General features: G+C 35.9%; 1 protein-coding gene and 1 pseudogene across 4 annotated transcripts; both read right to left on the minus strand.

Moving 5' to 3' along the window:
- Positions 1 to 73,058: 73,058 nt before the first annotated feature.
- CACNA2D1 (calcium voltage-gated channel auxiliary subunit alpha2delta 1) lies at positions 73,059 to 570,156 on the minus strand. 4 transcript variants are annotated; one of them, XM_008976323.4, is made up of 39 exons: positions 566,826 to 570,156; positions 475,342 to 475,423; positions 460,989 to 461,105; positions 296,301 to 296,360; positions 262,466 to 262,507; positions 242,820 to 242,949; positions 210,919 to 211,050; positions 192,600 to 192,669; positions 190,449 to 190,499; positions 186,273 to 186,372; positions 164,005 to 164,163; positions 158,714 to 158,818; positions 140,015 to 140,093; positions 139,079 to 139,128; positions 137,778 to 137,867; positions 133,286 to 133,363; positions 131,371 to 131,445; positions 131,030 to 131,104; positions 122,843 to 122,899; positions 120,523 to 120,594; positions 116,824 to 116,885; positions 110,269 to 110,345; positions 108,949 to 108,969; positions 108,199 to 108,259; positions 101,126 to 101,223; positions 98,447 to 98,534; positions 97,348 to 97,410; positions 96,554 to 96,657; positions 95,558 to 95,644; positions 94,266 to 94,333; positions 93,852 to 93,890; positions 92,273 to 92,344; positions 90,886 to 91,038; positions 90,735 to 90,787; positions 89,111 to 89,166; positions 88,561 to 88,690; positions 86,398 to 86,507; positions 85,953 to 86,035; positions 73,059 to 77,129 (listed from the first exon to the last, which is right to left on the minus strand). In XM_008976323.4, the coding sequence occupies exons 1-39, from the start codon at positions 566,918 to 566,920 to the stop codon at positions 77,013 to 77,015; spliced, it is 3,261 nt and encodes a 1,086-aa protein (XP_008974571.1). In that variant the 5' UTR covers positions 566,921 to 570,156; the 3' UTR covers positions 73,059 to 77,012. The 4 variants fall into 4 exon arrangements, with proteins under 4 accessions (XP_008974571.1, XP_003822789.1, XP_008974573.1 ...); XM_003822741.5 differs by having other exon boundaries at positions 122,843 to 122,914; XM_008976325.4 differs by lacking the exon at positions 108,949 to 108,969.
- Positions 570,157 to 718,774: 148,618 nt separating this feature from the next.
- Positions 718,775 to 719,790, minus strand: LOC100987944 (bifunctional methylenetetrahydrofolate dehydrogenase/cyclohydrolase, mitochondrial-like; annotated as a pseudogene).
- Between the last annotated feature and the right edge of the window lie 148,348 nt (positions 719,791 to 868,138).

Below are 868,138 nucleotides of genomic sequence, written 5' to 3' on the forward strand. Positions count from 1 at the left end.
ATAAAATATCAATGAATTGATGAGTTTAAGGTTCTCTATTTTCTTTTTAAAAAGTTAATTGAACTTAAAAACAACTTTATTAAATATTTATGTAGAGGTAATTAAGTTAAACATGATAAACAAACACTCTCATTCTCCACACATGGATTCATCAAAGTAAAACATGAATGTTGCCTTTAATGCCTCTTAATGCATGCTTTGTTTTGGCTATTTCCATCTGTATAGTTTGTTTTAGAGAAATACTTAATGACAGGCAACTGAAAGACTAACTTTTTCATATGTCTTTAAAATTTCAAATGTAAAAGTGACACAGGAAGAGGACATCTAAGTGCCAGAAATAAGTGCCAGAGTAAATCTGAGTGCCAGAGAAAAAATCACCATTCCAACCATCACAAAAACATAATGTTTTATTAGGGCTTTAGAATGTAATGCATTTTTGTTGGAAATGTATTAATTTATGTAATTCTTACAATGATCCTATATGGGCCTATCTAATTAATATGTGTGTATGGAACATCATGACTCAGATTATTATCTATTACATATAATCTATTAAAACAAATCTTCATTTTTACTACATATTCATATCTCTCTAGATATAAAGCTGATAGACCAGCTTTGGATAGATCCTCTGAACTATGCTATCTCACCTAAGAACTGAGTATAAAATGGTAATTTCTTGTTGCTTATTAACCAATACTTATTTAAAAATACAGTCATCAGTACTTCTTATAATGGTATCTGCACATACACTTTATGAATAATAATAGAATTTAACATACAATGAAATCTTGCTAACCTAGGAAGATATAGAAAGCAGATGTAAATGAATAAATGATTTAAATTGCCATTTTAATACAGTTGGTCTCAATAAGCAGCATTTTTAAAACCACATTCATGGGTTCTATAATCAGGTATATTATTAAAATATATATTTATAATTATTACTTACATATAGGTAGAAATCTGTTTTTCAAACTTTTCTGCCCCATTTTGTTGGCACTATTAATTTGCATTGAGTTGTTTTTTTAAGTTTATCAGAAGTAAATTTAAATCTGGTTATCAAATTTTCAGTCTAAATTGATGGAATCTAAATTAATACCAGAAACTTGTTCTCAAGTGTCCTAATTCCACTCCTAACCATCCAGTCTTATTCATAATAACTTTATATCTCTCTTCAATCTGTAGATTTATTTTCATATTTATCATATATATTACCACACACATTAGTCTTTTTACATCTAGTCTTGAATTGCTCTAAGTGCTTCTCCATACTGCAAAGATGTCTCTGAAATCCAAATCTGATGCATTAATTTATTTTAACCCCTCGGGGATTCCTATTATTCCAAAGATAATATCCAATATCCTTAGTAGAGCTTTAAGGCCCTTTATCTTCTGGCCTCTGTTTATCTTTGCTCCTCATCTGCCCCAAGCTTTCTAACTCCTAGACTCTAAACCCCAATCAAAATCAAAACAAACCCCTCTATTTTTTGCCTCAGTCATACTGACTTCCTTGAACATCTTGCACTTAACTCACACTCCCTTGCTTCCAGTCTTTGCACATTTTTCACCATCCTCCTATCTTTTTAAAAACCAGTTTAGGTGTTCCTTCTGTCAGACGATGTCCTTCCAATGGATTAATCACTTTTTTTTATTTGTTGATTTCCCCTGACTAACTTTAAGTTTCTTAATTGTCATCCTCATAATTTTATTCTCAATTCTTAGTGTTTTTTCCATGAAAAAATAAAATTGATTCAATGCAACGAAATTAAGTTTCTTATAAAGTGTTTATTTGTAGTTACCAAAAAAAGTTGCTAGCACAATAGAGGATGGACAAAACTTATTATTAAAATTACAATGGTAGAAGTTCTTCTGCTTCACTCTGCAGACCTGCTCTTGCAGCACAATAGTCCCATAACAGAAGCCATGGAAATGATTTAAAACAAAATCAGATTCTTCTTGCATAATCTAACCCCCATAACCTTCTCCCATCCCATCTCCTACCTCTCTCATCCCTGCTCAAACCTCCCTAGATATTTTGCAGTTTTATGATTGTTGGATCCTACCTTAGGAACCTTGTAGATGTAATTTTCTTGGACCTCAATAATTTCCATAATTCTTTCTCAAATAACACTCAAAGACAGCCAGCTACCCTAGACACCTCATCTAAAATATCAAGTCTTTATACATACCATCACTCTCTTACCTCTGATGTCTGTGTTTTCCTAATAGTACTTTTCAATACCTGATATTACTTTACATATTTATGTATTTATTGACTTCCCTAATTAGCTTATTGGTGGCATGATTTGAACTTGTCATATAAACAGCTGTATTTCTAGCACCTAGACCAGGGCTTCACACTTAATAGATGTTCAATAAATATTTCTGGAAGGAAGGAAAAAATAAACAATGAAAGATTTTAAACTGTTAATACTTTTTAAAAGTTTATTTGATGCTTTAAACCAATTGAATAACTGACTTAATCATAAAATCGGGCATGCAGTCATCAGTCCTTTAATTAGTCTCAAATAACAGGTTAAATAGTGGATTTGGTGATTACAAATAATCTTGTTAGTATTGCAATATATTGTGAATACAGTTATTTATATTATGTTTTAAAATTATAATTATAATACTTGTGTATTATAGACAAAGGATGTTTATTAAGTCCTTGGACATTTTTTTCCCAATGTTTATATTTTAACAAAGTTGTCTCTGGGGTATTTACTTCATAAATATTTGAGAGTTGACCATTGCAGACACTGGTGACAGAGTAAGGACTCCAGCTGGGTCAATAATGATACTTCATTCCCCCAACCTTGGTGGTTCAAGTGTTGGCAAGTATCCCAATCTGGCCCAGGCAGAATATTTTGGAAGAATTTTTAAACCGGAGAGGTGGTCTCCGTACTCTGTAGCTTCGGAGGTAGGAGGTTTTGAGTACAGAGCTGCAGATGGCTATTTTGCTCATTATGCAGAGAAGCCCATCTGTAGTCAAAGATAATAAATATGACTCATGGAGAAAAATAGAAATTTGTGATAGACCAAATCCTACAGGCATTTGTTGTGTGGTTTGAACTGCTCTGACTTAGGAGTTACCCTTGCTGCAGCTTCGATGTTTAGCCCTTCCTTCAGTTTTCTACACTACCACAATGTATATCTAATATATAGCTTGTTGTTGATTAAGATATTACAAATTGAATTTCTATCTTTACAACTAAGAGTTCTGACTAAGAGTATTTATGGCAAAATGTCTTTTGAAAATATTAGTGTACTTGAACCCTATGAAATTTTATGATGCTGTTAAAGGAAATAGTACATAACATTTACCTTGCTACATTAAGTGAACAAATTAAAAAGTGGTGTAGATCATGAGATACCATTAGGGTTGGGAGAATTGGGGGAAGAGGGAAAGTTTATATATTGTATTTTTTGTTTACAATAAGCTTTTATTATCCATTTTTAATTAAAGAAAAATACAGCTATTTAAAAGTAACAAAATAAAGTAGACAATAAAGAATCTGTTTACTAATTTAAAGCAATTTAGCTTAGAGAATAATAAGGCTGTATCTAGATAGGCAAACCATGTATGCATATCTATTAGGTAAAATATTGTCTTTAAACTCTTACTATAATGGCAATCTCACTTTGACCCTTTTTAGAATGCTACAAGCCTCCACTCATAATAAGGCAATCTCAGAGGGGTAAGATACGCTTCTAAGAGCAAATCACAATCTTTAGTCAAGTTGTTTTACACATTACTTGACTGTTGGAATTCAACAATGTAAAATAGGATATATGTTGTCAAAGGAAAGGAAATAAAAGTCTTCCAATAAACAGTTGAAAGAAACACAGAGCTAGGGTTACACATGGCTTATTTTGTATAGAGACAAATTTCGGTCCAATATCCTTTAAACTATATTTTGATATGCAGAGAGTGAGGCTGCTAGCTTTGTGGTTCAACTGCTCTGTGGATTCATAACAACTGATACATATGCAAGGATTGGTCAGTACTTCGGGTTTAGAGACTCATAGAACTAGGATGTGACTTTCTGGCTGTTGGCAATGAATTAACTTCACATAGAAAATATGTGCTACTCCTCATATCAAGCACTGATGGCATGTAGGTATTACTTGAACCAGTTTCTGATTCCACATTGCCTGGATCCTTTTTTGCCAAGTAAACATGATATGTCAGTGGAAAATGGCAGGACTTTTGAGTCATTCAAATCCGGGTTTTAAATGCTGATTCTGCTAAATATAAGCTGTGGGATTTAGGGGTAACTATTTGTCTTATACTTGTTTTCCTAATATGAGAAATGGGTTACTAACATGGAACATTCAGAGCTTTTGTTAAATTTAGTATTTTTCTATAAGTAATTAATTTAGCTTTCACCAAGTAGAGAAAAGTATCATCGTTATTACTTGTTTTAAGAATATTGTTTACTCAGACTATTAAAGTGCCCTGGAGCAATATGATTAATTCATTTTGAGTACAGTAAAAATTAACATAAATTATAAATTTTCAGAGATGATTTCTATAGGGAAATTACCTGGAACTTCAAAGCTAACAATATTCATGCTTTTGGAATAAATGTAAAATGAACTGTTTATGTTGCGTATAAGAATTTTTATTTAAAGTTTTCTTCCAGTGCATAATTTTCCCTACAGCTGTAATTAACCTTCAAGATTTTATAGGACTTAAGTATTGTTTTGATAATATAGTTTTAAAAATAAGTTTAATTGGACGAATAGTAAGACAACAAACAAAGGTTTCTTGGAGACATGGGAAATTATACCAAGAACTCCTCATGTATTTGCCATAATGTAATCCTAATTACATGGAGTATGTGATTTTTCAACAGCTTCTGCATTTATATAAACAGCAATACCTCAAGTATGATTTTTCTTGAAGGTCCAGGTGAAGGTGTACTATCAGCTCTGTGACAGTTGCCACTAGAAGATGGGAAAACAGGTGACAGGCCAACAATGGGCAAATAAAAGGGGCAAGAAGAGGTTCTATCCTCCATTGGATCAAGATCACACTCAATATTTGATCCTTTAAATTCAAATATTTTAGTATATGTTGTCTTCTAGTTTTTGAAACAAGCTTTAGTGAGAAAGTTGTGATCTGTAATACATCCTAGGAGACCTTTAGATCCAGAAATTTTACATAGCATTCAATATTTCTATTAATTAAACTTCAAATATTTATTCCATTGTGCTCTGTGTCTTGACATTGCAGGACAGATTTCTCAAAATAAATTTGCCCCTTTTATTTAAATAAAGAAAAATTTGTACAAGAGTTTTTTTGAGTACTACATCAGGAAAAATAGACACAGAACAGAATGATTATTAAAAATTCCAAATTTTAATGTTAAAAGGTATTAATATCTTAAAATGTATTTTTAAATGAATCATACTATGTAATATAGAAAAATATAAGGTCTCATATCTTACAAAATCTCATACAAAAATAGCAATAATAAAACAATAACAATAAAATCCAGATTTGTTTAGAATTTAAGTATAAAAATTATTTTAAAAATTATGAAAAACTGGAAAGAAGTACAGTTAAAGCAAATTCAGATGACAGCAGTTGACCACACAAAAACCATATGTTTCAAGAGGCTTAGGAATGATCTTGAAATTTTACTTCTAGGATTTTATTCTAAATGAGTTATTAGCTATATATATATATATATAATTTTATGTACAAAGATGTTTATAAATGAATTAATATTAGCAAAAATTGAAAACAAAACCTAGAACTTAATTCCAAGAATAGAGAAACATCTAAATTTCATTTGTTACAGACATAAAATGAATAACATGTTTTTAAAGATCTTTTGGGAGATGAAAATGCTAATGATACAATATAAAAATATGATACCCAGTGCATTTGTGTTATTAAAAAATAATAAAAGAAAAATAGAATGTTAATGAATATTTTGGGATGGTGAAATTATGATTATTTTTCTCTTCTATATATTTTCTATATTTTCAATTTTTAAAAGGTCACATGTTTATAATTTAAATCAAAATAAACATTGAACTAAATAATAAATACATGGCATACATAGTGGAAGAATATGACTGTTTAACTTCCTATATGTGAGGAAGACTATATTTTATGTCTTTTTCTTTTAGTTTATATTATCTTTTACCTATAAAAAATCCAAACAACTACCAAACAGAAAGCAACAACATCATCAACAAAAAAGACCCTCCACAAAAACCCATCCAAAGGTAATCAGCCTCAAAGATCAAAGGTAGATAAACCCACAAAGATGAGGAAAAACCAGGGCAAAAATGCTGAAAATTTCAACAGCCAGAATGCCTTTTGGAATCTTAATTTGGTGCTAAATGCCCCAATTAAAAGACACAGCCTGGCAAATTGGATAGTCAAGACCCACCAGTATGCTGTATTTGGGAGACCCATGTCATGTGCAAAGACACACATAGGCTTAAAATAAAGAGATAGAGGAAAACTTACCAAGCAAATGGAAAGCATAAAAAAAAGGGGGGGTTGCAATCCTAGCCTCTGATAAAACAGACTTTAAACCAACAAAGATCAAAAAAGACAAAGAAGGATATAATGACATAATGGTAAAGGGATCAATTCAACAAGAAGAGCTAACTAGCCTAAATATATATGCACCCAATACAGGAGCACCCAGATTCACAAAACAAGCTCTTAGAGACCTACAAAGAGACTTATACTCCACACAATAATAGTGGGAGACTTTAACACCCCACTGTCAATATTAGATCAATGAGACAGAAAATTAACAAGGCTGTTCAGGACTTGAACTCAGCTCTGGATCAAACAGACCTAATAGACATCTACAGAACTCTCCACCACAAATCAACAGAATATACATTCTTCTCAGTGCCACATGGCACTTATTCTAAAATCAACCACATAATTGGAAGTAAAGCACTCCTCAGCAAATGCAAAAGAACAGAAATCATAACAGTCTCTCAGACAATAGTGCAATCAAATTAGAACTCAGAATTAAGAAACTCACTCAAAACCACACAACTACATGGAAATGGAATAACCTGTTCCTGAGTGACTCCGGGGTAAATAACAAAATTAAGGCAGAAATCAAGAAGTTCTTTGAAACCAATGAAAACAAAGAGACAACATACCAGAATCTCTGGGACACAGTTAAAGCAGTGTTAGGAGGGAAATTTATAGCACTAGATACCCACATTGGAAAGCTGGAAAGATCTAAAATCAACACCCTAACATCACAATTAAAAGAAATAGAGAAGCAAGAGCAAACAAATCCAAAAGTGACAATAGACAAGAAATAACTAAGATCAGAGCAAAACTAAAGGAGATACAGAGATGAAAAACCCTTCAAAAAAACCAATGAATGCAGGAGCTGGTTTTTTGAAAAGATTAACAAAATAGACCACTAGCTAGACTAATAGAAAAGAGAGAAAAATCAAATAGACACAATAAAAAATGATAAAGGGGATATAACCACTGATCCCACAGAAATATAACTACCATCAGAGAATACTATAAACACCTCTATGCAAATAAACTAGAAAATCTAAAAGAAATGGATAAATTTCTGGGCACATGTACCCTCCCAAGACTAAACCAGGAAGAAGTTGAATCCCTGAATTGACCAACAACAAGCTCTGAAATTGAGGCAGTAATTAATAGCCTACCAACCAAAAAAAGCTCAGGACCAAATATATTCTCAACCGAATTCTACCAGAGGTACAAAGCGGAGCTGGTACCATTCACTCTGAAACTATTCCAAACAATTGAAAAGGAGGGACTCCTCCCTAACTCATTTTATGAGGCCAGCATCATTCTGATACTAAAACCTGGCAGGGACACAACAAAAAAATAAAACTTAAGGCCAATATCACTGATGAATATCGATGTGAAAATCCTCAATAAAATACTGGGGAAACAAATCCAGCAGCATATCAAAAACCTTACCCACCACGATCAAGTTGGCTTCATCCCTGGGATGCAAGGCTGGTTCAACATACACAGATCAATAAACATAATCCATCACATAAACAGAACCAATGACAAAAACCACATGATTATCTCAATAGATGCAGAAAAGGCCCTTGATAAAATTCAACAGGGCTTCATGTTAAAAACTTAATAAACTAGGTATTCATGGAGCATATCTCCAAATAATAACTATGACAAACCCATAGCCAATATCATACTGAATGGGCAAGAGCTGACAGCATTCCCTTTGGAAACTGGCACAAAACAAGGATGCCTTCTCTCACCACTCCTATTAAACATAGTATTGGAAGTTCAGGCCAGGGCAATCAGGCAAGAGAAAGAAATAGAGGGTATTCAAATAGGAAGAGAGGAAGTCAAGTTGTCTCTGTTTGCAGATGACATGATTTTCTATTTAGAAAACCCTATCATCTCAGCCTAAAAACTTCTTGAACTGATAAGAAACTTCAGCAAAGTCTCAAGATACAGTTGAATTATCAGTGCCTGGTATATAGTACACACAATAAGTATTATTCTTATTCTAAGTTATATAAGTTAGAAAGTCTCACTTTACACATGATGATATCAATTTCACCGGCCAAGTCAAAGATGAACAAATGTGTTTTCAAGTGTGTATAAAATATGCGGTTATGTTTTAAATGTTCTCTTCAGCTCTAAAAAATTCTTTCTTGTGGAATTTTTAGGCCTTGAACAGTTCTAGAATATTACGATGTGCTGTCCTCATTTTACTTTCACCCCGGGTTGAGAGGAAATTATTACTCCTTTATCTTAGCCACAGATATTTCCTGGCCTTTGGTCATTTTAGGAATTCTCTATTTTCACAACTCTCACAACAGCTGTTTTTAACAATCTAAGTCTCACACCACAGCCTAAAAACAAACAAAAAAAATCAAGTACAAATTTATCACTAAAACAATTTACATTATTGACAACCCTAAATTTATTAAAATGAAAGAAAGACATCAATGTTACTGAAGACAGCCACAAAGATGGTACTAATTTTAGTCTAAGCATTTGGAAAGATTTTTTTTCTTTAGTTCTGCAGATTTTCTCATATGCATGGTCAACAGAAGCAGAAAACTCGTTTGTATTTTCCTATTTTATCTATAGCTTTATAAAGAGAGGAATTCCCATTTTGTTGCCACCATTCAATTTCATGTGGTCAGAGTTGTCAACACGAAAGTTCCCATTGTAATGTTCGTTGTCCTGGTACTAGTTTACCTACAGTTTTGTTCACTCAGAACACCAACTTGCTAGTCTTGCAGAAATAGTTTTTCCAGCACAAAATATAGTCACCTCTGTCTCTGAGAAGTTTGACTTGACCATGCTTTCTTTATCTGCTCTTAGGAAAATCTCTAGAGAGTTGGCTTATTATGATATGGCCCTTTAGATTTCTTGTGTAATTTTTGATTTTTTAAATAAACTTTTTCTTTTCTTTTCTTTCTTTTTTTTTTTTTTTTTGAGATGGAGTTTCGCTCTTGTTGCCCAGGCTGGAGTGCAACGGCATGATCTCAGCTCACTGCAACCTCTGCCTCACAGGTCCAAGCAATTCTCCTGCCTCAGACTCCCAAGTAGCTGAGATTACAGGTGCCCACCACCACACCCAACTAATTTTTTTGTATGTTTTTTTCAGTAGAGATGGGGTTTCACCATGTCAGCCAGGCTAGTCTCGAACTCCTGAGCTCAGGTGATCCACCCTCATCGGCCTCCCAAAGTGCTGGGATTACAGGCGTGAGCCACCACACCTGGTTATGAACTTTTTCTTCCTCATGAGTAGTTCATAGCAGAGTTTAAATATGCTTGCCCATGTAGTATTTAACATCCTATATTGTGATATTTCTCAGGTTTTCCTTTCGTGTGACTTTTTTCAAAAAAATTTTTTTTTCTTTATGTGGTAGTTTATACTAAATTTTCCACAGATTCTTTTGAGTGTCTTTTCACTGTCATAACATGGGCTACTAAATCCAGTCTGGAGAGTAGGTGAGCCGATACGAAACATAGCATCATTGCTTCTGAAAAGTAAATATAGTGCTGTAAAGAAAGCTCTAGTCAAATTAGCAAATATTTTCCCAATAATTAATTTATTCCTGCATCACCAATGAGAAAATTTAGGTATAGAAATGCTTTTTATGGTGTTTTTTGTTTGTTTGTTTTTGAGACAGGCTGGAGTGCAGTGGCACAATCTCAGCTCACTGCAACCTCTGCCTCCCAGGTTCAAGCGATTCTCCTGCCTCAGCCTCTCAAGTAGCTGGGACCACAGGCGCCCACCACCATGCCTGGCTAATTCCTGTATTTTTATCAGAGACAGGGTTTCACCATATTGGCCAGGCTGGTCTCAAACTCCTGACCCTTGTGATCCTCCAGCCCCGGCCTCCCAAAGTGATGTGATTACAGGCGTGAGCCACTGCGCCTAGCCAAGGTATAGAAATGTTAAGAAATGAGTCTAAACTTATTCAAAAAGAAAGTGTAGCACCATGACCTACTGCCAGGTCTTACCGACTTTGTAAGCTTTTTCTAGTTAACAACTCCCATCAACTATTTCAAGACTATTTTGCTTTCTCATATCTGATCCTATGTCTCTGGTAGATGTTAATTGATCGTAGCACCCTTTCCAGCTGAATCTGAACTTAACCTCTCAATCTTTCTCAGAAGAAATGAGTACAGAGACACTAGCAATTGGCTAGAGTTAGCACCGAAACAGAAAGCTAGTTTTTAATCACAACATTAGAATGCATTCCCTTGCTGAAATGATTTATGTCTTTATTTACCTGTTTGCAAAATGGGAGTACTGGACTAGAAAATCTCTAACATTTTTGCCACACTACAATTTTTTGAAGATCCCAAATCTGTATATTACCAGAAAGTATATAATTTAGAAATTCCTAAGTATTTTCCATAGAAAATATATTTGAATTACAGTATGTTTACGATATGAAAGTAGAATTACCCATGAACTTGCATTCATTTTATAACCTTCAAATATTATTCCACAGGATAGAAATTTCTCATGCTTGATCACAGCCCAAAGATAATTATGTCCTGGAAAACACACCATATCTTTATTCATCTAGAAGTCCTGTCCCGCATGTGAAGAAATAGGGGAAAAAATGAAGAGCCACACACAGTTGAAATAGACCATGCGTCTGGTCTTTACTGAGGCATATTCTCCTGAGACTAACCATTTGATATATGTTTTACAAATTGCATTTTTAATGGAGTATATGAAGTATGAGGTCACATGAAATTCTTAGGTTATTTCTTTGAAGTCTGATGTTTTACAAATAATGCCAATACTGATTTAGGAATCTTTCAAAATTACATAACTGTGGTTTAGTTTTGCTTTTTAACCTAGAGGTATAATCTTTTTTCCCTTTCAAAAGACAATAGCAAAGCTCTGCTCTGAGAAATCTCTCCCTCTCCCACTCCCTTGTTTTTTGGCCAAAATGTGCTCACATCTATCCAGAGCTGAGGAAGTCCCAGCCACCATGTGCAGTCTTTTGCTTTCAGCCCGCGGCCCAGGAAATTACTACCTGTGTGGGCAGAACCTCAGTGCATAACTGCTAAGTTCCACAAAACTGAGGATTCAGCCAGATAAAAAAGAAAAGAAAAAAAACTAAAAACATTGTTTCTTCTACCAAGAAACCCTCTTTCTTTGAGATTTCATAGCCCAGGTTACAAACAAAAAAGTGTAGAGTTTGCAAGGTATGTTCCCTTACAAATGAGAAAAACAAAACACCATGGAATATCCTTAATGACACTTAAGACATTTTTTATTATACTTTAAGTTCTGAGATACATGTGCAGAGCATGCAGGTTTGTTACATAGGTATAAATGTGCCATGGTGGTTTGCTGCACCAAACAACCCATCATCTATGTTAGGTATTTCTCCTAATGCTATCCCTCTCCTTGTTCCCCACTCCCTGACAGGTCCTGGTGTGTGATGTTCCCTTCCCTATGTCCGTGTGATCTCATTGTTCAACTTCCACTTATGAGTGAGAACATATGGTTTTTGGTTTTCTGTTCCTGTGTTACTTTGCTGAGAATGATGATTTGCAGCTTTATCTATGTCCTGCAAAGGACATGAACTCATCCTTTTATATGAATGCATAGTACTCCATGGTGTATATGTGCCACATTTTCTTTATCCAGTCTATCATTGATGGGCATTTGGGTTGGTTCCAAGGCTTTGGTATTATGAACAGTGCTGCAATAAACATAGGTGTGCATGTGTCTTTATAGTAGAATGATTTATAATCCTTTGGATATATAACCAGTAATGGGATTGCTGGGTCAAATGGCATTTCTAGTTCTAGTACCTTGAAGAATCACCACCCTGTCTTCCACAATGGTTGAACTAATTTACGCTCCCACCAACAGTGTAAAAGCATTCCTATTTCTCCACAATAATAAAAATAAAATGCTAAGTGAAAGCTCTGTGCCACTTACTCATTTAATCATTACCTCAACCCTATTTGGTACAGATTTTTATCTCCACTTCTTAGATTAAGAAATTTAGGCAGAAAAAAGTTAAATACATTGTCCAGGGTTACAGGGATGAAGTAGAGGTGCTGGGATCTGGCTCACGGGTCTCTCCCTCTGGCTCACAAACTCAGCCCCTGGCGTGTGCTGTCCTAATTGCAAATATAGACTTATGCATACATTCAAAATCCTCACAGCCCAACAGAGATTAAGGTGCTATAATTATTTTTCAGTTCTTTATAGGTAGAAAGTATGGAGGAAAAGCCTACTCTTCTGATTGTACGTCATTTCCATACAGTCTTTAGCCCTAAGCAAATGATACTTTAGTAATCTCCTATATCATTCTCTGCTCTGTGATAACTCAAGACTCTCCCCTTTATAATCAAGTTGGGTGACACGTGACTGAGTTTGCCTCTTGCATTCTGTTACTCTCTTGCACATAATCAGATGATTATGTGCCACAGCAGGGACAAAGAATCTGGACCTTCTCTTTCTTATGTGCCCTGTAGTGCCTGACTTTCCAGAGTGTGTTGGATGACTGTGTTCCAGGGGGCTGAGAACCACAGACATACAGATGCCACTTGATAACCACATGTCTTTATTAGCGTTATTATTCCCAGAAAACATTCCCTCCTAGTCAGGATTCTGTTAGACATAACAAAAATATGCTGAGGAATAAAAAGGCAACATTGTTTGGTGATCCAAACTAGCATTCATACATGACCAACTAAAGAGGCAGGATGTACAAATATGATGTTTTCCTATTTTTCAAATGTGGCACTTAACATTTTAATTCCATTTAAGATATCTGAATAATCATCAGGAAACAGTAGCCTCAAAGGATCTAAAAATGGATTTGTCTCAGTAATCTTTGAGTTCTACCCCCTCCCTATCCAATATGGAGGTGTTCTGGCAGAGGATAGTGGCCCATCTTCCAGGGCAGTAGTAGAGAGAATACCTATATTACCATAGAATTTGAATGAGACATCTTGAGAGTCTATCTCATTATAAGCTTTTATATTTCTGAGATATTGGATAGTATTGGTATATTAAAAATGAAAAAGAAGAATATAAATCTTAATTATGGGTTTTACATTATTTAGAATATAATTTAAACCTAAAGCAATTTCCATATGAGCAGTGGTAAATTGAATTAGGTTTTTAAAAAAAAGGTCTTCTGGCTAGATTCCCTGCAGCTAATCTATATGGTTATGCCATGTGGTTAGAAACAGGAAACACCTGTCTCCCTGCTTGCTAGCACTCACTTAACATGATCCCTGGCAAAGCAGTTTTTTCAGCCCCACTCCAATTCACCAGAGGTCATTTCAATATGGACTATTTCAACTTGTATTACAAACCATCAGTGCTTAACAATTTTCAAGCACTTTCTGGATATGAATCATTTATATAGTCACAAGAGGTTTTAAAATTATTGTCCTGAGGTCCTCTGAAAGAGATCATTTGCAAATTTCAAATTCATTGGGATTTCAATACATAAAATACCTTATTTTTACATTTTTATTGTCATAGAGAGAATATATCTCACCTTGCAAAATGGAATGTGTATTTCAAGTTCTTTGTTTTTAAAAAGCATAAAACGTAAAATCTATTGTAAGAGTTTCAAATGTCAGCACAGTAGATTTGCCTTAGGGCTTTCAGTTTTTTGCTCTTTACAGTGCTTCAAAATAGAAACCTCATATTTAATACCCCATTCAAATTCTGGCTTTGAATTTTGTACTACAAAGTTTGACAGCTATCACCAATACAGATGCTTCAGATATGCTAACAATTTATGCTTTGGGAGTGACTTTTTTTTTTAACAGTACCGTAGTTTCATAATTGACAATATGCCTAGGTTAACCATGGTAAAAATGAGGTTGGGAAATTCCTTTACCTCCCTCTGCTTGTGATTGTACTCATTTCTAAAATAAGGGGATGAATAAATAGACTCCTCCCCACCCCCAACTTGAAGGAGTTAAGAAGCAACTATTGACTTAAAAATAGCAAATTGCAGAATGCCTATTATAAGAAATATTCCACAATTATTATACCATTTAGTCACTCTGTAGAACTACATGGCTGTTTGAGAGAGCTCTTTTCACCCCACCCCTGAAAATTTTCTACCTGTGCGCCAGACAAAATTATTTTATATCCGCAGTAAATACAATGTAGCACTGGCTTTAAATTACTATACTATAACTTGCCTCTGAAATTATAATGTGCTACATGTCATGTTTTACATCCTCCTCAGTTAAAAAGTCAATTTGACAGAGAGACAACATAACAGCATGTTATGAAAGTGAAAATTTTTAACATAGATGAAAATTTGGCAGTTTACCTATAAATGTGTTTTGGTCTATCAACTTGCCTTTGCTTTTTTATACAGGGATAGAACTGACTGATTAAATATAGGTTGACCAAGCAGACAATAAGGCAAAAGACAAGACTAACATATGATTATGTAGGTAAAATTAGAAATGCTGGCAGATATGCCCCCACCTCCATCTTTCAGACCTACAGAAGTTTTTGGACAATTAATGCTCTAATAATGAGGTTGGTGCACAGTGAAAAGAGATTTGGAGGGTAGCAGTTGCATTGTGTCAATAACAACTGCCAGACATGAGTTCTCTGGGCATAAGTTGTACTTATAGAAATAGGCAGCCATATGTCAAATTTTCTAGAAATCTCAGTCTCTCTCAATGGAGATGCCTCTTGAGATACAGGGAATTCTTCCAGCTCTAAATGTATGCTATGGTTTTAAGAAATACATTACACTTTGAGGGTCATGTCACTACCAAGAGAACTATAATTTAGACCACAGAAAGCTTAGGAGAACAAGAGCAAGGCTTTTTCCTTATATCAAAAACTAATCAATTCCTACATAGAAATTTCTCATAATTGAAATGAATTCTTGATCTATCCCATACCTCATTACTCCAATGTGGAGATACAAAAGGAAGCTGGAGGAAAATAACCCCCTTACACATACAATTTTAATTTTAGAAAAGGAAGGAAAGAAAAAAGAAAGGGAAACAATACAATTCACAAGGCAATTGAGATGAGATAGAACTTCTTAGATTATTGAACACATTTTGATGCATTTTTCTCAAGCCATTGACTTTTGAAAAACTTGGACCATCTTCCCTGGCTAGAGATTTAGTAACAATCTTCTGCTATAAGCATTCACCAATCACTGGATAAACAAAGACACAGACATAGCTAACTTATAATATCTAGTCCAAGAGGTTTTAGAAAGATGTTTTTAGGAATATATTGGTATGAGTTAATTCACTTTCTAGGTAAGGAAGTCAAAAATTGGATAACAAAGATTTGATTAGAAATTTGCCCCGTAGCCACACCTCTAATCTTTTCTGTTTTTCTCTACCATTTCTCAAGCTGAGTTCACAGGAGGTAGAAACTCTTTTCAACTCCTTTGAGTATGGGAATCTCCATATTGATTTTTACTTTACTAAGTAGATGGTTCTTAAGTTTTAAGAATCTGCTTACTTTTTAAAATAATCTGATCACTTTTGAGATTAAAAAAGGCAAAACATTTTCTCAGTAATTTAAGCAAAGCTGGCAAGTTAAAATCCTAGTTATATATTACTGAAGAAATTGGCTAAAATACTTCATGTTGTGATTTCAAATCCAGAATGAAATCTACCATGGCAGGAAACTGGGGTGGGGGCTATGTAAAATATAGTGGAATATTTTAGTAAGACCTTAAGTGAGGTAAGAAAGGAATGGGCATCAGTCATATGGAAGGAGAGAGAGAACATCATTAAAAAAAAAAAAAAAAGGAAAATAAATGTCCTCTCATAGGCAAGGTTCTAAAATTACTGAATCCAAAAATACCATGTCCTGTGAAACTCTAATAGGTGAATTATCTGCCCTATGCTGAATAAAGGTCGTGTGTGACAAACCAACGGCTAAAATCATTCTCAATGAGAAAGAGTTGAAAGCTTTTCCTTTAAGATCAGGAATAGTACAAGGATGCTCACCCTTACCACTTCTATTCAACATAGTACTGGGTGTTCTAGCCAGAGCAATTAGGCAAGAGAAAAAAAATACAAAGTATCCAATTTGGAAAGAATGAAGTTAAATTTTTTGTTTACAGATGACATAGTCTTATACATAGAAAGCCCTAAAGATTCTGTCAAAAACCTCTTAGAACCAATAAATGAATTCAGTAAAATTGCAGGATACAAAATCAACATACCCAGTAGCATTTTTATTCAATAAAAAACTGTCTGAAAAAGAAATTAAGAAAACAGTCCCATTTACAATAGCTACAAAAAATAAAGTAGAAGTTTAAGAAGGTAAAAGATCTGTAAGCATTGATGAAGGAAATCAGGGAAGACACAAATAAATGTAGAGAAATCTTATGTTCATGGATTGGAAGACTTAATATAAAAATGTTCCTACTACCCAAAGTGATCTCTACATATTCAATGTAGTCATTATAAAAATTCAAATGACATTTTCACAGAATTAGAAAAAACAGTCCTAAAATTCCTATGGAACCCCAAAGACACTGAATAGCCAAAGCAAGAACAAAGCTGGAGGCATCACACTACCTGACTTAAAAGTATACTACTAAGCTCTAGTAGCCAAAACAACATGATCTGGCATAAAAACAGACCAAAGAACCAGAAAGAAGAGCCCAGAAATAAATCTACACATTTATAGTCAATTGATTTTCAACACAAATGCCAAGAATACACAGCAAGGAAATGACAGTCTCTTCAATAAATGGTGTTGGGACAACAGAATATCCACATGCAGAAGAATGAAATTGGCGCCTCCTCTCACTTCTTATACAAACATCAACCCCAAATGGATGAAAGATGTAAAGACCTGTAACTGTAAAATTTCTCGAGACAAAATATCCATTGCATTGGTCTGGGAGATGATTTTTTTTTTCTTTTTTAGATATAACACCAAAAGCAAAAAACAAAAGCAAAACCAGATAAATGGTATTACATTACACTAAGTAGCTCTGTACAGCCAAGGAAACAATCAACACAGTGAAGAGACACCTTATAGATTGGGAAATTATATTTCCAATCTGTTATGTCTCATAAGGGGTTAATATTTAAAATATATGAGAAAATCAAATAATAGTAAGAAAACAACTGAATTAAAAAATGGGCAAAGATCTAAACAGACATTTCTCAAAAGAAGGCATACAAATGGCCAATGGGTATATGAAAAACTGTTCAATATCACTAATCATTAGAGAAATGCAAATTAAATCCACAATGAGATATCACCCAACACATGTTAGGCTATTAGAAAGAAGATGAAAGATAACAAGTGTTGGCAAGAGAGTGGAATAAAAGGAACTCATACACTGTTGATGGGACTGTAAATTAGTAGAGCCATATGTTAAACAGTATGGAGCTTCCTCAAAAAAGTAAAAACAGAACTACTATATCTTTCAGTAATCCCAATACTGGGTATATATCCAAAGGAAATGAAATCAGTATGTGAAAGATTTCTGCACTACGATATTCATTGTAGGATTATTCCCAACAGACAAGCTATCAAATCCACATAAGTGTCCATGAATGGATTAATGGATAAAGAAAATGTGATGTATGTCCACAGTGGAATACTGTGAGTTGTTAAAAAAAAAAAAAAAGATATCCTGTCATCGTTGATAACATGAAGGAAACTGCAGGATGTTATGTTAAGTGAAAAGTCAGGTACAGAAAGATAAATATGGCATGATTTCACTTACATGTGAAATCTACAAAATTTAAGTTCATAGAAGTAGAGAGTAGAACGGTGGTTACCAGGGGCTGGTGGGGGAGAGATGGAGAGATGTTGGTCAAAAGATACAAAATTTCAGTTAGGAAGAGTAAATCCATGAGATATATTGTGTGACAGGATGGCTATAGTTAGTGTAATGTACTGTATTCTTAAAAATTGCTAAGAAACTACATTTTAAGAATTTTTACCACAAAATAATAAGTATGTGAGGTAATGTGTATATTAATAAGCTCAATTTTGCTAGTGCACAATGTGTGCATATTTTAAAACATGTTGCACACAATATATACAATTTTTGTCAAATAAATAATGTTTGCATGGGCAGAGGCCCAAGACTTGAGGTAAAATTGGTTCGTACTTTAAAGAAAAGAGAAATGAGGAAAGCCTGAACCTTTAAGCACATCCAAAATAACTCAGGCCGTAGCCCATTTACCCCAGATCAGTAAGATTCTCTCCCAAGTGCCAACATAAAATGAAATTTCCTAAATGCAACCTGGGGGTAGTGGGCATATTAGATCTGCCTTATATTTGAGTAGGTGAAGTAAAAGTTGAGACTATAACATTAATCTAGGAGTAAGGTTTTTATCACAGGAGTTACCATCAATGCCTGATAAATTATTGAATTAACATTGGCGGAATACACTAGGATTGGTAAACATAGGCACATTGTTTCTTATAGAGTCTCCCAGTATAATGAGGTTCTGAATCACTGGTTTTCTTAATTCTCCATCCATTCAGTCAGCTGTCTCAGTATACTTCCCAGAAAAATGAGGCAGAGCTTTTATCCCCAGTTAAATTATTTGAAGTCAGTTTCTTTTTCTATTAAGGAATTACGTGTCATGCAATTATAAAGAAAGTCCATTTGTTGAAAAGATAAACTTTAGAGTTCACTTGACATAGCTTTTTGGAGAATATTTTGCTTTTTCCATTGGCTGTAAGGCCAATAGTACAGAGTCTCCTGAAACATTTAGAAGTTTGTTTATGTAAACTGACACTCTAGAAGGGGAGATGGGAAATAGATAACATGTGAACTTCCCAAAGCTGGAAATAGTCTGCAGAGTGTATCAGGAGTTTATACATCAGATTCACTACAGGCAGGAATCAGAGGACCTCTGGGAACTCTGAAGCCCTCTTGAGAAGATTACTTTAGCTCAGATAACCTCAAAACTGAAATGTGGATTTTATATTCATTTCTTGTCTAACACAGACAACATCAATAAAGATATACCTTGCCAAAGATGATGTCAGCCTTGAAGACAAAGATTTGACATGATTTCAAAGAAATGTCTTAGAGAATTCTGGGTTTCCTCGGCACAAGCCATGCTTATCTTGAGAAGTGGCCATGAAAATTCACTGTTTGTGTTTGTTAATGCATGCTTTTGTGAGTCTGGATTTTCTGCAGCCTGCTGTCAAAGAGAAAAATGGTCAAAATTAATTGTCAATAATTTCAAGTGTATTGCCATGTGAAAGACCACTCACCAATTCAAAACACTATTTATATTCACTACAGTAGTCTTCATAATAAAAGATACTAGGAACAAAATTAAATTTTAATTTATATAAGTTAATTATATAAAAGTTAAATATAGCTCTGTTTTAAAATGAAATAGATATGTTTGCAGTAAACTAATTAAAGACAATTTTTGAAGTATAATTTTAGGGTTTTCATTTTGTGAAAGAAATTTCTAATGCAATAAGATGATTTCAGGTAAACTTAAATGAAAGTGTTGATATGTATTGAATGAAGCAGCGATAGAAGAGGATGATAGATTTCTTTAGTCTTAAGTCTATGGATCTAAAAGTTTGAGTCACTTTTATATGGTTCACATTTGTTTATATTTTTCAATAACTAGCAATATATACATGCTACATGCAGGTATTATAAGTTATTTAATTTTTTTGATGATCAAGTCTTCTGAATTAAATCATTTAAAAAGAAGACTGACATTTTTATGTCCCTTTAAGATTGGAGTCTGACCTATTTCCTCTTAATTGAATATATTCTCTGCTTTTCATTTATGGATAAGTACATTTTAAAAATCTATATTGTCTTTGAAGAATTATTTTTGTATTTAGCTCCCACTTATTCACCATGTTTATTAAAATTGTTAAAATGTCTCAAGTTTCATCTGCTATTTCTTTTAATTATCCTGTTCTTAAATATTTTATTTTTATATACTGAGAATATGTCAAGTATTTTAGTCATTTTTGTATCTGAGAAGACCTTACAGTAGTTCTTAAACATAAATGACATTCTGGCTGCAAATTAAATTCTTATTTTATAGCATTTTACTCTTAACATGCAGTGAATTCTATGATTTCATGTTCTATCACTGTCTTCAGTTTCAGTCTGTTTTGTGTTTAATTTCAAATAATTTTTGCCCTTTAAAAAACTTATATTGTAGAATAATATAAATAAGATTTATATTATAGAATAATATAAATAAGATTTATATTATAGAATAATATAAATAAGATTTATATTGTAGAATAATATAAATAAGATTTATATTGTTTTATTTAATGCAGAAATATATGCCAAGTTTTACTAATATTTCATAGCCAAAATTCATTTTTTTTGCATAGTTGGGTATGTTTTGCTAATAGCCTGAAGGTTTTTGTGTTTGGTCTTGTTAGAGCATTCTTTATGACTTTTGTGTAATTTTAATACTTTATCAATAACTACTACTTACAAACACTTTTTATAGCTTTATGGGGTAAAAATGCCACTTTGTTACATGGATATATCGTGTAGTGGTGAATTCTGTGCTTTTTTGCATAACCATCAAAATTACTTAGTGTACATTGTACTACTTAAGTAATTTCTCATTCCTCACCCCCTCCCACCCTCCAATCCTTCCAAGTCTCCAATGTCTATTATTCCATTTTCTATGTCTATAGGTACACATTATATAGTTCCCACTTACAAGTGAGAACATATGGTATTTGACTTTCTGAGTTATTTCAGTTAAGATAATGGCCTCCAGTTCTATCCATGTTGCTGTAAAAGACATGATTTCATTCTTCTTTTATTATTTTATTGTTTTTTTATGGCTGAGTAGTATTCCATGGTGTGTGTGTGAGTGTGTGTGTGTGTGTGTGTGTGTATATATATATCTCCTCATTTTCATTATTCAGTAATCTGTTGATGGACACTTAAGTTGATTCCATATCTTTGCTATTGTGAATAGTGCTGCTATAAACATACAGGTGCAGGTATCTTTTTGATATAATGACTTATTTTCCTTTGGGTATATACCTAATGGTGGGATCGCTGGATCAAATGCTAGATCTACTTTTAGTTTTTTGATAAATTTTCATGCAGCTTTCCTTAGAGGTTATACTAATTTACATTCCCACTAACCGTGTGTAAGCATTCCCTTTTCTCCACGTACTCACCAACATGTTATTTTTTGATGTTTTAATAACAGCTATTCTGACTGATGGCATCTTGACGTGGCTTTAATTTGCATTTCTCTGATAAGTGATGTTGAGCATTTTTTCATACCCTTGTTGGACATTTGTATGTTTTCTCTTGAAAAATTTATGTTCATGTCATTTGTCAATTTTTAAATGGGGTATGTTGTTCTTGTTAAATTCCTTGTAGACTCCTTTGTTGTATACATAGCTTGCAAATATTTTCTCCCATTCTGAAGGTTTTCTGTTCACTCTGTCAATCATCTTATTTCCTGTGTAGAAGCCTTTTAGTTTAATTAACTTCTGCTTGTCTATATTTGTTGTTGTTGTCTTCTGAGATTTTCGTCATAAATTATTTGCCTAGGCCAATATCCAAAGGGTTTTTCCTCGCTTTACTTATAGAAATTTTATAATTTTAGGTCTTACATTTAAACCTTTAATTCATTTTGAGTTAATATTTGTATATGGTGAGAAACAGGAATCCACTTTCATTCTTTTGCATATAGCAATCCAAATTTCCCAGCATCATTTATTGAATTCGGGTATCATTTACCTAGTGCATGTTTTTGTTGACTTTGTCAAACATAAGTTGAGTGTAGGTGTGTGGCTTTATTTCTGGGTTCTCCAATCCATTCCCTTCATCTATATGTCTATTTTTATACCAGTACTATGCTATTTTAGTTATCATAGCCTTATACTGTAATTCGAAGTTAATGTAGGGATACTTCTGGCTTTGTTCTTTTTGCTTAGGATTGTTATGGCTATTGGGGTTTCTTTTAGGTTCCATATGTATACTTAGAGTGTTTTACTAATTTTGTGAAAAATGATGTTGGTATATTTATAGGAATTGTATTAAATATGTAGATTGCCTTGGGAATTGTAATCATTTTAACAAAATTGATTCTTCAGATCCAGGAACATGGGATGTTTTTTCATTTGTGTCATCTATTAATATAATTTATTTTATCAGTGTTTTGTAGTTTCCTTCTAGAGATCTTATTTTTTACCTCCTTGGTTAAATATATTCATATGTATTTTATTTTCTCTTTTGTAGCTATTAAAAAGAAGATTGACTTCTTGATTTGGTTCTTAGCTTGATTGTTATTGGGATATAGAAATGCTACTGATTTTTGAATGTTGATTTTGTATCCTGAGACTTTAGTGAAATCATTTATCAAATCTAAGAGTCTTTTTGAGAAGTCGTTAGGGTGTCCTAGGTATAAGATCATATCATCACTACACAGATAATTTGAAGTCCTCCTTTCCAATTTGGATGCCTTATTTTTTCTTTCCCTTGTCTGATTCCTCTCGATAGGCTAGTACTATGTTGAATACGAGTGGTGAAAGAGGGTATCCTTGTCTTATTACAGGTATTAGGGGGAATGCTTTCAGCTTTTCCACAATCAGTATAAAGTTGGATGTGGGCTTGTTGTATATAACTTTTATTATTTCAGGAATGTTTCTTATATACCTAGTTTGTTGAGGGCTTTCTAAAAAATTTCAACGGTTTTGGGGGTAGTTTTTAAGTTCTTTAGTGGTGATTTCTGAGGTCTTGGTGTGCCCATCACCTGAGCAGTATACACTGTATCTGATTTGTAGTCTTTTATTTCTCACCCCTCCCACCCTTCCCCCAAGTCCGCAAAGTCCATTACATTATTCTTACGCCTTTGCATCTCATAGTTTAGCTCCCACATAAAAGTGAAAACATACAGTATTTGGGTTTCCATTCCTGAGTTACTTCACTTAGAATGATGGCCTGCAGCTCCATTCAAGTTGCTGCAAAGGCCACTACTTTGCTGGCCTTTGTATTTTTTTTTTTTAACTGAGTAGTATTCCATGATGTATATATACCACAGTTTCCTTATCCACTTGTTGGTTGATGGGCCTTTAGGTTGGTTCCATATTTTTGCAAACTGCAAATTGTGCTGCTATAAATATGCAAGTGCATGTGTCTTTTTCATATAATGATTTCTTTTCCTTTGGGTAGAAACTCAGTAGTGGGATTGCTGGATTGAATGGTAGTTCTACTTTTAATTCTTTAAGGAATCTCAATACTGTTTTCCATACAGATTTTAGTAGTTTACATTCTGACCAGCAGTGTAAAGGGGTTCCTTTTACACCACATCCACACCAGCAACTATTATTATTTTATTTTTTAATTATGGCCATTCTTGCAGGAGGAAGGAGGTATGTCACTGTGGTTTTAATTTGCATTTCCCTGATAATTAGTGATGTTGAGAATTTTTTTCATCTATGTTAGCTGTTTGTATATCTTTTTTTTTTTGAGAGTTGTCTATTCATGTCTTTTGCCCACTTTTTAATGGGTTATTTTTTTCTTGCTGATTTGTTTGAGGGCCTTGTAGATTCTGGATGTTAGTCCTTTGTCAGATGCATAGTTTATAAATCTTTTCTCCCACTCTGTGGGCTGTTTACTCTGCTGATTATTTCTTTTGCTGTGCAGAAGCTTTTTAGTTTTAATTAGGTTCCATCTATTGCTTTTGGGTTTATTTATTTATTTATTTATTTATATTTTTATTTTTTTTGAGACGGAGTCTTGCTCTGTCACCCAGGCTGGAGTGCGGTGGTGCAATCTCTGCTCACTGCAAGCTCCACCTCCCGGGTTCATGCCATTCTCCTGCCTCAGCCTCCTGAGTAGCTGGGACTACAGGCACCCGCCACCACACCTGGCTAATTTTTTGTATTTTTAGTAGAAATGGGGTTTCACTGTGTTAGCCAGGATGGTCTCCATCTCCTGACCTTGTGATCCGCCCACCTCAGACTCCCAAAGTGCTGGATTACAGGCTTGAGCCACCGTGCCCAGCCGCTTTTGGGTTCTTAATCATGAATTTTTTGACTAAACCAATGTGTAGAAGAGTTTTTCCAATGTCATCTTCTAGAATTTTTATGATTTCATAACTTAGATTTAAGTTGTTGATCCATCTTGAGTTGGTTTTTGTATAAGGTGAGACATGAAGATCCAGTTTCATTCTTCTACATGTGGCTTGCCAGTTTTCCCAGCACCATTTTCCCTGCTTTGTTTTTGTATGCTTTGTCAAAGATCCATTGGCTGTAAGTATTTGGCTTTATTTCTGGGTTCTCTATTCTATTCCATTGGTCTATGTGCCTATTTTTATTCCACTACCATGCTGTTTTGTTAACTGTACTCTTGTAGTATAATTTGAAGTCAAGTCATGTGATGCCTCCAAATTTGTTCTTTTTGCTTAGTATTGCTTTGGCTATGTGGGCTCTTTTTTAGTTTCATACGACTTTTAGGGTTGTTTTTCTAGTTCTGTGAAGAATGATGATGGTATTTTAATGAGAAATGCATTGAATCTGTATACTGCTTTGGGCAGTATGGTCATTTTCACAATATTGATTCTACCCACCATGAACATGGGATGTGTTTCCATTTGTTTGTGTTGTCTATTATTTCTTTCAGCAGGGTTTTGTAGTTTTCCCTGTAGAGGTTTTTCACCTCCTTAGTTAAGTATATTTCTCTAAGTTTTTTTTTCTTTCAGGTGTTGTGAAAGGGGTTGAGTTCTTGATTTGATTCTCAGCTTGGTTGCTGTTGGTGTATAGCAGAGCCACTGATTTGTGTACATTAATTTCGTATCCTGAAATATTGCTGTATTCATTTACCAGTTCTAGGAGCCTTTTGGATGAGTCTTTAGGGTTTTCTAAGTATACACATATTATCAGCAAACAGCAACACTTTGACTACCTCTTTACCAATTTATTTCTTTAGTCTAATTGCTCTGGCTGGGATTTCCAGCACTATGTTGAATAGAAGTGGTAAAAGTCGGCATCCTTGTCTTGTTCCAGTTCTCAGGGAGAATGCTTTCAACATTTCCCCATTCAGTATAATGTTGGCTGTGGGTTTCATGTAGATGGCTTTTATTACCTTAAGGTATATCCTTTCTATGCTGATTTTGTTGAGGGTTTTCATCATAAAGGGATGATGGATTTTGTCATATGCTTTTTCCGTGTCTATTGAGATGATCATGTGATTTTTGTTTTAAACTCTGTTTTTGTGGTGTATTACACACATGATGTTAAACCATCCCTGCATCCCTGGTATAAGACCCACTGATCATGGTGAATTATCTTTTTAATATGCTGTTGGATTCAGTTTGCTAGTATCTTGTTGAGGATTTTTGCATCTATGTTCATCAGGGATATTGGTCTGTAGTTTTCTTTTTTGTTATGTCCTTCCCTGGTTTTGGTATTAGGGGATACTGGCTTCATAGAATTATTTAGGGAGGATTTCCTATTTCTCTATCATTTGGAATAGTGTCAATAGGATTGGTACCAATTCTTCTTTGAATGTCTGATAGAATTCAGCTGTGAGTCCATCTGGTCCTGGACTTTTTGGTGGCAGTTTTTTTTATTACCATTTCAATCTCACTGTTATTGGTTTGTTCAGAGATTCTGTATCTTCCTGCTTTCAGCTAGAAGGGTGGTATATTTCCAGGAATTCATCCATCTCTAGGTTTTATAGTTTATGCTCCCTTGCAAAAGTGTTCACAGTAGCCTTGAATAATCCTCTGTATTCTGTGGTAACAGTTGTAATACCTCCTGTTTCATTTCTAATTGAATCTTATTTGGATCTTCTCTCTTCTTTTCTTGGTTAATCTCACTAACGGTCTATCATTTTTTCTTCCCAAAACAACAGATTTTTGTTCATCTTTTGTATCTTTTTGTTTCAATTTCATTTAGTTCTGCTCTGATTTTTGTAATTTCTTTTCTTCTGCTGGGTTGGGGTTTGGTTTGTTCTTGTTTCTCTAGTTCCTTGAGGTGTGAGCTTTGATTGTCTACTTGTGCTTTTTCACTTTTCGATGTAGGCATTTAATGCTATGAACTTTCCTCTTAGCACTGCTTTTACTGTATCCCAGAGATTTTGATAGGTTGTGTCACTATTATTGTTCAGTACAAATAATTTTTTAATTTCCATCTTGATTTCATTATTGATTGAAAGATTATGTAGGAGCAGCTTATTTAATTTCCATGTATTTGTATAGTTTAGTAGGTTCCTTTTGGAGTTAATTTCCAATTTGATTCCATTGTGGTCTATGAGAGTACTTGATAAAATTTTGATTTTCTTAAATTTATTGAGAGTTGTTTTGTGGCCTATCATGCAGTCTATCTCTGAGACTGTTCTTTGTGCTGATGAAAAGAATGTATTTTCTGCAGTCGGTTAGGTAGAATGTTCTGTATCTGTTAAGTCCATTTGTTCCAGGGTATAGTTTAAGTCAATTGTTTCTTTATTGACTTTCTGTCTTGATGACCTGTCTAGTGCTCTCAGTGGAGTATTGAATACTTCCACTATTATTGTGTTGCCATAGCTCATTTTTAGGTCTAGTAGTAATTGTTTTATAAATTTGGGAGCTCCAGTGTTAAATGCATATATATTTAAGATAGTGATATTTTCCTGTTGGACTAATCCTTTCATCATTATATAATGTCCCTATTTGCCCTTTTTAATTGTTGTTGCTTTAAAGTCTGTTGTATCTGATAAAAGTATAGATACTCTTGCTCACTTTTGTTTGCCATTGGCATGGAGTATCTTTTTCCACCCCTTCACCTTATGTGAGTCCTTATATATTATGTGAATCTCTTAAAGACAGCAAATACTTGTTGATGAATTTTTCTTCATTCTGCCATTCTTTTAAGTGGAGAATTTAGGCCATTTACACTCAGCATTAGTATTGAGATATGAGGTAGTATTCTATTCTTCATGCTAGTTGTTGCATGAATAACTTTTTTTTTCATTGTTTTATTGTTTTACAGGCCCTGTAGAACATGCTTTAGGGAGGTTCTATTTTGGTGTATTTTAAGGTTTTGTTTCAAGATTTAGAACTCCTTTTAACATTTCCTGCAGTACTAGCTTGGTAGTGGTGAATTCTCTCAGCAATTGTTTGTCTAAAAGAGACTTTACCCCTCCTTCATTTATGAATCTCAGTTTGGCTGGACACAAAATTCTTGGCTGATAATTTTGTTTCAGGAGTTTAAAGATAAGACCCCAATTCCTGCTGGATTGTAGGGTTTCTGCTGAGAAATCTGCCATTAATCTGATAGGTTGTCCTTTAAGGTTAAGGGAGGAGACCACCCCTCATATTGTCTTATGCCCAATTTCTGCCTCCAAAGAAAGAAGAAGTAAAAACTAAAATGCAGAAATGAAATCCACAGGCAGACAGCCTAGTGCCACGCCCTAAGCCTGGTTAAAGATCGACCCCTAACCTAACCGGTTATGTTACCTATAGATTCCAGACGTTGTATGGAAAAGCGTTGTGAAAATCCCTGTCCTGTTCTGTTCCATTCTGATTACTGGTGCATGCAGCCCCCAGTCATGTACCCCCTGCTTGCTCAATTGATCATGACCCTCTCACGCAGACCCCCTTAGAGTTGTAAGCCCTTAAAAGGGACAGGAATTGCTCACTTGGGGAGCTCGGTTTTTGGAGACGTGAGTCTTGCTGAAGCTCCTGGCTGAATAAAGCCCTTCCTTCTTTAACTCAGTGTCTGATTAGTTTTGTCAGTGGCTTGTCCTGCTACAAGGTTGCCTGATGCTTTTGCCTCACAGTTCTTAAGATTCTTTCCTTTGTCTTGAATTTAGATAACCCGATGACTATGTGCCTAGGTGATGATCTTTTTGTGATAAATTTCCCAGGTGTTCTTTGAGCTTCTTATGTTTGGATGTCTAGATCTCTAGCAAGGCCAGGGAAATTTTCAATTATTCCCTCAAGATATTTTTCCAAATTTTTAGATACTCTTCTTCCTCAGCAACAACAATTATTCTTTGGTTTGGCAGTTTAACATAATCCCAGACTTCTTGGAGGCTTTGTTCATTTCTTCAAATTCTTTTCTCTTTGTGTTTGTCAGATTGTGTTAATTGGAAAGCCTTGTCTTCGAGCTCTCAAGTCCTTTCTTCTACTTTAATTCTATTGTTGAAACTTTACAGCATAATTTGCATTTTTCTAGGTGTGTCTTTTCTTTCCAGAAGTTGTGATTGTCTTTTCTCTGTGATATCTATTTCTCTGGACACTTTTTCAACAATATTCTGTATTTTTTTAAATTTCTCTAAGTTAGTTTTCACCTTTCTCGGGTGTTTCTTTGAGTAGCTTACTAATCAACCTTCTGGATTATTTATCTGGCAATTCAGAGAGTTCTTCTTGTTTTAGATCCATTGGTGGAGAGCTACTGTGATCTTTTGGGGTGTTGTAGAACCTTGTTTTATCGTATTACCAGAATTACTTTTCTGGTTCCTTCTCATTTGGGTAGACTGTTTCAGTGGAAAGATCTGGAATTCAAGGGCTGCTGTTCATATTATGTTGTCCCACAAGGTGATCCCTTGATGTGGTGCTCTCCTTCTTCCCCTAGGAATGGAGCTTCCTGAGGGCCAGACTGCAGTGATTGTTATTGCCCTTTTGGGTCTAGCCATCCAGTGAGCTACTGTGCTCCAGACTAGTGCTGGGGAATGTCTGCAAAGAGTCCTGTGATGTGATCCATCTTCAGGTCTCCCAGTCGTGGATATCAGCACCTGCTCTGGTGGAAGTGGGAGGGGAGTGGAGTGGCCTCTGTGGGAGTTCTTGGTTATAGTTTCGTTTAGTGTGCTGGTTTTCTTGAATGCTAATTATGGTAGCAGTGAAGTTGTCACACAGACAGACTCAGGACCTTTGGTTATTCAGGGTGCTGCAGGCTGTGGAATTAGCGATTGTTTTCTCCTTCTTTGGAGCAAGGTTGTTCTGAGTTGCTGTAATGGCTTGGGTTGGTTGGCCTCCAGCCAGGAGGTGGTAATTTCAAGACAGCACCAGCTGTGTTAGTAGAATGGGGATATAATCTTGCCCTACTTTGGCCAGGATGAGTACTTGGGTTCCTCACGTGATGGGCAATACCATAGAGCTCCCAAGAGTTTCTCTTTTGTCTTCAGCTACCAGGGTAGGTAGAGAAAAACCATGAAGTGGAAACAGGGTTAGATGAGTCTAAGCTCAGATTGTCCTTGAGCGGGGCTTGCTGCAGCCACTGAGGGAATAGGAGGGTGGTTCTTAGGCCAGTGGAGTTACGTTCCCTTTGGGGATTATGGCTGCATTTGCTGCATCATACAGGTCACCTGGGAAGTTGGGGAAAGCCAGTTATGACAGGCCTCACCCAGCTCCCATGCAGCCAGCAAGGCAAGTCTCCCTCCCACCATGCCCCGCTAACCACACTGACTGTATACCCAGGCAGCTGGCCAGCAATGTTGAGATCTTGCCATAGTCTACAAGCCTCCCCAGTGAGAAAGCAAAAAGGGCTCTCAGATCTCACCCCTTCCTGCCTGCCTTCACTGTTGGCTGTGGCTTCTGTGATTATATCTGCACTTCCCATTCATCCTCACAGGATTCTGTTCAGGAAAATTTGTGCTTAATTGAAATAATTATAAAGTTCAGCAATGAGATTCCTTCACCCTCCAGGTCCTCCCAAGTTCCACAGTCTGCCTTCCTTTCCACAAGGACCTCTGTGAGAAAAGGCCAGGAATGACTTCCCTGAGTTTGAGCTGGGGACCAGGAGTTCCTATAGGGCTTTTCCTGCTGTGGCTTCTACTTTTATGTTTTTCTTGACTCCCTAAATCTGTTTCAACTCTAGGTAAGCTTAAATCTGTGAACCACAAATATCTGAGACAGGTCCCAGTCAATTTTGAAAGTTTATTTTGCCAAGGTTAAAGGTATGTGTCTATGGCACAGACTCAGGGGGTCCTGATGAAATGTGTCCTGTGTGGTAGGGGCACAGCTTAGCTTTATACATTTTAAAGAGACATGAGATATCAATCAAGATATATAAGATGAACATTGGTTCAGTCTGGAAAGGCAGGGCAGCTCAAAGCAAAGGCGGGACAACTTCAAGAAAGGAGGGGGCTTCCAGGTCATAGGTAGATAAGACAAATGATTGCATTCTTTTGAGTTCTGTTTAGTCTTTCCAAGGAGGCAATCAGATATGCATTTATCTCAGTGAGCAGAGGGATGACTTTGAATAGAATTGGAGGCACGTTTGCCCTAAGCAGTTCCCAGCTTGACTTTTCCCTTTAGCTTAGTGATTTTGGGGTCCCAAGATTTTTTTTTTCACAAGTCCTTCTCCTATGATCTATATTTTCAGTTTCTCCAGTTGGGATGTGTGTTTGGAGGCCAACTTTTCTCCCTATCACACTTTGGAAACTCAGTTTTTCAGCTGTCTCAGAGTTTGCAGCAGCAAGCTGCTTCTTTCAGAGAGTCTGTGAATTTGTTCTGTTTTCCTGGTATGTTCCCATGATGGTTCTTGGAGCAAAACTTTGGTGCACATATGTATTAGTCCATTTTCATGTTGCTGATAAAGACATACCCAAGACTGGGTAATTTATAAACAGAAAGAGGTTAAATGGACTCAGTTCCATGTGGCTGGGGAGGCCTCACAATCTTGGCAGAAAAAGAAAGGCACATGCTACATGGCATCAGACAAGAGATAAAAGACAGCCAAATGAAAGGAGTTTCCCCTTATGAAACCATCATATCTCATGAAACTTACTACCATGAGAACAGTATGGGGGAAATCGCCCTCATGATTCAATTATCTCCCACCAGGTCCCTCCCATAACACATGGGTGGAGGCACAGTCAAACCACATCAACATATATTTAAAATCATTATATCTTCTTGCTGAATTGAACCCTTTATCATTATATAGTGATGTTCTTGGTTGCTAATTATAATCTTGACTTCTATTTTGTCTGATATCAGTATAGCTGCTTCTGCTCTTTTTTGGTTTCCATTTCCATGGAATGTTGGTTTTCATCTCTTTATTTGTAGTCTTTGTGCTTCGAAAGGTGAAATGTGTTTCTTGTAGACAACAGATTGGCCATTTTGTTTATTTGTTTTGTTTTGTTTTGGTTCATTCAGCCACACTATGTCTTTAGATTAAAGAGGTTAGTCCATTTACATTCAATGCTATTGTTGATAAGTAAGGACTTGCTCCTGCCTTTTTTTATTTGTTTTCTGATTGTTTTGTATTCTTCCCTTCCTGTCTGCCCAACCCCTCCCTCCCTCCCCTCTTTCTTTCCTTCCTTCCTTCTTTCCTTCTTTCCTTCCTTCTTTCCTTTCCTCCTTCCCCCCTTCCCTCCTTCCCTTCCTCCCTCCTGCCTTCCTTCCCTCCCTCCCTCCCTCCTTCCTTCCTTTTTTGCTACCTACCTTCCTTTCTTCCTACCTTTCTCCATTTATGTGAAGGTGGTTTTCTCTGGTGGTATGTTTTAATTTCTTGCTTTACGTTTTTTTCCTATCTGTTGTAGAATTTTTGATTTGATGATACCATGAGGTTTACAAATAACATCCTATAACCCATTATTTAAAACTGATTATGATATAACACCAATTGTAAAGAGAAAGTAAATAACATAAAAGTAAAAGAAAACTAATGAAAACTCTACGCTCTAACTTCAACTCTTCCTCCACCTTTTAACTTCTGTTGTTTCTATTTGTATCTCATTATACTGTCTATGTCTTGAAAAGTTGTAGTTATTTTTGATAGGTTCATCTTTTAGTATTTCTACTCAAGATATAAGTAGCTTACACACCACAATTCAGCGTTATAATATTATTTGTTTGTGTACTTATTATTACCAGTGAGTTTTGTACCTTTGGATGATTTCTTATTGCTTGTGAATATCCACATCTTTAACATTGAAGAGCTCCCTTTAGCATTTCTTATAGGACAGTCTGGTATTGATGAAATCCCTTAGCTTTTGTTTGTATGTGAAAATTTTTATTTCTCCTTCATGTTTGAAGGATATTTTTACGATACACACACACACACACACACACACACACACACACAGAGTTTATTTTCCTATCACTACTATTTCTTACTCATTATCACAGATTCTCACCTATATATTCCAGTCACTCAAAACCACAACTTACCTGGCATGTAAGTTGTAACTCAGATGATCATGTCTGCCCTATGTTTCAGTTTCCTTGGCACTGATTTGTTTATACCAGGGATCTCAGAAAAATAATTATGTTGACCCTTTCCTTTGATGATCATTAGTTATAGATGATAAATTTTGATATCTAATTTTTATCTCACCAGCAGATTGCACTACTAAGCAGCACAGTTAAATGGCCCTGTGATCCATTACACCATCACAGATTTAAATGGTATTATGTACATACTGTAGTATAGTTCTAACCTAATATCTTATTTCTTTACATTTTTACATAAAACCAAAATAAAACAATTGGGAATCATAAGATTTTAAGTTTATCTTTTTATGTTTTTCTCTTCTTTTAAATCTCTGGAGTTTGCAGAAAGATGGCCTTCTAGATGCAGCCAGGAGGAATATGTACCACATAGGGACCAGGACACTGGAAAGACTGGCACACTCTGAGGAGATCTTTGGAGGGAAGACATTGAGAGTAAATGGAGAGAGGACACAGGTGCTGAGCTGAAAGGGAAGGAAGCTGGGGACACTGCACGGGGCTACCATGCACTGGGATTTGTTCCTGGCCCCTAATGATTGCTGAAGAGGGGTGAGTTGAGCACATGAGGTGCAACTCACTCTATCTCTGTGATATGGTTTGACTGTGTCCCCACCCAAATCTCATCTTAAATTGTAGCTACCATAATTCCCATGTGTTGTGGGAGGGACCCCATGGGAGATAATTTAATTGTGGGGTCAGTTTCCCCCATATTGTTCTCATGGTAGTGAATAAGTCTCATGAGAAATGATGGTTTTATAAGGGGAAACCCCTTTCATTTGGCTATCTTTTCTCTCTTGTCTGCCACCATGTAAGATGTACCTTTCTTTTTCCACCATGATTGTAAGGCCTCCCCAACTGCTTGGAACTGTGAGTCCACTTAACCTCTTTCTGCTTATAAATTACCTAGTCTCAGGTATGTCTTTATCAGCAGTGTGAAAACGGACTAATACACAATGGATCTCTGGAATCCTAGCAGTAGGACATCTCACAACCACCATGGACACTTGAGTTGACAGGGACAGCTGCTTAGAGAGGTGTTAGGGATGCATTAGTCCATTTCATAATACTAAAAATAATTGCCTGAAAGTGGATAATTTCTAAAGATAAAAGGTTTAATGGACTCACAGTTCAGGGATGGGGAGGCCTCAGGAAACTTATAATCATGGCAGAAGGAGAAGGGGAAGCAAGGTACTCTCTTCTCAAGGCAGCAAGAAAGAGAAGTGCCAAGTGAAGGGGGAAGAGCCCCTTAGAAAACCATCAAATTTTGTGAGAACTCACTATCATAAGAACAGCATGGGAGAAACTGCCTCCATGATTCAGTGACCTCCACCTGGTCTCTCCCTTGACATGTGGGAATTATGAGAATTACAATTCAAGATGAGATTTGCGTGGGGACACAAAGCCTAACCATATCATTCTGCCCCTGACCCCTCCAAATCTCATGTCTTTTTCACATTTAAAAAGCAGTCATGCCTTCCCAACAGTCCCCCAAAGTCTTAATTCATTTCAGCGTCCAAGTCCAAAGTGTCATCTGAGAGAAGCCAACTCCCTTCTGCATATGAGCCTGTAAAATCAAAAGCAAGTTAGTTACTTCCTGGATACAATGGGGGTACAGGCATTGGGTAAATACAGTCATTCCAAATAGGAGTTATTGGCCAAAATGAAAGGGCTACAGGTCCCATGCAACTCCTAAATCCAGTGCAGCAATCAAATGTTAAAGCTCCAAAATAATCTGCTTTGATTCTATGTCTCACATCCTGGTCACACTGATGCAAGAGGTGGGCTCCCACAGCCTTGGGCAGCTCCACCCCCATGGCTCTACAGGGTATAGCCCCCTCTCCCAGCTGCTTTCATGGGCTGGCATTGAGTCTGCAGCTTTTCTAGGTGTACAGTGCAAATGGGTACAAGCTGTTAGTGGATCCACCATTCTGGGGTTTCACAGCTCCACTAGGCGGTACCCCCACAGGGACTCTGTTTGAGGCTCTGACCCCACATTTCCCTTCTGCACTGCCCTAGCAGAGGTTCTCCATGAGGGCTCCACTCTTGAATCAAACTTCTTCCTGGCCATCTAGGCATTTCCATACATCGTCTAAAATTTACGTGGAGGTTCCCAAACCTCAATTCTTGACTTCTGTGCACCAATAGGCCCAATATCATTTTAATAAAGAACCAAGCTGATCTGAAAGAGGTGAAAAACTGAAAAAGTCACTTTAAGAATGCATTCTCAAGTATTAACAGCAAAATCGAGCAAGCTGAGGAAAGACTCTCCAAGTTCAAAGATCAGTTCTCTGAAATAGTCAGACAAAAGCAAAGAACAAATATTAAAGAAGAATAAACAACACCTGAGAAATACGAGATTATGTAAAGAGATCAAATCTATGACTCACTGGCATCCCTGAAAGAGAAAGTAAGCAATTTGTAAAACATATCTTAGGATATTGTAGATGAAAATTTTTCCAATCTTGCTAGAAAGGCAAACATTCAAATTTAGGAAATGCAGAGAAACCTTGTGAGATATCACACACACACACACACACACACACACATACACACAAAATCCCAAGACACATAGTCATCAGATTCTCCATGGTCTCAATAAAAGAAAAAATGTTAAAGACAGCTAGAGAGAATGACAAGTCCTCTACAAAAGGAAACCCTTCATGCTAACAGCAGACTTTTTTTTAGCAGAAACCCTGCAAGCCAGAAGAGATTGGGGGCCTATGTTCAGCATGCTTAAAGAAAAGAAATTCCAACCAAGAATTTCATATCCGGCCAAACTAAGCTTCTATAAGCAAAGGAGAAATAATAATCTTTTCAGATAAGCAAATGCTGAGGGAATTTGCTGCCTACCAGACATGCCTTACAAGAGGTCCTGAAGGGAGTGCTAAATATGGAAAAGAAAGATCATTACTGACCACTACAAAACACACATAAGTACATAGACCATTGACATTATAAAGCAACCATGCAAACAAGTCTGCATAATAACCAGCTAACAATATAATGACAGGATCAAATTTGCACATATCAATATTAACCATGAATATAAACAAACTAAATGTCCCCATCAAAAGGCACAGAGTGGCAAGTTGGATAAAGAAGCAAGACTCAACAGGATGCTGTCTTCAAGAGACCCATGTCATGAGCAATGACACTAATAGAAAAGCATAAATCTTTTTTTTTTTTTTTTTTTTTTAGACGGAGTCTTGCTTTGTTGCCCAGGCTGGAGTGCAGTGGCATGATCTTGGCTCACTGCAACCTCTGCCTCCCAGGTTCAAGTAATTCTCCTGCCTCAGCCTCCCAAGTAGCTGGGACTACGGATGCATTCCACCACATCCGGCTAATTTTTTATATTTTAGTAGAGACAGGGTTTCACCGTGTTACCCAGGCTGGTCTCGAACTCCTGAACCCAGGCAATCTGCTCAGCTAGGCCTCCCAAAGTTCTAGGATTACAGGTGTGAGCCACTGCACCTGGCCAACAAGCATAATTCTTTCTCTGGTATATTAAATATTTCACTGTGGTAGGATCTATTGCTGGGGAGTTAATATAATCCTTTAGTAATGTCATAACCCCCTGCTTTTTTATACTTCCAGAATTATTATGTTTGTTCCTTCACACCTGGAGAAACTGTCACTTCTTTTTACTTTGAATTTATTTTTGTTTGAAAGGACATTTTTCTCTTGTTGATATGACTGTAATGTATATTTAGTAGGGCCATTTGGCTTTGCTTCTGGGTGTTTTCAGTGGCAAAGTCTATGTATGAATTCCTTGGTTATAGATAGTGTTAGTGTGCTGGCTTTTTCAATTGCCAGTAGTGGTAGCAGTATACTGGGAGTTTGAGCAGGCCCATGGCCTCCCACAAAGCCAGGGTGGCACAGGTCTTGAGAAGCTGAGACCGTCCTCCACATGTTATCTTCTTTGTTTTCTTAATTATGATCTACTCATCCATTTACATGTCATTACACCACTACACTAAAATAATTTCTTAGATTTGTTTTCTACTTGATTGATTTGATTTCTAAAGTGTCTATTCTGCTAATTACAGTATAGAATATATATTTTTATCCTGCTACTAAAATTTTAATTTTGTTAAAATTATTTTAAAATGTCATCAGTGAATAATGATTGCTTTATAGCTACTTTTTCAATATAAATACTTTTCCTTCTCTTAATTCCCATATTGCACTAAGTATAACCTGCAACATAATATTGAATAAAAGTCATAAGAGAAGATATTTTTGTCTTGTTTCTAAACTTGGAAAGAATTTAGACTTTCACCATTAAGTATGATAGCTGTAGGTTTTTCAAAGTTACCTTTTATCATATTGAGGAAGTTTCTTTGTGTTTCTAGTTTTCTGAGAGTTGCTATTATGAATAGTCTTTGTATATTATCAAATATTTTGTCGACATATACTGTATTAAGATAATAATTTGAGGTTTTTCATTTATTACTTTAATTTGTTTTTAACATTTTAAATTTTAAAAATATAAAACTTTAAAAGATAAAATTTTAAAACTGTATAAGATTCTATATGAGTACAATATGATTTGATATATGTATACATTGTGAAATAATTACTATATCATGTTAACACATCCATCATATCAAATAGTTACATGCCTGTGTATGTGTGTGTGTGTTAAGAACACTTAAGATCTACTCTCTTAGAAATACAGTATTATTAACGATAGTCACCAGAATGTATACTAGATTTCTAGAACTTCATCATCTTATAACTGACAGTTTGTACCATTTGAGAAATATACTTCCTTCCCCCAAACCCCAATTCATGGCAAGCAGTGTTCTGCCCTCTGCTTCTAAGACTCCTACTTTTTAAAATTCCACATATAAGTGAGATCATACAGTATTTGTTATTCTGTGTCTGGCTTATTTCACCTAGAATAATATTCCCAAGGTTTATCCATGTTGTCACAAAGGACAGGAGTTTCTTTATTTTATGGCTTAACAACATTCCATTGTATTTCTATGCCATATTTTCTTTATTGATCTGTTGAAGGGCACTTAAGTTAGTACCATACCTTTTTTCATTTTTTCTTTTTTTTTATTATACTTTAAGTTCTAGGGTACATGTGCACAATGTGCAGGTTTGTTACATATGCATACATGTGCCATGTTGGTGTGCTGCACCCATTAACTCTACATTTACATTAGGTATATCTCCTAATGCTATCCCTTCCCCCTCTCCCCACCCTACAAAAGGCCATAGGAGACTTTAACACCCCACTGTCAACATTAGACAGATCAATGAGACAGAAAGTTAACAAAGATATCCAGGAATTGAATTCAGCTCTGCACCAAGTGGACCTAATAGACAACTACAGAACTCTCCACCCCAAATCAACAGAATATACATTCTTTTCAGCACCACATCGCACTTATTCCAAAATTAACCACATAGTTGGAAGTAAAGCACTTCTCAGCAAATGTAAAAGAACAGAAATTATAACAAACTGTCTCTCAGACCACAGTGCAATCAACCTAGAACTCAGGATTAAGAAACTCACTCAAAACCACTCAACTACATGGAAACTGAACAACCTGCTCCTGAATGACTACTGGGTACATAACAAAATGAAGGCAGAAATAAAGATGTTCTTTGAAACCAATGAGAACAAAGACAAAAACATACCAGAATCTCTGGGACACATTGAAAGCAGTGTGTAGAGGGAAATTTATAGCACTAAATGCCCACAAGAGAAAGCAGGAAAGATCTAAAATTGACACCCTAACATCACAAGTAAAAGAACTAGAGAAGCAAGAGCAAACACATTCAAAAGCTAGCAGAAGGCAAGAAATAGCTAAGATCAGAGCAGAACTGAAGGAGATAGAGACACAAAAAAACCTTCAAAAAATCAATGAATCCAGGAGCTGGTTTTTTGAAATTATCAACAAAATTGACAGACCGCTAGCAAGACTAATAAAGAAGAAAAGAGAGAAGAATCAAATAGACGCAATAAAAATGATAAAGGGGATATCACCACCGATCCCACAGAAATACAAACTACCATGAGAGAATACTATAAACATCTCTACGCTAATAAACTAGAAAATCTAGAAGAAATGGATAAATTCCTGGACACATACACCCTCTCAAGACTAAACCAGGAAGAAGTTGAATCTCTGAATAGACCAATAACAGGCTCTGAAATTGAGGAAATAATTAATAGCTTACCAACCAAAAGAAGTCCAGGACCAGATGGATTCACAGCCGAATTCTACCAGAGGTACAAGGAGGAGCTGGTACTATTCCTTCTGAAACTATTCCAATCAACAGAAAAAGAGGGAATCCTCACTAACTCATTTTATGAGGCCAACATCATCCTGATACCAAAGCCTGGCAGAGACACAACAACAAAAAAGAGAATTTTAGACCATTTTTTCTTAATATAGGTCTTATCACTATAAACTTCCTTCTTAGAACTGCTTTGCAACATATCTTAAATTTTGGTATGTTGTCTTTCCAATTTTGTCTAAAGATACTTTTTGATTTGCCTTTTGATTTCTTTGACCTATTGATTATTCAGAAGTGTTATTTAATTTCTACATATTTGTGAATTTTTCAAGATTCCTTGTATTATTATTTCTAATTTTATGCCATTGTGTTCAGAAAAGTCACTTGGTATGATTTGAATCTTTTAAAATTTGTTAAGACTTGTTTTATGGCCCAATATATAATCTATCCTGGATAATGTTCCATATGTGCTTGAGAAGAATGTGTATTCTGCTGATGTTGAGTGAAGCATTTTACATATGTCAGTTAGATCTGTTTGGTCTACAGTGTTATTCAAGTTGCTGTCTTCTAATTGATTTTCAGTTTAGGCAAACTACCCACTGTTGAAAGGGGGATATTGAAGTTTCCTGCTATTATTACATTGCTGCCTATTTGTCCCTCCATTTCTGTTAACATTTGCCTTAAAACATTAAGTATTTCACTGTTGGATGAAATACATATTTAAAGTATTTAGGCCCTGAGTTACAGGGACTTTAGGTGGGAATCACAGTAGGTGTGACTCCTGGGTCCCTTGGTGGATGGTCCCTGCTACCAAGCAGGACCAAGGCCAAATGGAGATATATATATATACACTTAAACTTTTATGTTATCTTGATGAATTGATCCTTTATTATATAGTGACCTGATTTGTCTCTTATGACAGACTTTGTCTGAAAGTCTATTTTTTCTAATAAAAGTATAGCCAACCCTTGTTTTGTTTACTGTTTTTATGGAATATATTTTTCATCCCTTCCCTTTCAGCCTACATGACCCTAGGGCTAAAGTGAGTCTCCTGTAGGCAACATATTTTTGGACTTCTTTTTCAATTTATTCATCTACTCTCTCTTTTGATTGGAGAATTTAATCCATTTACATGTGAAGTAATTATTAATAGTTAAGGACTTAACTATTGCAATTTTTTCATTCTTTTTGATTGTTTTGTAATATCTTTGGTCCTTCCTCTCATCTTCCTTTGTGATTTGTTGATTTTTATAGTGGTATGCTTTAATTTCTTTTTCTTTATTTTTGTAGATCTGCCAGAGGTTTTTTTCTTTGCGTTACCATAGGGCTTATACAACACATCTTACAGTTATTACGTTTTATTCATGAATCTGCATGTTTATTCCTTCTCAAGACTTGAGAACTTTTCAGTCAGTATTTCTTTAAACTTTCTGCTATTTCCTTTTCTTTTCCTCTTCTGGTGCTTTCGTAATTCATATATATGAAGTCTTGATGGTATTCCATAGGTTTCTTATGCTTTCTTCTCTCTTTTTAATTTCTTTTTCTTTCTCTAACTGGCTAATTTCAAATGGTGGCCTGTCTTTAAGTTTGCTATTTTTTTCTTCTTCATGATCAAATTTTCTATTAAAGCTCTCTATTGAATATTTAGATTTGTCCTTGTATTCTTTAGCTCTAGAATTTCTATTTGTTCTTTTTTATGGTTTAAGCAGTTTATATTTCTTAAGCTTCTCATTTTGTTTATACATTCCTTTACTAATGTAATTTAGTTGTCTGTGTATTCTTAAATCTCACTGAGCTTCCTTAAGGATGATCATTTTTAATTCTTTTTCAAGCAATTTATGAGTCTCCCTTTATTTGGAGTTCTGATGCTAGAATTTTATTAATTCCTTTGGCTTGTTTGCCTGATTCTTTGCTACTTATGCAGTCTTGCATTTGTGTATGTTTACATGGAGTAAAACATTTCTTTGTAGTATTTATGACTGATTTTGGCAGGTCAAAGCCTTCTCCTGGTGGGTCCCCAGGCTGATAGGATTGCCTCTGGGATCACAGTTGAGTGGGGGTGGGATCCAGGCCAAGTGTCTGCTGCTGAGTCTGCAGCAGGGTCTGTGGTTGGTGCTTGTCACCAGGGGTTGAAGTAGATATGGGTCCTATGTGGTTCCTTGGTGGACTAGACTGTCACCCAGGTCTGCAGGCCTGTCTCTTGGGGCACAGATGGGCATGTCTCCTTCTGGGCCTTTAAGTGGGCAGGACTGCTCTCAGACCACAGCTAAGAGGGGATATAGCTGAGTTTTAGGGCCATTTCAGTTGGGCCTGAGTTACAGGGCCTTTAGGTGGGAATCACAGTAGGCGCTACTGGGTCTCTGAAACTACGGTTGGTGAGCCTGCCACTTGGGAGGGAGTGGGTATCCCTTCTCATGGCTGTGGATTATTGGTGCTGTGGAGATATATAAACAGGGGACCTCTTATTCTGTCATCTGGTTGATATCACCCTTTTCTAATTTGTTAATATAGTTGTTTACATTTGTTGATTCCTGAATATAAAACTACCCTTGAATTCCTGTAATAAACTCTACTTAATCATGAGATAGTATCCCTTTTTTGTAATGCAAGGTTTGTTGTGCCAGATTTTTGTTAAGGAATTCGTGTCTGTGTTCATAAACGTATTGGTCTATAGTATTCTCTATAGTTTTTACATGTATGTGTGTGTTATAATACTGGTAAACATGAATTTGTATTAATATCTCTGACTTCAATCAAGTGCCAAAAGATTTATTATAGCTTTTTGTTCTTGATTATCTGTAACTTCCCTCTTCATCAGTAAGAAACCACCCACCACTTTTCATATGTATTTCTTTAAAAGTTCATTTTTGTCTTTAATGTTATAGTTTAGAGTCAAACATAATTTTCCAAGGGTAATTAAGTCAGTTTCTCCCCACCTCCCGTTTAGGGTGACTAAGTATTTTTAAATACTTGTGATAGAATTATCTTCATTCAGTTCTGGAGTATCTCAATATTTTGGTTAATTGTTTTAAAATTTATGTTTCTACGTTTACATATGTTAAATTTAACCATTTGAGGGGTATAATTCTATGGCATTTAAATTTTTTAAATTTTTATTTATATTAACTTTTCAGAGAGAGGGTCTTTCTTGCTATGTTGCCCAAGCTGGACTTGAATTCCTGGGTTCAAGCAATAACACCTGCCTCAGCCTCCTGAGTAACTTGGAGTACAGGCATACACCATTATGCCTGGCAAGTTCTATGGGTTTTGACAAATCTGCAGAGCCTTGAATCCACAACTCAGTGCTATATAGAACTGTTCCCCTGTGTGTCTTTTTCATGTTCAATCCCCCCACCCCATTCAATCAACCACTAGCAACTACTGATTTGTTTTCTATCTTGATTGCATTGCCTTTTTCAGAAGATCATATTAATGTAATCATATAGTAGGTAGCTTTTTTCTGTCTGGCTTCTTTTACTTAGCAAAATGCATTTAACATTTATCCATGTTGTATGAAACAATAGCTCATTCCTTCTTATTGTTGAGTATTATTGCATTATTTGTTTTTCCATTCTTTTGTCAGAGGACATCTTGATCACTTCTAGTTTTAGTGATTATGAATAAAACTGCTATAAAAGTTTTTATATGTGAACATAAGTTTTCAAGTTACCTGGAGGAATACTTACAAGTATAATTGCTGGGCCATATGGCAAGTCCATATTTAACAACAACAAAATCAAAAAAACACAAAAATGGCCAAACTGCCACCCAAAGTGCATGAATCACTTTGAATTCCTATAAGCGATAAATGTTCTATATCCTTGCCTGCATTTGGTATTGTCTGTTATTTAGATTTTAGTTATTTTAATGGATGTTTAGTGGCATCTCATTATTGTGTTTGTGTTTCTGTTTTTGAGACAGAGTCTCCCTCTGTTGCCCAGGCTGGAGGGCAGTGGCGCAATCTCTGCTTACTGCAACCTCTATCTCCCGGCTTCAAGCAACTGCCCTGTCTCAGCCTCCCAAGTAGCTGGGATTACAGGCATGCACCACCACGCCATGCTAATTTTTGTATTTTTAGCAGAGACAGGGTTTCATCATGTTGGCTAGGCTGGTCTCAAAGTCCTGACCTCAGGTGATCCACTTGCCTCGGCCTCCTGAAGAGCTAGGATTACAGGCGTGAGCCACTGCGCCTGGCCTCCAATTATTATTTTAATTTGCATTTCCCCAATTACAAATGGCATTGAATATCACTCCATGTATTTTCCATCTATGTTTTTGAAGTTCTGTTTAGATATTTTGTCAATGTTTTATTGGGTTGTTTTCTTCTGATTGAATTTTAAGAATTTTTACATATTCTAGATCAAGTTCTTTATCAGATACATGATTTGAAAATATTTTCTCCCAGTCTGTGGTTTGTCTTTTTTTTATTTTTTTATTTTTATTTAAGTTCTGGGATACATGTGCAGAACATGCACGTTTGTTACATAAGTATACGTGTGCCGTGGTGGTTTGCTGCACCTATCAACCCATCACCCAGGTTTTAAGCCCCGCATGCATAAGCTATTTGTCCTGATGCTCTCCCTCCCCTCGCCCCCACACCAACAGGCCCCAGTGTGTGTTGTTCCCCTCTCTGTGTCCATGTGTTCTCATTGTTCAACTCCCACTTATGAGTGAGAACATGCAGTATTTGGTTTTCTGTTCCTCTGTTAGTTTGTTGAAGATGATGGCTTCCAGCTTCATCCATGTCTCTGCAATGGACATGATCTCATTTATTTTTGTGGCTGCATAGTATTCAATGGTGTATATGTATGTGGTTTGTTTTTTAATTCTCTTAGCAATATCTTTCATAGATTGATTTTTAAATTTCTATTGATATCTACTTTATTTTCTTTCATGGATGTTGCTGTTGGTGCTGTCTCTAAAAACTGATTGCAAAAGTCATGAAGATTTTCTCCTATTAATTCTTACGTATTTTATAGTTTTATGTTTTACATTTTGGTCTATGATTCAAGTTTTGTATGATGTGTGAGTTATGTGCTGGGGCTTATTTCTATTTTTGTCTTTTTCACATGATTATTCACTTTTTTCCAACACAATTTGTTGAGAAGACTACCCTTTCTTCATGGAATTACCTTTGAAACTTTGTAAAAACGAGTATAGTTGTGTAGGTCAATTTCTGGGCTTTCTATTGATTTTTATGCATGTGTCTATCCTTTCTCTAGTCCCACATTGTGTTGATTGCTGAAGATTAGAGTGAGTTCTCCAATTTCCTTCTTTTTACAGAAATGTTTAGCTAATAATCTAGTTAGTATCTACTAAAAACATACTGGTTTTTTAATTGGGATTGTGTTGATTATATACACCATATTAGAAAGACTTAAGATCTTAACAGTATTGTGGTTTCTAATCCATAACCTTGACATCTCTGTCAATATATATAATTTCTTTAATTATTCTCATCCATGTTTCATAGATTTTCATATAAAAACATAATTTATTAGATTCATATAAAAGTGGTTCACTTGGGGATGGTTATTGTGGATTTAAACATTTTATATTCCAAATGTGAATTTCTGGTATGTCAGAATACAGTTGACTTTTGTAAATTGAACTTGTACCTGGCAACTTTAATTAGGCTCATGGACTACTCCCAGAAAAAAGAAAAAAGTAGATTCATTGGGAATTTCTACACAGAAAATCATGGTATCAGATAAAAAAAAAAAAGAATACTTTTATTTATTTCCTTCTAACCTGTATGCCTTTTATTTATTTTTCTTGCTTTATTGTACTAGCTAGGACTTTCAATATGCTATTGAGTAGGAGTGGTGAGAGAGCACATCCTCTTCTTGTTCCAGATCTTAAGGAGGAAGCAATCAATCTCTCATTATTAAGTATAAAGTTTGCTGTACACTTTTCACAGATACTCTCTACCAGGTTAAAGAGTTTACTTTCTACCACAGTTTGCTGAGAGTTTCCATCATAAATGGATATTGCTTTTATCAAATTACTTTTTTGCATCTGTTTAGATGATAATATAGCTTCTCTTATTTAGCCTATTACTATGATCAAATTCACTTATTGACTTTCAATATTGAACCAGTCTTGCATTCTGTAGATAAAGTACTAGGTCATGATGTGTTATCCTATTTATATATTATTAGACTAAATTTGCTAATAATTTGTTAGAAATTTTTGTGTCGATTTTCATGAAAGATATTAGCCTGATTTTGGTAATATGTTGGACTCATAAAAGGCTGCAAAGTGTTCCCTCTGATTCTGTTTCCTGGGAGTATTTGTATAGTACTGGTGGTATTTATTTTTTAGTGTCTGATAGAACTTATTGAAATCATTTGGTCCTAGAGCTTGATTTATAAAGTTTTTACTGCAATTCAAAAGACATACAACTATTTAGTTTACTACTTTTTTGATAAGCTTGAGAGTTTGTATTTTGTGGAATCAGGCCATTTCATCTAAGTTATGGAATTTATAAGCATAGATTTTTAGTAGTGTTTTCTTACTATCTATTTAAAATATCAGTACTGATACCTCCACTTGATACTGGTAAATTATGTCTCCTCTCTTTTGTCTTAGTTTGCTTAGCTAGAGTGTAAACTTCAGCTAATAAAGCAATGCAATTTATGAGAGGTACAATGAGAAATAGAAAGTGCATGTTAAGAATAGGAAATTTTGATTTATGTTTTTTTCCTTTGCACATTAAGCAAGAGGACAACTAAAGACAAACATGGAAGACCAACATAATATCTTTAAGAAGGTAGACAAAACTGATATACATAAAATTCTGCACTCTAAATAAATAAATAAATTATCTCCTTTTTGGGGGTTCCTGAAATAGACACAAAAATTTACCCTATATCGCTTCATTGAGATAACTTCCTAAAAATCCAAGCTAGTAATACTACTACATATAATATTCTCTTACTACCTTGCATAAAAACTAAACATTAATTAATGACAAATATCATAACAGTGGTAAATCCTAGTAATTGTGATCTTATTAGATATTAAGCAATTTGCAAAAGAAACTGGAACCTTCTGCTATGTAAAACAAGGCAAAATCAGATATAATCAATCCTTCTAAGATATATTAATTTCTCTTTGAAACATCATCAATTTTAAAAGATGACTCCACTGCATGGAACCATGTAAAAATTGCTATGTGTTAATAATGTCATGAGATCCTTGGGGTGTTGCTTGACAAACCAGAAACCTCTGTGGCTGGCAGTGCCTCTGCTTGAGTTTTGTTTGTGCCTCCTGGTCTCGTTCTGCCCACTTGGCCCAGCAGGCTGTGCTTGGCTTGTGCTACTGGCCCAGGTCCCACACCTGCCAAGGACAAGCCAGGTGTGGAGCAGTAGGGGAAGTGTGGGTGAGCAAGTGTGGGGTCTGGCCACTGTGCATAGCCAAACACAGCTGTGGTGGGGCAGGCAGCTCCAGGCGCTAGCACAGGTGCCAGCTCCTGCAAGGCTGCAGCTGGACCAGAGGTACCACAAGTGGCTTCTGCTGTGGGCACCAGTGTCTGGACAAGGGGAAAGTAACGGCACCCAAAAGCTTAGAGATGCCAGGAACTGCAAAGCCCCAAAAATGATATTACAGCTGTCGCAACCCTGGCTTGGGGAGCCCTGATGTCTGGGCTCCCAAAAGGGCTGAAGCTCTTCTCTCCTTCTCATCACCCGCAACGTGGGGAGTGGAGGATGTGTTTCAGCCGTGTTTGTGTTACAGCTCTTTCTGTCCTACCATTCAGCATGTCCTGAGTTCTTGTCCTGTGTCCATGGAGAATGAGGTATGTGGACAACTGGAGGGTGAGCAAGGTGGAGAGGAGCTTCACTGAGCTACAGAATAGCTCTCAGGGGGCCCAAAGTGGGTAGCTCCTTTCCATAGGCAGGTTGCCCTGATAAGTGTCCAACTCTCAGCAGGGAGGAGACCCATAGTAGGTAGCTCATTTCCACAGGCAGGTCAGCTCAACAAGTTGAGGAGACCCATAGTGGATAGATCCTTCCTGCAGCTGGTAGTCCTGATGTCTGTGTTAGTCTGGCTGGGTCCAGGGTTTTTATGGGCTCAGAAGGGAGGTGGTGTGTGCTGACTGGTCCGTGGGCAGCCATGGGCGGCCATGGGCAGGCCTGGAAAAAGCACCGTAAGTTTTCTCTCTGGGCCGTGGATTCCACCCAGAACTAGCAGCCCTGACCGCAGGCTTTAGGCCATCTCTGGCTTGAAGGTGGTGCTCACCAGGTACCCACCCCTTTCTACCCAGGAACCTGTCTGCCTCCTGCTGCCATCAACATTTTGTCCATGGTGCCTGGCTGCTCATGCTGAGGGGTGCCTGCAGGCCCACACTAAGCTGTCCTCAGCATCCTTCATGTTCTTGTTGGTGCCCAAAGTCTGGAGGGGGCCAAGGCAGCAGAAGGCTGGTGTTTCAGCACTGCCCTGAGTGTGCAAACTCCTAGCTGAGTCATGACAGTGCCCAGGTTTGACCACAACTTTGCTCCAAAATCAGAGGGGTTACTGGGAGCTGGGGAGCAGTGGGAGCAGGCATTTCCAAGCCTGTGGGGACAGGGGGGTCTTCCTGGGCCCCTGAGAGCACAGGGATACCTGGGTCTGGAGCTGAGGCTGGGCAGCTGCAGCTGCACCCAGGAGTGCAGGGCTTCTGCCACACCAACTCAATAGGGGGTAGGGGTCCCACCTGTTCCTAGCTCCTGCCGGCCTGTGGAGCGTGGAACCTAGGCCATGCCTCCTGTGCTGCAGTGGGCATCTTCACAATGGCTGCTCCATACAGGCCGCTGCTGCCATCAATAATGAATAGCATAAATCAACATTTTTGTTTCTACTTATAGTTTTTTTAAGTAGAAAATTAGTGCAGTTCCTTTGGTTTGTAACACAAATATATGTCTTCTGTATACTTTTTATAGAAATTTCTATCAATATGCACATATATCAGAGAATGCTTCTGGTTTGTTATCTAATTGTTATGATGCTCTGAGATTATTATGGAAATATTGGGGAGAAGTAACTAAACATTCTATATTCCACAGCTTATCTAATGTTTTTATATTCTTACTAATATTGGACTGGGAGAATTGGCAATTTACAATTTTTTTCCTTTTTAATAAAATTAATAATTAATGAAGAACCATTACTAACTTGAGGTCAAACTATTTCTCCAAGTACATTTAATTCCACACACTGGCGAATGAAAAATTTTAATGCTATCAAACTCTTCTATAACACCTGTAATCAGATAAGCCATTTCCCATATGTTAAGACTTTTTATTGCATGGAAGATGCTACTGAAGAAAATATCTCTCTCAAGCTTGCCAGACCTTTGTATGCCTGAACACAGTTGATAATAATAAATTAATTTCATGTTTCATACACTTCAGAATGAATTTTCATTCTAATTAACTGCAGTGTTTTCCAGTGAGTTACCGGCTTATTTTGAAAGGTTACAAAAAGTGCCTATGATAGTCTATATCTCTACAAAAAAAATCTGTTTGAAGCAGAGTTAATTGAATAAGGTGTGGTTATAACAAATAATTCAGATATTTGCTATTATCACTATAAGTGTTAAAATTGAGTAAAAAGGTAACACTCCACAAAATAGAATATTAAGGGATTCATGTCCATTTAATATATAAATTACAATGATTGCCTCATTAAATTTTCCTTATACTTCTTTGCAGCCATTTTCATCCTGCAAATTTGTCAGTTCCATTTCTTATGCAAATTTGCTGAGAGTATAAAAACACATATTTGCTTCATAAAAAAAATTGAACTTATTTTTCTCTATAACTTTATCTTTCTACTATTCATCGCAAAACACATTGGCTTAACTAGCAACATAACTTGTTTTTAATGTCTCGTCTCAATTCCTGGTTAATTCATCAAGGTGGCTTCTGTCTCTAACACTTAATTGTAATCGTCATTAATTAAGGTCAGTTGTTTGCTGTTTTGTATCTACTTTGCTTAATCTCATCAACACCATTCAGCTAATATGTCATTGTTTGATTTTTCTTCTTTTTCTCCCACTCCTCCTTTCTCCTCTCCCTCTTTCTTATGATTCCTCTTCCTTCTCTTCTCCTCCTCCTCTTTCCCCCACCCCACCACCTTTGAGTGAGATATCCTTCTTTTCTTGTACATTGCTGCTGCTGGGCATGAAATGAATTTGCAATGAAAAGTTACAATAATAATTATCCAGTCTTTAAGCAATTTATACACTATGGCAAAAAAAAAAATCCCAAAGTGTATAAAAAACAAAACAAACTTTTCATATGGCTCAAATGCCATTTCTGTATTTTAGTTGAAACAATATGTCTCTCCTAAAATATATTATAAAATGAACTTTAGTGATAAATTATGTTGCTTAAAGTATATAAAATGAATGGCTTCTTCTAAAATGAAAATGAATACATACAATAGAGTTGCTTTGTTAATTTAAACATTTTAAAGGTAATTTTTCAAACTGTTTCAGTGGCCTGGAGCCAAATTTTATGCTTCAGGTGAACAAAAATCTATCCTTTCCAAATGAACACTATGGACTGGCAGTTCACTTAGAGGAAAGAAATGTTTAATGTATTTTCTTTGCTATAACTATCAATAATGATATAGATAAACTATAAAATATAAAAAGAACCCTTTGTTGAGAATAAGCTTTGCTTTACCCCCCTGTTAAGATAAATGCAATTTGTACTTACAGAAAAACAAAAATTTAAACTAAAACGTAATACCATGTCACATCGGTTTTAAAAGTCTTACTTATGTCTCAGCCATATGGTTGAACATCAGAAAAATAATGTCAACTAGATATATTATTTCAGCAAAAGACAAAAGTGTGTTTTTGTTTTCTGGCTTAAAATATTGCTGTTCTAAATATTTTTCCCTCAAGACTCATGAATATACCATATATCTAAAATAATACCAGTGAATTATGAAACTGTAAACTATTCAGTGTTTGAATAAATTAATAATGAATCTCAAAGTATGGAATAGATCCATATACTATATAGCACACAATTAACTCTTCATAGGCTAATAGTTTTTGAAACTATGAAACTGGATTGTTTTCCTATAAAACTTGATTATTTATTTTATAATTGGATAGAGAAATTAAGATCTAGTAAAAAATAGTCATCAAGATTTGTTGGGAATTAGTATGTAAGACCAGGAGACAGTGATTATATCTTTATAGCAGCAAATACAAAAATGCTTGGCAGTTTCAGTTGCAGTTGAGTGGAATGGATTCTAATGGCATTATTTGCCTTGGAATCTACAGAAAGGAAATTCATTATTTGAAAAACTGATGAATAGAAGAAATGAGGTCAAGGCTTTGGGCAGTGAAAGGGAGGCCTCTGAAAAGAGTTGAAAAAGGAAAGTGTGGGCCAGATCAGAAGAACAATGCAAGTGTTATGTTGTATTCTAAGAAAGTGTAATGCTATATCAGGGTGACTAGGGGGAACAAAGTTGGTGAACAACACGAGTACTCCCAATTCAAATTAAATTTACAAGCCTAGTTTTTGATATGTGGATTCTTAAAAACGGAGGTAAAGAAGCCAAGAACCAAACAACATAGCCCAGACTTCTGTTTGTGATTGATCTATGACTGGATCGTTACGAGTCAATAACATCAACCAAAAAATAGTTCCTTCCTGGGTAAAAATCCCATATTATTTAATAGTCTCTTCTTTTTCTTTAGTGTTCTATACAGCCAAAATACTATTGTTGAAGTTATTTTCATTTCTTGCCCTGTGGAAAAAGCAATATTGTTACATGGGTAATTATCATGTTTAGTTTCAAAAATAAGTTTCTATTGTATTTCTTTTGTGTTAACTTTTAAAATTAGTAATAACTGACATCTTTATCATAGATTTTCTTACCAACCCAAACACACACTTTTTTTATGCATTCGTTTACTTTGTTTTTTTAGTAGCATTTTTAGAATTATTTTTTTCACATTTTCTTTAGCTGTTTGTTAGCTGTTTAATCTTTTTATTCTTTGTGACTTTTTGTTGGATATTAAAAGACTCCTAATATTGCATATTAATTTTCTACCCACGACTTTACTGTATAACTTAGTGTTTATAATATTCTCTTCATTTACCTGATATAGTATCAAAAACAAGTAATAAACTTACCTTCTTTCCAATTTCTGTAATTCCTTCTTTCTTTTCTCATTGAAGTTGCTATTTAAATAGCAACACTCAAAGTCACTCTTGAGCTAAGGTGTCTTGATAAATTCATTAGGTCATTTTGGAATTTTTTTTTTTTTTTTTTTTTGTGAAAGCAGTATACTTTAGAACGCTTTGAAGTACTAATGAACAGAATGAATGAAAGCATGCCTAGGAGGGGAATGCCTGTGAGAGAGTTCTGAAACAGAGCAATTGACTTATGTGGCCCTGAGTGTTCCAAGAAATGATGTGTTAACCTCATTTTACCGATGAAGTAATCAAGGCAGAAGCAGCATCAGCCTTTTGTTCTTTCCTTTGTTTTATCTAACATTGTTTGGTTTGCTGTCTTTCTCTTAACCGGTTTCTGATGCTGCTTGAGGTATTTAAGCTGCTCTGGCATCAAGTTTCCCTTTTCGATGGTCTTCCTTTAGTACTAAGGGCTAAGTGTGCTCATCTTCTCAAATATATTATCAGTTAGACTTGGGGGTCCACTGTCCACTTGGTTCTAGTGATCACTCATGTTAATCCTGAAGTGATACTAACCTCTAAATCTAGTTAGTCTCTTGGCACAGCAGGTACACTATTGACCTCCCCTTTGATATGTGTCACATATGGGACAGCATAGTTACAACTTGGTGCAAACTGAGAGCCTTGGCTGTTGCCAACACGGAGATCAGAAAATTTCTGAATGGGATGCAAAATGTGGTTGAGATTACAGCACCAGCATGCCTCCTGAGGGTTCACAGTGGAATGAAGCAAAGAGATCCTGTAGCTGAGGCTGTAGAAAGACATGCTGTATTAGAAAACAGCTATGTGCCTCCGTCCCCGTGCTAGAGTTCAGCTTTTCTGGTGGGACTGAATCCCAGTCCAATATCTTATAAGCAGCCACCTCAAAGGCAAAACTTTCTAATGTCCACATAACCTACTAGTTCCAAAACTTCGCTACATATTAAAATTCTCTGGGAAGATATTAAAAAAATTACACATGGCCAGGCATAGAGGCTCACACCTATAATTTCAGCATTTTGGGAGGTCAAGCAGGGAGGATCACTTGAGTTTAGGAGTTAGAGACCAGCCTGAGCAACATAGTGAGACCCTGTCTCTACTTAAAAAGAAAAAAAAAAAAGAAAAAATGATGAGTGTGGTGAGGCTTGCCTATAGTCCCAGCTACTTGGAAGGCTGAGATGGGAAAATCGCTTGAGCCCAGCAGGTCAAGGCTGTGTGGTTGTGTCACTGCACTCCAGCCTGGGTGACAGAGCGGGACTCTGACTCAAAAGAAAACAAACAAACGCATGTCTAGGTTTTAGGTTTCAACTATAAATTAGCAGTTCCTGATTTCATTAGCAGGTTCCACAACTGTGTAGTCAGTCTGAAAATCACTGATATTACTTGGCTGTAAAATATCATCTTTCTTCTTTACTTTTCTGGCTGGCATTCTACCACTCCATAGACACTCCTAGGTACCTATGGTCCAGAATAGCCTGGGTCTATCAATTCCCTTTGGCCATTGTTCTTTGTATTACCTACTTGGTAGATGCTCCACTGTTACCCTGGCCCACCTAATAGTCTATCCAAGTCTGGTAAATTGTTTACTGAGCTATAAGGAGTAAGCGTAATTCACACTTAAGTCACTTACATAGGTAGGTAGTAACAAAGCCATCCCAGAAACCAGGTGCACTAACTTCTAGACATCTGTTCTTTGCATTTTGTCTGAATGCTTTTCACTTATTTCATTATTTACTTTACTGTGTTCTGGAGTCTTCCTCTTTCCCGACATTTGGGCCTAGTATACTAACTAAATATAGATTACTGACTTTTTTAAAGTAGTTTTTCCTTTGTACTCATATCTCATTTTAGACAATGCTAAAAAGATCATGATTCATTATTTTACATAGTAACTAACATCTGGAGTCAATTAAAATGAGTCTAACTCGTATGCCACATGGTACAGAAGCTGGATGAAGTTTTTTATTGAAGCTAGACATTGATAATGTAATATGTAATGTATATAGACTCTATCACATTTCATTCCTCATGTCTTTGGACTTAGGTGCTATAAGAAGGCATGACCAGATGATGAAAAATTATGATGTCTTTAATTTTTTCAAAGAAATAACTGTTTTGCTTTCATCTAGGTCCCCAAAATTGTGCTTTAAAATGAATTACGATATGCAAATTATTTTTCATACTCCAAGACTGAAAGGATACTGAAATAAAAGCAAAAGTGTGACAGTGTTGCATACTGATGTTTCTCATAAGAATCATAGTTCTTTTATTTTTTTTCTTTCTCTTTAAACCATCAAGGAACAAGCAAGAGGCCATTTATTGCATATATATTGTGGCTGATAATCAGTATTTCTATTTTAGGAATAATCTATTATACTTAGCTGGGAAGGAAAATGAATCAATTTAATTACATGGGCAAAAAAATCATTCCTAAAAATCATGTTACTCTAAATTAAGCATCATACCAAATATGCACATGAAATTTTACAGTTTGACACTTTGCTCACTAAAAAACTTAAAGTGGTGTCATATATTTGGCCTATAACAAATAATAGCAAATATGCTATCATTCAATATTGTATTATCAAATACAGTTGGACTAAAATGAAAGAAATCATAACATATTAACCTATGTTTTAATCTTACAAAATCACATTCTAATTGCATTATATATGAATTTCAGAGACATTCTTAGACTTTTATTTTATTTTATTTTTTGAGTCTTGCTTTGTCATCCAGGATGGAGTGCAGTGATGCTATCTCAGCTCACTGGAGCCTCTGCCTCCCGGGTTCAAGCGATTCTCAGGCCCCTGTCTCCCGAATAGCTGGGATTACAGTCTCACACCACCATCCCTGGTTAAGACATTCTTAGACATTAAAGCTGCAAATAGAGCCTCAGATCACAGTTTCCATGCATAATATTACATTAAACTATTTAGTAAGGACTCCACTCTTATTCATATATGGCAGTTTAAATAGTGGAGAGTAAAATTTTACCTACCACATACAATTGAGAAATGGGATAGAGATCATTAGGAAAGAGTGAGCCTAAAATAGAAGTTTCTTCTCAAGAGAATATTTTAAGTATAGGTTACTCTAATTTTAATTTAGTATTCTTTTCTTTTATAAATAAAATTTACTCTTTTTCTCCCATTTACTCCAGTCAGTGTGTGACAGCATACTCAAATTTCTTTTACCTATAAATTTATTTAGTATCTTCACACTACGGTTATACCATTTATTTATACACCCTTAATATGTGTCATATAGGTGACAGCATAGTTGCAACTTAGTCCAAACAGAGAATATTGGCTATTACCAACATGGAGAGGATCAGAAAATTTCTGAATGGAATGCAAAATGTGGTTGAGATTACGGCACCAGCATGCCTGCTGAGAGTTCCTGGAGGAATGGGGCAAAGGGACCCTGAGGCTGAGACTACAGATAGACAGGCTGTACTGGGAGAAAGCTAAGTTTCGTGGTATCAGATTCCTTCAACAAGTACAAAAGTGTTAAAGTGGGACCCAAATTGACAGAGGGAGAATCACCAAACTCCACTTGAGAAAAAACACTGTACATTTCCTATAGTTAAAGTAGATAGCATAAATTATTCCATCAGAGAGCATACTTACTGCAATGGAGGCAATGGCCCAGTGTCTTGGGCCAGACATGGGAAACTATGAAAGCAGATGTCAGTGCTTGGAGCAGGCATTACACTGCTAGATACCTCCCGTTACCACCCATTTTTTTTAATCAATAAGAGAAGCAAGAGAAGAGTCCTAAGAGCTCAAGCTTTAAGCCCTTAAGAACCTGAGTTACCTTGTATTAGCCAGATACTCATTTGTACTACAAGACACAAATTGGGATTTGTGAGTTAAATTTCAATTAGGTAGAAATATAATTGCAAAGGAGCACACTGAAATTGGGTCCATTTTGTAACCACAACTATTTAAAGCATATTATAAATTCTGAGTGCATTGCCCTACTGCCTTCTCACATTCAAGGTCACCCTTGATAAGTCTGAAAATTATTATAGTCAACATGTATTAACAGCTTATTAGGGCTAAGGTATAGTCAGCACTTCAAGGTCTGAACCATAAAAGATAGAAAATATTATTATCCTTATTTTGTGGTAGAAGTCATTGAAGTATAAGTTAAATAAATTTCCTGAATCACATGTTTAGTAAATTGCAGCATCTGAGTCTAGAGTTCTTTAATACTACATTTCACAGCTTCCCAGGGCAGTCATTTTCTTGTTGCTTTTTGTATAACTTAAAAAATGTCTTTAGAAACTTTGAATATCTTCTTATCTCCACTGTTCTGAAGTTAAATGCATATATGTCTAATTATGACTCTTTTTAAATTCAAAGTGACAGGACTGTTGTGGGCTCTTTTATTCTGAAATTTGTTTCTCATATCAATCTGTTTTCTCACATTAATTTGTCTTTTTTCTTTCTTTTGTGGAAACCCTCAAGTAGCAAAATAATGGGAGCTTAATTCTGGGGTGCAAATGTCTACACTAGAAGGTTTCGTTATCCCATTTTTTCCCCTAATTTTTTTGAGCAAGAGAATAGTCGAAGTGAGAATTGACTAGATGAAGCCTTGAACAAATTACAAAACTTAGTGACTTTCAAAACTGTAGAAACTTCTTTTTTCCATGTCTCTTCACTCTGGAATGCAGGCTGATAAAGCAGCCATTATCTCAATGTTGCTGTCTGTGGCTGATGGAAGGAAGGTTCTTGAAGGGCATCAATTACATGATCTTGCCTGAAAAGGACTTCGCATCACTTTCTCTAGCAATTTGTTGGCCATAACTAGTCACATGGTCCTACACAATTATATCAATGAATTAGTTTGGGAATAAATATGGATTGCTTATGATTTGCACATCCAGTACCAGTGTTAGCAAGTTGTTATTGTTATCTAACAACAGTTACTCAATACATACACAGTCACTGAATTTCAGCCCTATTTTCCATTTCTATGTTTTATCATACTGACTGATTCTGAGATTAGAGCTTCTCTGAGGTCTTCTTTTGTGCATTAGTTCCTACTTTCTTCCTTATAGCATATATCTTCTAGCATATGCTAGCTTGTAGCTTTTCTGCTGATTTCATCCAATGATTCATTCTCAATTACCTTCTGTGTTCAACCAGTGTTGATCTTTCTCCCTGGTCATAACAGTCACTTTTTACTTTCTGTTCTCCTTATCTTACATCTTTCATTCTTAATTGTAATTCTAGTGGGATCTTACAAATAATGGGGCAAACTATATGTATTATCTGCCATCATTAATATGAAGCCAGGTGAGAAAACTGGTTTTTCAGTCTTATAGTTTATTCATATATTGAGACACATCTAAATATATGAGGAAAAATACTTTAGATGTTTGAGATAATCTTTCCTCCTGAATCAAAAGTATAAATCTGTTCTTATTAGATTTAAGGAACAAGTATAATATCAAAATTTTAAGCTTTGATATTACAGTGGGATTTAAAAAATAGCTAGTTCTTGTCTTGAGGAAGTTCAGGATTTATCAGAGGTAAGATACACAAATATAAATATATAGTACTAATTTAAAAACAGTATATAAGTAGTACAGTATTACAAAAAATGAAGAAATTCTTTTCACCTCATAAATGCAAATAGTTCATATAGGAGAATATTTAAAATGAATATTCCCTCTGTTCCTTACCCACCTTACTACCCGTTCCATATTCTACTTTTCTTGTTTTGCCAATTCATCCATCTAAACTAAATATATGATACATTTAATTCTTTCATAAGAAATTTGAGAAAATTCCTACTTAGTGCTTAGGATTCATTTTAAGCATGGCTATTATAGGCTGAATGTTTGTGTCCCCCCAAAATTCATATGTTAAAACCCCAGCCTCCACCAACCCCCTACGGTGTGATGGTATTAGGAGGTAGGGCCTTTGGGAAGTAATTAGGCTTAGATGAGCTTATAATAGTGGAGCCCTCATGAATGAGATTAGTGCCCATATCAGTGACTAGAGAGAACCTACTTCCTCCTCCTGCCCTCCACCATGTGGAGATACAAGTCGGTAGTAGTCTCCATCCCAGAAGAGGCTCCTCACCAGAAGCCAACTGTGTTGGTAACTTCATCTCAGTTTTCCAACTTTCAGAACGACAACAAATATATTTCTGCTGTTTATAAGCCACCCAGTCTGATAATTTATTATTGCAGCCTGAACTAAGTCAGTGATCTAAGACCTTAGACACAGTTTAGTTATAGAACTTACCTAAGAAGCAAGCAATTATTTATGCATACACATGCAAATTAATACCTTTTTAAAAGACATCTGTTATGTCCTTTAAGAAGCTGTATTCATATGAAATTTGAATAAATAAGATTGGCATAAAAGAAGGTTGAAGGGTCCAAAGATTCATTAGACTAAAGATAAATTTGTTGCCTACTTTTCACTTTCCTGACCTACTACATCTAAGGGTATGACTTCAAGTGGTGTTTATATATTGATGCCAAAATCTATATTGTTTCCTCTGAATTTTCTTGCTGAGATATAGACTTTTATATCCCACAGCTGCTCTATACCTTTTTATCCTTATAGACTTCTAAAACCCAATCTTGCCAAATAAACTCATTATTTCTCCTCCTGAATGTAGTCCCTCTCTTAACTTCCCTTACTCAGCAATGGCTCCATCACGTATCTGGAATCATGGTTAATTTCTAGATCAAGTTTCAGTTAGGATTCTTTGGCTTCAAGGAATGGCAAGTCTGACTAAAATCTGAATAATTCATTATGCTATCTAATAGGTTATACTTTCAATTGTCTCTACTCACCCCATTGGTGAGGGATGACTCCTATTCATTCCTAGGATTTCTGCCCTAGGAATATGGAAATTGCTGAACATACAATACCTAACAGTGGAGAGATGAGATTGACAGCAAATTATACTCACAGCTTGGGGAAGAAGGACTCTGGACATCATTCAGGTCCACATGGGATTGCATTCAATGACAAAGTGAACAAATAGGGTTTGTGGGAAGCTTTGTAGTACAGTGTCAAGAGCGTGCAGTTCCTTCTAGTTTTGGAGGGAGGATGTATTTGGCTTTTTTGAACAATTCTACTGGGCTGGCAAGGAACTGAAACCCATTACTCTGAGATAAGCAAGAATGGTGCCTGGTTCATTGGATATGGAGGTGACCAGATTCCAAGAGCAGAATAGAAAAAAGAACCTGTGTTCAGGCCATGCATGGCTGTCCCAGTTTCAGATGTCAAAGTGGCATATAATATTTGGAATTAATTTTAAGCCTTACACTACAGTTCTTAAGAATTGTTTTCTGGCGGGGATTTCTGGTGGTCTCTCCTAAGCAACAAATGTTAGAGACTTTAACCACATTCTGAGAGCTCCAACCACATGAGTGTTTCCAAATTCTTCATGTTATCAGTCTTTCAGTATTAGCCTTAGGCCCTGATCACCTGGCCAAAGAAACCAGTAACTACTAGCCAATGTACAACCTGATCTCAGGCCATGACTTCCAGGTAACAAGGAAGATAAAGCATAGTGCTAATTGTCCCACTTACAAAGGGTATTTATTTTATTCATTTTATTTCACAGCCAATCTTCAGTGGGACTTAATACTGTAGAAATCTTCTGTAAGTAATGCTAATGAATTACACAGAGCTATCTATAGTGGTTGTTGTTATTTGTCCTCTTTGAACTGGTCATAAAAGCAATCCATGAAGCCCTAATTAGGATAACTAGAGAGGGCCATGAGTAGGAACGCTAAAGTCGGAGCACCCAGCTCATGCAACTGATTTGTGCCTTCAGGGTGTTCTCAGGTCTAGTCCACATACCACAATTCCACCTTAACTGTGGAATGCTATCAGGCACAGTTGACCCCTTAGTAAGCTATGACAGATGGATAATTTTGGACACATAATCAATTCGTGTCCCAGACACACATTTGACTTGCAAGATTATACATTTCATTTCCTCCATAGGCTTTGTTTTGAAATCTATGTTGTCTGTTTCTTTCTTAGTTGTCTCCCAATCCCCTTCAATAAGAAATAATTTTTTAGCTGAAGGTTAAGTGCCTCACTTAAATACCCTATTGTTCTCCTACTTGGGAAAATAATCTCTACAAAGAGTCTATATTAGATGCAAACATTTTGAGCTCCAATGAATACATAGGTTTGTGAGGTTGAGTAGCGGAGGTACTTGCACTTATTGTGTAATTGCCCAATAGGCTCTTTCTGCCCACTGCACAGACAAAATTAGCTCACTGAGACAATGGTATTTCAGTAAAGAAAGGCTTTAATTGATGCAAGGCTGACCATACAAGATACGAAGTTATTACCCAAATCAGTCTCTCTGAAAGATCAGAGGTTAGGGTTTTTCAAGGGTAGTTTGATGGGCAGGGGGCTAGGGAATGGAGAATGTTGATTGGTTGGAAATGAAATCATAGGGTATAGAAAATGGTCCTCGTGCACTGAGTCAGCCACTCGGCAGGGGCCACAGGACTGGTTGGGTCATAGGTCTGAGTGAAGTCAGCTGGTTGTCAGAAATGCAAAAATCTGAAAAAAAAAAAAAAACTCAAAAGACCAATCTTAGGTTCTACGATAGTGATGTGATGTATAGGAGCAATTAGGGAAGTCACAAATCCTGTGATCTCTGGCCATTTGACTCCTGAGCAGTAAGGGATTACAGAAACTATGCCTACATCTTAGCAGACTTCAGGTTCCTCGTAACCCTAACCTTGTAGCTTTCACCAGTTTTATAAAGGCAGTTTAGTTTAGGGAAGGGCTATTACCATCTTGCTTTAAGGTTAAACTATAAACTAAATTTCTCCCAAAGTTAGCTTGGCCTATGCCCAGGAATGACCAAAGACAGCTTGGTGGTTAGAGGCAAGATGGAGTCAAATTTCTCTTAACTGTCATAATTTTGCAAACACAGTTTCAATTGTATCCTGGACTACATGGAACTTTGTCATGTTGAGGGTACCATTCAAATCTGACAGTTATTAATATAAATATTTTGGAACAGCGTGTCTAAAACTTTAGTCTCCAGTATCAAAAGAGGCTATTCAAGCATTTTGTGTTTTTAATTTCAGAGGGTACTTTTTTTTTTAAACGTTAGAGGTTCTAATATAGCTTATACGAGAGCTAAATACTAATAGAAAGTTCCTGAAGTGGAAGTTCTGTGCATTTTTGTGAAATATTTTGTGAACATTGTCATTTCCATGGTGTTTATACTTTTTTGCAACCCAATGGCAAAAAGGGGCATGAGGGGAATTGGGAGCCGCCTTCTTGCTCAGACAAATAAATGTTCCAACATTAATCTAGTTCTTTCAACTAGATTTAGAGAAGGGACCAAATTTTATTAATTTTTTTAGCACTCAACAATTTCTATTTGTGTGTGTGTGTGTGTGTGTGTGTATAATGTAAATATTAAAAGCTTGCTGAATGGATATATAAATAATAATAAACAATAAGAATAAAATATAGGAAGAATTTCAGCCAGGAGTGGTGTCTCATGCCTGGAGTCCCAGGATTCTGGGAGGCCGAGGAAGAGGACAGCTTGAGCCCAGGAGTTTGAGACTAGTCTGGGCAACATAGTGAGACACTGTCTTTATAAGAAAAAAAAATTAACTGAGTGTAGTGGTGAATGTCTGTGGTCCCAGCTAATCGGGAGGCTGGGGCAGGGGGATCACTTGAGCCCCAGGAAGTCAAGGCTGTGATTACATCACTGCATTCCAGCCTGGGCAACAGAACAAGACACCCATCTCAATAAATAAATAAATAAATAAATAAATATATAAATAAAGTAAAACATTAAAATAAACAAATAGGAACAATTTAAGTATAAGTTTTTAATAAATCAGCCATGGCTCAGTTTTATTAAACTTCAACATGTGCTTTCCAATGGCTATATTTAAAAAAAAAAACTATAATCTTAAATTCTCATATCTCATTATACTATTGTTGTTACAAGTAATAGACTGACTTAATAAAATGATCTCCTTATCCATGATAATGGATTTAAAATTTATGTATTCATATCTTATGATCCTTGTTAAACTTCACTGTCAAGTAAAATACTATACAGTAACCTAATTCATGCTTTGAATACCTATTTTATCTAGGGACATGTTTGGCACTGGATCACATATATAAGCTTTTATCTTTGGATCACTACATTTTAACCATAGTACAGAGATATTCAAGAAATGATTTTCCTATTTAGTTACCACAAAGTGTGGGAAGGGATGGATAAGAAGAAACAGAGTCAAATACATATTTTTACACATCTGTGGGAATTTTTATAGACATTAACCAGCAAGCAAATTCATGGCAGTAGGATGATGTTGTACTGGAAACAATCAACCCACAACGTGCTCCTGGAATGCACTGATAGCCTGTACTTCTGGGAGCATCTGAACTGCTTGTTCTTGAATTAGAGCCACTTAGATAAAATTTAAATACTGTAGTATTTAGAAAATATTTTGTATAACATTTACTTCATTATTATATGTGCACATTGAATATTTACTTTAAACTAACTTGGGTTCTGGGATTCCACCATATGGAATAATAGGGTGCAATTACATGCCATGAGATGTACATGATTTAACACTAGGTACAAAGCCAGCCTCTGGAGAGGTCCACAGATAATTCTCCTCACTCAGTTGTATTCCTTTCCCTTTCCCACTACAAGAGGCGACCTAATTAAATTTTGGAATATTTATAATAACTGACACGATAGCACTTACTATATGCCAAGTATTATTTTAGCCCTTCTACGTTTATTAACCACTTAATCAAAGCAACTCTGTAATGTTGAGTACTGTTATTATATTAGTACTATTATTCTTTCGACTTCATGGAGGCTTGGAAAGAGTAAGTAAATTGCCCAGGCTCACAGTTCTAATAACTGAGAGTAGTATGGGAGGAGATGATGATCACACTAGGGGAGTGTTAATGGAAATGTAGAAAACTAGACAGATATCCAATATAATTTAGAAGTAAAATTATTTGGCTCTAAATAGGATCTTGGTAAAAGAAAAGGGTACGAAGTACAATAATTCCTATGCTTTTGGCTTGAAAATTCTGTGGATGTTGATGTCATTTACAAAGTTGGGGAATGGGGAAGGAACTCTTTTAATGGAAGGGACAGAATGTGAAGTGGTGGAAGATACATTGCAATAAGAGTTATGTAGGGACATGTTAGATTAGGGATGCCTTTTTTTTCTAGGCTGCATTCTAGCAGGAACAAACTGAAATGGACACTTGCATATAGGTGTTTTTTTGCAAAGAACTCTCAGGAACAATACCTGTGAAGGAAGAAAGCAGGATTGACAAAGAAATTGGTGATGTACAGTTGAAACAGAGGCGTCAGTCAATCTCATGGGAAACTGGAGCTGGGATGGCCCTCCAGAGATGGGCTGAATTGAGACATGTTACCAAACCTGTCCTTCTGTCCCTTTGAAGTGGGTATTACTTGGAGAAAAGCAGCTTCCTCCACCCCAAAGTAATTTCTGGGGAGAATCTTAGCTATGAGCCACAACTAGTCAACTCCCCTGGAAGATGGGAGAATGAGTACCTCAGTTTTGAGGTACACTCAGGTGGAGAAAACAAATTGGCCATCTACTATATCAACTTGGATGTAAGAATCTGGACATAAGGGAAAAACCAAGGTTGGAGATATAAATTAGGGAACTCATAATAAGCATTTCCCACTCAAATACCATAATGCCAAGGGAATATGTATGGTGGGTTGAATTGTGTCCCCAAAAAAGAAATGTCCAAGTCCTAATCCTTGAAACTTGTGAATGTGACCTTATTTGGATAAAGGGACTTTACAAATGTAATTAAGTTAAGGATCTAGAGATGAGATTAGCTTAGATTTAGGTTAGAACCTAAAACTAATGATACATGCCCTTATAAAAGACACAGGAGGAAAAAACACAGACAAACGGAAAAGGCCATGTGAAGGCAGAGGCCAAAATTAGAATTAACTGCTACAAACTGAGGAATGCCTGGAGTAACAGACACTGGAATAGACAAGAAAAAAATAAATTCTCTCTTAGAGGCTCAGAGGGAGTATGATCCTGCTAACACCTTGATTTTGAATTTCTGACCTCCAAAATTGTGAGATAATATACTTCTGTTGTTTGTAAACTACCACTTGGTGGTGATTTATGGCAACCCTAGGCAACCATGATCATATGTAACAAACTCCCTATGCCTAAGGGATAAAATGATATTGAGAAGCTAATTCCCTATAAGGATAATAACAAAGATTTATATACTACCAGTAATATTTTGTATTTCTCTTTAGGAAAATAGGAAGTTCAAAGCATTAGTGAAGATTACTTAATATTTTATTTTTATATACATATCAATCCTACTACATGAAGGGCACACTACTAAACTTTCATAATGCATATTTAGGAATAGCCTGAAAGAGAAATACCAAAATAAATGACAACTTGAGTCACTGAGAACTTTGAAACCCTAGGAATAACCCTTGGTAGGTGAGAATAGAATAGGGTTCAGAGGGTTGATGGAATTTTCTCCAGGCACACCCTACTCCTCCTTTGCAATCAATAACAATACAAGGAGAGATTAAGGAGGAGGTTGCCCCTGAGTATTCACTTGTGTAAGCACAGGGGTATAAATACTTCGGTGTTACAAAACTCAGGCATCTACTATCTTATTATCAGCAAGACAATAGCATTGATCAAAATGCTCCTGATTCATAATGAGTGGTTCAGTAAGACTTCAAGCTCTCACTATCCCAAGAGACAAATACAGAAGGGTTTGAGACATGTTAGGATTATAGTCTTTCCTTTGGATTAGAGGGAGTGACTCAGACTGGCTCAAATCAGCAGCAATCTAGCTTATGAGGCCACATCACACCCTAAATGGTATCCCTTGGGATGGAGTGGCCCTGCGACATCACTATTATATAGGGATTAATAATACATGTACTTGGGTGTTCAGGAACACACACTATGGTTTGAAAGCACAATTTTAGGTTTTTTGGGATCAGCTTGAAGCTATGTTTTCAGATTTAGCTTAACCATTCTCTCAGGCTTTTTTATTCATGAATTTCTTGATTCTCCATTCTTGTTTCACAGCATTTCTTACTTCTATTTATGAAACAGAATAATAGTGTATGCAGAAATCTTTTACTGAATTATATAGTTAATAATAATTTAGGGCTATAGTTTAGGTCTTTTGGTATTATACTTCCTTACATATGGTATCTAATATGTAATTTATAATATAAATTGGCTGAGATTGCTTTACAATTTTGCTCTTTTCTTCAATTTAATGCCATTTGAGTGCAATGATTTTTCACCACAGAAAAAAAGGTTGAGGTATCAAGGCAGTAAAGGATTCAAGCTTTAAAGAAACATTTTCCACCATAATTTTGCCTAGTTACAGTCCATGTTGTATTAGTCACAGTTGAAATAGAAACAACTGGGCCAGGAGCGGTGGCTCAGGCCTGTAATCCCAGCACTTTGGGAGGGCGAGGCTGGCGAATCAAGAGGTCAGGAGATCGAGACCATCCTGGCTAACACAGTGAAACCCCGTCTCTACTAAAAATACAAAAATAATTAGCCGGGCGTGGTGGCGGGCACCTGTAGTCCCAGCTACTCAGGGGGCTGAGGCAGGAGAATGGCGTGAACCTGGGAGGCGGAGCTTGCAGTGAGCCGAGATGGCGCCACTGCACTCCGGCCCAGGCGACGGAGCGAGACTCCGTTTCCAAAAAAAAAAAAGAAATAGAAACAACTGGACTTGAGACTTTCTTGCCCTGTCTGTATTGCTCATCCTAATTTTTTTTAAAAATCGAAATGTGTTGATCCTTTCCACTTACTTTCCTCTCTTTATCTAGTGACTACTTTTACTTGCTTACCATCAGTTGTGAGACACTTAATGTCTTTCTTGAGGCTCTGCTGACTCTAGAATTTAGGAGAATATAGGAAGTCCATCAGTAAACTTAACGGCTCAGTTTTAATTAAAACTTTCTCTTGAATTCTGATTTTGCATCCCAGGTTTATTTTTTAAATCATTATACCTTTCTTATTTAAAAATGATCTACCTGATCTGCCATTTTCTCTTTGTCCTGTCCCACTTTTACTAATCCCAGAATTCTGATTCAAAAAAACAATTTAGGGATAGATTCTTGAGTTACACAGATGAGACAGTCTGAGATGCAGGTTGACATGTCTTATTAGGTTTTCCTAACCTGACATGGGGTTGTACTAAGTGGAATGATGTTCTATTAGAAGGAAAAGTAGAAGAAGCCCTCCGGAAGGTGTCACAGCTTAACCATTATTTAAATTGAGATGGAAATTTAATTGAAAAATTAACCAAATGTTTGACTACTTGAAGCATTCTTGTTATTCTGGCAATTCCAGAGACAGTATGGTTATTAGGAGATTAGGTTCTTATTTTACTACAAGTTGGTATTATTTATTAAGCTCCTATTTTATGCCTGTCCTATGTCATTAGTAATTGTTCCCACCATATTGCAAAGAAAATGCTGTGACAATTTACAATTGCAGATTCTGATCCCCTAAACTCACACTAGTAAAAATTAAAGCTACAATTGACACTAGGTTTTTTAACATTCTAAAGTTCACACCTTTTTTTTAAGTATGCCACATTTTCATAGATCGTAACAGAGATATGTTCCAAGTATCTCACTTGGCCCAGAGCGGAGTGTCTAGTAAATACTTGGGTTTTCTTGATTTCCAAGCTCTCCCTGTTTGTTTCCTAAAAGGAAGTAATTTAATATAAATGATATTTAAGATGATTCTGGCAAACATTCAAACTCAAATCTATGTTGAAAAAACAGAGGAGAAAATGGCCCAAGCACTCAGAACACCAGAGAATGCTCTAGAGGAGTGGTAGCATTTACAGTGGGTATTAAAATATTGGTAACAGTAGAAGGGAGCTTAGGAGAAGGCATTGTGGGCGTTGTGTTCAGCCACAAAAAAATGAATTAGTGTGTTATATTTGAAAAACTTTAGGTAATTTGGTAAGGTTTAAGTTAAAATGGCATATTTTTTTTTTTTTGGTGTTGGGATAGGAATGAGGGGAATATGAAGTCATAAGTAGCGAGAGGCCTGCTTCTAATTGGTGTCATATGTCCTACTAAGGCACTTATATTTTATTTTATAGGCAATGGGGAGTCACTGAATATTTTTTAAAGGGGGAAGATGTGATCAGAGGTAAATTTTAGAAAATAAGTACCATGGGGGTGGGTTGAAGTGGAAAGAAACCCGAAGTGGGGAAACCAGTTGGGAATCATTTAAATGGTTGGGCAGGAGTTGACAAAAGTCTGAAGAAAGAAAGTAGTGGTGGGTGTAGAAAGTAGTGGGAAATCAAAAGGTATTTAAGGTGTAGGCTTGTCAGAATTTGGTCATTTAATGACACTAAAGTTTCTAGCTTAGCTGACTTTGCCTCTTTGACTATGTCCTGAGATACAGAGGGCAAAAGGAGGAAGAGATATTGAGAAAGATGTTAGTTATTTTCTAGGTATGTTAGATTAGTCATATATTTAAGACTCCTAGGTATGAGTATCCAATGACGATTGGGAATTTGGACCAGAATGAAGATAGGAAACCATAACATTTAATAAAATCATATAGGTAAAGAATTTATAAACACCAATATTTAAGGGGCAGATGAGTCGGACTATCTTGAGAAGAGAGTGAGTGAGAAGGCAGTGAAGCCCTGTGACTTAGAGAAGTCTGAGTTTTCAGAGGGAAACTGACAGAATATATTGAGATTGGAATGAGCAATTAAGAAATCATCCAAAGCAGTTTTGGAGGAGAGGTTGAGATGAAATTTCATGAGACTGAGGACTGATGAAAAGGAGGACAAGTAGAAATTTAGCAGAGAAAATTAAAGGTTTTTGATGAAAGGAAATAAGAAAATGGTTGAGGTAATGCATTTTTGTTGAGGGAAACTTAAGTATTGGCCCATAAGTGAGAAGAAATTTCTTCATTTATACCCTAAGCTGTTAGCTGAAGTCAAACATTCTCCCAGAGCTAACATTGCCATCTGCTTCTCCACTACTTAGTCTGTATATACTGTGCTCCAGATGTCTAATTGTTGCTGAGATTTGGATGAAGACACCCAGGGCAGTGTGAATCGTCCATCCACCTTCTTCCCAGCTCAGTTGCTAAACCCAGGTCACTTCCCGTCAGGTTCTTTCCTTCCATCTGCCATCAACTCCTTGTTACCAAGATCTTTTTATTGCATAGTGCTTTTTTAGAGTTAGTAATATATGCCTCTTCGTGCAATTTTTGGATGAATACTCTCCCAATGGTCTCCTGCAACTTGCACTGTGTTTGTGTTTCTCATCATTATATTTCCAGTGCCCAGAAGAGAGAAAATTTTGAGATCTTGGTAATGTTTGTTATACCTTAGAAATCTTCTTCAGATCGTGTTTCTCTAGGCATTCCTAAAATCATCAGCATCAGAATGTTTAAGTTTCTCAGGTAAGAAAGAGGCCTGAGTGACTATTAGGTAGTGACTATAATCATTGTTATTATACATATATATTTATTGAGTGAATAAAATAAATCAGGCAAGAACAGAAACTTTGAGGTGTCATACAACATGCCCAAGTTTGGGAGCTGGGATATGTCCCCAGGCAATCTGTAGAGACAGGAACTTCTCTCATGTACCACAGTCTCTTTTGCCTCAGTCAGATTTTTTTGAGGGCCTGTAAATTAAGATGAGCAGGCAGCCTGCAATCAATCTGAAATAGTCATCTTTTAAGTGGGATTTTAAGTTTTGATTAGCTTTTTATTGTGTCAAGAAATAGCCATTATTTAATTAAAAGTGATATGTAAAAAAACATATTGTCAAGTCATGTAATTTTCTAATTTTATTCTGTTGTTTGGATACATAAATGTCTGTATTTCATTTACCATAAGAAAGAATCTGATTGACAAATTTCTTTTTGTTTGATAATATTTATAGAAATCTGTGGTGCAACTATATAAGACATTTGATGTTATTAATGTGACTTAAATAGGAATAGAATGTCTAGTAAAAAGAATTATCCTAATATTGGTCCTAAATATCAACCACAATCAATGAGAACTTTACTGATTATCAGGTATGTCCAACTATAGAATCCAGATCCAAAGAGAAAAATGAATAGAAAAGCCTTCAAAAATAATGCAATCAAAATGGGATTATAGAATGTGTTTTAAAATATACTCAATGTGTTCATTTAAAATTGAAACAAAAAATTTTATGTAGATACTTATAAAGTATAATTCAGAACCATCCTGCCTCTGAATCGTCACTCCTGTCACTTAACAGCCTCCTGGCTAGTGTAACCCTGGCTGCAGGAAACACTCGAGATTCTGAATTAGAGTGGGACCTAAGTATCAATATATAAAACAAAACAAACCAACAAAACTTCCAATAAGCATTTCTAACATGCTGTCAGTGTTAAGAATCACACTGAGTGTATATATTCTTGGGCAGCAGCGACCCACCCATCTTTGCATCTTCTTGTCTTCATATCCTGAACACTGTACAAAGGCTCATTCACAATATTTCTGAAGTGCAATTTTTAATTTTCTCCTCTGGATTTGCCCCGTCTACCTCACCAATGCCTTGGGCATCCTCCTTTCTCCCCCGAACTTGGGGGACTGCACTGCTAGCCAGGATGCTAAACTTCAGAATCCAGAGAGTAATTCTGTTTCCTCCCTTTTTTTTTCAATATAACCAGTGAATCATAAAGTCTTCTCCTTTTTTTCTTCTAAATATTTCAAAGATCAGTCCACTTTTCTCTATCTACCTTCCTACCAGTTAACAAAAGTTTCACACCTTGATGGTAGGCTCCTAAGTGGTCTCCTTATCTGTGGTGTTCTTCTATCAATAACACGTATTTCACCCAGAGTGGTTGTCCTAAAATGCAAATATGATCATACTGTTCTCTGCCTAAAACTCTTCAGTGGCTTTCAGTTACCTAAATACCCAAATGTGATTCAGAAAGAGTTTCAGGCCCTGGTTCTTTATCTCTCCAGCGGCATCTTCCACTTCATCTTCAGTCGCCCATCCCTTCAGCCAGACTGAACTGTCACATTCAGCTACTTCTAGTTCCCTGGGTGCATCTCTTTTCACACAACTCTTCTCCATTTCTTACAGTATTGCCCCCTCTTTCCTTCAGCTTAAGACCATGACAGCCTTCTCTGGCCAGCCTAGTCTTGCTAGGTTACTTTTCTGTAAGCTCCTATAATAACATTTATTTCCTACACAATAGCACTCATCTCACTATTGTAAATATTTATTATATTTTCAATATTCTCAGCCAGTAGTCCCTCAAGGAAAGGAACTATTTTTATCTTGCATAAAGGGTCCACGTCTAACACTTCAGTTGAATAAAGAATAAATGCATGTTTCATGGAGTACACATAGACACAAAGGAGAGAACAACAGACAGTGGGCTCTACTTGATGCTAGAGGGTAAGAGGAGGAAAAGGATTGAAAAACTACTCATCGGGTACTATGCTTATTACCTGGGTAATGAAATAATCTGTAAAACAAACCCTGGGACATGCAACTTACCTATATAACAAACCTGCGCATATACCCCTGAACCTAAAAGTTTAAAACTAAAAAAAATATTTAAATTACACACTAATGGTATAGTGATATAGTTTGGAGATTTGTCCTCTCCAAATGTCATGTTGATTTGTAGTCCCCGGTGTTGGAGGTCAGGCCTGCTGGGAGTTGAGTCATGGGAGCTGATCCTTCATGAATGGTTTGGTACCCTCCTCACGGTAATAAGTGAATTTTTGCTCTGTTAGTTCATGCGAGAGCTGGTTGTTTAAAAGAGCCTAGCCTCTCTCTTTCTCTTGCCATGTGACATGCCTGCTCCCCCTTTGCCTTCTGCCATGATTGAGCAGATGCAGATGCTGGTGCTATGCTTGTTGTACAGTATGCAGAACCATGAGCCAAAATAAACATCTTTTCTTTGTAAATGACCCAGACTCAGGTATTCCCTTATACAACACAAAACAGATGGATGCATGTAGATAATTAGGATCTTTAGCGCTTCAGCCCAAAATGAAGACTGTATTAGGAAGATGATTGTCATGATAACAATTCATAATAATGTATGGCATTGATGAGGGTTAACACAATGCTGGCCTCTATGCTAGATTATTTACATTAATTTCATCACTTAATCATCATGGTAATCCTTCAATGTAGTTACTGTTATTTTTATTTTAGAAATGAGGAAACTGAGGCTTTCAGATATTATGTAACTTGTCCGTGATTCCATAGCTAGTAAGTGGTGAAGTCAGGTTTTAAATTGAAGTAAGGAATTCCAGTGACCACGTGGCTACACTGCATTCACAATGTGGACCAGGGTAGTACTATAGTTCCTGGATTGAGAAATTTTACAGGTCACTATAATTATAAAATAAAAAAGAAGTGAGGGTAACAGAAGTAATGACAACTAACATAAGTTTGCTAACTGAAGTAATGACAAGTAACATAAGTTTGCTAACTCTTTAATTTGCTGTTTACAATAATCAGTGATGCCATACTTTCACAAAACGTCATTTTTCCTCAAACAGGGGAAATAAGAATATCTGGAAAAGGGAATTCCTCCTAATACAGAAAATTGGCAACCTTGCCTGCATCTTACTCCGACCTATACATACATTGTCCTTATATCAATATGTTGGAGAGCTGGAATCACTGTCTCTAGGGAAGTTACTAACAGTCAGCCAACTTGAGTTCCTAGTCCAGTTTTGGCAAAAGGAGCTGGTGGCCTTGGACAGGACTTAACTCCTCTGGGCTGCTTCATGTGAAAAGAAAGCACTTAGAATTGCATAAGCTCTCTGTCTTATAATGCATTAGCTATTTTTTTTAAATCTTGAGCATTTTTTTTTTCATGGAAACTTCATACTACAGTATAAGAAATGTTTTAAATCATTCACCCTTCCCACATAAAGTTCATAATAAACTTATTTTTTAGATTAAAAAAAAGAAAATGTTTCAAATGACCCAAAACTATTACATAATAAATCATTTGGGGGAAAATTCTACACATCTAAGAAAAGCCAAACTTTGACAAAATTTCATGAGTATACATTTTTAACATATTAATAACTAAAGTATACAGTCTGATATTTGGGTCCAGGTTTACATTTTATGCAAAAACTTCCTAAACTTTCATAATAAATGCATTGATGAAGCATTTTATTAAATGTGGCACATTTGACAACTGGCATATGCTGAGTGAGTTTGTTCATTTCTTCTTATCGCAGTAGCTATGAACCTACTTTAATGTGACATACTTACTAAATTGGGCAAGTTATATTCATTTTCAAATTATGGTAGTGATATTAAATTTTCTTCTCAAATACATTTTTAAACAGTCCACTTATTAAATATAAAACAGCATTTTTGAGTTGTATAGCAATTTATAGGAAAGTATATAGGTGCTCTGGTGGAGAACTCCACTTTGAGATACAAAAACATTTAGGAATTGAGAAATAGCCAAGAACTTGAATTTATTAGGACCTCATACCAATAATTAAAAATTTTCAGCAGTAGTGAAATCTGGTGGTCAGAGGTAATGTGTCTTAAAGATCTAAAATTCTAAGACCTACTTGAATATAACACCAAGGAGAAAAGACTACCAATATATGTCTGTGGATGTACAAATAAATAATTCTAGGTTTATAAATCTAGGAAGTAATAGGGTTAATAGGCAGGGGTGGATGTTTGATTGTTCAGTTTGTTTTAGATAGAGGTGTTCCAAATGACTTTAGACCAGAGGGAAAGAAGCCTGCTGAGAAGGGGGACGGAATATGCTTGAGAAAGGAGAACTGATGAAGCAAGGTCCCAAGAGAAGAGGCAGGAGTGGGATCAAAATGATTGATAGAGGAAATGAAGGTCTCTGGGGAAAGAAAATTGAAGAGATAAATTGGTATAGAATGAATCCAGATGTTCAAAAAACAAATGTAATCTACGTTACACTTTCGTGTAGTTTTTTTTTTCTTTCCTGTTAAAATGTCTTTATCAGACATACATAGGGGTCAGATTTTCCAGTAATCACCATCACGGGTACCCACATACTACATTCCACCCATACGTAGGTATTTTTCAAATTCTCCAGAGGAAAAAAAGATGAGTAGGCCTACGTTATACTAGATTCCATATAACATCAGGCTCATCAGTTTATCACGTGAGCATAGGAAGTCAGGTTGTAAGCTGGTATAAGTGTAAAAGGAATCTAATAGGGCTTTTAGGGAAAATTCTTTATACTTCATTGTCTCAGCTGCTGTTCAAATGTTAGATGCATAGAAGATAAGCACATTTCAGATACTCTAACTTGTTTCTTTTAACCTACTTTTCTGAGGTCTTTAAAGAAACACGGAAACATTACTTTTGCCTAGGGAACTTTTTTTATAAAAGAAGTCCAAAGTCTGATGAAGTACATTCCTAAATGCCTTGATTGATGGAGAAGGCATGTTAGAAGGCTAGACTTACTTAAGTAAAGGCATTGCGAGTGAATTGACAGTCGTCCCTCTGTGCGTGGGGGGGATTAGTTTCAGGATGCCCACGTGTATCAAAATATCAATGCATACTCAAGTCAAGTCTGGAAACTGGCCCCGCAGAATCTGAGTATAGAGAAAGTAGGCACCTGGTATATGTGGGTTTTCCATCTTGCAAATACTGTATTTTCAATCTGCATTTGGTTGAAAAAAATCCACATATAAGTATATCCATGCGGTTCAAACATATGTTGTTCAAGGATTGACTGTATTTGTGTGAGTTGAGGTTTTTAATTGTAAAAGCACTATTTAATCCCAACTTTTATTTCCACAATCCAGAATTCTCTCTTAAAATTACTTATGACAGAGCCATCTGTCTCTTCCAACTGCATCTTTTAAAAAGCAGAAAACCCAAACCGCGTGGTGACTTTAAATGATAAACTTTTATTCTGAATATACTGTTTTTGCACAAGATTTAACACAACATTTTCTGGGATTATAAATATTTTATAACAGTATTATACAAATTTTTACAAAATGTTTTTATCAGGCTAGGTAATTTTCACAAAAGTGTCAAGAGAACAAAATAAAGGGGAGAAAAGATCTATTGTTCACAAAAGCCAGTTGGCCTTTTGCATGGATGCACACCATTTTAATAAAAGTATTCCTAAAAGCATGATCCGACACTCATACAACACAACAAAAAAGACAGACAGCTTTACTAGGTCACATTATAAACTCAACTGGCATCTACACAAGACAGTATCCCATTAGTTTCAGTGGAATTTGAGATAACGGTGTGAACTAGAAATAAGGTAGATGAAGAGTTGTCTAATTCTTCAAAAATCTGGAATTTTTTTCAACACTCAAAACATTATATTGGTTTGCTCTTTACAGAAATGTACTGTGAATATTGACATTCTGCTATGGGAAACAATACAAGTTTAGATGAAAAAATATTTAAAATTTTGGGCAAGTGAAATAGTCATTTCATTCTATTCTTTAAAAAAAGTAACAACATCCATTTTGTTTCACTAGGTCAGACTATACCATTAAACATTTGAACGTCTAACATGATCAATGGAATAGATTCAGAGTTTTAAATGAAGACAAAATCTTAAGCTTTGTTGGTCACAGACAAAGATTTAAATGAGATTTAAAATACAAGACAGCATCAAATAAGCAAGTAACACTTGGGTTGCAAAGGTCACTTAAAAGGGATACTGCCTATTTGAACCCGATAAGGCCAGTTTTAAAGTTAATAAAAGGAATATTATAGGAAAACTTACAAATGGCAGGAACACTGTTTTTTTTTTTTTCCAAGTTAAGCAGTAACACCTCAAGCATTAGAAACATGAAAAAAGATCATACTAAAATCTTATAGGCCCAGGACCTAAAAATCTCTTCAATCTAACTTGCTAACTATGTCATGTTAAAAACCTGTTACAAATATGGACCACGGTTGGTGTTTGGCAGTAATGCTGGTTGTTTAAATGAGGAAAATAAAAAGAAATCATTAATGCAAAATTCTTTCCTGTTACTCAACACCATTGCCAAGCTCACTTGAACTCTGTTTTAGTGACTAACTACACTAAGCCACATGAGTATAACAAAAATTAGTTAAAGCAGTGTATAAACTTTTTTATTGATCTGTTGTACTGTTCAGTTGTTGGAAATCAATATTAATAACAGGCTATAATTTAAGTTCTTGTCAACATAACTCAGAAAAATACTAAATGTAATATAATAATTTGATGGGATGAGTGTTACTGTCTTAAAAAATATGCTAAAAGCATGAAGACTAGTATTAGTCATGGGAACAACTTTTATTCAGCTTGTTCTTACCCAATTTGTAATTGCATTTGTGGTTGTCATAATATATAACTTTATAGCAGAAAATAAAGGTTTATAGCAAAACTCATGCATATAAATATATTTTGATGGCAACAGAAATTAAATAGGATCCTGCCAAGAGATGCCAAGTTTAACCGCGATTAATACAATAACAATGTAATTGATGAAAACATATACTCGACATTAGCCATGAAAATATATTTAATAGATTTTGAACATAATTTTAAGGTAGTTTGTTGTATGCTGGAAGCAATTCAATTGTTTTAATGTGCATTGTTTATATACACAAACTAACAATTTTATATTTTGATACCCCCTTCCCAACACTATCATGATTTAAGATAGTCTAGCAAAAATTGAACAATAACTTTTAAATATTTAACAAACAACATGATTTAAACATTGTTACTAGAGTGAGAAGTTTTTTTCCCCACATATATTTTAAATCACTTTGGTGTTTTCTAAAATGTCAATACCAGTTATGAATGACACTACAAAATCACAACAATGCATTAGAAATGGTAACTGATGTCAACTCTTAGAACAATAGTTGGCAAAGTGATTCCATTTCCCCCCCCCCTTTTTATTGAAAAAAAAAATCTTAAATAAAGAAATGTACACAAATGGTACCTAAGGTATATTGGTGGTGGGAGGGAATTACAAATGTATGCAAAGCTAAAAACAAAACAAATATTATCTTTTAAGCTACGTTAAATTATTGGTTATATCTTTGATATGTGGAGCATATGAAAGCATGCTGGATAATGTTAATAACTTTGACTTAAAAAGGATATGTAACAAAATTTCCAGCATATACACATGCCAGTAATTGGCATGTTCCAAAAAAAGAAAAACTGCATTTTATCATAAAAAATATCTGCATACGTTCAGCCTTCAGTAAAATTATTAACTATTCTTAGAATTACACATTCATAGTTTTTACCTTTTCTTCAAATACTGTTTGCTCCAGAAAATAATTTTTAAAAGCATAAATAATCTGCTACCATATTAGTCTATAATGAAATATCTGATTTACTACACTAACCATTTTCACCAATGAGGCTGTATAAAAAACAACTTTTATTATTCACAATCAAGTATTCATGTGCATACATAGAGATTCAAGGTTTCCTATTTGTTCAGATTATTGTAAAACCCTTATCAACTTGCATGGAAATTTTGGCCAAACGATCATACCATTTAAAATGGAAGGGCAAAAGCAGCAGTAGCAGGAACTTTTGGATTGTATGTGCTACTATTGAAACGAACAAAGAGGAAACCTAGGATGAATCTTCATTGAGAACATATATGTACTTTTCAAAAAATAAATGTGTCAAATCTGATTTATGTACTTAAAATATCTGTACATAGGTTATCAGGCGAAAGCACGAATCTGTATAAAATTCATTAATTCTCATTTCACCATTTATCTAACCCCAATCATTCAGCATTTACATTGCACAGTATATTCAGAGTAGTTTAACAACATTTTAAAGATGACTTAAGTGCATTTACACTGCAAGGTTCAGATTCTTACATAACAATATCACTCAGTTAACTTTTCAATGACTACACTCTACAGTAAGAGAAAAAACAACTGAAAAGTTAAAATAGCAGCAGCATCATGCAAAATACCCTTGGTAAACCAAAGTTCATTTATCACAAGAAAAACATTTCCCCCTCCCCCCTGACAAGCTTTTCTTAGAGCATTTTTAAATATCTGGCTAGCACTACATAACTGTACTGTGAACAAAAGGAACATTACATCAAAGCATTTATTAAGGGCTTGCTTACATTTATGAGGAAATATGTCACATATTCTAATTTCTCCCTCAAGCACCTTTAGTTTAATGATTTCTTAGTTACTATTTTCAAACCATCAATTCATTACCCCATCAAAATTGAATTGGTCATCAATTGTGTTTTATTTTTGGCAAAGAAGCCGTTCTTCATAAGGCATTTTATTCATGGCAAATTTTTCATAGAAAATTAGCCATTATTTATATTTCAACAATTTAGACCAATGTTAATTCTCTCTTTCTCTATATATTTCAATAATTGCTACTTAAAGCAGGAATTAACTTTTAACAGAAGAATAAGTGAAGGCAAAAATAATTTCTTTCCCCTTAGAGATTTTCTTAGTAAAATTGCAGCAAGTCAAAATTCCAGGTCAATATCAAGACATTTCTTATGGTTCATAAACAATTGTATGGGGAACCCTTTCACATGTAATCACCAACAATGCAACAACAAACTCCCAAATTTTCCAATAGAGGACACGTATAGGATTTTGCTTTGATGTTACACATAGATGATGCAGCATTCACACACGTTTAAGGATCTGACACCCTGACATGCAGCCAGTGGGTGCCTTAGGAGTCTGCGCCTTAGTGTTATGCCATGGTACAGGCCCAGCTAATGTTTGCCTGATTTTATAGCTGACCCTACGTTACTGTAATTGAGGGCAGGGCTCATGTTTTGGCAGGGTCTGGAGTTTAACTATGCAGATTTGGTTTTTAGAAGGTCATAACAGGCGGTGTGTGCTGCCAGATACCAGCCAAAGTAGTAGAAACTGGATTCCAATGATATACCACAGGGAGGGATTTAATCCAGAAACACCACCACAGTCAGTATAATCCTCCTGTTGTTAAAAAAAAAAAGAACAGAAAAAGAAAAATCTAAAAATCTTGAAAAATATTTAGTAACACATCTTTCAGAGTAATCCATATTTAGTTCACTTTCTGAACTTACCTTATAAAACTGCTTTAATTGAAATCCAAATAAATTACTTTCTCCTAGATTTTATCATTGAGGAATTTCCCTAGCATCATTTGACAAATGCTTTAAATTTTTAGTTGTAGCTTTTGATGATTATGAAAGAAAATAATAAATGCTGTTTGAATAATATACTAATTTTAAAGAAAAAACTTTCACAGTATCAAAAATCCTATATATTTATAAATGCAAGAAATAAATGTAAAATTTAATAGTAGGTTTTATAATTCCCAAGAATTATGATTTTAGCAACTATGCTCCATATGGTAAAGTTGGGGACTGGTAAAATAAATACATTTCCATTTCCCATACTTCTTATACAATTTATAAGGCTCAACATAGAGTGCAATCATAGCATCTGGACCTTCATCAAGAATTAAAGTAAAATGGGAATAATGTATTTGAACCATTGTTTATGTTGGTTCAAATACATTATTTGGACACATATAGGATTTTGCTTTGCAAATATATATCCAAAATAAAGAGCTAAGCTAGGAAGAGATTTGTCTTGAGACAACCAAGAAATATTAGAATGAATATACTCACATTAACTCCCCAGTCTAGTGGTAGCTCATTTAGTTCCCTCTTAATGCAAAAGTAAAGTATTATTCATCTTTTATTCCTAGGTTCTATATTTGATAACATTTTCCACATCCTTTAATTCCTTTTAACATAGTGAATTTCATTTTTAAAAACCTCCTTATTTTTAAATTTTATTCCAATAGATTTTGGGGAACAGGTGGTTTTGGTTACATGGATAATTCTTTAGTGGTGATTTCTGAGATTTTGGTGCACCTGTCACCCAAACAGTGTACAATGCACCGAATGTATGTAGTATTTTATCCCTTACCCCCATTCCTCCCAAGTCCCCAAAGCCCATTATATCATTCTTATGCCTCTGCATCCTTATAGCTTAGCTCCCACTTAGAAGTTAGAACATACAATATTTGGTTTTCCATTCATGAGTTACTTCCCTTAGAAAAATGGTCTCCAACTCCATCTAGGTTGCTGCAAATGCCATTATTTCATTCCTTTTTATGGGTGAGTTGTATTCCATGCTGTATATATACCACATTTTCTTTAATCATTGGTTGATGGACATTTAGGTTGGTTCCACATTTTTGCACTTTTGAATTGTGCTGCTATAAACATGCATGTGCAAGTGTCTTTTTCATAAAATGACTTCTTTTCCTCAGGGTAGACACACAGCAGTGGGACTACTGGATCAAATGGTAGTTCTACTTTTCATTCTTTAAGGAATCACCATACTGTTTTCCATAGTGGTTGTATTAGTTTACATTCCCACCAGCAGTGTACAAAGTGGTTTTTTTTTTTTTTTTTTTACATCCATTATTTTTTTTATTATGGCCATTAGTGCAGGAGTAAGGTGGTATCACATTGTGGTTTTAACATGCATTTCCCTGATAATTAGTGATGTTGAGCAATTTTTCATATGTTTTGGCCATTTGTATATCATTTTTTGAGAACTGTCTATTCATGTTTTTTGCCCACTTTCTGATGGGATTATTTGAAAGACCATATATTTCAACATCTTTAAAGAATCTGCTAATCCAAGGTAGATGTTCTAAGAATCAAAATAATAGGTCAAACAATTTTTTTTCAGGATAATTTTACAAAGATTCTAAGCTCCCAAAGAATAAGAACTTTGGCTCTTTTTGTTCACCAGGATTTAATACAGTGCTGCCACATAGTAAATAAAATTATTTCTTTAATTGTATTTTAAGGCAGCAGAACTATTTTGTTAAGAAGAAAGAAAGCTGGGAGAAAAGAATCTATGAAAAAATTTTGGTTTCAATCAATTTACATCCCAAATCTAAATAGAATCATAAAATAATCAATTCTTAGTCTTCATCCTATTTGACCTTTCAGAAGCATTTGACAAATATATGACATTGTCTCCTTGAAATACGTTCTCATGTACCTTTGGCTAATGTACTCTTCTGGTTTTTCTTGAAACTTCTGTCTCTCTCCTTGGCTTGACCTCCTTTCTTTCATGCTCTCTAAAATGTTAGACTTTTCCAGGTGTTACTTCTCTCTCCTTTCTTCTTCTTCCTTTACACTTTGTTCCTAGATGATCTAATCCCCAGTCCTATGGCTTTAATTTTATCTGTTTCCTAATAACTCACTCTTTTGTATGTTCAATCCTGTATTCTCCTCTGGTCTGTGTATTCATTGATCTCTACCTTTCTCCTCTTGTATGTCTCATAGGGATTTCAAACTTGACTTGCCCCTAATATAATTCTTCTGGTATCAGTAAATAGCATGGCATGATCTTGACCTCCCTGGGCTCAGGTGATCCTCCCACCTCAGCCTCCCAAGTAGCTGGGACTATAGGTGTGCACCACCACACCTGTCTAATTTTTTATATTTTTTGCAGAGTGGGGGTTTCAGCTGGGAATCCATCCTCTAACTCTAGCTTCAAAATACATCCCCAAACTTACTGCTTGTCACTACTGCAGGTCCAAGTCACCATTACTTCTTGCTTCCACTTTTGCAAAAGCTGTCTCACTTGTCCCATGGCTTCTACTCTGCCCTTTTATAAACGCTTCTCCAAAAAGCAGTCTTCTTAACACCATACATTCTTTCACTCCCTGCTTGACATTTCTCATCATTCTCAGAGCAAAATCTACATTCTTTATTGAGGTCTACAAAGCCTTATGAGGTCTGGAGCCTGGCTGTCTCATCTTCCCACCTTCTCCTCTCCCGCCTACTCACTCTGCTTCAATAACACTGGCTTTCTCTGCAACAGGCCAAGCTGTTTACTGCCTTTGCGTTTGTTCTTTTTGTTCAGATGCTTTTCTCTCCAGGTAGGGTAAACAGATAAAAAACAGGGTACCAGTAACAACTGAATATCAGATTAAAAAAAAACAAATACTTTATATAAATGTATTTCATACACAGAAGAGTGGCTAGATACATAGCAACGATTTGATAAATGAAGAGTAGGTACTCAATAAAGCAGCACACATGGACTGGTTAGAAACACTATGAGGTATTAACTTAAAGAAATTATTGTCACTTAACCAGGAGTACTCCCCAGTTATGATTAAGTGTTAATTTGAATAAAAATTACCACACAAGACCCGTTTGTGTATTAATAACATATTTTGTCATCTTTATACTCTACAAATGTGTTATGGAAAGAAAAATATTCTCTTTGGCCCTTATTTCACTGTTTTTATTTTTATATATAATTTTTGTTTAATTTCCTCTGTGTGATGATGAGATATGTCTGTTTCTATTTGGGAGGTGGTAGTTTAGATAAGTTATTTGGGCTCCCTGTGGTGTGCATGTCAATTCACACTGAAAAATGTGCCTTTTAAGTTTCCTGATCATGTCTTCCCAAGCATTTTGCATGGTGCAAGTCCATGTAATGTATTTCATAGAATCATTTCAAGTCTTATTATGGCATACATTCTACACAAATGCACTGATGTGGGAGGAACTCAGCATTATTTCTGTCCTATAGAGACTGAAATCCCACTGACACCATGACCAGATATAATAAATCGGTCTGATTTTTAAATGATTATTTAAGTAGAAAATAAGAGATTGGTACTTTCAGTTTAGAACATTAAAATGGAAAAAGAATGCAGTGCCAATATTATATATATATTTATTTTAAAATATGATAAAACTAATTTTATTAGACTTCCTTATAGGGGAACCTCTCTTAAAAGACTGTGTTATTAAAGATATCAACTAAGAATTCTTTATTCCTTTCTCATTACTCTTTAAAAAATCTAAACCATAGTAAAATTCATATGGTTTTTGCCCCAAAGTTTTCTTTATACAGCATGCGTTACCAGTGGCTAAAATCTTTTGAAGTTACTGTTGCTAAACTCTTACTCTGCCTTTCTTTCCCCATTCAGAACCTGGGACAACTAATTGCATACAGTACAAGCTTAATAATTTTTAATTTATTAAATTTAGAAGTACATGTTTCAAAAGAAAATGTTCTGGTCATTTGGCTAAAAGGTTTTTGATCTTTTTTTCTGAATTATAGCCATCATTTAATTTCCTTCAAAATGCAAATCACTGGTGAAGACAGCCATCAAATCATGGACTAACTTTTGAATTCAGGTAAGTCTGTACTAAAGTTACCACCAGCAACTTTGAAGAAAATCTGTATTTAAAATTTTTTAGGCATGTAGATACTGCATAATAATAGGAATAATGCCCCTAGCAAATAATTTGTTCTCCTACATGTCACCTTAACACTCTTACACATTAACTCGTGAGATAGGTAGGTAGTATATTTATTCAACTCTTTAAATGTAGACAGATTATGTACCCAATAATATGCTTTATAAATTGGGTTTGCATAAAATAATAAATTTCTCAATGGACAGAATTGGCTTGCTTTACTTCTTTGATTAATAAATGTTAGCTTTTTGAGTCTTCATAAACTTGTTATCAAAAAGACTTGTTTAAACACTTGAGTTCTGATGAAGTCCTCATGGTATGGAGCTTCATAACTGTTTTTGTATAATCTATATCCTTCTGGACTCTACAGGGTATAAGGGCCCCTTGGTAGGCTTTGGAGATTACACTACCATTCTACCTTGCTTGTGAGCAGAACCTAATCCAACAGAAATTGCTAGTTTTAGCCAGACTACATTGGAGCATAGACCATAACCTTTATGGTCCTTAATGTGGGAAGCAACTGCCAACTAACATTTCAGTATTTTTTGTAATGATTTTTTTCAACTTAATTGTTTCAGAGAAAATAATACTTCCTTTGATATCATTATATCAACATTCAAATAGCACTAGGTGGATTCACTGTTCTATACTGATAACTGTGTTTTTAAATACTGAAAGCATATCTTGTTAATGTAAAATATACATCATTGATATTATATATTCCTTTGATACAATAATATAAAGGAATCTCAAGTGTTTTCTTTTTGGAGATCAGAAGGATATAGATTATACTTCTACAATTTAGATTATACTTCTACAATTATGAAGCTCCATACCATGAGGACTTCATCAAAACTCAAGCAAATGAAAAAGCTAACATTTATTAATCAAAGAAGTAAAGCAAGTCAATAATTGTCCATTGAGAAATTTATTATTTTATGCAAACACAATTTATAAAGCATATTATCTGGTACATAAACATCCTAGTTGAGTCCATGGTGATATATAATTATTGCCATGATAGATTTATAATTATGGTTCAAGGAAAGTACCATAATAGGAAAATGTTATTTTGGTGGTGGTGGGGGGGGGGGTGGTCTTAGGTTAAAAAGATTTTAAAGTCACTAAAAGACTTTAAAGTCACTGTTGCTATATATATATATATATATAGAGAGAGAGAGAGAGAGAGCTCTATATAGAGCTCTATATAGAGCTCTATATAGAGCTCTCTCTATATATATATAGAGAGAGAGCTCTATATAGAGCTCTCTCTCTCTCTCTCTCTATATATATATATATATATATATTGGAAATGGAGTCTAGCTCTGTGGTCTAGGCTGGAGTGCAGTGGCACGATTTCAGCTTACTGCAACTTCCACCTCCTAGGCTCAAGCAATTCTCCTGCCTCAGCCTCTGGCGTAGCTGGGACCACCATGCCCAGCTAATTTTTGTATTTTAGTAGAGATGGGGTTTCACCAGGTTGCCCAGGCTGGTCTCGAACTCCTGACCTCAGGTGATGCACCCACCTCAGCCTCCCAAAGTGCTGGGATTATAGGCTTGAACCACTGCACCCAGCCGTTGCTATAAGTTTTTAACAGAAAGGTAAAAAGAGAGCTGGCCTACTCAAGAGCAATACTTATATATTTTTTAGTGTAACTGATAACCTATAAATCTTATCTAAAAATTCTATGATTGACAGAAGTAAGCTTTTGAATCAAAAGGGAAAATAAGGACAATTATAGAAATATAATTTTATTACACTTTTCTTGTGTAATGGTTGACTACCTATGAACTTCTTTAAGGAATCAATAATAATTCAAATAATTGCCTATATATCAATTTTTAAAATGTGTATATGAAGATATTAAGGCAACGTTTCCTTACTTTGGAGTCCTTTGCCATGAAAACCATTCTTTTATTATGCCAGAAGACTTGTGGTTATTTTCTGAGACTCCCTCTGCTATTCTACTCCCCACCCTCTATCACCCCTGCCTGTGAATTCACTCCATTCATAGTAATGGCCACATCTCCATCTAGTGGCTTCCTAATCAATGACTACCTGGAAACCAATGACACAAAAGTGTGTGCTCTAGTAACACAATCATGATGATTCCAGAGCATTAGAAAAGAAATTGCAAAACAGTAAATGAAGAACTAAATGCAAATCCAAGACCCAAAACATCTCTTTAGTAGTATTGAATAGAGAACTCAGAAATTTCTTAAAAGATTAATTAATAATTTTGGGCTAGATAATGTATATTAAATAAAATGAACTTAGAAACTAGAAGCACTTATTCTAAAATATTTCAATAAGAATATTTTGGGAGTAAAAATCTAAAAAGTTATTTAAGTCAGATTTATTTTAAAAAGTAGAAAAATCTGAAAGGAATTGAAAGAGTGCATTAAATTTGTGTTAGCATCTTTTGTAAATAAATTGAGATAACCACCTCTAAAAATTGTCATTAGGTAGTTCTCATAAAATACCATGAAGCCTGTATATCTGTCTCTGCAATGACAATTTTTACACAAAAACTTTATGAAAAATGATTTTTACATAAATATTGAATATGTTTCATTTAGGATTAGAAATGTACATGCCATTTGAAATCAGCTATTTACAAAACAACAACATTGGTCCTGAGATTTTAATAACCTGGTTTCAGGAACATTAATATCGCAGATTTAGGAATATGGGTGATTTTCTAAAATTTCAAGCCAAAAACAAAAACTAAGAAAAATTAGAGAAAGTGACTGACCATCCACACCACATGAAAACTTGCAGTAAAATGAAGATAGGAGCTGACATCATGGTACAGGCATGACTCGTTGTGCACTTAAGTTGATCCTATTAATAACGGGCAAAGTAGCAAGTATAGGAAAAGGAAAGAAAACACAGAAAAGAAGACATACAAGATGAGATTTCATGCAATTTGCTGGCAGTTAACGTGAGTCTCCATCCAGAGCAGATTCACAGTGACCATTGCAAATAAGCATTACCAAAATAACTCCACTGCTAAAGAAACACAAGATATTATTAGCACACCAAGCTACTGAGCAACAGTTGTACTTTCACACACAACCCATTTATAGGAGCTTCAATTGCTGAACATTTTTGTCTTGGTCAAATCTTTTTAATGGCTTGATCATAAGATATAGCCTCCTAGAATAATATTTTGGGCAATAGGGTTTTAAGTCATTTTTCAAATTCATCTGAATTTAATATTCCTAGTGTCAAAAAACTGGTGACAAATAGTTGATGAGCGAAGTTTCTCTAATGAGTGACATGACCCTTGGCCCTTCATAAAACATTCTTTGGGAAATAATTTTACATGGGCAACCTGCTGAAGTTGCAGTAGACAGAATAACAGGAGTCCGCCTATCTGGACTTAATATATCTTAAAAAAAAAACACAAAACCCTTAGTTGCAATGTTGAATTACTCTCCCTAGCAAGGATCAATAATCCCTCACAGAGATAACTGGGATTGACTGGCTAATACATCTTTCATTTTTAGTCCCCATTACTGATTTTATTACTTCTTTGCGCTATTTTTAATTTATATTATCTAATTGCATAATATTATCTGTGAAAATGTTTTGTCCTTTCTGGGACAAATGCAGCTATGTATTTGAGTAGGTAAACTAAATAACTCAAATAATTTATGAGATAATGCTTTACAAGTTTGGATATTCATTGGTGTGTGCACACACTGAAGAATCAGAATTGGGAAGTATTGTATTTAAAATTAGTTAAAAAGAGGTAGACAGAGATTTTTATGTAGACTTCATCTTTGAGAATAGATTAATATTTCTTAAGAATTTTAAAAGCATAAAGCTAATGTAGTACATACTGATGACGTATTACCTACCTTGTATATAATCAATACACAGTAAATCAGAATAGTATTTATTAGAGAAAGATAGCTGAACTATAGGAAAAGTAGTAAGCCATCTTTAAGTGACATATATTAAATATGATTTGTAATATTTTATCAAACCCTATGTAATTGACCTGGTCTAATTTCAAACACTAGAAAAAGAAATTAGTACAATTAAAGGAAATAATAGAAGTCTAATATGTGATAGCATCAGAAACCATCCAAAAGAAACTAGAACTCTATAATAATAAGACAATGGCTGTATAACAGGTTTTTCAATTCACTGAAGACAAATATAACTAACAAAAATATAATAAAATTAACTTTTATATCTTCAGGATTGGAATATAAATGGAGGCAACAAATATACCATAATTAACATTTACTATGAGTTAAATTGACTGGAATTGTGTTTGAAAGCACAATTTCTGTGGGAAGGACATATAAAAGAAGCAACTGTCAAGTTTATGCTAACCATGAAAACTACTGAAATGAAAAAAATCTACCAGCAAGTATGTCATGTTAATGAGAAAAACTATGGTTAAGACATTATGTTTGAGTTAAAATTGCAATTTGTATCCTTGAATTCTTGCGGACAGTGACCATTAATTTATAGTATTTTAATCCAGTAGAAGTGTGATCTTACCAAGACATTGTTATCAAAGCAGACATCAGGCCCTTTTCGGTATCTGGGTTGCTTAACCATGTCACAAGGATTTGGACCGTCAGCTAAAAGAGACTTGTTAAGGAATCTCATGTTAGTTTTTTTCACATGATTAAAAATAAATACAATGCAATGTATTTCCCAAAACATGTAAGAGAGATAACTTATACATCATTACTCTCATCCAACACAATTCAAGTACATAGGGATTTAAAGAACTAAATTGTGAATTATCCTTTTCTGGGGCATGTGTAGCATAATTATTCTTGACATTCCAACCAAATTTTGAGTGAGGAATCGATTCTGCCTTTGCGAGGTGATCAGAGCAGTCTAATAGTTTTCTCTTTATGAATATAAACAATGTGACAAGATTCAAAATGCATTAAGATGGTTTTCCTTTCCAGATAGCTCTGATGTCAAAGGATACAAGTCTGCTCCGCTTGTATGAGCAGTCGTGTGTCACATGGACATGTCCCTTTGCTCTCAACCATTATGAATATTAAGTTGGTGTTCATAAGCTTTTCTCCATGAAAGATTCTGCAAAATAAATATGGTATCATAGAAAATAAGTATCTTTTCCAAAATAAATGGAAATCTTTCAAAGATTCTTACATATTAAAATGAAAGACAAAATATGACATCTGAAACATAAACCATTCCCAGCACAATGGGAGTATGATTTTAGAAGAAAAAAATGCTTCATTTATTAGCATGAACGTATTACCTATGTCAAATAAATAAAAAAATTGCAATATATGTTTTATGTGTGACCATTTTAAAGTATTAATCCTCACTGCAAAATAAGCACAATTTAGTTGTTGATGTACATAGAAAAAAGTTTTTCTTTACACATACAAAGAATTGTGATGCTTATGCCAAAGTTGCCTTATTTTACAGATAACACAACAGGGAATACAAAAATGTCTAGGCATCTTGCCCAACCTAAGGGCAGAGAAAAGTCCGGAACAGTGCTATTAAGCAAACTTTCTGTGAAGATGGAAAAGTTGTTCGCACTGTCCAATATGGTAAATACTAGCCACTCGAGGGTATTGGGCACTTAAAATGTGACAAGTGTGACTGAGGCACAAAATTTTAATTCTAATTAATTTAACTGTAATTGAAATTTCAATAGCCACCTATAGGTGGTAACTACTGCACTGGGCAACACAGACATGGACAGAATCAAGGGTTTTGAATTCCATCCCCTGTTTTGTCCACACCTTAAGCTGCTCTTACTTTAGTAACCAACATAAAAAATGTAAATATATCACTAAAAAAGTAATTTCTTTATCATTATACATTTTGCAGAAAAGTGGGATTTTCTTTTTGCCCTGTTAAGCTTTGATTTCCACAAAGCAAATCAAAAGGAAAGTATGATTCAATTTAACATCTTGGTTATACTGACCTTCTTCACTTTACAATTTAACTTACTTCTTTAAGCACACCAATTGCTCTTGCTGGATGTCAATTAATAAAAGGCCAATGACTGTGAAACTCTGATGTATCCAATAAACATGCCACAATCCCATTTCCTGAAGTCCATAGCCTGATATGCTAATCTCCTCTAAACAAGACAGTCTGCTTTTTTTCTGAGTTCATGCTTGACTCTTCCTTCCCTTTCCTCTCCTCTTTATATACTCTACCTCCTCCTTGGAGATAGAGGTCTGCTAAAGAAAGTCATAAAACATACTGACCACGTCTCCTAAAAATTCATGATAGGTTGCTTAGCCACTCTTGCAAAAATTTTTTTTTTTAACTATTCTGGCACTTTCATAATCTCAGATTACCTCACCTCCTCCTATTTCTTCTTCCGCTATGGTAACATTTCTTCTAGAAGTAACATTTCTTCTAGAATAATCTTCCCTCCACCTCTAAAAACAAAGTGTCTCTACTCTGTGCTTTGTAAGCTGTGACTTGCTGCTCTCCTCCTCTCAGGAATCCTGTGGCATTAATTATTACTTTCCCCTCAAAATCCCCATCTTTCCTTTCTCCTCTACCCTCATTACAACAAAATTAAATTCTCTATCTCTTTTTAAAAGATATTTTATGGATACTGACTAACATTAACCATGACCTAAAAAAACTGTATTTTTCCCAGTTCCTTCAAATTCAAATAAAGATAACATTCAGTTCTTCAAGTCAGAGAAGACTAGAAGTAAAAACAAAACAAGACTTTTTGTTTTTGTAAATCTGTTTAGTTACTATATAGAAAAATAAATAATATGTGGCTTAGAATTATTTAAATTACTAATATATTTAATAACTTTATATTAGAAATTTTTAATATGGGTTATTTTAGGAAAAAAAGTTAAAATATAATCAAATTTCTCTATGTTCTGCCTAAAGAGAAAGGAATTATCTTGATCATGTAATTATTATAGTTGAAGAAATAACAGCTTATCAAAGTTAGAATTTTAAAAATTACAAATTTTAAAAGCCTATAGAGAAACTAAAGATTGCTGACATTTTCAGCTTAAAACAATTACTCACATCTCTGACTCCAACACAATTTTCAGTTTTTTCTGTAATGATTATAACAGTATATACAATTTCTTAATGAAATAGGACTACTCCTGAAATAATAAATTACCTGGAACAGTTTCCACAGTCTAATACACCACTGAATGATTTACTGTCGTTATCGAAGAAATACTGGGTTTGTTCAGTAATGCAGCTCTGCTTGGACAGGGAGGCCGTGAAGTCATCATCCTCCATCTCAACTTGGGTAGGGGGGGGGACGGTGTAAAAACAAAGAACACCATTAGGAAGGGCCTCTGTAGTCACTCCCCTCGAGTCTTCACTTCTCACAGAGCAAAATAAACGTATAAGACCAGGACCCCTCGACTGGCTTGTTTACTGCTGTGTAATATCGTGGCAGCCCGTAATAGATGCCTGATAAATATCAATAGAATAAATGAATTCAAATACAAGATGGTTATGAGATCAGGCCAGTGTGACCTAGGTAATTTCTAAAACATTAGGAAAGGTTGGACAAAAAGTTTCTAGCTCTAAAATTATGAGATGGGTGACCTGTTTTCTCTTTCTCACACAAATATTCTCTGAATTTGTTGAACTTCAAGCACATCCCAAAAGAAAATTTTTATTGTTATGGCAATGACAAGGTCTGAGCATTTACATACCTGCCTCAAGGAGTCGTGGAAAGGTCAAACTCAAGAGAAACTGCTGTAGAATAGACCTGAATTTTTCAAATAAAAAAAAAAATAAACATCTAGGGAAAAAATGTGTTTTTACATGTACCCATACACATAAATACTGTTTCCCTTTATCTTTTTGGGAAAGAAAGTCTTGGAGTGTTTTTATTTAAGTATTTTTAAAATTATATAACACATTGTAACCTTTTTGTAATGTGTAAAAGAAGTCATGAAATCAGAAGTGTTCAGATCTTGTTCAGGATCAAGTGGGACACGATGTGTGAAGAAACCTAACAGGCAATGTTATCAAGCAGAAGAGTTCACTCTAAGAGGGAGAATGTCTGTTTCAGCGCGTAGGTTTTCACATTCATTACGTCTCCTTATTTTAGTTTTTAAAACCATTTGTTTTTTGGGTTCCCCCCGCCCCCAACAAAGAAACAATGCTGTTTATACCATGGGTTTGAATTTGTTAACTATTTACTTTGTAATATAGAATATATTTGTAAATATGTAATGTAACTTTCATGAAACAAAATATACATATTATATAGAGAGATACAGCACATTTCAGTTTTACAGTAACTGACAACTGAGCCAAATTTCTAGAACTGAATTTAGTTTAAAAAAAAGTGGGGGTGGGAGGGGATATAGGATAAAGACAAGTATTTCAGGGTCATGATGAAATTTTAAAAGCCTACTGAAATTAATATATAAAATCACATCAGAAAATACCATTTTTCAGAATAAAACAGAATTTTCTAAATCTTTTAAAAACTCTCAAAATTTTAAAATCTTTTTTGCTGCTTTAATGATATAGTCACTTAATTTTAGCTGGGCAAACCTCAACATCAAATGAATATTGTACATTAATCTACATGGAATAGGGCTAACAATACAGTGTGATGATACAAAAAAAAAAAAGATTAGAAGGGAGAGAGGGAGGAGGGAGATCATGGATTCCAGACGTAACAGGAGGTTTAGTTACAACTAAACAATGAGAAATGTGATCTTCCAGACCTTCCACAGTGCCACAATTGACCATTTAAATGTCTTATTTTCATAGGTTGTAGGGTCTACAGGTGAGGGTTGGGGGAGGTTTAGAAGGTAGCATCAGTGAAAAGAAATAATTAGATCCATTTCAGCAACCTGATGCCCCTAAAACGGTACTAGTCCTTGTATCAATAGTAAAGAGGTAGAAGGTTGCCATCATGCCATGAATTTGATACATGTAGACATCCAACTGGGATATTAAAGACAAATTGTAACTTCTTACAGATCAATACACCTAAAAGAAATTAGTGTAATGTTTTTATAAATATTTAATACAAATGAAAAGAGTTTCAATAGATATGTAGAGGAAAGAAGACTCTAAAGAGGCTGAAGTTTACATCCGCATAACATTGTTTTCATATGAGAAACTGAATAATGGTAACTTTATAGTGTTCACTTAGGAGAAACTATAAATATTACCAATAGGTGATGTAAAGAATGAAAAAAACTTAACTCCCTTAATAAAAATTTGAATATCCCCTAAATCCATATTTTCATCACATGCTTTTTTATTTTACAACTTCTTTCTTTCATTACCAATAAAACTAAAATTTTGACTTACCAGGCAGCAGCAGTGGCCCACCAGCCAATTTGTAATATGTCTGCTATTGATGGCTATAAAATAAAATAATAAGGTCATTTCAGTAGTGTACTTGATACTGAGGACACTTGAGTACCCCCTGAGAATTGATTAGACCGTGGATATTACTGACCACATATGCTGAGCGATGTCCTGCTCCTTGTTTTGGTGCAGCACCGGGCTCACATACTGACTGATAATCATAAGATTTGTTAAAAGCATAAACTGATATATTAACCAGGTGTCTCATCAAGCTGGGATCAATCTCTCCAAAAAATCTTCCAATCTGGTGAAGAAAAAAATCATAAAGCAACGTGCACTTAAAATGTAAGCCAAAAATGAACACGGGAATCACCACTACAGTGAAAAGAAATAATACAAAGAAACTGAACTACAACTGAGGAGCTTAAAAACAAAAGCAAATGAGAAACGTGTATATGACACTGTGAACAAACTAAAATGAGAGTAAGTGTTCTCATTACTCAGTGGGGCTGTGTGATATTTTATTTGTGGAAAGAATGGACACACATTACTAAGCATTAAATCACAATCAAATGCTTCCCAGATGAATAAAACAGGGGTGGGGAATGGAGAGGTGTAAGTCGAAGGGTACAAAGAAGCAGCTATGTAGAATGCATAAGCCTAGAGATTCAACATACAACAGAGGACTGTAGTTAATAATACTGTGTTGTCTACCAGAAATTTGATGAGAGTAGATTTTAAGTCTTCTTACCATACCGCAAAAAAGGTTAACAACCTGAGATGATGGATATGTTAATTGGCTTGACGTAGTAATCACTTAACTATGCAAATCAAAACATTTTTTTGTACACCTTAAACATATACAGTAAAAAAAAGATCAAATGCCCCCCTGGGGAATGGAAAAGTGGCATGTATGAGAGAGCAGGCTGGCCTAGAAAAATAACTTGTAGGGACTGTGATGAACTGGAACAAGTCCCATCTAAAGGGGCAATCATGTGTTAATCAGCTCCACCCCATAAATACTGTCATCCAGAAAAAAAACAAAAAGAGCCCAGGGTTGAGATATTTTGCTTTGTTTTTTCAAAAAAAAAGAAGCCAGGAATGCAGATTCAGAAGTGAAATTAGTTGGCATCTAATTCAAATTTGTTAAAAATAGCCTATGTGCTGCTCATTTGCAGGTTTGAGACTAGAAATCACATCAGTTTTAACAAGCTATACATTAAATTAGATATCATCAACTGACAAATTTTGAAGTGAAAATTTTCTAAATATCTGAAAGGTTAAAAGTTCATGTCATACTAAAATGCTTAACTGTATGTTTTAATGATACCAGTACTAGAATGTAAAATCAAATAACATAAAAAGTAGACTTAGCATGCATTTCTTAATGGTTTACATAACATTAAGCATTTTACAAATTATTTTATGACAGAAATAAAACAACTCATCGATTTCTAAAACACTGAAAGAGGTTTTGTAATGTTGATCCGGGAAACACACTTTGGAAAGCCTAATTCCCTCTTATTTGAGGTACATACCTGATTAGTATAATCATCATGATTTGCCATCAGAAGAAACCCACCATCATCCAGAATCACACAATCCATTACCTATCAAAATAAAGTGAACAGTTAACACATTTTTAGAAAGGTTAGGAGGCTGCATTGTCTTTACCCCATTATATACATGATTAGAGCAATAAAAATAGAAATTTTTAAATGCCTATCTTCTCTTGAACATATATGTTCATTAAATTCTGGTGAAATAAAGGCATGCATAGATTTATATCAAACCATCAGGCTTGATAATCTAACACCAACCATCCACTTGAGACTGTCAATTCAGTCTGAACAAATCAGAAGAGCAAATTAGAAATAATCTTTTTACCATTTCCGGGTCATCTAAATGATCCAGAAAACTGGATAGAGAAAATTATTTAATAATGAGTAACTGATTTAAACACATACTTAGGATTTTGACAAAAAGATATTTAAAAAAAATATCATTTTAGTTATCCTGTTTCACAGACTTAAAACACATCAGTACTATAAGACTATTTATAATTATTTCATATTTTAGATTAAAAATATGTAGTTGGATAATTGGAGATTTAAAAGCAAAATGCAAAACAAAAAATGTCCATGGTTAAGAAAATACTTACTTCACCCTGAAACACAGGATAAATTCCCACCTAGTTTAAATCATGTTTTAATGTATGAAAATCAATATAATAATTTGTATTGAATAAAAATCACAAATAAAAACATTGTTTTCAAAGTTGAGGATGTAATGCATTGCATTTTCCTAATGTGGAAGCAGTTTATTACTAAAATATTTGCTCTTAAAACAGCTACTGCATAGTCTATGTGAAATAGATAAGTTACAAAAATCATTAAAATTATTGGCTCATAATTTCACAGGAGTAGGAGTGATAAAGACGATATGAACCCCCTGCTTCCCTTGGAGATATACAGACACACAAAAGAGGACTGGAAGAAAATATTGTTTCATCATTGTTATTCAATTTTTAGAATTATTTATCTAGTATCATTCTTAGAGCATCTTCAACTTTTGAACAAAGTTCACATTTCCTTTTTCAATTTCTCAAACAGAAGTGAAAGTAATACAAGACACCTTAAAACTCAATCCATGTAACTATAACTTTATAATAAACTGTAATACTTCCAGGTTTAGTTAAAACATTTTTCCTATAACTATATAATACAGTGTGAACAAATTTAGAGAAAGTGTGATAGGTGAGAGAAAACTGCATTGATAACCAATAGGGTTGCTTTGGTTAGAAACTTCCTATCCAGAAATAGAGCTAAAGATAAATATGTACAAAAGAATGTAACACAGTTGAGACCAAAGAGAACCATCATATTGACATGAATATTTTTTTACCTTCCAAGGATATATACATATTTTTAAAAATTCAAGCATTTCACACTCAAAATCAAAAGCATATAAATTCAAATGAATATATTATTTCACATTTCCATAGAATTTTTTAGCCTTTGATTAAAAATTCCTGCATATTTTTTCATCACTATAGTCTTAGCAAGAGTAACACAAGGAAATATTGTACTCAAAAGTGATTTTAAATAGTTTTCTTACGTCACTGTTTCTTTTGCAGTCACAAACTGGACCAGCACACTGAAAGACAAAAATGCGATTATCACCTCACTTTTAAAAGTTGGATTTTAATTATATTATTACCATGTTATAATTAGAAATTCTGGAATAATTTATCCAGTAGAAAAATAAGATTAAACAGTCTAGTGTATAAGAAACAAGTTTTATCTTATTAGAAAACTTGCATTGCATGTTATAACCTTGAAATACTTCTATTACATATTACATATTGACTAATTTAAACAAAAAAAGCTTTGAAAAAATAGGAATTCAGAATTCTACTTCAGTGTAGTGGTACTGAGAATGTATTTGCCACTGTATAAGGACCTTATATTTTTTTCTATTGAATTATGAAAACATTAAACATAGCATAAGAATTTTTTTAAAATATCTTACCGGATCTCTGATTGAGGTTTTGGTGAAATTCTCTATCCAGGAATTTACATCAATTTTAATTCCAACAACTGAAAAATTAATTTGAATTAATTCAAAGGTATAATTAGATATAATACAACCTTTGCAATATGACAGTTATTTTGATAGCAAGTATCAGACTATAGTTTATTACAGAAGTTTTAGTTTTGTGTTCTTCATTAAGAAATAATGCTAATAGCTCTTAAACTATTACATAAATTGTAACATATTCACAAGAGTGTATTCATTAGCCACAACCTGACCAATTAACTAATACAATAAGCTAAATAAAAAACAGTAGTGTCAGGAGAGCCTCATAAACTTGAGGTCATTCAAACGGTACATTTTAAGAGGTTTCCCTAACCCCACCAGTGCTTGCAGTAGGTGCTTAATAAATCTTTGCTGAAAGAGTGAACAGATGAATGGATGAGTAGGTGGGTTAGTAGGAGAGTGGGTGAATAAATGAATGGCTGAGAGAATAACTGATTTAGTAAGTAATTGAGCAATTGAGTGAATGAAGGAATAGGTAAGTGAGTTAGTGAGTAAGTGATGGAGTGAATTCATGTAATAGATCCGCTGATGGGGTAAAGCTGTCCTCAGGAGCAGGAAGGCTCAAAATACTCTCCTTTAAAACTTCAAACACTGAATCATACAATCAAAAAAACTAATAGCTTTTACTTTATTGTATTCACTCACTCTAGCCCACTTCCGATCCTCATTAATGCTCACTTTTACTATGTTTGTTTACTTGCCTATTTTTCCAAAAAGTCATTTTTCTATATATTTTATAGCAAGTTTTTAACTGAGCCCTACCTAATTCACTTTAACAGACGCCTATTAGAATATAGTATAAATATGCCATATTTATCTTTTCCCTCAGGGCTGGAAACTTAACTTTTTTGTACAAATATGTAACTCCTTGGCCATATAACTTTGTACGTATTTTAAAGTATTAAGAGAGACTTCTGGAGTGGGGTTGCTAATCCAACATTAAAAATTTTGATTATTATACTAAATTGATTCCATAAATTTGTGTCAGAGTATAAACATACACACTGTTTTGAAAATTCCTCAAATCTATGTAGTATCAATTTGATTTTATCCCAACTTCAGAGGTAACTAGTCATATTTTATTTAATTTTTTTAAGTGTGCATGCCTTTATTTTGTTTGAGACCTTTGGATGACCTTCTTGATAAACATTGCCAGTTTATAATATAAATGCCAAGTAACATTTAATTGTGATTGTGTTTTTGTATTTAATATTTATCCTTACCTGCAGGTTTAAGAAGTTTCCCTTGAATATATATTTCTACAGCTTTGCTTACCATAATGCCCGATTCATAGGCACCAGGTCCACTTTCTAAAAAAAAAAATAAATCAATAAAACACCTATCAAGATATATTGAATAATAATATTGATTTTCCGTCATTAGATACAGATGGATAGTATTTTGCTTAAAAATTCTAGCATCTACAAACTATAAAAATGTTTATGCTCTCCTTCCTCTCTTCTTCCGTTGTATACACTAGGCTAACTGGTATATCCATGAATTGGTTTGTATTAATTGATTCGGGGACATTAATTAGCTTGGTTGCATCTGCTTTCACAACATAATGAATACATGCCAAATCTCTACTTCACAACATTTGTTAAAATATTAAGGAGTTCTGCTGAAGTGAAGTGGAAAGATTGATCCTGGATGCATAAAACTGACTTTGTCTTTTATAAGACATATGTCACTGGGCAAAACTTTGAAATTCTCTGAACTTGTTTCCCCATTTATGAAAATGAAGGTAAATACTACCTATGTGCAAAGATGTTCAGGGATTAAATTACAAGGTTTTTGGGAAATAAGTCAATAAAATATCTTAAAAGATAAGCTATTATTAATTGTATAATTATATTTTATAATACTGGTAAAATGTAATTAGTCAATGGAATTACTCTATTTAATTCCTTAAATGTTTTTCAATACATTTTCAGTTGTAATATGAGGGATTATCTACATGTGTTTCTATTTCTTATGCATGCCTAACAGATATGCTATCTCTAAATTACTGGAAGACTGTTTGCTGTGTATGCATTTTGCCTCTTCAACTAAATGATGTTTCTTTTCTATTTTCCTAATGCCTTGCAAATACTCTATTTTTAATGATGACTATTCTGAGTAGTTAACATAAAATGTAGTGATTTGGGGGGAGAGCAGATAGTAGCAGTAATTTATTATTTAAAAAATTGAGAAAAGCTGAATTCCAAAGCAATACTTACTGTTAAAGTAGGGAGCAGTGAAAACATAGTTATCATTATCTAGGCTCCTTTTATAGAAGCTGTCCTCATATGTCTCTGGGTTTTCTTGCCAATTTTCTCCAGCCCTAAGGAGGAAATGGCTCATCATTTGTATTCTTTAATCTACCTGATAACCTACTTTATCCTATGTGGACTTGCTGAGCTTTACAGATACGCCTACATCTCAGGTATGTCTAAAGAAGTTAGTGGTAATTGATAGCATAACTGATACTCATTACTGAGCAATGCATCAGCATAGCACTAAATTAAGAATCAGAAAAAGCTAACTCCTAGTTTTACTCCGTTGTTTACTAGTCAGGTAACAGGACAAGTAAGTTAATAGGTCAATTAATGTTAGTAAGCATTGGTGCCTACTCAGCCTACTTCATGGACTGTTACGAAGATAATAGAGATAAGATGCATCAAAGAAGAGTGAAAGATAATAAAGTGCTACATAAATATTGCTGATTGGTTATAATCATTGTGTTCATTTCACTGGTTTAGCTTGTATCTACAAAGAGAAAAATCTCTTTAAACGTCTCTTAAATGTTGTAATAAACATATTTGGCAAGCAAAAACATCATTGAAGAATTTTATAATGTCATTTTTCAGAGAAATAAAATCTTTTAATAATGTAAATACTGTAAACAATGGCTCCAATGTAATCTAATGGCAATCAGTTTATTTGAAGAATGGCTTCCTTAAGCAGAAATGTACAAATCCTTGGCACAGTCTTTTGTAATGTACTTGTTTTTACAGATGTTATTTGAACTTACTCTTTGGGATAAACTCTGGTAATCCCACCATCAGTCACAACAAATCGTGCTTTCACTCCCTTGCTGAAACAGAAGACAAAAGAAGGAAACGTTCTATTGAACATATTCTAAAATACAAAGTTAGGTGTTGGTGATACAAAGAGAAGTAAGTTTAGGAAGTAAAGGAAATATATCAATAGATACACAACTATTTTAATAATTTAAATATCTATTAAATTTGTACTTGAAGGATGTTTAAGGAAGACATCTCATAGGAAATAATGACTGAGGTGCATTTTGAACATGGAGTATGAATTGACAGCAATGACACAGAAAGCAGGAAGGTATCACTTGTAGAGAGGAATGTATACATAAGGGAGAGCTACCAGAGATGGCTGGTGTTTGGTATAGAAAAAAAAGTAAGACAAAAGGAGAGAAACAGTAAGAAGTAAAGTTTCAAGTGCAAGTTCCTCAATGGTCAGCTAATGAATGATTTTGAATTCCATCTTAGAGAGCTTCACCTGTATCTTGAACTTAGAACTGCATTTTAGGAGTTAGATTCTGGCCACTATGTATTGTATGGAGAATTGACTAGAAGCTGCATGTGGAGGAATGGAGAACACTAAAGGCAGAAAAATCAGTTGCTGTGATTTCTTAGAAATGGGATCTTAGGGCCTTCATTATGAGGTAGAGAAGAAAACATTGCTAGGAGAAATATTTAGCATTTAGTGACTGAAAATGGGGTGGAGAAGAGATTTTAAATAAGAATCATACTCAGATTTTCTCAACTGGATGTATGGTAGTGCTATTAGAAATCCAAATAAACACTGACTAGAAATCCTACTTTAGCACAAACAGAAACACACAATCATGCCCATTTAATTTGGTTTATTCACCCTGAAGTGTATGTGCATGAAAAGTTGAGTAATAGCAGACATTAGTACTGAAAAACACCCACAACTGAAAATGCAAGTTGTCAACAACTGTATAGTGATTTTCTTGAGGAATATTAAACATTATTAATGAACTGTAAATTTATGAGATTCATACCCAATTTCCACAGGAGAAACTAAATTGAAATGCAGAATACATATTTTTATTAATAAGAACAAATACTTACATATTTTTCTGCTTACTCCAGTAATTTTGGACAAGTTCATTTGTAAAGCCTGCATCAAGCAAGACTCTATTAATCAAATCCGCGTTACCTAACACAGAAAAAGAAGATCATCAGTTACACTCACATTTCTAAAATTATGATCATAATGAAAAATATATTTTCTATTTCCAAAAGCAATTTAGAGTAGATATTTCTATGAATTTTAAAATATATTCCACATTCATTTTCTTTGTAATTTTAATATTGTTCATCTTGCCTCACAGTTTTTCAGGAAATGAATGGATTTAGTAGTAGAAAAATCAATTCTAAATGAGCCAAATTATTTTGTAAATTTTATCAAAATAAGAAATAAGCTATGTTAAGAAACAGGAAATAGTCCTTCTTTTGTGTTTTTGTTTATTTCTGTATGGTAGCATGGCGAGTCCCAACCATCATAATTTTATGACAATTTAATGTATACACACATAAAATTTTATATATGTATATACAATTTATATATATAGAAACAGAACTACCACTGAAATTATCAAGTAAAAACATTCAACAAAAAGTTACTGTCTACTTTCACTTTCATTTGTTATAAGAAAAGCTATTTTCATTCTTTTCTATCACAAATATCAAAACATAGGATAATCTTGGAGTAAATAAGACTATGAAAAATTCAGTGCCGCATATCGAGGAGCAAGGAATGGAATGAGCATCACAGAGCAGTACAATCCCAAGAATGTTTTTGAAATCTACTGGTATTGGTCAAAGAACCAATACCTAAGTAGATAATAGGTTGTCATTTCTAGAATAACTGAAGCGCATATTAGCCCAAGTTTAAAGATAATTGAGGAAGCAGGTGATGAGGATCAAAGGCCAATTATTACATATTCTTAAACAAAAACCTCTGCCTTCTTCCCATTCTCCTTGTTCCTCTAAACCCATTAAGCTCTGAAATACCCTAACAGGTACCCTCTGAAATTGCACATTTACGATAAAATTTGACTTTTTCAGATAAAGAATATATGTTCTTAACATCCTATTACTATACAACATGGTGGTGAGATAGGCTGGAAACATTTTTGTTGCTTTTAATTATTTTAAGTTAATATATCTTACACCTGGGATTAAAGGATCAATTTAATCCCTATTTTGGAGTACATTTTAAGTCATTCTAGACACTCTTTTTTACTATATTATTTTAGAAACTGAATCATTTAAAAAACAGTTCATTTGGAAAGTAAATGTTCTAATTGCCTCCAATCCCTTTAGGTAAAACAAAATAAATAGATACAGATATAAAAAAGAATGATTCCAATTTTCATGGTGTTCTGAAAAGTTATATGTTAGGAAAAACATTTCTGATAAACTCATTTTTGCAAGGAATATGAGAGTGTTTCATAATTTTGGTATCCAATTAAAGGAACATTCAACAATCTTATTACAGTTCTCTCTTAGAAATGCCTAGTACTCATTAATAGGAAATAAACAATGACATAAAATAACATTTCAAAGGCACTGGCTCAGTCTCAGTGAGCTCGCACTGAGTAGAAAGGTTTGGCATCATCATGTTAAGACAATGATCAATGTAAACTCTGGCTCCCATGACAGGTTTTCAGAGTGGCTCACTGAAGCCGCTAACTAATTTGTGCTAAAGTGAAGGAGCTAGGAAGTTATTTCTTGTCATATGCAATAAATCGAAGTTAAGAGGCAGCTTTAAGAAAGGCTTTGCCTTTTTGATAACTGATAAAGTGCTTTGACCCTTCCTGATAGAAAGATAAATAATTGAAAAACAAAAAGAAGGGAGGAGGAGAAGGAAAAGGAGAGAGGGAGGGAGAGAGAACAAAGAGACTCCTCTTTGAGAGAGAACCAAAAAAGTCAATTATGTGTACTTATTCTTTTTTCAATTTTATTTATGAAGATAAATTTTGCCATGAATTTGGTTTTCCTCTTATTTCCCATTTGTACGGTATTTGTTTTGGTAGTGCTTTTATAATAAATATTTTTAGAAGAAAAAATGATTTAGATTTTTTAATGATTTAAAAGCCAAGAATCCATAATTTTCTATTAAGCTTAGAGTATGAATGATGCAAATTTACCTGAAAGACAAATATAATGGTTAAAAACTAATTACTAATTTTCTGTTGTCTATTTTAATTTGATTTACCTCATAAATGAAAAATTACAGAAGCATGATTTTTTAAGACATAAAGTTAATTTGTGATCAAAATAGAATGTCAGGAAGGAAGAAAATCATTAAGTGATATTTCTTTATACTTCAGTTTTTATTCTACCCATATTAAAACTCATTATATTATTTGAAGCATATAAATAAATTTATAAAAATGTACGTTTTCCTCTACCAGGCAAAATGCTATAAAAAACCTTCAAAAGATCATTCAAAATTAAATTTCCTAAATTTGAGAGGAGCTAACATGAGTGTGCCATATTTACGTTTAACCATTTGAAAGAATATATTACCTTGTTTTGAAAATTTGATTTAACTAAATAATGAAATAACATTTCTTTAGTTTGCAAAATTAAGGATCAAATTGTTACATTTTACTATTAAAAAGTTGTAAAGTAAATAAACAACCAGCACAATATAAAGTAATATGATTATCGTATCCTATGATATACTATAAACCAATAGAACCACACTCAAGCAATCATTTTGAATTAATGCATACTTACATGATGGGTTGTTTGGAGTTTTTCTATCAATAAACTCGTTGAAATTTAAAAGAAATTCAGTGTTATTATCCGATATTTTCAGGTCATTGCAGTAATCTCTGCAAAAAAAAAAAACATTTTGAGATATTAGGTATTAAAATCAAAACTGTACAGGGTAATTAAAGGTAGTGAAAACACTATCTTTTTTTTTTATTAGCCACAAGACTTTGCAAACTGTTGAGCTTCTTGTTACTTCCATTTCCTCACTTCTATAATTGACCAATACTTTACCAGTAAGTGGTGATTATAGGCAATATGAATTAAACATTTGGCCTTTGGACAGTAGGTGCTCAATAAATATTAGGTTTTGGTGTAGTTATACTATTATCATTGTATATCCTAGATTTAGGAGTCTCATATAGCAATTAAAACAGAAATCTGGGGCATCGGGGGCAAGGGGAGGGAGAGCATTAGGACAAAAACCTAATGCATGCGGGGCTTAAAACCTAGATGACAAGTTGATAGGTGCAGCAAACCAACATGGCACGTGTATACCAATGCAACAAACCTGCACGTTCTGCACATGTATCCCTGAACTTAAAAAAAAAAATTGCCTGGAGTTACACACATACACAAACACAACTGAGTGGACATAAAGCTAGTGAAATCTGAATAATATCAGTGGATTGTGTTTATGTCAGTTTCCTGGTTGTGATACTGTGTTAAACTTATACAAGAGGTTGCCATTGAAGGAAACTGAGTAAAAGGTATATAGGTTCTCTCTGTATTATTTCTTGCAACTGCATGTGAATCTATGACTGTCTGAAAATAAAAATTTAGACAATAAAAAAGCCCAGAAATCTTAAAGTTCATTACATGTTAATATATTTTAATAAAATATTACCATTATTTTAAAAAAGATTTTAAAAAGTGGCAATGTTTTACATATTTGCAAATTATCTTTAATTCCTGACAAGAGAAGACAAGTATGTCTCTGCAATCAATTGCAAGAGTTTGTTTTGGTCTATAGAGAAAATTTGTCCTCACAGAGACGAGAGGCTTGTTTTTCTTCAGATATTGCGGCTGTTCTGTTTTTGATAACATACTGAAACTTGTTTATTTGTAATTCATTGATGGGTAGTTGTAACATGGAATCTGAAACAATATTAATAGTTTTTTTGCCTTCTGTTACATTAAAATTCCATATTCTTTCTTATACTTTAAATGAATCTTTTAAGCATCCGTGATTTTGTAAAATCATAAACTGGTTATTTAGAAAATGAGTTGTGTACAACTTCCAAATAATGACACATTATACAATATTGAAAATTTACACTCATTATTATCTTCAACTAAGTAAGTATTGGGAAGGAATCATGTACATAGTAGCGTATACAACTTTCCCAAAATTCTAATTTTCATTGGAAAGCTCAGTTTCTGTCATTGGCAGCAAATACTCTTAGTTGTTTTCTTCGAAGTCAAAAGCTCATCTGATTTATTTTTGAGAAACTATCTGCTGGCTATCCAAATCTGAATAACCATAGTTCTGTAATTTGTTCTTTCAAGTAATGTTACATTTAAAAAAAAGCAGAAAACACCTTGTTCACTTCCTAACACAATCATACAAGTCCTTTATTTTTTTGAGACATCCAAGTTACTCTGGGATGCAGTAGCACTTCTAGTTTTATGACATATAATATTAAAAGACATGCACTCAAGGGGAAAACTTCAATAAAATTTATAATTCTGAAATCAGGTAGCGTGATGTCTCTAGCTTTGTTCTTTTTGCTTAGGATTGTCTTGGCTATATGGGCTCTTTTTTGGTTCCATATGAAATTTGTTTTTTTTCTAATTCTGTGAAGAAAGTCAATGGTAGCTTGATGGGTATAGCATTGAATCTATAAATTACTTTGGGCAGTATGGCCATTTTCATGATATTGATCTTCCTATCCATGAGCATGGAATGTTTTTCCATTTGTTTTTGTCTTCTCTTACTTCTTTGAGCAGTGGTTTGTAGTTCTCCCTGAAGAGGTCCTTCACACACATCCCTTTTAAGTTGTATTCCTAGGTATTTTATTCTGTTTGTAGCAGTTGTGAATGGGTGTTCACTCATGATTTGGCTGTTTGTCTATTATTGGTGTATAGGATTGCTTGTGGCTGGGCACAGTGGCTCGCGCCCATAATCCCAGCACTTTGGGAGGCTGAGGCAGGCAGATCACGAGGTCAAGAGTTTCAGGCCAGCCTGGCCAAGATAGTGAAACCTCGTCTCTACTAAAAATACAAAAAATTAGCCAGGCATGGTGGTGGGCACCTGTAATCCCAGCTACTTGGGAGGCTGAGGCAGGTGAATCGCTTGAACCCAGAAGGTGGAGGTTGCAGCGAGCAGAGATCATGCCATTACACTCCAGCCTCAGAAACAAAAGCGAGACTCTATCTCAAAAAAAAAAAAAAAAAAAAAGGAATGCTTGTGATTTTTGCACATTGATTTTTTATCCTGAGACTTTGCTGAAGTTGCTTATCAGCTTAAGGAGATTTGGGGAAGAGACAATGGGGTTTTCTAAATATACAATCATGTCATCTGCAAACAGAGACAATTTGACTTCCTCTCTTCCTATTTGAATACCCTTTATTTCTTTCTCTTGCCTGATTGCCCTGGCCAGAACTTCCAATACTATGCTGAATAGGAGTGGTGAGAGAGTGCATCCTTGTCTTGTGCCTTTTTCAAAGGGAATGCTTCCAGCTTTTGCCCATTCAGTATGATATTGGCTGTGGGTTTGTCACAAATATCTCTTATTATTTTGAGATATGTTCCATCAATACCTAGTTTATTATGAGTTTTTAGCATGAAGGGGTGCTGAATTTCGTCGAAGGCCTTTTCTGCATCAATTGAGGTAATCGTGGTTTTTGTCATTGGTTCTATTTATCTGATGGATTACAAGGCTACAGTAACCAAAACAGCATGGTACTGGTACAAAAACTTAAACCACTGGAACAGAACAGAGGTCTCAGAAATAACGCCACACATCTACAACCATCTGATCTTTGACAAACCTGACAAAAACAAGCAATAGGGAAAAGATTCCCTATTTAATAAATGGTGTTGGGAAAACTGGCTAGCCACATGCAGAAAACAGAAGCTGGACCCCTTGCCTACACCTTATACAAAAATTAACTCAAGTGGATTAAAGACTGAAATGTAATACCTAAAACCATAAAAACCCTAGAAGAAAACCCAGGCAGTACCATTCAGGGCATAGGCATGGGCAAAGCCTTCATAACTACAACACCAAAAGCAATGGCAACAAAAGCCAAAATTGACAAATGGTATCTAATTAAACTAAAGAGTTTCTGCACAGCAAAAGAAACTATCATCAGAGTGAACAGGCAACCTACAGAATGGGAGAAAATTTTTGCAATCTATCCATCTGACAAAAGGCTAATATCCAGAATCTACAAAGAACTTAAATTTCCAAGAAAAAAACAAACAACTCCATCAAAAAGTGGGCAAAGGATATGAACAGACAGTTCTCAAAATAAGACATCTATGCGGCCAACAAATGTATGAAAAAAAGCTCATCACCACTGGTCATTACAGAAATGCAAATCAAAACCACAATGAGATACCATCTCATGGCAGTTAGAATGGCGATCATTGGAAAGTCAGGAAACAATAGATGCTGGAGAGGATGTGGTGGAATAGGAATGCTTTTACACTGTTGGTGGGAGTGTAAATTGGTTCAACCATTGTGGAAGACAGTGTGGCGATTCCTCAAGGATCTAGAACCAGAAATGCCATTTGACCCAGCAATCCCATTACTGGGTATATACCCAAAGGATTATAAATCATTCTATAAAGACACATGCACATGTATGTTTATTGCAGCATGGTTCAGAACAGCAAAGACTTGGAACCAACCCAAATGCTGATCAATGATATAGACTGGATAAAGAAAATATAACACAAATGCCCCATGGAATACTATGCAGCCATAATAAGTTCATGTCCTTTGCAGGGACATGGATGAAGCTGGAAGCCATCATTCTCAGCAAACTAACACAGGAACAGAAAAACAAACACCGCATGTTCTCACTCATAAGTGGGAGTCGAACAATAAGAACACATGGACACCAGGGAGGGGAACATCACACACTGGGGCCTGTTGGGGGGCAAGGGGAGGGAGAGCATCAGGACAAATTACTAATGCATGTGGGGCTTAAAACCTAGATGATGTGTTGATAGGTGCAGAAACCACTACAGTACATGTATACCTATGTAACAAACCTGTACGTCGTGCACATGTATCCCAGAAGTTAAAGTAAATTTTTTTTTAAAAAGTGTGTGTATATATATATATATATATATACACACACACACACTGTTCAAAACAGCACATATATATATATATATTTATTTATTTATTTATAATCAAGCCCATAAAGGGCTTAACATACATTAATTGAAGTGGACATTCATTGGCCTGTCCCACAAGCCAAATACTCTCCCTTCTCAAGTACTTTCTCCTTCTCTAAACACGTAAGTAAATTTCAGTCTTCTAGTCAGCTGTATTGATATCATTCAGCTATAAAAAAGTACTGATACGTGCAACAACATGGATGAACCTTGAAAACATCATGCTACGTGACAAGGCAGATACAAATGGTCACATATTGTATTGTTCCATTTATACGACGTGTCTAGAACAAGCACATAGCCATAAGAGACAGAAAATAGATTAGTGGTTGTTTGGGTCTGGGGAGGGTTGGGGAAGGATGGGTAGGTAACATTTAAGGTTACAGAGTTTCTCTTTATGATGATGAAAATGTTCTAAAATTAATTCTAGTGATAGTTGTACATGACACGACTACTCAACCCTGTCTTTGTAGAGAAAGCAGCCAAAGACATTCCAGAAACAAATAAGCATCACTGTGCTCCAACAAAAATTTATGTTTAAAATTGATAGCTGATCTACAGGATGTAGTTTGATGGTCCGTAGTTTAGAGTGTGGGGGACCATACTGGTACAGCAGGACTTGGTGGAAGAGCATTTGAAAGCTATAATATAAAGCACAGATAATCATAAAGACAATATACAAGCACTGGCTCGTATTTAGCAGATGAGAAATACGATTTTTTTCACATTTTAGAAACTCTCTCTGGTTACAGAACAGAGACAGCATTAAGAAATACGGGGTAAATATGAAAGTAGGGAGATCAAGTAAGAGGCAAATGTAGTAGTTTAGGTGAGAGAAGGCAGTGGCCTGGATTAGGGCAGAGGCAGCTAAGATTGACAGATACACTTGATACTCATACGACAGAACTGGCAAGACTGGTGATTGATTAGAAGTCGATACAAGAGAAAGGAAGCAGAGAAGGACAACTAACAGGTTTCAAGATTGCTCGTTTGGGAGGATGGCATTTTCTCCTCTGAGGCAACATAGGTAGAACTTTCCAAAGGAAACAATTATTTATAAGATGCTAAATCTGAAGCACATTGAAGAGATACTCTTGTCTGGTTTCCATGCGACGTGTCTCATACTGAAATATGTAAAGTCTGGAAATAGATATAATATAGGATTAAATAATATAATGTAATATCAATGAAACACATTTGTCTTTGTCTCTAGATATTTATGGCCATCATACAGATTTGGGAATTATGAACCTAACCTGTAGGCAGAGAACACATGGGTGGCTTGTGGTCTGAATGCAGTCTCAGATAAAAAGACAGCCTAGGCTAGCATCCTTTGCAGCCTTCTTATATGAGTGATCAGCAGAAGAAATGAAACTCATGAAAGAGACAGTGAATATGCAGCCAGAGAGGGAGTAAGAAAAACAGAATAGTGTGTCATCAAGCAAGAGAAAGCACACTGTCAAAGGACAGCATGATCAACAGTGTCACACACTAAAGGAAATTCAAGCAAGAGAAGCTTCTCAAGGATACGGGCATTCAAAAAGCCAAGAATATGCTTTGTTAACAGAGATTTTTCAAAAAACCCATATTCCTTACGTTAAAGTAGAAACAATTCAGAAATATCCTTTTGCAAGAATTAAAGGGTAACTCAGAACAATTTATATGCATCTTTGGGTTTTTGGAATAATTTAAGAAAAGTGAAAGATTAACAATCCAAGCTTCTATGTAAATTGTTCCCAATAATTTGGCCTAGATTAATAGGAATTATATTTGAATATTATATGTGTCTGTCATGGAATAGGAGTCAAAAACTGAGGAAAGGAAGAATAAAGAACACCCTGGGGTTACTGAATAGTTTCAAATAATTACAAGAAAACTGAGATGGAGAAAAAGATGTACATGTGTGATGAAGGGAGATTATAAGAGAGATAAATAAAATTGGGTAGAAAGAAATGAGGTGCAACTAAAAAACTATGTAAAGCAATGCCACTGTAAACATGTTCTCCCAGAAAGTTGAATTAGACCATTAAAAAAATCCATTATTATGTTCATTCTACCCCTACGTGTATAGATACACATAAATATTGGTACATATATGTGTATATATGTGTACATATGTGTATATACATATTCACAGGTAAAAATACACAATTTTCTATTACTGTTGGAAGCACTGTTTGTTCTACAAGAGCAAAGCCTATGTCCATCTTATTCCCATTGTTCCCAGAGTCTACATTGCTTAGCACATAGTAATTGCTTTTTTTTTGAGATGGAGTCTGACTCTGTCATGAGGCAAGAGTGCAGTGGCATGATCTCAGCTCCCTGCAACCTCCGCCTCCTGGGTTCAAGTGATTCTCCTGCCTCAGCCTCCCAAGTAGCTGGGACTACAGGTGTGTGCCACCATGCCCAGCTAATTTTTGTATTTTCAATGGAGACGGGGTTTCACCATGTTGGCCAGATAGTCTTGATCTTTTGACCTTGTGATCCACCAGCTTCGGCCTCTCGTATTTGAATGAGTAAAGAAATGAATAAATAAGATTTTGTTTCAGTTTTAAAGTAATTATTTCCTTTGATTCCATAATGTGATATGGAACTAACCCAGAGCAGTCTTGACTCAATTCTGAACTACTGTTGAAGGCCTAGCTACTGATAGAAGATGTATCAAAAATACAACAAAACCAACCTTGGTGCTATGAATGTATAGCCAGATTCTTCAAAATTATCTGGCTTCAGGGTTTCCGAATCTGCAAAGATAATGTTACAGGATTAGATAGGTAATTCCGAGTATATATCCAGAGATTCTATAACAATAAGAAGGCATGAGAAAGATTACCTAATAAGAAAAATTGAAAATAGAGTACTTACATCCTAAAATTGAAACATATCAATGAATATAAATGTCCTCAATGCTTCCCAAAATAATAAAATTATAACATGGATTAACTTCATAACATGGATCCCCACAGTTATTTCAAAGAAAATGCTATGTCTATAATTTTCTGATCTAACCCTACTATAACCAAATATCTTTTAAAAAGTGATTGATATGAATGTTATACCAGAGGTATTTTAAAGACCAATTATTTATATAAACAGTTTACCAATATTATGATACAGAAAACGATGTTAAAAAAACTCATTAATGCCTTTAGTGAGTTAATAACATTCCTCATATTAGGTATGAATTAGTAAGTGGAAGGATACAAAACAAAACTTCTTAAGTCCAAGAAAAAAACGTGAATGTGAACCAGCTTGCATATGAAAACACAACATATTCTTTCTACCATTCTTTTGCTGCTAAGTTTTGAGTGATCATGAAGGAAAATTTAGCAAATGAGAAGCACAGAGGATAATATCCAATAGGAAGGAAAATATCAGTGGAAATGTCAAGTGTACTAAACAGAAAGAAATTGAGCAACAAGAAAATACTTGCCCTTCATTTTGCCCTTTTTGGCTGTGAAAATCCATCAGAAAGAGAAAGCAGGGAAACAAAAAAAAAAAGAGGGTAAAGCAAAGGGGGTCACAAACAATATTTTATTCAATGACTTTCTTGAATAAAAATATTGTGCATAGATCAAAGGTTCATTTATGTACAGCTGTAGTCTGAGGAAAAAAAAGACATATTTTGAAGACTGGATAGTATGTCCTATCAATTATAACTAGATTACCCTCTCTGTACTGTGGTTATTTCAAGGGTCTGTTTTGCAAAGTGATTAATGCAGGTGTAATACCAATGACGTCAGGCTATAAACATAAGCATTTACTAATCAAAGACTCACGAGTTATCCCCTCATTTATCAATTGAAGAACTAGCTCATGCAGAATTGCTGGTTGTGAAAAGACCATCATATCTATCTATCAAGTGAAAGTGGAAATATAAATGTACTATGTATAATGCACTATGAACACCAGGCCTGCTGCGGGCAAGAAAGAACTGACAGAGAAATGAAAGAAACTGTAGCTTACTTTAAGATCAGATGTAAAATATATATGTATATATTTGGTATTGTTTTGTATTTTACTTCATCCTCACAGAAAAATTTAAGGTTGTTAGCAATAATCGGCAGTGTGCAAAGGATATGATGGTCATTTTACTTTACAAAATCTAGTCACCCAAAACAAAATAAACAATAACTTGAAGTATGCACTAGTATTAATTACTCTACATTCCAAATGAGGCTTAAAAAAATCCATTTGCATTACTGAGACATTAATTTGGATTACAAAAAGAAAGTTAATTGCCAAACCAAAGCCAAAGACCAGTGCAATTTAATTTATTCAAAGTAGAAGAGTAGATGTGAAGCACAATATTATTCTGGCCAAATGCAAAATAAATAAATAAATAACCAGAAACAAATAAAAGGAAAGAAAAGGAAAAGCTTTACTAGCACAGTGCCATGAGAGTAGAGACTATGTTGATAAGTAGCATGTGAAACATTTTGCTCCAGCTAGCAGACCCTTAAAACGACAGCAACAGGACACAGCACTGCAATGATTCTATGAGCACATAGCAAGGCAGGGAAGGGTGGTGGGGACTGCCAGTGAGACTGGAGTACCTGCTCATATTCTATCCATGTAGAATATTTCTTGTTCCTTGCATGTTTGGAATGGGTTAGAATCATTGCTGTAGATTTGGTAATAACACCTACTAAAATATTTCATAAGCCTTGGGTATTCCAAAATCTAGACGTATTTAAACATCTGATACTAGGAGATAACAAATGGACCCTGAAGTCACTTTCACAGTACTTACATCTGGCCTGAGTTATTGTCTCTTCTAGTTTGGCTTTTATATAGTAAAAACTGTAGGTTGGTAATACCAAGGCCAAACTGCAATAGAAACAAGAGAAGCATAAACACAAACAAACAAAAATGAAACATAACTTAAAAAAAAGACACATCAAGTTCATGGGAAAATCGAAAGATCTTCCTCATGGGAAGGAAAAGACATATTACTTTGACAAGAAAATGCATTCAGCAAATACAGTACTTAATTTCAGTCTTGCCATCCAGAGTCATCTAGCTCTCTACATTGTAGGGAATCAGAAGAGACAAGTGGAAAATAAGTTCCTGAATGAACCCATAAATTAGCCAAGGAAGGAGTGTCATGGCTCCCTACTATGTTTCCAGAAAATTATATTAAATTACTTTGAATTTTAACAAAAAATTGAAGAACATTAGGGGTATGTTTAAACAAGGTAAATACATAATACCATTTGGACACACTTCCTTAACATATTATATATAATGTTAAAGTGCTTTGTATAAAATGGACACTATTAAAATACAAATGGAAGAGTTACTATTATCATTACTTTTTTTTTTTTTTTTTTTTTTGGAGACAAGGTCTCACTCTATCCCCCAGGCTGGAGTGCAGTGGTTTCGATCATGACTCATCACAGCCTAAATCCCCTGGGCTCAATCGATCCTCCCACTTCAGCCCCCGAAGTAGCTGGGACCATAGGCACATGCCACCATGCCCAGCTAATGTTTGTATTTTAGTAGTGACGGGGTTTACACTATGTTGCCCAGGCAATCTGCCTGCCTCAGATTCCCAAAGTGCTGGTGTTACAGGCATGAGCCTCCACACCTGGCCATTATCATTACTATTGAACAATGCATAAAGTCATCTAAAATATATTCTTTTGAGGGATTAAATACCTACTATTTTAAAACTCTAATCCTTGGGCAAGTTCTCTAGTACTAGTCTACTCATAGGCAAATTCAGATTCCTTTACTGCACTAACAGAAATTGTTTGCTAAGCTCATTAGTTTATACCCAATAGTAAAACTAAGTCATAGTATTTATTTCAAGTTTATTTACTGTGACTATTCCACATTATTTGGAAGATTGTTATTAGATGTAATAGGAAATGTATCTTGAGTTTTGTAGTTAACAAGAGCCATGGTGCTACTCTAGTCTTATGGTAGATGTCCAAAGCAGAGGAGAGTTCCAGTGAAAATCTTAGGCCAAATTCAGAATGTTTTAGACACAAAAAATGTCAGACAAGCTGGCCATCAAAACTTGCCTTAATGACTGCCCAAAATAAAAAGCTGTTAGGCAGGTAATCTTACTTATTTTGAAATTGCCAATTAATAAAATAAAATAATAAAACACATCAGAATTGTTAAAGGATTTCAGAATTTTATGCACTTTCTAATAACACAACTGCATATGTGTAATTCTCCTATTCTCAGGCTAATACTGAAATGTAGGACACAGCTTTTCCATATCCACATGTGCTATGGAGCCACATGATCTTTGCTATGCTTTGAATATAGAAGAAAACTTGTGAACAGTGGGTTTACCTCTAAAATGCCCAATCTAACTACTTTCCAAAAGTAATACTTGTTTAATGTAACCCACTTGGTCACCTTCAGCATCCACTTTTAATAGCTAGCTCAAATTTTAGTAATGTGCAGGAAAAGGTGTGTATATCTACGCTTTTGAGTATTTCCAGGCATGTGTAGATCCTTTAATTAATTAATTAATTTTTAATAATTTCAACTTTTAGATTTAGGGATTTGTAGATGTTCTGAATCACTTAAGCCTCACGTAGCCCCAGTTTTGGGAATGGATATCCTAACATCATTATATATTTTTATGGACAATATAGAATAGGGAAAAACATAAAATTTCAAAATTTCATTCTTATGACTATAAATATTAAAATTTCACTCTATGAAAAGGAAAAAAAGCAAGGGTTTATTTGCTAAAATTTAATTATACAATAAAGATAGCAAAATGAATGGATGCTTGTTACCTCCAATTCCCAAATCTTTCTCTATTATTAAGTAATTCATAGACTTTCCTTATGGGAAAAGGTCAGGGAAATAAAATGTTATGTAGATTTAATGAAAATTTCTATATTCATTTTATAGGTAACTTCCTTTAAGTGGAGGCAGAGATTAAAATTAAAATAAGCAGTGCAATCACTCTGACAGCAAGATGACCTTTCATGATTCACTTGCCATTTACAAAATGTACAGCAGAATTACTGAGCACTGAAGATTGTCTCCCACAAATTCTTCTCAAGGGAAATTAGGACATTTTTATTGCCCCATCAGCATTTATTGCTAAGAGAAACTTCTAATTAAAACCGATAACATTATATCATACAACTGCTAAAGTGTCACTGTATAAGCTTGGGTTACATCTAATATACCATAAATATAGTGTGGAAACCCATGAGGAAGAAAACAGAAGTTTTAAAACTGGCACATCTACTATGCGTTTTGCTGGCCTGTAAGTCTTTGGTTGTTATTAATAGCTATAGTCCGTTCTATAGAAAAACATAGCTATACTAAATTTAATTATGTCCATCTCAAGCCAAGTTAATTTTTCAACATATAGTCAGATAAGATCTTTATCAACATTCCTAGTCAATGGTGCTGTCATATACAATGTTTGCTGTCTCTGTCCATATAAAACTGATAGACCAAGACTGCTTTATTTCCTTCCAGAGATTAAAGTTTAATAAAGCAAGTGGCCACCAGATGAATAGTATAGCCCAGGCAGTGTTTTGTGACTGACAGAAACATGGTTAACTGAGTTAAGTGGACTATAACACACTTTTCAACTCATTTATCTCCATAAAAGTAAATTATTCTCTAAAAAAAGAGAAAGCATCCTATTAAAATAATTTATTACATTTCAAAATATGGTACTTGGATCAAGACTTAAGAAGAGAGAAATCACCAGATGAAAATTTTGTATCTCATTCATGAAATCAAAACATATCATGTTTTTTTCCTTCAACTTAGATGTAACATTTTGTTCTAAATTGCTCTTTGTGAATTTGTACAGTGATTCAGAAAAGTATTTCCAATGGAAATAGATTTAATCTGGCCCAAAGTTGGAGACTTGGAAAGCGAATGTGTGAGGAAATGCAAAGGTGGGAAAGTTGGGGCCTTGTCAGAGAACAGTGATATGTATGGTGATGGAAGTGGCAGAAATGACAGGACAGATAAATTGGGTTAGAAATGTGTGAAGGGACTATCAGACTTGGAAGTTCAAATTAAACTTGATGATGAAAATGGAAGGAGACAAAAGTTTTGTCAACAAAGAGTGACATGAACTCGAGAAAAGAACATTCACCGGCCCACACTGTGTATTATCACTGGGTGCATGCGGAAAAGAGGTTGAGCATAGAGGCCATTCGTGAGACACATAAAACACCCCAAAAGTGTCCTTATAACTGTAGGAGAGCCAACTATCACATTGTAAGGGTCAAAAGAACCCAGTTTTTCTCAGAATTTGTTCATCTAAGCAACAAAGACACAGAATGCATTCTCATACGATGCCCTGATACTTTGTTTTATCATAAAATCATCTCTCAAGAGACAGACCTTCAAGATTTCCTCTCTTTTTGCACCTTTTGACAAGTTAATCCAAAAATTGAAAGGTGGCAATAAGGAAGAGGGAGGAAAAAGAGTAACTTGTGTATACACATAAAGATTGTGCATGTATAAAGAAATGCCTAGAAATTAGAGATAGGAATCAGCTGATAGAAAAAAGTAAAATAATTAAAACGGCCATTCTGGTGTTTTGCAATATGCTCTCCTCTTCTGTCTATTCTACATGCAATCCTAGGAATACTAAAGGAGATAAGTTCCTATGATAATAACATAGGCTCCCATAAAAGCTTATGTGTATGTTCTGGGGAGTTGGTTTGATTTTTATTAGGAGAGAAATAGTTGAGTTCACCACAGCCTACATATTAACTGTATATTAATATGTAGTTAAAGAGACTTCCGTACTTAAATATTGCAATGGAAGTTCTGTACACCACTATATGAATTTGAAAGGATGAGACAGATTGAAAATTTCTTCAGTTGGAAAATTCTTCCATTTCTCCAAATTGAAATTCTTCAATTCTGTGAATATTTGTAGAGTGCCAACTATGTGCCACTGTCATACAAGCTGATGATTCAGAAGTAAATAAAGCAGGGAACAATCCCTGCCCTCTTGGAACTTACTAGTGAGAGAACAGATGATAATCAGTAGAAATAAGTTTCTCTATATATGTTTCGTGTGTGTGCATGATGTTAAATGTCAATAAGGGTTATGGAGAATATGAAGTGGAAGAGGGAGATAGAGTGTGGTGAAACATTATACATTTTAAATAGGATCGTTGGAGAAGGCCTTTCTGAAGAGATGAAAAGTAAGTAAAGATGGGAAGATGAGGGAATGAGCATGTGACTGTTTGGGAAAAGTAATTCCAGGCAGAAGTAATTTCATATACAAAAGTTCTGAGGCAGATGAGTGCCAGTGTTTATGTTGTGTGGCAAAAAGGACAGCGTGGCTTAACCAGGGACTTTTCAGTGGAGAATCTGGAAGATAAATTCACAGAGCTGACGGTGAGTAAGGTCAAATGATTTACGCCACTGATGGCCATGCCAGACTTCGGGTGTCAGACTGAATGAGGTAGCAAATTTACTGGTGGGCATTGAGTAGAGAAATGAAACAGTCTACTCAAGGGTTAAGATCCTTCTTGTGATTGTGTTGAGAACAGAAATAGTGATAGAAGATGGAGATACAGATGCAAGTAGTTATGTACTCTAATAGTGGGAGTTCTTTCTGACCACTTCTATTTTTCTCTGTGAAATGGAGAGCAAATTCATCACCTGAGCGAAAATGATGAGACAGTATTACAGGTTTGGAGAGTGAAGTGATCAAGAGTCATCTACGAGAGTCCTAAAATTACAGGATTATGGATACTGCCAGCTACCACTAAGGCCCACTTGAGGTTAGAGGTCATGAATTTTAGGTGATATGTCAGCTAGTGAGCATTTTACTTCAGTCACTTTTAGCTGTATGGGTGCAGTGTGGTATGGCTAATAATTTGAATTTAACCAGGACTGGTATTTTGCCAAATTGCTGTATGCCAAATTCAACTATGATGAAAGGAGTTGGTGGTGTGCACAAGACAGTGAAAGACCCAAGGAATTTCTGCTAAATAAAGAAGGGCACAAGGACACAAAGAGGGCAAGACAGCAAAAAGGGAGAAGGGATTGATGGATTTCATGTCTTGAGTCAAGCATTACTGCAGTTGGGCTACTAGCAGGAGAGGATGGAAAGCTAAAATGTGGTAACCTGAGAGGTGGATGAAAAATTCTCATGTAAAGACTATGAAGGCATTGCAGACTTGACACTGTAAGAGCTGCAGAATATGATTTTGGAGTCAGTGACTAAGGTAGGGGAGTGACAAGATCATTAGAGGAGAGAAGGCCAAAAGTAAGAGAGCCCAGGTATTAGAAACATCATCTTTGTCAATGCTACTTAAAGTGTTTTCCATGGACCTAGCCAATTTGCAAACTGTCTATTACAAGCTCATGATAGCAAAATACAGAAATTGGGAGAAGTATTTAGAAAATTTTATAGCAATGTAACAGACTAATTTTGTCTGTGAAATATAATAGTAAAAATTTTGAGCTTATGTTTTTTCTTTTAAAGTGTATTTTATTAAATATTTTTTATTTTTCTTCACACCAGTGTGGGTATGGAATCATTTGAAAAACAGTGAACTATGTGAATGTAGGAGAGAGTGACAATGAGCCAGGAGTTGAAATCTTTATAGGAATGAGAGGGACGTGACTGTTAAGAAGGAGGAATAGCAGGTGGTGTGGTTTGGTGTCATGAGATCAAAAGATGGGAATTTTAGAAAGAAAAAAAAACAAAACAGAATGAGTAATGCCGACACACTCATATCACCCTCAGTATTCTAAAGACCTCAGAGGAAGCAGTGAGCTCAGAGGAGAGTTAGAGCAAGAAAGTGAAGGAAGTGTTGAGCAAGTGTTGAAGAATGGAGAATTACCAAGAGATTACTAGGTTTTAGGCTGTCCAGCTTTCTGAAGCCCAGCCAATGGGAGGAATCAGAATATTACAGAACTGATACTCATGGAGGTAAATTATATCAACTAAACATGTTATATCAGATACCACAATGATGAGATAAGCTTTATATTTTAGTTAGTTTTCAGCTCAAATGTACATAATGTAAACTAAACAACAACTAGAAGAGGAAGTCAGTGAAAGTGAACCCTACATATTATTATGGGTATTTGTCAACATTTCTCATGTAAAAATACAAAATATATATATTTATATCACATACGTTTTCATTTCTAAATTTTATATTACTAGAGTTTTTCCATCTTTTCCATTTTAAAAATTAGTCTATAAGTTTAGTATGTTTTCATGTTGGGAACTTTTCTAGTGAAAATCACATGAAAATTCACTTGTGAAAATGCAGACTTAATATTAATCCATTGGAATACACAATACACATAAAATATAGTTAATTACCTGTAATCTGTGCCATTAACAGGTGTCCATGTGTATGTCCTGTTTCCTTTGTCAATATATCTCTAGAAAGAAGTTTAACGTGGTTATTATCACTTTACATTTTGTATGAATATATACGAAAAGTAAAGCCGTAGAATTTACTTATAAATTTTGTAGTCATTTAATACTCATCTTTACAAAGGTATGATCTATTTTATTCTATATTTATTTATTTTCTGTGTGTGTCTAGCAAAATTTTTCACAGAAACAAATGTAAGTGCAAAATCTTTATAGTTTATGCCAAATTATTATCTTCAAAACATTGAAAACAGTATTTCCTGAAAAACAAATTTTAATAATGAAACAGGACTATGAAGTATTTAGACAAGGCTCAGATATGTCCATACTAAAGTATGTTAAGAGTAATAGGCAACATCAGGACATTAATGCAGTGTGTCTAGATCCAAATGTATGATTAGCATATGACTGTTTTTATGAAGCCACTATTATAGCATTATTATGGTATCATAAGAGGCTACTCAGTATCACTGAAGGTTAGGACAACACCTAAACCCACCAGGGAAAGAAAATACAGAGCTAAGGAAGTTCATGCATGGCTCTATCTTTTATACATTCTGTCTTCCATTAGGTATTGCGATGGCACATGTATAATTTTTTTTTTTTTTTTTTTTTTTTTTTAGACGGAGTCTCGCTCTGTCACCCAGGCTGGAGTGCAGCGGTGTGATCTCGGCTCACTGCAAGCTCCGCCTCCCGGGTTCATGCTATTCTCCTGCTTCAGCCTCCCCAGTAGCTGGGACTACAGGGGCCTGCCACCACGCCTGGCTCATTTTTTTTTTTTTTTTTTTTTTTGTATTTTTAGTAGAGACGGGGTTTCACTGTGTTAGCCAGGACCGTCTCGATCTCCTGACCTCGTGATCCACCCGCCTCGGCCTCCCAAAGTGCTAGGATTACAGGAGTGAGCCACCGCTCTCAGCCGCTGGCACATGTATAATTTTTAATTTGCTTAGTTATTTTTGAGTTTCATCATTCTCACCAAAACAGTAACATGTATTGAAGTATTTCTTGGTATCAGGCACTATGCTAAGCACCTGTCATTCTGTCACTTAGTCCAACCACTGGAGTATATACTTTTATATCCTGCAATTTATTGATGAAGAAATAAGTGTTAAAGAGGAGGTAAGGTGCTTAAGTTGGCAAAATATATAATGCCAAATTCATGTTTGTGACAACTACACAATGAATGTGTGCGTGTTTGTGTGTGAGCATGTGTGGGGTGTATGTGTGGCAGATGGAGGGGGGAACAGGGTTGTGAAGAGGGCTTTGGACTAGCAATATTCTTAAAAGAATTAGAAGAAACAATGCTTATATATTTGTTACTACTCATATAAAAAAACAGGGCAAGCAAGTGTTGGTCTGCAAGTTATAAATAAAATACAGTATCAGAAAACAGTATCAGAACAGAGAAATAAAAATGTAAGTTTTTTCAATATCAGTAGCAGAAATTATAATCTTGTTCAGTCTTCAATTTGTAATAAAATAGTCAAATGGACAATTTTAAGCATTATTACTAATTTTTTAGTCAAGAAATCTATTTTTCAACTGCTTTTGAAGTTTGAAAGTATTCTCAGATTAGCTTCTTAAAAAAGTCATTATTCAGTAAGTTTATCCTTACTAAATTCTACCATCTTTCAGTAAATTTTCTGCATGAAATAGTACAAATGAATTCTAGTTTTAGCCCAAGCATATAGTTATAAACAAAGGACTGTTGATGGAGTATGCATAATAAATACAAACTATTTTCAGATTCCAACAAACCAGATTCACTTGGGCATAAATTAAGTTGAAAAGTTCTAATTCTATTTTAAACTTATTTCAGTAGTAATACTAAAATCCATAAAAATACAGTGTCATAAGGGTTAGCATATGTGCATTAAAAATTTGATTCATATAATTTCTCATTTATTCTATACACTTATAATTTTTATAGAATAGTAAGACTCATGAAAGACATGACCATGAAAAAAAGTTTACAAATTAATTTCAGACAGATTGTAGTGAAAAATATTCAATAAATCAGGTGTAAATAGAGGTTCTGTGGGAAACATTTCCTAGGTGAGGAATTTCAAATTATTTGCAACTCATTATGCCAAACATTGTGAAATGTGCCAAACTGGAGATTCCTAGCTCATCAATATGGAAAATGGTACAAGAAAGGTTCTATAATTCCTACAACCACCACAAAAATGAACTTCAAAGTTAATAGCTAACCTACGCCTGTGGAATTCAGCTACTTTGGCTAAACCGAATAACACTATAATGTGAAGGTTACTATCACATCCTAAATATCTCTGCCAAACCCCTTACATAGACCATATAGATAGAGCTTTTGAAAGATATCACCTTAAAATTAGAATAATATGTATGCACAGTGTTGTAATTGTCTATAAAATAGTGAATAGTGATAAAAATTATAGTCATTCATAGAATAAATAATAACTTTTCTTGAAATACCAATATACATAGAAATCTGGAGTACAAGGCAATGTAGTAATTGAAAATTAGCAGTTATATCTATTTACAATAGTGTGTTCATCAGAGACATTTTAAAATTCTAAGACAGGAAAATATAGTCTTTAGGTGAATATTTGTCAAAAAAAGTAATTTGCAATAAATTGAAGGAAGAAAAATATCAGTGGGAGTTAATAGAATATTACTTTGTAATCTGAGAAAAGAATGTGCAAAAGTCTAAGCAAATAGAGTTGAAGTTTCAACAAAGACTGAAAGGTAAATATACCTCCCTTTGCGTTCTGTAATAGGGACTCATAATGATATTAAAATGAGAAAGGCCATGTGCTAATGAAGGATCATAGTCAGATCCTAGCTCACCTTCCACCTAGGGAAGGATCTGATGAGGAATTTCGGAGAAATGTAATTCATCTAAAAATGATGAGATTGTGAGGAAAAGGATATAGGTTATACATAAAAGCTTAAGTTAAATTTCCAGGTTCAAAAGCTTCTGAGACTTACATTTTTCAAATACTCAAATGTATAAATGTCTGTATGTACTCCACATCTGACTAATAGACATAATCCTCTGACTGATAATAGATATACTCCAATATGATAATAGACATAAACCAATTATTTGTGGGGGGAGTTGTGTTGTCACAGGATTTAATTTCAGATGTAAGTGCTGGGAAATTTTAAAGTGTGTAACTAGTAAAAGAAGATAAATCAAGCCAGAAACAAGTAAACAAAAAGCTAAAAATAAAAATAATATGTGGAACTCAATAATTAGAATAAAAAGACAAATCATATAAAACATATAGCTATTAAATATTAACTTCAATTTTGTAACATTGGCATAGTGTAAAACAACATGGTAAAATTATATTGTGTATTCTATTTCTCATAAAATATGTATGTAAAATATAATTTCAAGAATATACTGTTAATGTATAAAAAAACATCAAGAAACCTAAAGCAATAGTATTTTATAAAAAGAAAAAGAGAGTTAAAAATATATCTTAGTGAAAATATCCCTCCAGCTAAGAAGTGCTTTAAAAAGAAAAATTGTTTCCTAGAGATATCCCTGTTTTATAAGTAAATAGTGGATTAATAGAAAAAAAGGACAAATCACCAGTATCAATTATTCTTGATATAATTTTTATTTAAGAATAAGCTAGAATCAATTCTTACCTCATCTTGAGATTTAACCAGAGTTCTGAATGTTTTTTCTCCACTTTCCCCATCAATCATCTTATTTCGAATCTAAGAGTAAATGAAACAACTACTTTATTCCAGAAACAAAGCTGACCTGCCAAAATATGACTATTAACATGGTAGTTTTTCAAGTTTTTTACCTTATTTAGAACAAATAAAATAAAAATAGGGAGTTAGTTTTACCAGTATCTGCAGTTGTTCTCAGGGAATTTTTTTAAGTTACCATATTATAGTCATTTTACATTATTTTAAAATAATAAAACACCCTTAATGAAATATTTTCAACCTGTTGGTAGTTTTTGAAACGTAATTAATAAAATGTTCAATTATGTTATGGCTAGCCACATTGGAGTGGAAAGTAGTCATTGAGACATAGAAATGTATATGTACAGAATTACATATAACACGGAATGCTTCAAATTTCTGCCTTACACAATGAGTTTCATGTGAGAAAAAAATTTTTAAGAGGACTCTTTACACTTTTTAGTTTGTAATTCTTATATCTGGGTACCAAAAAAATCTAAATAAAGGACAGAGAAAACTATAAACACCTGTTTGGATTTAGAATAATAGAGTTGAGTCTCCTTCAGTAGAATACTCCAAATCCTTAAAAATGTGCAAGGTCGGCCAGGTGCAGTGGCTCATGCCTGTAATTCCAGCACTTTGGGAGGCCGAGGCGGGCAAATTGCCTGAGGTTGAGAGTTCGAGATCAGCCCAGCCAGAATGATGAAACCCCATTTCTACTAAAAATGCCAAAATTAGCCAGGCATGGTGGCAGGCGCCTGTATTCCCAGCTACTTGGGAAGCTGAGGCAGGAGAATGGCATGAACCCAGGAGGTGGAGGTTGCAGTGAGCTGAGATTGCGCCACTGCACTCCAGCCTGGGCGACAGAGCGAGACTCCACCTCAAAAAAAAAAAAAAAAAAAAAAAGTGCAAGATTACATTATCCACTAAATATTCCAGTCGACTGGCAATTCTCAGAAGTTTCCTCAACTTATTTTTTATAACTCAACCAGTGATTTACATGTGGCTTCGGGAAGCTGCAAATGATAAGTAAACAAACTTGGTGTGATTAAAGGAATAACTTGAATTTGAAGAACACGAATGTTTGATGTATCTAATTTAGTTCAAATATTTGGGTCTTAAAGGAAGGAGTAGATAACAGCTTCTAATGTAAGTTGAGTGTGCACTTATGAGGAGCTCAAAAATAATAAAGACTTTACCATGAACCAGGCCTTTTGCTAAGTCCTTCCTATATATTATTTCATTCAATCACTATTACTGATTGATTTAGAAGAAACTGAGGCTTGCAGAATCTAAGATCATTTTGGTCACTCACTGGAGTAAGAGTCCAGACACCAAGCTTGTCCCCATTACTTTATCCTACTTTATTATGTCAATTACTTTACAACAAACATTATTAATCACCTAAACACCCTAACACAAGGCCACTGTCTAGGGTAATTATAATAAATCATTAAATTCTATTGTTCTACAATTGAAATGCACTGTGACAAGTTATAAAAGAAACATGACGGCATTTGCAAGGAAGTTAATCCATCTGGAAAAATCCTAAAAATCTGTAATCTAGAATGCAAGAGCCAAGTTCTGCTACTTATTAGCTGAAGAACTGTAGAGAAACTATTTGACCTCTCTGTACCTCAAATGTATCATCAGTACAACAGATATTATAATTTGAAATAAAAATACCTATTTCCAAGCCTTTTGAGAATCCATGACTAACATATATCATATACTTAATGTTATTTATTATATATTTCTAATATTTTTATTATTAATATAATACTCTCATTATTATGGAAGACTCTCTCAGAGGAGGAAATATGCAATTTTGCTTTTGAAATAAAATAGATTGCCAAGTAAAATGTATTAAGGCAAACATGGCAGCTTCTACTCATGCTATTCCTTATGTGTTTGGGTGGTTGGATTCCTTCCAACTTTTTTTTCAACACTATAACAACATCCTCCATCTCTATGATTTTTACTGAAGTTTACAAGATACATTTGTATTAGAATAGTGAAAATATGTCTACCTTTAGGAAGAGAAAGAAGACTAAGGTCAAACCCAACTTAAACATTTATTCCTTTTCATATGATCTTTTGGATAGGAAAACTTAGGATCTAGAAAATTTTAATAACAAAGAACATTCATCTTTGTGTATACAGTATCAAACAGACAAGCTAACACATTGTAGCCGTTCAACAGATACTTGTAGAATGAGTGCATACCAGCATCTGACCTGAGGAATTGTTTAGTCTTACTGATTCCACTCACCTCCACTTTAATATCATTCTCTAACTCTGCATCAAGGAAATCCAATGTTACTGGCTCCTGAGATTTGGGGTTCTATACAGAAAACAATAATAATTAGGTACATGTAACATTATACAATGATGCTGTGTATAAAACAATTTAATGGGTATTTACGAAATTGTGCAAAAATTACTTACCTAGGATACAATAATTGTATAAAGGTATCTTCTTTCATATATATTTTATATATATATAGCTTATATATAAAAGCTAGAGATTGAGCTTTAAGTGCAGGAAATCTTAATTAATAACCAAGTGAAGACAGTGTCATTTTGAGTGCTGTATTTGATACTGCATTTATATTCACAAGCTCTTTGGGCACATTACTTTTGAAGAACCATTCACAACTTTCTTTTCATTAATTAGCATGGGAAAGGGGCAAAATATAGCCATTTGGATAACTTATTTGGTAATAAAACAATGGCAACATGTAAGCATACTTTTAAAATTTGTAAAAAAATAAGTGTATGAGAAAATGTTTTAAAATTATGTCTACACTTGCCAAGTAAAACATTCTATTGGACCTGTTCTTCCTTCTGAAAGTAAATAAAGAAAAGGTGCAAGTTTGCTTCATATATTTCAATCTAAGAAATTTTATATTTTAATAATTCAAATGACATCAGAATGTATAAGTTAAAATTTGTGGTTGTCATAAAGATTTTAAGATTAGCTATTATAATTAAAGTCTTACTAGGATAATAACCCCTGGGTTCTATGAATACTATTTCCTATTGCTTCTTCTTGCTGGTGTATAATAATAAAGAAAGAACACTGGGGAATAAGATAGATTCTTATTTATTCATATCATTATATAAAATGATACTGTTATTCTGGCAAATTTACCTCATATGATATTATTTTAATGTCTCAATTGCAAAATGAAGATTCATTGAACTATTTGATAAACTAAATACAGTCAATTCCTCTATAACTTCCTACGTAATGTAACATGTCATACTAAAATTTCAAAGCTTACTAGACCAATAAAATCATAATAGGTATATGTAATTTCATAATTGCAAAATTTTAGAAATTGAATTTTTAATTTTTATTAAAATATTACCTAAATCTGATAACTAGATACTGGTAACAAATGCAAACTATGCTGGATTAGTGCAAAGGTCACTCAAACTTTAATAATATAAGCCTCACAGGCTCTTTCAAAAGATGTTCAAATTATCACCATTTTAAGCACTGTTTTAGGAAGAAACTTCCCAAGGCAGTTGCAGTAAGTAAAAATGTACTAAAATTAAGCATATCTTATCAAGATGTTGAATGACATAGTATACATGGCATGTATTTACTGACAAAAATGCCTTCCTTCAAAGAGTAATTCCACCTAAAGATGAAAATTTTTGATTCCTATGGTTTTTGATAAATGAACATTCTTAAAGGCAAATTTTAAAAAATAGCCATGTCTGGCACTTCAATTGAAAAAAAAATTCACTGCTTAAGTACTCTATCACTACAATCAGAAGATTCTAGAATACTGAAAATAAGTATTAAATTTTTCAAAGGTGAAAATGCTGACCAGTATTGGTAAGATACTGATGACATCTTACTGCCTGAAAAGGAAATACTCATTTGAAATGTAGCATATTTTAAAAGAATAAAATAAAAGCCAATGTTGAAAATTCTTCTAATTTCTTTGTTTAAAAAATGAAACCTAGAAAACCCCTAACAAAAGGATGCTCTAAAGTTTACAACATTATTCAGAATTGCTCCATTTAATGTCCCATGAAATAAATTGTCTTCACACAAACACCATCATATCAGCATTAAAATTTTAACAAACTCACTGCAAAACAAAGTCAAAATAATGAAAATAATAAAAAGTAAACAGAAATAAGAGTATTTATCTTACATGCAATGGATAATGCATAGCATGACCAGACCCAAACAGCATGCATGGAGGAGGCATTATCAGGAAGAATTGGCAATATGAAGATCATGTCCCAATCCAGCATACAAAGACACAGAGAAGAAAATGAAATCATAAAAGAAAAATCTCAATGCATAAGTTGTACTTTTAATATAGCAATCTAGCTGACCATTTTTTAAAAGATTCACCACGGGCATGGTGACTACAAAATTCAAAAGCATAATCTTTCAATAAGAAAGCACCAAGAGAGGCTGAAGTACTGGAATATAGTCTCTGCACACCCATTGTTTTTGTCTGATATTAAAATACCTAGTATTTCTCATTTGCAAAATTTGGTTATCAATGGAAATAAATACCACACCATTTGTGGAAACGAAAGAATGAAATGTTAACAAATTTTAAATTGAAATAATTACTAGATAGTATTACAAATGCTACTTAGTTCAAAAATAGCCTTCAAATTGAGGAGTCTTGTGTGGTTGCTAGTTTGCCATTTAGAGTTTTCTTAGAATGAAAACAAAAATAAAACAGACCATTTTCAGGTTGTTTATTTTTTAATTATATTGTTAAGAGTTACATGCAATATTTGAGGCTGCTGCAAAAACAAAAATTCACTAAAATGCACATGACTGCAAAAGTATAAGATAATACATAAAAAGAAACATGCAAGGACAGTAACAAAACAATTTACTATATCAAGAAAGGCATAAACATAATTTTAAACTTTATAGGAATTATAAAATATATGAAGACTTTCATATGCAACAATAGGAAATTCAGTTTGTTCTAAAATTCTAGCACTGGAAGGGAGCTAAAGTTTCTCAACTAGGGCAGTGGCTCTGCACTTTAGACCTCCATGGGGAGCTTTAAAAACTATTTAGAGGCTGGACACAGTGGCTCACACCTGTAATCCCAGCACTTTGGGAGGCCAAGGCAGGTGGATCACGAGGTCAGGAGATCAAGACCATCCTGGCCAACATAATGAAACCCCGTCTCTACTAAAAATACAAAAATTAGATGGGCATGGTGGCCAGCACCTGTAATCCCAGCTACTCGGGAGGCTGAGGCAGGAGCATCATATGAACCCAGGAGGGAGAGGTTGCAGTAAGCCAAGATTGCGCCACTGCACTCCAGCCTAGTGACAGAGTGAGATCCATCTCAGAAAATAAATAAATAAATAAACAAAACAAAACAAAAACTATGTAGAGGCCTGGTCCCATCACTGCCAAATTAAATCAGAATTTTCAGAGGATGAGGCAGGGGACTGACATATATATATTTAATTTCCTAGGTGAATATACTGTGTAGGATGGAAACTAGTGACTAGTTCAATTCTCCTGCTTTTCAGATGAAGAAAATTAAACACTACAGGATTTAGTGGAGTGCTCAAGAACACAGTGTTGGCTTTCAGAACCAAACGAGCACTCAATTCTACTAACTCACAGCTTATCCATCTCTTAATAACACATTACCTCTTCATTTTAATGTCACCAACTTATTTATTTACTCATTTTTTTTTTGAGACGGGGTCTCGCTCTGTCACCCAGCCTGGAGGCAGTGGCACAATCTTGGCTCACTGCAACCTCTGCCTACTGGGTCCAAGCGATTCTCCTGCCTCAGCTTCTTGAGTGGCTGGGACTACAGGCATGTACTACCATGCCTAACTAATTTTTCTTTCTTTTTTTTTTTTTAGTAGAGGCAGGGTTTCACTATGTTGGCCTGGCTGGTCTCAAACTCCTGACCTTGTGATCGGCCCTCCTCAGCCTCCCAAAGTGTTGGGATTATAGGCATGAGCCACCGTGGCCGGCCTTAATGTCACAAACTTTTTCAAAGAAATGGTAGGCTTACCTACACAATCTTAAATAATGTTGAACATGCTTTGAAATTCTGAAATTCTCTTGCTAAGCTATAGGAAGTATCCTTTTATGTTGATTATTAATAGTTTTACTGTGCATTTAGAAATATTGCATACATATGATAACTGAAGTTTTGTTGCCAAAAGGAAAAGCTTTCGCAATGAGTTTACCAGGTAATAAAAATTCACTGCTTATTTGCACTTTGGTACATTTTTAATTAGCTAAGGGAAATTTCTTTAACTTCTAACCCAAAATTACACTTTTTAGAAATTTTGGCTTAAAATCTGTGGCTTATGGAAACTGTCACATAGGAATTGTATTTTATTTCCACGTAGAAGTCAATTTACAAGCAAATTGTTAGGATCACATGAATTTGACATTAATTTTACAATTTTAATAACAAATTTATTTTTAGAAGCCATCTCGTTATGATTTCTCTGATTATTAACCTGATTCCATAATTGACTTTGCAATCTTTGGTTAGCCAATACACACCCTCTACCATCATTAATAACATTTTTGCTCCAGCTTATTAAGAAATGATGCTCATCTCATTTCATGCTCTGGAAGCTTAATGTCAGGAAAGGCAGCTTTAATTATAAGCTTTAAGAACAGAAGCTTAATCTCAACTTGGATTTAGCAAATTTGAAAGCACTGTTAAGGCTACCTTCATTCACAGTTACCTGGATATTGGGTCTCCTTTTTCTTAAATTAATTGTTGGTATACCTACACCAATAGGCTGAAGCAACAGAAAAATGGTAATTCATCATACTACATGTCAACATAGGTACGGGTTCTATCCTATAATCAATTTTCGTCAGATATTTCCTTGATTGCAAAAAGGTCTAAATGATAGAATTCAAAATATTTGGTAGGTATGGAGTTCACGAGTCAATAAAATAAGAATGTAAAAATATCTTCAATGAATAAAAACTGTTACATTTTAAAGAAAAATGACTATTATTTTTCTTTTTCTAGAAAAGTACATATTTGGGAAGTGGGAAAAATGGTTGTTTGTCCCAGATTACTTTTCCATTGATTTGACAAAAAAAAAAAAAAAAAAAAGAGAGAGAGAGAGAGAAATAACAATTTTCTCAAAAAATTGACCCAAATATAAACATTTTTAATGTCCATCCCTCAATTCATATGTTGAAATCCTCATCTCCAGAGATGATGGTATCCAAAGGCTTTTGGGAGGTGATTAGGTCTTGGTTGGTGGGTCCCTCATGAATGGGACTGGTGCCCTTGTAAAAGAGGCCCTAGAGAGAGACACGTCTCACCCCTTCTCCTCCATGTGAGGTTAGAGTGAGAAGATGGCTGTCTAGGGGGAGGCAAGCCCTTACAGAACACCAATCTGTCCAAGCCTTCATCTTGAACTTCCCAGTCTTCAGAACTGTGAGTTACTAAATTCTGTTTATAAGCCACCCAGTCTATAGTATTTTGTTATAGCAGCCTGAATGAACTAAGAAAATTATACGATATTAAAAAGTTTTAACGTTTCATATTTGTGCCTTTGTTTTCTGAAGTGATACCAAATGTTATATCTATGAAACTAATAGAGAATGTAACCATAACAGTGTAGATTTATTTTAAATATTAACTTCTCAAACACAGATTATGCACAATTTCCTACACAATACATATTTCTTAGAATTGAACAAAATGAGATATCTAATTAAGTAGACCTAACCTGGCTACTTCAATGACACAAAACGGAAGAAAGTTAAAATCCATTTTGGAATAAAGCAGAATACATAATTCAACATACGTCAAAATGTGGTCATGCTGGTAAAAGTACACATTGAGAAAATATGTTATAAATCCTTAAAAAATTAAATATGTGAAAAGTCCATAGCTATTTAATGATATTCTGGGGGCTTTTAAAGAACACTCATCTACAAAAAAAAAAAAAGGAATACTTGCATAACATTAGACTTTCACCTTGTTAAATAATAATGGCTGCTATAGATATAGCATTATTTTTCTTCACTTGTATTAATGAATTTCTGATAAAATAATTAAGATTTTGTTAGTATACTGTTACCATATGTTCCTTTGTATTTGTTGATTTCTAAAGCAATTATCTTATACTATATCATCCTTTTATGAGGTCTTGTATCAACCTGTATAGCGTGCTCCTTTAGCCACAAAATGGAAATCATAATATTTACTGAATTAATGATGAGAATTCATAAGCATGAATTTCAGAAATAAAGAATAAATTGATGTTCAGAATAATTTCTTTTTCATGGTGTTCTGAAATAGTATTTTTGGAAATGTCTTTCTGTTACATATTAATATTTGCTTTAATAAAATCCAAATATAAAGATATGCAAAGCTAATTTATAATATGGAAGAAAAATATCAATTGGGCTTTAATGAAGTTGCTAAAGAATTTGTTTTCTCTGTAATATTATAAATTTTAGTGAATTATTTCAAATACGAGCCAAATATAGGTTAATGTCATTCAAATAGTAGTATTTTCTACATAAATACTGGTTATTAGTAGAAGAATGTAGAAAAGGAAAAAAACTTCAAATTATTACTTCTCTTTCACTATGAAAACCGCCTAAATTGTTACAGCCCTTAGATGGTAGATTTATATATATATCATATATGCATTATCGTACTTATTCTTCTGTCTATGATATATGTTAGTTCCTTTGGGTAAGGGTTAAGGTTTATAATCATAAAAGTAGAGATCCTTCACACCCTTCATCACATTACATTTTTTTTTTTTTTTTTGAGATGCAGTTTCGCTCTTGTTGCCCAGGCTGGAGTGCAATGGCGTGGTCTCGGCTCACTGCAACCTCCGCCTCCCGGGTTCAAGAGATTCTCCCTGACTCAGCCTCCCAAATAACTGGGATTATAGGCATGTGCCACCACACCCAGCTAATTTTGTATTTTTAGTAGAGACAGGGTTTCACCATGTTGGCCAGGCTGGTCTCCAACTCCTGCCCTCAGGTGATCTGCCCGCCTGGGCCTCCCAAAGTGCTGGGATTACAGGCATGAGCCGCCACGCCCAGCCCACATTACACTTTTATTCCTTTTGAATTACTTTAGTTAGGGGAATTTAATTGAAAATACACTGGATATACAAAGCCCAAACAATAATACTTCAAAATTATAAAAAAATTTAAGATATAAAAAGTTTTCAAGCTATAGCAAAATCATAGGATGATTAGCCAAACATAAATTACTCTTTTAAGAGGAATTTAACAGGATATGCTTTTAAAGAGCTGTGGTAGTTTAATAATAATATGAAAAAGTACTTATGCAACATTTATATTAAAACAACACATTTAAGCATAACTAGGGTGATCAACAGCTACACGTGCTACAAGTAATTATGTGATGAATTTGATATGGAAATACGTTCCAAAGTCAGATAAACTAAAATAGACATTAGTTATAAAATGTAATATTATTTAATGTATTAAAATATACAATTAATATATTACATTTAATGTATTTTTGCATTCAATATCAATAGTTCTCTTATGGATTTGAACCATATTTAAATAACACAAGTTTTTGTGTGTGTATGTTCACACACTTGTGGTATATTCTAATATATGACTAACATTAACTATCCATGACTCGGGAGAAAGAAGTAGTATGCATAAGTCTGCATGGTTTAAAGGATCTTCGACATTATCTTCAAAGTGTAACAATAACTAAAAGGATGCTTCTAAAGTTACAATTATAAGACGTCTAAATAAATTTTGCTATTAATGCCCTGTGAAGCAGTTCATGAAGAGCGAAATGAGTTGTACAAGGTAATTTATGAAAATATCTTGTACCTTGAGAAAATAGGCATAAAAATTAGGATAATATGGTTCATCGATGGCATTTTATCTCTTTCAGGTTAACTTGCTGATTAATAAATACTTCCCATTTCTGAAGCCCATCACATGAATTTTACTTATACAATCTCTTACATCTGTTTACAGGCCTGTCCTAAAGTAAAAGGAAAACCATTCTGGGAGATGGAAAGCAGAGTTAATTACTAGAAGAGAAGGGCAATAGAAAATGTGGCCTGGACATAGATAAACATTACTAATATTTATCAGGTTCACACTCCTGTCTGGAGCAATATCCTTTTTATCTTACAGCCTTAAAATCAAAGTCAGAAGTGGGATGCATGAAATTGAGGCTCAGTGGGTGATAATGGCTGTCTTTGAGATAAAAATATTACTGCAGCTAAATTGGTAACAGAAAATGAAAACTGCTTTCACAGTTTCATATAGTATAATGTGTGGTCCTTGTCATCTAAGAAGAGAGACGCATTAGAGACTGTACTTTGATATTTAGTGTTATACGGTAAATTTTAAAACAACAATCCTATTAAGAACATTAATCATTAATTCTACAAAACACTAATCACTGTAAACAAATTATATACTGACCTTTGGCTGAAGATTTGGATGTAATAAAACATAACCATTAGGATCGATTGCAAAGTAATACCCATTGGGGCACAGCTGGAAAAGAAAAAAAAAATAAGCTTGGATATGCCTGAGTCACAATTAGAAATCTATATTCTTTTAAATACATAATGTATTAAATACACATTGTATAGCATGTTGAAAGATAACATGGAATCATTTTATTTTAGAGATGCTTTTAACCATTTAGTTCCTTTGCTAAGATAACTGCCCATAATTTTTGAGAATTACCTAAGTGCCAAGCTAAGTTAGTACAGAGTTCTAAACTAGAAAGGGTATCAAAAGAGCAAATTTCATCTTACTGTAAAACGTGGTGTCAATCTTTTAATATCTTCCAAAGACACATCTACTCCCATCACACCAAGAATCAGCTGGTTCTATAATAAGAGAGCAAAAATGGCATTTTATGTCAAAAATTTACGTATTTTTACACAATTATCATATGATTATCTTTTGCTTGCATTATGGTTATATTCCACATTAGTTTAAATGTATATATAGGGTGAAGCACTCTTAGTGTCAATTTACAAGGATTCTCAGCTTTGTTTCCCACAACTTTATCATCATTATCATTTAACTTAGCAAAGAAAATCTAGATAATTGAGGCTAAAATATATAAAGGATAAATAAAAGTGTTTGACACTTCTTGTACCCTTTTGTTCTAATATTTATGTTCACTGCTATTGTACGGTCAGCCCTTATAGCTGTGTGTCTATATATGTGAGTTTAGATTGACTTTATGGTTTACTATAATTAAGAAACCACAAGAATGTCCAGCTTAAGGATTATACAATATAGAATAAGAACACATTGGATTTTTGCTGCAGATAGTTCCTGTGTATGTAACTATCCTAAAAGTATGTGACCATATTGGTGATAAAATCCTCAAAACACTATTTCTAGTCACTGCTAATAACTTCTATATACCAAGCAACAGGCATCATAGTTTTAGGTACAAGTAGAGGAGGCTTGTGGCAAACTGCTATCATAATCTTCTATGGGACATAAAGATGGAAATTATTTTAAAATTTTGAGTCCAAAATTGTTGTTTCAAATGGAATTATATAAATTATAAAATAATAAGCAAAAAATTATAAAATCTAGTAATTACAAAAACATTTAAACCTTGTGTAGGTACAGATAGAGTAAGAAAGTTGTATCAACAACTATGCTCTTTTCCATGAACCAATCCTAGTCTGAGCAAAAACTTCCCAACTGAAGCAATCTCTGAGTTCACAGTGAGATCTGTGAACACGTATGAGAAAGTGAGAGTTACTCTTTTATGAGTTACAATATTTAGAACCTGCAGATAGTTAAAAATGGTAATGGGCCCCCAAAGAGAAATAACTGTTTTCTATGGCCACCTTATTAAAATAAGGAGTTCAACTGAGATATATAATAACTGATCAAACAATGCTTAAGTGCAACAGACTTCATGAAACCATAAACTGGAAATAAACATCCACTCAAATCAAGTATATCACCTACATTATAAAATCAGTTTCTAGTATTAAAAAAGTCTTAACTTCAAAATCTCCAATTCCTTCTGAATCAAGCTAAAAAATTGGAATGCAATCCTATTTAAAATCAAAAGCATTTAACAAATAATAAGTACAAGATAAATAATTTTTAGAACTTTTAAATAGGCGTTTTACTGCATTGACAAAAAACCAGTGCTATAAAAATTAAGCATTCTATGAAATTATTCTTCCTGTATCCTAAAAATAGAAAAAAAAGAGAAATATTAATTTAAATCAGATCCTTAAGTTACAAGATAATTTTTAAAAAGCTATTGTTTGAGAGTTGGGGAGGAATGATTTAATATACCAATGTACACCTGATACAAACATCGCCATGCTTTTGGTCTTTGGATTTTTCTTTCTAAACTCCATTAATATCTCAGATGGATTCTTAAAATGTGCACACAATATTACTGTCCATTTATCATATAATTACTCCCAGAGTCTGACTCTGTGTTCTCATCAGGTCATAGTTAAGTGGAGTTAAGTTGAATCTTGGCTCTAGGGCAACAGAGAGTTTGACCTGCATTTCCTTTTTCCCAGGTGGTTATCGCATAGGCAGCTGTTGCCTTTGACCTCTGGCCTCACAAGACAATTACACTGCATGTATTTTCTTATGGAAATATCTTATCCATGTTGAGCTTCAACGTCACAGTTTGTCATTTATTATTATTAATTTTATCAATTAACTTTTAACCTTTAAGTTTGTCTTATTTTCAAATTGGCCGGTTATGTTGAAGACCGGAAGAGTTCCAGTAATGACAAGTCCCAGTTCCTAAAAATAGATTCAGAGAGAAAGAGCAAATTAAAATTACAATTTAAGCTTTGTCAGAGTGCATGAACCTTTGATATCTGAGATTGCATTTTATAGTTACTTTATAAAGAGCCACAAAAACTAGTAACTCATTTTGCATATCTATTAAAATTTATTTTTGAAATATCAATGAAAATATCTTGGAAATAATTAGGACCTACGAGGCAGCTACTGAAGCATGCAACATTTAAAATAATCCTCTAAGATAACTTTAAAAATAATCAGCTTACACAAATAGTCAACAGCCTGTATGCATTTCAGTAACCCTGTGTCCTCCCCCTTTTTCATAGTAATAGTTCACCTAATATCAGGGCCTCCATAAGCAGAGTGATAATAAAATATTATTTTAAGTGATTATTTAGCTTCCCTTTTTGTAGCCTTATTCTTAATTTTTTATGCCCTAAGCCAAAGACTTCATGCTAAATGACAAATGTGCAGTTGAATAACGTAATAAATAAAAGAAACATTCTATTGATACTGCATATCTGGGATATTCTAAGTAAATATTATGCTCTTCAGAAGCAATACTACTTTTCTAAGTAGACCCCAAAATAAGTAGTACTTTTTGACAAGTAAAATTATGAAGAAAAGACAACTGCAAGCATGAAATATAAAAGTCTAGTCTGAAGAGTTTAACATAGTAGAACTAATGCCATCCTATTAATCAGCACGTAATTTAATATATTAAATGAATCCATACAGATTAGTCAAAATAAACTGATTTTCAAGTCAGAGTTTGCTTTTGTTACTGACATCTATATCCATTATAATTTTTAACCACTATTTCATGTCAAAACTACGTTTAACAAAATCACTCTTTAAAATAATTTTTATTGTTTGAAATTTTGAATTTGCTAAAATGAGAAATTATTATTAATCTTCTCACGAATAGTGATTCCAAATCCAAATCTCAAGAACTCGGAACAGAGTTCTGGAATCAGAACCGAGTTCATAAAGTTGGATTTGGAATAATTATTCACTAGAATATTAAAAATATTTATTAATATCAGGGAGCAAATGTTGTGGTATCAGGTTGTGGTTCATAATTGTGCATATAGGAGGCCCAAATTCAATGGGAATATGAATGAATTAGGGAGGAGAGACAATAATAGAGAAGCTTCCAGCAGACCAAAATACCAAATTATTTGCAGCAAATAAAACTAAGGAAACAACCATACATATTTGGGTGCATGATGATTGATATGGTTTGGCTGTGTTCCCACACAAATCTCATCTTCAGTTGTAGTTCCCATAATCCCCACGTGTTGTGGGAGAGATCCAGAGGTAATTGAACCACGGTACGGTTTCCCCCATGTTATTCTCGTGATAGTGAGTAATTTCTCACGAGATCTGATGGTTTTATAAGTGGCTTTCCCCTTCGCTCAGCACTTATTCTCTCTCCTGCTGCCCGGTGAAGAGATGCTTTCAACCATGATTTTAAGTTTCCTGAGGCCTCCCCAGCCACATGGAACTGTGAGTCAATTAAACCTTTTTTCTTTATAAAGTACTCAGTCTTGGGGATTTCTTCACAGCAGTGTGAGAACAGACTCATACAGTGATAGACACATGTTGGTGCTTATAAAGTCCTAACCAAGAACATTAGACAATGAAACATCCTTAATTATATAAATTAATGCTTCCAATGAAAACCTCCCACCTCAATAAAGTCAGGCTATAGATTAATTCGTAAAACCGGTATCTAAAAGATAATTTAGTAAGGATTTGGTGAAGTGTCTGTTAGAGCTATAATCTATATGCATGGTTTTAAAAATGCTACCATGGTTTAAGACAAGGTAGATATGGATGTAATCATTTCCTTTGCATTACTTTTGCATTTATACTGCATACCATAATTTGCTTCTAAAAATGGTAAAATGTAGCCTAAAGTGAGTTACTAGATTACTAACATATTAGATTTAAGATAATTATGAATGAACTCATTTGGGCCCAACTTGAATTTTTTTCTCATTTATTAAGCAGACCAAAAACTTGTACTCTACTCCTGAGTACTGCACATGTCTCTAGAAAATAAGAGAGAAATAAAACAAGATTTCTCTACCCTGGAATTTTAAAAATATTTTCTAGAGCCCAACTCTTGTCATATCTCTTTTTATAAAGAGCTTCACTTTGTCTCCTAATTAAAATGAACTCTCCACAATATTGTCCTAATCTCCCCTTATTACCAAAAATGACCAAGGTATCATTTTTTTGATATACTCAGTGCTTCCCCAACTTTTATGCTATACCCCATTTTTATGGTTTCACTTTTCACCACCAATTGCAAAAATCTTACACTAATATCAGCTAAAAGGTCTCCATTTTCTTAACCACAACCCACTTTGCCCCCAATATTGGCTTCATTTTGAAGTCAGAATTCTTTTTCTCATTATATCCATTATATTTGGTTTTGAAATATATTTACCTTTTCCTTTTTAATACAACTGTTTATTTTTGACCAACATATATTTTTAATCTGCTGGGTGGAGAGATTATAAACAAATAACTAGGAATATAAGAGGATCACTTTATCATCTTCATACCAGTAAAAATAATGCTATATGTGTCCAATGAATAGCAAATTCACGTGTTCCTTTTTTTTTTTTTTTTTTTACATTCAGTTTCAGCTTATAGCACAGCACATTTAGAACCAACATTTCCTCCTAATGTCATTTGTGCTATCAGTAAGAACCTTACCAGCAATGCAGACATGCTGGCTAATGAACTTCCAGTCAAAGGAAACACACCAGGGCATAATTATTGACTCCTCCTATCATACACTGTCCTGTGATGGATTTGAAAAGTGCAACATTTTGACCACAGCTTTGGATCACTATGTGACCTTAAGTAAATATGTGATGTCTAAAAGGAACACTGGACAGTAATTTTAAGCTAGGGCTTGAGGTAAGCAAGCTTCATTTTATCTTCCTTAGCATGCAAGGCTGCTGTTAATAGTGCCTATTTTTCTTCTAACTTCCTGTATATGTTTATTTTCTAAAAACCAAATGATAAGTAATTCTAAATGGACTGCATTTTGCCCTATGGGTTCATCATTACATTTGGAAAAGTATTAAGAACATATCACTGAACTCCAAGTAGGGAAAAGGGTTACTGAATCAGCATTTATTTTCAGGTCTTATTATTTTGATTCTCTCCAAATATATTATTTTAGTAAATTATTCATAAATTCTTCTCATTAAGACTAAACATAAGAATAAAGCTTAAGTGCAATGATTATTATTTATAACTTTCATGTCAGGAAAGTAAAAATTACATTTAAAAGATTTTCAACTTTGGCCCTATTGACATTTTTGGAGGTAAAATACTTTGTTGTGTGTGGTAGGCGTTTTCCTCTGCATTACAGTATTGTTTAACAGCGTGCCTGGCCTCTGTCCACTCAGGGGTGTCCAATCTTTTGGCTTCCCTGGGCCACACTGAGAGAAGATGAATTGTCTTGGGCCACACCTAAAATACACTAATACTAACAATAGTTGAGATTTTTAAAAAAGCAAAAAATAACATAATGTTTTAAGAAAGTGTACAAGTTTATGTTGGGCTGCATTCAAAGCCATCCTGGACCACAGGTTGGACAAGCTTGCTCTAGATGCCAGTAGCAACCCCTCCCCTCAAGCCATGACAATCAAAAATGTCTGCAGATTTTTTCCAAGTGAACTGTGAGGGGCAAAAAGACCCCCTTGTTGAGAACCACTGCTTTTAAATATAATGACATATCTTTACTAAAATGTCAATTGTGCAATGGACAGTTTAACATGTGTTTGTTATTTCACACCAGATTTGATCACCTCAATGACGTATTTCCATAAAAAGTATGAGGTTGAATCTAGCACAAAAGATTATATTAATACATGAAGAAGTTTGTGATGATTTCAGTATAAGGTAAAATTTTTGCCTATCTAATCGCATGTACTCCTGAGTTTTAGCAGATCCAGCTATAGCTGTGGAGGCTAGACATGCTTCTACTAGCTCCTCTACTTTAAAAATACTTTCTTCAAAATTATTGTTCTAACTCTGCAAAAATAGATTCTAATTCACAAAGACTTTCATCTTTTTTTTTACATTAACAATTAAAGAACTTATTGAAATGCCCATGTATTCAACATTCCAGGTTGGAAATTCTACATTCCCAATGAAGGGATCAAGTAGACAATAAGCTAACACTTTGCATTTGTAGTTTTCTACTACATACAAGTCTATGTTTTTATGTAAATTATATAAATTCTAGGAAAGAAGTCTGTGATAGAAGAAATTTTGGGGAGGGTTTAATGAAAAGGAAAACAGAGACATCATCAGAAAGAAGTAGAAATCATCTGTGTGCTTTTGTTATGACAGTCTTTGACTGAATAGCTCAACCTCTTACCAATGCATCCAGGTACACATTTGTCCATTGGACTTGCTTAGCTTTGTCTCCTGCTAAAACCATTGGTCTTCCCAAAACATCCAAATATTCCTGTTTATGGGGGAAAAAAAAGTTGTGGTTAAAGCTAGGAATGCTGTGTTGAAATAAAAATTACAGAGAAAAAATATTCTAGAGTTAAAAATGAATATAGAATCAAAATTATTGAGACTGAATATATATATCAGTTAATTTCTATTTTGGGTACTCCATAAGTGGTATGGCTATGTTATTTTGAATGAACAATATTTGACTTACATTATTTATACAATATATCTACCCCAGTTTTTTTCTAGTAACAATCAGAGCATTGTTTTTCTGTGTTACAGCCAGTAAGTGAAATACGTTCCCTGTGAATTGTTTCATGTTAATCTAAACTATTTAAGGCTCTGTGATTTACTGCGTGGAATTGCACAAATTTAAAATCATACAGCAGCCACATACTTTCTTTCATATCACAGATTGTTTGGCTGAAATTCAAAACTACATTTAAACACATCAAAAAATAAAGGAAATACTGTGCCAAATCTAGACATCAGACTCAAATGCAGCTGCTGTTTCATTTCAACATTCAATGTATTCAGTATTCACGTCCACAAATGCCATGTTATTTATGCTAAATTTTGACTTTATTTTGTAGATCTTCAGCTATGTTTAAAAAGGAGTAGCAATTTTCATAGTAATTTATGATTATTTAAAAAGAATAAATATTTAAATTAACTTAATTACTACATTCTACAAAAAGTTATTTAACAGGCATGTTTTCAACTGAATGATGTTAGAAAAATCATCTCCTTGTTGTAACTTTATTTTAGATCGATAAATAGATCCACAGGGGTTTTTTGGGAGGTATTTAAGTTCCAACTAGGTCCCTGTACAATTTGTCCAGCATAATTAGTGTTTAATTTTATACACAGTACCTACAATTTGAAGAAACTTTTAAAAATTATTTGCAGTAGACTCAAGTTCAAATTACATGAAATGTATTTTTAGAAAATTTGATTTTATTTATTTTCTATGATGTTTGTAACATCTGAAAATAACAATATACTCATTTTATTAACCTGAGTTTTGGGTATTTGAAAACACTTGCAATGTTAATGAAATAAAACCAATGTATCACCAAGATACTCAGTATTTTAATATAGGTGTAATATTATAGATCTTTTCATGCTTGCTAATTTTCTCCATATTGAGCATATTTAAACCAGAAAAATATCTTTTACTTGAAAAAAATAATTTAAACAAGTTTTAAATAATCATACCTGAGTATTGATTCTTATTGCACCAATGGAAGGAATTTCATAATAATAACCTGAAATATACATATATGTTTTTATGCATAAATGTTACTTTATAATAAAGGGCCACAAAATTATTTTATTTTATAAATATTTTATAAAGAGTATTTTGAAAACAATATATTTCACTTCAAAATTGAGCTAATACTGAAATATCAAAATTAAGAATGGTTAATGAATCTTCACAACAAACACACAGGCTTTGTGAAAAATTTCATTACATTTCTTAGTTACTATAAAATAGGTATTCTTCTATGAAGGAATAGGAAACATGGTATCATTAAAAATATTTTTTCATTGGATAAATTATTAAAGATGCATGACAGATAATTATTATATTTATATAAAATCTTTGCCTAAATATAACTTTCAGAAAAAATTTAGGTTCTTTTTGTTGCCATGGTATCACAGTTCATTTTTCAAATTAACATATGTTTTTCTCAGTAACATCATTCTTTCTGAGTGAAAATATGAGCTCACTGCACAATATTTGAATTATCCTGGAATGTATAAGATTTTTCAAAAACAGTAATTAAACCACTCAGAGAAAAAAATATGTATGTCATACTCTCATATTTAAGCTTTATGAAATTCAGATATTATTTCATTCCTAATTTTTCACGTAAGATTATATCTGATATATATCATTCAGTATAATTCAGTGTAATACATTATTTTATGAATGTGGAAATATAATCAGATATCAGAATTTTCATATAATGTAATGCCAATGTCAAAATTTGTATGTGTTTTCTCTATAAAAACATGTTCAGAATCTTACTCTTGTCTGATTCCTATAAAAGTTAGCTACAATTTTAGCTTATTTTAAATAAGTACACCTAATAACAACTACCAAAATAGTTTTTCTTCTAATTTATTAGAAGAAAACAGATTTGTTACCTTTGTTTTCACAGGCCATCCACTGAATAGGTCCTCTGTCATAATTGTGTTGACCAACTGAAAACGTGAATACACGTACCTGGATGAATTGAAAAATAGGTATTCATTAGGCTGAATAAAATTTAATTCAATGGCAAAATGAAACAGCTAAAATTTCTATTGAAAAGAGTGCTTTCCAGTTGAATGATATGACAAGAAAAACTGAGGCCAGTAAAGCCTTCAGAAAGAGACCAGAGGAAAATCACAAAACCTACTGTAAACACAGACTCCAGTTGCTACATTTAAATTTGTACCTGAGTGTCATGTTGCATATTCCAATCCTCAGGCAGGAGCATGACTAATGTTTCATTCACAGAAAGTACATCTTTCATGGCCAGGCACAGTGGCTCACGCTCGTAATCCCAGCACTTCGGGAGGCCGAGGCGGGCAGATCACCTGAGGTCAGGAGTTCGAGACCATCCTGGCTAACATGGTGAAACCCCGTTTGTACTAAAAATACAAAAAATTAGCCGGGCCTTATGGTGTGCACCTGTAATCCCAGCTACGCGGGAGGCTGAGGCAGAATTGCTTGAACCAGGGAGGCGGAGGTTACAGTGAGCTGAAATTGTGCCATTGCACTCCAGCTTGGGCAACAAGAGCGAAACTCCATTTCAAAAAAAGAAAAAAGAAAGAAAGAAAGAAAAAAGAAAATACATCTTTGAGGTCCAACCTCACTTCACCTGTCTCACCTGGTTATATATGTTATCTACATAGCTAGTCACTGCAAAAAAAGCTTATTTCCCTATTCCATAGGTATGTAGTAATGAAAAAGTATTCAGAAAGGTCATTGTACTTCAAAGTTGCTTAACACAATTAAACTTTGTGGTGGTTTTCACCATGGAAATATTTAGGATGCACACATATGATTATGTTGTTAGTATATTACTTATTGTCTATAAAAGTTGGCTGACACATATAAATAGATATGCTAAGCTCCTATGATTTTTAAATATAATCAAAATATTGACTGTTCCTAACATGCTATAAAGTATGCAAATATTTTAAAATCAATTGAGAGTTTTTATAATTTAAGTATTTATTGAAAGACATTGAATTTAAATAATAGTGTGAAAGTATAAAAGGTAAATTCCATGAGGTCAACCTATACTTAATAAAATTATTTTTACATATATATTGATTTTTACTAATTTAGTAATCTAAGTAAACCAATACTCTCAGCTCAACATTTTAGCTATTTCTAAAAATAGACATGCAGAAAATCACTTTTCCATGAGTTCAAATTCCAGTTTGAACTATGTTAAGAGCTTTTCCCTAATTCATGTTGACTGACTATGTGAATGGACATTTTCTAATTGTTTTGTATCTTTTAACTGTTGCACATGATTTCAGAGTACAAATCTCAAAAGAGATTTCACATCTGTTCTCTGTTCTTTCACTGGTCTTGGCCACACAGATCACATTATAACAATCCCTGCCCCCAAAACGTACATCAGGGATGTTGCTATTTCATTTGTAAGGTTTTAGGTGAGCCACTCTTACATCATCCAGGTTTGCCTTAGCTGGTTATGTAAGAGGCCACATGGTGAACACAATCCGAGCTTTAAATACTTCAAACTGTAAGAATAAATAATTGTTTCTAAGTGAATGACAGAAGTTGGTTTTTTTCTCTCTCTCAATCTTTCTCTCCAGGAATTCCCAATCAAAATGCAATGGTTTCATTTTCTTTAATTCATCAGTTAGGTCATTTTTGGGTCTGTCTATACATTTCAATGTAGGGTTACTGCTTACAGAGTTGAGCTTCTAAATGGAAATATTTTTATAAGCAGGTTGACCACCCTAACTGATAATTCAATTTAAATGCCATACCCTAAACAATCATCAAATGAATTCAAGTCAGGGAAAAAGTCCAGATGCTCCAGAAAGCACTGGGGGATCTCCCTCATAACTAACATTTGAACCCATACCTCAAATTTTCAACGGAAGCATGGCTTTGCCTAGAAGTTCCTGTTACCACAACAATCATCTAGTAAAACATTTTTCATAAAATACTTTTCAGTAAAAAAATAAACAAGTAAGACTATATGAATCTTATATCTATGTCTCAGAAAGGCAAGCACTTCTAATAACATTGAGGCTACACTCAGATCCACACATATGATTATTTGACTGATGTTATCATTCAAATAGTCCAAATAAACACTAGGCCCCCCCCCCAAAAAAAAAGCTTGTTGCTTTATTTATTTTGCTATAAAAGTTTCACTTAACTTCTATGTGTTTGCTTACATGGACCCCTCAGAGGTTGTCAAAATTAAGGTATTTGGGATCAGGGCTGGGGTAGTGCACATTCTGTCAGCTTTAATTATAATTTTTGAAACACGCCAAACTCTTTTTTAAACCTCTTTGTTCTTTTTCTTGCATAGGTTCTTGGCTACTTAAATGTAAGCTGCATTAACTAACTGAATCATTCCCATGTCATCAATGTATAATTTGTACCCCTTTTCTCAATTTTCATTTGCCTTGTCGTAGAGATTTTTAAAGACATTATTTTCCTGAAATTTTATTCCAAGTGTTTACTAAAATCCTAATTGCAAATGCAACCTTCTTTATGATTTATACAACTGCTTTACCATTACAATATTTACGCAATCTAATATACCCAAGATTATTTTATCTTGGGTTTACGTATATGTATGTATATATACACACACGCAAACACATATGCACATAGGTATTTAATGATTTTATGGATTATATAGATCTTAGAGCTTTCTATAATGATCTTATAAATATATATTCAGTTGAGAAAAAGTTTAATATAAGTCATTCAAAACTTAGGATCTATTGTAGTGCCTTACACACATTCTTTGTTTGACAGTAAAAAATCAATATAAAAAAATTTCATTCCCTAGCGCCACACCATTGTTGAACTTGTTTTTTCTTTGTACATTTTAGCTAATTACATAAGAATTTTAACTTCACTGATTTCATAAACTTTCACATTACATATTGTATAGTGCATATACATAATGTATTGGTTAAATTTAAAAGAACTTTTGTGTACACAACTTTCCACTTGGAATTGTAAATGGTTTCATTCCTCCTATTCCATACTATACTACTGCCACCATGTGGAATAGTCAATGAACTAAATTCCAGATGCTAAAGTCCACAGAGATGATTGATAACCTGCTTCTTCAGATGTTTTTTGTTTTTACTTCTTTAAACTTATGGTTCTTGTTTAACCTTAATTTTGGAGTTATAGAAAAATAAAGTGATTCCTTGAAATATGTACAATTTAAAACTTAAGGTAAATTACCTTCTCAAAGATGTGTATTTGTACAGTTCCTTTAAGCACATTTGCATGATCTTACATAAAAACAAAATGACATACAAAAATAACTCAAAATGCTTAACTAGTAGTCACACAAGCTAAATATTTCATCTTAACTCTCACTCAAGCAAATCACTTACATTAGAGCAGGTCTACATCCAGGCTAAGGCGACTTTTGTGGAGGAAAAATTCCTTTACTCATGCCTAGTAGTATATTTATAATCACAACACTAGGTTCATATAACAAATGCACATGAAAATTTTTCTGTTGTGAGTAAAATGTTCCTAGAAAAGTAGCTAATTGTTTCTCAACATGTATGATTTTATGTAGGCTCATCTTTCAAAATGTTTGCTTCTATGAAATTTTCATCATAGAGTCACACAAGACATATACAGTAACAGATGGCTTTGACAAATATTTTTCATAATGCTGGAGTACAGGTCTTCAACAGAAATACTGTGGGAAGCTAGTATTGAATAAACGTTGGATTGGGCTTTAAAAGTTCCAAGATTATACAATTTAGCTTCTATTGTAGTGCCTTACTCATAAATGAAAACAAACGTTTGTTAAAAACAAGTGAATAGATGCTTGAGTGGTTTCTACTTCTTACCAGAGGGATCTAAGACAGACTTTGGTGTTATCTAACATATCAATAAGTTCATTACAGTATGTGGTAAGAGCAGGACCAAAACTGGGCTATTAGTGTCTTGCATTTTGCAATTTGGGCTGTTTCACTATACTTACATCATCATACATTCTTAATCTTTTTATTTAATATTAAATAAGCAGACATCCTTACTGGAGGTAAACAACTTTTTAGGCAAAATATACTTAGTACACTTATTTATGTACTATATTATTCCTTGAAAATAAAAAAATTTCTTATAATTCTGCATTCACACATAGTTATATAATTGTAAAAGCAACAGTAATTTGGGGAGCAGACTTAATAAAATTGAACCTAAGTCCAGGTGTGGTGGCTCATGCTTGTAATCCCAGCACTTTGAGAGGCTGAGGTGGGTGGATCACTTGAGCTCAGGAGTTCAAGACCAGCCTGGGCAACATAGTGAGACCCCCATCTCTACTAAAAATACAAAAATTAGCTGAGCATGGTGGCTCACGCCTGTAATCCCAGCTACCCTAGGGTGCTGAGGCAGGAGAATCGCTTGAACCCAGGAGGTGGAGGTTGCAGTGAGCCTAGATCACACCACTGCACTCTGTCTGGGCAACAGAGTGAGTGAGATTCTGTCTTGGTGGGGTGGGGGTAGGGTGGATGGGGTAATTAACTTAAAAATTAAATTCGTGGACAGGTGCAGTGGCTCATGTCTGTAATTCCAGCACTTTGGGAGGCTGAGGCAGGTGGATCATGAGGTCAGGAGATCAAGACCATCCTGGCCAACATGGTGAAACCCCGTCTGTACTAAAAATACAAAAATTAGCTGGGCATGGTGGCACACACCTGTAATCCCAGCTACTTGGGAAGCTGAGGCAGGAGAATTACTTGAACCCGGGAGGTGGAGATTGCAGTGAACTGAGATCACACCACTGCACTTCAGCCTGGTGATGGAGTGAGACTCCGTCTCAAAACAAAAAACAAAAAACAAAAAAAAATTAAATTCCTATGGCTTTTTCATAGTTATAAACTTACATAATTTTACTTTTAGTTGTTTCAAAACTATTTTTCTTCTGAAAGGAACATTATAATTCCAATAATTAAATTTGGTATTACAGCTCTGGCCTACTTGATTTGAGAAGACTTTTAAGTAAGAGCAGTTTTGGCTATTTACAATGTATTACTGATTTGCTCCTTATATCCCACTGATTTGTAACTTTATCCTACAGTTCTGACTTCTGCTAATCTGTTTTTGTTTTGTTTGAAAACTAAAATACTTGTCTTCAATCAAGAGTTTTCCAAAGCCACAAGGTCAACCTATTTTAAAAAGCCATAGGAATTTGTTTCCCAGCAGAACCCAGTTACTGGAAACTGTCACTTCAACAATTATCAGTTACCCAGAGTTCAACTTTAATTTACAATAGGCAAATCTCCAAAGAATAATGGAAATTAGTCTACGAAGAAAGCCAATAAAAGTAAAATAAAAACTTCAGCCTTCGAATCATGTTAGAAAAATGAAGTCAGAAATAGGTTTTATTAATCTACTCTGTGTACTAAAATTTTTGGCATTAAGCCTATGAAAATACTAGATTGGATGGAATATTTTAGGGTAAAATTCTAATGTGGTTTCCATAATTCACAAACACATCAGAATCCAGAGCATTTGACTAGCCTATATCTCCAGTTTTATAGCATTATGTAATAAATAAAAGTGTCCAAATTCACCTTTCACACTTTATTTTATAAAGCCCAAGGATCTGAAAGTTACTTGCAGCCTGCAAAGTTTTGGCGATCCACCTTAGCCTGTGAAAGCTGTAAGGAGCAGATCCCTGTGGGGAAGTCTTGCTGTCTGACTTGAAGGCAGGCTCCTGGGTGGGCAAATTATGATTAGCATAGCCACAGAGCTGCTCAGAGAAAGACACAGACAAATGGCCAGTCAGGCGCATTCTGCATGAGGTTACGGAATTCAGACTGTAGATTACCATCTTGACTCTGCCACTTAGTAGCCATATGACTTTCAGCAAGTTACTTTACTTTTCTGATTTTGCTTTTCTTATTTCCAAAATGGGGGTGATGGTGATGATGATATTATTATTATATCATATGATTATTCCAGTTGTAAATGAAAAGTAAATATAAGGCAGTAATATATGGAAATTATAAGTTCTGTAAGTATTAGCTATGGTAATGAAGATGATGATGAAGACAACAATGTCTTTTATAGTCAAACTATTAGTATTAAATGATGTAATATGTTCCATTAGTGGGTCTTTAGCCTTTTATGCCTCAAGAGGAACCTAAAATAACTCAAATAACACCTTCCTAGATGAGCAAATTTGGTGAGCTTTATCATACTTAGCAACAAACTCTAATGAAAAAGAGTATTTTCTAAATGCCATTATGTCCACATAAGATATATCTATACAAAATTTCCCGTATTTATTGCAAATTTACAAATATGACCAACATATGTGCTAGAGGGTCTGACGGAGAGAAGAATTTAATAGATGTCTGTTGAATTCGCGCAAGTAAATAAAACAGAAAAACTGTTTTATAAACGGCAATGAAGTGCAGTAGTCATGTAAGTTTTGCACACACATTCACAAAGAACCAAGCTGGTGTTTCTCTTATGTGTCTTACCTGTGGGTGTATGACATATTTTCATACTATGATATTTTTAATTCACTAGCAACTATAATGAATCAACCTCATAACATCAGATTATAAGGAAGTAATCTGAAGTTTCCTTTTTCTCTATATGCATTTAGTACTAGATAAAGGAAGAATAAGCTATGGGCCCACTGAATTTCCAAGCAACTTGCAGTTCTGCAAAGAGTATTATCAGCTGAGAGGTCAGAATATAAGCTGTATGGTGATTTATTTCAGATGTTTCTCTTGGGAAATGTCAAATACTTCACTGACACTGATAATGAGAATGCTCATGAAAAACTATGTGTTAGACTGATTAGAGTGAAGGGAAAGGTGCCATCACTACAATCATTTTTTATATAAGCGGAAGTGTTCCCTACTTATAAGATGACATATATAAGAACATCTATAACCGTTTTATTCCACATTCCAAATTTAGGAAAATAATGTTGTTTTTAACGATTTCCTTCTAAAAGAACAAAGCTATTTAATTTTTCTAACATTTATGAATTTTGTATAGATTAGGAGCATATTTATTGCCTATGTACTGATATGACCAACATATCTGCTAGTAATGAGCACCTACCATGCATCAAGTACTGTGCCATCCTTTAAGAATTAATTCATTGGTATGTTTACAAATGTATACAGCTACTTCGTGGAGTTTATATTAGAGAGGAAGGCTCCAGATAAAAAGCAAAGAAAGCATTAAAATAATTAAAAAATGGTAATCTGAGGGAAAGAAGACCAGGAAGAAAGAAGGTGCTGAAATAGAGAATGATAAAGGGGATGTCTGGGGAAAGAGACAACTGTAGAAAGGCTGACTGGGGGAAAATCCCTCTGAGAAGATATACTGTGAGCAGAGTTCTTAATCAGAGAAGAGAGCAGCAGAAAAACCAGCAAAAAGTGCCTTTCTGGCATAACATTTTTTTTTTTTTTTTTTTTTGAGACGGAGTCTCGCTCTGTCGCCCAGGCTGGAGTGCAGTGGCGCGATCTCGGCTCACTGCAAGCTCCGCCTCCCGGGTTCACGCCATTCTCCTGCCTCAGCCTCCCGAGTAGCTGGGACTACAGGCGCCCGCTACCACGCCCGGCTAATTTTTTGTATTTTTAGTAGAGACGGGGTTTCACCGTGTTAGCCAGGATGGTCTCGATCTCCTGACCTCGTGATCCGCCCGCCTCGGCCTCCCAAAGTGCTGTCTGGCATAACATTTTAACACAAACAATGGGCAATCTCAATTCTAGGTAGTAAATTTTACTTGGAATTTCAAGTGCCATTTCTGTGCTATAAAGTTTACATCATATCATATACTCTGTGCATAAAGTAATACTTAACCTCATTTTTCATTGTTTGTTTTAGATATTAAAAGGACTTTGTAAAATGCATTAAAGTCATATTATTCAAAACTGAAGATGTGCCTGGTAAAATATTCCTTAGTTTGAGGGACTGACAACATTAATTTTACTCTAAGAGAAACAAGTGTAAATAAATGTTATCAGAGACAAGAACACACACACACACACACACACACACACACACACACGTGCATAAAACTTATCTTTTAAATTGATGATCGCTCTACTGGCTGGGCATATTACATTGTAGTTATTGTTTTCAGCTTCACAGTAACTCCAGAATAAATACTTGGTTTTTATGAACAAAGGTAGAGCCCTATTCTAAAGCTAAAAATTTAAGAAGCTGTTGAAAGCATCGAAATATCTGAAATAAAAGTTTTTAGAAGCAATCCATGTGTTAAATAGAATTAAATGCTTGCTACAAGTTAAATGTCTTTCATTATCATATATTTGAACATTTCCTCCAAAGGCTTTATTTTTGCGTGAAGAAGCCAAGCAGAGACATTAGATATGCAATAAATTATTTCCCATGGATTATTTTCCTTACTATCTGCTGAAAAACTGACAATGTTCACTCTAACTACATAAAACACATCTGCATATTCAGATATTTGTAACTTGGTTTAGATTTTATAAACTATTGACCATTTCTAGTTTGGATCTGAGAGCAAAATAGAAAAGACTTTCTCAATCATTTTTTAAAGTAAATTATTTAAAATAAGTACGTTAAGAATAATGCATTGTCAAAAATGGATTTATTGTCAAGTGATTATAACTTCAGATGTGCATTCTTTATTTTGAAAGTTATTTCATATCATATGCTTTTTTCTCATTTGTTCTCATTCAATTTACTAGTTATTTTGAAATTTTTATTAATTTGAATGTTTTTTCATTTTTTAAATTAATTCTGAGAATTAAAGAATCAGATAACTATTTCCTAACTGGCTAGGCAAGTATGTATTGCTAAGCAGTCCCTTGGCTATTCTATGGAAAATAAAATAATTTTGCTAGCCCTGGAAATTATCTTTCAACTCTGTGTCTGGTTTTACTTTCCTTTATTCATTTGTTTGGACTACGTGATAGAGTTCATTTTAGTTTTGGCACTATTTTAAGGAGGTCTCATGTACATGGGTGAGCCCTAAGGAATGGCAATGCTGCAGGTAAAGATTATAACGCAAATGTATTTTAATTTGGAACAGCTGTGTGAGGAGATTAACATGGATCCTGTTTTAAAGCTATACCTATCTATAATCAGGTAGATTAATTCCCAAGAGTAGCACATTTCACAAAAGAACTCAAACATTTTGTTCTAATTCTCAAACATTTTGGCCTCATTAAATTGTGCTGTGTATCTCCTGCAGCCTCATTCATCAGCTCTCCAATTGTACCTCATCAGGCCTACCTGGATTGCTCTGAAAGATTTCTGGTTCATCTAGATGAAATATGAATGTAAATGAAGCATTCTGCAGCCACATTAGTATTAAACAAGAGGCTTGGGGGAAAACAAAGAGTTAGGTTTTTTTTTTAAGCTCACCAAACTTTCTTTCAAGATGTTGTAATTTTTCTGTATTTCTAAATTGTATTACATTATGGTAAGAACACAACGTGAGATCTACCATCCTAACACACATTTAAATGTACAATGTATTACGGCTGACTCTAAGTACAATGTTTACAGCAGATCTCTGGAGCTTATTCATCTTGCTTAACTGAAACTTTATGTCCACTGATTAGTAACTCCCCATTTCTCCCTTCTCCCCACTTCAGGCAACCACTATTTCACTCTTCAAATCTATGAAATTGACCATTTTTGATATCTCATGTAAGTGGAATCATGCAATATTTTTTGATTGGTTTATTTCACTTGGTACAATGTCTTCAAGGTTCATCCAGGTTTGCACATATTGAGAATTTCCTTTTATTTATGCTGAGTAGCATTGCATTGTATGTATATACCACATTTTCTTTATCTATTCATCTGTCAAGGAACATTAAGGTTGTTTCCACATCTAGGCTATTTTGAATAGTGCTGTAATGAATATAGAAGTGCTCTTCAAGATCCTAACTTCAGTTTTTTTTTTTGGATAAATATCCAGAAGTAGGCTTTCTGGATGCTATAGTAGTTATATTTTTAATTCTTTGAGGGACCTCCATATTATTTTCCATGGGTGCTGCACAATTTTGCCTTCTCATCAACATTGTGCAAGGATTCCACCTTCTCCACATCCTCTCCAACACTTGTCTTTTGTTTCTTTGATAACAGCAATCCTGACAGGTAAGAGATGATATCTCATTTTGGTTTTGATTTATATTTCCCTGATGACCAGTAATGTACATTTTTTCATGTAGCTATTGGCTACCTCTATGTCTTTTCTCCAAAAACATCAAGTACTTAGCTCATTTTTCAATTGGGTTATTAGAGATGTTTTGCTCTTGAGTTGTAGGAGTTGTTTTCATATTTTGTATACTAACCCCTTATCAAATATATGGCTTGTAAATATTTTCCCAATTCCAAAAGTTGTCTTTATAACTCTGTTGATTGTTTCCTTTTCTGTGGACAAGAGTTTTAGCTTGATGTAGTCTCACTTATTTTTGGATTTATTACCTATGTTTTTAGTGTTGTATCCATGAAATCATTAACAAAATAAATGAATGCCATGAAGCTTTCTCCCTGTTCTCTTTCAGGAGTTTTAACATTTTAGGTCTTAAATTTTAGATTTTAATCCATTTTGAGTTGTTCTTTGTGTATGGTGTCAGATAAGGATCCAATTTCATCTTTATTTGCATGTCAATATTCAGTTTTCCAACACCATTTGTTGCACAATGGGGAAACCATTGTGTATTGTTTGCACCCTTATAGAGGATCAGTTGGCCATATATCCATGGAGTTATTTCTGGGATCTCTATTCTGTTCCAAAGGTCTAAATGTCTGTCTTTATGCTAGTGCCCTACTGTTTTGATTACCAGAAGCTTTGTAATACATTTTGGTATTAGGAGGTGTGATGCCTCCAGCTTTAGTCTTGTTTTGTTCAAGATTTCTTTGGCTATTTTGTGGTCTTTTGTAGTTTTATATGTATTTTAGAATTTTTTTCTATTTTTATTAAAAATGCCACTGGGATTTTGATGTAGGTTGCAGTGAAACTGTAGATCACTTTGGGTACTATGGAAATTTTAACAATATTAAGTCTTCCAATCCATTAACATGAGATGTCTTTCCATTGGTGTCTTCTTTAATTTCTTTCATCACAGTGTTACAGTTTTCAGTATATAAAACTCCTTTGTTAAGTTCGCCTCCTTTGTTAAGTTTATTCCTAACTATAGTATTCTTTTTGGGTCTATTGTAAATGAGATTGTTTTCCTCATTTTCCTTTCAGGTAGTTAGTTGTTAGTGTATAGAAACACAACTGATTTTTCAAATGTTGATGTTGTATCCTGCAATGTTACTGAATTTTGTTTATTTGTTCTAATGAGCTTTTTGAAGTCCTTTAGTGTCTTCTATATTTAGATCATGTCATCTGCAAAAGGAGACTATTTATTTCTGCTACTAATTTCTAGTTTCACTCCACTGTGGTCAGTAAGGAGACTGGGTATGATTTCAATCTGAATTTGTTAAGAATTTGTTGTGACCTAACGTATGATCTATCCTGAAGAATGTTCGATATGCACTTGAGAAAAATTTGTATTATTTCTATTGGGTCAAATGTTCTCTATCTGTTTAAGTCTATTTGGTTATAGTGTTGTTCAAGTCCTCTGTTTCCAGATTGATCATCTGTCTGGCTGTTCTATCCATCGCTGAAAGTGAGGTATTCAAGCTTTCTAGTATTATTGTATTGCTGCCTATTTGCCCCTTCAGTGCTGTCCATGTTTGCTTTATATATTTAGATGCTCTGATGTTGGGTGCATACATCTTTGTTATATATTCTTGCTGGATTGATGCTTTTATTATATAACATCCTTCTTTGTCTCGTGTCAGTTTTTTTTTTTTTTTTTTTTTTTTTACTTAAAGCCTGTTTTGTCTGATAAGTGTAGCTATCCATACTTTCTTTTGGTTATCATTTGCATGGAATAACTTTTTTCATCCCTTCACTTTTAGCCTGTGTGTGTCCTTAAATCTAAAGTGAACTTCTGATAGGCAGCATATAGTGTGGTTTTGTTTTTTATCCATTCAGCCACTCTGTGTCTTTTGATTGGGGAGTTTAATTCATTTACATTTAAAATTATTATTGATAAGACAAAACTTATTGTCATTTTGTTATTTTCTGTCTTATTTTTCTTTTGTATTTTCTTTCTTCCTTTATGTTTGTCATTTTGATATTTTAAAGTTACACATGAACTTATTTAAAAAAATTTTTTTTAAAAAGTTGCATTCAAACATAGAATTTTTAAGAGTACTAAGCATTTATATTTTACTAAATCTATCAAATTTCATTTTTACACATTGGCCATTTGAAAGATAATATGTTTGTGGAAAGTGAAATGCTGAGTTGATAAACTTATAATGTAACATTAATTTTGTGGCTCTGGAATTAGTACTGCATGCACAACTTTAGATAACAATAAACAATTACCTTTGTTATTAATGTCTGTGGGCTGCAGATCGCTCACACAGGGTGGGTGTGTGTACAGCAGGCAATAAAGTTAGAACATGTTCCTCAATTCATCCACACACATTTGAAGCCATATTTGAAGATGGTGAAAAATATATAATGTACATATGTACACTATTTTATGTATATAAGCACTCTACACATACACATATGTCCTGGGCATAAAGAATTACTACACAAATGCTGTTGTTTTAATAAAATACAGACATACTCAAAAGTATAACTGAATTAAAGGTGGTTGTCTGCTATCATTTATACTCATTATTAGTGGACACAGAACATGCAAATACTTGTTTTCATTTATTTGTGGGATCTAAAGATCAAAGTAATTGAACTTCAGGAGATAGAGAAGAGAATAGTGGTTATCAGAGGCTGGGAAGGGTATGCTGGGGGTTTGTAGGGAGGTGGAGATGATTAATGGGTACAAAAAAATAGAATGAAAAAGACCTAGTTCTTGATAGCACAAGAGGGATATAGTAAATAATAATGGTACATTTTAAAATAATGAAAATGTATAATTGGGTTCTTTGTAATGCAAAGGATAAATGCTTAAGGGGATGGATACTCAATTTTCCATGATGTAATGTGATTGCATGCCTGTACCCAAATATCTCAAATTCCAAGATGAACGTTTTATTCATTTAACATGGCCTTCTCACATTAGAAAATGTGGGATGTCATTTAACTTCACAGTGCGTATGAAATGTGGGACAGCAATGTTTCCAGAAATTAATACCTACTTGTCAAATTCAGAAATGTGTTCCATCTCTCTCTCAATCCCTCCTCTTTTCAAGATCTCTATCAATTAGCCTTTCTCAGTTTTGTATCTATAAGCTTTCCTTGTCTGAGTATCCTTTCATTCATCTTTAGCCTATAATAATGTATAAGGTCTTCTATTGTAAAATAACATGCATATAATCATATGTGTGTACAGGTATATCTCATTTTATCATGGTTCTTTGTTGCATTTTTTACAGAGTGGAGGTTTGTGGCAACCCTGTATCAAGTAAGTCCACTGGTGCCATTTTTCCAACAGCACACGCTAACTTCATGTCTCTGTCACAGTTTAGTAATTCTTAGAATAGTTTAATCTTTTTCATTATTATTACATCTGTTATAGTGATCATTATATCTGATACAGTGAATATAGTGATATTATACTGTTATATTCAGCAGTCCCTGAAGCTGGCAGAGGTTGGCTCATGAGGTGTAAGGAAAAAAGGCATCTCTATAACATAAAAGTGCAAAGTGAAGCAGCAAGTGCTGATGAAGAAGCTGCAGCGAGTTATCCAGAAGATGTAGCCAAGATCACTGGTGAAGGCAACTATAATAAACAACAGATTTTCAATGTAAAGAAAACAGCCTTGTATTTGAAGACAATTTTATCTAGGACTTTCATAGCTAAAAAGGAGAAGTTATTGCCTGCTTCAAAGCTTCAAAGGACAGGCTGACTTTCTTCTTAGTAGCTAATGCACTTGGTGACTTTAAGTGGAAGCCAGTGCTCTTTTACCATTCCAAAAATCTCAGGGTCCTTAAGAATTATGCTAAATCTACTCTGCTTATGCTCTGTAAATGAACCAACAAAGCCTGGATGAGAGCACATCTGTTTACAGCATGGTTTACTGAATATTTTGAGCCCACTATTGAAACATATGTTAAAAAAAAAATTATTGCTCACTGACAATGTATGTCGTCGCCGAAGAGCTCTGATGGAGATTTACAAGGATATTAATGTGTTTTCATGCCTGCTAACACAACTTGCATTTTGTAGCACATGGATCAAGAACTAATTGTGACTTTCAAGTCTTATTAATTATTTAAGAAACACATTTGGTAAGACTATAGCTGCTATAAATTGTGATTCCTCTTACTGATCTGGGAAAACCGAACTGAAAACCTTCTAGAAAGATCCACAATTCTATATACCATTACAAACATTCGTGATTTATGGGAAAAGACAAAAATATCGACGTTATCGGGAATTCGGAAGAAGTTGATTTCAACCCTTGTGATGGCTTTGAGGGGTTCTAGCATTCAGTGGAGGATGTAACAGCAGATGTGGATGTGGTGGAAACAGCAAGAGAACTAGAAGTGGACACTGAAGATGGGCTGAATTGCTACAATCTCATGATAAAACTTGAACAAATGAGGAGTTGCTTCTTACGGATGAGCAAAGAAAGTGGCTTCTTGAGATGGAATCTACTCCTGGTAAAGATGTTGTGAACATTCTTCAAGTGACCCAAAGGATATAGAATATTAGATGAACTTATTTGATAAAGCAGTGCCAGGGTTTGAGAGAAATGACTCCAAGTTTTAAAAGTTCTGTGTGGGTAAAATGCTATCAAATAGCACTGCATACTATAGAGAAATCTTTTGTGAAAGGAAGAGTCAGTCAATGCAGCCAGCTTCATTGTTGTCCTATTTTAAGAAATTGCCATAGCCATCCAACCCTCAGCAACCACCACTTTGATCAGTCAGCAGCCATCAACATTAAGGCAAGACCCTCCACCAGCAAAAATACAAAGACTTGCTGAAGTCTTAGATGATCGTTAGTGTTTGTTATACATTTTGTGAATTAAAGAATAGAGTATTCTTTAACTAAGGTATGTACTTTTTTTTAGACGAAGTGCTATCACACAATTAAGAGACTACAGTATATAGTAAACATAACTTTTATACACAATGGGAAAACAAAAAACTTGTGTGACTCACTTAATTGCAATTTTCACTCTATTGTGGTTGTGGTGATCTGGAACCAAACCCTCAGCATCTTTGAGGTATGCCTGTGTGTGTGTCTGTGTGTGTGTGCACAACTTGACCCTGAGTTAACTGTCTTATTCTTCTCTTTTATTTCTTAGCAAATTTGCCATGATTTAAAAAAGAAAAACAGCTTATATTTATATTCCTACTTCCTCATTCCTCATTTACTTCTCAACCATCTGTTGGCTTTTGCTCATATCACTTTATGTAAGAGAGGTCATGCCAAAGTTATATACATGGTTCCTTGTTCCTGGAGGGGATATCCATTTGAAACAGATATAAATATGTGTGGATATATATATATGTATGTATGTATGTATGTATGTATGCAGGCTTTTATATATGTATTACTGTGTATCACAGAACTTTGTTATAGCCTCTGAAGTTAGAAAAACAAACAATATAATATGCAGTTCCAAGAATATTTTAATTTTTATGTTAGATAGAGACAAAATTAAATGAAATATCACCACAACTGAATGTTAACTACTTAATTTTCACAATTGCCTTGGCATTAATAAAGGTTATATGTTTTCAGGAAAAATGTGTGTGTCCTTAAAACACAGCATCAATATGTTAGCAGACAAAGAGCAGGACTGTTGAAGTTGAATATAACTTGATTTATTAGTTTTATAAAAGTACATGTGATATGAATCTTCTTATCATGTGGTTTATCTTGTCATGAAATGCAACCTTTGTTTAAAAAGTTGAGCTCCTGTAAAAGGTGACTGGAATGAGAAGCTGTATTTCAAGATAATGATATTGAGATTGGACATTTTTAGGATCCCTACATAGAAAAGAAGCTTTAAACCAGTAAATTCTTCACTAATTCAACCAACTGAACAATTTGTGAAAATAGTGGATGGAATACATTTGCTTTCCTTATAACATAAAACTTTGTGTGTTTAAAAAAAAGAAAAAGATCAAATTAATGATATGCCTCCAAGACATTATGTGTTAATCCTGGATGTATAGAGAATTCTGAAACAGGAAAAAAAAAAACCACATTTCTGAATTTACATGAAAGCAACTTGTTCTTATTTATATTCTTTTAGTTAAATCCACCTGAAAAAACCTTTATACTCTTTTAAAATCAGATATATCTCATGCACAAATTTGAACACAGAATGTAAAATTCATTGCCATCTTTGAGTCAAAAACTTTTCCTTTTTGAAATAAAGTATGTAGAGGTGAACAAGATTCCTAGTGGTTGCTTTGGATGATTACATAATGAAAGGAAAAAATGATTTATTTACACTCAATAACTATTAAAAGGATATAAGTAGTGGCTTGCACTTATATACTTCTATCACAAAATAATATACTTAAAATTATGACAAATTATAAGATGCTAAAAAGTCTCTTCCAATTATCAGAGTAAGATTAATTTGTAAATTTTTGAGATAGTACATTTTATATTAATAGAGTTGAATTTTGTGTTAAACTTTTGTTATATTTGAGTTCTTCAAAATAAGGAAATGCTAGATTATTTAAAATATGTGAAAGCAGCATATTCCTTGCCCCCAGTTATATTTTATAATTATAAATCTGTCCTGTAACAGCACTCATGCTTCCAACCTCTGTTACGTATTCTCAATTTATTTGTTGTGATGTATTAGGAACTATCACTGGATCTGTGCTCTGGGCTGCATGCCTAAAGTTCACAGTTAAACAGGACACTGTCCCAGTATTGTAGATTTTTTTTTTTTTTTTTTTTTTAATCCAGAGAGGAACAGAGGAGAGATGCCATGGGTAGAGTATAGAGTGAGGGATATGTATATGGCTTTGCAGTGTGCTATGGGATCAGAGGCCAAGCATCCAAAGGAGCCTACAGTGGCAAGGAGGTTCAGGGACATCTTCCAGGTGGTGAGGATTACCCTGAATTTTGATTAAGGAGTAAGAGTTATTAAATAAAGATATGCATATAATATATTAGTTAATGCATCTGCATATTCCCATTCATTTCTGATTATTTCTTTGAAAGAAATATTCATAGAATCTAGTTATCACTTGAAAATATTCACAATCTATTAACAGCTCAGTTCATTTATCAACTTTTCAAAAGTGGTTCCTCTATACTATTAAAATCACCAGATGCTAAACAAAAACCAAAAGATGTACCCTTAAACCTTACATTAAACTGTGTGACACTGTAGTACATGCCGTAAGCAAAGAGTTTAATTAATTTGAAATTATATGTGTATTACTTCAGTCTTTTGATCATTTTCAAATACTCATAGGCTGAAAATTTTAGCACCTAGAGTATCTTAAAGGGTTCCAAAAATTTTCATCAGACTGTTCGCCATTATTCACAATATTTTGTCACCAAACCATCTGAACATATTCATTTTTGTCTCGCTTTTCAACACCCAATCCATGTGTGTTCCTCAAGCACATATAAAACAATCCATTAGAGCTAGTAATAACCACACCTTTCAAATGGTGAAAATTCCAATCAGAAGCAAAGTGAATGGGCATTTTACCCTCCAGAGTCTTCTTATATATAAATGTATGATTTTTGTAGAAATTTTTGAAACACCAGAAAGAGTTTATAATTTCTCATTACTTGTTAAATGAATCATTAGCATTTTAGGAAACCAGGTTGAGAGTCACAGTATTCTTACAAAATGTGGAGTGTTGGTCAGAAAATTGAAATAAGCTGATAATAGGACTGCTAGAAAAAGTAGTTAGAGTTTTGATTGAAGCTGATATTCCTCCACAGTATCAGGTTCAATGAGGTCCCTCTCTGTAATACTGTTCCCTTATAGTAAAACATACATTCAAATATATTCCAACTACAAACACTAATCTTCACAGTCTTCATTTGCTTATGAAATGCTTTCTTTTAATACATTATACCTATAAAAGGATTTGTCTTCATCTTTTCTTGAAAGGAATCAGTTTTCAAATGAGGATGTAGTTTTTGCTGTTGTAAACTGCCTTTTTGTAAATTTACAAAACAAGACTTAGACATTTTTTGAGTATTTAGGAAATTTGAGTATTACTGCAATCTTTAATAATTAAATAATATAATAAATTTTATCCAATAAACCTTAAAGTTTAAAATTTTTCCTATTTTACCATTCCTTTGATTTCTCTATTTTAATAACATTTTATTTACAATCTATGCATAAGAATAAAATAGGACCCATACATATACTTTATTAACATATTAGGCATGAGTTGCTTGTGAATATGATATAAATATTATATTTAACAGCTCTCTAATACACCTATTAGTTTATAATCTATGATTCATATGGCTTTATAATTGGCACAATCAGGTTTTAAATAAAAAATTCTCCCCTCACTACCACTACCCACTATCTCTTTAAAAACCACTTAGATCATTATTAAAATTTAAATATTATAAAATTACACTCACTTTTTTATCTTTATTGTATTTGGTAAATATCTCCTGGGCTCTCTCTTCTCCTCCATCCGTGAATAGCATAATAATTTTATTGCAGTTTGCTCTGGAAACATTATACTGTTAAAAACAAAACCAAACAAAACAATATGCGTATCATTCACAATAAAAGAGAAAATAAAGCTATATGGAACGAGCATGAGCAGGTTGCAAGTAATTAATGAAATATCTGCTCACAAAATATATTCTAAGAACTGGTTCCTGGATCAGTTCAGGCCCACCCCCTTCACCAGGCCTTCCCCTCACCACCCAGATAACCATAAGTCTATCTCACTTCCTTCAGTCTTTGATCATACGCCACTTTATCATGAGGTGATTACTCACAGCTATGTTTTAAATTGCAGTCTCCCTCCAAGATAGTATGTTTCTTCATAGCATTTTACTTTCTTTTATATACATATTTTATTTTCTTGTTTGTTTACTGTTGGTATCCCCCAACAGAATGTAAGCTACATAAGGGAAGGAAGTTTTGTCTTTTTCGCTCAAAGACTTCTTTGTCCCTCCATAGAAGACTGCCTAGCACATAATAAAATCTCAGTAGTTTATTAAAAAAATGAGCTTTTAATAAATGTTTATGTCAATTTTATGCACATGATTTTATAGTATAAACAAAAAATTACATTAATTTAAAATGTGTATCTTCAATCCACTTTCAAATAAGTGTTTTCTTCCCTCTTTATTCATTCTACTTTATTCACTTCACATGTTTGAAATCACAAATCCTAACACTGATCACCTAAAATGCAATGCTCTTTCGTTCCTTTGTAAATGCTGATACCTATTCCCAGGATGTCCTCTTATCCTCTCTCAACCAACCACACATATTCTAATCCTGAAAGAGTCAAGACCATGGTAAATCTTCTTACACTTTAAGGTCTCCAAAAGAGTTAGATATGGGAGAATGATGGATTAGCACCAAAGGGCCATTAAAATGAACAATTAATTTAGAAAGCTGGACTTCTCCGAGGTCCGAAATTATTATCTTAACTTTTCTACTGTTGTGAAATGTGTTTGCTTTAAATGCTGAGAATAAAAGATCACACTAATTTATGAATGCTCAGCTTCTTTGAAAATGTCAACCCTAGGTTCAGTGCTGTCCAAAAGAAATATAACATGAGCCTAATATGGAACTTTAAATTTTCTAATAACTACTTTAAGGGGAGTAATAAGAAATATCTGACATTAATCCTAATAATATATTTTCTTTAACCTAGTCATCCAAAATATTAATCAATATTGGATATCCATCAATATTGAGATGTTATACAGCTTTTTCTTCCATAAGTCTTCAAACTTCAGTATGCATTTTATACTTATACAACATATCATTTCAGATCAGCCACCTTTCAAGTGCTCACTAGCCACCTGTGATTGTTGTTACCACATTGTACAGCATGGCACAGCCCTGGCTTTTAAATGACTAATATTTTTTAAAAATTATTTTTTCTTTAGTGTTCTAAGTCATTGAAGGTCCATGCTCTACCTTATTTTTTCAAAGAAGATAGATAAAACCCATTTTCTGTTGTGAAAATTAATAAATACAACGTTTTTCTTTATTAATGAAAAGATCCTGTTTCAGGTCATCTCATTCCATGGACTCAGCCATTAGAACATTGGCAGTAAAAGCTTTTAATCAAACATTGTGAAAGCACAAGTATTAACTAATATAATTTGTCACTTTCAAGCATGGCTCTTATCTTTGAAGGTAACCTATCTGAAAATCTGACTACACAAAAAGTTGCCTATTTTATCATCAAAATAGTTTTGTGAAACGTGCCTCAAATCCCTTAACTAAAATGAGTTTCTCTAGTGATTTGTCTTTTTTATCTGCATGTGTAAAATAGTCAAAATAATATGTACCTAAAGAACTATCCTGTAAAAATGTTAAACAAAACCATAGGACATGGTTTTGTTTTTGAAGTACTGAAAGTACTATTATTGGATGCAAATATCAATGTAAATCAACACATTAGGTCTTGCTGATCATTTGTATATTTATGTAAATAAAATTATAACAACATTTCCCAAGAGAGACAGATGTTAGGACATACACAAAAGAAGGAATATGGGGAAAATAAAGAAATTGTTTTGCCTTCAACATGATTTTTCCTAGGAGTAGCCTCTCAGGACTTGTGGTGGAGCCAAGTACATAATAGCAAATTTTCCACGCATTTGCAATTATCTAAAGAATCACACAGCGACAACAATTAACTGGCTTTGAACAAATTAAGCCAAAAAAACAAGATTATTTCAATAAAATTACAATTAGTAGAGTTGGTAACTTACTTTAATATGGTAGTTTGCTGTATTTCTGTGTGCCAGTATATAGCACAGCATCTATCATATATACACTCTATATAAAGTTTTTTTGAAAAATGCATATATGGGGTAATATTTTATGAAATGCTACCTGAAGATTAATTCAAATCTAAATGTAAGTTTTACTTTGGGACTGATATGTCTAATGCTATTTAATACTTGCTTCAGTGATCTTAAAGGTAAATGCTGCGAGGACAAAAAAAAACCAGAATGGCATTTGAGCAATAAGATGACTGGAAGTGTTTGAAAGAAAACACAATATGCTTCAAATTATTTTAACATAAAGAATTTCAATATATATGTGGGATGTATGGAAAGTAAAACATATTAGACGTACTTAGGGAACAACTGGGACCATATTTTAAAAATCACTACAATTGTAGCAGTTATAAAGGCAGCAGGAGAGGCCAATAGGAGTTAAATCATATTTTATCAGCAACTAGTAATAAATCTGGACGTTAATGTGGCCTCTCTAGTGAGGCTACCTCTGAAATTGTACTTTACACTTGAAACTCCTGATCATTTCACAACTGAAACCTAAACAGGAGGCAATGAAGTGAGGGGAAAAAAAATACTAAGAAGAATAATTAAAATGCCAAGATCAAGGAAACTCAATTATTGACTTAAGCAAAAAATAATTTTTATCAAAAACAACCATATTCCTTTACTAGAGGAAGAATACATCTTAATCTAATGGTTAATTACAGTACAATTTTGTAGTTTTGAGCTTTTAATTTTTATTAATGAACATACAACATTTAACAAACATATGCATCTCACCGCACATTATTTCCCTTGAAAATAGCAGGGCTGCACATCTCTGATTTTCTGTCTTCTTAATCTAACAGTGTCTATTAAATAACATGACTTCAAATTCAACATATCTGAAACTGAGCTATTTCTACCCCCACATTTCCTCTATGTGTGTTCCTGTGCAATCATCTACTTACTAGTTCAGTTCAGAGAATGTAGAGTCACCTAAGCCCCTCTCACTCTGCAACCCAGCCCACACCACTTAATCAGTTCCCATGCCATGCTCCTTAATAGCTCCTCACTTCTATTCCCACACCAGCATCTCTACGAATACCTTCCTTAACTTAGAACACTCCAAGGCCATACTATAAAGTTTTCCTTTGCCCCTAAAAACTTCCTTAACTGATACCTCATGGCCTTTCCATTTCCATCAAGTTCCTATATTGCTCATGTCCCAACTATGCCAGCCATCTGCAATTTTTTCCTGTGCTATGTTGTGTCACACTTCTGTGATTTGTCTACAATATGCTCCTTTTTCTGAAATAATTTTCCCTTCCTCCACCTACCTAAGTTCTAATCATTCTTCAAAACCTCATTTTCATGGAAATGCCACACTTTTCCTGACCTCCTTTGAGGAGCTGGGCCCATCCTCTGTGCTGTCCCAGGGAACACGCTAAATATCCTGTAATGGCACTTGCACACTGTTCTGTGGATGATGATTTAGCACTCAGAGCAGCTGGTCCTGTTTACTTCTATAATTCCAGCACCAGCACTATGACAGGAAATGGTGATGCATTCAATAAATATTGGCTGAATGAATAAATGAATCACCCAATTGGATATCTCAAAAACTATTTAGAATATTCACTCAGGAACAACAAACTCATATTTGCATAAAGACCAAATATAAGAGTTCATTCAGTGATTCAGCAAATATTAACAGACATTATGATCTGACTTTTTACCAGATGTGGGCTAGTAATTACAACAATAATGACCATGACTCTAATACCACCCAGCAACCTACACCTGCGTGTGGTTTGCTACATGCCAGGTTCCGTGGACAATCTTATGCACAGTTCTCTGAGATACATGTCATAGTGACCTCTAATGCATACAAGTGGAAACCAAGGTGCAGAGAAGTAAGGTTCCTACTCTCAAACATGATGATAATATTGCCTAGTAAGAAATAAAATAATTGAACAATGGTCCCTGCTTTTAAGTAACTCAAAGTGAAATAGAGGGCAAGGCAATTTAAAAACACTAGTCCACAGTATAAGACACACACTATAAGGCCAGAAGCGGTAGCTCATGCCTGTAATCCCAGCACTTTGGGAGGCCAAGGCGGGTGGATCACCTGGGGTCAGAAGTTCAACACCAGCTTGGCCAACATGGTGAAACCCCGTCTCTACTAAAAATACAAAAATTAGCTGGGCCTGGTGGCGGGTGCCTGTAATCCCAGCTACTTGGGAGGCTGAGGCAGGAAAATCGCTTGCACCCAGGAAGCGGAGGTTGCAGCGAGCCAAGATCGTGCCACTGCACTCCAGCCTAGGTGACAAGAGTGAAATTCCATTTCAAAAAAAAAAGACACATGCTATAACATGGGGCAATAAGCATGCCAGTATCTGACAGTCTAGACACTGATGAGTGATTGTGGGGAATCCTCACTCAGAAAGAATTCCTGCTCCAGGAGTTGCGTTTCTGTTCATCTTAATGTCTACCATTTGGAACTTTCTGTACATTTTAGGAACAACTTAAAGACCCAAACTAGATGTTTAAAACTAAAATGTTATCAGTAACCATTTGATGATTGAAAGCGCAAGGTTACAGATAAATACTGTAGTGATTGAGATAAGAAAAAGTAATGATATTCTATATAGGCCAATTAAGTTTCAAGTGCTTATTCAAAATTAAATTATTTCCTTATAAATTTTTTTAAAATATAGATTGAAAAAAATATCAAAAACTTAAAAATCTACATTTTAGATCCCTTTTGAATTTTAAATTCAAAGATAAAAATAGTTCAAAGGTTTCTTCTGCCTGCACACATCTGTATTTTAAATAAATGAAAAACAGCACTATCTAACCCCAGAGAGTAGTAACTATCAGAATATTGAAATTCAGGTACTACAATTGAACAACAACAACAACAAAAGACATAGCATGATACTTACATTAAGCAGCTGTTCAAAAGCAAAACTAAAGCCCTTCTTATAATCTGTAATTCCTTTGGCTGTGATGTTATTCACCGCGTCTTTCAACACTTTCTTATTTCTTACATTTGCTTGGACAAGGTGCTGAAAACAGCTTACATCCTGAGCATTGCTGTTAAACTGCAAAAGATTAAAAAGTAAATATATAAATGAACATTAAAATCAACCATATAGTTTTCATAGAATTTGTGTTTGATACTCCTAAACAGTATTGCATTGCTTACTCTTTCAAATGGAAAAGTGAGTAGGCTGGTGACAAAGGTGCATTAAGAAACCAATGGCTATTTTCATCTGAGCTACCAACCCATACTGGAACACTGAGTCTGCTGCTTATATTCCCGAAGCCTGGTTTCCCTGCTTATAAATTTGAGAATTAAATTATATGACATCCCTTCTAGTTCTCAAATTTAATGAGCATGTAGAAAAAATAATCCAAAGCAATGAAATAGATGCAGGATCCAGAAATGATATGGGATGCTTGCCCTGGTTGTGGGGACATGTTAAATATTTTCATTGCCTCTTATTAGGAAAGACTGGTTGGAAAAGTAATACACTGAATAACATGAATCAATGTTTAGTCATTTTGAAATCTGATGGTACTGTCTTTCTACAGAGGCTAACAGAGGAAAGCAATCTGAATCAAGAACAACTGGTAGCCTTTTAGAAATATCACTTTAGAGGTTACTAAAGAGTGCCAGGGGAACCTTGGAGGCAAGGTGATGGAGCCCTGAACAGCAGAGAGGCTGTGGGAGAGAAAACATCAACTCCAACGATAACTGCCCAAAATGGAAAATTTAAGAACGATCATCAAAGTAACTTCGTCAACCCCATAAAAAATATTCACATCGTTCCCTGGATATTTCCAAAAAGAAAGAACAATAGGAATGCTGCAACAAAATCCAGGATAATAGGATGAGTGGAGTCATCCAATCATTTATTAACTCTGTAATTTGTGAAAGTTATTCAGGCTCTTGGCACCTAAACTGTCACATCTGCAAAATGGGAATAATAAAAAAAAGCATATTTGCCAGAAAAAAGGGACTGGCCAGATAAAATGTTAAAGATATTTTCACATCAAAAACATATACTTATTTTAATGAGTGGGTCATAAGTTATTACATATTCTTGCAAATATAATTCATCATTTTTTTCTCTGAAGATCACTGAACATAATTATAAGGTACATTGCACAATTCATCAGTTTATTAAGCAAATATTTACTAGCAGCCTATTATATGCCAAGAATCATGGCACGTAGTAGTTTTATGCTTTCAGACATAATTATTTGCACACACAAAAATACCATAAATATATAAACAGTTATATAGTGTCTACTATGTGCTGCATTTACTACATATTCTACAAATGTAAATCATTTCGTCTTTGCAAATGCTCTGCAAGATAAACATTATCATTATCCCCATTTTATCTATGAAAAAAACTCATCCTGCATTGCCTCTCAATATAGTATAATAAATTATGATTCATTCTATAAAGCAATATAATATTATGCTCTAGAAGACAATATCAGGAGAGGCATTTCTAATTTGGACTGCAAACATTTGAAAGAAAATTCTCCTAAGAAAAGGCATTTCCAGTGATTCCAGAGAAATGTTCCAGTGAAGAGCACAAAGGAAGAACATTCTAAGCAAACAGAACAACATGTGCAAAGGCCCTCACATGGAGACAAAAGAAGCCTTTTCAAGAAAACATAAAGAGAGTGAGTTTAGCTCGGTCTCATAGGAGGACAAAAGACATAAAATGAGTTCAGAGAGGGAGGCAAGGGCTAGATCATGTGGAGTCTAATGGAAATGCTGAAGATGATTTTATTTTCTGTGAAATGGAAAGTCACTGGAAGATCTTAAGCCAAATGTAAAATAATTGAATCTGGAATTTTAAGAGTGCATCCTAGCTGCTGTGTGGAAAATGGACTTGAGATGAGCACAATATAAAGGAGGGAGAGTAATCAGAAGGCTTTGCAGTAACCTAGCTGAAAATACATAGTGGTTTTGTTATTTGTGGAGATGGTTACAAAGGGAAGAATTCAGGAGGTATTTCTGAGAAAGAATCAAATAGGACTTGGTGGTGGATTTAGCAGGAGGATGCATAACAGAGCGGTATCTTCAATAACTGCCAGGTTTCTGACATGGGCATCTGGAAGGATAGAGGACTGGAGGGATGACTGGTTCAGGGATAAATGAGGAATAGAGAAGAGAAGCACAGAGTTCAATTTAGGGTGAGGTTTCAATACATGTGAGATATGCAAGTGTACATGTCAAGAAATGATAACATTTAAAGCATAAGGCTCAAAAGAAGTCTTGGCTAAATAATTTATTCAAAAAAAAAAAAAAAAAAAACAGAAGGCTTCAGGAAAAAAAAATGGTTTAAAGCCATAGGAAAACAAAACAAAAAAAAGTAGAGTAGAATAGGAGTCCCTGAGAAAACTAAGTAAGAGCAAGTTTCCATGGAAACAGGAGAGAAATCAGGAGATTGGACTGTTTTGGATGAGAGAAAAATGTGTCAAAAGGAAGACACTGTGTGGAGACAGGGAAGATGGGGACTTAAAACTGCCCAGTAGGGCCGGGCACAGTGGTTCAGACCAGTAATCCCAGCATTTTGGGAGGCCAAGACGGGTGGATCACCTGAGGTCGGGAGTTTGAGACCAGCCTGACCAACATGGAGAAACCCCGTCTCTACTAAAAAATACAAAATTAGCCAGGTGTGGTGGTGCATGCTCGTAATGCCAGCTACTCATGAGGCTGAGGCAGGAGAATCACTTGAACCAGGGAGGCGGAGGTTGCAGTGAGCCAAGATCACGCCATTGCACTCCAGCCTGGGCAACAAGAGCGAAACTCCATCTCAGAAAAACACAACAAAACAAAACAAACAAAAAATGCCCGGTGAACTCATCCACATTATGTAGGCAGCCTTGGGTTGGGGGGTGGGGAGGGCAGAACGAATGGACAGCAGGAGCATCTGAATGCAGGCAAATCTGCAAAGTGCCTTGGCTGGATGCAGAGCTGGAAAACAGGGTGGCATCTGTAGGGTAGACTGGGGGTCAAGAAAAGTCTATTTTAAAGCTAGGGGTCACTCGAGCATAAGAAGACTGGTGTTAAAGAGAGAAGGAAGAAAAAGATGCAGGAAGTAGAAGAGAGGTAAAAAATAAAGTTCGTCGAAAGGTAGGGACAGATGGATCCAGGTGACACACAGAGGAATGGCCCTTTAGGAAAATGCACATCAACTTCATTATTCTAGGAAAGAAGAGTGGAAGCTGACCGAGCCAGGTGGTATGTGGATTTGGATGATGATAGTTACTGTCTGTGGCGTTTGTCTCCTTTAACAATAAGGCAAGATGATCAGGATAATGAGAGGAGAAGGAAGGCTTAGAGAAAAGAAAAAACAAGAGGTAAAATGTCCTGCACAGATAGTAAGTCCTTTTTCATGTTTATTTTGAACAAGACTTTCATGAATATCACCAGTGTGAGAATAAAGTTCCAGTATATTTATTTACTGTTTTCTATAAATTCAAATATTGAAAACTGAGTATCTTCAGGTCCAAATGACCAGTCCCACTGCCTCTTTTATCACTCTTCTATTCTTTGGTTATTGGATGCAAGCTTATTCTACATGTTCCATTTTCAAAAGAAATAAATGTTAGAATTCTCCTGTATTGGTAAGTAAAAATACAGTTTGCCAATACATTAATAGTAAAGTGACCTTAGAGAATTATTGGAAATGGTTACAGGAAATATTATTAACTGACTTATTTAAACCATGAATCACCATAAAGGTACAAGTTATGCAGAAATTGAGCACTGAATAATGTATTGCTCAGAGTCTCAGTTGGCCTTGACCTGCTTTTAACACAGAAAAGTGAAGCATCTCATTAAGTCACTTTAACACAAACTGATTAAATGTAAATTCATTCATTAAATACATATTCAGTAGTGTATAACAGAATTACTATAATTGCACTCATAGTAAAACTCACAAATAATGTACAGAAATGAATAACTTACAAAGTATAACTCCCTATAGCAAATCTTACTCTCCTAGGAAAGTGATGAGAAATTTGAAAGTTTACAATCAGATAAGACTATATTTCACAGATATCTTAGACTCATCAGCTTATATCGTATTATGTATGTTTTAAAAATAGGTTAATTTTCATGGGCTGAAGTGGCAGTCTTTGATAACACGTGCCTACATACTAATTTAAAACCACATATTAAAAACTTTAGAGCAAAAGTGTAATAGCAAATATATTACAGAACTTTGAAATGGTATATGGCGAGTGAAGAGAGATTGAAGGAGCTCTGATTTTTTCATCAATTAAGAAAATACTTCTTGTAAAAGTGTGTATTTAACATGACAGAGTCAGAAATCCAAACTAACATCACATTGATTCCTTTTCCAATCCCAGAAAATTCAACTAAGTAGGTCACTCATTAGAACTGCTGAGGACAATTTCTGTTAGCCTGTTTAGATAGGAAGGCACGTGTGTTAACATGGGCATCTGGGGTAAAAATCCTGGAGGGTTTGTATTTCTACTCCAGCATTGGGGCATTCTTTCCTTTGCCCTTCCACATCTCTTGTTCCTTCTGCCAAAAACACTTTTTCCCACTATATGTACTGTTCCTCTGCCTACAATACTTTTTCTCCCTTCTTCACTCAGTCCTCATGAAAGTTTTCATGACCTTCCCTGACTAGATTAAATCACCCAATACTAAGCTCTCTTAAATCTATCTCTTTTTTACAGAGCACCAGTTATAATCTCATATTTCTCTGTATCCTAGCTTAATAGACCCCTCTATTGGATTATTAGCCCACATGGCCAGAGAATATGTCCACACCACCACTGCATTTTCTGTACTTGGCATGTAATAAACATGCTATAAATATTTACTGAATAAATGAATAATGGATAAATGTTTAAACTCTTTGGATGTGAACTTTAAGAAAATTAGAAGCCAGTATAAAATGTTGATCAATAATCAAACTATGGAAATTAGAAGTCAGTGTAAAATGTTAATCAATAATCAAGCTATAGATTTATAAGTAGATGAATTGCATCTTAGCTCTGCAATATGTTGTTAAACTTGTACATTCAAAAGTACAAATACTCTGTCCAAATAGACATTAAAATACTCAAATAAAGATATACAGAACATCCAACATAGAGTCTGACATACAGTAGATGTTAAATGGCAACTCTATTGTTTTAAAAATTATTTTAGTAAAAAGGATTAGGATACTCAGTACTAAAATTAGAACAGATTCCTAATTCATAAGATTCAGATAAACTGCCTCAGCTGTATTGAGCTTGAAATAAAGTTCACTAACAGGATGATACAAGTGTCCCTCAAACATTAGTTTAGTGTTTGAAACAGTTTCTGATAAAACTATGATCAATGCATTTCAATACTTCCAAAGAAACTTCTTATTAAGTATCCCAGTCAAGTATACAAATTGAAAGATGCTTTCCAGTCAAAACAAAGTATCAGTATCTCGAATGAAATAACCCAAGCTTTTGGTTTTGTAAAGGCAGTCTCTATTTTTGCTCTAATTTCCTCTGCTGAATATGAAATCATTCCATAAAATATTTCTGAGAAGAGGGACTCTGCTTGTCATCACATTATGTCAGGATACAAACAATGAAATATTCCTGTTGCCTTAATACACGCTACAAGTCAAAGAAGCAGAAAGTTATGGGAAGTGCCCTTTGTCTGGAAATGGCAACTAGAACACATCTTCTTGGAGTACCAAGTCTTCCTTTGAATGGTTTAGTGCAGTCAAGTAGTTCTGCACTGGAAACATTAAGAATTAATGACAAAAGACATTCTTAAGGTCACATATTCTACTTGAAACTTCAGTGAAAGAGAAGTAGCTCATTTATTATTTGCCCACTCAACCTGTCTTTTAAAAATTATTTTTAGTTTTAAAAATGAGACAGAGTCTTACTATTTTGCCCAGACTGGTTTCGAATTCCTGGCCTCAAGTGATCCTCCCACCTTGGCCTCCCAAGCAGCTGGAATTACAGGCATGAGCCACTGTACCCAGCTCTCAACATGTCTATTAATTCGCATCCCTGCCCCTCAGAAAGACCGTTCTCCTATGTATGGATTCTAAATGTTTAAAGGCAGTCTTTCTTTAGGGTACTTTGTACATTGTTTAGTCCTAAAGCATTTTTAAGAAGCAAAAATAGGACACAACTATAGTTTTTGAAAAAATTGTTCAATATTTATTACTTAACATGTCTTAATGTTTTATTTTCTCTATTTCTGGCATGTAAAATAAATAATGGTGCAAAATTGTTGGCTCAAGCCATGTAATGATCAGCAAAAATAATCATTCAAATCCAGACCTGACTGCTTTGGAAAAGGATTTTTTAAATTAAAATAATATTAGTACACTTATTTACACAAGTTGACTATGATGGATAACATATACAACAAATTTATATTTTATAAGATTAAATAATTTAAATAAAAAACTTAATAGAATTTTGCATATTAGTAAGTACAAACACAAATTATGTTATCAGACACTATCCACATTTTGGCCACCAGATGGCGATGCAGGAAAATAAAAGGAAAATGACCAGAGGCTGTGCGCTCCAAAATTTTGGCTGTGCTTGTTTTATGTACTTATTCCTATTTTTAAAAAACTTTCAAAATTTATTTTGATTTTCATATTTTTCATAGTAGATTTGGACTATAAGAGATTATATGAAAATGATTATTCTAAAATCCGGATAAAATAGCTGATAACATTTATTCTTACAGATGTGGATAAATTCCCAGTTAAGAGTTATTTCTGGAAAACTGATGAGAAATAAGATTTATAAAGTGGCTGTTTAGAATTCAATGTCTGGGTGAAATGTTATAACTGCAGTCAGGACTTTGGTTCATTTGCTACTGTGACTTAGCTGCATTTTTGTATGTTTAGTATGTCTTTGAATTTCAGAAGTCAATAAATGAATAGAAAAGCCCAGATTAATAGAAAAAAAATGCTTTCTAGGTTATCTGTTACCAAATTACTTTCCAAAAATTTTGTGCCAATTTAAAGTATATGTGTGCTAGTTTCACTGCAGCCTCATAAACACTTCCCATTTTTTATTTGCTAAATTGTAAATAAAAATATTTCAATATTTTAACTATTTGAATTTGATTGCTAGCAAAATGACCCTTCTCATATATTAATTTTTGTGTAGTTCTGTTTTTCCAGATTGTTGCTTACTATTTAATCTAAACCTATGAGCCTATTCCTTTACTATTTCTTAAAAGAGGTTTGTACTTAGAAAATCAACCGTCTATCAGTCAGGAAATTATTCATCTGTAACCTTACTGATGTTTCATGGGTTTTGGTATATAGTCATGGTGGAATTTAGTTTCCCCAACACTATGAGGTGATAACAAAATTAGGCAATTTGTTTTTACAAATAGCGAAATTTCCCATTTATGATACATTCATTCATGATACATTCCTTATAACAAATTAAGATTTTGAATACATTTCTGTAATTTTTTAGTCCCTTGTCCCTCCGTTATTTCATGAGCTTGCTTTTTAATATGAATAATTTTAAAAAGTATTAGCTAACATGTATTGAGAATCACCTGCGTGCCAGGCTAAACACTTGATATCCATTAAGTTCTTTAACTTTCAACAAGCTACAGTTTTAGTTTTAATAGGCTTCCCATTATATAGTTGAGGAAATGAGATGTATAATGTTAAACAAAGTGTTCAGAGTCAAACAGCAACCAAGATTCAGAGCTCAACCCCAAGCGCAAATTCCCTGACGCACTTTTCTCTAAGGTCTTTAATCATTTTCAATTACAGTTTAATAACAGAGGAGAAAGCTACTACATCCCGTCATGTGATATTCTTCACAACTGTCTTCCTACTGCAGTAACTTTAGAAATTTTTGTCAAATTAAAATTGCTTTCATGAGTAAATTAGAAAAACTGCCATCTTCACATGGGTATCCTTTTCATTCCAGGAAAAATTATTCATTAATTCCAAATATCAAATCTTTTAAATATATCTCTCACACTCTTTTCTCTATCTTTAATATAGGTCCTAAATATATTACTAAAAGTACTGCTAGTTAATTCATGACTTTTGCTAATGTTGTGAATGTGATTTTAATTTCTGTTGTTAATCCCTGTCCAGGGAAAACTAGAAGGTATGGTCACCCTCTCACAGTCAGAGACATAAATATCTTCACTAATGACACTCATAGAGTTGGCCACTCCACTCTTCAAGTTGACGGTGCTGCTCCCAACAGTGGCTGCTGGTTTGCGGTTTCCTTGGTCCATTGTATAAAAAAAGAAACATACGGAGAATGAATTATCTCTTCTTTAATCAATTTAGGAAAACCAAGTCTAGTCCAGGCTTTGCCTCTAATAAGCATTACAGCCAAAACTGATTCAATTATCTCCCCTAAGCTGCAGATTGCTCCTTTCTGAAATAAAGGGTTTTTCTAGATTAGGTGGAAAGCCCTTCAAATTCTAAAATTATATAATTTACATCAGCTAGTTTAACAATCAGGACAAAAATATAAATATGGAATAAATTCTGTATATGTCTAAAAAATGGCACCAGTAGATAAAATGGAATACAATTCCCTATTATAATTATAAAGACATGAATTGTGTTTGCCTATAAATGTAAATCATCATTCATCAAACATTTCAATAAATATTTTCATTTTTAAACAAATATGCCAAACAACTCAAATCATGATGTAACCTATATTTAGTCTGTTTACCTTGTTGAAATCTTGGATGGATTTCTGAATAAGTCCCAATTACCATTTTTAATATATTCTTTTTATATTTTGATAGAGAAAATTTTATAATTCTCTAATCATATTCATTTAAAAACATTTGAAGCCATTGAAAGTATGCTGTTCCTTTACTTGAAATGTAAACTGAATTTAGGATCCCCCTGCATCTCCACCTGACATTTCTGTCTTCTCAACCATCTTTTAACCAACCACTGTGCACTCCTGAGTCCACAGCACTTTTCCAACTGGAAAAACGGGCAGCTTTCTTCCCCACTCCATCATTCTCCAGGTACAATAATCTTATCAGTATTATTTCCATTACAAATGTTTTTTGCATAGCCCTCTAGAAATTTGAATGCCAGCTCCTGAAGACAAAACCTTAATGAAATGATGAAACAATCACATACTCTCTGATCTGGTCCCCTTTACCAACACTGTGAAGCAGACATGACCAATATGTACAATATTTTCATGATACCTGAAGCTGAGTACTTGGAAAATTCCCTAGTTGAAAAATAAAATAAAATAAAACAGATGGCTCAGTTTGCTTGAAGAACACAATAAGAATGGCATACGTAACTAATGTGTTTGTAGAGCAGAGATACCACAATACTGATCATATGAGTGAGGATGACTGGCCACATAAGAACACAAAGTTAACTTATCACTGATTGAAACTGTTTATAAAATTCTGACATCCATCTAGTACATTTTTGGTTCAGCACTGTTCTGATTGACAAAAGGTAGAGTCAATTCAAGAACCACCACTACGTGCCTTGAACTATTCTATGTACAGTAACATTAGTACAAAAAAGACTCTCTCTATACTCAAAGAAGCGTACATTCTTGGAGAGGAGGGAATACAGAGATATAGAAAATAACAAACATATGTAAAATATCAGGTGAAGAGAAATGATAGAAAAAATGAAGTGACGTGAAATATTAAATAAACGAAGTGGTTGAATAACTAAAATTGGAATGCTGTCTGAGAGACAGTAGTCAGGGAAGGCCTCTCTATCAGGCAGTATTTGAGCAAAGACCTGAGCTGGGGGAAGATCTGGGGGATGATCAGGCAGCTATCTAGGCCTGGAAGCATCCAGATTCATGTAATGGTAAGCAGAAGTAATTTCTCATCTGTATACATCTATAAGACATTCACTAGACAGAAAGGATACATCTGCCTTTTAAGAAAGTTTATTCACATCACCAATGAATTCTTTTAAACATTAAATTGTATCTGGGATGCAGAAACAGCTGATGACAGTTATCAACTAGGGTTGAAGGAATTATATTCAATTTAACTCAGTTCCACTGAGACAAATTATATACATCTGGAAAACTTAGAGCATGATTATGATATAAATCAATGACAAAAAGATAGGTAAAGAAGATACCTATCAAACTACATAGCAGGAGAGATTTCATAACATTTTAAAATATATTTTAAAGTGTGCAATAAACATGGATTACTGAACAAAACATTACAAAGGTGAATTAGTTGTAGAAAAAAGTAATTGCCAATATTTTTATTTGAAGTTTATAAGATAACTTATACAAATTGTCACTTTATGAAAAATCTCTTATACATTAACATAAGGTAAAAATATTTTCATGTCTTAGCATATTAGTTTTCAAGCTATAATATATACATCAAAATTCTCAAAATGCTTTTTTTATTCCTCTAGGAATTTGATGAAATAGATTTTTATTCAACAAGATTGCAGTGTATGCATTTTACTAAAAAGTTCTCATAGTGTCAATTTACATTTGAATTTCTTTTGAATTTTAAGCCTACTAAATAATTAAGAACAAATATGATAGTTTAATTTAATTTAAAGAACTCTGCACAATTCTCCTACATCTATTGCTCAGGCCAGCCCAAGTCACTCTCTTTACCTACACTCAAAATTAAATGAAACTATAATTTAAAAAATTTCATCTAATAAGTACTGACATACATGACATCTTTTCCTAGTCCTTCAAGCCCCATCAAATAGGTCAATAACTTTTATAATTTTAAAACCAATAGTTCAGTTTAGAATAAAAGTATTCCCTTTGCCTCACCCTGAATATTACTTTGCTATTTCCTTTTTACATATATGACGAATTTCTAAGTGCCAAAAACTTAGTGTGCCACGTAATGAATGGGAAAAAAAATACTTATCATACTTGTCAACACCTTCTTATAAACTCTCTTTATATTTCCAAAGCAATTAAGTTATCTTCTGGCAACTCATAAAAAAGAAAAGAAAAGAAAAGAAAAATCCTAAATAACCTTGGCAGCTTTGCCCTGCTATTACAACAACTAAATTTGTCTTTTCCTTTGATCTTTTCTTACTGTCCATAATTTCTTTATGTCTTTTAAATGAAAATACTTTTATAAAGGTCCCATCTTTACCTAAAAAAAAGTGCATAAGAAGATAGAATTCTTCTTCTTTTAACAAATTCTCTTAATTCCATTTCTTCCTGTTTTAAGATCTCCCCCCATCCCCAAAGAAACAAATGTCTACAAAATAAAAATATTCAAACATCCATAGTATTAAGAATTCTATAAATTACCAAGCTCTTAAAATCTGAGTCAGTGAAAAACATGATTATTTACAACAAGCCCCAGTTAATCATCTGCTGAACTTGCTAAAGGTACCTCTTTAGTATACTGATTTCCTCTTCTATAATGACGCGAAGCCCGCCAGTTGTACACACAGTTAACAGTAATGCGATAAAAACCCCTGCACAGGAATCACCCGGGGGACTTTCCAAATGCAGATGTTCTCCTTAGCTCTGGAGTACAGCTTGAGATGCTGCATTTGTACCAATTGCTTAACAGAGCTCCCAGGCAAGGCTCAGACTGCTTGGCTACAGGCCCCACTTCGATGGCAAGAGAATAAACTGCAGTCTTCTTGTTGACATAAATGAGCAATAGATCAACATAAAGTTTTCCTGAACTCTAGATGGATGGCTTTTGATAAGACAAGAAATTACTCTCTTAGATTTGTCACAAAACTATATTGGCATGGCAAATATCTTTTATTTTATTTGAGCTCTGGCAAAAAGAGGGTCTGTTTTCTAAGAAACTTTTAGCACTGGGGGATAGAAATTGCTTTTAAGTTCAAATTGTGCAGCAATTTACAATTGTACTCATTTTCATAGGCTGAGTAGCGAAGTTCCTTATCTAAAAAAGCCAACAAAACATGTCCTTGTCTAGGAATACATTAGGCATATTTTAGAAGGAAATCTGAAATTTAAAGCACATAGGAAATGGAACAATTGAAATCATCTCTTACTTGCCTACACAGTGCAACTCCATATTTAAACAACCCCCTGCTCTGATATTAGTTGGTGCTAAACAATCAAGTCAGGAACTGAAATGTCTGAGATTTTATAGCAGTTGTAAGCTAACAAGTAAGCCTCCTACGGTGTCATAGATAAAAGGCAGAAAAAATACAAGCCCTCTGAGTCAGAGACAAAGAGTTTATTACTCACAGCAACAGAGGAGCAGAGTAACATCTTTGTTTGCATAAGCTGCCCAAACATCAATTACCACAGGATGACAGGAGGACAGCCAGGGGTCACCTGCATAGGTAGTGAGATGGGTTTCCAGCCAGGAGTCCCAAGATGAGGAAGTCCCTGATCTTACACAGGGGCTTCTGATGGCCCACACTCATCCTCCCCTCCAGAGAGACACAATAGTTTAATTACTCTGCAATGAAAATCTCTTCGGGAGAAGGAGAAATCTCTTTACTATCCTGGAATGCAAATAAATCTGAATAAATTGGCTGTTAATGCTTAGACTTAAATGTGAAAGATTCATAAAGAAATGTCTCCCAACAGTTGGTGGAAAAATGTTGGAAGATGACACTAAATAACAATAATCATCATCATAATACATGATTACAATATATAAGCACTTTACATGTGACATTTCACTTGGTACTCAACATTTCAGCAAGTTAAATTATCCTGTCCATTTTTAAGATAAGGAAACTGACAGAAGCCCTAGGTTACTTGTGTAAGGTCATAAAACTAGTAGTTTCCAAAGCTGCACATTATTCCTATGCAATTCTACCAGTCCATCTAAGAGACAGGGTTGCCTGTGAAGAATGAGTCAAACCAGATGTGAGCTTACTAACACTGTCCATGCAGGGATAACGTGTTGGCAGGATCATTCCATCGTGTTGCTCTTTACTTGATATAAACCAACATATATTGGCTCCTTGAACTGCATACTGTGGAAAGCAAAGACTTTTACAATCTTTAGAATACCATATTCAGAATTATTGTTTGTTTATATAGACAAATAATAAGCACAGACCTGTCTCACACAGAGGTCTGGACCCAGGAAATCTGCAGGCTTTTATAGCAGTTGCATTTAGGGAAAAGCTTCCAGCTGGGAAAGGGCTCACCTTCCTTTCCAGCCTCCTGTTTAGCTATGGTTCTTCACTTTTGACTTTGTACTTACATTTATAAACTGTCACTTCTAGGACTGCTGCTTAGCGACTACAATCTGGACAAAAGGTACAACTAACTTTTTAAAAAGTTATCTCCTACAAGCAAGAGCAAAGATATAAGGAATTATATTTTGATTATTTTTTTTCTGGTAAAAAATCAAAGACAGTATTTTATAATGACTGAATTGGAAAAGCTTCCACGAGGAAAACTGACTCAAAGATCCTTAACATAATCATAACATGTGCATCTAATTCTTTAGTAAGAAATGTGTGGTTTTATTAAAAGACATGAAGATCTTCTTTGGTTGTTAACTTTTAGCATATTGTCTGCAATCCATATACATTTTCCCATCATCCTCCACTGGCTTGCAGTATTTTACTCCTAAAATGTCAAACTCCCTCACATTCATAAACAAATTCAAATCCCTGTGTCAACACTTGAAATTCTGCCTGCAAATCAGAACACGCTGTGATTGAATTGCTGCTCCTATCATCTACCACTGACTCCTATCAAAGCATATAACTGGATTAGTGGGAAAACAGCTACATTATGCTTGCATTTCAGCTTTGCTAACAGCAGGCTTCCTTTCTGCAACAAAGAACAACCCTGGAGATAGTAGAAACACTCACAAATGATGCAGCATTAGTTCTGACATCTTATACATGATTTAAGCATGAAAAATTACTGTTATTTTTAAAAAGAATGAAAGGAACTTAGACAAATAACCCTAAAAATGAGAGGCTACTTGATTTTTCTGTTTGGTGGCTTCTGGGCAACTTTGGGAAAGTGTTAATATAGATTGCATCCTGAGTCTTTGGATGACCCACATTCTTTTGGGTATGAAGATAAAGAGAAATGCATGAGGTCTCTAAGGAAAAATTACCGTCAAAGTTAACTACAGAACCACTCCCTCCTTCCTCAGTGACTTATTACTATGGATTCCTGAAGTTACAAAAGCTAAAGGTATATCGTTGCTTTCCTGGACTTTCAAACAGCTTTAGAGAGAAAATAAAATACACATGCACACATGCACGCACACATACAATTTGACATTATAAATATATTTTGAAGGTTTTTTCCTGAGAATTTCCATATCAGTAAATTGTTAAATCTGTATTTAATGAGAAGGGCCTATATGTTAAAGACAAAAATGTAATTTTACTTTTTTCTTACCAGAATGTTGCATAAGAATCAATTCTTTACATGTATCAATTTCAGACAGTATATATATTCAAAATAAAGCAGAGTAACTCATAAGACTGAAAAATTTCTTTAAAATTATGAATTTAACGTGGTTGACACTAAAGATTATATATAATGTGGTTGACACTAAAGATTATAAATGCAAATAAGAATATATGAAGTTTGATAAGAGCAAAAGATACACGGTAAAGAAAGTAAATAAATATTCCTGAAGATGTAGCCTCATAACTTTTTGGTTAAATCTAGAATCATGAATGAAGATGGCTACGCTCCAGTTCTTTCTCTTTTCTTGGAAAAATTGCTAAGACTTTTTCTACTGTTTTCTTATCCGCAATATTAAGAATGGTAGTATTATCAACCTCACAGGGTTGCTGTAAAGACTAAACAAATTACTATGAAAAACACTTAGAACGGTTTCTGCCACATGAACATTGCTTTAAAAAAATTAAATGGCCTGTAATCCCAGCACTTTCGGAGGCAGAGGCGGGCGGATCACAAGGCCAGGAGATTGAGACCATCCTGGCTAACAGGGTGAAACCCCGTCTCTACTAAAAATACAAAAAAGTAGCCAGGCGTGGTGGCGGGCGCCTGTATTCCCAGCTACTCAGGAGGCTGAGGCAGGAGAATGGCGTGAACCTGGGAGGCGGAGCTTGCAGTGAGCCGAGATGGCGCCACTGCACTCCAGCCTGGGTGACAGAGCGAGACTCCGTCTCAAAAAAAAAAAAAAAAAAAAAAAAAAAAAAAAAAAAAATTAAATAATTACCTATCAATTATGATTAAATAGAAGGTTAATGCACAAATAAGAAAAATAATGAACACGTGTTTACTTTGGATTTTATTTGTACTGATTTTCTGAGGAGCAAATCTATGTCTCAATATAATCACTTAAAATTAGTGAGTTTTCAATCATAAAAATGTATTAATGATTATTTTGAAATAATAAAATTAAACAAGTGTACAGTTAACAAAACTTCAGAGTGTAGTTGGCAAAAAAATATTTTATAGTAAATAAGAGCCATAAACAAGTAAATAAGTAACCAAAACTAATTAAGCCTAAGGAGGAACTAGGAGCTGGGACCAGTAATACCAGGAGCCGAAACCAGTAATACGTATCTCCAGAAGCAGAGTGGAAAGTCACTATGACCTCATCTTTCAAATGTCTTCCTGATTATTTATCTTTTAAGTTCCATGAATTGTGCGTGTTTCAATATTACTTTTCTGCCCTATTTATGACATATTAATGGAGGTATTTTAATAACTTTTAACTTGAGGTACTGAGGTGCATACTTCCAGGTGAAATGTATTCCCAGTTTTTCCTACGAGTAATATATTCTGTTTTCCCATATGCTTTTAGCTCACACATTCAAACCACACCAAATGAGTACACCCAGCTTAGGATTTACAAAGAGCTGTCAGTGCATCAGTAAAGTCTGTATTAACCTGGTTCACAGAAACCACAAGAAGATATCCTGCAATTGTGTTTCTTAAGAAATTAGTTAACAATTTTCTTCAAATAAATACGCGTTTAACAACATATTTTTTTTAGGAAAATCAATGCCCTTTAAAACTGGCAGGCTTTAAGAATCCCAATGCCCATTCTAAGTTCTTTAGGAAATAAATGTTAGTTGCTGACTAAATGTTGACAGTATAAAATTCATTCAAAGCTTGCTTAATCAGAAAACATTTTAAAGCATTTTATTGATAGCATTATTCAGTTTCTAATCAAGCTAGATGATATTGATGCCCTATCCATTTTTCCATTCATGTCAACCCAACTTTTAACTGCCTGAGATTGCAGGGAACCCTCTGCTGTTGCACATGGTGGTCTGGGAATGCCAGAGAATTAACATTACTTGGGAATAGTCATCAACTTTATATACTCCAGCACATTTTTCCCCTTGGAAGGGATAACTCTAATTCATGAAATCTATACTTATTCCCAGAGAAATAAGCTGCACTCACTCACAGTGGAAACTTGTTTGAAGATGAATCATTTATTAATTCTCTGCCTTGTTTTAATTCCCACATTTCTCTAAGTCTTTTCTAGAGTTACTTTCCAAATAAACCATTTAAGCTTGAATCCTTGTCTCAGTGACTATTCTGGGGAAAATCAATCTAAGCAGATACCACCAGTGTTCTTAGTAAGCAGACCTTCAGAATGGGATTCCAGAACTGAATCATTTCCTAAATTACATATGGCAACAAAGACCCTATTGGTACCTGGGGGCATAGTCATCACTGGAGTCAAAAAACTCCTCAGATGCTATGGCAACGCAATTGCTAAGATTTTCATCTGCAGTGATCAGAATAAAATACTGATTAATGGGGATGCACCTAGCGTTTGAGAGACATGGGGACAACAGTAATCATAAAACTATGAGTTGGCTGGTTGTTGAATTTCACTGAAGAAAACGATAGCCTTATGTCAGCCAACTATCAACTAAGGCCAAAGTAAGAAAGCCAGAAAACCTGTGTGGCAACTAATTAAAAGATTCTCATTTCCCATTTTGGGAAGGTCAGCATGTGCTAGAAATTTGGCTCAGAATTTTCTTTTGAGAATCTCAGAATTATAAAGTACGCTGCATTCACAAACTTGGCAGCTTTCTATGCAAAAGTCAGAACATCAACAGGCAAGGAGAAGCACCCTTTGTACTAGGATGAGGACATCTAAGTGGACTTCAGAATATAAAATTCTGGATTCCCCTATACCCTCTGGACAGGCAAAAGTAACCTGCGACCCTTAGTTAGAGGGCAGTAGCTTCTGCGTTCCTAGAGACCATAAAAGATGATGCATACTTTCCTCATGATCTGATCCTATCTCATCTAATGGCTTTAGACAACAAAAAGGCCAAGTACCATTTGACCCAGCCATCCCATTACTGGGTATATACCCAAAGGAATATAAATCATGCTGCTATAAAGACACATGCACATGTATGTTTACTACGGCACTACTCACAATAGCAAAGACTTGGAACCAACCCAAATGTCCAACAATGATAGACTGGATTAAGAAAATGTGGCACATATACACCATGGAATACTATGCAGCCATAAAAAATGATGAGTTCATGTCCTTTGTAGGGACATGGATGAAGATGGAAACCATCATTCTCAACAAACTATCGCAAGGACAAAAAACCAAACACCACATGTTCTCACTCATAGGTGGGAATTGAACAATGAGAACATTTGGACACAGGAAGAGGAACATCACACACCAGGTCCTGTTGTAGGGTGGGGGGAGGGGGGAGGGATAGCTTTAGGAGATACATCTAATGCTAAATGACGAGTTAATGGGTGCAGCACACCAACATGGCACATGTATACATATGTAACAAACCTGCACATTGTGCCCATGTACCCTAGAAGTATAATATATATATATATATATATATATATAATTTAAAAAAAGGAAAGAATCCCAAAAGGTTACATGACAATAAACCTACTCAAAAGTTAAAAAAAAAAAAAAAAAAAAAAGGCCAAGTATCAACACGGCCCACCTTGAAAAGTACAGTCTCTACTCCAAGAAAACAAAAAAAAGAGGATATTTAACAAAAGAGTTGCAGGATCTGCCTAATATGAACCAGAAGATACTGAGATAATATGCCAGGGAATGGATGTTTAGGGATATTGAGGCAAAATATAACTACGTTATATGTTGTGGAAAATAAGTAACCTACAATTAGAAAACTCATGGACTCCTATACAGTTATAAATGGCATGGCTGGTTGTCCAAAGTCCTAAAAGGATCAAGATTAGAAGATGTTCCTCATACATAGTTTTGGAGAAGCAACATGAGGATGGACCTATGGAAGTAGGCATGAAGCATAAAGATGTCTTTGTTTTGCATCAATGTTTGCTAGAGAACATTCGTCACAGAAAAGGCACTAAACAATTGGGTAGATAAGATGATCTGTCCACTGGAGATCATCCAGCTCTGTATGTGTCAACTGTACTGCTTGCAAAATAGGCCCATGAATGGAGGAGCTTGATAGTAGAGAGAGAGGATACACATGGGCCTAAAAGCTCCTCCCATTTGATGCAACTACTGCCACTGGTAAATAACCAACCCACGGGAATAGTGTGATGCTGAGTCCTCATTATAGTACCATTTCTCAAAGAAAGCAACCAGCAACTCGATGTAAAAAATTATTATATTGCATTTTACCCCCTTGGAGAAGGGGTCAAATTTGTTTTTCCTATTATGGATACAAATTCCAGTTATGGGTTCCCCTTTCTTGTTCACAGATGAGCTGTCATCAAGTATCACTAATCCTCAGGTTCACAAATACTGACTGATTTATCGTGGGATACTGAATAACATCTCAAACTAAGCAACACATGTTATAGTAAAGGGAGTCCAATAATAAGCACATGACCACAGGACTCACAGGGTCTACCATATGTTGCATCACTAGAGGCTGCCAGCCTGATAACATTGGGACAGTCTCCTCTAAAGTTACAACTAAGGCTCCAGCTTACAGATGAAAATCTGATTTGGGGATGTTGTCTTCAAGATGCGATATGTATTTTGAACCATGGTGCTATGTGCTGAAGCCAGCTTGTAACTGCTAATAATAATTTTTTTAAAATGGTTGAAATTTTCACGAAACTTAAAAGTCAGTTAACCTCACATTGGTAGCTTAAAATTGGTCATAGTGGGAATATTTGCATCATGAAAATTGGCAAATGCTACATATCAATTTTCTCCTCCACCCCTGGCTTTGCCCCTAAAAGGTAGAATGTATGAATATGAAAACCAAGGGGGTAAAGTAGGAAAGTCCCCTCTTACTATAATTAAAAGTGATCCACTTGGGAAAGGTGTACTTCTTGTCATTGAGACTTCAGGCTCCACTGAAATAAATGTTCTGCTTTCCAAGTGTGTATGTGTTGGGGGAAAGGGGCAGGTAATGCAGTGCTCCTATCGGGGTCACAGAAAGAATTTAACTAAACCTAAATCTATAGCTACTATCTGAATATGCTTCAATTCTCATGCCAGTAGACCTACAAGAAAAAAAAAAAATAAGTGATGCTACTGGCAGGGTTCCAGTTGACAACAGGAGTATCATGGGTATTGCTGCTACATAATAGTAAGAGGGAACTTGGGATTCGTTCAAGTATGTCTGTGGTTGGAGATAACTGTGAATGGACAACTGCAGAAACCACTGTTTGAATGGGCACAGAAACCATGGATTCATAGGCCCCAGGAGTAAGAGTCTGGTTCCTCCTATCAGGCAAGCCACCAGCACAGGAGTTGGCCAAGGCTGCAGGGAAATTAGGAAAGGTATTAGAGGAAAGAAAAGATGAGTATGAATTATGTCCTTGGTTCTAAATCTAGAAGCCCACCATCCTGATGTTCCATGTTTCTTTGTTTAAAGATTGTGACCAGTCTCCATCTTTAAGAATCATTGACTGGATAGACTGGATCCTGGGCCAGGCTTCTAACTACCAGCACCTACAACTTTTTGTTTCAGTACTCCCTCTTGTGGCCAGTCTGTTTTTCCCACACACAGGGAAGGCTGCTACCTAAAACCTCAGCTCCTTTGGATTTGGGGCAGGTTAACTCTGAAGTGAATATTACGTATGGCTTCCAGAATTCCTCAGAGAATTAAGTTCCTTTAAATTAAAGTAAGATTCTGTCATTGTTTCCTTCCATCCACTGCCTGACTTCTTTAAGTAGTAGTGTTTCCTGTGATCACCTCCCAAATACACTATTTATATTTGAATCTGCAAGTGAGATTCAGCTTCTCAAAGAAGTCAGAATAAGACATTCACCACATTGAATATCTGCTAGTTTTAAATAAATTTCACCTAGATATGTCAAATCTGCACTGGATTTAAGACTTTCTCTTTTGCTATGCCATAGATAGTATTTTTTAAGAACTATCCCAATGGTTTGTTATGAACTATATGTTTATATACAAATAAAGCCAAATAAGTATCTTTCCTGATGATCTTATTTGAGAGATCAAGTATTACATTCTACTTGTTTGCATTCTGTTGAAATACGTAGTGAGCTGACATACAGGGTCAGATAGATGGTAAAATCAGACTTAAATGAATCAGAGATCTTATGCAGTATTAAGTTTTAATAAACAATGTTGAGAATACAGACAAGCTAAAGGACTTCTGAAGGTTCAGATGAAGTAGATAGAGGCCTCACACGGAGGAGGGCTTCCCAGCTCCTCCTTCCTGTGCTGAACAAATTCTTCTTGCCCACATGAAGGGAAATCACAAAAAGAATTTCACAGGGCTCCTTGTAAATTATAAAATACTTACAGTTTATTCCCCAGAGAATTATATCACCTGTGAGAGTGTTTTGCCAGGAACCTTGCCTTATAGGTATCGTGTTTTACTATACCTACTCTTAGGCCGCGATACACCACTAAAAACATTTCAGGGATAAATTCTCTTCCTCCTAGTAAATATCAATAATCTAGTTACCTGGAGCTTCAGGTGAGAAGGGACTAAACAAAGTCTCCTGCCTTCTTTCTAGTCTCCCTTGGTGAGTAAATCAATTTCAGACCAGCTACTTTAACTTCTTCCTCCCAAGTCATTTCAGAGACAGATCCATTTTTCAATACAAAATAACCTCACCACAAATTCCTCCTCTTCACATCTCTATGAATATATTTACCTCAAGTGTAAATATATCTTCCAGAAAATGGCCGTGAAACATTTTGCCTAAATTCTATGAATTAAAATGAGACATGGTAACATTTGTTTGTCTTATTTCATTTGCTTCATAGTTCAGTACTTTCTAGCTATGAGTAAGAGGGTCTATGATGGTTCTGAGGAGACTTTAATAAGAGCACATTCAAATATCTATTGGTTTTTATGTTAACAAGAAAAACATACTATAAAAACATAATACATTATAGATATGTGTCCAAGATGAAATGAGGATGATAATGAATAGAAAACTGCCATATAATCATACTGCCCAGTTGCTATTTTCTAGGAGTTTCAACGGTGTCCGTGAGTAAAGGGGCTCATATTACTTATTTAAGCTCTTCTGAGTGAAGGAGAATATGTGGAATGCTTTTTATTTATAGTCATTACTTCAATTACTTTAACCAGGGATAAATTCTTAGAAACTCAAAAAGGATCCTGGCATAGAATTATAAGAAGATCCATGCGGCACTATTCACAATAGCAAAGACTTGGAACCAACCCAGATGTCCAACAATGATAGACTGGATTAAGAAAATGTGGCACATATACACCATGGAATACTATGCAGCCATAAAAAATGATGAGTTCATGTCCTTTGTAGGGACATGGATGAAGCTGGAAACCATCATTCTCAGCAAACTATCGCAAGGACAAAAAACCAAACACCACATGTTCCCACTCATAGATGGGAATTGAACAATGAGATCACATGGACACAGGAAGGGGAACATCACACACCAGGGCCTGTTGTGGGGTGGGGGGAGGGGGGAGGGATAGCATTAGGAGATATACCTAATGCTAAATGACAAGTTAATGGGTACAGCACACCAACATGGCACATGTATACATATGTAACAAACCTGCACGTTGTGCACATGTACCCTAAAACTTAAAGTATAATATATATATATATATATTATATAAATAAAACCTTAAAAAAAGAATTATAAGAAGATCAGTCACTAAAATAGGACAGGTCAGTAAGATAGTCTTGCAATATATCAAAAATGTCTCAGCCTCTATAAGATAAAAGTATAAAGTACCTAAAGTCAGGAGAAGATAGAAATTGCAAATTTAATTCAGGAAAATGCAGTCGTCTTATACTTACTGAAGCTACATTCACGAAATCATCATCTGAGAGGGTTTCTAACATTTCGGAGACAGATGTTCGGATCAGTTTAAGTGTCAATCCACTAACACTTCCACTCCTAGAAATAGACAAATGGGTCCATACATGTTACTCATCATGTATTAAATCAAGAACATCATAAGGAAAGATAATGTATGCACTGACCCTAGATCTTTTATATATTATTTAAATAATAATTTTGCCCTTGAAAATCAGTTTAAAAAGTTACATTTTTTGATAGAAGTGGAAATTATAAGAAATCCTGCCTTTTTTTCCTCCCAGTATCAGTATGTGTACATTTCTAACTGAAATTATCAAAATTACATGTTAAGTGACAATTTAAAAAAAATATGGATACTGATGGTATAGTCACTCATTCGGTTCTGTTAGCCAAGAAGGAAGAGAGGAGTAGAGAGATTAATAGACATAGTCATTGCTCCAGGGAGCCCATTGTTAAGTGGCTTTGTTTATAGATTGTTAAGCAAAACTACATGGGCCACAGGAAGGAATGCCTCCAATCAGCTGTGGGGTTTCGTGAAGTGTGTGCATGAAGCAGAAGTTTTCAGAGAAAATGGTGAAACATCCTTGAAAGTGCCTCAGCTGGGAGAGGATCAGAAAAAAATATCTATCGGGTACTATGCTTATTACCCGGGTGACAAAATAATCTGTACACCAAATGTCTGTGACATGTGGTTTACCTATATAACAAATGTGCACATGTACCCCTGAACCTAAATAAAAGTTTTTTTAAAAATGCAAAAAAAAAAAAAAACAATAATTATAAATCCACATAACAATTATGATAACAGATTTGCAAGAAAATGCCTTGTTCTGCATCCTAAAGTAAATATCCTCTAGAATTTATTCTTCATTTTTCTTTCCTCTACATATTCTACAATACTTGGTGACTTCACCTATGTGCAGGGCTGGCTCAACTCTAGGCGACTAACCCCCACTTCTACATCTCTAGCTCCCAACACTTTCCTGGTTTTATCCTTCGAGCTGCCTGCTGAACCACTACAACTGAATGTCCAAAATGACACATTACTTCCAAACATATTTTTCATTCCTATTTATGTTCTTGGTACCAAAGAGTCTATGTCTCAGCCATCCAATTTGTTCTTCCCTCTCAACCTTCCTGTGCATTCAGGCAAAATCCCTTATTCATTCCACTTAAGTGTTCCAAGGCTATGGTCCCCTCTCCATCCTCACTCCTCTCTGGCTCAGTCTTCATTATACGAAGATGCTGAGCTACAGTAATAGCCAGTCAACCCAGCAATTAGTCTCCTTCACATGCTAACAGGTGAAAGTTCTAGAAACACATCCTGACCTAATATTTTTAACAGCTCATAGATACCGACTAAATAGCCAGAAATCTCAATAGCCCTGTATTCCAATCCTTTCATTTTGGCATTTTCTCTCTCTCCTCCCTGTAACCACCCAACAGGTTCTTCCTGCCTGCTGCACTAACAAAGACCATGGCATTGCAGTAAAGAAAGAGTTTAATTGATGCCGGGCCAGTCATGCCAGACAGGAGACGGTGTTATTACTCAAATCAATCTCATCAAAGGCTCGGAGGGAGATTAGGGATTTTTCAAAGACAGTTTGATGGGCAGGGGGCTAGGATATGAGTGCTGCTAATTGGTTGAAGATGAAATCACAGGGGTGTGGAAAATGGCCCTCTTGTGCTGAGCCCACTTTTGGGTGGGGGGCACAGGATTGGTTGAGGCACAAGTCCCCGTGGGACCATCTGCTAGAAATGCAAAAGCCTGAAAAGATATCTCAAAAGCCCCATCTGAGGTTCTCGAATAGTGATGTTATTTACAGGAATAATAGGGGAAGTTGCAAATCTTGTGACCTCCAGAATAATGGCTAGTAATTATTTAACTACATCTACATCTTAGTAGAATTCAAGTTTCTCTTATCCTCTAATTTGGTAGCCTTTCATTAGTTTTATAAGGGCAGTTTCGTTTTAGGGAAGGGCTATTATCATTTAAACTATAAACTAAATTTCTCCCAAAGTTATCTTGGCCCACACCCAGGAATGAGCAGCCAATCAGCCTGTGAAGCTAGAAACAAGATAGAGGCAACCATGTCAGATTTGTCTCACTGTCAAAATTTTGCAAAGGCATTTTCAATCCTCTACCTCCTCCATAAATGTCCCCAGACTTACCTGTGCAGCTTCACTTCTGGCAATTCTTCCACCTGAAATTCCACTGTCTTTCCTCTCCCCTCCCATGCTTGCCTTTGAAAATATGAGCCATGAGGATTCAATCCCAATTTTATCTCCTTAATGCTTTCCTGATACATTAAATCAAGTTGCTATCTCTTATGTATTCCTTTAGTGCTATGTCATACTTTATATCTATTAATTTCTACAATTATTTTTGTTATTTGTTAAGGTCTAGTTTACCTAATACATTTGAATTATCTTTGAGATCAGGTACTATGTCTTTTTTTTTTTTTAATATACTTTAAGTTTTAGGGTACATGTGCACAACGTGCAGGTTGGTTACATACGTATACATGTGCCATGTTGGTGTGTTGCACCCAGTAACTTGTCATTTACATTAGGTATATCTCCTTTTTTTTTTTTTTTTTTTTTTTTTTTTTGAGACAAGCTCTTGCTCTGTTGCCCAGGCTGGAGTGCAGGCTATGAACACAACTCACTGTAGCCCCCATCTCCTGGCCTCAGGCATCCTCCCACCTCAGCCTCCAAAATGTAGCTGGAATTACAGGTGTGTGCCACCATGCCCAGCTGGTTTTTCTTTTGTATTTGTTGTAGAAATGAGATATTGCTTTGTTGCTCAGGCTGGTCTCAAAGTCCTGGGCTTAAGCCATCCACCTGCCTTAGCCTCCCAAGTGATGGGATCACAGGCGTGAGTAACCACGTCTGGTCCCAGTAACTATGTCTTAATCATCTTTGTTTCTATGTTACTACACTGTGTGTAGGAAGACCTCAATACATTTCTGTTGAAAGAATTTTTGAAAATAGTATTTAAACTTTATACATTTTCAAGTTTGGGATATAAATTTGGCTTCTGTAGATTTTGAAATGACATTATTTCTGGATATTATTATACATCCAACAGGATTATAATATATTGCATTAATATATTGACTTATACTTAAGAAGAAGATCAAGGATTAGCATATAAGATCCATAATTTAATTAAAGTAACATGAGGCTTAAATGCATCTTAAGAAATAAAATAAGAATTAACATTTAAATTACATTTGTTGAATTCATTTATCTTCTCTTTCTCAGACTGGGTTATAAGAGTTTGGACAACTAAATTAAATTGGTTTACTTGAGCTTAAAATGGGGAAAATTCAAATGTTAATACTTGCCTGTGGGATTTAGCTGTCCCCAAATTACTAGATTTTGTTTCTTCCAATGAGACAAAGATTTTTTTTTTTTTCCTCAGGGAAAAACATGAGCATTTCTTCTCTTGAGGAAAAACATGAGTAACCTAAACATTTTACACTTCATGTTTATTTTAATTCCTTGATTATTGCTCTTTAAAAAAGTAAATCTCCATAGCAGGATATAATCTTTTCAATTTCTACATCTTCAACCTTATTAGAAAACGTGTACACTTGCAAACATACACATATATCTTGAATTGAAGCACTATAACAAAGAGACCAACATAAAAACTCAAGGAATTATTTTTTGTATATCACCATTTCACTTTTAAAAGTCCCAGATTTTTTTTTTTTTTTCTTTTCTGAGACATTGTCTCTTCACCCAGGCTGGAATACAGTGGCAGGAACATGGTTCACTGTAACCTTGATCTCCTGGGCTCAAGCAATCCTCCCACCTTAGCCTCCCAAGTAGCTGGAACTACAGGTGTGAAGCTACCATGCCCGAACAAGTTCCAACATTAACTTATTTAATATATTTCATATTTAACATTATATGATATGTAATATTAATATATGAATACCCATATAGATTCTCTTCATGTTTAATTAAATAATTTGTTTTGTTATTGTCTTGATATGGCTTCATTGCCTGAATATAAAAGTCATCATAATTTTTCTTTGTTTCTTTTTTAACCTATCAAACCTTTCTTAGTCCCACCATACTACTGTTATCCACAAATCCTCCCATATTCTCAATATATAAATATGTAGTATTTAACAACTCACACATCCACCAGAATAAGCATGTCTTTAGGAGATGCAGCTCCTTGGATGTACCTGAAACAAATATTGTAATAAATGCTTTTCTCTTCCAAAATATCAAACACTGATATTTGTTGAATTGATACTTACTGACTCTGAGACAAAGTTTTTTTCCCCAAGCAAAGACCCACTTCTATCTAAGTAGACAATGGTTTTCTATTCATATTCTTCAATGTCAGTTTGATAAAAGCAATATCCAATATAACAATAGAGATGTCAGAAGCATAATATTTAACATTTTTTGATATTTATAACAGAAGATGAAGAAACATATTTTAACTTTGAGAAGAACATTTTTCCTGGAAAAACTAAATTATCTAAACTCCAATTGTTGACCACAGGTTTAAAAGTCACTTTAATGAAAAATAGACTGTCATGTTTTTAAATGTAAAAAATAAGTACAAAAAATAGATAAGTGGCTTAGGAACATCAAAAAGCAATATCAACAAAAAAGAAATATAACTGGCCAATAAAGAGATTAAAATTAGGCAATATGTGATGTTATTACCAAGAATTTCAATGGCTCTCAAACTTTACAGTGTTTAAGAATCACCTGGGGAATCAGTTCAGAATATTAATTTCCAAATTCAACCCCGTGGAATCAGAATCTCTGCATTTTAAAGAGACTCTAGAAGAGATTTATGCAGATGGTTCAGTGGTTGTGGAGAGAGATCATCTTGATTGTGTATGACTGACCCAAAAGCTCACTCACGTTGCCTGGCCACCAACTGGAATGGGGCCTGACTTCTCCGACAGGAAGGGCTGCACCTGACATCAATTTTTTTACTTATTTCTGAAGCCATCACTGTAAATGTAACTTCTCAGGAGGCTGCCAGTTAACTTTCCAATTAGTTTTCAGACAACATACAGCACAATTAGTTCTGTGTTGAGGAAGCAGTTGGAGTTTGTAACCTGCACCCTTGCTTGATAAGAAGGTAAAGTGGCAGAGTGGCAGGTGAATTTTCATGGACAGCAAACCTGGCTGATGCCTAGTATCTTAATGCTGGTCCAGGTATGCCACTCAATGGGAAGATAAGAGAAGACAGGACATGTCTGCCTCTAGTGATTGGCACCCAGCTTCTAAGTCTCCTCCAAAACAACCAATTCCTGAATTAAAACAAGACGATATATTAGTTTTTAGCTCCACTCAACAGCCCCATGGCTCCACAGGAAGAATATGTAAATTAGTAATAATTGTCACTATTAAACATGGTTGGTGTAGACATAAATTGCTACTGGGATATTTAAAAGGACATCTAAAAGCCTCTAAATACAAGTCTTTGGAATCAAACATTATGCTCTTGCAATTTGTCTGAACCCTAGAAAAAAGTTAGAAATAACCTAAACGTCCAATAATAGGGGATTTCATAAATAAGTTTCCATATAGTCTTCATTCAAATGATGGTATGTGTCTTTTCTCATGAATATGTACTCAAAAGTTATTGATATGAAAAGTGTGGGATACAAAGCACTTATACTGTATATGTGAACTCATTTCTTAAAATTCACACATTAAATACATTTTTAAAAAGCAAATAAATACAATTAATAGTTTTAAAAAACCCAAAAATAGTTGTTTTCCAGTAAGTCCAATTACAAATTATTGGTATTTTTCCAGTTTTATGTTAGGAGAACAAGTTGTTTCAGTAGTGAGGAACAAATAAGTCTTCATTTTGGAAAAAAAATAAAACCTAAGCTATATGAATATGACTAGGGGCAGCTTTTACCTTGGGGCCAATTCTCATTAGTTCACTGCCAGAGGCAAATTATCTCCTACTCTATCTCATCTCTCTGCTGGAGCTCTACTCCAAACAAACTGGATCCCTGCCATAGAAATCCATACCAGCTAAGAGGTGTAGTACTGAGATTAAATATAAAACTTAAAGTAGTCCATTTGAAATGAATGTGATAAATGGGTTCACCTATATTAATTAGCATTACCCACTTGAACTCATCATTTTCATTTACCTTTACCTATATTTACTTATTTTTAAAAATCAGATCACTTTCAATAAGTAGTTAATACTCATCCTAATAATAAAAAATTCTGACTTTTTAGCAAATATATATCTTCTTGCCTATTTTATCTTTTCATGGCTAGCTAAAAATTCTTACCATGGTCTTCTGCGTACATCATAAAGGTCAATCTTATTTGGAGTTCTACTATTATCAACCCATGGTGAAGCTAAAAAAAAAAGAGAGATAATAAATCAAAATATTAGATATGCTCTAAAAATAATGAGACTTTTTAAAAATCACAAAAAGCAATAGATATATAATTTCACTTACGTACTTCAATGTTCAAATGAGAGATATCATTTTTAAGCCCTTATATTGCTTTAACATGGAAAACAACACGGCAGTACAAAAAGGAAATCCATGATAGTCAATTCTCTTTTTATGTGTTATTTCAGAAATAAATTTACACATACAGTTTTTCCGGGTGCTAACTTAATATGTTTTAGTAGGTGTCCAGAGGTTATAATTTTTTTCCTAACAGAAAATTTATGTGCCACTAATGAAAATTGTGCTTTCAATTATTTCCTCCTTATATTTTCGTTCAATGCCATATTCTCTTGGTCTATATAAGACAGCTGTTTTTCTTGGGTTTTTATGTAATAGCATAATTTTACTCAGTCCATGTTAAAATAACTAAAAGGTCAGCTATAATTAAAACAACTCCATAGAAAGCTGTTTTCTTTAAATTTATTGTAATGATGTGAAGTAATTCAAGCACAGATTCAACAATCTTGTATGACTTTCACAGCCTTTATCATTTTGCAATAATCAGAAATAACTTCATCTAATTGTATTGATTTTTAAATGCAGTTAATTTAAATCTATTCTAATTAAATTGATACTTACTTTAATTAAAATGCTTTACAAAGCTTTACATGCATGCACACCTTAGACCTAATGAAAAAAATAAATGCTGATGAACTGGATGATAATTTCATGCTGAAGTAGTCCCCGTACTTGAACATGTTTAAACATATGACTCCTGGGCAAATGCCTAGTTCATATGACTTATGTTCCCCAATCAATTTCGCTTTTCTGAGAAACTGTGGAAATTATGAAGAACTTTACTGAGAGTCAGGTTTATTAGCCAACTAAGATAATTTGGCCAATTAGGATATGTCAAAAACTATATACAATGAAACTCTTCCTTGACTGTGAAATTTTTTTCTTATTAGTAGCTATATTAAAAATGATTTATTTGTTCTAAATGACTAATCATATTTACAAAGAATAGTAAGCTTAAATATAGCACTCTTCCAACCATTATTGACACAATCAATGTAACTGAAATGGTGAGTTTACTGCAATTTGTTCAATTTGCACTTGCAGAAAGTGAGAGTCTGCGACGTAAAATAATCCTTTTTGTGTGTATGTGTGTGGTAGCACTAGAATTAAGTAATAAGCATGCTGATACACACATCACTTTCATTATCCCTCTATGATATCTGACTCTCCAAGATAGGGTCTTAGTAATACCTAAAATTTTATAGAGATTGTATCCTACTTTCAGTACCATGCTATGCTGATAATACATTTCCTGCCACTCAACTCCAAATGCACCCTTCTACCTTGCCCTATGAAAATGGATCTGGGCCCTTTCAATACTTTTCCTTTATCAGATGGCACAATTTCAAGGTTTGCCTGCAAATGATGCAAGACAGACACTGAATGAGAAAAAGTATTTTTCTTCCTTGTTCTGGTTTGTTTGCTCACAGGCTCTTGCAGCATGTGCTGCTGTCTGGTGTCTGTCTCCTGCACTGTCTGTATATTCGCCAGAGCTCAGCTCCTACAGTGTTGCAGTTTCCCCAGATTGCCCACTCCAGCAACATGGCCAGCTTCACCAGGCTCAGGCTCTAATTCTGTCACCTGTACCCCTCCAGCCCTGCCCCCTGCCCCAGATATTTTTGTAGAGGAGAGCTTACAAGGAAAGACCTGGAACCTCAGAGGGTAAATTTCCAGCAAATCCTATCAGTGTGGCATCACAGTGACTTCTCCACCTTGGTGGGCCATGACCATGGCCTCTACAAGATGTGAACCTCAGCCCAGGGGAACTGGGGGATTAGGAACTCTGCCTTGGGCACTCTAACTCAACCCTAGGGGCAGTTGTTATTACACATTATATAATATTATATCTGATATTCATAAATCCTTTAGAGTTCTCTGTACTTCTAGCCAATCCCTCATTACTCCAATCCCTATTGTAGATAATTTTTTATTGAAAAATAAACTTTCCTTGTTCAAAATGCTGTATTTTTTCTCTCTTCTGATTGAACCCAGACTGACACAAACGATTGAACCCAGACTGACACAAAGGTAGATAAGTGATTAGTTACCACTGCCAATATGACAGCAGCAATCCTGAGTTAAAAGTGGTCTGCAACGAATCTGACAAACAACTTAAAGAAATTGGAACTTGAAAGTTATGTTTCAATTAGATTTTTGAATTGTTTACCGATCACATTCATCTAGGATTTCTGTTGTCACTACCATTGCTAATTGAAATTAACTGTGATATATATTACTATGTTCAATAAAATGTATATCTTTCTTTAAGGAAAGAAAAAAGTTAAAAGGCTATAATTTACAGTATGAGCCAGACTATTACATTTTAATATTGTTTATAACCTTAGGTGGTTTATATTTCAAAATATTAATAATCTTCTCTTAGAGGTTTTCTGAGATATTTACTCTTAGGTAGTATCCCTTGATTAAACCAAATTAAGATATTAATGTTATGGTAAAATTGAACAACATAATTTCTTCTGTGATATTACTAATTCCCTTGTTGTAAAATCCCATCATGTCATTTAAATAGTTCATTCCTTATATAGGCTCAGAATTATGAAAGATCAAAGAGTAAAAAGGCTAATAACCATACAAGTTAATTCCCTGAAATAATCAGTTTCATAACCGGGCACAGTGAAAGCTGCATGTTTAGAGAGGGAAAGAGAACTTCCAAAATTCCTGTAAAAAGTGAAATGTTGCTCAGTTTAGATGACTTTTTAGTGTTCCAGGAAGATTTGGGGATGGGCAGAAGAGAGAACTGAAAATGACAGTTCACAATGTAGACATCTCTTTTTTGAATGTCATCATTAAAGGTGATAACAATGATTTACAGGAATGTTTTCCCCTGATCAAAAATGAACTGTTAGTGTGTCCTTTACTAAATCAACTGGTCTACCATTTACTTCACCTGATACATAGGATGTGTTACGGGTGTTATCAAATTGTTGATTTAAGCAGGCATTAACTCAGAATACTGATATACGTAATAGGAAAATATTCTTGAGAAAGTACGCAGATTTTAGTGCCATTTTCTGGTTAATATGGTCTAAAAATAATAGCGAAGTACCCCTTTTTTTTATTTCAGCTGCTAGGAAAGAATAAAGCAAATAATGATGCATTGAGGACTGATTCTCTCGGTAGAAACATCAAATGACAGCTAATTGCATTTCCCAATTAAAAAGTTCAAATGTATTTTTTCTAATCCTAAAAACTTCACAGTCTTAGTCTCATGATAATTTTAAAAAGTAAATTTCATATACTCAACAATGCCTTTAAAAGTCACTCCTGGTCCTTTGCCTAGATCTAATTGGTGGACCATTATTTTCAGTTTGTCTCAATCATCTCCTATAGAGTATTAGTCATGGCTCTGAACTGCAAGCCAAGATAATCAATTGGGACTATTTTCAAGCCCAAATTATTTCACTAAATGTGTACTGCATAGCTCACAAAATTTCCATAAATTTCAGTGTTGCTCAATTACTATCATCCCAGAATGGATCCTCCACAGTCCCTAATTTGCACCATGGCTCCAATAACCAAGTTCAGGGTAGATGACTGTCATTAGAAGAATGTGGATTATACCCACACCAAGGTGCCAAGAAATCTAGGAAAGCAAATAGCTGGCCTTTTCAGATTTTGAGTTATCTTCTCCCGAATAAAACTTTTAACCTGGGAAATACTTGACATACAGGAACAAGATTCTATGTTAGCCATGGTGGCACAAATGCCTTAATGAAAAATCTGAAATCTTTTGTATCTTAGTATAGTAAAGTACTTCTAATTCAAATAACAGGCTAAGTTGCGCAGGGTGTGCAGAGCGGTAGTGCATGGATAGATTCTGCTCCAGGCAGTTATGCAGTCTTAAAGCTGGGAGATCTTTTGCCTCCTTCAGCACTTGGATTCCAAGGGCATCCAGGACATTGGGCTTGCAGCTGCTAGATGGAGGGAGGAAGTGTGGAGAAAGCAGTCTCAAGTCCTAAAAATCTCAGGCTGGAAGTGACACATATTACTTTCACTCATTTTCTATTGGTATGAACTTGTCATATGGTCCTACAGAGACAAAAAGGTGGGAGAAATGTAGTCCCTGGCTAGGGAGTCTTATTTAGAAGAAAATTTCCCAATGGAATGGGAAGAGAGAACTTTGGTGGACAGCTAGCAACCTTGGTCACAGGTACAAATGGACAATTTAAAAATGAGTAATATCCAGTACCTATTAGAACATCAAATTTTCTGTACTCAGCAATGTCTTCAAGTAATCCACCACGGAGATGACGGAGATGAGGATAAGCTAAATTTAGAATCTAACAAATAAATAAAACATACCAGTATTAAGAATTATTTCTAGACTAAATTCTAGGACTGAGGTGGCTTGCACAAGAAATTTACTGGTGAAAAGAACAACAACTAGAAGTCATCTGGGCATTGTTGTTGATGTTGTGTTACTAACGAAACCACAAACCTGATCTGCGGCAATGTTGTAGTTGAACCCTAAAGCAACTTTTGGGCTCTAAACCTGCACCAGTAACAGCAAGCGATAAAAGCTGTTTAGCCTCAAGCACACCCCTTCAGATGTGTCAGAAAGTGTTTTAGACAAGATAGTTAATCCTAGAGAATACTACCAGAAACAGTGAGATGAGCTAACCAAGAAACGTAGCTTTATGCAAAAGTAGGATATCTTTGTATTTCTTGCCTGATAGACTGAGATAGGGTGAATGGGTCAGTGATTGTTCTGTATTTCTCACTCTCATTTTACAGATGGGAGTTTTTATCGTAGTTACCCAGCAGACATGACCAATGAATATTATATATTTGGGCAGCAATGGGAATAGGGTAGAGAAAATAACTGGCATAATGCTGTATTATAGGTAGTCAAATGAGGAAACATCCTACCTGATGGAGAGAACTGCATGTGACCCAGAGATCCTGGATTTTATTCATTTGTTGAGACTTTGAATCATCTATGGGGAGGAGCTGAATATGTTCTACACGTGGAAAAAAAATGTTATGCACAGATACTTGAAATGCCAGAAGAATGGACTGTAACAGGGCTTCAATATGCATTTCCTCCTTCTTCCTTCTAGTAAGAGTCCTCAGGACTGCCCTGCCAGAAACTATACTTTTCAATTTCTCTTGTCATGATGTAGCCATGTGATCAAATTCTAGTAGATAGGATGTGAGCAAAAGTGATATATGCATGACTCTTCAATCACTCTTGTTGCCTTCTACTAATTTTCCTGTCTTCTTTTGGCCTCAAAAGTTTTACGGTGGTATCGAGCCCATTTTAATCAGACAGATGAGGACAACAACCTAAGGAATGGCAGATAGCTGAAACCTCAGTTGCTGGACAACATCATGGACCAGGGTTACCCTAAGCACTGATTTACCTATTCGGTAGGAATTTTTCCTCCGAGTATTTTTTAAATGTTTCCTTTGTTATATATTATTAAGTAATTGAATCAGTACCTTGATACAGGTCAGGACTTTTCTCAATCATGCCAACATGGGTCAAGCATTAAAGCTTTGAGAATGCAAAGGAGGCAAAACCTTCATGTGGTGTCTTGAATAACTGATGGAGTACAATTGGAATGTTCATAATACAAAGAGATGATGAACACTTGAGGTGATGAATACCCCACTCACCCTTATGTGATTGTTAGACATTATATGCTTGTATCAAAATTATATACCTGCTATGTGCCCATAAAAATTAAAAATAAAAGTAAAAAACTTATTAAAAATCTGCTTCACTGTATTGCTCTCATTCCCATGTATTTTTAGGAGAGTATTATTTTGTCCCCAGGAAACTGCTTATTGCTATATAAGACTTCTAGTGAGTCCCAAATACACAGTCCCAAGTAATCAGTTACTTTTGAAAAATAACAATCATTCCCAGATGAAATTTTCAAATGCTGAATGTCTAAAGCTTTATGGCTTAGAACCATCAAGGAGATTCACAAGCAGAAGACAAGACAGGAAAGCAAGCATTCCAGGTAAGTAAATATTAATATGAAGAGTCCATTCTGTTGTCATTTTGAAATTGTCTTCCCTGGTTGGACCTAGCCTAGTGTAGAAATTAAAATCATGAATTTGGGAACCAGCCTACCTGGATTTTTCACTGGGTGCATGAATTTGGATAAATTAACTTTTTTTTTCAGTAAAATGGGACTAATAATGCCACTTATTAGGATTACAGCTAAGACTTAATGAATTTTACACATAAACACTTAGAACCATAGTTGGCACAAAATAAGCACTCCATTTACAGATACCTGAAACAGCACCACTGAGTCACTGGAACTACTTATAGATTATAGATATTTAAAAATAGATTTTTATAAGATATGCTTAGATGTTAACCACTTAACATGTTCCTGTGACTGGGGCTTGAACATGATACTATTTTCCCATCCCATTCCACCTCCCTGATGCAGGCTGGTGTTACACAGTCAATAAAACTTTCTAGGAATCTAAAAACTGACTTCATGATATTACCCTCAGAAACCTCATGGAGAATACTGACATAGATGAGAGGACAGGATGGGCAAGATGTGCAGACAGGGACCTAGAAAACAGTAACTCTATGTTCCTTAACATTCTCCAACTGCTTGTTCTCCTTGTTTCATTTTTATTTAGAAACTGATCCTCTAAAATTCTACTCTAAAACTCTCTTTCAGTTCTAGTACTTATGATCTTGACTTGTTTATCCAGCTTAAAAAAAATACCTATTATACACTATATGCACAGAACTGTGTTAGGTGATACGAGGCATACAAATATGTAATTAACTATTTCTCACTGCATAGATTGAAATGGTTTTTAAAATGGCATATGCAAAATAAATTCTGGAAGAAGGTAAAATTCACTATCTATTGTAATATACATAAAAACAAAATTATCTGCGAGAACAAAATAAAGAAAGATTGCTTTGGGGGCAAGTCTTCATATGTTGGTATTTTATTTATTTTATTTTAATTTTTTTGAGATGGAGTTTCACTGTTGTTGCCCAGGCGTGAGTGCAATGGTGCAACCTTGGCTCATTTGAACCTCTGCCTCCTGGGTTCAAGTGATTCTCCTGCCTCAGCCTACCGAGTAGCTGGGATTACAGGTGCCCACAACCACACCCGGCTAATTTTTGTATTTTTATTAGATACGGGGTTTCATCATGTTGACCAGGCTGGTCTCGAACTCCTGACCTCAGGTGATCCGCCTGCCTCGGCCTCCCAAAATGCTTTGATTACAGGCGCCAGCCCTCACTCTCGGCCTGCATTTTATTTTGAATGAATGATAAGATGCACACAACCAGAGATGGGCTCTAGGAACTAGGCACATAGAGACACGAAAACAAAAAGGCAGATTTGTAGAATAGAAAATAAAACAAAAAAATTAAAAGTGGAGAAAATATAATACAGGGGTAAACAATTAAGTTTGAACTGTACATTAAGAGATAAAACTGGAAACGTAGATTGAGTTAGAATCTTCGGATGGTCTGAATGTCATGGTAAGAGAGCCAGATGCCATTAACTAGACAATGCCAGCTTGTATAATTCACCAGACAGCTGATAATCTAACTCTACCCCACTTCACTTTTATTACTTTTTTATTTTTTGAGATGGAGTCTCAGTCTGTTGCCTAGGCTTGAGTGCAGTGGTACGATCTAGGCTCACTGCAACCTTTTCTTCCCAGGTTGAAAGCAATTCTCCTGCCTCAGCCTCCTGAGGAGCTGGGATTATAGGTGCCCGCCATCACGCCTGGCTAATTTTTGTATTTTTAGTAGAGATGAGGTTTCACTATGTTGACCAGGCTGGTCTTGAACTTCTGACCTCAGATGATCCTCCCTCCTTGGCCTCCCAAACTGCTGGGATTACAGGCATGAGCCACTGTGCCTGGCCCTCCACATCATTTTGAAATAATTTTACTAGCACTTTGTTTGCATTATATTTTAATGTGTTTACAAGTTTTCCTTTTCATCCACCTGTGAACTCCTCTAGAGAAAAATCTTCTCTTACTGGTATTAGAATCCTCAGGATATCTCAGTTTCTTCAGAAACAGAAGTTCTGCCTTGTTCTTATCAGTCTTTCCTCCTCCGTCCAGACTTAATTACACTGATCTAATCAAATAATTTTGAATTTTAATTTTGTTTCTGGGCAGTGAGTCTCGGTATTTAGGATATTCAGATCATATCACTATATCAGTTGCAGAGTGACTTTGATATTTCCACTGTAATATTTCCAGAATTTTTTTTTAATTATACTTTAAGTTCTGGGGTACTTGTGCACAATGTGCAGGTTTGTTACATAGGTACACATGTGCCACGTTGGTCTGCTACACCCATCAACCCGTCATCTACATTAGGTATTTTTCCTCATGCTATCCCTCCCCTAGTCCTCCATCCCCTGACAGACCCCAGTGTGTGATGTTCCCCTCCCTGTGTCCATGTGTCCTCATTGTTCAACTCCCACTTATGAGTGAGAACATGTGGTGTTTGGTTTTCTCTATTTCCAGAAGTTTTCTCGAACTTCTTATAAACAATGGGCAGAAACCCATACACAGATACATGGTATTACAGCTGAGGATAAATCACCATAATTAAAAAAAAAAACCCTTATTACAAAGTGGATTACTGGTAATACTGAAGATGCCAGATAACACACTTAAAGCATTTTTATTTAAAGGGGTATCTGTCTGTCAGCAGGAGTAGCAGTCAACAGGGAAAAGTCGGGTAGTTAAATGAAATACTCAATAAAGTAAATGGTACACAAACATTTAATCCTTTAGATGTCCCATAATGCAGTCATTAAGTGACTTGGAAATAAGCGTGAGCACAGTAAGTTCTATGAGGCAAGTGTTGGGGAGGATTTACTGGGAAATGATGTTAGATATGTGCTACACAGACAAAAACATGAAGTCTGACAGAGAAACATGTTTCTTATTTTTGTAAGCAAATAAATTCAATTAGATGACAATAATGACATTGCTAAAAACATAAAACAAACTATGATTCTACAGGAACAAGTTTCCTAGTTCTGTAAGTGAAAATCTTAGATGATGATGATAGTGATAGATTTCTTTAAAAGTTTATATTTAGCATATCTGAGAAAGTGCTTGAAACATCTGAGTTTTTGACAAAAAAATCTTTTTAATTTTTCATAATCAAGTATACTGAACATAAATGAATTACACAGCAAAGATGTTCTATGCATCTAAAAATGAATGGCATCAGTACAGAAATTTGGTAACACAGAAAGAAAAAAGAAACAGATTGAGAGATATACCTTAGAAGTTGAAAACAACTAAATTTTTTTAGCAATACTTATTTACATATTTTGCATATAGTGTTATCCCCATTCAAATTACAAATGGCTCTCATTTTCATATTACCATTCTATTTACCTACTCTAACCTGTGAGCAATAAAATCAATCATTTAGTCAGTTTAGGTATGAACCCTTGGTTGACCATAAGGTGAACAATTATTACAACCGTTATCTGTGAAAAATAAGACAGATTCAGGTAAGAGATAAGGTTATACAAAATGCAACAAAAATGCTACAGAATTGCCTTCATAATCGGGATGAAATCAGAAGTTTAAAACAGTATGTCATCCTTTTGTGTATGTGTAAAATGCATCCCCACACAACACAATTGATGGATAGTATACAGCAAAGAAAACCACGTAATATGAAACCAGTGCTTGAGCGTAAACAGAGCTATCTGTACCCTCTTGTCAACACCTCAAACTTTACTGTTCTAAGTTAAACTCATCACTTTACTCCCAAAATAAAAACTTTTGATTTTTAATTTTGGTAAACAGCTTTGATATTCTCATCCATTCAACTTAAAAAATGATACTCAACTGACACTCTACATCAGTCATTAAATTCATGTTTTTAAAAAATAAAGTCTGATATCATCATTTCTATTTAAGAATTAATTCCTATTTGATCCCTTGTTCAGATCTTTAAAATTCCACATCTGACCATTAAAATAGCATATCTTCTGGTCAAGCTTCCCCAAGTCTTTCTCCTTCTAATCATAATATTAAGTGCTTTAATCATTGCATTACAGTGCCCAAAATGTTTGTGGTACTTTGCCTACACATTAAATCCCAAACCATTCTGACATTCAAGGCCACATATTCTACCATTAATAAACCTTTTGATTCAATATTACTTTTTCTATAACAAACTATTGGATTAACTGACCTCACTAGTCTCCAACAGTGGTTATTCATCTCCTTATATTTTTATTTTATGCCATTCTTCCCTCCAGAAACATTTTGCCTTCTCTTCTTCATTGACTTGGTTTTCAATCCAAAGTTCATAAACCTCTTATATGACTCTAATCCATAATTACCTCTTCTTTTTCAAAATTTCTACAGCAAATCTATTGCTATTCTATTTAAGTGACTTGGCATTTAGTCATTTAATAATTTGTATTGCAATCTAAATTTAAGATGTATTTAATTTAGATGTATAAGTTGACTACCTAATTAAATTTGAATTTTCTAAAAGGCAGAAACAACTTGTTATTTTAAAACACAAATGTCCATATAGTAACCATAGCAGAGATGCTTTTTGTTCCCCAATATCTGTTTTCCTTTTCTTACTTAGCACAGCCCCCTGCCATTTAGCTGGATATATGGCCATTTTGAAGGTAACTATGACCAAGAGACCACTAAATTCTGGCCAGAAACAAATGAAAGAAAATGCTTTATGTGATTTCCGGGAAGTTCCCTTAAAAAGGGGGCACAGAAGAATACCATTCTTTGCTCCTAATAAAGAGCACAAGTAACAACAATAGACTCTAAGGCAGAGCCCATGCTCAGAGAATGACAGAGTAATGAGATCTGGGTGCAGACCCCTTATTTGTGTAGTTTCCCTACCTGCCCCAGTCTACATTAACTCTGACTGACATGAGTAAAAACCAAACTTCCATAGTGTTAAAAATCACTATTATTTTGGATTTGCTTCAACTGGTAGCTAGTAAGAGTCCTAACTAATACACTGGACTTTAATAATTATTAGCATAAAATGTAATAAACACTTCAATTTAAAGTTTATATAATGATCAACAACTATATACATTTATAGTTGAACTATGTGTCCATAAACAAATGTTAAAGTAAAAAAAAAAAATCAGGCATTTTTAGAGAAAACCAAAAGCAGTACTTCTATAAATACTATAAATGTTGAGGCTCCACTGCTATCCCATTTTCTTGTAGTTGGCTAAAAATAGATCGAATGCTTCGTTTATGACTAAACTTTAAAAAGTATTCTTTGGACTACCTTGTCATCTGCTATTTGATGCTTAAAATATTCCTAAATTATTGTTCAAAAAGTGGTACACAATTTAAGAGCTATTGGCTACCTGTATGGAAAAAAAAAGTCACTCCATATACTTTGTAAGAGATTCTTTTGCATTTTATTCCAGCAAAATCCTAGCAGAAATAGCAACAAGAAGATGTCTCTCAGAGGTCTACTTTACATTAACTTAATACACATTAGGTTCCTTTATTGTAATCTCATAGTTTTGAAATTAACAAACGAGGTAGGGCAGAGAAAGAACAAATAATAAGACATTAAGTAAACGTCATACGGAGATGAAGTAGATTTTTAGTTTTCTCCCTTTTTTAATAAATACAACTAATTGTCTAAAAAAAAGAGTAAGTGCTGGCTACATTGGCATTTCAATGAACCACTGATTCCTAATAACAATCCCAATTACTGCAACAATTGGTACAATTTCAGGAGATATTAACAGGTGAAATGACCAGTTTGTACCTATGGTTTTTATGATGCATAAGAATTCACAAAGTTGATAGCTATTGAAAGCAGTTTTTAATAGCTTTAATTTATATAAATAAGTTAAGAGCTTCTAAAGGAAAGAACTTGCAAGATAAACTGATTTTCCAATGAGCACATATTCAAGGAAGACATCATTAAATATGAGTTCCTAATCATATCTATGTCATGAGCTAGCTGTATGACTAGGGCTAGTCACTCTACTTATCTTGCAAAACAAAGACTGTGGATGTAGCAAATGCTACAGCAGGCTATAAGCAGATAAAACTAGTGCTTGCTTTAGAAATCATTTTGTTCAATCATCCCAAGTTACTGATGAAGAAACAGGTACAGAAATATAATATGACTTAAAGTACAAAGTGACGGTGATGACAGCTTTTATACGAACCTAGAACTCCTCATAGTCTACCTGCCTTCCAAGAAGGAGAGGAGAAAGAGGAAGAAGAAAGAGGGTGGAGAAAGAGGAAAAAAAGAAAAAAGAAGAAGTGAGAAGAAAAATGACAGACACCAATGATTTTCATAGCTTATTTCCATATACATCAATGAAATTATAAAGCAGGTTCATGTTCAGTCCAAGGACAGACATTAAGAGTTTAAATCTCCATTAATTACGGAACTACTGTTTTGAGTCAGCACTGCATAGGTACCTTTATATTACGCTAGCTCTAGAGATCTCACTGGAAGTCAGTGTTTCTATGTATTTTAAATAATCTGATAAATGAAAATCATGAGAGTACTCTAACTTTCCCCTACATCTGGGCAATATGCTCCAAACAGATTTAATGCTTCTTATTCTCTTAACAATTCTACCATCTAAGCATTGTTATCCTCCTTGTTTCACCGCTGAGGTCAATGAGGACTTTCCAAAGGTCATCATCATACAAAGTATGCTGGTGGAGGTGGGGTTTATATTCTGGTTATCTGATTCAAGAATATAATTACTGTGGAATCTAAAAAAGTCGATCTTAGCTGGGTGTGGTAGCTCACACCTGTAATCCCAGCACTTTGGGAGGCTGAGGCAGGTGGATCACCTGAGGTCAGGAGTTCGAGACCAGCCTTGCCAACATGGAGAAAACCCGTCTCTACTAATAATACAAAAATTAGCCAGGCATAGTGGCATGCATCTGTAATCCTTGCTACTTGGGAGGCTGAGGCAGGAGAATCGCTTGAACCCAGGGAGCAGAGGTTGCAGTGAGCCGAGATTACGCCACTGCACTCCAGCCTAGGTAACAAAGTGAGACTCTGTCTCAAAAAAAAATAAAAAAAAAAGTTGACGTCATAGAACACAGAGTCTATAATGGTGGTTACCAAAGATTGGGGTGGTTACAAGGGAGGAAGAGATGGGGAGATGTTGGTCAAAGGACGCATAATTACAGTTAGAGAGGAGGAATAAATTCAAGAAATCTATTATATAAACGGTGACTTTAGTTAATGATGATATATAGACCATAATAATAACTATGTTAGGTGAGGCTTTGTTAATTAGCTAGATTTAACCATTCTACAATATGTGTGTGTATGTCAAAACTTATACATATTATCTTTCAATTAAATTTTTAACTTTTTTATTTTTAATTATTATGGGCACATAATACTGATGGGGTTAAAAAATATATATGTGTATATATATACGTATATATGTGTATATATATGCGTATATATGTATATGTGTATATATATACATATATATACACCTATATATATACACACCTATATACATATATATAGGTGTGTATATATATAAAACTAAATTGCTCACCTGCCTCTTGGTATGCGACTCTGCTTTAAGTAGCATATTAATAATCAACAAGGATATTTTTTAGCTTCTATTGTGAATCAGAAGGTTCTAGTTCCTGCAAAACATTTTATTTTCAATAGCTCTGTGGCAAGTATTCACTTACAAAAATAAAAATAGGTAGCTTACAGAAGTTAAAAATGAAAATTATAAAATTCTATATATCTGGATGAATAGGCTTTGCTTGATCTTTACAATACTGTGAAGTAATGGGGAAGCTGACTTTCCCATATTACAAATATAGAAACTGAAAGCCTGAAAGACAAGGTTGATGAATTTAGCAAAAAGAAATACAAGACAATTAGTTAACTTTGAATTTCAATAAAAAAATAAATACCTTCTTAGCAAAAGTGTATCACAAATATTGCATGAAGCATACTTACACTAACAAGTTATTCATTGCTTATTTGAAATTGACATTTAATTGGACATCTTTTATTGTATCTGGCAGCCCTACAGAAAAGTGACCTAAGGCCATCAGCTACAATCCGTCTCCTGACCAGTTTCACTACGTGGTGTTATTGCCTGACTTTATGGCTCAGTCATGTTTAGATTCCTTCCAGAGTTCTATTTCAGTTTCCTTGTCAACTCACTGTAAGCTTCAATTATGCTCTTTAATGTCTGAGATAAAGAGAAAGCTGCATTTAGGCAAAATTATTCTAGTTGACATGCACTATTGTAGAAATGTCTACTGTTTCCTATTTTCAAAGTACTTTTCATCATATTATCTCATTGATCACAATAACCCCCAGGGGATAAAATGAGGAGTTATTAATGTTCCACTTTTTCAAATTTAATGATTAGGTCTCAGAAAGTTTAGGAGACCTACCTAGGTTCTCACAGCTAGCAGGGAGAGCCTAGCCTGAGGGTCAAGTCTTCCATGTAAAAGTTCAATTAAGTAGAAGTAACATATGTGCTGTTGCCATTTATTGTTAAGATAATTAAAATACTGAAAGACTATTTTTGACCTCTGGTTTAACATACAGTAAACAGGGGTGAGTCCTTCTATATTATTTTGCTTCTATCAAAATGATATGATCAGAGAAGTATATATAGTCTCCCAAAAAATTTTTTAATCATGTCATTTCAACAAAGCTGTGTTTTTGTGTTAAAAACACAGTCTTACAGAAACAGAAACACAATCGCCCACTTTTAAAATTATGACATTGTCTCAATGTCTTTACTAAATACTTGGTTATATTGTATCATTACTGTCATAAAGAGCAATTCAGTAACAGATTCACTAAACTAAAATCCATTCAAGTGTATTCCCTAGCAGTCAAGTGGGCTATTTTAATGACCTTCCTGTAACAGGTAAATGAATTCAGCCTGTTATTTGGTGAGTCATTTTGCTTGCCAAACTCTTACTTAAAACCTAGGTATTGTGAGTGGGCACATGGTTGCTTCCACAGCTAATGTTTTGGAAAGACTAGTGCAGGACTTTTCTTGGTCACTTTGCCAGCCAGAGACCTCCGGCCAGTGACGCCCCTGCCCAGGCCTTGCTTGGGTCCGGGTTCACCGCAGGAGACACCCCATCTACTGTGCCTGCTGGTCAGCACCCGGCCTGCACTCCAGCATGGTTCCCACAGCCACTGTGACTGTGCACCCAGCCTCTGGTGGGAGGGGGTGTGTGAGCAAGTGAGTGCAGGCTCCGGTCCGCCGTTCCAAGTGCTGGCACAGAAGCGGGCTGTGTGTGGGGCTTGCGGTTAGACCAGGCATGTCATAAGTGACTCTCATGGTGGACTCTGGCACCTCAAATGCGGAAACGTGGTGGCACCCAGGCAGGGGTGCCCCTGACCCCGAAGCATGTGTTACAGCATGCTAATTAGTTCTTTAAGTCCCGCCATCTGCAGCCTAATGGATGGTGGCAGGTTAACAACTCTGTCAGTCCCTTGCTCCACTCTGGCCCACGGCTCTGGGGCTGGCTCAGCCCTGCCACTGTTTCCTGATGTATGGGGCAGCTGTCCTCCACCAGCAGAGGGCAGAGGACCATAGTGTTACAACTTTCTTTGTACCCACATTTCATGGGTTCTTGTTACACTTCCAAGAAGAATGAGGTTACGCAGACAACTGAAGGGTGGGGAGAGCAGAGAAGAATCTTATTGAGCAATGAGAAGGCTCTTAGAGCAGAAGGAATGTATGGGTCATCCCTCTACCTGATGTCAGGTGGTCTCTTACTCAGTGTGGTTGAGTCTGGGGCTTTTATGGACTCAGAATGGGGAGTTCATGTTGATTGGTTTGTAAGTATGCAAAAAGGCTAAAACAAAGGCACTTCTCAAAGGTGGGCATGACAGTGTAAAAAACCAATTAGGAAAGGGTACGTATATGTAAAATAGGTGAAGGGTGGGGATCAATCAGAGGAAAGCACATCAAACAAGAAGGGAGGTTCTCAATCTGGTCTGAGGATTTACCCAGGACTTATAGCTAGGCTTTAAACTGTCTTCTGCTTGAAAGTAGTGTTTCACTGGAAACCCGTCCCATCTTCATAGATTTTTGTCTGTCTCCTGCCTCTATCAAGACCACATGAATTCTGCTAAATATCTAAATATGTTTTCCAAAATGAAGTGAACAATGTCAACACATTTGAAAATATATGATTAGCATCAAAAAATTAAAGCCATCATCCCTCAATTAGCATTTGAAATTAAAGAATTACAGAATATGTTTTATTAGTAATTTTTAAAGTTAACTGCTATTTGTTAAAAGAGCCATTTTTGAAAAGGGTTCATAATACAACTTATCTTTCCATCCACCTCTTGATCCCCATGTTTTCTCTCCCATTTTGCATGCATTCTTTCCTTCCTCTCCTCTTCTTGTTTTTCTCTTGTAACCCTTTTCTCTCTTCCTCTATATCATCATTTTCTCTCCGATACTGGGCTCTTGACTGCTCATTATCATCCTAATTTTCTTTTAATTATCATTTCCCTCTTTCCCTTACTTACATATGGAATATTGTTATGATAAAGGATATATGAAAAGACTTGAAAGCTACATAATGCTGTAAGTTACTGATAAATATATTCTTATATTTGTATATTATAGGATAGGACAGCAGATGTCTATTTCCTATATTTTAAATTATATCAGGTCTTCTAATTTATAATTGTTTTATAAGACCTGATATAATTTTAAGGTTTATTACATCAGGTTTATTATGCGCATGAGCAGTGTTGTCTTTTTCCTTTATGTTGTCTTATATAAGTATTATATAATATAATACTCAAATTTTAAGTCTTCTGATAATAGTATTTAACATGTTAATAAACTAACAAGATTATGTTTAGAAAGGTTCTACTAAAGTGAACAATATTCCATAAAGGGAAAATTCCACTATTATAATGATAAACTATGTAATATATTCCCATCAGATAATAATACAAATATTTAATTATAACTCATTTTTTCAATATTTAAATCAAACTTGGCTTTTCCTAGTGTGTTGGACTTATGCGGAAAAAAATTATTACTGATTTTACCATCTGGCATCTGCAACCCTGCATAAGTTATATGGTTTTTACCTAATTTGAGTACCATTCAGTCCATTGATACCCAGATACTTTCATTCATTGCTATAATATTACAATCCAAACTTATATATTTTCTAATTTTTATTTCACCCTTATTTACTGCTGTGACTTTTTATATGAATAACTCAATTTGTTAAACATGTTTAGGACACCCAAGTCTCAAGAAGAATTATGCTGTTTAAGGTCATACTGTAGCCATTTAAAGTCAAATTACCTAGCATGTATCCCATAACTCAGATCATGTTTGAGAAAGAAAATGCATTTTATGTTTTTCAGCTTGCTCTAAAAAGTGGAGAAGGTAAAAAACACCAATAGACATTTCACTTAAAGTGTTTTCAATAGGTTTTCAGGATGTCCTAGGAATTAATTTTTCATTTTGTTATAGAAATTACTATTTCTCCTTACTCTTTTTATAATACATATTTATAAAAAGATGTTTTCACTTTAACATAAAATATATTCATCTTCATTGAGTATGTATGATCACTGAGATGCACTCAGAAGTGATATAACCTGACACATAAGAAAAACTCTATTTTCTTTGTGATTTCATTTTATTTCTTGTCCTACTCATTTTAACAGATCCACGTCTACTGATTAAACACATTAAACTTTTGTTACAAATTTCAATCAATTTATAAAAATTCAATTCAATTCTCTAATGTGACTCACAGCTTGGTGCATGCTGAGCAGTTGGGCCTTTATCTCAGAGCTGTTTTAAGATTGATGGTAATTTCCTGTTCCAGCAGGTATCCTAAGGATACCTGCTCATGGTCTCACAGCAGCATGGCCTGATTCCAGGTACCAATAGCTCCACAACTGCTCCTTAGGTATTTCAGTTTAAAGTGACTGTGGTCAATCCAAAGCCATGTAAAGAGGAATATTTTTTCCTTATAAAAGTAGTGTGATATAGTCATCTTTTTCTTACAGTATCAGGGAAGATAAAAGAGTATTCTCCAGAAACATTGAGGCTGGAACTTGACAATGATTGAATCACTAAGCACCTACCTGGATAATATCGAGCTAGGCCAGTGGCACTGCCAAAAACCTGCCACAATAATGAAGGGTCTTCCTCGCGATTCTTTTTGAAAACTTCATCTAAGGCACTTGTCCAGTTGAGTTCATTTAACACAATTGTTGCTAACAAAAAAAGAGAGAAACCATTAATTAATTCAAATTTGTAATTAAAAACTGAATGTCTTCATTTATTTACAAAATAATATTAAATATGTTCATTGTTCTACCTATAAAATAACTCTAATCCAGTAGTTATCAACAAGTTTTCGACACTTTAGAGGACAGTTTGACTGGATCTACTACCAACATGTACATAGTATTCATTGAAAGATGTTTTTCAAGAGGTTTATACTCTGGAGAGAATTTCTGAAAACAAAACTTTATATGACAGTGTCCCTACTGACATTTTGGCCTGGGTTATTCTTTGTTGTGAGGTCTAATCCTGTGGAAATGCTTAGCAGCATCTCTGGCCTCTACCCACTAGATACTAGTACCTCCCCACCCCCAAGTTGTGACATGCGAAAATGTCTCCAGACTGTCAGATGGCCCCTGCGGGCAAAATCACTCCTGCTTGAGAACTACTGTGACACATAGAATATGAGGAGAAATGAGTGGTATTCCTTTTTATCCTCAGAGGTAGTTCTGAGGAAACCTATGGGGCACCTTAGGACAGAGCTTTAAGACCACAGTAATCAACTATTGATGACTCTCTGCGGCAGAGCAACATAAATTAGCCTGCTACCTTAAAAAAAAAAAAAAAAGAAAGAAAGTCATTGGGCATAGCTAATTAACTATGTTTATACAACAAAAATGTACATATTTTAGTAATGGGAAAATTTACTCAGAGGCTTGACAATATCCGTGTTAGAAACAAACTAGCTGACACTTTATCACTACCTTCATAAACATAAACAATAGTTTTTTTTTTTTCTCCTGGTTATTTCTATTAATAATTAGAGCATGGTGCCGATAAGGGCCAGGTGATTGATTTTGATACATATTTATAACTAGAAACTGATCTTGGATAGGTATTACAAACATATACCACTCATTACAATGAAAGAGAAGCAATTATAATGTAGGATATAATATGGGTTAAGTGTAAGATATAATATGGGTTAAAATAGTGCATAATTTATAACTATGACCCTTCATGATCATAACTTCTCAAGTCTAGCATACTAAAAATTTAATTGGCCTAATATAATTTTCCCTTTACACAAAAAAATGGCATAATTTTCTATGTAAAATATACACCATGTCCCCAGAGATTAGCAGACAGGGCCACTTTGCATTTGACAATCTCTGACCAAGCCTGAACAGTGGAAATGTGCTTAGGATAAAGACTGGAGATACAGCTTAACTTCCTTCTATTTTTTTCTGTGATGACAGCAAATAAAAGAAATGAATGCCATCATGGTTAAATCATGCACAAGCCTTTTTAAAGGTAAAATTAAAAACAGCGCCTGTGTAACAAGATGCACGGCCTATGTGTTTATATTTTAAAGTTGTATCATTTACCAAAAAAGAAATCAACAAAAACAAGGTGATTGTGAAACTCTTCTGGGACCAGCATGCTAAAGCAGTCCTCATTATTGAAAACTAACAAGATTTTCATCTTTATGGATGAGATTACTTTCAAAAAGATCAGTTGTGTGTGTGTGAATATTCATGAGCTGCATCAGAACCATCGTGCATCTGAGATACTAGAGAATTCATATTCAAAAGCATGATCCAATGAACACTAAGCGGCCAGTTATATGAGAATTTATATTCACACAGATAACCTGAACTGATACCCACTATTCATGAATATTTATATCAATATACAAAATAGCATAGAAAGAGGAACATTGTGTTTTCTCTTAAACATTTATGACTTTTATAGTAACATTCTACTAAACAAATGTTTATTTATGATCCAGATAGACTTCATTAATCCCCAATCTATTCTATCTCTTTAATTTCCTTGATTCTTTCATTCATATTAGGAAATAACACCTAGTTATTTTTAATAAAGTTTTATTTGTTTTTAAGGCTGCTAACTTTTTCTTAGTTTTGTTTGATAACTCAACAGCTACTAAGTATTGGGTACTGACACACTGATTGTGAATTATGCTTTTATAAACTGAGGGAAAAAGTCAAGCTCTACAATATTCCTATTATCCTGGCAATATGTTTTAAAATTTCCAGTTGATGCTTTGAAAATTTTCTTTTTCAGACAAGCCATTACTAAGGTATATTTCAAAATATTTCTCTCAAAATGTGGTCATCTACAAATGAGCAAATCATATAAAGAATTCCCAGACTAGGCACTAGAACTGATTTTCAATTTGACTCAGAATGAAAGTATTGGCATTGCACACCTATCACATCAGTACGGTTTATAAATTTGATAATATTCAATGTGTAGTAAGATGTAAGAATACAGACACTTCCATGTGTTAGTATATAGTTGCAGGGACTTTTAAATGCAACCATTATCCTATTAGTCACAGTCTTTTTATGGATGTCTAGAAATCAAAATTCAAAGAGGATCTGCCATAGGAATGCAAAATTACTACAGCCTTTGTAGAGAGCAGTTTGACTGGATCTACCTAACAACATGCACATCGTGTTCACTGAACAATGTTCTTCAAGAGATTTATACTACGGAGAGAATATGTGTCTCCAGTTCTTCATCAGAGTATTATAGAGCAAGAATCATTCATTCAACTCCTTAAAATACCAAAACTAGAAAGTAGGATTAAATTGCTTCACTAGGAAAGTTTTTTCTCAAATAATATTGAAAGCAGCTAAAAAAAAAAATGGAAAAGAAAATATATAAAGCATCAAAGCAAACAAGGAAGAATGAATACTATTTTAGACCTTGGGTTATCTGCCTATATTTTTCTGATCCACATTATGCATTATATTTGACTAATAAACCTATATTACTCTGGTACCTTGAAAAGACCAGACTTTTTTTCTTCTTAACCTTATAAAATTAAATAGCTCATCCAAGATTACTAAAGTGCCCAACATTTCTCCATTTTTATGCTATTAGCACACTCAGGATAAATAATGCTGAAATAAGAGGGTAATCTGTAGATGATGGATAATATAACACTAAATGCACAATACCGGCCATGCTAAAACAAGTTTATGTCATTTCCTGGATACGAATTGTGTTCTGCCATTTCCATTGTATTTATACACACATTATCTCTCTCTCTCTTCCCTTGTCTCTATCTCTCCCCAGGATGCCCCTTAGCCCCCATCTCTGTTTCTGTCTGTCTCTCTAAATATGTGGGTAGAGTTTATTTAGGAAGTTTTTTGGGTTTTTTTTTTTTTTTTTTAACTATTCTGGTTACAACCGGGTAAGTCAAGTGCTTTTTAAAGTTAAAAGTTGTTTCTCAGGAGATCTTTTGTTTTATATTATAAAGAGTTTATGTGGTTATGCTGGTGCCTTTCTCTATTCTTAGAAAGTATTTTTAGTCTCTCCTGTTTTCCTGACACTGTAGTTCTTAAAAAATAAAAGGTACAAAACGTCATTTTTTCATAACAGGAAAAATAAAACAAGGCCAATTTCCTTGGAAAATTATTTTCAGCAAATATTACTGTAGATTATGAAACTGTATTTTTCATTCATATAAAACCTAATCTCAAAAAATAATTGTGGAACTCTGATTCACTGAAGTTCAATAAATATCAACAAAATTCAACAAAAAGTTTCATTTGTCATTGTATATCACAAAGACTTTAAAATGCAATTATTATTTTATGTCATAATCTTTACTTGAATGTCAAAGATTTTATTTAATTGTGGAAATATCAATGTAAATTAGTAGCCAAATAATGTTTAATATAAAAATTCCAGAATAAATTTTCTTTACGAAAAAACTTATTTTTGACCATAAAAATCCTTTTATTTGGCAAGATATATTTAATAATATGTATAACAGGTGAATGGTATTCTATAAATTGGTATTATTTAAAATTATATTGTATTTTATATTCTCAATTATATATTCTATGATCTTTTTGGCACAGGGACTGGTTTTGTTAAGGACAATTTTTCCACAAATGGAGGTGGGACATGGTTTCAGGATGACTCTGTTCCACCTCAGATCATCAGGCATTATTAGATATCTCATAAGGAGCATGGAACCTAGATCACACACATGTGCCGTTCACAACAGGGTTCATGCTCCTATGAGAATCTAATGCTGCTGCTCACCTGACAGAAGGCAGAGCTCAGGAAGTAATGCTCTCCTGCTGCGTGGCCCGGTTCCTAACAGGTCAGGGACCCAGACCGGTCCATGGCCCAGGGGCTGGGGACCTTTGTTCTATATGATATTATTTATTATATATTGACAGTTGCCCTCTTTTTCTTCCCTACCCCTGACAAATAGTAATGTTTTACATTCACATATACTTCCAGTTTCTTGCTTCAGATGAGATTAGAAGTACATGAGTGTTCAATATTTTTTCACTATAGAAGACTGCTCAGTGACAATCTAGCCTTGAACCTACTACCAGTTGCTGACAAATTTAGCTAATTGTCTTAGATTAGGAGTAAAATTAGTTCTCATTTTCTGTCAACTTTTAAGAAATGAAGATCTTTATCCCTGTTAGAAAATTCGATTTTGTAAAAATTAAGTCTTTTATAGATGTCCAAGGCCAAGCCTACTAAAAGCAGTGAATGCTTGGAAATCAAACCTTGACTTTGAGGCCTTTATTCTGAACGGCATAATAGGATTTCACTGATAATCGATTCAGAAAGCCAAGCATATATCTCTATTCTTTGTTTACTTAGTTTTCAAAAACATGGCCTTGGTGTCAGCAATTCTCCCTTTTAGAGTATTCTATTGTTCAGTCTGGATTCTCAAGAGAAGAAAGAAAAATCTAATTTGTAACAGCACAAAAGAAACCCCTTATATTTGCTGCTAATTCTTCTAAAAGACACGACTCTTCTATCTATATCTTGTTTATGACAAGGAATACAGAATATCTGACGAGCTCTGAATCCAGTGTTCTTCTGCAAACTTCAACCAATAGAATGTTGCACTATCGCTCCCTCTTAAGTTTGAATTAAGTTTGTATTAAGTTTGAATACATTTTCTTGATTTATTCAGGGTCCAAGGCCTCACCATACATTGATGGCACCATATGACTATTTGAAAAATCTTACTGTTATTTATAATGTCAACTACAGCTTTTGTAACAGCTTTGAGATGTCATTGACATATAAAATAGTATAAAGTATGAAATGTGATGTTTTGATACACCTGTATGTTGTAAAGTAATCATCAAAATCAAGTTAATTAACTTATCCATCACCTTTACATAACTACCATTAGGGTGGAAGTTGGGGGAATTAATTTAAGATCTATCCTCCTAGAAAATTACAATACAATATTGTTAACTATCCTCGCCATGCTGTATATTAGATCTCCAGAAATTACTCATCTTTTAAAACTGAATCTTTGTACCCTTACCTATAGCTTTCTAATAAAGCAGATTTATGCAAGAAAAAAAGAGAAAAACATGTTAGGACTTACTGAAAATATAAAATAACTTTAATAAGTCTTTAAGAGATGTAGCTATTAAAGATATGTAAGGGACTAGATACTAAAAATTATTTTTGTTTAACAATACCAAATATCATACAGTTAAATAAGAGAACAGGCAAAAATGTTTACCATTTCACGTAATTTATAATACTATTCTATTACAGCCTTGCATTGAGATAAAAATTAGCATGTTATTTAAACTATTGTTACTAATAGTTTAGTACTATTTTATATTTAAGTACTATTTTATATTTAAGACAGTATATTTAATACTGTCTTTGTGACAGTAAATTTTGTCTATATTTCATTCTGCATTTTGGCACTCTTTGGGTTGGGCAAATTTTCATTTTAGTTTTGGAAACTTACTATTCCTTAAACAAGCAAGCAAGGGTTTCAAATCTAGTTTTTAATGCCCTTAAATGTTACCTCCTCCACACCTTTAATTTTTGGACAATCATAGAATATTAGAAACTTTGTTTAGTTTTAGATTCAACACTTATTGTAAGTATGATTCTAAACAAAAGATATCTTTTGTGGCAAACGTTCATTTCACAACATATAAATAAGGTAGTCATTTATATGTTGACTACCTTAAGAAAAGTCATTTATATGTTGACTACCTTAAGAAAAGAGCTGCATTATCAGATAAGCTGAGCCAGATCTCACTAATTTTATTCACCAACCCTAATCTCTGAAAAGAAAGATGTTAATAAGAAGAAACCTACTGATCTAATTAAGTGCACAGGGAAAAAAAGAATCCACTTTAAGGAGTAGACAGTGTGCATAAATATTAAAATGAATGAATCTTTTCAGTGGATTTGGCTAATGGAATCTCATCTAATCCCAGTGTAAATGAAAGATTAATAAGGTACAGGGAGATGGGAAGACCAAATCTAATCTCTCTAATCATGTCTCGGGCACCAGAATCCACCTCCCACTGAGGATGGGAGAGCAGAAGGCCCCAAGACACACAAGGACCTTGATGAGGAGATAAGCCTTATTCCTACAGTTAATTTGGTACAAATATGAAAAGGCCCTTGTCCTTGTCAGTTGTCTAGCCCCTGTATTACTGAGATTTCTGGCCTTGCCCCCTATCGCTTTAGTTTCCTGCGGATTGAGCACCTGGCCAATGCCCAGAACACAGCTGTTCTGCTTTAATGAAATCTGCATGCTGTGGAGCACAGAGGAGGAGCTCAGAAGAAATCCACTTTATTATTAAAGAAAACAAGGGTAATGCAAGGGGAATAGAAGACACTAGTATCTAATATCATGTCTACTAATTGAAGGATTTAATGTCACTTGAAATAAAATGATAATTGTAAGATTTGAGGAGGGAGAAGGGCTGTATTTTGTATAAGAAACCTCAGAAATATAGGAGCCCCAAGGTCAAAATATTGTTTTATCCTTTAAGCATTCTAAGCTTTTCTCTCCTTAGTATTATCAAAACCAAATAAATTATTAATGACTTTGATAGCCTAGAATCACAATCACTGGCACAACATACTAATTAAAACAAATCATTTAACTTCTTGTGCTTCTGTTCTATTCGTCTAAAAAAATGAATATAGCTATACTAAGGATCCTAGACAGCCTATAGGGTTGGTGTGAAGGTCAAATAAATTTATGAATGAGAACTGAATTAGCAAGCATATTTTTATTCCAGTTCTTTCCTCAGCTAGATTAAAATATTGTAGGGTGCACATCTCCCTAAGTGTCTTACATAGACAACAACTTTTGACCTGTCAGCATACTGTTTTAGTCCAGTCAGTAATTTCCTCTTCCTTGAACAAAAACACATTTCTTTTACATAGAGCAATTAGAATGTAAATCTGTTTATGTTGTGTAAAGCAATATTCCTTCTGCTTAATCTCCTAATTTATTTAAACACTCACATCATAAGATATTCTTCATTAGAATCAGTTAGTTGAAAATTTTCATTTCAAATTTAGGAACATTATGTAATTTGTAAAATAAAGTAGAAACTTTAGCATAATTATCTGAAGAAAATACAATATCTTCTATTGATAGTACTTCACAGTCATTTTTTTTTTTTCTTGAGACAGAGTCTCATTCTGTCGCCCAGGCTGGAGTGCGGTGGCACAATCTAGGCTCACTGCCAAGCTCCGCCTCCCGGGTTCATGCCATTCTCCTGCCTCAGCCTCCCGAGTAATTGGGACTACGGGCACCCACCACCACGCCCAGCTAACTTTTTTTTTTTTTTTTTTTTTGTATTTTTAGTAGAGACAGGGTTTTCACCATGTTAGCTGGGATGGTCTCCATCTCCTCACCTCATGATCCGCCCACCTCGGCCTCCCAAAGTGCTGGGATTACAGGTGTGAGCCACCATGCCCGGCCACTTCACAGCCATTTTTATGAGAAATTTTAGTATTTGTAATTAAATGAGTAAATAAATTGTTAAATTTCTATTCTATATTTTAGAGTAATATTTCAGTAAATACATAGCCTGCTAAATTCTCGGTAAATGAAAACAACAAGAAATACCCTAAAGATCTTTCATTTAGACCTTAAAAAGAGAAATAAAATGTGTGCGTTTAAGAAAACATCAGAAACTCTGAGAGCAGAGAAATGAAGCTGGAAGCCATAGAAGAATGAATATGCAATTAAGACCAAATTTAAAGGACTCCAAATTAAAGTGTGTGGTTTTTTTTTGTTTCGTTTTCATGCATACTATAGATTTTCTTGCTGGTGAGGCCTTTTTCTAAGTGGTATTTTTTAAATGAGCATGTGAATGTATGTAACGTGTGCAAAAACTATTCTCACCCATTATCCACCCTCTCACAGACTGCACGTCTTTCTGTCAGAAGTAACCACTTGATCTTGGGAAAGTGTTTTACCCTCTCTAAACCTGTTTCCTCACTCGCACAGTGGGGATAATAATAGCATCTGCGTCACAGGGCTAGTTTTGAAGATTATACATACTTAGAATACTATTTGTCATTTAGTAACTGCACAATAAGTGTTACCTGCTCTCATCATTAATCATCATTATTTTCTCTGTCTCCTAATACTCAGCATTTAAAATATATTTTTAATTTATCTTGATAAATTCTGATCTGACTCCTAAAATCCAAGTATGAGTGACTAAAACCTAGTATTTTCTTTTTCCTCAAGGAACTTTTGCCCTTCTTACCCCAACCCCAGTAATGTCCAACAATACTACTTAATTTTCTTGCTATGAATCTCATGAAGAAAATAGTCTATTAACCTTTCCATTTCAATTGCTATAAGACAATGGCAAACTGAAAAAAGATTTTTAATATCTTATGTAACTTGGTGAGAAAATAATTTTTACAATGGCATATTCCAAGTGTTCCAGAAAGCAAACCACATTGATGAATGCTGCATTGAATACAGAATAGTCACACTAAAATTCTAGTAAAAGAAATGAAATTATATCAGGTCTAATAGGCATAACAGACACCACCCACACATACACAGGCACACACACACAAAATTATGCACATACAAGCTTCTGTTAATGCTGAGAAGAAACTCTGGCTAAGAAATACAGACCAAATTAGATAAGGGAAATCTCTTGGCTTTGCTGTGAGACTGCCCAACTGCATAAGAAATTTAATGTCTCCATATAAATCTGGACTGCTGAATTCACAAAGAAGGATCAAAAGTATTAGAACTGACTAATGAGATATGGTTGAAGAAGGATAACAAGGCTCCTGGGGACAAGGGTGATATTGTCAATGAGGCACACACAGCTTGGTACTCAAGGGTTTGTGTCAACCAGTTTTAGAACAAAGAGTTGCCTGGTGATTTTAAGATGGAAAGATCAGATCCATTGAAGCACAGTACATAGAAGTCGGCTATAATCAAGAACAGTGACCCGTTGGTTTAAACATGTACTGCTTCAGAATGAAAAGAAAAAAAAAACTATATACATCTCAGAAATTGAACTACAGATTAATACCGAATCATAATATATAAAGGTATGAATGAACTCAAGCACTATTTCTAAGACAACATGAGGTTAATATCCTTGTATCTCTAGTTGCACATGTATAGAGATTGTCCACATATGCATGTACGCATACATACATGCAGAATATTACATGTTTTACGTACACAGAGAGATGGACATCTGTATACAAAAAAATCAATATTGTTAGTATTCAGGATGCCTACAACATAGTGAGCATGACTTGTTTAGATTTTAATGTACTCATTAGAGTTGACACATTAAATTTACAAGGCCTTGCTCGTGTATTACTCAGCAGATCTTAATACAGACAGGAATCTTTTTCTCTTCCAATAAATCATGTATTTTTAATTTTCATTCACAGCTCAATATCCCACAAAATCTTAGATTTTTCAAATAGATTTAAAAAGCTCAAATTATTCTGACATGATTTTAAATATTAAAAATAATTCAACACCTGATCAAAACATGTACCCATAAGACTTTTTTAAATGACTTAAAAGTTTTCCAGTCTGACAAAAGATAATAGAGGATGGTAAACAACCAAGTCATGTCGGTTCTAATGCCAGTGTAGCTATCCTCGTTTTCTGCTCCTAGCCGTACTCTTGGGTCTTTTGTGTAACCTTTAAATACCCTCCCTCCCTCTAATTCCAGCTCACTTCCATCCATTCCTCCTACTGCTGCCACAATATTCTACTTGGCAAATGTCTTCCCTAATTAAAAGTATTTGTTGGTTCTCCATAAAAGCTGGTCTTTTATGACTGGCTTCCATCCATCCTTCTGGTGTCCTCTCCTACTGCTCTTTCAAACACAACAAGCCCAAGCCATAAGAAGACTTTTGCCATTCTCAGAGGATGCAAAGTTTACTCCTGCCTCAAATGTCATTCTGTATGCTGTCTTCTCTGACTGGACTGAGTTTTTTCCTATGCCTACTTGTTAAACTTCTCCCTTCTTTTTTATTACAGTTCAGCATCACCTGCTCTACAGGGTGTTCCTCGATTTTCCCCACACCATCTCCCCTCACCCAGCAGAGTATCAACTGCCTCCCCACTCCTTATTTTTTTCTATATTCTTCTATTAAAATACTTCCTACGTTTCACTATCTTTATGTGTGTGCCTTCTATTATACTGGGTAGGGTAGGCACCACATTATTTTCCCCGATGCCTAGAATATAGTGAAAGAGGCAATGGGATGTGACAAACCTGTGTTTAATGCACAGTTGTACAACCTTGAGTAAACTATACAATTGTAAAGACTTCTAGTTTTCAGGAATGAGGTGGAGAAAACATTATATACAATAGCTAGGGTTGTGAAAATTAAAATATGCTATACTTAATGTATAACAGGCATGCCATAAACAGTAATAACTAGTATGTTTAACAATATCTATTTGTTAATGAATGAAAGAGTGTGTGAATATATGAACTGTACCTCTCTGTTGGATATTTTTAAGTTGGAAATAATTTTCATCATATCTGACCAAGTACAAATGGTAGAACATTTCCTGTTCTTTCCTTCGACCAACAATGATAGGCGGTGGATGGGTATCATCTGAATCAGAGAGATTTCATCCATTCAAATGTCCATTTAATCCTGTTTTTAGTTTAACTTCAAGTTCTGTGATAAAATCACCCCTTTTAATGGAGATGTTCTGAAGAGCCTGGTGTAAATACTGGCCCAATTTTTAGATAAGTCCTTTAAGTCAGTGAATATCACTATGAAGCTTCTTGTTAATTATTTCCCAATGTATGTGCTTCATTTTCTAATCATCTCATTTCTATCAGACATTCACCCAACAAATATTTACTAAACACCTATTATGTGTCTGGAACCTTTCTAAGCTCTTGAGCACAAGAATAGGCACACTTTTTCTTAAAGAACCAGGCGGTAAATGTTTTAGGTCTCTGGTCCACATGGTCTCTGTCACAACTCCCTTTACAGCAGTAGCACAAAAACTTCCTTAGACAACACATAAACAAATGGGTGTGGCTGTGTTCCCATAAAACTGTATTTATAAAAACAGACAGTGGGCCATACTTTGCAGACCCCTATACCCGAGCTCCAGGGCCTATCAAGACAGACAGGACTTCTAACACTCTACTGGAAGAGAAACACACTAAACACATAAGTAAGAACATCATGAGTGCTCTTTAAAGAACTAAATCTGGAGATGCCATAGAGATTGACTAGGTGGCTACTGTAAATCAAGTTGTCAGGAATATCCTCTCTGAAGAACTGTATTTTAAACTGGGATTTTAAAGACAACTAGCCATGGAAATATTAATATAAAGCATTTCAATAAACCAGTAGACACAATGATATTGACAAATAGGAAATACCTAGATATCAACATGATGGTATTATGATCTAGTATGATATTGCAAGGACAAACTCTCAATATCAAAATATCCTGCAATAACAAAACATCCAAACAGATACAGATGGCACAAAAGAGTATTGTGACAGATTACAGTTTCAATTTTTTACTGTAATTGATATATCCTAGAAAGAAAAAGGTCTAACTCCAGCATCATATTTAATCGTTTTTAAAAATCACTATTTAATAATTCTTCATAAGGCTCTTAAAATTCAATTTCAAATAAGTTGTGATCACTACTTTTGAAGATACTTTGAATCTAATTGAGAAGACACATAGATAAAGCATCTAAATCAAATTTTGCTTTGCATAACAGACCCTATGAGTAACACCTGCCTATCAGAAACTAAGCAAAGGTTTTGAGGGGCAGGGTAGAAGTAGTGGTCACAAAAGATTTTCTGAAAGAGGTGATAAGCAGTTTTAAGGAAAGGGCAGACAGGTAGTAGAAGGACCGCATGCCGGATCCAGTGAACTCGCTGTACAGGCACACAGGCAGAAATAGACATAGGTCATTCTGGGAGTTGAACATTGTTCAAAACGGCTGAATGGATGAGGAATGTGGGGCAATTGCAGGGATGTTATTAGAGAGACATGATTATAATAATCTAGGAATGCTAAAGTTAAAATAATTATTCTGAGAATTACAGAGGGCCATAATAAGCTGAAGTATGAAATAATCATATCTGCAAAAGCCAGCCAGATGTGAATAGAGGAGAGAGAAAGCAGGTACAGTCAGACTGGTGAGGAGTAATACCATTCTGAACTAAAACAGCGGTGGTGGATATAGAGAGTGGAAAGAGATTAAAAAGATGTTGAGAAAAAATCTACAGGCCACAGTAACAAATGTGGGAAAGGAGAAAACAGGAAGCATGGTTTTCTGACTTGGGTTCTTAGTGTTATTAACAAAGATATGAACATTGGAAGAGAGGTACACTTGGGGACAACAGTGATACATTCAATTTTGAACATAACGTGAGGTGCTTCTGAGATATCCATTAAACTGCGTTGTTTAAAAAAGGCAATTAGAGTAGTCAATCTGCATCTTAGCCATGAAGTGTATATGGAAGAATCAGATTTGGGAATCATGTTTCAGTGACAATTCAAAATATTGCTTGACTAAAATTACTACTAAAATGACACCAATAATGTCTATGAATCCTCAGGTTTAAGAGGCAAGCAAGGCCGGGTCCAGTGGCTCACGCCTGTAATCCCAACACTTTGGGAGGCCGAGGCAGGCAGATCACTTGAGGTCAGGAGTTCAAGACCAGCCTGGCCAACACGGTGAAACCCTGTCTCTACTAAAAATACAAAAATTACTCGGGCATGGTGGCATGCACCTATAGTCCCAGCTACTTGGGAGGCTGAGGCAGGAGAATGACTTGAACCCACGAGGCAGTGGTTGCAGTGAGCCGAGGTTGCAATGAGCCGAGATTGCACAACTGCTCTCCAACCTGGGTGACAGAGCAGGACTTTGTCTAAAAAATAAAAAAATAAAGCAAGAAATAGGAATCAGATAGAAGTTGCTAAGAGGAAGCAATGTAGACCCAACTCTCACAAACAAAAACATAATTTCCCATTAAAAAGTGATCAGTGACTCATACACTTTAACATTGTTTTCATTTAACTAAAATGGCAAAATGTGCCTTTTGCGTTAAAATAAATGTACTGATTATAAATTCCATGTATCTATATAAAACTCAATCAAGAAGAGATAATATGAAGGATGTTGAAACCAATAAAAACCCATTATTTTCTAATGCATTGTTTTATTTGCCTTTTTCAAAATCGTTATTGATGTAAATCATATACCCAGGGATAGAATGCCTGCATATCTTACATGTACAGCACTTTGACTAATGCTTGCTGTGCACTTGGAGAATAAGCAATTTCCCTGCTGCCTCCATTAGAATGATGAGGTAATCTACTGTGCCTTTACACTTACAGCAAGCCTCAAGAGACTGAGGCTTGATGATTACATGGTCTTATAAGGCCATAAAGTTCTACCAGAGGAGTCGTATATGTATTATAAAGACACTTCAAATTGCTGACATAGTCTCCTCACCATCAATGCGTGACTCTTCTGCAATTCACTTGCACCTCTGGCTTTCTGAAATGATTTAAAACTGCATCAGAACTCAATGCATGCATGCCAACCATCATCATCAGAAGGCAGGTCTGACAAGATTTAATTACTTAGAAACATATCAGATTTTTAATCCTCAACAATAAAACTATAAATGACTTTTCAGTAAGATGTAATACCAAAATGCATATTTCTCAAAACACAAAATTAGACATGTTAAGAATAAACTCAATTTAATTTTAAACCAGTAGTTATTCTGATGTAAACATTGATGTTATACTGAAATGAATTTTACCATTCTTCCCAAAACGCATTTGCCTTCATATTAATCTTACTCATGGTTTTAAAAGAATCCTTTACTTTCTTGTCAGTTTGCATTCTGTATCAAACTGACGGAAGCCAAGATCTTTCATATTATTTGTCAGTTTCACTGCCCTTTCCAAATATATCTGTAGCAAAGCCTTTTCATTTGTCTGATCCAGTTGAAAATCTTTTATATTCATTTTACTGAGACATCAGTCTTCAATTTTTCCCTTCCATTCACTATTCCTAGATGTGACACTTCTAACAATTTGTAGTTAAAATTAAAAGCCTGTACATTTTATTACTGTTTAATATATTCTTTATTTTTCTATTTTTAAAATTACATACTCTGAAACAGGTAGCAATATCTTCTTAAACAGGAAGGTAGGAGTGTGTGTGAATCACTGTAGGAACCAGATCATATTATTCTGTTCTGCATGTAAACTGATGTGTACTTACTACATGTATAATTAATGACATTTACATCATTTAAAAAGTAGTTCTACATGGACACAGGGAGGGGAACAACACACGCTGAGGCCTGTCAGGGGGTAGGGGTAGAGGTAGGGGAAGGGAGAGCGTTAGGAATAATAGGTAATGTATGGTGGGCTTAATACCAAGGTGATGGGTTGCATGTTTACCTATGTAACAAACCTGCACATCCTGCACATGTACCCTGGAACTTAAAAATAAGAAAAATATATTTCAAAGGAAAAAAATTTAGTTCTGATACATCTACACACTGCAAAAACCTTATATAATTTTGTGTGTGTGTGTGAGGACAGAAAAAAGTGAGTTTTTCAGACTTTTAGAGATTCCAAATGCAATGAGATTGAATTTACTGTTTGTGTTAGTCTCAAAGGGGCTTTTCCTTAATGCAAATTTATTTTCTTGATTCCAAGGGTATGCCCTGGTGATCTTTTCTACTTCTTGAAATGTCTTATTATTTCATATAAAGTTTTTTATTTTAAATCAAAAATCAAACTTTTTATCTAGAATTCACATCCTTTATTAAAATATAATAAATCATTCACAGGTATTATTAGTGTTTTTAGAGCATAAAGATGTGTTCATTAAGATGAAAACTTTCCTGAAACCCCTGGATGTTATTTGTTATGTCCATTTCTAAACAACTTCCTTCTTTCAATTTGTTCAGAATAAGTTGAAATAAATGCTATCAACGTCAAAATATAGACTATCAAAGTGTACTTATTTTCTAGCTTAAGAAACTTTTATCTGGAATTTGAATCAATGCACAGCTTGCTGGAAAGATTTCTATGCATGAAAGATATACACATATGAAGTGTATACACATGTGTATTTATGCCAAGTAAAACAGAGATTTAGTAGAAGATTTGAAATGGTATTCTAAATATTTCAATTTTGAGAATGTTACCCACAAAGGTATATTTTATTTTAGACCAAGATTGATTTCCTGAACTTTTTAACTTTTTTTTTTTTTCTGGCAAATGCTTTAATGCTATTTTCTAAGTAGAGCTTAGAAATGTTTAATTGTACAAATTTTTGAAATGTACAAATCATAGTAAGACCATAATTTTGTGGATAAACTCTTTGAAATATAATGGAATTAGAATATTTGGCAATATTTCATGCTGAAATCTAGAACTTACTATTTATACCAAACACAAATATAGATACAGATCTGCCAAATGTGTAAATGTCATATTCCTTTATAGACTTTTATCCTGGAGGATTCTTATATAAATAAGATATTATATAAGTAGATTAAATTTGTAGTCACCACACACTAACATAAAATGAAAATCTAAAGAAGAAAACAATTCTGCACGTGTACCAACTGTATATTACCAACAGAATTTGAAGTTTGGAACCAAGTGGGTATTGGTTAGAACAGACTTCTCAACATTCCTGTACCAAAGTCTCCAATATTATCATTAATATTACCATATAGCAGAAGGTCTACATTTGGCATGGCCAAAGTCTTAGGGGAACACACAGGTGATGATGGGTGACAAATGCCGTCTACATTATTTACCTAGAAATTCAACAAATGAAAGCCAGTAAAACATTACATGACAGATGGAAGTAATAAGACAAATGAAAATCTAAAAGTTCCAAAGTAAAATTTCCAATATATTTTAAAGTATACTTTATTGATAAATTGAAAATCAGCAAGGCACATAATAGTCGTACGTAATCCATTGATAACCTCTAATTTATTTTCGGTTTCCATTTAGGTTTTATCCTTTGTGATCTTAATGAAAAACATTTCAATTAAGGTGAGTATAGCAATGCTATAGTTGCAGTAATGGTATTAGAATATGATAGTTTCCCATAATGCAAAAATGTCTTATTTTATTGATAGTTTAAATATGCCTCTTTCCGTTTTTTTACCGCAATCTACCAATTCAGGTTAAATTCAATCTCTTGATTTTGGCCTCTAACCTATGATTATATAGTACATGTTAGTTCAATTATTTTTGTCATAAATTAAGTGGTGTAACTGTATCAGTAGGAAAGGTTAACATCACATACTGTGGGTCACAGATTTTGAATTTTATATAATAAATTGTAGATATTATTTCAGCATATAAGATTTATGTATTCATGTAATATATTGATCTGTGGACATGGAAAGGAACAAAAATGTAGACTTAAACTATCAAGAGCCTAAAATCAATTTCTCCTCCAACCTCCTAAGAGAGTAAGCTGTGGGTTTTTGTTTTCCCTAACCTGCCATTGTTTTAAAATCCGGATTAAAGAGAAAAAGGATAGAAGATTGAAAATAAGAGAAGGGAAGTAACAGTTCTATTGTGCAGCTCCTGAAAGTCTGATTGAGAAAGGTTTTAAGACTTGAAAAAAATAAGCTTTAAAATTTATTTTAGAGATAAAACTTTTAGATAAAAATTTTGATTTTGAAACATCTTGGGGAAAAAAAATCCTGAGAAGCAGAGGAAGCCAGATTTAAATCAATTCATTAGTAATTTTATAAATAGAAGGATGACACAAAGATAAGTAAATGAATAATATTTCAGGAAGATTTAAGTGGAAATACCATAATATATTTGTTGTGTGTATTGGAGATATATATATACACATGCATATATACATATATATACACACACACACGCACACACACATATATAATTTAAGTAGGTAAAAACATCAAAGTAGTTGGTTTGTTGCTGTTTTTCACTCATCCTACAACCCACTGCTTGCTGCTGGTGGAATTCAGGTGTGGAAAATGGGGCAGTCTGCAGTATGTTTTCATTCAACGAAGGAACTTAGACTGATGGAGGTTCCATCTACAAGGTCATGGGGCAGAAACAGAGTTCCAGAGGGCCCTGTGCTGGCAATTAAATCCACCAGCTTGAAAGTCATACATGTCACTTCCACCTATAACCAATGGAAAAACGTCAACCACATATTACCACCCTGCTGCAGGTTAGAAAGGGTGCATAATCCTATGTGTCGAAAGGAGAGATTCAGATTCCTTTGAGCAATGAAGTATCTACTAAGCCTTGTCACAGCACAAAACACTAAGATGTATTCATGAAATGATTATTTTTAACTTCATTACAGACATAACCTATATACTAGAAAATCCATGACTTTTAATAATTATTTATGTGGATAAACAAAAGAGGAACAACTTGGCCAGGCGCTTGGGCTCATGCTGGTAATCCCAGCACTTTGGGAGGCTAAGGCAGGCGGATCACTTGAGGGCACGAGTTCGAGACCAGCCTGGCCAACATGGTGAAACCCCATCTCTACTAAAAATACAAAAATTAGCTGGGCATGGTGGCAGGCGCCTGTAATCCCAGCTACTCAGGAGGCTGAGAGAAGAGAATCGCGTGAACCAGGAGGTGGAGATTGCAGTGAGCTACTGCACTCCAGCCTGGGTGACAGAACCAGACTCCATTTCAAAAAATAAGGAATAATCTAACAAAAAAACAGAAAGTCTGGAATGTGTTTAGAATTACCCATGTTGTTCTAAATGAAGCAAAAGGTCTATTTTAATTAAGAGAGGAGAAAAGATTATGTGTTGAAAGTCTTGAAAGGCAGAGAAAGGAATATTATAACACTGTGGTTATGGCATTTTTTTACATAGAGTCCTAATGGCTACTTTTGTACATAATTCTTAATGTCGAGTTTTACCAAAGTACTGTAATACTCAGTAAGACACATGATTACCAGTTACTCAAATTTACATTTTATGTTAATTTTTTATTATTTGTACAAGTTAATGCCAGTTATAAAATTAGATGCTTGCCAAATAAACATTTGTGTGTGTATATACATATATATATTCAGATTTTGATAGAATGCATAAAAATAGAAGTCAATTTTAATCTTAGCACATCATTTCTGAGAAAACTAAAAACAGTATATTTAATGCTCTATGAGTAAAATATATTTAACTCCCCAACCCGAATATGTATAGTTAATTCTACTGATCCATAAGAACTGGCTTTATTGTGGCCTAATGATAGTTTTTATTATTGGATTTTCATAAACTTAACTGAACTTTATTTAAAAGATTATAAACAAAAAATATACTTTATTACACACAGAGGGAGGCTGCATATTAATAACTTGAAGGCCATCAAAGTGAATAATTTCATATTCAAATTTTCAGGTTTAGTCTATTCATTAAAATATAAACCATCTCAAAATCAGCTACTAAAATTTTTATTCACAAGCTATTTAGAATACTGTAATATTTGTGCTAAAAGAACCATGAAAAGAATCTAATATAATTAAATTAATTTGCATTTGAGCAAATTTAATTAATTGTATAATTCATCACGTTTTCCGTTATTTTAATACTGACTTTTTAAATTTAATGAATAAATGAATGAAAAGAGGATGTTTATATGTACACAGTTCCACGTTCAAGAAATTGTATTAACAGTAGATGACAACATTCTCATTAGACAGACTAAACAAAATAATTTATACTGGTTTCCTTATGAAAATGAAGCATACTGATAAATAAAATTAGACTGATTTTGGTTTAACCATCATCTAAGAGTGATCTAGTCACCTCATACATGTTGTCTTTTAATCCCCATTACAGTCCTTTGAGGTATTATTATAAATATTATATTCTTATGAAAGACAATTTTGTCATACTATTTTTGCTTAAGGACTGTTTATTCGAATGTTCACTGAATATCACCGTTTTCCTTTTATAGTTTAAAATTTTTATTTCTTACCCCTTATTTTTGGAACCACTCCACTTATGTTTAAAAAGGCTATCCAGTTTGCACTATATTACTTCTTCCCTGACTTTTCCACTTTTAAAAGCCTTTGAGGAATCTTCAAAAGCAACCCACAACATCCTTTAAAAAATAAGTATGAGACAATCAACTAATAGAGTAAATGTGAACTCCTATGTGAAAATTTTAACAGTACGATACGATTTAAGAATACATGTTGTAATTGACGTGATACGACTACAATATATCAATAGTATTCTTCATTAAAATGATTATATATAACACTTGCATGGTCTTTTAAAATTATAGATGACTGCCTTTCAATTATACCATCTAGACATTAGAGGGAAGATTCTATTTCTCAAATATTCTTGGAAATCCTTATTTTGAATTATACTTGAAATTGATGACAAATATTTTGGACCCTTCAGGAATTATCTTATTTTTCAAACAGCTATAACTCCTCTAGAATTAAGTCTGATGAAAAACACTGTCTTATTCTTTTTAAAATATGGTAATTATTATTTTCCCTAGACTAAAAAACTGATACTGAAGGTAATTTCAAAAGAGAATTGTAAGGTTAAAATACCAGAAATAGCATATATGCAAAATTATTGTGTCAATCTTATTCTCATTTAAAATACTAAGAGAAAATGATTTTATATAATTTAAAACTTGGTTAATTTGAGAATACACAAACTGTTAATAATGAATGACAAATACAGAGGATAATCAATTTTATCCATTTACTCTTCTATCACAAATGAGAAAATGTTGGTTATATATCCTAGAAAATTAATCAAACCAGTTTTTGTCTTTTTTTTTTTTTTTTAGCTTTGAGGTGGAGCTGAAAATTCATGATGGTCACACATTAAATTATTCTGGAATTAATGATTTTCTCCTCCAGGTCAAAAAATTCCTCTGACTTATAAAAGGTGTAGATTAAATAGAGGAGCCATTTTGAGTATAAATAATACTATCTCCATACAAAATTTGTTTCTTTCAAATATGAAGCCTTCCACCAACTGTCTGTATGACTCATCTGGGGACTTCTGCTCTATACTCAAAGTGGCTTAGTCACTGCCAATGTATTTCCATATGAGGGACGGTGATTACTAAGGAAATATAGAAACAACAACTGATCTTCACAGACTTGGAAGTGTAGTAATGGCACACTTCTTCAATCACATGGCAATCTAGGTGAATACAAGATAATAACTGGCCCCAGTGTCCATGACGCCTACATGAACATCCACACATGTTCCAGTGACTGTCATTTGAAAGAAGCAAGCAAAAACAGAACCACCTTTTTAGAAGACTGAAACAATATTAGCAAGGCCTTTAGTACTATTCTATGATACTCTATAACTCAGGTAGTATTTTTTTTTAAAATAACATTATTCATTAAACTAAAATTTACATATAACTTCATTTGATCTAATGACAAATGTTGACTAAATCCAATCTGAATGTTTGCATATCTCATAACCCGGTATCTTTAAAGTCTGATCTTCGAATTTTGAGACAAAATAAACATGAAATCTTTATAGTCCATTTAAAATCTTTGTCGTTTTAATAAAATTTTAGAAATATCTTTTAAATGCCTTTCTACCTCTAGGGAGAAATCGAGTAAGATTTTATCCACGAAGTCAAATGCCAAATAATTAAAAAATCCACATCTCAAATTCCAGACCCCCATTTTTTTTTCCAGTTGTCAATCCCTTTTTAATTTGCTGTGAACAGTACTGTCAGCCTGTTTTGGAAGCTATTTTAATTTAAGATTATCTCTCTTCTTCAACCTTTGAATGGCCTGTCATTTGTTATACGCATCATAAAAGCTAGCCAAGCGCACTTCTGATTTCCAGCTGTCAATTTATAGAGGCACTGAATTTTGCACACATTCTTTTTCATGTCTTCCCTCTGGGTTTCCTTTTTTTTTTTTTTAAACAGTAAATTTTTATTTGTATTCCCTACTAAACAGTAAGAAAAAATAAAGCAATAACTGGATTTTTTACAAATCCCTGAATATTCTTATTCCGTAATAGACTAAAAAAAAACCACAATATTTTCTTTAAACATTGTGCCTAGGTAATTGTGAAAACCAAATGGAAATGAAGAAAATCTAGTATTGTAAAATACTTGAGCTCCTTCTTAAGAAAAGGCACTGAGAAATATCAGCTCTGAGAAGTACTTGTGGAAAAATATATGATATGATATTCCTTTCTGACTTATGTGCACACACTAGACAGTGTGCTAGGATTTATGTGATCTGCATGTGGGCATTGTTCTCCTAATTAGATAGAAAACATGGGTTCAATACCAAGATTAACCATATATGCTAACATAGATTCTTAAAAACTTCAAGTACTCTTAACTCACTGAATGTCCTCCATGAGGCTTTCCTAAGAACAGCAGAATTTCCTGTGGCTGTTTCTTATATATTTGGCCAAATATATAACATGAGATAAATTTGTAATGAAATATAGTACAAGAGATACAGAGTAAAACATTAAAAACTATCCAACATTTTATGCCTTGATTTTGGCAGACTTAGTAGTGTCTACTAAGGCTGGCATGAAGCATGTAGATTCAATCATTCTCCTGTAGTACCCTAGGTAGTTCTAGGGAGCAAATCCAAAATGCTCCCAGGGCCATGGAAGGAATGGACAGGAAGTTTTCACATACAACAGAGATGTGTGTTGCCTGGGTCAAAGGAACCAGAAAAAAACAGAAATCCAAAACAAAGAGTCAGCATAAACTAGCTACAAGGCCCGCCATCTACCCAGCCCTGCCCTAAGTTATCCAGACAGGTAACGACTAACCATCCTTGTTCTTCCCTTCCTCTCTCTGCTTCTCCCTAGTTTGGGCAAAATTCAAACAGCAGCTATCAAAGCCCAGCCTCCACTGAAGGCTTCCATTAGCTCTTCACTAAAGTAGGGAAGAGGAGTTAACACTAACTCAAATTTGGAAATTTCACTATTACAATGAAAATAAACTTTTTTTTTTTTGAGACAGTCTCGCTCTGTCACCCAGGCTGGAATGCAGCAGCACAATCTCAGCTCACTGCAACCTCCACCTCCCAGGTTCAAGCCATTCTCCTGCCTCAGCCTCCCGAGTAGCTGGGATTACAAGCACACATCACCACACCTGGCTAAGTTTTGTATTTTTAGTAGAGGCAGGGTTTCACCATGTTGGCCAGGCTGGTCTCGAACTCCTGACCTCAGATGATCCGCCCGCCTCTGCCTCCCAAAGTGCGGGGATTATAGACATTAACGTCCGCGCCCAGCCGGAATTTCTTAATTGAGACATTTTTATTGAGATTGTTTTTATGTCTAAAGATAATCTAGATCATTTTGTTATTTTGAATCTCCAGGAAAGTCATCCTTATCCAGGGTCACTCACTGAAAAGGTTTAATAGGCTATCAAAATAAAGTTGGATTTTCACAACAAACCACGTCACATTTGTACAAAGTGATTCATACAGAAAGCAAAGTGAGTTATAAATGGTATCAAATTTAGAATATGCCCATTTCTTAATATACAGCTATCTGAAAAAGTGATTATGTGAGTTAACTGAAACATACTTGTGAGAGGTAAATGTTACATAGTCACATACATATATGAAAAATATTGGGTAAAACAAATTTTATTTTTTTCCTAGCAGAATTTCTTTGACCTTTTAAGGGTTAATGTATACTACGAACCTCCAAAGAAGTAGCTATAAAGTATAGCTACTTACAGATATCCTCATATCTGCATGTACTCAATGAAAGAGAAGGATTCCTCTTCGTCGTAGAAGGCCACCAACCCTTTCAGATTGAGGCCCGCTTTTGTGACCTCATTTAATCCTAATTACTTCTTAAAGTCCCTACCTCCAAGTATCACATCACATTGGAGGTTAGAGCTTCAACATATAAATTGGGGATGGAGGGAACACAATTCAGTCTAAAGCAATTTACAATATCTATAAAGCTATTACTAATTGGTCTGTTGTTCTGTGATCTGAAATGAATTAAAAAACCACTATCTATATGATAAGAATACTGTATCTTTGGCATTTGGGTTGATAAGTAGTCAATATTCTCTTATCAGAAAGTCAATAGTATATTGTTCTCTATGAATATGCATGTATTACATAAATGTTATTTTAAAAAGATAGTGAAAGTAAAGGCCAACTTTACCTCAGAAGTAGAATTGTTTCTCTTTGTGCCAAACTTATTAATTATGGTCAAATTACCCAGCTTAAAATTTATATTCTCTAACTCAGGCTTGTCCTCAATGTCTTATGATGTTCTTACCATTTCCCTGCTCGCACCTAATGAGAAACAATGTTAATTATGTAAGCTAATCACTTTATTACAATAGACAATCACTTTGTTACAGAATCAATTGTACTTTTTAAAAAGTGCCCTTTCTTAGCACTTAATCAGATTTCTGGTTGCATGAGTCAGAATCAAGACTTTATAATTTAAATAGCTCTTTAAAAGAAAAAAGGAAAAGCTACTCTGCTAATATCAGAACCATGACAACATTTTACTGAAAGTTCTTTAAAAACATTCACTTTTTTAGTCATTTAACATACAACTCTATATATTATATATAATGATGTACTTTCCAGAATTAAAGAACCCTTTTTTTTTTGCAAATTATCTGGTTTTTAAAAATCAATAAACACAAAACTTAAGAAGGTCCTACTGATGAAAACTCTTTTATGATTCTATTGTGATCCAGATTCACACTTGTGACAAATACCAAGCATAGAAAACAATTACCCTGAAAAATACCAGTGGGTTGGAAGTGTAGTGGATTTTTCAGCTCTTCATCTGAGCACTAGATATGTTAGGAAATTTGTCACGGTGAGGATATTCATATATGGCAGCTCATGTAAGTCATGTCCTGTTAGACTAATCAGCAATTTTAACAAGAATGAGTCAGCATCCTGTAAAACTTAGAACAATTGGTTGAAAGCCTGTTTTGATTTCTACCATGGTAATAATGAAACTATCAAATAAAAAATATTTTTTGGAATTATTTGATTGTTGTTCATGAAACAAGTTTGGTATGGTTTAGATTGGAGGAACATGGTAATATTTTGAGTTAGTGAGAAAAATTGTTCCGTCTTATTCATCTTAACTTTGCTATTTGGGGATTTAAAAATAGGAAGACAGAAGCATTTCCTATTAGATATATTCCTTGCATTACTTACTGCATGCGATCCTCACTGCACCCTAACAAGGTATATTCACCTCCTTTGATTGTAAAGAAGTTGAATACGTAATTCAGCAATAAAGCCAGGACTTGCATCCACTTCTGTTAGGTTCTATATTCTTGTCCATGATCCATAGCTGAACCCTGATGAAGTGAATGACGTCGTTTTTTACCCCAGGATTGTACATGTTTAAAATTCTAGCGTTTGGAGGCTCAGATTTTTTAGTATAAATGTGTTATTTCAGCCTACCTGTCCATCATACCTCCTGTTCTTATACCTTTTATGCCTATTCTTATCAACATAGTATCCAATGTCCACAACTTTTTCATAAAGATGGAAAAGATTACAAAATTCTTCCTCCAGAAAACATCCCGCAGCTTTCCATTTATGTTATGGATTGGTTGTTTGTATACTCCCAAAATTCATATGTTGAAGCCCTAACCACCAATGTGATATTATCAGGAGATGGAGCTTTCAGGAGGTAATTTCCATGAGGTCATGAGTGTGGAGCACCTACAATAGGATTAGTGGCCTCATGAGAAAACAGCTTGCTCGCTCTCTCTGCTAGTGCAGAAGAGGTCATGTGAGGACACACTGAGAAGACCCAGGAAGAAAATTCTTACTGGGCACCAACCTGCACCTCAATCTTGGACTTCCTAGCCTCCAAAACTGTAAGAAATACACATCTGTTATTTTAGCCTATCTGTCTGAGATAATTAAGACAATCTCAAAGTAAATATCAGAGTCTTTGCAATCGTCCATACGGCTGTGGCTGACATGGCGTCTGCTGCTACCCCTGCTCCCCGTTCCCTTGCTAACTCTGCTCTGGCCACACTGGTCTCCCTGCTGATTATGAGCCCACCATGCTCCTGCCTGAAGATCTTTGAGTTTTCTGTTTCCATGGCCACAGCCTTCTTACACAGGTGATTTTTATGGCTCACTTGCTCACAAACTACAGACTTCAATTACAAAATTGCCTTAGCCACAAGGCCTTCTCCATGTACCCATTATAAAATTTCACTCTTCTCTCTTAACCCAGGCACTATCTTTAACCTCTTCTCTATTTTTATCGAGAGCACTCATTACACTACGATATACACTATTATTTTAATTGTTTGTTTTACACTCCACTCCCCTCCAATAGAATGCAGGCTACATGAGTACAGAGAATTTTGACCATTTAGTCAGTGCTATATTCCCATTATCTGGAAAAGTACATGACATACTAGGTCCTTAATAAGTATTTGCTAAATGAAGAAATGTGTTAAAGGCAAAATAAAGAGAACATTTAATATTTTTCATTCCTATGATATATATTTTAACATACATATATATTTGAAGTTAGTTTGTTTTAATTAATAAAATTTCACTTGATGATTGACTGCTTCTGAGGTAATTAAATTATAATACCATGTCTAAAAAAGCTATTTTCCTAGTTATGAAGAACTTTTCCTTGATATATATATACACATATATATGTGTGTGTATATATATATACATGTATATATGTATACATATATTCATATATATGTGTATATATCTATACACGTATATATATTCATATATATGTGTATATATGTGTGTATATATGTGTGTGTGTGTGTATATATATATACTTTTTTTTTTTTTTTTTTTGAGACAGGGTCTCACTCTGTCACCCAGACTGGAGTGCAGTGGCACAATCATAACTCACTGAAACCTCTGCCTCCTGGGCTCACGTGAACCTCCAACCTCTGCCTTCCAAGGAGCTGGGACTATAGGCGCATGCCAGCACCCAAGGCTATTTTTAAAATTTGTTTAGAGAGACAGAGTTTCACTATGTTGCCCAGGCCAGTCTCTAACTCCTGGGCTCAATTGATCCGCCCACTTTGGTCTCCCAAAGTGCTGGGATTACAGGCATGAGCCACCACACCAGGAGGAGCTTTCTATTTCAATAAAAGATAGTAACAGTTTTTATCAAGCTATAATTACAAAATAGATATTTCTCTTAACACATATAAATATAATCCATATTATTTTGTTATTGAAATCACAGAACAAATGTGATTTACTTTCTAACATATTGTTTTTTAAACTAATCCATCAATAAATCAAAATATTTGTTAAATAAAATATGCCAAATACAGGTCAAAATATTGTACACTTCCAAGTTAACTAATATATATCAACTACTATAATCAATATAGTTTGAAAGAAGATAATATTGCAGAAACAAAAACATTATAAGAAAAAATAAATATTAACTCTATAGTTTCTGCCTAATATCATTTTTCATTAACTTTTAAAAAATCCACTTTGGTTATAAACCAGTTACATCCTAAGTAATCTACCCTACACATATTAATCATTGTAAGTAACATCAAATAATCATATATCTCTAGTGGATTGCATTTCCTTTAAATCATCTGTTATCCAAAGAATAATTTCACTCTTTAATTTCAGTATTTTAAAGTTGCTCTCACGTCTTCTCATTATTTCAAAGCTAATTACAAAGAATAACATTATACACCAGAACTGAATGGTCTACCAAAACCATGAACAAGTTTCCCCTCTTACAAAATATATTTGATGACGCAGTATGACAAGCTAGTATCACTCCACTGAAATATTTTCACTGAGACTATAATTTTCTCAAAAATATGCAGATACAGACTTTAGAGCACAACTATTCCATCTGAATCAAGCCTTTTGCCCAAGAACGCCAAACACCTTAAAGAAGCATTGTTTTCCTCTGCCTTTTATACAACTATCAGATCTATGGATTTAGCCTGATTTATGTACAGCATGCCAGTCAACTTGAATACTAACTTTTTTACTCTGTTAAAGGTATACTACCCACACTGGTTCTTGGAGTAACAACAAAATGGGCTGTTTACAACAGCTAAATGTAAACTATTAGCAAGTGGTGGACCTTGTTGGAACAGATTAGTTACTAAAATTTATAGGAGATTATGCAATTGTCCAGAAAGATTGCAAGCACCTTTTTCCTCTGCAGTTTTGACACTGACGTCATCTAAGATACAGCGGCTATATCTTTTAAGATAACACAATTGAGTATCAAGATACGTTACAAGGATAATGTCAGTGATTATTAGCTTAAATTACAAAAATCAAGCACTTTTAGTAAAGCATATGAGACATCAAAAGAGAATACAACTTATGAAAACTGTCTTCTTTTATCAAAATGAAGATATCTTCATGATAAAAGTATGTTAGGTATTTTTACTTCTAAAATGTAAATAATAATTGCCTTACTTAAATTATAGGGTAAGTATAAGGACAAAAGTATCTGGTCCCTGGAAGCTTTATGCAAGTTGGGGTTTCTTCCTATTATTTTCCCTCATTAATGTTATTCTTATAGAAATATAATTATACAAAGAATTATCAATACAAATTTCCATTTAAAATAATTATACAATATTCTATGAAGACAGCCCTACATTGAGTCTAAAGTGATTCAAAAATTAATAAAGTTCTGTGATTAAAAACAAAGTCAGAATATTCAGCCCTTGTTTTTACTAAGTTATATGCTTGTCTTACTATAATTCTAAGCAGATAAATTAGATCTGAAAATTAAGTATGGTTTGGGTGTCCTCTAAAAGAAAAGGAGCAACCAGTGAAATTCTCAAAAATGGAGATTTTGAGATGGGGCTCTAATTAAATACAGTATTCTAAAACTTTAAATATATCATTGAGCAGAAATAATCACATTTCAATTCAAGGGACTTTAAAAAGTAATCATCTTTGTGAAATTAGAACACGAGGTTTCTTATGAGAGTGTAGCTACACAACTGTCTTAAAATGAAAAAGGCTGTTTCCTTCAGTTAAGCTTTCAATTAAAGTGCATTTTCATATTCATTAAACTCAGAAGCCTAGAACAATCCTCTAAATCGGATATGTTCCCACACACCGCATGAAGAATGCTGGTAATTATTAATTTTTCCAGATCTTGTGGACATTTCTGATTTCATTCCTGTCATTTATTCATGCAGCTTATAACATTGGACATGAATTTTAAAGGAGTACAGGCCAGGAAAGGTTAGAGTCTTACTGATGAGATTTCAGCAAAGACGAAGATGCCAATATTAAGATGAATGGGACTAAATAAATAATCCAAAGACAGAGCTTCTTTTAATTATGACATATCCCAAAGAATGCCTATGACTTCTGAAAACATATTAAATATTTTATTGATTCTCAAAATGTTAAGTTGTATTCTCTGAGACTATTAAAATTATCTGTAGCTATTTACAAATAGTTTATTTTAAATTGGAAAGAAAAACATTGTTTATACAAATTAATTTGTGTATGTAAATTGTAGCATACTAAGATATATGTATGCCTATGTAAACATTAAAAAAAATTTTTTTTTTAAATTTACGTTCAAATTTGTGAGTCAGATTTCATATTTGTTCTAGCATACAATAGATGGATGCTTAAGTTATAAAGTGATTTCAACTCAGTAAAGGAAGCAAAAGAGTAAGAGAATGCAGATTCTAATGCAAAGTAAGTATCTTACTGCCTCCTGTGGACAATTCTGGCTCACATATAACCAAACAATAACCTATAAACTTGTCCAGACAATCTGTCTTGACTACCAATACTAGACAGAGGACATTAAAGTAAAGAGGGCCGGCGTGGGGGCTCACGCCTTTAATCCCAGCACTTTAGGAGGCCAAGGCGGGTGGATCACGAGGTCACGAGTTTGAGATCAGCCTGGCCAACATGGTGAAACCCTGTCTCTACTAAATACAAAACAAACAAACAAACAAAATTAGCCGGGCATGGTGGTGCATGCCTGTAATCCTAGCTACTCAGGAGGCTGAAGCAGGATAATTGCTTGAACCTGGGAGGCAGAGGTTGCAGTGAGCTGAGATTGTACCACCGAACTTCAGCCTGGGCAAGGCAGTGAGACTCCGTCCCAGAAGAAAAAAAAAAAGAAAGAAAGAAACAGAAGAAAAGGAAGTAAAGAGAAAGCAGCTAGTGTTCTGGCCACACCACATTTATTTCAGGCACAGTGGTTTTGGCTTTAACTTCTTTTACACATCAGTCTTCTACGTAAATACATGTTGTAAACAAAATGTTCATAGAGTAAAGCTATTAGAAAATCACTGACTTAAAATATCTTGTGGACATTTATAAATTACTAAATTTAGAAATAAAAAGCCTCCCAGATATCAACAATACAAAACCCAATCATAAAAGATTTCTAATAAATGAACAACATTCAAGTTGGCTTCAGTTTTCTTCAACAGAGTAACGCAGGTTGAAAAGCAGTGCCATAACGTACAGAGTACTGACAAAAAATATTTTGACTCAAAGCTTCTATACCCAGCCAGTTTTTCTTCCAATTGGAATTCAATAGAAAGATACAGAAGGAGATTATTATTTTGTTAACATATCCAACAAACAACAGGTGATAGATCTGAAACTAAAGTGGAAAATATATTATTCAAAAATTGAGAAACATAACCATATAGCTTAGCATTATCTGAACAGTTAGAATAATGACAAAAACAATTACAAATATCAAAAGTAACTACAGAAAAATAATACAATGGTCAAAGAAAAAATATTAATATATGAATCCAAATCTCAAGTGATTTTAAAAAGGGCTTGGAATTAATAGTCTCAGTTGTATTGTAAAGAAGTTAAATTATGTTTAAGGCTCATGTAAAAAGAAACTATATATATACACACACACATATATATATACACATACAATGTTTCTATTATTATATGTAATTATAGGTTTAAAATCAAAGAATTGATAGGATGAAAACAGTGGTACTTTTAAAACACTTAAAAGGAGAAACAAAATAAAATAATTTGATCAAAGATTTATAATAAAAAGAATCATATATGCATTAAAAATTGTTTTTAAAACCAACAATCTCAAAGTGAATTAAAAAAAAGCTCATATACAATGTGAGTCCCTTTACTTAATCTTGTGAGTCTAAATAAACTTTAACTGTAAATAATAACAACAACAAACACTTACATAGCACTTACTATGAGCCTGACACTATTATGATAATTTAAATACATTAAACTTGCTTTATCCTCAAAGGACATTTCAGGATACTAATCTTATCTCCATTTTACAGATGAGAAAATGCCTACTCAGAAATTTGAAGGATTTGCCAGAGGAAATAATACTGCTAAAATTTAAATTTGGACACAGGTAGTCTGGTTCCAGAACCCAGGCCATCTGGATAATCTGGATTCCAAATACACTCTACGGCGTCTCAATTAAGAGGAATACAAGAAACACGTCCTTTACAATCGCAAGCAGTTCTTTCCCCTTACCCTTTACTATGTGAGAAGGCAGGGAACGAGGTGCAGGATGGGGTGGAGGGATGGGTTAAAGAATAAATAATATGGAAGACCAGGGATATGACTGAACAAATACCCTGTTTCTGGTCACAGTTCATTCTCAGACATGATAGAGCTGTCCTTTGGAAAATTCCTAGTTGGAATTCTCAGGCTCTGCTCTGATTAATGCAAAGCGTGTCTCTAAAAAACAACACCTGCGCAAGCTTCCGCCACTATTTTCCTAAACACTTTTTTTCCCCCATCCCTTTTTCACAGGGAAGCCTTCTCCAACCAATATTTCCAGTCACTGCTTTTCTAGTTTTTAAGGTCTCTTCCTTTTACCCAAGCACTTCTTTTGGCTGGAAGCCCACAATACATTGAGAGGAAGGTACTCTTTACCTGTATCCTAGGGTAAGGCAGAAAAACACAGAGAGGGAGGGAAAAAGAGAGAGACTGAGAGACATGAGAAGTCATAGGAACTGGAAAGAATCTGAAACATACAATTTTCTCCCTTTACCCATTTATGCAAGAATACTTTTGCATGTGTGTATAATACAGCTGCACAGTTTTGGCTTTTGACAAATATATCTATATACTTTGTAAGTTATGGGTGGCAACTGGGAAAGCAGAATTATTTACCAAACATTAAGTTAGAAGGACCACTCCAAGGATGCAGGCTGTCCTACAAATATTCGTTTAGTGAGGGTATATTGACATAAACTGTTCATGAAAATCAGATTGATTCTTTCACATAAATCAGAGTTTATCACAGACTCTTATATGACAAACAAAACAATGTCACATTTGCTCTTTTTTTTTCCCCCTCAAACATGGGAAACATAAGACAGGCGAGAGCATGGTATTCCAACAGATGTTAACATTCTTTTACTTACAGCCCTCATAGATGTCAGTAGGAATATGGACTGCTGCGTGCTGATAAGATATTTGTCGTCCAAAATTAGCATCTTCAATGAAAACAGGTTTTATCCTCTGGCTGCCTGGCTCACTGTCATTTTTCTCAGGCTATATAGAAAAAGAATAAACAGAATATTACAATTTTTGCTAACATAAATATTTTCACATGCACTTCTTTACTTGCCAAATGCATATTTTTCAAAAAATAAATCTACAACAATTGTTTAAAGTATAGTACCTTGATAGCATTGGATACACAAATTTCCATTCAGGTATTAGCACTCACAGTATATCTTTATTGTATTATTCACATTATAACTAACCACTCTCCTGATTTCCTCAATGTTGGAGTCATTCAGGATCATCTTTGGGGGACGAGGGAGACCAGACTTCCACACATATAATACTTATTAAGATGTAAACTTAAAGAATTGGATAGGCCAGGCCCAGTGGCTCACGCCTGTAATCCCAGCACTTTGGGAGGAAGAGGGGGGCAGATCACTTGAGCCCAGGAGTTCTAGACTAGCCCAGGCAACACGGCAAACCCTTGTCTCTATGACAAATAACAGAAAATTAGCTGGACATGGCAGCACAGGCCTGTAGTCACAGGAGGCTTTAGGTGGAAAGATCGCTTGTGCATGGGAGGTTAAGGCTGCAGTGAGCCATGATCACATCACCACACTCTAGCCTGGGCAACAAAGTGAGACCCTGCCTCAAATAAATAAACAAACAAACAAACAGACAAATAAAATAATAAGAAACTGGAGAGGTGCCTTTAAATACAACCTAATATTATCCACTTGAAATAAATTTCACAATTTATTTAACTAAATTTATATTGTGCCGTTGAAGATGATTCTTTGACAAATAATGGTACACGTGACAGAAATAATATGGCAATGAAGGATTATTTTAAATCTCATCCTCTTGCTTTTTACATGTTTTTCAGGTATATCAATTTTTGTTTTAAAAAAGAAAGTATGCTAGGAAAGAAGTGATCTATTCTAACTCTAAATACAATTAAATCCTAATTTCAACCAATTTGACTCTTGAGGCAGGAATGAAGATCCAATCAATAATGATTCAAGAAAACCCCTCAGGAGTCTTAAGTCAAAGATTAATTTTCTATCTATTGGAACTATACTTTTGATACTGAATTACCTGGTTGCCTTCCCCGGTAACAAACTAAGAATTTCATTCATTTATCCAAAATGCATCTATAACATTTTTTGATATTTGTGTTAAACTTTTTTTGTTCAATCAAAACAGGTTTTAACTCTACCCTAACTGTATTTGTTTTTAAATGATATGAAGTTTAAAAATTACGAGTTAAGTAAAAGTGAAAAGAGAAAAAATCCTATTTGTTTTGGGTGGAAACAGGTAGAGGGAGAAATGAATGGATGTATACATAGCAAGTGTTACCAGTATTATTCGTGGCTTTGCAATTTTAAGAAATAACTTGTGCTTTCTGGTTTTTCCAATAATACAATGAGAATATATTATATTTGTGATAAGAATAAACTATTAAGGTTTAAGTCTTTTCTATTAATAGTATAAAGCTTGTCTTACATAAAAATTACTTCTGTTTCCTCTGAATCCTCTCACACTTAACAATTAGCAGTTTTAAATTCATCTTATGGAGGCTCTTGCTCTTTTAAATAACCATATAAATGGCTTTTAGAAATAACTTTAAAATAATAACGTACTTCTCAACTTGTAAAATCATGTATCAAGACTCCTTAAGGTACAATTGTTAAACATATTTTAAAAAAGAATAATAGTGCTATTTCCATGGTTCTCCTTTTCTAGTTTATATAAATTAAAATAACTTCATAAAAAGATGAGAATTTCTCAATTGAACTCATTTATTATCTTTAAGCTACTGGAAACTACTGCTCCTTATACCATCATACTCCGTGTCTTTACTTATCTTTATATATTATGGCAGTATATTTTTAATTGAAATACAGTAAATATTACACACAAAGGACCTGACTTTTATGAAAAAGGCTACTTAACACAGAATGTCTCATGTAGTAATTAACTATTTCAAATAAATTCTCCCTCTGAAACAAAGAATTCCAGTTCTTCAGAACACATACAAGAAAGAACATCTATGTCTCCTTCCAGTGTTTTCTTTTCAAAATATATCTTCTGAAGTCTACAGACCACCATATACAAATGTGTATAGAGAAAATGAGCAAGTGGATTCTGAAATATATTCAAATGCATTTGATAAAACAAAACTGACACATGAAATGCATAATTCTCAGACTATTCTTCACAATATAATTTCAGCTATTAAATAATAGATTAGATCACTCAGAGACAGAGATACAAGCTAATGTTGGATGAGGAGGTCATTCAATTTTACAACCAATGCATATTAGCCAATTTAATTTGGAAAGTCATAATGATAATTCTTTGACAGGTACAAAAAGCTCTTGCAAATTTAACATATTTATCTCACCCTTAGAACTGATATTTATAAAAAGCATTGATTTTTAATATTTTGTTCTTTTTCATGTTAACTTAAAAAATATTCCTACTTATAGCAAAATATTCAAAAGTTAAAGTCTATATATTTTACCTAAATTGCAATGGAAATTTACTTAACTATTTTGCACAATTCAGATTTGCAAACTGATAAACTTTGCTTGCAATCATACTATGGCTACGTTTATGTCCCCAGTTCTGTATTATTTTTGTGTGCCACAAAGTTACAAAATAATTAGTTGATATAGAATAAAATGGCTCACTAAAACTCTCTATGGAAGTATCACAATTTGTATTTCTATCTCACTAGTAAAGGAGTTAGATCAACAGTCTTGGCTAGGTCCAGTGGCTCATGCCTGTAATCCCAGCACTTTGGGGGGCCCAGGCTGGACAATCACTTGAGGCCAGGAGTTCAAGAACATCCTGGACAACATAGTGAGGCCCTCATCTCTACAAAAAATTTAAAAATGAGCCTGGCATGGTGGTATGCTCCTATATTTCCAGCTATTCAGGAGGCTGAGACATGAGGGCCTTGAGCCCAGGAGTTTGAGGCTGCAATGAGCTATGATTATGCTACTCCACTCTAGCCTGGATGACAGAATGAGACTGTGCACGCACGCACGTGTGTCTGTGTGTGTGTAGGATCCTGTGTGATGAAACAAGCCTTGCATGCAATTCTCCAATATGTATGTATGTATGTATATTTTCAAATTTCAATCTCTAAATACATCCTGGTTTTTTGTAGTTTTTGTACAGTTGTTATTTACATTAGGGCTTGCAGCTTTTATAACATAGATATTACTGATTTTAGAATTTTTTAAAGTCTCGATTACTATCTTCAATATCAATTTTGGATATGTAATATGCCTTAAGGCATGGCATCATAGTCCAATGTAAAGCATTATCAAAGATAGGATGTGTTATATTTAAGGTGGACTTTCATACAGGCATCAAGTCTGAATATTCTGGTATACTGGGATACTGGATCAACACTATGGATTAAAAAGTAAAGTTTAGGCCAGGCGAGGTGGCTCACACTTGTAATTCTGGCACTTGGGAGGCCAAGGCAGGTGGATCACGAGGTCAGGAGTTTGAGACCAGCCTGGTCAACATGGTGAAAACCTGTCTGTACTAATAATACAAAAATTAGCCGAGTGTGGTGGCACATGCCTGTAGTCCCAGCTACTCGGGAGGCTGAAGCAGGAGAATCACTTGAACCTGGGAGGCAGAGGTTGCAGTGAACCAAGATTGCACCACTGCACTCCAGTCTGGGTGACAGAGCGAGACTCCGTCTCAAAAAAAAAAAAAAAATGTTTAAACATTAAACATTACTTTTTAATATACAGTATTACATTACTCTGTTATGGCTAGTTCAGCATTGGAATTTAAGCATCCTGTGCTGCTCTGCTAATTAAAGATTGTAACCAGGTCTGACTCACACAGAGGAAAAGCCTTGGGATTTTTTGTTTGTTTGTTTGTTTTGTTTTGAATCAGGATCTTGCTCTCTTCCCCAGCCTGGAGTACAGTGGCACAATCATGGCTCACTACACCCTTGAGTTGCCAACCTCCTACCTACCTCAGCCTCCAGAGCTGCTGGGACTACAGGTGCATTCCATCATACCCACCTAGGTTTTTTAATTTCTATTGTTTAGAGCCAGTGTCTTGCTATGCTGTCCAGGCTGGTCTCAAACTCCTGGCCTCAAATAATCCTCCTGCCTCAGCCTCCTGAGTTGCTGAGATTACAGGTGTGAGCCACCACACCCAGCTTGAAAAGCTTCATTTTGGGTAAATCTCTTGGATCAATGAGAATGAAGACTCAACGAAATTGCAGGTGATGATGCCCAAATAAAGAATGAATAGAAAGAGGTGTGGAACTTTCATCCAGTCAGTTGTTCTAAGTCAAGTTGGAAGGCCAGGTTGAATATTAAATGATGAATCTAGTACAATGACAATAAGAACATAACTGAACCTTCTGATTTCATTGATTTAAGCTGCTATTTTCTCCTATGACTTAGAGAAGTATTTGGTAGATGAATAGATTTAGAAAGTGTATGAGGTGGATGACACTGAATATGCACTTAAGGACTTACACATAATATTTATACTTTTACTGAATCATAACAAAAAATAAAATTTTGAAATTATGTATTTAATGAATAGAAATATTGTTCTTGCAAAAAACATATGAGCTTAGCTAATATATTTGATGAAGAACAAATTATTTTATGAATTCAGAAGATTATGCCAGTTCTTCAGGTAATAAAAATATTGTAACTCCTTAGATTTACTCTGGAAAAACTATAGCATTGATTCTTCAGAAGCAATTTATTTAACATACTAAGAAAAGAAAGTTTTAAAATTAACATGAAAAGTAAATTTATAGCATCAGTGGCGAAAGAAAGGTGAAGAAACAATTCTAGTTTTTAAAGATTAGATTCAGTGTAAAGTCTTCATGTATTATTCTACTAATAATTATGATGTATAAAAGAGAAGAAACAGTCTGAGATATGTAGATTTTGGGGAAAAGTGAAATCACAAAGCAGCTGAAATTGAGCAGTAACAAAAAGAAAGTTAAAAAACACTGTAGGGAATATTAAAACAAAGAATATATAAATTTTCCAAATGACAGTGAAAGATAAATTGTAACTAAATTAAGTTAAAAGGCAATACTGATCCCTGCAATAACTTGTTTATTAAATTTAAAAGACAAAATTGACATTCTTCAAATAAGATTAAAGTCGCTGATGAGGATTATAATGATGCATTCAAAAGATCTGAAATACAGAACCTGAGGACATCCTTGAAATAAAACTGATGTAATTTTAGTTTGCATGATGAATAAATTTAGTCTGCATGAATGCCCATGAATTGCCTATCACAGGACCTAGCAGGGAGTAAGGTGAGCCATTAGCAATACAATACAGTTGAGTATGATGGAAAAGAGTTGGAGGCTGATTTAAATTCCATATGTAGTATGAAGTTTTCAAATATCCAGCATCAGAAAGGGATGTAATACAGTGCTACAAAAGTATACCCATATCTACACATTATATCTAAATATGTAACCTATATTTTGGGAAGAGAGTGATATTTATCTTCTGCTCAAGGATTGTAAAAGGCACTATGTGATTTTTACAGAGTCTGAAAGTTCAACATAGCACTCCCCATGGAAACCATGTAGTAGCATGCATTATATTATAAAAGGAAATGTTTTCTAAAAAATTAAAAGAATGTTTTTATATTATGATACACAAATATACTTTTCAAAATATTGCCAGGGCAAATGAGGTTTAAAACAACCTACCACTTTGAAAGGTACGAAGATCAATGATATTCTCTTGATACCTGAGGCAAAGACTGGCTAAAGTCATACAACTAAGATCTAATTTAAGAGATCAGACAGTAGGACTCCCGGTTCCCACCATAAATGCCACTAATCCAGGACGACTGGGAACCCATGTTTAAACCATCTTTGCAAAAGGAGCATGTGCCCAAGTGTGTAAAGCATTAAAAATATATCAGGACAGGCTTGAAAAATTTTGGAAAGCAGCCCCAAAAACATAAGGCAGAATTCTTAGAAGACACTGAGTCTAGTCTACCTTTTTATTGGTTTTATAGTTTCTCCCCCCAGTGATTCCTGAGAGGGCTACATTCCATACAGAGATGCACACATTAATTTTAAGATATTCATGGTAAACATCACTGGGAATAGTGGATCAGATCAGCAGAAACTTAGGACTCAAAGTTTAACAAGCTTATACATCACCCACGTTTTATTTTGCCTACTGCAAGAACACTGTAACCTCACAACTGTCAATGATAAAACTAGTTGGATGAAATATAAGCCAAATGCATCAAAATTAAATACGGAGAGAATAATGGATAGATGTAATAAATTCAAATTTTAAATCAAAACTGTCTCCAAAATTTTACCCTTAAGTCTCAATTTACAGCAGCTCCTTCACAGGCCCTCTTCTTCCTCATAGGTGCCCACTGCCCAGGCAGCACAGCACGGTGACACAGTGTTCCAGCTCTGGATCATACAGACTGCACTGCATTCACTTCCCTACTCTGACAAATCCAAAATGTGTGGCACTGGACAAGCAGCTTAAGCTCATTAAATTTTACTTGTTTTGCCTGAAAAATAAAATAATATATGTGCCACAAAGGGTTCTCGTGAATTGTAAATGATACATAAAGTTATAGTAATAGCTAGTATATATTATACACACTTATTCTATACTAGGTAGTAAATATACTAGGTAGTAAATATACTAGGTAGTATGCTTTAAATGCTACCACTTAGTATAGAATAAGCATATGTATATAAGCATATATCATACAGTCAGTATATATATATGACTATATATGTATATCATACAGTCAGTATATATATGACTATATATATAGCATATATAATAATATATGACATATATATAGCATATATAATAATATATGCTAGCTATTATTACCCAATCCAAACGTATCACATCAAAAATATTTAAACCATTTATTTTAGAAGCAAAAAGAACAAAAGCAATTATGGATACAAAGCAATTAATATTCTACCTGTATGCCATCCTATTCAAGGATTCAATATTGACCAACATCAAAAATTGAAAGAAAGATTGCAAACTGTAAGATAATTTTTTAAATGTTAGAAAAGAAACCTACGAGGCAGGAGAATAGGGTTTAGAGGCAGGGAACCTAAGGCCAGTTCATACTGATTTTCTAGAACTAAATCAAAAGGAAAACTCAACTTTCCACACCCAAGTAACAAAAGGATCACAGACTACTTCCTTTGCAAAACCCTCCACCCTCTTCCCAGGGCAGAGGCAAAATGGAAAGTACCTCTGATTGGTCCCCTCCCACAACCAATCAGACTGGTCACAGTCTTTATTTGCATAGGAGTGTAACTTTGTAACTTCACTTCAGCATCTAATTGGTCCCCTTCAGCAGCCAATCAGACTGACTGCAGGCCAAATCTTCTTGTGTAACTTCACCTTCAGCCTCTGATTGGTCACTTTCTGCAACCAATCAGAATGGTTGTGGGCCACTACTTCATTTACACAGAGTGTAAACCAAGTAAGCAACATGAAACCTCTAGAGTGTATTTAAACTCCAGAAAATTCTATAACTGGAGCTCTTGATCCACTTGCTCAAGCCCGCTCCTACTCTGTTGAGTGTACTTTTGTTTCAATAAATCTGTGTTTTTCTTTCATTGCTTTCTGCATTTTATCCAGTTCTTTCTTCAAAATGCCAAGGACCTGGACACCCTCCACCAGTAACACCTAGACTCTGATTCTTTCTTCAATAATTAGATTTCATCACTGTTTGATACCTAAAAGTGTAAAATAAAGGTTACATACTATAAGACAGCTTTTTAAAAAAAAAAAATGCTAGAAAAGAAACCTAGATTTTTCCTTTTTCTTTAATAATTAGATTTCATTGCTGTTTGATGCACATCCCTACTAGCTTATTCTAGAACCAGGTTTATTTATTGCTATAAAGTAAAATATAATCATTAAAGATTGGGCATTGAAAAAGACATTTAGATAGGAGATTATGTTGGAATTAATTTTAATGTAGACAAGACTCTGCTAAGAGGAAAATAAATAGCAACATAAATATGCAAGGGAATTCAGCAGACTAGCCAAATGTCCCAGACAGGAGAAATTTTGAACATGATCAATAAAATAAAAAGGAGAAAATAAATCAACTCAATTTAATGACACGGGAATTCTAGGTTGAACTTACTTCATTTGAATTTTAGACAGATCTTGGAATTGGGTTAATAAGGCTTTGTAATGATCTGCTTTCTTTTTGCTTACTCTGGGAATTAAGAAAATAGCACAGTTTGCTGGCACAACTGAAGTCTTCTGAGGAATTTGCTTCACTAATCTTCAGGGAATTTAATGACTTATTGGGTCAGATGTCTTTTGAAACCTAAACTAGGAATCCAAATAAATTTCAAAACTAATGATAACTTGAATTTGGGTTTTCATAGATAATTGTTACATTGCTAGCTTTTTTTCCCCCTCAGTTTATTTTAACATCTACTTTTTCTTTAAAATCTGAATAAACAGAGCCAGAAATGATGGCAAGTGCCCGTAGTGCCAGCTACTCAGGAGGCCGAGGTGGGAGGATACCTTGAGGCAGGAGTTTGAGGCCAGTCTGAACAACATAGTGAGACCCTGTCTCTAAAATTAAAAAATAAAATTGAACATATGAAACCTATAATGATAACAAAACAATCTTCCCCGTTTGTGTTTGCATTTTTAAAATGTGTTTTGAGCATTTAACTTTGCTTTGTATTTTGTGCATGCATTATCTTAAGGTTTTCATACAAAGATTAAATTCATGACAATAAAATGAAAAATATCTCAGTATAATGCCCTTTCATTATTAACACATTCAGATACACAAACATGCTCCATTTGATGCTAAGATCACTTCCACTTAAGTTGTAATGATATTAATAATTAATGTTTTTCACAATTACATTCATTAACATTTCTAGACTGCCCTCTATGATCCAGGAAATGGTCTGTATGTTTTATATGTGTTAATCTAATCTTTATAATAACTGAGGTTGCTATTACTATCACCTCCATTTTATAGACCAAATAAGTAAAAAGCAGAGAGATTATGTGATCTTGCCAATATCACCCAGAAATGGCAGAGCTAAGATTTGAATCTAGCTAGCACTCCAGTATATAATCTCAATTATCACACTCTATTGCCTCTACTGTATAACAAGGCATACAGCAATTGTACATGTATGCCTTGTTATTTAGAAGAAACAAAAATAGAGTTTCATGTAGAAGTATTTGGAAATAAAACGTTGTCTCTATCTTAAAAGACTTAAGCAACAGATGACATGATTCATTATACTATTTCTCTCTTCTGTATATTTAAAATCTTTTTCCTGATAAAAATAATCTTACATTGAAACATTATGCTCATTTGAATGATGTAGGCTCTTTGGAAATAAAACTCAACTTTTTTTTATTAATACTATATGTAGAATAAGAAAGTGAAATCCGCTCAATTTCCTCAAAGAATTAATGTCTGCAGTGTTTTTGAATAAACACAAAAATTGACCCAGCTGGTCTTAAAGCTTGAAACTTGTATTTATCTTCTCTGAATTCCTTTCTCAGGAAACCAACCATCAGGCCTCCCAAGGAACTGAAACTCACCAAATCACCACATTCAGACAATGAGACACCAGACCCCCTCCTAATTCCTGTTTTTCCTGCATATAGCTACATTCCTTTCATGCTATATAAACCTCCAATTTTAGTCAGTTGAGTAGACAGACTTGAGACTTATCTCCCATCTCCTCAGCTGCAACACCCAAATAAAGCTTTCTTCCCTGGCAATATTCTTTGTCTCAGGGGCTGGCTTTCTGTGCATCAAGCAACGGGACATAGACTGAACCCCTGGTGTTTTGTTAAAAGAACTTGGTTCTGATGGAAGAATATAATAAGCCTGAGTTCATGTTTCACAAATATTCACACTTGAAACCAAATATCTTGATACTTACATCACTTGTAGTAATTACAGACAAATATTCTAACTCCATTGCTTATTCTCCAATTTCAATTAATTTTGGACCTAGGGAAACTACATTGTCTGTTTTAACTCTCCTCTTAGTCCTGATGGCTGTCCCCAGGGACAAAACAGAGAAGATGAGACAACACTGTCCACTGCCACTCTCATCTGCATCCAATCCCATTAGATGAAATTAAGGAAGCAAATGTCTATCTTAAACATTAATTCAAATATCATCCATAGTAAAAGCTAGCTTTATTATTTCCTGTCTTCATTTTGCTTCCACTAACCTTGAAGCAAAATTAACATTTTCATTTCCACCATGCTTACAATACAGCACCACTTTAAAAGGTGAATACATCTTCACAAACACTATGAAAATATGGGTATACAAATTTAACAAGCATTATCTCAGCAATTACTGTATACTATAAAATAAACTAAATATTATTTCTACCTCAAATCGCTAAAACTTTAGTAGAGAAGATCAAACCCTGTACACATATTCTATTGTATAATGTATTATACCATTAAAGCCAAAAATGCATTACAAGTTGCTTAGAACGCTCATAGGAAGGACTACCATTGCTACCTACAAAAAAACAAGGAAGGTTTAAAGAGAGTTATTATTTAAATTGGGTTTTTAAGTAAAGCATTTGATTGGAGGAATTGTATGGTATCATGATCAGGTAATTACCATGATTAGTCATGTTAACATTATCTAGGATAAGTTAACTGGACACAGCAAAGATTTTCTTACATATCCAGTAAGGCCATATGTGCCTTCTATCCTTCCATGAGAATCACGGCTCATCTAATAATTTATCCCAGTTATACCTGCATAGTTTGTTTTGTTTTCTGAGGATTTTGGTTGTTTTTGAGACAGGGTCTCACTGTCACCCTGGCTGGAGTGCAGTGGCACAATATCAGCTCACTGCAGCCCCGACCTCCTGGGCTCAAGCAATCCTCCCACCTCGGCCTCCCAAGTAGCTGGGACTACAGGTGCACCCCACCATGCCTGGCTAATTTTAGTATTTTTTTTGTAGAGACAGGGTTTCACCATATTGCCCAGGCTGGTCTTAAACTCCTGGGCTCAAGTGTTCTGCCTGCCTCAGCCTCCTGAAGTGCTGGGATTACAGGTGTGCACCACAACGCCTGGCCGCTACCTGTGTTTTTAAGTTTCAAAAGGAAAATCTGTTTAAATGACTAAAGCCATAATTTTTATAGTATACAATCGTAAAGAGACATTAATTCTATACTTAATTTCAGCCACTGCTTTAGCTAAACCTGGCTGTATTTATTTTATAGCCACAAGGTGAATATAAATAGCATTGCTCTAAGTAGAGGAACGTAGATAACTATAAAATGCCCTTGAGGAACTGTCTTATACCAGAGTCCTTGAAGAGCATAAACTTCCCCACAAACTGACTAATTCGGATGCAGCTAATAGAAAGCTTTCACTCTAAAGGAAGCATTGATCAACTTTAAATACTTGTTTTACCTTGGAGGCCATGCATCATCATTATAATGAACAAAATCAATAGATTACACTCGAATGTATCCTTCTTTCTATACAAACATGATCCTGGTGCTACAACAGCCTAATAAACACGAAAGAACAGTAGAAATCAGGAAATTCCAAATTTTGTCCTGATGCCAACATGTACTAATCTCATGACCTTCTTTGTATGATTTACTTCTATTACGAAGGCTGCTACTACTTCATCTCTACTCATATCCCATACTCCCCTCCCCTGCCCCACGTTCCCCTAAATGCCGGTGTTCTGAGGAGTCTATCTTGTATTGTCTTAAGTTATTTTTTTTAATGTTGTGTAGATGTGTGAAGCAGGCTGAAAGTAGACAATAAGGAGTAGTGGTATTACAGCAGGCTGCAGAATATGTTACATCCAAAGGTATTCAAATTCATTTTGTTTTTAGCTTTGTGTAAGCATGCCAAAATTTATCTGTAGATGAATCTGGCCTTACTATATATGTAACTTCACACTTGCTCGGGAAATTTCAGCCACTTGTTTTCAAATTCCCCTCATAAGCTAAACATAAAACTCTATTCTAGGCTACTCTCCTAAGCAACCAAACTAAATACTTAGCTGCCTACTAGAAATCTCCTCTTGAATATCCTTGAGCAAGTTTTTGGTATAAATGTTCTTGACTTTTAAAAATCTTTGTCTGAAACACTGCAGGCCTTCCAAATCTACAATTATATACAGATTTCTTCGCAGACCTGAATGTTTCCTTCCATTAAATCCTTGATGATTATATCTGATACATGTGCTTTGACTTGATCTCTGGGAGGACAGGACTTATGAATACACCTATGAATTCTGACCTTCATATTTATTAACTTTGTTCCTACATTTTTTACTTTTCTGGCATTTGAAGAGTACTTCTCAAACTTATTCTGAGGATTATTGATAAACAATTCACATTGTCAAATTTGTTAGTTTCTCCAATGAGAATTTTGTTTCAGTGGTTTTCATTTTGATGGTTTTAGTCTACTTTTTATAGATCATTGACTGGCTCTTTCTTTGGGGACAGTAAGCATATATTCAACGTTGTTTTTCTGCCTGACGTATCTGAAGTAATACTATCTTAGAGAAGAATTTTCCTCTGTGTCTTTAATACTTACTTTACTGTTACTGAGTATCTCATGGATTTCTCCGTTGACTAGATTTTACTTTATTAGTCTTAAATGAAGAAAGGCCTATCTAGTCTCAAGACTGGGAAGTAGTCTTTCTTCCCCAAGTATTTGTCCTTGGTGCTGTCATATTTGTAACTACAGAAGTGCTAATGATATAAAACATTTGGTCCTGCCACTGGTCAACAATAGGGCAAGCGTTTTCTTCAAGGTATGTATTTCATTGCCAATCCTCTAGATTATAGAGACCTACACAAGTCTGGACTAAGGTTGGGATAGTAGGGAAAGGATCTCTCTAAAAATGAAAGTATGGGGAAGTAATTCTAGAATATAACTATGATGTGTTCTTAAACTATACTTCAGAACATTCCTTTTACAGTTGTGTGAAATGAAGCTTTAATATGAACTTAGATTTATTGGGAAAGAAAGTTTGAGTGATTACAATGTGTACTCGATATTGTAAGAGTTACATCAGCTGCTATAAGTGCATAAGAGCTGCTCTCTGGGAACTTATACTCTAAGGAGGGACCCTAAGATAATAATTCACAAAGATTGGCTGTGCCTTCAAGAAGGAGAAACTTTCATTTCACTGCCAAACATTATATGTTCTGCCTAGGGAAGTTACTGGTAAAGTTTCTGCAGGGCATTAAACATCAAAAAAAGAGTCAGTAATAAGTGACAAAGATCTTGACAATGGAAAAAGATATATGAATATAATGTTTATAAATTTATATAATAATGTATCATAATTAAACGCATTTAAAATTTATAATCATAAAATGAGATAATTTCAATAGCTCTTAAGAACATATTTGAGACCAATGTCTAAACTTAGATGATTGTATTAGAGCAGTGAAAGGAAATGATTGATATGAGTACTAGGAAATCCTGGAAATGATCACTAATCTACTAGTCTTAGGAGTTGGAAAACAAATCATCTCCAGCAGAACTGGTGAAAAAGTTAAAATAACCAGAGCCTCAGGATTTATAATCTTTTAGTTATACCCAGGAGGTATAATATTTAAAATAGAAACTTTATTTAGTGCTTGTTTTTTTGTTGCTGTTGTTTTTGTCTTTTTTTTTTTTTTTTTTTGAGACAGAGTCTCGCTCTGTTGCCTAGGCTGGAGTGCAGTGGCACAATCTCGGCTCACTGCAAGCTCCACCTCCCAGGTTCACGCTACTCTCCTGCCTCAGCCTCCCAAGTAGCTGAGACTACAGGCACCGGCCACCATGCCTGGCTAAATTTTTAAAAAATATTTTTTAGTAGAGACAGGGTTTCACCGTGTTAGCCAGGATGGTCTCGATCTCTTGACCTTGTGATCTGCCTGCCTCAGCCTCCCAAAGTGCTGGGATTACAGGCGTGAGCCACCGCACCGGCCAGCTCTTATAAATTAAATTTGTCCTAAGGTTACCTTTGTATTTTGAATTTCTTTACAGTAAACTGCAACCTAACTTAGTATGTTAACAAACTGCAACCTACTTTAAAAGTATATTCTTGTAACTAATAACTGAGTCTCAGCTAATCATAGCAGCTGAGTTTCAGCCAATCACAGGCTGCCCACTGATCAGATTATGTCCACAGAAGGCAAATGCTACATCATGCCCAAGTAAGGTAAATGCCCAGCTATCACCATGCCCAAGTAAGGTAAATGTCCAGCTATAACCAATCAAGCTGTTTCTATACATCACTTCCTTTGTCTGTCTATAAATACTGCCTGGCCATGTTGCTGGGTGGGGCTCTGTCCTAATTTTGAGTGCTGCCTGATTCATGAATCATTCTTTATACAAATAAACTTGGGTAAATTTAATTTATCCATAATTTCTTTCAACAGCCCTCGGATATTAATCCCCATTGAAACATACTGAGGACTAAATTTATTAATAATGTTATCCCAGCAGTTAGTATGCCAATTAGCCCCACTGTTTTATTAGTTGATGCAGATGTATGAGATTGTAAAGTTACATTTTATAATCTCAAATGACAAATTTTTAATGAAGAATATGACATTGTAGAATTTGAACAATAAAAATACATAGCTAAACTAGCATGTATAAAAGTGAGAGTGAAGAACAGTGATAGTAGCCAAATTCAAACAAAAACAATGTGATGATATGATTTGTGAACACCTGGTATATAAAATACCAGCCAACGCATATATAAAGTTGTAAACAAAAGATCCAAATAAATCTACCCCGTATTGCAAAACTTTTGGTGAGGGTGAGTAAATTTCATCATCCATAGGAGTCTAACTTCATGAGATAAGTAACAATCTTTTTTTTAAAAAAATGTAAATACTGAAAATTGTTAACTGGAATATCAAAGTACAACATGTATTTACAGTTCTTGACTTTCACTGTAAGATAGTAAATATTTCTATTGCAGAAAACAATTTGATCATTAGTTATCAAAATGCATTAGGAGATATTAGAAAAAACTCAGTACAGCACCCAATTTTATATTCATTTTACTATAGAAAAATTATCTCCCCCAAAAGGTTTGATTATATTAAAAGATAATAGTCACTCAGATGAATGAGTAGAGTGTTTGCACTAACTTTAATATGTCAAGAAGAACAAATTGAAGATATGTGCAGAAACTGCTAATTAATGATCTCTCAATTACTATCCTTTCCCTTCTCTCTTTAGTAATGTAACTCTACATGTTAGTTGGGTATGTACACACGGGTCAAGGGTTGGGAGGAAAAGTACTCCATATCCTCTTGCAACAAGGCAAGGCTGGTCACTAAGTTGTGGACAATGGGCACACATAGAAGTGATGTATGCAAACTCTGAGACATGCCCCTAAAGGCAAAGGGCATGTCTCCCATTGTCACTTGCCTCTCTCCTCTAATCTAGAACGCAAAAAGAATCATGGATATTGGAACACCGATCTTGGAGCACAACATGGAAGAGCTACACTGAGGAAAGCAGAGAATGAGGAGAAGAACCTTGAGGGCTGGAAAGACAGGGAGTTGCTGTATTAGCCAGTGTATCCAGAATGTTCCTAGAGAGGAATCAACTTCTGTCTAATTTAGGCCACTTTTACTTTAGGTATCTCTCTAACAGACAAACTGATATACTAATAAATACAACATAATTTGTTTTGATTCAAGGTTTAAGATCTTATAAGAGCATTAGCATTATGTTCTAAAGCACTCTGAGCTTGTCCAATGAAAAATTTTTAGTATACAATAAATTATCATATAGTTCTTTACAAATTCTCAGAAAAATTCACATGAAATATTCCAAATACAGAAAACTGAATGATGTCACAAGGATTAACTTTGTATTTTACTCTCAGGTTGATCTGACATGATAATTTATTGGTTTTTTTATTTTATAAAGCATTCTACAAGTAGAATTATATTTCCTCATGTAATTTCTCCCATTTTTTCTCTTAACAAATTACATTCTTGCTTTACTTGAGCAATGACAGCCTTAAATATGGCCAAATGCAATAAATATTTACATACTGCTTACGTATATCAGCAATATTCAGACTTGTGTAAAATAATATTTTACCCATTATTACAAAATCCATATTAATATACAGATTTCACAGATATGTAAACAACCTCACTTTGGCTCAGAAACTTTCACAAGTCAGTGAGCCTGAAAAAACATGGGTTTCCCATGTTGAGGGCAAAATCTGAATACTGGAAGACAAGTAATCAAAACAGTGAAAAACTATTTGAATGTGTTAGATTATCTTTTAATATAATGCTGAGCAGCCTGTGAGGAAATAATGTCTCTGTACATTAATGATGGTAGAACTTGGTCTGGTCCTTTTTGTAAGTGATATCGCACTATGTATCAAAATTCATTAAAATGTCAAAAATTACCACTTTTGGGAATCTATCCTAAAAATAAGTTTAAAACTTTGAAGAACAATATTTATGTGTAAAGATGTATTGATATTTATGTGAATACTCACAAAGGAAAATTAAACTCCAAGGTAGAAGTGGAGTTAAATGAATCGTGTTATATCAGCTCAAAAGAATGATCCAACAACTATTTCACAAGATAAAAAATGATTATGCCACTTAATAACTTGTGTACTTAAAGAATCATGCAGGGCCGGGCACGGTGGCTCACGCCTGTAATCCCAGCACTTTGGGAGGCCGAAGCGGATGGATCAGGAGGTCAGGAGATCGAGACCATCCTGGCTAACAGGGTGAAACCCCTTCTCTACTAAAAAATACAAAAAATTAGCTGGGCATGGTGGCGGGCGCCTGTAGTCCCAGCTACTCAGGAGGCTGAGGCAGGAGAATGGCGTGAACCCAGGAGGTGGAGCTTGCAGTGAACCGAGATCGCACCACTGTACTCCAGCCTGGGCGACAGAGCGAGTCTGTCTCGGAAAAAAAAAAAAAAGAATTATGCAAATAAGTAAACATATATGTTCATGAGAAAATCTTAAAAATGTAACAAAAAACCAACATGCATATAGTAGGGTAAAAGTAATGAATGCCATCTTCTTCCCTCCTTTTGACTATTAAATTCTATAATGTGGTCATATTCTTTATCCATTTAAGTATATTCTTTATGTATAAGTATATATTTTCATTAGAATCTAAGAATATCCAGAACTGAAATGAACGTTATGGATCACTATTCATCTGTATCATGTCTTAGATGAGAGAATAACAGTTCAAATTTTAGTAGGTGTTAAAGCCCTAGGATGACTATAATTTTAGGGCTGGATTAGGGCATGAATTATTCTGATTCCTATTCTAGTTCAGTTTGCACGAAACAACACTCTTTGCGAATTATTCTGATAATGTTATTGTTTGTATATAAAGCAATTGAGTTTTCTCCAAATGCTGACCATCATAGTTTTAAATTTTAAATTTAAATGTGGACATTTTACTATTTATAAGGCTTTAATTTGCTAAATTTCACCTCATGGCAGAAAACAGAGAAGGAATCCTTATCATAAGCATAAATATATAACCCACAGTAGTATTAGATACTATTTTTTTAGATGAGAAAATGGGAAAAACAAGACAAGTTTAATAAGTTCACTTACACATTTTTTTCTCTCTCAAGAGAGTTTGATTTAAACATTTGAATGAACATTAGTGAAGGCAAACTATGTAACAATATTAGAACAACTAAAGTATTACAAATAGTAACATGTGCACTTTTCCACTTGTAGCGGACATATATGCTCAAATGGGCAACTATGAAGCATTGATTGAAGCTGGAGTGATAGTTACTAAAAAGTCATATTGACACTTTACATATTATTGTTAAAATCTTGAACAAAAGAAAATCACCAATTTCAATGTAAAATAAAAATTATTTTCTAAATAATGAGCAAACCTAAATAAAACTGTTTCACATATAAATGTAACTCTTTAATTAGTTTAGAGAAGAAATAGTTATTTGCAGTATTGGTTTCATTATCTTTATGCAATCCTTAATTGGAGGATTGCATGTCAATGCCATTCACTTTATTGTAAGTCTTTGTCATCGCTTTACAAATTAAATATTAAATAAATGTTGCAATTTATGTACCAGGAAGGTTGATGAAGATTTTGTATATATTTTTAAATAAGTTTAAAAATATCAAGTGCTAATTATAATGGTGAAACTAAACATCTCTTCAAAAATGGTACTTATTTTGATATCAATAAACCATTAAAACATTTTGTTTTAGTTGACAGTTTGTACTTAATAAGCCTCCTACATCATTAAAATAATATATACAATCATGATAAGAGGAAAGATGTCACCGGAACACCACCTATGTCTAGAGGGAAAAAAATACTTTTTAAAACACTCTTAGCTCTTCAACTATAAATTGGAGAAAATAAAACCTTCTTCATTCACAGTATTGTAGGAACTAAGTAAAATAAGTTGTGTAAAGTGGTTAGTAGTATGGTTTGAGATGGTGGTGGTATAATTTGTTATAATTTGGGAAACTGTGACATTATCAAGCCATTATGTGTTTTCTCATTTTTTGAAGACCAGATAGACTTGTTTTATGTATTTTTTCATTTTCTTCTTTTAAATAGCTGGAAGAAAATTCCATATAATAGTATATAAATACACTTATTTTGATTCGGATGAGAAATGTGGGAAAGACATGTAATACTTTTATTATATTTGTTTGCTATGTTTACTGAAATACCCCAAGCTCTTAAAATAACTAAAATATAGGATGAGCTTAACAAATACTTTTATCTTAAGAAATAAGTATACATAGGCATTTTTTGATCTAAGAGTCAAATACAAGAATTTTAAAAAATTAAGTGTAACCTTTCTTAGATACTTCGCAACTCTATTCACCAACACTAAGTAATAAAATGTGTCCTCAATGTCTATCCAGATGTAGCAATATTAGAAGTAACTGATTAGCACTAAAATAATCCATGTTTTCAAGTCATTTAAATGTGCACATTAGAGTCATTTATTTAAAAAGTCATATGGAGCAACTACTTTGTTTCAAAGACTGTACAAGCAGGGCAGGTTGTTGCACAGCTTCTGGGGTGTCATTCATATTGTAGTTGAAGTAAATGGTTCTCCCTGGTGTGCAAAGTTTAAGTCAAAGCAGATAGGCGTGGTGACCCTGGTGACAGGAGCCAGGATACAGAAGTAGATGGGATTGGATAGCTATTTTCAATATTGCTAATGGAGTCCAGAGTATCACAGTTGGTACAGAGGACTGTGGTCTGGAAAAAGTGCAGTGAGGGTTCAGATCCAGAGAAACACATGGAATTTTTACTTAGGAAGATGCCAAGAATAAGTTGTTAAAAATCACAAAAGTTCTTCATTATCTCGTATCTAACTAGTATTTTGCTCATGCAATCTAACATTGTCTTAAAAACTAAAACTGCTAGCCCAATTTATTCTATATAAGGCCAATCATTTTACTATAATTTTCTTGGAATTTAATGGAAAACATTTAATACTCACATCGAGATCATCCTTTGCATTGTAGTAGACAACTTCATTGCTCTACAAAAAAAAAAAAAAGGAATGCTTTATTGATTTTAATAAAAACAATACTGTATCAAATACTGAATACATTTTATGCATATTATAAAATAAACTCCTTGTCATCTTTCTTTCACAATATTTTCCACAATGATCCATAAGGATTAGCCACTATTTTTCCAGGAACATATTAAAACCGTTTATCAGTGATATTACATCTTGCATTGGGAAAAAGATCCCAGTGTAAGTCTGAGACCCATTTGTCAAGAAAAAAATAAATGAAAAATTGATAAGTAAAATAAATTATACACAAACACATATATACACTGATATATTAATACACAATGAACAGGATAATTCAAGAAGCATGTAAGATATGTGTCTTAATACTTTGTTGAAGCCATGATTTTTATATACATACACAAACAGAGTATTGAAATGATTCTGGAGGAAATGTGCATCTATACAATATTGGCAGAAATTTACTCATGGAGTCAGAAAAGAAATGATGAGCACCAGGGAATTCAGATAGTAAAAAATATCAGATTATCTCACACTAATACTCTCATATTCTAGCAAAGTGGTGAATTAGCATTGGTTTTCTAGCAAGAGTAAATATATATGGATGACTCTGCTAGCCATCAGTTTCCTGAAAAATACCATAAATATAAATTAGGGCTATAAACTATGTTAGAAAGGAAAAATGGAAACGGATTAATAAAATGACTGTCAGGAATTTAAAACTCCTATTCTTTGTGTCTCTGAGGCTAGTTCTATGTAGTGTAAAAATAATCCACTTAGACTGATTTCTCTTATTCCAAACTGATTGAAGATACAGTTCATCTTCCACATGTCTTCAAGTAGTAAACTCACTACGATGTGAACACATATTTTTCCCTGCCTCTTAAACATCCAAAAACATAGATGCTGTAAAATTTTAGGCCGACGCGGTGGCTCACGCCTGCAATCCCAGCACTTCGGGAGGCCGAGGTGGGTGGATCATGAGGTCAGGAGATCGAGACCATCCTGGCTAATACAGTGAAACTCCGTCTCTACTAAAAAAAAAAAAAAAAAAAAAAAAATTAGCCGGGCGTGGTGGCGGGTGCCTGTAGTCCCAGCTACTCCGCAGGCTGAGGCAGGAGAACCCAGGAGGCGGAGCTTGCAGTGAGCCGAGATCGCGCGACAGAGCGAGACTCCGCCTCAAAAAAAAAAATTTATTAAAAGCAAACATATAATACACAATTTTTAAAACGGAAATTACTTGGGAAAAGTTCACTAAATTAGTGCTTCTCAAAGTGTATTCCCCTTCCCCCTCCCCGCAAAAATCACTACTTCTTCAAGATATTAATGGATGTCATGTGGGCAAAAGCATTCCATGATCATATGACTTTAGAAAATAATAAAGTTAAAATTGTCTCTTTTCGGCAGAACTTCACAGAGACAATGTATAACTGTACATTATAAATCTCCAAGAGGAAAATACATTGTGTTTTCTCAGTTTATTTACCACAGAAATCTGCCTGTTTTTCTTTGAGAAACATACCACGAGACTGAAACTCTAAAATATAGGTCTCCATGAAGACCAAACAAACCAAAAATGATATAAATATCACAGCATATGAATCATAATAGAGACTGAAACCCATGAATTTGAATTTCATTTAGAATCACTAAAGTTTTACATTATTTAATTGATTTTCAAAAGAATTATTCAGTAGCTAAAAATTTTAACATGCATAAAAATTCTAATTCCGGAAACATTTCTTATAGCATTAGTTTTTTTTTGTTGTTTTTTTTTTTTTTTTTTTTTGAGACAGAGCGTCGCTGTGTCGCCCAGGCTGGAGTGCAGTGGCGCCATCTCGGCTCACTGCAAGCTCCACCTCCTGGGTTCACGCCATTCTCCTGCCTCAGCCTCCCAAGTAGCTGGGACTACAGGCGCCCGCCACCATGCCCCGCTAATTTTTTGTATTTTTAGTACAGACGGGGTTTCACTGTGTTAGCCAGGATGGTCTTGATCTCCTGACCTCGTGATCTGCCCGCCTCAGCCTCCCAAAGTGCTGGGATTACAGGCGTGAGCCACCGCGCCCGACCTTATAGCATTATTTTTATAAAAAAGCAGAGCTCATCACATGTGCAAAGCAAGACAATCTTCTGAATCCACCTGAGACCCAAACCTAATTACTAGTTTATTGATCCTGCTTGTACCTCTGCAGTTTATACTTAGGAGACGATTTTCAATTTAAAATGTGGATTCTACGAAAAGTTAAAGCACTGAATAAGTTCATCTTCATTTTAGACTTTATTTTCTGCCATCTGCTTGCTTATATTAACAGAATGGGAACACGTAGAAAACAAGGTGAGGCTGCATTGAATTTCAAGCAGTTCAACGTCGTCATTTTCAACAGATACTCACTAATATCTATATGCACACACTGTTGTGCCAAGAAAGGCAAAAAATAAGTCAAACCTATCAACTCCTACTCTTTTGGTAAAATAATGGATACAAATCAGTTGCATAAAACAACATATGTATGTAGGATTACACTTGGTCCATGGTACTAGAATTAATGATTAGTCAATGTATTTCCTAGTAATAAAATATAAATAAATAATCATCAAGGCTAAGATTAAGAGTATTTCACCTAGTGTCAGAAGGGTTACAAGTATGATTTTTTAAGTGCCAGTATTGATATAAACTAAGTATTTTGATCCTGTTAAGAGCTATGCATGAAACTAAAATTAAGTAAAATTAAGAATTAAAAAGATCTAAGTTTATTTGAGAATTTCCCAATGTTTTTTTTTCCCTTTTTTGTGTACTACATTCTATAAAACCTGTTACTTATCTCTTCTTCCAGAATGAGGGTCCATGGTACAATGATGAGCACTCTAAACTCTGAAACTCTATGTTGCTTTTAAAACTGTCATTGAAAAGGTGCATTTCAAAGTTCACTTAAGTGTTAACGAATTTGTACAAGGCTTTCTGGATTCTGGATTGCATATAATTCCAAACGCTGAGTTTTTAAGTAAACTGAAGAAACAAATACATATTAGTTATAAAATTATATTGCAGGTCAAACATCCATACTCATCCATACTCCTTTCTTGTTACTAAGTATTTGACACTTCCTTTTTTTTTTTTTTTTTTTTCTTTATTGAGATGAAATCTCGCTCTATTGCCCAGGCTGGAGTGCAATGGCATGATCTCGGCTCACTGCAAATTCTGCCTCCTGGGCTCAAGCATTTCTCCTGCCTCAGCCTTCCTAGCTGGAATTACAGGTATTTGCCAACACACCTGGCTATTATTATTATTATTAACGGTGTTTCATCATGTTGGTCAGGCTGGTTTCAAACTCCTGACCTCAAGTGATCTGCCTGCCTCAGCATCCCAAAGTGTTGGGATTACAGGCGTGAGCCACCGTGCCCGGCCTTGACATTTCCATTCTAAAAGAGTTCTTTCTCAATATATCATTCATTTATATGGTCAAAATATCAATGAAAAAAACAAAACTGACTTTTTATAGAAAACAACAAAATGAGAAAGCACTTACTCAAATATGCATGCTTAGACAGGTTGTCACATTTTAAGAAGAGAACATAGACCTTAGTGGAATTTGCAACCAAGTATGTCCCATACCGTAAAATTAAATTTCTTCTTCACCAATAAATGGGATATTGCTTTTGGCTTAGGAGCATTTTTACAAACCTCATATGATAAATATGCTTTTCTTTCTCAAACCCCAAATTTTCATTCATAGCATATACATTTCATTATTCCCTTATTTCATGAAACAGAAAAGCTCACTTGGTCAATTTTAATAAGAATAAATTTATACAGGGCATCAGGAGTTGGAGAAACTAACTCTGCATCTGCTCTGTCAACCAAATCCACCTCTATGGAATATGACCTTAAAATAAACGCCAAATATTCAAAGAGCACTTAATTTATATCACCACATCAAAATATTTTCCAAGTCTCAGTTCATATTTTCTTATAAAAAAAAATTGCAACTGGCTGGGCGCGGTGGCGCACGCCTGTAGTCCCAGCAGTTTGGGAGGCCGAGGCGGGTGGATCACAAGGTCTGGAGATCGAGACCATGCTGGCTAACACGGTGAAATCCCGTCTCTACTAAAAATACCAAAAAATTGGCAGGGCATGGTGGCGGGCACCTGTGGTCCCAGCTGCTCGGGAGGCTGAGACAGGAGAATGGCGTGAACCTGGGAGGTAGAGCTTGCAGTGAGCTGAGATCACGCCACTGCACTCCAGCCTAGGCGACAGAGCGAGACTCGTCTCTTAAAAGAAAAAAAAAAAAAAAAAAAATGCAATTATTCGTTTGTGATTTTTGTTTGAATGCTTTCAGAATTATTTGGCTCAGAAACAATTTCAACTATAATTTTGAGAAAAATCATATTTTGGAGAAGCAGTCATTCTCTTTCCTATCAATCCATTTAAAGCTATCTTTTTGCTATTTAGAAATATATATTAAGATACGTGCAGCTATATTAACTAAATCAGTCTTTCACTAGGAGTTATTCAAATCACTGAGTCACCACAATATATCCAGAACCAATCTTAACAGGATTGGGTTAAAGGACAATTCTTAGGAATAAAAGAAGATTCACACCGAATCAACTAAATTCTGTTCTGATGCTTTTATAGATATGAGTTTTACTTAAAATGAATTCTGTGCTAATAGAAAATTAGGGGAGGAAATTAAAAAAAAAAGAAGTTAAATGCCTTAAGTGGGTAAAATTAAAGGAGAAGAGGAAAAAGTCTCAGCTGAATTCTTTCTCCTTTAACCCAGTCTCCTGTTCCCATCCCACTTAGACTTTGTACAGGGAGATTTTGGGGTTTCAACAACAATCGGGGGAGCCACACCACTCATTCAACAATTATTTTGGCAACCTTCTCCGTGCTATGTATTGGAGAAACGAAGATGAATAATATCTACACCCTGACCACAGGGAGCAAGTGTTCACCCTACAACTCGTCTGTGGCAAGGATCTGACCTCGTATATATGAAAAATATCTCATTATGGTTGGTTGACATGACCACATAAACTAAAGCTTTCTCAGTTTTCAAAACAGTTGAGGATTAACAATTTTAGATAGTCAAGACATTGCCCCTCTGTTGATCAGTTTGAGCATGTGTGTTTCTTTCTTAATCATTTCCCTGTCTTATCACTAAAAATTCCCTCAGTCCCTTCTCTAGAAAGTACAGTTATACCAGTATCATTTAATACTTTAATTAAAACGATGGCATATAAACTAATTACCATGGGAACAAATGATAGAATAGAGTAATCTTGTTTCTCTATTATCCTTCAGCCTAAATGTCTTTATGCAAATTATTAAACAACATCATCTTGGAAGGTTACACACCCAAACACACAGGTTTTCAGTGGATTTCAAGGCATTATGTGCAGTATGATAGAATAAAGTCAGCAACAGCCTCAAACTAGATTCAGGGATTAAACCTTTGGAGAGCTATTTTTCATAATTTAAGCACCACCAGATGACAAGAACAAATTGTTTTGTTTCTGATTTTTAACCATGCAGTTTAGTTATTTATTATCTCCTTGAAACAAATTTGCCCAAATGGTCCATGCTAATATAATACTGCTGCTTACTGAAATTTCAAACATCCCCTAGCAAGTTGAGAGATAAATTACTTTAGTCCCACATTGTCTCTTGGGAGTCAAAAATTAAATCTGAGCAAAACAGACCTTTCCATCTTAAAAATGTATACTGTGAGTGACAGCCCGTTGCATGCCACTTGCCCACAAATGTGGGCCTCTGATGAATAGTTTATGCTAAAAATCTGAGGCACACATGCAAAGCTTCCCAATGGAACTAAGATGTTGCCAGGAATAAGGCTTAAATATTGCAACTGAAAATTAAGATTTTATAGTCAACAATTAAAATATATGACACATTCAAAATTCAAATAGAGACTAACTTCCTGTCCAATTTACTAATTCTCTTTCTTGGCTATACTCAGCTCTGCACATGATTCATAGCCTGACAAGTTTTGGGCAACTGTACTGTCTGATAAAGTCACTTTTACAAAATATTGCAATCTTATTGTCATTTTTATCACCCCTGAGTTCCAAATACCAAGTCAATTGGTTAAACATTGTAGATACTCTTCATTAAAAATAAGTTATGTTAATGATTCATGCCAGCCAACATCTACACTGTTTAGCTAAAATCATTTATAGCTCAAATTTTCTGGAAATACATTTGTAGCAATTTGACTTAGCAACCACTGCTATTTTGTCCATATCAACTGTTGTACCTGGGATGAGTTCAACCAACAGCACTGTAACACTGTGTGAATAAAAGAACTTAGGAACATGTATGTGTGTGTACGGCTGTGTGTGCGTGTCAGTGGCGAGGGGGGATATGAATGTGAGTGAATCATTTTCAAGACAGTGCTCCAGGAAAAAAAGTATTTTTTCCTGTCATTATATTTGTTTGAAGTTTGGAAAACATGAACATATTGAGAAAGTATGTAATTTAGAAGATGAAAAGAAAAAATAAAGATGGACACAAGTCCATCTAGAGATAAGTGTTACCATATAACTGAACTGAAGACATGATAAACCTGCATTCATATTATGTGACAAGAGACAATAAGATAATTGATATAAAGTGTTAAGTACAGTGCATGGCACACAATATATGCCCTGTAATTGTTAACTACTTTTTATATATGAAAAATATCAGGAATATACATCCATAGAATTTATCAATTAACTTTAGTTAATACCTACTTATACATGAAGTAAATTATAATTTTATTTTCTTAGATCAGTTAGGATGCAATGTGTCTTTTAAGTGCTATCTTCAAAGATTCCACATAGCAGAGTGGAGAAGAAATAAAATTACTAGTTGTTGTCATGCTTTTTAATCTGATAAACCAAATGAGATGATTTATAAGAAAGCCTAATGCAAATGGTAATTAATTGGAGTGGAAGGGGCTTATATGCATCCTGTCCACCAAATGTGTTGCTGTGCTCCAGACCTGTGTGATTCTGTACTCTCCAGTCTCTACATGTACATCTCCACATATCAATCATCATTCATTACTGCCTATAAAAACTTTCACCTTGTATTAATCTAAAAGTTTGCTTGTCCATCCCAACATCCAAACTGCCCAATCTTGCTGGAGAAAATTACACACCAGTAAATCAGGAGTTTCTATGTTTTAAAAACTCTAACAAACACGTAGGGTTGTTTGGTAAAATGTTTTTCTATTCAGAAATCCTACAGCTTTTCAGAAACTGTTTATTCGCCCAATCTAATCATGTGATTCTGTCTGGCTAGTAAATCACATCACCCCACTTATCTGATGACACAAATTAACAAGTACCTAAATATATTCAAAAATTGTATTCCGTCTCTATTTCTTTGGGTGTAATAGGTCTAGGAGTAGTTACGGTCATAAAAGCTGAGCTGGTTACAGCCTGAATCCTTGAGGCTTCCTTCATCTGTTGGCTTCTTGGTGATAGAAAAAATCATTTTTTTTCTTAAGCTAGTAAGAATTTGGTTTCTAACACAATCGATAATACTGATACTAATACCATACTTTCTACAATGTTTTCTTCGAATCTGATTTTCTATTACTAGTAGTATTATTTGCTTAAAGTTTAATTTTTATTTGTAGCTTTACAAGAATTTCAGTGTTCTAGAAATAACTCCTAAATCTGTGTCCTAGATGCTAGCTCCTGCTGATTCATTAAGAATTCCATTTCTTCATCATCCCCTTTTTCTCCCCTGTGTATCCATCTTTTATTTAATCACATTCAGGTAATTTGCAAAATGCAACTAAGAGAATTTGTGGAATAAAAACTCAGATGTGTTCTGGCATGAAATATTTTTTCACCTAAAATTTAAAATTCTAGCAGAAGGTTAAAAAAAAAAATCAAAGAAGCCAAGTTCAATGTTTCCTTAGCTCCTATATAAAGCATTTTAATATTTTTCTAACATTTCTCTAATGAACTAAAGGTCAAAAATCACCTACTGCCAACTTAATATTTTATAAGTGGTATATCAGTAATCATTACCATTTTTTAAATGATGGATCAATTTTTTTACATCAACTCTTCACTAGCCTTTAAAATTAGTTGCATAATAAAAAATCAAATACCTCTACATTTTGATTGCATGCTTGAATATCAGAGTTTTATTTAAAAAGATTAAAGTAAAATGATTTTGCTAGCGTGGTTCAATAATGTATGGATTATAATGAAATCATATAATCTGTTCCTTCTTTGAATTCTCAGCATTCTTTCATACGAATAAATAAGCATTGAGCTTTGTACACATGCTCAGCCTGATTTAGGTTAGAAACCTAAACACATGTGTTTTTTGACACCCTGATTACTAAAGGTGACCCAGTGAGTTAAATATTCTCAATGTCATTTTATGTATTGAAAAGCTAAGACTAGCAAGAGTTAAACTGAGTCTTCTTATCCTCAATCAAATACTTATACCTCCTGTGTACTGCTATTATGAATGCAGACATGACCTACATCTTAGAGACAGTGAATTTTATATATATAAAATATAAATTATATAAATATATAAATTATATAAAATATATAAAATAAACTAAAAAATATATATATAAATTATATAAAATATAAATTATATATACATTGTATATAATATATAATTTATATATTATATATTACACATTATATATTAAATATTACATATTATATATGTATTATATATTGCATATTATAGATTATGTAAATTATATATAAATTACATGTATAATTTTTATATATGATTTATATTTTATATATATAAAACTCACTGTATAGATACAGAATGTGTGTATGTATGTATATTCTGTATATATACAGAATGTGTGTGTATATATGTGCGTATATATATAATTTTTACATATAAAATTTATATAATATGTAATTTATATATTTTACATATATTATAAAATTACATATAAAATTTATATGTAAAAATTTTATATATATGCACATACATACATACACACATTCTGTATATATATTATACACAATTTTATATATATACACACACATATATACCTATATGTACACCCTCTAGTTTACATAATAAAATAGTTAATCTTTGAGACACATTCATTCACTTTATCCATTCTTTTAACTTTGTCTTATAATCTACATTAAAATATAAATTTAAAATTATTATTAATTTATTTCGCTTACTGGAAGAACAACAAAGCTAGAAAATAATTTTGGCCTTTTGTAAGCTTGCTTCTGTTACTTTTGCCACATATCACTTTACATTTATTCATCCGGTATTTTCCGTTGCATAATTGTAATATTTTAGTCTGCTTATTTTTTAAGTTGTCATTATGGTGCCTGTAAATTAAAGTATCACTTCATAAGGTGTCCGGCATATTAACCAATCTACAAGCCAAAGCCATCTAAGAGGAGTGGTCACATCGAAAGATAATAGATCCATGTGTCTTTACTATGTTTAATAACCTAACTGCAAAGATACTCATGTACTACAGCCCAGAGCTGAACTATCATGCTGGTGACACAAATGGAAATATCTCCCTAGAGGAAAGAAACATTCATGACGTTCACTAAAAGGAACTGCTCATTTCTTCTACATATATATATACGTGTGTGTGTGTGTGTGTGTGTGTGTGTGTGTAGAAGAAATGATATATATATATATCTTTATATATACATATTTATATTTATATATAAAGATATATATTTACATATATATCTTTATATACATATTTATATATATAAAGATATATATCTTTATATCTATATTTATATATCTTTTAAAGGTAAGAAGATTAAGCTACTACAGTTTGAGTAGAGACAATGTTCTATTGTGCATATACTCAATGCTAGCAGTGTCTGGAATGCTGTATGAAGTGCTATTGAAAGGGCTGATAAATGATTAAATGAATATGATAGGCCTATGAGCAACTATTACAAATTCGGCCAGGCGCCTTGACTCAGGCCTGTAATCCCAGCACTCTGGGAGGCCGAGGCGGGTAGATCACCTGAGGTCAGGAATTTGAGAACAGCCTGGCCATCATGGTGAAACCCTGCCTTTACTAAAATACAAAAATTAGTTGGCCATGGTGGCACACACCTGTAATCCCAGCTACTTGGGAGGCTGAGGCAGGAGAATCACTTGATCCCAGGGGCAGAGGTTGCAGTGAGCCGAGTCAGCACCACTGCTCTCCAGCCTGGGTGATAGCAAGACTCCCATCTCAAAAAAAAAAAAAAAAAAAAAGAAGCTATTAGAAATTCTAATAAAATAACAAGTACACACACACATACCTGCACACATACACATAATTCATAACAGTCAAAAAAAAAAAGTGTAGAGCTTTACAAAAGCTCGAATAAGTTAAAAGGTAGGCTACTTTCACTCTCATAGGAAATCAAGGAGAAATTCCAAGTAGACTGATTTCAGAGTTCATTGGCTCTTGAACTTCAAAGGAGATCAATTCTTATTAAACATTAAGAGCTATATCAATTTATTTCTTCATCTGATAAACTTTAATAGGAATCTGCCCTTAAGCTATTTTGGTGTTCCAAATGATATCAATAAATATATGATTTAAACTCTATGAGAAGAGCAAAGGTAGAATATGAGAAGGTAAATATATTATTTTCCTCAGGCACCAAATCTCCCAGAAACCTCATTCCAGAACTGAACAAACACATTCATAATGCTGTGGAACTTGCTTTAATCTCCTTTAATCTGTAACTCCAATGAATCTTTAGATACAATCATCTAAAGCATTAAAATTTAATCTTCTAAAACATTTCATTTCTTACGTTTCTTCCTATTGACTCAGACACCCCACAGATCTTCTTGACTCATGATCAAGGTCAACAGCACTTGATCATAATATATGATGTCTTAGCAAGAGAGCTGTTAATTTGTCCAATGGTAATATTAGCCCTTCCTTTCCAGATTAATCATTATCAACTCCAGATTATTATCCTACTAAAACAAAATATGAGGATTAACATTACGGTCAGTGAATAACTTAGTTTAAAATAATCTGTTCAAAATTGGAGCCTCAAAGAACATTAGGTTGGTAATCACTACATCAATTTCATTCATCTTTCATCGGGCTTATAGGGATATGTAGGATAGGAAATAAAGGTAGTACAGGGACATTTATTATGTGTCTATTATGAAATAAACATTCACATACATACAGTACTCCTTGCTCATCTCCAGGAGAAACATCCAAGACGCCCCAGTAAAGGCCTGACACTGCAGATACAGATAATATTCCTATGTATACAAACTTATAAGGTTTAATTTATATATTAGGCACAGTAAGAGATTAACAACAGTAATCAAATAGAATAATTAACTTTATGCTGGCATCACTATTCTGTGAAAGTGGTAACAGCTAAAACAAATATATCACTGTTAAGCTCGGATAGTGCATTATGTTCCTATAAGGCAATAGTCTTAAAAGCAAGGCTTGTTAAAGTAGAAAGGAGATTTGTAAGTTTCAAAAAACAGATGATTTTACATATAAGACAAAACTAAGAAGTCTAAATAACGAGGCATAGTTAGAAAAAAAAAAAAAGTCAAGGGATGTTCCTCCCTATTAGAAAAAGGAATATTGAGAATTTCCTGAATTGAAAGAGCAAAAGAAAAGCTGAAGGAGAGAGCTAAAAGTGACATGTATATGGACTGGCTCCAGTTATAGGTAGGAAACAGTGGGAGAGCAAAGGAGGTGTGTTTGGGAGAAATTTGCCACATTTTCTACTAGGAGTCTGGAATAAAGACTTTTCATTATTAAGTAAAATAAAGGTGCATCCAGGAAGCTTTCTTTGCCAGAGAAAACTCTCCAGCTTCCCTGCTTCATGTCAAAATTGGACAACCTTGTTTTTTGTTTTTTTGGAGATGGAGTTTTGCTATTGTCGACCAGCTGGAGTGCAGTGGCACAATCTCGGCTCAGTGCAACCTCCGCCTCCCAGGTTCAAGTGATTCTCCTGCCTCAGCCTCCCGAGTAGCTGGGATTGCAGGTGCCTGCCACCATGCCCAGCGAATTTTTTATTTTTAAAAGAGGCAGGGTTTCACCATGTTGGCCAGGCTGGTCTCAAACTCCTGACCTCAGGGGATCCACTCACCTCAGCCTCCCAAAATGTTGGGATTACAGGCGTGAGCCACTACACCCGGCTGGACACCCTTCTTAATGCCTCTCACAGAATCTTCTTGTATTTCCCCACTCTATAAATCAGAGAGAAGAGTCACTACACATCACTGGTTTGTTGTATTGATGAAATGGGCAAGTATCTGGGTCAAGGATCGGCTGCATTCCCTGCCTCAGTCTGTGTACTCATCACAGCATAGTGTGATCACCTGCCTGAGCCCTGTGAGAGACTACACCTCAGCCATGTTTGAGCTCAATGCCTGGCCCATCACAGCTTATATGTCATTAACTACTAAACAAGCCAACCTCCCTCATAAGGTTGTTGAATCATCTGATGAATTATCTTAATATTCCACAGACAAGATGTTCACTGACTGGTTTTTAACACTGTCCTAGGTTTGGTTACCTAGAAATAGACACTGAGACTAGGATTTGAGCATAATTTATTTGGGAGGTGATCCCAGGAGACACCAATAGGAGAGTAGAGAAGTGAGACACCAAGGCACACAAGCTGTGGTCAAGAGCAGGTAGACAACTGGGGCTGTTTCCCTAGGAACCCTGGGGAGGCTATATAGAATTTCACTCAAAACAGTGACATCCAAAGAATGACGAGGCTCAGGTAGTATCCACCCATACCAACTGTCACTGGGAGTGTTCACTCCTGCTCATTCTGGCCACCTGAGAAAGCCCTCAAGGCCAAGATTTGCAGATGCTTAGAGGAGGAAGCTATAAGAGTATGTGCTTGGCCGGGTGCTCACACCTGTAATCCCAGCACTTTGGGAGGCCAAGGCGGGCGGATCACAAGGTCAGGAGATCGAGACCACCCTGGCTAATACGGTAAAACCCTGTCTCTACTAAAAATACAAAAAAAAAACAAAAACAAAAAACAAAAAAACCCCAAAACATTAGCTGGGTGTGGTGGTAGGCGCCTGTAGTCCCAGCTACTCAGGAGGCTGAGGCAGGAGAATGGCGTGAACCCGGGAGGCGAAGCATGCAGTCAGCCGAGATCGCACCACTGCACTCCAGCCTGGGCTACAGAGCAAGAGTATGTGCGTGTCTCTGTGTGTGTACATGTGCGTGTGTGTACATGTGCGTGTGTGTGTGTGCGTGTGTGTGTGCATGCACTGAGGAGATGTGGGCAGGGAACCAACAGCATCTACTATAGGCACGCAGTGAGTGTTTTAAAATGCTTACTGAGCACATGGCTAAATGCTTAAACGACTTTAAGCATTGACTAGTTAGTAATGTGGCTTCCCGAGGCTTTGGTTCCTCCCCTGTGACATAAAGATTCAGTTGACAAATACGGTCTCTAGAATCCTTCCACCTTTAAGGTTTGGTGTTTCCACTAACTGCTTTGCTTTAGATCAAATTAAAAAAAAAAAAAAAAAAAAAAAACCCTAGTAGCTGGGTTCATCTACTTTTTTTCCCCCCAGTAAGCCATTATTTTGCTTCTCATGTGAGCACCCAACAGAACTTAAAGAGCCATCTCTCTTATTCTGAAAACAAAGCAAAGCTTTCCCTTAAAAAAAAAAAAAAAAAAAAAAATGAAACCTCCAGTACATATTTTTGTAGAAGCATGTAAAACTGTAAAAAAGAAAAACCTTTGCATCGTTTTTTTTCTATCTTGAAAGGTCAAGTTAAGGTATATTCATTTATTCCTGAAAAGTAATGACTATGTTCCAAGGATAGATGTTTGCAATAGAAACATCCACAAACTAACCTAAATCAACCCCTTTGCACCTACCAAATACAAGCTGGCAATTTCCCCATTATGATATAAATTACCTGCTACAGATCAATTGCTGCTCTCTTTCATTAATATAATTAAATGACATTCATTTGTATTTAACTAAAGTAGAAATCAGTGTTTTTATAGGGCATAGATTACAGTTTAAATCTGTACTGCTTCTTTGTAAAAAAATTTTGTTAACAGTACAAAGAAAGGAAGGCTGTTGCAGAAGGAAAAAAAAATGAAATGGCTTCACACATTAAAGAAGCACATTTGAATAATATATAATTGCTTGGAAACAAAAATTTCTAATAGCTTATGTTTCATTACCCTAGTTTTAGTAACTGTATTTAAGTTATATTTCAAATAGCTTTTTAAATTCAAACTGTTTACTGATTCAGAGATAACCTGTCTTTAGTTAAAACATGCATAATTGTTCAAATGTTAATTTCTGAAAGCAACAATCCAAAAGATTCTCAACAAATTCAAAAGACTCTCAACATAGCCCTAGTTAAATTGTATTCTTTATTTCATCTCTTGTCCAAATTTAAAAGAAAAAAGTAAAGGAGAGGCAAGGAAAGGGAATTCTGTGGACCATGCTTCATTCCTCAGGCATATTTTCCTAGGAGTTATTTTAATTTCAAAATGCATAATTGTTTAGTAAATGCAATCTTTTCTTTTCTTTAGAGTAGTAAATGAAGATCTGTATACTTTTCCAAAAAATTACAGACAAAGTTGTACCAAGGAAAGGCTGAATCACGGCAATACAGATGCACTGAATGACAAATTTAAAAATCTACATTCTTTTCCTTGGTGCAATTTTTACTCCGTGGTTGCTAACAAATCAATGTATCCTAAGTTGTTTTGGCTTCTCATTTATCAATTAGGCAAAGAATTCCAAATTCAGAGCAGTATAAATGAAGAAATTTGGATGGTTTTTAAATAAGAAATTGAGGTAAAAAGAAGATAAACTGAATAGCTAAAGAACTAAATAAAACTACTTCAGTCATAAGAGGCTGGTGTCACTTCGGTGGAGAGCAAAAATACTGCAGAGAAGCTGAGCCAATTACAGAGTTGTCTACATTTTCAACTGTGATTCCAGATGTGTTATTGAACAAAGGAACACATCAACATACTCATCTTTTGATCATATTAACTTCTTTCTAGCACGTAAGAAACTCAGTACGAAAAATATTTTACATTTAAAGAATCAAGCAATTTCAAAGTTAATATCCAGGTGAGAAGAATAAAGAGAATGTATTAGCACCTAATTAACCTTTACAGACACAATTCCCTCTCTACAAAACTAGAAGGAGGTATTTTTTCCTCTAACATGTTGTATATTTTTGTCCACTTTCATGGACTGTTTAGTAAAAACATAGCAGATCTAGAAACACATAAGAAGAACAAGTGAACTGAAAGCAGATCAAGTGAGATTATATCTAAGCTTTATATTCCAAAGTTAAATGTATCAAACTATTTACAGAGGACAAGCTAAACCTAAAAATGATTAATCAATGCTTATAAGTATTAATATAATAATATGCCTTCCATTTATCATCATGTAAATGATACAAAAACCACATTTATATTAATATAATTCGCCTATTATCTAGAAATTGTTTGGAGATTGCTCCCCCACCCCCCCCCCCAAAAAAAAATTAGATCTTAATATACAAAGTTGAGCTCAGGCTAAGAATTTTCTTAAAACCTTAAGAAAAGGTTCATACTTGAGAAAAGGTAAAACCTTGAGAAAATATTAATACTAATAGGTTTATCAGGAAAAATACAGGACATCCAATTAAATTTGATTAGATGAATTCTTTCTAGTAAAAGTATGTTCCAAACTTCTACAAAAGGTATAGTTACTTGAAATTCAAATGTAACTGGGAATCCTGTGTTTTTCTGTACTAAATCTGGCAACTTTCATTTATGAGATAGTATTATATCATTTATATGGATTTTACATTATTTCTGATAAATTTTAAAATTCAATATTGTTGCAGAAATTGGGGAGGGGGAGAATGCTACATCACTAAACACTAGCTTTGAAATTAAGTCAGGAACATGATCTTAAAGGAATGACATCAAAATTGCAAACAGCCCCAGTCCTTAGAAAATGTAATTACCCAGAAAGGCCAAGGTGTATTTCTGTTTTTCAAAACTGGAGTAACTCTTTAGTTAAATGCATTATATGTTTCGATGGTTACTTCCAATTTTACATATAGAAGAATTATTGGGCATTGTTCATTTAATTTCTCATTTTGAAACATACTAAGGCAATATCAAAATGGCTGCATTGGTAATTTAGTAATTTATTAACTTTTGAGAACATTCATAAGAGGGAAACATGGCTGTAATATCTGCCATCCCACTGATCACCTAAGCTGATTTCTGTGACCTGATCAGCCAGGCAGTTACATTCAAAGTAGACTGTGCAATCCTTCTAAACTTGCACACTAGATCAAATGAAATTACTTTCAGACAGGCACTATTCTTAATGTCAAAGGTATATGAAAGGCTGAGACCTTGGCAAAACCTACAAACTCAGCATTTTAAGTGATCCTTAAATAACTGTTTTCCTTTTTGAAGTTTTCTTGCCACCAGTTATTCTGTTGAGATGACCAGGAGCCTAGCTCTCTCAGGAATTAATGAAGAATTAAAACTGAGATAAAAATATGGACACTAAAAGCAAACTAGTTATATATAAACAAAACAGGAAACTTGAAAGAACTAGGTGGCAGATTATATATGATTAATATTTTTTAGATCTTATTTCTAATAAGTTTAATCATTACAAACTCAAATTCAAATTTCCATTAAGTAGAAGGCAAATGCCCAATTGCACAATCTAAAGTTGCTCATGGAACCATTTTTCTCCAGTCTTCATTTAAAAGACTCTTGGATCTAAAGTGGTATCTAAAATTGACAAATTATGTAATAGAATCTCTAACTATATAATATAAATTTATTTGTGACAATCATCATGACTACGAATTCCAATGCCTTAAAGCTTTTAACTATAGCTTCATATGACTACTTCTTGATGTTTAATTGACCAGTCATTGATTTATAACTGGATTATGTATAGGGATAAAGAAAATTGTTTTAAAAAGCTCTGATGAAAAGTTGTCAAATTCCTCCCTCCACCAACCAAACCTTACCAAGCATCATTGTTCTAAGATATACAATTCTACCCTTAGAGCAAACTATAAAAAAAAACACCCATTGAACAGCACAGTTAAAAATAAATATTTCAATGATAATAGTTTCAAAGAAAAACACTTAGGAGCAAGAAAAAGATAACTGTTGCAGAGCTTGTAATCCTGTAATTAAGCATTAAATCTTGTGTTAAGCTTCTTGACAGACTGGGAGAAAAGGAAATCATGATCACTAGCATGACTCTCTGTATGTGATGAAAAGGATAAATGAGATTTTTGCCCTGAGCAATAAGCTTCTGCTTATAACCAAAGCCTGTAGGACCGTGAAAAACATAATGGGTGTAGTTCTCAACAAACAGAAAAAGATGCTTCACATAACGTCTGTGTGTCTCACCCTGCCCCATATATCTGCATATGTAATGATTATCTATATTTGTATAAAAAGCAGACAATAGTCTAATATCACTTTTAATTTTTTAAATATTTGTCAGCAGAAAGCTCAAATGCTTCAAGAAGTATGTGAGTTTTGTACGTGTACAGAGAACAAAGAACCTGAGATAACTGGCACTCAATTTTCCTTCCATTAGTAGAAAGGTATGGTATGTACTGTTCTCACTCCTAAGTGGGAGTTGAACACATGGACACAGTGAGGGGAACAACACACACCAGGGCCTGTTGTGTGGTGGGGGACAAGGGGAGGGAACTTAGAGGACTGGTCAATAGGTGCAGCAAACCACTATGACACATGTATACCTAAGTAAAAAACCTACGCATTCTATACATGTATCCTTGAGCTTAAATTTAAAAAAAAAAAAAGATATGGTATGCACACAAAAAATAAATACATGCTCACATAAATACTGAAAAAGAGTATTGTGCTGAAATTAAAGAGGTATAAAATTTGATTCAGAAACTGAATGCCATATTCTGTTTTCAGATTGTATAAATCTTTGCCTTTTATAAAAAATGAACACTAGTTGGTCTTCGTAGAGTAATTTCTAGTAAAACAAGGTATAAGCAATAATGATAATGTGGTATCTATCCATTTATTGATTCAGTATGAAAACTATCTGATATGGTTTGGATCTACGTCCCCACTCAAGTCTCATGTCAAATTGTAATCCTCAGTGTTAGAGGTGGGGCCTGGTGAGAGGTGACTGGATCATGGGGCAGTTCTTATGAATGGTTCTCCTTGGTGCTGTACTCATGAGAGTGAGTTCTCAGGAGAACTGGTTGTGTAAAGTGTGTGGCACCTCCCTCCTCCCCTTTCTGTCTTGCTCCTGCTCCCACCACAGGAGATGCCTTGCTCCCCCTTGCCTTCTGCCGTGATAGTAAGTTTCCAGAGGTCTCCCTAGAAACCAAGCAGATGTCAGCATTATGTTTGCTGTACAGCCTATGGAACCATAAGCCAGTTAAACCTATTTTCTTTTTAAATTATCCAGTATCAGGTATTTCTTTATAGCAATGCAAGAACCGACTAATAGACCATTTCATACAGTACTCACCAAAAATATTAAAAAGATATACATTATTACAATTTGCAGATGAGGAAACTGATGTTCAGGTAGGTAAGCCAATGTCTCAAAGTAAGTACGTACCAAAAAAGAAATCTGAATCCAGGTCTATCAACCACAAATGCTCAAGTTACTTCCTCTAGAGCAAATTTACATTTTCATTTACTAATATAACACTACAAATATACCATACATTTTTTGTGTAAATAAATATATTTATAAACAAGCATATCTAACTATAAGAATAATAAATCCTAACTCTCTCAACTTCTGTATGAAAAGGTTCCCTCCTGGAGCTTCCCAGGTGGTATTTTTTGCTATTAGCAAACAGAAAATTGGTTCATCAAAGCTAGATTTGACTCTAAAGTGGTCTCTGTTTCCGCAAATCTCCCTACTACTAGCCAGCCAAAGCATAACGCTGATGACATTTTAAAAAATGACAAAGAGTGAAAAGTTGCAGAATATAAGATGTCATCAGCATGAAGAAAGAGTATAAAAATTACTGTCTTAATTACTGTGTATTTTGCAAAGAGCAGCTGAAACAGACAACTACAAGTTGAGGAAAAACACAGTCAAGTAGTCAGTAAAATAATACTAAGAAATATATCCTGCATACTAGTCAATGTATTCACTTTGATACTTTTAATAGTCATACATTGATATTTTTACTTACCTTCTCACCTAATTCTTGTAACACTCAATTTACTAAAAATTAAAAAGTGGGTTTAGAATTACAAATGAATTTTTATATCACCATAAGATTTGGTGTTAGCATATAAGGTCTAAAATATTTGTACCTGAAATGTAATTACATAATACTTAATGGCATACTTTTAAAAAATAATTTTAAATGAAATATGTTGGTATACCATGTGATTAATTTAATTTTCCATGCTTTTACTTTAATTCAGAAAATCTTGCTTTTAAATTTAGTTACAATCAGTGTCATCATGGCTATTTAGTTACTTGTTTTGTTGACTTCTCTTTACTCTAGCTTTCTATTTACTTTTGGTATCAGTTATCCCAGCAGGAAGCCCTTTATAACCCAGCTGTGGGCCACAAATACGGCTCCAAGGGAGCCTGAAAGCAGTTAAACTACTGCTATAGATCAGTCTTTTCCAAGGGAGAACGTGATAAATCAATCTTGAAGCAACTCAAATAGTTCTCTCTGTGTAATCAACTTTTGCTCTACATTCGCAAGTAATATATTGTTAGTCCACTTATTTTTAAAAAAGAAAATTATATATCCTCCCCATTTTGACTGTATATCTTTAAAAGTATATAAATAAGAACTATAATTTTAGTGTAATAGTAAATAAATTTTCTTTTAATAAAGGAGAGATCAATGTGCATAATATCAAGTATAATCAAGATGTTAAACACATTTTTTTAAATCTTTTTCTTTGTGAACACGTAAATTGAAATGAAAAGCTGAGTAGATTTCATTTTTTCTTGAGTTAAATGTGGTTGAACTTTTTCTCAAAGGCCCCTGTTTATAAATGCATTATTAATCTGTCATGAAAGTTGCTTAAATGTTTGAGTTTCCACATTACCAAACTGACTAGCATCAACATAATTAAGTAAATTTCCTATCAAACCACACAATAGATGTTTTATATTCTTTGAAATAAAAATATTTTGATGAATTTAATTTGCTCAACAAGTAGCCTTGAATCTTACATCTTCTAAAGGAATGTAAAGCTGTTGGAGGATACGGCTCCATGGCTCTCTCAGCCATAGCTATGAATTATGGTACAATTGCCTGTCTTTCTAAATTCACAAAGCTTGCAACATGGCCAAGCAATGCTTTTGTAGCTAGACCTTGGCTTTTCTTGTCATGCTGTTTTTACTGTGAGTCAACAGAGCATGGCTCAAGATAATTTATAATCATCAATGAAATATCCTTGACATTTTCAGAATACTGTGAAAAGAAACAAAATCAAATAGGCCATATAAAGCCCCTACACCAGAGAATCCCATGATCTAAATTTCTACAACATTCTCTTCATGCTTATCCTGTGGGCAGTTTGATGAAAATGGCTTATAATGTGATTTTATTGATATGTGGATCAAAATTATTCATGTCTTTTTCCACCATATCCATGTATTCCACCATTTCCCATTGCCACCACAAATAAAGACTTGTGAGACAGAAGAAACTTTGGGGATTAAAATCCAGGTTATTAAATTTATGAATCAGAACGTCAGAGAAAACCTTGTAAAAATAGAGACAATTCTGGGAAGCCTCAGGATCAACATCTATGATACTAAAATAACAGAAACACCGATACTCTTTGTCAGGTCATTCCATTCCCTCCTAGCCAAAGAAGTAGGCTTAAGTTATCTTGAATATATGATCTAGTCATTTTCAGCATAGGACTTTGAAAAAAGAATTTAGCAATAGGGCCACACAGATAAGTTGTAATAAATTTAAACTTCATTCTGTAATCTACCCTCTCCTGAGTGTAACTAATGCTCTTTGTTTCAAAACCCAAAATGCTCAGAACATAAATACCTCAGATTTTCAAATAAAAGTATGAAAAGATAAAATGTATTAGATTTCACCAATTGTTGAGTTCTAAGGTAACAAACTCCAACATTTATAGAAACACTAAGATTGCAGTAATGATTTCAGGACATTTCTAGAGCTTAAAAGTCATGCTGAATAAACATATATGTTTACATATATATATTCAGCATAGCTGAATATATATACACATACAAATGTTTACATATGAAAACATGTTTTCAGCATGCTGAATATATGTAAACATATCTATTTTGATAAACTGGATATTTATCAGAATGAATAAATTGGATATTTATTTGAGAAATTATATTCTTGCTTTGTACAAACATATGTAAACTATATATATGTTTATAATATATGTTTCCATATATTTGCATAAAGCAAGAATACAATTTATCAAAATGGATATTTTTATTCTGTACTGCCCTCCTTACTTAATAGTTCATATGTATTCACTTTGCAAAGCTTTAAAAATATGTTCCAATAGGGAATTAGCACTTTTGCTAACACAATCAGTCTCAATGAAATGTATTGGTAATGTGTATGTGAAATGTGTTTGATAATGACAGGTTGCTATATACCTTGCAGATTCCACTACAAAGCAAACAGGGGAAATGGAAACCAAGTTAAAGAAAAAGAAAGTAAATTTGATTGCCAATAAAAGTTGAGTTATGTTTGTTTAGCTCACATGGGAATATCAGTTTGTAAACAATGTGACATTACTCATTTTCCTTTATTTAAGCCTGAGTCTACTCAAAAGCCTCAGTGAAGTCTTAGGTGAATAATTTCAATTAAGTATCAAAATAACTTGTGCTACTGGAAACAATATTAGTCCTATTTTATTGGTGAGGAAACTGTGACTTAGAGGTTAAATAATTGGCTGAAAGTTACACAATGGAAAAATGACTAAATTTCTGTCATCTTGGCTGGAGGTCCTACTTATTAGAATATGTTACTTCTACACATGATAGTTTTGATACTTACTTCATGGCTCAAAAAATAAGATAGACCTTATGTTAAACAGCAAATATCCTATTTAATAGAGTCAGATGCACAGTAAATTCTATGTTGTATAATCAATATATCTCATGTGCAAATGGTAACTTTAGGGTATCTGTTTAAATATCAGAGTATTTTCTGCTCTCTGTATTGCTGTACTGGTTTACATCATATTTTCTTTTCTTCATATTTTCTAATAACTTAAGACCAGAATTTAGAATAGCTAGCAGGTATCTAGGGGATAATTAGATGCTGCATATATTTTCAGGAACACTTATGTTGACATTGCCTATTTTGCCTTTGAAGTACAAGCTAATTGTACTACCTGCAGCTTTCTACTTTTTCCTAATAACTTCTAGCTAAAAGTATAAAACAAAATAAATCCCAGTAAGAAAGCAAAAATGGTAATCATCAAATTGCAGACAAACCATGACTTAATCCTTTTTACCCTAAGTCTTATCAACTGCTTGAATGCTAAAAAACTGACTGGAATGTTTGAAAGGAAGCATGCTTTGTAAGATATTTGAGACTATTCACCAAGTTTCCAAGCTACCTCAGCATCTTCTCCTTTTAATCTTCCCTATATTCCATCAAATCACTAGCTTATTCAGAGATTCAGGAATCCGTCCATATCCATATTTTTCAAAAGGTGAAAGAAGAAAAACTAACCAAACACATGAGATCCTAAAACAAAAGGAATAATACCCATTATTCTTCAGTCTCAGATAAATTACAGATCTGTTCTTCAAAATGGTGATATCTCCCCAAAAAGTGAAAGAAAATAAAAGACAAAGGGGTTCAGAATCTGATGTTATGAACCGATATAAGTTGACAAGGAAGTTGCCAGAAAACAGAGAAAAAAATCAGGTGAAAATAAGAATGGAGAAGAAAGACATGTACACAGCCAAAGCACAGATGCATATGAAAAGGACATTATTAGTGACAGGCTTTAGGAAATCATGCAAAATGAAATGTTAAAAAAAGACTGTAATAAAGAGAAAATACCAGTTATAGAAAACAGAAAATGTAGCTCAATTAACGTGATGTTCCTGATGAAGAGAGAACATACACACACACTCAAAAATATGCAGAAACATTATATCTCTGAAATAAAATTAAAACTTTAATATAAAGACACCAATCAAAAATAAGATGTGTAAGATGTATTATTCCTACTTCAATCTCAAGAATGAAGAATGTGTCATTCGGAAACCAGTGGGAAAAAAATCAGTTCAATTTAGGAGGAGTCTACGAACTGGAAACAGACTGATTTCAGACTTCGTACTAGCCTCTATGAATGACAAAAGACAGTGAAGCAATGTCCCAAAATTTTGAGGAAAATAATACATAATTAGCCAGGGCAACCTTCAAGTCCAAAATGAAAAGGCCAGATATTCTTAGTCATACGACAACTCAGATTAGAGCATTCTACCACCTCCTTGGTCAACATACTTAACAAAATCCAATCAAATTAGGAAATTAAAAAGAAAAAAATTAACAGAGAAATAAAGTAATGAAGGAGCTATCATAAAAGTATTGCTGATAAAATTTAATCCATCAAAATATAAAATCAGTATTAAATACTGTCAGAATTTTTATTATTATAGAACATAAGACAAACCTTAATGTAAAAGTAATAATTTAATAAGATTTGGGAGATATGTGGAAGGTGAGAAGAAATGCTCCATTACCTAGGCTGGAGTGCTGTAGCACAATCACTGCTCACGCCTCCCAAGTAGCTGGGACCACAGGTGTGTGCCACCACGCCCAGATAATTTTTTAATTGTAGACTTTGTAGAGACAAGGTCTCCTTACGTGGCCCAGGCTAATCTTGAAATCCTGGGCTCAAGTGATCCTCATGCCTTGGCCTCCCAAGTGCTGGGATTATGGGCAGAAGCCACCACACCTGGCATTTTCTACTATTTTATAAAATTGTTTCTTAATTCCAAGAAAAAAATCTCATCATTCTCTTCTATTTAACTGACTAAAAATCTTATTTGCCTATGTGTATGCTGGGTCACTATTGTAGGGAAAAAATATCTTTTCATCCCACTTTAGGTTCCATAGCTGAGACTCCTATAATAAGAGTTTAACAATAGAAAAGCTATACATTTACTTAATATATGTTTTATGTGACACGAGAGCCTTCATAAGGAAATGAAGACCCAAAGAAACAGGGCACCTTGTGTATTTTTTATGCTAGGTTTGATGGGCAAGTGGATAGTGGTGGAAAAGTCTGATTGGATTAAAAAAGCTTCATCTGATGGAGATAAGCTGGGGGAAACTCAGCAAGACCTGTTTGTTGAGATTTTTCTTTGTATCCCTGTATCTTCAGAGATGAGGATGTTCCTTTCCTTCCTTTCTCTGAGGGTTTTATGACTTCAGGAAAGAAAGACATGAGGGAAGGTCAAAGAGACCTCCCTGCCCCCATGGTTTTCTTTGATTCCTTCAGCTTAAAATATTTTGGGGTAGCATGTACTGAACCTCATTATTAGAATTCTATAAAACAATTTTGTGGATACCAAAGAATAGTGGAGTGGATTCCGGTTCATAATTTGATTAATAATCTCAAGATTATGCTGCCTGCAGGATATGAATGTTTTCTGGGGGAAAATGTTGTTAGTGGAGATGAAGAGAAATGAATGCTTGCTTGGTAAATTTTGGAGTTGGAATTGACAAAATTTGCAGATGAACTACATGTGGAGTTATGGCAGAGAAAGGAATTAAGATTACTCCTGAATTTGAGCTATATTAACTGGAGGAGAAAGTGATCCTTTGAGATGCAAAACTTAACAGAAGATCAGGATACTGATGGAGAAAAGTAAAAGAAATAATAGTTCACTTGCGAATGTTAGTCTTGACATGCCAGTGAGACAGGTAAATGCAAACAGCAAGCATGTCATCAGATAAATGAGCCTAAAGCTCAGAAAAGAGGTTTGGGTGTAATTATACGTAAATCCAACAATATGGATCAAGTGTTCTTGGAGGAATATGGGCATTAAAGATGAGAGGGCAAAGACTGTGCCCTAAATTTAGACAACATTAAAGACACAGAGGTATAATAAAGGAAAAGGTACCAATAAAGACTGAAAAGGAATGGGTAGTGAAAAGTAGGAAATCAGGGAAAGTGAGGTTTCCTGATAACTAAGAGAAGTGTTTGAAGAAAGGAAATACAGTAAGTGGTGCACTAAAATGATGAAAAGACATGAAGTGTGAAGATAAATAGAACATGCTCATTCGATTTGATGACATAGAGGTAGTTGTTAACTACAAAGAAGAGCTTCACCATAGATGAAATTTAAAGTCAGATTGGAGTGGGCTGGCCAGTGAGTAAAGGTGAAAATGTGAAAACTGCAGAGGTCCACATAACTTCTGGAGGTTTGAGTATAAAACAGCAAAGAAATGTGGCAGAGCTAGAAGGGGTAATAGACTTTTTTTTTTTTTTTTTAAATGTTGGAAGATACTGGAGCTAGTGTGTATGTGGATGAAAAGACGAAGTGAAAAAACTTTTTGATTAATGAAAGAGAAGATAGCATAAGAAAGAAATCCACGGCTAGGCTGGTTTGGAAGGTTGTAAGTTGATGAGACTATCCACAGAAGGCATGAGCTTTAAAAGAGGAGGTCATTTTGCACAGCAGGGGAGAGCTGGTTATTCCTTTCAATTCCTATAGCATTTCTTTAATATGTAAACAAATCCAGTACTAACATCCAGCTACAAACTTAAGAACTTGAAGAAAAATGTAGATGAATATTCTTTAGGATTTCTTCTTTTTTAAGAGACTTTAAGTTTAAATAACAGATCTCTCAAAAGCATCTTCTTTCTACTTAGAGACATCTTTTCTGACTAAGCTTCTGGTTGCAATATCCACTCTCTCAACCCCAATCCAGACCCTTTTCAGTACTCTGGACAATATCTCTCCATTGAAACCAGTCTACTAAGCCCTCAGTCCCTGGGGTCAGCTTTCCTGGGTAGCTCCCAATGTCAAAATGTATTCCACTAGTGACTGCACCCCATGCCTATAATAATCATCTGTGCCTTGTACTTTGCTTCCTTATTTTAAAGCTTCAATTTTCACTGTAGTGTCAGCCCTTTAGGAAGAAAACTCTCAGGCCAGGCCTTCAAGTCCTGGAACATTTTCTCTTTCCCACAGTAATATTAACATAGCCATTAATATATCTATAACTCCACCAAATTGAAATTATTCCAGCATCTGATGTTATTAATCATACAAAAATTATCTCTGGGAATACAGTGATTTCCCTAGGGTTCTGTTCTGAAGGATTGACAATAAATGGAAATATATATTAGTCTCCACATTTTGCAACTTCTTTGAAGAAATACATCTGAAAGGAGATAGTGCCTCTATATTAAAATTATCATTTTTAAAGACTTTACAAAATTTTAGGCATATTTGTATAAGTTATCTCATTTAATTTAAAAACAACTTTTTGGAGACATGAAAGTATATAGCAAGAGGTCCCCTCTAGGCTAAACCTGAATGATAACAATAAATGTTTGGAGATGGCAAATTATCAGGAATCTCTTTTCATGCATTCAGTTCCTGGAGGTCAATTGATTATCGTTTCCTAAAGAAGGAGAAATACATGGACAAGAATGCATAGGGACATTGAGAAGATGAGGGTAAAGTAAGAAATAAAGACACACAAAGGCATTTCTGCCTTTAGAGAGAGAATGATTAAATAAATGATGAATGAGCCGTTTTCCTCAGAACTTTGTGACACAAGTAGTATGAGAAAGAGCTTCAGGTCTCTTATTAAAAACCTTTTGGGTTGGAAATAGGGGCATTCACCCCATTTTTGCATAAAGCACATGGAATCCAGCTCAAAGACTTCACAGTTTTGGATGTTGCAATGGCAAACATAGCACAACAGTAATAGGAGCTGGCAGATGCTCACTAGACTAGGCAAATATCCATCAAGAGACTATGCCAACTTGCTTGTGAACACCTGAGACAAACCCTGGGGTTTCTAGAAATAACCTCCTTGGAAGAGAGATAGTACTCATAGAAGCAGAGAAAGACAATTATCAAGCATCTTGCAGTAATAATTATGCTGCTGGAGATCACAGAGCCAAGAGTTTTTAGATTAAAAAAATTAATATTCAAATAGACTATTATTTTGCTAAAAGTGCACAGCAAGTTGTTGGCAGAGCTAAAATCTGAAGTAGATTTGCACAACTCCAAGACTGAGGCGCCATGACTATACCAAAGCTGTGTACAAATATATTCAGACATGTAAAAGTCCAGTTCAAATTTTCATTATCTCCACAGTAATATTGTCAATAATGCTTACAAGCAAAAACAGATATCCTAATACTACAAGTAATTATTTTTAATTTAAAAATTGTATGTAGGCCACTCTGGCATATATTGGACTAGACTATGGTTTTCTTAGTAATGCATTAGCCACGGTTTTATCCCCAAGAAGTTTATATTTTAGCAGTTAAAAGTGAAGAAAGGAAAACTACACAGTGAGCTATACTTGAATTAAACATATATTGGGCATTGGGGAGCATATAAAACAGAAAGAACATTGTTAGACAAAAAATCTAACATTGGTTGATCAAAAATATGAAGAAATTGGAGAAAGAAGAGATTTCTAGGCAGAGATTATCAAAAGGTCTGAAAGTGAAGAAAAGAATATTGTTCTAGGGAAATGTCCAGTCATTTACTCTGCTTTGAGCTTAGAATTTCAGGACAGGAGTAATAGCTGCTGGAGAGATTATGCAATACAAAATTTAGGAAAGGCTAGATGGGGCCAGGTCATAAAGGGCTTAATATACCCTAAATATATGCTATTAATAAATGGAGAGTCACTGAAGATTTTTGAACAAGGATATGAAATGGATGGAAATACGTATATGGAGTAAATCTTCTTAGATTATGCATTAAATGCAAATTGCAGTAATTTGTAATGCTTATGTATTTTTTCTCAATTTTTCTTTATTTTGCAGTTCAGAAATACAGTACACTCCCATTTTAATGCAAATAAGCAGTATACAACAATTTTAATAAAATGTAGCTCAAGTTACTAATGAAATTGGAGTTCAAAAACCCTCTTTTGACAGCTGCAATTTGGTACCAGCTGGTGGCAGTAATCTACTCCAGACTAAACATCAATGAGGATGATTCAGCTCTGCATGGCTGAAATTTTTAGGACATTGGCAGCAATCCCAGGAATCTCCCAATAATTTAGCACTATTTTCATCATCTCAATCCCAGGATATTGAAGCAGCGGATTGGTCCTGAAAATATAGAGAACCACCTTCTACCTCCCCATTTCCTAAGCCAAGGGTGTTTGTCCTCTTTTAACTTTTCCCTCCTTTCCTGAGAGGAGAGGGAAGGAAGAGAAAGAAGGAAATTTACCCAGCCTCATTTATATCTACATGTGCTTTATCACAGGACATATCATCATGATGTCTGACTGCAGGGGCTTCCACTGTACTATCACGTACTATTGTCATTTTGGCTTTAATAGAAATGGAAAGTGAGGTCAGTAAAATCATTAGAAAATATTAAAAATTGTTAACTGTGAAACCAGTGTTTTTGACTAGGTAATTAATGATTAAATATTTTGCTTCTTTTCAATATAAAAAACAAAAGAGATAGGTTATCACCCAGCATAACTAACAATTTAAAGCCCATGGTTAATATTTTTTACGCTGGTGTTGTAATACTCTTACCATGGCATTTATACGTATGCATGAACAACAACAGTAAGGCACACAAATACGCCTGACTCCTTTACATTACATTGGTTTTCCAGAATTTTGGGGTAAATGAGTTTTGCATTATGGCTTTTAATCTATCTTTATGATGAAGATAAAGTCTCAAGACTCTTAAAAAGCCGTAACAAAAAATTGTTTCCCTACATAGCAGAAATGTTGCAAAAACATTAAAATATGCAAGCTCTTGATTTCAAGAGTGTTTCAACCAAAGGTGGAAACTAAGAAAGACTAAATAAAGCCAGAGCCTAAAATCATTTTGGTGATCTATTAAAATTCACTTATTTATTCATTAAGACAATGCTACGCTCTCACTGTTTATCCCTAAAAGTCAGTTCTTTCAATATCCAAGACCTCATACCAAGTGACTGTCTTCGATTCTAAGTAAAACAAATACAGTGTGTTTTCCCATTCCACATATTCAAAAGTGTTTCTGCTACAATCAATAAAAACGATGCAATTTCATGAAATGAATAAGGCTAGATGAAATGATTAAATACATAATGCCGGTGCCTATTAGTTTAACTCGCATCAACACAAAATTTAAAATATCAACATTTCAAAATATGATTTGGCAAAGTAATTTTAATATTATAAAATTAAAGCTATAACTGGAGAACTAAATTAGCCTGACGGACACTCAATAACGTAGAACTTCACTAGAAACATTTTCACCTTCTAATTTACTTTGTGAAGCTGAAGCTAAAAGGGACTCTTCAAATGTTTTATTTACCAGCCAATTTCTAGACGTCTGTACTCTGCCTGCACGGTAACAAGCTGGTGCTAATAAGCCATACATAAAGATCCTACTTATTAAAATACAAATTAGACACCCCTTATGTTTATACATGTGTAAGTACAATTAATATTGCAAGCTTCGTTGGAAACAAAATTGCTTTAGTTAACCAACCATTGCAATGCAATCAAATGAGATTTGAAATGCAATTGGAAAAGATCTGTTTGGTAGAAATAGCAATTATTTCATGCGGAACAATTAGCTTTCCAAGCTCTTTTTTGCTTCTCCCACCTGCCCTTAATAGAATAATTTGTCCATCATAAGTGACATGAAATGTCACCTTTAACACCCATAAGTTGTATGGAGACCTAGCAGGCAGCTGGTAGACATAGCTTATTTACAAATATTAGTTTGAACTTGTAAATGCATGACCACATAAATCTTAATCCATTTAGGGTGTACGCCCTTTGTCCCCTCAATTGTATATTCAGTTGAGAACTGAATGGAGCTGTGAGAGAGTGTGAATTGCATGAGTCCTTTGTTGTTGCCAGCATATTAGTGCTTTGCCTTTTGTTCTTGTTGTTCATGAGATTTCTCAACATTACACAGTAGGGAAGGTTAATCAACATTTTGCCTAAGTAATATTAATGAAACTTGCCTACTTACACTTGAGGGAAGAATCAGAATATTACATTGCTCTTTGAAATGTTAATGTACCTTTTAGGAAATTATGTCTGCCTTCTAAATCATCTTAGTGTTAAATTATTAAAGGATGGCATTAAAGAAATATTGCACTGATGCACATTGTTAAATACCTTAAAAGATGTAAGAATTATAAAGTTTAAAAGAAGGACCTTTTGAAAGATGATAAAATTTATCTTCAAATTAACCATTTTTAAATGTTTGGTTAAAATATTGAGAAAATTTACAATTGTTTTGTGTGCTTTCACAAAACAAGAGATTTAATGTTAATGATTTCTAAGTTTCAACCACGAATTTGAACTGTATTCTGCTCTGGTCTTGAAGGATTTATTTAACCTTGCTGTATCTGTGCACTAAAGCACCACCTAGTTTATTAGGAACAAAAAAAAAGCTGAGAGGAATGTATTATTTTTGTACTTTTTACTTATTTGAGTCTTAAGATTAGATAGTCTTCATTGAGGTTCTATTCTCCAAGCACAAAAACGACCACTATCTAAACCTTCTATCACTCTATGGCATTTCAAAGGGAAGGGCTATCATAAAGACTATGTATGGCTGCCAAGGTAAGATATGGGAAATAGCAATTCTCAATGTGCAAACTGTGACAGACGTGTGTCCTGTCAACATCATTCATGGTCCTTCAGGAAGGATGCTCAGGAAATGAGTTGACAGGACTCTAAGTGGTCTAACTTGTTTTCCCTTTAACAGTCTCTTTTGATGTCAATCAGTATGTTGATAAGCCCTACATAAATTGTGAGGTAACCAAAGGGGAAATTAGGAACAGAATTTCTTCAAGAATTCTCCCACATGGTGACCACTATTTGCTAAGAATTCCTAATACTTACTGGGCAAATAATTCATTTTCTATTTCACCATAGAAGATTTAGTAATGGCTTTTGTATTATTGTGGGACTGATTTGTCCTCTTGCACAATGATTTTTAGCAGTACTGCTACTTGGATATAGGCACCAAAAAAGTAGAAAATAAGGGTTACATTTCAAGATAATTTTTTTCACTTTTTGACATCTCTAAGAATACAGCATACAATTGCTGATGCATCATAATTTAAGTGGCTTTTTTGGTGGGGGCTCGGGGGAGATGAGGTCTCTCTCTGTTGCCCAGGCTGGAGTGGTACAGTGGCATGATCTTGGCTCACTGCACCCTCCACCTCCCAGGTTCAAGTGATTCTCCTGCCTCAGCCTACCAAGTAGCTGGGATTACAGGCATGCACCACCACGCACAGCTAATTTTTGTATTTTTAGGGGAGATAGGGTTTCTCCATGTTGACAAGGCTGGTTTTGAACTTCTGGCCTCAAGTAATCCACCCACCTTGGCCTCCCAAAGTGCTGGGATTACAGGTGTAAGCCACCATGCCCGGCCATGTGGCTTTCTCTTAGAAATAAGTAAAATAAATAGAATGACTAAGTGCCTTACAATTGATGATTTATATTCAATAAAATATGGTAATAGCAAACTTGAATTTAGAGTTTTTGTATTGTGTTTGTGTTGTAGTTACCCCATTACCTCAATATAGAAAACAAAATAATTGCCAAATGTTAGTGTTAATGCGCCCAATATTAAAGAGTTCACAATATATCTAGGAAATGAAACCTTATGTCTAGAAATTAATAAATAATAGTTAAATGAAACAACAATGATATAGGCATTACTACAACCCTACTTGCCAAGTTATTTTTTCCCACATTATTGCTCTTTAGAAAAGTGAAAACAACATACAACTAATAAATGACTACTTAAAATACTACCAAATGAATTTAAGGCAAAGAAAAAGGGTGCTTTGAACAGGGAATGTATAATCTATATATTTCAGAGGCTGAGTTTGTGTGTCCGTTTTGAGTTCTCCGAATTACTGAAGATTCAAACTAAAACAGCACCAAGGGTATTATATCTATGCTAGGCAGAATACATGATCTAGCCATACATCTATTATGACTTTACACTGCTTTTACCATGCACGCTTTATGTTGTGGGAGATAAGGGAAGAGTAATTTATATTTAATGTTGTTAATCAAACACATATTTAGCTAGATTTGTTTTGCTGCTTTTTCCCTATTTGCAAAAACAAAAAAAAAATCGTTTTTATCTAAAAGCAACTAAGTATATTGTAAGCCTGTTCATTCACTAGATGAGCTTACAGTTTGCTCGATGCTCTAGGAGCTTATGTTTTTAGCTTAATCATTGATTTTTTTCCTTAATATATCATGGATAGCAAATTGATCTTTATTAACCTGTGTATGATAAAGGTTGTAGACAAAGCCAATACCTACATAATAGTAATACCAATCAAGTTAAGTGATATGATCAGTTTAGTAGAGAATCAAACAAACTGGCAGTTGTCAAATAGAGTCTCTCATTAGTAAACTGTTTAAAATATATAAATTAGTGATAAACAGTAAAAAATAAATATCACAAGTATCAAGAATGGAAGACTATTATATACATGAATTAAATATCATTTAGTGCATTTTCCTTTGATATTCAACATAATCATACAAACACAAAGAAGTGCTAATTCTTAAACCTCAGTTTAGTGTCTACTGAAGCACAACTACATACCTTCAAATTTGAGACTTTTGCTTTGCAAAGAGTGCAATTAAGCTGTCGCTCACATTCTAAACCTATTTTAAATGTGGGAAGGTAGAGGGCAGTTGTTTATATCCCCAAAATGAGTTGTCTGGAAGTTTTCTGTGATCAGAAATTATAAAGATTTTCTTTCACTACAACTGTAATCACTCAAGTATGTAACAGAAGTACTTTCTGATTATTAAGGAAATATATATATATATATATATATATATATATTTTTTTTTTTTTTTACTGTGCCCCTTGGTTATAAGAGGATAGATAAATGATAGATATGCAGACCTTACCACAAGGAGAATTTCTGCTATTTCTATAAACTAGTAACTCTTAGTTCATAAAACAAGTTTATTAAGAAAAAAAAAACCATGCAACTGCTAATGTCAGCTGACATTTCTCAAAGTAGGCCAGAGTAGAAGAGAGATTACTTCTAGCTAAAGTGAAGCAAATTAAATTTTAAGAAGTTGAATATATTCATTCTCACTTTCATCATATTGCCCACCATCAAGGTGATTGTAATATGTATACTGCTTCTTACAAACTCAAAGTAGTTAAAAGCAACTTTTTCCAACTTGTATATTCATAATATCGACAAAAATTATTCAGATATTAAAATTTAATGCTATTTTTAATGTATTTTATAAATAATGTACCTTTAATTATGGGAGAACATTTCAAGGGTTTTAAAGGGTTTTTTGTTTTTTGTTTTTTTTTTTTTTTGGTAATATGGAACATAAAGTACATTTTGGCTAACTTAATTGGCCCTGATTACCCAAAAGCAATTTCTTTAAAAAGCAACAAGTATGGTTATTTTTAATCCCACAACATCATAAGATTCCATCATTAAAATGTATTTTAATATGAATGTAATTATCCATACACAGTATGTCAAGCTATTTAAATCAAGTAGTTAAAAGGGGTTCTTACTGCAAAATCTTCTCTCCACTGGTGAGCTGCTTGAACTTTCTCCGCTTCCAATGCCAGGCGCTGAAAAACAAACAATAAATCTTAGAATTCAAACGAACACATAATATGGAATTGTTATATAAAATGCTTGGGCTTTCTAATCAATTTTGAGGACATACAAAGCAGAAGATGATCCTTATTTATGATTCATAAATTCTAAATCATTTAGTAATCTAACCTACTAAAGTTGATGTATGTATATTTACTCTTCAGCAATATAAATAATATACTATTCTTGAATACCATTAAGTTTGTTACCTCTGCCAACCTCAGCTATAGTGTCCTCTATGAGTGCTTTCTTTGGAGTGCTTTGGAGCATACATTTCTCTTAAAAAATGACATTGAGAGATTAATATGCACTAAACAATGTACTAGGCACCTTCTTAAATGCATATTGAGTTTTTACCAAAAGCCACAAAAGCTGAAATAACTTCCCCTTTGATGAAGTACATCTTTAGTAGTTCTTTCAGCGATAATCTTTGATAAAGGATTTGTGCATCTTAAAATTGCTTTATTTCACCTTCAATCGTGTATGCTAAAGTAGTTAAGAATTATAAGCCAATTTATTTTCCTATAGCACTTTCGAAATGCTATTCCATTAAGTTCAGTGGGAGATGACATTGCTAGTGTCAGCCTGCCAATCACTTTTTATAAACTTTTTTCCCCCTATTCCAGTAGCTTTTAGACTTTTCTATTTTTCAACTTCACTATGATGTTCTCCATGTGATAGGCTTTCATAAGACAGTGACATTTAATGGTTAGGAACACAGAGTTGGGGACCCGACTGCCTAGATTTGAATATCAGCCCTTGCAAACTACTAGCTGTGCAACCTTGGGAAAAGTTAAGACTCTTCTCCCATTCTCTCATGTGAGTAATGTGGAAGCCTGCCTCATGGCTTATTGGAAGGACTAAATGAGTTACAAAGTGCTTAGAACAGTGCCTGGCACAAAGTAAACAATATATATGTCAACTATCAACTTCAAAGAGTAATGGTTCTGTTTTCTCCCTGGATCCCCTAGAGAAAATAGTGCAGTGTTGAGTTTATTTGTGGTTTGCCTTATGCAGCTAGAAGATAGTGATAAAACTGAGCAAACAGGAAAGTAAATGTAATAAATATACTAAACTCACTTATTAAGGTATAGAAATTATCAGGTTAGGTTTAAAAAATTACAAATCTCAGAGTCATTTATTGATTGATGCTGTTTGTGATCTATGAACTATTCCTTAGCATAAGTTCTTCCTGTGGAGGTCCAGTCTACACTGGATAAACATCCTTCTAGACCAGTTTTTATATTAATGTATTGGCTTCTATCCCTGTGATTTATTATAATCTACTTATTTTTCTAAGCTGTTGCATAGGTTTTATCAGTGACTCTGTAATATTGCCTAGCGGGAGATCTCAATTTAACAGTCCCAAAGCTAAATTGAAGTGAAAATCTATCATAGTGTGACAAAAGGACAATGGTTTTGTTTTTCACTACTAGGTAGAAATGGAGTACATAAGAAGCTAGGAAATGTTAGAAATTGTACCACATAGAGTAACCAAAAGGCGGCTCCCTCTCCCTACAAAAACAAAAAACTAAACAGCAAAGCCAAAAGACAAGCATATACATTTCAGGAACACTGCATCATAATACTTTTAGAAACTCAACTTCAAATGAAAAATGAAGCAAAACATGAATAAAATGGCAAAAGGAATGGAAATGGAAGCAACTCTTCTATAGAAACACTTCAGTATGGGAAGATAAGGAAAGAGAAGATAGAATGAGAAAATAAGCATGAAGGCTTTTTCTTTTTTTCTTTGTTTTGATATAGGGTCTCACTCTGTCTCCCAGCCTGGAGTACAGTGGTGCAATCATAGCTCCCTGCAGCCTTGACCTCCTGGGCTCAAGTGATCCTCTCACTTCAGCCTCCTAAGTAGCTGGGACTACAGGTTTGCATCAAGAAACCCGGCTTTTTTTTTTTTTTTTTTTGGTAAAGATGGGGTCTCAAACTCCTAGCCTCAAATTATCCTCCTATCTCAGCCTCCCAAAGTGCTGGTATTACACGCATGAGCCATCCTGCCTGGCCAAAGACATGCCCTTGACAAAATTTGCAATGTAAATCTTCCCCCATTTAAAAAAAAAAAAAAGCAGTATAATAATAGTAACTAAACTTTTACATGTATGGGCAAAAAAAAAATTTCTGGAACTTAAACAAAATTCTGAATAAAATACTAAACCTTTTTAGATTAAGAAACATTAGAACTCTAAAATGTCTTTGTGTCTTAGAGAAGAATATTAAGTTTTTTCTTCAGAATACACAGGAAGATGCTGTTTCAGCAAACAAAACACACTAGTGAGCATTCACCCACAGGGCTATGCAGTTTCCAAGGTACCAGCTGTTAACTCTACCAGATCTTTCCTCCTTGGGAGTGCATGAGAAAGTGCAATTCAACTGATCTGACCCAGAATCACGTGGCTTATGACATGAACATAATCCATGTTTAGTAAGTTATAGTGACAGTAATCATCACAGTTAACTATTTCCAGAGAAACAGAATAACAGTGGCAACAAACTATAACACAATTCCCTAGGAGGAAGATAGTCCAAATCAGCTTTATTTATATGTATTTTGAACACTAATTTTATAAAGTAAATGCCCTGTATTACAAGACTCTGAAAAAGTTTTTAGAAAAATAAAGGCATGAAGTTATGTATACCAAAGAAGTTATGTATTTTAAAAGGCTGGTCTGAAGCTTGAAAGTTGCTAAATTTCATATCCCCAGGTTGGAATTTTAGAAATATATAATCATGAAAACTCTACTCCTGTTAATTTCTTTGTTCATGAAGAAATTAATAAATATTTTTACCTAGCAAATTTCATGACAAAGCATATAATACTAAAGTTTAGATACTTAGTCTATCTCGGGACTAGAGTCAACAGTCACTGGGTGGTGCTAAAAACCAGCCGGTCATTACTTATAGAAAACCGACATGTCTTCCAGACACTTTAAGCCTTTAATTCACTTCTGTTTTGGTCAAGTGACATTTTATTTTTAAAGCTAATGAGCTACCATTAAATGGCACTGGTGAATTGTGTTAAGGCTGTCAAAGGCCAGGCACATGGCTCATGCCTGTAATCCCAATACTTTGGGAAGAAGAGGCGGGAAAATCTCTTGAGGCCAGGAGTTCAAGACCAGCTTGGGCAGCATAGTGAGATCCTGTCTCTAAAAAAATAACACAATTAGCCAGGCATGGTGGCACATGCCTATCATCCCAGCTACTCAGGGGGCTGAGGCAGGAGGGTCACTTGGATCCAGGAGTTCAAAGTTTCAGTGATCTATGATGGTACCACTGCACTACAGCCTGAGCTATAGTGCAAGACCCTGTCTCAAAAAAAAAAAAAAAAAAAGAGAGACACAAAATACCCAATAAAATGTGAGTATCTGCTCAACAGAACATCCCTGTTTCCATAGTCGGCTATATAAGTATATCCTGTAACAATAACTTACTTCAGAAAAAAAAATAAAAAACAGAACACTTTTCTGATTTATGGCACAGCATAATATAGTATCAGACCTTAAAACCAGACTGAGCACCACACAGAAATAAAAAACCTGGATTACAATGAATACCTATGAGAAAAATTTGAAGCTTAATTCTGCTAATATTACGATATTCAGCAAGGTTTATTAAATGGCTTTATTGTAAATGAGATACCACATGTATATATGAAAATCCTTTGGATACCAAATAAGTATTTATAAAAAGTAATAGATGTGTTAAGAATGTATACATCCCTACCTACTTATTGGTTTGAACATTTAAAATAGAAAATCACTATAAAGGTTTTAAGGACTTACAACTATAACAAAATAGACTTGACCCCAGACTTTCTGACTCCAAAGCTTATGCTCCTTCCACAAGACCATTCTTTAGATTCCCATAAAACTCATCAGAGTATATATGAAGACAGAGTAATATCAAAACCAAAACACTAGAATTCAATTTTAGGTTAATAAAAAAATCCCCAGCAAGGTTTTAGAAATTACTAAAAAATGAAAAACAAAGCCAGCAGCAACAACAAAAATCATATTTTAGTTGGGAACCATCTTTACAGGTCTTGTCCTCAAATCCTGGGAGATTATTGCTAATCAGTAAAAACGCTTTTGCTATGCAGTGGTCTGCAGGGAGAAGGATAGAGAATGAAGAGGTTTTATCAGATCACAGAAAGATCAGCTCCCTTGAAGGTCTATTCATTCTCAACCTTTACTTTTTGTCATATCTTCATCTTTTCCATTAGCGTTGAATTCTGTCAGGTGATATAAACTTCTATAAAAGCAGTATTATACAGTATATAAAGATATAATTCTACTATCCTAATCAATATCCACATATATTTTTCCAAAAAAAAAAGACTATTTTCCAAACATGTAAGTAACTTGCTTCCTAGATTGCAAATTTATTGCAAGTTAAAGATAAAATTTGCTTTCTGAAATTATGAGAAATTTTCTTTTGATAGCTTTAAAAAAAAATCATCAGGGATCATATAACAGTTCAGTTACACTCCCATAATGTTGGTACTCTTGTTTATATACAAAGATTTGACTTACAGACACCATTTAAGCAAATATCACTAAATTTCACAACAATTTCTTCAGCTAATGTAAGTCAAGATTTTCCTTTTTAATAAAAGGTAATAGAGATCTACAACAGCTAATCCAAATAAAATATGCATGTGTTATGTGATTAATCTTCAAACAGTTAACACCCAATAAAGATTAGCAAATTCTTGTATTATACCTATGTTGACAATTCAATTATCACTCTAGGAGTTTCACCTACTATCTTCATCAAACGGTTCTTAGCATATCAAAAGGATCAGGATAATCATTTGAATTTTCTAACAATACCTACTGAAAATAGCAGACTTAGGTGAATAAACAGACTTCAATGTTCGAAAGAAAAGTCTACAGATACAATCAATTACTTTGGATCTATGGTACAATGAACATGCACTGGTAAATCAGACAGATCTGGTTGCCAATTCTGGTGCTGCTTTTCACTAACAACAAAATTTTAGGTAATAAAGCTAACAATTTTGCATCTAGGATTTTCTTAACCTTACATTTTCTACTTGGCATTCTACATATCTAGCATAATACAAACTCAGTAAAGTTTTGCTTCCGTTTGAACCTGACAAACATGAACCCGTAGAATAGGCTATGTCAGAACTATAATCACCAATGACCTCTTCAACACGTAAATATGAGCGAAATAAATGAAAAAAATCTTAGTAGTCCTTAAGTTTTCACTGTATTTTACCCTGCAGGAAAGCTCTGGTCTATAAAACCATAGGGTAACCAAAAGCATATGCAATTCAGGGTATACAACAGTTCAGTTCAGTAAAATAAGTTCAATTTTATTTTATTTTTACCACAAATAGAATAAGAAAGCAGAGAAGATCACTGTGTTCTGCCTGTGACACCTTATTTTTTCTGAAGGGCGGGGAAGGGTATAGGCAAGGTGTGACATTTCTTCAGCATTTCTTATGCTGATAGGAAGTCTTGAAGACCTCAACAGACATAACAGCATAATACTTCCATGAATATTGAGTATAATATTCCATCTCAAAGGTAAAATGTTCTTTTTCCAATAACCTTAACCAGATAATGGGAAACAATGCAGTTGAAATTCATATAAACAAGTATGTTCAGCAGAATTCTACCAAAGGCTTCTAACAATTTGTTATATCCTAGTGAACAAGGATTTTACTAGGAAAATCTTAATGTGCAGAGAAATTGCTCTGTATGTTTAAATCACATGTGCTGTACTTACAGATTGTTAAAAATGTTTCTATAAAGAAATATTATTAGTACTCTGAAAAGGTTCTGTTAGCTAAAGAAGCCAGGCTGAAAACTGGGATTTGAGGATTAAAAGTTATAAAATGTAAACAGACTAACCAGGATGAGTTAACTTTGGTACATTTCAATATTTGATAATTGTAGCAACTAGATAAATACCCTGACTAAGGGGAAAAGTTATTTCTAGGACAAGAAGCCTAGTGTGTTTGCTTCTATTCAATAAACATTTACTAAGGCTCGTTATATGCAAGTTCACAGAATAAAAAATATAAGACATAGTTTTATCAACTATGCTTCTAAAGGGACCTTATATTCATATACCATACACATCATATACACTCACACATAATATCATGTGGTCAGTGTTTTACAGATGCTTTCTCAATAGTTAAACTATACATGCTTTATTCATTTTACTTTATTTCAGTGGCCTCTGCCACATGGAGAATACATTTTTAAAGTACTGCTTCTATCATGATGCAAATATCTCAAAGGACAGGAAGGATCCTAAAAATAGTGTCATTAGTCAATGACAAGATTTAGCTACAGGTCTCTATTTTTTTTTTTTTTTTGGCGGGGGGGTGGGGGGCGGGCTGGAGGGTATTGGGGAAGCTGAAAATGCTGAAAAGCACAGAAATAGTCTCGAGCCTACCACCCCAGAATTCACCTTGATCTTTATATTTGCTTTATAACTTTATGTAAGAAAAAAAGTATTAAAAATCACCTTGAAGTTCACCTTATTCACCTCTTCTGACCAATTTCCCTACACAGAGCAATCACCATAATAAATTGATATATAACCTTAGGCATTGGTTGGAAGTGTATTTTTAAAAAATATGTAAATATCATCTGATATTGGTATTGTTGATTCTCCTTGCTAATAGGCTACATGCAAAGAGAAATTCCACAAGTTTCATGAGGAATGATTTATCTAAGAAGAAACCCATCACCCTTTCAAGGTTTGGATTGAACAAATTACAATCAATGGTGTATGAGAAATTATTTGCTGAAGGTTTTGGAAAGTTAAGATAATATCTGGAGGAGGACAAAACCCCTCAGGGAAACTAAGCTGGAGCCATTTCTAAGATTTTTTTCAGCATCAAAATTTTATACATCAATTGCATATTTACTAACAGAATGTAGAATAGGTATTATTTCTTAATACAAACCTACCTATTCCTTCACTCCATCAAGAGACCATCAATCTTTCTTCACAGGCACTCATGATGCAATTTAAAAGATTCTAAATCATAACTTAAGCAAGGCAACTTAACCAAAGACATGTTGATCCCCTCTCATTATTGTGCTATAGGTTAGCAAGCCCACCCTTATAAAGATGACTAAACACTGTTTATATGTTTTACTTATGCTTGCTAAAAAATTTTTGCAGCCACATTACAGATAAATCTTATAATGTACAAGGTATAATGTAAGGATACAGATTAACTCTTTTTGATAGCTATCATTTTCTTACCACTGATTTCATGCCAGATTATGGGAAATAAAAATCTCATAATAGAAATACGATTTCTCTTTCTAGCCTAAGCTTTAAGGGAGTGTAATATATGCAAAACATATAAATAAAACTTGCTGAAATAAAGCCAGTCATTTATTTTTCGATCTGTGGCCAAGTGAAAAATAAAACTTTCGCCTCACAGCTTCTGGAGTGTGTCCTATAGATTTCAACCTGATCTGCCATATTCATGAAATACTTCAAAATTAACCACAAAGCTTCAAATCTAATCTTCAGAGATGTAATTAGTTCCAAATAAATTGGAAGACCCTTGAAATACAGAAGGCAGGGTAAGGGAGATATCATCTGGCGAGAACAAAACTCCTTTTAGCAGTATGAAAATAAATAATACACAACAATTATCATACCTTCTTTTGGGTCTACAGCACAAAATAAAAGGTTGTCCAAATGAATATAATTTACAGCTCTACGTTTTGCCACCTGCAATGAATTACGTGTTGAACTTGTTGAACACACCTGGACCTCATGAAAACCCCTCCAATCCCACCATCATCCAAAGATTCTGATTCTATAGCTGGTGTCATTCCTGAAAATCTACGTTTAATATATTACACCTTTTCCACAGATAAACCTTGAGAACACTCTTCTAGAGGGTAATATTTTGGAGCTATTAGACATATGGATTGAGTTACTTTTTAAAAAGCACTGTTCTAAATAGCAATATAATTATCCTTAGACAACAAAACAGTCCATGCCCTTCACTAGTTCTATAACCTCATGCTATCATGGCCCATCATGCTATACTCAATTCGCTCTCCCTCTAAATCACTAAATGTGCGTTCATCCAGTGCAGGAAGCAGTTCTTTCACATCTGCGCACCTCCAGTGTCTTATACAACGTGCAGAACAGTGTAGGCATTCAGTAAGTGTGTATGGAAATGTGGAAACAATCATTTCCAAGCATTTTCAAGGTTGTATCAACATTTATAACTAGGTTCACCAAGTCATCGTCATTCAGTATTATAATACTTTGACATTCTGTGACTTTCTGGCCACAAAAGCTGTCCTCCCACATGACAAGCATACATCACCACCTAATTCTTAAAAATTGCTAGATTAACTCAACACTACCTGTCACTTAAAAAGTAGTAGAATATGGCTAGGGAAGTGGCAAGGATACACCCTAATCCATGTAATTCCACTCTGGGGTCTTAGAATTTTAGATTCTAAAATTCTAAGACCTTATTCAGTTACCTTATTCTCTACATGTTGACTGCTGCAGATTCAAAAACCCAGGAAGGAATCAGTGTGGAGAAGGGAGAGAAAATGGACTGTGGAGAGGAAAAAAACAAACAGAAAAGAGGACCATTCCTAATACTATAGTCCTGCTGATAATCTAGTCTAAAATCCCACAAAATTAAGTCACAACATCAAACTATTTACATTAGGAGATCATCCACTCAGAGAATGCAAATATCTCTTCAGCTTGAGAACTGCATTCTGGTATGTCACACTAATTCCAAAGGCCTTCAATCACTTTGCATAACAACCAAATTGCCTACAAATAAACACCAACCTAAGTTGACCTAAAATGGTTGTTTTATGTCCCATGTGACTGCTCCTTTACATATCTAGCAATTATTTTTTACTACCATGAATAACTAAGGAAGCATAATATAGTAAAAATAGCTCTGCCACTTATGACCAGCAGCATATTATTAACTTTTACCACAATTTCTCAACTATAAAATGAGAATTTTAGTAGTGCATATATCATTTTGTATTATAAGGGGTAAGTATGATATGTGCTTAGTATTCAATAAACAGAAGCTATTATATATTAAAAACTAATGTAGAGAAGTTAGACTCGTCATAAAGTCAATAAACTGAATCCTTAAAATTATTATCACCAAAAAATATTACATACACCTGAGAGAAAAAAAAAAGCCATCTTAAGTTCTTTCCATAATAAAGTTATTGGAAAGGGCATACCTTCGCTGAGACTAGAAACTTCAGAATTGTTTTGACCATACAAGTCCTCTGAATTAGTCCCAATTTCAATCACCACATTGAGAGAAATTTCTCCTTGGGTCCCTCATGTTTCTGCATGTCACATGAACAGAGGCAAAGAGAGACTAGTTTTTCAAGAATGCATAGCAAACAGCCTTGGAATATAGAGATAGTGTCTCCCTCCAGAGCGAGGGCAGATTTGTTTGTTGCCCCAAAAAATAAAAGTGATCCTCTGCGGCAAGTGCGGTGTCCTGGCAGACCCCTTTAAATGACTGGGGTTTCCCAAGCTCAGGGTTCATCAGCTGTAACACATACCATTGTATACACCATAGGCCCTTGGGTCATTCAGCAGCAACCTCACTGGGTTTGAGAGTCCAGAGATACTGATGCGAACACAAAGCTCACGCTACCTACTGTGCCATGAGGCATAAGGTCCACTGTGTCTGAATCAGGGAGTCTCCTGCGTCTGTGAAATTGTGGTCGGCTAGCTTGTTAGCTTGCAATTAGGGCAAAATCTCAGACCCTTTACATTTCTTGACATCCATGTTGTGATTTTTGTTGTTACAGTTTCTTTCTAATTTGGTCTTGAAAACTCTCTTGAGAGTGGCCAGAAAGCAAGAAAGCCACTCTGTAGGAGAGCCCTGATGAGGGGCTGGGTTGTGAGGAGGAATTAGTCCTATGGGACGGGTAAGACACAATGTGGAGGTGAAACTAAAATGCATAAAACAGAAGAAATGCATTACTTACAGATCCCAGAGAGGTTGCGGGTGTCAACAGGAGGCCAAGTGGGAAGTCTTGAGGTGACAGGGAGCTCAGCCAGCAGGTGGCAGGTGGGGGGAAGAGGGACAGAGAGAAATAGAGACAGAGACAGGCAGAGACAGTGAGGAGGATCTCTGGGACTATGCCTTTCTTAAGGTGCTCAGGCTTTCTCGCAGGTGTTGCAGATTGGCTAGTTTGAAGAAAACATGCCAGCAGGGGGAACTTATTTATGTAGCTCTGGTGTTGACCATTAGGTTTATCATGGTCAGCAGCTGTGGGGCATGTCGGATTTTTTTTTTTTTTTTTTTTTTTTTTTTTTTTGCGTCAGTGAGATGAGAAACAAGAAGGTCATATCAAAAACGACTACGAGGGGAAAAGAAGTTTTAACCAGGCCAAAAGTAATGGGGTATTACTGGGTTTGAAACAACTTATGTGAGGCCTAGAAATGGATGTCAAGGCAGTAACTATGTTAAACAAATTTATGACACACCGTGTCTGGCTGAGCCAGCTTGGCAAAATGTTCACTGATCCATCTCTCTGGCTTCAGACTCTCACTGTCATTTAACTAGTGTCATCTTTATTTTGTCTTCAGCAGTTCTTTAGTGACTCTGCATTTTGGACCTTAAGAGTCACGATGTCTTTAGAACAGTACTTCTCAAAGTGTGCCCAGACCCGCTGGGGCAGCATCACCTGCATCTTGTTAGACATGCAAATTCTCAAATCTCTCCCTAGGTCTACTGAATGAGAAACTGCTGGAGTGGGCCCTGTGAATCTATGGGTTAACAAACATCCAGGTTATTCTAATGTGCATTGAAGTTTGAGAAGCACTGCTCTAAAAGAAAACTTCACAGCATCGTTCAAGGAAAAGTTTTAGACTATCTTAAAAAAGCAAGCTCTCATATTTGAGGGAAAGAAAACAACAACTACAACTTACATGTTCTAAAGCTCTTTTGAAAAAATAAACCTTGTAAATGAAACAGAAGTCACTGGAATGATACCCATTCAGAAATTTAATTGTAACTTATTCTTTTAGTGATTATTGTAATTTGATGAACTTTGTCTCTGAGCCAATTAACTTTAATGTGAAAACAGTAAAATAAAAAGGAAAAATGATATTTGCTTTTTAGACAAAATATGTAAAGTGACAGCATAATATATTATTACAATCAACTGTATATTGGAAATGTTATTAAATCCTCAATAAAGTGTCCTAAAATTTATTAATTTGCATTAACAAAATTTCATTTTGTAATTGTCTAAAATTATCTTTTCTAATTTTTTTCTTTGAAATGTACTGTGTATAGTCTTTATAATTCTCCTTTCCCTTCCTTCTTTCCTTTCTTTCTTGGATGTAGGATGCTCAAACTTGCTTGTCCTTGTGAGCCCATTACTCACAATTTGCAGGAATTTGTGTAGGCTTCAGGATTTCATTTTATTTTAGTATTCTGGTTGCCAAATGCATTAAAGTTTATAAAAGGTAGAAGGAAGAAAACTGCTATACTCATAAGAAAATGATCAAATCTCTGTAGGAATTAGGTAAAAGAATTAAACTACACAACCACTTTAAAAAGGAAAAAGATATGGAAAGGCCCCATCTCACTATCAGATTGTTGCATATAAGGTTCTGTCTTTACAAAAGTCTAGAAATATATCAAAGTTCATGTGGGTCTGATTATTCTACCAAAATAACAAAAACAAAATGTAACTGGACATGATCTAAATTGACATAATGAACAAAAAAACTGTAAAATGTAGTATAATAGGGTAAGAAGTACCTTTGAAAATTATTTTTGGTACTTTTTTCTGCGTTTTTTTTTTAATTTTAAGAAGGAATAAAAGGTAAATCTAAAAATCAACTCTTCAAATAATTTAATTGGAGATAAGAATACAAAAATTTAATATACATCTGACAAAAGAACATACTTTACAAATCTTTTCATTCACATATACATGAATAAGCTTGCATATGCATATATGAAATGAGATGAATAAAAATTGATTGCCCAGGCACGGTGGGTCCCACCTATAATCCCAGCACTTTGGGAGGATGAGGAGGGCGGATCACGAAGTCGGGAGTTCGAGACCCGTCTGGCCAACATAGTGAAACCCCGTCTCTACTAAAAATACAGAAAATTAGCCGGGTGTGGTGGTGTGCTCCTGTAATCCCAGCTACTCAGAAGACTGAGGCAGGAGAATCACGTGAACCTGGGAGGCGGAAGATGCAGTAAGCGGAGATTGCACCATTGCACTCCAGCCTGGGCAATAGTGTGAGACTCCATCTTAAAAAAAAAAAAAAAGTGATGCGCAGGAAGGGTAGATAAAATCAACAAAACTTATTTTGATCTCCATAGTGAAAACTAACTTAAAAGGTTTATTTTATCAGTAAGGACCATCACTTTTCTCATATATTTTTCAACATTTTATAATCCCTAGAGTGTTTATCATTATATTGACCTTGTCATAATCCAAGAGTTTTAAAACAGCCTGAATGATTAACTTTCCAAATCACCTGGCAGAGAGATATCCATTAACTTACATTGCCCCAAACTGGTCTTAAATAGGTATTTAAGATGGGCAGATACCACACATAAATTTAAAGAACTAGAAAATGCAGTACTGTCCCAATAATACATGGTAACTAAAAACATCATCAAGTTTTCACTTCAGTTATTCTGAATATAATTCTCAATTTGGTTTTTATTTTTAGTTAAAATTTTGTACAATTAAGAATATAAGAAACCATAAAACATATACTGACTTTGAAAATATGGGCAGAGGAGAGTTTTTAAAATTTCTCTGAACTTCTGGTTCTTCTTCTATAAAATGGAGAGAAATACCCATTTCACAGAATTTTTTAGGAATTTTTATAAAAAATTGAGAAAAACATTGCAAAAAGAAGAGATTTTTGCAAAACAGAGTAGCGACATCTTATTCAACATTAGCTATTATGAATGAAGAAGGAGGAAAAGGAGGACAGGGTTCTTTTATTTTATGGAAGGTCTAATCAAATAGGTATGTATGACTGTGGTCAACGTACGTTACGCTCCCAAGATTGTGTCAGATTCTATCTGGTGAACCACTTCCAGTCCTTTTAATTTTACAATAATGATTTGTCATCTCCAGCTCTGCTCCTCCCACCACCCACACTCTGACTCTTCTTATATCAAAGGGGATTCATTTCCAGTTATCTCAGGCTATTATTTGACTGGTGGTAAACTATTTATCATTCCTGACTTGTTATATTAATTTCCTTTTACCTTTAAATAATTTACCTTTGAGTTTAATTAACTTGCACAGGCTGCCAATTCAGTGAGTAGGATGGTTTAAAAAAAAAAAATGAAAAGTGTGATCTTAGACAGTAGGCAAATTTTCTGTTTTGCTAACGTTGCTATGGAAACATCGGTTTCCTCTTTTTTTTTTTTTTTTTTTGTTAATACATGGAGGGGGATGGATGTATCACATTCTGTGGCAAAGTGTGTGTACTATATGCCCCTCTCACTTTGTAATCTTTCCTCCTAGGAGTTGGAAAATTACTATGATGTGTAAATCAATCAATCAAATTAATAAAATATAAATTTACTTGGTTTCTTAAATGGCAGAAACATCATCCACTAATAATCTGAAAAAAATATGCCACCTCTGTTTTCCCCTTTTTCTAGAGAACATGATTTTTTTAATGCTGTAAAATATTCAGTAGCTCTTTAGTTTTTATTTTAATTTGAGTAATACTATTATTATTTCTCTTGTTCTTAAGTAAGTTTTAATGATTTCGGTAAAAGCTCCAGTAACTGACATTATCAAAGATTCTTTCAATAATTCTCATACTATTATCCTGTAATTTTCCACTCACGTTTTTTAGATATAAAACTTCTAAGCAGTGACAAATTTTAAGCTCTCGAGTCTCAAGTACAAAGTTCAAGAAGCCTTCTTCTTTTCCTTTTTAAGAAAAATTAAAATTACATTCATTATACAGTATACATCATGTTATTAAGAATAATGATGGTTAAAATGTGTATGTTTTACAGTTTATGAAATTTCTTTTACATATGGTATCTCAGTTGAACATCATAATGAGAAATAAAGAAGGGCTGATATATTTTCACTACTTACTCTTTACCAAGCACTTTACAGAAATTATCTATATTTCCTACAAACTTAGTACATACTCCCATTAGTTCCATTTTACAGAGGAGTAAACAGATGTTATCGAGCCTGAGCTCCCTTAAGTCACCAGCTAAATGGTGGACTAGCTGGAATTTAAATAGAGGCTACCTATTCCAGAGTCCTTGTCTCTACCCTACCTGATGAAAGAAGTTATACAACTTGCTCTCAACATCACGTAAGTAGGAGACAAACTATGAATAGGAGTAATTTCTTCTCATTCTACATACAGTAGAGCATACCTATGGATATGTGTCAAATAACCAATTAAGCATTTGAAAAAAGTCTCCTTCAGCCTTTATTTAATTTGTATTCATTTTCTAAATTAGTAGCATCCTTTTACATCTGGTATTTTTTTCGTCACTACTCCATTGCATTCCACCACTTCGCTGCAGCATTCACAGGTTGGAACATTAGGCCAAATGGAGGTAGGGCTGTGTGGCAGAAAGCTATATAAACATTACCCACCCCGATAACTCAAAAGGAGCAATGTTACTATCAATAAGAATAATAAATATCAACAATGGAACAAAGGGTCAGATAAAAAAGAGAGGGAGGGGGAGGGGGACGGGGACGGGGAGGGGGAGGAGGGGGAGGAGGGGGAGGAGGGGGAGGAGGAGGAGGGGGAGGAGGAGGAGGGGGAGGAGGAGGAGGGGGAGGAGGAGGAGGGGGAGGAGGGGGAGGAGGAGAAGGAGAAGGAGAAGGAGAAGGAGAAAGAGAAGAAAAGACCAAAAGTGCAGTGTAAGGGTAGGAATTCCTCTTCAGAAACTCAACTAACTGTTAGTTCTTCTGGAGAATTTCATGATGTCTATTATTAAAAAGGCAAGTGAAGGGCAAGGACAGTGCTTACTTTGAACATATAGACTGTATTCACTATGGGAAAGTTTGGAAGAGCAGATGAGATGTTCTTTTAAGAGATTTATTAATATTTATCCAGGGTATCTCCATGCATTCAAGAAACTAATTTATACTAAAGAAAGGGAAAATACAGGCAAACACATTTGATTTAAAGAAATGGGCCACACCAGGCATGGTGGCTCACACCTGTAGTCCCAGCACTTTGGGAGGCCTAGGCAGGTGGATCACCTGAGGTCAGGAGTTCAAGACCAGCCTGACCAACATGGTAAAACCCCATCTCTACTAATAATACAAAAATTAGCTGGGCGTGGTGGTATACACCTGTAATCTCAGCTACTGGGAGGCTGAGGCAGGAGAACTGCTTGAACCCGGGAGATGGAGGCTGCAGTGGGACGAGTTCGCACCATTGCACTCCACCCTAGGTGACAAGAGCGAAACTCTGTCAAAAAAACAAAAAAAGAGAGAGAGAAGGAAGGGAGGGAGGGAGGGAGGGAGGGAAAGAAAGAGAGAGAAGAAGGAAGGAAGGAAGGAAGGAAGGAAGGAAGGAAGGAAGGAAGGAAGGAAGGAAGGAAAGAAAGAAAGGTGGGCCAGATTTGAGGAAGGTGGGCAAGGTTAATTCTGAGTGAAACCTCTTAAATATGCCCCCTGATTGTCTTTATCCCAGACCTCAAGGACTCTTGAAAGAAAACACTAGAAGTTATTTCACCAAAATCTTTGTAAAGGACTAAAATCACAAGGAAATGATACTTCGATGTATGTTACAGAGCAAAGTTAAGGTTGCAGGGTATTTACTTCCTGCCATTGGCATTATGGGGGCATAGACCATCCATAGAAGGCTCAGAAACACCCCAGACCTGACAGAGGTACGAGGGCGTTACCATGTGTAGAGATAGTCTCAAAGAAATATTTTTAGGTAAACAGCTTTTAAAAGTTTATTATACACTATTTTATCACCTAGCTAGGTAACATAGATGGAACACATTAGGACAAAAGAAATAAAAGGTGAGATTTCTGGAAAAGCAATCTAGTAGCAATTATAATAGCAAACATGTATAGATCTATAATATATGATAGTATGATATGTCCAAGAAAAAGGCACTGTGGATTTAGACACAGATTTGAATTCTGAATGTGGCTTTCCACTCATTACATATAATCTCTAAGCCTTACCTTCTTCTAAAAAATAACGATAACAATGTAAAATATTGAAGCTTTAATGTCACAAGAAACATAAACATAAACCATCTGATGAACCATAAGACTCATTAGTATTCAGTGACTCTAGATCTCTAAACTTCTTTTTTCCTTCCATAATGCTTGATCCATTTTTAAGGCTGCAAATGATAATAAATGATTTTTTAAGATCCATGTATCTAAACCTCACAAATATCTGGCTTTTTAACAAATATCAGTCATATAAAATCTGGCATTTGAATTGGCAAATACTAAAAGAAACAAACAAACGCTATTTTCAACTGAATATTTATGAAATCTGTGTCTCTACCTTCAGTCAATCCCAAAGGTTGAAGGTAAGTACCACAATAATCCACATAATAAATACATTTATTACTCATTTGCAATTTAAAACTGTACAGAAAAATTTTAAATTGGAATCCTTTCAAGCAACACAGAATCACAAGCCTAAAAACAATCTAACCTATAGAGTAGGCATGGAAAAAATGTAAGCTGATTTAAATTCACCAAAAAGTTAACAACAGAAATAAGGACAATGTACAATAGTATTTATTACTCCAGCAACGTCTGTAGATAAGATTTGTTAGCATTTTCAATTACAAGATCACAGAAGGTCAAAAAATAATCACATACATGGATAAACATTGCCAAAAAAAGATATTAATAGTCAAGATTTCTGAGGAAACAGCTGATAGCCATCAATGAATTAGAATTGATTTAATAAATTAAATCAGTCAATTTGGTTTAATCAATTAAATCACTCAATGCAGATTTATTGATCACCTACTTTCTATATGTAGAGCTTGACTTTAGGAGCTGTGTAGATTGCTTTGATAATTGAGAGCTAAATTTGGGCTACTGTAACAGAAATACCATAGACTGGGTAACTTAAACAACAAGCATTTATTTCTCCAGTTCTGGAGACTGGGAAGTCCAAGATCACGGCATTGGCAGAGGCAGTGTCTGGTGAGGGTCTGCTTTCTGGTTCATAGGCATACATATGTATGATAGTAAGATATATCCAAGAAAGAGATGTTGTGGACTTAGAGACAGACATGAATTCTAATTGTAGCTCTTCCACTTATTATATCTAATCTCTATACCATATTTTCTCCTTCTATAAAATAGAAGCCTCAGATGACAGAATTGGTGAGGGAGCTCTCTGGGGTCTCCTTATAAGAGCACTAATCACATTTGTGAAGGCTCTGCCCTCATAAACTAATCACCTTCCAAATTCCCCACTTTCTAGTATCATTGCCTTGGGGATTAGGTTTCATCATAGGAATTTTGGGGGACATAAACATTCAACCTCTAGCATGATTTAATCAGAGAAAAATATCACAAAGAGAAATATAAAATAGACCAAAGTATACTAAAGATTTGTAAAGAAGGTAGGAAGCAAAAAAGGAATTTAGCAGTCAGGGAGACTGTAATATCTGGTAGGTGAGACAATATAAGCAAAATAATAAACTAGTCATATTTAAGGCATATTTTACTTTTTTGGCTGATTGAATGTTGACTAAATTGATGTAGCAAGAATCTGTCTAAATAAATCGGTAATATAATACTAAAAAGTATCATCATGGGAACTTGGTACAATGTCTATCTACTAAATAACCAGTGAAGAAAGTTAAGTTTTATGCTTATACACTGCTGATGGGAATGTAAATTATATCAGCCACTATGCAAAGCAGTTTGGAGTTTTCACAAAAAACTTAGAACAAAGAACTACCATTACACCCAGTAATCTGATTTTTGGGTATATACCCAAAGGAATAGAAATCATCCTACCATAGACACATGCATGCATCTGTTCTTCACAGCACTATTCATAATAGCAAAGACATGGAATCAACTTAGATGTCCATCAACAGGAGACTGAATAAAGAAAATATGGTACATGTATATCATGGAATACTACGCAGCTACAAAAAAGAATGAGATCATGTCCTTTGCAGTGACTTAGATGGAGCTGGAGGCCATTATCCTAAGTGAATTAACACAAGAACAGAAAACCAAATATCACATGTTCTCACTTACAAGTGAGAGCTAAACACTGAATACACATGGACATGAAGAAGAAAACAGTAGACACCTGGACCTACTTGAGTGTAGAGGGCGGGAGGAGGGTGAGGATAGAAAAAGTACCTACTGGGTGCTATGCTTATTACTTGGGTGGCAAAATTATCTGTACACCAAACTCCCATGATATGCAATTTATCTGTATAACAAACCTGCACATGTACCCTTGAACCTAAAACAAAAGTTAAAAATAATTAGGCCTTAAAGAAGCAACCAATGTCAACACTATGATGAAAACGGTATTTGGGCTGTAGTATTCCATTCTTCTTCAAAGCATAAGCACAGTATAAATGAGATTACTTAGTGGGCAAGCAGTAATAGAGATTCATGTGTGGGAATCTAGAAAGACTCAGCAGGCTGCAGTTGTGCATAAATTTTTCCATTTAGCTGATAGTGCTCTAAGTTTCTCTATCTAAGATTCACTCATTTGGCCCAAGTATGCATTACCTATTCCAAAACTGCTCTTAAATACAAGTATCTATGGAAATAATCACGATGAGAAATTTTCTTGGCACTAAATTTACCATGAATTAATTTATTATATATTTCATAGATTGAAGATAAACAAGATACTAGAAAATGAAAAATTTTGGCAAAGGTTAAAAACAAAGGAGAATAGAAGAATTATTTTAAAATAAGAGATACCAACTGAATATGGCAAGTCTGAGTAAAGACTCAGAGGAGTGAATACTGTGGAATAATGGAAGAGTATAAAAGAGCTTGACACAGAAAAGAATACATAAGGGAGAAGAATATGGACAAAAAAATTTGTGTAAGAAAAATTTCAACTTTCATTCATTGTCACTGACTTTTTTACCAGGCTAGTGCTGGAAATAGATTAAAAATGCAAAGTAGCTGCATTAAGATTACTCATGATTTTGCTTTAGGAAAAAAATTAAACTAATTGTAAAAGTTATTAATAAAAGGTTTACATTAGATAAATGAAATGATAGGAGCCACAAACGTTATTATGCTTATATTTCAAAGATAAGTGATTTAGAATTAGTTTTTCATTTCAAATAATTAGGTAACCCTACTTTGCCTTGAAACAATTCTGTTACGAAGTTTGCAACAGAACTGTGTAGTATTCAATGATGAGAAACTGTCATTTTGGGCCTCTTTAGTGAAGGGTTGTTACGAGTCAGAGAAGCAAAGTTTTATAATTGAAAGTAAACAATCTTAGTCACTAAAATGATATTGTTATTCACCTCCACAGAAAGAATCATCTCAACAGCAAGACTGCATTACTCTTGTTCTATGCATGAGGAATTTAGTTTATCAATTAGTTTTTCTTTATCCTGAATGTGAGCCAATGTTTAATTGCTTCATATCCATAATTGTATTAACTATGAATAAATTGTTTTAAGAAAAAAATCTGCTCCGTGGCACAAAGGAGATTAATTACTAAAAGACAATAGCAATTCTTTGCTATCAATCAAAGATGCAGAATAGCATGGCTACCTAATGAGGATTCAGCTTCATTAACTTTCCTCAAATCTCATTTGTAATATGAAACATCACCATATATTCAATTCCCAGAAAGATAAATTTAATCAACCCAGTAGTGTGTGGATTTGTTTACACCACCCTTACCCATCATCCAACTGCAATTCCAAGTCCTTTTCAAACTGTAATACTTCCATACCAAATTTTTTTTGATAGAGCTTTGGGCCATTTTCAATAAAATAATGAAATCCCCCCAATATCCTTAAATCCATCACCATTTCCTCTTGGTATTATGAAAAAAAGAAATTCATAGAATCATATATTGTTAGAGACTGGAAGGGATCTTAGGAGTCATTGGATCTATCCCTATCATTTTACAGAATGACAAACTAGATTACTTAAAGAAAATTTCTCTTTGAGCCTTGAAAAGTCAAGAGGAGCCATCAAAAAACATTTTTCTTAAAAGGGAGAGAATGCCACTGAATGACACTACAAAATTACAAAACATGTTCCATTGTATATGTATAGGTAAACAATTAACTTTTAATAGGTATACTGTTAATAGGGGCAATAATAAACACTATGCTGATAAAGAAGATAAAGGTCTTATGTACAACTCAAGAACGTCTATAATCTGTAAAGATTTTAGCTTTTCTCTCATCCCAAACTCACAATCCCCTTATTACATAATTATTTATACAGGATTTATAAAGAGAAATCAAAGAGTTAAGGGATCACAAAATTAGTAATTTGCCTTAATCATTAGTAGAAAACACGTGCTTACTATACATTTATTGATTGTACTTTTTTAAACTTAAGTTACATCTTTGCATCTATTCGATATAATAATTCTAGCATGCTTATTTATTCAAATATAATTTATTTCCAGTCTGGGAAATAATTTTTCAAAAGCGATTAGTTTAAAAGATTTTTGTAGTATTAGCTTTCTGATAAAAGCTTTGAGAACTTCTCAGAGCAATCTGAATTTATCGAGCTGCTTTTCAGCAAAAAGGTGTTTAATTAGGTTGTCTCACACTTCTCTAAACCTGAAAACCTAATCACCACCTTATAACTCAAAGAACACAAAGGCAAGTTGCTTTGACAATTACCCCGTGTAAAATCTTTGGTTTTTCCTTCTACTCATTCCTACCTTCTATCAGGAAGAACTTTGACTTTACAAATGTTTTATATATTTTTAAATCAAAGGAAAAGTTAAAGAAAAAAATCAAAGTCATAACATGAATAAATAATTTCCTTCCTCTCTTGTTAGAGGCATACGTGTGTATGTGTTCATATAATCAACTGCAAGTATAAACAGACGTTTGAAAGCAGCAAATCAAAAACCATGAATAAAGTAAATCAAAAAAAGAGAAAAAGTGAATTATCTTATTAATGAATACATTTCAAAGAAATAGGCTGTAACATACAAGCTTAATGAGATACGCTTTTCTCTCAATGAGGTTTCATATTCATCTTAGAAATACAAAGAATGATTATTATCATCTATTTTGAGTGTAAGCACTCTATCATGCAAAGAAATCTCACCACATACTGTGGAAAACTTCTTAAAGTTGTATTTTCACAAATTCATGCATCTAAAAAAATGTTTGACTCTTCTCTATCCCTCTTTACCTTACTCTGCACTATCAGATACATAACTTTAGGCACGAAGATACAGTTCCTGCCCTCAAGAACTTTCAAATTTAATGTAAAGAAACAGAAAATGAAAAAAAAAAAACCTAAATAGAATGACTTTGTGTCCAAAAGTCATTTCATATTCAGTAAGATTCCAAACAAGAAAACAAGGTGGATATGACATAAAATCACTTAGTGCTGAGTGCCAAGCATTGTATTAGGTAATCTCACAATAACTCTATTAATAGGTATTACTATCACCATACTAAATGCTTAGAAACTCATTCAGAACAGGCCCCAAGTTATCTAGTTAACAAAAAACAGGGGAAATATATATATATGTCTGTGTGTGTGTGTATGTGTGTTTGTGTGTGTGTGTGTGTGTGTGTGTGAATATAGAGACAGGTAAAAAGAATCAAGGGTCAATCCTTGAGAAATATCTGTGTATAAAGTAGAAAGATCAACAGAATCAGTGAAGAAAACAGAAATTAAGAATTCAAGATGTGTAAGTATTAAATGAACTCTCTTTGACTGAGCCAACTGCCTGGCAGATAATCCTATGTCTTCTATGCAATACTCTCTGTTGATTCTATGTAGATTTTCAAATGCTATTAACCTGAGCAGCTGTTCCTTTTTTTTTTTCCCTGAAACATCTAACTTTTCTTCTGTAACTCTAACTAAACACACACACACACACACAAACACTATACATTTGATCTCCGTACTTTGAGATTGTTCCAGATTTATATTATTATCTTGCATAGTAGCATCTACCTTGACTTGTACAGAAAATATTAGATGGTTAATGATATTTTAGTCATAATTTCTTTAAAACAAAAAGTTATTTTATGAAGGTCATCTTGAAAGCATCAGTTAAACTGGAACTAGATCCCATTTGTTCTAATTCCCAGTCCCCTTTGTCTGATGCTTCTTCTGCTAAAATACATCGGTAAGTGATGTGCTGTTCTCAAGGGGTCGTACAAGGATTTAGCCGAAGCTTTATAGTTAGCTTTGGAATGAGAATTGCACTTTACCCGGGCTTCAACCCCTCATAATTCAAGTAAATAAGGCCAAACAGGTACGATAAATAATTAAATACTATTAATGTTAGACACAGTTTGAAATTTTTCTGAAGTTACTTTGAACAATGCACATTTACAGATTACCTACTTCTTAAAATTACTAATGGCAACATCACAATAAAAAATTAATAGCTTCTATCATGTGTGTCCAAAATAGTCCCGGGCAAACTGACAAATATCTGGGATATTTTAGCAGTTTTTGGAATTAACAATAATTGCTATCATTGTAGTTTGCCAAATCTTTTGAGATGCGTGGGTTTGTGGAAATATATTTAAGTCTAAAAAGATTTAGCGTGAACCAAAATGAAATGTCTCATTTTTTAAGTAGATTTAAAAATAATTGAATGAAACATTTATTACACTTGAGCACACCATAATCTATGGAAATGCATACTATATTGAAGTGAGTACACAAAAGTTAAGGCATTGCATTTTATGGTTAGATTTTTCCAAATCACTTTTACAATGTTTCACAGGTTTGCTGAAATTTATCTTCCCCCCAACAAACGAAATTCAGTATTTGAAGAGTAGGCATTATTGAAAATAAATTTGTTTAACATAGTAGCCAGTTACATACTTGATATGTTTTGTGTTTATCTTGATTAGCTGCTTTACAACCTGAAAATTCATTTTGTGGTGCTGAATAAAATCAAAGAACATATTTACTTACAAATAATGGCTTTCAAAATATTCCCTTTATCTGTTATGCATATTTTATCAACTTTATGTCATATTTTTAAAAGCATCATATCTGTATAGTTGCTTTCATGGTGCACTGGAATCCCACTATAATAATTTTGGCATCAAAATTATAAGGCTACATTGTTGTTCTGGTAACCAATCTCCTTAAAGGAAGTAGTTCGTGTTGAATTAAATTTCTAAAGCTAAATGACTTTATTAGAGTAAGATTTCAAAGTAGCTGCTAAAAGCTGTGTGTATTTCTACATGAGTTGGCATGAGCCAGTGACAGAGTGTGAATCATTCTCCCATCAGCTGCTCCGTAGGGCTGGGTTATCAATTATCATAAGCAACCTCCAGTTGGTAGTCAAGCTATGGCTCAAGAGCTCCGGTGATTGTCTCAACCCCGCCCTTGAAGATAACAAACCTCATTTTGCTTTGTGCCAAAAATGACAAACTCCTGCATGTTCATGCAGGGATAGCAAAATATGTCCTTATTTCTTATGCTGGAATGGCAAAAAACAAAACAAAAAAATTTCTTCTCTTAATGATTTGTGTATATGCTGGAGTATGCATATGTAAATATCAAGCAAGAGTTGAAGTAGTTACATAGTGGATCTCACATCCACTTTTCTTTATATCTTCACTTTTTTTAATGAATAATAGCTAGTAAGCTAAAGTCCAAGCTGAAACATTCTAAGTTTTAATGAGAAGAGAGGGCAAACAATACTCTATCATGTTTTCATTTGACATTTATATATATTATGATATATTTTAATGAAAAATTAATTTTGAAAACATCTTCAGATTTGGGGAAAGGGCAGCAGTAACAACAACGTCTGGCAAAGGTCAGATCAGGGAGAAGAGATAACAGTAAAATTATCTGTGAGGAAGAACTGGAAAACCTACGATAAGAAATAACTCTCAAGTGTATTCTAGAATGAAGTAAGAGTCTGTGAAAATACTTGATAATGAAAGGTAAGCAGTATTGTACTTTCACATCTATCCAGCACAAGAATGGGGGGCGGGGGAGATAGAGACAGAGACTGAGATTCCAAGTAGTCATATGAAGATAATCGTAGTAGCACTTTAAATTGCACTCTTTTATCTTTTACAGAAAACGTTTCATGTGCAATTCTGTTTCTATTTCTAGTGACATATACTTAAAGTATCTTTTCAGATTTATATTTTATCTCAATTCAATGATTCCATTACCAATTAATTTTTGTTTACAAAATTATTTAACCTATACTCTGTTAAAGACACTGCAATTAGTACCAGGGATACAGATTTAAAAGAGAGTCCCTAGATTATAGAACAGTCTCATAAGGGAAATAGATGAGACCATCACTATCTGGGTTGATGCGTGATGGGATGGAAGTGAGTGGTGTGCCGTAGAACACATAAGGTAACACTTCATGTAATATGGGGTGGGATATGGTATTAGGGAAGGTTCCATTGAAAAGGTGATTCCAAATAAAGATTCAGGAATCACCTTTGGTGATGAAGGAAGGAGGTCCAAAGTATATTGATACAGCACAGATTGGAGATTGGAGGGATAGTGGTGAAAGATGAGGGTAGTTAAATAGGAAACAAATATTCTGTTTAAAGATCGTGCTTACTATTAGAACTGGATTTTTGTTTTTAGATCTGTAGAATATTGTAGGGACAAATAAATTGCCTTTCTTCTTTGCCAGGTGAAATCTCCTGTCTCTAACCCAACATGTTATCTCTCCCAGAGTCTATAATTTCCTAATCAATTTCATGTATTAAAAAAAAAAACCCTCTGGCCTAACAAAATCTCTACCAAATTGAAACCTTTCAACCCTTTCACAGCTTGGCCTCGCTCACCCTGAGAAGTTCACAGAATAATTTGCACCACAGAGTCATAGCTCTGTGACTACCATCCCACACTTTTGCAACTCTTAATGACTGGATCAGAGGAGGGAGGATAGATAATGGCAGAAAGGGTCTTAACTCAGCTGCAGAGAGTTACACTTTGCAGTGGGTGGGTGTAGAGAAATTCTAGTGCTGACTCTGTCTCCTGGAAAGCTTTTGCAGTTCTGCAGAAATTCCCACTTTGGGGTTATCTAAATGTAGTCACTGAGCAATTGTGATTCCTTCCCCAGCTACTCAGTGAGCCTGTCCATAAAATCTGGATTCTGCTAATTTACGACCAGCCTCTTTTGGTTGGAGACATCTTGATCCCCCTACCCACAGCCAACCAACTATCCTCTTTGCTTTTTATTACATAGCTTCAAAGTAGAAGATTAGCTAAGGCTAGAACTAGATTTTGGAACCATTTTGCAAGTCCATATACATGGTCTAATAACTCTCTTTATAGTAAGGATGTTTGGCATTCATAACCACTAGCTTTGGGGCCTAGCCAAAATTTCCAGACAGGAAGAGTGCCATGTTAACAACCAGTTTACTACACTATGAGGTTTGGATTTTGTCATAAAGACAATGCTAGAAGAATTCTATGGGGGATGCTTGAAAAGGCAGACTAGCTGGACACACCTGAGGTGGGGATTCCTGTTGGATAGCTACTGCATTGCTACAATAGGGAGAAAACGACAGGATCACACATCTAACTAGTGCCATTAGGAATGGTGCTGTGGAAAAAGATTCAAGAAATACTAAGGAAGGAGAATTGAGATGATTTAGGCTTGGAGCTTGTTGTTTTAGTTGGTCTGTTTGTAGATTTGTTTGCCTTAGAGGAAGCACAAGAGAAAACAGGAACAGTTGATGGAGGGGAGCAAAGTCATTAGAGAGTAAGGAAAAAGACTGAAATAACAAGAGAAGATTGTTAGACTTGAACAAAATAGACTCCGATTTACATTTGTCAGAAATAAGAGAGATAGATAAAGACGATTCAGGATGAGAATAGTCTGGGCAAAGAAACTGAGGTAGTTCTCATCTGGTACATTTTTTTTATATATATGTGAATAGAGAATGGTTGCCTTAAAATGAAAGAGGATATGGTAGAGTGGGAGAAAAGTAATACAAATGTGAAATAATACACTTCTTTGGGGAATTGAGCGAGGGAATTATCTAAGAATAAATAGATTTTACACTCTTCAATTTTCTGAGGAAAAGTATCCTTTTCTCATGTAATTTTTTTAAAGTCAAAGTACTGAATAATAAGAATCAGTGAAAAATTATGGCTAGTTTAAGCATGTTGCTATCAAATAAATGCCTTAATTATTTTGACACAGAGAAGAAAATGTGTCTCCAAGGTTACATCGTTGGATATGAAAATTTATAGAAAAATTAATCTTTACTAAAGATTACTTAATTAGGAACATTGTTATTGTGACAGAATATACTATATAAGAATATTCAAAAACAAAACCTAAGGTTTAAGGAAAATTTATGAGATGAATAGGAACAAGAAATTTTACATTTCACCCTATCAGCGGTTCTCTGAATAATAAATCTGATGTTTTAAGCACTCCAGAATACATTTCCAAAATAAACTGATTTTTCTAATTCAAGATTATTAGAAATGTTTAAAATCATGTATGTGCTACAACTTTGTAACTATAAATCATAACATAAATGTAAGGCATTATACCACAAAAACTAGAATTGACAGGCATATAATTTTCTAGTACATGGGGCTGAGAAATGAATTACAAATGGTCTTTTTGTTGTGTTGTAGAAATCACTTTTAATGCAGTGTGATGTGTCACAAGCACTAAAGAAATAACAAGGCTTTGATAATCCTGGTCATTCTTCATAAATTCTGTTGTTACGTGGCATGTGCCTCAGGGATGACACAGACAAGTTACCAGTTTTCGGAAGAATTAAACATTCAGCTACAATTACTTTTAACATAATATGCATGAAAATAACATTTCCAAGAAGAAAATTAAGCATATATTTTCTCCTTCTAATATCTTTTTTAAACTATACACACACACACACACACACACACACACACACACACAACCATGTGTTTTAATTATATCTTATCTTGCTATCCCATCAGTTATATTTATGGGAAATGTGCATATATATGACGTTATGCACACACACACACATATGTCTACCTGGAATAAAGGCAAAATATATGCAACACATTTTCCACATTGAAAAATACTTGTATTAAATGTCAGGATCTTTCCTGAATTCCAGGTACAGAGAGAGGAATCCCAGTCCTTGACTTGAATGAGCTCATGGTCCCAGGAGAATGCCATTCATTTCTATACCCCCAGTATAAAACAAAAACAACAATAAATAGATGTTATTTGCTGTAGAGACATAATATTTGATCAGCACAACAATCCTATCAGTAGGTGCTATTAAGGCCCATATTTTACAAATGAGGAAACTTAGTTAAAAACCTAGAGAAGCAGTAGGATGGGAGGAATAAGTTACTGGAGCACAAAGTACTATGCTCCTATTTTGGCTTGGCTAGAATTAATCTGTGCTGAGTCTGGGCAAATTCTTTCCCCTCTCTCTGAGTCTCATTATTTACCACCTGCAAAATGGACTCATGGAGCCTTGTGAGCTACAGGGCTCGAAGGCAGTGATTTCTTTGCTGCATGTTAGAAAGACTAAGAGAGTTTCCAAATATTAACATCGTGATACCATGCTGGGATCCCACATCACTTAAATCAGAATGTCTGAGGGTAGAAGTCAGGCACCAGTTTTTATGCAGCACTTTTAATGGGCCTAGGTTGCTATCTAACTTGGTTTAAGAATAGGAAAACAAGTGGGCCCCTTCTATTTTACATTCAAACACAAAAAGATATCTAAAACTTTTTTTTTTTTTTTTTAAGTGGATACCCTTGCTTTCTGGAATTCCCATCAAAGAAAGCAAAGGGCTTATGGAGAGGAAACCTAATAAAACCTTAATCCTCTACTCCATTAATACTATGCTGCTCCAGTTAAAGCGAGAGTTTGTGACCTTCCTTTTTATTAAAAACTAATGTGACACAGTTTTTGCAGGTTTGAATTACCCATAAGTATATACACCCCATCGTTAAGACATTTTGGCTTTGTGAAGAGTTTCACTTAATGCTCCATATTGGGGTTATAATTGTGTATTCTCATTTTCTCACATTTACAAGGAAGAATTTGGATTTCTCCTGCCTCTGTCTTTATGGAATAGCCAAGATGCTGACACCTTTCCTCCCAGACACTTATGATTCTAGTTTATAGCTGTAATAATCACAGGCATTGTGTCTCTTGTAATATCAACTTGTTCAAAGAGTAAAGTTTTATTTACATACTTTTATTTTCACATATTTACTTTGCTTTCACTGGCCTGTATTTACCTATTAATTTATTTGCATTACTGGGTTAATTACATATTGACAATTCTATGTGTGTTCAGTTTGTGAGCATAATCTTAATATTTGTTGTGTTACAAAGGCTCACAATAAGAGCAGAAAAAGACATATTTTAGAAATATTAATGAAAAGAAAATGCCTTAGTGGATTTTATTACAACTAATGTTAACTATTATAGTAAATCAATTTGTTTCATCATAAATGAACACAGATTTGGGGGCTCCAAAACACGTAAAAAATGTTTTGAAGTAATTCATCTTAAAAGCTTTTATGCTGTAATAAACTATGCTGGCTTTGTGGGAGAACTTTATATGAGTTATTTCAGTATACAGAAACAAAGATTCTAATTGCTTCTGAACACTTCATCTTTAACACTATTTACATTAGCAGAGAGAAATTAGAAATTGATTAACTTTTTTCAGCCAAAAATATCTTCAAATTGAGTTTTCTTCTTTGGCAGTTTCTTATGAAGTTATACACATTCTCACTTTATAATCTAGCAATTCTACTCATAGATATATAACCCCCTCATTCCAGCAAAGTAAAAGCAAGTGTCCATAAAAAGAGACATACAGGAGAAGTTTCACTGCTATTTATAATACCAAAAAAATGAGAAACATGAATGTACATCATTACGAGAATGGATAAACAAATTGTAGTATATTCATATTATGGACTACTACTCATCAATAAAAAAGAAGAAATTCTTGCCACACACAAAACACACAAATGAATCTCAAAAGTATGATGCTTTGTGAAAGAAGACAGATACAAAAGGAATACATACTGCATGGTTCCATTTTATGAAGTACAAGAATAGGAAAAACACACCTATAGGACAGAAATTGGAATAGCATTTTCCTGGGTTGGAGATAAACTATAATTTTTCCCTTGATACACAAAAATCTCTAAATATGTGTGCAAACACACATATATGTATGTATAACAAAGCCTGCAGCAAAATATGGTATAGAAATGATTGATATCTGTTTAATACTCTTAGCGACTCAAGTAGAATATATTGTTTAGCAAAAAAGCAAGGTTATCCAACAGAATTTTTAGTGTAAATAAATATATCACATATATAAATATATAACATTCACATACATATTTATAAAATGTATACTCATGCATCATAATATTAATTGAAATATACCTGTGAATGAAATAATGAGATCTTTTTATTTTGGGTTTTAAAGCATTCTCTATTGTCTTTTCAGTAATAAGCATATATTTTTACTTAAAAAGGATATTTTTATCTTGAAAAAGAATAAATATAGCAATTGAATTTAGCCTTATTAATTACTTTCTTCTCTCTAATGAAGAAGGAACATGAATTCTGAAAATTAGTTGTATGTTTTTGAATTTATACCATGGTACTCTTTTTTTTTTGTTTTCTGATCATTTATTTCTTGAAATTTTTTGTAATCCTTTACTTTGATCCTTCAATATTTTACTCTTTTTGTCAAGTTGCTATTTTGTGAACCCACCCTATTTACAAGCTCTTCCGTGATTCTGGACAGAACTCAGGCCTAAAAAAGATTCTAAACACCAAATATGCAAAAAGCACATTCCAGGAGAAATGATATGTGTGAAACCATAGAGTGATTTAGAAATGTGAAGCTGTTTAACATATCTAACTGAAGCCAATTACACAAGAAAGGCAATGAGATATGCAGCTTTTGAGACAAGCAATCTTATGACTGGAGAACGATAAGGCATGCATGTGCATATATGTTATGCATGGGTAACAGAACTGTTGTGCATGGGTAACAGAACTGTGCACTTTATAAAGGGTTCCTAATAAAACAGAGTTTTAAAATAATCTCAAAGTGTATATGTTTATTGATTATTCAAGTATATCTACTGTTAGGTGACTCTATTCATTTCTAGTACCTCTTGTTCATTTACTCAACAAATAATAGATGTGAGACCACTAGATACCAGGTAGGGTACTGGAAGAGGTGTTTGTGATAGCAGTAGCTCGACAGATCTTATTTGCACTAAGGAAAAGACATAGCAAGCAAGCCAGTGTGCTAAGCACAACCAAGGAGAAGTTGAGGGTGTTAGAAAAGGAAGGTTAATGATTTGAGGAAAGAGAAGTGCTCACTAGTGACACTGAAATCTCAGAATTTCAGTAAGGATGTATCACATATAAGCTGCTTTTGGTTCTCATGCATCTAGTCACATTTTTTAAATCACTTTAGAATGTGTACCCAGTATCACTTACAAAAATACTTCAAACAATACATTAGGTGTCTGGATAATTTGGCCAGCATCATGGGCTCACAAAGACCACTTAGCAAATACACTGGATTATCAAAAACGACACTGAGTGTTGGACAATGTTGGTGACTGCACAATGTTGATTATTCAGGTCCCCTTTACATGCCCAGGTGCACTCTTCCCCCAGGTGCAGTGTTAGCTGCAAACAGTTTACAGCTGCCCCTTCTCTAAAGAATGACCCTCAGCTGAACAGAGGCTCCTCAGAGGTTTTGCTACCCTTCGCTAGTCCCCACCTCTTCTCCCTGGGACCTACAGCCAATGATGGATTCTAGCAGGAATACAAAAGGCTAACCCCTAACCATCACTGATGTGAGACTGATTTTGTAGTGCAGTTCATGCTAACCATTCCTCATGGGATCAGGCTGAAAGGAGTGTTCTGGCTGAAAGCTTGTTCTTGCTTAGCTCTTTCTCTGGCTTCCCACATTCCCTTACCTGTTCTTCCTGAGTACCCTCTGAACAAACAAGAAATTCAATTTCAGGCTCTGCTTCTAGGAGGCCTGGACTATGACAATGATACCGTCCCGTAAGGAAAACGGATGGGCCATGGTCAAGAACAGGCTGAGGCAGACATCTGATCCAGCAAGACACAGCAAGTTTGGAGTGCGGGCACACAATTCCACTCATTATATAACCAAGCCAGGTGAGGTGCATTAGGTGATCACCCATGTGAGTTCATACTTGGCTTGGAGCCACTATTGTATGTACAAGGTATAACTACCCTGCTGACGCTGTACATATGGCTTGCACCCAGGCGCGTGCCCATGACTTGCTGGCGCCCAGAGAAAGAGTAAAGCCATGTCGAAATTCCCTACGATTCCTCAAGTGTTCTTTCAGCTGCCCACCACTCGTCCACCCACTCCCCTCGGTCCTCAGCTTGGGCTGGAACCTGACACTTGGTATAGCCAGCAGGATACTGAGGAGAGTGAGCCTTTGGTCCCCGCTGATTCCGAGTCAGCCATGCAGCTGAAACATTGGTTGTGGTGCCCAGTGGCAGCTTACTGCTCGGATGGGATCCAGCGGAAACCTGGGCGGCAGTAGATGGGTCCCCCGTGAGGATGGAGAAGGCGCTGAAACAGGTGAAGTACAGAGCACCAAGAAGGAATGAGCCTTTGCTGGCAGAGTTGGATGTGCATTTTTGACCGCGTTACAAGAAGTACACACTCAGCCCCTGAGGGATGCAGCAGAGGTAAGGGCAGTCCAGGTGCTGGTGGGGCACCTGGAGGCCTGGCTACAGAACTTGGAAAAGGTATTAGAGGTTGTTGTGAATGCAGGCCTGGGTCCGTTGTCTCAGTCGGAGACCCCATTAGGTCTGATACAGAGGAGGCTGTTGGCAGAACCAAGGGGTCCGCACCGTAAAGAAGGGGAAAATGTGCCACCCTCAGGGGTCCTCCCAGAGGAGGGTCCCAGAGGAGAAAAGGAACCCTAATGAGTGACATGCTGACAGATGTGGATAGATTTGATTTTGGCCAGGTTGACAGAGAGAAAATAAATAAGCAGCCCAATGAAGTACTCTTAACTTTGTGGAGACAGTTGTCCCCAGAGCAGCAATTCCAGAAAATGCCCAAGCGGGAGAAGGACATTGCTGTGCAACCCAGTCCCACCCAGGTGCTTCAACTCAAAGACTACGTGCTGCAGCCACGCAGGGAGTATAAAGCCTTTGCTGTTTGATGAGGGACCTGGCTGAAGTGCCCAGCTTGCAGGGATACCTGACAACCAGAGGCCATGTGTGGAGCTGACAATCCACTTGTACCCCACCAACATACAGAGAGTGCTGGTGCTGGTAGACACCAGCACGGATACATTCTGGAAGTAAATATTTTACACAGCTTGGTAGCTGTGCCGTCTATCGTGGACTTAATGGACCGCTTGACAGTACTGGGACAGTACCACTGTGTAGTGGACTTGGCCAATGCCTTCTCTTCCAAAGAGCCAGGAATAGCTTGCCTTCACGGGAGAGCGACAATGAACTTTCACAGTGTTGCCACAGGGCTATAGCATAGCCCCACCATATGTCATGGTCTTGTTAATGATACTAGGCTAACCTCTGATTCTCTTGCAGATTTAGAAGTGGCAAGGCTCCCCTTGCCTAGAATTATGATGGTGCCACTGAGACCACCTTCCAGGCAGCCAAACGGGCTATTCAGCAGGCACAAGCCCTACGGGTAGTTGATCCAGGGCACCTATTTGAGCTGCACGTGCATGTGACCACAGATGGTTTTGGCTGGAGTCTATAGCAGCGCATGGAGCGCTTGAGAACACCAGTAGGCTTTTGGTCTCAGCTATGGAAAGGAGCTGAGCTCCATTATTCATTGACAGAGAAGCAGTTAGTAACTGCATATGCTGCCCTTCAGGCTCATGACAGCATGGCCGGATGGGCTACAGTCATGGTGCAGACAACTTACCTAATAGCAGATGGATGCATTCATGGAAAATGACCCCCCAAACTGGGACGCACACACATCCACTTTAGCAAAGTGGGGCACCTACTTGGAGCAGCCAAGTATGCTGAGTACAAGTCCCGTAGCAGCAGAGTTGCAAGAGATCTTGGGACCTGTAGTCCTAATGCAAGATAAGGCCATGGGGCCTGAGGCACCCCTAGACCTCAAGCCTTCACCGTTTAAGGAAGGGCATCCTCCGTTCCCTATGGGGCATAGTACACAGATGGGTTTAGCCAAGGTGCTACTGCTGCCTGGACTGCTGTTGCACTCCAACCTAGTATTGACACCATATGGTTTGATACCAGGTGTGGACAAAGTAGTCAATGGGCTGAACCTAGAGCAATGTGAATGGTGATCACCAAGGAGGTGACAACTATGATAACCTGCACCGACAGCTGGGGAGCTTATCGAGTCTTAGCCTTGTGGTTAACTACCTAGAAGTTACAAAAGTAACTAGTTGGTCACCGGCCCATATGCGGCCAGGCCATGTGGCAAGACCTAGGGGAGGAAGGATGACCTTCTCCAACCAGGTATGCGGATGAACGGTAACCTGTTGCTGCCTGCCCCAACACCCTTAAAGGTAGGGAAATAAAAACCTGGCTTAATGTATAAAGCAAAATTAGGGTAAAGTCACCATGGGGTGGTTGCCTGCCATAACCTGGAGTTGTTGTTCCCTGTATTACTGCTGTGAACTCTGGGTCCAGGATTCCACCCTGTGGGCACATCTCCTCACTAGAAAAACTCCCTCAGCCTAGGGAGTGGAATGTAAGGCCTATGTGTTAAACCTGTGTTTCTGGGATCTATGTGCCCAGAGCCTATGCATTAGGCTTATGTGTTGGACCTGTATGTCCAGGGCCTGTGTGCCCAGAGCCTATGTATAAGGCCTCTGTGTCAGACCTGTGTGTCCAAGGCCTATGTCTGCCTTGGCCTAGGGGGTGGAGTGTAAGGAAAATGGATATGCTGTGGTCAAGAATAGGCCAAGGCAGACATCCAGTCCAGCATGACTCAGCGAGTTTGGAGCACTGGTGCACAACTCCACTCATTATGTAACCATGCCACGTGAGGTGCATTCGGTGATCACCCAAGTGAGCTCATGCTTGGATCGGAGTCACTGTTGTCTGTCAAAGGCATAACTACCCTGCTGACACTGTACATGCAGCTTATGCCCAGGTCGGCTTGCACCCAAGTTCATGCCCAGGCTCACTTGCATCCAGAGAAAGAGTAAAGCCATGTCAAAACTCCCTATGATTCCGAGTGTTCTTTCAGCTACCTTCCACTTGTCCACCCACTCCCCTTGGTCCTTAGCTTGGGCTGGAATCTGATATTTGGTGTGACATGCCCCAAAATTTATATAATGATTTAAAGAATATAGATTTTTATATGTAACATATAATTATTAAAATTATATATTTGCAATGTGTTTCTTTATATATTCATATGTAATGAATATTTTGAAGGCTTGGGGGAATCTTTTGCTCATTAAGTCTGCTCCTATTAGAGTAGTAATGGGGGCAGTACCTACTGAATCTTACTCCCTTCCAGCTAAGTATTATTCCCAACTGATAACTCTTTCCCTGTCTTTTAAGTTTCAACAAGTAGGACAACATATGTTGTCTTTCTGTTGTTGACAGAGGACACAGATAAAATAAAGAAATCACCTTTAAAAAAAAAATTAGAATACACACACACACATTTGCTATATTTTCCCATCAAAAATGGTTACAATCCAAATAGTCTAAGTTATTAGAATATCCTAGAAGAATGCAGATACTGTAGCCCCAATTATTTCTACAGTATAAGTCATTTTGAAGAGTAGATTTTGCTATTTACATTTTCCAAGATTACACAAATATAAATTCAGCTCATGTAATGCATAATTGCTGACCGTTTGAAGTATTAAAAAGGTAACCACAGAGCAGTGATACACTCTGAAATAATTCCCATTAAAAAGACTGAACCAAGTTAAACTGATTTGCTCCAATTATTTTTATTACATACACCTTTTCTAATCATTTTCATTTTGATAGATATATAACTTAAAAATTTTTTTGTTAAAAATGTTTTGTTAACTAGTTAATTAAAAGTTAAAGAAAAAAACACAAGAATGTGCTTTTATCTGGAGGTTTCCCATTAATGTCTAAAGGACAATTTGTTTCTGAAGTACATGATTCTTCTATTAATCATGACTTTAAAATATGTACTTAACAAAATATGACTTGAATGTAAATTTTTTGAGTTTCTTTTTTCAATTTCTTGAATTAAATCCTGAACTATTATTTCTGAAATCAAATTTACAAGCTCAGTGTGAATCAATTAACTGCACTTAGATCATACTTCTTAGTTGTTGGCAGATAAATATATATATATATTTGTCGTTGTTATTTAAAGGCTATATTTTTGCATAGAATGACTGTTTAAAAATTTACCAGTTTTTAAAATTATCTTTCATGAATGAGAAAGGTAAAAGAGCTAAGTATATAATAACCATGAAATCAAACATTTATTATACACTAATTGTAATAACTCTTAACAAGTAACAACCACGCATATTTTACTTCCTACTTCATCAAATGGTAACAATACTACCACTGCTAAAACATTCAGTAAACCAAATTAGATACTTAGGAAATAAAATAATTAGCTGCACTCAGATAAAATATTAAAAATATGCCATAAAAGATGCAAATTTAATTGCAAGAACAGTTTCTGTTCCATTTCTTCCAGCAATGCCTGAGGCTTATTATCTTTTTTCTAGGTCTCAAAATGGCAGGAGGTAACCAATGCTTTTGGTAGTAAAATGTAATAGCAGGATCCCAAATTTAAAATAGGATAAAAACTATTTTTCCAATAGTGACATTACTAACTTGGAAGAATAACAACTAACAGGATATACAGTGAGAGATATAGATATGTTTATATGTGTATGTGTTACAACTAAAAACCAAAACAACAATGAAACTTATGTATTATTTTAACCATCCTATATGTAATATTCTTTAGAGAATAAACATCTTTTTTTAACCATATAACATTAGACTCATTTATAAAGACAAACAAAAACAAGGAATACATTTATTGAATGGAATTTAAACATAGTTATAAAATTGCAAAAACTCCCTTTCCTGGTAGGCCAGGTGATTGTAAATGTTCTCAACAGGAGCATTACAAGATTTTTAGGCAGAACCAGTCCTCTTCTATGGGAGTATCCCTGGCCCCACCCACTAAATGCCACCAGGTTTCACTGTGACAATCAAAACACCCTCACATATTTTCAAAAACTTGGGGTGGGGAGCTGGTAGGTGTCAGAGGGTGTTATATCAGCCCCTGGCTGAGCACATGATCGCTCCCAGGTCTCAGAATGGAGCAGGCTGAATTCAGTAAACATGGTCCTACCATAGTAGCTCTGTGCTCTTAGAAAAATTCCCTCTCTATGCCTCAGTTCATGCTTCTGTAATATGTCTTTTTCTTAGCAATTGTTTGCAAACCTCCCAGAATCATTCTATGGGACAAATGAGACATTCACAATAAAACAGCTTTGTAAAGTATCAAATGCCATCCAAAAATTATAACATTTTGTTTCATTTAACAGTTATCCTATGCTGTACTTTTCATGTTTGATTAGAGAAGATTTGAGGTTAAAAAAAAAAGTATGCATTACTGTTTAATTTGGACACAAGTATACTAATTTGGAGGCTGCAGTTTTTTCAGTTATCAGGACAGAGGCAATTTTAATCTTTGACCCTGCGCTACGGCCTTAATGAGGCCACATAGTCACCTGCTGGTAGCTCCAGAGGTGAAGAAAAAGAAGTTGGTACTTAGTAGGAATTTAATAACCTCTTTAGGTTTTGTTGCAAAAAATTCAGTCTTGTTTAAGTGGAAGCAACAACAATATGCCCATTTTAATTTAATTCTATAGATTTAGGAAATTACAGATTTTCCCATTCCATAGATTTGTTTTCAATATTTCTAAACATATATTCAAAAACATGCACAGTATATTGCTATAGAGGGTATACAAAACCCTCCCATTTCTTCGTTACTGAAGTTGAAAGATCATTGCTTGCTCTCCTAAGAGGCTTATAAAGCTGTCTAACTTTTAATGGCAAATAGCAACATATCACATTCTGACTTGCTGTGAACTTGTGCCATATACCTTAAGGGTGAGAAAAGGTGGCTGTCACTTTATACAAAGAATGGTGCTTCTATAATATAGTGACAGAATTCACAGTGTAATGCATGATATTGCAAGAATTACTGAAAATGACTCGAATTTAGATTTGATCCTTAAAATTGTTTTTTACCTTTTAAATGTTTAATAAATATGCATTATATAAGTGTATGTATAAATATATGTATGTAAATAATATACATTAACGATAGTACTTAGGTTCTATTTTTGACAGGAACTCTTATTTCATAGCATTAACGACTTGATATCATTAATAGTTTGTCAGAAAGCTATAGAATTTACATTAAAAAATATTCAGGCTGATTGTTCAATTTACCAAATTTGTTTGTTGCTATTTCTGCATCACGGAGGCTATATTCAAATAGCCTGAAATCAAATATAAAATTATAATTAGATTAACAACTACATAGGTAACTTCCCAATGTGTTTTTAAACAAAAATAAATCACTTAAGATGAGTGACATTATTCATATTCTAAATCTACTATTCATATAATTCCCCTTAAATTTGCTTCTGTAACTCTTGTTAAAAAGTACTGAAAATGGTTTTAGAAATATCTTTACTTTATCAGATTTATAACCATTCATTATCATTATCAAATTTTATCAGTTTATATTTATCCAAGAAAAGCCCCAGTACACAACATTTTAGTATGGAGGAATAAGTTCAAGAGTTGCATTGTACAACATGGTGACTATAGTTAACAAGGTACTGTATTTTTGAAAACTGCTAAGAGAGTACATTTTGTGTTCTCACCATAAATAAATGATATGTGAGGTAATACATATCTTAACTAGCTTCATTTAGCCATTCTACAATGTTTACATATTTCTAAATAATAGGTACATAACAGATATATACGATTTTTATTTGTCAATTGAAGTTAATTGATTTTAAAAAGAAAAGCTCAGCTTATATATAAAAATGATTTCCAGTGATTGCCTTACAAATATAATTTCCCATATTTTACATCAATGAAGCAATTCCAGATTCATACACATTCCAATTCATACACATGTACACTCACAGCATCTCATGCAAACACACACACAGAGAGCTTTTTAAAATAAAACCTGCAGAGTACATTTCAACCAAGTATGTCTGGGGGAAATTAAACTGGGAAATGGAGACCATTCATGGAGTCTCAGTGCAGTAGCCAACTCTTCACTTCTACTTATTCATTCTGTGAAAGCCGTCATACATCTATGTCCACTGATCCACTTGCATTTGGCATAGGGGTTGGTAGATTATTTATTGAAGGGATTTATGTCAGACTGGGATTAAGATGTCCTAAAAATTCCCAAGTGTGCAATTCATCACAACACAATTTAGAGAGTGAAAAGAGAGCCACAATAGACCTTGGTAGCAAAGTGGAAGTGAGTGATAGGTGAACCGAAGCCCCCAGCTTGATCTAAAGAAAGCAGACAACATATACCAACGGTGTCAATCAAACCGCCTCATAAGCAGCCCCATGAATATAAAATAGGGAACAAACAGATTGGTTTTTCTTTCCTTGTTCCCAACAGTTATAAGAAGATAGATTCCAACACTAATGAGCTTGTTTTTGTATATATGCCAGGGAAGTTCTATCTCTAATTTTTTCTTATAACCAAAGAAACAAAAACACGCATTTTTCTGAAATAATGGAGGTTGTGAAATATTTTATTTTTGCCAAATTGTTCCCCTACATAGCCAGTGCCACATTTTTGTGCTGTGTGAATCAAATAAATCTTGCCTCTTTGTTTCTAAAAATTAACAAACTGAAGTATATTTTTGGTACTTTCAGACCCACATTTATAACACAACCTAAAACCATCCCCAATCTAAGTGTGAAACTTAAATCATCATGTTAAACTTAGATTTAAAAAATTAAAAAGAACTGCTAACAATAAAGCAAATGTCACTATGTACCAGAATTCTTTGTGGAGGTCAGTAGTCAAGTTAGTCAAATTTTCTCAACTTAAATATAAAAGCAATGTTTTTCACAGAGGCTATTATTGATAAAATTATGGTCCCCAACATTAGTGCCTGGCAAATGGCTTGCACTGTAGAAGTATTTGTTGAATAAATGAATTAAGAGGGTAATTAATAATAGGTTCATTGTTTTATTTATTAAGATTAGTTCAAAACAGTTCTTTTTAAAATTATGCTGAATTTGTAATAGTTTGAAACTTTAATTCTAATCTTATTTGAAGTATGCCTCATTTACTCTATTTATTGGTCTGATATGTTATGAACGTATTGGAAAATGTCACTTTAGAAGGAATAAACATCTCTGGAAAAACGGTAACAATATTGACTCTTCAGGTCTCTTGGATTGGATTTCAGCTAGGAGGTGGGAGTTCAGACTGTCTCCCATGCCAGAGAACTATAACAAGTAATTGTTAACCTTGATCTGTGACTTCAGCAGTAAGGGGTCATATGAGCTGGGACTTAGAGATATAGTTTTAGATTATTGGATGGGTGTGTGCAGGCTCTTCAGAGGTTACTGGAAATTGCACTGTGTCTGGAGTAAAAGGGAGACAACCAGACTCCTTCATTTGGAACATGGATTTTTGCAGAAGTGTCTGTTAGTGCAGCATAAGTATCAGGGGATTTCAAAACATTCATGCCTTCTGAGCTAGTAATTTCTCTGTTCCTAGGAACAACTCCAGTTAGGTAAGGGGAAACGTCTAATGCACAAACATGTTCAACAAAGAATTACCTCACCATTCTCCTGTTGTTTCCCTTTTTTCTATTAAATTTGAAAACAAGAAACTTATGAAATAATATAGAAATGCTCAACTCATGTTTGTTTAATGAATGGGTTAAGTGCTTAATATGTTAGGATTAGAACAGTAATAATACATGCAGTAGAAAAAAATACCTGAGGTTTTTTATGTGCTAGGCACTGTGTTAAGAGCTTTAAAAGGATTTTCCCATATGATGTAATCTTCACAGACGTGCTGTTAGGTAGACCCTATTTATATAAAACATTATTGTTTATATGTTTTCATTTTCTATCTGCACAGTATCTCCTTTGATAATAGCACCTCAATTTTTATGGTGAGGCTCCTTCTAGAACACTCTCAATCCATTTCCCTTGGGACAGGGGGATTCTTTTTAATAAAAGTTCTTTTTTTCTTTTTCAAATATTATTTTAGGTCCAGGGGCACATATGCAGGTTTGTTACATGGGTAAATTACATGTTGCGGGGGTTTGGTGTACAAATGATTTTGTGTACCAGGTACTGAGCACACTACCCAATTGGTAGCTTTTTGACCCTCACCCTTCCCCCACCCTCCACCCTTAAGTAGGCCCCTGTGTCTATTATCCCCGCTTTGTGTCCATGTGTACACAATATTCAGCTCCCACTTATAAATGAGAACATGCAGCATTTGGTTTTCTGTTCCTGCATTAATTCACTTAGGATAATGGCTGCCAGCTGCATCTGTGTTGCTGCCAAGGACATGATGTTGTTCTTTTTTATGGCTGTGAAGTATTTCATGGTGTAGATTTACCACATTTTCTTTCTAATCCACTGTTGATGGGCACCTAGGTTGATTCCATGTCTTTGCAATTGTGAATAGCACCACAATAAACATACAAGTGCATGTGTTTTTTGGCCAGAATGATTTATTTTCCTTTGGTTGCATACCCAGTAATGAGACTGCTTGGTCAAATGGTAGTTTTGTTTTAATTTCCTTGAGAAATCTCCAAACTACTTTCCACAATGGCTGAACTAATTTACATTCCCACTGGCAGTACATAAATGTTCCCTTTCTCTGCAACCTCACCAAACACCTGTTTTTTTTGTTTTGTTTTGTTTTGTTTAATTTTTAATAGCATCCATTCTGACTGGTATGAGAGGGTACCTCATCATGGTTTTGTTTGCATTTCTGATTATTAGTGATGTTGAGCATTGTTATATGCTTGTTGACCACGTGTATATCTTCTTTTGGGAAGTGTCTGTTCATGCCCTTTGCCCATTTTTTAATAGGCTTATTTGCTTTTTGCTTTCTAAGTCCCTTATAGATTCTGAATATTAGATCAGGGCTGGAGAATTTAGCCAGAAGGCATATAACCAGGACTAATCAACGCTCCATCATCTTGATCCAAATGATGGATATAAGAATAATCAAGGGGCCCAATAAAGGTTGCCAGATCTAGCAATTAAAAATATGGGATACCTAATTCAATTTGAATTTCAGACATACAATGAATCATTTTTTAGGTTAAGTGTATTCCATGCAATGTTTAGATCACACTTTTTTTAAAAAATGATTGTTTATCTGAAATTCAAATGTAATTGATGCATTGAATTTTATCTAGCAATCCTACAAGGGGCAATGTTAAGACTCAATCCAAGACTTATACTCAGTCATTGACAAGAAGTATTTCATTTTTTCCTTGCAGTAGATAAATTTGTAGAACATAAGCCTATAGTTACTACGTGCTATCTTTTATTCAACATGGGGAAATTCAGCCTGGAAATAAAACTTTCACAGAGAATAGCAGAGTCAAGGTTCGTGTGAGCAGATATGGATGCATTTTATGTCATTTGAGCAGATATGGATGCAGTCATGGCTGAAGCCATTTGCCCTTTAGACTTTGTCTGAACTGGCACAATTCAAAGTTTATGTTACAATACATTTTTTATTGAAACATAACTTTTATTTATGTCACATGGGACTGAAATATGCTGGTATAATATGCCATTATTATCCTCATAAATGATGAAACAAGTATTGCCTTGATAGATTTAAGGTTTCAGAGCAAGTGTGTGGTGGATTTGGGAAGACAAGAAGTCTAGGTACAATATCCCAGTTCTTTTTTTTTTTTTTCTGAGATGGAGTCTCACTCTGTCACCCAGGCTGGAGTGCAATGGTGCGATCTCAGCTCACTGCAATCTCTGCCTCCCAGGTTCACACAATTCTCCTGTGTCAGCCTCCTGGGTAGCTGAGATTACTGGTGCCCACCACCACGCCCTGCTAATTTTTTGTATTTTTAGTGGAGACGGGGTTTCACCATGTTGACCAGGCTGGTCTCCAATTCCTGATCTCAGGTGATCCACCCACCTTGGCCTCCCAAAATGCTGGGATTACAGGCATGAGCCACTACACCTGGCCCAATATCCTAGTTCTTAAGTAATATTCTAGAGTGTTTTTCAAAAAGACAACTATATAACATGATAAACTGCAAGTAAGTCTTTAAAAAATATTTACACACACACAAACAAAAAGAGAGACATCCTCTTGAGGAGCTAGTCTTGTTGAGGCTGGCAGAGTACAGGATCCCTTGGGTATATTCTTAAGGCTGATATATCTAAGGTCAGACAAGTCATAACACTTCCAAGTAAAACAGAAGAAACTCAGCTCTCCTTCCTCATCTGTTTGTACTTCTATAAGGCTGTACTTTTTCTTGCTACAAAACACCCACTAGATTTGAAATGCAAGCTCACTAAAAGCCAAAAACTAAAACAAAACCTGCTTTCAGTTAAATAATAGAATAATACACACCTAAAATACAAATTTGATCATGCCACTCTCCCGCTTACAGGCAAAGTACACTTTCTCTACGTGGAATGTAAGAATTTTAATTTTCTGACCATTGTTTACTCTTCTGTCCTCATCTTTTGTCAATCTCTGCTGGCACCTGGCTGACTTGTCACGCTGAAATTCTGGCAGCTGTGTACAGACTCAGGCTGTTTTTTAGCCTCAAAATATCCTACACTGTTCTGTGTACCTGGAATTCCCTGCTTACCCCTTTTCCACCTGTCTTCATCTACTCAGGCTACTATAACAAAATACCACAAACTGGGTAGCTTTTAAGCAACAGAAATTTATTTCTCACAGTTCTGGAGGCTGGGAAGTCCAAGATCAATGCACCAGGAGATTCAGTGTCTGGAGAGGGCATGCTTTCTGGTTCATAGATGGTGACTTCCTGCTGTGTCCCCACATGGTTGAAGGGACTAGCCAGCTTTCTGGGGTTTCTTTTATAAGGTTACTAATCCCAGTAGCCAGGACTGTATCCTCATGACCTAATCTACTCCCAAAGGCCCCACTCTTTAATACCATCACCTTGGGGATTAGGATTTCAACATGTGAATTTTTCAGGGGCGTAAGAATTCAGTCCATTGCAACACTGGAAAAATTCCTACTCACATTTGAAAAGTAAACTTACCTACCTCTTCCGAGAAAGCCTTTCTTAACCTATTACAACCCTTCCTCAATTGGTGAGATAGTGCTCTTCTATGTATGATACAATTCAATAGTTAAGATGCCTATTTCATGCTGTATTGTACCCTCTCATTAACCAGTCATTTGGTGCAAGTTTCCTTCGGGGAAGGAGCAAGCCCATGCGCAAGGTGGCTTTTTTTTTTTTTTTTCTTTTTGGCTTAAGACCATCAACTGTTAAAAATCCCAGCAGCTGGGAAAGTAAGGACCTCAATCCTCAAAGAAGGTTCTGAGTGAGCAACATAGCACACAATATCCAACTTGGAAGTTATGGAAGTCTGGAATAAAACTATATCATCAGAAATCAGAAAAAATACTCTATAACTTATAATAATGGGCACAGTTAACATATCCATTTAAAATAAAAAGCATTGTAAATGACTGCAGCCAATCCATACATACAATGGATTCTGTTTACAATGTATCAAAATTATTACTTGTAGCAAGTTAAATATCAAGAAAATCAATTAACTCTTCATTTCCTGATAACAGTCTTGTGACCAAAAATAATTTACAAACCTCCAAAAAGTTAAACTATTATGAAGTAATCTAAATAATATATCATTTCAGCTTTATCAACAGTCTCTTCCTTTTGGTGAGACATTAACAAAAAGAAATATCATTTAAGTCAGCATCTCAAAGAACAATTAATTCAAATAAAGTTTAATGAAAGCATTTAGCCATATGTTGAAACCAACCCAATAGTCCCATAGAGAGTTTTTGGCTAAACAGAGAAATTGACCCTCCTGGTCTTAAAGCTTGAAATTTACATTTGTCCTACATGAGTTTCTTCCTCAGGAAAGGAACTTCAGGCCTCTCCAAAAAAAGGATGAAAGAAATGAAACTCACCAGATACCACACCCAGACAAGACAGACCGCTCATTCATCATAATTTCTTCCTTGGCCCTCCATTATTCCTGTTTTCTTACATATTGGTTCATTTCTTCCCTGCTATACAAAACCCTAGTTTTATTAGTCAGGGAGATGGGTTTGAAGCTGAGCTCCCATCCCCTTGGCTGCAGCATCAGATTAAAGCCTTCTTCCTTGGCAATACTTTTTGTCTCAGTCATTGGCTTTCTGTGCAGTGAACAGCAGAACGTAGACCAAACCACAGGGTGTTTCAGTAACAGTATCAGAACCATAATAGCAAGCAAGAAATCTTGTAATTTCACTCCAAATAAACCATTCCATGAAAATAAGTATGATTTCTTAGAAACTTGAAATATGATTTAGCAATAAATATTACCTAATATATAATATAATTAAGCTCTAATGTAGGTCATGTATGAGTTCTTTTATAACTCTTTTTAAAATTTTTCCTGTTATACTTTATTTATCATGTTCTAATATATTAAGCATTTAAAATAATTTTAATTAATACTTCTTTAAAATTCAATGCCATAGTCTTTTAATTGTTTCATATTTCTTATTGACCGTGATTTCTTCTTTTATGCCAAAATCTCCTTGACAGGAATTATTTTCTTAAATCACTAAAATTCAGAATTTGCTTTACCCAAAAGAATGTTTTTCAAATTAGTTCTACCAGTATTTCTGCATCTTGTTTTTATACTGAGATGCATTTATTCTGATATGCCATAGAAAACTCTATGCAAGAAAAATATTTCCCAGAATCCAATTCAATTTGACATGAAAAAAAGACACAAAATAAATCTTAATTGTGCCTCAGAAAATAATCTTAACTAGTCAAAAATCATTTTGCCTCTAACTGAGATCTTTCTGCTCAGTTTACTTTGTCACTTTATCACAGATTTCTTGGCCATATTGTCTAATTACAAAACCATGGCTCTTGTTTCTTTATACAGAGACTTGTAAATAGTCAACTCAATGGAAAAAAATGCATCTTATAAGCCTGTGGTAGAAATAATTTTTCACAAGTGGTATGTCAGTTCAGTATCAATTTGAGAAGTTCCCAAGCCTAAAACAATCCAATGGAGAGCTCATAAGAAACTAGAAATTAGAGCCCACCAAAACAAAGATTAGTAAACTATTTTCTTGTATAGAACAAAGGCATGACTTTGCAAAGCACTGTTGCCTTAAAATTCTGTTCTGGAAATTTTTTTTATTCACCTGACATTCACTCCTCTTTTTGTTTTCAAATATTCATTATATTGTTTAACTTTCTCACCACACAAAGCAAATCTTTCTGGACAGAGTAATAACAATAGAATATGAAGCAGTTTATGAAAATCAATTTGGTTTGCTACATATTCATGAGATATTTTATTATAACTACTCCAAACTTTCCTTTTTTCAAAAATCAAACTGCTGATTTATTCTTTTTTCTGAAGCATTCTGAAGCTTAAAGCATCACCATAATGAGACAGTTTGCTCCTAAGAAGGGTTCCATTTTGTCAAACATTTCAGCTATCCAAAGACCAAGACTCCTAGCAAAATCAAGTAGCTAAAGCACAATGAATCCAAGAGGAAAGACCAAAAGGACAGAATGTCCTAGATAGCAAAGAAACATCCATAAATATTTTTTTTAAAAAAGTAAATATATCTGTCAAAAAAATAGCTATACATTCTAAACTTCTTGATCTTCAAATTGCTGTTAAGCCTAAATCCAAAAAAAAAAAAAAAAAGAAAGCTGGTTAATCCTTCAATAATTATATTTTCTACAGATACAGTGTTGAAGATGTTTTTAATTACATTATATGTCATTCTTTTTATGTCAAACCAGTGGAGAATTAATGTATAGTTGCCAAATTTATAAGGTGCTGTTTCCTTTATTTTCATAATGTCTGACCAACTCCATTAATGACAGAAGCTCAGGATCTTTTTATTAGTATCATCTTTCTGACTGACCAAGCTTGTGAGTAAATTTTTAATTTGTTTCTCTCAAGCACCTTTTTCCTGGACCCTTAAAACAATATACTTTGAATTAATTGCAAGTCATACACACAAGGTGACAGTATCCTGAAGCTGTAAGATTTAAAACAGGACAATCAACTAATAAAGATAAACAGAAAATAAGATGTTTCACTTCATGTTACATTGATGTCTGTTGCATCCTGCCTTTTAAAAAATATATATATATATGCACACACACATACATATATATATATATATCAGGAAAACGACTATGTCTTTAGGATGTAAAGAAATTTCACGGCTATGTCCAAATAAATTCAATCTATTTCCAAAGTCAACTAAAAAGTTTTTTTTTAATGAAACAGAGATAGAAAATGTCAAGTAGAACTGTAATTTCAGCAGTTACACAGCAGTCGTTATACTGTTGCCCAAAACTGAAGATCTATCAACATTCATGGCACAGTTTCACACACACACACACACACACACACACACACACACACACACACACACAATCTTTATCATCATAATTGGTATAGGTCTAACTTAATTTAAAATAAAAACAAAAATAAATTTAAGGTTATTAAAATTCAGAATAGTTTCAGAGGTAAAATATACCACTAATACTCCATTTTGAAAACTACTTTTCAGCTAGTTTTTCATCATTCTGTCACCATCATCAGTGACCTACCTACATGTACTGAAATTTTTCTTTTAATGTGGGAGGCACTATGTAGGGCTTCACCAAGACTACATTATTTATTTATTTATTTATTTATTTATTTATATTTTTATTTTTTTGAGACGGAGTCTCGCCCTGTCGCTCAGGCTGGAGTGCAGTGGTGCGATCTCTGCTCACTGCAAGCTCCGCCTCCCGGGTTCACGCCATTCTCCTGCCTCAGCCTCCTGAGTAGCTGGGACTACAGGCACCCGCCACCACGCCCGGCTAATCTTTTGTATTTTTAGTAGAGACGGGGTTTCACCGTGTTGGACAGGATGGTCTCGATCTCCTGACCTCGTAATCCGCCCGCCTCGGCCTCCCAAAGTGCTGGAATTACAGGTGTGAGCCACCGTGTCTGGCCGAATACATTATTTATTATTTAACTCTCAGGAAAACACTTTCAGGCAGACACTATTTTTATTCTCACTTAAGATGTAGGAAAACAGGTACATAAGGAGGCTCGCTCTCTTATTCAAGTTCAGACAACTGGTAAGCAGTGAGCCTAGAATCAGTGAAGACAGTTTCCCTCCAGACCAAGAAGTAGTAAGCCTGAAAACACAGCTTCTCTTAGGAAACAGCAAAGTGATTTTATTCCAGATTGTTTTTCTATTTGATAATATGTCCTGGTAAAAATAATGACACCTTACTATAAAATAGGAGTGTAGAACTTGTCTACACCACATATTTGTAGATTTTTTAAAGTTATAAATTGATTAATTACCAGGAAGGAAGTACAGAACCAAGATGAGTGATCTAACTTCTAATATTGACTAAAAATTTATTTTCTCCGTAGCAGCTGAGGAATAGCCACAACATACGTTGTGTGTTGTCATACTATACTAAAACTCAAGAAATAGAAGTTTCTTAAAGCTTTTAAAGTTTAGTGCAATGTGGTATCTTAAACTCTATCAATAAACTTTATTCCTTTATTACATTAAAACACACTGATCTATCTACTCATGCATTAATTAAAATATCAAATAGTTATGTATTTCGATTAATTTTTAAATATTTCTATATTATCAGAGTAAAAATATTAGCCTATATTTAAGAGAAATGAGCATATGTGGCTAAGTTTTGCCTAAATGGTCTTCATGGGATCCTCCATTTAAAAGGCAGCTTCTTTTCTCTATTCTGTGATGCAAATATTAATTGTGAATTATAAAAATTTATCAAAAAGATGTTATTAAAATTAATTCACTTGTACAGTGGTATAACCTAAGGAATTTACAATGGTCTGAGGTAGCTACCTAATAAACACTTGTCTAAAATGCATTAAAAGTCTTTGGGATTGCAATGCCTTGAGACCTATACAATCTGAATTCATGCAGAAAAAAGTGGCACAGGTCAAATCTCTGCTACTTAGTAGGAAATAATTTGATAGTTTGTATTATTGACAATCACACAACAATATAGCATACTGCATAAAATTATTTTACATATTTTCTAAACTTGGAAATAAGCATAATTGGTTCTACATATAATTTTTTTTCAATTTCTGTATCACTTAAATGAAGACATCATGATCCATTCCACATCTACATTTCTGTTTCCAATATTAACAAAAAATCATTAACTTAAGAATTTTTGCTGTTTATGTGTGACATTTAATATATAAGAATTAAAAGGCTATCCATTATCTATTGTATTTATTTATAAACAAAGAATTGTAGTCTAATTCTAGGTGACATTAAGTTGTGTTTTAACCATTTTAGAAAGACTTTCAAAGGAATGTCATTTTCTTTGAATAGCAAAGACCTAGTCTCAGCTTTCTGAAAAGTTTAATAAACTAGAAAAGTGTCATAATAGTTAAAATAACTTTAAATTTATACATGCTTAAACAAAAATTACAAGCTTGACTCTTAAATTTCAATTACATTTAATTATGAAATATCTAAGCACATTTCTCATCTATGCCTTATGATTTAGTTTTATCTTATTCTGATGAGAACAACATTTAAATATCAGTAGTTACAGGTACCTACCAAAGAACAGCATATTCATGAAAAATATTTGAGAGTTAGAAAAACACCTACAGGTTTTCAACGGATTTTATACTTAGAATCTTTATAAAATTATTATTTCCCTTTTTCATGATATAAAGATTATTGTAGATTCACTGTTTTTTTTTCCATTAAAAAGAGAAAGTATAGCTTTTGACAACAGCAGAAGTCACAGGCATTAATAAAAAAACTGCATAAAATTAGAAATAGTGATACTTGGTTTCCACTTCAAAACAGAGGGCACGCAGCAAATCTTTAAACATGTCAATATCTGTTAACATCTATGAAAATGTTCAGGCATTGTTGTCAATCAATACAAAAAATAATCTGAAAATAAGATACTTTTGAGAACTTAATTATGTAGGTCTGATGGAAATCAATAGATTGTCGGTAATTATTTTTTTAAAATCCACAAGATGCAGGAGTTATATTCAAATATCAATGTAAATCTACTTCAAGAAATTCGCTGCTTGGGTTTAGGTGGATCTTTATTGTGTTTGGTTGAAGTCAAAGCACATCTTTATGTTATAGATGACAATTTTGTTCCACCAGCATTTCTCAAATGTTTTGGTCTCATGACTCTTTTACATTCTCAAAAATTACTGAGGACCCAAAAAGCTTTTGTGTATGTGACTTATAGCTAGTATTATTTACTGCATTAGAAATTAAACTGAGAAATTTTGAATTTACTATTTATAAATCATTTAATAAAAATAACCCCCTCATATGAGTCATGATATATTTTAAGGAAAAATAACTAGAGTTTTAAAATAAGATGAGTGGCAGAGGGCTATAGTTTGAAAACAAATTAATATTTTAATAGCCATTGCAGATAATGCTGGAAAATCTTTTGTGAAACTACAATAAAACTCGAGAAACAAAAGTTTCTAGTTTCTTTCTTTCTTTTTTCTTTCTTTTTTTTTTTTTTTTTTTTTTTTGGAGATGGAATCTCACTCTGTCACCCAGGCTGCAGTGCAGTGGCAAGATCTTGGCTCACTGCAACCTCCACCTCACAGGTTAAAGCGATTCTCATGCCTCAGCCTCCCGAGTAGCTGGGACTATAGGCGCGTGTCACCATGCCCGGCTATTTGTATTTTTAATAGAGACAGGGTTTCACCATGTTGGCCAGACTGGTCTCAAACTCCTGACCTCGCATGATCTGCCCACCTTGGGTTCCCAAAGTGCTGAGATTACAGGCGTGAGGCACTGTGCCCAGCCCAGAAAAGTTTCTTAAAGTTTTTAAGGTTTTGTGCAATGTGGAATCTTAAATCCGATCAATAAACTTTTTCATTCTTTGTTACATTAAAGCACAGTGGTCTATCTTACACATGGAGTGTATATTCTACACACATGCATGATTTGTACTCTGCCGATCCACTGAAAGGGTTTTGGGGACTCCTCAATGTCCTTGGACCACACTTTTGCAAACTGTGTTGCAGTGTTTTAATAGAGAAAAATTTTTAAACACTCTTGCATTATACACATATCAAATAAATATGATGACTCAGGACTGAATATTACAGATAAGACTCCCTCCAAACACATTTTCTACAGTAGATTCTCTAATTCCTATTGAGCTATGACCTGGCTTTACATTTCCAACCTCAGCCGGGGGCGGTGTCTCAGGCCTGTAATTCTGGCACTTAAAGAGACCGAGATGGGTGGATCACTTGAGGTCAGGAATTTGAGACCAGCCTGGCCAACATGGTGAAATCCCGTCTCTATTAAAAATACAAAAAAATAGCTGGCGTGATGGCAGGTGCCTATAATCCCAGCTACTCAGAGGCTGAGGCAGGAGAATCGCTTGAACCAGGGAGATGGAGGTTGCAGTGAGCCAAGATCCCACTACTGCACTCCAGCCTGGGCAACAGAGTGAGACTCCATCTCAAAGAAGAAAAAAAAAAAATTTCCACCCTCAGGGTGAAGCAACTTCACCCTGTTTTTAACCTGTTGTTAAATCAGTTCACTGTTACAAAAAAAAAAAAATCACTACGAATTCAGATAGCATATTAAAATGATTTCAAGATAAGTAATAAAATATTTTCTATAATATTTCTTTTTGGGTAAATAATGATGATTTTGGCATGAAGAAAAAAACTCAGTCTGAAAACTGAGCAGTTTTTGTGACTAGTCTATCCGCTTAAATAAAAATGAAAAAAAAAAAAAAGACCTTCCTTTTAATCTATATAATACCAAAGGTTTTTACCTTTGTAAGAAAAAAGTTTGTAAGAAACACTAGCCCTAATTAAAAGTAGGTCACATTCTTTTAGGTGACAGCAGAATATTGTTAAAAGAAAAAAATAAGCAAAATGGGGTTTCTGCAGGAGGCAAAGAGAATACATCTGTTGCTCACAGAATCCAAATAAACAGCCCAAACATGCTGTTCAAAGTGAAGACAGTAGAAAGTGGAAGCCCCAAGAAGAGTTACTACTGTATGGCAGGGATTTAGATGATGTTCAGCCAGAAATGAGACTTCTGAGAAGGAATTTCTAGGATAAAATGCCCAGAAGCTGATCTGATCCACAGTCAGTTGAGACCGGGGCAGCCAGAAAGAACTATACAAGACTATAGCCATATTACATACTTACCTGTAACTGCAGTCATATGGTTTTCCATACTCTATGCTATTAGAATACAAGGAGACTCAGGACAAACAAAACTAGCTTGTCCTGTTTCTAGCTTGAGCCACAGGAAAGTCTTCTTAAGACCAAGAGTATTGGGAGCAAATGAATGAAGGTTGTTCTACTCCATGGATCAAATGAACTTCCTAATTGTAACAGAAGAGGTAAACTATCACGAATGCTTTCTCCTCTTCGAAGACTTCCCTGCCATCCTCAAGACACATAACTGCCTACTGCTTTTGACTTTCTAATACAACACTTTTTTTTCCTTTAACATGGGCTATTATAATTTATTATAAAGCTGAGCTCTTGAGGGCAGGAATCTTTTCTTTTCTTATTCATTTTTTTTTATCCCAAGCATGTAATATAGTACCTACCACATACTAGGTACTAAATAATTATAATAATTGTTTCTTGAATGAATGAATATCCAAATAAAATCAAAATTAGTTTTTTTTCAGAATATTATATCTTTAGCTTTATTTTTTCTTTCTTTCTTTTTTTTTTTTTTTTTTTTTTTGTTTGTTTGTTTGTTTGAGATGTAGTTTCACTCTATTGCCCAGGCTGGAGTGCAGTGGCATGATCTTGGCTCACCACAACTCTGCCTCCTGGGTTCAAGGGATTCTCCTCCCTCAGTAACTGGGATTACAGGCACATGTCACCACACCCAGCTAATTTTTTTGTATTTTTAGTAGAGACAGGGTTTCAACATGTTGGCCAGGCTGGTCTCGAACTCCTGACCTCAAGTGATTCACCCACCTTAGCCTCCCAAAGTGCTGGGATTATAGGCCTGAGCCACCGCGCTCAGCCAGTACTTTGCTTCTAATGTTTTATCTTAAAATGCTAAATTACTTTAATCTTGTTCTAAAAGAAGTTTTGTACTTTCAATGCATTGCATTCCAAAACATAAAACCTCCAAAACGTGCTATACAATTTTCCATTCTTCTCAATCTGCCAGTCTTAAAATTTGTTTCCCCAAGGTATCCACTAGGGTTGAAATTAATCATACTATATATTATTTTAAAAGTCATAAGTTTACTTATCCTAGCAAAGCGATTGACATACAGGTAATTTTCTTTTCTCTTTTACTTTTGGCTGTAGAAAGCAGGAAAGACAGAGAGCATCAGGGCATCCTTGCACTTTAGATGCAATGACATTCAGTAAATCATACCTCAAAATGGTAATAATACATCCTGTTTCAGGCTGTTGTATGGATTACAGTAAATTCATGTCAGGCATCTGGCTCATGTTCAGAATACTATCAGGCCTTTTGTGTTGTTTTTTACATTTCCTGGCTAGTCCAAGACAGCATCATGTCTCACTTAAACCGCTGCAATAGCTTCTAATTGGCCTTCCTGATTTCACAATTGTCACCCCAGTCTCCACACAGTAGCCATAATGATGCTTCTGAAAATGTAAATCAGATATGCCACGCTCCTGCTTAACCCCATCCAATGGCTTCCCTTGGCCCTGCCTGTTAGGGCTGACATGAAGACTCCACCCCACTCCAATTTCATCTCCTGACGTGACATTCCTACTACTACATCACCAGCCTCCTTGTGGTGCCTTAAACATGCCAGGCACGATCCAGCTTGGGCCCTTCCTACATCTAAAGATCCCTTGCCTGGAACGTGCTTCCCTTCACTTCCATTACTCTAGGCCTCTGCTCACATATTTCTTTATCCTCTCAGCCTCATTCCAGTCACTATGTTTTATTCACTACTATTTGCCCAAGATCGACAGCAGTGCCTGATACACTGTGAGCCTTCAAAAATATTTGCTGAATAAATAAATAAATATATTATTGATAATAATTCCTTAAAATCCTAGTTAGCATGCAGGAGAACTGTAAAATCATGGGAAAACATTTTTCTTTATCAGAAACTTAAAAATAAGAATAGCTAATATTTGGCCGGGCGCAGTGGCTCACGCCTGTAATCCCAATCTGTAATCTAAAATGGATGTCAATAACCCATTTAATTGAATATCAAATGCACTTTGGGAGGCCGAGGCGGGCGGATCACGAGGTCAAGGGAACAAGACCATCCTGGCCAACACGGTGAAACTTCGTCTCTACTAAAAATACAAAAATTAGCTGGGCGTGGTGGCACACGCCTGTAATCCCAGCTACTCAGGAGGCTGAGGCAGGATAATTGCTTGAACCCAGGAGGCAGGGGTTGCAGTGAGCCAAGATCGCACCACTGCACTCCAGCCTGGCAACACAGCGAGACTCCGACTTGAAAAAAAAAGAAAAAAGAAATAAGACAGAACCTATTTCTCAGTCAGCCCACGCTTGATAGCTCATAATGGTCTGAGGAGATGTAGCTCCCTGTCTTAACAGAAACTGTGTGAACTGCTCCTGTTCATCAATCATGTAGTGGCTGTTTACTCGTCCCCAGGCCACATGTCTCTCCACATAGCATCTGGGTCTTCCCCTCAGCAAAGCCAAAATGTGCGATGACAGATGAAATTTCTGCTTTTATTTGGATGTGAAATTCAAACCTAAGTTGGAATGCCCCACTGTTGGAAAACAAACTTAAATCATTCATGAGGCATAAATTTTATGTCTAGTTTATCCAACTGACCAAAAAAATACATCAACTATTTAATGATCATGACATAAAGGTAACACTTGGAATTATATAAACAATCATTCTCTTTCTCTCTCAACTTTTTCTAAGGGTTTTCCCATTTACACATTATTTTTTGTCCAAGTGATCTTACTACTTTGTTGAGAAAAAGGGTCAAATGTAGAAAATAAACTAAAATGACAGAAATATTAGGAAAATTAAGAAACAATAAGAATTATGAACAGAAGTGTTTAACAAAGAAAACATTGTACAGGCTTTGCCAATTATGAAATTAAATCACTCTGGATGCAGCAAGGAAATAAAGAGAGAAATTGATACAGTAGAAATTAAGAACTAGGTTGATTGCCCTGACAAAGGTAGCTGAATAACTTTAATTCTCTGTACTTCAAAAGACTTATTATAAAATTAATCTCACCACGTAGATTATCCTTCCAACTCAAGTTCATTGAATTGTGGTGTTAAATCTGAAATTCTACCTACTACCTACCAGAATAGGATTCAAGAATTCCAACAATCTCTGGAAAAAATATGCAAAATTTTGGGCAGACATTTAATATTCATTTTACTGGGAAAAGTTGCACATCTTATATGAATTTTTCAAGGCAATCTATGACCCAATACAAATTTAGAAAAAGCCTATTCAATACAATCGGCATGAATCATTGATATTTATATATTTTACACATACAAGTTTATATGGAAGACAAGTTTTGTAAGACATAAGACCAAGACTTTTCTTTTTGGGATGAAGCCATCCTACTACCTAGAGGAATGTCTATCCATCCTCTACTAGATGGCAGTCTTAAAGTTGCTGGTTTCAGTAATTTTTTGAAGGAAGAGAGGTATTGCTTCTGATCCCTATTCTCTTTTAAAATAACAGAATTTCTAAAATGGATGTCAGTAACCCATTTAATTGAATATCAATGCATATTAATCATGTTTTTCAATGCAAATGAAAAACTTTATTAGGACTAAGGCCTGTAGAGAAACTAAAAGCTAAAAGGATAATACTCATCTATTCATTACTCAAAATAAAACCAATTCCAAAATGTAAAGTCCATGTTAGGAAACCTAACATAATTGTATTTTAATTATTTTTTTGAAATGTATCAAATAGGAAATAATTTAAAACAAATGTCCTAGGTAGTTGTCAAGTTTGCTTATTAAGTTGTCAGCCCTTCTTGGACCTCTTTTGCAAAGCACAGGTGAATAACCATCTTATTTATGGCAAAGTAACTGTCGTAAACCAAAGACTCATTGACTTTCATTGATTCACAAAAGTACTAACAGCTTAAAATGTACCCCCAACATCACCACGGTCACCTCTGCTGCTCTATAGCCACCATTTATTGAGGGCTGACTCAACTCTGCTGGGCATTTCACATCTGTTTTCTCATTTGTCCTCACAGCAACCCTTGAAGAAAAATATTGAACTGGAGCTGCATTTTAGATGAGGTAAGCAATTATGACATAGACCTCCTTCCTGGGATGAACACTTTTCCTATTACCCATCCCTTCTAGAGAAAGGGGAGGACTGATTTAACCTTTTAGACAGGTGTGCAGGGTCTGAGATATTTTGCCATTCTGCTAACATACTGGCTCTTCAGAGGGATCGATTAAAAAGCAATTGAGCCACAGAACCATTGGTGTCAGCCTCCTGAGTACAGAAGAGGAGGGAGCTCATTCAATCATGGATTATATTAGAAATTAGAACTGATTCATAGATGAAAAAGCAATTAATATCCTATAGGAAGAAGAAATAAATACTATGAGATCAGAAGAGATTGATCCTATAATATTAGACCTAGAAAGTATCTTAGCGACTGTTTTTCTTGCATCCTTCAATTAAAGGCTACATTTTATATTTCTGTACTTTATTATCTACTAGATATTTTCAACATTTCCTTCTAAAAGAAGAATCAGGTGAATCAGGCACTGTGCCCAGTTTAACTTGTACTATAAAAGCTGGGATAGAAGGCCTTCCCTTTGCCTTATATAAAATACAGAAAAATATTAGAATTCCTATTTGCACAAGGACAAACAATGATTTTATATTACCTTGGCACTTATTACTTATCCAAAGTCATGTTAGTAATTTAAAATATGTTTTAAAATCTTGGATACAGATTAGTACAACTGAAAGGTGTTATTACAGAGATCAATATAGAGCCTAGAATATATAAAGTTGAAAAAAAAACAATAAAACAATAAAATGGTATCCATTCCCCACTATGTGAGTGAGTTCAAATTTATCCATTCTCAATGAGTTCAGGAATTTCAGTCTGAAAGAACAAGTCTTCAAGGTTGGGAAGACTTGAAAACAAATCTGCTGAAACTATTACTATGGTCTCAAATGATTCACAGAGAGCAGAAAAGAGGCTTTAAGAGCCGAGATACACAAGTGCAACTGATCTGAAAGAAATAGAAAATAAATTGTATAATGACAAAGTTGACAACTTGGTAATGATTTTGGTCAAGGCTCTACACTTTGGGCCCTGAGAAGATAAAACAGAGTCATGTATCAGATTAGTGATTAGTTTAGCAAGCTATTAAAATTTCTTCCAACTCTGAAAATATGGACTTATCAATAATAGTGACTAGTTTGGATTCTCTGGATAAACATGTCCCTAGAATGTAGAAGGGAAATTCCTTGGACTAACATAGCTTAATAATTGCTTGATAGCAGTACAGCCGAGTAGTTAAGAGAGTTACTCTAGACTTGATTAAACTGACTTCTGCTCTGCTACTTATTCCAGGTTCATAAACCATTGTTTGAAATCTTAAAGCCAGAGATTTTGCAATTTGGATGTTTTTTAACTTTAGAAAAAACTACAGTGAATAGTCTATATATTTTATTAACATTCCCAGTATCCAATACTCAAACACATTATTTCTACAGTGACTATTCATACTAAGTATAATAAATAAAGGCTTTATATATCCTCACCTCAATTTAGGTCAGATTGTTTGCCTCTAAAATAGCTCAAGTCTGTGGAGGGTAGAATTCTAAAATGAACCCCAAGTGTACATGTACCCCCGGCTGTACATGTCCTTTATAACAATCCCCTACCCTAGAGTGTGCGTGGGGCCAGTGAATATGATGGACATCATTCATGTTACATTATATGGCAAAGGCAAAGGGATTTTTGCAGATGTAATTGAGGTCCCTAATCAGTTGATATTGAGTTAATAAAAAAGGAGATTATCTCAGGTGGACCTGTGCTAATCTTATGAATGCTTTAAATGAGGATCTAGTAGTCAGAGACTATAAGGAAAATAGGCTTTCTCCTATTGACTTTACAGAAGCAAGCCACCATGAGTTTTACAGCTGCCAAAAAGTAAATTTTGCCAACAACCCATAAACTTGGAAGAGGATCCCAAACCTCAAATAAGGTGATAATAGGCTGCCTGGTGAGAACTTGAGCTGAAGATCCTGTCAGGTCATACCCAATTCCTGACCTATGGAAACAGTGAGGTAATAAATGGCCATTGCTTTAAGCTGACAAGCTTGTGGTACTTGGTTATACATCATGGAAATGCATGGTAATTCAATCCAAGGTTAGATCACCTTTTGTTAACAATTAGTTACAAAAACATTTTAGTTCTTAGAGATTTCTGAATTTTGAAATTGTGAATAAGGAATTGTATGCCTGTGATTGTATGACTTCATAAAGTATTTAATTGCTATGAGCTTTAGTTTTCTTATCTTTGAAAGAGAGGCAGTAACAACACCTACCTCACAGGGTGGTGGTGAGAACTTAATAAAATAGTGTATATAAGATACTTGATATAAAACATGAAACCACCATCCCACTGCAAACGTTTTATTATTATTATTATTATTTTCTACCCTTTGCTCTAAACCAGTGATCTCAACACTATAGCTACATGTTAAAATCACCAGGACAGCTTTAAGAAATAGCAGTGCCTGTGCCCCACTCCATATCAATCATACTGGGATCTCTGGTTGCAAGACCAGTACCAATGCAGTTTTAAAAGCTCCTAAGATCACTCTAATGTTCTCTAAGACCCTAAGATGACTCTAATGTTAGCTTGAGAATGACTATTCCATATATGTCACAGAAAATCTTGGCTTTTTAAAAAATTTGGTAGCATTTAATGGGTTTTCTGAATAACACCATCAAGAAAGGGAATATTCAATTTTTAAACAAGCTTTGCCCTCCACTTTACATAATGAATTCTTTCCATTATATATCCCCATTAGATTAGTCTAGTAGATATGGGTTTACTAGGTAGCTTCTTATAGTGTAACTCCTTTTGGAGAACTGACAAATCACAGGCCTGGCTCCCAAAACAAAAGACACCAAACCTTGTATCCCAAGTGCACCAAACGCAAGGCCCTTTCAGAGCACCTCACTTTCCTTGTTCCCTGCATAATGCTCCACTTGATTTCTACTCTAATGAGACTGAAGATAGAATGCACACTGGTCAAACTATAAATAGCAGTAGAACTCTGACCCACAATCTATGAAGCAACCAACCTAGAAAGACAATTTACACAGAATAGTCAGAGCTTGATCACAGACTGCCAACTCCCAATTTTATTATTTCTTATTTTTTTGGTCTCTGCTTCCAACTCAGAACCAACCAGAAAATCTAATATGCTCCTCAAACTAATCACATACCTAGTTCACCTCCTAGGTGAACTAGTTCATGTTCTCATGCCAACAATCCCAATCAGAGCACACCTAGAGCCTTCTTTCTCTGCCTTTCCCACACTTCTGGTTTACTTTTTTTATTTTCATTTTATTTTATTTTATTTTATTTTATTTTAATATTGACAGGGTCTCACTTTGTTACCCAGGCTGCTTTCAAATTCCGGGCTCAAGTATTCCTCCCTTCTTGCCCTCCCAAAGTGCTGGGATTACAGGCATGAGCCACCATGACCAGCCTCCTGCTTTACTTTGAGTCTCTACCAAATGCATGTGATGATGGCTGCTATGGAAAGCTTTGAATAAACTGCTCTAATTTGTATGGTTTTATTTATAATTGCCACAAAAATGTAGGTGAAGGAGGAACATGTTCTTATAAGCACAGCTCCAATTCCTGTTACACATTTTTATCTATTCATGTAATTTAACTGTGAATGTTTAAACTTTGTGTTGGAGTATAATATCCAGAAAAGTGCACATTAAGTATAAAACTTGGTGAATTTTCACGAACTGAAACACCTGTGTAATTAGCACCAGGTGAAGGAACAGGTTGTAACTAGAGTCCCTCCTTTGTGCTCCCTTCCAGGCACCACAGCCTCCCCAAAACAGGTGACCACTATGCTGACTACTAACATCACAGAGTAGATTGGCCTGCTTTATATTTAATTGAAATGGAATCAGAGAATAGTATCCACATTTGGTGTCTAGTTTCTTTCACTCAATGTTATGTTTCAGTTTTGTCCTTACTTTTGTATGTTTTCCTTGCAATGTGACACTCCAGTGTAATGAATGCTTCACAATTTATATTGGGTTGTTTCTAGTTTGGAGCTATGAAAAATTGTGATGCAGTGAACATTCTAGTACATGTCTTTTGCCAATCTGCACATTTCTGCTGGAAATGTATCTAAGACTGCATATGTTTCACTTTGATAAATATAAAAATTATTCTTTAATTTTAAAAAAAGCGCAAGAATCATGTATTGGTCCTCAACTAAAACTGAAGAAGGAATTTGGTAGCCAAATGGGTGCAACCTGAATCCTGTATTTTCTTTCATGGTAATGCTATTTTAAAAGATTGCATTAAAAATGTTTATCCTACAAAAAACCAACATTGCAGATATTATGCCATTTTCATTTCTTCTAGAAATACACAGACTATCTTATGTAAAAGGTAATTTACATCTACTGGAAATATATATATCTCTGAGAATACCAGTATAAGAAAAGCATCCTTGGCTTTCTTTTTGTGTAATATAAAAAGAGAAAGAAGCTTGGATTTTAGGAAGGCTTGAACTAAGCATGACAAACTTCTCCCTTATATAAGCTGCTTGAGGCAGGGGCCAAGTCAGATTCATCTTTATAGTCTCACATCTGTACCTCTGATACATGAAGGGTTTGGCTCAATGTTTGTGGAATAAATGAATCCTCAAAAAGCCATGTCAGCAAATGTTCCTCTTGAAATGTTCTTTTAATGAGCTGGTACGACACTTGATAAAATTCATTAAATCAGACTTCCTCGCCCTTCCTTTTGTTGCTTGTGCTTCAGAGCTCAGCACTGGGAACCTGCCCTCAAGTCCTCCCCTTCCAGGGGAGGCTGGAAAGGGCTTGAACCAAAAGAGAAAAGAAAGCAAATGTTTACATTTACCTGCTCTGGGAACACAGACTGCTCACCTCAGCATTCAAATAAGTGCCCTCCAACCCCAAGGTGGGATGGAGAGAGATCCTGTTGTATTATGAATGTTGCTACTATAAGGCATAAGAAGAAGCAATAGGAAACACAGTTGGGCCACTGAATCTGGCAGCTTCCAGAGGCCTCAGAACATTCACATTTGCAGCTGCATTAACTGTGCTTGTTTAGTAGCTGACATTCACCATTCACATTTTCAAAGAGCTATTTAGATCGAATTTCAAAGGTATGTTTTGAGGGGACCAAACACATAGCACCATGGTAAGCTACCTCAATTTTGTAGATTTTTCATAAATTGCCATTAAAAAAAATCACATTGTACAGTAAGTAGAAATCAGCCTCAGAGGAAAAATGTACTAGATCAGATTTTTTTAAAAACTGCCCTTACATTTATTATGCACTTTCCCTCTTCACCTCACCCATCCCATATGGAAAGAACAAAATCATAAAAACATTAAAGAAATAGTATCACCCCAAATTCCACCACTGTAGCCCGATAAATGTTTACATTTTTCCCTAATTCTTGTAAAGTCTTTGTTCAGATGCACAATTAGAAAAATAATGGTAATCATGATATTACAATTGATTTGAAGTCATGTTATGTCATAGACATTTTACATTTTACTCTTCCCCAAGGAACACTGACCATATTATAACCAAGTCTTCATAATATTAGTTTTTAAATTATGTAATACCCTACCCACAATAAACTGTCATTCTATTTTATTACTCTGTGACATTTTGACCACAGAAAGATTTTTACTATTCCATCTTTGTGGCTTTTTAGTATTTTTCCTACTTTTAAAATTATTTTCTGAGAATAAATACTCAGCAATAGGAATACAAGCCAAAGAATATGTGTATATTTATTGTTTTTAAAACAAATTTACTTTCCAAAATAATTTTTGCCAGTTTTACAAATTTAAATAGTCAGAATACTAAAATGTGAAGAAATAGCACCCCAAATTAGGAAACCATTCTAATTTGGCTTATACCCATCACATTGCTAACCACCATCTATAAAGATTTGTCTGGATAATGCTTTCGTTAAGTGATGCATATTTTAAAGTAACAAATGTTCGCCTTTTTGTACTGCTGGCAAGTCAGAAAAAGCATCCATTTTCAACAGTAGATTGAGGTAAGATTTCCATAGAGAAAAAGAGTAAAAAGCTAATCTTAGTTGAAAATAGATCATATGCCATAGTTTGTACTATGGGCTTTCTCAGTGTCATCTAATTTAATGCTGCGAAGTAAATAATAATTGCCCCTGTTTTAACAAATTGAGATTCTAATATTAAGACTTGGTTGGCCGGGTGCGGTGGCTCACGCCTGCAATCCAAGCACTTTGGGAGGCCGAGGTGGGCAGATCACGAGGTCAGGAGATGGAGACCATCTTGGCTAACACTGTGAAACCCCGTCTCTACTAAAAATACAAAAATTAGCCACTGGTGGCAGGTGCCTGTAGTCCCATCTACTCGGGAGGCTGAGGCAGGAGAATCGCTTGAATCCGGGAGGCAGAGGTTGCAGTGAGCTGAGACCGCACCATTGCACTCCAGCCTGGGCAACAGAGCAAGATGTCTCCAAAAAAAAAAAAAAAAAGACTTGCTTGAGGTCACATAGATTTAGGGTAAAACACAGATCAGGTTGTTTCTACTAAAACATTCTAAATACATAAAAAATTAATAAACGAATTACACAGATACTTCAGGATTGCCTTCAAGCAGACGTGTCCAAACGTTGAAAATCAGCTAGCAAATTTCTTATAACGGGGAAGTAATTAACTGATTATTTGGGAGATACTGTACTTTTTCTGACTTTGGGTTAATTATAAAGAAGAATCACTTCATAAAACTTATTTCAGGTGAAAGAATTAATTATAAAGTGTTATATAGTGATGGCTACATAAAACTATATTTCAAACATTATTTTATTCTTGACATATTACTATTTTCACAACATGAACATTTCTACAATGTTCCACCAGTGTTCACAAATATTATTTTCCTCTTTTTTGTCAGTTTATTGCTGAAAAACAGTATACATACAGAAAAGTGTATAAATTTTAACAAGGTAAACATATTCATATGATGCATTCACATCAAAAAACAGAAATTACCATTATCCCAGAAATCATGCTTTTAACACCAGCGATTAGTTTTGCCTTCACAGATTTTTTTTTAATCTAGCAAAGCTCTGATAAATTCTGTGACCTTTATTGAAGTATTCATTTAATTTCTGCTACCTCTTCCATTTCTTCCCTGAAGATAGAAGTTTATCCCATGAGATCAAGTGAAGTAGACCAGATGAAAACAGTAATATCAAATTGGCACTAGTAAGGACAACCTTTGAATATCTATCAGTTGGCGCATACTATACAGGACCTTTTTTTTCCCCCACTCTTACAACCACATCAAAACTAAAAAGATTATGTTTCCCTAAAACAACTCACAGAGAGTAGTTATATTTGCATAACAGGATTTATTCCTGCTTAGTTCACTACCATCTGTTTTCATATTTTAAGTCAAAAGATTTATACATTAAACAATCTTATATAGCTTTTCACATGCTATTTTAGAAGGCAATTGGCCCAAATCCTGATTATTTTTTCTAAGTATATAAAGTTGTTTCCATAGGTAGGATACAAACCCTCAAACTCAACATCTTTTTTATATAAATAATTTAAAGTCTTATCACAACTGTGAAAAGAGCAACTACTTATCCCATTTGTGATAAATTATTAATTGAAGTATGCATTCAAATGTACACTTCCTGATAGCAACTTCTTTAATCCTTATGTAGAACATAAAACACTAAACAAAGGAGAAAAATCTTCAATAATTTACTTTTCTCTGAAATTTACATTTCTCTGAAATGGTTCAAGATGCTTCCCCTAATGGAGGATAAAATGAATTATGTGTGGAACTAGATAATTATTGTAATGAAAATGTTAGGATTTAACTATCAAAAGCACATACATAATATATGCTGTGTCACATCTTCCTATATTAATAGGTTTTAAATATTAGATTATTTATAATTAAGATTCAACAACATAAAAAATATATTTTTTACTACCTTACCCATACATCTAAACTAAAATGTCACAGAGGGTAGGGTAAGGAAAGTAATTATGCAGATGTTATTCAAATCAGCCTGAACAGTTACCTATTTACATAAAAAATTGGATGTTTGACTTTATGTTGATTAAATAAGCAACTGATGTCTTTATTGCCTCTGTAACAATTTTATGATTTTTAAGCCACAGCCTTAGAATTTTCAAGAATATCACTTTAGAAAAAAAATAGCTATTCTTCCATCTTGACAACTTTATATCATTTAACCACAAGGGGGCCGTAGCTATCTTCTTTGAATTGTTTAAGCATGCCAGGAAGCAGATAACATTGAAAATAAAATCAATCCATTCTCAAAAATTAAGTAAACATAAGAAAACAATTAGGAACATACAAACCTGATTTTTGAAAGTAAAATGAATATGAAACACACGGGTTTTTCCCACACATGTTACACATTTGAAGCAAGATACTTTTCCCTACTTCTATCTCCAAAACAGGCATATCTCTGTACCTTCTGAACTCAAAACAGACTTTTACCTTAAACAGAATTAGTATTAAGTATGATCGTTTGTAAGAATTATTATTAAAGCCACTATTGTTCAAGTGCTGCGATTTATCACTTGGGAAATAATAAATGCACCTCCAGTCTGTGCTAACCTGATGACCTGAGGTGAAATTTGAGAATGAGTAAAATTACCAAAATATGCTCCCCTGGCTAAGTGAGCACACTAAAAAAGGAAAATAACATCTAACAATGATATGCTTAAATTATGTTCTTTTTTTTTAAATTAAAATTACAAAACAGATGGAATGGTAAACTATACAAAGCAATAAACGTTTTGTTCAAATATTCTCTCTGGTACATTTGGCAAAATAAACTCCTCTCTGCAGACAAAAATATAACATTTGTCTTCTGAAAGAAATATTCCACACAAGTGCTAGTATAAAGTAGAACTAAACCAGCTGTTCCACCTGTGGCCCTGTGTTAATACTTTAGTGCCTTCAAAGATGTTATCCAGAATCCTCACCAAAGGCAAATGAACTTTCCCTGATGGGAGGGGCACGCTGCTTCTAAAGCACTGGCCACATTATGAATTCACACTATATCCAATGATCCTTTTAAATTTCCAGTCACTCATGCCATCCTCACATTATCACTTTAAATTTTGTTATACCAAGGAAGCAAAATGTTGATAACAGTAATAATAAATGCTGGAATAACAGAAATATTCATCCTTTTAACAATATTGATGCAAGTTCTTAGACTCTTCTAATTTTAAAATTTCATGCCATATCTTTCATATTCATTCTCACGTTTTTATAGTATCTGGATTTCCTTCATTTTTTAAAGATTTTTCCTCAAATGCCAAGCACCATTGTCTAACTACTCTGGTGGTTGGAGGATATTTCGGCTTTGAGATAACATTATGACAAGCCAACTGGACAATACAGAAGAGGACAAGAATGGCCTGGATGTAGTCCTAAAATGTTACAGTGTATGAACCCCAATAATGTTTCTGTACTAAGGAAATTGATATTTCCATGACTCATTCCCCTCATTCATCTAATGGAAATGTACTCATCACCTGCTCTATATGCGGATGACTATGTGCCCATGAACTGTGGAAGAGGTATACATAAATTAAGCCTATTAACCCTCCCCATATTCTTATGTGAAAAGCCAAGGAGTGAACAGAAATGAGTAGGCTAACATTTGGCAAAATTCTCAGTTATACAGCACTTCCTTGTCGAGGGAAACCAATATTTGAAAAGAAAAAGCAACCACGGAGAAGAGAAAAATCCTCTCTAGAAACTCCTAACAAGTTACCAATAAATAGCGAATTATAGAATGTGAAACCCAACTTCCTAGGCCAAATGTTATTTTCTGCACAAATTTTAAAAGCCTTTGGATCCACTCTGTTTTAGGGTGGCATAGGCTCAGTCCATTCCAATGGAAACCAGAGGGTGATTCCAGGGCCCAACCTATATCAAAAACAGTGGTAGTCAATAGTATAATATGGCATCTGTATTCCAAACTGATAGGTACTCTAGACATGCATAACTAATGCACAACAACATCTCTCCTACACGTTTTTCAAAAGACCTTCAACAAGTTGCACTTGACATTCACAAAAGAGCACATTCCCTGTGATAGTGCTATTTCTCTCTTTAGTTTTAAATTAAATGTGACATTCATAATTTAATCTCTTCACTAGCCAATTGTATATCAGAAAAATTGACTTAGAGTAAGCATTTTCTTCACTGATTAATATTAGAATGGGGAATTCAACCAAAGCTATTAAAAGCTTTTGTCCCTTTCTTATTAGTAGTGTTTCTTACATTGAGCTTTTTATAAAAGGCTATAACTTGATATAACAAAAGTAGAAGAAAAAACAGTATTTTTAAGCTCTATTTCACCATGTTCTTAATATTTCCTCACGGCAGATTTTCATGCCATAAAACTAATTTACCACCTCCTGTAGGTGATATTAACTCTAAATTTTAAAATAGTATGAAGAGTGAAATAAAATAATAAATAATCCAATTACTAGGAACTTACTAAAGAGACTCTCCTTCCTCAACCATGGTTAAATCCATTTACATTTCTAACTCAGTATTTTAATCCAATTATAAATAAAAATGTCCTTTAATGGATCCACTTAAATCATAAACCAGCACTTGTAAAATTAAAAATTACCACAGTAATTCTATAACCTGGTACTTATTTAAAGTGTCTTTTTTAAATAGCTGGGTATTTACCCAACCCTTATATAAATTATGTAAAAAGTAAAGACCAGAAAAAAATATGTTCTAAATTCTAAAAAAAATTTTACAAGTCTCCCACTCTTAATACATTTCAAAATACTAAACTAATGATAATCATTTTCCCCGACATTTTCAATTTGAATAAAGACAGGAAATAAAAAGACAGTCTAATAACTAAAACTTCTAAAGGTAGATCAGCAAATTTTTACTGAACATAAGGCATCAGAGTGATGTGTTATTGGCAAAACATACAGACACACACACAGATATATACTTATATCATGTTTTCTAGATTGTTTTTTTTCCTACCTCCAATCTTCTGTGATTTTGTTCTATTGGGCTGTACATCAGGTATGACTAGGTTGTCTCAAACCTTATTCGTTTAAGTACTTCTTATTTTATAATCAAATTATGGGCAATTTATAATCTCACATTAACATTTTGATCTAATTGGATTATTTTCTGAAAGCAAAGTACAGATTGCAAGCTAAAACACACATTAAGTACAAGCATTTGCAAAGATAGGACAGAGAGTCTTGAAAGAGCTTAATTTCAATATGCTATAACCTATAAGTAACTTACAAAGTGTATTCAAATATATATTCAGTACTTCACTATGTGTTGGTCACTATGTTAGTTGCTTTGTTATATATTAAAAAGAATCAGATACAAAGGCATCAAACCATAAAACACATTAGCACAAGTTATATGTGTGCAATTAGTAGCTTACCTAAAATCTAAAGATGTCAATTAAAAAATAAATATAAAGAATAAAGTACAGTTAAATGACATAAACATTACTACTCATTACTGTTACTCATGGTTGCTTATAGTTACACAATATTTTTTTCCACACACTATCTCATATATATTACAATCCAATTTCATCCCCTCAACATCTTACATGTTAAATAAAATAGATACTATCTTCTATTGTGAATGAGGAAATGAAAAGATAGAGGTCCTGAAACTTTGTCACACAGAAAATCACACAATAAATTCATATAAGAGGGGAATAAGATTTAAGTTGTCTGTCTTCTAGTAGTGTCCCACCACTACCTCACATGTAACATACCCACACTTTCTCATGCTATCACTAGCGAGGGGATTTATGCTAACCTTTTGAATGTGTTCTTATTTTTGACGCCTCAATTTGTGAACCAATCATCCACAACATAGGGGAGAGGCAAAATTATATCACACAAGTAGACATTCGCAAACACATAATGAAGCTACTAATAAGTCACATTAAAAATGGTCCTATTAAAAAGTGAAAAAAGGACATGAACAGACACTTTCCAAAAGAAGACATATATATGGCCAACAATCATATGAAAAAAAAGTCCAAAATCACTAATCATTAGGGAAATGCAAGCCAAAACTACAATGAGATACCATCAGAATGGCTATTATTAAAAGTCAAACAATAACAGATGCTGGCAACGTTGCAGGAAAAAAAGAAACGTTTATGCACTGTTGGTGGAAGTGTAAATTGGTTCAGCCACATTCAGTAGTAACTGATCTATTTGCAAGAAGAATCTATGAGGTTTTTTGAGAAGAGGAATCTTGGATCTTGACTTAGACACTTTTGTATCTTCAGTGTTATCTGTATGTCTGTTACACAGAAGTCACTCTTAAATGTTTATTGAAATGAAAACTGTCATCACATAATGCCACACCTAGAGTTGGCTCTGATGGATCTGTCCTTGCAAATAGACTAGATATTGCTTGGGAATAAACAGGGCAATTGGATTCCTTCATTTTATTATTCTCAAAACTAATCACAATATCTGACCCAAGATAGATATGGAACAATCTTTATTGAATGAAAATAAAATCATTGAGTAGATGAATGGTATATTGGGATATGGACATTTTGAGGTAAGTAATATATTCAACTGATGAAAAGAAAATAGCAACCAATAGAAACTCTAGTAATGACTGTGCTTATCTTTACAATCAATTTTAGTTAAATTCATTTCTCCCTTTTTCTCTAATATCTTTAAGAAAAACAGAATATTATTTTAGAAATACTACTATGCCAAGAAAATAAGAATATGAATCAGTACGCTCATTGGTAAATGGCTAGATCTTATTGCCCCCAAATGGCAAAAACTTATTCAAATAAAGCTATATATGGAACCAATACGATAAATTTGGTGGTGTACTGTTCTAAAAAAAAAAAAAAAATCAAGCCTCTATGAAGGCACCATAAGGAAATCAGAATTTTAGCTCCACACAATCATGATTTGACAATACTTTTTAAATACTCAGTAGACCCCACGTCCCTGAAAAAATCCCACCGCTATAGTAATGCTCCCACATTTCCTTAAAGTTTCTCATTAGTAGTGATAACAATAGTAGGTAAAAATAATTGTGCTATTTAAATGTATTTATTGCAGTAAATTTATTGTTCTCTTTAAGAAGCACTTTGCGCTTCAAAGGTTTTCACTAGAAAGAGACAAGGAATAATATTATCAATATCCATCATAAAAATATCAAAGCCCCTATCATTAAAGGTAGTGGAAGAGTTGTCCACAGAAATAATACTGAAGCCTAAATTGTCATGTAGCCTAAATGTCTCTTTTTTTCATTAGATTAGGAGTCAATTGCATTTTCCCGACTAGTGAATTACTTTGTAAAAGGCTGGAAGGCCCCACTGGAGGTCATTAGCCTATCTGCAGGGTCTACTGGAATTTGACTCTGTGCTTCTGATGTGTATACATACACATTACCACCCCAACGATGGGACTCGTTTTCAGGTTTTCTACACATTTATGAGATCTCAGCTTATAAGAGTGCTCTTTCCATGGTCTATGGTAAAAAGATTAGGACATTAAGTATAAAGAAGCAATAAATAATGTAGATGTTATTTGCTTAGCTAAGAATTGACATATTAGAAATGAATATAACACTAAGATTATTGTGCAAAGGAACAGTTATGAACTACAATTTTAGACTCACTTTAGGGTGTCTATGGAATAAGAAAAGGATCCTTGACTTTGGAGTCATACACACCCACGTTTAAACCCCATCCCTGGCACTCAGGCATACCAGTTGCATCACTGGGCCCAATTAATGTCTATGAGTCTTGGTTTCCTCCTCAGTAAAAATAACACTACTGACCTCATAAGTTTATTTTGGTTATTAAATAAAATAATATCTCTCAAACAAAGGAAAAGGATCTCAATCTATGTTATATCCCTTCATCTTCTCCATTCTGCCATCATAGATAAGCTCCAGCAGGAATTGAATTTCAACCCTGATCTAATAATCTCATTTTATATTTTGGATCTAAATCTATTATGTGAGTTTAAAAAACTATTAGCCTCCTTTCATAAGGACATGAATCATACATTGAGTTTTAAAATCTCAAAGTTTAGAGGCAAATACAAGTGTATTACTGACTTGGCAGTATAAATACATCAAAGAATTCTCACAAACCATATCTTTTATATTGCTTTATGTACCAATAATTCATCAATTAATTTATTTTACTAAATTCTTAAAACACATCACTAATGTTTTACTTAAAAGGTAACTTTAGGCCAGGCACGGTGGCTCATGCCTGTAATCCCAATCTCAGCACTTTGGGAGGACAAGGCGGGCGGATCAAAAGGTCAAGAGATCAAGACCATCCTGGCCAACATGGTGAAACCCTGTCTCTACTAAAAATACAAAAATTAGCTGGGTGTGGTAGTGCGTGCCTGTAGCTCCAGCTACTCGTGAGGCTGAGGCAGGAGAATCACTTGAACCCGAGAGGTGGAGGTTGCAGTGAGCCAAGATCGTGCCACTGCACTCCAGCCTGGGCGACAGAGCAAGACTCCATCTCAAAAAAAAAAAAAAAAAGCAACTTTAAGGTCTTACTTTAAAAGGTGTCATAAAGTATAGTTATAGAAATATTTTATGATTTTAACTGAATGGAGAGTATACAAACCTAGGGATCTCACTCAGTCCTTAAATCATCTTTGAAGTGGGATTGAATTCTCAGTGTTAAAATTCTACCAGTTGTATGTAGGACTGATACAACTCATGTGTATTAAAAATAATTTTTAAGATTTCCTCAGCAGTTATGACCCTGATTATGAATCAGACACCTTTGTAAGATTTACTAATAGTTTACATTAACAGATTATCACTTATTAAAAATAAAGCCATGTCTTCATATTTCAGTATTTGACCCGAATACTTTTTACTTTTCTATATTTTATTCTCCACACCACAAGGTAACTGCAGAGAGAATAGTGCTAATCTGGACTATATTTTGCATTAATTCAGGGACTTTTGAAGCCACACTGAATAGCTTTTTCAGACCTGCTTAAGGTCAGACAGCTGAGGAAAAGCCAATACCCCACAATGAAATCTCAAACATCCTGGGAATATTCACTTCAAATCTGTGGGATCAATTTGGGGATTCATGACAAAAGGAGTCCCAAGAGATCTACTTATACCATCACCATCTCACATTTCAGATCCTAATCTCCTAATTATTCTAGAGTGCTTGATGGAGAAAGAAGCAGAGGGGGGAGGAAGAGAAAGACAGTATGTATATGTTTAAGGATGCATGGAAGGGAGGGAGGGGGGAATTAGGTCAGAAGGGTTAATTCTGGGCCCAGTCACATATATGTAATTAATTTCTATGTTTAGTGCAAATACGACTGTATCAACAGTATTAATTTAATATAATGGCAAGGTAAGAGCAGAAATATATGCTACTATTTTTAATTCCTATGGGGTACATTTGTGTCATTTTTCACAGTATGGTCCTATTGAAAACCTTAACACAGAGAACATATTACTTTCTGGACTATAAGAGGCGACTGATGATGACACCTCTTGAAGTCTATTTAGCCATTTAAATATTAAGCTTTTAAAATCATTCTCCAACAAACTTCCTAAATTATTTCACTCACATAAGAAGGATAAAATCTATCCTCAAAAGAATGCTATGAGGCTTGCTAAGAGGGGGAAAAAAGTGAAAATGCCTAATGGCATACATGACTTAGGTTAGGGATTAGTTGACATTATGTAAATCTGAATATCATTAAAGTAACAGTAAATGAATTTTATCGCCAAGAGTAAGAACAGTATAAGGGAGCGTATAAGAACAGTATAAGGGAGTGTACAATACATCATACTAAAATAATTTTTAATACAATATATTTTAATCAATTCTCTAGCCTCTCTGAGATATATTCAGAAGAAAGTAATCTAAGATGTAAAACTGAAAAAGAAATTAACACGAAGCTAACTATATGGAGCAGCCACAGCAGTTCTCACAATGTAAGAATAAACATGTTAAAGTCTCATATTCAACTTCACTACAGCTATTTTACCTTTCCATCAAACAAAGAATTTCATTTGTGAATCTTAAGTAATCTATACTCATTTCTACCAGTAAGATTTTCTGGCTGCACATTTTCAAATACAGTCAACTTTTTCTTGCTCATATGCTAACCAGCATTCAGACTTCTATAGCAGTAATCACTGAAAGAACATACTTCTGTCAAATGCAAGAGATCTTATTCAGAAAATCGAATAACACAGAAGAAATTTTCATCATGTGATATAGAAAATTTTCCTTCTCCAAATAGAGTCACTGCATTGATTTTTTTCTTGATTTGTTTGTTGTCTATTACACACATCCACACATTCCAAATCAATTTTATGAGTCAGACTCATACTGAATTTATTGCAGAAAAATTAAATACTTTGTAAGAGCAAGAAAAATGTATTTTGTTTACATTTTATTAAAATAAAGGGTATGCCTTAGAATCATATTTAGTGTAATGGTTAGGAAATAATCATTGTACCATGAAAGTTTATCTTGTTTTAAAACCATAAATCAGGCTGTCCAGAAACTTTGTAAAGTATTCAAAAACTGTACTTTCAACTCTGGACAGTTTATGTTATCAAAACATTTTAGCATATGTTAAACAGATATTTGCATTCCAAATATCTGTTTAAATTCTGTATAAAAAACATTTTAAACTGAACTGTTCTGATATTTTGTTTTATAATGAAACCAAGCCTTTAAAGATGGTGTATAAAGCTAAACTCTTCTTTAACTTTTACCTCTGTTTTGTTTCAAGTTCTCTCCACCCTGCTACCACATGCTCCACTATCCCACCCTTCAGAGGCACCATTAAGAAACAATTTTTATTTTCATACACATTTCTAAACAAGAAAAGAATCCTGGCTGATTTTAGCCACAGATCCTTTAAAATTCAATTCTGCAGTAGAGTTTATGCCTTATAAATATTTTTTAAAGATGGTTGACATATGATTGACTCATATTTTTCTACAATAGAGACACAAAATTCTCAATTATACCCAAGTAACTATCCAAATATTTACTTGCTATTGTGAGTAGTTAATATTATCAATTTGTTATAAAAGTAACCAACAATGACTAAATACTTGTTATTTGACAAGCAAACGTGTTTTTGTTTTGGTTTTTACACATATTATCTCTTTTATTCCCCACAACAAACCCATGAACAAGGTGTTGTCACGATCCCCCTTCAGAGGTGAACAGGCTGAAGTACAGGGAAGCCATGTGGCTTACCTATACTCCCACCATGCTACATGGGTGCAGACAAAAGAAAACACATGTAGTTTTCTTACTACATGTAGCGAATCCCAAATTCTTCTTCTTTATTCTATATAACCTAAAATAGTGAAATTACAGAACTATTTACATTTAGCTCTAATTTTGAATTTTTAAAAATTGTTAGTGGTTCTTTTACTTAAAGGTCAAAATTTCCATTTTCCAAGGTGACTGGAAATCTCATACTGCCTTCATAAAGAAAACAGGGACCAAAGACTTAAAGATTTTCTGGGCTGAGCTCACTCTTTCTTTAACAGATTAATTTAGATGTAGAAACTCTTTCAAACTTCACCTTGATTTGTATCTTTAAGTGAGAGGGGAGTTTTCATTCATTAGTTAATGTGCACATTAATGAGATAATTTGTGGGTTTTATTATTTCTTCAAAGACATTAAACTTCTCAAGGGAAAACATTTCATGGAAACAACATGCATTCTTGTTATTAAAATTTTCATTTTAATCTCGATAAATAATACTTCATATGTAGCTTCATTTATTAGGATTTTAATCAGCTTTTAAGTTCAAATCCTTTATGACACTAAAGGATGAGTTATCTAAACCTACCCAGAAATCATTTTATTTATCAAGGGCGTTTCTATAATCCCATAAGACAAAACGAAGAAAGTGAGCATGAAGAAGCAAGAAATCTAAAATATTAATCATATTGCATTTTAAAATGTTCTTTGCAGTCTCTTTTTTAGGTGTAAATTGGATGTTTAGGCTTAGTTTTGGTTTTCTACAGTAGACCAAACAGTGCTAACCTGTGTTAAACTGAATCAACTAATAACTTCTAAGAGGTATGCTGGAAAACAAGTGGAAGTGAAATAATATCATGACCTGATGTCTTAACATCAGTTAAAATAAAAGGAAAATAAAATTAAGCAAGGGAAAAAAAAGCAAGCAAAAAAACAAAAAAAGCACAGAATGGTTATGATTACAAAAATAATCACCACACAAAAACAGGTCACATGAAGGAAAATTATTCTCAATAAGAATAAGCCTCATTACTTAGGAATCCTTGACACAGTGTCCTCTAAAATTTTCTCCATGGACAGTAGTGCTTAATTTTTTTTTAAGTATCATCACATCCTTCATGTGATGTCACTAAGGCCATTTAAAAATCCGTTTCCACAATCTTTCCCTAACAGTCCCAACTTTCCAACTTTAACATACTTATATAAACACAACTACTAGTATTATTTTAAAATGCATAATTTTAACCATATTCCACTGCTGCAGACAATTGCAATGTGCTTTCCATCAAAATCACATGAATTATACATAGGAAAAAATCTTTGATCATTACTGCCTCTCACACTTGGGAAAAGTGGAATAAAATAGATGTAGCAACAGCTCAGAGCCGATTTTCTAACAAAGCATAAAGCTTCCTCCACCATATATGGAGCAGCACTGACACCAAACAAGAAATACAATGTCTTGCTTGCACAGCAATTCTGTGGCAAACACTACGCCAGCCATGGAATATTAAGGTTTCATAATGTCAGTGTCTACTGTCTTCCTCACATCACTGTCGTCACAGGTGAGGCAAAAGTCTCTGAATCCCCTTGGGCTTACAGCTTACTCTGCCCTGCACTGATGCATAATTTGCTTTGGTCTTGAATACATCCCTGGATAATTCTTTATTCTTGCAGAAGTCTCCCCTACACAATTGAAATTCGCCTTTAATGGTTTCCAAGAGGACAGAACTCCTCGGTTTGGTGTTTCCAAAGATGCAAGAAAACTCTAATAATGGAGTAACTAAACACAGCATATGATAAAATTGGTGAGATTATCTGTTTTATGAATAAAAAAATACAACCCCAAATTTTCCTAGAAGACTTTCGTAAATATTCAGTAATTTAAAATGTTGTAAATTGATTGTCCAGACACACACAAAATGTCTCTCTCTCTCTCTCTCTCTCTCTCTCACACACACACTCACACACACACAGAATTTAGAAAACTGGTTAGTTTTGTAAAATTCACTTTAAAGGGAAGATTGCCAATTCTCCATTTTGATCTAGGAGAAACTGGTAACATTAAAGATACATGTATGTTATGGTTTCTTATAAAAGTCACGGTATCTTCACCTTCTGGCGTAACATAAACTATTGATTTATATTTAAACATTCTTTCGATGATAGTTTGTAGTTTATTGTAAGCATTTAACTTAAATTTTTTCTATATGACTTCATAGTTATCAGTGACCTCACCTCATTAAAGGTCTGACATTCTATTGTCTATGTATAGAGATCATTTGTATTCTGTCATAATAATCCCTTCACAGACCTAAACCTCTGTGTCCAAGTATCCTAATAAATTGCTAGGTTTTTTAAAAGACACCAAAGAATATTCATTTATTTTATAAATGTCTCATGTTTATTGTAGAAAAAAAACTAGAAAATACTGATAAGCAAATACTCTATAGCCTGCTCAGTTAATATCTTAAGTACTGTCTTTGCATATATAGATATGTATATATCTATATATATATCTTTATACATTTATGCATATGTAGAGATACTAATATATACATTTAATTTATACATATCACATTAAAAATATACTTGTGCACCTGTTCTTGCTCATATGATAGCAGAAAGTGAATGTAGTTCATCTCAATAAATATCTGGCACCATAAACAGATCATATTTCATTAACCAATCTACTATTATTTGAGAACTGAACATCTAAGAAACATCATAGAACATTTTTGGAAGTGCATGAGAAACATTTAATTTTAATAAATACTTTATGAGCATAAATGGGACAAAGCCTCTTCTTTAAGCCCTGTCTGATCTGTGAGTGTATGAGTGTAGGTGTATGTGTTTGTTTGCAGAGTAGGGAGAATGTTGAAGGGTAGGGGGCTAAGAGAAGAAACTTTCTTCTTTGATCAGCTCACAGATGGTTGAGATACCTATAGAAGTTCACCCAATAGCTAGTTGTTCTGTAAAAGTGTTTTACACTTAAAAGCAGGAATATTCAGATCATTCTGAACTTTATGAAAATAAAAAACCATATTTGGCTGATGATATAGACATAGGCATGGGTGTGAGTGAGATGGAATTTAGGGGTCCTTTTGGTTAAATTCTGTCAGTATTGTATATCAACATATTATTCATTCTTACCTCTCTCCCCACCATCACCCCACAAATACACACTTAAAGAAGACACCCCATATCTAGGGTCTTCTTCCACTTCTCCAGGTCCATTGCTTATCCACCAGTCTCCAGCTTTGAGAAGAAGGGAGGTCAAAATGTGCTGGACAGAGTCCAAGTAGAAGTCTTCAGACTGTCAGCCATATTAGCTAGCTTTCTACTTTTCTAGGTCTTTTGGGGATTTTAAAATAGAAATTTTGATTATGAAGTGGGGAAATACAATTACAGTAAGTAATGTATTTGACAGTAAAAGCTTTACCAATATTCTTTCTAGCCATATTTGGATGTATGGCTCTGGAAATGAAAATAGAAAGACCCAGGCTAGGCACAGTGGCTCACACCTGTAATCCTAGCACTTTGGGAGGCTGAGGCGGGCAGATCACTTGAGGCCAGAAGCTTAAAACCAGCCTGGGCAACATGGCAAAACCCTGTCTCTACAAGAAATACAAAAATTAGCCAGCGGTGGTGATGTGCATCTGTAGCCCCAGCTACTTGGGAGGCTGAGGCAGGATGATGGCTTAAACCCAGGAGATGGGGGCTGCAGTGAGCCGACATCGTACCCCTGGACTCCAGCAACAGAGCCAGACCCTGTCTCAAAAAAGAAAAAAAAAAAAGGAAAGAAAATCAAAAGGCCCAATCCTTCTCACAAGACCCACTGAGGTCTGTCCAAAGTAAATCCAAGCATGCATTGCTGAATCAGCTAGTGCTTTATCATGAAAACACAGGCTTGTTTTGATTTGATGACATCAGGTTGACAAAGTCATTTTTTAAATATTTTAACTACAAGGAAAGAGCCTCCATAATAATTTTTATCCAGTTTTTAAATTTTCCTTAAAACAAATTAAACTGGTAATGTTTTAACATTATCAATTCACTATTCAGTAAACCCAAAATTTGGAAAGAAAAAAATACTGTACCACAAACAAATGTGAATTCTATGAAATACTGAAATCCGGGCGGGGGACGGGCAAAGTCCCTTAGCCTTCCTAACAAAAACTTTAATATCTGATTAGAACAAGCCAAGTTATCCCTATTTTAGGGAAATGAAACCAGGAAACAACACAAATGCCAGGACTAAGCAATAGGCATTAAACAGCCAGTTATACTGCCACCTATCTACCACCTTTAAAACACTGGGCATGCCAAGCACAGAACATCTGCAGATATTACAGAGGCTCCACTGGTAACTCTACTGGAGATTTTAAGTTGCCATAGGTCACAACTATGTGTATAAATAATAACAATAATAACCATAATAAAATGATAATAATAAAGTACTTCATGCATAAGGTTAATGATGCCCATTCAGCAATCAGGCATTCACTTTGACTGTTTTTTCTAAATTGTTGGAAGATTTCCATAGATCCATTCGTGTCTCTGTGACGGTTCTTTTCCCTAGGCCCTCTTTTTGGAAGACTGATCATTGGAGATGAAGGCCCTTCTGCTGACCTGAGAAGAGAGGACAGCTCTTTAACCCACACAGAAACTACACCCAGGGGTGACCCCATTTGAATTGTGCTGTTGATTTTCCCAAGCACATTGTTTCATAGTCATTTAAAAGAGGATTTTAATAATCATGAAAATATGAAAGAGAATATGAAAATCCAAGAGTTTTCTTATTCATAGGCTAATACTTTGAATAACAAAGTGATTTATTTTCAAACAACTGAAGGTAACCTTGCAAACCCAAGTAATATTTTTCTTGCACCTACTGCCAATTGAAGAATAATTTTTCCATACTTTGAGCACAATACAGAATGCAGCTGCATCTCAAATTATAAAACAGAGCATTGATGCAGTAGATCAAAATCCTGCTATAGTACCACTGGGGAAGAATAGTTGGTTCTTTGGACACAGTGATCAACAAACACCTATCCTAAACATGCTCTAATGAGAGAAAGGCCAAAAAAAAAAAATGCCCTCTTGTGGCTGGGCGCGGTGGCTCACGCCTCTAATCCCAGCACTTTGGGAGGCCGAGGCGGGCGGATCATGAGGTCAGAAGATCGAGACCATCCTGGCTAATACGGTGAAACCCTGTCTCTACTAAAAATACAAAAAATTAGCTGGGCGTGTTAGCAGGCATTTGTAGTCCAGCTACTCGGGAGGCTGAGGCAGGAGAATGGCGTAACCTGGAAAGCGGAGTTTGCAGTGAGCTGAGATCGCGCCACTGCACTCCAGCCTGGGCGACAGAGTGAGACTCCATCTCAAAAAAAAAAAAAAAAATGCCCTCTTAAAATTCAACATAGATGTTTTCCCAAGGTGTCATGGGAGCACAAAGGAGGAGCACCATAGTCAGTAGATGTAACCGGGGTAAAAGACACTAGGAAATACTTCAAAGAGACAGTTACTCTAGAGTTGAGTCTTAAGGAATAAATGTTGGCTAGGCATTCAAGGAATATAATTAGTCAAAGGATTCTGGGTACATGGACTTGTAGAAAAAAAGAATTAGGATAAAATAAAAAGCACACAATAATCCGGGAATGGAATTCTTTGCAGGATCATTTGGCTTGGTTAAAAAGCAAATGTAGGGAACAAACAAAATGAGGCTGAAAAGGTGTGCCAGAACCAGATCATGAAAGATCATTTTGACTGGCTAAAGAAAGACATTTCCTTGGTTCTTAACTTCTTCATATGTTAGCATTATCTTTAACACATCATGTTCAGCATTGCTAACCTCATAGTTACAAAATGGTTGGAAATAAACCTGAAATCATCCTTTTCATCCGTCCAGTGGGAGAATAAGGGTCATATTCTCACAACCATCAAACAATAATACTGAACCCACCTATTAAAATACCCTTGATGTGATCTCTATAATCATGCACGCATGTTGTGCTGATTGGCTTAGACAGATTTTATCTCAGTCCTGAACCAATCAGAACCTATCCCTGAAGCTGGGCCTAGGATCAATCCTACATAATCCTATCTGCATTTTATGTCAGTTACAGTATGAGAGTTTTGAGAAGGGGGAAAATAGGAAAATGATTGGTGAGTAGATGTCTTAGCCCATTTTCTGTTGCTATATTAGAAAACCATGGACTGGGTAATTTATAAAGAACAGAAGTTTATTTGGCACACAGTTTTGGAGACTGTGAAGTCCCAGAGCATGGTGCTAGCACCAGTGAGGGTCTTCCCATGGTGAAGGCAGAAGCAAGCAAGTAAACAGAGAGAGGCACCAGTGGCAGGATTTGTAATAACCCACTCCCATGATAACTAACCCATTCCTGAGACATTGACATTAATCCATTCATGAGGTCTCCACCCTCATTGCCCAATCACCTCTTATTAGGCTCCACCTCCCAACAGTGCTACGTTGGGAATTAAGTTTGAAACATAAGAACTTTTGGGGAATACATTCAAACCACAGTAGTAAGTAATGGGCAAAACTGTCTCTACTGCTCTTCTGCAATTCTCCTGCATTTTAAGGAAGCTTTATAATACTACGTGGAGAGAGAAAAGCATAAGGCAGAGGAGATCCTATAAAAATAAATTCTCATTGTAGGAAAGCATTTTTGTTTCTTAAATAACATACAAAATCTTATATAATTTCCTGTGGATATATCCTGAAATATCCTTTTAACTTCATCACATAACTAGGTACATACAGGCAATTCTTAGGGATCTGCACCTAGTGGCTTTAATTATCTTTTCTCTGAGGAGATTCACTATTCTAGTAGGAGTCTAAGCTTCTATTGTTATTGCTTAACCAATAATTTTATGTGTTAGATCTCAAATTTTAACAAATACCAACTTCTAACATCATAATATAGTAACTTTATTTTAATTTAATTTCTTACTTAGCATTTTGCTTTTAGTACATAGCATACTTCCAAGAAATTAAATAAAGGCCCTTTTGTCTGTTCTTCTTTTCTTGAAAAGATTTCACAAGAGTTCTGGTTTACTGGTAATTTCAAATACCTGTCACATGAAATAATTGCTTTCTATCACTAGCATTTTTCCCAGACTATCAGCAATCAAAAATCACTTACAGTTTGCCACAAGAATATCTCAGGACTTGATTTGTATCATTTTTAATAACCTTTTCCCATATATTTTCAAAAATTAGAGAGTCTGTTATACATATTTATCTATTTATTTGAATAAATAAAGCCAAAAACTATAAGAAGCAGTCATATGACACATAACAAATCAGGTATCTGTATCTGTATTCAAAAATCTTCTTTAAGCAAGGGGACATAATAATGAATGCTGTTCTCATACTCTCCTGTATCTCCCATCTCTCAATGCCATGATGTAATAAGAAGTTACTGAACAGTATTAAAGCCAGAAATCACCTGCTTCTGCCACTTGTATAATTTCCACAATTTTAAAAAGCCTGTAAAATGATCAATGCACTAGCACCTAAAATAGGTTGCTGCTGTGATATCTGAAAACAGAAATTTTAAATCCTGTACTAAGAACAATCACAAAAAGAGACACAAAACTATGTTTTAGGTACTGGAAATTATCTATATCTTGATAGGAATTTGTTATACATTGCTGTAGGCTTCTGTCGAAACTCACTGAATTTCACACTTAAGATTTGTGCATTTCATTGTACATTCATGGTACCTCAAAGGAAATATTTACATACACACATATATAAAATAATTTAAGAGTACAATGTATTATCATTGTGCTGTGACAACTAGATCCTTGTAAAGCAATTACTCCATTGGTTATCTGCCCAAGGACAATATGGCTGTGAAAGGATTAAGCTGTAATGCTTTTTTCCGTTGCTTTTCTAGGTATGTAAGTGATTTGATGTTATTATGCCCTCTGTTCTTTTCATTTTCAGAGCCATACATTGAAAATCTTTTTCCAGCTTTGTGTATGCCATACATTAGATTCATTAGAATAACTCCCAATTAGAAAATATCAAGTAGTCCATTAGTGGTTACATAGCTTGGAAGGAGCAGGAGATAGGATGCAAATCTGGACCTATCTGATGACACATCCTTAGCTTCCCATGGGCAACCTTTAACATTTTTTGTCCATAAACAGTTATCAGTCGCAGAACTACAAGGGACATGCAAGATAAAAAGCCTAGTGATTATCACTTTATTTCTCTATAATATATGTACTTTGGAATACCCCAATCTGTGTCTTTCAAAATACAACAGATTTCAATTTTTTAAGTCATTTACTATATTTTATTTATTAGACAATATAACAATGACTGTTTTCCAAAAAATCCTACCCTATTCTTCTTGTTTTAAAATGAGAATGCGAGTATGCTTTGCAAGGGGCAAAATAGAAACTCAATTTCAGTAAGCGTCTTCCCTTTGCAACAACAATAATAATAAACATTTATTTGAGTGTTGATGATAGGCCAAGCATTTTGCAAACTGCTTGATGTAATCCTTACAACTATGCTCTGAGGTAGTTATGCTTATAGCACTCATTTTTCCAAAGTAAAGAGAGGTGAAGTTACTTGCCTTTCAGTAACAGCTAATGAGTAGTGGAGCCAATATTTGAAAACTGGCAGGCCTGTCTGCCCTTATCACAACTATACCATCCATACTCTCTTAATTAAACATGCATTGGCTCATTTATTAAGCATATATTTATTGAATGCCCGCTGCACTCATCAGTGGAGACTTAGAGTTCCTGACCTCAAGGAGTTACAAAAATAGTAGGTGTTACACTACTAGAAAATGTCACTGCCATTTGATAAGAACTATGCTATTTAAGCAAGAGGAGGAAACACTTGGCCGGGCGTGGTGGCTCACGCCTGTAATCCCAGCAGTTTGGGAGGCCAAGGCGGGCAGATCATGAGGTCAAGAGATCGAGACCATCTGGGCCAACATGGTGAAACCCTGTCTCTACTAAAAATACAAAAATTAGCTGGACGTGGTGGTGCGTGCCTATAGTCCCAGCTACTCAGGAAGCTGAGGCAGGAGAATTGCTTGAACCCGGGAGGCAGAGGTTGCAGTGAGCCAAGATCACGCCACTGCACTCCAGCCTGGGTGACAGAGCGAGAATTCATCAGGAAAAAAAACAAAAACAAAAACAAAAAAAAAAACACTTAACCCAGACACAAATTGTGGTAGCTGGCAGGGTGGATTGAGGGAGAGATAAGAGAGGCTAAAACGTATGAAGGTTCTGTGGAGAAAGCCCAATTTTAAAGAATGAGAAGTTAACCAGCTGAGGAATAAAATTTGGGTGTTCAAAGGTCAGGGCACAAAGTGAACATTCAGGGAAATGGAAGTGTGAGTGGATTATAGAGAGGAATGGCTGGAGAAGAAGGGCTTATACTGGATTTGACTTTCAAAATAATTTGGAGTTCATAACAAAGAGAATGAGAAACCATTACAGAATTTGGGATAGAAAAAATGATAAGTTTTGAATCTGAAAAAGATGATCGACAGTAGTATGGAAAATGAATCAAATCACAGGGCTGTGAGAATCTAAAGCAAGAAGACAGAAACACAGACCAGAAATGATAAGCACATCATGTGAGGCAGGCATAGGGCCATGGCCAGACTTCTACATTTTACTGAAAAGGAGATTCATGAAGAGAGAAAGGAACTTTGTAATTAAGGTATTGTCATACTGCATGTATCACACAATGTTCAAGAACTTTCATCAAGGGCATGATGAGAAAAACTGGCTCTGGAAGATGGTTTCAAGTTACAAGGATATCTAAAAGATACCAATAAATATTTTGATACACAAAAGTAACATAAACTGAAATAATCTGAGAAGTCTTAAGATATTGGCATACAAAATAAATGACCATTAATGTTAATGATCTTTCATGTTAAATTCTTATATAACTTTTTGTTTAATAAATGTCATGGTCCCATATAATGTGTTTTTATGATATTACATGATTTTTACACTAGAAATAATGTATATATGGTCTTTATTCTCCAGAAACTTGCAAGGTTTCAGAGCAGATTACCTGAAGCTACTGAACCTTGAATTTAGTATGTTCCCACATGGCTAAGAAACATGAGGTCAAAATATTTTTTAGATGGCAGATTTTTTTTGGAAAGAAATAAACTCTTTTGTTTTCTTGACAACACTGTTTGATGAATAGCTTTACCCTCCCCTAGATTCTGTGCTTTAGGAGTGTTTCTATTCCAACTTAAAAACAAAGCATTAAAAGTTGATGCTACCAATAGATTACTCATCTAATCTCTGATTTACCGAAAATAAATAGTAAACATATTTTTGCTTCACTACATACTAAACAGGGTGCCATCGAATTATACATCATTAGAAGTTTTAAAAGATCACATCTTCCCTTACCCCAATCCATCTCCGCAATTTGGTTAATTCTTTTTCTGTCCTTTCAAAAATAAATATAAAACAGACAAAATAACTTAACTTTCAGCATAAATCCTGTGTTTTCCCAAATGTGCTTAGTAGGAAAAAAAAAGTATACTACCATATGTTTGTAATTGCAGGGAGAAGGAACCATAAAAGGTTACTTGTTTTCATATACCTTTTATTGGTTCACTTTGCTTTAAACCTTTCTTTGTTTTGCTCTATTATTTTTTCTTCCAGCTTCACTGATGTATAACTGATAAGTAAAAACTGTACATATTCAAGGTGTATATTATGATTTAATATATATATTATGTAATGATTATGACACTTTAATTAATACATCCATCATCACCTATGGTTACTATTAGCAGCTTTTAAGTGTCACCCTATTATTTCTGTTCCTAATTCTTAAGCGTCGTTTTGGTGGAAACTCCTAGTGGTAGGAGGAAGAAATAAAAGCATTTACATCCCTTTACGTTGTGTGGCCTTTCTTTGCCTAAATAAGCATATCATTTTCTGAGTTAGCAATATGGTATCAGTTATATGTTTTGAAGCAATAATCATCAAAAGTATGACATTTTATGCAACACTGTTGATACATATAATCTTCTGCTATCATTCATCTTTTTGCTCTAACATAGGTAGGGAAAGTCTAAAGGCACAGGTTGTGAGAGAAACTGGCTTCAAAAGATCTCATAGGGTACAGTTCATTACCTTGTTTAATTACCCACATCCCAGAGCCAGTCTTTCACCTTTACAAACTTAGATTCTGGTTTCATCAGTACTCTTGGAGTGGACATCTCCCAGATGTAGATATAAAATGTATTCATTTATTGCCTTTAGAAAAAAATCCAAACTCACAGATCTGCAAGGTTCTAGTCAGTCTGATCTTTCCCTAGCTATTCGGCTTCATCTTACGCTGGTGTCCTTTAGGTACTCAAATCCTAACCTGTTCTGACCATTTGGATTTCTCTGCTTGAAAAACTGTTTTCCCCTCACTTGCTAAACAAAAGTTCCAAGCCTTTCATATCTAGCTCAAATGTCACCTCCCGACCACCCACACTAAACTGCTCCTTCCCTCTTCCACTAGTTCTCTGCATCTTATCACTATGTTCATTTCCTCCACTGTGTTTTTCCCAATGTGAGTGCATCTTGTCTGTCTCACTACTCTAGAATACAGGCTTTTTGAGGACAAGCAACTTGTCTGTCTGTTCTTTGACATATGTATCCCCAGAGTACATAATAAAGCTAGCTCCAAAGGTGAGCACTTTATAAATATTTCATGTGAGAAAGAATTAACTCAGTTAATAATTGGTATACCAACACAGTTGGTATAACAGAAACTGTCAATTATTTACAAGAAAATTCATTCCCTTAATTTTCATAGATGGCATACTCTATACATTATCTGCCTGCAGGCAGAACTTCTTTAAAAGCCCAATGATAAAAAGAAAATTGTTTTTGAGCCTGGAATTAGAACAAGAGGCCTTAGATTGATATAAGAATTAATGGGAACAATCAGAATATACTGATACATCCAGGAACCTAAAAGTCAAAGACTGATAACTAAATACTTTCTCTAGAGGTAATGCTTGATTGCTCACTGGCAATCTTCTGTGATGTCCCTTCTTTCCTTGTTTGAATTACTGACCAACTGCCCTACAGCTTAGTACTTTCATGCCCTAAGTAAGTTAATACATTCAGTCAAGTTACTGAAATAGTCATTCTGGGTTAATTAGGATCATGCTTCCACCTTCCAGTGTGTGTATGTGCCTGTGCCTGTGCAAGTACACACACTGAGTGACAGAAGCCATGAACTAAAGTTTGACTATCAGGCCGGGTGCAGTGGCTCACACCTGTAATCCCAGCATTTTGAGAGGCCAAGGCAGACGGATCACTTGAGGTCAGGAGTTCGAGACTAGCCTGGCCAACATGGTGAAACCCCATCTCTTAAAAAAGAAAAACAAATAGCCAGGCGTGGTGGTGGGTGCCTATATAATAGCCGGGCATGGCGGTGGGGCGTGGCGGGAGGCTGAGGTGGGAGAATTGCTTGAACCTTGGAGGCGGAGGTTGCAGTGAGCTGAGATTGTACTACTGTACTACAGCCTGGGTGACAGAGTAAGACTCCATCTCAAAAAAATCAAATAAAATTAAATAAGTAAAGTTTGACTATCAGAGTTTGATCTTCTCTCCAAGTTCTTGTGGAATGATTCAATTCAAGCTGCCAGGTACTAAGAATATATAAATGTCTAAATTTATTCTTACATTGTACAATTCATTGTGAGTATTATCTAATACTTTTTTCTAAAAATCACATTAAGTTTGGCCATAGAGAAATACTGGTTATGAAGAGCATGTAGTCATTGCATGCCTACATGGTGTAGGAAAATACAGGCACACACTGATATTTTACATGTATAGTGTATACAGCAAAGAGAGAAAAAAGAATGGTAATATAGAATTATGAGAATTGTTTTTAAAGTATATTTGAATCTTTACTAATGACTTTATTGTCTTATTTAGAAAATATGTGACTTACAAATTAAAGCTTAAGGACAAAGACCCTTAATGGAACCATTCATTAGAAGATGCTATCATATTCTGACAAAAGGAAAGCATGAATAACTAAAATAATATGAATCTCTAAGGCATTTAAAATATGAAGCAAAACAATTTTAGGTAAGATACATTCCACAAAAGAATGTTTGACTTATTAATACTTGGTACTTTCTGTGAATATACTATTGTCATTGGAAATAATATATACTATAGTGAGTTTCAAAAATGTAACTACTTCACCTAAACTATGTGCTGAGATTTAATTAGAGATGGTATCAATGGTGAGGATGGCAGGAACAAAACTAACCTGAATTATTACAATTTGGAAGTGGTTTGTTTTGCTCCCAGTACTATCCAGGTTTTACTACAATGGCTTCATTTTTTGTATTTGTGTCAAGTTTTAACATTTTTCATCATAAAGAAAAATAAAGTTTCTGTGAGTTTCAGTCAAGAAAATAGTTCATTTTCCTCTCCTTTTATGAGACTCAGTGTGGTAGCTTACATAAGGCATTTCAGCTGAGCAAACCAGCTCTAGTCAGCTCTTCTCCTCAAAGGGACTGGCACAGAATACAAGACAGGATTTTGGCCCCAAGCCCACAGCAGTCTATATTTTTACCACTAATCATATACATTACCCCTGTCTTGACACTGAAAACACACATTCTGTGCCAATCATCTATTTTCAGGGAAAAATGCATACGCATCTTGGGATAATTTCCATTTACAACTGGCAATTCAATCCACTGAATCAAATTGTACTCGTTTTGATTCAAAGCCAATGTGGTAATGCCTAAAGTGTGAATTACAGGCACTGGCTGCAACAATGAGATCACAATAAAGAAATACAGGAGTTAATGAGAGTAAGAATTCTATATTCCAACACTATGTAAACCATAAAACATTGTCAAAATGGAATAATCATAAACATCTCTCCTCCTTTTGTGGTGTTATAATATCCTCTCTTTCATGACATTAAGTTGGTGAGATATAACAATTGTTAGGAATCTGGACTGGTTCTCACATTTAAAAAAATACTGGTGTATGAAATTTGAAAATCTAGGAGCTCTGATAAAAGCTTGGCTGTAAAGTGAAAGAGAGAAGAAACATATTAGCTAAAAAAGACTACAGGCTTTAATCATATTTATTTTGTTTGTAGATTTCTCTTATAAAGATGGGGGAGATTAGAGAATTAATAAATGCATAAACTTTGAGGCAGGAGTCAGTAACATGGAAGAGAATAGAAATAAAATAGAAGCAGTGATTGCTGGTGGAGGGAGACCCCAGTGTTGGAAGAGATGGGAGGCAAATGCTTCTGAAAGCAGGTAAAGCCATTCGCTTCTACAGAAGAAAGGACACTTTTTCTGGGACTGGAGGGAAAAGAGCTACAGGTGGATACAGATAAAATTTGAAGATACAGGAGTTCAAAGAGGAAGGAATCCAGCACTCCACTCATATGCCTAAAGTAAATCAAATACTATCCATTCTAAACAGTATGTGCTCAAAATGCCTTTTATTCCTTCCCATTTCCTTTATAAATTACAGTTCTCTTTTTCACTTACTCCTTTCTCCTCAGACAGAAGGCAGTAAAAAAAAAAAAAAAAGAGCTTTAGTGACCTCAGCCAAATAAATAGTTCCTTGGCCAGTCTGAAAACATGTAAGGCCGTCCAGTTCAATGGAAAAAAACTGTACACATTGTTGTCCTTAAAAAGAGCTTCAATTCTTGAGTATTCCTGGCAGGTCCATCATCTGAGCCCTCCAGCCTTACATAAACTTTATTGAGTCAGACGTTATATAGAACTAAAGCTCCCAGTTCATAACCACTAGTACTCTGAGAAACCAAGAATTTCCTAGCTTAAAACCTTGAGCATCACTCTAAACAGTTGTGCATGGCAAGATGAAATACATCACCAAGAAAGCTCTTTTCAAAGTATTTAAATATTAATCATGCCTCTGTCTTCAAAAGATGATGTTCTCCCTTTTTGGTCAATAATCACTTATCTGACCAACCAAAAGAATACATAAGCCAATACTTTTGAAAATGTGTTTTCTGCTTATTAGAAGAAGGTTAAAATTTCTTTCTTTCTTACTTTTTTTTTTTTTGAGACAGTTTCGCTCCGTTGCACAGGCTGGAGTGAAGTGGCACAATGGCCCAGTCTCGGCTCCCTGCAACCTCCGCCTCCCAGGTTCAAGTGATTTCTCTTGCCTCAGCCTCCACAGTAGCTGGGGTTACAGGTGCATGCCACCATGCCTGACTAATTTTTGTATTTTTAGTAAAGACAAAGTTTCACCATGTTGGCCAGGCTGGTCTTGAAATCCTGACCTCAAGTGATCCACCAAATGGCCTCCCAAAGTGCTGGAATTACAGGCATGAGCCACCACACGTGGACAGAAAGTTGTAATTTCTTAAAAAATAAAGTCCTACATCTGATTCCTGAATAAACAACGAGATGGATAGATAGATGATAATAGACAGATGAGAGATAAATAGACAGACAGACAGACAGATATATAGGCAGGCCTTTTATGGATTGTCAGCTTGTATCCAAGAAAGAACCATTATGTATGGTCTCAACCCAAATTGTTTAGCTTGTAATAGGGTTAAAATGTAAAATTTAGTTTTTAAATTTTATTTTAAATTATAAATATTTTAGTGTCCTTCTGTATATAAGTATACTTCATTCGTGTCACATTTGTTATTTGGAATACTAATGGGCAGTCTAAAGCTTTCATGTGAATCTCTCTGAAATATTTCTATGGTAACACATTTGAGTTATTAGGGCTATAAGCCTGAATTTGAATGCGATATTAACTATATACTACTTTCAGGCCTAAATACTACAGAGTGATGAAAGAAAGCAGAAAGACATAATTATAAACATCCAGGAACACAAATATTGGAAGGATAAAGCTCTGCAAAATTAGGCTTGGCTTGGGTCACATGCTCATGCTGACATAGGTGGGGAGACAGGAACAGGGGCCCTTCACTGCATAAACTGCAGTGGTTAAGAGCTCAGACTAGAGCCCTATTGGTTAGGTTTGGTTTGACTACTGACTAACACTTATTAGTTATTTTATAACCTTGAACAAGTTACTTAACCTCTGTTTTGTTTTTGAGGATCTTTGTCTCTAAAATTGATATAATTATAGTAGGTATGTTGTAGGGTTGATATAAGAATTATATGAATTAAAACACTTAGGGCTGGACACGGTGGCTCATGCCTATAATCCCAACACTTTGGGAGGCTGAGGCGAGTGGACCACCTGAGGTCAGGAGTTCAAGACCAGCCTGGCCAACATGGTGAAGTCCATCTCTACTAAAAATACAAAAATTAGCTTTGCACGGTGGTGGGCGCCTGTAATCCCAGCTTCTTGGTAGGCTGAGGCAGGAGAATCGTTTGAACCCAGGAGGCGGAGGTTTCAGTGAGCCAAGATCATAGCATTGCACTCCAGGCTGGGTAACAAGAGTGAAACTCCATCTCAAATAAATAAATGAATAAATAAATAAATAAATAAATAAATAAATAAAACAAAACACTTAGAACAATGCCTGGCACTTAGCAAGTGTCATGTATAGTTATTATTAACAATATGATCATCAACATCATTATTGATAATCTCACTAGGATCATATGGAATACAAGTACTTTTTCCATAAGAGGTGAAAAGAAATACCAAGTAGGCAAAAACAAGTTGTTTACTATAGGGAACTAAAGATTTCCTTGAGGAGTAATGCTATAACCAGGTCATAATGAGCATGTAATTCAAGCAAGACTCAATTACACATGGTTAACCCTAAGCAAACTTTTGAAATATGACTTTAAAGACATCAGCCTCTCTAGTATCAAATGACTATACGATAAAATTTCAGTAAGAGTTTTACATATGGCATCCCATTCTTTATACAAATCATGTGAGTAGAAGTTATTTCCACTAGTCTACAGCTGAAGAAATGGCCTTAGAAAGGTTACATAACTTGCCCAAGGTTGCTCAGTTTAATAGAAACAGATTTTGTCTTAAGGGCTTCAATAGCAAAGCCTGTTTTTAACAATGACATCAAAAATATCTCAAGGGGAATATTAGTTCCAAAAGGTATTATAATGAATTAGACTCAACAAACTTAAATGGTTTTCTAAATGTAGGATTTTGCCATATCTTTTATATATCCAATGGTTTAATGACTCTATGAGGAGATATATATATATATATAAAATAAAATATGTCCAAAATACATTGGACCACCTTTTTTTTTTTTTCTTCTTGAGACTGAGTCTCACTCTATTGCCCAGGGTGGAGTGCAGTAGCGCAGTCTCGGCTTACTGCAAGCTCCGCCTCCCGGGTTCAAGTGATTCTCATGCCTCAGCCTCCCAAGTAGCTAGGATTACAGGTGCCCACCAGCACACCCAGCTAAATTTTGTATTTTTAGTAGAGACAGGGTTTTACCATGTTGGCCAGGCTGGTCTTGAACTCCCGACCTCAAGTGATCTGCCCGCCTCGGCCTCCCACACTGCTGGGATTATAGGCGTGAGCCACCGCACCTGGCCTGGACCACTTTTTGTAGTGTCTCCCAGAACCTGGATGCTATAGAAGACACTTTGGCAAACCCTGCATTGTGTTATAGCCTTTCCTCTCCTAAGTAGCACGTTCACATGACTGTAAGATCTTATCTCCAAACTTCCCATCCTACTCTTTTTTTCTCAGAGCCAGGTGTGACTGAGGTGAATCTAACATGTAGCCCTTTGCCATGGTATTTCCATTTTAATAACCTTTCCTTAGTAAAGTCTGCTTTCAGGTACTATTCAATGAGATAAGTATTAACGAGAAGGCGCATTGTCTTTTTAAGGATTCCTAATACCACATCATAAAGGCAGTCACTTCACCTAGATATAAGGATAGTATTCTACTTATGCATTTCTAATCTAGGATAAGCAATCATATTGCAAAGATTATAACCAACATATAGGGTGAAATGGAAATCTGAAATGGATAAAAAATTTTCATTCTAAGTGAAAAAATTTGGAATTTTTTTTTCAGTGTTGGTAAAGCCTGGTATCCTACTGCTACTTTACTTTCAATGACTTTGGCATTCGTGTTAAAATGGGTTCATCTTTCTTTCCTGAATGACTTCTTTGGATGTAACACCAAGTTCAAATGTTAATGTGGGAGCTGACAAGCCTGTCCTTTCTCCTGAAGACTACAAAGCATGTGATGTTTCCATACTGACAAATACCAGGAATTAGTAAATGTTAACTATTGTTGTTGTTGCTATTATTTTTTATTATTATTTTATCATGTAAGGCTCACTGACTTATATGTAACCTCTGGAAGTTTCATATAAAAAATAAAACACAAGGCCGGGTGTGGTGGCTCACGCCTGTAATCCCAGCACTTTGGGAGGCCGAGGCGGGCAGATCACGAGGTCAGGAGATCGAGACCATCCTGGCTAACATGGTGAAGCCCCGTCTCTACTAAAAATACAACAAATTAGCCAGGCGTGGTGGCAGGCACCTGTAGTCCCAGCTACTCAGGAGGCTGAGGCAGGAGAATGGCGTGAACCCAGGAGGTGGAGCTTGCGGTGAGCTGAGATGGTGCCACTGCACTCCAGCCTGGGCAACAGAGTGAGACTCTGTCTCAAAAATCAATCCATCCATCCATCCGTCAATCAAACACAAAAAGAAAAACAGATATGTTGTCCTTTTACATATGTATAGCACCATGCTGAGAAAAGTGCTTTGGTCACTGGCTCCAGATAAACAGAGAAAACTTTAGCCTACACTTGAAAAATTAAACATGAATGGTGTTATTTCTACAGCATTGCTGCCAACTAAAAAAAATTCACTTTTGTATTTTTCCTTTTAAAAAAATACATGAGATTGACCCAGTCAGGACTCAGAAAATGATACCCCAAAGTATGATGCCTTGGCATGCTGAGTATTTTGAACTAATGGAAATTGGGAAGGTCTCAGTACCATGTTTTTCTGACCTTCAGCCATCCTCCTGTTTCCTACTCATATTTCTCTCATGAAACAAGCCATAAAAACCAGAATTCCTCTTCCCCAAGGCAGTTATTGAAGCTAAAATTTTTCTCTCCCAAAGCAATCATGAAACCTGTAAGAGTCACTCTCTCTCCTTCCTCCCTTCTCCCTTTGAACACCTTCATTCAAAAGGGGTCCTGCTCCATACCCAGGAGTAAGGAATGCTACACAAACAGGCCAAGGAGAATCTGAGCAAATGGGCCTTGCTGAGTTCCCACCTTGGTCTCTCACCATTAGATCATGCCTTTTTGTCCAATCGTATTTCTTCATGGCTGTCCATTCTTCATTGAACCTAAGCATAAAAATAGACAAGTTTCCTGGGTCTTTGAGGCTTCATTTATGAAGGCTCCTATGTCACATAACACCACTTTTTTTTTTTTTTTTTTGAGACAGAGTCTGGCTCTGTCACCCAGGCTGGATGGGGTACAGTGGTATAATCTCAGCTCACTGCCACCTCTGGAGAAGCAGTTCTCCAGCCTCAGCCTCCCAAGTAGCTGGGATTACAGGTGCGCACCACCACGCCTGGCTGATTTTTTTGTATTTTTAGTAGAGATGGGGTTTCACCATATTGGCCCGGCTGGTCTCGAACTCCTGACCTCAAGTGATCTGCCTGCCTCAGCGTCCCAAAGAGCTGGGATTACAGGAATGAGCCACCACACCTGGCTAAAACCTTTATTGAATAAATTTGTTATGCTTTTCTCTTATTAACCTGTCTTGTTGTAGAAGTGTGGGCTATAACCCTGGTGATGAGTGAGGAAAGATATCACATCCCTCTGCCCCTATAACCCTATCCACAGAACTAACTCTGAAATTATAAATGAATGACTTTTTAAAAAATGAAATAAAAGTGATTATTCCAACAGACTAGTAACATATTCCACTTAGAGATAACTTAAAAGAGACATTAAAATGAAAATAAAGGTATAGATATACTTTTGTTTTGTTTCGTTTTGTTTTGGTACCATCTGAATTATTATCCATCATTATTGGCCATTTTTCATGGTGAGGAAGAAAAAGGCAGCAAAAGCAAAGGTATGTTTGATTTTCCTCTAAATGATATGAATAAAATCTACATGGGTATGGCAAACAAATTAGAGAGAAGATTACCCCAATCTCTGCGAAATGAAACATGCTACAATATGTTTTTTCCTCCAAGACTGAGATAAGGCTATAAATAAACACATAATATGGGTTTTTTTTTTCCTCTGAAAATTTGGAAAATATTCTAGTTTAACATGATTATGTAGGCTGTCACCGTTTTTAAAAATTGCATTAAGCCCATAAACTCATTCTAAATTGGCAGATCTTTAAAAAGGATGTTTATGTTTACAGATTCTAATGCTTTTGAGAAAACAGACACCCATTTCCATTTCCTTTGCTTCTCAACACATCATGCTGGTGACAGATGTTTCTGAACTGTTTCAATGTCCCTGTCTAAATAGAAAATGCACACTTAATGATACCCATGTGTGTATATTTATATTTCTAGTCTTATCTTTATATATCTACAAAAGATTGTTCCCCTTGGTAATTATAGTCCTATTCAATATTAATGAATTATTGGCAGAAAGTCACTTTTTATGTATATATCTACACACAAAAGATCTGTTTTTGTACATTATGATGACTATAGATACTCACTTATGTTTACTTGTAAATGTAAATGGTCACAATGTTTTATATATTTTTCTTTTAAAAGCTTAAACTTCATATGTTTATTTTCAAGGCATATAGTGAAGGTATCGTTTATTGTGAGAGTAAAAGAAAAGCAGCTTAGTGTCAGCTCTGCTGTCTCCGACTAATCTGCAAGCCACCCACTTTAATGGCTCTTCATAAATAATTCAAATTTTAATTATGCTGCCAGCCTCTGACCTGAAGAGAAATGAAGAAAGAAAAGGAAAAGAATGGGCCAGGGAAAGCATATCAGTTGAATCAAATTGTGCCTACAGTAAATGACTTTGTGTCTCACAGCTGCACTTTCCTACTCAAGATGCACCTGCTTCCTCATTTGTGATTTTTAAAAATAATATTAGTGTCATCTAGGATACACCATTTATGATTATTTACTTTCTCTATATCTATCATATTTACAAATACACACTTATAGATGAAAATATATACCTAGATTATAATAGAGTCCCCTAATCAGATATCTCCCCATTGTTTCCCATTTCAGACTCTGTTCTGTCTCCTAAAAAGTCACTGGGGTTCATCATAATATCAGGCATGTTCATATCACTGCAATGATACATCAGGTTTCTGTTAATTAAAAAAGAACACAGAAGTCTTCGTCCAAACCCAGGTCTTGTAAGTTATTGTTGGAGGAACTGCTGCCAAATGAATGGCTGGCTGAATAGATTTAGGAAAATCTAACTGCATCTGTCACACAGAAAGCTGGCCAAGGTAGCTCTGACAGGCAATACATGGCTGAATGATCTCTTCCCACCTAAAAACATCTTTTAATTGCATCAGGTCTCTCAATCCACAGTTGAGCATCTGCTCATTAGAACCAAAGCACTATTTCTCAAATTGAAATGCTGAATCTCACTGTATAATTTTCTTCTAAATATTACCTTACAATTTTCCTAAAGCAAGCAAACCCAGTCATATTTGATGTAAGATCTCTGGGGCCAAATCTAATCTATGCATATTAACAATTTTTCCTTTCTTTTTTTTTGTGTCAGTATAATTTTTGTCCTTCTATTTATTTAACAAAGAACACATTTGGATTTCATTCAAGAAATCCCCACATCCCATTTACAATAGGTCCTTTTGGTTTATTTGGAGGACTCAGATATATTTCCAGAAGTTGATTTAATCTGCCCTGAGTTCCTTTTTATTTCTGAATAACTACCTTTTACAGCAAGCCCTAGTGAAAGATTTGGAAAATCTATTGGACTTTATACAAAAGTATTATTTAGCTGTCTCGAAGATGAATTTATCTTAAAATTATATCATTCTTCAACCACTTGCCATTATTTGCAGCCCATTTTCTGTTTGCTTATACCCTAAAATTTTGACTTTTCAATCATTGCCCTCTTTATTTTCCTTCCCCCTTATCCAGGGTTTAATTTGGAGAACTGAGAGGCAATAAAGAATCTCTTAGCATCTATATTTTTGGTAACTTATTTTATTGGTCTAATCTCAATAAAGAACCTATATTTTTGGCAACTTATTGCTCCAACTCTGTCTATATGATGATAAAACAGTTAGATGGAAACACATTCTAGCTCATTAAACTGTCTATTTGATCTACAAGATGGCAAATTTATTTGTGTATATGCATCTTTATAATGTATCGTTTCTTATAAAATTATATCAAGACAGTCTTACAGGAGCCATTCAATTACCTTGAAAAAAGCCACAAAAGCATTTTTATTCAATAAACCAATTTGGAAGATGAAAGAGAAACTGTCTGGCTTTTAGATAATAATTAGGTGTGTCTTCTTTGTCTATGTGAAATCTAGGTTTTGATTTAAGATTGACAAGTGCAGGGTGCTATTTGTTATCAGTGGACAGGCTACTTTGTAGGTCACTGCTGTTCTAATATATTTATGTTTCAACAAATTTAGATAAGAATATGCTTCTCTAAGTACTAGTGAGTTAATTTAGCAGAAAATTTCATGAAAATGGTTGTAAATTTACATGTAGAAATATAGCAGTATGGAAATCAACTCATAAGAAGTATTTTATGAAACCCTAAATGCAGTAGGTCAGTGCTTCCTAACGGAAGTCTACTGGCAAGAAAGGTTTTCAACTCTTTTTTTTTTTTTTTGAGATGGATTTTTGCTCTTGTCACTCAGGCTGGAGTGCAATGGTGTGATCTCGGCTCACTGCAACCTCCGCCTCCCGGTTTCAAGCTATTCTCCTGCCTCAGCCTCCCAAATAGGCAGGATTACAGGTGCCTATCACCACGCCTGGCTAGTTTTTGTATTTTTAGTGGCGATGAGGTTTCACAATTTTGGCCAGGCTGGTCTTGAACTCCTGAACTCAGGTGATCCGCCCGCCTCTGCCTCTCAAAGTGCTGGGATTACAGGGGTGAACCACGGCACCCAGCCTCAACTAATTCTTAACAAAAATGTGTTTGACCTTTTCCTATGTCCAGCTAAATTGTAAGAAGAACTGTACTACCTTAAAGAAAGCCGAATCTAAAAAGTATTTGATTTGCTTGTCATATCCATTTCAATCACAGGACAAACTACTTCTGAAAAATTTTTATCCATCAAAAAATCTATTGGACTCTATGCAAAAGTCTCAAAGATTAATCTATCTTAAAATTATATCATTCTTCAAACACTTGCCTAAAAGTTTTCAACGAATGTGTACAGAATATAGCCTTCTTAAAACTGGCAAATCAATTTAGATTCAAATAGATTCAAGACAAATATCACAATCCTAAAATGACTCTTTATAAAAATAGCATTTATTTTTCAGTGAAAAATACATTTGTGAAAAAGGCTATACTATTGTTTTGATTTAAAGGATAAGCACTTTTTATATGTGCATTTGTGTGAGTGTGCGTGTATAAAATCCCTTTACTTACACTTTGCCCATTTTTCTTCAGATTGCTAATCTTTTGCTTATTGTTCTGTAGGTCTGACTTTCTGATATAAATACAACCTTACAGTTCATAAGTGTCACAATTATTTATGCCCCAGAACCAAATGAAAAGAAATTCAAATCAGGAAAACAGCTCAGAATAATTTGTTTGCTAACGATTCATCTGAAGACTTTCAATTATAGTACCTAATTGTATAATATGGTATTACTGTATAGCATTATTGAGTACTCGTCTATTTCTCCCATTAGCCTGGAAGTTCTAATAGGGTTCTAAATAGAATCCTTCTTTTTATAACTATCACCTCATACTTTTCCTCATTTACAATAGCAAACATGATTATCTTACTGAATTGAAGAAACGAAAGCTTTTGAAAGCCCTTAAACCTACAGACTCGGCTGGGTGTGGTGGCTCACGCCTGTAATCCCAGCACTTTGGGAGGCCGAGGTGGGCGGATCACGAGGTCAGGAGATCGAGACCATCCTGGCTAACACGGTGAAACCCTGTCTCTAGTAAAAATACAAAAAAAAATTTAGCCGGGCGTGGTGGCGGGTGCCTGTAGTCTCAGCTACTCGGGAGCCTGAGGCAGGAGAATGGCGTGAACCCAGGAGGCAGAGCTTGCAGTGAGCCAAGATCGCGCCACTGCACTCCAGCCTGGGTGACAGAGTGAGACTCCATCTCAAAAACAAAACAAAACAAAACAAAAAAACCTACAGACTCTACAAGCTGCTTATTTAGGGAACAAAAATAAATAAAGAATTAACAATTATTTTGCTACTTTTGGTAAATTAAGTTACTTAAATATTTTACATAGGCAGAAGAAAAATCTACGTTTGGCATAAAGTTGTTTTTATCCTTTTACACAAAAGTATTTGCGAAATATTAAGTGGAGTTTAGAAAGATTAAAATTGTTCAAAGAACACAGTGCAATAATTGCATCAAAGTTAAAATTTGTCCTTTTTAAAGGAAGTTTCACGGTAAATGTCTAAGATAATGTTTCAATATTAAATACTCAGCAAATACTTAACTGAGCATAATATATCACAGATATGATATAACCTTTAAAGGTTCTTTTACAAAAATAAATAAAACAGCCAGCAAAGGTATTATGGAGAGAACCTGAAACATACTGTTTAACGTTTATTTAATTACAAAAATTTACTGGGGGCAACCAAGTCACTCACTCTCCCTCTAATTACACGCAGTCCTTTTTTTTCTTCTCTTCGCTTCTTCTTATTCAACCAAAACCAGAAATATCCAAACAGAAGAGTTAATTATTGGGGATGTGTGGACCATGGTTGGGAAAAATGTTGAGAAATTATTTGGGCTATATGGAGCAAGCTGTCTTGCATAAAAAGCTATATTGGGCTCTAGAGAAAGTGGGAATGGAAAGAATTTGAGAGATACCTGAGACCAAAAAAAAAAAAAAAGACACAATTAAGAATGTTGAATAGAATACAATGACGAGAAGCCTCTCCAAGACAGTAAATCCAAAAAGCCTGCTAAATAGCATAAGACAGGAAAAAGATAAGGAAGCAAAGGGTGGCTGGGAAGCTTTAATCCAGAGCTCCCGATGTACAAGAGAGGCTGGCAACAGGAAATTGAAAAGACAGTGGTTCTGGCCAGAACAGGAGCAGATGATGAAATGGCATAGAAAAATTGATAGGAAATGCAAACAGTTTTAAAAAGAAAGTTGATGCCTCTCTTGTATACTCTTTCTTGGTTATGCAAACCTGAAACCTAGATGTCTTCTTTTCTATCAATGCTCACCTTCAGCGACGCAACAAGACCTACACATAGTCCCTCTTTCCTATACCTCCCATCGCCTCTATTTGCAGAACTGTTTCCCTTTAAGCTGTCTTCACCATCCTGAATTTCTTTAATTAAGTCTCCTTGGTAGCTTCCTGCATCTGATTTTGAACCCCTCTGACTCATACACCCCTTACAGCTGCCAATGTAAATTTACAAAAATACCAATCTTATTCTCCTTTTTTCATACATTTTACAGACAAGCCATAGAATTCAAATCCAGATGTGCCCACTCTTAAGTGTAAAGGACTCCAAGGGCAGATGCTATACAAGACCCTTCATTACTGACCTCTACCTACTTTTCCAGCCTCATGTCTCACCATTTTCTTCATGCTTCATAACTTTGCATTGTGTACCACCTGAAATTCTCTAGAATATTCTCTTTACCTAAGGAATCAGAGAATATAGATGAGTTTAAAATTGATATGCTATATCATCTATATGCTTCCATGGTACTTGTGCATCTGCAAGAATTACTTGTTTATTTGACAATTTTCCCCACTGCATTGTGAGGTCCTTAAGGCAGACACTGTCTTTCAACTCTACATCCTTCGTACCCAGCTTAATGTCCAAAACATAAGAGGTACTTAGTAAACATTTTCTGAGTGAATGATTGAGGCATCAGCAACACCAGGAAGAAAGTGGCAGACAAGAATTAACCCCTTCATTTACATTCTCTCTTCTTCCAATGTCACAGCAATTTTTTCAAGCTCCAATTCACTTTTCTTATTATTAGAGTGCTTCAGTAGATGAACAATGTTACCAACAGTCAACACAAACTTTACTGACATATTCACAAAAAAATCATCTCTAAAATCACTCCAATGTTTTTCTATGTTGTAACAGCAAGCAGCATTGGAGGCTGAGGCATCTAAGATACAAAGAGAATACAAGAAAGACTCCAATGCCTTATTTTGTTATACAGTTCTGCATCATTGTTCTGCCCTTCTGGTTTCCATATCTTGAATTCCAGCTTTATAGGCCCATAACTTGGCTTTCTGTCTAACTAAATTCTTCAGCTGTTCTCTCCTCAGCTATCTCTGACATGCACTGTTAATCTTTGTTTTTGTTTTTTGCTTTTTTAGTATTTATCCACACATCTTCATGCTCTTGAGTCATTGGCTATTCCCCAAACCCAAAAGGTAGCTATTGTCATGACTTCTATTACTATAAATTAGTTTTGGCTAATTTACTTACCCCTTTACTTCATATATATTGAATCATTTAACACGTAGTCTTCTCCATCTGGGCTCTTTGGCTCATCACTATAGTTGTGAGATATATAATTGTTGCTACGTACAGAAGTATTTTGTTCTTTTTATTGCTGTGCAGTTTTCTGTGTATGTATATACCACGGTTTATTTATCCAATCTTTCGTTAAAGGACATTTGGGTTGTTTCCAGTTAAGGACTATTGTGAATAAAAACGTGTATCTGTTGGGAGACATGTATTCATTTCTGTTGGAAATATCCTAGAAATTGCTGGATTGTAGGGTAGGTACTGCCAAAGAATTTTCCAAAGTGGTTTCTGTGAAATGGATATCCACACATCTAATGTATTTAAGTTCCAGTTTCTCCATATGCTAGCTCCTCTCTTCTATCCAAATTTTAAATCTTGTTTTTTATGTTGTGGTCATTCTAGTGAATTTCTACACAGACTTTTTCAAACTCGTCATTACTAAACTCCTACTAACCACTTCTTTGGATTTCACTCATTGTTTAACTTATTTCATTATGTCCTTTGTCTAACTACTCTTATGTCCCATTTCAAACTAACTGTATTTTCTCCATAATCATCTTTCTTGAACTGTATTCCTTATTTAACTACAAACTACTTCTTTATCCAAACTCATTCCTGTGCTGCATCAGATGACAAATGAATGTCATAATTCCCATGAGACTCTGGCTCTATTTCATTCTTCCACTCTATAAATACAGTGTTTTAACCCCAGATTCAGGCCTCTGCTCTGGCTTTTTTCATGTCAATTGTCACCTAAATGAAAGTACATATCCACTACCATCCTCTCTCTCAGAAGTGTCAATCTTCTAATTCCATTTGCTGTTCGACAGCTACAGCAATAGAGTCTACCATCACCTCAAATTCATCATGTAGAAAAGAAAAGTACCACTTTCTCTAGAAACTAGATCCCCTCTAGTCCAAATACCATGATGTACACAGTCATTCATTTTTATTCTTATTTCTCCCCTACATGCAGTAAATGAATAAATTCTCTTGATTCTTTATCAAATTTTATTTCCTTTATCATCTAAATATATAGTTATTTCATTAAAATAGAACATTTTAAATTATAATTGTATTCATTTTCTACCATCCACAAATGAACCCATTATCACTTGTCAAATTTCGCACATGCTTGCTAATTTCTAATTTATTGATTGTGGTTCTCAGACTATCATCAATACCACCACCATTAACAAAGCATATCATCATGCCATATTTTTGAATAAATATATTCTCCCTTTTGTGTGTGAAAAATAGTACATTGTTTTATTATTTCTATTTGGAAGTTGAGAAAAAATAAGCTTTAGATGCACAGTTATTAATTAGAGCCAAGGAGATAAACAGGCATCAAGAGTAAGGTAAATGGCCAGACCAGCAAAGTAGCTAATTACAATGGAAAACTCTAATAATCATTTCCCTCTTTCCTGAATCGATTTCAACTTTTTCAAAATAAATAATATTTATAATCATAGACAGTAGATGATGGATAAATGGCTAGACCAGGAAAGCAGCTAATTACAATGGAAAACTCTAATAATCACTTTCTTCTTTCCTGAATCTATTTCAACTTTTTCAAAATAAACAATATTTATAATCCTAGACAGTAGATAATGGACTAGCAATCCAAACATTACTAAAAAAAAGGAAAAATAAATTTACAGAAGTCAAAGCTCAATTAAGCAGAAACCCAAAATGAGTAATTTATGAGAGAAAACTTCTGACAGATTTTTTCTCTCAATATAATCTCTAAAAGACAGATATTCTATAAAACATGAATAGAATCTAAATTGTAGTATTCCAGCTTTTAGAAAGGAAGAATTCTGACAGCAAGAGTATTGGAATATACGACAAAAATATAAAATAGCCCTTATTGAGGAACTTTTGTACTATAGGTAGTCCAGTGGTGGCATCAGTCATCCAATAGTAATAATAGTTGTAGTCATGTGTTCAACACCCTCTAATATGCCAGTGAGAAGCTGGAAAAAATTACTGTAGTGGCTTAAACATATGTCTACAAATTTGATACATCTTCCTTCAAGTGGTCGGCTGGATACAGCAACTCACTTCTCACAAATAGCATAAAGTATAAAGGATAGCACGCAACGTAAGAAACTAGGTTGTAAAAGGTAATGTGAATCCCTCCTTGCGCTTTCTTGAATTGCTCACTGTTGGGGAAGTTAGCTACCATGGTTAGGTGTTGTGGAAAGAAGCCCAAGTGTCAAGGAACTGAGGTCTCCTGCCAATAGCCATGTATACAAACCACCTTAGAAGTGGATCTTCTGAAAACAAAAGAATAAAGGTACTAACTAAGAAAAAAAAATCAGTGTAATATCCTAGTACTTCTTTTGGTAAACTTATTTCTGAAAGTTCCCATTTGTTGCTATTATAAATAACATTGTTTTCTTCATTTCAAAAAAAAATGTGCACAGTGAAAATTTAAAAAGTAGGTCTTGCAGCACCAGGTAAGTCATCAGAGAAGCACCACCTAAGAAAGCCTGAGAAAGACTCATTCAGGTAAGCCACTCCTAATTTCCTGACCCATGGAAACTATGAGATCAGAAATATTTGTTATTTTAAGCCACTTTATTTTGAGGTAATTCATTATATGTAGCAATAAGGAAACGTACCAATAAAGAACTAATACTACTAACTAATAAACAACTTTGATATTATGTTCTAAATAAAATCACAAAATAAAGTTAAATAAATAAAATAAAAGTGAGATGTCATTTGTTATCTACCAACTTCGTTGCCTAAAAAATAATATCCAATATTGAAGAGGAGATAGAAACACACTATCATAAACTGCTAAACAATTCCAGATGGATAATCTGGCAAGCTCTATTCATAGTTTTTAAATAATAATAATATACCTTTTGATATAGCTCAACTTTGAGAATTTATGCTAAGGAAATAAGAAATTTGTACATCTATTTCTATATAAAAATGTTTACAAGATTGATATTTGTGGTATTAAAAACTGGAGTTCTTCTAAACTAGTCATAGGTACTGGCATATACATACGATGTTGCCATTACGATTCTATTTTATATATTATTTATTATGTATTATTGTATATCTTATCTATAATATAATATTTTCTATTTTATTATTATTTTTAGAAACAGGATCTTGCTATGTTGTCTGGGCTGTAGCTATTCACAGATGTGATCATAGCACGCTGAGGCCTTGAACTCCTGGCCTCAAGTGATCCTCCTGCTTCAGCTACCCAAGTAGCTTTGACCACAGGAGCGCCCTACCATGCCTGGATTATTTTATTTCATTTTTATATTTCATGAAATAGGAAAACATTCTGAATATATTAATTGCAAATGAAGGGTATAATTCCAATTTAATAAAAGTTGTGTGCGTATGCATGCATAAGTGTGCAGATGTATTTGCGCCTGCATACAGGTGCACGTGATTATGTAAGAATAGAAAGAAGAATGAAAATAAAAGCTTCTCGATGTTAATAATATTTATACCTGGGTGTAGAATTAAGAATATGCTTCATTTTCTACTTTGCACTTACCCATATTATCAGTTTCTTAACAATGAGAATGTAATTTTTCTACTGAAGAAAATAATCCCAGTCATTGTAACACACTGTGACTGCTGTTCTAGAAGACCATATGTCATTTGACCCCTGGCTACCCCTCTGAACTCTCCTTATATACTCTCGCACTTGCTCATTAAGCTCCAACCACAGTGACCCTCCTGATCTTGGAACTCAAACAGCTCCCTCTGTCACAGAGCCTGCGCACTAACCCCTCCATTTCCTAGAATGGCATTTTCACATCTTCTCATGGCTCCTCTCACGACTGTATCTTCCTCTCCAGTCACCGAGAATATCTTTTGACCACCAAATTCAAAGCAGCCTGCCTTGGCAATACATTAAAAACTATGTTCCCCAGATTTCCAATCTTCTCAGTACTTTTATACTATAAAAAGTCTATTATTTTCTTTATTGCATATGTACTTTAATTTGTAAACATAAAATTACCATCTGGAAACTTGCCTGTCTTGGTTACTACTGTATCCCTAGTTCCTAGAAATAGCAAAAATTCATGAAACGTTTTCTTAATAAGTGAGTCCTAGAGTGAATGCTTCATTTAAGTTGTTGACCATCACATATTCTTTACACTGTCTTCACTCTTGGGTTATAGACACCGCACACTCTAATTTTTCTTCCTACATTTCTAATCAGTACTGCTTTCTCGCTCACTGAGTCAATCACTGTTAGATTATTCTTATTTGAGTGCAAAAAGGGGAAAGCAATGTGGGGAGCACCATATCTATATTGAATAATGTACAGGGGCTCATATGAATACAATACACTTCCACACTCAAAAGAACACTAGATTACAAACTCTATGAGGGGAGGCAATTCTTTTTTGTTGTTTCTAGCTCCTAAATCAGTGCCTGACATACATTAAGCACCCAATAGAGAAATATGTGTTCAATACAAGTATTTATGAATGAATGAATGAATGAATGAATAATGGCCAATATATTTTGTTCCGTGCATCATAAAAATGACATAACTTAAAGGAATAAAATAAAACAAGCCAAATTTTATTATCTGCAAGGTCACACAGTATGACCTAAAGCATGTAGCAACAAAAGTATACTGAGTGAAAATCATTTGCTCATGAACCAATCTCATATGCAAGCACTAAGCAAATTTGATATGAAATATATAGACTGCTTTACAATGTACAGCTTTTTCCATCAAGCAGCCAGTTATCCGGTGATGCCAATTAAATCACAGCATAAATTTATCACTTCAATTAAAGATCAAAATTTACTTAGAACCTACAGCAAGATCCTTGCCTCTGTCATGTAGTTCCCTAAAAAAGAACTGGAAACAATACCACATTTGAACTGTTCTCTCAAGTAATCAGAATTTCAATACCACCCCCTGTTTATTTTTAAATTAAAGAAGTTTAATTTTAAACTCCTTTTTAAAACTCAGATCCATCTCAGAGCATGTGCCCAGCAGTGTTTGCCCATTATTTAACACTTTCTTTTTAACTTCTCTGATCTTCTTGAATAGATACCACAGCTGTTCACCCAAGGTGAATGTGAAACCCCCTATCAGATTGCTCACTGATTCTATCAGTCCCAAAAGCAGATCTATCATTATCTCTGGAAGGGGTCTTTCTGCAGAGAGCCCAGAGTTTGTGTATGCTTTTAGTATACTCTCCAGCATGACAAACACCATCTATCTGGCTTTACACTGTCATTTCCACTGAAAACCTGTAATTACTTTCCACAAGCAACACTTCATCCTGCCAAGCTGATTAAAGGCAATACACACAGGAAGGCGAAGAGTAGCAGCGCTCAGATATCAAAACGTTTATCTTATAAGCAACACTGCAACGGCATGCACACAGTAAGCACTAAATAATTGTTTTTAGATATTACATTTACTCTTTGACAGACAATATAGTTAATGATTTTCTCATGAAACATAATAGTCTCTTAAAGAGTGAATAGGGCAGATCAAAATGGACTTCTGAACTGCCGTTTATTTAAAATATTCCACCATAATGGACATATTATTCCAGGGTCTTCACTCTCACCATCTAGTTTACATCTACACCAAATAAGTTAATTACGTAACTATTATCATTTCCTGACAGGCAAACCGGTAGACAGGTATTTTTCCTATCATATTCTTTAACTGAGTTGAATCTACTTACTTTGGCTGATTAGAGCCATCAGGTTTCTGCAGAAGAGTGTTTGGAGACAGCATCAAGAAGTATTTAATTGCAATTAGATAAACTTTATAGTGGACACTTGTCACAGTTTTATTTATTTGTTGTTGTACATTAAAACATCTTTCTATATTTGGGGAATTTCCCAAGACATAAACTATGTTGAAAGTCAATGTTCACATCCAAGTAGAGAAATCAAAAGCTTGTTTTCCCTGCCTCCTTCGCACCTGGGACTTGGCCAAACAGTTTCATTTAGCCAATCAGATGGACCTGCCTTGGATTTTTAATCCTAAACTAATGACGTAGAGAAGCAAGGATAGTGACAGACCCACCCTGGCCGTGGCAGCAACATCAGGGCAGCAATAGCCAGTTTGTTTTAGGGGCAGAAATAGTAGCTCCAGGTAGCAATGTAAACTATGTTTCTGTTCAGGGATGGTGGTAAGAGTGTCCTCCCCAGTCTGGCTCTTAATGTGATTTTAAGTTTGGTTCTTAATTCTGTGAATTAGCCAATATATTCTTTCAATAAATATGTCTGCCATTTAAGTCAGCTTGTCACTCTATTATTTGAAACCACAAACACTTACTGGGACAGCTTTCCAGTAGTGGGTACTTTGATGGATACATTGATATCCATCTCTCCCTTTTTCTTTTTCTTTTTCTTTTTCTTTTTTTTTTTTTTTTTTTTTTTTTGAGACAGAGTCTCTTTCTGTCGCCAGGCTTTAGTGCAGTGGTGCAATCTCGGCTCACTGCAACCTCTGCCTCCTGGGTTCAAGCGATTCTCCTGCCTCAGCCTCCCAAGTAGCTTGGACTGCAGGCAACCACCACCACAACCAGCTAATTTTTGTATTTTTAGTAGAGACAGGGTTCACCATGTTGGCCAGGATGGTCTCGATCTCTTGACCTTATGATCTGCCTGCCTCAGCCTCCCAAAGTGCTGGGATTACAGGTGGGAGCCACCCTGCCCAGCCTCCATTTCTCTTTTTTTAACATCACTTTATGTTTGGCCATTTAGAGATCGTTCAAAATGCTAGCAGCTAAAACACAATGGTTTTGTTGGACAGACTTTTCACATTTATCTGTGTAGCAGTGTCAGTCTAACTCTTATTTGAATATTTAATTGCATTTTGCCTTTTCTTTTGGAGGGGGATGAAGTCTTGCTGTGTCGCCCAGGCTGTAGTGCAGTGGCACAATTTCGGCTCATTGCAACCTCTGCTCCCAAATTCAAGTGATTCTCCTGTCTCAGCCCCCGAGTAGCTGGGACTACAGGTGCCCACCACCACACCCGGATAATTTTTGAATTTTCAGTAGAGATGGGCTTTCACCATATTGACCAGACTGGTCTCGAACTCCTGACCTTGTGATCTGCCCACCTCAGTCTCCCAAAGTATTGGGATTACAGGCATGAGCCACTGCGCCCAGCCCCCTTTTTTTTTATCTTATACAACAATGGCTATAGACTGGAAAAGTAAAATTGCTGGTACTTGGAATAAAACCATAAATGTGAGTGCCTTAGTAGAGTTGTGACAATGATAGAAATTTGACCTAAAAAAAACCAGTCTATCTTCAACCTCAACCGGTTGTGTGAGGATACACACACACATACACAAAAATATGTTGAGAACATATAATTGAAGATTGTCATAAAAAATGCTTATTTGATTTTTTAATTTTTTACTTTTATTTTTTTTTCTTTTTGAGATGGAGTCTCGCCCTGTTGCTCAGGCTGGAGTGCAGTGGTGTGATCTCGGCTCACAGCAACCTCCACCTCATGGGTTCAAGCAATTCTCCTGCCTTAGCCTCCCAAGTAGCTGGGACCACAGGCACATGCCACCACACCGGGCTAATTTTTGTATTTTTAGTACAGAGAGGGTTTCACCATGTTAGCCAGGTTGGTCCTCGAACTCCTGACCTCAAGTGATCCAGCCACCTTAGCCTCCCAAAGTGCTAGGAGTACAGGTGTGAGTCACCACACCCAGCCTATAACTGAATTTTTAAAAAATAATTTTTAGCTCTCTGACAGCAAGGCTCCTCTCTCCTTTAACATGTATGTTAACCTTCATTTATTCAACTTTTGGTATGATTCCCATATAAAAATAGGAGATTGTCTATATCTATCAACTTCTTATGTTAATACAATTTATTCAAATGATGGAAGGCAATTTATTTATTTGAAACATCACTGATTACCTAATATACTTATATCAACAAACAAAATTACACATCTTCCTGGCCGGGTGCAGTGGCTCATGCCTGTAATCCCAGCACTTTGGGAGGCCAAGGCAGGCAGATCACCTGAGGTCGGGAGTTGGAGACCAGCCTGGCCAACATGGCAAAACCCCATAACTAATAAAAATACAAAAATCAGCTGGATCTCAGCTACTCAGGAGGCTGAGGCAGGAGAATCACTTGAGCCCAGGAGGCAGAGGTTGCAGTCAGCCAAGATCATACCACTGCACTCTAGCCTGAGAGACAGAGTGAGACTCTGTCCTAAAAAAAAAAAAAAAAAAATTACACATCTTCCTGACAAAAAGAAACTTCCAATCTTGAGTGGAGATGATAAGTTCCAAAAATGGTTACCAAGTCTGTTATAAAACTCATGAACCCTTTATTTCTTTGGAGTAAGAAATACAACAATTCAAACAGAAATTAATAATAACCTACAAGATTGTAATTGAATCCCCACATTTTTAGTTCTATTAGTTTTATTCGAATAGAGGATCCAAAATTTTAATTAAACCTTAATGGCATCAAAGCAGATACAGAGGGGTAAGACTTAAAATGCAAGCACATGTAAGGGTCTACTCGTTCAGCACAGACACTCCTGTTGAAATGTCAACAGAACACATGAATTGGTTCTCAGTAGTTTCAAAGGCTTCTAGGAACCTAAGCAAAACCATGTGACTTCTCTTTCAGCTTCTGGCTCCCTTAAAGCTTCCAACCTTCCCTCAGCCACCCATCCCAGCATTTCATCCAAGGAAGCTATGCAGAAAAGTCAGTGCCAAGGTTTTCTCTTCCATAAAAATTTCACTGTATTTTGCAGGCCAACTACATGGTCAGTATTTGGAGAAAGAATAGAATTTTCTTGTTAAGGTAATTCCATTACGACTAATAGGTTCAGAGGGGCAATAAACTGAAATGAATATGTTCTGCAAAAGTATGTGGATAGAGGGTTCTTTCTGCCCCTCCTCTATTTCAGGCTGCAATGCATCCATTTCCATTAATAACTGGAATTTATTTATTTATGTATGTATTTATTTATTTATCTGAAGTTATTACAAGTGGTATAGCCCACTTCTGAAAAGTTGGCAATTCAAATTTTAGGGAAAGACACATATTGCAAATTAAGAGGCCATCTATAGAATCTGATTATCAACCAGTCTGTAGTTGTTATAATCCAAAATGACTGGCTAATAATGTTTTCTCTAGGGCATTTCTTCATCATCGACTATTAATACTTCTAAATCTCAGTGACAAAGACCTCTTTCCCAAGTTTATATTCATCTCAATGAAGATAAATCTGTATAGGACTAAAACTAAACAGATTCCTTAAATAATATCCAGTCTCTTCTTCTAACCTAACTTTTCATAATTGCTCTCTCCTTAGACTGCAGGGTTCCCATAACCTACTGCTCCTTTAATAGTTCCTTTTAATAACTGATCTGTTGTTAAGATTTGAAAAAATTAGGTCTCCCTGAATAAAATCATAATAAGTATATATACCGCTTATTATTTGTACTCTGTAGCTTTAGAGTTATTTTTTTAACCTAAAATGTAATTAGATTGTGTCTTACCACAAGACTAAACTTGGTCCAGGTAATTTTCACACAATCTGGTCTCTCTGTTCACAGCTTAAGTGATCAAAACTAATTGGACCTAAATATCTGTAACAATACAAAAATGATATAATTGCATGCTGTTTTCTATGTCTTCTCTTTTAAGTGACAAGAAAAAAAGGCATAGTGATTACACAAACAAAACACTTTTTAAAAACCTGGTATTGATTTATTTAAAGTAAATCTTGTGAATCAAAAAGAAGAAGGACTAAAAATATATTAATTTTCAAATGAACAATGTATTTTATTTTGAATCATAAGTGAAAATACATGTTACTTGTATGATATTTTATTGTTAGATTTGGCTAGTTTCCATTTCAAGACATTTAACATATAAAAATAGTATGTGTGCATGCTCATGTACATGTACATATATATTACATATGACAGAGAGGAAAATTTGAGTGACAAAAGTACTGACAAATTATAATTTTCAGAATTCCAGGACAAAAGAGCTCATAAGGACACAACACGAGGCTCAAGTAATTAATAAAACAGTTCTGTGGCATTTTTTGTTTATGCTAATATCTTCCCAAATGACACTTTGATGTGTGCCATCTTAATATATCCTCAAGAGCACACAGGCCTGTCTTCCTACTCCCAAGCTGTAGTCCAGCTCTGGAAGAAGCTAATGATCTTCACCATTACATGAAATTTACATTTTTTAAATTTAGAAACCAATTTAGGATCACAGATTCTAGAATTTTAGCATTAGAAGCTTTTTATGTAATCTCATCTACCCCTTTTACATATAAACCTTACTTATTAATTATTTTAATTTAATTTTATTTTTTAGAGACAGAGTTTTGCTTTGATGCCCAGGCTGGAATGCACTGGTATGATCATAGCTCACTGCAGCCTTGAACTCTTGGGCTCCAGTGATCCTCCCACCTCAGCCTCCTGTGTAGCTGGGACTACAGACACGTGCACCAGTGCCCGCCTGGAAATTATTTATTTGTCTGAGGTCAAACTGCAAGTAAATGAAGAGCCAAGACACAAATTTAGGCTCCTGATTTGGAATCCATTTTAGTGTATTTCCACAGCAGCAGGTATATCATTTGGGTTTCCTTTAGCTGCAAGTAACTGAAAATCCAACTCAAATTGGTCTGATCATTAAGGAATTTACTAAACTGGAGAACAAGGAAGTCCAGATGTAAAGTGTGATTCAGTGTTAGTTGACTGAGCACCTCCACATCAGCATCAACTAATCAAGTCCTCCATAATTTAAAGGCTCCTCTTGTTCTCAGGAGACTCTGGTTTGGGGCCAGTGGAAAAGAGAGATTTTTCTTCCTCACACCACTACTGAAGAGACTTGAGCTTTGCATTGATAAGACTGCTCTTGAACCAGTTTTTCTAGACAACAGAAGACCATGTGTTAACCAACGGAATCTTGGGTTTTTATAAGAACCAGTCATTGTGTCGAGAGACGCAGTCCCATGTCAGTAACTGGTCAGTGTCATCCAAACCAGATGGATGCTACACAAAGGAGAGGGGTGGACTCACTGTTCAAGAGACAGCCACAATGTCCACTACACAAGACAATGTGGACATATAATTTTTTCACCTAAATTCTTACCAACTAACTGTCATTCCTTAGAAAGTGAATATTCTCAATTATATGGAGTTTCACATAGATTAAAAAGCAACATTATGCCAAAAAAAATCTGTCCTCTATAATATTTATAAAATTCAGAGTTATGCCTTGCCTTTCATTTTATCTGCACAAATATTTCTATTAAAAAATAGTTCAAAACACTGTAAGCATATAGCGGGATATGATAAAGATGCTATTTTTATAGAATTTGTATCAATGTTAAATGTAAGAATGAATATAAATATCAAATGTACATGTCATTATGAACTTTCATTTAATAGCTAAAATGATTTATAAATTTAAAATATTATGTTTATTTAAAACTCTCTGATTCCATTCTAAAATTGACAATTCCCCTTATAAATGTAATGTCATACATCCTGCAATAACTTAGGATGTTTTTCATGATAGCAATTTTGAAAATCTTTCATAATACTGTAAATATCAAGAAAACAAAGCAAAGAAAAAAAGAAGAAAGAAAGAAAAAAACTCCACGTGCCAAAGCTAAATCTAATCTGTTGGCCAGGCACAGTGGCTCATGCCTGTAATCCCAGCACTTTGGGAGGCCAAGGTGGGTGGAACACTTGAGGTCAGAAGTTCAAGACCAACTTTGTCAACATGGTGAAACTCCTTCTCTACTAAAAATACAAAAAGTTAGCTGGATGTGGTGACCCCCACCTGTAGTCCCAGCTACTTCGGAGGCTGAGGTAGGAGAATCCCTTGAACCCAGGAGGCGGAGGTTGCAGTAAGCAGAGATTGCACCACTGCACTCCAGCCTGGGGGACAGAGCCAGAGTCTGTCTCTAAAATATAAAATAAAATAAAAATAAATCTAATCTGTTATTGCAGTTATGTTCGGATCCACCGAGTGATCTAGGAAAGTTGGGGAATATCTGAATTGAAAATACCCAGTATGCTCCCAACAAGTTCCAGGGAGAAAAATCTATGTGAAAGTTGTAACTTATGCATCCTGATCCATGGGTTGACCCCTTTGAGACAGGTAAGAGCTGTGGGCAGGAAGGTTAGCAGGATTTGTGAGAAAAACTCTTAGCAGAAGGAGGGCGTGTCTGATTTCCCAGTATACTTAACCTAAGTAATTATCCTATTTTCTTATATTTATAACTAGTTCATATACTGCCAACAAATAAAATGATGTTTTCATAATTCCATTTTATTAAACAAAGTGTTGTGTAAATAAAATTGTAAAATGGGGGGGGGGAATCACAGAGGGTTATCTATAAAAATATCCAAAACAATAAAATTGATTCCTAAGTAAGAAGACATCTTTGAGGATATTTCTGATTTGTTTTCCTTTAGTTCAAATTTATTTTATGTGCATGTGGCAGGGAGGGTGTGGGAAGGGGCACCTCAGGTACACCATGCACATTCCTACAATACATTACAAATTTAAATGCTGCAATTCGCCTAATATAAGAATCAAATTAAATAAAACTGGTAATGCCATGGCAATGGTGACTATGCATTCAGAATTTTTCAAATATTTTTAACTTTATAATAGAACCTTCATTTAAACATCTGAATCGAGAGACAGATTTTGTTTCCCACACTCCTTACAATGTATTATAAGAAACCTGCTACTACAATTGTATTTTGACCATATTAGACCTTCCCTGAAGAATACCAATCTAACTGTGGCTATTAAAAAAAAAAAAAAATTGAAGTTAAAAAAATTTCATTTCAGAAAATAGTGTACCTATCTTTTCCATTCTGTGTTCCAGAATTCAACCTGAGTTTTCTCAAATTGTTGTTTTATGAGACATTTACAACGCTGTCTTCCACAAAGTTTCCTTCTAACATTAGAAGAAGACAACTCAATGCTTATTATATGCAAGGCTGGGCAGGTGAACAGTGAAAAGATAAGCCAGGAAGGATCCAGCATCTAAATAGCTTATGATTTTATAGAACTTTAAAATTTACAAAAAAGCATAGATATTTATTCAAGTATTAAAACATATAATCAAATAGCATAAATGTTGATAGAGTTCCTAACAAGAAATTTCATATGGAGATTAAAACATTAATGGAGAATTTTAAGTGAACGGTATCTGTGAAAATGGAGAGCAAGTTCTAAGGACTTAGGAGTAAAAATGATCTGGTCTTGGAAGAAGATGATAGGAGGAAGATTCTTATATACTAACAATCACCATAAAGAATCTCTATTTTTTTTAGTAACATAAGGTCACACATGGACTTTGGGACATTAAATTGCATAAGGGAAAAATAGCATTAATGCATGTAACTAGTACAATAATGCAAAAACTAATGAAACAGAGCTGAACATCTAGAAACAAATTAGCAGATATATAATTTTTTAAATAAATGAGAACACGATTCTAGAATGATCACTTAACTATTTGGAAAGAAAAATAAAAAGATGCCCACCTTGCAGCATGTAAGCCCATTCATATAGATTAAGAGGTTAAACATGAGGGGAAATAAATCAGAAAACAATGAAAGCATAAATTAAAAGAAAAGGAAACAGTTCAAGTTAGAGATGGTCTGTTTAAGCAAAACTTCAAATATAGAAACTACAAAGAACTGGGTGTAGTGGCGTGCACCTGTAGTCCCAGACACTAGAGAGGCTGAGGCAGGAAGATCACTTGAGGCAGGAGGTGGAGGCTCTGCTGTGCTATGATAACCACTGTCCTCCAGCCTGGGCAACATAAGAGCCTTCTCCAAAAAAAAAAGAAAGAAAAAGAAAAAGGAAAAAAAACTATAAAGAAAAAGGTAAATCTACACAAATTTAAAAATAAAAGATAAAAGCAAACTGAAATAAATATGAGCATCACGTATCTTGTATCTCCAAGGGCGAGACCATGCAGGTTAATGTAGAAACTGGCTTAGAGGTTTAACTGATACATTAAAAAACCACTGGAGTTTGCCCAGGTATTTACTATTTTCCCTCTTGTTGTGAGGATTAATACAGTTGTCTTAGTCCATTCAGGCTGCTGTAACAAAATACCCTAGACTGAGTCATTTATAAACAAAGAAATTTATTTCTCAGTTCTGAAGGCTGGCAAGTTCAAGACCAAGGCACCAGTACATTCAGTGTCTGATGAGGGCTTGCTCTCTGCTTCAAAGATGGCACCTAGTTACTGAGTCGTCACATGGCAGGAGGAGCTGAAGAGCAAGGAAGGTAAACTCTCTCCTTCAAGCCCTTCTATACAGCGCTAATGGCATCCAGGAGAGCAGAGCCCTCATGACCTTATTACCTGTGAGAGGCCTCACCTCATAATACCATCACCTTGAGGGTTAAGTTCCAATATAGGAGTTGTGGAGAAACATCAACATTGAGGCCATAGGAATAGTATATATGTGGCTTGGGTTGTCTTTGTAATGTACATAAGACCCTGAGAGGTCCAGCCCTTCAGAACATAACAAAACTCAAATTTTTACGCATCCATTTTTTTTTAAATAGCCCCAACAAACAGATTTTTAGCCACGCAGGAGACTGCCTCCTTTGTGTATTCCTTAAAACTCCACCCACATCTACTAGCAATGGATCAAATAAGCCCGGGGCGATGAAAATCCCAAGGCCCTGCTGCCATGCAGAGCTCTTTGATCCACAACCACCCCCAGTGCTGCTTAATGACTGCACATAGACACGTAAGCCTCCTCTCTGATTCCCCTCTTCCCAGGAGCTCCCCTTGCCCTCCTCCTCTTCTCGATGGTGGTCATGGCCATAAGCTTCCGGATGGCTTCATGCTGTGAGAGACTTCCTCGCTCTTGCATTCCTGTTCAAGGGCTGCCCAATAAAACCTGTTTTGTGGTAATGCCTCTCATGGTCATATCTTTTTCCTCAATCAGGCCCCAAATCCTTTGAACCCCCTACACAGCCCAACCCTGTGCAATCCTGCAGTCCTAGCCAAGGTACCTTTCCCAGACTGAAAAGTGTCATGATATGCAGTACGTACTCTTGAAATAGTTATTCCCTTATTTACTTATAACATATAAGTAACTCTGAAATTCTTCAGCTCTTAAATGAAGTACATAACTGTTATAAAAAAATTAAATGCTGAGCAGGGGGTGATAAGGAGGTGTCAGGGCAGTACTATCCATATATTATGGTAGCTTTGGGTTGCAGCGCATTGGCTGGATCCACTATGATTAGTGGACTATATGTAACATTTTAAAATTGAACCCTTTGAAGAGTAAATGTGAGTAGCATATATGAACGCATGGGACAGGACTTTTCCTGGTAAACTGGAACATACGGTTACCCTAATTATTTTGACAATGACATATTTAAAAACTTGATACCGGAGGCCATGGGACCCTCTATGAAAAACACAGGTTATGAAGACTCTTTCCTACTTGGTGATGTCTTAGGTTAAAGTACGCAACACTGGCACAGCTGATAAAATACAGTTGGGGGTATGCACATGAATGAATCATTCTATTATTTGTAGATCAATGATTAAAAAGCCACAGATGGATTCCAGTGAATTACTCCTGAGGAACTGAAAGCATTTCCTTGGGCTATCCAATGGCAATATTTGTTGTTCTCCTTTTCCCTTGTCTCTTCTTCCTCTCTGTCTCTGCTCTGCCATGCCCCCTTGTAATACACCACTGTTTCGTACTTTTTCTCCTTTTTTTCCTTCTCTCCCATTATCTGCTTATTTAGCATTTGTGTGTCTGCCAGTAGCTTTTATAGATATTACTTGCTATCTAGGGGCTTTAATCACCTAGACAGCAACATAAAGTTGTTTTGGAAGAAAGGGTCCCAAGCGATTGAGAAACACCCTTTCTCTGGGAAGTCTGTTTTTCCTGTCTTATCACTGTCCCTGTTCGTGCTGGTCCTCTGCTCTCTTACCCTCATACTCGCTATTTTTCTTGCTGAAAAAGAAACAGATTTATAATCACTCGCAGGAAACTCTGATTCTCACATATTTACTAAAACACACACACACCCCAAAACTACCTACTCAAAATAATTTTAAAACTCATTGAAATGGACACAAGGTTTTATCCAGGCAAAAACAGATATACAAGTATCTTATAGCTTTTTATAATCTAAGCAAAATACAAAGTTGTACAATCTTTCCAAAGTGATTTTCTGAAGTCCTGTTTCTAGCTTGGTTCATTGTCCTAAGTTTCCCTACTTTCATATTCTGAGGCAGACACTGATTATTGACGTAGAAAAGCCTGGTGGGAGAAGGCAGATTAGATCATGTCTCAATACCTCATCTGGTCTTAAAAAGCTTTAGTTTATTCTCACACAAAAAAAGAAAGAAAGCAAAAAGAAAAATGTTTTATTTTCTTTTTTTAATCACCAACTGGTTTTTGCTTCTTTAGCCAAGTTACTTTGTCCCCATGCCTATTTAAGTGTGTGGAGATTTTTCCCCCCATTTACAAAGATGAAATAGACTCCATGGGCTGCTTGGAACACATTTAACTTATCTATAGGTTTCAAAAGCACAGCAGGTCCAGGGCATGAAAAAGGCAGGCAGGTGCTCTTTGCATCCTGCACCATTTAACAAGCACGCACAGATTTAAAGAGTAATTTCTTCTCTTCTCAATCATCAGCTGATCTAATTTATAGTTCATTTATTATTAATTATCACTGTCTTCACATTCTTTTTAATCATATATGTCTCCAACCAAGGGTAATGACAATTAGCGCCAATGTATTATTTTTCCTTTTTCTGTAGAATTCCAGTAAGTAACTTCAAGTCTAATTGCACAGTCCCTGACATACAAATATATTAGCATGTGGTAAATCTAGCTTAGACTTTTGGCTTCTTCTTTTCTTTCTTTTTTTTTTAATACACTAGAGTCCCTTGTTTATTTCCAAAAACAAATTTCTTAGTAACTTAAATTATATTTAGGCAGGCAGTTTTAGCAATAAGGTCACTGGCCTCAAGGATGGATGTTATCCTTGGCTGGGATGTTCTGGAGAAATAACCACATTGAATTCTATTATATCTCCTCCCACATGCACCCCAATGCACAGTTGTGTTTGTTTTCCATTTTCTTTCTCATACACAACATCTGTCCTATATGCTTCACTGCACTGTTTTTTAGTGAAGAAAATGCAGCTGAGAAAGGAAATGAATATCAAATTCAGAGCTCCCAGGAGAGGTGACCCAAATTCTCAAATGATAGCATTATGATGCACTTTCTACTTTCAGATCTGGGATATCATAGTATGATTCCTTAATGATTTAAATGTCATGTACTTTGGCAAGCTCTCTCTGACAACCCTTTTAAAAATGATGCAGACAATTAAAATAATGAGAGAACAAATTATCAACCATCTAACAACAAACATAAAAGTATAAAGCTCTGAGAGTTACAAGGGCTAAGAATAGGGCTTGTTTATCTCCTTACTTTTTTTTGTTTTTTTTTGAGACAGAGTCTCGCTCTGTGGCCCAGGCAGGAGTGCAGTGGTGTGATCTGCAAGCTCCGCCTCCTGGGTTCACGCCATTCTCCTGCCTCAGCCTCCCGAGTAGCTGGCACTACAGGAGCCCACCACCATGCCCGGCTAATTTTTTTTTTTTTTTTTTGTATTTTTAGTAGAGATGGGGTTTCACCGTGTTAGCCGGGATGGTCTCGATCTCCTGACCTCGTGATCTGCCCGCCTCGGCCTCCCAAAGTGCTGGGATTACAGGCGTGAGCCACCGCGCCCGGCCGCAAGTTTTTTATATAAAGGTCTTCAAGTGCCATAGAGTAAACTTTCCTGCAATTCTCTTCTTAGCATCCATTCCAGTATTAAAACTTGTTTTGTTTTTCAGTATTTCTTAAAAGATGTTATTATTTGTGACTCCCTTTTATCCTACCCTTGTCCTCTAAAAGTTATATTATGAATAATTTTAATAAAATTACGGGAAGAGAAGATTGTTTGGGGCAGTTAAGGTAACTGAAGGGACTATAGAAGGAGCACTCATATTAAAAGATGTATTATTTTGCTTCTATACACACACACAGACACACACACACATTTGAATGCTTAGCTTCTTTCAACAAAGAGTTATTGAATTGATACATTCTGTTGAGTCATCCAGGCAGACTAAAAATTATTCCTGCTAAAATATTTGTATCTCACAAGGCATACTTGTCTCTGAAGACACTGATTTAATATTCCATATCTGTAAGGAATCTGATGCTAACTGAGCAGGGTTTCTTCTAGTATTAATTTTAATTATTTAGAACAGCATGAAGCTCTTCGTAATTTCCCACCTGACAACTGGGACCCAAAAGAACAGCTGCCTATGGTTTTATGCTCCTATGAGCATGCTGGATATCAGAGTCAATAAGTTTAGGCATGAATTCTCTGTGTGTTCCATTGAGGTTGTGAAAATCAAGCCTTTTGGAGGAGTTCAGAGGAAACCTGCAACTGAGAATGATGTCCATGCCACTGTGCAAAGTGTTATGACAGTCATAGACCTCAAAGGAGCTACAGGAAGCGAGGCTCCCTGCTGTAATGAACACAGCCCATAGTTAAATAATAAATCACAGTCATGTATCTAGTCTGCAACAGCCACTACCTATCAGAAAGTCACCATGACCACATAGTGCAAATATTTAGTTCCACACAGTTATATATCTGGATGGGATCCAAATAAAGTAGTTATCTATTTGTCCTTTATAAAACAGAAAATGAATGCTATTTGTTTATGGTGAATTGAAAGTCAAAATATTTGAATTTATCAAATGCAAAAAGGTACAATAAAACCTAGTCATATACCTCCACATTTAAATATACCCCCCAGCATGACTTTAAGAATCAAGTATCCAATATATACATAATTTAGTACAAACATGTTTTGACACCTCACATTTTTTTCTTTTGCAAAAGAACAAAAGGCTTCTTGTACAAACACACACTATTGTATCTGCTCTCAGATATGCCAATTCGCAATACAATGAACAAGATGAATTATTCATTTGACAATTGAAATTGTTTGTGGACGTAAGTTTGCAGAGGCCTAGAATAAAAAGTTAGGTAAAAATGGGACTAGAATTGAACACAGTAAAAAGGCATTAACCATTCCAAATAATTTAACCAACTACATAATTAATTTCTAACTTCAAGGTATGATAAAGGTCTTTGATTAAAAAATTAAATATGACTCTCACTGACTTAAGGCATAGAGGGAAAAAACACCATTTAACCTAACAGAGCTCAAACACAGTTCATTTATCTTGAATCTCTATCAACAAATACTTGGCTCTGAAACCTCACTCATCTTTGAGAAAACTCTAATATTTACGGCCTTTTTAAACGTGACTTAAAAGGGAGGAACTTGTCTTTCTAATGTTTATAACCCTAGTAGTTAGCAGAGTGCTTGGCATATGCCAGTGATCAGTAAATATTGTTGAATGAATAACCTTATCAATGGCACCAGGTATAGGGACATGACATACTGTCCCCAAGACAAGTATTTTCCACTGAAAAGACTGCCTCATCTTACCCTTAACTTTTTTGTTGCTGTTGTTCACTTAAAGTAGAACCTCCATTACTGTTGTGATTTCTGAAGTTCAAGCTGAAGGCTCTTTAGAACAAATTAAAGCAGAGAGAGGCTAGAAGTTGAAATATCATTTCAGAAGTTGTTCCTATTAGGTTGGTGCAAAAGTAATTGCGGTTTTTGCCATTACTTTTAATAGCAAAAACCACAGTTATGTTTGCACCAACCTAATATATTCCAGGTAAGAGTTAATGAAGTTCTGAACTAAGCGAAAGGAAGACTAAAGGACAGAGGCAAGCATAATACAGGAAAAATCAAAAGGATTCCTCAAATATTTTCATGAGGAGGTAAAGGAGGAGGAGGCATTAATTGTTGTTATTTTAATTTTAGGTTATGGCAAAAATAGACAATTCAACAAGGAAACAGGTACATCGTTCAGCAGTAATATACTAAGTTGAAATAAGCACAAACCTAGACAAGACATAAGAGTCCAAGCTAAACTTTGAGGGTAACACATTGTTTTATATAAGAAAGCAATATAAATTCATTTCCAATTGCAAACAGTTTCATTTTATTTTTTATTAAATCATATTTTCCCCATATAATATAGGTGTTCAATTTAAAAGTCAATGAGTACTACAGGTCGTATATAAAAAAAAAAAAGCCATGAATTTTTTTTTTGAGAGGGAATTTCGCTCTTGTTGCCCCAGCTGGGGTGCAATGGCACGATCTCGGCTCACCACAACCTCTGCCTCCTAGGTTTAAGCGATGCTCATGCCTCAGCCTCCCGAGCAGCTGGGATTACAGGCATGCACCACCATGCCGGGCTAATTTTGTATTTTTAGTAGAGATGGGGTTTCTCCATGTTGGTCAGGCTGGTCTCAAACTCCCGACCTCAGGTGATTCACTCACCTCGGCCTCCCAAAGTGCTGGGATTTCAGACGTGAGCCACCGCATCCAGTGAAAGCATTATTTTTAAAAATCCTGCCACCTTTCCCACTCTTAATTCACTTCTAGAGCCAGTCATTTTCTACTTTCTTTTCTTTTTTTTTTTCCTTTGAGACAGGGTCTGGCTCTGTTGCCCAGGATGGAGTACAGTGGTGCAATCACACCTCACTGCAGCCTCAAACTCCTGGGCTTAATGGATCCTCCCACCTCATCCTCCAAACCCCATCCCCTACTATCTGGGACTACAGGTGCAGGCCACTTGTACATATAATTCTATATCTATATAGAATTATATTTCTATATCTATAAAATTCTATATTATATATTTAAAATATTCTATATATAATATATATACTATATAGAATATAGTGTATATAATTCCTTCATATATAGTATATATAATATATAAATATACATCTATTTAGATATATAGATATCTTTATACATTTAGATATATAGATATCTTTATCTATACATCTATATCTATCTACATCTACACTAGATATATAATATATAAAAAATATAATATATATAAAATCTATATCTTTATATCTATCTATGTGTGTGTGTGTGCATATACATATATATATAATATATATATATATTTTTTTTCTTTCTTTTTGTAGAGACATGGTCTCACTATGTTGCCCAGGCTGGTCTCAAATTCCTGGGCTCTGGTGATCCTTCCACCTCAACCTCCCAAAGTGCTGAGATTACAGGCGTGAGCCACTGCACCCAGCCCAGAGCTAAATGTTTTCAGTTATGTTAGCTATTTTTGTTATATACTTCCATTTTTAAATATAACATGCTAAAACTGCTATACATTTTTAAAATTTAGATAATATCCACAAAATTGTTTTATCAAAATACATATTTATTTTTCTTTTGTTACTTTCCCTTCCCCACTACAAACAAACACATACATACACACACACATGCACACACACACACACACACACATTTTTCTCTTCCTCAGTTTTTCCAGTTCAGCTAGTGGCAACTTTTAGGTAGTTCTATATTCAGTGCTGACATAATTATGATAATGAAAATATTACTCATAGCTAAGCAATGTAGTGTGCTGTGACACTTCCTTTATTTTACAACTTATTGATTTCCCTGGAGTTATACATTCTCAGGTTCTCTAAAGGAAAACTTACTCACTTCAACAGGATCAAATATATTCAGCAATCCATCTGCCTCATGTTTTCCTTGGAGACATAAGTCCTGGATAACTCCATCACCCTGCACCTATTTGATGGGATTAAACTCCTTGCTTGCTGCTCTGCTGACATCAGTAATTGCCTTGCTTCTTCGTTTCCAATTTCCTGTTTCTTTAAAACAATCCATATATTCCTTTTACTGTATGTTTCCTTGTTTTGTTGGAGTACTTCCTCCAGTAGCTTCCTGAGAAAAGGTGCATTGGGAAAACAATTTTTTGAAAATTTACGTGCTCTACCTTACACTTGATTGATAATTTGGATATACAATTCTAGTTTGGAAATTATCATTTCTCAGAATTTTTAAGGTATTTCACATTGTCTTTAGCTTCCAGTGTTATTAAAAAGTCTACTGCCTTTTTGACTATTATTCCAATGTACTGTCATTTATCTTTCTCTCTGGAGCTGTAATATAATTTCTTCAATGTTCCCAAACCTCTTGTCAACGTCCTGTTGATTATTTCACTTTCTACTTATGATGTCTTTCAATCTGGCTTTCAAGTCCATTAGTTATGGGAAATTATACATAGGTATATATAATTTAAATAAACAAATTTTATATGAATATATGAGTAAGCTTTCTTACTATATACAAATATATGATAATCACAAATACATATGTATGCATATATGCATATGTGTGTATATACACATATATATACACACACACATACACATTAAAAAATAATTTCTTCCCCTTGATTTTCTTTCTTTTCAGAAACCTTATTTTATACTTCATAGACTGATCTAATATCCTATGACTTTGTCTTCTATTTTTTATTTCTTTGCCTTTTTTCTAGGACAGTCTCCTTAACTTTACCTTTCTTCACTTCTACTTAATGTTGCAGTTATGAATTTTTATAAATTATCTCAATGGTCCTTTTATATAGCACTCTAAATCTTGTTTTACACATGAAAGATCTCTTATCTAAGGATGTATAATATCATTTTTTGAAGTTTTCTTCAGTTTCCTGCATTGTCTCAGTTGCCTCTGTTTTTTGCTTTTGTCTTTTTTTTTTCTTTTTATCCTGTTTGTCATTTTGACTTTCTCATTAAGTTCAAAGCTTTCTTCAATCATACATAATCTTTGTTTATCCATATTTAAGAGTAAGACTTTGAAAAGCTAGTTGAAAGCCCATTCTGGATGGGCAGGTTTGCTAACAGGTAAGTAGGGTGTTCAGTTGGTGACCTGGCCATTTTGTTTGCAAATCCCAAAATGTCAGTCTCTGAAGAGCTCCTCTCTTGTGCCAATAGCTCCAGAAATTACGTTTACAAACTCCTTTCTAATTCTAGGATTCAAGAAGGGAGGAGCCTGGGTATCTCACACCTCAAAGAAGAGGCTTCATTTAATTCTAAAATAGTTTCCTGTTTTAGAATGATGCCTCATACACCTCTTAGCTCCAGCTATCTCTGAGTCCAGAGCTTCTTGGGTTCAACCCAGGGCTGAGTTCAGTATGGGAAGGATGTGGGAATATAATTTCTTTTAAACACTTTCAATCAATCTTTATGTTTTCAGCCATATTTTGCACCCAGCTTTTTAAAGGCAGCTTGTGGCTCCTGTTTCTAAAATCTTCCAGAGATATGAGGTGCAAATGTGATTATTTCCCAATAGAAATATTTATTATATATTATCCCAGTAGAGGCCCTTAGCTTTTTGCTCTTTCTGCTCTTAGAAGACAATGATCTCTCTTCTGGCTCTACAATTTTGTTAGCATTTCTTATCTGACACTATCTTCTCTTTTATCATCTTTATCCTCACAGATTTAAGTCTTCATTTTTCCTTTATTTTATTCCAATGGGGCATTTGAAAGAAAATAAAGATAGATATGCTTGTTCAAGCCACCATGCTTAATCAAAACTCTAGTAAACTGAACTATTTTAACATAACATAAATTGTATGTGCTATATTTTAATATGGCTAAATATCTAGTCAAGATATTCTTATTTCTTACTACTAAAAGTACTTAAAATTGACAGTAAAAATAACTTGGCCTTTATTACATAAAATTCAAATATTTTTGGTTTGATGTAGAAGTCAGCTGTAACATAGACGCAGGATGGAAATTTTAACTTGATATTAGGCTCCTTTATCACAGGTCTTCTCTTGAATCTAGGAATTCGGTTATTCACACTTGCAATTTCTATATGGTGACATGACTCATCATTTATTTTTACTATAATTAAGTTTTCTGCTGCAACAGAAATATGACTTTTTGTACTCTGAGATGAGCTATTTTATTCTGGAAGGAAAAATAAATTTCACGATAAAAAGCAGATTGACTAATGGTTAATGATAAGTCATGTCATTAAGTATCTCCTAATGTTAAAAATATGTCATGGGTCATGAAATCTAGTAAGCTAAAATAATTACAGAGGAATCCCTGCAACAAAACAGATGATAAACCAAATTTAAAGCAGTTGTATATCTGAAGCCCAACCATGTAGAAGAAAATTTAAACCAACAGCCTACAAAGTAAGTATCAATCTTATCATTCTGAAACTTTGTAAAGGAATTACACTAATACATTTGAGTTAATTTTTTAATTTATATTTTTCTAGCTACATTTTATGTTGTTAAAATGTTTTACTTTTACATGATATATCCAATTTATAAACATCTAAATGACAAAAAAAGAAAGTTAAATCAGTCCAAGACATATCAACTGCAGAAAACTAATACAGGGCTCATAGTTATAATTTGTCAATATTTTACTTGCTAAGTTAAAAAGGAGAAAGACAAAAGGCTTGCCATCTAATTATTAATTACACAAAAATCTTTCAGGAAAGGAAGTGAAACTTGAGACATCGTTTTTGGAGAACACCTATATTTCCAATACTTCATTTTGCCCATTTCCTCAAATATTCTATAAAGGAAAAAGAACCTTAAACATAAATGTTAATGTAAAAGGTTTCTTGTTACAGTAAAATAACAAAGTGGGGAGATATTGATCAAAAGGTATAAAATTTCAGTTAGGTGGAATAAGTTCAAGAGACACAAGGTGAGTATAATTAATAACAATTTATTGTATACTTGAAAATGTCTAAGAAAGTAGCTTGTATTTTTTTTTTTTTTTGAGACAGGGTCTCACTCTGTCGCCCAAGCTGGAGTACAGTGGCACAATCACTGCTCACTGCAGCCTTGACCCCCCAGGCTCCAGCGATCCTCCTGCCTCAGCCTCCCCAGTGGCTGAGATTACAGCTGTACACCACTATACACTATATCTCGCTAATTTCTTTCTTTCTTTTTTTTTTCTTTTAAGAGATGGGGTTTCACCATGTTGCCTAGGCTAGTCTCGAACTCCTGAACTCAAGCGATCCTCCCATCTCAGCCTCCCAAAGTATTGAGATTACTCAGCCTCCCAAAGTGTTGAGATTAGTGATTTATAGCGTATAAACATAAATGAGTCACTATTGCTATAACACAGGGCCAGTTTGTGACAAAAAAAAAAGTGTGAGGATACTGGGTTAACATGTAGATTCTGATACCCAAAGGACTATAAATCATGCTGCTATAAAGACACATGCACATGTATGTTTATTGCGGCACTATTCACAATAGCAAAGACTTGGAACCAACCCAAATGTCCAACAATGATAGACTGGATTAAGAAAATGTGGCACATATACACCATGGAATACTATGCAGCCATAAAAAATGATGAGTTCATGTCCTTTGTAGGGACATGGATGAAATTGGAAATCATCATTCTCAGTAAACTATCGCAAGGACAAAAAACCAAACACCGCATGTTCTCACTCATAGATGGGAATTGAACAATGAGAACACATGGACACAGGAAGGGGAACATCACACTCTGGGGACTGTTGCGGGGTGGGGGAAGTGGGGAGGGATAGCATTAGGAGATATACCTAATGCTAAATGACGAGTTAATGGGTGCAGCACACCAGCATGGCACATGTATACATATGTAACTAACCTGCACGTTGTGCATATGTACCCTAAAACTTAAAGTATAATAATAATTAAAAAAAAAAAAAACATGTAGATTCTGAAGAGGAAAAACTATTTCTGTAAGTGACCCCTTTAAAATGGGGTTAACATCTCAGAGCATTTCTGACATCCGAATCAGTTAGCTCAATGTGTCTGCTAAAATTTTGCAGCCTTGGGCACTATAGCTGTTACAAGTAAGTGAAGCTTTATGCTACTGCAATTAATTAGCAGAAAGATACCTAATTATAAACCTCTTAGAATAGCAGGAAGGATTTTAGAGAAATTTAGACCCAAGATGCTTAATTGCACATTTTATTTAAACAAGTTGTATGTCTCCTTTTAAAGCTATCTGTTAAACTCCTATTCACTTCAATATGGACTGATTTAAAATGCAGCTATAGCATTCCCTGACCCCATGCCATCCCACAACAAAACAGAGTTAATCATTCTCTCCTATGTATTACCACTGTATCTGGACATTCTTTATGATTTCGTTTGTTATATAGTATTCTGATTAATTGCATATGTAGGTGAATATGAATTTTTGCCACTCCAACCTGTAGGAGCCTAGCAAATAGTTGGCATTCAATAAATAAGAATCTATGAGATTTAAAATTAAAAGGATTTATGCATGTAGTTGGTGACTGCCTATGTATCTGCAAAAATCATTTTAAATGTCAGGGTTTAGGATACTATTATTTCTCATTAGTAAAAACTCATATTGGCGGGGAGTGGTTGCTTATGCCTGTAATCTCAGCATTATGGGAGGAGGAGGTGGGAAGATCGCTTAAGTCCAGGAGTTGGAGACCAGCCAGGGAAACATAGTGAGGCTCTGTGTCTACCAAAAAAAAAAAAAAAAAAAAATTAGCCAGGTATGGTGGCACACATCTATAGTCCCAGCTAATCAGGTGGCTGAGGCAGGTGAATCCCTTGAGCCCAGGAGGCTGAGGCTGCAGTGAGCAAGGTCGTGCCACTGCACTCCAGCCTGAGCAACAGAGACTCTGTCTCAAAAAATAAATAAACAAATAGAAAAACTCACATTAAAATGAATTACCCTATTTAATAGTATAACAACAATCTTGATCATTGATCTGTAATATGAATGTCTCCTGGCAGCTAATACTAAGATACCACACCTGTTAATATTTCCTTTGTGGGGGGAGATGTTGAATGGCAAGCTATCACTTGTTTTCAATTGGTAACTTCACATAATTAGAAGTGTGTTTCTTCTAATATTACCAATGCTGTTGCACAATAGAAAGAATGTATACAATTTGTAGACTAGCAGAGTCAACATTCCTTTTCAAAAAAAATTTTTGTAAAAAAGTCATTGTAATTATAGAATAAAAAGGTTTCTATTAAACAAATGAACAAACAGAATTCTAGGATACAATGGCTACGTTTTTATTCCTGAGATCACCTTTAGCCTTTTTAATGTAGTTGTAGTCTTTACCAATCTCTGTGCCTTATAACATTGGCCAGCTTATTCTATATAGCACATTTTCTTGGGAATGTATTATATTTCAGATGCTGGAGGCTGTTAATAAAGATTTTACTATAAAACAAAATGACTAATAAGCAATCTTAATAAATAATTATGTATTCATCCACCTTCATAAATAAGAAACAACCTTAAGTTTCCTCAATTATTTTCTTGTAATATGGATATATAAGAAGCAGAATTTATTGCCAAGGGGTGGTTTTAATTAGAATCAAGTAGAGTAAAATTGAAATTTTAATAATTTTTTAAAAACCTTTCCTCATTAAATATATTAAAACAAAATTATTATGAAATACATCACTAACTAGAAAATGTTATTCAAAAACTCTTCAATACAAAAATGTTTGCAGCTATTGTAGAATTATACATACCGACTGGTAATTATTGAGTAATATTTAGTATGAATTTTTAAAATGCTCCAGTAGCAAATAATGACTCTAAAAACTAGTATCATGTAAATGTTTTCCACCAATAGGGAATCCCAGGGCAATGCAGACATTCCCATCTACTACCCAGTTCTTTGATTTCTGAGTGTACTAGTATATATAAAAGGACTAGAACTGTAACTGCCACTAAAAGATAACATTACAGAGTGGCATTATGAAGTCATCTGAGATTCCACTGTCTTCTTCTTCTAAGCTTATATATTTCAGAAACATAATCCAGGTTTTCCATTCTTTTCTATAATATTGTTAACATCTGAATGACCATATTTACTCTCTTTACTTAAAATTGGTGACCAGAACTTATGAATAAGTTTCCTTTCTTCACTTTAAATTTCATATTTATAGTTCAATCATACTATGAAATTTATTTTTAAAAAGAGTGCAAATGTCTTTTTTTTTTTTTTAAGAGACAAGGGTCTCACTATGTTGCCCATGCTGGAAAGCAATGGCTTTTCACAGGCACACTTCAGCCTCTAACTCCTAGGCTTGAGTGTTCTGAGTAGCAGGGGCTATAGGCGCATGCTACCACACCCAGCTCCAAATGTCTAATGAGGCAAGTTTATGTACATATAATTCAATTAATAAGTAAAAATAGGCCGGGCACAGTGGCTTACGCCTATAATCTCAGCACTTTGGGAGGCCGAGGTGGGCGGATCACCTGTGGTCAGGAGTTCAAGACCAGCCTGGCCAATATGGTGAAACCCCATCTCTACTAAAAGTACACAAATTGGCCGGGCGTGGTGGCGGGTGCATGTAATCCCAGCTACTCGGGAGACTGAGGCAGGAGAATCCTTTGAACCGGGGAGGCAGAGGCTGCAGTGAGCCGAGATCACGCCACTGCACCCAGCCTGGGTGAAAAGAGCGAGACTCTGTCAAAAAAAAAAAAAAAAGTAAAAATAATAGTAAATACCAAGTCATTTTTTACTCACCTGGTTAATTGGGAAAAAAAAATTCTCTGCTAATCATACAAACATGTTGTTAACATTAAAGACATACTATGTACAAAATGAAAGTTGATCGTATACCAAATTATTCTCAGTAGCTTTTTTTGTTTGTTTTGGGGGGTTTTAGGGAGAAAGTAGGTTAAAGTGGAAACTTTTACTTTCTCATTATTGTTTTGGGTATTTTGCAATCAGCATTTTCTCAGAAAGAACAGTGAAGATAGTTTTACTTAAAAAGTTAGATGAGAATGGCTGGGTGTGGTGGCTCATGTCTGTAATCCCAGCACTTTGGGAGGCAGGAGTGGGCAGATCACTTGAGGTCAGGAGTTCAAGACCAGCCTGGCCAACATGGTGAAACCCCATCTCTACTAAAAATACAAAAATTAGCCAGGCGTGGTGGTAGGCACCTGTAGTCCCAGCTACTGGGGAAGCTGAGGCACAAGATCACTTGAACCTGGGAGGCGGAGGTTACACTAAGCTGAGATCATGTCACTGCACTCCAGCCTAGGCAACAGAGCAAGACTCTATCTCAAAAAAAAAAAAAAAGTTAGATGAGAGTAGAATGCATAATTTCAAAGTGTCTTCACTTCACTATCACAACTTTCAAATTCAGTTTTATTATATGAGTAGCAATCAGATTAACATAATTGATTTCTTCAGCCCTAAATTAATAGGATTATAGAAAATCAGAAAATATTAGAGAGCTTATAAAGGGAAAAAACCTATATTTTACTCATTAACCAACTTATTCATTCAGTAAATATTTATAGAACACCCACTATATATCAGGAACGATGTTAGGCCCAACAGGTATGAAGATAAATATGAACTGAAATGGGCGCGTATGGATTTTACCAGTTAGGAGACAATGACACAAACAAAAACTTGAATCATGACCAATCTGTGATCATTGCTCTGAAGATAATACAGGTAGGTGTCTCTCATTCAGAATAACAATAGGGGTGGGTGTCTGATTTAAACAACATCGTCAAGCAGGCTATTTTGATCTTCACACTGAGACCTAAGGTAAAGAAAGAAAAAGTAAATAAAGCACGAAGTTAGGGAATTTTTTTTTAAGTAAAGGCAACAGAATGTGCAAATATTCTCAGACAGCAATAAAGATAAAGAAGGCCTGTGGACTGAAGCATTGTAATGGGTAAAGAGGAATTAAATCAGAAAGGAAAGGACAAACTAGATCATAGAAGGACTCATAGCCCTTAATAGGATTACAGATACCATTTTAAATGAATAATATTTTATACGTAAAAGAATGAAAATTTGAAAAGCTCTTTCATCATGTAATATACAAACCATGTTGTCCACATAAAACAAAAGTAAAAGCCATGAGTAATTCATATAAAACTAAAGGTTATCAGAATATATATGAAAAGCCTCAGTAATTTGCTATATTTGCTACCGTAAGTATGCAGGAAAGACCATGTTTTCACAGTAATTATTTCTAACTCCTAAAGTTTAAACACATCAACCATGTTTTCCAACTTAAGGACATTATTAAATGATAGTCAACCAAAGGAAGAAGGCTTCTTAAATTAGAATACTTAGAATAGTGAGGTTACAGCAATTCAGAATACTGAGAATTCAAATCTAATCCACAAATCTGTCTTCTATAATAAAAATAAATAATGTAAAACTAAAATATTATAAATATAATAATCTAGATTTCGTATTTACTTTCTAAAATTAAAATATGCGTGAAACTGATATAGTCTCATTTTTCAAAACAGTCTGAATACTTTAATATAAGGAAAAACTAGGATCTATATTACTGGTGTTAGTGATTATAATGAAGCAGTTGATAACTTCCAAATTTAAATTTCACAAAGGAAGATTTGTTAGGTTGATAAATAACATCCAAATGTAGACATTGCAATTTAATTTACATATTACAGTTTCATTGAATTTGCATAAAAGTTGAGATGGTAAGAATGTGAATGACTAAAGAAAGGTTTGCTATCTTTTTTTTAATTTATTTTTCTTTTTGATGGCGGGGGAGGGATGGAGTTTCACTCTTGTTGCCCAGGCTGGAGTGCAAAGGAATGACCTCAGCTCACCGCAAACTCTGCCTCCTGGGTTCAAGCAATTCTCCTACCTCAGCCTCCCAAGTAGCTGGGATTACAGGCATGCGCCACCACACCCGGTTAATTTTGTATTTTTAGTAGAGACGGGGTTTCTCCATGTTGGTCAGGCTGGTCTTGAACTCCAACCTCAGGTGATCCGCCCGCCTCAGCCTCCCAAAGTGCTGGGATTATAGGCGTGAGCCACCGTGCCCAGCCAGGTTTGCTATCTTAAGAGAGTAACCCAATGTCTTAGGGTGATCATTTTTCTCTTATAAACTTGATGAATCAAAATATAAATATATACATAGTACAAAATGTAAATGTTGCCCTAACCATACACAACGAAAAAAGAGTTGTTAAGAGTAGCTTGATAATGATCCTTTTTATTCCCACCAACATAGATGGTAGAAAATTTGATACCTAATTTTCAAGTATTTCAAATATGAATTCTTTTTTAAATAAATTTTCTTACATAAATAAGGGATGTTTGCATTAAATTGTGTATTAATTTTGGTAAATAATACACACACACACACACACACACACACACACACATAGAGAGAGAGAGAGAGACAGAGTCTCGCTCTGTAACCCAGGCTGGAGTGCAGTTGTGCAATCTCAGCTGACTGCAACCTCTGCCTTCTGGGTTCAAGAAATTCTCCTGCCTCAGCCTCCCAAGTAGCTGGAATTACGGGTGCCTGCCACCATGCCTGGCTAATTTTTTGTATTTTTTAGTAGAGATAGGGTTTCACCATGTTGGCCAGGCTGGTCTCGAACTCCTGACCTCAGGTAATTCACCCACCTCAGCCTCCCAAAGTGCTGGAATTATAGGCATGAGCCACCGCCTGGCCTACGCTTTTATATTTTATAGACAGAATATATTTAAATTTTCTTTCCTAAATAATGTTCCATGAACCTATAAACTCTATTGAAATAACAAAATCTGCATATAACTGTACCCCTTATTAGAGTTCTAGATTTTGGGGGTTTTTGGTGATTTTTCATATAAAGAATGTTTTATGTATTAATAAAATTTCCATTTATGTAATTGACACATAAATTTCTAAATGGTAACCCCTAATGTAGGCAAAATGTGAGAGAACAAGTACATCCTAACATTAGACCATACTTTCACGGCCCAATTTGATGATGTGTAATAAAATGCCTTGAAATACACAAATCCTCATCTCCATGATTTCTAATTTTTTTTTTTTTTTTTTTTTTTTTTTGGAGACGGAGTTTCGCTCTTGTTGCTCAGGCTGGAGTGCAATGGTGCAATCTCGGTTCATGGCGACCTCTGCCTCCCGGATTCAGGGGATTCTCCTGCCCCAGCCTCCCGAGTAGCTGGGAAACAGGCATGCACCACCACACCCGGGTAATTTTGTATTTTTAGTAGAGATAGGGTTTCTCCATGTTGGTCAGGCTGGTCTCGAACTCCCGACCGACCTCATGTGAACCACCTGCCTCAGCTTCCCTAAGTGCTGGAAATACAGGCATGAGCCACTGTGCCCAGCCTACAGGATTTCTAATTCTTAAAATTTATTCAAGCAATAATCCTGAATTTCAGAAATGACTATGTACAAGTCATGCATCCCAACAATAATTATATATGTAGACAAATATAAGCTAAATATAATTGTCTACTAAAGGGGAATAGTTAAGTAAATCCTAGAATGTCTAAAAGATAGTTTATACAACCGTTAAAAACCATGCCACAAAAGAAGAGTTAACATAGGAGGCATGATGATATGTTGGAGAAATGATACAACATTTGGTTTGTTTTTTCTGTTTTTTGTTTTGTTTTGTTTTTTGAGACAGAGTCTCCCTCTGTCGCCCAGGCTGGAGTGCAGTGGTGCGATCTCGGCTCACTGCAAGCTCCGCCTCCTGGGTTCATGCCATTCTCCCGCCTCAGCCTCCTGAGTAGCTGGGACTACAGGCGCCCGCCACCATGCCCAGCTAATTTTGTTTTTGTATTTTTAGTAGAGACGGGATTTCACTATGTTAGCCAGGATGGTCTCTATCTCCTGACCTTGTGATCTGCCCACCTTGGCCTCTACTAAAAATACAAAGTGCTGTGATTACAGGCGTGAGCCACCACATCCGGCCAACATTTGGTCTTTAAGACCAAAAGAATTATTATCAAGACAACTATATTACTCAAAGCAATGTACAGATCCATTGCAATATCTATCAAAATTCCAATGTTATTTTTCACAGAAATAGAAAAAAAAATCCTAAACTGTGTATGTAGCTAAAAAAAAAAACAACAAAAAAAAAACAAAAAACTCAAGTAGCCAAAGTAATCCTGAACTAAAAGAATGAAACCGGAGGCATCAGTACCTGACTTCAAAATATATTACAAGGCAATAGTAACCAAAATAGTATGGCATTGCTATAAAAATAGACACATAGACCAATGGAACAGAACAGAGAACTCAGGAATAAATCCACCTATTTACAGCCAACTGATTTTTTACAAAAGCGCTAAGTTGAAACTGGGCCCCTATCTTTCACCATATACAAAAATCAACTAAAGAGGGATTAAAGATGTAAATGTAAGACCCGAAACTATAAAATTACTACAAGAGAAGATAGGGGAGACACTTCAGTACATTGGTCTAGGCAACAATTCTAAGGCCAGGACCTTAAAAACACAGGCAACAAAAACAAAATTAGACAAATGGGACTATATTAAACAAAAGCTTCTGCACAGCAAAGAAAACAACAGAGTAAAAAGACAACCTATTGAAGGGGAGAAAATATTTGCAAACTATTAATCTGACAAGGGACTAATATCAAGGATATATAAGGAACTCAAACAATTCAACAGTTAAAAAATGGGCAGAGGACATGAATAGACATTTCTCAAAAGGAGACATACAAATGGCCAACAGATATATTAAAAAAAGTTCAACATCGCTAATCATCAGGGAAATGCAAATCAAAACCACAATGCGTTATTATCTTATTCCAGTTAGAAGGACTATTAATAAAAGGACAAAATGTAATAGATACTGTGAGAATGTAGAGAAAAGAGAACTCTTATATACTTTTGGTAGTAATGTAAATTACTACAGCCACTACAGAAAACAGTATGGAGCTTTCTCAAAAAACTAAAAATTGAACTACCATATTATCCAATAATCCCATTAGTGGATATTAATCAAAAAAAAAAAAAAGAAAATCAGCATATTAAAAGGATACCTGCACTCCCAAGTATGTTGCAGCACTATAACACAATAGCAAAGATAGTTATCAGTCTAAGTGTCCATCAGCAGATGAATAGATAAAGAAAATGTGGTAGCATATAGACTTAATGGAATACTATTGGGCCACAAAAAAAGAATGAAATTCTGTCATTAGCAGCAATATGAATGGAACCGGAGATCATTACGTTAAGTGAAATAAGCCAGAAGCAGAAAGACAAATATCACATGTTCTCATTCACATGTGGATGCTAAAAAAGTTTATTTTATGGAGGTAAAAAGTGTAATGATAGATAACCAGAGGCTAGGAATATTTTAGGGGAGGGGTGTATAGAGAGGGGCATAAAGACAGGTTGGTTAATGGGCACAAACACACAATGAAAGAGAAGGAATGAGTTCTAATGATTGATAACACAGTAGGGGACAATAGTTAACAACAATGTATTGTATATCTCGAAATAGCTAGAAGAGAGGACTTGATCAGTTCCCAACACAGAAACGGAAAATATCGATGCGACAGACACCCTAAATACCCTGACTTGATCGTTACACATTCTATGCATGTAACAAAATATCATGTGTACACCGTATGTATGTACACATATTATGTAATGACTCAAAAAACGTTAATGTTAATTTTTTTAAAAAGAATTGCTATTAGTCTCAAATAGTCCTAACTCTACCACTAATTAATGTTGCAATCTTGGGTAATTTATTTATCTGAATTTCAGATAACTTCTCTCTAAAATGATAATTGTGAAGAATAACTTACGAAATTCATTTGAATTAAGACACTGTATTTTGTAAGAGTCTCATGCACACATTCACAGGCATACAAAGCATTTTGGCATAACTATGATTCTTAAAGTAAATATATAGAAATAATAGGATGATAATAAAGGGAAACAAAAATATTTCGCTCCAAAATATACTTCTTTGACATATTTTGATATGGCTATTCAGAGGGTCTACAAATTAACAATAATCCTGAAAGCTGTCTTTTGTCAAGGAGATTTCCATCTGTTTAAATTGAATCTTATTAGTGAAATAAACAATCAAGATTGTTCTGGGGCCTACACCTTACCTGCAGATCTAGGAAATTAACTCAACCACAGCCTACCATCCATTCTTTCTCAGAGCTGCTACCTGTGAGGTTTCATCTACATAACAAGACTACCTTTGCCCCTCTCTCCTATAACCTGTCTTGCCATGCTCCAAGTCCCTATACTTTTTATAACACAAGATGGTATAAAAACAACAACCATCTGGCCTATTCCTTGAGTTTTCATATTTTCTATGATGCTCATGTACATGTGTGCACAAATAATAAATTTATATGATTTTCTCCTATTAATTTGCTTTTCATCAGTTGATTTTCATCAAATCTATAGAGGGCAAAGGGAAGGTTTCCCTACACTTTTGGCGCTATGAGCAACGTAACCAAAAGCTCTTTTGAAGCTCTTTTGAAGCTGCAGTCGAGGGAACTCAGAATCTGTCAGGCTGGCAGAAAGGTAAAAATTTCTTACTAGTCAGATACCCAGGTGTCTATCTGTGGAATCCAATTGAGCAGATAGTGAAAGTCACTGTTTTTCCTTTTCCAAATTTAAGATTAATAAGAGAAAAGCATTTATACAGACTAGTCTTAGGTTCAACGACTCTGGTATATATTTTGGAATATTCATATTGTCTGATCCTTTTCCTCCCAGAAATAGTCATGTGTTTTCCTTTGTCTTTGTTTTTTGTGTTGTCATAAAGTCCCTTTGGTCTTGTTTTATGTCCCTGAGAGCCTACCTTGTCATCAAATGGAATCACTATTTTTTGGTCTCAGCCATCCAGATGGCATGATTTTGGGGTCATGTCTGGTAGCCAGTGTGAAAGAAGTGAGAACCCTAAGACAAGTGAGATTTTAAGCAGCACACTCTTTGTTCTGAATTTGCCAACCTCTCAGGTGAATATGTCTTAAGAAGAAGTTCCATCCCCTTAAGAAGAAGAAGGGGATTTTGCTGTCTCAAGAAGAAATTGTGTCTTAAGAAGAAGTTCCATCCTCTAAAGAAGAAGAAGGAGATTTTGCTGTTTCAACTTTTACTACATGGTTAGATCTGGGAAAGTCCAATTGCACATGGACTATCCATTGTCACAGATTAGTGGGTTAGTGACTGGCAGCTTCCCACAAATTTCTGACAGACTGGAGACATCGTATGCAGAAATACCATCCTTAACCTGTGGCAAAAAGAGACTTCTGCTATCCTAATCTGTTTCTGGGAGTGAATTTTCTGGGGGATCATGGGGTCTGCATCTTCGTTTTTAAAATGCCACTTATATCCATGGTGTGCTAAACCTGGAAAGTTATCTCTGGGACTTTCCAAGTAAAAGGCTTATTAGCTTGAGTCATTAATAGAATAAATAAAATTGGCTACATTTAAAAGAAAACCTTTTAGTGAGTGTTTCTCTTCACCAGCTCTCTTACTGGTATCTACGAAAAAATACACACACAACAAAAAATAGCCTTAAAATCTCTCTTGGCAAAAACAACAAAAAGGCAGACATCTGATTTAAATTAAAATTAAAATCCTTTGTGTTCTCAACAGCCTGCTTTGGTTTCTCCACGGGATCTACAAAAAAAGCACTCCAGCCTGTGGCCTAGTGGCTAGGGTTCTATGCTCCCACAGCTGCAGCCAAGGTTTGTATCTCATTAGGCACTCAGAGAGATGTGGATGTAAATTCCTTAACTTAGGAGAAAAAATAAACATTTATAAGAATTATATAATTCTTTTTTTAGGTGTGGGAATGGAGTCTTGCTCTGTTGCCCAGGCTGGAGTGTAATGGCACCATCTTGCTCACTACAACCACTGCCTCCTGAGTTCAAGGACTTCTCCCTTGGCCTCCCAAGTAGCTGGAATTTACAGGCATGCGCCACCACACCCAGCTAATTTTTTCGTATTTTTAGTAGAGACAGAGTTTCACCATGTTGGCCGGGCTGGTTTTGAACTCCTGACCTCAAGTGATCCTCCCACCTCCGCCTCCCAAAGTGGTGGGATTACAGGAGTGAGCCACCATGCCTGACAAGAATTATGTAATTCTTATAAATAACTATATAATTTATAAATTTATAATTCTTAAAATAATTATATAATTTATAAATTTATAATTCTTATAAAGAATTATATAAGAATTAGTTTGAAGTTTTGTAACTTTTGACATTTTGGGGTACCCATTTGTTATAGATCATTTTCCCCTCCGTGGAGGGCTATTGCTCTCCTGTTCATATCTATGTCCCTTTCTTCTTCTAGCCATCTTTGGGGGTGGCACTTGATCTTGTTAGGACTGCTTCTTTGCATCTCTTTTGAGATACCTCTTGCATCCTTGCTTAGTCATTAAAGACTTACTGGTTTTGATTCTGAGTCACTTGGTAGATACCTTCTGTTTAAATGCAAAGAGGGATAAAAAATATTCAAAAGCTGGAATACTGGTGGTTTGTCCCAGCAAAAACCTGATGGTGAGAGATTTGAAAAGATTTTACAAGAGCTCTATGGTCATCAGCTTAATTAAAAGCTGACATTCAAACTACATATTTTTTAAACTTCTCTGTTCTCTTTTGGATCCTGTTTCTCCCACAGGAATCTTTTTCAGTGAACTAAAACGCCATCCTAATTGTATGTTCAGTCCCTCTGTTGACTTCCTTTCTTATTGGCAAGATTTTTGCTTAAAGAAAAAACTAAAACTTCATTGGCCTTTTGCAAAGCTTAAGATGTATCCACACTGGCTCCTCTTGGACTCAATGCTCCATTTGATTCTTCCCCTCCTTTGCCACCTTCAGTCTTCTACCCAGTTCCCTTTAATCATTGATTGTTCCCCCTTCAAACCCATATTTCTTCCATTTGGTCAATCAGTGGATAAAAATGTACTGAAAGGAAACATGAGAGTTACGGTTGTCACATAAAGGGATCGAAAAGGGACTTCTAGGAACGCTGATATGCCTTCAAAACACAGCGAAGGTGCCACTGTCCCCTTTTTGGGTAACCTATCTTCCTCATAGAGCCCCAACAGTCACAAGTAGGTTCAGCCCTAATTCATTCATGGGCTCCACCCTGAATTCGGTAATCTAGTTAATTTAAGAAACAGATACTTAAAAAGCCACCTGTTCAACTAAATGGATCTTCCAAATACAACTCTCCAATATTTTGCTGCCCATTTTCAAACTTCTTGTAAAAAAGATTTACACCTATAAGAAAACTCTCCATTTGTAAGGGAATCTCCCTCTCTACACCAAAACCACTGGAAACCTATACCATGGGAAAGGCATTCCCTTAAAAATTTCCATAACAAACTTTTGTTTAAGGTATTTTTCCTGGCTATGTGTCTTAAATGGGCCTTTACCTATGCCCTTCTTTGTCTTGGCAAATAATGAAGTTTACATCCAAGTTCTCTGTCTTTGAGACAGAAATTTTCTCTCTTAATTCACCTAGGGCCATCCCTTTAGAAGTGCAAGTTTAAGGTTGCCTAGCTAACAGTTGCATAGGGCAATGAAACAGGTGATCTGAAGATTGATGGTCTAAATGGGGTGGAGAAGGGCTATTTGGAAGTTGGCAAATGAGAATTTCAATGAAAGCTGCAAGATTTGATTCTGTGTCTCTTTATGTTATATGTCAATATCTGTTATGTATATGTGATATTTCTAAGTGAACCAACATAATCTTTGGTAAACAAAGCTAGTTTTAAAATTGTTGGTAAAGGCCAGGTGCGGTGGCTCATGCCTGTAATACCAGCACTTTGGGAGACCGAGGTGGGTGGATCACCTGAGGTCAGGAGTTCAATATCCACCTGGCCAACATGACGAAACCCTGTCTCTACTAAAAATATAAAAATTAGCTGAGCATGGTGGTGGATGCCTGTAATCCCAGCAACTCAGGAGGTTGAGGCAGGAGAATTTCTTGAACCTGGGAGGTAGGGGTTGCAGGTAGCCAAGATCATGCCATTGCACTCCAGCCTAGGTGACAAGAGTGAAACTATGTCTCAAAAAAAAAAAAAAATTGTTGATAAAATGGAAAGTCTTCAGAACTATACTAAATATAATTCAGACATTTTTGCCTGGGTCTACTGGTTAGCCAGGTTTAAGGTGTCTGTGCTACAATTTTTAAGGTCATGAAACTGCTGCCTCTGTAATATTTTTCATGCTTGTTTAATTTCTCTGTAATCTAAAGCTGTAAACGCTGGCTGCTGGATTCTTCCAAATCCCTGTAAATATCTTTATGTGAGCTTCTATCTTTGGTTTTGAGCCTCTGGATGCTGGAGTCTGGAGAAGTGGCCATAGTAAGACCTGGAAACACATGTGTGTCCATGGCACGTGGCCCACCAACTGCCATGTTCACACCTCTGTCCTCTGTCCTGGGTTGTAAACCTGGTAAATGGATCCAGGACCCAGATAGTCCCTGTTCTTCATACCTGTCCTGAATGCCATGTGAGTACTCAGAACCCAGGACAACTGGGGAAGACATTCGCAAGGGTACCTGTGTCATAGTTTCAAAATACTTTTCAGTAAAGTCTTTAAGGCTTGTTATGTGAAATTAAGTAATAGTCATAAAAATGTCTGTATCATTTCTAAGTTAAAAATACTATAACATTAATTATTAAATATAACTCTAAATTTATATGCTTTAACATCTTATTTTTATATGGTATAGAAAAGCTAAATATATTTAGATGTCAATTAAAAACTAGGAAAACATATCTTTCTTACAAATTATGAAATGGTTTTCATCTACAAATACTGATATGAAACAATTCAAAATTACTTCCTAGGTTTTCACTAGAAATTAAGGTTACTAAGAGTTAATATTTAAATTAATATAATTAAATCTATTAAATAAATAATTCTATATGCAATGTGTACAAGAAAAGCAGATATATTTTTTGGTAAGAAAAGTTATAAAAGGTATGAGGATGTATGTGTATTTGTTGAGAAAATAATTTTGTCTAGTTTAGAGGTAATTTAAAGGTTGCTTTAAAATTAAGGGAAAAATGATGCAGACAAAACTAAATGGGCATAGAAAGTTGAGGGAAAAGGAGAATTTCAAATTTTATGTGGTTAAAAGGATAAAGTTAAATAAATTTATTAATATGGTTGTTAAATTGAGCCTTCATATCAAAAACACATATTAATGCAAAGCTATAATTTTTTTCTTTTGAATAAGATTTTCATATACTATTAATAAGAAATAATAAAAGACTTGGGTTTACCTTTTAGGAAAACTTCAAAAAAAGGGGAAGGGAGAGAGAAACAGATTCTGTGTGACTCCTGCTGTCTTTACTAGGTCTTTTAAATATTTGGAAAGCTTGAGTCCCCTCTCTATCAAACAGTAAAGGTTTTTGTTTTTGAAATCTTTTAATTATCACTTTGGCTAAATCAATGACTATTATTTCACAATGACCTGTGATCCTATTTTTGATAAAGTGTTTTAAACCTCTGACATGTTTAATAGACTTCACAGAATAAAATTTTAAGCTGTAAATTAAGTGTTCTGACCACAAATTAGCTTTGGGATGTTACAGAGGACCCCTAAGGCATCCAAAAGAGAGACAATATGGCTTATTTGATTTATTAAATTGTATAGACCACACTGTCAAATAAGAAATGATGTTTAATCTTCTTTGAGTTATATGTGTATAAATTAATATGTGTCCAAAATTTGATGAAATTCCTAAATATCTGATGAGTTAAATTTCTGTATGCCACAGAAAATAACAAAAGTCCTTGTTAGTTCCATCTTTAACCATGGTCATTTTAAGTCTTGTTGTCATAATAAATTGCTTATTCTGATGCTTTTTGTCCATAAAAGCTTTTTGCAAATCCTAAAATGGTATGTCTTCAAGGAGGTTCATGGAAAAGACTACAAGTATTCTTAAATACACATTTCTGACAACTTTTTAGATCATACAAATGCACTAGGTAAGAATTTCTAAAACTCCAATACAAAAAAAAAAAAAAAAAACTAGACTCATAAAATTGCTAACCTAGTATCAAGCAGAAAAAGAATTACATTTAGCTGAACTGATGGAGGACAAAACTAATTTTTTATCACTGTTTTTGACTGAAACATTGTTGATGCTGTTTACTTTTTACAGTTCTTTTCCATAATCAAAAAAAAATCTTTTTTCTTTCAAGTTACTTACAGCTTGTAACAATTGGGTAGAATAAACTTTTGTGAGCACAATTTAAACATTTACCTTTCTCTCTACTGCTCTCTCCAGAATTTGGAAGTTATTTATAAATATTCTTATTTTATAGCAATATAGTTATTTGTGTAAGTTCAATAACAATCTGTTTTATTTTGTAACAGGACACAATTGAAGACACTGGTTATTTTACCCAGGCTTTGACTAGAAAGACATATTTTAAAATGTGACCAGTCTGCTTTGAAGCACTGGGACTGACTTTATAACATCAACAGACTTGGAAAAAGACTGGCCCAGGTACCTTGCCTACACAGTTCCCTTAAAAAATTCCTGACCTTGTTGTGATAAGTAAATTATGTCACTTTCTGACAGGCCCCCAAGAACCTCAACATATTTTAAGGACCTTGAGAAGAAAGAAATTTACTCAATTCAGACTGGTATTATAGACACAGTCTTTGGCTTGGCTCTAAACCTTAAGAGATTTTCAAAAGTCTAATATGAAATTTCATATGAAAAAGTTACAGCAAAGTCAACTTATGGCCTATATGACTAATCACTATCCTTGTTCCACTTTAAACAAATAATCAGGCCAAGGTTAATAAGACTAAAACGTATTTTATAAATAAATTGGTCTTACTACAGCATACCCGTTACTAGTTTCCAGCTCACTGAAATTTTTCTTGTTTGTTTTTGAGATTTTATTATTACCTGCAATCTGGACTGAATCTTAAATTTTTAGTCCCCTGTGATTCTCCAATCTACTGTTTCCAATTTTTCATCCACCATTCTGACTTAAAAATCACTAGAAATTAAAATTGTGCTTTTGTTAAAGCCCTACAAACTGGAGCTGGACAATCTGTCATAAACTTTGGGAGAAACCACTATAGCCACTTATATATAAACAGTCTTCATGACTATTGAAGTAGACTCAGAAAGTTAACTGAAACTTTTTTTTTTTTTTTTTTTTTTTTTGTGAGACAAGAGTCTTACTCTGTCACCCAGGCTGGAATGTGCAGTGGCACGATCTCAGCTAACTGCAACCTCTGCCTCCCGGGTTCAAGCAATCCTCCTACCTCAGCCTCTCGAGTAGCTAAGATTACAGGTGTGCACTACCATGCCCAGCTAATTTTTTTGTGTGTGTATTTTTTGTATTTTTAGTACAGATAGTGTTTTGCCATGTTGGCCAGGCTGGTCTCGAACTCCTTAACTCAAGTGATCCACCAGCTTCGGCCTCCCAAAGTACTAGGATTACAGGCATGAGCCACTGTGCCTGGCCTTGAAACTCTTGATTTGAAATACAATCCAAGACTGTGGATTCCCACTGTGCCCATTTAAACCGAAGATGCTTCAAATTCTAAAAGTACTAATTTACAGATGAGTCCAGACATTAGCCTTTGTTTTTCTTGTTTCCATAGAAATGCCTGTTATTAACGATCTATTTAAGTGCATCGTATGTACAGTCCTGGTTTGAGAGTCCATCTGCAATGCAACGTCCTAGAATAAGAAATAACTGTTTAATTGAACTGATCTATCCTCAGGACTAACAGACTGATTCAAGAGGATATGAGCTAGGTTTTCCAATCTACCTATTTTTTCTTCTTCTTTGTCAATCTATCTCACAATCTCCAACCCAAATTTCCCCATAGCTACCAATCTTTGATTAATATGTGAAACTTTGTGAAGATAAAGTTTCAAGTGGGAGACTAAAGGAAACCAAAAAGATTTCACCCTCAAATATATTTCTTTGACCTATTTTGAGACGGCTATTCAGAGGGCCTGTAGACAACAATAGCCCTAAAAAGCTGCCTTTCATTAAGATTTGCATCTGTTGAGAAAAATCTATATTGGTGAAGTAAACAACCAGGCTTTCTCAGAGGCCCTACTTATCTGCAGATCTCAGAAATTAACTCATCCACAAGTTATGCTATCCATTCTGTCTCAGAGACATTATCAGTGAAGTTTCATCTGCCTAACAAGACCACCTTTGTCCTATGCCTTCCATTCTCTCCTAGAGCCAGTCTTGCCATGCTCCAAGCTCCTACTCCTTCCGTAACCTCAACATGGTATAAAAGCACCAACCAACTGGCCCTTTGAGTTTTCATATTCTGTATGACTTCTCTGCACTTGTGTGCATGTTAATAAAATGTGTATGCCTTTTCTCCTTTCAATGTACCTTTTGTCGGTTAATTTTCAGCATACCTTTAAAGGGCAAAGTGGAAACTTTCCCTTGGTTCTTTCAATATACACCAAAAATACAAATCATGGTTATTTATGGGTAATAGGATTTCAAGTATTTCTCATTCTCATATTTCCTACATTGAACATGTATATTTTGTAATTTAAAATATATTACTCCAAAATCAGCACTAAAAAATAAAATCATATTGCATATCATGTCAATGATTTAGATCAATCTTTTTTTAATGCAAACTACTGTAGTCAACATTCTTTTTGTACATTTTTACATATATCCAGTGCTTCTCTGGGAGAATATATACCTTTCTAAAAGAATCACATGAATAAATAATGCTTAAGCCATTTACTTTTTCAATCGCAATAATGTTTGGGTTTCTTTTATATCTGAATCCCAAAGGATCAAAGGTTGCTAGGGTAAACAGGTAAATACTTTGGTTTGCTTGAATTAATTTTTTTCTATATTTGCTATACTGGCCATCTTAGCTCAGTTGAAAATTGAAGGAAAAAATAAAGTTATATTTGTCTTCATTAAGTTTTTATAGACACTAAAGGAACTCAACTTGTGTTCACAATGCTGAGAGCATTTATTCTTCCAGTCAGCTGTATGTGTTGGTCATTAACGAATGTGAGAGAGCCAGAGAATATTGTTTTCATTCCATTCTTCCAAACACCAGGATAATGAAACTTCTGGCAAAAACAGTATTCTTATTTGTTCCTATAGTCAGCACAGCAAACAAATGTTTTAAATATCAACAATATGTGGGAAGAATTGCAAGAAAGTATAACATTAGTGAGGTGTGCTAACTATTAGTAATCTTACAGCTCCTGAGAGAATTATTTCACTCAAACGTTTGCATGCCACCTTTTCTGTTTAAAAAATAATAAAATAAAATCTTATTTAATTTACATTGTTCATATTTGGATAAAAAATATTTACCAATTTTAATTGTGATTTTCAACAGCAGCCCTTCTCTCCGGACTAAAAAAGACCCCGTCACTGTAGCAGCAGTAATAATGATATTTTAACATGATACAAATATGCCTGAGATAAACTTATCCGTCATTATGCCAAAGAAAATGTGATAATTCAAAGCAGATATGACTGCTGTTAACAGTGGCTTCAGCAACCTGTGTTTTACCACCCCATATCATATCATATTCCAGTGTTAAAGAAACAGGGACCAAAAACTTCATCTCTCCTGCTCTAAAAGTTAAGCATATTATCTTTTTTTTTTTTTTTTTTTTTTTGAGACAGAGTCTCGCTCTGTCTCCCAGCTACTCGGGAGGCTGAGGCAGGAGAATTGCTTGAAACCTGGGAAGCAGAAGTTGCAGTGAGCCGAGATTGTGCCACTGCACTCCAGCCTGGGTGACAGAGTCTCAACAACAACAGCAACAACAACAACAAAAAGGAAATAACGTGTCGTGTCTCTTAAAGTTGTATCAATTGGATTTAGGAGGGCAAGAGAAGTAGGGAGAAAGGAGCATCAGTGTAGAGATACAGTGCATCTTAATTTGCAAAATAGCTGGTACCATATTTAAACAGTAGGGTTATTGAAAGACTAAGGAAAGAATAGAAACCATGATGAATTCAAAAAGCACAACTTTCAAATGATCATGTACAAAGATGGAAAGAAATACAATAAGAAAAAAAAGCAACAGCAGCAATTTTCTAAAACAATAAATGGTAAGTTGGAATAAATAAAAACAAGTTTTTCAGTCATCAAAGTAAACATCAATGGATTGAATTTTCTCATTAAGAGACAGAAATTATCATATTGCATCAAAAATTAAAAGCTACATACTGCTTGAAAAGAACACCACTAAAACAAAGTTGAAAATGTTGCAAATAAAAAGAAAGGTATGCCAGAAAAAAAATCAGGTAAGATAACACTAAAAGACAAGGTGGTTTTTAAAAATTAACCTGCTACATGCAAATTAAAAATGTCATCCTCTACTGATAACATGAAGAAGGGGAGGAAATCAGAATTCCAGAAAAATAAATCCTGAATAATAGATAAGACAAACAGTATTGTATTTCACCACACAACCAATTCTACACACAGTGTAAATCAACTAATGCCTGCTAACAGTAGAATTAATCAAAATTTAACTTGATACTTTTTTCTTAAGAAGTTTTAGTTAATCACTGCTTACATTTTGCAAATACTGGGTTTGGGTAGAAATTAAAATTAATTCCTTAGATCAATGTCACCAGGTGGTTTTTTTTTTTAATATTATTTGCTTTAAAGTATGGGAATTCTAGGTACCAAAAAATTCAACAAAAAAACCCTCAAAAATAAAAAATCTAATATGTATTTTACTTGACAAATGATAAGTTTGCTTATGTTTTAAAACCTATAATTATAAATTTTAAATACAATCACTAAGAATTCCTAAAAGACACAGATAATAAATAAGGTAGCTTTAATTATTTTATATAGTAACTACTTAAGAAGTTAAAATAACTGTTTTAACAGTATTCAACACTGTTCTAATAACTGACAGGACAGAAGTGTTCCTGAAGTCTCTCACTGAATAGCATTTCTTGTTTGTACTTGGGTGTATGTCGTTGATAACTCGATTATTTCCTTTCATTACTTACTGCCTTTATAAACATTAATAAAATTATTTCTTCTCTGACTGAATTTTTTTTAAAAATCAAATATTTTTACCCTTGCCAGTTCTAACTCTAATTCTCCTTTCTCTCACCACTCCCAAATTCTCACAAAGAGAACAATCCGGTTCCTTAAAATAAGACATGCTTATAGGATTTTTCCCTCTCTGATGAGAACCAAATATAATAGAATGATGTTCTATCTGAAAGAAAAGAAAACTAAAGCTATTCAATCAGTAGCTGACATATAAATCAAAATATCTGTATATTAGTCTGTTCTCATGCTCCTAATAAAGACATATCCAAGACTGGGTAATTTATAAAGAAAAGAGGTTTAATGGACTCACAGTTCCACCTGACTGGGGATGCCTCACAGTCATGGTGGAAGGCACAGGAGAAGCAAAGGCATGCCTTACATGGTGGCAGGCAAGAGAGATTGTGCAGGAGAACTCCCATTTATAAAACCATCAGATCTTGTGAGACTTAGTCACTACCACAAGAACAGTTTCGGGGAAACTGCCCCCATGATTCAATTATTTCCACCTGGCCTCACCCTTGACACATGGAGATTATAACAATTCAGGGTGAGATTTGGGCGGGGACACAGCCAAACCATATCAATCTGATTCAGTAATACACTCTTAACACTACAAAGTAAATCAGAAAAGGCTGTACAAATGTCATCAAAGCCATGTTAGGCAGACCCCAGTCTTTCACTGATTAATGTTAGTTGAATATTACCGAATGAGTAAACATTAACTGTACCATACATGTGATTCTGCATTTATATATAAGCTACCAAGAGTACCTAGAAGTCTTTTGGGGCTCACTGCTTCTTAAAATGCATACATTATTTTCTTTTTAAAATGCTGTCACTAAATTGAGAAGTAGGAAATTACCACTGTCACACAAACACAACAAAAATGTACACTGCCAGCTTCCTCTGTAATGGATGCCTACTTATGTGGCAATTTAAAACACAGGCAGATCATAGGGATAATTCCCGTGTGTGTGTACGGCTGAGAGGAAAAGTATGGCCTGCCTTGACAGAGACTGCTTTTAAGTCTTTAAACTGTCCTCCTTCCAGTATTTATTCAGTATGCCTTCTATGCAGCTGAAAAATGTTGTTTCAAATCAGTGAGCATGTCTAAAATACTTAAGGAGGAGCAGCTGAGAATCTTTGCGGTAACTAAAACCTAGTAACTTTCCTCAGGACAGGCATTAGGTACCACTTGCTGCTTCTTAATATGCTGATTTAGCCTCCAACAGTGACAGGGCAATTGGTGTGAAATGTCAACTAAGGACTGGAGACTACTATTTAGAAGAGAAATTTGATCATGGCAGCATAGCAACACCAAGCAGCCCTGATTTTCCTTGCCAGATGACTAGCAGACATTTGGCGTCATTTAAATTAAAGAAAGAGCAATCTCCAAAAGATAGCTTCATTTGAAAAATTATAAAGCTCCAATAAACAGTTATTTGGGGAAAAAGAATGACCGTGAATACATTAAACATCTGTAAATTTAGTGAAGAATGAAAATCCGAAGAGTTTTCCCAACCTCTTTGTACTATACTAGATCAACTCAGCTGACCTCCATGGTTTACTTTGCCCTCTCATATGATGCCTCTCTCCTTTCTCCTTTAATTGTGTAAGAGGTCTTGTATTTTAACTATATACTTACCCTCCATTTCTCACTAGTTGTAATTAAAAGTTGGTTAAATAAGCATGCCTTATGCTTAGAACCTCAAATGATATACTTCACTTTTCAATTGCCTACAACCTATGCTTTAGAAGCTAGCAAAAATCACTTCTTGAAATACCAACAGACCAGAATGATATTTTTGAAAGCTTGCTAGTCTCATTGCTAATTAAAAAAATGAATGTCTGCATGGTATCTAAGCTCAAGTTCAGAAATAAAAACTATTCTAATTAATTTTGATCTTTATGCAACTATATATGCTATAATAATATCTAGACCAGAGTTTCCCCAAAACACTCCTAAAATATACTCACTTATGAGTATAAAAGCCCCAGCACACTATGTGGCTTGTAGATACTCTAAAATTCTTGTTTTTCACACATAAAAAACTAAGTAATTACAGTGAGATTAACAAAAACTCATGGATGTTACAATCTCCATCTCCATTACCAAATTCACCACACATTTTATGTAAATACTTAAGGCAAGTAAGTCTAAAGAATAAAAAGGCTAGATTCCTTCTCCTTTGTTCTCTCCATGCCTTCTTCTCTTTCAATCCTTCTCTCCTTTTACATAAATTGTAACAATTAAAATAAGCTACCATTATCACTTTTCTATACCACATCTGATGTAAAATAAAATAGTAATACATAATCTCATTTAGAAACAAAAATGCCAACCTAGAACTACATGACCTCAGATAATATACTTAAAACTTTTTCATTCTATACTTCTTGGCCTTATCATATCATGTAATAATAATGAGAAGACAAATAGGAAAAGTAATAGAAAGAGGAAGAAGAAGGGACAGAGGAAGAGGGAGAGGAAGAAGAGAAAGAGTAGGAAGAGGAGAAGTCAGAGAAAAGAGAATAAAATGGAAAAATCTGTGTAAAACACTAGGCAGAGTGCCTGACACATGATAAGTGCAAGGCAGAGTGAGGAGATATGCTGCCAGAAAGCTTGGGAATTAAATGGATCTGGATACAAATACATGGGCAAAATATCTCTATAAAATTGAGACTATCAATACCAAGTATAGAAGTATGTTGAAAGGATTAAATGAGTAAATACAAAAAAGTCCTTAGTACAGTGTCTAGTATATCAGAAGCACATAAAAAATTGTTATTAAGACCTTCTATTTTAAGGTCTCATATAAGATACTTGATATTTTTAGAACATTTTAATATTTAAACTAAAAACATAATTACTCTCTACTGAGAAATCATGAGGATTAATTTCATTTCAATGGATACAATTTTTGAATCAAAATACAGTTGTTAACAAAGACATCAAAAATTATACATTATATTCATGTTTTTATCTAAACTAAAAAATACCCATTTGAGAGGTAGAAATTGATATGTGCAGTCACTTAATGAAAATGAACATTTCTGCAAGAGTCAAACTTGTTACTATCAATGACAAGCAAAAATGGCTATTTGAAAATCCACATTTTAAAGAAATGTTCTGAGCACATAAATATAACACTTGATAATTTATTTAGTTATTTTTTTGTTTAAGAACCACATTATGTTGTTGTGCTAGAAAAAAAGTGGCACAGGCAGTAAGATATAGGGCAATAAATTCTCTCTAAACCCTCTTGTAGAAAATGAGTCATTATTATTTATTATTAGACCTTTAAGTTGACGGACCTAGAATTTCTCAGAAAAGACAGTGTAAACAATCAGGGGTGACTGGTTCACAATAGACCAACATTTATAGGAGTAGCTGTAATTGGGGAGTAATGAGTCCTGAGACTAAATGAATAAATTAACCAGAGAAGGAGTAGACAGTCTTTTGTAACTAATGTCTCGGCTGTCAAGACACAACTTGGTTTTTGCTCTTAACTGGGCCTTGACAGCGTCAGCTCCCCTAGAATACAAGAACTGCCAACAGCAGGAGCACTCATCCACACTGCGGCCTGTTGGCATGCTGCCTGTGGCTGGATAATACATGCAAGATAGAGCATATGAGCTAGTATCTGGAATCAGTAACTGCAACTCTGAGGCTGATTTTTTTTTTTTTAAATAAATCTGGAAGACAGATGTTTGCCCCAACCAGCCTGTTAATTCTGAACTGATTATGTTGCCAACAACAAAGGCACTAATCTGCAGAGAAAAGTATGAGTTTTTGACATTATTATAATAATTAAAAATATATCTATCATTTAAAATTAAGTCCTACTTACAGAACCATATTTAACTTATTATACTGAGTCAAATGTAACTTGGTCGCTGCCATTTAAGTCTACTAGAAATTCTGTTATTTAAAAATAAACAAAAAAGAGAGAAGGAATTAATGGAAGAATTAAAGATTTCTATTTTGTTAAAAGGAAAACAAACAATAAATAATGCACCATCTGTGGTTTTGAGGGAGACAGAGTCTCACTTTGTCACCCAGGCTGGAGTGCAGTGGCACCATCATAGCTCACCACAGCCTTGAACTTCTGGGCTCGAGTGATCTTCCCATCCTAGTCTCCTGAGGAGCTGAGACTACAGGTACATGCCACCACACTTGGCTAATTTTTTATTTTTTTATTTTTGTTTTTTTTTTGAGACAGGGTCTTGCTATATTGCACAAGCTGGTCTTAAATTACTGGCCTCAAGCAATCCTCCTGCCTCAGCCTCCCAAAATGTTGAGATTACAGGAGTGAGCCACCACCTGACTCCCATATGCTGTTAGACACTACAATTTCACTTACATGACTTAAGTATAATAAAGCAATCAAAAGTTTTCTCATATATGTGTAAAGATGTGCTATAAACAGTATTCATATCACCCATATACAAAATAAACTATCAGTAGGAGATAGCTAAATAAATAATACATTCACAAAATTGGATACTATAAAATTAGTAAACAGATTTTATATAAGTTAATGGCATTCACATAAAAATCTGCATGAAATACTGTTAAGTCACATACACACACACATACACACACACATACAATTGTTCTAAAGGGTAGTCACCAAACTTTAAAAGGTAGTTTTTCTCTGGATAGTGAACACTTAAGAGAATTTTTCTTCCCACCTCATACAACATTTTTGATTTGTTTATTTACAAAAAATATATACTTGTATATTTATAAACATATATCAAAATCATCTAACATATTTAGTATAATCTAACATAGAGCCTACAGAGAATAAATCAGTTTTCACCATAACTGGATCATATGCAAATGAAAAATTATGAATTTGTAGTTATATACTGCTTTATCATGGTAATCCCTTATAAAAGCACAACCTTCAATTCTGGCCTTTATGCTTTGAGAAAATTAGAGAATAAATATTTGATAATTTCCAGAACACAGTACAAACGAAAAAGGAATAAAAATGTGTCTATATAGGAATGTTAAAAAAATCAAGGTTCATTAAGTCATCTATGACTTAATGAACCTTTTAGCTCTAGCTAAAAGCATATTGTTGAAAAGCACAGACATAAGTCAGACATACCTGGGTATAAAACTTCCTCTACCTGACACTTGAGAGTGAGATGGGTGCTGGGCACAATGGCTCACGCCTATAAGCCCAGCACATTGGGAGGCCGAGGCAGGCAGATCAGTCGAGGTCAGGAGTTCAAGACCAGCCTGGCCAACATGGTGAAACCCCGTCTCTACTAAAAATACAAAAATTAGCCCGGCATGGTGGTGCGCGCTTGTAACCCCAGGTACTCGGGAGGCTAAGGCAGAAGAATAGCTTGAACCTGGGAGGTGGAGGTTGCAGTGGGCCGAGATGGCACCATTTCACTCCAGCCTGGGTGACAGAGCAAGATTCTGTCTCGAAAAAGAAATAAAATAATAAAATAAAATAGAGTCTTACCCCCTCCTCAAAAAAAAGTGAGATGGCTTTCACCTCAAAATGTAACAGATTACAGACTGTAAGAAGACTGTACCTTATCTTCAAACACAATAACATATCTTCCTCATAAGGTTATTCTGAAGATGAAATTTGAAACTGTGTATAAAGCACTTCCCACAATGTCTGGCAATAAAGACGGCTCAGCAACTGAAAGCCATCATTATGCGCCAAAAACACTAAGTTGTGAGGAATTGATGATAGCTCCTACCATTCCCAACACCCCCCATGCACATACATACAAAATGAGATATTCTTCTAAAAAGAATGCCAATCAAATTTTAGTGTACACAGGAGAGAGAAAAGAAAACAGGTTTCAATTAGACAAGGACACAGATGTTAGGAATCATTTCTTAAAAAACAAGCTAAGCAGCAATAATGGGGTTTTACAATTGTGGAAGCTTAATCAATAAAAATATTTGAGAAAAGAACTGCCAACTCCCTTGCCTTGGTGGCTTAGACATTCAACTGCAAGAGATGAAAAGACCAGAAAACTGAAATTCCAAAATTCCATCAAGATTTATGATTTTGGGCCGGGCACGGTGGTTCACACCTATAAGCCCAGTACTTTGGCAGACTGAAGTGGGAGGATCCCCTGAAGTCAAAAGTTTGAGACCAGCCTAGGCAAAACTGGAAGATCCTGGCTTTACAAAAAGAAAAAAAAAAAATTAAAATTAGCCAGACATGGTAGCATATGTCTCGCTACTCGAGAGGCCAAGGCAGGAAGACTGCCTGAGCCCAAGAGGTCAAGGTTGCAGTGAGCCATAATAGCACCACTGCACTCCAGCCTAGGTAACAGAGTGAGACCCTGTCTCAAAAAGATAATAAAAATAAAATTTAAAAAGATTTATGATCCATGATACTTTAATTAAAGTGACAGAGCATTTCATCATTCTAATGATAAATCGTATCAGGAGATTTTTTAAAGAATCACAGAAATCTTATCTTGCGAATGCAGTTTTTGACTTTAGAAGCTTTAAACAATTATGAAGAACAGATGCAAAGAACACCTGTGTATATAAAAAAGCCAGGATGGGTTTGGGCATCTCACAACAGGCTTCTACCTTCATGTCATTCAGTAAAAGTTAGCAAATGAATTTACAGAGGAAGGTTTAGAGTTTATTTCATTCTGTGGGGAGATAATAAGGGGTTAACAAGGAAAAGGGAAAACTAAATATCAACAGATTAAAAAACAAAGTTAACATTTAGGAATCAGAACACCACTTTTAGTCCAACTCTATAAATGGCTAAATGTTGTTTAATGTTACCAAACATTACTTGATCAGATTGTCTTTGAATTTATGGGATACCATGAAGTTCTCTTTAAAGATTCCATTATGTGAATTAAAGAGGTTGGCCTTGGATCAGCACTGTTTCTCTATATTTACTTTCACCCAAAACACTATTAACTAGCACATTCAGATCAGAGCATTTCTGTTGAGGCAAGCTTGCTATGTTGTTAAAAAAAAAAAAGAGGTGAAATGACATACGGATTTTTTTCTTTTTTTGCCTCACTTTGGGATTATCTTTCAACAATCATCAAGGATTTCACAGACTCTCAAGTCCCCAAGTAAAGTTTGATGACTATCATCATAGAAAGAACACTGTACAAGTAGCTGAGAATCCCAAGTTCTGGTTCCAGCTCTACCACTAACGACCTATGCGCAGGACCAGCCAGCTTTGGAGGGTGTGAGACCTGTGCAGTCAGGCGAGGCTGACTGACTCAGTGAGGACTCCACATTCAGAAGGACCCCATGTTTGGTTTCATTCTCTGATGCTGCCATTTTGAAATTCTAATAATTTCTTAACAAGAGCCTCACATTTACATTTTGTACTAGGCTCTACAAATTGTGTAGTTTTTGCCTGTGTGAGTTTTGCAAGCCACTTGAGCTAATTCTCATTTTGCTCAAAGTAATTACAAACCCAACACTCCCTTTCCCCCATGCTGCATTACCAGAACATAAATTTTACATTAGATAGTGCTTTCTGATCCTAAAGCCAACTCTAAGAATCTCATTTCCAAGAGATTTCATTTAGAAGACAGAGCCTATCACTGTTGCCCCAACCCTTTCCTTGTCTGAACCTTCCATTAAATAATTAGGTGCCCTCTACCATTAATTGTGCTTTCTATCTTAAAGGTATATTTGATTACTACATTTTTTTCAAAAGTGCCTTTGTTCAAATACCCACTTAGTGCTGACACTACTCCATGGAATGTGGGAGGAAAACGCACTCTCTAGCACTGAGAGATTTAAAACAGAAAGTGTGGTTGGCTGGGCATGGTGGCTCACGCCTGTAATCCCCGCACTTTGGGAGGCTGAGGTGGGCGGATCACATGAGGTCAGGAGTTTGAGACCAGCCTGGCTAACATGGTGAAACACGCATCTCTACTAAAAATACAAAAATTAGCTGGGTGTTGTGGTGGGTGCCTGTAATCCCAGCTACTCGGGAGGCTGAGGCAGGGGAATCCTTTGAACCCGGGAGGTGGAGTTTGCAGTGAGCCAAGATCGCGCCATTACACTCCAGCCTGGGCAACAAGAGCCAAACTCCAAAAAAAAAAAAAAAAAAAAAAAAAAGAAGAAGAAGAAGGAAGGAGTTGTTTTAAAAAAAAAAAAACTTCACTGCTAACCTTTAAATAATACATTAATCAGAACAAAATGTTATGAAAATTAAAATGCTGAGTGCGGTAGAGAGTATCAGCACAGTTACAGGTATATGGATCTGTCTCCTTAGTGTAATTCAAGAGGTCGTAAACACAGCACTTAGTGTTTCACCATCACTTCTGTTTGGCCCCAAATTCCTACCATTATAATTATTTTAGACTTAAAAATCTATAAAGATGCTGCTCCAGTGTGTAACGTAAGAGAGGAAACGTGATGGTGTATCTGGGGCTTTCCATTTACCACATTAACAAATGATATCAAGCAGGACAGGTATCTCCCACTTAAGCAGTAATCTGCTTCAGAAAAACCTGATGTTCTGAGTGAAAATTCTGATAGCCTATTATTTATTAAGTGGAAAAAAATAGAGCGTTTTTATATCAACCTAAACCCCTCACAACCAGCTTTTAACCACCTAAAGAAAACAGTAAAATAGACACTCACCAAATGCCAGGGTGCGTGGACAAATGTTATAAACCACATATTAAGGTGTAAAGGGCTACAAGCATCACTTCCTGCTCATACAATGAATAAGATGTTAACATACAGTGTCGTAGGCCCTACTTGGCCTTTCGCTGTCAGCAGAAAACATGCACATCTCCTTAGTTGGCACCTGGACTACATTTCAAGGCATCTCCACATGATTCTGATGTTCTACTAACTGTAATGTAAATCACATGTTATTTTGTTAAAAACATTGAGATTGGAAGATGTAAATGTAAGTAGGTGCCTTAATAAGCATCAGCAAAAAGCAAAACAGGAAACAAAAACATCTTAGTGAGAGCTCAGTCTAGTCTGTGGAGATTGGATTTCAAAAATCAGGAGGCAATCCACTGGGCAACCATTCACTCGAAAGATATTCTTCAGGTTATGTCTGAATTTTATTCGGTAGCTAAACTAGCTAAACTACACTCTAGGTAGGTGTTACAAGCTGTAGGGCAAGCAAAATAAATGACGTTGCTGACTTTAAAAGACTTGAAAATAATGGTACTATGAGAGCCCAGTAGAGCATTAATATGGCTTTTTTAGTTATAATAAGTACATGCCAACTGGACAGACTGCTTTGATTTAACTGGACAAATGACAGACAAATAAATTTTGGCTAAGATTATTGAGATGCCATGGAGCTGAGAAACATGATGCAGCCACCTAAAAGTTAGATAACATAAACACAAGAATTCCAGCCCAAATCTCTCACTCTATGTAAGATTTGGTGAAGTCATTTAATCTTTCTTAGTTTCAGCTATGCACTGTAAAGATTAGATGAGTTAATGTTGTAAGCTTTTAAACAAATGAAGGACACACAAGGGAACACCAAGTATTTTTGTAGATACAGCAGGTCCTCGAATAATGTCATTTTGTTCAATATTGTTTTGTTATAACGCTGATGAGAAAAAATGAAAATCAATTCCCGGCCAAAGCACTGTCTGTGTGGAGTTTGCATGTTCTCCCCTTGTCTGGATAGGTTTCCTCTGGGCACTCCAGCTTCCTCCAGCATCCCAAAGATATGTACATTAGGTAAACTGGCATGTCTCAATTGCCCCATGACAAGTAGGTGTGGGTATGGGCATGAGTGCTCTCAGTGACGTGATGATGTCCTGTCCAGGGTAGGTTCCCATCTTGCACCCTAAGCTTCTGGGAGAGGTTCCGGTCACCCAACACTCTGAACTGGGATAATTAGGTAAATAATTATCTTACTTGTTCATATTAATCTTTCTTAAATGTATATATAGCTCACATTTATTTCAGTGTTTAATTACAGAAGTTTTTGGTGTTTATGTAAAAGCTTAGTGATATTTTTGTGACCAGGAATATGCCATAGACACTTCACATTTGCTTATATCAATTAGTCAGTGGGAAAATTGGTTTGTTATATAGCGAGTCATTTAAAGTCGCAGTTTCCAAAAACCCATCAATGAAGTTAAGTGAGAACTTACTGTATACACAACTGGGTTTGAATTCTTTGCCAGCTGTGTAAGCTTGGGCAAATTATTAAACTTCTCCAGGCTTTCATTCTCCCATGTGCACAGTGAAAACAACTATATGTACTTTGCAGAACAGAAATAGTGTTAGAAATATATGGAAAGTGCCTAGCAAAGTATCTGGACCATAGCAGACAGTCAATAAATGCTACTGATTAATTTGCCCCTTACTAGTAAAACTCCAAAAACTTTCACTCTTCTCCACCTAAGTAACCAGCTCATTCACTCATGCCTCTACCTTGTTTTTACCCAGAACACTTAACTTCTTAAATTTCTGTCCCTTTTCACAACTTCTTGTTTCTCCACTGTTCCTTACAAACTTACACTTTATCCACATAAAAATGTCTACTACTCACTTGAACTCTTATTTCTTGACCATTATCAGATCCTATCTAACGTGATTCCTGGTTTCAAATACTTCAACTACCACTGACTATTCTCAAATATCCTTGATGTTTACAAAGTTTACTTTACCAATCCTCAATCCTAGATGGATTCCACAGTCTTTTTCATTCTATTAAGTTTGTGCAAAAGTAATTGCAGTTTTCTACTCTTCGTATTACGCCAAGCTGTATTAGAGAAAGCTGATTTGATATGAATATAACTGTTACATTGAAAGGTGGGGCTCCATATAAAAAATGCCAACAGAAAACAATATTTCCTTTCCTCTCCTCTGCTTCTTTAAAATGAATTTTCTCTAGACCATCTTCCATAAAACTCATATTAAATCCTGAAAAAGTCTTAACATAGACATCAACTGATGGGATATACATTGTAATTGAGAGTTCACCCAATTTTGTTCAGAGAAGCAGTGGCCTAGCTAAAACTACATTTCTTATCCCCCTTGCAGCCAAAGGTTGCCCAGTGAGATAGACACAGAAGTAACAAAGTGGGATTTCTGCAAATCTCTTGAGTTGCCTACCTACGTATATCTTATTACAGGAGGAAAAATAAATCCACACTCTGTTTAAATCACCCTTTTGTTGTCTTGTCTATTAATCATATTTGAACACAACATTATGCCTTTCAGGTTCCCTAATTTTTCCATTCACCATTGTATATAAAAGTGTTATTGCTAAAAGCAGTCTCAGTTAATCAATTAAAATATCTAGTCTGGAATAAAAATCAAATGTCTAAGCTTAATGCAAAATTCATTTAAAATCCCATTACCAGGTTAGTACTGCTTCAGACCAAGAAACTTCAGATGGAGAATGTGGTAGAGGTCTATGGCCACTCTCTGAGTTTTTCCTCCTGATTTCATCTTGACACTTCTTAGCAGCTCAAACACGATGATTTCAGCAATGGCACTAAGAGAAAGTTGGCAATGGATGGCTTTTCTTGACTATAATTATGTCTTGTTACTCTCTGGGGCTGATGGATGTTCAACACTGACTTGTTCCCTTATTAAGATACTTTCCTAGTTGTTTGGAGGTACCCAGGACATTCAATTGCAATATCATGCTTCTGAGGGTCATTTAAACCCCAGCCCCTCAGCTCCCATTTGACAGTATATTTCTACCCTCTTTCTGCTAAACTAGTTTTGTTCCCGGCGGGAAGCCCTGTTGGGTCCTATCTGAGACCAGCTCCATCTCACTACCTTGTTTTTATGTAAGTTTGTGCCCCTTGATGCTGTGTCTCATTGCCCTGTCACTGGGTAAACATGTCGAGCCTCAGCACTTCCCTTTTAACATCCACAGGCATGTATCAAATCCAAATAAATAACAGTAATCTCAATTTTGCAAAACAATTAGTGGATTACCTAATCCCTTCACCACTCAGACTCAAAGGCCTGGATAATTTATACCCTCCAGATAGATTCTGGATTAATGGTCAAAATATGCACATCCGCATAAACACACAGAGTTTTCAGAAAGCTCTTTGAAATTCATATGTAGCTTGGGCCTCATTTTTAGAACATGAGGGTGTTTTATATCTTCTGATTCTTCTCAGTGTTAGGAAGGCCCTAGATTTTATTCCTCAGTAATTTTACTTACCCATAATAGACTCCTTTCACCTTTTCTTACTTTGCTCTCCCAAATCTTCAACAAGTCCCCAAGACTCCCATAGCCCCTTCAATCTTTACATATAATATCCCCTTCTACTTGGCCAAGAGAAAAGTGGTCATCCATTGTGATTTTTAAATTTTCTCTACCTGCAAAACTAACTGTCTTTATTTATATCTAATAATATTCCTTCTGTCCCAAGTGAAATATTCCGCCATCTTTTCAAAGAAAATTGCATGACCTCGATCTTCTCTGTCTGCTTTTTCTGGAATCATCCTTCTACATTCAGACTATTTTTTCTTATGTCAAATTTCATGGATTTCTGCTTTTCTAGCTATAAGCATGCTTATATGTCCTCCAGTCTCAAAAATAGACAAGAAAGAAATACATTCTTTAGTAGTACTCCACATTTTCCTTCACTGTCCTACCAAACTTCATGAAAATCCAGACAAATTTCTTGCCAATGTCTCACTTTCCAATCACTCCTTAACACTACAGTCTTTATTCTGTTCCAGTATATTCTATTGAATCTATTCTCACAAAAGTAAACCAATGACCCCTAATAGCCAAACACGATAAATTTTGTATTCTTCTTTGAGTCTCTAAAGAATTTCAGAATTCCTTCCTGGATCCCCTTCTCACTTCTTTGTATCTAATTTTTCTTGAGTTTCTTTCCACATTTTTTAGTTAAAATCCCTAGAGATAAAGACCAGAAAGCTGCATTTTTCTAAAATGTTACTGGCACTGCTGACAAATAGAAATGATATAGAATGACTGGCCTAAGAGTTAAAGAAAAAAAAAAACTATTTGGTTAAATAACAATCATCTAGTACTTCCAGGAAAACAAAAACAAAACCTACTTTAAAAATCACTTGAAAACATTTGTCATGTTCCTTTTTTTGTTATCTAATCATAAGCTCAATATCAAGGTTGAATTAAGAGTTGGAGTATATTACAGTATTTGAAGCTTCAAAATAGATTGGAGCAGCTTTAATTAAAGTTACCAGGACAACCAGAGGGAGACAGAATATGCCATAATTGGAAAATGTCACCAGAAAAATTTGTTTATTATAACCTTGATCCTATTTTCTTTGAGCAAAATGCCTAGAGACCTTCATTTACTGAGCAGATCCCCTTGGCTGGGCTGGTTGGTGAACAATGAGACCACAGATTTCATTTACCTCCATCTCTCAGAAGGCCGCATTGGAGGTTGGATTGCTTTGTTGAAAAGCTTTCTCCTGTAAATTGTTCATTAACACTTGCCGATATTTCAGCCTAGTTCAAGCTGAAATGTATGTTCATAATAATGTTAAATGATTGTATCTTTTTTGCTTCAAAACATTGTTTGATTTGAGATTGCTTAAGAATAATCCAATGATATTAGTCATATAATCATTGCAGGGAGCCAGTTCCTGAGATATAGACGTAGCAAATGTCAGGAAAAAAAGTCATTTAGCAGACACATCTTGGAAATAAAATAGTTCAAATTATGAATGTGGGTTTAGAGCGGGAAAAAACTGGATTTTAGACAGAAGTCATAAAGTTGAATTCTACCACTACCTCATGCTATCTACACAGTCTTGGATAAGAACATTGGTCTTCTGAATTTCCTCATTTATAAAATAAGAATGTATAAATGTTTAATGTGTCTACTTCACAGAGTTTCTGTAAGGGCCTAATACATATGAGTCATCAGAATCATAACATGATTTTATATAGTAACAAGCCCCCACCCCCAACAAAAAAAAGCAAAATTGCTATCAAAGAGATAGCAACTAAAAGGTTTTGATATCGTTTTATCTTTCAGCTCTTCGTAAGGCTGGTAGATGGAGCTGATCAAAAGACAAAAGCACAAATGAGTGTAAAATAAAGTTGCAATAAGTAGTTTAGAGTCAAACATATAAACAAAAACAAGCTAGCACATAAGGCAATAAGTTAAATTGACTTTTTAATCAAAAAGATTATAAAAGATAGGATTAACAATTTAATCTTCAAATACATAAAATCTGTGTTCATGTATGCACAATAACAATTATTGCAGATACTAAAAAGCAATAATTTCACCAAAAAACCCTCCAGTTTTTAACTTCCTTTTTTCAAAAACCTGAATTATCAAAGACTGTTAAGTAATTTCTTTAGTAGGCATATAAGAAAACAATCAGCTACATTTATTTTTCTTTCACAGTGTTTACATTTATATTTTCAAAGATATCTTATGTTTACTGAAGAATAATAAAGGTTTTAAAATTTTCCAAACTCAAATAAAAATGAAAATTGTTTAAATACCATATATTTTCTTTCACTAAATCATTCTTTCGAAAATGGTTAATTGATACAGGATTCACTGAAAAATTAATAGCCTTCCAGAATATTCTATTATCTAGATCATCGAATGCTTATTCAGCATGGATGAATAAAACTTTACAAAATACTACTTAGCTTCATTTCTTCCTTGTTATAATTATGCACTTCTTTAGGTCAAAGGATGTATTTATGTAATAAGTAGGAATGTAGATCTTGAAGCCAGACACACCTGAATTTGAATTTCACAATCAAATTCACATTCAAATTTCACATTCTTGCTGCTCAAAGTATAGTCTTTGTACCAGGAGCATAAGCATTACCTTATGCTTGGTGGCTTATAAGAAATGTACTATCTCTGTCCTGATCTACTGAATAAAAATCTGCATTTTAACAAGAGCCACGGGTGATCTGCATGCATATTAAAGTTTAAGAAGCACTGGCAAACATTACCTATTAGATATATTTCCTTGGGCAAGTTTCAGGAACTCTCAAAGTCCCAGTTTCTTCATTGAAAAATGAGACTAATAATGGTGTCTCTACCATAGTATTATTATGGGAAATAATTAGATAATGCTACTTAGTAACCACTCAACAAAGCCTAACTGGTATTAAATTTTATCATCTACCTTAGATTTGTATATTCATGATGTTTTCCACTGTATTTACCTATAAAATTACATTAGTGTCCCACCCAGAAGAAATAAAGCTCCTTTAATCCAGATGTCTCCCTGAGTATAAGCCTACAACTAAAATAGAAGCAAATTAACAATGCCATCTTGCATTCATTTACAATACAATGTAGCATATGTTTTTCATTAGCCTCAAAATATTTCTCTTTGAAATAATGTTTTATATTTTTGTGGAATCAAGGAAGTTAAGCAAAGAATTTAGTTTGAAAACAAACATGAATCTGTCTCCCTGAAATAAAATTGAACTATTCTACACTTAATTAGCCATTGTGTCTTCAGTATTCTGTCATCATGTGCTTAAGATATTCTACTGATCCCTCACAAGACTCAAATAATGCACCAGGTGTCTTGAGCTTCCATTCCAAATGAGAAATAAGAAAGAAAGTCTCAATAGAATTCTATTTTAATCCAATTAAGGCAAGACACACTATTTCATTCCACAACCTTTTTTAAGAGACTATGATGTCCAAATTACCTGCTTCCTACATCCAGAGGAAAAATGTAGACTGATAAAATCAATATAAATCGAATCATTTTCCACTGTCACCTGAATATTAATCACTTCAGTAGATAGCACCTTATTTTTATAAGTTTTTATTACAAACATTTACTTAAATAAAAAAGGGTATTCTCTCTCCAGAATTGAAGATAATAATGCTTTCATTTTCCAGTAATGAAAGTTTATCTTCCTATGAATTACTCAATTATTATTTTTATTTATTTATTTGCTTATTTTTATTTTTTTGAGACGGAGTCTTGCTCTTTCACGCAGGCTGGAGTGCAGTGGCATGGTCTCAGCTCACTGCATCCTCTGCCTCCCGAGTTCAAGCAATTCTCCCTGCCTCAGCCTCTGGAGTAGCTGGGATTACAGGCACCTGCCACCACACCCAGCTAATTTTTGTATTTTTAGTAAACACGGGGTTTCACCATGTTGGCCAGGCTGATCTTGAACTCCTGACCTCAGCTCCCACCTCGGCCTCCCAAAATGCTGAGATTACTGGCATGAGCCACTGCATCTGACCTCAGTTATTATTTTCAATTAAATGTTTCAACCTCTAGCAACATGGTGTAACAAAAATTCCAACCAACATACCTGCTACACTACAACAATATCTTGGATATTTGAAGAAGCATAATATAAAGAAAGAAACGAAGCATAGAAATAAAAAAGAAATATAAAGAAAGAAAGAACAGAAAATTTTTGAGGGTCAAGATATTTATAAAACATAGTAAACAAAAAAACCTGAACAATGAGTATTAAGCAAACAGGAAATTCAGAGTTGTATTGAGATAAATATCCATAAATGTACTGAAATCTACACAATAAGAGGAACCAGGCGGGGTGCAGTGGCTCATGCCTGAAATCCCAGCACTTTGGGAGGCCAAGGCAGTAGGATCACTTGAGCCCAGTAGTTAAAGGCTTGCCTGGGCAACATAGGGAGACCTCATCTCTACAAAAAATTCAAAAGTAGCCAGGTGTGGTGGTACATGCCTGTAGTCCCAGCTACTTGGAAGGCTGAGGTGGGAGGGCTGCTTGAGCCCAGCAGGTCGAAGCTGCAGTAAGCAGTGATTGTGCCACTGCACTCCAGGCTAGGCAATGAAGTGAGACGCTGTCTCAAAAACAAACAAAGAATAAGAGGAGCTAAACTGAAGCTCCAGCATTATATCTAACAAAAGATGTATAAGAAGTTTATGAAAAAAAATTTTAAAGTTTATCAAATGGTATAAAATACCGCTAAATAAGAGATACTATTTATAAATAGAAAGACAAAATATAATAAAGATATCAATTCTTCTCAATTTGGTCTGAATCAATATAATACAAATCAAAATCCCAGTAGACATTTTCCTGGATAATTATATGCCAAAACTAAAATTTAGATAAAAGGTAAAAGTTTAAGAATACTCAAGATTATTCTGAAGAAGAATATAGTGAGGGACTTAGCCTATGTATTTAGTCTGTTCTCACATGGCTAATGAAGACATACCCCAGACTGGCTAATTTATAAAGGAAGGAGGTTTAATTGACTCACACTTCCACATGGCTGGGAAGGCCTCACAATCATGACGGAAGGCAAAGGAGGAGCAAAGTCACATTTTACACAGTGACAGGCAAGAGAACGTGTGTAAGGGAATTCCCCTTTATAAAACCATCAGATCTCATGAGACTTACTATTACGGGAACAGCATGGGAAAGACCCGCCCCCATGATTCAATTACCTCCCACCACATCCCTCCCACAACACGTGGGAATTATGGGAGCTACAATTCAAGATGAGATTTGGGTGAGGACACAGCCAAACCACATCAGCCTACTAGATATTGAGCTGGACAACTGGAGTTTACTAGGGGAAGGCAAATTAATTTATAAATGCCCTAGAAAAATTCCTTGGAGAAAATAATTTGAAATGCAGACTAAAATTATGTACTCATATAACTTGCACGTGGACTAAACACATAAATGCAAAAGACAAAGCTTAGAATCATGGAGAATGAAATAAATTATGTGTATAACCTCAGGTTAACCAAGGATTTCTTAAAGAAAACACTCTACAATACTAATAATTAAAAGAAAAGTTGACTTTGCAATAAAATTAAGATGTTTGCATCATATATAACTAAAATGAATTAGCATCAGGAATACATAACCTACAAATCAATTTTTTAAATGTACAAAAAAATTTCACTGAAGAGGAAACAAGAAAGGTAAATGAATATACAGCAAGATGTCTCCCTCATTAGTGACAAGCAGAGGTAACATTTACACCCATTTGATTGCCTATAATTAAGAAGTGTAACACTTCCACATGTCGGCCAGAATATGTATCAATGTGGGCTCATATATAACTAGTGAAGGTCTGAATTGATACGATTATTTTGGAAAACAATTGTCATTTTATAAAGCTGACTCTGCGAATACCCTACAATCTAGCAATTCTACTCTCCTGTATTGACCCTACAGATATTCTTACACATAAGTACTAGGAGACTTGTTCAAGAAAATTCAGCAGCACTATTCATAATAGTATCCATCTGGAATAATCCAAATAATAATTTACCCACCTACAGAGACTAAATGAAGAAATTGACCTCATAAAATATTTAACTGAATAAAATGAATTAAATCTAAGTGCAAACATACATATAAATCATACAAACACAATGTTGATGGAGAAAACCAAGTAGCTGAAGATTACATACAGTGCAATATGAATTTGATAATGCTAAAAAGTAAGCAAACTAAAGAATAACTTGTTTAGCAAAGCATTTTTGTGAGGGAAAACTATTTTTAAAAAGAAAAAAATGGTAACTTGAATATCTAGCATTTTGGCCACCTCTAGCAGAGAGGAAGGGTGATGGAATAAGAGACTATACAACTAAAGAGGATGATAATATTCTGGGTTTTATGTTGTGTAAACATGTTCAATTATTATTATGTATCATGATGTACATATGGATTTGAACATGTTCAATTTATTATTATGTATCATATGGATACATATACATATAAACAATTAAACATACATTATTAAAATATAATAGTAATATAAAATAAACATAATTAGAAATATTTTGGGGTTTGCATTTAAACCATGATATCTCATTTTTTATGAACATATCAGATGAACACAGTTACTGAGAAGAAGAACGCATACCAAAACCCCTCAATAGAGCATGAAAATTAAATAATAGATAAGTAAGGAAAATAATAAAATGAGCAGATCCAATTTAAACTCACCACCAGGGCTTTAGATCTGTTGCTCAGAAGTTTCTCAATATCCCTAGCTGCAATTTCTACCAGCTGGCGTGCATTATTTGGTTCCACAGTATACAAATCTTGATATTTCTCATAAATCTGTGTGAAAGAAAAAAAAAAACTAGTAAGAACAATATTTACTTATTTGGCTTACAAGTTCCCATTGGAATGTATTTAAAACTATAAACAACTGATTAGAAACACCACCCTGTTCTTTCTTTATCTTGATCTTTTTGGAGTTTGAGTGTGTCAGGAAAAAATATGTAAATATAAATTTGCTCTAGGACCACCAGCTTGCCAAAATATAGGTTATGTTAACAGGTTGTAAAACATCTTGTACCACAATGGTTTATACATGCAATTTTGAGGCTTGATGCTGCACTCTCCAATCTCGAAACTGGGTATTATCTGTCATCAGCATCGTAAGAGAAAGGGTAGCCATCCTAGACAACAGAAGGCGAAATGGAGCATGGGAGGTCAAACCTGGAGGAGTGTGGAAAACAAAGGTAGGAGGAAGGGTTATGTGCTACAGAACGGAGAGAGAGAGAATACATATAAAGCCCCTGCTAATATTCATCTAGATAACAAGAGGAGCTTAGGAGACAATTCACATATAGATGAGATGAAGGTCATTAAGGTTTTGGTTAGAACGTAATGGAGTATTTTTTTAATCAAAGTAAATGTTGCTGTTAGTTTTTAATCACTGAATTAAAGTATACTGAATTTAAGCTAGGTGCCAAAAGAAAAATTTGACTACCTTTCTGGCTCACCTTAGTGTCTATGGAAGGATTTCCCCAGAGTGGCATAAGTTGCACCTGTCTTACACAGCCTGTGCACACTCAGCAGGAGAGGAAGAATTAAAGAAAGGGGGGTTGGAGGGGAAGCAGTCACAGTGTTTGTGGCTGGAGGGCTGAGATGAGAAGGAAATCCCTCATGCATCCAACAGATGGGGTGCACATGCATGACTAAACCATCTTTGAAAGCCAGGACCTGGCAGGTTTTTACTGTCTTATGAGAAGTGAATCCAGGCACATACAGGAATCAGTTCAACCCTGCTTTTTTCTGGCACAACTCCAGCATTCTGCTTTACTACCAACAGGTTCTACAGTATGATCCCAGCTGCGCACTGATAACACTGGTGAATACTGGCTTCAAATGGACACAGATACATACTAACATTTATTGACCACAGAGCATATTAGTTTTACATGGACTTATAATTTTTTATTTGAAATAAAAATTAATTTGAAATTAAAATTTATTGGAATTAAAATTAATATTTTGTAAAGATTTAAATCAATTTTTGCTCCTAAAAGTGACTTATTCACACTATGAGATTTTACCATACTCATGTGAACTTTGAACTTATAAGTTTTCACTCAAAGTACTCAAGGCACGTTAATTTAGTGATAAAATCTCCATATTTGGATTCATCCAGGAGTCCTGCATTTTACTGGATTGCTTATGCTTTCTGCTAAGAAGCAGATTATTGAATTCTGTTTTTTAAAGACCCATATCATCCATGAAGAACTTCATCCAATGCAAAGCTTTCTCTTTCATTTCAGACTAAGATAAGATTTAGGAACATTGATTAATTGATTTGAGGTACAAACAGATAAACCACAACATCACTTTAATTGATCCAGGATACGTAGTTCTTTACAGTAAAACCAATAGAGCTAATTGGTGTGAAATGTAGTGTACCATTAATACCTTGTTCATTTCTCTAGCAGTCTAACCTCCTTCCTGTGGTATAGGGAATACAATATGCTTCATAGTTGGTGGAGATTAGTTCAGATGTGCAATCTATACTTCAGGTAATATCATTTATTAAGTCTCTACATACATGTGCCAGACATATTAATTACTTGGTGCTTTAAGGAATAAATAGATTATAAATCAGCAGAAACTTCTGCACATAAGTATCTTCTCAAATATATAAATTTATATTCTCTCAAATTTTCCTTTTAGGATAATTTTTAAATACTTAACAAAAACAAGATGTAACTCACAAATAAATGTGAAATAAATTAAGTCAAGAAGTTAAAGTCTAGAACCCCTAGTGTAAATATCTGTCTGTATTATTTTATATATAAAACCACAATTGAATTGCTTTCTTTGGTAATAAAAATAAATTAAAATTATATAACTGTCCGCCAAAAAAACTAGCTCTTGCTTCTGGTTCCAAAGACTACAATCATCTTTGTTGTCATGACAGCTATTGCAAAGCTCTCCTGATATATGTTTAGTAAATAATTTTCAGAATAGAAGGTTTCATATGGATTTTTATGATCACGCAATATATTTTCATAATATGTGTATATTTCTAACTCTTTCCATCACTAAGACATATTTCTACAATATTTCATATATTAATATTTCAAACATATCTTGAGGTATCTTTTCCTCTTCTTCAGTTTACTGTTTTGTAAATAATTATCTGCTTTGCCATTTTATCCAATTTCTTTCTCGAAGGAAAAACAGCATGGTGGAAATAATATGAGTTTTTGGCACCAGACAGAGTTACATTTCAATCCTGTCAACTCTTCACATGCTGTGCAAAACTGGCCTTCGTTTTTTCTCTACTAGAAAGAATGTAGCATATAGACAGACTTCAAAACAGGATGCTTTTCCTCCTGATACACTCATATGCTTTAGTTTCCCTAAAGTTGAAGTTCTCCTGCTGCCACCCTGACAGAAGTCTTAACAAAAAGAATACTTGTCACCTGTACATTCTTTCCTACAATCTTAACCAACTGGCTTTAATGTACTTTCATTGTAACATTCAAAGACCAAGTTTCTCTGTGATGACAACCTAGATTATGGTTTGTGAGATAGCCAAAAAAAACCATAATCTATGTTCTAAATATCTGTGTTCTAATTAACATATGTTAATTACACTAATCAGCTATGTTAACATAATATATGTTCTAAGTCACTTTGCTCTAATTAAGTCCACAGTTCCAAGATAATCATCACAATTATACATTTTAAAATAACTTCAAATTTAATATCTAAAAAATGATATTACTCAATGATATAATTGCTTAACAAAATTCCTAAAGAAACCTCTTGGAAATCATAATACAGATGCCCCAGAAATATTTACTCAAAACTAAATATGCTTCCAAGCTTTTAGATGACCTAAAAATTTTTTAAATTTTTTATTTTAAAAAAAAAAGTTTTTTAGAGACAGATCTCACTTTATTGCCCAGGCTGGGGTGCAATGGCTATTCACAGAGGCAATCCTAGCACTCCTGGTCTCAGGTGATCCTCCCATGTCAACCTTCCAAGTAGTTGGAACTACAGGTGCATGCCACTGCACCCAGCTAGATCATTATTAGCAATCAATGTAGGCAGCTACTCTATATCACTTTTAGGTGTTTCACATACATTATATTATTTATTCACTTTAAGAAATCTATAATATACATTGAATTAACCATTGCATTAGTGAGAACAATGAGATTCAGGCTTCAGAATATCTGGAGGGAGTCTGAATCACACTTCATCATAGAAGAGCAAACCAATGTCTAGAGCAGCCGAAGGTGAATGGTAATGTGGCATATTTAGGCAAAGTGAATCTTCAATGCCATTCTATGCCCTAAATCTTCCTTGGCTTCAGTAGGACATGGAAATTTAAGAAAGCCCTTTGAAATGAGCAAGAAAGGAACAAGGGTCGGTATGTCTGCTAGGAGATAGGCTCCGTGCAGGATCAAAGACATTCGAATGCAGAGGCTGAGAGATGGAAAGTGGGAAGCAGACACCCAGCTGAAGGATAATGGTAAAGAACCACCTACAGCTGAGGGGCCCTAAGCAGGTTGAGAAGATTGGCCAAGTTCTAAGTAGCAGTCAAGTTCACTATCTATATCAAGAGAACAAAAGCAAGCAAATACACCAGACACCTTGTCATATAAGTTTCTCCCTGCGCCCAGGCATGGAGAAACAAAGTAAAGAAGATTAGAGAATATCAAAAAAGAGTTAGAACTTACTAAATCCTTAGTTGACCACAAAAGGCTGTTTTGATCTGAAAGAGGCTAACCTTCAAGTGATGAGATTAATTTTTCCCTCTCGTAGGAAAGAGAATGGCAGCTCATAAGCAAGTTAAGTTCTCTAAAGAGAAACAGTCAAATTTCTGCATATTAAATCTTAGGTATGTAAATTTTGACAACCCCATTTCCCAATAGTTGCGCCTGTACTTTCCTTCCATGGAAATTGTCTTGGACAAGCAATCAAGATTTCTGCCATATCCACAGCCATCTTTCTGAGGGATGCTTTCCCTTTGACAGTCCCTGATGAAATAGGAGCTCCCTTACACATGGCTAGAAATATTCTAATGTATGGCCTTGTCTTTGACTTCTAACCAATTGTATCAGGACTTATATTAGACCTGCAAGAAGTTAACTTCTGAGTCAATGGCATGTAACAAGCCAAATATAAAAGACCTGTATAAATAAAGATAACGCACTGAGGCAATCAGATGCTCTCACCACAAGATGACAGTTGGATGAAATAGCATGGATCAAAGGTTTAAGTAGAAGTAGAACTGAAGAGACTAGTGGGAGGAAAACAGTATTCAGATCTACTGAGCAATAGAAGTGGTGGTTATGATAGACAGAATAATGGCTTCCCAAACATCCATATCCTAATCCCCAGAACCTGTTAATATGTTGTTACATAGCAAAAGGTAATTAAGTTTGCAGATGGAATTAAATTTACTAATCAGCTGGACTTAAAAGAAGATTACCCTAGATAGTCAGAGTTAGCCAATGGAATCACAAAGGTCCTTAAAAATGGAAGAGGAAGATGTGACTAAGGAAGAGTAAACCAGAGAAATGGCAGCATGAGAAGAAATCAGGCCAACACTGCTGGCTTTGAAGACCAAGGGAAGGAGAAATGAGCCACAGAAAGGACTTCTCATCTCCAGAATTTTAAGATAATGAATCTGCATTGTTTTAAACCAGTAAGTTTTTAGTCATCTGTCACCATAGCAAGAGAAGACTAACATAATGAGTTAGCTGTGAAGAGCTCCCAGCAGAGTCAACAATAATAGCTTCTGAGGCTGCCTTGCCTCTGAACTGCCCTTCCTCTGACCAAACTATTTTCTAAATAACTTGAGTTCTTGCTGAAAGCCAGGCTCCTCCTCAGTTCGCTTAATTTTGCTAGGTTTTTTGTTTTTTGTTTTTTTTTTAATAGGATCTCACTATGTTGTTCAGGCTGGTCTTGAACTCTCAGGCTCAAGCAATCCTCCTTCCTCAGCCTCCCAAAGCGCTGGGATTACAGGCGTGAACCACAGCACCCAGTCTACTTTTTTAAAATAAGTAGATTGATAATAAACTTCCTGAGTGATTCACTGTTCCTAATAATGAAAAATTCTAACAGAACCCCATGTCTGAAGTTGTGATTAACATTATTTATTTAAGTTTGCATTTTCATTTCATTTATCATTAGATTCTGATGAATATGAAAGATGAGCTCCATTGTGAGCAACATACAATTTCCATTAGGCATCAGGAAATAATGAAATTAGTTCAAGGATACCCATTATTACCTTCACAATTGTGTGAGGTTCTAAGAAGAAAGATGACAGAAAAGCTAAAAATATCGAAATGAACATACATACATACATTGTATAAAACTAGAGAAACTGGATAAATAAATATCATCCTACCTCAAAATAATGAGAAGTGCGATTAAAAGAAAGTGTTACATTATATTTCCCACCATCATTCTAATTCCACTCTCTACTGGGTAACAGGAGTAAATTCAATATCTTCAACACTAATGAAGGCAAGGAAAGGGATTCATTGTCACCTCTGCTGCTTCAGATACCCACAAAATCAATTTCACTTAATTTTAGTTGAATTTTGCAACGTGGGATGGTTTGTCTGTGGGTTATACATTTTTTTTTCCTTTATTAAGTATTCCTTGGGCTTTTGAACTACTTGTTCCCTAGCAACTAAGAATGTCTTCTTTCTAAAAGGTGTATTAACACAAAAGAATGATATAATGTACTTTTTTGGTCACTTTCAAGGATCAAAGTTCCCTTAACTAAACAAATACTAATGTAGTATTTTTCTATATCATTAAGTCTCTTTTTTCTTTATCATAAGTCTCCTCATCATCTAAGCTGGCCATCACACAGAAATGTTGAGAAATGTGAAGATTCCTTCACCTAAGGTAAAGAGTAACTAGTGGCTGTAGATCTGTATTGATGTTAGAATATACTTTAACAACAACAAATACAATACAAACAAAACCTCCTTTTCCCCATGAAAATTAGCTGAGTTTTAACAAAATGAATTTTGCCATAAAAATTACGTAATCATTTCTAATTAGTCCCTGATCTCTTCAACCTCTTCCTTCCCTTTGATTAAAATAATAAATGATGTAATCTACTAAATAAAAGTCAAGCTTTTAAAATGTCTTACTCTTTAGCATATTGTCAATTGTGTTTAGGGCTGCTGGGTAAAGAACTAATGCAAATACCAACTGCTAAAATATATTAATTCAACTTAGTGTGTGCATTTTTGAAACTATAGGTAATCATTTTACAAGATGCATGACACTGTATTAATGTCATTTTTAAAAATCACATTTCAGCGCGGTGGCTCACGCCTGTAATCCTAGCACTTTGGGAGGCCGAGGTGGGCGGATCACGAGTTCAGGAGATCCAGACCATCCTGGCTAACACGGTGAAACTGCGTCTCTACTAAAAATACAAAAAAAAATTAGCCAGGCGTGGTGGCAGGCACCTGTAGTCCCAGCTATCTGGGAGACTGAGGCAGAAGAATGGCGTGAACCTGGGAGGCGGAGCTTGCAGTGAGCTGAGATGGCGCCACTGTGCTCCAGCCTGGGCTACAGGGCGAGACTCCGTCTCAAAAAAAAAAAAAAAAATCACATTTGATTCTCTGCATCTTCACTCTAAGTAAATTATGGCCTTTTTTTTCTTTTCCCTATAACCTAGCTTTTTGAATTGGGACACTACCTTTGAAATTTTTTATGACTTGATATTTCTATTTTGCTACTTTTAAGCATGTGCAAACATCAAAGATATATAATTTATATACGTGTGATGTTTATTGTGTATTTTCTATTCCCCTTCACCACAAGGTAAATCTCAAGAAGACAAAGATTTTTGTCTGTTTTGTTCACTGGTACGTAACCAGCGCATAGCACAGTGCCTGGCACAATCAATACCAATTGCATGAATTAGTGAATGGATACTGATTCTCTGTCAGGCTTTGCTGGGAATGTGAATAATGATTTATAACAACTTCTTCCCTGTATTTTAAAATCAGTATTTATTTTAAACCTAAAAAAATCATGGTTAAGTAAGATGCTATGCAGTTACATAATAGACTACAAATACAACACCGATACAATAATTAAATTCCAACAATAGAATAAATACACAAATTAAGGTAATGATCAGTGTGAGGAAGAATATGAGTGTTCCAATGAAGAGATATAGAAATGTATGCTGTCAGAATTCAGAGGAAATTAAGATCACATAGGATGCAATAGTCACATAAATGAAACTACAGCCACGTTTTGGAGGAAACGTGATTCAGTAATGGATGAAAGACATCAGAATGGGTGTAATACAAGGAGTTATGGGAAAATAAAGAGTGAAAGGCAAATTGAGACATAATTATGAAGGATGGTAAAAGGATTCTTCATATAAAAGGATGGTTTATATCTTATTCTCTAGTCTACCCAACATATTTTAGACTAGTAAACTACCTAGCTCAGAACTTCTAGTGGCTATCACAGCAATTAGTACATAGGAAGAATCTGAATTATAAATTTGTTTACTACAAACACAATCCAAACATATATATACACACACATGCAATTATATACATACCACATATACACACATATATAAATGCATAATTTGGTCATAGCCTCAAATTTATAGTGCATAATTTTCCAATGATAACTATATCAAACTGGCATTCTAATACCAAACTCACGAGTCTCCCTAGCCACTCTATTCTTTCTATTTGCTGTGATACAGCTTCTTAGCTAGGACTCTAGCATTTCAAATGGAGCATCGTCTTTAGAAGGATATTTAGGAAGAATGAAGTCACAATTGGTGAGCGTTCTGCAGCACACACTGCTACTCGCCCTAGCTCCTATTAACAAGAACACGATGGTGACGCTTCCGAGCAATATATTAAAGACAGAAGAAAGAAAAGAACAAGTGACAATCGCAAACGGGCCACTTAATTTTCTCCATGTTATACATAGAACAGGTGATTATATTTAACCAGAAGTGCAGGTTGTCCCTAGAACAGAAAAACTAAACTATAACGAAGACTAAAGAATTTTTTGGTTTTTAGGATAAACGCATTTGACACAAAAAGTAAATTTTAAGTTCATGTTTAAGAATACTTAGATTCAAAACAAGGAAAACATTAACATACACAAATAACAGAAACTCTCTACCTGTTTTTTTTGTTGTTGTCGTTGTTTAATTCTGGAGATAATTTATTAACCTAGCCTCTCTTTTTCCATATCTGAAGCTATATATAAATTTGAATACACATTTTGGCCAGAAAATTCATATGCAATTAAAAGTGAAAAAGATCATACTAAATTCATTAAAACTAAATTTAAAAATAATTAACCATAGGCTGAGTGAGCTGCCTGTTTAATGTCTCTAACCCCAAACGACCTAAATATATTTCACTGCCAATAAAACAATTTTTAAAAGCAGCCCAGTTTAATTTGCCCATAACTGTCATATCTTACTAACAAATGGCTTTTCTAAAGCAAAACTGATATGTACCAATGCTGATACACAATTTTACAAATTTATATTCATTTAAAGAATTTCATACACTCAGATTCTTCAGTTCTTCTTGAGCAGTTTTTCAACCTTAGTACAATTGACATTTTACAGATAATTCTCTGTTGTGAAGGGATGTCTCATGCATTGTAGGATGTTTAAAAGCCTCATTGGCCTCTATGCCAACAGTATGCACGTAGCTAGGCCCCAGTTATGATAATCACAAGTATTTCCATACCATCCCATGCCCTGAGTTATGATCATAAGTATTTCCAAAGATTGCCAAATGTATGCCAGGGCACAAAACAGCCCCTGGCTGAGAACCATTGCACTAAATATATGTTTAGAGTAACAATAAATAATAACATATCCCTCGAGTACTAGCATAACTTCAGAAAATGTTAATTAATGGCCGGAAGAGAATGGGAAGGTAAAAGAAAAAACGTTTTAATATCTGTTGAGAAAATATTGAAAGTCACCCTAAAATTAGAAATCCCCCGAGTTTATTCTGTGTCTTTGAAAATGAATGTAATTAACCACTGTTTAAACAAAAATAGCTTCTTACTTAAAAATCTCCAGTGCAGCAGGGAGGCAGGGGGAGGATGATGGTGAAGGGAAACCATACTGTCTGCATTCTTTATAGTGCTGTATTCTGCAGTCAAAATAGATTTCTTTCTACTTAGGACAAAAAGAGCAAATCCACGAGTATAAGATAATTTTAAATTGCCTACATCGTTATGGTGCTGATTTAGTTACAGCACTTAATTGTTGAGGGAAGTAAGGCAACTCTGAATAAAAGCAAAACATATGGAATTAATAATAAATAGCTGTATTTGTTTATTTAAAGTGAGAAAGCGCATAACTTGTTTAAAATTTTATATTGCCTTTTACCCTCAAAACAATTGTGTAAAGGGAATTCTAATATCTGATATTCTAATATGGCTTCTTTCAGCACTCCCGGAAATCTTTCTTGTTGCCTGTGCGTCTTGCTGATTCCCTAGTCAGGATCACCAATGATTAATTGTGCTCTGTTTTTGAGTATCTCCCTTTGTAAATATATTAAACTCTCCGCCACCTAGAAAAAGAATATTCTATTTACATGAGATGACATGACCACAATGTCAAAGAGTAAGCATTAGTCTGAATTACCAATGAAAAGAAATTCTTCACTCAGAACGCTTATGTAAATACTACCTTAATTGAGAGTGTTGAATGCTCAATATTTATACACATTTCATATTTACATCTTTGAGTAGCATATTGAAATGTAAAGGTATTGGTTTTGAAACTTTCACTTAATAAATCATTAACAATGAATCAAAAGCCAGGAAGTTCTATGGCAATGCCACTGTAGAATGGGCCTACCTTCAAAAATAAGCTTCCAGGAAAAATTTAATCCACACATTATTCGAAATATATTTGCAGATGCTATCCTAAAATTTTAGAAATTCAGACAGTTTACCTTTAAGAAGAAAGCTTCATAACAACAATGTGACATGCACCATTTCAAATGGCAGTGGTAAACATTTCATTAACTTTAAAACATTGTTTACAGGAATATTAAGACTATTTAATTTTTTTAAATGTTATCTATTCATAAATATGTGATGATCAGCCTTGCCATTTGCCAGTGCAGTAGCTAAAGGAGTGTGTGTGTGTGTGTGTGTGTGTGTGTGTGTGTTTAGAAATATATTTCAAAATATTCTATAATTCAGATTATTAAAAATACATATATATTTTTCTAAATTTGGGGACTGTTTTCCTATTTTTCTGTCTAAAATGTTTTAAATGTGTAAATACAGCTTCCATCTCTGTTAATACAGCTTTAATACATTTTTATATATTCAGATAATAATACATACAAGTGAAGACTGCTCTTGTCCTCCACTATTGGTTCCGTCCCCTTCCATTGTGACAGAATTTTAGTGGGGCACATGGCTGCTCAGAAAAAGCCTCCACTTCTTTGACACTTTTTGAGTTAGATGTGACTAAGTTCTAACCACTGGAATGTGAGCAAAATGTCTTACTCTTAAATGACTGGATATCTTCTCTCCAAATCTCTTTCCCTTTACATGACAGCTGGGAAAGAAGAGCAACTGGAAGAATCATTTTGCACCCAGGCATGGAAGCCCCATGCTAAGGATGGCAGAGTCACCCTGCCAGTCCTAGATGGCTTACCTCTCAACTGCTATGTGGCAGAAAAATACATGTTTAGCTTGTATCTTTGTCATACTGGCCCAGCCTGTACCCCAACTTATACAATGTCACCAAGTAATATGACAAATGAATGACATTTGTTGAGTTCTCACTATATGTCAATAAATATTTTATACAGATTGTATCATTAATCCCAACAACTCCATGAGATTAAATAACTTGGCCAGATCCTAAAGCTGGCAATTGGCAGAACCAAGGTATAATAGCCTTAGGGATTTTTCAGAGGGATATGCTATAATACTCCATTTAAAGTATTATGGGTTTTCTTCAGTTAGAAGACCATGAAGAAAAAAATCAGTGAAGACTTACTTTCTGTACCATTGTTAGCAATTATTTCAATGGAAATACAAACAAACCATTTCTGTGCTATCAACAGAAATGGGAGGTTTTAAATTATGCATGTATATTATATGTTGAAATTTCCTTACACTCTTTTCTTTTTGAAAAAAAAATCAAATGGAAATATTCATGAGTAGATCATTGTTAGTGGCAGAGCTTTGGCTTCTTCTAATTTATATCTTTTATAAAAAGAGCATTAGCATAATCTGATATACTCACCTTGTTTATGTGGGGATTTGCTTATGTTTTCAAGGTACAAATAAGGATAAAAAATGCTATTAACATATGTTCTAAAGCATACAAGAAGGTGTTTCAAATTTCAGAGTTGCATCCAATTTAATAGTTGTGTAACTTAGAACAAAATTTTAACCTTCTCTCAATTATTTTACCCATCTTGTGGATGAGCATATACAACTGATGGACATATGTATTCTCCAAATGGTTCAGTAATGGAATAATCCAATAAGAGACATCTTAAAAGTCTAATGCATCAGGGACAATAGTCCTAAACAAACCTATTCACTCTTGATCTTTAACAGAAGACAGGCAGGTAACCTGGGAAAAATCTCACATTTGTAAAGTTGAAGCACTGAATGTATTTAATAATATTAGCAACTTTCCATGGGCTACTATTTTAGGATACAATAAAGCAATTTTCACTAAATTGCAAAAATATATTACTATTTTATTTTATTTTATTTTATTTTTGAGACAGGGTCTCACTCTGAAGCCCAGGCTGGAGTGCAGTGGCATGATCACCAAAAATATATTACTTTAGCTGTGGTGCCTGTGTTGGTTCTTGGCCTTCATGTAAAAAGCTAATTGTACCCTGTGAATCCAATAAAAATGAATGTAATTTGTAATTTGAAGAACCTTCATTTCTACAATAATAAATTTCTAACTGGAGCCCTGCTAAGCTCCTGTATTTATTCAACTTCTGGTCCTCACCATATATCCAACACCCCCAATCTCAGCTCAAAGTTCACTCTAAACTCTGACATCCTTCAGCAAAAGGAATGAGGCAATACGGAATCATCTGTCTGTGTAAGATGACACTCTTTGTGTGCCCTAGTACTTAAATTCTATTTCCAATAATGAATTCTGCTCTAATACTCCTCCCACCACCCCAGTTACCTAACACATTATTCATTAAATTGGAATTTTTCTGTGACCGTAATGAGGTATGTATCCCATAAACAGAAAATTAGAGAGATTTTCTTTCATCTTTTCCATTCTATTTGTTATGTTAATTCAGAGTCATTGATTAATTCATCAATATCTATACTCTTCTTAGTAATCTATCCTTCATAAAGCATAATAGAAACCAGGTGAAAGTTCTTTTTGGTTAATGATTCATTGCAAAAAAGCAGATTCAGAAAAAAAAGTTTCACATATTAAAACCAAAAAGAACAATGAGGCCAGACAAGCAAGTTGTTTTTTAAGGCTGGGGAAGCACTCACAGAGTAAGGGAGATGCTCCCAAGAGCAGCTTATTTTTAATCTCCATCTGTCGATAAAGACAGTCATATAACTTCTCACCAGAACCTGTACTTTCTTTTTTTTCTCATTATGATTAAATAAAATCTTTGTTCTCAATTTAAATAGTATCTAAATGAAAATTAACAAAGAAGACTTGGTGGTACTTCCATAAACTCCATGACTTTCATAGAGGCTCACTTACTACCTACACACTTTCATATTCTAATATAGTTTCCCACAGTGAATCATTGCAGATCCCAAGCATCGGCACACAATAACTTTCAAGTTTCTTTGCACTAGTAATCGAGATTTTTTTTTTTATCAACAGAGTGTCAGTTCTCTGAGGAGAGGAATACTGTTTCTTTGTTTATCCTTGGCAGCCTGCACAGTGTCTGGGACATATTACGTGCTCAACATAATACACTGACTAGAATTAAATCTGATCATTGTTATTCGCAGGGAACACCTTTCATTTCCAAACGTATTCCTTATGTCACAGACACTTAGGTTTGTTCAACACTCTCTACAGTTGTTTTATAAAGAGATTCTGGTATAATTTTTTGAAGTATGTGTGTATTTGGTTTCCTTAAGAATTTCTATTAATACATAAAGTAACCACACATTCCAGTTTCTCATATATATTTACATGATAAAAAGTCATACTATATATGAAGCTGCTTTTATACCACTTTATCTCATTGACTCATCACATTTTTGGAAAATAAAAGGCCTCATTGCATCACTAACAACACAAAATGAGAATATTTTCAAATGTATTATTTACATTGAAACGAAAGTAGTGGGGCCCTTAAAAAGTGACATTTAATTTTTAATAAATCTTACAGAACCTATACATGTAAATGCTCTTACCCATGGAAAATAATCTAGTTAAGATGCCATACAAATATTTATATTGCTGTCACTCAAAAATCACTTTAGAGTGACTTTCATAGCTAATTCATAAGTCACAAGAAAAATCGTCTTTTATAGAGTCTCCTTATCTTGCACCAGAACCGTTATTACTGATCTCAGTGACTATCTCTAATCTCTAGACATGCCTGTAAACACTTTTCAAATAATTTTTACCCTCAAAGAATGAATATATGTTTTCACTGAGGATATTCAAAAGAATCCATCACAGGAGTTCAAGTCACCACTGTATGAGGGATTATTAAATATATTCTGAAGAATGGAAACATTATAATAGTAAGTACATGACTTCCCTATTTAAATTTACGGAGAGTATACATAACATGCAGACTCACTTAAGTGAGACCTACGTATCAACTGCAAAGTGTGCTGAGAAAGTTTCCTTAATTTCTAAGGATGGCATTTCTTGTTCACAGTAACTAGCAGTACCAATGGTTTCTCTCAGAATTTCACCACCAGATCCACATGAGAAATCATATCCCATTTGTAATATAGAGACACAGTTTCCTAGAAGATAGAACTGCATTCGAATTAATGAAAAGATTAAGAAATCTCTTTGGTGGATTTTACTCACATCAACAAGCTGATTGACTCCACTTGCCGTTTTTGCCAGTGTGACAAGGTCTTCTTGCATCTTATCCACCCATGATTTGATACTGCAGAAATCAGAAAAGATTATGTTCTATCAGATCTCTGGCAAATAAAAGTCACATGCTGATATTTTATATCCATGCTACAGATAATTCATTAAAATGCCCTTAAATTATTCCTCTCCCTCCTAGCACCGACTATGTCCACCCTTCCACTCCAGCTTTAAATAGCAAAAGCACTGAATCCTTAGTGTGCAGGCTTTCAGGATGCTGAAATGCCTCCAAATCAAAGGAGAAAAATGACATTGATGTCTTGTCCAAGGAGAGTAAACAATTTGCTTATTTTGAATTAAAATTCCATTAAATAGCTATTAAACATTCTAAACTACAAACTTTATCTTTTAGCTTACAAGTCTTCTGAATATAATAGTAAGATCATACTAAATGCAGACCATTTGTAAAATGCAAGAATAATTCCACCAGCCAGGTGGAACATTCAACAATTTGATGCATTCCCTTCTAGTCTTTTAAAATTCTTTCACATAGTTGAAAGTATGTTATATAAAATGCATATATCTTTTAGCTTTATATCATATGATACATACTTTCCCATGACGTTACATTTTGTAAACATTTTATTTTTAATGGCCACTTGATATTCCATTATCTCTATATTCCATAATATACTTGATTATCCTCCTTTTTAAAGAGAAATTTAAGATATCATCAGCTTTTAACCACTACATACTACACTACCACAAATATCTTAGAGCATGAAGCTTAAGAATATTTTATTTCCGGGCCAGACACGGTGGCTCACACCTGTAATCCCAGCACTTTGGGAGGACAAGGCAGGTGGATCACGAGGTCAGGACATTGACACCATCCTGGCTAACACGGTGAAACCCCGTCTCTACTAAAAATACAAAAAATTAGCCAGGCGTGGTAGCGGACGCCTGTAGTCCCAGCTACTCAGGAGGCTGAGACAGGAGAATGGCGTGAACCCAAGAGGCGGAGCTTGCAGTGAGCTGAGATCGCACCACTGCACTCCAGCTCGGGCGACAGAGCGAGACTCCGTCTCAAAAAAACAAAAAACAAAACAACAACAACAAAAAAATTATTTCCTTAGCTAGACTCTTAGATTTGGAATTACTAGATCCATTTATATTTGGAATTACTGAATTTGGAATTACTAGATCCAAATAATTACTGGAATTACTGGATCCAAATTTTAAAGCAATAGTTTTGATCATTACAATTATGATTGAAGGATTGATCTTTTTCAGGTATGCAATGGACATCTTAAAATATAAGCTATGGATGTCAGGATATTTTAGAAGACCCTAAATCCATGTTCTATCTCACTTTTTCCTGGTATGAGAGATATTACCAAATAGAACCACACAAACTTCCCCATTCATATTAAAATCATTTAACTTGTATTCCTCCATATATTTCACTTATTCTTCCTCAGGTTGTAGACCTAAAGCGTGGATTCCTTTTTGCCAAGGCAAATGTAAAGAAACATTAGTAAGCTAGTAAGAATGCTAGATGATTTATATTTGAATTTGAACTTTTCTCTACATATCTATATATAATTTCAATAATGGAGATTTAACTGTGTATGTCTTCTCTTCCTTAGGGAAGAATTCCAGTAGTATAAATATAAATGTTTTAAAATATAACTGTAAGTAGTACAAATATATATTTTTTCAGATAAATTTAAATATAACAAAACATGGAATAAAAATATAACATGGAAGAGATTTAAATGACATGTAAGAGAGCATTTAAAAGAATGATGAGCTGATAAGAGAGAGAAAAAAATGGAAAGCCAGTTATAAAAAAGGATGAAATGCCTTAGAGGAAAACACAGAGGCTTGACTTACATATGAAACAAACTAGTTACTAAATGGAATACATTAAAACTAGGAATACATGAAAATAAGGAAGAATACTTATTGAACCACGCTGTATGAACAGGATAGAAAAAGGTAAATGAATATCAAGAAACAAAAAACAAATAAAAGGGAATAAGGTATAAAATAGAGAAAAATTGTTATAATAACATTTTAACTAGTGCTACTTATTAGCTGGTGCCTATATTTGAAAAATATTATAAGTAAATATTCTTAGTAAACATAGTTGTGCCCCATTTTTATATTAAATACAAAAAATTATAGTAGGGTACAGGTAGGAGCAAAAACCATTGATACAGTAATTTCCTAATTTAGATGAGACTATCTCATTTCTCTAAGCAGGTGCTGAACAAGTCCTAGAACCTAGAGAAAATGAGTCATCTCTTCTCAAATATAATTTCCAACACTGACAAATAATAAGACACATTATACATCCCTTTAGCTCGAAACTGAGAGGCAAAGAATATATATGTAAAGAAGTGAACTTAACTCATCCCTGAATTCTGATTTATACTAAACTGACCCAAAACATGTATTCTAACTTGACACAAGTGCACTGTCACTTCCAATGTTCATTTAGGTGAACCTGTTTTGGCTGAAAAGCAATTCAGAACCCATCCAGTCTTCCCTACCCCACTGACAAGCTGTTAGGAACACTTTATAGGAGCAAGGATTATTTTTTATAAATATGAGGTGTTAACTTGGTTTTCTGAAATACTTAGGCACTCTGCCTTTCAACCTGGAATTAAAAGGTTATAAAAAATAGAAAATAAGGAAAGGTCCCATTCATCATGAAAGTAAAAAATTACTCAAGGGAAAACATTCATATGAGCAAAATTTTTTATCAATCTTTCTCTTTCTTGGTAAACTGTCAAGCACAAATATGTAATCGCTAAGCACTGTTTTATTAAATTTATCCAGAAGACACTATAAAATTTGGGGGAAATTACAGAGGATACAGCTTTTTCACGTAATAAGAAACTAACATAGCACTCCATTAGGAAGAATTCATTGTTGTTCTTTGTTAATCCATTCAACAAGTACTAGTAACTGCTGGAAAAGATACTAAAAGATGGAGATGCAGGCTGGGTTTAAAAATGGGTCTGGGAGGAAGAGAGAAAACAACAACAAGAATATGATAGGAAATGTTTGAGGAAGCAGAAGAGAGCCAATGCTTAGTAAGTAGTGGTATGAGGAGGTTGATGGAAGAGGCTTTCTGGAGTAGCAGCTACTTGAAGTCATATTTGAAAGACAAGTGGAACTTGACAAAATTGAGCAGAGAGGGAAGTAACAATGAAGGCAAAGAGAATGTAAGACATGACATGTTCAGTAACTTCAAGAGATTCAAATGACTGAGTCCAAGCTTGGTTCAGCAAAAGGTATGGAATGAGGGCAGGAGTGATAGGGAAGAGTGATAGGCCAGGCCAAGGGTCTTAAATATGATTCTGAAACATTTAGGTTATATTCTCAAAATAATGGAGAGATATTAGAAAATGAGAAGTCAGAGAGTAAAAAGATCATGTAAATGTATATAAACATGATTAAATAATTTCCCTGACACTGAATGGATGGTAGCTTAGAGGGAGAACAGAAATCACAAAGACAAAGTCTAGTTAAGAGGTAAGAAATGAGATGGACTCAGACTAATTCAGTGGTGGTGAAAGGGATAAAGGGAAAAGAAGGGGAGGCCAAGTACAAGGAACTAGCTCAACAGAAATTCTGAAGGATGGACAGTAAGACTTCATGCACTGTTGGATATAGAAAGTGAAGGAGAGGAAGAATATGGGATGATTAGGGAGTTTCTCAGGTAGAGGATGATGGGAAATTGTGGTATAGAAAGTAAGTATAGGAGAAATAACAGTTTAAAGGGACATTGACAGGTTCATTTTTATTGGTTCGATTAGAGGTGTTTGGGGGAGGCTCAAGTATAAATATACACTAGGCAATTGAATGGCACGGGTTTAAAGCTCTTGAAAGAGAAATCTCCATAGAAATTAAAGATCAATGTATAACTCCCAAAGGAGAGTGTACAGCGAAAGGAAGGAAATAAACAGTAGTGACAACTCTGGAAAGGTATATTTAAAGAACAGATAGAGGAACCTGAGTAGTAACTAGAAAAAGGAATCCAAGAACAATGGTATCGCAAAAGCCAAAGAAGGGAGAAGTTTCCAAAGAGAATAAAGAAGTATACAGTCATCAAATAAGGTGAGAAATTTATCCACCTTATCTTTGAGGAGAATGATACATGGAGAATGAGGAATCAGTGCTCCTTTTGGTTTTTAATAGAAGTTAGCCTATTTCTATGCAAAAAGAGAAAGGCAAGTAGAGAAGGAAATATCAAAGATTCATGAGAGAACATGTAATTTATTGACAATGATGGGGTACAGGAAATGCCACCCCCAAATAGGGCACCTTGGCATTTAAGAAAACAGCAAAAGCAGGAAGGTCTTTCTGACCTTCTCCCACCAAGCAGACAATAAAGCCTAGGAAGGTCACTGTCTGACCTTCTCTCTCCCTTCTTCGCTGAAGACTCTCATGTGGCGAGTGTCCTGCCCTATACCAAAGGGAAGGAACATCACACAGAGACTCCAAGAAGTACTGAATAAACAAATCTTGCTAAGTTCCCCTAGTTTATTAGTAGATCATACCCTTTCATCTTCCAGTCATACTTCTGCAATACTGTCCATAAAAACATATAGTTTTCCATAGGTCTTTGGGTCATTTTCTGAAGGCTCCTGTGTCACATAAAATTTAATTCACATGCTTTTCTCTTGTTATCTATCTTTTATTTTATAGGAGATCTCAGCTGTGAATCCTGCAATAGGTAAGAAATCTTTGCTCCCCTACAACAGTCCTTTAAAAGGCTCCAGATATTTTTTCTAGTTTACCCCTCTATTCCAACATGAGAATGTGGAAGTGGGGGATGAATTAAGAAATAAGTAGAACCAAAGAGAAATCTAATCCATGGCTAGAAGAGAGGATAATTCTTCTCTGGAAAATGGAAAGAGAATGCAGATTTGAGGTAAATGGAAATAACCGGAATAACTAGAACAAAAGTTGAGACAGTTTTACTTACTGCTCTCTATTTCCTTTGTAATGAAGGAGGACCAGTTATCTGTTAAGGGACAAGAAGTAGGTATTAAGGCAGACAGTTGAAAAGAAAAATGGGAGGCTTAAAAAGAATAGCTGGAAAGTATTTAAGGACTTGGCACCATACCGGAGGTCATCAGTTTCCACCGGTACTAGTCAGTATGGCTGTGTGAAATTCTTACTAGTACTAGTCTGAAGAGAGCAAGTTCAGAGGAAAAAGACATTCAGATGAATGTGGGGCAGATACCAGCAGGTGAGAAAGAAAAACAAGGAAAGGCAAGTTGAAAGTCCTGACAATTTCAAGATCTCCACACATTCTAAATTAACAAGGACTACTAAAATATTTGCTAAAATGTTATTATACTGTATTCATAAACAAGGCTTATCTCTTTAAATCTTTTTCTATGGAACCAAGAATTTTATCATAATATTTATAAGAAACTGTGAAAATACCATATTACCAGATTTCAAATTTTTATTTTTTGCATTTTTTGCCTGATAACTTATGAATATGCTGCAGAGACTAAATGAGGAGGGCTGAGTATACACATCGCACTTTAAATCACCTGAAACAGGCATTTTTAAAAGAACAAAATCCTAAAATCATTGTGAAATCAAATTGCTCTAAGAAAGTTTAATAGTTTGAAAATCTTTCTCTTAGAAATAAATATATACAATCTTTGGCCAGCTCAAGAAAGTGCATGGCAACTCATGTATATCTGGTTGTACAGGTATAATAGACCTTGACTAATAGGTACATTGTTTCCATGAGAAAATACACAGAATTTTTCAAATATGCAGTGGCAAGAACACACTTAACACTGCTTGTTAGAAATGTATATTCCCTGACTTCAAGTCTCCGACAGTAACAGAAGTTTCAGTGTTATAAAGACAGGACTTAAACATGATAGCTAGTCAGAAGAGTAAGAACAATGGATGGTACTTGCGAAAGAAAACGATGAGAAGCTCCAGAGTTTCCGTACGCAGTCAAGGTACATATGCAACAGGACTATTTCTTACCCTTTTCCTAACCAGTGTTCATCACTGCTCCACTGCCCTCTTGAGACCCGTGTTCCTATGGCTCCTGTGACCATATTCCCTGGTCTCTCTTCTTTTATATTATTATCATCTGACTCCTTTTCATTTTCCCAAAGCCAAATATAGTCATTTCTCAGCATCTGCCTTTGATTTTACCTGCCATTCTCCTTCCTTACTTCTCTTTTTCTACTCCTTCAAAATCTCCACATATAATCTCTAAATCTGAGCTCTACTTCTACCTTAACTACCATTTGATCATTTCATCCAGATGTCCTATCATTCCTTTCAAATATGTATAAAATTGAACTCAATATCTTCCCCCCTCCCCATACTATAAACCCTCTATGTCCCTTCTCGTTGTTGGAAAATCATCTCCCCAGTCATCAGGGTCCATACCATCTTATCCCTCCTCCAGTCCTTTGTTTAATAGTAGTATCTCAGCATTTTTCCAACACAGAGCTAATAGCCAAATGCATTGAGACCTTATTTGATACCATCTCTATGCTAAAGTATTTAATATGCATTCTCTCATTTAGTCATCATAAAAACTAGGGTTCGTCTTTCACTGATGAGAAAAATTAAGAGATGAAGAAAATTTAGAAAACGTAAGCAACACAGCCCCGCTAGCTTTTTCCTTTCAAAGACTTTTTAATCCAACCAACCTCACACATTTCCATGCATGTTGACTGTCCTTTTCCACATTCTGCCTTAGCTCTGTATATAACCTCTACCTGGAATTAATCTCCCACTTCCATCGCGAATGGATAAATCACACTAATATTCTAATATCACCTTTCACAACTTCCCAAACTAAAAATATTCTCATCTCTCCACTAAACTTCAAAAGTCCTTTAATTGTGCTGTGCGCTTATTTCCTTATACTTTCAGAATTAGATAAATATACATTTATTCTCATTTATCAATACATTTCCAAAATTTTTATGACAGTGCTTTGAATATAGCAGACACATAAGTATTTATTGAACAGAAAAGTAAATTGAAATGAAATGCAATTGCACTACCATTTTTTTTAAAAAATAGCTATCTTTATTTAATGTTTGAATGCGTATCTTCTCTCCATAATCCACATCAGAAAAAAAAAAATGAACTGCTGGACCCATGCATCTGTAAATAGCATCCACTTTTCAACAAGTAGCAGATTATCAAAATTTAGACTTGACACTTTAAAGAAATTATTAAACCTCTAGAGTGCATGCCTTAAAATTCCAAATATTTTGTGTGTATAATTGTCATAGAAAAAAAGTCTTATAATCCTTCTCTGTCCCTACAATAACTCATTACAGAGTTGACTAGCAGTACAAAGTTTCTAAATGTTTGGTGTCTACAAATTCAATAAAATTTGAAGCAGTCACTAAAATATCTCTTAAAATTGAGGCAAATATTTTATTGAATAATTGAAAAAAATCTTTTATATCCTCTACTTCACTTTATTGTACAGAAACAGCCCAAATTCTAAAAGCAAACATATAGAATATGCAGATTTTCATTAAGCATGAGAGAAAAAACTTGCCATTCAATTAATATTGTTCCTTTTGAGGTTGGATTTGTCTGTAATGTGGCTTTCAAAAGAGTAGTGCAGTGTATAGTTCAGTAAACTCTTTATTTTCAAAACGAAAAAAATATGGTAATCCATTTCATTTTGTGTGCATGTGCAAAACAACAAATTCAGAAAAACACAAATTACACTTTGTGTAATCTACTGTAAAAGTATAACAGTTGAGTACAAAGTATCCAGTGTGCATAGTTATCTATTTAATTGTTTTAAATCCTAAGCTAAAGAGAGAATTTGCCTGGTTGGAACAATGCAGCCAAAATGATAGCTAAGAATTGTTACAATAGGTCCTATCCAAGATTAAACTGTCTTTCCTTCCTATATTTGATGTGGACAAGTCCTCTGGAAAAAATAATAATGCGTGTAAACAGATTTGTAAGGAAAGAATATCGAAACAGACCTTTTTTTCCATGCCCTTCCCAATTTATTCCACTAGCAATTGTCACAGAGACAAAGAGGGAATGGGAACTATACCACAGAGAAAATGGAAAGGAAGAGGGCTTGTTGTGGGGTGGGGGGTGGGGGGAGGGATAGCATTAGGAGATATACCTAACGCTAAATGACCAGTTAATGGGTGCAGCACACCAACATGGCACATGTATACGTATGTAACAAACCTGCACGTTGTGCACATGTACCCTAAAACTTAAAGTATAATAAAAAAAAAAAAAAGAGGGCTTGTTACAGTAAGGGATTTATAGGAGGGATAGTGGGAAAGTGAGATGTCTGTACCACTCGGAGCCCTATCCTAAGGCAGTTCTCTGCTTTTTGCCACTATTTTTAAGAAATCGTTTATTTTTAACCGAAGCAAATAAGAGACATAGTTATGCCCTGTGGAGCTGGGGAAAAATTTAAATATCAAAAGATCTAACAAACTGACCACTTCAATTGTGTTGATGCATAAATAGCTTATCACAAATCTGAAGTAATAAGTTCATATATTTCAAAAGTCTAGTGTTCCACTTGCTATAAATACCCTACCAATGCCAAACTGTTCCTATTTTTGTTATATAATAAACCGCCCACAGTGTTCCTGTAGTTGGGTAAAAATAACACAAGTAAGCCAAAGGTTTAGATAACCTAGACATGAAATTTCGCTAAATATGCATTTCTTATAACATGGATAAGTATACAATTAATTGTTTTGGTATAAAGGGAGTGCTTGTTATCTACATTAAATCGTAGGATTGTTTGTGAGATGGGTGTCATGCCAGGAATGTTAGTTAGTTCCTGAAATTATTCTCAATTTAAACCATTTTCAATAACACTGCTGCTCTGTTTTTAGAAAGCTGTTTCAACTTGTGAAGTGCTTTAGTATTCCATTTTTGACTAGAGTAATCCTGTAAGAAATGCAGAAAAGGATGTACTCATGCTAATCAGTGGAAAGGTAAAGTACTTGAGAGTAGGAAAAAAGACTATCACTAAACTCTGATTCCTAAGCTGTTCATGTTTCTCTGCCTTCATTTTCTGTTTTTTTTTTTCTGCTTGTGTGTGTGCGCACGCATCTGTGTGAGTGTGTAGTTAATCCACATTACAAATTTCATATTCATAGATCTCAAAGGCCATGAGATCTACTTTGGTTCATAAGATCTTCTTTTCATGAGATCTAAATTTATTTTCATGAGATCTTCTTTTCCACTATCTTGGATTGATTTTTGTTTTATCCAAGTATTTTTTTTTTCATCTTTTATTTATTTTCTTCCTCAGCTGCAGCAATTTGCTTCCAGCTTCCAAGACAACAAATAAAAATTATACTTTGGGGTTGATAGTAACGTAGTTCCATGGATTAGCTGGGGGGAGTGTTCTCATACATGAGATTTGTTCCCTGAAGCCTTGAGGGTTTTGTTTTTTATCCTTCCGCATCACAATTAGTTACAACCTCTAGCATAGTCCCGGGTAGCCTGATGCCAGCCGAGGTGTCCCACGTGGCCACACAATCTGCTGCTGGTGTTTCTATGAACCAAATGAGCTAAAATTCTAATTGCTCATTACAAAATCTCCATTCATTTTATTGAAGATTTTTTCCTTTATGGTTTATCTATGATTTTTCTCAGTCATTGCAAATTGTTCGCAAAATTTACTTCAGCCTAATTCAAGCATGTATTTAATTATTATTTAATTACCATGACATTACTTAACATCATGGTAAAAATTTCCTTATTTTCTTTACTTCTATGAATTATTAGCTGATCATTCATAATATTTCCAATACTATAAAATCCTCCAATGCTTACTACTTTTGGATTCTAACCTAAATGGTGAATCCACTTCCCCATATAGATCAGTATCTCCAGTCCAGCCCATTGAACTGTTTTACAAATATGTCAGCTTTGTCATGCTCTTTAAATACGTTTTCTTTCTACTAAACTGAAATCACCTCTCTAATCATCTTCAGCTCCTGAAAATCACCCAAGTCTGGGCTTCAGGTCCCTCTTCTGGCCAATTCAAGTCCTCAAACTATCATAATTTTTTCTTTTCTCTGAGTATCTAAAATATGTACAGCCTGTCCTACAAAATGTTACACATACAGACATACTGTTTTATATCAGTGTTATTTCTCCGACAATATTTAATTTCCTTGAATGGATGGGCCATAGCTTATCATGTTCTGAAACTATCTAGCACAGTTCTGAATATACAGTGGCTACTTAAAAAACAACAGGTAATATCTGTTGAGCACCTATATGTCAGGAACTGTTCTAAACATGTTATGTGAACATACTCTTTAATTCTCACAAAAATCTATTGAGGTAGATACCGTTATTAGTCCTACTTTACAGATGAGGAAACTGAGGCATAGAGCGGTTAAGTTACTTACCGAAGGACACAAAATTAGTAAGTGGCAGAGCAGTTTGCCCTGAGAAGCCAAGAATGTATAACTCCATTAATAAATGCTAACTGGTGCCATGATCTGATTCATGGTTTGGTTTTCATTGTTAAACCACCAGATAGTAGCCCTCAACTCTCCTCTCATCAGAACTTGGAGATACCTCTTGTTTTCTAGTTTATAGACTGTCATAGCCCTAGGTTCAAAGTCTGTTTCATTGATAGAAAGAAAATAACATTTGCAGAAGTCTTTCTTTACATGGCAAGAAAAAAGGCTGTTACAGTTAGAAAATGAAGATTTAAAAACAAGAATACCTAAGTAGGTTCTTCCTTAAGACATCTCAGTGGAAATACATGCATATTAATAATTACCTAAATGCTATAGTTTTTCCTCACATTACATTTTTAAGTTTTCATCAGTATTTTCAAATTAAACAAGTACCATTTATTTTACTTACAACCAGAAGTTGTACTACTTTCATTAACATAACAAGACATCCTCAGTGTTATGCATTAGGTCCACAGCAATTGATTCTGATATTATTTATAACATGCAAACAGACTTGACATACAATAGCAGGTTAGGTGTAGAGACAGCCCTGATATGTTTATGAACATAAAATATTCTGAAAGCAACATTCAGTCCTTCAATATGCATAGACAATATGACTATTTCAGCTGGCCTTCATTGTTTTTACGATGCAGGTTCAGATATACAAACAAATGTATGAATATAAAACCAGGGCCCAAATTGACTCATGTGGCACTTCTTTTAAATATAGCCCATAGTGTAATTTGCTGACAGCTCTTCTAAGACAGGGTTTATTTAACAATCAAAAAGCTGTCAAAGCAAATATATTAACTTGCAAATTAGAAAGACAATAACTCTCTTTCTGAAAACCATCAGAAAAGAATATTGCCAAGTTAGTCCATCTTCAACTTTTTTATTTTTTTAACATTAAGTAAATGATTCTAGAGAAACAGGAATGAAGCCTTCAAATATGAGATGGTAAACATCTTTCTAGCTCAGAAAATATATTGCAATTTAATTGCTTTCAACCTTTTTGTCCTCACAGAACACGGTTCTCTTTGACCCTCTTTGCCTGAGCAGCATATACATTGCCCTTATGTTCCCCTCTGCTGGTCTGAGCACAGTGAACATTCTAAACAGAAGATTGTTTCTTACATAGGAATTAGAGCCAGCTCCCTTTCCTAACCTGCTCAATATAAATGAAAACCTAAACTACGTTTTTTATCAAACTGTTTTTCACCATTAATGTAGTAAAAATAACAATGAGAATTGTGTTTAAAAATAATGTTTATCAAATGGCAAAAAAGTTACAATTTTTAGCACTATCCAATAACCCCTTTCAGAAACTGTGAACCATTAGTGCAAAGTTTATATAAATGTCCAAGTAATACAGAAAAAGAAGTCATTTTTAATTTCTTGGTCATGTTTTCAACTATTTTTTAATTTGAATTGTTAAATGTTTCAAATTATGAAACATTTGCTAATGTTTAAAAAAATTATATAATTACGATCTTTAATGTATTATATGTTGAAAAGCAGGTCAAAATCTAGGCAATTAAATTTTTTAAAATATTAAAATATTAGGCAGAAAAAGCACTTTGTATAACTAAATCCAATAGAAGTTTGCATATCATACGCTCAGTAGATTAAAAACATGCTTTAAGACATGATTAATGTACGTACAGTTATTGGAGAAGGCTTTTCTAAACATTTTTCTAGTTAAATATTTAGTATCATATAATTTGCTAATACTAACAAAACAGAAAAATCACAGTGTTAGCTATATTCTCTCTTATGGGGTAGCAAATGTCAAGATGGTTACTGGAATTTAAATTATTAACATAAAATGTGAAATAAACACTTTAAAACACAATAGTTGATCTCATAAAAAGCCTCATTTGTGTTGATGTTTATATCTTTCATATTTCAAATAATTATTCCACAATTAGAAGCAAAGACTTGAAAACTGAATCATATTCAATCATCTCAGATACAGGTAGGAAGCATTTAACAAGCCCCGGTGAAAAGAGAATGGTATTTTAGCTTGAGGTCCCTGCTTAAGACGGCACGCCCATGTAACTCACCATCTTTATGAAATATAAAAGAATCATGAAGCAGCCAGTAACATGAATTAAACATCAACATTCCAAATGAATTGTTGCAGTCTCCCAATTTTTTTTTCATTATTAGTCATTCTGTTACTGTTCCTAGTGCTCCATTTAGAGCACATCCCAATGTAGATTTCAACAAGCAGTTTTAAAATGGACCACCCTGTATTGTAACGTTAAAGTCTAAAGATTTCTGAGGCTAGATCTGTGAATCATATGCGATTCAGCAGCCTCCCACAGGCCTGACAACCCTTATATTCTCTCTCAAAATGTTCCTTCTGTAGAAGAGAGGCTGAATGGACTCCTTTATCACTATTCAGGAAATACAAAAGGACTTGAGCACATGCAATCCATTAGAATTCACACTACCTGTTTTAGGTCACCTGCAGTAATGGAGGAAAAAAGGCCCTTCAGTGCATCTCCTGCTGTCTGCAGAACTGTCTTTTCAACTACCCTACATGTATTTTCCCAAAGCTCTGGTTTATCCTCTCATGTCTCTTGATCATATCAGGGAAATAGTGGCCTCATACGCATTTATATCACCTTTGGACATCTTGTAAGCGAACCTTGAACTGAGATTATTTCTCCAATTAATGCAAGTAAGAAATAATATTTTCAAATACTTCCAGAAACTGCAGAAGAAAACATCATGGTCTTTTAGTCCAGTTCTTAATAAATGGAAGCCTCCTTTATATATTACACATGAAAAATTATCATGGTAATTCTCTCAAATACTTCCTGCAATGGGCATTCATTACCCTACTAAAAACCTTTTTATTTAGGCACAAAACTGTCAGAAAGTTCTGCTAGGTGCAAAAGAAATGATGGTATAATTGTCGTATGAATTGTCAGGCAACCCCCTAAAATAAGACCTACTCTTTACATACACTTCTACATTGCTTAATTTTTCAATGATTATTATCACTTTGAAATGCCTAAGTTATAAAAATTTCAGAAAAGAAATTAAGTGTCCTCAGGCATCCAATTTCTAATGCCTACCAAAAGAACACATAAAATAGTCTCTTATAATTTATGCAGCTGACTTAGTTATATATGGTCATCTGACTACCATAGTTTTATTTGTTTGTCTCTTTTTTTTTTTTTTTTTTTGAGACGGAGTCTCACTCTGTCACCCAGCTGGAGTGCAGTGGCGCCATCTCTGCTCACTGCAAGCTCCGCCTCCCAGGTTCATGCTATTCTCCTGCCTCAGCCTCCCCAGTAGCTGGGACTACAGGCACCTGCCACCACTTCCGGCTATTTTTTTGTAGTTTTTAGTAGAAATGGGGTTTCATCGTGTTAGCCAGGATGGTCTTGATCTCCTGACCTCTTGATCCACCAGCCTCGGCCTCCCAAAGTGCTGGGATTACAGGCGTGAGCCACCACACCCCGCCTGTTTGTCTTTATCCTTAGATTTAACTAGAATGAAAGGAGTGAACAAAAGTACATGCATGCAAAGGGCAAGGTGAGACTTTTTATCTTGACCTTATTAAAAGAAAAGCAAATCAGCAACTAAGGGCGAAATAAGTAGTAATGATTAATAAACATCTTACATATGTTTTGGATAAATACTTTCTGACCAGGTGGTGTTCAGGCAGCACTAGACATACTAAATTCTAGGACCTAGGCTTGGAGTTAATGGATGGACTGGGTCTGATTCTCCAGCCGGGTTCTTCAGACTATAGATCTAAGGAGAATCAATAGCCAGTGTCTAAGGACAAAGCTGAAGCCAAGAACCAAACGAGTAGCCCAAAGGAATATGATTCAAAAAGGTTGGGTGAAGGCAGGGCCCGGGGGCTCACACCTGTAAACCCAGCACTTTGGGAAGCCGAGGTGGACAGATTGCTTGAGGCCAGGAGTTCAAGACCAGCCTGGCCAACATGGCAAAACCCTGTCTCTACGAAGAAAAAAAAATAGCTGGGCATGGTGGCTTATGCCAGCTACTCAGGAGGCTGAGACACAAGAATCACTTGAACCCAGGAGGCAGAGGCTGCAGTGAGCAGAGATCATGTCATTGCACTCCAGCCTGGGTGATAGAGACCTGTGTCAAAAAGAAAAAAAAGTTTGGCAGAAAGATTGCAGGGTTCTGGCTAGGGCACTGCAGCTGGAGACAAGAACATAGCAAATGTCAAAGATAGAGCAAATCAATTGAGAACTATGGATCTAGCTCAAGAAGTTCATAGCATGATTAAGGACCTATTTATAGAGTCCCTGCATTGTTGTCCACCTGTGGATATAAAGGTAAAAGCCCTGACTGGTTAAGAGAAATGGTCAAAAAGTTTTGTTTAAAGACCTCCACTCTGTATGTAGTTTCTTGCCCTGGGATACCAAACTGCACCATGCTAAATGCCACTAAAATGAGAAATTAATCTGGTTTTTCTTATTTCTGTAATAAAACTGCTATCTAAGAAGTGCATAATATGCTTCTTTTATGTTAATGCCAGGGCTCGAATTAGAATCTTATTCTTGACCCTCCCAATCAGATTCTTCCTGCTAGATTTTTCAAAAGCACATGGAAATCACCTTGGATAAATTCAAGCATAGTGTATATACTTTCCATCTAAAGAAAACTTCTCTGTCAGGACTGTGGGAAAAGGTTTCTAATTGCCATCCCAGCTGGTCTTGTTCCCTGTGTTCAGTTTTCTGATGGGACAGAAGGGAAAGTTTATGGAATGAATGGGCAGACAATAGGATTAATGCAAGAGACTCTGTTGTGTTCATCGCAATGTCTTTCCTCTTCAGTAGAGACATTCAGGGAGGGCATAAAGCTAGGAAACCCAGGGGAAATAACACATTCCTGATTGACCAATTCTCCCTCAATTTATAACACAGCCACCTGGCACTAGATAAGACTAAAAAAGGGAAAATAAAACAAGGAATTGAAAGAGATTCAGATAACCCAAAGGAAAACAGATTGAGAGAAGGCATGAGGGACAAGGACATCTGGAAGTTGGGAGAAGTGGGGAAGACAGTAGAAAAAGGAGACTAGAAAGGAATGCACATTTTAGAAAAAGGATGTAGGGTTTCCCTTAAAAATGAAAATTTACTTTTGCACATTAAAAAAAATTGGCCTTCCACCAAAAACTGTAAACAATGCACTATCTAATGCACTACTGTTCAAATATTCATTGCAACTTTTAAGGTATACAATTTTCAGTTCTCTAGACTAAAATGACATAACCTTCAACACATATATGACGAAACATATGATTACTTTGGTTTATTTTACATGGAATTGTGAAGACAATTCTCTTATAAGACTATTTTTATTCAGAAGAAAGTATTTTTGTTTACATTCAACTTATTCTCAGGAAAATAATGTTCACTGATTTTCATTACTCAAGAATACATCCTTTCATTGTGAGTAAGGGATTCAAATAACATTGATTTTTGTGGTGTAGACCAATGACAGATCAATGAATAAATGGTGTTTTGTTTATAGCAGTCATTGGGTTGGCTACATAGAGAAATGAAGTTCATAATTGTGCATCTCTACATTTTTAGCTACGCTTTTGAGCCTTTCCATGAAAGACACATTAATTATTTCATTTCTCTAAATACTGAAGAGCTATACGTTACTTCTAAATATTAGGTAGCCATCTTTCACACTGTCCTGAAGTGTTATAGGTGGCTAATTGGAGAGATTTGAAGACAGCCTGAACTTATATTGCACAATTTGCATGACCCTCCTAGTTATTTTCTCCTGAACACAGTTAGATGACAGACAAGAATATTGGGTACTCAAGCTACTACTGGGAGGAGGTCTTTGTTGTTCTCTATCATTCTGACAGGGGGCCTCTTTACTCCCTACTCTCTTAGCCAGTGAATGGAGAAACGTTAGCACTGAGAGCCTCAAAAGGGAAAAGGAACCAAATGGCAAATAATACCAAAGCCAACTCTCCTCCTAGACCACTCGTTGCTACAGCACAGATATATGGGCCCATATACTCACTTTCACTTTGGGGAACAGAATGAAATTTTGGTCTTGAACTTGTGTCATCCGTAGTATTTGACACCGTCATTGAAAAGCAGTTCCTTTTATTCTAATATAATGTCAACTTTTGTTCTAGATTTGGGGAGTATATATGCAGGTTTGTTATATGGGCATATTGTGTAATGCTGAAGTCTAGGGTACAAATGATCCCATCACCCAGGTAGTGAACATAATACCCAATAGGCGGTTTTTCACTCCTTGACCCCCTCTCTATCCCAACTCTAGTAATCTTTGTCTATTATTTCAATCTTTATAACCATGTGCACCCAATGTTCACCTCCCACAATGTTCACTCTCCCACAGTGAGAGGATGTGGTATTTGGACTTCTGTTCCTGCATTAATTCTCTTAGGATACTGACCTCCAGTTGCATCCATGTTGCTGCAAAAGACAATTATGTGTTCTTTTATATGGCTGGGAAGTATTTCATGGCAGGTGTGTATCACCTTTCTCTATCCAATCCACTGTTGATGGGCACCTAGGTTGATTCCATGTCTTTGCTATTGTGAATAGCACTGCAATGAACATACGAGTGTATTTGTCTCCTTGGCAGAATGATTTATTTTCCTTTGGGTATATATATCCAGTAATGGGATGGCTGGGTTGAATGGTAGTTCTGTTTTAAGTTCTTTGAGAAATCTCCAAACTGCTTTCCACAGGGGCAATTATGGAACTAATTACCATTCCCACCAATAATGTATAAGTGGCCCCTTTCCTCCACATCCCTGCCAGCATCCACTGGTTTCGACCTTTTTTTTTTTTTTTTTTTTTTTTTTTTTTGACGGGGCCTTGCTCTGTCACCGAGGCTGGAGGGCAGTGGCATGAAAAGGGCTTACTGCAGCCTCGACCTTCTGGGCTCAAACAATTCTCCTGCCTCAGCCTCCCAAGTAGCTGGGACTACAGATATGCACCACCATGCCAGGCTATTTGTTTTTTAATTTTTTGCAGTGACAGGGCCTCACCATGTTGCCCAGGCTGGTCTCAAATTTCTGGGCTCAAGCAATCTTTCCACCTCAGCCTCCCAAAGGGGTAGGATTACAGCATGAGCCACCATGCCTGGCTGATTTTTGACTTTTTAAATATCCATTCTGACTGCTGTGAGATGGTATCTCATTGTGGTTTTGATTTGCATTTCTCTGATGATGAGTGATGTGGAGGGTTTTTTGTATGCTTGGTGGCTAGAAAAGCTATTCCTAACAGTGTCTGCTCTTTTCTCTACCTACCATGCTTTCTCTCCATGCCTTTGTGTCTTGTCTCATTCCTTTAAGCACCAGGTCAAATGTCACCACCTCACAGAGGAATTCTCAACCATACTACATAAATTCATCACTTTTCCCTGCTTTCTGTCCTTCACATCAGGTTCCTATTGTTTCTTCAGACACTCACAACCATGCAATTATTATATTTGTCTATTTACTTGTTTTCAGCCTCTTTTCTCCAGAATGTAAACAGCCCAAGAGAAAGTGTTTTTCACCAGAAGTCAAAAGCACTTATCTTTGCACTGAGATAAAATAGTTGCCTATTTATAATGTTATATATAAACATTAAATGAATAAAAAAAAGATGACTCTTTGAGGCAAGCAAGCAGAGTAGTCAAATTGGTATATTAGCAAGGCGTGATGAACAAGGTTTCTACTGGAAAAGCATGGACTTTTTAATCCAATAATTTCTCTTTTTTTCTTAACTAGTAGAATGGAGAGGATATGGGTAAAAATAATCTTAGCTGACACAGAGACCATAAAGTTTCTTTTAAAGTTATGTGCAAAAAAATTTTCTATTTGCAATATCTGAATTTGTATATAAAATGTCCACAAAACTGTTTCATATGGAGTCAGAAAAAAAAAATAAAAGGATCACTGTTTCCTCATAAAATTTCAAAATTCAAGAAGGGTGAAGCCATCGCATTAGCAACCTCAATGTAATCAAGAGTAATGATCTCTGGGCTCTGTCCCCCGACACCAGCTTTGATCCAGCAACATACTTAAAAGAGGCACTGCCACCACTGCCAGTTTGCTCAGCTACCTACATCTTCAACTGCCAGCATCTGCTTTGGTTATGGGAATGCTCCTCGTAGCAAGCAGAAACTTCAACCCAAAGGATTGTAGAAGTATTTCCCTATGAAATTCAAGTATTGGCACTAGAATAAATGTTTAGATTCTTCAGAGAAAAGCAGCCAAACAAATTGTGTGGAAATATGCAGAGGGTACTATTTAACATTATATGGCTTTGCCAATTGCTAAAATTACTTTTAAAAGCTCATTAAGTTCTGTGAAGCAGGAAAGTAATGACACCATAGCTGATCTCTCATTCAAAGTCATAAGTAGATTCCTAAATGGAAAGGAAAATAGAGTATCTGCATTTTTAGACTTTAAACAAATCCATGTACTATTTTACTTTACTTTAAATTTTTGAGACTATTAGTTCCAAGAAATGTATTATTTCACATCTTTTATGTATGTTTTAATCTAACCTCAATTTCCCAGAGTTGCTAAGAGACTAGAATTCTATTATTGAACAAAAAATAAAAGTAAATTAAAATAAATTAAAGCCATAGGAACTTGTTATTTGTAATACCTACAGCCTAACATATTCCTCCTTTTTCAGAAATTTCCAGATACATCACAGTCATAGTTATTTACATTTCAACTATTCCATAAGGAGTCTCCATAAACTAATCCTCCTACACTTCCAATGCTTTCTTCTATCAATATGTTTTCTTTTGCTATACATAACAATGACTCTTGTATCATTCTCATTCCAGAATAACCTAAGTTCATCTTAGATCATTCTGTATAAAATGAAGAAGTCTGAAATATTTTTAAGTAGAGAATGTTACTAATCACATACTTTCCATTTTTCCAATTTACAGACACTTCACTTCCTATTTTTTTCTGCTGGGAATGTCTCTTCCTTGAAAGCTCCTTTCTAGAAATTTTCCAGTCATCTTTTAAGGTTAAATTTAATAGTTTCTTCTCTGTAAATCCCTTTAGGATGCTATAAAATTTACATACAATTATCAAAAAGAGTTTTGCATTTCATAGTAATTATTTATTTGTCAAACTCTCCATTAAACTTTAAGCTTCATGCAGACAGTGACAGTGACTAATGCTTAATACGTAGTAGGAATTCATTAAGTGTTTAATGAATTAATGTTAATTCTATTACATGAATAACTGTCTTTGCCACCCCCTTCTCTTTACATTTTACACTGCCACTGCTTGTAGGGACTTTTTCATCTAGTATATGGACTACTGCAGTTTCCAGCTAACTGGTCAATCTGATCTGGCTTCCTCTGCCTCCAGTACTTCAACAGTTCTTTTTTCAGAGTAAATATTAATGGATGATAGTTTGCAGTAGCATCAACATTACTTTTCTGAATGTAAAATTAATGTGTATATTCATTACATCACAAGAAATTGTAAGAAGTTATTCTACTACTAAAACAGGCCAAGAAAAAAGACAGAAAATAAGCTGATTTCACCTATGACCATAAGCAAAATCCTATATAAAATATTGATAAGTCAAATCAGACAGACATTTTCAAAAATAGTATATCATGACCAAGGAATAGTTGTTTTAGGAAGATATAGATATTTCACCTTAGAATAGCCCAGTTCCCCCATAAATTAAGTGTGAACATCAACAATTTAAATAACTTCTCTGAGTCTGCTTTTATAGGTTTGAGAAACTGAAATCAATTAAAACAAAAAGAAAACCATTCAGAGCAATGCCTGGAAGATACTAAATAAACAACTATGATTAATATTTTATTATTTTCAACTTGTAATGTAATCCTGTAAATTAACAGATGATGGCAAAAGCGGCCTAATCATTTCAATAAATGTCCCCCAAAATCTTTTTATTAATATTCCATTTTTATTCTTGCTAAAATATTAGGGTGTTAGAAAGTTCTTTAACTTTCACATTATCTACCATAGAGATATGTGAAAAAAATACTTAATGTTAAAATCTTTAAAATATTCCACTTAAAGACAAAAGGAAGAATGTTCACTCTCAATTAGTCCAATAATGCTATTAGAGAACTCATAGTTAATGTACTAGGACAAGAAAATAAATACAAGGTAAAAGCTTTGGGAAAGAAAAGAACAAAAACTTTTATTATGTAGCAATATGACTGTCTACATAACAATCTAAATAAAACTGATGAATTACTAAATTAAACCACGGTTAAGTATGAAATTTTGGAAAATCAATATGAGAACTGTAAAGAAATAAGTGGAGCAGTATACAGAGAACTAGAAATTATCAGGAAAAAAATGATTAAAATTAGTGATAAGAAACTCAGCCTCATTAATAACCAATTAAATAATTAAAATACACAGAAATATTTTATTACAAATCAGATAAACAAAATTTTTTAAATATTGACAAAACTGGAAGAGATAGGTAAATGGAGGGATGGATGGATGGATGGATGGATGGATGGATAGAAATAGAGATATACAGATATAGATACAGAAATAGATATAAGTAGATACACATACTCTTTGAAAGCAAATCAGGAAATATTGTTCAAATATTTTCAAAGTGAAAAATACCTATTCTCAATTTATCTCTAGGTTTCTATCACAAGAAAATGCTCAAGAGTGTTCACTGAAACAGTATTTGTAATAGAAAACAAATGGAAGAAACCCAAATATTACCATCTATGGGAACTCCTTAAACAGTTTATGGTACATTAATTGCATGAAATATGCAGTAGTTCAAATATTGAATTAAAAATAAAGGATTTTAAAATAATTAATGAAAAGATCCCAAGAACTTTAGTGAAAAAGCAAGTCATAATAATAGACTTATCCAAATGTATATGTAAAAAAATAAATATCTGATTCTATATGCAGTCACACAAGGAGCACTGTAAGCAGTGAACACTACTGAAAAGACACATCCGAACTGTTAATAATAAAACGGGTAGTGTAAGCAGGAGATGGGTTATAAGGGGTGTCCTCTCTAGTTTATTTTGTATATAACTTATTAGCTGCTTGCATCTTTTGCAAAATAATGCATAGTAATGTAATGAAAATAGAAATATTAAAGGCTAATTCACACCTAGTCACAGAAAGAGTGTACTAATTAACATGATTTAGAGTATTTCTCATTTAGTAAGGTTATAGCAAAGTGATGGGTAAAGTTCATGCGCTCTGGGCTAGACTTGGGTTTTAATTCTGGTGTGGCTGTTTATGAGATGATGTGAGACAGTTACATCATCATTTTAAAAATTAGGCCAGTAATGGCACGTAATTCACAAGGTTTTTGTAAGGATTAAAAAAAATCTTATATAGAAAATGTTTAAGGCAATGTATGGTACGTAATAAATATTTACTAAGTTTCTGTGGTTGCACTACAAAGTCTAAAATGCTAAGAGTTCGAGCTTAAGGCTGACAAATAAAAGTATTGCTAATCTACAGCCCTAATTCTTTTTTTTTTTTTTTTTTTTTTTTTTTTTTTTGCAACAGAGCTTCTCTCTTGTTGCCCAGGCCAGAGTGCAATGGCACAATCTCGGCTCACTGTAACCTCCCGGACTCAAGCGATTCCCCTGCCTTAGACTCCCGAGTAGCTGGGACTATAGGCGCACACCACCATCCCCGGCTATTTTTTGTATTTTTAGTAGAGATGGGGGTTTCACCATGTTGACGAGGTTGGTCTCGAACTCCTGACCTCAGGTGATCTGCCTGCAAAGTGCTGGGATTACAGACGTGAGCCACCATGCCCAGCCAGCCTTAATTCTTTTAAGAACCAATAATTATTTCCATTAGAACAGCTGTGCTCTTGATATAAAACTCTACCAAAAAATCATTTATTCTAGATGAGACTTTAAAAAAACTTTTCACTTTAATGAAATTCTATGAAATGTTTAACGTGCAATTTCTTTAAAAGACTATAGGCCTAGTATGTTGTACAACTGTTTGTCATTTTCATGCTTTTAATTCCCTTCAGTATTTTTTCTATATTTAATAAACATTCTGTTATTAGAAAAAGAAAATGAAATTAACTAAACTTCAATTTCATATACTGAACAAACTAATATAATTTGAAGCTTAAAAACTGTAGATTATTGGATTTGGATATTATCTTTGATATGTATTTTTGTATGATACAAAAAGCATGCTCAACTACAAGCTTAATTAACTTACATATAAATTCTGTTCCAAGGCAACATCCCCAAAATTAAAAATATAGCAAACAAAAATATTAGCTCAAAAATAAGCTATAAACTTCAAAATATTGTGTGGCTTTACTGTAGCGTTTCCAAAACTACCAGGTAATTTTAACATAAATATTCCTCCAAAAACCTGTTCAATCCTCTGGAAATAAGTATGAGATTCCTCAGTGCATTTAAGATATGAAGGAATTCGTTCTCTAATAAGTCACTTACAAAACTGAGTAGTACAAAGAAAGCAGAAATAAATTCAATGAGGCAAAATCTAATATTGTATAAAATTTTGCAGTATATTGTTATGAAGCAGATTTTTATTTTCTAATCTTACCTAAGACATAAAAGAGAATAATTTTATTCAAATTTAGAATAGGGTTTGCAGAGAAAAATCTTGATAATTGCTTATAAAATCTTCAATTTTCAAAATATATGATATCATCCTGTTTTTTGAAGGACTTGCAAAGAATCTACAGCAATGGATGATTAAGTATTACTATGTGTAGAATCAAGAGAATGGTTTACAGTTTCCTCTAAATATTCTTATATTTTACTATCTTAAGGTTAAAATGATTAATAATACGAATAAACACAATATCAGGCCAGGTGTGGTGGCTCATGCCTATAATCCCAGCACTTTGGGAAGCCAAGGCAGGCGGATCACTGGACGTCAGGAGTTCGAGACCAGCCTGGCCAACATGGTGAAACCCCATCTCTACTAAAAATACAAAATTACCTGGGCATGGTGGCACACGCCTGTAGTCCCAGCTACTCAGGAGGCTGAGGCACAAGAATCGCTTGAACCCAGGAGGCAAAGGTTGCAGTGAACCAAGATCATGCTACTGCACTCCAGCCAGGGTGACAGAGTGAGACACTGTCTCAAAAAAAAAAATTGAGTATTGAACACATTTTAGAATTATCAGGTTCTACCTAGACTGCCTTTATCCTTTAACTCACTTAGTGTTGGAAAGAATCTTCTAATTGAGGTTACTAAAATCAAAAATTCTTTATTCTTTTTCTAATAACATAGTAATATGTTTCTCATCCTTTAAGAAAAACCACACGGTCCACAAAAACACTCCACACACTTATAGACTTGTTGATTAAACTAGCTCCCGTCTGTTCCTCAAGCAAGCCTCAACCTTTATAATTCATTTTGAAGAACTTAATTTTCTGTGCTGTCAATTCCCCCTTTTTAATTGTTACAGGATCTCATACATAATGCACAATTGTATTAAAACACATTGTACTGCCTTGTGACATAGCATAAGTTGTCAAGTAAAATGTAATAATCTTTGACCTCCACCCACCCATTGACTTCAGTAAAAAATAAAAATTATGCCTACAATCTGGCTAAAAGGGCTTTTAGACTGTGGCACCAGTAACTCCCTAGCTAATGTACAGAACACTGAGCTCCTTAGACACTCTCCATTCTGTTACAAATATTTTCCTATTGTGTTTTCAAGGGTTGAATGTATAAATAGTTATTTACAGAATAAATCTATGCATTAGTGTATCTCCAAATAAGTTCAGTGTGATCATACATTTTAAAACAAAAATATGCAATTGGTGTTTCACTTGCTTCTATCTAGACAAGTGTACGAAAAAAGTAAATTATAGTTTCGAACAATACAATCAGGGCAGTATTTTCTAAAGAAAACCATCCTGAAAATGGAAGGCTATTTAATAAAAGTTGTGTCACCCATGGGAAGGCTTCCTTCTGTTGCCAGCTAAAGGTTGACATGGGTCAGTCCGCACGAAACCAGACATGAACAACATTCAAGGCAAACCAGTTCCAATATAGCTTACTTGCCAGGGAACATTACACTTCCTCTCCAAGACAGTGTAAATGTTTTAAGGTCAGAAGAACACAATGCCTGTCAAAGTGTTTCATGTATGTTAAAAAGACAGGTAATTTAGGAAGAGTCTCTGACATTTAAAAGGGAGTCATGCTTTCACCATCTCCCCCTCCTCCAACTTGACACCTAATTAAGCATCAATACAAAACAATATAATTGACCAGATGTACTAGTCATTAACAGGAATCACCCATTCTCCTATCAAATCAGAGTGTACAGACACGGCTCTATTTGTAATAGGTTGACTTAATTGCCTGAGAATTCCCCAGAGAAATTTACAAATGGATCATGACATCTCACACATCCACACGCACACACCCCACAGACAAACACATGCGCTCCTCCTAAGCTTTGATCCATGCTTTTGTCACTGTTTCATCCATCTTTGCAAATGAGAATTTATGGTGGCCACAATCAGTACTAGAAGATCAATTAAATAAATGGAAAAATAAATAAAGCCGAATGAAAGGTACCAGCATTCAGATTTAGCAACACCTTAATAATAAAAGCTTTTTATACAGCAGTGCTTTGCACAATGTAGTTGCTTAAATTTTGTTGGTAAAAACAAAGCACATACCTGCTTTGAAAATTTAAAAAAAGAACACACTAAACAAACAAAAATGCCAAAAAATAAAAAGAAAAAAGACTACAAAAGAATTCTTTCCCCTGGCAACACCCCTCTTGGATATGTAGATTGTATCTGCTGACTACGTGGCTCAGTTTTCCCTTATTAAAACCTGTCTCAAGAAAATCATTTTGAAAGTAGAAAATAAGGGATCTCTCTAAAGGATTAAGTACGTAGCTGGATTTAGAATTCAGAAAACAGATTCCAGTTTTCTAATCCCCAACAAGCTAAGGGCACTAATACGAAGGAATATAAGAGATTTACTCCCAAAAATATCATATTGGATCTGAATTTCAAAGGAAAAATTGGCACTCCCTCCGGGAGTCAGAGAGATAGAAGAAAAAATGAGCAGAAACAATACAGAAACACAACTTTCAAACTGAATGTCCCACCCTCACATGCCCCCACCAACATACACACGCATGCACACACACTGAAACACTGAGGTCTATCACTTTTCTATCTGTCTTAACCCATCACCCTCAGGCCAGTGGAGAATGCAGTCACTGGTGGCTGCTTGCATTTCAGGTTCTAGAGATGACATTGTCATGGCTTATTCCTGGGCTTTTTCCAGTGCCATAGATTTCCCAGCCACATCATCAAATCCCTCCTGTTAGAACTGCAGGTGCCAAGATCAAATTTCCAGCCACCCTGATCACAAGAGTATGGGGGTGTAGAAATGGGGAGTGTGTGTCCAGTTCTAACCTCTTCTCATACAAAATGTTCCCAGTTGGTTGCCCCAGCCCCATGGCACCTCTTTTCTCCTCTTTTCTTGGAGTACGTATTATCTACACCACTCATTGGTCCACTTAATCAGGCACTGCTTTCAACACTTCTTACAATTCTGTATTTTTTTATTACAAAGTTAACGAGCTTTCTGTGTGTATTTTCTCCTCCATAAAGAAGTAGATTTTTGAGGGCAAGGCACGACCTGTATTTCTTTGTATTTAGCACAGTGCTTAGTAAATATATTCAATGCCCCCCAAATATTATTGATTTCATTGTAGACTGTCTTAATTGCCGACAGCCCCAAACAGCATGTCTTTGAGGTCTCTAGGGTGAAAATCAGTTACTGGTGATTGCCTCGGGCTCTCCTGACTCCAGGAGGAAGCTTAATGACTGAAAACACATTGGCTGTCCATCAGTAAAACAAGACCACATGTCACTGTGTTTCTGTGTCAGCTAAAGCTGGGGGATAGAAAATAGGTGTTCCAAAGGGCATCTTCAGGGCCTTAAGCCCCCTACCTCTTGTTAAATATGAGAAGTCTGTGCTTCTTTTCTCAAAAACATACACAAAAAAAAATCTGCCTGGTGTCCAATTCATCAGCCTGGGAGATGGGTAAGAAATGTAGTTAGATCCCAAACATGGCTAAATCCTTTAAAAACAAATTTTTAAATTACTAGGAGCTTTTAATGGATATTTATCTGTCTTGCCATATGACTAAGCAGATCAACAAATACCTATCACTCGCACACTAGAAATGAAACAAGCTTTAATGCACACAGCACCAATCATACATTTCACTCTATTGTTATCAAAATTACAAAACAGCTGGGAACCTGACAATGACAACCTAACACTCATGATTTTAGATATTGTCCTTGCTTTACTTCCCAAATAGGAGGCTAATATTCTCTTTAAAGGGAAACAACCATGAGATAAAATATAACCTTTGAATATGAACTGTGTATTTTTCTCACAGTAAGTAAACAATAGATATTCCAAAACAGCAGGCATCTTATTAATTCAGTAGGGTCAGCAATGATTAAACTCTTCTCATCTGAAAGGAACAGTTGCACACTTCTTTTCCGAATATACATCTCTGTATATAACTTATAAAAATTCATGTGGGTTAGAAGCCTGGATCTGTGTATGTATAGAATTTCCATATAGTACCAAGCTTGATTAAATTTTCCCTTGCTACTAGCCTTCTCAGAGACTAGCAAATAAAATAATTGGCTGTGAACAGCATTTCAGCTCACCGTTGATGAAAGTGAGCTGTACTGAGCAATGTCAGCTTTATACTTTTAAGAAAATCTTTTAGGCGATGGAGGAAAACAGAAACAAAACCAACACTACTTTAGAATAAAATGCTGAACAATGAAATGGAGGGTTATTAATTCTCTGCCACTTGAAGATTGTTTTCCACCCTTCAGCATGCTGAGATAATTATATACACATGACACTGTATAATACATGCTGTTTGCCTACTTCAAAACTGTTCTCTAATGCAAGGATTATTGATGGAAGCTTCTTGTGCATCATGTTAAAGGCACAAAAAATTACCTAATTTCCACTAGAGCTAATCCATTATTCAAATTTTGTCAAGAAAATCTGGATGAATTGTGTAAAACTGCCAGGTTCCATTCCTAATAAAAATTGATTCATTTTTATTGGGGTCATACAGTCAGCTTTTAAAATCTAACATCTCTTCTTCTGCCAAAAAACCTAACATTCCAGTTATTGATTAAAGCTTCAGAGTTGCTTTGGAAGGTATTAGATTTTCTTTTCTATTTAGATCAGAATTGTTATATTGGATCAATGCAATTGTAACCATCTGTAGGATTCAACTCTCCATGCTGTCATGTCTTGTCCCCTATTTTATTTTCAGAGCTAGTATAGCCACTATAACTTTTAGTAATTCTATCAAGAATACAGGCAGAAAAATTGAATAAAAATTATGAGAGGAATTATTTTGGCTTTTTCTCCCTAAATTGAAATATTTGCCTCCTTCTTTCTGGGTCAAGGTATACTCCCTCACCTTCCCTTGCATAATGGAAGGATTTGATCATCTTACTCCTTGACACTTGAAATATTGATTGGCCCATGAATACTAATAATCAAGAGTCACTGTGGTTAGAGGTTAGGAACCCTTTAAAGGACAGATCTTTTTCTTGCACTTTCTGCCCCCTGCCACATGATCATAAGGCCTCGACTGAAATGTTCCCAATCTCTTTCTCTTCCTGGTCCAAAGAATTTGCATAGAGAGGAAAGCCCAAGTCCCCTTGTGAACCTAGCTTTTTCTTCCTACGGTTGATGTTAAAAACAAAACAAATTCCTAAAGGTCATCTAAGTCAAACCTTCAACCAAAGGATGTAGTCTAAATATACTATATTTTGGCTTTATCTTCTCACTTGGGAGTTCAGGTCTCCAGAGTCAGAACTGGGATTCCTATCATGTATGGCCTGTATGATCCTGGGCAGGATGCTTTGTCTCCTTAAATTTGTATTTTCTTTCCTGTAAAATATAGCTACTTAGCATTACCTTTCTCTTAGGAATGCTGTGAGAAGTAAATAAAATAATGGATTAAATGGGTTTAAGAATATTAAGGCTGGGTGTGGTGGCGCATGCTTGTAATTCCAGCACTTTGGGAGGACAAGGCAAGAGGACTGCTTGAGCCCAGGAGTTCAAGACCATCCTGGGCAACATTGTGAGACCTGTCTCTACAAAAAAATGTTTTTAATTAGCTGGGCGTGGTGGCATGTGCCTGTAGTCCCAGCTACTAAGAAGGCTGAGGCAGGAGGATCACTGGAGCCCAGGAAGTCCAGATTGCAGTGAACCATGTTAGTGCCACTGCACTTCAGCCTGGGTGGCAGAGCAAGATCCTATCTCTGAAAATAAATAAATAAATAAATTTTAAAAATATTTACTATAGAAGTGCTCAATAGCAGTTATTGTAACTATATTTAACATTATGAGTGATTACGAGCTCAGTTTCTTAAAAATTATATTTTGTTATTGTTTTTTAATGATAGAATTTCTTTTGAACCATACTCTGTCTCCCTATAATTTTTGTGCATTACAGCTATCTCTACATTTCTGATGCTTTCATTATATGCCTAATTTTGTCATGAATTCTCCAGACTTGTTAAAAACACCAAATTATTAGTTTCTCTTCCTAGACTGTGATTTCTTAATACATTAGCATCCTAGTTATCTCCTTAAAAATAACCTAACTTGCCAATAAACTTGTTAAATAGAATTTGACTCTGAGACCTGAAGCCACCGTTGAAGATGTCCTCTGGCCAGAATGAAGTTCTGTATTTGTCAGGATGGCAATTTCATATTCATATTCAATTTCACTTCCTAGGTTTTAAGTTATATTGTTCTTTCTGCTGCTGCTGTTGCTACTGTATGTGTGCAGGGGTTGACTCGTGTGTGTGTGTGTGTGTGTGTGTGTGTGTGTGTGTGTTATACTCGGGAGCTGCATCTAAGCCAGTTCTCCTCAACTCTGTATTATAGATTTTAAATTTAATGTAAAATTATATCTGTCTCTGTTAAATTGTATTTTTTAAACAGGGGTGGGGGAGGGGACTGGGAGAAGAAGTGGTGCCTTTTCATGTGTGTGGCATATACTAGTTCTTTAATTCAGTTTCTCAAATGTTTCCCCAACCATTAGCATTATAGTTCATTTGTAAGCTTTAAAAATTACAGATTGCCTGATGCAACTCCATGTCTACTGACTGACGAATTTCAAAGCATAGATCACAAGAATCCATGGAAACATAATTCATAATTTTTTTCACCTAAAGTTTTTAAACACTTCTCCCTAGAAAAATGTTTCAAAGACAATCTTGATAAATCACAGAAGCATCTAAATATTTTTTACCATTTAAAATTTGAGGAATATTTTAACAAATACAAACATATTTCTTCATTATCACTTGTAACAATTTGTGCACTATTTGTTTTAGAAAAAATGATTATGTTTATCTAACTTAAACTTATCTGAACTTCTCTGAAAAGGACATTTAGGAAAACGTGGTCTGTGTGTCTATACTTGTTGTCCTGGGATGCATTCAAAGATTACTGACTACTCAGACAATTGTCTAAAATTTCAAAATTAATATATATCTTGAACCACTCACTAACTTTTTAAAAACACAAAGTTCTGTTGGTATGTTTTGTTTTAACTATGGTAAGAACTGGAAATAATTTGTTTTCACCTCTGTTTCTTGACTCTTTCACTGTAAAGAGTGCCAACTCATTCCTTCTATGAAATCTATGGAAATTATCTCATGTGTACTACTGTCCTCTCTTCCTATATATATCCATCTTTCTTTCTCTTACCCTTCCTCCAATCTTTGTTATAATTTATTTTTAATTTTTACACTATTTTCCATTAAAAATAAGTAACATCTTAATATTGGACTATCCATAGGCTTTAGGCAATATTTTTTACTCCCTAAGTATGAAAAGTAAAATAAATTAGTGCCTTGCCACATCCCTTCATCATGCCATAACCCAGCTTCTCTCCACTATAGCATTACTTTTAAATTGTCAAGTTTATTACATTTACATTCTATTTTCTAACTATAATTGTCTCCTATCACAGTATCCATGAAGCAGAAAGTTTTGGCATTAAAGCATGGTTCACTTCAAATCTCAAATTTTCTCACCTCCAAAGAAGATGATAAAATTAAAGTAGGAAAATTAGTTTTGTGATCGATTGGAAAGGTAGAAAACATCCAAAACATGTACAACAACTCAAGCCTGTGCTTTCATGTAATTCATAATATCAACTTTATGTCAATACTTCCTTTATACCAGAGTCTAGACATAGAGGAAAAAATCCTATGATTGATAGGTAAAAATATCCTATGATTACGTTTTATATGTTTGGAGAATTGATCATTCAATTTTTGATGTGAGTGATTCCAAACTATTATATAATAAAAAGTCTGCTCTAACTCTAGACATTCTGCTAGAACATATTTTTATAGAGACAGGCGGCAAGTGAGAGGGAAGGGCCTCCATTCAATAAGCATTTTGATTAAGTAATTCAATTTTCACAAAACTTTATAACCTCCCAACTACTCATTTACTGTGTATGTGTGTGTGTGTGTTTGTTTTGAGACAGTCTTGCTCTGTCACCCACACTGGTGTGCGGTGGCATGATCTCGGCTTACTGCAACCTCCGCCTGCCAGGTTCAAGCGATTTTCATGCCTCAGCCTACCGAGTAGCTGGGACCACAGGCGCATGCCACCACACCTGGCTAATTTTTTTATTTTTAGTCAAGATGAGGTTACACCACGTTGGCCAGGCTGATCTTGAACTTTTGGTCTCAAGTGATCTGCCTGCCTCGGCCTCCCAAAGTGCTGGGATTACAGGCATGAGCCACTGCGCCCTGCCACATTTATTATTAATGTGTATAAATATGTCCTTGACGGCCGGGTGTGGTGGCTCACGCCTGTAATCCCAGCACTTTGGGAGGCCGAGGTGGGCGGATCACGAGGTCAGGAGATCGAGACCATCCTGCCTAACACGGTGAAACCCCATCTCTACTAAAAATGCAAAAACAATTAACTGGGCGTGGTGGGGGGGGGCCTGTAGTCCCAGCTACCCGGGAGGCTGAGGCAGGAGAATGGCGTGAACCCGGCAGGCGGAGCTTGCAGTGAGCTGAGATCACGCCACTGCACTCCAGCCTGGGCGAAAGAGCGAGACTCCGTCTCAAAAAAAAAAAAAAAAAAAAAAAAAATACGTCCTTGACAGCAACAAAGCTATCTAGATTCCATGGTCCTATAGAGAATATATTCTCAAATTATTTGTGACTACCTTTATCATTAGCTTGGTGAAGAGAAACGATATTTACGAAAGACAGTTTAAAAGACATTCCTCTGTTGTCTAATTATATACAGAACAAAGCCATGTTCTTGGACCACAATGTCTCAAAACCCTGCAAAATTACTTTTACTAAGTTTGGCTTTATTATTTTACCCTTACCTCTTATGGGAAGAAGTTTACAAAATTCAATCCTGCAGTTATGAATCTTCAATAACTCATGTATTGAAAATTTATGGCAGGGCTTTCTTTCTCATCTTAAGCACCAGGAAAAAATACTTGAGCTCCCTTATGCAATTAGTACACTATTTCCATATATAAATTGTACATCAGATTTATTCCCTTGTTACTTTGGCTGGTAGAAAACTCAAGAATAAAATTCTCAGGTCAATTTTTAATAGCTTTGTAACATCCATGGTCTACATATTTCCATTCAAACAACCCCGGCCTCTTATTTGCATTTGCCTTTTTCCAGTCTTTACTTTTGTACAGATTTTATTTCCTATAGTTTTATATTCATAGAAGTGTATAAATAAATACAAAAATATTTATAGATACTCCATATTTCCTAATAGACCTATTTTACCCACTGACATATGAGACTATTAAGAAAAAAACATATCAGGGAGGACATGAATCTTTGTGACTTGAAGGAAGCATCCTCAACAAAGATATTGTGAATCCCAAAGTAAGAGAAATAAAGTTCAGATTGAAGCAGGGTTACAGACTGTACAGAGTTCCAGTGAGAAAGGATTAGATAAATAACTGCATATAGGAATTCTTTTCAATTTAAGGAAATTTCCTGATTTTCTGATGGCCAGGGTTTTGTCCTTTACCTCTAAAATTTACTAGAACTAAAATGAAAGTGAGACAGAAGCAACTAGTCCTTCCCAAGGCTTCTCATCCTGGAGTTCTCTGTCAAGTGGGTGACTTTGACTGTAAAGCATTCTTTTGTTTTCTTTGTCTGAAGTCATTCCCAGATTAGTTTGTGACTTGCTTGAGCATGTTTCCCAGCAGTGATCTTGGGCTGTCCCATTCACTTCTGACCTGCACCTGCTCTTTTCAAGTATTGCACCAAGAGTAGCTGAGGCCTAAACAGAGGCGTGCTGGCCCATTCACAGAGACTATTCAGAGAACTGCTAGGGGAGGGGAGTGGGCGGGATGGCAGTCCTCCAGAGAAAAAAGGAAAGTGACCCCTTAAATCAGAGAATGACCTTTTATTTGTTATTAGTTGTCTAAGTAAGTGTAAGGGGACCACCTCCTCCATAATGCGCTTTGTGAAACGGTAAATGTTACATGGCCTAAAATGGTGCTTCTGAAAAGATTAGATGAATTATTGGTATTTAAAACTAATTAAGTGACATGTTTAGATATCTACACAGGGCATAAAATCTATTATATAACTGGTGTTCAAAAACATTTACTGTTTGTTCCAAAAACAAGAACGTAAATGTATTTGGAGACATTTCTGCATGAAATATATCATGGTAACAAGGGATTTACAGAACACTTACTAAGTTTCTCACTAAGGTTTGACATTCAGCCATTCAATACTTCTGTTGAAATGGTATTGTGATTTCTTCTAAATCTTCAGCTCCACAGTTGTAAAAGAAGGACTCACACTTATATTTTATCTAGTAACCTAAAAGTCAGCAGAAATTTTAAAATAAACCCACTAGGTATATTTACACATTTGCCGTTTAGAACACAGCCTTGAACGAGAAAAACAGATCATAAGTCATGTTAGGTATTTGTCTCCACTAGACAAGTTTACAGAAATTGTTCTTCAGTTTCTTTTATTGAGATTTTTGGGCCACTAATCTGTTCCAAAAGAGAAAAAAACTGGCCCTGAGGCTCAACTTTTCCATCCCAAGGATGCTTGTAGGCAAGACTGCCAGCGGTACCACTGCCACTCTGAACTAAAAACTACTTGCCATTCAATTATTCATATTCAGCCCTTCTAGGGGAGAGAAAGCACTAAAGAGAAATAGAGCAGCAAAAATGTAGACATAGAAAGTAGGAAGAAGATTTGTAATAGTTACATGGGAAAAGGGAATCACAGAAGAATGATGTTATTTAAAATAGGCGATAGAACAGACTCAGGAATTCCAATAAAAATGGACAGTATCCTTGGTCTTCATACATACAAAATGAAATAGTGGCAAATATGCTCAAAAAGGTACACAGTTCAGTGAAATGCTGAATTACCTGATCCTCTCAGAGTAGGAACAAGCCCAGTATTTTTAATGCTTTTGGTTTATCACCTGAGCTCTGCCAGGCACCCTCCTCCAAAGGAACTTTTATCACTTTGCCTACATTCTCCTATTATGAGTTAAGTATATTTGATACCAATGTTTATTTACTAATATACACATGCTAGGTGACTATTTTGTTCAAAGTTCTTTCCATATAAATTAAGATTTCCAATACTGACAATAGCAAACATTTATAAAGTACCTCTTCACACTGACACATGCAGATTATCAAAATTTTACATATTTGAAAAAAACAAATAATTATTTAGAACAAACAAGCCAAAGCAGCTGCTGCAAAAATATGCAAGTCTATATGAGGTACATTTCCACCATGTATAGTCAAGAGGCTGTTGAAAATAAGAAATTGTGAGAGATACAGAAAAACTACCTCCTTTTCGGTTATAGCATATACCGAAACCTCTCATTTATCACATTTCATTTGACTAAAACCAAGAGAATTAAGGTGACAGTTGAAGAGGTCACCAGGGGTATTTTGGTTTTGGTTTGAATGCTGTAGACCAAATTGTCTCCCCCAAAAAATGTGTATGTTGAAACGCTAAACTCCAGTGTGTCCGTATTTGGAGAAGGGGCCTTTGCAAGGCAATTAGGGTTAGATGAGATCATGAGTATGAGGCCCTCATAATGCATTTAGCAGCTTTATAAGAAGAGAGAGAGAAAGACTGTTCTTTCTCCAGCATGTGAAGACACAGCATGCAGGTAGTTACATGCAAGCCACAAAGAGAGCTCTCACCAAAACTTGAATGAGTCGGCACCTTATTATTGGACTTCCAGCCTCCAGAACTGTGAAAAATAAATGTCTTTCATTTAAGCCACCCAGTCTATGGTTTTTCTTATAGCAGCCTCAGCAGAGTTGTAAAATATTTTGAAATTTAAAAAAAAAAAATCACTGGTAAAGGAGAAGTGAAGGAGAAGAAGAGGGAGGAAAAGTGAAGTGAAGAAGAGGGAGGAAAAAAAGAAAAAACTTTTGTCTGGAAAGAACTTGTTTTATAATGTGAAATAAACATTTTGTTAAATGCTAAGGATAAAAGAAATGTAAAGCTTGTTTGTCTTGTATATAAATGACAAAAATGGCACTTTTCATGTAATTTGAGATCAGTAGACGTTAGGACAGAAATCAACAAAAAATATATCTCACTGCCAAAAACAGCAGAGATGGAGTTCTTTTCTACTGAATGTTGATGCAAGACACAAGAGAAAACTTTGGGGCATGATGTAAGAATCAATTAATGCACATAAATGGAGCATAAATCACATTAATGTATTGCAATGCTCTTGCACACTTTAGCCCCTACTGAAACACAGGCCTAATATAAAAGCTTTCTCCTCTGTAGGCATTAATGACTCCCTCCCCTTCCTTGTTCCAACATCTTTTATGAAACTTCACCACTGCACAAGACAATGAACCTAAACTCCAGCCTTCCCTCTGGATTGCAAGCTACTGGAGGAGCACGATTGTATGTTGCTCAGCTTATGCTGTGCTCGTCTGTCCGTTTCTGTCCCTGCTACTGGCCATCCAAAGAGGCCGGAATCTTCACTCCCACTGCTGGAATAAGAAAGTTCAGAATCTCAAATTGAAATGGATCATAACTTACTACAGAAGGAATTATTAGTTATTTAGAGAAAAAGACTTTCTCATACATACTTTTTCTCCCACATCTCCACCTCCATCCTCTTTCCCTGATGCTTACAAATGTCTTCCGCTGATGCTCATGACGATAAATGAACACAAAAGTCTGGTGATAAAATATAGTTGAAATAGTCCATTGTAACCCTATGTGGTACAATATGGGTTAAATTAGCTCTACAAACTGGTGTGGGAACCTGTTGTTTTAATGCTAACATATTGTCTGTTTTCCAAAACATTTTTGCAAATATATTTTTGGAACACTACAGCCAGATACCACTTACACTAGTACAGTTTCAGACATTATATTTAAGGGGTTTTTGGTTGTTTTGTTTTGTTTTGTTGTTTCTTGTTGTTGTTTTTTTGTTTTGTTTTGTTTTGTTTTGTTTTTTTGAGACAGAATCTCTCTCTGTCGCCCAGGCTGGAGTATAGTGGTGCAATCTCGGCTCACTGCGACATCCCAGGTTCAAACAACTCTCCTGCCTCAGCCTCCCGAATAACTGGGATTACAGGAACCTGCCACCATGCCCAACTAATTTTTGTATTTTTAGTAGAGACGGGGTTTCACCATGTTGGCCAGGCTGGTCTCCAACTCCTGACCTCAAGTGATCCACCTGCCTCGGCCTCCCAAATTGATAGGATTACAGGCGTGAACCACCATGCCCAGCCTATTTTTATTATATAATATGAGCTACATTCTAGCATTAATATTTAGGTTTAGAGTTGTAAACGCATTAGAAATGACTGAACTAGAATTTTTTTCAGGTAATTTCAAAATATTTTTGGTTCTTGGAATGACTATGCATTCTTGGAATCCGCAAAGTGCCCTAGAGACCACCAGCTACCATTAAGTAAGCAGCAATTTTGCCTGTTGAAATGACAATACCCACTGCAATAACTGCATTCAGCAAGGGGAAAAAAATACTATAGTACTGCATATTCTTCCCTTTTAATCAGCCAGATTCTCAACTCTTACTTTGAGCTGCATTCTCCTATGGACACTTTTACATAAAATACAACCAAACATCATTACAAAGGTCAAAATATACTTTGGAATACATTTGCACATGAGATTGAGGGGAAAAATTAGTTTTTGTTTCAAAATTACATTTTAATATACTTATCATAGCCTTCTAGAGCCAAAGAAGTGCCTATTAAGAACTAACACTGGCCAAGCACTGTGGCTCATGCCTTTAATCCCGGCACTTTGGGAGATCACCAGAGGTCGGGAGTTCGAGACCAGCCTGACCAACATGGAGAAACCCCGTCTCTACTAAAAATAAAAAAATTAGCCAGGCGTGATGGCGTATGCCTGCAGTCCCAGCTACTCGCAAGGCTGAGGCAGGAGAATCACTTGAACTCAAGAGGTGGAGGTTGTGGTGAGCCGAAATTGAGCCATTGCACTCCAGCCTGGGCAATAAGAGCAAAACTCCGTCTCAAAAATAAATAAATAAATAAATAAATAATAAAATAACTAATACTTAGCAAAAACACACAGTGCAAATATAAATAGTGAAATAAAATACAACCCTACATCCATTTAAAAACTCTATATGCAAAAGTATCAAATTCCTTTTTATTGTAAAAATATACTATAATAATTTAGCTTTTAACAATCAAGTAAAAATAATTACATCTAAGCAACAAGATTAGCACCCTCTACACACATTCTTAATGTATATAGTATAAAGTGGTGGCAAATGAAATATATTATCTATAACATGGTTAAAGAATTGTTGACTGTTTAATTATTAATTATTATACTTAAGACAGTTCTTTGAGAACAATTAGGTCATTTCAAATGGTCATATGTCTTTTATAAATCATTAAATGCCCTCACTATGATGGCTGGTAAATTAATATATATTGCTAGTCCTTTCCCAAGCATTTTAGAAAAATAAGTAACCATAGAAAATAGTACTAACAAAGGTAGAAATATGTTGTGATGTATCTCTTGGAAATAAGTAAGTGTGGCTCTCTTATTCTTCAAAATTTAAAGCATTCTTAGTTGTTATTCCAATTCCTCCCCCTTTAAAAAAAGAAAGGCATTTTCTTGAATACTGTTCTTTATGTGAAAGTTAAGATTAATACTGGATCAGAGAAGATCACATATGAGTCAAAAACAAAAACATACATGTTTAGCAATATTGTTAGCTGCTTTTGCACTGCCAAATTTAATGTGTCTTTAAATTCACAAATGTTTAATCATGCTGGGAAGTGCCAAGGGTGATAAATTTTATTTATGAAGTTATAATATATTGATATGATGTTCTAACAATGAACAGTACCATGAAAACACCTGATTTTATGATTCATTTAGAATTGTACTTCTGAGACACTCAAAATGACCAAGAGCACAATAGTAATAGTTGCTTATTTTCTTAGCTAAATGCAAGTAAAAGTGGCAAAGGAAATTAAAGTACATTAGAATAGCTTAAGTGTTCAGGTTCACAGTGAAGTTGTGCCTGTTCAAATTTAAATCTGAAGGCCGGGTGCACTGGCTCATGCCTGTAATCCCAGCACTTTGGGAGGCAGAGGTAGGCAGTTTTCTTGAGCTTAGGAGTTCTAGACCAGCCTAGGGAAACATGGTGAAACCCCATCTCTACAAAAAATTAAAAAATTAGCTGGTCATGGTGGCATGGGCCTGTAGTCCCAGCTACTTGGGGGAGCTGAGAAGGGAAGATCACTTAAGCCCACGAGGTTCAAGCTATTGCACTCCAGCCTGGGTGACAAAGTGAGACCCTGTCTCCAAAAAAAAAAAAAAAAAACAAAAACAAAAACAAACAACAAAAAAAACAAATTACATCTGACCTAATCTCTTCATCTCCAGATCTTCCTGCTGGCAGGGTTGGCTTCTTCTTATATAAAAACAGGAAAGAAGTACTGACTTTCTATTTACAAATTCACTTGAATGCTACAAATTAGTAAATATTCTAGAAATTTTATTATATTTCACAATCAAAGGAGATCATGGTTTATTTTTATTTGGTTTGGTTATTTTACTAGCAGCTAAATGAACATGTGACAAACTACAGAACAGATGGATAAGAAGATAAAATCCAGATGTTTTGACCACGAATGCTCTTTTCTGAGAGCAAAACTCACAAAATTGTGAAAATAAATTCAGGTTGATTTTTCGTTTTTCACATTATTGTCCATTTCAGATAAGATCCAGGAAGGTCATAGTATCTCTGCTGTTAGCAGCTTTAGGGGACATGAGAGTGGCAGAAGAATATAATCAAGGGGGCAAAGGGCAAGCCAGGTGCTACAAGGAGCACCAAACTTGCGGTTCCAGTTGCTTCCCCAGAGTGGGATTTTGATTTCAAGTGAGGGGAAAAAAAGTTTGCTTAAAGTTAATATGAGGTCCTGTACAGTGTGCACCTTCTGCAGACGAGAAAAGAATGCTTAAGTTTACTGTAACAGCAGTATGTTTAAGATCTCTCCTTAAGATTTTATCCTCTAAACTTTTATTTCCAGAACAAAATGAAAAGTAACCCTGCAATTAAAACACATATATTAAGGTAGGCCAGGCATGGTGGCTCACGCCTGTAATCCCAGCACTTTGGGAGGCCGAGGCTGGCGGATGACTGGAGGCAGGGAGTTTGGGACCAGCCTAGCCAACATGGCAAAACACTGTCTCTACTAAAAATACAAAAATTAGCTGGGCATGGTGGCACACACCTGTAATCCCAGCTACTCGGGAGACTGAGGCAGGAGAATCACTTTAACCTGGGAGGTGGAGGTTGCAGTGAGCCGAGATGCCGCCACTGCACTCCAGCCTGGGCAACAGAGCGAGACTCCATCTCAAAATAATAATATTTTATATATATATATTTTTTTATATATATATACACACACACACATTATGTGTATATATGTAAAGGTATATGTATGTATGTAAAGGTAAACAAGAAAACAAGGATGGGAGTTTTTTTTAGTCCCTTTTGTTTCTTAGAAGTTTCTTAATAGCCAGGTTTTTTTTATAGAAAGTTATTATTTTGACTGTTATCTCTGCCACCCTGCAAACCTCTTAATGCATGCTCAAGATGAACAAACTTTGAATGTTCATGTTGGTAGTATTTAACAAACACTTTGATCCCAATATTCATTTATGTTTTACGCATGCTCTGATTTTCATAAAGATGTCCTGAGTTCTTCACTTCCATTCTTAAATATATATTCTGTTAACAACACAGCATTTAGAAGTACAGAATGCTAAATGGTATGAGGTGTTATCTCTACTGAACTGAACTCCTAGTCTCCCTGCCCCCTGACATTTCTAATCAGAAAGCTGGCCCACTTGACTGATGTACAGATTCGATGCCTCATTCTTACTTGATGTATGACCATAGAAATTCCCCATCTCTATTAGAAACCCCCAGTCTCTGTTTCCCCATCTTTAAAACACAGTTAACTGTATTTAATTTCCTGGGTTATGGGGAGAATAATATGAACTAAGGTATATATCCTTAATAAACTTAAAATAACTGAACAGAGTGCCTTATACACAATAAACATTCCCGTAAATAGATGTAATTGTTTTGAAGTTAAAATTCTGACGTGTTTGTTTAAAGTCTCCATAAGTTAAAATTTATTGATAAGTTAAATATATCTCACGTGTTCTTTGTGTTGTTACTTGAGTTTTTAAAATTGCATATGCAACATGAGCTCACGGGAGAAGACACTTCCAGTCTGCGGAAGTTTCTCTGAGGTCTTCAGGGAATAGGACAGAAGAAGCAAAATAAAGATGAGCTCATATTCCAGAAATCTGCAAAGGTTTACAGAAAGGGCAATGTAGGTGTGGCTCATTTGAATGACAATCAGTAGAACACTCTACTCAAAGTCAGTGAAATTAGCTGTAGGAATAAGATTGGAGACAGCAATTCCTTTCTAAGGTCTTAACCTTCCTCTAACAGAAAGTGGAGTCAATAACGTATCTGTGTTCAAACCTTTGTATTTCTTTGGAGTAAAAAGAAAAACCTCTGACATGATCATTATACACTGTGTACATGTATCAAAATATCATATGTACCCAAGCAATATGTATAATTAGGATATGTCTATTTAAAAATTTAAAAAAAGAGAGAAAAGTCTCATGGGAAAGTTGGTATTCTCCCTGCTCTCAGGTAATTGAGCAAACCTGGAGTTGAAATAGGGTTGAAGCTTGAGAAGCTCTTTAGGGATTTCTTAAGGCAGATCTTAAGAACTAAAACATCAACAAGAAAAGTCAATTATCGAAGAAGCTAATGCAAAATGACTAGCAAGAGTGTAAAATGCTACTTCTAGAAAAGTGGTTCATGGAGCCATTACTGTGGATGTGTATGGTTCCAGAGATCCTAGGAAGCCCAGCCCCCATACCACCTATTCAAATGACTCATGTGATGTATTTTTTCCCTGCGGTGTTTACCATTGGTTATGGAACAGCACCACCCTCACACACATAAAAATGTACAAAGCTGTGTATCCAATATAGAAAACATGAATTACTGAAGAGACTAACAGGGTTATAAAAATGAAAAAAAATTTTTTAATCTTTTCAAAGAAATTATATTATTTTTAGTGAAATTTTTCTTTCATGATATAGTAGCTCCATTTACTAAGGGTAGTTTTATTTAAGGTTCATGCTATCTTGACATTCACCTCCTTTTTTTCCCATGAAAAACATAAAAGAGATTTGGGTTTTTTCCTCCTTCTAAGGTAGACAGTGTGGAAAAGCAGAAAAAAAGGCCAAAACTCTGCCAAAAAGCTGTACATCTAAGCAAGACAACTGGCCCATTAACAAATGTCTCCATCAATATCTTACCATCTGCTGTTTGCACTGTACTTGTCAATATTGAGCATCACTCACAGTTCATGTGACCATATAAAATCTCAGAAAGCACAGAGTACCAAGGTGGGAAAAAAAAGCAAATTCAAAGATGGTTTTAGAATCTGACAACACATTCACCACACAAGTATATAATTAGATGGAAACAAGTTATGTACTTTGCATGCTTTATGTGTCAAAGGAAATTCCTCATAATTTCTAACAGTAGATTGATTATGACTGGCAAACCATGCAGTGCAGTCTCCACTTCTCCCTCTGATTCACCTGACTTTTTGCCCACTCATCTAAATCAGAAGCTCAGATTACCAGATTAAGCTGCTTAAATTCAAATCAGTGAATTTTAATTATTCATGTTATAAAAGGATACTGATGTTGTGGCACACTTAGATAGGATATAGCCCAAAAATGTTACACTGGTTTTATTAATAAATACCTTAAATGTTTTCCAACAATACAATTTTTTTGTCTTTTATGTTTTGTTTCTTTGCACAGATTCAAAGGAAGCAGAAAGCAGGAGTTGTTTGCAGAGGTACAATTGATAGTCCCATGTGACGGAATTTAAAGGGGACTGGAAAGGGGATTCCTTAAGGGACATCTTAAGAACTAAAACATCAACCAGAAAAGTCAATTAGCAAGGAAGCTAATGCAAAATTAGTAGCAAGAATGCAAAATGCTTCTTCTAGAAAAGTGGTTTATTGAACCATTACTGTGGATGTGTATGGTTCCAAGATCCTTCCCAACTTTTGTCTTTCTGAGTTTGACATAAACTTTCCTATTTCATTAAATATTCCTTCATTTGAAAATATTGCTGTGAAGAGTGACACTGATAGTGGCAAGAAGCAGACAAATCCCTAGGCAGACAGGGGCAGGTCCCTGGTGAAACCAGACCTTCAAACCAAAGACACTTTAAAACCTAAAAGCCAAGCTACAAGTTAAATCCATGGACTGGATTAAAACCCTCTCTTCTCATGTGGCACACTTTCCTCTGATTGATCCTTACCCTTCACCTAGTTTACATAAACCTACCCTTCCCTAATTGGTTTTTCATGCTGTCCTGCCAACCTTTGAATGATGCCTTTGTTTTAGCCTCTTGCATACTCACAAACCAATCAGCACGTGCTCCCCCATTCTGAGCTCATAAAAGGCCCAGACCCAGCCACACTGAGAGAGACAGACCACCCAACTTCAGGTGGGGGGCCACCCTCATGTCCCCTCTCTGCTGATAGCTGTTCTGTTGCTCAGTAAAATTCTTCTCTGCCACACTCAGCCTTCAGTTGTCAGCGTAACCTCATTTTTCTCAGACGCGGGACAAGAACTCGAGAACCATCGAACATGGGTACAAGCCGTAATGCAGGGGGGCTGGGACACACTCTGCCCAGCCATGGGCTGAGCTGGTATGCAAGCCAGGCATGGCCCAGTGGGCTGAGTGAGTGTAACACCTCCTGTGGCAGGCCTGGGGCCAAGCAAGGCCTAGGCGGGGGCATTGCTGGCCACAGAAGTCCCTGACTGGCAAAGTGGCCACGAAAAATCCTGCATCAACATGTTCAATCATTAACAGTTTAGAATGAATGAATGTATTAACATGATTGGAGAATAGATAGTATATGAACACTAGGTACTTTGGGGAAAAGAAAATCATTGGGTCTTTTCCCATATCAATACAACAATTCCAATTAGAAATACGTTGCTTTGGATTTAAATGCTTGAGTGCCTCTATAAGGCATTGGGAAAAAAACAGAGACAATAAATAAATTTATTAGCCCTAACCCTGAAAGATACAGTTATCCCTTTCCTACCTAATATTCTAAATTTAATTTTGCACACAGGTTATAGGTAATTGGTCTTCTAACTCAGTCCTAAAAAATTCAAATACAATAATAAAGAGACAGAGAGAGAGGAAGGAAGGAAAGAAGGAAGGAAAGAAGGAAGGAAGGAAGGAAGGAAGGCAGGCAGGCAGGCAGGGAGGGAGGGAGGCAGGCAGGGAGGGAGGGAGGCAGGCAGGAAGGGAGGGAGGCAGGAAGGGAGGGAGGCAGGGAGGGAGGGGCAATAACACTTTAATTGCCTTGAAACAGCACTTGCATATAAAAATTATAGCTATATACAAACATGTAGGAGTTTAATGAAGTAACAGAAATGAATTTCATCTTGCAATAGGGAAACGTTGACCTCTTATACAAAGAACAGCAGTAAGCATGCTCTTGAACGTAATGAATATATGATCCATGCTGGAGGCTACAGAGGTCTGTGCAAGTTATGCAACAGCTCAAATACCACTACTGTATCCATGTTAACAAAAATATAAACAAAAATAAGAGCTAATAAGATATATATTGAAATTAGAAAATGGGATTAAAAATAAAATTTAAGCCCTTGGCTGTTTTATTTCAATGTAATAGCAGATATAAAAGATGCAGTTTCTCTGCATTCTTGTATTTTAATATAACAAACACTGAGAATTGAAAATATGCTTCCAACAATTAAAATCCACCTATACAAATATCTGTCCCTACCAGTGACTAAGCTCTCGGGTGTGGCTACTAAATGCTGCACTGTATTTATACTAAAGCTTTCATTTGCATCTTTATGATATAAACAAGACAGGATAAAACTCTTAAAACATTGTAAAAAAAATTATTCCTAATATTCTAAAATTTAAAATCATCAAACAAATGTGTAAAATAATAACATCTGAGTTACTGATATATATAATTTGCATACATTGTTTTATTTACAGATAAACAGACACCTCATAGACTTCTAGTGTAGCATCAGTGAGAAACTAGCAGCAACAACCCTTTGTTGAAATGAGAATTAGGGAGCAACAGAAAGGTGGAGTGAGAAGAGGCAAAGAAAAATTTGCCCAAGGTCAAGTTGAGAAATAAACAAAACTTTATTGAGACTGTGCTGAGAATATGCAATGCAAATAAATAAAGCATATTAAGTTCACCAATAGAGGCAAGTAAAAGTTAGAATGGGACTCAAAGGAGGGTTTTATTAACTCTAGGTTGAAAATGGAGGGGGAGGGGTCAAGGAGTGCTCCAAAAGACACATTTCTTGATATGTCTACCTGCATTTTAAATCACAATCGAGTGATTTTTATCTTATTCCTCATTCTTCTTTATAAATCTTATAGAGCTTAGAAGAAAAATGACAGAAAGGAAAAAGAAGAAAGAGAAATCTAGATGAAGGGAGGGAAGAAGGGAAAGTGGGAGAAAGAAAAGAGGAAACAAAGGAAAAATAGGAAGAAAAGAAACAAGGGAGAAAGGAAGGAAAAATAAAAACCAAATTTTCTCTGTATTAAATGAAATCTATCATCATAGATGATAGGTAGCTAGACAGACAGATGGAGATGGATAGATATAGCCGGGTTATCAACAGCCAAGAGCATTACCAATTTGCTTCAAAGACATTTTTTGAGAGTTGTACCTTGTATTTGAGACACAGAAAAATGAATCATTCCTGAAGCAGCAATAAGCAGGTGGTTTATTTCGGGTGAGTTTTTAGGGGCTTTTTTGGTTTTCTTTGCTTGTGTGTTTTCCCAGAATCTTGTTTCCTAAAGATTTATCAAATTCAGGATGAACTCCACCATTAGAAGTAAAAGAATCAACTGATTTTCTGTGAGACAAAGAGAAGTGAAGGAGAACAGAAGAAACAGAGGTTCAAGGCAACTTCAAACTTTTATTAGTGAGAATGTACATAAAGCCATAGCTCTCCCCTCTGGGTTTGACTAAAGTGAACCAACTCTTAGATACAAATGTGCTGCCCCAGATGGAGGGCCTTTCAAAACACCAGCTTCATTTTTTTTTTATACTTCTTTTACCATCAGCCATAATAATAAAACCTAATGACAATTTCAATAGTAAAAATTAGCATTTCCCATATTTGTTAGTTGCTACTATCTCCTATATTTGCTAAGAATTCTGGTAAACAGTATACTTTTGAAGCATCCTATGGGTAGATAATATAGTCATTCCACTTTGCAGATCTGTTCAAAAAAATGTATCGAATGCCTGTTATATGTTGAGTACTATTCTAGACACTAAAAACACAACATCAAATAAAAAAAAACACACAAAAAACTCCAACTCTGATGGAATGTATGATATGATGGAGTAAACTGAGCTAGAGAGAAGTAAAAGATATTTTCCTGGTATTGCACACCAAGTAAGTGACAAGGTCAGTGTCAAGCAGCCTGATTCCAGGACGGCTTCCCTTACACCATGTGGTTTGCTGCCATGGAAGCTAATGCATACTTGCCAGGGGTTATCCACGGCATTCTGCTTTTCAGATTTTAATTTTAACGCTTTGTATTATATTAGTAGTAATTCAATGTAATGTAGTTACATATTTAAAAACGCTCTAAGCGCATGTCTCATATAAGCATGTAAGGCACTTCAATTACTATAATTATTTCATTTAAATTCATTGATAAAATGTGTATTCTAAAAGTGACTGAGGAACTGAATTGAATATTATGCTGTTCATGGATATGAACAATAGCTGAGCACAATTAATAGTCTATTTGGGTACAATTAATAGTCTGAAGGAAGTTGGACTAACAGGCATGCCTATCTGCATTTATAATACACTTCAGACCATGGTCAATGTTTAGTATTATAGTAAGTATGTATTTTCTCAGCCTATATGCTAGAAATATTTTCTAGCATAAAGAACACAATAATTGGAATCAAGCAGACTGCTCATTTAACTACTTTGAGTCCCAATCATTGGTATAAAAAAAATAAAATGGGCATAAAACACATTCCCAACATTTCTTTGATAGGCTTAAGGGAGATGATATATGTGAAAATCCTATGCAGACTACAGAATGCAGCGTCCTTTATAATTTTCTCTTTTCAGCATTACAGAATTGTTTGGACTTTCTAATATATTTTATTACTTTTAGTAATTACCAGTTAAAATGTTCCTATGCATAACTCAAGATAAAAATAATTCGCCCTTAACTCCTTAAACCAACCTCAAGGTTTAGTAGCCACTTTTTTCTGAGTTGAAATTACCTTTTCAGCTTTCATAGAGGCCTTTTATTCTCTAAGCTTTCTCTTTCCAGGCTGGGTGCAGTAGTTCACACCTGTAATCCCAGCATTTTGGGAGGCTGAGGCAGGAGGATCGCCTGAGCCCAGGAGTTTGAGACTAGCCTGGGCAACACAGCGAGACCCCATCTCTATAAGAAATAAAAAATTAAAAAATACATAAATAAGATTTCTCTTTCCAAATCCAGGTTTTGTGTAATTTCAAGCAATGTGGAATTCCAGATATAATCATATAGTTCCATAATCTGGCTCTTTAAAAATGAAGGAGAATATTTGGATAGTCTCAAATCACCTAAGGTTTCTTAATACTAGTATCTGTCAAGGTTAATTCACCACTCTGTGGCTACACAATATATGTCTGCCCTGGGGACTCCTTGTACTAGCTACTTCTTTACGTCTAAATAGCTATTGCTCAATTTGTAATACTGCCCCTCACTTCTATTCACTGTCTGTACCCTTTTACATGAAGCTCATTATTATCTTGAAGCTTGACTTTCCTGGCAGTAGTCCTGCTACTTCTTATATCCAAATAATGAAGGAAATCTAACTATAATGAAACGAAGGCCTAAATTACTACTCAAAATATTAAAGTGTCTGGACCCACATTGGCAACATAATAAGCATGGAAGAAATCAAGTATATGTAGACACAAAAGTTTGCTACCTCCTCATTGAAAAGAACTAAGGTTCCTTTCCATTCATATTCCTTAACTGAAAACAAAAGTCTAACAGAATTCCCAACTAGAGATTAAAGTCCAGTCACATCTTTCCAACCAATTTCTGACACTGTGAATTGAAATGCGTTTCTTTTTGAACTTATGCATTGATTTCTTCATGTCTTTCACCTGTTTCTAGGTTTTTCATAAAAGTTGCATGGTCCTCTCCACCCCACCTCCATTCCACACTGAGTACCAACCAAAATCATTTGGTCTTGGAACCAAAATCCAGGAGGCTTTCATCAATAACTCACTTTCCCCAAAAGGATTTTGGCTTTTGTTTATCATCAGTACTTGGTCTCTCTCCAACTAACAAGCTCCCTGCCCTCACATGTATAACCTGTATCATTGTATTTGTACTTATAACCTGTATCATTGTATTTGTACTTAAAATAAAAAAATTGAATATTCTTATATGAATCTAAAAATATATTTTTATTTTAATATACCTATACTTGGTATCTTCTCTTAGCTCTTTATTCTTCTGACATTCTTTTGGCCCTTCGTTTTTTTTCTTTGAATATACTTATCTAACATATATTTGTGTTTATGAAAGTATTTTTATATTGCAAGTGATTATTCTTAACAATATTCATTTTGCCTAGAATTGAGCATTTAAAAATACAGAAGTCTATGCTGACAGAGTACACAAAAGAGTGAAGAAATACAAAGGTAAATCAGTGATTAAAATATAATGCAATAAGGATTTTCATGAGGTATCTGCACAAGGAGCAATATTAGTATAGAAGGTAGCAACTGATTCCTTCTGACAGCCAAATGTATTGAGCATATATTGCCATATTAACGAATGTGCTAAGCACATATGACCCATTTAATCATCGTTACCATGCTCTGTGATAGGCACTGTTATAATCATGAGACACAGAGAGGCCAAAAAACAGAGCTAACACCGTAGCAGAGTCAACATTCACACTGCTTATTAGATAAAACTTACTAGATAAAACTCTGAAAGACTAAATGGCTCTTATTAGACAATAAAAGGGGAAAAGAGCAAACTGGGTGCTGGAACAGAGTGGCCAACACCCAACAGTCATGAGTATATTAAGAACCTGGTGAGAGATACCAGTGGGATAGGATTAGATAGATGAAGAGAGTGGCTAAGAATGAGGCTTCATAGACAGGCTATGTCCAACTACTCTTTCACCTGAATAACTAAAGATGAAGTCACTCCTTAAACATTTAGACTGTATGATGCTAAGATTAAACTACAACTATTAAAGAAGGAAGGGCTCAATAGCCTTAGAGCCCCAGTCCTAACGTTTAGGGGGAGACTAAAAAAGTAAGGAAGAAAGAACACAGCTGGAAGAGAAAGATCTCTATTTCTTCATGATTTTTATTGCAGCAAATCAACAAATTTACTACTCCCTATCATTTAACAGTCTTTGCCACAGTGAAGACAAACATCATTCCATTCAGGAATGTGTAGCAACAGAATTCTCAAGTCAGAAAAAAGAATGAGTTTTATCTTTGAAATTCTTAATTATGTGGTGAGTAAATACATATGTGTGTATGTGTATACTCACACTAACATATCCACAGAATTGAAATGCTGTTGTTACACACAACAAAAATAAGTATCAGTTTACAGATGCTTTGTTCATTTCTGAGCAAGGTCTCACTACACTACCACTTCAGTTTCTTTTCTTTCTCCTTTTTTCTTTTTTTTTTCAGACAGGGTCTTGCTCCGTTGTCCAGGCTGAAGTGCAGTGGCATAATCACAGCTCACTGCAGCCTCAAACCCCTTTGCTAAAGGGGCCCTCCCACTTCAGCCTCCCGAGTAGCTGGGACTACAGGCGTGCACCACCATGCTGGCTATTTTTTTAATTTTTTTGTAGAGATGGGGGTCTCAACATGTTGCCTAGGCTGGTGTCAAATTCCTGACCTCAAGAGATTCTCCTGCCTCACCCTCCTAAAGTGCTAGGATTACAGGCATGAGCCACCACACCTGGCCCCATTCTCCCCTTTTTTTTTTCCTTCCTTCTACCCTTCTTTCCTTCCTTCCATCCTTCTTTCCTTTTGATATTCCTTTTACTCTTTCATTCTTTCTTTTAATTATAAGCTGAGGTGATTTTTATAAGGGAACAGAGAACCTTCTACATTTGAATCACCAATTCAAAGTAGATCAACACACTCACCAAAATCTGGCTGCTTTGTGATTAGTATGAGATGAAGTTTAAAGTCTCATAAAAATCAGAGTCAGCACTAAAAGGAACTCTTGTTTCCACTCAATTCTATTTCTGTATTGTAACTTAACAAAAACTCTGTTTTATTGGGAGGCCAAGGTGGGCGCATCGCCTGAGGTCAAGAGTTCAAGACCAGCCTGGTCCACATGACAAAACCCTGTCTCTACAAAAAATATGAAAATTAGCCAGGCGTGGTGGGGGATGACTGTAATCCCAGCTACTCGAGAGGCTCAGGCAGGAGAATCACTTGAACCCAGGAGGCGGAGGCTGCAGTGAGCCGAGATCGCTCCACTGCATTCCAGCCTGGGCAACAGAGCAAGACTCCATCTCAAAAAAAAAAAAAAACAAAAAAACTCTGTTTTAAATAGCTATGTAGAAATTCAACTATTTTCACAAGATAGTAAAACAATTTAGAAAAAAAGTTCTTAATGATAAAACAATGATAAAACACCGTTTACATTTCCCATTTATAAACAAGCAGACAGGGAGACTGGCGATTCTTGTATTTACAGTTTTAAATCACTTCCTTTTTATAAACAGATAAAAACTAATTAGAAGATTCCATCTCCCTCCCACTCCCCGCTCCCCCAGCCCCCACCCCCACCCCATACACACACCTTCGTTCTTTCAATTTTATACCTTCCATCCCAGAAAAAAAACTAAACAGTTCAAAATGGGGCACTTGGGAGACATCACTGCAACTGACCCCTACCTTCACTACATTAAAGGCGCCTAAACTATAATAGGAAATCTTCTACATTTAAGTCGCTAATTCAAATTCTTCCAGATTTCCAGGTTTGTAGCATCACACATTCATTTATTCAGCCAAATTTGTTTAGCACCTACCATAGGCAAGCTACTCCATTAGGCATTAGAAATAAAAAGATAAGATCAGATAGTTGTAGATATGCGGCGTTATTTCTGAGGGCTCTGTTCTGTTCCATTGATCTATATCTCTGTTTTGGTACCAGTACCATGCTGTTTTGGTTACTGTAGCCTTGTAGTATAGTTTGAAGTCAGGTAGTGTGATGCCTCCAGCTTTGTTCTTTTGGCTTAGGATTGACTTGGCGATGCAGGCTCTTTTTTGGTTCCATATGAACTTTAAAGTAGTTTTTTCCAATTCTGTGAAGCAAGGCATTGGTAGCTTGATGGGGATGGCATTGAATCTGTAAATTACCTTGGGCAGTATGGCCATTTTCACGATATTGATTCTTCCTACCCATGAGCATGGAATGTTCTTCCATTTGTTTGTATCCTCTTTTATTTCATTGAGCAGTGGTTTGTAGTTCTCCTTGAAGAGGTCCTTCACATCCCTTGTAAGTTGGATTAAAAACAAGCAATGGGGAAACGATTCCCTATTTAATAAATGGTGCTGGGGAAACTGGCTAGCCATATGTAGAAAGCTGAAACTGGATCCCTTCCTTACACCTTATACAAAAATCAATTCAAGATGGATTACAGACTTAAACGTTAGACCTAAAACCATAAAAACCCTAGAAGAAAACCTAGGCAATACCATTCAGGACATAGGCATGGGCAAGGACTTCATGTCTACAACACCAAAAGCAATGGCAACAAAAGACAAAATTGACAAATGGGATCTAATTAAACTAAAGAGCTTCTCCACAGCAAAAGAAACTACCATCAGAGTGAACAGGCAACCTACAAAATGGGAGAAAATTTTTGCAACCTACTCATCTGACAAAGGGCTAATATCCAGAATCTACAATGAACTCAAACAAATTTACAAGAAAAAAACAAACAACCCCATCAAAAAGTGGGTGAAGGACATGAACAGACACTTCTCAAAAGAAGACATTTATGAAGCCAAAAAACACATGAAAAAATGCTCATCATCACTGGCCGTCAGAGAAATGCAAATCAAAACCACAATGAGATACCATCTCACACCAGTTAGAATGGCAATCATTAAAAAGTCAGGAAACAACAGGTGCTGGAGAGGATGTGGAGAAATAGGAACACTTTTACACTGTTGGCGGGACTGTAAACTAGTTCAACCATTGTGGAAGTCAGTGTGGCGATTCCTCAGGCATCTAGAACTAGAAATACCATTTGACCCAGCCATCCCATTACTGGGTATATACCCAAATGACTATAAATCATGCTGCTATAAAGACACATGTACACGTATGTTTATTGCGGCACTATTCACAATAGCAAAGACTTGGAACCAACCCAAATGTCCAACAATGATAGACTGGATTAAGAAAATGTGGCACATATACACCATGGAATACTATGCAGCCATAAAAAATGATGAGTTCATGTCCTTTGTAGGGACATGGATGAAATTGGAAATCATCATTCTCAGTAAACTATCGCAAGAACAAAAAACCAAACACCGCATATTCTCACTCATAGGTGGGAATTGAACAATGAGATCACATGGACACAGGAAGGGGAACATCACACTCTGGGGACTGTTGTGGGGTGAGGGGAGGGGGGAGGGATAGCATTGGGAGATATACCTAATGCTAGATGACGAGTTAGTGGGTGCAGCGCACCAGCGTGGCACATGTATACATATGTAACTAACCTGCATAATGTGCATATGTACCCTAAAACTTGAAGTATAATAATAAAAGAAAAAAAAAAGAAATAAAAAGATAAATAAGACATTCATTTATTCCCTCAACATGCTGACTTCTAGAGACTGGAACTACATCAGTGAATAAAAAGGCAAAAGTTTCCATCCTAGTAAAACACACATTTTAATGGGGAAGACAGAAAATGTGACAAATAGGTAAACCATATAGTGTTAAGTATTTACATGCATAAGAAAAAAATAAAATTGGGAAATGGGATAGAAAGTGCGAAAGCAGAGTTGTAATTTTAGAGAGGTAGACAGGGTTTAGGTTCTTTTTTCACAGAACTCAGTAAAGAAAGGCTATCTTTTCCTAAAAACTATGGCAATACGATGTGATAAATGCTACTAACTGATTGACAAAATGTGAAGATTACATGATAGAGCTATTGATTGCTGGAGAAATCACAGAGGGAAGAAATCATCTGAATTCTGAAAGAGAAGATGACATTCATAAGGAGGCTGAGAAAGAATAGGCAAAGGAACAGCATATGCAAAGTCAGAGAGGCAGCATTTGGCAAATAATTGCTATTTATCAGCAGATAGTAGCAATTACCATCAAATTCAGAACGTACCATGTTCCAGATACTTTCACACATCATCTTTATTAACCCTCACAATAAATCTGTGGGCTTATTAATAGTATTCCTATTTTTAAAATAAGAGCAAGACCAGAATGAATATAGAAGGAGAGACTTAAAAAAATCTGTTGAAGTGGGCCAGGTGCAGTGGCCCATGCCTGTAATCCCAGCACTTTGGGAGGCCGAGGCAGGTGGATCACAAGATCAGGAGATCGAGACCATCCTGGCTAACATGGTGAAACCCCATCTCTACTAAAAATACAAAAATTAGCCAGACGTGATGGCGGGTGCCTGTAGTCCCAGCTATTCGGGAGGCTGAGGCAGGAGAATTGCTTGAACCCAGGAGGCGGAGGTTGCAGTGAGCCCAGATCACTGCACTTCAGCCAGGGCAAAGAGCAAGACTCTGTCTCAAAAAAAAAAAAAAAAAAAAAAGAAGAAGAAGAAAAATAGGTTGAGGTTAAAGAGTTTGAATATTATCCTTTAAACAAGTCAACTGAATGTTTTAAAATAAAGAGGGGACATGATCAGAAGTTATGGGTTTTTTAAAATTGTAGACTGTAGTGTGGAGAACAGATCATTGGGGTTGGGAGGCAGAATGATAATAGATTATTATTTATAATAACGAAAGGCTATAATTTAGTTAAAATGTGGCAAAGGCTTGACCTTAGCCAATAACAGTGGAAAAATTAAAAGTAGGATAAGAAAAACCTGGTAGCCAACTAAATTTGGGTGGAAGGGGAATGGAAGGGCATAAAAAGGGGAGTATTCAGCGAATTCTAAATGTTCTAACTTAGAATATCTAGAGGGTGACACTATTAGCAAAGAAAAGAAAGGTAAGGGGAGAAGATTGGGAGAAGAGAGGACGGAGATAAAAAGGGGTCTAAGTTTGAACTTCTTAAATACATCTTGGTGATACTGAAGTCAAGAAACCCAGTGGGCCTGAAATGATGACCAGACTGATTAGAGAAAGATTTTGGAGGTAATACATTTGAGAATTGTTAACAAGTATATCTTTGTATTAGTTAGAATTTTTTTGGTGGCAAAAGACAAAAAACTCAAATTGCTTATACAACTAATGTAAACTCTTTTTGGCCGGTTGTAAAGTCTCTAAAAGTAAGGTGGACTTCCAAGTGTAGTTTAGTTAGGACTCCAGTTCTCTTTCTCTCCAATTGTTCTCAACTTGTCTTCTTCCTTGTATCATGTCATCATGGTTTCACTTAGGGTAGCAAAATCATGTAGCAATCCTCAATTTTATATCTGCATCCCACAAAACCCAGAAAAGAAATATTCTCTTTGCTACTTACTGAACAATAGTGCTAGGCATCTTTCTAGAAGCACTTGGGTGTCACACCCACCACTGTCAAGGTTGAAGAGATTTCACTGATTAACATGGAATCAGCACCCCTACCCCAAACTATATGGATACTACATCATGGGGGAAGACCGGAATTAATGCTGGGGAAGCAATCCCAGTGTCCTCCTCAATCTCCTTCCAAGGCTGACAGTGGCTAATTGTTCCACTACGTAGCAGGACGAAGTTTTTATGAAGCCACATCTGAAAGACAAAAGTATTTTTCTACAATGGACAAACTTCTTAGGATTGAGCTTCCAATAACATCCAAATCCAACTACACTTCCTTACCAGAGGTAATGACAAAGTAAATATTCAGGCTATATGAGAAACTATATTTAAAATGTAAGTACTGAATAGTTTTCATAAAAGTGAACGAAGAAAATCTAGCAGTGTTAACTAAGAATTCACTTTCCTCTTCCTCTATCTGCCTCTCACCCCAATCTCTACAGCAACTCAGTAGCCAAAGGACGACACCAAGGAACACAGACCAAAGAGTCAAAATCTTGGATGGGAGTTCTAAATAAGTTCTGGAAACTCTGGAGCCAAAAGAGAGACAGGGAAAGAGCCGATAAAGGCCTGTCACCTGCAGGAAACTTGTGGTTGCAATGAGGACATAGAGTGACATGTGCATCCAAGAGGGCACGGCAGGAACATGGACAGCGAGGGATCTGTAATAGGGACAAAGGTCAGAACAGATTGGCTTCATTTCAAAGGATGCTAGATGAACCCTTTCTTTCCAAAGCCTGGAACTGTTTAGGCCTTCCCCAGATCTTAATTGACACCGCTGGTTCAAATGAGTTAGGGAACAATCCTTAAATGAGTTTAGGTGAATTGTTAACTAGCTTAAGTTTTCTTCTGAGATGGTTAAGAAGGGGTCAAGGTTGAAATGAAGCTCATCAATTGTGGGGGAATAAATTTAGTTACATTTCTTGCACACTTGTTTTTGTAATGCATTAAAGAATTTTGTTTAAAGCAAAACTCTAATTCCACACTTGGCAACATTTGGTAACTTTTTAAAACTAACTCATTATTTCAGACCCCAGTCAATACTATTAATTTTACAACTGCAGAAAAGAAAATCATAAAAGTGCACCCTGTGTCTCATGCAGTGTCACTCTGTAGTCAACAAAAAAGATATTTGCTGGATCAGTGAGTCGAGAGAGAGAAGTGATTTGCCAAATATGGCCCATTAGAGTACTAAGAATTTAGGGTTAGGTTTCAGCATTTGTTGCTGTCATTCAAGTACTAAATTTATATTTACTTGGGACAGTGCGTAGAGTTTGAATAGCAGAATCTAAAGCATGTAAGACACTTTCCTGATTTAGCTGATTTTGAGAGTTATTCTCATTGAGCTAGAATGTTTCAAAAATGGTTAAATACAACTTTTTTTGGTACTATGATAACTTTTGTTGAGGTAAAATGAGTTAGCAAATAATACTGGTATTCTCTTTATCATTTTTAAAATTATCTAATTAGTCATTTAGAAGTCACTGTTCTTGGGATTTCTGGACACAAAACATGGTCAGTAATGGAGGACAATAAATGCTCTCAATTTGCAAGTGAAGATGTATGCCTAATTAGACAATAGTAGTAACAAAAAAATAATAGATGGTTAACACACTTTCTTTTTAAATGTATGTATCAAATCTATTAATAGCCTTAGAATGGTCTTTTACTAATAAAAGGACATAAAATTAAGGTTTAAAAATGTAGATATCTAACTAAATTAAGGCATTCAAATGAGCTAAATTTATACAAATGGGATCACATTTACAAATCTGGGAGAAATTACTTTACTTCTAAGTAAAGACATTGCAACATCCCTGGGAAAAATTAACATTGATCTTATAGGAGGCTACTGAGTAGGAAAATGAATGACAAAGTCTAGGAAATCATACTGTGGCTGAATGATTAACAGAAATGCATCTGTGAAAGTTAGAAGGAGATTCCGAGGAATGACAAGTATACGTAATATATGTACTGACATATTACAAAATGCAAATTATCATGACTGTACAATTGGAACTACTTTTCAAGTGTGGGGATTATAGTTTGAGTGGTGTCTGGTGGAATACATTCTCCAACCCATCATCAAAGTGTGTCACATCCTCACTCTTTCCACTTTGGGTTTATAGTTTAGATGCCTGTGCTACATACAAAAAGAAAAGAATGTATTTTTGAGAAGCCCTGGCTCAGAAATCATAGCTTTGGTGTTCATTTTACTGCTTTTGGGGGACAAGTCTTTTTTTATATATATACTTTAAGTTCTAGGGTACATGCGCACAACGTGCAGGTTTGTTACATATGTATCCATGTGCCATGTTGGTGTGCTGCACCCATTAACTCATCATATAACATTAGGTATATCTCCTAATGCTATCCCTCCCCCCTCCCCCCACCCTACGACAGGCCCCGGTGTGTGGTGTTCCCCACCCTGTGTCCAAGTGTTCTCACTGTTCAACTCCCACCTATGAGTGAGAACATGCAGTGTTTGGTTTTCTGTCCTTGCAATAGTTTGCTCAGAATGATGGTTTCCAGCTTCATCCATGTCCCTACAAAGGACATGAACTCATCATTTTTTATGGCTGCATAGTATTCCATGGTGTATATGTGCCACATTTTCTTAATCCAGTCTATCACTGATGGACATTTGGGTTGGTTCCAAGACTTTGCTATTGTGAACAGTGCCACAATAAACATACATGTGCATGTGTCTTTATAGCAGCATGATTTATAATCCTTTGGGTATATACCCAGTAATGGGATGGCTGGGTCAAATGGTACTTCTAGTTCTAGATCCCTGAGGAATTGCCACACTGTCTTCCACAATGGTTGAACTAGTTTACAGTCCCACCAACAGTGCAAAAGTGTTCCTATTTCTCCACATCCTCTCCAGTACCTGTTGTTTGCTGACTTTTTAATGATTGCCATTCTAACTGGTGTGAGATGGTATCTCATTGTGGTTTTGATTTGCATTTCTTTAATGGCCAGTGATGATGAGCATTTTTTCATGTGTCTGTTGGCTGCACAAATGTCTTCTTTTGAGAAGTGTCTGTTCATATCCTTCACCCACTTTTTGATCGGGTTGATTTTTTCTTGTCATTTTTTCTTGTTTAAGTTCTTTGTAGATTCTGGATATTAGTTTTGGGGGCAAGTCTTTATCTGTTTCAATCTTAGAATTTTTTTGTCTCATTAATTTAATTTTATGCTTTCCACTTTCTTTTCAACTTTATCCAGATAATTCCTCCCAAAAAATAAATATTCAATAACTATAATGAATCAATGTATGTTTTAGTAATTTCATATGATAGGTCCACATATATAAACACTATCATAACAATTAATTACCCTACTTACCACCCCTCTATAAATATGATAAAGAGGCCTTACTGGCAGATCTGTTAATGATAGTTTTCTGTCCCACCAAAGAATGTGATTGATATAGACAAAGAGTTGCAGCACGGCTCAAATTAACAACTGCCTGACAGGTGTCTTCAACTCTGCTCAAGTGAATTCTGTGACATCTGCTTACCAGAGAGCACACATATAAGGTGTGTGAGCTCACTTTGCTAGACTATGAAAATGCATTTGAAATCCAAAGAGGAAGTAGAAAATGAATTTGACAACCATATTTGAATATCTTTCCTTGGGTTAGAGCTTCTCATATCACTAAATAAGCAAAGTAAGATATGAGTACACCAAATGACTCATAATATTTCTTTACTTCTATAAAATGTAATCCTCTATCTCTCAAATATTGAAAGACTACTACTGTTATTTATTAATTGATTTTTTTCTTGATGGTCTGCACATTGGTCACAAAAATGTCTAGTAAGAGCAATGCTTGCTAAAATTTTTGAATAAAGATTCCTTTTAACAATGATACCAATTTATGCTATTATAAATTCATGAAGATTTCCAAATACAATTTATTAGTAACAACAGCATTGACATACAGTTGGAAAATTGCAAAAATTATTATTTTTTAGACAATTTAGGTGGGAGAAAAATAAGACACAGCATCTGCACTTTACATACTACAGTGTATTAAATAAGAGTTCTCTAGATAAGTGTTAATTAATGCAACTCTATTCCTGGGGACTAGACACTGTAGAACATAGTATTTGTTCAATAAATCATTTTTGAACAAATAATCATTTCTATTGAATTGATATAGCCCATCTATCCCTGATAGATTAGGGATTCTATGCCTAATAGATATAGCCCATCTATGCCTGATAGATTATCTTCTAAAATACCTAGAAGATATTCCTCCTTCAATAATCTTCAATGGCTCCCAACTTCCATCAGAATAAAATATATTCTTTGCATTAAAAGGACTCTACAACCCAGCTTGTACTTTCTTTTTTTTTTTTTTTTTTTTGAGACTGAGTCTCACTTTGTTGCCCAGGCTGGAGTGCAGTGGCATGATCTTGGCTCACTGCAACCTCCGCCTCCCAGGTTCAAGCAATTCTTGTGCCTCAGCCTTCTGAGTAGCTGGGATTACAGGCACCCACCACCATGCCCAGCTAATTTTTTTTATTTTTAGTAGAGGCGGGGTTTCACCATATTCGCCAGGTTGGTCTCGAACTCCTGACCTCAAGTGGTCTGCCATCTCGGCCTCCCAAACTGCTGGGATTACAGGTATGTGACTCAGTGCCTGGCCTTTCCTTTTACTTTCTTTTTATCTCTTCTCATATCCCTTTACACAAGGCAGCACAGCAGAGTGAGAAGAACAATGCTTTTGAGACCAGAATGGCTGCTGGGACAGTACACGAAACCTGACTTACTAATGTATGATACTTTGTATGACATCTGAATATATGAAACTCTTTGAACCTCTCTTTTTACTAAATAAAGGTAATTAATACCTGGGGGAAGTTGTAAAGATAATAATAAAGATGCACTTAGCACATACGGCACAGAACAGATCCTAGACATGTACTCTGATACTGTTGAGATAACTTTCTCTCTTTTTTCAATCAAGTTGTACACTTTCTACTTTTGTTTAGTGTTTTCTTCCTTCTAACCTTGGACTGGAAAATCCACCCTATTGTACTTGGGCCTAAATCCTATTCCATTCTGTAAGTTAAATCGAAAGCTACCATTTTACATAAGCACCATATTCAGGTACCAGGCAGTTGTAAACACAGTGTAGTCAACTAATTACAGATGGTCCCAAGAAATTTTATGTACACAGAGAAGACAATTTAAGGCACTTTTAAGCTACCAACAAAGCTTCAAAGATGCTAAAGCTTTAAAAGAAAAGACGTGATGGGGAGGATGGCAAACCAACAACACGGTTAACTTCATAAATGTCATAGCTTCTGTGAAGGCTCTGTGACCTCATGAGCCCAGAGTTGTCACTCTTTTTTTGCATTCATTATTGAACTATTGTACCTAGCTGTGAGGCACACACGGCTTTGAAATATTAATTATTTCTTTGGCTATATCTATTAGTTCCCCAGCTTGTAATTACTTCAGAACAAATAAAAGGCCAAAATCCATAGTCTCTCCATCAGTGCCTTCTACATAGTAGGTATTCAACAAACATTTGAGTGACTATTACTTGTAGATTATCAGATACTGAAAGTCTTGTGACTTTTTTTCAATTATGTTAGTACATTTTAAAATGTTGTTTTCTGCAAGTCATGCAAGCCAAATATATGTGGATGTAAATAATTCTGAATGCACCTTACAGAGTTCCCCAATTTTTTAAAGGTCTATTTCTTCTGGTAGCCTCTTAATACAGGAAACTGAAATATGAAGAAATAAAGTGTGGTACCCAACATGATGCAAGTACTGGCAAAAGCAGAAACTAGTTACTGTTAGGTTCTCCTATTCAGTGGTTCTCAACTTTGGCTACACACTAAAATCATCTGGGTAAATTCTTAAAAATACCTATGCCAGGCCAATTATCCTAATCTCTAGGGTAGGGCCAAGGCGCTGGTAACTTTTTTAAATTCCCCAGGCGATTCAAATGTGTATCTGTGGTATAAAGCCACTGTACCTCTCGTAATTCCAATGTACAATGTGAATGCTGAGAGTTCCTGAGAAAATCATTGCCTAAGGTCTCTTCCACACACTACCATTTTCTGGGTTTTAAATACAGTCATGCAACACTTAATGATAGGGATACATTCTGAGATATGCATTGTTAGGCGATTTTGTCATTGTGCAAATATCATAGAGTGTACTTATACAAACCTAGATAGCATAGCCTACTACACATCTAAGTTGTATGGTATAGCCTACTGCTCCTAGGCTACAAACAACACGCTATGGTACTGAATACTGTAGGCAACTGTAACATAATGATAAGTGTCTGTATATTTAAACTTACGTCAACATAGAAAGCCACAGAAAAATAAAGTATTATAATCTCATGGGACCACTGCCATATATGGGGCCCATCATTGAATAAAATGTCATTATTTGGTGCATGTATTTGAAACTGTGATTCTTTACCTCTTAAACTATTACACTTACTTTTCTCCTGAGTAGCATGCTTTAGATAAATCTCTAAGTAATAGTTCCTCTAGTTTCTTCAGAAACATAAACACACATGCAGAATTTTAGTAGAAAAAAAGATGCTCTACTTTATTACAAGAAGAGGTATGTTTGTGTGATTTGAGACTTTTATGATATCTGCTTAGGTGGTGTACGGGAGGCCCTAAAATATACCTTTTCATCCTTTCCTTATGAATCAATCCATCATAGCGGTTTACCTAATCCATTTTTATTAAATATTGTTTATCACTTCTGTACTGCTATCTATCCAACATCTTTCATTCTGATTGGCTTAGCCTTAAGAAAAAACTAATCCATGTTAACAGGCAGTAGAAAAATTACCTCTTTCATGAGCTCAGTGGTCTGAAGGTGCACGCTACATCAGGCGTGGCTGATGCCAGGTGGCTGGCTTGCGACACTTAGGAAGTCCCTCACACCTGTCAAGGGAGGCAGACTGCAAGAGAGAAGGCGAGTCTGACTGAGCAGGCGCGTAAGGGCAAACCCTGCTCCCAACTGCTGCTAGCAGAGCTCTAAAAATAAAGCGACAAAAGCACGGGGAAGGCAGAATGAATTCTTAACACTTGTACTCTTCTATTTCTGTCTGTTACGAAGCAGGTGATCTCAGTACCAAGCGATGAGTCTTTTAACTTTCTATATCCCTCACTTTCAGAAATGATCCTCATGACTGCATTCATTCCAGCTGTTTCAAATTCATAATCATAAAAAGAATCTTTTTTAATCTTTCAAGACTGCCCTCTCTCTCATAGGATTACATTCTAAAATAAGCTTCTTTGATATTCATTTGCCTATTTCACTTTGAAGATATTTTTTCACATGTATTATTCTGGAAAACAAAATGTTTACTCCTTTAATACTTTATATATTCTTTGAGAGAAGCAAGAGTTTTAAAAGCCATTCCTTTATCTAGAGAGTGTCTTCCAGGTAACAATCACTAGCCTAGAGAAAGTGAAAGTATGAACTTGTTAGCAACATCTTTTAATGGCCCTCCAAGTAAGGCCATATTTATTATAAATGTTATTTTAAATAATCTGGTGCCTGAGCAGCTCTGCGTGAGAGGGGAATGCAATGTAGTGGTTGAGAGAAAGTTTGAAATCAGATAGACCTGAGTTATAGCCCTGCCCCACTATTACTGTCTATATAGTCCAGAACAGGTGATTTAACTGCTCAATACTTCAGTGTCTTCATTTATAAAAAAGAAAATAACATCTTTCCCTGTTTTATAGAATTGAGACCAGAATTAAATAATATAAGCAAAACACTACCATACTGCTTGGTATCTAGTACTCAATAGATGCCGCCAATTATTATTATTGCTAACAACAAATTTTTAACCAAATAAACAGCTGATGATTCAAAAGATAAAGAAGTAATATTATTTAAAAATAAGTTGCTGACATTTTAAAATAAGCACCTATATGTACATCCAAGAATCTAAAACCTCAAAGCCTATTCTCCATACAGGTATGCGGACACCTTGCCTCTTCCCATTCTTTCTGGTATATGGAGCAGAAGAACTAGAAGTAGAAAATATCTTGGGGAATTTTTCCTGAGTAGCAGTCTTCACTGGAGACACTTCTGCATTTTAATGCATTTCTCGCAATAGGCATGCACAAGACATGGCTAAATTTGCTGAGAAGTAAAAAAAAATTTCACAGCAATTCAGAGTACCTCAGGATGTTAAACTCCTTACCTCAAGCCAAACGAAAACTAAATCTCACACACACACACACACACACACACACACACACACTCCCCATTATCTGGATTTGCAAATCCCCAAAAAACCCTCTTTCATAGTTAATCATTACCACTTTACCTAAATCTCAAATGGTGCTGCTGAGCTGCCATCCACATAGGTGTCACCAAACACATTACAAGTCATTTTTAAATATAAACTTTGATCAAGACACCAGGCCTGTATATATACTTCAAAACATCAGGTACATAATAAATATATACAATGTTATCTGTGCATTAAAAACACAAAAAACAGGCCATATCTCACATGTATTTGTATCTAGACACTTGATCAGTCTTCCAAAAACTGTTCAGGGCTTCACTTACATATTTGTAACTGCGTTCAAAGCTATCAGTGCTTGTAACTTTTTTTTTTTTTTTTTTTGAGACACAGCCTTGCTCTGTCACCCAGGCTGGAGTGCAAAGACACAACCTCAGCTCACTGCAACCTTTGCCTCCAGGGTTCAAGCGATTCTCCTCCTTCAGACTCCCGAGTAGCTGAGATTACAGGCACGGGCCACTATCCCATCTAATTTTTTGTATGTTTAGTAGAGATGCGGTTTCAGCTTGCTGGCCAGGCTGGTCTCGAACTCCTGACCTCAAGTAATCTGCCCGCCTCAGCCTCCCAAAATTCTGGGATTACAGGCGTGAGCCACTGTGCCCGGCCTAGTGCTTGTAACTATTTAAACCATTTCCTCTGATTTGGTTCTCAAAGAATGTGGAAATAATTTGTTAGTCTCTTGGTAACTACTCAGTTTATTTCTGAAAGATATACCAAGAATTGATGATTTTCTAATCAGAAAATATCACAATCTGATCAGAAAATCATCAATTCTTGGTCTACGTGGTGAAAATTATGCAGAAATCTATGTTAAAAAGTACTTGATATTCAAAAAGTCTATTTAGAGTGAACATTATACATCTCCCTTGAAATTATCAAAACATTTTGTTAAATTCAGAATTAATTCAGAATTAATAACAGAAACATTTCCCGTTATTTTTCTCAAATGACAAAAGGAGAAAGCTCTAAAGTGTTTATAAGCCATTCAAATAAGCATTAACAGTTTGTTAAAAGTATTTAGTTTGCTAAATTCTCTTAACTGTAATAATTTAATCTTAAAAATTAGAGAAGTACTATTATTTGAATTAGTCCCATATCTATATATTATTTCTTTGTTTTCATGTCGAACAGATTTTGATAGACTACCTCAGTATTTCTCATATAACATCTCCAAGTAGTTCGTAATTGAACATTTCTTAGTCAATCGCTTTTAATCTTTTATATTTTGTCTGAGGAACAATTTTTATATCTGTGCAAAAGAAACTTCATATTAATTCATTAATTTTTCATCTCTAATATTTAACATTTACCCAAGGAAAATGGGTTATCAGCAAGTTTATTTCTACTCATGCCCTGGTTTCTCTGCCAAAGAATTGTTGTGTCTGCATTTTCAGGCCAGGGCTGTGAAGTGCCTCTTCAGAGTCTTCCCACCTCTGCCTGGCTGCAGAGCTTCACCCTCATGACCCACATCTCCCTGGGGAGCCCCAGGACAATGGCTGATATTGGGTTTGGCTCTCAAGCCCCACCATTCCTTAGGAAAATAAATGGACTTGTTTTATTATTCATACTTGGCAGAAAAACATTTGTTGAGATATTACCATTATTTCCCAAACAGCTCCATTATAAACAATGAGTCTTAATTGCAGTCAAATCCTTTGTAAAGACAAAGTAATTTAGGAAAAATATAAAGTTTTTAAGGTGGTAGATGTAAATACTTAATGTGTTAATTATTGTTAAAATGAGCCTATAAGTGATCTAAGAAACAATCTTGTTCTATTGGCTTTGTTTCTTCAGAGACTAAACACTGCTTGAACTATGATGGGAAATGCTTATTAAATTATTTGATTAATATATATACGCACACATATATATATACTCACTAATACAGAATATAATATATATAAAATAAAAATATACCTTGAATTATTTTATTAATGATATACTATCCTGAATCAAAGTGTAACTAATGAAGTACTAGAATAATAATCTGAGATGTAATAATAATACAGTCAAAATTTTATTTAGTTGGTCAACAAATAAACCTGGAGGCTATTTATGGAGCAAAATCATAGCATGCAATTACTGGTGTCTGCACTTCATCACTTCTAATGATGTCCAAACTTCATTTCAACTACAAGATGAGCTCAGAAAAAGCAGTCCTCAAGCAGCCCATTCACCAACCTAAAGGCAAGATTAATGGTATAAAAATCCAAGATGATGGCTTACTGAAAAAGATGAATAGCCTGATATCACATGTAAACATTGTGCTCTACAGTCTTCAAAGTATTCACATATACATTGCCTCATTTGAAAGTCACAACAACACATGGTGCTAGAGAAGAGAGTGAATTTGAATGCATTTTACTGATGAGGAATAGAGACTCAGAGATGTTTATTGCTGTACCCAAGGACCCCTGGCTAGTATGAAATGCCACAATCACATCTGACCCCACACACATATTACAGAAGTGGTTAAGGAAACATGAAACAAACATGGCGAAAGAAATAAATAGTGGGAAGACCTACTAAACGTAACTATGGACAATAATCTATTGCATACTAATTTGTGGGAAGCAAGAGCAGCAATGAGTATTAAAAGCATGTATAAAGCATTCCATCCAGGGAGGCCAGGGTAAACATAGTGTCAAGTCCTGAAAGAGAAGGCACACCACATTGATTCAGGCTACAAGTGATTCTGATCCATTCGAAGGAGGTGTATGTGTCCAGAATGTTTATTGTAAAAATATCTTTTTCAAGAAGTTGAACTTAACACTCAACAGCCAGCACTAACAGCTCAAAGTGAGCCTGGACTTTGATTCTACATGTCCATACACCCTAGAAGTGGACACCTCGGTAAAACTGACTGTTTAGTGCACTGGTTATAGCTACTCATTCATATTTATAATCACATCATTATCATTCTGACAATGCACATATTAACAAATTCATGTTAACTTAAAATGTCCCAAAATAGAAGGTACTATTCTCACATTACCTTATTTAGGGGAAGAAGAAAAACAACTTTCTAAATAGCTCCCTTTTTTATTAAACAAGTCTTTAAAAGCCTAACGTTTCTCTTTATTTCTTGGGAAATCTGTCTGGCAAGAATCATCCTATTCACCCATTACACATTTCCCAAACCTGGAGCAGATCCCCTGTGGTTGCACCACAGAAGAGTACAGGAAGACACATCAGATACAAATCTCTTTGTCCAAGAATGCTAGAAAAAATCCCTAGGCATGAAGTCTGCAAGTTGCATAAAAATACCTGAAATGGGCCCGGCATGGTGGCTCACATCTGTAATCCCAGCACTTTGGGAGGCTGAGATGGGCGGATCACCTGAGGTCAGGAGTTCCAGACCAGCCTGGCCAACATGATGAAACCCCGTCTCTACTAAAAACACAAAAATTAGCTGGGCATGGTGGTGGGTGCCTGTAGTCCCTGCAACTCGGGAGGCTGGGGCAGGAGAATCACTTGAACCCAGGAGGCATTGCAATGAGCTGAGATCACGCCATTGCACTCTAGCCTGGGCGACAAGAGTGAAACTCCATCTAAAAAAAACCAAAAAAAACCCCTGAAATTTTGGTCTGTAGGACCTAATAAACAGGCAACATTGCATGTATTCTCACTCTGGTCAGGTAGGTTATGTATGACTCTTACCCAGTCATAGGCTGTGTGCCACATAAGACTTTGAATTTTGTCTTTAGCTTAATGCACTGCATCTTTTTTTTTCTTTAATCAGGCTTACTGCTTTAGATTTAGATTAATCTTAATTTAATTAATGTATATTTTCTTATAAGAGAAAAAAATGCCCAGAAGAAAAGCAAGATGGATGAATCAGTGTCTGTAGATCAGTATGTGTACACATAGCCAGTAAAAGATCATCTTTTGGAATCCAAACACAGGAAAGATTGAATACTAAATAAAGGAATTATTTTAGAATTCCTTTAGAATTACAGGTGTGAGGTGGCTCACACCTGTAATCCCAGCTCTTTGGGAGGCCAAGACGGGTGGATTGCTTGAGGTCAAGAATTCAAGACCAGTCTGACCAACATGGTGAAACCTCATCTCTACTAAAAATACAAAAATTAGCTGGGCGTGATGGCGGGCACCTGTAATCCCAGCTACTCGGGAGGGTGAGGTAGGAGAATCACTTCAACCTGGGAGGCAGAGGTTGCAGTTAGCTGAGATTGCGCCACTGCACTCCATCATGGGTAACAGCGCGAGACTCTGTCTCAAAAAAAAAAAAAAAAAAAAAAATTAATAAAGAATTTAAAAATCTCATTTAAAATGTAATCATTGTAATAATTGTGGTATATGACAGTATGCTCCACCAGTCCTTAAATGACTGAATAGTGAAGTCATGAGCATCCCAACAGAGCAGCAAAAAGAAGGTAGTGATGTCTGGATTCGTTTGCTCAGGCTACCATAACAAACTATTGTCAACCGGGTGGCTTAAAACAACATAAATGTATTGTCTCAGGGTTCAGGACACTAGAAGTCTGAAATTAAGGTGTCGGCAGGGTCATGCTCCCTCTGAGAGCTCTCAGGGAAGATCTGTTCAAGTTCTCTCCCCTTGCTACTAGTAGTTCTTTGGTGTATGGCAGCATAACTCCAGCCTTCACACGCACTCTCTATTTATAGCACTGATCCTGTGTACATGTCTGTGTCCAAATTCTTCCTTTTTATAAAGACATGCATCATATTGAATTAAGGGCCCACCCTACTTTAATATGATCTGATCCTAACTAGTTACATCTGCAAAGACCCAATTTCAAAATAAGGTCACATTCTGAAGTATTGGGGGTTAGAAATTCAACACAGGAATTTTGGGGGAGCACAAGTCAACCCATGTGGGTACTCGACAGCAGTCTCATATGTAATGCCTAAATTAGGATTGTTCTTGATATTAACAGTTTGCATAACTTGGCTACTTACAGCTGTTTAAAGCTCTTAAACTGCTATTGTGGAATATAATACATAGTAATTATCCCATTTCTTAATGCATGTAAAGGAAAGAGTGATCCAGCATATGAAGAGGCAAGAAGTGTTTCTCAGTCATTGTGGTTTATTCAAGTTAATACATCTACAATCTACATATATGTATAGAAGTTGATAAATATAGTTTCACTACATGTTACATATACACATTAGTAATATATAATCCAAATTTCCTAAAGATCACACCATATGGCAGATGTATTAGTAAGATAGCCTCAGCATAGGGCCACCACAAAATCTGTTGTCTGACCTGAACACTTTTGAGAGTGAAAGGGCACTATTAACAATTAGGCTAGACTACAAGCAAAAACCAGAGGATTCACAGATCTCCAGGAACAAGGGAAATTTACCCCTGGACATTTGACTGTACATTACATAATTACACTTCCTGCTTTACCAAGCACTAAATTTAACAGCTTAATTTAGAAAATAATTTGAACTACCCAATTTACCTGTTTTAATAGCATACTCGTTAACAGGAATTAATGAATAAAACTCACTGATGTGACAAAACTTTAGCAAAATGCAAACACCACATCAGGATTATGAGAATCAGCCAGAATTGGACACCACTGGCCACGGAAACATGTATCATGGGTCAATTTACTATGCAGATTCAACTAGATATCTGCATTAAAGTAAAACCTTAGATCAGTGGTTTTCAACCCGGGGTGATTTTGCCCCTCAGGAGACATATGATGATATCTGGAGACATTTTTTATTGTCATGACTTGAGGAGGGATTGCTTACTGGCATTTACTATGTAGAGAGAGACCAAGGATGCTGCTAAAATCCAACATTGCACAGGACAGCGCCCCCCGCCCTTCCACATCAAAGAACTGTCTGATCCAAAATGTCAATAGTCCTGAGGTTGAGAAATTCTGCCTTAGGTTATGTGAGAAAAATTAGTGGTTTTGCATTAATTGTGTGTTAATACTATGTTCCATAGATGCATTTTAATAGACATTAATAGTTATGTTCAGTCAAGTTTCTCTGATACGATTCTCCTACCTTGTCAAAATTATGAATTGTCACCAAATACTACACAATGAAGTACAAACAAGTTCTATAAAATTAAAATAAAATAGTCTAACATTCATCATGCTGTGTCTGAATTTAGAAGAGATGAAGGACTGGTCAGAAATATAAATGACCAGCATTCCTGATATTTTCCTGGCATCTACAAAATGCAAAACTAAATTACATGTAATGTTAATTGAGGATTCCAAAGATCTCTTAATTTCCAGTGTTCATGCATTACCAACTCATGATTTTTTTTTCCACCCTTAAATATGAAACTTGCACTGCTTTTAACCTACCACATTACCAAGGTCAGAAACAGAACCACTCTCATTGTCAGATAAAAGCATGAGAAAAGTATTCACAAATGTACTTAACTAGACATAAGGTGGAAATCCAGTTCTGTCTCTTATAAAATGCTAGAAATCTTCTCTATGATACACTTTAAAAGGAATAATTGCTTTAAATGTTTTGAAGTCCTTGCCGCATTATTTATAAACAACAACTTTGCAGAGTACTTGCCTGTGATAAATTTGTATTATGTTTTACGTGGATCAAATTTTTGACCTTCAATTCAGAATGACAAAAAATAGAAAAATCATAGCGAGCAGGAAAAAAACAAAAATAAGGCCACACCTTTCTCTAACATTGGTTGTTATTATTTAGCCCTTTATGGATAACACGTAACCATCTTTTACACTTCTTCAAGTCCATATCCTTCAAAACATCTTTATTCTTCTTATCCTAATGTTCCATCCCTCAATCTAACACACGGGTATTCAGGTATCTATAATTTTATTAAAAAGCCCTTGTGCTTTATTATTACAAAATACAACATACAGGGCAGTTTTTTCCTGACCATGCTCAGCTTATCAGAACTACTTTATTATGCACCACTGATCTCTATTTAAAATGATGACTTTGTTTTATAACAGAATCTAATGTTCTAAGGAGACAGTATCTGATGTTAGAAAGGGGAAAACCTCAGGAAGCATTCTTTCAAAACCTGCTCCATGACTTTATGCCAAGACATTGGTAAGCAAACTTTCAGAAGCAGATATCCCAGAAGCTCCTCTTCTGAAACAGTGTTTGACAGTAGCAATCACAAGTCAGAACAGAACTACGAAATAATTACCTTTTAAAAAATACGGTCTGCACTTAAATGGTCTACACAGCAGAGATTTATCTGTGCTAACAAACTCTCTTTAAAATGACATCACTAGGAAGATTCTGCTTATCCAATGGTTTGAGACAGAAGGGTTCCTTTGAATTTTAGAGGGGAGAGGGCTCAAATCATGGGTGATGCATAAAAACAAGAATTTGAAATTGATCAATCAAGGAAGAGCGTTTGGGCACTGATACTCCAAAAAAGAATAAATATCATGGGAGAAGGGCAGGGAAAGAGAGGCAGATGAACACAAAGCCAAATTTCATCACAGTTGATGATTGCCTCCTGCACTACGAAGAATGCTTATATCCCTTTCAAGGTGCTTACCTCCATACAGGGCTTGCTCAGAACTCATCAGACCACAGATGCGCCTCAATTCACCATCTCATTGCAAATGAGGATGGTCAGGGAAGATAAAGAAAAACACAAAGAATCTTATTTCAGGACTATCTGAAGTCTACAGAATGATCTTACAGATAATTTGGAATCAACAATTCTGGTCTCCAAAAATTTCCCATGATGCAATAAATGTTTTGGTGGTTTCATCCATTTATATTCCTTAAACATACTTTGTCTTTTATTCCATGGATCCTTGAGAAAAGGCCTAACCATCCCCTAAGTGAAGCTGTTCACAAAGAAAAGAATACTTAATTTTTAAATGTGAGGTTTATGAGGCAACATTTGGCTTTAAATGCCCATCCCATATTTTTACCCAAATTGCAAATAAAGTAATTAAAATATTCATGTTTAAGGGTCATCTTGCCAAGATACATTAAATGATGTGCACATAAAATGTAATAATAATTAATATCTTCCTGCAATAATTAACTATAATGGTCACCAAGGTGTTGGACAATTTCTATTGGTAAGATTTCAGCAGCTATCTCTTAGAATCATGGCCTCTGAATTCTCTTTCTTGAAGATTTTCATCCTTGATGAATAACCTCCATGATGTTATTTATAAGGAAATTTATCAATAACGTATTTGTTGTGAGCTTTATCCAGAAAATCACTTAAAAGGGAAAAGCTACTCTAGGAAGTTTAGCGAGAGTATGTCTAGCACTATTTATATTGGTATTCTTCTTGACCTGACATTGTAACGATTATCTGGGAGATGCAGCATCTTTGTAAAAAGATCTAGTTCAATTCAATTCGTTTTAAGTGACCTACTGGAAAGCAGAATAAGGACCCCTCAAGAGATTCTTGAAACACATAACTCTGATTTTCTAGGAAACTAGTTTATCTCAACAGTCTGGAAAAACTCCATAAAAGTTCTTGAGACAGCTGTTCCGGAAGAAGTGTATAGTGACAGATATAATGTAGTAAGGACTGCATGGAAAGGCATTTAAAAAAATAGATAACCTTGTACTAGTCTTTTGATATAATTTATGCCTCGGTTTCATTAGGTAAAATCCTACGTGCAACACAGAACATCATTGGCAACAGGCTGTCAGAAAAATCTCCAATAGAACAGAAAATAAGCAAAAGATGCTTTGTCAAGAAAAAAAAAATTTCCATGCATTTTAATTCCAGTGTGCACAGATGCCTGGAAAGAAACTAAGGTCCACAAAATGAAAAAGCTCTGCAATTCTCACTATTTGCTAACTGAACATCTGAACCAAACTTAAATGACACATTCCATTCCTTGAAAACTTTTAATTGCCTTTTGCAAGAATATATTGTTTAATTCTGGATGTGTTTCAATACAGGGAGAATTATTTATACTTTTATACTTTCGCAGACACTCTGAGATCTGAGTTATCAATGGAGACTTTTATATAGCCTCAGCCCCATAGGCCAAATATATTTTAAACAGATATATATATATATACACATATATATACACTTTCTTTAACGTAGAGAGAACTCAACCTGCCCCAGGCATGCATTAATGTTTTTATCTTCATTCTTGGAAATAAAATCTTTGTGGGTTAACAATTTTACATACATCTGCTTCTTGACTATATACAAATAATCTCAGAAGCCATCAAAAGGGAATAGCTACCTTCAGATTAGCTGATTTACTGAAACTGTGAACAAAGAGTATGCAGTCCTCCTTTTCACTGCAGTATCAAAATAGTTGGTTTGCTGACAGCAAGTGTTTGAATTCATGGCAAATAGTAAATGTTCTAAAGAGAACACATTAAAAGCCAAATTTGCTTATGAGCAACAAAATTCTGGCAAGGAACTACAGAGCTTGTAGTTCCTCGTCAAATAGCAGGCTTCCTTCAAACCAAAGCATTACGATTACTTTGAGGAAAAGGCCATTGCGATCCATAGCTAAAATAGAAAGTAAGTGTTAAAGTAGAGCCTATCACTTTCATGTAAAATCATTTAATGTGAAAATCTTCTATTGTAGTTTTTGTAACGCCATTTTCAAACTGAAAACGGTAATTTAGTTATGTCCTAAATACTCAAAGTAAACTAGAGCTATTCAGATTATGCTACTCTGAGGCTGCTAATCTGGGAACTGTGTCTACCAGTCCACAAGAAAAGTGCACAAATTGGGAGTGTTTACACACTTTTAACACAGTTTGGAAAGAGTAATTTTATGGCTGTGGAATTTAATTAAGTAAAAGAAGGTTTATAATATGTATATCTTTTTAAATTTCATTTTTCTATTAATTGATTTTCATACCATTTCACAAAAATATACCTTTGCAATGGATATAAAATTTACAAAATAAATAAATCAGCCCTACCCCTTTAGCACGGTTAGTGTGAAAAGCACTAAATTAGACACTTACTCTGACCAGTGTTCCCTGGTGCTAGCAAATTAATTATTGCTAGACTTATAACAAGAAAATCCTGAACAAATCAGACAACCAGCAGCACTCTGAAAATAAAATGACTTAGGACATGCACAGGCTGAGCAGGGAAGCACCTGTATGGAGTATATGAAGGACCTACTTTTTAAAGGAAATTTACTGAGTACCCAGTACATAAGCAGTATTAAAAAGCATGTCATCGTTATTTTTTTCTTTGAAAAACAGAACTCATAGCTATTCACCTAAATCTACTCACTGAAATGAAGAAATCATTAATACTTTATAACTGGGGCGTTAGAGGACATTACCATTACATACTGATTCAAATGAAAAATCAGATGCTGTTTAGGACTGTAGAGTATTGGCTAGTTTATGCAGGCAAATAAATGGATATTTTTCAGGAAAGACCCAAGTATAAACCTTAATTTGGAAGGATCATAATCCTTTACATTTCAAAAGAATTTTTATAATTTTTCTACATATTTATTGACAATAATGGTATAAATTGGCTTAAACCACAGCAAAGAGAATTCTTCTTTGCAGAAAGTGAAAAGTTCAGCTAACTAATGATGACAGCACCCTTAATGACTAGTTAATGAGCTACTGGAGTTTACTTTTCTTACAGGAAGGATCAGAACTAATGTGACCCAACACAGTTTGCCTGAAGGCAAAAGAGTAATGGGTCATCTGATGCTTCACAGCATTTCCCAAATCTGTGAGCACGTAAAGTAGGAAAGAAACGAGCATTCACATCTTTTAGTTTTTGGTATATTTGTGATTGCTGTCTAATATAACACTTGTGGTAGGCAGGATTCTGAGATGATTCTCGTAATTCCCACTCCTGCAGAACCCATTCTCCTTGAGTGTGAGTGGGGACCATGATATGAAGGGATGTCACTCCCTTAATTATGTGACGTTATGTGGTAAAGGTGACACGATTCTGCAGATGGAATTCAGATCTCACATCACTTGATTTTCAATGAATCAAAAAAGGGAGTATAATGGATGATCTAACTTAATCAGCTGAATGCCCTTCAAAGGGGGATTGAGCCCCCTTTCTGAATGAAGAGAGTTTCCCTCTAGTCTACAAGAAATAAACTGCCATGTTGTGAGAGGACCTTTAATAGGGCCTCAACAACCACACGATTTTGAAAGAGGAGCAGGAAGTAGCCCCATACGGGAATGCAGTCCAGGCAACACCTTACTGCAGCCTTGTGAGACTGAACAAGGGGCCACCATGACTCCTCAGCATTGAAACTGTTAGATAATAAATGTATATTGTTTTAAACCATTCAGTTTGTGGTAGTATGCTACACAGAATAGAAAATACCAAACCAAAATAAATAAATAAATACATTTACATTACCAAATTTTAAACATGAGATTCAATTTTTTTTTTTTTTTTTTTTTTTTTAAGAGACAGAGTCTTGCTCTGTTGCCGAGGCTGGAGTGCGGCTGCTGGATCATAGCTCACTGCAGCCCCAACGTTCAGGCTCAAGTGATCCTCTCACCTGCATAGCTGGGACTAATAGGTGCATGCCAGCACACCCAGACAATTATTTAATTTTCAGTAAAGTGAGGTCTTGCTGCATTGCCTAGGCTGGTCTCAAACTCATTCTCCTGCCTCAGCCTCCCAAATTGCTGGGATTACAAGTGTGAGCCACCGCGCCCAGCCCAGGATTCATTTTATCTTTGCATAAAATGCCTTTATGAAGATTCTGTTTGGGGCTGGGCGTGGTGGCTCACTCCTGTAATCCCTGCAATTAGGGAGGCTGAGGCAGGTGGATCACCTGAGGTCGGGAGTTCAAAACCAGCCTAGCCAAGATGGCAAAACCCCATCTCTTACTAAAAATACAAAAATTAGCCGAGCATGGTGGCACATGCCTGTAATCCCAGCTAGTAGGGAGGCTGAGGCACGAGAATCCACTCAACCCGGGAGGCGGAGGCTGCAATGAGCCAAGATTGCACCACTGCACTCCAGCCTGGGTGAGAGAGCGAGACTCTGCTTCAAAAATAAATAAATAAATTAATTAATTAATTAAATTTGGTTTGTTTAGATTCACTGAAGCTTAAATTAGTCATCAGTCTTTGATTTCCTCTGTATAATCTGATTCACATCTTTTTTGTATACATGTTGAGGATCTAACATGTATTTCTAACTCTTCTCATTTATTCATGCCTCTACACTAGGAGGAAAACTCATCAACTGGCACAATAAAAGGCCGCACATAAAAGACTGCACACACCCCTCTTCTATACTTTAAAACGCCTTATGAGCTCAGATACAAATTCTTGAAAAATTAGAATTGATACTTTAAACAGCATAATGTAATTGATTTTTACTTTTCTCAAAATATTTCATAATATACATTTATTACTCAAGGTAAACCATGATGATACGTGTGTTGCTCATCTTAGCAGAAAAAAAAAGCGCCATTCTATATTACAAGTAGTACAGTAATTATTGCTTATGTATCTTTAACGTTACAATTTTCCGTTTGCAAAGATTACTAGAACTAATATTGTCAAGGGAGAACACCTAGGGTCTCTTTCACAGAACTAAAATCATCAGGGACAATGGGCCACTAAAATTATTTTTCTGCACACGAGGTCAATTTTTCTGAAAGGTCAATGACTTCATTATATACTACAATATACCCCCCTACCCTTATTCAAGGTTTTGCTCTGTCTCTTTCTGGGGTTTCAGTTACCCGCAGTCAACCAAAGTCCAAAAGTGCTACAGAATGAGACAGAGAGGGAGAGAGACCACCTCCACACAACTTTTATTACAGTGTATTGTTATAACTGTTCCATTTTATTAGTTGTTTTAATCTCCTTTCTGTGCCTAATTTATAAACTTTATCATAGGTAACGTATACATAGGCAAAAACATAGTATATATTTTTAATTGGTAATATACGCAGTTTCAGGCATCCACTGGGGGGTCTGGAAATGTGTCCCTAGTGGATAAGAGGGAACTTATCTGTACTTGATAAGTCCTTCAATCAGATACAAAAAGAAGCTTGGTACCATACTATGCCTTAGCACAATTTGGATGGTAGCAAAATGTTTAAAAGAGAGGAAAACATCAAACTTCATGATTTTTGCTTTCAGAAAGGAGAAACTTAAAACAGTGGGAAAATAAACTTTTCAGGAGCATAACCACAAGCATGGGAGTGCTCAAGTACCAAGAAAGATCTAATTTATGGTCAATAGATACATGAATGACAATTCTGTAACAACTAAAACCAAGTTTTTAAGAAACAGGAGGTGAGCAATTATGTGTTGGATAGTGCTAAAGCCAGAAATTCTTCCTTACAAGATGTTACCAAGGTAGGTCTTACATCTAGTTAATGGTGGAAGCAAACAGGAACCCATGTCACCTGATTAGACTGCTATCCTGCTTCTAATCAGAGTATATTTGTTCAGTGCTTTCTACATGCAGTGTTTTACATGAATATTTTTAATCCTTACAAGAACCCTATGAAGTTTTATCAATGGGAAGGTTGACTTGTTCAAGTTACCCAGCTAATTGTAGAGCTGAGCTTTGAATCTGCACTTTTAACCAACCATGCAAGTTCCATGAAATAATTAAACTCTGATGTTCAAAAGCATCAATTTTTTAATGCAATGACTTCTCTTCTATGCCATTAATATGGTACTAGTTATGAACCATTTTGAGGAGAATTAAAAAGTCACTCAAATGAATATCTGTCCTCTGCTTCAGATGAGGAAACCTGATTAGAAAGGCAGCAACCCAAGGCCAGATGCAATGGCTCACGCCTGTAATCCCAGCACTTTGGGAGGCTGAAGCAGGAGGATCACCTGAGGTCAGGAGTTTGAGACGAGCCTGGGCAACATAGTGAGACAGCAAGACTCCGTATCTCCAAAATATTTTTTTAAAACTAGCTAGGCATGGACAACAGAGCAAGATCTTGTCTTTAAAAAAATAAAAAAAAAAACAAACAAACAAAAAACAGAAAGGCCGCAACCACACCATATATGATCACTTTTTAGAATTGTAATTACTTGATAGTCACATACAAGAATGAAGCTTTAATGATACTCAGCATAGATCCAACATCTAAATCCATTTAAATTATAGGAAACCTGTGTAACTTGGCAGGAATCTGTACTGATTTAGTAAACAGAAAGGATATGGAGCAAACAGCCATCTTCAGCTTCAGACAAAAGCCATGACACATAGCATAAAAAATCTTAAACATAACCTCAGGACGATAAGCAAGGAACCATCTGTTGCATTTTATTTATTTATTTTATGACTTGGACCTCCCTTTCCCACTCCCATTCCAGAGATTTTCCCCTAGTGTTCTAATCAGATAAATGTGAAAAGCATAAGAGAAAACAGTAATCTTTACTAATCTCCATAGATGCCTCCAGGAGTAGATTAGAAAATCAAGAAAAATGTCTAGTTCTCATGGCTCCACATTAGAATCAGAAAAGATGAAAGAACTAACACTTTTCACTCTTTGCTCAATAAATTCAGTGGAATATACATAGACAAGTACTTCATGGCCTCTCATTTAAGCCTTACAATTTCCCCTAAAAGGTACGGTATGTGATACTCTTTTACAGAATATGAAATGAAACTGAAAGAAAATTAACTTTCCAAGATCACACAGGCTATACCAGAAGCAGGGTTCAACCTTGGGATTCTCTGACTCAAAATCCTGAATATTCCCACCATACCAGATTGCCTACCTTGAGTCCTCTGAACTACCATAGCATAGACTCATATGGTTCTGGCTTTACTTAAGTATCTATCAACTTAGAATTTTTGGGAGTTAGTAGAGCAATACAGAACCACTGTGGGTTTGAAGATGTGAAAGAGTAGGATCACAGGATTCCGACTGGACAAAAAAGTAAAATAATCAGCAGTTATATATCACATCCACTTTGATGTTTCAGTTACTCCTAATAAATTTACAATCTTTTCCATGGATGATGGCATTTCTGGATACTACAAAGCATTTTCAGGTTTTATAATGTTTTCTAAATGTATATATTCTATGTACATGTAGCATATCTGAATCTGCATGTATATTTTCTTCATATCTTATAACTTTCACTTGATATAAATCATTATAATATATATTTGATGTTTATTGTGTAATATGTATTATATGTATGCACATATCATATAAATATGTACATATCTGTGTATGTGACTGATGTATGTGTTTCTCTGCAATTAGGGTAGATATATAGAGGCAACAGAAGGAAGAAGGAAAAAAAATCGATTCTGAGTAGCCTGCTGACCCCAGGTTTTGGCTCCCTGTGCATATTACAAGAATAGAGTCCAGGAGCCAATTTACTTCACATGTGGAAAAACCCAAAAGGGGTAGGACCAAATCCAAGACTTGCAACCTTCAAATGGCTCCTCTGTCACAGTCATGTACAGCCGGGACTCAGCTGGCCTTTAGATGCCACACAGACAGGTTGTGTCACATCTGATAATTTAAGGAGATGAATGACCTCATATAATTATCACGCATGGTTTGGTCTGTGATGAGTTACCATTCCCCTATGTTTATTCATTACCATCGAGGAAAAATATAAATTTTAAACAATTACTCACCAGTAGACCTTGACACCCATGTATCAATCCTCTGGGAACTAAGCTACCCATTCACAATAAAATTTTGCCTCATAAAAATTAATGCCAATTTCTACACTTATATCGACAGGAAAATCAGGTGTTTGGACTGACAGCCAAGCAGCTAATATGTTTAATTTAGAGCAGTCTGAGCAGTCTGAGCAGTCTGCACAGCCTCCATTGTGCCCATCTTCCTGAGGCTTCCTATGGCCCATTTGTTTAAGTCCCCCAACATTTTTGCAGATGTAAATTTAAGTCAATTCTAATAAAATGTCATGACAAAGACAGGGTGGTATTTTTAAAGTGACAAACTTCATAAAAATTTTACACATTCTTTTCTATGGCAAATGTCAAAATGACTGCTATAAAAAGGCCATGTTGGCTGGGCGCAGTGGCTCACACCTGTAATCCTAACACTTTGGGAAGCCGAGGCAGGCAGATCACCTGAGGTCAGGAGCCCGAGACCAGCCTGGCCAATATGGTGAACCCCGTCTCTACTCAGAATATAAAAAAATTAGCCAGGCATGGTGGTTGGCACCTGTAATCCCAGCTACTCAGGAGGCTGAGGCAGGAGAATTGCTTGAACCCAGGAGGCGGAGGTTGCAGTGAGCTAAGATCAGGCAGTTGCACTCCAGCCTGGGTGATAGAGACAGACTCCATCTCAAAAAAAAAAACCAGATTCCTGGCATCGAAAGCTTGCTGCTTCAATGGTTATCATCAAGTTGTAATTATTAATCATTAGTCATGGTATTAATGTATTGGTTAATCTAAAACATCTTTTATCCATAAATCAACTCCAAATTTGCACCAGAAATTTTATTTCGGTGTTTGATTTCTACCAACAAGAGAACAGTGTTTATGAGAGGCTCCACTCCATTTATATTGCAAAGTGAAGGGCTGGAGTTAGATGAGTGTAACTAACCATCAGCTGGATGAGTCAAGTAAACGCTGGCCTTTTTCAGTACGCTCTTGGCAGATTTTTGCCAACTTCTGTATTGGTTGCGAAAAATGCAACTGGTCTTGATTTTACTATCCTGCACTTGCTCAATTTGTAGGGTAGTCTGGAATCATTTCTATAAACATCCTGGATAGATTGCATTATTAACTTTCAGATATTCTGTTTTGAGGCTAAAAACTCACATCTTTGACAATGAGAGGATATTGGTGGTAAAGCTATGACTTTTAAAAATAGATTCACTCTCTGTGGCACAGTTCTCCTACAACAGGTGCTGACTGAAATGTCACAACAAAGCACATCAAATGCTTTGTGGTTCTGCTTTCTTCACGGTCTCTTTTAGGACACTGGTTTTGTCCTTAACCTAGGGATGGAACAGTTCACCCACCCTATTCCACTTACACTCCACTGCATCTCTTTCCCTTTCCCTTTTATGATGAAAGGCTGCACAGGTTTTAGGAGGAGACATTTTTAAGACCTGCTAAGCATCCCTTTTTCCATTCATTTTAAGTTTTTCTCATGGCCCAAATGGTTATATATTAGCACAATAATCTAGCTCACTAATCCATAGTCATCAATTCATGATCTCTTAAAGGCAGAAAAACCACATAAGGCACACATAATGAAGCCTGGCTATTAAACAGTCCTTCAAAGTTCCCCACGCATTCTTTCATTTAATCCTCACGATAACATTGGATGCAGGAAGCAAAAATACTATCTTTGTTCTACAGATGGAGAAATCAAGGCTGAGAGTTAGTTATGCTCTACTTTACATGACTCCTCTCTCTCAATCTTATTGCTGGAATATGCAGCCAGGCGAGATAATAGATGTTAGGACCTCAAAGCTCCTGCAAAGGGCAGCAAAGTTCAGCAGGTAAGTATAGGAATCTAGAATTGAGCTGCTTGAGATCAAATCTGAACTCCTAAGGAAATTCAAAAAAGTTCTTCATACCCTAAACTTGTTCCCGCATTTACAAAACAAAGATAATAATAATACTTATCTCCGAGGATTGCCTTGAAGGTTAGATGGATTAAAAAACATGAGGCCAGGCGCAGTGGCTTACGCCTGTAATCCCAGCACTTTGGGAGGTTGAGGTGGGTGGATTACTGAGGTCAGGTGTTGGAGACCAGCCTGGCCAACATGGTGAAACCCTATCTCTACTAAAAATACAAAAATTAGCCAGGCATGGTGGCACACACCTGTAATCCCAGCTACTAGGGAGGCTGAGGCAGGAGAATCACTTGAACCCAGGAGGTGGAGGTTGCAGTGAGCCGAGATCACGCCACTCCACTCCAGCCTGGGCAACAGAACAAGACTCTGTCTTAAAAAAAAAAAAAAAAAAAAAAAAAATTGGAGAGTACTAATTAATAGTGCCTGGCATACAGAAGGAGCTCAAAAATGTCAGAAAACAATATTATTGTAATTGAAGGATGATTGTTAGTAATTATTACTGTTCAGACACTGCAGGTGGAGACACCAAAATTAGTTCAAACTGTGAATATCTGTGGGAGAGAAAAAAGAGCAAAGTCACAAAAGGGAAATAAATAGCCCACCCTAACTCTTCTCATCTCTTGCCACAAACCGCAAGCATGGTTTTTCCACACTGCAATAGTACCAATGAGATGAAGACTGATTCTTAGATCCACTGGCATTTGCAATCCTAACCATGCATTCATTCATCTTGGAAACTCAGGAACTGCCGTGATGGCAAGTGCCAGTAATTTCCAGACCTTCAAGAGACCTGAGATGCCTCAGTGAGGGTTAACCAAGGATATGCTTTGCAGGGATATTCTGTCAGTTTTTTGTTTGTTTATTTGTTTAGAGATGAGCCTATGTTGCCCAGGCAAGATTTGAACTCCTGGGCTCAAGCGATCTTCCTGCCTCAGCCTCCCCAACAGCTGAGCCTACAAGCGAGCCCTCGCCCAACTTCCGGTGGTTTTTTTATCTTCTAGACTTTACTGTTTTCTTTTCTTGACAAGGATCTGTTTCGACCAAAACTTCTCCCTTCTACTGGGGGCAGGAAGCACCAATAGAGTGGGGCAGTAAACCACTACTATCTGCTCAAAATTAATGAATAAGTAATGCTCAATTGCCAAAGGAAAGAACTATTTGTTCTTTTATCTGTTTCTTTTTCAATGATATTACTGGAAGATCTTTCTACCACAAGCACCACACACTTTTAAAATCTAATGACATCGGCTGGGTGTCGCGGCTCACGCCTGTAATCCTAGCACTTTGGGAGGCCAAGGCAGGTGGATCGCTTGAGGTCAGGAGTTCGAGACCAGCCTGACCAATATGGTGAAGCCCCATCTCTACTAAAAATACAAAAAAGTTAGCCGGGTGTGGTGGCATGCGCCTGTAGTCCCAGCTACTCAGGAAGCTGAGACAAAAGAATCACTTGAAGCCGGGAGGCAGAGATTGCAGTGAGCTGAGATCACACCACTGCACTCCAGCCTGAGTGACACAGTGAGACTCCATCTCAAAAAAAAAAAAAATTCTAATGACATGTTATAAAACTACATGAATCTTTAAGATGATAATCTCTCATAGGAAAGAAGTAAATGAAAAATAAAGACAAGTGAGAACCAAATGTTGCTGTGTCCAAAGGTAATATAGTGGCAAACTGGAGTCTTGTTACTACCACTGAAAGAAAAACTCTAGTCCATTCCTCTCAAAATTTGAATATTACTAATGTGTATGTATTACATTTCTGAATTATGTCATTCCTTCTTGAGAATGGAATATGTAATTTAAATCATTCCTCTAAAAACATCTCCAGTAAATTAAAATTATATCTATCCTGTATTCCAACCATCTGCTTTAATTCTCAAGGCTGTTTCATATTTCAAAAGTTACTTTGTAAGACATTGTGTTTAGTCTTGATCCCTTCCTCACCTGCCTCTATCAGAACATTCATCCATCAATCATGGCATCTCATTGCTTTCATCTCTCTGACATTTGGTCTTCTCCCTCTGAGATACTGGAATCTCCCCTCTGGTAACACTATTTAGTTGTCTGTACAGCCTTCCACACCTTCCCCACCCTTCTCACCAGAGCCTTTTTCTGAGAATCGGCTCTTCCCCTATCCAGGGTAATAGCAACTGGCCTTTTACCATGTAATACCTCCTAAGAAGACTGGACCAGATATGGTGAACTAACCCAAGCTCAGGCAACCAGAGTCTCTTTTCCAAATCCCATCTCCTGGTCACAATTAAATGGACTGTAAGTGGCCATCTGGCCCATATTCAGACTGTCAACACATCTTCTTTGGGAGGTTATCTTTAGGACTAGAATTCTACACTCAAGCTGGTTCAAGGCTTCGAAGGAGAAAACATAATCCCTCACAACCATTCAACACCATGAGCACTGGAGGCAGATAATGCCAATTTATAGAGAAAGAAGAAAGAAGTGACACAAAGAAAAGCAGAAAATGACTTGAGAGATTATCATGATAGCAGTCTCACCTTTTTCTGCAGTTGTTGGAACATCCTTGACCTGAACTCCCATGATGGATCATCCAGCTCCACTACCATTTAAAAATATTTCTCTTTTTGGTTTAAGATAGTCCTATGGTTTTGTACAATTTACAATCCCAAACGGCCTAATATTAACTTACTATTTATTGTTTTTTCTTAACTTTTATTTTTAAGTTGAGGGGTAAAAGTGGAGGTATGTAACATAGGTAAACTTGTGTCATAGGGGTTTGTTGTACAGATGATTTCATCAGCCAGGCATTAAATCTAGTACTCATTAGTTATTTTTTCTGATCCTCTCACTCCTCCCACTCTCCACCCTCTGAAAGGTCCCAGTGTGTGTTGATCCCCTCTATGTGTCCATGTGTTCTCATTATGTTGCTCCACTTTATAAGCGAGAACATGCAGTATTTGGTTTTCTGTTCCTGTGTTAGTTTGCTAAGGATAATGTCTTCCTCTGAATTCACTCTATTATCTCTCACTTTCCTCATGTCACCGAATTCCTGGAAGGAACAATCTGCACTTGTCTCCATATTCTCAACTTGACCAACTCCTCAAGCCACTGAAACCATGCTTCTGTCCCTGACACGCTACTCAGACTTCTTTCTTTCATCAGCAGCCTGATGACTTCCTTTAAGGGGTCATCTAGTTTGACCTCTCCGCAAAATGAAACTGTAAATCAAGGCCCTTCTTTTGAAACTCAGTGTCTATCTTAGTAGATTATAGATAAATATGTGTTAAATACATGAAAAAAATCCTTCTTCTGCCTTCAAAGGTATTGCTCTCTGAATTTGTCTCCAAACTCTCTTTAGATACTTTTTTTTTTTTTTTTTGAGACGGAGTCTCACTCTGTCACCCAGGCTGGAGTGCAGTGGCACAATCTTGGGTCACTGCAACATCCGCCTCCCGGGTTCAAGTGATTCCCCTGCCTCAGCCTCCTCAGCAGCTGGGACTACTGGCGCATGCCATCACACCCGGCTAATTTTTTGTATTTTTAGTAGAGATGGGGTTTCACCGTGTTAGCCAGGATTGTCTCGATCTCTCCTGACCTCATGATCTGCCCACCTCGGCCTCCCAAAGTGCTGGGATTACAGGTGTGATCCACCATGCCCGGCCCAGATACATATTTCTAAGGGCCTAACAGACATCTAAAAGACACTGCAAACTCCAAATGTCCAACGATCAACCTACTCCCACTCTCACAACATCAACCTGCATTCCTCCTGTGTTCTCTAGCCTACAAAATTTAATGACACATGATCTACATGTTAGAGATCTAAAAGTCTTCTCCAGTTCTTCTTCCTTTCCTGATTCCCCAAATCTCACAACCACCAAGTCCTGAAATTGTACTTCTACTTCATACCTGCTTCACCTTCTCACTGCCACTAATCCTTTGAAACCTCGGGCATCATCTCTGGTTCAGTGAATGCTGCAATGGTATACTAACTAGTCTCATTGCCTCTGCCTAATATACTGGCCCGCCTTAATCCATCTTCTACATATTATGATTCAAACCTATTACTTTTTTTTTTTTAATTTAAAAATCTCAACAGCAACACAGGATAGAAGACCAAATTTGTGTTGGTACACCAAACAGGGCTATTGCAAATGTCGATGTAATATGAGCACTGCTCATCCCCTCCTTGGGTCAGGATGCAAGAAATTTATAACCAGACTTAAGCCAATAGCTACCAACATCACTTCCAATTGACAAGTCCAATGCCTAACAAAGAACAGACCACGTTTCTTTAGACCATGCCCCTTCAGTATGCAATGTACTTTTTCCTTGGTCATGCTCTGATGTATCCCAGTGTTCCATAGTCAGCTTGGAGTTGCTAATGTTTTCCTTAGGGACTCTCTTCCCTCAGTTTGTATTCTCAACGTGTAGCTCAGCGCAGTACGTAATTTGCACTGAATAATAATAATCATCACGTTAATTGTTGAATTAAATTATATTTGGTGTTAAAAAATATTTGAAACAATATTTTAAAAAGCAGTATAAATTAAAACAACTTCAAAAATAAAATGTACTATTTATTTAGAAGCCTAGTTTTAAGTATACTACCTAGAAGGCTGCTTACCTGCAAGTTATTTCTTTCTTGTAATCTAATGAAAAAAATTTTCTAATGGAATTTCTTTCTTGTTGATTAGCACTTAAGCTCTTAATTAAATGTTATACTAGTGTTTCTTATCCAATAAACCATTTCCCAGAATTTCATAAAAACTAAGAATTTTTAAGTACTTATGTTCTGAGATCTAGATAATTTTATTGTCTTTCGTCTCTAAGGTGAATTTCCAAATGTGAATATTTAAGCTTCTAAAAATGATTATTATGTTTAGGAAGCAGCATTTCCAATATAACCAAGCTCATATGGGAAATGAAGAAAACAGAAGCATTAAGAAAAATAACCAACTGCTACCTTTTGTATCTTTAATGTAATTTTGCACCTCATAAATCTGAGGGCTCTTCTCTCTGCCCCACTTACACATCCATCACTCCTCAGAGTATTTTCACCACAATGCCTGTTGCTCACTTTTTAAAAACAAGAGATTTTTGCAGTCTGCCTGAGCCCATTTATTTCATTGCTCCATCCCTCTTGTAACTCTCAAAATATGGCATTATTAATATTTAACCATCCCTTCACATAGTTTGACAGTATGCACCTTAGAAAAATTTTATTAGCTCTTTCCCCTCTTTTCCCTAATTATCCCTAAGGTATTGGGCAAATATCAAAAGAAACAATTCTCTAGACTTGCTTGACAACTTTGGTATGTGTTGATTACATATTACAGGTTTATCTGTATATCAAAATCCCTCAACAATTTCTCTTAGAGAGAAATGTCTGGTGATAACAGGAAATCTGAAACAGGGAGCACAGATTGAAGTGAAAAGGACCTGAAATTGAGGTCTGATCATGGGTAACTTAAGAGAAACAAATTTTAAAATTTTTCATTTGATTTGATGTTATATACAAATAATAATGTTATGGTTAATAGTAATTATATGCATGTGTGTGTATGAAAGAGAGAGAAACCAGAATTTATTATTTGAATAAAATAACATTGGAATTACTTTCCATCATTTGCCAGAAGACCACCATAGCGTATTTTTAATTACACAGAAAAAAGAGCTTCAAATAGACAGTAAGATTATCCCCAAATCTGAAGCATTTAAAATGGCCAGCACCGTTATTTTCTACTGCCACCAGTTCTAGTTTAAGTTGTTCTTCCATTTATGATACAGAATTTAAAATGTATCCTAATTTTTTAAATCCACAGAGCATATGGTTAAAAAAAATCAGCAGAAGCAAATGTTAAAATAACATTTAGCCAGAAATATCCCACATTCATATTCAAAGAGAACTTCAAATATTGCTTTATATATAACAGCCTAATTCTGAATTATTGAAATTAACTATAAAAAGTGTGCCGGTTTGTTGAGGCCACAAAGTCAATCTTTTCCTCGTTCATAACCTGTAGAAACAAGTGGCAAAATATAAAGGAGCAATGACCGCTTTCTTTACTCATTTTTAAAAACTGCTAAGAGTAGCTGATTCTATGTACTGAATTACTACAAAAGATGTAAAGCCTACAAAGAAGGGATATTTAAGAGCTTATATTTTACAAATAAAAATTTTAAACCTGTGCACATTTGCCTTCATTCCTAAAATATCACACCACCAAATATGTTTAATTCTAAATTTCAAAGTATATCTTATCTAAATGAAAGAAATAAAACTGCTTAGTATGTAAAGAACTTTCAATAGGTGCCAACATTTCAAATGGTATAGTTTCTTTCTCACACTTGTTTAAAAGACAGCAAAACTGTCTTTAGAATCACTTTTTTAATTACTTGTCAATTATGTTAGTAACCCGTCTCTATAGGACTTGAGCATTTTCAGGCTGCTTGTGTATGCAATATCTCATTTAATTGTCTTGGCAAATCATTATTAAATGCTGGTGTTATTAAGTTAGATTTAATCCCTGAAAACAGTTGTGGACTGACAGAAGACCTAAGGTATGCACACTTGTTAATAAACTTACCTTACTGAGGTTTTTCTACTCTGTCAATCCACTTAAAGTTTTAAAAATATGTATGGACATACACACGTATATATGTGTATTTGCATATACATAAAATACTATCTATTAAATAGAATACTATATAGTGACACAAACTAGGAAAGTTATCTAATTATACGATGTTAATATTTTGGACTCTCAAGGAAAAGGTAGTAACATAGTATTTTTTCACAAAGTGCTGCCACTTTTACTTAATTGACATTGAGGTCAATTGCCTTTTTCTTTCAACTCTGTAAACAACACGACGCAATCGTTTACATGTTTCAGTGCACACACAAAAAAATGAATCATGTGTAAGCTACATGGTTGGCCATCACAGCCCATTCCCAGTTTACTGGAAAGCAACTGTATGAAAGCCTTGGGAACAATCGTGGTACTGCTCACAGATAGTTCATGAAAAGAAAGACTGGTTGACACACTTAGTGACACAGTGCTTGATGCACACTGTAAGCCTTAAGTAAATGTGGAGGCGATATAATAGAACAAAGTTTGTTCCCCATGGAAAGCAGCTGACCTGCTTTTTGAAACACTACCACAGACAGCTCTTTTAATAGAAATAATGGACCGTTGTCATTTTAATAACAATAAAATGTTACTTTTTTGAAATACTGAAATTCTGATTTTTTTCCCAAAATGCTATGTATACTTATGTTAGAAATGCTTATGTCCATACATATAAGACATTAAATGAGATCAACAAATTGCATGATTTGCCTAAGATATGTTTCATTTTACCCATTTAAATCTCCAATTTAAAGTTATAAATAGCTTGAAGACATGTGCTAGGAAATTCTTGGAAACTTGCATCTATATTGAGAAATAGGGAAATCAAGAGAAACCTTAAGAGGTGCTTTATATAATGATACTCCAGAGAATATGTAAATTATATAGTTTGTTATGAGCACTATTGTAAAAATTATTTGTAAAATTTCTCAATGCATTATTGTTTATGAATATATACTCCTATATATACTAAATTTTAGCACAATAATTTCCATATGTTATGTTTTTGTAAAAATTTACTATGTGTAAACCCTAGAAAGAAGAGTATTTTATTGTTAGTTTTATCAATGTTGGAGAAATAACAGAAAGATGTCTACACAGTTTGTTGTGAAGAAAACAACTGTAAAGCTCTTATCTATTGTCAAAATGAACCACCTACTTTATATTCAAATTTTATGTATATTTATTAAATTAAATTAATGAAAGCCATGGGAGGGGGAGATAATAAAGGCACATTTTATTTCCCTTTAATAAACCATAATATGCTTAGATTCTTGTATTTTCTTACATTTTTTTCAAAAATTATATCCATTTCAGTCTGCTTAATTTTCATTCAAATGCCAATCCAAATAGCTACACATATAGCTATGTGTAACATTAATAAATTTAACATAATATTACTGCTTACGTGGAAAAATATATCTATTGTTGCATATTTTAAAACATACATCTGTGGAATAATAAATGTTATATGGTTAAGCCGATGAGAACAAAATTAAAGACTTGAGAAAAGTTTATTAATGTTCACTGTTTCAGGTTTTATTTTACATTTAATATTTTATCTCATAATTGATCATATGGCACATTTCCTTGTGTATGTAAAATGTAAACAGAAACTGCTGACTTCAAGTGAGAATAATTATGTCACTTATAATGCATGGAACAGATATCCATTACAATATCCTGACATACAAAATTTCTCCTTTATAGCCTTAAACACAAATTTCTCTAATAACAGGAAAAAAAATATATCCTAAGTAATTAAAGCCAAAAGTACTATACTTCTATGAGAATTTATGCTTATTTCCTGTGGATATCCACAATTCTTAGTTTTATATTTATACCATTGTACACTTTATATTAAAATCCCTGTATACCAATAGGCTCTCAGCCAATTATTGTAGACTGACTGGCATTTTGATGTGATTGAGATAAAAGTTTGATATTAATAGTTATAACTATATATTTTTAATTGCATTTGTAAATAGATTCTATCACACATGTAATTCTAAATTTTAAAATAGAAGTCTTTTAACATGTGGCAAGAAATTATTTCTAGAAAAACGGACAACTACCCTTTTTGAAAGCTACATTTTAAAAATACCAATATGACATGTGCATACTATAGCATAAAAATGATATATTTTCCATTTATATATCAACCAATACACATTACGTGGCTGCTACCATATCATGTATTTATGTTTCACACCTTAGGGAGACAAACATTTCCAAAAGAAACACCTAACCCAGAGAAATAATCGTATCAAAATTTCCTTGTCTGAAAAACATCTATTTTAGTGTTAACTCTTAGAACAGGTTAACTACTACTTTAATCCAAAAGAAAATTTATATTAGAATGTATGTTAAACAGGAGAGCAAAAAATGAAAGAAGATACTTAACTGACACATCATTTGTTTTACCATAATAGAATTTAAGCCCTTCACGCAAATGTAAACACTCTATATTTTTAAAAAAAACAACTTTGAACTACTAATTCTAATTGAAGTCCAACTCCAATTAGTGCATAATTAATTTTATAGTGTGTGATGGCATGCTCTTCCTCTTCAGCTGATAAAAACTTCTTACATTACTTTTTCTGTGAAAAATGAAACTGGCAAAAAAAAAACCCAAAAATATTTACTAATGATTCCGAGAGAAATTTATATACAGAAGCATAATAATTTGCCTTTATTGACACTACAATCTTTGTACTCAGTTTTTATAAATTTGAAATTTTCCCCCAAAGATTTGAGATTTGTCCTGATTAAACAGTGCATATGAATTCTTTTCTCGAAAGAAAAGCAAATGGCACATCTTTATGAAAAATATTGCATTTTTTAATTTCATAAAGTTTATTCAGAAATCTAACATGAAGTACAAATGTCAACCATCAGTTCTTTCCTCAGAAGACAGTGTTACTAACTTTTCAAATGAAAAACTGAAGATGCAGAAGGCTTCCAAAAATATTGTTAAGATTACCTACAGGAGATTGACTTCGCTCCACAAAACCTTTTATTAAGTATTTCATTCATTAAATAATCAATGTCTTATATAATTTGAAAATATCTTGAATTTTCATCGTTAAAAAAAATTTCAGATCCTTCCAAAGAAAAGAAATTGTGATGTCCTACTTCCCATTTTAACCCACTATATATACTCTTTCTTGTGTCTAGTAAATTTCTGACCATGAAAATTGATTTACTTATAATTTTAGGAAAGCATTATTGCAGATGTTCTTCTTAACAATAAGGATTTTTACATTAATATTTTACCACAGTATGTTGAGGAATAAAAGGTTGTATTTTGTTGTAGTTTTCCCCAATGGTATGATGATGTATCCCCTCCCATGATAAAAATATTGATAAATTGTCAGTTAAAAACAACACTGTAAAAATGAGTAATCGGAACACATTTAGAAAGTGATTGTTTTTTAAAGAGCCACTTATTTATTTGACACAGAATGCAAGCGACTCATTTGAGTTCTCACTTTACAGGCCAAGCAACAAACAGACTTAAAAAATTAAATGGAAGTGTGATGCCTTAATAAGAGTAAATAATTCTGAAGCATCCTTAGGGTGATTCTTACTCTTTTTATGTTTAAAAATATCTGACTGGAACATCCTGCCAATTAAACGAAGATCTCCAGATGGCATTTACCCTTTTGCTTCATAACAAAAAGGATCTGCAATCAGTTTTATGGAAGATTATCTAAAGAGGAACATTACTGTAAATCAATGACAACAAAAATTAGACACTCCCCTTCTCCGGGATAGAATATGCATCCTCCAGATTGTTGCACTGACACCTAAGGTAATAAATACTTAAAACTGAATCTTAAATAATAGCCGCAGGGTTTCAACCGCTAAAGATTCACTGTTACTTTCCACCAAAAACTCCTGTATTCAGCACTCAGCCAACAAAGGACAGCAAGTAATTCCCAGCAGCATAAATACCGGGAAAGCTACCTTGGGCTTTGTTTTTGTTATGTAAAATGCATTAAAGTGACTCATCCACTTAAGATTACCTACCTTTAGAAGCTTTAAAGAAGCTTCAAGAACCAAAATAAATGCTTTCCCAGAATGCCGGATAGGCTATTCGGTGCATTAAAAAATATGTATATATTTATATGCGCCATTGAGTTTGATTCTATTTTGCTAAGAGAGGAGAGAATTATTATTTTTCATTCCCTTCCTGTGGTGTGACTATAGCTACCTATAAGCCCTCTATTTCCAGAACAGCAGCGAGGTTTTTAAAAGTTATTTTAGAAATGGTAAAAATAAAAGAAAATTTGTAGGAGACTGGAAATAGTCCCTCCTTCAAAGAATAGGCTCTATTCATTTGAAGAACAGGGACCGCGTGTCTGCCGACGCTTAGATGTTTCAAATAATGGGTTGGGGAGGTTGGATCGCGTGGTCCCAGTACCTGTGAGCCCCCTGCGTGGACGGCACGCTCGGCCGCGAGGAGCCAGCCCGCGTCTAATCGGAAGGCTGTCAAGTGCATCCAGTAATGTGGGATAAAACGAGTTTGGGCACTACAGCAATTAAAGAGCATCTCGGAGGCCAAGTGCGGGGGAAGTCCACGCTACCTCGGCAAGCCTGAAATTACCTATTTGTAAATTACCCAACCAAAACATAACTTTTTATTGAACTGGGTTGAATCAGAGTGGGTGAGCTGGCTGGAAACTTTTTTCCCCAGTACGGCTGCACTCTGAAGTCTAGAGAATCCCGTTAGAGACGGGCTGAGACGCCGCGAGTCGTCGGCGGGCGCTTCCCGGGACAGTCGGCCCCCAGTGCCCGGCCCCGCGGAGGCGCCCGAGACGCCGGTTCGGGACGCATTCCAGCGGCGAGCGGCGCGCACCGCCTGCCCGGCGTCTCCGCATCCGAGCCTGGCTCCCCGGCCGCTCGCTCCCCACCCCCACGGGCGGAAAAGCCCCGCGACTCGGGAACCGACCCCCACCCCCAACTCCCGCGGCGCCCCTCGGCCGGCGCTCCCTGCCCGGCCCGCCGACTTACGTGACGGCCGAAGGGAACGGCTCCTCCGACGAGGGGCCGATGAGCAAAGATTGGAAAAGTGTCAGAGTCAAGGCCAGCAGGCAGCCAGCAGCCATCTTCGCGATCGAAGATCAATGCCCCCTCCCTGCCCAAGCGGGGGAAGGAGCGGCGCTGGAAACCGCGGGCGGAGGAAGAGCAGCACACGCCGCCGGGACCGCGGGCGTCTGGAGGGCCGGCTGCGCCCGGGGCCCGAGGCGCGGAGCCGCGCGGGGGACGGCAAGGGCGGGAGCGGGCGCCGGGGAAGGGGCGGTGGCGGGCGGACCCACTAGCGTGCGTCGGCTGCTCCGCGCCGCGGCCGCCTTGCCTCCGCCGCCATCAAGGGCGACTTTGGAAACAGACCTCGGCGAGCCCGCCGGCGCTCGCGCGCTCTCGCTCTCCCTCTCGGTTTCCTCCCTGATTTATTCCCCCGATTGCCGAGGCGAAGGCGGAGGCGGGGGCGGGGGCGGAGGAGGGGTGACGGCGCTGGAGGGTGGGGGTGGCTGCAGGAATCGGGGAATGGCAGGCAGAGAGACTTGTGGAAGCGAGAGGCTCCGTCTGGCTTCTTAGGCAAGTCAGAGGGAGGCGGCTGGGGGTGGGCAGCGGGAGGGCTGGGCGTCAGAGCAGTCGGGCGGAGACGGGCCGGGAGCAGCCCTCCATACAAGGCAGCCAGGAACTCCCAAAGTCGGCGCCGGCTCGCTCCCGCCGCCCGGCGTGCGCAGGCGGAGCGGACCAGCCCCGCGGGGCTCCCAGGGGACGGCCAGCCGCCCAGCGGGCATCCACAGGCTGCAGAGGCTCCAACCCAGGACTTGGCTCGCGTCTTCGGGGGTTATTTTTGCACATGCAGGCAGTGTTCCCCCCCAGCCCTACTCCCAGGCGCAGAATCCACTGCCTGCCTGGGAATCGTGAAGTGATTTGACAACAAATGTAGGAGGGGTTTGTATTGCATTTTAAAGCACCACTGTTGACTCTCTACCAGGTGGCACTATATGCCCGCGTGTGCCATAGGTTAGAGCCTCTGCCGGGGCTGGGTGCCCTTTGTGCCAGCGGTCCCACGCCCAGGTACTGCTCGGCTCACCTGGCGAGGACAGAGCCTCAGGGACCGGGCTGTGGACGGACAGAGAAGTACTGACGCTGTAAAATCTTCCCAGCCCTGTGGTTCCATTGGACAGAGGGGTGGGGGGACGAATTCTGCATCTAGGGAGGACAGTAGTAAGAGAAGCGCTTTGCGCATCCCAGTTGGGACTACCTCCAAAAGGGTCCTAACGCTCTGCTCTGGCCACTGGCCTGCCCTGCCTGACAAGGTTACCGCAGGGTGAGCTCACTTTTGTCAATGCGAAGGCATGAAAAGGGTAAGCAGCAGGAACAGGTGGCACTCTGAGAAATGCGCCTGAAATGTAGAGGAGGAATTAAGGGAGGGGGAGAGAGCTAGGGAGTAGCAATGCCGGACTGGTTTTACCTCCAGACTCAGAAGAAGCAGTGGCGGGCTTTCTCCTTGAAAAGACAGGGTCTGCGACTAGGCCTCTCCCGCCCAACACAGGCCTCCTACAAGAGGGCCCTGGTGGGCCAAAGGTAGAAATATATTCTTGCACACCTTAAATTCTTAAGCTCCCTCTAGTAGTGTATGAGAATACTTTTGACATGACGTGCAGAGAATACAATTTGTGATGACTATCCTGCATATGCAAAAATTCTGTAAGTATCGGGGTGGCTGTCAGATTTTTAATTAGCCCGTTCTTATTTTTAGGAGATGCTTCTGAAAGAAAAAGACCCTTATTAATTCGAAATGAATTTTCCAGCTCTCTGAAGGCAATCTCCCAAAACAAAGACTAATAATAATACTACTACTATTAATTACTGGCCAAATTTTAAGAGCGTGTGTGATTTTATGATGCTTAGCCTGGTGAATTTATTTTTCCTTCCCACTTATCTCTCCTGTTTTTAATGTCTTATTTGTTTTCTTTATGTTCTCTGCATCTCTGTCTTGCTCTTTGTTTCTTTCTACTCTGAGTGGCCTCACAAAAGGCACCCCACCGTGACTTAACTTAGTTTGTTTTATGCTAGGCATGGATACTGTGGCAGCAGGAGCTGCGCAAATGAGGGATGAAGTGGGATGTAATGGGACTGAGAACTACAGCTCAGGAGGGATATTTTATATATCTGAAGATAGCATTCCACTCCAAAATTAGATAAGTAAATAGTCAAATCCATCATTTCTTCCATTTTTAATAATTCAAAAGCAGACTTTCTTCCCCAGCATGAGGATTAAGAAGAGCAGAATTAGAGATGCCCATTATTGTCTATGTGATATGTTGGTATCAATAGCCTCACTACCTAAAAATACCATTGTTATATATTCTGTCAATTATTTCAACATCAACTCCAGACTTCCCACTATGGTACACTGTTTCCAATTTTATATCTTTAGGAGAAAGGGCTTAAAGAATAAAAGAATGTAATAAGCTTGTAGAGAAGGTAAGTCAGCCTTTATTATTAACTTTGTTGGCCTTTGAGCCAAATCTCAATTTCTTTGGATCACTCTGTTGAAGCACTGTGTTCTCCAATATGTGAAGCTGTTGAGGAAAGATATTGCTTCTACAATTCTTACTGAAAGGGTTGGTTATCAACTGTGAGCCTAAATCATTGTTTAATACTCTGTTGTGAGGTTTGCTATTAATTGCTTTTTACCAATCTAAACCTTCTTATTGAGGATATTCAAAATGTGTTTTTTTTTAAATGTATGACAGCTAAAAGAAGACCATTTCCATAACATAGCATTAGGTTTCTGTTGGATTAACTATACCCATAACAATGCATTTTTTCAGCTCAGTTCTGTTATTTTGGAAAATTCCCTTAAAATCAGATTATATCCCATTAATCTTAATAAAATTTTGCTTAATCACGATAAATTTGCTGTTCAACATGTTGACAAATCATAAGGATTGTTGTTAAGCTGTTATAGTAAATGATGTAAATGTGCAGTAAATACAGTAAATATATTACAGGTTATAAATGAGCAAGAAGTCGCAAATCAGTGTCTACTATTCATTTAAGAAGAAATATTTTAATTAGTAAGTTAGTGAAGTATTGCAGGAGATTTTTGCATTTAATCATTTCTAGAACAAAGTTTAAAGAGATTTAATTCATGCAAATCACTGACCTTTACCTACAACAAACTTGCGATTGGCACCTTTTGGCTAAATCTCAGTTGTTAATTCATATATTTAATTTGTTCATATACATTTCATTTTTTAGTAACTAAAAGTGAATAAAGAACAATAAAAACTTGATTGCCATGAAATGTTTATTCTTCCTTTTTTTAGGTGATACTATGAATGTTGGCAGCATAAAATTATGTTTTTGTTGTAGTTTTTATATGAGTATATGTATGTACAAACATTTTTCTGTGATTTTTTTCAGTAAATCAAATCTAATTTCTTCAACATTTTGCCTGAAAAAAATGAGACAGAGTAACCTAATTGAAATTATTTAATCTTTCTCTCTCTTTTTTGTTCTCATGTACAAACAGGCAAACCCAAACACTGAAAAGGAAAATAATTATCCTTAGCCAAAAAAATTTAAAGGAAATAATTAACTTTCATATTATTTTCCACATCTTAAGAAAACTAAGGTGAAAACCTTGACAAAGGGCCTTATTTGCTTGTATGCATATAGGTGTATATGACTCATCTCTGAGATAGACATACTGTTAAGAGTCATAATCAGAAAAACTTGTGATTTGAGATGGTACTGTGCTTCCATGCACACAAAGATGTGTGCCAGAGAAAGTGAAAATTAAAGACAAATGGAAAGAAAGCTTCAACAATCTTACTTCTTTGGGGAATACTTTCAAGAGACAGGAATAAGAAAGCAAGCAATTCAGAAGTATCAATGCCCAGGAGAATGGTTAAAAGAGTGTGTAGTGATTTTTAAGTCAAGAGTTTATATTCGGCATTTTTAAAGTGAAGTGGCACATTGAAGCCTTCATAAAAAATAAAAAGCATAGAAAAGGAACTATCCTAAACTAAGAAACAAGGTAAAATATTTTCTACAAACAAGACAACTATTTAGAAAAAAATTTTCCTTGACCCAAGTAATACAGCTATTGAAATGATAGGGCACTGAATTTCTGATGAAAGAAATACCTTTTCTAAAGAGATGCATAGTAACATTAAACAAGTATTTATTGGAAGTTTATTATTTGTCCATCAGAGTCCCCATATTGACAAACTTATGCTAGTTTAAGTATTTAGAAAAAAGTAGCTGTTATATTTTAAAATACCATCATGTCTTCAAGCAATAACTTCAATATTATTTTATTTTGAATCTCTAATCATAGAATTTTTCGTTCAATTTCTTTTTCTTGTTTTATTTTACTCTTTCTCTCCCGTTTCTCCATTAAACAAACACATTCAGAAAAAATCAGGGCCTACAACATGACTTCCTATTTAAACAAAACAAAACTGTATTCATCTCTAAAATCTGAATTTCATAGCAAGATCTTTCTTCACTCCATAGAGTTGGAGTCGTGTTTTTTTGTTGTTGTTTTTTGACTGTGACAGCACAAAAGTATACGGAATCCATTTATGTAGGCCTACATAGACTAAGGGAAGTAGAGAATTCAGTTATTTATCCAAATATTCACTAACAATGAAAATGCAATAGGAAGTAATTAATAAGCAGTAGATGGTGAAAACTGAAATAGGAAAAACTAATAACCCTTTACAGTTTTTTTAATTTTATGGATGCAGCCTGCCATGAGAGGGGAAGAGAAAGATCTATTTATATTATTCTTCTGATACTAGGGTTTTTATTTTGTTTTGTTTTGTTTTGTTTTGTTTTTAGACAGGGTCTCACTCTGTCGCCCAGGCTAGAGTGCAATGGCATGATCTCTGCTCACTGCAACCTCTGCCTTCTGGGTTCAAGTGATTCTCATGCCTCAGCCCCCCAAGTAGCTGGGATTACAGGTGCCTGCCATAACACTTGGCTAATTTTTTTTTTTTTTGTATTTTTTTGTATTTTTAGTAGAGACGGGGTTTCACCATGTTGGTCAGGCTGGTCTTGAACTCCTGACTTCAAGTGATCATCCCACCTCAGCCTCCCAAAGTGCTGGGATTACAGGCGTGAGACACCGCACCCAGCCAATACTGGGTTTTTTATATTCTTTAAACACAGTAAAACACCTTTGTAAGCTAGCATTTTTCTATAAAATTTGGATATGTTTTGGATCAAACTGACTTCCTGAATAATATAACTCATTATAGTAGGCTACAGATAACATAGTCTATTAGATGGGTGTCCATAGAAGCACCACAATATGATGTTGCTAGGGGTTTCTCCCTCTGAAGTAATGAGCATGGGAGAGAAAATAAGACAGCAGTTGGCCGGATGCGGTGGCTCACCCCTGTAATCCCAGCACTTTGGGAGACCGAGGCAGGCGGATCACGAGGTCAGGAGATCGAGACCACGGTGAAACCCTGTCTCTACTAAAAATACAAAAAATTAGCTGGGCGTGGTGGCGGGCGCCTGTAGTCCCAGTACTCTGGAGGCTGGGGCAGGAGAATGGCATGAACCCGGGAGGTGGAGCTTGCAGTGAGCTGAGATCACGACACTGCACTCCAGCCTGGGCAACAGAGTGAGACTCTGTCTCAAAAAACAACAACAAAAAAGACAGCATTTTATTTTTGTGGCCACATATTTTAGATTGATAGAATTTAAATGCCTACCATTATCACAAAGAATACGTGACTGGATGGACATACTAGTGAACTTACAATTAAAATACTATATTCTTTTGATAGATGAATAAAATAGAGATCATGTTGTCTATCACACATGGGAGATACAAACTTTTTAAGTTTTGCATTTGGGAATATTTGACAATCAACATACAGCAAATATTATCCAGTCATAGTATTTTCTTCAAGATGTAGAAGGTAGTGGAGTATAATTCCTAAGGATTCCTGGTAATTTAGGGAAAAAAAATACTGTGATACCTAATCACCTGAAGAATATTGTTGTTATCTATCTCATGCTTTATCACGTTTTTGTAATCAAATTAATAGTATTTCAACATTTCATGCCTTTAAAATTAAGGACAGGGATTTTAAACCATTTTGTTGTAAGGATAGCTTGTGTTGTATAGTTGGAATTCATATATATTGATTTTCTTTTTCTTATCCACAATTCTTGAAATTTTACTCTAGGGTGACCCATTCTTTAATAATACAGTTCTCTGAGAATGTCCATAGCTATCTAGAAAAAAAGAATTGATTTAATAAATTTGCCAACCTGGGTAAAGATGGTCCAAACAAAAACAGTAAACTGGGTCTTGAGTTTCAAGTGGAGTGTTTTTATTACGTGGGTGTTGCTACAAGCCTTTCTGTTACACAGAGATTAATCTATCTTTTGCCAAGATGTTCACTTTTGTGGATATATTTTATACTATCAAGACACTGGCAGATTAATATTCAGTTAGTTTAAACCAAACAACCAAATGCATAACTTTAAAATGTCACCTAACTCCAAAGAGAGGATATTTATTATATTGAATAACATTTAATCATTTAGCTGTCATTAATAATGATCTTAACTTTAATTGTATCATTTCACATATGATTAGCAGTCATTATTTGTAACAAGGGCAAGCATGTTTTGGTTGGGAAGACTGTGTGTATATTCAGTCACCTTTGTGTTTTTCTCTGTTAGTATCAGAAAATTCCTCATATTCAAGACCTAATGCTTTCCAGATGACTTGAGTACTTTCAGATTTCATATGTTTTAGATTAAATATACATTTCCTTTAAATTTCATTTATATTTCTCAAAATATATAAAACTTTCCCCTTTCAGCAACAACAATACTTACCAAAAATGAGCTGTCACGGTAAACCTAGTTACAACACCATATTCACACCTCAATTCAAGCCTTGACATCAATGTTCAGGAACAGAACCCAGTTCTGCTGTTTCTCCTTTTCTTCCCAGTTAACCAGCCAACTCACTCCACCCCTTCTCCACCCCTTCTTTTGATCATTTTCTTCTTCAACAGGCAATAGTTGATTGTCTTTAACATATTACCATAGAAGAGACTTCTTTCTTTTGTTTTTTTTTTTAAGTAGTAAAGAGAAAAGGAAGTAGAAAAGTAGGGAAAGCAAAGAGAAATTATCTAGAGGAGAGAAAAATGGAAACATGAAGGAGGGAACAATATGAAACAAAGGATGACTTTGTTCATATAACACAGACAAACACAATGCAAAGAAGAAAGAAACCAGAGATGGAAATGTCAAGGCCAAAATTGCTTGAAAGAAACTGGAAGCATAAATGAGACAAAAGAGTAGGGCAACTCAATTTACTTCAGTATTCAATCAACTGAAATTTTTATTGCTAAGCAAATACATAATCTTCAAATCTCATGATTTTACAAGAAATATAAATAATCATTCAACGTTTTTGTTCTAATTTAAAAGTAAAACAGGTTACATGACGTTAATATTTAACACACCCCCTTTGTGTGTGTGAGGGGGGGAGGGGGCATGATTTACGCTCACTGCAGCCTTGACCTCCTGTGCTCAAGCCATCCCCTCGCCTCAACCTCTCGAGTAGCTGAGACTACAGGCATACGCCACTATGCCCAGCTAATTTTTGGTTTGTTCTGTAGAGACTGGGTTTTGCCATGTTGGCCAGGCTGGTCTCAAACTCCAGGCTTCAAGTGATCCACCTGCCTTGGTCCCCCAAAGTGCTAGGATTACAGGTGTGAGTCACCATGCCTGGTCTTTAAGCACTTTTTTAAGTAAAAAAGTAAATGATATTTAAAGCATTACATAGATCCAACTACTGTAACATAAGTTTGCAAATTCCCTATGCGTTCAATGTTAGTTGGAAATGTATATCACTTGACATGTAGAATATTTATATGAACTAGGAAAAACATCATACTCTATTACATATCAAGTGCTGATTTGTATATAACAATTTTTTAAATAAATTACTCGTGAACTTTAACCTACATTTTTATAATTTTCAACTTTCAGAATCACTTTTTTCTCCCTATACCTTCTTCAGAAAAATTCACAAACAATAGGAAAGTGTAAATGGGATTACAAGAAAGGGCAACAGTGACTTAGCTGCTTCAATGATTTTGTTCTCACCTGAAAAACTGTTCACATTTAAAAAATGTTCAGGATCCCCAGACTGTGTCATCTGTCTTGGGCTCCTTCCCATGTCTTATATCAGTTTGTTCTTAATAAGAAAACTTGAACTTATTCATGTATTAGGCTTGTGTCAAATACTCAAATTACTGATCTCAGATTTTCTCTTGGCTCTTAAAATTAATCATTACACAAACTCCTCTGTAACTAAGGATAACTATGTTAACATACAGTGGTGTGTTAGACACAGGCATATCTCTTAGCTATGGTATTTATGTAAGAGCAGACCTAGGATGTGAGCCCAGGCACACTTCCTTGGGTAGCCTGACTGTTAACCTCTGTGCCATATGGTCTTTCTGCTCTGAATATTTAGTAGTTCAGACATTTAGGCAGAGTTACTCAGTCTTCCTGAGCCTCAGTTTTTAATTTTTTTAAAATGGGAATAATGCTGTGATACAGTTTTTTTAATTTGTTCAACAGCTTTATTTTTTTATATATAATTAATATATTATATATCAATTCACCCATTTAAAGTGTACATTCTAATGCCTTTTAATATTATAGAAAGATTTTCACTCCTATTTAAAAAGATCAACCATTAAATATTTGAACTGGGATTGGATTTGATGAGACCTACATGTATTGGCTATATAGACATGTGCCAAATAGAAATTCCATTTAACATTAATGTTAGACAAACTTTAATGACTTTGACCCTTAAGTCTTTCTAATTCCTAATGACAGGGTTTTTCCATATATAAAACCTTAGTCTCTCTTCTCCACATTGTCCATCTTGAGCACGTAATCACTATTTAAAAACTTGTATTTAAACTTACATGAAAAAAATACTAATCATTAGATCCCACATGATAGATTCATATAAACATAAAATTATAATTTAGATTGGCACATGTACCTATGTTTTTATTTGTGCCATTTTTATCATTTATGTATATATATGGAGTTTATGTTATCATCTTTTTACTTGTGCAATGAAAATAGTATTTATGACATTGAAGTATGTGAAGCTGTAAATGGCATTTGCATTCATAAGATACATCGACTGTGTTTCTACATTTAATCACTGGCTAGAGCTATTTATTGCTTCGTGTACTGTTCTTCCATAAACAGCAGTACCTCAGTAGGACACCTTCATCTACTGACTCTTTTTCCCTTTCAGTGTAGATCAGAAAAACAGAAACATTTTATAGAAATAAAATATTGTCACCTTAATCAAGTAAATAAGCTTTAAAAATCTAAATATGGAAATACCAGGAAAATCAAATCAATAAAATCTATAACTAAATACATTTCATTGTGGCATTTTCTATTAGATCCTCACATATACAGATATGTGAAGAATGTGTCATTTTATTTCTCAATGAGATATTAAAACAACTAACTGATTTTTGTGCTTTCTCTTAAGAGAATTCTTTAAAATTTAAGTAAAATAAATTTTAAAAACTACAATAGTAACAGTAATCCACAGGCAATCAACAACTTATAAGATCTGTTTCAAATGACTATTTTTATATCTGTGTTTTGAGACATTTGATGTATTTTCTCATGTAGATTTTAATTAGGAACCTGAGCATGCATTTAAATTTCTACTTAGTTTCAGTCACTGGTTCTAGAATCACCACCTGTAGTCATGGTGTCTGGTGGACTTCAAATAATATGTAAATTAATAACTTTGGAAATATCACCTGATTGATGTGGGCTGGCGGTCATTTATTTTCATTAATAGCATAAGGGTGATTTACTGTATTTCACTAAGAAAAAAAAAGCCAAGTCTCTGTTTCACACATGTAGCACATTTGTAAATGCATAGCGGAAACCTAAAGAACTCATCATATTGCCTGATGCAAACTAGAAATTTAGTTGTGTATCTTCCTTTTTTTTTTTTTTTTTTTTTTGAGACAGACTCTTGCTCTATTGCCCAGGTTGGAGTGCCGTGGCATGATTTTGGCTCACTGCAACCTCTGCCTCCCGTGGGTTCAAGCAATTCTCCCACCTCAGCCTCTCAAGTAGCTGGTTTTACAGTTACCTGCCACCATACTCAGCTAAATTTTGTATTTTTAGTAGAAACAGGGTTCTGCCATGTTGGCCAGGCTGGTCTTGAACTCCTGGCCTCAAGTGATCCACCCATCTTGGTATCCCAAAGTGCTGGGATTATAGGCGTGAGCCACCATACCAAGCCTTCGTTGTATGTCTTTATTCATTCATTTATACATTTACTCTTTCAGTCAGCCACCTATTCACTTTGGATTAATTATATAGTCATTTGTTGCTAACTTACTAAGAGCCAAACATTATGATAGGAATCATGTGCTTCATAAAGTTATATATATATATTTGTACTTGCTACCCACAAATTGGGTTACATGTGTGTGTTTGTATGTTATATATAAATGTTATATGAGACAACTTATTTTCCAGTCTTAGGATGTGATGCCCTTTGCTATTTAAAAAAATGTTTTAAACTTGAAACTTGTGTCCAGAATTCCAAGTCAAGAACGCTTGTAAGTTACATTGCTTGGGAGAATGTAAAATGGGATAGCTGCTTTGGAATAGCTTAAATGTAGAGTTATCATTTGACTCAGCCACTGAACTCCTCGATATTGACCCAGGAAAGAGAAAAACACGGGTTTACACAAAAACATGTACATGAAATGTTAATAGTGGCAATATTCATAATAGTAGAAACAGGCCAAATGTTCATCAATTGATGAGCAGATAAATAAAATTGGTGTATTCCTTCAATGGAATATTATTTGTCAATAAAAATGAGTAAGTTACTGATACATGCTACAACATGAATAAACCTTCGAAACATGTCAAGTGAAAGAAGCCACTCATGAAAGATCACATATTGTATAATTCTATTTATATGAAATATCCAAATTAGGCAAATCCATAGAGAAGAAAGTCAATGAGTGTTTGCCTAGGACAGGAGTAAGGTGTTAGGGGAAATGGGGAGTAACTGCTAATAGGTATGGGGTTTCTTTTGGGAGTAATAATATGTTCTAAGATTGATAGTGGTGATGGTTGCATAACTTTGTAAATACACTAAAAGCCATTGAATCATACACTTTAAATGCATAGTGCAATTACTAGACTGCAAATCTAGACAATGTTGCCTTTATTCAAGTACCTGGGCCATAGTAGGCACACAATAAATATATAATGAAAGAAAAAACGTAAGTAAACAAGCCAGAAGCATTACACACAAGAAAAATTAACCAAAATTTGGTATTGGATCTGTTTAAAGTAAACTCAATATAACTGAAATGAATTCTAATTACCCTGCTAAGAGCCAAGATTGATTCCTGGGAGGGGTAGATTTGTAGAGATGGGGGCTTGTCTTCTTCTATAGTTTCAAAGGACATATTCAGCCCAGGAAAATGAGACAGAGGCTGGACTGAGTGCTGCTGGTAGAAGATGACAGGAAAAGGCTTTAGTTGTAACTTTGAAGCTACAGTCCCACTCATACATATTAGTGGTTCTCCAGCTTGAACATGCACCATAAACACCTGGAAGACCTGTGAAAACACAGATGACTAGTGCCCGAACCCTGAATCCCTGATTCAGTAGGTCTGGGTGGGGCCCAAGAATTTACATGTCTGATATATTTGAAAGTGATACTGATTCTGCTGGTAAACGGACTACACTTTAAGAACCACTTGCATATATGTATGTTATTAATAAAATAAATGTTTACGAATGGGATATGATGGGAGGTGAGCTAGAAAAAAGGAGAAAAATATATAAAACGAAATAATACACTGAAAACAAATTTGTAATTCAATAAACAAACTCAGAGCAAAGCTTCTAACACTGCAGATCATCTTGGCACATGGTGGGAATGGGGATTCAGTGAAGTGAGCTTTAGCATCAGGTGTTCCTGTTAACACCACTTTCTGAGTTAAATCCCGTCAGGTCTGCTGCTCACTTTCATGTATAAAGGCCACTGATGCTGACATATACCAAAAATAGCTCCAGCAACATGAGAAGCAAAGTTGGAAGTCCCTCTTCAGTGTTAGAATCAGGGTGTCAAAGACCACATTCTTCCCAAGACATGTACCGTCAAGGCCATCTTCTTCCCCACTTGGTTTAAAACTCTATTATCAATGTTATTATGTTGGGTTGGTAATCTTATTATGTTGAATATTATGTTACTCTATTATCAACGTTATTTTATTGGGTGCATTCAAATGCACAAACCATCTGGGCAGAAGCATCTCTCCCATAAATACAAATATCCATTTGCCATTATCAAGTATCAGTTTATCACCTGGGAAGGAGATTTCCACGCTCTATTAAGCCAAAAGTTATTTTGGTTTGGGTAAGAAAATCAGTATAGATTTGATTTAATGCAAATATTTCACTCTAAAATGGAATGATTAAGATATTTTATTTAACTTACCATGCAAATCATTTAGCAAGAAAAATAATCAGCAAGAAAATATTATGAGTACTTTAAAAACAGTCTTAGATGTTTCCAAGGCTACTTTATGTGATGTTAAAAGACAATTTCATCCATTTTGATAATTTCCAGTAAGACTGAGCTTCATATGGGTTGCAGAATCCTTTCCGGGAACAAAAGCAAAAAATAAGCAAAACTATTTTAGTTAAAAATAGGAAATGGTTTTAGGGCTTTTTGGGCAGAAAAGTAATCTGGGTACTCCAAAGAAAATGTGGTATGGAAAGAAAAATAATTCAATACAGAAAGTGTAGAAGTGTAATTCAGTCAATTCAGTCTTCCTCTTCTTTTTATTTTTTACTTTTTTTTTTTTTTTTTTTGCCATAGGGTCTCCCTGTGTTGCCCAGATTACAGTGCAGTGTCACGAACACAGTTCATTGCAGCCTCAACCTCCTGTGCTCAAGGGATCCTCCGGCCTCAGCCCCTCAAGTAGCTGGGACTACAAGTGCGCAGCACCATGCCTGGCTAATTTTGGGGTATTTTTTTAGTAGAGACAGCATTTCGCCATTTTGTTCAGGCAGTCTCAAACTCCTTAGCTTAAGAGATCCACCAGCCTCAGCCTCCCAGAGTGCTGGGATTACAGGCATGAGCCACTGCGCTTAGCCCTTCTTCTTCTTTTAACTCTCTAAATTTCCCAAGGAAATCTGTATCATCTGGAGACAGATGCTTTAATTCTGTATTTCTGTTATGTCAACTAATATGCATAAACGGATAGGAGCACTAGTGCAAACACTGCCACTGGTAAATACATGAATTGGGTTACTGTAACATTTGTGATTTCCAATTAGAATTTTGTAAATGTAATGACTTTTGAAAACCATTTCCAAAGCCACATATATGCAATATTTTACTTTACAAGAAACATTGCATCATGACTGTAAATATTAGATAATTCTCTGTTAACTTTCAGAATCAGATTATGTGAACTGGCAAGCCAATTATTGGGTTTAAATTAAAGTATAATCAACATTATTAAACTACCTTGATACTGTTAAGGAAATCAAGCCTCTGAAATGACATACCTACTTTAGTAATAATTTATAAAATGAAATAGGTTAATTCTTGTCATCATATGCTCAATATTTTCAAGTGTTATCACCCATAGAATTTGGTTCTAATTATACCACTCTTATATAAAACTGTTGCAAACAGTCATATGTTTTTACATTTTTTCTCATTAATACAAAAATAGTTCCATTCTTGGAGGTAATTTGACAAGATTAAATTCACACATGCTTTAATGTAACCAAGACCCTTAAAAATAAAAATGGATTGAGGATCATGCTAAATTATATCTAACAATGTATTTTACCTAGTACTTACCTTTAAAGGAATATTCAACAAACTGCTGAACAAAATAGGCAAATAATGTTTCTGTACCTAAATAACTACAAATTTTAGCACTGATTAATATAGTCTCAGAATGAATTATATGCATTAACGCTATGGTTTTTATAAATCTTGGTACCTTAATAGGGGAAAAATGAACACATTCTACAGGATTAAATTTTTTTTTAAGATTGAGATTTTTCTTCTGATTATATAAGTAATTCTTTATTAGGTTAGCATTGACTTATTTGACAAATAAACCCTTAAACATGAATGGTTTAACACAGAAAAAAAAATAGGTTTTGCTTACTATAATGTAGTCCAATGCAGGCTTGCTTGACAGCAGGCAGATTTCTCCTAGTGGTAATTCAAGGACCCAGGCTCTTTCCTCCTTCTGGCTCCTCTGTCTCTAGGGCCTTAACGTTCTTTGCATCCAGATAAAAGGAGAATGGGGGACTGGACAAGGAATATCCACTTTTTAAATTGTTATTATTATACTTTAAGTTTTAGGGTACATGTGCACAACATGCAGGCTTCCTACATGTGTATACATGTGCCACACCGGTGCACTGCACCCATCAGCTCGTCATCCACACTAGGTACATCTCCCAATGCCATCCCTAACTTCTTAATGGCTTGAAACCTGTCACTTCTACTCTCATTCTCTAGAGGTAAACTACTCAGTCATATAGCCTCACCTAGATGCAAATAGAGGTTGACAAATGAAATTCCTGCCTAGGCAGTAACTTCCCATAAATTTGATGACTCTGCCACAGACTATCCTCTGACAACCAAATGTTGGTGCTTCTTTCTTCCCACACATAGAACATTCTTCTTCCTTCTAAGCTAAGTTCCTATCCCATCTGTATTATGTTAGTCCATTCTCACATTGCTATAAAGAACTACCCAAGACAGGGTAATTTATAAAGAAAAAAGGTCTAATTGACTTGCAGTTCCACAGGGTATACAGGAAGCATGGCTGAGAAGGCTCATGAAACTTACAATCATGGTGGAAGGTGAAGGGGAAGCAAGCACATCTTACCAAAGTGCTATACAATCCCAGCACTTTGGGAGGCCGAGGCAGGAGGATTGTCTGAGCTTAGGAGTTCGAGACCAGCCTGGGCAACACGGTGAAACCCTGTCTCTACTAACATACAAAAAATTAGCCAGGCATCGTGTTGTGCGCCTGTAGTCCCAGCTACTCGGGAGGCTGAGGCAGAAGAATTGCTTGAACCCGGGAGGTGGGGGTTGCAGTGAGCCAAGATCGTGCCACTGCACTCCAGCCTGGGTGATGGAGCGAGACTCCGTCTCAAAAAAAACAAAACAAAACAGATCTTGTGAGAACTCATTCACTGTCTCAAGAACAGCAAGGGGGAAATCTACCCCCATGATCCAATCACCTCCCACCAAGCCCCTCCCCCAACAATGGTAATTATAATTGGACATGATTTATAATTTGAGTGGGGACATAGAGCCAAACCATATCACCATCATTTTATCCAGCTCCATGTCCAGGATCTCTACACAATGCACAGTTCTCTCTACTTCATCCACATAGGGCCCCGCATGATCCTGTGATATCTAAAGAACAAGTTTCCTGCCCATCCCCTTACTACACACCTGCAGTATAAAATTTGGACAGTGTAAGGATTGCTGCCACAATTCTCATTTGCAAAAGAACCAATGGTATATAAATACAAAATTTACTGTTTCTCAGCAATGACAAAATTTTGCTGTTCAGATGTGATGATGAAAACTTAATTTTGAAGAAGTTCTACAAAACCTTGACTTATCTCTCTGAGATTAACTTTCTTATCTATTACCTTTGATGGCCTCTGGTTCCAATTTATGGGAGGTTTGTCTTTGTCTGTTATCCTCCGTGACTGCTTCTAAGGTGCACAGTGAAGAATATTCCCACTCTAGTGAGCAGAACAGTAGTCCCCTCATAAAAGTTTACATCTGAATCCTTAGTACCGGTGAATGTGTCATAATATAGCAAGGGAAAATTAGGATTGTAGATGGAATTAAGGTTGCTACCTGACCTTGAGATGGGAATATTATTCTGGATTATCTGGCTGGGGTGGGGGCCTGATATAATCAGAAGGTAGAAAAGAGAGGCAGGAAAGTCAGTGTAGAATGATGCAGCTTGAAAAAGACTGGACCTCCATCTCTGGCTTCTAAGATGAAAAGGTCACAAGCTAAGAAATGCAATGTTGTCTAGATGCTGTGAAAAGCAAGGAAACAGATTCTCTCCTAGAGCCTCCAGAAGGTATGCAGCCCTGCTGACATTTTGATTTTAGCTCAGTGAGACCTATTTTGGATTTCTGACCTCTGGAACTAAAAGATAATACATTTGAGTTGTTTTAAGTCACTATACTTTCAGTGATTTATAATAGCAGCAGCAATAGGAAACTAATGCAACCTCCTTGCAAGCTACACAGATTTTTGGATTATGATCTCTATTATTGCAAATTTGTGGGGATAGAGACATATATATGTGTGTGTGTGTGTGTGTGTGCGCGCGTGTATGTATATATATATATAAAGTTGTAGTCTTTTTTTTTAAGGCCAGGCTCATGTTTTGTTTAGTTCTTAACAATAGGATTATCTTAAAATTTAAAGCAGGGATGTCCAATCTTTTGGCTTCCCTGGGCCACATTGGAAGAAGAAGAATTGTCTTCTCGGGCCACAGACAAAATACAGTAACAGTAACAATAGCTGATGAGCTAAAACAAAAAATCGCAAAAAAAACTCATAATGTTTTAAAAAGTTTATTCATTTGTGTTAGGCTGCATTCAAAGCCGTCCTGAGCCACATGCAGCCCACAGGCCATAGGTTAAACAGGCTTGATTTAGAGGCTTCTAATTACTTTTGTCAGTACCAACTTACAATAACTATACTCAAAAGTTTTTTCCTAGACGTAATACTCAACTTGTCTTCAGGATTTTTTTTCTTGCGATCCTCTCTCTCTCTCTCTTTAATATTAGCTGCTTTAGAACCATCTGAAAGTATAAGCTTATTTGGGAATGAAACCCTCTTAAACTGATGTTTATCATAGGCCTGAACTTTTCATCCCACTCTTACATGAGCCCTTCTCTTGCAACACTTCATTAAGTCAAACAAGAATGAAGCAACTCACAGTATCTTCATTATAGATTTTTTTTAATATCTCTTTCTTAGACAGAGTTATAGGTTTGGTAGTGATGTAGTTGGCTTATTAAGTTCTGCTGGTGACAATTTGACCAAATGTTTTGACACTCCATAACATGCATCTCTAACTTTCTAGTCTGTTACATCAATTTATTTGCAGACAGTCTCCTAACCATTGAACCAGTACCACATACTTTAGGTTTTTGTTCTGGTAGCAGCCAGTTCAAAGAATTAATTTCTGTATTAGTTTGAGAATGTTAACTGTTGTTACAAATAAACCAATGTGTTTCAATGGCTCAACAAAATGGGCATTTACTTCTCACTCTATGAATAGTACGATGTGGAGATTCATCCAGATGTTTGTTATGCTAAAAGCATAGCAAAGTTTTCAATAGTTTCTCCATGCTGCAGGGACAAGGAGTAGAGTTCTGGAACTTTCATGAAAGACATACATTTAAGAGAGCCCTAGAGTGGCCGACTGTAGCGGCTCACGCCTGTAATCCCAGCAATTTGAGGAGGGTTGATCACTTGAGACCAGGAGTTCAAGACCAGTTTGGCCAACATGGCAGAACACTGTCTTTTCTAAAAATACAAAGATTAGCCAGGCTTGGTGTCATGTGCCTGTAGTCCCAGCTACTTGGGAGACTGAGGCACAAGAATCACATGAACCCAGAAGGCAGAGATTGCAGTGAGCCGAGATCGTGCCACTGCACTGAAACACGGACAATATAATGAGACTGTCTCAAAAAATAAAATAAAATAAAATAAAATAAAAGCCCTATACTGTATGCCCTCAGCAAAGGGGAAATCCAAAAATAGACAAAATATTATCAAAACCTTAACCCAGAAGTCACTGCTCATGGAAAAAAGATTCCATCAATCCTGTGGCCCTAAGTTCCCTGAATCTCAGAGTGATCTGCAGAAGAGGGCAGAGAAGAGAAGAAATGCCTTCTTTGTAAGTGACTTTGTATAAAAGCAACTCACAGAATTTTTGCTCACATTTTAATGGAGGAAGTAATCACATGGCACTGTCTGTTTGCATGGGTTTGCCAAAGTCAATTCTATACTATGGGAAGAGAGCTACACTTCTGTTGTTCAACAGTTAGCTGTCTTTGCTGCTAATACATACTTATCATATACGGGAAATAATGTTTTTAAATTTTTCTTACTTATAAAGGATTTGCTTACTAGAACTATATCCTTAACCAAGATAGGGAACCAGTGCTTTTGAGGTAAGACGCTACCTCCTGGCAGGTGGAGTATCAAGCACAAAATGTTGATTAGTTAGAGAACTGAATGCTTGAATACGTGACCAAGATAAAGGTCAGGATCACAAACCTACCATTTACCAAGATCTGCAACAGACCCTAGGAAATAGCACACACACACAAGCACACACAAGCACACACATGCACACGCACATGTACACCTAGTACAATGTTCCCTATCTTCAAGGACTTTAAGATTTGGTTGAGGAAAAGGATTAAGCAAATAACCCAATTAAGTACAGAAATTGAGAAGTGCTATAGATGAAAAGTATAAGGTACTAGGAAACAGTTAAACAGCAAAACTTAATATTGATTGAAGAATTAGTAAATAGTTTCTTGAATGAAGATATCCAGAAGAGGAAAAACAGCGAGGTGAAGAGTGCGGTAAAAAACATTCCAATAAAAGAAAAAACTGTGGCTCATGCCTGTAATCCCAGCACTTTGGGAGGCTGAGGTGGGTGGATCACGAGGTCAGGAGATGGAGACCATCCTGGCTAACATGGTGAAACCCTGTGTCTACTAAAAATGCAAAAAAAAATTATCCAGGTGTGGTGGCGGGTGCCTGTAGTCCCAGCTACTTGGGAGGCTGAGGCAGGAGCATGGCGTGAAACCTAGAGGCGGAGCTTGCAGTGAGCCGAGATCGCGCCACTGCACTCCAGGATGGGTGACAGAGTGAGATTCCGTCTCAAAAAAAAAAAAAAAGAAAGAAAAAGAAAAAAGAGAAAAAAAGAAAAAGAAAAAAGAAAGAAAGAAAAATGTGAAGCTGAAGCAGATTTTTTATTATGATCGAATGAGTTAGCTTGCAGCAGACCGAAGTTTATTTTGAGAACAACTAGAAAAGTTACATAAATATTAAAAGGCATCAAAGTTCTGTTAAATCAATCAGGGTAAAGGGTCCAGAGGTTTGGAGAAAGAACTATAAAGAAGTGCACTAACATTCCTAAGCAAAGGTCTGAGAATATGGCTTTGCCTGGGCAAAAAGATCACCGCTGGAGGAAAGAGATATCTGGAGAGATTTCAGTGGTCTTGCAAGGCTGAAGTAAAAGAAAAAAGCAAAATAAAGAAACGGTGATACAAAGATCCTGAGAGAAGAGAGACTTGGAGAATTGTACCGGACACATGGTCAGTTTAACAGGTTATGAAGAAAGTTTCTGAAAAGCATAGCAAAGTTTTCAAGAGTTTCACCATGCTGGGGTGTACAAGGATTAAAGTTCTAGACCTTTCATGAAAAGGGCTAAGACATACTTTTAAGAGCCCTAGTGTTGGCCTGGCGCAGTGGCTCACACCTGTAATCCCATCACTTTGGGAGGCCAAGGTGGGCGGATTACGAGGTTAGGAAATCGAGACCATCCTGGCTAACAGGGTGAAACCAGGTCTCTACTAAAAATACAGAAAAAATTAGCCAGGCGTGGTGGTGGGCGCCTGCAATCCCAGCTACTCCAGAGGCTGAGGCAGGAGAATGGGCTGAACCCAGGAGGTGGAGCTTGCCATGAGCTAAGATCACGCCACTGCACTCCAGCCTGGGCGACAGAGCGAGACTCTGTCTCAAAAAGAAAAAAAAAAGGAAAAAAAAAAAAAAAAAAAAGCCCCTAGTGTTACCAGTGGGGGTTGGGTGGGGGTCTTACTAGGAGTTGTCCAGGTTCTTGGCATTTTGAACAAAGAATTGGACAAAATGCACAAACAAAGCAATGACAGAATAAAACAACGAAAGCACAGATTTATTTAAACAAAAGAACACTCCACAGAGTACGAGTCAGTTTGAGCAAGAGGTTCAAGAGCACTGCTTACAGAATTTTCTGGGGCTTAAATATGCTCTAGAGGTTTCCCAATGGTTACTTGGTTTACACCCTATGTAAATGAAGGAGTGGCCCCACAACCAAGTCTGATTGGTTGTGGAAGGCATCCAATCAGAGGCTGAAGTGAAGTTACAAAGTTATAAGCTATGCAAACATCTGATTGCTTGTGGGAGGGGACCAATCAGAGGCTGAAGTGAAGTTACAAAGTTACACCCCTATGCAAATAAACAATAGGCCCCTGACCAGACTGATTGGTTGTGGGAGGGGACCAGTGAGAGGTGCTTTCCATTTCTCATCTGCCATACAGAAAGGAGAGGGCTGCAAAGGGAGTACCCTCTGTTCTTTTGTTCCTTGGGTGTGGAAAGCTGGGGTTTTCCTTTTGATTTAGTTCTAGGAAGTCAGAATGAATCGGCCTTAGGTTCCCTGCTTCCAGATTTCATTCTTCTGTATGCCCTCAGCAAAAAAGAAATCCAGAAGTAGACTAAATATTATCAAAACCTTAACTTAGAAGTCACTGATCATATTAAGGACACAAGCCTCAGTATATCTTCCTTGAGAAAGAAAGGGGAGGATAATATAATTTGAAATTTCTATTGAGTTTTATGCCTAATGTCTAGCAGTTAGTCACATATTCTAAACATGCCAAAAAACAGAATTATATGATCAAACATTTAGAAAACATAAGAAATCAAAAATGGACTTACAGAAATCCAATTAGTGGAAATAGCAGATAAGGACATCAAAATAATTATAATTAAGATGTTCAAGAAAAGAGATAAAAATATGGACAAAAAAATTAAAAAGGTGGAAAATTTAGCCAGAGAGTTGAAAACTATTTTTAAAAATCTAATAGAACTTTTAGGGCTAAAGAAATAGCTATATTTAACAGCAGATTTTCCTTGCGAAAGAGTAGGGAATTTGAATATAGTTCTATGAAAAACATACTATACTATACTAAAGAGAGAAAAAAAGAAAATTACAGAAAAGTATGTGATAAACCTGTTGGAAAGAATGAAAAGCTCTAACATATGTCTAATTGGTGTCTTGAAAGGAGATGAGAGAGAATGGCGCAGCAGTGGAGAAAATGGTTGAGAATTTCTAAAACTGATGAAAGAGGCCAGGTCAGAAATTTGGGAAGTACAGTAAAATTCAGTATAAATAAAAAATAAACCATAATGACATGATCAAATTAAGCCCATTATAATTAACTGCTAAATACCAGAGACAATGAGACAATTTTGAAAACAGTCCCATTAAAAAAATAAAGAGCCAGACAAGTAAGAATGTCAAGTTCCAGAAAAACATATTTAAAAATCATTGTTCTTAGACTTTAGTTAATTAAAAAAATGATAATTATAATAATAAGAGGAATGATTCAAAACCAAGCCGCAAAAGGAAGAAATAGGCAAAGTTATTCAGAATCTTGGAGACCATATTTAGGATTTTAGATTTTATCTTCAGGTAATGAAAGCCTTTGGAAGACTTAATAGGGGAAAGACATGATCAAATATGCATAATTAAAAGCTTACCTTTGCAGTTCTGAGGAGAATGGATAGGGATGGGGGAAGAAAAGGAGTGGGAGACCAGGAATCTGGTCACCATAACTAGGAGTAAACGGTAATAAAACAAACAGAAGAACACTTGGCATAGCTATGACTCAAGTTTAGAGAACAACCACAAGCAAGGCTGATTTGATACTTGGTCTCTACGTGTTGAGTGAGACCTTGTAAAATATAATACCTCCAACCAATGATTGTTGGAATATAGACAAGACTGAAATTACTGGACGGGGTCCAATGATCGGTGGTCAAATCTAGAGTCTCCACTCTACTGCCCAGGCTGGAATGCACTGGCACAATTATAGCTCAGTGCAGCCTTGAACTCCTGGGCTCAAGTGATCCTCCTGCCACGGCCTCCTGAGTAGCTGGGACTGTAGGCATGCACCACCTCACCCGGCTAATTTTTTGACTGTAGAGATCAGGTCTTGCTATATTGCCTAGGCTGGTCTGGAAGTCATAGGCTCAAGTGATTCTCCCACCTTGACCTTCCAAAGTGCTGTGATTACAGGTATGAGCCACCAGACCCAGCCTTCAGTTATCAAATCTGTGGATACCTAAAGTTTGCCAAGGTGAGGACCTGGGAATTTGATACTGCTCATACACACTGAAACAATATTTTGTCCTTTGTTGTGTTTTTATCCAGATAATTTTAGAGATGTTGATGCTGCATATAGTCATAATAGGGATAAAAATTCTAACTGCGGTCATGAAAGAGAAGGAAACTAAGATTTGCCAAGCACTTACTAGTGTCAGGCACTGTATTATATGTTTTATATATTTCATCTCATTGAATTGTCACAATGACCTTGTAAAGCAGTCTTGTTCCCTTTATACAAGTGAGAAAATTGAAGCTAAATTTAAGTAATTTGATGAGAGTGAAAGAGTAGTTAAGAAACTTGTTTAGGAAGGCACAGCTACCAAATGGCAGCTGGAAATAAACCGTGTTCACTGACTTTGAAGTCTGTGATGCTTCCACTATAGCCTTGCTCTGCAAAACCCTTTAGATATTTTTGCATGATCACTCACACTTTCAGGTAAGGATTTCGGTTTTACAAAAAGTTGAGCAGGGAAGAAAGTAACCAGAAGTGGGATCAAGGTGCAGAGTAATAAAAGGAAGGCAACTCAGTTTCAATGATTATTCTGATCTTTTTTTTCCCAACTTGGTGAGTCATATATAACTTTGTTTTACGATGACTTCTATTAACTGGAACAATAAAATATTAATAAGCATATACAATTCCATAGAATAAGATCATCACAATGATATGAGAAAAAAGAGATAGTTACAATATCTAATGACATTTTGGAGAAACATATAGTTTCTTAAAATTTTTCTTTGTAAGTATGTAATTTTCTCTGTGTACAAATATCTAACCTTGGCACTGCCCCCCATCAGTTTTCAATTAAGACTGAGCTGAAAAATATGGAACATGGTATTACCCAATTTTATTCTTTAATGAAATATTACATGATGCATGGAAAATCCTATGCATCACATAAGACTTATTGTTTCTTTGGAAAGAATATGAAGGAAATGAAGAACAGTAATGCGTGAAAACGCATTTAATAAAAGTGACCCGATACCTCTGCTACAGGTTCCAAGCTCAGTATCTCATAAAGGATGACTACTCTTCAGAAGAAGCAGAAAACTGCAGAATTTCTTAAAAAGTAAAAGTAGACAATCAGATAGACTTTTAATTACATAGCTCCTGAAACAACAGCAAAATCCCCATAAACAATGTAGTTGTACTTTAGGAAAGACTGAGGGTGGTTCATGGAGGCTTTGAGAGATAGGGTCAGAAGAATCAACCAGTCATTATCTGGGGACCATGATTCTTGAACACTTTAGATAGCATGGTGTTAAGCAATCAGCCTGCCTGGAATGGAATTAATATTTCTGCTCTGCTACCTACCAAATGTGTAACATTTTCAAGTTTATTGGAATTTTATATGCTTCAGTTTAGTAACGTAAAAAATAAAAATAGTGGTGAAACCTATCCCATGAAGTTACTGCAATGTTTAAATGAGTTAATAGATGTAAACTAAAAATATTATCTGGAAAATAACAACCACTCCATAATTGTTAGATACTATGACATCACCACCACCACCACCACCACCACCACCATCATCATCATCATCATCATTTTAATCTTATGGGTTAATGTATCTTTATGATCAACATTTCTCTGTTTTCTGCAACTTTGTCTTTGAGATGTCCATTTTGCTCAGACCACTTAACCATTTCATTTTGTCTCTTAGTCATTATTTTCCCTTTTTATTTTTCCATGTTTTTCCTTTCTTTCGCCCTCCCTTCCTTCCTTTCTCTTCTTTATAACTCTGTTTTTAATTATTTTAAGTGTAATATTTGATGCATATAAAATAATACTTATAACAGATTATAAAGTATAATAAATAGTCATAAATCAACCACTCCCATATCTACCACACAGATGAGGAAACAAAGCATCACCAGCACTACTTGGAAGCCCCTGCTTGCCTTGTCCTTGTTCCATCATCTCCCTTCATTTCCCATAAATTCACTAATATCTTGAACTTTCTCATTATCAGTATTTTTAAAATATATAACCATTTTTATCTCCTATGTCTGTATTCTTAATCAATGAATTGTTCAATGTTGCATGTCTTAAAACTTTATGTACATAAAATTTTTCTTTTATAGTCTTCCATGTCGCATTTTCACCTCTATCTTGTGATTCCAAGGTAGATCCATGCCAATTTTAGCTGTAGCTCTTTCATTTTTATTGCTTACTAGGATTCTAACATATAAATTCACCACAATTCTTTTTATCAATTTTATTGCTAACAGGTCTTGGTGTAGTCCCTAATTCTATGCTGTCATCAACAGTATTTCTGTGAACATTCTTATGCCTACTTGTTGGTTTGCATGTTTGAGATTTTCCTTAGGATACAATCCTATGAATGAATTGTTGGATAGTTAAGCATTCTCAACTTTACTAAATATTAATACCATTAGACTATTTTCTATGGTAACTATCATGCTCTACATCCCAACTAGCAATGTATATGAATTTGGTTACTCCAGAGACTCATTTGCACTAAATAGTAACTCTCTTTCTTTTTCTGCCTAGCAAAAACTTAAAATGAAATCTACTTGGAATTCAGGACATAAGGGTCTATAACATTTTGCTGGTCCTGAAAACATTTATTTTTGGGTTTTGTTTGTTTTGTTTTTTTTATCACAGCCAGTGAACAGTTTCTTCTTTAAAGCTTCCAATCTTATTACAACTTTAGTAGATGAGAATATTGAAAGTAATAATTTGAAAAAAGTTCCAGCAACATAATTGGCCCTTACATGCTGAACACCTTACAAAAAAAAAAAGTTATAACAGAGTGGGCTATTATAGCTAAATGATTGAAAACATATCATCTCTGTTGACCTGATTAATCCGTGAAGATGTTGACAAGCTGAAAGAGATTCTCTTCAGGAAGGTTAGAGACCAAGGATACAGAGATTAAATTCCTCCACCTTGATATCTTGGGAATGGTATTGAGTCATGCTGGCAGAGCTTGGTGTGGAGGCTGACTTGTCTCAGGCAGTTCGTGTTCTATGGCTGTGCAATTCCAATGGCAAGAGCTAAAAAAATCAGATTAAATAATTTGCACTTTCTTTTTTTAAAAAACTATATGTACATACTTATATGTTTCTAATAATTAAATGCACAATGAAAAACAAATGTATTTCACTATATTTAAGATCACTTGTGACAGAAATTCCCTTAGTTTTCTATGTTAGAAATATAGTTTGATTCCATAAGCAAAATTTTGAGAGAGACTCTTTTCGTCTTCGATAATTGCAGTATACAAAATTCCCAATGGAGAGGGTTAAAGTCTTTCTCTCTCTCTTTTCTCTCTTTCTATATATACATATTTTATATATATCATATATATTTATATATGTACACACAAGTATATATACACTAGAATATATATACTTATATATATACTAGTATACGTATATTTATATATACATGTATATATGTTTATATGTATACTTATATATACATAAATATAAGTATACATATACTAGTATAAGTATATATACACTTATATATACACATATATACATACACTTATATATGTATATATATACGTATATATACACACACACACAAATATAAATAAATATATATATAAAAACGTGGGGGGTGGATAGATGTAGATTGCTTGGGAAGCAAGAAGTCTTGCAAAAATTGTCGGGCCCACAGAAATTCCATTTGGGCTGCCAAATTTGCATTAGTCCCGCCCACAGCTTGAAATGTCACCCCACCCTCTCTTTGCCATCTGCACCACCACCTACTGAATCCCATGTCTCTAGTCTTAGAGAACAGAAGCATCTGCCTATGACAGGCACATTCAGAATTGCCCCCCAAACAGATTCAAATGAAAATCCAAAAGATTTATTAAAGCAGAGTCAGAATATATATATGTTTTTAGAGTCAAAGCTTTACAATTATAAGGTTTTCAGTCTGGTTTATTATTTCCTGATTTCTTCTACGTTATAAGCGTACAAATAGAGGATATTTTTATGACAGATCTAAAATCACTTTGATAAATTAGTAACATACAACCTCTGTAAATTTCTTCACTTGTTGCTAATTAAATGATGCAGCTATTTTTCTGCTGAGTACTTGCCATTTATTAATTTATTCATCTAGTACACATTTTTGAGACCATAAAGTGTTAGTTAGAGAATCAAAACAGTATGTTCGCACTACTCCCTGAAGACCATGACCTAGTGCAGTGCTGTCTAATAAAAATATGATGTGTGGCACATATGAAACATTTAATTTTCTAATGTCAGGTTAAAAAGAGTAAACAGGAAAAAGTAAAATTAATTTTACTAATATACAGTTAGTTGTCCCTCAGTATCCATGGGAGTTTAATTCCAGGACTTCCCGCAGACACCAAAATCCACAGATGCTCAAGTCCCAAAGTATTTGCATATAACCTATGCATATCCTCCTATATACTTTATTTGTTTTTTTGATTGTTTGATTTGTTTTGTTTTATTTGACAGAGTCTTCTTGCTCTGTCATCCAGGCTAGAGTGCAGTGGTGCGATTTCGGCTCACTGCAACCTCTACCACCTGGGCTCAAGTGATTGTCCTGCCTCAGCCACCCAAGTAGTTGGGATTACAGTCATGTACCACCACATCTGGCTAATTTTTGTATTTTTAATAGAGACGGGATTTTGCCATGTTCGCCAGGCTTGTCTTGAACTCTTGGCCTCAAGTGATCCGCCCGCCTTCACCTCTCAAAGTGCTGAGATTACAGGCCTAAGCCATTATGCCCAGCCTCCTCCTATACACTTTAAATTATCTCTAGTTACTTATAATACCTAACACAATGTAAATGCTACGTAAATAGTTGCTATACTGTGTTGTTTAAATAATAATGTTAAGGAAAAAAGGTTTGGATGTGTTCAATACAGATATTTAGATCCACAGTTCATTACAATACATTAGATCCATGTTCAATACAGATAATTAGATCCATGGATGCAGAACCCACGAATATAGAAGACTGACTGTACTTTATTTATCTCAATATATCCAAGATTCTATCATTTCAACATGGAACCAATATAAAAGTTATTATTGTGATGCTTTATGTTCTTTCTTTCTGGCACTGTTTTGGAAATCCTTTTCATATTTTACAGTTACAGCACATCTCAGTTTGGATGTGTTCCTTGCAAGTGCTCATTACCCACATGTGGTTAGTGACTGCTACGTTGGACAGCACAGGTCTAGCAGATAGATGATATTCATTCACTCTTTCAGAGCGAGGCAAATGGCATGCAAATAAGTACTCAATCAAAGTGTGATGAGGGGCTGTTTACAGGGACACTAGTTAATCTTACGAGACTAGAAAAGTTTTTCAGAAGAATTTTAGGCCAAGGATTAATTGAGAAATAGGAGTTATATTTGCACAATAAAGAAGCACCAGAGAGAAAAAGGCAGTTTTCCAGACCAAGCAAACAATATGTGCCACTTTAAGGCGCTGAAATAAGTCCAATATAGGAAGACATGTGCAATAGATATAGCAACTAATTATATATAATGGATTGACGTTCAAGATGCAATGGGAATATGGAGAATCAAGGATGCTGTGGTTAGGAAAGAAGGTAAAAAGTTTAACCAGGACTTGAAGAATGAATGGGAGTTTGTGAAAAGGATTAATAGGATTGGGAAGGAGAGAGGGTTTCCCAGGTAAAGCTTAAAGTTATAAATGAGCAAGGCAACATGGAAAATTTGAGATCGCTCCTTTAGGATGAAGATGAGAATATTTGTGGTAGTAGCAGGAAATGAAACAAAAGAGCAACACTGGGGCCAAATCACGAAGGGTCTTCTTTGCCAGGATCATATGAACTTTATGTCATAGATGACGAGCTCCTATTGAAGAGTAAAGCAATGCTGTGATCAGGCTGGTGCAGCAGAGCCTTCTCTCTGCATTGGAGAGTCATTATCATATTCTTGCCATGGTACCCTGTTACATCTAGGACTGTCATCTTGTTTTTACTCACTGTCCTCTTGCTTTTTCTCACTGTCATCTTGCTTTTTAAATTCCTATGGAAACCTGCCTTTTGACAATAGAAACCAGTACCCTGGGAGCTGGACATCTATGATAGCATCTCATCATGTTTGCAACCTATTGCTTGGATCTGATCAACTTTCAAGTTCTCCTGTTAAAGGTAAACCCTTTCTTTACCTTGCTGCAGCTCTGAGCACTCCAGGTGGGAAGGCTGGGATCTTAGTATGCTAATGACAGTTTAAAGAATTTGGAACAGTCTTTTCTTTTTCAAAATTACCTGGAGTTTAGACAATTGTCTCACAAGACACTAAAAAATATCCTGCTTTTGTTCTGTAGGACACTTCTGAGCAGGTACTTCTTTCTCTTTCTTTAACAACCCTAAGCCCCTATAAAGAAAATAGTGGATTGGGAGAAGATTATACAGCATAGAAAGATAAAAGAGAAAAGTGTATTAACATAGTTTAAAGGATTATTTTACCTATTGCTTGTGCAAGGATGTGTGAAAAAATTAAATTCTTTTAAATACACTGTAGGCTGCTTTGAACATTGATTTTTGTCTCATTTACTCATTGATTTAAAAATATCTACAGGCCAGGTGCAGTGGCTCATGCATGTGATCCCAGCACTTTCGGAGGCTGAGGCGGGCGGATCACCAGAGGTCAGGAGTTTGAGACCATCTCTACAAAAAATACAAAACAAAACCAAAAAATTAGCTGGGCACGGTCATGGGCGCCTATAACACCAACTACTCAGGAGGCTGAGGCAGAAGAATTGCTTGAACCCAGGAGGTAGAGGTTTCAGTGAACTGAGATCATGCCACTGTACTCCAGCCTGGGTGACAAGAGTGAAACTCCACCCCAAAGAAAAATAAATAAATAAAAATATCTACTGAGTTCCTTCTAGGCCCAAGTGCTATATTCTGAGTGCTGTATATATAGTGACAGACAAGACAGATAAGGTCCCTGGCCTCAATGAGAAAAGTGCTAAGAAGAAAAAATAAGACAATGGGATATTGAATAGAGCAGTAAGGATGCTTCCTTTCTCAAATTATGGAAAAAAATAACAAAAATTTTAGTCAATAAGGATATTGATTATCTCATACAACATAAAGTTAGGGGTTAGAAGAGTTCCAGGGTAAATAATTCAAGAACTCACTTACTTCATCATTTACAGGAATTCTTTATGCTTTGCCATTTCCAACATGTTGGCCAGTACTTTTTGCCCGCATATCCTGAGGACTCCAAAATAGCAGTCTCAGGGGTCATTTTCAGACAATGATACCCTGGTAATAGGAAAGGCAGCATTCTTTTTAAGCAGTGAGATACATTTTTCTAGAAGTGCAATGCCCTGGCCCCCACTCAAAACATCCTCTGTATTATATAACATGTTTATTCCTAAACCAATCAATTGTTAATAGTCTGAGACAATGATGAATGCCTTAAAATAATCAAGTATCTTGGCCAGGCGTGGGTGGCTCATGACTAGTCCCAGCACTTTGGGTGGCCGAAGCAGGCGAGTCACTTGAGGTTGGGAGTTGGAGACCAGCCTGGCCAACATGATGAAACCCCATCTCTACTAAAAATAGGAAAATTAGCCAGTCATGGTAGCACTTGTTTGTAGTCCCAGCTACTCAGGAGGCAGAAGCAGGAGAATCGCTTGAACCCGGGAAGCGGGGAGTTGCAGTGAGCTGAAATCACGCCACTGTACTCCAACTTGGTGACAGAGCAAGACTCAGTCTAAAACAACAACAACAAAAACAAACAAAAACTATCAAGCATCTTGCTTTGGGGTTAGAAAGGGTCCAGTCTCCCTTGAAGATCTTGTTCTTCTAGGGGATGTGAATAATATCAAGGTCCTATCATCAAAGAGTGGCTGTAGAATAAGCAACGAAAAGTCTTTGCTACAGTGAGTGGTTGAATTGGAAGGAGTGGGAGATCTGAGAAATCTCTCTGAGATAAAATTGAACCAAGATCTAACTGATGAGAAAGACACAGCCATACAGCAATCTGGGGGAAGAATATTCCAGGCAAAGTGAAGAGCAAATGAAATGGATCCAAGATGGGGAAAAGTTTGATGTGCTTGAGGAAATAAAAAAGACAGTGTGGATGAAGTTCAGAGAATATTTGGGAAAGTGGAATTAAAAAAAAAAAAAAAAAAAAAAAAGGACCCAGAAGCAAGTACTAGCTCAATCTACACAGTCTTGTGAGCCGCTGTAGGATGCTGAGTTTTATTCTGTCGAAACTTAGAAGTCATTGGAAAATTTTTAAGCTGGAGATCTTTTTTTTTTTTAAACAGAATCTCACTGTTACCCAGACTGAAGTGGAGTATTGAAATCATAGCTCACTGCAGCCTTGAACTCCTGGGCTCAAGCAATCCACCTGTTTCAGCCTCTCAAATGGCTGGTATTACAGGCATGAGCCACCATGCCCGTCCAAGCCAGAAAAAAATGTTAAGCCATTTAAAAACAGTCACTTTGGCTGCCATGTAGGAATGAGCCACAGTGAGGCAAAAGTAAAAACATTTAAGAAACAAATGTAGCAGAACAGGCAAAAAATCATTATAGCTAGTACAAAAACACTGTATTAAAGATGGCAAGGAGATGCCAGTTATATTTTGGGGTATTGCTGACATGACCTACCAATGGTTTGTTTGTCAAGGATATCAAAAGAGACAGAAATAAAACATAAGTTTTGGGTTTAGAGCCTGAGCAGTTGAGTTGATATTTGCACCATTAACTGAAATGGAAAGTTCTTGAGGAGAAACTGATTTTGTTGGGCTGAAGAAAATCAATAACTCTGTTTTGGACATGTTGAGTTTGACATTCCGATTACATCCTAGGAGAAATATGAATACAGAATTGGCCGGTGATCTGGACAGGGTTTTCAGCCAGAGACAATTTGGGTAATTATAATATGGATTAGATTTTAATTTGTGGGACTAGATGAGATCATCTAGAAAAAGGGAGATGGAGAAGAATTTCATCTGAGAACATACTAAAATTTACAGTTTTGTCCTATGAATCAAGATTAGCAAAGCATCCTAAAGAGGAACTACCAATAAGGTAAGAGAAAAGCCAGGATACTGGAGCATCTTGGAAATCAAGAGAAGGAAGTGTTATATGATTGAGAGGTAGTCAACTGGTCAGTGCTTCTGAGTGATAGAGTGAGAGAAAGACATAGGCTTTGGAAAATGGAAGTTGTTGAAGACTTAGATAATAGCCTTTAACTTAGTGAACTCTGTGTAAATAGTTGTTGAGTTAAAATGCTATTCTGGTCTGTCTTATTTTTCTATCTCACCACTGTCCCAAATTCCACTTATGATAAATATCTAAAATATAAACATTTTTAATACAGCATAATACATATTTTGCTTTAATGTGGCCTTGATGATTAGCCATTCTTAACAAGACTTGATTTAACATATTGTTGGGCATAATTCTCTGAAGTTCTCTTAGATTTCTGTACATCTTGCTAGTGGAGGAACTTATAGCCTTTGTTCTGAACTCTTCCTAAAAATGTTTGTATAGGGAACAACCCTGAAAGATGAAGATGGTGTCTTCTTCTGGAGCAAAAACATGTTTGTTTATTGTTGTGTATAAATATATGTGATGTATTCTATATATGGGGGAAAGGTCAGTCATGCTTATTGTCCATTAGAAAGGATCTGTTTCCGAAGCTCAGAATTCCTCTCCAATAATGTAACCCTACATTATTGGATACACTACATGTATGGATAGCATCTATCCCATTTCTTTCTTTTTTTTTTTTTTTTTTTGAGACAGAGTCTTGCACTGTTGCCCAGGCTGGAGTGCAGTGGCACCATCTCGGCTCACTGCAACCTCCGCCTCCCGGGTTCAAGCGATTCTCCTGCCTCAGCCTCTCGAGTTTACAGGTGCGCGCCACCAAGCCCAGCTAATTTTTGTATTTTTAATAGAGACGGGGTTTCACAATGTTGGCCAGGATGGTCTCGATCTCTTGGGCTTGTGATCTGCCCACCTCGGCCTCCCAAAGTGCTGGGATTACAGGCATGAGCCACTGGCACTCAGCCCATCTGTCCCTTTTCTAATCTGCCTGTGGGAATTGGCATATAGGCCTAAAATGATAATACTCTGGTATCAGCTAATACAATGAGTAATAAAGTTCTTTTTTTTGGACCTAGGAGTCTCATGTCTTCCGTTAGCAACCAAAAATTGTGGCAAGCCAACATGATAGCTTGCAAGTACAATAAAATTTCCCATCCTTGGCAATACTTGACACATAAATGTATCTCAGTGATCTAAGCTAATGAAAACAATTATTTATTTTCAGCTTATAATATTTAGTCTCCATAATTATTCCATTACATAGTTGTTGTTGTTGTTTTTCTTTTGCCCTGTGACAATTTAAAATGTTGTACACTTTCAAGCCTTACCTATATGACTTTGACTGCTATTTCCACTAGGAAAGGAGCTGTTCCTTGTGGACATTTGGTATAAAGAGGTATCTTGAACAGACATAGAGTGAATATTATAATAATATATCTAAAGATCTCCACAGTTTCTATCAAACTTTACAGCTCATATTCTACTTTTTTGTAACTAGAAATAGAAATGAAATTATGATGTTTTGAAATTGATACACTAGTTTCTGTGAAAAAGAAAAAATAAGTACTGCCATTGTGTTATAACAAATATTGCTTCTGTAATACATGATAGTTTATTTTCTCCTTCTTCACACACTCAGAATAATAAATTACAGGGCTAGAAGAATCTGAGAGAGCAGATTTCTAATGCCTACTTTTACATATGAAGAAAGGAAAACTGAAGCATTAGTTGCTTAGTTAGTTATATTACCAGATTGAATTTAGACTTCTGATTGTCAGCTAATTTTTCCTGTCACAGTGTTTTATATACCTATTCCCTCTGACTTCTGTCCTCTGTTAATCCCTTAGTGTGAAGAAGGAGGAATGTTCTGAAAAACAATGTATAGTGGCAAGAGAAATAATGTGGCAGATAAATGAGACAAAAAGGGTCAAGTTTATGGCTGAGGCTCCTCAGTCACCAATGGCCAGCTATCACCAGCAAATTCTACTAAAAACAAATGAACAACCCAAACTGGAATTTCTAAATCTGATCACTTAAAAAAAAATCCCATTGACTAGAAATTCAGAGAAATTGTTACGAGCAAGTCATCAACAAATTAGCAATACCAGACACAATTTCAACATCCATTTATTCCTTTAATTAATTCCCCAGGCAGGTCAACTGAAAGAAATCACATGAGTCATTTGTCATTAAGTAGGACAAAAGCTCAGGAGTTTGATTATTTATATACATACATAGTTTTTTCCTTTGCAACATATTTTTTAGGCATTACATACATAGAATAAGAATCCTTCTGCAACTAGACATACAGCAATACTTTTAAACAGATTATAAATCAATTTTAGATTTCATCCAGTTTGTCTATGTTTAATTTTCCCTGCAGAGAAGGTACAAATTTAAAATTTATATCTTATACAGAGTAACATTTTTATTTGTTTATTTAATGGTCTAAGATTGATTATATTTCTTCTTTTGAATCTATTAAAAAGTGAACAAACCTCCATTTCATTTTTTCCTTTTATGTGTAATCTTGTTTACAACTCTACGTTTGTTGAGCCCACTTGATTTTAAGAATGATTGATTCCCTATCTCCAACCAACCTTGAGAATTTTGTTTAAATCAACTCCAATGAGCTTCTGATTTTCCTCTTACTTAAGGGCTATAAAGCTGCACTGTCTAATCAGCAACACGATTTATATCTAACAAGTTCTCGATACTTAACTGGTAACTGGGAAGTTTATTCACTGCCATCTAAGTGGTGAGAATTATTTTTACTACATCAATCATTTCTATGGTTAAATGAGAAGCAACAGCGTGGCGAGTCTGAGCACAGCAGTTAACCGCTGTTAAGACAGAGACGTTTTTTTTCCTTTAAATTTGCCTCAGCATTATGTCCTAGGGCTGGTTAAGCCACTTCTGGTGTTCTGGAGGGTTATAAGACTTTTACATGGACTTAAATTTGTGTACTTAAGAAATCATTGGCAAAGAAAAAAAACTTTTTTATTGAAACCAACATATACTTAAACTCATCCTCATTTGTATAAACAGTTTATCTTTTAAAAATACGCAGAAAAAATTGCCACGTTGCCTGTAACTGAAACTGAGTATATTAACATGCTTTTTCCTAAATATGCCAATAGATGCCAGTTATTATTTAATATGTGGGTTTCAGTTTCATGGCACAGCTATCTTTAGCTAAATATAGCTGTGCCATGAAACTGAATCCCATGTATTTATGAGGAGACAAACATGCCAAAATGGACTTCTTATGAAGAGGTAGTCCATTAAAATGAATCTCTGTAAGGTTACTATACATTATCTTTATATCTTAAAAGCTGTGACAAAAAGTACAGTGTTCCGTTTTGTGAGCTTAATTCAAAGGCTTGTTCATTCTATTATTGGTCTTGTAATGTCTCCTGCTTTTATGATTGTATTTTGGTGCCTCTCCCCAATGTAGTCTTGCCTGTTTGTCATTTCTTTGTTACTGAATATAAGTGAAAATGCCATAATATTGTTCTTCTGATTTTATTTAGGGAAATTTTGACTCACTGCTTCAGTTTTTATATCCTTACTCCCCTCTCAGCTGCTGTGGTTCACTCATGTTGGCTTTATGCCATTATAGTACCAATAAAAAAATTGTGACAGCATTATCACTAAGTGATGTTGTGTATTTGTATTTATATTTTTATATTTCTTGATATTACTTGCTGTTGTTACATTGAAGTCAAGCCAAGAAGGGTATTGGATTGTTAAATTATGGCTAATCATATTACTAAAATGTTAATAAGTAGATAAATATATAGCACTTAAAACATCATTATTCACTTATGGAAATTTATGTAAGTGCTTTTTCAAAATTAAATGATCAAAGGAATTCACTAAAGTGGGGCTTGTGAAGTTATCTTAGTAAACCTGTTTATAATTGAGCAGGACCTTTTAATAGATTAACTGTCCTCAACAACTTGCTTTATAAACATAGCTTATTTGCAATAAACTATAGACAAAAATCACATTTACCTATTTTTTTGAATTTACTCACCAATATGAATTTCTTTTCAAATGTAAAGCAATTTATCATTACAATCTATAATTTGCATGCAGACATTCTATTTGTTATCTATCCTGTTACAAATGGCCTTCTTCTCTTCAATTCTCACTTAATAGTCTGTCTTCAACAGAGCCGTAAAAAGAATTTTCTTAAATTGCAGGTCTTATATCATTATTCTATTGCAAAACATTCAGTGGGCCCCAATTTTCCTTTAGACCAAGGATAAACAGGTATTCAGAACACTTCACATTCTGGATACAACCTTCTTTGCAAAACTTACCCCTCTCTGTATGCGTTCGTGGATTGTAACACTTAGCAGAATTAAATTGTATGATATTTATTTGTTTTTTTAGACAAAAATACATTTAACTATTTTAATTATAATTCATCTTATTTAATAGTAACTTTTAAAGTTTTTGGTGATGTTATGGACTTATAAGGTATCACACAGTCCTATTTAATTTGGTACATATTTTTTGATTACTAAGAAATTTTGATCTGAGCTCAGAAAGTTGTCACTTACTTGATATGATGTAAGTGGCAAAGTCAGAAATAGAATCTCCATCTTCTGATATTTAGTCCATTGGGTTTGGTTTCCAGTGGCTTTGGTTTCTTTCATATTACCAAGCTGCTTCAATATCAGGTTATCATTCAGCAACATCAATATTATTGTTATTACATAAAAAGAAAAGCAAAGCAAATAATAAAACTATAATGCAAGTTATTGCATAAATATTAAATATTATTAAATCATTAAAGAATAATTATATAATAACTATATTAATATAACTTTTATAAAATAGAAAAAGCAAATATGAAAACTGAGATAAAATATATGAGTCAATTCTTTTCGTACCTGGGACAATATTATATATACCATTTAGACATGATAAAAAATTGAAAATATTGTGATATGTTGTAACAGTTTAGGAAAAAGGATATTCATACATGTCATAACATTAGAGAATTTTAAGATTGTATGAATCTAAGATAGCATCTAGAAATGAATAATAGTAACCGAAAATGGGTATAAATTGCAAGATTGCTTTTTTTTTTTTTTTTTTTTTTTTTTTTTTTGAGACAGGCTCTTGCTTTGTCACCCAGCATGGAGCATAATGGAATAATCACAGTTCACTGCAGCCTCTACCTCCTGGGCTCAAACAATCCTCCCTCCTCGGCCTCTCAAGAAGCTGAGACTACAGGTGCATGCCACCACACCCCACTAATTTATATATATATTTTTTACAGAGATGGAGTCTCACTATGTCGCCCAGGCTGGTCTCCAACTCCAGAGCGCTGGGATTACAGGTTTGAGCAACTGTGCCCGGCCCCAAGATTGCATCTTAGTAGATGAGAGCTTGATAACGTTAAACTCTTGTTTCCAGGTAGCAGAATTAAACTACTTCTAAATAATTGAAGTAAAAAGTCTTCTAGTATAGCAGACCCTCTGTAGTGGGAGTTTCCATATCCGTGGATATGGAGGGCTGAGTCTACCAGGCAATTTTATATGAGAAACTGGAGTATCTGTGGATTTTGAACCCTGCAAGAGTCCTGGAACTAATCCCCTTCAGATACCAAGGGATGATTGTATCTATACTGCAAGACTTGAAATCCTGCCTGCACCACTTATTGGCATGAGATCTTGAGCAAGTTACTAAACCTTTCTATTCCTCAGTTTCCTTATCTATAGAATTAAGATAATAATAGAACTTACCTCATAGAATTGTTTTGAGGATTGGATGATTTTATTCATGGTATACACTCAAAATAGTTCTGGACACATTTAAGGAGTTCATTTATGTTATGTACTCTGAACAGTACCTGGTTCAGTAATGTTAGCCATCACCATCATCATCATCAATATGTTCATCATCGAAAACAATAATAAAGAGCCTATGAAGTAAATACTTGTAAAATTTGGAAAGGAAGCATATTCATGGAATAGTATACATTTTCCGACAGCAGTTTCAGGTTAAAAGTAAAAGAGCCAAGGGATATCCAGCTGCATCAGTTTAATTAAGTCGGTTTAAATAAATCTGATATAAATTAGCCATAAGTCTAAAATGGAGACACCAAAGAAGTCAATGAGCATTTGTGACACTTACAACAGTGAACTTGGGATTTATTATGAATTATAATCAACTTAAACATTCTTCATAAGTGAATTGCCAGAAAATTTCTATTCTGTCACCAAGTGTGTGGTTCTGCTTAAAAATTTTTTTGAGATGGAGTTTTGCTCTGTCACCCAGGAAGAGTGCAGTGGTGCAATCTTGGCTCACTGCAACCTCCGCCTCCCAAGTTCAAGCAACTCTCCCTGCCTCAGCCTCCCAAGTAGCTGGGATTACAGGTGGGTGCAACCACACCTGGCTAATTTTTGTATTTTTTTGTAGAGACGGGGTCTCACCATGTTGGCCAGACTGGTCTCGAACTCCTGACCTAAGGTGATCCACCCTCCTCAGCCTCCCAAAGTGCTGGGATTACAGGCATGAGCCACCGCACCTGGTCCTGGTTATGCTTAAATTAACAGACATCATACATTTAAAATAAGTATTATTTTTAAAATTAAATCTATTAGATTTATCTAAGTAACAATAAATAATCACATTAACTGAAACATAATATAGTCTTAGCTTTTGGGTTATTTTCAAATAACTTGCTTTAAATGTAGGTAGCAAAATGGTTGCCACATTAAACATGTAGAAGAGCTGTGATTTCTGGTTAGCTGGCTGAAATCAAATCATCAACTCATCTCTGTTTATAAATTGTCTCAAGTATAAGTATGGATATTTTTCTTATAGTAAAATTCTGTGAAGATAAATAATGGTTTTAAATGTAATAAATTGTCATATATTGATTAAATGAAGTCTTGCAGAAATATTTTCACATGGAATTGTGGCTATGGTTCTCATTTCACCCTCTAGTGGACTTATGACAATACTGCATTTTCCCTTTTTAGTCACCTCATAGTTGGTTCTACTTTCTTTGGTTAACACTTGTTTTACAGCTCAATGCTAAATGACTTAATCACATCTCTATATTAATGCATTGCTGTTGTTGAGTCTGTGCTAAAATACTGCTCTTAATACAATAGAGAATAATGGGTTTATTTTATTGTTTTCATCATGTTAATAGAATCAAGTCACACATCCTGTCATCCACTTACTCTTTTCTATTAAGGTAATTTGGTTAAATGTTCGATATCTCCAAAATACACTCTAAAAATCCTCATGGAGGGAAAAAGTAATTGACAGTCTTCAGAATCTCATTGATTTACACTCTTCCCTCATCTGCAAACCAATTTAAAAATCATAATAAAGTGGTAAAAGATTATGGACCTGACAAAAGAAGGATAAACTTACACATTTTACTAATCCTATCTGGAAGCTTGAAATATACATCAGATTTCTACAAGATGGTGAAAGAGGAAAAACATGCTATGTTTGTTTTTTTAAAAATGTTGTTCTAAAGCTCAATCATATGTGTTAATATGATACTGAATATTTTTCACCAAAAAGTGAGGTAAGCAAACAATAAATAGTCTTACCTGAATTACATGGATCACTGAGAACAGCAATGAATACTTGTAAAGGTTTGCAAACAACCACACAAGTAATTTTTCACTAAGACCCTTCAAGGAGAATATCAGTCTGTAAGAAAATTTTTTATTTTGCAAGTAACACTTTTTTCCCCAGTAATATTTTGGGAAGTCTGAATTTAAGCATTTACTATTTGTTATTTATTTATTTTAGAGACAGGGTCTTGCTCTGTCACCCAGGTTGGAGTGCAGTGGTACCATCATAGCTCACTGTAGCCTTGAACACCTGGGTTTAAGTGATTCCTCTGCCTCAGCCTCCCAAAGTGCTGGGATTACAGGCATGAGCCACTGCACCTGGTCACATTTACTATTTGGTAGCATCATTGATAACTACATTTTTGGATCACTTTATCCTCTATCATGCATATACATATTTGTTATTTTCCCAGTAAGACTAAAGTTTGCCCTGTCTTCAGTTATCAGATGGTAAGTGATAGGTTTGAGGTTTTCTTGGTTTTCTCATGATGTGTTTGCTATTCTGATTGAAGGAAAATTAAATATTGCCTACGGATTGTACAGTTACTGCACAATGATAATACTTGGAAACTACACGTATTTTCGAAGCAAATTTAATCACATAGAAAACTATATGTATTATTCCATTTTATGTGCCACAGAATTAACATATGGCCAAGAAAAAAATATACAATTTTTGAAATTAGTTGGATTTTTCATTCATTTGGATGTTTATTTATTTATTTTTATTTTTATTTTTATTTTTTGAGACGGAGTCTTGCTGTGTCGCCAGGCTGGAGTGCAGTGGTGCGATCTCGGCTCACTGCAACCTCTGCCTCCCGGGTTCAAGCAATTCTCCTGCCTCAGCCTTCCAAGTAGCTGGGACTACAGGCGAGCACGACCATGCCCAGCTAATTTTTGTACTTTTAGTAGAGACGGGGCTTCACCATGTTGGCCAGAATGGTCTCGATCTCTTGACCTCGTGATCCACCCGCCTCGGCCTCCCAAAGTGCTGGGATAACAGGCGTGAGCCACCACGCCCGGCCTGGATGTATATTTAATAAGAGTTAAAACAGATAAGACCTTTGCCCCCAGGAATCTTCTTTCTAGTCTTCTAGAAAGATGTAAAATAAATAATAATATACATAAATATATGACTACAAATATCTTCAGTGAAGAAAAAATAAGAATATAATGAAGATCAGAACAGGAGTATGTGATTTAGATTTTGGCATGTAGGAAACACTTTGCTGAGGAAATAATATTTAAGCTGAAACCTGAAAGATAATTCAGAGTTAGCCATATGGAAAGTTGGGAACAAGCTTCCCAGGCAGCAGAACTGTATGCTTAAAAATTCTAAGGTAGAAAACAGCCAAAAAGTGAATTACCAAGTAGCATTTACTATAATTCTGTATACTACAAAACTATACTTATATTCTGGTTCTTTTCCTTTGGGCATTTTTTGGTCTACGGAAAAACTTGTTATTATCAAATAATTTATTCATAATAAATATCTGTGTTAACTGGGTATCTCAGTAAATGAAAATTAAGATCAGCACACATCTATGTATATATACATATATATGGAATAGGCATGGCTAAGTACTCCAAGAAGGATTTCAACAATATTTTTATTCCTTAGAAAAAGAATGAGTGGTATTGACCTATTTTGCATATAATAACATTCAAAAGGATCTCAGCAGTAGGCTTCTTTCTCTCTTTCTTTTTTTTCTGTTTTTGAGACAGGACAGCTCTGTTGTCCAGGTTGAAGTGCAGTAGCCCAAACCATGGCTTACTGCCACCTTGAACTGCTGGGCTCAACCTATCCTCCCACCTCAGCCTCTCAAGTAGCTGGGACTATAGGTGTGTGACACCATGCCTGGCTAATTTCTGTATTTGTTGTAGAGACGGGGTTTCACCACGTTGCCCAGACTGGTCTCCAACTTCTAAGCTCAAGGTATCTGCCTGCCTCTGCCTCCTAAAGTGCTGAGATTACAGGTGTGAACCACCACGCTGGCCAAGGCAACATCTTATAGATAGTAGTTTTTGTTTGTTTGTTTGTTTGTTTTACAGGGTCTCACTCTGTCACCCAGGGTTGAATGCAATGGCACAATCATAGTTCACTTTAACCTTGAACTCTTGGGCTCAAGCAATACTCCCACCTCAGGCTTCCCAGTAGCTAGGACTCTGGGCATGTTCCACTACTCCCAGGTAAATTTTAAATTCTTGATAGAGACGGGAGTCTCATTACATTGCTCAGGCTGATCTCAAAGGCTTCGCTTCAAGTAGCGACATTCCTGCCTTGTCCTCAAAAGGACTGGGATTAGAGGGATGAGTTGCCCCCTGAGCCTAGATTGTGCTCTAGATTGTCCAGAGCATTAATCTGGAATTTTTCTTTTTGTTGGGTTTTGTTGTTTATGTTTTTCCCCTCTGTTCACTATTAAAGTATAGGACATTAATGATTCAGTAAAAATGTAAAGAAATGCCTATATCTTTATTACCTGCTGTGATGGTTAATACTGAGTGTCAATTTGATGGGATTGAAGGATGCAAATATTGTTCCCAGGTGTGTCTGTGAGGGTGTTGCCAAAGGAGATTAACATTTGAGTCAGTGGGCTGGGAAAGGCAGACCCACCCTTAATCTGGGTGGGCACCATCTAATCAGCTGCAGGTGCAACCAGAATAAAAGGAGGCAGAAGAATGTGAAAAGACTAGACTGGCTTAGCCTCCCAGCCTACATCTTTCTCCCATGCTGGATGCTTCCTGCCCTCGAACACTGGACTCCAAGTTCTTCAGCTTTGGGACTTGGACTGGCTTCCTTGCTCCTTAGCTTGCAGACAGCCTGTTGTGGGAACTTGTGATTGTGTGAGATAGTACTCTTTAATAAACTCCCCTTTATATATACATCTATCCTATTAGTTCTGTCCCTCTAGAGAACCCTGACTAATACATCTGGCTAAAGTAACAACCTCAGCTATTATTTTTTAACACTTCCCTGTAAGACTTGAACTATAAGGCCAGGTAAATTCCCAAGATGGCAAACCGCCATCATGGAATCTCAGGAGTGACATCCTCAAAATTTTTTAGAAGCAGATGATTGCTCAGTGACCAGCCCATTCCTTCTCACTTCTTAAAAATAAAGGAATCAAAATATAAACAACAGCTTGTTTATCTGATCCTTTATACAAGATACACTATGAGTAAGGGTAAAACCTATGTCCTGGTCTTATTTTACACCTGTTGTCATAGCTTAATTTTTAGTGATATTCACTTTGACTTTCAAAAGTGTTCCAGTTTAAGACAATAAATTATATTGTCATTTTGCCTATTAGATCTTCAGTATAATCCATTAACAATAGCATGTCATACTGAAACCACCTAACCACTATCAGAAGTTGCCCAGTACCAGACAGAATTCTTAGTTGCAAGACTTGGAAACTCTTTGTGGAAAACATAAGCAAAAAATGAATTTCTTGGAGGCATATGGGACAACTCGCTGTATGCAGAGAAAACTGAAGAACTAGTGTCCCTTTGCACCAAAACTAGAACAGCTCCTGGAGATGAGCTAAGAGAAACTGTTGAACAGCCTATTTAGGGTGCCACGAATTGAGACATTTTTGCCTCAGAGTTTCATTGTTTGTGACATTCTGCTAAGGTATCAAATTTAAAGACAGGGCATCTGATTGGTCTTGGGTCAAGTGTTCCTTTTTTTTCTTATTTATTTATTTATTTATACTTTAAGTTCTGGGGTACATATGCGGAACATGCAGTTTTGTTACACAGCTATACATGTGCCAAGGTGGTTTGCTCCACCCATCAAACCATCACCTGCATTAGTTATTTCTTCTAATGCTATGCCTCCCCTAGCCCCCCACCCCCAACAGGCCTTGGAGTATGCTCTTCCACTCTCTGTGTCCATGTGTTCTCATTGTTCAACTCCCACTCATGAGTGAGAACATGCGGTGTTTGGTTTTCTGCTCTTGTGTTAGTTGGCTGAGAATGATGGTTTCCAGCTTCATCCATCTCCCTGCAAAGGACATGAACTCATCCTTTTTTATGGCTGCATAGTATTCCATGGTATATATGTGCCACATTTTCTTAACCCAGTCTATCATTGATGGACATTTGGGTTGGTTCCAAGTCTTTGCTATTGTGAATAGTGCCACAATAAATATATGTGTGCATGTGTCTTTATAGTAGAATGAGTTATAATCCTTTGGGTATATACGCAGCAATGGGACTGCTGGGTCAAATGGTATTTCTACCTCTAGATCCTTGAGGAATTGCCACACTATCTTCCACAGTGGTTGCACTAATTTACACTACTAACCACAGTGTAAAGGCATTCCTATTCCCACACATCCTCTCCAGCATCTGTTGTTTCCTGACTTTTTAATGATCGTCATTCTAACTGGTGTGAGATGGTATCTCACTGTGGTTTTGATTTGTATTTCTCTAACGACCAGTGATGATGAGCTTTTTTTCATATGTCTGCTGGCTGCATAAATGCCTTCTTTTGAGAAGTGTCTGTTCATATCCTTTGTCCACTTTTTGATGGAGTGGTTTATTTTTTTCTTGTAAATTTGTTTAAGTTCTTTGTAGATTCTGGATATTACCCCTTAGTCAGATGGGTAGATTGCAAAAATTTTCTCCCATTCTGTATGTTGCCTGTTCACTCTGATGATAGTTTCTTTTGGTGTGCAGAAGCTCTTTAGTTTAATTAGATTCCATTTGTCAATTTTGTCTTTTGTTGCTGTTGCTTTTGGTGTTTTTAGACATGAAGTCTTTGCCCATGTCTATGTCCTGAATGGTATTACCTAGGTTTTCTTCTGGGCTTTTTATGGTTTTAGGTCTTATGTTTAAGTCTTTAATCCATCTTGAGCTAATTTTTGTATAAGGTGTAAGAAAGGGGCCCAGTTTCAGTTTTCTGCCTATGGCTAGCCAGTTTTCCCAACATCATTTATCAAATAGAGAGTCCCTTGCTCATTGCTTGTTTTTGTCATATTTGTCAAAGATCAGATGGTTGTAGATGTGTGGTATTATTTCTGAGGCCTCTGTTCTGTTCCATTGGTCTATATATCTGGTTTGGTACAAGGACCATGCTGTTTTGGTTACTGTAGCTTTGTAGTATAGTTTGAGGTCTGGTAGCATGATGCCTCCAGCTTTGTTCTTTTTGCTTAGGATTGTCTTGGCTATACAGGCTCTTTCTTGGTTCCATATGAAGTTTAAAGTAGTTTTTTCCAATTCTGGGAAGAAAGTCGATGGGAATAGCATTAAATCTATATATTGTTCTGGGCAGTATGGCCATTTTCAAGATATTGATTCTTCCTATCCATGAGCATGGAATGTTTTTCCATTTGTTTGTGTCCTCTCTTATTTCCTTGAGCAGTGGTTTGTAGTTCTCTTTGAAGAGGTCCTTCACACTCCTTGTAAGTTGTATTCCTAGGTATTTTTTTCTCTTTGTAGCAATTGTGAATGGGAGTTCACTCATAATTTGGCTCTCTGTCTGTTATTGGTGTATAGAAATGCTTGTGATTTTGCACATTGATTTTGTATCCTGAGACTGCTGAAGTTGCTTATGAGCTTAAGGAGATTTTCGGCTGAGATGATGGGGTTTTCTAAATATACAATCATGTCATCTGCAAACAGAGACAATTTGACTTTCTCTTTTCATTTTTGAATACCCTTTATTTCTTTCTCTTGCCTGATTGCCCTGGCCAGAAACCCCCAATACCATGTTGAATAGAAGTGGAGAGAGAGGGCATCCTTGTCTTGTCTTCTGCCAGTTTTCTTTCTTTTTTTCTTTTTTTTTTTTTTGAGACGGAGTCTCGCTCTGTTGCCCAGGCTGGAGTGCAGTGGTGTGATCTTGGCTCACTGCAAGCTCTGCCTCCTAGGTTCATGACATTCTCCTGCCTCCTCAAGTAGCTGGAACTGCAGGTGCCCACCACCATGCCCGGCTAATTTTTTGTATTTTAATAGAGATGGGGTTTCTTTTTTTTTTTTAGCCATTTTTTATACTTTTTATTATTTTATCATATACAGGTAGAGAGAAGAATGTAAGTAATTCCCATAATAGTGCCGTAAGATTGTAATGGAGTGATTAATTTTATTTGGTATAATGAGTAATGGAACACATTTGGAGCTTGGTCTTAAAGGATGAGTAGGACTTTGTCAGTTAGGTTGGAAAAGGACAATTCTAGTTAAACAAAAAGTTCATTCTGCATTTCTACTTCAACAAAAGTAGGTCATCGCTTTTCAAGCTCCCAAGGCTAACATGACAGCAGGTTAGCACTATCTCACAAGTGCTTGTCAAGAATTTGCTACCATGGGAAAGAATCTTCATGTCAAGAAACTCTCCCTTAGTCAATTTCTTTTTTTCTTTTTTTTTTTTTGCAGGATGGTCTCGATCTCCTGACCTTGTGATCTGCCTGCCTCAGCCTCCCGAAGTGCTGGGATTATAGACGTGAGCCACCGCGCCCGGCTATTGTGCTGGTTTTCAAAGGGAATGCTTCCAGTTTTTGCCCCTTCAGTATGATATTGGCTGTGGGTTTGTCATAAATAATTCTTATTATTTTGAGACACATTCCATCAATACCTAGTTTATTGAAAGTTTTTAGCATGAAGGCTTGTTGAATTTTGTCAAAGGGCTTTCCTGCATCTATTGAGGTAACCATGTGGTTTTTGTCATTGGTTCTGTTTATGTGATGGATTATGTTTATTTATTTGCATATGTTGAACGAGACTTGCATCCCAGGGATGTCGTCGACTTGATCACGATGGATAAGCTTTCTGATGCGCTGCTGGATTTGGTTTGCCAGTGTTTTACTGAGGATTTTTGCATCGATGTTCATCAGAGATATTGGTCTAAAAATTTTGTGTTGTTGTGTCTCTGCCAGGTTTTGGTATCAGGATGACGCTGGCCTTATTAAATGAGTTAGAGAGGATTCTCTCTTTTTCTATTGTTTGGAATAGTTTCAGAAGGAATCGTACCAGCTCCTCTTTGTACCACTGGTAGAATTCGATTGTGAATCCATCTGGTTCTGTACTTTTTTTGGCTGGTAGTCTATTAATTACTGCCTCAATTTCAGAACTTGTTATTGGTCTATTCAGGGATTTGACCTCTTCGTGCTTTAGACTTAGGAGGGTGTATGTGTCCAGGAATTTATCCATTTCTTCTAGATTTTCTAGTTTATTTGCGTATCGGTGTTTATAGTATTCTCTGATGGTAGTTTGTATTTCTGTGAGATCAGTGGTGATATCCCCTATATCATTTTTTCATTACGTCTATTTGATTCTTCTCTTTTTTCTTCTTTTTTATTCTGGCTAACAGTCTACCTATTTTGTTGATCTTTTCAAAACACCAACTCCTGGATTCATTTATTTTTTGAAGGGTTTTTCGTATCTCTATCTCCTTCAGTTCTGCTCTGATCTTAGTGATTTCTTGCCTTCTGCTAGCTTTTGAATTTGTTTGTTCTTGCTTCTCTAGTTCTTTTAATTTTGATGTTAGGGTGTCAATTTTAGATCTTTCCTACTTTCTCTTGTGGGCATTTAGTGCCATAAATTTCCCTCTACACACTGCTTTAAATGTGCCCCAGAGATTCCGGTACATTGTGTCTTTGTTCTCATTGGCTTCAAAAAACATCTTTATTTCTGCCTTCATTTTGTTATTTACCCAGTAGTCATTCAGGAGCAGGTTGTTCAGTTTCCATGTAGTTGTGCAGTTTTGAGTGAGTTTCTTAATCTTGAGTTCTAATTTGATTGCACTGCAGTCTGAGAGAGTGTTATGATTTCTGTTCTTTTGCATTTGCTGAGGAGTGTTTTACTTCCAATTATGTGGTCAATTTTAGAATAAGTGAGATGAGGTGGCTTGAAGAGTGTATACTTTGTTGATTTTGGGTGAAGAGTTCTGTAGATGTCTTTTAGGTCCACTTGGTCCAGAGCTGAGTTCAAGTCCTGAATAGCCTTGTTAACTTTTTCTCTCGTTGATCTGTCTAATATTGACAGTGGGGTGTTAAAGTCTTCACTATTATTGTGTGGGAGTCTAAGTCTCTTTGTAATTCTCTAAGAACTTGCTTTATGAATCTGGGTGCTCCTGTATTGGGTGCCTATATATTTAGGATAGTTAGCTCTTCTTGATGCATTTATCCCTTTACCATTATGTAATGCCCTGCTTTGTCGCTTTTGATCTTTATTAGTTTAAAGTCTGCTTTATCAGAAATTAGGATTGCAACTCCTGATCTTTTTTGCTTTCCATTTGCTTGGTAAATATTCCTCCATCCCTTTATTTTGAGCCTACGTGTGTCTTTGCATGTGAGATGGGTCTCCTGAATACAGCACACTGATGGGTCTTGACTCTTTATCCAATTTGCCAGTCTGTCTTTTAATTGGGGCATTTAGCCCATTTACATGTAAGGTTAATATTGTTATGTGTGAATTTGACCTTTTCATTATGATGCTAGCTGATTATTTTGTCTGTTATTTGATGCAGTTTCTTCATAGTGTTGAAGGTGTTTACAATTTCATATGTTTTTGCAGTAGCTGGTACCAGTTGTTCCTTCCATGTTTAGTGTTTGCTTCAGGAGCTCTTGTAAGGCAGGCCTGGTCGTGACAAAATTTTGCAGCATTTGTTTGTCTGTAAAGAATTTTGTTTGTCCTTCACTTATGAAGCTTAGTTTGGCTGGATATGAAATTCTGGGTTGAAATTCTTTTCTTTAAGAATGTTGAATATTGGCCCCCATTCTCTTCTGGCTTGCAGGGTTTCTGCTGAGAGATCCACCATTAGTCTGATGGGCTTCCCTTCGTGGATAACCTGACCTTTCTCTCTGGCTGCCCTTAAAATTTTTTCCTTCATTTCAACCTTGGTGAATCTGACGATTATGTGTCTTGGGGTTGCTCTTCTTGAGGAGTATCTTTGTGGTGTTCTCTGTATTTCCTGAATTTGAATGTTGGTCTGTCTTGCTAGGTTGGGGAAGTTCTCCTGAATAATATCCTGAAGAGTGTTTTCCGACTTGGTTCCATTCTCTCTGTCACTTTCAGGTGCACCAATCAAAAGTATATTTGGTCTTTTCACAAAGTCCCATATTTCTTGGTGGCTTTTTTCATTGCTTTTTATTTTTTTTCTCTAATCTTGTCTTTTCACTTTATTTCATTAAGTTGATTTTCAATCTCTGATACCCTTTCTTCCACTTGATTGATTCAGCTATTGATATTTCTGTATGCTTCACGAAGTTCTTGTGCTGTGTTTTTCAGCTCCATCAGGTCATTTATGTTCATCTCTAAACTGGTTATTCTAGTTAGCAATTCATCTAAACTTTTTTCAAGGCTGTTAGCTTCCCTGCATTGGGTTAGAACTTGCTCCTTCTGCTCAGAGGAGTTTGTTATTACCCACCTTCTGAAGCCTACTTCTGTCAATTCGTCAAACTCATTCTCCGTCCAGTTTTGTTCCCTTGCTGGCAAGGAGTTATGATCCTTTGGAGGGAAAGAGGCATGGTGGTTTTCCGAATTTTCAGCCTTTTTGCACTGGTTTCTCCCCATCTTTGTGGATTTATCTACCTTTGGTCTTTGATGTTGGTGACCTTCGGATGGGGTCTCTGAGTGGTGTGCTATTCCTTTCTGTTTGTTAGTTTTCCTTCTAGCAGTCAGGCCCCTCTGCTGCAGGTCCGCCGGAGTTTGCTGGAGGTCCACTCTAGAACCTGTTGGCCTGGGTATCACCAGTGGAGGCTGCAAAACAGCAAAGATTGCTGCCTGTTCCTTCCTCTGGAAACTTCGTCCCAGAGGGGCACCTGCCAGATGCCAACCAGAACTCTCCTGTATGAGGTGTCTGTCAGCCCCTACTGGGAGATGCCTCCCAGTTAGGATACACAGGGGTCAGGGACCAACTTGAGGAGGCAATCTGACCCTTAGCAGAGCTTGAACGCTGATCTGGGAGGTCCACTGCACTTTTAAGAACTGTCAGGCAGGGACGTTTAATTCTGCTGAAGCTGCACCCACAGCTGCCCCTTCCCTTAAGTGTTCAGTTCCAGGGAGATGGGGGTTTTATCTACAAGTACCTTACTGGGGCTGCTGCCTGTTTTTCAGAGATGCCCTGCCCGGAGAGGAGAAATCTGGCAGTCTGGCCACAGTGGCCATGCTGAGCTGCGGTGGGCTCCGCCAAGATAGAAATTCCTGGTGGCTTTGTTTACACTGAGAGGATAAAACCACCTACTCAAACCTCAGCAATGGTGGACGCCCCTCCCTCAACCAAGGTCAAGGGTCCCAGGTCAATCTCAGACTGCTGCTGTGCTGGCAGCGAGAATTTCAACCCAGTGGATCTTAGTTTGCTGGGTTCTCTGGGGGTGGGACCCATCAAGCCCGACCACTTGGCTCCCTGGCTTCAGCCTCCTTTCCCGGGGAGTGAAGAGTTCTGTTTTGTTGGCGTTCCAGGTGCCACTGGGATATGGGAAAACAGCCCAAAGGGCCACCCAGTTTTGTACTTGAAACCCATGGCCCTGGTGGTGTAGGCACTGGAGGGAATCTCCTGGTCTATCCGTTGCGAAGACTGTGGGAAAAGCACAGTATCTGGGTCGGAGTTCACCCTTTCCCTGGTGCAGTTTCTCAAGGCTTCCCTTGGCTGGGGGAATGAAATCCCTGACCACGTGCACTTCCCAGGTGAGGCGATGCCCCACCCTGCTTCGGCTCGCCCTCCATGGGCTGCACCCACTGTCCAAACCAGTCCCTATGAGATGAACCAAGTACCTCAGTTGGAAATGCAGAAATCACTCATCTGCGTCAATCTTGCTGTGAGCTGCAGAGACTGGAGCTGTTCCTATTCAGCCACCTTGCCAGTGTCCTTTTTTTTTTTTTTTTTTTTTAGATGGAGTCTCACCCTGTCACCCAGGCTGGAGTGCAGTGGTGTGTGATCTCAGCTCACTGCAACCTCCACCTCCTGGGTTCAAATGATCCTCCTGTCTCAGCCTCCCGAGTAGCTGGGATTACAGCTGCCATCATGCCCAGCTAATTTTTTTATTTTTAGTAGAGACGGGGTTTCACCATGTTGGCCAGGCTGGTCTAGAACTCCTGACCTCGTGATCCGCCCACCTCGGACTCCTAAAGTGCTGGGATTACAGGCTTGAGCCACCACACCTGGCCAAGTGTTCCTCTTAATGATAGGGAAGGTCGAGCATTTTAATTGGCAATTCTGCCAAATGATATACAATGGGAAAAGTGAAACAGAATTGAGGTAGAAGGAAAGGTTGCTGGGCAGGAAAATCACAAAGTTTCACCACCTACCATCAGGTAATATTGAGGATTTATCTCAGGGGAGGTTTCAACTGACATGTATGATGCAGTACAGTTGAGAAATCCTCTTTTAGAGACTTGAGTTCATTCTTAAGACATAGGAAGACTTTTATATTATCATTTTAACCAATTGTTTAAAATTTCTACTCAACTTACTTTCACAAAATCCTCAGGTAAAAGTAAAGAGGCATATGATGAACAACTGCTCTTTGCAGGTAAACAAGTTCATCCACTTTTAACTCCTCCACGTCTTGTTTCTGTTTGGATTTGTAGATGTAGTAACTGAGGAAACACACAAAAATATTAAAACAATGTTTGAGATCCATATTTCTCAATCTGGCATTTAATATTCTTCACAACTAAACCCTATCCTATTTTTCCAGCTCTATCACACCTACTCAGATACCCTGGGAAATATATCTACTCATCAATTCCAAACATCCACAATGTTTTCGTGATCCACCCGCCTTGGCCTCCCAAAGTGCTGGGATTACAAGCATGAGCCACCGCGCCTGGCCCAACAATGATTTCTTGATCCTTTGCCTTTGTCAAAACCACCTTCTCCTTATCATATTCAGTTGTGACATATCCTTCAAGGGCCAGCTCATCTTATACTTACAGTGAATAAATTTATCTTGCTTTCATAGGTCAGAAATATCGATCTTATGTTGTAACTTTTCCTGGCAATTTCACTGTTTTGCATAAATTGTATTTCATGTGAATATGTCTTATACTTCCAACAACATCATACACTTCTTAAGAAGCAGAAATTATTTATCATAATTTTTTATATCCATAGCAGTGTGCCCTGAGATTTGTTAATTGAATATGAGTGTAAGTTTTAAGTAGCAATGACCAACTTCCACAGATAAACCCAAATAATTGCTATGCCCTCTGCTTTAAAAAAAGTTAAAAATAACTTTCTTACTATCTTTAATATGTTTATTCAAGAAAGTTTCCACACCTTTAAATAGCACTGAGTTCTTAGCCAGTTAGACCAATTAGCTCATATCCATTTATAGATTCAAAATGAGTGCACTCTTCTTGCATGACTCTAGTTGATGTAATTAAATGTCCTTTTATGACCTGAAAACCAGAGTGATGGTAATTTAAACAATTACAAATCTTGAAAATTCATACTTTGGTATCATTCAATTAATTTCAATGTTTACATTAAACGTAATACAAAATAACACATTCCTTTAGTTCCTTTATATTAAACTCTGTATACTGGTCCTGATATAGACTTGCTGACACATCGTCAAGCTTTTGGCTGGTTTTATATAAATCTTTGAAAGAGTTTGAAAAAAATTCAACAGCAACATACAATTCCTTTACTAAAAACATCTATTGCTCTTCCAAATTTACTCATATAATTACTGCCATGTTAGCCTCATGTTCTATGACTTTTGCTAAAAGATGGTATTATAGTTTTATAATTACTGATTTCTTTCTGTCACCTGTAATGGAGTTGTTTTGTGCCGGAAAAACCATTAAACACAGACTGTTAAAGGATTTAACTAAGCTGGCTTTAAAAAAATATATACGTCACCACTTGTCTTTTGCTCTTAATTGGTAAGTCCAAACCTTTACAGTAGTAACTTTAAAATGACATTAAAAATTCTTTAAGTTTTTACCACTAGTGACTAGTGTTTGTTTACACATGCCATTCCCATCTCTTCAAGAATTTTTCAGTTAAAGTTTATAATTTTTCTGTCTAAATTAAGATCTACAGATTTTTTGAAGCCGTATGCACTTATTTGAACATCTAGTCTAACCAATCACTTCACATAAGCATAGCCCTTTGTGAGTTGACATATACACATGAAACTGTTCCAAGCTGTGGCATTGTCAGGTCAGGATTGCACCCAATTCTCTGAATTTAAGTGACAATGTAGTTATTGAAAGCATAGTGTTCATTTAGTCTTCTATAAACACAAACAAATATGCTTTAAAAGTCCAAGGTACCATAATGCCCAGAAATGTGACCAGGATCACACTGTAACTACCCCAGTATTTATCAAGTGTAAATATTAATACAATGTAGAAAGTTTCTATATCCACAAACATGTTAAAAAAAAATCTGTGTTTATCTTTTTTCACGGTCAACAACCTCTCAAATATAATGTCTTGTTTTAAGGGAAAAAAGCATTATAATATCAAAAATACTCTCTGTCTTGGTTCATTTTGTGTTGCTATAAGAGAATACCACAGACTGGATAATTTACAAAGCAAATACATTTATTTCTCTTAGTTCTGAAGGCTGAGAAGTCTACTATTAAAGTGCTAGCATCTGGTGAGGGCCTCCTTGCTGTATCAACCTATGGTGGAGGGAGAGAGGGTGAGAGAGCACAAGAGAGATCAAGAGAAGAGGCCTCAGAACTCATTTTTATCAGGGACCCACTCCTGGTATAACAAAATTGATCTATTCATGAGGATAATTGCCTCTGAATGATCTCACTTCTAAATATTGTCACAGTGGGAACTACATTTCAACATGAGTTTTGGAGGGGATATTTAAACCACAGCACTCTCTAAACATGACAGTATCCTTGCTAAGTCTCCCGAAGTTTGTCCAAGTGGCCTTTGTGCTCCTTTCATGATACCTTTCTGCACACATCTCTATGACAGTATAATTGGTTATGACTTTACAGTAATAACAGTAAATCATGGATTTGATAAGTATGTACCAGACAGTTTTGTTCAGTTCCAAACCAACAAACACACTTCTAAATGGACTTGATCTTTACATATTGTATTAGTTGGTAGGGCTGTAATAACAAAGTGCCACAGACTGGGCGGCTTAAACCAAAGAAATTTATTTATTTGTTTATTTATTTATTTATTTATTTATTTTTTGAGACGGAGTCTCACTCCGTCACCCAGGCTGGAGTGTAGTGGCAAGATCTTGGCTCACTGCAAGATCACCTTGCAAGGCTCACCTCCTGGGTTCACGTCATTCTCCTGCCTCAGCCTCCCGAGTAGCTGGGACTACAGGCGCCTGCCACCACGCCCGGCTAATTTTTTGTATTTTTTAGTAGAGAGGGGGTTTCACCATGTTAGCCAGGATGGTCTCGATCTCCTGACCTCGTGATCCACCCGCCTCGGCCTCCCAAAGTGCTGGGATTACAGGCGTGAGCCACCACACCTGGCCAGAAATTTATTTTCTCACAGTTCTGGAGGCTGGAAGTTCAAGATCAAGGTGTTGGCAGGTTTGGACTTACCTGAGGCCTCAGTAATGTTAGATTAGGACTCACCTCAATGAACTCACCTAATCTTAACTCTTTAAAGGGATTATTTCCAAATCTAGTCATATTTTGAGGTACTGGGAATGAGGGCTTCAACATATAACAATTTGGGGGAGTAGGGGTGGGAGGGGAACAATTCAGTCCACAATACACTGTGTCACTAAGCAAGAACAGTGGGCAAGAAAGCAAAGGCAAGTTATTTTGAAATCATCACACCCATGTGTGAAAATTTCCACTACACCATGGCTGAAGATGATGCAAAGTTTATGGCATGTAAAAGAAAATAAGTTTTCCCATATAATTGGGATTTATCACCCATCCGTCCTTGCTTCATCAACTTTTTACCAGTAGATTCTTTTACTCTTTAGCATAGGGGTGCTCCAGGTGCATCACCTAGCATAGGGGTTTCCAAACTGTTTTGTGGAATGCTCTGTGATTCACAAATTCTTGATGTATATTTCACTTTGAATATATTTAAACTTGCACACAAATGCATTACAGTTATAAAATAAAACTAAAAACAGCTCCAATGGGAACAACAGTGGAAGCCAATCATACATATAATGGGTGCTGCTGGGCTCAAGTGATCCTGCCACCTCAGCCTCCCAAGCAGTTAGGATTACAGGCAGGTGCCATCACACATGGCTATTTTTTTATTTTTATTTTTGTAGAGACAGGGTCCTGGTATGTTGCCTGGACTAGTCTTGATCTCCTGCCCTCAAGCTACCCTTCTGCCTCAGCCTCCTAGGGTTGCTGGGATTACAGGTATGAGCGACCATGCCCAGCTACTTTGCATGGTTTTTTAAAAATAGTTCAGACACTGTGCACTTTTACTCATGTAAAATCACATAAGGAGGCACCATCCACGCCAGGCAAGTTGTGGGTACATTTGCCCAAGGCTTATTCTCATGACAGCACTCCAGACAATTTTGACTGCATTTAATAAGTGAATATCTTCATGATTTGATACTTTGGTTATTTTCAGTGTTAACTGTCATTTGGAGGGAATCTCATATGACATGTATACTCATATTTTCTTCTGATTGGACAAATCCCAAATCCTTCTGCTTTCTGGGATCAGCATTAATTTTAATACTTATAGAATAGCAGAATGAGTCCCATCTCTCGTATTATGACTAGCATCCCAGTATTTCAGGGGAGAATGGATAGGAATTAGGTTACTTTTATTTTATACCTTAACTTTGGGCTTCACTTCACCTGCTCCACCACTTTTTGGATCTCATTTTGCTCTACCCACTTTGCCTCAGGCTGAATACTACTTCAGTTCTTTATTTCTCCAAAGCACTGCTTAAAAAAATTTTCTTGTAAATAATTTTACCAAAGTCTTGCTGATATAGATTGGCAATCAGAAGCCTGCTTGGAACACAAACACAAAAAAGCAAAAACTTCAAATGCAATGCTAGACTTCATTATTTTTGGATACTTAATCAGTTCTTTCTATGTAATTTCTTATTGGTCTTGGAGCTCTGTGTACCCACAGCCTTCTGCTGTGCACCTGGGGCTTTTGTCTCTTTTCTCCTCATAGCTGTACTCCCCTGACTCTATTTCAAATATCCTCAGCTGGACACCCTCAGTCCCTTGAGGTATAATCAAACAATTTCTCTTACTTTCTTGGCAGAGGAGTAGTTCCCTCTTTACTTTGTTCATTCCTTCCCAAACATACTCTTGGTGGATCTTGGCTTTAATGCCCAAAGGGGTTCTTTACTTCAAATAGGAAATAGAAATTGCCCCAATTTAAACTATGCCATATTTTTTATAAGGTGGAAAGAACTTGCCTATTGTTTGCTATAAAGAGATTTCTTCCTTTTCTTTTTTCTATTCATGCTTTTTGGTGATGTTGAAAAAATTACCTATAAAAACAAGCTCTATATTAAGAATAGAAAAACGCAGGCTGGGTGCTGTGGCTCACACCTGTAATCCCAGCACTTTGGGAAGCCAAGGCGGGTGTATCACCTGAGGCCAGGAGTTCAAGACCAGTCTGGCCAACGTGGCAAAACCCCGTCTCTACTAAAAATAGAAAAAATTAGCTGGGCGTGGTGGCACGCTCCTGTAGTCCCAGCTACTCAGGAGGCTGAGGCAGAATTGCTTGAACCCAGGAGGTGGAGATTGCAGTGAGCCGAGATGGCACCACTGTACTGCAGCCTGGGAGACAGAGTGAGAGTCTGTCTCAAAAAAAAAAAAAATGCAGAAAATATAACAATGTATATAGTTAAATATTAACCTCAAGATAAGTCATATTATACTATGTTATCTCAACCTTCAAGTAGTTATTGAACATATTGAAAGCAGTATATGAAATTTATGATTTGTGATTAACAGAAAAAAAAGCATTTGCGTAAGGTAATTCAAAAAGAGGAAATCAAAATGGTTATAATTTGGTATGGGCATTTTCCTTTTATGTTAGAAAAATTATATATAATTATATACATAAAATATATACAAATTATAAAAATATTTTAATATGTATATGTGATATAAATTTATATTTGTTAATTATATTGATGTTATACAAATTTATATTTATATCATACAAGTTATATAGTAAATTATATAATTGTTATAATTATATATGTATATGAGAGGTGACAGCGTGCTGGCAGCCCTCGCTCGCTCTCGGCACCTCCTCAGCCTTGGCGCCCACTCTGGCCTGCTTGAGGAGCCCTTCAGCCCACCACTGCACTGTGGGAGCCCCTTTCTGGGCTGGCCAAGGCCAGAGCCGGCTCCCTCAGCTTGCGGGGAGGTGTGGAGGGACAGGTGCAGGCAGGAACCAGGGCTGCGCGCAGTGCTTGCGGGCCAGCGCGAGTTCTGGGTGGGCGTGGGCTCCGCCGGCCCCACACTGGGAGTGACCGGCCGGCCCGCAAGCCCCGGGCAGTGAGGGGCTTAGCACCTGGGACAGCAGCTGCTGTGCTCGATTTCTCGCAGGGCCTTAGCTGCCTCCCCGCAGGGCAGGGCTTGGGACCTGCAGCCTGCCATGCCTGAGCCTCCCCCCACCTACCGTGGGCTCCTGCGCAGCCCGAGCCTCCCCAACGAGCACTGCCCCCTGCTCCAAGGTGCCCAGTCCCAATGACCACCCAAGGGCTGAGGAGTGTAGGTGCATGGCACGGGCCAGGCAGGCAGCTCCACCGGCAGCCCCAGTGTGGGATCCACTGGGTGAAGCCAGCTGGGCTCCTGAGTCTAGTGGGGACTTGGAGAACTTTTATGTCTAGCTAAGGGATTGTAAATACACCAATCACCACTCTGTATCTAGCTCAAGGTTTGTAAACACACCAATCAGCACTCTGTGTCTAGCTCAGGGTTGGTGAATGCACCAGTTGGCACTCTGTATCTAGTTAATTTAGTGGGGACTTGGAGAATCTTTATGTCCAGCTAAGGGATCGTGAATGCACCAATCGGCACTCTGTATCTAGCTCAAGGTTTGTAAATGCACCAATCAGCACCCTGTCAAAACGGACCAATCAGCTCTCTGTAAAACAGACCAATCAGCTCTCTGTAAAATGGAACAATCAGCAGGATGTGGGTGGGGCCAGATAAGAGAATAAAAGCAGGTTGCCTGAGCTAGCAGTGGCAACTGGCTCAGGTCCCCTTCCACAAGGTGGAAGCTGTGTTTTTTCACTCTTTGCAATAAATCTTTCTGTTGCTCACTCTTTGGGTCCACACTACCTTTAAGAGCTGTAACTGTCACCACGAAGGTCTGCAGCTTTACTCCTGAGGAAGCGAAACCACGAACCCACCAGAAGGAAGAAACTCTGAACACATCTGAACATCAGAACGAAAAAACTCTGGACACGCCACCTTTAAGAACTGTAACAATCACTGCGAGGGTCCGCAGCTTCATTCTTGAAGTCAGTGAGACCAAGAACCCACAAATTCCAGACACATATATACATACAAAATATACAGAGAAAGCCATATAGCTATAGAAATATATACATTTTTTATATTTCATTGTAAAAAATATAAATAAAACCTTTGTATGTTTTATTGAGCAAAATTAAGTAGTTTTAAAACATTGGAATTATTCTTCATGTCTCTATTTATTTCACATTGCTAAGCCTACTCCTCAGTAAATTATTCATCTCTAGCTAAAAAATATTTCTGGAATCTGCTCCTTAACATGATCTCTACTGCTACCACCTGCAGTGGCTCTTGACACTACCTGCAGTTAGGCCAAACTTTACAGGCTCAGGGCCGAGTTCTCCACAAGACTTTTGTTATTTCAGATACCAGCCACACGCTCAGAGGTTCTTAGGTTCACCCTCACTTCTGACCAACTAGCAACACATTTGAAGATTCCTACACTACCTTTTCAGGCTTCATAATTTACTGGAACATATTCAGGAAAGGACTATACTTCAAATTGCAGTGTTATGATGGCAAAAATAATATAAATTGGACCAGCCAAAAGAAAAGACAGTTAGGGTAAGATCTGGGAGGATCCCAGATTAAAGCTTCCTATGTCTTCTCCTTGTGAGTCAGTACACGTCACCTTCCTAGCACATCAATGGGTAAAAATATGTACAGAATATTGTCAACCAGGGAAACTCGCCTGAGTTTTGGTGTCCAGAGTTTTTACTGGGGTTTCGCAATACGCATGGATAATTGAATTGTTGACCACATGATTGAATTCAACCTTCAGCCCTCCCTTCCTCTAAAAGTTTAATGGTAGTTTAATGGTAGGCCCCTAGATAGTTTAAATCAGCAAGAATGAGTCATCCCTGAAATTGGAGTTAGACATCTATTGTTTTCCTTAATTGACAGTATTAAATGTGTCAGATTAAGAAGAAACAGTCTGAAATATTTTTTCACCAATTAATGAACATATAAATGGCCATGGACCCAATTATTGACTAAAATAACACATTATTAAAACAGTAATTTATCTTTGAGATAAAATATTTCTTATTTCAACTGCTGGATTGAATTACCACAATAGTGTCATGAGATGATAAGGTGAAACATTTAAAACGTTTGTTTTTGTAAAAGAGTAGACAGTAAGTACTTTCAGCTTTATGAGCCATAAATTCTCTGTCACAACTATTCAACTATGTCACTGCACTGGAAAAGTAGCCATTAGCAACATGTAAATAAACAGGTGTGATTATCATTCAATACAACTTTGTTTACCAAAATAAGCAGCAGGTAGGATCTGGCTTATGGGTGATAGGCCAATAAAAAAGGATATGGTGGTAACTGTTATTTATGTCAAGCAGAATTTTCCCAATGCAATGCTGAAAAAACTACTAAAACAAATTGGATGCTAAAGGTTATATTGTTACCAAAACACCAGGTATTCGACCCAGGTCCTGCTGCTCACTGCACAGAAAGCCAATAACTAACACAACAAGTATTGTCAGGGAAAAAGGCTTTAATGAGATCACCTCGAATCCATCTCCCTGACCAACTAAAATTGGGGGTTTCTATAGCAGGGAAAAAAGTGTAATTATGTGTGGGAAAACTGGAGCTAGGAAGGGTAAGGAAGAGGAGTTGGTTAACACAAAGCAAGTGGTCAGTTAGGAAAGCAGGAATTAGGGAAGGGTAAGAAAGCAATCACGACTAATGAGGGGTCTGGCATCTCATTGTCTAGATGTAGCAATCTGGTGCCTTGCAGTTCTTTGATACATTTTGAGAACTCCGAAGGTCATTTCCTGAGGAAGAAACTCAGATAACACAAAATGTAAGTTTCAAGCTTTAAAACCTGAAAGGTCAATTTCTATGTTTATCCAAAAAAAAAAACCTGTCTATGGGATTATTGAGTTGGTTTCAATGAGACTTCCATCTTCTCATCAAAGAGTCTCACTGTCCTCATGGATACAATTTTATAGTAAATACAAGTTACACATTAGAACACGTAAAATAAATTTGTTTTTGGACTTCTGTTTCTAGTAAAATGGAATAGATTTTTAAAATATATTTCTTCCACTAATTACAGCTAAAAATTCTAGACATTATATATAAAACAAATAATAAGACTCTGAAAGGTAGAGAAAAAAAGGCAGACAACTTAGAGGTGCTGAAACCAGAGAAAAAACATAGTAAATTCCCTGAGTTTTCTTTTGGCCTCATGTATCCCAGACAAAATGCTGGAAAAGTGACAAACTGGAAATATAAATAGGGGGAGACAAAAATACCCAATGAAAGCCTGTCCTCTGTAGCCAATTGATCAGGAAATGGGAGGTTTAGCAAGAAGGAAATATTTTACACAATAAATAACTGCTCTACTCTGGCTAAACACCAGAGAAATAACTGTGGCCCCAATCCTGCCCTCCTTGACAGCAAAGGCTAAGTGGGAAGCCTAGAATTATGCCGTTCCTTACCAACCTTCCTGGACAGTGTCAGAGAAGGCCAAGTAGGGAGCTAGGATGTTCTTCCCCACTGGGCAATAAGAAGTGCCCATTCTCACAGTGTCAGTGGAAATCAAGTGGGGTACACGGTCTTCCACCCCATACAGTGACTAGGTGGCCTTTCCCCTCTTCACCAGGGTGGGGTCAGAGGAGGACTAATGAAGAATCAGGACATTCCCTGACACCAGAGATAATGAGGCCACTTCTGCCCTGCTGTCAGTGGTGGGCAGAACTCCTACCCTGACCAGCAGTAAGAAAGCACTCCTACCCCTCCCAGTCACTGTGGTATCAGCAGAGGGATCATGCAACATGGTATCAGTAGAAGGGAGCCAGAATTCCACCTATACCCGGCAGAGCAAAAAAATGTGTCTTCTTTAATCTCAATGAAGGCTGAGAGAGAACTTGGACTTCCACCCCTACCCGGCAGTAACAAGGTAGCACCTCTCTCTTCCTCTGCTGCAGCAGTATCAGAGAAAGCCAGCTATGAGAGATTTACATAAAATCCAGAGTCTCATAATGTGACTCACAAAATATCCAGGTTTTAATTAAAAATATTATGTTATCATTCCAAGAAAAAGGAAAACCACAATTTGAATAAAAAGGAAAAATCAATACATACAAACATTGAGATGACAAACATGTTAGGAATATCTGACCAATATTTTAAAGCAGAAATTTAAAACATGTTTTAACAAGCATTACAAATATGCTTGAACCAAATGAAAATAGGAAGTCTCAGAAAAGAAATAGAATATGACGGCAACAAAATACAATGAAAAAAAAGAACCAAAGGGAAATTCCAGAACTCAAGCATGCAATAACTGCAATAAAAACTCAGTGAGCAGAATCAACAGCAGAATGGAAACAACAGAGAGAAAATAGATTTTTTAAAAATTGACAAGACTGCAGAGACCTGTGGGACAATAATAAAAGAGCTAACATTCCTATCATCACTCTCCAGGAAGGAGTGTACAAAGAGGGCAGGACTGTGAAAGTACTCAACAATATGATGACTGAAACTAGTATAGGTACCTAGAATAATATGAAACTCTGAAGATTCAACAGTATAAACAAAACGAAACAATTGGAAAATGAACGAAAGGCATGAAGGCTAAATTAAGGTAAACTTTAGGAAGTTTAATGCCCTGACTATTGGAAACAGAATGACCATAAACCAGAAAGAACTCTTTAACTTATTCGGGTTAATTGGAATTTTTCGAGCTTACGGAAAATTTACTGAGTGAACTGTACCTCCATGGAGCAACTAATAAGGAGAATGTGCTTGTGATGCAAATGGCTATTTTTCTGCATAACAATTACTTCTGTTAACAATACATTTAAATGGTGTGTTTTTCCTGGGAATGATTTCCTTTCAGAGGAGGATCGTATTTATTGAATATAAAAAGCTGATGACAATAGCAAAAAGAACAGTGGTTCCAACCATCACATCTTGATATGACTTAATGGGGAAAAATTTACCAAGACATATTTATTTTATACATGAATTTCCAAGATTGCATTGGCACAATTCTGGTTTTATACCATCCATCAATCAATGTAAATGCACACCATTGCTAACGCCTACATGGCTGGGTAATACTTATGGGGAGTAGCTACTAGTAATGTTTTATTTAACCCTGACTTCTTCGGTTAGATTCAGCCATATATTTATTTCTACTGGCAACTCTGTATAGCAGCCTTAAGAGTCTATGGGAAATAAGTATTTGAATTTCACAATATGTATATATGAAGCTAAAAAATTCCTCAAAGCTTCTCTGACAATGTTCTCCAGGTTAGGTTACCACGTGGTTATTTATAATTCAGCATTTTTTTATTTTGACAGGGTCTCACTCTGTTGCCCAGGTTGGAGTGCAGAGGTGGGCTCACAGCTCACTGCAGTCTTGACCTCCTGGGCTTAGGTGATCCTCCCATCTCAGCCTCCTGGAGAGCTAGGACGACAGGCACACACCACCATACCTAGCTAAATTTTTGTAGAGATGGGGTTTCACCACGTTGCCCAGGCTGGTCTTGAACTCTTGGACTCAAGTGATCTGCCTGCCTTGGCCTCCCAAAGCACTGAGATTAGGCATGGGCCACTGTGCTCAGCCCTAGAATTCAGCTTTACATGAAGAATTAGTTAATAAATATGCTGATAGTCATTATTTATAATAAATGGTAGAAGTTGGAAATATCTATCATATGTATGACCAAAGTGTATGTTTTTTAAAGACAATCACTATCCTTTACTCATCTCTATATTTCCCTCAGGGCTATTTATAGAACTCTATATTTACTAGACCTTCAATATATTTGTCAAATGAATGCATGAGTGTGAATGATGTTTATTTTCCTTAAAATATTTGTCCCAGACTCAGCTACCATTTTTCAGACTATATTCTGCTTTAACATTTACTATTGAATTTAAAAATAACTCACTGATTACTATATTTTGAGTCTTGATTTAAAACACACACACACAATTGGGAAAGCAAAAAGCAACCCTTGACGTCCTGAAACCAGGGTGCCACTCACAAGAACTCTTGTCAGAAGCTGAACTGGTGCTCACAGCTAGGCTGTGCTGCTGTTCTGTTGAATGTAAACATTCTCAGATTATCAACATCAAAGAAGTTTACTCTGAGACCATGATAAAGTGTGGCAAAACAAGGCCTCTTCACAATTTTATCTAAATAGACAAAAAGGTCAGTGTGTCACCCACAAACTACCAAACACTTCCATTTCCCAGTAAATAGAAGCAAATACAAATGACTGTTTTTTAAAAAATCAGTTACACCTTTATTCTCATTCTAGTTGCTTTCTCTATTTCTCTAAAATTTATTGAGATACTGTTATGGGGATCTTTGGGGTGTCGCTTTTCTGGCTGGAAACCTGTGGCTGGTGGCGCCTTTGACTGAGTTTTGCTCGGGCCAGCTAGGCTCGTTCCACCCACTCGGCCTGGCAGGCTGCGCTTAGCTCGTGGTACTGGCCTGGATCCCACGCCTCCAAGGGATGAGTCAGACGTGGAGCAGTGAGAGGGGTGTGTGAGCGAGTGTGGGGTCCGGGCATTGCGCAGACATGCTGGCTGCTGCCATGGAGTGGGCAGCTCCAGGTGCCGGCACGGGCGCCAGCTCTCTGTGAGGCTGTGGCTGAACCAGGTGCACTGCAAGCAGCTTCCCTGGCTGGCACCAGGAATGGGGTGGCGCCTGTAAATTTGGAGAGGCCAAGAACTGCAGGGCCCCAAAAGGAGTCACAGCCCTGTCTCAGGGAACTCCCAGGTCTGGGCTCACAGGAGGGCCATAGCTCTTCTTTCCTTCTCTTCATCCACAACGTGGTGAGCAAGGGACATGTTTCAGCCCTGTTTGTGTTACAGCAGCTCTTTTAGCCTCACCATTCAATGGGTCCTGAGTTATTGTCCTGCGACCAGGAAGAAAGTGGAGGGTGAGCAAGACAAACAGGAGATTTGTTGAGCCATAGAACAACTCAGAGAAGACCTGCTGGGGGCAGCTTCTCTCCGCAGCCAGGGTGTACCAACGAATATTAAGCTCCTGCTAGAAAGGGTAGCTCCTCTCTGTAGGCAGGTCGTTCCCACAAGTGTTCAGCTACCAGCAGACAAGGCAGCTCCTCTCTGTTGCTGGTCATCTTGTTGTCTGCAGCTCTCAGCGAGAGGAGGCACTAGAGTGGGTGGCTCCACTCGGCAGGCAGGTCGTCTGCAGCTTTCAGTAGGGAGGGTAGCTCCTGTGTGCACCTGGTCATTCCAGCATCTCTGTGTCCTCTTCTTTGCTCTGGCTGAGATTGGAACTTTTATGGGCCTCAGAGGAGGAAGAAGCGCGTGCTGATTGGTTCATGGGGTGCCATGGGTGGGCCTGGAAAATGTACCACAAGCTCCCATTCCTGTCTGCGGGTCTGACAGCATGGCCCCAGCCTTCAGGCCCTCCCTTGCCCGAAGGTGGGGCATCACCAGGGACCCGCCCTCTTCCACCCAGGAGACTGCCTCCTGCGGCTATTCATGGTACCCAGGCTGCTGGCACTAAGGAGCACCTGCAGGCCAGTTCCGGAACCACCCTCAGCTTCCTCTAGGCTTCCCCTTTCACGCTTGCCAGTGCCCAAAGTCTGGAGGGGGAGAAGGTGACAGGGGGCTGGGGTGTCAGCATTGCCCTAAGCGTGGGCACACCTGGCCGGACTGTGACAGTGTCCAGGCTCCGCCCCACTCTGACATGGGAGCAGGTGTCCTAAGCAGGAAGAGGTCAGGCAGAGGGAACGGATACCCCCCAGCCTGCGGGGACAGGGGTCCTTCCTGGGCCCCCAAAGGTGCAGACTACAGAGATGCCCGAGTCCTGTGCCTAAGAGGGCGGCTGCAGCTGCACCTGGGTCCTGCCCTACCAGCTCGGAAGGGGCGGGGCTCCTGCTTGTTCCCTGCTCCAGGTGGTTCCGTGGAGTGTGCAGTCCCAGCCTCACCTCTGAGATCGGTGTGGGCGCCAACGGCGAGAAGAAGCCAGGCAGCGGGAGCAGGCACTTCTGAGCCTGCAGGGGGCAAGGGGGCCTTCCTGGGCCCCCAAGAGCACAGAGACGCCAGGGTCCAGAGCCGTGGCAGAGTGGCTCCAGCGGCACCCAGGGAGGGAGGGGCTCCTGCCTGCTCCATGGAGTGCCCTGACCGCGCCTCCCTGTTGCAGCCGGTGTCTTGGCAGTGGCCGCTCTAGATGGGCCACTGCTGCCATTAATACACGCTTGAAAGTCCATGTTTCCTGTATTGTCTGGGAACTAAAGAAGTTCAACAACATACGTCCGTTCCTGTTTAGAAAAATTTTAAACCCACAGAAAAGTTGAAAGAACAGAACAAAAACAACCACAAACCCTCTTTCTAGATTCAACTGTTATTAGGATTTTGCTACACTGGGTTATCTGTATGTGTATATGTGTGTGTTTAACATATATAACACATATACATGCACACACATACAAATTTAAGTTGCAGCTTTACCCCTAAATCATTAAACATGCATGTTCTATAAATAAAAACAATTTTCTAAATAACCACAATACCTTTGTAGTTTGCCTTCTCCCTCAAAGATTTTACAATCTAATACCCAGAACTTCTTAATACTTACCCTATATGGTAAAAGGAAGTTTGCAGTTGTAACTAAATTAAGTACCTTGAGATGGGGGGAAAAAAAGCAGTTGTTGCCCAACCCTTGACATCCTGAAACCAGGTGGACCCAATCTAATTACATGGTTTCTTTAAATTAGAAGACTTCTCTCTGATGTGGCCAGAGGGAGATGTGACTATGGAAGAATGATTGGAGAGATGCAACACTGCTAACTAAGAAGACGGATAAAGAGAGCCCCAAAGCCGAAATGTTGGTGGCATTTGAAAGCTCAAAGAGGCAAGGAGATTAATTCTCCCTGTGAGCCCTTAGAAACTAAGACAGCCCTGTCAATACTTTCATATTAGCTCAGTGTGACCCATGTCAAATTTCCAACCTACAGAACTATAAAATAAATTTGTGTTGTTTTAAACCAAGTTTGGGACGATCTGTAATAGCACCAAGAGAAAACAAATACAACTATTTTTATCTGTAAGAAAACTAACAGTTAATTCTATATAATCAATATACAATCCATATAAAATCTCTTCTAATTTTCTCTAAAAAAGTCTTTTATAGATTTTTTTCCCCCAAATCTATGATCCAGTGAAGTTTACACATTACATTTGGTTTTTGGTCTCTTTAGTCTCTTTTAATCTAGAACAGTAGCCTTCCCTTTGTCCTGACATTGACTGTTCTATTTAAGAGTTCAGGCTGGCTGTCTTATAGAATGTCCCTTATTTTGGATTTGTCTGAGTGCTTTTCACATGATTAGATTCAACTTACATAATTTCTTGGCAAGGATACGTCATAGGCAATGATGTGCACTTTTTATTGCTTCAAAGCTTGAGGCTCTTATCAGGTTGTCCAACTTTTGGTGAGTCTAAATTTGATCACTTGTTTCAGAAGATGACTGTGATTATTTTATTGTAAAAGCTATGGCTTTGTAATTGATGTCATCTGTAGACTAATATTTTGAGAGTTTCAAATATCTTGTTCTCCAACAACTTTTCACCTAATGGCTTTACCATTGATTGATGATTCTTGCCTGCATTAGTTATTACATTGCAATTGAAAGATATGTTATTTTTCTCATTCTGTGATTTTTTCTATATTTATGAAGCAGTATATTTTGTAAACACAGTCATTCCCATGGTATACATGGGGGATTGGTTCTAGGAACCAATCAGAGGATGCTCAAGTCCCTTGTGTAAAATGACATAGTATTGGCATATAACCTATGCACATCATCCCATACACTTTAAATTATCGCTAGATTACTTAGAATTCCCAATACATCACATCACTTTATTTGTGAATTTACGTCATAGTAAAATCAAGTTTTGCCTTTTGGAACTTTGGGAAACTTTTTTGATCTGTAGTTTGTTGAATCTACGAATGTGGAACCCACAGATATCGAGGGCCAACTGTATAAGCTTTTCTATTTCCGTTATTGCTTCTCTCTCTCTCTCTCTCCCTGTCGCTCTCTCAATCAGATTACTTAGGACATTTTTATGACTGTTTATAACCCATAAGCCTCTTCAAGAACAACACTGCTCTTTTGAATCCCACTAGTTTTAGAGAATTTCTTTGCTTTCAGACATAACAGAATATCCCAGATTCACCTTGTCCTGCCCCAAACCTGCAATCAAGCACTTTTATAAGAAGAAGGAGCTCTGGTTCCTTTTAATGAGGAATGGAATTTAGAAACCAAGATCTGAGTACCATATGCACTCATTGTTCTTCAGATACAAAGAGTTATTGATGCAATTAGGTTATTGATTTTTCAGTCTTTTTTCTTCTCTATCAATTTTCTTGTAAGTGCGGGGTTGGCTACATCCCCAAAGTTTTGAAATAAAGTATTTCATTACACTCATTTTAAAATATTTTCTAAATTGCTACTGTGATTTCTTCTTTGGGATATAAGTTTTTTAAAGAAGATTATTACTTAATTTCCAAATCTGTGAGGATTTTCTGGTTTTCTTTCTGCTGTTATATTATTTTAGTACTTTGAAGAATGTGAAGGTTTGCCTGGCCCAGCATACGATCAATTGTGTTAAACATTCTATGTGAACTTGAAAAGAATATGAATTCTACAATTTAGATGTAAGTTTATTAATCTGTTAGTTAGATCAACTTTCTTAGTAATGTTCAAATCTTCTATATCTTTATTGATTTCTAATCTGTTTTATTAGTTACAAAGAGATATGTGTTAAAATCTCCAATTATGGCTGTGAATTTGTGTTTTATGTGTTTTTGTTTTACATAGAGAAAGACAATGTTAGTAGGTACATAAAAGTCTAGAATTGCCATATCATTCTAGTGAATCAAAGCTTTAATTATGAAATATTCCTCTTTATTGGCAGTAATGCTTCTTGCCACTATTAGTATAACTATATGAGCTTTCTTTTAGTTTTTGAATACTATTTTTTTCATCCTTTTAATTTTGGTCTTTTATTTCAACTTAAGAAAAGTCTTTTGTAAGCAGCATAGGTTTTTAAAATTTTTTTTAAATCCAGTCTGAAAATCTTTGTTAGAGTTTTCGGTCTATTTACATTTACTGTAAGTACCATTATATTTGAGTTCAAATCTGCCACATTACTCTCTGCATTCTATTTGTCCACCTCTGTTGTGCTTTTTTCTTTTCTTGCCTTCTCTCAGATTATTTTCTTATTATTTATATTATCTGCCTTGTTAGACTGATAATTGTATATTATTCTTTTATTCTTTTAGTGGTTACTCTAATGGTTACATTGCTGACTTATTAAAGTCTAATAAAAACTAATACTCAGCATTTCTTAGACAATGCAAACACATTGGAACATATTAACATGATTTATACCATTCCTGCTTTTTGTGTTATTATTAAAAAGTATGTTTAACTCCATAAAACATTGTTTATATTGTTTTATAAAGTCAATGTTTATGCAGAGTTATATTTATTATGTAGTCTTTTCATTGTTTTTCACTTCTGCTATATCTCTGTGCTGCCTTGTTGGATCATTTTTCTATGAGCAGATCCTTATAGCATATCTTTGAAATAATTACTGACACAATTACTGACATTAAGAGTACATGTTAAGAAATGAATATGGGCTGGGCACAGTGGCTCACGCCTGTAATCCCAGCACACTGGGGGGCTGAGGCAAGCGGATTATCTGAGGTCAGGAGTTTGAGACCAGCCTGGGCAACACAGTGAAACCCCGTCTCTACTAAAAATACAAAAATTAGCTGGGCATGGTGGCACATGCCTGTAATTTCAGCTACTCAGGAGGCTGAGGCAGGAGAATTGCTTGAGCGCGGGAGAAGGAGGTTGCAGTGAGCTGAGATCGTGCCACTGCACTCCAGCCTGGCCAACAGAGCAAGACTCTGTCTCAAAAAAAAAATACTAATATGAAATATAGCAGGGATACAGAAGACAAGTGAGTTGGGAAGTATTAAATTTGAAGAATTGGAAGGAAGGTCAAACGGGACTGTTTATAAGAGAGCTTCTTATTTCTTCAGGCTAACAACTGGCTTGCAGGTTTAAGACTCTTTAACCATCCAATAATAAGAGTCAACTTTAAAACTTTTAGGTGAAGCTTAAAACTGGGAAGAAATTGACTTTGAACCATAAGGGGAGTTGGTCCAATGACAGTGTTTTCGATTGGCATGTTGTGTTTTGATTACAATTATTCCATTCAGATTGCTTTCTACCCTCTACAATCTACGCATGAGCACAGAGGAGGAAAAGCCTGTAATAAAAGAGAAAACAAAGAAAAGAAAAGAAAAATAAAAAAAGAGGCAGTGTATATTTTTTAGATTCTTTTAAGGTGTGGATTCTGAGACAGACAATCCTAAAGTTTGAATCTCAGCTTTTATACTTCCAAGCTATTTTGTCTTAATTAATTATCTCTCCCTCTCTCTCTCTCTATGATCTTTTCATTTTCTCAGCTAGACAATGAATGTTATGAGAGTGCTTATCTTATTGGGTTCTTGTGAGAAATAAATGAGATTATCCTTAAAAGTGGTAACTCCATGCCTTACACTTAGTAAGAGCTCAATAAATGTTAGCTGCTCATACCCATACATCAGGGAGACTGATGACACAGGGCAGCATTTCATCATGACAATTGTATGAATAAAATCTTTTATAGAATGTATGAGCAGAAGGAGACATTTCCACCCAGTTTGGTATAATGCCTGTTAAGAGAAACAGGTAAGTATAGTAACAGCCACACTAAGATCAGAAAGAAGTGGTAGAAATGACCTGAGTCAGGCTGCCAATAGAAAAACAGAAATAGCATAGGAAGAAATGTTGGGCACATCAAGGCAGAAGAAGCGAGAAGTTATGCTTCCTCAGCATGAGGTACCCTAGACCCAGGAAGGAGGGGTTGCGAACAAGTGCTGGTGGAGTTGAGCAAGGGAGTTTTTTGTTGCTGTTGTTAATGCCATTGTTTCCTTTTTGTATCCTTCAGATTAGTGGAACCAGAGAGAACATCAGATTACATAGTATTATGTATATGTATGACCTTAATACATAGCCGAAGAAGCCTAGTATAGCAGCAGAAGGCTTTTTCTTTGGGTTCATGGTACAGTCTAGAGAGAAAGAGGGCAATCTGAATAAGAAGACCCTAATACACAGAGAAGAACTCAAATACATACAGTGGATGGTATTGGTGTCCTTCTCAGATCCCTTTTAGTGCCTAGTGCACCCATGTACCAGTCGCTATGTGCATCAGCTGGTATCAACTCACAACCACCTCCTTCTCCCAAGACTTGCAAAACTGAAGCTGTCTCACCTAGAAGGCTATTTCTCACTCAGACCTGTGCTGACTGGCTGGGTCCTTTGCTCAACATGGAACTAACTTATTTGTATAATTTTCACTCAGAGTACCCCACCGTGGTCTCAGGATGAAACTAGCCTCTGAAACCACCTCTCTGACCTGTTCTGCTCCTACTGCTTCCCTTTCTGTAAGAAATCACTTGAACAAGAATCCTAATCTCAGGATTAATTTCCAGGAAGCCCAACCTATGACAAAAGGAAATACAGAAATAAATCCTAGTAGCTTTGAAGACAAATAAACATCATCAGAGAAGTTTATTTTTACAGGCTCTGGACCAAATGTATCATTTGGTCATTGCCATTATCATTACAGGCTCTGTATCATTCACCACATAGAAACATTCTAAAAACATATTTTATGGATATTATTTCTAATCTCCAATTATCCACAGTCTTGCAAGGTATTAAAAATGTCTTTTGTGGCCGGGCGCGGTGGCTCACGCCTGTAATCCCAACACTTTGGGAGGCCGAGGCGGGCGGTTCACGAGGTCAGGAGATCGAGACCATCCTGCCTAACACGGTGAAACCCCGTCTCTACTAAAAATACAAAAAAAATTAGCCGGGCGCGGTGGCGGGCACTTGTAGTCCCAGCTACTCGGGAGGCTGAGGCAGGAAAATGGCGTGAATCCGGTGGGCCGGAGCTTGCAGTGAGCCGAGACAGCGCCACTGCACTCCGGCCTGGGTAAAGAGCGAGATTCCATCTCAAAAAAAAAAAAAAAAATAGTCTTTTGCTTTTTCTTATTAATAGCAATCTCTCATCCATATTCTGCTCTGCTCTTTAATTCACCAGAGTCATGCTGCCCACTTTCTGACTGATAGTGATAGCATAGGTATCTCTACGGCTTTGTCTAATAATGATAATAATAATAGTAAGTGCTGACATTTCTTGAACACTTTTACATCCCAATAGCTTTTGGAAGTACTTACATAGATTAACTCATTTAATCCTCAAAATGGCCCCATGAGATAGGGATCATTATTGTCCTTGTTTTGAAGAAGAGGAAACTAAAGCCCAAAGTTTTTAAAGGCAACTTCTCAAGGTCACACAATGCGAATAGAGGCGTTAGGTTATTCCAATACAGACTTTCTGAATACAGAGATCATATTTTTAACCACTAGTCTCCTATATCCTACCCCCTCCCCACTCTACTACAGCTGAGGTGATATAATGGCTCCACACTGTCTCTGTTCTCTGTTACTTCCCATGGAGGAAAATACATAAGTTGCCCATATGATATATAGTCCTCGTCTCACCCAGAAAGATTTTCTTGTGAAAAAATAAGTGTTTATTATGGGAGATAATAAATATGTTATCTTACATGACAAAAAACAATTTGCAGATGTGATTAAGTTAAAGACCTTGAGATGAAGTGATTATTCTGAATTATCTGGGTGACCCACTGTAATCACAAGGATCCTTAAAAAAGGAAGTGGGGAGCCAGATTCAAGAGCCAGGTGTCAGAGAAGCAGAGAAACATAACTCAGTCCAATGTAGCTGGCTTTGATGATGAAGGAAGGGGTTCAAGGCCAAGGAATGCAAGTGCCCTCTAGAAGCTGGAAAAGCGAGGAGATGGATTCTCCCTTTATCCTTTAGAAGGAAACACAGCCCTGCCAGCACTGTGATTTTAGGCAATGGAATTTATTTGACTTTTAACCTTCAGAACCATTTTGTGTTTTAAGCCAGTAAGTTTGTATTAATGTGTTACAGCAGCAGTAGAAAATTAATGCAGAGATTGAGATAATGCATGTAAGGCGATTACCATGGTGCATAACTGGAACATAGACCTAGTCTCCAACTATTAGGTATTATTATTATTGCTGTTTTTATTTATTATTAATGATATCATTTTGAATGTCTGAGAAGGCTTCAAAGAGCAGTTATAGTCTAACTTGGTCTTGAAATATTGATAAACTAAAAACAATGGGAAGTGCCTGGTGGAAGGAAAAATGTTGGCAAAAATGTGGTAATGGATAACACAAGGTTTGCTGAGAGGCAGGTTTTGGAGATCCTTTAATGACAAACTTTATGCAGTTGGAAACCTTTAGAGTTAGTGATATGTTGGAAGCTTTGTTTTCAAGAATTTAATCTGGTGGGTAATTGACAGGGGGCAAAGTTCAAGAAAAAACACTGACTCTAGTACTGAGATAAGAGCAAGAATTAAAGAAATATAGTGGATGAAGGCCGGGCGTGGTGGCTCACGCCTGTAATCCCAGCACTTTGGGAGGCCGAGGGGGGCAAATCACGAGGTCAGGAGACCGAGACCATCCTGGCTAACACAGTGAAACCCCGTCTCTACTAAAAAATACAAAAAATTAGCCGGGCGTGGTGGCGGCCACCTGTAGTCCCAGCTACTTGGGAGGCTGAGTCAGGAGAATGGCATGAACCTGGGAGGCGGAGCTTGCAGTGAGCCGAGATCGTGCCACTGCACTCCAGCCTGGGCGACAGAGCGAGACTCCGTCTCAAAAAAAAAAAAAAAAAAAAAAAAAAAAAATATATATATATATATATATATATATAGTGGAAGAAGAAATAATGGGATGGCTAGAGTATGAACTTCCTGAGGGCTGGGCCTCTGTATCACTCATTTTTGGGGCACACCTAAGAGACAGTGTGACAGTATTGATTATGAAATATATACTAGTTTAACAAAGAAAGAAACCATTTAGAGAAAAGGCTAAATAAGATGTGACTTACGTCTCCAAGTTCTGGGATAACATCTAGTATCTTTCTTTGAGCCTCAGTGTCTAGGAGAGTGTTTCCACTAATGCTCAAAAAAAGATTTATTTTGGATGGGTTTTATGCTTTTATTTCAACTCCATAATGAACTAAAGCTCTGTAGAGAGGCAAGAATCAGAGATACTTGAATTGCCAGTAAAGAGATGATAATTGAATTAGTAAACGTGAGTAAACAAAACGTTAGGATATAGTCCATATGGGAAAAACGCTGGATGATCCAGCAATTGCTATCATTGCCCAGAATCTGAGTCTCAAACCTCTTACTCCTTGACCAGTGTGTTCATGTCATACCACAGTTGTCTGATTAGAAATACTAAATGACTAATAATTATTAACAATATTTTTCTTTTAAGCTACAAGCCAGAAAATATATCTACCTTCAACCTTGTTGTGATTATTAGTTAGCAAATGTTTCTAATTAATGTAAATCTTAAGGAGGCAGATACTGAAGAAGTGAAAGTACTTGGGATAATAATGTAGAAAAAATCAAGATACTGTTTTTATATTAGCAAGGATTCATATGCTTTTATGTGTTCCCAGCAAAATAATCATGATCTCCCCCCACTCATTAAATCACTTGATTGCACACTCGGTCTTTTAAGAGTTCGCAAATGTCATGCAGTTTTAATATGATATTTGTGTGTGTGTGTGTGTGTGTGTGTATTTTGGGAAAGGTGTGCTTGCTAATAAATTTAAGAAAGCATGGCTGCATTTCATATGGCACCTAACCTCAGTACTGTGAAATATTGTCATGGTTACCTGCAAAGCAGCAGGATGTATGTGGGTGAAAGATGAGGTTCAAACAGTATAAGAATAGGCCCTTTAACAGAAACCAGATTATGGACAAAGAGAGGAAGGTGGAGGAAGGTAGGAGGAAGTGTGAGCAGACCAATGTTTAGCTGTTTTTAAAATAATGCATTGACTAAATAATTTCTTTTCTGTAATCATGACCTGATAATTATTAGTTTCAAATGGTTGCATCTCAGAGACTGTGTCCTTTATGGAAGTTGCCCCACAACAAATTTGAAGAAAGTGGGAGTGAAATTATAAGTTATAAAAGTAAGGGAATTATTTAAGGAAATGATGAGCGTGTTCATTAGGACACAGGGTGGTCCCCATACTTCAGGCTTTTGGAGATTATTGAAACACTTAATAATCCAGCTTGTAAGCTTTAGTACATTTACCTAGAATCTTTAGACACCTTTGTGTTTAAAGTGCTTTGCAATGAATAATCTGTTGTTCATAAGCCCTCTCGTAAAAAAACAAAATTTCTTTCTATGGTTATTAAAAGTCTTCGTTATTGCCTAGATTTGTCAAAATCTAGGTTCATTCGACTTATTCGTAAAAAGTTACTCATTATTTCATTCTGTTTCCTACTTTTCAGCAGCTTGGTTAAAGTGTAATATTCTCTTATTATTTTTACACTCCTGTATGAATTTAGAAGAGAGAGAAAATGGCTAAAAAGAAATGGCATTTTTAAAAGCATAGATAGTTGAATAACAAATTTAACAACACTCTATCTAACCCTTAGCAAATACCAACCTAGGCTGTGGAGCAACAAAAACTAATAGAATATGATCTCCGTCATTAGGAATCTCACAGGATGGAAAAAAAAAAAAACACGCCACATGCACAAAACAGAAAAAAAGACAAATGTGATGAGCCCCATGTGAAGCTGAGGAGCAAAGGGATTTGGGACTACAGAAGACTGAGCAATTAAAAGGAGACTAAATTAAAGACAAAGGTTATTAAAACAAAACTCCGACACAAGTTTGTTTACTATTCATATAATGAATATGAGAATTGATACTTAAAACAAGTTTCTGAACATTCCCGTTAGGGATAACGTGAAACTAAGGGCATCCTGTCACCCAAAAAAAAGCAACAAATTCTTTTTGAAAGATATAGATTCCTTGAATCTGATGATTCCATCTTAATTTACCTACTCTTGTAAATAATCTCAGATTAATATTTTGTAATTGAAAATCATCTTATTTCTCTTACCACAGGCCTAAAATTGCTTTAGAAATATTTAAAAATGAATTGAATGACTCCATTAAAATGAAAACAAGTTTGCAAAAAAAATATACAACTTCATGAAATAGAATCTGATTTATGAAGATACTCTTTCCATGAGGTTTAACTTTTTTTCTAATAAATATTTTAGTACTATTATTTCTGCAGTTTAAATTGATGCTAAAGATGTATAGAAATGAAACTGGTAAGAAAAAAGCGATTTTTTTTGTTTGTTTTGTTTTGTTTTTAATTCCCAGAAGAAAAGCCTCAAGCTGCAGCAGGACAGTTTTTCTCCAGGGTCCAATTATAACAGAGCCAATTATGTTTTGTGATGCATTCACGACCCTTGCAATTCTTCTACATGCATACATAAAACTCTGCACATGTATGTGTCAGAATTTACTAATATGTATTCCAAATATTGCTTCATCCATCAACAGAACTGTACACCCAAAAACGAAGTGGAAACTAAAATGTGCTTCATTAGCTTTTCAAATAATGTTAACTTTACAGACATGCTAAAGAGCAGGCTGCTGACTCAGATTGAGCCACACTCTTCAAGGTAAGAACCAATAAAGGTAAATATTTTCAGTTGATGATACAATTTTATTCTTTAAAAAAATTAGGCCGGGCGCGGTGGCTCACGCCTGTAATCCCAGAACTTTGGGAGGCCAACGCAGGTGGATCACGAGGTCAGGAGATCAAGACCATCATGGCTAATATGGTGAAACCCCATCTCTACTAAAAATACAAAAAAATTAGCCGGGTGTGGTGGTGGGCACCTGCAGTCCCAGCTACTCCGGAGGCTTAGGCCGGAGAATGGCGTGAACCCAGGAGGCGGAGCTTGCAGTGAGCCGAGATCCTGCCACTGCACTCCAGCCTGGGCCACAGAGCGAGACTCCATCTCAAAAAAAAAAAAAAAAAAAAAATTACAGCTGCCTTTTTGTGTCCCTGTATCTCACCAGCACACACACACACACACACACACACACACACACACACACACACACAAAATCCACAGTCTTTTACAAGTCGAAATCTAAGATCTCATTTGCAGCCCGTTGACCCAAAATCCATAGCATTGTTGTGAACGTGCTGTGAACAAAAGCCAATACATCACTGTATACTACATGCTCTCTGGTTCTCATAATGGGAAAAAGATTCAGGAAGCAATACAAACATTTGCAAAGGAAAGAATCTTTTCTTATGAGATTTTGGTGTGACTTGTCTTTAAGGTGAATTGAGTCTTTAAGGTGAATTCTTTTTTTTCCTATAAATAAAACATTACTGTTTTAAGGCCAGCTGGGTTTTCCCCCTTAGAATATAACTTACAATGGAAAAATAATTCTCTTTTTGGAGAATAATTTTTTTCTTGTTCAATAACTCTAAGCCTTCTAATTCTTGCTTTGTCATTCTAGAACATACATCAATAAGCATTCTATGATAATCGGAATAATATTTGTAAACATATTAATAAACGTTTCGCCATAGATTTAGAGCTGTAATTTTAGAGGTGAAAGCCATTCAGAAATCTCTCAATTTTAGTGATATGTAATTTGAGGGCCACAAATATTCGTGGCCAAGATCTCCTGTGAGGGTCAGAAATGACAATAAGATAGATCTTATGATGGACTTTTGTTCCTTATTAGAGGGAGAAAAACACTTCAATCAAATATTTGGTTACGTGCTTTTTTTTAAAAGGCAGCAATAGTCCATTAATGGTTGTGAGTCTGGAGGGTAGACTGGAAACTTAAGCTTCTCTTCTCTCTCTCCCCAGTGATGTTGATAGAATTTTTTAAAACTTCTACACCCACAAAGAGAACAAAAAGGTGTGGTATCAGCAGGCAAGAGGTTTTATCAAATGTCTGGAAGACAGAAAGTGGATTGAAGAATGCCAACAGATAGAGCAGGCTGTGGGAATCCATTGTACAATCCCCACAGAGGAAATGAAGAGGAGGGAGTCCAAATTTGAACATGGAAATGTCTTATGTTACTGAGCACCAGGCACTTGACACCCCCTCCTCAAACCTCCACATGCAGAACAGCCTGCTGCCAGCATGTACCCAGTGAAACCTCCAACAGAGTACGGTTCTCTAAATGACTCAATAGAGCCCTCTGGTAAGAAGTAAAGAAGCGAATTTGGATGTTGGCACCCCAGTTTAAATCTCCTTTAATTCTAGAATGTAAGGCATATCTGAAATAAAAGCCAGGTGTCTGAATTACCCTTCAGAATCAGTCAACATACTCTGTTAATGTACAAAGAGCACTTTTTTCCTATTATTTATTAACCAATAACCCAAGATATTACTCATATTATCATTATGGATTGATAATTAAAATGTTTGAAAGTAGAATACAAATATAAAAAATAAAAAGATAGTACCAAGAGGAAATCAAGGCAATTTGCAGAACAAAGATAACATTCAAGAAATTGTTTACTGTCTTTATAGACATTCACTAAGATATTGCATCTATGAAAAATAATTACATGCTATGTAAAAGTAGCAATAAAAAATAAAAAAAGCTACTGAAAATGAAAATGTATAATTAACAAACATAAATTGCATATGAACTTTGGAAGAGTAAATAAAGTATCCTGGAATATAGAACAAAATAATATAGAGTAAAAAAAAAGGAAAAATCTTAGATATAAATGATTAATCTAAGGGTCCTAATATGACTCAGTGGAGTTCAAATAGAGACTAAATTGCAGAAAATGGAAGGGGTGAATATAGGGGGAATTATCAAAGAAAAAATAGGCCGGGCGCAGTGGCTCACGCCTGTAATCCCAGCACCTTGGGAGGCTGAGGCAGGTGGATCACCCGAGGTCAGGAGACCAGCCTGGCCAACATGGTGAAACCATGTCTCTACTAAAAATACAAAAACTAGCCAGGCATGGTGGCACACACCTGTAGTCCCAGCTACTAGGGAGGCTGAGGCAGGAGAATTGCTTGAACCTGGGAGACGGAGGTTGCAGTGAGCTGAGATTGGCCCACTGCACTCCAGCCTGGGTGACAGAGCCAGGTTCTGTCTCAAAAAAAAAAAAAAAAAAAAAAAAAAATAGGAGAGGGACAAACAAGTGTTCAGAATGAGAATTCCCATGGAGGGCTGATGCAGATGAATTTAAAAAGATCTAAGGATAAAGAGAAGATTTTAGAAATTGAGATTGGTGTACACACACGTGAGAGCATGTCAGTGAGACAGATTGATTTGAGGATATACTTTGGCAAAATGATGGATTAACTAAGAATGATTAAGACATTGGATCCAGTAAAAGGTGAATTTAAACCAAAATAGAAATAAAGAGAAGTCCCAACATGACAGTTCTAAAGCAGGCCTGGAGAGCAATCTGTCCAAATCAGAGCAGAAAGATGGAAGGTTCCTGGAAGGTATTTCTAGGGGCAAATAAAGTTCAAAACAAAGACAGTGTGGTTGCCAAGTTGGAATAAATTGAGGATATGAAAAAGGTGATGGCAGTGAGCCAGCTGAGAAACAAGCATGATAGTGGAGGACTTGAGAAAATATTGGATTTGGGTTAGATTTTGAAGTTAAAACTGATCAGATTTGCTAGAAGATTGGATGGTTGATGTGAACAAAAGAGCAAGGTCAAGTATAAGTCCAAGATTTTCATTTTAACTACCCAAGGGAATAAGAAAGGCCCTCAGAAATTTAAGGGTCAATGAAATATCTGTGCAAGAATGTGTGGTTTGTACAGACATAAGTCCAAATTAGAGCCAAAAGTCTGTGGGGTTCAAGAAGAATAAAATTAAGGAATGAAACTAAGATTAAAATTAAGGACTAAATGGCATGATTCATATTAAAGATACTGAAGATAATGTGAGGTAAGCAAACATAGCTTTTACACAAAATGAGAGAAAAAAAGGGATGTCGTAAACTTCAGGCAAAAACAAACTAACTACCAAACTGTATAAAATATGCATGACCTAACGAAGTAAATAGTTTTAGTTGGATAAAACTAACCAACGCCTGGCATTAGTTTGAGTCGTTCATTCATGTAACCATTCTCAATTCATCCATTTGTATAACAATGAACTGCTGTTATGTATCAGACAGTATTGGATATGTGGAAGAAATAATAGTAGACAAAATAGATAAGTCTTTTATAAGCTTTCATTACATGAAGAAAGTGGATGATAAACAAATAAGAGATATAAATATAGTGTAGGTAAAAGTACATTGCAGTAAACAAAATACAGTCAGAAAACAGAGAGTAGTGAAGAACACTTTTTAAAATGATGCTTGAGACCATGTGTGGTAGTGCACACCTGTAATCCCAGCACTTTGGGAGGTAGAGGCAGGGGTATCACTTGAGGTCAGGAGTTCGAGACCAGCCTGGCCAACATGGTGAAACCCCATCTCTACTAAAAATACAAAAATTAGCCAGGCGTGGTGGCACATGCCTGTAATCCCAGCTATTCAGGAGGCTGAGGCAGGAGAATCTCCTGAACCCAGGAGGCGAAGGTTGCAGCGAGCTGAGATCATGCCACTGCACTGCAGCCTGGGCGACAGAGCGAGACTCTGTTTCAAAAAAAAAAAAAAAAATATATATATATATAAATAAAAATAAAAAGACAAAAATCAGCCAGGCATGGTGGTACACTTCTGTAGTCTGAGCTAATTGGGAGGTTGAGGAGGGAGGCTCACCTGAGCCTGGTAAGTCGAGGCAGCAGTGAGCTGTGATAGCACCACTGTACTCCAGCACTCCAGCATGGGTGAGAGAGCAAGACCTTGTCTCAAAAAAAAAAAAGAAAATAATAATAATAATAAAATACAATAAATAAAAAAATAAAAAAAATTAAGAGATTGAGAAATTGTTCCTTGAGGAAATGACCTTTAAGCAGAGATATGAATTAAGTAGGCAGAGAGTTACTGAGATATCAGATACATATTTTAAAAGTTGTTCTAGAAAGTGTAAATTTTCTTGACTCAGTACTGTGCATTAGTATGAAGGAAGCAAGAATAAGTGAGAGGCAACGTGAAAACAGAAGTTGGAAGAAGAGTTGAATGCCAGATTACGCAGATTTTGTACTTTATTCTAAGTGGGATGGGAGGTTCGTAGAGAGTTCTGGAGAGGAACAAGGGGATCTGATTTACATTTTAAAAGGTTTGGCCGGCTGTGGGAAGATTGAGAGGGTGGACTCAAGAGGGGAAACAAGATAAATTAGGAGTTAATGATAGTCATCCAGGTGAGAATAGATATAGTATGATGTAATTATTACATATTGCATGCCTCTATCAAAATATCTCATGCACTCCATAAATGTATACACCTATTGTATGCCCATGAAAATTAAAAATAGAAAACGTTAATATAGGGAACCTCCAGACATCAAGCACAGCATCTTCTGATTGTTTATTATAGTCTTGTATGGTTTGTTAAAAAAAAAAAAAAAAAAAAAAAAGAGACAGACAGAAAGACAGAATAGATATAGCAGTGGAAGTGTTGAGAAAATATTTGATTTGGGTTATATTTTGAATGTAGAGCCGACAGAATTTGCTAGAGAACCAGATGTTCAATGCGAAAGAAAGAGCAGGATCGATCAAGCATAACTTCAAGATTTTCATTTTAACAACTGGGTAAATGGTGCTGGCATTTATTGAGATGAGGAAAAAATAGGGTGGTTCTTAGCAGTGAACACCTTTGCTATCAAGATTATTTCCTCTGCTATGAGTTTCAGGAGCTCATTTGGAAAAGCACAACCATAATTTGACTCCTAATTCTAAGCTGTATTAGTCTTTTCCCTGTAGCAGAGAATATAGAAAGCTATTGTTCCTGTCTAAACTGAGGTAAGAAATGAAAACAAGCATATACTGGGGAAAGGGAACATGTGTTACTATTTCAAAATATGATCAATGTAATATGTGTGTATAAATACATAGGCACATATGTACAAATTATATATACATTCTTGTTAAAGCATCCATGAAGCATGTATAAGCTCATTATACAATGTTATCTTAGTTTGGGATCTCTAGAAGCAGAGCATGAGACAGAAATTTGGATGCCTGTCATTTATTGAGGGAGTGCTTTTCAGAGGGAAGAAACCTAAGGAAGGTAGGGAGTAAGGGCATTCGGATAGGAATGAGGAAGGGGCTGAGCCAGTTCCACACAGCATGATGGGGAAGGAGATGCTAAGAGCCGTAACTGCACCTGTAATTTCTTTTACCTTGAGATGAGGGGGTTGGACTTTCATATTCTCTATCAGTTAGTCATTGAGTGATTATGGGCTTCCCTAGATGGCTGCCCTCATCAAATTCTTTTTTTTTTTTTTTTTTTTTGAGACGGAGACCCACTCACTGCCGCCCAGGTTGAAGTGCAGTGGCATGATCTCACCTTACTGCAACGTCTACCTCCTGGGTTGAAGCAATTCTCCTACCTCAGCCATTGTGAGGAGTCAGATCCAAGAAGGAAGAGGAATGCATCTACATGAAAAGGAAAATGCATCTATAGAGAAAATTGGAGATTGGTAACATAGAGGGGATTGACGAAAGAAGTAAATATGTTAATCATCATGACAGGCAGATTCCTCGATATCATAGAAGGGAGACAGAAATGTGAAAGGGAAGAAACTAAACTGAACCCTGTGGGGTTGAATGGGAGCTGGATGGGTAAGTGTGAACTAAAGGTTTCCAACAGACCAACACATAAGGCAGTAAATACAGATGTATATTGTGTTATGTTGCATGTGTACACACACACATTCCCTAGGTCTGTTCATTATCTGGGATCGGATCAGTAACATCTCAATAACACAAGCAAACTTAGAGTTCAAAACTTGGCTTCTCAAAACCATTTCCACTGAAAGTAATCAGGGCTCCTGGTAGAAATGATAATATCATATCTGGAGCAAGAAAATTATGAGATGAACCTGAATATCTTGTGCCAGAAACAAAGAAATGCTCAAAGAATAAAGGCGATATATCAAAAGAACACAAAAGCCAGCTTAAAATGGGTCCCATTGGTCAACTAAGAAACAACATCAACAAGACAATAATGACAGTAATGGATTATAGCTTATTGAATCAAGTGGGAACCATTAATCTATACCAAAATAAATAAATTAATAAATTGAAACTGTAATAAGGAATAGGATATTTACATGGCTTTGAAGTCTCTTTACACAAAATATTTACTAATTTCCAAAAAAAAAAAAAAGAGCAACTTTATAGTAGGCAATCTGAGTAGACATCATCTTAATCAAGTGGTCAAAGTGAGCCATCATTAATGATGGAAAAAGCTGAAATCATGTGTCACCTGAAAGGATGCAAAGAGGAGGATACAGTCACTGCTGTCATATTCCTACCAAAGATACATAATCTGAATCTAATCATGAGGAAACATCAGACATGCACAAACTAAGGGGCATTCTACAAAATTATTACCAACTACAGCAATGCAAAGGTCATTAAAATCAAGGGAAGACTAAGGAACTCTTCCATACTAAAGGAGGATAAACAAATATGAAAGTTTTTCTTTCCCTTTTTTTGGATATAGAGTCTCACTCTGTCACCCAGGCTGGAGTGCAGTGGCACCATCACAGTTCACTGTAGCCTTGACCTCCCAGGCTCAGGTGATTTTCCCACCTTAGCCCCTCGAGTTGCTGGGACTACAGGTTTGTGCCACCATACCCAGCTAATTTTTGTATTTTTTGTAGAGACATGTTTTCATCATGTTGCCCAGTTGGTCTCGAATACCTAGGCTCAAGCAATCCATCCACCTCAGCCTCCAAAACCGCTGAGATTACAGGCATGAGCCACCTCATCCAGTCTTTTTTTCTTTAACAAAACGGAAAATATAAATCTGTATGAGCCACATACTGCTATATAAATTATATTTTAGTCATGATGTTGCTTGATGTAATTATAAACTGATGATGTTGGTTAATATGATTATAAATGAAATCATTTTGCAGAAAAGAAATTTTTAAAACAAGTAGCAATACATGAATGGATTCTGAGAATAAGATGGAAAAATGTATCAATGTTACTTTTCTAATTTTGATGGGTGTATTGTGGTTACATAGAAGGAAAGTCCTTGTTTATGGGAACTACACAATAAACTTTAGTATTTGAAAGGAATGGGATATCTATTTGGCAAATTAGCTTTCAAATAATTCATTTAAAAGATCTTTCTTTTCTGCAAATTTTTGGTTATTTCAAGATAAAAAATTAAAATTCCCAAAATTTATTTTGACAAAATATCTCAAAACAATTCTGAAACCATGTAGTTTGATTTTACACTTTTGAAATAAATTATCTCATATTTTATAGAAAAATATTATCTTTAGGCCTGGCGCCGTGGCTCACGCTTGTAATCCCAGCACTTTGGAAGGTCGAGGCTGGCGGATCACGAGGTCAGAAGATTGAGACCATCCCAGCTAACACGGTGAAACCCCGTCTCCACTAAAAATACAAAAAATTAGCCAGGCGTGGTGGCGGGTGCCTGTAGTCCCAGCTACTTGGGAGGCTGAGGCAGGAGGATGGCATGAACCCGGGAGGTGGAGCTTGCAGTGAGCTGAGATCGCGCCAGTGCACTCCAACCTGGGCGACAGAGTGAGACTCCGTCTCAGAAAAAAAGAAAAAGAAAAACATTATCTTTATAAACTGCCTTAGAATCTAGACAAAGAGGAATACCATTTCAACGTGGTATATGAAGTTATTATCATTCTGACACCCAAATGTCAAAATTTGTATATATGATATAGAAAGTAATCACTTCTGTGACTATAATATATCCTAAATAAAATACCATCATTCTTAATTCCCTAGTAAATCATGAGCAATTAGGGTCAAGACCAGAAATAAATCTATTTAAAATGTAATGATTAAAAGCATGGGATCTGAGGTAAAATACATGTGATCTTGAATCCTTAAGCTGTCACTAGCTGCGTGAACTTAGATAAGCTCTCTGATCTCATTAAGCTTCAGTTTCTTTCTTATTAACCTACTTCATATAGGTGGAGGAAATAATTGAAATATACATATATATATAGGTGCTAATTATTACTAAAAGTAGAAGATTCATCAGTAATTATCTATTTACCTAATCAGAAAAATTAGAGTAGCCTCCTTTGATTCTAGAAGAGAACTTCATAAATTATAATACCTAATCCAGGACAGAATGGTTATAGGACCAATAGGTTTATATGCCTGCTATACAGTAACAGACCAATACATCGAGACAGAAAGGATGCAGCAGAGAAAGCATTTAATGGTCAAAGGATGCTGAGCAAGGAAATGGAAGGATACCCTCAAACTCATCTCCTCTAAGAGTTCTGGGCTGGAGTTTTTTTAAGGGGATTATGGAGAGTGAGGGGCTGGAGAATTGGTGTTGCTGATTGGTTGGGGTAAGTAAGGGGAATGAAACCCTTGGGACATGGAAACTGAATTCTTTGGTGAGTCAGCTTCTTGTGGGGTCCTTCAGACCAGCTGATGTTGGTAGTTTCACTGATATGCAGGATCTGAGGAAATATCTCAAAGGGAAAACTTAATGTTTTATGTTCAAGTCATTATCTATAGAGCAGTTAAGGGGAACTATAATCTTGTAACAGGGTCTACAAGATTCCAGGGCAGTAGGCACCAAACTATGAGGAAGCATGTCAGACAGCAAGCTGACCTAATGATTAATGCTGACTGTGTTGAAAGCTTGGCTTATTTTCATTTCTCACCCCCTGCCCCACTTCTTCCCTGATTATTTTATAAAGTTTACAGGGATGGTTTCAGAATTCATGCACATACACATACACACATAACTAGCACTAAAGTGATCTAATCTTTAACAAATTAGAGAATATCAATCTGTGTAAGTCATATGTTGCTACATAACAAATTATGTGTTGGTTGAGGTTGTAGTCATCTAAGGGCTAAACTGGAGCTCAAGGTTCTATTTTCAATGTTGCTAAACCTCATGAATAGTAAGATGAAACTAGCTGTCGGGAGGAAGTCCTCAGTTTTCCCTCCATGTGAGCTTGTTAAAGGCTGTTTGAATGTCATGGTACCTGGCTTCCCATAGAATGAGCAATCCAAAAGAGCAAGGCACAGGCTACAGTGCCTTTTGTTACAGTAGCCTAGGATGTCATTCCATCACATAGACCAGACCTGTTTCAGGGTGGAACAGTATTATGCAAGGGGATGAATAAGAAGAATTATGGATCACTGGGGGTCGTCTTGGAGCCTGACTATCACACTATCTTAAACCAATAGCCACTGCCTCATCTATGCTGAAACTTGGAGTGGACAACTGTTGGTTCACTACATTACTATCCCCACAAAACCCCCTATTTTAGTGACATCCACTCACCACAAACCAAATGGGTGCACCAGATACCTGCTGCTTATAGAAACTGACTCAAGGTCATGATCACATTTTTTGGTCACATGACTCAGACTAGGCCAAGAAGTCTCTCTTTTCTATAAATTTGCCTTGGGACAAGGAGTGTCCAATTTAAGTCTTGCTATTTTCTTGAAAGAAAGTGTTTTAAACTCAGAATTGGCTAGTGGTCATTTTGCAGCTTAAGAGAAAAAAGAAGCAATGTACAAAAAGAAATAGATGAGAACTGGAGGGAGAATGTACACAGAAGTGGTTTTTGGTTGGTTGCCCATGCAGTATCTGTTTTATCTTTCAAAATTCCCAGCATATCTATATTTCCTTTTGGTGATATTAGAGATGCTGATATCACTCCTGACTTGTGGAGGAAACCACATAACCAAAGCACAGTTGATGATCACATTCCATCTTCAGACATAGCTATGGCCTGGGGAACTTGCAAGCATAGTTTGGTCTCAGAAACTCTCAGGTTTTTTAAAGACATTTGCTCTTTCCTGAAAGAATGAGAATACAAGGTAGCCTTAGGGTCTATTCGCTGCCATACTGAGATTAGGCTTAGGATAAATCTGGCATTGAGAAAGGTAGTGGAAAAAAAAAAAAGAAAATTGGTCCTTGTTGATATATTGAGAAGCTATGGTTGGCTTTATATGAAGCCTCACCTGTCTCTGGACTTCTCAGTTATATGAGCCAATAAAGAGCCATTATTTTTCTGAAAGCTAGGGGAATTTTTATTTTGCAAATATAAAAATGTAAGAATACCTTTTTTTCTTTTTTCAAAATTTTGCTGGGAGAAAATAACAATAATTCCCAGATCTCTGGAAGGAGCCTAATGTGAGAATATTTTTAGTCTTGGCGATATTTTCACATTTCTTTTATTTACAGTTTCTTTTCTCCCTTCTTATAGTTTAGAGGAGAAGGCCTCTAATTATCCAGGCTTTAACCACAATGGGAATAGTTTTCTCTCCATATAATCATCAACCTAACAAAAAGCCTTAGCTATGTCTTCTGGCTTACAGAATACAGTTTGAATTCATGTCCATTTTACACATAAGATTGTTTTTCTGTATTTCTGTATTTTTTCCCTACTCAAACTTCTAATTAAAAATTCAAATCTACAGAATGTTGAAAGAATATTGCAAAGAACAACCATAAATACTTGACCTAGATTGAGCCCATTGTTAATAATATTTTGCCACATTTGCTCCATCTATCTTCCTACTCTCCTCTGTGTGGATACATACACAAACATAGACACAAATTTTGTTTTAGTTATCTACTGCTGGAATTCATACACCCTCACACCTAGTGGCTTAAAATGCAATTTATTATTGCCTTTCATGCTTTCCTGGGCTGATTGGGATTAGGTAGGTGGTTTTTGCTTGGGGTCTCTCATGTGATATATATTTAACAGTGGCTGTCGCTAAGGTTGGCTATTTGTTTCAGTTAACTGAACACCTAAGATAGTCCACTCACACTGCTATCATCTGTTGACCAGAGTGGCCTCCTGTATTAACTGTATTTTCATGTTTTCTTTATTTTTGATGCTCTGGAATCTGGTGTTTTGCTGCCTGGGGAGATAACGCCCCTCGTAGGCTAGCCAATTATTAGATATAGCAAACAACATGGCCAGCAGGGTGCCTTAATATGCGAATTAAGCAATTCAGAGCCCATACTCTGAACTACTACCTCTAGCTGGCTCTTACGTCCCAGTAGACAATATTCCTATTTCCTAATCATCTTAAAGCCAGTTACCAGGCAAGCAGTGATAAGCCCTAGACCACAGAGCCTGCTGAAGTTATTCAAACTAGTCAATCCTCAGCCTGCTTATCCTGCCTTGCCTTTCTCATGAAAACCACAAGAAAGTCTCCTGCCCATGTTTCCCCCTCCCCACTTGTCTCTCCTGAATGACCCTGGTGATTTCCCGCGTGCATGCCTCTCCTCTTGGGATCTGTGAGTGACAAACTACATTGAATGGTAGTCATCTCTTGATCTGTCAGCCTCATTATACCTAAATAATAATAAAACCCACATTTAAAAACAACTTTCTATGTGGCTTAGCCTTCTCACAGTAAGGTGAATGTCTATAGGACATAGAAGCTTCCAATCTCTTAATGCTTGGGCCCAGAAACTGGCACAGCACACTTCTACCACATTCTATTGGTCAGAGCAGTCACAGAGCCTGTGCCATTAAAGGGCAGGGTACATGGACCCCACCTTTTATTGGAATAAATGTCAAAGAATTTGTGGCCATCCTTAGTCTGCCATAGTCTATCTTAAGTCTACAAATTATTTCTATGGCTCCTATATGTGAAATTTATTCAACCTCTTCTCATTTCTAAGATCCCAATATCTCATAACTATTAAAGCATCAGTCTAGGAGTTTGTCACTGAATTCAGGTCCAGATGCAGATGAAGTTACTTGAACATGATTCCTTGGGTCTAGGTGCAGTGAACATCCTTGGATGTTGCTTGTTGAGTATAACTGCTTACCATCTGAAGACCTTGCCACTAAAGAGATAAGTTATTTGCTGTTCACAGACCCAACATACAATAGTGAAGCCGAGATTGAATAATCAAAATAGATATTCCCTTGGAAGGGGAGGAGAGAATGGGAAATGGAGTCATATAATAGTCACTAGTTTATAGCAATTCTGAAATCCAGCTGAGAGCCTGTCGCTGTTAATTAGGGCCTATTCCTATTCACTGGGAATAATTCTGTGAGGTTCCTGACTCTATCATCCAGACTCTTAATTCTATTGGCTGAGTCATCCTCCCTTTTGGGTAAGAAATTTCCTATATGTGCAACTGAATAGATTTCTCAGCTTTCTCCCTGCCCTTAGAAGGTTGGGGAACTACAGGCCTATTTTTATGTTGTGCTGCCTCTGCTCCATAGTTTTCTATGAATCATATTGGGGTTCTCTCCATTATCTAAACACCAGACCCACAGATCTCTTTAGACAGACTCTCCTCTATCTTGAGCTCAGTGTGAAGCTTCTGTGGGACAGTGCCCTAAGGGTTCCTCGAAGCCTGCTGTTTAATACAGAGGGACTACAAAGAACATTCTTCAGTTCCTTAGAAAGTTTTTTGTTTAACTGAAATAGTCAATTAGATCTTTCTGTCTTATAGAAACAAAGGGTTCTACAGAAGTAACCAAGATTGATCTCTGCCCCAAATTCATGTCTTGTTTTGTGTTTGCTTATTTGTTTGTTTGTTTGTTTTTTCTGGGAAAGGCTGGAAACAGTTTTTTTCCTTCATGGTATTTTATCATAAAGAGTGTATTAGTTTTCAAGTGCTACCATAACAAGCTGCCATAAACTGATTGGTTTAAAACAACAGAAATTTGTTCTCTCACAGTTCCGGAGGCTGGAAGTCAAAAATCAAGTGTTGGTAGGGCCATCCCCTCTCTGGAGATTCTAGGGGAGAACCTCTCCTATTCTCTTAGCTTCTGGTGTTGCCAAAAATCCGTGGTGTGTTCCTTGGTTATTAGACACATCTCTGCAATCTTTGCCTCTATTGTAACATGGCATTCTTCCTCTGTCTTTCCGTGTGTTGATGTCTCTTCTCTTCCTTATAAGGACACAAATCATACAGGACTATGGCTCACCTTAATGATCTCATCTTAACTTTATTACATATGGACAGACACTTTTTTTTTTTTTTCAAATAAGGTTAAAGTTACAGGTACCTGAGGGTTAAGACTTCAACATTATTTTCTTAGGGGACACAATTCAACCTAAAACAGGCAAACTAGAAGAAGCCAGTTTCCGCTTTTAAAATTCCTCCTGGAAATCTTCCCAGCTAGATTGGCAAGCTTACTAGGTACCCTTTCTATTTTCTTTTTATTGCAGGTACCAGTACTGCCAAACTTCTTATTCTGCCACAAGAATCCCCTTCTCTCCATCTTATACTCACATTTTCAAATCTTTACCAACTGTCTTCTCAAGGTTCTTCCAACTTCTGCCTACCATTCAGTTTCAAAGTCAATGCCACGTTTGGTGTTTTGATACAACAGTCTCTCTCTCTCCACACATACATACATGCTCAGTTGTATATATATATTTACACACACACAAATACACATACACAGACATATATATATATATGGTAAGACTTATTTTTGGACATCAAGATACTAATGATACTGCATAAAAAATCATCCTTCAGTACTTTGGCAAATGTGATCTAAGAATTCGGTTGTCTTCTTTCATTATCACAGTACAATTACTTGATTCAAAAAATTTAACTTGATACATCTTCAAATTTCCCATTTCCCATTTACAGTTTTTTAAAATCTGGAACCCAATTAAGAATTTCACATTTCAAAGATTTATGTCATTTTTGTTTAATTAATAATAATTTCTCACCTTTATTTTTTGTCTTTCATAATATTATCATTTCGAAAGAGTCAGGCCAGTTGTTTTTCAGAATGTCACCTTCGTCTCCAAATTTCCCCAGACTATATAAACTGCTGATATTTGGTCGCTTTTGACCTATAAAAACAAATTCTTATGATTCAACATAATAAATAGGTGATACAGCCTATCTATACCAGCAAGGTATAGAGCCATATAATAGCATTTTCATTATTAGTGGTTTTATTAAATTTAATAAGTGGTTAATGTTAATATCTACTAGAGTTTTCCATTGAAAATTTGTCATCTTACTTTGTAATTAATAATCTCTGAAGTTGGCTGGGCATGGTGACTCATGCCTGTAATCCCAGCATTTTGGGAGGCCTAAGTGGGTGGATCACTTGAGGTCAGGAGTTTGAGACCAGCCTGGCCAACATGGTGAAACCCTGTCTCTACTAAAAATACAAAAAAAAAAAAAAAAAAAAATCAGCCAGGCATGGTGGCACACACCTGTAGTTCTAGCTACTTGGGAAGCTGAGGCACAAGAATTTCTTGAACCCTGGAGTTGGAGGTTGTAGTGAGTCAAGATCATACTACTGCACTCCAGCCTGGGTGACAGAGCAAGACTCTGTCTCAAAAAAAAAAAAAAAAAAAAAGAAAAGAAAAAAGAATCTCTGAAGTTACACTTTTGAAATATTCTAAATAATGTATTTTTCAAAACCTTTTGCTCAATGGTTTAATAATTCATTGAGAATCTTTTTGTATCAATGATTGTAATACAGTTGGAAAACAGTGGTTTTTTTTAGCTCTATCACTCCTTCAATCTTTAGTAGTTGGTTTTCTTTTCTTCCCCTGCAAACCTATTTGTTCATATTATAAACTAATCTGATAATAGTTTCTTGACATGACAACTAAAAGCATCCAAAATTGTACAAATACTTGCCTTGAGAATTACATTTTTTAAGAAATTAAATGATTTGGCATAGGCTGGATGGACCTTAATGTGGCCCCATGATTCTTGTAGCTTGTGCTTCACCCTATATAATCCCCTCCCCTTGAGTGTGGGTGGGACCTATAACTTGCTACTAACCAATAGAATGTGGCAACCATGAAGACATTTTGTAGATGTAGCTAAGGTCCTAAATCACTTGTTTTCAGTTAATCAAAAAGAAGATCATTTGAGTGGGCCTGACTTAATTAGGTGAAGACTTTTAAAAGAAGGATAAGGCCTGGCTGCTGTGGTGGCTCACACCTGCAATCCCAGCACTTTGGGAGGCCAAGGTGGGCAAATCACCTGAGGTCAGGAGTTCAAGACCAGCCTGGCCAACATGGTGAAACCCTGTTTCTACTAAAAATACAAAAATTAGCTGGGCAAGGTGGTGGGCACCTGTAATCCCAGCTACTTGGGAGGCTGAGACAGGTGAATCGCTTGAACCCAGGAAGCAGAGGTTGCAGTGAGCTGAGATTACACCATTGCACTCCAGCCTGGGCAGGAGCAAAACTCTGTCTCGAAAAAATAAAGAAGGACAAGGCCCTCCCTGAGGTGACATGATGAAGGAAGTGGCCATGCTGGAGAAGATCACATGGCAGGGAACTGCAGGGCAGCTTCTAGGAACTGTAAGTAACTTCTAGGAAATGCACTTGGCCGATAGCACCTGAGGGCATCCTGCACAGATAGATAGCTGGTAAAAAAGCTGTGGCCTTCAGTCTTATAGCTACAAGGAAATGAATTCTGCCAAAAGCCTGAATAAGCTGGCAATCATATTTTTTCCATGTCAAGCCTCCAGATGAAAGTGTAGCCTGGCTGACTCATTGCAACCTTATGAGACTGAGCAGAGGATCCAGTTTTGTCATGCCTTGTCTCTTGATCCATGGAGTCAATGAAATGTATGTTGTTTTAAGCTGCTAATTTTGTGTTAACTTATTAAATAACAATAGAGAACTAACATACTTAGTAGAATACAAACAGTAAGTAAATGAAACTGGTTATGCAACTTTTTATCTAGCATAATCTCATTAAATACATATATATGTATATATATTTATATTTATATGGTAAGAAGATTGGAAGAAAATATAATAAACCATTAAGTATTTATCTAAGGAGGCTGGGATTGCAGGTGATTTTCACAGTCTTATTAATATTTTTGTGAATGTCACACATTTTGTATAATAAAAACTTACAGCCTGGCATGGTGGCTCACACCTGTAATCCCAGCAGTTTGGGAGGCCAAGGCGGGCGGATCACGAGGTCAGGAGATCAAAACCATCCTGGCTAACACGGTGAAACCCCATTTCTACTAAAAATACAAAAAATTAGCCGGGCGTGGTGGTGGGCACCTGTAGTCCCAGCTACTCGGGAGGTTGAGACAGGAGAATGGCATGAACTCGGGAGACAGAACTTGCAGTGAGCCGAGATTGCACCACTGCACTCCAGGCTGGGCGACAGAGTGAGACTCTGTCTCAAAAAAAAAAAATTACATAGAAATTATTTTTAATAAAAATTGTAGATAACTGATAAAAAGAAAAAAGTAATATGTTTCACTGAGAGAGTCACATGGTTAGCATCTTAGACCTGACGCTATCTCTAAATGGTTGAATCTACATTATTAACTAATCTCTGATGGAGAGGGGAAAATAGTTAATTCATAATCTCCTTTAAATGTCTAATATCTTGTAGTTCTATCGCCAATTTACCAGGCCAAAATATTTCTTTGTCATATTAACTAGAGCTTAATAAACATTCCATAAAAAAATCTGTATGTTTTTGACCCTTTTGACTTAAGAGTAGAATTACATGGAAGATCAGTAGGATTATCAATCTGCTTCTAATAATATATAACATGAATGCATCACATTACCACTATTACAACTGCAAGTATAAAATTTTCTCCTATCTTCAAAAAACTTTAGTAAACACAAAAGTCTTACTTTAATACTATCCTGACTTTGAGTATATCATATAAAAAATTATATATTTAGACTTTCAATTTTTTCAGAAACTAAAATCTTCAGAATAGTATTTAGGAAAGTACTGTAAATTCTAACTATAAAGCCAGAATGCATTTCAAGTTGATTTGAGAAATGGTTTCATCATATATAGCAATAAGAATAAGAATTCCTAATGTCTTTACTCAGAAAAATGCCCTATTTTTAGCTTCCTTGAAATATACCTAGAGTAATTAAGCTAACACTAAATATATATGGCAGTTGATATGGTTTGGCTGTGTGTCCCCATCGAAATCTCATCTCAAATTGTAATCTCCACATGTAGAGGGAGAGATCTGGTGGGAGGTGATTGGATCATAGGGTTGGTTTCCCCCATGCTGTTCTTATGACAGTGAGTTCTCACAAGATCTAATAGTTTTACAAGGGCTCTTCCCCCTTCTTTTGTTTGCTCTCTCTCACCTGCCACCATGTAAGACATGCCTCTTTCCCTTCCGCCATGATTGCAAGTTTCATGAGGCCTCCCCAGCCGTGGGGAACTGTGAGTCAGTTAAACCTCTTTTCTTTATAAATTACCCAGTCTTAGGGGAGTGAGTTCTCATGAGATCTGGTTGTTTGGTGAGTGTCTGGCACTTCCCCTCCCTGCATGTGTACTCTTTCCTGCTGCCATGAGAAAACATGCTTTGCTTCCCCTTTGCCTTCAGCCATGATTATAAGTTTTCTGAGGCCTCCCCAGACATTCAGAACTGTGAGTCAATTACATTTTTTTTCTTTATAAATTACCCAGTCTCAGGTTTGTTTTTTTTTTTTTTTTTTTTGAGACAGAGTGTCGCTCCGTTGCCAGGATGGAGTGCAGTGGCATAATCTTGGCTCACTGCAACCTCCACCTCCTGGATTCAAGTGATTCTCCTGCCTAAGCCTCCCAGGTAGCTGGGACTGCAGGCATGAGCCACCACACTCAGCTAATTTTTGTATTTTTAGTAGAGACAGGGTTTCACCATGTTGGCTAGGATGGTCTCAATCTCTTGACTTCCTGATCTGCCTGCCTCGGCCTCCCAAAGTGCTGGGATTACAGGTGTGAGCCACCACACCTGGCCTCAGGTGTTCTTTATAGTGGTGTGAAAAGGACTAATATAGCAGCCAAAAGAGACTAGAAATAAACATGCATTTTTTTCAGAATTTTTGCTCAATACTAATCAATACTACTTAATTAAATATATAGATTTGTGTTAATTGTTAAAAGGACTAAATTACTGAGTTGAATGGATTGCTTCTATGGGTCTGTCCCACATTCACCATATTGTTATTCACTTGTCTTTTGTATGTGTTTCTTTTGTTTGTTTTTGCTGTGGCTGTGAAAATAGCCATCATCTTCTGCAATGCTATTATATAATCAAATTATAGGGAAGAAAACTTAAAATTAAAAAATATGAAGAAATTAAGTAGTTAACTTGTTGATATGCAAATTTTGGTAAATTACAAAATTTGTCCCTATAGATTATGTGTTTTCACAGGAACAGAGCTCTAAATTGATTGCTCTTATTGAAGGATCCAGCTTATAGGAGACTTTCTAAATAAAAACAATGTGCCATAAGAGATCTTGAAATGTTTGGATTTTTATGCATACCTGTTTGGTGTATAGTATAAAGATTTTGCAATTTAAAATTATGAAAGGAAGAAGGGTACAAGTTGCGCATCCCAAATCTGAAAATCTGAAATCCAAAATGCACCAAAATATGAAACTTTCTGAGCACTGATAGGATGCTCAAAGGAAATTTGCATTTTGAATTTTGGATTTTCAGATTGAGGATGCTCATCCGGTAAATACAATGCAAATAATCCAAAATCTGAAAATAATGTGAAACCTGAAACACTTCTAGTCCCCAGAATTTTGGATGAGGGATACTCAATTTTGGATAAGGGATATCTTATGTCAGTATACAATTGACAGTATTCCTATCTTGCAATGTTCTGAGTGAACTTGTCTTGGCTTCAGGGGCTTTACAATTCTAGTAACTACAATGTCTAGTTCATTATGTAATTTTGTTAAAAATGCTAAATAAAATGCCATTATCTTCAGTTTGCATAATATTTATTTGTCATTTAAAAACTCTAGTTTTACATAATAATTTAAAAATGAGACTATTAATCCACATGCTGGTTCACTGCAGATTGCCCACCTACAGGAGTGTCATAGTCTGTTTCGTGCTGCTATAATAGAATACACGAGACTGGTTGATTTATAATTAATAGAAATTTATCGGCTCATGATTTTGGAGGCTGAGAAGTCCATGATCAAGGCACTGGCATCTGGCAAGGGCCTTTTTCTTGGGTCATTCCATGGCAGAAGACAGAGGGGAAGAGGGTGAGGGTGAGGGAGAGGGGGAGAGAGAGAGAGAGAGAGAGGAAAAAAGAAAGCAGAGAGTGGCAAACTTGTCCTTTTATAAAGAACCCACTCTTATGGCCGGGCGCAGTGGCTCACACCTGTAATCTCAGCACTTTGGTAGGCTGAGGCGGGTGGATCACCTGAGGTCGGGAGTTCGAGACCAGCCTGACCAACATGGAGAAACCCCATCTCTACTAAAAATACAAAATTAGTCGGGCGTAGTGCTGCATGCCTGTAATCCCAGCTACTTGGGAGGCTGAGGTAGGAGAATCACTTGAACCCAGGAGGCGGAGGTTGCGGTGAGCTGAGATTGCACCATAGCACTCCAGCCTGGGCAACAAGAGCGAAACTCCGTCTCAAAAGAAAAGAAAAAAAAAAAAAGAAAAGAATCCACTCTTGAGATAGCAAGTATTCTCTCTCAAGATAATGACATTGATCAATTCATGAGGGTGGAGCCCTCATGACCTAATCACCACCTCTTATTAGGCGCCACCCCCTAGCAGTGTTGCATTGAAGATTGTTTCTCTTACATGCTTTTGGGGAAACACATTCAAACCATAGCAGGGAGATTAGCAAAGACGACTGCCTAGCTTTGTTTGTAGTCTTATTTCACATTATTTTCTTGTAATGAATGGATGATAAAAATAACATTGAATTATGTGCACATACTTAATTCAAAATATATAAGATAGAACACTTTATAAAACTTCAGCCACAATTTTAAAAAATCAAGTTATATTTCATATTGAGAAAATCTGCTCAAAGAAAACTAAATGTGTCTAGATGAGGCAGATAATTGGTGAGGTAACTGAAGAGGTAATATTTATTCTTCTTTTCCTTCATAATTTCATTGAACCCTCAAAGAGAAAAAAGTTAATATGTTAACGAACTCACTGTAAAAAATTTCAGCATACATATTTCTCTATATAATCACTAAAGAATTATATATCACTATATATCACTATAGAAATCACTATAATCACTATAAAATTAACAGAAAAACCCAAGTAACAATTCCTTTATTTTTTTACAGCGACTTCAAACCATAAATAGCCATGATAAAACACTATCCTTTTTGACATGAATACAGTATTTTTCATTCTTTTTTTCTTCTTAGAATTCCATTTATTTCAGAGTCTTTATGGAGCAAGCACTACAAGTACAAAGAAATATAAGATTCTACATTATTTTGGTCCAAACATGCGTATTTCAGGAATGCTGAATTTATCAGTAACCATTTCCACACAGGAAAGGTATGTTAAGTTATAATTTTAAAGCTTACCTCATTTCAAATTTACAGCCTGAGGTTTGATGTGAAATTGCAGAATGAACAAAAGCATAATCTGGGGGTATATATGACACAAAAGAAAGCAGGTAATTAAAAAGGAATTTGTAACATCCACATAGAAATATATTGTCGTGGATATTTAATCATTAGTCTACTGTGTTTTAAACTAAGCAGAAGCAATACTGTAGAGTATTAACCATTCAATTTGCACAGCAGTACGTCGGCATGAATTTATTTAGCAAAGCCACTTTCATTATTTTGACAGATTAGAAAAAAATGGTTCTGTCTAATTGGCCTTCAAACTCCCACTTCCACCAGGTTGGTGTGTTAGTCTATTATTATTTCACATGATATGTGCTATGTGGCACTCAGCGAACACAGCCTAGTTTCAGATCTGCTAACGAAGTTCATTGTGCCATCCATGTATTCCCTTTAATCGCATTCCTCTCCTTCTTTGGCAGTGATTATAAAAGCATACACCTTCAAAGGAAGTAAAGAAAGACATTAAATCTCAAGTAGTGTTCTCTATATAAACCCAGGTGGAATTGCACTGTTTGAACAGCTGATGCAGTTTTGAAGACTGAATTGAGAGGCAAAAGCACACCGTGTCTTCATTTCATTACCTGCAAGTGGTTTTATTAGTCTATTACTGAGGATTGTCCAATACTCATATTCTATTAAAAGTCAGAATGAATTAAAATGATTTCATAGGAAAAATAATCTAAAAAACATGTAATCATTGTCCCATGACCACATGACAGCTTCACTTGTATATCAACAGATGCTTTAAAGAGCCTGTTAGATGATCCCACTGTAAAGCATTTTCTATGTTCCAAGCACTATTTCCTATTTCTCTTTTATTTTCAAACTTCTTTCAGGCCCTTACTGTTTCCTTAATCTTATGTATTATCTTGCATTATATTTGATTTTTCCAATGGGAAACAGTCATTTAGGAACTCTGAATTCCTCCCTTCCTAAGTAAGAACCTATCTACATCTGTACATAAATACCCTGCCTTCTCCAGTATTATGGATTGTCACCCTGCTTTTATCAAAGGCTGACTTTAACTGCCCTGCTTTAGTTCTGGAACCCATCCCCTCTTACCACCTCAGCAACTTTGTTTCTATAATTACTTTCTTCCTGCCATCATCAGTTTCTTCCTATCCATTGTGCTATTTCTCTCAGCATACAAACATGTTTTAGTATCACTTAAAACAAGTAAACCCCTCTGAGGCTCATCCTCTCCAACTGCCACACCTTTACTCCTCTTCATAACAAAACATCTTCCTATGGTTACTGTCTCCACATCATTAAAAAAAAATTATTTAACGTAATTTAATTAATTAATTAATTCATTCATTTATTTTGAGACAGGGTCTCGCTCCATTGCCCAGGCTGGAGTGCAGCGGCATCATCACGGCTCACTGCAACCTCCTCCTCCAGGGCTCACATGATCCTCCCATGTCGGCCTCCTGAGTAGCTGGAACTACAGGTGCACACATCACCATGCCCAGCTAATTTTTATATATTTTTATATTTTTTGTAGAGATGGGGTTTTGCCATGTTGCCCAGGCTGGTATCCAACTCCTGGGCTCAAGTTATGTGTCCGTCTGGGCCTTTCAAAGTGCTAGAATTACAGGCATGAGCCACTGTGCCTAACTCCGCATCATTTATTATTTGCATTTTGCTGTTTTTACTTCTCTTAATTCTGACTCTCTTTTTCTTCAGAGATGTTTCAAAACAGACGTCAGACATCATATCTGTTTGTTCATAAATACTTCATATGTATCCCCCCAGTAAAGCCATTTAAAAATAACTACAATATTATTACCACACCAAAATAACAGTAATCCTGAATAAGCTAATATGCAATTAATTCAATATTTCTTAATTGTCTTAAAAATATAGTGTTCTGATGTACGTTATTTGGGTGATGGAGACCCTAAGAGACCTGTCTTCACCACTACACAATCTATGCATGTAAAAAAATTACGCTTGGCTGGGCGCGGTGGCTCACGCCTGCTATCCCAGCACTTTGGGAGGCCGAGGTGGGCAGATCATGAGGTCAGGAGTTTGAGACCAGTCTGACCAACATGGTGAAACCCCGTCTCTACTAAAAATACAAAAATTAGCTGGGCGTGATGGTGCACACCTGTAATCCCAGCTCAGCTACTCAGGAGGCTGAGGCAGAAGAATCACTTGAACCCAGGAGGCAGAGGTTGCAGTGAGCCGAGATCGTGCCACTGCACTCCAGCCTGGGTGACATAGCAAGACTTTGTCTCAAAAAAAAAAAAATTACACTCATACCCCTCACATTTATATAAACAAGAAAAGTACACAGTTCCATTACCCTTTTAAAATGCCGCTTATTTGTTGAAGCAACTGAATCATGTCTCCCATGGAATTTGGCTGATCATTGCATCTTCTTCATGTCATTTAACATGTCTTTCTATCCCCCATATCTCCTGAGAGCTGACAGTTAGATCTAGCGACTTAATTAGATTAATATTTGACTTTCTTTTGGGCTGAAATGCCAATATTGGCTTGTCAGTAACATTGCCCAAAAGCTCTATAAAAAAATCTTCATTTTACCCCCAGTTTTCCACTTTAAAAATTTATTTTTTGAGGCTCCAACAGTAACACTCTACCTCATTTATTTTTTCATGTTCAACAGATAACTTCTGTGCTACTTCAAAAGGAAAACCGATTGACAAAAATTCCTCAACATCCTACCAGTGAGTTAATAAATCTGCCCCCATAAACACCTGTGCTTTTGTTAAAATTGTAAGAATAGTTTTTCCTATATAAGACTCATTTCTCCCTTCTCAGGGGAATTACTTCATTGATTTCTCTCTTCTAGGTCAACCTATTTTTCTTTCTGCTTTTACCTCATTAGCATTTTAACATGCTCTCATTTAAAAAATGATCAAAGAACTCCCTTTTAGTCCCTCAACCTTCTCCAGCTATCTCTTTCATTCTGATTCACGGCAAAACACTTTGAAGAAATTTTCTACACTCATCATGAATTCTTTCTTACCTCCCACTCACTTCTCAACCCATTGCAATCTGGCTTCTTCCCACCAACAATTCCATTGAAATTACAGTTGCCAAGGAAATCAGCAATTTCCACATCAGTAAATCAAATGAGCACTTTTCAGTTCTTATCTCGGTTTATCGGCTGGAAGTATTTGACAGACTTATGACTCTTCTTTTCTTGTAAAGTTTCTCTGTTTTGTTAGAAGATAAGATAATCTTGGCATACCCAAAAACAATAAAACAAACAAAACCTAGCACTCTCAGCTATATAGGAGCTACCCCAAAATGCATGATTTTACCATTTGCCACTTCTATTGGAGTGCCATAATTACCGTATGAGGATCTCCAAATGAATACTTTTGAATGTAGTATGGTCATAGATCCAAGACTTGTTCTGCCTCTATCTTTTATAATTTCAACTTTTGCTATAAATACTCAGACTAATTCCTAATGTCCACTTTCTTCATACAGAGGGTTTTAATCAGATAGTTAACTGCTTAGGAGGAGAGTCACTGTATATAAAAAAACTATATTCTTTTATTTTACTCTGGGCAGACAAGATCTTAGATTTTCTGTCCTTAAAAGCCAGTTAATTAAGACAGTGAATAGAGTATGGAAATAGAATTTTTGACCACTATATCTAAGAAATGTTTATGCAGTTGATAAGGCAATATTGTTTTCTAAATACTTGAGCACCACGGAATGAATTAAGAATGAATTAGAAAAATGAATACCAGGGCTAGATAGCTCCTGTTGGACAAGCCACTTTTATATTAAAATAATTAGCTACATTCTCATAATTCTATTATATACATTAGAGCAGCCTGATTCTTATTGCCCATTTGTAAGTAAAACATTTTGTAGCCAAAGAAAGTAATTAATTAATTAAAAATTCATATTGAGTAAAACTTTTCAATAAAAATACCTTGTGATTTCTCTGAGGCTGAGGCAGGAGGATCACTTGAGTCCAGGAGTTGAAGGCTGTACTGCACGATGATCACGCCTGTGAACAGCTAGTTCTTTCCAGCCTGGACAACATAATGGGAAGTTGTCTCTGAAAGAAAAAGAAAAAAGCATGGTAAAATGTGAGGCACAGATTGGAAGGAAATATTTATAGTATATGTATCTGGTGAAAGATTGGTAATTAGAAGATATAGAATATACAAAGAACTCTTACAGTTCATTATTAAGAAGGCAAACAATCAAAAAATCATTAGACAAGGGATATAAAGACATTTCAAAAGAGAAGACACAAAAATCACTAAATAGGCACATGAAAAGATATTTAATATCAATAATCAGAGAAAACAAATTAAAACAACGAAGACATACCAGTGCACACCCACAAAAACAGTTCACATTAAAATGACTGAAAATACTAAGAGATGGCAAGAATATATAGAGACTGGAAATCTCATACATTGTTGGTTGGAATGCATCTTTCAAACACTGTTGCTGGGAATGCAAAATGGTGACCAATTTGAAAACAATTCAAGATTTTTTGTATACATGAAGCATAAATTTAACATACAATCTTGCAATTATACTAGCATATATTTATTCAAGAGAAACAAAAATGTATGTTCACACAAATACTTTTACAGAACTATTCATATCACCTTATTCATAAAAGCCACAAACTGGAAAGAATGCAAACATCCCTCAATATGTGAATGGATAAACTGTGGTACATCCAAGCAATAAAATACTACTTGGTGATAAAAAGGCATAAACTACTGTTGCACACAACAACATAAACGCATCTGAATACCATTATGATAATTGAAAAAAAGACAGATACAGAAGATTATATACCATATGATTCCATTATATGAAATTCTGGAAAAGACAAAACCAACCTATAGAACAGAAAACATCACATTAGTTAGTTGGGGCCAGGTGTAAAGGATTGACTTCAAAACTGTGCAAGGAAAATTTTGGGGGTGATGTAATATCCCATATCCTGATTGTGATACAACAGGAGTGTGTAGAGAATCAAAAACACTTAAAAAATGGATGCCAGTTATTGTGTGTAAACTACGCAATAAAGTTGACATATAGTATACAACAACGTAAAAAGAATGATATTATAAGCCAAACTATAGAATATATTTTCTATGCACAAACTGATAAAAGTTAATATTCAGCATGAATAAAATGCCTACAAATCTATAAAGAAAAATATAACCCAATAGAAAATGGGCAAAAGAAGTGGATAGACATTTTCTAGAAGAGAAAACAAGAACTACCAAAAACAGGTTGATTAATGGACAACCTCAGTAATTAGACAATGATGTATTGTTTATACCATGTTAGACTGGCAAAAATTCAAAACAACGGGACATCTCATACACTGCTGATGGAAGAGTAAACTGGTGAAACAACTTTGCAAAATAATTTGGTATTATCTTATTAATTGAACATGTTTATAGCCTATGAACTTCACTCGTAAGTATGCACCATAGAGGAACTCAGGCACAGGTATAAAAATGTTCACAGAAGCATTGTTTGTAACAACAAAAACCTAAAAAGAATACAAACGTTTACTGAAAAAAAATAAATAAAATTGGGTATGTTTATAATGGGAGTCTAAAACAGTGACAATGAATAAACTATAACTGTATATCTCAATATAAATGAATTTTAGAACATTTTGAATACAAAATCACAGAAGATAAACTATAAATCAAAAAAATTTTTTAAAGAAATACATTCTTAGTAAATCTATAATGCAAAACAAAGGAATCTTAAAAAAATTTTAAAAGTGGTATCTTTTGTGGGAAAGCTGGAGCTTGAAATTTGGTGATTCTTGATAATATTCAAATTACATTTTGTCTGTGTTTTTACACGAGTGTTTTGTTTTCTTCTTATATTTTATGTTGTCCATTTGTCATATTTTTATTATCTTTCAAATATTCCATTACAAAAGTTAAAAAATGGAAAAGCAATCAACCCATACATTTTTCTTGATATTTTTTCTCTCCATTTTACTCTTGACTTCCTTAAAATATAATAATACATCTAATATATTTTTAAAATAGATTCTTCTTCTAGATAGTCCTTTTGTATTTTTCAAATTGGATACCATACCCTTTCCTTAGGAAAGCCATTTTTGACAATTCAGATTATGTTCTCATGCTGTCTACTTCCTATAATTTTATCATCCTCTATTATAATTGCAAATCCATTAGTGACTAGCCTACTCCATATACCTTTCTTGGGAAAAAAGAATCATTTTGTTTAGCTTTTCATTGAACTCTGTTGTTTAGGCTAGTGGCACCACAATGAACATTTGTTTGATATGCACTGTCCATATGGTAAATACTAGCCATATGTGGCCATTGAGCCTTTGAAATGTGGCTAGTGAAACTGAAGAAGTAAATTTTTAATTTTTTAATTGTTTATTTAAATTGATGGAAATCAATTTAAATTTCAATAGCCATATGTGCTACTGTACTGGACAGTGCTGGTGTAAGTAATGGCATCTTGTATTGAATTGACTGCAACATAAAACTCTGTGGATATTTAAAAATGTAAAATGGATAAAATGTATAAAGAAAGAAAGAAAGAAATTACATTTACCATGTATTTGTTTTTCAATTTTCTTATAGAACTGAGGAATTTTTTGACAGATCAGTTAGTGATTCTGGACTCTTTTATTACATACTCACTTTGTAAAGAGGTAAAAGAAATTCCTAAGTTATTTCCTTTGATGGTACTTTATTCTCTCAGAATATGTAAGAAAGCTTATTAAACTACTCATCAGAATGAATGCAAATATCAGTAGTATACTTTTAGCAAACCTTATATTGGCCGAAGTTACCAAATACACCATAATGGTAGCTCTTCCACCTAAAACTGAACACTAAGTAGTTGACATATGTTCTGAGTTTGTGATAATTACGTATTTTTTGCTTGAAAGTGACAGAGGCCGGGCGCGGTGGCTCACGCCTGTAATCCCAGCACTTTGGGAGGCCAAAGCGGGCGGATCACGAGGTCAGGAGATCTAGACCATCCCGGCTAACACGGTGAAACCCCGTCTCTACTAAAAATACAAAAAATTAGCTGGGCGTGGTGGCGGGCACCTGTAGTCCCAGCTACTGGACAGGCTGAGGCAGGAGATTGGCGTGAACCCGGGAGGCGGAGCTTGCAGTGAGCCGAGATCGCACCGCTGCTCTCCAGCCTGGGTGACAGAGTGAGACTCCGTCTCAAAAAAAAAAAAAAAAAAAGAAAGAAAGTGACAGAAACCCCAATTCAAAATGACTTACGGAAAAAAGAAAAATTGGCTTACATGACTGAAATGTTCATAGGTAAAGCTTCACGTGGGGTTGAAGAGCTCACATTTGCAATCTGTCTTGGGTTGTGTTTCCTCTGAGTGAGCGCCATTCTCAGACACAGGGTGGGTGTCTTTGGCAGCTTCTGCTCCTTGTTCAATGCCCCTGTCCTATGGACAAGAAGTGGCATTTTTTCCCATTGTTTTAATAAAGGTCCTGAATTTACTCTGATTTGATTGTGTAGGTCGGATACCAACCTGAATTAATCCCAAGGACCAGTGGAATATGGTGGTGTTTTGACAGAATATTAGAGATCACTCCTTTGAGAAACATTTGGACTGAGTGTAGAGAACAGGGTGTTTCCCAGAGAAAAATTAGGATATGGTTACTAAAGACGGGAAACTTACAATGAGAGGCTGAAAAACCTTAATTAAACGTTCATTCCAGAGTTGTTCTGAATCATTCGAGCTCTTCAATTGTCTTGAAATATTAGGATTTACAAACTTCTGGCTAAGCAAGAGCTTGCCTTTTAGTGTCATTCAGAGTAACCAAAATAATATCATGATGCTGTGTATTCCATTAATTCTAAAATTGCTTAGGAATTGTACAGAAGTTCTAAGTTTACTTAGAATTAATGAAATAATTCTGATATAAAAGGGATATAACTGATAGATCTCTTTCAAAGAATATTGATACTTCTGTTGGTTTTTCAATGGTGTTAAGTTACACCCTGTGCTTTACCAGAACATATTTGCCTCCTTATGAATAAAATCATGACATGCAAAAACCCTTAGCTCTGGGATGGATTATTTAACTGATCTATTTTCTTGAAGTGGAAACTGAAACCAATATGGCCTAAATGGTTCCTTAATGTCATTTAATGGCCAAACTGGAAATAAAAATCATTCATTTCCTATAGTAGTACACTTCAAGAATCTCCAAACAAGTGGCAATTCTCATATATATTTCTGAAGAAAAAGATGTAATCTGCTAAATTTATTTAAGTTTGTTAATAATATTCATGCATCTTGAGGTGGGGGCCAGGGGGAATAGATTAAATACAAATAAAAGCAACAGGAAGTGGAAGGACAGAAAAATCTTCATGTAAATGTAACAAAAGGTCCAGTGTTTGAAATTTGAAAGTGAATTGTATGTCACATGAAATAGAGGGTCACATATTGAAATGACAGAGACTAGTGTACTTTGTGTCCTGATGGATAGTAGTAATGACATATAAGTAAGTGACACTCTCCATTCATGTGTTGCTCTGAATTTTAAAATCAACATCAATAGCATATCACATGAAGGCTATAAAGTTGCATGTGTTCCTTTCTTATTGATTTTTATGTTAGGCACAGAATAACACATGGTGAAAGGGGAATTGTTATATTATCGTTTTCTTGTTTACTTACCCTAAGGTCTCTTTATAGTACAGACTTTCCTTACAAATACATTTCTCTGAGTCATTTGTATAAATATGCTTTACTACGTTGTATAAAAGATGTCTTTTTTCAGGTTTTTCTTTGAGGCTTATTTTCTTTCAGGTATTTGTTTCTTTTATATACCAGGGGAAATTCTCAAAATCAATGATATTCCATTGTAAGACAAAAGTACAAAAATATTTTAGTATGATTTAAGAACCCAGTGATTACTTTTAGGCACAGCATAGGGCCACTTTTGATCTAGCCATGTAAAAATTCAGACATATTCCATCACTTATTTCTATATTTCCTGTCATTCAATCATACTGAACTACTATTGTTATTTAGTAAATGGCACTTTGATAAACACTGCTAGATACTGTGCTAAGAACTTTACATACATAATAAAATTCACACAACTCCATGGAAGAGATATTATTATTTAATCTTTATTTTGCTGCAGAGAAAACAGAAGCTTAGAAAGAAAAAGTGAAGTTTTCAGAGTCACCATAGGTAGCAGAAGCAAGGAGTCCAATCTCTACATGATCTCAACCCTATATTCTCACACTCAGTGCCATAGATAATGCCTCCTACTCGCTTCTCATAAACCACATTATTTAACACCTCCATTCTTCTTGAACTCAACTTTCGTTGGTAGAAATGGCCTTAACATTTTCATCCATCAGAAAAACTCCTGTACATCCTTTCACTGAAGTCTCAGACCAAACATCAGCCTTTTGTGTCCCTCCGGTCTCCACCATAAAAATTATCACAGGGCATTGTAATTGTTTGTTTTCTAAAATAACATCTCTCAGGCTGTGAATTCCTTGAGAGTGGCGATCAGGTGTTGTAAGTCTTTGACCCTGCAGTCTATCACAGAGTTTAGCTGTAGAAAAGAGATTATGATATATACTTACAAGCACACTCCATCATTATATATCTCTCTGACACTACAACCCTACTGTGTAAGAAATAGCTGGCACACTTTATAAGGAAAACATCTTATTGTTAACTCAATAAGCACATAATAAAAATACTGAAGAATGCAAAACTCAGGGATTTTAAAAAAATTATTTTCCTTTTTAACTTTAGGTGCAAAAAATGTAATTCCAACCTTATTGAATCCAAAATGTTGGAGATTTGAGAGCAGCTTTTGCTACGATATCAAACTGATCCCTGCTGGAAAGAGAATCTGCAAAAGGCAGAGAGTTCCATACTCCAACTGCTTTCTTTCTTGCGTCTTCCTCACCCTATAAATCTAATACTCTGCCTTCAGCCTGGGTTGGCAATAAATCACTACTTGATTCAGTTCCCTGGGAAGAATGACAAGGGAGTGGTGCCCATGGGGTTTCGGTTCCTCAGGATGAGGTCTGAAGGAACAGAAACCCCTATGGTTGTTAAGGCTCTAGATGACATATAAAAAAATAAAATCATACTATTCACACTGGGAAGATTAATCTCCTGTTAATATATGTTTTGTAAATTATGTGAAAAGGTTGCCCATAGCTAGCCAAGGTTTTACTCAAGGCTGCCTTTTATATTACTGTTTGTGTATGTCAGGCTCCAGAATGTGGGAGGTGGAAGTAGGAGATAAGAAAGTAAATTTCCACATTCTTATAAAATATTAATCCTTTACATGATAAGCCCTTTCCACTTCATATGTAGGGAATAAGAAGCCATTGGAAGCCCGGGCATGGTGGCTCATGCCTGTAATCACAGCACTTTGGGAGGTCGAGGTGGGCGGATCACCTGAGGTGGGGAGATTGAGACCAGCCTGACCAACATGGAGAAACCCAGTCTCTACTTCAAATACAAAACTAGCTGGGCGTGGTGGTGCATGTCTGTAATCCCAGCTAATCAGGATGCTGAGGCAGGAGAATCACTTGAACCCAGGAGGCGGAGGTTGCGGTGAGCTGAGATCCTGCCATGGCACTCCAGTCTGGGCAATAAGAGTGAAACTCCACTAAAAACAAACAAACAAACAAAACCCAAAAAGCCATTGGAAGTGCAGGCAGGCAAGTAACTTGACCAGGTGTGTGTTTTAGAGACATCTGTCTAGCAACAGTACAGTCAGTGGAGATGGTCAAGACTGTAAACAGGGAGACTGCTAGGAGGCAATTATAATTATTTGATAATAAAGATGAACAGCAGGTGTTAATGAGGGGCAGTAACTTTTTTATATACATAAATACAATCTGTAGGATAAAATAAAAGTGATAAAAATAATTTCCAGATATTCTGGAATAAGTATCTAGGTGTAGGGTGCTAAACTTGAGGCTGACCATAGAGGAGCAGGTTTGGAGACAGATTTCACATTCAGATTTGTTCTTTTTAAGTTTTAAGGACTTCTAAATCACCCAGGATAATTTGTCCAGAAGACATATAGATTTTAGAAATATAGGTAGTAGCACAGTAATACTTCCAGACACAAAATGTAACCTCCTTATTTTTTGTAATTTCTACTATTAAAATTTTTTCTCTCCGTATCCCAAATTAACAAATAACTCCTGTTATAGTTTTAAAATATTTGATGTTATGAAGAAATCTACCATCTACCATTTTATTTTCAACACAATCCTGGCTTATAGTTATCCTGGCTGAATGTATGACTCTGTGGTATAATTTTTAATCAATAATTAATCAATACTTTCAAGGAATCAAGATATATGAACGTTAAATACTAGATGGAGGGGGACAATCACAACATACAAGAGAAGTTATGATTTGACAAACGAGATAATATTTAGTTGGGCTTTGAACAATAAGTTGGTTCTGAAATGGGCATACTGAAGCAGAAAAAAAAATTAAAGCTTGGAAACTTGACATGAGAACACAAATTTTACATGAATATTACAGTTCTATCACTGGTCTGTTCATGTTAAAAAGGAAAAAAATTCTGATCAAATATTATTTCTTTGTACTATTAAGAATCACCAATCTGGATTAAAGGAAAATGTAACTGCTATAGATTTAAAATTACTTCTGGGCCCCAAATTACATTCAATAGAAGATTCATGGTATGTGTGTGTTTGTTTTTAAATAATTCCAACTTGTATTTTAGATTCACGGGTACATGTGCCAGTTTGTTACATGGGTATGCTGTATGATGCTGAGGTTTGGGGAACAATTGATCCTGTCACCTAGATACTGATCATAGTATCCAATAGGTAGTTTTGCAACCCTTGGCCCCCTCACTTCTTCCTCCTTCTAGTAGTCTCCAGTGTCTACTGTCGCCATCTTTATGTCCATGTGTACCCAATATTGAGCTCCCACTTACAAGTGAGAACATGTAGTATTTGGCTTTCTGTTCCTGCAGTAATTTGCTTGGGATAATGGCCTCCAGCTGCACTGATGTTGCTGCAAAGGACGTGATTTTATTTTCTTATGACTGCATAGTATTCCATGGTGTATATGTACCTCATTTTCTTTGTCCAATCACAGTTGCTGCACACCTAAGTTGATTCCATGCCTTTACTATTGTGAATAGTGCTACAATGAATATATGAGTCCATGTGTCTTTTTGGTAGAACAATTTATTTTCCTTTGGGTATGTTACCAGTAAGGGATTGCTGGATTGAATGGTAGTTCTAATGTAAGCTCTTCAAGAAATCTCCAAAGGGGCTTCACCCATTTGCGTTCCCATCAACATAGTATAAGCATTCGCTTTTCTCTGCAGCCTCACCAACATCTGCTGTTGTTTGACTTTTTAATAATAGCCAGTCTGACTGATGTGAGATGGTATTTCATTGTAGCTTTGATTTTCATTTATCTGATAATTAGTGATGTTGAGTATTTTTTCACGTTTGTTGGCTGCTTATATGTCGTCTTGAGAGAAGTATCTGTTCATGTCTTTTGCCCATTTTTAAATGGGGTTATTTGGTTTTTACTTGTTGAGTTGCTTAAATTCTTTGTAGATTCTGTATATTAAACCTTTGTCAGATGCATAGTTTGCAAATATTTTCTTCCATTCTGTAGTTTGTTTGTGTATTCTGTTAATAGTTTCTTTCACTTTGCAGAAGCTCTTTAGTTTAATTGGGCCTCACTTGTCAATTTCTAGTCAAAAATTCTTTGCCAAAGCTGATGTCCAGTGTGGTGTTTCCTAGGTGTTCTTCTAGGATTCTCATATTTTGAGGTCTTACATTTAAATCTTTAATTCCTCTTGAGTTAATTTTTGCTTATGGCAAAATGTTGGAGTCCAGTTGCTTTCTTTCTTATATGGCTAGCCAGTGATCCCATTTATTGAATAGGGAATCCTTTCTCCATTGATTTTTTTGTTCACTTCGTCAAAGATCAGATGACTGTAGGTGTGTGGCTTTATTTCCGGGTTCTCTATTCTGTTTTATTACTCTATATGTCTGTTTTTGTACCTGTACCATGCTGTTTTGGTTACCATAGCCTTATAGTATAATTTGAAGTCAAGCAAAGTGATGCCTCTAGTGTTATTCTTTTTTCTTAGGATTGCTTTGACTATTTAGGCTCTTCTTTGGTTCCATAGGAACTTTAGAATAGTCTCTTTCTAATTCTGTGAGAAATGACATTGATAGTTTGATAGGAATAGTGCTGAATCTGTAGATTCCTTTGGGCATTATGGCCATTTTAACAATATTCATTCTTCCAGTCCATAGCATGGGATGTTTTTCCATTTTTGTGTGTGTCATCTATGATTTCTTTCAGTAGTGTTTTATAGTTCTTGTAGAGATCTTTCACCTCCTTAGTTAGACGTCTTCCTAGGTATATTATTTTATTTTATTTTATTATTTTATTGTGGCTATTGTAAATGAGATTGTGTTCTTGATGTAGCGCTCATGTTGGACGTTATTGGTGTACAGAAATCCTACTGAGTTTTGTACATTGATTTTGTCTCCTGAAAGTTTACTGAAGTTGTCTATCAGTTCTACAAGCCGTTTGGTGGCATCTTTAGGGTTTTCTAGGTATAGAATCATATTGTCCACGAAGAGAGATTTGACTTCTTCTTTTCCTATTTAGATGCCTTTTATTTCTTTCTATTGCCTGATTTCTCTGGCTAAGACTTTTAGTACTATGTTGAATAAATAGGAATGGTGAGAATGGGAATTCTTGTCTTGTTCCAATTTTTTTTTTTTTTTTTTTGAGACAGAGTCTCACTCTGTCACCCAGGCTGGAGTGCAGTGGCGTGATCTCGGCTCACTGTAAGCTCTGACTCCTGGGATCATGCCATCCTCCTGCCTCAGCCTCCCAAGTAGCTGGGACTACAGGCACATGCTGCCACACTCGGCTAATTTTTTTTTTTTTTTTTTTTTTTTAGTAGAGAGGGGGTTTCACCATGTTAGCCAGTATGGTCTCGATCTCCAGACCTTGTGATCCACCTGCCTCGGCCTCCCAAAGTGCTGGGATTACAGGCATGAGCCACCGCACCTGGCCTTGTTCCTATTCTTAAATGGAATATTTTCAGCTTTTGCCTGTTCAGTATAATGTTGGCTGTGGGCTTTTCACAGATAGCTCTTATTTTGTTGAGGTATGTTCCTTTGATGCCTAGTTTCTTCAGGGTTTGTATCATGAAAGGATACATGATATTTTTTCAAAAACTTTTCCATATCTATTGAGATGATCATATAGTTTTTGTTTTTAACTCTGTTTATGTGGTGAATCACATTTATTGATTTGCATATGTTGAAGGAACCTTATGTCCTAAGAATAAAGCCTATTTGTTCATGATGAATCAACTCTTTAATGTGCTGCTGAATTTGGTTTGCTAGTATTTTGTTGGGGATTTTTGTGTTTATTTTAATCAAAGATATTGGCATGTTGTTTTCTTTTTCCCTTGTGTCATTACCAGGTTTTAGTATCAGGGTGATACTGGATTCATAGGATGAATTAGGGAGAAGTCCTTCTTCCTAGAATTTTTGGAATAGCTTCATTATAATTGGTACTAGCTTTTCTTTGTATGCCCAGTAGAATTTGGCTGTGAATCCATTTGGCCCAGGGCCTTTTTTTGGTTGGTTGTTTTTTTCTGATTCAAGTTTGGAACTGGATATTTGTCTCCTTTGGGTTGCACTTTCTTCCTGTTTTAATCTTTTTAGGTCATGTGTTTCCAGGAGTTTTCCATTCCCTCTAGATTTTCTGGTTTTTGTGCAGAGAAGTAAACAACCTGGAAAACATATTTGAGAGAATCATTCAAGAAAATTTCCCTAATTTTGCTGCAGGAGTAGACATCCAGATACAAGAAATCAGAGAACACCTGCAAAATACTATACAAAATGAATATCACCATGACATACAGTCACCGGACTGTCCAAGATCAATGATAACAAAAAAAAAATCTTAAAGGCAGCTACAGGAAAAAGGTTAGATCATGTACAAAGAGAACTCTATCAGGGTAACAGTGGATTTCTCAGTAGAAACCTTACAAGCCAGGAGAGGTTGCACCTGTTTTCAGCATTATTAAAGAAAGGAAAGTCCAACCACAAATTTTACATTCTGCCAATTTAAGCTTCATGAGTGAAGGAGAAATACAAACTTTTCCAGACAAGCAAGTGCTAAGGGAATTTGTTACCAGTAGACCGCCTTATAAGAGATCCTTAAGGGAGCTGTAAACATGGAAATAACAGAATGATACCTGCTATCACAAAAACACATATAAGTACATATCCCACAGATTCCATAAAGCAACCCTCTAGTAACTTGACAATACAATCAAAACCTCACATATCAATATTCATCTTGAACATAAATGGTATAAATGCCCCCACCCCCGCTCCAAAAGACACAGAGGCTAGCTGCAGTGGCTCATGCCTGCAAACCCAACACTTTGGGAGGCCGAGGTGGGAGGATCACTTGAGCTCAGGAGTTCAAGACCAGCCTGAGCAAAATAATGAATCCTTATCATCTCTACCAAAAGTTTAAAAAAGAGCCAGGCATGGGAGCACATACCTGTTATCACAGCTACCTGGAAGACTGAGGCAGAAGGATTGCTTTTGCCCATGAGATTGAGACTACAGTGAGCTATGATTGTACCACTGCACTGAAGCCTGGGTAACATTTGACACCCTGTTTCAAAAAAACAAAAAAGAAAACCAAAAAACAAAAGACACAGAGTAGCAAGTTGGATAAAACAACAAGACTCATCCTTCTGCTGTCTTCAAGAGACCCATTTCACAAGTAACAACATCTGTAGACTCAAAATAAAGGGTTGGAGAAAGATCTGTCACAAAAGTGGAAATAAAAAATGAGCAGGGGTCATTATTCTTAAATCAGATAAAATAGACTTTAAACCAACAACAGTGAAAAAGGCCAAAGAAGGATATTATACAATAATAAAGGATTCAATTCAACAAGAAGACTTAACTATCATAAATATTATGCATTCAACATTGGAGCACCCAGATTCATAAAACAAGTTCTTCTAGACCTATAAAAAGACTTAGCCGCACAATAATATGGGGAGAGTTCAACACCCCACTAATAGTGTTAGACAGATCATCTAGGCAGAAAACTAACAAAAATTGTGGACTTAAATTTGACACTTGACCAATTGGACCTAGTAGACATCTATACAATATTCCACCTGTCAACCACAGAATGTAATTTCTTCTCATCTGCCATTGGAACATACGCTGAGATCAACTAAGGCTTGGCCATAAAGCAAGTCTAAATAAGCTAAAAAAAAAATGGAAATCTTACCAACCATAGTCTCAGACCACAGTGGAAAAAAAAGTAGAAATTAATACCAAAAAGATCTCTCAAAATCCACAATTACATGGAAATTAAACAATTTGCTCCTGAATGACTTTTGGGTAAACAAGAAAATAAAAGCAGAAATAAAAAAGTTTTTTAAAATAAATGAAAACAGAAACAACAACAACAACAAAAAACAGGTGTTGCAGAGAAAAAGGAATGCTTATACACTGTTGGCTGGAGTGTAAATTAGCTCAATTATTGTGGAAAACAGTGTGGAGATTCCCCAAAAATCTAAAAACAGAACTACCATTCAACCCAGCAATCCCATTACTGGCTATATGCTCAAAGGAATATACATTGTTCCATCATAAAGACACATGCACATGTATGTTCACTGCAGCACTATTCACAATAGCAAAGACATGGAATAAACTTAAATGCCCATCAATGGTAGAATGGATAAAGAAAATGTAGTACATAGACACTATGGAATCCTATGCAGCCATAAAAAAGCACAAGATCATGTCCTTTTCAAAAACATGGATGGAACTGGAGACCATTATCCTTAGCATACTAACACAGGAACAGAAAACCAAATATTGCATGTTCTCACTTATAAGTGAGAGCTAAATGATGAGAACACATGGACACATAAAGGGGAACGACAGACACTAAGGACTATTGGAAGGTGAGAGAAGGGAGGGGATCAGGAAAAATAACTAATGGGTATTAGGCTTAATACTTAGGTGATGAAATCATCTGTACAACAAAACTCCATGACACAAGTTTACCTATATAACAAACCTGCACATGTACCCTGGAACCTAAAATAAATGTTAAAAAAAAGAGAGAAAAGAAAACAGAGACACAACATACCAAAATCTCTGCAAGGCAACAAAAGTACTGTTAAGAGGGAATTTTATAGCACTGAACACCTAGCTCAAGAAGTTAGAAAGTTCTCAAATTAACAATCTACTATAACACCTAAAGGAACTAGAAAAACAAGAACAAACTAACCCCAACATTTGCAATAGAAAAGACATAAATGAGGCCAGCACGGTGGCTCACACCTGTAATCCCAGCACTTTGGGAGGCCCAGATGGGCAGATCACGAGGTCAGGAGATCGAGACCATCCTGGCTAACACAGTGAAACGCTGTCTCTACTGAAAATACAAAAAATTAGTGGGTCGTGGTGGTCGGCACCTGTGGTCCCAGCTACTAGGGAGGCTGAGGCAGGAGAATGGCATGAACCCGGGAGGCAGAGCTTGCAGTGAGCTGAGATTGTGCCACTGCACTTCAGCCTGGGCAACAGAGCGAGACTCCGTCTCAAAAAGAAAAAGATAAGACATAAACGAAATCTGAGCAGAAGTGAATGAAATTGAGACCCAAAATCCATACAAAGAATCATCAAACCAAAAGTTGGTTTTTTGAAAGGATGAACAAGATGGATTTAAAAAAAATAGGAAAAAAAGAAAAAGAGAAAAGATCCAAATAAGCACAATCAGAAATAACAAAGGTGACATTACAATGATCCCACAGAAATACAAAAGATCCTCAGAGACCAGTACGTGTTGTTTCACTATAAGGAAAAGGAATGCAGAGAAAAAAGCAAGAAATACTATAATTAGGCATAATATAGAGGACTGTCTATAACTGGTTGATGTTAGCATCCACAAAAATAGATCATTGATTAGTACAACAATTTGCAGAAATAAATGAAGATTAAACCATGCAGGTTTGTAGCAAATCTTCCTTTGAAATTTTCATTTGAAGTAGATATTATGAAATTTCAATGCCTTGTCATGATGAGATACCTATTAAGATTAAGCATTGTCTATAATCAATAGATATGTTTATCTCAACAATGAAAATATTAATATAATATGGCATGGGCAAGCAGCATGTTTTATTTTTCTTTTTTTGAAACGGAGTCTCGCTCTGTCACCCAGCCTGGAGTACAGAGGCGCGATCTCCGCTCACTGCAAGCTCCGCCTCCTGGGTTCACGCCATTCTCCTGCCTCAGCCTCCGGAGTAGCTGGGACTACAGGCGCCCGCCACCACACTCGGCTAATTTTTTTGGTATTTTTAGTAGAGACGGGGTTTCACCATGTTAGCCAGGATGGTCTCGATTTCCTGACCTCGTGATCCGCCCGCCTCAGCCTCCCAAAGTGCTGGGATTATAGGCGTGAGACACCGCGCCCGGCTGCATGTTTTCTTTCTGAAAACAGAAGCCTGTGAGTTGTGTAAGTGAGTGAAATAAAAAATGCATTAAAGCAGGAAGAACACTGATATTCTGGCAGAATTTTTTAATCCCAATTTTAACTTTAAAACATTCGCAGTTTAAAATCATACACACAGACATGCATACATAATGTTAAAAAACATTTTATTATATTTTTAAAATGTGAGCTCCCCTTAGTATCATGTTTGTATTTTATTTAGTACCATTTCTGCGAACAAGATACTTTTGTATGGGCAATTTGATACATCATGCAAACAAAAGTAATTCTAGGCTTTTAAATAATAATTTATGCGGTTCTTGGTGATATAACAAACATTTATTAAATCTAATAGTTGTCATAAAAAATAGAAATACTTCTGTTATTGGAGTCCGACTTTAAAGTCTTTACCTCAAGATATTAAAAATAAAACTGTCACGTAATCACATCTGAGAATTTTTATTTTTTTTTCCTTGAAATTGTTATTAGATCTGGTTGTTTCTAAGAGGGAAAAGAAGCTGAAATGAGCTTCAAAGGACAGAACACTGTTGACGTGTATATAAGCATTGTATAGTCTCCCCCTGGCTTTTAAAAGAAATTTCAGAGACTGGTATTAATTCTTGACAGTTTTATTTCTAATATCATCTGGTTGACATAAAAGAGCCTGTCAATTTTTAAAATGGGCAGAACAGAATGGGAATAGAAAACCAGTGTAATATTATGAGTGAACTCTGATGCACCTGAAGTGGGAATCTGTTTTGCTTAATTAAAAGAAGGAAAAGAAAACAACTTATACTATAAAACGCTGATATTTCAAATTCCCAATTAATAGTAAATACATATTTTAAACTCTTTTTTCTGTTGTACATAAAAAATGCAGTGTCTCTTGTTAGAAGCTTGTTCGTTGCTGAAACATTTTTTTGGCACATTTTATTACATGAAACAATGCTCCTGACAGATTGCTTTCAGTTTCTCTGACATGCAAATAAAATCCATCTATAGTTTGCTCTTACACACTTTTTGCAAAGTCATTAAGAATAAGACAGGGTGGTCAGAGACACCTTTGGTTTGCAATGAATACTCAATGAAACAGTATGGGTAGGTCATTTAATATAGTTGTAATCGATTGCTGCTGTTGCCTTTCCGGCCAAGCTGTTGTGCAGGAACAGATTTTTAATTAAATAAATAGCTGGGTCGGCAGGCAGGTGCGCCCGGGCAAGCAACCTGCCCCGGGATTTGGTTTGCAGCAGTTGCTTGGCAACACAACACAGACGGTCTCTGAACAACAGCTGCACCCTCTGTTAGCAGCTAGCAGATGCTCACACCTCAGAGAATGGTGTCAGAAATAATGATTTGTGAATAATAGTTTGTAGAGCTCTCTAATAAACAGAAATAAAATAGCCTGAATGATAAAGGTCAAAGATATTCCAGACTGTTATAATGAATATGAATTTGGATCCAGTGAAATTATCAGAAAAAGACAATGAAGATGAAATATTACTGATACACTGTAACTAAAAAAAGAAAAAAAGCAAAGAAACTTCTATTATATATGACACAAAGTCAGAGGTACTTTTACATTATTTCATTTAATTTTTCAAATAAATTTCTAAGTATTTCTATGTCTACTTTAGAAGATGAGACACTGAGTTTCAGAGAATTTAAATCATTTACAACTATAAATATAGTTTTCACTATTAATTTAGTATGCAAATTTAGGTAGAAATCAAAGATGGAATGTTTAACATATTACAAGAAAGAATATGTGTAATGTAATAACTGTTACTACTAGCAACTGGTAGCCATGTCAGTATAAAACTGTGTTCCTTATGTTGTTTCTATAGGATCATGCTTGAATTTAATATAACCAAAAGTTTGAGTAATTTGGTCTGTTGTTGTTAATTTAAAAATATCAAAAAAAGCAGGACTGGAAATTCTGGATCTCTGTAGTCACAAGAACGTATAATTAAGTTGTGACAAATCAGAACCTCCTACTACTTTATTCTTAACTGATTATCCCATGCCATGAACATATGGCCCCAATTTTAATGTTTCTTTTAGTACAAATTAAGGTGAATAAAGTCATTAGAATTATCTATTTGTGTTTTGGTAAAATAAAAATTGCTTTAATGTTTATTTTAAAATTTGTAATATTTGCATTTTACATGAAGCTTTAACAGTTTTTTTTAAGGCAGTGTGTATACAAGATTTTTTTTCTGCAGTTCATCATCCTATGCACACATGGGGTATGAGAACCAGAGTACAAAGGGAGACTATATAATCACACAGATTAATCTCCTCTCTCACAACTGCACATATGCCCATGCTTTGCTAACTATGTGCCCAGCTTTTCCCTTAATTTACAATAAATGGAAACTCAGTAATAATAAAGCAGCTTGCTATAAAAATACATGAAGTAGAGTTTTGTCATTTTGATTATTTTTTAGTAAAAAAGTATATTTTCTTTTAAAACCATGTTTAAATAAAATCTCCACAAATATTTTTCAGTAGTCATAATATTTTCTATGAATCTTTAGATGAAAAATATTTATTCATTTTCCCTTTAAGGCTTTAAAAACTTGTTACCTAAATAACATTTTATAAGTTATCACATTTTTTTGAATGAAGTGTTACAGGTCTTTGAGAAGATAAAAATACTTCCATCCCAACAATTGAATATATAACTTATTTGGTGATATAGCATTGAGTTAATTTAATGTTGAGTGGTATATTAAATTATTCTTATTGGGTCAACAAATAAAAAGTTGCAGATATTCTAGACAGTGTTTCTTTCATAATCTTTTTAAGGAGGTAAATGAGTCTAATAAATGAGTCATTTATACACATGAAGAATTGAATATTCCAAAAAGTTGACTTTCAAGAGTAAATCCCTAAGGAAAGAAAAAAACCCTTTTTTTTTTTTTTTAAGAGGGCAATGTTTATCAATTAGGCATATTATTGGACTTTAGGAAAAAAGCCTCCATTCTTATTTATCCTTAACACAGATTTAAATGCTAAATAAATTTTTGACTAATATTCCAAAACTGCTTTACTTCATTAACTCATCAGTGTCATGTATGTATTGACAGCAAGTGTAGGAAGTACTTCTCTGGATATTTGTTCAGGCAAATTTTTAGATAAAGCAGTCCTTGCAAAGAGATTTCTAACATCAGAGCTCACCACTGTAGTTTATGCAGGTATATTTAATTTGTAAGTGGACTAGCTGTCCTCAAAGTCAACTCCTCCTAGAAGGGGAGTATGAATCTTTGATTTATAAAACTAACAAAAATAAGAGCAGTGTTGTAGTTTTATTACATAAATTTTAAAAAATAATATGTGTACATATATCACTAGAAAATAGAAAAGTAAAAATTTGCCTTAGTGGTATAATTTAAGGAGTTCTATTAACATATCCTGATATGATGCAGTGAGCATACTATATCTCTTTTATGATATTATTGCTAAAAATATACAATCCAATGAAATCATTAAAAATATCAGACAATCTGAAATTGAGAAATACTCTACAAAATAACTTGTCAGTACTCTTCAAGTGTCAATATCTTGAAAGAAAAGAAAGTTTGAGGAGATTTTCTGGGCTAATGGAGACTGAAGAATTTATAAGTAAACACATTGCAATCCTTTTTGGATCCTCGACCAGGAAAAGGACATCAGTGAAACAGTTCGCAAAATTTAAATATAATCTACAGATTAGAAATTATTGTATCAATATTAACCTTCTGGTTTCTATCATTTTACTGTGGTTATATAAAATGTTAACATTTGGGGAGTGTGGTTGCAGGTGGAAATAGGACTTTTTTGAACTATTTTTGTAATTTTTTTATATGTCTGAATAATTTCAAAATAAAAACTTAAAAAATTAAAATTTATTTCTCAGCATCAAGCCATTGTTGAATGTAAGTTGATATCTACTAACAGCCAGGTGCAGTGGCTCACACCTGTAATCCCAGCCCTTTGGGAGGCTAAGGCAGGAGGATTGCTTGGGGCCAGAAGTTCGAGACCTGCCTGGGCAACATATTGAGACATTGTCTCTACAAAAAATAAAAGCAAAGTTAGCTGGACATGGTGGCTTACACCTCTAGTCCTAGCTACTTGGGAGGCTTAAGCAGAAAGATTGCTTGAGCCCAGCAGTTCAAGGCCAGTGAGCTATGATCACGCTTCTGCACTCCAGCTTGAGCAACAGAGTGATACCTTGTCTCTTAAAAAAAAACAACAAACAAACAACTACTAAGAGCCACATTTTAGGCTCTTATTAATATCAACATCATTTTCTTTGTGATGGTGTCTGATGTCACTAAGTACAAAGGGCAAAAGGAAAACATATACATATAGATCAAATCAGATTCCTTGAGAGTAAAATGTGGACTTATAAATATTGGTAGAACACAAGTAAATGGGGACTGTTCAGAGAAAACTGGGGAGTATAATCACTGAATTTAGAGACCCTATTTAGAGAAGAACTATCTGGGCTTACAGAAGAACACACTCTGTAATAACAGTGACTCATCCATCTTTGAGCTTTAACCACTTAGCACAGTACTTTGCATATAGTAAAAAGTCAATACATGTTTATTGAACTACATAGGAGTCTGGTGAAGAGGTCAACTTCATATGGGGACAAATGGCCTATTTCATCAGTTCAATGTGGGACTAGCCAGTCCACTCAGTAGATAAAGTTTGGGCAGATTTCCCACCTTATTGCTGTATTTTCGAAACTATTAACATCCTTGGTATTTATAATCCCATATATGATACAAATCCAAGAGCCAGAAGAGATTGTCAACTCAGGAGAAGAGGTCACAGAAAGAAATGAAGGGGCTGCTGAGACGTTCGATAGCAATGTTAGGAATTTCTGTGGTTGAAAAAAGAAAATAAAATTGAATATCTTTACTTCTTTAGAGAAAGCATAAACAATGAGTGATTATTGAATTGAGAACTACTTTGTAGAGGGCAATCTAATTGTTGACTATGCCCCTGGAGGTGTAAATCAGAAAATCATTGCATACCACTAGTTCACAAATTCTCTTTCATCACACGCAAACAACAAATGCCTCAACAATCAATCAAACAGTTCATTCAGAATCTGGTGCTGTGTCAGAAAGATTGCTAAATGCTATTTGTTACACTGCATTATCTTTCAGTAAGTAAGAATATAGTTTTTCTAAGTTTTTCTCTCAATCAAAACCACATATTGATATATACCTGCTGTCTTTCACAAGTCAAAAATACCAACAAAGCTTTGAATTGCTTTCAGCTATGTGGAGACAACTCGGTTCATTCCCCTTGACAGGTTATAAACTTTAAGCATTAATTCTATATTTACATATTGCTAATTTAAAGGAGTGAATGTCACTTTACCTTTACTGATTATCAAATCAGTGACGATGTCTCAAATTAGGGTATAATTAATAAAGCAAGTATTCTTGCTAACTTTGAACAATGAGAATGTGGAAAGATTTTATTTTCTATGTCTTCCATTTTAATTAATAAATCAATGTTCTGCTAAGGATTGCAATGTATTTATGTAAAAGACAAAATAATTTTTGGAGGGCCTGAGGAAGGAATAGTGATGGCGGGGTGTCGTTAGGCTGACGTGAGCTTAGCGAAACTTTCATAAGTATTTGCTGATTTTATTTAGGAAAAAGCTCTTATTTAAAAACACTCAATGAAAAAAACACAGTAACAAAACCACAGAAAAAAATAAAATAAAATAAATGGAAACATTTAGGCATTAGGATTATATTTATCAAAAATATGAATATAATTACTGATCATAGATTAGTTCTTGTTTTTTAACAAAACTTAAATTTTGATATTTCAGGAAAATGTCTTTTTATTTCCCCTAAGAAAAGAGAAATTAGAAATCAAGCAGGCATAAGTATTTATTCTCTCAACCTTGAGCATGCAAATCTCTGAATTTATATTTAACTGGAATAGTAACATTTAAAGACATTCTGGAAGTGGGAATGGGAGGAGGACTAGAGGGTATTAATTATGCTACATAAGCCGTCCAAGATATAAAGGAGATTTAATTCATCAGAAACAATGCAACTGGAGATTTTTTAAAAACAAAATATTTTCTTTATAATGTTTAAGATGTCTTCACAACTTAACTCCTACATTTTACCCATATATTTCTCTAAAAGCATAACAGATCTAGTACCCCCAAGAACTGGACAAAAGTTCAGGGATTAGACGTGAGAATAAGAGAGCAGGAGGCAGAATGAAAAGGTAGACATAATTTCTTTCTTCATTTTAGATTCTAGACACAAAGGAGAGAACCAATCTTGAAACAGTTTATATTCCTTGGAGACGAACAATATGTAAATGAATAGCATTCTACTACTATTAAGTTTATCTGGGCCAGGTACAAGTTATATATGGAAAAAGATCCAATTTTATTCTTAGTTTAGCAAGAATAAGAAGCTAAAATGGGGTCATTTTTAGTTATTTAAATTTAAATAACTTTGCTAATGCTGCCCTCCATTTCTCACATTATGAATATTCACGGTTTTGTGCGCCATGGTGTCAACTCTAGTTTCAGCAAGTATCATTTATAACTTAAATATATATCGAAATGGATTGTCTTAATAAATATTTTAAAAGTCTTAATTGCTTTCTAGTGAACATTATATAGAAGCCAATGAGACTTTTGGAGTGAGTTGCTCCAGGGATGCCCAGACCTAGGAGAAGATAATTGTTGACCTTTTACATAAACAGGTATTTTCTTCAGTATGAATTACATACTGGCATCACCTATAAAACTTTTGAAAAATACTGATGTCCAGACTCCAATCCAGATCAATTAAACATCTCCTCTAGGACTGGGACCCCAGATACAGTAATTTTCAACTCCTCAGATGCTTATTTCAAGCCAGGGTTGAGAAACAATGATGTAAATGTTTTAATAAGGATTAAACCTCTCAGTGGTGGAAACTCAGCTTCCCACTTCCTTTCTCTCTCTCCCTCATACTAGCTGTGTGATTTGGCCAAATTTCCTCCTTTATAAAATGAGGATGAAACTAGTAACTCTCTCAGGGGATTGCTAAATTAATAACATGAGTTAATATTTGTAGAATAATTCAAACAATAATAATAACTGTGTAAATGTCTGTTAAATAAATGTAAAAAACAAATCAGGCCTTGGAGTAAAGGGGAAACCCATTTTAGGATGGTAAGGGAGTAGGTTTAGTAGTCTGAAGTCCTGAGAGGTCTCACAACAGTCAGAACATTATTAATGGTTTAGCTTGGGCTTGATCAAAAAGTCCAATCAAATAGAAATTGTTTCAATATTTGATGATTTATTTAGTTGTGAATGACCGAAATAAAACTGACTAAAAATTGTTGATGCACATAACTGAAAAGACCAGTGGCTCAAATGAGGCCTTATGGTTTGAAGACACTTTCTCCTCTTTTTTTTTTTTTTTTTTTTTTGAGACAGAGTCTCACTCTGTCACCCAGGCTGGAGTGAAGTGGCAGGATCTCAGTTCACTGCAACCTCTGCCTCCTGGGTTCAAGCAATTCCTGTGCCTCAGCCTCCCAAGTAGCTGGAATTACAGGCACATACCACCACACTTGGCTAGTTTTTGTATTTTTAGTAGAGATGGGCTTTTGCCATGTTGCCCAGGCTGGTCTTGAACTGCTGATCTCAAGTAATCCACCTGCCTTGGCCTCCCAAAATGCTGGGATTACAGGTATGAGCCACTGTGCCCGGCCACTTTCTCCTCTTTCTTAACTCTGCTTTTCTTTCTAGGCTTCAACCTCAGATATACTCTTCCTTTTCACAGCAAGTAGTTCCATCTTATATGCATTCTGTTTGGTAATTCAAGGAAAGAGAGACCATTCTTCCCTCTGTAGATCCATGCAGAGTCCCAAGATTGAGTTTCCTTGTCTCTGGCTTGCCCTGTCCAGAAGGGCGTTAATTGCCTTTGCTGCCCTGATACCACAGTCTTCCAGTTTTCTTACCGAAGAAGTCATCACTGAGTGCAGGGAAATTTGATGCTCAAATTAATTAGACCTAATTCATATGCTCATTTTGAGAAGTTGGAGTTAACCTTGCACAAACCACACAGATAGAGTGGGGGATTAGTAATCCCTGAAAGAAAAAGCAGGGTGCTTGTTATCAGGAAAGGGAAAACGGATGTGGAGCAGGCTAACAACAACAGATGTCACCATGGTTAAGGGATAATCATTCTATGCCTCTTTGAGACTGCTTTAGTGGGAGCCTATGTTCAACTAGATTTGAAATATGTGAGATGGCACATTCAGAGGCCCTGAAAGGATCTTCTCTCATTGCACAAAGCTGCCTGCCTGTTATTTCTGAAATTCTTTTAAGAGTGGACATAACATTCATGTTAAGACTTAAAATGGAAATTACTCTGGACAAGAGAAATACTTCTCTAGACTCAAATTAAGATATAATTGGTTGACATGAGATCCTCTCTGGGGAAAAAAAAGTTTTGATGGGACAAGAGGTAAAAGAAGCCAGGGAACAAGTAAATGGGCACAGAGAGGTGAAGCACTGGGCACACAGCCCACTGATCACAGCTGCCAAGGCTGGGCCCTTGTGAGAGCTCTAAAGCACCGGCTTCTCAGCAAGTCACATTCTGGCATCTTAGCGCTCAGCGTAACTCCCAATTTCATAATCTGCCTAAATTACTTTGATTCAAAATCAATTCTTTGGGTGGTTATAGATGGGATGGATTGTGGGTGCCAAAACAGTCCTTCAATTCAGTGAAAGCCTTGATTGTTTGACATTATGAGGATTAAATATTGTGGTTATTGGCTAATTTCTTTCACATTTAAAGATGTTGCTGGGACATCATGCAGACAAGCCAGTTTTAGATCCAGCAACTGCCAGAAATGGCACTGTGACCTTAAGACTTGCACACTTTTATCTTGGAAACTGGACCACTAGAAGACTCTGAAAGATTTTACTTCCTTTTCCAGATACGCTTTTTTAGGGTGCTGTGTGTGCTTCTGTTTTTATTTGGCTTGCCCCCCTTCAATTTCATTTACTCCTATTTAACAAATGTGTACTGAGCAACTGCTATACATCAGTGCTCCATGCAGAGTAATAAGGTGCTTTTTAAAAATTAGCTTCTCTGTGACCTCTGTGGTGAATTTGTCTGATTTCTGTTGTGAAATTTGGTTTGTTTTTTCTATAAATCTGACCGGTCGATTTAATCCTCCCATTTCTAACTTCTGCTTCTGTTTCTTCACTCTGCTGCCCAGAATTACATTGATGTGCCTTTGTTTCCATGACATCGGAATCCTCTGGTTTCCCCCCAAGTCCTTTCTGCTGTCTCTTTCTCTGTCTTCCTCACTCCTTCCATGTTAAGTGCTCTTTAGATCAAATTTCCTTATTCTTCTAGGTGGGCTACATGTCCCTTCTATATGTCCCCATAATACCTTACTAAAAAAAAAAATCATCCTGCACTGTAAGGAGTTGTTTGCATGTTGGTATTTTAACCAGAATTTAAATTACTGGGGAAAGAAACTGGATAGTATTCACTGTTTTAACTACTACGAAGTCCAATGCCTAAAACTGAAAATAAACTCTACTCCTGATAGAGCAGATCCAAGATATTTTGCCTGAAGGAGACACATGACAGAGAGCATCAGGGCCATTCCAGGCCCATGAGATCGTGAAATTAGATCTAATGCTATAAAGCAGCTCTTCCCCAAAACAGAAAACCATGGCACTTCCAGTCCAGGAATATAGAATCAGAATCTTTGTTAATCACCAGATAGTGTTGCAGACTTAGAAACCAAGGCCCTATACTTATACTTGGGTGTAAACTTTTACTTAACTCAGAGTTAAGACAGCACCTTTTGCCACATTTAAAAGAAAGTTAAATCTCAACATAGGTGGGCTGTGATACTGACTAAAAGAATAATTGGAGACCAGAGATTTTTATGGAAGAAATGAAGAGCAATAATTGTTATTGAATAACTCAGGTAAAAAACGATTCTGTGAAACTTCTTAAGAAGGGCATGCTCATCTGTCCAATAAATCTTCTTCTAGAAATTTGTATGCTGATGAGAATACTAAAATATGGAGAAAACAATTATAATGGAAGGAAGTACTGCTGAAGTGATGTTCATGAGAAGTCAAGAGGAAACGAGATCTCGCATAGATGGACGGAATTGCCTTGGTTAAGAGTACAGAGAGTTCCTCCTTGTAGGAAAGGCTACACTAAGGGCAGAGACACAGGTGGGATCATGTAATTCCTCCTCTGATTGTTTTTGTTTTCACATTGAAATAAGTAGCAGGTCATTACTGAGAATAAGGAGGTGCTTGAAGTTTAAAATATGAAAGTATGAAATATGAAAGAAAGAAATACAAAGTAAGAAATATTAAAGTAAGAAAAAGAAGTTTCTAATAAGAGTGGGAGAGCAGCGAATGACTTCCACATTGCTGAATCCACTGGCCATTTCTCTGGAAATTCGAATGATAGACACAGCGTTTAATATAGTTCTTTACGCTCTCCTTTTTAGAATACTTTCTTCACATACTTGCTTTTTTTTTCTTTCCCCAATTTTTTGACCTTCTCAGCCTCTTTTGCTGGTTTTGTAGCATCTCCCCAAACTCCATCAGTTGAAGTGCCCCCCAGCTGGAAATCTGAAACTCTTTCAACCTACACTCCCTAGATGATCCAACCAATTTTTATGACTTTAAAAATCATGTATGTGCGGCCAGGCGCGGTGGCTCACGCCTATAATCCCAGCACTTTGGGAGGCCGAGGCGGGCGGATCACGAGGTCAGGAGACTGAGACCATCCTGGCTAACACGATGAAACCCCGTCTCTACTAAAAATACAAAAAATTAGCCTGGTGTGGTGGCGGGAGCCTGTAGTCCCAGATACTCGGGAGGCTGAGACAGGAGAATGGCGTGAACCCGGGAGGCGGAGCTTGCAGTGAGCCGAGATCGCGCCACTGCACTCCAGCCTGGGCGACAGAGCAAGACTCCTTCTCAACAAAAAACAAAAAACAACAACAACAACAAAAATCATGTATGTGCTGATGGCTCTCGAATTTATACCTCCAGCCCAGATTTCTCTACGAATTCCAGATTAATATATACAACTGCCCACTTGATGTCTCCGCTTGGAATTGTACCATACATCTCAAACTTAATATGTACAAAATAGAACCCCTGAGACTCCCCACTACCTACAAATCTGACCCTCCTTTTTTCTTTCCAAATTTGGTACATGACAGCTCCAATCTTCTGATTATCCACACACAGAACTTGGAGTCACTCTTGATGACTCCCTTTCAGCAAACCGCATTTCCAGTTCACCAATGTAAGTTTTTGGCTATAATTTAAAAATATATCCAGATCAAATCACATTCCCCCAATTCCACTGCAGCTACCACTCTGAACTAAGCTACCTTCACCTTCAGACTTCTAACTATTTACTCTTTTTCAGTCTACTCTTTCTTTTCCTCCATCTACTTCAGCTACAGTCCCCACCTCAATGTTCCTAGAATACACTAGGCATGTTCCCAGTTTAGGACTTTTGTACTTACTATTTTCTCTGCCTTGAACACTATTTCCTGTGTTAGCCATATGGCCTATTCCCTTGTTCTCTTCAAGTCTTTACAGATGTATAGAAAAGAGTATGAAAGATTATATATCAATATCTTATCATTAAAGTTTAAAGAATACACACGCATACATACTTAATTTGGCTCTCTTCAGAGAGTGGAATTTAAGGTGACTTTTTGAAGTTTCTATTTTAATACATAAATAGTTCCTTAGTTTCTTAGTTCTAATGAACGTTACAATAATAAAGTTCTACCACGCTTCAAAAAATGCTTTCTTCAAATGGAGTTAAATAGTGCCATGACTTATAAACTTGCTATTCACTCTTCCTCATTGATATGATTAGTCTTTAGTAAGTGTTATATGTGATATCTTCATCGCGCTCATCTTTTCTTCTCCATTAGTTTCATTTGATATACTTTAGTGAGGGTTTAGAAGCCTAATACTTGAGATCTTCAATTGCATTTGAAGATTTTGTATTCACCTTCTACTGATATAATAAATGATTATAAGTGCATTTGGAATTACTTACACTAGAATGAACATCACAGGGATGACTGGTATAGCAATGATGACGGTGAGAGTAACACACACTATTGTAGATTTCCTATGCATCCGACTCTACCATAAACACATACAATACTCAGACTAGTCTCATGAAAGAGATACTATTGCTTCACCCTTTTAAAGATAAGGAAACTGAGAAACAGATAAGAGATTAAATAATTTGTCTAAGATTACCCAAGTAAATCAGGGAGCTTGAATTCAAAGTGAGATTTGTTTGGTTTCAGTGGCTGTGATATTGGCCACTTTACTTTTCTACCAACAAAACGGTCATCTCTCTGTTAATAGCCTCCACAAGATGGGAATCAGATTAATTTAAACCGAGATTCAGGCAATGATGAAACTTATCAGAGGGATTTTTTCCACCTGGCACTAGATAACTCATCACTCTCCCTAAGGTCTCCTGTTAAGCGATTAAATTGTTGGTATAAGACACAGGCATAAGGAGATAAGCACAAACATTAACTTCTAATTCTTCCTCTTTCACTAATTTGGTATAATTTTTCAACAACTTCTTTCTATATAGCAGATTTCTCAGTTTTAAAATTAATGTTTTGGCTGGGTGCTGCGGCTCATGCCTGTAATCCCAGTACTTTGGGAGGCTGAGGCAGGCAGATCACTTGAGGTCAGAAGTTCCAGACTAGCCTCAACATGGTGAAACCCCTTCTCTGCTAAAAATACAAAAATTAGCCGGCTGTGGTGGCAGGCACCTGCTACTAGGGAGGCTGGGGCAGGAGAATCGCTTCAACCCAGGAGATGGAGGTTGCAGTGAGCTGAGATTGCACCACTGCACTCCAGCCTGGGCAACAGAGCAAAACTCTTATCTCAAGGAAAAGAATAAATAAATAAAATAAAAAATAAAAAAATTAGTGTTTTTAATATATTTTTCTAAGAAAACTTCCAGTGCAGCATTTAAAAAATATTTTATAAATGTTTGCTTCAAATGTATAATTATACACCAGTAATATTTTATTCCAGTTGGAGACTCAGGAATCAATTTTACAATAAAATATTAAAATATAAAGAGGTTTTATAAATACATTTTGGCTTTCTATCATGTTAGTAGGGTGGTAGTGAAGACCATCACAGAGGTATTTAAGTTCTAAGGTAAGATCTTCCATTATTTTCAACAGATATTGCTTAAACAAGAGCAGGCCACTAGGACTTTCATGGCCCCTGCTTTTTCTGTTGAAATGAGGCCAGAAGAGAACAGTGATTTGCTTTGGGGAGTGTTTGCCTTATGTAGACAAAGCCCTAAGAAGTAGACTTCTAATAGCTGTAGAGGGAAGGTTGAACGTTCAGAGCTTCTTGCAATGTTAATTAAAGTCTATCATTCTTTGGAGAACTTTGAACATAATGAACACTGGGAACATGGGTACTGCTTGGCTAATCAACATTAAGTTAAATGTAGATAGTGATTAGCACTATTATACTCTGAGTTGACACATGTTCAATTCTGGGAATAAATAAAATTTTCTCTAATTTTTTGTAGTTTTAAAATTGGAAAAACGAATAGAATGAGAAATAAACTTTATACAGTCGCATGGTCAATCATGGTGTTTGAATCGCGTAAGTTGAAAAGGGATATTTGGAAGCCTTAGCGGAAAAGTCAGGAAGCTTCAACCGACCTTTAAATTTCACAGGTGCCTATTTTCTAACAAGAAAATATTTGTATAGAAGCAGTGAGGAAGAACCACTCATTCTAATTATAGAAAAACCTTGCCATAACCCGAGAAGTGCGCCCTAAAAATACAATCGCATAAAATAAGGGGTTTCTTTCATTCAGATTTCTGTGTCCTGCTGCAGTAGGACCCGTTTCCGGCGGTTTCACTGCAGCATCTAACCCCATTCCTTTCAGTCCCTGCTGTGGTTTGGCGCCATCTGGTGGAAGTTAGGCTCTGGTTTAAAAAGCAAGCAGTTGATTTTGGTTCCTGTGTCTGGATGCCAAGGACTTCCAGGATAGCGTTAGCGATTTTGAAACTTCCTAGTTAGTTTACAATTGTTTCATCTCCCCAGACTCTCCAGCAGGAGAGTCTGACCCAGGAGAATATTGGAGATGAAGGGATCCACTATTTCTCCCACTTTTTCAGATGGAGGATGAGAGGAGTGCAGCAGCCAATTCCCATTCACATTATATCCAAATTGGTGTTATCACAGCATTTTACTGAATGTATGCCCATCCATAAAGTATTGGTTGATTCTTAACCTGAATTAAGGCTGGAGGCCAATGCTGGAGTTATCTACTCTTGCAGAGGCAGATAGATTTTTTCTTCCCTTCATTAATTTCCTAGCTGACCAGGCTTCCAGTTTTCATTGTCTCTGTCTGGGGCTTTTATTTAAGGTTCTGCTGGGTACCCAGCCCCTTTTTATGGTTCATTCTTTTTTGTCTGTAATCATTGCAAGTTCCTCCGCTTAGTATTTCTTCATTATACACAGCAGTGTTTGCTTCAGAACTTCCAGAATCTCTTCACTGCTTTTGGCTGCTGGTGGAGTGGTGGTTTGAATTTTATTATTTATATAGTTTGTATATTTTATAGCTTTCTACCAGCAAATTGAATTTAGTTTTATTTGTACATTTCTGTGATCTTTTCAAAGAGATTTGGAGAAGGAAGAGAGGTAACTATATTTGCTTAGGCAGTCACCTTGTTAGGGAGTTTGTTCCCTTATTTATTTAATAAATTTATTTATTTATTTATTTATTTATTTGAGATGGAGTCTCTGTCACCCAGGCTGGAGTATAGTGGCACGATCTTGGCTCACTGCAACCTCCGACTCCTGGGTTTAAGCGATTCTCCTGCCTCAGACTCCTGAGTAGTTGGGATTACAGGCGCACACCACCATGTCAGCCTAATTTTTGTATTTTTAGTAGAGACGGGGTTTCACCGTGTTGGTCAGGCTGGTCTCGAACTCCTGACCTCAAGCGATCCACCTGCCTTGGCCTTTCAAAGTGCTGGGATTACAGGTGTGAGCCACAGCCCCCAGCCATTTGTTCCCTCTTTAATAGGTGAATGTATGAAACTCCTTCTGTTTGAATAACCAATAACGGCATTTCTCAGTTATGGACCGAATGTGAGGACACTGTGAGAAGGCAGCCATCTACCAGGCCAGAAGAGGGCCCTCACCAGCACCTGAGCATGCTTTGAAGTCAGGTGGATGCTGGCACCCTGCTCTTGGGCTTCCTACCTATATTAGTCCTTTCTCACACTGCTATGAAGAACTGCCGGAGTCTGGGTAATTTATAAAGATAAGAAGTTTAATTGACTCACCGTTCTGCATGGCTTGGAAGGCCTCAGGAAACTTACAATCATGGCAAAAGGCAAAGGAGAAACAGGAAACTTCTTTCCAAGATGGCAGGAGAGAGAATGCATGCAAGCAGGGGAAATGCCAGATGCTTATAAAACCATCAGATCTCATGAGACTCACTCATTATCATGAGAACAGCATGGGGGAAACTGCCCCCATGATCCAGTTATGTCCACCTAGTCCTGCCCTTGACACATGGGGACTTCAATTCAAGATGAGATTTTGGGTGGGGACACAGCCAAACCATATCATCCCACCCCTGACCCCTCCCAAATCTCATGTCCTCACATTTCAAAACACAATAATGCCTTTCCAATGTCCCTCAGAGTCTTAGCTCATTCCAGCATTAACCCCAAAGTTCAAGTCCAAAGTCTGATCTGAGACAAGGCAAGTCCCTTCTGCCTATGAGCCTGTAAAATCAAAAGCAAATTGGTTACTTCCTAGTCACAACGGGGGTAGAGGCATTGGGTAAATACACCCTTTGCAAATGGGAGAAATTGGCCAAAACAAAAGGGCTACAGGCCCCATGCAAGTCTAAATTCAAAATGGATTTTGCAAATTTTCCAAACTTTTATGTTCTGCTTCCCTTTTAAATGTAAGTTTCAATTCCATGTTTTATCTTTGTGAATACATAAAACTGAATGCTTTTAATAGCATCCAAGTCACATAGTGAATGCTTTGCTGCTTAGAAATTTCTTCCACTAGATACCCTAAATCATCTCGCTGAAGTTCCAAGTTCCACAGATCTCTAGGGCAGGGGCAAAATGCTGCCAGTCTCTTTGATAAAACATAGGAAGAGTCACCTTTATTCCAGTTCCCCACAAGTTCCTCATCTCCTTCTGAGACCACCTCAGCCGGGACTCATTGTCCATATTTCTATCAGCATGTTGGTCAAAGCCGTTCAACAAGTCTCTAGGAAGTTTCAAACTTTCCCACATCTTCCTGTCTTTTTTTTTGAGCCCTCCAAACTGTTCCAACCTCTGCCTGTTACCCAGTTCCCAAGTCGCTTCCACATTTTCAGGTATCTTTACAGCAGCACCCCACTACCCGGTATTAATATACTGTATTTGCCTGTTCTCATGTTGCCATAAAGAACTGCCCGAGACTGAGTAATTTATAAAGAAAAGAGGTTTAATTGACTCACAGTTTCCCATGGCTGGGGAGGCCTCAGGAAACTTACAATCATGGTGGTAGGCATCCTTCACAGGGTGTCGGCAGAGAGAATAAGTGCAACCAGGGGAAATGCCAGATGCTTATAAAACCATCAGATCTTGTGAGACTCCCTCATTATCACGAGAACAGCATGGGGGAAACCGCTCCCATGATCCAATTACCTCCACCTGGTCCCACCCTTGACATGTGGAGATTACAATTCAAGATGAGATTTTGGGTGGGGACACAGCCAAACCATAACACTAGCCTTCAGAACTGTGAGAAACAAATGTTTACTCTTCAAGCCACCCAGTCTATGGCATTGGTGTAGCTCACTAATATCCACTCTATGCTTTCTCAGATTTCTAAAGTGTTGGCCTACATTATGTGTTCTTCATGTCTCCAACTTTTTTATTTCTTCTTCAAATAATTCCTGTTTTCAGTATTTGGAAAAGCTCTTCCTACCTCCACCATTCCTTTAATGAAAATGATGGCTGTAATCATCTTCTTCTGACCCCACTCTATAAAAACACTACAAACTCTTCTGCAAATATTTATTATCTTACAAATTGGACTTACCTTTCTAGTCAGAACAACAGCACTTGCAATCATTCTTTTTCTTTTTTTCCAGTTTTTAAGAAAACGTTAGATTTATCATGAATATAGAAAACAAGGACTGACATTTTTGTACAGCACATAGTATAGTCAGATTTAATATACTGAAATATACTGATCCTGACACTGGTTTTTGTCTATTTTCAAATTTCTTTTTATTTCACCTTTATTGGGAATCTTTATTTCGCCTCATGTTTCTATACTTCAGTTTTCTCATTTGTAGAATTGGAATATTGGATTATGTTCTGTCCTAGAATTAACACAATAATAGCAATATCATTATCACCAGTAACTTATATTTGTGTAGCATTTTACTATTTACAAAAGACTTCTGTATGTTAGCAATTAAACTCAATATCCTTGAAAGCCAAAGATTGTAATTAATCATTTTAGAAATAAGAGAAATAAGCCTTAAGTAATTTGTACAAGGGAGAAAATTTGGTATGTGGTGGAGCTAAGATTAAAACTTAAGATCTCTGATTCTAAATTTCATGTTCTTTCTACCATGCCACAGTGTTTTCTTATTTGGGAGATCAGGGATATATCTATTTTTTTCCCTATTATTCTATCATTTAATGACTTTTTAAATGCCAGACTGCTCTCTTTATAAAATGATGCAAAATGTATTGTACATGTGGTTCATCTTTATTGTTATTGTTGTTTTTTTAGAGACAGGGTCTCCCTCTATCACCCAGGCTGGAGTGCAGGGGTGCAATCATAGCTTACTGCAGCCTCAAATCTCCTGGGCCCAAATGATCCTCCTGCCTCAGTCTCCCTCTTGAGTAGCTGGGACTACAGGCTTGTGCCACCATGCCTGGCTAATTTATTTTTATTTTCAGTAGATACGGGGTCTCACTATGTTGCCCAGGTTGGTCTCCAAGTCCTGACCTCAAGTAATCCTCCTGCTTCAGCCTCCCAAAGTGCTAGGATTACAGGAGTGAGCAACCATGCCCAGTCTACACATGGTTTACCTTAAGCCATTTCCAAAAAAAAAAAAAAAGTTAATTCTACTTTCAAAAAGAGACTTCCAATAAACATGTGGGAAATCGCTACTGCTATACTTAACACAGTCCGTCTCCATCGAAAGTGAGGAGTTTCCAAATTAGGGAAAAGGTGCCAAGATCACCACCACAAAGAGGGGATGGCAGGGATTCGAAGGAAGTGAGACTGGGTTGGCACTGTGATATGACTTCCAGATTAGCTTTCTAACCCCAGAAAAGCCCAAAGAGCTCTAGAGATTGAAGAGAGACACCAAAAGATGCAGTTTTGTGACCAGAATGGGCACTGGTTTTGAATCCAGATGAACCTGGGTTCACACCCTGCTCCCTCTCCTCTGACAAGCTGAGTAAACATGCTCGACTTTGCTGACCTCTTAGAGTCTAGGTTTTTTGATTTGCAAAATACCTACTACATGTGGCAAGGGGGAGGTGAAAATGCCATAAATGTATAAGAAGCACCAAATTCAATGTCAAGAGTGTTGATAGTATCTAATAACATGTCTGGTGTGATACTGTGATATAAGAAATATATTTGGTGTCTGCCCCCTGGTTCCTTGCACAAAACTGTCATAGATATGGGCTCTAGAAGAATCTTTTGTTCTGATATTTGGGTTTTGACCCCAGCTGCTGACCTTTATAATTCCTTTAATGATAGGAACCTTCCTAAGACCTTTATAATTTCTTTAATGATAGGAACAACTGACACAGTTCCTAAATCCCCTGGAATTTTTGGCTGACAGGAACATCTTTTGTTCTAATGAAGTGACTCTCAGTGGGCTCCTGGATGGCCTCTGGTTGGGGTTGGCTGCCAGGGGAACAAACCATGTGATTAGAAGGTTGGAACTTTAGGTTCTGTCCCCTGGCCACTGAAGTAGGGAGGAGGACTGAAGATTAAACTGATCACCAATGGCCAATGATTTAATCAGTTGTGCCTACATTATGAGGCTTCCATAAAACCTCTAAAAGACTAGGTATGGGGAGCTTCAGGATAGCTGAACGTGTGGAGGTTCCTGAGGATGGTGCACTCAGAGAGGGCCTGGAAGCTCTGCATCTCTTCTGTCATACCTCACCCTATGCATCTCTTCCACCTGCCATAGGTGGAACATTACAAAGCTGTTCATGTGTATCCTTTGTAATATCCTCTATGATAAATGGGTAGATGTTAGTAAAGTGTTTCCCTGAGTTGTATGAGCCACTTGAGCAAACTAATTGAAACCAAGGAGGGGATCATGGGAACCCCAAATTATAGCCAGTCAGAAGTACAGGTCACAATCTGAGACTTGCAATTTGCATGTGAAGTGGGCACAGTGTTGTGAGATTGAGCCCTTAATCTGTGAAATCTGTTGCTATCTCCAGGTAGATAATGTCAGAATTGACTTAGAGGACACTAAGCTGGTGTCTGCTGGAAAATTGCTTGGTTTGTGGGGAAAAACCCACATCTGGGGTTAGAAGTGTTGTATTGAGTGGCTGTGTAAGAGTTGAGGGAAAATAAAAACAGTTGTTTTTTTCTTCTTACATCTGGCTATACATTCAATCTGGTAGGTGTACCAGATAGCAACTGAAACTAGATCATGTAATCTCTGCACCCATTAACAATTCTACCATTTAAAAATTATTCTGGACTACGATTTAAAAAAAATTTTAAGTGCTACCAATGTGCTGATATAAACAATGTCAAATTTAATGCTTTAACTTGAGAAACCCATACTTGCATTGGAGAAATTCACCCATTTAATAAATATTTACTGAGCATCCACTGGAACTCAGTGCTGAGGAATAAGACAAGTATTTTCTCAGCCCTCATGGAGTTTATATTTTATTTACACTTTCACTTAGTTGTCTAAATAAATAAAGCATGAATGCAATTTTTAGAAAATCTTGCCATTGATAAGTCAAAATTTACTTTTAACTTTGGTATAAACTTCCCTTGACAACACTAACTCCCACAAGAATAACAAGGCAATAGATAAGTTTGGCAGAGCAACTATTTATGTCCTGTCTTCTGTGTTGCCAGGGTGATGGTAGCAATATTGAAAACATTGGAGGTGGTTGTTATTGGCAAGGATCCTGACTTTCATTTCCAAATGGAAGGACTGTAAAAAGCAAAATGTAGGCTGGGATGTGGGCAGTAGACTGGCTATGGCTATACATAAACTGGATGAATGGATTATTGATGATTAACCAAATGTGTATGCTATTCTTGTTAATGTAACACTCATAGGCAATATTTCCTTAATGATATTCAAAAATCTATGAAATTTTAGGGATTACATCAAATATTTTGGTTTTCTTTGAAAAGCTAAGCCCTATCATTGTATGCTTTCAAAAATTGTGATTTTGTGGCTTTTTTTTTTTTTTTTGCCCATTTTCTCTTCCTCTCCTTTCTTTTGATGGAAAATAATTCAAAGGCATACTGAGCTTTTGGTCTCTCCACCAAAGAAGAATTGAAATGTTGCCACAGTATAAGTTTGGCTGCTAAAGAATTTTTTTAAACATTGAAATATATATTCTAAAGGAAATAAATGATTACATACTAACCCTGAAAAGAAAAAGTCATTTGTTAGGACTGCTAAATTGGAACGCACCACATGCATTCAGACATGTGAGCCAGAGGGAATTGGTGGTGATTTTTTCTCTCTTGCCAACTTCATTCAGTGAATCCCTAACTCCAAGCCAACTAGCACATTGTTACCAAATTAATGAAAACAACAATAAACTCCTTGTGAAGAATGCTATGAATTGAGCCTATCAAACTCCACATCCTCCTCCCTATAGTGTGGTGCATTTATATGCTACAGAGTCGAGAGAAAGAAACAGAGAGAGACTGAGACTACATTTCTTAGATTTCTTTGCTGCTGAATTTCTTGATACAAATTAGGTTTTTCCAACGATATGCAATGCACAAAGTGATATTTGAAAGACACAAGTTAAATATGGAGACATTTTGTATGTTTGATATAAATTTGTTGTTTGTGATAAAGTCATATTGATGAGAGGTTTATCTGCAGTGGAGTTTTAGTGTCTATTTTCTAGCTTCTTCGGTTTTGAGAAGCATTTTATAGCTACAACTCAGGCCCAGCCTGGAGAAATGTCTTCTCCAACTGTTGCAATTATTTATTTATTTATTTATTTATTTATTTATTTATTTATTTTACTCTAAGTTCTGGGATACATGTGTAGAACATGCAGGTTTGTTACATAGGTATACGTGTGCCATGGTGGTTTGCTTCACCCATCAACCTGTCATCTACATTAGGTATTTCTCCTAATGCTATCCCTCACCTTGCCCTCTACCCGCCAACAGGCCCCAGTGTGTGATGTTCCCCTCTGTGTGTCCATGAGTTCCCACTGATCAACTCCCACTTATGAGTGAGAATATGCGGTGTTTGGTTTTCTGTTCCTGTGTTAGTTTGCTGAGAATGATGGTTTCCAGCTTCATCCATGTTCCTGCAAAGGACATGAGTTCATTCTTTTTTATGGCTACACAGTATTCCATGGTGTATATGTGCCACATTTTCTTTATCCAGCCTATCCTTGATGGACATTTGGTTCCAAGTCTTTGCTGTTGTGAATAGTGCTGCAATAAACATGCATGTGCATGTGTCTTTACAGAATGATTTATAATAGTTTGGGTAGATACCCAGTAATGGGATGGCTGGGTCAAATGGTATTTCTGGTTCTAGATCCTTGAGGAATCGCCACACTGTCTTCCACAATGGTTGAACTAGTTTACAGTCCCACCAACAGTGTAAAAGTGTTCCTATTTCTCCACATCCTCCCCAGCATCTGTTGTTTCCTGACTTTTTAATGATCGCCATTCTAACTGGCGTGAGATGTTATCTCATTGTGGTTTTGATCTGCATTTCTGTAATGACCAATGATGATGAGCTTTTTTGCATGTGTCTGTTGGCTGCATAAATGTCTTCTTTTGAGAAGTGTCTGTTCATATACTTTGCCCACTTTTTGATGGGGTTTTTTTCTTGTAAATTTGTTTAAGTTCTTTGTAGATTCTGGATATTAGCCCTTTGTCAGATGGATAGATTGTAAACATTTTCTTCCATTCTTTAGGTTGCTGGTTCACTCTGATGGTAGTGTCTTTTGCTGTGCAGAAGCTCTTTAATCGGATCCTTTTTGGCTTTTGTTGCCATCGCTTTTGGTGTTTTAGTCAGGAAGTTTTTGCCAGTGCCTATATCCCGAATGGTATTGCCTAGGATTTCTTCTAGGGTTTTTATGGTTTTAGGTCTTCCACTTAAGTCTTTAATCTATCTTGAGTTAATTTATGTATAAGGTGTAAGGAAGGTGTCCAGTTTCAGTTTTCTGCATATGGCTAGCCAGTTTTCCCAGCACCATTTATTAAATGGGGCATCCTTTCCCCATTGCTTGTTTTTTTCAGGTTTGTCAAAGATCAGATGGTGTAGATGTCTGGTGTTATTCCTGAGGCCTCTGTTCTGTTCCATTGGTCTATTATATACCTGTTTTTGTACCAGTAGCATGCTGTTTTGGTTACTGTAGCCTTGTAGTATAGTTTGAAGTCAGGTAGCATGTTGCCTCCAGCTTTGTTCTTTTGGCTTAGGATTGTCTTGGCAATGTGGGCTCTTTTTTGGTTCCATATGAAATTTAAAGTAGTTTTTCCCAATTCTGTGAAGAAAGTCAATGGTAGCTTGATGGAAATAGCATTAAATCTATATATTACTCTGGGCAGTATGGCCATTTTCAAGATATTGATTCTTCCTATCCATGAGCATGGAATGTTTTTCCATTTGTTTGTCCTCTTTTATTTTGTTGAGCAGTGGTTTGTAGTTCTCCTTGAAGAGGTCCTTCACATCCCTTGTAAGTTGGATTCCTAGATATTTTATTCTCTTTGAAGCAATTGTGAATGGGAGTTCACTCATGATTTGAATCTCTATTATTGGTGTATAGGAATGCTTGTGATTTTTGCACATTGATTTTGTATCCTGAGACTTTGCTGAAGTTGCTTATCAGCTTAAGGAGTTTTTGGATTGAGACAATGGGGTTTTCTAAATGTACAATCATGTCATCTGCAACCAGAGACAATCTGACTTCCTGTCGTCCCATTTGAATACCTTTTATTTCTTTCTCTTGCCTGATTGCCCTGGCCAGAACTTCCAACATTATGTGGAATAAGAGTGGTAAGAGAGGGCATCCCTGTCTTGTGCTTGTTTTCAAAGGGAATGCTTCCAGCTTTTGCCCATTCAGTATGATATTGGCTGTGGGTTTGTCATAAATAGCTCTTATTGAGATATATTCCATCAATACCTAGTTTACTGAGAGGTTTTAGCATGAAGGGCTGTTGAATTTTATCGAAGGCCTTTTCTGCATCTATCATATGGCTTTTGTCATTGGTTCTGTTTATGTGATGGATTATGTTTATTGATTTGTGTATGCTGAACCAGCTTTGCATCCCTGGGATGAAGCCAACTTGATCATGGTGGATAAGCTTTTTAATGTGCTGCTGGATTCGGTTTGCCAGTATTTTATTGAGGATTTTGCATCGATGTTCATTGGGGATATTGGCCTGAAATTTTGTGCGTGTGTGTGTGTGTCTGCCAGGTTTTGATATCAGGATGATGCTGGCTTCATAAAATGAGTTAGGGAGGAGTCCCTCTTTTCCCATTGTTTGGAATAGTTTCAGAAGGAATGGTACCAGCTCCTTTTTGTACCTTTGGTAGAATTAGGATGATAATCTATCTGGATCTGGGCTTTTTTTGGTTGGTAGGCGACTAATTACTGCTTCAATTTTAGAACTTGCTTTTGGTATTCGACTTCTTCCTGGTATAGTCTTGGGATGGTGTATGTATCCAGGAATTTATCCATTTCTTCTAGATTTTCTAGTTTGTTTGTGTAGAGCTGTTTGTAGTATTCTCTGATGGTAGTTTGTATTTCTGTAGGATCAGTGATGATATCTCCTTTATCAATTTTTATTGTGTCTATTTGATTCTTCTCTTTTTTGTTTATTATTCTGGTTAGCAGTCTATTTTGTTAATCTTTTCAAAAAACCAGCTCTTGGATTCATTGATTTTTTGAAGGGTTTTTCATGTCCCTATCTCCTTCAGTTCTGCTCTGATCTTATTTCTTGTTTTCTGCTAGCTTTTGAATTTATTTGCTCTTGCTTCTCTAGTTCTTTTAATTGTGATGTTAGGGAGTTGATTTTAGATCTTTCCTGCTTTCTCCTGTGGGCATTTAGTGCTATAAATTTCCCTCTACACATTGCTCTAAATGTGTCCCAGAGATTCTAGTATGTTCTGTCTGTTTTCTCATTAGTTTTGAAGAAATTATCTATGCCTTAATTTCATTATTTACCCAGTAGTCATTCAGGAGCAGGTTGTTCAGTTTCCATGTAGTTGTGTGGTTTTGAGTGAGTTTCTTAATCTTGAGTTCTAATTTGATTGCACTGTGGTCTGAGAGACACTTTTTATGATTTCTGTTCTTTTACATTTAGTGAGGAATGTTTTACTTCTAATTATGTGGTCAATTTTAGAATAAGTGCTATGCAGCACTGAGAAGAATGTATATTCTGTTGATCTGGAGTGGAGAGTTCTGTAGATGTATATTAGGTATGCTTCGTTCTGCACTGAGTTCAAGTCCTGAATATCCTTGTTAATTTTCTGTCTCGTTGATCTAATATTGACAATTGGGTGCCGAAGTCTCCCACTATTATTGTGTGGGAGCCTAAGTCTCTTTGTAGGTCTCTAAGAACTTGCTTTATGAATCTGCATGCTCCTGTATTGAGTGCATATACATTTAGGATAGTTAGCTCTTCTTGTTGCATTGATCCCTTTACCATTATGTAATGCCCTTCTTTGTCTTTCTTTATCTTTGTTGGTTTAAACTCTGTTTTATCAGAGACTAGGATTGCAACCCCTGGTTTTTTTTTTTTTTCTTTCCATTTGCTTGGTAAATATCCCTCCATCCCTTTATTTTGAGCCTATGTGTGTCTTTGCACGTGAGATGGGTCTCCTGAATACAGCACACTGATACATCTTGACTCTTTATCCAATTTGCCAGTCTATGTCTTTTAATTGGGGCATTTAGCCCATTTACATTTAAGGTTAATATTCTTATGTGTGAATTTGATCCTGTCATCATGATGCTAGCTGGTTATTTTGCACATTAGTTGAATGCAGTTTCTTCATAGTGTCATTGGTCTTTATATTTTGGTATGTTTTTGCAGTGGCTGGTACCAGTTTTTCCTGTCCATATTTAGTGTTTCCTTCAGGAGCTCTTGTAAGGCAGGCCTGGTGGTTACAAAAATCCCTCAGCATTTGCTTGTCTGTAAAGGATTTTATTTCTCCTTCGCTTATGAAGCATAGTTTGGCTGGATATGAAATTCTGTGTTGAAAACTCTTAAGAATATTCCATATTGGCCGCCACTCTTCTGGAATGTAGGATTTCTGCAGAGAGATCCATTGTTAGTCTGATGGGCTTCCCTTTGTGGTTAACCTGACCTTTCTCTCTGGCTGCCCTTAACATATTTTTCCTTCGTTTCATCCTTGGTGAATCTGACGATTATGTGTCTTGGGGTTGCTCTTCTTGAGGAGCATCTTAGTGGTGTTGTCTATTTGCTAAATTTGAATGTTGGCCTGTCTTGCTAGGTTGGGTAAGTTCTCCAAGATAATATCCTGAAGTGTGTTTTCCAGTTTGGTTCCATTGTCCCTGTCACACCAATCAATTGTAGTTTTGGTATTTTCACATAGTCCTTGTGTTCTTCTCTAAGCTGGTTGTTCTAGTTAGCAGTTCCTGTAAACTTTTATCAAGGTTCTTAGCTTCCTTGTTGCAACCATTGTTAAAATTACCTAATGTTGTAAATCACTTTCTGGCCAAAATACCTAGTTTCAGTTTTCTGTACTAAACCTTGTCTGATGTGTATCTCATTTCCTTCTCTACTTAAAAACTTCAGTCCGTATCCACTCTTTGTGGAAAGTATCCAAATAATTAGCATGATATTAATGGATCTATATAACAATAAATACCTTACAATTATAGAAGCATCCTTTATTTTTCCATAAACTCATTCAGCTTTCAAATTCATTTACTCTTAATCCAGTATATTTAGCAGCACACATACGTTTTCTTACATTTCTCTCCTAACTTGTTTATTAAAATTTATCTTCCTTCAAATTCTCATTCTTATTCTCCTCTAATATGATAAGCCTCCTATGATTATCCAACAAGAATTGATCTCTATCTCACTTAAACTGATCTAGCATTTCTGTTTCTGTAGTATCACGTGAACCTCTTCAACACTATTCAATTTCAACTCAACATTTATGACTCTCTCCCCCAATTGCATCATTGAGTACTGAACCCAATGATATGTCAGTACTCAGAATATATATTGAGTACTGAACCATGGGCCAATCATTGTGCTAGGCACTGGAGTGAGGTATAAAAACACAATCTTTGTCTTAATGAACCTTATATCTTAGTAGGATTTAAATAATCATTAAACAAATCAACCCTAAACTATAAAAGTCTCAACCGATCAGTTTGATAAAGACAAGCATGTGTTATGCTATTACAGGAGAATTTATCTGGTTTGAGGGTTAAGGAAAGCTAGCTATAGAAGTGACACTTGAGGTGATAACTAAAGGATGAACTGACATTAAATGTGATGGGGAGGAATACTGGTGGCATGGTGTGTCAGTATGTCTGTTGCCAAACTGGCAACTAGTAAGGGAATGGAGCCCCTGCTCCATCTTATAGGGAGCATTAGTAGCTGACAGATTCTAATGGAGTTTCCCCCTCACTTTACTTAGGAGATGGAGGAAGCACCTTGGGAATAGGGAATTACCCTCATCAAAGAACACACTTTCCTGTCCATAGGGGCTCACCGCACCCATCCCTTTGAGTGTGTCTCTTCTAGTCCCCAGTTTTCTATACACACACATACACACACAGAGATTTGAGAGGATGATTGGATTAACTATGAGCAAAATAACAACGAAATATAATACATTTATTGAATACATACCAGGGCCCAGGCACATTTCTATTTATTTACATCTATGTTGGCATTTAATCTGCACAATCACCCTACGGAGCATTTTTTTTTTTAAAAAGCTCAGAAAATACCAAGACTTACAAAATCCTGATATAAGCACCATTGAACATTTACCATGGATTAAATATAACTGTTATATACACTTTTTATAGTTATTATGCTCATTTTACTGAGGGACAGGGAGATGAATTGACTTGTTCATGGTTACATAGCTACTGTGGCCAGAACAGCATTTGAACCAGGCTGATTCAATACAGTACTTGTGCTATTAACCACTCTGTTGCTTTCTAGGACTGATTATGACCCTGCTTAATAAATCTTGCAGGGATGGGAGGAGCCAAGATGGCCGAATAGGAACAGCTCCGGTCTACAGCTCCCAGTGTGAGTGACGCAGAAGACCGTGATTTCTGCATTTCCATCTGAGGTACCGGGTTCATCTCACTAGGGAGTGCCAGACAGTGGGCGCAGGCCAGTGGGTGTGCGCACTGTGTGCAAGCCGAAGCAGGGCGAGGCATTGCCTCACCTGGGAAGCGCAAGTGGTCATGGAGTTCCCTTCCCGAGTCAAAGAAAGGGGTGACGGACGCACCTGGAAAATCGGGTCACTCCCACCCGAATATTGCGCTTTTCAGACCGGCTTAAAAAACGGCGCACCACGAGACTATATCCCACACCTGGCTCGGAGGGTCCTACGCCCATGGAATCTCGCTGATTGCTAGCACAGCAGTCTGAGATCAAACTGCAAGGCGGCAGCGAGGCTGGGGGAGGGGCGCCCGCCATTGCCCAGGCTTGCTTAGGTAAACAAAGCAGCCCGGAAGCGCGAACTGGGCGGAGCCCACCACAGCTCAAGGAGGCCTGCCTGCCTCTGTAGGCTCCACCTCTGGGGGCAGGGCACAGACAAACAAAAAGACAGCAGTAACCTCTGCAGACTTAAATGTCCCTGTCTGACAGCTTTGAAGAGAGCAGTGGTTCTCCCAGCACGCAGCTGGAGATCTGAGAACGGGCAGACTGCCTCCTCAAGTGGGTCCCTGACCCCTGACCCCCCGAGCAGCCTAACTGGGAGGCACCCCCCAGCAGGGGCACACTGACACCTCACACGGCAGGGTATTCCAACAGACCTGCAGCTGAGGGTCCTGTCTGTTAGAAGGAAAACTAACAAACAGAAAGGACATCCACACCGAAAACCCATCTGTACATCACCATCATCAAAGACCAAAAGTAGATAAAACCACAAAGATGGGGAAAAAACAGAACAGAAAAACTGGAAACTCTAAAACGCAGAGTGCCTCTCCTCCTCCAAAGGAACGCAGTTCCTCACCAGCAATGGAACGAAGCTGGATGGAGAATGATTTTGACGAGCTGAGAGAAGAAGGCTTCAGACAATCAAATTACTCTGAGCTACGGGAGGACATTCAAACCAAAGGCAAAGAAGTTGAAAACTTTGAAAAAAATTTAGAAGAATGTATAACTAGAATAACCAATACAGAGAAGTGCTTAAAGGAGCTGATGGAGCTGAAAACCAAGGCTCGAGAACTACGTGAAGAATGCAGAAGCCTCAGGAGCCGATGTGATCAACTGGAAGAAAGGGTATCAGCAATGGAAGATGAAATGAATGAAATGAAGCGAGAAGGGAAGTTTAGAGAAAAAAGAATAAAAAGAAATGAGCAAAGCCTCCAAGAAATATGGGACTATGTGAAAAGACCAAATCTACGTCTGATTGGTGTACCTGAAAGTGATGCGGAGAATGGAACCAAGTTGGAAAACACTCTGCAGGATATTATCCAGGAGAACTTCCCCAATCTAGCAAGGCAGGCCAACGTTCAGATTCAGGAAATACAGAGAACGCCACAAAGATACTCCTCGAGAAGAGCAACTCCAAGACACATAATTGTCAGATTCACCAAGGTTGAAATGAAGGAAAAAATGTTGAGGGCAGCCAGAGAGAAAGGTCGGGTTACCCTCAAAGGGAAGCCCATCAGACTAACAGCGGATCTCTCGGCAGAAACTCTACAAGCCAGAAGAGAGTGGGGGCCAATATTCAACATTCTTAAAGAAAAGAATTTTGAACCCAGAACTTCATATCCAGCCAAACTAAGCTTCATAAGTGAAGGAGAAATAAAATACTTTACAGACAAGCAAATGCTGAGAGATTTTGTCACCACCAGGCCTGCCCTAAAAGAGCTCCTGAAGGAAGCACTAAACATGGAAAGGAACAACCGGTACCAGCCACTGCAAAATCATGCCAAAATGTAAAGACCATCGAGACTAGGAAGAAACTGCATCAACTAACGAGCAAAATCACCAGCTAACATCATAATGACAGGATCAAATTCACACATAACAATATTAACTTTAAATGTAAATGGACTAAATTCTCCAATTAAAAGACACAGACTGGCAAGTTGGATAAAGAGTCAAGACCCATCAGTGTGCTGTATTCAGGAAACCCATCTCACGTGCAGAGACACACATAGGCTCAAAATAAAAGGATGGAGGAAGATCTACCAAGCAAATGGAAAACAAAAAAAGGCAGGGGTTGCAATCCTAGTCTCTGATAAAACAGACTTTAAACCAACAAAGATCAAAAGAGACAAAGAAGGCCATTACATAATGGTAAAGGGATCAATTCAACAAGAGGAGCTAACTATCCTAAATATATATGCATCCAATACAGGAGCACCCAGATTCATAAAGCAAGTCCTGAGTGACCTACAAAGAGACTTAGACTCCCACACATTAATAATGGGAGACTTTAACACCCCACTGTCAACATTAGACAGATCAACGAGACAGAAAGTCAACAAGGATACCCAGGAATTGAACTCAGCTCTGCACCAAGCGGACCTAATAGACATCTACAGAACTCTCCACCCCAAATCAACAGAATATACATTTTTTTCAGCACCACACCACACCTACTCCAAAATTGACCACATACTTGGAAGTAAAGCTCTCCTCAGCAAATGTAAAAGAACAGAAATTATAACAAACTATCTCTCAGACCACAGTGCAACCAAACTAGAACTCAGGATTAAGAATCTCACTCAAAGCAGCTCAACTACATGGAAACTGAACAACCTGCTCCTGAATGACTACTGGGTTTATAACGAAATGAAGGCAGAAATAAAGATGTTCTTTGAAACCAACGAGAACAAAGACACAACATACCAGAATCTCTGGGATGCATTCAAAGCAGTGTGTAGAGGGAAATTTATAGCACTAAATGCCCACAAGAGAAAGCAGGAAAGATCCAAAATTGACACCCTAACATCACAATTAAAAGAACTAGAAAAGCAAGAGCAAACACATTCAAAAGCTAGCAGAAGGCAAGAAATAACTAAAATCAGAGCAGAACTGAAGGAAATAGAGACACAAAAAACCCTTCAAAAAATCAATGAATCCAGGAGCTGGTTTTTTGAAAGGATCAACAAAATTGATAGACCGCTAGCAAGACTAATAAAGAAAAAAAGAGAGAAGAATCAAATAGACGCAATAAAAAATTATAAAGGGGATATCACCACCGATCCCACAGAAATACAAACTACCATCAGAGAATACTACAAACACCTCTACGCAAATAAACTAGAAAATCTAGAAGAAATGGATACATTCCTCGACACATACACTCTCCGAAGACTAAACCAGGAAGAAGTTGAATCTCTGAATAGACCAATAACAGGAGCTGAAATTGTGGCAATAATCAATAGTTTACCAACCAAAAAGAGTCCAGGACCAGATGGATTCACAGCCAAATTCTACCAGAGGTACAAGGAGGAACTGGTACCATTCCTTCTGAAACTATTCCAATCAATAGAAAAAGAGGGAATCCTCCCTAACTCATTTTATGAGGCCAGCATCAATCTGATACCAAAGCCGGGCAGAGACACAACCAAAAAAGAGTATTTTAGACCAATATCCTTGATGAACATTGATGCAAAAATCCTCAATAAAATACTGGCAAACCGAATCCAGCAGCACATCAAAAAGCTTATCCACCATGATCAAGTGGGCTTCATCCCTGGGATGCAAGGCTGGTTCAATATACGCAAATCAATAAATGTAATCCAGCATATAAACAGAGCCAAAGACAAAAACCACATGATTATCTCAATAGATGCAGAAAAAGCCTTTGACAAAATTCAACAACCCTTCATGCTAAAAACTCTCAATAAATTAGGTATTGATGGGACGTATGTCAAAATAATAAGAGCTATCTATGACAAACCCACAGCCAATATCATACTGAATGGGCAAAAACTGGAAGCATTCCCTTTGAAAACTGGCACAAGACAGGGATGCCCTCTCTCACCACTCCTATTCAACATAGTGTTGGAAGTTCTGGCCAGGGCAATTAGGCAGGAGAAGGAAATAAAGGGTATTCAATTAGGAAAAGAGGAAGTCAAATTGTCCCTGTTTGCAGACGACATGATTGTTTATCTAGAAAACCCCATCGTCTCAGCCCAAAATCTCCTTAAGCTGATAAGCAACTTCAGCAAAGTCTCAGGATACAAAATCAATGTACAAAAATCACAAGCATTCCTATACACCAACAACAGACAAACAGAGTGCCAAATCATGAGTGAACTCCCATTCACAATTGCTTCAAAGAGAATAAAATACCTAGGAATCCAACTTACAAGGGATGTGAAGGACCTCTTCAAGGGGAACTACAAACCACTGCTCAAGGAAATAAAAGAGGATACAAACAAATGGAAGAACATTCCATGCTCATGGGTAGGAAGAATCAATATCGTGAAAATGGCCATACTGCCCAAGGTAATTTACAGATTCAATGCCATCCCCATCAAGCTACCAATGACTTTCTTCACAGAATTGGAAAAAACTACTTTAAATTTCATATGGAACCAAAAAAGAGCCCGCATCGCCAAGTCAATCCTAAGCCAAAAGAACAAAGCTGGAGGCATCACACTACCTGACTTCAAACTATACTACAAGGCTACAGTAACCAAAACAGCATGGTACTGGTACCAAAATAGAGATATAGATCAATGGAACAGAACAGAGCCCTCAGAAATAACGCCACTTACCTACAACTATCTAATCTTTGACAAACCTGAGAAAAACAAGCAATGGGGAAAGGATTCCCTATTTAATAAATGGTGCTGGGAAAACTGGCTAGCCATATGTAGAAAGCTGAAACTGGATCCCTTCCTTACACCTTATACAAAAATCAATTCAAGATGGATTAAAGATTTAAACGTTAGACCTAAAACCATAAAAACCCTAGAAGAAAACCTAGGCATTACCATTCAGGACATAGGCGTGGGCAAGGACTTCATGTCCAAAACACCAAAAGCAATGGCAACAAAAGCCAAAATTGACAAATGGGATCTAATGAAACTAAAGAGCTTCTGCACAGCAAAAGAAACTACCATCAGAGTGAACAGGCAACCTACAACACGGGAGAAAATTTTCGCAACCTAGTCATCTGACAAAGGGCTAATATCCAGAATCTACAATGAACTCAAACAAATTTACAAGAAAAAAACAAACAACCCCATCAAAAAGTGGGCGAGGGACATGAACAGACACTTCTCAAAAGAAGACATTTATGCAGCCAAAAAACACATGAAAAAATGCTCATCATCACTGGCCATCAGAGAAATGCAAATCAAAACCACTATGAGATATCATCTCACACCAGTTAGAATGGCAATCATTAAAAAGTCAGGAAACAACAGGTGCTGGAGAGGATGTGGAGAAATAGGAACACTTTTACACTGTTGGTGGGACTGTAAACTAGTTCAACCATTGTGGAAGTCAGTGTGGCAATTCCTCAGGGATCTAGAACTAGAAATACCATTTGACCCAGCCATCCCATTACTGGGTATATATCCAAATGACTATAAATCATGCTGCTATAAAGACACATGCACACGTATGTTTATTGCGGCATTATTCACAATAGCAAAGACTTGGAACCAACCCAAATGTCCAACAATGATAGACTGGATTAAGAAAATGTGGCACATATACACCATGGAATACTATGCAGCCATAAAAAATGATGAGTTCATGTCCTTTGTAGGGACATGGATGAAACTGGAAACCATCATTCTCAGTAAACTATCGCAAGAACAAAAAACCAAACACCGCATATTCTCACTCATAGGTGGGAATTGAACAATGAGATCACATGGACACAGGAAGGGGAATATCACACTCTGGGGACTGTGGTGGGGAGGGGGGAGGGAGGAGGGATAGCATTGGGAGATATACCTAATGCTAGATGACGAGTTAGTGGGTGCAGCGCACCAGCATGGCACATGTATACATATGTAACTAACCTGCACAATGTGCACATGTACCCTAAAACTTAAAGTATAATTAAAATATATATATATAAATAAATAAATAAACAAAAAAAAATAAATCTTGCAGGGAGGCTTCTGACCTCTATTTTTGGGGTATCTCTTTAGAAAGTGGGTGCTTAGAAGCTCTTTGTTCACAGCTTTGACTTCTAATCACTAATTCTGGGTAACAAAAAATTTGCACTCATCATTTTATTATGTATGAGACATTTTCCATCATTCAACACATTTCTGGGTTTTTGTCTTTTCAGGGTAATAGATGCTGATAAATGCATGTTATGGAATATTAAAAATAATTAAAATATGATTAGGAAAATGTGCTTTGTGGATAATGTATTATTTTGGATAATTACAGAATTACTAACTTCCATTAATTTGGAATGGTAAGAATGAACTGAACTATAGTAAAAGAAGAATATATATATGTAAATATATATATTCATCAAGAATGAATGAGTAAATATCACCAACATCATTTTGCTGGCAAGAACATCAGCATAATGCACAGCATTTCTGTTAGAGATGTGCCTTGTAGAAAAATAATCTTGCCACACTCTTACAGATTCCTTTGTCATTATGTGAAAAATGTAGAAGCAGCATGGTTTTAAACAGGTCCTGTACTGAATTCTAAAAAAGGATTTCCCTAAAGGAGCATAAGGGTGTTAGTAACACCTCAAAACCCTACGCAAAATTTGTGTTAATTTGTGTACATGTGTTTTACTGGGAGAAAGAGTTCATTGCTCTAAGTTTCTGGAATGTTTCCCCCAAAAGGTTAAGAAATGCTGTTGCAGCATAGCGACATACTTATCAACACTAAACAAATCTAAGACACTATATTCATTCATAATTATAAGAAAAGCATTCATCATTCTCTATTAAATAAAAAAACATAATGTATAAGGATAGGCTAATAAAGCATTAAAATAAGCATTGATTTACACACCTTTGTTATGAATGAAGTCAAGATGAGCCTCAGGCAGATTGATCCCGTGGAACTGATTTCCTGGCAGCAAAATTTTCCCTGTATCAGCAGCTCATTTTTGCTTTTTTCCTTTATTCTTATATCTTTTTAGTTGAGGTGATTTCAAGTGAGATAAAGTTCTGAGATCTAATTTTTCTTAAGGTTAAACGTTCGGTTTAAGGTTAAATGTTAAATAAAAAATCCTGAAACCTGTTACATTCCCCCTCAAATCTAATTTTCAGAAGGTATAATTATTGAAGTCTCAGTCATAGCAGAGATAACATAGAATAATCTGATGGATAGTCATCTTCATAGCACAAAACTGGTACTTACTCTTAGGTAATGTTAAAAGGTTCATTTATAATAATATTGTTGGTTTTTGAGATTATTTTGTCATCTACTAATTTGTATGACTGAGGAAAAATAAATTTGTCTTAGAATCAAAAGCAAAAATGTAAAAGTAATATATACATATACACAAGATAAGGAATACATTTTAAAATAATTTTAATACATGATATGTTAATGTCAAACTTCACGGATGACACTCATTAATGAAATTTCAGAAAAATAGACCAACCTAGACAATATACCAGAGAAAATATATTTGCCTTATTTCTATTTCTGAATAATCTCAATAATATAATACTCAAAATTTCTTTTTTTTCCCCCAAACTTTAGGATTGCTTTTTTGTGAAGAATATCATTGGGATTTTGATAGGGATTGTATTGTATCTGCAGATTGCTTGGGTAGTATAGACATTTTAACAATATTAATTCTTCTAATCCATGAGCACAGGATATCTTTCCATTTATTAATATCTTCTTCAATTTCCTTTATCAATGTTTTATAGTTTTCATTATAAAGATACTTCATTTCTTTGGTTAAATTTATTCCTGGGTATTTTATTTTGCTGTAGCTATTGTAAATGGGATTTCTTTTTCATATATTTTACTGTTGTATATAGAAATACTACTGATTTTTGTATGATTTTGTATTCTGCAACCATACTGAATTTGTTCATTAGTTCTAACAGTCTCTTGGTGGAGTCCGTAGGGTTTTCTATACAGAAGATAATGTCATCTGCAAACAGGAACACTTTTACTTGCTCCTTTTCAATTTGGATGCCCTTTATTTCCTTCTCTTGCCTAATTGCTTTGTCTACGAGTTCCAGTACTATATTAAAAAGAAGTGGTAAAAGTAGGCAACCTTGTCTTCTTCCCAATTTTAGAGAAAAAGCTTTTAACTTTTCCCTGTTCAGTATTATGTTAACGCTGGGTTTGTCATATATGGCCTTTATTGTGTTGAGATATGTTCCTTCTACATATAATTTGTTAAGGATTTTTACCATGAAGTCATGTTGAATTTTATTGAATGCTTTTCCTGTGTCTATGGAGATGATCATATAATTTTTGTACTTCATTCTATTAATGTAATGTAATGCAAATCAGTGTTTATTGATTTGCATATGTTGAGCCATCTTTGCATCCCTAGGATAAATTCCTCTTTAACCTAATGGATGATCTTTTTGATGTGCTGTTGAATTCACTTTGTTAGTAGTTTGTTGACGCTCATCAGGGATATTGTCCTGTAGTTTGCTATTTTTGTTATGTGCTTGTCTGGTTTTGATATCATGGAAATTTATTTTATTTTTTACATCTACAGATAAAATTATATATATTTACTATATACAACATGATGTTTTGAAGTATATATACATTGTGGAATTACTACATTTGGCTAACATGCATTATCTCACATAGTTATCAATATACATATTTCAAAATAAACAAAATCTAAGATGTGTTTTTTAGCAAAACTTATTTCTGCCAAAAGGATTTCAATTAGTATCATTTAAAGATTTTGCTGAGGAAAAGAAAGTTTTCAAACTTAAATGCTGAAAGCAATGATACTCTTTTATTCTGTAATTTTTTCTTTTTTTTAACCATACCAGACAGATGTGTTTTATTTAAAAAGAAACAAAATAATAACCTTTAATCAGAAAGTCTGATTAAATTCAATATTAACTCAAACTCTTAAAAATTTTCTGGAAAAGTCAAAAGGGTACATCACAGAAAAGCAGGCAGCTGCTGACAATTCTTTGGTGGAAAAGTAAGTTGCATACTTACCCAAGTTGCCCAAATGATTATCAAGCCAAGTTTGTTTTTCAAAAATAGGTTTTAAGATATATCAAAGAAATTATACAATAAAAAATTTAACAATATGACAATACACATAAATAATGTTTAAAATAAGCCTTTAAATCCTAGAAAACTAAAATGGGAAGAGCTTACTGAAGGGTAACATACATAAAATAATGCCTAATAGCAAGGAAAAATTCTAAACATTTTCCCAATGACTGACTAAGCTTCAAAAGACAGCTTAGAAAACGATTAACATGTAGTTTTCCTTTTTTCCTAGCCAATTCAGTTCTACTTAGATAAATCTGGCTACCAATCAAGACATATATAAATTAATTTTTTTTCTACTCAATTGCTACCATTTTTTTCTTTTTCACCTTTTCCCTAATTTTCTCTGGTAACACTTTTCCTTTGGTTTGATCAGTTGAACTCAAAAGGTTTAGTACCTAAAATGAGTATCAACTCTTATTGGAATAGCACTTGGGAAATGCCATTCTAGAAAATGCAAATGTTTAACCGAGGTATTTGACATAAAGTTGAGCATCCATTCTCAACATGACAATGTCTCCCATGTTAATCACGAGGTTAATGACTGCTCTTGGCTAGATTACATGACCCTGCATAATACTGTAATGCTCCCTGGTGAGGTACTGCAGAGCTATGTGCACAAACACCTACTCATTTAAGCATTCAGTAAATAGGAAGCATCATTTTAAACCATTGCAGTAGAATAAATTAAAAATAATGCATTTCTATTGGCCTGCTTTGCTTCTTAAGCTGGCTTGGAGTACTGTTTGTGACATAGAAGACACAATTCGTTAATTAGTGGCAACTTCAAGCTCTTTAGACGTCAACACTTCTCGTTCTTCATGCCTCAGCATTTTTTTTTGCAGTAATAATGGTATTCTTCATTAGCATCACCACTGTTTTGGGGCCAACACCTCCAGGAACTGGAGTGATATAACCAGCTTTTTGTCTGACTCCTTCAAAATCCACATCTCCAACTAACTTGGGTTTGCAGTTATGGGATCTTGAACTCTATTTATTCCCACATTAATGATGGCTGCTCCTTCCTTGATCATATCTGCTGTGATGAGATTTGGAATGCCTGCAGCAGATATTACAACATCTGCAAGAATGGTATGTTTCTTCAGCTGCTCTTTGGGAGTGTATCCATGAGATATTGTAACAGTAGCATCACCTCTGGGACCTTCATGTGCCCCATCTGTGTGCAGTAACATTGCAATTGGCATTTCAACATTTTTTGACCTTCCAGCCACAACCACATTCTTCCCTAGGGTGGGAATGCCAGTTTACTTAATTATTTCCCACACACCCCATGGGGTAGCTAGTAACGTGGAATACTGGTCCAAACATATTCGCCCTATATTAATTACATGAAAGTCATTGACATCCTTGTCTGGAGAAAGGCATTACAGGTCTTTCTATCATCAATATGCCTGGAAGAGGCAGCTGAATAAGGCCATCTACATTATTATTCAGTTTATTGATTAAATTCAACAATTCTTCCTCTGAAATTGAAGCTGGTTTCATAATCGTCTCACCATTGATTACCACATCTGCAGCTGCCCTGGTTTTGTTGAGGACATGAGTTACTTGCAGGATTCTTGCTGACCAGGTTCATGCTTATGTATAGCCATTTGTTACCTGAGGCCACCCACTCTTCCACCTCCTGCCGCACTTCCTGCTTGATCTGCTGGGCCAGTTTCCTTCCAGAAATGACAACAGCTTCATTTCGAACTGCCCCGAGGTGGAAGGGGTGAGGGTGGGGAGCAGCGCTGACATGAGGAAGCGGCTGCCATAGCCCGGGCATTGACCTCGCCAGGAGGACTATTGTGTAATTTTCTATCAGACCTTCAAAGTATTTTTATTCTCTTTCTTGTATTTTAGTAGTTACAAATATTTTCTTGGTCATTACTGATTTTTATTCCCTATATTGTGGTGGAAATGTTTATTCTTATATATGGATTTTTGCATTTTCAGGTTAAAATCTTACTTGGTGAAATCTCATTTTTTTTTCCAGAGTTAAGCACAAAAGGGGAAAGATCAGTCTATAATAGAACGATGTAGTGAAACCTTAGCAGAAAAATATCTGGCAGTAGAAACAGAGGTGCCTCTCTGAGAGCTAAAGGTTATGTTTTCACTCTAAGCTATTTATTCTCCATCACTAATGAAGTTGAAAAAGAACTTTTTAAAAGTACTTGCTATGTTTTTCAAATCAAATTATGTATATCTACATTAGTAAACATAGGCACATATAATACACAGATAAGTTACTTTAATAGTTCCTTGCTGTTGGAATATTGATTCAACGCATAATTTAAGTGTGTAATAAGATCTTAGTTTTGTCTCCTTTTTCCCAGATCCATTTTCTTCTAGTGAAACTAGAAAAATAGGACTTTCAGGACTTCCCCATCTCCATTCATCCATCCACTTTAAATTTTTAATTTAACAATATTTTTAGTATTATTTATTCATGAATTCATTTATATAACAAATATTTCTTATTTTCTCCTGCCTGATACTATGCTTATTTCTGGTGATACAATAAGGAGAAACAGAGAATCCCTGTCTTCATGGAACTTAGAATCTATATAGGGAGACAGATGTTGTGATTATCACTTAATCATAACCCATGTTATATTGTGATTAATGGTACAGAGGTGTTCGGTGGTTTGGTTGAGGAATCTGAAGTAGAACTGAGATGAATGGAGGTTAGTAAGGGAAAGAAAAGACAAGCATGTAAAAAGAAAAGTTAGAGGTATGAGAACAGCAAGGCTGAAACAGCGCAAGACGTGTGGCAGACAATGAGGATAAAAAGGTTGGGAGACTTCAAACCAGACAGGGCCTTACTAGCTACATTGTTTTTCAAGGTTTTTGTCCAGCTGTTTTCCTCTTGATCCCATATAATAATGGAAAAACATCGAAGCAGTAGGCAATGTAGAAACATTGCTTGACTTGTATTTTGAGGAGATCACTTAGCTGCACTTTTGGGAATACTGGAGAGACACTGAAGAGTTTATGGGAGAAGTAGTTCATGGGAGAGATGATGGTATTTTCGACCAGGGTTATTACGGTGGAGAAACAAAGAAATGACTAGAATTAAGAAGTTAGTATTAGTAGGGAAAAATTGACTTTGTTGGTGAATTGGAAAGGGTGGTGAGGGAAAAAAAATGGTCAAAGATAACTGCTACTTAGATGGACAGTTACACACGTTAAAATATGTTACACTAAAAAGGGGGGATACGATTGTCTTAAGTTTGGTTTTGAATATATAAATATATGCAAGTGTTATCAGCGACCCAAGAGGAGATGGCAAGTAGGCAGTTAGATGTGTCTTGAATTAGAAATATAAATTTCTGAGTTATGTGCATATAGAAGAAAATGATTCTTCATGTGTTAAATGAGATTGATTAGGGGAAAAAAATATACAATGAGGAGGAGGCCCAGGAGCTACCCTTGATTAACTCCAATATTAAATGGACAAATTTCAGCATAAATCCGTGTTTTATTTGGCCCATAAAAGAAATGTTCTTGGAGGAATTGGCTGGTAGCATTTATATAATGGGAGATTACACATAAAATTCCACGTTCCTAGCTTCTCTTGAAAACCAGAAGCTATGACCATATTGATCTGGTATTCTAACTGAACCACAGGTGGCCAAAGTGGAGAAGCAGCTAACCTCCCTTAGATGCAGCATGCATTTTGCAGTTATTCACAATATCCACCACTCCCTACTCTCCATCACCTCTCTGGGTGGGCTGCCATTTGTTGTCACAACTTGTGGTTTTCCAAAAGCCCAATTCCATTACCTGTCTGCCCTGTTGCGTGTATTCAAATTTGTGGGGTCTGCATAGACTTTAAATTCTTCTAAAGTCTAGGCGGCAATAAATACCTGTAAACATACACTTATTGTATGCTGTGATAAGAACTCAAGTAGACACATACTGAAAGTCCCCGAGTAACAGAGGAGGGAGTCAATTGCTCTGCCTGGAAAAATAGAGGAAACCTAAGGAGGAGTGGTGTATTTTTCTCCAGCCCTGAACGACATATAAGATTACTTTTTGTTGGTTTTATTTTGCTTTATCTTAAGAGAGAAATGGGAATAAAATTCGGAGAAAATAAAATTTTATAAAGCCATAGATGTTTCCTGGGAGTCAATTAAAAATTTGCTGTATGGGAGAAGAGAGACCAAATTTGGGAAGAAGGTCAAGATGGATTCTGAGAGATAATTTATGACAGGATGAAATAGAAATCTCATCCTTTAAGCACTAGAGAGCCATGGGGAAAAAAATAAAGTTGTGAAGTGACTCTCTGATGGGTAATCTTAGCCCTGTTATATCTGTTTACAAGATAAGGATGCATCTTCCATGTTTTTAATCATTTTGTAGAGCCACCTACCTACTTTGTGTTGTGTGTTAAACACGAACTTGCTTCAGTTCAGATACCAATAATTTGTTCCACACTTTTTGTCTTGATTCTTAGAAGCAGACTGTTCATGTGGAACAGAACTTTCCTTAATCTAAAGGCCATTCAGTCATTCAAACCAATAAACTTTCTTCTCCAGTTTAACTTCCAAGTTCAAAATTTTTTAGCCTCTAGAAACCAAATCTTTTCCATTTATCCAAACATCTACTCAAATAATTTTAAAAAATAAATTATTTAATTATATTGTAATAGTACATATTTAATATTTATAAAATAATTTATTTCTGTGAGATAATCAATATTTCTCCTAATTAACAAATTAAAATTCTAAGTAATTCAAAAACATTAGGCCCATTAACATATATCATTATTTTATTAAGACAAACTAATTTTAGCTTCTAAAAATAAGATGTAGAAATTGATAGAATGGGAAAATAAAATGTAATAGCACAAGGGCAAATGCCAGTTTTTGAATTATATATAGTGATGATTCATGGGCAGAACCATAAATCTTAAATAATAGAGCACATTTATCTTGAGAGATTGTCACGAGCATATGGAACCTTCAGGTGTTGCAGTGACTAATGACTACTCATAGACCAGAGTGAAATCCCAGCTTAATGTCTAGGTTCACGTATGTGTGTACACGATGAAAACTATATCATTAGAGCTTTTTGGTTTACTTTGTTTTTGTTTTTCACTAATTTGTAAGCTCCAGAAGAGAGAAAACTAGTGCTGAATAAATCAGATATCAAGTGATCCATTTATTTAAAAGATATGTTTTCCAAAACATAGAATGGCCATGTTCCAAATTACAAGCCTGTGTGTATATGCCTCTGCGTGTGTGTATGTGTGTCTGCACACATTTGTGTGTATTTAAATGTACAGACAATAACCCTAGTAGTCTCTCGTGCCATTGTGGACATTTGAACCAGTTTTTTTGTGGTAGTTTATTTTTAACATACAGAGGGGTTTTTTAAGGAATGCTTAACAAAATGAAGCTAGCTGGGTAAATAGAGAAAAGTACACAGGAAGATGTAATCTGACACAATATCTCCAGATTTGAGCTGGATGGCTGAGTTATTTTAGATATTAAACATAGAAGGTGAGGCCTAATATAGAGGTGCTGCTAATGAATTTTGAGGAACAGAACTAATTTAAATCCTTCCATCTCTGTAGTGCTGTTACATGGCTAGCAGAGAGAGCCCACATTTAAAAGCTGATGGAGTATTTTTTCCTTCAGGAACTTAGCTATAGGGTATATATTGACTACCTGAAACAACAGTGCTCAAACCAAAGTGAAAGGAAAAAAAATCCCTGCTCAGAAGCAAGAGAGGAGAACCAACAATGTGTGAAGATCCCTGCCGTGCTTTTCTGTTCTCTGTGAAACTGAACGTATAGAAAGTCGCCTGGTTTTTGTTTCATCAACTCCACTGGATCCCTCTTGCACAAAGCTTTCAATATCAGGACAGCCTTGGGGGACTTCACTTATAACAATTCCTTCAGGATCACTCTTCTTGCTGAACCAGTCAGGTTATTTTTAGGTCTTAAGAGCAAGGGTTCCAGGTGAGGAACAAAACAGACTGAAGGGTAGGACTGTGGGAAGATTTCAGATTCAGCCACTGAATGCCCAGTAAATAGAGACAATTATGTATAACCCCTCCTACATTTAATTTACTTTAAATATAGTTTTATGCATTTTACTTTAAAATAGAATAAATCTTCTGGAGTAGTTTTGTATGCAGAAAAAGAAAGAGGACAAATTTAGAAAACAATGACCCCCGACCCCACCAAAAAAAAAAAAAAAAAAAAAAAAAAGCCAAGATATTATAGTGGGTTGTAAGCCTCATATCTATCAGATTCAATTTTTTCTCCTAAGAGGAAGTCAGTTCTGACAGCCTAAGCCTAGATTATCTTTGGCCTTAGACCAAATTCTTCTATGTGTCTGCAATTTGATTCTTGTTGATTTATCCCAGGGGTTTTTTCCAGATGAATAATTAATTAGAGTCCATGTCAATTTTCTATGGTCATTGAGTACTGTCAAAATCTTCCTAGAATACAACTTGTGATTTGTAAAATGTGAATTGTTACATATTCTATTCTCCTTGCAATTTTAAGGTTGTCTATATTCATGTGAGATTTGTCATTAAAAACTCAGTTAGTTGTCTAAGTATAACCCCTAATACACTTTCCTTGTTCAAATCTCTTTTTTATCACTTCAGTACCTCAGGAAACTTGTATTGTAGCTTAAACAGTTTGGATTTTATTATTTTACTATGACTCAGTAACCACTTAGCACCCATGATACATTAGATTGTAAAAATGTAGTTATTGTCTGCTTTTATAAAATTTAAAATTTTTATTTGATGGATACATTCTAGGAATTATTTTTTTTTTAACTAGGAAACAGTGACATAGTTTGGCTTTGTGTCTCCACCCAAATCTTATCTTGAATTGTAATCCCCAGGAGTTGAGGGAGGAACCTGATGGGAGGTGATTGGATTATGGGGGCGGTTTCCCCCATGCTATTCTTGCGATAGTGAGTTCTCACAAGATCTGATGGTTTTATAAGTGTTTGGCAAGTTCCTCCTTCACTCTTCTCTCTGTCTTTCCTGCCACCTTGTGAAGAAGTTGTCTGCTTCCCCTTCAGCATGATTGTGAGTTTCCTGAGGCCTCCCCAGCCATGCAGAGCTGTGAGTCAATTAAACCTATTTCCTTTATAAATTACCCAGTCTCGGGTATTTCTTTATAGCAGTGTGAGAACAGACTAATACAAACAGCATATAAATAAATGATTGTATAAATAGTGAAATCAAATAATTAGAAAATGGAGATACAAAACCCACTTATGATTCTTGTTCTAAAATACAAAGGATGATTCTACAACTTTCCTCAGTAATCTTAATAAATTTTTATCATTTGTACATTAAGAATAATTGTAGTCACAGCTAACATATTCTATATATTTTTAAAAAGTTTACTTCCCCAAAAAATCATTTTTAAAAAGTCTTTTTGTTAAGTCTCATTTTTCAAATTCTCTTTTATTTTGACTTTTGCAACACATTTAAAGTTTTAAATTCTTTCTTAGGTAAGAAACTGAAATCAATTTCATTAAGGGTTCAATCAGTTTGAATATGAAATGTTCTATAATTCATTTCATCCTTATCTCACAAACTTTTCCACTTTCATGTCATTGAAAAACTGTATGTATAATATTACTGACTTAGATTCAGTTAGCTCATCAAAATATGTAAAAATTCTTATGTGTTATTTATTATTATTATATTGTTTGGTTTTTCTTATATTGTTCTGTTTATTTCTCAAATGTACTAATATAGATGACAGTCACGTGACTAGATAAAATGTTGTAATATTTACTTGGAATGCACAACCCTCTACTCCCTATTCTCTTTTCCATTTTTCCTAATCTGTAATATTTATTTTTCATTTTCCAACACTAATAAACATTGAAGACAAATGGATTTACTGAGCTTGTATCCTAAATTCTGTATATATATGCTCCTTCTTCTCCATGGCTTTCTGCTCTTTTTCTTCTCATGTTTTCATCTAAGATAGCCTTTCCTTTCCTCAATATCATCTGTGAAGTTTTTACGTCATCAACCTGAAGAAATATCTCCATATCTAAACTGTCATAGCAACTATTTGGTAAGTTAATTTGATCATTCTTTGATTAAACAAGGTTTCTTGAGCACCTATGTGTCAGACACTTTTCTAAATACTGCAAATACAACAGTGAATAAATAGAAACATATCCATGTCTTGAGCCAGGTGCAGTGGCTCATGCCCTGTAATCCCAGCACTTTGGGAGGCCGAGGCAGGTGTATCACTTGAGGTCAGGAGTTCAAGACCAGTCTGGTAAACATGGTGAAACTCTATTTCTACTAAGAATGCAAAAATTAGCCAGGCATGGTGGCGCACACCTGCTGTCCCAGCTGCTTGGGAGGCTGAGGGAGGAGAATCGGTCGAATCCAGGAGGTGGAGGTTGCAGCAAACTGAGATCACACCACTGCACTCCAGCTTGGGTGACAGAGTCAGACTCTGTCTCAAAAAAAAAAAAAAAAAGAAAGAAAAAGAAAAAGAAAACCTATTTCTTATTTCTTAATGAAACTTTCATGGTAATGAGTGAGACAGATCATACAGCAAATACATAAATATGTAATTGAAAGGTGATAATAGAAATAAAGTAGATAAAGGTGATAGAAAGTGAGCTTTTGTATGTGGTGGGGGAAGTTGCTTCTAGTGTCCATTTTTTTCCTCATGTTTTCTGTGAAGTTCTACCTTCCTAAATGCAGGATTATTTTGGATTGAATGCCAGATTACATATGAGGAGTGGTTTAAATAATTTGAGGCTCTGATTATAATCCAGTGACGGCTAGTCTGTTTTCATTCCACTACTACTGAAAGACTAGGAGCGCTTTCAGGTTCTGGGAAAAAAGTCTCAAGTCTTGAACTCCAATTTTTCCTCCCCAGCCCTGTGGGGCAGCCAAGAGTTCTGCACAGTGGCACAGCATCCCAGCTACCTCTCGTGGAGTTAGTTGCCATGTGATGCCCACCATTGTTGGAAGTGGAATGAGCAGTGGATGAGGGGAGCTTTTAAATAGGGAGGTCAGAAAAGCCCTCTGACCTGTACGTGCTATACTAATGCAACTTGTTAGTTTTTAAGCAATGACAGTGATCCGTGGGATCCTGATGGGGAGCTGCGGCTTCTTCAGCAAAGTCTTGATCTTTGAGAGGATGGTCATTTCACCTCTGCAGCATGGACTCTTTGCGGTCTGTTCAGGCTTTTTGGATAGAGGTTATACGCAGGAACACCCACTGCACTTTGGGTTTCCCTCACTTTATCTGGTGCCCCTGTTCGCAGTTGGAATCTATGTAAGGGGAGGTGAAAACATACCTGAACTTCCTCCTTTACCCTGCTGTTTCCTTCCTCCTCCCACGATTCCCCAGAAGCCCAGAAGCAGAAGAGACAGACATTATTACTCTTCCCTGAAAGAATCTCCTGTAACACAGAGCAGTTGGCTGTGTGCCTGAGGTATTGGGAGAGGACTGTGGAGGAATCCTCGGTGCTAGATCTTCTGACTTATTTAGTAAACCACCTTATTAAAAAACCAGGCAGACTACTATCTTGGAAAAGAAGATTTGTTTTTTTTTTTGTTTTTTTTTTTTTTGTTTTTGGAGACAGAGTCTCGCTCTGTCACCCAGGCTGGAATGCAGAGGCGCGATGTCAGCTCCCTGCAACCTCCGCCTCCTGGGTTCAAGCGATTCTCCTGCCTCAGTCTCTCGAGTAGCTGGGATTACAGGCGCCTGCCACCTCGCCTGCTAATTTTTGTATATTTTGTACAGACGAGGTTTCGTCATGTTGGCCAGGCTGGTCTTGAACTCCTGACCTCAAGCGATCCACCCGCCTCAGCCTCCCAAAGTGCTAGGATTGCAGGCGTGAGCTACCATGCCTGGCCAGAAGGTACATTTTTACCCATTTCTCCAGCCCCTTTGCTCTTGAGTGACAGTCCTTCAGCCTGGCTTTAGAGATGGGAGACCACAGATAGAACCTTTTTTAAATGAAGGAAGTAAAAACACATCAATTCATTCTTTACATAATATTAATCCTGACAAACTAGAGAAATGTTCCTGCTGAATAATGTCCTCTTAAATGTGACTTCTTAGGTTGATCTGATTGTGACGTTTCTACTCAGGAAATTGTTTCACCACTTAAATCCCAATAACCTATGTGAGAATGTTGTTTCAGCACCACCAAAGTTCAGTCAGAATGCAATAGTTTAAAATGAGTCATCATCTATTAAGTATTCTAGAGAGAAATGCTTATTACAACATTTACTTTTTTAAAAACTTTGATCCAAAAGATTTTGTCAAACCCTAGCAAGTATAACTTGCTACAAAGGGAACAGGTGTCTTTATTTATTTATTTATTTATTTATTTATTTATTTATTTTTTGAGACAGACTCTGGCTCTGTCGCCCAGACTGGAGTGCAATGGCGCGATCTCGGCTCACTGCAAGCTCCGTCTCCTGGGTTCACACCATTCTCCTGCCTCAGCCTCCCGAGTGGCTGGGACTACAGGCACCTGCCACCACGCCCGGCTAATTTTTTTTATATTTTTAGTAGAGATGGGGTTTCACCATGTTAGCCAGGATGGTCTTGATCTCCTAACATCATGATCCGCCCACCTTGGCCTCCCAAAGTGCTGGGATTACAGGCATGAGCCACTGCACCCGGCCCAGAACAGGTGTCTTTTCTGACTGGTTTTGTTTCCTAGATTTGCACAAACCCTAGTACTATGTAACTCGGCAGAGTATTGATGTAGAAAGTAGACTCACCACATATTTTCTGCAGATTTTAATTACAACAACATTTATCCCCTCTAGTGCAATATTAATTCCTATCTCCATCATCAAGTATTTATTGAGTTTAAACTCATGTAACTGCAAATGAGGGGGATAATAAAGCATACATAGACACGGGCATGGAATAGACTACAAGTATAAGGGGCATTTGGGAACCTGGGCAGTGAGACTAGGAGGCTAATTGTTCTAGGTAATAAGGATTATAAAGTTCAATGATTCCTGGGAAAAGAGGCACTCTCTCCATGTTATATTAAGTGCATGGGCTTTGGAGAGAGACTGCTGGGCTCAAATGCCATCTCTGTCATTTACTGGTTATGTGACTTTGGGCAAGTCACAAAAGATCCATTGTTACACTAGAGATGCTGTCATAGTGGATATGTCCTTGTAAATGTGACTCCTTAGGATTGATCTTATTATGCATCTCCACTCAGGAGATTTTTCTCACCAATTAAATCTTAATAACTTCTGTGAAAATCTAGCTCCAGTGCAGACTTTTATTTCTTTAATTTCTCTACATCCCCCAGCTGTCTAACTTATAAAATGGAGATAATGATAATGCTTTCCTTATTGGGCTATTAGAAAGATAAAATGAATGATTGTTTGCAATGCACTTAGAACAGTGCCTGAAACACATTACATACTATATAAATACACATCAAAGTATTCCCAGGAGCTGCCATTTTTCTACTAAAACCCCGGTATTGTATAAAACACTCTTTAATTCCACAGAGGACAAAGCAGAAGTAAGTGTTTGCAGGGCTAAAAAAAACTACGTACAGAATATATACAGTTTCCTTGATAATAAACAGCTATAGAAAGCTTATGGTCCTTATTGAAGGAATGCAAGCTTACTTAAATTCTGGCAGCGCAGAGACCTATGCATAGCTAGAGATAAAACAGACAAAAATTCTGAATACACCGTCCAGACTGCAAGCAATTGTCTCTCCAACTGACAGTAAATGCCATGGCATAAAAAGCAAGTATTCTTATGCAGACAGAGCAGAAGATGATCCTCCTGGGACTTAGAAGAGGCCAGTAAGTGGTGCAGAGCTAAAAGATGAAAGAAGGTTGAAATCTGAGTAGGAATATCATGAAGGGCTATGTGTTTTCACTGAACCCTCAGTACAAACCTTTCATAAATCAATACTGTAACCATACTATGATATATTTCTGGTTTGCTTCATCTGTATTTACACACATAAACACACACACACTGCTTATGTTAACTGCTTAAATGATTAAGTGTTTTTCATCTTATAGAGCCCTTCAGTCACTTTTAGTAAATTCCTTTTGGATAACTAAACATTCAAGAGCAACTTCTTTTACATAATGTTATAGACAGGTGCCTGAACTAGGAGAACCCGAAAATAGGCACTCCACATACACTTTATAAAATGATGCCTTCATGACAATGTTCCTCATGAGATTGCAAATGTCCATAGAAATTTTAAGGTATTGGGGGGAGTTTGTAAAAAGGAGTATACAGTGTTATTTGTACAGTTTTAATACTACATTTATTGCTCTGAAATAAAATTATAAAAAATATTTTTTTCTTGAGCATCTAAACATTTATTTTAAATTTGATTGTGTTCATTAAACAATTATAAGTTGCTATGATTAGTTCTTCAAACCCCTTAGACAGTAGATAAACAAAAATGATTTGTAAATCTTATTAAGTATATGTATATGCCTCTTCTTTAAAAATCAGCACAATGGGCTTATTACATTTCTTACTTTTTCCAGTACTGTTTTTGTATTTTTCTGGTATCATTGCCACTCTTATTTTGAAAACCTCTTAGGGATTCAGTGATATCATCTTGATTTCTTCTGATGATTTCAGTGATGCATGCAGAGCCGCATCACACAAATAATACTTTCTCAGACTCTCTGAGGTTGTAGAGACTTAGCATAAGATCAGTAGATTCTTTTGGAGTGACAAGAATGAGTTTGTGGTGATGATTGCACAATTTTGTGAACATACAGAAAACCATTGAAATGTATACTTTAAATTGGTGAATTATATCTCAATAGAATTATGAAAAAAAAAAGCCAATCAATTCTTGGTTGCGTCTCCCAAGGGGATTCAAAATCTAGGCACTAATCATCATGTAACTTCCTTTTACTAGCCAAATTTTGGCTAGTTCTCTCAATATGGATTTTTAAGTCCACGCCTTTCATATGTTTTATAATTTTGAGCCTGGTATCTTTCCCCCCAAAATGATTTTTTGAAAGTCTTATTTGGCCAGTGTATGGCATGTAGTTATAATTCCTTAGAGGATTTCAATTCATAGGATCATCAAAGGTTTGACCTTCTGGGAAATCAGGAAGGAATCTGAGTAGAGAGGCTCAAAGGAAGATACCTGTAGAACAGGGGTCCCCAACCTCCAGGCCATGAACTCATACCGGTTTGTGGCCTGTTAGGAATCGGGGTACACAGTAGAAGGTGAGCAGGGGGCAAGCGAGTGAAGCTTCATCAGTATTTACAGCCGCTCCTCATCACTGGCATTACCGCCTGAGCTCCACCTCCCACCAGATCAGCAGCAGCATTAGATTCTTAGAGCAGCACAAACCCTATTGTGAATTGTACATGCAAGGGATCCAGGTTGTGCACTCCTTATGAGAATCTAATGCCTGATGATCTGTCACTGTCTCCCATCACCCCCAGATGGAACTGTCAAGTTGCAGGAAAACAAGCTCAGGGCTTCCACTGATTCTACATTATGGTGAGTTGTATAATTATTTCATTGTATATTATAATGTAATAATAATACAAATAAAGTGCACAATAAATGTAACGCACTTGAATCATCCTGAAAATATCCCCCATCCCAACCCTGCTCCATGAAAAAATTATCTTCCCAGAAACCAGTCCCTGGTGCCAAAAATATTGGGGACTGCTGCTGTAGAATGTTTGGTAGTATAGTGGTTAGGTGCACTGTCCCTAGAGCCAAACTACCTAGAGTTAAATCCCAGCTGTGCATCCTGTTAATTGTGTGATCATGAGCACATTATACAACCTCTGTGTCTCAGTTTTCATCTGTGAAATGAGGATAATAACAAAATCTAACTCACACAGTTATTAGAAGGATTGAATGCATTAGCATGCATAAAGCATGAGAACATAGTAATTTGCTACTGTTATGGTATTAGTAAGAACTTTATACTACTAATGATCATTATTTATTAATACACAATACCTTTCTACCCATCATCACTTTCTTGACTCTCCTTATAGTTGGTTATTTTTTGTGACCACCAGTATTAGTTCTTCCTGTTCTTGGTGTAGTGACTATTTCCCATGCACTATTTGATTTACTCATTGTTCTTTATATTTAGGCTTGCATTAAACAGGAAACACATTTATATGTGCATTTCTAAAACTGATATATAAAAGCACTATACCCATAAAAATGAATGGTCCACTAAACTACATATTATAATGAATGTAAAAGCTAGTCATGTCTTATTTACCTTAGTTTTGTTTGACCATCCTGTTTCCACAAACTTTATAACTTCTCTTTTGAATATTATATGCCCATACCTTTTGTAGACTCAATGTGTACCAGTTGTCATCTTCATTATGATCAACATTATCATTAGTATAATTTTATTGCTCTCATGATCAAATTTGAAACTGGTTGGGGCAATGTGGCGAGACCCTGTCTCTACAAATAATAAAATAAAATAAAATAAAATAATAAAATAAAATAAAGTAAAATAAATTAGCTGGGCATGGTGGCATGTGCCTATAGTCCCAGCTGCTTGGGAAGCTCAGGCAGAAGGATTGCTTGAGCCCAAGAGTTCGAGGCTACTGTAACCTATGATAACCCCACTGAATTTAAGCCTGGGCAACAGGCTCTTTTTAAAGAGACGATGTCATTATACAATAGCATCTAATCATTATCAGTTTAAAGAAATCTCACATAAATTCCGAGTAAATCTAACTTTTAAAAGGTTTCCTCTGCAGCAATGTGCTTTTGTACCATTTCTAAAGAAAAACTGATTTGGTAAGATTATTACCACTATAAATATAGACATAAATGTAGAAAAATCTTTCTTAGTATACCAGTTTGGCAACAAATAATGTGTGAATTACATATCAGAAGTAGAAAACTGGGATCAAACAGATTTTAATTAAAATTCTGGCTCAGCACCTACTGGCTCTATGACTCAGGGCAAGTTTACCTAATCTTTGTAAACTTTACTTTCAAAACAGAAACAACAACATCTGCCTCTTAGACTTATTGTGAGGATTACATGAAATAACATTTAAATGACAGTGAACAAGGCTAGCACTTGCTATCTATGGACGTTATTAAATACTTTTTATTTATGAATGTATTATATGATTCTATAAAGTCCTTCCTCCCTGCTTAGAGTAACAGTATCATTATAGGTAAAATTCTTTCCCTCGAGTGTAGTGAACTGTGATAGTCCCCAAGATCTGGCATTTTTGGAAGCTTATTACGGGGACTACAAGTGGTAGTAGTGGAAGAGAGTTAAGAGAGCTCCAGACAGATCTCAGGTGATAGCTACTCTCTCTCTTACAGAAAATCTCTTGATGTGAATTTTGCTTTGTTTTGTTTTTTTGAGACACAGTTTCATTCTTGTTGCCTGGACTGGAGTGCAATGGCGCAATCTCGGCTCACTGCAAACTATGCCTTTCAGGGTTCAAGCGATTCTCCTGCCTCAGCCTCCCGAGGAGTTGGGATTACAGGCATACGCCACCATGCCTGGCTAATTTTTGTATTTTTAGTAGAGACGGGGTTTCGCCATGTTGGCCAGGCTGGTCTCGAACTCCTGACCTTGGGTGATCCACCCTCCGCGGCCTCCCAAAGTGCTGGGATTTCATGCATGAGCCACCACGCTGGGCCTCTTCATGTGACTTTGAAACAGACTTTTAATTTATGGAAATATTAAACAGAGTGGAAAAGACACATGGGATTATTTGGGCTAATATATATGGCTTATATGTTCAAGATAAAGCCTTGAACATATAAGAATAATAAAATATTTTCATTATCTCATTTAATCTTTTCAAAATTTAGGTTAATAATTTCTTGTCTAAATTTATTGACGTTTGGCCGGGCACAGTGGCTCATACCTGTAATCCCAGCACTTTGGGAGGCCGAGGCGGGCGGATCATGAGGTCAGGAGATCGAGACCATCCTGGCTAACACGGTGAAACCCCGTCTGTACTAAAAATACAAAAATTAGCCAGGCGTAGTGGCGGGCGCCTGTAGTCCCAGCTACTCGGGAGACTGAGGCAGGAGAATGGCGTGAACCCGGGAGTCGGAGCTTGCAGTGAGCCGAGATTGCGTCACTGCACTCCAGCCTGGGCGACAGAGCGAGACTCCGTCTCAAAAATAAAATAAAATAAAATAAATTTATTGACGTTTAATAAGATGCTAGTTGTCTAAATTTATTGACTTTTAATAAGATGTTGCTATGTGAGTTAATTTACGTAAAGCACTTTAATGATATTAATAAAAGACATTAATTTTTTTGTAAGGTTCAGCTGGGCCCTCAAGAACTGCTATGAATCTAGGTTTGGGGGAAATATCTACTAAACAATAATGGCTCCCATTTAGTGTCACAATAAAGGGTACTTGAGGTTTGAGAATTTCTTCCTAAAAATGTGGTGTTAAACATTAGGTGCTGGCGCCCCTTAGCGTACACATGGATTATTACAGCTACATTGATATTCACCTTTGTCTTTGGTACTTTGAATGTGAATAAACCTCCAAAGATCTGTGAGAAAATATGCTAATATAGAAATCCCCAAAATATATGTGTTAAGAATAACTCTACACCACTACCTCCTTTGTGATAGTTTTAATAATCCTTATGCTGTTTCCATATTGTTAGATATCTCCTATTCAGAGAGCACAATAGATTCAATTTAGGTCTTGATGCCATATTTTCAGGTTACTGTTGTGCAATGTGGGTAAACTATGATAAAATAGGTTGTCCTTGGTGTCCAAATCTGGCCTAGATTCCTAGATTGCCCTAGGTAAGGCCATCATCATTTTAAATTGGTGTCTTATTCAAAATAGGCACTGTCCTGCTGTAGGTTGAGAATATTCTATTGTGCATTTCTTATTTTAAAAAAAAATCAAAGTTTGATTCACTGTGAATGGTAATGAAAAAACTAGATTAAGGAGAAAATGTAGAAATTTGTCATTGCTCCTATATTTTGCAGTTAACAGTTTATTAGAAACTTATTTAGCTAAGGAAATGTTTTCATCAGTTATCTCAAATTCAATGCTAAGTTCTTGTTATTCTGATTTTTCTTGCATTCTTCATATTGTTCCTTATAGTTTTTATTAATGCTGTTCACCAAGTATTTCCAGTTCTCTTCCTGAGCACATGGTAGAATTATACTGTCCTCCTGTGAATTACACGTTAGCTATGCAGCTTGTTTTAGCCAATGAAATGCGAGTGAAACTATACATTTTACATGGGGGAGTAAAATTTTGAAGCCAATTATTTGCCTTTCTCTCCCTCTTTCATGATGACAAGAGTATTCCAGATGGAGGCTACTTTGTGTCCCAGGAGGAAAATAATGCAGTGTAGAGACCCCAAATGACCCGTAGCTGAAATAGAGCATGAATGAGAACTTAAACCTTTGCAGATTTTTGAGACAGAGTCTCGCTGTATTGCCAGGCTGGAGTGCAGTGGCGTGATCTCGGCTCACTGCAACCTCTGCGTCCTGGGTTCAAGCGATTCTCCTGCCTCAGCCTCCCAAGTCGCTGGGACGACAGGCATGCGCCACCATGACCAGCTATTTTTTTTTTTTGTCTGTATTTATTAGTAGACGAGGTTTCACCACGTTGGACAGGTTGGTCTTGATCTCGACCTTGTGATCTGCCTGCCTCTGCCTCCCAAAGTGCTGGGATTACAGATGTGAGCCACCGTGCCTGGCTACCTTTGCAATTTTAAGCCATAGAGATTTGACATGGTTCTTTACTGTAGCATAACATAGCCTATCATAACAGATACATTCCTCTTCTTAGATGTACCCATTTTTAAAAAATTCCATTAATATGAATTATTTATTGTTTTGGTAAAGTTTTTTTAAAAAAGATAATCCATATATTCATAATCATGACTTGATTAATAATTCACCACCAGTATTATAAACTGAGTTGTTTTTTCTATTAGTAGCAATAGGTTGTAGTTGGTTGTTAAAATATTTTCTTGAATGTGATGTACTAAATTTTGAGATGGCCTAAAAGGTAAAGATGACAAATGTCAGTTTGACTTTGCCCAGAATGTCCTGAAGAACAAATTTCTTTTTTATTTCCCTAGTATTCATTTAAACAGAAGTATACATTTTATGTCCATAAAAAGTTTATGAAATAAAAATTCTAATAATCCTTGCTAAACAAATATGAATATGATCAACCATTATACCATTAACTTTTAAGAAATCTGTCTTAACTTTGAACTGCCCTGGATTAAATCTGATATATCTAGAATCAAGAGAATCTGCAATGTTAAAAGTAACAGCATAAATATTCAGAAATATTACCACCGTTATATAATTGTATAATCAACGTTTGTTTTTTTTTCCTTGTGGACAAATATGTAACTGGAGGATGTTTTTATTTAGTTGCTTTTGGCTTCGGCACTTGCAGATACATAATTATCTTATTTTCCTTTTGTATTTTATCCTTTTTTATTACTTTTGGACAATAATTCATTCAGCTAGGCGCAGTGGCTCACACCTGTAATCCCATCACTTTGGGAGGCCCAGGTGAGTGGATCACTTAAGGTCAGGAGTTCAAGACCAGCCTGGCCAATATGGCGAAACCCTATCTCTACTAAAAATACAAAAATTAGCCGGGCGTGGTGCATATGCCTCTAGTCCCAGCTACTCAAGAGGCTGAGGCAGGAGAGTTGCTTGAATTCAGGAGGCGGAGGTTGCAGTGAGCCAAGATCACACCATTGCACTCCAGCCTGGCCAACAAGAGCGAGACTCTGTCTCAAAAAACAAAAACAACAACAACAAAACACTAACTTAATTCATTCATTCCACAAATAATCACTAAAAGCTTGCCATATACCACATACTGTTCAGTATTATGATTATTTAATTATTACCACAGCTTTCTTTGAAACAGGTGCAAGATAAAAATGGCATTCTATAGATCTGAAATCTAGATATGGCTGTTTCTATAAGAGGTAAAATTTTCTAATAATTTTAATATTATAGATTTATTTTTACTGACATAATTTACATGCAATAAAACAGATTTCGAGCATACTGTTTAATATGTTTTGAGGAATGTGTACACCTATAAAACTACCACTCCAGTGAAGTAATAATGGAATAAACTTCATGAGAATTGCTAAAATCACAAAAATTGGTACGACCAAGATTTGATAAGAAAGTATAATAATTGAAACTCTCATACATTGCTGGTAGAAGTGTCAAATAGCACAATCACTTTGGAAAATTGTCACTTTCTTTTTTTCTTTTTCTTTTACAGATAGGATCTCACTCTGTCGTGCAGGCTGAAGTATGATGGCATTTTTTTTTTTTTTTTTTTTTTTTTGGGGGCAGAGTCTCGCTCTGTTGCAGAGGCTGGGGTGCAGCAGTGCGATCTCGGCTCACTGCAAGCTCTGCCTCCTAGGTTCACGCCATTCTCCTGGATGGCACTTTAATAGCTCACTACAGCCTCAAGCTTCTAGGCTCAAGCAATGTTCCTGCCTCAGCCTCCCAAGTATCTGGGACTACAGGAGAGTGCCACCATGCCCGGCTAATTTTTGTATTCTTTTAGAGATAAGGTCTGGCTCTTTTGCCTAGGCTGATCTCAAACTCCTGGCCTCAAGCCTCCCAAAGTGTTGGGATTACAAACGTGAGCCATCATGCCTGCAGTTTCTTACAAATTTCAGCATATATCGATCTTAAATGTTAGCAATTCTACTCTAGCTATTTACCCAACAGAAATGACAACACATAAAAAAAAATCAAACAAAATACACAAGAATTTTCATAGCAGTTTGATTTATAATTGTTCCAACTTTCAAAATGTCTATCAACAGCTAAATGAATGAACAATTTGTGGTATAGTCATAGAATGGAATACTGCTTAGCAATGAAAAGAAAAGTATACTCTGCTAACACATGGAACATATAAACAAATCTCAAACACACTGTTAGGCCAAAGAAGCCAGAGAGAAAAAGAGCATATAGTGCATGATTCCATTAATACGAAGTTGTAGAATAGGCAAAACTAAGCTGAGTTGATAGAAAACTAAGCTGAGTTGATAGCAACCAGGAGAGGGGTTGGCTCTGAGTGGAGGGGATTGGGGAGCTGTGTGTGTCCAGGAAATATAAGACAACTTCTCCGATGGCAGCTAAACTAAAAGCTATCTTCTTAATTGTAAAAATATAAGTTAGAGGATAGTTATATTACCTCTTCAAAATGATGTAAGAAAATACCTGTAGGCCTAGAATCCATTGGAAATCATTTTTGAGTACAAGAATGAAGTTTTTTCTTTTTTTTCTTTTTTTTTTTCAGGCTAACGAAAACAGAAAATTTGAGGTTCCTCTTTCCATGAGGATAGATTAGACCTTATCAAAAAACCTCCTGTCCGTCTTTCTCCACCTGCACCCAAAGTGCCCTGTGAATTCTGGCAAAATGTAAAAGTTAATTACTTAAAAGAACTAGAGAATGGCCAAACACAGGCATACATTAACAAAAGAAAATGACACTGGGTAAGTTCCCATTTATTAATGGCTGCTTGCCTAGTCCATCCTTGAGCTGAAATGTGAATGCAAAGCTGCAGTCTTCCTATAGCTCTGAAATCAGAAAATTGTGTCCATAAAATCTGCACCCAAACTCCACTGACTGGTGAAAAATGTATGTCTGGCATAAACTATAAAAATCTAGCTAGGTATAGAAGAACTAGAATAAGAATTCAACTGCCACCAACTTCATAGAAGGTAGTTTGGAGTTTACGTCCAATCAAATTGACTACATGCTAAAACAACAGATCAATATTTTATTGAGAAACATGGCAGAATCATGTATTATTTACACTGTTGAGGATATGATTTAAAAGTACTAGCTACATAAAGAAATGGTAAAACAGAAAATATGATCCATATGCAAGAGAAAAGGCAATCAATGGAAACCAACCATAATATGACACAGATGTTAGATGTTAGGAAAAGGATTTTAATGTAGCTATTATAACTATGCACAAGAACAGACATACACTAATAAAAAATGAATACATCTCAGCAGAGTAATAAACAGAACCAAAGACAAAAACCACATGATTATCTCAATAGATGCAGAAAAGGCCTTTGACAAAATTCAAAAACCCTTCATGCTAAAAACTCTCCATAAATTAGGTATTGATGGGACGTATCTCAAAATAATAAGAGCTATCTATGACAAACCCACAGCCAATATCATACTGAATAGGCAAAAACTGGAAGCATTCCCTTTGAAAACTGGCACAAGACAGGGATGCCCTCTCTCACCACTCCTATTCAACATAGTGTTGGAAGTTCTGGCCAGGGCAATTAGGCAGGAGAAGGAAATAAAGGGGATTCAATTAGGAAAAGAGGAAGTCTAATTGTCCCTGTCTGCAAATGGCATGGTTGTATACCTAGAAAACCCCATTGTCTCAGCCCAAAATCTCCTTAAGCTGATAAGCAACTTCAGCAAAGTCTCGGGATACAAAATCAATGTACAAAAATCACAAGCATTCTTATACACCAACAACAGACAAACAGAGATCCAAATCATGAGGGAACTCCCATTCACAATTGCTTCAAAGGGAATAAAATACCTAGGAATCCAACTTACAAGGAACGTGAAGGACCTCTTCAAGGAGAACTACAAACCACTGCTCAATGGAATAAAAGAGGATACAAACAAATGGAAGAACATTCCATGCTCATGGGTAGGAAGAATCAATATCGTGAAAATGGCCATACTGCCCAAGGTAATTTATAGATTCAATGCCATCCCTGTCAAGCTACCAATGACTTTCTTCAAAGAACTGGAAAAAACTACTTTAAAGTTCATATGGAACCAAAAAAGAGCCCACATCGCCAAGTCAATCCTAAGCCAAAAGAACAAAGCTGGAGGCATCACACTACCTGACTTCAAACTATACTGCAAGGCTACAGTAATCAAAACAGCATGGTACTGGTACCAAAACAGAGATATAGATCAATGGAACAGAGAAGAGCCCTCAGAAATAACACCGCTTATCTACAACTATCTGATCTTTGACAAACCTGAGAAAAACAAGCAATGGGGAAAGGATTTCCTATTTAATAAATGGTGCTGGGAAAACTGGCTAGCCATATGTAGAAAGCTGAAACTGGATCCCTTCCTTACACCTTATACAAACATTAATTCAAGATGGACTAAAGACTTAAACGTTAGACCTAAAACCATAAAAACCCTAGAAGAAAACCTAGGCATTACGATTCAGGACATAGGTATGGGCAAGGACTTCATGTCTAAAACACCAAAAGCAATGGCAACAAAAGCCAAAATTGACAAATGGGATCTAATGAAACTAAAGAGCTTCTGCACAGCAAAAGACACTACCATCAGAGTGAACAGGCAACCTACAAAATGGGAGAAAATTTTCGCAACCTAGTCATCTGACAAAGGGCTAATATCCAGAATCTACAATGAACTCAAACAAATTTACAAGAAAAAAACAAACAACCCCATCAAAAAGTGGGTGAAGGATATGAACAGACACTTCTCAAAAGAAGGCATTTATGCAGCCAAAAAACACATGAAAAAATGCTCACCATCACTGGCCATCAGAGAAATGCAAATCAAAACCACAATGAGATACCATCTCACACCAGTTAGAATGGCAATCATTAAAAAGTCAGGAAACAACAGGTGCTGGAGAAGATGTGGAGAAATAGGAACACTTTTACACTGTTGGTGGGACTGTAAACTAGTTCAACCATTGTGGAAGTCAGTGTGGTGATTCCTCAGGGATCTAGAACTAGAAATACCATTTGACCCAGCCATCCCATTACTGGGTATATACCCAAAGGACTATAAATCATGCTGCTATAAAGACACATGCACACGTATGTTTATTGCGGCATTATTCACAATAGGAAAGACTTGGAACCAACCCAAATGTCCAACAATGATAGACTGGATTAAGAAAATGTGGCACATATACACCACAGAATACTATGCAGCCATAAAAAATGAATGAGTTCATGTCCTTTGTAGGGACATGGATGAAATTGGAAATCATCATTCTCGGTAAACTATCACAAGAACAAAAAACCAAACACCGTATATTCTCACTCATAGGTGGGAATTGAACAATGAGAACACATGGACACAGGAAGGGGAACATCACACTCTGGGGACTGTTGTGGGGTGGGGGGAGGGGGGAGGGATAGCATTAGGAGATATACCTAATGCTAAATGACGAGTTAATGGGTGCAGCACACCAGCATGGCACATGTATACATATGTAACTAACCTGCACATTGTGCACATGTACCCTAAAACTTAAAGTATAATAATAATTAAAATAAAAAAAGAAACTACAAATTAAACCAAAACATTCTAGCACTAATATATTTGCTAATATTTAAATTGTCTCTTAAATTTTTGTTTTATATATATATATATATATATATATATATATATATATATATATGCTGGAATTTCTTTTTGTTTGATTTAAAGAAATTTTATTTATTATATCACTATTATAAATAATGAGGCTGGGTGAGGTGGCTCATGCCTGTAATCCTAACACTTAGAGGCCGAGGCGGGCAGATCACCTGAGGTCAGGAGTTCAAGACCAGCCTGGCCAACATGGCGAAATCCCATCTCTACTAAAAATACAGAAAAAATTAGCCTGGCATGGTGGTGAGCACCTGCAGTCCCAGCTACTCAAGAGGCTTAGGCACAAGAATCACTTGAAGCCAGGAGGTGGAGGTTGCAGTGAGCCAAGATCATGCCACTGCACTACAGCCTGGGTGACAGACACACAGATTTTTTTGGGACTCTGTCCCAAAAAAATACAAAACACACACACACACACAATATATAATTTCTGTAAAACAAACAAAAAGAAATTCTAGCATTGAAAACACAGTATCTGAAATTTAAAACTCACCGGATAAGTTAATGACAGACTGGAGATGACCAAAGTAAAGGATCAGTTAACTTGAAGACAGATCAATAGAAATTAGGAGTAGCCAAGGGAAAAATATTTTAAAAGAACAGAACCTCAGGGACCTGCAGAACAATACCTGGGACTGGAGTCCCAGAGGACAAGGGAAAGAAGATAAAGTAGGAAAAAAATTGAAAAAATAATGACCAAAATTTCCTCCCATTTCATAAAATATATAAATTTGCAGACTTGATGAATCTTAAGCTTCAAGCATTGTCTATAGGCAGAAGATAAACGGCCCCGTTTCATAAAAGGTTTTGGCATGAAGAAGAAATGAAAAAGAAGGTACAGGAAATATGCTGGTGATTTGAACACATAGACAGTATTCAATAATAAAATAATGTCCTAATGAATTAAAAGGATAAAATTATGTGATGACAATAACATAAGTTTAAAAGGAGTGTGGTTAAAGTACCATATGGAAAGGGAAATGGTAGTGATTATCCTCAAATGTAAGTTATGTCTGTGGGTGACTACTGAAATAATAGCTATACAGGGTAAAACATAGTAGGAGAGAGGATAGGCAGGATGATAGGAAATATCACCCTAGAATTCTATATCCAGACAATTTTCCATAAAGGTATTTTCAGATATTCAACCCCTCCCAAATATTCTTTAATTCCTCTTTTTCAGAAAACATCTGGAGAATATGCTCTGCCAAAAAAATGGTGAAGTGGGGAGGCAAGGAAGCAAGAACAATAAACGGAGTCATATTCATTTTCTGGGGCTGCCCTAACAATCTACGACAGATTGGGTGGCTTAAACTACAGGAATATATTTGCTTTTCTTTTTTGTTAAATTTTACAAATTTGTCTTTTTTTTTAAGAGAAAAGTTTTAAACTTCTAAGTTCTGGAATACCTGTGCAGGACATACAGGTTTGTTACATGGGTAAACGTGTGTCATGGTGGTTTGCTGCACCTATCAACCCATCACCTAGGTATTAAGTCATGGATGCATTAACTACGTATCCTGATGCTCCCCTTCCCCCCACTCCCCGCCTACATGCCCCAGTGTGTCTTTGTGTTCCCCTCCCTGTGTCCATGTGTTCTCATCGTTCAGCTACCACTTACAAGTGAGATAATGCGGTGTTTGGTTTTCTGTTCCTGCGTTAGTTTGCTGAAGATAATGGCTTTGAGCTCCATCCACGTCCCTGCAAAGGACATGATTTCATTCCTTTTTATGGCTGGATAGTATTCCATGGTGTGTATGTACCATATTTTCTTTATCCAGTCTAACATTGATGGGCATTTGGGTTGATTCCATATCTTTGCTATTGTGAATAGTGCTGCAATGAACATATGCATGCATATATCTTTATAATAGAATGACTTGTAAGGAATATATTTTTTATATGCTAGAGCCTAGAAGTCCAAGGTCGAGGTGTGGGCAGAGTTGGTTTCCTCTGAGGGCTTGCTTCTTGGGTTACGGATGGCTGCGCACTTGCTATGTCTTCATGAGGTGGTCCTTCTTTGCATACTGCCCCTGGTTTCTCTCTGTGTGTCTTAATCTCCTCTTCTTAGAAGGACCCTAGTCAGATTGGATTTGGGCATATATTAATGACTTCATTTTAATTTAATTACCTCTTTAAAGGCCCATTCTTTAAATTTGGTCACATTCTGAGGTACTGGCAATTAGGGTTTCAAAATATGAATTTTGGGGGAGCACAATTCGGTCCATAACAGGGGTATAAGAAAAAGGGGTAGTAAAGAAGCATAATTCCCAGAAATGAAGCTTTAGTGAAATTCCCAGGATGACAGCTGCAGCAGGCAGGCCAGAGAACAGCAGTCCGAGTTGAAGCAGGAAGATGGAGGATTCCCACAGTGATAGCAACAAGAAAAACAAAAACTTTCAGATTTATCTGAAGTGTGAAAATATCGAGAAAATATTTACTCTTCTGGCAGATAGTTGAAGAGGAATTAGAGATAGATATATAGGAAACTTAGCAAATTAAAAATTTGGCAGTAATTTACTCCATAGAGAACAAAAAGTTGTACAAGAAAGGAAATACAAGCATAGCTATGATATGGCTTATCTGTAAATAGTATTTACATAGCTATAGTAATAAAAACCCTGGTTATTTTTCCAATTAAAATTGTGATGTAACTCTATTTAGAAGAAGGTCTGGGAAAATGTGAAAGAGGTCAATCTCACCTTCCATAATAGGAAGTAAATAATAAGACCTAAACCTGGAAAAAGCAAAAAAAAAAAAAAAAAAAAAAAAAAAAAAGAAAAAAGAAAAAAATGGTTATAGTGTGCTCTTAAGGATATGGACATGACTAAGAGAAGAAGCTTCAGAGTTAGAGGAATTTGTTTCTGAGAATGAAACCAGAAAACAGGTAGAGGTGAGACAGGACACTACTGTTTGGCATAAAAATTTAGACTTTTTAAGCTAAGAACATATATTTATAGCAAATGTTTGAAAAAAAAGCAAATTAAAAAATATATTGAAAAGCAGAATTTTGTATTAGCCCGTTCTTCCATTGCTATAAATACACTGGGAAATTTACAAAGAAAATTACTGGAGACTGGGTAATTCATAAAGAAAAAAGGTTTAATTGGCTCACAGTTCCACAGCCTGTACAGGAAGCATGGCTGGTGGGGGGACCCTCAGGAAACTGGCAATCATGGTAGAAGACAAAGTGGAAGCCAGCAGGTCCTTCATTGCTGGAGCAGGAGGAAGAGAGAGCAAAAGGGGAAGTGCCACGCACTTGTAAACCACCAGATCTCATGAGAACTAACTCACTATCAAGAGAGGGGGAAGTCCATCCCCATGAGCTAATCACCTCCCACCGGGCCCCTCCTCCAACACTGAGGGTCACAACTTGAGATGAGATTTGGATGGGGACACACAGCCAAACCATATCATTTCGCCCCTGGCCCCTCCCAAATCTCATGTTCTCCTCGCATTTCAAAACATAATTATGCTTTCCCAACAGTCCCCCAAAGTCTTAACTCATTGCAGCATTAACTCAAAATTCCAAGTCCAAAGTCTCATACTAGCTAAGGCAAGTCCCTTCCACCTATGAACCTGTAAAATCAAAAACAAATTAGTTACACCAAGATACAATGGCAGTATAAGCATTGCCCAAATACTCCCATTCCAAAAGGGACAAATCCTCCAAAACAAAGGGGCTTCAGGCCCTATGCAAGTCTGAAATCCAGCAGGGCAGTCAAATTTTAAAGCTCCCAAATAATCTCCTTTGACTCCATGTCTCACATCCAGGCCACGCTGATGCAAGGGGTGGGTTCCCAAGGCCTTGGGCAGCTCCGCCCCTGTGGCTCCGCAGGGTCAGGCCCCCATAGCTGTTTTCAAAGGCTGGTTGTTGAGTGCCTGTGGCTTTTCCAGACACACAGTGCAAGCTGTCAGTGGATCTACCATTCTGGGGTCTGGAGGATGGTGGCCCTCTTCTCACTGCTCTACTAGGCAGTGTCCCAACATTTCTCTGAATATATAAGCTTACTGCCTTTTTTTGATATCTCCGCTCAGTATTTCATAGATAGTTCTTAGTTCCTTATTCCCCAGTCATGTTTCCTCCTTCTCCTGAACCTCCACCCACTGTGTTTTTCCATGCACGAAATAGCACCATTATTCAGCCAGTCACCCAAGTCAGAAAGCTAAACATCATATGTCTCTGATTTACTGCCAACACATAATCACTGAATCCTATTGGTTCTACCTCTTTACAATCAGCTTCCTTTTCTCCATCTCTGCTGATTGTCACTTAGTTCTGGTATTACCAAACTTTTTATAGTTATTTACACAGGTACCAATTATTCTCTTGCCTTTAGTCACATACTAGTTCTTCTGCTTGAACCAATTTTTTGTCTTCTCTTTTAGAGATGTGCAAAAACACTGGATCTTTCAGAAAGTTCTCCCTCACATTACTCATTTTGGCCTGGATATGATATTTGTGCCTATTATAATGATTGACACACAGAAGATGAATAATTTTCTTTCAAGAATAAATAAATGGATTGAATTAATATTGATAAATTCTAAGAGAATGGGTTTGATTCTTCCATCATTGAGTAGGAGCCATTTCTAGGTTACTGAGGTTTAGGTAAAAAATTGTATATCTGTTCTACCTAAACTCTATGCTGGCTAGAATATTTTAAAACTGTTTTTATTGAAAAGTACAAATGTTCTAGCCATCATCTGCAAATTCAAATGCCATGGCTTTTAAATAAAATAGAAAAATGCCTGTCATTTTAGGTATTTTCTTTAACACATAGATATTGTGAAAGAAAGGCCCTGCTACTTTAGGAAGTATCTTCTCTTGAAGAGGTTAAACTCAGTAGAAGAACACTGTCTGCTTAAAAGATATCAATCAGAGATTCAGCTACTCCTTTTCCCCTTCCTGTCCTCAGTTGAGCAACTGTCAGTTTGCCAGAAAAGACCTCAACCCTTGCTCTGCTAGGATGTCAGGGAGATACATATTCATCGAGGACCGCTCGGGACAGAGTGAACTTGATGGCTGCATTTCACTGTGCTTACTCTTAGAGAAAATTTATTTTAAGATACAGAATTTCTCCCTTATATTAGGATATAATCTTGACAGCTAAGGGGGTAAACAGCCACAAGAGGTTGCTCAATGGAAAAATTTCAGTAGCGCTAAGTTCAAGAAGAATTTAAAATGAAAGGACAGTATACAAGCAATGTAATTACCTTTGTCATCTCCTTCAACTTTTCAGTGCTGGAACTTTCCAGTAGCTAAACACACAACTAGAAATGAATCTATTTTCATTTTTCTTCATATACATTTATAAATAGGAGGTGGCAAAATACAGATTACGTTGTTATGTATTTTCCCCTTTTTGTTTTTCTGCATATGATTGCATTGGGAAACAGAATTCATATGTGGTATCCCGGTTCATCTCTTACTTTGTGACCTTGAATAATTATTTTGGCAATTTGATGAAGCTCAGTTTCATTTTTTACAAGATAGAGATAATATAGTTTTGCCAAATATAAAGCTTTTAAAACATATCAAATTAATTTATACGGAAGAGTACTATAATTGTAGAAGTGTTTACAAATGCAAAATATTCTTTCTTACATAATACACATATCATATTCATTGTTGAAGTTTCTAAACATAAGTTAATTAGAGACATATATTGCACTCAATATAGATATATTGTTTACATGGTTTGTTCATAGCGTGAGTTTAGTAGGGCATTTTGTCAAAGGAGGCACAATTCTTCTCTAGAGTAGGTTTAGGTTATATGGTGAAAGAATTTGATGCTATGATTAGAAGTTAGGACATGATTTTTTTTTTTTTTTTGGCAAACAAGTGAGATTGTTTTCATCCATTCTTATTCATTCTTATGTATTAGTTTTGTAATATATTTGAGCCACTACTAAGTAATAAGCTTTGTCTTAGGTGTTGAGGATAAAAAGATGAGCATTGCTCAGCCTTTGACATCTAGCTATGCACAATTTAGTAGGGATTCAGAAAGATAAAATTTGTAATAAAACACTCTGCACATTCTATCAAGTGTTATGAAAGTGTAAAAGAAGAGGTAATTAACTTTACATGGAGACGGGACAGACAGATCCAGAAATGCTTCATGGAGAACATCTAGATGTAAAGAACAAGTAAAGAGAGAAGGAGATAAAGGAATTCTAAGTTAAAAGAGGACAGTAGCAAAAGGTAACATAACTAAATTCATGTATAAAGAACAAGGTACCTAAAGATTAGAATATGTGGTAAGGAAAAGGTAATGATTATAGAAGGAAGGAAGGCAGATCATGGAGAGCTTGTTACCATGCTTAGAAATCTAAACTTTATTCTGCAGATACTGAGCTATATTAAAGAGTTTTAAATAGACAAGTGTCAAGTGTCCTAAGTCAGATTATGTGTATGTGTATGTGTATGTGTGTGTGTGTGTGTGTGTGTGTGTGTGTGTGTTTATTCTGAAAGTGGTATGGAGAAGAAATTCCAGTGTAAAGAGTCCAAAATTAGGGTGATAGGAGGCTATTGCAACAGATTTTTAAAATGTTGAAGCTGTAAAATAAAATGTTTTTCATGAGGATAAAGATTTAGGATGATAAAGAAAAATAGTTTAGAAGTACAATGATTGAATGAAGATGAAATATGATGGAGAAGTCAATATCTAAACTGACTACTGGATTCAGATTTGGGTACGAAATGGGATGGTGGTTGCTATGGCTTGAATGTCCCCCTCTAAAACTCATGTTGAAATTTAATTGCCATTGTGACAATATTAAGAGATGAAAGTTTGAGAAGGTGATTAGATTACGAAGCCTCCGCCAGTGCTGTTATCTCAGGAGTGGATTAGTTATTGCCTGAGTGGATTGTTATGAAAGTGAGCATTCTCTCACAGGAGCTCTCTTGCCCTTCTGCCATGGAATGATGCAGCAAGGAGGCCCTTACCAGATGATGGTGCTAGGCTCCTGGGCTTCCCACCCCCATAGAATCACAAACCAAATAAACCCCTTTTAAAAAATAAAAATTAAAATACCTAATCTCAGGTATTCTGTTACAGCAACAGAAAACCGACTAAGAAAATTGATACCAAGAAGTGTGGTGGTGGCTATAACAATTATCTGGCTGGGCACGGTGGCTCATGCCTGTAATCCCAGAACTTTGGGAGGCTGAGGGGGGCAGATCATGAGGTCAAGAGATTGAGACCATCCTGGCCAACATGGTGAAACTCCGTCTCTACTAAAAATACAAAAATTAGCTGGGTGTGGTGGCTTGTACCTGTAGTCCCAGCTACTCAGGAGGCTGAGGCAGGAGAATCACTTGAACCTGGGAGGCAGAGGTTGCAGTGAGCCAAGATTACGCCACTGCACTACAGCCTGGTGACGGAGCAAGACTCCTTCACAAAAAAAAAAAAACAAAAAAAAACTTATCTGAAAACATGAAAATGACTTTAAAACTAGATAAGGGATGCAGGCTGCAAGAACTTTGAGGAGAAGGCTAGAGAAAGGACAGCTTGCAATAAACAGAGCATTAAGGGCAATTCTAGTGAAAGCTCATAAAAAAGCTGTAAGGAAAGTCTGGAGCTTCTTAGTTATTATCTAAGAGGAAGCAATCAGAATGCTGATAGAAATACTGGCAGTAAAGTCTATTCTGATGAGGTCTCAGACAGAATTGAAGAACAAGAAATTGAAAACTGGAGTAAAGATTATCCTTGCTAAATTGTGGCAAAGAACTTGGTTGCATTGTGTCCATGCTCAGGGGCTTAATATAAGGTGGAATTTAAGGATGATGAACTAGGATATCTGGCAGAGGAATTTTCAGAACAAAATACTGAGGGAATCATGTGGCTATTTTTGGCTACTTACAGTAAGATCAGAGGAGAAAGGAATGATTTAAAGATAAAATTTATAATTGGAAGGGAAGCAGAGGAAAAAGATTTAAAAACATTGCATCTTGGTCATGTAAGGAGTGAAAAGGCATCTTTAGGAGAGATTAGTACCAATAGAAGAGAACCAGATGCTCTTTATCAGGAAAATGGGGGAAAATCTAAAATTTGAGATCTTCATGGCTGCCCCTCCCATCATAAGCCCAGAGCTCTAGGAGGGCAGAATGGTTTCTGGGGAAGGACCTGGAGCACCTTCCAAAATCTTGCTGCCTAGAGCTGCCTCTGAACTCTGTTCTCTGCATTCTGGTGCAGTGCTCCTCAGCCACCCCAACTGTGGCTCAAGCAGGCCCGGAGTAGCTTGGGATACTGCTATGGAAGGCACAGCCTTAAGCTTGGCAGCATCCACATGGTGCTAATTCTGCAGGCTTACAGAATGCAAGCACTCTGGAGGCATAGTGATCTCCACCTAGACTTCAAAGAATGTATCCAACAGCCTGGGGACCCAGGCAGACACTTGTTGCAGGGGTGGAGGCACTGCAGTGAGTCCCTACTAGGGTAGTGCATGAGAACTGGGACTGTGATTGAGGTATTGCATGGGAAGTGGGATCATGATCGATACCCCAGAACTGTAGATCTAACAGCGTTGGAAAGCTTCAGGCACCCACCTCCCACCCATGAGAGCAGCCACATGACCTGCACCTTGCAAAGCTATAGGGATGGGGCTGCCTGAGGCCTTGGGAGTCCAACCCCCACACCAGTGTGCCCAGGGTGTGAGACATGGAGTCAAAGGAGGTTATTCTAGCATTTTAAGACTTACTGTTTTTACCCTGTTGAATTTTGGACTTACTTGGGAAAAGTAACCCCTTTATTGTTACCCATTTTTTCCTTTTGGAATAGGAATGTCTATCCTATATCTGTATCACCATTGTATTCTAGAGGTAGATAACTTGTTTTGAGTTCATATGCTCACAGTCAGAGTGAGTTTGCATCATGATGAATTGTGCCTTGAGTCTCACCCATGTCTGATTCAGATGAGACACTGGACTTTGAACTATTGAGTTGATGCTGGAATAAATTAAGACTTTGGAGGCTATTGGGATAGAATGAATGTATTTTGCGTGTGAGAAGGACATGAATTTTAGGGGGCCAGGGATGGAATGCTTTGGTTTCCATGTCCCCTCCAAAACTCTTGTTGAATTTTAACTTCCATTGTGATGCTATTAACAAGTGGGACCTTTAAGAGGTGATAGATCATGAGGGCTTTGCCCTCATTAATGGATTAATGCTCTTATGGCAGGAGTGGATTAATTTTTGTGAGAATGGGTTAGCTATTGCCAGAGTGGTTTGTTATAAAAGCAAACTGTCTTCACACAAGTTTTCTTGACCTTCTGCCATGGAGTAAATCAGCACGAAGGCCACTGACAGATGTCAGTAACATGCTTTTAGACTTCTCAGCCTCCAGAATCATGTGCCAAAGAAACCTCTAAATTACTCCAGTCTCGGGTAGTCTTTTATAGCAGCAGAAAACAGCCTAAATCAGTGGTTGTAGCAACAAGCAGATAGACAGGTTTGGGGTACAGGTATTAGTGGTTGAAAAATGGGTTTCATTTAGGATATGTTGAGTTTTACTGTTAAAGAATTCAAAAGGACATTTTTATTAAAAAAGCATATATACGTGTTTGACCTCTGTAGAGAATTGACAGGAATGAGTGAGGGAGAAATATTAAAGTTACCAACCTTTTATAAAGTTCATAGTTGAATTTTTGGATATGGATTTAAAAGCTTACAAGGATTGTTAAATATGAAAGAAAAAGCTTAGGAAGGAGAACTCTATGTCTGGTTTTGGACAACTCTTATCAGGTAATGGTCCAGTAGCAATACTGAAATAAATTTCTTATGACATTAAAATATTATTCTCTATTGAAATGAGATTAATGTTATTAACTCACTAATTAATCATACTGGCATAGAAAAATTATGTGAAGATACACATTAGAACAAAAGTTTAATATGAAAATTTCTAGGTATAACATATGTATATTTCTACATTTTAGGATTATTTATCAGAGCATGACCAAATTATAATATAGGCAATCTTGGAAAAATTACTGCTTCTTATATATTAGGTTCTTCAACTTTAAAACAAGGAACGGTGATGAATAGTTCACCTTCTAGCCCTACAATTTCAAGCAAGGCTAAATTAGAATCTAGGCTTTGCCACTTACTGGCAGTGAGCCTGTCATTGGCTTTAACCCTCTTAATGCACTTAACCATCTTATCCCTGCAGTTTCTTAGACCAGGAAGGGGAATGAAATATCAGTATAACTAGTCAAAATAATATAAAGTAGGTGACATTTGTCTATCTTGGCATCTTTAAAATTTTAATTAATAAGAACATCAAATTTTATTTATATATTCCCATCTTAATAGTTTACTTATAATGTGCAATGAGCATATAGCCACTTATTTAAAAGAAAGAAATAACAGGGCACAGTCCTTTTATTTGATATATAATTTTGTAATTCTAGCTCAAAGATAGGTTCGTGGTCTTGATTTGGTCTTGCCTTTGGGAAGAGTGTTTGTATATATATATGTTTGTATATATATTTTAATTACTAGAGTTAGTTTTAGTCGTTGGGTTCTCAATATGATTATCTTCATGTCACTCAATATTTTTCTTCATGTCACTAAATTCTTTTTAGAAATGAGATATGCAGCATAGATACATAGTACTTAATAACAAAGACAAGAAGCATTATTTTTTTCATCTTTAATTCTTGGCAAGGTACCTTTAATAATTTTGATCTATTGGCTGTTTTGTAACATTTTACATCACTTTATATCTATTAATGGATTAGTGCACCTATTAGTGGATAAATTAAAAAAATTATGCATCATATTTTGACAAAAAGCTTTTCTTTTCTATGGATCTTATTGCTTTTATTTATTTTTATTCTTTTGAGAGCATTTATAAATTTTTTCTTTTTAAATATAATATATTTTCATTTTGATGTGATATATTTCATCTTCTCACTCTATAATCCTTATGCATTATCTCATTTTTAATCATTTTATATTATTTAAAATACCAACAAATATATTTAGCACAGTATCCAGAATTTACTTTATTTTGCTGAGTTTTCTTATGTTAATTTATTTTAGATTTTGACATAAAATTTTTTTCATCAATGTAGATGTGCTTCTACTTATTTAGTGGGACAGAATCCATCAAATTCAAGTGCCTTTATCATTGATGTTCTTATGTATAGAAATATTGATTAATCAAATTTTCCATATATACCAAATATTATTTTAAAGACTAAAAATAAATTATCCTGTATCTAAATATATAATGAGCAGAAGATAAACTTTCTTTGATGATTTATAACAGGGGTTAAGTTTTTCTGTAAATCCAGATGGCAATGGTTTCAGGCTTTGTGGACAAAAGGAAAACTTGAGGATATTATATAGTTTCTCATATGATGAAAGAAAACATTTTCACAATTTTTATTGACAAAATTAAAAATACAATATTTCAGTATGATTTTTTGTAATATTGGTCAACTAATGAAAAGACTTAAATTTGTTTTTGGAGGCATGATATTTTCCATAAATAATATTCAAAGTTAGTGTTCCCTATCATTAAACTGGTTGCAAATGTTCATTTACAAAAAGCATTCTTAGCTTGAGAGTCATACAAACTGAGACAGTAAGCCAGATGTGGCCTGTGGGCTATGGTTTGTCACTGCCTGAGTTAAAGGCTGCTTCAGCAAAATTTGGACATTTTAAAAATGGTTGAGGATGTTGAAAAATTTTAATTTTAGTTATGTGACTTAATGAAATATAACAGTAATGAAACCCAATACTATAGCTATAGATATGTCTGAAAAATTGTGGTTTATCTGTTGTACTGTTTATAAACTTCATGCTTGATTACCTCTCCAGTAAGTCAGAAGTGATTGTTGGCAAATGAAAGAGGACTGGTCTGCAGATGAATTATGATAATAATGCTACCTAGTTTTCCCTCAAGATTAAGAGCTGAGCTACTGATTCTCTGACTCCTTTTCATGATTCATAAACAGTTCTGAAACCATTACGCAAAATTATTTGTAAATATTTCATCACATTTTTCTAGACAACGAAGAAAAAGAATATAGAAAGACTTCCCATGATGTGGATCACCCACGTCACCCATCAATGTAATGAGCTGCAAGGAGCCCTGACCACAAAAATCCCTGTCTGCTTAGCTGGGAATAATATGACTACTACATAAAGCTTCAGCTCTGGCCACATGATGAAAATCAAGGCTCTTTCCATTTCCAGTAATTTAAAGAGTATTACTAATCTTTAAGAGAAACCAAGGTGACTCAGGGTTAAGCTTCTCTTTTATTCCTCCTCTTATGCCAGTTTATTAGCTGGGATACATTATTATTACTAAGACATTTAACATTTGACCTACAGATTTGGCTTCAATATATTGTCCTTCAAATCTGAGGCTGACCTCAGTAACCTGGCCAGCTCCTATTTTCTCTAAGGCCAGGGTGCTTCTCTCAGGATCAGAGGCTGTCTACGAGCCCCAGGCTTGAAACTGAGGCACTGATGCCTACTTTGGACCTTGGACACTGCATTCTGGCCTGTTTTCCTGGACCTCCACAGTCTGGCCAACACCAGAATCTCTACTGCAGCGCCTTGCTAGTGTTCTGAAATGATGCCCTGCAAATGCCTATCTATCCTCTGGGTCCAGTAAATGATCAAGTTTTCTGTAATAAGACAATTCAGAAAACTATAGTGAAAAATCATTGTTATACATATATGTATATACACCAATGCTATATATATAGCTATATATTATTATAATATATATAAGTATGTATTATATATATATTTATTATATAATATTTAATATATTTGCATATATAATACATATTATATATTATATTAGCATATATTATTATATATGGGTAATATATATGTATATATTAGTTGTGATGTCCTTCCCATTTTTGAGGTTGAAATGCCCCTTACTTTGTGAAATAATGCTGGTATTAAGTGTTTAATATTTAAGTCTTTAGTTGAAAAATAAATTGAAAATAATGTTTGCCTAAAGTTTTGTGATTTTACTAGAGCATAAAATCCCAAAGTCATGGAAAGGGGTAAGGACAGTTCTGGATTATTGCAGTTAGCTCATTATAGTCCTCACAGACACTGATGGCCGGTCCACTTTCACTTGTAGCTAATTATTCTGCTAATTGAGTCCCAAGTCCATTTGCAAGACTGCACTTTGTCCCATAGCCTGAAGAGTGCACCATCCCCAAGGATGGTGGTTTGGTGAGGAGTTATTTTCCATATTTTACCAATCTAGACACTGATGACTACAAGACTTAAGAGATTTGCTTCGAGTGACAGGACTACATGGTCAATCAATGCCAAAGTGGGAGCTAACATGAATGGTAGCAATTCAGCAAGTGCCTACAAATCAGAGTGGCTGAATCTATCTATCACATCCAATTCTGTTATAGGAAATAGGCTTGATGAAATACAATAACTTAATCCACCCAGAAACAACCTGCCCTATCCATCAATCAGTATGTCACCTTCATATTTTTTCTTTCAAAATAACTTTCTTGTAGAAACTTTTTGTATTTGCCTAAACATCTCTTCATGTTTTACTTTCCTATAAACTTGTAGTGGCCCTCATTTTGTCACTTAAGTGGAAATATTGGGATTTCATTCACCAAGTGTTAATGTAATATATAGGTTAATATGCATTTACATGTATTTTGTATTCATTATGCATTTTTATTAATTATTAGCACAATAAGTATAACATTTACTCTTGCAAATACATTTTATTGTTATGTAGGTAACTGAAAGCAATTTTTGCTGGCTGCGTTTTAGAACAATATTTCTGCTACATTTTCCCACATATGCAAATGCATTTATATAAGCCTCATCTTAGATATATATTATGCAATGGGGTCACTATTCAAGAGCTGAAAATACCACGTAGATGAATATAAATTTTAGATTAAAAATGTTTTAGGAAGTGCCAACACTTTCAATTCCCCAAGTGCTTCAGATTAATCATGATCAAGCCCATAGCGGGAGACCGAAGGACAATTGCAAGAATATTGTTTAGTTCCTTGGAGAGGATTCATTACCTCAGACATTATTTGACATAAAAACAGATGTACCTCTGTCATTGTTTTGACCTCTCCAACAAGATGAACAACTAGGCTGATACACTTATTGATCAGAGCAAAACCCATTCCACCAGAAATAGACAATACATGCACCCCAGTGTAAATGAAGAATTAACTTCCAAGTAGATTGGCTATTAATCTGGAAACTGAAACAACACAACTAGCTGCCTGGCAGTGCTACCTTTTTATTGTAGGTACACAGATAAAAGGACTGTCTGCATTGCACAGTGGGCAATATTTTATTAATATGGGTAGTTTTGTATGAAGCCTGTAAATCAAATATGCCAAACTCGGTCTACATTCGAAGTGTGTTGAATATTGAAAGTGTTCATCATTTTGCAATTAGCTTGCCTCTGCTTTTGTCTCTAAAGGTCACATGAAGCGTTTGTGAACGTTAGTGGGTGCTTATTGAACAACTGATTCAGATGTTATTTCACGGTTATTGATATTTACAATATTAATATAATAGCACCTTACAAAATGGTTCCATTAGCAAAATGTTATGAAGGGAGAATGGGGGGAGGTGAGGGATGAAAAAATTACCTAATGGGTATAATGTACACCATTTGGGTGATGTTTACACTAAAACACAGACTTCACCATTTGATAATATATCCACATGCCCGGCGCGGTGGCTCAAGCCTGTAATCCCAGCACTTTGGGAGGCCAAGGTGAGCAGATTACCTGAGGTCAGGAGTTTGAGACCGGCCTGGCCAACATGGTGAAACCCCATCTCTACTAAAAATACAAAAATTAGCCGGGCGTGGTGACACATGCTTGCAATCCCAGCTACTCAGGAAGCTGAGGCAGGAGAATCGCTTGAACCCGGGAGGCGGAGGTCGCAGTGAGCCAAGATCATGCCACTCCACTCCAGCCTGGCTGACAGAGTGAGACTCTGTCTCAAAAAAAAAAAAAAAAAAAAGAAATATATATATATATATATAATCTCCACATAACAAAACTCGGCTTGTATGCCCCAAATCTATAATATAAATTATATATAATTTTAATTTTTCATATATAATTATATGTATATTAAAAATAAACATTGTATAATAATGAGGTATAGACAGAGCTTTTTGAATGAGTTAAAAACCTGTTTAAATTAGCTGGGAAAAATTTTTAAAACTTACTAGTTCTAAACTCTTTTCAAACCCTTCTGTGAGTTCTATTTTTCATCATTTCTAAGGACTAAAAAAATTAAAGCAACTGACAAATATTTAATGCAAATTGCTTATATATGACTGGGTGAAAGGGAGGAAAAATATTTTCCTGTCCCCTCCTAGGCTCATGGCTGAAAGCCTAACAACAAAAGACAGATTAACAAGAGAAAAGCATACACATTTATTTAATGTAAGTTGTACTTCACATGGCAGCCTTTATAAGGAAAGGAAGACCTGAAGAAGCAGTTAAACTGTGTATGTTTCATAGTAGGTTTGATGAAGAATAAATAGTCATGGAGAAACATGATTGGAGGGCAAAGGGTATGATTTAACGATAATAAACTGGGGGAAACACAGCAAGGTCAATTTGTTCAGATTCTTTTTGTATCCCTATGTCTTCAGACACAAGGACATCCCTTTCCTCTGGGTATAGGGTGGCACCTCTCATATGAGGGTCTTTTGACTTGCTTCAGGGGAAAATTTAAAAATCCTTCTTAGGTTTTATGACATGCTTCAGGGGAGAAAGGCAAAGGGAAAGCAAGAGTGAATTTCCTGCCTCTGCTGTTTTCTCAAATGCCATTTTTGGGTAACATATCCTGAACTCCATCACTAGGTAAGAGCCAGGAATCATTCAGTAACTTCTTTAATTAAATGAAATTAAGGTAAATGTGTGTGTGTGTGTGTGTGCGTGTTTGTGTGTGTCTGTGTGTGTGTCTTGGGGAAAGGATAGTGGGAAAGCGGGACAGAAGAATGGTGGGATCTGGTTGTTTCCATATATTTTCATTTCTCCTGAAATACCCTTTCTGTAATCAAGTAAGAAGCGACATTGGTTACATGAATATGTATATATTTATGTACACACACACATATACACAAACACACAACTGGACTTCTAGTCTTCTTCCCATCTAAAAGTTATAAAGGGGAAGAATGATGTGTGTTTACTGGAGTAAAAAATTTATATCAGGGATGCATGAATCAATCAATAGATTTTTCAAGATGATTTCATAGAACTTTTATGCCAACTCATATGCTATAAATATTAGATGTGCCATACAGAAATTGCTTTTTACCCATAGAGATTCACTGATAAATCCAAATCCCTCACCATGCTAAATGCAGACTTTCTGCAGAGATAAATGTCATTAACTATTGCTGTACCACTTAGTGCTTTCTCAGTCTACGTAGGAGCTATGTTCTTTTAGTAGACATCACAAAAAGAAAAGTTGTCTTTCTTGAAAGCTCGATTTTCTTTCATATAATAAAATTAAAACTTGTTTAATTAGAAACCCTACTTAATAGCAATGATTACTAATTTATTTTAAATAAAAAATAAAATAATTTTAAGTGAAAAAAATTATAAATAGTAAAGATGCTCTCAAGACACAAGAGACCATTCATGAAATTTGGAAATACTTTTGAAAATTAAGAATAATTTTTAGACAACTTCTCCATCAGCATCCACCTTTTATAACAAACTGTCAACATAAAAGTATAAAATTTGCCAACATAAAAGTATAAAATTTGTCATACAATCAGGATCACAGTTGTAAAAATGAACGACACGTAAATATTTTTTCCTTATGTGAGTTAAACTTGTTTGCAGCACAGCCAATTTATATGTCATTCTTCTTAACTGTTGAAGTTCTTCAACAGTTGCTTTAACTACAGTGTTCAAGAATTTTAGAGGTAGTAGAAGAAATTTCGTAGACAGAATGCTGAAATATTCTTTGGCCTTTTATTTCAGAGGAAGACATTTTGGTCATAAGTGAGGTATGGTGTCTTGTTGTTATCAGTAGTACTACTTCTGATGATTAATATATCTACATCACTTTAATGTAGAAATGTTTTCATTTACATTTCTTATTTGATCTTTACAATAAACTAATGACATAGAGGGGTAGATAAGATAATATTTATTATCATTGATAAACAAGTAAGGAATTAAAACAGAATTTTAGAGATTCATCCGGGATCTTATTTTGAGAAACAGTAGAGAAGAGACTGACTCATTAACTAATCTTTTGATTTTCATTCTGGAGCCTTACATCATACTAAGTTGCTAATACAGTTGATTTCCAAGTGTAGAGTATCTGTTTTATGGCTTATTAAAGGGCATTTAGGCACTGCTGATGATTCATTATGGTCTTCATTTTAATAACACTGCACCACTTTTAAACGAAAGAAGCGTATGAGATAATCCAAGACATTTGCGATGACTGACAAAAGAAAGGTGAAGGTTAGAAAAAATTCCAAGATGGTGTAGTATTACAAGTCTGGATCATGTACCAGGAGACCATATCAAAGTTAAAGTATTTGGAATTTATATATTTTCATAATTTTATGGAAATGTAAATTACTCTATTTTTAAAAATTTCTCCTCTCGCTTTTTTCTAATTTTTTGGAAAAGTTGTTTATGAAATCCCCTTCTAATTTTTCCTTCACCTTCACAGATGAAAGTCTAACTCTATTATTTCACTGCAGCCTGATTAATGACAGAACGCATAATCTGGAAAGGCTAGAAGGGTTGCAGATGATAGGCTGATTTGTCTCTCTCTCTCTCTCGATATATATGTACATATATGTACATGTATTTCATATATACATATATGTACATGTATTTCATATATACATATATGTACATGTATTTCATATATACATATATGTACATGTATTTCATATATACATATATGTACATGTATTTCATATATACATATATGTACATGTATTTCATATATACATATATGTACATGTATTTCATATATACATATATGTACATGTATTTCATATATACATATATGTACATGTATTTCATATATACATATATGTACATGTATTTCATATATACATATATGTACATGTATTTCATATATACATATATGTACATGTATTTCATATATACATATATGTACATGTATTTCATATATACATATATATGTGTATACACATATATGTACATATATTTTATATATACATATATGTACATGTATTTCATATATACATATATGTACATGTATTTCATATATACATATATATGTGTATACACATATATGTACATATATTTTATATATACATATATGTGTATACACATACGTATATACACGTATATACGTATGTGTATATATACACGTATATACGTATGTGTATATATACACGTATATACGTATGTGTATATATACACGTATATACGTATGTGTATATATACACGTATATACGTATGTGTATATACATATATGTATATATAATATATGCATATATGTATATACACGTATATACGTATATATGCATATATGCATATATACGTATATTTTAAGATATATACATATATACATATATTTTCAGATATATACATATATAGATATATATGTATATATCTGAAAATATATATTTATTATCATTGATAAACAAGGAATTGAAACAGAATTTAAGATATTTGTCTCTCTCTATATATATCTTAAAATATATGCTTATTATCACTAATAAGGAATTGAAACAGAGTTTAAGAGATTTGTCTCTCCCTTTCTATATAAATCTTAAACTGTATATTTATTATCATTGATCAATAAGGAATTGAAACAGAATTTAAGATATTTGTCTCTCTCTACATATATCTCTGAAAATATATATTATCACTGATAAATCTTACATTCTGTTTCAATTCCTTATTTATCTGTATATATATCTTAAAATATATTATCATTGATAAACAAATAAGGAATTGAAACAGAGAATTGAAGATATTTATCCAGGGTCTCATTTTGAGAAGCAGTAGAGCAGAGACTCATCGACTAGTCTTTTGATTCTAACTCTAGTGTCTTCCATCATGCTAAGCAGCTAATACAGTCAACTTCCAAGTGTAGAGTAAAAACAGAGAGCGCTGTTTTTTGAAAAGATCACATTATTTCCTTAAGATTGATTCCCAGAAGAATAAGTTAGTTTAGAAAGATATAGTTTTTAGTGATGAAAGTTTTTATCAAAGTCTGGTTCAATTTAATTTTCATAAGCAGTGTTTGAATATACCAATTTCTCTGTACCTCTGGTTTCATCTTTATTATGTTAATGGGCTGGAAGAATACATTAACTCATTGAGTTAGTTGGCTTTTCCTTTATATTTGTGAGTTTAAACTATTTGTTTATTAATCATCAATATTTTCTCTTTTATAACTTCTTTTATGTATTGATTTATTCAACAATACTTATTGAATTCCTATTCTTTGCCAGATACTGCTTGACACTAAGAATCTGAAGTTGAGAAGAAAGTCATTACTTTCAAACAGTTTGCCATCTGTTGGGTATAGGAAAGCAAAGGGAGGCAAAAAATAATTTGCTGGTATTCATCTTTTTCCTGCTATAAATAAATTGTTACTAAGTAGTTCCCATTATCTGACAAAATATAATCCAAGAACTTTTTCTTTTTAGGCATTATTGCAAAGCAAATAAAGCGCATACTGTTAAGATAAAATGAAATGATTAAATGAGCATAAAGGTGCTGGGATATAAAGCATTAGATTTTAATGGATAATGTCAAATGAACCATTTAGTAAAACATGAAATGCAAAATGACTATATACAATTTAAAACTGCAAATGATTAATAATCTCTTCTCTTTTATAAAACTGCCAAGCCTTTTGTGACATCAGATTAAAATAATTTTTTTCTGCACAATTTTCTTTCTTTCCAAAATGCTTCACTACTATCACATCTATTTAAAATAACTACCATCAGCATTCTATTCATTTTATTCAATGATCACTTTTAGGACATTGCAATTTGAAAAGCTAGGATAATTATGTAACATATTTAAGTCTATAGATCTATCTTGGAATGCATTGGCGCTAATACTTAACATTTGTATTATTATTATTTACAAAACACATTCAGTATAAAAATGTCTTGGAATCTGCAGCAAGGCATGGGAGGAAGAGATGATGAGTCAGTCCTCATTCAGAAACATGGTCATGGAAAGACAGCCAAAAGTCTCTAGCGAGACACACAATCTCCAAAAATCTTTTTGTAAACTTCCTTTCTGCCTATCTTCAGCTTTTTCTCCCTAAATACCTCTGTGCCTCACCATTGCTACTTCCTGTTCAATTAACATCTTTCCTAAGATTGACTAGAATATTTCTACCAATTTCCAAGTTCCATATGAAACATATTGAAAACACTCATCAAATGGCCAAATCCCTATGTACAGGGCCAAATCTCCTCTGGATCATCTGACAAGTAGTCAAAGACTGTGAGGTGTGCCAAAGGAATAATCCCTTGGTCCATTGTAAGGCCCCTTTGGGGGAACAAAGAATAGGTCACTATCCTGGAGGGGACTGGCAGTTAGACTTCACCCGTATGCCTAAGTCAAAGGGATTTCAATACTTGTTGGTCTGCATTGCTACCTTTACAAATTGGATAGAAGCTTTCACCTGCAAGACAGAGAAGGCTCAGGAAGTGATTAAAGTCCTAATTCATGAAATAACTCCTAGATTCAGGCTTCCTCAAAGCTTGCAGAGCGACAATGGTTCGGGTTTTAAAGCCATGATAACTCAGGGAATTTCCAGGGTGCCAGGGATACGATATCACTGCACCTGGAGGCCACAGTCCTCAGGGAAGGTGGAGAAGGCAAATGAAACACTCAAGAGGTATTTAAGGAAACTAACACAAGAAACTCAACCTCCATGGCCTACTTTTTTGCCCATGGCCTTGTTGAGAATCCAAAATTCTCCTCACAAAATGGGGCTTAGTCCATATGAAATGTTATATGGATGACCTTTTCTTACAAATGACCTCCCACTTGATCAGGAAATGGCCAACTTGGTCAAAGATATAACTTTTTTGGCAAAATATCAAAAAAACCTTAAAAACCTACCCGAAGGATGTCACAGAGGAAAGGGAACAGAGTTGTTTCAACCAGGAGATCTAGTGTTGGTCAAATTTCTCCCCTCTACCTCCCCATCTATGAACTCTTTGTGGGAAGGACCATATTCGGTAATCCTCTCTATCCCCACTGCAGTTAAGGTGGCAGGAGTGGAGTCTTGGATTCACCACACCCAAGTTAAATTTTGGACACCCCCTGAGGAACCTCTGGGACCATCAGCTCAGGAGTCCCAAGACCAGCCAGACCAGCCTCGATACACCTGCGAACCGTTGGAGGACTTGCATCTCCTATATTGGAAGGAAACATCCCAGACAAAAAAGGCTCCCACCACTGATCCTGAAGAAAAACCCCTTCCTCCTTAAAAAAGATAAGTGAAAACCTACATAATCTTTATCTTTAACACCTCTCCTTGCCTTTTTAATGGAATCCTTCTACATTTCATCATATTATTAAGCAGCATACTAACCATACTCTTTGTGATAGGACTATATACTGGCTCCTGCTGGGACAAAAATCCTAATCACATCAACCTTCTTTTTATCTTCCTTCCTTCTGACAGCAATTTACTCCTAACTTTAACTCAGACTGGATAAAATGATCTCGTCTTCCAGAGCACCCTCTTTACCTTCCTATTTACTCTTTGCCTATCTATCCCTCCTACTTCCTTGGATACTTCATACAATTGCCCCTCACCTTCCACTACCTCCTAATTACCTCTACAAGACTCTCAACTTAACCCACTCTCTGCTAAGCCAGTCCAATCCTTCCCTGGAAAATGACTGTTGGCTTTGTATCTCTCTATCAACTTCTGCTTACGTTGCCACTCCCATTCCCACAAAAAACTGGGTCTTTACCAACTTAACCTACCACCCTTGTTAATAAGGAAAAGACCCTTTCCGGACTTCTAAATATTCAGTCATTAGCCAACTTCCCCATCTCTGATAGGACCAAGAATACCCTAACAGGACATGCAATCCAACTTTTACGTTCTTACATTTCCAACCTCACCTATTACACAAGCAATGAAAAGCCCATACATGGCCCTGTAACTACGAATACTATCTTAACTTTCCAAGCCCCTTAATGCATCCAATGCAACCTGTTATCAGGCCTGCCCCTGGGGCACCTACCACCGCATCAGTGTAATTACACCCTACAACTTCAAGCCCCAACTGATCATAGTAACTTCCAAGTCATTCAAACAGCTCCATTCAGATGGCCTGTCTGCTTCTCAGGGCCTCCAAAAATCATCACCTCCTCCTTGCTTAACAAACAGTCCAGGTTTTGTAATGGCAAACATACTCCCTGCATGACCATTCACTCCTGGACCCCCTGCAGCAGCGCCTCTACCACTAGTGAATGCCTTCTCATCCCCTCTTTCAATCACTCTCTCGAATGGTTCCTAGTAGATACAAAACAGTTTTTTCTCCAATAGGAAAATAGAACACAGGGAGCCACTCAGTTTGCTCCCAACATCCCTTTCCAGCCACTCACCGGAGCTACCTTGGCAAGTACTCTAGGAGTATGGGAAAATGAAAACAACAAACTCACACACCATTTTAACATACACAATCAGGTCTGCCCACCCAGCCAAGGTATATTCTTCGTATGTGGAACATTGACCTATATCTGCCTCCCCACTAACTAGACAGCCACCTGAATCTTAGTCTTTCTAAGTCCCAACAGTAACATTGCCCCAGGAAATCGGACCATATCAGTATCCCTCAAAGCTCAAGTCCGTCAGTGCAGAGCCATACAACTAATACCCCTACTTATAGGGTTAGGAATGGCTACTGCTACAGGAACCAGAATAGCTAGTTTGTCTACTTCATTATCCCACTACCACACACTCTCAAATGATTTCTCAGACAGTTTGCAAGAAATAACGAAATCTATCCTTACTCTACAATCCCAAATAGACTCCTTGGCAGCAGTGACCCTCCAAAATGGCTGAGGCCTGGACCTCCTCACTGCTAAGGATGGAGGACTGTGCATTTTCTTAGGGGAAGAGTGTTTTTACACTAACCAGTCAGGGATAGTATGAGATGCCACTCGGAGTTTACAGGAAAAGGCTTCTGAAGTCAGACAATGACTTTCAAACTCTATACCAACCTCTGGAGTTGCGCAACATGGCTTCTCCCCTTTCTAGGTCCCGTAACAGCCATCTTGCTATTACTTGCCTTTGAGCCCTGTATTTTTAACTTCCTTGTCAAATTTGTTTCCTCTGGATCGAGGCCATCGAGCTACAGATGGTCTTAACAAATGGAACCCCAAATGAGCTCAACTAACAACTTCTACTGAGGACCCCTGGACTAACCTGCTGGCCCTTTCACTGGCCTGAAGAATTCCCCTCTGGAGGACACTACAACTGCAGGGCTCCTTCTTTGCCCGTATCCAGCAGGAAGTAGCTAGAGCTGTCATTGCCTAATTCCTAACAGCAGTTGGGGTGTCCTATTTAGAGGGGAGACTGAGAGGTGAAGCCAGCTGGACTTCCTGGGTCGAGTGGGGACTTGGAGAACTTTTCTGTCTAGCTAAAGATTTGTAAACGCACCAATCAGCACTCTGTAAAAATGCACCAATCAGCACTCTGTGTCTAGCTAAAGGTTTGTAAATGCACCAATCAGCACTCTGTAAAACTGGACCAATCAGCACTCTGTAAAATGGAGCAATCAGCACTCTCTAAAATGGACCAATCAGCAGAATGTGAGTGCGGCCAAATAAGGGAATAAAAGCTGGCCACCTGAGCCAGCAGTGGCAACCCGCTCGGGTCCCCTTCCATGCTGTGGAAGCTTTGTTCTTTCGCTCTTCACAATAAATCTTGCTGCTGCTCACTCTTTGGGTCTGCACTACCTTTATGAGCTGAACACTCACTGCGAAGGTCTGCGGCTTCACTCCTGAAGTCAGTGAGACCACGAACCCACTGGGAGGAACAAACAACTCCAGACGCGCCACCTTTAAGAGCTGTAACACTCACTGCGAAGGTCTGCGGCTTCACTCCTGAAGTCAAGTGAGACCACGAACCCACCAGAAGGAATAAACTCCGGACACATCTGAACATCTGAAGGAACAAACTCTGGACACACCATCTTTAAGAACTGTAACACTCACCGTGAGGGTCCGCAGCTTCATTCTTGAAGGCAGCGAGACCAAGAACCCACTGGAAGGAACAAATTCCAGACATACCATTCCTTCTGAAACTATTCCAAACAATAGAAAAAAAGAGGGAATCCTCTCTAACTCATTTTATGAGGCCAGCATCATCCTAACACCAAAACCTTGCAGACACAACAAAAAAAGAAAATTTCAGGCCAATATCACTGATGAACATCGATGCAAAAATCCTAAATAGAATACTGACAAACTGAATCCAGCAGCACATCAAAAAGCTTATCCACTGTGATGAAGTCTGCTTCATCCCAGGGATGCAAGACTGGTTCAACATATGCGAATCAATAAACGTAGTCCATCACATAAACAGAACCAATGACAAAAATCACATGATTATCTCAATAGATGCAGAAAAGGCCTGCGACAAAATTCAACAAAACTTCATGCTAACAACTCTCAATAAACTAGGTATTGATGGAACATATTTCAAAATAATAAGAGCTATTTATGACAAACCCACAGCCAATATCATACTGAATGGGCAAAAGCTGGAAGCATTCCCTTTGAAAACCAGCACAAGACAAGGATGCCCTCTCTCACCACTCCTATTCAACATAGTATTAGAAGTTCAGGCCAGGGCAATGAGGCAAGAGAAAGCAATAAAGTGTATTCAAATAGAAAAAGAGGGAGTCAAATTGTTTCTGTTTGCAGATGACATGATTGTATATTTAGGAAACCTTATTGTGTCGGCCCCAAATCTCCTTAAGCTGATAAGAAACTTCAGCAAAGTCTCAGAATACAAAATCAATGTGCAAAAATCACAAACATTCCTATACACCAATAATGGACAAACAGAGCCAAATCATGAATGAACTCCCATTCACAATTGCTATAAAGATAATAAAATACCTAGGAATACAACTTACAAGGAATGTGAAGAACCTCCTCAAGGTGAACTACAAACCACTGCTCAAGGAAATAAGAGAGGACACAAATGGTAAAACATTCCATGCTCATGGATAGGAAGAATCAATATCGTGAAAATCGACATAGTGCCCAGAGTAATTTATAGATTCAATGCTATCACCATCAAGCTACTGCTGACTCTCTTCACAGAATTAGAAAAAACTACTTTAAATTTCATATGGAACCAAAAAAGAGCCCATATAGCCAAGACAATCCTAAGCAGAAAGAACAAAGCTGGAGGCATCATGCTACCTGACTTCAAACTATACTACAAGCCTGCAGTAACAAATACAGCATGGTACCAGTAACAAAAAAGATATATAAACCAATGGAACAGAACAGAAGCCTCAGAAATAATACCATACATCTACAACCACCTGATCTTTGATAAATCTGACAAAAACAAGCAATGGGGCAAGGATTCCCTATTTAATAAATGGTTTTGGCTAGTCATATGCAGAAAGCTGGCACTGGATCCCTTCCTTACACCTTATACAAAAATTAACTCAAGATGGATTAAAGACTTAAATGTAAGAACTAAAACCATAAAAATCCTAGAAGAAAACCTAGGCAATACCATTCAGGACACAGACATGGGCAAAGACTTCATGACTAAAACACCAAAAGCAATGGCAACAAAAGCCAAAATAGACAAACCGTATCTAATTAAACTAAAGAGCTTCTGCACAGCAAAAGAAACTATCATCAAAGTGAACAAGCAACCTACAGAAAGGGAGAAAATTGTTGCAACCTATCCATCTGACAAAGGGCTAATATCCAGAATCTTCAAGGAACTTAAATTTACAGGAAAAAAAAAACAACCCCATCAAAAAGTGGATGAAGGATATGAACATACACTTCTCAAAAGAAGACATTTATGCAGCCAACAAATATATGGAAAAAAGCTCATCATCATTGGTCATTAGTGAAATGCAAATCAAAACGACAATGAGATAACATTTCATGCCAGTTAGAATGGCAATCGTTAAAATGTGCAGGAAACAACAGATGCTGGATAGGGTGTGGAGAAATAAGAATGCTTTTACACTGTTGATGGGAGTGTAAATTAGTTCATCCATTGTGGAAGACAGTGTGGTGATTCCTCAAGGATCTAGAACTAGAAACACCATTTGACTCAGCCATCCCATTACTGGGTATATACCCAAAGGATTATAAATCATTCTACTACAAAGACACATGCACACATATGTTTATTGCGGCACTGTTCACAATAGCAAAGACTTGCAACCAACCCAAATGCCCATCAATGATAGACTGGATAAAGAAAATGTGGCACACATACACCATGGAACACTATGCAGCTATAAAAAAGGATGAGTTCATGTCCTTTGCAGGGACATGGATGACGCTGGAAACCACCATTCTCAGCAAACTAACACAATAATAGAAAACCAAACATCACATGTTCTCACTCATAAGTGGGAGCTGAGCAATGAGAATACATGGACACAGGGAGGGGAACATCACACACTGGGGCCTACCAGGAGGTGGCTGGCTAGGGGAGGGATAGCACTAGGAGAAATACCTAATGTAGATGATGAGTTGATGGGTGCAGCAAACCACCATGGCATGGGTATACCTATGTAACAAATCTGCATGCTCTGCACATGTACCTCAGAACTTAAAGTATAATTTAAAAAACCTAATAGACTAAATAAGATTATAACTTAGTCTTACTGCTATTAAAGATAAGAAACGAAAATATCATATGCATTTTTTTCTAGGAAGAAATGTCTGGACAAAAGTGAAGACAATCCACAATCTCTTATCAAATATGCTGGGGGCCAGATGTATTTTAGAATATAATATAGTTTGGATTTTGAAAAGATAGAATATTGATGATACCTAGTATTACCTAACACCTCAAAGGGGCCTGGAGCAGCATTCCATAATCAAGCATGTTAACATTTCTTAAGTGAAATGTTAAGACTTAAAATAAATACTATAAAGAAAAACTAAACAGTCTTTCTCCCTTTTTTTCTGGTCAAGGTTTGCAGTTGGATGAATAAAGAAAACAGTTTCAGTTTTCAGACCTCCCTTGAATATTAATGTTGTGAATAAGGGAATGTGAACTTGTGCTGTTTTTGAGTGTATAATATAGGCTACATCAAGGTCTAAAGACAGAACAGTGGACCATAATTCCTGAACTTACATATAGGAAAATCTATATTTAAAAACTTCTATGCATCACATTGAACATATTTGTAGTTTTCAAAAACTAAACTTGAGTGAAAGAACTTTGCATGCATAAAAATGTCTCTGTTTGCAAGAGCTGATAGAACATTTATATATATATTGATCCTGTATTTGGCCATAATATGAACATCAATATATTATTAGAAGACCTACAAATTGTAAAGATAATATCTTTTATCACATTTGATATGAAACTAGGAATTTAAAAAAGAAAATATAAAAACTAACAGAAAATTTCTGCCCTTTTAACATGAAAATATTAATATTAATAACTATCTCCATAATATTGTGTCAAAGAGGCAATAACATCTGAAATCACAAATTTTTTTAGAAAAAAAATCCCTGCCTATATGAAATTATGAGATATAGTGATACAGTAAAAGTAGAGCATAGAAGAAAAGATATAGGCTAAATGTCACTTAACTAATGAAAAAATACTAGATAAATTAAGAAAATATTCAACTCTAGAAAGAAAATAAAGTGAACGTTGCTTAAAGTAAGAAAAGGATGGAATCAGTAAAGATAAAAAATTAGATCATTGAACCAACTATTAAACAAACCAAAAGAACTTTCTTTTCGTGAATGAATAGTAAAAGAAATTATTTGAAAACCTACGTAAAAATAAAGGAATAGAAATACACCAAATAAGATACAAAATGGGAGATAAACAGTACAGTGGAAATTGAACTACGAAAGCTTGGTTTCTAAAATCTATAAAAATATATTTGGGTGGGAGGTGGAGCCAAGATGGCCAAATAGGAACAGCTCCAGTCTACAGCTCCCAGCGTGAGCGAGGAAAAGACGGGTGATTTCTGCAATTCCAACTGAGGTACCAGGTTCATCTCACTGGGGAGTGTTGGACAGTGGGTGCAGGACAGTGGGTGCAGTGCACCAAGCGTGAGCCGAAGCAGGATGAGGTATCCTCCCACGTGGAAGCACAAGGGGTCAGGGAATTCCCTTTCCTAGTCAAAGAAAGGGGTGACAGATGGCACCTGGAAAATCGGGTCACTCCCACCCTAATACTTCACTTTTCCAACAGTCTTAGCAAACGGCACACCAGGAGATTATATCCCACGCATGGCTCAGAGGGTCCTACACCCACGGAGCCTTGCACGTTCCTAGCATAGCAGTCTGAGTTCAAACTGCAAGGCAGCAGCGAGGCTGGGGAAGGGGCGCCAGCCATTGCCAAGGCTTGAGTAGGTAAACAAAGGGGCTGGGAAGCTGGAACTGGGTGGAGCCCACCGCAGCTCAAGGAGGCCTGCCTGCCTCTGTAGACTCCACCTCTGGGGGCAGGGCATAGCCAAACAAAAGGCAGTGGAAACCTCTGCAGACTTAAATGTCCCTGTCTGACAACTTTGAAAAGAGTAGTGGTTCTCCTAGCACGCAGCTGGAGATCTGAGAATGGACAGACTGCCTCCTCAAGTTGGTCCCTGACCCCCAAGTAGCCTAACTGGGAGGCACCCCCCAGTAGGGGCAGACTGACACCTCACATGGCTGGGTACTCCTCTGAGATGAAACTTCCAGAGGAATGATCAGACAGCAACATTTGCTGTTCACCAATATTCGCTGTTCTGCAGCCTCCGCTGCTGATACCCAGGAAAACAGGGTCTGGAGTGGACCTCCGGCAAACTCCAACAAACCTGCAGCTGAGGGTCTTGACTGTTAGAAAGAAAACTAACAAACAGATAGGACATCCACACCAAAACCCCATCTGTAGGTCACCATCATCAAAGACCAAAGGTAGATAAAACCACAAAGATGGGGAAAAAACAGAGCAGAAAAACTGGAAACTCTAAAAATCAGAGTGCCTCTCCTCCTCCAAAGGAACACAGCTCCTCACCAGCAATGGAACAAAGCTGGATGGAGAATGACTTTGACGAGTTGAGAGAAGAAGGCTTCAGACGATCAAATTACTCTGAGCTAAAGGAGGAAGTTCAAACCCATGGCAAAGAAGTTAAAAACCTTGAAAAAAGATTAGACTAATGGCTAACTAAAATAACCAATGCAGAGAAGTCCTTAAAGGACCTGATGGAGCTGAAAACCACGGCACGAGAACCACAGGACAAATGCACAAGCCTCAGTAGCCGATTCGATCAACTGGAAGAAAGGGTATCAGTGGTGGAAGATTAAATGAATGAAATGAAGTGAGAAGAGAAGTTTAGAGAAAAAAGAATAAAAAGAAATGAACAAAGCCTCCAAGAAATATGGGATTATGTGAAAAGACCAAATCTACGTCTGATTGGTGTACCTTAAAGTGACAGGGAGAATGGAACCAAGTTGGAAAACACCCTGCAGGATATTATCCAGGAGAACTTCCCCAATCTAGCAAGGCAGGCCAACATTCAAATTCAGGAAATACAGAGAATGCCACAAAGATACTCCTCGAGAAGAGCAACTCCAAGACACATAATTGTCAGATTCACCAAGGTTGAAATGAAGGAAAAAATGTTAAGAGCAGCCAGAGAGAAAGGTCGGGTTACCAACAAAGGGAAGCCCATCAGACTAACAGCTGATCTCTCAGCAGAAACTCTACAAGCCAGAAGAGAGTGGGGGCCAATATTCAACATACTTAAAGAAAAGAATTTTCAACCCAGAATTTCATATCCAGCCAAACTAAGCTTCATAAGTGAAGGAGAAATAAAATACTTTACAGACAAGCAAATGCTGAGAGATTTTGTCACCACCATGCCTGCCCTAAAAGAGCTCCTGAAGGAAGCACTAAACATGGAAAGGAATAACCAGTACCAGCCACTGCAAAAACATGCCAAAATGTAAAGACCATCGAGGCTAGGAAGAAACTGCATCAACTAAAGAGCAAAATAACCAGCTAACATCATAATGACAGGATCAAATTCACACATAACAATATTAACCTTTAATGGGTTAAATGCTCCAATTAAAAGACACAGACTGGCAAATTGGATAAAGAGTCAAGACCCATCAGTGTGCTGTATTCAGGAAACTCATCTCACGTGCAGAGACACACATAGGCTCAAAATAAAGGGATGGAGGAAGATCTACCAAGCAAATGGAAAACAAAAAAAGGCAGGGATTGCAATCCTAGTCTCGGATAAAACAGACTTTAAACCAACAAAGATCAAAAGAGACAAAGAAGGCCATTACATAATGGTAAAGGGATCAATTCAACAAGAAGAGCTGACTATCCTAAATATACATGCACCCAATACAGGAGCAACCAGATTCATAAAGCAAGTCTTTAGTGACCTACAAAGAGACTTAGACTCCCACACAATAATAATGGGAGACTTTAACACCCCACTGTCAACATTAGACAGATCAACGAGACAGAAAGTTAACAAGGATATCCAGGAATTGAACTCAGCTCTGCACCAAGCAGACCTAATAGACATCTACAGAACTCTCCACCCCAAATCAACAGAATATACATTCTTTTCAGCACCACACCACACTTACTCCAAAACTGACCACGTAATTGGAAGTAAAGCACTCCTCAGCAAATGTAAAAGAACAGAAATTATAACAAACTGTCTCTCAGACCACAGTGCAATCAAACTAGAACTCAGGATTAAGAAACTCACTCAAAACTGCTCAACTACATGGAAACTGAACAACCTGCTCCTGAATGACTACTGGGTACATAACGAAATGAAGGCAGAATTAAAGATGTTCTTTGAAACCAACAAGAACAAAGACACAACATACCAGAATCTCTGGGACACATTCAAAGCAGTGTGTAGAGGGAAATTTATAGCACTAAATGCCCACAATAGAAAGCAGGAAAGATCTAAAATTGACACCCTAACATCACAATGAAAAGAACTAGAGAAGCAAGAGCAAACACATTCAAAAGCTTGCAGAAGGCAAGAAATAACTAAGATCAGAGCAGAACTGAAGGAAATAGAGAAACAAAAAACTCTTCAAAAAATCAATGAATCTAGGAGCTGGTTTTTTGAAAAGATCAACAAAATTGGTAGACCGTTAGCAAGACTAATAAAGAAGAAAGGAGAGAAGAATCAAATAGACGCAATAAAAAATTATAAAGGGTATATCACCACTGATCCCACAGAAATACACACTACCATCAGAGAATACTATAAACACCTCTACGCAAATAAATTAGAAAATCTAGGAGAAATGGATAAATTCCTCAACACATACACTCTCCCAAGACTAAAGCAGGAAGAAGTCGAGTCTCTGAATAGACCAATAACAGGCTCTGATATTGAGGCAATAATTAATAGCTTACCAACCAAAAAAAGTCCAGGACCAAATGGATTCAAAGCCGAATTCTACCAGAGGTACAAGGAGGAGCTGGTACCATTCCTTCTGAAACTATTCCAATCAATAGAAAAAGAGGGAATCCTCCCTAACTCATTTTATGAGGCCAGCATCATTCTCATACCAAAGCCTGGCAGTGACACAACAAAAAAAGAGAATTTTAGACCAATATCCCTGATGAACATCAACGCAAAAATCCTCAATAAAATACTGGCAAACCAAATCTGGCAGCACATCAAAAAGCTTATCCACCATGATCAAGTGGGCTTCATCCCTGGGATGCACGGCTGGTTCAACATACGCAAATCAGTAAATGTAATCCAGCATATAAACAGAACCAATGACAAAAACCACATGATTATCTCAATAGATGCAGAGAAACCCTTTGACAAAATTCAACAACACTTCATGCTAAAAACTCTCAATAAATTCGGTATTGATGGGACATATCTCAAAATAATAAGAGCTATCTATGACAAACCCACAGCCAATATCATACTGAATGGGCAAAAACTGGAAGCATTCCCTTTGAAAACTGGCACAAGACAGGGATGCCCTCTCTCACCACTCCTATTCAACATAGTGTTGGAAGTTCTGGCCAGGGCAATCAGGCAGGAGAAGGAAATAAAGGGTATTCAATTAGGAAAAGAGGAAGTCTAATTGTCCCTGTCTGCAAATGGCATGGTTGTATATCTAGAAAACCCATTGTCTCAGCCCCAAATCCCCTTAAGCTGATAGGCAACTTCAGCAAAGTCTCAGGATACAAAATCAATGTGCAAAAATCACAAGCATTCTTATACACAAATAACAGACAAACAGAGAGCCAAATCATGAATGAATTCCCATTCACAATTGCTTCAAAGAGAATAAAATACCTAGGAATCCAACTTACAAGGGATGTGGAAGACCTCTTCAAGGAGAACTACAAACCACTGCTCAATGAAATAAAGGAGGACACAAACAAATGGAAGAACATTCCATGCTTGTGGGTAGGAAGAATCAATATCATGAAAATGGCCATACTGCTCAAGGTAATTTATAGATTCAATGCCATCCCCATCAAGCTACCAATGACTTTCTTCACAGAATGGGAAAAAACTACTTTAAAGTTCATATGGAACCAAAAAAGAGCCTGCATTGCCAAGTCAATCCTAAGCCAAAAGAACAAAGCTGGAGGCATCACGCTACCTGACTTCAAACTATACTGCAAGGCTACAGTAACCAAAACAGCATGGTACTGGTACCAAAACAGAGATATAGACCAATGGAACAGAACAGAGTCCTCAGAAATAATGCCACATATCTACAACCATCTGATCTTTGACAAACCTTACAAAAAGAAGAAATAGGGAAAGGATTCCCTATTTAATAAATGGTGCTGGGAAAACTGACTAGCCATATCTAGAAAGCTGAAACTGGATCCCTTCCTTACACCTTATACAAAAATTAATTCAAGACGGATTAAAGACTTAAATGTTAGATCTGAAACGATAAAAACCCTAGAAGAAAACCTAGGCAATACCATTCAGGACATAGGCATGGGCAAAGACTTCATGTCTAAAACACCAAAAGCAGTGGCAACAAAAGCCAAAATTGACAAATGGGATCTAATTAAACTAAAGAGCTTCTGTACAGCAAAAGAAACTACCATCAGAGTGAACAGGCAACCTACAGAATGGGAGAAAATTTTTGCAATCTACTCATCTGACAAAGGGCTAATATCCAGAATCTACAATGAACTCAAACAAATTTACAAGAAAAAAACAACCCCATCAAAAAGTGGGCAAAGGATATGGACAGACACTTCTCAAAAGAAGATATTTATGCAGCCAAAAGACAGATGAAAAAATGCTCATCATCACTGGTTATCAGAGAAATGCAAATCAAAACCACAGTGAGATACCATCTCACACCAGTTAGAATGTCGATCATTAAAAAGTCAGGAAACAAGAGGTGCTGGAAAGGATGTAGAGAAATAGGAACACTTTTACACTGTTGGTGGGACTGTAAACTAGTTCAACCATTGTGGAAGTCAGTGTGGCGGTTCCTCAGGGATCTAGAACTAGAAATACCATTTGATCCAGCCATCCCATTACTGGGTATATACCCAAAGGATTATAAATCATGTTGCTATAAAGACACATGCACATGTATGTTTATTGCTGCACTATTCATAATAGCAAAGACTTGGAACCAAGCCAAATGTCCAACAATGATAGACTGGATTAAGAAAATGTGGCACATATACACCATGGAATACTATGCAGCCATAAAAAATGATGAGTTCGTGTCCTTTGTAGGGACGTGGGTGAAGCTGGAAACCATCATTCTCAGCAAACTATCGCAAGGACAAAAAGCCAAACACCGCATGTTCTCACTCATAGGTGGGAATTGAACAATGAGAACACATGGACACAGGAAGGGGAACGTCACACACCGGGCCCTGTTGTGGGGTGGGGGAGGGGGGAGGGATAGCATTAGGAGATATACCTAATGCTAAATGACGAGTTAATGGGTGCAGCACACCAACATGGCACATGTATACATGTGTAACAAACCTGCACATTGTGCACATGTACCCTAAAACTAAAGTATAATAAAAATATATATATATTTCAAAACAAGTAGAATGATTTTCTAGCAAAATATTAAAACTAACTTCAGAAGAGTTAGAAATTCTAATCCAACTAGTTATTATAAAAGGAATTGAGAACATAATCAAATAATTGCAATTTCCCTCAAAATGCCAGGCATGATGAATTGTATAAAATATTAAAGGAAAAAAAATTTCTAGGCTGTTTAAACCATCCCAAAGCATAAAAAGAAGAAAAACTTCTAGATTATTTTAATGAAATATATATATTATATAAACATCACAAAAATAGAATAAAACAAAAACTACGGTAATTTCATTTATATCTGTTAATGAAAACAATGCTAATTGAAATACCAGAAAAAAAAGTCACATGTAATATAATCAAGCAAGGCTAATTGTTGAGATGCAAATGTGGTTCAGTGTTAACAATTCAATTTACTAATAGACCAATAGAGAAAATTCATAATATGCAAGGACTTTCCTAACATTCAATGTGATTTGCATTCTTCATAACATGTAAATCTATAGATAATTTCTTAATACATCATGGCAAATATTTAGTGATGAAAATATTGGAAACGTTTTTCTTACAATTGGCAACAAGAGAAGAATGTGTAATATTTAATATTTTTATGGCTGTACTTGCAGGTACAACTTGAAAAGATGAAACAATTAAAATTAGAAAGGAAGATTCTACTTTTGACTAAAAGGAAGTAATAAAGACCAGATTTACTCTGTTGTCTTGTGATGGACACACCCTAGGTTTACTCCCAATAAATCATATAATTTTCCTCCCCTTGAGTCCATACTGGACCTGTGATCTGCTTCAAGTGAATAGAACATGGGAAAGATAAAGGGATTGTACAGATAGAGTTAAGGTTCCAAATCAGTTGAGTCTGAGTCAATCAAAAAGGAGATTGTCATGACTGGGCTTGACTTTATAAAGTTGCCCTACAAGTAGTGTTGCAAGAGGAACTCATAGCAAGAAACTGCAGGTTACTTGTAGGAGCTGAGAGCAGCCATTGGATGAGAGATGGAAGAAAATGGGGATCTCAGCCCTACAGCTGCAAGGAATTGAATTCCATCAACAACCACATGAGCTTGGAAGAAGACACCCAGTTCCAGAAGAGAACTCAGTTCTGCCAACACCTTGACTTCAAGCTTGTGAGACCTTAACCACAGAACCCTATTATGCCATATCTGGACTCTTGGCCCATAGAAACTGTGAGATAATACAAGTATGTGTTGTTTTAAGCTACTAACTATGTGGTAACTTACTGCACAGGAATAGAAACGAATACACACTTCAAATAACTAGAAAACCAGACAAAATATATGAAGTAGTTTAACTGCCTGGACAACAAGCGATACACAGGAATGTGATTCCTACAATAAGAGAAATAAAATGAGCCTTGTAATTTTACCAGCTTTCTGCCTAGAGTCAGTATCTAGGCTGCAGTGCAGGGAAGAAAAAATTTAAACAGGTGGCTGCAGTCTCCCTGAATTAAGGAGACAGACATTAGAGTCTAGGGAGGCTAAGAGAGCTGGATTTTACAGGGTACAGTACTGGCGGGAAATTATTGCAACAGAGCTGTGGATATTTGTAGAGGTCTTTCTGAATATTTGGCTAAATACTAATCAGCCCACACAGACCTAGGCATAGTTTGTGCTCCATGGTAGAAAGACCTTCTAATACATGGGCATTGGGTAGAATCTTCAGCCCAGCATCGCGTTAGGAGTGGGGCCAAATTAACCCCTAGAATAATGGCTGCTCTGGACCTGCCCTCTGAAGATTTAAAGCAAGCCTCGAAATGTTTTTACCTATTTTAATTAAATGCCTACCAAAACAACACCCAAAACTATCTTAAGAAATACAACAAAATCCAACAATTAACCATGTAAAAATAACAATATCTGGCATCCAATAAGAAAATCACCAGGTAGACAAGCAAGAAAATATATTCCATAATTAGGAGAGAAATTAGTAATGGAAACCAACCAGAGCTTCCGGCGTCTCCTACGGGCCCCCTGGTCGGCTTCTGTGGTCTCCATGACGGTGGCCGTGTTCTTCAGCTGCGCCTTCACTGCCTTCTGGCCTGCACTCACCCTCTAAGTCTTCACCATCACCACCGAGCCGTTGCACGCTGGTCATCATCTTGCTGCACGTGTTCTGGGACATTGTATTTTTTGATGGCTGCGAGAAGAAAAAGTGGTACATCCTTATAGTTCTCCTGACCCATCTGCTGGTGTCAGCCCGCACCTTCGTAAGTCCTCATTATGGAATAAACCTGCTGTCGGCATTTATAATCCTGGTGCTCATGGGCATCTGGGCATTCTTTGTTGCTGGAGGCAGCTGCTGAAGCCTCAAACTCTGCCTAATCTGCCAAGACAAGGACTTTCTTCTTTACAACCAGCGCTCCAGATAACCGGTGGGAACCAGCACTTCCCAAACTGCAGACTACATCTTTTAGAGGAAGCACAACTGTGCCTCCTTCTAAAAAATCCCTTTTTTCAGGTGAAATTGAGAAAAAAAACAAAACTATCCAGATACGTGTTCCTTTCACTTGGCTTTCACACAACCGCTCTCCGAAAGGGATGCCTCAGTCTTGTGCGTCCTGGCTGCATGGGAATCACCCGGGGCAATATAAATCCTACTGATTCTGGGCTCCACCCTCCAGAGTTAATTGGCCTGGGCACATGGTGAGTTTTAAAAGCTTCCCAGGTGATTCTGATATGCAGCCAGGCAGAGAACCACTGGTTTGTTATCCAAATAGGAGTTCCCTGAGAACACAATAAGTGAATGACAATCTGGTGTTTAACTGTCTCCTAATCCAATTTGTACTGAGCAAGTAAGAATCTGAATGTCAAATTGTGGTTAACTTTTATCTTTGTAGTTCTGAAGTCACTAAAGCCTAAAGGGCTATGGCCTCTGTTAACTGTTTTCGTGTACTTCACTAGTACCTTCTTAGAGCACAGTAGGCTGGGCTTCTAAATGCAATCATAAATTACACTGACCGACTATGATAATTTAGCCAAAGTAAGATACTGGTTAACTTGTATTTTTCTGAAGTTCTTCCATTCCAGGTTTTGCTTTCTGAGGCATTACATTGTTTTTGAGTATAGATTACATTTTATTAACTAAAAATGATTGTTTTCTGACTTCCTGGGGAAGGTATTCTAAAATCAAGAATTTTTATGCAATGTCTGTAAGTCCTTCCCCTTTTTAAAGCCTTCCATGGGCTCTGCCCTAAGGCCATTGGCTGCAGCGTTCACCACCTGAGTGCCAGTTACTGGGCTAGTTGAGGTGAAGTGCATTGTTTTATCTCTGAGCAGCTGTGCAGGAAGCTGAGTGATGTGTCCTGGGACAGGCTTCACTGGAGCTGGTGGAAGTATAAACAGAAACACGAGGAAATGAGCCAAAAGGGTGTTGTTGACACTTGCATTTGCTCCTGTGATATTAACACTTTCACCTAAATGCATCAGGGAACCTGCCCCAATAGTCACATAGGTTCTTTTCTATTCTCCCTAAGTGTCGGGTGACTTAGGGACAGAGTACAAAAGAAAGAAATTTTAAAGCTGGGCGTCCAGGGGAGACATCACATGTCGGTAGGTTCCGTGATGCCCCCCAGGCCACAAAACCAGCAAGTTTTTATTAGGGAGTTTCAAAAGGGGAGGGAGTGTACAAATAGGGTGTGGGTCACAGACCTCAAGTACTTCACAAGGTAATAGACTATCACAAGGCAAATGGAGGCAGGGCGAGATCACAGGACCACAGGACTGGGGCGAAATTAAAATTGCTAATGAAGTTTCGGGCACCATTGTCATTGATAACATCTTATCAGGAGACAGGGTTTTGAGAGCAACCAGTCTGACCAAAATTTATTAGGCGGGAATTTCTTCTTCCTAATAAGCCTGGGAGCGCTATGCGAGACTGGGGTCTATTTCACCCCTGCAGTCTACAGACCATAAAAGATGGCCACACCCGGGGGGCTGTCTATAGACCTACCCCCAGATGTGTATTCTCTTCCCCAGGGATATTCCTTGCTGAGAAAAAGAATTCAGCGATATTTCTCCCATTTGCTTTTGAAAGAAGAGAAATATGGCTCTGTTCCGCCCAGCTCACCGGTGGTCAGAGTTTAAGGTTATCTCTCTTATTCCCTGAACAATTGCTGTTATCCTGTTCTTTTTTCAAGGTGCCCAGATTTCATATTGTTCAAACACACATGCTCTACAATTTGTGCAATTAACGCAATTATCACATGATCCTGAGGCGACATACATCCTCCTCAGTTTATGAGATGACAGGATTAAGAGATTAAAGTAAAGACTGGCATAGGAAATCACAAGGGTATTGATTGGGGAAGTGATGAATGTCCATGAAATCTTCACAATTTATGTTTAGAGATTGCAGTAAAGACAGACATAAGAAATTATAAAAGTATTAATTTGGGGAACTAATAAATGTCCATGAAATCTTCACAATCCATGTTCTTCTGCCATGGCTTCAGCCAGTCCCTCCGTTTGGGGTCCCTGACTTCCCACAGCATAAATGGTTTAATGTAAAATTGGAAGTAGATCTTAAACTGCCAAATCTCACCCTACTGTACAATCCATATGCTCTTTAGATCTAGTCAATGTTTCTGGGTTTTGGTAGCAGATATGGCATTCCCTTTACAGGAATACCCAAAGTGTTCTTTCTGCTTCCAGACAACCCCTTTGATTTCCTTTATAAAGGGAAAATGCCAGCAAGTCATGCCTTTACTATTAGGAATTGTTCCCAGTTGATGTCTTCTGGGGAGTTGGTAGTGTGAAATGCAAATGACCTATACATTAAAGTGGTGTCTCAGTTAAAGTGATGTCTCAGTGAATACCATACATGCAGCAGAACATTCAAAAGAGAGGAGCAGCAATGCTGAGGGGCTAGGGGAGTGGCAGTGGCAGGACAGATGGGTGGGTTTGACAGATTGTGGTGGGAAGAAAAACTAACATGTTTAAAACAAACATGGCCAGTGTTTTGGGCTAGCCACACATCATTCCAGAGACCAAAACCTTACTTATGAACTAGACCTTTATTGATATCAGTGAACCCCCATGTTTAAAATATTAGAATGTTTAGAGATAAAATAGAGATAATAGAGATAAAAAAAAGAGTAGGCTTCCAGCAATGCTGTACATAGTCTGATAGGCAATTGTGGTTATTCCCCTAAAGTTTACTTCATCTCTAACACCAGAGCTTCTGCTGGAGTTTGCAGTTTTGCAGCTTTATACAAGATTTTCCTTTGACTGGAAGAGTCAAAGATATAAAGACTGAACAGTGACATTTACTGTGCACCATCAAGGGGAATAAGATACTCATCAAACTGGGATTATTCTTAACATAGTGTTTTTTGAATAAGAAAATTACATATTTGGTTATTATGGACTTAAAACTCTGTTAAATGGATATTCTGATAAAATATTTGTTGATCTGTAGCATATGGAAAATCTGAGAATTTTAGCTTTACTCATCTTTAGTTTTGAGGATGTTCTCTGTGTGCTGATAGTTTCATATTAACTAAAAAAGCTGGGTATCGTAAAATCTCATTTATAAAAACTCAGATGAAGAGAAAATTTTCTTTGATGGTGAGACTGTTGTCTTAGTTCAAGAAATTATTTAATAATCCTTTGTTACCTGTGAATGAAGGAACTTTGTAATTCTGATTTCTCCTAAAACATGAGCTTTTCCAGAGTCAGCTTAGACACTGTTGTTGCAAATAGCCATGGTTTGCCTTATGCCAAGGAAGCCCAGAGGGAGGGCCTAGTCTTCCTCTGTTGCTGAGTATATATTGGGAATGCTTTTTAAATTCTTTTTGCATTTGTTTTCTATAATGAGCTGTCTGAGCCCTGATAATATTGAGATGAACAGGAGGTATTGATGTTATACACTCCCTTCCATTCAGGATTTTCTGCTTGGAAGGAAATGTGGATATAGTTAAAGTTGACCTTGGAGAATTGTGAATATTGTTGCAATTTCTGAATATATTACCATGTGAATAGTAAAGACTGTGTTGCTCTCTAGTATAAGCTATATTTATTTTTAATTCATTTTAATTAGTAGTTATAACTGGAGAAGTTTTGTTACCTTTATCCTGGCCTGCCTAACTGGCAGTATAATAGCAGCAGACTCTTTTAGAGCATCTTAATGGAAACATGGCTGAAAGGAATTAATGATGATATCTGCAGACTGCATAGAAAATGGCTTTTGTTCACAGTGTTAACATTGTCTTCTCAATCACATTTCAGTGTTTGTGGAGAGTGGCAGATTCACAAGAAAAACACTAGGTGTTCATATCCATAGAGTGGATGCAGAATAAGCAGTTGTGACAGGAGCTTCTTCCTGCCTAGTACTCCTCCCACTCACCTCAAAGCAGCCCCAGACAGGCATTAGCATTCAGTGTGGGCCCTTGGGCAGTCCTGAAGCCTGGCTGGGCCACCAGACAGGGTGGCAGCCTGTGGTGGGCATCAGCAGCCTGCTTCCTGGGAAGAGTTCCTTAAGGGCGTTGGCTGTTTTTGTTAGCTAAGTTTTTTCTGGGCTCCACCATTCCTAACTCCAGGTAGACAAGATAGACGTCACACAAAACAATTTTAAAGTACTTTGCTTAGTGCATTTTGTTTATGATTGCAATGTTTGTTTCTCATTTAATAGGAGGCTTTTTACTTTAATCTATTACATTTTAGTGTTTAGAAGAGGTGGGTACTGTCACTATGTAAAATATGTAATATTTTATATGTTATACTATGACACATATACTTGCAATATCAGACCTTGCATTCAATATACAATGCAATTGACTCTTTGCAGACCTGCAATTTTCAGTGAACAATAAAAGGATTGTCTGGCACCAAAAAAAAAAGAAAAAAAGAGAGAAGCCAACCATGAAAGGACAGAGATGATGGAAATGTCAGAGATGATGGAAGTGTCAAACATAGACTGGCAGATATTTAAACAGCTATTACACATTATGCAGCTATTCTGTGTTTTCTGTGTTTAAGAAAGTAGAAGAAAACATAAATATGGTGAGAGAAATGGAAGATATTATTCAAAAGGCTCAAGGAGAATTTAGAATTTCCCTCTTACTGGGAAAAGAGGCTAGGCAGAGAAGGGAGAAATCTTGAAGATGCTTTTCTTCCTCTCTGAATCAGTACCCAGAACTTTACTTTCTACTCCTGGCCCTGTCCCCCACCTTCCTGTAAGCCACCCAGAGTCCACAGAACTGCCCCAGCCTTTTGTCTGTGGCTCTCTCAATGGTGAGATGATCCCCACCTACATGCTGACCCAGCAGACTCTCTATGTTCCTGGGGGGAAATGGGGAGGCAGGGAAGGGGGGCAGTGCTTTCTCCAGTTTTGGGCCCTTGCTTATACCACTGCATAAGTGATTAAAATCTTATTTTTATTTTATTTTTGGCTTGTTGCTTTAATCGCCTACTATAGCACCTGGTAGCTCAGCTTTCTTTCTTTCAGCTCAGCTGAGCTCCTGAGAGTACAGAGACAAAAAAGACTGAAAAATAATGAACGTCTATGACCTGTGACAAAATATCAGGCAGTTTAACATCATACAATTGGAGTACTAGGAAAAGAGTGAGGGGACAGTACACAGAAAAAAAGAATGGAAAAATAATTGCCAACATTTTCTGACTTTGAAGGAAATTTTAAATCTATAGATCCAAGAAGTTTAATAAATCTTAAGAATAAAAAATATTATAGGAAGATATATGTTATCATTTGTAAATTCCAGAAGAATCAAAGATTTAACTGTAAAAATATAAAACTTTAAACATGTTTTTAAAAGTTTAATTTAAAAAAATAATTGTGAGTACAAAGTTCTAAGTGTTATTCCAAACCTTGAAAATATTACAGAATTATTAATAAATTTGACCACTTAAGTTTTTTAATGTCTGTATGTAATGTACATTGTAAGCAAAGGACATGTTTATCATATGTTTTACAAAAGGCATTAGATTTAACAAAAAGCACGATGGAGTTTTGTAACCTATTAAAAGTTCTTGAAAAATCAATAAAACTACGGGCAAACAATGTAAAATAAAGTATATGAACAGTCAATTAACTGCAAAAACCTATGAAAAGATGCTCAACCTCGCTCATAATTAAGGAAATGTAAATCAAAATGATAATAATGTGGGGACATTTTCCCCCTGTACGATTGAAAGGGATAATATTTGAAACCAGTGTAGCAGGAGTGTGTGACTTTGACATTCTTGCTTTGCTCAACAAAGAGAGATGTGGGAAACTCTTTGGAAGGAAATTTGATAATAGTGATCAATAATAACAATGTACCCATTCTTTGACATTGCAACTCAATTTTTAGGAAGTTATATTAAAATTACTCTGTCAGGTGCATTATAATAAATGAGTAAAAATACCCATTACTGCATTTTTATATTAATGAAAGACTAGAGAAAGCAATACCTAATGACATATGGACTGGTGTAAAAAACTATGTGGCAGTACAATGAAACACAGTGAGGCTGATGAAAAGAATAAAATATGAATATAAAATTATTTCCAAGATATATTTTTTAAAAATCTAAAAAAAAAATAAGGTACAGAAGAGGATGTATGTATTAAAACTATAGAAATTAGAGATCTTAAGATGAGGGAAAAAGAAACAACTATAGAGGGTATGTGTGTATATATGTAATACACCTGTACTCACATATCAGTTGGTATTGGCATAGACTCTGTCTGAGATAACTTTAGTTGCATTTGGTCAGGGAAGTTAGGAGCCTACAAAAAGAAAGACACTTACATATCACAATTTACCTTTAAAATGTTTAGTTTTGCAAGTTAAAAAGTTTTAAGTTAGCAAAACTATTCAACATTAGCTAACACAAAGGTTTTTTTTTCCTTAAGTAAAATAGATTTTTCATGTTTTTGGGCATACAGGTTGAGAGTAGTCATTCTTGTAGTCTATTTTTCAATGACAGCAAATCTTTGATATTAAAAAATGGAATAATTATAGTTTCAAGTATATGAGTTATCTGGAAAACTCATTGCATATAGTAATTTATAATCTTGCTGAAATTTGATTTAGAATCAATTAACTTATTACATTGAGGCTAGTCAAGTGCACATTTCTAATTTTGATTTTGATGTGTTGGTTTCTAATTTATCAAGTTTACCTAATAAGCCTTATAATGAGATACAAATTGTGTGTGTGTGTGTGCAAGCCATTGCCAGTAATAGAAAACAATAAATCTAAGAAGCCACAACTGGGCAAATCAAAGTTTTGCACAAATTACAGAGAACAATGCCAGCTCTGACATTTCCTCAGATTTATGCTTTGAATAAAGTTTATAAAACCCATAAAAGGAAATAAAGAAAAAAGTGTATGTGAAGAAACGAAACTACCTGTTCCTTTTCTTCTGGGCATGAGGCCTTGGTTAAGAACGTTTTCAAGCCTTTATGTTATTTGTGTCGTATATTCTTAAATTTGGAGGATTCACAAAAGTTTGTAACACAGCCTTAAAACAGTTAATTTTTTTGTCTGTCCTGTATCAGGTAGTTGTCGTACTCCTCATTTTTCCAGAGGCCAAAACTAAACCCATGGGCATCTTTATCTGGCTGCCTGTAGCGTGAGTGCTTGTGAGGTAAGCACCATACTTTTCATTACAAAATTGGGGTACTATTTGATGAAAATAATAAAATATCTTCCTGATGAATTATATGCAACTTCAGATGTTTGATGATATAATACTTGCAGTAAAGATCACTAAACTAGCATATAGGGAATAAAAGGTTTGCAACCTTAAGGCCCTACCTTATACATAGCAATTTAGCAAGAAGAAGCTCAAAATGATAATCCCCCAATGCTGTCACAATTACAGTACAATAAGCACAGTATATGTCAACCACACAACAGTTATGACAGTTCACTGAATTATGATGTCACTGAGCTGACTTCAACCCTTTTAATAAGTAACACGTAGCTGTGCAAATTAAATTTTTTTGCCATTTGAAAATTGTATTCCTGAATATCTGTGTGTTAAATAAAAATAAAAATAATCAAATTCAGCTTTATGAATAAAGGTGCTTGAAATAATTTAAGAAGATGGTTCTATAATTCCAGTACCTTAATATGACGCAACACAAGTGTGGTCCCTCAGTAAGTACCACATCTAAAATATGAATATATTTATTATGAAATAGTTAAAAAGCAAAAGCATACACTATGGTATCAGTCATAACTTATTTAAAAATCGAGACATTTCTGGGGCTGAAACTTGGGCCTTGTTTTACTTTCAGATCTTACCTTCTTCAATATATATGGCTCCTCAAAAGAGTCAGTGCATTAATCAAAACTTGCTATGAAGAAAAATGTCTTACAAAATGGACACAGATTAGACAATTTATTTTGTCTTCAGTTTATTGCTATAATTTAGTGTTCTGGAGCGGTATTGCTGAGAGGTCTGCCCTGGGAATAAAATACACTTCATTTATTTTCCAAGTGTTAGCAGCTATAAGACTAGATGGATAAGAAAGTGGTCATGTCATAAAAATACTGTACTTGCCTCCATATCAGTTTAAATGGACCAAGTGGCCAAAATAGTCTCTAGATATCACTTGAAGTAGCCTTAGTGCTGGATGTGAAAATCTACATTTCTATTCAGATAAATGAGGATCCAAGTACATGCCTCACAAAATAATTGACTTTTCACAAGCAATTCCCCATAGTTATTTCTTAAAGAGCAAATTCAACTGATGCATTTAATATTAATTGTTTAAAAATGGTGGTTGAAATAATTGCTTAAATTGAACCTTTGTTGCCTGTGTTAAGATATACTTGAGCCAAGAAGCAGTTTTTGAATTAATCAACTTCATTCCATAGGTCATTTTTCTATTCAATTTCATCAAATTTTTTTGTGATTTCTCTATAACATTGTGTTTATTCTTAGGAACACATAATGACAATATAAGAATTCTATGCTATTCCGTAGAGATATCCTCAGCACTTCATTTGTGATTTTGCACGTCAGTGTTCATTCTCTAACCTCTCTTAAGTTACTTCCTCCTGAGAAAAATGATTTTCCCTGTTGTTGGTAGGACAACATCTCACAAAATCATACGTTACAGGAAATGCATGAACAGCCAACAATAGTCTGGCCCAAGACCAACTTAGACTTGAGACTTGTCTACAAACTTCTCTTTCACCATCCTCCATCATCAGACAGAGTTGCCAGGGCTGCCATAATTTCACATAGGAAATGAGACAGTGGAGGAATCCATATTGGACTTAGCAGCTGAAAAAATATGTGGCTTAGCCTCTTAGCTGCTTAGTTACAGAGGCACAGATGCCTCCTGAAAGCTTAACAGAAGGTGGGAAAGTTTATTTTAAAGCTTCATCTGTGCAGGAAAAAAAAAAAAATGAAAGCATGCCCCTTTAGTTTATGGAGTTTATTAAACTAAGCATAGCAAAAAATGGCTGAGTAAATCCTAATGGAAGTTTGCATTTTAGTTATCTTATTTATAGGTAATTGATTAAATGAAATGAATTAATAGAATCATAGATTTAAGAAAGATGGTCTCCGTTTAACCTATTAGGTATAAATTACCTGTTTGTCATATAATATTTTTATTACCTATGCTTTGATGGAATTAATTTTTTTGTCATTTCATTTAATCACACCTCAAATACTGAATACAGCTCAAATACTGAACTATAGTCAAAAGTTGTGAATATTGAAATACTTTTTTACTGCACATTTAAAAACTAATTATTAAATGTCTCCTAAGAAAAATGCACCATAAATAATTATTTTTGATAGAAAGTGATATATAGGTAATTCCGCATGAGTGATTATGAGATTTAATTTTAATATAAACATTCATAATATTCTGCCCTTATCAGCTTTTCTATTGATTTAAAGTTCTGGAAATTATGTATATGAAATAAGTAACTGGGGGTAAAGGAGGACATCTGCCTGGCCAGATGGATAGGCTAAAAGAATTCTAGCGATAAATAAATAGAATAAAAGAAGTCACAACTGGATCATCTCCCCTTTTAAGCAGATGTATGATTTCTAGAGTAATAACTTTCAGGCTGGCATGTTTATTTATTCTGTATATTTTACTAAGCATCTACTCTATGACAGATACTGAATAAGGCATCAAGATTCAAAAAGATATCAAGATTTTAAAAGACCATGTTCCTTTCCCTAAGAAGCTCACAGTCTAGTTGGCCTAGGAAGGTCTGTCAATTAATCATTAAAATACAATTTCATTTCCAGTATGAATGGGCATCACCCAGAAATTCTGTATTTTATAAACAATTTCTTCCTTAATTATATCTTTATAATTATATCTCACAAATATTGCATATTAGTGTTAACTCTAACAATATCTTGTTTTTCCAGCCCTCTCTCCTTTTATATGTCTTATGTATATTGTCTAAATGCATTAATTAAACCATGTACAAGATACACTGGTGCTCAGAGGAAAGAGGATTATTCTGCCTATTAAGGTGAGACGTCACAAAGAATGTAAATATAACACATAATTTGAATACTGAAAGATTAGAAGTCTGCTAGTTCTACAAGAGGCAGGATGTATTCTAAGTATGGAGAATATTATGTTTAACCATATGAAGATATAAAATCAATGCATGCTAGGAGTTGTAAGTAGTTCATTGCTAGATATTATGACAGGGTAGAGAATGGCAGAATCTTGAAGTAGAAATAGTGAGAACAATTCAGCTAGGTAAATCTCATTTATTTTTATTATGATGGCTAACAAAATGGAAATTTGAAAAAACGATGATCACTGTTGATAAATCATTTCTGTAATAAATATTTAATAAGATCATATCTCTTTATTAATATATAAACAGGCAGGTATAAGAACTATATATATATACACACACACAATGGCCTTATCTATTGTACTAGTCAGCTTGGGTTGTCATAAGAAAATACCACAGATGACGGTTTAAACAGAGATTTATTTTCTCACATTTCTGGAGGCTGGCAGGTTCAAGATCAAGCAAACTCTCTGGTGTTTTTTCTTAAATGGACACTAATCCTGTTGGATTAGGGCTCCAACTTTATAACTTCATTTAGCCTTAATTAATTCCTTACTTCAACTACAGCCACACTGGCAGTTAGATTTTCAACATATGAATCTGGGCATTGTCAGGAAGGGAGGGGGCTGCAGGCAGACACAAACATTCAGCCCGTAACATCTATCTACATCCAAGGTGTTAGTATAGTGAAGCCAATTATTCCACAAAAATAATCAGCCACTGTATTAGTTTGTTCTCATGTTGCTATGAAGAAATACCCAAGACTGGGTAATTTATTGAAAAAAAAAAAAGAGAGAGATTTAATTGACTCACAGTTCCTCATGGCTGGGGAGGCCTCCTCTTCACAGGGTGGCAGGAGAGAGAGTGAATGCCAGCAAGGGAAATGCCAGATGCTTATAAAACCATCAGATCTTGTGAGAACTCACTCACTATCATGAGAAACTGACCCCATGATCTAATCATGTTCCACCACGTCCCTCCCATGACACATGGGGATTACGGGAACTACAATTCAAGATGAGATTTGGGTGGGGACACAACCAACCACATCAGTCACTTAATTAGATACATCAGCCAATTTGGTCAAATGCTAAGCCTTACTCTCTGTTTGTAGCTCAATACTAAATGAAAAGTACACTTGGTACTGTTTATGATCAAGTTTATGGCATTGGTTTTTCACATTTTATTTCTTGCATTCTTCTTTACATAATCAGTTGGGTTCTGAATTCTTTTTTTTTTTTTAGTAAAAAGTTTTCCTTAGCAGATGTCCATGACAGATTTTGCAAAATGAGACCATTGATAGGTGGATGCTATTGAGCAGAGGAGTGCTGCTCTCCCTAAAGAATTGCCAGACCGGAATAGCAGTTAAACCAGTCCACTATGAACAGTTTAACAACTCTAACAGCCTCAGAGTTTATAGCATACCTCTCACTAATAGCTAAAGTTCCATAAAAATGCCAGAATAGTTTTCATCTTTGTCTTTGTACCAGAATCTTCATTTAACTCCAAAGCAGACTAGTAGCATCACAATTACATTCTTCCCTTCATCTCATAAATTTAACTAGGGAATGCTGTGTGCCATGTATATTGTGTTTATTTTTCATTATAAATTCACAAAATTTGCTTGAAATGAATGAAAATTCTGTCTTGTCTACTATAGTCTGGTCATTGCGCCTTGCAAGCCAAGCAGAGCATTTGAATGCCAAGTGCAGAGCTCTGATTGGAGCTCAGTGAAGCTTCACTGTCAGCTCTCTAGTTTATCCAGATGGTGCTGGTTTTGCCGAATGTGTCATTTTTACTTTAAATGAACAATTTCACCCTTCAGTGCCAAAGAAAAATGGATCTTTTTTTATCCTTTGTGAATGAACTTAGCTCTCTTTGAAGCACTAAAAAAAGTTTTAAAAAATGTGTAGCTTCAAGATCAAGATAACCATATTTGGAGAATATCTATTCCAACACATCCATGTAGCATGTTTAATTTCCTTATATTTTATTTGCTTTTTTCCTTATTTTTGTCATGTATTACAGTAATTTCTCTATTTTCTTTGTCTGTGGGCATGTGTGTGGAGATAGGGTCTCACTATGTTGCCCAAGTTGGTCTCAAACTCCTGGCCTCATGTGATCTTCGCACCTTGGCTTCCCAAAGTGCTGGGCTTATAGGCATGAGCCACCACACCAAGCCCTACAGTAACTTCTGTAACACGGACCATCAACATAGATTTTTTTTCTCTAGCCAAATGAGAATAACTAAGGACAATTTCTTCTTCTTCTAGGCAATAAATCTTTCGTGTTAATATATTCTCTTGGCAAAGGGAAGGGTGAAGATCTTGGACTTACAAACTGTGAACTAGTGATCATAGAAAAAGTACTTCTAATTGCTATTAATGAGCCCCTCTTGCTTCTGAGCACCTTAATCACTGCATGTCATCTTCTCTTTACACCTGTCATCACCATTAAATAGAGCTCCTCAGAGCAGGACTATGTCTGATACAGCTTTACATTCCTAGAACCTAGCACATTGCTGGGTACATAGTGAAATTTCAAGAAGTAGTATTTTGGAGTGCTTAAGACCATGGTTTTCCAAGTCAAACAGATTTCACCGTGAGGTCTCACTCTGCCACTGATTCTGGGTGACCTTTAGGCAATTACAGTAAATATTTGTTGTTTTTATTCTCTTCTCATATTTTTATTGTAGAATCCTGATTTTTTTTCACTTCCTCTTGAGAGAAGAGGATGTGGACAGGGTGGTCTGACCCCTCTCCAGTTGGAGAGATGGTCATAAGATCTAGGCTAACTAATATACACATTCATTTACTGACGACAGTGACTGGTTCAAAGATAGGCACATCACTCAATTCAGGCTGTTTTGAGTGAGCCTGTGGTTTGTCAAAACTGTGGGAAGAGAGAGCCCTCTTCCAGCTAGAAGTTAGCAGAGGGGATGAAGTGAAGCCAGAATATGTAGGTTGGCCTCTCATTAAACACTGTGACTTTTTTTTCTTTTTAAATCATGTGACACCAAAGCTGCAATTCTTATCTTGAAAAAAATCTTCTAATGAAGAAAATCTTCATTTTCTGCCTTAACAGCTCTTTGTCTTACATAGTGACTCTCGATGAGAGTAAGGAAGGAAGGAAGAAGACACATTAGCTTAGAGAGAATTGTTAAAGCTTCACAAGCTGCACACCATACCTCTCCTCACATAGAGTGACTCTGTTAACAGGATTTTAATTTTTAGGAGTGGATGTGTGGGGGGAAAAAATGAGAATTTATCTTTTAGGACAGTAGTTTTCAAACCTGGTTGCAGAGTAGAATCATCCAAAGAGTTTTCAAAAAATAAGAATATCTGGAAGTGTTATTGAGCTTGAGTTTTTGTTTGCTTTATTTATTTATTTTTATTCTTTAGCTTCTATATTAGTCAGCTTGGGCTGCCATAACAAAGAGTCATAGACTAAGTAACTTAAACAACACAAATGTATTTTCTCACAGTTCCAGAGGCTAGGAAGTCCAAAGTCAAGGTGCCAGCAAGATAGGTTTAATTGTGAGGTCTCGTCCCTTGGCTTGTAGGTGTCTGCCATCTCCCTCTGTGCTCATATGATCTCTTCTTTGAGAGTTCAGGGAGACAAAGCTAGCTCTCTGGTGTCTTGTCTTATAAGGGCAATAATCCCACCATGAGGATCCCACTTTTCTGACCTCATTCAACCCTATTTACCTCCCAAAGGCCCTGTCTTCACACTGAGGGTTAGGGTTTCAACATATTCATTTTGGGAAAACACAAACATTAAATCCATAACAGCTTTCAGGTGATTTCAACATGCTACCGGAATGAAACCACGCTTCAAGGGAAGGAAAAATATCTTTCCTATGCCTTTTCATAGGTTCATGGTTGTGGCTACTACAGCAGAAGGCAGATTAACAAAAGACAAGGATACAAATTTATTTAATATATGTTTTACATGATATGGAATCTTTCAAGAAGAAATGAAGATCCAAAGAAATGGCTAAACTTGTGTATTTTAATGCTAGGTTTGGTGAAGCGTGGGCAGTCATGGAGAAGCAGAATTAGACAACAGTATGATCAAATGGTAATAAACAGAGAAAACTTAACAAGGTGTGTTTGTTAAGGTTCTTCTCTGTGTCACCATATCTTCAGAAACAAGGATGTGTTCCCTTCCTCTGGGTATTAAGAGTGTACCTCTTGAATGAAGGTCTTATGAGCTACTTCAGGGGATGGTCAGAAAATTCTTCCTAGGTTTTATGACCTGCTTCATGGGAGAAGAAGGGGGAGGTGAGATTGACCTGCATGCTTGTGTGGTGTTCTCAAATTCCTTCGGCTTAAATACTTTGGGATAGCTTGTTCTGAACCTTATCAGCTACAAGCCAACCTTTGGATTATTCTTTTGTTTTTAACTTTTCTTTGGCCCCTTGACTTTGTATGTAGTACAAAGATTTGCATGAGGAAGGTGTTCCATAAACATTTGCTGAATAAATGAGTTGCACTATATAAAGCAGAGGCCTTAACAATAACATGCTTGTCATGCTTTTGCAACTTTACAGGAATCACTGGTTTGGAATTTTGAATGTTACTCTGGTTTACTAGGTAGCATTTCTCTCTACTTTTACTGCGTAATTTCCAAAAAGATAATTTTACCTTCATACTATCATAAAGAGAAGTATCAAATAAAAATTGTCGACCTTGCAAATTTAATTGATATTTGGAAAAAATAATAACTGTTATACACATGTTAGCAGTTATATGATTCACAGATTGGTTAAAAATAAATTTCAAAATCATACCCTCATTTGTTTGTGGTCTAATAAGTATCACATAAGTAACATAGGCAATAGTTTCTAAATGAAGGGAAGGGAAAAGAGAATATCCATTCAATTATTTATCAGATGGGGATTTTTTTTTTTTGGTATACATGCAAACCAGAGTTGACTTTTAGTATGTCAGAGACTTTCTTGAACTGTCTCTTAATTCCACGTGTTGAATGACACTATATTTCAAATCATGTCTATACAGTAACATGGGATGAATTAGTACGTTTCCCAGTTATGTTTGGAAGGCCCATAAGATGCTTGTTATTTTTTCTGACCCTAGCAGTGTTATCATGAACAGAAGCTGCAAGATTCAGCTGCATTATGGATGAGTATTTTCATTCCTGGTTTAAAACACTTTCCACTGCAAAATATTGTCCCCTTCCAAAACTATTAAAAACTGCAGTTATAAACTTAAGTACTATTTTTAACTTTTTGAAAATTAATATATTGTTTTAATAAACTCTTCTGCTACTGAACGTCATGATAAAGAATCTTTGCCAGTGTTCACATGATCAAGAGACTGTGTTAACATTTATTACCACAAATGTCCTCATTAATATTTTATAGAATGGCTGGTATAGAAAGTGGCATTAAATCTCTGAAAGACTGCTGTCTTGTTTATTCATGCTTTTACTTGAATTTTGTTGTAGCAGTAGAGAATCAAAATTTGTAGGTGGTTTCAATGAATTTCAGACAAATTTCAAGTAATGTCACTATTTTTCAATTAATTCATTTTTATCTTTTCCATTCTAAATATAAAAATATGTTAATCAATGAGTAGTTAAAGTGTTTGGGCTACCAAAAAATAGATAAGTAACCTTTCAAAAGGACCCTTGAACATGGAATTCATTCTTTTAAAGTATTCAGGCTCTTCCCTATGTTAGACACTGCGAAAGCATTATGGAAGTTTGGGAGAACTTCTTCCTTCCTGTGGGTCTTTATTATAGAGCAGCACTTTCCAGCAGAAGGGTCTGTGATGATGCAAATGTTCCTTTTCTGCTACACTGTCCCATATGATAGCCCCTAGGCACATGTGGCTTTGAGCACTTGAAATGTGCCTATTGAAGCCAAGAAACTAAATTTTAATTTGCTTTAATTTTAATTAATTTACATTTACATATAAATAGTCACATGTAGCTCATGGCTACAAAAATGGACAAAGTGGCTATAGAGGTCATAAAATTAAAAACTCGTTTTCTCAGTATCCTTTGCAATTAATAGTGATCATGTTTTGTGTTTCACGGTTATGACTGATGAGACTGTATCTGTCAGAGTGTGGTTGCAGAAGCAGAACCACGTGAGATAGAATAGTAAGACTTAATAAAAATAAAAGAATAAGAATAATATAATGGCTACACACTTGTCTTGTTGGAAGGGTTGAGTGTCATAATTTATCAGTTAGGAGTGTGTTCTGCAGCAAGAAACAGCTTTCAGGAAATCCATAAAGGATGGCAGGGAAGCCTGCACACCATGCTGGATACATCTCAGATTGCAAAAGCCAAGGAAGTGCTTGCTAAAGATCCCACCGACTCCCTGCAGTGGGTTGATTCTAGTGAACTCCCAGAGTCAAGGGAAATTATCTCCAATTATCTCAGCTGCTACTGAGAGCTACCATCAGAGAATAAGTGCTACTCCACCTCGGCTCTTCACATTGCCAGCTTGCGGTGTCCCTCGGTGGCAGAATCTAAGCCAGAATCCTATCGGAGAGATTCAGAGAGATACAGCTGTGGGCTTCTCCACTATGACGCAGAAGAGAATGTACAAGGGGTCAGGGAATACCCCTGAGTTGACAAGGGGCATCCCGACACAGAGATTTAAGAGGGAGTTTGCTGTTATCAGTTCATCTTCTTGTTACCTCACATGTGGATAGGATGGCAGGAGGACTTGTGACCAGGAGACAACAGACATATGGATGGCAATAGATATTCTACAATGGTGGAGTGGAAAGAGCCTCAGGGCTGGATGACATTGCTGAGTTACTGTACCAGCCTTGGATTGACTATCTGTTGTTGTTAAGTTAGAGAAATTAAGCCACGATAGTTCATTTTTTTTGTTTATGTAATAGAAGACATTCCTAAGTGATACAGGAAAACTACAAAATTGTGCAAGACTTTCCCTCTCCCTAAGAAAGAGTTCACATTTAACAATTTTATTGGATCATAACTTACAGTTGTGGCAGTCATTTCAGGTTTGTTCCTTCCTTTTTATTTTTTGGTTTTATTTTTTCCTTTTCCTCTCCTCTCCCTCCGCCTCTCTTTCTCCAACCCCTTGAACTTATCTTTCTCCAAAATAGCTTTCTTTCTTTTTAATTTATTCACTAAATATTTTATAAGACCCTACTATGGACCATGTAGTAGGTACTTACAAAATCAAAATGCCCATGCTTTTATAAAGGTTTTTAAAATCACTGTGGTCCAATGTTATTTTAATTAATTAATTAATTTATTTATTTTGAGATGGAGTCTTGCTCTGTCACCCAGGCTGTAGCGCAGAGGCATGATCTCGGCCCACTGCAACCTCCACCTCCTAGGTTCAAGTGATTCTCATGCCTCAGCCTCCCAACTAGCTGGGATTACAGATGTGTGCCACCATGCCCAGCTAATTTTTGTATTTTTAGTAGAGATGGGTTTTCACCATATTGGATAGGCTGGTCTCGAACTCCTGACCTCAGTTAATCCACCTTCCTTGGCCTCCCAAAGTGCTGGGATTACTGGCATGAGCCACTGCCACTGGCCCAATGTTATTTTTGAGCCTTATCTTTTTTTAAAAAAAGTGTATTATAGTTGGTCTTCTATTTATAATTTCCTGACTTTCCCAAGAAACACTACATTTCCTCCAGACCTCTAGTACTCAATGTGGGATTTGAAGACCAGCAGGATTAGTATCATCCAGAAGCTTGCAAGAGAAGCAGAGTCCCAACTGTAAGAAGGACTTTTGCTTTATTAAAGATTTTTTGGAGGGTAAAGAAAAGAGCTGCACATATAATCTGATTTCAGAAATTCGAGAATGTGAAAAATGTGTGGTTTGGCATGGAAGAAATAAAATTTATATAGTGTATATATAAAGTTATGTTTACCATGTCAGTCAGGGCTGCCAAGGGATTCCAAAGCTGATTCACAAAGCTCACAATACATTTGAGGGGGAGGAGAAGATAAAGAAAAGTTGCTATGAAGTTATAGTTAGATAGGAGGAATAAGTTCCAGTGAGAATCTTAAGAGAATCTATTCTCATAATCTATTCTTATGAGAAACAATGAGAATCTATTGCACCATAAAATAATGTACTATATATTTCAAAATAGCTAGAAGAAAGGATTCTGAACATTTTCACCACAAAGAAATGATAAATGTTTGAGGTTACAGATTTGCTACTTACTCTAATAGAATCATTACACAATGATACATATATCAAAACATCACATTGTACCCCATAAATATGTACAATTATTATGTGTCAATTGAAAAGAAAATAAATTACAAATGTCAAAAAAAGAGAGAAATATCTGATGGTTTTCCTTTGGCTAAAGAGATAAATCTTACATCCCAGAACATGGATATAATAGACTTTACCATGAACCCTAAACTGTTCATGACATCTTCCTTTCCAGTGCCCACACATGGCATGCCCTTCCCTCTCCTAACTCTTCACCATTCAAGGAAGATGGCCCCTGCCCCCAAACTTCCCTGCTATACTCTTAGCCTGATTCTTCTTCTGCCCTTCTGTACTGGCAAACTAGTTATAATGCTTCAGGTTACAACTCAAAGAGGCACATCCTTTTCCCGCTTAGTGATGGCCTCCATCGGATTGTATTATGTTCAGTTATGTTTCTTCCTTCTCTGTCACTAGAATCTATGTTCCAAATCAGCATGGAGGGTTTTGCTGTTCTTGTTATCAATAATGTAATGTCTGATGTGATACATGCTCAAGAAATGTTTGATAAATTATTTCAACAGTTAGTTTAGACCAAGTTAGGCTGCAGTTGAAACAAAAACAAAACTTAGCACTCTGTGGTTCTGAACAACCAAGGCTTATTTCTAGCTCAAGGTACATGCCTATCACAGGTCAGATGTGGTTTGCCCCATGTCATTATCATTCCAAGTTCCAGGCGGAGGAAACAGTCCCTGTATGAGACACTGCTTGTCTCAAGAGAGAGCAAGGGGAGACATCATCAAATCACAGAAAGGTTCTTAAAGCTTCTTTTTGAAAGTGTCTAATTTCACTTACAATTTATTGGCCAAAGTGAATCATGGAAGATAAAAAGAAATATAAAATCTTTCTGTAGGGAAGGACAGCAGATATTCTAAATCACAATACAACTTAATATAATTATCCATAATAACCCAAAACTCATTAATCACTTATTATGTAACAGGCATAGTGCTAAGTACTTCACAGGAATTATTGCCATTACAAGGCACTCGAGACTGCTAAAGGGCAGTAATTTATCAAGTCATACAGCTAGTAAATGGCAGAGCTTAGTGATAGAGACAGTTTAATTTGAAGATTAAACATTTGGGTTTTCATACGGCTTTGCCATAAAAGATTTACTAAATAAATATAATTCCCAAGAAAAAGAGCAGAACTAATAGCAGCAGGCTGCCTGTTGAAGCCATGGTTTTGGTTACTAACTAGCTGATAAAGTACACATGCTCTCACAATCTGTCACAAATCTTTGTGTACGGCTGTTGTTTTCAATCAGGGCCAATTTTGCCCTGCAAGAGACATTTGGCAATGTATAGAGACATTTCTGGTTGTCACTACTTGCGGGTGGTGGTGGGAGGTTGGTTGTTACTGCCATCTAGCAGGTAGAGGCCAGGTATGCTGCAAAACATCCTAGGATTCACAGGACAGCCCCCACAACCAAGACTTATCTAGCCCAAAACGTCAATAGTGTCACCGTTGAAAAACCCTGAGGTGGGGAATGGGATAAAATATTTAGGTCATCTTTAAATATGAGACTTTATTCTTTAAGTAAATAATTATAGGAAGACATTTTCTACTCTGATTAAAACCTCATTAGTTTTTACTTTATATCAATTTAAAACACCCCCAAACTTTTGATGTGTTTCTATATTTCTAAAAATTATCCGCTGTTTATTTAGATACAGTGCAAGCTTCATTCAGATTTAGAAGGATGATGTCATTCAGCAGGAAGGTGACATTTGGAGGAGAGGCTTTGAACACCCCAGGATGTGGTCGCCAGTCACGGAGCAGAAGAGGCGGAAGCTGCTGAGAGCTCTGTTGGTTCTTGGAGCCAAATCACTTTTTGATGCACTCTAGCAACATTTTGCTCTCCCACATCTCTGCAAATGCACTTTATATTAATTAGCTAATGACTCTAGTGTTTTAATAATGAAAATTCAAGTAAATAATCAGTACCATTAATGGCCATTCTGTCTCTTCTTGTTGAACAAAACTAGCTTAATTTGCATAGTATAGGCAGGATTATTTCTTTATTATGTTAGACACTTTTTTCCTTGATATATCCCTTTGATTATTTCTAAAATGTCTCATTTCACTGAAAGATTTAAGAGAAAATTTATGACATATTTTGGCCAACTTCACTGATCAGTTTATGTTCCGATCTTTTATTTTCTTTTTTGAATCATATTAAATTATTTAAGTGGTATTATAACAACAAAATTAAGTACAAATTTTAACATAAACCTGCCTGTAGCAGCTTTTGATAGTGACATAGTTTGAACAATCAAATAATCAATGTTGAATCAGTGTTGGAAATCCTTGCCTGACACTTTGTTTATATAAACAAAATTGATCGGTTTATGCAGGCTAAATATAGTGAGGTTTTGAGAAAATAGTGCAAACGCTGTCAAGCTTTTCCTGTAAAGGACATATTTTTAGGTTTTGAGAATCATACGCAACCACTCAACTCTATGATAGCACAAAAACAGCCACAGGCATATGTGAACAAATAGGGGTGGCTGTGTTCCCATTAACTTTATTTACATGCTAAAAAGTGGCTGGTCGAACTTGCCCTGCAGGAAGTATGTACTTGGCTGACCCTTGCCCTAATTAAATCAAAAGAGCAATCAAAATTGCACAGAAAGAAAAAACTTTCCCTCTAATGAGACCTAAGTACTCCACAAACTCTAGTGGGTTATAAAAACTCCCTGCCATCTGACCCAGACCCCATTCTCAGCATTTTTTTCCTCCTACATTCCTTTATGTACCTCGTACACCAACCTAAATAAGCCATTCTCTGTCCTCTACACGAGATTTAGGAGTTCCATGGCTGTTATCCCTGTCACCCTTATAATATGTAGCATTCTACTTTAAATTTCAGCTCAGTTGTGTGCTGCTTAATGCTAGAGAATGACATTGTCATGGTTTGTCTTTTACCCAGGTTAAGTAGCTTCCTGTATCTAACACAGGATGTTGAAACTGCAGGGTTGTGGGAAAAGCATATGCTTTAGGGTCAGACATACAATCGTTTGAATCTCAGTGCTGCCATTTGTTAGTTACATGACTTTGCACAAGATACTTGACCTCTTTGAAGTTTATTGTTTTATATGCAATATTAGCGAATGAACACCTGCATAGAAGTATTATAATTAGGAATAAATTAATTTGGTAAGATTGCATATGCAGGGGCTTCAGTGAATGTCAGGTATTCCCCAACTTTTCTCACCTTTAGGGAGTTATAATCATAAAATGAACCAAATAAATTAAAAAGTAAATAAAGTGTTTCAAGTCAAAGTCACCCAGTAAAATGTTTCTATTTTTATTGAGAACACTTAAGGCAATAAAATATAGAAACAAAGAAAAGAGTAAGGGCAATGAAACAGAAAAGAGATTTTTTTCTTTCCCTCCCTCCCTCCCTCCCTTCCTTCCTTCATTCCTTCCTTCCCTCCTTCCTTCCTTCTTTCCTTCCCTCCTTCCTTCCTCTCTCTCTCTCTTTCTTTTTCTTTTTGTTTGAGATGAAGTTTCCCTCTGTCATCCAGGCTGGAGTACAGTGGCACAGTCATAGCTCACTGAAGCCTCAAACTCCTGGGCTCAAGCAATCCTCCTGCCTCAGCCTCCAGAGTAGCTAAGACTACAGGTGTGCACCACTGTGATGGTTAATATCATGTGTTAACTTGATTGGATTGAAGGATGCCAAGATAGCTTGTAAAGTATTGTTTCTGGGTGTGTCTGTGAGGGTGTTGCCAGAGGAGATCAACACTAGAGTCAGTGGACTGGGAGAGGAAGACCCACCCTCTATGTGGGTGAGCACCCTCCAATCGGCTGCCGACCTGGCTCGCACAAAGCAGGTGGAAGAAGGTGGAATGAGCTGACTCGCTGAATTTTTCGGCTTTCATCTTTCTCCTATGCTGGATGCTTCCTGCCCTTGAACATCGGATTCCAGGTTCCTCAGCCTTGGGATCTTGAACTTACACCAGTGCTTTGCTGGGGATCTCGGGCCTTCTGCAGACTGAAGGCTACACTGTCGGTTTCTCTACTTTTGAGGCTCTGAGACTTGGACTGAGCCGCTACTGGCTTCCTTGCTCCTCAGCTTGCAGACGGCCTATCGTGGGACTTCACCTTGTGATGGTGTGAGTCAATTCTCCTTAATAAACTTCCTTTCATATATGCATATATCCTATTAGTTCCGCCCCTCTGGAGAACCCTGACTAATAAAACCACCATGCCCAGCTAATTAAATTTTTTTTTAGAGATGCGGTCTTCCTACATTACCTAGGCTGGTCTGAAACTCCTGGCCCAAGCTATCCTCCCTCCTCAGCCTCCTAAGTAGCTGGGATTACAGGTGCAAGCCACCCTGTCAGGTCCAGAAAAAAAGATTTTTATGTAGACCTAGGGGAATTAGATTGATAATAACTGTGGCATATCAGATTTGGGGGTATAAATGTATTATTCAATAAGTGGTATGGAAACTGCTACTGATTGAAAGAAACAATTTTAAAAAGTTCCAAATATCTCAATGGCATAAAATATTAAAAAATTAGGCCATAAATAAAACCAAGTTAAGTGCGAATTAATATATTTATAATATTAGAACATGGAAAGACTTTTAAATTAGCCATTAATTTAAAAGCTTGAAACTTTTGACCTATAAAATTAACAACAAAAATTCTGGATGACAATGAATAAATTCCAAAGACAAATTTGAAAAATTAATAACAATTTGAAACAAAACTTTATGCATATAACAAAATGGTGATTTTTAATTTACAAAAAGTTTATGTAAATCAATAAGAAAGGATGAATTAAGCAATTTTTTAAAAGAGCAAGAAGGCATTCTCCAAAAACTAGGAATGACAATAAATTGTAAGAAATTATGTTCAATCTCAGTAACAACTGAAGAAATGCAAATAAAAGAAAAAAATTGAATTTTTCTCCTATTAAACTGTCAAAAAATTAGAATACTTTGATTTTCCCAGTGTTGTCCAGGATGTGGGTAAATGAGCTGTCTCATACGTTGTTGTTGAGAGCAAAAATTGCTACATCCTTTCTGTAGGACAATTTGGCAATATCTATCAAAATTCAAAATACTTTTATCCTTTGCCCACTGATAAAAGTTCAGTTTATCAATGTACTTATAAAAAGTTTGTCAAAATTTATATACAAGGGTATTCACTATAGAAATTTTTGTAAGAACTAAATGCTGAAAACAACCAAAATGTTGTTCACCAAGAGAATAGATTAATATATTCCTGTGTATTAATATATTACCATGTATTAATATGATGGTATATTCTACCACAATAATAATGAAATGTAGATATGTGTGCTAGTATGATGAGATCTCTAAAATCTATTTGAATTGAAAAAAAGATTTACGGTAATATGTTAAGATCTCTTTTGAGAAAATAAATGTAAAACTGGCTACATATTTGTGGCTCAATGTACATTTTGGTGATGGAAAGGAATCACAAGAAACTGTTAACAGTGGGTGCTTGAATATAGTGGTTAATATATGAATGGAAAGGAGGACGTGATGAGTATTTTACAGTGTTTTAGGTTATATACTTTTTTAACATTATATAATGATTTACATTATTATTAGTATTTGTCACAGTAGTTGAGTACACCTACTTGACTGGTTCTTACAGAGATGGGTAAGATTGGGGGCCATTTTATATTTTATTCTTTATTTTGAGAAAAAATCAATCAATATTTTAAATATAAATACACACACACCAATACAAGTATGTTTTTAAAGGTAAAACCATTTCCAAGAATTGTTTTAAGTGAGAGCATGTGGTTTGTACCAAATTGTGTTAAACATAAGGTAGCTATGGAGAGAACAAAATGCTAAAAATGAAGGAAATGATCCTCTAACAGCTTGTCGATAAATATATCTTGGTTTCTTGGTTTCCGTCAGTTTTTCTGCTCTCATCCACTATCTCTTAAAATATTTGTGAACCTCTAAATGTATGTTATTGAGGAATCACTAGATCTACATGCTCTTTTTGAATGTATACATGGTCAATACACTAATTATAAAGGTAACAATAACCTGTTTGTTAATGTGCACAGTCCCAATAACCAATATTTTCAAAACAATCAATGGATTATTGGTTAACTCAAAACCTGATAGATACTTTGGAAATAGAGTTTCAAAACATAATTCTTCGTAGTATATTGTAAATCTAATTCCGCTTACTATATGTAATCAACCTTGCCTTCAAATATTTTAAAAGGCTAATTGTCCAGGTTGTAGTGATGTTGTAAGATGGTGGAGAAATTATAGGAGAGTCACACCTTTCCTCAGCCCTTTCCTCAATGCTGCACCTTGGCTACTACACCTATCTATTCTTATTTCCCATATCAGCTTTCCTAAATGGCCATTCTACTTCTCAAAACCTGTATATTAACACTTTCCTTTTTTTTTCTTGAAATATGAGCAAGTTTCCATCAAGAGAATTTGAAGCTGGGGTGGGGTGGGGGGAGGTTAGATGAAGTCTATATGATGATTTACCTCAGGGTCTGACATTGAATGTCTCAAATATGCTTCACCATATCACCTAACATCCTATATTCCATTTATCTCTGTAACTTTTACTGTCTTTTTTTCTATAAAGGAATAAAGTTATGATTTTTTTCAAATGTACAGTAGTTGCTAGTAGGCTTTATACAAGTTAGTGTTGGTTTATTTTTTCCCATGGATATTAAATTTCGAGAAGTACAATTATGGTTTTTAATGAGAGTTTATATTGTAAGAATTTTGCAGAAGGCCAATTTAGATTTTTTTTCTAGTGGGTATTTAACCATAGAATACCCATAGAAAGAGTTCAAAGATTACATTAGCACAACCAGATGAGTTCTTGATATTAAAAACAAATAGCTTACTTCTTTAGATTCTCCTGACATTGGCCCACAGCTCTTATCTTTAAATGCTGGTTCTTACAAAGATGGGTCAGGAGGTAAATGAAAGACACTGTGAAAGGTCTTACAAGATGAAGAGAGATTTGAACCAGTTAAGCTTTTTTTGTGAAACTGGCCTCCCATGCTCAGGGCAGTGTGATAAGTAGCACTCTCTGCTCCAAGTTGCTGATATATACCTTGAGAGTGGTGAGATGGGATTCTGTAGGCTGGTCCAGTCTTTGCTATGCTTCCCCTAATGACTGCAAGCCAGAGCCATTCAGTGATTCTCAGTATCCTCCTTCTAAAAGATCTGAGGCTTTAACATGTGAGCCTTCTTTCCCTATAATAATATACCTCAATCTGACACTTATTTACTCTTTTTCCTGGTTTTATGGGGAAGGCTCCTTCTAAGGCTCACGACTCGTAAGTATTGAAGAAGTTGTTTTATCAAGCATTCCATGATTCTCCTCTTTCTCCAACTTTTCTCTTTCTTCTTGATCCTTCTCTTTTCTACATATATTTATTTTCTCCTCTTTTAAGACAAGGAAACTCTTGCATCGATCTTCTTGACTTCTGGCTATCAGAGTATATTACTCCTTATGTTACGGGGTAAGCATTTTGAATGAGTGTATTTTTGCTTCCTGACTCTGAGTTATTACCTACCACTCTCTTTTCAGTCCACTGCAATCTGTTCTCTGCCTTTATCTCATACCCAAGAGATCACTCAAGTCAAAGCACTCATGACTTGCCAACATTGAAAAACAACCGACAATCTTCTTTCGTATTTTAATTGACTTCTCTGTAGTAGTAAAAATGTTGCCCCTTTCTCATATTTCCCAACTTAAATTTTTTTTTTCATTTTTCCTGTGTTGCTAAGTCTCTTGCTGCATCCTAGTTTCATTTCTTACTAGACTTTTCCATTACTACCCACTATATAAATGTAGCCCTTGCTAGAGCTCTCGTCTCCTTTCCTTTTCTTTCCTTTCTCCTTAAGCATACTTAACTAGCTTCACAACCTCTCCTACCACCTTTAACCTCACAATTTTCCAACCTATATCTTGAAATCTAACTCCTCTCATTTCTGGAGCTCATATATTCAACTACTTCACTGACATTCTTGTTAGATCCTCTCTTGGTCAGTTCATTCTTATTAGATGCTATCTTAGTACTTTACTATAACAAAATACTATGGACTTTGTGGCTTATAAACAACAGAAATTTATTTCTTATAGTTTTGGAGGCTGGAAATCTGAGATCAAGATATCAGCATGGTCAAGTTCTTGTGAGGGCTCTTCTGTGTTGCAGACTGCTGACTTCTTATAGTCTCACATGGCAGAGAGCAGAGAGAGGAAGCTTGGGACTCTTATAAGGACACTAATCCCATTCATGAAGGCTTCATTCTTATAACCTCATCTAATCCTAATGGTCTCCCAAAGGTCCCATCTCCTAATACCATGACATTGGGGAGTGAGATTTTAACATATTCAACATGTTAATTTTGGGGGGATAGAAATATTCAGTCCAGTACAGAGGCCTCACAGCTTCCTGAAAGTTCACACAATCAAAACTGAACAAATCCAACTCTCCAAATCTGCTTCAAAAATGAACATTCTCTCTCCAGATCTCCTTAAAATTAAACATTTCTTCTCCAAATCTACTTCTCCTCTATTTTCCTTGCTTGTTATATTTAGATGCCTACCCAGTTCTTTCAAGTATTGCTCTTTAAAATATTATTTCATCCCTCTCAATCCTGGCTGTAGTGTCATGGTGCTGGAGGTGGCTGCTACAGCGGCAGCATCCCTGTTCAACTGGGGAGACAATTGCTCCCTCAGTGGCTTGGTTTTGTGTTATAGATTTGGGAGTTCTTTCTAAAAGTTCAAGTTAAAGCCTGCATCTTCAGCTTTCCAAATTACCCTATTAATACAAAACAAATAGAGATTTAATTTTACTATAACAGATTCTCTGCAACTGGATCTTTACCAATATAAACGACCAATATAATTTGCTTCTAATACCACTTGTTACTTTTCATCACATTTTTTTGGTTGATGTGTCCATTTCTTCTACTTGACTGTTAACTACCTGAGCATGATATTCCTGCAGTAGTACACATAGTAGATATTCAATATTTATAAACTGAATGCATTCACAAGTAAGTGGTATGTGCTATACAAAGATAACTTCATAATAACTATCTTTTCCTCTATGAGCTATTTAACATTATGCTTAAAATATTAATGAAAATGTGACTTCAACTCAGTATGCTAAAAATATCTTTTAATAATAGAAATTATCTTCCAAGACTACATTTTTCTTTAATAGTTGTATCTCATTTCCAAATTTTCTTTGATGAAGAAAACTACTTTTGTTGTTGTCCTAAAAGTTTTCATGCATGATTTCATGTTCTTTGTTGCACCTGAAAATAGAAATTGAAATTATAAAGTTATAACTTTAAGATACATTGATGCTGTCAAACTGAAGGCCATGTAACTTTTTCTTTGCATTCCTCTGTGATTCTTAACATGTCAAGGATGACTAGTCACTTTCATTAAGCACTATGACCTGGGTATGAAAATCCAAAGATATTACAGAGCTTGTCAAAACAGCTTAGCTCTTTTGGCCTCTTCTGTGCCACTTATTTTAAAGCTTAGGAAATGAAAAGCAAAGAAAGAGTTTTAAATAATGACAGTTAAGGTTAATAATTATAAATGATAAATTATAAACGATATTTAGTAGTGCCTATGTAAAATAAAGTCAGTTTGGAATTTGGGGTGCAAAATTAAATGTCTGCAGGAATGGGGCAGGTTATGTAACAAGTGAAATGGGCTAAATTGGACAAAATGAGTTGGGGAGGATGGAGGGAAAGGAGATTATATTCATGGTCTAAAGGGGCTGGTACTACGCAGGAGGAACAAATTGGTGCCTTGCAGACAGATAAGCCCAGTGTGGCAGATCTGATTTTTAAAAGAGAAAACAGAAATAAAGAGTTTGCATGGATCATTCTGAACTGTAAATATTGCCAAATACAAACAATTTACAAACAAACATAACTAAAATTTTGAGTCAATGTCAGCTCGCGAGATTCGGTGACAAGTCTAGGTTAGAATCTATTAAGAGGAGAACACTTCTTCACAATATGACTTCCATGTAATACATTCATATTACATTTCCTCAGGAATAAACATTTATTGTTAACTACATACTTATATTTTTACAAAAAAGTAGACTTTGGTCAATGATTTCTGAGTTTTTAATGTTTAGATCACCATTTAAAAACCTAACTAGTATTTTAATCAGTCATATTGAATGAATGAATAAACGATTGAGTGAATGAATGCTATAGAGGTAAGAAGGTGAATGTGAGGTAAAGCCTCATCATTGTTCTTTTAAAGCATGGATCTTGAAGTCAGGGACCTTACAAAGCCATTGGAAAAAAAATGAGTATCTAAACAGAAAAGTAAATTTGATGTCACAAGCAATCAATCACTGCAAATTAGTAAAATGTAATCATTACACTTAGACTAGGCAGTGTTTTATTAGTACATCAAAATAAGTCTGTTCCTAAGGGAAATAATGCTAGGGATAAATAGATAACACAAAGGAGAAAGTAATTCACAAAGCTGTAGATACATAGGTGTATATTTGTGATTTTACCTAGATGTTTGCTACATATCCATTAATAACTTTTATATTTATTACCAACAAAATGAAAAAAAGACATCAGGTTACTCACTCAGCTGTGTAGTCAACTTCCTGGCTTCCAGTGACAGCTTCACTGCTTGTTAGCTGAATACTTGAGTTAAATACTTGATTTAACTCTCAGTTTCCCCATATCACAGGGTTGTTAGGAAGATGGAATGAGAAGTAAAGAGCTTGGGACACGGAATGTCACATTGTAAGCACTGAATAAATATTAGCTCTTATTATATATTTTCAAGCACCTCCCTTAAAAAGTATAGCTTGATTGACTGATAGACTGCTTCTTGGTTCTCCAAATTTTTTATCTACTGAATGAATATTTCAAGTACTAAATATTATGTCAAGACTGAGAGAAAGATGAGCTTCTATCCTGGAAGTGCTCAATTACTAGTAGAGGATATAGAAATGCATACATGCCAAAAATTCAAAACAATGTGATTTTTTTCATAGAGGTTATTTTTTTTATTTTTTATTTTTTATTTTTTAGAAAATATTAAGAAATACGTGTGGACCTGGAAGGGTTAAAAAAAGTTTGACATAGAGGTGATATTTAGGCTAAGCAAGTCCTGTAGGACAAGCAGAAGTTTTTTCCAGGTGGAGAAAAGGAAAGAATTAAGTTAAAAAGGAAACAGTAGCCGGGCGCGGTGGCTCACGCCTGTAATGCCAGCACTTTGGGAGGCCGAAGTTGGCGGATCACGAGGTCAGGAGACCGAGACCATCCTGGCTAACACGGTGAAACCCTGTCTACTAAAAATACAAAAAAAAAAAAAAAAAAAAAAAAAAAAAAAAATTAGCCAGGCGTGGTGGCGGGGGCCTGTAGTCCCAGCTACTCCGGACGCTGAGGCAGGAGAATGGTGTGAACCCGGGAGGCGGAGCTTGCAGTGAGCCGAGATCGCGCCACTGCACTCCAGCCTGGGCTACAGAGCGAGACTCCGTCTCAAAAAAAAAAAAAAAAAAAAAAAAAAGGAAACAGCACCAAATATTGTTTTCTCTGAAGAACATATTTGGTGCAAGGAATGGGAAGTAGTTGTGACTCAGTGAAGTGTAGGAAGTTGAGAGGCCTGGGTTATCCCAGATTAATAACATGTTTTATCACAAAATACACACAAAAAAGGATTCTACAGTTAGTGGGATACCAAAACAAGTGTTAAATATAATAAAATATTAGCAAGTGAAAGCAAATACCAAAAACAATGAAGTCAATGAAGCATCACACTCCAGGCTCCACTTTCTTCTCTCTCCAAAATATACAGCACGAAGTATCACATTATTACTCTTTCTAATTACTTCAACCTTTTCTTCTGTAGCAACCTCCTAAAAATTTTGGAGTCTTGGTATAAGCTGAATGTTCTTGCTTGAGGTTAATACTTAAGATGTACTCACTGGCTCCTCATCATTTCAGTTTGAAAATTGATTATAAGCTTTTGTCGTTGCTATCTATAGTCATGTCTTACTACTCCAAGAACACTTAGAAAAATGCATTAAACATAGTGATTATTAAAACGAATATACCTGAACTAGGCTAATAAGACCTCTTTAAAACTATAATGTGCACAGATGGATGTTCTATCTTATGTGGATAAAACTTATTATCTAGCTTTTTACAATAATTTCTGCTTTTTAATTGAGGTTATTGTCCTAAATACTACCAGCTCACATACGGAAATTCTAAAAGGGACTAACAAGTCCGCTTCTTCATATTTGGGAAAGCTCTTTGGAGGATTCCGTAGATATGAAGAGAATCCTAAAAAGTTGTATGAATTGCATTTATCTCAATCCATTATGTTTATTTTTTACTTATCAGAATGTTCCCTATCAAACATAAACTAAAGGGAAATAAGTCTAAGTTTTTCTGTGAACACCCAAGTACTGCTATCAGAATAAGGTGACCTAATCATTATCTCAAAGGCAATTTGTGAGGATTAGCAGCGAATGTTTTTTTGAATTGCGTATTTGCCAAAATAATTCTGTTTGCTGTGTATATCCTTTTAGAGATCATTCTTTTTTTTTTCTTGAATGAAAATCTACTTTTCCTGAAATTGAAATTGCTGAGTACAACCTACAATATAAAGCTTTATAAATATTCCATTCAGATTTCTCAAAAGATTTAGTTGAAATTTTACCTATGATGACAGATGGGATAAGAAAGACAGGGCAACATTCTTTACTCTACGTATATTCTGAACAGACAAGATTTATGTTCCTGTTTTCTACAAAGGACAGAGGATGCCAGGCATCTCTCATAAATCTATTTACATTTGCTGTAGGATGGATATCACAGCCAATGTTTGAGTGCATTAATTTGGGGTTCAAAAGAGTCATTTTCATTCAAAATGTGAAAAACATGAGATGATGAAAGAATGATTTTAGTGGTATGCTGGTAAACATTTGAAAACTTGCCCCTTAGAAAAAGTTAAAAAAAAAAAAAAGCGCCCGGATTTGTGGCATTTTCTGATTTCCTTACTGTAAGTACTTTCACTATTTCCTATTTTCAAGTCACCAACATGATGTCAACTGGCTTACAAATTCCTCAATTGGTTTCCAAGAGTCATTATGAGTTGGCTTAACACACCAGTGACTAGAACATGATATTTATTTTTACCAATCAATCAATTTCAAGCTCATTAATGACATGATCAAAATAATTACAGTTCATTTTTAAGTGAAAGTGGAAAATGTTGCTGCATTTTTCCTTTAATATAGAAGAAAAAATATATAAGTAGCTTTTGGAAAAATGGCACGAAATATCTCTATTTATATTGTAGGTTTTTTGGGGTGTGGTCTTCCTGCAAGCACCATTTTACTTTGAAATTTATTAGAAAAAATAAATCATAGAAATTAGAAAGTGAATGGAAACAGTTTTTATCCATTTAATTTCATTACAATGGTACACAACAATCTCTTTGATTAATGTTGTAGCAGTTTGTGGATTGATCAGAATAATTCTTATCTATAGACAAGGCCAGGAGTATCAAGATGCTAGTGTATAAAATATATTTCCCCAAATATGTGTAATGCCTATACAAATTACTATTCATAGTATATTTTAATACTCTTTCAAATCAAAGGAAAAACAAAAACATCTGTTAGAGAGAAAAAAAGACAATCATATAAACAGAAAAATTCCATGAAGTAAACTCCATCATTATCATCATTTTATTTTATAATTTTTAATTTTTGTGGGTACATAGTAGGTGTATATATTTATAGGATACATTAGATGTTTCGATACCGGCATGCAATGTGAAATAAGCACATCACAGAAAATGGAATATCCATCTCCTCAAGTATTTATCCTTTGTGTTATAAACAATCCGATTATATTCCTTTAGTTATTTTTAAATGTACAATTAAATTATTATTGACTATAGTCACCCTGTTGTGCAATCAAATACTAGGTCTTATTCATTCTATTTTTTGTACCCATTAACCAAATCATCCCAACTTCCCCTTTTCACTTCCCACTACCTTCCCAGCCTCTGGTAACCATCCTTCTACTCCTTATCTACATGGGTTCAATTATTTTGATTTTTAGATCTCACAAATAAGTGTGAACATGGAATGTTTGTCTTTCTGTGCCTGGCTTATTTCACTTAACATAATGTCCTCCAGTTCCATCCATGTTGTTGCAAATGACTGAATCTCATTCTTTTTTATGGCTGAGTAGTACTCCATTTCGTATATGTACCACATCTTTATTCACTCATCTGTTGATGGATGTTTAGATTGCTTCCAAAAAAGCTGCAACGAACATGGGAGTACAGATATTTCTTTGATACGCTGATTTCATTTCTTTTGGGTATATGCCTAGCAGTGGGATTGCTGGATCATATGGTAGCTCAATTTTTAGTTTGTTGAAGAACCTCTAAATTGTTCTCCATAGTGGTTGTACTAAATTACATTCCCACCAACAGTGTACAAGGATTTCCTTTTCTCTACATCCTCACCAGCATTTGTTATTTCCTGTCTTTTGGATATAAGCCACTTTCACTGGGGTGAGATGATATCTCATTGTACTTTTGATTTGCATTTTTCTGATGACCGATGATGTTGAGTACCTTTTCATATGTCTGTTTGCCATTTTGTATGTCTTCTTTTGAGAAATGTCTATTCAAATCTTTGCCTGATTTTTAATTGGTTTATTAGATTTTCTTCCTCATTAGCATCATTTTATACTTAAGAAAACTGAAATACAGAGAGGTTAAGTAATCTGTCTAGGGCCATGCAGCAGGTAAGTGTCAGAACCAGCACTCAATGTCCTTTTGATACCGCTACCTACGTAATATACCTTTAATATTTATGGTTTAGAATTAACTGTGCATCGGATGGGCTCTTTTGATTGTTACCTGGAGAGACTTGCTCAGGTTTCCTAAACTACATAAGAAAACTGCATAAGAAAACAGGAATTATATTATGCAGCCAGGTCTCATTGAGTCCCAGAAAAGCTGCACACACAACTTTCAGTGAAGAGACAAGAATTGCTAAAACCATACTTCATAAGGTACTGCAACACCATTCTGAATTCAGTGCAACTGTGGTTCTCATGTGATCTTATTCCCCCTCTACAGAAAATGTTCATTGATCTTCTTGGGGTTCAGAAAAATGATATCTCAAAATATGGTGCTTTTGTATGCTGAGTACTTTAAAGAACATTGGAAGGCTTAAGTAGCAGTCTCAGAACCAAGGTCTCACTGACCTTCTCCTGCCCTCCTATCTCACACCCCTCATTCTCTCCTGAAGTGAATCATGAAAACCAGAATTCCTCTTCCCCAAAGTGGGTCATAGAAACTAGAATCCCTTTGCCCCATAGCAAGCCATAAAACCTAGAAATATTGCTCTAACCTTCCTCAACCTTTTTCTCTAGGAGCTGACTATAAAGAAATTCTCTGACCTACCTCTCTTTAATAGTAGGTCATAAGACCCTCAATCCAGATGGGTCCTGCCCCATATCAAGAAGGGAGAAATGATACCACAGACAGCCCAAGAGGAATCTGGACAGCTTTGCTGAGTTTCCCTACTCAGTCTATTATCTTTAGGTCTTCCCCTTTTGTCCAATCACATTGCTACACAGCTGTTCATGCCTCACCAAACCCAAGCATAAAAATAGACACTTTTCCCTGAGTCTTTGAGTCTTCATTTCTGAAGGCTTTAGTGTCACATAAAATTTTGAATAAACTGGTGTGCTTTTTTCTTGTTAACCTGTCTTTTTGATGCAGGATTTTTCTCAGTCACTTCACCAGCTGGGAACCGCCGGCCGGCGACGCCCCCGCCTGGGCCTTGCTTGGCCATGCTACTTGCTGCAGGAGGTGGCCCACCCACTCAGCCCACCCAGGCTGTGCCTGGCTTGCACACTGGCTCAGCCCGCAGCTGGGCCAGGTGTGCCCCAGCCCATCTGTGTTATAGCTCATATTATGGGTTTGGTGATTCCTGAGTTCTTGTCCTGTGTCCTAGAAGAATGAGGATATGCTGACAATTGAAGGGTGAGGAGGGTGGAGAAGAATTTTATTGAGTGACAAAACAGCTCTCAGTGGAGAGGGGTCACAGGAGAGCTTCCCCACCCAAAGTCAGGTGGTTTCTCCCCCGGTGTGGATGAGTCTAGGGTTTTTACAAGCACAGGATGGGGAGGGGTGGGACGAAGGTAGCACTGGAATAGGTAACTTTTGGTTAGTTTAAAAGCATTATTCAGAAAGAACCAATTGGGAAAGAGCAGGCAAACAGGAATAGAAGATCTCACTCTAGGTTGCAGGTCTCGGGCTGATTTTGGATTGAAGGTGGGGTTTCACTCGGGACCTTCCCCTGTCTACTTAGGCATTTGTCTACCTCCTGCTGCTCTCATTTTGTTATGAGTGTTGGCCATGCCCCTTATGATGGAGAGGAAAGGTATTAATCTCTACTATTTCTGATTCTACAATGTCTACTATTCGTGTTCTGGAATTTGACTCCACTACTTTTTCTGTTCTTCTAAATTCCTTGGTTAAGCTGTGGAAAAAGAAATTCTGATTAACTCAGCAAATCAGTGTTGCACCTGTGTAAGCAGAGCTTTATGCTAAGCCATCTTTATGAAAGATACTAGATTATTCTTAAACAAGGAGAGAGAGGAAGTAGGAGAAAGCAAAACTTCAAGTTTGGGCAAATAGGTGAAAATACAGGAGAATGAAGGGATAATGATTTCAATATTGGTTGACTTTAGTCTTAGGTACTACAAAATACATAAGAGGGTATTCGTTCTATTAATTCTATTCATTAACAAGAAAAACTGAGTGGTCTGCAGGTCAGGAAAACCCATTAGTGAACCATCAGTGTACTTGTCATGTTTAAATCAGAGTGTCTCTTAGCCATGCCATATCTTAGTCTCATATTCTTTTTTATTTAAAAATTGTATCAATTAAATATTTAAATTAAATCCCAATGCATTTTGAGTGTGAAGTTTTAATTAAAAGTCAGTACACTATGGTTTTCTCATGTAAATTTTTTGCTTGAAGGCTGCCTGGCAAATAAAAAATAAATAAAACAGAAAATGTCTTTGAGGTAAACTCAGCAAAATCATAGATGCAGTTCCACTGAGTACTGCTGCTTTGAAAATCCCTCAGAGATAGAAAAAAAATAATTGCTATCTGCAATACTGCACATTCCCTAAACTATGCTCTTTGAAGCAGTCATTAACAGCAGCATCCTCAGTGTATAGTGTTTTATGGTCTCACTGTGTGTGACAACATTAAGCATCATTAAAAAGGGTAATTAGAATAAAAATGCAAAGTTCCATACATCTTTTGAAATACATCACATATAGTCTGTCCTTGAAACAAAAAAGGGCATGAAAATAAAGTTAACTAACCTTTTAAAATACGTGAATAGAATAAGAATGAAATCTTTAGATTGCTTTAAAAGACACAATTAATAACTCTAAAACAAAGTGCTAAAAACAGAAAATTTCAGTGCTTGAGCAAGTAAAATAATGTTGTTAAGAACTGAACTGGTAATAGAGTAGAAGAGTAAAGAAAAACAAAACATATAAATGTCTCTTTGAAGAAACCATAGGATCAAGAAGAAAAAATTTATTGCTAGCAAGCAAAAAAATAGAAAAAATATTATAACTGTCCAATCTAAATACAAAACACCCATATAATGGCATATTATGTAAACATTATCAGATATGCTTTCAAAGTATAGTTACAAAAACAGTCACATTGTCATGGTAAAATGGCAAGATTTGAGATACCCAGCTCTATAGAGAGAATTATTTAAAATCACAAAATCAAATGTTTAGTCTCACTGTACATCATCCAGAACTGTTAGCTGAAAAACACATAGTAATTTAAAAAATTACTTAGACTGAGTTACAAAATTACAGTGGCTCATGCTTGTAATCCCAGCACTTTGGGAGGCCAAGGCAGGAGGACCGTTTGAGCCTAGGAATTGAGACCAGCCTGGGCAACATAATGAGACCCCCATCTCTGTAAAAAATTTAAAAACTAGCCAGGTATGATGGTACATGCCTATGTTCCCAGCTACTCCAAAGGCTGAGGTGTGAGGATAGCTTGAGCCCTAGAGGTTGAGGCTGCAATGAGTCTTGATCACACCACTGCACTCTAGCCTGGGTGACAGAGACAGACCCTATCTCAAAAAAACAAAACAAAACAAAAATAAATAAATAAAAATAAAAAAATACTATTTCGAAGGATGAGTTCATTTTTTACATGGTTTCTAGCATATTTTTTCCTGAAGTAAAGCAAATGCTGACCAGTGCAAGAGTTCTACAGGGATGCTGGGTGTGAAATGCAAATTTTAGGGGAAAGTTTGTCATCTATGACTCAAGAGAAGCTGATAAGGTCAATGATAATGAGAACCCTCTGCTCCAGCATAGGGAAATGGAAGTTGAATTAAAAAGGTAACTCTTCTTGTGATAGTTTACTGAGAATGATGGTTTCCAGTTTCATCCATGTCCCTACAAAGGACATGAACTCATCATTTTTTATGGCTGCATAGTATTCCATGGTGTATATGTGCCACATTTTCTTAATCCAGTCTATCATTGTTGGACATTTGGGTTGGTTCCAAGTCTTTGCTATTGTGAACAATGAGATCACATGGACACAGGAAGGGGAATATCACACTCTGGGGACTGTGGTGGGGAGGGGGGAGGGGGGAGGGATAGTATTGAGAGATATACCTAATGCTAGATGACGAGTTAGTGGGTGCAGCGCGCCAGCATGGCACATGTATACATATGTAACTAACCTGCACATTGTGCACATGTACCCTAAAACTTAAAGTATAATAAAAAATTAAGAAAAAAAAAAAGGTAACTCTTGTTTTGTTCAGGAATAACGTATGCTTTAGCTTTGGGTCTAGGGTGAACTGAACTGTTGGGTATATTTTTCCTTATTATACTTAGGTTTGATTTCAATCATACTTTCTGAAGAACCCCCATTGAAAATTATAGTTAAATGCACTAATTTTTAAAGAGCTTTTTATAAAATATATCAGAAACATGAAAACAAAAACTTAAGTTTTAAACATTAAAAATGCCATGTTAAACATTAAAAATTAAATAACTATATTTCTTAGTTATTAAGAAAAATAACTTATTTCTTAGTTGTAGGTTGGTCATCATGAGAAATACTCCCTAAATTGGTTCAAATATTGACATGCCAGAGATGTTGATTTATGAATTCACAAGGTATTTTGAGATTGAAAGCCATGATTTCCACTAGGAATGAATTTACATTCTGCTTTAGGGAAACCAGATGACTTTCACTGCTTAATCATTCTGTTAAGTACTTCGTTAGTCACAACTTTAGCCTCAAGCCTCTATGGAGATTAGGGGAGCACACAGGAAAAGACTGACAAAGCTAAATTGAAAAGATTCGCGAAGTCTTGACTTAATATACAGGAACACTTTTGTTTCTTCACCAAATTTAAATTTCTAACTAGGATCATATTTTCACGTAAAAACTACTTTGAGCACTAAAGGATAAAAACAATTGACATTTTCATATACATATGGGGAAAAAAAACCTTAAACATGCCTCCTTCATACTTGCTAGTACTAGAAATCTTGGTCTTACCAAGGAAAATTTGCAAAGATCCTTACAAAAGGATTTCTTACATAAATCCAGATAGAGCCAAGTCATTTTGTCAATGATCAATGGTTATGCTTTCTTGTGGCACTTCCTTGTTGCTGCTGAACATCATGGTCTTCAGGGTATTGCAGATATTCCATGGGGCCTTTGCTAGGAGAATTGTGGACGAAGGACCAAAATTATGAGCATTATTTGGGAGCTTGTTTGAAATACAAAATCTCAGGTGACATTCAAGACCTTGTGGATGACAATCTGCACTTTAACAAGATCTCCAGGTAGATCATATGCACGTTAAACTGGGAAGCACTGTTCTAAACTTGTCAGGGTCTCGCAGGTGAGAGTCTCACCTTTACAGTCTCTCACTTTCAAACCACAAGGATTTTCTAAGTACCATTTAACCCTCCCACTAAAATAAATGAGTCCTAGATTCCCTTCTGTGATTCCAAAAATTCTCCTTCTAAGTTGCAGTGAGCTAAGTTTCTGTCACTGGGAAGTAAGATGGATAATATTGAGGTACCTGGAAAGACAGACAAATGACTCTGGGTTTCACACACCTTCAGGTTACCATTACTTTTTTTGTTCAAGTACTTAAAATGTAGAAATATCTCAGACTTATAGAATTATTTTCCAGATGAAGGCCTCAGTTGGCCTACATGAACTATGAGATACCTATTTCACTTCTAACATAATTTAGATGTTATTTTACTAAAAGAGAATCCCCTGCTAGGCTCTACTCCAAAATGATGTACATTTTGGAAGGATCATTTACTTACGTGATGAGTTTCTTCTTATTTGTTTGTTTGTTTATTTATTTTGAGACAGAATCTCACTCTGTCGCCCAGGCTGGAGTGCAGTGGCGCAATCTCGGCTCACTGCAAGCTCCGCCTCCCGGGTTCACGCCATTCTCCTGCCTCAGCCTCCCGAGTAGCTGGGACTACAGGCGCCCGCCACCACGCCCGGCTAATTGTATTTTTAGTAGAGAGGGGGTTTCACCGTGTTAGCCAAGATGGTCTCGATCTCCTGACCTCGTGATCCGCCCGCCTCGGCCTCCCAAAGTGCTGGGATTACAGGCGTGAGCCACCGCGCCCGGCCCCGTGATGAGTTTCTTCTAATGTTTCCTTTACTTAAGGAAAGCTTCTTCCAGTTTCATCACAATAAAATGTGTGGAAAGCCCTTTACAATAAAATAATATGTTACTATATAAACAAACTGAGTTTTAATGACAGTGCTGTCAGAGGCATTTGAATCAGACTGACTCCGTCTTGAATAGCGGTTGGGTAAAGTAAGGCTGAGACTTACCGGCCTGCATTCCCAGAAGGTTAAGGTGTTCTTAGTCACAAGATGAGGTAGGAGGTGGGCACAAGGTGCAGGTCACAAAGACCTTGCTGATAAACAGTTTGCGGTAAAGAAGCCAGCCAAAACCCACCAAGATGGTGACAAAAGTGACTTCTGGTTGTCCTCACTGTTCATTATACGTTAATTATAATGCATTGGCATGCTAAAAGACACTTCCACCAGTGCCACGACAGTTTACAAATGCCATGGCAACTTCATGGAAGTTACCCTATAAGGTCTAAAAAAGGGAGGAACTTTCAGTTCCCCAGGAATTGCCGACCCCTTTCCTAGAAAACTCAGGAATTATCCACACCTTGTTTCATATAATCAAGAAATAACCATAAAGATGATCAACCAGCAGCTCAGTCTGCTGCTCTGCATATGGAGTAGCTATTGTTTATTCTTTTACTTTCCTAATAAACTTGCTTTCACTTTTGTTACTGGAAAGGAGTCCCAATCTAGACCCAAAGAGAGGGTTCTTGGACTTCTTACAAGAAAGAATTTGGGGCGAATCCATACAGTAAAGTGAAAACAAGATTATTAAGAAAGTAAAGGAATAAAAGAATTGCTACTCCATAGGCAGAGCAGCAACATGGGCTGCTCTTTGGCTTTTTTTATGGTTATTTCTTAATTATATGGTAAACAAGGGGTGGATTATTCATGAGTTTTCCAGGAAAGGGGTGGGCAATTCCTGGAACTGAGGGTTCCTCCCCTTTTTAGATCATATACGATAACTTCCTGAAGTTGCCATAGCATTTGTAAACTGTCATGGTGCTGATGGGAGTGTCTTTTAGCAGGCTAATCCATTATAATAAGCATATAATGAGGAGTGAGGATGAAGTCACTTTTGTCACCATCTTGGTTTTGGTGGGTTTTGGACTTCTTTACCAATCCTTTTATCAGCAAGGTCTTTGTAACCCATACCTTGTGCCGACCTCCTATCTCACTCATCCTGTGACTTAGAATGCCTAACTTCCTGGGAATGCAGCCCAGTAGGTCTCAGCCTTATCTTACCCATCCCCTATTCAAGATGGAGTTGCTCTGGTTTGAATACTTCTAACAGATTTGCCTCAAATTCTTTCTTGTGTGAAATCCAAGAACTCTCTCTTGTGGTCCGGATTGGGACCTCTTTTCTGATAACAGTGTGTGCCACAAGGAATGCCTCAAAGAAGAACACTGCACTGACAATTTCTAAACAGCAGCTTATTAGAGAAAGTGAGAGCAAATTGTTTTGCTTATGCATTGGCTCTGGAGTTCTCAGGGCAAGATGTCAGAAGCAGGATGCATCTTTGGATTGGTTGCGTTCTTAAAAGGAGGATGGTTGGAAGTGAGATGAGATTCTAAGTGAAGAGAAGAAGTGTTGAGTCATCACACATTGTGAGGCTGCAATTACAAAGCTGATGATGATGGTTGTTCCGTTTTTCAGGATGACGGAGGAGAAAGGCAAATTAAACTGAAATGTTATACCTTTCCAAAATTAAAATCTCCATTTTTGTAACTATTCACTGTATGAAATATACTTTAACAAAACTTCAAATACACAAGAGGAAATATCTAATTAAATGCCATCTTGCCTTCAACAGCTAAAAGCTATGTGAAATCAATTCTATCTCCATGTTTCTGTATACACATTGTTTTATAAAACTGATATACTTCAAGAAAGGAAGATAGCTATCTAAAGCCATCAGTTACTGGGTGTCAAAACTGAGATATAAAGTTTGTATCGACTGTTCTAAATTCATTTATTCATTCTTTCCTTCATATGACTACTAGTTCCATGCTACAAGTTACCACCCAGAATGCCCAGCTCCAAGGATATACTGGTGCACAGCAAAAGTAGACTAGTCAATGTCTTCTGTAACATAATTTACGTACAATGAAATATTCAATCTTAAGAGTAACGTCACCCTAGAAAGTTCTCTGATGCCTCTTTCTAATCAATTTCCTCCCCATCCTTTGTGAGTTAAAGAACATTGTGATTTTTTTTCTGCTATAACTTAGTTTTACCTGTTCTAGAACTTCACATAAATGGAATCATTCATGTATTCTTTATGCTTTGTGGCTTTTGTGTGAGGCGTTTAAAAAAAAAAACTGAGCATAATATTTTTGAGATTCATTCTTGTTGTACATTAATCATTTATTGCTGTGTAACATTCCATTGTGGATACAGCACAATTTGTTTATTCATTCTAATAATGGACACTTGGGCTGTGTCCAGTTTTTTTCTATGATGAATAAAAATGCCATGAACATTCCTGTACAAGGCTTTTTGTAGGACTGACACTAGAAATTCCAGCTACTTGGGAGGTTAGGATGGGAAGATCGCTTGAAGTCTGGAGTTCCAGGCTGCAGTGAGGTATGATCACATCACGGCACTCCGATCTAGACAATAGACTGAGACCCCATATGTAAAGAAAAAAAACCTCTTTTTATAAATATATGTTTTCATTCCTGGGGTATAAGGCATATATAAATTAATTTTATACAAAAAAGCCAGATCATTTTTCAAAGAAGTTGTGCCATTTAACTCTCCCACTAACAATATGTGAGTGTTTGTATTGTTCTACGACCTCATCAACATTTAATATTGTCGCTCTTTTTAAAATTTTAGCCCTTATTGTGGATCCATCCATAGATAATTTAAAGAAAAAGTACACAAATTTATTTTCTTATTTCCTAATAACATTCCCATTGATTATATACTCCCATTATATTTCTAACTTTTTTCAAACATTCTTGTAGTAGGCTTGGAAATATCCCGTATTAATATCTGGGTAAAGTGTGCCTTCTTATTTGCATAATAATGAGCAAGGCCTTGTAAATTAGGGAAAATAACTTTCTGTTATTTGAGGTTTGACTTGGTGAGTCCAAGGTTCTTTCGTCATCTTGGAAAAGAAGTTATGAATCTTCCTCATAACCTGAATCCTTCGTAAAGCAACACTGGACAAATGGCCATCCGTATTCTGTTTGGTCACTACCCGTAATGAGTGGTCTGCTTTACATGACGTCCCAATCCATGTTTTAATGTTCATAGTTTGTTGTTGCTGAATAAATCCAATTCGATCTCAGGTTTTTTATAGAATACCTGATTATGATAATGTGATATATCATTCATTCATTAAATGCATGTGTACTCATTTATAACAAATATTGTCACATATTCCAGACAGTTTCTGGGCAAAGTATTCAGGATCCAGTAGTGAATAGCAATGTCCTTACCTACATAATTTTTTTAGTCTAGAAATTAATCATTCTCTAGCATTGTTACTTACCTGGTTTTCCCTAGTCTCTTTTTCAAAATACAAAGTAGCACTTACAGGTGAACTCTACCTGTTACAGAGATGTATTTATAGCAACAGCAGGAAGATATTTGTTTTCTTAAAAGATGGGGTCTGCAGCCTCAATCTCCTGGCCTCAAGTCTCTCATCCAGTTTCATGTAATTACCTGAAATAAGAATATTGTTTTCTGATATTCTTCTTCATTTAACATGTCTAGCTATTAAATATTATTAAGTTAAAAAATCTCCTAAAATGTCAGTGCTTTGTTTGTTAATAGGTTGTGCTCTTCTCTAATTGAAAGAATATTAAAATGCATTTATATGAGTTGTCCTCATATTTACATAAAATGGTTTGAGCATATTTATAAAAAACGGTTTAAGGTTATCTAGAAAGTCCAATGTCTGGGGCTTCCTCAGAGACAGTATCTTTTTCCCGGTGTGTAGGCCATACTTTCCTGATTCTCTGCATGTCTCCTAATTATTTTGTTAAAAACTAGAAAGTTAAATAATATAATGCACCAACTGTATAATTAAGATATTTCTTCAGGTTTATTATTTTTGCTGTTTCTTGTTGTGGTGGATTTCTGGAACTAATTCTTTGAAGTCTGTATTCTTTATTATGTGTAGCCACTGAAGTCCCTGCTCTGTTAAGCTTTGTGGTCAGGTAATGGTTGAACAGAGATTCCCCGGAATGCTTTGAATAAATAAATCTCTCAGCTCTTGCCAAGGGCTGGCTGTGTGTGTGTGTGTGTGTGTGTGTATTTGTGTGTGTGTCTGTGTGTGTTTGTTGGGGTATTGTCAGAGGCGTTTTAACCAGAGCAACTCCATCTTGAATAGGAGCTGGGTAAAATAAGGCTGAGACCTGATGGGCTGCATTCCCAGTAGGTTAGTCATTCTTAGTCACAGGATGAAATAGGAGGTTGGCACAACATACAGGTCATAAAGACCATGCTGATAAAACAGGTTGCAGTAAAGAAGCCGGCTAAAAGCCACCAATACCAAGATGGTGATGAGAGGGACCTCTGGTCATCCTTACTGCTCATTATACACTAGTTATAATGCATTAGCATGCTAAAAGACACTCCCACTAGTGCCATGATAGTTTACAGATGCCATGGCGATGTTAGGAAGTTACCCTATATAGACTAAAGTGGGGAGGAGCCCCCAGTTCTGGGAATTGCCCACCAGGAAACTCATGAATAATTCACCCTTTGTTTAGCATATAATCAAGAAATAAGCAGCAGCTTAGGCTGCTGCTCTGCCTATGGAGTAGCCATTCTTTTATTCCTTTACTTTCTTAATAAACTTGCTTTCACTTTATGGAATTACCCTGAATTCTTTTTTGCGCAAGATCCAAGAACCCTCTCTTGGGGTCTGGATGGGGACCCCTTTCCAGTAACAGTACGTTTTCAATGCTCCTGAAGGCAATTTACAACTCCTTCTCAGTCTTCACTTCCAACTTGCACAGAACCTCAAAGTCAACCAGAGGCAAGAGATTTGGGCTGTCTTCTGTCTTCCTTGGTCATAGGCACAGCACTGAGTACATGCGTGGACTTCTAAATTTCCAGCAACATCTGAGCTTTTCATAGCCCTCTATGGACGTTCAATTCCTGCTTTTCCAAATAATTATCACTTGGTGTTTTGTACTAATGTCCTGAAAAGAGTGCTGTTCATGTAGAGGGATCTCTGATTCAGGTCAAATGAAAAGAAGCCCCTGAGGATGGAGCTTCTTGGCAAGCTGCCATATAGGTCAAATAGTGACAGGTTTTTGAGAGTGGGGCTTGGGGATACTCCAGACCAGTTGGCCTGTGCAAGGGCTTGCTAGGCTGCTAGTTTTCACTGCTGTAGTTATAAGACTTTTGGTTTCCAAGGCTACTGCAGAGCAGGGGAAAGGGGCACATAAAAGACACATTAAATGCCATAAAGCTCACGGTTCATGCTAAGATTCAATTGTTTTTCTAGAGTAAATGCTCCTCAGATTGTTGCATGACTTTAGTTAATTTCCAGAATTCTGAAAATGTTCATTTTGACAGTGTTTGCCAGTGTTATCGTTGCTTTTATGCAAGAGCAAATTTTCAGAAGTCTTTGCTTTTCCAGAAGTTAGTCCTCTATCTTGCAAATTTTATCATTAAAAATGGGAAAATAATACTACCACTTCATGACACTAACAAGTGATATTGCATTTTTTTCTAAATGCCCTTCTAGTCTTCATTCATATAAATACATTTTATATAATACGATAATAACAAGATTTGTAGTCTGATTATTTTTCTTGATATTGTATGAACATTTTCTGTTTCTATATTTCTAATTCTGTGTTCCATATTACTGACATCTTACAATTTATAGCTTCTTTACTTCGATTATTTGTCTCTAATTGTTTGAGATTATAAAAAAATGCTATGATGTCTAATTTTGGATATTTTTCTTATGAAAAATTTCTAGGAAGCAGAATTAACAGATCAAATGATTCTTACATAACTTAAAAAAAGTAGGAAGCATAATTAGTAGCTCAAATGATTCTTATATAACTTTTAAAAAGTGCAATACACTTTCCAAAACAGGACTGTATTTATAGTTATTTATTACTTCTCCTATCTCTTTACTTTTGTACACATGCCTGCCTTGTGAACATCTTTTTATTTTATGAGGTTAAGGGACCCACCAATAAAAATTTCCTTGATATACATTTTGTAAGCATTTGTACATCTTATTTCTCTATTCATACTTTTTAGCAGTTAGTGAAATGACCAGTAGGGTTAAGCAAATGGAAATGTTTTATGCTATTTAAACTAAGGTAATATTTATCAATATAATATCTATATTACAAGCTTCACTAGGTAATATTTAATTCTCTTAGGCAAGTGCTTCTAAAACTTTATTTTGGGCATGACTAAATTGGGAATTCTTGTTAAAGATCAGATGCTGAATCAGTAGATCTGGGGCAGAGCCCAAGAATATGCATTTCTAATAAGTTCCATGAGCCACGAACCACAATATAAATAGCAAGACCTTGTGACATTCTTCTGTGTTTGTATTACTGCCCAGATGGTTAAAAGGATGAATTTAAAGGTATCCTAGTTCTGGTCAAATCTTGTTTTGAAATCTTCACCTTATTTAAAGAAATACACTGGGATTAAGGCTCGAATGAGAATAGACAGATTTAACAATGATTCCTGGTGCATCCTCTTGGAGCAGACATATTCACTGATTAGTTCCCATCCTTCTAAACACTGCATCCTTCCCTTTCTCCTGTCTATCCGCTCTCTAAGAGCCTGTTTTAGAAGACATCATCTAAAGTTCAAAGCTTGATAAAACACCTTGTTACTTTTCACTGGTTGTTAAATTGTATCAAGGATATAAATTGTTTAAATGAACAATACTTTTTAGTATCAATACTAAACTTTTCTCTCTGATTTTTAAACTTAAAATTGAAAGTAGGATCACAGCAGCTCCCAGGAGGTATTTGCTTCAGAACAGTAGGCAATATTTCCAGTTACAGTGCTTTTGTGATATGCCTATCATCTTCCATTCTTAAAAAAACCAAAAATGCAGACAGATGGCTATCTAGTTTTTATAAATGGATTTTAAAAGATAAACTACATTTACCAGGATGTGCATTGTCAGTAGGATTTAGGGTATTAGCATATTCATTGTTCAAGTTTTAAAGTATTACAATGGAATTCTCTTCTTTAATGGAACTGTATATTATTTGAATTAAACAAAATAGTTATAGCTTTAGTTTTTTAAAATTAACTGTTTTATATGGCTTAATAATGTAAAGTAAGTATTGTAATATTAAGTAGATCACTTAAAGTCATATCTAAATAAATCACAAGTGACTCAGGACAATCATAATGGATTGTGCAGACTTAAGAGAAGAACTTCTTATAAATATGGTACCTTAAAAATTACAACAAACCAGGTATAAAACAGATAACACAAAATTACAGTCTGGTTAAAAAAAAAAAAAAATCTCTGGCCTAGAAAATGCGTGGCCTTAGTTGGAGGTAGTCCTAAACTGATCATGACCTCACATACATGCCAGAAGCAAATGAGGGAAGTATCTTATTTACAACATTGTAGGCTTCAAATGATTTCTTTAAAATTTTTTAAAGTACAAAACCAGAAAAATGGCCCCAAGTGTAGGTAGATCTCAGAGATGAGAAATGTCTTAGATCTCAGCGAGCACAATAGCAGCAGCAGCAGAAACAGCTCTTCACATGCTGAAGAAATTAGAATGATCAGATTCAAACTATAAAACGATTGTGCTATGTTTAAAGAAGCAACAGACAGTCTTGAAGATATCTGCTGGAAACAGTAAAATAAAGTGACATGGAATTATTAAGAAGGAGCTGAAAAATGTACAAGGATAAAAATAAATGAGAACTATTTTTTGAAATTCGGTACATATACTGAGGAACAGAGAAGTGAAATAGAGGATATAATGAAAAAGTATAATATAAATTCAGTCAGGATCCTGAAAGGAGAAAAGATAGATTTGAATGGGGCAATATTCAAAGTGATAGTTGCTGAGAGTTTTCTAGAAATGATGAACAGCTATAATTCACTAATTCAAGCAGCTGAAAAAAACAAAAACAAAAATGCTAATCCAGATTGATAAGAAATTCTATACCTAGACACATCACAACTAAACTGTAGGGAAAAAGACAAATAGAAAATCCTAAAAGCAGTTGTACTAAAAAAGAGAGAGACTACTTTCAGAAAAGTAGCAGTCAGATTGAGAGAAAAAAGGAAGTTATTTACAGTTAAAAAGAAATGAGATTCTGAACACATATGGAGCAATTGGTCTTTGAATAGAATAACATGTACTCTGTTGTAATAAGAAGGAAGAAGATGGGTATAGATGAAGATGTTTATAGATTCATGAGAGAAATGAGAGTGTTCCCAACAGTGAAATATGAGACGAGATAATCAGCTAATGGTAAAGAAAGAGGATGTGGAAAGTCATGTATTCAAGAGTGGAAAACTAGAAAAATATATAATAGGATTGCAGGCAGTAATCAGCAATATTACATGAGAATTGTGGAAAAGTGATATAGGAAAGGCAGCTATAGCTTGACAAAGCAGGTCCTGGGTGACAGGAGATTTGAAAGATTCTGCAGCAGAGCAGATCAAGTGACTGCAGACAGGAGACTGGCTCAGCTGGCAAATGACAGCCAGAATGCATTTTGGAACATATTCAATTTTCTCAGTGACTTCCACAAGTGCTTAGGGAGGGGAACCTGGTAAAATATCATTGACTATCTTTAATCAAAAGTTGTAGGGCTTTCCAGGTAAATATTAAATTTATCTGTGATTTCACACACTGGTTGAATCTCAGATCTGTAGTTTTCATATGCAATTAAGTATCTATGCAAGAATGCATGCTGCATTCTCTGCCACACTCACTCAGTGATTCCAGATTATTCTCTAGATATAGGTATAGAACTGCCCCATATCATTATCTTGCCCATCTCTGCAAGAAGACAGAAGTCCCATCACATTTTTTTTCAGGGTCATCTTTAATATAAAGTTGGGGAGAACTCAAAGGCTGTGGCAAAGCTCAGAGGCCATTTCTTAGGCATTATTTTATCTGCTCCCATATGTGAGATGGCAGTAGTTTAAGCACATCAGAATATTTGAATTAGCCTATTGAAATAATCACTAGTTTAGTTTGAAAAAAGAAGGTAAGTAATTTATGAGCCCACATTCTAGTTACAGCTTATAAAATATTTGAACAGCTGGGCAAACATTTCTTAATTGAATTAAAAGGAAGGAAAGAACAATTATTCACTGCAGTAATGGTATATAAATGGGTCCAATAAAAGCAATAGTGGGGATCATTGCATCCTAAGTACTTACTGCAGTTAACTAGCCTTGAGTTGTTGAGGAAGAAATGCCTTTGTGATGTGTGGGTAGCTCTAAGCAAGGACTAAATTGAGCAAATTCAACATTCCTCATGGTAAATAAGCATTTAACAATTCTGTAATCTACTTCTCCCCAACAATAACAGATTACTTCTCATTACTGTACTATTTAAGTTGTTGCTGAACATTTAGCTTATACATGCATTTAGAATTGTTCAAAAGTCCCTGACATCTTCTTATCGGTTGTGAAGTAAGTTTGGTAGTCTACACAGGATAGCATTCAATAATTGAATACCAATTTCATGGTTGAGTACAGTTACTGTTCCAAAGTTCTATTTACCATTTTATTTCTAGCATTTAGGTCAGTACCAGTCCATGTAGGTGTGTAATTCATTTACTGTATTAACTTATTATACTTAGTACAGTCATATCAAAATGCTCAAGGTCAAAGTTTGAAACATAGTTATGTTCCTGGAAAGATCTTCACCTAAAATTGGGGTAAAGATCACTACTCTTCTCTATATTATTATGTGTAGCTGTCTTATGTTATTCTGCCTACATTCTTCATATATAATTTAGTATGTCACTCAGGGAAGCCTTGTTTGTCACTAAGTACAGGACTTGTCTTCAGTTTGTACAGACTTCAAAAGACATTTGCCAAGTGGGTAAGCTTAGAGGTTGACTCATAGTTACAAAATTCAGAGGTGTGTATGTGTGTGTCTCTCTCTCTGTATGCTTATTTGATGTATTATTTATTACAATAAGAAATATAACTGCTAAGTGAAGCATCACAATTTTTATACGGGACATAACATTATTTTCACATTGCTTTTCACCTGATGAGAATTGACTTCAAACTAGGGCTTTATTTTCTTATTTTAATGGATAATTGTATCAAGCTAAGTTATCATGATTGGTCATTTCCCTTTAAAGGGTCTGCCAGCCACAGGGGTTGGTAATGGCAACGTTTACACTTCAGAACTTCCTCCCAGAACAGCCAGCAAGAACACCATGTGTGGTCTTAATCAGCTCTGTTTTTTGTGGGTTTTTCTGCAGACCAAGCTCTATTTGCCTCTTTTTCCCTTGGCTTGACTTTTTCTTTAATGATTTATTTCAACTTAGATAAGTTAATAGAACCAGAATGAAGTTACATCCAGATTTTTTTGTTTGAAATGTTGCTGCTCCTAGAACTTCATAGACACTCACTCATTTGACCCCAATGTAAGGCTCTTTGGTTCAAATATGGTCTTCAGCACCCTAATCACTGGTGACAAAATGAGGCATAATTTCCCAAGTAACAGAGTCAAAATTAAAGTCTAGAGCAATCATTTAATATATTTCGCTTGTAATTCCAGTTGCACAATAAATGGAATGGATAAAGTTTGGTGAAACCAGGTTGATTATAACACCTTACATTTGCATGAAATGCTGTATTTCACAAAGCCTGTTTGAAACATTACGTCATTTCAGTTATAAGTCCAACTCATCTTGATTGAGATTAGCCCAATAGTATATGTGTGTGTCACTGAGGTTCAGAGAAGCTGGGTAATACCTACTAAATAGAATATGTGGGGAAGCCCAAGGGTTGTTGGTAATAATTTTCTTTAGATTAGGATGAATGCTGGTAGACATTTCAAAAGCCATGCTATACATATTTGTTCTTTGACCCCTAAAATATTCTTTATTTATTCAAATGAACATAGATATTTGTTTAGACTGTAGCTAAATTAATGGGCATTCAAATTTTGTTATCTTCTTTGGGATTTTTCTTGCTCATATTCTAAACATAATTTTCTTTTGACCTTTTGTTTATGAAACAAACAGCTAGCATGAACTTTGTAAAATGAGTTTGGGTTCGATACATGTTCATCAGATACATTTCTGTTGAAACTGTATTTTTTGTAACTCTCACAGATTTGTGAGGAAACTGTCATAGACGATTATTCAAGATACTGACAAGTTGATGAAAGTACTATAAGAACATCCGAGAGCATTTTATAGCTAAACACCGTTATTATTCACATTTAATTGTCCCAAATTCTCCATGAAAACAATAATCATTACCTAATTCTTTAAATATATTAATAATCCCTATTATAGGATATTAATGTATATGATAATTGTTGATAATTGTATAAATCACTCATGATGCAAATTTTCCCTCTCAAAAAATATTATTGAACATGTTTCCAATTTTAATAAAAATTTCATGTCTCTCTAATAATCCCTTGAGTGGAAATCTAATAAAAGGATATGCATACAAGAGAAAATTACTGAACATTTTTTATTTCTCTTGATTTCAACTTTTATTTCTATAATAAATACTATGAATTACTTAAAGGGTTGGAATTTTTTAGTAGTATTTTGCACATACGTATATATACGTGTGTATATATATATACACACACATATTACATATATATAAAACATAATTTTTCCTAGTATTATCAGTTAGCTACCAAAATTCTATCAGTACAGTATTGGTTTTAATTTCTTACCAGGAATTGATATAGGAATAACTAATATAGAATTTTTCAGGAGACAACTGAAAATAGACTGATGGGCCTTGGCCACAGACTGTTTTGGTTTTAATCCTGGCTTCATATCATCTTTACTTATTAGTTAACATAAGCCTGGAAAGAATTCAGCTCCCATAACAAAAAATTATATATGGATATCAGTGGATATAAGTATAGTTGTATATGGATATGGACACATGAATCCATATAACCATATGGATATACAGATCAGAATACTTCTATCTCATAAGTTTGTTATGAAGATTGAAAAGAGAATATGATTAAAGGAACCAGAACATTCTGGCCAATAAATAAATAATTTGTCTTAAAATAGCAATGATAAAAGCCAACTTTCATTGAATACTTAATATGTGCCAGGCCCAAAGAAAGAGTGATGAATAAAATAGTCAAGATAGTTCAACTCAAGGAGTTTATATCCAGGAGAGAGTAGAGAGATAGTAACTGAATCAAACAATAAATTAAGAGGATTAAATAAATTATCTGGGTGATGCTATAGAAAGTATCTTGTAGAACAAGTGCTTTATACAGAGTGAGAACTGAAAGCTTTTACAAGAAGATACCATTTGACCAGAGGCCAAAAGAATAAAAAGCAGACTACATAGAGTTTGAGGGAAGACCAAAAAGCATTAAGCTAGTTTGAGGAACCAAAAGAAAGATAGTTGAGACTTAAAGTTTTCTGAATTAAGAATTGTTTTAAAAGATCTGAGGGGAAAGCAGGAGCCAGATCATACACATTGTAGATCATGATAAGAAAGTTGGATTTTATTGTAGAGCATTCAGAAGCCACTGAAGGTCTCTAAGTAGGAGAGATTCATCATGGGAATTTAAGGTCTACTCTGGATGCTGTGTGGAGAATAAATTGTCAGGACAAAAGAGTGAAAAAAGGAGATCAGTCCAAAATTATTTAAGATGGTCTGGTAAGCATATGATGGCTTTTTAATCTGTCAAATAGTGAAGTGGTTCCCAAGCAGCAGTGCCTCTTCTGTTGGTCACACTTCTTCATATTTGTCTGATAGGAAGTCAGCAAGCCCAAATGGGTTTGGATCATTTATTACTCACTGAAGAGCAGGCAGCATAAACTTCATATTTCTCTTGGTTCCCTTTGGTCCCAAATCCCATGGGGGTAACACAGAGGTCGGCCTAGGTGAATATTGCACATGTAGTAGATCTGTGTCATGGTTGAAATTAAGATTAAGAGATCCTGATCTTGTCTAGGGGCTGATGGCAAATCTGCCCCTCTTCCCTTCCAGAAAGAGACATTATCTTTAGTACCCTGAAACATCTCCAGGGAGAGAGACTGGCTTTCTTACCTTGAATGTAAGCCAACCTAATCTCTGCTCTGGAGCAGTTTGGCAAACATCTTTAAACAAAGATGTCAATGTCTTTTGCCCAGAAGAGCTGCAGAAGTGCACTGCCTCCCAGCACATCTATGATCAAAATTTTAAAGGAAGGTATGGCTGAGGCATAAAATAATACAGTGTAGGATATCTCAACTTAGTTCCATTTGAAAACTTTTTGCATGTCTTTTGCTTTTTAAAAACCATTTTCCAGTTCCAAATGAAAACAAATACAAATATCGACAAAATCTCCAGAATTAATAAAAAGAATGCTATTGCTTTTCATTTTTATTGGATATGCAATAATTTTATTTTTCTAACGTTTTAGTCATTTTCTATTCCCAAACTTTCCCTCTAGTTCTCTACATTTAAGTCTTTGCCTTTCCTGGTCATCCCTCTACTTATATTGCTTTGGCTGCCTCCGTGTATTCCCAGGGACTCCTATGCATAGCTCTGTCAGAGCATGTAGCATACTTCAGTTTGCTATTTTTTGTCTTTACCATTGATCTTACACTTCCTGAGGTCAAGAATAATGTCATTCACTTCCATATGACTAGCACACCATATTTTTACTTTAAGGGAGTAGAAGCTTGATAAAAGTTTGTTGAATAAATGTTGAATTGATAGCCATTGTTGCATTGTTTCAGTTCAAATATTTCCTTTTTTACAGTAATTAACTCCATGGGAAAGTACTATCTCCCTTTTAGGGACTTGTGTATCCATGGGTTCCTCATCCAGGAATTCAACCAACTGCAGACTAAAAATATCAAACAAATGAAAAATAATAATACAAAAATAAAGTAATACAAATAAAAAACAATACAACTACTATTTACATAACATCTATATTGTATTAGGTATTGTAAGTAACCTATAGATAATTTAAAGTATACAGAGGCTGAACGTGGGGTACACGCAATTATGACAGCATTTTATACTAGGGACTTGAACATCTATAGATTTTGGTATCCTCAGGGGTCCTGGAACCAATCCTCCTCCGATACTGTGATATTACTTTGTTTTTCATGGCAGTCGTTATTTATTTACATATTTTTTCCTCATGAAAGATAAGTAAGTCTTCTTGAGGACAGAGGTGATACTATTTTTAATGACATACATCTTCTTAGTTCCCTGTAAAGAACCTGTATGGAGGAAGTCATCAAATATTTAAGTGAAATTGATGTAGCCAGGCGTGGTGGCATGCACCTGTAATCCCAGCTACTTAGGAGGCTGAGTCAGGAGAATCACTTGAACCCAGGAGGTGGAGGTTGCAGTGAGCCGAGATTGCAGCATTGCACTCCAGCCTGGGTGACAAGAGCGAAACTCTGTCTTTAAAAAAAAAAAAGAAATTGATGCAAGGCAGGTGAGCCCCCAAATTGGAGCTTAGCCCGGGAAGGTTCTTGGCTTTGCTCAGGAAAGAACTCAAGAGCAAGCTGATGGTAGAAGAAAGCAGCTTTACTGAGGTGGCAGTGTTGCTGCTCTGTGACTGCCCCTGCAGCGCAGGGCTGCCCCACAGGCAGTGCATGGAAAGTGGCAGTTCAGGGCAGTTCTGCAGTGATATTTATACCCACTTTTAATTACATGCAAATTAAGGTGCTGGTTGTTCAGAAATTTCTAGATAAATGGCGGTAACTTTCAGGTCATTGCCATGGAAGGGACAGTAGCCACTGAGTGTTGCCATGGCAATGGTAAACTGACATGGTACAGGTGGGTGTGCCTTATGGAGAGATGCTTTCACCTCTTCCCTGTTTCAGCCAGTCTTCAATCCGGTCCAGAGTAAAGATCCACCACCTACCTCAGTACCCCCTCAGAGATTAGATACTCCTCCCTAATCTTAAGAGGGCTACAGAAAGGCAGAGGTCTATCTTCCGCAATTCCTTTCTTTTGAGTTTATGGGTGCAGGCCCTGCCCAGTATCAGAAGAGTAAAAATCTCTGCATACCTGATCTAAAGTGCCCCAAGGCAGGATGCCTTTATTCCCCAGGTCAGTAGACAGGATGGGGTGGAAGCCTTGTGTCAGTATTGTTGTTACCTGGGACTGCTGTAATGTAGAAGACAAACTTTACTAAGAGTTTAAACAAGCAAGGACCAACAATTAGTAATACAAGACAGCTATCAAAGGTCCTAGGAGAAGTAAAAACCAGGTGAAACTTGGGAAGGCACTTTTGATAGTTGATGAGATATAATTAGGGTCAGTACCCTGGTTATATCTATGTGACCAGGTAACTTGCTCAAAGATCTTTTGCATGTTAACCTCAAGCTGTCCAGAGCTGTTAGTATATGTGCAGCAGATTTTGTTAGCAACTCTACAGGCTCAACTTTGTTCAGTTAATAAGCCAATGCTAGCCTGTTATTGAGAACTACATTTGCCAAAGAGTCTAGGGACTCTTGAATTCCCTCAGTGCCTGATCTGTGTTGATGGTTAAGGATTCTAGCGTTCGAGTCAAGTTCTTTAGCGTTGACTCCTGGTAGGCAACGTCACTCCAGGGTGCTGCTAGTCCTGTGGCCACCCTGATTCCTGCAAGAATTAATTTCACTGCTTGCTTACTTCCTGTGTTTTGGGTCTTAAGGGTTATAGACTATAACCCCTGCAGGGGCAAGGGTGGCCAGTGTACATTTACCTGTGTTCCAAGTTTTTTTATATACAGGGGAAAGCTACTCCTAAAAGAACAGGCAGTTCCCCAGGGAATTGGGAGTGGTTATGGAGTGTGACTTCTTCCCATTCATGACTGCAAACAAAATTACCCCAGCTGGGCACAAACAAAGGCCCTATGGAGTGTGACGTCTATTCTTTGCTGCCAAGTAGAGTCTATGAGATATTCTTCCTCTGTTTAAATGGGGGTGGCCAAACAACCCTTGTTTTCCAGAAGGGTATGGTACTCTCAGCTTCCTGGATTAGGCAGTAGTTTTTCCCCTATATGTTCTGATCCAGGAGAAAGCACCATATGTGGTCTCCTCACTTACAAGTGGAATCCCATTTACCTCTCTGTGGCCTTGGGAACTTGGCAACTAGAGTTGAATCCGAGCATTGCAGGGAATCTTCTGCTTTTGTGTCATTAACCCAACAATGGGTGCAAAAGATAAAATCATTAATGCACTGGAGATATAGATACCCAACTTCCCAGGTCCAGGTAATAGTAGCTGGGGGGGTTCAGGTGGAATCCGTTATGTGGAGAGTTCTCCTTAACAAGCAGGGGTCTGGGTTCTTTGGGATTGCTATTGTTAATTAGGAGGTCTAGGGAGAAGGCTGTGAGATTTTCCAGATAGACCAGAAGGTGGAACTCTCTATCCTGGGGATGTTGATGACAAATACAGCAACCATGAAGATTTCCTGATGCTATAATTTTTGAAATATTTACTATAGAGTTTTTGTTCCCTCCCACACTGGATCAGGGTGATTGGGAGAGCAAACAGGACTCACAGTGACAGCATGGTGTCCAGTTGGGACTTAGAGTGACCTCTACACCCAACAAGGACAAAAGAAGTGTTTCAACCAGGAGAAGGTGGTTGGCCAAAGTGATAGAAAAGAGGTATTACAATCAGGAAGGGGAGAAAATTAATGCCCTTATTCTCATCCACAGCATCACATTACCACTTCTGGCTGAGTGTTGATTCTTTTAAATAGGTAGTGGAGGCCTTCCAAAGGTTCACAGATATATACAAGTCGTGGTGTCCCCCTTTTGTGCCTGTGACTCATAAGAAACAGTTTTTATCCTGGACAAGTATACCCAACTAGTTATTCCCTGAAGTTTAACAGCAGTGGGGGAACTTAATATCTGATAAGGGCCCTTTTATTTTGGTTGTAATTGATTCTTGGAGGATCCTTAATTTTAAAGTTTTTAGTAAGACTAAGTATTCTGGTTAGAGGCAATACTTTAGGTTCATATTCTTGAAAGACCTTGTGAACCTAGCCTAAATTTAAAATTTAGGGGGCATAGTGAGGTATGTCCAACCCCTTGTTTCCATCTTGGCCTGAATTAGTTTTTTTTATTTTTTAGATTTTTTTGGAGGATTTCCTTTGGCCAAGTGACTTAGAGTCAAAAGACTTATAGTCAATTAAACATTCTAGACCAGACAAGAGTGGAAGTGGGTAGAAACTCATTAGCCTTTAAAACCATTTTAAGCAATTTAAGAGTCAAAAAATAAAAACCAAAAATAAGATTCTACAACTGACTTAACTATAAATTCTGTGCATTGAGCTGCTGTAATCTTGGCTTGTAGCAATTAGCTATACAAGACATAAGCACTTTGTTTAGGCATCTGTCTGCCTGTCCTTGATTTGGAGGGTCTGGATTGTTTCCCTCGAAACCCAGTCTTTGCGGTCTCACACGCACACCTCTTCTGAGATAGTCCCCAAGCCTGGAAGAATTGCGTTGTTACAAATTCTGGAGGTAAAACATGAAGAATCAGCAATGTTACTAACAAAAAGGCCATAAGCCTTCCTTAGTTTTGAGAATGACAGGGAAGGAGACTCACAGGTAGCTAAACATTTAAGCTATTCAGTATAAAGACATATAATAAGTTATATTAATTCAGTTAGAGGCAAAATTATTAAATGGATACAAGCTTGTCTCTGTGTCTCATGAAAGCACTTTATTTGATTTTCCCCTTTGCCCAGGTTTAAAGACAAGGTTTTGGTTAACTTGAATTTGGTGTTGGATGCTGGAAGGAATTGGTGCTTTCTCCAGATGAGCTATGTGTACCCAGGAGTCAAAGTCCGGTAACTTAACAGCGCATGGATTAGTTACCTAATAAGATTACCTGATAAGTTACCTAATTTGATTACCTGATAAGGAACTTGTCAAAGGTCTGGAGGTGGTGATCCTGGAAACCACGACCTGACTGGAAACTAAAAAAAGAATTTATAACCTTGTGATGATTAATTTTTATGGCTTTGATAAACCCCAGCAACAACCCAGAGATTTAAACTAGGATTTGATTCTAAGGGTGTTTGTCAAAGATGTTAAAAGGCCCAAAATATTTGATCAATATGGAACCACAGGTTATTGTAAGCAATAGTTACTTGTTTATCCAAAGTGGTAACACCCTCTGCAATATGATTACCTCTCCTATGGGAAGCCCACTTAAATAACCTGAAAATTAAATTTGATGGAGAGAAAAAGAATACTTTAATTTGATCAAACACAGGAAAAATGTGTTTAAGGCTATGAGTATAGCAAAAGAACACGAAAAGTTTTCCAGTTACACTGAAAATCTAGAAACATCAAGAAAAACCAAGAATCCCATGGCTGCTTTTTGTAGCTTTCTCCTGTCAAGGGCAGATTGAGTAATAAAATACATACCCAGGAGAGCTTGCCCTTCAGAAGAGTCTAGATTTGTACTGGTGTATTTCCTGAGTGTCTCAACCAAACCACCCTGAAACAGAGTGGAATTTTTTATTTTTCCCTGAGTTGTTTCTCTAACCTTGTCTTAATTGACTGGCTGAACTGCACACTCTTTCCTCCACTTTTTCTCCACGGTACGGCAAGCAGACAACAATATTTGCAAGTAATGACAAGTTAAATTAAAGAACATAGTCAACTTAATGAACTCCTCTATAAACTTTTCTGAATTCTCTGAAAACTGACCACATTTTTCATTGCATGAAGCCAAGTTGCACATAGAAAATGGCACATGTACTCTAAATGTTCTGTTATTTCCACCAGCTACTGCCTGCAATGGACACAGGTTTGATTTTCGGGGCTGATATGGGGCCCTGCTCCTGGTGGTACTGGTTGGTTTTGCTTTCTTGGGAAGAGTGGGTATGGGCTGGTGATTGTTAGATAGGCTGGTACCTGATGACCTTGTGGTGAAATCCTTTATTAGAGAACTGGCAGGACCGTCCATCAGAACTGGGGGACTGAGGAGGCTCCAGAGAGGGTGTAGGCCTTCTAGGGGGAGCATCTAGTAGGGAGTCCCTTAGGCATGGCTTCCTGGTGCCTGGAAGTAACATGAGCCAGTAAAAAGCTCTAAAAGCCTGCACATAAGGGACCTCTTCCCAATTTCCTTCTACAGAACTAATGTAAAATAATGTAAAGACCCAGGCCTAGGATGGATCTGTTTATTTTCTAATTGGTAACAGACCCAAACAGTGATGCAATAGAAAATGAGTTTCAAATTTGAATTCGCTCCAAGAACCTAAAAGACACCCCGGTGGCAAGTCATCTGGGATGCTCATCATTGTTCCCATGGATTGCTACAGGACTCAGAAGTTTTTCTAATTCTAGTGTGAGTAAAAGCAACTGGGCTCTTGCAACTTTTCCTTTTTAGATTCTCACTAACTGCAGAGAAGGTGAAAGTATAGAAAGCAAGACATTATGAAAGTGGATTATATTTGCCAATGAACAAAGCATGACAAAAAAGTATTTTTATCAAGCAAAGTGTAGGATGAAAAGTGTAAATAAACTGACAATAAGAAAATCCTGTTATGGAAAGTGATATATTTAGGGCAGAAAGCAAGAAAAGGCAAGACCAAGATTCCCCTAGGGGAATACCAATGCTGAAAACCCCAGAGCATCCAGCGGGCAGCCAATACCAAATGCTGAAAAGCTGGAGTAGCTGAGTATCAACCAGTGGGGTTCCCCACACCAAATGTTGGAAATCTTCAAGTATCTGGGGGCTGACCAATGCTGAAAACCCCAGAACACCAGTGGGGTGGCCAACAGGAAACCCAAAGGCCTGGTTAGGGCCACAGAACAATGTGACTCTGGTGTCCCAGAGTGAACACAACAGGGGACTTCTCATAACCAAGTGTCTTGCTTTACACAATTGCCCAAATACAGTTAACAGAAAGTCAAAGCAAAAACAAAAAACCAACAAAAACTCTGCAGACAAAATGTACATTTTAGAACTGAAAATAAAATGACTGGTTGAGCAATAAGATGAAGTCAGAAGAGAAAGGACCAGGGAAAGCAATGGCAAGGATATCTTTGAATTTTTCATTATTAGAGAAGACTTTTGCAAAAATTTCTTGGTATGACATTTATACATGGCATTCAGGACATGTTACCCCAAAATATGGCACCTTGGCATATTGACTATTTTAAACTGAAGCATTTGAGAAACCACATGTGCAGAAATAACTTTCTGACCTTCCCCTGAAGTGGGTCATAAGACCCTCATGTGAAAGGTATCCTCCTTCCACCTGAAGGAATGGAGCAACCTTGTCTTCAAAGAGGAAGAGACACCAATAGAAATCTGAACACACAGGCCTGGCTGTTTCCCCTGGTTTACTATAGCTCATACCTTGTCCTATCACATTTCTCCACAACTCTCCACTCTTGATCAAATCTAGCATTTAAAACACTTATTCTTCACTTCCTTATGAAGGCCGCGTGTCATGTGAAGCTATATTATAAATTTATATGATTTTCTCTTATAAATCTGTTGTTTGTTACAGGGGCCCAGCTGAGAACTTAGAAGAGTAAATGAGAAAGATATTATATTAGTCTGTTTTCACCCTGCTAATGACAACATACCCAAGACTGGGTAATTTATAAAGGAAAGAGGTTTAATTAACTCACAGTTCTACATGGCTGGGGAGGCCTCATAATCCTGGCGGAAGGTGAATGAGGAGCAAAGTCACGTCTTGCATAGTGGTAGGCAAGAGGTGTGTGCAGGAGAACTCCCCTTTATAAAGCCATCAGATCTCCTGAGACTTATTCCTATCATAAGACCAGCACAAGAAAGACCCGCCCCCATGATTTAATTACCTTCCACTGGGTCCCTCCCACGACATGGGAATTATGGGAGCTACAATTTAAGAGGAGATTTGGGTGGGGACACAGCCAAAAGATATCAGATATTTTTCCTCCCCTACAGACATGTATTTAGAGAGGGAGAGGTTGTTCTTTGTATCTTATTTTGTCATAATGTGACATGTCAATAAAATATTGTGATTATAATGGCATGTGTGTTTATTTATGTTAAGAAATTCTAAATAATCTCTAAAAAATCACATTCCTGAGAGTCTTTCATAATAACTATAAGGTTTTTTTTAAAAAGCATTTTTCTCTCTCTCTTTACATAATCAAATTGAAGGTATTATTTTGACCAGATTTTTAGATTTATTTTCTGAAAAATAATATGTTTATGCCAGATTGTGTGATGTTCTCTTTTGTTCTACAAATGCACATTTTGAAGCTGTGATATAAATATTAGGATTCATAAACATTAAAAAATGTGGCACTATTTTGACCTGCTGTGTTCCTTTTTCTAAAAATAACTCATATTTATTACATTTTCTTATTGAAATTTTAATATCTGGGTACTACAGTAATAAAACTGTTCAATAAATATGTAATGAGTGATATTGTTAAGTATCTACTTTACATTACAGTCATACATAACTTTTGACATCCATAAAGGTGATTGTGTATTATAATAAAGTCTGAAGCAGTTATACTATTTTTCAGTTTTATTTTAGGTAACAGAATATTTTGTTCCAAGCATGTGGTAACCATAGTATTTGAATATCCAGTCCTATATATGGTGTTCAAGCTGTTCTGTTCCATTACTAATGTCCTTCAACTAGAAATTTAAAAATGTAGGTTTTCAATCCAATTTCACTATTACACCAACAGCCATTTGAATTTAAGCAAGTTCTTATCCTAAATCCAGTTTCTTTTCCTGTAATACTCAGTTCAAACATTCAACAAACATTTCCTGAGCCCTTGTTATATTCTAAACACTGTAAGCATAAGGTTGAAAGGCACAGACTTTAAGAGGTTAGTGGTGTCAAAGTATAATTTTCAAAAAGTTAGCCTGGGCAACATGGTGAAACCCTGTCTCTACCAAAAATACAAAAAAAAAAAAAAAAATTAGCCAGGCTTAGTGGTGCACAACCCTGGCTCCAGCTACTCAGGAGGCTGAGATGGGAGGATTCCTCGAGCCGGGAAGGTGGGGGTGGCAGTGAGCCATGATGGTGCCACTCCAGCCTAGACAATGGAGGAAGACGCTGTCTCAAAAGAACAACCGAAAAGTTAAATATGTACCTGTCAAATGAGCATGAAGTGAACACATGTCAAATATTTAATTCTCTCCATAGTGCTAGAATCTGTAAGATGGTAATAGTGGTTCAAAGAAAGAAGGAAGTATTTAGACTAGCTGAAAAAGGAACACTTGAATAATGAAGGCTATTAGAACATCCCACCCCAGTATAGTCTCTTTGGCATATGGATTGTTTTGAGCTAAACACAACTGGGAACCAGTAGATGGAGAAAAAATTTTCTTTACCTTACTGCCTAAAAATAGAGAATAAATCTTCCCTTTTGTAAGGAAAATTATTTCCATTTATAAAGGAAATTTACAGTTGTAATTGTGTCTCATACCAGAGATAACTCTTATGCGCTGAACAACTCTTATCTGCAGAAGACAACTGTTATTTACCATACATTTCTCCCCATTCTTACCTTCCCATAACATTCCTCCCCTGTGTAGAAGCCCCATACTCCTTTTCCTTTGTTTAGCCTAAAATGGTTTATAAGCCCCAATCACCTGCCTGCCTGCTTGAGGCTCATTTATTTGTGAGACTTCATTGCATATATGTGTAATTAAAACAGATTTTTCTCTTGTTAATCTATCTTTTAACAGTTTGATTTGTGGGCCTCAGTCATCGAACCTAGGAGGGTGGGGGGAATAATATTTTTCCTCCCTCATGACAAGATTGCTGATTTAAATGTAACCCTAGTTAATTATCTTACAAAAGATGTGAACAACAAAACCACATTGCTATAAAACAATCATTTGAATTTACTGGCTGGTGATTATCTTTGTAGAGTTGTAACTTACCTAAATCAATAGTAAATTAGCCTAGGGGCAGAAAGATGTGCTACTTTTCCTCAACCCATCTGAAGGGCAATGGCAACACTCTTATAAGAAAAGACAAGTTAACCTGAGAAAAGCATAAATTTATTTAGTAAAAGTTTATGTGACACAAGAAACTTCAGCAATGGAGATGCAAAGACTCAGGGAAGACTGTCTGTTTTTATGCTTAGGTTCTATGAAGAATGCCCATCCATGTAGAAATGTGATTGGACAATGATGGTATGGCCTAATGATAATAGACTGAGGACGGAAACTCAGCAAGGTTTTTCTCTCTGTGTAGCATTCCCTCCTCCTGGGTATAGGGCAGTACCCCTCTGAAATGACAGTCTGTTTGGCAAAGGCACTTGACAGCTGTAACTGAAGCATACCCTGAGAGTGACCCTATGGTTTAAGAAAAGTGTTGGTTCAGGGTTCTGAGCTAAGATATCTGGAAATGGCCAATCTGGAGATTCACTCCTTATCTATGAAAGACTTTTGAACCCTTGGCCCATCCCTTGGAATGCAGACCATACAGGGGATTGAGGTCCTTTGTTTTGGGTTAAAAGGAAGTTGCTAGGTGGAGGGTGCTAAGTAGAAATGCTGCATAAACTACATGCTTTTTGCAAACAGTAGTCACACTGGACTGCCCCGTACATAAATCCTCAATACACCCTATTAGCTGTTTCTGGCTCTCTTCTGTGGCCTCTTGTGCACAGTACTATACTTATTGGAGCCAATAAGAGTCTAGCACAACAGGGTCTTCACGAGAGAAGAGAGATGGGACAGAGCAACCTTTCTAGGTTTTATGGCTCACTTTGTGGAAGAGAAGTTCTAGTTTGTATTATTGTATTTGTTTTCATGCTGCTCATAAAGACATACCTGAAACTGGGAACAAAAAGAGGTTTAATTGGACTTATAGTTCCACATGGCTGGGGAAGCCTCAGAATTATGGCAGAAGCTGAAAGGCACTTCTTACATGGTGGTGGCAAGAGAAAAATAAGGAGTAAGCAAAAGCGGGAACCCCTGATAGTCCCCTCAGAGCCCCTGAGACTTATTTACTATCAGAAGAATAGCACAGGAAAGACCAGCCCTCATGATTCAATTACCTCCCCCTGGGTCCCTCCCACAACACATGGGAATTCTGGGAGATACAATTCAAGTTGAGATTTGGGTGGGGACACAGCCAAACCATATCATTTCACCCCTGGCCCCTCCAAATCTCATGTCCTCACATTTCAAAATCAATCGTACCTTCCCAATAGTCCCCAAAAGCCTTAACTCATTTTAGCATTAACCCAAAAGTCCACAATCCAAAGTCTCATCTGAGACAAGGCAAGTCCCCTCCAGCTATGAGTCTGTAAAATTAAAAGCAAGCTGGTTACTTACTAGATACAATGGGGGTACAGATATTTGATAAATACACCTGTTCCAAATGGGAGAAATTAGCCAAAACAAAGGGCCATGCAAGGGGTTACAGGGCCCACACAAGCCCAAAATCCAGTGGGGCAGTCAAATTTGAAAGCTCCAAAATTATCTCCTTTGACTTCAGGTTTCACATCCAGGTCACACTGATGAAAAAGGTGAGTTCCCATGGTCTTGAGCAGCTCCACCCCTGTGACTTTGCAGGGTACAGTCTCCCTCCTGGTTGCTTTCACAGGCTGGTGTTGAGTGTCTGCAGCTTTTCCAGGTGCATGGTGCAAGCTGCTGGTGGATCTGCCATTCTGGAGGATGGTGACCCTCTTCTCACAGCTCCACTAGGCAGTGCCCCAGGAGGGACTCTGTGTGGGGGCTCTGACCCCAGATTTTCTTTCTGCACTGCCCTAGCAGATGTTCTTCATGAGGGCCCCACCCCTAAGGCAAACTTTTGCCTGGGTATCCAGGCATTTCCATACATGTTCTGAAATCTAGGTGGAGGTTTCCAAACCTCAATTCTTGACTTCTGTGCACCTGTAGGCTCAACACCATGTGGAAGTTGCCAAGCCTTGAGGCCTCCACCCTCTGAAGCCAAAGCCTGAGCTGTATGTTGGCCCCTTTCAGCCATGGCTGGGCCTGACAATCTTCAAAAAATACACTAAAAGGAAACATTGCAATCTCTTTTGCTTGTTTACAGGTTTTGGGTACTTTTCTTAGAAGAGGGAAAGAGAGATCAGTAAAGTATGATAAGTGCTTTGATGTAAGCAGGAGCAGGGTACTATAAAACTAGAGGAGTCCCCACTTTTCTGTAGTTTTGCTTTCTGCAGATTCAGTTACCTGAGGTCAACCATGGTCTGAAAATATTAAATGTAAAATTCCAGAAATAATTTATAAGCTTTAAGTTGCATGCCATTTTGAGTAGCATGATGACCTCTCACACCATCCTGTTTCATTCTACCAAGGACATGAAACATTCCTTTGCCCAGCAAATCCATACTATGATATCTGCTTGATTAGTCACTTAGTAGCATCTTAGTTAACAGACAGATAAAAAAAACATAGTGTATATGGGGTTTGGTAGTATCTGCAGTTTCTGGCATTCACTGGAGGTCTTAGAATGTATTCCTCATAGATAAGAAGAGACTACTGTGCAGCAAAACAGTACTTATTGGGGACTGTGGGATGAGCAGAGGTGTTTTCAAGGAAGATGTGAAAATGCTAGGAACATTCCTTCTGAGACCTAAAGAACAGGTAATCAGACAGCAAAGGAGAAAAAACAATGTAAAGAGAGAACTCTGCTTTTGACGCCTCATTGGGCTACTGTGTGGATGATAGGAGATAAAAACTCCAAAAACAGTAAATAGAAAGGAAAAAAATCTGATTAATGAACAAATGCAAGAGTGGGAAGCAAAGTTGTTTTCTTCGTAGAAGGATTAATCTGACTCAGAAAGTGTAGAACAAATTAAGTAGTCAGAGACTCAAGGACACAGCTTTAGTATCAGCAGGAATGCTTCAAATAGCTTGAAAAAGACAACCTACTGGGGAATAATTCTTGACATTGTGACTATGGGTTGCCTGGAAATACTACTGGTTCTATTTATTATTATATTCTCTTGTCAAGGTTTCTCTATAGGAACAGTGATTACAGCTTGATATCAAGATTGTAGATTCCACAGGGACTCTTTTTAATGTATATAATTATGGTCAGTGACAAACAAGCATAATTTCAGCATCTGAATACTGTACATTGGAGAAAGAGGCTTAACCTTAAAAATGTTAACCTAATCACAAATCATTTTCCATGACAACTCTTTTATACTTTCTGGTTAAATCTGGTTAATGATACCATTGGCATCATTACATCATTCATTCGATTATATTCAAATCATTACATCTTCAATTTATTTGCAAATCCATATGCAAACCTTTTTCTAAATATTTTTTTCTGAGATAGTAACAAAGGCTTGTTGAGTTTTCTATGATGCCAGTTTTGGGCAACAGAAAACTTAGTTTAGTAATAATGTAAATTCTTTTGTTCCAAATATCTTTCACTACTTTTTAACTTAGGACTTTTGAAAACCAAATAAAAAATAATTTAAAAGAATATATACTCTCAGATCATTGAATAAAACAATATTCATGAATAATGGCAGCTTTTATAAATTTATGCATGATAATCTCTAAATTATATATGAGAATCCTGAGAGCATTTTCAAATTGATTTTAACTAAAGCATTGACTTTAATAATTAGTCTTGCTTGTCTAGAAAATTATCTATGGTCTGATTTTTTTTTCTTTCTCCTTTGTTTTCCAAGATTTGTTATTCCTCTACTATATATCCTCACTTATTTATTATGAGAAAGAGGATAGCAGCCCCTGACAGCTAAAAACTGTTCTTGAACCGTCGCTTAGCCCTCATTCTTGCTGGCTGTTGACCTTGTGTCTGCTCTTCTCCTGTTGAACATAAACAATTTTATGACTACAACATCAGACAACACCATAGATGCCACCAACATCTGTGACTGTAATGGATAAAGACTAAAAAAAGATGACTCTATAATTATGCCTAATAACAGACAAAAACATGCATATTATCAAAACCCAAAAATGACCAAACTCCTCCTCTGCTGGCTAATATGTGTGGCTCCTTTGCCAATCACAGCTTTAGCCATGTTCCCTTCTTCCCTCACTCTAGATGAGATTCATTAAGATACTGTAGCAGACCAGCTCCTAGGTGACCCAAGTTTTCCCACCTCCTAGTCATCACACCTATGTGTAATCCCCTTCCTTTGAATATAGGCAGGATTTCTGACTTGCTTTTAACCAGAATAATATGGCAAAGATGATGTGATTTCACTGCTGTGACTATGCTGCGTAAGCTTGTTAACTCCTATCTTGCCAGCAGACACTCTAGACTATTACTGACTCTCCCACTCTGCCTTGCTGCCTTTGATTAAGCAAGCTGCTGTATGCAGAGGGCCACGTGGCAGGGAACTGAGGGCAGCCCCAGCTGACAGCCAGTAAGGACCTGAGGCTCTCAGTATGACAACTCAGAAAGAGCTGAATTATGCTAACAATCTCCTGAGCATGGAAATTGAGCCTTCCCTAGTAGAGCCTTGAGATTAGACTACAGCTGCAGTTGACACGTTGCTTGCAGACCCTGAAAAACCCTGAAGCAGAGGATGCAGTTAAGCTGTGTCTAGAGTCCCAAATCACAGATATAGCAAGATAAATGTGCAGTTTTAATCCACTAAATGTGTGGTAATTTGTTATGCAATGATAGATAGCAGATACAATGGTCAATTGTAGAATTAACTCGAATTCCTGAAAACAATCAATATATAACAAAGCCCTACTTCCTTCAAGCTGTCCCCAGGTCACCTAACAAAAGCCCAAATTTTATAATGCATTCTTAACAGCCTTTTTATTGAGACACACCCATAATTCCCACTGGTATGCATTTTCCTTTGTTACAGTGAGTAACCTCAACTTTGCTCAATTGTAGCTGTATTTGTGGTGGCTTTAGGCTGTTGGATTGTGACACTTTGTCTTTCAATGCTGAGCTAGTTCTATCTGTTGACCACCGACCTTCCAAAAAGCTCCCATGCCCCCACAAAAAACAAAAACCTGTTATCAAACAAAACTAAGTTTATTAGATCTGCTATAGAACTCTAGCTTGCCAGAATCTTAGTGGTGTCTTACAATGTAGAATTTAGGGGAGGATATTTATGAGGCTTTAGGTCCTTGGTAAGTGATTTTAAAGTGTGTGTTGCAAGGTGAGGAACTGGCTGGGACTGGGCAGCCTTAATGGCATAATAATTTGGGATACTTGAGTACAACTAGGTGGAGATCCTGCAATGAGCTTTGATGAACAAATACTTTTGTCTTGATAATTAAGGTAAAGTAACGCATTGCTTAACTACCAGGATATTTTTTTTTTTTTTTTGAGACGGAGTTTCACTCTTGTTGCCCAGGCTGGAGTGCAATGGCACGATCTCAGCTCACTGCAACCTCTGCCTCCCAGGTTCAAGCAAGTCTCCTGCCTCAGCCTCCCGAGTGGCTGGAATTATAGGCGCTCACCGCCACACCGGGCTAATTTTTGTATTTTTAGTAGAGACAGGGTTTCACCATGTTGGCCAGGCTGGTTTTGAACCCCTGACCTCACATGATCCACCTGCCTTGGCCTCCCAAAGTGCTGGGATTACAGGCATGAGCATCCACCACACCTGGCCAGCTACTAGGATATGTTATAAGAAATGCATCGTTAGGTGATTTCGTCATTGTGTGAACATCAGAGTGAACTTACACAAACCTAGGTGGTATAGGCTATACACACCTAGGCTAAATGGTGTAGACTATTGCTCCTACGCTACAGACCTGTACAGCGTTACTGTACTAAATACTATAGGCAAATTGTAACACAGATGGTCAGTATTTGTGTTTCTAAACATAGAAAAGGTACAAGAAGAATACAGTATTATAATCTTATGAGACTATTGTTGTATATGTGATCTGTCCTTGACTGAAACACCATTATGTGGTACATGCCTTTATTTTAATTTGTTTAGTGTTATTTCCTAGGAGCAAATATCTCCTGGATCAGGTAGGTAAGTTATTTTTACTTGCCCCCAGTATTGTTTAACACTTTGACATAACAGTATGTTTTGTCTCAGTATTGTTTATCATAAGGGCAGGGAATAAGGTTAATTTCAATTTTCATATTATTGTATTATGGCCCTTGTTGCTATTTGTAGGGATGATCTGCTTAACAGCATAGTTCAAATTTCTCTTTAAATGCAGATGCTATTCGTTCTGCTGTAAAGGAGGATTGGCCTAACCCTAATTACCCCATATTTAATGTCCATTTATAGCTCTTTCCACCTTCTCTCATTCTCTATTTTCATCATAAGATCCTATGAGAACATTCCAAGTGGAAATGCAAAGAAGTTCTTAATTTAGTCCTTTTGGACGGATCTCAGTCTCAGGCCTGAGTGATGAACACAGTCCTCTCTGGGCAAAGTGTGTACGTCCTGGCTCTTTCGAGTAATATTATTAAAATACTTTTTGGGTATACCATTTCAGAGTTTTACTTTTTTTTTTTTTTTTTTTTGAGACAGAGTTTCACTCTTGTTGCCCAGGCTGGAGTGCAATGGTGTGGTCTCTGCTCACTGCAACCTCCGCCTCCCGGGTTCAAGGGATTCTCCTGCCTCAGTCTCCCGAGTACCTGGGATTACAGGCATTCGCCACCACACACGGCTAATTTTGTAGTTTTAGTAGAGACAGGGTTTCTCCATGTTGGTCAGGCTGGTCTCGAACTCCTGACCTCAGGTGATCTGCCCGCCTCGGCCTCCCAAAGTGTTGGGATTACAGGCGTGAGCCACTGCGCCCAGCCAAAGTTGTACTATTTAACAGCCTCACACTCTCTATCTTGTGGTTATATCTATACCTACAATTTTTCCAATATTGAAATAGCCTATTTGATAATATGGAAACATTCCTACCAATTAGAAACTCCTTTTAAAAAATCCTAGACAGGAATAAAATCTTTTGAAATGCATTGCCTTGTGATAAGGTGTCGAAGTTCTGTCTTCTCATTAGCAAGTCAACATGGTAGGAACTCATCTTTCTGTTCTTGCAGCTTTCAGTTCTAACCAACTCCTGTGCTGCTTCTCCTTTGGAATCTTTCTTTTCCACTTGCTGGGCAAACACAGAAAGGCAATTTCTTCCCTCTCTAGTCTTATCAGAAAATAACTGCAGGCATATAAAGTGTAAACTATATATGTATTATGGTTATGGGGCCAATGCAAAGTGTCATATAACTGGAGGTTTTTATTGACCATTAATTTAGGGCATGTCAAATGCCAAGAACAGATATGTATAACTCAGGTCACAAATTTGAAGCAATTAACTCTGCTGTAGTTCACTGGGAGAAATAACCTCTTTTTTCCCTCTCTGTATCAGAGCTAGACATATTGTGGTAGGTACTACGCAATACATACTTGACTGATTCCAAGTCAAATAAATTCGACAGATATGATTGAGTGTCTATTACACGCCAGTCCCTTTTCAAGGTGCTTGTGATCTGTCTGTAAAGAAAAGATTCCTGTCTCGTGAAGATTACATTCTAATAGGTGAAGCCAGACAATATATATTGAATAGGATAAATAATTGAACTAGGTGACATGTTAGGAAGTGACAGGTACTATGTAAAATGGAAAAAGTAGAGAATGTGAGAGGAATGAGGGGTGGTGGAGGGGATGGTGGGGAAGATGTTACTGTTTTACAATGGCTGGGCCTTGATAAGGCAGAGTTTGCCAAAACATCTCAAAGAAGAGGTTTTCACTTAGAAGGAACAGCCACAACAAAGGCTCAAGGCCAGTGTCTCTAGCATGTCAGAAAACATGGAAGAAAGCCAGCGTGGCCACAGCAGAGTGAGCAAGGGAGAGAACAGCAGAGCAGTGGATGTCACACGTCACAAAGTGGTTTCTTCAGGTATTTTATTCTAGAATTCGCAATGACTTATTTCATCAAATTTCTCTTTTCAAAAATCACTTCCATGAATAGAAATAGCCAAATGAATATGGAAAATATTTTGATATTTCTTATTATGCATAATAATGGTCAAAAAATGCATTTGTATTATTAAATATATTATGATAAACAGATCTCATTTGGAATTATAAAAAGTACATGAAAAAAATTCAGTTTTGGGTTAAACTTTCAATAAATACACTACCGAACTCTAAAAGTAAAGGGTAATTGAAACGCGTATACAAACAGAACTTCAGTCTTAGCACAGATTTCTCACATTACAGAATCTCCATTAATGTTGGCTACTTCCCAATTTAGGGTTTTCTAGTGATTCAGGAATTTAGTCACTTAGTGTCATCTAGTGGCATTTCTTGGTATAGCAAATAAAAGAGTTTAAAAATATTTGTCAAATTGATATAAAAGGGGCAGAAATTGGCCGGGCGCGGTGGCTCACGCCTGTAATCCCAGCACTTTGGGAGGCCGAGGCGGGCGGATCACGAGGTCAGGAGATCGAGATCATCCTGGCTAACACGGTGAAACCCCGTCTCTACTAAAAATACAAAAAATTAGCCGGGCGTGGTGGCAGGCACCTGTAGTCCCAGCTACTCAGGAGGCCGAGGCAGAAGAATCGTGTGAACCCGGGAGGCGGAGCTTGCAGCGAGCCCAGATGACGCCACTGCACTCCAGCCTGGGCGACAGAGCGAGACTCCGTCTCAAAAAAAAAAAAAAAAAAAAAAAAAAAAAAAAAAAAAAAAAAAAAGGAGCAGAAATTATGGATAGCCTTGGAAGTACTGTGGTATTAACCAATCAAATAATTTAAAGGCTATTAAAATAATAACATGGGAAACAACCAAAGATAATCAATAAGGGAGTGATGGCCTTCACACTGATAACCCGACCGACCCCAACTAGGCATCGGAATGCAGATTTTCAGAATTAGGGCTCTGTCTTTTTAGGTTTTATCAAAGCCAAAGAATTAAAAAAAAAAAAAGTTTCAGAGCTTGAAGAAACTATAAGCAGCCATCATTCCAGTATGTGAAAGTATAATACTAATGCTCACTTAATGATAGCAATGAGAATACCTCAAAATATTTAGTGCAATTACAATAAAAAACGTAATTTATTGGTTGACCATTCTCTTCACTTCACCTCACCTCAATTTTTGTGACACATTTTTTTGGTGTCGTCTATCTATTGGAAAATCGCTTTATAATAAATCTTCTCAGGCCAGTGTGAGGTTTATTTTCAAATGTATTTCTTGTTCACTGACTGATCGAACCATAAAGGGTCAATTCTGCCAGTCATTTGGGTAAGTGAGGAGCACTGCTCTGGGAGTCAGGAACCCTGCGTTCAGATCCAGCTCTGTCCAATTGTGAACTTAGGTCAACACTGTGAGTCTAGGTTTCAATGTCTTCACCTTAAAAAGAAGGCAAAAGTGTTTTGCTTTAAAAATATGTTGTTATAATAGCCTATTATGCAACCGCATTGTAATAAGTAAATTTTATTACAATGCTTTACTATATTATTAATATTATTTTCTACTCCATCATGTACTTAAATCTTAGCAGTTACAGAAATAATGAAATATCTTTCTCCAGGAAATTATAATACAGTTAGAGGCTTTTGAGATGATGATGGAGACAAGAATCTAAGATAGAAGAGAATTTTTATTCTAAAAAGAGAGAAAAGCGAAAATATTAATACATACTGTCTAAGAGAAAAGGGATCTAGATACAAATGGCACTATAAATATTTTAGACCTAAAGGACAGATATTCTGCTAGCTGTTGTCACTTGATTTTGATACTTTGTTTATCTTTTACTTCAGGGTTACAAAATCAGTGAGTCAAATTATTACATGCCTTGTAAGAGGTCATAATTTTAGAAGAGATTTTATTAAATCACTATTGCTATATGACATCTGAACTGTTAATAGTTTTTACATGCCATTAAAATACCCACTAGATATGTTAAACACTTTTAAATTGATAAAGCTTTTGCATCTGATTTCACTTTATTATGTAGTATAAATTTTACTGGGATATTTTTATGGTAGAGCATAAAATACACAGGCATGTCACCCTTTCTACAATACATTACTCACCTGAATCCTCAACATTTGGGACATCACATAGTATTGGAGAGCCTGAGTTCACATTATTTTGATTTTGTGACCTTGATTTTTAAATCTTGAATTAAAAAGTACAGTTCCGGAAATAGGTGATAAATAGATCAGTTAAATCTAAAGGCAGCAGTAAATCAGTAGTTTTAAAGCTTGTTTGTTGATAAGGATCTTAAGGGGCATTTCCTCAAAATACAGTTTGCTAGGCCATGTTCCAGACCTGCTAAATTAGAATCTTCAAAGAAGGAGTCTCAAAATGTTGTTTTTGTAAAATGTGCCCCCTGGAGATTATCGTCGTATTAATTTATAAAGCACAACTCTAATTCAAATATAAAATATAGCATAAGACACAATCTTAAAAGGCAAGATAAATAAGAACCCCTTTTCTAATACTTCTAACTTTGAATAAGTACCTTCACTAATTTAAGTCTTGGTTTTCTTTTCTGTAAAAAGGGTAACAATGATTGCACCTAAGTAAAGATAGGGTGGTGAACGTTGAGTCAATGCTCGTAAAACACCTAGTACATTACCTGGCACAAAATAAGGGCTTAGATAATATTAGTGTGATTATTGCAATGTCAACATCGTCATTCTTACAGAATGAATTCAGTTCTTATGATTTATAGTCACTTAAGAAATATTTATTCACAGTGGAAAATTTCTAAAGTTATTAAAGCTGTAGAGAAGTTGAATCGTAAAATAAGAGTATGTTGTACTCGTGTTTTGTGTTTGCATAAATCTTGAAATAAACTTATTGGAAGTTCTTTGCTTTCAAAGAGTTATACTCCCACCTTGTGGCAAAGGGCTGTAGAGCAAAGACAACAGTACCTGACTCCCTTCGGGATCATGGGATCAAAAATTATTTTTACAAGTGAAGAAATGAAAATAGCTTTACAAATATTGGCCAATAAGTGTAAATGAATGAATAAATAAATAAGTAAATTTTTAAACAGGAAAGTAAAATTAAGAAATAAAATAGTAACTTGAGAATTGCAAATCTTTCACAGGCAGGATGCCGCCAAGGTAATGATTTGCCAGGTGCATTCGTTTCTTTGGAGACCTCAGAGAACTGAGTAAGCCAGATTTGAGCTTTGAAAAGTCAACATGATCAGGGCACTAAGAGTTCGAGTTAGAGGCAACCCCCACTGTGTCTCAGATACTCAACTTAGGTAGAATATTGAACATGTGTTAGCCAGTTGAAGTTCATCATAACTTTATTTGTAGATTTGAACTTTATACATAGAATTCAAATTCCTAAAATCATTTTATGTGTATTTCAAGAATCCACTTAGAGAAATATTTAAGACTAATTTTACGTGAAATCTTGTCTTTCTATGTCCCGTTCCTCTCATATCCATTGTCTCTCCTTGACAGTTTTCATGATGATGGAATTATTGATTTAGAATTAAAGTACAAATTTCATGAAGATTTTACTTTATTTCAATTTCATTGTTCAAAATGAATATTCAAAAATCAGACATTTATCCGATCTGCCATTAATGTGAAACACATTGATGTGAACTGTCAATGGTGCACTGAATTATTTCTTTCTTATCAAATTTCATCAGTTCAAATGTAGATTTTACTACTTACCAGCTTCAAGTTAGCAGCATTGGCCAGCTGAAATTAAGTTTAAAAAGCCATTTGGTATAAAATAATTAATTAATTGCTAGCAAGCTTCTCAGCATTTTCTGATTTTGCGTTTAATGAAACTCCTCTGAGCATGTCAAAGTATCCCCTACTCAATTCTCACCCACAGGTATTCAATTATCACTCTATTAATATATTGACCAATAATGGCTTCCTTAGTCTACTTCACCTTGCTAGCAATTAGGAGGAAATTACTCCTGAATCACATGGAGAAGGGAAGCATTTCTTAATAGGTAATTCTTTAAACTTAGAGAACTATGATAGTGCTTAGACTAATATAATTTGTAACAATTTTCCTGTTTTTAAAAAATGTGTCTTTAAAAAATAGAATGTTGGGCTGGGTGCTGTGGCTCACACCGGTAATCCCAGCACTTTGGGAGGCCGAGCGGGGTGGATCACCTGAGGTCAGGAGCTCGAGACCAGCCTGGCCAACATGGTGAAACTTCGTCTCAACTTAAAATACAAAAATTAGCCGGGCATGGTGGCAGTCGCCTGTAATCCCAGCTACTCAGGAGGCTGAGGCAGGAGAATCGCTTGAACCTGGGAGGCAGATGTTGCAGTGAGCCGAGATCACACCATTGCACTCCAGTTTGGGCGACAAGAGCGAAACTCCATCTCAAAATAAATAAATAAATAAATAAATAAATAAATAAATAAATAAATAAAAGAATGTTGAAGGATTAAACAAAACAGGGACATTAAAGATCTTTGGCTATTGTGGGCCTGGCACGGTGGCTCACACCCGTAATCCCAGCACTTTGGGAGGCTGAGGCAGGTGGATCACCGGAGGTCAAGAGATCGAGACCATCCTGGCCAATATGGTGAAACCCCATCTCTACTAAAAATACAAAAATTAGCTGAGCGTGGTGGCACGTGCCTGTAGTCCCAGCTACTCGGGAGACTGAGGCAGAAGAATCGCTTGGACCAGGGAGTCGGAGGTTGCAGTGAGCCAAGATCGTGCCACAGCACTCCAGCCTAGGCAACAGAGTGAGACTCCATTTAAAAAAAAGTCAACAATATTTAATAATCAATGATTATTACAAATTTTTATATTGTAGTACAACAAGGCATCTGTACATATCGATCAGTTGTACACTAGAGTTATGATCCTCAATGGGCTTATGGAATAATGATACAAAAACAAGCATTGGAACGACTATAATACATAATATAAACTGTTATGAGATTTCGGAGATGGGAGAGGTTACTTCTAAGAATGAAAAGTATCATAGCTAGTAATAGGAACTGTTCTCCATCAGTATTTTCAAGTTCCAAACTCATTATCCTTCTATGTAACCCATCTACTAAGTGCTACCAATAAATCATTCCCCAAATCTGCCTTCTCAGCTTGTAAACCTAATTGACTATTAAAACACCAACAGAAAAAAAATCAGAAAACAAATGTGAAATGATGCCACCAAAAGTTCATAGTTTTTATGAATGGAAATGAATGAATAAAATAGTAAATTTTATTGAATGAATGAATGAATAAATAAAAAAGTAAATTTCATAGATTTTATGAACTTTTGGTGACATCATTGGGACCCAGAATCACTAGTCAATTTTTATTTGGCTTCGCTCAATTCTTTCCTTCATTCTTTTGGGTGTTGTTTTATTTTATTTTATTTTTTTGTAGAGACAGGATCTAGCTATGTCAATCAGGCTGGTCTCGAAGTCCTGGCCCCAAGTAATCCTTCCACCTTGGCCTCCCAATGTGCTGGGATTATGAGTGTGAGTCATCGTTTTGGGCAATTGCTTTGAAAGAACAACATTCTGTTCATATCCCTGTTCCTGTCTCCTACAGAAATCTCCATTACTCTCCACCTCTCTCAGCTCTTTTATTTCCTTGGGAAACTTGTAGTCAGCAAATGTGTAGTTCTACAACTTTTTATACCACCCCTCACCTACAGATAGATATGCATCATATCTTCTGCCATCTACAGTAAAGGGCTTATATATTTAGTTATTTTAGAGACGGGGTCTCACTCTGTTGCCACACTGGAGTGCAATGGTGCAATCATATTATTATGCTAACTTCAAATTTGCGCCTCAGCCTCCCGATTAGCTGGGACTACAGGCATGTACCACCATGCCTGGCTAATTTTTAAACAAAATTTGTAGAGATGGGTCTCACTATGTTGCCCAGACTGGTTTTGAACTCCTGGCCTCAAGTGATTCTCCTTGAGGAAACAGTAAAGAGGACTTTGTCTTGCAACTTGGATACCAGTTCAGCCAAAGTAAAATAAAGCACCAAGCAGGCCCCCATTCCAGGACGTTGCTCCTGGATGTAATTTCTAGACCTACCATGGGTCAGGAGAGAACCCACTGCCCTGAAGGAAAGAACCCAGTCCTGTCAGGATCCATCATATGCTGATTAAAGAGCCCCCGGGCCTTGAATAAACATCAACAGCAGCCAGGCAGCAGTTGTCATGGGCCTTCGGCAAGATCTAGTGTCATACTGGCTTCAGGTGTGACCAGCACATTCCCAGCTACAGTGGCCTTGGCCATAGGCCTCCTTTCCTTTCTACTTTAGGAAAGGAGAGAGGAGTAAAAAGGATTTGACTTTCAGTAAAATTTGACTAAGCCAGTAATATTTGAATGAAGTCTATGCTACTTCATTTTTTATGTCTTATACTTTGAGATACACACCTGGTACTGTAATAGATGTTGAAGATACGTGTTGAGCAAGAGCCCTGATCCTGCCCTCACAAGGTTTACAGGCTGATTGGGCGAGAGACATTAATAATTATATTACTATAGAATGATCAACTGTAATAAATACTATGTAGGAAAAATATTGAATGGTAGGAAAAACTAAAAGGTCAGATTCAGTCTAAAGAATCAAAGAAAACTTGTGTGTTATTAGTTTGATTAGGGACTAACTTTCTAGTTATAGGGATAAAATGGGAGATAGTCATTTTGTTCTTCCAATACAAAACATAAACACACTAAGCTTGAGGAGACAAAATACGCAGCAGTAGGGTTCTTACCAAATGTAATAGGAATGGCATAATGGACACTGTTGGGTCATGTTGATTCAGATGTCCCCAGGAGACAGTTATTTGGTCTGTTATTTCCATAAGCCAGTTGAAAACAGACCTAATGTTGGACAAACTTCCAAGGAATTCAGGGAAGTGATTTCCCAGACACAACCCTTCCACCAAATATTTAAATTCTAATGAGTCCTCTTTGCCAGTGGACGTGGCCTTCCCACCATCATATAAGCAGCTTTTCTACCCCCAGTGGTAGCAATTTCTGCACACTCAGTGGCAGTGGCCTCTCCATCCCTGGTTGAGAGCATTAAGCCTGCATTGGCTGAGAAATTTATGACAGAATGGCCTCCCTTGAGACAGTGGCCATGCAGCAATGATTCTCCTTAGGACCCACCCCATGACCCTTTTACGCTTTTAGACCTTTCGCTAAACTAAAGTACCAGCAGGACCCTAAAGGTGAGGTACAAAGTGTGACTCATGAGAAAGTGTGCTGCGCTCCAAAAGAACTAGTTGAATTTTCTAATTTACACAGACAGAAATCTGGGGAAAAATATGGAAATGGATATTGAGGGTATAGGATAATGATAGAAGGAAAATAAAGTGGAACCAGGCCAAACTTATTTATTTATGTATTTATTTATTTATTTTTGAGATAGGGTTTCACTATGTTGCGCAGGCTGGATTTGAACTTCTGAGTTCAAGAGATTCTCCTGCCTCAGCCTGGCAAGTAGCTAGAACTACAGGTGTGTGCCAAAATGCCCAGCTCCAAATTTATTGATATGGGCTGACTAAGTGGAGATTCTGCCTTTAAGGTTGCAGCTCAGGAAGTTTGGAGGGACTCCTAACTCTTGGGTTGGTGAACTGAAACATGGACCAAAAGGTGGCCTACCGTGAGTGAATTAGAAGTGCTGAGTCTGCCTTGATTTAATGTACAGGAAAGGATTCAAAGCTTAGGAAGACTAGAATGTTAGATAGGATTTGTGTTTTAAGACCTACTTATACCCACACTGGGAGTGTCTAGAGGACATACTTTTCACCACTACTATGAGAAATAAATCTGTGAGGTGGGGGAGGGGGAAGCACTTTAAAGAGTTCTGTGATCACTCTTACCTGTAGGTCAAGCTTTATAGTGAGGACTGTGGTCACTATATTGGATCAATGCAACAGGAGTAATTGCAATGGGAGTAATTCAATCCCAAGGTGGCAGGGGCCAAGTGGTGGCACTCAACCACCAAAAGCAAAATGCATATAATTATTGTAATTGACAGCAGAGTCAAAGCAGCAATCAGAACAGTGTGACTCACACAGACCTAAGGTGTTTGCTAGTTAATCCTGGTGTTCCTAGAAGTGAAATAGATAGGAAGCCTACTAATTCTTACATGACCTGTATAAGCAGAATATTTTTAGGTCAAATGGACAAAAATCTAACCTGGATTATATAAGCAGAGTTATGGTCCCTCAATCAATTCCCAGATGAGCTATTTGCAGACCCAGAACCCTCTGAATGAAAGGGAGATTGGATCCCCTTGAGGAACGATTCTTGTACACTACCAAAAATGTTTACTGTTAATCTTTCTTGCAGACTTTTCCAAAGGGAGCTATGGCCTTTTAACAAGGTAATAGTGCATGGAGAAAAAGGAAGTAATCAGACCTCTCAGGGATTACTGAACACTGGCTCTGAAATGACAATAGTTCTAGAAAATCCAAACTATCACAGTGGTCCCCCTGTTAGAGTATCGCCTGATGGAGGTCAGGTGATCATAGAAGTTTTAGCAGATCCATCTTACACTGGGCCCAGTGGGTCTCTCAACCCATCCTGTGGTTATTTCCCAAGCTCCAGAATGCATAATTGACATATATATTCTCCGCAGCTGGCAGAAAGCTCACATTAGTTCCCTGACTGTGGAGTGAGGGGTTATTATGTTGGGGAAGGCCAAGTGGAAGCCACTAGAACTGTGTTTACCTAGGAAAATAGTAAACAATAAACAGTATTCCATCCCTGGAAAGCTTGAAGACATTATTGCTACCACCAAGGACCTGAAAGGTGCAGGCGTGGTGACTTCTATCACATTCTCATTCAACTCACCTGTTTATCCTGTGTAGCAGACAGATGAATCTTGGAAAATTAGAGTGAATTATTACGAGCTTAACAAGCAGTAGCTCCAATTGTAGCTGCTGTATCAGATGTGGTTTCATTGCTTGAGCAAATCAACACATCCCCTGGTACCTAGTATGCAGCTAATGATCTGACAAGTACGTTTTTCTTCATACCTGTAAATAAAGACCACCAGAAGCAATTTGCTTTTCGCTGGCAAGTCAATACCCTTTCACTCTCCTATATCAGGGGTATAGCAACTCTTCAGGCTTATTTCATAATTTAGTTTGCAGGGATCTGAATTCCCTTTCCCTTTCACAAGATATTACACTGGTCCATTACATTGATGACATTATGTTGATTGGACCTGGTGAGTAAGAAGTTGCAACTACTCTAGTCTTCTCTGTGTATCACAGAATGGGAAGACATTTGAGTATCAGAGGATGGGAAATGATTCCAACAAAATTTCAGGGGCTTTCTGCATCAGTGAACATTTAAGGGGCCCAGTGATATGGGGCATGACAGGATAACTCCTTTAAGGTGAAGGATATGTTGTTGCATGTGGCTGCTTCCACAACGACAAAAAGAGACAATGCCTAGTGGGCCTCTTTAGATTTTGGAGTTAACATACTACTCATTTGGGTGCGTCATTCCAACCCATATCAGGTGACTGTAAAAACTGCTAATTTTGAGTGGGGCCCAGAGCAAGAGGGAGTTCTGCAGTAGGTCCAGGCTATTACTGTACAAGCTGCTCTGCTGCTTGAGCCATATGATACAGCAGATTAAAGTTCTTGAAGTGTCAGTGGCAGATAGGCATGATACATGTGAATTTCAATACAGACCCTTAGGATTTTGGAAAAAGTCTTGCCATCCTCCACAGAAAATTACTCTCTCTCTCTTTTGTTTTTAGAAATGCTCTTGGCCTACTATTGGGGCTTAGAGACCGAATGCTAAACCACGGGCCACCAAGTTACCACGGGACCTGAGCTGCTCATCATAAACTGGGGGTTATCTGATCTGCCAAGCGATAAAGTTGGGTGTGCACAGCATCACTTCATCATGAAATGGAAGTGATATAGATTTTGATAGGCCTGAGCAGGCCCTGAAATCACAAGTAAGTTACATGAATAAGTGACTCAATTGTCCGTGGTCTCTACTTCTGCTACATTGGCTTCTCTTTCCCAGCCTGCACCTATGGCCTCATAGGGAGTTCCCTAGGATCAGCTAACAGAGGAAGGGGACATTCAGGTCTGTTTTACAGATAGTTCTGCATGATATGCTGGCAGCACTTGAAAATGGACAGCGGCAGCACTACAGCCCCTTTCTGGGACATCCCTGAAGGACAGTCGTGAAGAGAAATACTCTCAGTGGGAAAAACTTTGAAAAGTGCACCTGGTTGTTTACTCTGCTTGGAAGGAGAAATAGCCAGCAATGGGATTATGTACCAACTCATGGACTGTGGTAAATGGGTTAGCTGAATGGTCAGGGACCTGGAGGGAACATGTTTAGAAAATAGGTGACAAGAAAATCTTGCCGAGAGACATCAAAATGTGAAAGTATTTATGCCACATGTGAATGCTCACCAAAGGGTGATATCAGCAAAGAAGAGTTTTAATAATCAAGTAAATAAGGTGTCCTCTTCTGTGGATACCAGTTAGCTCTTCCCCCCAACACTACTCAATGGGCTTATGAAAAAAGTTGCCATGGTGGCAGGGATGGAGATTATGAATAAGCTTAGTAACATGGACTTTCATTCACCAAGGCTGACCTGATTGTGGCCATTGCTGAGCGCCTAATCTGTTAGCAGCAGAGACCAACAGAGTCCACCATTCACTGCTGGTGATCAGCCAGCTACCTTGTGCTAGGTTGATTATATTGGACCACTTCTGCCATGGAGGGAATATCGTTTTGTTCTTACTGAAATAGACAGTGTAGATATGAATTTGCCTTCTCTGCATACAATGTGTCTGCAAAAACTACCATCCATAGATTTCTAGAATGCCTTATCCAGCATCATGGTATTAGACACAGGATTGCTTCTGATGCAGCTGGTTTGATAGAATGGTGGAATGGCCTTTTGAAGACTCAGCTACAGCACCAGCTATGTAACAATACCTTGCAGGGCTGAGGTGAAGTTCTCCATAAAACTGTATATGTCTGAATTATCTTCCAGCATATTGTGCTGCTTCTCCTATAGCCAGGATTTATGGGTCAGGAATCAAGGATGGAAATCAGAGTGGAACCACTCACTATTACTCCTAGTGACCCATTAGCAAAATTTTTGCTTCCTGTTCCTACCACCTTATGCTTTGCTGACCTAGAGGTCTTAGTTCCAAAGGCAGGAATGCTTCCATTAGGAGACACAACATGATTCCATTGAACTGGAAGTTAAGACTGCTATCCAGCAACTTTGGACTCCTCATGTCTCTGAATCAACAGGAAAATAAGGGATTTACTGTACTGGCAGGGGTGAGTGATCCTGACTACCAATGGGAAATTGAACTGCTACTCCACAATGGAGGTAAGGAAGAGGATTCCTGGAACAGAGGACATCCCTAAGGATGATTCAGATCAATGGAAAATGACAACAACCCAATCTAGACAGGACCGCTAACAGCCTAAGTCATTCAGGAATACAGGTTTGGATCATCTACCAGATAAAGAACCACACCCAGCTGAGGTGTTTGCTGAAGGCCAAGGAAATACAGAATGAGTAGTGGGAGAAGATAGTTATAAATAGCAGCTAGGACCATGTGACCAGTTATGGAAATTAGGAGTATTTCCTCCTTAGCTTGTTCTGAATATGTGTGTGTGTGTGTGTGTGTGTGCATAGATAGATAAATGATAGATAGATAGATAGATAGATAGATAGACAGATATATAGATTTACCATAAGAAATTGACTCATACAATTATGGAAGCTGAGAAGTCTAAGATCTGCTGCCAGCAGGCTGTATACTTCCCTTTGTTTTCTTTCCTTTCCTGTTCCTTTTCATGTAACATAACATGTATTGACTTTATATCATATAATTTGTTTATTTATTTATTTATTTTGAGACAGAGTTTCACTCTTGTTGCCCAGGCTGGAGTGCAATGGTGCCATCTCAGCTCACTGAAACCTCTGTCTCCTGGGTTCAAGTGATTCTCCTGCCTCATCCTCCTGAATAGCTGGAATTACAGGCATGTGTCACCATGCCCGGCTAATTTTGTATTTTTACTAGCGATGGGGTTTCACCATGTTGGCCACGCTGATCTCGAACTCCTGACCTCAAGTGATCTGCCTGCCTCAGCCTCCCAAGTGCTGGGATTACAGGTGGGAGCCACCATGCTCAGCTATATCATAGTATTTAAGTATTGTTAATTTTACATCTCAGTACTTAAGTTATAGGATATCAAGGATAAGAGTAAACACCCCTCAAGGACTTTGCCTCCTCTTCTGGGGAAGGGGTTAGTACATTTTCAGTTCTATGCAGGGTAGTTTTATCACATTAGATGGAATTATGAATTTGTTATTTTCTTTATTTGGAGATAAAATATGTTTAAGAAGATGCATATGAGTGCCAAACTGGCAAGGAGTAGATTTGTGATGGTTAAACTTTTGTGTCAACTTGACTGGGCCAAGGGGTACCCAGAAAAATCATAATTTCTGGGTGTGTCTGTGAGGGTGTTTCTGGATGAAATTAACATTTGAACTAGTAAACTGAGTAAAGCAGATTGCCCTTCCCAATGTGGTTGGGCCTCATCCAAATCTGCTGAAAGACCTGAGTAGAATAAAAGGCTGAGTAAGAAAGAATTCTTTCTCTCTGTCTTTGAATGGGGACATTGGTCTATTTCTGTTTTTCAACTCACACGGAAACCTATGCCATCAGCTCTCTTGGTCCTCAGGCCTTCAAAATCAGACAGGAACTTACATCATCTGCTCACCTGGTTCTCAGGCCTTCAAACTCGACCTGGAACTATACCATCGGCTCTCCAGAGTCTCTAGCTTGCTGACTGCAAATTTTGGACTTCTCAGCCTCCGTAATTATGTGAGCCAACTCCTATGGCAAATTTATCTATCTGGATGTCTGTGTATCTATCCATCTACCTATCTATTTATCTGTCTATCAATCAATCACCTACCTATCTCCTATTGCTTCTGTTTCTCTAGAGAACCCAGACTAATACAGATTTGAAAGGAAACAAAAGGATCTTAGTATATCCAGATTTTCTAAAACATGACCCTTTATGTTGATAGAAATTGTGTGCTTTTTTTCACATAAGATGCAGAGGAATAATAGTATCAGGATATTTTTTAAAAATTGCAAACAGACCAGTTTCTGTTTCCTACAGGAACTACTTTGTAGATCCTTTTAGAACAGCCTGAGTGAGATATTGAGTGTGTTGAAAGGTAGAAAGCATTGATTTGGGTTGATATCAAATATATTTTTTTAAACAGGGGAACCTTCTCTTCCATCCCACTACACTACTACACTCTTTGCATAAAGTCACCTTTTGTGGAGGACAAAGGTCTCTGCAAAATATTTTGAGGGAAAAGATAAGAAGGGTATATTTGTATTGGATATAGATCTTCTACCTATATATCTGTATAGGTTGAAGAAAAGAAAAGAATAAAATACTTTAAATATAGATTTTGCCGTTACAGACAGGAAATGATGAATGCAGAAAGCTGAGGATCCAAAGCTGTCAGAAAAATCTGACTTAGCCTCATTAGATATTTAAGAAATAAAACATAAATAGATCACAGAAGAAAGGCTTTCATTTCTGAGGGACTGCTAGGCACAGATTTTGTGCATCTTCTCTGTTAACTGGGTCATCATTGATTAAAGAGTTTTTCTAATGCACTTGGCATACTTATTCAGTATTAAACTGAACTCAATTCAACTGAACTCATGGGGCTCCAGCAGAGGGCGTGATTCACAAATGCTGGAGCAGGGGAACGCTTTAGCAGAATATGTCTAGAAAAGCAAAGATGGATCTGAAATTTCCAGACTATTTCAACCTTTTCCTTTAGCAGCGTGCTATATTCAGGTAATCAGTAATTCAAGCTAATATGAAAGAACAATGAGAAGCAGTAAGCTGTATTTTTGGAGAGATATTAATTATTGTATAAAATATTTTAAAATATTCACTGGAATGGGGTTTTAAAAATAAATTGCGTTTTTCTTTAAAATGCATGGAATGTGTCTTCTTTTATCAACATTAGCTGCCTTATTGATATTGAGTCCAGAAGCTGAGGGAAGAAAAAAAACATTTTTTAAAAATGCCAAGTTAACAGCATATCTTAGGGAAGAAAAGTGACTGTAGTGAGCAAGTACCTATAGCTTGATAAGAGTTTTTAATAATGAATTCTAAACATCAGTAAAGAAAACACCATTGAATAATAATGAACTTTGCTCCTTAGGTAAATGTCTTAAAATACATATTTTGCACTTAAAACATCCAGATGTCAAAAATATTCAGGGACCATATATGGGGAAACTGATTGAGATGTTTAGGAATTAACCCCCATCATCAAGACCGCTTGGCCCCTTCTGATCTCAGAACAGCTTTCATAAAAATATTCTACCGTGAGTGCATGTCAGGGGTCTTCATGTCCAAGATAGGCTGAACTTCACGATGACTAGAATAAAACATTTCCCATAAGCACTTCCTCTCTCCCATCTCCTGACTCAAGACCCCAACATTTGGTCTTGATGTTTCTGAGGACTATGGGTTTGAGTTGTTAGTTTTAACCTATAAGTATTTGGCCTTCAGCCCTGACTCTCTCCTACTGTGCATAGGAAGGAAACTAAAAACATTCAGCTCACATTGAGCAATAATGCTTAACATATTAAAGGCAAAGTGATACTTTTAATGGTAATTTTTGATAATATTATTGATGGTAGCGATGATGATGATGAAGGACAACACTAACAAATAGAAAAAAAAAGAACAGAAGAGAGCATAAAAAGTACCCAATAGAATGGCAATAGGCTAGATATGTTTGAACTGAGACCCTAGACCTCAATGAAAACAGAATAATTTCAATCTCAATTACATCTATCAATGTATCTAGTTCCTGGGATATTTTTCTTCCCTGGGAGTAGACACACTTTCAAATTCCACTTCATGAGAGTACTAAACAATTGCAGAGGCAGCAGCTCTGAGCATTCCTTTGAAGTATGTACTAAAGAGGCATTTCAAGCACTGCTAAGAGTATGCTGCACCATCATTAAAAGCCAACATTAAAATTCAGAAATCAAAGGCATGTTTACACCAGGCTAAACCATTTTTTTCTTACACATTAAAAGAACATCAAGCTATCCAAAATGATTTAGTGAAAAAGTTCTCTTTTTCTTGTTTACCCATCAACTAAGAAAGCACTGGGCCAATGTTATTCTAGTTATCTCAGCATTTTTAGCATTCTCTTTGTATAAATTTTTTAAAAGGGCAAACTTCACATATACAATATCATACTTGTTATAAGAAATAGACTATTTGAGGAAACCAAAATTATACTTAAAACATACTAGGAAGAAAATAATGTTTATTGCTCTCCAAGATAGAATGGAATATGAGGTGCACTGATTTCTAATTCCAAACTGAATCCCATTTTTCCCTATGGCCTTAAGTTTTAATTGCCATTAGATTTCTCTATCCTACTTTTTCATATTTTATAAAGAGTTCTTGTAAATGACATGCTGTGGTGGCTGTGGAAATGCCCTGCTCAGATCTTCATAAAAACCTCCTGTGGGAGGGTAGTTGATCAACAATTTCTAGCTGCTCCCCTCCTGAGCACTGAGGCCACACGTCCTATAAGCTGCTCCCAGACAATGGTCAAGCACAGCAGGGTAGAACCAGTCCATGCCTGATCAAAGTGACGCCTCCTCTAATGAACACATTTTCTTTGAAGCGCCCTCCACCACCTTAGTGTGCCCAAGAGTTTTTCAGAACTGTTCTGCAGTCTGAAGGAGTCCTTCCTTCCCAATCCTTCCTTTTCTTTTCATTCTTCACAGTCATGATGTTTCCATCTCAGTCTGAAGGCTCTTCCTTCAAAGGCAATACACCCGCAAATCCCTTGGACATCCAATCCTGTCCTGGTGTCTACTCAGAGGACCCAAACTGACACAGAGAGTGGTCTGAGAAAACAGGTGACAAGAAGGGGGTTGTGGGGACTGGATCATTCCCTCTCTAGTTGGCAAATAAGGTACCATACTGGACTTAGCAAGATGTCTGGCTTTTGAACAGAAATCTTCATATCACCAGCGATGAGAGAGAATTAAATATGGGTGATGATGAGAAGGGCAAGAAGATTTTTGTTCAGAAATTCTTCCTGGTTTAGTCTTGGGAGGGTGTATGTGTCCAGGAATTTATCCATGTCTTCTAGATTTTCTAGTTTATTTGCGTGGAGGTGTTTATAGTATTCTCTGATGGTAGTTTGTATTTCTGTGGTATGTCTTGTGACTTTATGTGTACCATGATTTAATAGATCTCATACATCAGAATTCTGATCATGAATGACTGACAGAATATTTTTCTTGGGCAGTCCTGACTTAACTAAGACTGGCTTGTGGTTAAATTAATATGTTTGGTTTTTTGAACGTTAATAGTAATTCTGATTCAGTAAATGCTATCGCTGTTTTCGTCTTCTGAAGATATGATTGGACTTTGTTAATAATGTTCAACTTTCCACAAAGATGGTGCATGCCATCTTAAAACCTATTAGAGATTGGTTTTATATTTAGATGTATATAACTTGTTATGTGACTATATTTCAATACTGCGGAAATCCCCCCTTTTTCTCAGAACCAAGCAAGACTCATTTGTGTTTTGTGTTATTTGCCTCCTAAAGGCTGGGCTGAAGATAAGGTGGCAAAGTCTACTTTATCTTTTTGGTTTTAACTATACCAACCTAATTAGAATTTCCTGTATCTAAAATGGTTCCTTGGCCAGGTGTGGTGGCTCATGCCTGTAGTCCTAGCAGTTTGGGAGTCCAAAGTGGGTGGATCATTTGAGTTCAGGAGTTCAAGATCAACCTGGCCAATATGGTGAAACCTCATCTCTACTAAAAACACAAAAATTAGCCAAGTGTGTTAGCACATGCCTGTAATCCCAGCTACTCAGCAGGCTGAGGCAGGAGAATCGCTTGAACCCAGGAGGTGGAGGTTGCAGTGAGCCAAGATCGCACACCACTGACCTCCAGCCTGGGCAACAGAACAAGACTCTGTCAGGAAAAAAAAAAAGTTTCTTGTACTTATTGAAAGGCATTTTAGTGTGGTGTATGTGTAATATCAAATAAAGAATATTTAACACTTAAAAAGGAAATACATCGTCTGAAATGCAAAGCATAGATAATTTCTGAATAAGGTGGCAGCCCAATTGCTGCTGATTTCAGGAGTGATGACTTAGGAAAAGTCCCCAGGGAGAGGAATGTCCTTTATGTGAGGATCAAGGCATTTGAAAGACACAGAGTGAACAATGCCTGTAAGGACAGCAGAACTGACTATTTACTACTAAGTTGAAGTGTTGCTTTATAGAGGTATAATGATAAATGATAAGGAAGTTGACAAATTCGTAAAGTTAGCTGTGATAGCCAGAGGCCCTTTATGGTAGTTTAGGAAGAAGCCCTTACTTTCTGCAATGGAAGAGCTGATAGTTGCTGAGAAGCAGACCCGGGATTTCATAGTGAGAACTACAGAGGCTCCAGAGACATTTTAATGTTCAGCAAAGACAGTACAGGTTTCCCTTAAGGTTAGGGCTGTGGTTAGGATCTCTGGAACCCTACCAGATAGAATTGGAACACCTGAGTCAACGATGACCGGGATGGCTTTAAAACCCCTGAGGTCCTCTCATAATCCAGGAAAGTCTTTCTTGAGGACTTAGAAGCCACTCTTTTGACATGTAATTTCGAGGAAAGATAGTGCACCTATCTTTCAGTTTCTGTGTGTGAATGGGAGCCTAACTTTTATGGGCACCAATTAGCAAACATGGATGGCCTAATAATTGAGAAAAAACATTTGCAAACTCAGGATTAGCACATCCCACTGATCAACCGCCCAACCCCCACCCCATGTCCTCCAGCACTTTTCCAGTAGATCATCCCAGTTCTGAAAATTCCTCCTTCCCTTTGTTTCAATAGAGTTGACTTCAGACGACCTCTCTCTTTTGTTTTAGCAGCTTTGAATAAAGTCTTCTTTGCCTTCCAGTGCAATTTTTACTTTGACCATATCCCTGAGAATTGTGGCTTTTCAGACCCCTCTGACCCTCAGAATTTGCAGAAGGGAGAAGGCTGTTCCTCCCTAGTAAGAGCTAGTACTGCTCCCCCACAGGAAAAAGTTACAGAGCAGCCTCTCCTTTGCAAGACGACAGGTGACCTTCTCAAGAGTTGCCCCTCCTGCCTATCCTGATTATAAAGCTGAAAACTGTGACTGAATTCTAGCACAATCTAACTGGAGACATGCTGGGCTGATAAGGGAGAAATGAGTTTATAAACTGAAGGAGTTTCAGGTATATGCTACAATGTACAAACAGTAGCCAAGGGATCACCCCTGGGGTTAGGTTTGAGGGTGCTTGATCACGGAAGCCAGAGTGAAAGACTGAATAAGAACAATGGACTTGGCAGTACTTTTTTTGAGACATTTGATTTTATACCCTGGTAAGGACCCCAGAATACAGAACAAACTTTCTGCTAAGAGTGGCTCTTAAAAGCCAGGAATAAGTGATGGCCCTGGCCGAGCAAAGGGGAAATGTCTGGGTTGCCTGGCAGAAGCAAAAGGCTCAGGAATGTGGGCCTGATGGAATGCATGGCATGTAGGGCCAGAAGCCCCATTAAATGTTATGCTTCATGGGAGGTCACAGGGAGTCCTTCAGCCAACAGGAATCAATTGGTGAGGGCAGCAGCATCCATAAGTTCAGTGGCAGCTCATCTCAGAATGACGGGCAGTTGGATGGAGAGGGGCTCCCAGAACAGGTCTGATTAGTATTCATAAGCATGATGAGACCCTGAATAATCGAGGCTAAGTGGCAGGGCTTAACAGACAAAAGCAGGGGACACACAAGATTGGAGTAGTCAAGGGGGCTTGACCTTCAGGGAGTTATGGAGGTTGTTAATACAATATGGCATCACTAGGGGCAAAATAGATGGGTAGCTAATGAGTGAGCTGCTTGACATCTGCAATCAGAAATAAGCTAGAATGAAGAAGCGGGAGGCTGAGGCCAGTTGCCACAAATAAAGTTACAATGCTTTGCCTAGTTCTCACGCCTAAATTAATTTTGAGTTTCAGGATTCATTTACTAAAGGGATGACCATGTGCCCATAAAGGAACAAGTCTCCAATACAAAGCATGTATATACTGTAATGATTCCCCAAGTCTTTTCTCAAAGGGACTTCTAGTTATTTACTCATGTGACCATTTACTAGGAAAAAAGAAGTACTCAGAGGAATGTTGAACAGATTTCTGAGTTGACGTTGATACCTGGTGACTCAGTGAATCATCATGGCACTCTAGTTAGGGTGGAGATTTACAGGAGCCATGTAATAAGTGGAGTCTGCTAAAGCCTGGCCTAGAGTGGATTCACTGTGTTCACAGACATATCTGGTGGTCATTTCCTGGTCTTCAATATGCAATTGGTATTTTACCTGGCATTTGGCATATTCCCCATGTTTGGTCTTTGGACTTCTTGGAAAGACCAAGTGGAAACCTCTGAAATTATTCCTCCCTCCTACCTGTACCAAGATAGTAAATCAGTGTATCTCTGGGGGACAGGGAGGAAAGGTAGAATAAACATGCCATTCAAGAGCTAAAGGTTGCAGGGATGTATGGCCCTAGCATATCTCTGTTTAACTTACCATTCTTCTCCATAGGTAAAATAAATGGATCCTGGAGAATAAATATAGACTATAGATACTGTAAGCTCAGCCAAGTAATAGTTCTTGTTGTACCTACTATACCATGGATGGTATTATTTCTAGAGCCGA

The sequence above is a fragment of the Pan paniscus genome, chromosome 6 (assembly GCF_029289425.2).
Source record: "Pan paniscus chromosome 6, NHGRI_mPanPan1-v2.0_pri, whole genome shotgun sequence".
In the NCBI taxonomy this organism is placed as follows: domain Eukaryota; kingdom Metazoa; phylum Chordata; class Mammalia; order Primates; family Hominidae; genus Pan; species Pan paniscus.

What these genes read in the sequence shown, in the direction of transcription:
- CACNA2D1 (XM_003822741.5), bottom strand. Translation starts at nt 566,920, where the DNA reads ATGGCTGCTGGCTGCCTGCTGGCCTTGACTCTGACACTTTTCCAATCT. An exon ending in GACAATAACTCAGGCCAGAT is followed by an intron (nt 108,970 to 110,268) that starts GTAAGTACTGTG and finishes GGATTTTCACAG; the next exon opens with CCAAAAAGGGCAAAATGAAG. An exon ending in TGGAGTAAGCAGAAAAATAT is followed by an intron (nt 97,411 to 98,446) that starts GTAAGTATTTGT and finishes CTTCTGTTTCAG; the next exon opens with CAAGGGAGTGAAAGCACGAT.